Source organism: Alligator mississippiensis, chromosome 1, assembly GCF_030867095.1.
Source record: "Alligator mississippiensis isolate rAllMis1 chromosome 1, rAllMis1, whole genome shotgun sequence".
Taxonomy (NCBI): domain Eukaryota; kingdom Metazoa; phylum Chordata; order Crocodylia; family Alligatoridae; genus Alligator; species Alligator mississippiensis.
The window spans coordinates 60,170,711-61,324,143 of record NC_081824.1 but is presented as its reverse complement, the minus strand read 5'-3'; the positions used below and the strand labels follow the sequence as shown (position 1 = coordinate 61,324,143).

The 1,153,433-nt window shown below is 43.7% G+C and overlaps 6 protein-coding genes and 1 long non-coding RNA gene across 21 annotated transcripts in view; 2 read left to right on the top strand and 5 right to left on the bottom strand.

The window, feature by feature from the left end:
- The window catches only part of SMAP1 (small ArfGAP 1), a 277,699-nt gene extending 254,199 nt beyond the window's left edge, over nt 1-23,500 (bottom strand). Inside the window, exon 1 of one of the 4 annotated variants that reach the window (XM_059730922.1) lies at nt 23,227-23,500. In XM_059730922.1, coding sequence (XP_059586905.1) covers nt 23,227-23,344 — 118 coding nt within the window. In that variant the 5' untranslated portion in view covers nt 23,345-23,500. The remainder of the gene's footprint in view (nt 1-23,226) is intronic. The other 3 variants (XM_059730926.1, XM_014594456.3, XM_019496674.2) reach the window with 3 other exon arrangements.
- A 48,919-nt stretch (nt 23,501-72,419) lies between these two features.
- On the bottom strand, nt 72,420-77,574 carry SDHAF4 (succinate dehydrogenase complex assembly factor 4). Of its 2 annotated transcripts, none has more exons than XM_006263148.3 (3): nt 77,472-77,574; nt 75,475-75,627; nt 72,420-72,720 (listed from the first exon to the last, which is right to left on the bottom strand). In XM_006263148.3, the coding sequence occupies exons 1-3, from the start codon at nt 77,509-77,511 to the stop codon at nt 72,611-72,613; spliced, it is 303 nt and encodes a 100-aa protein (XP_006263210.1). In that variant the 5' UTR covers nt 77,512-77,574; the 3' UTR covers nt 72,420-72,610. The 2 variants fall into 2 exon arrangements, with proteins under 2 accessions (XP_006263210.1, XP_019352236.1); XM_019496691.2 differs by lacking the exon at nt 77,472-77,574 and adding an exon at nt 76,889-77,211.
- Nucleotides 77,575-81,790: 4,216 nt separating this feature from the next.
- FAM135A (family with sequence similarity 135 member A) lies at nt 81,791-225,204 on the bottom strand. 6 transcript variants are annotated; one of them, XM_059730888.1, is made up of 22 exons: nt 225,050-225,200; nt 205,257-205,342; nt 204,053-204,173; nt 165,984-166,063; nt 156,092-156,231; nt 155,909-155,979; nt 155,305-155,478; nt 151,221-151,347; nt 150,703-150,856; nt 147,031-147,108; nt 142,708-142,757; nt 137,193-137,348; nt 123,586-123,659; nt 123,135-123,289; nt 120,547-122,866; nt 118,409-118,569; nt 114,926-115,017; nt 113,483-113,580; nt 102,721-102,872; nt 100,494-100,604; nt 84,013-84,126; nt 81,791-83,268 (listed from the first exon to the last, which is right to left on the bottom strand). In XM_059730888.1, exons 3-22 carry the CDS (start codon nt 204,127-204,129, stop codon nt 83,063-83,065), a joined length of 4,590 nt encoding a protein of 1,529 aa, XP_059586871.1. In that variant the 5' UTR covers nt 204,130-204,173; nt 205,257-205,342; nt 225,050-225,200; the 3' UTR covers nt 81,791-83,062. The 6 variants fall into 6 exon arrangements, with proteins under 6 accessions (XP_059586871.1, XP_019352246.1, XP_059586884.1 ...); XM_019496701.2 differs by lacking the exon at nt 225,050-225,200 and adding an exon at nt 224,748-224,819; XM_059730901.1 differs by lacking the exon at nt 147,031-147,108.
- A 125,351-nt stretch (nt 225,205-350,555) lies between these two features.
- Nucleotides 350,556-447,954, top strand: COL9A1 (collagen type IX alpha 1 chain). 2 transcript variants are annotated; one of them, XM_006263154.4, is made up of 38 exons: nt 350,556-350,637; nt 350,955-351,028; nt 352,320-352,397; nt 352,522-352,654; nt 362,546-362,942; nt 375,916-375,999; nt 376,754-376,774; nt 377,927-378,001; nt 378,120-378,155; nt 378,250-378,312; nt 383,551-383,604; nt 384,962-384,997; nt 389,480-389,503; nt 389,749-389,802; nt 390,543-390,596; nt 393,773-393,805; nt 393,903-393,959; nt 394,584-394,637; nt 396,014-396,067; nt 397,011-397,064; nt 399,742-399,795; nt 406,906-406,959; nt 407,113-407,166; nt 407,294-407,347; nt 407,541-407,594; nt 408,557-408,601; nt 411,350-411,403; nt 411,508-411,561; nt 422,427-422,480; nt 423,277-423,348; nt 428,099-428,134; nt 428,259-428,303; nt 429,764-429,796; nt 438,220-438,366; nt 439,041-439,095; nt 441,511-441,699; nt 444,824-444,901; nt 446,689-447,954. In XM_006263154.4, the coding sequence occupies exons 1-38, from the start codon at nt 350,624-350,626 to the stop codon at nt 446,871-446,873; spliced, it is 2,766 nt and encodes a 921-aa protein (XP_006263216.2). In that variant the 5' UTR covers nt 350,556-350,623; the 3' UTR covers nt 446,874-447,954. The 2 variants fall into 2 exon arrangements, with proteins under 2 accessions (XP_006263216.2, XP_019352269.1); XM_019496724.2 differs by lacking the exons at nt 350,556-350,637; nt 350,955-351,028; nt 352,320-352,397; ... (2 more) ...; nt 375,916-375,999; nt 376,754-376,774 and adding an exon at nt 376,491-376,708.
- Nucleotides 447,955-450,335: 2,381 nt separating this feature from the next.
- On the bottom strand, nt 450,336-844,055 carry COL19A1 (collagen type XIX alpha 1 chain). Of its 5 annotated transcripts, XM_059730861.1 has the most exons (52): nt 843,967-844,038; nt 843,378-843,530; nt 841,892-842,021; nt 830,552-830,626; nt 829,918-830,017; nt 796,355-796,478; nt 795,683-795,958; nt 792,949-793,029; nt 786,742-786,867; nt 786,155-786,217; nt 770,408-770,461; nt 748,938-748,991; nt 744,757-744,801; nt 709,101-709,154; nt 690,499-690,552; nt 689,335-689,370; nt 679,623-679,706; nt 660,380-660,433; nt 606,875-606,928; nt 587,855-587,905; nt 584,728-584,790; nt 583,570-583,614; nt 581,137-581,172; nt 579,840-579,893; nt 575,833-575,886; nt 555,207-555,260; nt 550,189-550,278; nt 549,846-549,890; nt 549,672-549,767; nt 548,826-548,861; nt 548,683-548,727; nt 548,540-548,593; nt 546,604-546,645; nt 543,312-543,365; nt 542,034-542,087; nt 537,222-537,275; nt 526,092-526,145; nt 522,239-522,283; nt 509,108-509,158; nt 508,980-509,024; nt 505,927-505,953; nt 498,308-498,361; nt 496,913-496,957; nt 493,143-493,187; nt 492,795-492,857; nt 489,492-489,527; nt 489,292-489,336; nt 484,865-485,035; nt 483,598-483,664; nt 470,007-470,135; nt 459,024-459,101; nt 450,336-458,738 (listed from the first exon to the last, which is right to left on the bottom strand). In XM_059730861.1, exons 3-52 carry the CDS (start codon nt 841,983-841,985, stop codon nt 458,602-458,604), a joined length of 3,447 nt encoding a protein of 1,148 aa, XP_059586844.1. In that variant the 5' UTR covers nt 841,986-842,021; nt 843,378-843,530; nt 843,967-844,038; the 3' UTR covers nt 450,336-458,601. The 5 variants fall into 5 exon arrangements, with proteins under 5 accessions (XP_059586844.1, XP_059586833.1, XP_019352280.2 ...); XM_059730850.1 differs by lacking the exon at nt 843,378-843,530 and having other exon boundaries at nt 843,967-844,055; XM_019496735.2 differs by lacking the exon at nt 843,378-843,530 and having other exon boundaries at nt 549,672-549,749; nt 843,967-844,055.
- A 70,751-nt stretch (nt 844,056-914,806) lies between these two features.
- On the bottom strand, nt 914,807-918,779 carry LOC132251408 (uncharacterized). The gene is made up of 2 exons (XR_009463429.1): nt 918,361-918,779; nt 914,807-917,679 (listed from the first exon to the last, which is right to left on the bottom strand). It is a non-coding gene; the product is annotated as an uncharacterized LOC132251408 (long non-coding RNA).
- Nucleotides 918,780-918,803: 24 nt separating this feature from the next.
- LMBRD1 (LMBR1 domain containing 1) lies at nt 918,804-1,152,116 on the top strand. The gene is made up of 16 exons (XM_006263155.3): nt 918,804-918,905; nt 920,775-920,951; nt 939,438-939,498; nt 977,247-977,344; nt 980,357-980,424; nt 1,000,269-1,000,357; nt 1,024,094-1,024,167; nt 1,059,995-1,060,120; nt 1,064,528-1,064,680; nt 1,086,658-1,086,722; nt 1,088,484-1,088,586; nt 1,090,122-1,090,226; nt 1,093,184-1,093,333; nt 1,105,012-1,105,090; nt 1,150,664-1,150,755; nt 1,150,922-1,152,116. The coding sequence occupies exons 1-16, from the start codon at nt 918,846-918,848 to the stop codon at nt 1,151,039-1,151,041; spliced, it is 1,620 nt and encodes a 539-aa protein (XP_006263217.1). The 5' UTR covers nt 918,804-918,845; the 3' UTR covers nt 1,151,042-1,152,116.
- The last annotated feature ends 1,317 nt before the right edge of the window (nt 1,152,117-1,153,433 follow it).

The window sequence follows — 1,153,433 nt, the reverse complement described above, 5'->3', positions numbered from 1 at the left end:
TGCATCCACATCACAACCAAGTGGGTCACTATCCCTAGAACAAACTACAACAGCTGGATATGGTCAGTAAGAGAGACAGCAAAGAATGAACCACTTGCAGAATTTTTTTTCCCCCTTTCATGACTGTTTTCACCACGCACCAGGCTATCACATACCCTGTAAGCTTCTTTTGCAGCAGAACCATAGTCAACTTAAGACAGAACATGACAAACCCTGCCTGCCCCGCCACTTATGAACTAGTTTAATCTAGACTTACATTTTACAAAATTAAAGAACCCAGAGAATTCAATGGAGGCAAATGCAATAACATCTCTCACAGAAGATTAGGTGTTCAATACTTCGGAGGCATAGACAACTCTAAAGTTAAACTGAGCAAGCAGAGTGCCACAGGCTCAATTAAAATCATTGCTCAATTAACTTACTCACCAAGCCTAATTACAATGTTTTCAAACATAAGTTATCTTTACTTATTTTAACTTGGTCTTCATGATCCAATAAAAAGCTGGTAATAGAATGAACTCCAGTACCACATGATAAAATACAAATTTTTAATTTGCCTCAAAGATTGAGCATACTAAATTTCTTATTGAAACACGTGATTAGTTTTCCTGCCTTTGAACTTGTATTCTCACCATAATAATTAACAGATTTTTAATAGTTTAACTACAATTTTTATTGAAAATCAAGTTTCTGATCAGTACTCTTTCAAACATTTACACACACCATGTTGTGTGTGTCATGAAACATCAATTTTGGGGGGAAGGAGGGGTAGAGAGGAATGAAGCAGGAATGGAATTGATGGGTAAAAGACTTGAAATGAAATCAACAAAAAAAACAAAACAGAACAAAAAACTTACCTAACAATTGCTAATGGATACTGACTAAATACAGTGCACACAAACAACAAAGACTATGCATGCGTGGGCGCAGTCTTTCACAATCAAATCAGTTTTCTTATCAAATTCAAGCCTACAATGCAGCTGGGCATGAGAGAAAGATCATGTAAAGTGTTTGGTTAACACTCTCACCAGGCCTATCCCCTCTTGAGAAAATGAATACATAAAAGTGTGCCTTACAAACCAGTAAAATCAGAGAAGAAACAAATTTAGATGACCTGCCTTCTGTTCAGAGACACAGCTCTTCCCATACACCAAACATTCATCTTAAAAAAAACTCTGCCCCCCGCCTTCCAGAGAATTTAATTTTTTCATTACCTTCACCAAACCCCATTTCTCAATCCAGACAATGAGAACAAAGCAGTGAAAACAAGGACTGTTGTAATGGGATGCAGTTGTCCCTCCCTTCCCCTGCGCACCAAACTATGCTGGAGAGACTTTTCTAGGTGACTTCAAGCTCATGATGGAGCTGGCAGCCCTCTCTGCCACGTGGCACTGGAAGAAAAGCTGCAGGAGTAATCCCAATAAAAACAGAAGCAGCATATGCACAGCTTAAAAGGTGGGGGATAACCCCACAGCTTACCACATGTCAGACTGGTTTTTCTTTTGTCTTGTTTCTGTCTCTTGTCTATTTGTTCTCCTATTCAAGTCCCTCTCTTCAGACTCATGCCATATTTACCTCTCTTATATTCTCCTCCCCTGTACTGTCACTTTATCACAAATTCACTACTGTGCAAATAGAGCTGAAAACGACACAGCCTTTTAAAGTAAACTACCTCCAGCAAAATTTCCCCACAGTTCAGCACTGGGGTGTTGTGCGGCTTGCCTTGATGTTACTCTAGATTTACATAAAAGGAGGATGACTTCAATTTACAGTAGGGCACTTAAGCTAAAAACTCTGACCTGGATTAAATTTATACTTTTTACTTAAGTGTATGGTTATGAAGCTCATACGACAACTCGGGTATGTCCCTATATGCAGAGGCATATGCTTGCAGCAGGGAAAAAAGTAACAGCACAAATTTGTGCTGTGCACACCCCTGCGCACACAGTTTAGTGTGGAGCAAATTGCCCTGTGTCAGGGAAAATGCCATTTCCACTGCTCCTCCCAGCTCCCACTGGTTAGCACACACTGCTGGTTTTGTTTTGTTTTTTGGCATGGTTAGTTTTTGTTTTTTAAATACTGGGAGTTCCTGGTATCCAATTTGCAGCGCCGCACAGCACATGGTTGCACATGCAACATCTGATTTGCAGCACGTCAAACAGCTTTGAGTCACCACAAACTGCACACATATGCTCATCTGGACATGGCCCTTGACACCAATGCACACCCAGAGGATGCTGGATTGCCTCTTTTACCCAAGCAAAAAGGGGCAGACTGCCACTTGCACCCATTTTCCCTGCATACACACTCAGAAAAAGCAACGAGGGCCTGCCAGGACATGCAGTGGCACTTGCTACCATGAGAACAGCAAAAATCCATCTTTCCCTATTCTGTGGGATGTCCTGACCTAGCTCTTCCTAGGCATACCCCACCTATTCTCAACCTACTTGTTCCCAAAAACACAAAGATCCAGAAGGACATTAGTGAAGCTATTAAAGTAGGGCTGGACAATGATTTGAGCCAGAGGGCCACTCAGGGAATTGTGGTAAGCTGTTGCAAGCTGGGTCAAGCAGTGGGTGCAGGTGGACAGGCCAGCAGTACCTGGGCAGCAGGGAAGGGTCTGGCAGCAGTGGCAGCTGGAAGAAGCCACTGCTGCCAGGAAGCAGAATCCAGCTGCCATGCTGTCCCAGTCCCGCTGGGCACCCAGGAGCAGCATGACTGGCTCTGTGTGCCCTGGCCTGGGCTACTGCCTGCATCTGGGCTAGGCAAGGCCAAAGAACCCGTCGTGGGCTAGATAAAATACCTTGGCAGGCCAGATCTGGCTCACTGACCATATTTTTTCCACCCCTATGCTAAAGGGTCGTCTCTAGTGGCTGCTTTAAGGTGTGCCAGAAACCAAATGTCTCAGAAAGACCTGCACAAAGATACGTCAGACCATCTTCATTGGCATACTTACATGTTTGGAGCATTTCTGCAAGAGCAGGAGTGGAAGTGGCTGCATTGGGACCTCACCACTAGGGTATAGACAAATCCCAGGATATCAAGGAAAGCATTAAACATGCACCAAGACTGTAGGCTGTAATCCATCCTGCCGTGGTGGGACTATCAGTAATATACACATTAGCACTTCTTTCCACATTTCTGTGAGCGACCCAAGAAGTGAGAATACTTTATTATGGAGAGAGGGAGAGAGGGAGCGCATTTCCCTTTGACTTAGGGTAAAGTGCAAGTATTTGAGATGCTACAAAAATTGAAGTCCTTGTGTCAATTATTCTGTTGAAGTTCTACGCAAATTTCCATCTCATTATGGTTCTGACAAACACTGCCAAAGACAAAAGTAACACAGCACAGTCAACAAACACTTCCACTGACTTCAAATGAATTAGGATTACAGTTTAGGTACAGTAATTAAAAGACATGCAGCAAAGATGGCAGATGCCTACAACCCTGGGGGAGGGTAGTTGTGAAGACTGCTACAAAACACAAAAGGTTTAAGGTACTAGAATAATGATAAATTCACTAGAAGAGCCTTAGAAGAAATACATTTCTAATTCAATACAATGTTTGGATGGCTTCATCAAATGCAGTATAGGACTAAAGAAAATGAATGAAGAAGCTAAAAAAAAGAAAAGAAAAAAGATCAGTATAATTAATTCTGTACAAATTGTAATGAAAATAACATCATATTATAATTTAGTTCTACCCTCATGTTCATATAAAGTTTTATAGGTACACCTAGTACTGACATCTAAATTGCACCTATACACATGCCAGATGTCTGTTCTGACATGCACCAATTACAAATTTCAGTTTACAAGCATAGTATCAACAAACTTCATTTTAAAAGTTGAAGTAACCAATTGAAACAGTCGAAGTCCAGAAAAAAAGGAGGGAGTAGGGAAAGTATAAATCAAAGGAAGCATCTACTACTTACAGGATGCTTAAGTCTCAGACACTCTGAAATTTTTATTTATGCCCATGATTTGATTTCTTCCCCCCTGCCCCCAAGAAATGCTTCATCTTTTAAAAGCCACAATTGAGAGGCAAGTGTTGGAAGAATGTCTTCCTATCTAAACAGCAATGACTCGGTAAAAGTTGAGAATCGAGATGCCAAACAGCTTACTGTCAAACTACTCCATCCTTTAATGTTTCAACTGACTAGAATTCTTATTTTCGCTTTTATTTGCCCAAGCAATACAATTTCTTTTTAACTGAACACAAATAAGTTTTATTAAAAAGGAACCAAAATGCAATTGCTGCCAACACTTCTTGCTACTTCCCTAAACAAGAAATTAATTGCTTCCCTTTCCACTATGACAGGGACTGGAAACCTATAATCCACATGCCAACTCTGGCCCGTGAAAGGCTTGGGTCTAGCCTGCAAAGGTCTGATTCATTCATTTTGCGTGTGCCCCAATTTGAAGAGGACATTTTAATGCTGATACACTTAAAGCCTCTGCCCTGTGCCCTTGATACTGAATTTACCATGTCCTATTGGCATACGCCATTGCTTTTGGCAACAACCCAGGAAGCAGAGGAGAGAGGATAAGAGCAGCAGGGAATCGGCAGCCTCTAGCAGCAATTTACTTCCACTAATCCAGGAAAGATACTGCTATGAAAGCTGCTTGGACAGAGACTTTGGACAGATGCAACTGCTAGAAAGATCAGTCAAGCTCCATGTGGGCACAAAGGTGTACTGCACAGATTTGAGCCTGAATTAAATAGCTTCAATTTTCTCTACTTTGCAGGTGTTTCCTTGAACTATATCATCCAACTTTCCCATATTAATATGCTTATATAATTTGGGTTGAGATATCCCTTAAGATGGTTAAATGATAAATGTCCAAGACCTAAAAGTTATTACTACAGCTTAACTATTGGTCTGTACCCAACAACTGTTTTGGTATAACAGTGTTAATGGCTGTAGTTTGAAATTTCAGGGGAGCAGGGTGATTCAGTATACTCCCAAGTCACAAAAATGGACACAAGAATTGACTGCAAGCTGTTAAGGATGAATGGGTATAATTGCCAATCAACAAAACAAATACTTCTGCAAGACTTGTCTACACAAATGGGAAAAATCCAGTCTGAGAAAATATTGTTTAATACCAGTGCGTTATATCAAAGGTCATTCACCAAAAAAAGTAAAGACAGGCTCAGCCTGGGAGAATGGGGCCTTGTAAAAGGCAAAGATACTAGGGGACACTGTAAAAATCAAACAAAGATCTAGTTGTTCCAAATACTCCCCAAATACCTGAAGGATCAAAGTGGGGAAGAAAGGCTATCTAGTAATGCAAGAAAGAAGCTCATGTAAATCAGTTTGTGGAATCATAAAATTAGAAGTCTATATATGCACCAAGCTCTTTTGAAAGTTCTCTCTAAGACTCTTCCATTAACTATCATATTTGGTTTTAAGAAGGCTGTTGGTCACAGGTTTCTAAGAGAAGAGATGTGCAGTTAGATATGCACTGTTTGTTAGTGCATATTTCTGCATGCAGTTGGCACAGACAGAACGCTGTATCCATGTTCTAAAGAGTACTAAAATTAAATAAAATTTATCTCCAGTAGGAGGACAAGGTCCAACAGTGAATAAAGCAGTGGAGCTAGTGTCTTAGAGAGGGGGGGGGGGGGGAAAAAAGGACACCATTGTGGAATCCAAGCTGTGCCTGGTAGTATCCCAGGTGAATTCTGGACCGGTTCAGTAAAGAGAGTAAGAAATGGAGAAAGTATGGGAGAGTATATAAAATGATGCCAAGTCACTGGTTTCAAGCAGGAAGCACAGGAGTCAGCCCTCCACAAAGTAGTCACACCTCTAAGAGAAAGGTTCCCTTACACAAGAAAAGTATGATTTTCTTAATGTAATTACACCAGTACTTTATTACAAACCAAACCCTCTTTGGCAGATCTCCCTTTCCTCTTGTCTGGACTGATAAGACCTATTGAATTCCATTTGCTCTTTTCATTAGTGAGACATATTCCTCACCAAGGAGACTACCTTGATTTAGGCATGGGAGGAAACCTCAACTTGAGGTAGGGCTAATAACAGGCTTATCCCAAGATTTCTTGGGAAAGTTATGTTTATGTCCTTATGGAAAAAGAAAAAAAAAAAAAAAAGAGCTCTTCCTAATAAACCCCCTCATTTAAGGCATTCAGTCTAGAACTACTCCTTGAACTGATGGCTGATTTAGAGCAAGGGTTCCCAATCCCTGGGCCACAGCTTGGTACTGGAACACAGAGGGTTGGCTAGCAGACCAGAAGTGACCACGGACCAGCAAACTGTGAACTGTAAGTGACCGGCATAGTGCGGACCAGCAGCCAACCCTTTTTATATCAAGTATAAAAAAGGGTTGGCTGCCTGCCCTCAGTATGCCGATCACTGCTTGTCCACAGTTTGCCAGTCCACAGTCACTTCCGGTCCACGGTTTGCCGGTCTTCAGTATTAAAAAGGTGGGGAACCCCTGATCTAGAGAAGGGAGATTTTCCCAAAGTACCAAATCATCATATCAAACAGTTTGGATTATCCCGAGTGAACCAGGATGATTCTTCTGAGAACTGCTCAACCTTAGCACTTTCTAGGCATTCAGGATAAGAACATAAGAATCTGCCACCTCCTCTACACTTCCCCACCAACCTGTTTTGAATCTGTGTTGATATAATGAACGAACCCCTAAGCTTTTTCTTATCTATGCATTCTGCAAATAATGGTATTTGCACAGTTTCAGGTGACCCTGCTACATGTGCAAATTAAAGACTTAAAAGCAACCAGGTATAAAGGTAGTATACATTTTCGAGGCCTAACTTTATAGCTGGTTGGAGTTTTTTTTTTATCGTTTAACACCTACTTCGTACATACAGCTGGTCTTAATCATGCAACTAACCAGCTAATTATGCAATACCTGTACCATGTAGAAGGGGCTAGAGAGATGTAGCATTTCATAAATTTCAAGTCAATCCATTAAGTCAGTGTTTCTCTACTGGTGGGATGCGAAGGCTGCCTAGGTGGGACACAGAGAAGCGGCAGGCTTGGCGCCAGCGCTTCTGGATTCGCTCAATCAACCAGCTGCCGGGGGATCCCCAGCTCATCATTTGCCATGGTGGGACCACGGTTTTTGGGACCAATGGTTGGTGGGATGTTAAAAGGTAGAAAAGGTTGAAAACCACTGCATTAAGTTACAGATTAAAGGTTATTTTGGCTTAACTACTGTTATAATAAAAAGCAATTTTTCTGGTAATGAGTTGAAGGGGACCGAGGAGGTGGCACAGGAAATAAAAGTGCAAAAAAAAACAAACAAAAAACCCTCAATGCCAGATATGGAGAAAATAGTAAAAAATGAGATGGATATAAAGTTAAATAATTATGAATCTGTAACTGAAGAAATTAAGAAAAATGACCTTATTTCACTTTGAACTCTATATTATCAGTTTAGAGGCCACACCCAAGATAGGAGTTAAAGTTGTATTTACCAGAACCTAGTATATGGCAGTCTTTAGAACAGAGGCCACAGGGATGAAAGGGACTGAGTCACAAAATCCAGTACCCTATTGTTGTGGCAACCAGATCACAACCCTGATCAAGCTCTGTTCAAACAAGTCAGTTTCATTTCTCACTACCACTGTTCCTAATGAAAGGGTGTTCCTGAACTTTACTCAGTCCAATTTCGGGCCTAGGTTTATTCACAAGGAATTCATAACAATTTTGTTCTAGTATTAGCATTATCCTTTGTCTTAAATAGTGCTTCTCTACGTTTGGTGCTCCTATTCAGGATGCAGACAGAAAGGCAAGTCATATCCCTCTCAGTCATCACTTAGCTAAAAAACAAACTAAGTTGTGAGGTTTTTGAGTTTTGTTTCCTCCCAGAACTTAGGTTTTCCACTCCCCTATTATCTTAGTAGCCTTTCCCCAGTGCCTGTTCCTAATTGTGTTTCTCTTGATAGACCAGTGACCTAAACTTCTCATTGTGCAGAGATTCCAATGAATCTGCAAATTCTAATGACACGAAATAGGAAAGAAATTGACCTAAACCATACATAGCATTCCAGAAGATGTTTTACTATTGCTTTACAATATTAAGTATTTCTCTACCGAAGACTATTTTCTCTGATTTAGCCTAGACTTTTTCTTTTTTTTTACTGCCACATTACTGTGGTTTATGTCAGTCTTTTTGTCTCCAAAGTAGGATAACAGGAAAAGAAAATCAGGGTAGCTAGCAATAAGTACACCAGCTAGGGTACAATCATATTTTAATTAAATTTATTTTTTGCTCAAAACTACCCTCTGTCTCTCTAGGCACAGGAATAACAGATCAATGTTAAAATAAAATAATTCTGGGAAAGTGAAAAATTAAAGTTAATTCAGTTAAAGCAGCATAAAAAAGAAACCACAGGGTTGATGAGCATTTATCCAATGCAACAGACTACTTTTGCCAGTGGAGGGCACAAGAGAATTGGTATTTTGCTTGCTTAAGCCATTTTCCCAGGTTTAAGAGCACTCTATATTAAACCCATCATGGTTTTGGCTCTTTCCTATTATAGAGACTAGTTCGCCTCCTTTAACTATAGTCCAATACAAGTTGATATTTTGCCAGGAACTTCCAAAAACCAAGGTACAGCCCTGACCAGTAAATCTTGATTTTAAGCTAATGCATTCACATGCTTCTCTTTAGAGTAAATGCTGCTGATGCATACTAAGTCTGTCTCAGCAGCTGACAGACCCAAACATAAAAACCCACCATAAGGGCATGACTAATCCAACTGTCTAAAAAGGAGATATCATGAAGTGATGCCCACATCTGTGAGAGAGGGAAGGGAGGAGGGGGAGTGTACACCTACCAAAGGTCTGGATATAACCTCCACTTCATGAAATGAAAAAAAACCAAAAAACAAAAAACCCAACAACTGACCACTGTAGTTGTGGTCAGTTTGCTTCTCATTTCTGTTCCCTTTCAAAGCTTGTTTGCACCAACCTTTCCAGAAAAATGTAAAAAAAGAAGTTATTGCTGAACTGAAAGTTATTTGATATTAAATGAAGTCATGATCAGACACCTGAAGACAGGCTTTCAACAATACTAAAAGAGATGCAGACAGATCTAATTTGATTTTTTTTCTTTTTGGTTCAGTATATTATTGAAGTTATCTACACATCAACAAATATGCCAGTATGATTTAGGAAATCCCTAAACACAATATGTGCAATTGTTTTGAGTGCCTCTTGTAACAGAGAAAATATTTTACTTGAAACTTAAAATGAAGTTAGCAGTAGGGAAACCAGGATTTTATCCATGTGAAGTCTTTTAATTTCATTACAGGGACATCTAGATTTCTACACTGCAGTTTGACTCAGTTGCAACTTGATTGGGGATATCCATCACTAGACTTACCTCTTGTCTCTGTACAACTATAAGTTGGTTGGGGTGAGTGGGGGGGAAAAGAAATGGTACCCATTTTCCTTATCATGTATTCCAAAAGACTTTCTGCCTTGTTCACATTTGTTTGGTTTAAGATAAGACTTCAAACCACATCAATCTATTTGCTTTCAAAACCAAAGTTATATTTCAAGATCTTCAACACAACCACTGGAAAGGTATAACATCTGAAGCACTAACATACACACCTTATGAAGTGCCAAAAAAAAAGTGACTCTGGAGAAAAGAGTCACTTTCAAGTGCTTCCTGCTATATGTGCCTGCTCTACAAACTGCAGAAGAGGATTGTTCAGTCCTCTGGCATCTGGTTGAGTTTGCAGACAACTGGTAGACAAGAGAAAAAAAAAAAAATCAGCTCTGAAAAAAATGTAACTTGGATTGCTTGATTTTTTTTTTTTTTTTTTTTAAACAGTGGCCCTTATTTAAACTAAAGACAAGGCCACACACTCCTAAAAATAGAGACTACAGAAGTAACACTTACACGATAGGGACTGTCATGAAAAGCACCGAATAAAAACTGGTTATGCTAAATTACTAAATGAACATGAACTCCAATTGTAATGCTAAGACTAAGACTACCAATGCAATGCTCACTTACTGTATTTACTCAAATATAAATAGACAACCCTGAATACAAGATGACCACCCCAATAATTAGATTCTAATTACATGGAAAGTTAAGAAATTTGGTATAATTTTCCAGGTAGACGTTATTTCTCAACTCCTCTCCTCCCCCAACCACTGCTATAGCAAAGGAAGCAGTAACGGGAAAGGGGAAGGGAGGGGAAAAAGAGAGTCAGATGACCCCTTTGCTAGGGTTACCATACGTCCGGGTTTTCCCAGACGTCCTCTTTTTCGGCCCCCGGGCCTCATGTCCGGGCAGCTTTTTAAAATGCAAGCAAGTGTCCAGGTCTTTGCTCTGTCTCCACTTTTCCCAGGCACGAGCAGTGGGCAAGGTGAATGGCTACCGGGGGTCACAAGCTCTGTATGCGGCCATCCTGCCTCTGGCAAGTAGTGTGTGCCAGGGTGGCACCGGGATCTTCCTAGCAGAGGGTTGAGCTGGGGCTGCGCTCAGCGTGGGCAGTGCTGCGAGCGGGAGCTACAGCAAATTTTGGTGTGGTTGCAGGTCCACGCCCCCTCCTGCACCAGCTCCCCTCCCAGCACCATTGCGATCCGCCCCAGCAGCCCCAGCTCAACCCTTCTGCCAGGAAGAACCCAGTGCCACCAAAGCCCCAAGTGGCAGCCCATACTCACCCCATGCAGATCCAGGGCATATGTCCCCTCACACCCTCCCAGGGTACACGCAGCAGGAGCCATGCCGCCCCCCCTACGCCAGCCACACAAACCACTGGCAGCTCCATCCCACACCCCAGCCCCACTCCCTTCCTCACCATGGGGGCTTTGATCTGCCCCCCCACTTATATCACATAATTGGTAACATTAAAAACAAGAAAAAATATAAAAGTACCTGAGATGAAACTTTGAAACAGAAGGCATACACTTGTTATAAAAGGTTGAAAATCCCCAATGCATACGAATATAAGATGGGGCAGGGGGCACCTCATCTTGTGTTCAGGTAAATGCAGCGTATAAATAAGAACGAGGACTATGGGTGAGGACATCACTATATACAGCACTGGTGATACCATTAGTGCAGTACATTATCATTCTGTGTCTACAAGAATGTGCAACAGTTTAAAAGAAAAAGTTTGGAAGAAAGGGAATAGAAAGAACAAAGATCCAAAAGTTGGCTTGTCACAGTGAAAAAGCAACTCAACCTAATTTGAGAGAGGAAGTCAAAAGGCAACTTACTCTTCGATAAATCTAATAAGAAGGGGGGAAAAAAAATCTAAGTCACCCTTCCTGAAAGGGGGCTCAGGGCAGCTTAAACAAAACCCAGAAGCAAAATAAAACATTAAAATACTAAACAACATATTAAATTTCATCAGTGCCTGCCCTGTGTACCCACCTGAAGGCAGCTTCTAGTCCTTTTAATTAGATGATAGCCCCCTCTCTCAAATTTGGTCCTTAGACCAACACAGCAACAACTTACACCCCTGTCCCAAACCAGATATTCACAGAGAAAGGTATAAAACAGGATACAAACAGGTTGAGAAATTTGCAGTTTAAATCTGGCTAACACAGGCTAACAGTACATCTAGTTAGCCATCTAACCACCTCCATTGACACAAAAGGTGGTAAAATCCTTACCCCTTCAATGTCCATGAAAAGACTGAAAGCACTCTTAAAAGGATCCCATGACACCCCAGGGTGCCTCACCACCCTGGATGGACTCATTAACACATCAGTGATGATGTCACTTGGGCCCTTAGGGGCTCAACCCTTTGACATCAACATTAAACAGCGGCAGTCTTCCCCTCCTCTCCCACCCCTCCCCAACTCAGTTTTGATTTACACCAGTTATATAAACACTGATACTGGTGTCTAAATTCTACTTACCTTCTCAATGACTGGGCCTACTACTGGCTGCTACCACCACCAAGACCATTATCCTTAGCTCTGGCGACTCAGAAATCATCCTTGCAATGTTATACAAACAATATTTTCTAAACAATGTGTCAAATATACAACTCTGAGAAAATATGGTCTAGTTAAAAAAAACCATACTGAATATAGTTTTTTTAAATAAAAAAATGTTTGGAATATATTTTGTTTTAAATTAAAAAAGATAAATAAATAAATAAATAAATAAAAGCAGCAACATTGGAAATTCATAAGAATACATGTTTTTCCAGGATTCACTCCAACTTGGAAACAAATTTGATATCTTATTCCACAAGCACCTCTGGAAAGAATCACAACTGGACTGCCAGCAGCTAGTGTGCCAAGTATTTCAAAGCAAGTAATTCCTTCCCTTGAGAGTGTATATAGTAGCATCTGGATATTTTTTTTTATCCAAGTGGTTCACAGCAGGATGCTGAATTAAAAAGAAGCTATTCAGTTGTTTGCTGCAGCTTTTACTTCAAAGATTGCTGCTGCTCCTCTGATCAGCTGGAGCACAGCAGGGGGGCATCCTGTACAGCTGACAGAGAAGCAGTGCCCTTTGAAATAAAAGCTGAGGCAATTAGAGCACCTCAGCTATCCAACATAGCTGTTTGCCGCAACTATATGAAACCCCAGCTAATTCGCAACCTCCAGCCTCCTCTACACAAGGGCTAAGGAACGCAAGCCTGTGAAGAATTTGGATTGTAATCGTAATTTAGACATGCTGATATAAACACAAGAATTAAATAAAGTGACAGAATAAAATGAGAATAGAATAGCAACAGGAACAGTCTAGAAACATGCACAAGTTGATAGTGATGACAGATTAAGAGCATCCATCAGATAATTTTTTTCACGTTTATCTAAATTAAAAACTAAAGCCAAGAATACCAGCTAGTGCAGTACTGTCTTTGTGGGTATTTCTACCATTAGCATGGAGAAACTCTGATCACCCCATGGTAAAAGTGAGTACATGAAGTACATGTAGTTCTCATGACTGCTATTCAAAGTCTTATAAACCATGGTAAAGAAAAAAAAGAAAAGAAAAATCAAGTATTTATTAACTGGCTGTTTCTTAACAAGATGCAAATCAACACCAAAGCATCTCAGACCTGACAACAGCACAGTTCTCTTACAGCCTACAAAACACTGCCCTTACGGAGTGACACAAGATTTGTATTTAAAATGGATAGCTTAGCAAAGCTACTTCTTCACAGGCATAACTACTAAATGGAAATATGTCCCTGGATTTGTCAGAACAACAAATAAAGCACAAATAGATATCCTGAACAAACCTAAGGAAATTTGTCAGTTAAATGTATAGATTATAGGGGTGCACCGATAAAGATTTTCTTGGCCAATACCAATAGCCAATGATTAACCAACCATATTGGCCAATGACCATCTGATAACTGATATTTAGTAACAGCACAAGGCATCTTAAGCTACTGACATAAATAAACCTCTCTTTTATTTGTTTTACATTTATCACAAACACATGCCTCCTGCCTGCTCCAGCCTTCAATGAGAAAGGCAGTGACTTCCTTATACCCACGCACATTGCCCATTCACCCACTGCTCCTACCCACATCCCACTCCCCATGCAGGCTGTGGTGCCATCCTAGGTGGGCAGGACAGCGTGGACAGTGGCACTGGGCACATTTGGAAACTCAGAGCACGTTGCTGCCTCAGCACCAGCAGGCCCTGCGCAGCTGAGCTCCCATGGCCACTAGGGAGAAACTGCTTTAGCAAAGTTGTCTGGTGCCCAGCAGAGCAGGAGCACCTTACCCTGCTGCAAACAGGCCCGCATTTCTGCAGCAGCCCCGGCACTCGGGTCCCTGCTGTGTATGCAGCATTACCATGACAGTGTCAGCAGGAGCTGGTAACAGTCCTTTAGTTGCTGAGTACAGCACCCCGAGACCACTCCCTGGCACCTCATCTCCCTCCTCGCCAGGACCTGTACTCCGGCGTGGCTCAGGCCAGCAGCGGGGTTTGGGAACCGGACTACACACGCTAAGCTGCTCTGGGCATGTGGCTGTAATTAAATCTGCTACAGTGACCAAGAAATTGATAATATCATTTCTCCTTTTATCGGTGCTGATCCAGTATACAACTGATATATATCAGTGCAACCCTAACAGATGATGATATTAACTTACATATTTACTGTTAAACTTGACTGAATTTAAGGAAACATGATAGAGCAGTGAAGATCAACTACCTAAATTCCTCCTTCATTAATCCGTGCTCCTTCATCTCTCTTCATACATGTAATTTTCACATTAAGTTTACTCAGGAGATGCATTAAGGAACAGGATTCAAAAGTGATTCAAAATTTATTTAAGCAGTTATCACACAGTTGCTTTAAAAGTTCCTATTTAAAAATGCACAAACCCTTATTTTTTAGTATAACTGAAGTATAACTGCCTGAGGGTAGAAGCTTCCAAGTTAAACAATTGAACAAGTTGTCCATGGAGTTATTTGGACCCATTTTCCCAATCATCTACTACTTGCTGTTATTACAAAAAGAATGCTGCACTGGACAAACTGCTGGTTTGATTAAAGCCATTTTAAACCTCTCTACAGACCTAACAGCATGGCAGTCTTTTTTGTCAATCTTTTTCTGTCCCAATAAGATTTTAGAACTTTGTAACTTAGTGTTTAAATACTAGTTACAGCTCTATTTGTTTTAGGCACTTCCAATAATTGTCTGTTTCCATGATGCATAATGTTTATGTTTCTTTTTTAAAAACCAGCTGCCAAGCCAACAACATAATACAACAGCACAATCCAAACAAAAAAAGCTGTCTTCCTAGCACTGAACTCTGGTTTGAGTCAACTTTGATAGTGGTAAGAGATGGGAATTATTAAAAACATCAACTAACAGAAGACTTTCGTCTGGAAAAGGAGGAAGGGCAATGAAATCTTAACTGACAAAAGTTTAAAAAGTTAAAAATGGAGACTAAAGGACCTAAAATCCTACCTAATGTGTAACCTACATTATGTCATGCCCACACAGTTGACTTTTATTTTGGATTGGTTTCCAACATAAGTGTGGCTATTGAAAAGGAGTCAAGGGAGACCAAATTTTGAGTGTGGCAAGAGAACCATGCACAACTGTGGCATCAAGGAAGACTTCAAGATACCAAAGGAAAGTCTGTATACAAGACTACTCAAATGGTACATTAACTTTAAATTCAGAGACTTAAAAAGCCGTTTCAGAACACCATCTGCTCCCCACTGTCCCTGAGCCAGTTTTAGTAGTTTTGCAATGACTAATATTTCTCCCCTCCTTTGCTCCATGAAAGATCTATAAAACAAGAGGGAAAGCTGAATATACAACAAATCTATTAAGTCAATTATACACAGAGTAATGGAACGGGAAGCATGCATGTGCACGTATGTACAGACACATTGATCAAAGAGACTTTCCGTCATATTGATCTTGGGTATCACTTATAAAAAGTTAACACAGAGGCATGTTTATACTCTCAGTGTTTCACCATAAACATCCAAAACATCTGCTCAATTTTTGTCAAAAAAAGAACGCCAGTCTCCATTGAAAAGCCCAGCTATGTATCAAAAACAAATACAAGTGAAAGGAAGACCCCCACTCCAAAAAAGCAAAATAAGGATGACTGGCACAGGAAGCAAGCTACTAAAAAAGAGAAAGGCAAGTAATTCAGATGAATAACTCCACAGCGGACAAACTGGCCAATACATCTAGGATTCTCATAAAAACTACAAGTATGTTGTCTCCCATGTGTCAGAGCTAATATTACAATAGGGATAGATAAGCTACAGAAGACTGGAGAACTCTCACTACTATTCAGCCACAGAAACACTTTTGATATAAATCAACTATTACACCAGGGACATGAAAAGACAACTAGGACAGAAATAATACAGGGGATTATAGATTCTATGCTTCAGCACAATACCAGAGCAATGGAAGCCAAATTACGGATATGTCAAGGGCATACAGAGTTTTAGATTCATTACAAAGATTTTTCTGGTCGCTGCATGTTGTGCTGGTGGGTTTCATCATTTCAGCTGTTCAACATGATCAGAGCAGAAAACAAAAAGGGAGAAATACTATTCTGAACTACGTACTTGAATAACAAGCCACAACACTGAAAAGTGCGGTGGTAAAATTCTCTGGATAAGGATACAAAACATTTTAGAGACACATTTAATGTTTATCCATAGATGTAGGCACTTTAAAAAATAATTCATCATGCTAATATGATCTTTCATGAAAGAGAGGTGACAGTCTCAAGTTTAGTGGCAAACTAGACTAGAACATTTTCAGTTTCGAAATGGGGTGTGAATGCCAGTGAACAAAAGGATACATCTAGGGTGAGAGCAAATGTAACAAGCAAATGAGGGAGTGGCAACCTATGGCTTGTGGGCCCCATCCAGCCTGTGCCAAGACTGGATCCATGCCAAGACAGTTCAGTGGATCAGCTGCACGCTGTGGCTGGGACAGTAGAAGAGACTCCCCGAGTCTTACCACCTGCTGAAGTCAGTTTATTCCCACTGCAGCAACTGCTGACAACCCAAAACTCCCTGTTCTATTCCTATGGTGCTGTTTAATTTAACCTTTCCATCATCACTAGCCTCCTGAATCTGTGGCAAGGTTAAACACAGGTGACCTAGCATTTGGGGGGGGGGGGGGGGGGGGGCAAAGATTTGCAGCAGGGGTTTTGGTCACAAGCAGAAGCTCATAGCATGGAAAAGGTTGATGAGTCATGAAAAGTTTCAGAAGCAGACCTGGAAGAATCAAGTATTCTCTTATTCCATTGCATGCGTGCATAACGTTGTCAGCACAGTTACTTTAACCAAGATGAGGTATTGTCTCAACTCCCTCAGTCAAAGGGGGATAGGAGGTCTCATCTTAGATGCCAGTACCAATGGTTTGGCTATGCCCTAGCCCTGGTCTAGGACAGAGCCACAGCTGCCACCTGCAGCCATGGAGTCAGCAGCAACACTCTAAGTGCAGGTCAGGGACGAGGGATAGTATCCAGGTTAAGGTGGCAGTGTGGGTAACAGGTGGGCAGCAGTGCAAGTGAGGAGATGCAGCTGCAGGATATAACAAGTTTAATTTTTCACATACAGAATCTAATTATTGCAGTGTCATCTTCAAATCTGAAGTAGTCTTAGTTCAGGTAAATACATATGTGTTCTACAACACTGGTCTGGTTAATACTTCAGGCCTCCCACTTCCCTGCTTCACATACCACTACAAGCAGCTACTCTGTGACTTGTGACCTCTGAGCCCCAGGGCACTGGAATCTCTCATCTGGCATTGCCCTCCTACCGCTGACTAGGTGGTGCACCTTTTCATGTCACAATACCTGGCATCACCACTGCCAACACACTTCTGATAATGAAGGCACACATCTATTTCTTGCAACACTACCACCTGGCAAGCAGTTGAAGGCAGCACCAACAACAACATGCTGCTGGTTATGAAGGTACTCATCCATTCAATAGCATGCTACCTAGTGACATGTTTGAAGTTAGTACTGGCCCAGGTTCAAGAGATACCCGTTCAGACTTGCCATAATGCCTGTTAAATCAATGCATCCGTCAGGCGCGCAAACAACTAGAGCCAAGAAAAAATTCTTGACCTGCTTTCCATTTAAAGAAAGGAAGAAAGCCAGTGGACAGTCCAGTCAAGCCACTGCAACCAGACAGTGGTTGCAACACATTGCCACAGAGATAGCAACTTAAGGTGACCACTTGAACTGCCAGTAGTGCCACGCCAAGACCCTCAAGTTAAGAAACCAAAAGGGCATGAGATACTAGTTGAGTCTCTGGTACTTACTGATACCAATAAGTAGCATTAAATAACCGAGTAGCAGCCTCTATATCAGGGGAATTATGTCCACAGCTAGCACTATGAAGCCCCATGTGCAAAGAGTACAAATTTTAGCAACCGTATTAACTAGCCTTGGATCACGTTACCATCAGACCCAGGGAAACTCTTTAGTACAGTAACTCTAAATACAACCCACCACAACGATAACTGTTTTGAGAACAAGACTGATACAAAAATGGATGGGATAAGCAAGCAATTCTTCATACTACATAATAATGTTGCACAGAAAGCAATGAATGAGAGCTGCAACTCTGAATTAAGTTAATTGACAGAATGATCCTATAGCAAATACCAGAAAACTACTGCTTTCTTTACAAAAGTTAACGATTTTGAAAAGTCTGAATATCAAGATGCCAAATGATTTCTACTCAGGGAATAATAGGCTGGTTTGATCTTACCATCAGAGTTAGACAAGGGTGTGTTAGCAAACAAAACAGGGGAGATATCACCATCGACTTCTGGACTAGAAATAGAAATACTGGATACATTGAGGAATTTGAGATCTATAATCTGTTCAATATCCACCAATTTAAAAATACATCAGCTACTTACAAACATGAAGAAAAACAAAACAGTGATTTACTTTAAGCTTGGAGTGACCCTGCACTGAGCACAGCGCATGCCCAGAAGAGCCATCGTGTTAGTCTGATCTGTCTTGCCCAATGTCTGTAGATCAGGTGTTTCAGCAGTACTTTTTGGCACTTATGTAATAGCTAATTTATCTAAAGTTGATTCAAATCAGCTACTACATAAAAGCACCAAAAAGCCCCACTGAAGCCTGCAATCTGTCCAGATGTTAGGGAGCCAGGTCAAACTAACGCACTTCCTCCTCCAGTAAAGCACTTGTTTTTGGGTCTTTTTCCCATGTCTGTCAACAGCCATCATGAATTTAAGAGACAAATAGCTTAGTTATAATACTAATTACTTGGCAATACCCAGCTTAAAAAAAAAAAAAACAAACAAAAAAAAACCCCAACCCTAGAATTATAGAAGTCAATATAATGCTGGACCATTCCATTGTTCTAGGAGGAACAGCTTTGAGTACTATTGATGAGTTTATTTACCAAAGAAGCAATTTCCTTAACACTGAAAACTACATTTATGATGCAGTTAAAGCTGCATATAGTGAGTGGGCTTATTTGACATCCAGAAAACTGTTTGCTAATCCTACAAAGTTTGAGGCTAAGTGCTTTTCTTTTCTTGGCCATGTCTGCTACTACAGGCATTATACAATGTATGCTGCAGAAAGATCCTGGAGTAAGTGGTTTGGCTATTAACTGTATCTGCTATATCTAAGTACCAAAGTAACAAGCCACAATGAAGAAGCAACAACTGAGTTTCATTATCCCAGCACAAGTTAGACAGCCTGCCCAATTCACTTAAATGCTGTTTTTATGTAGAAATCAATAATATTTAGAAACTGACTTGCACAGAGACCATTTAAGTCTGGGATGTCAAAAGTCATTCAGACCTGTGGGTCAGACAAGGGGTTCAGGGCCAGTATGCAGGCCACATCAAGCCCCTAGACCAGCCCAATGCACCAGAGCCAGAGCACAGTGCCACTCTAGCACAAGCAAGTTCATGCAATGAACTCTGAGCCAGCCCTCTGTGTTGTGTGTATACTGGCCCCAGTCAAGAGCTTACATGCCAGATAGGCCCTGCATTTTGGATCCAGTGTGTGAGGAGTGTCTGTAGGCCCAACCTGGATTGCTCCTGAAGTCAACAGGCAGGACAGATCAGGTGAGATGCCATGTGCAGCACGTGTCCCAAACCAGCCCCCTAAGCCACATGCAGCATGCGTGCCTAGTCTAGCCCCAGATGCCACATGGAGCATATGCCAGCCCCCAGTCTGGGTTTTGCACTCTATGCAGGACTGACATGGGGTACATACTGCATGTGGCACCCATGTCAAACCGAACCTGCATGCTGGTTCTGGCATGCAGGGATGGTCAGTAGGCCCACCAGCCCTAAAGCCAAAACACAGGGCCAGTTTGCTGTTGGAACCACACATGGGACTGGAGCTAATGCATACTTCATGCAGAATATGGGGTCAGTCCAAGCCCCAAAAGGCTGGATCCTAAGGACTCCAAAGGCTGCATTTGGCCCATGAGTCATATTTTTTACACCCCTGATTTAAGAAATATCTCTTCAGATTATCCATAAGTATTTTAAGTGCCTTACCCAAACTGGTAAATCAAATCCTGCTTTTTGGAAACTTGCCACAATGTAGATATTAAAGCACAGGTAACAGCACTAAGTTGTAAACCCCGAGTCAGAAGTGCCCTATGAGCTGGAATCATGGAAGAACAAGTGTACTCAAATGAGATTCAGTAACCTCCAGTGTGGGTGCCTAAACCCAAATATTTGAAGTGAAGTAGTGAGGCAGAATCAAGATCCTGAAATCAGCAGAACGACCAACACCTGAGCAAAGATACAAATGAACAGTAGAAAAATTCTTGGAACAAGGTCAATCTAGAGGCCTCCCCAATAAATGGAGCTCAATGACCAACCCTGCCTTGAAGGACAACTGCTTGTTCCTCCTTAGTTGGAAGTTTGTAATTGTTTGCCACAAGTGGGGTAAAAGCAGGACCCCACTTTTCAGTGTGCATACGGAAACAAGTTATCCCTAAAATAGAGAACACACCTTTGAAATCACACACACACACTTTCTTCTTTTGGGTAAAAACAATAGCAAGTTTTAGAAGATGACAAAAGGAAACTTCAGTGATGTTTACAAGAATGAACTGCAACACTGGATTAAAGTGCATACTGAAAATTTACAAGCGAGTAACTGGCTTCTTCAGCTGCACAGGTAGATAAGAGAGAGAGAGATCAGGTATGAAGAGGGTTGAAAACATGCACCTTGTGTTTGCTGAGAGAGAAGAAAAACCAGCATAGAGAGAGGGATGGATGACAAGATTTGGTATGTAGACAGAATCTGTGAGATTTAGATAGAACTATGATGTGTGGACTAGAGCAAGGTTTGAGTTACAGACGGAATATCTGTCATCGAGAGACAGAAATGGTGAATACTTGAGGGGGAAGGAATCTAACGGTTGAGAGCATGAATGGTTTTAGTCATGGTGCACTTAGCTGATGCTGGGTGTTCAGAATGAGACAGCCAAACTTTAGTATCAACAAGAAATAGGTCTGCATCTTTTGAAATTAAAAAAAAAAAAAATAGATCTGAGAGTTGTCTACATAAAAGCTGATAAATAGATTTGTTTGGTATAGGACTGCCCCCAAAGATCCAGAGAAGAGAGCAGGAGGAGGAAGGAACTGGAGTCATCTAGGATCCCCACAGAAAGTTAGAGAGGGGAAAGGAGACAATTCCAGGGACACAATGAATGGGTGACTGGAGAAACCCAGATGAGGACAGTCATGGAAGCCAATGAAGGCAAGATTTCAAGGTGATTAGTCAAGTGTTAGACAGGTCAAGGAGATGAGATTGCAGCACTGATTCTGAGTTGTGGCTGAGAAGTCATTTGTGACTGAAAGCATGGGTTCAATGGATCCAAGGTGTAGAAAGAAGCCAGGCTGGCAAGGATCTAAGAACGGATATAGAGGAACTTCAGGTAGCTACAGTAAACAGTGCGTTCAATAAGCTAAGAGATGAAAGGGGAAAAAATAAACAGCTTGGTTGAGAAGCAAAATGTATTAAAGGTAACATGATAATCTGTGGAACCTGTGTGCCCCATCTGAAATCTGGATGATATAATGAAACGGTCCTTATGAAATTGCCGTGTCACACAATGCTTCTTTCTGTGCGCCTCAACCACAGCTCTGCCAGATTAGAGAGAAAGGAGAGCTAGAACTCAGCCACCACTTATTTTAGGTGAGACAATGAGGTTTCTGAGGCTCAGACAGTACTTTTTTCTGCTGACCAGAGAGAGAGAGAACGCAAAGAGTGCAGGAACTTGCTACCAAGGAGACAGAGTTTCATTATGTTTCCAAAAAGGGATCCATGAGAAGAATGTTTTGGTGAAGAGGAGAGAACTTAGTTGTATCTGGAAGACTGATGAGGGCAACAAAGAGTAGACAAGAGCTGCCTGCCTTTCTAAATCCAACTGGATATCCACAGACTTCCAAGGAAAGAATAGACAGCAACCTTACTTTGAAAAGGTTTGTTATAAAATAAAACTTCTTACTTCTGTGCTTTTAAGTAAAACAACGATTGATGTGATCTGAACCGTTTAAAATCTCTTTATCAGATGCCCCTTTGAAAAGTTAAGAGAAGGCTCATGTTGTTAGCGAAATTCTGGAAAAGGGCATGCTTCAGCTGCAGTGTTATAGTGGAATACACGGAGTCAGCAGCGGCCCAATGGGAAAAAGGAAGGATGAGGACAAGCAGCTGAACCTACTGTTCCAGTTACTTCCCTTGAAAGAAGCTAATAAGATCCTGTATCCACAGAGAAGTACAGACAGAGGGGTAGGACTGGAGAGCAAGTGAAGAACAGCAGAAGATGCCAGTGTAGACATGGGATTCGCTGCAGCTGGAGAACTTTGACATGTTTAGTTAGGAAAATGGCAGATGGAAAAAAATCCATAAGCAAATGAATGTGTAGACATCAACATGATCCCAGCATTTCTAATGGGTGCTTCACAGTGCAAGAATAGGAATGAAGAAAACCCATGATGATGATAAGCCAACACTGGGAACTGGTAGGATGAGACCTGGTGATGGCAGAGAGGGACAGGAGCTAAACTAAACTAAAAACAAAACAAACCCCATGAAATAGAGGAGTGACACAGAGAGAAGCAACATTAGAGGTGGGAGGAAAGGGGCAAAGGACAGAGGGAGCGGGACTGGGAGAAGGATGGATCCCACAGAAAGGCCAAGAGAGGGAAGGGGAGGAGTGGAGAGAGGCAATGGCTGATACTTCAAGACAGTGCTGATCAGAAAGGAAAAGTTTAGTAAAGGGGGGACAGAGAGAGAGAGAGAGAAACTAGTCAGCACCAAGCACTAGGGCCTCACATTCAGGTAATCAAACTCCAGCTCAATCCAGTCATCACGGGACCCCTTACAAGGTGGACTTCATATTCTTTACTTTCAGTACGAAGTGTCACAAACGAGGACACGGGCCCAGCGGCTGCGCACCCACGCCCCCGAGCAGGAACAACCCCCGCGCCAGCGCCTTCGGACGCCAGACCCGCAACACCCCCGCAAGGGAAAAGGCAGCCGATGAAAGCAGCCGCCGCGGCCCAGCCAGGGGCCGGCCCAGGCCTCAAGCAGGAGCATAAGAAGGAGGAAAAAAAACCCAAACGGGACAGGAGAGAAGAGGAGAGGCCGCACCCGGCCCCGTCCCAGCCGGCGCCCGAGGTCCCCCCGACCCGCGGGGTCTCTGCAGCCGCAGGGGCGGCGCCGCCTCCCCCCGCCGCCCGGGGCAGCCTGCGCCCGCCCCCGGCCCGGCCGTACCCTTGGCCTCGCAGTCGGCGCAGTACTTGTTGTCGTCCTCCCGCAGCAGCTGGGCCAGGATGGCCTGGTGCTGCTCGTTCTGCTTCTGCGCCTTCTCCCGGCCCGAGCGCGTGGACATGGCGACGGGGGGTAGTGGGGGGGGACGCGGCGCTGCTGCCCGGGCGCCACCAGCAGCCGGTGCGGGGCCGCACTTCCGCAACCGGCACTACTTCCTGCTCCAAGAACACGCGCGGTGAAGAGCGGTGGAAAGTAGTCCCTCCGCCGCCGGGGATCCCGCGGCTGCGCGCCGTGATTGAAGTGATGAACCGAACGGTCCTCGCGTCTCCCTCCGCCGTCAGGGGAGAGCCAGAGTGGGCGGGGCTTCCCCGGGCAGTGCCCCGCCCCCGCTCCGGCTGCCCCGCCCCCGCCCCGGGCTGAGTCTGGGCTGGGACCCGGGTAGAGAGGAAACGCGGAGCACGGGGGCGGCTTCTTTCGCGAGTCCGCCACTACGGGCGAGGTCGCTTCACTCACCGCTTGCATTTCCAAGAACTGGGAGGAGCAGGTGATTAGGGACAGGAAGCTTGGATTCACCAGGGCGAGTCATGCCTGACCAACCTGGTTGCCTTCTATGAGGAGGGGACTGGCTCTGTGCACGGGAGAGCGCGGTGGATGTGCCGTACCTTGATTTTAGCAAGGCTTTTGATACCATCTCCCGCTTGGCGGGGGCCACCCGAAGGTGGCGGGGGTGTGGGGGCGGCAAGCAGGGAGCTCCCACAGGCGGCCACAGCGGTGTCAGTGGCGCACAGCGACCGCCTGCAGTGGTAGCGGTGGCCAGTGTCCAGGGGTGCACGTGCATCCACATGCAGCACCCGTGTCCCACAACATTCTCCCAGGCAAGATACGGGCTGGATGAATGGGCTGTAAGGTGGATACAAAACTGGCTGGAGCATGGGGCTCAGAGGGTAGTAATCAATGACTCGATGTCTAGTTGGCAGCTGGTATCAAGCGGAGTGCCCGAGGCGTCAGTCGTGGGGCTAGTTTTGTTCAATGTCTTCTTGAACAACCTGGAAGATAGCATAGAATGCACCTTCAGCAAATTTACAGATGACCTCAAGCTGGAGGGAGTAGCAGATATGCTGGAGGGTAGGGCTGGGATTCAGAGTGACTTAGACATATTGGAGGATTGGGCCAAAAGAAATCTCATGATTTCTTGAGGAATTTTGTGGATTTCTTGAGGAATCTTGTGGACCCCATGCTGCTCAGGATCCACAACCCAGACCTGCTCCCAAAGACAGCTGCTTACAAACTTCCTTTAAAAAAAGGCAGCAGGGCTTACTTTTTTTATACAATAACAGTTAAGCACCACCCTCCCTTACATAATAGCCAAATGCAACCAGGTTGCCACTTTTCTTGACTTTTTTTCCCTCTCTCTCTGGGGGGGTTTCTGCTCTGGAGAAGAGAGGAACCCTAGGTTATTGTGGATACTTTGTTTTTCCTAGGTCATCACCAGAAGAAGGAACTTATTTTTGTACCATAATTACTTCCATTTAGCACAAAATGACTTTCATCTTTAAATGAATGGACCAACTTCCAGTCTCTGAAATGCTCCCTCATTTGCAGAAACTCAGCTAATGCTGTTAGTTGCAAAATGAGCAGATTGGATAAAGGTTAGCTCCATGATCCTCTCTGAGATCCTTTTTTGAGTGCTACAGCATGCGGCATATGAGCACTGTTAGGTGTGTGAATGCCTATACATCAGTAGTATAGCTAAGGGAGAGTGACTGGGGTAGCAATCCCAGGTGCTGACTTAGTTGGGGGGACACAAAAATAGCCACTGCCACAGCTGACCAGCCAGCCACTACCAAAGGCCACCACTGCCCTGTTATGTCGCTACTACACAATTCATCCAGAGATTTCAACTAGGAATCCATAATGTTATAAACACTCTGACCTGTTGTGGGTTTTCTGAGTTACATTCCATAGAAAAAATGCTCTACTATTTTTCCAAAGTGAAACAGCAAGTGAAAGCTAAAAGGTGGCATTTTCCAAAGGGTGTCTTGTCTAAAATGGTTGAGAACCACTGCCTAACAATGAGGCTCACCTCAGATACTGTAAACACAAGTTCAGTGGTGTCCTCTGCCTCAGGGGATTCAAACCCACCACTTTCACCTCTCAAGAGACCTCACCCACAAGACTACAGGGTGTTTAGGCAGTTAGGGCTGATGGGGAACTCTTCACTTCTCCTACTGAGGCTAAGCAGAAAATAATCCAAGTTCATTAGATACGAAAGAAAGCACGAATGGGAACTTGACTCTGAACCCCTAGTCGTTACAGCACTTGTCTGGGAATGGGGGCCCTAGAACTTGCTACCCCAAGGAGTGTTTATGCATTTTACATTAAAGAATCATTGAATAAAATAATGGAATAATCCTAGGAGCACAGTCCAGAACCCAGGACTCTCCCTTCCCAGATGAGTGCCTTCACCACTTGAATACAGTGTCCTACACCTTCCTATGCTATCTTTGGTAGCCAAATTTACCTTGAAATCTTTTGTGCATACTGCAGTACTTTTCAGTCAGGTTGCCATGGCACCCTGGGGTGGTGTGAGGTCCTTTTAAAGGGTGCTGTAGGGTTCCATGCAATGTTAGCACTGTTAGATGTGCAAACCTACATGAGTAGCATAGTTAACAGGAAACAACCAGAGGCAGCAGCCCCAGTTGTTAACTTAGTTGGAGAGCACAAAAAAATAACAGTTGTTGCCACAAGCATCCAGCCATGCTACCACCACAGAGTGTGCCTATGGTACACGTGATTCACAAGAGAAACCTGAGATTTAAAATAGGAATCCAGAGTATCAAAAAAACTTCTGACTAGTTGTGATCATTCTGAGTTCTTTGCCTTCTTTTTCTTCAGCAATCGCTTGCAGTTGAGGATCATTGTCTTCCATGATTGTCTTATCTGTGGGTCCAAGTGATCGGGGATCAACAGACTCTGCTGCAACTCAGGCACGTTTCCATGCAGGGTGGGTGGCTACAGATTTTTTTATTCGGTTTGCAACACACTGTTTCTGCTGCTCCCACTTTTCCATTTCCTGTTATCGTCATAAGTTTTCAAATGTCAAAGTACTGAGATCCTTGCAGCAGACTCTTTCTCCCTTTGGGGTGGTCCTGGATGATAGTCTCCCACAAACTGATGTTATGTTGCATTTGTTCAAGTTGGTCTTGCGGATGTCATTGAAGCATTTTCTCTGCCCTCCTCTTGAGCATACACCTTGACTGAGCTGGGAGAATAAAATTTGCTTCAAGTGTCTAGAGTCAGACATCCAGATGACGTGGCTGGCCTAGAAAAGTTGATGTCAGATGATCTTCACCTCGATGCGTGCGGTGTTTACTCATGAGGGGATGCTAATTTTGGTGCACCTATCTTCTCACTGGATTTGAAGGATCTTCCGTAGACAGCACTGATGGTACTTCTCTAACAACTTGAGATGTCTCCTGTATATTGTCCACATCTCAGCTCTGTATAGTAAGGTGGGGATCACAACTGCTTGATAAACCATAAATTTGGTTTCAGATCTGATGTCACAATCTTCAACATCCTGTTTCCTCAGGTGTCTGAAGGCTGCACTTGCACATTTGAGGCAACACTGGATTTCTTCCATCGATATTAGCCTTCTGTACACTGTCAACTATGAAAGCTTATGCCCCTCTGAATTAGTCCCTAAGATGCCATTCTGTCCTGCCTTCTGCCTGTAAAATAGGGTGCAAGTTGCACCTTTACCACCATTTTAAGAGAAGGTGGGGAGTGTTCATGTATTATGTGAGAAGCCTGATCCTGTACATATGTGCTCCACATGCTCTAAGAATGCCTCTTGGATGAAACTCTTCAGCATTCTGTGGCCAAGGAATGTCTAGGCTTGGGGATACTGAACAGGTTTAGAGGTGAGTTAGGAACTGAACTGTTCAGCCCTTTTAAGACCGAGGAGTTTATGGCACGTTCAGAAACAAATAATTTGGTGCCTCAGGCACTTGAGTGGAAACAAGTCAGCACTTTTTCGGTACCCGGCAACAGGTGAGAGGATTTTTGGATTTCAATTTTGAATGTAAGTATCTAAATACTAGCATAGTCTTTCTTCAGATGCCTAAGTCATATCCTGGATCTGGCCTTGAGTCACCGAGAGGCATGTGGCTGAAGGTGCATCCCTGTTCTCATCATTTCCTACTGGCTAGTTTTTCTGGTTCATCATGTTGACTGTTTTGGATCCTATTCCTAGGTGCCTTTGTCTCCTAATGCACTGCACAGCAGACCTAGGAACCTAACTCAAAACCATGGATTTGGCTAGGCACAAAAATTGAATATTGCATCTCTCAGCAATGCAGATGCTAAGTCCTTTTGTGGCCCCAAATATCATAAGGGTTGGTAAACCTGTACAAACACACTTCTTTTCTCTCTTCCCACTCTCAGATCTGCAGTGTGTTTCAGGCAACGTCCATGCCTCCCAACTGCCTGTTCAAAACGTGCTTAATGTACCTCTGCTACCAGCATGGGTACAAGATCCCAAGGTTGGAAGAAGTTGGAATTGAATTTTGCTCTACTTATGCAAAATAATATCAGGAAAATAATATGAGTACAAAATATTATGAGTTACCAAATGTCCATAGGTCTTCAAAAGTAAGTCAGTCAAATTTATGCTAATACTACCCTGATTTATTGAAGCACTCTAAATATGTATTCTAGGAAGATTTCTGAATAACGATTGTTATTCAGCCCATCCCGATTGTAGGGGCTTAGCATGACTAGGTCTACACATCTGGCTGCCCAGTACCTTCCCTGCTCTGCTTGAGTGTCTCATGATCACTTGCCTGTTATCCCCGGTGGTGTCCCAACTCTCACCTGCCACATCTTGGTGTTCCTTTGAAGTAAACAATCGGGAGGTGTTCACTTTCACCACAGTTGGTCAACAGCAACCCACTGGACTTTCTTCTGGGGCTCCAACCTCCCCTACACCCTGTCCTAACACCATCTACAGCTTTGAGAACTTTGTTTAGCTGGAAGACCCAGCTGTGAGAACACTGCGAAGAGGAGTGATGCAGGGGGCCAGAGAACCCTGCTGGAGACAGACCAGCCTGAGACAAATGGCCAAGCCCTTGAGATTAAGTTGATGCTTTGTTTTTTTTCCTTTCTATCTTTCCTTTCTCCTTCACACTGATTCACCTGTTTCAGTGTAAAAACAATGGCATCTTCAAGGTCAGGAAACCTGGCTTTCTTTTACCCTTTCTTGCCATGTGATCTTAAAATATATTTAAACACTTTGGTAGAGTATTGTGACTGTCTTTGAGATGGGCACTTGAGTTATATGTGCTTCTGTTTTCTTGTCCACAAAACAGGTGTAATAAAACTTACCTTGTTTGCAAAATTCTCTGAGCTTTACAGCCCATATATGTAAAAAGCATCACACAGCACAAAATATTTTTTTTATATTTATGGAGAGAGAAAAGGAGACAGGAAGTTAAGTACAGTGCCTGGAATTTGCTGTGGCTAGTGGATTAACCATTGATTTAATTATCAGAAATTCTAATTATGTAAATCCTGATTCTAATACCCACTTGTTTGATTCTATACCCTTCAGAGATGTCAGGTGTCCTATTCCAGCTGAAGTCAAGGAGAACTTTGTGCTAATTACCTCTAGAAATGCTGCCTTTACCTCACAGTGCCCATCTTCCCATTTATAAAGTAATAACAACAGTTATTTGTCTAGTTTGCAGTGAAGTTAAGAAGAATGTTTCTTTAATATTTTAATAGTGTTCTGAAAATAATATAAATGCTTTATTGAGTTCTCTTTGCAGCTTGAATGAGCACAAGGAAGGAAAAACCATCAATTCTTATATGCTGGCTTTGCTGACTTTTGTAAGGGTAGACTATTATCAAAATGAATAAATTGGGAGAAGAGGGATGTCAGCCAAAAGCTTTACTGCAAAAGAAAAGAGAGAAAAAAAAAAGGGAGATGATTCATTAGGTAGGAGTGTGTCTTTCATGCTATGCTTGTAGAATGATTTAGTGATTTAGACAACAGGTTTGAAATCACTTAGCCTGAGATTCGCATCCATGGAGTGCTAGCTGAAACCTTTCATCTTCAAGATAGAGAAATTGAACTCCATGTAACTAACTGTATGAAATTTGCAGCCAATGCTAGAAAAATGAAAACCCTGCCATACAGTCATTAAAGAGACCATAATGCATTTGGAAACAGTTTCATCACATGATTTACCCACGTGAGAAAAAAAATCTTATTTGCATCTGAGAGTTGCTGCCAGCCTTCATCCCAGAGGTTGCTGTCCATTTCAGTGGTGCTACATGGTACATCATGTGTGAAGTAGCGGTACTTTGTAATGGAAGTTATTTTGTAAATCTAAAAAAAAAAAATCACACACACTACCTAATTGAAACAGTGTGAATCAGGATGCCTGTTTTATTCAGAAATCTCTCTAGAATACATATTTAGATAGTGCTTTGGTAAATCAGGGCAGTATTAGTATAAATTTGACTGACTTACTGGGGAAGAAGTGTTTTTCAAATGTAAAGTTATTAAACAGTGTATACTCAGGTGTTAAATAGGTTTGCCATTCTAATCTCTGGTCTTCTAATATCAATGCTGTTAAACAAGCATCAAGAATAAATGGGATTCTAGTTAGACTTGGAGTGCCTGGCAATTTCTGGTTCATAGGAAATACTGATATTTCAAACTTTGATTCATACTGAACTGAAAGAAAACATTCTTTGAATTATTTTCTATAAGCTGGAAACTCCTAAAATAAGCTGGAAACTCCTAAACTCAGACGTAGAAACCATAGCAACAATGGAGTGATATTGAATTGCCAGTTTCACAGAGCACTCTCCTGCCTTCCAGGGTCCACCACTCAGGGAAACCTTGTTTCCAGTACAGTTTCTTTATACTTCAAAAAATCACTTCACTGCATACACTAACGTCCAAGAGTTGTGTTTGCTTTACACTTTGGAAAATTAGGTTAAGAATTGGAAAATGCTAGAATGGGACTTCTATTTATCTTTTTGAAAAATTAAATCATCTGCTGACATCTCAACATGTGATGACACATCAGAAACACACTAGCAAATAGGCTTGTTTTACACTGAGTGTTGCTCTCTGTATGGTAATTCTAAATACAAACAAACAGTACAGGACTAGAAACAAGCCTGGCGGTTTACTTACAAATGAAATAGGTTATGAGTAGCTCAACATATTCAAAGAGGTTTGCTGGTAGACAAGCTCAATGAGCTGTCAGTAAAAGACTTCTATATTGTGTATATCAGTGCCCAACCTTCCAGCCCTGCAGGCCAGACAAGTGGGGGAGGGGGTGGTCCCTAAATGCAATCCATCACACTGGCCTAGCCCTGCACACCGCCCTAGCACCATGCACCAGATTCAGTTACATGCCAGCCTGATCCAGCATGTCAGATCTGGCTGTGTGCTGGCTTGATCTTACATGCCCAGATCCAGCCATGCTGGCCTAAACACACACAAATGCAGTCTAATGCAGAGGGCCACTATCCAGTCCCCGGGGTTCCCACAGGTCCAGAAATTTAGTAGCAGGGGAGCAGAATTTAAAATCGTCACTGCTCCCCTACTACCTAAATTCTGGATCTGGGGAGCCCCATGGGCCAGATGACATGGTTCCAAGACCACAGGTTGGAGCACCTTTGATATATATAATTCATATCAAACTACTGTATATCATCAAGTCAAGTCAGTCCCATGGCTGCTGTGACCATTGGGGTACCTGAGATGCTGTAACAACCCTCCTCCACTGCCCTGTCTTTGGCTAGTTTTGTGCACTCTGTCAGTTGAAGCCCCACCCAGTCCTTGATATTGGTTCCCCAGCTCTTCTTGGGTCTACCTCTTTCTCTTTCCCTCCACTGTATATACTGGACCACTATAGTCATGGAAACAGAAGAGTTCTATCATTCTAACAGAGTAATGTAAGACCACTTTGGAAACAAAACACTTTTCATTCTGAAAGCACATAATCTGTTTTCAGCTATTTCGCACGTATGCTTCAACCTGTAGTACTTTTTTTCAATTTGTATTACCTTAACATGGGCTTTTTTGATCAGATGTTATAATACCTATATATCTTAGAGAGAATATTAGAGAAAACTGTGCGAGTTACACACTGTTCCCCCAGTTTCTGAAAACAGGAATAGGTAGCCTTACATATCAGCTGTCCTTGATAGCAGATCACAGAGAAGAGCAAAAAACAGTCATAAAATAAGTTGCTAAATCATAAAATTAAAGGACTAGGGAGAAATATGAAGAGGAAAAATGAAATGGGCTATACACCAGCACTATGAAATACAGGAAGGAACAGCTGAACTACATTTTGAAGGTGGCTGTGTTATGTGTTGTGGTATAAAAAGATGCTTTCTGGAGCCTTAAAATATTCTGGTTACTGAGATAAACTGAAGAGTTAAAAGATGGATGGCTGAAGCTAGAGAAGGCCTTGGTCTTGTCTTTGGATGGTATCATCTTATGTTCAGCTATGTAATGACAGGAACATGTGATCCATGAAGAGCCCCAGTGAAGTTATGTACTGGAGGAGGCCTTGTCTAAAGGACTAATTAGTTCATTAGGATCATCAGGTTACCATAGACAAAAGCATCTATAAGTAAGTTTTGAAGAGAGTTTTTTACTCTAATTCTTATGATGAATGCATTGGTTTATCTGAAATTTTCTGTATGATTATGCTTAAATGCTAGTGTAAATAAATAATTTATTTTTACATTTTCAAGGTTAAAAGCGGCCACTAAAATATTGTGGAAGGAATAATTGCACATAAAGTTTCTACCAGTCTGAAAATCTTTCCAAGTCCTGCCAACATTACTCATGCTTTATGAAGGAATCTTCAAACCAATAAAAATATTCAAAACCATTTGGAACATTTCAAATGTAACCTTTTAATTTGTTTGCCTTCAGGACCATCATAATATCAAAGAGAGGCACAGGAGAAATATATTCTCATCCTGATCCTGATCTTTCTTTGTGCCTCATACCAAATTTTTGAGAATCAAGAATAATCTATTGGCTTTATATTAGGGCAGAGTTTCTATTTTGATCGTACTGGATTTCCAAGAACCCTCTGATATATTGAGTCATTACTTTAGAGTCTACAAGAAGATTGCCGGTATGCCTAAGGTCATTTTGAAGCAATTCCTACATATCTAGAATAGAGGAAGTAGTAATGAATGACTAAGGAATCCTATGTGCAGCAGCCAGCCATCAAATTTCTGTGTTATCTCCCACACATTTGTGGCATTAAGAAGTAATAAGTCTTTTTTTAAAAATGTTTGCATCCTTTTTTTACCTCTTCTATGGATAGCCATGTTTTCAACATGGCATAAAAGTTGATTTTTCTGTTTTTGTGGGTAATGCCCTCATCTTACTCATAAAGAAAATATGCTTCTCTAGGCCTCATTTTTATTTAACCTATTATTGTCTCAATACTTTGATGCAACTACACCTTTCCTTCTGCTAAGTGTAGAAATAAATAATATACACCTTATCAGTTGTAAGGGACCCTGGGATCTCAAGCTACATTGTTCATGAACAGATATACCTTGCCTTTGGAAAATTGTAGAAATAAAAAATACATATACAGTATCAGTTGTAAGGGACCCTGCAGCCTCAAACTACACTATTCAAATCTAAATGATTCACTCCTAGGTTATGCTGAAGGATTTTCTTCTACTTCCAAAACTCTGAAGCAAGACCAGGTGCCCTAGAATTGTCAGGTTCTTGGGAGTCACTGGTCGTGTCAGACGCCGACTGTACAATCGTTACTGAGCAGTCACTTAGTACTTGTATAAACTAGTACTAAATGACTTTTGTAGTAACTGGAGTTACTGTGCAGTAGCATCACTGAATGGCTTTTAGGTTATGCTGACTGTGCAGTAGCACATTAGTACTGCTTAGTAGCATCATGTCATGCTTCCTGCCACGCAACATTATTGTGCACTAGTAGCTGCACAGTCAGCATCTCATGTAGACACGGCCACTGTTGTTTTTAACAGCAAGCACATCAGAAGAGCATGCCTAGAAATCTATAGAGTGAATTCACAGATAAGGAAAACCATCACTAGTAACTACATGGGGAAGCAACTAAAAGGGTGCAGCAGATAGAGGAAAGTCCACAAGGACTGGGTCTATATGAGACGCTGACAGCACAGTCATTACTGTATGGTCATTTAGTACTTGTATAAGCAAGTACTACGTGACTGTGCAGTAACCCAAATTCCTGTGCAGTAGTGCTGATGAACACCTTTTTTGTGACACTACTGCACAGCAGCCCAATACTACTACACAGTAGCGTCGTGTCACGGTTGTTGCCATGCAAAGCTACTGCGCAGTAGTACTGGGCTACTGTGTAGTCAGTGTCTTATGTAGATGTAGCCAGGCGGTCACCACCAAGAAGTCTGCAGGACTATTTTTGCAGTGTTTCCTCTGATCACTCCCTAAAGGAAAGGGTGATGTTAGTTATTTCCCAATAAGAAAATATGGGTTTCAGCTACCAGTATTTGTAGCTCCTCAAGGTCCCACTGATCTCAGAGAACGTGCAGGAGAACAGGCCATCTATGAAGAATACTAGTGTCTCTGTGCTGGCTCTGGAACCCCCTTTATCTCCTGGCTCCCTAGAATTTACCTCTTCTATTTCCCCATATTATTACCTATGGAATTCCTCAAAAGTGGGTGGATGGGTCTCTGCACAAAACCTAGGATCTCCATTGAGCTGATTAAGGAGAAGGCATGTTGTTGCACTTCTGCCCCCAACCTATCAGTCTTTCCTCTATCCCCATTTCAGATCCATAATCCTGCTCAATTTGTGTCTCAAAAACATATCATGTTTGCATGCAGACATGGTACCAGATAGCTTTTCTGTTTTACTACATTGCAGCACATAGAGTATCTGATATTAAAGTCTGGGTCCAAGAAAACTAATACAGTGATGACATTATTTTTACACCAATACTCTTTTGACCATAGAAAAAATATATGATCTAGACTAGCATCAGTGTGTCATTTTTTCTGTTTTAAGACTTAATCATCATTTGTTATGACAGACTTAATCAGCCTGATGAGTTTGTGTTCAATGTTCTGGCAAATATCATCAGCCCTACAGTGTATTCTTACTCCCTGAAGGCACACTGGTTTTATGTTTCTTTATTTAGTTCTGATATTTTTCCAGAAACCTGTATTTATTTTGTTTTGCTTCACAGTACTAACATGTATCAAAATAAAATTTGTTTACCCACAAACATTTACATTTTTGATTGAAAACTTCAGAGCCTTATATTTAATTCACTGGATATGAAATTAAATTGTTTTACTTATGAAAAACTAAGAGATGTAGAAGAAAAGTTAAGGTATCTGCAGGTATAAAAATAAAAGCTGTGAGAGGAAGGAAACACCCAGATAGGCCAGAAAAATGCATAGTATCCAGTAAAAAATGAGCATTTCCAGTAAAAAGGTATACCTTTAGTACCAAGAAATGAAATAGCTGACTATACCTAAAAAGACTGGCTGTAGTCTTAGACCCCAATCCTGCAAGTGTACATATAGAGCCCAATGCCCATGCAGAGTTAGCTGTAAAATTAAGAATTAATTTCTACAGTACATTTCTTTTGTTGCCTCTGTGCCTTCTGATGCATGTTAGTCAGGTAGAATAAAGCCTTCATCTGCAATGGGACCATTACTCGTGGTCAGTCTCACTGACTTCAACAGACTAGATCCTATTTTACTTTTTGGCACTGAGTTTGCGATCCTTTTTCATGTGCAATGTGGATGCTGCATTTTGGCCAGGGAGGTGCATGCCACCATAGGTGTATCCAGATATGGTCGTAAATCCTAAAATCATGTTTGAGCAAGTATTTATTTAATCATTTCCTGACACACAGAACTGGCAAGTGCTTTGTGGGTTGGCTTAGTTTGGACTGAGACCCATTTCATTTTCTTATTGTTAATATAGCACACTTAATAAGTCTTGTACTACGAGGGGATGACATTATTATTTACTTGCTGAAAAATGATTTGTAGCAGAGTAATATTAACATCACAAGTTGTCCTGTGACCCGATCACCCAAATCGTGAATCTAAATGACAAAATGAAGCTAAGCCATTCCTAGTATTGGGATGCATTCCTAGTATGGTATTCTCTGATATGAGTTGTTTTTAATGTCCAAATTGAAAATGTTTAAGATTACAAGAAAGTTACAGATTTTTATATTTTCTTCTTCATTATAAAAAAGAAAGGCTAATACAATTCTATGATTAGCAATACCCTCTATAATGGTACAATATTTTGTAATGTGGATCAACATCAGAAAACATTCAGATTAAACCACTGTATACTTCTCAGTGCTACATAAGTATTATTATTTATCTTAAATTATAATAAACAAATGTGCAACAGTTTGATTTCATGTTAGCATACTTGTGACAAGTCATTTTGAAATCAGGATGGAAACGTTAAAGTCTGGTCCTTCAGAGTTTTGGGTACCTTTGACTCAGATTATAGTTCATGTATGTAAAAATACTCATCTGATATGCTGTTTATTCTACTGAGTACAGGTAATAATCTATCACTAATTCTTACTTTGGTAGCAACGTGGTGGAGTTAATCATGGCAGGATAGCTCCTATAATATACCACAATGTTGCAATCTCCAAAGTCATGTGAGGATTACGGCACCTCAAAACCCTAGTCCCCACTGCTTTGTGGGTACTCCATGGTTGGAGAAAAGCTAAGGGACATCACCCTGACAGAAGCATGACCAATTCTTATCTGTTGCTCTCTGGCAGAAGCTGCAACTACTGAGGCATTGAACATCTGGACTTGGTCTGGCCTTCGGATTCTGTCTCAATGGTCTAAAGGGGTGATGGTAGGTCTTGGATCCTCCTCCATGGTCTTGCACTAGGTGTGCATGTTGAAGATCTTGGTGTGATGGTCACAGGACTCCATACAAACAGATCCATGACTAGACCTCTTATGCATACACCATGATCCAGAGGATCGACAGTTGCCTACTAGATTCTTATTTTGTAATAATAACTTCTTATGCTTATAAACATAAGAAGTGATAAAACTAAAATGCCTCTCAGGGGGCTATAATAATATAAATTGATTATAAGAGATAAGTGATACGATGCTAGTAAGCACTATATTTTTCACTAGCAGGGAGTTGCAATATGGAATTGAACTAAACTACACTCTAGTTGGTTGAGAAGTGGGGTAAGAGTGCTCTGAAACCTACGTGGCTCAGCAAAGGCATTCAAGAATGCCTGAGGGCCAAAAGGGAGGCGTATACCCAGTGGAAGAGAGGGGCCATCACCAAGAAGGAATATTCCTCCTTGGCCCGTGAGTGTAGGATGGCCATTAGGAAAGCTAAGGTGGGGGTGGAGCTCAGGCTAACAACCAGGATTATGGACAACAAAAAGTCCTTCTTCAAATACATTGGAAGTAAGAAGCAGGCACCGGGTAATGTAGGGCCCCTGTTAGACTCAAATGGTAATCTTGTGGCTACGCCAGATGAGAAAGCCGAAATATTTAACAAGTTCTTTGCTTGTGTTTTCTTGGACAGGGAACAGGACAGCTCTCCCACCACAGGTAGGGGCAATCTTGAGGATAGCACTGCCAGGCCTCGGGTCTGTGCAGAAGTAGTTAGGGATCTTCCGGAAGGGCTGGATGCTTTCAGATCTGTGGGCCCTGATGCCCTCCACCCACAGGTGTTGGGCGAGCTGACGGGGGTCATTGCTGTGCCCCTGGCCTGGCTGTATGAGCAATTGTGGTCCACGGGCCAGGTGCCCGGAGACTGGAAACTAGCTAATGTGGTCCCCATCTATAAGAAAGGGAGGAAGGAGGACCTGGGAAACTATAGGCCCATACACCTCACATGGGTCTTGGGGAAAATCCTTGAAAAATTATCAAGGAGCACATCTGTGAGGGGCCAGCAGGGGAGATCATGCCCAGGAAAAATCAACATGGAGTCATTAAAGGCAGGTCTTGCCAGACCAACCTGATGGTCTTTTATAGACTTCATAGACATTAGGGCTGGAAGGGACCTTGGAAGATCACTGAGTCCAGCCCCCGCCCAAAGGGCAGGAAGTCAGCTGGGGTCATAGGATCCCAGCAAGATAAGCCTCCAGTTTCATCCTGAAGGTGTTCAATGAAGGCGCTTGAACGACCTCCAGTGGCAGGCTGTTCCAGACCTTGGGGGCTCGGACAGTAAAGAAATTCTTCCTTATGTCCAGCCTGAAACGATCTTGTAGTAGTTTGTGACCATTCGACCTCGTCATCCCTTGGGGCGCTCTGGTGAACAAACGTTCCCCCAGATACTGGTGGTCACCCCTGATAAACTTGTAGGTGGCCATCAGATCACCCCTGAGCCTGCGCTTTTCCAGGCTAAAGAGCCCCAGGGCTCTCAGCCTGTCATCGTAGGGTCTGCTTCCCTGACCTCTGATCATGCACGTGGCTCTTCTCTGGACTCTCTCAAGCTTCTCCACATCCTTTTTGAATTGTGGAGCCCAAAACTGGATGCAGTACTCCAGCTGCGGCCTCACTAAGGCCGAGTACAGGGGGAGAATGACGTCCCGGGATTTGCTTGAGAAGCATCTATGGATGCAAGCCAGCGTTTTGGTTGCTTTACTAGCCACAGCATCGCATTGCAGGCTCTTGTTCATCTTGTGGTCAATGATGACCCCCAAGTCTCTTTCTTCCATAGTGCTAGCCAACTTAGCACTGCCGAGCTTATAAGGATGCTGCAGGTTTTTTTTCCCAAGGTGGAAAACCTTGCATTTGTCGGCGTTGAACACCATCAGATTCTCATCCGCCCACTTGCTGAGCCTGTCCAGGTCAGCCTGGATCATCTGCCTGTCTTCTGGTGTGGATGCTTTGCCCCAAAGTTTGGTGTCATCTGCGAACTTGGCCAGTCCGCTTCTGACTCCAGTGTCCACATCATTAATGAAGATGTTGAACAGTATGGGTCCAAGGACAGAGCCCTGGGGGGCCCCACTGGTCACCGGACACCACGATGAGTGACTTCCATCAATTACTACCCTCTGGGTCCAACCACGGAGCCAATTTTCCAGCCAGTGGATCGTGGAGGACCCAAGGCGACAATTGGCCAGTTTCTCCAAGAGATGATCATGGGACACCAGATCAAAGGCTTTTTTGAAGTCAAGATATATGACATCAATCTCATCTCCCTTGTCCAGGTGATAGGTCACCTGGTTGTAGAAGGAAATGAGATTGGTCAAGCAAGACCTACCCGCAACAAACCCGTGCTGGCTATCCCTTAAGATGTTGGCGTTGGCCAGTCCATTAAGGATGGCCTCTTTAATAAACTTTTCTAAGATCTTCCCTGGGATAGAAGTCAGGCTGATGGGCCTATACTTAGCCGGATCCACTTTCCTCCCTTTCTTGAAGATAGGCACCACATTGGCCTTCTTCCAGTCTTCGGGCACTACGCCAGAGCGCCAAGAGTTTTCAAAGATCCGTGCTAGAGGCTGGGCTATGATGCTCGCCAGCTCCTTGAGTACCCTGGGGTGAAGATTGTCAGGGCCGGCTGACTTGAAGGTATCCAGCTTCTCAAGATGTTCCTTCACAAAGTCAGCATTAATGGAGGGCAGGGGATCACCCTCACCCGGACTTCTCGGCCCTGTAGCGGGCATGGGCGTCCCATGGGGCTGATGAAAGACCGATGCAAAGTACCTATTTAATAGGTTGGCTTTTTCCTGGGCGTCAGTTGTCAGTTGCCCCATCTGGTTCAGCAGGGGTCCAACGTTGCCCCTGCTTTTCCTCCGGCTCCCCACGTATCTGAAAAAGGACTTTTTATTGTCCTTGATGCTCAAAGCTAGCTGGAGTTCAGTTGCAGCCTTGGCTTTCCTGGTCAGCTCCCTACAGGACCGGACCAGTGCAGAATAATCCTCCTTGGAGGTGACTCCCATCCTCCATCCTTTGTAGGCCTTTCTTTTTAGCCTCAGGAGGTCTGTTAGGTCCCTGGAGAGCCAGGGGGGCTGCTGTGCCCTCTTGCTGCCTTTCCTCCGAGATGGAATAGACTTAGTTTGTGCATTGAGGATCGCTCCCTTGAGGAGCAACCACTCTTCTTGAACTCCCCTCTCCCTGTGGTCATGGTTCCTTAGGGCCTCACTAACAAGCCTCCTGAGCTTGTCAAAGTCGGCCTTCCTTAAGTCAAGGACTTGCGTGTTGCTGACTGACTTGCCAGCTTTTCGGCGAATGGTGAAGGTGATCAGCTCGTGGTCGCTGTCACCCAGCTTCCCATTGATCACTAGGTCGCCGACTAGGTCATCCCCAGTAGCCAGTACCAGGTCGAGCAGCGCTTTGCCTCTCGTTGGCCCATAGACTTCTTGAGTCAGGTAGAGGTCATCCACGCACGAGAGGAAGCTCTGCGACCGCTCAGATTTTGCTGAGCGATCCTCCCACGAGATGTCCGGGTAATTGAAGTCACCCATGACAACCATGGTCCTGGAGCAAGCTGCCTCAGCCAGTTCCTGGGCAAACTCCTGGTCAAGCTCAGGACTTTGGGTGGGAGGTCTGTAATAGACTCCCACCATTGTGTCCCCTGTGCCGTGTTCCCCACGGATTTTAACCCAGAGGGTCTCCAGCCGTCCACCCTGGTCTCCAATATCGGCTTGCAGGGACGCATAGCTTTCCTTAACATAGAGAGCTACACCCCCGCCCCTTTTCTCTACACGATCCCTCCTGTACAGGGTATAGCCATCTATCCCCGTGGTCCAGTCATGGGTGGAGTCCCACCAGGTCTCTGTTATCCCTATGACATCATAATTGTTTGCACTGAGCAGGAGAATGAGTTCCTCCTGCTTATTCCCCAGGCTCCTGGCATTAGTGTACAGGCAGGCAAGTGCCCCCTGGGGGGCTCCTTCCTTGCCCACAGATTTTACCAGGGCTGGGGCTGGGGTGGGCTCTCTTGAGTGCCGTGATCCGCTGGCTTTGCAAGGATTGCTCAGCGGGCCAGCAGTGGCGGTAGTCCCCCCATCCCACAACGGGCTTAGTTTAAAGCCCGGTGGAGCAGGTCAGCCAGTCTGGCTGAGAAGAGCCTCCTCCCTAGGGGAGAGAGGTGGAGACCATCTCTTCCCAGCAGTTCGCTGCCTCTCTCACCAAAGAGCGGGCTGTGGTCATGAAAGCCAAAGCCTTCCTGACGACACCAGTGCCGCAGTCTTTGGTTGACCACATAGATCCTCCTCTCCCTCCTCAGCCCATAGCCTGAGACTGGGAGGATCGACGAGAACACCACCTGTGCCCCCAGACCCTTAAGCCCCGCTCCCAAATCCCTGTAGTGCCTCATGACCTGGCTGGGAGTGCTCCGAGCCGTGTCATTGGTGCCCACATGAATAAGGAGCATGGGATAGTGGTCTGTGGGTTTGAGGAGCTTGGGGATCCTCTCCACAATGTCCCGGATGCGGGCCCCTGGGAAGCAGCAGATTTGCCAGGCTAAGGGGTCGGGGTGGCAGATTGGCCCCTCCGTCCCCCTCAGGAGCGAGTCTCCCACAACAAACACCTTACATTTTGTCCAGGTAACTAAATCCCTGGATGATGGTGTCGCCGTGGACATAGTCTTCCTGGACTTTAAGAAGGCCTTTGACACTGTCTCTCAACCCATTCTCATTAATAAACTGAGTGACTGTGGCATTGATGCTTACACAGTTGGATGGGTCAAAAATTGGCTGATGGGGTGCACCCAGGGAGTGGTGGTGGATGGGTCGTACTCGACCTGGCGGGATGTGAACAGTGGGGTCCCCCAGGGCTCGGTCCTGGGGCCTACACTGTTCAACATCTTCATCAGTGACTTGGACAAGGGGGTGGAAAACACGTTGTCCAAGTTTCCCGATGACACCAAGATATGAGGAGAGGTGGGCACGCTCGAAGGAAGAGAGAGGCTGCAATTAGACTTAAACTACAGAGGTGGGCAGATGGTAATAGGATGGGGTTCAATGTAGATAAATGCAGTGTGCTGCACCTGGGGAGAAGAAATCCACAGCATACATACAAGCTGGGGAGCTCTCCCCTGTGACAGCTGAAAAGTGTGCCTGTGTGATAAAGGTGCTTGCTGAAGGCCCTATGAAGATTAAACTAAGTGTTTTTCTGTATTTGTTTAGATATTAAGCTATATGTTATTGCTAAGAGCCTAATTAAAGTTTAAGATGTAGTGAGGCCTTGTATAAAGTAAGGCCTAGTAAATTTAGCAAAGCCTTGAAGTAGCAAGGCCCTGTGGCGTAGTTAAAATTACCTTATCAAAGGAATGCAAGGCTTGTACTGCTAATTGGTTAGTGTAAGGACAGTTGAAGTAAAAGGAATCTGAGTGGTTGTACGTTATCAAAACCATTCAGAAGCTTTAAATTAGCTGGAATATCTGGAAACCATTAAGAAGGAAGATACAGCTCTGTGAAAAGGATTAGTTAGCTGTTGCTTGGATTAGTGGGCCCATGGACCTCGAGGAGCCCAAGGACTGCATTCCAGGGTTCTTCCCGGTACCCCTTTGGACAGTGCTGTTCAGGGACACCTGACTTCGCTGAACTTGGTGGAAAGAGAAGCTTGCTGTGTATCGGGCATCAGAGGGGACTGCCAGTAAGTTGCCGATGTGAATTGCTTTTGTCTGTCATTGTTTGTCTTGTTACTATGCGTAGTTGTGTTTTTGTTAAGTCAATAAATCTTTCTTACCTTTCTACCCCCGACCATACTCTCAATCCCGAACCCTCCGCAGGCAGCTGGGACACTGCCCTTGTGAACACAGAGGTGGAAAGGGATCTTGGAGTCATTACTGACTCCAAGATGAACATGAGCCACCAATGCCAGATCACACCCAGCAAAGCCAACCACACCTTGTCATGCATCCAAAGATGCATCTCAAGCCGGTCCAGAGAGGTAATACTCCCCTGCTACACAACATTGGTCCAGCCTCAACTGGAGTACTGTGTCCAGTTCTGGGCACCGCACTTTAAGAAGGATGTGGCCTACCTTGAGAGGGTCCAGAGGAGGGCCACCCGCTTGGCTGGAGGGCAAAAGGGCAGGCCCTATGAGGAGAGGCTGAGCGACCTGAACCTGTTTAGCCTCAGCAAGCGGAGGCTGAGGGGGGATTTAGTGGCTGCGTACGAACTCGTTAGGGGAGATCAGCAGCAAATAGGAAGAGCCCTATTCTCCCCAGAAGCACCTGGGGTGATGAGGAACAATGGCCAGAAGCTGCTGGAGAATAGGTTAAGGTTAGAGATTAGGAGGCACTGTTTCACTGTCAGGGTAGCTAGGAACTGGAACCAACTTCCTAGGGAAGTGGTCCTTTCTCCTATCTTGGGTAAATTCAAAAAGAGGTTGGATGAACACCTGTCTGGGGTCATGTGATCCCAGCGTGTGCTCCAACCAGTGGTGGGGTGGGTTAGACTAGATGATCTACTCAGGTCCCTTCTGACCCCTAACTACTATGAAACTATGAGTAACTTCTCATGGTACTATGATGGAAGGACCTAGTAGATGTTACTGAATGGATATCTTCTTCCACAGGAAAGCTTGAGGCATTCCCTAGTATAATATGCATAGGACACTTGAATCATTTCTGGCTCAGAATGGTCATCTAGATCTCCCATAGATTAGCAATGTTCATTTGGTCTTCCTAAAATCCTGATGCTGACTGTATACTCAACATCACATCTCTACACCTGAACAGGCAAAGTGTGCAATTCACACCCTTGGCTAGGGCAGAATAAACAACTCCATAAACCTTCAGGTTAAAGTTAGATTTCACCAGCTGCACTTACAAAATATCCCATCTGATAATTTGTCCTTTGGTTATCAATATATAACTGAAATTTTGGTGTACTTTTATATGAATTCCTTGCATTATGTGCCATTTTTTACTTTACAAATTCTATAGGATTTTTGTCCTTCAAACTGTAGCTTTAGGAGACATGACACGGTTTACTGATCCCTTTAAATAGCCCTTTGATAGGGATATTTTGCATGATATAGACGATATAACTTAAAACTGAAATACTGAGTTCTGTCATATTTTTGTAGGACACATTTCCATAAACGATTTATATTGATGAAAATAGATAGGAGAGAGGAAACATCAATTTTTCTGTTGACATTTTCTGTATCACAAGCTTGACTCATACTATCACGTGGCCCATGCAATTCTGTGCTGAACTCAATTTCAAAATAACCTTGATGTGCACAGAAAAATGAAAGAACATGGAAAATGCAGAGAGAAGCAGCATTCTGCCTACAATAGGACCTAAAAAAGGCTTGAGAAGCTATATATATTTTATTTTAAACATGTTCTTATGCTATTAATTGCATCATCCTGTTCTAAATGTAATTTTCCATGTTATCTACCATCAACAGAAGTGAGCAAAAGTAAAACAAACATTTGCAACTGCTTTTTCAGTGATGTGTGATTGAAAAATATCTCAAATGACAGTCAAAATCATGCAACTTCCTTTCTTACAGACACAGATTTGTAATCTAACTAAAGCCCAAGTTTATAGGCTCCCATCTTTCCACTTTACATGGACCTCCATCTCAGAGGATCCCTTGGAAGTTCCTGGTGATGAACACATTGGCAAGAACGCTGGAAAGTTTGGGATTCCACTAGAGGCACTTCAGAAAGGCCCTCATTAACTGTATAGCAGGCTGACTAGAAGTGCTGTCAGCACATTCTGGCTCAGTTTGATCACAAGTGTAGGGAAATTTCTTCAAACTTTCTTCTTGAGCAGCCCCCAAACCCTAAACTCATTAAATATATGGCATCTATTACCTATTGTTACATGTTATGCACCTAAGATGTAGCCATCCACATTCTCCTCTACTGGACAAGATACATATGTGGGGAAAGAGAGAGTTCATCTAGGACTTTCTAACAATAAGAAAAAGACTCTATCAATGGTTAAGTCTTGAGCTTGTTTTCCAATTACATTTTGAACTACTAAGGGTGGCAAAAATACTCTCAAACCATTACTACATCCAGTTACTATATTATCACAACAAGGAAAAGTGACCCTTGAACTGAGCCTATCACTTTTCCTTTTGAGGACTATTATACAGAAGAATTCTAGAACCCCATTTGAACTGAGTGAGATTAGAAAAGCAGTTCTCAGAAGTGGTGCGGGTGGAGCACAAATGGTCATTTACTTCCCCTGCAGCCTCATTCCCAGAGCCTTTTGAAAACTATCCAGCAGAAATCTGGAAAGGCTGAGGTTTTGAAGCCTGTCTCTTCAAGTCAACATCTTTCTTAGACTGCATTAGTAGTCTCTTTGGATCTGAGGAATCCAGAAATTCATGGCTATTTTTGGCTGGAATGGGCCCAGAAAGCATTAAAAATATGCCTGAATAGTATGACAGATTATAGTAATACATGGATAGCTTTGAAAGAATGCCTATTAATTAAAAGTTACTAAATTATAAAACAAAATATAAATCAAATATCTTTTCCAAAGACACAGGTTTTTTCTCACACTCAACATGTAAAGATCCTAAAAGGTTATATCTGAAGTGGAGTACAGGCCATACTACATTTCCATTGACTTCAATTGCCTAACTGAATCAGGGATGTGTATGCTTCCATGAGCAAGAGCTCATTTTACCAGGTACTAATCTATAAGGTGTATTTCTACCCAATCTTCTGCTTGACTTCAGACTAGCACAGAACTAGCTGTCTCCAATTCCCTAGTCAATGCTGTTACCAAAAGGATGCTTCAATGATTTTTTAATACTGAATGAATCTCTTAATACCTACCCTTGGAGGCCTACAGGTAACCAAGTCCTCTCAGAATCTGTATGAACTAAGGACAAGTAGCACCACCTGTCTTCTAGAGGTATGTTTTAATTATAGTCTTTTGTAAAGCAAGCATTTATTTTCTGTTCTTAGAATAAAACTACAAGGAGGAATTCTGGTTCTTAATCCTACAGGAACTGTTTTTGAAAGAAGGAGGCTGTACTCTTGCTCTACTTTAAGAGTTTTGAACCTGTCAGAATATCCCTTATTAAAATAAGGTGGGGTTTTTGAAATATGAATACATTTTAGAATAACTATCATGGTCATATAGTCTCACCCACTTCATTAATACTGGCCATAGAATTTAATTCTGTTATTTCTGCCTTGAGTTCAATTACTCTGAGTTAAGAAACTCATTTTAGAAGGATATCCAGCCTTGACAAATGATTCACAAAGATGGAGAATCTATCACATTCCTATTCCACCTATTAGGCACCTAAATGGATTTAAGTGCAATCCAATCCCTGAAAAATATTAACACTTCTGTCTACTTTTGTAACATGCCATCATCTTAGCTTTAAGACTAAGTCACAACAATTTAAGACTAAGTCACAACAGAGGAGAAGGATCCCTCCACTTTCTTCTTCTATTTTTCAGGGACTCAGGTAAGGGTGGGTATAGGATTTCACTTAGGCCCCCAAGTCTACTGATGCAGATAATAGATGCATTAGGTTCATTCATGTGTGCTTGAGAGGTACGTTGTTACTCTTATGTTTATTTAAAAAAAAAACTTGTTATGTTGTGACATTAGTCTTACTTCCCATCTACAGCAGTTCTCAACATTACACTTATTATTGACGTACTTTTTTGAACTTCTTACTGTCTAGCAGTGACAATTCTGCAGAGGGGGTATCTTGTAATTCTGCTTTTCTCTGAATATATGATATTACAGGATTTGTACTCACTCTCCATCATCCTAAGAAACCTCTTGCCTCTCTTTTCTGGACTTCAGAAAAGCAAACTTTAACAAACACAGGGGCTTGGTGGGCAGGATCCCTTAGGTAGCATGTTTGGGGAGAAAAGAGTCCAGGAGAGCTGGGTGTACTTTAAGGAGGCCCTTTTAAGGGCACAGAAGCAAGCTATCTTGATGAGGCAGAAGTGCAATGGGAGATCAGCCTGGCTAGACAATGTTCTTTTCCAGGAGCTGAAACTCAAACAAGAATCCTATAAAAAGTGGAAACTTGGTCATCGTACTAGGGAAGAATATAAAAGTATTGTATGAGCATGGAGAGAGAAAATTAGGAAGGCCAAGTCATAATTTGAGGACAGCAATCTAGTCACAGGTGATGCAGAAAAGGCTGAAATATTTAATGCCTTTTTACTTCAGTTTTCACAAATAAGATCAGCTACCATAAGATCAGCTACCAGATGACAAGCGAAGCGGGCAGCAGAGATAGGGAAGGGGACAAACAGTGCAGGATAATGAAAGAACAGGTTAGGGATTACTTAGAGAAGCTAGATGCTTTCAAGTTGTCAGGGCCTGATGGGATGCACCTGAGGGTACTGAAGGAACAGACTGAAAATTTTAGAGTCATTGGCTACCTCTCGCCTGCAGGCTGGATTAGGCCCATGGCAGACTCCATTTTCCAGCAGCTCCTACCCACATTGCTGTGGCCAGTTTCCATGGAGACCCAGCCGCAGTAAGGCTATGACAATGCTAGGGTTTCCATGGAAATTGGCCATAGCTGCACTGGCAGCTGGGCAGGGAGCTGCTCCGGGGGCAGGATCTTGTGGTGGTAACAATGTGGTCCAGAGTCAGAGCGTTGCTGCAATCCACTGCCCACAGGCCTTGGGCAGGGGTGTGCAAGCAGCGGATCGTGGCTTTGCTTCAGCTCTAGACCACGTTATCACCACCACAAGATCCCAGCCCCAGAGCAGCTCCCTGCCCAGCCACGTGCCCGGCCAGCATTGCTGGGACCGGTTTCCATAGAAACTCTGGCCCCACTGTTACAGTGCTGCTGCTATTGGGGCCTCCATGGAAACCAGCTTCAGCAATGCAGGCAGGGGCTGCTGGTAAATGGAGTCCAGCCACTGACCAGATCCACCATTTTGCCCACCCCTAAGCTATCTTCTTTGAAAACTCATGGAGGTTGGGTGAAGTCCAAGATGACTAAAAAAGGACAAATATAAAGCCCATCTTGAAGAAAGGGAAGAAGGAGAACCCAGGGAACTACAGGCCAGTCAACCTGACCTCCATACCCAGAAAGATCAAGAAGCCTTAACCTAAAGGAATCCATTAGGAAGCGTCTAGAGGAGAACAAGGTGATCAGGAACAGCCAGCATGGATTCACCAAGAGCAAGCCATGACAGACCAATCTGATTTCTTTCTATGATAAAGTGACAGGGTTGTAGGTGAGAGAAGAGGAGTAGATGTGATATATCTTGACTTTAGCAAGGCTTTTGAACACTGTCTTTCATGACTAGGGACCTACCAAATTCATGATGGAAGTAGGGTGAGCTGTGGCTCCTTTAATTTTGCAGGTCCTTTAATCTTGCAGCCACTCAGGGCTCGCTCCTGATCAGTGGGGAGGCCAAAACTACAGTTTTAAATATGGCTCTGTTTTTGCCTCCCACTACTGATTGGCTGAGGGGCCCCAGACAGGGGGAGGGAGCGGTGGGGTCCTCTGCTAATCATCAGCAATGGGGAGAAGGGGACAAGGGACAAAGTGCACGCAGAGGACAAGGTGCATGCAGAGGAACATTCAAAATTAAAGGATCCTTCATGCACTCTAATTCTGCCATGAATTCAGTTGATCCCTACTTATGACATCCTCATTAACAAAGTAAAGAAATACAGCTGGATGAAAGTACTCTAAGGTGGATACATAATTGGTTGGATTACCCTACTCAACAAGTAGTCTTCAATGGCTCAATGCCTGGTTGGGAAGAGTAGCAAGTTAGGTTCCTCAGGGGTCTCCCCTGGGCCTGGTATTATTCAGTATCTTCATTAATGATTTGGATGATAGGATTGAGTGCACACTTAGCAAATTTGTGGATGACACCAAGTTGGGTGGAATTTTAGACACTCCGGAGGGCAGGGCTAAGGATCCAGAATGACTGAGATTGATTGAAGACCATTTCTCCAGTCTATGAGATGAGATTCAAGAAGGAAAAGTAAAAAAATCCTGCACTTGGGACATAACAACCGCACGTACTATTACAAATTGAGGAATGACTACCTAGGCTGAAGTACTGCAGAAAAGGACTTAATATTCATAAGCTGAATATAAATCAACAGTGTGCTCTTGGAAAAAAAAAGCCAACAGCATGCTAGGTTGCAAAATCAAAGGAAGTGATTCTTCCTCTGTTCAGCACTCGTGAGTACTTGCCTGGAGTACTGTGTCCAGTTTTGAGCCCCAAGCATCAAGAAGGATATGGACAATTTAGAAAGACTCCAGCACCTGGCAACAAAAATGATTAGGAGCCTCAGAGACGAAACTTATTAGGAAAGTCAAAAAGAACTAGGATTACTTAGCCTGGAGAAGAGAAGACTGAGCAGGGATTTGATAACAGTCTTCAAATACCTGAAGGGCAATTTTAGAAAAGATAGAGATGGGTTTTGCTCTGTGGCTGTAGAAACTAACTGGCTATTGTCAGGAACAAGATTCTGGACTAGATAGCTCTGGGTCTGATGAGGGAAGGCAACATGGGAGGCCAGGGGTGACTGGTGCTTCCTGAGCCTGCAGAGGTACACTGCAGACCAGAAGCAGCTGGCCAGGCAAACTGTGGACCACCGGCCAGAACACAGGTACAGCTACCTCCACCCCCAGAATGGGGAGGTGGGCCCAAACCTCAACTGTGGCTGGAGCAGGCCCTGCAGGAGGAGCTGAGGCCTCTCTGCCCAGCTCTGCGGGGTTGCGGTTTGCCATCCTGAGCAATGCCAAGTCAGGGGCCAATCTTGGGGGGGGGGGCATGTGCCCCCCTGTGAGTCCCCTACCAGTTGCCTGTGTGGGAGGCAGTATGGCCAGGGGGTAGTGCATTAGCCTGGCATTTAGACAACTTGGCTGGATCCAGATGTGCACGCACGTGCAGTTTGTGGTGCCACAAACCTCTTTTCAGTGCCACAAGCCGCACATTGCATATTAAACCATGCACAGCACTGCTAATTTGTGGTGCTGGGGCAAAATTTGCTACCAGGATCTCCCAGGAGCAAAAAACTCCACTGACATAAAAGGTGGCACAAAGCATGCCAAAGTGCCAAGTGCTGGGAAAAACATGGAGACAGGAGAAAAGGCAGCTGAGGATTGCCTGCTCCCCCTTCTCTGTGCACTGAGGAGCCCCCATGCTGAGGCACCCTGAACCCCAGCCACCCACTCCCCAGCCAGGTAGGGTGCAGTGTGCCTTGAGATGGGAGCTTCACATGCCTCAACACAGAGGCTTCACAGTAAAGCCCTTGCTCTGAGGCATGCAGAGACAGGGGAGCAGCCAGCCAGGGCTGCCTGCTTCCCTGACTTGAGTGCCAGGGAGTGGTTGGCTAGGGTGCAGGGTGCCTCAGCATGGGGGCCTTTACAGTGTATGGAGACGGGGGAGCAGGCCTGACTGCACCTTGTGCTCTAGCCAGCCCCACCGCCAAGCACATGGAACAGCAGGACAATGTGTCCTACTGCAAACCGCATGAACAGGGGCATGCGCTACAGCACAAAGTAGTGGCACAAATTTATGTTGCTACTATTTGTGCTGCTGCAAATGCACACCCTGGCTTGTGTGAACACAGCCCTTGAGTTCCATTCCTAGCTCTGCCATTAGTTTCCTTTGGTGACCTTGGATGAGTCATTTTCTCCATCTGGCAATGATAATGCCAATATTGATCTCATTTTTAAAGCTCTTTGAGCTCTATAGGCAAGATGTGTTATTGAAGTTATCATTTATAAGTTCCTGGAGCGTGGGAGCTAGAATGACTAAAGTGAGGTGTTCTTGTTTTTTATAAGGTAGGTTTCATAGATTCATAGATGTTAGTGTCGGAAGGGACCTCAATAGATCATGGAGTCCGACCCCCTGCATAAGCAGGAAAGAGTGCTGGGTCTAGATGACCCCAGCTAGATGCTCATCTAACCTCCTCTTGAAGTCCCCCAGGGTAGGGGACAGCACCACCTCCCTTGGGAGCCCGTTCCAGACCCTGGCCACTCGAACTGTGAAGAAGTTCTTCCTAATGTCCAATCTAAATCTGCTCTCTGCTAGCTTGTGGCCATTATTTCTTCTAACCCCCGGGGGTGCCTTGGTGAATAAATACTCACCAATTCCCTTCTGTGCCCCCGTGATGAACTTATAGGCAGCCACAAGGTCGCCTCTCAACCTTCTCTTGCGGAGGCTGAAAAGATCCAGTTTCTCTAGTCTCTCCTCGTAGGGCTTGGTCTGCAGGCCCTTAACCATACGAGTGGCCCTTCTCTGGACCCTCTCCAGGTTATCCGCATCCCTCTTGAATTGCGGCGCCCAGAATTGCATGCAGTACTCCAACTGTGGTCTGACCAGCGCCCGATAGAGGGGAAGTATCACCTCCTTGGACCTATTCGTCATGCATCTGCTGATGCACGATAAAGTGCCATTGGCTTTTTTGATGGCTTCGTCACACTGCCGACTCATGTTCATCTTGGAGTCCACTAGGACTCCAAGATCCCTTTCCACTTCTGTGCCACTCAGCAGGTCATTCCCTAGGCTGTAGGTGTGCTGGACATTCTTCCTCCCTAGGTTATTGCTCTTGTTCTGGAATGGTCATCTTTTTTCTATTTATTTTTAAAACACTGGATGTAATTTAAGGAGACTCTTGCTTCCTGTTCTTGGAGGTGATTGCCTGGTTTGGTTTGATGCCTTAGAGCATGTGTAGATGAAACGGGGGCCCTAAATTGAAGCAGTGGGTTCTTTAAAACAACGCTTCAATTTGGGCAAAGTAAACGCCCGTGTCACGTACACCTGTGTCTTACCTGCCTCTCTGGCGGTGGGCAGAGCGGTTGCTGGCAGCAACAGTCCCCCCCCAGGGAGCACCCACCCACAGGCACCTGACTCAGGTGGTTCCAGGGGGCACCGCACCTGCAGAGGGAAGGACCGGTTCCCCACGCAGCTCATGAAGGCAGGCAGGCTCCATGAGGGAAAGAAAAAAAAAAAGAAGAAAAAAAAATCAGGCTCACTGGGTTTTTTTTTCCCCCCTCTTTGGTGGAGCCTGCCTTCCTGGGCTGCTGCCAGGCTGCCTGCATGGGCGTTGATCCCAGTGCTTTACTCCGTGGCTGTAGTTCAGGAAACTAAAACTCCTCAGAGGTGTTTTAGTTTGCTGCGCCCCAAAGTCCTTTAAGATGCATTATACCGCCAAATGTGCTACAGCGGCTGAAATTAATCCGTAATATGCCACCAACACGTGCAAATGCCAACACCATTAAAGCGGTGCAAAACCATTTAACCTGCTTTAAAATGTCATTCACATGTGCCCCTAGTTTCGTCTACAAGTGTCCTTGGAGCACCAGTTCTCTGACAGATTGCACATTGCCAATTTAAAATGATACATCCTTAAATACCACCATCAAATTTTTCAGTTCAACCTTAAGTACCATCAGCAAATTTTTGTCATATTAAGTAATTATAATAATCTGTTAATGCATACCACTGACAGGTTGTCTGTGGACCACTGGTGGTATGCATACCAAAGATTGGGAATCACTGCCTTGGAGCATCAACAGGTTTAAAAGCTAGGAAAGTTTCCTGTATGACTCATTCCTAGGATTTGCATTTCTAGTTTATGAATAAGATAACCAGTATTATAAGTATTTGTCTCAACCTGATCTCCAGTAGTGACTCCCTCTGTAATCTTGATCAAGTCAAGTGCCTTCTGTGCCTCAGTTTCCATATTTATACCATTAATTTACATCCTTCATAGACTTACTGTGAGAATTAGTTAATTTATGAGTCTGATGCTACATAGATGTTTAGCAGCTCTCGGACTCACACAATAAATGCAGTTTTGGCCCCATACTTGAAGAAAGATGTGGACAGAGTCCAGTAGGTAGTAAAAAAAAAAATATTAGTGGCCTGGGTGTCAAGCTGCAGTTTTGAATGTGGGGCCTTGGCCTGGTCAACATAGCTGCTTGTCTCAGCCTTCCACCCTGTGGCTAATTGCCCAGGCTGGTCAAGGCGAGCCTGAAGCCTCCCATGAGTCCTAACTTTCTGCATACTCCCTGTCAATGGAGTGGTTGGCCAGGGTCAGATGACTCTCTACTTCCTCCATACAAGCCCCTGAGCCAGAACAGGAAGTGTCTAGGCAATAAGGTTCAATCTGACTCAAGACTGCTTTGCTGTTTCTGCTAGCTTGCTTTGTGATTCTGCTCTCTGTGTGATCTCATGGCTTCTTGATCTAGCTTGTTCCTAGACTCCACCCTCTGCTTGACCTCCCAGCTTCTTAACTTGGCTTTCCCCTAGACCCTGCTCTCAGCTTGACCTCCTCGCTTCCTAACTCAGTTTGCCTTTGGATTCTGCTCACCCATCCTCATCCTGGTTGGTGCCTTGATCCCCAAGTGGCCCCAGACCCAGGCATCCACGTGCCAGCATGACACTGGGAAACACAATTTTTGAGGAAAGGCAGAAAGAACTAGGATTGCTTAGTCTAGAGAAGACTGGTGGGGCAGGGCGGGGGGGGGGGGGGTGTTGATAACAGTCTTCAAATACCTGAAGGGCAATTTGATGGAGACAGCCTTTTCCCTGTGGTTGTAGGGGACAGGACTAGAAGCAATGGCCTCAAGCTTCAACAAGGAAATTTATATTGGAAATTAGGAGGAACTTTCTGGTTATGAGGGTAGTCAAGCACTGTAACAAGCTACCTGGAGAAGTTGTAGAATCTCCATTCCTGGAATTTTCAAAAGCAGTTTGGGCAGACACTTGGCTAGGATGGTTAAGTTAGAGATGATCCTGCCCTGAGGAGGGGGGCTAGACTAGATGACCTTGTGAGGTCCCTTCCAACCCATACTTCCCTATGATCATGGCAGATAAATTCTATATCAATAAATGCAAGGCAATGAACATTAAGGAAAACTACCCTAAATTATACATACTCAATGCTGCACTCTGTGTTACAACTTAGGAAAAAGATTCTGGAGTCACTGTAGGTAGGCCTCTCAAATATCAACTTAACGTGCAGCGGTGACCAAAAAAGCCAACAAAATGTTGGGCGTCCTTAAAAACAGAATTGAAAACAAAATGGAAATCACATTATGCCACTACACAATGTCACAACCCAATTAAGCAGTGCCCATGCCACTAGCAAGAGATACCATTCAAAGCATTCTCACTCCGCACTGAAGTCAACCAAGGGTTAAAAAGAAAGCCCTTGCCGGTAACAGCCTTTTTTGCTGTGCATGCCAACGAAAGAGATTTATGGCTGCGTCACTAACAAGAAACGAAACTTTAGCCTTCTGTGCTTTACATAAATCATTATAATTGGTCAAAGTAAACAGGGAGTAGCCCTGCAATAAAACCCTAGCGGAGACCGCTATATAATTGGCGATTCTAATTAAATTTATGACGTGGCATGAAACAATTGGTTATTGCACAAACAAAACCCGCTTGCACTTCCGCAAAGTCGGAGAACTCTGAACACAACTAAAAGAGTAACTTGACAATCTGATCAATTGTCAACGTCTTCCCGTCACGACCTCCCAGACGTACCCTTCACCTGCATGCTCGATAAGCCGTAACCTGCCGACTGCCGGCCCGTATATACATCTGCAGACCGACCTAATGAACTCTAAGCTGTAACTAACTAAGTATCTCTGACCTCCGTCATTCACCACCTTGACGGCGTAAGTAAACAATCTTGCTTTGCAAACAATAAGCGTCCGTGCCTAATTCCACTCCAAGCGTCACAAGTACCCGCCTGCTGGGCCCCTAAGGCCCTGGACCCCTCGCTGCAGTGCACGGCAGCGACATGATGTCATGAACAGGATCTGGGGAAGACGCAATGGAGTCAGAACTAGTTAAGAACTGCCCATGGCACAGTGGGGAGTGCCTGACGTCCGATTTGGATGAACTATGGGCACACATTGCCTACCATCAGGCCGGGGGAATAGGACTGAACGTGGTCACCGGACACTTCTCCCTGAGGGGTGAAGCAGGAGAAGGGAAAGAGTGGAGTGCTAAGCTCAATGTAAGGGGCCTAGGCTGTGTTATGAGCGGAAAAGGGGTTGTGTATAGGCCCGGGGACGAAGCGGGAATCTTATCCCTATATTGGGTGACAGTGGTGGCAGCGGCAAAAGTGACGGCTGGGGTGGACCCGACCCCTGCCCAGGAGGTTGCCCGCTGCATTTGCCACGTACGAGAGGGCGGGGAAGGAACACCCCCTGACAAGTTCAACTGTCCGACTATGATACCCCAGTCGCCCAGTCACAAACTCTTCACCCAGCTCCGTGAAAATCTGGAGACGGAGGGCTGCACTGCGACCAAATGGGCAGGCCCCAAATGGGACAAAGGGAAAATGATTAACGTTCTGTTTTGTGCATTTGTTAACGCAACGCGCGATATTGAAAGCTTGAGTAGCCAACTTCTAACCCTGGGAAAAGTCGCAGCTGAAAACGCTGCCACACAGCAATTGCCGCGCCATCGCCCCAATATGGCGCTGGCGAAAAAATCAGCTTCTTCAAAGAGCCGGAGAAGAAGAAGGGGCTTCAGAAAAAAACGCGGAGGGCAGAGTTGGGGGAGGTCCACAACTACCTCATTCTCCACGGGAGTGCAACGGGGCGGGCCCAACAGCTCCACCCCTGGAGCATCAGCCACCGCCTCCCTATGACGAAAATGGAAAAATCCCCAAGTCAATATATCCGCCCCTACCAATGGAGAATCCGCCCCCACCGATAATGTCTTCGCCGGCTTCCATGGAAACGGCCTTCCCTATTACTATCACGAAATACACAACGGATCAACAAGGCATAACCCATGCTACTTCCACCCACCGCACCCCTAACTGTAGAAAGATGCAAGATCTTTTCCAGCTATCAAAGATTAAACCGGGAGAAACCCTGGCGATGTGGCTTGGCCGACTGGTAGTCGAATTCGGTTCAGAGTTGCTGGACTTGGAGGAGGCCAGCTTCCTCACCCGCCAAGCTGCATGGAGTGGAGGACACGCAACCGACCTTGGTCCAGTCATGAGGAATGAGCAATGGGCCATTCCTTTGCCTGCACTTCTAGCCCGCCAGATCGTAAACAAGTCCCACCTGTGGCATAACGGCCGCCTGGAAATAGCGTCGGTGGAACACCTACTATTAGCAATAATAGGAACCTCCTACTGCACATGGGGAGGAGGCCCGGAACCGGTGGGTATTCCGCACAACAGATTCGGCTTGACGGCGCAACAGGCCGCTGGGCCGTGGCCGCATCGATTCCTAACGCAACCCGGAATGGTCCCAATCACTCCCGAAGCCTTAGAAGCCTGCATAGACATCTATGGGGGATCTCATGCCATCACTCTTCGCCTCCTCCTTACCCCGCAATTAGACGGACAGGCCGGGAACATCCTTAGTCAATTGGGCTGTATCCAAACTCTCATGAAACCAACAGCAATGCCTCAAAGCGTCAATTGCACTACAGAACTGGACCCGTCTTCAGCATACCCCGTAAAACAACCTGAATTTAACAAGCCATCCTACAAAGGCTCACAACCACTACCAGAATGGATCCCCGAAGAAAAGGCCATGTTTTGGTTCCTGTTAAAAGAGTCCGGCCTTACCAAACAGCAATTACGCGCCCTGAGGGACGATGGGCAAAAGGCCCTAGCAGAAAAGTTGGGGTTCGATTACACACAGAAGTTAAAAAACGAGTAATGGCCGCCGGGCGAGCCGGTAGCCCTGCTAAAAAGCCTGACCCTTCAGACCCTCGCCTATATGCCAGCCTTGTTATCATCCACCCTGACAACCCCTCGATGCAACGGGAAATTTCTTTTCTCCTCAACACGGGAGCACAAATCAACGTCGTAACACCTGCAACACCTCATAAAAAGACCTTGAAAACCATCATGGCACAAGGGCTGAACGCTATAGCAACTGCTATAAGAGTCAAATTTTGGATACACAATCACAACAAACCCCTTGAAGCAGTTCTAGGGGGCATGAACATCTTGGGCGTTCCAGGCATCAAGACACTGCAGTTGAAAGACTTAATATTTCAGGCTCTTCCATTCTTCATTGCTGAGCCCGATCGACACCAACCTATGCTTCGTAACACATCTACATGGCGTTATAAACCAATCCCGACCAAACAACATCTTCGGGAACCCTTTGTCGCCCTTTTACAGAGGCCTGAACAACAGGGATGTATAACACCAGTAGCGGCCAGTACCCACCTATCACCAGGGTGGGGAATCGCGAAGCCCAGAAAACCCAACGAAGTCTGGCTTGTAGTCAATTTCCGCAAGGCTAATAAACGGTGTCTCCCACTTATGCAACCCAACGCTTTCACGCTACCCCAATGTCTATATGAGATGGCAAGGTTTCAAGGAGGCAAGTAGTACAGGACGACCCTTGACCTCAAGGACATGTTTTTCTCCATCCCGATTATTGACAACAGCGGAATCTTAAACATGTGTGTCGAGGGTATGATGTACCGATGGACAGTATGCCCTCAGGGATATCGCAACTCTCCTGCATTGGCCACAGGCGCAATGAACGACACACTTAAAGACTTTCACGCTTCCTATCCTTTGCCAGCGGAAGATAAGTTCAAAATCTGGAGTTATGTTGACGACCTCGCCATTATGGGTCGTGATCAGCAAGTTGTTACTGAGGTCACCCACCAGCTAACCGACCATCTCCATGCTAAGGGCTGGACAGTTAATTTGAAAAAATCAAACTTGCAACCCACGATGGATATTACATTCCTAGGCACCAGGTTTACTGGCACAACTAGATCCGGTGTCTCACACGACGAAACCCCGAAGCTCAGTACACTTGAAGAGCCATTACCAATGCACAGGAAGCAATTTCAATGACTCTTTGGGCATCTTAATTGGTATCGACATTATATCACCCCGCATTACCTTCCGATATTAGCGAGACTCCAGCGTCAGACCTGCGACAAGTTACGAAAAGCCACACCTTGGATGGACAAAGACAGAAAGGATCTTCGTAATCTTGTCCACGCCGTAAAAAACACACCACTTCAGGCACTTAACCTAACCGAGGCATTGGTAATAACTTTGGGGTATACTGACAGTCATGTATGGGCCACTGCCCATAACCCCCAAAACGAACTGGTGTATGCCTCACAAAGCTCTCCAGGCGGCACAACATCACTACGGAGCCTTTGGAAAGATTCTGTTGGCAGAAAGACTCGTCACATTACAATCCCAGTGGCATGGAACGCTTCAAGCACCCGCTGCCACTCTCTTACCTTTACTGGACGCCACAAAGGTTGACTCACAGTTCCAAGGGGAACCGGCTACTTGGAACGAAATGGTATTGCATTACCACTATCACTGGGGTTGCTGGAAGTGTGAAGACTTGCCACCCAGTCCCGACGCAGAAGATAACTCAACGTCCACTCTCTGTGGGACCATAGCCCCGGCCTGGATGGCCTCCGACGGTACTACTCAACATGGAGGGGGATATGGGTTCTATTGCAAGCCGTGCCATGACGTGGGATTACACTGTGCCCCGGAAGGAGCCACAGCCCAAAGAAATGAACTCTTAGGTTTTGAAGTTGTCATCCGCCACTGTCTTCAACATCACGACGGGACGCTTCCGACTCCCATCATAGCTATTGATTCCCAGTATGTCTACAAAATTGTCACTGGCACAGTGACTGCAGCGGAAAACCTAGAGGATTGGGAAAGAATCTGGGACCTATTATCCCAGTTCATTGTTCTACCGCTCATAAAACAGACCAAGTCGCATAAACTTCAAACTGATCCTGTACATGAAATCATCGACAAGCTTCTGGAAGACCCTCTCCGGAGTGATGTTGTCTTAGTTGCCAAAGCAGATGACCCCAAACCACAGTTCGATCTGTTCCTCACGTGGCTGCATGAACACTGGGGACACCCAGGACCAAGGGCTAGTCACCTACGTTGGCGATCCACCACAGAAACTCCTGCACCCTATGGCACAAGGTCCGATTGGGAACGGGTATCTCAGGCCTGTGAAGCACGCACCAAGGAAAAGTGTCATAAGACGAACCATCGTGTCGGAGCGCTGGACGCGCGGCAATTTACACCCGGAAAGGTCTGGCAAGTAGACCTGTTGGGACCTCTACCGGGCGCAAAGCCTCCAAACAAGGGACTCGTTATCGTTGATCTTGGTACCCGGCAACTGCAAGTCATCCCCCTGCGAAAAAGCAACGCCGTGGCTATTATATCGGCTCTTACTACAGCAATTGCCAGTTGGAAAGCCCCTAACACAATTCAATCAGACGGAGGTCCACCGTTTAATTCTTCAGCACTCGACAAATTCACTCACCTTCATAACATCACCTGGCATCTACACTTACCGTACCATCCCCAATCCAATGGAGTAGTAGAAAGGCACATTGGCCTCTACAAAGAGCGATTACGCTTAAAGGGCAGCGGAACCTTCAAAAACTGGACGAAATTAAACAACGATGTCCTTATATCACTGAATGCAGATAAGACATTGTGGGATGAATCCACTTCCTGGGCCCCGAAACCATGGGTCCCAAAATTTGCACCCAATGAACTAGTCTGGATTACCATTCCACATCCACGTCAGCCACATCCGCGTATACACAAAGGAACCGTCGTCCGTCCAGAACAGTATCCAAACACCTACACTGTTACCTTCATCCACGACGACCAACCAACTACACTTCTCGCCCATCACAATTGGTTGTCCCGATGCGCAAACCCACACGCAGCAACCCCTTAGGTTGTAAATCAGTTACTATCTAGTTTTTTTTATTTTCTTTCAGCTCCAGCTTTTGAGTCACCCAGCATCTGATGATGCCATGTTCCTTTTCTGTCTACTGGTCCTCCTGTGTCGAGCAAGCCCTCTACAGGAGCGAGGTGTCAACCCACCACCAGATGAGGATAGTCCACCGCCGTCCACCAACACCGTCCTACTGATGTTGTCAGCTTGGGCCAACGAAAGAGATTTATGGCTGCGTCACTAACAAGAAACGAAACTTTAGCCTTCTGTGCTTTACATAAATCATTATAATTGGTCAAAGTAAACAGGAAGTAGCCCTGCAATAAAACCCTAGCGGAGACCGCTATATAATTGGCGATTCTAATTAAATTTATGACGTGGCGTGAAACAATTGGTTATTACACAAACAAAACCCGCTTGCACTTCCGCAAAGTCGGAGAACTCTGAACACAACTAAAAGAGTAACTTGACAATCTGATCAATTGTCAACATCTTCCCGTCACGACCTCCCAGACGTACCCTTCACCTGCATGCTCGATAAGCCGTAACCTGCCGACTGCCGGCCCGTATATACATCTGCAGACCAACCTAATGAACTCTAAGCTGTAACTAACTAAGTATCTCTGACCTCCGTCATTCACCACCTTGGCGGCGTAAGTAAACAATCTTGCTTTGCAACCGATAAGCGTCCGTGCCTAATTCCACTCCAAGCGTCACAAGTACCCGCCTGCCGGGCCCCTAAGGCCCCGGACCCCTCGCTGCAGTGCACGGCAGCGACACACAACTCCACAGTGTGCCCACATCTTGAATACTGTGTGCAGTTCTGGTCTCAACGTCTTAAAAAAGATGAAGTAGAATTAGAAAACATGTGGAAACAGGCAACCAAGATGATCAGGGATATGGAGCAGCTGCCATACCAGGAGAGACTAAAAAAGGGTAGGACTCTTCAGTTTAGAAAGGAAAAGGCTAAGGCAGGATATGATAACCTCATATAAAGCTCCCCTATAAAATCATGAAGGGCATAGAGAAAGTGAATAGAGAACTGTTATTCATCAAGTGCTAGCATACTGAAATTAGCAGAAGACAAACTAATATGAGAAAGTACTTTTTATGCAGCATGTTAACTTGTGGAACTCATTACCACAGGAGGTTGTAGAGACAAACAGTGTAGCTAAACAAAGGGGCTAAACAAATTCATAGGTGATAAATCCATTAATCGGTATTGAAAAGAACAGTCAAGGATGTATCCTCTGGCACGTCTAAAAAATGGTGGATGCCAACCAAGCTATGACAGAGACGGATCACTCCAGATATACCCTGTTTATATGCTCTTCTAAAGTATCCATTTCTAAAACAATTGGAGACAGACTACTAGGCTAGATGGATCTTTGGTTTGATCCAATATGTCACTTCTTATGTTCTTATGATCCTATATACAAAATGCTTTGACCATGGGCAAGACTAAGAGAGAGCTAATTTTAGTATAAAATGGAAAGGGTTTGCTTTTCTATTACTGAAAAATTCAAAGAGAGAAAAAGAAAACATTGGAAAAATAAAATGATTAAAAAGAATAGGCCTGAAATGGGGAAGATTTTTAAGTATCAACTGAGGTATGTGTGATTTTTCAAATTTTAAATTAAAGAGAGCTTTATTGTTGAATGAATGTTTGCTATTGAATATCCTGCAGTTTTCTTTTCCTTTTTTGTATGTCAAAGATTAATAACACACATAAATGCAACTATTTTTATTCACCAGTTTCAATATAAGTGCTATTGAAAAATAATCAATGAGAGATGGTGTTGATAATCACTCAAGTTTATCCAGATAGAAAAGTGAAAGAACTTGAAGATAGATGTCTTTAAATTACTAGGAAATGGGACTTTAATGCTTAAGGTTAAGAGTGAAAACCGAGAGAAAACATTCAGTGGTAAAGACAGCTTTAAAATAGATGCAAGAATCCTAATAGCAAAAGTATCATTGACAGTATTTTCTGAAAGATAAAACAGATTTTATTCTAGTTACATGAAGAGATGTTTGTGCTGAAGAAATGTAAAAAGTGAGAGATGTTCATAACTTGAATAAGACACAAGTGATCTACTGTGTTAAAATCAGATCTTTGTTTGACATACAGGGTGACTATATGGGATGTGAAATGGGGGAAGCTGCCTGCCCCCCCTCCCCCCTCCATCTCCCTACTGCAGGCTGCAGGGAGTCAATGGCCTGTTAATGACCCAGTGTCATTTGTATCACAGGTGTTAACAATCACCTGTGAAGTAATAATTAGTGTTAATAGAGCTTCCTATTTCACAGCTCCTGCTGCTCTGCCTCCATGCCCCCGGCTGGCTTTGCCTCTGCACTGCCCCAGACCCAGAATGCTCATTTTAATTTACATTGGTAGGCAAGACTAGGGCCAGGACCAGCCTCCGAAATCTAGTACTGTCCTGGTCAATCCAGGACATATGGTTACCCTACCAAAAGGTCACCAGCTTAGTAACACCCTGGAGTGGCCCACATGTGGCATTTCCTGGAGACTGCCCTGCCACAGGCAGCCCCATCACACCATCTAACCCCACCAGGGTGCAGTTTCAGGTCTTACCCAGGACTAAAAGGAATCCTCCATCCCCATAGTTCCTACCCTGACCTCCAGGTGTAACAGGAACGGTAACACCTTAAGCTATGTGATGTTACTCCTCCAGCTCCCCAGATGTAGCTGCCAGCCCTGCTCCCAGGGTCCAGGTTTATACTCTCCCTGCCCAGCCCTCCTCTAATCAGAGAGCCCCCTGCAGTTACGTGACTACCTTATTGAGCTTGAACCCACCTGCCAGCTTCTCCACAGGCTGCCTGATGGTCTTAAAGTGGCAGACACAGCCAATGCACTGCCATACAGATCACAGAAAATAAAGCATTTTTTCTCTTTTACTACAGGAATTTAAACCAAATATTTCAGTGAGACTGTTGATATGTATGCTCAACTCAGGAGAAGAAGACAACCAGCTTAGCACCAAGGAACATGTTTGAATGCTTTACCTGGAGTTAAATTAATTCATTTAACATACAGTGTAATAGACAAACAACCAGCAACATGCTAGCAGTTGCATAGGGCAGGAAACAGGTAACTGATGTTTAATCCTAGCTCTGACATTTACTTAGTTTATGGCCTTAGGCAAACACTTACTCTGTGACTCAGTGGGTACATTTATGTGATGCTACATCGCCATAGCAATGCACTACAGTGACATAGTGTCCACGGGCAAAAATCATAATGCTGCTGTTAAATTGCCATAGCAATGCATTCCCTCAGGATAGCATGTTGATACAGCAACGTAGCAGCTAAAAATACCCATGTGCCACTGGCATGGCATAGTACAGGCTGCTACTGCACCGTCATTTAGTACTTCCAAAAGAAAGTACTAAATGATGGCATGGTAATAGCGGCACCGTAGGCGCACATGTAGACATGCCCAGTATCCCCATCTGTGAACATGTTCTTAAAAGAGTATTTAAAGAAGCATTTAGCCACGTTAGTCTGAAATCACACAAAATACAGGACAGGGTGACACTTTAGGGCAGCAGCTTCCTAACTGTGGGTCACAACCCCAAATGGTGTTGCAACATTACTGGATGGGGTTGCAGGGGTTGGGGGCTGTGGGCTGGGAGTGAGGGGCCATGCTGAGGATATAGGGCCATAAATTGGGTCATAATGCAGAAGTTTGGGAAGCACTGCTTTAGGGGTTAACTCATCCCAAAAAGCAAAAATGTCATAGGCAGTGAGGATTAATTAATTCATGTCTATGTAGTTGTTTGACTCTATATAAGTGCCAAGGATTATTATATTAGTATGTGTTTCAGGTTAATGATTGCTAATATATGAAATATCACCAGTTTAAATGATTTTTGTGTATATTAGATTATATTCCAAGGGAGGATTTATTTTATTAATATTGTCACATCCTCTTTTGCCTGGGCAATCCCATGGAAGGAAGGAGCCCTGGGTGCTGGCTTCTGCCCCCAGTGGTACTTCTAAATGTAATATCTAATAATCATTAGATAAAATAATCATTAGATAAAATAGGGGCATAACACAGGGCCCTCTCCCTTCTAGAGTAGTTCTCAGGCAAGGTTCCTTCTGGCTTGCTCTCCTTCAAGTCCTATGCATCTTCTCATCTTGGCTGCCAAATGGGCTAGCAGGAACAAAAAGAGAGGACAACTGCAACCCTGCCCGATGGTTAGAACATTGCTGGGAAGATAGAGATGCAGGTTTAAAACCCTTCTGGCTAAGGTGAGCCTAGAATCTGAGTCTCCCATTCCTTGGGCAAGTGCCCTAACCATCTGGCCTTTTGCACTGCCACCAAAGATTTTTTTTTTTTTTTTTTTACTGACATTCCACAAACTTTTTATGGACATAAGTTTTTACTGGGAAATGTTTAACATAATGTCAATATAACCCTTCTGCCAAGCCCTTCAAATTTAGGAATTTAATACCAACTTCTAAAAAGTCTTACTAGACTGCAGCAATGGTTGTACACTGTGCTTTCTCATGCCAGGGGTCCCCTACTCACCCATAAGCCCAATACCCCTGATTGCACCCTGCATCAAGCTGCCCCCACCCCAGGCCACCCCCAACCTTGGCTCTGCCAGTCCTGCTTCCCCTATCTGGGCACAAACCCACATCCGGTATTTCTTCCCTGTCCTGGCCCAACAGCTACTTTCTGGCCACACCACCTGTTCCCTGCCCCAGCTGATGCCTCAGACTACCCTGGGCCATGCAGCCCTAATGGCCTATGAGGCAAGCTGTCGTTACAGGCAGGCAATAGCTGATGGGATGCAGCGACAGCATGTGGTTTAGGGTGGGGGATAGAGTCCACAAAACCTGAAGGAGAGCTCCCTTCAGGGTGCTGTGCTCCCACTCTGACACAAAGTGGTGCTGCTCTGTTCCATCTATTGCATCCAGCCTCATTCCAGTGGCAGATCTTTAAGATTAGCTTACAATAATTATATGTATGTGTATATGCATGTGCATGTATATTTGTGTGTGTATATACATACAAGTGTCTGTACACGCACACACACATTGCTTGGAAACTCTCTTTCACATTACTTCACTGTAAAAGGAAAGGTTTGCAGGAAATGGGATCCCTTCAGGATCAAGGAACAGCAAACAGGCCAGATACAGAGGAGTTTGCTAGGGAAGGTCTGCTTGGAAAGAGAGCCAGGAACTGAGAGACAGAAGATTAGAGGACCAAGAGAGATGGCTGGAGGTTGTCACAATCCCAGAGCCTGGCCAAGGCATCAGGGGGCATGGTTCAGTCCAACCATGTGTCCTGCCGCTCCCAATCATGGAGCCTTTGACAGACTGGGATTGACTGTCAGAGGCTCTACAATCGACCAGTTGATTGAGATCAACTGTTTGGTGACCACTGACCTAGGTCCTGGCTTGGTGCTGTGCAGACTGCAGCTTGCAGGTTCCTCCCAGTGTCAGTCAAGCGAGGGAATGCCTGCAATGTGCGAGGTACCTTCTGGTGGTGTTGCTCAGGGAGAAAGCAAGAGGAAGTGTCACTGCCACCAAGAGGAAGTGATAGGGCGTGGTGGTTGGAGACTCCCTTCTGCAGAGGGATCCATCTGCTGGCCTGACCAGGGTTCCCAGGAGGTCTGTTGCTTGCCTGGAGCCCAGATCCAAGATGTCACAGGATTACTGAGACCACCTGACTATCTAGTTGCTACCCCATGTTGCTCATCCAAGTGGGCATCAATGATACTGCCAGGGGTGACCCTGAGCAGATCATGAGCAACTACAGGGATCAGGGTGCAAGGGTGAAGGGGACAGGGACACAGGTGATGTTCTCAATCCTTCTGGTCAAGGGGGAGGGCCTGGGCAAGAGTGGACACATCCTGTCGATCAGTGCAAGGCTGCACAGGTGGCGTCACCAGCCAGAATTTGGCTTCTTTGACCATGGGATGTTGTTCCAAGAGGAAGAATTGTTAGGAAGAAACAGGATCCACCTGATGAAGAGAGGGAAAAGCAGCTTCGCAGACAGGCTTGCTAACCTAGTGAGCAGGGCTTTAAATTAGGTTCTCTGGGAGATGGAGACCAAAGCCCTGAGGTATATGGGGAAGCAGGAGACCTGGAGGAAGCAGGGGTGGCCTCCTCATTCCTCCTGGCTAGGTACTTCAGATGTCTGTATGTGAACGCATGGAGCCTGGGAAACAACCAGGAAGACTTGTAAGTCCTTGCACTGTCAAGGAACTATGACATGTTTGGAATAACAAGAGACTTGGTGAGATAGCTCACATAACTGGAGCACTGTACAAATTGTTCAATGACAGGCAGGAGAGAAGAAGAAAAGTTGTGCTCTTTGTGAAAGAGCTGTATGATTGTTCAGAGCTCCAGCAAGAAACCAGAGACAGGCCTGAAACTGGAGACAGGTCTTCCTTGGCCACTATCTGAAACAAGATAGTGGACCCATATCCATCTGGATAATTCTTATGTTCCACAATTTTGGAATTTCCTATCACAATTCCTATTCTGTGACTGAACCCCACCCACCGGCATTTGGAAATAACTTTTCAGTTATGCAGACGAGGAAATATTATTCTCCCTCCTTTCCTTTGTACTCCAGGCATCATCTTGGCCTGCCTGTAATTTGTTTCAATTTATAAATGAAACATAAAAAAACATAAGTTAACCAAATGAACTCTGGAATAAGACCTGCTATTAACTGTTATTGCAGAGCTGAAAGATATTTCCTTATAAATTACATTTATCAAATCTTCACGCAATATGAAATTGTTTCATGAAATGCCAGCCTCCCACACAATGTTGAAATCTGTAAACATTTCTGTAATAAGCATATATATACATAAATGTATGCAAATGTATGTAGATTTTCCTAGTCTAGAACTGCTTACACTGTTCAGTATCTCTGTGTGGGAGGTTGCTATTAAAGTAATTTCCTAGCCTGGGTAGAATTTATACAGTTTGTTTCAGTAAAGAATGGTAAAGAGCGAGGTCACAGGGGATGACTCCCTATATATGTTTCATGGGTGATCCAGGATCTTGGTAAAGTGCCGGGGGGGTGGGGGGGGGGAAGGGGGGAGAAGTGGGGTACAGCCACACCGCTTTCAGGTGTGCAGCGCAGCGAAGAGAACTTATTGTGCAGGTGTCATTCAGCCAAAGGAGGTGTGGCCAAGACCCTTTGCTGTGATCCTGGATACCAGTTAGCTCTCTGAGTGTATGGTATGTCTGCATAGCTCCTGCTGGAACCTCCACAGGTGCCATGAACACTGTGAGATCATTGGTTGGTTGGTGCAAGGTCTGTCTGGAGCCCAGGGTGTGAGCACTACAGCTGTTTACTCTTCCCATTCCTCCTCCCCCTCACCCATATTCCACCGCAGGGGAAAGGGGACAAACAACATCAGCACTCACCCCTGAGCTCTAAGCCCCTGCTTTTAAGCAGCTCCAGTGTCATTGCTGGCTGCTTGTTCCCTCTTTTACCTTGCTGCTAAATTTGGGGTGTAGGGGAAGGGAAAGAGAACATCAGCAGTGCTCAAGCAGGGGCTCCAGGCAGATACCACACTTATCAGCATATGTGGAACTCCTAGCAGTTGTGCTGACATGCTGGTGAGCTCATAGAGCTCACTGCACAGAGCACACGGCCAAAGTGGGGTATGACAGTACTACTGCATCTCATTTACATCTTCCCTGTGTTTCCCTAGATTGATGCTCAGCCTAAACTCCAGAGAAGCTAACACAAACTTATTGCAAAGTGTCTGGAACTTGTGTGCACTGTATATTACGAGCCGTCCACTGTTAATATATAGCTCTTTTATCATCAGGTGTTTGGTTTTGCTTTCTGTTCTTAGATATATCATGTTAAAAAGTTGTCCATCTGACTTTGGGGTTGTACACTGTCACTGACAGACAAGAAAGCATTATGAAAAAGCAGTAGACCAGAACCAGGCAAAATACCTGCCAGGCACATTCATCCTGTCCTCAGCACCCAAAAACAAACTGCACCCCACCCAGCCCTTCCACCCATGAGGGTGGAGTGAGGCGTCCACACATACAACCCCCCACCCCACAATGTACCCTATTGCACCTTACTCCCACCCTTGTGGGCAGAAGGGCCTAGCCCTGCCAGCACGCAGATTCCAGTCAGAACTGCTACTACCCCTGCTGCAGCTGCCCCCATGGGAACCTGCTTGACTGTGCGAGGAGGGCATGGAGGAGTGCAGCCTGCCCGGCCCAGCTTTATTGCGGGAGCTCCATGCCACACACCTGCAGCCCCCACACACACTAGAGGAAGCCCCGCACTGGAGCTGGCTGCCTTCCCCACCCCCTGCTACACAGGTCCCTAGACACAGTGGGGAATGGAAGGAGCCCCACCCTCTGCTTCCCCACAGAATCACGTGGGGCTTCCCTCAATATGAGTGTGGGAGTTGCAGGCATGCGGCACAGAGCCCCTGCAACAGAAGTGAGCCAGGCAGGCTGCATTCTTCAACCCCATGTGCAGTATACCCCACGAACCTCACATACCCACACTCTGCCCCAACAACCCCGACTGACATATACACCCAAATACCCTATGCCCACCAAACACACAGCCACACCCCCATACACCCCACTTCACACCCCACCATACACACACCCTCAACCACACCCCACACCTCCCATATACAATATACAAGAGTAAGACTTTATTTTTGAGTTATTATGCAAACACAAATCATGACAAAAATATTTTCTGTAATAAAATTAAAATATGTTATAGTAGGTGTTTGACTTCTAGTGTACAATTTGGGGTTTTTTTCTGGTTCTAAGATGGCAACCCTCCCTCCCAAAGCAGTATTTGGTAGGTGGGAGAGAGTGGGGGGCAAGGGGAGGGACTTCTGGTGGCAAAGGTCAGGGGTAGTGGGGCAGGACTTCTGGTCCCAATATGGTGAGCAGAGGGCAGGGCAACTATCAAGGGGCAGGGCTACCCATGTGGTCCTCAATCGCTCACCAAAACTCACTAAGCAGCCCTCCAGCCAAAATAATTACCTGCCCCTGCAGTAGTCTATACCTAACAGTACTGGTGCCATAAAAACCGCAAACCCTATTTAACATTACAAATGTCACTGTCAGGCCAACCTTTTTCATACCATACACTAGCATTTATATCATCAGGGAGATTGAACTAGATAAGAGGGGAGCAGGGAAATTATTTTTTTCCAGCAATTAGAAAAAGCCATTTCTGTTTACCAAATTAAAAGCCTTTGTGAAATTTGTGAAAGCCATGTAGAGAAGGATCTCCTTTTTCCAGACAATTTTCTGGCAGATGCTTGAGAGTAAAGACTATGGTCAATAACTGACTTCCTAGTTAGCCTGATTGAGAGGAGACACACTTTAAAGGGTAAATGAGCTTTATTGGAGTACTATAATGAGCTGCATTACTATAATGAAGTTACCTTGAGTGGAGCAACTTGAATTAAAAATTCAGTGAAGATCTACCCTTGAAACATCTGTTTCTATTTTAGCTCCCCTCAAATCAAATACTTAGATGATTATGAGCAACTTCTTCCCCACCTGCAAAAAGGATCAATCCTCTCCTCTGTGTTGTTCAAACCTATAAGAAACAGTTGGAGGAAAAACGTGAGTCAGGAGAGGCTGAAGTATTAGTAGCACACAGATGACACCAAGCTCTACATAAAGAAAAGCCTTCAGTTACAATACACTACCATCACCTATATTTTATGCCTTCAGATTAAATTGGTCCTCAACATCACTATTTTGGCATCCCTTGTTATACTAAAAACCTAACTGGCCATGATAACAGAAAACACTTCCCTTTCTTTTCTGAGATTTGTCAAATGATTGGGTTACCTTCTAGTAGGTATACACGGGCTTTACAGTGCTTTCATAAGAGTTTTCATACAATATTATTACAACTCTTATCAAGGGATGAAGCCACATGCCTTGTAAAAGCTCAGACTGGTAGAAATCATAACAGCATAGAACTCTATGCTCCATTATCTGGTCTGGCTTCAAATTAAATCCAGAGTCCATTTTGAAGGCTCTCTTCCAATGTTCAAAGTACAGTAAAGGTACCAGGAGTACCTATATAAAAAAAATTCAAATAAAGCAATGTTACAAATGGTGCTAAAAACATGCAACTAATAACAAAACATGTTTCTCATAATTGATATACAGAAACATTACTATAGACTTTGAAGGCTTATTTATGACTCTTTCAAACAAGCTCAACAAATCATGGAATCAGAACTGACATGAAGGATCATCTGGCCCAACCCCCATAACATCCATTATAGAAAGGTCTCAAACCCAGGGCCCTAGACTTGGTAGGCCAACAACCCTGCCACTGAACTATCACCCATGAGATAATTTTTAGGATAAGGCTTTCAACCTTTTTTCATTTGCAGATTCCTAAAAAATTTCAAACAGAGGTGGAGACCCCTTTGGAAATTTCAAATGGAGTTATAGACCCCTCTGAATTGTAAGTATGGGTATTCACTTTTGATTGATCATAGTCATCTTTTAGTCACCCCTAAGGGATCCTCTTTTGAGGACCCCTTAGACATAGTCTGCAGACCCCCAGGGGTCCACAAACCACAGGTTGAAAACCACTGTTCTATCCTAACTCCCATCACCCTGTTCTCCACTATTGTGGAAGAATCTGTCTCAAAAGTTCTGCTCTTTTATGCCACATATGTGCAGTATGAGTTTCTCAATAAAAAGTACTTAAAAAAAGAGAATGCTAAAGGCATGATATTTCCTGTGTTAAGTAATGTCTGGTTAAGCATGTTATAGGAAAACGTTGAGAAGTTAGGAACACACTGTGCCTTACCTCAACTTCTCACAAGAAAGTCAGCCTGCCTTTTTTCAGATTCATAGATGTTAGGGTCGGAAGGGACCTCAATAGATCATCGAGTCCGACCCCCTGCATAAGCAGGAAAGAGTGCAGGGTCTAGATGACCCCAGCTAGATACTCATCTAACCTCCTCTTGAAGACCCCCAGGGTAGGGGAGAGCACCACCTCCCTTGGGAGCCCGTTCCAGACCCTGGCCACTCGAACTGTGAAGAAGTTCTTCCTAATGTCCAATCTAAATCTGCTCTCTGCTAGCTTGTGGCCATTATTTCTTCTAACCCCCGGGGGTGCCTTTGTGAATAAATATTCACCAATTCCCTTCTGTGCCCCCGTGATGAACTTATAGGCAGCCACAAGGTCGCCTCTCAACCTTCTCTTGTGGAGGCTGAAAAGGTCCAGTTTCTCTAGTCTCTCCTCGTAGGGCTTGGTCTGCAGGCCCTTGACCATATGAGTGGCCCTTCTCTGGACCCTCTCCAGGTTATCCGCATCCTTCTTGAAGTGTGGCGCCCAGAATTGCATGCAGTACTCCAACTGCGGTCTGACCAGCGCCCGATAGAGGGGAAGTATCACCTCCTTGGACCTATTCGTCATGCATCTGCTGACGCACGATAAAGTGCCATTGGCTTTTTTGATGGCTTCGTCACACTGCCGGCTCATGTTCATCTTGGAGTCCACTAGGACTCCAAGATCCCTTTCCACCTCTGTGCCACCCAGCAGGTCATTCCCTAGGCTGTAGGTGTGCAGGACATTTTTCCTCCCTAGGTGCAGCACTTTGCATTTCTCCTTGTTGAACTGCATCCTGTTGTTTTCTGCCCACTTGTCCAACCTATCCAGGTCTGCCTGCAGCTGTTCCCTGCCCTCCGGTGTGTCCACTTCTCCCCATAGCTTTGTGTCATCTGCAAACTTGGACAGAGTACATTTGACTCCCTTGTCCAAGTCACTGATGAAGACATTAAAGAGTATCGGTCCAAGGACCGAGCCCTGCGGATCCCCACTGCCCACACCCTTCCAGGTCGAGACCGACCCATGCACCACGACTCTCTGGGTGCGGCCCTCCAGCCAATTCGCCACCCACCGGACTGTGTAGTCATCCATGTCACAGCCTCTTAACTTGTTCACCAGTATGGGGTGGAATACCGTATCGAAGGCCTTCCTGAAGTCTAAGTATACGACATCCACCCCTCCTCCTGTGTCTAGGCGTTTCGTAACCTGGTCATAGAAAAAGACTAGATTGGTCAGGCACGATCTGCCCGCCACAAACCTGTGCTGGTTTCCCCTCAGCATAATTTGCCCTGCTGGGCTCTCACAAATGTGAGCCTTGATAATTTTTTCAAAGACTTTACCAAGGATGGAGGTGAGACTGACTGGCCTATAGTTGCCCGGGTCCTCCTTCCTCCCCTTTTTGAAAATGGGGACCACGTTAGCCCTTTTCCAGTCCTCCGGAAAAATTTTCCCCTGAGAAAATGCTGGAGTCCCATGATCCAGACCATGGTGCTGCCCCACATACCTAATGTGGCACATGCCAGCCCTGCCTCTATGACACATCCTGGACCAACTCCATGTGCTGTATCCAGCTTGCACTGGATCCATCCCTGCATGCCACATGCAGTGAATGGGGCCCATGTGGTGCATACGCCACAAGTGGTGGGCAGGGCTGGTTCAGAAAAGTAGTAAAAGTTTTCAGGTTAAAAACGCATAGGTTTTCTTTTGACTCAACAGATTAGGAATCCTAAATGTCACAAGGGTTTATAACAGGGTGCAGTACTTCAAATAATAATTTTAGTCACCAAATGGAAGCCTTAACTTGGAGCATTGATTTTTAATAAACTTTTCTATTTGTACTTCAGTTTAAAGAAAGCTGCATTTTCATTGGTTAAAACAACCATTACAAGCCCCACACACCAGATCCAGCACACACAGTCAGTCTGATCCAGCAAACAAACTGGCCCTGCTCTACACATTTGGCCTGCAGAGCCAAATAAACTCAACATCCCGGAACTAGATGACATAACAACATTGCAGGTGTTTGAGTGCTGTTTTTTCCCAGATCACATTTAGTCAGTTTTCAAGTAGTCACTTTCATTTATCCAACACATCTGGTACATGCCTGCAATTACAGAAGCCAGAAACAGTACGGGGATTTGAACTTCATGTTCAACATTCCCACTGCTTTAAACACAAATTCCAGAAGGGTCAATTCAGTCCTCTCTCTGAGTAGATAAACTAAATATTGTGCAGTTTGATGCAAGTCAGACTAAAATAAAATTAAAAAACAAATTGCTGTTTGTACTGAGAAAACAAATAAAAGCCCTGGGACATTGTAAAAAGAGATGGAAGAGTTGCTTTGGTGCCCTTGATTAAATTCTCTCTTAGTCACTCATGAACTACCACATTATATGTCAATTAAGTGCTGTCCTGGCAGCGGTTGTATTTTGATAATACAAGTATAGGTTTGTGAAATGCACAGAATTTTCAGTACGTAAGGGACAATTTAACTGTTAAATATAATGAGCGCATATAAGGATTTGCATTTTAAATATACCTTAAGATTCTACCAGCCCTCATTTTCAATCTCACATTAGAGAGTACAAGTACCATGAAAGATTAGAGGTACATAATGCAAATAACTGCTCCAAAAATTGACTTTACAACTGAACATTTATTTGTTGAAAATATCCTTCATGGTAGTCATCAAATATATGCCTGAAACAAACAGCGCCATTTAAGAACAAATTAGAAGAACATCAGGAACATCTAGGTGATTTTTTTCTACCTATTATACCTTGAAACAAATAAACATACTATATTAGCAATACAGATGCACTGCACATTAAAAATCTATACATCGTCCTTTTCTCTCCCAATCTCCATAACGAGTAGGTTCAGGGCCCTTGGGTCCACCCCTCTCTTTTGTAGTAGGATTGATACCATCAGGAAATTCTAAAAAGATAGGAAAAGGTACATTAAATGCCTATGAAGTTGGCAAATACATATGATAAAGACTAACAGTGTAAGATGTTTGCATCCCAATTCCATAACAAAATAAAGATCAACTGCTTTAAAAAAGTTGAATCTAGGCTTAACATTTTGTCAAACCAATAAAAAAAAAAAAAAATAGAATTCAGGGAGTTTTGGGTTAAATCTCAATCATAATCATCACATAGGTTCCTAGAGTCAAGAACCTACCACTTTATTTATGCAACTAAGCAAAGTAGCGACTAGATATTTGAAAATTTAAAACTGCTATGACTCCCACTTATTTTTAAGAAAGAAATTACTTTATTCAATAGCAGCTGCTTGTACATAACCACCCTAAAAAAAAAATCAACTCATTTTTATTTTTGTTTAGGATGCTAATTTTAAGCACCCAAGCATGAACATTTGACACAAGTAGGGGTGCACCAATAAATATTTTTTGGTCGATACCAATGGCCGATTATTAATGAGCCATATAGGCTGATATTGATCCAATTGCCAATATGCAGCCTGGCAGCTTGAAGAGCAGCATCAGGCTGGTAAGTCTGGAGGGAAGAGGCGTGGGGAAGGGAAGGTGATGGAGGGGCAAATCGAGGCCCCCCATGGTGAGGGAGGGAGTAGGGTCAGGGCCACAGCTCATCCTGGGGGCAGAAGGCAGCTTCTGCTGCTGCGTGCACCCCTGAGGTAGGCATGGGGGCCACATGTTCCTCAGATCTATACGTTGGGCCACAGTGGGCTGTCTGCTCATGGCCAGGGGCAGTGTTGGGCTTTTCCTGGTGGGAGAGCCAGGCCAGGGCTACGCTTGGGGCGGGCAATGGCAGCGCTGGGATAGGGGGGGCTACAGCCATCCCAAAATTAGCCGTAACCCTCCCCACAATAGCTTCCTCTTCCAGCGCCACCACTGCCCACCCCAAGCACAGCCCCAGCTGAACAGAACCTGGCGCTGCCCCCAGCTTCAAGCAGGCAGCCCACCCACACCCCACACACAGATCTAGGGAGCATGTCCCCCCCATGCCTCCCCTGGGGGTGCTCACAGCAGCAGAAGCCACACCCCCATCACACTCCCCGAATGAGCTGTGGCTCTGTCCAGGGCCCCACCCTGCCCTGGGGCTGTGCAGCGTCTGCTCCTGCCCCAGCCCTACTCCCTCCCTCACCATGGACACCTTGATCTGCCCCCCCCACCCTTTCTCTCCCACAGATTTACCAGCCAAATGCTTCTCTCCAAGCTACTGAGCTGCACTCCTGGCTGCATGCATGCCATGGCCGCACACATGCATGCAGCATTTATTGACATTATCAACCATATCGGCCAAAAAGGCCGATTGCTGATAATGTCCATTTTTCTTTTATCGGTGCCGATACGATATAAACCAACGTATCGGTTCACCCTATAAATTCTGTGAAAGGGAAATAGGGGGTTTTATAGACTAGTTTTTACTGGAATTGATCATTTCCACAGAAATTCTACTGGATGACAATTGGATGCATAGAGCTATCAGATTCTATGGCTCTGGGTGGAGGAATAAAATCTAAATATAGACAGATAAGGCAAAACATTAAATATTTACTCTGAACTCCAAGTGAATACATCGTGTCATCTTAAGACACAGTTCATCTACATGAATTTTCAAACATCAATATTTACCTAAATCAAAGGCTTCAAAGTTAAGATAATGCCCCCTCCCACTTCCAATAATTAGATTCTATATATGGAAAATTAGTAATTTAATCTAATTAGTGGAAGATCATCTTAATTCATTCCCATACTGCTGTGGCAGGGAAAGCCTGCCCCCACCCCTTACCTTCCCGTGCCTACACCTGTCCCCCCTGCCACTTGTCCCTCGCCATGTTGTCCCTCTGCTGCCTGCTCCCTACCACTTGTCCCCTCCCCTTAGCTGCACACCACAGGTCTCCTGCGTGGCCCCTCGTTACTCCCCACAGCACAGTTTCTGCCACACTCTTCTGGCCACATGTCCCCTTCCCTGCTGCACTAGCGACCTGACCCTGGGGCAGGTAGTGGCTCAGCTCTGCCTTTAGCTCTGAGCCTGAGGCCAAAGCTGGAACGAGCTGCTGCCTGTTCCAAGCTGGCACTCAAATCTAAAATGCAACTTTTTTCCATATGGAAAGAGGGGCACAATGCAGTCTTCAACAGCAGTTAGTTTGAGCCCTTTCACAGCCAGTGCCAAATTGGAAGTACCTTTTGGTTGAGTAGCCAAAAACTGCTGCCAATTCAGCAGTTTTGCTTCAGCAATAAAGGGAGGGCAAGCAAGTTGAAGAGTAGACCGTCCTTGCTCCTCCTAGAAATATCTTTTTTCCTTCTGCCTTCCCAAAACAAGATATATCTTATTTGGGAGCATGAGGTATGGCAAAAAATGAAGCATTTTCCCCTGACTTTTGGCAGTGGTATGCTTCAAGGCCTCAGCCCTGTAAGCATCTCCATGTTGAACTTCACTGAATTCAGTGGGGTACTGTGCAAATACAGCATGCCCTAAAGCTAGCTGTGTAGTAAAATCAGCTACAGCCCCTTATTTTTGCTTTACTAACCCTATTTACAACTGCACTAAAACAGACTAAGACCAGTTTCAATGCCGGCTACAAATATGTCACTGTCTGTTTCAGAGTGCTCCTATTCAGACCAAACTCTCTGGTCATTTAGGAATTGCAGGCACAACCTATAACACTTACATAATACTCATTTATTGTTAAAGAAAGACTTACTTTCCAGTGGTTCCCTTTCTACATTAGACTCTTCTGGCTCATCAAGACGACCTACTGGTAATTTTGCTTTCTTAAGCAATTGCTTGGTAGGCTCAGACTTTCCTTCAGTGTTAGAACTAGTCCTCCTCGAAGAACTGCATAGAAGAGTTGACCCTATTAAATGAAGCATTTAATTAAAGCATAGGCAGACAAGGTTCTTTGGGTAAATCCGATATCTTTTATCAGACCAAGTCAAATAGTTGGAAAAATGCTTAGCAAGCTTTCAGGCACAAACACCCTTCATCAGGCTGAGGACTTTTATATCAAATATCTGCATCACTCAATGTTTATAAAAGCTCTGAAAATCTGCACCTACTAAAAAATGAAATATTCATTTTAGGAAGAAACACTAGGAACTTCAAAGATATATTTAAGCTTCAAAGTGCACTGCACTATCCCCAAAGTCCACTCTGATCTTGTGCCCAGTCTGCTGCTGATTTCTGCTTCCTCCCTTGTGCTTCTTGCTCAATCTTCGGCCGTGCTGCCTGTCCTCTCTCCAATCTACCATGTGCACCACACAGGCTGCTCATGGTGCCATCTGTGGTATCCATACCACAGGTTGGTCACTTCTATTCTAACTATATTCCAAGTTCTCAAACTCAAAGTTATAAACCACATAAATATCCCATGTTTTAATTTTTCTACATTTCAATAGTTTTCAACCTTTTTAAGGTCCTGGGCATCCCTCATAACTGTTTGTTTGTTTGTAATTATTTGGCAGCACTGCAATGGAACTGCCCATCTGCCCATGCACCTCGTGTAGAGCCAGACCAGCAGGGACTGTTGCAAGAGCTCGTGCCCCTGCCTGCATTAGGGTTGGCTAACAAACGTGAAGCACGCAGGAGCACCCCGTCTACGGCAGCCCTTCCCAATCCAACATGCATGCTCTTCCCACACAGAGACAAGCACTCCTGCCTGCTTCAAGTTCATCAGATTATCTCATGCAGGAAGGACTGCACACTATTGCCCCCGTCCCTGCTCCCCAGTCTGGCTCTGGAAGAGGCACATGGGACAATGTCAACCAGTTACAACACTGGCACCCACACTGTATCACTGCTGAAAGGCTCTTACAACCCCAGTTGAGAACCACTTGCCTACATTATACATTTTGCTGATATGCATCCACACATTTTACTTCCTCCAGAAAGCCTTAAATTCCTCTGCACAGCCTGGCGATTTGTGGGTCTCACCTCCTATAGGAACCTATTGGCCGTTTAGGAAGACCTTGCAGACTGTGAGGGTGGTCAACCCTGGAAGCAACCTAGAGAAGCTGCCACATCTCCACCCCGGGACAATCTCAGCCTCTTGTCTGGGAGGATCCTGCCTTGGGCCCAGGGCCAAACTACACCATCTCATGAGGTCCCTCCCAGCCCACCTGAAGCCGGGAAAAAGAAAAAGCAGATACTGCAAGCGTCCCCGAGTGCGGACATGTGGGGTCCCCTTATAACAGGAACAACGTGGAAGCAAAAGCTTTTCTCTCCGAGCATTTAAATGGTGATTTGGAGAGAAGAGTCTGGCAGCGCGAGCTGCCGGGGGACAGGGACGCGGGATGCCTGCGGGGTCTGAAGACGTATCTTCCCGAAGTCACGGACCAGACCCCACCGGACCGGACCGGACCGGACCGGACAAGAAAGAACAGGACGGGACATAACAGAACGAAGCGGCTTCCTGGAGTCGGGCGCAGAGGCCGGCAAAACGCGAAGCACCAGGCACACACCACAGGGCGTGGTCGGAAGCGCGTGCGCGCGCACTCCACTGGAGCCGAGCCAGGCCGGGTGCCCCAGCACCACAGACTCGGCGCGTTACGTCACATCACCCGGGCCTAAGCGCGCTCGTGCTACACTCAGGGTGCGCATGCGCAAGCGACTTCCACGCTGCTCAGGGCTCCGCAGGAGCGGCCCAGGCCCCAGACGCGCTCTGGGGTCTCCCCCGCTCCCTCCCCCAAACCCGCCGCTTACGCGCAGCTCCCGCCGCGGGCCGAAACAGCCGCAGAGCCATGGCGGGGCCACTCGAGCCCGGTCGAGGGGCGGGGCGGGGGCAGTGCGCAGGCGCAGCTTCCGCACCCGCGCAGCTCCGCTCGGCTGTAGACGCGACTTTCCTGCGCGAATATTTGCGGGGGGGGGAGAAGCCAACGCTGGGGGGGGGAAATACAGAGCTCCGACTGTATCTCCCGCGCAGCTGGGCTTAGCCCCGAATACTGGATCGTCTGACAAAAATCTAATTTAAGAGATTTGTAAGGTCCGGACTACGGTGAAATAGCTGGTGCTAAACTGCGGGTTGAGCCGGCACGTTGAGTAGGAAGAGCAATGCTCCGCAGAGGTATTTCGTCGACGTCGGGCAAGGCCTACAGCTTGACGCTGCTTGCGTTGAACTGGCGGTCTGCTTTGTGCCGTGTGTGGCATTTTCCCTTCAGGTTTTTTTTTGGTGCAGCCACAGCTACTTTGATGTTTAAGGCTGAAACTAAAGGAAAGCCCTGGTCCCTATTGGAAATGTGATATACGGTGCTGGGTGAAGACAGTAGAGAGGAGAACATGGTGCGCACACAAGAAAAATGCCGGTGCCTGAGGAGAAAGTAGCTTGGGGAGAATTTAGGGAGAGAAACCAAAATATGCACATACAAGAACATGGCCATGAAGAAAAGTCCAGTTTTCCCTAATTCTGTGTTACCCCCTCCCTCAAACAGGAGACTAGTAGCTTGAACTGACCAACTGGGGCAAAATTAATTTTTAAAAAGTATGTTGGGGTTGCAGTAGTTCAGCACCATTTATTTCTAAAAAAAATCTGCGCAGTTATTGCAGGCAAAAGAAAAAAGCAAAAGAACCTAGAAGTGACTGCAGAACTTACTGACCATTCCTGCTAATGCACTCACTTTTCACACCCTAAGAATGAAATAAAGTAGGATAGTGAAACACTTTTTCCCTACCTAAAATTAGTTTATGCAAGAAAAGCAGGATTAGGTGTATTCTGTGGACACTGAATCAGCTCCTTGTCCTGAATTATATACTTTTAGCCTTTGTGGTTGTGGAGAGAACTCTTACAACATGAACCGAATGCATCCGATGCCCCTGTCTCTTGGGCTCAAAAGAGAAGCTACAAAAAATACTTCTGAGTGCTGTGAACTGTCCCATTCATCTCAATCAGGACTCAGTGGTCCCAACAAATACAAAGCTACAGAATGTGGCATGATTCCAAGAAGCCACATCATTCTGCAATTTCCCATTTTGTTGTGGCTACAGTCTGGCATTATTTTAATTTCCCTGCCCCTTATTCTATAGCAGGGCTGTCCAACTGGTGACCTGCAGGCCACCTGGTCCACAAGGAGTTAAGCTGCAGGCCCTTCCACCTCTCTTCCACATCTGCAACAGCAGCTTGAGTCTCTGGGTTCCCTCTCTCTCTGGCTTCCATGCCTGCCCCCACCCAACAGAGCAAGGGGACCTGAGGGTGAGCTTGCAGGCACCTAACACAGCTGCCTTGCTGGTGATGGGCATGCTGCAGCAGGGTTTGGAGTACATCTGCGTGGCACATGGCCTGGAGGGTTCTCGGCTTGCCCTGTTGCAGCCCCCAGCTGCTTGGAAGTTGGATAGCTCTGTTCTATTGCTTTCCCTTTGAGGGAGTGAGATTACGCTGTATGTAGTAGTTTCTCTGTTCCTTAACACCAGGTGGTTGGAGAGCCAAAACTTGAGTCCATTCTCCAGCCAGACAGCTTAGTGAGCCAGATGGGTGGGCTGGTCATACGAGCTGGTTGCCTGCAAACATCATTAGAGCCACTGTCAGAGAACATAAGCTTATGAATTCTAAAGCTGGCGCTAAGCTCCCCCTTCCCGCCTGGCACATTTCAGGATTTCTTAACCAGGCTGCTGGGTACAAGAGAATGCAACGTTCCCAGGCACGCCATCTGGGCAACAGAACAAGGAAAGAATTGCTGAAAATACATCAAATTCTATTTGGTATTTCTAACTACAAACCACAGGTGTGTTTCTTTTTGCATCGGAAGGGCAGTATATGGGCAGACTGAAGGGTATATCATGGCTACGGAATAAATAAATTTTGCCACGGAATTTCAATAATTTTTGCTGAAAATATTGGTGATTTCTGCTGCAGAATGCTATGAAGCTTTAGGACCTCAATACAAGCAGCAGCACATGGATATGATTTGATTGAAAACCCTGTTCTCCAATTACCAAAAAGGGAGGAGGGAGAAGAGCGTGTGAAGACAATGCTTCGGGATAAGAGTATGTTGAGAAATCTCCCTTCACAAGTAGAAACCAGGGACACTACAAAATGTGGAGACCCCCCTGCCCCCCAGTCCTTTTTGGTTTCAGCAACTGGGTGTGTATTCTCCAAATCTATTATACCAGATCAATTACCAAGTTTAATTCTAAAAAAAGGATTCAGATACAAAATCAGAAACTCACCCAAACATGTAGATACCAGTTCTCATTCTTTGTGCAGATTTCCTAATCATATCAATAGTAGTTTGTGCAATGACAGGAGAGAATATTGCCACAAGAGTAAAAAAAAGAACTGGAGATTTTATGGGACAAAGTTATAGATCTCAGTTTTATATTTCTTTGTAAGGCTGCAAATGAAGAAGAATTCTAGGACCTTGGTTCAGTGCCACCTCAAAAGGAACAGTTCCATTTATAATAAAATTACCAACAATTTATAGTTGCTGTTAGTATCTTGGGTTTGCTTTCATCCAATTACAAACCAGCATCAACTCTCCCTAAATTTAAGAGATCTAAAAGGAAGTGTGGCTTTTAGTTTCCCACAGAAGGTTCATACCTAAAGAGATTTTCCAACACATTTAAGCAGTTTCTTTCAATGTGTCAGACATTTTAAATCAATCAACATGAACCAGACAAAACTATTTTTTAGACCAGAGACCAGATTCAGTTTTGCAGGCACTTAAATGAGACTTGGGCAGAATTTGGGCAGCTTTATTTTAAAGAGCAATCTAATTGGCCCTACTCAGCAAGCTAAAAATCCAGTAGATGCCAAACTTAAGGCTGCACCTCCATTTTGAATTGCAAATTTCTATAAGAACCTAGACTTAGACTATTTTTAGAAGCTATCCACTTTCATCATGTAAGTACCTAGCTCCTAGCTAAGCATCTGTGCAATCCAGATTGTTGCCTTCCCCATACTAAAATCCAACCTAATCCATTATTTACCAATAGCACTACATTCAGCTCATAAAGGACAGTGGTGGTTTCTGCCCTTAGGCACAACAGCTTAGTGATAAGAGCACTCACCAAATAAGCGGGACTGTTATATGTCATCCACAGCTTCAGGAAATTAAAACACACATCTCTCATTCCAAGAGATTAAAACACATCTATCACTTCCTAACCAACCAGGCTAATAGAATGTAGCATGCACACTGTAGTTTGGTCAAATGCAGACTACTGAACCAACTGAACACGTGTTTAGGAGACTAGAAAACAGAAAAATGAAAGTGCCCCCAGTTACAGCTCACCTTCCCATGAGACCTCCGGAGCATGGGTACAAGTACTCATGTCCCCACCCCAAAGAAGCATGCTGGCCTGGGTGTTCACTCCCACCTCTGGTATCAGAGCCATAGCACTCCAATGCCTAAATTCTACCTGGAATGCTAGCGCACTATTCCTGTGCACACCTCTGAACATGGTAGTTGTGAACTGGTTCCCGGTCAATGACATTTGTTATGTGTGTCCTTACCCACAGACTCCTGACTGATTTTACACAGTTCATAGGCAAATCTGCCCAAACTAGATCATCCTTATTGGACAAGGTGTCTAAGCAGCCATACAGATGTTCCATCTGCTAAGTGAAGGTGCTAAGTAACCAAACTGGATATGGCCCAAAGTCCCCTAAACTCACTGATTTACTGATGGCCAAAGTATTTAGCTTCTTGTTGACAAACTCTCTGAACACAATTCAAATATTTACAAGATATTAACATGAGTGTAAAATGCATTTTTCAATTACTAATAAAAATTTTCAGTAGCAATGTTTTTAGGACCTCGGTCTCCTATCAGCATCATAAGGACTTGCACAACAAAACTTAATAAAACAGTACTATTTAAAAGTGAACATATGCTACATTGCCAACTGTAGTCTGAGATGTTCATTTGAAAACTAAACTACAGGGGAAATTAATTTATTAAAGATCACATGAATATTGCACATCTAAATGCAATAATTATAATTAATTATTTCTCTTTTAAATCCTACAAAATATATGAACCCTCCCAGTACTCTCAAACTTAGCAAAAGATTTCACTTTCTTAATTGCTTCTGTCAGAATCATTTGTTCATTTTATTAACACCAGATGCAATAACACAATGCTAAAAAGAAACATGCATTAGTTATACAACAAATTTATATTTTTCAAAAAAAAATGTTCATTACAATTAGTGAACGCACATATAACCTCCTTTCCACCTTTAGTGCATTATTGTTTGAAACAGGTAAAAGGGGAGGGAGGAGAAACTGAACTCAATGCTATTTCAGCACCAGTAAAAAGTCAACAGACCTTTAACATTCCTGTATATCAAAAACATTTTATCTTTAACACTAAACATGTAAAGTTTATAATTTTATCCCATTTCAAGATGCATTGATTTATATTTACAATACTTTGTAGTCAATAAAACATTTTAACAATATTTAAAAATTATCTAAATTCAGAAAAGTATTGCAGAAATTTATAACCTTTACTTATATTAGGTACATATACGGAAGTCTGTGTAAAAGGTTTATTTGAAGAACTGAATTGACAATGTAAGAGCAATTTTATTAAATTTTGCAAAACTCCAATTATTTGAAGGCAGCTGTCATTTAAACATTCAAAAATCTCAATTGCTGCTTACTTCTGAAAACTAAAGTTCCAGTAATAAAAGCGAATATGTAAACCAACATGTTTTTTAAAACATCAGTAGAAAATATATTTCCACAGGCATAACATGTTTAGTAACGATGATGATGATTTTGTAGAAAACTGTTAAAGATGTAGTGATATCTGATGACTTAGTTTGCTCATGAAATAATGGTCTTTCCCAGACCTTTGGATATAGTTGTTTTCAAATATCTGATATTTTAGCAGCTAATTGTTTTTTCCAGTTAAATTTTCTACAATGCTAAAACCTTACAACTGAATGTATAATACCTTATTACAATTTTTATATTCCAATTTATTTTGGCATTCAAAGTCTCATAAAATGCAGCCATCGCTTTGCACTGACTTTTGTAGTCTAGGAACCAATAATAAAACAACCAAATGTACATAGTGTGCTTCAATCTCCACTCAAATAATTAGGTACCCCAAAATTAAGAAAAAGTAATAGAAAAGTAAAAAGAATAAAATAAAAAAATATTGCACAGCCACATCACCTAGAAAGTAAAGTTGATGTTAAAAAAGCTCTAGACATGGATGATATAAATTATCTTCCATATAAAAAGTATAAATATCTCTTAAAATACAGCTGCAGCTATACTTTAATACCACACATTATTTGATTCATTTGTTAATGAGGTAATAGCCAAGTATCTTACAATGCTTTTCTTCTACTGGAAATATTTTAGGGCAGCAACCAGAAAGAACTTTTCTAAAAATATTTCTGAATCAAGAACAGCAATGTGTGCAGCTCTCCCTATTAGAGAATCCGCTGTATTGGGCAATGCATTAATTACATTGTATCGAACCAAATTACATTCCTTGTTCTGAAGAACTGGAAGAAGCAGGTTCTGGATCATTTCAGCATAAATTGGTCCTGAAAAACAAAAGAAAATATTATGTTTCCCATCCTCCTCCCTTTAATCATGCAGCGCTTATTAGGAGCTAAAATCTGCATAAGTGGCAGTAAGTGGCACAGATCTAAGTGGTGGAGTGGGATTTGTGATATCTAAGTACCACTTGGATATGTGGTAAGTGGAGAAGGATCTGGCCCAAAACATTCTGTTATTTCTCTAGGAAGCAGTGAACACATGAAGACTTATTTTTACAAATTTCTTTTAGAAGGTAAGATTCTAAACAGTTTTACTGTTTAGATTTCATAGTGAAAATGCATTTATAAATTCAGGATGACACCAGCATCTTTTTGCCTATTTTGCAAGGCAGATGTGCTGAAATACTAGTGTCTCAAAATATTTCAATAATAGATATAAAAATAAATGATCCATCTTAAACAGAAAATAGTAACTTTATTTTCATTGCTAGGATGGTACTGGGCCTCTGCTAAGCAAAGCCTGCTGAAGTTTTGCTGCAGACAGCATTCAGCTCCAAAAGTCAATGGCAAATTACTTCAATGGGATTGTGGTTAAGTTCTACATCAGAGTATATGTAAGCACTCAAAACAAGCCTCTTCTTTTAGAGAACCAAAATATTTCATACATACATATGCACACACATATGTTGGCTGTTCATCTTACCCTCTGTTATAAAAACACACGTATTTTTAAAACACAGCTAGCTAGCCCTACTCATAGTTTCTTTTCTGGGTTGCTTTTTTTTTTACCTGATTGTTTATCTTTTAAAGCTGTTTTACACATTTCAATGCGGGCAGAGTGATAAGGAACATAACGATCCTGCAGAGATCCTACTAACACTACATTTTTAAAGTAATGAAGACCTGTAGGAAGAGGGAAAAACGTAAATATAAGTAGATAGTAATGTTAAAATTGTTGCCAAACAAACATTAAAACCAAAACCGCAAACCCTGTGCCAATTTTATAACAAGTTCTTGTTAAAAAAAAAAAGACAGAAGACCAATTCTATTAATGAGCGCTGAAGGCTTCGTAAGTTGTCTAGATATTGCTTCCCCTACCTAAATCCATACGTTAAAATACGTTAAAGTATCTTAGGATGCCCTAACAGTAATGGTTCCCTTTATGTTAAAGTTAGTTAGGGTGTTGTTACATATTACCTTTTAAACCATTCCAAAAGCACTTAAACTGGGAGCATCCATATATTAAAGGGTGTTAAACTGTGCTAAGCAACCTCTGAACATTTAAAGTTATGCCACTTTGGCAAATATTATCTTTGAGCCATTCTATCTAGCTAGAAATCATAAAAAACATAGAAAATTAGGGTTGAAAGGGACCTCAGGAAGTTATCTAGTCTAACACCCTGCTCAAAGCAGGACAGGTCCCAACTTTATGACCCCAGGCCAAACTATCATTTAAAAACCTTCAAGGATTGAGACTCCACAACCTCTCTGGGTAGCCTGTTTCAGTGTTTTACTACCTTTCTGGTGAGAAAGTTTTTCCTAATATCTAACCTAAATTTCCCTTGCTGCAACTTGAGACCATGCTCCTTGTTCTGTCATCTGCCACCACTGAGAACAGTCTAGCTCCATCCTCTTTGGATACACCTTTCAGGGAATTGAAGGCTGCTATTAACCCCACCCCCCACCCCTCCAGTCTTCTCTTCTCCAGATTAAATAAGCCCAGTTCTCTCAGGCTCTCCTCATAAACCAGGTGCTCCATCCACCCCCTAACCATTTTTGCTGTTCTCCATTGGACTCTCTCCAATTTATCCACATCCTGTCTGAAGCAGGGGGGCCAAATCTGGACATAGTATTCCAGATGTGGCCTCATCACTGTCAAATAGAGCTAGGATATTATTTGTTATAAAGAGGGAAAAGTGACAAATTTATAGTCATCCAGCATCTCAGGATGCACCCTCTCAAGCTCTACTGCCCATGGGGTGGTACTGACCCCAAGCCAACACCCCACCTGCCTCCAGTGGGTATTATCCCTGCTGACATGGCATCACACAACTGGTTACAAGAACCCCAGGAGACTTGATCCAGGCCTCTGGGTAGGGGGATGGTCCAGGTACATGGCCTTCCCCTCAGAAGGCTAAGCCTTTGCCCCACATCTAGGCATCTCTCCCCTAGCCAGACTGTGCAGCCTAAACCTACTCCCAGGCCTGGGCTCTGAGGCTCCCGGTGCTTTAAGGGGAGCAGAGCTGCAAGTTGCTATACTCCTCCTTTAGCTCAATGGCTGAAGAGCATACAAAGCCACTGCAGTGATTTTAAAGCTCTCCAGCCAGGGATACCACAGAAGCTGTACGTGTCTGGTGCTGAAATGCTATCTTTTTTTGGGAGGCAGGGATTTCTTAGATATCTTCTACTGGACCAACTAGATAGTTGGGATAAAGTTAGACAAGCTTTCAAATGCAAGACATTTTTCCTCTGTTTTTTTTTTTTTTAAAGAAATGTTTCATGTTTCAAGTCAAATCAATCAAATGAAGTCCAAATCCATGAGTCAGTCCAGAACCATAAGTGGCCCTACAACCAGCAAACATCCTCCACCCCCACCAGGGATTTCAGACATTTCCAACATCTTTTGGCAGGCATCCTACGTGCAGACCCAAGGCCGGAGTCTTGGGGTCTGGATGCCCCCAAGTTTCACCTGCCCTCAGCCATATGGCCACAGAAGTAAGCTAGGGAGGAGCCTCCCATTTCCATAAAGTGGTCTTTAAGCCCCAACACCTTGGCGGGTACTAAACTATTCCAATCAGACACAGGGGGAACCACATGCATGTGGCCAGTAATACAGCCAGACAGTGTTGTGGAGAGCAGCTGCCCCAGCAGCCTGCAGCTAAGTCTGTGGGGGAACATAAGAGAGGTGTGGGGGGGCAAAAAGAGGCTGAGGCGGTGGCCCACACAGTGAGGGAGGGAGTGGGGCAGGATTGGTGGCTGGGTCTGGGGGCGCTGCCCAGCCAAGGCAGTACTCTAGGGAAGAAATGCATGGCTTCAGAGCCTGGCAAGGGAGCAGGATGGAGCCATGGGCAGCTCCTATGCGAGGGAAGGGAAAGGCTGACAGGAGGGCCAGCTCCCAGCTGCTGCATACACTCCTAGGAAGAGTCAGGCACCATAGGCAATGCCTCAGGGAGGGTATGGGGGAACATGTCCCCCCAGATTTCCATGCGCCCACAGTGGGGCATGGGGCTGCAGCCTGGCTGGACCTGGTACAGGAGGGTGAAGCAGGGTGGTGAGACTTGTTGCTGCTGCTGGGACCCTCATGCCAGCTGTGCCACCATGATGTAAGGTGCTGTCAGCAGCACAAGAAGTAACGGACAATGGGTGGTGAGTGAGGGCCACCCAGGCTACACCTCATTCCACCTCGGCTCTGGGGTAGAGCCGCAGTCTGGCATGTGAACAGTTTCATAGTTGGTAGGGTCAGAAGGGACCTGAGCAGATCATCAAGTCCGACCCCCTGCCATGGCAGGAAAGAGTACTGGGGTCAAACGACCCCAGCAAGGTTTTCATCCAGCCTCCTTTTAAAGACCCCCAGGGTAGGAGCCAGCACCACTTCTCTTGGAAGTTGGTTCCAGATCCTAGCCGCCCTGACAGTGAAGTAGCACCTCCTGATGTCCAGCCTGAATCTACCCTCTGCCAGCTTGTGGCCTTTATTTCTTGTTACTCCTGGTAGTGCTTGGGGCAACAGGGACTCCCCCAACGCCTGCTGGTCTCCCCCGACTAGTTCGTAAACGGCCACTAGATCCTGCCTCAGACTTCTCTTGTGGAAGCTGAACAGGTTCAGATCCCATAGCCTCTCCTCGTAGGGCCTGCCCTGCTGCCCCCTGATCATGCGGGTGGCTTTCCTCTGGACCCTCTCCATATTGTCCACATCCCTCCTGAAGTGCGGTGCCCAGAACTGGATGCAGTACTCCAGCTGTGGCCTGACCAGTGTCACATAGAGGAGGAGGATCACCTCCTTGGACCTGCTTGAGATACATCTGTGGATGCATGACAAGGTATGGTTGGCCTTCCTGACCACGTCCCCACACTGTCGGCCCATGTTCATTTTGGCATTAATAATGACACCAAGAGCCTTTTCTGCCTCCGCACTGACGAGAAGGGAGCTCCCCAGCCTGTAGGTAAGCTGCTGGTTCTTCCTCCCCAGGTGCAGTACCTTGCACTTGTCAGTGTTGAAACCCATCCTGTTCTCATCTGCCCACCCCTGTAACCTGTCCAGATCCACTTGCAGCCTATTCCTCCCTTCTAGCGTGCCCACTTCTCCCCACATCTTAGTGTCACGTGCTAATTTGAACAAGGTGCTTTTCACCCATTCGTCCAAGTCGCTGATGAAGATGTTGAACAGTGCAGGCCTGAGGACCGAGCCCTGGGGGACCCCACTGCCCACATCCCTCCAGGTCAAAAATGACCCATCCACCACCACTCTCTGGGTGCAGCCCTCCAGCCAGTTAGTGACCCATCTGACTATGTAGGTATCGACACCACAGTCTCCTAGTTTTTTAATGAGGATGGGGTGAGAGACAGTGTCGAAATCTTTCTGGACTTTAGGAAGGCCCATGTCCACTGCGACACCTGCGTCCAAGGATTTTGTGACCTAGTCATAGGCCACCAGGTTGGTCTGACAGGACCTGCCTCTAATGAACCCGTGTTGGTTGCCCCTGAGCATAATCTCCCCTGCTGGCCCCTCGCGGACGTGCGCCAGGATAATTCTCTCAAAAAGCTTACCCAGGACCGAGGTAAGACTAACAGGCCTATAGTTTCCTGGGTCCTCCTTCCTCCCTTTTTTGAAAATGGGGACTACATTGGCCCTTTTCCAGTTGGAGAAGGTGAGGGAAGCACACCTCCTAGTCCATTACTCCTTGTGCTACTGGCAGCATGTTACTCCCCTGGTGGCATGGCTGGCATGGGGGTCCTGGTGGCAGAAGCAGCAATGAGTCTTGCCACTGTGCTCCACTCTGCCCTCCCACGGGGCCATGGAGGTGGCTCCTGCCTGGTGCTGATCCAGCCACACTGTAGCCCCATGCTCTGCTATGGACGTACCAATCTGGGAAGACATGCCTCCCCAATGCATCGCCTATGGCCAGGCACGCCCCCTTCCCCATATACCCACCTCCTTCCCCAAACACTGGGAGGCTTCAGGTCAGGAGTGGGGAGCACCAGCAGGAATGGGACACCATGGGTCAGGAGTGATGGGCACCAGCAAGGCCAGGGGGCTGTGGGTTGGGAGTGAGAGGCACCGGCTTATCAGGCCTGCTCATCACCACAAAACAGCAGGAGACAGCTGCAGCTGGATCTGGACAGCAGTGGGGGACAGCTACAGCTGGATCTACATCCTGGTGACCAAAGTGGGCAGGAGGAGTTCTGATTTTCTATAATAAAAAAAAAATCAAATGCCAAAATATATGGATATTTAGAATTTATTTTCTTATAGTGATTGAGGCACTGGTAGGCTTCCCAATTGCTTTAAAATTGTAAATTTATCAATAAAATATTGTGGCCAGCTGATACCTATATGTATAATGGTGTTTCATTTTAATAGCAGAAAAACATGGATTTTGCTTTTAATCACAGAATTTGAGGGAGGGCAGAATAATCAGAGAAGTCTGGATTTTTAAACGGAGAAAACCAGGATCCATGCTGATCACTGTAGTAGCTTTCTCCAGAACCACTTCACTCTGAGTTAATCTTTCTTGAAAGCACGTAACCAAAACTATACATAGCATTCAAAATGACTTCTTGCCATTGTCTCACACAATATTATTAATACTCCCTTGTTTCTACTGAAGATACCTTATCGCCTACACCTTAAAACTGTATTTGCCTTTGAATTTTATCTGCCAGTTTAGCAGCTCAGTCATCCTGTGATCAACCTATATATGCAGATTTTTTTCTTAAATGCTCTCGACTGATCACTGCCCATCTTATAGCAGAAATTCGTGTTACTTGTCTGTAAGAGCATAACTTTATGCTCTGCTCTATAAAACGTCATCCCTCTCCTATTACATGAGCCCTGAAGATCATCTAATTATCCTTACATGCTATTCCAATCCTGTGTTGACGATTTCTGCTAAATACATGTAATTGGCCAAATTAATTAGCATACCCTTATTTTGTATGCCAATGTCAAAAAATGAAGAATGATCCTTGAGGTACTCTGCTAGGAACCACTCTCCAGCCATTTATGTGGTGAAAGGACCTTTTTAAATTTCTTTGCAAGGTCTAGCTCAGGATATTTCTTTGCAAGGTCTAGCTCAGCTGATGCATGTTGTAATACTACAAAAGTATAGTGCTATGTAGGTGTGCAGGAAAGCTTTCTAGCCAAGGGGTAACAGAGGACTACTCCTTAGATTCTCTCCTGTCAGTGAGCTCAGTAACTGATAGCCTGTCCTCTCTGACAGGCTGTCAGGGATCTGTGGTTCTTCCCAGTATTTCTGCAGTGGTGGTGGCAGCTCTTCCTGCTGCTGCTGCCACCGTAGGAACAGGGGATATTCCTGGTGTTCCCTCGGGCTGTGGAAGCAGAAAGAGCTGCAATCACCCCCTTGGGAAGAGTGGCTTTTCCCAGTTTTCCCAAGCATGGGTGGCAGCACCGAGGTCTTCTATCATAAGAAAAGCAGCTCTTCCTGATGCACTCCATAGCATGTCTTCAACAGGTCACTGCAACTGAGTTAACCACTATGGACCCAGGTGCTCTCCCTCCCCCCCCCCCCACCAGCACTACAACAGTATTGCAAAAAAGCTCCTTTTTAAAAGAGGTACTATTTTGTGGTGATTTCACCATCCTTGTAGTGCTACAAATAGTTTGAATGGCTAAACACTCACTTTCTGTAATGCTACAATGGCATTAATAGTGCTACAAATATAACACCTGACCATGCCTCAGCTTGACTTCTTACGCTTATTTTATCCTTATAACTTTCTGAGCCTCAAGAGGCAGCTTTCTTTGCAACAGTCTCTCTTTTTGTTCCATGTTTTCTCTTTGCTTATACCCACTAATCTTTTTAAGGGAGCTGGTTATCATCCAATTAAATTAAGGGGCCCTTCTCTGCAAAATTCTGCCCCTTCACCCTTCATTGGGATGCACATTCCAAAAAGTTTTTGCTACTTGGACTTAAGGAAATTCTAAGTCTCCTCCACACTCAGATCCCTGAGCTCTTCAGATCAGTTGATGCCATTGGTTGCCCTCATTTCTCAAAATTCAATCTTTGAAAAAGAACAGAAAACGTTAAATACAGACCTGTTTATCTTTCCACTTAAATCGTATTGTAACAGGAGGGGCGTCCTTGGGTCACCGTGCTCTCTCCTAGTTGCCCTCTGTACCGTGCCAAGCTGCCTACCAAGCACCCTCACATCTCGCCCGCCACGACTTTGACGTAGTATGTTTTATAGGGAGGCTACCTTTCTTCCTCATGGCCACGATTCTCCTGCTGTCACTAGTCCCATTTCTAGAATGGGTGTTCCGTGCAAACAGGTCCCCTGTACCACGCCCCAAGCCTCGCAGATGGAACAGATGATCTTCAGTCTCTGGTCTCGTGCTATCCCTTGGGCTCTCCGCAGCCCTGTCTCTCAACGGCGCCCCACTGGGCGTTCCGGCTCTCTGCAGCTGTCTGTCTCTCAATGGTGCCCCACTGGGCGTTTGGGTTCTACACAACCTTTTCTCGTTTTGCCTTACCAGGCACTCGGGGTCGGCACACTCCCACTGCTGCGCTCTTTTTGGCACTCGGGGTCAGTACACTCCCGCTGCTGCCCTTTCGGGCTTACGTTGGTCATTGCCCCCCGCTCTGGGGCCTCTCACAGTGCTGCCCCCACTCTGGGGCTGGGGTCCCCACACTACCGTGAGTCCCCTTATGAGGCCTCCTCCATTCCCTTATAGCCTCACCCAAACCTCCAATCACAAACAGCAAACACAAAGCATAAGCCCCTAGGCTATAACATAAATCTCAGCCCTCTGGCTCCAATGTTCTTCCTGCCACACCAGGGGTGCTCCACCTCTCACCATCTCAAGCCGTTCGTGTATTCAAGCTTCTCATTACTCTCTCTGGTAGAGCTCCTTCTCCCTTAGCTTTCAGCAGGGAACTGCCTCCTGGCCTCCAGCCTGTGATTTATATAGGAGCCAGGCCCTGCCCCTTCTGGTCAGCTGACTAGGCAGGTGTGGGTCACTAGTTTGCTCTGCTTACCCCAGCAACCAGCACCTGCGTGGTTATTCCAGCTCTCCAAGTAGCAGGCACCTTAGTGCCCTGCTACATGCATGAACTTGGGATCTCTCAATCTAGGTTCGTTTTCTATAACTAGTTCTTCTATGTCTTTTGTGTTTATGAAAAACAAGTCTAAAATAACATTACCTCATGCTGGTTCTGTAACTATAGGGTGAAGAAATCTGCCAGTGATTACAATCCATGCATAGCAGGACCCCACTTTCATTAGAAACATTTGTTTTCCATTCTACATCTTGGAAGGAAGTCTACCATAATAATTCTTAGCATTAGATTACAAGTCTCAAACTTTTTTTGATGTAAAGCTTTTCTTATCATTCATGCTAGTCTCAAGCCCAGATCTGTTAGTTTCTAAGTTACTCAGGTGAAATCCATCTGTCAAGAATGCCATGAATTCTCACTCCACAAATATCCCCAAACCTTCCACATAAAACAAATCCTTGAACCCTTTGTTAGTCTTCATTTTCTTGCAACATATTTGCTCACTTTTTCTGAGGATCAGAAAATTACATTGAAGATTACCTACTCATTACAGAGCTGGGGATCTTCTGCCACATATAAAAAAGAATTCCAGATAGCTTTACAGTACTGGAATGATGCTATAGCCATGATGGTCCAGGAGATATATGGGGCAAGGATTATTGTGGGTGATCTTTTATTGGACCAATAAATAATTAATAAGCAAAATAAATAATTTCAGCTGGTTCAATAAAAGACATTATCCACAAAAATCCTTGCCATTCAGCTTTATATAATATCTTTTTTTTTTATTGAAAATAATAAAGAATAACAATCCATTTCAGCTTCATTAGTCAATTACATCATTCTTCAACACAGTTGCCTAGCCAGTCATTCACCATTTTCTATTCTAGGTGTTGGCAATTCCTACCTAAGTATAGTATTTTGCATTTGTCTGTCTTGAAAATCAATAGGATACAATTTAAAAAGGACACGTGGAAAGTAATGATTGCACACATACATAATGGGGAAAAACTGTCTAGGCAGCAGGTCTGCAGAAAAGAATCTTGTGGATACTACTATGATCCAGTGGATCACAAACTGGACACAAGTTAACAATGTCATATTATTGTGAAAAAAGCAAGCAAACTAATAGGTGCAATCAGGAGTGTCATATGTAACAGCCCTGGCACACATTCACTTAATGGCATTATGGAATCTGATCCACAATCCCAATAATACTGCCTGCCATGCTATACATGCATGGCAAGACATGTGATTTTGGGATCACAAATCAGATTCCAATCGTGCTACTACTACTTACCAGTGTAGGAAGAGTGTGGGATCATGATCTTAGGCTTCCCCTGCACTGGGAAGTTACAAGACAGGTCCCCACAGCCTGACATGAGCTTGTACAGTATAGTGCAGCACTGAAACCTTAGAGGAGATCATTTGAGAACCCACTCCCGATTAGCTGTCAGTTCCAGCCTCTAGACCACACCAGGGCCAGTTCAGGGCCCCAGTTACTCACTTATTAACAGTGTTCATTGTAACTCCAGTACATTGACCATACAGCCATGATCATTCTGTGGAAATGAAGATTTATCTTTTCTCAGTGCATGACTGGACTAGGAGTGTGCACTCCTCCTAGCTGGTAAAAACATCTCTGGTAAAGGCTGCCATTGACTGAGCAAGAAAGACAGGGCTGATACATCACAGGCCAAGGAGTTGGCTTCTGGCACATCTCGGCTTGTTTTCAGTGGTCAAGCAGAAGAAAGCAGAGAGGGGTTTGGAACAGAAGGGCACCCGATGGCATGCAAGCACCCTAGAAGTGTATGTCAAGGCATGCCCAAGCTGCATTTGGGGTTGAGGCATGGCATGTGTCAACTCCAGTCATGGGACCCACAGCTCAGTTCACATGGATAGCAAATCTTGTGTGTAGCACAATTGCACATGCCAGGACCCCAGGATCAAGGAGAGGTTCCCTGAATTCTTGTTGTTTATAAAACTGTATCATAGTTTCATAGTAGCTAGGGTCAGGAGGGACCTGATCAGATCATCTAGCCTGACCCCCTGCCACAGGCAGGAATGAATGCTGGGTTCACAAGACCCCAGACAGGAGATCGTCCAACCTCCTCTTGAATTTGCCCAAGGTAGGGGCGAGGACCACTTCCCTGGGAAGTTGGTTCCCGATTTTGGCCACCCTAACTGTAAAATATTGCCTTCTGATCTCTAACCTAAACCTATTCTCCATCAGCTTATTACCATAAGGGAGGTCCTCCTTCCTCCCTTTCTTCAAAATTGGGACCACATTAGCCAGTCTCCAATCCCCCGGCACCTGGCCAGATGACCACAAATGCTCATACAGCCGGGCCAAGCGCTCAGCGATGACCCCTGCCAACACCCTTGGGTGGAGGGCATCTGGACCTGCAGATTTAAAAATGTCTAGCTCTTCCAGAAGATCCCTAACTACATCTGCGCTGACTGAAGGCCTGATAGAGCTGCTTTCTTGTCTGGCGTAGCCACAAGATTACCGTTTGCATTTTGCAGGGGCCTTACATTGCCTGGTGCCCGCTTCTTGCTCCCAATGTACTTGAAAAAGGACTTTTTGTTGTCCTTAAGGATGCTAACCTGAGTTCCATCTCTGTCTTGGCCTTTCTAATAGCCCTCCTACATTCACGGGCCAAGGAGTACTCCTCCTTGGTGATAGCTCCTCCCTTCCACTGATTGTACGCCCCCATTTTAGTCCTGAGGCATTCCTGAATGCCTTTGCTGATTGATTTCTGTTGTTTGAAGAACTACCTGAAGTTGATGTAATGAGTCTTCTAAACTGTCCTAGGATCTTGACTATCATGGAGTGTAGTATAACTCCTATGAATTCAACATATTGCATCAGCATTAAAAAGAATTTTCCTCATGTTGACTTGTAGGTCCAGACATCTGTACAGTTGGAGAACAGTCTGCATTAAATGCAGAAGTTCCTGAGGGATCTTTCCCTGACATGCAAATCTCCATATAGGTATGCTGATAATTATTTTCCTTATAAATGTAGCTGCTAGTGCTTGGCCCAGGGTAATTCCTAACCTGTGATTTGGTGGTTAGAACATTCTGCTTGGAAATCGGAGAGATTCTGCTCAACCCCTCTGCAAGAGAGGGACATATAACTCATGTCTGTCACTTCTGGGGCAACCTCAGCTGCTCAATTATTGGGGCCAAAACACAAGAATGGCTCCCCCTTCATTTTTCCCAAGACTTATTATGCCAGTTTAAATGCATGCATAGTCAAGTAGCCATGAACAAGTATATAGCCTACTGCACATGCTCAGTTTAAGTGCTTACATTTACACATCTACACTGCAGAATAGAATTGCAAATTGTGTATGAGTACCAAAAACATCATTAATGCAGCTGAGTAAGTGTAATTTAGGCGCACACAGTATAATGGAATTCTACCCTTGGAGTTTTGTCTTAACTTAATTTCACGTTTAGTATGATTTTATTTATTTATTTTACAATTCTACATGCACCCAAAAAACAAAGTAGAGGTTACAGGCTGGGGCTCTCAAACAGAAGATTTTTTTTGCTGTGGAATGGGGTTTTCTAAGGATTTTTGATATTTGTAGCTATGATGAGCATCACTTCACAATTTATGTTGCCCTGAATAAAGATGCTGTATCAACAGCATCCAAAACAAACTTACCAAAGACACCTTTACTGTCAACTGACCTTTCTTAGGTACTGTAAGTGTTCTTTTTTAATAGAGTAAATGCATTTTTTTTATACTTGAGAAAAATAATACTGTGCCAGAGCACCTCATGATTTGAGATACTAAACTGCAAACTTGCAGACAAATCATTTTTATGACCCAAGATATAATTGTATCCTGTCAAACAACATTTATGTATTACCCAAGAACTTATCAAGAGAGCGGGAACCCCAGAATCTGTCACTGAAATTACTATGGCCATGGACACGAATACATTTAAAACACTCCAAATTCCACTTGAGGCTACAGACAGCTCCCATTGGTGCTCTTCAAAATCACCACAACCACGTGGCAGCATGCTTTCCAGCCAGGGGGAGTGACAGGGAGTTGCTTAGTGCTGTGGCTCTGTTCCTGCTACTAAACAGGAGGAGAAAGGGGAACACCGGAACAGACAGCCAATGCACGCTCTCCTGTATGCTCAGCTTCCAGCCTCCCACTTCTGGAATCCAAGAGACATGTAAGGAATCATTATCTCCAGCCTCCCACTGGAACCAAGACACCAGAGACCTCATCCCCCTCTTATTAGAAGTGGGAGACCAGAGGCAGACAGACACTCAGGGATTTCTGGTTTCCAAAACAAGGGTTGGAGAGAAAGATTCTTTGCACGCTTCTCAGGTTCTAGAGACTGTCACAGACTACTAAGGAGAGCGCTCATCTGCTGTTCACTGCATTCTCTCTCTCTCTCCCTGTGTGTGTGTGGGGGGGAGGGGGGGGAGGGGGAAGGAGGAGGCAGAGCTCTGTGAGATGCCGAAGGGCTGAGCAACCTCCTGTCGCATAACACTTGAGCATGCACACAGAATGTGAAGTGTTTCAAAGAAGTTGCTGCTATTTTAGAGCACTTCTGCCATTTTTAGAGTGATTCATTGGGTATATATATCTGTCCGCTTGTCTTCTGAAGTGCTTCAAATGTCTGTCCAGGGCCTACATGACATTGCATTCATCATCTCACTCTCACTCTCTCTGTCTGCTTCCAGACAATATTTATCTTCAGCCCAAGATTCTTTCAAGCTTTAGCTTCCATAAAAAGTGCAATTTATTTTTAATTTTCTATTAAACATCAACTAGTCAATTAACTAATTTTTGTCCTCTTTAAATACATTTTTAAATAGACCATATTATTTTTAATTGATTTATTTTTTCCTCTTTCAATTTATTCTGAAAAATAAACAATATGTTTTTATTTTACATGGAAAAGGTAAGGCTACAATTTAAGATTCTGTTTATATTAAGCACAGAATTAATGTTTCTGTTTTTACACTTTTGTGTCTAAAACGTAGAACAGAATCTGCCTCAAGGTATGAGTGACATGTTTAGGCTGCCTCTAACAATAGTGGCTACTTGCTTATCAAGTGTCTATTAGGAACTGCAGAATTAATGTCAATGAACTGTGTTTTGACTGTTTTTAAATACCCACAACTGTGGCAGACGCTAACACAATAAAAAAGTATAATTGAACTCACACACAAATCATACACAGTGATTTAATGCATGGCAGAATTTGTTAATGACTTAATTTAAGAAATTATTCACTTTAAGAAAGGTGCTTGCTATTTTATCAACTGCTATTTATACATTGGTAACCTGTTACAATTTATTATCTGTCAGGCTGCCTCAGTAATTTCTTAATTTTCACAATATGGTTGAAATATCCAAAAAACTCTCAAGTTATGTAAGTGATAATTATAACACTAATCTTGCACATGATAAAATCCTACAATTAAGTCTCTCATGAATATTCTATGGTGTTATGATTTTATAGTAATGGAAAAAGTGTGTATTTATTATAAATCTGTAATTATCCAACTAAGTATATTTGTATTTACTATTAACTAGAAGTATCACACAAAGTATTTATTCATTTATTCTAACTTGGAAAGCAGGTATTGTCAACTGTAGTCACCCTTTCAGAGCAGTTTTATCTGAGGCTGTCCTCATTCGCCAGAAAAAACCTACCCAATTAAGGAAAATCATGCCAACTCCTCCTCCCCTCAAGTACCTATTCAATTTAGCACCATCAGTTTCCACAGATGAGCGTTAACATAGCATGAATATAACTAATGAGCTAATAGCAGATATAGCCATGAAACAATTACATCTACCAAACTTTACCTCCAAATTGGATAATAAATCCAGTGCTGCCCATACATGACAATACTGTCACTTCCCCCACAAAAAATATTTAATATTTGTTTTACTTTTCATTCAGGTTTAATTATAACATATATTTCTGTTCATTGTTGTGCTTATGTGAATGTGGAAATATACATCATTTTTACTTTTAGGATGGTTCTCTTACTAACCCTGGCAAATTTGATAGTCTAGTCAAAGCTGCACAAGTGCAGCAGGTTTGAAACTATCCTGATGTCTCAAATGACCAAGGTGTGAACTCTGCCAGATACTTCTTTGGCACAATATTGGAAGTAAACAACAAGGCAGAGGGGCAAATAATAAACCCTGCAATTAAGATTAAACAAGAAAGACCTGACTGGAAAGAGCTCATAAAAAAGCCTCAATTTAAGGTTTAATTACTAACAGATGATTGGTAAACCATGAATATTATAAAGAAGGAGGCACATATAGTCTTAGTCATATTAATTACTGAATTACAGAATCCTGTATAGTTTATGATTTCTATATTGTAAAAGTGTTCTTAGGTGAAGTTTTCTTAAGTTGAGAGACAAATACAAAGAGGGATAGCTTTGCTAATGCAACTACAAAGTAAGGAAAGAAAAACAGGTGACTGACAAGGAGACATTTCTGACCAACAGGGGAAGAAGATGAAAAAAAAATCTTCCCTTGTCAGAAACTGAACTTTTCAAAGGACTTAAGTTCCAAAGTTCATAAATTTTATCTAACTGTCACCTTCCAGAATCACTGAAGAAATGGTTTAAAGCTGTTTCTCAAGGGTCTCAAAAACACAAAGAAATTGAAGAGCCCATCAGGAATTTTGCCCCTTGGATCCCAGTCCAAAGAACTAGAAAGAACTGAAAGGACTAAAGTAGTAACATAGTTGAAAAATTGTCAACGATGGATAGCAAGTAGTTGAGCTATCATTCTTGCTCTCTCTATGCTGGTGAAAATAATTCAAGTTAAGTAAATTATAGAGGACCGAAAATAAATTAGCTCAAGAAGTAAAGAACTATATAAGATGACCTATAGTAAAAATATGAACTTGGAACATGTAGCATCCTTGCTTGCTAAGCAAGGACAAAGCACAGACCACTGAGAACCTACACCATGCACTGTTTTGTACTGTTTATCTACCAATTACCGAATCTACTTCAAGGTTGTTTGTTCTCACTAAACCTCTGTACTGACCAAGAATCACTTATCTTAGGAACTGCATTTCAGAATGATAATTTCATTCAATCAGGATACTTCAGCTGATGGCACACTTCACAAGGTCTGAGGATAAATCTTTCCCAACTAAGGGCTTGAGAACAAACATCCACTGGAAAGTAGTGAGAAACTGAGTCTTGCTGTCTTCATAAAATCATTTTATTAAGTAATTGGTGGGATCTTTTGAATTCATTCAAATTTTTACTTTTATCAAGGAGCTGCTAAGCTTTAGGAGTGCAATGCCATACTCCTTCTAGGGACATTCCATACATATAAAGAAGACCTAGATATTATGGTGATGGATGCTTTAAAAATAAGTCTAATAAAACACTCTAGGTTTTTTGGAAGCTATATAATAATTATTCATAACAAAGCAAAATCTTGGCAGGGAACTTAAAAATATGAAAAGAACAAGTTCTAAGTGACTACTTTTTCAGCAAAGATGAAAAGCTTGATTATACTAGACCAGTGATTCTCAACCAAGGTGATGGGACACCCTGGAGTGACACCAGATCCTTTGAGAAGTGCAACAAGGTGTGAGGAGATAAGCTAAGTAGATACATGCAGGCTCAGGCTTGTCCCTGCCTGAATGATCCCCACCACCCCAAACCCCTCTGCAAGGAGGTAAGCACTATAATTTATACATTAGTTTTTGAAACTGGATGCCACTCAATTCACAGAAGTTATGGAGGGGTGCCTTGAGTCCAGTGAGAGGTGCCTCAAGTCCAAAAACATTTGAGAACCACTCTACTAGACAAAGGAAGGTTCTCAAATCAATTAATCATGAGACTAGGGAGATCTGCCCAATGTTCTTCGAACTGAAAGCACCTATTGATCTCTGAACTATCACTTGACTCAGAGAATTAATACTATTTTTTCATTTCAACACTTTTTGCCTTTTCTGGCTCATTTCATAGGTTTCTCTGTGGCTGGACTTACACCTGGGAGAACAGCAGTTGGACAGATCAACACTCTCCCATCCATGCTTTCTCTTTGATCTTCTCCCTGCCATGTCTGAGACCAACTCTGCCAAAAAGTCAGATCTCTGACTGCTTTGATGGAGAAGTAGCCTTCTGCTACAATCACTTAAACACCTCTGCCTCAACACAGTGGCATACATTCAGCAATATCTATCTGATGATTCCTCATCAACTTTATAATGCCTAACTGTGAATAAGCCACAGCTGATAACATTTTAGGGTATGTCTACATGGTGCAAAATAGTTACCTAGTGAGACACACTAACTAGCTGTAAACATGCTTGTTCTTGAACTGATTTGCAAAGCAAAGCTTACTAGCCCACACACAGTACCACTTGTGGCTATACTACTTCCTACTTGGAATCTAGCCTGTGCACAGCAACTGCACTGTATCTTAGTATGATACTGGCCTAGATATCTTCAATCACCACCTAAACTTATTATCACCTATTGGCACATGTCAAAACACAAGAAAAAGAAATGGAGACAAGCGTGTGAATGATAACGTGGGGACAGCTGGAAGGCTACTGAAAGATTTTAATTAATTTAACTTTAAGTGCACTTTGCTAAAAGTTGGAGTTTTATTACATCAATCATCGCCACCTGGAACTGGTCTCATTGTAGAAATTTTACAACAGAAGTTTAATGTTTAAAAAGCACTCTATCTAAATAATCAAATATCTCTACATGTGAAAAAACACAAGTAGTTCTAAGTCTTGATCCAACCTCACTGAAGCTACTGACCAAGCGTGAGAGTGCAAGTCTACATATGGCTTGGCTAGCTGTACCAATCACAGCTTCAAGTTCTTTAACACTAAAGTTCTGCAATAGTCTTTCTACCTCAAAGTAACTAAATGTCTTACATGTTGCCTATATACTATTACTTCAAGAAACAAACTGTTTCTAGAAAAATTAGAACATAAAAAGGAAATGGAAGTATTAAATAACATGCTAGCAGCTAATATGAACAAAGCTTACCTGTTTTTTTACTAAGTTTGTACAAGAAGGTTTGCCGGGGGTCTGAATGATCTCGACACGTCAGTTGTAATAAAGAACCCGACTTTTTCCACTTCTGCATAAACCAGAGACCTGTATTGTTAGGTACAACATAAGTACAATTCCACAGTACAATCATCACTAAACATCAGTTAAGTGTGTAGTTACTGTCCATACATTCAGTCCCCCTGATTCAGTTAATTAGCAGTGTCAGTATTATCAAGTCCAAAACCATTTTATATTTATTTCAGCCACTATTTCATCCTAACTGATTTGTACCTAATAATAGAAGAATGTAGTCCTTTGTTTTCAATAAGTACATATCTTAATGATAGGAAATACATTCCTTTACCAGGAAGTCAGAATATAACCTTAAATATTAACCACAAAGTAATATGTAGACACAGGGTAGAGCCAAAGGCTCACTTGGGGCAGTCTCAAAAGCTGCTGTTCCAGCTGTGACAGAGTTACAGTGAGCAGGTCCCCCTCCCCTTTAAAACCACTTAAAGGGAACCTTTGTCTAAGCTAGGGGCACACAAGATCTGACCTGTGGACCAGGTAGAGCCCACAGCGGACTCCATTTCCCAGCAGCTCCTGCCCATGTCACTGCAGCCAGTTTCCATGAACACCCTAGCAGCTGCAGTGCCATGACACTGCAGGGCCAGGGTTTCCATGGAGACCAGCCCCAGCCCCACTGGCAGGGCATGCAGCTGGGCAGGGAGCTATTCCAGGACTGGGATCTTGCGATGGTGACAGCATGGTCTGGAGCTGGGGCAGAACTGCAATCCACTGCCCGCCTGCCCCAGGCAGGGGTGTGCAGGTAGCATATCACGGCTGTACCTCAACTCCAGACAATGCTGTCACCCCTGCAAGATCCCAGCCCTCATCTTGGAGCAGCTCCCCACCCAGCTGCACTGCCCTGCCAGAACCATGAACCCTGCCTCCATGCTGTCACAGCCCTGCCATTGCTGGGGTGCCATGGAAACCGGCTGTAATGATGTAGGCGGGGGCTGCTGGGAAATGGAGTCTGGCCACTAGCCAGACCCACCATTTTGCCCACCCCTGGTTTAAGCCCATATTCTTATATTTTAAAAAACGTTTCAAATGTTGTAACATTGAGATATATAATGTTTTAAAGAGTAAAGTATATTTTTCTTTGTAATTTATGTCAACATTTTCTCCATAACAGGGCACAATATACACTAAGGGCATAATATACGCATATCATACTCTGCAAGTCAAGTGTAGGAAGTCCAAGCAATTCTACTGGTTTGTTCACTCCAGCAAATTTGAAACCCTTACCAGGCAATTTGGGTGGTAAGGTGGGATAGGGTGCCCACAGTGTCTCAGGTATTTAGCTTCTTCCTTTTCACTAACTGTATACAAGCCATCATATAGCTTTCTTAATTATGCTTTTAGAAATTACTGCAGAATAATTTGTGTTGTTTACTGAACACATCCAACACAGAATATTTGAACCCTGGTGTTTAGATTTAATGGATGCAAGAGTCATAAAGGGTTTGATTATATTGTACAAGGCTGAAGTGTACTGAAACACACTGTACTCATCCACCAGTGTGCCCTGTGCACACTGGTTCATTGGATGAGAGAGCTGGAAGGGACCTCACGAGACATCTAGTTTAGCATCCTGCTAGATTCAGGATCATCCCTGACTAAGCTATCCCAGCCAAGTGTCTGCTCTTAAAAATTTTAAGGGATGGAGATTCCATAACCTAAGTAGTCTAGTTCAATGTTTCACCACCCTCATAATAAGAAAGTTCCTCCTAATCTTGAACCTAAATTTTCTCTGTTGCAGTTTGAGGCCATTTAATCTAGTCCTGTTCCTTATGGGCACAGAGAATAGTCTCTCCCCCATCCTCTTTATAATACTATCCCATACACATAATTCATGTGAAAGTATATGTGAATGAATCTCTATTTTCTTTGCAAATATCTTAACATAAAATCTGGCTCAAACACATTAGTATGCTCCCATATGTATGCTCAGGCACCACAATAAGGTTTTAAGATTGCCACTTTCCCTCTGCTCACAAGACCAGACCAACAATACATCTGGTTCTTATAATTCAAGGAACAGAAAGACCTGCATACCCCTTTTTAATTAACAATTCAATGGAAAAGATGTTGATCCATTCTCCCCATAAATGAATTTGTTCTAAAAATATACCATTGAAAATAACATTTTTACCTGTATTAACAAGAGCACTGCTGTTGTACAGGGTACCAAGATGTGGTCCAGACAGAGACAGGAAAGTGTGAAGCTTGTTGAGGTAATATTTAAACCGAGGTCTTGTGAGCACTGAACGGATTATTAAATTGCCCAGCGAATGTCCAATAAAGCTATTTAAAAAGAAAAACAGTAGTATAACATGGAACCTGAAGGGAACTTTTTTTAAAGTGAAAAGTGAGAACAGGTGACAGAGTTAGAAGTCTGAAGGAGCAATGAAAATGCATTTTTAAAATTATTAATAAAGTACTGATATTTTCTATGTTGCCCAATAGTTTAGACAGAAATCTTTTGGTCATTCCTTTAGAATTAGTTACCAATAAAAACAATATTTTAGCATAAGCATAAAAACAGGCCCTCCATCAAAATGTGTAAAGTGCATTGTTTCTGAACTAATTACCATTAGCACCAACTAATTAGTAAATATTAAGTGTGATGTACATGACTCAATAAATTGTATTTTTGCCACTTGATGGTTGTGAAGTTTAATCAGCTAGATGCATGCTAGTTACCAAGAAAACTTGCAGGGTGCAGGAAGTGCTCCAGTGAGGAAGAAAAGGTTATTTAAACTAATCTGGACAAACAATTTAAGCTGGAAGCAACATCATAAGTAGGCTTGCTCCGTGGACTGAGCACTAAAGTCAAGTTAGCTACAACAGGAGAACTGTGTGTCAGGAGTGTATCAAAACTGAAACCTCCCTTGTAGCATAATGTGGTCCTTATCTCACTTGAACCTGCTGGCAACAGTATAATAATAATGCTAGAGGTCTACCTTGAAAAAATCCCTATAACAGTTTATACATAAAGCATGTGTGTGTGTTGGGGGGGGGGGGGGTGGGGGGAAAACAGACGACTACACATGCACATTTACCACAGTTTAGGTCAGTAAAATCTCTGTTATTCACCAACTGGAATACCTTATTAACCAGAATTTTGGCGCTGCACCAAAAGCAGCGGGGCACACATGGCACCGCGCCGCTTTGCCTCCTGCTGCGCGGGGGGACAAAGCTTGCACGCGGTGGCAACCGCCACCCACCACCCTGCGCTGCTGCTGCTCTGTGCGCGGCTGCTGCCCCCCCCCACTCCATAGCTGGCCGGAAACTCTGTGCCTCAGGTAACCAGCACTTCTAGCTTACCAGCACCCCTCATCCCCCACTTGTGCCGGATAACAGGAATTTTACTGCACTAGGTCAGAATATATTTCTTTTATCAGATGCATGTTGCCTCCAGAAAGGTGAAGAGGAGCTCCATTAATGTGGTTTAAATATACCAGTATAGTTTCATGTTTGGCGTTGACTTGCCCCTTAGCTCCCTGCATTCACCTGAAACTCAATCAATGTCTTAACCACAAGTCATCCTTTATCCTTGCTTCTTGTACTACTATATTCCTAGACAAAAAGTGTTAAAATGAATTTAAATTGCGAATACCCATAAGTAATTTAGTGCAAACTTCATTTGGTATTGTAATCATTCTTTAAAAGAATAATAAGCCCTAGAAATTAGTAGTTTAAATTCAATTTTAAAAATCCACACATATTAAAAGTATTAAATTGCTGAATTTGGTCAACAAAGCCTTAAATCTGACCTAAGTACACATTTCTAAAAACAGCTTACATTTTAAAAGTGCCATTTTTATTAAAACAGGCTCTATCATTTCTTTCTAATATGAAATTGAATAATCTAATTACATAATTTTAGATCAGTGCCTTTAGTAAAATAATGCATCTCTACTGAGACACAGTACATCTTTTGACAACAGACAGCAACAAGGAACTGGGGTTATATTTGCCAATTTAAATTTTAAGTGAAAAAAAAAGTTATCATGTGCAGTCACACGAAAAAGATAGTAATGTACTTGCCTTTACTGACTTTCTGAAAAATAAAGATTTGAGATAGTGCATTTAACCTTACAGATAATTTGTACTGTACCTAGATGAGTTATTCTTTAAAAATAATAGTATCCAAAGTGTAATGCTAATATTGCTAACCAGAGATTCTATGGTTTTCTCTGGCTTCTACCATTCATTTCATTTAGTTAAACTGAAAGATTATCTACCATCCTAATGGGCCAAAAGTATCTGGGGATCCAACATTAACCTAAATTACTGGATCAGACAACTGTATTATCCTTAAGCAAATCTGACTATTCCCTGAGCTAGAATGTCTCAAATCTGAAAAAAACAAAACCCATTGTTAGGTAGAATCTTTACACACAAATCAAAGATATTGACAGCTAAAGCTAAAACTTTCACACAGGTATTCAACATGAGCGTAAGCTCACCACCTGTACTTCTACTGGAAAAACTGGACCTAAATTCATATTGTTAAAATATAAGGAGTTTCCTTACTTGAAACATTAGAACTTACAACATATTTTAGTTCAGCTTTAACATGATTGAAATTCCATTAGAAAAATTAATCTGCCTTAAAAAAAAAAATCACTAGAAAATAAACAAACCAAAGCATCTGGAATTAATTATTTAATTGTACACATCAAAGGGCTAACAGTTTTACTCCTAATTTTCAGAAAAAAATAATTATCAAATAATCAACCATGTGCATCTCAAAGATGTAAGTGAGCATACTATAAGCTTTTAATGTGACTAAATAAAAAGTGTTATGAACCTTTTCTCAAAGAGAATATGAACAAAAAGCTTTTTAATGATGTTAGGTACAAATATAAGCCCATCTCGCATAGAGAATCAAAACTGTAACTATGCGATGTGATTTTGAACAGCACATGAGAATATTATAGGCTTTCTGCTCTGCGCATAAAACTTCACAGATTCAGGAGACTGTATAATCTCTGGTACCATAAACCATAAAATAAAAGCTACAAATGAGGATTATAACCTAGACCAGTTTGGAACTAAAAAAACCACAACACAATGGAACCTCATTTCATGTACATTAATACACAAATAATTCAGTGGAGGTTTGTGTGATTTCATGGTAAATTACTATCATACCCCCATTAGCAGGATGAAAGTATTGCCACAATAACCCATGGGCTTGACCCAGCATACACCAGAGTCCCTAGATAGGGCCACAGCACTTTGAGAGGTTTTATGGGCAGTTATCAAGATTAAGTCTCTTTTAGCTCTAAAAGGTTGCATGCAGAGGTGCTAAATCATGTAGTAACATTCTGAATAGACTGAAGATTGGACACGAGTGATTTTTGGGAGACTATATAGGTCTGAGCAAAACAAAGGTAAAGAATGCAATTAATTAAAGGTAAATTCAACAGAATATATCGAAGAGCTGTTGATGCGTGCCAAATTTTGGAGTGGAGAAAAGATGAAGATTAGAAGCTAGCAAAGTTATGTTTAAAAGAAGGTTGCAGTTGAGAAAGCAGATGGATGATTTAGAAACACGGCTGGAATATATATTTGCCTCAAAAGAAGAAAATGCGTTTTCTTCATGTTCAGTTAAATCCAAGATAAGCCTATTTGTGCTAAAATTCAAATAATAAATTACCAACTCCAATAAAATGCATAACTAGTTTTTCTGTATAACACAAAGTTAGGCAGGACTACTATGGGCATTTTTCACCCCCCTTAGCAAAGAAAATAGCAGAAGTTAATGTGAGCATTTCTAGAGTTGTCTATTAGAAAAATAGGTCCTTTTAACAAAAATATTTACCTTTTCCTACTGTTCTTCTTTGAGAAGTGCTGCACATTCATATTACCCTGTAACTGTAGGCAAGCAGTAGTGTACTGAAGCTGGACTGTTTTCTGTAGTATTACCTTTTGGGGCAAAGCATATAGCTTTCTTCTTTTTAATTCCCAATGTGAGACTACAGAAGACAGAGCTACTCCAAGTTTCACTCAGTTCCTTCATGCCAGAATCCCCATATGTATACTCTGAAGCAGAAGACAGAGGGTACCATAAAAACAGTACAAGATATTGTGAACAAGTTATAGAAATGTGAGTAACAGCTTTTGTTTCTTCTAGTGTATGCATACCCCTAGATCTGTAGGTGGCTTTAATAGTGCCCAATGATGTCTCAAAGACCATTTGAAAAGAGTTCAGAACAGTTTTAAAAACTGCATTTGCCCTAAGCATGTCAGCAATGGTGTAATGCTTGAGAAGACATATCTGGATGACCAAGAAGTCACTCTGCAGATGCCCAATATAAAAAGGTTTTCTAAGAAAAGCACCAATGTAATACGTGCTTGTGACAGGTGCGTTGTCTCAAGGTCGGTCACAACAACCAGCTCACCAGTCTGGGCAGTCTGCCCACCTAACTCACCTGCCATGTCTTTAATGTAATGAGTAAGTTGGTTCTAGGTGGGAGGCTACACCTTTAATGCCCTAATGACTAGGGAACACTACATGACTCTGACCTTCCCTTATCATGTCCCATGCCTCACAGATCTTACACTGTTATCAACTCTATGTGCCTCCTTGACGTCGAGCCCTTTGGCTCCTGTCTCTCTGCACCACTTGGGTGTCAAGTTTTCTGGTGTTTAGTTTTCTGTGTTTCTCTCGCAGGCACCTGGCTCTCTGGTGCCCGGCTCTCCCCATCCATCACTGGGCTCTGCCCAGATCATGTGCCCCTTTCTCCAAGCACTAACGAGACCTCCAAACCTTCCCTTATAGCCTCATCCCAGTCCTCCGGAATAAACTGTAACACAAATACAAGCCCCTGGGCCACAACATAATGCTAATGGAGACTGGGTTCTGTCTCTTTAAGAGGGTAAAAGTTCTCCCTTAGGACCACGTCTCTTAGCCTTAAGTACCTTAGACTCCTGGAGCCTCACTGTTCTTGTAGGCAGCAAAGTAGGCAGCACCCAACCAGGTAGCTTGTTTGTGCAGGGGCTCCTTTCCTTGGCAGTTGCTAGAGAGAGAGAGCCCCTACCTACTAGCTCAAGCCCTAGGTTTATATATTCCCAGTGCCCTGCCCACTCCCGGTCATCTGACTGGCTGCAGGTGTTGGCCAATTATCCTCTTAGGCTGTTGTTCAGGCAACCTGCAGCTGTGGGACTCTGCCTAGCCCTCTGAGCAGCCTGGCCAAGCTGCTTCTGCCCTTTAAAGTAGCAAGCACATTTTGGTGCTCTGCTACAGTGCTCTTATAGAGGAAGCTAAAAGTCTGTTGCAGATGTGTTATTAGTTTCTTAATTATCAGGACACTATTAGAAAGTTAACCTGTGAGAAATCCAAGCTTGGCACAGGCTGTCTCTTCATTTTTACAAATGAAACAAATGGACAATGTGATGTCCAAAAACACTTTGTCCTCACTAAGCAGGACAGCTCAGTGACCATCAAGTGCATGGAGTCTTTTTTCATCTGTATGCTAAGATACAGATTTAAATATTCTTGACTTGAAAGTAAAAAATTTTGGAAAGGCTCTCACAGAAATCTTGTCTCTATGGAAAACCATTAATAGAGACCTTACCAGAAGAGCTTGTAGTACACCTAATCTTCTGGCTTATTGGTCACAGAAATGAAACTTCAGCTGACAGGTGTTTTACTGAACAGGTTACCACTGACTTCTATGGTGCATCATCAGAGCTGATAGAAAGAAGCTTAAGTCCCATGCTGGTGCTGGGTTTCTGGTTGGAGGAGTAAGAGTAGAGTATAATCAGACTTTTAAGAAACCTGTGGATTAAAATGTCCTTGAATCATGATGGATAATATCTGATATCACAGAGAAATGAACTGTCATGGAACTGATGGATAGCCCTGCTTCTTCAAGATGAGACTAGTAGTTCAGAATGTTTTGGATTTCAGTGCGATTCAGGCTCCCCCCCCCCGCATGTGGAAAACTGTCTTCTCTTTAGTGATGTATGTGCTTCTGGTGAGATTTTCCTGATATTAAGCAAGGCATTCAAGACAGCCAGGAAGAGCTTCTTTCTGGATAATCTAGCTACTCAACATCCAAATTGTGAAATGGAGACTGGCAGTGTTGGGATAGATACCTCTGATATTATATCACTTTGCTAGAGCCTTTTCCAATGGTAGTCATGGAACCAACAATGTGAGCAGATTGGAAAGCCATGCCTGCTTCAACTATGCCTGCACTATTAGAACTACTGTGATTTAGTCCTGTTTCAATCTGAATATCATCCACTGTTCTACGCTCTTGGAAGGTAAACAGAACAATTCAGTTTATGATACAGAAGTTGCAGAGCTTGAATAATTTTTGGCACAGTTGATTAGAGCTATTACTACTTGTTAAAACTACACTTTTTGAGATCAGGTAGGAAGGCGTACCATCTATGCATCACCCATTTTTTAAGCAGAATTGGGGGCAAGACATACATTAGACCTGGTCCCACAGTAACAGGAACCTTTCCATTAAAAAACTAGGACTGAGGTATATACCCTGATGACATTCCTTTTCCTAGGCAACAGGTCTGTGCAAGGACTCCCCTAAGCCTGAATTTTGGCCACCACTAAAGTCTTATTTAATAACCATCCATGATCATTCCACAACCTCCATGTGACTTGGTCTGCCAAGAAGTTCTGCACTCTTGAGAGGTAAACAGAAACTTTCTATTTATGATGCAGAAGCTCCAGAGTTTGATGAATTTCTGGCATACCTGATTAGAGCTATTACTGCTTGTTCAAATTATGCTTTTGAGATCAGATAGGAAAGCATACCATCTATGCATACCACCTGGAGCTCTTCACATTCGTTCATACGGAGGGATGAGTTTGTGTCTAAGTCAACCAGACAGGCAAACAACTTTAAGGTGGATGTGTCCATGTGCCCCAACGTCTAGAATAGTGTAGAAACTGTCCTGGAGTATGTAAGCAATTGGTGATATGCAACTGAATATTACTGTAATGAACCTGATTCTTTGAATCAGACAGAGGTTCCAGAAGTTCTCTTCACCTAGAAAGAAGCATTGCTCTAGTTTCCTTTCCTCTTCTCAAAGTAACATTAATTTTGTTGCTGAACCCACTAGATTTTGAGACAGGCAGTCTCTCAATGTGGAAATCCAACTTTCATTTATAGGCTCATTTATAGGAGAAGTTAGTATCTAACCATTCTTTGTTGCAAAAATATGTTCAGAATGTGACCAAAATGCAACTAATGAAATAATGCTTTGTGCTTTCTGCAAACCCAGCTGGATATTATTTCTGAGGTATGTACTGTGAGCATCTGACAAAGAACGTGAATCCCTTCTTCAAATACAAATCCCAACACAATTTTAATTATGGAGATCAACTAGTGCCCTTACCATGGTCAGTTTACATGGCATAGTCTGAACAGCAAAGAGGGTCCTCCATAGCATTCCAAGACAATCAGCCAGGAGGGCCCAGAAATCATAGCAAGCAACAGATAGTGAACCACTTGTTACTGAGAACATAAAAGATTTATACTGGGCCAGACCCAGGTCCATTCAGCCCAATATTCTGTATTTCACGGTGGCCCAGAGCAGATGTCAGAGGAAAGAGTATTTATACAGGGACTATAAAGACTGATCTGTCCCCCATCCCTTTTACCTAACAGCTTCCTATCATTTAAAGATCTAGGAAGTTCTCATTTGGAAGTCATCCCCTTTAATACCTACTGATGGACCTATCCTGAATGAATCTGTCCAATCTGTTTTTGAATATGGTTAAACTGTCAGCATCTACAACTCTTGTGGCAATGAGTTTCACAAGTTAATTATGTGCTGTGTGAAAAAGAACTTCCTTTTGAGAGTTTGAAACCTACCTTCTAATAATTTTCTTTTGTGTCTCCTAGCTCTGGTATTGTGAGAGATAAATAGCAAATCCCTATATACTTTCCCCACACCATGCAATATTTTATGCATCTCTATCATATTCTATCATATTCAATATTTTATGCATCTGTATCATATTCACCTCCCAGTCTTCTTTTCTCTAAACTGAATATCCTAACCTATTTAGTCTCTCCCTGTACAGAAGCCTCTCTATGCCTTTGGTCATCTTTACAGCCCACCTCTGTACCTTTTCTAGGTTTACTATATCCTGTTGGAAATGACAAGGGGCCAGAACTGCAAGCAATATTAATGGTATGGGTATACCATAAATATACAGAGTAAATCTGTGTTGCTTTTAATTCCCTTATTAACAACTCCTAATATTCTATTTGTCATTTTGACAGCTGTTGTGAACTGTGATGATGTTTTCAGAGAACAGCCCACAATAAATCCAAGGTCTCATTCCTGAGTAGTATCAACTAGTAAAAAGCTCATCATTGTGTATGTGTATCTTGGATACTTCCTCACCTTGCACTTAACACTGAACTTAATCTGTCATTTTGTTGCCCATTCACTCAGTCTTACAAGATCCTTCTTCAGTTCTTCACAGCTGACTGGTTTTTACCATCCTGAATAATTAGGTGTCATCCACAACCTTAGCTATCTCACTATTCACCTCCTTTACAAATCATTCAAGGGTATTTTAAAAAGCACAGGCCTAAGCACAGTCCCTTGGGGGACACCTACGCTTACCTTTCTCCCTCCTGAGAGCTGATCATTTAACTCTTTGGCTTCAATCCTTTAGTTAGTTATTGATTGACAAGTAGACCTTTTCCATGACAGCCTACTTTCATTAAGAGACTTTGGTGCAGGACTTGTCAAAAGCTTTTTGAAAGTTCAGAGACACTCTATCAACAGGATCATCTTAATCCATATGCTTACTGATTCCCTCAAAGAAACAAAGTATATTTGTGAGGCATGATTTTCCTTTATAAAACCAAGTTGACACTTTCCCAGCAAGTTTCATTAATCTACAAGATAGACAACGCTATTTTTATTACGGCTGCTACCAGTTTCTCAGGAACACAAGTTAGGTTCACTGGTCACAGATACCATTTGATGCCTTGTTTTAAAGATTGATGTCATCCTGGCTATCCCCTAGGCCTTCAGTACAGAGGCTGCTTTTAGTGATAGGTTGCATACTAAAGTCAGTAGTTATGCAATTTCAAGTTTGAGCTCCTTTAGGATTCTTGGGTAAATACCATCCAGGCCTGGTGACTTGCCACTATTTAGTTTATCAGTTTCTTCTATGATCTCCTTTAGATCAAAATTAATTAGTTCTAATGATTTGTACCCTAGAAGGGATGTCCTTGGCATAGGAATCTCTCCATGTCCTCCAAAGTGAAGACTAAAGGAAATAAATAATTTAAACTCTCTGCAATGGCCTTATCTTCCTTGAGCATTCTTTTTTACTCCCTGACTGTCCAATGGCCCCAGCTGAATACCTGGCTGCATTCTTGCTTCTAATGCTTTTTTCCCCCCCTTTCCTTATTTCGTTTTACATTTAGATTGCCAGAGTGTATGATCCTCTGTTTTCTTCACTTGGACATAACTTCTATTTGAACGATATCATTTTGCCTTTAATAGCCTCCCTTACTCTATCATTTAACCATGCTGACTCTTCCTGGTCCACTTTTTTTTTTTTGGTATGCATTTAATTTGTGCCTCCAGTATGGTATTTTCAAACAGCCCCTGACCTGCCTGGAAAATTTTGAATGCTTTGCTTCCCTTTTTAATTTATTTTCAAATAATATGCTCACTTTAGTGTAGGTCTCCTTTTTGAAGTGAAATGCTTCCTTAGTAGATGTCTTTGCTTTTTGCTTTCCTACGTGGCAAACCTGATTACAGCGTGGTTGGTGTTACAGAGTATTTAGGGTACAACTACACTCTGAATACAACTTAGGACTAAATCTTGTGACCCCTCTTTTTGTAGCTACCAGGACTAATTGCTCCAAACAAGTCATTTATCACGTCTAAAAATAGTCTCTGTCTCACCCTGAAATGAGATTTACCTAATATGTGGGGATAATTAAAGTCACCCAGCATTATTGTGTTCTCTGCTTTCACAGCCACTCTAATCTTCCTTAGCATTTCTTGCTCACTGCTACCACCTTAATGAGATGGCTGTTAATATGACTCTAAAAGTAAACCCATTTAGACAGTGAATTTCTAATCACAGGATTCAACACTACCTCTTATCAGGGAAAATTTCTATCCTATTTGATCCAATGCTGCCCTTAATGTAAAGTGATAGTCCTGCACCTATATGACCTACTTGCTCATTCCTATATAGTTTGTAACTAGGAAGCACAATATCCCACTGACTTTCTTCATTCCAATAAATTTCAGATATGCCTATTATGTTGATATCACAATTAAACAGCAGACATTCTAGTTCACTTATCATCACCTAGCTGCCTACTTTTACGTGCCTGTTTGGCTGGGCATGTGTTTGCTTTAGCTGTTCCTTTGTAGAATTTATATGAGTCCTATCACTCTTCCCTGTCCTCTTTGGGAGAATCTAGAGTTTTTATAACTTTACTCCTAGAGGATGCAGATGTGCTCATCTGCATCTATCAGCGCTGTTGTTCTATCTCCTACACCATAAGATAACATTAAAGCTAGACTGCTGGTTCTGGATTGTAAAGCTTAGCAACCACGCCCTGTAGCAGGGCTCTCAAAGTTACTATACTATATTCTGAGAATACCAGGTAATGATAAAGGGATTTGTTTCCAAGATGCTGGAGCCTTTTAGACTTTTAAACAATGGTAAAGAACCTGAAGCTGCTATACTATTTATGCCTTTAAATATGGAGTGTTAAAATATTTTTGGTTGATTTTTAAAACAATCTTCCCCAACTCTTTCTACGTTGCCTCTAAGCAATAATCAGCAGCATGACAACTCAAAATAATATTATCCGTATATTTTTTAGCAAATATTCCATATTTTACAGAAATAAAATAATATGCAATATAGGTATTACCTGATCTTTGAAATTGTTAGATTGTAAATCTGAATATATTGTATAATTTCATCTAAAAGTCGATCAGTCATGGAATCAAAATCGGCGAAGGTATCATTCTGTCGAAAAGCAAGCAAATACCTAAGTCCCAAATATTCATACTTCCTTTCAGTATGAACTCATATATGATAAAAACACACATTAATACATGTATACAAAACAACACTGACATTAAAATGAAACATTTAATCTGTTTATCCTCATTGTTTGGGGCTTCTCTGGGCTGAGGGAATAAATGTGTATTGTTTCATAAGGCTACTTTTTTATATTTGTTTTGGTGTTTTTTTAAATAAGTATATCACATTGTCAGCCTAGCCTCTATCATTTCTAAAATATGAAATATAAACCACTTGGTATAAACAAGACAAGCCAAAGATCCACCAGTAAGTCACTATGCCTCTGAACTGATAATATGAGGTAATTTACCATAACAGTACAAAAGAAATTATATGAAAATGAATGAGAGCACATAATTGACCAGGAGACTCTCTATATTCCTGAAGAGGGGTGTTTGTGTCCGAAAGCTTGCAAAGAACAATTTTTCCAACTATTTAGTTGGTCTAATAAAAGATATCACATCTACCCAAAGAGCCTTGTCTGCCTATGGCCTTAGAGCAACATGACTACAACCAGCAGTCTGCAAATCATCCCTTTAATTGAAAGGGCAAAAGGACTAAAGATCTGTTGCAATCTAAGCTTGCCAGTTAATTATTAACTGAAGTCTATCTACATAATGTAACATAGCCTGGATAAAAGTCAGATGAAAGAAGTGTTACTAGTACTTTTGGAACAGTTATGAAATTAAATTAACTTGAAAAAGTCACAGAAATGTAATGCAGAAATTATTTGCTAATTTATCATCATAATATTGCAATGTGATAACAAAAGGAGATAAACTCAACCCCTCCAATTATCTTGTGTTCAGATATTGTTCTACTACACATCACCTCATCTTTCTCCATACCCTTGATTCCACTACCAGCAGCCAGGATGTGGGAGGGGGGGGGGGGGGGTGAGTGAGGTGGTAAAGGCAGGGGAAGGAGTATGGAATAAGGAGAAGGAATCAAGGGTGTTTTTTGTATTATCTTAACTGGTGCTGCTTGGAAATGAATAGATTCTGTATTATTTCACTACACAGCTGAAAGCTCTGTAGCGCTGTATAACTTGTATAACAATAACAGCACCACTAGGTATTTACATTTTAATGTCCTATCAGTTACTATAAAAACAAAAGCACAGATACTAAAAAGGAAATCTCTTGCATAAAACATTTGAAAATAATCAAACATAACTAAATGCAGCAGGAACCTGGGCAAAAATTATCTTTGTGCATTACTGTAACAGTTATTTTAAAATGCCTAAAATGTATTGTTGTGCAAATATTCTTTTGTTATTGATAAATACCTGATTCCTCTCAGACATAAGAAAATCTATACGCCCTCCAGGTAGTCCAAGCTCAATGTAAGTCTTCACTAATCTTAAATCAGCGCTGTTTCCTAAAGAAAAAGAAAAGGTCAATTGTTTGGTAAGACAAAAGGTATTTTGTAATAAAAAAGGCAAATATGAGATTATTTGGAGCAACTGGTTGATGAGATTGGAAAGCCACTGGCCACCATCTTTGAAAATTCATAGCGATCAGGACAGGTCCCAGATGATTGGAAAAAAGCAAACATGGTGCTTCCTGGCAACAAGAGCATACTGTTGGCTCATATTCAGCTTACTGTCCACTGTAACCCCCAGGTCTTTTGCTGCAGAGCTGCTGCCCAGCCAGTCAGCCCCCAGCCTGTACTGGTGCATGGGATTGTTCCATCTTCAGTGCAGGACTTTGCACTTGTCCTTGTTGAACCTCACGAGATTCCTTTTGGCCCAATCCTCCAATTTGTCTAGATCACCCTGAATCCTATCCCTACTTTCCAACATATCTACTACTCCCCACAGGTTATCATCTGAAAACTTGCTGAGGGTGCACTCTATGCCATCTTCCAGATTGTTGATGAAGACATTGAACAAAACCAGCCACAGAACCATCTCCCGGGGCAATCCACTTGATACCGGCTGCCAACTAGACATCGAGCCATTGATTATTACCCTCTGAACCTGATGCTCTAGCCAGTTTTCTATCCACTTTACAGTCCATTCATCTAGCCCAGGCTTCCTTAGCTTGCCTGCAAAAATGTTGTGGGAGACCATATCAAAAGCCTTGCTAAAATCAAAGTACGCCACATCCACTGATCTCCCCGCATCCACAAAGCCAGTCATCTCACCGTAGAAGACAATCAGGTTCGTCAGGCAGGATTTGTCCCTGGTGAACCAATGCTGACTGTTCCTAATCATCTTTTTCTCCTCGAAGTGCTTAAAAATGGATTCCTTGAGGATCTGCTCCATGATTTTTCAAGGAACTGAGGTGAGGCTGACTGGTCTGTAGTTCCCTGGATCCTCCTTTTCCCCTTTCTTAAATACAGGCACTATGTTTGCCCTTTTCCAATCATCCGGGACCTCTCCTGATCACCATGAGTTTTCAAAGGTGACGGCCAGTGGCTCTGCAGCCTCATCAGCCAACTCCCTCAGCACCCTCGGGTGCATCTCATCCAGCCCCATGGACTTGTATGTGTCCAGCTTTTCTAAATAGTCCCTAGCCTGTTCTTTCACCACTGTTGGCTGCTCACCTCCTCCCCAAACTGTGCTGTCTGGTGCTGTAGTCTGGGAGCTGACCTTGCCTGTGAAGACCAAGGTAAGAAAGGCACCCTTTTTATTACCCTTCACATCCCTTGCTAGCTGCAACTCCAACTGAGCTTTGGCCTTCCTGGTTTCATCCCTGCATGCCCAAGCAATGCTCTTATCCTCCTCCCTAGTTATTTGTCCAAGTTTCCACTTATAACCTTCCTTTTTATGTTTTAGTTTACTGAAGAGTTCCCTGCTAAGCTAAGCTGGTCTTCTTCCATACTTGCTAACTCTTCCTGTGCATCAGGATGGTTTGTTCCTGCACTCTCTGTAAGGCTTCTTTAAAGTACAGCCAGATCTTCTGGACTCCTCTCCCCCTCAGACTGGCTTTCCAGGGTATCCTGCCTATGCTTTGCCCGAGCGACTCAAAGTCTGCTTTTCTGAAGTCCAGGGCCCTTAGTCTGCTGCTCTCAATCATCTCTTTCCTCAGGACCCTGAGCTCAATCATCTTATGGTCACTGCTGCCCAAGTTGCCATCCACTGCTACATTCCCCACCAATTCATCCCTGTTTGTGAGCAGCAAGTCAAGAACAGCATGGCTCCTAGTTGGCTGCTCCAGCACTTGCACCAGGAAGTTGTCCCCAACACTCTCCAAAAACTTCCTGGATTGTCTGTGCACTGCTATACTGCCCTCCCAGCACATGTCAAGGGGACTGAAGTCCCCCATGAGAACCAGAGCTTGTGACTGGGAAACTTCCACCAGCTGTTTGAAGAAAGCCTCATCTACTACTTCCTCCTGGTCTGGTGGTCTATAGCAGACACCCACCACAACATCACCCTTGCTGCTCTCCCCTCTAACCTTAACCCAGAGACTTCCAACAGGCCTATCTCCAGTTTCATACTGGAGCTCTGAGCAATCATATGCTCTCTTACATAAAGTGCAACTCCTCCTCTTCTCCCCTGCCTGTCCTCCCTGAACTGTTTGTATCCATCCATGACAGTGCTCCAGTCATGCCAGCTAATTTGTTCCTGAGCCTCAGTAAGGTTTCTTTGAAGTAAAGCCAACTCTCTTGGACTCCTCTCCCCATCAGACTGACATCCCAGGGGATCCTGCCCATGAGTTCCCTGAGTGAGTTGCAGCCTGTATAATGAATGCTCCCAGCTGAGAGATAGGAATAGAAGCTATTTGAATTTTTGTTTTTCAACTAGAACATTTAAATAGCTAACCAGAAAGGAAATTAATGGCGTATGCCAGTGGTGCCCAAACCATTTCCCCCTTAAGCCAGATAGATGGTGCTCAGACCCTACAGAGACCAGATGCAGGTGATGGGTCCAACCCAGCCACATGGGGAGGGGGAGAAGGAGGTATGGCCTGGCCTGATCCAGCCACATGCATACAGGAGGTGGGGAGGGGAACTTGGCCTGGCTTGGGAATTTGTGAGTGGGGAAGGGTGGCAGTACTGATTGCCAGCTTGCCCTCCACCAAATTTCCTGACCCCTAGGGAGCCCCGTGGGCTGGATATCATGGCTCTGGGGCTGCATTTGGCCCGTAGGCCAGAGTTTGAGCACCCCTGGTGTATAGGAATCATGATATCAGATCAAAATTAATGCTCTATATATTCTACTGTCCTGTTTAAGTGGACAGTACCAGATGCTTCACATAAATGCAGAAAAAGTTTCATACTGATCAACAATTGAATAACCTAATCACAGAAGAAATTTCCTTCTAAAAAATATCAGTTGTTTGCTTTGCTGAACCATGCAAATGAATTACCCCTATTTTTATTAATTCTCTCTAATAATAGATAGTCTCACTACCAGTATAATATTTTTATTTCCATTAAGCTTTGGTTCAATATCTTACAACATTTTATAAGACAAATGCAGAATTTACTTTTTTGACAACCTTTCTAATATTGATACAATACCATATCCCCTTTTATTTCTGGACAACTACTTTATCTAAGTTGGATACATCTCTCTGAAATGTATGTAATTATGACAAAGTGCTTTTGCTCATGGTACATGTTGTACAAAATTCAACCCATTCCTAGTTTGTAGGAAAGTTTCATTTAAAAGATTGTATGTAAATTTAAAAACTGAGTAGCAGCATAAAAGCTTCTGGTTTAATGTATCTATTTCCATTAGTATGTTTTAGCTCAGAGTTCAGACAAGAAAAACTTGATAAAAAATTGCAAAAGATCACCATTAGCTACCCCAGCATACCATCTAAGCCATGGACACAAACTATAAGATGTATTCCATCTTCTGAAACATCCTCCTCTTCCATGCTGAAATAAGGTATCGAAGAAGCCAATCTGAGAACATCACTATACATAAATCCAGGAAGTTTAAGTTGCTTCAGTTCTTCTTTAGCCTGAAGGAAACTAAATGAAAACAGTACTTATTGTACTCATTCTGTAAGATAATTATTACAATCTAATAAATTTAGGTTTCTCGGGACAAAATTTTTCAACGTCTTAATTTTAAAACATAGTCCAAGATGAATGAACAATGGCAAAACAATGGTCTGTTTCACCACACAAATGGTCAATCTCCAAAGATGAAAATTTCTACTTTAGCTCCCCCAAAACTGTTCCTCCAAATAATATCCGTATCATACCAATCCAAAATCTTTATTTTCCAAACACCTGCACACACTGATGGACTCTAAAGCATGACCTGAAAGGTCAACAGGTTGTTTCCTACAATAAATCAGGATTTCTCATTTAAATTAAATATTAATATGAATAATATTAGGTTTAAATTTTCTTGCAAGGCCTGATGTAAATCAGTCAATGTAAAGACTACCAGAAGTCAATGTAAAATGACACCCACTGACTTTAATAGGCTTTGGATTAGGACTTACTCCACAGGTCAGTAGAGAGTGACAGTCACGCACTGAATTGTTTAATGACAGTCCCCTCTGACAGACTGAAGAACTGGCATCAACTGGTTTAAAAATAAATGGTATTCAGTCACCCTTAATGACATTTTTTTCCATTATGTAAAGTGTCAAAGATAAAAGAATGAAAAAGATGGGAGAATCTTTAAATCATTTAACTGGACAACAAAAACAAATCGGTATTCTGCAGTTCCTTGAGTCTCTGTGTTTATATTACTCACTCTAAAGAGCTTCAGGATCAAAAAAGTTGGGAACAGTGGTCCGCATCTCCAAAAAAATTCAATGGTGTCCAAAAGAGCTCATTTTAATACCCCAACTCTTTACCACTATGTAGTCACACAATTCATACTTTCTGGAGCAAAACTCATTTTTATGCATCGCATGCTCCCTGCATTCCTCCATCTCACTAAGTGCCATGCTTCTATGATTCTCTTTAAAGAGTCCCTGAAACTCTTCCTTCTCTTCCCCATGCTAACAACTCTTGTGTTTTCCTCCAGGATCTCCAGTTTCTCCCATCTTGCCCCGAGTCTCTACGTGACCCCATATAGCAGAATTTTCCCCATTTCCTTTCCCATATGAATTTTCTTCTCTACCTCCACTCCCAAACTCTAGGTCCCTGCTTCTTCCACCTCATTAGGAAGCCACTTCCCCCTCCTCCCCGTTTCCAATCCAGGTTAATCCTTCCCAATGTTTCTACTTCTGCCCTCTCCCTCTTCCACACAATTCCTCCCTTTCCCTTGCTTCTCCCTCATTTACCTCACCCACTCCCCTTCCCTTCTCCCCCATTCCCATCAGTGCTTCTTGAACCAGGTTTTCTCCCTGCCTCCAGATCCTTGGTTTCCTCCTTCACCATTATCTCCTTTCTCAAGTCCTCCAGAATCCATTTGAGCCTTATTCTCTACCTCCCTTCCCACCCAAATTTTGCTTCCTCCTCTACAAACCACTTTGTAAGGCTTTCTTTTTTGCTAGAGGCCAGGCTACAAACATTCTTCCCATACAGCAAGTTAAGTTGCCTCTGCTATGTGTAGGCACAGGAAGATAGTGACTGTATGAGTCTTTTGACCGTAGCAACAGGCATTTTTTTCCTACTTCTACTTGATGGGGAATGGGAAGAATGTCTGTAGCCTGGCCTCTAAACATATTTATTCTCTCTGTAAAGTATATGATTACTATTTGATCAGTTCTCATCTGAAACACCTTTAGAAACAGATTTTAAAATCTCACTTAAAATTTTACTTTAAACTTGCCAAAAATGTGAAATGAATAGACAAGAAATAGGATGAAGTCTGTGCTACTGCAGGCTTTCTAACAGAACAAAAAAAACTGCAGAAAGTTGAGTGTTTAGGGGGAAATGATTCACATTTCAAGACACTGTGAGCCACAACCATTTCTTGCACCTAAAAGCCATCTTTGAAATTTCTCAATGTACAAAGAAATTTGTTTTAAAACAATCACTTACGCTAGCATTTGAGGCTTGGAGGAGCTTTCATACCAGGAAACAGATGAAGCCATACTGCAGGATATGCTTCCTGGCTGTTTTGTAATTGTATCAGATTTGCTTTTTGAAGAACATATAACATTGCATGGAGAGTCTCTCAAGGAAGAAGGAAAAGACAAACAACCAGAAGTACAGACGGGAGGCATACTCATCCCATCTCTTAAATGCTCATTGCTCATTCTCTCAGAGGTCAAATCGCTCTCTTTCATTAGTCCATTATTCTGCTCAAAGTCAGAATTTGTAGCTCCATCAAAAATATTACCATTGTCTGTTTCCTCATAATACCCATTTTCAACCATTTCTTGATCCTGCTCTTCATCTTCCTCCTCCTCCAGCCGGGAAGAACTGGTAGGTTGTTTTTCAGATGTTTCCTTCTGAGGGCTAACCGGATCGCTATTGTCAGTAGGGCAAATATCAGAAACATCTGTACTGCTGTGAGAACCAAAGTAGTTTTCTACAAGTCCTTGCTTTACAATATCAGTACTGCTGGTTGGTGAGAGGTTATCCACACCAGTTTCACTTTTAATTGTTGGCAACTCTTTAAGTGTCTGTTTTAGATCTAGAGATTCATCCAGTTTTTCTTTATTTGTGTTTTCTACCTGACTCTCAGCATTTATTGCCACGGACCCTGAAACAATGCAAGGTTCCCCCATATAAATAACTTCTGAGTGTAATTTAACTGTTTCTTCTGTAGTGTTCTGCTGCTTATCAATGCTTTTAGAGTCCTTACAAGTTGTGCCAAAGTTTGCCTGTGAGCTGTAACTTTTCACATCAGTAGATGTATCTTCATCTGAAACAACTTTTACACTTGAAAATGAGGAATGTAAAGAGATAGTTTCATTGTCTGAATGCCCTGAAAAAACAACACACTGGCTCTGTAAAATGATATTTGATTTTTTACTATCATCACATTTTGGCAAGTCAATTGCTCCTAGATCCAATATAGTTTTGCTGTCACTTAGTTGGCATTCAGGTAGAACAGATATCTTTGAATTTTCATCAGGTGACAGCTCATCATCATCTGAAGGCAGAGAGTTTATGGATGTCAGGGATGACTGTATTTCACTTACAGCACTGGTACTCTCAGTACAATGGCTTTCTATTGCATTTTTTATATTATAGTCCGGTTTCAGTAAAAGCTGAGAAAATATTCTTTCACTGTTGTAGGCACTTTGCCCTTGACCAGTTTCAAAAACCACATCAGGGTTGGGATGCATTGCAAAAGAGCTTGGTTCACTTTCAACTCCTGAATCTGAAAATCTAGATGAGGCATAAGCGACACTAACATCTGGTAACTTAATTATGTCTCCAATTACAGCAATATGGGTCTCTTTTGTAGAAAGAGCAGGCTGATTGCTTTTCATTTTTGTGAAAGTATCTCCACCATGCCGTAAGTTTCTTTCTGGGACTTCATCCTTTTCAAGCACTAATTCCTGTTCTCCTAAATTAGTTGTACTTCCAGATTCTGTAGTCTGAAAGTTGGGCACCAGTAAATTCTCTCCATGCACTCCATCTTCTGGAAATTCTGCCCATGACCCAATGTGAACAGTCACTTTCTCCCCTTCATAAGGATTCTTATCATTTGGTTTGACCTCAATTGTTCTGACTCCTGATGAAGTTGGCTGATTTCCAAGACAAGTTTCAAGTGTACCTCTTGGGGCCAGGACACTATCTACTTGTGTAATTTCAGTACTTGCCTGAGACATATCAACCCTACAAAAAATATCCAAATTTGTACAAGAGTTCACAGGGCTACACTGACTTTGTTGAACATTTTCAGTTCTGGCCGATATTTGATCAGTTTTAGGTGGCAAACATCTAAGTTCTTTTTGACTCATTTGTCTAGTGCAGGTCTTTGTATCACAAACAAATCCAGCTACTGTGGGATCCAACACTTCCTTCTGATTATATGAAGGCCTGCCTTCATAGCATTTAGAGATGTGTTCTGGTGCTGCACTTTTCAAACATTTGTAACCCACTAAGACTACAGAGTCTTTAGAATTCTGTTTTACTATTTTTTTTGTGTTTTCAGTTTTCATTGTTTTCATGAGTTTAGTAACCTTAGTTTTGGATTTATGTACATCTTCATTTTTCCCTTTCAAAGGCTTAACTAGTTGCTTTTCACTTTCTGAATGCCAAATGTTGGTGGCACCTGTAGATCTGACTTTCAACTCTGGGCTCATAAATCCAGCTACAAAACTTTCTTCAGCCTCAAATTTATCCAGTTTATTGAACTCTGATTTCTGAAGATTCTGAACTACCAACCAAGGTGCATCCAAATCTTTTAACAAAAAAAAAAAAAGGGAAATGATATTGTTTATAACAAGATAATGCAAATTGTTATTGTTTTTAAATTATTACTGCAAATCAAATTTTACAGGCCCTCAAAAACCTTTAAGATAAGCTCATAAATAAGATCTTCAAAAAGGCAACAAAAAAAAAATGTCCCTCTGCCAGTAAAAGTAAATATACAAGAAAAAAAATCCAAATTTCCCATTATTTTTACTTAATTCTCTGATAAAGAAACATCTCAGAGAGCTGATACTTACCTTCAGTAATGGAATCTAAATATCGGTCTTCAAAAATTACTGGTAATGAGTTCATGTCTCCATCTAGTTCGCTGCATTCAATAGGGAGAGGCGGAAGAGTACTGCAGAATGAGGTGTTTTTAAGGGCTCCACACATTTGTAGATGACTCTGAGCACTGAAAAATATTTCCTTTTATTAAGGGAACAAGAGTAAAAGGCACTCCCCTACATGCTATATTGTAATATCGATACAACCTTCCCCCAATATACTACATATAAACTTATATAACTAAGTTAGTTATATAAATATATACAGTAAAGCATTTTTGTAATCTAAAATATACAAGAGATAATGCTATAACATGGCATATACTATACAGTGTGCATTACAGTATCAGTTTCTGTGAATTTAGCAACACGATTTAGAAAAGTAAAAAGAATAGCTTTTGTATTTTCTTCTCAGGTTACTCACTGTAATTCTTGATATGCAAGGGCAGCTTGCCTGGGATGCTCAAGACAAAAGAATGCTTCAGCAAATCTGCGTACCTGAAAAATTCCAAAATTGTTTTACACCCAATTTTTTTTTAAAACTCAACAACATGGTTATATCACATCACCAACACGTACATTAAAAACAGAGATGATTTTAAAAACTCAGTAAATTTCCTGATCATCACTTGAGTGTGTCATTTTTCTGTTCCACCTCTGTGGGCAGGATTGAGATCAACCTTATTAGGGTCCAGATTAAATGAGGAAGTATGTACAAATGTGGCAAATATGTACAGAGACATAGGAGAATTATCTTCATAAATGAAAGGCCATTTCATATTATTGAGTTCCGAAGAATGCAGCAGGACAAAATTAGGAAAGCAGTGTACGATTCAAATTTTTTTGTCCCACATTTTAAAAGAAATAAAATAGTACTTGGACAGACAAAAACAACTAACAGATTCTTTTGCATTTAGATTGCCACCTTTTTACCACTTTTCCTGAAATACAATGCAAGTACCATGCCACTGATTTCTAAATATTCAGATTTTTGCTTTATTTTCATTTAATCTTTGACAAGAAACAAATAAAAAAAATATTTTAAGAGGGGTCCTAAGTTTTGTGAGAATACAAAAGTGAAATATGTGCTATAAAATAAAAAAAATGGAGCAATGGGTTTCTTCCACATTCACAGTGGAAGAAACTGTAATCAATTACATTTTAAAAACAGCATAATACATTATTAGTTTTGTACAGCTCAACATGCAGTACCATATCAAGATAAGATTTGTACAACATGCCATCTTTCACATTACATGTATCATATATTACAATAAACAAGTTAGCCTAACCAGTAATCACTAGTATTATATAACCATAATGCTTACATTAACATGGTTATGCAAACGTTTACTTTTCCACCTTCTCACTGCTATGTTTGAACATACAATTTTAATGTGGTATTACAATAGATTTTCCATTATTTGTCCAGGCAACCACTTAGGCTGTTGGCATTAGATATCTGTTTTACTTACTGGTTTACATAAAACTCTAAGAAAACTTTAAATCACTCAGCCACCTAATTTATAAGTAGATGACCTACCTTCTTTTTAACCGCTGTTCTCTTATCTAAACTTTGCTGCATCTTCCAATTATTCTATATAATCACAACTTCTCCTCCTAGATTGCAGCCCTTCAGAGAAAGGGATTTGGCTCTTCAATATTAATACAGCACTCAGTAAAAGGGCCCAAATCCTAAGTGGGCCCTCTAGATGCCACCCATTAGGGCAGGGGTGGGAAAAATACAGTCTGCAGGCCAGATCTGGCCCATCAAGGGGATTTATCTGACTTCTGGAGGGTCCCTCATCCCCGCCTGGCCCAGGGGGCAGGCTGGGTCATGGTGTGTGCAGCTGGTCCCACTGCCCCAGGCAAGTAGCAGGGCTGGGGAAGCTCAGTGGCCAGACTCCACTTCCTGGCAGCCCCAGCAGTGGTGCCCCTTCCGGCTCCGCTGCCAGTGTTACTGCTGCCACCAGCCCCAGCTCCAGTCCCACTACCTAGATAGCCCGGTCCATCCACCCCATACCAACTGCCAGGGGCACTGGACGGAGCAGGCAGGTGGGGTCTCCTGGAGACCAGCCCAGAACCCACGTGGACAGGGCACAGTCAGTCAGGTAGATGGGAAGGGGCCGTGGATGGGTGGGGACCAGCTACTGGGAGTGGGACAGGTGGGTGAGGCCAGGGCTGGGATCACATGGCAATAACAGCTTAGGCCCAGGGCAGAACCATGCTCTGCTGCTGGTTCTTCTCTTCAACAGGTGCCAGTTCTGTGGGTAGGATAGTGTGGGGAGCAGATTGTGGCTCTGACCTGAGCCAGACCCTGTGCTGTCATTGCCCTGCGATTCTGGCCCCAGCCCTGGCCACCTATCCTGCTCCCAGATACCATTTCCCATCTGCCCAGCTGAGCATGCCCTGGCCGTGTGGGTCCTGCACTGGTCTCCATGGAGGCCCTAGGGCTGGGACCGGGATCACTCTGGACAGTGACAGCATGGGGCTGAGGCAAATCCACTCCCATGTCTAGTAATCTACCACTTAAGAAGCTGTTGTGGACTGCGGGGACGGGCAGGGGATGTGCTGATCCAGTCCACAACAGCTCACCAAAACTCCTTAAGTGGCCATTCAGCCCACCCCTGTATTAAGGTAAGGCACACATCCCAAGAATCAGACCTAAATACAAGAGCACGAAAAACTAAATGAGCTCTGTCAAGTTTACAGCATAGGATTTCAGGACTGCACAATTCATGTGTACTCACAGGCAACAATTTAATCATTTTAACCCCATATTTCAAATTTGTGTACATATAAAATCTTATTTAAGTATTATTTTTTCCTTCCAATTTCCACAGTAAATATTTTTCAGACAGCAGCAATATATATTTGATATTCCAAGTTATATTGCTTCCTTAAAATGAGGAGTTAAAGGATCCTGAACAACCATGGAATAATATAAAACAAATACTGGAATTCTTCCCAATTATAAAGGAAGTTTTATAATGCAACATCCATAGAATAACCCAAACTGAGAAAAATTAAGAGCTGTAGCTCAGTTGCCAATCAACTTTCACACAACACAGGTGGGATTAGCAGGTTGAGGGAACCTTAAGATCCTATCACTTACTTATCTCAGGTTGTACCTTAGCAGCAAGAGAAGGGAGAGTTTTGTTTTGTGGTGTACACTACACACAGCAAGTTAATTGAAGCTTTTATGAAAGGAGTTAGGTTAAGGACTTCAGAGTTCTCAGGATATAATGCCATAGGAAAGCTTCACCAAACTGCTACATACTTGACCTAAAATAATTAACATTTAGGGATACAATGGAATCCAGTGTCTATGTCTGATCAGCGCTCAGACTATGTACAGACTACAGCCACAAAAGTATCAGGTTAGTGCCAACAGTTTATGCAGAAGTAGAAAAACTACCAGTTCATTTTGTAAATGATACCTACATGCTTGTTGGTAGCAATGAACCTACCAGTACTAATTTGAGATTATTTGACAGCAGAAATCTAACTATGAAGTGTTTTATAAACCACTACAAACCATCTATCCTGCTGTGTTAGTGCTTATGGTTCTCCAAAAATAAAGTTGTGGGGTGGGAAGAGCAGGGAAGAAGGTGCTTTTTTAAATAAACATATATCATTGTGGCAAATACACTGTTGCTACCAGTGAGGAGATAGTCTATTTGAGATCATTAAACTTTTTTTTTTTTTATATATATATATATATATATATATATATATATTTTAATGAAGAATCTATCAGTCTGGATTAAATAATTTCAGGGTAATATGTTCAGGCCTGCCAGAAGATGTCACCCTGGAACAAAGATTTCTCATCACAGAAAGTTCATATGCTATAATCAGTTAATTTATGACATAAAACACTAACTTAAAAACAGATACATTTCACACAACCTACTATTTAACTGAAGCATCATTAGCTATATAATGTAACTATATACACAAACTTTCTTGCTCAAAATTATATTCTCCGCTTTTAATGCAATAATCAAAATATTGTGCAACCTCTCAGGGAAGGAAAATATCTCAAAGCAAATATTTTAAAAATAAAATGTTATTATGTGCTGAATATATCAAACAACAACAATCCAGCTTCATAAATATTTATTACATTATGAAGACATAAAATGTTCATAATGAATAGACTCAGCTGTCTTTTATAATGCCACACAAAACACAGTATAAGAGAAATCATCCAGTATAATGGAAGAGGTGATTCCCTGCAGAAGGTATTGTCTATAAATATAAAAATGTTAATATTAGAAAAGATGCATCATTTGGTAGAGCCCGTTAACAGGTAGCATATCAAATTCACATAATATAAGGATGGCTCAGGAGATAAAAATATTAGACATTGCAAAAGACTTTTGATGCAATGAGTAGACATAGATTTTCCAAAGATGACAAATAGAAGAATTCCCATATCACAAGTAAATTCATTAACAGCCTGAAGTCAAAAAGTCTGCACCACTAAATACGTAGCAATCAAATCTCAAGTGAAACTACTTCTCACTGAAAGCCCTCTAACACAGTGGCACCCAAGCTTCCGGCACCACAGGCCGGATAAGAGATGTGGGATTGGTCTGTAGGCTGGATCCCATGTGGGGTCAGCATATAGGGTTGGTCTACAGGTATGATCCAGAACACTGGCTGGACCCTGTGGCTGCATCCAGATGAGCACAGCTGTGCGGTATGTGATGCTGCAGACATGTTTTATGTGCCACATAATTCATGTTCACAATTGTCCTCTGCACTGCATGAGAGCAGCACAGAGGGGTTTTTTGACCCCTGGATATCCAGGTATCAAAAACACCCACAGACAGAAAAAGCAGAGCAGCACACTCGCAGGCAGCATGTGCCGCTCAAAAGTGGAGCTGGGCCACCTGGAGCTGTGCTGCAGCTGCCAGCCAAACTCCGTGAGGCAGAATTGCAGCTGCTACAGCCTCAGGAAGCCCCCAGGACCCAGTGCTGGCCCCAGCCTTCCCTACTACCCCTGGATAACCTGCCACATGCCAGAGGGCACATGGCATGGATATTCTCCAGGGACAACTAATAGCACCACAAAGCGTACTGCTGCTAGTTGTCCCTAGGGAACCAAACATTCAGATCATGTGTGGATGCGCCCCGTGTGCTCAGATTCAGAAGCATACTACTGGACCCCAAGTGCCTGGAAATCTGGCATCTGGGGGCAACAAATGCTGCCATTGCTCCACTACCGCCCAGTTTCTGGACCTTTGGAAAACCCCGGGGCCAAATGATATCATTCCATGGGCCAGATCTGGTACACGGGTCAGGGATTGAGCACCCCTGTATTCGCGGAAAAAGCTCTCATGGGCCTCATAGTATAGAGGCTCAAAGGAATATTTAATATACAATATGAAATGCTATAGTGTGCCTTCCAGAATGAGGTCTTAAGTGGTCAACTAGTCTGTAAAAATCAATACTCATAAATTTACTATTTCTTTTTAATTTTGAGGCTCCTCAAATCATGAGTCACTGGCACCTGTTCTGAGATTATCTGAACAATGAAGGACACACGCCTTCATTGAGTGTAACATCAGAATTCCCAGCTGGATCCTGCAGCTAACCTACAGGGAGTCAGGTAAATAAAGGTTTGGGGTTTTTTTTTTTTTGGGGGGGGGGGGGGGGGGAAGGGGGTTCAATTAAAAGGCATTGGTTGGCACAGTGAGTACCTTTCAGTACAGAAAACAATAAATCATACTTGTAAACTAGCCACTTAACTAACTTCATGTAAATTGGCTTCAGGTGGATTTCCTTGTTAATGCTGTGTTATCCAATCTATACTGGATTCTTGCTGAACTAGCAATCTGACATTGTAAGCCTAAAATTAAGACAAAGATAAGTTTAAGATGACTTATGTCATTCATTTCCTTTGCAGCCGGTGGTATTTAGGTGGATCCCATGCTGCAATTATTTAAAAAATGTTTAAGTTAGTTTTAAAAATACCTGCAGGACATTTTTAAACAGGTAAATTAGTCCAGCTCTATTTATATAAACTGTAAAAAGGGACACCTTCAAGGACACAGCAGCTAATTTAGAAAAGAAGTATATAATGTGTCCCTCTACAGGAACCTACATGGTAGGTAAAACAACATTCTTCCATCTCACTTTGCTGCTGCAAGCCTGGGTTTAACATCTGCAGAGTATATATTCCTGCAGGTACATTTAAAAAATTGAAAAGTTTGGTTTTCTTCTAAAAATCAATACATTTGAAAAAATACTGACTTCAAAATGATATTTAGACATGAATTTAGCTATAAAGTTGCCATCTTTCTACTTCAAAACAATGCATCCAAAGTACTGTGGGTATTTCCAGCTACCATAACACTTAAAAATACTGTGCAGACACTTGCCTGTAGGCCTGTAGCATGCTATAAGCAGCTTTAAAAAGACTGGCAATTTCAAACACTAGTCAAGTTTTATAAAAGTCAAAAATAGAAACACCATCAGCTCTTAAGACCCCCAAATTTTCTGCAGTTTTTGCAAGCAAATTTTCACATTTAAATGTTTCTCTCAAACTTGTTAGAAACTACTTTCAGGAGGAAAAGGCCATTAAGGGAAGAAGCCCGATTCACTTGATGTGCCCCAAAGGCAGTTGGTCATTGTCACGGAGGGGTCCTCGCAGAGGGCCGTGATCTCCTTGAGGCCCTCTCACCACGCTACTTCAGCCCAAGGGCACCCTCCATTCTCGCCCGCCATGTCTTGATGGAATATGTAATAGGGAGGCTGCCTTGTGTTTCCTCGGGCACGTAAGCTCCTGGACCCCTCGTGGGTCTCCCTGTACAATGGGCGCTACCCAAGCACCCCAGCCTTATGGGCTATGCGTGGCTCCTACCTCCCCTGATACCACGCCCCAAGCCTCGCAGATGTAATGGACGTTGTCCGGTCTATACGCCCGCTTCTCGGGCCTCCTCTTTACTGTGGCCCACTCTGGGCTCCCTCTCTCGTGCCCAGCCTCCCGCTGGGCCTCCCCTGATGGTACGGTCCCGCTCAGGGACTCCCTAGCAGGCCTCCGGTCCTATGGGCCAACCGCACAGGCACCCTCTCTGACCCTGGCTCACCGCGCTGCTACTCCCTGCCTTCTCAGGGCAACCGCAGCGCCCTGCCTCAGTCTGAGGGGTGTTACCGCACTAGCCTGCGGCCGGGCTCACTATGCCTGTCTCGGGCTCCTTGATATGGCCCCTCTAGGGCTCCTCAGTAATGGCGCCCCACCCCCCCCCTTTGGGGCTCGCCGTGCCCACACTGGGCTACTCAATAACATACAATGGTGCTCCCCCTCTTTGGGGTTCACCGTGCCCACACTGGGCTACTCAATAATATTGCCCCTTTCCTGGGGCCGGGGTCTATGTTCCCCCTCACACGCAATCCGGGGTCTAGGTCCCCGTCCGCAACCTACGGGTTGCGCCCGCGACCCACTGGCCGCGCTCCTCACCGCCAGCTGCTCACGCAGTGGCGTGCGAGCTGCGCCTTCCCTGGCGCTATGCAGATAATGCGCCCTCTTGGCGCTAGGGCACCCCACACTCTCTGGGGTCCCTATAGTTGAGGCCTCCTCCAACCCCTACAGCCTCACCCAAGCCTCCGGATGTAATAACACAAACACAACGCAAAACCACAAGCCCCTAGGCTGTAACATAACCACAAGCCGCATGGCCATAACTCATTATCATAGCTCAAGCCTCCAGGGCTATCATGAGCTGTACTTGCGACTCAGGCTCCTTCCCATATCTCGGCTGAGGGAGCTCCTGCCTCTCTGGCTGCTGGCAGGGAACTGCCAGCCTGGCTTCGGCCCTGGGCTTTAAAAGGGCCAGGCCCTGCCCCCTACAGGCAGCTGGCTCCCCTTAGTTGCTCCGGCAACCCGCAGCTGCGCTCATTACCTGAGCAAGCCTCAGCTGGGCTCGTTATGTTGGGCCAGGGCGCGCTCACTCGCTCCCTGGCAGTTTCTCCTTTCCAGGAGCAGGGGCACCGAGGTGCCCTGCGACAGTCATGTAACTGCCACTTTTGGTATTTCTGCACAGTCTGTGCTCCTATTCTACATGCACTATGTAGAATAAGCATCCACACAGCAACTGAGCATAACACACCTGCCCCAGGTGTCACAAAACTGTACTTGGCAAAACCCCATGAATGGCAGCTGTTAGATGCTGCAGGAGTAAGAGAAGGAAGAAAAGGATCTTCCATTGCTTTAGCCCAAGACCCTAGTGCTTAGGGCAATCCTCCAAGAACCAGGAGACCTAGATTCTAGACCCCCTCACCTTCTGGCTTCCTACCATAGTGCCTGAATAATACCAAACCTGTGACATGCTAGTTAGAGCACTTTGTTGGGAAGCCAGAGCGATGCAGGTTCAACCCCCCTCTGATGAGGGAAAGAGTTTCCAGTTCCCTGAGCAAGTACCCTACCTACTAGATTATGTGGTGAAAGCACAGAAGGGCCCTCCTCATTTTTGCTAAATGTAATAGGGAGCCAGAGACTTCTGTTACTTTAAGAGTGTACAGCAGGCTAAGCTGGCTGTGTGGGGCTGCAGTAGAGGAAAACAAGCCAGCCCTTAAACAAAGGGAAACTCTGGTGTTTGGCTGGGGAGCCACATGACAGGAAGGGGTGGGGCTTCAAGGCATATAAACCCAAGGCCTGAGCCAGAATGGGCAGTCTGGCTTTGCATGCAGCAGGGAGAGGAGCTCCTGAGGAAGTTGGCTGCAGAAAACAGGCCCATGAACACCTAAGCTACCCACAAGAGTGATACCATGACAGCTAAGGGGAAAGTATAGCCTATGGTGGGGTACTGACCCACAGTGGGAATGAACTTTAGTGGGAAGCTGTTTGACTACGTTTTTGTTATACTTAAGTTTGAGATCACATGACTGGGCTGTGGCTATGAAGCTAGTATGGAGGCCACAGGGTCACCTAAACGACACCCAGCATTAGGGATATGAACAGCTAAATGACTAATTGTTTAACCAATCAGCTCTGTGATAATGGGTCCTTGCTTACCAGTTATCATTTAGCCTAGGGCCAGGCTGAGTTTGGGAAGGGAAGCCCTGAGGTGCCCCAGCAGGAACGGGAAGGTGGCAAAGAGAGAGGAAGTGAGGAGTAAAGAGGAAGGGAAGAGGGGAGGGGTGATTAGTACCTAATAGCTAGGCTACGGGAGGGAGGGAGGAGAGGAGTTGCTTGCTCTCTCCCTTGCAGCGTGCCAGAGCCTGCAGTGGGCTGGTAAAGTCCCTTGTTGGCTGTTGCCTGCCTGCTGGGGCATGGCAAGGCTGCCTGCCTCTCCACTCTCCCTTTGCTGCTACAGCTGGCCCGGGAAGCCATGCACTGGTGGCTGCAGCCTCTCACATTGGCTGCTGGCCCCTAGGGCTTCCTGGGCTGTGCTGCCTGCCTGGTGGGTCCCTGGCTTGCCACGCTGCTCCAGCAGGGTGGATGCAGTCCTTTCTCCATGGCCTGGGGCTCAGCACCCTGCTTCCTTAACTTTGCAAAGCCATGGGCTGGAGCCCAGCACCACTGGTCCAGTCTCCATCCTTGAGCCTGACTTTTATTTAATCAGTATTTACATCACTACCCAGCATAAAGCTCCCTTGCCAGGGTTGGGAACCCCATGGACAGAGTAGCATGCAAGCTGCCTAGCCAGGGTTGGGTACCCTAGGGACTACCACAAGAGACCAGGGCCAGAGGCCTGGAGCCCTAGAGGGCAAGACAGTAGACCAGGGCTGGGGGTCCAGCTACAGAAAAGAGACTAAAGCCATGAAGGTGTAATCCCCAACAAAGGCTCAAGGCTTAAGAAGCCAAGTGCAGAGTCAGGGCCAGGGCTCCCCTCCCAGCCTCCAAATACCGATTGACATCTGCAAAGCATGGGTATAACTATGAGGGCAGCTGGAAGTCACAAGTCTAGCCCCCAAGGTCCTCTTAATTAGGGAGTGCACCAGCAGAGTGAAAAACAAAGGTAAGAGGCACCAAGGAGTAGGTCACTCCAGCTTTTGTAGGAAGCTTCCGCTTTTATAGATTTAACAGCAAGTCATGACAGGAGATGGAGAACACTGGGGAACACAGACAGGCTTGTCTGACCATTAAAAGTCCCAGAATCTGGGGAGGGCAAATACCCGAGCCTGTCACTCCAAGCCACAGTTTTAGGGTTTGTGCTTAAGTACACATATATGCAGCTGTGTACCTGCATATATAAATAGCCACATATATCTGGTAGCCACATAAATATTCATGTGTCCATACTGTAAATGAAGTAGGATGGCAAACTCTGTGTGAGTGGCAAAAATAGGACTTCAGTGGCTAGGTAATTGATATTTGGACATGAAAAGTAAAGTAAGATTCTGCCTGCAGAAATTTTTGCTCAGTAAGAATTGCAGGACTGGACTCAATGACAGAAACAGGAACTGCCTGTTTCCAGTCCCCTTCTAAAATCTCATTTACATTAAGAATATTTACTTTCTTATTTTTTTTAATAGGCGAGAAATGTAAAAGCAACACTAAAAATAAGAACATGCTACTTTACAGTTAAACAGAATCCACAAAAATCAGAATATTGAAATGCAACTTTACCTGGGCTGTACAGAATCCACAAAATGGTATCCCTGAAAGCAGTTCTTGGTGCTGCCTCTTAAGTTGCAATAAAATAGCAGCTTGCATTTAACAAAATATAATTCTGCTTTCCATGCAGGCATAAGAAATACCAAGACCCTACTGCTTCTAAAATCTGAAATTCCCATTCTGCTGTCACATCACAGCAGTCAGAGGATTTATGCTAGAGCCTGAGATAAGTCTATGTAGGATCAAGTGACTTTTTAGGACACTGCATAGCTTGCTTAAAACAAAGGAAAGCATGCATCTAAATGGACAGAATAGGGGTGGAAAAAAATAAAAACAGCTGTAAAATTCTATGATATAATCAACAAAAAAGAGGGGAGCTTTTACACCAACTTTGTGGGGCTTCACAGTGGAGTGGGAAGCTGTAAGGGAAAGGGATAGTTTTGACGGGCATAACAGGGTTAATGAGTGCAGCTATATTTAGTTTACTAAAAGAACTCAGGCCTAGAGAGAAAATCAAGTTTACATTAATACTCATTTAAATTATTACACTATAGCATAGCCTGTTTTTATCTTGGGTAATAATTTTGTCTTTAACCTTGGAGCTTGGAAAGAGAACAGAATTTCTGTTTTTGTAGTTGTATTCTGTGCACACTTCTGTAAATATCAATGTAGGATTTGGGCACTCATACAAATACTAGTTTCTCTTTTACATCCGTTTGCAGAGGATCCTCCGTCTTAAAGGAGCCTTGCTATTGCAGTTTCTTTCACACAGCAGGTGCTCAGACACTACAACGATGGTAGGCAATATAAAAAAATTATGCAACACTACCCAATTACTCATGAAATAACTACCCTAAAGTAACCAGTTTTCCATTATTTCTGAAAGATGAAGGCTCACAGTTTGGGTCAATTTGTAGTGCTTATGATGCTGTGTACTCTGCTCCTTCATTTTTATAGAGCTTTTAAAGTACCTGAAGCACTACAAACATACTATCTATCCATAACTATAGTCCCTCCTTTAGGGGAAAAAAATTCCACAGCCATAAACCCTTCAGCAAGCCAGTAATGAACCCACTCAACTCTTGATGCCAGCTCTGTCAAAACATCCATAAAAATCACAGATTATTACCAGGGAACCTGGTTTCCTCTCTTTTAGAATCGCAAATTAAAAATCCGATTAAAAATCCACAAATGCTCTAATTAAAAACACCAAAATCCACAATTAAAATGAAATCCTACTATACATATAGGCATCAACTAAACACAATGTTTTATTGATATATTTACACTTTTAAAACAATTTGGAAGCCTACCAGTGCCTCAATCACTATAAAATAAAATTTAAGTACCTATAAATTTTGGCATTTGATTTTGGGTTTTTAATCATTTAAAATCAGAGCTTCCCTTTCACTCACCAGGACACAGGTGCAGGCCCTGCCTCCCCCCACATCTTCCCAGCCCTGCCAGAGGGGGCCCCCAGCTGCCACAGGTACAGGGCCAGGGACTTGGGTCCACAGTCCCCTGCCCCCCACCTGCAGCAACATTTGAGCCCTGGCTGCTGTGGCGAAGCAGAACATGGGGCAGTGCTCCCCCTCCCTGGTGGGTGATGTGGCTGGAGCAGAGCCTTGGGGACGGGGTGGGGGCAGGTGCAGACTCACCACTGAGGGCTCAGTGCTCCCTGCCCTGCTGGTCTCCTCCTAGGACCTCTGCAGACCAGCAGGTGGTACCTGGCACAGCAGGGCACAGCAAGACTGGGAAGGGAAGCTAGTTGCTGCTGCTGGGAGCTCCATGCTGCCATGGCGAGGAGCTCCTTGTCTGCCCAACAGCAGTGACAGGCACAACTCCTTGCCGCCACTCCTGCTGGGTTGGTAGGTGAAGACTTGCCAGGGCAGCACGGGGCTCCCAGTGGTGGCGGCATCAAGCTTCCCCACCTGGCCCTGCTCTACTCTGCCATGCCGGATCCCGCCCGCTGGGCTGCAGAGGTCCTAGGAGGAGACCAGCAGGGCAGGGAGCCCTGAGCCCTCAGTGGTGAGCCTGCACCTGCCCGCACCCCATCCCCAAGGCTCTGCTCCAGCCACATCACCCGCCAGGGAGGGGGAGCACTGCCCCATGTTCTACTTCGCCACAGCAGCCTGGGAGCCAGACCCACTCCGCCATCTCCTGGAGCAACTGCCCGTGGCTCTGTCCCGCTCCCCACCGGGCTCCTGTGGCTAAGCATTCTGGCCCAGGGGCCCAAGCTCCATGCACCACCCAGGCTGGGCAGCAGCCCCAGCCCCAGCCCACCCAACTCCCTCCCTATGGGGGCCTCAATCCCTCCCACCAGACTTACCTGCAGGAGCTGTTCTCTAGGCTGCCTGGCAGAGATAGGGTGTGTGCGTGTGTGTGTGCATGCGCGTGCGTGCATACATGCACACAGCCTGACCACCCTCCTCCTGCTCTCTCCAGCCCCTTGCAGTCTGGAACTCTGCCAGCCTGCAGAGAGCTCTTTACAAAAGTGGAACATACATGTGTTTCTCCATTAAAATGAAAAATCTCTGTTTTTTCTCAGTTTTTCCATGAGAAATGGAAAACCCGGATCTCTGATTATAACAGTCTGATCCAGGGCCTGAAGAGAAAGGTCCTTAAGACAGCTGGATCCCAGACCAACCAAGTAGTATTTCAAAAGTAACCCTGGTTTGGATAGGTAGCTAATATAATGTACAAAGCACTGGCATAATATGTTCTCACCAGCCAGAGCCACTGAATAGGCCAGGTGCAAAGTGTGTATAAGTGGCAGCTTCCAGGTTATTCCATGTATAGCATGTAGCCACAGACATGATAAAGGCATGAAAATACTTATTTGATGGTGCAGACTTTTCAGAAAGTCTGGAAAATACTTCACCCTGCCAAACAGCATACATTGGTTTTCCCAGAAGTAAGCTCAAGACAGCTTTTTTTAATTCAGGTCCAAGGTTGTTTCTTTTATATATATATATTTTTTTCCTGTTTCAAGATTCCCTCCACAACAACCTTTCTTTTCAAGATGTTAAGGATACTGTCATTCCATAAGACATACACACTTGAAATATACACATTGTATTCATGGCTACCAAGAACAGCTTTTATATACCAAGGAAAGTAAAGAGTGCTAAGTAGACCTTCAGAAGAAAAAGTGTTTTATCCCGCATAAGTACTCTCCACTCTACAGCTCTCTATATAATGTGTCTTCTCATCTGTGTTACTTATTCAGAAATGTAATGAATTCCAGCTCTGCAATGAATATAAGCACCAAGAAGAATCAATAATATAGCTAATATACAATTATAAATACAGGAGTTACTCTAAACATTTCACTTCTCTGATTTTCACAAATAGAGCAGAAAAATTAGAACGTTTTATCTTATGAAGACCTAACAATTTTCAGTAGAAAGTGTCATAAAGAATATGAATTTGTTCTGTATAATCACAGATTCAAGGCTCACCCTTAATGTATGATGTTCTTGTGCTAGCAATGCTGTGACTTCCTCTTGTAAGGTAATGACCTCTAGAAACTGCCCCCACAGAGCCATGAGAAGAGAGCAAAGCTGTGCAAGATTCATGTTTATAAGTTCTGCCAGTTCATCAGGATTTTCCATTTTCTGAAGTAAGGAAAAAATATTCTTACTTAACACACAGTCATGTATAGATGCCATAAATCTACATGAAACCGAGGAAGAATCTTAGTTGTTTTATCTTCATGACAATTTATTTTAAAAAGACACTTTTAAATTTGTGCGTGTCCAAACATCAAACACTATAGGTTCTAAGCTATATTACTAAAAGAAAACTTCCATGGTTCCAGATACCATATTTACACAGATACATGACCCCCCACCTTCCCCAATCAGATTCTATATATGGAAAAATGATACAGTTCTTATCATTTTCCCGCTATAGAAATTAATTATTGGAGGTTTGCCTTGAATTTGTTCTCCTCCCACTGCTACAGCAGAGAAAGTAAATCTGGCAGGACATCAAGAACTCCCCCTGCCCTCTGCTCCCCAACGTCTTCCCCCTGCAGCTCCTCCCCACCTTACTGTCAGACCATGGTCTCCCTGAGCACATGGAAGTGAGGAGCAAATTTGAAAAACTGACTTTGAAAGTGGTAATTTGCCTATAGACAAACTGCATATAGGCAAATTACTATGGGTACCCACAGACTTAGCTGATCCAGAACTGATGCATTTAACCTTTTTTGAAACTGCTGCAAGTTTTAGCACAAGTACTCTACAAACAATTTTAAAAAGCACTTTGGCACCTGCTTATATATAGTACAAACTATGCATGCTATCAGTCCAAAGCCAAAAGGCTCATGATTTACAATACAGTTCAATGGGCTGGGCCCCACCATAGTCGACACCATTTCAAGCCATGGTGATCCCACAACCCAGCACTGTTCAGTACGTGTGTGTACTCTAGATACCTCCACAAAGGATCCATGTGCTAATTAACCACCCCCTACTCTGCCCCCATTCATGACTAAAACCAGATGTTCTTGTCAAAAGTCCTGGAATCCTCTGAAAAAAATTATATGCAGGTGAGGCACAGGGCAACCTGGTCCTGCTTCACCTCATGGAGGGCAGGGCCATATTAATCATATGCAACAGGCTGAGACAGGGGACAACAAAGGGATTCTGGGTGAACTGTTTGGGGCCCCGTTTGCTGGTGATGTCTGCCATATATTTAAGGCCAGTGAAGAAACAGGAAACACTGGAAATAGGAAAGAAAAGCATAGCTCGGCTGTGAGAGTACTGAGGAATTTGAAATGTATTCAATGTAGTGGCTCACCATGACTTGAATAAGAGTCAGGGCTGAGGGAACTGAGTATAATGGGCACTACCATATATTTTATTCAGATGGGCTGCACTAACTTATCCTTGTGGTAGGCTCCCATTAGTAAGTTTAGTTAATATGGCCCATATGTTCTATAGTCATGTCCAGTATTGTCTGTATTTAATCAACTTTACAGTTAGTTTCCATTATTTAGCCTATACTACTTTTTTCTAAATACTCAATCAATGTATTTAATGAAGTTTCCTTGTATGTGAATGTGAGACGAAGAGCTTTTTCCCCTATGTTGAATGGGGGAAAAATCCCAGTCTTATATTTAAGTAAATATGGTACTTACCTTAAGTGTTTTAGAATACATTGTGTGATCCTAGATTACAATGGAAACTCAAACACATGTTGATAGTAATTTAAAAATGGAAACAAAGGTGGGAGCCCTGTATTTTGCAGAATTCAAAACTACAGTGTAACTATACAGAAACTGAAAGTCAGTAATTAAAAACATTATCTATCCCTGATAATAAACAATAATAATATAATTTCCAGTGATGGGTACACTTGAGATAAAAATGAGACACTGAAGTAATCTTATAACTAGTTTAAATAACAAATCTTCTTCATTCCCAAGTTGATTCAGGAGACTATGATTATGCATATTATTTATATTTTTAAAAAGGTAATTTGTTTCCTCTAGGACCAAAATTATGAGATACTTAGGACTTTCAAGGTCTGAGGCTCCACAAAAGAAGCAGCCATTATGAAATTAGGCTTTTCTTCCTCAAAGATGACTGCAATCTTGGGGTGTTTTTCTTTTATATCATAATTTCATTAAAGTCGCTTGTAAACAACATTTAGGGATGGTCTCTTTAGTTTCCATTCCCTGAAATAAATATCTACATATTCCATTACACCACTGGTGCTCAACCAATCCAGCCCTGTAGGCTGAACAAGTGGCATTGGGCCAGTCCATGTGCCGGATCCAGTGAAGGATCAATCCACAAGCACAATCTGGCCATAGTGTGACCTTTAGACCACAGGGCTCCCCACAAGTCTCAATATTTGGTGTTGGGGACACAGCGACAGTATTAATTATCACAGCTCTGGGAGCAATTAATGCTGCTACGGCTCCTTGCCACCAATTTTCCAGACCTGCAGGGAACCTATAGCCAGGATGATACAGTGTCGCAGGTCAGATCCAGTCCATAGGTTGGATACCACTGAATTACACCATACACTTTCATACTCGTTTAAAAAGTGTCCTTATTTCACAGCAATGGAGACTTCTAAGCCCTTTTCAAATCATAGATCCATCCACAGAGACCAGTCTTCAGAAGGAGCTCCAGCTTTTAGTTAAGCAGGAAAGGGAGGACGAGTCAGCTGTATTACAGAAAATACAGAAAAATTTCTGTATTTCAGCTGTATTACTGTATTTTCTGCGTACAGAAAATACAGTAATTGCCATCACATTTTACTATTGAGAATGAAAAAGACAATAATCTACTATATTTACTCAAATCCAAGTTGACCCTTAATTTAAGAAGACCCCCCATTAATTAGGTTCTATATGTGGAAAATGTATAAATTTGTTATAATTTTCCAGGTATAGAATCTAATTATTGGAGAGTTGTCACCTTCCCCCCAATGCTACAGAAGGAAAAGCAGTGGCTAGTGGGGGTGAAATGACCCCCTTGCCCTCTGGGCCCCACCCCACTTCTCCTTTCAGTCTTCTGCCCACCCCCCCCCACTGGCATGCCCCCACTCCCAGCTCCCCATAATCTCTGCCCCTCCCCTGCCCTTCCCCACAATCCCCACCCCTTCCCACCTGCTCCCCAATCCCTGCCCCTCCCCACAACCTTACTGTCAGATGCTGCTTGGGCTGTGTTCCCTCCCAGAGCACAGTTTATCAAGGGTGCTCATCAGGATCTGGGGGAGCGCCCCAAGGCATGACAAGATTAAACGGTCACAAACTCTGCCGCGACCGATTCAGGCTGGACATAAGCAAGAACTTCTTTACTGTCCGAGCCCCCAAGGTTTGGAATAGACTGCTGCTGGAGGTGGTTCAAGCACCCACTTTGAATGCCTTCAAGACACATTTGGATGCTTATCTTGCTGGGATCCTATGATCCCCACTGACTTCCTGCCTCTGGGGCAGGGGGCTGGACTCGATGATCCTCTGGGGTCCCTTCCAGCCCAAATGTCTAAGAAATCTATGAAGTGGAAGTGAAGCCCCTGCCAACCATGGAGCCATCTTGGCACTGCTGACTGGGCAGGCAGAGGCCATGCAGCCATGTCGGCACTGCTGCCTAGCTGGGCATGGTACAGTTTCCAGGTACTCTGTGTCTGGGAAAGAATCCAGCCCATGCCAGAACCAAGCTGTGCCTGACAGTAAGGGGGAGTGGGGGGGGAAGGGGGAGCAGAAGCTGAGGAGGGCAAGTAGAGGGCAGCTGAGGAGGGTCTGAGTATGGCCCCGATCCAGGCTCAGGGCCAGAGTCAAAGCTATAGTAGCCGCCTGCCTTTCCCCCCACCACTCCCCAAAGGCCACTTTGTATGTGAATGTAAGACAAAGGGCTTTTTTCCCCATGCTAACTGGCAGAAATAAAAATGTCATCTTAGATACAAATAAATAAGGTATATATTTTTGAAGAACAGGGAGTTGGTCTGCATTTTGAAATAATTCAGAAACTTTCTCTTTTAAGCTTTGTTAACGGAGAACTATTCACTTGTTTAGGCCAGTTTTGATGGAATAAAGAAAGCAGAAACCAAGCCAGAGGACATAAAGACAGAGTTACAAAATAAATCTAAGGAGACTGAATAAAGAGTTATGTCACAGAATGCTGAAGACAAAAGAGTAGGATGCGACAGGACAGCAAGTAGAGAGGCAGACAGGATAGAACTGGGTCTTTTTCAGGAAGAAAAATGGAATATATGGTGACTTGGGAAATCCATCTGTTTACAGCTTATACGTTTTAGCTGGAAGTGCTGCATCAGGAAATGCCTTGGTGTATACTGAGGTAAGCCATATGCTGCCTGAGCTGATCTGCCTGTATTTCAGGTTAGGGATAAGGGAGAGTGGTTAAACCGTGAACACTCCTGTTGAAATCGAAGTAACTTGGGACATCTGCATAGGTTAAAACAGTTTTCTGCAGCTTCTCTGCAAAGGCCTGAGGTCAGAAAAATAGAAAATCTCTAATCACAAAGGGAGAAAAAATGGAGTCTGGGTCTTAAAAACCACAGAGCCTGAGGGACTGGGAGATGTAGGGAGGAAAAAAGAGGGAGAGAACATTCAAAATGGTCAGAGAGACAAATGACATTTGCACGGAACAGAGAAGCATTATTTCAGAACACAGTCTTTTTAACTGCGGGACAAGTAGAGAAAGAAGGGAACAGGCTACATGGGAGGGAAACCATGATCAGGAACAGGGATCTAGACTAGTTACTTATATATGAATAATTTACAATTAGTTCACCTCTTCAGGAACATCTGAAACCACTGTCAAGTTTTTAGTTATAATAAGGAAAGTTAAGTAAATTGTAGGAGCAGTGGCAGTAGAAGGAAATCATCATCAAACATGAAGAGGAAATTAAAACAGAAAAGAACGTACTGAATGTCTATTTTGTTTTTAAGAAGTTAGAATTCTGGACAGAAAAGGATTTGTAGGAGGGGAATATAGTTTAGGAGAAAAGAGAGATCTAAGATTTGACAGTTTGGCACCAAACAGTCTAACTGGAAGAAAAGAAATATTAGAATGAATTACAATTCAACTACCTTCCACATTTCAAACATCACTGGGAACCATCACTCTCAACCTACCCTGGCACATGTAGGGTACAATGTATGACAGCAAGAGGCACTTGAGAAAAGCTTAATTATGAGATTCATCCCTTTAGTGTAAATATTGATCCCGCCTATAATTTCAGTTTTATAGCGTACACATCTTTTTCAAATACAAAGAAGTTTCAACAATAAACGGACCACCAAATTTGTGTGGAGAGTAAAATGAGTGTCATGTCTTGGAATAAGGAATATCTGAGAGAAATTGTAGCAACATCAAATACTGGGAATGGCCCCTACCAGTCTTTTCTCTCTAATACAGTATCTAAAATATTGGCAACAGACTCCTGTTTCTTACAATTATTTTACATTTATTTTAAATGAAGGACAGTAAATACCTTTACTTCTTCACATAGTTCTGTTAGGCGAGCTTCTACATCTATGTTCTCTGGAAAAATTAGAGTACATAAGCTTGAAATAACACATTTTACCATATTTAAAATTATATTTTTCAAGCAAATAATCTTCTCCCATTAAACAACACTGTCAAAGACAGTCTGATGCTGCTTAAAGAGCCACCATCAACTTGAAATATAATAAATTTAAAAACTCAAGTCAAAAGTTTTAACTGATTACATTAAACACTTATTTCCTGTGACATTTAAGTTGAATTTATAATGACATTTGCCTATTTTAAACCCTAGTTTAAAATCTATTTCAACTTTTCCATTCATGTTAAAAAAATAGAAAAACTATACCAAATGCATAATAGACTATACAGAGGTAAACTATGCGTGATGTATGGTCAAGTGTACACACAAACACTTTTAAACGAGAAAAAATACAACATAAGCTATTAATAAGTTTAGATGTTATTTTAAATAATGGCTTTAGACAAAAGCATGATTTTTAAATTGATGGTGTCGCTTTAAAGTAAAGCCACATAATAGAATTAAACTGACATTTATACTTTAACTAGCAAATTGCCCATCAAGAATGACAGGGGATGGGGGGCAGGCAGGGACAAAGCGCTGCCACCCACCACCACATACCGCTGTTGCTTCCCAGGAGTGGGAAGGAGCAGGTGGGGAAGCTTGCCCCACCGCCCCCTCCGCCAGCACCCCACGCTGCCGCCGCCTCCAGTGCTGCTGGGCTTGCTCTCCCTGTGGCTCTGCTCCTCAGAGGCGGTGGAAAGCTGACACAATGACATGGCCGGAGCAGGGAAGCAAGGCCAGCTGGCCTCACCCCTCCGTCATGGCAGTGCTCCACATTCTGACTGGTTGTTTCACTAACCAATCAGAGTGTTCCAAGAATATTATGGACAGACAGATGGCCTAAGCCCTTTATTATATAAGAATGATTGTTCAAATTTTAAATTAAGACAAAAGCCACAATAATACAAATGTGTGTGTTGCTGGATATTTGCAGAACTTCAGCAGACCTCCATCCTGATGGATAAAACTACAGCATCCAGGACCAAGGACTGATTATATTTCTTATTTCAGAAAACAAGCGGGCTTCAAATGAAAAAAGTATAAACACAAGAATGTTAAACAACGAAGTGGTCCTTCTGAAGTCAACAGGACTGTCTGTATGCCTAATGCTATTATGGTGCAGAGTAGTTAAATAAACTATAACATTTTTATTTCTCTCAATTATAGACCATTTCTAGATGCAGATGTTTTGATATCAGTAGCTTAATTTCATAACAAATTAGTCTGCATATTTTAAAAGTGTATATAAAAATTGTATTTGTATTTTGTGGTTTTTCTAAAGATTTTAAATATATATACAAGTATATCTCATATGCATTTACAAACTTTGAATATGTAAAAACAAAGATTTTGTATAAAATGTTCAAAAATGCCTAATTAATTAAGGAGGTTGCGTCACTGAAAATGAGCTTACACACTTTAAATATATATATATATATATATATATATATATATATATATATGTATCTTTTAAAACTATTTCTTTCAGTATCTGCCAAACTAAAATAATTGATAATATTATGTAATATCAGGTGACAGTTGTTATTTTTTTCTTTCTAAAGGAATTTAGAGGATGCTGGTAGAGTTAGATCATGCTAAGTACTGAAAATGATGAGAATGGTACAAAATGTACTTAAATAAAATAAGTTCACCACTAAATTCTAAGACCGTTTAACAAAATAACTGTGGATCTTCCCGTTATTTAAATTTTTAAAAAGTTTTTAAAGAGTACTCTAGTAAGAAATATAGTGTTAAATAAATTGCTATTAAAAGAAAAATGAACAAAATTTGTTGTTTTAGTTCTTCATACTTAAGAAATACATCTTTTTTTTCAAAAAGAGCAGTCCGTTATCATCAATGTGTCAGTTTTGTGACATAGCAGCTCAAAATCAGGCTGCAAAACATGTATGACATTTATGAAAATAAACTTCTGGTTTTTGTAAATTCTGATGTGCTGTATTCTTCCACACTTATTCTCACTGGGGCAGTAGGAGTCATCTTGTTAAAAGTCAATATGAATATCTTTGAAATAAGATTTGTGTACATCTTTGGATTGAAGCATTCTCAGTAGTCCTAATGATTTATATTGACATGGGATAATTTATTGCCCCAGTTACTCTCAATATTCATCATACTGCTATATTACAAAAAAATGGAATACTAGAAAAGAACAACTAATCTAGACATAAACATTTCTTTAGGACTATGTTCTGCCATCTTCACTCACCTCACCTCTTATAAGTAAGGGTGGCAGTCTAAACTCATGTTTGTATCCAGTTTGTATGGTTTAATTCAGGGGTGTTAAACATACAGCCTGCAAGCTAGATTTAGTCTATGGAGCCATAAGATCTGGGTCATGAGTCTCAGACCGGCGCCATGTACCACACGAGGTGTGCAGAACCAGTCTGGCATGCAGGTTGGACCTGTTGCCACAGGCACTGCATGCAGCACAGGGACTCAGTCGAGGGCAGGTACTGCTTGTGCTGCCTGTGCCAGACTGGCCCTGAGCTCTGGTTCTGGGGCCAGTCTGGACTAGGCCACACCAGAGCTAGTGCACAGGGCTGGTCTGGCAGAGTGCCACATGCAACTCACACCCTGAACCCTCTGTGTTGCATGTGACACTGGGCCCAGCCCACATGTCACACCAGCTCTGCATGCCTGATGTCTGGACCAGGTGCATGCACTGCAGGAGGAACGGGCTGGCAAGAGTTATATTCTATATGAGGCCAAACCAGCCCTAGGTGCTGGATCCGGTGTGTGGTCCCAGTCCAGCCATCAGACCAGCCCAACGACCTCATCCAGCCTGCTGGACCAGATGAGTTTGACACCCCTGATTTAATTCCATTTTCTGAATCACTGAATTATCATAAAAATCAAGGAAAAATGAGAAAATACATTCTCTCACGGAAACATGGAAGTCAATACAACAACCCTTAAAGAATCTTGTAGGAAGAATTATAGGATATACTTAAGAACAACATATTTTCAGGGTAACAATGTATTTACCCAATTTATCTTGAAGTACTAGGTAAATAGTTAGTTAAAAATAATCGCATCATTTTAATTAGAACTTGCAAATAACAACAAATTGTCTAGTCCATGTAACTAAAAGTTTGTTTACCTTTTGAGAAACCATGCTTTCAATTTGTAGAAATGCATAAAGTTGTCAGAAACTAGTAAAAACAGCATTTTAAAAAATCATATATTTCTATTGGCTAAATAAATGCTAAAGAGAATTATTCTGAAAAAAGTGGCAAAATTCACATAGACATTTTTAATTCTGTGTATGGACACACATATTCAATCTCTTGGTTAAGGTAAAAAAGCTATTTGTTTTATTTATCATACTCAATACTGGAAGTTTACCCTACATGTGAAACTGCCAACGGGAATCACTTTATACAATAGCCAATCCTCTGAGAAACAAGTGCATTAATGGAAAAGTTTACAAATTATAATAATACTGCTATAATTTAATTAATCAAAAGTAACTTCAATCATCTCAGTAAATAAAGCATTCTTTATCAATAAGTTTTATCTTGCTATTTTACTTGATGCAATTATGCTGGTTCTGTTTTTAAAAACAGTAAAAAATAAACATAAAAATAACCAGAAAAATGCTGTTATGTTTGATTTGGCTGATACCCTAAGAATTCTTTGCACTGTCATGTAATAGACCTGGGTATGATCTGTGCACCAGTTTGGCTCTCCCCATCAAAATCTGTTTTGCATTATAACAACATTCTCTGGCCAATTAAGAAGCACTACTGGCAGTTTCCAAAAGGAGAGACCATCCATTTAAATAGGAAGTGCTGCAATTTAGGTCTTGAGTGTGCTTTGTTTAGATGTAGGGAAAATGAGTTCTGAAGTTCCAGTGAAGATATAAAAGATTCATCAGAGAGAAACACATTAGTCTTGTCATTTAGAAATGTTAAGTTGTACCAATTGATTTCATTTTAGCCAGCTACATGATTCCAACTGTAACCATTTAAACCTTTCAGTCATTTTGGTTAGATAAAACAAAAAGTCACTAAACCAGTCATTACATCTAGATTCAACCCAGCTACAAGTATGCTCAACTCCACTGATTTCACTGAAATTTCATATACTTGCATCAGAGCCGAATATGATCCTTACATTTTCTGCTACTGTTTAAACATAAAGCAAAATTACTCTGTACTACTAATAAAATGCTAAGGGGTTATATCACCTGCTTTAAAAACATACCTAGATAGGCGTCTCTCTGGGTTCGTAGATATTTTCTTCTGAGAAGGCGTTCATATAGGACCTGCATGCTGGCCTTGGCTAGTTATAGGGATTGCATACACATGACTAGTTACTACACTCTTTTTCCATCTGTGCTTTGTTATTATTTGCCTTAAAGTTAGTAAGAAAGCTTATTGCTAGCCTAGTAATTAGTGCAATTAGATCAAAACACTGAAGCAAAGATTTTAGTAAAGCTTCTAGCTTAGTTATTCATGATGTACATTAACATCTGCTTGAGAAATTTTCTAATTTGTTTATTTTTTAAACCAACATTGCTCAAATACTACTAAACACACTTATTTAAGATGTTCAACAGTATTTTGTGCATTATGTTGTGAAGTCACTATATTTTTATAACTATATGGACATTTTTGCATGAATAAAAATGTACATCATAGAAGTAAGCAAAAGAAATGAAATAAAAAAGATAAAGACATTTAATTTAAATCAAAGGCTAACAATTCTTTTTCTGAGATTTTAAAAGAATTTGAGATTTTTTTTCCCCAAATGTCTGTTTCAATCTCAGATATTGAACAGATTATACTGTGTAAAAACTGAAGGCAAATAGTAATATTTAGTGACAAAAATAATGTGCAGTTTGGTGCAAATCCAGTATTCCTTATTTTTGGATATTTGTAGAAATACAAATATCTGACTTTCTATCTACTGCTGCATTTAAAAGAAAATCATTTTTAGTTCTTACCTATCAGTACTGGTTATTTTCCATGAGAAAAAAAGCAATATTAGCACTGTTAGTAACTATATCAAAAGTATTAGTCACTTGTCACATACACATTCCAGATAGAGTATATAACTGAAAAAATCCATAAATAAGAAAACAAAAGATATTAGCAAACTGTATTGAAAAGATTTAGAAAAAAAATAAAACAAAGTGTAAGCAATAAATATATACTATATATTGTACAAAAATTAATTTTCAAATAATGAAATATAATTATTTTTACCATTTCTGTTCTAAATTGCATTATCTCAATGTAGGTTAAGATGCTGATTAAAGAGCTATTGCTCTAAATCTGGTGTCAGCAACATACAGCACGTGGGCCAAAGCCAGCCAGCAAAGATGTCTGATCCAGCCTACAGAGGTGCGATCTGACATGGGGGATCAGTTTCATGGAGCTGTGCTGTGCCGCCCCTCTACTCCACAGCACTGCCCTCTTCTGAGGAGCCTGTTGCTTCCCTGTTTACCCCTGCTGCAGAGGGACTGGAAATCTAGCAGCTGACTGGCTGGTGCAGGGAGGAGGAAGATACCTAGCCCACAGCCTTGGTGGTATTATAAACCTTCCACCTGTGCCAGCAAAAGGCTGCCAACCACAGTCTAAGAGAAGCCCAATGAGATCTAAGGGAATTTTTCCATTGGCTTAGTGGGCTTTGGAGAATACAATATGGTTGTATTATATGTCTGTAAATAGTGTTCTCTCTGTTTTTATTGTGTATATTTTGTTTTATAATAATGTACTATAAGCATGATTAGTTGCCTCTGGTGAACAGAAAGCCTCAGATTCTGGTGCTACAAGTACTGTTGAAAGCAAAAAGTTTAACTAGAAAAAAAAAGAACACCATATAAAAATTATTAATTCTGGGATATTCCTTATACTTTTAAAATTTTGCCAATAGTTTTATATGACAAATTCATACTGATTATTTTCCTAAGTTGTTAAGAGGCAAAATTAGTACAACTGGCAAAATCTACTGACAAAGTACAATGCATTTCAAAAGATTTATTTACTTTAAAAGAAAAGAAATCTTTACATTTTCCTGGATGAAAAACAATGTCCTGGATAAAAAAAAACAGAATGGCTCTTGAGAACATCACACCTCAGAACAGACTTAAATAACAATCCTGCATTTTATTAAAACTACATTTTCTTACAATAATTTTCAAAGCAACACCCGTGAAAGGTTGCCGATTCAAGCTCCAGCAAGAAGTTCTACATAGTCAACAGAATTTATCTGCCATCCCTTTGTATATATTTCTAATCATAGAATATTCTATGATGGTTTCATCCTGCTAAGGAAACAGATCCTTTCAAAATTAATCTTACTTAAATTACTGTAAAGTTTTACACAATTTAACCATAGAATATTCAGACTGTTTTTCCAAAGTCTCAGGTAATTAAATAATATTACCATTTTTACTCAAATCCAAGATGGGTTTTTTCCCCATTTAGCGTAAGCGGGGAAACCCTTCCTTTTGGATTTAAGTACAAGGTGGTGAGGAGAGCAGCTGACTGCTACAGCTTTGACTCCAGTCACTACCCAGATTCAGATTAGAGCCGCAAGAGCTGCTTTTCCCCACCTCTGCTCTCCTCCCTCTCCCCAGTTGTTGCTTACTCTCTACTAGCAGCTCTGCTCCAGCCCAGGGCTAGAGCAACCATTTGTTCCATGCCCAAGTAAGAGCAGGGTTGGAGGTGGGAATGGAAGTGGAGGGAACTGGAATGGGAAGAAGATGCAGTGGGGAAGCAGATGGCAGTGGCAGAACACAGGCAATGACAGCAGAGGTGGTGGTGGGGAGGAGGTGGCAGGGTGGCAGAGGTAGAGCACATGGTAGGGGGAGGAGGCAGAGGTGGTGGGAGGAAGTAGTGGAGGAGAAGGCGACAATGGTGCAGATACCACAGGAGGGTCAGGCACAGGAGGGTAAGTGGTGACAGGGAACAAACAGCAGGAGGCAAAAGTCAGGCCATTTGACTTCCCTGATACCTATCCCCTCACCACTGCTTGTCTCAATGCAGCAGTGGGGGGAAGCATTTAAGATGACCCTCCAATAGTTAGATTCCACACATGGAAAATTATAACACTGATAAATCTTTCATGTCTAGTATCTTAATTATTGTAGGGTCACTTGGCTTTGAGTAAATACGGTAATTGGTCAGCTTTCTGAGACATGGTGCCTGAGCAGTTAAGGCAAATTGCAACAGCTGGAGGCCCTGCTTTGGACTCATGCTGCAGCTGTCCCCAGCTGACCCAGTTGTAAATGAATACCTAGTCATCTGAGCTAGAGTCGAGACAAGAAGGATATAATGCTAGCCATGTCACTCTGTGTGCTGCTGACTGTTGAAGCTGGCATGCCTTAACCATACTAACCTGATGCTGAACACAGGGTAGGAATTCAATTTGAATAGGTCAATTTAAGAATTGATACCAAACAATTGAATTAAAAGCTATTTCTTCTTCTTAGTCTTAAATTTCCAATTTTTTTACCACAGTGTTCTTTTCAAATTGTGTTAGAAAATTCAGGTTAAAAAAATTTAAAATTTACTATACACTATCATGTTTCCTTACAGCATACAGATGATTGTAGTATTTTGTTTAGATTAAGAAATTATTTCAAATGTTCTCAAAATCAGATATACCAATTTGAGAAAAATCTTAAAATTAAGAGCTATAAAAAATAATTTACAAAAGAGTACACGTCAGCTTGTTGATGAGTAAGAGTACTTTAAAAAAAAATCTTGGACTATTAATAAACAATTTATTTCAGTTCCAGCAGTAAACAGATGTATAATATGTAGATGGCATAAGATGAACTATATTTCAATCTCAGATGGGCTCTTCTAAGGAGCACAGCAATAGGGCAGAAAATAAAAGCGACTTATTTTATTATATTTGACATACCCAGTTCAATTCGGTGAGAGGAAGGGAGCTCCTTTGTTATCATGATGAAATACCTATGTAACCCTTTGAATGCAAGTAGCAAACTGGCACAAAGTGTACAGTGGAAATTGTAGGCATGATTCAGGAAGGACTCTGCAATCACAAAACTGCAGCCCTAAAAAAGGATGCATGCAAATATTATTTTCAGATAAAAATCTTGAATTAACAGAAACATTTTAAAAAGCTAGATCTCTAAATCCTTCCCTACCCTTTACTAATTCTTATCAGTCTTTCTGCAATTTTCTCAAGATATCGCACCCCAGCAAAGTTATGAACTAAATAATTTAAGCTTTCTATGTAAGAAATCTTGAAACATATAGCATAGCTTTTTGAAAGAGTTCTCCTTACCCATGTCACTATGCATAGTAAAAGGCCTTTACATAATGTTCACCCTTTTATTATCATTTTCTTAAAAGATATTTCCCAATAAAATATTTATTTTGTCCATTAAAAAAAATGCTGATAGATTATATTCTTACATCTGCTGATAACTGTTTTGTGTAGTTATTGCCAAAGACCACACTTTCAAGAGAAGGAATTACAGAGTCTCTGTTTTGTGCTGGTGCATTCCTATTCAACCATGTAGTCTTCACTGGGCGAGGAAAGCTACAAAAACAAATATGCACTTCATATAAATAGAGTGAAAGGATGCAACAATGAGTGCATAAATACTATGATAAATTATTCTGGCAAATGTATCAGAAATTCTTAAAGCACATATGTTCTTAATAAAAATCAGTGAGAATAAAAGCTACTCAGTATCCTTGACAGTGCAAATACATGGGACTGGCCATCTTTGTTCAATTAGCCCCACCCTTGACACTCAGTGGGTATTGGACATAAAAGGGAGAAGGCCTTTAAGAGGCTAGCTGAGAAGTGCAGAAAGACTGCTCCTATGAGAGGCAAGAGACCTTGATTGGTGGGAGATGAACATAAAACAGATGAGAAAAAGGGGAAGAGGGGAGTAGAATACACCATGCAGGAGCAGTGTCAAAATACCTGACCAGCTGTTTATAGCAAGGTCCCTGGGCTAAAACCCAGCGGAGCTGGTAGACTTGGTTTCACATACCAATCCCCTCTGAGGATATTACTAAAGATTGAGTGGCTGTTGAGTCCTGCCCTGAAAAGGATAGACCAGCTAGTGAGCACTTTCCTCAGAAGACAAGGATTGTTAAAAACTCAACTAGGAAGCTGAAATTGGATGGAAAAGGTGAGTAAGAATGTGGATATGACCTAGCTGAAAGATCAAGTCATGACCCAGACCACAGGGAAGCCTAAAGGAATAGTGTGAGATATGTTACAAGATTCAGGTTTCTCCCAAAGGAGATGCTGCAAGAAAGAGAACATGATACAAACAGTGTCAGCACACTTAACTGAAACATTTCAAAAGCCTTCGAAACATTTTAAAGGGCCAGCTGTCCAACATACAGGTCCTTTGAAATCTTCTAAAAGTGGCTGAAATACTTCAAAATATTGTAGTTACTTGCATATCACACACAGTGTCCCCCAACCCTGCCAAAAAAAATCTGTCCTCCATGACTGTGGTGTATGACAGACAGGGAAGCTGAATTTTTTTTTTGTTGGAATAGAAACAGGGAGCAATACAGAGTACAGTGTCTGCTTACTTTTGGATGCCAAAATGGATGGCTGCTTGTCTCTGACTGCAGCAAGCAGAAGGGGCGAAGTCCTGTGTTAACCCTCTCACAGCCATAGCTATCAGCTGAGCGCTGCAGCTTATGCCTGAAGGAACAACTGACCTGGCTCCAGGCAAGTGAGCTGCTGCATGCTATCTTGATGAGGCTTGTGGTGCAGAAACAATAGCTTTTTATATATGTTCCTGTAAATAATAAAGTATTTAAAGTAGCAAAGGTTTGGTACTGCCCTTGCAAGGGTCCCGGGCCTAGTCTTCTTGCTGCCTTGCCACACAAGGAAGTTCTTCCTGCCACACTTCCTGGCTGCTATGTTTCCAGGAAGATGTACTATAGAGTAAGGCATGACTCCAGAAAAATCTTCCCCCCCCCCCCACTTTCTGTCTTCCAAAAACAAGGTGCATGCCTTATTTGGGGGCATGTGATATGCAAACAATGTAGCAGAAACCTCTTGAAATGACATACTATTTTGGAACTTTTTACTTTTTGTTACATTTGGATCAAGGAGGGAGAAAGGCCTGGGCTGAAGGGAGGGTAGAAGGAACTGGAGCTGTGTCAGACTCCCAACAGCAATTATAAAAAGGTATTATATAAAAAGCACGCTGAACTAAATTGTATCTTCAAAATATTACTTTAAAATAATTTTGGATGGACTACACTAAGAATGGCTGAAGCCACAGGAAAGTTCCTATCAAGTTTGGTGTCTCTTTTCACATAAAGTTGAGATAAAGTTAAATAGCTTCATTCATTTTCCGCTTTAAGAACCAACAATGGGTAATTATGTGTACAGCAAACTGAGACAAAAAAGCCCAGGGCCTACTAGAGTTAAATTGCTCCTGGAAGAATTTCTCCTGAGAAAGGGAATGTCTCTACAACTTACCCTTCTTAGAGAAGCCACAACACAGTCCTCCAGTATCTCTGCTTCTGCTCCTGATTCCTCCCTCCCAGGGAGACTGTGTGTCGCTTTCTGGACTCTACTACTCCAGCCGAGCAGGGAGCAGAACACGCCCCCTTCACAATCCCCACATTGTGCTGCAGGGAGACACAAGCTGACTCTAAGCAGTCTAGGTCAGCCAACCAGATGGCCTGTGCACTGCTGCCATCTGTCACCAGGTACACTGAGGGAGCCTGCAGAGCATGCCAAGATGTGAGCACAGGGACACCCTGGCTATGCAGCATCAGCACTGCAAGCTCTCTTCTCTTCAGGGGCTCAGCATTAGAATGTCTGTTCAGATGTCTCCTAGTAAGTTTTTCTGTCAGGGGAATAAAACCCATGAGAATTCTTCAAAGTAATCTGAACATGTGCATACAGCCTAAGACTTAGAACCAGTTCAGAGAGAGAAAGGGAGGTGGCACTGAACATATGGGAAGACTTGGAAGGAACATAAAAAAATATGCTACTGGGAAAGCAATTAAGTTACAAAATCAATGCTTTTTTGAGATTTCTCCCCTCCTCACTTTATATTTGCAAGAAGATGAGCCAGGGAAGGAGTCTGAAAACTATTTAGTGATAAATTTAAGAAAGAGGTAGTGAATCTCAAGCTAGGCAGAAGGCATGGCAGGGTGGCACCTTATAGCCTAGAAACTTAAAGTTTAAGAAAAAACAAGAATGAGCAGTGGAGTATTTTTATTTTAAACCAGAAAATGAAACTCCTCAAATAATTTAATTTACTTTTCAAGAAAGGCAGAGAAAGAGGCATTTACAGATGCTACTGCCTTTATCACAGTGACAAGTACCATGAAAAAGAAGAGTAGTGCACCAAGAACAACAAGTACAGTAACTGCAAGTGTACTAACAGCATCTATTGCAGGCATCTTCCCTTATTCTTGGACCAATAACCATACCAGCAATTGGTTTTCAACACAGAAAGGAAAGATTCTTCTCCTTCCAGTAACTCACCACTACCCAACCATCTGTTCCCTTTCTCTTACTAGTCCATAACACAAAGTGGTGTATTGCAAAAGCAAGCACAAAGATGATACCAAAATTATATTTATCTTCTTACAGAACTATAAAATGAACATCAATGGTAATTTGAGCTAGTTTCTGATTAAGTACAATAGCTGAGCCACGTTATTAAAAGCACAGGAGATGTAGTTGCTTTGGAGACAGAATGTGGAGACAGAACATGGAGCCTTTTGGATCCATGCTGCAGAGCCATGCCTTTGGTGGCATAGAGCCTCTCTCTACCTGCACCACAAACACTAACCAGGAGAAAGGCAGGAGGGAATTCTTCTTGCACACACCACCTGCTGCTCCAGTGGAGTGCAGCTTTCACCACACTGCACAGCACTGCACTGCAGCTAAGAGGCAGGGCGAAGCAGCAGTAGCAGCCGGGTGCTAATGCTCAGTCATCTCCACCCCATACTGGGTCATTCCAGCTACTCCCAGCCAGAAGATGTTTTTAACCTCTGGATCAAAATATTGCACTGCAGTTCAGTAATGTAGGTTCAGAGTTCCAAGCTGTGCCAAAATTTTGTTAGAATTTGAATGAGTCACTATCTCTCCCTCCCATTCTGACCTTCGTACTGTGAGAGAAAATACCAATGGATAACAGATTATAAGATCTTTGTGTCAGAGATTGTCCAAAATATGAGTGCATAACAAGTACAAAAGAACCACTCTTATTTAGGATATATAGAAAATACAAACAGAAATAAAGCCTTCCATTATAATCTCTGTCAATTATGATCCTGCTGAAAGGCTATATATCCTTTGTTTACTGACCCCATCTCTCTTCTGCAAAACAAAACTGGAATGCAAGGATTCATCCAGCTTTTTGTGTAAACAAAAACAAACACTTGAAATCCAAACCTTTTAAAGTACAATATACATCATACAAGCTTAATTCTTTCTGAAATTCTCAACAACTAAACCCAGTATTTTCATTGCATTGTATTAAGGGGCTATTACCTTATCAATGGCTGGTGTAGGGCAACCAAAGAGGCATGGACTATAACAGATATGACAGAGAGGTGGAAGTAATCAAACATAACATTGACATAGTGATGAAGGCCCCAGTGTATATTAAAGTGCAACTTTAATGTTCGGCTACTAATTAGCTGCAGCATGCTCAAGTCGTCTGGCCTAAAAAAAAATTAAACCAATATGTGTAATTACTTCAAAAATTGTGACTGTACTTAAGTAATAAGATAAGGAATGCAACACACAACTAAAATTATTTAAAACAAGTTAATTTGAAGACCAGTATCACAAACTGTACAATAAAAAAGACTCTAAATACTGGTTTAACATTATGGAATGTATAGACATCATCTGCATCTCTACTAGGAAACGCTGGGATGAATTTGCAAACAATAATAAAATCTCCTAAAATCTATAACTGAAGTCTACAATTATATTGCCTAGATTTTTTAACCCCTAACACATTTCTAATGAATATCTCAAATATTCTACAACAATACTTTACGTATGATATAGTTTTAAAATCTCCATGTAAGAGTAGTTAACAAGAATTTTAGTGCTCTAAGAATATCTGTATTATACTTAAACTTACGAATAATCTGCATCTGTGAAGTGCAGATCTAAAGTTAAAAGGAAATTCATTTCATTAAGGGATTCTTCAATCTGAAAAGGAATTATAAAAACATGACGTGTGTCCGTTATTATTAGCAGTGCAAATTATCCCTAAAGACACTGAAATATCTGAATAATTTGCTTTATTTGAATGACAGATTACCTTCTTTTCATCTAACAGCATTTTAACTTTGAAGATCATAACATCATTCACAGAAACCTCCTCATTTTTGTAAAGAATCTGAAATGTTTTACTGCAAACTATGTTGTCATGGACTGATGCTGGAAAGGCAAGATCAGCACCTGAAAATACAAACATAAGTAACAGAAAAGCATTAACAGAATTGGCCTGTGAATCTGAAGAGCTTGGGGTTCCTGACTCTAAGCAGTCTACAGGGTGGGGCTGCCCTGAAGCTACAGACCTTAAAAACCAAACCATAGCAGCTGCTGAGTGAATCTTGCAAGTTTCACCACAGCTATTAGAATTAGGACACTGAATGTCAATTTCAGTCAATAACTTAGTGTCTACAGGGCATGTTTTGTTTCAGTATTTTTTCAAGATACATTGCTTGGCTTTATTCTGCACTGGAATTAAAATATTTCAGAACACTGAAATATCCTATGAACCAGAAATGATAAACTTCAGTCAGTCCTACCTTTCATCTTCAACCTGCAATATAAACATGAATCAGTCCTCTCACCATCCTGAGAGAATTAAGAAAAACTCACATTTTATAGATGGAAAAATCATGTTAGAGAGGCAAAATGAATTCTCAAAAGCCACTACAGAAATCAGGGGATAACCCAGAATTAAAATGAAGGTGCTGCATAGCTTCTGGTCCTTTACACATCATACTGCCCATGTTGCCTCCACCTGTAGACTATGAGTACAGTATACAACCTGATCCATAATCTTGAAAAAACAGCAAAAAAGGCAGCATTATCAGGGGGTAATTTTCTACTGTCAGTGACCACATAGTCCCATTTTCAGCATTGCACAACTGCACAATTCTTGTTTCTTTTATAGGCTCCAACCATCCAAAATGCTTTAAAAAAATGACACCTAGGGTGCTTTGAACTAATGTGAATGTGGGGGTGGGAGAGAACAGGTATTCTCGAGGATGACTAAGAGTGAAAAAAGAAAAGTTAACACATATGAACAAACATGCACATTCTTGGGAAAAGTTGTATCTACCTGAATTTGCCAAAAAATGGGAATTTGTTATTAAGTAGGGATGTGCTGAAGTGGCGATATGACATGAAATGCATCATGTCTTCCAGGGGTTTGGGTTGTAGCCGTGTTGGTCTAAGGACATAGGCAGACAAGGTTCCTTGGGTGAATTTGATATCTTTTATTAGACCAACCCAAATGGTTGGAGAATAGTTATTAAGCAAGCTTTCGGGTTCAAAAACCCTTCGTCAGGCTAAGGAAGCTTCAGCAGTTGGTGTGTGCTCTTCCTGGATGGAATGAAAAGTAAACAAGCCAGGGGCTTCCACGCACTCACACTGACTTGTGTGAAGTGGCTGCCTCTCCCCATTTAATTATTTTAAAAAACAAAACAACAAAAACAAAGCTCAAACCCAAAGAACTACAATTAGAAGGGATGTCCTTTACCTTTATCTGTCTTCCAGGGTGATAGGGAACTAGGACTACTACATCACTGCTCAGTACTACTGATGGTGAGAATCTTCACAAGACACCAGATTAGTACACTTATACGACCTACAGTCTCTCTCAACAAGTCTCTCCTCAGCTTTAGAGCCATACAAGAGGGTTAGTTCCTAACAGCTAATATTTAGCCTCATTGTGAAGGAACTGAAAAGACCAGCTAGGGAGTAACTAAACAAAATCAGTAAGGAATTCCTTTATTCTTGTACTGTAGAAATAGATATCCTAGCCCTTATCTGATTAAACTAATCCACAGAATAAGCATTTTTCTCACAAAAGAGCTACTGAGCTGAGCCACTGTGCATTTTTCAGATTAAGATAGTATATAACATTTAGAGAATTTCAAGGTACATATGACTGTATCCTTCTGACATCCACGTCACAAGAAGAGGGCAAACAGTGAAAGGTTAGATATGCAGTTGACTATGAGAGCTGGAGGTAGACAGCCTGAAACACCATGTCCAGCCACGAACAGGTGTCCCTATTCCTATATAATAAAGGGCTTACCAATCAGAATGCAGTGCGCCGCCATGACGGCGGGCACAGAGGGGACTGAGCGGGGAGCGGGGGCAAGGCCAACAGCACTGGAGACAGCAGCAGCACAGCGTGCTAAAGGAGGGGGACAGAGGGGATGGTGGGGCAAGCTCCCCACCACCGGCGAGGCAGCAGTGGTGCAGGGTGGTGGGTGGCAGCGCTCCGTCCTCATTCTTGATGGGCAATTGGCTAGTTCTAGATAACCAGTGAAGAACAAAGAGTGGTGAAGAAAGATATGGAAATGAGGTGCATGGGAAGAACTGAGGAGGGAGTGCTGGTAAGAGAAGTGGAAGCAGGAGACTGAAATTGAAAGAGCAGCCTGGGGAGACAGACTACAACTGGGAACTGGGAAAGGAAGATGCACACAGAAAGAGAAACCTGGAGAGGGAAAACACAAGATTTTCCAGGCATAGAGATGGAGACTGGAATGAGAAGTTTAAGGACCGGGGCTGTGCCTAAATAGTTAAGGAGGATGGGCTGTGACACGGAACTAGGCAAGGGGAAGAGGCAAGACCTGGGACATATTGCAGGGGAACACACGAGTCTGACTGAGACTACACTCCTCTCCAGAGCCTGAAATGGAACCCAAGATTCTGTCTCTCTGTTTTTCTGCTGGCAGCATCTGGTGAAACTAGTGGCAAGGAGTATGCATCAATCCTCCCCAGTTCTAGTTCACAGAGAAGACAATTTACTACTGTTATCAGTTATTCAATAGTGTAAGTGGCAGAAGTCTGTGTGGTAGACATAAATAGGGATCTACACAAATTGAGGAAGCAGGCAGCCAATTTTGGGGGCAGATCATGGGGCCAGCCATCATTTTCATGGACTTATCATGGCGCAAGCCTCTGACTGGCCAACGGGCCCCAGCAGTCCCACCCTTTCCTGCAGATTAGCAGATGGCCAGAACCATAGCTTAATTACCCTGATTAAGCCCATTGAAGCCATTAGTAGGCAATCTAAGCATTTAATTAAACTCTAAACTGCAATGTCTTATTAAATTAAAGCTATACACAACATGAACTGTAACTAATATCACAACTATACTTTATTAAAGGACACTGTAAAAAGGAGTTTACTTAATGCTAACCTTGAGACAGGCAATTCATGCTAGTGGTTAAATGCTAGCATGCAGCATCCAGCAGCAGTTGCTGCTGACATTCTCTCTCTGCAGAATGAACATTTGTCCATACACTGAGATGGCACGCTCAGCATTCACTGAGTTTTTTGGAATGGTGAGGCAGCGTTTTGTCAGGTTGTACAGATCTGGAAACTGGTCACAGACAAAGTCCCAAAATACAGGCAGAGGCACTCTTCATGTAAGCCACACATTTCTTGTTGTTGTTTCTGCCATCCAGCGATTGATTTCAGTAGCTGAGAGTCACAATTCAGAACAGGCACCTGGTTGGGGACTAAAATATGAACAGTACTAACGAAGGAGGCAGCTGTCTGTCTGAACTGCAGTGGCAGTGACGGATTGTACCTGTAGTAATATTTCAGCTTCACAGGTCCCTTTCTCTTCTGGTTTTCATGTTGACACCTTGACAGTTCTTGTGATGCCATGTCTTCAACACAATTTATCAAATGCATCAGCTTGTGATGTGCATAGTGGATCACAGCCTGCCAGCCTTCAAACCTCATTAGAAATTCCATGAACCAGGAGGCATTTTCTAGCAAAACTTGATCTTGAATGTCTCCCTGTTCCAGGAGATCACAAAGCTTAAGCATGCACTGTGTGCCAGGTGCGATTTCTAGCTTCTTGCTCATAAACTGCTGGTAGTACAGCATATGCTCAGCATGGTAACGGACAGCACTAAACCATGACTTCCATCTTGCGAGCACAGGCTCTAGTGACAGCAACAACACAGTCACATGCAAGTCTTCACTTTGAGTGGTGAGGGACTTCTTGTACCAGACCTTAGTTGACAAGCTGTAGTTGACATTTACCTTCACTATGGTCTGAGATATGGTAGAAAAATTGATAGACATGAGGTGGAGCGGCTCTGTTTGAAAAACAGGCTGGTCCAGGTCTGTTCAGCTCCCAGGTACAAATAAAATGTGCAGCACATAGTTATCTTGAGGGTCAGTGGCTTCATCAGTCACAATAGAGAAGGATTCATATTCTGCCACTGCAGTCTACATATGCAAGGCAATCACTGCAGGGAGACAGTCTTGGTGAAGCTTGTTCATACACAAGAAAACTGCCAGCATTTGGAACATTTTGGTTCAGGTAGCCCCTTCACTTCGGGTGATCAAGTTTTTCCAGTGAGATGTTCACCACCCACGAAAGCCTCTGTGAGGGAAAATGCCACCCTCACCTTGCCAAGCTGTTTTCTGTGGTGCTGTTAAAGAGCGATGACATGGTCGTTTGTTTCTTGCTCTGATGTTCAGTCTCTGCAGCAGGCTTTTGCTTCATATGCACCTTTGACTCTAAGGCCTCATCTAGATGTGCAGGGTCATGAGTCTGCAAAAGCACAAATCTGTGCCGTTACTTTATGCCATAGTGCACCCCCCTGGCACGTGCACTTTGGTGAGGGACAGACTGTCCCACTTCAGGCAAACTGTCCTTTCCGCATTCCTCCTGGTTCCTGGCATGCTGGAGCAGCTGGGGCACAAATGAAATAGTAGAGATGCTTTGGCCAGCAGCCAGACCATCTCTTCAGCAACCAGCGCATGTCTCGGGAGGACCAAACTTTCATTTGTTTTGGTGCATGCTATTGTAGCATGCACCATGCCACTTTTTTTCCCTCAGCAGTGTTTTTTGCTACAAGGAAATCTTGGATAGCAAATTTTGTCCCCACACTGCAAATCTGCAGCACAGGGCATGTTTTAACATTCCAGGCTTGCAGTTTGTAGCACCGCAAAGAGGTTTGTGGCACGAGAAACTGCACATGCATGCACATCTGGACACGGCCTACATGTCGATTTATACTGGTTTTCCTCAACACATCCAGAGTCACACTGCAAGTGGTACAGAACAGTCTGCCTCCAGCTGCACGCCAGGTCCCTGCAGGATACTGCCGTGCACAGTCCAGAGCTGAAACGTATCTGACTCTCTTGGAAGATTTCTTCTCCATGTTCATCCCTGCTCAATCCCCTCAGGCTGCAACATGCTGCAGCAGCAGCATGCCTCTGGCTGCTTAAAAGACGGCACCAAAACCCTCTTGCTTCCCTGACTGGCCCTGGACTGACTCCTGTACTGAGCCTATGTCACAGGCTCAGCCTCTCATCTGCTCCCTCTCTCTCCCTTCCCCTCATGGTTAAAGGCTGCAGGCCTTCCCAACCTTTTCTCTGCTTGCTAGTAAATTTTTTTTTTCCCCTGCAGTGAACCCACCAAAATCGCAGAGCCCGCCATTTTTCGCAGAAAACACCTGATTTCACATTTTCTGCAAAAAATGCAAAAATCACAATTTTGGTAGGTCCCTACATATAAAGCTTTGAGCTCTGATGATGAACTATGCAGATGACTGACAGAGGATGAAAGAAAGAAAACCTGTGTAAAAACAGTATATGGCCAAGTAATTGAAGATTACAGCACAATGCATATGTGGAAGGGAATTTATTTAACACTGCTTCAGCATTTTTAATACTGCATTTCCTAATGTAAGTGCTTTACTTTGCAAACATAATGTTAACTTAGTGCATACTAAAAGATGTACAGGCAGTCCTCGACTTACAATGTTTCGAGTTACAATGTTTCACACTTATAATGTTTATAGATTAACACCCTGTTTCAACTTTACAACACCAGTTTTGACTTACAACGCTTGATCTGATGCAATGCCATGCCAGCTAACAAGTTTGCTGTGTCACTCATCTCCCTGGAGAACATCTGTCCAAACTTCCTTGGACACTTTCTTTAAGAAAGCAGACAAGACTCCAGAAAAACCTGCAGCCAAGACTCCTGAGAAGACTCCAGCCAAGAACCCTTCAAAAAGTCCAGCAAAGTCACCTCAAAGAAGTTCTTCCAAATCAATATGATTGCTATTTACAATATAAATATATTAATGTAGCTGTATTACTTGTCTATAATTGATCGAGTACAAACTTCTGGGGTATTTTTCATAAATTCATAAATGTTAGGGTCGGAAGGGACCTCAATAGATGTTAGGGTCGGAAGGGACCTCAATAGATCATCGAGTCCGACCCCCTGCATAGGCAGGAAAGAGTGCTGGGTTCAGATGACCCCAGTCAGATGCCTATTTAACCTCCTCTTGAAGACCCCCAGGGTAGGGGAGAGCACTACCTCCCTTGGGAGCCCATTCCAGACCTTGGCCACTCTAACTGTGAAGAAGTTCTTCCTAATGTCTAGTCTAAATCTGCTCTCTGCTAGCTTATGGCCATTATTTCTTGTAACCCCCAGGGGCACCTTGGTGAGTAGATCCTCACCAATTCCCTTCTGCGCCCCCATTATGAATTTATAGGCAGCCACAAGGTCACCTCTCAACCTTCTCTTGCGGAGGCTGAGGAGGTCCAGGTGCCCTAGTCTCTCCTCGTAGGGCTTGGCCTGCAAGCCCTTAACCTAGGTTATCCACATCCCTCTTGAAGTGTGGCACCCACAACTGGATGCAGTATTCCAACTGCAGTCTGACCAGTGTCCGATTGAGGGAAAGTATCACCTCCTTGGTTACGTTTGTCATGCATCTGCTGATGCACCATAAAGCGCAGTTAGGTTTGCTGATGACTTTGTCACACTGACAACTCATGTTTATCTTGGATTCCATTAGGATTCCAAGATCCCTTTCCGCTTCTGTGCTGCCGAGCAGGTCATTTCCTAGGCAGTAGGTGTGCTGGACATTTTTCCTCCCTAGGTGCAGCACTTTGCATGTCTCCTTGTTAAATTGCATTCTATTGTTTTCTTCCCATTTGTCCAACCTGTCCAGGTCTGCTTGTAGTTGTTCCCTGCCCTCCGGTGTGTCCACTTCTCCCCGCAGTTTTGTATCATCCGCAAAGTTGGACAAAGTGCACTTCACTCCCTCGTCCAAGTCACTGATGAAGACATTGAAGAGTATCGGTCCAAGGACCAAGCCCTGTGGGACCCCACTGCCCACATCCTTCCAGGTTGATACCAACCTATCCACCACCACTCTCTGGGTATGGCCCTCTAGCCAATTTGCCACCCACCGGACTGTGTAATCATCCAAGTCACAGCCTCTTAATTTGGTCACCAGTATGGGGTGGGATACCATATAGAAGGCCTTCCTGAAGTCTAAGTAAATGATATCTACCCCTACTCCTGCGTCCAGGTGTTTTGTAACCTGGTCATAAAAAGAAACTAGATTAGTCGGGCATGATCTACCCACTACAAACCCATGCTGGTTTCCCCTCAGCATAATTTTTCCTGATGGGCTCTCACATATATGAGCCTTAATAATCTTTTCAAAGACTTTGCCAAGGATGGAGGTGAGACTGACTGGCCTATACTTGCCTGGATCCTCCTTCCTCCCCTTCTTGAAAATAGGGACCACAATGGCCCTTTTCCAGTCCTCCGGGACCTGGCCTGTGCGCCATGAGTGCTCAAATTTTCTTGCCAGTCGCTGTGCAATGACATCAGCCAGTGCCCTCAGTACCCTCGGACAGAGCTCATCCAGGCCTGCTGACTTAAACACATCCGGTCCTTCCAAGTGACTCTACAACATCTCAGGGTCAACGCTTGGTCTGGCACCCTGCTGTTGCTTCTCTACAGTCCCACTGTGAGACTTGTTTTGCCCCTCGTTTAGGAACACTGAGGCAAAAAACTCATTGAGGAGTTCAGCCTCGTCCCCCCTGTCCGTCACCAATTGCTTTTGCCCATTCAGTAGTCGTCCTATACCGCCCTGGGCCTTCCTTTTACTCCCTATACATGTGAAAAACAATTTTTTGTTATCCTTAACTTGGGATGCCATCCTCAGCTCCATGGTAGCTTTGGCCTTTCTAACTGCCTCCCTACAACTGCGAGCTGAGTAGGTATACTCCTCTTTAGTAATCTCTCCCTGTTTCCACTGCTTATATGAGCCCCTTTTTGCCCTTAGGCTGCTCTGGATTTCTCTGGTCAGCCAAGGAAGCCTCTTGGCCCCTTTCCCCCTTATCGGGATCATCTCCCTCTGTGCCCAAAGGATCGCTTCCTTAAGGCACAGCCACCCTTCCTGGGCTCCCATCTCTTCAAAACTCCTACTTTGCAGTGCGTCCTTGACTAATCGCCTGAGTTCATTGAAATCAGCTTTCCTAAAGTCTAGCTCTTCCACCCTACTAGTTACCTTTCCCACTCTACACCTTATGGTGAATTCTATTATTTCATGGTCACTGTCCCCCAGGTGACCACCAATCTGTAGGTCCCCTACCATGTCACCCCCCGTCGCCAATACCAGGTCCAGTAAGGCATTCTCGCTAGTGGGACCATGTACCTCCTGCATCAGGTGGAGGTCCTGTACACAGGATAGGAACCTGCGTGAACGGTGGGAATTTGCTGTCTGCGTCTCCCAGCAGATGTCTGGGTAGTTTAGGTCCCCCATGACTACCACTTCCCTAGTCTTTATGGTGTCCGAGAGCTGCCTCAGGAGTTCCAAATCTAGTTCTTCCCCTTGGTGTGGGGATCTGTAGCAGACCCCTACCACCATATAATCCCTTTTCCCTTGACCTCCATGTATCCTAACCCAGAATTCCTTCTACTTTTGGTGAAAATAGGGTATCGGGCCTTGGTTCAAGAACCAATCCCCCATTTATAACATTTTTTCTTATGAGAAAATTGGTTCTGAGTTGCAACATTTCAACTTAAGACGTGGTTTTCAGGAACCTATTGTGTCATAAGTCCAAGGACCTGCCTGTATAGCACAAGAGCTGGGATACATACATCTGAATTATAAAAGTATCACTGTTACTTTATGAAAAGTAACTGAAGTCTGCTCCAAATCATATCATACATTAAAAAGAAATATTTATCTATATGAAGACATTAAAAATTAGAAAATATGTAGTTATTTACACGACACCATTAAAAGAGTTATGAGTATGGGCAAGTTGGTTCCTGTGTCCCACACCTGTACTGTTAGATTCTTGATTTTCAAGATTTACCCCTAAGTTGATACATTTCCTTTCACCAAAACATTTTAATAGATGGCACTATAAAAAAAGATGACTATTCTTCAAACAAATGGACTGCAAATCATGTGTCATAATATATGCTTTTTAAATCATGGTTCTACTCACAATTACTTTTAAGGCAGTTATGGTAAATGAGTCTCTCAGTGACTCTACTTTAAATGGACTTAGTTTACAAGCAGAATTTTTTTTCGTCTAGCAGCTCTGGAAACTCTGATATCAGCAATCAAAATGGTTAATTTGCTTCATGAATTTCCCCCCACCCACCCCCCCAGTGTTCTAGGATGTGCAAACACCACAAAGTTAGAAAAGAATTAATGGGCTGCTGGGGACCTAATCAGTGCTGCTCACTGTTGTAAGGTATCAGATATTCAAGTTAGCTTCTAAGGGGTCACCATACCCTGCCTAACTTCAGACTAATATGACTAACTACTTCTCTCTAGACAGTTGAGGGAAGAGGCAAAAAGTACAGCCCTGTTCAGCTGGTGGCTGGCAGGGATGGGGGAGCATACTTTAGCAGCAGCAAGGGAATTCTACAGTCCTTTTTTGTGAATAATTGTTAAAGATAAACAAGCTCCATATGTAACCAAGGTATTTTGCAGCTCACCCAAAACCAATTTTATTCTTGGTTATTTTTTTTTAATTTAAGAAAAGCAGAAAGTGAAGCACTGTTAATGTACAGCAAGTCAAATTCTGCACCTAACCATTTTGGCAGGTTATCCTCTTAATAAACAGGACCAGATTAAACCTTATTCACTGGAAAAGTTCCTGTACTTACCAGTAGCACGTAACAAGCTAGCTTCTAATTTGTGTGGAATTCTTGGAGGAATTTTCATAGATGCACGAATCTGGTAAAAACTGAAGTAAAAGAAAAAAATGTGTAAAACGTAAGATAAACAGCATCTTTCTATATCAATATACAAAGGACACATTGTTATGAAACTATTTTCCCTCTGATGACCTTTTCCTCTAAATTCTACACTTTCAAAAAAAAAAAAAAAAAGGAGAGGATTTCCAAGCTTAAATTAAGCTATCTCCCCTTTCCACTCTAATTGCTAATTGGTAATAATTTTGTATTGGGTTCATACCATTCCAGGTAATGAATAGCCTGCTAATCCGGCATGTGTCTGCCTGGAAACTGAATCCATCTACAATCCAATCTGATGAGTTTCCTAGCAACTTTTCAGACCAAATTTCTTGTGTTCCATATAGCCTAGAGACCACCCATTTAGCAGAAGAGTCTGAGTTCAGGGTTGGCAAAGCTCAGTCTTACCCTGTTTACAAGCATCAGTTTCAATTGCATCAATTCATTGCACCAGTGCAGACAAAGTGTTTGGTGGAATACAGGCATCCAGTTGTGAGGTGGACTTGTAGCCATTATGGCTTGTAAAGGATGGTGCCACTGTTGTAGGGGTTGTCTACCCGTCTTTGGGAGGGCAGGGTACCAGAAATTCTTAAGTTTGCAATTATCCATTCCCTACTAAAAAAAAAACAAAACTCTCTTCATGCTGACTCCCCAGCCAGCTACCACCCCATTTCCAACCTCTCTTTTGGGGGAATGTCATTGAATGAGTGGTCACATGACAGCTCCCCCAGCACATGCGGACACTTTCATATTCCTTGACCCCTTCAGTCAGGCTTTCAACCTGGATGTAGCATAGAGATTGTACTTATAGTCTTAGTCAATGATCTTCATGTGAAGATCAAAAGGGGAAACTGTACTCTATTGTTCCTATTAGATTTTTCAGAGACCTTTGATATTGTTGACCATAAAATGTTGATAACAGGTTTACATGATTTGATAGGTATTTGTAGGAATGCTCTTAATTGATTCCACTCCTTCCTAGCAGGGAGGTCCCAGAAGGTGACAATGGGCAAAGGAACTATCCTGTGGGATCACTCAGGGTTCTATCCTGTCACCCCTCTGATTTAATGTGTACCTGGGTCCCCAGGACAAAACCATGCAGATATTTGGAACCTTAAGTTCAGCTGAGAGTAACCTCCTGCAAGGTCTATCTGCACACCAAGTTCATTTGGTGAAAATATGTGGGAAGATATTCTTGGTAGTTGCTTTTTGAGGATGGTCAGAGTCCAAGCCTGGACATCTTCTGAAAACATTACAAGACCTCATTGGGCAGGCTTTTAGCAGAGAGGGTTAAGTTTTGGCAAAGTATCACTTACATGAGATACTCTTCTACTTCTCCCTAGTAATATGGCTAAGTTGCCACTTTACTGTAGGATTCCCTTACTGAAGAGGCTTTTAAAAAATACAATAGTCATAAGTGTTATTGCTGGATCCATAACTGCATTTTTTTAGATCTTGGCACACAATCATCTTGACTAGAACTTTGACACTTTCTCCATACCTTGGGCCAGAACAACAAGAAACTTTTCAAGGTAGGCTGGTACGCTGAGCTTTTAACACCAGGTCTTTAAAAATACTGGACTTTAAAACAGATATGGCCTAGTCAAATCCAGCCCGTTGAGCCCTATCATGCAGTCCATGGTGCTGCCCGTGAGTCTAAGACAAGACCCTCATGTCACATGCAGCTTATGGGGGCCGGAGCTGGTGCACATGGCACACAGAGGTGGGTCCAGCCCATGGCATGTGGGATGGGCTAGCATGTTCCAAGTCCAATCTGATATACTGAGCCAATCAGGTCTGCAGACTGCCCCTGCTCCACTCATTGGGTATGTGGGGCCCGATGAGTTTGACATCCCTGATTTAGAAGTGGTTCAGCTCAGGGCACAATATGTGAACATTAAATAAAAAACTCAACCTCTTATCTGTGAAGCAATGTTTTAACTAGAATGAGGAATAAACTACACAAAGCAGATGACAGAATGGTGACACAATGGAATACACTGCCTAGGGAAGTTGTGTACTCTCCATCACTGGAGGTGTTCAAGAGGTTGGACAGCCACTGGTCAGGGATGATCTAGGTGTATCTATGCCTATGTTCTACTATGGGTATTTCCCATGCATGGGCTTTACTGGTTGCTCCACCTCCCCTTTCTGATGTTTTTAAGCCTTCCTCAAAGGCATTGAGTGTTGGCTGCAGCCAAGGCTGGGCATTTTGACTGGGGTGTGCCATGCTCTTTCTGCAATTTAAAGCCCAAAGTTCTTGGCTAGAGGGCATTGCCCCTCTGCTCTGGGTCAGATCAACTGCACATAGCCAGATTGGTACGAACAGTGTAGTTTTTTGTCTTCCACTGCACAAGGGGGCAAGGCCCTCTACCTCAGGTCTCTTGAGTATATATTAATAACCTTTTATAGAAGCAGGACATTGGCTGCCATAGTTTCCCTGTTTTGCCTGTAGCAGGTTAGGGTGTTATGTGCTGTGCCGTGCTGTGCTGTGCTAGGATTGATGGTAGTTTTACAAAGATTAGATTATGAATTTGTATAGGAAGGTTTGGATAGGGATGATCCTACCTCAGGCAGGGAGTTGGACTATATGACCTCTGGAGGTCCCTTCCAGCTCCACTTCTCTACGACTCTAAGATATTTACCAAAATGTTAGAAGTGTATACTGTAATTAATTTTCAAATACCATGACTAGTAAGGATCTCCCTTCAGACAAGAAGTCTCAACATGCAACAGACACTATTCCATTCAATGATGTATATCAAATATATCACTAGCACCAAGACTGAAAGAGACCTGGTGCGGGGTGGTCACGACTGACCACAAAATGAACATTAGCCACCAATGCGATGCCACAGCCGGCAAAACAAATAAAATCCTGGCTTGCATCTACTGATACATCACAAGCAAGACCCAAGATGCCATTCTCTCGCTTTACTTGGCCTTGGTGAAGCTGCAGCCGGAGTTTACATCCACTTCTGGGCTCCACACTTTAACAAACGTGGAAAAGCTTAAGAGAGTCCAGAGGAAAGGCATGTGCATGATCAGAGGTCAAGAGAGCAGGCCTAATGAGGAAAGGCTGATAGGCATAGGATTCAAGCCTGGAGAAGTGTAGGCTCATGGGGGATGTGGTGGCAGCCAATAAGTATATAAGGGGTGTGGCATCAGGATCTGGGAGAACATCTATTCAGTAGGGCACCCTGAAGGAAGACAAGGTCAAATGGTCACAAACTGCTGGAAGACCATTTTAGACTGGACATAAGAAAAAACCTCTTTATCATCCAAGTCTCCAGAGTCTGGAATAGATTCCCCCCAGAAGTGGTGCAAGCACCTACTCTGGACACATTCAAGAAGCATTTGGATGATTATCTTGCTGGGGTCATATGACCCCAGCTGACTTCCTGCCCTTTGGGCAGCGGACTGGACCTAATGATTTCGTGAGGTCCCTTCCAGCCCTAATGTCTATGAAATCTATGAAATTTATAAACACTAAAGCAGGGGTTGTCAGACTTGCCCAGCCCCCCCAGCTGGGTCTATACCATGGGGCTCCTCACAGGCCAGATACAGACACAGCTTTGGAGGGGAAGCAAGTAGCAGCAGCATAAGCTGCTGTGGGTACCTGAGCTATGATGGTGTTAGCCACAGGGACTAACAAAGCCATTGCTCAGCCTCCTGCCACCAAAATGCACCCCCAGAATTTGATGATAGGCCCCCATCCCCAATCCTGAATTCTCAGGCCCTTCAGAAGACCCACAGGATGGATCTGGCCCAGGGACCATAGCTTTTAAACCCCATATTCAAAAGGAACATTTGTTAAATGTTAACTTCTTCTCATTTACACTGCAAATCACTTCCACTGTATTTCATTTACACTCTACTCTTTCTCTCCTTTCATCTCCTCTTACAGCCACTCTTTGTTTTAGTCAAGCTTCATCCTAGCTATACCCTTCATTTGCCTAAAGCATATTTTTTCTGACTTTGTACCTTCCTTCTTTGTGATTGGCTCACCACCCCAGTTAACTTTCCCTTTCTGTTTTCAATTGTTTTTAAAACAACCTGTCAACCTTGTTCCATCAGAAATTTCAGCTATGATGTAGTTAACTCTTTTTAATCTCTCTCTCTCTCTATATATATATATATAGATATCTATATATCTCAATTCTGCCCACTTTTGCAACCAAACAGCAATTCTGTGAGCAAAGACCTGTTACTTTCATCACACAGGTCAATTGTGCTAAGTGTAATAAACACTTCAATTTGTGTTAGCTTACCTCTCACCCATTTTAAGATGGGTGTACGCATTTTGACTAAAGCAGCAAAACACCAAATAAGCTCTTCATGTTACTAGAAAGGCTGGGAAAAATCATAGATACTTAAAGAGTAACTATTAATGGATTTGAAGTTTCCTGAAGAGTAATAATTCCAGGAACCTGTTAGAACTTGTCTTTTGCATATTAATGATGTTTACGCTCACTGAATTAAATGCTGCTAAATGGAGTTAAAAATCACAGATTACCAGCAAGTCAGGCATAAATTCAATATATAATTCAAGGCAAGAATAGCTATCATTCTGGCTTTGAAAAAGGAAAGGTAAGTGGATATCTATAAAGTATTATTACTGAACTAAAATGTACATCATTTGATTTTCTTGAATATTTATGCCTGTCAGAGGCTTGACTGCACCCTTTGTTAACCTGTCACTGTGGAATGTTGCACAGGGAATCTGCCAAAAGAGCACTAGGATAGTCACTAGGCAGTCAGTCTTCAGAGTAAGGTAGTGCAAGGAACATTCAGAGAGTTAAACAGTCATCCTGAGCACTGCAAAGCCTATGCAGAGGTCTAGGCAGAAGTACAGACTAGTGTGTAACAGCCCTTTAAGAAGTTTCAGGATTGCTAAATTAGAACCTAACAGATGGGTGGCAGGCTGAAAATGCTACAAGGGAACACCAAACAAAAGGATGACCTACTTCCAGTCAAATAAATAAGAGAGCATCTTTGGCATGAAGTCCTGGACTCTGCTTAAGCTGAGAACTTTTTCCATACACATTTTATCTCCTGCTGGAATCTACCCTTGACCAGCTAATACTCCAAATAAAGATAGACGTCAAAGCCCTTACTTCTGAGATGCACCATTATGATCATTTTGTGAACACTCAGATGTAGAGAGTATGTAAGGCATTATTTAAGTACTGTACATGGTTGGGGGCCTGCTATAACGTTAAATTCTTTCTATGGAGTGAATGGCTTGAGTTTCAAACGAGCACTGAGCCTCAAGAGATGAGCTGAACACAATTGTTACTACCTTGAAGTTGAGGTTGCATATGTACTTGTTTAGTCTTCTTCAATGTAAGTTTCTACACTGTTAGGAGTAGAAATCTCTTCTCATGTACTCCCACAATGGCTTTTTATGGCTTCTAGACAAAACAACAAAGCTAGTTCTGATGGCAAGAACCTTCTTTGAGAATAGCTTCTGAAGAAAATGGTATAAGGTAGGGAATGCTGTTGTGTAGGGACCATGGGCAATGTTTAATGCCCATCCATCTGCTGTGATAGCTGTCTAGGTTTGGCACCCAAGCAAGGCATTTATTAAACAAGGAGGAATACTTCAGATTAGCTCTAGTGACTCAACTCTTCCATCAAACTTGCTGTCTCAGAGTGCCAGGCTGATTCAAAAGGAAGACAACAGATAGTACACCAGAACGTTTTTCTGCTCATAGTTTGGACGTTGGTTGCTGGAACAGGATGGTGTCCTCAGCCTCTCGAAAATGATACTTGTAGGACAGGGGTGTCCAACCTTTTTGAATGTGGGGCCAGATCACGACCTTTTTATCACCCAGTGGCCCGGCGAGCCATAGTCAAAGACCTCACAGGAAGTGACATCACATCAGGAAGTGATGTCACGTGACCCTTGACACCAATGAAGTTGCAGGAAGTGACAATGAAATAGGTCTGCTCCACACAGGAACTTACCCCGTGCCTCCGTACACCCCGGCCCAGCCCCAAGGCACCCCCAGCTCCACATGGGAACTTGACCCGTGCCTCCATACGCCCCAGCTGGCCCTGAGGCGCCCCCAGCTCCGTGCGGGAACTTACCTCGTGCCTCCATCCACTATGCATGTGGGCAGGGTGCAGGCCATGCTGCAGCTCCCCCAGCCACGTGCCAGGGGCAAGAGGCAGAGCTCGTCCCCAGCTCCTCCAATCAGGCGTGGCTGGGGCAGCCCCGCTCCGTGCACCCTTGGGCAGCTGCAGCAGGACCCGGCTCACTGATGAGCCACGCGGAGGTAAGCAGCTCCCCTCCCCTCGCTGCCAGCTGGGGCCTGCAGGCTGGCCCTCCTCAACTCGCCACTGCCCTGCCCCAACTCGCTGGCCTGCCCCAACCCTCCCCTGCCGCCGCGGCTCTGCGCTCCACCGTGGCCCTGCCGCCGCGGCTCTGCGCTCTGCCGCCACGCTCTGCCGCTGCAGCTCTGCGCTCCGCCACTCTGCTCTCTGCATTCCGCTGCTGCGGCTCCACCATCACGGCTCAGCTCTGCTCTCTGCCGCTGCTCTGCGCCCCGCTGCCCCACCACCACCACCCCACGCTCCGCTGCCACGGGCCGAATAAAATGGCTTGGCAGGCCACATGGTGGCCCGTGGGCCATATTTTGGACAAGCCTGTTGTGGAGCACTTAGTCTGACAGGATGTTGAAGAGCTCTATTTCCTCAAAGGGCAAGTCTCCTGTTGTGCCCTGTACTTTGTGCAATAGGCCTGGAGCCAGCTGTCGCAATGACCATCAACCCTCCCTATCATTAGTACCCCTGGCTGGTGATAACAATGTCCCAAGACCACTTGACCTTTGACCACCTTCATTTCTTTCCTAAAACTAGATTTTGGAAAGGGAATGACTCTCTTTCCCATACAAAGTGATTGTATTTTATAAGCAATGCCTGTTTGAAGCTGAAGAAATGCCTCGCATTCAATTAGACGTTAATAATTTCTTTGGATCCTTGCCCTTAGGAATGCCCTTAATAAATTTGGATTTTTCTGGCAGTGAACACCCAATCATTGTATCTAGTTCTATCACCAAAGAAGTGTTCAAAGCTCTTTAGAAGCATAAGGTATGTTCACCTCTCTTGTGAAAGTAGAAGGAAAAGTCATGATTCCAGAATCTTTCCATTAATCAAGCTGAAGGTTTGCACCCAAAATATCAAAGCTTAGACTTTTTTTAATTATCTCAATGCCTCGGGTCTCTACAATTCCAGAATCATACCACTGGCATTAAATACCTCATCTGGGGAATTGGTAAAATTTACAGAGTAGAGAGGACAGGGAGAATTTGCAGAAACACTCCCAAAAATCTGCTATATCTACACTAGTCTTCTTCAGATGCAGGTATATCTATCACAAATCACGCCTCTTCACACTCCTGGCAACCCAGCTGTGTTGGCTGAAGTCCCTACCATGAACTCAGTTACTACTGTTAAAAGTGAACTTTTGCAAATGTGGTTGTTTTGTACACTGTAGTGAAATTGCTTCCAATTGAAACCAATATGAGATCTAAATCTGGCCCAATTCGTTGTTTTTTAAATTTTTTTGGGGGGGTAAACAAGATTTTAATTTGGGCCTTTAACAATCAGAGAAAAATTAAGCCAAATAAGAGGTGATCTTAAATATGTTATCTACCGCTCCTGTGAAAGCCTGAAGTATTTCTCAGTAGATAGCAAAATTTATATGAATAGTGGTAAATAAAGGAGAAAGCTTAAATGAAATAGGATACATTTTCAACTTATTATAAAAACAAATGTGTCTAGGTTGCAAGACAAAAAAACCTAAGAAAAGTATAGCAGCATGAGACATTATGCAAGACCCATTTGTGACAACTAAAAAATATACACATAAAATATTTTAGATTAAAGGTTTGGTGGGAGTAGTTTGGAACATTAGTATAACAACATCAGGCACAGTTGCTGGAAATAACTGAAAGACAGAAGTGAAATGGAAGTTAAGCAAAACTTATGATTTCTCCATGGGATGCCAAAGCCTTTTTTTGTTCCTGCTTACTGTTAGGAAACACCCAGGATTCCTGTGGCCCAGAGAATATGCAAGTAAGGTTAATTTGGGACTATCTTTTGGGGGCTTTAAGTTTCAAAAGCAAGAAGTAAAAATGCAAAGCATCTTTCTGATTTTTAAACATCCAAGTAGATGTATATGCTACTATATACAAGACTGAAAAAACGTATTAAATTAATCTACATCTTCGAATTGCAGCAGTTCCCTGAAGGACAATCTTAAGTGTTAAGAGTTCCTATATTCCAAAGTTCTTTATAGCTGTATTTGTTTGACTTAATTTTCATTTATTTTTATTTGAAACACTGACTGTGCAGCTTGTCATCACGTTTCAATTCAATATTGGTAACTATCACCAGTGTTCAGCTTTTGGCTGCCTTGGGTGGACTGATTTGTGTTCTATGTTGAGAGGAGATGGGATGAGGGGGATGACAGGACATTTTCAGTGTCTTTGAAAACTAGTTTAGAGTTCTATCTTTGCAAACAAACACTCATAGTTGGTCACACACCTTCGTTTTATACAATGTTTTCCAAACGCAACAGATGGAAGAACAGAAGATAAGTCTTTCAACTCACTGTGTCTTTTACTGCCAATAATCTTTCAGATTTTGAAAGCTTTACAGCTGTGTAGTACTGTTTTATTTCCTCTCATCTGTACATAAGTGGGTGTACAGGCATTGGAATTCACTCGTAATAGTGAGATTTTAAATGAGTGTCAATATCCATTTTGGTAGCAAATATATTTGGCACTTAACTGGAAGTTAATATTAAACAGACTGAAGATAAAATAATAAACAGACTGAAGATAACTGCAGCTCTGCTCCTTCCTAACATAATTATCATAAATTTTATGTAAAGATGGATTAGCTAAAGATTAATATCAGGGTTTCTCATTCTCTACTCACATTCATTTCTCTTGTCACCATCCTTCTTTCTCTCAGTCATTTTCCACAGCACTCAAAGAACAATAAATTGCTCCTCTTTAACTAACTGGGACAACAAATACCACTATCAAGTTGCACAATAATTTAACCTTGAGACGTTGTTCTAAGTATGATACAATTATGAAATAAACACATGGATTCAGATGCATGATTCTAAAAAAGTACTTATTATACTTCCTTACTTTTCCAACACGCACCAGCTACAAACACAGAATTTTAAACCAGTTAGTTTCTACAAGTTTGAAAAAAAGTATTAAAAGCAGAGCTATCCAATGGTTTATTTCATTAGGATTCAAGAACAAATCTGAAGGACTGATTAGAAGCAGCTATATTTTAGAAGCGAGTTACTAGTTTCCTGACAGCATTTCTTTTAGTTAAATTCATAATCTATATCCATGTGTTCTAAAATCCACACTCTTAGTTGGAGTGCCCTAAAACCAACTGAACACCAATGGGCCACAAGGCAGAGAGGACTAGGAGATCAAATCACATTTGTGCCCAAATTGGCCTCAGTTGTTCAACATTTCTCCCATCAAGTACATGGTATATGCCATCCTTTTGGAGGAGCAAAACTAAAGAAATTGTATTCACAACAGTTAAACTCTAGAGGTGCCAGGCTACCGACAGGGCAGACGACATCTTTTTAACCTACTACTTTCCCCTCCCCTCCGCTCCCCACCCCAGCTGCAGAGTTCAAATAGACACGCAACAGCCACTGAAGCCCATGTACAACCTGCCAATGTCAGTTTGAATCTGTCTTGGCAGGTATCTAGAGAAAAAGAAAGCAATCTGCCGCAACCTTCTGGGGGGGGGGGAGAGGGGACTTATTTTGGGAAAACAGTAATCTGAGTACAGCAGGCACTCATGTATTTGCAAAAGGAAAATAAATTACACTTGAGATTGCCTGTGAGAAGGGCTGAGATGGTGGGGGGGATGGATTTTAAATTGAGGGAGAGGGGTTTGGATGATAAAGTGAATGGAAAAGACCATCAGCTCTCATTCTTCTATGGAGACTTTCCCTATTGAGGATAGTCAAGACCCTCTCCCTACTTGGGTATTGTATCTGGGGACCCCTTGTCCCTCTGTAGCTGTCAGCAGCTACATTTCTCCTGCTCCCCATGTACTAGGGTCTGTCAAAGCTACCCTTCCAAGAGTGTCTTGAACTTTTCTGATGGCATCGTATAAGACCTGGGCACGTCTGTCTGGCCCTGCTCCCTGTTTCCTCGCCTATAAATAAGCCGCTAACTCAAGATCCCTGTTCCTATAGATTTTTTTCCAAGGTCCCTTTCCTTGCTCTATGTTGCAGCCAGAATTGGGATGGGGATATTTCCCCCTCTGTGAAAGGAGCTATGAACAGTCATGATGCAAGTATACATCACATGCACACTGTCTTGAGACACAGGCAAGGAGATGAGAATGAATATATTTTATGCATAATCACAAGTTCTTTGTATGAAAGTAAGAACACCCACAGAGATAAACAGAGCATCTTTAAGAACTACTGCTTTCCAATGCACCATCGGGTGTTTAATTCAGCTGAGAACATCACATTGCTGAAACCCCCATGCTGCAGGGGGAGGTATCAGCCAGGCAACAGCCAGGGAGTCAACATAGATTTGCATCCCCTATCTGCCTCTTACTGCTGCAGAGCAAGGTGTCAGTCCAGCTCCTGTTGCAGCTGCCGACACTCACCCCTGTCTCTAAGTGCCACCAATTCCTGGTGCCACTCACCCCCACAGTGTACTCACTGAAGTACTTAAAGATTGATTCAGATTGACAAAGCAGAACAGTAAATTTGGCAACACCTCCCTACACAGCAGTGTGAGAGTGATTAGGGAAGACAAGCCCCTGTAAGTAGTAAATTCCTGCCCAGATGTCTTCATTCCAGCCCCAAGAGAAGACAGTAGGCCATCTGACGCACCTCTGCAGGTTGCATCCAGACTGTGGGACACATGTTTGACACTTCTGGCTTAACAGGAGTGGGAGGGGAGGATAAAATGGTGGCAGTGTGTTTATCTTGCAAAGGATGATAGGAAAGACATGCCAGTCTTCTATCATTTACTTACTTGGAGTAAACCTATAATAAAACAGTCAAGATTTCGGAACACAGAACATCCAATTGCCCACTACCCCTGGCAGCAACTACCTTTTCAGACAGTTCAAAGCATAACCATAATCTCTCACAATAACAAAGAGCAAAGGAGGAGACACAAGCACACAGAAATCAAGCATTTCCTTAATCCCTACCTAGCAACACTAGCATGAGATCCTAACATCTGCAACTAACATTTCTTTGTAAACTACAAATCCCAAAGACAAAAACCTGATGCACGTTTAAGATTGACAGTGGTCTCATGCGCCCTTTCTGAACAACTAGTTCAGCACAACTCAGTTCCTGATTTTCAGAAGTGTAAGAGGAAAGGTATACAACATGCAACCTTAACTGTATTCTTACAGCAATATACCTATACACACAGTCTCTGGACTGTAATGAAAAGGAATGATCTACACCCACCCTACAGTCCAACACTTAGCCTACTGAAGGACATCTCAGCTACATTTTGCAACCTCTTCCCTCTAATACGCATGAAACCGCCTTGTACTATACTTTCACTTATTTTGTTACATCATACATTTCAACTACACATCCTTCTACCTACCAGCTGACAAGTTTCATGGTAAGAAGACCACTGTACTCCATTAACAAAACCTATCAAATGAAGTGCTGAAAAGAAGCATACTAGATCTCAAGATACCTGTACACTTCTTTCCTTTTACTGTACGCCCATGTGGACAAGGGAGAGGCAAATACATGAGGGTATAAGGCAGTTCAGGCCAGCTATATCACAGATGAAGATAATCCCTCTACCAGGCAATACCTCTAAGCATAATGCTGTGAATGCAACTGAAGTGCTTACAGATTGATTCTTTCCCTTGGCAGTAGCAACTAGAAATAAAGTTACGTGGATGCATACCTTAACTCTTTTCCCATTTTCCAGGGATTTGAGTTTTGCTGAATTCAGTGTTTCAGAAGGATGTGAGATAAATCTTGATTCTGCACCAAAAAAGCTTTTCTGTAACAGTATTTACAAACATTAAAAACTGCTATGGGTAATATTTACCAAAGCACCAAATGGACTAGACTCTGGAAAGACATTCATCTGTAACACTACAAAAAGTGCCGCAGCACTTTGTAGTGCTACAAACATATCATGCTACAGGAGCATAGAATAGAAATGTTCCAGCCCCCTGGCTATGGCACTACAAAATTGCTTCAAAGGCACACACTTCATCCAGGGAGCAATAGGGGGCTGCCACATGGGCATAAGCTGTAGACAACTGCAGCAGAGACTGTCCCCAGTGGATGCCACTGCTAGCATCAGCTGGTGGCAGCCATGGCACAACGGCAGTCAGAATTGCCTGCATGTTCTCCTCATCCCCACCATGCTCAGGGTCTTCATATTCCATATTTGTTAAGTGAGGTAACTGGATGATACTAGAGATAAATGACAGAGAGTCCAGCTACCCTAACTCTCCCCCTACTGCCACACTACCTAGCCTTCTCCAGTTACTGGTATCTGAAGACCCTTTATTATTTAGATATTAAAATTCCTAGGCGCTTTAGTATTTTGGTGTAAAATAAACAGATTACTAGTAATATTATTTCACTGCTATGAATCTTAGAAGAGATAGCTGGAAAACAAGGCACTCATCTTTGGGTTTCAGAATCAACAAATCCAGCGAGATAAATGGGATACACCATATCACTCGGTCATAATTTTTCTGCTGATTCAAGTGGAATAATGCTAAATTTAACACTTTTTATGTTTTGCATATTAAATGCACAGTACAGAAGACAGTTTCATTTTGCTTTTTAATAAATCTGGAGATTCTGATGCACATTCTTGTGTTAAAACATAGATTCCATGGAGCCCCCATCTTTACCTTAGGGATTTTTAGTTTGGAAGGTGTCAGATTTTAAAAATGTGTAACAAACTAAACCAGGATTGGCCAACTTGCCAGCACTGGCACAGGCAGGCTCTGTATGTGGTACGCAGCAGCAGCAGCCATGTGGGGAGGGGACAGGCAGCACAGTGGCAGATAAGGCAGGAAGCAGAAAGCAGAGCAGCAGATTGGGCAGGGGAAGAGAATCACAATGGCACTCGGGAACAGCTTGGAACTAATTCGTAGCACATCTGCCAGAAGGTTGGCTCTCACTGAACTGAAACCATGCCAGCATTTAATATTGCAACAACTCCCCCCCCCCAGAATATAGTATTGCAAATGCTGCACCTTGGACCAGGACAGATTTTCAACTCTTAAGATGAAGACTACACTTACAAATTTAGACCAAAAAGCCCAAAAGCTTTAGTCAAAATGTAAAAGATTACTTTCTGTGAAGATTAGCTTATGCTAAGAAAAGAGTGCTGTGGAATATTGCAGGAAGAATTTCTGCTCTGCATCAGAACTGAAACTTCTGCACAGAACTGTACACTACTGAAAATTCAATACATTTGCTAGTTCAGTCAGCCCCATTTTACTTCCATGTTCAGGTTACTCTGTACTGCTGGGCTGCAGCAGTGGAAGCCAGGTGGTCTGCAAAATTATGAAGCATCTCTGCGAAGTTTGCTTTTGAAAGTTGTAGCATATTTGTACCATTACCTAGGTGTTTAATCATAAAAAAGAGTCACTAATTATCCTCAATGCATTAGGAATCAAATTCAGGAATAATTTGTTTTTATTTTCCTTGTAAAACAGTAAATCTTGACCCTTCTTCCATAGGAGCATCAGGTCTTCTGGCAACAAGACTAGTGCTTTCTGTTCTGCAGGAAGAAGCAGAATTTGTAGTGATCTTGCAACAGATGGACGTTCCCTGCACGCCATGCTGCTCAGATGTAATAGGACTCTTTTAGCACTGCTACCCTGATCCTCCAGTTTCCCTCTACCAAACTACCTCATGTAGCAAAGTTCACAGAGGCTGTTAGTGCTGCATGCTGGTGCAGTCTGTACAACTATTCTCTGCTATTCTTCAGCCAAGTCAGAATCATACACAAGATTCCTCCTACTCCAGGGATTCTTTCCAGTGCTAAACTAAGCTGGCTGTCTTGGGAGGTTGTACAGCATAGAAAAAATAAAGCTATAGAGCAATTAGTATTGCCATGTCTACTAAAGGAAAGCTGCCAATTTTTATAAAAAGACCACTTAATCACAGTGAAATTCATAAATATTCACTGTTCTTCAAAATACTTGATCTGAAAATCTATTTTTAAATAGCTACAAAAACATGTTCATTGCTGTACAAATAAAAATAAAAGCTATTTATCATAGAAGTATACTAAATCTATGACCCAAAACCATAAAAGTTAAGGGCTACTGGGCTCAATTTTAAAACCACATCTAAGTCATCTAAGAGCTCAAGTCCCTCAAGTTTTCAGTCGGTCTTAGCCTTCAAAATGATTCAGTAATACTGAAAAGCTTACCCATAAAACTGATCACACATATGTTATACATTAAAAAGCATGCTATATTAGATTCTGGCCAGAAGTCTTGTTGCAGGAAGTGTTCAGGTACATTATACATATTCTGCATTTACTAAGCAATTTTGATAAAGCACTTAAAAAAAGAAAAGTAAAACACAAACGAGCAATTTCTTGATGCACCTTTGCAAGAATCTCTCCACATAAAGGCACTTATCTACAGACACTGATCACAAATACAATCATCATGAACAACACTAAATTATTGTCCGGACTTTATTGCAGAGGGTTTTTTCCCCTTTTGCTATTTGATATGTTGCAATTAACACATATCTACACTTAGTTATTAGAGCCATTTCAAGTTTGTATTTTTAAAACTTAATTGTTCAACAAAACTCAAATATAGAATCACACAAAGAAAATTATGATGTTCTATGAAGGAACACAAGGCTAAAGGTCTACATTATTACCTAAAATCTGCTAAAATCTGAACAATTCATCATTTATCAGCATCACCAATTAAAGAAAGAATGACAAACAAAAAACCGTATCAAAACAGCAAAAAAAAATCTAGACTGAGATGCCTTAGTTAGGAGCCTTTCTTCTAATATCTATGATATGCTAAATTAACTGTCAACCAAGTTCCTGCAGTCCATTAGTTTTGCTAATCCACCTCTGCAAATGTATCCACACACAACCCTGCTCTTCTACTTCCTGCCTGATCCATGCCGTGAAAAACTCAGAGGAGCGGGATAGAATAAAAAAAGTCTACACCTCAAGTCTGGGGTTACTGAAAGAGAAACAGGCTCTTAACATTTATCTACAGAATGGGTGTCATATTCATTAGACCCTCCAGGCTGGATCCAGGCTGAATGACCCACAAACTGTGGGGGCATTATTAATCCCTAAAGCTGCTAGGGACACTATATCAATGCTGCTCCAGAACCAGGAGGTTAATCTGGTTGCCATGGTCCCCACTAACTCTGCTGCCAATCTTAGTCTAAAAACTCTGAATCAAGCAGTGGGTAAGGGGGTGGAGGGTGAGGTGGGACAAGCCATGGCATCATTAATCCTTGGGTTCCAGAACTCTGGCAGCTGCACTGACATGCCCTACAGGACAAATCCAGCCAGTGGAGTTGAGTCAGCCAGTACATGAGAAGCCCCACGAGCCAGATGATCCATCTCCACAGGCTGAATACAGCTTGCATCACAGGTTACAGTGCCAAGTATCCATTCATCAGCTGAAAATATTTAATTGAGAAACAGTACACCCCATCAAGACAAATATAAGTTAACAAAACAGATCTGAGGGACACGAGCTGCTCCATTAGTTTCATGAGACGTTTTACACGTATTTCAGGCTTGTGCCACACTTTGACCGTGCCAGTTCTCAGCTTCTCATTCTGGTCTCAGGACTGCATGCTTAGTGCATGCTCCCAGCTATGATCTCAGTACTGCATACTGTGCTACAAATCAAACCCAATCTCCATTGCATAGCTCTAACTCCTTTCTTCCTCACTTCTGCATTTCTCTGGCTTCCCATTTCCCTCTAGAACCAGCAGCACTGGGGGGAAGGGTGAACCTGAAGTGAAAATAAGGAAGCTGAGGTTTGGTACTGACACAGGACATGGGCAGCTCACTTCCCTTACTCTGTCAGTGTATGGCATATACCGGAAGCAGAGAGACAAGCCCCCAATGCCAGAGTCAGGGACCTCTATATTACAACTCACACATGTAGGGATCCCAGTTATCCAAAGGGGTTAGAGTTCGCTGATGTTACACTTCCGCCTGTATGAGAGGTATCTCCCCTCCAACCATCACCCAACGACAGTGGTGCTCTAACATTTTGCCTGGTAGACTGGATTGCCAGCTCCCAGTCCCTCTGCAGACCTGGTCTAGCTGGTGTTCCCAATCCAGTGCCCAGCCAGGCACAGTAGGCACCATCTGGCCACATGAAAGGAGGCAAGCCAGCCCCAACACAGCCCCACAGGAAAAAGGAGCTTGACCTGGCCCATGGAAAAGAAAGAAAATGAGGCCTAGCCCGGAGAAGGGGGAGGGAAGGAAGCATTGCCAGGGAGCAGGGACAGAGGGCACCATGGGAGAAGGGATCTAAGCCTGGCTCGGCCCAACCGACCATGTGGGGCTTGGGGAATTTGGCAGGGGGGGAAATGTGGCATATTAATGGCCACCACTCCTCCACTGTCAAATTATTCGACCCATGGGAATACCGGCAAGCCAGATCTGATGGCTCTGCGGGCCACATATGACCCCACAGGCCAAAGGTTGAGCACCCCTGCTCTAAGACATGGAAAGTAAATGCTAGCTATTTCCCCTACCTCCCACTGCCCAGTACAAATAAGGGTAGCACCAGATAGAAAGAGTCTGTGTCTTCAAACAGGACTATGTACTTACAGATTTTGTTTTTGCACACAGCTTTCTATTCAACTCTATAGACACAAGCACACACCTACACACTGACAATGCTCAGTCAGAACGCAGCTGTACTAGGCACCTCCGCAGCAAAACAGGATGACCCAGACATGTGCATAAAGCTGGGTGAGTCCGAAGCTTTAGTTAGACAAAAATCCAGTTCTCGTGAGTATTTCCCAGAGTAGAAGGGCCCTTCCATGGTTTAGCCAACAGCCTAGTGGTTAAGGCAATAGCCCAGGGGAGACAGGTTCTAGGTCAGGGGCAGACAATTATTTCGGGCAGAGGGCCTTTTACCCAGTTTTGGCAAGGTGTCAAGGCCCGCACAGGTAGCTCCGTCCCTTGACAGGTGCCCCACCCCCTGGTCACCATCTTGGGACCAATGTCTCAGGGCCAGCACCAGTGGGGCCCAGAGCAGAGCGCAGGGGTCTATGGAGCCCCGTGGTACAGGCAGGGGACAGCATGCAGCCCCAACCCCCTGCTCCCTGGCAGGGAACGAGCTGGTGCTGAGGTTGGGGGAATAGCGGCCCCTTCCCCGCCCCATGGCTGGTGCTCCCTGCTGCAGCTGGTCACAGGGTAGGTGAGGGGCTGCTTTTCCTGCGCTCAGCACCAACTGGTAACCCACCCCCGCTGCCAGCCTGGGCCCCAAGCTGGCTCCGGGCTCGCCCGTCGGGGCTGTGGCCCCCCCACTTACTACTCTGGGCAGTGTTTGTCACCACCACCTCTGTGCTGTCCAGCACGCAACCTCCAGGTGGGCAGCAGCAGTGAACATTGCCTGGGGTAACAAGCGGGGGGGCTGCAGCTGCCGCCGCCATGGCACAGCCCCAATGGGCGAGCCCAGAGCCGGCGCCGGGCCAGGCTGGTTGTGGGGGCGGCTTACAAACTGGTGCTGAGCATGGGGACAAGTGGCCCCTTGCCAGCCCCGTGGCTGGTGCCCCGTGCCGCAGCCACTCACAGCCTGTGTCGTGGGGCTGCCTGTGCCTGTTTAGGACTGCCCCACACAGGCTGCGAGCACCTGCAGCATAGATTCATAGATGCTAGGGTCGGAAGGGACCTCAATAGATCATCGAGTCTGACCCCCTGCATAGGCAGGAAAGAGTGCTGGGTCTAGATGACCCCAGCTAGATGCTCATCTAACCTCCTCTTGAAGACCCCCAGGGTAGGGGACAGCACCACCTCCCTTGGGAGCCCATTCCAGACCTTGACCACTCGAACTGTGAAGAAGTTCTTCCTAATGTCCAATCTAAATCTGCTCTCTGCTAGCTTGTGGCCATTATTTCTTCTAACCCCCGGGGGTGCCTTGGTGAATAAATACTCACCAATTCCCTTCTGTGCCCCTGTGATGAACTTATAGGCAGCCACAAGGTTGCCTCTCAACCTTCTCTTGCAGAGGCTGAAGAGGTCCAGGTGCCCTAGTCTCTCCTCATAGGGCTTGGCCTGCAAGCCGTTAACCATATGAGTGGCCCTTCTCTGGACCCTCTCCAGGTTATCCACATCCCTCTTGAAGTGTGGCGCCCAAAATTGAACGCAGTATTCCAACTGCCGTCTGACCAGTGCCCGATAGAGGGGAAGTATCACCTCCTTGGATCTGTTCGTCATGCATCTGCTGATGCACGATAAAGTGCCATTAGCTTTTCTGATGGCTTCGTCACACTGACGATTCATGTTCATCTTGGAGTCCACTAGGACTCCAAGATCCCTTTCTGCTTCCATTCCACCAAGCAGGTCATTTCCTAGGCAGTAGGTATGCTGGACATTTTTCCTCCCTAGGTGCAGCACTTTGCATTTCTCCTTGTTGAATTGCATTCTGTTGTTTTCTGCCCATCTGTCCATGTCTGCTTGTAGTTGTTCCCTGCCCTCCGGCATGTCTACTTCTCCCCACATTTTTGTGTCATCCGCAAACTTGGACAGTGTCTACTTCACTCCCTCATCCAAGTCGCTGATGAAGATGTTGAAGAGTATCGGTCCTAGGACTGAGCCCTGCGGGACTCCACTGCCCATACCCTTCCAGGTCGATACTGACCCATCCACTACGACTCTCTGGGTGCGACCCTCTAGCCAATTTGCCACCCACCAGACTGTGTAGTCATCCAAGTCACAGCCTCTTAGCTTGTTCACCAGTATGGTGTGTGATACCATATCGAAGGCTTTCCTGAAGTCTAAGTATATGATGTCAACCCCTACTCCTGCGTCCAGGCATTTTGTAACCTGGTCATAAAAAGAGACTAGATTAGTCAGGCATGATCTACCTGCTACGAACCCGTGCTGGTTTCCCCTCAGCATAATTTTTCCTGCCGGGCTCTCGCAAATGTGTGCCTTGATAATTTTTTCAAAGACTTTGCCAAGGATGGAGGTGAGACTGACTCACCTATAGTTGCATGGGTCCTCCTTCCTCCCCTTCTTGAAAATGGGGACCACATTGGCCCTTTTCCAGTCCTCCAGGACCTGGCCCGTGCGCCACGAGTGTTCAGATATTCCCGCCAGTGGCTGTGCAATGACGTCAGCCAATGCCTTTAGTACCCTCGGATGGAGCTCATCCAGGCCTGACGACTTAAACGCATCCAGTTCCTCCAAGTGACTCTGCACCATCTCAGGGTCTATGCATGGTAGCCTGGCACCCTGCTGTTGCCTCTCTACAATCCCAGTGAGACTTGTCTTGCCCCTCACTTAGGAACACTGAGGCAAAGAACTCATTGAGGAGTTCAGCCTCGTCCCCCCTGTCCGTCACCAATTGCTTCTGCCCATTTAGTAGGGGTCCTATTCCACCCTGGGCCTTCCTTTTACTCCCTATATATGTGAAAAACAATTTCTTGTTATCCTTAACTTGGGATGCCATCCTCAGCTCCATGGTAGCTTTGGCCCATCTAACTGCCTCCCTACAAGCGCGAGCAGAGGAGCTATACTCCTCTTTGGTAATCTCTCCCTGTTTCCACTTTTTATATGCTCCCCTTTTAGCCCGTAGGCTGCTCTGGATTTCTCTGGTCAGCCAGGAAAGCTTTCTAGCCCCTTTCCCTCTTTTTCCTTGCATCGGGATTGTCTCTCTCTGTGCCCGAAGGATCATTTCCTTAAGGCACAGCCACCCTTCCTGGGCTCCCATCTCTTCAAAACTCCTACTCTGCAGTGCATCCTTGACTAATCGCCTGAGTTCATTGAAATCAGCTTTCCTACAGTCTAGCACTTTCACCCTACTAGTTACCTTACCCACTCAATGTCTTATGATGAATTCTATTATTTGGTGATCACTGTCCCCCAGGTGACCACCGATCTGTAGGTCCCCTACCATGTCATCCCCCGTTGCCAATACCAGGTCCAGTAAGGCATTCCCCCTAGTGGGACCATGTACCTCCTGCATCAGGTGGAAGTCCTGTACACAGGATAGGAACCTGCGTGAACGGTGGGACTTTGCAGTCTGCATCTCCCAGCAGATGTCTGGGTAGTTTAGGTCCCCCATGACTACCTTAGTTTTTATGGTCTCTGAGAGCTGCCTCAGGAGCCCCAAATCTAGCTCTTCCCCTTGGTGTGGGGGTCTGTAGCAGACCCCTACCACCAAATCCCTTTCTCCTTGACCCCCATGTAACCTAACCCACAATCCTTCTACTTTCTCCTCCTCCGATTCCGTCTTGATAAGGGTCAATGTATATTGCTCATTGACATAGAGCGCAACCCCTCCCCCTTTCTTCCCCACCCTGTCCTTTCTGTACAGTTTATAACCCTCAATATGTACCGCCCAGTCGTGGGAAGAATCTCACCAGGTTTCTGTTAGACCTACTAAGTCGTAGGTGTTTTCTGCAAGCAGGAGTGCTAGTTCATCTTGCTTGCTCCCCATGCTCCTAGCATTAGTATATAGGCACTTGAGCCCTGTGACTGGCGCCTTTGCTGCCCCCCAGCTCTGATTCTCAAAGGGCCCCTTATTGCTTACCTGCTTATTGCTTACCTGTGCTGTACTGCTGGCCGCCCCATGGATTGCAGGGAGGGGCTCCTCTTCCTCCGGCTCAGCTTTTCCCCAGGCTGCTTTTCCCTGGGCTCCTTCCCTGCCCCGGGTCCTCCCCTGACCTTCCCTCCCCTCCCCCCCCACACCCTTTACGTGAGTTTCCAGTGCAGTACAGCCACATGGTCCCAGCCCAGAAGCCCCCACTGGGGCTTTCAGCTGGGGGGGTGGGGCTGGGCGGATGCCCACTGGGCTTCCCCTGGGTCATTTTTGACAGGAACCAGAGACAGATAAATATTAATTTTCTAAAATTTTTAGGGGCTTCGTGGGCCACTGGCCCATGGGTCATATTTTGTCCACCCCTGTTCTAGGTCCTCCTCACGCAGGAGAGGTATGAATCTGTATTTCCTGCTTTCTGGCAAAGTGCTCCAACCAGTAAGCAACAGGCTACCTCAGGCGTGGGCAATTATTTGGACTGGAGGGCACCCAACAAGTTTTAGTGAGCTGTTGAGGGCCGCACACACAAAATCTTTCAGAAGATATCATTTTAACAAATTATAGATAAAAACAAATCATATACTAAAAATCTACATCTACTATAAAATGTAAAAAAAACCCCAAACCAGAGTACTGAGCATTTCAGTGAGCTGTTATGAACTACATAACTTACAGATGGCCAGCGTGGAGTGTGTGGGTGGTTGGGTGCGAGTGTCCATTCTGTGTATCCTGTGCATGTCTGTCCTGTTTATTCTGCATGTGTCTGTCATTCTGTGCGTCCTGCATCTGTCCCATGCTTTTCTTGTATGTGTATGTATCTATTGGGGCTGGGCCCAATGATCTCACAAGGTCCCTTCCAGCCCTAATGTATATGAAATCTATGAATCCTGCATGTGTCTATCCTGTGTATTCCTGTGTCCATCCTGTGTGTACATCCATCCTGTGTATATCTGTCCTATGTGTCCACTCCACGTCCCAGTGTCCATCCTGTTTATTCTGCATGTCCATCCTGTGTCCCCCATGTTTTTCCTGTGTGTCCTATGTGCATTCTTTTTATCCTGTGTCCATCTTGTTTCCTGTATGCATCTATCTTGTGCCATGTGTGCATTCCCTCATACACTCCCTACAGTTGCATTCCCAGGCTGCGAATGCTGCAACACCAGCAGACAATCAGCATTCCAGGGGGAACTAAGGAGCCTGGCAACCTGTGCCTGCAGCCCGCCACACTCGGGTGCCCAGGCCACAGTCCTCACCACCCCACAATCACCCCTGGGAGCAGCAGCACCTCTCATCTCTGTGCAGCAGCAACCTGGGGTGGAAGGCCAAACTGCCCTAAGCCCAGGAGATGTGGAAGCCATCAATCCCTACTGAGCCTCATTTGTTGCTGCCACATGCCACCCTGGAGAAATTCTTTCAGCCTTCCTCCTCCTCCAGGGCTGTCCTCTAGAATCACCATGGGGCATTTTGGCACCTTTGGGGGATGGGGGCAGGCACTGTGCCTTCATTCAGACTTCCCTTCCCCTCCCAGCCTGACACAGCCCAGCCCGGCCCACCTGCAGCTCCCCTTCCCCTTGCACCCCCTCCCCTGCCAGAGAATCCTCAGCATGAGGAGAGGGCAGAAGCCTGGCCAGGAGCTTCCAGCTTCTTGTCCCTGGCACCACCTTTTGGGAAGGGGGTTAGCCACTGGAGCCACAGCTGCTGCTGCAGCCAGAGCCTACCGCGCAAGGGAGGAAAGAGAGTGGGGAGGAGCCAGCTTTCAGAGAGGCAGCCATGAGCCAAATAGAATCACTTGGTGGGCCAGATCCAGACTGTGGGCCAGATGTTACCAGGGTGGATAAAAATCAACTATTTAAAAAAAAAAACCCAAAAAACCCCCAGATTTTTTAAAATTTAAATCAGATTTTTTGAGGGGAAAATTGTTAACCTGAGTCTTGACGGGTGGAGCAATGTCCACAATGATCCAGTAATACATGCTTGTGTGACAACAGAAGAATAGATTTGTCTACCTTACAGAAATAATTGATACATCAGGAAATGAAGACACAGCTGAATACTTACAAGTAGCAGTAAAAACTACAGTAAACTGTGAAAAATAATTCAAAAGTCTAGTACGCAGCTTTGATACATTTGCAGCATTGTCTGTGACAAAGATGAGAAGAAACCAATAAGAAAGTGAAGAAAGCCCCAAGCTAATAACATACGGCTGACACACTTATTTGAAGCACCTCTTAGCCAAAGATTTCAGTGCTCCAGAAATAAAGGCTAATGTTGAAATTGGAAAATACTTCCGTAACAACCACTCTGCAGCAGCTGCTCTGAAGAAAGCGGAAGGAACCAAACTAATGTACGATGAAACTCAGTAGTGGACTGTTCTGAGCAATATATTGAGAACTGGCCTAATCTGACTGACAATTTGTGAACAAAATCATGACAAGATAGATGGAACTGTCATAGCCAAAGTTCTCAACATTGGGCTAAAGAGAAATGTAGAACATATGCTGACTATTCTGAAGCCTATTTGCATAGCCTTCAACAAAGTGCAGGGAAATCACTGTTTTATTGCTGATGTTGTTGAAATTTAGAAGGAACTGAGTGATGAGTGAGACCTTGAAAAGAGAAATACACAATGACAGAGTTAAGGGTGAACCATTCGATAAATATGTGTTTACTGATCAAATTTTAAAGAATGTCACACCAGTGAACTGGTGGAAGTCACTTAAGCACCTGGATCCACCAGAGACTACTGAAACAATAATCTAGTTTTTAACAGCAATAGCTTCTTCTGCAGGTATAGCAAGAATATTTTTTTCTTTGGACTAATTCATTCTAAAAATTGAAAAACTGCTTGGGAACTGACAAAGCAGGAAAGCTTGCCTTTCTTTTCCGTCTATAAATAAACAGGAAGAGGAAGGTGAAGACTGAGTTTGCTACATAACCCAGTACACTTTAAGTTTCTCATGCTGATCTGGCTGAAATAAGCTATTTAATTTTTGTTAAAAACACATTTCACATTTGTAACTAAAATAGTTAAAAATTAAAAAATACAAACGTTTCTTCTGTTAAAATAATTACACGCTTGTCGTTGAAGAAAATATCCAAAATACATAAGCTTGTTGTTTTAGTTTAATAAAACAATTTAAACATCTGTTGTTTTTGGTGAGGGTTGTTGTTGTCCTCCTAATACACTGTGGCAAAAACATCCCCCAAATATCCATCATTAATCTAGTGACTTTGAAGATAGTTTACCTCCCAATGACTTCAAAAGTATCTGCTTCAATTAGCTTTGCTAAATGAATAGCCAAATCATAATTCAGTTTTCTACTGTAGCTGTAAAATTAATCTGAAAAAATATCAAAATAAATCACTGCTTTAAAATTGATAGTGTTTACCTTCCAAAAGTAAAAACAACATCTATCTCTGAGTTGTGAATAATATGTATTATGGTTACATAAAACAAGAATGCACTTTTTGTAGAACACAATGATTAAAATCGAGGCTTCCTGACCAGTGATTTAAATAATGATTTCAATCAATCTGATTTAAAACTAATCCACCCTGGCCTTTGCCTTTCCCCTCCAAGGGCCCCTATTCATCTCTCTTCTTGTAGTTACCCTTCTGCACGTTATATTTAATATTCACCAGATAAAATGGATGGACAGCAATAAGTTTTTGCCCCACTGCGGGGGAAGGCCCAAGTTAAAACCCAAGGCTCCCTCCCATCCCAAGCAGCATCTATCTCACTGAACCACATCCCCTCAGGCTTGTTCTCTTCCTCTTGGCCTCAAATGTAAGTTGATAATTCTTTAATGGCTGAGATCAGCATGGCCAAGATCAGCCTGAATGGCCAAAATCAGTGCCAATTTAAATCCAAAGTACGTATAAAACAAAGTTAAAAGAAACAATTTTGTGAAATGTTTTAAAGAGTTTGTATCTCAGAAATGTGTTGCTTAACTGATCCAGGGACAGTGCTAAAGGCAGTTTGGGGGGGCTATAGTCTCCCAAAAATTCACCTTAGCCCTCCTTCATAGCCACCCCTCCCAGTGCTGCTCCTGTCCAAGCCCCTGGCCTCCCCCCGGGCCATTGCCACCCACACCGCGCAGCTGAGCCCACCCCACTCCCGCCCTCAGCTCGCAGAGGCGCAATGCTCCCCAGCCTGGCCCTGGTCCATGTTTTGCCTTTGTCTGCGCAGCCCCACAATTTTCTGTCTAGCCGACCTCAGCCCCACCCTCCCCTCTCCTCCCCGAGGCTGGAGCTGCCCCTGAACTGATCCCCAAAATCAGAACACCTACACTACCCACAAGCAAATTTCAAGACAGTGAACTGGCTTATGACTTTAGAGCACTCAGAACAGTAGATACATAAATAAATGAGGTGTTACCTTAAGTAAAGTACATTGTATTTACAGCATCTTCAAAGAAATGAGTGATTTTCTTTCTTTTAGCCTTCACCACAAAAACCTCACTCAATACTGAATACATGTAACATCTTGGAGTAAAACTGAGTAATTTGCACTGAGCCAGGAAGTATCCAATATGCTACTCTGATAAATAGTGATAGTTACTTTTTCCATTTTGTTTTTATTGTGGGTTGTTTCTTTGTTTTTTTAATATAAGGAAAAAATAATAGCAAGGTAAAAACACAACACTGGAGGAAAAATTCTGAAGCAAAGAAGCACATCCCCAGATATAAGAACTCAGAGAGGGGAGTCATAAAAAAGCTATAGAGCTGGTAGACTTTGTGTTTCCCTGCTTTGAAAATGGGGTTGGAATAAGTAGTATCGTGCTTCTATACACTTACACCTGGCCCACAAAACAGGGCCCCAGTTCAAACTGAAGCTTCGGGGGCTAGTAAACCAACACTTAAAAACAGAGCCTTTTGCCTCCTAGTTTCAGCTAGGAGCTTTTTCTCACTGGTTCCAGCTGAAAAGCTTGCTAATTTTGTTAGAACAGAATTAACATCCCATTATTTTAGCAAAATGCTTTTAGTGAAGGAAAGTTTGGCTTCAAGTTTAAAGCTCTAGAGAAGTAAGTCTTCATAAAAACACAGTTACACTAGGCAGATACTAGTCTACCTCCACATAGTCTATGAGAGATTAAAATAAATCACCAGATACCAATGGAATTAGTTCATAAGTAATTTGCAGTGAGATAGATGAAAATGCAGTCCAGTTACTCTGCATGGGGAAGATAAATGACCACTTTTACACTACATTGCTACTTTTTTCCTTTCAGTTTACAATTTTAGTTTTTTCTTGCATATATCTACCCCCTTGTATAAACAAGACCCTTTTCTAAGGCAAGAAATCAGGGAACAAGTTTACATAGTGGAATCGAGTTCTGGTTCTGTTCAATCCTCTGACACCAAATTTTCAAACTTATAAAGTTGGTTAAATTGAAAAGAAAATGTTATTCTTTTTAGCTGCTGTAAACGTTATTGGGGTCCTACTTTGTTAGGACCCTTCCTACTTGAGAATCTGGTAAAAAGGTGCAAAGAAACCTTCTTCCTAAATGTACGAGGAAAGTATCTATTGCCATTCTGCTCTTGGCACTGCTGAAAGAAAATCCACACTTCTAATAGGTAGCGAGAGAAGGAAGATGCACCTAATCCCCAGAACCTGTCCCATACTTGTTTCCATCTTAATAAAACCTTACATTGAACATGTAAAATTGAACATGTCTAGCTAGGCCAAAATAGGCAACCTTGACAAGATGATATCTTCAAAAGGATAACTTTTCACTGAAATTAAAATTTGGGAACATTTCTATTAATCTTCAATCTTTGTAAAAGCTATTATCCTGAAACTAGCTGTAGATAGACAAAATAATTACACTGCTTTAAAGGGAGAGGGACTTCAGCTTGTAAGCATACAGCAGCACATCCACTCTAACATCTGTCTGCTCCTATTCCAAAGTACGTGAAGCCAAAATAAAATTATTTAAACTTGAATACAAGACAGCAAATCTGTAAAACTATAAAAAAACACTTTGGTATCTACTTTCTGCTGGATATAGCAGATTAAGAAAGTTACAGCAAATTCAAATTGAACTGTGGCTGCAATCTTTACAGTGAAATAGTACTAAAAGATATGCAGCTGTTCAAGAAAGACTGAAAGAGAAAGTAAGAATAGTAGAACAGTGTTTTCTTTCAATTATACCATTGTAGATTGTGACAAAATAAAAAGGGATTACAATGGGTCAAAAATCTCTTTAAGGGAATACTGGAAGAAAGATGACTCGAGGCAGTGCTGCAAGTATAGTACGGACCTGTGGTTCTCAAATTTTTTAGACTCAATGCACTTCTCTGAAAATGCTGGCTTTCACCCACTTTTTGACTATGGAAAAATAATAGAGCAAATCTTCTGTTGTGAAGAACTCAGAAAGACCTCAACAGGTCAGGATGTTTTTGGCACTACAGATTCCTATTTGAAATCTCTGGGTTTATATCTAGTGAATCACATTTCAGTGTTTGCACCAAACAGTGCTAATAGTTTTGAGGCACCCCCACAACACACTCAATAGGACCTTCCAGCACCCTGTCTGAGAATCACTGATACAGACCTTCAGGGTCCTGTCTGGATTAGGGCTGCACCAATAAAGATTTTCTTGGCTGAAACCAAGGGTCGATTATTAACCAGCCATATCAGCGGATACTAATCCAATAGCCAATTTACAGCAGTGCAGCCCAGCAGCGTGAACAGCAGCCTCCTGCTAGTAATTTTATGGGGGGGTGGGGGAAAGGGGAAGGAAGCAGATCAAGGACACCATGGTGAGGGAGGAAGTGGGTCAGGGATAGGCACTGCCCAGCCAGGGCGGTGAATGTGACCCCATGGGAAGGTCATCCAAGGCTGTGGGAGGGGCGGGAGGGGGTGGGGCGGGCAGCAGTACTGGGATGGGTGGCTACAGAGTGGGCTATAGCCACCCCAAAATTACCCATAACCACCCCTCTCAGCACTGCCTGCCAGCCCCACCTGCCACGAGCGCAGCCCCGGATGAGCCGCCCATGGGGTCGCATTCACCGCCTTGGCTGGGCACAGGTGGCTACGGGTAATTTTGGGGTGGTTACTGCCCACCCCATAGCCACACCTCCCAGTTTTGCCACTGCCCACTTGAGCCCAGCCCTGGCCCAGCCTCCCCACAAGGAAGAGGCTGGAGCAGCCCTTGGCCCTGAGCCAGGGTGCATGAAACTAATAAACTCTGCACTAAATACAAGTGCTACTCTGTTGCAGAGGGGTTTTTTGTGCACAGCAGCAAACATGTAGATACCGACCAGCTGGCTGGGGCACAAGGGTGCTTCAGTGCAGGGGCTGCCTGCCAGCTATCCCTGCGCTGAAGTACCCACATGCCCAGGCAAGTCACTCTGCAGCACAACGAGCCTAGTCAGAGCAGCCCCTGGCTGGCAGGCTGGTACCCCGGCCCCCTGCCAGCCGGGGCTGCTGCAACCTAGCTCAATGTGCTCCAGTCCAGGCACACCTGCAGATGACTGCCTGTGAGCTTCCCAGGAGCAATAGACTACAGAGCAATAACCTCTGAAGTTTATTGCTGCCCCCCTAATCGCATATATAGATGTACCCACAGAAAGTATATAAAGAATGGATATAATAAATGGACATTAAAAACAAACAAACAAACAAAAAAAGAAACCAAAAGAAGCACTATGTTAGAAGTAAAAAAAATGTCAAAATAAAAATAGCCTCAAAATCAAGACTCACCAAAGGATATTAAAATAAAAACAAAAATATTTAATATTTTAAACTAATAATATTTAAATAGTATTTTGAAAAATAAAATAGATAAATAAGAGGAGGGTGGGGCCACTATGCATTGAGACAGTGGTAGACATTAAAGATGATCTAGGTGTGGTCCAAAATCTAAATTAATACCTTCTTTAGCCTTCAATAAAGATAATGACATCAACCATAAAGAAAAGATAGGAAGGATGATAGAAATTACCACAACAGACCTAGAAGCAAAACTCAAGGAACTTAATACATTCAAGTGAGAAGGGAAAAGATAATCTCTCCCCCAGAGTTCTGAAAGAGCTGGTACATATTAAAGGTCCTGTAACAACCACCTGAAGGGAGGTTCCAAAGAGGATGAAGCTAGACTGTTTTCAGTAGTGGCAGATGACAGAACAAGGAGCAATGGTCTCAAGTTGCAGTAAGGGTCGTTTACATTAGATATTAGGAAAAACTCACTCATTAGCAAAGTAGTAATATACCTTACCCAAAGATAGCTTACCCAAAGAGGTTATGGACTCTCCAACCTTGGAGGTTTTTAAGACCCAGATAGACAAAGCATTGGTTGGGATGATCTAGTTGGGGCTGGTCCTGCTTTGAACAGGGGGTTGGACTAGATGACCTCCTGAGGTCCCTTCCAACCCGAATTTTCTATGATTCTATGAGTAAGTACTTTAGAGTGAGCTATCAAACTGGAAAATAGAAGATCGGAGAATAAAAATGTAGTAGCTCCATTTATGGAGGGACGGTAAGTGATCTAGATATGCCTATTAATCAGGCCTCAGAAATATGCAAGGCTTCATAGTAAATTTGGAGAAAATTTGGAATAATTCAAGATAGAAGGCAAATATAAAAATATTATAAAATGTAACGTGGTTTTATCAATGATAGATCATGCCAGACCAACCTGATACCTTTACAGAGAGACCCAACAGATGTTCTGCAGAAAGTAAATGCAGTAGATCTAATCTGGACTTTGGTAAAGCAGAGACAGAAAGCCACATGGGAAATCATTACTGAAGCTGGAAAAGGTAGGGGACTAGCAGAAGAAGAACAAGGTTCAAAGGATAAGGTGGGTAAAAAAAACAGGCCAAAAAGAAGATAGCAGTCTGAAGGGAGATTACTAGTGGCATTCCTCAAGTATCTGTCTTAGGTTCAATCTTGTTCAATAATTTAATTTTTAAATTTGATAAAAGAAACAAGAATATGATGACATTTGCTAATGAGACAAAGGTCAGAGGCACTGTCAACACAAATGAGGATATCACATGGAAAGAAATGGATGACCATGAGAATCGGAGTAATAGAAATAGGATGAAATCCAATTGTACAAAACCAAAATTTTGCATGTAGAAACTAATAAAAATTATTTGTGCTACAGGTTGGCGAACATCAGTTGTAAGTAACTAAAGAGAAGGACCTGTATGTACAGGTTTCCCTCGCCAACCACTGGGATTAGGTTCCTGAAAGTTCCTGTGGTTGGCAAAACCGTGGTTGGCAAAACAAAAGGCTTATGGGAAAAATTCCAAGTGGTGGGGGGAACCTGTACCAGTTAAGTGTATGATGATTGAGAATACGGCCAACATGATCCCAGGATTTAACAGGCAAAGTATTTTCAGTAGGGAGTGAAAACCATTAATGCCATTGTATAAGACACTGGTAACTTCATCTGGAATACCATCTAAAATTCTAGTCACCTTTGGTCAAGAACAATGAGCTCAAAGTGAAACGGATGCAGGGAAGGATGCTAGCGTGATCAGACTAAGAGCTGGCTTTTTAATCTAGCAAAATGAAGGCTAAGGGGAAAAATGCTGCCTATAAGTACCTCATAAAGGAGAAAAAATATTCCAAACAAAGAATAACAGTAGTTCAAAAACAAATGGGTGAAATTATAAATTACAGAAATTAAGAAATTAGAAAAACAGAAACTACAAAGTTTTTAACAATCCATGAGGTTCTGGGACTTCCAATGCAGTAGTGGAGGAAAAACAAATTCTAACTAGGTTTAAGATGAAGACTGATTTTTTATGTAAGGGACTTGATGGGCTGGTTTTCAATACCAAGGGGCAAGACCTTGACTCAGGGAGTCCCTTCCAATCCTACAATCCTAAAAATGTGAAACTGAGACACACTAAATGTAAGTAGGTTCTCTTTAGTGATCTGGAAACAACCTGAAGCTTACACAAACTCAAATCAGGAGAGCTATTCCTGCTAAGCATGAATAAAAAAAATCATATAAAACATGAGCAGTTTTTCACAGAATGTAGTTGTACCTTGTGGTAGCTGTACCTAACACATGGTTAGGTAGCAGGCACAGAAAAAACAAGTGACAATCTTCATAAAGTTCAACCTTAATTATTAAGTGACCTAACAGCAATGGAGTGTATACCATTAGCCTACTGTGTGGTAGCAGTACTGTGCTAGACAGCCAGCCATGCCAGCATGGCTTTGGCAAAAAATACTGATGCAGACAAAAAATAGTTAACAAAGCTCAAAACTGCCCTTTGCTGCTGATTCCATCCTCTTATCTGCGAGAATGTAGAGATGGTTGTGTCCTTGATTCTGTATGGTAGACACTGTAGGATGTATAATTATGCTGCTGTCTTTTGACATAGGGTAAAATTTAAGAGGCATGTGAAGATCTAACATGGAATCAGAGGAGTAATGTCAGCAAGTGGTTTCACTTCTACATTAGACTAGTTTTCCTCTGTCTCATTTCTGTGTACTTCCTCTGAAGACTAATTCAGAATAGTTATTGCTTCTTTAAACATAATGCTAAAATAAACAGAAGGGAAAAAAAAGAATGGTTTACCCCCAAAAAACACTTCTTAATTTGGGTTAGAATCTGAAAGCTGACTCTCCTCCAACAAGGAGTTTTGGGATTTATACCATTTGTGAGAAACGAATGACACTTTGCACATCTTAAAACACCTCCAAAGACCATGAGTGTGCAACCTCCTTAAAGCTGTGGGCTGGAGCAAGCTGGGTGGCTTTGGCAGTGCATCAGCAGTAGCGGGATTTTCCCTGTGCCTCTACCAGAGCCATGCAGCTGAGAGCTGTGCTTGTGCCACTGCTGCTTTTCCCAGCCCACTGCTCCCAAGCTGCAATATGAATGCAGCTTCCAGCCAGAGGGGAGCAATACAAGTGCAATTTTCAGCTCCTTTACCCTAGCACAGTCCCAGCAAAGGCACAGGCAAATCCCTGTGGCTCCATAGGCCATACAGTGCCAAGTCATACATTACCAACCCGTTTCAGTTGATGCTCCCACTTGGACACGAGACAATGAAGGCAATGAGGAGACTCACTTAGCAGGCTTATTTCTTCTGGGTACAGAGGGGACTTAGAGGGACTCCTACCTTATTCAAAAGGCATTTCTGGACATGAAACAGACTCTACCCCCAGGGGACACCAGCTTCTAATGCTGGGGATTCAAAGGAAGTCCTTGTCACTTGCTACGCTGGGAGACAGAGCTAAGATGACATGTCAGCCAAAGTTAGTAGGCTGTAGGCCAAAGTTAGTAGGCCAAAGCTAGTGAAGAGCTGGAACATTTGCTGCTGCCATTTCCCAGAAATTCTCTGGACACAGGGAGAAAGATCTGCCCTAGCCTGAGAACTTTACACTTCATGTTTACACTTTACAATTCAGATACTCAATCCGCAAAGGCCACAGGGAAATAATTTCTAGCTTTTCCTTTCTTTTTAAACTTCTCAGTCACAATGAACTCTAGAAACTATGGAAAGAAAAGAAACACTCCCTGCTTAAAAAGAAACGGAGAGTCTGAAGGCACAAAGTCTTGAAATTGTTTTATTCTGTTTGTTTTTTAATTCATGATGCAGCAGGGAAGAGACTAGATGAAGCTGTCAATGCAGAACTGGGGCTCACTTAAGCCCCCTTACACATTTACATTTGTTGTAGGGCATACGAGAGTATGAAACATGCCACACAACAAAGCAATTTGTTCCAGGATAAAAATGGCAGGTCTGCCACAAAAATGGCAGCTCCAAAACAAAGGGGAGGGAAGGAGAGCAGCTGGCAAACTGTCAAGGAGACCTGCAGGCTGCCATATCCCAGTTGCCGCCGGGCAAACCAATTCTAGCTTACTTATACACTCCTTGGGAGGAAAGGAAGTAGGGGGGCGCTATGAATCTCTGGTTCTCACTACTAAGACACAGTACTACAGTGATTCTCAACCAGGGTATCAGGGCACCCTGGAGTGCCACAAGCTCTTTTAAAGAGTGCCACGAAGTGTGAGGAGATAAATAGCGGTGAGGAGGCAAGTTCAGGCTCAAGCTAGTACGTGCCTGGCTGCTGCCCCGCTCCCACTACCTAGCCCTTCTGCAAGGAGGTAAGAACTCTAAATCAATAGGTTTTGAAACTGGGTGGTGCGCAATTCATGAAAGTTACAGAGGGGTGTCTGGAGTCAAACAAGAGGTGCCTTGAATCTAAAGAGGTTGAGAACCACTGCTTTATAGCATTGGATACCCACTGTCAAGAGCACAACTCTGAAGAATCTGGCTTGGCGACCTTTCCAGTTAACAGCTGTACAACAGACATGGCAATTCTAGTTATGGTGTGAAGAGAAATACAAGCCCAACCAGCTTCTAGGCTACAGCTGTCCAACTGGCAGCCCAATCTGCATGCAGCCCATGAGGAGTTAAGCTGCAGACCCCAGGCGTCTGTCTAGCTTCCGCTGCCCCACTGCTCTGGTTGCAGCAGTTCTGGGCTCCCCCCCACAGCAAAAAGACCAGTAAGATTGGGTCAGACCAAGGCAGCCCAAGAATGAGCAGAACAGAGCAAAGTACTCAAAGCTCACCCCAGTGTTCTGAAGGCAGCCTCCCAAATATATGTTGTGTGAGGGTGAGGACGTACCTTGATCAACCAAAGTGGGAAGATGGGATGAGAGTCACTTGGGGGTACCACACATCCTGTTACAGAGTGCCCATATGGGGCATGCAGTGCAGCTGGGGGTTGCAAAGAACATCCACATAGCGCCCAGCGTCACCTGGTGTAGCCTGTGGGGTATGTGGCTGCCCAGGGATTAGAAGTTAGACAGCCCTATTCTAGGCCAGACTGGAATAACGTGGCATATTGAAAGTGGTGTCACAACGTTATTTCCCCACTTTTCTTGATAACATCTCTCTGTCTCATATTTTCTTTTGCCATCATGCTTTCTAAGATTACATTGCCTTCACTGATATTCTTACACCGTTTTAGGCTAATTATTTTTTTTTTAATTTAATGAAAATATCTTTTAATAAAATATGCTTAGGGAAAGGTATGTCAATAATATTTTTAAAAACCAGCTACTCTTAAACAAGCACTTTAAAGACAAAACTGTAGACCAAATTCTCCCAGGATTTAACTGAATTTGTTTAAAACAAACGTGAAAAATACTGCTGCCTATTTTTAGCCTAGTCAGCTAGCAATTGTACAAAGGGCCTTTGTACTACAGTACTAGATAATCAACAGTTTGGACATTTTGTTAAAAAAAAATAAGCTACATGTATTATACTGAATAAAACTTCCTTCTTCAGGAAAGGAATCTGGGTATTTCATAACGGCTCCTACAAGAACAACATGCTGTATTAAATACAATACTAAGCTAACGTGATATGTCAAACAGAAGCATACAGAAAGTTAGGACCCAGTTGCGGCGCTCAAAGCAAATGTAACTCGGTCTTTTCTTAAAAGAAAATATTTTGCATTATTAGATGTCTGTCAAGACTTAGAAATCTGCAGCAGGACTGCCTATGTTTCAGTACAAACCGCAAACCACAACCATTGAAATCAAGAGAACCAGACAGACAGCTCCAACCAGCTACAATATCAACCCTGTGACAAGGACAACAGAATTCCTCTGGCTGTCACCTATAGCTCTGTCACAAACCCTGTTATGTTTTGGGGGTTTAAAGAATGTCATGAATGTTTTCCTGTGTTTTACTGTACTGAGACGGCATGGGTGGTCCCACTAGAAAGCCCAGGTTATGTTGCATCTGTTTATGTTACTTTTCTTACAGTATAGATTAAATTATGGTGTCTGTATATATCTTTATGGTTTTAGATATGGGTTAGTCAAGGAAAGGGTGTGGGTGGATCTGCTACAACCTTTACCATTGTGTTCTAGGACAAGGACATTTGTCACTCCCAATTGCAGACAGGAGGAGTTGGGTCCCAAGGCACTATCTGTAATGAGGAAATCGCTAGGCCTGTGCAACATGGCAAGCATTCGAATTCGGACAATTCAGAAGGACAGTGATTCAATTCGGAGATCTGAATCACTGTTCCGATTTGATTCAGCTCCGCTTCGGAGATTCGACCATAAATTAAACAGGCAGCAGTCCTCACCACGGTGGACACAGCTGCCCCCAGCTTGTACGTCTGTTGTGGTGGGCAGAGGGGTTTGGGGGGGGGAGGGGCAGAGCAATGCCCCCACAGCGAGTGAGGGATTGGGGCTGGGAAAAGCTGCCCAGCTGAGCTGGGGGGCGCGGGACTTGGGAAGGGGGGGCGGGGGGTGCAGGATGCGTGTGCGGCAGTGCTGGGAATGGGGGTTCTGCCCTGCTGCCACTTGTCTAGCTGGGGAGGAAGGGGAGGGGGGCGCAATGCAGGCGCAGCTCACTCCAGGCAGAAGGGGGCAAGCCAAGCGGCAGCAGGGCATAGTCCCTACTCCCAGCACTGCCATGCCCGCATCCCTTTCCCCCCTGCCCCAGCTGGGCAAGTAGTAGCAGGGCATAGCCCGCTGTTTGCCCAGCTGGGGTAGGGGGCTGCTGATAGACAAGTTGGGGCGGAGGTGGGAGGGGGGGGCGCGCATGGTGTGGGCACAGCCGCTGCTTGCTCAGCTGGATATAGGCGCTGACGCCACTTGCCCAACCCAGGGAGGGGGCAGCATGCGGGATACAGGCGCTGCCACTGCTTACCCAACCAGGGTGGGGTGGCACAGGATGTGGGCACTGCCACTGCTTGCCCAACCAGGGTGGGGTGGCATGGGATGCAGGTGCTGCCACCGCTTGCCCAGCTGTTCCATCTCCAAAACTCTGGTCTGGTTTGCTTGCATAACTCTTTTCTTCTATGTAATAATCTCTGCTATTGTTTGTCTCCTTACAGATTGCCTGTGAAAAGAGTGATTTCTGGGCAAGTGATATTCCAGGCTACCTTCTACAGAAAGAGGGATCTACAATTTCTTCTCGGCCCAGAAGCAGGGGCCACATGGAGCTGACAGATCTCCTTAATGCAGCTGCTGGGTACATTATAAAATGCAGTGAAGCTGAAGCTTGCTGGGGTAGGGAGCTATCCTAAGGTGCCTTGGTCTACCAAGCATGGAGCAGAACAGTAGGGGGTAACTCAGGGCTCTGAGAATCCCCCGTGGACAGATTTTTCCCAAGCTCCTAGCCTGAACACCTTAGATACGTCATTAATTTCTTCCCCCCCTTCCCAGCTCCCCTCTCCCCACAAAGTGACAACCATCACAAAGTAGCCTTGGGAGACATCTCTGTCTTGGATTACAGATAGCCCTCTAGCCTCAAATGACATCACTCCAGAAACAGACTTTGTAACTCCAATTCTTACCAATCCATTGGTTTTCCCACAGACCCTGATGCCAGCTAAGTTCGGTCATAGACCATGTTATCACTGGAGCAAACAACACTAATAACAACATCCAAGGTTCCTTCACCTGCACCTCTACCAGTGTCATATATACACCTGCTTACAGTGCCTCTCTTGTCTGCTTTGGATAACTGAACCCCCTGTAACAGAATAAATGGACCCCAGTCTAACATCACACACACAAGCCTGTGGCAGAAAAGGCTTGGACATTCCCTGGGATAACCTGCTTGGACATCCTATCATGGACCTCAGAGCTTCTGTTCTGAAACACCAAAACTTCACAAACTGACTTGAACTCAAAACTGCAGAATAAAAAACCATCCACAGCATGGATTGTGTTAAGGGACTCAGGATTCTTATCATATTACCTGGTCTGGCTTGTATAACCCCCATGCTGCTCACTGAGTTAACTGCCTTTTTCAAACTTACTAACCTATTCAACCCACCTATACCTATCTCCACAGTGTTCCCCTCCCCGCATCCTTTGTATTTCAGTTCCCTTCTATTAAGAAACACTGCTTTCTACAAGTCTAGTTACAGTATCTAATGAACTAGTCTGCAAGGTGCTATACTTCCCTGCCTTCTGTCAAAAAGGAATGAGAGGGCTTCCACACAAAGGAACAGATAGAAGGCCTGGGGATCCTAATAAAAAAATAAACAAGCTGGACCGCCCTCCATGCTAAGGCATAATTAGACTTGGCAGAATTCAGTTTTTATTTTTTAATAATTTTGACAGCTAAAATCAATGATTATTTGAAAGCACTTCTTTTGATTTTTATTGATTTTTATCAATTTAAATTTTCAGGATTGCATGAAATTAGGTGTGGGGAACAAAATTTAGTAATGACTGTTACAGTATACTGTTAAAAGCTTTACAAAAATCACATGTTAAAATATAAAAAGTAAATACCCATAAATCAATAAAGCATGCCTGATCACGCAGGGGCTGGGCCAGGCTCACCAGGAGTTTGGTCCCTGTCTCGATCATGCAGGGGCCAGGGTAGGCTTGCCAGGAGTTTAGCACCTGATCCTCAGCTGGGTCCTGGGCAGAGCGAGCAGCTGGCAGCACTGGGCTTCCAGCTGTCAACAACCCTGCCCCTCCAAACACAGCGCTACCAGCACAGCCCCCAGCTCTAAGCAGTGAGCAGGCACAGGTCCCCCCATCCTGCCTGCAGCAGCTGATGTGTATGTGTGCACACAATGCTCCCTGCCCCAGATTTCCTTACCTCATCCTGATTTTTTTCTCATCCTCCTTCTATATATTTCAATGATTACTAACAGAAATATTTTTCCCTCGATCTCTGTCAGGTGAAATCAATGATCATCAATGTTTATCAATAAAAATCAAATCTTTCCAAGCCTAGGCATAATGCACAGGGATAAATAAAAGAAAAAGTGTACGAGCTCATAAAGGAAGTGAGAGTCAAAATGATAAACTAGAAAGATGACTACAGCAGCACCATGGTTTTAAATGGACTTGAAGAGAAAAGGTTGTATTAATCAAAGCAAGAGAGATTACAGCAGCTGAAATGTTAGAGGGTGGGAGCTGGGATAAGAACAAACTCTATTCAGAATCAGCAACATTTTCTCCCTCTCCAGGCAGCTCAAGCTTTATGCCCAAAGTACTTGAGACTGTGTTAATTTCTAGGAAGTAGCTGCTCTTCCCAGCTACCTTTGGTAAGGAGCAGTATACAATTCTTGAGTCAATCTATAAGAATTATTAAAACATGGAGCAATGCTATAATAAACGTTAAGCATTAAGGTTTTCCAATAACATCCATCCGCTGCAATACAGTTTCCCTTTATTTTGAGAGAAGGCAGTACCTACCCTCTTTGAAACAAATCCACATTGTAGAATTTGTGGAGCTCCACGGAGAATTCTACCATGGCCTGTACTTCACTCATTTTTATGAGGATTCAGAAGCCCAAACTTGTCACCACCTTAGTTACTGGAAACAGAAAAAATAAACTTTTTGAAACAAGAAACAAGACGTCTCTTCTGGAACAGAGTGATCTGGAGGACACATAACCTTTTGAACAGACTCCCAAGTTTAGATGCAAAGAGATAAGCCAGTGCTGGTTGTCCACACTGCTTCTTATCAGCATCCCCGTCCTACATTCGCTTGGCTTGTATAGCAGTAATAATTTTGTAGTGGCTTAACTAGAGCAAGATGAGGAAAAAAATATTTTTTCTTGAGACAGAAGTGCAAGAAAAGCTTTCTTTGGACAACACAGGTGTGTCTACACAGTGCATTAATGCACTTTAGTTAAGGTTCATTAAATCTAGTACTTAATTTGTGAAGTACCAGGAAAATGCACATTACCCAGTCTTAATGAGCATTAACTAAAGAGCATGGGGCGCTTTACACGTGCTCTGGGATCATGTGTGGGCAGGATGCTGTAATCAGAGAGGCTCCAGGAGCCTTTTTGAGTCTTTTTTATGAAGATTTATCTTAACGAATAAAAAATCCCCACAGAAAAGGGGCGACGGGCAGTACAGAGCCCACTGCACATGCATGTGACAGCCGAGACCAGAGCTCTTAGCAACAAAGAGGGGTGCAACTATGCCACAATGTACCCTTTTTAATCAGCTCCTGGCATTATAAATAGGTTTTTGACTGGACATTCATCTCCAACCAATCTGTCAATTGAACAGTAATGTCTCATGACCAATTGAAGTCAACACTTAAGTAAATATATCAGCAAACCTGATAATGAAGGTGCAATTAACCTTAATGTAAAGGTCAAAACAAAGAGAGGGCGTTAGCCAAGTGCTATGTCTAGTTCTTTCCATATATACAAAATCTAAAGGGAATTTTAATATCTAATAGTATTTAACCACTGAAATTGAAAAATTGTACAAGGAATCCCAAGCGGTAACTAGAATGTCAATTAAAGTCTATGATACACTAAACGTCAAAATTCTGCTTTCATTTACAACTTTCTCTTTGGCCATTTCAGGACTTGTATGAAGAGTAGATTTTTTTTAAAAATCACCTGTAAATTACTACCAAAAGGATCTTTGCTCTCACCTCCACTTGTAAATAATCCATCTTAATACATGAAATAGCCAGTCTTCTATTTCTTCATTACTGCTATCAAAAGCATATTGTTTGCACTAAAAATAAATCAGATAGAAAGATTTTAGTAATGGAATCTCTTTGAGTAAGCATATAACAGATCTCTCCCCCTGCCCTCCATCCCATCTCATTTCTTCCTGACACACCCTCATGTTTTTATTAATCCATTACCTACAAAATATTAGTAAAGAATAATTCTACCTCTATTTCATGCTTAAATTATGAAGTATTTTAAATGCAAGAAAAAATGCTGTCAAAGCCTTTTATTTGCCTGATATGCTTTGAATTTCTGGGAGGCAATGTACCTGTTTCAACACATGTAAGATTACTTTCCTTTTATAGAAATACTTTTAACAGCTCAAACAGCGAAAACATCTTTTACAAATGAAAACCAAAATTACTTCAGTAGGTTGTAGAGATGAGCAATTAAACTTCTGCTGCCCCTCCATGTCTGTCTGAACCAGAAAGTATCTAAGGCAGGCCTGGGCAAAATATGGCCCGTAGGCCGAATTCAGCCAGCCAGGCCATTCTATCCGGCCCATGGGGCCCCTCCAAAAAATAACTGCTACCAGTCCACGGCTGCCCCTCTGAAAGCCAGCAGGAGGCAGGCTTTCAGGAGGCTGCCAGCAGCAGTAGCAGGCAGGAGGCCCTCAAGGCACTCTTGGCTCGCAGCAGACAGAGATCCTAAGCGGCGCACACACCTTCACACCAGGCCAGGCTGGCTCCATACAGCCACGCGGGGCTCGCAGCACTGCAAGCAGGAGCCGCGCACAATTGGGCTGGGCTGGTTCCATGCCTCCACATGGGACTTCCATCACTCCCATCACTCCAGCGGGAAGCTGCATGTGGAGGCATGGAACCTGCCCAGCCTAATGGTGTGCATGTGTGGGTGGGGCTGAGTTTTGGGGGCTGCATGTGGTGGCATAGAGCAGACCCAGCCCGCTGGTGCACGCCTGCAAACCAGACCAGGTTGGCTCTGTACCACCACATGGGGCTTGTAGCACTGCAGGTGGGAGCTGTGCACTTTTGAGCTGGGCTGGGCTGACTCCATGCCTCCACTGGGGCTTTTCAGCACTCCAGGGGGAAGCCACATGTGGAGGCATGGAGCATGCGCAGCGCAATGGCACATGGACTGAGAGCCATGGGTAATTGTGTGCCATCAGGCTAGGTGCACTCCGTGCCACCACTATCAGCTTCCTGCTGGAGTGCTGAAAGCCCCACATGAAAGTGTAGAGCCTGCCCAGCCCAATGGAACATGGCTGTCATCCACAGCACTGCAAGCCCCATGTGCTGGTATACAGCCAGTCTGGTCTGGTTCGAAGGCGTGTGCTACTGGCCAACTCCACACCATGTTCAGCCTCTGGGACTCAGCCAGAGCTGTGCACCACTGGGTGGGCATTGAGTGGTCTGAAGACCTGCTGCCTGTTGCTGCCAGCAATAGAGGCTGTGAACCATGGGGAGGGGTAGAGAGGGGGAAGGAGGCACGTGGTGGGGGCTGCCCCCACTCCCCTACACCCCACATACACCTCAGAGACCCACCCACAATCCCACCCCCATCATAGGCCCAACACATCCACCTACCCCACACATATCCATGGCCCCCTTCATTCCTTCACAACCTGCCCCACAAACCCCACACCCAGGCCCCCACAAACTCCACACAAATATACCCCACACCCACACAGGGGTAACGCATAGGCGATGCTTTTACTGCGAGTGAAATCAGTCCCCCTCAGCCAGCAGGATTGGCCACTGGGGGACCCTCCCCACCCTCCCGGTCACTGACTGGTGTCGGGTGGGGCACATGTCCCCCCTGACTCAAGAGGCACCAGACACCCATGCACCCACACACAATATACAAAACTTTATTTTGAGCTGTTATGCAATCACCTCTATATATGATATGCAAATACATGTAAATTAGGACAAAATATTTTTTAAAATAAAATCAAAAGATGTTATAGTAGATGTTTGATTTTTAGTATATGATTTGTTTTTTTTTCCAGTTCCAAGATGGCAAACCCTCCTCCCAAAAGGAGTACTTTTAGGGGTAAGGAGAGGGACATCTGGTGGCAAAGGGCAGGGGTTAGGGGGTGGGACTTCCAGTCCCAAGATGGCAATTGGGGCAGGGCACCTAAAGGAGAGGGGCTACACTTGTGACCCTTGACAGCTGGAGGGCTGCAAAAGTTGTTAAGTGGATCTCCAGCCAAAGTAATTGTCCACCCCTGGTATAAGGGGACATATACACGTGACACTTAGAATAGTTTAAATGCAGTTTAAACCTGAAACAATCAAATAAACAAGCTTGTTAAACCAGTTTAAAGCCACCTCCATGGGGGATGGAGCTACTTGGAGCAATTCAAAAGCATACCTGGAAAATTAAGTAAAATTTGAACAGGGTGCACTGTGAACTACTGCAGTCTTGAGTGCAGACACCAAACATTCCATGATCAAGTAGGTCCTCTAGGGATCCCATACTGCACTGCTCTCTACCCCCTCCCCACACTCCTGCAGACTGGCTGCTCTGACAGCCAGAACGCCACTGCCTCCATTTTGTTCTTTCTGTTGGCACTTTTTTTTTTTTTTAAATCAACAAGCTCCCTTGGACTGCTGGTTCAATAAAAGCAATCTTTCTAAAAACCATCGTTGCTTTCACTCCTCACTCAACTATAACTAGAGACCTCTCTAATTTGTGGCGACTGCTCGCCAATTTTGTGGGGAGCATGCAGGGCCCGGCAGCCATATCGCAGGCAAGGCGCTGCAGCCCACCCCACACCTGGGTGGCCAAGGGGCCCCATGGCCCCACCTCTCACTACTAATTGTCTGTGAGGGCTGGCAGCCCCACCTCTCATAACCAATTGGTGGAGAAGGGTGGGCCTGCATGACAGGCAGCCCTCACAGACAATCAGCAGTGAGGGGCAGGGGCGGCAGCCATCTTGCCAGCAGCCCTTCCAGTTAGCAGCCCCCCCTTTCCCGTTTTCTGCCCCAGCAGGCTACCACAACACCCTGAGAACTTCTGGCATCCTCTGAGGAGACAGCTTTTGGGGGCGGAAAGGTTACCCCCCCGCCCCGTTGATTTCACAGGCAATGCCAAATTTCGCAGAATCCAAAAATTGAGTGCCTTCACTGAATAAACAGTGAAGTGGCCAATGCAGTTTGGCAGTTGATTATGTTCACTTTAAATACATTCAACACCAATTACAAAAGTCAAGACAAGGGCCTAGAAACAGTGAATTAAAAAAAAAAATCGATCAGAAATAGATTTCAAAATTCCAGAGCCTAGAAAATAACGCAATCTGGCTTTCTAAAAGGCAAAGCCTCTCATTTCAAGCTTCCTATTCCATTACTAGTATGAGAACACTACATTGAGACTTGCATGACAAGTTTGAGAGAGATAAGAGAACCTGTAACAGGGGTAGGCAATTATTTCAGGCGGAGGGCCGTTTACTGACTTTTGGCAAGCCATCAAGGGCCACATGACAGGTAGCCAGGGACAGATAAATATTAATTTTCTAAATTTTTTAGGGGCCCTGTGGGCCAGGTAGAATGGCCTGGCAGGTTGCATCCGGCCAGCGGGCCAAGTTTTGCCCACCCCTGACCTATAACAAAGAGTTTGCATATTATGATCACAAAGGGTTTAAATAGCCACTTTAGTTTTTAAAGAGAATATCTAGATAGAGAATCTATTTCATACTGTAAAAATTAACATCTTCCAAACTAAGAAACTGGTTGCGTAACCCCAGCTCTATTTTATTCGTTAAAATTAGTAACTCATATTCTTGATAGTCCTGGAGAGCCATAAAAGCTTTGAGGAGAAAAAAGTTTCAATTGTAGTCCTATTTATCAGAGCTGCTAGCCAAGTTCTAGTGACAGCATTTTATTTGTGAACTAGTATACTCTTTATAACTCTCCTACAGTATCACTTTCAAGAGCAAGAGCAAGTTTACAGTGAAAACTATTGAAGGGTAAAAAAACCCCCAAACACATAGTCCCTCAACCGCATTTAAAATAAGACAAGATCATAAGGAAGTAGGTCTGGAAGGGACCTAACCTACCTCATGAAGTCATCAAGTCCAGCCCCCAATAATAGATTCATATCTTCTTAAACAGAATTTGATTGTACCTCCTTCAGGCCAAATACAAAACAATAAATGCAAAATTTTAAGATTAAGACTAGCTAATGGAACACCAAGCTTTTTATACTATAAATGGTTAAGAATTAATATGCATAGTTTAATGGGGAAGCTGCTGACAGGCAATTACAAGAAGAATTTCATTCTGTCCGAAGTCTAAAATTGAGATCAGAAAAGGTCCTTGGCTGAGATCCTACATCTCAACTCATCTTATGGATAGCCTCAGAATTTAACCTGCACTTCATACTTGCACGTGGGAAGCAGTCACAGAGTACAAAATAACACTTGTTTAAATTTCATGCATGGACTTGTGTGTTGACCTCATTATGTGAAAAGCAGTTCTCATTAACATAAATTAATTTAGTGTTATAAAGCTCTGCAACTGCTCTGCATGTCATTACCCTGTACTTACTTCATGAACCAGAATACTGAAAAGAGTAAGTCAAGAGCTGTTGGCTACTTTCCCCAACAAAAGCAAACCTACTGGTAAAAATATCAAGTTTTATTAAGAAAATGCAGAGCATTTGTTACTAGATTTATGTCAAATTATAGTTATTCCTCAAAGATAAAAAATATATATGTCATACAAAATGAAACCATCTGTACATTAAACATAGGATTCTACCAACATTTAACAGCCTATATAGTAAACCACCACCTTTTGGTATCTGTCTTGAGATACCAATAATTTTTCATTGTTTAGATACCAGCAGACTTTTATGCAAGAGGCAAAGATTGCTGTGGGTGATATCTTTTATTGGACCAACTGCATAATTAGGAGAAACTTAGACAAGCTTTTGAATGCAATGCTTTCTTCATCAGGTTTAAGCATCTGAAAGACTAAGTCTATCGCAACCATGCAGTTTCCAATGACAGAGAGATCACATACAGCAATCTTGTCCCTCACATAATTCCTGGACCATCACAGCTACATTACTCCAACACTACCAGAGCAACAGGCCAGATTTTCACTCAGTCAGCCTAAACATTCAATCCGACTGATAGAAGCAGATGTCTGCACCTGCGTGAAGTCCCCAGATTTCAGTGGGAGATTTACAAAGATGCAAAAAAAGCTATGCGCATACATGTGGCAGCAAAGGACCTGGGCCTTACTACTTACTTCTCACATTCAGTGTACTAAATCATGCTCAACAGATTTTGAGTTGCCTGTAAAGAAGTGAAAATCTTCAATAAATTGTTTATTTAACTGTCTTCTGCAATTTTACTTTCACAATTTTCCACCATTTTTATAAAACAAAAAAGGACATATCCCTTGCTACATATTTCAGCCTTTTATAGATTCAATTTACAACACTTATTTGGTTATCAGTTACAGTAGTTCCATAGTTTCAACTTTTGTATCCCACTGTTTTTAGTACTAATTTGGTATAGTCAAACTTCCTAACATTATTTGTCCCCGTCTGTCCAAATCTTCAATCAGTTTTTAATTTACAACCGGGAGAGGCCAATCTCCAGCCCACATGCCACAAAGTAGCATGGGCAGCTGCTGTATGTGGCAGGTGAGCTCCAACCACTCAGTAAAGGGAAGCAGGGAGAAGACCTTGGAGGAGGTATCAGATGTCACTGCCAGGATCCAAGTTGACCCTTCCCTGATCCTGCAGCTGCTGCTGATTTCAGGGATTTAGATCCTAATTCACCATATAAAACTGCAGTGGCTGCAAGGCCAGGGAAGGGTTAACTTGGCAGTGACACCTCCTCTTACAACAGTGTCTTGCTCCTGCTCCCCTCCACAGAGGAAGAAAATTTCAAGTAAATATATTTTACTTGAAAGGGTAAGGAAAGCTCTGTATCATGTTGTTAGTACAGCTCTTGGTAAAGGATAACAAAATAGCTGTTCTGTTTGTTTTCCAATACCTCCTCTACCCTGACACTTTGAAGAAGCTTGAAAAAAAAGGAAAAACAGATTATGAGTGGGAACTATCTACAGATGATGAGACTGATTGATGTGGTTTTGTTCCCCCCATCTCCAAGTTTTTATTCCCTATATTTCAATCTTTGTTTTCTTTACAAACTGCAGTCAAACACATTTTGTTCTACTTCCTATGTCTATCTGCATTCTTCCTAGGAAACGTGCTTTCCTAGTTTTATGTGTTTGCTTAAAATAAATACAGTGTGCTCCCCTGACTTCTCTGTGACCTCAAGGCGTGGATAAACTTATTTCCTCCCTTTCTGTTTTTTTGTTGCATGCTCTGTCATCTTGCTACCATATGTTCCATGTATTGTATTGGATGGAACAGAATTAACAGGGCGAAAATTATTCTATAAGTATTAAGTAAACTAAATTTACTTTACAAAGTATATACTTCTGTTTTTGTTAGAAACGAGAGCATATATGTTTGATTTCTATTTCAAAACAAAAAACCCTTATGGGCCACATTCAGACGAGCAAGCACATGCCCGTTGCAGCGTCTCAAAGTAGTTTGAGACGTTGCAAGAGGCACGCTAGGAATGAAAAAATGTTCCCCATGCTGCATATTTGCAGTGTGGACTGTAAGTTGATACTGGGAGATCCCGGTATCAAAAAAAAAACCCACAGGAAAAAAGCGGTGCATGGTGTGCTCCTAGAGCATACCCTGAAGTAACCAGAGACAGGGCCTCCAAAGAGACGCTCTAGCCCCTGGCCAAAGTGTCTCTATGTCTGTTGTGTGCCCCTGCTGCTCCAACACTGCAGCACACTGGAGCAAACAGAAGCAGGGCAAGGCTGGCAGCAGCAGCTCAGACCCAGGCAGTGTCTCCAATAAGCAGGTATATGTGGGTCCCCCACCTGCCTGCACAGCAAACAAGTCCCCCTGCAGCAGCAGAGAACCATCACGGATCTTGTAGCCTGCTGCAGGCAGAGATGCCCGGCGGCTCCGTGAAGCAATGGCACCTGCCCGGCCCACTGACGCGCACCCTCAGGCAAGACTGAGCCAGTTCTTGCTGTCACCCAGGGCTCCCAGCACTGCAGGCAAGAGCCGTGCACCATCAAGCCAGGGCAGCTCCTGCCTCTCATGGTTCATGGGGCACATGCCCGGCCCAATGGCACACAGCTCCTGCCTGTGATACTGGGAGCCCCAGATGACAGCAAGATCTGGTCTGGTCTTGTTTGAAGGCGTGCCAGTGGCGTAGGCCAGGCCAGCATCATGCGCCACATGGAGCCCCTGGGTGGCAGGTGGCTCCATACACTGCTAGGGGCCTCTGCCTACAGTGGGTCATGAGTGCCCCCATGGCCCGCTGCTGACTGCTGCAGTGGGGACTGTGCATCATACCAAGGGGGGAGGGGGGGGACACGACACATGGATGGACGGACAGGCAGGGGACTCGCCCCTCCCATACAGCTCCCCCCACCCCCACGCAGTCCCCCTGCACCCAGAAACACCCCCCACAATCCTCTCACCCCCCAAATCCCCACACAAGCCCCCCCCACAAAACCCACACCCCTTCCCCCCAAACCCCCCCAACATCTCACACCCTGCATGCCCAGCCGCCAAACAGGATGGGACCTGCTGGCAGGAGCCATGGCAGCAGGGACAGCTGCCACACTGCAGCTCTGCCCTGTGCCCACACCAGTGCTGGGACAAGCAGCCCGAGCCTGGGGCAGCAACTGGTCCTAGGAACCACTTGGGGGGCGTGATAGGCTGGGAGGAGGGGTGGAGGTGGCAGCAGGGGTGTGTGTGAGACAGAGGGAGAGATGGGGGTTGGGAATAGGGGAGCGCTCCGGGTAGGAGACGCCACCAGAGCTGGGCTTAGAGCCTGGAAGGGAAGGGGCTTGCCCAGCCCAGTCCCTGAGTCTCAGTTGAGGGCTTCCCAGGAATGGCATGGGGATCGCTGTGGCCTGGGCACAGGGAGAAGAACAGTAAGGGCTGGCTCTGCTCATAGCCACAAAGCAGCGGGTGAGACAGCTGTAGTTGGACTCACGTCTTGGTGCTGGGATGGAGCTGCTGCTGGGGGGGAGTTAGTGGGCGGCAGGCAGGAGCTGTGGGTCAGGACTGAGGGGCAGGGGCAGGGCACCGGCATCCCAGTGCAGCTCAGCACCCCACATCCTGGTGAGCAAAAGGGATGGGGCAACTCTGATTTTTCTATGATAAAAAAAGCCAAAAGCAAACGCCAAAGTGTATATTTAGAATTCATTTTATGATGATGATAGAGGCACTGGTAGGCTTCCAAATTGCTTTAAAATTATAAATACTGTATATCAATGAAACAATGCCCAACTGATCTCTCTCTATATAGTGGCATTTCATTTTAATCACGAAAGAATGTGGTTTGGGTATTTTAATGAGATAATTTGGGGTTTATCAGAGAATTTGCAATTTTTAAACGGGGAACACCTGGATCCCTGCTGGTGAGGCAAGTGGTGGGACCCAGGCAGAAGAGCCTGCCCAGGGCCAGCACCGGGAACCCAGCTGGAAGGAGGATGATGTGGCTGACCTCCTGGTCATTTGGGGCTAGGAGGACACGCTTTGACAGTTCAAAGTGGGCCAACACAATGAGCACATCTTCCAGGCAATAGCTTCCCAGACAGCAGAGCGGGGGCACCAGAAGACATGACAGCAATGTCACACAAAAGCCAACTGTGCAGCGTGGGCCACTGGCAGCTGGCCCATAGGTGCAGAAGACTCTGCTACAGTGTCCATACCACAGCCCAGGCAGCTGTGTGGTCCCTGTCTGGGTCTGGCAGGCATGCAGCAATGGGGCTGCAAGTCCAAGGGAATGGATGCTGTTGCAGGAGGCAGCAGCCCCCACTGCCACACTGCTGCAGTGGGTAGAGGATGCAGAGGCCATTCTAGGTTAGGGCTGCTTCAGCAGTCCAGCTGGCACAAGGGGCTAGTACCTCCAGATACCAACTGGCTGGGCCTCATAAGATCTTGAGGGCAAGCAGCCCTCAGCTGCTTGCCAGGGAAGCTTTTTATATAGCTCCCCCTGGCTGAAGATCCGGGAGGAGCTGAGCCGGGTCAGCTTGCCCCAAGTGGCACAATTTGCCCCACACCAAAGTGCATGTTCAGGCATATGTGCTGAAGCACAAATCTCCAACACAAATTTGTGCTGCTGCTATTTGAGCTTCTCCAAGCACACATGCATGTGTGCACGTGCCCACAGTTCTCAATATGGCATGTTTTGAGATATCTTTATAATCACATTTTTCCCCAAGAACAGCTTTACTAGAAAGTTATTAATAAAATGGCAATACCAGCAAAAGAGTGTCTGCATAAGCTCCGATTCAGCAAAATACATAAGCAAGCATTTATTTAAGAGATGCAGTTAAGCACATGCTTAACTCACACGTACTTCACACTTAACCGTTTTCCTGAATTAGGGACACAGGACATGTCTCTGGGAACATTTGCACCAGGTAGTCGTTACTCACAGAAATAACCTGATTGTAAGAAATAGGACTACTCACACAAAGGATGATGCATTTGAGCATAAAACTAAATAAGGTCTCCCTGGCCATCAAATCCAGCCCATCTATTCACAGGCACCATTTAACCATAATCTTAATTTATCTACTCCAACACTTCATGTGCACCAGTAACAAAACGCACCATGGAAACAAAATCAAAAACATCTTACTGATACTCCAAAGGCCAAAAGCAGGGGAGACAAGAGTACCAATAACGCCCTGCTACTGCAGGGAAGTTATTCACATAATATAGTACCACCTTATTACAACAAACCCCCATGAGATTGGCAGAAAAGTTTACCAGAAGACGGTATTCATTATAATAGCATTAGTCAATTTGTTGCATCATGGCAATGAAAAAAAAAACTGTTCCCACTGCTGAGAGAGGGGTTGAAATAATGAAGTCAGACTACATAGGTTCAGATGATCCTAGAAAAAGGACCATGCCCCATGTTATACAAGAAAGCAAGAGCCTCAGAAGTCCTTATCAATCTGACCTGTGGGAATAAGAACATTCCTGGCCCCCAACCTAATGATAAATTTGATCCTAAGCAAAAGAACAAGACCCTCCATCCAGCTCACAGAAAGTTTTCCAAGTATCAACAGAAGTACCAGCATGTCAGTCAAAACTCTGAGCCCAATCCAATGCTTCAGAGGAAGGCCAAAAAAACAAAAAAACCCAAAATACGCATCATGGAGACCAAAAAGACATTCACAGGGGGAAAAATACATTCTCGATTCCTACAAGCATCAGCAGAAGGCCTAATGCAGCGGAGACCAACCTTTTTGACAAGCATGCCACAAGTTGGTCCTGTGTCCTCCCCAAGTAGCACTCTGATTCCTTTCCTGGTTTACCCAATTTACAGCTTAGCTTTCTGTTCCTGCCCTGTGCCCCCAGACCAAGCTGTTGCTCAGCTTTCTGCTCCCTGCCTTATCTGCCACTGTGCTGCCTGTCCCCTCCCTGGTCTGCCACATGCCATACACAAGGCTGTCCACGCCACTTGTAGCATTCATGTAGCAGGTTGGCCACCTTTAATCCAATATGGGATTAGCAGACACTTCTCACTCAGAGTTACTTTTCAATTCCACCACAAGGAAAGCAAATACCCGCACCAACATATCATATTAGTGACTAAAGAACACTCTTGTTTTATCAAGCTATCTTTTTCCATAAACTTGCTGAGTTCCACTTTTAAGTAATTCTTCAAGGTGCTCTGCCCATATACTTTGTTCAGAAGTCCATCCTAAAACTTCACTCCTCTAATAGTCAGAAACTTCCTTCCAATTTCCAGTCAAAGTTTGTTCACAACCAGCTTTCAGCTTGTGTTGCTATTGTTCTTTAAATTAAATAGATCTTCTCTCCCCAATATCCACTCTATGAATATATTTATATAAAATTACCAAATCCTCTCTTTTAACTTTTGTATTACTAAATCAAACAAGACAGACTTTTTTTAACCTACAATGCTAAGATTAGTTTTCCATTCCCTCAACTGTTGTGGTATTCTCTCTCTCCATCTGATCACTTTAAATCCATCCTTTTTTTTTTTTTTTTTAAATATAGATAACTACAACTTTAAACAATATGTGTACTTGCAAGATAACACCCACAGTTCACTGCCATTGACCTTTAAAAGCAATTCCCAGATTAAAAGTCACACCCATCACAGATATTTTGGAGAGGAAAGGGGGGTGGGGAAGATTGAGACAGATCTTTCAAACATAAATATTTGTGTAATATTTAGATTTGCTGAACATAATCAAACAACATACAAATCAAGACATTTTAAATAAAACCTACATCATTTTGCAGAAAAACCAATGTGTAATCAAATGGCTGTTTGGCCACCAATAATATAATACAACAAATTAACAAAAACTATTTGTTACATTACAGCTAGGCTTACAAAACAGTAAAGAATGCTTACTAACCTGTACTCAAGGGCTACACATCTGCCCTTATCAAGATAAGGGAAGCACCAGTCATATTTTACCTACCCACACACAAAAAGTAAATAATATAGTATAATAATTTTAATAGGCCACACTAAATTGGAGCTACAAAAGGAGCAAGAGATTCTGAAATAATACAAAGATGGTGATTCATTTAGTAGACAAGAAGCACTACAGTGATTCTCAACCTTTTTAGACTCAAGGCACCCCTCCATAAGTTTTCAAAATGTAGTGGCGTAATATTTAAAAAACTAAGACAAATATAGTATGACTATTATAATGTAAACATTATTTACTGATGTGTTATTAATTGGATTGCTGTATTATAATATAAAATGTAGATTATTACACAGTCCGGCGGGTGGAAAATTGGCTTATGGGATGCACCCAGAAAGTGGTGGTGGATGGGTTGGTTTCTACCTGGAGAAATGTGGGCAGCAGACTCCCCCAAGGCTCTGTCCTGTTCAATATCTTCATTAGTGACTTGAATGAGGGAGTAGAAAGCACTCTGTCCAAGTTTGCAGACAACACTAAACTATATGGGGAGGTAAACAAACTAGAGAGTAGGGAGCAAATCCAGGTAGATTAGGACAGGATGGGGAAGTGGGCAGAACAGAATAGGATGCAGTTTAACAAAGATAAGTGCCATGTGCTGCACCTAAGGAGGAAGAATCATCAGCACTCCTATAGCCTGGGAGGTACCATTCTATGTAGGACAACTGCAGAAAGGGATCTCGGAGTTGTAGTCAAGTCCAAAATGAACACAAGTCGCCAGTGTGATGAAGTAACAAGTAAAGCTAACCACACTCTTTCTTGTATAAGTAGGTACATCACAAACAGGTCTAGGGAGGTGATACTTTCCCTCTATGCAGCATTGGTCAGGCCACAGCTGAAGTACTGTGTCCAGTTTTGAGTGCCACACTTCAGGAGGAATGTAGATAATCTAGAAAGGGTTCAGAGGAGGGCCACCCGTCTGGTTAAAGGCCTACAGGTAAAACCCTATGAGGACCAGTTGAGGGACTTGAATCTCTTTAGCCTCCACAAGAGAAGGCTGAGAAGTGATCTTGTGGCCATCTACAAACTCATCAGGGGACAGCAGGAAACTAGAAACAATGGCCACAAACTGAAGGAGAGCAAATTTAGATTGGACATCAGGAAAAAATTCTTTACAGTGAGGTTTGCCAAAATATGGAATACGTTTCCAACGGAGGTGGTGCTGTCCCTTCCTTGGAGGTACTTAAGATGAGATTGGACAAACAACTGGCTAGGGTCATATGACCCCAGCACTCATTCCTGCCCAGGGCAGGGGGTTGGACTCGATCTAATACAGGGATAGGCGAAGTCCAGCCCGTGGGCCAGATCTGGTCCGCAGTGGACTCCATTTCCCAGCCTCCCCTGTGCATGGCTGGGGCTGGTCTCCATGGAGACCCCAGCCACAGCTACATGGGAAAGTTCAAGGCTGGGGTTGCCTTGGAGATTAGCCCCAACCATGCTGGCAGCCTGCCTGGCAGAGCAGGGCAGGGAGCTGCTCCAGAACCCCTGGGAACTTGGGATGGGGGCAGCTTGCTCCGGAGCCAGGGCAGAGCTGCAATCTGTAGCCTGCATGCTCCAGGCAGGAGCGCGCAGGCAGGGGAATGCGGCTTTGCCCCTGCTCTAGACCAGGCTGTCACCACTGCAAGGAGACAGGGCAAAGCCACTGATCCCCTGTTTGTGCACCCCTGCCTGGAGCACATAGACTACAGACCGTGGCTCTGGAGCAAGCTGCCCCCATCCCAAGTTCCCAGCAGCTCCAGAGCAGCCCCTTCCCTGCTCTGCTATGTGCCCTGCCAGCATGGCTGAGGCTAGTCTCCCTGGCAACCCCAGCCTTGAGCTTTCTCTCACAGCTGCAGCTGGGGTCCTCATGGAGAACAGCCCCAGTCTTGCGAGCAGCAGCTGCTGGCTGCTAACCAGATCAGCCATTTTGCCCACCCCTGATCTAATAGGTCCCTTCTGACCCCAAAATTTATGAATCTATAAAATATAACTTAATATTCACTCCTTCAGAACACTGGTGATAAGCACTCCCCCAGCAGTGCCTGGCCCCCATGTGGCACCAGGACTCATTATACAGGTCACACTGGGAAATGGAAACTGGCAGTGAAATTTCTACTCCTAGTTATCCCAGTGCTGCTTACCCCGAACTCCAGCCCCATGCTGAACAAAGCTTGGGGACACCAGGCAAGGTGCCAGACTATACACATGGCACACAGGTCAGAGGAAAGGGGAGGGGAGCACAAAACACACAAAGCCTGGGAGGAAGAAGGGGGACTCCCTTCCCACTCCCCCAGGAATCTGCATGCTGGGGACTGGAGCCACCTGGCCCCACAGCCCTGGCCCTGGAAGCACGCAAGGAGCAGAGGAACAAGCTAGGCTGAAAAGCATGGTTCTGAAGCCCCATAACCACCTGTTCACAGCTGACTGCACTACTCAGAGCAGCCAGCACAGGGGCTGCTGGGGGCCAGGGGCAGCTGCACGTGTCATTTGGTCTGCAGGATACTGGAAGAAAGTGTGCAGTACCAGACAAAGGAAGAGCAAGCAACATGCTTACCTCCTTACATAGGTGCTGGGCACTACAGCATCCTTACAAGGATCTTGAAGCACCCTGGTGTGTCACGGCACCTGGTTGAGAATCACACCAGTAGACCATACCGACATAACCTTCAAACACTGAAAACATTCTCTCTCTCTAACCTCTGCTGTCGCAATTTATTATAATCCTACCCTCTGGCAGGAAAATAAGGAAAAAGAAATGGAAAAATAAGTAAGGAGAAGGTGGAGTAAGGAAGAGGAGGAGGAATGAGGATAAGGAAAGAGGAAAGAGAAGGAACAAGGAAAGCTATATAGCTTATACCTAAATTGCAAAGGGAACTAAGGGATCATAACACTTGGGACTGTAAAACCAATCTCTTCAGCATCTTTGCCCTCTAAAGAAATTCACAAACTTGAGTTAAGGCATATTTATAATGCATGGGCAGTTAACCACCTCAAATGGAAAACACTAAAGCCGCTACAAACAGTGGGAGCTAACTGAATAGTCAATAGGAAACATCAAGGACATGGGTATGTTTTAAATTCCACCTCCCTTGGAGGCTGGACACCCCATTCTACTCACTACCTTACACAGGATAAAATATATAAATAGTCCTCAGAAAAAGGATTACATCCCAGGACTAGGAAGCAAAGGAATAGTTAGTTTGTGAATAATGAGACCTAGGTCTGAGCTGCTCAGGCCCATCAAGACTGAGATGCTTGTAGGCAAAGTGGAACTTTAGGTACCCAGAGAACAGAACTTGAGAGTAAAAAACTAAGGAGCTTACAGAGTTTAGGTATTGCTACTGTTAGTATCCGAGTAGGAGTTCTAGGCCTTGGTCCTCAATTGTTACTATTCTTGCCAAACTCCACCAGCATAGATTGTGTAAAGACTATGTTGGGTATCTTTCTATTCACCTCAAGTTACACATTAGTTCACTTAAAAAAACCCACCTTATTCTCCCTATAAGCAAAATCGCTAATTTTATTTCCTATTATCTTTCAGTTCCTGTAGCTAATCTAAGAACTACTCCATTTATATAAAACTAATTTAAACTACTCAGAGAATACTTTCTAACTCATGTTCTGTTATTTTAACCAGTCACAAGCCAATAGCACTGGAAGTTTAAATAGAAGATTAGCTATGCTGTTTAAACCTCTAGAAAGCTTGGCAGGGGTGGGGAGGTGAAGAATACAGAGAAGTTAGAAGACAAAGAGAAACACAAATTATGAACTCTGATATTTCTGATGTGGATACTAAAACATGGATTGGGATAGTCACAGGGATGGAGGGAAATGGAACATAAAAGTTCTGTTCTTCACTCAAACATTTTTCAAAGATACATTACTGAGACCTGGTTCCCTGGTTACTCCTCTGAGATGCACCCTTTCCAGGCTGAACAGGTTCAAGGATTTTTAAATGGGGCTATTAAGCTGGCATGGAGTCTTCAATTCCCTCTTTCATAAACCAAGAATTATTCCAGCACAAAACAGACATACACAGTATTCCAGCAGAATAAAACCTTACTGAATCAGATTCAGACTGTCAGCATCATCCAGCCTACAACAGGAGCCAGACTCCCTTTGGAGTTGCTCTTCACAATCAAAATGCTAACTAAGAGTTTTCTATATTACCAACGCAATGCATTCCCTTCCAGAGTAATAAGGATCACATGAACAACACTTATCACTCTTGTCAACATGAACAAAACGAGATGTATTTATACTGAGAATCCCTACACCCCAACAGTAATTCGATGCAATGTAACCCACTTTTTGTTTAAAAAAACCAAAAATACACAAGAACTTCTTAGTCCACTAAAAAAAGGCCAGACCCCAAACAGAAATAAACACTACCTTCCTTCCAACCATGCAAATTTGCAGAAATGAACACAATGAACACAAAAGGTCATAGGGCTTCAACATAAATGTAACAGCGCTATACAGGTTTGCTTCGATTTATGAGGGTTCTTTATATGCAAGTTCACTCTTGTGTGATGAGCATATTTATACCCACAATTCATTATATGTGAGGTAAATTTGCTCTTATGCAATCAGCATAAACACTGCCCCCCCCAAGTAGGTAAGTTTGTGCAGGGAGGGGAAGGGCCACGGCTCCACTCACCCCAGCCCTGGTTGCAGCGGCCCTGGGAGCAGCCAGCGCCAGCTGCCTGCAGCCGTTGGGCTGCACCATGCTCAGTCTGTCCCCCCACGCCTGGCCTCACCCCAGCTCCTGGGCTGTGCCATGGTGCAGGCAGTTGGTGTCAGCTGCTCCTGGGGCTGCTCCAGCATGGGCTGGGGTGAGTGTGGACAAGTAGAGCCCTGGGCAGCAGAGGGCACAGTGCTCACCCTAACCCCAGCTGCAGTGGCCCCAAGAGCAACTGACACCAGCTGCCTACACCAGGGCACAGCGCACCCCAAGCACAGAGGTGAGTGGGGACAGGCAGCTGGCGCCGCCACTCCTGGGGCCGCTGCAGCTGGGGCTGGGATGAGTGCTGTTCTGTTCCCTCTGCTTTGCTGCCTTGGACAGCCCTGGGAGTGGCACCCCCCCCCCCCTTCCCTAGTCCCAGCCTCACTCCCTCCCACCCTGACATGGGAACCTATCCCTATTTGTTACATTGTAAAGTGGGTTCGCTTTACGCGCATTTGATTTATGCACCGTTTTCTGGGAACGCGTGTACTACATAAATCGAGGGAAACCTGTAAAACTGTTTTGAAGGCAACTTTAAAAAACTGACTTCCTCGTGAGAGACCAACAGGACTGCAAATTATTGTTTTTGTCTCCCCTCCAAATTAATTTGTTACTTTGTGTAAAGTCACTCCCACATGGGAAAGGCTAGTCACTAGTTTAGGATGAGTTATGCAGCAGTACTATACTGAGGACAATGATATTAAAAAGTTTTCAACAGAAATGTTTTAATGAAACCTGCTGAAGTCCAGGCAACTAAAATACTAGGCAACACTTAGTTTTCAAATCCTAATAACATAAGAATTGCCACTTACTGGATCAGACCATCTTGCCCAACAGTCTGTGTCACATGGGTCAGACACTGCCCTTGCCCACATCAACAAGGTCCTGCACAAGGACCTGTCACCACCCCCCAGTATCACCCAACCCTCTCCTCCTCCCCGAGCTCATCATAGGGCCCCTGCCTTAGCAGGCCCCATGATGCTCCCCCCCTATCTTAGTAGGCTGAGAGATGATACCAAGCCAGTCCACTGCCAAACCACCCATCGCTGCCAGATGTACATGCTCGTGGTCCGCACCCTCCATCCTCATGTCCCATCCAAACGGCAAGTAGTGGAACATGCTTGATGAGAACAAGGGTCCCTGGTGGACAAGTCTGTATCCACCCTGATCCCACAAGCCACCAGGGACCTCAGCTGGTAGCTTCTACGGAGCCATCACCATGCTCAGTAACTGGCGTGGTTCATGGACAACCCTGACACCTGCCCCTTCTGTGAGAAGGCACTTAGAGTGCACCAGGGTGCAGCCCCTGCAGTGCTTCCCTCGGAACTTCTTGCTGAGGTGCTGGCTGCACTATTCCCCTCATCTGGATATTTACAAGCTCCCAATCCATGGCCCTACCAAGTCCCAGGACCTCCTGGTCAACTTCTTCCTGGCCCTGACTAAGCTGGCTGCATATCTTACCAGAAAGGCAGCTCTGGCTGAGAGGACCCCTGTTTGATCCTGTCTCCAAGCCGAGTAACACTGGGCAGTGTCTGCTGGCTCCTTGGACCCATCTGAGGGCCAGCGGGTACTGTCCAGTGTGCTCTGCTCAGTGTCCCCCATCTGAACACTACTTACTAACCTTTGACCATCACTCCCGCCGCTGTTTTTTAATCATCTGTCCCAAGCAATCAGTTGCCCCTTTTTCAGTAGCCTCCCTCTAGTTTCCTGTGGTGGGGCTTTAGTCCATGAATCCCCAAAGTGGCAAATAGGCTTGCCTGGACACCAAGTGGTGGAACACACTTGGTAAGGATGAGAGTCCCCAGTGTGCAAACATATATTCAGCTTGATCCATGGAGCCATTGCCAGAAGTGTGTATCTGGTACACTTTCTGGACACCTCTGACACCTGTCCCTTTTGTGAGCAGAGGAAGATCACAGCACACACCCACCTGGAGTGTACCAGGCTGCAACCCCTTCACCACCTCCTCGACAACCTCCTGCTGAGGTTCTGGCTGCACTACTCCCCACACCTTTTCATTTACCACTTCTCACCACAGCCCCACCAAGTCCCAGGACCACCTAGACAACCTCCTCCTAGCCCTGGCTAAGCTTGTGATCTATCTGACTGGGAAGGAGGCTTTGGATGGGAGGACCCCCGGGGATTGTGGTGCCACTTTCCTGTCCCTTATCCATTCACATCTCTGAGCAGTGTCCACTGGCTCCTTGGACTCCTTCAAGTGCCAGAGTACACGGTCTGGTGTGGCCTGCTCTGTGTCTCGCCTCTGTGCACTTGTTATGAACCTATGACCTTCACTCCCGTTCCTGTTTTGTTCTTATCTGTTCCAAGTTATCGGTGATATGCCCTTAGTGGCTCTATGTGCTAGGCTTTGGCTCACCGTCCCAATGTCGTATCAAAAGGCAGTCACAATGGCAGAGAGGAGATGCTGAAAGGGAGAGGAAACTGGCCTGGTTTTTTTGCTCCACTGTTCCTCCCTCACTTTCAGCCTCCAGCACTTAAGGTCGAGGAAGCCAATTCAGAGGCTGTGCCCCTCACTCCCACTGATGCCCCTTTCCTTCGCAATCTGCCCAGACCCTTTTTTCGGATCTGGCAAAACTGCTGGCACCCGCAGCACCCACTGGCAATGAGTTCCCTGCACTAAGGCCCCACCGGGTGAAAAAGCCCCTCCTTTTGTTAGCACCCTTGCCTTTCCCACCTCTCATTACCTACAAACTCTCCCACCCACAGGGCTTTTCTGACCAGGCTGTTTGTCTCTTCTGGTTGGAGACCCCCAGCGCTCCTGCCGAGTCACCCACATGGGGAGCTGGGGGTGGGCAGAGGGCTGGCCGCAGAAGAGCCTAGAGGCCCTCACCACAGCCCAGGTTTCATTTCAGGCTGGACTAGAGCCGCTTCCACTTTCCTCGCAGCTCTCCTCCCCCCCGCGGCCGCGGTTCCCGGCGCTGTTTGGAGCCAACTTCGTGCAGCGCCTTTGCTGCTCCCGCCGGGCGCCGGCCCCGCGACTGCCAGCAAATGGCTGCGGCCCGGGCCGAGAGCGGCGGGAGCAGAGGGGAAGGGCCCCGCTGCCAGGTCTGCCCGGCCGCCAGGACACCGCGACCCCGGACAATGCCCCTGTCCCGCCAGGGCCGAGTAGCGGCGGCAGCGAGCTCCCCTCCCGGCCGCGGGTCAGGGGCAGGGCTCGGCGCCGCCCGACCCACCTGAGACACAAAGGAGCGGCCGTCCGGGCGCTGCGCGGGGTCCAGGCCTCGGCAGCACCGGGCTGGCGTAGCGCGGGCATCCGCCGCCGCCTCCGGGCGGCCCGTGCTCCGGCGCCCGCTGCGCGCGAAGCGGCGAGAGCAGGGAAAGGCCGAGGCCGAGCCGCTGCCACCGCCGCCTGCCCGGCCCCGCGCCCCGGGCTCGCTGCGTGGCCGCGTCAGGCTCCGCCAGCCCCGCTCCCGCTGCCCCCGCCGCGGGCACGGACCAACCCAGCGCGGCCGGGGGCCGGGCACGCGCTACTCACCCTCCTCATTCCGCCCCCGGACCCGCCGGGATCGCGGCCGCGGCCGGTCCCCGCTGCCGCCGCTCGGCCCAGGCCCCTCCGGGGCGCGGCGCGGGCAGGCGGAGCGCGAGGGCGGCCCCTGCCGGCGGGGACACGGGCCGGCGCACGTGGGGCCCCCGCGCTCCTCGGCCGGGACAGCTCCGCCGGGGGCGGACTCGCCGAGGACTTCTCCCGGGCAGCCGCCTACCTCCCCGCCGGCCACGCGCTCGACGGCGCTGAAGCTGAGTGCGAATAAGGCACCAGCAGCCGCAGCCCGGGGGGCCGGCTGCAAGAGCACACCGACCTGTCACCAGCGGCTGTAGCTTTAGCAGGGAGGCGGGGAGAGAGAGGAGAAAGGGCCCCTCGAGCTTGCTAACGGGTGAGCTACCCAACCTGAAAATTAGCCTGAAAACCTGACCTTGTGTCCAAGCAAAAAACTGGTTTACTAACACCAACACACATTCCAAATATGAAACAAGTTATTATAAAGAGAATGGCAACTGATTCTTTGCATCCACATCATATAGGACAAGAAGTAATGAGCTTAAATTATAACAAGGGAGATGTAGGTTAGATATTCCTGGGAAGAACTCTCTAAATATGAGGGTAGCAGGCACTGGGAACAGATTACCAAGAGATGTTATGGAAGCTCTCTCCCTGTACATTTTTCAGTGCAGTATAGACAAATATTTGGGATGGTTGAGTCAGGGGCCTACTGAAATTGTGATTTTGCAATTTTTGCAAAAACTGTGATTTTGGGCAGGCTCTGCAAAAAACATGGGCTTGCGCTTTTGGTAGTCTCCCTGAAAAAAAAACTCACTGAAAATACGTTTCATAGTTTCATAGTCAATAGGGTTGGAAGGGACCTAATCAGATCATCAAGTCTGATCCCCTGCCATGGTCAGGAAACAATGTGGAGGTCAAGCGACCCTGGCTAGGTGAATGTCTAGCCTCCTTTTAAAGACCCCCAGGGTAGGAGCACCACTTCCAAGAAGTGCTTCTTAATGCTTCTGTTGGAAGTAGTGCTCCTACCCTGGGGGTCTTTAAAAGGAGGAAGTTGGTTCCAGCTCCTGGCTTTCCTGACTGTGAAGTAGTGCCTCCTGATGTCTAGCCTGAATCTACTATCAGTCAGTTTATGGCCATTATTCCTTGTTACTCCTGGTAGTGCTCGGGGGAACAGGGACTCTCCCATTGCCTGCTGGTCCCCCTTGGACAGTTTGTAGACGGCCACCAGATCCCCTCTCAGTCTTCTCTTGTGGAGGCTGAACAGGTTCAGGTCCCTTAGCCTCTCCTTGTAGGACCTGCCCTGCTGACCCCTGATCATGCGGTAGGCGCTCCTCTGGACCCTCTCGTTGCTGTCCACATCCCTCCTGAAGTGCGGCACCCAGAATTGGATGCAGTACTCCAACTGCAGCCTGACCAATGTCGCATAGAGGGGAAGGATCACTTCCTTGGATCTGCTCGTGATGCATCTATGGATGCATGACAAGGTGTGGTTAGCCTTCCTGACCGCGTCCCCACATTGGCGGCCCATGTTCATCTTGGAATCAATAGTGACTCTGAGATCCTTTTCTGCCTCTGTGCTGTCAAGAAGGGAGTTCCCCCGCCTGTAGGTATGCTGCTGGTTCTTCCTCCCCAGGTGCAGTACTTTCCACTTGTCCGTGTTGAAACCCATCCTATTCTCATCCGCCCACCTCTGTAACCTGTCTAGATCTAGTTGTAGCCTGTCCCTCTCTTCTAGAATGCCCACTTCTCCACACATCTTAGTGTCATTCGCGAATTTGAACAAGGATCTTTTCACCCCCTCGTCCAAGTCACTGATGAAGGTGTTAAACAGTGCAGGCCTGAGGACCGAACCCTGGGGGACCCCACTGCCCACATCCCTCCAGGCTGAAAATGACCCATCTACCACCACTCTCTGGGTGCAGCCCTTCAGCCGGTTTGTGAACCATCTGATTGTGTAGGCATCAACACCACAGTCGCCTAATTTTTTAATGAGGATGGGGTGAGAGACAGTGTTGAAGGCCTTTCTAAAGTCCAGAAAGACTACGTCCACCACAACACCTGCATCCAAGGATTGTGTGACCTGGTCATAGAAGGCCACCAGGTTGGTCTGACAGGACCTGCCTCTAATGAACCCATGTTGGTTACCCCTCAGCATAATCTCCCCTGATGGTTGCTTGCAGATGTGCTCCTGGATAATTTTCTCAGAGCTTCCCCAGGACCGAGGTAAAACTTACGGGCCTATGTTGGTTACCTCTGGGGAGCCAGCAGTCCTTTTGCTTGCTGCGGCCCCCATGCAGCCTGTTGGGAGGGGAAGTGGGGAGAGAGGCTGCCAGCACAGCAAGATAGCTGCCACCCCACCCCCCACCCCTTGCCACTGATTGGCTGTAAGGACTGTCTGTCATATGGCCTTGCCCCTCACCATGACGCGAAAGGCAGGGGCCACACGATGGACAGCTCTCGCAGCCAATCAGCAATGAGGGTTGGGGCTGTATGATGGACAGCCCTCTGCCAATCAGTGATAAAGGGTGGGGCCACTGGAGCCCCTTGGCCAATCAGAGGCATGGGGGTGTCCACTTCACCCATGAAAATGGCTGCCCAGCCTGTGGTCTGCCTGTAAAATCAACCAGCAGGCACCTCAACCTCAGTAGACCTCTATTAATGGCTGCTACTACCCCTTCTGCCAGCTTTGGTAGCTGTAATTGTTTCCATTACTTTCCGTTCTTTTTTCAGGCCATTCTTTACTATTGCAAGGGTTAGAATTTGTTTTCTTCAAACAAAGCTGAAATTGATGTTATTTGTACCAAATGCTGGGCCAGGTATAAATTTCTTATAATTAGGTTAAATTACTGGCATGTCTCAGGGAAAGAGGAGCAATCAGAATTTCAGTCAGGGTTTGGTTGACTCTTCATCTAAATACATCCCAGTGCTACCATACTGCCGTAGTCTGGAGTACAGTTCCACAAAGTGCAGTCAGTGGTTCTTTTATCGTCTTATACAAAGAAGCTCTTCTAGGAATGATCAGCTTTAAGAAGGATAGAAGGATATTGTTTCTCAGTTGCTATCTAGATTGTTATGAAGAGATGTTGAGATCTCTTAAACTATAATGTCCAGAGTAGGATGCAAGAGCTCATTAACTTCTACAGAAGTGGCCTGATCACTCTCCAGATCACTCTCAAACTAGGGAAAACTATTTACTACCCCATGTTGTTTTAAGCATGTATGGAAAGCATGACCTGAGCCTAAGCGTGCCCCTCTGCAAGAAGCCAGAACTGTTTAGGCCAAACATACAGCCTGAGGACTGGATACAGCCCATGATGGTGGAACATCCAGCCCAGTTTTCTCCCAGGGCCAGAATGGAGGAGTGGGGACAGATGCTCACCTGTTTTACATCCCCTTGTCACCCTTACATAGCTGAAATGGGAGGCGTTAGTGCAGCTGCTATGTAAAACCTTACATAGGTTTTACATCCCCTTGTCACCCTTACATTGCTGAAATAGAAGGTGTTAGTGCAGCTGCTATCAAATTTATTGGGCTTTATTGCGCATGGCCACAGGAACTGGCAGCACTCAATGACAGGAGGAGAGGTGGTGGAAGGCCTGGGCTACGGCAGACGGGGGCTTAGCCCCCCCAAACACAGGGCAGCAAGTAGGGTTGCAATGTAGCCCGGCTGCAGGTGCCACGCGGCTGCAGCGGGGTTGGGAAGGGGCATACATGCAGCAGTGAGGGAGGGAGTGGGGCTGGGGCTGGGCTGGAGCAGGCGCTGCACAGCTGGGGCGGGGCATGGGATGGAGCTGCAAACAGTTTGTCTGGAGTGGGTGTGGGGGGCTGGCTCCTACGTATACCTCCAGAGGGCATGGGGGGCACATGCTCCCAGATCTGTGCATGGGGTGGGCTGCTGCTGCGATCTGGGGCTGGGGCAGTGCCGGTCTCTTCCCAATGGGGCTGGGACAGGCTGCACTCAAGGCGGGCAGCGGCGGCATTGACAGGGGGCTTGCAGCCACCCCAAAATTTGCCGTAGCCCCTCCAACCCCCTCTTCCAGCACCGCCACCACCCACCCCAAGCAGAGCACGGCCCAACCCCCTCTACAGGAAGAGCCCAGCGCAGCCCCCCCAGCCCCAACCCACAGTGGAAGCCTAACCTTACCCCATATGCAGATCCAGGGGCACACAACCCCTATGCCCTCCCAGGGTGCATGCAGTGGCAGAAGCCGCCACCCCCTCCCCGTGCTGGGCACTCCCCAGACAAGCTGCTTGCGGCTTTGTCCCGCATCCTGCCCCGGCTGTACAGGGCTTGCCCCAGCCCCAGCCCCACTCCCTCCCTCTCTGACGTGGGCGGAGAGGCAGATGGAGGCCCTAGTGGTGAGGAATGGAGAAGGGCACAGGCAGGAGCAAGGGCTAGGGTGAGTGGGGCCTTGGCAGGGCTGGATGGTGGGACAAGTGGAGGCCCAAAGGGCACATGACCCCCTGATCTGTGTGCAGGATGGAGGCAGCTGCTGCTGTGCACTGCACTTTGAGCCCTGCTACCCTGAGAGCAACACCATGTGCATCCCACCACCAGGTGGGCAGGGCATGCAGGACAGCTGCAGCCGGGAGCAAAGTGCAGCATGGAGCAGCAACTGCCTCTGCCCCACACACATATTGGGGGGGTTGGCACGTGCCCCCTAGGCCTCCACTTGTTCCACCACCCAGCCTGGCTGGGGCCCCACTCACCCCAGCCCCTGCTCCTGCCTGTGCCCCATTCCCTCCCTCAATCTGCCCCACCCCTACCACAGCCCTTCCCCTTCTCCTGCCCCTTCCCCCACAGACTTACCTGCTGGGTAGGGAGGTGGTGTACACATGTGCACATGCACTTAGCCCCCTTCAAATAATTGTTTCTCCCTCCGCTTAAGGACAGGAGTAAACCGTGGCATCAATGGCAACAGTCGACATTCAGCTTGCCCTGCAGCAGCATGAGACTGATGAAGGGATGCAAATCTATGTTGGCCCTTCCCTGCTGGCCACACACACACACACTCGCACACACACTTCACCCAGCAGCAGTGGCTTTGGCCACAGTGACAGGGCCTTCACTGTGGCTGCCAGAGACTTGGCAAGATCTAAACTTCTGGCAGCCTCAGCAGCACCATGGGTAGAATACACTGCAGCCAGAGTAGATGTGGCCCACAGACATCTGGAAAGCAGGGAATGTGACCTGTGAACCAGTGCGAGTTGGACACCAATGTGAGTCTGGGCAAATGGGAGAACTGAAGCATAACAAGTGTGCCAACAGGCAAGAAACGCAAGAGAATAGAACATAACGTCTACCATGTAGTAGTGTTACAAAAGGAAATGCTTGCAAGCTAACAAGTATAATGTAATCTGAGACCACAAACACTAAACACTTTAAATCGGATTCACATAGTTTTTGCATGATGTCATAACAGGGCAGAGTTAAGTTTGAAGGCCTTAAATATGCATTTCTTACATTAGTATGTTTGGATTCCTTTTAAGTGTAACCATAAGCCAAGAAATTCAGCTAACAACAACATTCCTGTAAAATATTTATGATTGAATTACTGATACATATTCTTAAACTTCACTCCATCCTAACACCGATTTTGGCTTGTAATAATAATTTGCTGTAAAGAATTTACAACCGAAGACAAGCTATTTGTGAAGGGTATGAAGAGAAAGATGATTTCATATATACCTTTAAACACATGGGTAGACATTTACTACACACAGGGCCCATCCACACGAGACGCTAAATGTGTGCTGCTGTGCATTAGTCCATCACGGCAAAAGCCATGCTAATGTACTAATGCGCAGTAGAATTACTCTACTGCACATTGGTGTCACTAAAAAGGTGTGTACTGGCACTACTGTGCAGTGTGTAGTAGCACTAGTTACTGCACATTGAATTAGTGCCTATTATTACAGGTATTAAACTTAATGCGCCATAACTACAGCACATTAATAATACATGTATAGACATGCCCACAGAAATAAGGCTTCTGAATCTATTCCCTGGGGGTGGACCTCAGCACCTGTATAGAGCCCCTTTAAATTTCAGGACTATCACATTTTTGGAGAGTGGAAGTATGATAAAAGAGCAGCAAGTAAAGAAGGGGTAGCATTGTAAAGATCTTGAAGATTAAGACAAGAAGTATGAATTTAGTTTGTAGAAGGAAGGAGAGTCAGTAGATTATTAAAAACAGAAGATGATGTCAGAGCAACTGGCAAGGAAAGTAAATTTGCTAGCTGCACAGGAGAAATGATATAGGTGCCATGAGGCCATAGAGGAAAAGGGTGGAGTAATTGAGGTGGGATAAAAAACATTTTATCTAGGTGGACAGACAGAAAATGTTGAATCTGAGAAATATTATGGACAGAAAGACCAAGATTCAGATACTGCATAGGATGAGAAGGAGAAGATATATGACTGCTGGATTTTGAGACAGTATAACAGGATCTCTGTTCATGAACTCCTACCTTGCTTCTAAGGCTAATATCAATCAGTCCAGTAAGCAGTATGACTGGGAGATTACTTCTATCAGTGAAGTAGCTGATTGTGCTTTTCTGTGAGCAGAAGTTGACTGAACTTTCAGTTGTTTGCTCAATACAAATAAAATTTCAGAAACTGTCAGTTTTAGTTGTGTGCCTTAAATGAATATTCAGGTATAGGATGTGAGGCTGTTAGTTTTTTACATGTGTGTATGAAATATCCTCAGCAATGGCTGTAATAAAACAAAAACATAGAAACATTACATTTCAGAATGATTTGATAATGTGTATTGCAAACAGTGAACCAAGAATAGAGAATTTTATGTACTGCCCAAAACCACAAATTTCTCATTAGCTATATATAATTAAATTGATATTCTACTTAAATAGATCATAGAAGAAAACTGTAATTTAGTAACATTGCTATGCCTTTTTTGCATTGAAGAAGCTGATTATTTAAAATTGAATAAATTAGCTTTAATATTATAAAACTAAAAATTATCTTTTAAAATTATCTAAAGTAATAACATTATTAATCAAAATACTAATAATGATCAATTATCTATAATTAATCATTATCACAATTATACTTATTAATAATTAATTATAATTAGTGTTAATTAAAGCATTATTAAAATTGAATAAATTAGCTTTAATATTATAAAACTAAAAATTATCTTTTGAAATTATCTTTTAAAATTAAGTTAATTTAATATTTATTTCTCAGATGCATAACTGAGTGTTTAAAAGCTACTTGTTACCAAATTAACATTATTTCTTAATGTGGCATATCATTAGAATTTTTTGCCATTTGGGGGGTTCCAAGCCAAAAAAAGATCAAGGATTACATGTGCAGAGCAATCACTATTGATATATAAATTGCTATTGCTTGGAAAAGTAAAAGGTTCACCATGCACACATCAGTACAGGGGTTCTGAGTGCTGCTCCAAAAACAGAACTGTCTGCTGCATATCAGGAGCAGGTTTTGGCTTGCATGCTGTTAGATGGATGTAAAATTCAAAACAAAAGAACTTGCTTGTTAAACACAAATACCTTAAACATTAATGTGCAAAACCCTACAAATAGCTGCTGTTGTCAGCAGCTGTAGCAGAAATAACAGGAATTCATTTTTCGCCATGCTAACATCAAATAGTATCCAGAAAGAGATATCAAACAGAGTGTCTGAAGGGCAAGATGGGTTGAGGGAAACAGGTCAGAAGTTCAAGAGGTAGATATGTGACCTGTTTTCGTAAAGATGGTAGATGTGCAGGCACATGAGATTGCCTATAGGGTAAAAGTTGCAAAAGTGGCTTAAAAGTGGAGTCTTGTGGGATTATACTGGAAAGTGAAAGAAGGAAAGAGGAGTACAGTTAAATCTTTGTTATCTGGCATTTAAGTAACTGGAAATTCTATTAACTGGAACGTCCAGCCGACTAGGCAGACCAAGGGGGCAGGGGGGAGGGAGGGTGCAGGGGAAAGCTTGTACGTGGCAGCTGCCACTGCCATCCACCATGCTGTGCTGCCGCTGCTCTGCATGCAGCCCCTGCTCCCCCACTCTGCCCACCCCCCACTCTGCATTATCTGAAAACCCCTGCCAGGCTATTTCAGATAACTGGAATTTTTACATAACTGGCAATCCCCTTACCCTGGGGATGCCAGATAACAAAGATTTTACTGTACTTCTGAAAAGAGCTGCTTACAAAGAAAAAGTGGAGCATCAGGAGAACTGTTGAAAGATGTCAATCTGAAAATTAAGGGAAACAAGATTCTAATAAGGAACACATAATCAACTTTCCAAAGAAGCAGACATCAATGACAAACAAGAAATAAAGAGCAAGCCCTGAAATTTAGTTATAAAGTTTGCCATTGATGAGAGTTAAGTATTTTTATTTTCACTTTTAATAAAAAATATAGTATTTCAAAAGCCAAGAATCAAACAAATTACATACAGACAAAAATATTAGTTACTAGATACAAATTCACAGAATGCACACCTGAAAGAGAGAGATGTGCAGAAATACTGTAATACTGGGCCAATATTAGGTAGCATGTATCAGAAAGAATGCAATTTACACATTAGCTAAATAAAAACAAATGTGAAACCTACAGCATTTATAAAAACTAAACCATCTCAAACAATCATTCCTGTTCAGGAAGTAAAGATGTGTTGAGTTGCAATTCCTGAGCCAAGTAATAATTAATAATCTCATTTATATCTTAAAACTTTCATCTTTAACCCCTTATAAGAAAAAAATAGCAACAGGAACTACCTAGACCTTCCAGGTGGCAGGCAGAGGGACAGTCAAGAGGAAGTTTTCTTGGATACCAGCTAGACCAGAATTACAGGTCACAGGATGATGGATCTACTCACTCTTCCATGGGGCTTCTAGAAATAGTTTTCCCCATGCTTCTCTCTCGCCTCCATATCCCCAACTGACTCCCCATTTCTTGCTCTAACTCCAACTGCCGTGGAATGTTTTCCTCAAGACTCTGTGACATCACTGACCAGCAGCTGCCACTCTTCCCCAGGTTCCATCCAGCAAGATCGTTTCACGTGTTATTTTCCCCAATGCTCTATCGCCACTGATTCTGTTTACAGGAATCGTGTATCCGCCATCCTGGCTATAGGCACGAAGACTGCAGAGGATGTTGTGTTTCTTTTTCGGGGGTTGAGGGGGGAAATGGAGAGGGTGGCTAGGGTGGGAACTGTATAAGGATGAGGGGTTGGGGGGATGGGGATTGCCAAAACACAGAGACATTTGTTTATGTTCATTTTCTGAAGATGGTGGTCAGGGAGGTTGAAGTGGGACTGGGGATAGTGGGGTATTTTTGTAGGTTTTGGGCAGGGAGGTTATCAAGGAGATTGGGTTTATATGGGGGAGGGTGGAAAGGGCTGTGGGCATGGAGGATGTCACTGCAGTGTGCACGACTTGGGGCTTTTTCTAAAGCACAGGGATTGGGGCTTGATGGGTTGGAGGATTCAAAAGGGGTGTTTACATTTCTGAGGGAAAGGGAGGTAGTTACAGATGTGGTAGAACTGGAATGGGACCAGGTTAAACAAGTGTGGAAAGGTGTGGTAGGGAAGGACTGGAAGGGGGAGAACGAGGTGTTAGCGTGGGGGCGGTGTGGAAAATATTACCAGTAAGAGAAACATTGCATCGGTGAGGATTAGTTAGGTCACCAAATGTCTGAGGGAAATTTGTGATAAAGATGAGTCAGTGTTTCATGTTTTATGGGATTGATTTTATGCACAGAAAGTGTGTGAGGGGGTAGCTAGTTTTTTGAAAAGTGCGGGAAAGGGAGATGGGGTGTCTTTTGAAAATGCGTTGTATGGGCAAGGGCAGGCACGGATGGGTCATGGAAGGTTAGGGTTTTGTTGACTTGTGTTAAAGTGGCTATTTGGAAGGTTAGAAGTTTGTTAGTTAGGAAGGGGCTTTGTTTCTTGACGGTGGAGTGCCTGCAGTTAGAGTTACATGAGCTGAAATTTTATATAGTGAAGACAGAAAAAGCGGGTAAGGGCAGGGACAAAGGGAATGGGGAGCTGTGAAAAGGGACTGATTGGCGTCAACTGTTCTTGCCAAGGTTAGGCATCGAGTAAGCTTTGGGAATGTCAAGTAAAGAAAACTTGTAGGAGGTGGGACTTGTCCTTGGGGTTTGGGAGAATAAGTAAGCAGGTTATGTGAAAAAATTTTGTTGCGTTGTAGTATGTATGATAGCTGATGTTGCAGATGGCTTTTCTTTGGATATATTGTCTTTGTTTTGATATTTGCTGATTTGTATGAAATGAAACATTTGTATACATGATAGCTATGTAAATTAAGTGTTACAAACGTGTTTCTCTACTGCTGAATATATAGTGTATTTGGTACTGTGTTATCCTTTTCTTTCTGTGAAGTGAATATTAAGAGTCCTTTGAGTTTGCTTGTATGATAATTCTAGTGCTGGTTTATGTTAGTATGAGATTTTGTTATCTTTTATGTATTTTTGATATATGTCTAATAAAAAATATCTTCCCCAATGCTTTGTCTAGTCTTATTTTATGTCAGTCAAAACGTAGGAGGCTGCTACGGAGTGTTGGAAGAATATTCCAGTTCAAAAGACAACGTCTCCTAATATACAACTTACATTTTTCTGGGCATGTTCCCATTACTCTGTGAGCATGTCTACATGAGATATTTATTGCGGACTAATTAGCTCCACAGTAAATGTCTCAGCATCTATATGTGCACCCCTATTATAGCGCAGGAAACTAATACACTCCACAGCAGGGTGGGTCTTCTATTTGCCTTGCTGTGGAGTTTTTTTGCATGCAGGAGCACATATTTAGACACTGACCCAGCTGGCTGGGGCACAAGGGTGCTTCAGTGCAAGGGTTGCCTGCCAGCTAACCCTGCAATGAAGCATCCTCATGCCCCAGTCAGCCCCTTTGCAGCACATTGAATGTGGTTGAAGCAGCCCTAGGCTGGCAGGCTGACCCCCAGGACCTTCTGCCAGCTGAGGCTCCTCTGACCAGGCTCCACATGCTGCTCATGAATAAACTCCAGAGCTGATTGCTCTGGAGTTAATTGCTCCCAGGCATACAATTTGAATGTGTGCTCAGGAACAAAAAACTCCAGAGCAACACGCTCCAGAGTTTATTCATGTGCATTAATAGTATATGTAGACACACCCTGTTTAAGGTTACAGTCACTTCTGCCACAATTTAGTGTCTTTTAATGATGTTTGCATGTTTGTAATACCCACCCCAAATCTCTGCTTAGTATTTTGTTGAGCTGTACATATTTAGGACTGTCAGATTTTCCTCAGAAGGAAACATTTCCAGCCTATCAATAATTTTTGTTCTTTCTGAATGCCTTTCAATTTTCTAAAATTGTTGTGTTGTTGGTGTAGAACAGAACACACTATTACTTGTGCAATCCCACCAATGCCAGATGCAGAAAAAATATTGCCACTTTATTGTGCACCCTGATGCCTCCAAGTATGCAGGTTATAAAAACATTGATTAATATATCTACATTCAAGATTTACATACAATCTGCTAGCTATCGTCAGCCATATAGTAGGGTCCTCCATAACTTTTCCTTTCAACTGACTATTTTGCATTTTTTTAAACTTTTTTCTATATGTATTAGTTTGCATTCATCCAGACTGAACTATATTTTGTTACTTCCTGTTAATATATACTCCTTTTGTATTCATTCTTTGACTTTACTGGTGTTCCCAATTTAGTATCACTTAAACATTTAATTAACTTACTATTTACTTTCACCTCTTGAATATTAATTAAAATGTTAATTAAGACCAGAACAAAAATCAACACCTATAATCTCTGCTTCCCCACACCTCAGGGAACTAGCTTTCTTCTGAGGCATAGTCCATTTAAGAACAGATGTTTAGGACTGGTAGCTTGCATATTGGAGTACCAGACACAGCTCGGAACAGTGCAGGAGGTTTGACTCTTGCAATTGCTTGTTTGCATGTATAAAGAAAAGCTTCCAATTCAGTCATAGAACCAAACAGGAGAACCAGTTGGGGTCAAACCTGCATGATGGAGGGCTGAGAGAAACAAGGAAGAAAAACTATTTGGAACTGTAGCCTACTTTGAAAATAAAGAACTTCAAAATAAGTCCTACTTAGAAGCTACTAATATTAGCATGATTGATTTGTGACATACCCTGTGAAATCACGTTACATTATATAAATACAATTCAAATGGGTTTTAGCATCAGTTCATGTACAACAGTTTTCAGAGGCATCAATGTTAATGTTTAAAAAATGCCTATTTTCAAAAGATTCCACATTACTAAAACTAATGGAGAGGGAAAATATGGCATTAGACAACATTTATTTAGTCAATATATAACATTCTTGCTGTCAAAGCTGTTATATCAAACATTGTATGAATCCTTTAGACAGAGTGAAAATGTGTGAGAAACATCCCCATAAAAAAACTTTTTAAAGGAAAGATGTAATAATGCCTGTACTGAATCAAACCAAAGGTCCCCCGAGACCAGAACTGTTTCTGTCTAATAGAAAGTGCTTGTTAGAAAGCTATGATTCCTGAAAGAAGGCACCTAAACTCTTGTTGAAAGGTGTGATTACTTTCTTCAGCATTTCCTATTAGCTGACTGAAGCAGCATACTGGCTTTTGTGAATCCTCTTTTAAGGCACCTAACTTGGAGCATGGATTCCAAGGCACTGAAAGTTATTTTATGCAATGCTAGTCTTGCAAAGCCTATTTCTGTTTGTGGATTTAGTTCTTAATTTTCTTTTTGAATGACATAAATAAAATTAAATATCATGTGAATATTAAGGTGTTTCACAGGGCACTTAGTGTGCCTGCCACTTCAAGAGGTCAGGCAGTGAACCACAGGCAGGTGGGGTCCAACTTAATTAAAGAATCAGCTGACCCAGGGGCCACAGGTAAGTCTAGGCCTGATCAAAGGAGTCACCTGACTGACTGATTGGAGGAGGTGATTGGACACTTGATTGTAGGAGGGCTGGGTATAAGCCCAGAGCCTGGGTACAAGGCTGGCAGTAACATCTTAGAAGCTGGTGAAGGAACACCACCTGGCAGGAAAGCTGTAGTTCCTGAATGCTAACAAGGAGAATAGAGTGTTGGTTGTAGCTGTGTTGGTCTAAGGACATAAGTAAGCAAGGTTATTTGGGTTAATCTGGTATCTTTTATTAGACCAAATCAAATAGTTGGAAAAATTCTTCTTTGCAAACTTCTGGGTAAGCTTCTTTGCAATCCTTTGTCAGGCACAGGAAACATCTGCAGATGGTCTGTGTTCTTCCTGGATGGAGTAGTAAAGCAGCCAGAAGCCAATACACATGCCAGCAAAGAAAATAACAACATCTGAATGATAACTGGAGGTTTGAGTAGGAACTAAGAGGATAGAGGAGGTTCCTGGGGACCCAGTGTGGGGTCCTGAGAATTGGGCTGAGTGCCTAGGCCTGTTGAGAGGCCAGATGAGCCCTGAGAAGGCTGTGTGCATAGGGGGGCAAGTGAAAGGCCAGGCCAGCATGGAGACTGAGTGCATAAGGGCCTAGTGGAGAGCCAGGCAAGCCCTGGAAGAGGGGCTGAAAGTTAGTGGGCCTGCTGAGGGGCTAGGTGAGCCCTGAGAGAAGGGCCAGATGTGTGAGAGACCTAGGGAAGGACCTGGGTGAACCTACTGAGTGGGGCAGAGAATAGGGGGCCTATTGAGGGGCCTGCATGAGTCCAGAGAAGGAAAGGGAGCTACAGTAACAAAGACCTATTGGGAGCAATGGGTGAGCCCAGAGAGAAAGGAATGATCTATAGAGGGGCCTGAGAGGGCAGACGCACAGAGAGTAGAGGGCTGGTTACTTGGGGATTGACCCTGGGAACCTCAACTGGTCCAAGCTGGGGCCAGGGCCCAAGAAGGGCCAAAGAGTCACATAGTTCACTGTAAAACTGCCAGAAACAGGATCCTGGAGTCCCACCTGGCCTGGAGGTGGGGCCAGGGCCTAGAAGAGGCCAAAGTTCCCTGTTGGGGGCCACAGCTGAGAGGGAAGGGTCAAGCAGTGGGCAGCCCAGGATGATGATGGCTGGTGCTAGGCTGTCTAAGGAGGAGGGATCAAGGAAAGAGGTCTGAGAGTGAGCTGGGGGCCAGAGATAAAGGATCTGGAGTGGAGATGGAGCCAGGGCCAGGGGGTCTGGTGGTTAGCAGCCCAGAAGGGGTATAGGACATCTAGGCAGAGCTCAGAGGGACACGTATGATCAGGTAGACCTGAGTCCTAGGTAAGACCTAAAACTTTACCCTACAAGAGTTGGTTGGTGTGATGGGACTGCCTGTGGCAGGGTGGCCTCCATGAAATGCCACACTTGGGCCACTCCAGGGAAAGGCGGGGATATGGCACTGGAAAGCCCCAGCCCACACTTCCTTGTAGGTTACCCATGGAGGGGGAAGGCTAGGAGAATATACCCCAACAGAAAAAAGCACTTGGCAAGGAAAGCCATATGGACCACTGTGGGGTCCAGAGTCCCAGTGTTGGGCCAGAAAGGGCTAAGACCAAATGGGCCCAGAGACCTAGTGATGGGCCAGGGAAGACCAAGCCCATGTGGTTCTGGAGGTCCAGTGAGGGGAGCTTGAGCCACAAAGTGAGGCCCAGTGAGAAGGAGCCTGAGGATCTGAAAAGCATTTGGAAAAATGTGTCCAGGACAAAGGACTAGAAGGGGCTGGCAGCTGGGAGAGGGGTGAGAGAGACTAAGGGGCCTGGTAATCCAGGGAGTGTTTGCACGAGGCTGAAGTGTCTGAGGGGCCAGAGGAGACACCAAGGGCTCCAATAGCCTGAGTGGGGGCCAAGAGAGAGGCCAAAGGTCTGAAGGCCTCAAGTGGGGCTGAGAGGCCAAGTGTTTGGGAGGCCCAGTTAGGGGCTGTTTCAGCAATAGGTTGAACTTTGATAAGGATGCCATCTGCAAAGCATGGGACATGATGTAGGGGAGGTACAGGGCCATGGGATTGGCCCATAAGGCCATGACCACAAGTCAGGTGGTCCATATAGTAAGATGGGCAGCCTCTTGCAATATACATATCTATCAACATCAAGCCATGGCAGGAGAGAGCAGGGCAGACTACCCTTTCAAAATTTTTGGGAGATGGATACCCCCGTGACAAGGTGCTACAAACACTGAGGTATGGATCCTGTTTCTTTATACATTTATGTAGAGTATCTAGCACAATGGTGCTCAACCTTTTCATCCAGTGGGTCAGACAGGCATTGCCCAGTCCTTCTTTGGGCTGGATCTAGCAGATGGACCCAATTGTGGCACTGGGCAGGTGCAGCAGGAACCCATCTGGTTGTACAAGAGGGATGTGGCGGCAGCCTGGCCCCAATCCAGCCATGTTGGGGAAGGGGGCTTGGTGCAGCCCCACATGGCAGGGAAGGGCATCACTTGGCTCAAATCTTGCTCTGCAGGAAAGGAAGCATAGCCCAGTCCCATATGAGGAGGAATGGGGTGTGGCCTGGCCATGAACCAGCTATGCAAGGGAGGGGGCATGACCTGGCCCTGCAGGGCGAAGTTGGTATGTCCTGGCCCCAACCTGGCTAGGTGAAGGGAGGGAAGAGGTGTGATCTCAATCCATGTGGGGAGCATGGCCCAGCTCCAACCTGGCTACACGGGGGGGGGGGGGGGGGGGGGGGGGGGGTGGCCTGGCTGTGACATACCATGTGGAAACTGGGACTTTGTCAGTGGGGAAAGGTTGTGGTAGCTGCTTCCCTGCTACCAAATTTCCCGATCCCTTGCAAGCCACACAGGCCAGATTCCAAGGCTTTGTGGGCTGCATTTGGTAGAGGCTGAATACTCCTGAACTAATAGAATGGGGTCCCGATCTGATTAAGATAATGCAAATACTGCTGCTAGTGGAAGTACAGAGATTTTAATTTAAAGCAAGTATTAATTCTTTGTTCTGAATGAATGACATTTTACTGTGGTTCCCAACTAATCACAGTGAAGTACATATTAAATTAGAAATGTGTCATGTACAACCCTCCATCACATTTATCACTGCAAGAACCACCTACATTCTCATTCTTAATTGGCAAACCTCTCAACAGCAGCTACAGCAATTGCTGCATGGAAGAGAAATAATAGTTATTTACAATTTTTCTTAATACAGCTGAGTAACTGGAATTAAGGAGAAGCTTAAGCCATGCAATCCTCCAGCTCTCACTACATCGGGAACAAATGTATTTTGTAGATTGCAGTGGGATTCAGACCACAGATAGAAAATGTGAACTTGTGTATCCTGTCCAAACCTGCAACACTTATTCTTGGACACTTCATGTGTCCAAATGGCACCTAGCCAGCCATGTAACTATCATTTTAGGATTGCAATGCCATGTAAGCACCTATTTCACATGCAGCATAGATGTGCCAATAAGATGTGCTCTGGCCAGAGAGGTATGTAACTCTGTATGTGTGTATCCGGATGAAGTCCTGAAATTGTAGCTGGGCAAAAACCCAAGACTAGTGGGTATTGTATGCTGGGGAGGGTGGATAAACATTCTATTTTTTTAGCCCAATGCCTAGTGGTTAGGGCATTTATCCAGAAAACAGGGGACCCTGGTTCTACACTCCCTTCACTCAAAGGGGACTTAAACCTACATCTCTGTTACTTCCCAGGATAATACTTTAACTACCAGGCCTCAGGTTAGGCATTGCAAAGACCTGACTCCAGCCTTCTTTTTTAAGCTGGCCCATAGTGACATTCATATGTGACTACAGTGCTTCACATTTCAGGGCTGGCCTGTGCATAGACATGGCTTGAGTTTCTCTGGTGGATTAATTAGACCTCCAACCCTATGGAGTAACTTAAATTGTTGGTATCAGAAACAACAGGAGAGAGAGAAGTAGATGTTCCTTTTGTGGTTGGGCAGTACAACTCACTCATAATTAATTTCTTTTTCTAAACCAGGGGTTGTCAACCTATGACCTGCATGCATAGAGTCGACCCTCTGAATCATAGCTTTGGCTTTTCAGGAAAGATTGTTATCTTTGCTTCATCTAAACTTGTGTATGTGCTACACAATTGCTAAATGTACAGTTTACACAATGTGGTAAATTCTTGCTAACATTTTTACTGTGACTCTCACAGTAGTTTGTTTGTTAACACCCAAGCTCTTAAATTCAATAATATGAGAACCTCAGCTTTTATTTAAAACTAAAATTTCTAGTTCTCATCATTATGGATACAAGACCAACAAAATGTAAACCCTAAAACCTGAAACCATATTTAAGGTCTTCTAATTTTTAAGATAGTCTCTTGCTTTTTTTGTGGGGGGAGGTGCTTGGGGCTGACAAACACAAATATGCTTGTGTGAAACATATGTTTTGGACATAAATAAGCTAATTATGGATTCTTATAACTTACCTTCCTATCTGATTAGGCAATAAATAGGGCCTTCAGGAGTTTATACTGGCTACCTACATTTTGAGTATCTGCTTCTGTTTAATCTCTCCCCAGAACAAATGGAGCTTTAGTTTGTTGCCTCCTACTGCTGACTCAGATTCATAGATGTTAAGGGCTAGAAGGGACCTCTTTAGATCATCAGGTCCAGCCACCCTGCACTTGGGCAGGGAAGAATGCTGGGGTCAGATGACTCCAGCCTGGTGAACACCCAGACTTTTTTGAAGATCACCAGAGTAGGTGATTGTACCACTATTTGTGGGAGACTATTCCAGACAATGGACACTTGAGTTGTAAAGAAGTTTTTCCTTATGTCTAATCTAAAGTGGTCTTCTAGCAATTTATGACTGTTAGTCCTAGTCTTCCATGGGGTGCCCTGGTGAACAGACTTTCTCCCAGTCCCTGATGTGGGCCCTTTATATACTTATAGGTTGCCACCAAGTCCCCTCTGAGACTTCTCTTCTCCAGGCTGAACACACCCAAGTCTCTCAGCTTCTCATCATATGGCCGACTCTTCATACCTCTAACCATACACAGCCTTCCTTTGGACTCTCTCAAGCCTCTCCACATCCTTTCTGAAGCGTGGTGACCACTGACCAGATTAACTGAGCCAGTAGCAGGGTATCATGATTTGCTGCTGCTACACAGTGCAAACTACTACCAGTCCCCTGGACAATGCAGGAAAAGAGAAGTGACTCGGGTTCTTAAAGCATAATGCCCCCAGGGGTAGTGCACACTATCCACACAACATTTTGCTCATTGGTGTATCTGAGAGTTGGTCTCTACCCTAGATTTATTTTGCATTCAATTCTGAGTCTTCTCTGTATTGCATTTTGCATTCTCATAGTCGCATGCCTCCACCTGTAAAAGGTAGTCACCACACGCTAAGATAGTACACAGACTCCAATTACTTTACCCCTGAATTGCTAACTTGAAGTAACTGCATTGAAAATATCAGTCGCAGCCAATCACAGTTATTAATACAGTCTGGTCTTCCAATCCATCCATTCAGCCGCAGGGCCTTCCATCATGTATACTTTCTTATCGTGTGCTGCTTCTGAAATTGCAGTTATCTCTGGCTTAAGATAGCTGAACAGTGTCCAGGAATAAGTTCATGTTCATATGGCTGAAGGGTCACCATAGAAGCACAGTGCAACTTTGAGTCAAACCAAGCAAAGCACAATTTTTATTTCCTGGAAGTAGTGCATGAGATGATACAATAGCATAGGTAAGTGGTTAGTAGCTGATCAGGGGAACATGCTAACTGAAACACACATAGAAAATAAAAGGCATGTCTATATTGCCAGGCAATGCTGTACTGAGATGCATAGTGTCTGCTCTGTGAATGGTACCTCCTGATTTGGAGGTTGTATGGTAGATGTGTGCCAATAATCTCTGCTGGAAAAGCAGAGGCTGTTGGCACATGCAGAAAGTGCCATAATGGCGCTATCCCACTTATTTGGGTGATAACATGCATGGAGCGGGCGCAGTGTATTCTGGTATGGCAGTGCCTGGCACTATACTATGGAAGTAAAGATATATTCAAAGGGTGTCCAGGTAAGATACCAGGATGAGAACTGGAAATCCAGTGCTGCCCTGACAACCTGTCTGTTTCACAGTTAATGGTATCATGTTCCAAGCATTGCCCCCAACAGGTACCCCTATTTCATTGTGTTCTCATGTTGAAGATGCAATGAATGTGTGTTTAGATGCTTAATATCCATGAAGATATGCCCATTCCTCCCCAAACTGATAGCCCAAAGGGGAGGATCTCACTCCCAGATTGCAAGAGCTCTTCCATAGTCTGGACAAGGAAAGGCATAGTGGGTGGAAAGAAGATATAGTCAGCACCTCCGCCATCTTTATTAATATTAAAAAGATATTATGAAATATTTGGATAGGTTTCAGCCTGTAATCTTCCACTCTAGTTGTGGTCTAGTGCTGTGCCATTATCCTTGCCAACCCACTCTATCCTTCACTTCCCAGCCTTCACTGCTGCTCTGTTTAAAATGATGGACAAGCACAGAAAAATGCACACTGGTCACTTAATATGGGTTAGTGCTGATGAAAAAGCGTTAATGCACAAGAAAAAGCTTCCAAGGCACAACCTGGCCAAAACATTACTTACTGTAACACCATTCTTAGAGACGCCATCATTCAAATATCCTTGCATGATAAAATACCTTCCCATTATTGCTGCCCTGAATTATTGTGGACTGTTTTGCTCCATTTCCAGAGAGCAATAAAGGAGAATATTTTGCTCAGTAATAATCCTGGGGGGGAAGAGGATGGGGAGCTCTAAGATTCTTTAATAAAGCCAGCTTTCCTCTTCCACTGTTGGAAGTTGTATTCCCTGTTTGGTCATTTACTGTTGTATCTGCATAGATCACAAAATTCAGAAAGCTTCTCCTGCATAAGTGGTTTCCTCCTTGAAACCTGGAAACAACATTTCTTCCATTCTGGTATCTGATACAGGTATGACATAATGTAAGGTTGCACAACCCTGACAAGGATTTAACATGTTCACCACTGGTGCTCTTATTACTTGGATTGGACTTACTATGCCCACTCTTTTCTCTCTCTCTCTCTCTCTTTTTTTTTTTTTTTTAACTCTTTGGGGGGGGAAAATGGAAAGTGAACTCAGCTTTCCATTTGCTTTCCTAGGAAAAATGCTTTATAAAATTTACAGGAAAAGGTTCCCTGACCAAGAGGATCAGGGAAAAAAACTGGCATTATTTCTTAGATGAAGTGTTATTTTTATTTTTTAGTTGCAGGTGTGTACAGTCAACATGAAATTATAGGGAGTTATAAGTACTCACAAACTCCCTTTTCCTCTGCCAGTTTGGACAAAATTCAATCATATCAGACTGAAGAAAAGGAAGAGGCAGCACCTAGAGAAACCATTCAAGCATGTATTCTCTTTTAGGTTGGCTGATCTCCTCTGGCAGGCTTTAAACTAGGCTTGTTAGGGTGAGGGGAAGACGAGGGTGGAGGAAGCCTTGGACAACTAAACCAAGTGTTGCCCACAAGAACAGCCCAGCCTAGACAGATGACGATGAGCAAAACAAATATCCAGGTAAGCAACAGGGGCCCAGGTAGTACTGAGATTAGGGGGGCAGTACATGCATCTTCAGGAGGCCTCAAATGCCTCTACATTAATGCTGTAGTATGGGGAACAAGCAGGAGGAACCCTCCTGCTAGCTAACACCAACCCAGACATAGTGGGGCTCACTGAAATGTGGTGGGACCCAATGCACAACTGGGTAGTGAATATCGAGGGCTATAGGGTGTACAGGAGGGATAGGCAGGGAGGAAAGGTGGGGGTGTGGCACTATGTCAAGGAGAAATACACATCCTCAACGAGTAGCACTGGGTCAGAGGAGGGGCACACTGAAGTGCTCTGGGTTGGATTACAAGGAAGCCGAGGGGAAAGGAACTTAACGATGGGGGTCTACTACAGACCACCCAATCAAGGGGAAGAGCTGGACCAGGAATTCTTTAAGTCAGCTCACGGAGACAGTTAGGTCAAAGGACGTGGTCATCATGGGTGACCTAAACCTTCCAGACATCTGCTGGGAAGAGCAGTCAGCCAGGTCTGACCGCTCACATAGGTTCCTAGCTGAGATACAGGACCTCCATCTAACCCAGGAGGTGTGCAGCCCCACCAGGGGAGATGCCTTGTTGGATCTGGTCCTGGCCACAGGCGACGACCTGGTGAGGGGTCTGCGGGTGCTCAACCACCTGGGTGAGGGCAATCATCGCCTGCTGGAATTCACTATCCAGCGCAAGGTGGCAAAGGCCTGCAGCAAGGCAGCAGCCCTGGACTTCATGGATCAAAGGGGCAAGAGGGCGCAAAAGCCCCCAAGGCTCACCAAAAGCATCCAGGAACATCTCCTAGCTAAAAAAGAGGCATACACCCAATGGAAGGGAGGGGCCATCACCAGGGAGGACTATACCTCTGTTGCTTGGGGCTGTAGGGCGGCGGTCAGGAAGGAGAAAGTGGAGAGGGAACCGGGAGTAGCTACCCAGATCAAGGACAAGAAGTCCTTTTTTAAATACATAGGGGATAAAAAAGAAGGTACCGGGTAACGTGGGGCCTCTGCAGGACACACTAGGAAATCTGGTCATCGCACCAGACAGCAAAGCTAACTTATTTAACAATTTGTTTGCCTCCACTCTTCTGAGCAGGAACCGGGTCACCCCCTCCCACCACCAGGACCTCTGTAGGCCCCAGGGGAGGTGCACCCAGGCCTAGGGTCAGTGAGGACCTAGTCAGGGAATTTCTGGTGGGACTAGATGTATTTAAATCAGCTGGTCCTGACTTTCCACCCCAGAGTGCTGAGGGAATTAGCAGAGGTCATTGAGGGACCCCTGGCACAGCTTTATGAGCACTCATGGTGCTCTGGCATTGTGCCAGAGGACTGGAAAAGGGCCAATGTGGTTCCCATTTTCAAAAAAGGGAGGAAGAAGGACCCAGGAAACTATAGGCCTGTTAGTCTTACCTTGGTCCTGGGTAAGCTTTTTGAGAGAATTATCCTGGTGCATGTCCATGAGGGGCCAGCAGGGCAGATTATGCATAGGGACAACCAACATGGGTTCATTAGAGGCAGGTCCTATCAGACCAACCTGGTGGCCTTCTATGACCAGGTCACAAAATCCTTAGATGCAGGTGTTGCAATGAATGTAGTCTTTCTGGACTTTAGGAAGGCCTTTGACACTGTCTCTCACCCCATTCTCATTAAAAAAACTAGGAGACTGGCATCAATACCTACATAGTCAGATGGGTCACTAACTGGCTGGAAGGCTGCACCCAGAAAGTGGTGGTGGACGGGTCTTATTTGACCTAGAGGGATGTGGGCAGTGGGGTTCTGCAGGGCTTGGTCCTCGGGCCTGCACTGTTTAACACCTTCATCAGTGGCTTGGACAGGGGGGTAAAAAGCACCCTGTTCAAATTTGCAGGTGACACTAAGATGTGGGGAGAAGTGGGCATGCTAGAAGGGAGGAATAGGCTGCAATTGGACGTGGACAGGTTACAGGGGTGGGCAGATGAGAACAGGATGGGTTTCAACACTGACAAGTGCAAGGTACTGCACCTGGGGAGGAAGAACCAGCAGCATACCTACAGGCTGGGGAATTCCCTTCTCGTCAGTGCGAAGGCAGAAAAGGATCTTGGAATCATTATTGATGCCAAAATGAACGTGGGCTGACAGTGTGGGGGACGCAGTCAGGAAGTCCAACCGTACCTTTTCATGCATCCACAGATGCAGGTCCAAGGAGGTGATCCTCCCCCTCTACGCAACACTAGTCAAGCTGCAGTTGGAGTACTGCATCCAGTTCTGGGCGCCGCACTTCAGGAGGGATGTGGACAACATGGAGAGGGTCCAGAGAAGGGCCACCCACATGATCAGAACAGCAGGCCCTATGAAGAGAGGCTACAGGACCTGAAACTGTTCAGCTCCACAAGAGAAGACTGAGGGGGGGATCTAGTGGCCATTTACAAACTAGTCGGGGGGACCAGCAGGCATTAGGAGAGTCCCTGTTCCCCCGAGCACTACCAGGAGTGACAAGAAATAATGGTCACAAGCTGGCAGAGGGTAGATTCAGGCTAGATATCAGGAGGTGCTACTTCACTGTCAGGGTGGCTAGGATCTGGAACCAACTTCTAAGAGAAGTGGAATCCTACTCTGAGGATTCCAAGAGAAGCTGGCTCCTACCCTGGGGGTCTTTAAAAGGAGGCTGGATGAACACCTTGCTGGGGTTGTTTGACCCCAGTACTCTTTCCTGCCATGGCAGGGGGTTGGATTTGATGATCTGCTCAGGTTCCTTCCTATCCTACCAACTATGAAGCTCTTAGAAGATACAGAGGAGACCTAGCCTATTCATAGACATGCATAATGATTGCTTATGGTGACTGGAAGTACACTGAGCTGGAAGAGCAACACGAGAAGGAGGACTGTAGTCTACGTCTACTACAATAGTGGGAATGAGAACAACTACCCTGTACAGCTTCTTTCTTTGTGAAAAGTTTTATGTTGCATTTTGTGCACACATACTATGTCTGTGCACTTAATTTCCTATTAACTGACCTTATTAGTGTCAATCAACTTCAGTAAAGGTAAAGAAATAAATACTTATTTTTTTCAATGATATAAACACTATATCTGAGCATAAGTCAGGAGGGCACATATTCCACAGTGTCTGTGCACTCACCCGACAGCTTGGGAATACAAATACAGAGCATACCTTATGGCCCTTCGTTCACCAGGCTTCGTATCAGTAAGAGGTGTCAACAAACCCTTAGTGGCACATACACTGTGAAATACACTACTGATACCATGTACAGTCCATATGGATTAGCAGAAAGTAGGGCTGTGTGAAGCTTTGGGTGCTGATTTGATTCGGAGGAGATTCGGCCTGTTTTGGTGGCCAAATCTTCTAATCCAAATTGAATCAGGAGACTAATAAAAAGGTCTAAATTGATTCAAAGCTCTTCGAATTGATTCAGAAAAGATTCTCAGAGCTTCGGAGATTTGGGCAGTCCCTGCTCGCTACCACAGGGACCCGGACTCCGTGCCACATGGGTGACTGGTGCTACCTTAGTTGGGGGGTGGGGGGATCCCCCACGGCCGATCTCACCGACCAGGGAAGGGGGTCTCCCACAGCAGATCTTACCCCAGGAAGTGGCCGCAGCACTTCATCTGGTGCTCCTACTCCCCGGACAGTGCTCTCAGGCAGGGCACTGGTGCTCCCACCTGGCCCCCCTCCCCATTACCTAAGTGGGGAATGCAGCCTGCTAGGGGGTGCACCAGCACTCTCAGGAGGTGCAAATGCACCCCTGTGTACCCCCTACAGTAAGTGACAGTAAGTAGGGGGGGAGGGGACCATGGGGGACCCCTGCCAGGCCCCATCCCCTGCCTGCTCCTCCCCCCCGAGCATCCCCTGACTCCTGCTTGCTTTCCCAGCACCACCCCCCATGGCTGCCCCACCTGGCCCCAGCTCCTGGTTCTTTAAAAAAAAAAATTTAAAAGCCCTGCACTCATCAGCTGCTGCAGCAGCAGTTGGGACCTCTTGGGTCTCATAGCAGAGCCCCCCACGCAGTGTGGGGCAGCGGGGTGCAGTGGGGATTACCCCCCATGCTTGGCAGCAGCTGGTGACTCTGGCCTTTTTTTGTTTTTAAAGGCTGGGAGGCTGGGGGTGGGCAGGGCAGCCATTGATGGGGCTGGGAGAGTGGGCGGGGGTGGGGCCTGTTTGATTCAGAGATTCAGCCAATAGCCGAATCTCGAAATCAGATTCAGTTGAATCAATTTGGGACAGTGATTTAAATCACTGAATTGAATCCCTGTCCCCTCAATCGGCTGAATCTGAAGCGAATACTAGCTGCTACGCCAGGGGCGGGCAATTCTTTTGGGCGGAGGGCCGCTTAGTGAGTTTTGGCAAGTTGTCGAGGGCTGCATAGATAGCCCCAGGGGGAAGGCCTAGCCCCCCAACCCTGCAGGGGCCCGGCGGCCTGGTGGCAGCTTGCCCCCCAGCCCTGGGATGGGTGGAGAGGCTGCACCAGGAGCTGGAGTGGAGCTGTGGCCACTTTTCTTCTTCAGAAGCTGCTGCAGCTTCCAGGAAGCCAGGGGGCCCGTGGAAGCTCCTGGCTGGCCCTGGGGGCAGTGCGAGGGGCTGCCTGAGGCTGCTGGGGGCAGCACAACCCAACAGCGATGTGGCCCAGGACAGGGGAAGCCCAGGGAGGAGGTGCGGAAGTTACATTCCATGCCTGAGGCTTGGGGTGGCAATGGCCTGGCTGCACCCCCTGCGGGCAGCCCTGGTGCATGTTGCTGCTCCAGAGGGAAGTCTCGCCTGCTCTGCAGGGGCCCAGTGGCAGCTTGCCCCCTGGCCCCAGGATGGGCAGGGAGGCTGTGCCAGGAGCCGGAGTGGAGCTGCAGCTGCTTTTTTATTCCAGAAGTTCCTGCAGCCTCCCTGGGCTTCCTGCACCCTGGGACAGTACCCTGCCAGGTTGTGCCACCCTCAGCGGCCTCAGAAGGCAACCTGTGTTCCCCCCGGGACTGGCCAGGAGCTTCCCTTGGACCCCCAGCCTTCTCGCAGGTGCAGGTGCTTCTGGAGCAGAAAAGCAGCTGCGGCTCCACTCCCGCTCCTGGCGCAGCTTCCCCGCCCATCTTAGGGCCAGGAAGCAAGCTGCTGCTGGGCCTCTGTGGGACAGGGGGGTCTGGGCCTACCCCCTGGGGCAGCAGCACCCACCAGAGCCTCCTGTGGGAAGGGCAGCTGGGCCATTGTCACCCCTAGCCTCAGGCATGCAATTCAAGTTCTGCGCCACCTCCCCACGCTTCCCATGCCCTGGGCTACATCCCTGCTGGCCAGCGGCCCCAGGGCACCAGCAGTAGCTCCTGCATGCCCCCTTGCTCCCAACCCCTCTTCCCCAGCTCTGTGGTCAGGCAGGGACCAGCGCACGCAGCCCTGACCCTGCTCTTACCAGCACAGGCAGGAACAGCTCCATGTTCCCAGGCCAGAAGCTCTGCTGGGAAGGGGCTGGCAGGGGTGGGGCCAGGCAGGCCCTGCTCTTCCAGGGGCCTGCCGTGGCTTCCGCTGGGTCCTACTGCCCCTGGTTCCTGTCATTTTTGACAGGAGTCGGAGGCAAATAAATATTAATTTAAAAAAAATTTTTAGGGGCTTCATGGGCCAGATAGAATGGCCTAGTGGGTCGCATGTGGCCCGCAGGCTGTATTTTGCCCACCCCTGCGCTACACACAGGCCTAGTAGAAAGCTCTGTCTTGCTATCAGTCAACCTGCAACATATTCTACCATCATTCTGCACTTGGACGGTGTGAAAACTAACACTTGTCTTGTTGGTGCACAACAGATACTCTAAAATCACAGTTGTCATGGGCATCCCATTGACAGCATTGTGATAAGGAAAAAGCATGAGCTTGCCCATGTTGAAACAGATCTCTGAAACTCTGACACTGTGCACTCTGCTAGTGTATCCAGAGTCTAAGAATATGATATTGTGATCCACAAGGATGATATTGTGATCCCTGAAAAATGATGGTGTCCTTTCCTATTAATGTACTTACTTGCTTCAAATAGAATGATTATAAGCACCCCACAAGCCATACACAGCTCAGTTCAGGAACTATCTCCATTCAAATTCTGAAGTTATTTCAAGAATTGTCTTAATTTGCAGTCATGGGGCGTGTCTACACACACAAGCACGTGCGCTTGCAGCAGCTCAAATAGAAGCAGTGCAAATTTGAGCCAGGGCTTTTTGCTTCAGCACACGTGCTTGGACATGCACTTTGTTGTGGAGCAAATTGTGTCACTTGGGGCAAAATAACCTTGCCTGGCTCCTCCCTGATCTTCAGCCAGGGGGAGTTAGAGCCTGGGGCCAGCACCTATGCTGTACCCAGCAGTATAAAAAGCTGCCCTGTCCTGACCCCAGTAGTATAAAAAGCCGCCCTGGCAAGTAGCTCAGGGCTACTAGCTCTCAGGAGCTTCTGGGGCCCAGCCAATTGGTACTTGTGGACACTACCCCTTGTGCCAGCTGGACAGCTGAAGCAGCCCTGAGAATTCCCTGCACCCTCTACCCACTGCAGCAGTCTGGCAGTAGGGGTTACTGCCTAGCTGTGACCTGCTGTGCACCTGCCAGACTCAGATGGGGACTGCAGAGCCAGTAGAGGCATCTGCCGCTCTGGGCCAGCTGCCATTGGACTGCGGTTGCAGGGTTGGCCTTAGTGTGGCACTACTGCCATCTGTGCTCCCTGCCCAGCCATCTGGGCAGCTATCACCCAGAAGATGTTCTGGGTGTGGTGGCTTGCTTTGAACTGTCAAAGCATGTCCTCCTGGCCCCATTTGTCCAGGAGGTCAGCCACAGCCAGATGGGTCCAAGGTGCCAGCTCTGAGCAGGCAGGGTCCTGCTAGCAGGAATTCTGGTGTTCCTTATTGGAAACTGAAAAATTCCTGATAAAAAACATCTCAAAGTCACTCTATAAAATACCCCCAAATCCATGTTCCTCCACAAGTAAAACAAAAGACCACTATAAAGACAGAGAGCAAGACAGAGACAGCGATCAGCTGGACAATGTTTTATTGCTATATCTACAGTGTTAAAGCAAGTCTTCTATCATAATAATAAAGTGAATTGTAAATACATGTTTCATGAATACATGTTTTGCTGCACTCCCACAGGCGCTGGCCCCCACACAAGGGGTTTGGCGCCCCACAACAGGGGAATCAGCCCCCCAACAGGGGGTTCAACCCACACACAAGGGGTGCGGGCCCCCAACAGAGGGTTCAGCTCCCCAACAGGGGATTCAACCCCCACAAAAGGGGTTTTCCCCCCAACAGGGGGTTCAGCCCCCAAACAAGGGGTATGCCCCCCAACAGGGGGTTCAACCCTCAAACAAGGGGTACAGGCCCCCTAACAGGGGGTTCAGCCCCCAAACAAGGGGTATGCCCCCCAACAGGGGGTTCAACCCTCAAACAAAGGGTACAGGCCCCCAACAGGGGATTCAGCCCCCACACAAGGGGTATGCCCCCCCAACACGGGATTCAGCCCCACAACAGGAGTTTCAGCCCCCACATAAGGGGTACGGTCCCCCAAAGGGGACCAAATAGCCCCCACAGGGGCTACCACCCCCTTGCAAGGCCCACGTGCCCCACCCCAGGCCCCCAATTGCTGCCCCACCTGGCCCCATCCCCTATCAGTTGCTGCAGCCCCCCCAATGGCTGCCCCACCCAACCCCACCCCCCACTCCCCCAGACCCCCCCAATAGCTGCTTCACACAGCCTCACCCCCCCAACTTGCACCCCAGGCCCCCATGGCTGTCACCCTCCCCTGCACTGTGTGGGTGGGGCCCCAGGCAGCCAGACCGCAGCTGAACTGCTGGTAAGTGCCAGGGGTTGTTTGCTTGTTTGTTTTTTAAAGTATGGGGTGAGGGAAGGGATCGGGGGGGCTTGGGGGATGGGGCTGGCCAGAGCAGGGGTCAGGGGCCTCGGGGACGGCGGGGGCTGGCCCCGGCAGGGGTTGGGGGCCTCAGGGGGATGGCAGGGGGAGGGGACGCTGGGGGAGCAGGTGGGGCCCTTGGGGGTTCCCCCCCACAGTCCCCTCCCCACTCCTCCAGCCCCCCCGACCCCTTACTCACCAGCACCAGAGCTAGGGCCAACCATAGAGATGCTTTGGCAGGCAGAGCATCTCCATAGATGCCTCTGGTTGCCTTAGGGCATGGTCAGGGACCGTGCCCTGCCCTGCGTTTTTAAACTTCACTTTTTTTAGATTCCTGGATGGGGTCTAATTATCTTCCCATGCTGCAAGTTTGGAGAACGGGGAATATTTTTTGTTCCCGCACATGCCTGTTGCCCTGCCTCAAAGGGGTTTGAGGTGGGCAAGAGGCACATGCACACTCGTGTGGATGCGCCCATGAAGGGCAGCACAACATTAATTGCCTTGCATACTGGAATCACAATCATGCCAGTCCTGGGTTTAAGAACCTCAAACTGATGGTCAGCAGATTTGTAACTGACTGGGTTTGCCACCTTCCAGTGGACAGTGGTAACATGTTTCTGAACAGCTACTGCCTGAAGGGCCTAAGTTAGCTCCTACATTTTCAAGGAATAAGGTAAGTTCTAGATTCAGACATCCTATATTTCCACCTATAGTTCTACCAATATGTGTTTTTGGTCTGATCTAGCAGCAAAGGTCTATTTAGAGTATATCTACCATGAAAAACAACTTGGTGTATACCTTCATATCCACACACTCCCACTTTGTGGTGCTTATTTGGCTTCTGTTTGGGACTTCAGGTCACTGCATCCATCTCCTCCAGCCAAAAGCAGCCTTTGCAACACCCGTCACTTTCACTTGGCAGCAGCTTCTGCTGAGACATGCCAGAGAAACGTTCCTTCCGTAAAAAACAGCAGCTGTTAGTCCTGGTTGTTAGGGTGAGCAGGATCCATAACTTTGACACATGACCACACCAGTTTGAAACTTGCCAAAAAAATAATTTCTTAGGCCTGTATCATTTATTCCTATAATAATTAGAAAAGCAGACAGGTTGCCCCACAGTATCCTACAAATACTAACATAAAGCAAAACAGTGACTTGTGATGCTGTAAATTGTTATATTTATTTTGCTTGTGATCTTTATATTGCTTTATGCTTTATATTTATACTCAGATATTCTTACTGTTTGCCACGGCCAGATGCGGGCATCAACATGTTCTGTAGTGGATCAAACTATCCCACATTGATTAACCTGCAGTTTCTTAACCCATGATTAGCATACAGTATGATTCTTAAGATATCTTCAATCTAGTCCTGTGAAAGGGACCTAGTTTCAAAACCCCAATCACAAACTAAGAGACAGATTGTTGGGAAAGAATTAAAGAAAATGTGTGGGTGGGCAGCCTGTTCAGGGAAAAGAGGTTGCTTTTACTTTCACAGGGTCAACATTGACTAGAATTCTCTTCAAAAAGGTCCTCAACACTTTGAAGTGCTAGCTCAAAAATACATGGTTCACATCAGCAAACAAATCACAAACAGAAATATATATATGGATAGAAAACCTTCTAATACAGGGAGCAGAGATGTTTCCTCCATAAAACAAACAGCTGCTTTCTGCTCAGTTTGCTTCTTGTATCTGCCTCTAGTAAATAGTATCCAGCTGCTACAGTTTATTGCCCCTTCTGCAAGGAAGTTAACTTTTCCTATAGGTCCAAGCTTTTCACTATACAATTGTCTATTTTTGTCTGTGACATTAGATCATAGAGGAACCATGATGTGCAGGCCACCTACTTGGCTCCTGAAAGATGTGTACCTTTGAACTGCCAACCCCAAACATTTTAAAATAATGATTTTTTAACAAAATAGCCCATTTGGAGGGGTTTTTTTCAGTTGCTTTCTGTTTTAAAGCAATTAGAAAGCACTGTTTCCAGCGTAAATCTGCAACCAGCAGAGATAGAAACATTATTTTTTTAATTAAAGCAGAGATGCTCATGTAATTATCAGTCTTCATGAGCTGAGGATTTTAGAAAAAACACGAAATATTGCATGACTCATGGTAACCTGTGGAATTTGCAATTTTAACTGGCTGTCATAAGCCCTCAGGCTTCAATTAAGCAAAAGCATGTAAGCATTTGCTTCAGACATCACCAGGGATCCTGGTTTTCTCTGATTAAAAAAACCAACCAATTTTTGGTTAAAAAAGTAACCCTAAATCCACATTTCCTGTGATTTAAATGAAACACTACTAATATATATTTTTCCATTATTTAAATATATATTAGTAGTGTTGCATTTAAATCACAGAAAAATCTGGATTTGGGGGTACTTTTTAAACCAAAATTGGGGATTTTTTTAAAACTGAGAAAACCAGGATCCCTGGACATCACTATTAGGCACTGCACTTAAGTATATGGCTAACTCCACAGCTGGCAGCATCTGAATATTTGAGTTTCATATGCACGTGTAAAAATATGTACATCCAGTCAAGAGTATGTGTACAAGTATTCCACTGGATGGAATTCAAGGTGTTCAATTCTGCATCATAGGAATGTTACTGCTATTATCTTAAGGAATTTCCTCTTCAATTCAAAATGCTAGGAGCTAGGATTTTGGAGTAGGAGAATCTGAGTTCTCTGGTATGTCCATTGCCTCTGTGAGGTTATAAAGGGCCAAGATTTTCATTACAATAATAGGTGAAAAGTTCTGAATAACCATAGTCTGTTAGCATATTACAGAATAATTTGTGGTCGCTAAAGAATACATGTACTAGTTCATTGTAGCTAGTTTATTAATTTTCACAAACTGACAAATGAAAACTAGTGAACAAATTCTTCTTTGTCTAAAATCTTGTTCTAGCTCATATATAAACTAATATCACCAATAGACTGAAGAAGTGTAAAAGGTAAATTAGAGAGTAAAAAACAAATTAATTTTATTTTACCGCATAAGGCAGGGCTGTCCAACTTGTGGCTTCCAGGCTGTATTCAGGTGGCTCCCATCTGATTGCCACTACCCCCATCACCCCATTTGTAACAGTAACCGGAGTCTCCAGACTCTCCCTCCCTCTTCTGGCTGCAGCTTCCTGTCTTGGTCCCAAGGGGTGGGACAGCATGGTGCACAGGAAGATGAAGGTAAGTCTGGGGCCTTATATTTGAGGGGAGGGGGGAAATTATGGGTGCACTTTACAGCAGGGGGGAGTGGAAATCATACTCATGGGCCTCCACAGTTCAGCAGGTGAGGGAAGAGGGAGAGGTGTCCATGCAATGTGGTGGTAAATGGGGGGAGCATCTGTGTAATACTTGGTTCCCATTGGCTTGGCCCCTGGGAAGTTGGCTAGGAAGGTGGAGAGCCCTATCATAAGCAATTGAGGTTTAAAACCCCCCCCAACTATATAGTGAAATTGATAGAAATTAGTTTCTGTGGGTAATAAACATGAGACAATTCTTTAATGATTCTGGTCCCATCTATATATAAATGCAACAACTAGATCCCATGGGAGTTTTCTGATATAGATTTGCCAGCGCCAAACTGACGGTCAACAGATATGTAAATATTTGGGTTTGCCAGCTTTTAGAGGGCATTGGTAACATGTTTCTGCACCATTATTGGCTCAAAGGCCAAAGCTAACTCCTCACATTTTGCAGAGCTGTTATTTACATAAGTTCCTGTAAATAAATAGTTGTTTGAACACCACAAGCCTCATCAAGATACTACCGACTGCAGGTAGCAGTTCATTCACCCTCAGCCAGCTCATCTCTTCACCCAGTAGCTACTGCCTCATCAGTGGTTGTGAGAGGGTTAACGCTGAACTCAGTTCTTGCTCTTTGCTCAGTTCTTGCTCATCTTGGCAGCCATGAGTCACAGTGTCTGCTTGCTCCTTCTTCTATTCCAGTGAAGAAAAATCAATTTTCCTATCAAAGATATGCACCCCAATTTTGGAGGGCTGATTGGGGGGCAGGGGTGGGTGTGAGGTCCATGTAGTATGTTAGTAAATGCAGTATTTTGACCAAACAAATTTGGCACACAGGGGGCATGTCTACCAGTGCAATTAATGTGACTGAATAAACACCAGTGCAATTTGAGCTGGAGTAAACTAATCCTAATACCACAATCTACATGTGCTTTTAAGTATAATAATTTACTCTGCCATCAGATAGTACCTGTATCTGACAGGACTATCTGACAACACTGTAAATTAGCTGACACTGGTCTAATTGCCATACACTTGTAGACAGTGATGCTTTTCTGCTCAGTAAATTAGTCTACTGTGCAGTAAAGCACATATGTAGATGCACCCAGACAACACCTGCAGAAGGTTGATCTCAGCTGGCTTTGGGGCCACAATGGAAAATAAGTGAGGAGACAGTCCTTTATGTATGTAGGGCTCTGGCTAAGCTCAGGTCCCTACATACTAATGCTAAACTCTGGGGCATGTCTGAAATTCACCTGCCCAGCTGCTCTCTGGAGCTTCAGCAGTTGAAAAAAATGGCAAAGGGGACATTGCCTTCTACTCAAGATCTAGAGCTTGGAATCCAGTCTTGAATAGAGGAGGAAGAAGAGCTGGTGGTAATGCTGCCAAATTCTTAAGAGCCCCCTGGTGAAGGCACTTACCCAAGAAGTGAGAGACCTTGAGTCTACACTATCCTCAGCCTGAAAGTACATCTCCAGTGACCCGTGGCAGAATTTAGCCAGAATACATTTAAATGCCTTCTTAAACTGAGACAGCAACATATTCCAGTGTAAATGAAGTTTTATGTGCTAAATGAATTCAGTGCTAACTATTTAGGCTGAGTAGCATGACTCTTTGCCAGAGGAAAAATATTCTTTGTAAGTTTGGCTACTTACAAACTTTCTTTGGAATAAGGGCAATAAGACAGAATCATAAGGGTATTTGGGAAAAAGGTGAAAAAGTCTTCCTCAACCATTTTCCTACTTATGTGGAGTTATGTGTCTTCCCAGAAGGGAGCAGGATCTAAAATCTGCTTAGGTGACCCAAAACAGCATTCCCATGATTAACGTAGTTGCCTAAATGCTACTTACCTTCCTAAAAATGGATTTGGAGTTGGGTCCATGTGACTAGTGCAGGCTTTTTTCTCAGATGTGGCTCCAACTCCCTTGGCGATTCGGTTTTTTTGGCAGGCTATTAGAGCCAGAGACTTATGACTTTCAGGGCACAATGCAGGAGACACTCATTTTGTTGAGCATTTAATTGACTTTTTGTTCTTAATTTTTGTTTTTGGTATAGCATATTTGATTTGTTTTAATCCTTGTAATTCAACGATTGGCTGCCTCAGCAATTCATATTATAAACTAGTAAACAAAACATACACATCTTAAGTCTTCTGTTTGCAATTTAGCATCACTTGTTATGACTTATGACTAATTCATTTTAATATCAATAATGGACAAATATTATACCTAGTTTAATTATCTCTATATTTTCACTATCTGGTCCTATGCAGAGACCATTGTTTTAAAGGAATTCTCTAAATTGAGAAAGGGTAATCATCTGACCCATGGATTCATTTAAATGCATAACCATGTACAGTTGTACAATGAGACATGAGTTGGGTACTTTGATATTTGTTACATAGGCAGATGAAGTTTCTGTTATTTACTTATTGGCCAATACATCTTTTAACTACAGGTTTCTTCACCGACCACTGTTTTGAGTATCCAGGCTTACTATGCTATATACCATTTTGGCTACCACGGTATACAGTTTTGAGTAACTTGGTTTTCCATGGCCCTCTACCTGCCATTTTCCCCATAAGCCTTTTGTCTTGCCAACCATGGTTTTGCCAACCATAGGATCTTTCAGGAACCTAACCCCAGCAGTTGGCAAGGGAAACCTGTATTTCATAACTATGGTTTCCCCTTCTAAATTAGTGAGGTTTTTAATTTAAATATGAAATTTATGTTTCTGAAGCCTGACACTGACACTGTTCTAAACAGGGCATCTTAGACAATATGTTACCATATTCTGGTAAAATAGATCTATGCTCCTTCCTTTCTTATTTAGATTCCTATGGCCCTCTCTACATGTTATATCTTAGTAGGCATCTGTCTCTCTCGCAAAACAATAGAATTGCGCTGAGTGAGGCATCAGCTCACTGAATATCTGCGAGTGTTGCTGTAGAGCCCTATTCTTGAGTGATAGTGGGTATGTCTACATATGCATTTGATCCAGCCTAAATTTACTCTCGTGTAAGCTAATCTGGTGTTAATGCTTTCCAGCAAATGTCTACACATCCAGCAATTAGGAAGAAGAATGGCTGCTCTTTGCAGCAAGTTTGCTGGCAGCCCTGCAGTGGGCCCCTGCCTCAACTGAGGGAACTCCAGGCTGCAGCTGCAGCTGCCAGCACATGGCAGACATCTTTAAAAGCTAGCCTCACTTGCTGTTCTCTGGCCAGCCACTTCCCTGCCCAGAAGCAGCATGCCCAGAGTAGGGGCAGCAAGTGGTAGCTCTCTTCTTGCCCATTCGGCATCCCTGCACCATGTCTGCTCTAGCCTTCATCCCTGGCAGTGATGACCAGAGATCCTGGTTTTCCTTGATAAAAAAATTGCAAATTCTCTGATTAAAAATCTCAAATTCTCTGATAAAACCCCAAAAATCTTTAATTAAAATTAAAGGCCCCCCACAGCTCCCCCGGCCCTGCTCATGCCCCTCACTCCCCACACAACAGCCCCCAGCCTTACTGGTGCCCCTCACTCCCGCCCAAACCCCCAGCCCTACTGGGGCCCCTCACTCCCCATACAGCCCCCCTGGCCCTGCTTGTGCCTTTTGCCCTTCACCCACAGCCCCTGCCCCCACCAGCCCTACCAGAGAGGGCCCCCAGCTGCTAGGTCTATGGGGCCAGGGACCCAGGTCCACAGCCCCCTGACCCTGACAGAAGGCAGTGGCTGCTGCAGCAGAAGGAGCATGGAGTTGGCTCCTCCCCTGCTGCCTGCCTGCTGCGGGCTCCCCACTGCAGTGCACACTTCTGGGGAGCAGGGGGGACCTGTGACCCCCAGATCTGTGCACAGGGCAGGGTGGATGCGCACTGTGGGCTTGTGCCTCTGGCCCTGCTGCCTTGCCCCAGGGCCTCTGCAGTGCAGCATGTGACCTGGCGCTGCAGGGGACAGCAGGGCTGCACAGGAAACTTGCTTGCCCCTTTGAGTTCTACGCTGCCCTGGCGACACTTCCCATGCACACGGGGGCAGCAGTGAGGGCAACCCTGCACTGCCGCCTGCACTGCCCACAGACACAGGAGAAGTGTCTCCAGGGCACTGCAAAACTCACAGAGGTAAGCAGTTTTCTTGCACAGCCCTACTGTGCCCTTCCACATCTGATCACACATGCTGTGCTGTGGAGGCCCCAGGGGAGGGCAGCAGGATGGGAAGCATGAGCCTGCAACATATCCCCACGTCCCACACAGATCTGGGATGCACGGGTTACCCATGCTACCCGGGACTGCACACTGCAGTTGGGAGCCAGCCCCATCCTTCGCCCCTGAACAAGCCACTTGCAGCCTCATCCTGCTCCCCACTGGGACTGTGAGGCTGCATGTTGTGGCCCTGGTCCCCAAACCCCACACACTGCCCAGCAGGGCAGCAGCCCCAGCCCCAGCCCCACTCAACTCCGTCTCTATGGGGGCCTCAATCTCCCCTTCACTTATCTGCAGCACCTGCTGTCCAGGCTGCCTGGGGCCATGTGCATGTACATGGCGCCCCCTGCCCAACTGGCCTCTTCCTGCTCCCTCCCAGCCCCTTGCAGACTGGAACTGTGCTAGCCTGCAGGGGGCACAGAAAGCTTGCTGCAAAACTACAAAATTTGTGGGTTTCTCTGCTAAAATGAGAAATCTACGTTTTACTCTAGTGAAGGGGGAAATCCGTAGTTGACTCCATTTTTCCATGGGAAACAAAAAACCCAGATCCCTGGTGATGACCAGCACCTTGTGCTTCTGCTGGCCATGGTTCTGGCCTTGCTGGACCCAGCAGACCCCCCACCCAGGCCCCAGGAAAGCCACACACCTGCAAATGGGTGTCAGGGCACCAGGTGCAGGGAACCCTGGCTGACCACCTCCTGCAGCACTCCCTGCTCTAGCTCACAAGCACCGGTCCACCTAGGGACCCCCTCTCCCCCCCACCTGCCCAACCTCTGTACCACGCTCACTGCAGACGTGTGTCAGAAGAAAAAGTTTTATTTCCCTGACATTAACTAGAAAGCCCCCTTTTCCCAAAAAAACAGAGCCCCCTCCCCCCTCAGCACACAGAGCCCCCTGCCCCCCTACATCACCCAACCCACTCATCCAAAATATAAAACCTTCTTCCCTGTGAAAACTTTTTACAATACTATCCTTTGTGGGCCATCCCAGAGTGGGAGGACCTTGGGAGGACCATCCCAGAGGTGGTTGTGCCTTGGGGGCAGAGCCCGGGGGCAGGCAGCCAGCAGCCTGGCCTCGGGCTGCTTGCCTGAGGGTCTGGATGCCATGGCGAGTGTGGTGGGTGGGGGACTCACCCAGGAGTGATGGCAGCCAGTGCTCCCCTAGTATGGGTGGCTCCCTTTCCAGAAGGTGGAGTCCAGGTCCAGCAGGCTAGCATGTGGTCCTGGCGCTGCTGTAGGCATCTCCGGGTCTGTCTGCATGGAGCTGCATGCTGCATGGAGCATGGGTTAGTGGCGGGGCCAGGCCCAGGTGGGAAGACCTGGTGGTGGGGAACCTGGCATGGGGGCCAGACCAGGGGCTCCTGGTAGCTAAAGGCACTTCCTTTAGCTAGTGGCACTCCTCCCAGGCCCAGGCAGGAGCCTGCTGCAGGGTGGTGGGCAGCTGCCAGGGGGTGTTATGGGGCTAGGGTCGGGGGCTGGGCAGTGGGTGGCATGAATTTGACTGCCAGGGCCAGAATGATGTCCAGCACCAGACAGTCATTGTCCATGGCCTGCACTGCCCAGCCCAGGATAGCATTTTGTTTCATAGATTTCATAGAGATTAGGGCTGGAAGGGACCTTAGAAGATCATCGACTCCAGCCCCCTGCCCCTGGGGCAGGAAGTCAGCTGGGGTCACAGGATCCCAGCAAGGTAAGCATCCAATTGTCTCTTAAAGGAGTCCAGAGTAGGTGCTTGCACCACCTCTGGCAGCAGTCTGTTTCTTGGGGGTTCGGACAGTAAAGAAGTTCTTCCTTATATCCAGCCTGAAACAGTCTTGGAGGAGTTTGTGACTGTTTGACCTTGTCATCCCATGGGGCGCTCTAGTGAACAGGCGTTCCCTCAGATCCTGATGCACACCCCTTATATACTTATAGGCAGTCACCAGCTCCCCCCTGAGCCTGCGCTTTCCAGGCTGAAGAGTCCCATGGCTCTCAGCCTCTCATCATAAGGCCTGTTTTCCTGCCCTCTGATCATGCACATGGCTCTCCTCTAGACTCTCTCGAGCTTCTCCACATCCTTTTTAAATTGTGGACGCCAGAATTGGATGCAGTACTCCTGCTGCAGTCTCACATAGCTGAGTACAGAGGGAGGATGACATCCTGGGATTTGCTAGAGAAGCATCTATGGATGCAAGCCAGAGTTTTGCTTGCTTTGCCAGCAGCAACATCAGATTAGTGGATCGTATTCATCTTGTGGTCAATCATGACCCCCAAGTCCCTTTCGGCTGTGGTGCTAGCAAGTGTAGCACTGCCAAGCCTATAAGCATGCTGCAGGTTTTTCTTCCCAAGGTGGACTACCTTGCATTTTTCGATGTTGAATGCCATCAGGTTTTCATCCGCCCATTTTCTGAGCCTGTCAAGGTTGGCCTGGATCACCATCCTGTCCTCAGGTGTGGACGCTTTACCCCAAAGTTTGGTGTCATCAGCGAACTTGGCCAGACCACTTCTAAAACCAATGTCCACATCATTAATGAAGATGTTGAAAAGAATAGGCCCAAAGACGGAACCTTGGGGGACCCCACTGGTCATGGCGCACCCCAATGATTGACTTCCATCAACTACCACTCTCTGGGTCCGATTTTGGAGCCAATTCCCCAGCCAATGGACTGTGACATAGCCGAGGCCTCAGTTGGCCAGTTTTCCTATGAGATGATTATGAGATACCATAGTTTCATAGTTGGTAGGGTCGGAAGGGACCTGAGTAGATTATCAAGTGCGACCCCCTGCCAGGGGCAGGAAAGAATGCCAGGGTCAAATGACCCCCGCTAGGTGATTATCTAGCCTCCTTTTGAAGACCCCCAGGGTAGGAGCAAGCACCATTTCCCTTGGAAGTTGGTTCCAGATCCTAGCTGCCCTGACTGTGAAGTAGTGCCTCCTGATGTCCAGCCTGAACCTACTCTCAGTCAACTTATGACCTTTATTTCTAGTTACTCCTGGTAGTGCTCGAGGGAACAGGGTCTTTCCCATTCCCCACTGGTCTCCCTTGGTAAGTTTATAGACCAGATTGAAAGCTTTTTTAAAATCAAGATATATGACGTCAATCTCTTCTCCCTTGTCCAGGTTATATGTCACCTGGTCATAGAAGGAGATGAGATTGGTCAGGCAAGAAACCCATGCTGGCTATACCTCAGGATGTTGCCATCATCCAGTTTGTCAAAAATGGTCTCTTTGATAATTTTTTCCAAGATCTTCCCTGGGATAGAGGTCAGGCTGATGGGCCTGTAGTTCCCCGGATCTACTTTCCTCCCTTTTTTGAAGATAGGCACCACATTGGCCTTCTTCCAATCTTTGGGCACCAGGAGCTGCTCGCACTCCAGAGTCAGGAGCTTGGTCCTGAACTCCTGGTCCAGCTGGTCCTGCACCTCCTTGTGCTGGTCCTGTGTGTCCTCCCGGGTGACATCCTCTGCCTGCCAGGCTCATGAGTCCTTCATTTGGTTCCACGATGTAGCCACCAGCTACTCCAGGAGTAGGGTCCTTCCTTGGTCCTCCTCTGGTGGAGCTGACACCCTGAGGGAGGTGGCGGCAGCGTGGGGCTGGGAGTGAAGCTCCGGCAAAATCTGGGGTGGCTACAGCCTCCTCCCAGTGCCACCAAAGCCTGCTCCGAGCCCAGCCCCTGGTGAGAAAAGCCCCATGCAGCCCCAGTTCCAGCTCCACCTCCACCCTGCAGCTGCAGCCCACCCCACCCTGCACAGATCTGGCAGCATCCCCCACCTGCCTCTACCCTCCTGGGGTGCAAGCAATGGTGGGAGCTGCTCCCACCCCACAAGGTGTGCCATCCTGTGTCCACCCCCTGGCTGGGCAGCACCTGCCCCTGCCCCGTCCCTCACTGTGGGGGCCACTGATCTGGACCCCCATGCCCCTTCTGACTCACCAGCTGGAGGCAGCTCTCTATGCTGCCAGCTCTGCTCCTTGCTGCACTGCTCTGAGAAGACCGTATCTATGGTGGACCTACTAGCTCGGAAGCCACTGTGACTCAGGGTAAACATGGTAAATAAGGATCTGAAGTTTTCTGAGCACCACCCAAGCAATGATTCACTGGTTAATTGTGCAATTAATTTAGACCAGCTACACATGCAAAGTAACTATCACGCCAAAAGAAGGTCCATCCAGCTATAAAGATAGACCTGGAAATTGGGCACATCTACACATGCATTAATACACTGTTGCTACTGTGCATTAAGTTTAGTACTTCTAAAATGAGGTACTTACTAAATGCGCAGTAGTTGGCACTACTGTGCAGTAGCAAAGATGCAAGGTCTTTTCATGATGCTTAATGTGCAGTAGACTAATTCTACTGTGCATTAGCATGGCTTTTACCATGATGTGCTAGTGCAAAGCCAAGCAGGTGGGAGGTGGGCTTAGGTCAAATGTGGGGCCCTTTCTTCCTTTCTTCCTCACAGGTTCCCCCCAGCTACCCTGGCAGAGGTACTGGGGTAAGTTGGGCCAGACCCATGGGGGGATCTCCCTTCCTCCACCCCCTGCCCAAGCCTGTAGACAGTGGCAGGTTTGCTGGTTTGCAGCTGCCAGCTTTGCTTTGCCATGGCCAGAGCTGGGGTGGTGGAAGGGGTGGAACAGAGCCCCCTTGCCTCTTGGGCCCAGCCAGGGTAGTTGGCAGGGGGGCTCCATTCCACCCTGCCCTCTTGCCCCAGCTCTGACTGTGGCAAAAGACAACTTGGCAGCTGCAAGCTGGCAGCTTCATGCTGCTGCTGGCAAGAGGCTTGGTTGGGGGGCAGGGGATGGGGCAAAGGAACCCTTCCTGCCTCAGAGGCCCCTCTCCAGGAACTCTGGCTGCAGTACTGGAGGGGGGAGGGAGGGCAGGCTGTGCCAGGCCTGTGATGGGAGGAGCTCTGTTCCTCCATCCTCCCACCTGAGATTTTTGACAGTGGCAGCATACAGCTGCTGGCTTATAGCTACCAGCTCAGCTTTGCCACAGGGGGCAGAGTGGGCAGAAGAGGGAAAATGGTAAAATATTCTCAGCAGGACCTCTACCTTGCCTGGCTTGTCTCCCTAGCCTAGCTGGGTTACGCAGAGTCCATTGGATTCCCTGCAGTCTCAGTCCAGTCCCCACCAACAGAGTATAGCACACAGGCACACCAAAGCACTGTCTGGAGACCCCTTATCCCACGAAGGCAGGCACAACTCCAGGAGGGGTACTATTTGGAGGTCCTCTACTACTACACTCCCACGATGAACCTTTGTATCTGTATACAGTCACATGAGCTCCTGAGCTCTAGCTTGAAAAATTCACAGGACACCCAGCCTTCCAGTCTCAGCCTGACTCCCCCTGAACCAGCAATAAGCCATGATTGGATCTGATGCTGGACCCCACAGTCATGCCTCTTGACACATGTGTTGCAGCAGGGGAAAGCCTGTTAGTATTCAACATCCTAACACCTTTTAAGGTGGAGTTTGGTAAATTTAAAAATGGGATTATATGACATGGTACCTACAATAGACCATGATTTAGGAGGTCCCTTCCAATTTTATATCCCTAAGCTGGTTACAGTTGCTTTCTTTTTATTTGCTTTTCTTTAAGTAAACAAAATAATTCATCTGCATTGTCATCATAAACCCAGCTTTAACAATGCAATGCAATATCCATTACATTGAATGTAGCTAGCCAACATTAAAGCTTTCTAATGAAAGCTGCTCATTAAGTGGGAAAATCATTACAAAAATACTCTGTTTTTCAACATAATTGCAAATATCAGACTTAGATGCATTAACAAAAATATATACATAGCCTATTCACAGACTTGAAAAAGTAATTCTTCAAATGTATAGTTCACTTATATTAATGGAAAATATAGGGGCCCTTAGACTTCTGCTAATCATGTTGTATATAAATATTGTCTGAAATAAATCCATATTATTTGGATAAATAAAATTCCATCTTGAGGCTTATCCATCTGGCCCCTCATGAAATTAAACTTGTATATACAACTGGATTAAACCTGTATATAATTAAACTTGTATATACAGCTTGTATAATTTCTTTGTTAGTCCTTTGTTGAATGTTTCTCTTTTTCTTTCATGTTTATGTCATTAATTAGAACAGGATTTGATTTAAGTATATGATTTAGTAATATTCACTGAGTTCTTCCACTCTGATAACCACTGAGATATGTTACTGTCACAACCCAATTAAGCAGTGCCCATGCCACTAGCAAGAGATACTATTCAAAGCATTCTCATTCCGCACTAGGTTAACTAAGGGTTAACAAGATGCTGGTAACAGCCTTTTTGCTGTGCATGCCAACAAGAGATTTATAGCTGCGTCACTAACAAGAAATGAAACTTTAGCCTTCTGTGCTTTACATAAATTTATCATTATAATTGGTCAGAGCAAAAAGGGGAGTAGCCCTGCAACAAAACCCTAGCGGAGACGCTATATAACTGGCAATTCTAATTAAATTTATGACGTGGCATAAAACAATTGGCTATTACACAAATAAAACCCGCTTGTACTTCCGCAAAATTGGAGACCTCTGAACACACGTCAAAGAGTAAATTGATGAGCTGATCATTCATCAATCTCCCCGCCGTGACCTCCCAGGCGTATCCTTAACCTGCATGCTCGATAAGCCATAACCTGCCAACCGCCGGCCTGTATATATCTGCAGACCGACCTCATGAACTCTAACTAAGCTGTAGCTAACTAAGTATCTCTGACCTCCGTCATTCACCACCTCGACGGCGTAAGTAAACAATCTTGCTTTGCAACCGATAAGCATCCGTGCCTAATTCCACTCCAAGTGTCACAAGTACCCGCCTGCCGGGTCCCTAAGGCCCCGGACCCCTCACTGTAGTGCACGGCAGCGACAGTTACAACTCAGCTTTGGACAGTTTACATCATGCACATGCTACTGTACAATTTTGTTCTGTGGAAACACTAATATCTTTTCTAAGAAAATTATTCTTTACATTAGTAAAATAATTTTTGCTAATAAGTTATGACACATTTGATAATTTTAAAAGATTTTTGCAGTGAACCATAAACCTCTGAATTACCCATTTTTAAGTTGTTCTAAATATAGTCTCACTCTGTTATAGAGTGTACTGATATTTCCAGGGTTTATTCTGGAGACCTATATATATATATATGTGTGTGTGTGTGTACGTGTGTGTGTGTGTTTGTGTGTGTGGGGGGGGTGGGGTTAGAAAGAATTGAAGTAGTAATGAATTTTTCAGTTTCATCATCAAATCAGACTCAGAAAAAAAATTCAGTTCACTCTGAACCAAGGCAGAAATTTTTCAGGTTTTCAACTAAATCAACACAAAATTATTGAGGATCAACCTGAAATATTTTTTTTTCATCCTGAACTAACCAAACAAAGCTGTGTTTTGTTTTGGATTGTTTAAACTTTTCTTTAAAACTTTTTCTAAAATTAGGTCACTTTTAAAATAAAACAAAATTAAAGTAAAAAGGTAAGTCAAAGATATCAAAAGAAAGTACAGTATTTTGGCATTTTTAAAATGAAATCTTCCATTTAAAAATGTAAAAATCTATGTTTCACCATTTTCAAAAAATAAATCCTCAGTTTTTTGGATCAAAAATTAGATTTTTGGCATATTTAGTATTCATTGAAAATATTTCACCCAGCTCTAATCTTAAGTGATTTGAAAGCCAATCAAGTCTCCAAGTGTCAAAGATATTCAGAAAATTAATTTCTGTGAATGTAGAAGGCATTCATAGTGTTCAGTATTTATGAAAAATGTGCCCCCATACTTTTTTCCTGTACCTTAAACAAAGCATAATAAAATTAATATACAGTGAACTGTGGTTGATTCATCAATGCAAAAATTAGCATTCGTTAATTAATTCATTATTGTTCTGATTCTTTGCCAGTGTTATCTGTCTCCTCTGCTTCCTACTATCAACTCCTGATAATTCACCATTATTACAATTCCTCTTATATTGGTGAGTTAACCAGAGTTTACTGTATTATATTTATTTCCACATAAAATATTAAAATGCATTACTTTTGAATTCAGTAAACAATTCTGGAGCAATTGAAAAATGTTTTTGGCACAAATTCAGACATATTTTGTTAAGATCTACAAGTTATTTTTCATAATGTCTGCATATTTCCTCTGATGGTGATATAATATAGGTTCCCTTTGGTCTTCCAATTCAAATCCATTCTATTATTAGATTCTGTGACTGAGAATTAATATTCTGCGGGTTATGTGGACTAATTTCAATGTGAACTATTTTAATATAAATGTGCTGCTCCTGTTCTTATAATTTTATTCTTATTGTATTTATAATGAAATCCTGTAATAATAATAAGAAAAGTAGCTGTTTTCTCCATAGATAAACTATTATTTGGTTTGTAACTATACAAAGCACCAAGTAGGCATGACTTGGAATCTTACAGGCCACAGTCATTTTTCTGTTTTCTTTGCAGATTAGTACAGGTTTTAAACTTCCTTTCACCGACTTTGATCAATCTATGCATTAGATAGTGGCACACCACATATCATCTCCACAGTTATGTCACAACCAACCTGTCCTATCTTAAACTCTTCTATAACTGTACTTGTGGTTTTTTTCCCTTGTAACATTAGAGTTACCAATAGCTTGAAACACTCAGTGCAAAGGTCACACGGCAATATGAAAACAACTACTCCTTTTTGAATGTAAATTAAACTGCATTAGGTGGGATTTGAGGGGAAGAAAAGAAGATCCACTGAATCTTCAGGTAAATGGAAAATTAGTTACCTTGGATTGTACCTTATTCTGGGAGACTCAAAAATAAAGTACTTTGTTTTTCATTGTTTTCTTTACCTTTAAGAAATCACATCTTACTTCTATAAGCAAACACACTGAAGCTAAATGTCAATGAAGTTTATTTCCAGATGGGCAATACAATTATTAACAAGCAAGTAATCAAGCTCTCAAATAATATAAAATGCAAAACACTGCCTTTGACATTTTGACTGAGAGGATGTGTGTAATTAAATCACTGCAAATCCCTAATAGATTCCTTACCTCAGTATTCTGAGCAACTAATGTGAACTAATGAAAAAGGATTTTTTTTAAACTCAGCATGAGCATTGATACCTCTTTCTGCCTATGTTTCTGCTGGTATTTCTAAACTAGATTCTAGCATTCTTTCTTATCTTGGGATGCACCTTATTCCAGGAATTAGTCATTGATTGCTGTGGAATGTACAGATGTTCAGGGAGGATAGGGGGAGTTTAGATTGAGTTAAAAATGGCCACCCAATCTAAGGAAAGTCAGGATGGTGGGCTAGTAGGGTGGGTTGGTGAGAATTGGGGGCAAGTAGACTCCAGGGGAGATCAAGGGATGGGGGAATGGGCCTAATGGGGTCCACAGAGGGGATTGGAGGAATCAGGGGGCAGGTAGTATCCACAGAGGAGATTGGGGAGGTAGGTGGGGTCCACAGGGGAATTGGATGGGGGCAGGCAGGGTCCACAGAGCAGACTGGGGGGATTGGAGGGCAGGTGTGGTCCATGAGAGGGAACAGGAGAATTGGAGGTAGACAGGGTCTGCAGGGGGAGGGATAGCAGGGCTCTCTCTCTCTGGGACCTGCGGCTTTTTTTATCCTCCAAACCCCAATCCCCACATAAACAATGCCCCCAGCCAATCTCTCCCCTGCTGTACCTCCCTCCCTCCCACCCAACCTACTTCCTGGCACCAGTAAACACCATAAAACTAGCTCTGGGAGCTTGTGGGATGGGGCTTGGTGAGCTTGTGGGGGTGGGGGGTTGGTTGGTCCATGGGGATGGTGCTGTCCATCTGGGGAAGGAGCAAAAATAGCTAAGTGCCAGAGGGAGGGGATAGGAAAAGTACAGCCCCAGGGCTGAGGCCAACAGCTGGGCTTTCCCATCCCAGGGGCTGTGCTGGGAAATGTATAGAAGTTCAGTTAGATCAGACTGAATCTAAGTTGGACTACCACAGAAGTAGATTTAACTTAGATTGGGTCAGCCATTTTTAGACCAATGTAACCTTCCTGAACCTGTACAGTTCACACTTAGATCTGCCTAACTAGGGATCAGTGGGCAGAGACAGAAGTGACAATTTTTGCCTGATCTGGCCACAGAAAGTAGTTTATAGCCATGACCAAACACAAGTGCATGGCTGCAGACAGCTTAAAAAATGGCTGATTGGGTGAATAGCTGACCCCTTATTGCATGAGGGGTCAGATGAAGATGTATCAAAACAGAGCCTTCTGTAACTACTGTCTGGGAGGGGGAAAGGGAGAGGAGGGAGTTCGGTCTGGGGGCTGTTCAGCCCTCACTGGAGGGTGGGGCTCCAATTCATCCACCCAACCCTCCAGCACTGGCTGGGGATTCCTCCACTGGCTTTCCCCCTCCCATTCTGAAAACTTTGCAGCCTAGCAGGGAGGAGAGACCATTTACAAGGAAACTGGCTCCAGGATGGCAGCCAGCAGCTAGATTCCACTCCCTCCTGGAACCTACAGTGAACTTCCGTTTATTCCAGGAGATCATTGTAACTTAGAACACTTCCTAATTAGGCTGCCATAATGCACAGTAGTGAAAACACATGTTTTAGTGACGCTTAATGTGCAGTAGCCTATTTTACTGCTCATTAATGTATTTGCACCGATTCTTACTTGACGCTTTAATGGCAAGTAAAATAAGCTACTGTGCATTAAAGCACACATGTAGATGGGCCCAGAAAAGTGGCAACACATCCAATTTAAAGTGTATCTACATAGCACAGTACAGTGTAGCATGTATGCACTACCGAGATACTTGAACTAGATTGGAACAGGATAGCTTCAGTACTGGAAGCTGCATGGCTACATTAGTGTGGCACTCTACCCAAGCTAATTAGGCAAATTAGCACTTGCCTAATTAGCGCAACAGGGCATTTTGAAGGAGGGTTTGACTATTGAAGTTTTTCCACTTTGCATAAAATATTTAAAAATAGGCAAGGGAGAGAGTGTGACTTCATAACCTGGTGATCAGTGCACTTGCCTGAGAGATTCAGGGGTTAGTCTCTGCACCAATAAATATTTAACAATTTTATGCAAAGAGGAACAGCTTCAGCAAGAGACATTGACAATCTTACCACAGACTATTCTATAGCTTCCTGGTGAGACTATAGGCTTGGAAAGAAGGAGATCTGGGGTCAAAACCTTGGTCAAAATTAGGTAGAGGAATAATTTGAATTTTGGTCTCTCACATCCCAGGTGGGTATATTGGATAAAGGAAGGTTAGTACTGCTGTGATGTTATGTTTTATTTGTGGCTCCATCTTGAATGGCTGATAGGTTTTGAGCATGTATTCTGAAGTGAGTCCTGCAGATGACATAGGCAATGAAATGTCTATTTTGTTAATCTTGTCAGGGTTTAAGTGCCAAGAAGCTGAGCACTGTCAGAATCATAGAATCATAGAAATGAAGGGCTGGATGTGACCTCAAAAGATCAAGTCCAGCCCCCTGCTCTGGGTGTACATGTATGGTACAGCTTGTATAGGTGCCCTATGGCAAAGAATTATCTGCTTAGGAGACCTTGCTAGTGAAAATTAGGCACCTGAGCACATGTGCTTATTGGCATTCTAATTAGAACACAACAGAGCAGACTTGATTAATTGAGTCTCCTCCATGTTTTAATTAGAATGCTGCAGCATTGCTGTCTTGTCACGTGTATTAAACCCCTGCATATTTTAAATGGACATGGGGCACTTTAACTAAACCTTATCAAATTAGGTTTAAATAAAGCATCTTGTGGTCATTTTTAAACATGCAGGGCCTTGATATATTTGATGGTAAGGTGTCTTAATGTAAAGTGTCTGCCTGGGAACCACTCTAATTAACTTGCCCCTCCCCCCACATACAGACCTATATGCATGTAGGCAGTTCTGGGCAATTTAGCCACTTCTAGGGTTAAGTGGCAGCTGAGTTGCGCTTCTGAGGACCTTTGTGCTGCAAAAATGTTGGCTTAAGGCATATAAACTTCGTTTGCAATCTAGCCTTGGGATCATGGTTTTTTACTGGCTTACATTTCATATAGCAATTTATAGTAGGAGTTCTAAAATTTACCTAAACAAAACAGTCAAAACTGTTAAGCTGAAAATTTGGCCTACTTGCTTGTATGCTTTGTATCCTTGACAAATAAATAATGTATGATGCATTTTCCTTGTTGTATCTGCGTCCCTTGTTGTATCTGTATGCTCTATTATATGGTGGACTTCCTTTAAAATAGCAACTACTGTTTTCTGCAGTGTTCTTGTAACTTCTTCTGTTTTTTGTTTCCAGGATTGAATATTTGTGTTTGCATAGGAGCTTTTACTCTCCCACTTTTCCTACAGTTAAATTATAAGTATGGCCTACTGAACTCGAGGAGGCAGCTAGGCAATTTCACAGGAAGATCTAAGGGCTGGCTGCCATTTACATGGGCTGTGTGTGGCAGGGCCTCCCCATGCCTCTGATTGACCAAGGGGCCCTGGTGGCCTCGCCTCTTGCTAGTGATTGGTTGTAAGGACTGTTCATCATACAGTGCTATCCTTCACCACTGATTGGTTGCAAGGGGTATCCATCCTGTGGCCCCACCACTTGCCACTGATTGATGGAGAGGAGTGGGGCTGCACGACTGGCAGCTCTCGCAGCCAATCAATGGTGAGGGGCATCAGCCACTGCTGGCAGCCCCCCTCCCCTCCTTCCCCCCCCCCCCCCCAATGGGCTGCATTGTCAGAAGGAGCGGCCAGGAGGATTGCTGGCTCCTGCTGGGGAGCCAGCATTTTATTTATATTAAGTTTTTTCTTTTTCAGTGACCTGTCATTTTTTGCAGAGCCTCTCTCCCATTTTTCACAGAGCCTGCCTGATTTTGTATTTTCTGTGCAATCATGAATTTGGTAGGTCCCTAATCATAAGCGCAAGCAAGTCAGTGGGGAACAAGTTGTCCTCTTGACATTTATGAACTCTGGCACTTGTCTTCAAAATCTTGTTGCTTTATACTTTATTGGTGGCCCAAAAATGTTGGCATAAAGTCTCTCCAAAAATCTATTTTTCTACCTTCACCACAAAATAATAGGAAGAGGGGGAGAAGCTTAGGTTGTCCTGTAGCTATTTTCTTGAAACTTATCTTTCTTGAGAGAAATCACATAAAAGGGGGGGAGGGAGGAGGAAAGAGGGGGATGTAATCCTTCTCTCCAGCAGGTCTTTTCATGTAGTTTGAAAGAGTGAAGGAACAAAGGCTAGCTAAGAAGCTTGTAATCCAGTAGAACTGTAGGACAGTGGAGTTCAAGTAGAACCTAAATTAAGTATAGTAAGAATTCTGAGGTCTTTTTTTTTCTTCATCATGTCTCCAATCCAACCTTTCTATATGGCCTGTTCCCAATATTCTGCACAGACTACTGCTTCTGGTGTTGGTGTTGCCAGATCTTGTTGGGTGCATTGTGGTGCTACAGGGCATTTCAGGAGATGATCCATGGTTTGCTTCTCCTGACAAACACATTGCTTGGTTGCCTACAGACCCCATGATTTCATGAGAAAGTTGCATCTTCTGAGACCCACTCTTAATCTGTTCAGGCTCTGCTATGTATGCCATTTGTAGATGGAGCTGGATGCTAGCTCCTCACTGGCAGTTATTCTTCACCAGCTCCATTCAACAGCTTTGTTGCATAGTTTCTTTCATTCTTTTTGCCAGAGGGTAGTTCTGGCTGATTCTGGTGATGTGGTCAATGGTGTGGTAGAGGACAAAAAGCTATTTCTCCATGAGAGACAATAGAGCACTAGTTGATGTCTATATAGCAGGTGGCGGCTGTCTGACTCTTGAACCAACTAGTCAATGTCACCTGCTACTTTTCTCTCAACGTAAGGGGGCACCGTGCCAGATACTGCATTGAGGCAGGGAAGAGGGGTGGCTTTTAGGCAGCCTGTTGATACGTGTATCATTTAGGGCAGTATCAATATGTTTACTGTGACTTGAGAATCCCCAGATGATGGAGGCATAGTCAGCCACAAAGAAACAAAGTGCTAAGGCAGTAGTGTGTGAGGTGATGGATATGCTCCCCACTTGGAATTGCAAGCTTATGCAGAATGTTGTTTTGTATATTGCCCCTGGTTTTGGTATTTAATATGTGCTTTTTGTAACAAATGTATGGTCCAGTGTTACTCCTAAGTAGATTGGGTGTTTCTGATGTTTGAGACTCTGGTCACCCCAGGTGACATTCAGGTGTCATTCCGCATCCCAGTTTCTCAGATAGAAAGTGCAGATTTGGGTTTTGCTAGGGTTGGGTTTGAGATAGTTGTTTAGGTAATAATCTGACATCTCATTCAGTGCCCTCTCCAGGATCTTCCCTATGTCCTCAAAATTCTTCTGCTGTGTGGTAATGCAGAGATTGTCAGCATAGATGAAATGCTGACATTCGGGAAGAAGTGGCTGATCATTAATGTAGATATTGAATAAAAGTGGGGAGAGCACACTGCCTTGTGGTAGTGGCATCTAATTTTCTGGTCATTTAGTTTCATGTAGAAGCACTTATTCTACAAGAGGCTATGGATGGTCTGGCTTAGATCTAGGTCATCAGTCATAAGGTACAATTTGTGGATCATGATGTAGTATTGAACAGTATCGTATGCAGCAGATAGGTCAACAAACACTGTTGAAAACCATCTTTGATATGCTGTGTGAGGCTTGGCCTGCACAGGATCAACCTGGTCTAAAAATTTTGAGTTATCAGGGAAGAAACAGCTATTTTATCATCTGAGAATTAAAGAAAAGAAAATGGGTTCATTACCCGAATCCATTAATTGTTGAAACTGTTAAAGTTCTGGGGAACACTGGAGAACTTGCTTTTACCACTGAATTCAGACTCCCACTTACTCTCTGTTATTTCCCAGGTGGAGTTGCTCTTACTGCACTGAGTCAGCACAGCAGCTTTATACAGGTTTCTAATATCTGCTAACAGTTTATAATACCTGTCAAAAAGATCCCAGATAACCTGTTTGCTAGTCATAAAGGGAGTGTATTCCTCCCCCTTTTATGTACTGGTTTATTTGTACATAAACCAAATATTTATGGTTTATAATATTGGTTGGGGGTTGGATGTCTTTCTTATAAAAAAAATATTTTGGGATTGATTATTTCAGTGGGGGTCAATGCTTTTGGTTGATATGCCAGAAATTAAGCCTTGTATCATCCCTGACTGCCACACCAATCCTCTTCCCCTGTCCAATTTGCTGCTCTGCTTGCTTCTCTCTGCCCTGGGATCCCTCCTTCATCTCTAGCTGTGCTCCCTGCTCCCTCCCTCATCTGTTACATGCCACACACAGAGGCTGCCAATGCCACTTGTGGCATGCATACTGCAGGTTGGACACCCTTGGGTTATTTCAGGCTAAATCCAAACCTGAAATGCTGCATGAGGTACCATCAAGGAACAAAACAACCAGCCTGTTGAGCAGGGAACTGTGTAAAGTCAGTAAATACAGGATGCAGCTTCCTAGAACTAGCCAATAAAAAGTGATAAGGATAACAGTGTGTATCTTAAATTCAGCCCCTTATTCTGGGTGGCAAGTTGGTGCTTCTGTCTATTTGGTTTCACAGCCTGGAGCCCTCTTCTGAAGATGCTTCTAGCTTTTAAAAATGAATAGAAATTACTCTTTAGTTTTAAATGCACTGCAGGAGGATGTGCAGCAGCTCACTGTAATACAGTCCATTGATAACAAAAACACTCTTTCAGGATGGGAGAAATCCTGGTTCAGTTTTTTCCTATACCTAAATAGTCGGATACTCAAACCAGTATCTTCTACTTTCTGTAATAGGGCTCCCTTGGTTCCCAATATGAAGAAAGAAGGGAAAAAGGAGAAGAGTCCTTCAAGAGGGACAATGCAGACTTGGAGGCTCCATCTTTACAGGGATGTAAGGGAAAGGTCCCAGCAGCTGAGGAACATGGAGCTTCTATGTGAGATAGCTGGACCCAGGAAGCAGATGCTGTAAGTAGTTTGGGGAGAGGCCTGAGTGGAGAGAAACTGGACTGGAATAGTCCAGAAAGTCCATAAATAGTCTGAAAAGAAGTCTGGGACTAGTGAAAGTTTATTAGAAGGACCAGAAATGACTTAAGAAAAGGCTAATGCCGGAAAAGACAGCAGAGACAGAGTTGGTGTAATGGACAAGTCCCAGGAGGACTGATAGTAAACTCAATAGACATTGTAAGGTGCAGGCTGGCTGTTAAGGAGCCATAGAAGACTCCATAAGGATGCAAGGAGACCCAAAAGACCTATTTGCTGAATTAATATAAAAGTATGGCAGGGAGCTGAAAGTGCAAGAAATCTGGTTTCTGCAGGGACCATATGGACTGCCCCTCACCCCCTGAAAAGGGGACATCAGTGCATGGTCACACCACCCGAAACACTGTAAGAATTCAGTCAAAACAGTTACATTTAAGCAATCTCAGGATAAATACGGAAGTAGTCCTGAAACAAGAGGCCAGAACCCAAGTCTCCCCAGTCCCAGTTGTGTATCTTAATAGTACGCTCCACAATCAAGTTCCCTCTTGTGCTTGCTCTTTGGTTCAATGACTCTTTTCTACAGTCAAACAGCTTCACCAGTAAGGGTAGAGAGTGCCTCCACTTCAGAACAGAGAAACATATATTATAAGCATATTGTGAACATATTTATTATATTAATATGTTAATATTACATGTATACAAATAAAATAAAAAATATTTTTAATGTATACTGTATTGATTTTTCCATATTTAATACTATGCACAATCATTATTGTTATGTATGTATTATTGCTTTTCTTGCTGCCATCTATTGGGAATAAATATATTCTAGTCTGTATCCTGAAAATAAATTACATTTTTACAGCTGTTTTATGAATTTGTTCCCATTGCTCATTAAATTAGATTTTCTTTTTTCAAGAAAACATTTTTAGATTCCCACTAAATTTTGAATTTTAGGGAATGGCGGTAACCAGCTCTTTCCTCCCCTTAAAGGTGTGCTACTTCAATGGACAATTATCAAAGTTTAAAGATTTTCCTATTATTAGCTTTGTGTTAAGTGAAAAAAAATATCCTGTAACCTTTTATGGATTTTATCTCCTAACAGAAGCAAAAGAGAGCAGAAAATACTACCAAATCCCATATTCAATATGGAGCTTCTGATCTGAAACAGACTTTATGTTCCCAAATAACAGTTTTCCAGTGTGCAAATGCCATTTTTTTGCACTTACACACAGTCTCCTGTCAGTGGTGTTCCACATTGTATTAATAATTAAATATTTATTTGACCAGAGACTTCAACCTCAGACTCTGGTGAGTGCCTTAATTAAAGCAACCTTCTTCTTTCCCTGTAGGAATAATTAGGTTAAAGTGAGATTGAGGTTCATGTTCCTACTATGGAGTAAGGATCTGAACATGGTTTTCTGCCCTCACAAGTGAGGGTTTAACAACCTACACACATAAGAGATTTTGGCCCTGCTGGTGAGACAGATAGAGGAACATCTATTTCAAAATCCGCCTTTGTAGCTAGAGTTTGAACAAGAACTCAAAGCAATTGTCAGCTGTGCAGGTAAAAGCAGTGTTTAGAGGCTGTGTGCATGCTTACTGAGAAGAAGTAGGGCACTGAGAGGATCTGCAGTAAGTGAACAGAGGTTTATATGAGGTAAGTGGTTCTTAAATGGTAGCTTTTGATGATATGGAACTATGTGCCTAAATACCTTTAATGGTCTGGCCTTCTGTGTCTCCATTTCTTATTTGTAAACAGAGGATGATGGTACTTCCCAACCTTGCAGAAGTGTTATTAAGGTAAATAAATTAAAATGTCAAGCACTTAGATACAATGGTAATACCAACCAAAGTAGTATCTTATGAGTAGTATCTTATCTCTCTGCCATCCCTCCCTTTCTTTTCTCTTGTCCTAAGGCTTAGTTTATCTAACATAAGATCTTAGATCTTGTCCTCAGATCTAAGATCTGCTTTATTACATCCACAAGCCCAGTCACTTGTAACACCATATCAAATTGTTTCACGACAGGTACCACCTTTAGTGTGACGAAGCCATCAGAAAGTGTGATGAAGCCATCAGAAAGTGTGACGAAGCCATCAGAAAGTGTGATGAAGCCATCAGAAAAGCCAATGGCACTTTATCGTGCATCAGCAGATGCATGACAAATAGGTCCAGGGAGGTGATACTTCCCCTCTATAGGGCGTTGGTCAGACCGCAGTTGGAGTACTGCGTGCAATTCTGGGCGCCACACTTCAAGAAGGATGCGGATAACCTGGAGAGGGTACAGCGAAGGGCAACTCGTATGGTCAAGGGCCTGCAGACCAAGCCCTACGAGGAGAGACTAGTGAAACTGGACCTTTTCAGCCTCCGCAAGAGAAGGTTGAGAGGCGACCTTGTGGCTGCCTATAAGTTCATCACGGGGGCACAGAAGGGAATTGGTGAGGATTTATTCACCAAGGCGCCCCCGGGGGTTACAAGAAACAATGGCTACAAGCTAGCAGAGAGCAGATTTAGACTGGACATTAGGAAGAACTTCTTCACAGTTCGAGTGGCCAAGGTCTGGAACGGGCTCCCAAGGGAGGTGGTGCTCTCCCCTACCCTGGGGGTCTTCAAGAGGAGGTTAGACGAGTATCTAGCTGGGGTCATTTAGACCCGGCACTCTTTCCTGCTTATGCAGGGGGTCGGACTTGATGATCTATTGAGGTCCCTTCCGACCCTAACATCTATGAATCTATGAATCTATGAAAAAAACCTTATGAATTCCCAAGCCCACTTTGATGACTACCCTTACTTGGATTTTCCCTGGATAGTTTACCTAAATAAATAATCCAGCCAAATCCCACTTAATTTGGGAGACCAGAGTAAATGAGGGTGTAAATTACAGAGGATTACAAATTTCTTGGTTCATATGGTAAATAAAATTTGACATTAATGCTAACAAATCAAGTAACTATAAAACTGAGCTGTGCTGGGGAAGTCTGTCTTATAAAATATAAGCTCTATATTTCAAAGACTTTTCTAAAATTTGTAAAGAAACTGTTCATTAATTTCATATCTGTACCAAAGCTTGCCAAATCTTTGAAGTCTTTCCCTTTTATATGACAATTAAATGAATAAATGAAAGATCATTTATACATGAGTTACAGTGGTTGTAATGAGTCATAAAAATGTGCATAATTTCCATCAAGCAGCAAGATGTTTTTTTAATGAACAAAACACTGGTGTCATTCACTGGTATGTTAAGATGAACTGAAATGGAATAAAAGTAATTACCAGAAAACCAAGTTATTTAATTATTTTATTATATGAAAAAATAGCTAAGGAGACTAAACTATAGTGATTATTTTTATTGTATGTTTCAATGTGTTCTCAGGTGGTTTCAGGGGGAAAAAAAGAAGGAAAAAACCCAGAAGGGGATCATTTGTATGGAAAGGTCCTAGAATATTACTGAGTCCAATCCACTTCAAATGTAGAAGGATGCAGCTCCTTAACAGAAGATGTAGCATATAGAGCTACCTGAACAGCAGGGCTTTTGGTTTACAGGAAAATCATGATTTTTTAAAATTTGGGTTTGGTCTGAATTGAACAAAATCCAACAAGGTTTTTTTTTGTTTGTTTGCTTTGTTTTTAGGCAAACTGGAATCCCCTCAGGCCTTGCAGTGAATATTCAATACCAGCAGTGAAACGGACAATGTTAAATTCATGTGGAGCAGCAGTAGGAAGTTCTCAAGTTTCCAGCTCTTAGGAAAATTCTCACAGGACACTTCCCCCAGGTCTGGGGATCCTGTAGCTTCCAGAGTCACTGGTTCAGACTGGGATGCAACTGGTATATCTGCCCTTTGACTGGAACAAGGGGGTTATACAGATCACTGGAGAGTGCAGGGGGAGAAGGGGAGTCCTACCTGTCCTCCCTCTCTTCACTCAAGCAGCAGCTGCTCTTGCTGTACCAGCATGGGTTTGGGCGGCAGCCACTGGTGGACATGCTCACAGCATACCAGCTACAACAGTCAGGGTCTGAATTCCAGTCTGACTCTTGGGGAGGTCTGTGACGGTGGCAGCTGGAAGGAGCTGATGCCTGAGGCATGGGGTGGGACGGGGGGGCTCTCATTTCTTATGGGGGAGGCTCAGCCCCTCCAAGCTCCTCTGTAATTCAGACCTTGACATGCCCTGTGGCTGCCATGGCAAAGACTCCCAGGGGGAGCAGGGAGGGTGCCATTCTGCTCACCATCTCCTCCCCCCACATACACTGCTCAGTAAGGGCCTATGGCCAGGCAACACAGGCTTATTCCAGTTGTGGCAAAGACTCCTTGGAATTCTTTGCAGGATTTTGTGAAGGTTTTTTGCAAGAGTTTTCAAATGAACCCCTTATGGGCCCTGCTCAAAAGAGGTTGAAGCACCCCACTTGTGGCTGGCCAACTCTGCTTCCCCTGGGTGTTTTCTCTCTTTCATTCACCTGCCATGTCTTGATGACGTCTGGATCTCTTGGGAGGTTGCTTGTAAGCCCCTAGTTTCTAGCACGGTTCCTGGGCTAGCTCATTTAACCAGCTCTCTCTCTCTCCCCCCTTTTCTCTTACTAGTGCACCTCATGAGGGTTCAGTATTTCTTTGGTCTATATAGTGGCCTATGGGCCTTATTAATGACCTCTAGCCTCCTCCATAGCTTTGAAGGTGCCTATGCCTTTACAGGTGTCGCTCAGCCACAACTTTGTGGTGCTTCCCAGCCCTGACAGTAAATTCTGTCCCTTGAGTTCTAATCTCTTTATGGCCTTCCCCCCCCCCTTTCTCCAGCTCCCCAGCCCCTTCATGCCCCAGTGCAGGGCTTAAGACAGAGTGGTCCCAGGCACCCCACTGTGTGGCCTCCAAACTGTCCCTGTAGCTGAAATCCAAATGTCTGCTAATGGATAGAAACACCAGCAAACTACTACCAACTAAAATGTTGATACCTGTTCAACTTCTCCACCAATAGTCATTACACACACTCACAAGTTCAAAAACCATAAAAGGCATGATTTCAGACAGAAGTGACCAAGCTATAGCATGCATAGCACAAGTGACACGTGCAGTCTTCATGTACCATGCAAAGACTGAGGCAAGGGCTGGGAGCAAAAAGGGGAGGGGACACAAGAGTAGGGCATTGCTCTTCCCTTCATCCTACCTCAGTCCACCTGGGCCCTTACACCACAGTTCAAACTGTGAAGTGCCTCCCTGACACACCCTGTGGCTTTTCAGGGTTACTAGCCCTAATTCTTTTAACGTTTCCTCATAAGTCTTGCCAGGGCTGTCCCTAGAGGGTGCAAATCGGGGCGACCATGGGGTGGTGGGGATGACTGCATGCTGACTGGCCACCATGCTGCCGCTCGGCAGCTGGCCACACAGCTCCGTGTGTGGCTCTGCGGCGGCAGCAGCAGGTTTTGTAGGCAGCAGCTGTCACCGCCCTCCAGGTAAGCGGCAGTAGCCGCCACGTGCAAGCCCCTGCCACCCCTGTGCACCCCCATCCCTTTCCATGGCTGCAGAGCTGGCCACAGAGCTATGCTCCAGCCACATGCCAGCCTCCCTCTCCTCCTCCCCTGGGCAGGCAGCTGGGCAGGATGTGTGTGGCCCGCACATGGCAGGCACCACCACACTGTGACCCTCATCACTTGCCTGCAAAGCCCCCCACAGAGGGGCACCCCTGCTCTCACCCCCTGGTCCTGTTCCTAGCTGTGATGTGCCACTTGGGGCCGGCAGCACCCCCTGCTCCCTCAGCTCCAAACCATCTTCCCCAGCCCTGCCCCACAGCCCCACTTACCTCTGTGCTCCAGGGGTGAAGGGTGAGTCTAAGCCTGAGCCCAGCCTTGGCTGCCTCAGAGGCTCTGGACCTGCCCTCCCCCCCTCTCCCTCTCCCTCCCCCTCCGGGCTGGGCTGGGGGTTTCCTGCCCTTTCTGCAATTGGCTCTTGAAGGCTGGAGCTGTGACAGCCTGCAAGAGCTCTTTGCAAAAGTGGAGAATCCATGGATTTCTCTGCTAAAAAGGGAAATCTTCATTTTCTCAGGGAATCCGTGGGTTTCTCCGTTTTTCTGTGGGAAATAGAAAACCCAGATTCCTGGTGATCAGTTCCTATTATCCAGCACATGAACCATTGTTTACCCATAAACAAACCTAGTGTTCTCCCTTGAGCCACTGTTAGTTCTCTGCAAAAACCCCTACCCACGCTCAAGTTTCTGTCCTGGTGCTTGGATCCAAAACCTGTAGCAGTTCCACTCCTTTTCTGCCCGGAATCCCTCCACTCTTTGTGCTGAGGGCTCTGCCTGTCTGCAAGCTCCAACAAACACCTGGGAACCTCAGCTTGTTCAAGCTTCGCTGAGTGGTGAGACCCCATCTCTTTCTCTCTCTCTCTCTCTGACTTGAAGAACCTGACTTTTGCTTTCTGACTCCAGGCACAGCTTTCTAAACTGGACTTTTGCTTATCAAACTTGAGCTAGACTTCCCCAAATACCTAATTGAAAATATGTAATATTGTAACTGTTTTATTTGTCCCTCTTGTATGGCTATTACTACTGGTATTATCATAAATTCATTATATTTGGGAATAAATAACTTTTATGGTTAAGCTGGTTGCTATACTTTTTCTCTGAACCTTACTTAGTCTTCCTTCCCCTTGACCTCCCCAGTTGCTCTGCAGCAACACTTCTTTTACCTAAGCCAAAGATCCCTGTAATACCCCAAACTATGGTGGGGTCTGCTCATCATGGGAGTTACTACTAGGACCATTGTGACAAGAGATTGGGATGTGCTGAGTTCTGAGGTGCATGAGGTTATCAGCTGAAAGTGTTGATCGGACCCAGGCTGCTCAGACATACTCTGTTAGTGTGTGTGTATCTGTGTCTAACTGCATTTATTTTTGTCCTGCTGAAATAAGGGATGAACTGAGTACAAGGCACATGAGGGTGTCAGCCTGTCAATGCTGAATAACCTGGCCTGACTCAGATGTGCTCTGTTAACCCGTGTACTTGTCTCTGACTGCATTTTATTGTTGCCCTGATGAACTGAGTTCAAGGCATATGAGGGTGTTAGCCTGTCAATGCTGAATAACCCCATCCGGCTCAGGCACGCCCTGTTAATCTGTGTGTGTATGTGCATATATATGTTTGACTGATTCGGTGGCTGGAGGAACCCAGCCTCATTGAAACAGTCCTGCAAGATAGCTCCATTGTGGGTGAGGACTTGCAGAAGGGAGAGATACAGCTCCATAGAAACACAACTAACACAAACAGCACATTGATAGAATTACTTTTTCCAAACTGTCCACATCCATCCTTTTGGGGACACCAAAACTGGACTTAGTACTCCAGGAGAGGCCTCATCAGTGCTGAATAGAGTGAAAGAATCACTTCCCTTGATTTGCAAGTGACACTTCTGTTAACTGAGTATAAATTGCAGCAAGTCTGATGTGAAGTACTTTATTGTTTGAACTTGTACAGCTTAACTGTGACTCACATTACCCCTGTACCTTATGCATAAATTGTCTTCTAATTTATTCATTTTGCTATCATATGAAAAAGAGGGAGAAAAAGTAAAAGGTTAGATTTTGCACAAACAGAATTACACACAGGATTTAGAAAGCCCAACCACGGCCAAACAAAAGCCATCAGGCATTTTATATATATTAGACACATTTGCCTTCTATAGGTATAACTCTACACTCTGTCCATACTCCTCCTTGATTTGAAACCAATTTATAAGAGCTAAACGGACATGGCTGTTTCACACCTCATCCAGCTATTATTTCAGGCTGTCAGCACAGGAGGTAAGAGCTATAGTTGGCTCATATTTTCAAGCTTTTTATTTGCATCCATGAGAGTTTGAAATATATTTAAAAAATGAGAGCTGAAATACTGTTTTCCTTATTCAGCCCTGGACTCAGCATAGGATTTTAAAGCTGTACTTCTGATGTACTGTCCTCAATAATTGACCCTCCATCATTTTCTGGCATCTCCTCCATCAACTTTTCTTCTTATGATTCTCCCCTTTTATTTCTACCTTTTCAGTAAGGGTTGTGTCCCTATTCTGTCTTCAGTAGATCACACTGAACCTGAGCTAGTTTCCAAATTCTATCCCCTCCTGAGGTTTGGCTTTATGTGCATCTCAAACACTAATACAACAAAAATCTTTGCCTTAAGCTTTCTCTCCAGGCTTGGCTGCTAAGATTTTTCTTCAGAATTATCTTTCTTCCTAATTTCCTGGGATAAAAGAGACACTCCTGGCCCTTTATATCCTGGCTGGATCAAGCTGGTAGAGCCAGGGAGCATCTATACATGAGTTTAATGTGCATTAGCCTATTTTAATGCATATTAAAGCATCACAAAAATTTGCTCTTTAGCTAATGCGCATTAAAATAGGTACTAAATTTAATGTGCATTATCTAAAGAGCATTAAAGCATGTGTAGACATACCCCCAGTGTACAACATGACCCAACAGTAATTACTCTGAATAATGCTCAGTAATTACTCTGAAAAAAGGTTTTAGCATCTCACTGTATGCTAACTCAATAGGGGAGCCCTGAATTCTTATACAGGGCCTTAATCTTCCCCCTCATGGCCCTACTCCACCTCTAGACCTCCTGTCCTTGTCTAGGTTTCAGTCCATCCCAGGCTTTACCCTCACTGTCTTGGCCTTCAACCCTTTCATCCTGTGGCCTCTTTGCACCCCCTACCTCTTGCAGAGATCAAAACCTAGAGTGCTCCAAGCACCCTGCTACATGGCCTCCTGTCCATCCCTACAGCTACAACCCAAATTTCTAGTAAGAAACAAACATAAATGCAAGCAAACCTTGTCAAACTAAAGTACTCAAAGCCCCCTGTGAGTCATGTGACAGAGCACCTTTGATGCAAGGGAGATCATGCTCAGGGACAATCAGCATGGGTTCATCAAAGGCAGGTTCTGCCTGACCAACCTGGTTGCCTTTTATGACCAGGTGGCTAAATCCTTGGATGATGGTGTCAACGTGGACATAGTCTTTCTAGACTTTAAGAAGGCCTTTGACACTGTCTCTCACCCCATCCTCATCAATCAATTAAGCAACTGTGGCATTGATGCCTACACAGTTGGATGGGTAAAAACTTGGCTGGTGGGGTGCACCCAGAGAGTAGTGGTGGACAGGTTGTACTCAACCTGATGAGATGTGAGCAGTGGGGTACCCTAGGGCTCGGTCCTCAGGCCTGCACTGTTTAACATTTTCATCAGTGACTTGGATCAGGGGGTGGAAAGCATGCTGTCCAAGTTTGCTGATGACACTAAGATGTGGGGTGAGGTGGACACACTTGAAGGGAGAGAGAGGCTGCAAATGGATTTAGACAGACTACAAAAGTGGGCAGATGAGAATAGGATGGGGTTCAACAGAGACAAATGCAGGGTGCTGCACCTTGGGAGAAGGAATCCACAGCATACATACAGGTTGGGGAGTTACCCTCTTGAAAGCACAGAGGCAGAACGGGATCTTGACTCTAAGATGAACATGAGCCACCAATGCCAGACCGCAGCCAGCAAGGCCAGCCATACCTTGTCATGCATCCAAAGGTGCATCTCAAGCCAGTCCAGAGAGGTGATACTCCCCCTCTATGCACCTTTGGTCAGGCCGCAGTTGGAGTACTGCGTCCAGTATTGGGCACCACACTTCAAAAGGGGTGTGGCCAGCCTGGAGAGGGTTCAGAGGAGGGCCACCCGCTTGGTGGAGGGCAGCAGGACAGGCCCTACAAGGAGAGACTGAGGGACCTGAACCTGTTCAGCCTCAGCAAGAGGAGGCTGAGGGGGGACCTGGTGGCTGCCTACAAACTCATCAGGGGAGATCAACAGCAAACAGGTGGAGCCCTTTTCTCTCCAGCACCACCTGGGGTGTCGAGGAACAATGGTAATAAGCTGATGGAGAATAGGTTTAGGTTAGAGATCAGAAGGCAGTTTTTTACAGTTAGGGTGGCCAAAATCTGGAACCAACTTCCCAGGGAAGTGGTCCTCGCCCCTACCTTGGGCAAATTCAAGAGGAGGTTGGATGATCACCTGTCTGGGGTCTTATGAACCCAGCATTCATTCCTGCCTGTGGCAGGGGGTCAGGCTAGATGATCTGTTCAGGTCCCTCCTGACCCTAGCTACTATGAAACTATGGAACTTTAAGGGCTGGAGCATGGAGCTGCCAGGTGGTTGACTGCAGTGGCCATTTTCAAACTTGAGCCAGAAAGGCAGCAGTCCAGGTTGAACAGTCAAGGAGGAAACATTGGGTTGAGCTGCTCCTGAAACACCTTGGAGGTGAGCTATGGGGGATGTTTTGGAGGTTCTGGCCCTGGGTATGACTTGAAACTGCACCGTGCTGGGGAAGGGTGGCCTGGTGGGGCTCCTAGTAGTGTGGAAGCCCCAGAAAATGCCAGGCCAGTTACCTCCCTAGTGAAAAGCAGGTAGGGGTGCCTTAAAACCTCAGCCCGCCACTATATGGTGGAGAATATACAAGATATGGGGCCAGGCATGCTGAGAGAGAGGCACCTGAGCCCCTGGGGGTGTAAGACCCCAAGCCAATGAAGGGGCATAGAGTTAGCCCTGGAGAAGGAGCAATATGGAGCCCTAGAGAGGGGGCAGAATGGAGCCCAGGGGGGGCATAAAGTTGACCCCAAGGAGGGGCGGAGAGTGGCCCCAAGAGGGGCACAAAGAGCCAAGTGCCCAGGAAGGGGCCAGTGGCTAGATTCGGCCTAGGTTTAGGCATGAACCATCACTTGTGAGCTGGGTCGCAAGAGGCACCCAGAGGGCTGTGAGGTTGATTGTCCAGAGTGAGTGGGAGAAAACCTAATGGTCTGATGGCTGCTTATGGGGAGCAAGGCAGAGTGGAAGAGGCCTTGTGAGAGGGGGTGGAGTGTGTGAGGCCTGGTGAAAAGGCGCAGTGTGACTGAGTGAGTGGAAGAGGCCCAACATGGGGCAGAGTTTGGCCCAGCTTCTGGCTGGAACACTTGTAATTATGGATGCTATCTGTAAGGCATGGGCTGCAGTGTAGGGAAAGTTCAGAGCTGAGAATATCACCCCTAGACAGCAGGGGTTCAAAATGGGCAGCCTCCCATCTAAGTACCATCTTTATTATTTATCAGCAAGATGTGGCAGGAGAGCTAGGTGGGCAGTGTGCCCATAGACAGGAGGCGAGCCAGTGCTAGCACCAGGTCTGGAGGCTTACCCTGTCACAAGTCACCATACTACTATAAGAGCCTCATCCCCACTCAGTGGCTCTCTCACAGTCAGGTACCAGCCCTGGCTTGTGGCATCCACTGTCTAGAAGCCCAGGCTGGCAGGAGCTGCCCTCACTGCAGAGTTCAGAGTAACACTGGTCCCCCTTGACCTAGAACCCAACTTTATATCTCCTGAGTCCCATCTCTTCTGTTAGGTGTTCCCTGACCACAGGCAGGTGTATTAGCTCTGCTTAATGAGCATTCGGCTGCTGTTTTCCTAATAGAGCTGTAATGGTCTCCCTCCTACCTACCTGGAGCTCTGCCTTATTGTTCTGTACCTAGCTCCCAGGTGGTTACTTGCAGCTCTAGCTCTCTGGCTGCCTACTCTAGCACACCTAGCACTTAACCCACTGCCTACATTTGCCTGCAGGCCTTCCTGCTACACCTTCCCTCTTATAGTAACAGGAGCCTCTACCCCCTTGTTACATCCACCTTGTTTGGTCTCTGGTCTCTGACAAAGACACAAATGTCCCAATAGCTTACAGATATTGACTATACATTAGTTAATTTTATACTTTTATTCTGTCTCCTCTTATTCATCTTGCACCTGTATTAAACAGTTGCAACCTTTTCAATCCTGCTTTACATGAAAGTTTTTGATGCTTCTTATTATTTGTCATTCACCTCTGAAGTCGTTTCTGTTTCTGCTTGATTTAAATGTAGTCTACATTTTACTCACAGAGATATCGCCATGTTACTGACAGCATAGTTTCTCCATTAGGTTCTTTAGACAGAAACCACCCTCCAGAGGTAGGTCAATAATTATTTTAAAAAAAGACAGGTTTCTCTATGTAATAGATCAGCATTTCCCAACTGTTTCCAGCCCAAGGCACATTTACAGTAATAACATTTTTCTGCAGCACACCTGTTGCAGGGGCAGGCAAAATGTGGTCCATGGGCCAGAGGCAGCTGCTGGACCATTCTATCGGGCCTGCAGGGGCCTTAAAACATTAAAAAAATCACTATTTATCTGCCCCTGGCTGCCTGTCATGCAGCCCTCGATGCCTTGCCGAAACTCAGTAAGCAGCCCTATGCCTGAAATAATTGCCCGCCCCTGTTCCCCATCCTCATACCTATTGTAGCTTATTTGCCAAGGCCAAATTCCATGGCGCAACTGTTCATTTCTGATGGCACACTTTTGTGCTATGGCACACTGGTTGGGGAACACTGTACTAGATTTATTTTAATGCACTTCCAAGCAAACTGCTAATTTGTCATTAGAAAAGACATGCAGAACATATTAGCACTGAGTTTTATAATAACTGGGGCAGTAATTTCAATAATTCTAGCGTCTTGAGTCTCAGTCACAGTATTTGTATTAAAATGTACCAATCTCTGGGTATTATGGATAAATTTAACAATTATAAGCTTAAAAAGCACATTTGAAAAGGTCCATATTTTTGGAACAGACATGTAGGCTGAGAGTTTTATCTCAATTAATAGAAAATAATCTGCACCTCTTGACTGAAGTTAAAAATAATGCTAAATCTATTAGAACCCTAACCACGCCACCAGCTCCATGGTAATTTATTTTATAACATGATGTTGATGCATATTGCTATGCCTCTTGGTACAAGCAATTAGCAAGGTTTTTTTCATTGAAAACATTAATTGATTATATAAATAGGTGCAGTCCTGGTTATTTTTAGTAAAGAATGGGTATAGGATTATGTTTCTCAGCCAGCACTTTGTCCAAGAAGTTTCCACTCTTTTTTCTTTCAGGACCAGTTCTTCTCTGTTGTTCTGCTGCCTTCTACTATGGATGCTTCTAAATACATATTGCTCCCCTCTACTAGCAATTAATACCTGGTAAAACTCCTGTCCCCCAATAGCTTTTTCTGTCTGCCCTTACGTATTGTCTCTGTCCTGGGTGATGTTTCCTATCTTTTCAGCTAGCTTACTTAAAAAAATAGCTTAACACTTATTTTCTTCTTGGGCCAGGTACAGACATTACATTTTTACCAGTCTAAGTGACTGGAAACCAGTCTCTAACAGAACAGAAGTTTGGCGTACATAGACTAGTTTAAAAATGGTGGAACCCAGTATAAGATAGACCTAGATCAATGTGCACACAAACTTAATTAATTTAGATTAGACCACGGAATTGAATTTCTGTACTAGATTCCATATCAATTTATGTTAGGTTGCTGTCCATTGGCAACTTGTGATTACTAAAAGCCCTATTACGCCTAATGTTTGCATGCATACCTAATCTTGTTCTTTCCACCATGCTTCAAACCTGGTTAGGAGACTTGCAAGCCTAAATCCCATTAATTGTCAAAATCAATGTAAAGCTGGCTCCTAGGTTATCTGAGCTGTTTTGGAAATGTTAACATACACCTTCATTTTTTATCTATAAAGGCCTGTTTTATATAATCTGCAATTTACAGGTCATATTTTTCACTGAGCATCACTAAGGATTTATGTCAACTTTCCTTGTGATTTATTACATTTGAATGTATATTGCATTTAGAAAGAGAAATCTCCATTCTGCAAGGACAAGAAAGTTTTACCAGAAGTTTTAATGCCATGGTTAGGTCAACCAGATAACATTCAGCAGTCCCACTATATGTAACATTCTTGATCTAAAAACAGAATTTGTCAAATAAAATTAAAATGCTCTGCTGAAAAATGTATGCCATGGGAAAAGGGGAAAAATGTTAATAATTAGGCAATAGCATTTGAACAACTCTGCCTGCAGCCAGGTGGCACTAGCTAAGGAAATGCCTTCTTTAGCAAACATCAAAGAAATCACAGGTGTTTTGATTTCTTACAATTAAAAGTCCAACTGAGGGGGGTCAAACGGGGAAGCAGCCCTGGGCATTACCTTGGCAAGAGGGAGGATCCCAGTGCTGCTCCATACATTGTCACAGGAGCTGCACTGTTATGCCTCTGCTGTATAAGAACTACTGCAAATGATGACTAGTAGGCCCAATTCCACTACTTTGCTTTCTTGTCAACAGACCACTGAGTGCTCAGTAGGATCTATCTATCATGGCATATCATGTAGTAGTTGTGACATGCCCAGATACGGCCTGGGTGCAACTCTGACACACACTCCCAGGCTGCTCTCACATTTTCAGGGTTGCCCTTCTATCCCAAACTCCTCCTGCCACCTGGTGCTTGGCCACTGAGAACCAACTGAGATGTGCCAGGGACTAATTTCTTGGTCTATGTTGCTTTGGTCATTCCTGTGTGATTCAGGTCTTGTCAGCTCTTAGCAGAGGGGATTTTTCCAGGTAGAAAAATCACACCCTAATCCAGTTATGAGTTCAGAAAAGATAGATACCCCCTTCCTTAGAAGAGGTTTGCTTATATGGTCAAGGGCTCTGAGAACCCAGTTAACACTGAACAATAAACTTGATAGTAAACAGATAACAACAGGATGTATTAATTAAACAAGAACAAGCAGAAGACATCAGTAAACATATGCTGAGATACAGAGAGGTATAAGGATAAACAAACAAAAGGAAACACCTGTTCTTACCCTACACTTAAAAGCCAAGTATGCAGTTCCTATTCAGCTCAACAGGTTAGCAAACGGCCCCTGCCAGTTTTATTCAGCCTCTGGCTGAGGGCCAACAACCTTCCTTATCTAGAGAGCCTCCCTGCTCCCAATGAAAGGCTTAAATGTAGTTTCTTATCTGGCTATTCACACGCATCACCTATAGGATTCTTGGGCAGCCTACACTATGCATATAATGTCTTGCCTCATGCATGTGTTTACCAGATTAAATGTGTTTCCTGATCTAATTGGCTGCTGACAGACATGCAGTTCCCTGCTGTAACTAATGGCACTTTGCAGGAAATGCCTTGAGTTACAGAGTTCCCCTAACCCAACAGATTTTGGTTGCTCCCTCCCCTCCCTTCTCCCCATCCCATTCTGAAGATGGCACTGGGAGCAGGGCTGGGCTGCTTTAACCCAGCTCTGCTACCAGCATACACTGAAAGAAGTTAATGAAGGCACTCCACTTTGAAGCGCCTTCAATTGAACCCTCATGTAAGTGCACAGCTGTAGATGATAAACCATCACTTTTGCCAGCACCCATTAAGACCAGGAGAATATGTACATCCTTTCAGGCATGAGGAAATACTAATCCAGTATACCACCTCTCTTCCCCCAGTAGTAGAAATAGCCAAGCCTTATGGCTTCTTTTAAAATGTAAATTCAACCTTACCTCGAAAGGGCAGGTTCCTGTGCCTCAGAGTATATCTGCAAGGGAGATAAGTAACTGACTCCTGTCAAATGTTAATTCTAAGTGACTGCCTCTTTCACATGTGAATAGGTGAGAAAGAAGTTAACCACCGCTCCATTAAAATAGTTTTGGCTATAAAATAAAAATATATCAACATTACATTTATATAAAATACCACAATTTATATAGGCATATAAATGATAAGGCTGAACAGAGCTTGATGCTACCTATCTGTAGACACTACACATACCATATTAGTGAAACAACCTCAATAAACCATGAAAGACACCCCACAAACCCCTCAGGTGTGTAACAGTAATATTCAAGATCTAGTAAACAGACCATTTAAAAAAAACCTCTCTTAGTAAGCTATAAACACAACCACCTTAGTTGGGAAGCCAAGTTCACTCCAGACATAGGCTAGATCATTGTTTCCCAAACTTCTGAAATTGTGGCACACTTTTTTTTTTCTTGGATTATAACTGGTGGCACACTTCACTCTTACGCCTGAAAAGTTGTGTGGGTGTGCATGTTGTGTACATTCATCACCCCTATATCATACTATCACTTGAATACTCTAAAACCAGCATTTCCTTTTTGGACACCATGATCAATACCCTAAATGGTAAAATATTCATATACAAGAAACCCATGGGCCAACATACATATCTACACAGAACTAGCAATTACCCTAAACATACCAAGAAAGCTATAATTTACAGCCAAGCTCTATGATACCATCGAATTTGCACCAAGGAGAATACCCATGAGCACCACCTCACAAATCTCAAAAGGGCCTTCACTCAACAAGGACACTCCTTCAGAGAGAAAGAGATCATACTTTTGAAAGAGCCCCCTGGATACCTTGCAAAGATTTGCTGCAGTACAAAAAGAAAATCCCCACAAATCACACACCATACCACCCTTCCCTGGAACCTACACAGAAAATCCTCACACAATTGCAACCTATACTAGAAGATGACCCAATTATTAAAGATAACTTTCCAAAGCCACCCATCCTAGCCTTTAAACAAGCACCAAAGCTTGCTAACCTCATCACTAGAAGCAAACTGCCTATGACCCAAACCACACCTAATGGATCCAGACCATGTCAGGACAAGAAATGCAAAATCTTCCAACACATCTCTACCACTCTCACTATAACCATATCCCACAACAGAACCATCACCATTCCTGGATCTTAAACCTGCACCTCCAGAAATGTAATATCTCTCATCCAGTTCACCAAATGCCCTGATGGAAAAATATGTAGGAGAAACCAAACAACTGTGCACCAGAATGAACGCACACCGAAAATCTACCAAAGACAAGAATACCTGTGGGGGCACACTTCTCACAAAACAGTCACTCCCTCTCTGATCTCTCAGTTCTAATCCTCAGAAGGAAGTTACAAGACAGCTTTTGTAGATGAGCCTATGAACTTCATTTCATATATCTACTGGATATAAAAAATAATAAACTCAATATAGACATTGGATTTATGACGCATTATAACCTGCCTGACATCTGATTCACTGGGTACCTGTCAGACCTGACCTTTTACACTTTTCTTCCCCACACCCTGCTTCCTCTCCTCCCCTCCCCCACTCCCCTCTTTTTACAGCTATTTACTTTTTCACAGACAGTCTCTTTTCTACCTTGGAGAATTCAGTATAGTAGAGTCTCCCTTACTCACCTTTGGCATTTTTCCCCCTCATTTCCCCTGCCTCCTTTCCCTTGTCTACCTTTTGTTTTCCTAATTTTCACCGATTTACATTCTCACTGACATCCTGTCACACTCTTAGCTTCTTTCATTCCTTGGACATCTCAGAACAGCAGAGTCCCTATGCCTGAAGGAGGGTGATTGCGCCTGAAAGCTTGCAAATAACTTTTTTCCAACTACTCAGTTGGCATAAGTGACGGAAGGGGAGGCTAACAGGGCTTTCTCCCCCATCTCCCCCCAAACACAGGGCAGCAGCTATGGCTGCAGGGCAGCTTGGCCTTAGGTGGCTGCAGCAGAGGGGAGGGGCAGGCACATGCACACACAGGTATGTATGCAGCCAGAATCGCAGCCTCAGTGTGTGGCTGCCCAACATGCCAGGTAAGTTTCAGTTTACTTTAATTGTGAAGGGGAAGTTGCCGGGGGGGGGGCAGACTGAGAACCCCACAGTGCAGGAGGGAGTGGAGCAGGGGCAGGGGTGAATGGGGCCCCAGCTGGGCCAGGTCATGATGGGACAATCAGTGGCGCATCCAGAGGCACTCAGCCCCCCTAAATAATTTTTTTCTCCCTCTGCCTATGTCAGTTGGTCTACTAAAAGATATCACATCTACCCAAAGAACCTGGCCTGCCTTCAGAAAAGAAGGCTCTTAGTACTACCTGCTAGCTGAGACATAAGCATTCCCATTCTAAAATATCTGTAACTGAATGGGTGACTTAAGTTATTGGCATTAACAGGGATGATGACAGTTGTGTGAAATGTATTCAGTGAATCAATGCTAGCTATGTACACAGCGACTATTATTACTTTGATGTCATTTTTCAATAGCACATTTAGGGAATAAATATCAAAGCACAGAGAATGAAGTATTGGCCATGCTGATGTCAATGGGAGGTTTATTATGGACTGAGGTCAAAATTTCATCCAAAGTACTTTCTACATCACTTTAACTGGAAACAGAATCAGGATCTAAACTTTCCTGCCATGCTCTTGGCCCTGATTAACACAGCCTAGTTGTTCTAACTTGTATTCCAAGACCATCCTCCAAGACCATCTACCTCATTGCCCTGGAAATGGTTCTTCCACTAGAGTTTGTCGGGAGGGTGGCTTAGGAGCTAGTCCTGCTTGCTTTGTGTCCATTCGAGCCTTCCTCCTGCTGGGGGTACCCTCAGCAAGAGTGAAGGTTGGATTCCATTCCAGAAGTATTGCTCGTGTGAGTACAAGGAGTAGTGTGGGCCACAGAATGCAGGCATGAAACAGATTAGACTGGACTGATTGTTTAATAAAACTACCAAGTCCAGTATGAACAACATATACCGTCTGATTTCTTGACCTCATTTAAGCATCCTGTCTCATTTTTTTCTGACAGTTTGAGCTTATGATGTTATTAAAGTAAGAACATACATATGTATGGTGCAAAGTAACATTAACTTAATTTCTCAGCTAAATCTAAAAAGAAACTGGCCTCTCTTTGAATAGTCACATGAGAGGATTGCTTAAAGCCTGTCTTTGTAATACTTTGGATTTCCATACCAATACTTCTTTCTAACCACTAAAGCCATAATGTGAGAAAATAGAGAGCTACAGAGATGCAGTACTTAACAATTTAGCAAATACAGCCTCAAGAGAGATATCTTATCCCATAAATGCATAATTATTTTTCTCTAGTATTAAACAAAAAAATATCAGAATAGATATGTGAGCATATTCCATAGAAGCCAGTAGTGAATTTGAACCCTAGGGTTTGAGGTAAAAGTATATTGTATTGTAATATAACTACCAACCAAATGCAATTAAGATAGTGATGCAGGCTTTACCACTTATATCACGCAGAATCTGGGTTTGTGGTTTTTGTCATTATGTCAAGTGCACACTAGTACAGTTATTTTCTTTTGAATGTCAATCCTTCAATTGTAATGTATACACCAGTTTGTATGACCACTGCAATTTTTACTAATTTCCAGAAAAAATTGTGTGCCATAATTCTCCAGGAGCAGAGAAAGTAAAAATGGTGGAAGTGGTGCTGTTCTACTGTGTAAGAGTTGGCAGAAAGGGAAGTTTAGGGGAGACCATACAAAGGTGTTAGAGTTGTGCTGTGTTGTGGTTCTATTAATCTTCATGATCTTTCCTTATCCTTTGAATTTATGCTCCTCAAACAAGTAATCTGTCACATTCTCTTGACTTCTTCTCCTCTATCTGAATCTCTTTATTCCATTGAACCATTTTCTTTCAAGTAATTAACATACATCTCTTGCCATTCTTCTATGCCTTGTCTTATCCTATTTCTGATAATGATGGACAGTCCTTTCTCCTCCTGGAATTTACAGGACTCTGTAGTCCAGGGGAATACACTAAAATGGTTCAAGAGGAAAGCACCCAAAGAGAATATCCCTGATTTTGAGGAATTTCCTCAAAGATCAATTCTCCGTCTGGTTATTTACAATATTTACATACAGCCACTAAGTGAACCAGTCAGATGTTATAGACTCAATTGTCAGTAATATGCATATGATTCACAACTTTACCTGTGCTTCATTGTATGTACCACTACAATGAAGATGGCCTAGCACTTGAAAAACCAGGTCATGGATTAAGAACATAGAGCTGAAGGAAATCTCAGCAAGGGAAAACTAATGCTGATCAACAGTGAAAAGCATTTCAAAGTGTTTGCAGCAAAAGTATAGTCTCTCTTGTTTGAAAACATATACTTTTGTCCTTCATGGGTGAAGATGACTGCATCCAGTGTGAGGAGGGGAGGGAAGAAGAGAGAAAAGAAGTGGGAAAGAAAAAGGAAAGGAGAAAAGAGAAAAGGAGAAAGAAGGAAAAGGAGAAAAAAGGGAAGAGAACAAAGAGGGGTGGAGGCTAGGTCACATGAATACGTAGGTGACTTATAAGTCTGATCTTTGCTTTGAACAGTCTGCTGCAGCAGGGGGAGAAGAGTGATGAGGACTGGTTACAGGAGATTTTCGTTTTCCTGGCCGTGTGTTTCTTCATTGCTTCTGTTGTGCGTTGCTGTTCAAAGGCCAATGCTCTGTTTTGGATTTGGGACCTCCAGGATGAATGGTTGTGAGCAATTGGCTCTCACAACTCTGAGTCAATTCCAAAACCCTTTAAGGACACCTTTAGGGTGTCCTTGTACCGTTTCTTTGGTGTGCTATGAAAGTGTACTCCATTTGACAGTTCACCATAGAAGACTTTCTTTGGCAGGCAACATTCTTTGGTCATTTGACATTCTTGAGAGGTGGCCGGCCCATCTTAGCTGTGCAAGTTTCAGCAGGTGTGTGAATACTGGGGAGAGTTGATCTTCCAAGCACCTCAATGTTTGGAATCTTGTCCTGCCACTTGATCTTTGGTATCTTTCACAGGAAGCACAAGTGGAAGTGGTTTAGTTTCTTGGCATGATGCTGGTAAATGGTCCAGGTTTCACAGGCATAAAGGAGGGTTGGAAGGATGATGGCTTTGTAAACCTTCAGTTTTGTCGACATTCTGATGCCTCTGTGGTCCCAGACTGACTTACGGAGTTTGCTGAAGGCCATGCTAGCTTTAGCTCTCTCATCGACTTTGTCATCAATGTGGACAGCACGGGAGAGTGTGCTGCCTAGATGGGCAAACTTGTCAAGCATTGACAGTTGTTGGTCTTTAAGTGAGATGTGTGGTTCCTGGGGTGTTGTGCCAGGTGCAGGTTGAAACATCACTTCAGTCTTCTTCATGTTAATAGTGAGTCCAAAGTTGCCACAGGCTGATGAGAGTAGGTCCATGGATTGGGGCATGTCAGCCTGTGAGCCTACGCATAACGCACAGTCATCACTGAAGAGGAAGTTGCAAAGCGTGGCTCTCTGGACTTTGGAGCTCGCTCAAAGCCTGTGCAGGTTGATGATGTCTCCATCAAAATAGTACCTGCTCCCCATACCAAGGTCATCATCTTGAAAGGCGTCCAACACCATAGCAGAGAATGCCATGCTGAAGTAGGTAGGTGCGAGTACACAGCCCTGCTGGATGCCATTTGTGATTGGAAAAGGGTCAGAACATTCACCATTCACAGAAACACGTGCCATTATTTTATTTTGGAACTGTCAAATCATATTGATTAATTTTTCGGGGCATCCATATTTCTTCATGATTTCCCAGAGGCCTTCGTGGTTCACTGTGTCTAAGGCTTTGGTTAGATCAATGAATGTGAGGAGAAGGTTGACATTCTGTTCCTGGTTGATGTTCTGGCACTTTTCTTCAAGCTGCCAGACTGGAAACACCATGTCAGTGGTTCCACATCCTTTTCTGAAGCCACATTGACTCTCAGGCAGTAGGTCATTTAGGTGGTTGGTCAGCTGGTTGAGGAGGACTTCTGTGAGTATGTTTCCAGCAACTGAGTGGAGGCAGATGCCCCTGTGGTTGTCACACAGTTGGCGATTTCCTTTCCTCTTGTACAGATGGACAATGGAGGCATCCTTGAATTCTTGGGGGACTACCTCCTGTGACCACATACTGCAGAAGATCTCGGTTAGTTTCTCTGTAAGGCCATGACCACCTGATTTGTAGATCTCCGCTGGAATCTCATTGGCTCCAGGAGCTTTGCCACTAGACATTTGTTGTATGGCCTTTTGGACTTCCATGATTGTAGGTGGAGCTTCAAGTGAGGTGTTGACGGTGATTTGAGGCAGCCTGCATATGGCATCCATGTTGACAGAGGAGGTCCAATTCTAGCACGGTGCTGAAGTGTTCAACCCATCTCTGGAGGATCTGGTCCTTGTCAGTTAACAACATGGTCCCATCAGCAGACAGCAGAGGGAAGGATCTGAGGATCTGTGGACTGTAGACAGACTTTATGGCATCAGAGAACTTCTTTGCATCATTTCAGTCAGCATAGTGCTGGATCTTGTCTGCTTTGTTCCTCAACCATGTGTGTTGTATCCCTCGCAGCTTGTGTTAAATGGTCTTCCGTTTTGAGCTGTAGGTGTGTTGTGCTGATGCAGACTTATCATAGAGGTAGGCTCTGTGTAGATGTTGTTTCTCTTCCAGCAGCCATTGTATCTCCTTGTCATTTTCATCAAACCAGTTATGTCTGTGGATGCTTGGTCCCAGGGTCTCAAGGGCTGCGGAGTGTATAGCTTCATGGACCCGCTTCCAGTTGGGTTTGATGGAATCAGAATGGAGTGGTATAGTGTGAAACTGATCTTTCAGATGGTTTGCAAAAGACAGCCTAGTGCTGTCATTTATCAGCCCTGCAGTGTTGAGGCGCTTCGGTCCACTTTGTCCTTTTGGATGCAGTCTGGTGTGAATCATGATCTTTAATGAGGAGATGATGAGTCGATGACCAGTCCAGCATTCAGCACCACACATTGCTTTGGTTACTAGGGCATCATGTCTGTCCCTCCTTTGGATGATGACAGTCGATAAGATGCCAGTGCTTGGAGCGAGGGTGCATCCATGATGTTTTCTTCCGGTTGGGGAGATGGAAAAAAAGTGTTGGTAACCAGGAGCTTGTGTTCAGCACATAGTCTGAGCAGGAGAAGATCATTGCTATTGCAGCTTCTGATCCCATGCTTGGTAGTCAGAGCCAATCCTGGCATTAAAGTCACCAAGGAGAATGAAGTGGTCAGACTTTGGTACAGCAGTGATCATGGAGTGGAGGTCATCGTAGAACTGGTTATTGACTTTATCAGAGTTGGTCCTGGTAGGGGTGTATGCACTGATGATAGTGGCGCACTTTTTGCCAAGCACCATCAGTCAGTCATTCACTCCCTTTGGTAGGCAGGTCAGCTTTTTGGCGAGGCAGTTTTGTATAGCAAAGCTGACACCTGCTTCCCATTTGGCTTCGCTGCCATGACCACTCCAAAAGAATGTATAACCAGCTTTTCCTTCAATGAGCTGCCCTTCATTGGGTAGGCAAGTCTCATGGAGAGCAGTGATCTGGACATTATTCTGACCAGTTCTCTCCTGATGAGGGCAGTTCTCCTTTCAGGTCTGTTGCTGTTTCTGTCAGTCAAAGTACGTACCTTCTACGCACCCAGCTTGAGGGGGATTGATTTATTTCCTTTTCCTTTTTGATCACTGCCAGCCATGGTATGTTGGCCAGGGTGAGGTGAAGCAGGCAATGTTTCGGGCACTTTATCTAGCCCCTTCCTCACTCTAGGAGGTGAGCAGTGCAGTCCTGAATAGAGCTTCTCAGTCACCCAGGGGGCTGCTGAGTTCTCAGTAGAAAGTGACCCAAAGTAGAAAGTGGAAAGTAGAAAGTGACCCAAAGCCCTAAGCCACCTGTGTGCAGATTTGCGGCTACAGTTTCCACTGTCTCCACACCTTCTGCTTCATCACTGCCTCGTTGCCACAGGACTTATTGCTGGATGTGAATTGCATGAGATTTGGACTTAAGTGAGGAAGAGTTGCACAGTGTCAGCCTCACTCTCTCGTCTGAGCCAATTGGTAACTAGTGGCAGGACAGTGTCAAGACAGCTGGAGATTGGCCCAGATGCGGTGGATGACTAGGACGTCTTTTGTGCCTTGTCCTGCTCTACGTGATCCACAGCACATTGCTGTACTGCCTTCATGGCTATTGGACCATACGAGGGTCTCATCTGCCCAGTCAGTCGCAGTCAGACTTTGTGGAGATAGAGGCATGCCTGCTCTTGCTTGCAGAGGTCAAAAGACCGACTGGATACCCTCACTTGGTATAGTCCGCCCATCGAGGCAGCTTAACGGGGTGTGGCTGCTGTCACATGCAGGCAGCTACTTGGAGCCACATGTGAGAGTTGAGTGCTGGTGAGGACCAACAGAGGAAGAGTTACTCAGGCGAGCATAATGTACTCTTTCTCTGGAGATGCTGCCTCTCACAGATACCCCAGACACCTAATTTGAAAACATATATATCAATAATCAGTCAATTCAGTATATGTTTAGGAGTAATCATGGATTCCTTTCTGGTACTAAATTCTTAAATAACAGCATCAGTTTGGGATAGCTTCAGGACTCCATCCCACTCTGGCATAAGAGATGTGTTCAGTTATTCATGCCTTCAGCACCTTTTAGATGGGTGATAACAATAGATGCACCTGGGCATGAACTATCTAGTACCGAATGGTGTAGCACATCTTCTCATCAATTCAGACGAATGTGAACACATTAAATCTGTCACCTGTTTTCTATAGAATTTTCTAACAAGGTCTAAGTCTTGGCTCTTATCTTTACTACCTCCATGCACTTTCCTGAGGACAGACGCATTTAAACTATTGCTTGCAAGCCTTGTACAGCTCCCAGGTTGTTTAAACGTGGCTCCTGATGAAAGAGTAGCAGTGAAATAATAAATGAGACAAAGAATTTTTTATAAATTTTTGAGCTTTCATTTTCTTCAGCTCTTGCTTATCTTATATTCTAAAAAGTCATTTGGTAACAATTATTAGAGCTGGGATTCTGTGTGCAGATGACTGATTCTGGGGCATGTGCATTTCTATTTATTTACTTCTGTGGCTCTTGCGGCTCTTGGCTGTGTCAAGATTTTGGTGTATGGTTAGAAAGGTTAGGAAGATTGGCTAGTTCTGCTCTAGGATATCTAAAAGGCACCTATGCTCTCAGGCAAAGACTGTGTTTGCAATGTTGCTCCTCTGAGAACATGGTTTTCTACAACAGGTATATCAGACATCGTCTACAGGTTGGATCCAGATGGCAGAGCCTCTTTATTCACCCCACTAGGCTACTGGCATGCTACTGGAAGTGGGGGCTTTGGCTTGTCATCCAAATCCCCAGCTGAGTTTGACACTTCTGTCTTACAAAGATTACATTTGTGGGTATGGGAGACAGCTTTCTCAGGGGAAAGTACAAAACAGTGCAGTGATCATTCCCTGCAAAGTTTAGTCACAATGCTTAATCCACTTTTGGTAGATAGAATAGGTTTACTGCTTCTTTCCTAACACAACATCCTTATTTTCAGCACTTCCTTTAACAGCTTTGTCTTCACTTACCATCCTACCTCCCTTAGTCAAAAAGGGTTCCCTTCTGTTCTCTTTCTGTATTCTTACCTTTGATTTCCTCATTTAGTATCATTATTTTAACAATATTTAGTACTTATACCAGTTAGTACTTCAGGCAACCACAATGAGGCTGTGAGAATAAAGAAGGGCAAGGGGAGTAAAGCTGAAATAGAGGCAAAGAGAGAGTAGGTGGAAAGAGGGGGGAAAAAAGAAAAATATCTGGCTCAAAACTGATAGCTTCTCCTTAAGCCTTTGCTATAGTAAGAAATTATCTGGCACACCACAGCTGCTGAGGACACCTTCGTGGCTTACAACCAAATATAATATGGATGCAATGTAAAGAGATGTCTGTAATTAAAGTTAAATTAGAATTGCATAACTTGTAAGGGTGTGATTCACTGATCTTTTTCTGAGACATTTACTGTCTATGTATAAGAAACAAATGCACACTCAGAATGTTGTATACAATAATAGTAAACTAATCTTAGCAATCTGTAGTTTCTACTATACATATAACAAATGCACAGACTGAAGATTAAATGAATTGCTAAAAAAAACCTGTCACTAGTCTCCTAGCAAACAGAGTACACCTGTTAATAATCATAATGTTTCCCTCATTAGTTTAATCCACTGTCTCCTTAGCTTCCCATTTTTCATTACATTGAGTTTATTCACTCAGTGGAAAATCTCAATTAAGCCTCATCAGACTGACTTTACTTGACAAGGGTGCTTTTTCCCTGAAAGGCAGGCTTTTGCCAAGCTGATTTTGTATGTACTATATTTTATTTAAGACTACTAAACTTTGTGATTAGGAAATCAGAATGCAAGAACACTTCAACTAACTGGCTGAAATGTAGAAATGCATGTTCTATTTTTGTCTAGAAATATGCTTATGGCTTTCATTCAGCCTTTTTATTAGTTATAAATTCTGTTTCTTGGCACTTTTTGGCAAGTATTTATGCACCTTCTAAACTCTTAGCCTTGGTTTGTTAGTATTACTGTTCTAAAATAGTCATTATTTTATTACATTAAGCTACCTCTGTATTACTGTATTACTATTATTACAAATTTGATTAATGTAATACCAAAGATTATAGTCAGGTTTGGGATCTCACTACATTCAGTGCTGTACAAACATGTAAGACAGTTATTGTCTTAGAAAGCTTGCAACTTAAACCAGTAAGAGGGAAGAAGGGTGGTGGGAAACGATACAAAATACAAGCCAGGGAAAATCGCACAGCAGGTGTCCATCATGCTAGTTCTCCTTGATTTTGTTTTAGAGTCTCATATTTATTATGGGAGCTAGTGTTCGATGGGGAAGATTAACTAATATGGATCTTGGAATGAACTTAAAGTTATTCATAATGTCAAAAAAAGAAAATGAATCAAAGCAGGATGGAGAGAGAGAGAGACTAATGAAAAGTAGGGGAGTGGGCCGAGGGGAAGAGGATAGTAGCAGGTTGGTGTGGTCAATCAATCAATTAGTAGAGAAGAAAAATGAGAACAATATTATAATTCTTGTATAATTCTAATATAATCATTCTTGACAGGCAATTGGCTAGTGTAGGTATAATGGAACTACACTTTCAGGAGACATGGTCTCAAGCCACAAAATTCAAATCCAGATTTCAACCACCTCTAAGTCAGGGATACTCAGACCTGGAGTTCTAAGCCATCCTTATGCAGTGATGAATTGGAAGGCTGAAATGCACTATGATGCAAAAGTTGCAGTTTTGATGATTAGAAAATGCTCTGTTCTGTGAAATGTTTCTATATCATAAAATGGCTTCACTAAAACTGGTTTAACTGTAGCATGCAAAATATTTGCATGTGAGTCATTATATATGTATAGCAAAGACATTAAATTCAAAACCATGTGATAAAATTCAGATCAATATTGGCAGCAATACAGCTCCTTTGTGAAATGTTAAAGAGCATTTCCTCCAAATGGTTTCAACTTGGCATCAATTCAGCAAAAAAGTATCTACTAGAGTAGTTATCATTAGTATGGCACAAAATGGATGTTTCATTGAGATCTTCTTTCCCCTAACTCTTCCAAAATGAATTCACAAAAAAGGAATTGATGCCAGGAAGAGAAGCACTAGCAAAGCATTTAAAAGCAAAGTTAACTCTGCTCTTAAACTGCCTTGATTAGAAGAAGATTGCATATATCTCCTCCTGTCACACAGCTGGACTGGTCAAAACAATTATTGCCAAAAGAAGGCACTTCTTCCAGATCCTGACTGCTGTACAGATCTGTAATAAGAGGACATGATAATAGTTTTGCATCTTTCAACCATAAAAATCTCTCCTCTCTCTATATTTGATCCACATCAAGACAAGATTTTTCAACCTGTCAAAGTGATTTTTTTTCACTTTCCTTACAATTTCATTACATTTTTATGAATATGCAAATTACTAATTTTTGTAATACAAAACTTCTGGCTTCTGAGTTGGATTTACTGCATATGTGAGCGTGTGTGTGCGTGATCTTAAATGCAATTATTCCTCTCTCAATTTACCTATCTGTAAAATGAAGATAATATTTATCTCTCTCTCAGAGTATTTTATTCTCTGGGTTTGCTGCTACTCACTAGATGCTTGTACAGCCTTGGACAAAAATGTTTAAAAATACAGAAATGCTGTTGTTATACTAGGCAGACAAGGTTCCTTGGGTGAATTTGATATCTTTTATTAGACCAACCCAAATAGTTGGATAATAGTTATTAAGCAAGCTTTTGGGTTCAAAAACCCTTCGTCAGGCTAAGGAAGTTTCAGCAGTTGGTGTGTGCTCTTCGTGGATGGAATGAAAAGTGAAGAAGCCTATGTCCTTAGACCAACACAGCTACAACCTACACCCCTGCAACATGGTTGTTATACTAGGCTCTTAAGAAGTTGCTAAACATTTTATTTGGTCACTTTGTTCTACTGGTTAATTATTATCAAAGAATTTTAACATAACAGGAATGGAATCTTGGAATAAAAAAAATGAAGTGTCTTTTTAAAGGCCTTTTATACCTGATGTTATTTTTTCAACTAAGTAATTGGACTTGCAACATAATTGGAAACATTGCATCTGATTAGAACAGCACACATAGTGCCATCTTCAACATCATAACCCTCTATTCCACTGTGGCAGGGCACTGTAGGTGCCTGCCACTTTAAGGGCCTGACACTAGCAGCCGTCAGGTGCCTGGTGAAGGCAACCATTTCGGACCTAGGGCTGCCCATATAAACGGGGCAGTTTTGCTGCTGGAGGCTAGGCAACAACATTGCCTGGCCGTAGGGCTGCTGGTATCATCTGGAGATAAGGGAGGAGCTGTAGGGGATGGATAGGAGGCTCCTGGTCCCGGGCATGACCTAAAACTGCACCCTGCCAGGAGTGGGTGGCCTGGTGGGTCTCTCAGTGGTGCAGGAGCCCCCAAGAAATGCCAGGCCAGTTGCCACCCCGGTGAAAGGCGGGTAGGGGCACCTCAACCCTAGTCCTCACCTTTGGGTGGGTCTGCGTTCCATTGGAGGTAGATGCGGGGGTGCAAGCCCCGAGGAGAAGTGGGGGGCCAGGTACGGCCGAGGCCGCCTGAGCCCTGCGGGGGTTCGAGACCCTGAGAAGGAAGGTTGGGGTCAGGTACGGCCAAGGCTGTCTGAGCCCTGCGGGGGTTCGAGACCCTGAGAGGGAAGGTTGGGGCCAGGTACAGCCGAGGCCACCTGAGCCCTGCAAGGGTGCGAGACCCTGAGGGAGAGTTGGGGCCAGGCATGGCTACGGCCACCTGGGCCCATCAGGCAGTAAACCTACCCCCGTGGAGCCCCAGTGAAGGGGGTCAAGATCAGTAGCCCCAAGTGAGGGGCGGTGTGCTAGCCCCAAGCGAGGGGCAGAGTTGGGAAGCCCCATGAGGGGGGTAGCCCCAGCAAAGGGGGCCAAGATCTGGAGCCCCAAGTGAGGGGCAGTGTGCTAGCCCCAAGAAAGGGGCAGAGATTTGGAGCCCCAAGTGAGGGGGTGATGTGGAGCCCCCAAGCAAGGGAAGTAGGCCCAGGTAAGTCTTCGGATGCCTGAGGCTGAGGTTTGGGCTGGAGGCCAAGTGAAGGGGTTCAGCCCCAGAGTGAGGCAGAGATCTGAAGCCCCAGTGAGGGGGGTGATGTGGAGCCCCAAGCAAGGGGAGCAGCAGGCCCAGGTAAGTCTCCGGACGCCTGAGGCCAAGGTTTGGGCCAGGGGCCAAGTGAACAGGGGGGTTCAGCCCCAGAGCGAGAGAGGCAAGTCCCGACCCCGATAAGCCTTCCACTGCTGGGAGGCAGAGAGTGGGTTGAAAGTAACATCCGGAGTAGCACCATGACCTGCTGCCCCAGTGGGGGAGTGAGAGTCCCCTGTGAGACCCTGGGGCACCAGTCATGGTGTGAGTTACCCCATCTCCCCACATCCAGGAAAGAGGACCCGAGAGAGTGTGGGGCTAGTGAGGCCAGAGGTAGGGTGCCCCCTTGACTGGTCCATGCTGGGGCCAGGACCAAGAAGGTCAAAAGGACCAGATGCCCACTGTGAGGGGTACCCAGAGTTGTGGGCCTGGGACCCCACTTGACCTTGGAAGTGAGGCAAGGGCCTATGTGTGGCCAAAGGTCTTGAGTGGGGACCATGCCAGAGAGGGGAGCCAGCTATGTGGAGCTTGGCAGCCCAGATGAAGGCGGTGTAGGCCACCAGAGTGGGGGGAACCAAAAGAGGGTTATGGGGAGGATTCTGGAGCCTAGTTTGGGGCTGGTGTGCTTGTAACATGGATGCTATCTGTGAGGCTTGGGCTGTGGTGTAAGGGAGGATTGGAGCCGCAGATAGCGCCCCCTGGCATTGGGGCAAGAAATGGGCAGCCTCCTGCTTAATCAACATCACTTATTAATTTTCCAGTAAGTCGTGGCGGGTGAGACAGGTGGGCAGCGTGTCCGTAGGCAGGTGGGAGGCTGGTGATGGCTGGCCTGAGAGAAGTCCACTTTGCTACATCCACATTTCAGCCTGAAGTATGAATGGAATTAAAACAGTTAATTACAAGGAAGGAGTTCATTAAGCTGAACATGTTCTGGTTTTATTTGTTCCCTATTATCAGCATCCAGGTTTTAGCCAACAGACTGGAAAACAACCATGTAAATACAATGTTGTTTAGAGGATACCAGATGCTTTCAGAATAATTAGTCTATTTTCTAGTCATACAGTAAGCGTGTATGTAATAAAGTGATAAATGCTAAAAATTTCACCAAATAGATTAGTTTTCTGTATCTTAATTATTGCTGCCCTTCATCTTAAAGAGAATCAAAACACATTTTCAGAATTCTATAAAATGTTTTCTGTACCAGATGAGGTTCTGTGCAACCTATAATTAAAAGTTAGAGGAGAAGAAAATGATAAGGTAATGCTCTCAGACAAAGACTGCTAAAAATCTTACATTCTGTCTATGGAAACATCCAATAGAATTTAAGTCATTAAATCAATGAAGATCTTAGGAAACTTTTAATAGGAAATCTTAACCTGTACAATTTGATACTTAATTGCATCCCTTTTGTACAATTACTTGATGCATCCTATACTGGATGCAGCTCTATAGTAGGGATATGTTACTCTATTACATTTTATAGCAGTGGGTTACAACCTTTTAAAGACTTGACTCGCCCCTTGTTTGACTCAATGCACCCCATTTCAAAAACAGATTTATTTATTACAGTTGCTACTTCTTTGCAGAAGCACTAGGCAGTGGCCAGACATGGATAAGCCTGACTTACATTTATCTCCTCACATCTACTTATTTTCTCACACCTCATGGCACCCTCCAAAAGATTTCATGGCACCCCAAGGTGCCACACTACCCTAACTGAGAATCACTGGTTTATAGGATGGTCAAGCATTCATCAACATTCATTAGGTGAATTTATTAGTATTCTCTACTGAAAATTCGAGAATATTTTTAAGGTGTTCAAAGTGGAAACAGAAGCATGCTAGCCACAAGTTATGGGCAGGTCCTTTGTTACACTTCATTTTTATGTTCTTAGTTTCAGTCCAGGATTTCCCATTTATATAAAGAATAATGGAACTTAACACTACATACTGCTCCATGTCTTCAAAATGCTATATAACTCCAAAATTCCCCATGGAAGTAGATGAATATGTATTGTGGGCCTCTGTTTTGCAGATGACAAAACTGAACACTGAAAAATTAAATGAATTACCACAAACCAGAAACCATCAGTACATAAAAGGTAAAAAGCAAAGCAAAGGACTTAGAGAAAATACTGGCTATAGTCAACTGAAGTGAGGCATATGGTATCCTATGTTACTTTCATTTCTGTTAGGTTTACTCTTTTAGTTTTAAAAATATATTTTGTATAATGAATTGCTAAAAAATAAACACAAAGGGGACCAAACAGGATGTAGCCAAAGGAATAAAGACATCAAGGATAAGTACATGCAACATTTCAATACTAATACTTACAAGACAACATAATTATCTGTATCTGATAGGGTGTTGAGTGTTATTTCTTTCCTCCTTTCAGTCTGTTTATCACTTTTGGCTTGTCATTAATCTCCCTTTTCTACAGCTTCAATATGTAAGCAAAGGAACACAGATTTATGGCCAACAATTAGTTAATAAATGTGCATTTCTCATGCCAGATGATGAAACAGGTTTTCAGAATCATATGGTAAAGATTATTGAAGCATTTATACTGTAACAGCATTTCAAAATTTCAAATGTCTTTTTGCCTGGGGTTCATCCTTTTTTTTTTTTTTTTTGTAAGGATAACAAAAATATTATCATCCTCACCAAGGCATGGGTGGGCCAGATGACTTTTATATATGGTTTGGTTAATTATCATGAAACTTTAGCAAGGTTTTTATTTTGTCATCCAAGTTGCCATTCATAACTCACTTTTCTTCCAGTTATGGAGGTCAAATAATCAATATCATTTCAAATACATGGTGAATTGTAGATACGTTCATTTAAAGATATGTGTAAATATTAATGTCCTGATGATATGTAGCGCTCTGAACCAGATAGTAATGTTTGCTTTGAAAATGGGCAATATTTCATGGATGTTTTTACTTACAAATTTTGATATGCGCATCTCGAGGTGCAGTTGTTGTCATGGCTACTATAGGTTTTGCAGAGTTTACAAAAAACCCACAAATTAAAATTAGCTCAAGTTCATGCACAGACTATAAGGACCCTGAGGCAATGCAAGTTTGTGCAAGTATTTTTATGAGGATGAAGGATGAGTACTTTTTGTTGAGGATGACACAGTCCAAAACCCTTATAGTATATCAAAGGCTTAAACAGTTAGAAATTTTGAGTGAATGCTGAAAGTGAAAGATTTAGAGGATGTGTCTCAGATCGATAATTATCTATTGCAGTGTATTTCCTGACAACAAAATTGATGGATATGCTCAAGTGTGTGAAGTGGGTTACTCTGCTGGGTTACAATGAATGTAAACAAAATACAATGTCTGAGAGGACTGGTTTTTGCTACCAACTAAGAGTTTGTTGAGATTCATACCAATTTATATTTGAATTATTTTTCTATTGCCTGGGCACTATACCTACATCTGCTATAGGCTGACTCACTTCATAGTCACAGAGCTGCAGTTTAAAAGGGCCGTCAAACATGACATTGGTTTGTTTCCTCCAGTTCTCTATTTCCAGCCTATACACTGCAGCAACCTTAGATATATTCATGCCTAAATTTATCCTTATCCTTAGTATTCTAAACATGGAAGTGTAGAAATTCAAGTGGGAAACATGGAATTCAGCTACTACCCTTGTTTTCTTGTCCAGTCTGTGTCTGAACTTGTTTTGCCAATGTGTAATGATGAGTGTGAAAGGCACATCAAGTTTGAAGTAATATTTATAGCATAGCCTCACCTTTAGTTATATGCCTTTGTCTTGTCTTACAAGATGTTTGTTTGGTGCATCGTAAATAGACAACGTGTTACAGCCAGTGCCTCATTTTCATGTCTTATTTCTTAGAAAATGTATTTTGAGGTATGTACTTGGAGATGGTGTTTGGTATATTCATTTGTATCTTAATATACTGAATAATTTTCTAGAACTTCATATTATTTGGCTACACCAAGTTCATTCTCTGAAAGGATTAAGGAAATAATTAAAATGGCTGGATCATGATTATATTGTAATCAGTGGTAAATTCTTGTTTTGCATCAGTAGGAATGGATGATGGCTATGACACCCTAGAGTATTGCAGAATTCAGTCTTGGCTTTAGTGGAAGACTTACGTAAGGAGAGACTACAAGATCACTGATGTTATGAGCAATCTCCTGATTTTTAATTGAACTGCTGGACTTTATGTGAAAGGCAAGTCTGGATAGTTTTTTTGCTAGAGAAAATTCTTTTAGAGAAGAAACTGGCTGAAGATAGTCTTAGATAATTCAGATGAGAAGAAACGTAAGATATTGGAAGGGGTTTCTGGGTCACCCTGGCAGTATTATTTTGATAGTTTGTTAAAATGTATATATCTTAAAACAATGTTGAGCTTATTCAAGAGGTTTGTACTCAGCTAGTACAATGATTTCTATATTGCATCAAAATATATTCAAAGTACACCGTGATTACATGATTAAACGTTCAATTACAGGAAATGCTAAACTTAAGATTGCATGCTAAGTTTGGACACTCCCTGATGTGCAAGTATTATGATATAGTCTGAATCACATGATCCCATACTTCTAAAAAAATCAAGCAAGGGAAGGGATCTGAGCACCATTCTGAACAGCTAAATGAAGGCATTTTCTGTATGTGCAGCAGCAAAAAACATGTTGGGATCCATGAGGAATAGAAAGGAAATAATACAGAAAAAAATAAAGCCATCATATAAATCAATTGCGCATCTTCATCTGGTGTAGTCTGAAATACTGTTCACCCCATCACAACACATATAGTAAAATTACAGGGGATTCTGAAAAAAATCAGAAAAATAAATGAGGGGATAGAAAATCTCAAATAGAGAGACTGAAAACATTGGGATTGTGTAATCCCAGGCTGTCCATCTTTAATGTCACACCAAATACAAATGTATACTACAGTATTTTCTTTCATTGTATAATATTGCTTGTATAAGCCATATGGAGTCTGTGGAAATAAGCTTGATATGAAATGCGCTTTTTAAAAGTTGCAGCAAAAAGTTGTGTGCAGCACAAAAAAGTTGCAGCAAAAAGCAGTCTATCTGAGATATAGTATGAGATCACATTAGCCATGCCATCATGTGCAGTGTCTTAGGAGCATTATGGTCTTATCTTAAAACATATTACTGCCCAAGCAGAAAGTGTGATTTTCAACAAGCTGTAACTTGGCCAGATCAAAATTGATTTTCATCAGCACATTCAGACGCTTTTGTCCTCAGTAAGAGCTGTTCTGCCAAATACCAACTTCGTATTCCTGCCATTACATCACTAGAGCTGTTAAAAAGAATCAAACATATTTTTTATATTCTTCTCTCATCTTAGTCCTAGGATACGCTCAGCCTGGGCAGAAAGGTCTGGCAGGGAACACCTAGGCAGACCAAGCAAGGAGACCACCCACCACTGATGCTATCTGTGGCTCAGCTAGAACACCACAGAGCCTGGCTGAAGCCAGGAGAGTCCCCACATCCCAACCAGTGGAGGGGTCATGCCTCTAAGCATGGAGAGAAGGGAGGGAAGGCTTCTTACTTGCTTGGAGGACCTCAAGAAAGTCCCTAGACACTGTTCCTGCAGTCCCTGCCCTCCTCCCTCAGGAAGGGAGGGGGGCAGGGGGTGTTGGCTGCACCACGACACCCCCCTCTCTGGATCTGCCCCTGCTTCTCTTATGCTACAATGCTCTTAGCAGTTACACACATGTGGTGAATATAGATCACCAAACCCAGACAGTTTCTATCATTGCTATATTAAACCTAATTGATTGCAGTCCCTGGATAGAATTCTAATATCTCTCCTGCACTTAGTGACAGTTTTCCAGTCATTTAGGTGGCCTTTTTGGTATTTATATACCGTTTGCAATTCTATTACCCCTGCCCTGTGGACACATAGCATGAGCAATGTACTGAGTATGCGCAGTAGGCTACATACTGGCCAGGGAGGTACAAGGCTAGGTACGCACATACAGTTTCACTAGGAGTCCTGGAGATGGGACTCGGTAAGAATTAACCTATAAAATGGCGGTTAGAGCACCATACTAGAAAAATAAACAGATGTAGGTTCAAGCCTTTTGGGGATGAGAGGAGCCAAGAACTTCATTTTCCCACTCCCCCCTGCAGTGCTCTAACCACTCAGCTAACGGTTTTCAACATAGGAATGTAGGTCCTCCTCCTCTGCCATCAAACCCCTGTTAGTTGCAGAGTTTTGTCTATGTTTGGCTATGCTTCTGTGACTTGTGTCCACAATGGCCTACTGTGCTCAGCACGCTTATAGATGCTCGTGCATTCGCAATGCAGGAATAATCGAATCACAAAATATGTAATTACCAAAAATACTACTTATGCAGCAGAAAAACAGCCAATTAGGTACATGAAAGGTAGCAGAATCCTCAGCCAGGATACACGTAGACAAAATAGACATACCAAGAGATTCTTATATTTACTTCAGACAGTGACCAGCAACTTTTACAAGCTGCAGGCCGAATCAACCCAGCTCTAATCCAACACAGGTTGGGGCAGGGGCTTAGATGGCATGCCAGCAGCAGGCAACTTTGACTACATTCATGCCTAGGTCAGGCAGCTGGGAGCTGCACCTATACCACCACCACTTCTGTCTGCACCCTGTTCCCCAGTTGGCAAAGCTTCTGGCCAGTAAGAAAAAAGGTTGGAGCTGGAAGATGCATCCATGATGTCACTGCTTTCTTTTGTCTCTCTCCTGCTCTTTCTCCTCTCCCCCTGAGCCCCACTGGGGCATGGACACACTTGGAAGATGTGGGGAGAAGTGGGAATGCTAGAAGGGAGGAATGCTAGAAGGGCTGCAATAAGACCTAGACAGGTTACAGGGGTGGGCAGATGAGAACAGGAAAGGTTTCAACACTGACAAGTGCAGGGTACTGCACCTGGGGAGGAAGAAACAGCAGCATACCTACAGGCTGGGGAACTTCCTTCTTGACAGTACAGAGGCAGAAAAGGATCTTGGAGTCATTATTGATGCCAAAATGAACATGGGCCGACAGTGTGGGCATCCACAGATGCATCTCAAGCAGGTCCAAGGAGGTGATCCTCCCCCTCTATGCAACACTGGTCAGGCTGCAGTTGGAGTACTGCATCCAGTTCTGGGTGCCGCACTTCAGAAGGGATGTGGACAACATGGAGAGGGTCCAGAGGAGGGCCACCCACATGATCAGGGGTCAGAAGGGCAGGCCGTACAAGGAAAGGCTACAGGACCTGAACCTGTTCAGTCTCCACAAGGGAAGGCTGAGTGGGGATCTAGTGGCCATTTACAAACTAGTCAGGGGGGACCAGCAGGCATTGGGGGAGTCCCTGTTCCCTTGAGCACTCCCAGGAGTGACAAGAAATAATGGTCACAAGCTGGCAGAGGGTAGATTCAGGCTAGATATCAGGAGGCGTTACTTCACTGTCAGGGCAGCTAGGATCTGGAACCAACTTCCAAGAGAAGTGGTGCTGGCTCCTGCCCTGGGGGTCTTTAAAAGGAGGCTAGATGAACACCTGGCCAGGGTCATTTGACCCCAGTACTCTTTCCTGCCATGGCAGAGGGTTGGACTTGATGATCTGCTCAGGTCCTTTCTAACCCTACCAACTATGAAACTATGGAAGGTACCTGGCCCCACTGTAATTCTCCAGAGGCCATGCCGCAGCCAGGGGAATAGCACAGAGAAGCAGTGATGGTATAGGCACAGCTTCTAGCTGCTTTGTCCTGACACAGGCAAAGCCCTCTGGCTCTGTGGGCTGCATATTGACAACACCTGACTTAAGAGGTCATCAATGTACTCTTTTGAAAAATGCATTTTTTGGTAAAATTCCAGTCTTGACAAAATGCTGGACCTGGAAGGCTTCTATTTGCTTCAGAGGAGATACTTGGGTTTACCTTCAGTGTCACAGAATAGAATTTAGACTTCCTCATCTGTACTTGGCCCATCCTATACCCTGAACTACGAAGGGATCAGAAGCTAGTTGTTTATTTATGTTCTTCAATAATTAACATCAGTTGTGAAAATTTCAAGATTACTGTAACTAGCAACTGAAATTCTCATTTACTCACAAAATGAGTGTAATGGAAGCAGTACAAGATTTTCTGAGGTGCATATCTTCCTGATGAAGTGTCAAGGCCTATATTCCATCTCTATCCCCTTATACTTGATGACTTTGGTACTCTAGGGCTGTGTCTACATGCAACGCTACATCACTGTAGCAATGCAGCATGGTGGCATAGTGTCCATGGCATCTACACATGACCAGCAGCTACCTTGCCGTAGTGATGTACTCCCCCAGTATAGCATGAAATAGCTGCTAAAAATAACCGTGCACCAGGCATACAGTGCAAAAGGAAGTACTAAATCATGGCACAGTAATAACATTGCCGTAGCAACACGTGTAGATGCACCCAAGAATGCTCTCTGCTCCTTTGGCTCCTATGGCTTTATCAGGAGTCTGCTGTTCTTTTAGAAGATGTCTGTAGCACGTGGTCAGATCCACTTGCTGTACTCTCCAGCTTCCATAGCACCTCCCATTTCCCACCTGCTATGCTTTTGGACTTAAATGTTACAATGAATTTGGGAGGTTGGCTTTAGAAGCCCCTGCACTCCTGCAAAAAAACCCCAAAACAATAACCAGCACAGTCCTCCAGGACATGCGTCCCCCTCAGCCCAGTTCACATAGCGTGCCTCCCAACACAGTCCTCTGGGCTTGTTCACCTTTGGCACAACCCAGGGCATGCCTCCCTCCTTCAGTACAGTTCCTCTGCAGCCTGCTTCCCCCCAGCAACATTCACCAGACCCCTGACCCTGCTTCACTTTCACTGGGCCCCTGGCCATATCTCTAAGTTAATCCCCAGACTCACACACACACCATTAACTACCCCTCTATTTTATATAATGCAGCACCTTCCAGCACAGTCTTTAGGGTATCCCCATTGACCCCCACTTCTTCCTAGCTACCCCATGCCTCACAGTTTGTCATCTCAATGTTTAACTTGGGGTTTGCCCATTTCTAGGATCTTCCCCACTTCTAAATATCCTAGAATTATCCTTTCCCAAGGCTCTTCCCCACTTCTTTCAATAGCCTATTTATAGCTTGGGGGTTTGTTTGCACTACAATAGCCTAATTAGAGCTGGTTTCCTCTGCACTTCTTCTCTCACTTCCACCAAGTTTTCTCCGTTCTGTGCTTCTTGCCCACCGCCTGGCATCAACCCCACAGCCTCAGCCCCTCTGAGCACACCTACATGGCTGCCCCTCTCTCCCTCCCAAGAGTGATTTTTCCCAAGACTGCCACAGCAAGTTTCAGGGAGCTTTCCTCTTCCCTGTATCTTGAACCCGAATACCTGCTCTAGCTCAGGAGCCAGGCCTATAGGACCCTGGGATCCACCTCATCTTAACTGGGTCCAGAGGTTTCTCATTATCCTAGTAGCTCTGCAACAGCCACCTCTTAAATAGACACCTGCAGTTCAGCACCTTATCCTATTCCTACTTGTTTCAGGGAAGTAGCTGGCAGCTTATTACTGCCTTGGGACTATGACTCCTAACTTGCTTCTGTTGCTTTTTTCTTTGCAGCTGGCACCAATTCAGCTGCCAGCAATCTTGCAGCCACATAATGTCATCTTCACTTCCTCTTAAAGTAACAGGGCTAGGGGCTTCCTGTTTCAATGTCTATCTAGTATAAGGCAGTACAATGCAGTGATACCCAAGCTAGCTTTGCATGTGCTACCTCCAGAGCCAGAAGCAGTGTAGACGTGTTAGTGTAGTGCTGCATCTGGTCTAATAGCTCTGTGAGAAGCGATAAATATCCCTCTTTTTAAAATCAGGACCATTTAAGGTATCTTAAGTTAGGAGCTCAAAATTACCAGTCACTTGAAGATCTTGGCCTAAAACGTTTGGAAAACAGAGCAGTCTTTCATGTGGTCTTGAAGTCTCTAAGGGCATGCCTATGCCATTAACTTATTGGTTCATGCAAAGCTGTGCTGAAATACAATGTATTGCTCTGCACACATTACATCCTGGCCCAGAAGTACTGTAGACTCTTTCAAGTACTGCTGTGATCAGGCTAATTAGTCCTGCTGAGAGGCCGAACAAATTAGGCAAATATATTATATGCAGATAGTGATATACAAACCTGCCTCTGGGGTAGGAGAGTGAGAGCAGTTGGTCTTGCTCTTCTTTTTTCTGTGACTGGGGAATTAACATGGGCCTCCTACATCTTAGGTGACTACCACATCCAAAACCTATTCTCTGAAAACCTTGGCAGATTTTTTCAAAGGGACTCTTGTTTTTTATTCAAATCTAGTCACTTACCCATAGATATTTTCATTTCTACAGTACAACGCAATCCACACGGATTCCCTAACAAAAATCTTAGGATTACTTTTTCATAATGCTGGGAGTACCCTTCAACTACCAACACATTACTCCAGTGATGAAATAGTGATGAATCCAACATCCAAATAACCCTGATATTCATATTCATGGGATTATTTCTGCAAACCAGGGGTCTATGTAAATAACAGTAAAAGTCACCTGAATGGCATCTAATTCTATGGCTTTTTGCCACTTCTAAACAGACCAGAGAACAGAACTTTGAATCATTTTATAGCATAATATGCTGTCACTTGTTTTCCTCCCTTCAATGTATACAATATTTTGTAGGCCCCTTTGTCATGAGAGAGAAATTCCTAGCCATTAATATATTTCGTGCTGAACCGAGAGAGATTCCTTATTTGTTGCTCCTCTGGTACTTGTAATAATTTGCACTCATTTCTACATTTGGCTTCTGTCCAGTTAGATTATATGCAGTTTAAGAGGATATCTGCAAAGAAAAAAAAACCCAAACCCTGAAAAAGCTGCAATTTGTTGAAGTCTGTTGCAAAAGGGAACAGTCTAGCCAGGAATGCTCAGTGAAGTTGACAATGCGAGTCAATTTATTCTTTTCTTTTGCATTTTTACTATTTTGTTACAGCTGATCGAATAAGTTTATGACTAAGCCATCAGACCATGGAGTAAATCAGCTCAGTTTGTCTGAACAAATTAAACTGCATTCTTGTTCCACTTTACCTTCAGTGCATTTCCTTTTTCAGAACAAATATTAGTTTTAAGTCCTTGTACTATATCACATGTAGGACAAGTATCCCAGGTTGTTTCCAGTGTAAATGTTATGTTACCTAATGACTGAAAGGCCTAGTTGATTTTTCAAAAGGTATGTATCATTTGTATTAACTGTTGTAGTTAATGACTGTATCTTGCACTTCTGATGTTTATGCATGTTGTCAGTTTGGTACTGACTTCTTTCCTTCTTATGTTACACTCACTGTTTATTCTCATGTTGCCCATTACTGTAGTCAGCAGCTGCTGTTTGGTTTCCATTTCAGGTAATCTTTAGGGGCTAAATTCTTCTTGTCTTACTTACATAAATAATCCTATTAAAATTTTAGGAGTGGCCTCTTTTCCTGAAATGAAAAAAAATGAACTTTTAGCCATTTTTGCACTGTAAAACTGAATAAACTAAAGTTGCAAAATTAAAGGCCCTGTCTATTGGACGCCATTTGAAGGAATGCTGGCATTCAGACCTGAATTTTTGTATACCGTACCCTTCATCTCTGCACATCTGCTTAGCACATTTTCAGCTTGGCTGTGATATACACAATAGCAAAAATAGGATATACAATGTATGATGCTTATAGAAGAAATGAGCACATTTTTCCTAATTATGACTTTATCTCCCTAGACTTTTTTAAGATGGGTATTTTTATGGTTATTCTTAATCTTAATATTAATCTAGTAATTTGTGGCTAAATTACTCTATTTTTCACATACTTAAAATATTGACCAACTCTTTAAACTCACAACAGGAAAAAGTCTGACTTGATTTTACTGACATTTTTACAAAAAGAAGCCTTATACTTGGCTGGGGTCATTAAAAGAAAATTCAGTGTGAATGAAAGTAGCTTAAAGAATTATGTTACTTAAATAATACCATTTTTTTCCAGAATTAAATATCTTTTTCATCTGTCATGAAAGTATTGATGAACATATTTTGGTTAATTTGGCTCACCTCGTAGAACTTCTAATTGTGTCTTCTTTATTGGACTAATTCTCTAGACTGAATATTTTTCTTCTGATCAGATATTAATATGGCTGAACTAATCTTTAAATTTGGTTTTGCTTTTTGTTGGTATTTTATATAAAAAAGGTTTTGAAAAACTGGTCATGTAAAACCTCCATGGCAGGAACTAAATGCAATTGGAACGCTGTGTATTTGTCTTTGTACATTTGAAACAATGATTTCTTTGCATCTATTGAGGATGCTGGGAAGACTTACACTCCAGAAATGCTCTTTTCAGGTAAGAAGACTACCAAATTTTACAGGGTTCTGGACAAGAAGAAGCAAAGCAGTTATACAGCAAAAGGCAAAGTATTGAAATGAATCAAAACCTGCCTACAAGACAGAAAATAAAGAATTGGAATAAATGGTTAACTTCTATCATGGCAAATGATGAACAGCAGAATGCCTCAAGTTTCTGTGCTATGTCCAATTTTAAGATATCTATTAATGATCTCAAAATGAGGGGTGAATAATGAAAGAGCAAAATTTGGAGATGACTTAGAGTCTTTTAGATTATGAAGGACAAGAAAGTACTGTGAAACTTTTAAGAGATTTAAATAAGCAACAGGAATGGAAAAATTCTCCATTACCAAGGCATCTATTTTTTAGGTGATGTCAGAGTGATTACTGTGTTTAGAAAATCCTAAAGGTATAACATATTGTGTTTTGATCTTTTCAGCACCAGTTTTCCTCTGGTATGGATAATAAGTATTCTGCTTCCTTTCATATCTAAGTTTGGGTTATTGCTGTGACTCAGTAGTTTCTACGGTGTCTATAATGATGGAAAGGGCTACTAATTCATGTAACACATACATTTTACATTATTAATGTTAAATAATGTTAAAGGCCAATTTAATCCTCAATGAAGTAATCCTCAATGGAGTAGCCTGAAAACTGAGCATCAGTGATTATAAAACTCCACCTATTGGAGAGAAGAGAGAATTCACTAAAAAATCTCTCACTCCTCACTTTACTCATGCCTCATTTACACCCGAAAAAACCTGAAGGTGTTGTTATACCATTATATCTCCTAAAAGGGACATACATTTGCCAATATAGTTTATACCATTCCCTCAGATGAAATAAGCTATTTTTGGACATGACAAATGTGTACATTACAGATGTGTCATTCTGTAACAAATTGTCACACTAGCAAAAGATTCTGTAGTGTAGACCTGGCTTCAGTCCTAAAAGAAGTATCACATCAGAGGACCTGGCAGGCTTCTGAAGGGCACTTAAAGATGCACTTAATGAAAAATGGGGATGTTGCTGAGAAAACTCTATAAATTCTCATAGAGCCTGAGAACGCCCTGTGCTAAATATGCGCTATATCATTTCTAGAAGTGTGTGCTGTGCCCTAGTGTATTGTTCTCAATTATATAAAAAAAAAATGAAATACACCAAGAAATGCCTTAGAGAGAAAGCAGCCATTCTGGATGTTTGAGAAAAGGTAACCACTTGCTTTTATGTGCTGACATGGTCAGACAGATATGTTTGTTTATTATTGCTCCAGACTGTTCCCTAATTCATTCTGGGTACTATGCTTAATATATTTAAATCTATTTATATATTTATAAATATATTTACAAAACATTTAATTAAAAGGTGCCTTAATCATTTTCTAATAGATTCAGTATGTTAATGTATGTAAGTATGTTTGGCCAACTGCCCAGAAATATCCATGCCTTATGTAGGTGCTCTTGACATATGCCCCCAAGCCTGCAATTTCATACATGCAGTCCAACTTGTATACATACACCTGCTGCGATATGTGTGCTTTTCAGTAAGGAGCAGGAACTTCAGAAAATTTGGCTCAAAAAGACTTAAAAATCGATAGATTCAATACAATTACCATAAAAACAAATAACATTTTTATGTATGGCATATATAAGGGGACATTCTAAAACAGCTATCCATCTTCAGAGTATTTTGAATAGCTGCATAAATTTATGTTCAGGTTTTCAAATTTTTGTTAGACTTCCTTGAAGGTGCTGAGTTGACAATTCTGGAGAAAAAGGACCTCTTTTTATCCTCAAAGCTGTGACTGCTTGGGAAGGAGCACTGCTAGACTGTGTATCCTTGTCATCTGGCCTTGTCCCTAAACTGGAGTAACCTCTGCTAGGGGTGATAATGTAGTATATTTCCATGCTCAATGTCTCTGAAGGTTCAAGCCCCCCTGCACAGACCAGGACTCTCCCCTGACTAGGAGGGATACAGCTGTGCTGCCTCCCACCTTCTTGCATAGCTCCAGGTCTGCTGAGGCTGGAGGCAGTTTGTCCCTCTTGAGGGCAGAGGGGAGCAAAGGAGCAACTCTGTATCATCTCCTAGCTGGAGAGCTTGCCTTTGAGGCAATGGTTGCTCTCCAGTCAGATGGCTGGTATGTTTGTACACTCCCTCTTTCACTACATTTTCCGGTGCTGCAAATTTCTTTGAACTTGTGGTGCTGGAATTGAAAGCCTGGCCTGACCCTTATTATCTGTACAATTTAGGATAGATGATAAATCTTTACAGTAATTGGTCTCATCAGCAACAATGAGAGTTGTGTATGTAGAAGAATATTATAATGTTGCTTTGGGGTGTAGGTTGTAATTGTGTAGGTCTAAGGACATAGGCAAACAAGGCTTCTTTACTTTTCATTTCATCCAGGAAGAGCACACACCAACTGCACAAACTTCCTCAGCCTGACGCAGGGTTTTTAAACCCGAAAGTTTGCTTTTTAAAAAATGTTTTTCCAACTATGTAAGTTGGTCTAATAAAAGATATCAGGTTCACCCAAAGAACCTTGTCTGCCTATAATGTTGCTTTTACATTTGCTTTACACTGGGGTCTATTAACCCTTGAATTATCAACATGCTATAGCCTTAATTATTTTCCTGATATTTTTGTGGTAGATTACTTATTTTACATCTAATGTCAATAATCTTCCCTCCAGAGGTTATGCTTCAGTTGCAGGTTACCAGCTTTGTGGATTTTTAAGAAGGACAATTTATAGAATTTATAGAATTATTGTCAATGCATATATTTAGAAAGCTAGGCATCAAAATTCTGTGAAGATTTTAGTTTTAGGGTGTTATCATTATTAACAGGAATTTTGTTTCACCAATGTGTGGAGATATAAATCTTTGATAGGAACCTTTGGGATATATTACAATAAGCCTGATAGTAAGAAAACCTGCCCTCTTTCAACAACATAGAAGATATTCTAAAAACAAATTTGTGTCATAAAGTTTTAGCGGTGTTGGTTATACCTGTGTTGGTTTAAGGACATAGGCAGACAAAGTTTTTTGGGTAAATATGATATCTTTTAATCTCTTGAGTGGAACAGAAGCTTAAGGCAACATGCAAAATGCAGGTTTGTGAAAATGCAAATTCAGGGGAGGGAAGATCAGAGAGGGTGGGAGTTTATGGGTGTGAGACAGGTAGGTGGTGGGGTGTGGGGGAGAAGACACGAAAGAGTAGAATGTTGATTAGTGATAAAATGTAGCTGGTAAAATGTAGAGAGCTATTGGACAGTGGGCAGGTTATAATGTGTCATAACTCCAATGTCTATATTTAGTTCATGATTTCTGTATACAGTAGATTTATGAAGTGAAGTTTATAGGCTCATCTACAAAAGGTGTTTTGTAAACTCCCTTTGAGGATTAGAACTGAGAGACTGGAAACAGAGTGGTTGTCTTGTGAGAAATATGCACCCACATGTAACTGGGTATTTTTGTCGGATATATTTTTGTTGTGCATTCATTCTGGTACACAGTTGCTATTTGGTTTCTCCTATGTAGTTTCCTTCAGGGCATACAGTGCACTGGATGAGATATATTACATTTCTGGGGGCGCCGCTGTCAGCTCCAGGAATGGTGATTGTTCTGTTCTGGGGCGTAGTTATTGTGAGAGTGGTGGAGGTGTGTTGGTAGGTTTTACATTTCTTGTTCTGGCATGGACTGGATCCATTCATTGTGCCATGAGCCATAGGAAGTTTGCTTCTGGTGATGAGGTTGGTAACATTCAGTGCTCATTTAAAAGCTAGGATGGGTGGTTCTGGAAAGATCTTTTTGAGAATTGGGTCTTCTTCTAGCATGGGTTGCAACTGTTTGAGGATTTTCCATATAGGAACCAGGGAAGGATGGTATGTCATAACCAATCGTGTGCAATTCATGAGGATTTTCTTTTTGTATTGTAGCAATTATTCACGTGGTATCCAGGTGGTTCTTTCGAAAGTAAAATCTATTTCTCTGGAGAAGTGTCCTTGTCGAGTGAAAGCCTTTTTGAGATTTGTGAGATGACGACTGCGGGTGTTCTCCTCAGTGCAAATTTGGTGGTATTGGAGGGTAATAATATTTGGAATTCTTGGGTGAGAATATTTCTTAGGTTTAGAAAAAATTTCACCAGGTGTAAACAAGGAAAAAATATGTTAATGCTAATAACAATCAGTGTTGGGCCATAGTGGGCACATTTACACATGCCCCTATGGTGCTGTTGTAACTGCACTGTCATTTAGTACTTCCTTTTGGAAGTACTAAACAATGACACAGTAACTGCATCATGCCAGTGGCGCAGTCATTTTTAGACATTATGTCACTGTAGCGACATGTTATACTGAGGAAGTGCATCGCTTCAGTGACATAGCTGCACAGTTTGTGACCACCAATGCTACATCGCCATAGTGTGTTATTACGGCGATGTAGCGTCTTGTGTAGATGTGCCTACACGGTACAAAAAAATAATGAATGATAATGTAGCAAGACAAGTTCTGTGACTCATTCAGGAATAGGTGACAAAACATCATATGGCAACAGGAAATAATTACAAAGATATGATATAACTCAGTGCATTGCATCAGAAGCCTGAGACAAACAGAGAATGCTGAACCTCAGGATATACAACTGAACCATTTTAATTTATAGCTAATTCTTAATTTATAGCTAATCCTTCTTAAATGAGCAATGGCAAATAATTTACAAGTCTTATGTAAAACCATAAAAATTTAAAATACATCAAGATGAACATTTTTCTGGATCAGCCTTATTCTCCCTTTTATTTTCTTTTAACATGAGCTCTTCAGATTGAGCTCTTCCCTTAAATGTATAGGAGACATCTCAAAGCACTGGTACAGTTCAGGATATTTTTTGTTCTAAATTCACAGAGTCTTGCCCTACTTTGACAGTTCTTGCCTTAGACTGAACAATTGATAACTCAATTTTTCAATATTTTGGACATCGATAGCCATTTCCACATGTGCATGGTTATAAAAAGAATGTAGAATTATCCCTATTCCCTTACATTAGGAAAACATTATCAATTCTAGCTTTTTATTTGTTTGTCCCTCTGACTACATCCTCTACTTTTCCACCCATTCTGAGGACTCCTCTTCCTTCACTACAGCACACACAAGGTGTGTCGGTATGATATGTTTACTGTGGAGTTGCCTAATTAGCTCCACAGTAAATGTCTTGTCATCTACATATGTGACTGTATTAGGCCACAGGAAGCTAATTAACTCTGGAGCAGGTTAGTACTTGTAAATACTAAGTACTAACCTGCTGTGGAGCTTTCTCGTGCACAGCAACACATGTGTAGATGTTGGTTGGGTGGCAGGGGCATGAGAGTGGTTCAGTGCAGGGGCTATCTGCCAGCTAGCCTCACACTAGAGCACCCTCGTGCTCCAGCCAGCCCCTCCACAGCATGTTGAGCCAGGTTGGGGCAGCCCCAGGCTGGCAGGCTGACCCCCTGGGTTTCTTGCCAGCCACAGCTGCTCCAACCTGGTTTAACATGCTGCAGCTCTGGGCACACATGTAAAGGTAGTGCCCCGGAGCAATACAATCCAGCACGATATGCACTGGAGTTTATTGCGTTGCATTAATATGCATGTGTAGGTGCATCAACATACTGCTTGTTTACTTTTCACAAAGCATTGATACTGACTCCCCCACCTTATTTCTCTTCTCTGTCATACACTATTCAGAGGTTAAGTCTCACCTGCATTCTGCTCACTTGGCCAGCATCACTTGAGCAGAAATGGAATTTGCTGCTTGATCACTGTATTCAGCTTCCATAACTATGAGACCATTTTTTATTGTTCTGCAGGCCCCTGCCTCTCTCACTACACACCTACCAAAATCTGCAGCAAATAATGCAGGGGTTGTACAAATGGTAGCCTCCTTCCCCTACCTCCCTGATTCAACTGTTGAAACATGTTCACCCTGTGTACTGAAAGAGGCAGGAATCTGGAATGGGCTAAAGTAGGATTGTAGAGGCAATCTTGAATCGGGCATTTTTTCACTTTTGAATTCTTGACTTGGCAAACCGACATTATTTCATTGTAATATTTAGTGACATTTTCTAAATTTTTGAAAGAGCAAACTAAAAATACAGAAATTCCACCATGTTTAACCACATTAACATCCACAAAGATGATGAAGAGAGATAGAAAGTTTAGATCCACAGCACAGACCTTTTCCACTTGAATCCATGTAGTCACTGGTACTATTAGGCTATTATCTTTCATGTGTGCAAAACAGTAGAGGCAGGTGAGATACGTGCTGTGCCAGTGGGTTTTTCAGCTATTTGTTGACAACAGTGGATTGTTAGAATCTAGGATTCCTGATTCTGAGTGAAATTTCAGGTCCTAAAATGTAGTGATGTCTTCGTACCACATTCCCTAGCTTCCTCCAGTCTGCTTTCTGTCCCTTAGCATGTCTTCTTACAGCTCTACCTCTTTTGACCCCAACTTAACTTTATACCTCTCTCTCCCAGCCCAGCCTGCCCTGTCCATCCTACTTTGCCTTATGGTTCTTTCTCTTATTTCCTCATCCCTCTCCATTTAAATGGGTCTGTGACAGGATCATGCTATAGGGGTGACCATGACACCCCCTGGTGACTGTGCAGCTACTGCCCAGCTCTGACTCTAATGAAGTCCTCCCTTAGAATCATAGAATCATAGAAGTAGGATCGGAAGGGACCTTGTAGATCTTCAAGTCCGACCCCCTGCCTGGGCAGGAGGAAAACTGGGCTCAATTGACCCCAGTCAGGTAGGCATCAAGCTGCTTCTTAAAGACCCCCAGGGTAGGAGCCAGCACCACTTCCCTTGGAAGTTGGTTCCAGATCCTAGCCACCCTAACTGTGAAGTAGTTCTTATGGATGTCTAATCTAAACCTACTCTCCAACAACTTGTTATCCTGGGGGGCGCTAGGGGAAACAAGGTCTCCCCCAAACCCTTCTGGTCCCCCCTAGTGAGTTTATAGATGGTCACCAGGTCCCCCCTCAGCCTTCTATTGTGAAGGCTGAACAGGTTAAGGTCCCGTCCCCTCTCCTCGTAGGGTCTGCCCTGCTGTCTATGGATCATGCAGGTGGCCCTCCTCTGGACCCTCTCAATGTTGTCCACATCCCTCTTGAAGTGGGATGCCCAGAACTGGACACAGTACTCCAGCTGTGGCCTGACCAGTGTTGCCAGAGGGGGAGGATCACCTCCTTGGACCTACTTGAGATGCACCTGTGGATGCAGGATAAGGTCTGGTTTGCCCTGCCGACCATGACCTTGCATTGTCGGCCCATGTTCATCTTGGAGTCAATAATGACTCCAAGATCCCTTTCTGCCTCCATGCTCTCAAAAAGGGAGTTTCCCATCTTATAAGTGTGCTGCTGGTTACTACTGCCCAAGTGCATCACCCTGCACTTGTCAGTATTGAAACGCATCCTGTTTTTGTTAGCCCACCCCTGCAACCTATCCAGGTCTTGCTGCAGTCTTTCCCTCCCTGCTAATGTGCCCAAGTCACCCCAAATTTTGGTATCATCAGCAAATTTGAACAGGTTGCTTTTCACCCCGTCATCCAAATTGTTGATAAAGAAATTGAATAGTGTGGGCCCAAGAACCGAGCCCTGGGGGACTCCGCTGCCCACTTCCCCCCAGGTCGAATATGACCCGTCCACCACCACCCTCTGAGTATGACCCTTCAGCCAATTTGCAATCCATCTGACTGTGTAGCCATTGATGCCACAGTCACCTAGTATTTTAATGAGGATGGGGTGGTCGTCAGTGTCAAAGGCCTTGCTGAAGTCCAGAAAGACTACATCCACGGCGACACCTGCATCCAATGCTTTTGTGACCTGATCGTAAAAGGCAATCAGGTTGGTCTGACATGACCTACCCGTAATGAAACCATGCTGGTTGCCCTTGAGCATCATCCCCGATGCCAGCCCATCACAGATGTGCTCCTTGATGATCTTCCCAAAGAGTTTCCCCAGGATTGAGGTAAGACTGATGGGCCTATAGTTGCCCGGGTCCTCCCTCCTCCCTTTCTTAAAGATGTGGACCACATTGGCCATCTTCCAATCATCTGGCACCTGGCCCGAACACCACGAGCGCTAGTAAAGCCATGCCAAGGGCCCTGCAATAACCTCTGCTAGCTCCCTCAGCACCCTGGGGTGGAGAGCATCTGGACCTGCTGATTTGAACACATCCAGCCCCTCCAGAAGCACTCTAACCTGGTTCTCCTCAACCTTAGGTCTTGAGGCATTCCCCTTGAGTCCGTCTTGAATCATGGTGGGGGAGTCCCGGTTCTTGCACAAGAAAACGGAGGTGAAGAATTTGTTAAATAGGTCTGCCTTCTCCTCTGGCACAACCACCAGATTGCCCAGCATATCTTGCAGGGGCCCCACATTTGCTCCTCCCTTGATTGCTCATCCACCATGCCTTGTTCTTATTAAGATTGAATAAGGGAAGCTCCCTTAGGGAATAAGGGAAGCAGACTCAAATGGACTTAGAGTGAGCCTTAATCCATTTGAATCACCACCAAGTCTCTAACTTAGTCCCCAACTGTCTTGATTCAGCCCTTAAGATCAAAGGGTCCTCTTGGCCTGTCTGTGCCCCTGAAGTCATCTGTAGCTTTAAGGGCTACAGGACACCCATAGCCTTAAAGGCTCATTGTGTGGCTCTGTCCTCCTCTATATCATGCTCCATGCCTCGTGGGTGTTATTTTACAGTCATTTGCCTTGTAGGGGTCTTGGCCTTATTGGCCTCCTCCCCTTATGCTCTCACTGGGCCCTTTAGCCCAGGCCCACAGTATCAGACCTGGCTTCTATGCTCCAGCCTCCCTAACTGTGGATCCCTGACTCTATCAGCCTTTGGCAGTGGTCCCTCTTGGACCTTTGGCCCCTCCTGGGCCCTGGTCCCACCCCTAGGTCAGTAGAGATCACCAGGATCCTTGGCTCTGGCTGTCTCTGGCTGTGGTCCTTCTTGGACCTTTAGCTCATCCTAGGTTCTGGCCCTCAGCGTTCCCTCTAAGCTGTATGGTATGTGCTGCTGTGCAGGTGCGCCTGGCAGCGTGGCATGAGCACACCTGCACGGCTGCGCACGCCACGCAGCTCAGAGGGAACACTGCTGGTCCCACCCTCAGGCCAGTTTAGACCTCCTGGCTCTCTGGTCCAATTTGCCCCCTTGGACTTGGTCTCTGGTTGTGGCCCCTCCTGGACCTTTGAGCCCTCCTGGGACCTGGCATCACCCATGGGGCATTTGCGATTAACAGGCTTGCTGGCCTTGGCAGTCTCTGGCTATAGCCCCTCTTCTGGGCTCTTGGACCCCCAGTTCCATACATAGCTCCTTTCTGGGCCACCGGTTCTCTGAGTAGGCCTTGAGCTGCTCCAGCAGATCTCAAGGCTAAACCACAGGTGCAACTTAATAAAAACACTTATGCCAGTGGTTCCCAAACTGTGGCTTGTGACCTCAAATGGGTTCACAACATCAGTGGATGGGGTTGTGGCATAATACTCTCTCCCATGCCAGGTCCTGCCTGCTGGGCTGTAGAGGCCTGGGGGAAGGGCAGCAGAGTAGGGAGCCCCAAATCCACAGTGGACAGCCCGCATCCTTCCCCCCACCATTGGCTGCACTCTGGCTGTGCTGCCTGCAGAGGAGGGGACAGAGGTGGCGGGGTGGGGAGCCAGGCTCTGTGCTCTGGCATCATCATCTGCTGCTTCCTACAGGCAGTAGCTGGGGCTCAGGTGCTGCTAGGCTGGGAGGGGGTTGTGGGCCCTGGCCCTTGGTCACCTAGGGAAAGTGGGGGGCTGTGGATTGTGAGTGAAGGACATCAGCAGGGCCAGGGGGCTGTGGCTTGGAAGTGAGGGGTACCAGGGCAGGGGGGCTGCAAGTTGAGAGGCTGAGGAAATGGGGTCATAGGCTGAGGAAATGGGGTCATAAATGTGGTCATGCTGGGGAAAAAAGTTTGGGAAGAACTGACTTATGCCTTCTGGCAGATACCCAAACCCTCTCCAGGTTTACCATGAAATAAAGGCCACCTGCCTTCATAAACAAGCCTTTCTATGTGCCTCAGGTAACTATCCCTTGTTTCCAGGTTTGCAGAGATGTTTACCAGTTGCAGTCAGTTCTGAAGCCCTTCTGCTGTGCTGCCAGGAGCTCCTTCTTCATGGCTGCCAGTGCCAGACTACCTGACCAGCTCAGGCTCAGGGCTTGTATCAGGGACAGGCAAAATATGGCCCACAGGCTGGATCTGACCTGCCAGGCAATTTCATCTGGCCCATGGGTACCCACAAACTAATTGTACCCTGCCCAGCCCACCCATCTGACACCCACCCTTGTGGGTGGAAGAGACTGGCCCAATCAGCATGCAACTTCTGGGTGGGACCACTGCTGCCACTGCTGCAGCTGCCAGGGGACCTGCTCAGCGTCCCTGGTAACTAGCTTGCTCCAGACACTAGGTAGAGAAGCAGCAGGGGCAGGGGCAGAGGTGGGAGGGGGAGCTTCAGCTGGGCAGAAGTGTGAAGCATGGGGCTGGGGCTGGTGGCAGCATGGAGCCCACACCCAGTGGGGCAGTAGGAGCACAGAGCTTGGGTGGGCAGGGTGTGGGTGTAGGTGTGAGCAAGGGTGAGAGGGGTGTGGGGACATCCACTCTGCCTCATGGCGCACAGCCTACACTGCTGGGAGCAGCAGCAGAAGCAGGCGGCAGGTGCTCAGGGCACTCGTGGCACACATGGCCTACGCAGGCTCTACCACCCAGTGCATATGGTTCTGGCCAGCACTGCATGTGGTGGTGAGGAGTGCAGCCAGGCCAGCCCACCTCTATTGTGTGGGGCTTCCCACAGTGCATGTGAAGCTGCTAGGACTTGCACGCCACTGGGAGAAGCCCCGTGCAATGGACCCAGGTGCCATTGCCGTTCCCTGCCTTGCAGGTCCCGGGATACCACTGGGAAGCAGGTGGTGGGCCTCCCCTCCACTTCTGGTGGAGTTCTGGGACCTGCATGGCAGGGAGAGGCAAAGGAAGCTGGCTCCATCATGCAGGGCTTCCCCGTCCTCCCTCACACCCCACAAACTCCACATACCCACAGCCTGCCCTCACAATCCCCCCCACATATACACCCCCAAAATGCCCTATTGCCTCTCCACACACAGCCACACACCCTCACAAACTCCCCACACACACTCTCCCCACACCCCACCATGCATACACACCCTCCTGCAACCGCAACCCACACCCCCCCACACACAATATACAAGAGTAAGGCTTCATTTTTGAGTTATTATGCAATCACCTCTATGTATAGTATGCAAACACAAATCCTGACAAAAATATTTTTTGTAATAAAATTAAAATATGTTATAGTTGGTATTTACTTTTACTATATGATTTGGTCTTTTTCTGGTTTTAAGATGAGAACCCCTCCTCCCAGAAGGAGTACTTCCAGGGGGCAAGGGGATGGACTTTTGGTGGCAAAGGTCAGGGGTTAGGGGCAGGACTTCCGGTCCCAAGATTGCACTTGAGGGTGAACTGTCAAGGGGTGAGAATACCCTTGTGGCCCTTAACAGCTCACCAAAACTTATTAAGCATCCCTCTAGCTGAAATAATTGCCAGACCCTGGCTTATATAGGTCCAGCCTGGCTCCCTGCTGATTCGCATCTGCAAGCTCTCTCTTAGGCTGCTTGCCCTCTTAAAGGGGCAGGTGCACCAGCCACCCTGTCACAGGGTCTTATTGCTTTCCCTTCTCTCTGCTGCCTGGGCAGCAAGAAGGGAATCACTGAAAATGAAGGAAAGAATTTCTCTGCTTAGCTCATGCCCTGCCTAACAGTAGCTCCCAACAGCTGTGAGGAAAGAAAATGTCCTGCTCCACCCCAGCAGCCTGGGATGGAGCATACTTAGTCTAGTCAGGCTGTAGGAGATATGAGCGGGTCATAGGAAAGCAGAGCTGGAAAGGTCCTCATAAGGTCATCTAGTCCATTCCTCTGCCTAAGGCAGGATCATCTCTGACTAAACCATCCGAGTAAAGTGTCTGTTTAACCTGTTCTTGAAAATTTATTTCCAGGGATGGAGATTCCACAACTTCTCTAGCTAGCCTGTCCCAATGCTTGACTATCCTCCTAGTCAGAAAGTTCCTCCTAATCTCCAGCCTACATTTCTTTTGGTGAAGTTTGAGTCTCTTTCTCCTAATCATGCCTGCTACAGCAACAAAAAAAAGTCTATTTCCACCTTCTCTATAATCACCCTTCAGGTATTTGAAGACTATTATTAAATCCACCCTCTGTTTTCTCTTTTCCAGACTAAATAATCCTAGTTTTTTCAGCCTTTTCCCATAGATAGTGTGGCCATAATTTGAGGGAAATCTGGGATGGGGTCACCAGGGGGTGCCAGCATGAAAATGCACCAGGGGGTGCCTGCAGCTCCTAGGAGGGGGGCCTGCCACGACAGCGCAGGGTGCATGCATGCTCACACAGACATACATACAGCCCCAACACCATGGCTCCCAGGAGCAGCTGGGCAGGACAGTGTGTGCACACACACAGTTGCACACATGACCCTGTGGCTCCTGCCTCCCCCCACCCCAAACCCTGACTCTACTATGCAAGTGACTCCATTCACAGTCCAGCTGAGTCCAGATCAGGGACCAGCCCACTGGCTAGGCTTCCTGGAGAAAAATGAAGCAAAAGTCCTAGATTGGTGTGAACCTACTTGCAATAGACTTGGGCTTTTTTCTCTCGGAAGTCAGGCCTATGAGAATGGGTTTGTACCAATCTGGGACTTTTGCTTCAATTTTTTCCAGTGGCTAGGACTGAGACAGCCTCTGAAATCCGGGACTGTCCTGGCCAATCCGGGACATATGGTCACCCTTCTCGTAAGTCACACTTCTCTGTCCCCTAATCACTGTCTCCAGACTGTCCACATCCTTCTTGAAGTGTGGGGTCCAGAACTGAACACAACTGCGACCTCACAGGTGCTGAATAAAGTGGAAGAATCACTTCCCTTGATTTGCAAGTGACATTTCTATTAATATAATGAAGTAGGCTGTTGGCTTTTTTCGCAACAAGAGCACACTGTTGGCTCATATTCAGTTTATGTTTTAGTGTAATCTCCAGTTCCTTCTCTGCAGTACTACAGCCAAGCAAGTCATTTCCTAGTTTGTACGTTGCTCTTGTGTTTGTTGAATCCCATCTGATTATTTACAGACAATTTTTTTAGTCTATCTAGGTTATTCTAGATCCTAGTGCTACCCTCCAGAGTGTTTGCAACTCAGCCCGACTTGATATCATCTGCAAATTTGCTAAGCATGCTAATTTGCATCTATTGACAATTTAGTGAATATAGAATGAAGATTATATATACTGTACAAATATGTATGAAATCTAGCATACTCTAACATGCTCAGGATTATAAATTTTCTTAGGTAAATCTAGATGGACTTGTTTCCCAGCCTACGTCTTTCTATAACTCTAATTCAGGTCAATCACTGTTATCTTTTATTAGAGTATAAGAGGGAGAAGAGAAAACATCATTAAAGTGCAGACAAAAAAATTCTTCAGCAAGTTTTTAACAAGTTTCAAGGAAACATTGATAGACAAGTGAGAATAACTGAGAACAATATTCTAATGCTAATTATCACTTATATTGACTCTCAGCTAAGGACTTGGAAGACTGCAGTCACATGAAAAGAAAGGGCCTCCACTAGAAAAGAGACAAGTCTAAACAGCTAATTATGCTTTCCAGTACTTTACCTATGTGTTATTTGTATGCAGTATTTAGAAAATATGTCAGCTAGAAAAAATATGTACTTTAAGGTTCACATGAGGGAGAAAATAATTTTTAGAGCCTTTAATTTTAATAGAATACTTACTGTGTGTTAACAAATAATATTATATATTTTTTAAATGTAATGTGATCATGGAATATCTTGCTGCAGAAATTTTCATTTGGAACTCAGCTCCCAGTTTAAAATAATTGTGTGCCTATCTTTTCCTCCCAGCCCCCTACTGCCTTACCCCTCCCCCTCCACGAAGATCAAATTGGAAACATGAATAGGTGTAAACCAGTATAATGATGTCTACTTTGGTCTATTGGAAGCAGGAAACAATAGGTATAAGAAGAGAGATCCTCCCTATTCTTGAAGCTTCTTTGAGGATTCTATAGTTATGGAATATGTCTAGTTACTAGGATATCACTAAACCAGACATTTGCTTTTAATTGCTGCAGCCAAATAATTCATACTTGTTTTCTGTCTCCCTGCCACTCCTGGGCCTGTCTACCTTTACCTTTTGCTCTTTAGTCTTTCTCACAAGGGCTGCGTACAGGCATTGGGGAAGATTAGATCGAGTTAAAAATGGCTACCCAATCTAAGGTAAGTTGGGATGGGGGGTACTAGTGGGAGGATTGGGGGGACTGCAGAGAAGATCAGGGGGATTGTGGGGGGCAAAGGGCATCTGTGGGAGGTACTGGGGGGATTGGGGGAGGCAGTCAGTGTCTATGAGGGTGAATCGGGGGAATCCTGGAGTCTAATGTGGTCTGGGGGGCAATGGGGGAATTGTGGGGGGACAGGCAGCATCCATGGAGGGATTAGGGAGAATTGGAGGGGTCAAACAATATCTTCAGGAGGGGCTGGGGGCAGGGGGCAGGTAGGGTCTACAGGGGGATTGGGGGGGTCAGGGGGGCAGCCAGAGTCTGGGGGGGGGTTGCTGGTGTCCAGGAGGGTTTGGCTGCATGAGGGAGGCTTGCAGGGTCTGTGGGGGAGGGCTTAGGGTAATGTGGGGACTTTCCCCACTCTCCTGGGACCATGGGCTATTTTTAGCCCCTAACCTCCCTGTACTCCCAGATAAACAACCTCCCCTGCGAACCTACCCCGCATCCCTCCTGCCCTTCCCCCAACCAGGATTTACTTCCTTCACTCCTGGCATCAGTGAATGCTGATAAAACTGGCACCGGGACTAGCTTGAGGGATGGGGAGTGGGGGTTAGCTGGGCTGTGTGGTGGGGAAGGTTGAGGTGCTAAACAGAGCCTGGTGCCAGTGAGGCAGGTAGGAAAAGCCAGCGGCTGGCCTTTCCCAGGCCTGGGGCTGTGCTGGGAACTGTATAGAAGTTTGGGCGAGTTAGATATATCTAAAAATGGCCAACCTGATCTAAATTAGATTACCTCAGAGGTAGTGTTAACTTAGTTGGGGTTGGCCATTTTTAGACCAGTCTAACTTTCCTGGAACTTCTGTACGGTTTGTACTTAGACTGACCTAGCTAGGTATCTAAGTGTAAGGTCCACACCTGGATGAACTAAGTTAGATTGGGTGGCCATTTTAAATGTGATCTAGCTTCCCCCTAACTCCCCTGAATGTCTGTATGCACCCAAGGTGCTATTAACTGGGTGAAGTGCTGCTTTCCTCCACTGACCCATGGAAGTGGGCAGTAGAGAATCAGGGAGCCAGATCACAGCCAGAGACTGTGGGATGCTGGCTAAGCTCCCTGGAGAATACAGACACATCAGAGGCCCAGGGATTGTGAATATAATACAATTTTTCCTGGTGCCTTAGTGGGAGCAGTGTGGGAAGGAAGCATGCCACGAGGAAAAAACCTGTGACAGACAAGGCTGAGGGTGGGGCAGGCCTTGTGGGGAGAGTTGTAGGAGATCCATCTTCAAACATAATCGCTGTCAGAAATAACCATGCACTAATTTTACTTCAGTGATTATTTTTAACTACGAGCCATTATAGTATGTTTGCATAAGGAGAAGGGATAGCAATTATGGGTGAAATCCTGACTCCATTTAAGTCAATAAGAATATTTCTACTTGCTTGAATGAGAACAGTCTTTGACTGAAGGAGGATTTAATGACAGTAAAATAAATTAGTGTTGCTGCAGCCTTTAACGGCTGCTATCATGGAACTGAGTTCCACTGTTTGAAGGAGTACAAAGGGCCCTGGTTATAAAAACTGCAATGTGAGATCAGATAATGAGTGTGTTTTCAAATGACCCTGAATGAGTTTAGAACATATTTTATTTTCCTACTTCTGTTAGAACTTTGAAGAATATGTTTTTTAGTTGTCAGGACTGACGCTTTGTCATGCCTGGGGAATACTCACATACAACATAGTTTGAGAGGCTGGGGGCAGCAAAATAAGCAAGGGAAAGATCGAGGCAGACAGAAATCCATGGAGACATTTTTAAATGTCATAGAACACATGTGCAAGTATTTTAAAAATTCATGTGCAGAAGTTAGGTTTGGGATATTGTGAATTTTGGGACCAACACTTAATTGATGGAATCTGATCATTTTTGAGTATTTTTACGGAGCAATTGCTGCACTTTATACGCATCACATACACTATCATATAATCATGTTTTACATGTGCTCCTGACCTCACTTACATTGGTGTCAATCAGCAAATTCACTGACATCAATAGATTTATGCTCATATAGAAGAAGTATGCACGAGATCAGACTTCAACCCTTTGCTGAAACCTAGCTGTATTTGTTTTAATCTTAGCGTGAGTTTGATTATTTTCTTCTTAGCATTTTCCTTTGATTTTTCTCTGTAATTTCTCTAGAAAATAAAATTTGCTCAGTTTAAGATAATTGGAATTGCTGATTGTAAGGCTAGGGCATAATCACTGCCTGGTACCTACCCCTGGAGCTAAAGTACACATCTTCTGACCTGGAATTAAATGAAAGTGGGAAAGATATCACAATCAAGACTTTAATTTAAAGGCATAGCAACTGCAAGCCCCATCCTCAAAGGGACCTGTTCAGACCAGAAGGATAGGCAGGAATGTTATCTGTTAAATTGACTATAATTTATATATTTCTTTACTTTGCTCTTTCAGATAACTTTGGTTTTTTCACAACTACTTTTTGGAGGAAATAGAATTCACAGGCTGATTTTGGTGACCCTTCAATGAAGTTACATCAGATAGACACCTGTGTTAAAGAGATCAGAATGTGATCCTATAGGTTTCTGTGTTGGTTTTTTCTGAGTGAAGGGTTCTAGAGAGATGATATCTAATCTTTACATAAATTGGAACCTGACATCTAGGAGAGAAAAGTAACTTTTCTCCCTCTGCCAAAATCCCACCCCCAGCCCTGGTAAAATTTGTGGGCAAGGAAGGAGCCCCCCAGGGGGCACTTACCTGCCTGTACACAAATGCCAGGAGCTTGGGGAATAAGCAGGAGGAGCTCATCCTCCTGCTCAATGCAAATAATTATGATGTCATAGGGATAACGGAGACCTGGTGGGACCCCACCCATGACTGGACCATGGGTATAGATGGCTATACCCTGTACAGGAGGGATCGTGTAGAGAAAAGGGGCGGGGGTGTAGCTCTCTATGTTAAGGAAAGCTACACGTCCCTGCAAGCCGATATTGGCAACCAGGGTGGATGACTGGAGACCCTCTGGGTTAAAATCTGTGGGGAACACGGCACAGGGGACACAATGGTGGGAGTCTACTACAGACCTCCCACCCAAAGTCCTGAGCTTGACCAGGAGTTTTCCCGGGAACTGGCTGAGGCAGCATGCTCCAGGACCATGGTTGTCATGGGTGACTTCAGCTACCTGGACATCTCGTGGGAGGATCACTCAGAAAAATCTGAGTGGTCGCAAAGCTTCCTCTCATGCGTGGATGACCTCTACCTGACTCAAGAAGTCTATGGGCCAATGAGAGGCAAAGCGCTGCTCAACCTGGTACTGGCTACTGGGGATGACCTAGTCGGTGACCTAGTGATTGATGGGAAGCTGGGTGACAGCGACCATGAGCTGATCACCTTCACCATCCGCCGAAAAGCTGGCAAATCAGTCAGCAACACGGAAGTCCTTGACTTCAGGAAAGCCGACTTTGACAAGCTCAGGAGGCTTGTCAGTGAGGCCCTAAGGGACCATGACCACAGGGAGAGGGGAGTTCAAGAACAGTGGTTGCTCCTCAAGGGAGCGATCCTCAATGCACAAGCTAAGTCTATTCCATCTCGGAGGAAAGGCAGCAAGAGGGCACAGCAGCCCCCCTGGCTCTCCAGGGACCTAGCAGACCTCCTGAGGCTAAAAAGAAAGGCCTACAAAGGATGGAGGATGGGAGTTACCTCCAAGGAGGATTATTCTGCGCTGGTCTGGTCCTGTAAAGAGCATACCAGGAAAGTCAAGGCTGCAACTGAACTCCAACTAGCTTTGAGCAGCAAGGACAATAAAAAATCCTTTTTCAGATATGTGGGGAGCTGGAGGAAAAGCAGGGGCAACATTGGACCCCTGCTGAACCAGATGGGGCAACTGACAACTGACGCCCAGGAAAAAGCCAACCTATTAAATAGGTACTTTGCGTCAGTCTTTCATCAGTCCCATGGGACGCCCATGCCCGCTACGGGACACGGAAGTCCGGGTGAGGGTGATCCCCTGCCCTCCATTAATGCTGACTTCGTGAAGGAACATCTTGAGAAGCTGGATACGTTCAAGTCAGCCGGCCCTGACAATCTTCACCCCAGGGTATTCAAGGAGCTGGCGAGCATCATAGCCCAGGCTCTAGCACGGATCTTTGAAAACTCTTGGCACTCTGGTATAGTGCCCGAAGACTGGAAGAAGGCCAATGTGGTGCCTATCTTCAAGAAAGGGAGGAAAGTGGATCTGGCTAACTATAGGCCCATTAGCCTGACTTCTATCCCGGGGAAGATCTTAGAAAAGTTTATTAAAGAGGCCATCCTTAATGGACTGGCCAACGCCAACATCTTAAGGGATAGCCAGCACGGGTTTGTTGTGGGTAGGTCTTGCTTGACCAATCTCATTTCCTTCTATGACCAGGTGACCTATCACCTGGACAAGGGAGAAGAGATTGATGTCATATATCTTGACTTCAAAAAAGCCTTCGATCTGGTTTCCCATGATCACCTCTTGGAGAAACTGACCAATTGTTGCCTTGGGTCCTCCACGATCCACTGGCTGGAAAATTGGCTCTGGGGTCGGACCCAGAGGGTAGTAATTGATGGAACTCAGTCATCATGGTGTCCTGTGACCAGTGGGGTCCCCCAAGGCTCTGTCCTTGGACCCATATTGTTCAACATCTTCATTAATGATGTGGACACTGGAGTCAGAAGTGGACTGGCCAAGTTTGCCGATGACACCAAACTTTGGGGCAAAGCATCCACACCAGAAGACAGGCAGGTGATCCAGGCTGACCTGGACAGGCTCAGCAAGTGGGCAGACGAGAATCTGATAGTTTTCAACGCCAATAAATGCAAGGTTTTCCACCTTGGGAAGAAAAACCCGCAGCATCCTTATAGGCTCGGCAGTGCTATGTTGGGTAGCACTAAGGAAGAAAGAGACTTGGGGGTCATCATTGACCACAAGATGAACATGAGCCTGCAGTACGATGCTGCGGCTAGTAAAGCGACCAAAACGCTGGCTTGCATCCATAGATGCTTCTCAAGCAAATCCCGGGACATCATTCTCCCCTTGTACTCGGCCTTAGTGAGGCTGCAGCTGGAGTACTGCGTCCAGTTTGGGGCTCCACAATTCAAAAAGGATGTGGAGAAGCTTGAGAGAGTCCAGAGAAGAGCCACGCGCATGATCAGAGGTCAGGGAAGCAGACCCTACGATGACAGGCTGAGAGCCCTGGGGCTCTTTAGCCTGGAAAAGCGCAAGCTCAGGGGTGATCTGATGGCCACCTACAAGTTCATCGGGGTGACCACCAGTATCTGGGGGAACGTTTGTTCACCAGAGTGCCCCAAGGGATGATGACTAGGTCGAATGGTCATAAACTACTACAAGACCATTTCAGGCTGGACATAAGGAAGAATTTCTTTACTGTTCGAGTCCCCAAGGTCTGGAACAGCCTGCCACCAGAGGTGGTTCAAGCGCCTACATTGAACACCTTCAAGAGCAAACTGGATCCTATGACCCCAGCTGACTTCCTGCCCTTTGGGCAGGGGGCTGGACTCGATGATCTTCCGAGGTCCCTTCCAGCCCTAATGTCTATGAAATCTATGAAATCTATGAAAATTCATATAACTGGACACAAAAGTGTTTTTTTTTGTGAAGATGAAAGTAGTAACTTATTGGATAATAAGAGTATTTGTTAAATTTTAATGATGTGTCAGAGCCTGACAAGGATTATAGTGTCATTGTCAGTTCAATTCTCCCACGTTTCTAGATGTTTGTTTAATTATTTGTTATTGGTGAAATAAGAAGTGATTGACGTTGGTGCAAGTTTTGCCACTGATGCAAATGAAATCAGTTGTAAGTCCAGTGTATCTTAACTCTTATAATGAGTATCAATGAAAAGAACTTTCGGAAATGCAGTTCCTCAACTCATATATAGCCATTATCTAACAATCAGAACATGGAGAGCCAAATATAATCTGGGGTAAGAAGGAATACATTTACTAAATTCAAATAAAGTTATGACTGATTCCAGTAGGGGTCCGATACTGCTCCAGTTAAAGTCAAAAGAGAGACAGGGAAAATGATATATGTAACATTAAAGACTTTTTTTCTTTTGTAGCTAGGTCATAGTGTATGGGGAAGAGATGGTGAGAGTAATTTGGAGGGGAGAATGTGGGGCTTGAGCCCCTCTCGCTGCCCAGTCTGTCAGGGTGTTGCCCCTCCCCTCAACTCTCCTGCCACGACTTGGATGTTAAATGCACTTTAAGAGGGGTCTACAGTGGAGATCTTATCTCGGATAGATGGTGGTACTCACGGTTGTCCGACGCGGTGTTCCACGGGGCTCCACCTTCCCTACACCCCGTCCACATGCCAGCCACTGGGTGATGCGTTACAGATGTCTCCTGGCCTCATATGACGGACTCAGACCGGTTCTCCAGGTTCTGGTCGCTCTCCCTCCCTTCTTGGAGAGATTTCTTTTTTTTTTTCTTTTTATAGAAAATATTCCTCCGAGTCAGGAGAAGCTGCAGGGTTATCCCCCTTATTCCAGGTCCCTCTTGGATCCTCAGCTGTTTCCTCTCCCCTACCACAAGCAAGGAGCTCCCTTGCATCCTGAGTGTAAGCCACTTCAGGTGGCTGAGAGAGTGCCTCTGCTTGCACTCCTTGTCTGCCTCCTGCTCTGCCTCCTGCAGAAGGCTTAAAGCTCTTCCCTGGGCTGCCTGCTGGAGTACCGCAGGCTGGGTCCTCTCCTTCCTGTGCCAGAGCTCACCTCACAAGCTGCCAGCCCATGCTCTCTCTCTCCAGCTCTCCTTCTCTCCCTGCTCCACCGGCGTTTTTAAATTTTCCCGCAGTGGCCGATATGGCCACTGGGATTGGCTCAGCTGTTCCCCTTGCTGGGAACAGCTGATGCCACAGCCGGCGTAATGCCAGTTCACGTGGCTGCGGCCGCGAACGCGGTTCCTGCTCCCGCTGCTCTCCAGGAGGTACGTACGCCCCTCTGGGGGCTTGCTCTCGGGGTCTGGGGTCCGTGGGCTCTCTTCTCTCTCCCTCGAGAGCCTGTGGGGGCACCTTGCCGCCACAGACCTCCCCCCTTAAGTTGCCTCGTGGCATCTGGTTTTCTTGTGTGACGGCATGTACCACCTGCTGCTCCTCCCCAGGGATGTGACCTGAACCTTCCTCTGGGTTGTCCGCACCTCCCCATCTGGACAAAAAGTCAGCCCCAAAGTTATCTTTGCCTGGACGGTGTACCACCGTGAACTTGAATGGCTGCAATGCCAAAGCCCAGCTGGTGATCCTGGCGTTCATGCTCTGTTTCTGTGTCAACAACTGTAGTGGGCGTGGTCTGTCACTACCACAAATTCCCTCCCCATTAGGTAGTACTTAAAGTATTCTATTGCCCAGTGTATTGCCAGACACTCCCTCTCAATGGTGGCATACCTGGTTTACGCGCGGCTGAGTTTTCTGCTGGCAAATGCGATTGGGCGCTCTTCTTGCCCGTGTTTTTGGTGTAACACTGCTCCCAGAGCCTGTCCTGATGCATCCGTCTGTAAAACAAAAGGGGCATTAAAGTTAGGTGTGTGCACAATAACGTCATGGTGCATTGCCTCTTTCAAGTCTTGGAAGCTCTTCCGCATCTGTGGTGTCCATTTCAGCGGTGCTACAGATCTCCCATCGAATGCGTCTGTAAGTGGTGTGGAGAGAATTGCGAAGCAGGGTATAAATCGCCGATAATAGTTAATGAATCCCAAGAAGGAATGCAGTTGTTTGTGGGTTTGCGGTTCTTGGAATTGCCTTATAGCCTCGATCTTATCTGTGAGGGGCTGAATTGTCCCTTGGCCTACTCGAAATCCCAGGTATGCTGTTTCTTTTCCCGCTAGCTTACATTTCTTTGGGTTGGCGGTCAGCCCTGCTGCTCGGAGTTCTCCCAGGACAGCTCTGAGGGCCTTAAGGTGTTGTTGCCAGCTAGCGGAAAATATAATGATGTCATCAATGTACGCCGCCGCGTATGCTGCATGTGGTGCTAATAAGTTGTCCATCAACCTTTGGAACGTCACAGCCGCGCCGTTGAGGCCAAAGGGCATCTGTGTGAACTCGAATAAGCCCCACGGGGTCCCGAAGGCTGTTTTGGCACAATCCGTGGAGCGCATTGGGATTTGCCAATACCCCTTTGCCAAATCAAGCGTAGTTATATACTGTGCTTCGCCGATTTTCTCAATGAGGTGAGTGACATGGGGCATCGGAAAGGCATCAAATGTGGTCAGGGCATTAAGCTTTCTATAGTCTATACATATGCGCAGTGACTCATCTTGCTTGACCACGGGAACTATGGGACTCCGCCAAGGACTGCAGGATGGTCGTATAATCCCCTGTTCTTACATCTTCATGACCTCCTGTCTTATTTCCTGTTGCCCCCTTTGAGGTATTGACCTCCATCTCTCCCTAACCAGGGCCCCCTGAGGTGTCCTGAACTCATGTTCTACTCCCGTTACCCATCCCAGGACCTCTTGGAACACCACCCTAAACTCTTCTATTAAGGCTAATAACTCTTGCTGTTGTTGGTTGTCCAGCTCCTTGCCCATTTGTACTGACCCCTCCTCCGGGGATCCCCCTAACCCGGGGCAAGGTGGTCCCAGGTCTTCCCTTGTATCATCTTCTAGTACCATCCAGCCCTGAGGAGTCTTCCACTCCTTGAGCAGATTCACATGGTAAATCTGGCGTTCACTGCGGTGACCCGGTTTAAGTAATTCATAATCCACTGGCCCTACTTGTCTCACCACGGTAAACGGGTCCTGCCACATTGCCAGCTGTTTGCTTGAGGAGGTTGGCAGCAATACCAGAACTCTGTCTCCCGGCTGGAACGTCCATGTTCTTGTCTTCTCATTGTAGCGCCTCTCCTGTATCCCTTGGGCGCTCCTCAGGTTTCGACTGGCGGCCCGTTGGGCCCTGGTGATTCGGTCTTGCAACTCTTTTCGGTACCTTTCCACTGATACCCCCAATCCCATCGGCCTCTCCCATTCTTCCCTTACGATTTGTAGCAGTCCCCAGGGACCATGGCCATACACCAGCTGAAATGGAGAGTACTGGGTTGACTCTTGAGGTGTGTCCACCAGGGCAAACAACAAGGGGGTCAAGATGGTATCCCACCTCTGGGGGTCTTCCTAGGAGCACCGTCTGAGCAGCCGCTTGATGGTCCCATTTAATCTTTCCACAAGACCATTAGTTTGGGGATGATAGACCGAGGTCTTTAGCTGGGTGATGCCAAGGGTTTCATCACCCCAGACATAAAGTTCGTCCCCTGGTCTGTGAGTATTCCCCGCGGTATGCCCACCCGTGCTATCCATTTGAGTTGCTCTTCCACCACCCGAGTGGCTGTTATAGATCTCAGGGGCACAGCTTCCAGGAACCGGGTGGCATAATCTACCATCACCAGGATATATTGATATCCATTACGGGACCTTGGGAGGGGTCCTACTATGTCTAGGATGACCCGCGAGAATGGTGTCTCTATTATTGGCATGGGATTCAGGGGTGCCCTTGGGGGTTTCCATTCTTGTGCCCTCTGACACTCTGGGCACGTGGCCCCCCACCTTTCCACGTCCTCTTGGAGACGAGGCCAAAAGAATTCTTGGGCCAGCCTAGCCCGGGTCTTGTTGCGTCCCAAATGGCCACCCATGGGCGAGTCATGGGCCAATCCCCACACTGCTCGGCAAAGTGAGGACGGGACCACTAACTGCCTCCCTTGCATGGTACCCTCCTCACGCCGTTGTACCCGATATAATAACCCCCCTATTATCTCAAAGCCGGGATGACTCCATGAGGATCCTTCCCCAGGGTCTGTGTCCCACAGCCGCTGGAGTTCCGGGTCTTCATTTTGAGCTCTACGGAATTGGGCCGCGCTCATGAGCTGTTCTAGGTCTATGCTGCCTGATGTTATTTCATCCCGACGGGCCGGGCCCTCACTGGCCCATCCCTCTCCCCTCCTGATCCTGTTCCTTTCTTCTTCCGTTGCCCTCACTTGCTCAAGGACTGTGTAGAATGGCCCCCATTCTCGGCCTAGGATCATCTCACAAGCCAGGGTTGGGGCAATTCCGACTCATAGCCCTCCGCTAAACTCCATCACCCGGAACGGCACATAACAAGTCTGGAACCGCATCTCTCCCCCTAATATACAGGCCATCGTCAGGGATCCCACACTCTTCTGTCCTGTCTGCGGAGTGAGGTCTGCCCGAAGTAGGGACTGGGAACACCCCGTGTCCAATGTGGCCTTGACTGCCCTGTCTCCGATCCATGTGGTTACTACGGGTCGGTTCCATCCTCCGTCTTGGGTTGCGGACCCAAAACTGCAATCCATAGGCTCCCCTCTCTCCACCTCTTTGCCTCTATCGCAGGAGGGAGGATATCCTGTCGGTGTGCAACTCAATTCGCTCAGGCCCATCCCACATTTGCGGGAGATGTGTCCTGTCTGCCCACAGCGATAGCACACCACCCCTTTTGGTGGTCCTCATCTCGGGCCCGTCCGCCTCTCCCCTTCACTTGGCTGTCCCTTTTTTGGGCCTTGGGAGCCTTGCCCGTATCCTCTCTCCCTTTCCGAATTTGCAAAGGCCTCAGCCAAGAGGAGCATCTCTTCACTAGTTTGTGGCTGGTGTCTCCGTAGCCATCTCTGGGTGTCTTCCTCCAAATCCCATATGAACTGTTCTAGTAGGATCTGGTCCATAACGCCCTCCCAGTCGAACTTGCCGGCTGGCAACCATTTATTAAGTGGCTTAGCCTCCTTGGTCTTTCAGGCTCTGAACGCCTGCCTGTGACTTTCTGGTGAAATCTCAAGCCTGTAGAGGATTGCTGCCTTGACTGTCACGTAATCTCAGGCTTCCTCCCTTGATAGAGCTCGGTAGGTGGCTTGAGCCTGATCTATCACCAGCGCCCCTAGGTGGTGGCCCCACTGACCACAGTCCAACACCATCTGGATAGCTGTCCTCTCAAATGCTTCAATATAAGCTTTGGGATCATCCTCCTTAGTCATCCGGGGCATTTTAAATAGAGCAGCATTTCGCTGCATCCACTCTTGCTGGTGTGCGCCCTGTAGTTGCTGCACTTCCAGCACTTGCCCTATGGCCTGGATCGCCTGCATAAGCAGCTCTGCGTGCACTAGTACTGGCTGCTGCATCCCTGTTTAATCCCGGGTTGGGAACACTGTCCCGTTAATGCCGTATAAGAATAGTTCCCGGCCAATGTACCACCTTGGGTCTTGCGCCCCTCTCGCCGCCCAGTCTATTGGGGTGTTGCCCCTCCCCTCAGCTCGCCTGCCATGACTTGGATGTTAAACGCACTTTAAGAGGGGTCTGCAGTGGAGATCTTATCTCGGATGGGCCTCCTGATAGATGGTGGTACTCACAGTCGTCTGACGCGGTGTTCCACGGGGCTCCGCCTCCCCCACACCCCATGCACACGCCAGCCGTTGGGTGATGCGTTACAGATATCTCCTGGCCTCATATGACGGACTCAGACCGGTTCTCCAGGTTCCAGTCACTCTCCCTTCTTGGAGAGATTTCTTTTTTTTTCCTTTTAAAGAAAATATTCCTCCAAGTCAGGAGGAGCTACAGGGTTATCCCCCTTATTCCAGCTCCCTCTCAGACCCTCAGCTGTTTCCTCTCCCCTACCACAAGCAAGGAGCTCCCTTGCATCCTGAGTGTAAGCTGCTTCAGGTGGCTGAGAGAGTGCCTCTACTTGCACTCCTTGTCTGCCTCCTGCTCTGCCTCCTGCAGAAGGCTTAAAACTCTTCCCTGGGCTGCCTGCTGGAGTCCCGCAGGCTGGGTCCTCTCCTTCCCATGCCAGAGCTCACCTCACGAGCTGCCAGCCCATGCTCTCTCTCTCCAGCTCTCCCTCTTTCTCCGCTCCACCGGCATTTTTAAATCTTCCCGCAGCGGCTGATATGGCCACTGGGATTGGCTCAGCTGTTCCCCTCACCGGGAACAGCTGATGCCACAGCCGGCGTAATGCCAGTTTGTGCGGCTGCAGCCGCAAATGTGGCTCCTGCTCCCGCTGCTCTCCAGGAGGTATGTACACCCCTCTGGGGACTTGCTCTTGGGGTCTGGGGTCCGTGGGCTCTCTTCTTTCTCCCTCAAGAGCCTGTGGAGGCACTTCACTGCCACAGAGAATAAAAAAGAAATTCAGGTCCCTCCACAAAATTTGAATTCCCATGTCGGTAACTTTGTGTATGGACATACTCCAGGTTTACTCTGGAGTAATTTACTCTAGACTTTACTGTATAATAAATTTATTCTTTAGTTAGGAGAAGATAAATGACCCAAGCTGTTTTCTAATGCTCCCACCCAGTCAACAAATTAAGCGTGTGAATAGTCTCATAGGATTAACCACAGATTTAGAAATTCTGATCTTGGAAAACAGTTAAGAGACATGCTTAAATTTAAACTAACACAAGTGTAAACTCCCATCCAGATTAAAGATGCTGAATTTCTGGTTTTACTTGATTGGCACTCTAACAGGGGACCATCCCCAGGGGTGGCCATAAGCCCCCAGAGGCCCACAAAATTCTCTTTTTGACCTGCTCACTCTGCGAACAATCTCCCTTTCACTTGCCTGCCACATTTTGATGTATTTAATGGTTATAAAAGGGAGGCTGCTTCCAGAGCTTCCCAGAGCTGGTCTTGCTCTAAGGAACACTTGGTGGTTGTGGTCCCTTGCCTTAAGGGCTAATTGCATGTCTCCATACCTTCCCTACACTATGCCCCATGCCTCACAGACTTTGAGTGACCAATTGGGTAGGACACTTGTCTCTTCATTTCCAGGCCACTCTAGGCCTTCCTTCCTTTGTTGGGGTTTTAGCTTTCAAGGTTTCCACTCCTGTACTCTGTCTGGTCCCGCAGCCCAGGCTCCCTGCTCTAGGCCTAGCTTCTGGGCCCCAGTTTCCACTCTGCCTTGAATCTGCCTCCAGCAGGGCTCAAAAAAATCATGTGCCCCAAGGTCATTAATGGGAACTCCAAGCTACCCCTCTAGTCTCAAACCCAAGCCACCGGTATTAACATAAAAAATGAAGGCTACTTGCCTGCTTAACAAGTCTCTCTCTCTCTCTCTCTCTCTCTCTCTCTCCCTCTCCCTTTTTCCTTCCCCTCCCCACCCTACCAGGTAGCTCTTTGTTGCTCCCAGTCCTGAAGAGCTGCTTTCTTCCAGCCTCCTTTTAGATTTAGGCGCCCCGCCATTCTGCTGACAGGAGCTCCGCACTCCATGACTCTCAGGGCTCGCCTCCTTGACTGGCTTGATCTTAGGACTTATACAGCTGTTTCCTGAGTCCTCATATGGTCATGTGAGGTCCCAGTCAGCTGACCTCACTGTCCTTTAACCCCTGCTCTGCTGGTTGTCTGTGTTATAAAGACTCTGCCCTTATACGGGCTGCACCAGTGCCCAGTAACAGGGCCAGAATTCCCTGTTATAGGCACCTATAGGGTTTTTGAAATAGATAAATAGATGCTATTTCAGCACCCAGCCATTAGATGGCAGGAAAGGTAGTTTATATGGTGTAAATGGCCAATCTGGAGTGAAATTGGCAGTGGTAGCAGGCTCATGACAGGTACACTGGAGTTTCTTTACTTAGAGCCACTTTATAACAGAGAACAACATTTTCAAAGTAAATGTGTGTGTTTTGTGCCCACTCCACTTTTTCTTTGGGATAAATGGAAAATACCATATCTACTCAAATAGAAGATGACCCTGATTATAAGATGATCTCCCAATAATTAGATTCTATGCATGGAAAATTTATAAATTATAATTTTTCAGGTATAGAATCTAAGTATCATCCAGGTTACAATAGCTACAATCATGCACCTGCATGCCCACATGCCTGTCACCATCTCTTTTACCCATCACAGACATGAAGAAAACTGCTTCAGTGCACTCTGTACATGAGCAGGTTAGATGACTTGCTCTGAGTCAGGGAAGACCAGCATGATGTGCAGAAGCACGGATAACAACACCACCCTGATGAGCACCATGCACCCCCTCATTGACATGTGGACCATATTCCAAAGTCTCAGTCTCTACTTAATTTTGGCTTGGGTCTTTTCCCATGTCTTCTGCCTGTTCAGCTCTGGGTCAAACTCTACCCTGAAGCTCTATATCCCCTCCCGGGGGATGGAGACCCCCAGGGCTGGCAGGTCCCCAAATTTGCCCAGTACCAGGCAGGTACTCTTGCTCACGTTAGGCTTGGCCCCTGCTGCCACTCCATATACCAGGGTGTGTTGTTACACTCTTTCCACTGACCACTTGTCACTGCACAGGACATTGAGATTATCCATGTACCTTGTTTCTGCCTCACTTCCCACAGGCATCTTCACTTTGCTGATCCCAGGATCTCATCAAGGCACCTATAACAGACTTAAAGCACTTGGACAAGACTTTAGCCATCAGTTTATAGTTGAAGTTATGAGTTTCCAGTTCTTCAAATCCACCCTCATCCTTTCTTATAAAGAAGGGTTATGAGGCCCTGATGCATCCCAACCCCCCACGTGGCCCTCCTGTAGCTGCTCTCTATATACCTCCAGCAGGTCCAGGCCTACCTGGTCCCAGAAGGTGACATTGAACTCCATCTTCTCCAGGAGTCTTACTGTTCTTGAAGCTGTGGAAAGTCTTGGTGACTTCCTCTAGTGGCCACTTCTCCATCAACTTCTGGTTCTCCTCCCTCCACAAGGACCTGGGTGACCTCCTGCAGGCCCCCGGGTCCCCTGGGCATGTGTATACAGATTCTGGTAGAAGGCTGCCGCCATGCCTAGCATCCCTTCATTCAACTGGTGCTCCATTCCCACTATGTCTACCAGGCTGGTCATGGCTTCCCTCTTGGCTTTCTTTAACCTGCTGAAGTAAGCAGATCACTGTTTCCCCTCTTTCATTCAGAGGCTCTGGGCCTGTTCCCTGTACCAGGCTCCAGTCTGAGCTTTTATCTCCCACTTGGTGTCCTTCACATCCCAGCCCCAGGCTATCTGCTTGTGCAGGCTCCGCAACTTGCAATTTAGGCATTCATAGTACCTCCTCTAAAATAAAGTTCACCTCCTGCTGGCCTGTTGGAAGAAGGCTCCCGCTCTGTCTTTAACACTGGCCCACCACCCTGTGTGGTTCCAGTACCCAGCTCTGAGGATCCTCCATCCTGCATAGCACATTATGAACTCCCCCTGAATCTTTTCATCATCCAGGAGGCTCACATTCAACTTCCACGCACGTCTGCTCTTCTCAGGCTACCTCCCATCTCTACTTTCACTGTCAGGAGGCAGTGATCTGTTTGACAGGTGTGGATTTGGCATTCACTACTGTCCACCCTGCAGGAAGGAAGACGAAGTCTATGTGTGACCTTGTTTGTCCTGTGGCGTCCACCTGGGTGAAGTTTTCCCTGGGTCCTTGGTCTCCCTTGCTCACATCCATCAGGCTATGGTCACAGGCAAGCTTCCTCAACAGCCTGGAGAATCTGCCCAAGCCTGTCTTTTGTCCTCTGCTTATTCTGTCTCCCTCTTTGATGATGTCATTGAAATATTTTATGATCACCACTGGCTGGGTACTGGCCTTTGCCACAGTCATGTTCTCTAGAAAGGCACACCTGGCTTTTTATTTGCTTGCTGGGGCAAATTTCCCTCCCCTTGTTTCAAAGGTGGCCTGTAATGGCCGCCTGCAGTAATCTCCCTGTGCTGTAGATGTCTCACTTTTTCTCCTTGCAGCAGGATAGCCATGCCTGTTGATCTATTGTCATTTGTTACTGACCCCAAGGAGAAGCCATGTGGCCATCATTTTTCAAACAAAGTATAATTTTTAGAGCCGGACAAGCCACATTCCACAACACACATGATATCTGCTTGCAACTAGTCCAGGCACTGGTATATAGTGTCCCATTTTATTTTCTTTATCAGGCTCCATACATTTACTGAAGCTATTAGGATTGCCATGATAAAAGCTGTGATTTGGGAGGCGGGCAGTAGGTGGCACTTGATTTTTTTAAAATATATTTTGCTTGGAACTACATACTTTTTAATTAAATGAAAACTGATAATTTGATGAACATGGGACCATATTGATGAAAGTACGAAAAAGTCATATCGCCATATACTGGTCAAATGAGACCTTTCTTTCCCCAATCAACCAATTTTTTTCTGATTAGCGGTAAACACCAGTCTTCTGGCTGCTCACTTTCTTTTCCTCAGATGTTTCGTGCGTATATACTTTAATCTTTTTCACTTTCTACATGTATAAAAGCAAATTTGAATGGGTTTATATGTGTCTATTGGCAATGCGTAGGGGGTGCACATGGGTGTATATGCCCCCCCTGAGATTGGCGGTGGCCTCTGCAGGTGGTTGCTGACTGCTCATCACTGCCCACCACCCCCCCTACCCCTGTTGCTGACGCTGCTGTGGCTGCCTGCAGGAGCTCCCCACTCGCCACTGCCATGCCCACCGTTTCCGTCACCTGCGGGCAGTCACCATGCCCCCCACAGCCTCCAGGGGCATATGTCATTTATGTATGTGTCTGAGAACATATCAAATGAATTATCTCTAGGAACAGCATGCTCATAAGCCAGGACCTGCAGGCTTGTTAGCTACACAGGACATTTTTACACATGTAAGTGCTGCAGCGCTGGGTGCTTTGAAATGCGCCCAGTGCTGTGACACTTTCAGTTGTATAAGTGGTGAAATGTGTGTCAGCAGTGAGAAAATGGCAGTGGCACGCTTTTGAACTAAAACACATTATAGGTGCTTTAATTCAAAAGTGCACCACCACCATTTTCTGTGTGCTGGTGCACATTTCACCATTTATACTACTGCATGTGGCACAGCATAGTCCGCCTCAGTTTGTGCGCAGAGCAGACTCAATTAATAGAGTCTGCTTGGAAGCAGCAGCTTTCCAGCATGGCGCAGGACACGAGTCTACACGAGCATGGCCGTGTCTACATGAGACAGTGTCATGTGGCAGAAAGCCTGATGCAATGCTATTGTGCAGTAGTCTTGAGGTACTGCACAGTCAGCACCATGAAAAAGCTGTTTGGCGACACAACTGCGCAGTAACTCCAGCTACTGTGCAGTCACTTAGTACTTGTACAAACAAGCACTAAGTGACTGCACAGTAATGACTGTGCAGTCAGAATCTCATACAGACATGGCCAGGGTGTATTCCTACCTGAGTTTAAGCAATTAAATAGATTTTAAAATGATTATTTCTATTTAGAAGCCTGACTTTGCTACATCTCTGGGGTCAAGCTAGGATAGTCTAACAGGGAACCAGTAAGAAGTAAAAGGCTCTTCTTTCTAAACTTAGGTGTACTGTGACCTTTCCTAAATCCAAATAGTGAAAATATACACACTATTGTATGGTCACCTGCTTCCTCAAGACTCTTAAATGCATTTTTCTCTTTCACCTGTTTCCCCCCACCCAGCAGACCCTATTACTGGATGGGTGGTTTTGTTTAAATCATGTTCCTGACTTTATATATCCCTACCCTGAGACTGGCATAAACTGCAGCCTTTTCTCTGCTCTCTTTGGCTTTTTTTATATCCCAGCTAGTTCATGAGATCCGCCCTCAACCCCATCAAGGCACAGATGTCTGTCTAGCCCCCACCTCCTTTTCTCCTCAGAATTAAAACAGTCCCAGCAGCCTGAGCCTCATTCTCTCCTAGAGCCCTGCATGGGGAGAAAGAATACAGCCTTCATCTTTTCCTGCTTTCTTTGAGGGGGCTAATGATAGGAGATCACAGGGCATAAGTATACCCCCCAAATACTCACATGAGAGAGCTGAAGAAAACCAGCAGAGAAAATGAAAAGCAACTGGTAAGAGAACAAGGGACACTTGTAAGAGATCAGTAGTTAACAAATTAGAGCATTTAAAATTGTTTTTACCAGCTGTCTTCTCTATTTATTTTCATGACAGTTTTATATGTAAGATGTGGAAACTGAGACAACATCATAGACACATTTTGTTGTACTGAGAAAGATAAAAAGCTTTGCTCTAAAAAGGTTTTCTTGCCAACTGTGCTAGTAAATCTCTAATTCATGTTTTTATGTATTTAATGTATATGACCATGAGATGAAAGTTGATCACAGAATCTATCAGGAACTGTAAATTCATGTTTAATTTTTTTTTACAGGCATCTTCCACCTTTCTTGTACATGTGTAGTTTTCTGGGGTCTTTGGTGTCAGCTACCATTCAGCATCAAACAAGTAAGGGTATAGCCTATATCTGTATTGTATTTCACTGGGACCTTGACCATCACAATTTACTCTGTACTTAGTTACTAACTTCTTTTAATTATGGAACTAAATAAATGTGTATGTGAGAAAGAGACTGTTATTTTGGGTTATCAGTTAGGTTTTACACTTTATTTCTTTCCATGGTTTCCCAGTCATTCTGGTTTATCTTCCTGCTTTCTAAGCAGAGTAGGGTATAAGCACATTTCTAATGTTAGGATCATAGTCTGGAAATAGATGGTAGGTATGGGATGCATTCTTCTGCACCTCTAGTTAGATGTTCTTCTAGTAGATGTGGCAGAACACTGGGTCTACTCTATTAGCAGGGCATGAAGGATAAATGACTGGATGTCAGCCACATATCTGTTTAAATAATATAGACTAAGGCCATTTCTAAGGTGTAAAATGTCAACTCACCATTTCCTTTACGTCTATGCTATGAGAAGGAAACTCACTTTTATGGTTGAGTCCTTGCAGAATACAAGAGGCTCTCTGTAGGCTGGGAAGGCATGTCCTTTCAACTTGTACACCCCTTTCTTCCCTATCCAGAATCTACTAAAATTTTCCAGATTGCCTTGGTGCTGGGCTTGGGCAAAACTCTTAAATGATTTTGAGTAAATGTTTACTTTTCTGCTTTCCATCTTTAAGATTGGGGGCTGGGGTTTCTTTCAGTGATGCCTTTATACAGATAGCATTTTAAAAACTGAGCTCTGTGTTTAGCTTCCCAAGATAATTTCTTTTACGCTCTTGTTCATGTTCATAAAAAGAGCCTGTAAGTCCCTCTGGCCCCCACCCAATGTTTCCCCAGGGCTTGTTATGTGATCAAACATGGCAAAGATGAGGTTGGGAATACCTGGAATATCAAGGAGGGAGGAAGGGATGCCAATAGCATTACTTCTCAACAGCTACCTTAGCTGGCATAAAATTTGTCTGAGTTTGCTCTTAATGAGGGATGATGTGGATTCAGCTATCTAGCATTTATTTAAGTTTGCCTAAACCACCAGAGTTTATGAATCAGTGCCTCCATATATCACAAACTTCTTTTTGCTGGGACAGCTGCTTCTTAAAAGTAGAGTCGGAGCAGGAAGAATTACGACATCTTTATACATTAAAGATTTAAGAAAAAATGTAAAAATAAACAAAGTCAAGTGATATTAATAAATTGAAAACCTTTATTAGCAAATGCTATCATTTTAGGCCACAGATCTCAACTTGAATTTCAGGCAGTGATGAAAAAGGATTACAAGTTTTCTCTTTTTTGCAGGATTTCCAGTCACCTTTGCTTCTAACCAAAAGACTGATCTCTGCCCAACAATCAGGATTGGCCAAGATGACTTGCCAGGCAAGTAGAATCTTCATTTTACAAGTTAAAAGACTGCTTTTTAGAAGTGATCAGGCTATATTCAGCTTTGTGATGCTTCAGTGGTCAAATGGAAATTCTGGATATGTGTGTTTGGTTTTTGTAGGTTATGACCTGATTTCTCAGTTCCAGATAGATAAAGCTGCCTCCCAAGGAGTTATCCAGAGAGTGGTAGGCTCCACAGCTTTACAGGTGGCTTATAAATTTGGCAGCAATGTCGACTTCAGGATCCCAACCAGGTAATGCCTTTGGTTGTTTTACTTTAAAAGAATATTTTAGCATATTATCTACTGCATATTATCCTACAAGTAAGCTTGATACCAGTTCTTTAGCTGGATTTAGCAAAGCTTCTGGAATGAGTACAGTTTATCCTATTCATCTTTTTGGTTTCAGGTGATGATACTAGATTATATTGACCTGCTAGAAACAGGGACCTCTCCCATCTCTCTTTTCCTACCAGGTGTACTGCTCAGCAAGACTGGAATTTTGCTGCTTGAAATGCTCAGTAGCTAGAGAGGAGCTGGGGAAGGGAGCGAGGCAGAAGGAAGATTCCTTGGGTGAGAAAGGTTCATAACATGTATGCAGAGATCATGGTCATCAAGTGAGGGCATCTTTGTTCTGATGGATGGTCACGGGACAAAGTAAGAAGGGTGACTGACTACACAGCAGTTTAGTCTCTTTTGGGTAGGGTACACATCTTCTTACCTGTCAGTGTCAATAATATGAGCTAGAGAAATTGAAAACCACTATTCTGTGTATCCCAGATTGCAATGGGAAATTGGATTTTGAGATCCACTCACATTTGCATGTTATGGATTGGAACCTTAGTTAGAAATGACCTCTGCCTAGCATAGGATCAGAAATGATATAGGGGTAAAGAGGGTTGGGAAAAACCAGGGCTATTTTAGCTGGTTTTCCTAGCTAGTACAACCCCTCAAGGTGCTTTTATGTAGCTAGGGATCACTAAAGATCAAGGTGCTACTGTCACATCAGAACTGGCTCAGATATTTCCTATCCTGCTCCAATATAACTTGGCTGCTATGTTCTTAGCTGCTAGATTGAAAGCTTTTTTACAGTTTAGCTGGCTAAACTGGATTTATGGAAACTTTACAGCATTATACCAGTACAAAATAGTTGATGTGCATAGGTAAATCTGGTCCTTAATAGCTATGACAAACATGGAGCCTTGGGCCATTAAAAAGGGGTGATTCATAGCTTGTCAATGAGGTACAGAACTCCTTTTTTCTCTGAAGATAGCCAGAGTTTTTAGGCTTCAGAGTGGTTGAAATGTTATATAAAAAGTTATTTTAGGTCATTCAGATATATTGGTGTAGAGGTGATTTAGGGGGGAACCTATGGGTAACTAAGGGCTTGTTCCACTGCAGTGTTAACTTATGGTAACTCAAATGTCATCTGTGACCTGACTCTTTGTCAAAATGCAAAAATCTTTAGCTCATATTATGTAGTGCTCTTAACTCAAACTAGCTGGTCTATTGTGGGAGCTTGGCTGAAACTTGAGTGCTCTTGGCATGCAGTATAGTAATACTGCTACTCATTCCTGATACTCCAATCCTTCTGTGCAGGTCTGGTGCTATTTTGCAGTTCTTTACTCTGACTTGTGCTAAGCTAATTCAAAATGAGTTAATCTGAGCAAAGAGAACTCAAGCTAACACTACACTAAAGGCATGCCCAAGGACAACACAAAGTTCCAGTGAAGGTCTAAAAAAACTCCTCTAAAAGTTGTCTATAATGTGCTGTGGTATATGGCTTTTATTGGCATGAATTTTGGGTGGCTGAATTATGCAAGAGCATTAAGGCAGTGAGCAAGCTATGCATACCACCCCAAATCCACCCCCGATGAAACTGAAACGTCTTTGATGTGACCTGCATAATTCTGCCTTTGTCAGTCCTGTGTAATTCAGCCATCCCAAATTCCTCCTTAGACCTCACCACACTATTACTTATTCATATGTAAAATGTTTAATAATACTTTAAATATTTGCTTGGGTAAACCAGCCAATGATTACTTCCCAGATGCTGGAGGAGTATTTTCTCATGCACACTCCTTTTTCCTGTGATCTGTCTGGTTTTGCATTGAAAGCTGCACTGTCTTCTTTGCTTAGGAAAAGACTACAGGCAATCATTGAATGCAGGGCCACCTGGTGGCTCTACTGAGTTATAGCAGTGCTGTTTATTTGCAAAGGTGCTGAAATGCAGCCATAAGTGGCCTTGGTAGGCTTGATCCTGCACTCATTACTCTGTGTGTAAAGATAACTTAACATCCACCTAATGAATTGCATCCATTCTACACTGTCCTGGCATGAAGCATAATTGGGCTTTTAATTCTCTGAGTCAAAGCCCAAACTACATAGCCCAGCTATGGCTGACTGGTGAAAAACAAAGGATCTTGAGGCAGCCCTAATCAAAAGAGCAAAGCTGCCAGGTGAGCCACCTCAGCCAGTAACTACATCAAACAGTTTCCTGTTCAATATCTGCTCTTTTCCTGGAATCCATTTACATGCTTCAATTACTGTGTTGCTTTCTTGGTACACAATTATGAAACTGAATTGTACCACAGAAACTGTGATCAGCTTGCTTCATGTAGTATGGAGGATCACCCTCACAGAAAATGTTTCTTGGAGTGTAGCACATGAAAGTCACTGAGGATCTGTACAGGGCAGAGATGTGGGGAGAGAGGAAAGTGCCACTAAGCCCGTTATCAGTGGGTAGGATGTGACCCTTAATATCCAACTAATGCTTACCAGCAAAAGGCGATTTTTTTCAGGTTAAAGAGTGAACACTATGGTCTCCTCCATGTACTGGAGCATTTTATAATAGCTGCAGCATGGGGGTAAAGGCTCTGTCAGAGCAGTGTTATTTTGCACATTTATTCAGCCTTTCCTTGAGGAATTTAATATGCCTTTTCACAGAGATTCTTTAAAAAACTTATGAATTTTTATCCCACATCCTTTGGTAGTTGCCAAGTTCTCCACTGTTAATTACACAAGACAATTAATGATGAAGGGTATGATTGGGGAAGCAAGAGCTAACTTCAACTTCATCCATCATTTAAATAAGCCTCTGTTGGTCCTTGTTCATTTCTAGTACAAAATCTACTGGAGAATCAAGGTTATATCATTTAGATATCATAGGAATTACTCATGAAACTGCAGCTAAAATGCTTTATTTATATACATTCAAGAAAAACTTCAGCCCTTTGTCCCTTATATAGTAAAGTTTCCATTTCTGAATTCATCCAGATATCTGTTACCAATAATTAAATAATAACGAATATTAAAATGTACTAATAACAGATTCTTTTTATATGCATGGACTTTAAAAATATTGTACTATCACAAAGAAAAGTGTTTGTGACAGATTAAGCGGGGAAGAAGGCTAGCCACTCTAATGCCTTGGATTAAAGGACTAGAAAAGCAATTTAGCTGACATTAGGAATAATAAACTCAGGTCTATATATTTTTCATACATTAAAGAGCAACCTCAGCTAAAAACCAGAGGATTCAGCTTTTCTCTGAAAATGCTTTGTAGCTTTTTAACTAAAAGCTACAAAGTACATAGTAAATTGTGATGGTCAAGGTCGCAGTGAAAAATAGGAGTGGTTGCATCTTGAGTTAAAAAGCCCCTTGCTCATCACACACAACAGACTAGTGTCCTACACCTCAGACAATCCCAGTGAAGTCAATAGGAGTATTCAAGCAATGACATAATTACTCCAAATGGCTCCACTACCTATTGAGAGGACTTATCCTGGATACATTAACACCTCATTGATAAGTGGCAGACTCTCAAGTATTAATGAAATCAATGTAAATTAGTGTTTTAGGTTTATTACATCTCTTACATGCTTTTGAAACATTTTAAAAGAAAACAGTAGTGTTTTAATAATTTCCATGAAGGTGAACAGCAAATGTTTGCAGAAGGAAAACTATAGCCCTGGGTACACAAGGAAAGTGGGATTAAAGCCTATCTATATCTATACCTGGACGTAAAAATTACATACATAAAGGCTAAAATTCTGCTCTGAATATCTCCTTGCTATATCTCTTGCAGCTCTAAAGTAGAGAAGGAGTAAAGTCAGATTGGGACTTGTCATATATATTTACTCTGTGTTTGCATATTAGCTTTTCCTTCACTAATCCAGCAGATTCTAAACCAAAATTTGTTGATTACTAGCTTTAAGAGCTTGCATCATTGTCAACTGTTATAGGGGAAAATACCGAGCATTTACTGCTCACAAAGCAGCAGGGTTAGTAGATTATTATTTTTCTTTAACTGTGAATATTTGTATTTCAGGAAAAAAAACATTTATCTTCACATTTGCTATTACATATACATTTCTCAGAGAGATATAGGTAGCCATGTTAGTCTAAATTCAAGCATAAGGCAAGGTAAATTTGAACCTTATAGACTAACTAGCTAAACATAAACAAACAAACAAATAAATAAATGAACTGTCATGAGCTGGTGCTCAGCTTATCCACTGCTATGAAGGGAGATGCTCCTCAGAATAACATATAGAATGGAGAGAGTGATTTGAATACAAAAGGCAGGAAGAAAGGAAGAGAAGAGGGAGGCTGAGGGGGCAGTGCTGGGAGTGGAAAACAAGCAAAGAATCCATAGGAACAAAGAGGTCACAAAAGCAAATATAGGTAATGGGATAAGAATCCATAGTCCCTGTTTAAACCATACTTAACACAATCCAGTCTGTGGATGATTTCTTGTTCCACAATTTCCCAGACAAATTGTGCCTGGGCAGAAGCTGCAACTTGGCACCAGGGAAAAGCGGCCCCTCCCGCTCACCACTGCCAGGCCATTTTTGCTGCAGCGGCCCACAGCCTGTGCCTAAGCTACCCTGTGGCTCCTCTCTGCTGCTGTTACTGTTGCCTCTGGGCTGCCCAGCAGGGCAGTGGTGACTGTGCAGAGGAGCCACAGAGCAGCTTGTGTGTGGGCTTTGGGCAGCTGCAGCAAGAAGGGCCTGGCAGCAGCGAGGAGCTGCTTTTCCTCCATGCTGAGCAGAAGCTTCTGCCTGTTTGCTGCCACTGCTCAGTGTGAGCAGGTTTGTCAGGAGCAGGCATGGGGTGGACTGAGGTTGGGGCTGTGCATGCAGGTTCTGGCTGGTCCACTCCTGCTGGGGCAAGTCCAGAGCAGGCATGGGGCATGCTGGGCTGTGTGCTCTCGGTGGTGGTGGTGGAGAGCAGCCACAGGGCACATGGGCTCAGGGCTGTTGGGTGGTGGAGTGCTGACTATTGTTTAATTGTGCAAATAAAATTGTGATTAATTGCAACTATTTTTTTAATCTCACAATTAATTATGATTAGTTTTTTTAATAGTTTGTCAGCCCTAGTTTTTAAAGATTTGCTGCCCAAGAACACCCACTCAGATTTTAGTGATTGAATGTCCAGGAAGATTAAAGTATTTTGCCACAGGCTTTTGCACTGTTCTGGAGATGACATTAGATTGATGAGCATTCATTCTTACCCATACAGGTTGCCCCAAATGTCTAATGTAGGCAGCTAAGGGGTAGTGTAGGCATGCAATGGCATATATGACATTGATAGAGTTGCAGGTGAATGAACTGCGAATGTTAGAATCCATGTTATTCGCTCCAGTGATGATGTAGGCTGTACTGATGTGGGAACACAGACAGGCCTTGCAGTGAGCCCAGATGAGTGCTGTGCCCCCACATTGTACTAAGCATAATTTAAATAGGGGCTACAGATTATTATCTCATTATACTAGCTTTTGTGCCCCTTTTATTTTTGTGGGTTCTTTGCTTGTTTGCCTCTTCTAGCACTGCCCCATCTCTCCCCTTCCTCCTCTTTTCCTGCCTTTTGTATTCAAATCACTCCATTCTGTAGACTTCTGTAGAAATTCTTATGTATGTTCTTTTACAGAATCTGAGGAAGTGAGTTCCAGCTTACAAAATCTTGTGCTATGTACATCTCTAATTTAGTTTTCCTAAAAGGTGCAAATTGACCTTGCCATATACATCCTCTTCATTGTTTTTGTTTTCTCTTGCCTATGTCCATAGATCTTATTATACAGGATTTTGTACAATCTTTTTTCCTTTCCATTTGAAAAAGTTACAATATTTGTTTGTTTTAAGTTCTTAAGTGGAAAGAGGGGCTGTCTGACAGTTTGTGTACACCTATAAGACAAATATCCTTGCATTTGAGTTTATACAGGCAAAACATTCCTTTTGCTAGTATAGCACAAACAATTAGCAAAATAAGCTATATTGATAAAATAACACTTTTGCTGGTATAATAATGTTTTTGTCTGCATAGCTGGGTCAGCCAGGGGGTGATTCTCTCACACTCCTAATTTGCAGAGCCATGTCAGTAAAACTTTTAGCTATAGATCATTCTTGAGAGCTTGTCATTGTTTTGTTTTACCTCTGCTTTCCTCAGAGACCCTTGGATAAAGTAACATTTCCATAAGCTGGTGTGAGTGTCATATTGGTCCTACAGGGTTACTGAATGATGGGGAAAAATAACAATTAACAGAGAGAAGTGATGTGGTCACAGCAGCAGGAAAGAAATATAATCTAAAGGCAACATGTTAGACTATTGGCAGGGATAAATCAGATGTCAGAAGGGGAAACAGATGAGGTATGCAGTAAATGAAGAAAAAAATGACCAAGCCATGAGCCAAGAATGGAGAGGGAAGTATACATTTAAGATATATAGAGAAACCCACTGAGGCAGGACTGGGCAATTATTTAGGGAGTTTTGGTAAGCTGTTACAGGGCTGAGTGGGAGGGGAGTGGGGCAGGAAGTAGGGTGGTACTGACCTGACCCAGTATGCCAGGGGGGTGGTACTGACCCAGCACAGTGTGGGGAAGTGCTGACTGGGTTCAGCTGGGAGGGGTTGCTGACTCTTCCTGGCACAGTGGGGCATGGGAGAGGCAATTGATCCTATCTAGCTGGGGATCATTTGTCATGCACCCACTCCTGGGGGTGCCAGACAGAGCAGGCGGGTGGGCAGGGTCTCCATGGAGACTGGTCTGGGAACCCATTGTACAGGGTGGATGGCATGGGTTCACAGGTGGGCAGGGAGCAGTGTCTAGGAGTGGGATGGGTAAGTGGGCTAGTTGGGCTCTCCCTCTACCCACCCATCCCTCTCCTGGATACCACTCTCCACTCACCTATGGCCCCATCCCATCTGCCCAACTGAATGTGTCCTGTCTGCAGGGGTCCCATGCCAGTCTCCATGGAGAACCTGCCCACCTGCCCATTCTGTCCAGCACTCTCAGCAGTTGATGTGGGGTGGACGGGCCAGGGTGCCTGGGCTGCAGGACTGGGTCCAGCAGTGGTGGTAACACTGGCAACAGCAGCCAGAAGAAGCCGCTGCCACTGGGGTTGCTGGGAAGCTGAGTCTGGCCACTTCACCACTCCAGCCCACTGCTTGCCTGGGGGCAGCAGGACTGTTCACATGCACCACAGCCCAGGCTGCCTCCCTCCCCCCCACACCGAGTGAGGCTGAGGGACCTGCTGCAGGCTGGATAGAATCCCTTGGTAGGCTGGATCCAACCCACAGGCTATATTTTGCCCACCCCTGCACTAAGGTCAATGAAAGATTGAGTTGGACCAGGCCATTAGTGGCAATTTGAATGTGTATACACAGTACCCGTGCGTATACATGTAAATACAGCTTCATAAAGTTTTATCTCCCCTTCTACTTTATTCAGATATACCCCCCAATTGTATAGATACATCCCAAGTATGTATCCATGTGCACACATACATTCTATCTGGTATATGGATGTACTGTATACATGTATGTTTCCTAGCTTACAGAGACATCTCCAGTTTTATCCATCTAACAAGTATTTACAGGTACCACTCCCTTGGGGCATAACCCAGCTGTTCTGTACCCTGGATGCAGGCAGCTCAAAGGGCAGTAGCTGCAGTTAGGCTGCTGGCAGTGGTGTGGCAGCCAGAAAAGTAATTGCAGCAGCTACTATTTTTGTGCCTTCCCTCAGTCAGTGCCCAGAACTGATGCCCTGGTTGCCCTTTCCTTAGTTATATTACTGCTTTCCCCCACGTCATCTGCCCCCCTCTCAAAATAACTTGAGTAAGATCATTTTGTGGCATATCATCATCCCATACGTTCCTCCTCCTAACACCCTGACTTTTCCTGATACTCAGGGGCATGTCTACATGAGATATTTACTGCACTGTAGATTAATCAGCTGTGCAAAATATTACACATCTATAAGTGCACCCTTATTAGGCCGGGGTAAATTAACTAACTCCACAGCAAGATGAATACAAGTACTGTCCTGCTGTAGAGTTTTTTACTCCACAGTACCACACATGTAGATGTTGCTCCAGCTGGCTGGGATATGAGGGTGCTTCAGTGCTAGCTAGCCTTGCATTGGAGCACCCTTGTGCCCCAGGCAGCCCCTCTACAGCACATTGAGCTATGTCAGAGCAGCCCTGGGCTGGCAGGCTTCCTGCCAGCTGGGGCTGCTCCAACTTGCCTCAAAGTGTTGCAGTCCCATGTGCATGTGTAAATGCAGCACCTGGGAGCAATAAGCCCCAGTGTGATAAGTACTAGAGTTTATTGTATTACATGAATATGCATGTGTATATGTGCCCAGGCAGTTCTAAGCAGTTTATTCATAGAAATAAAAAAAGCAATGGCAGTTTCCATTAAAGTTTTAGGACGAAACTATTTCTGTCCCTTCTCAGTGGCTGTCAATCTATTTAGTTCCCTCACCGAAGTCCCGCTGCTGCTTGGGAGATCTTCTGGAATGTGAATGCACTTTAACAGCTGCAGTGGAGACAATGAAGCCTTTATGTGAAAGAGTTACTGTAGCTTGCTAGAGTAACAGCAACAGCAAGTGGTGCTCCAGGATAAGCAATGAGGGGGGGCCACAAACTTTCACTAAGATTATTTTCTCATAGTTCTGAACAGAGCGGTGTCTGAGCTACTCCAATGGCTGAATTAACATTCATAAAGAGGAAGTAGACAGCAGTGCAGCAGAGCTCTCCTGGGGCTGTTCTGTTCCCCACACCTCCACCACCAGCAGCTCCCCATCCTGCTGCTGCCCCTGCTGTACTGCTCTGGGTGGGCAGGAAGGTAGCTTCAGCTGGGCAGCTCCTGCCCCAGTGTCTGGGTCTCTGCTTCCAGCTCTCTGTTGCCTTCTACCCACTCTACCCACCTGCAGGTGACTGATCATCATGCTAGGTGGGCAGAGTGGGTGGAAGGCAGCCAAAAGCCGAAGCCAGAGCTGCCTGGCTGAAGCTCCCCCATGCACAGAGTGGTGCGGCAAGGGCAGGAGTAGGAGAAGGAGCTGTAGCTGGAGGCAAGGGGAGTAGAACACCCACGCTGGCCCAGGCCCCGACCAGCACAAGTAGCTTCTGGTGGGGCTGCAGCCAGCTAAGTGCTGCTTTGATCCCCTCACCTCCAGTGGTGCCTCCTCCTCCCATTCCTGCCCGTGCTGCACCACTCTGGGCAGGTAGGCAGGCAGGCAGGGGGGGGAGCTTCAGCCAGGCAGTTCCTGCTGGAGGCAAAGGGAGGGAATCAACACCAGGAACAGCCCTGCCAGAAGCTGAATATGCTGGGCGGGTCCCAGGCTGGCAGGCACAGGTTGCCCCAGTAGGAGTGGGTGGGGCTCAGCTCCATGCAGAGTGCTGCAGGGGGGGGGAGGCATGGGCTGGATCCAGTCAGTTGGCAAGCCATATTTTGTCCATCCCTTGACTTGGGAGTCCAAGGTAGCTGGATGTTGGGTCTAGCCAAATTGCTTCCTTGTAAGTGATATACCTTAACTATGATAGCCTTATGGACTGCTAGGTTTGTGTAGATTTCTGATTGCCTTAGCTCCTCATGTGAATATCATAGGATACAATTCATTTCTGAATGTGAGGTCTTACCTTTTGTATAATTTTCAGTTAAATAATCTGATTCTGTTAAAGTGATGGCTAAAGCAATGGGCAGAGCAACAAAGTGCATTTGAAAAAAACACCCTTGGATATAATAATTCATTGTTCAAGTCTATTGCCTGAATCATCATGGGTCAAGAGCTTACTTTGACCTTTAGGCCAAATGAGGACTACACACATGTGTGCATGAATAAATTACTGTACTTTGATCCTATACAGGGCTTTGTATCCCAACGGATTGCCTGATGAATATTCCTTTCTAACTACTTTTCGGATGACTGGAAGCACACTTCAGAAATACTGGAGTATTTGGCAGGTTCAGGATTCTTCAGGAAAAGAACAAGTTGGAGTGAAGCTTAATGGTCCAGCTAAGAGCATTGAGTTTTCTTATACAGGACTGGATGGAAGTCTCCAGACTGCAAACTTTTTGCATTTGCCTTTTCTGTTTGATTCCCAATGGCACAAGCTTATGATCAGTGTGGAGAAGACCAGTGTCACTCTTTTTATTGACTGCCTTAAGGTAGAATCCTTAAACATAAAACCAAAGGGCAAAATCAACACTGATGGCTTTGCTGTGCTGGGAAAACTTAACAACAATCCTAAAATTTCAGTTCCGGTAAGTTTTAAAATCTTATATTACAAAGCAGTTGTTATGACATCTTTTTTCTTGTAACTTACTTCTGGTGAATTAATCTTCAAATATTTTCTGACAGAGGAGGGGTAGGAAATAGGTCTATGGGCTTGAAATTGTAGGTAACCATTGCTTACTGTCTTTCAGACTTCCCACATATATAACTTGTATAAACTGGTTCTAAGTAGGAGGAAGATTATTTAGTGGAGCAGAAACTGAAACAGTACAGTTGAAATAACTATGAGAAAAATGGAAATTAGATCCATACAGCTAATAAAATATGCTCTCAAATAGGCACTGCTCTAGACCAGTTATTAAAACATGTTGCATACTGCCTGCTTATGAATTTTGTGTCATGAAGAAGATTTGGTAGCTGCACTTGAAATTACTATGCAATGGGAAAGTAACTGCTACCTAATAAACTAACATTAAGCAATCTGATAAACTACCATACTCAGTATTACTGTAGTTAATACAGTTACTAAGTTTAAACTTTTTATTTTTTATTCTCATAAATTCAGCTCTCAGATATACCTGAAAAAATCATTAGCTTCTCTAGGGTTGCAGTGATATAGCTGGAAAAAGAATGTTATTCCTTGTTTTCATAAATAGAAACAAAGACATATTTAGTTTTTTATACAAGTGGGGCAAAATTAAGGCACTTCCATAATGTGGATTTCTCTTTGGGAGGATGTGCTGTGCCAAGGGGTCACCCTGTCACAGGAAGGACATGGGAATGTAATTGATGGCCTTTTAACAAATGGTGCTGGTTGCCCCTTCTACCTGCCCCATTGCTACATTCCTCAATAGAAACATTATCAAAATAAGTTAATTTTGTTTCTTCACATAGAATATGTATGGTAGGGCAGTAATTTGTTTCATAAATTATTCCAACTTCTCAGTGACACATGTTCCTAACTGCTAGTGTAGGCACCTGATTCCAAAATTTAGACCCTCCAAATCCTGCTCAGCTCCTGCATAAACCTGAAGATTACTACATTCATTTCCACCAACTGAATCTCCTAAATTTCTGCCACTGTTCCCCCAAATGCAATTCAGTTTTGCCTGTAGGTCCAGGAGGCACATCTCTGTATGTACCTACTACATTGGACCTCACACAAAAACCAACAAGAGAGAGTATTTACTGATGCAGAGTTTAAACCTAAGTGTCCCATGTGAGTATATGGGCCATCAGCCTACAGTGCTCTTTCTATGGCTCAACCATAGATTTAATCAATTTCATAGATTTCTAGGGTTGGAAGGGACCTAGTAGATCATTGAGTCTGACCCCCTGCCTCTGGCAGGAATGAGCACTGGGGTTAAGTAACCCCAGTCAGGTGCTTGTCCAATCTCTTTTTGAACACCTCCAAGGTAGAGGAGAGCACCACCTCCCTTGTATTTAAGTATTTACCAGTATTTAAGTGTTTTATACAAACAGAACTGTTTCAAAAAGTGTCTTGATGTCCACCTTGCTGGAATCATCTGACCCCAGCAGTCTTTCCTGTACAAGTGAGGGGTGGGCGGCGGGGTAGACCCGATGATCTGTAAGGTCCCTTCCAGCCCTTAACATCTATGAAACTAAAGGGATTAAGAAAGGCCCAGTCAAACTTCTCCATAGCCTAGGGCAAAACAGGGGTTAGATTTGAACAAGGATTTCCCTCATCTCAGGTGAATGTTCCAACTACAGTGCTATGCAGAGTGACAGGGGAACGAAATACAAACACCTCTTCATTTTGCAAGAATGGGCCAAACCTTGCTTAATCAACTAACTCCCTCCACACTGAATATGGTGCTGTGGATTCTATTTCCAGCAGACAAGTGCTTAAAAGTTAAGCAACGCAGTGCCTAACTTTGAAGGTATCTAAGCCCTTTATTGGATCTGGGTTTATGTGACTACCTCCCCTACAGAGATGAAGCATAAGCTTCACCTGTGTTCTTACCATTTCCTACTGGCTATCTCATGTGACTTAACACTCAAAATACTGACTTCTGTCAATTCCTTAGGTGCCTAAATTTCCTTATGCTTTTTATAGAGATGATGAAAGTATCACTTGGCATGAATAGTAAATGTCTTTTGTGCTCTTTGCTGGGGAAATTGGATTTCAAGAATGTCAGTATGTCAGTAAAGTTATTTTTCAATTGCTTATTTATTTTCAAAGATGGATTATGATTACTGTGAAATACCTAAGGGGAAAGTGTGAAGTATCTACTATTTGTAATAGAAAATAATTTGTAGCTGCCACATCTTCATTCTATCCTGTATGCACTTGAAAATGTGTTTTCTTAGCTAATGAGTTATTGAGCCACATGTTGAATAATGTCTGTTCTTTGCCTTATGGCAACACTAAAAGGCATTTCAAACTCTGTGCGGGGTATTTTAACACTCTCTTAATAAGGTAAAATAGTTAAAAACAAGGAGAGAAAATTATACAAAGTATTGAAAAATTCAGCATGCTGTCTTGCTTGTCTCATGAATAGCACTTGATTCTCTTTTAATTATCTTAGGAATGTAGAATGTGGCTGGTAATATATAGTACTAGAAAAAGAATATGTTATGGATATTTACTTCAAAATTGGTTGAACTATGAAGGAGAAATCGGTAAATAATAAACTATAACCAAATTCCATTTCATTTTAGCAGAACTTTGCACTATGCAGTAATTGACAGAAGAATAAGCAATTAGCTGTGATCTTACATTATCCTATATGATGATACTTCATCTGGTTTCCCATCTGAAAATGCTGCCATAAGCTAATTAACATTGTGTTAAACACTAAGGGGAAACTAAGGTATTTTGCAGCAAAAAAAATCCTCTCAATGAGCACCAACCAAATGCACTTTTTATCTTTCAAACTACCCAGGTATTTATATAAGGACTTTATATATGTATGTAACTGCATTTCATTGATTTAATTTACCTGTGAAATGGCTATTTAGCTAGGAAGCTGTCGCTGGTGCCTGAAGATGCCATGCCTTTCAATATGTTGATATGTCTACAACTAGGAAAACATCATAAGCTAAAAATTTAAGTTCTTCTGAAAAAAATGCCATATCTAAAAGTGTGATTCAAAATATAAGGGTGGAGCTGGGAAATCGATGTGATAAGCTGCGTGTTCTCAACTATTAAATTGCTCCCTGGTCTGAGGGATGTTGGATGGATGATTTGTGCAAATTGTGCATGTTTTTAAGGCAACAGCATATCTTCCCCAATTTGTGTTGTACCTGAGAAGGGTTTTAGGGCTATGTCCAGAAAAGGCTTTAGGCATTATGATGGCAACATCCTAGAATGCCTAAATTTTAGCTTCTTGGTTTCTGGAGTGGAATCCATAGGTTACACTCTGTAACCTCCCTGTACCAGTGTTTTTCAGCTAGTAGCCCATTCTCCCAATTGACTGCAGAGATTCTGGGGTGCGGAAGGGTAAAATAAGGATAGATACTGTGTATATTTGGAAGGGGATCAGCTAAGGGTCCTGAAAGCATTCACAGCATCAAGCAGAGGTGTCTTTAAACATTGCACTGTATGCCTGGCTTCCCAAACAGGAAACAGTACAGTGGCCTCTGTGCAGCACTTCAGGTTAGCTAATTAAATTATCCCCCGTGTGAACCTAATTAGGTTGGGTGTTTACCACTTGAATACAGCCATTTCTCTTACCTAGAGCACTACCCTAAGGTAGCTATACCATACTAGTTCCACTGGCTCTATGGCCTCCCATAGCAGGGGATTGAACAGGTTGAGAATCACTACAGAATGCATAGGTAGTTAAGCCAGTCAGCATGGGATGCAGCCACCATGCTGATCATGCAGCAGCCTAAATTAACTGAGAGGTAATCCTGAACAGAGGCATGTATTTTGGATCCTAATCCCTCTCATAGATTTAGGAACCTAACTGAGAGTTTCAGACAGGCATCAATGTCTTTTTAAGATTCACAGCCCTGGGCCCTCAAAAACAGAGCATTGATTGCTTTTATTTTGAAATGGTGATTGCAGTAGTTTACAGCAAGGTGATTGGGGCACTTTCCTGGGAAGTGAGTGATCTGGGTTTGGATTCCTTCAAACTGCATAAAACAAAGATGACAATTGTTTTATACCTTAGAAAAATTATCCAAATACTGAGAAGTTTTATACAGGGAGGGCAGTACCATCCCCTTATGTTTTTTATTAGAAATGGCTTTTGATGTTTTTTAATGTTTTCAAATGGCTGCTGCATATTATACAGGGCTCATTCTTTTCAGTTATATCATAGGTATGCTTTGGTCACTACTACCAGATTGGTTCCAGGTTGCTCTATCCTGACAAAAAGAAGGCAGTTCTGGACATGCCTAGAAGTATGATTTCAGGTGCCTAAGGATTTTTTTCTAGTGAAAATACTTGAAGTTATGTGGGACTTTAGGGGTTGCCCTCTTGGGGTCAGTCAACAACACTAACTTACTGTAGCAGGCAACGCCATGCTGAAACACATAATATTGGGCCGAGTATAATACCTCCCTAGGAGGATGTAGCATAGCTATGTTTGTGCAGTGATGTGCCCATCCTAATTAGCTCAGTCTTTTTGGCAGAATCAATTACCCCATCCACAATATTATATTAAGGCTATTATATTACTTCCAGACTCAGGAAGCAATGTAGTATGTTTCAGCATGGTAGATAGAGCTTGGCACAATAAGCTATTGGTATAGATCTAAGCATCTAAATTCTACTCATGTTTAGTGTTAGGTACTTATGTAATTTTGTGGATCAGGATGCTATAGTGTCCTTCTTCAGGCAATGCTGCAAGGTCTTCTAATTATGCCCTGTATCTTTATGGAACTGCATGTAATTGTAAGGTGTAGTTGGGAGGAAGATAATTATAATAATTAATGCTCTCAAATAGGGTAAGTGGCACATGTATTAGCCATTAGCTGATGTCCACATTTACTTGAACAAGAAATTAAATGAATGCAATGAAACATAATTCCAGGAGCAGCTAATGATACAGCGTATATATCTATTCCCCCTATAGCCATTTCTTCTATACCCAAAACTCTCACTAGAGTTAGCACATTCAGAAACAGTGGGAGTTTGTGATAGTCAAAGAACATGTGATCAAACTTTAGAGAAGGAATGAGTTGGGTCAACTAACAGATACATAACTAGCTTTTTCCCTTTGGATTATACAGAGGCTTACACCATAATTTATTGAGCTCCTTTCCTACTGAAAATACATTTGATACAAGTCATTTAAGAAAAATCTTATATGGAGAAGAGATCCTTTGCTTATTCACAATGTTGCGAACTCCCACAAGTTTGAAGAAAGAGTCTGGTGATGTGATGTTTTACTTAGAACCTCAAATCCTGGAAACAAGTGATTTCAGAAAAATGTTAGTTTTAAAAGTTCTTAATCTTCATGTTTGTAGAAAAAATGTTAAAAATATGACACATTCAGTACATGAAAAAAACTGAAATTTAAATAAAAATGCAATTTAAATGTAAAACCAGATCATGATTTTTGAGCCTACTACATTCTTTTGAGAGAGAGTCTTAACAGAGGAACAGAGAATCAGATCCTGAGTTTGTACAAAATTGTCAGAGTTCCTCCAGTTTCCTTAGTTACTGCTAATTACAAGACATGCGAAGAACAAAACAAAACAATAATAAAAAAAACCTGTCAGTTTTAATGCCACCCACCTAAAAAAACACATAGCCAACAATTATGTCTGGAAAATGAAGACAAACATAAAAGGATAAAAAAAAGCACAAAATAAGTCTGTGTCAGTCTCAAATTTAGGTTATTTTTTCCAACAACATTGAATTATGTCACGTTATAATGCAAGAAATTAGCTTAAGATATATTTTTTACTTATTGCTCTTGTGAGAAGAATCCATTACAACTGGTTTGAAAACAACCAGAAAACTAGGGTAGTTAACCACTGGAACAAACTGACATTAATAGATTGATTCAGTAGGTTGAGATTTGCTGTCTTTCTAGAACTGCTTTAGCATCAAAAATTACAGGCCTGATGCTAGAATTACTAGGTGAAATAATATGTCTTGTGTTATGGAAGGTCAACCTAGATAATCATAATGGTCCTTTCTGGTCTTAAAATCTCTGAATCTATGAAAACATGTTTTAAAATGTGACAAAAGGAATATCCAATTTAATGGCCTACTACCTTCATTTATCTTGCAAGATCACAAGAACATGTTTCCTCTCTTATTTTTTTCTTTTCCTTAAACTGAATAAAACAATAAATAGCTGTGGAGGTTTCTAGGCTTTTCACTCCACCTTACCATGCTGCACACTGTTTAGGTACCCAATCACTCTTTGTTATTTAATAATCAAAAGGCAAAGTTTATACTTTATATCCAGATGTTGTTAAAACATATTACTTATGATGGTATAACTTTTTAAAATACCAGAATCGTGTTTCCTAGTTGCTCTATTTATTCTGTAGGTTGGCTCCCTCTAGGTGTACTATCAAACATGTTATATTAAAAGAGATTTGTTATTGTTTGTTGTTACGATGATTGCCCAGAAGAGTCACTGGCGATATTCTGTTAGAAAATGAGGGTGGCCTTTGAGCCTTTGCAAGGATTTATGCTCAGGATTTCTGGTACGTTTTACAGAGGCCAAAAGATCTGATGACATTATAATTGTACACTATTGTTTTTTTCCCCATCTAAAGAAATTTCAAATAAGAACTTCAACAACATGACATATATTGTAGTTTGAAAATTGAACAGGGACCCTCTTAAAAATATGTCCAACCTTCTGTTTGTGATAAAAAAGAAAACCGATTAAATCAGTGGTGCTCAACCTTTTTTACAGGCAGGCCAAATGGTTAGTGCCCTATTCATCTATGAGTCAGATCTGGCTGATGGTCTCGATCTGGTGCTCAGAGCAAGTTTAGCAGGCACCATATGGCTGCATGGAAAGGGCTGAGGGAGCAGCACAGCCCCAACACAGCGAGGGAAGGGAGCGTGACATGGCTTTGAAGGAGGAAGGGGATGTAGCCTGCTCCCAGCGCAGGGGGGCAGAGGGGAAGAAGGCTTGAACTGGCCCCATGGTGTGGCTTGGCCCCAGCCTGGTCCTTTGGAGGGGAAGAGGTGATGGTCTGGGCTCCATCCTTTCCTGTGGGTGGGGGAGGGGGCATGGCCGCTGCATGGGGTTCTGGAATTTGGTAAGGAGAAGAAGGGTGCTGGTATTAATAGCCACTGCTCCCCACTGCCAAATTTCTTAACCTGCATTTGGTCTGCAGGCCAGAGATTAAACACCCCTGAATTAGATCTTTATTGCTTAAAAGCCAAATACTGTGAGCCAGATCATCAGCTCATATAAATTGCTGAACTTTCATTGACATCATTGGCACAACTGTGATTTTCACATGTTGATGGTCTAGGCCCTTATTTATAATTGTGTCAGGTATATAAATCATCATGTTAATGACCTTTTCATTCCTGCTGTTAGGAACCAAGAGGAATATATTTCCGATTAAATAGTGATTATGTGCCTGGCCCTGCAAAGGGTTGTACTTCCTTAGCTCATGTTGACCATGAGGAAAGGAGTACCTCATAATAGACACTCAGCACCTGCTGGATGTGTAGTCTCCATCACCACAGTTAGAATGTTTAACTGATATTTAAACTCGTTATCAAGACCAAGGCAGTTACATGGCGTTTAACATCTAAGAGGTAGCTCTTATCACTAGGCAGCGCAGGGAGATGGATTTGTACCAGAGCACAGATTAGGAAAATTGCTTTAGTAGTGCATGCTGTTGCCAACGGTCTTGGCATTCTAAAGGGTGCTGGATCCATTCTCTCCACTGTGTAATGGGTGCATTCTCAAGCTCAAAAGGTTGAACACCTGCTACATAAGGTCATCTGATGCAAGCAATAGCTTAATTGTCCCAAGGCCTTAACAAAGATACTGAAATCATAATGGAAATCAAAACTTTAAAAATTATTATTGACGTGTAGAAAATTGTATTATACAGGTTACAAAATGCATGTAAAATAGCCTTTGGTCATTTTAGTATAAATGTAGCAAACAGATCACAAACTACCCATAAAAAATCAACGTGAATATAGCATAGTGAAATTTTTATAGGACTCTTCAGCTTTTTCCATGTTATATACTGTAATTGCAAAACAGACCCCAGCATCTGGATTTCCAGAGAATACGAACGAAGGATTTCTTCCTTGGCTATTATTCCAGCAAAGTCCTTCTTCTGTTTCCCTGAGAAAGGGGTGAGAGAGTAAGCCCAGCTATTTGATGGGATATGGCGTGCTTTATTTTCCTCTATTCATTCTTGGGCCTTAAAATTCTGAATGTCCAAATGCAGGAACATGGGAACTGGGGCCTATATCAGTATTTTTAAGACATATTTATCATTACAGGATAACCTCATAAGATAGCCTTTTAGGAAAGAACTGAAACTTAATGGAGAGTAGTATTTCTCTTGTATGTATTCAATTAACCTGACATAAAGGAAATTGGAGCATAAAAAATCTCTACGTGAAATATTACCTTGATGGAAGACAATAAGAGTTTGGCCACTGAACTTCAGTGGCATCAGGATTTCATCCCTAATATAGAAAGAAAACCTGTGTACGCTCAATACATCAAACACTATGATAAGGGAGTAGACATTGTAATATCTATACTAACATATAATTCCCCTTCTCAAAATAAGACCACTGCTTTCATTAATTCTGTGCTATACAAATTATCAGTGCTTCCTTGTATATGTGCCTGCTGTCACTGAACTGGGAGTAATAGGCTGTAATTAGCAGGGAAACTGACCTTGACTTCATTTAGTGATTGCTGTAACAGAGCTATCTCCAGTTCCTGAACAGTTTCTATTTATTTTGTTCATTTTGTTGGTAATTTTCCTTTTTCTTAATTTTTGCACAATGTTTTTTCCTCTCCTGACATTCCTTTCCACAAATGTTGAAGGTTCTTTGCATGGTGAAGAATACTGACCTCTGGAATTCACAGAAGACTGTACAATAGGAATGAAATATATAACTTTCATGGAAATTGACCTGTATAACTTCTATAAATACAATTGTTACTAGAATGCATACCACACACTTCATAGAAAGGACCCTTGAGGCTTGATTCACTTCTCATTTGCACTGGTATAAAATCAGCCTTTGATTTCAGTGAAAGAGAGGAGCAGGCTATTAATACAGATCTGCTCAATTGTAGTTTTACCACAGGTGTAACTTATTTTGATTTGTCCACTAAATGGCAATACACCAGTGACTGCACACACACCAATTTTTCTGGAAAAGTTGCTCAACAGATTAGAGATATTTCTATTCATTTTTCTCTATAAAATAGAGGAACATTTTTTTTTTCTTAAAGCATAGCATGCAGCTGAATGTTTCACTGTGACTTGACATTATTACTGTTGCGTAGCAGACACTACCCTGGAAACTTAGGTCTCATTTACATCCCACTTATGCTTCACTTATCTCAGTTTTTGCACAGCACAGATAAGATGATACTGCTAGTGTGGCATACTTGTAAAGGTTTTGCTAATAGCTGGCATTATAACAGTATTTCTATTGATCTTAGAAAGATGGATCAGATACAAACAGAACTAACCCCAAGTTATAGCTACTGGCTGAAGATGAATGCCACAGCAACCTTGGATTTTTAATTAGAGATCTTTTACTAATCTCAGTTCTTAAAAGCCACAGAATTATTGCATTTAAATAGATTTGGCTTATATTAGTTCTGAACAGCAACTTGGATGAGGGGGTAAAAAGCACCCTGTTCAAATTCACAGACAACACTAAGATGTGGGGAGAAGTGGGCATGCTAGAAGGGAGGAATAGGCTGCAATCAAACCAAGACAGGTTACAGGGGTGGGCGGATGAGAACAGGATGGGTTTCAACACTGACAACCGCAAGGTACTGCACCTGGGGAGGAAGAACCAGCAGCATACCTACAGGCTGGGGAACTCCCTTCTCGTCAGTGCAGAGGCAGAAAAGGATCTTGGAGTCATTATTGATGCCAAAATGAACATGGGCCGACAGTGAGGGGACGCCGTCAGGAAAGTCAATCGTACCTTGTCATACATCCACAGATGCATCTCAAGCAGGTCCAAGGAGGTGATCCTCCCCCTCTATGCGGCACTGGTCAGGCTGCTATTAGAGTACAGTGAAATCCTTTATGTCACCATTACCCAGACAACACAGTCACTGTCAAATGCCACCTATCCATGTGGGAAGAGACGCAGAAAGCTGGCCAGGGCTGAAATAGCTTGTTTGACATTTTTTTTCTTTTTAATTTAATGGTCCCCAGACTAACTGCAGCTTTAAATAGCAACATAGTTGCGCTTTTCTTTTTTTTTCATTTTAAAATAATGACTCTATTATATATTAGATTAAACCCCTCCTCCCCAAACCCATGGTAAAAGAACATTAAGGCTGAAAAGTTGACTAGTCATAATTTAGAAATACTAGATTAAAGTCTGTAGGGTTTTTGGTTGTAGCCATGTTGGTCTAAGGACATAGGCAGGTTAGGTTTTTTGGGTAGATGTAATATCTTTTATTAGACAAACTGAGTAGATGGAACAAAGTTCTTTGAAAGCTTCCGGGCACAAGTACTCTTCTTCAGGCATAGGGAGACTCTGCCGTTGTCCTTGGCAGATCCAGACTTCAACCAGTTGAACTAGAGGCAGTAGTTGGCTGTTTCACTCAACCACAACCACACAAGGTATGAAGGGACTCAGTACTCCAGGGTTCAATGGCCAATGGTTATATAGCTTTTGCTCTGTTCATCCAGCCCACCCGTATCTTCTTTTATTCACTACCCTCTTGGATCCTTGTATTTTCCCTTTCTTTTTCTGAGCTCTTATGTGCTTATATCAAACTTCCATCTCCGTTTTTAACTCCTTTGGTCTTTTGTATGTATCCACACATCCCTCCCATCTTCACCATGCTCTCCCATCCAGATTTCCACACAAATTATTAGAGTTTAAAAATTCTAAGGGTCTGGAAATAGATTCTTATATTTAAAAATGCCAGGCAGAATTGCCAGCTTCAAAGAAAAAAGACTTTTTGGTATACCAGGATCAGTTAATCTTTTTATGCCTGGAGTCAAGTTTTCATTTAAAAAGTTTTGGGATTCATTGAAACCAGAGCCATGGAGTTTAAACTTAATTTTTTTTTATTATTAGCTTGAATTACAACCTTGTTAATGTTTAAATGTATTACTGGTATAATGTCATGTAATTATGTTATATATTATATATAACATTTGCTTTAGTTATTGAAATCAAGAAAGTTTAAAAACTAGAGATGAAGAAAGGAAATAAATCATTGACTCACAGGTAGGGAAAGAATGCTGAACAGATAATATAGAAGAGGTAAAAAGCACCCCCCTCCAAATATGGTGTGTGATAAGGTTGAATCAGAGATGAAGTCAGTAGTGGAAAAGCAAAAGAAGCTACACAGGAAGAAAATGAATATAGACAGTATGGAAAGATGGAGCCTATGAAGAGTTTTGAAAACTAGAAGAATAGATTTTTAAAATAGATTCATACATATGATGAGTGTGAATGCACTAGATATTGGAAACTACTTGGCTGCATCTTTGAAAAAGGAAAAAAGAAGTTCAGTGACAGCATTTTGGAAACCCTGAAGTGTAGGGACCAAAAATGGAGAACAAATAATATCAATAGCAGCAAGGTCAAGGTAATGTCTAGCAGTGTTCTGGAGATACGAGGTAAGTGCTAAAAACATAGATGTTATCGTCAAGATTGAAGATGAGATGTCCCAGAAGAAGCAGAGAAGACTAAGAAGCCTTAAATTGAAGCAAAGAAGTGAACATACATTACCTCAGCCAGAATAAGAAAAAGGAAGACAAACATGAATCAAACTAGCAAACAAAAGTTGCAGAGACTCAGTCTGTATTGAGGCTCTCAGGCTACACCTCCATTTTTCCATATGTGACTCTATTTTGTAACAGAAAAAAACTTGGCTCTCCATTGCCTGTACCTGGCCAGTGCGTGGCATGCTTGAGATATCCAGGCTGAGAAATCATGAGTTAGACCACTTGTTAACCTCACGAACCATCATGGGATCATGTAGAACACGAAAGAATCTAAGACTTCAAAAAGAGATGTTATAATTCTAAATGGTGCATGGATGCACCCAAAATGTGATATACGATGCAGTACCAAAGATATAAGAGGACATACCTTTGAAGCCATTCATTTCAGCTATTCACATTACTGTTTTCAGTAAAAGGTATGTAGAGGGTACTTATAAACCTCCCTTAATCTCCCTCAATAAATAAGTAAAAGGTACTTATTTTTCAGACATGTAAATAGAGGTCCAGTTAGTTTCTCGAAAAGAAAGAGGTGGATTTATTTCTGGGCCAGATTGCAGAGCTAATGTAACACTTTTGGAGAACATGTGAAATCTCACAGAGGCATATCAGCCAGCCTGACTTTTGTTTGTTTAAATATGATACAGATCTTTTAGAATTCTTCTTGCTTAGATCTTCTACTCCTGCATTCATCTTCAGACCTGTCATTCTTCCTTCATAAAACTGTCCAATTCCAATGAAATCCTTTGAGAATGTGTGTTCATTAATAAAGGCATATCTGCAGTATATGAATTAAGAAGCAAAATCTATGCTTGGACACGACTGACTTAGAGGTTTGCTTCATCTTAAATTCCCATAACAGGTTTTATGCTTCTCTCTAATGCAGACAGTAGAGAGAGGGGAGAGTTGAAGGTAACTGGCTGCTCTGTTCTAAATAAGCAAGCTCCAAGAACTGACTCAAGCCATTTGTTTGTCAGTTAAACAATAAACAATATTGGATTATCCTATCCAGTGCCTTTCACAGTGCACCTTTTAAAAGTCACTGGTGGCTGACCAGAGTATTTTTGTTATGAAACTTCCAGCCTGGAAACTACACATCTGAAATACATTAATCTGATTGTATCTCTGTGCTAGTTTGAACTCCAATGGATGCTGATTCACTGTGACCCTCTGCGACCACAAAGAGAAACATGCAGTGAACTTTCATCCCGGACCTGGGTAAGGAGCTTTCTTATCCTTAATCAGACTACTGTGGAGTCTACATCTTCAGCCTCTTCCTCTGGGTTAACAGTACCTTAATTTTCTTTTGGTCACTGGATGCCTATTTTTAATATTGCTGCCTGGAATTTGGTACATTTCAAAGTCCAAGCCCATCAGCTACCATCTCAGGGTTTTAACCCTTTTCTTGCTTTCTTACTTTTTCCTTATCAAACTGCCTAACGCAGAAGTATTTACTCCTTGTGCCTCCATAGGAAGTGGCAGGGGTTTGGGGGGGAAGAAGTTTTCTGCAGGCACCATGCTTTGCTTTTCTCTCTTGATAATTCATGCAGAAGATGAAGGGAGTCTAATTCACACAGAAGGTGAAGGACCAGGGTCAGAGCAGCAGCAGCAGGACAAAGGGTTAAAGGAGCTGGAGTCCTTCAGTCCCCTCCTTTCTTGCCTTCAGATTTCCTCCAATCCCCACTACGCTCTGCTAAGTCCATTAATAAACAGAAGGCACTGACACCTATAGCAGGGGTTACCTTTCTGCTGCTGCTGGAGGACTCACTTGGGGGGGCTTTTGTATGTTTTAAGGGTCCTAAAATCTATCAAGAGCAACAGAAGGGAAAGCTCAGCCAGAGAAGTGACCATGGCTAGCACTGCCTGGGTCAGGGGAACCTTACTGCTAGGGGTTTTCCTACAAATGATTTGCCCTTGCCTGGCTCAAGTAAGTTTATGCTGACTTTTATTATCCATTTCTTATTCTTTGCAGATAAGCCAGACGGCCGTGGTGGTAAGTTTTAAGGGAAGGAAGTGTGCTCGGCTAAATTGGAAAGGTCTGTACCAGGTTTTCCAAGGAAACTGAGGGCAGTCTCCTGTCCTGTTCGGAAACCAAATCTGGGCTGGTTCTTCTAACTCTTGTCCCACCAGCAAGGGCTGGACCTGGTGTATTTTGACACTGAAACAGCAAGTTAAGAGAAGAGATGTATTAGCCTTGCTTTTATGCTTTGAACAGAACCCTTCTAGCCCAGTAGCAGGGCAGCGTTTCAGCTCCCAGTAACAGTATCTTTCCTTTAATTAGCGTCTGAGACATTGTTCTAAAAAAAGAGACTCCTGACCTGCTGGCACCAGTGGGGAGGGGAAAAAAAGCAGGCAGGACAGGAGCTAGGGCTCGAGTTGGAGATGCCAGCCTGAATGGGGCTGGAGGCTTGAAGACCTGGCAAGGCTGCAGCCTCAGTGCATCAATTTCTCCAGCAGGCGCACGGAGGGGCTCCAGGTTTCATTGACAAAGCCCCTATTGTGAGCTCGGCCCAGCCAGGCAGCTGGAATCCAGTAATAAGGAAAACAGAGCAGTGCTTTATAGAAACGGGGGGTTAGAAGCAGGTAGCTAGGTTCAAAAAAGGGACTGGACAAATTCCTGGAGGAAAGGGGCATCCGTAGCTGTGGAGCCTGGGAGTGAGGGGCACAGCCTCTGAACTGGCTGCCTGGACCTTCAGTGCTGGAGGCTGCAAGTGGGAGCGGCACAGTTCCCACTCCCTTTGGCATCCCCTCCCTGCCCCTGTGTGACCCAGGAGCCTGGGCAGGATGCTCTGGGCAGTCAAGGGCAAGTCTCCTGTTCCTGCCAGCAAAGCCTCTGGCGTTTCGAGGCCTTCTGTAGCTGCCCCCCGCTGCGGCGCCGGGGCTGCGGCTGGGAAGCCCTGGCGCGGGACAGGCCAGAGTGGGGGGCAGCGGGCCCAGAGGAGCCGGGGGTGGAGGGCTGAGGGCACGGGCTGCGGGAGGTCGCGCCCTGGGGCCGGTCGTGCACGCAAGGCGCGGCGGCCCCTGGTCTCGCGGCCGGGAGGGGCGGCTGCCGGCTGCCCGACGAGGAGCCCTGGCGGCCGCTCCCCCGTCCCCCCGGTCCCCTCAGGCGCCTCCGGGCTCTGACCGCGATTTCCTCCTCCTGCAGAGAGGCCCCCCGGGCCCGCCCGGCCCCCGCGGCCCGCCCGGCCCGCCCGGCGTCCCCGGCATCGACGGCATCGACGTAAGTGCCCGCGCCCTCGGGGCAGGCTCCGCCCGGGGCCCCTCGGGGCATCCCCTCGGCCGTGCCGGGCTGCGCCTGCCCCTGCCCCGGACTAACCTCCCCCTTCTCTGCCCGCCAGGGAGACCGAGGTCCCGACGGCCCCCCCGGCCCGCCGGTAAGTCCCCGCGGCCCCCCGCCCCGCCCTGCCCTGTCCCCGGGCTGCGGCCGGCCGCTCTGAAGCGCTCGCCTTGTCCCTCTTTCCCCTGCAGGGGCCGGACGGGGCGGCGGGGAAGGCGGGCGGCCCGGGCCTGCCGGGAGAGCCGGGAGCCGACGTGAGTAGGCTGCGCGCGGGGGCGGGGGCCCGGGCTGCGCGGGCGGGGGCTCCCGGTCGCCGACTTCTTGGTGACGTCAGAGGGGGCCGTGGGGCCGTGCTCTCCCCGCAGGCGTGCGCGAGATGGGGACCCAGGGCTGACTGGGCTGGCGAAGGGCCGGTGGCTTTCCAGAGCGACATGTATGAATGGATGGAGACGGGTGGGGACATGTGGAGCAGCACCGACCGCTGGAAGCTGCTTTGATCCAGAGGATACAAGTGAGGGGAGAAGGAAGAAAGCAGCGTGCTGTATACTTGGGCTCCGACTCAGACAAGCGGTGGCGATGCATAGGGGGTGCATGTGCACCCCCTGAGAGCACTGGTGCACCCCCTGACAGCCAGTGTCCCCCACTTAGGTGGGGCAGGTGGGAGCACTGGTGCCCCCCCTGAAGGCATTGGCTGGGGAGTGGGAGCACCAGAAGAAATGCAGCTGGCCCTTCCCAGCATGGCCCTGGCCCTTGCAGGTGCGTTGCTGGGACTTCCTGGTCGACACAATTGGCCGCAGGGGGACCTCCCCCCCCCTCGGTTGCTGAGTGGCCGCTGGGGGGGGTAAGTGCCCCCTGACTCAGGAAGCACCAGTAGCCCATGCAGACAAGGCATGGATCTGTGAAACTTGTAAAAAAAAAATCTGTGGCCCTGTGGGATTTGGCCTTGTCAGCTGCAAGTGATTCATCAGACCTCGTCTGCATACACCATGATCGCAGGGGTTTCAACCTTTTTGGGTCAGTGTATCGCCACGCGTACCCCTGGTTGAAAACCCCTGATCTAGAGCAGTGGTTCTCAACCTTTTCTGTACTGGGAATCATTTGTAAACATTGATGGCCAGACCCAACCCAGTGCCCCCAGGCCCTGGTGTGTGGGGCAGCGGATGGGTGTTTTATGACTCTTTCATATATTCTTGTGACTCACTTTTGGGTCACGACCCATGGTTTGAGAAATGCTGATCTAGAGGATGGATGGTTGCTTACCTATATACACACACACACATACATATGTATACGATATGTAATATATAGATACACACATGCACATATAGCTTTTTAAAACCATTGGTCTCTTCCTCAAGTGAATCAGGGAAAAAGGAACAGCACATTTCCAGGAAGCACATACATCTTTTACACATGTGGTAGATGATGAAGGGCTGTGTATTTGCCCTAACATAGTGTCACTTAGTGATGTCATGCGCAGGGCTAAGACGTGTGTGAATATATGTGTGTGCATACATATGTGCATGTGTGTATTTATTTACACACACACACACAAATGTATCTAGGTATGTATATATATTTGTGTGTGTATTTATAGCTATATACCTATAAATAGGTATATAGCTATAGAAGGATAGCTTTTAAAAAACATTGATCCCTTCCTCAATTTAAACAGTAAAAAAGGGTAATGCTACTTGTTTCTGTGAAGCACTTAAAAGCATAGCTCTCACAAACATGTGACACAGCAAATACACACTCACTTGCATATAACTTTTAGACATCCAGATCATTAAAGACTCTTCTAAGTGCAACAGCAGCTCATCCCGTTCTTCTTTTTATATCCTTTTTGATACTACTTCTCCAAAGTGGACACTTTTTCCCCACTTGTTTTAGTTGGCTTTATTTCTTCATATTGCCTTTTTTTTGTATTTTCCATGCTGCTTTTCAGTTCAAATTTTCTGCTTTTCTGGTCTGCTTTGTTAGTTCTTGTCTGTATATTCTTGCTATGAGGTCAATATCATCTGCAAGATTTGGAGAGCTAAAGATATTTCAGTAAAATAAAAGTCAGTGTATATAAAGCACCTGATATGCCAGTTGTATTGGATGGGTTGTAATGCTGAAGAATGAGGAAATCCAATGAAAAATTTCAAATGTCAAAAAGAGTTAGTTGAGGGGAATATTGAGAATTTAAAAACTGGAAAGAATAAAATCAAGAGAATAAATAGGTTAGGAAAGAACGCTGTTGCAGAAGGTTCAGGAAAGATGGCGGTGATCATTTGGATGCGTCAAAAATGGACCTAGAAAGGACATGCAAGCTGAGTACAAGGAATGAAAAACTGGAAAACTGAGGATTTATTGAATAGATATGGTGAAGACTGTCATAAAACAAAAAGGTTTAAAGTTGGATGAAGCCATGAACTTGGTGCAAGACACAAAGCAGTAGAAAGGCTTAATTTGACCTCATTGTCGCTGCATGAGTACTTTTATTATTTGCTTATAAATAAACATATGCACACACAGTATAACCATTTTGGGGCAATCAAAATATTATTTGAAAACATAAATCTATTTAAAGACCTAGGCAGATGATTGTTTCTTTATCTGTATTACTTCATACATTAGAATAGATTTATATAATATGTACATTTTTCCCCAATTGGATTTTTTTAATTCCTTGATAGCAATGATGACCTTGTAAAGGGAGGGGAGTCATATTTACATTTAAACTGAGGCTGTGAACTAAGTGAGCTGGGATCAAGTGAATGATTATGCCTTATTGAACTGGAACATAAGGGTGAACTTTAACAGTGCATCCAAGATAAATGAGATCTTAAGAGAAACAGTAACTTCAACGTTCATTATTTTGAAACAAGGACATCAATCCATCCCCAGTGGTTGTTACTTCCTTTATGACCTAGTTTTTCCATGGGAAAAGAACCTCCTAGGACCAAAAGAACAACAATTCAAGGGAATAGGAAAGGTAATATTAATCCCTTGAAAAAAAATATACTGGCAGTGGAAATATATTATTTGTACATTTGGGGAAACTTTTCATTGTTGTTCTTCGGAGGTCAGTGTTTATAAACTGCTTCTTTGCATACTGGTACTTGCATCTTGTGCCAGGGTCTAAGTGTACTAAGATTTAGTTTGTATAATTGGCAGAAGGATAATTTATCATATAAAAACAAGTAAAAAACTAAGACCTAACATAGCCATTTAAGTAGAGATACTCTACATGAATAATGAAGGTACTAAAATTTATATGAAATTGTAAGATGGTGCTATAAGTTGGTTTTTTGTTTTGCAAAGATCTTATACAGAGGTGAATTAAATACTTCTGTTGAAAATGTTAAGATTCCAAAATTATAGGGACCTGATCCTGCAAAGATCTTGTTAATTTCAGTTTTCCAGATTGACTCAATTCCAAAATAATGAATGCAGTACCAGCAAATCAGCATAGCAAATCACGAGAGGCAAAGATCAACCATTTGAAAATCTTTTTCCCCTTTTCTGCCAAACTCAGTTTTTGTTTCCTTTGGAAGAATACATGACAACATAGTCACCTAATGCACAACATTTTCTTGAACACCGCTGTTTTGCTATAGGATTGTGTTGCACGTACCCTGGTCTTAAGGCATGAATGAAAATAGAACCAATAATAAGACACCATGAAATTCAAATATAGTGAAGACTAATTATGCTTCCATTGTGCATCCATCTGGCATGGGATTCAAACGATCATGTATCTGGACTTGCAGTTCAGAGTGTCTTCTCCCATTCTTAAATTGCTGGGTCAGTTCTGCCTTTTTAATCTTGTTCCTTGCAAATTGTTCCACTGTCGGTTTTAATAAACGGAACCAGAATACTGCACAGTGATTATAAGCTGCAGGAAATCAAACTAACAAGAAAAATTTCTGGGTCACACTCTGAATTACTGGAAATTCACAAAAAAGGGGAAATATTGGACAAATATAAAAGCAAGGGTTTTGTAGTAGATCTCTTGAATGTTTTAAGCCACATGTTGATTAAGACATTGAAAACTAAAAGGAAGACAAATGAACCCTCGTTTAATTCCCGGTTGTAATGCCATAGTTATTGCTCTCAGACAGGTAGTATAGTTTAAGGGCCAAATTCTGGTCAAACTTGTGTCAGCTAGATGGAGCTATCATTCAGGGATTTCTCAGCACAGAAGCTGTGTGACTATCATATTTATGTTGAGGCAGCCACATAGATTCAACACCTAACCCAAAGAGTCTCTTTTTCCTCAGATACTGAATTTATGGCCCAGTCATTTCTGACACCACTGTGGTCACTGGAAGCTGGAAATAACACAGAGAAGGCCAGTTTTATGACTGCGTGAAAAGAACCTTGAATGGACTAGTGTGGGATAACCTGAGGAAAATTGTATTGTCCAAAATATTCCTGTCCTTTCTTATTGCATTCTGGAGTAGTGAGGGAAGAGAATCTTCTTCCAGGTGCTTCCACTTACTATTAAGAACCCATTTTTTATCCTTTGTCCTTCAACTGTAAACTCTTCAGTTTATTTAAGGAGAAAAGAGAGGGTAAAGATTCACAGAAAGCTTCTGGGAGAAGCTGTTTGAGGAAATAATTTACATCCTCTGTCACCTTTCACAGAGAAGATGTATTTTCTCCAGGTTAAACTGTCTTTGTGGTGGGTCAGCCTAATGCCTTGCTGACATGTAGCTGTGCCACTTAGCTGTGTTAGTGTAGGCCGTGGCCCCAGGTGACTAACTCATAAGGGAAATTTTTTAAGCTATAAACAATACTCTTTTTTGGATACATGTTGGTAGCTCCTAGTTGGCATTTGTGACTTCTGTACATGCATTACATCCAGCATATGGTGTTATGCTTAGGAGTGTGTTTATATACATATCACAGAAGAACAGAATCTATTTGCATACATTTAATGAGATAAACATGTTTTTTTTAAGGGGTGACTGCTTAACTGAATACTAATTTCTATGTTCCTAATGAGCTGATTACAGCAGAGAGAGGTCAGGAAAAGGTCATCAATCTTATCTGATTATGAAACATTCAGGTAGGCTTCTGGGATAGTCTGGAAATTTGCTCCAGTATCCTAGGTACAAGTGTTTAGGGTGGAAAGTATTGCAACTTGTTATTTTTTAACATAAACCACAGAAAATCGTAAGTCTAACAGTTGGAAAAGGCTGTGATTTAGAGGAATTTGTCTAATTTAATATCACCATTTTATTAATATGGAATTTAAGTAAGAAGTTGTTGAATGCAGCATACCACAATTGCTAGTATTGATAACCACAAACGAACACTTTTGAATTCTGACAACATTTGAATACGGAATAGAATTGTGAAAAACTATCCCTGTATCAAATTAGATATTTGCTCTAAGTTTCCTGCAGCGTTTGCTAACTATTTCATGTGATAGTTTCATTGTTTTATTTTAACAAAAAAATATTAGCATTGTATAAACATGTTACACCTAACTTCTTAAGGGACTGACAGGACCTGATGGATCATCTGGCCCATCTGGTCGAAAAGGACAAAAGGTAAGATTAAGGCTACTTGTTCAATTTTGGAATATTTTTTTTTCCCCCCCACAGGCAAATGTGATCATTTTAACAAAGCTAATGAAATTCTCTCTTTCCTTAAATTTAGCAATGTTAAATAGAATGGATCCTGATTCTGCTAGTCCGGCAGTGGGCAAAATACAGCCCACAAGCAGGATCTGGCCTGCCAAGGGATTTTATCCAGCTACCTAACCTGGTCATGATCCATTGGGGTCGTCCTGTGCTGCTGGGCTGGGCTGTGCTGAGCTGCTCCACAATTGCGCTATACAGTGTGCCTGGGTGTTTGGGGTTGGCAGCTGGGGTTGGGTCACGGGTTTGCACTCTGCCCCTCTCCCAGGTTGGACCAGTCACGATCTCTCATGTGGGGAGTGGATCACAGCTCTACCTTGGCCCTGCGCTGTCACCTGCCTGCGATCCTGACCCCAGCCCTGCCATCAATCCTGTTTCTGGATGCCACTCCCTGCTTGCCTGCGGCCGCATCCTATCCCATCCCCTGGCTGACCTTGCCCAGCCTGCAGGAGTCCCAGGCTGGTCCAGTAATCTACCCCATAGGAAGTTTTGGTGACCTGTTGAGAGCCAGGGATGGGGGTGGGGTGTTGACCCGGCAGCAGGGAGAGGGGTGCTTACCCAGGCCACAACTCACCAAACCCTGCTAAGTGGCCCTCCAGTCCAAATAATTGCCCACTCCTATGCTCCTTATGAAGTACTGAAGCCTTTCAGTTCCCACTGACTTTACAAGGAGTTGAATATGTTGAGCATTTCTAATAGGGTATTCTTTATCTTGCATGATTAGACTATATAATACTGGGACAATTACAGCTGGAAAATCTGAGTTAATCTGTAATTCAAATGTAGAACATGTATCATAGGAAGGCAGAATAACCAAAACGTTCAATTTTCCCCCCTGAAAATAAGGCCAATATTTATTTACAGCCTTTTCTTATGCTAAACGTTGCTTTCCTTTATCTTAATCAATAGTAGCTAAATAGTGAAACAGTCTGCCTAGAGAGATTGTGGAATCTCCATTACCAGACATTTTTAGAGGCAGGTTAGACAAATACTTGCTAGGTGTTAAACAAGCATGTCTTTCCCCTGAGGAGAGGATTGGACTAGCTAAACTTCCAAGGTCCCTTCCAGAGGCCTGTTTTCTTATGACTGTATAATTTTAAAAGGACGGCTCAAGTAAGTGTTAAATCAAAGTGAAGAAGGATTGCAGACTACGCCTTTTTGCTGGTAGCTGCCCAGAATGAAGGATTGTATCTTCTTGTATGTTGTGTGCAACAGTAAGCATGATAATTGAGCTTGACACACTAATAATACCAGTGTTACTTTTCAGGGTGAACCTGGATTGCCTGGAGCTCATGGGCTTCCAGTAAGTGACGTATTTATTATTGTCTGAAAAGTTAGACCACTGTATTCATATTAAATATATGCCATTCATCCCACTTTCACACTTAGTTTACAGATGGGAATTTATCTGGTCCTTTTAGATGAAGGACCCATTCTGGGAAAACAGCTTCAGACAATGCATCGCTGTTTCTCCAGTGGCCTCCAGCAGAAGCACAGTTTCACTGGCCTGCCTGACAGCTACAACACAATACTCAGGGGCACTTTGAAAATCATTCTTAAGTAATGGGCACAAGTTGTTCTTCTTCACCTGAAATTTTTCCCCACAGGTACAACTGGCTAAATACCATATAGTGGGTACCTTTCAAACATTTTCTTTTATCACTAGGCATTGTATTAGAGGTATGACTAGTATTATAACACTAGGAAATACTATTAGTTCCTAGCAATAAAATGATTAAAAGGAAAATTTTAAAGGGAATTCACAGAGTCTTCAGCAGTTACTTTTCTTCTGAAGAGAGGCTGCATTATGATAACAGATCCCTCCTGCAGATAAGTGCTGTCAGCATGTGACTATAGAAATGTCTATATGAAGAAGTGGGATTTTTTATTGAATGATTAATATTCCAGGGAGGAATAGGACTCCTGCTAAATGGGCAGAAACAATTGGTGACAGATAGGAGGGACAAGGCTGAACTCCTCAACGAGTTCTTTGCCTCAGTGTTCCTAAGTGAGGGGCATGACAAGTCTCTCACTGGGGTTGTAGAGAGACAGCAGCAAGGCGCCAGACTTCCATACGTAGATCCTGAGGTGGTGCAGAGTCACTTGGAAGAACTGGATGCCTTTAAGTCGGCAGGCCCGGAAGAGCTCCATCCGAGGGTGCTGAAGGCACTGGCCGACATCATTGCAGAGCCACTGGCGGGAATATTCGAACGCTCATGGTGCACGGGCCGAGTCCCGGAGGACTGGAAAAGGGCTAACGTGGTCCCCATTTTCAAAAAGGGGAGGAAGGAGAACCCGGGCAACTATAGGTCAGTCAGTCTCACCTCCATCCTTGGTAAAGTCTTTGAAAAAATTATCAAGGCTCACATTTGTGAGAGCCCGGCAGGGCAAATTATGCTGAGGGGAAACCAGCACGGGTTTGTGGCGGGCAGATCGTGCCTGACCAATCTAGTCTCTTTCTATGACCAGGTTACGAAACGCCTGGACACAGGAGGAGGGGTGGATGTCGTATACTTACACTTCAGGAAGGCCTTCGATACGGTATCCCACCCCATACTGGTGAACAAAGTTAAGAGGCTGTGATGTGGATGACTACACAGTCCGGTGGGTGGCGAATTGGCTAGAGGGCCGCACCCAGAGAGTCGTGGTGGATGGGTCGGTCTCGACCTGGAAGGGTGTGGGCAGTGGGGTCCCGCAGGGCTCGGTCCTTGGACCGATACTCTTTAATGTCTTCATCAGTGACTTGGACGAGGGAGTCAAATGTACTCTGTCCAAGTTTGCAGATGACACAAAGCTATGGGGAGAAGTGGACACACCGGAGGGCAGGGAACAGCTGCAGGCAGACCTGGATAGGTTGGACAAGTGGGCAGAAAACAACAGGATGCAGTTCAACAAGGAGAAATGCAAAGTGCTGCACCTAGGGAGGAAAAATGTCCAGCTCACCTACAGCCTAGGGAATGACCTGCTGGGTGGCACAGAGGTGGAAAGGGATCTTGGAGTCCTAGTGGACTCCAAGATGAACATGAGCTGGCAGTGTGACGAAGCCATCAGAAAAGCCAATGGCACTTTATCGTGCATCAGCAGATGCATGATGAATAGGTCCAAGGAGGTGATACTTCCCCTCTATCGGGCGCTGGTCAGACCGCAGTTGGAGTACTGCGTGTAATTCTGGGCGCCACACTTCAAGAAGGATGCGGATAACCTGGAGAGGGTCCAGAGAAGGGCAGTTCGTATGGTCAAAGGCCTGCAGACCAAGCCCTACGAGGAGAGACTAGAGAAACTGGATCTTTTCAGCCTCCGCAAGAGAAGGTTGAGAGGCGACCTTGTGGCTGCCTATAAGTTCTTCACGGGGGCACAGAAGGGAGTTGGTGAGTATTTATTCACCAAGGCGCCCCCGGGGGTTACAAGAAACAATGGCCACAAGCTAGCAGAGAGCAGATTTAGATTGGACATTAGGAAGAACTTCTTCACAGTTTGAGTGGCCAAGGTCTGGAACAGGCTCCCAAGGGAGGTGGTGCTCTCCCCTACCCTGGGGGTCTTCAAGAGGAGGTTAGATGAGCATCTAGCTGGGGTCATCTAGACCCAGCACTCTTTCCTGCTTATGCAGGGGGCCAGACTTGATGATCTATTGAGGTCCCTTCCAACCCTAACATCTATGAAGGTTTCCCTTGTATCTAGTATTATGGTATGGCTGTATCATAGGTCTGAATTGCAACATGCAAGAGTTATTTAATAGCTGAGGGAAAGATACATTAAATGTTGTAGACAAGAAAGTTTACTTATTGCTTTGTATTAGAAGGGTAAAATGAAACTGAATTACGTTATTGATACAATTGAAATTCTTCCTTTATTCTTCAAATTCTTCTAATACTACCCTTGAAGAGAAATCTCTGCACTGGTTTGCAAGCCCTGTCCCACCCAGGTGATTTAACAATGTCCTTTTTTCCCAGCGTTTGGTGGCAGTTATGGCTCCCAACTGCTGGAATGCTGCTGTGGGAGGAGCAGGAGGTAGAAAATTTTGGGCTTTCCCCCGTTTACCCTTCCACCTCAATATCCTCTCTCTCTCTCTCTCTCTCTCTCTGTGAGACAGGATACTGGGCTAGATGCACCTATGGTATGACCCAGTCTCTGACAGTCTTATATTCTTGTCTTGCAATGACGTAAGCATGGATGAAGCTTTACAGGTTGGCAGTTTCATTGACTTGAATGGCACATGCTTAAGTATTTGCAGGATTCAGATTCAAACTTATTAGGGGAAATATCTTATGCCAAGATGGAAGAATAATATTTGTTTCTTGGGCATCTCTCCTTAAAATTATGAGGCACAAATCTAATGAAAGTGTAAACAGGAACAGCTTATCCTGCTCATCTGGAAGCATGGGCTAACAGGGGGCCTGCTTGGGGCTGACTTCCCAGTGGCCCACCCACCTGTTTCTGGGCTACCTGCCTGCCTTCTTTCCCACCATGCCTTGTTGTTAATTATTTAATAGATGTTAATCAAGCAGGAGGCTGCCCATTTCCTGCCCCGATGCCAGGGAGCACTATCTGCAGCTCCATTCCTCCCCTATACCACAGCCCAAGCCTCACTGATGGCATCCAAGTGTTACCATAACCACCGGCCCCCATTCTGGGCCCCAGAATCCTCCTGATTGAACCCCACCTGGATTCCTCTCCTCAGGCAGTCTCATCCGCCTTCATCCTGGGTAGCATAGCTCCCTGAACTGCTTCCCCTTCTGGGTGTGGTCCCCCTGGGAACTTTGGCTACTAGCCCTGGCCCACCTCCAGGCCAGTCAGGACCCCAGGCACACAGCTCTTGCGTGTTCCTTGTGTTGGGCCCCTGGCCCTTCGACCCTTCCGGTCCTGGCCCCAGCGTGGACCAGTCAGGGGAAGTCCAGACAGGCCTGAGTCTATAGCCCTTTTTCTCTCTCCAAAGGTCCACCCTCCAGGCCCTCCAAACAAGGGGTAACCCACCCAGTTGTGGGGGCTAGGGGTTAAGGCACCCCAACCCACCTATCACCGGGGTGGTAACTGGCCTGGCATTTCCTGGGGGCTCCCGCGCCACTGAGAGCCCCACCAGGCCACCCACTCCCGGCAGGGTGCAGTTTTAGGTCATGCCCAGGACCAGGAGCTTCCTTACCGTCCCCTACAGCTCCTCCCTTACCTCCAGATGACACCAGCAGCCCCTCCAGCCAGGTAGTGTTGCCGCCTGGTCTCTAGGCAGCCGAACTGCCCTGTTTATATGGGCAGCCCCTGATTCCAAAATGGCTGCCCTCATCAGGCACCTGCCAGCTCTGGGCCCTACACGTGGATTACTGGTTTTAGAGACTTGGGAAGGCTTTTTTCTCCTTTGTTTCTCTCCTTTGTTTTCAATGACTGCTCATTTACATGTTCTTGGTGTAGTGTCAGGGTATAGCTTTTGTTATGGGTTTCAGTGCTTGATAAATAGTTAAGCCTAAAAGAATTAATATTTTAATCCTTTGCAACATACTTTATTGTTTGTGTCTATAAATTCATGTTGCTGCAGGTTAGCTTAGTCAATCAACAGAATTGTTTCCATTGCTTTCTGAAATCAGGTATTGCACAACAAACTCTATATCTGATATTCAGTATCAGTGAAAGTTACCAAAATATTGATCATATCAGTGTCAAGCTACTAATGCTTTGCTATGCAGGTGTTGAAGGAATTACTGTGATTTTGTGTTTGATCAAGCAAAATGTTCCTACCTTTGCCATCCAATCAGATTAACTGTCAGAAACCTTCTCAGCAAATTTTCTTTTTTTACAGGGTAAGGGAATTATTGGATCAGCTGTAAGTATCATGTTTCACAACCCATATGCTGATTGTTTTAGTTTTGATATTCTTTATTAATATGCACCATTTTTAATTAACATTTTAGACCTGTTGGTGTATCCAGGGCAACTATACATGTGTGTTCCTATTGAAATTTTTTTTTTTGCTGTTCTGTTTGCAAAAATATTTCTTATGTGATTGGATATTTTTCATACACATTATTTAAATAATTTATATATATGTCTTTTACTTGGTTGTTATAGGGTCCCCCTGGTGCAGCAGGACTTCCTGGTGAAGTTGGCCGTGTTGGTCCACCAGTAAGTACCAAACTGTTTGCCAGAAATGTTCATTTATTTCTACTTTATTTCCCAGAACTACTTCTAGCCAGCAAACGGGGGTTAACAGCACTGTGCCAGCAGCTAAAAACATGTGTTGTTTTCCCTGCATACAAAAAACAAACAGCCAACCTCCCCCACAAAAACCAACCAAACACTGCAGGAAAAGATTCCTAGATTTGTAAAAAGGGCTGCTAAAATTTAGGAAATGACAACATTAAGGCTATCTGTAGAACTGTAACTTTGCACTGTTGTGTGCATTATATCTTTTGAAGTATTTTACTACAAGAGTCATAAATTATTTTTTCCAAGGACTTCTGTCTCATATCACTGAATAGAACTGTTGCTAAATATTTCTTAGGATTAGCATTTGGGTTATTCAAAGAGATTCTTAATGTATGATATCTTTATCCATTGGGTATAGGATTTTTTGTAGTGTTTATCCTCGTAGCCAAATACTTAAGTCATATGCTTGAAAAGTACTTCCTGCTCCTAGGAGAAATTTGAAGAGACAAGACACAAATGAGCACAACCTCTCTCCTTCTTAGAATTAAGGTTATTTCCCACTATGAAAGTTGAATTCCTGAATTTGAGCATTCCTGTTTTCAGACCAGCTACTTCGCCTTTCCTTTTAGTTGCCTCACTCTTAGTGACTGCATGCCTGAATATGCAGCTGCTAAGTCGTTACTGTGGACTAATGAAACTCATCCTAAATTATTTAGGGTGAACCTGGGAAGAGAGGACTACCAGGCCTACCAGGACCACCAGGCCAAAGGGTGAGTGATTATTTTTAATGTATGTTATTGTTTGGAGAAGTGTTGCTGTTCTTGTGTGGGCAAAACCCCATACAGTCAAGGAAATGACAAGGAATATCATCAGGGCAGGATTAAAACATAGATACTGTCAGCTCATGTATAGAGCCCCAGATCCTAGACTTACACAATAATGTCTAATTTTACTTTTAATACAAAAGTAAATTTCTAGCTCTTGTGATTGCAAACAAATTTAAAAAATGTGAACCTAAGTGTAACAGCCACAGTCCTATCTTCCTGAGTCTGTAGACAGCCTAAAACAATAGGTTTAAGAGGTATGAGCTGCCTTATCCTATCATCTCAATGAAATCTCCTCATTTGTCCCTATAGTTCCATAAAAGATACCTCTATTGAGTGAGTCAAACATTTCAGAGCAGTGCCTCTGGTTCTCCTCTGTGGGCCTTTTTTGAACAGGGATATTTGTTTTTCAGGTTGTTTGCATTCTTGGTATTCACAAGTTGTGAAAATTCGAACTGAAAGTCACTGGAAGACACTGCATGTCAGGCAGAAAGCAGGGTAGATTTGTACAGACCAACTAAATTATAGATGCATAAGCTTACAGATCAACTAAATTATAGATGTATAAGCTTCCATTGGCAGCGGCTTACTTCATCAGGTGCTATGAAGGGGCTGCAGGAAGCTGAGCTTCTGATTAGAAAGTAGTGATTAAAATACAAAGGGAAGTGGGAGGAAAAAAGGAAAGGGAACTGCTGGGAGAGGCAAGGTTCATAGGAGAGAGAAAAACGAAGCAGTTAGCCTGTTGAGGGACATAGGGGTTATAAAAGCTAATTTAGATAATGGGATAAGAACCTGTAGTCTTGTGTTACACCATACTCAACACAATCCAGTCTATGGATAATTTCCTGTTCTGCCATTTTCCTGTTCAGGTTTGCTTTAAAGTTTTGTTTTCTCTGAACAGCTGCTCTGAGGACAGTGATGGGATGTGTCCAGGCAGGCTAAAATGTTCTGCCAGAGCCTTGTCTGCCTGTCTGGAATTGATGTTGAATCAGTGTTCATTCATTCTTACATGTAGGGATCGCCCTGTCTGTCCAATGCAGACAGCAGAGGGGTATTGGAAACAAGTGGTGGTATATATGATATTGGTTGAGTTGCAAGTGAATGGACCTCTGATGTATAATTCATGTTAGTTGGTCCAGTGATGATGTGATGTGGTCTGTGTTGATGAGGGAGCTCAGCTGGCATCTGGGTCTGGAGAAAAGTCTGGTGCTTGGGAGGTATAGGAGGTATGTAACCTGTTGCTTGAAAATGTGAATGATACAATGGAGAAAAATAACTAGGAGATAAATACAGAGCAGGAATCTATACCAGGTTTTGAGGTTTCTTCTTTATTTTCAGTGGTAGTTCAATGCCTTTTTGAATCCTGAAGTTCACTGACCTCATTCCAATTGGGCCATCATATGCCCTTGTATTCCAGCAGCCTTCTCCAAATTTCAGCCTTCAGGATTTAAACCAGGGGTGGGCAAAATGGCAGATCTGCCCAGTGTCCAGGCTTCATTTCCCAGCAGCCCCTGCCCATGTAATTGAACCAGTTTCCATGGAGATCCTGGGTGGGGTGGGGCTGTGACAGCGCAGGGCCAGGGTTTCCAAGGAGACTGACCCAAGCACCGCTGGCAGGGTGTACTGCTGGGCCAGGAGCTGCTCTGGGGCTGGGACCAGGATTTTGTGATGGTGTCAGCGCGATCCACTGCCTGCACACCCTGGGCAGGAGCATGCAGGCAGCAGATCATGGCTGTGCCACAGCTCCAGACCATGCTGTCACCACTGCAAAATCCTGGCTGTAGCCCAGGACTGGCTTACCACCCTGCTGTGCACCCTGCCAGTGGTGCTTGGGTGGGTCTCCTCGAAAACCCTGGCCCTGCGCTGTCCCAGCCGCGCCCCTCCGGGGCTCTCCATGGAAACCAGCAGCAGTGACGTGGGTAGGGGCTGCTAGGAAATGGAGCCTGCCATGGACTGAAATCGGCCTGCGGGACAGACTGCCCACCCATGATTTAAATTATTCCCTGAAGAGGCCCTCCTATGGTTTCCTTATGCTTCCTTAGTCCAACAGAAGGCATTTCTCCATATAAGAAACTGCCAGCCCTTCCCATGAACTGGTTCCATCCACACAGTGGGGTTTCCTAATGTGCTCCAGTCCTCCCTTCCAGGTTCGATGAACTTCATTTCATTTCCTAAAAACTTTCCTTTCACTGCTGAGTCCATTCCTGTTTGTACACAGATCTCTAATTTCTTCATTACAGTTGGTTGACAGACTCCTGAATTGTCTATCCATTCTTCTGGTGTGAAAAGGATTTTTGTCTCTAGGCCATGGCTGTTCAGCTTCAAGGTGGCTGGGGTACCCAGACCTGGAGCCATAGAGGAGACCGGGTGGGAGCCCAGGAGCTGCATGCAGCCTACAGGGCACCAGTTGGACAGACCTGCTCCAGAGCACTGAGCTGCCATAAATTGGGAAAAAATGTTTTCTATACAAAGGAGATTTTATTTTGCTCAATTTCAAATTAACAAGGTTTCAACATGAGACAGCACTTTAATTTTCATTACATTTATCCAAACAATTTCTTTAAGAATCCCAAATCTAAAAGCAGTTTTTGGTAAATTTCAATTTAGATGCACTTCTCCTGAGAACATCATATAACAACTTGTTAATGTTGCACTGCACAGCCAAATGGGATATGTATACGTTTGATGGCCCACATAAGAAAATGAGAGGCAGCTATGGTTATTTTAAAGAAAACAAGATGGCCTGTTTTTAGGATGTACTGATTTCATATGTAACTTTTACTCTGAATTTATATGAAAACTTTTATTTTATTTTACATCTAATTATAGAAATATAACTGTAGATATCTAAAATATATAAAAGAAATCTGCAAGAGCTTCTAAAAGAAAAAAGAAGGTTATTTTGCATTGTAGAAAAGCAAAATTAAGATGGAGTATAGTTTTTTTCAGGTGCATCCAAAATCCTGCTGTTTGTGGCACTGAGCATATTAAAGTTCCTTTGGGTTGATTGCATTTCCAAAGATAAAATCCAGAAATTCTGCTTTCCTCCACCATACTATCCAATATGTCAGGAATGTTTTTAACTCCTTTTTATTAACTTTCAAACATTTCATCTAATTTAGGGAACAATTGGGCTACATGATGGAGATCCACTGGTAAGACATTTACTTATCTTTTTGGAAAAGATTGTCTTAATAATAAATCTTTAAAATTTCTCATGAACATTAACTCAGTGTGTGGATACTTTTTCAGTGTCCCAATGCTTGTTCACCTGGTCGTCCAGGACATGCTGGCCTGTCAGGGATGAAGGTAAGCAAATGAGTTGGCTTTAGTTAGATGTGTTACCTTTATAAATACAGGCTAGTTCCTTGAATTACTACTGTGGGAACTAGCTGGCCTGATATTAAGGTGGTTTGATATTAGTTTCAATGAAGATTGTATTTGGTACTGTTGTATTGAGCATTGTGCCATTTCATCTTCAACTGCCAAAAAGAGCCATCACCATTTAAATATCTCATTGCTGCATTTATAACTTAAAAATTTCAGACATGCAAATTATTCCCAGTTTTTAGTCTTCTGTTTTTTTTTCCTACGAAGACTAATGTGCCAAATTGAAATAATACCATCTTGTCTCTTGCTAATTCTGATTTCTTTTATGTTACGTTTTTTTCATAAGAAGTCCAGGGATAATGTCTCTATGAGGGAATTATTAGCTGAATGTTGGAAATGCTTTTTTGCTAGATATGGGAATGTGTTTTTCTGAAGGTGGTAAAATGGCTATCATAGCATGTATCAATGAGCAGGCAGATGAAGAGGGTTGTTATAAAGAGGTGTTGTAGAGGGAACTCCCAAATAGCGCTAGGCAGTCTGTGTTGGAAGACCCTGTATCTCAAGTTGCAAATAGTGTTAATTTATTTTTTTAATGTATCTTAGGGTCATAAAGGTGCAAAAGGAGAGCCTGGTGAACCAGGAAGACAGGGTCATAAGGTAAGGAAGTGTTTTAGTGGGAGAACTGATATGGAAAGGAAGTGATTGGTAGCAAAATAACAATGGCTTAGCCACTTCTTCAAAAAGCGTTATCAAAATTAATGTTTGTTCTGCCACAGTGCTGCAGAGAAAGTGACTTGCTGCACTGTACTTGAGCCAACATCATCATCTGCTAATTTGTTCATTTCTTTTCTGCATTTATGATTGGCTTGGCGATTCCCTTCTCACTTTTCATATTGTCCTTTTACTTGTTATTGAACTAATTCAAGAATACAAAAAGGGTTCATTAGTTTAAAAATATTAAGATATAAGTCTAAAGAAATTCTGTAGGCAATCAGGGAATACCTATGATAGCAGAAGTGAATGAGGAGAGGAGAGAGATAACTAGGTGTAGGTAGAATAAGAAAGGGAAAACGCAACAGATATAAAGGAAATGGGCAAGGACCAAATCTGTTTTGCAGTTCAACTACATTATCATCCAAAAGTGTGGGTTATTTAGAATGACATCTTTTCAGACTCTGGTTTCTGTAGGGAAATTTAGGGAATCCCCACTGCCTTTCTTGATGCTGTAACTCATCCACAGAGGATTTGTCTTTCCAGGAGAGATGAACTAGAGCCTTTCAAAAGATAAATGAACTTAAAAAGTAGGGACAAAAAGTTGTGCACTAAAACCCTTTCCTTACATGGAATGAGGAAAATATTAATTTATTGGAATTGGTTCCTCCTTTTTTTGAACGAATGAGATATAAGAATCACTGAACTCTTGTTATACCCCCAGAATGGTTCTTTTACAAATCAGCCTGGCACTGGAAGTTATAGTTCCACTCTCTAACAGCACGAGGAAGGTAATTGCCTGGTCAAATATGGGTTTACTAAAATGTACTGTCTGTTAAATAGTAACTCTGAAGGATCATGCTGGATTGCAGTGAAGAGCTACCAACTGCAGAACTGATTTTCAGACTCTGACCTAAACCATATCACATCTTTTTATCTGAATGAACAAATAAATCGAGGAATATTAACTGTGGGGGGAAAAAGGCTTATATAAAACAGTTTGACATATTTTTACTCTGCCTATGTCAAATGACCACTTTCCATCAGCATTCAGATTCTTTAAACATGCTTCGTTCCTAAAGCCTATGATGCACCCAAGAAAAAAGCCTATTTTTATGCAGACAGATTTGAATTGCTCTTTCATCTAATGAACAAGTGTATTTGCTAATTTGGTGTAGGGAATTTGCCTTAAGTTAGTTTCCTTTTGTGCAGAACACATTGATGGGAATCAACAAGTAATAGGGAGTAATCTTTGCCATGACAGACTGTTGTTCCACTCAGGATGTGGATTTGCTTCAGCTTTCTTACCTTTGCTTTTTCAGGGTGAGGAAGGAGACCAAGGAATCCTAGGTGATGTGGGAAGTCAAGGCCCTCCAGTAAAGTATTTTCTCTTAAATATCACTATAAGTTTGCCTCATTTAGTCATAGTTGTTTCTAAAATAAAATATTTTCATTTGTTTATAAAAAGGAGGCAGGTAAAACAATATATTTTAAAATAATATTCTCATATTGACTATAAACATAATTCCATGCATAAAACAACACAATGCAACAGCTGCTTTTCTGTTGTAAGGGCATAATTTATAACACTTTCATGCTCAAAATATTATTTTCTTTCTTTGTTGCTCTGAAAAGTAAGATTGGGCAATTATGTGATCTATATACACTTTTTCAGGCCTTCTCATCTGTGGTGTTGTTGCCTTTGACCCCAACTTTGCAAAGACTGAGAATGCCAGTTAGATCGAGCCTCTCATAACACAGGTAGAAGAATGCCTGTTTTGTGCATTCTGACAAGTTTGGAGTATGATGGGTATCGTCAAGACTTGAGGTGCTTTCTGGGTTGATGCAGGAATTGATTAGGGCTTTTCAGGGCCAAACTATTGGACTTTGGTACCTAAGTTCTCCTTAAGTCCTACTTTAGGCACCTGAATCTTTTTGTGGACACTTTCAGCTCCTCTTGATCACATTTTACAGTGACATTGACATAACTTCAACACTGTGATGTTTAACAGATCAAGACAATATTTTTCTGACATTGCAGTTTACTTGTGTTTGGCACCTTTGTGCAAATTATGACCGATCTCTTAGTTTCTCTAAATCTGAGCTACCTGTGTTCTGTTTGCTATTTTATTAATTGTAAAATTTTAAGGTTACCATAGTAAGTCAACATTTTTGCTGCAGAGATAGGAAAAAGTAAAATAAATATGAAGAAAGCATATAGTTCTGTAAGAAATCTACATGAAAATCAGTGTATTTCTGATAAGAAAATACTAGTATGGTCTAAGTAGTCTCAACATACTTTTGACTTTTCATTTCCAGGGCCCTCCAGGTTCAAGAGGTATGATTGGTATAATGGGACCGAAAGGTGACAAGGTAAGTATGAGCAGTTATTTCTTTAGAATGGAGTGAGTAGGAGGAGATGGATCACTCTATGAGTAACATTTTAGTCAGTGAGTTATTACTTAAGGGCACTTTCTGGGCTTTTCCGTATTTAGATTGATTTTGATGCCTTTTTCAGCTTTCTCTGACAAGTTTACTTCAGCAGTTGTTGTCATCATACTTCTGGTTAGGAAGAAAGACAGCTGTGTCCTTTCTGGTCATCTGTGTTTATGTATCAGTACATATAACTGATGTGCACCTGCTCATCTCATTCGCTTACTATTCTTTCCTTGTCCCCAGGATTTACACTTGCTTGGCATATCCTGCCTCTTGCTCTTGGATGCTTTTGGGAAGACATAAAATTAATTGTTATGTATATGTATGCCAACATTGTCCTTTTTCACTATAACTAGAATTCACTGAATATTCTGTTCGCTGAGTGCATCCTCCTCAGCTTTTCCACTTTTACTGTCTCCTGTTTTCTCTTGCTTGCCTTAGTACTTAGATCATTTCCATGAACTCAGCTCCTATTCCCAGTAACTGACAGGCTAATGCAGTGGTGTTCAACATATGGTCCACTGGCTTGATCCAGCCCCAAAGTGACTGGATCTGGCTTGTGGCATGGGGGATCAGAGGCAAGCAGCTCAATCCAGTGCATCTCCTTCCCTGCCCTGTGCTGTGTCACTGATCCCACCTCCAGCTTTCCCTCCCCTATGGCAGGCTCTCTCCCTCTCCCCTCCCCTATGGCAGGCTCTGCTTACTCTCTCCTTCCTTATCTCCCTCTCGCCATCCTGGTTCCTTCTGACATTGGCGGCCACCTCCATCCCCGGTCTCTCACTTCTCCATCCCCTGTGCAGTTTAGTTGGATTTCAAGTACCCAGCCCATTTCTCTAAAAGGTTAAGCTCTTTTGAGTAGTGCAAATCTAACCTGAGTGTCCAATGGAGGATATGGAAAACACAGCACATACCCTCTAAACTTTATTTCTTGGTGCAAGGGTCCAGTTCTCTTAGTGTTGCCAACATAAAATGCTTGTTCAGAAATTCCAATATCTCCCTTCCTGCTGCCTTTCACACTTTTTGTCTTTTCTAGTTTCCATATTACCAGGAAATTGCCCAGATTGATTAATCTTAACTGAATCCTTTGCTTTCCTTTAATCACTTTCTAAACTGATTTATTTATTTTTTTTATCTTCTGTAATCTTCCTAAATTTATGGCCAGGATGCAGTGATTGAGCCACTTGCACATTCCCAGGAAATGGAACCTATCACATCTTTTCTAAGTAATTTTTGTCAGCCTTCTCTTCTTAGAAACCAAATCAAAACCACCTTTCTGCTTTTTTAAGACTCCATGATTTGCCCTTCTAGACCTCTTGGACACATTTGCTGGCCTACTTCTGCTTCTTTTTGGTATTGTACTATTCTAGCCATATATTTCTTCTGAACTCTCTGGGTTTATTTGTCCACTTATTTGTGATGTCTTGTCTATTGAAATATTTATTGTCTTTAAGAAATTTCTTGTTCTTTCCATCTTTCCTCCAAACATTTCATTTTGGGTTGTAATTGATTCTCTATAAAGCATTGTAATACCATTTTATGAGAAACAGCATTAAGATAAATTGCTTTACATTACGCAGTTGCCATTCACATGTTGGTGCCATTTTTTTTATGATCTGTATTTATAGTGTGTTTTGAAATGATTCAGGGAAAGGAAATTAGTTAAAGCCCATGATAAATTGTTCTGTTTGGTGCTTTTTGATAGAGGACTGTGTAAAGCAGGGGTGCTCAATCTCTGACCCATGGGCCAAATCTAGCCCGCTGAGCCGTGACATCTGACCTGTGGTGCTTCTGGCATCTGGGGAGCAGTGGAACCTCTGTGTAACATTATCTAGCTTGGCTCGGGCCATTCCTGCACCACAGGATCAGGGCCAGGCCTGCGCTCTGTGCACCTGGATCAGCCCAGACTGCTCCCTGCCTCCGACATGTCTAGACAGGGGCTGCTCCACTGCCTGCCAGCGCATCTGGATTAGGGCTGCGCTCCTCCCTGTCCCCCCAACACATCCTGATTGGGGCCACCCTGTCCCATGCCCCGGTGCATCTGAATCAGGGCTGGGCTGCTTCTTCCTCCCTGGCACGTACTGGGGCCACTTCAGATCTTCCTACCCCCTCATACATCTGGATCAGGGCTGGGCTGCTCCCCTCCCCGATGCATCCGGATTGGGGCTGCTCCACTCCCCACCCACGTCTAGTGTGTGTCCAGATCAGGGCTGCTCTGCCACGTGCCCCACAGTGGTCAGACTAGGGTCAGGCTACATATCCCCCCCAATAGCTGGATCCAGCCTGTGGCTGGGCCTGGCACTGTCGATTTGGCCCACATGGTGAAAGGGTTGGGCACCACTGATGTAAAATGCAGTTATTAATTCCATACATATAATTGCCAGAATTCTGTATGCAAAATTTGCTCACATTTAATGTGACTTCCAAAAGGGCAGCATAAAGTTTGAAAAAGGTTAAAAAACAGTTTGCCAAAATGTTTGTATTTATGATAAAAATCCCTAAGTCACATGCAGAGAAGGGTATAGCACTTGCATCTCCCTCTAAAACAAGTGAAAGTTGAAGGTGCTCCATGCCTTTCAGGATTTGCTTAGCCTCTTGTGGTGTCTCTATTTTGCAGGGTGCTCGTGGGCTGGATGGTGACCCGGGTCCCCGAGGTCTCCCTGGTGCTCCTGTAAGTAGCATTTTCTAGCAGCCAGACCCTCTAGTGTGGCAGTAAATTTTAGAAAGTTTATAGTTGTAAAGCAGAAGAGTCTCTGCACAGACAGCTGGCCATTAAGGACTGATGGTATAAACTCTTACCACACATTCTCCAGCAACCACTAAACAGGCATTATATCTGTATGTGGCTGTTTTACTGTCAAATACAGAACAGCCTGTTATGATGAGGGGAATTAGTAACACAGGACTGGAAGGAAGTCCTTAGACCACAAAAGTTCATTTGCCACATTCCCAGGCTATATTTTGTTCAAAAGAGTCCCCAACTACAACCATTTTGGTCTCTCTCATATACCTCAGCTATAAAGCGCCCAGTAAAAAGAACCTCCAGTGTGCCGCAGGAGAGACAAGTCTGCTACTGCTGAGGAATTTGTGAGGATTATCTGAGTGTATTTTATGTAGGAAATGGAATGGGTCGCATGCTGCAGATTCAGGCAAAAGAAAAAAAACTAAGGGTCCTTGTCAGTCTGACCTGAGATAAAATTCCTTCCTGACCTCAAATTTGACAGCCTGTTTGGCTTTGAGTATGAGAACAAGACTCATCTGCCACCATTCCAACATCAAGAAATAGTTTTTTAGATATATAGGGAGTAAAAGGAAGGCCCAGGGAGGAATAGGACCCCTGCTAAATGGGCAGAAACAATTGGTGACAGACAGGGGGGACAAGGCTGAACTCCTCAATGAGTTCTTTGCCTCAGCGTTCCTAAGTGAGGGGTACGACAAGTCTCTCACTGGGGTTGTAGAGAGGCAGCAGCAAGGCGCCAGACTTCCGTGCATAGACCCTGAAATGGTGCAGAGTCATTTGGAAGAACTGGATGCCTTTAAGTCGGCAGGCCCGGATGAGCTTCATCCAAGGGTGCTGAAGGCACTGGCCGACATCATTGCAGAGCCACTGGTGGGAATATTTGAAAGCTCATGGCGCACGGGCCAAGTCCTGGAGGACTGGAAAAGGGCCAACGTGGTCCCCATTTTCAAAAAGGGGAGGAAGGAGGACCCGGGCAACTATAGACCTGTCAGTCTCACCTCCATCCTTGGCAAAGTCTTTGAAAAAATTATCAAGGCTCACATTTGTGAGAGCCCGGCAGGACAAATTATGCTGAGGGGAAATCAGCACGGGTTCGTGGCAGGCAGATCGTGCCTGACCAATCTAGTTTCTTTTTATGACCAGGTTACGAAACGCCTGGGCACAGGAGGAGGGGTGGATGTCGTGTACTGAGACTTCAGGAAGGCCTTCGATACGGTATCCCACCCCAAACTGGTGAACAAGTTAAGAGGCTGTGACTTGGATGACTACACAGTCCGGTGGGTGGCGAATTGGCTGGAGGGTCGCACCCAGAGAGTCGTGGTGGATGGGTCGGTTTCGACCTGGAAGGGTGTGGGCAGTGGGGTCCCGCAGGGCTCGGTCCTTGGACCAATACTCTTTAATGTCTTCATCAGTGACTTGGACGAGGGAGTGAAATGTACTCTGTCCAAGTTTGCAGATGACACAAAGCTATGGGGAGATGTGGACACGCCGGAGGGCAGGGAACAGCTGCAAGCAGATCTGGACAGGTTGGACAAGTGGGCAGAAAACAACAGAATGCAGTTCAAGAAGGAGAAATGCAAAGTGCTGCACCTAGGGAGGAAGAATGTCCAGCACACCTACAGCCTAGGGAATGACCTGCTGGGTGGCACGGAAGTGGAAAGGGATCTTGGAGTCCTAGTGGACTCCAAGATGAACGTGAGTCGGCAGTGTGACGAAGCCATCAAAAAAGCCAATGGCACTTTATCGTGCATCAGCAGATGCATGACGAATAGGTCCAAGGAGGTGATACTTCCCCTCTATAGGGTGCTGGTCAGACCGCAGTTGGAGTACTGCGTACAATTGTGGGCACCGCAATTCAAGAGGGACGCGGATAACCTGGAGAGGGTCCAGAGAAGGGCCACTCGTATGGTTAAGGGCCTGCAGACCAAGCCCTACGAGGAGAGACTAGAGAAACTGGATCTTTTCAGCCTCCGCAAGAGAAGGTTGAGAGGCGACCTTGTGGCTGCCTATAAGTTCATCACGGGGGCACAGAAGGGAATTGGTGAGTATTTATTCACCAAGGCGCCCCCGGGGGTTACAAGAAATAATGGCCACAAGCTAGCAGAGAGCAGATTTAGATTGGACATTAGGAAGAACTTCTTCACAGTTTGAGTGGCCAAGGTCTGGAACGGGCTCCCAAGGGAGGTGGTGCTCTCCCCTACCCTGGGGGTCTTCAAGAGGAGGTTAGATGAGCATCTAGCTGGGGTCATCTAGACCCAGCACTCTTTCCTGCTTATGCAGGGGGTCGGACTCGATGATCTATTGAGGTCCCTTCTGACCCTAACATCTATGAATCTATGAATCTATGAATCATTAGGAATACCTTTGCCACCAAACCAGTCTGCAATATCTAGCTGTGCCCAGTGTTCACAGCTTTAAGTGTGCAGCTTTAGGCTGCAGTGGTTGGGTGGCACACTGGTTGTGGAAAACACTGACATGCAACGAACAGATCCACCTGCACACAATTGTCCCCAGATGCATCTACATAGAGCATAGTGGGGCTCAGGTTTCCCCACCTTCAAGCACAAGTTGGCTATTGCACATTTAGCTGCTACTGAGGCTCTCCACTTTGGGTTGGAGCTCTTTTAGTCCCATCTGGAGTCATTGCAGCATGATGCTTCTCCTAACTCCTTTCTGGGTGACATTTATTTTCAGTAGCCCAGGCTGCCATATTAGTTGTACTTCCTTTTACAGAGTTAGCCTAGATATTAAGTCTGATTTTTTTTCTGAAAGTGTTTTTCAAAATCCCAGCTTCCAGATAGCTTTTCTTTTATGTGTCCTACTGACTGATTACAGTCACACTGCTCTGCATATTCATCCAAAGTCCTCCAACATATCTCCAGGCAGTGGCAATGCCAGCAGCACCCTGATTGAGAACTACTAGCCCACCAACAGGTGAATTCACCGATATGCTGACAGAGCACATGGTGTTTGACTGCTTATCTAAAAAAGATCAGTATTTATTATGTCAACTGTATTCCCACTCAGACACAGTATTTGTTTTCAAATAGTTCAGAACATCTTTCTTTAAATCTGAGAGGGGAAAAATGTGTTACGTAAGCTAGGAAAAATCAGGTCAATTTGAATTCATTTAACTGAATATTTTACCTTTATTCCACTGTCAACAATTCTACTCATATCAATGGGAGTCTTTCACAAAGGAAAAAAGTAGAATAGCATTTTATTCTGTTTTGCTGTCTAGGCTTCATTCCTATCTCAGCTAACATGGTATAGTTCAGGAGCAATTCTATTGCAACTAATTGAGAATTTCTTATGTAAGCAACAGAAAAAATCAAACCTGCTTGGGGGCAGGGATTGTTTTCTGTTTTATGTAACAAGAGTATGGACTGCACTGCTACTTTCTTGTGCTGTTGTGGGAAAAGGAAAACATTAATAGTTTCATAGTTTGTAGGGTCGGAAGGGACCTTGACAGATCATCAAGTCTGACCCCCTGCCATGGCAGGAAAGAGCACTGGGGTCAAATGACCCCAGCAAGGTTTTCATGCAGCGTCCTCTTAAAGACCCCCAGGGTAGGAGCCAGCACCACTTCTCTTGGAAGTTGGTTCCAGATCCTAGCCACCCCGACAGTGAAGTAGCGCCTCCTGATATCTAGCCTGAATCCACCCTCTGCCAGCTTGTGACCTTTATTTCTACTCACTCCTGGTACTGCTTGGGGGAACAGGGACTCCCCCAATGCCTGCTCATATCCCCTGACTAGTTTGTAACAGGCCACTAGATCCCCCCTCAGCCTTCTCTTGTGGAGGCTGAACAGGTTCAGGTCCCTTAGCCTTTCCTCGTAGGGCCTGCCGTGCTGCCCTGTGATCATGTGGGTGGCCCTCCTCTGAACCCTCTCAATGCTGTCCACATCCCTCCTGAAGTGCGGTGCCCAGAACTGGACTCAGTACTCCAACTGCAGCCTGACCAGTGCTGCATAGAGGGGGAGGATCACCTCCTTGGACCTGCTTGAGATGCATCTGTAGATGCACGACAAGGTGCGGTTGGACTTCCTGACTGCATCCCCACACTGTTGGCCCATGTTCATTTTGGCATCAATAATGATTCCAAGATCTTTTTCTGCCTCTGCACTGACGAGAAGGGAGTTCCCCAGCCTGTAAGTATTCTGCTGGTTCTTCCTCCCCAGGTGCAGCACGTTGCACTTGTCAGTGTTGAAACCCATCCTGTTCTCATCTGCCCACCCCTGTAACATGTCTAGGTCCAATTGCAGCCTATTCCTCCCTTCTAGCGTGCCCACATCCCCCCACATCTTAGTGTCATCAGCAAATTTGAATAGGGTGCTTTTTACCCCCTTGTCCAAGTCACTGATGAAGATGTTGAATGGTGCTGGTCCGAGGACCGAGCCCTGGGGGACCCCACTGCCCACATCCCTCCAGGTCGAAAATGACCCGTCCACAACCACTCTCTGGGTGTGGCTTTCCAGCCAGTTAGCAACCCATTTGACTGTGTAGGTGTCAACGCCACAATCCCCTAGTTTTTTAATGAGAATGGGGTGAGAGAGAGTGTCAAAGGCCTTCCTGAAGTCCAGAAAGACTATGTCCACTGCTACCCCTGCGTCTAAGGATTTTGTGACCTGGTCATAGCAGGCCACCAGGTTGGTCTGACAGGACCTGCCTCTAATGAACTCATGTTGATTGTCCCTGCTGGCCCCTCATGAACATGCGCCAGGATAATTCTCTCAAAAAGCTTACCCAGGATCGAGGTAAGACTAACTGGCCTATAGTTTCCTGGGTCCTCCTTCCTCCCTTTTCTGAAAATGGGAACCACACTGGCCCTTTTCCAGTCCTCTGGCACCACACCAGAACACCACGAATGCTTGTAAAGCCGTGCAAGGGATCCAGCAATGACCTCTGCTAATTCCCTCAGCGCTCTGGGGTGGAGGTTGTCAGGACCAGCTGATTTAAATACATCCAGTCCCTCTGGAAGTTCCCTGACTAGATCCTTACTGACCCTAGGCCTGGGTGCACCTCCCCTGGGGCCTGGGGGGGGTCCTGGCAGATGGGTTGAACTGGTCCCTGTTGAGGAAAATGGAGGCAAAGAAATCGTTAAATAGGTTAGCCTTGTCGTCTGGTGTGACAACCAGATTTCCTGGCGTTAAGAGTCCAATCAACTTCTTATTGAATAAGGAGTTACCTGGCAAGCTGAAACAGTATAACAGTGGTTCTCAGCTGGGTTGCTGCCAAATTAAAACATTATGGAGGGGTTCCCTGAATCTAAAAAAGCTGAGAACCACTGGTCTGGTGTTAGTGGTCACGTCAGTTTTGTGTGGTCTATAAGTACTCTTCCAAGACACCATCTGTGAGGCTGTTACCCTGGTATATAATACTGGGAGCATCTACATGAAATACTAACATCACAGTAGCTTAATAATAACATTGTGCTGTAGCATGCTGGGCAAAACCATGCTAATACACTACTGTGTAGTAGTATTAGGCAACTGTGCAGTAAGCATCACTAGCTGTGCCTCAGCGGTATTATGCAGTAACACGTGTTACTGAACATTGATTTAATTCTTTATTAACCAAGTACTGAACTTAATGCACAGTATCTATGGTTCATTAATGAACATGTAGACACACCCACTGTGACTGGAATCAGTCAGCAGGATGCATGAATGTTTTTCTTAACCCCTAATAAACCTGTAATTATAAGAAAGAGACTCTAGACTTTAATTCTTAATAATAAAAGCTCATTCAGGTTTATTATTCATAAACTAGCTTATTGACCCTAACACCTGTGCCCAACTGGTACATGGTACTAGATGGGTTATTTCCTGGTATAGGTGTGAACATATAACCTTAAAGCCAGATACAAAGTACAAAGAGTTTCCCTTTTTATATGGTAATTAAACAATTTAATGTTTACAGCATGCACATTCTAGTTCTCACCAAATAATGTGACATGTTTTGGTGATATTATCTATATCCCAGTTTTCTCCAGATAAATGAAACAGTTGTACATACAGGGAAATCTGTTCATCAGGTCATTCTGATCCCTGTTTTGGTGTTTTGTAGCACTCTTATCAACGTTTACCTATCCATTGGCCTTCTAAGGCACCAAACTTACTTTTTCAATGCTTCCATTTGTGCCATGTAGAGTATACTTAGTTCTGTTCTCAAGCCTACTTTGGTCTATGCTGGCAATAGTTCTGTGTGATTTATATATTGAACTGATCAGTGGTTTTATTTAATCTATACTGTATCAAGGTCTGCTAGATCCTGTGCTGAAAACTGTGTCCTATGATTGATTTTCATGAGCAGTTTTCAGCATCAATGTAGTTTTGTTTAATTTATTTTCATGCATTTGGTGCTTCCTGCAGGAAATCTATAGACTCAACACCCTCCTTAGAATAGATACCAAAAGAACTAAATCTATTTTTTATTTAATAGAGGGAAATACCCTTCCTTATCTCAAAAAAGTAGAGTGAACTTCATGTGTACCTACAGTTGTCTAAATGGTCTGTTCAATATGGACAGGAGCACGGTGCAACCCAGATAGCCAGTTTCTCTGATCAGATGAATCTGTTTACATTTGTTGTAATCAATGGTCCCATGTCCATTTGCCTCAGCTGGTTCTTTGTTTATAAATATCTTGAATTATATTTCCATTATTGATGAATTCTTCCCTTTCCATATGAAATAATAGTTCTTCATAGATTAATCTGAGTGTGGGTAAGTGTGAAAGCAAAATGAAGTTTGAAAGTCAGGAGGTAGACCGTGCATCCGGAAACACCTAAACTCTAATGGGCAACTCTGGGAGTTTTGGGTTCCTAAGAAGTTCAGGACTGCTCAGGGGCCCACCAAGGTCTGTCTGCAGTACTTATGGAACTACCCAAGGCCTCAAGTTAAAACTCAAGATGCATGTAGAATGATGAATAGGTTCTCTGAACCACAGGGAATTTAATCTTTGATATTTTATCAGATTTTGTTCTGTCAAGGTTACCAGTTATTTTCATATTTTGTTGCTAAATCCAAATATTTCTTACAGGGTGACCAAGGACAGAGAGGTTCTCTTGGAGAGTTAGGTCCAAAGGGAGACAGAGTGAGTTCAAACCAATTTCCAATCTTATTTAAAAGTAAACTGTTATAATAATTAATATTGTGTGTTATAAGTTCTGGAGGTAACTTACTATGGATTAATTAATGAGTATTCTTGCAGCTGTCATTTCAACATCTTTTTTTTTTTTAATTGAAGGGCCCTCCTGGTCCAAGAGGAATAACTGGTCTCCCTGGGCCAAAAGGACAACCTGTATGTATATTTTGTTATTTAAAATGTATTGCCTCCTATAATGATAACTTATATTTCACATGCTGGGGAACAGCTTTAAGGAAAGTAAAGAGTACTGTTTATAACAATGTACTATCTGTCTTTTAAGGGCTTGCCAGGAGTTGATGGCCGGGAAGGGATCCCTGGAATGCCTGGAGCAAAGGTAGGGAATATTTTTATACCTGCTGTTGTCAGTGCACATGTGGCTTGATACAGGGGGTTGAAATTTTGCCTGAGCTCCATTCATCAATATGTTTAATATGTTTTTGGTTTGTGTTGCTGTATCTGGTTGTGTGGACATTGTTATAGTAATCAAAGATTTATTATTCTTAATGTAAATCAAACATTTTTTTCAGGGTGAACCAGGAAAACCTGGCTCTCCAGGGGATGCAGGACTTCAGGGACTGCCAGTAGGTATCTGGACATTCTATGGGAAAGTTAAATTCAGCTCATACATAATGAATAGACTACTCTGTGATGTACTACTGGTGTTTTTTGGATGGAAAAGCTGAGTGAACATTTAGGGAGGGTAGCACCCATGCAAGGGGGATCCTGCAGTGTGTAACTAAACTAGGTGTTTGCATAAACAAAACCTCCTGGCCTTTGACATGTTGGGGAAGTAGGTTTCCTTCATGAGGAATGTTCAGCCTGCAGTTTCACCAAGAGTTTTAGATTAAATGTTTGTTGATTTGTGGCTAGTATAGGTTGACACAAACAGCAGCTCTTAGGTCACTCAGGCACAGCCAGTAAAAGAAGGCAGGCACAGCAAGAAGAGGCTGCGAATTTTAAATCATCTTTGCACATTTTTGTTTAGTGCATTTTGGGACCATCCATTTGGGGTGCCTGTACATGTGCGGGGTATCTGCTCCAACATGTTCTAATTAGAACATGTCGTAGCACGCTCATTTAATTGAGTCTTGTTGAGTGTTCTAATTAGAACACTCTTAGTAGCCTCACTGTCACACGTATTCAGCGTCCCTGCATTTCAAAATGGTGGCAGTGCCGTTTTGAAGTGTGAGATGTTGAATACATGAGATGTTATGGGCGTTTTAATTAGAGCAGCTCCCAAGAACCACTCTAATTAAAATTTACATTGCAAAACTTTAAAAAATGACAAGCTCTCATTTCTGTGACCTACTTTTTGCCTGTTTACAAATTGGGGATAATCCAGTTTATCTGTTATGTTATAAGTATTATTAATAGATGGACTTCAGGCTTTATCCATTACTGCTTGCAAATGCCTCAGTATCTTCATGTGGAATAAACTAGGAAATTATAGCATCAGGTTAATTTTTAAGAATGATTGCAGTAATCACTGTACATATGTTGACAAACTCCAAAATAACAAATAAATGATGTGGTTTTTTTTTAGGGTTTACCTGGATTTCCAGGTGCAAAAGGTGTTTCTGGACCAAAGGTAAATTGTTTAAATATTCTACTTTGAACACTTCTGTTCCTTTAAAACTGTTTTTTATACTTATATACTTTTAAAGCATACAGGGAAATTTATTCATTTGCCATTTGATTAAAATGATAGTGAATAGAATTTGAAATGCCGTATTTACTTGAATGTAAGATGACCCCTGCAATAATTAGATTCTATACATGGAAAATTTATAAATTTGTTATAATGTTTTTAGGTATAGAATCTAATTGTTGGAGGTTTGCCTTGAAATTGTCCCCTCTTCCCACTGCTACAGCTGGGAAATAAACCTGGGTAGGGGGTCAGCTGGTTCCTTTACCCTTTGCCTCCTACCCCCAACTTTTTCCCTCCTCCCTATTTTAAGATCCTGTTCTTCCTGAGCACATGGAAATGAAGGGCAAAATTTGTGCATAGGCAAATTACTATAGGTATCCTTTGACTTAGTTCAGCTAGAACAGAAAGAGTTTACCTTTTTTTAAACTGCTGTAAGTTTTAGCACAGATGCTCCATAAGCACACCTTTAATCAGCACTTTGGTACTTACTTCTACTTAGTACAACCTATGCATGATAGTCAAAAGTGAAAAGGCTCATAACTTACTATTTAGTTCAATGGGCTGGGCCCAGCAGAGTAAACGGCTTTTCAAGCCATGATGACTCCACAGCTCAGCACTGTTCACTAAGTGCATGTACTCCAGATACGCCCCCCCCCCCCCCCCCCAACAAAGGATCCATGCACTAATTAGCCCACCACTCATGACTGGAACCAGGTGTTCTTGTCATGAGTCCTGGGATCCTCCAAAAATTTATATGCAGCTGAGACAAAGGGCAACTTGGTTTGGCTGCAATTCATGGATAGCGAGGCCACTAATGATGTGTGACAGGCTGAGTGAGGGATCAACGGAAGGATTCTTGGTGAACTGACATTTAAGGCTGGCGAAGAAATAGGAATAATTGGAAATGGGAAAGAAAATGTGCAGCTTAGCCATGGGAGTGAAGAGGAAGTTGAAATGCATTCAGTGTAGCTGCTCACCATGTCTTGAAAAAGAGTCGGTGCTGAGGGGGACTGCATAAAATGGGCACTAGTATATATTTTGTTCAGATGGACTACACTAAAATCTGTACGTTTACTGTATGCGAGTCATGTGTTTTATTGTCATGTTCAGTATTGCCTGCATTTAATCAACATCACAGTTGGTTTCTGTTACTGAGCACGTGGCACTTTTGGCACAGCTTTATGATAGATAGTGCATATATTGTACATTTCTTGTATGTGATTGTAAGTTAAGTGACTTTTGTCCCCATGCTGATTGGGGGAAAAAACATATTTTGTATTTGAGTAAATACAGTAAAGAAAATGAATGCCAGCTTGTATAGTGCTTGGTCTTTGCAGTTCTTTTTCTGTGCATGTAGCAAGAATTTTGGGCAAAAGATGAAAGAAGATGGTGATTCCAAACACTTAAAAGGAAGTAGTGTCTTTGTGTGCAGCATGTGATTGATCTGTGGAACTTAGTGCTACAGGGTATAAAATACTGTTAGGTACCCTAATGAAAATGGTACATACTCATGTATTGAATAGAATTACAAGGGCTATCAATTCTAATAATTCAGATAACTAAAATTGGCAGCAGCAATTCTGCTGGAGCCTTTCAGAAATATTCACTTAGGGGTTAAGCCAAAACATTCAGTATTTTAAACCAGAAGTATCAAACTCATCCAGCCCCGTGAGCCAGATTAGTTAAATGAGACTGGTCCAAGGACCATATGAATAGTGCAGGGCTGGTTCTGCAGGCCAGATCAGACCTATGGACCCTCCCTCCCCACCGACATACTGGATCAAGCCAGTCTGGCCAGTCTGGGACTGTGCTACACATGGCACCTGCTCCAACTGGTCCAGGACCCATGCTTCACACAGCACCCACCCTGGACTGCCTGGAGTAGGTGCCATGGAGTAGGACCCACACTGTACATGGTACCAACATGGGGACCCTTCCTCTCCACATGCTGCACCAGGCTCCTGAGGCACCCGTTCCAGGCAGTCTTGGCTACAAGCCCCACATGGCACAATGGTGACTACTCTGGTTGGTCCAGCATGTGGGGAGGGGGGCAGGTCCCAAAGAGGGTGCTGCATGGAGCCAGGACAGGTGCTACATGAACCTCGCATCCTGGGCCCTGTGTGCGCCCCATGTGGCATCTGGGCCAACTCAAGACCTAGCACTGGGGGCAGCATTAGGGGTTGGATGATGGGGGGTCCTGTGGCCAGTATATATTTGACATTCCTGTCTGGGCCAAAGGAAATTCAAAAACATGAAAGGCAGTTGATGAGGATTTGACTGAATGTTGCAATTCAGTTTAAGTAAGCTTGGGGTGCTACCAGGCATTCTTATACCACATTTACCGAAATCCAAGACAACTTTGAATTTAAGAGGTGGCCGGAGTCAAAATTGCAGCAGTTGCCTGCCCCCACCTTGCCTTGTAAATGAATCCAAGACAAGGAGCTTTTCCCCTCATGCTGAATTATTGTGTTTGGTTGCTCTACAAACATAAGGGAAGAAATAAGAACTGATTTTAAAGGAGTTGGGTGGAAGAGATTAGCTGGAGACAAAAAAAACGGTAAGACAAAAAATGAGTATAAGATGTTATTGGCATTTTAGGGCTGGTTAATGTCCTCATTAATGTGCTCAAACTGGTCTAAATAATTGCTGTTCTGGCACAGCTAACTTCATCTACCTTTTCTCTAACAGGGTAATAGAGGACCCCCTGGAGTACCAGGTTTGATGGGAAATTCTGGTAAACCTGTAAGATCATTTTCCCTTGTTTTTGTTACTTTTCTTCTTATAAAAAATTTATTTTGTGCAAAGAATCAGCTTTCACATTTTCTCTGTCCTTGTCATTGAAACAGGGAGAACAAGGGGTAGCAGGGGCAGTGGGACCAATAGGACCAAGGGGACCACCAGTAAGTACTATTATAAGTACAATATATTTTTTGCTATGTATGCTGATGATCATAATGCTGAAGGTCATAGTTGAAACCATTAATGTTCTGTAAATACTATTGACCACAAGTGCCAATTATGTAAATAAAATATTAAAGTCTTCAGTCAGGTGGATGCACAACACAGAAACCAAGCAACCTTGATTGGACTCAGAGTACATACTGACTTCAGATGGACCCAAAACAGAACCACAGATATTAATATCCCATAATTTTATTTCTGCTAGTGACATTGAAATTAAAATCTGCATCCTAATCTTGCAGCAACCCCCTTCTTTCTCAATTGGCTGAGCAGAATATCCAGATCCAAATAGAAGGAACCATGGCTGCACATGACAGATCCCATGGTCAGCACCAGAAACCATACCCAAGACCTTCCACACCAGCAGCACAAGTCTTACCACTTGAGCTAGAAAAGTAACTGAGTTAGTTGTCAATAAATGCCTTGCTTTTTTCCTTAATGGGGCTACCTACTAGAAAGAGAAATGATCATATGCACTGATACAGTATGTTACCTCTCTGTACTCAACAGTGTGTTCAGAATGTGAAATTAGTCTTAGCCCCATTTCTAACTCTCCATTTTCAATGCACTGGAAGGCACAATATGAGCACATCTACACAAGGTGTTTACTTTGCAGTTGACTAATTAAATACAAGTACTATCCTGCTATAGAGTTAAAACTGCAGCAGCACACATGTAGAGGATCGAGGGGCTGGCTGGGGCACAAGGGTGCTTCAGAGTGGAGGCTGCCTTCTGGCTAGCTCTGCACTGAAGCACCAATACCCTCATGCCCCAGCAAGCTCCTCTGCAACATGCTGAGCTGGGGTGGAGCAGCCCCTGGCTGGCATGCTGCCAGCCAGGGACTCCTCCACCCCAGCTCAATATGCTGAGAGTGAATAAACAGTTTATTCATGTGCTGTAATTGCATGTGTAGATGCACCCTGGGGTGACATAGCTCTTTAGAAGATTCCATACTTTACAGCTTTTTGCAAGTTGCTGTCTTGCCACTTGTTTCACTTTCTCACACTTACCTGGAATCTTCTGGGTTTGTGCTTGTACATGATGACACCAGTGTTTGACTCTTCTGAACCAACTCTTTAATTTTTAAGATGCAACAATTCACAGTCAAAGAACTGATTCACTTTTTCTATTATATGTGTTTACTAAATGTACCTCATAATAGCATGCTCTTTATTTTGGATCATATCTTTGCATTACTTTTCACCATCAGATGCCTAGGAATGACACAGAACAGGTAAAGTGAAACTTGAGGAAGAATGTCTTGCATTCAAAACCTTGTCTCTCTTTATGCCAGCTGCATAGTTGGTCCAATGGAAGAGATCATCCTAAGAAATCCTTTCCTTTTGCATAATTTCTGCTCCATCATGGCTACAACATCACTCTTACGCTACCATAAAAATAGGTAGAGACAGGTAGTTAGCTTTGTTATTCTGAAATCAGCTTGGGCACAGTCAGCATGTTGCAACATAGTAGCTCAGTATTACATTTGCAATTTTCTAGACTCACAAAAGCTTGGGTTCACTGGTGATATCTAAAATTGCTGGTTTGGATGGATTGGAATTCTTTTTAAAATTGTTTTATTTGCACTGACTATTTGAATATTGTTAACAAAGATGTGAGTTATAACTGGATCAGCAGAAAGTAGTTCCCCACATAGATAATACAAGATAAGCTGCTAAACTATGCTTTTAACCTTGTAAATGAAAGTATGGGTTTATAAAATCAGCAGTCCATAGAAACAAGAGTTGACATGCTGGATTAATTATTAGCAGCCCTGTTGTAAAACAGAAACACTTGATGTAGATTAAGTGCAATGACTTTTCTTATTTGCTGTTCCAAATATCAGCCAGACATCTGGATGTGTTCCTCTTATTTTAGTTTATCATGAAATAATGTACCTATGTCTGTAAAATGTCGTGGAAAATATATCTAGAAAAGAATGACTGGAACATTCATGAACATAGAGAGTGAGCTTGTAAATATTCTGATTAATAAAATCATAGAAATTTACTCACCCAGCATCCATTGGATTAGGTAGAAGTAATCTGCTTTTCATTCCTAGCGTTTCCCTTACTAGTTTATAAATTACCCTTTGATGTAAGTCATGACAACGTTTAACATCATTTGAGTGAGGTACATGGCTGTGATTGGCTTGCATAGGCTTCCTGTTGGCTCTCAGGGAAACGGTGCAGAAAATCAATCTCTTGCAGAAAAGCTCTAGTTAATAGCTGGAGTTGTTTAGCTTTGTTGAGCCTCACTTTACTATGGGTGGATTCTGTTGGTCCTTGCCTCATGTGGAGGGAACGGGGAGCTTTCCCCTGCTGCTTTTGCAGTCCCAGTATGCAAAAGGCAGAATTTTATTTCCTGGTTTCAGGAGCACAGGGATTGCTCTGCTTCTCCTACTCAAGGTAGCTTTTTTCCTTTGCCCTCATCTTTGCACTGGTCTGTATGGTGGGAACAGACTTTACCCCTAAATGGGTGAAGTAGCCATACTAAGAGCACAAGGGTGAGAAGCTCATCTTCTACTTTGCATATAAGGTACAACATGACCCTAGAATACTAGTCCATACTATCTTAGTGGTGAAAATGGTGACCGGATTTTAATGGGAGGTATCAGCTCCAGCTTACAATTTGGGACATTTGCTGCTGTGTGATGACCTCTGCATATGTTGGAAACAGTAATAGAGATACATATTTTCCAATTCAACTGATCCTTATGAAAGAAGGGGAATACAGGGAGAAAGAATTGCTTTTGCAGCCCCCAAACCATTTTTGTTGCTTTCTGCTGGACTGTCTCCAACTTCTCCATATCCTTCCTATAGTGGAGGGCCCAACACTGGGCACAGTACTCCAGATGTGGTCTCACCAGTGCAGAATAGAGTGGAGTACAGTGCAACCTCATGAATCCAGCATTCTTGGGACCGAGCACCTGTTGGATATGTGAAAATTCCAGATTTTTGAAACCAGAGAAGTGGCCAGTCCCGGAGCAGCGACTACATGCAGAGCGGCAGCACAGGGTGGTGGATGGCAGCGATACCTACCACGTGCAAGCTTTCCCTTCTGCTGCTCCGGGACCGGCTGCCACTGCTCCCCAATGCAGTGTAGTTTTAAAAAGTTAATTCTGGATTTTTGATAGATGGATTTATGAGGTTATACTGTAATTACATCCCTCAATCTGCTGGCAATGCTTCTACTATTGCAGCCCAGTATGCTGTTCACCTTCTTGGCAAGAAGGACACATGTTGACTCATATCCATCCTATTGTCCACTGTAACCCCCAGGTCCTTTTCTGCAGAGCCTCTGCTTAGCCAGTCAGTCCCCAGGCTGTAGCAGTGCATGGGTTTCTTTCATCCTAAGTGCAGGATTTTGCACTTGTCCTTGTTGAACCCTATGAGATTTCTTTTAGCCTAATCCTCCAATTTGTCTAGGTCACTCTGAATCCTAGCCCTACTGTCCAGCGTATCTACTACAGCTCCAGCTTTGTGTCATTTGAAAAGTTGCTGAGGGTGCAATCCATCCCATCTTCTAGATTGTTCATGAAGATATTGAACAAAACCAGCCCCAGGACTGACCCCTGGGGCACTCCACTTGATACTGGCTGCCAGCTAGACACTGAGCCATTGATTACTACCCATTAAGCCTGATAATCCTTTCTGTCTACCTTACAGTCCATTTATCCAACCCATATTTCCTCAGCTTGCCTTCAAGAATGCTGTGGGAGATGGTATCAAAAGCCTTGCTAAAGTCAAGGTATATTATGTCCACTGCTGTTTCCTCATCCACACAGCCAGTTATCTCATCAAAGAAGGCAATCAGGTTGGTGAATCCATGCTGACTGTTTCTAATCACCTTCTCCCCCAAGTGGAGGAGAAATGGATTGTTTGAGGACCTGCTCCATGATTTTTCCAGGGACTGGGGTGCGGCTGGCTGGTCTGTAGTTCCCTGGGTCCTCCTTCTCACCGTTCTTAAAGACGGACACTGTATTTGCCTTTTTCCATTTGTCCGGGACATCCCCTGGTTGCCATGAGTTTTCAAAGATGATGGCCAGTGGCTCTTCAATCACATCAGCCAACTCCCTCAGTACCCTTGGATGCATGGACTTGTACACATCTAACTTTTCTAAATAGTCCCTAACCTGTTCTTTCACCACTGACGGCTGCTCACTTCCTCCCCAAACTGTGCTGCTCGGTGCAGTAGTCTGGGAGCTGACCTTGCCTTTGAAGACTGAAGTAAAAAAGGCATTGAATATTTCAGCCTTTTCATCATCATCTGTCATTAGGCTTCCTCCCCTATTCAGTAAGGGACCCACACTGTCCCTTTCTGTTGTTGCTTATATATTTGTAGAAACCCTTCTTGTTACCCGTCACGTCACTTGCTAGCTGCAACTCCAATTACACTTTGGTCTTCCTGACTTCGTCCCTGCATCCCTGAGCAATATTCTTATACTCCTCCCAAATTGTTTGTCTAAGCTTCCACTCTTGTGAGCTTCCTTTTTGAGTTTAAGCTCACCGAAGAGTTCTTTCTCCCTGTCGTTCCTTTCTATCTGTTTTAACAATTTTTGTGTGCGTGTTCCAAGGGGATTTGTTTTTGGTATATGATCAGGAGCTTGTAAAAAATTCCTGATTTGTGCCAACAGTGCCTGAGTGTAGGCACCCAGGTGTGCACTGAAGAGCACCCAGAGAAGTGGACCAGGTGGCACAAATAAAACTGTCACCTTATCACAGAATTGCTTTGCCTTCCAATATAACACTTAGAAATAATAATCATCATCATCAGCTCGTCGGGTAGTGAACAAAATATCAAAACAGGGCTTAATGTGTATCTACAGACATTGTTCTTCCTTTGTTAGTACTGAAATTTCATTCAAGCCATGATGGTAGGGTACAGCCTCCTGCTGGACAAGTTGGAGTTTGGGTGTGATGTAAAGCCAAAGAGATGACAACTGCTAGCTTTGATTTGTTTTCTTTCTTTTTCAAAATAATGCTAATTTGCTTTAAAAAAAGGTCAAAACTTCAGAATTAGTAACTTGAAATATTTTGATTAGTTTCTATGCCTGGTCAAAACCAGAGGACTTTGTTTCTTTTTAAGAATTCTATGACTTCTTTCAAATTTTGGAATTTCATCACAATTTCAAAATTTGAAATATTTGACCAGCTCTGTTCATGTCCAACCACTTGGTCATTAAGACAAACCCACAGCTCTCCTTCAACACATTTTTCCTGCCTTCTCTTTCCTTTTGCATTTCCAGATCACTGCTTTGATTCTCTGTTTCTTTATCATCTGACTCAGTCTCTGCCTTCTGCCTCTAACCTGGCAGTCATTTTGATCACTAATCTCCTGTTTCTTCCTAATTCTTCTGTTTACTTCCTGAACCTGGAGCTGGGACCAGCCATCCTTGGTCACAATAAGTGCTGTTACACCCCTTGACATTTAAGTTGTTGAGTGCATGGCTACTCTGGGATGAATTCCTGGGTTTACATTGAATATGGCCACATGACTACTACACCGCTGCAATTTACACCAGGCTTTAGTTGCTCCTCACTTTCTAAGCGATAACTTTATCTGGGATTGAGTGAGTTACATTAGTTCAAGGCTGTATGTTATGTATCCACTCTACTGTTATTCTGGAGTACTGTCAAAATACCCTGGAATAAATGTGTCTTGTGCCCACGCTATGACCTTCAGTGCTGTAGAGAGACTAGCAACAATTGAAGGGTCAAGCACTAGGGGAGCACTTGTCTGCCTGGAATGACAGGGCCAACAAAGCTAGCATTCCTTCGCTGCTTTGCTCTAGCATGACTTGATTTGGAAAGAGACTGATAATCTAAGTGTGTCATTATTTTCTAGTTTATGAAAAATGTTCTCTGCCTGGCTGTTTCACCTAAGCAGCAAAAGGCGCTTGCCAAGGGAAAATGTCCATTCCTGCTCAGGAGTAGGTTTTCATGCACTGTTGTATAGTGTTTGTGAGCTGTTAAATAACTGCTGCAATTCACTCACTGATGAAGCTGCATTTCAGCAATGGAAAATTAATGTCTTTAGATGAAAGGTGCTGCATCAATAGATTATTTTTTTTATCAAGCCACTTTTGTAATGTATTTATGAAAATGTTGCCACATAGGTCTAAAAAATTGCAGTCCTATACATTGCAATATTTGAAACAGTTATCTTAGTTTTCTAGAGGAGGTTGATAATTATTGAAAACAAAGATAATTCAACTAAATGTATTTATTTGTTGAAGTCCCCTCTGTTTCACTACTGATGATTTTCTGTGGAAGAAAATAAGCACTTGAGGATAAATAACTACATTTCCTTAGAAAATTGAAATGGACAACTGAGAAAAACATTTTAATTGATGCATTCTTTATATTCATCCTTCAGTTAGTAAAAATATTCCTTTGAGTACAAGATGTCCTTGAATTTAAGACTCACCCAAAATTTATGACTCTCAGGAAAAAAATAAAACATCAGTTAAGAAAAAGTTACAAGAATATACTGGCTATGGTCCCAATAAGACCTTTTAATCTTTTTTTCCAGTATAATTTAAGACATAGGACATTTTATAGCAGAAATATTTTGTTTCAAGAAATGTCTCATATCAAAAGAAATAAGGGAATTGTTTTGTCAGTTAACATTACATTTGCTTCACATTATGTTAGCCATTATAAATAATTACAGACCTCATTTGTGGTTTAAATCCTATCTTAAACTATTTGTCCTAGCAGGTGGCTCAAAAGAAAGAATTCTTGAACTTTGAAGTGTCAAGCCTAATCAGTGATGTTTGATTGTGCACCCTCCACTAATTCTCTGTGCTGGGCTTTTCATTTATTAAAGCTTCACACGATGTAATTTCTTCTGTTTGTATTTGTATCAGATGCTTGATTATACTGTTTATTTCCATTTTTTTTTATGTGGTAACTACTTTGTGCAATTCTGAACCTGATAAATAATTTTCAGGGTTCTTAAAAAAAAACACAGAATTTTTAGATTCCTTAGTCTACTAAGTTCAATAAATGCTCTTGATGTATATGTATATCAGTTTGTACATAATTGTTCCTTTTAAAAAATGTTAAGTAGCTATGGTAGTTTTCAGCTAAATTATTTCTTTGATTTTACAGTGAAGCCTGGTTTCTTAGCTATAACCATAGTCTTTTTCTTTTTGAATCAGAAACATCACTTGGATTGTTGTGATATTTAAACTAACCGCCTGATTTAAATCGGTATTTTGAGACCAAGACCTCTTTACCATACTCATCTTTAAGCCAACAGGCCAGTTTTCCTCAGTGGGGAATCAGTATCATAACAGGATGATCAGTCACATTCATGTATTTATGAATGTATGTTGTACATTCATGTATTTTTGGGTGTGCTAATCATGCAGTATATCTGAGTGCTTCATGAACAATGAATTTAAACACCCCCATGTAAAGGTACGAAGGGAGACTGACATCCTCCGGGAAGACTATGGCTAGGTTGTATAACAGTTTATGGCTCCTACCCTGTTAGTCCTACTCTTTTACCAGTAGACCTAGATTCTCCCTTCTGAGTACGTGCCTTGATTTGAAGGTATTTTGTCTTAGACCATACAATATGTGTAACAGATGCATGTTTAACCTTATCAGAGTCAATAGCTGTGCTGTTAACCTGCATGCACATTTGATTTTGCTTAGATAACATACCCAGAGATATAGCTCAGATAACTTTAAATCAAGCTAGATGGTTAATGGGATGGAAAAATGAAGGCTCCAAAAGTACACATGCTCTTTTATTTTTTATTGTAGCTTTTCTTACTCATTACAGCTTCATCATTAATTCTGCTTTCCACTATACCAAAGAGTACAGCATGGTATATTTTGTAGAAAGAACTTTCTTAGCAATGTGAGATCTTATTGCAGCATAGGCTATAACATCTCAGTCAACAGGTGTGGAGAGGGTGCCAGTTTGTGGGTAGATGAGCTTTGCAATTTAGTGATGTGCAGATTAGCCATGTGCTATTGTAGTTCTCAGAATGGTCTGGTAGCAATAGTAAGACTGTAACAACTTAAAAAAAAAAGGCCAGAAAACAGGTAAACTGAAAACTTAAACTAGCCTGTAAATGCATTCTGTCCTGTAATGCAACAGTTCTCAATCTCTTTTGTACAAGGACCCATTTGTAAACATCAATGGCCAGTCCCAACCTAGTGCCTCTCACTCCAGATCTGCTGCCCCCTGTCCCCAAGGGGAGCCCCCAAGCAGCCCATTTGCAGGCTGGAACTCTGCTAGCCTGCAAGGGAAAAGCCACTGTTTCCCACGTTTTTCTCTTTTAAAGGAGAATCCATTTTTAAAGTTTGATACATTTTTTTAAAGTTTGATCAAGGCCCATTCATATATTCTTGCTCCCCACAGGTTGAGAATTGATGCTGTAAAGGTTTATTTTATAGGTAAAACCTTAAAACCTCTAACAGAACTAGCCTGTCTCATTAAGTAAAGTTTGAGTGTTGCTGTAGCCATGATACAGGAAATGTCTAAGAGGCAAGGATTTTTTATAATATCTTTTATTGGAAAAAGTAAAAAATTCTTGCCTCTCAGACATTTCCTAGGCCATCACGGCTCCAATAACACTGTATCATTAGTCCAATAAAAGTTAGTACAAAAAATCCTTGCTTCTCTTAAAGTTTTATGGGGAGTAAAATTCACTCCAGTACAGAGAGCTAGTGTCCCTTAGTATCCCCCTAATTCCTCTAGTGCCTGTGTGTCTCTATCAGATGTGACATCAAAAAGGCTGATGTGGAAGAACCCATCAAGGCAAACTGAGAGAGAAGCCATTGGATCTTCACTAGTACAGATACAGTGGTTCAAAACACCTCCACAAGGCACAAAGGATGGTGGCCTTTGTTTTACACTGTGCAACAGTGGGCGCGTGTATGTATGCATGGCTGTACAGCGCCATTGTTACTGCACTGTCCTTTAGTACTTCCAAAAAGAAGTACTAAAGGACAGTGCAGTAACAGCCTGTACTGCACCATGCCAGCTGCGCATGGTTATTTTTATGAGGGAGCGTGCTGCTATGGTGACGTGGCTGAAGTGTCACGGTTTTTGCCCATTGAAGCTACGTCGCCATAGTACGTTGCTATGGCAATGTAGCATCACTTGTAGATGCACCCAGTATATATGAAATCCCATTTCCTGGGACGATATGTAACAAGCCTGGTTTGAGGAGTATTACAGAAATAAGATGGTTAAATATAAGATTTACAAAAGATTACTTGGTTTCCTGGGTGATAGAATGAGGGTCAAAGTTCTACTATGAAAAATAATGTTACTGGGACTAGTGGTTCTAAAATCGTAGGCACTTTCTGAGGAAATGATCTAATCTCTTTAGGTTACCCAGTTATTCTTAAAAACTTCAATCGTACTAAGCTTGCCTGAGGAGTACCTCCAGGCATTTATAACCTGGTGTAAAACACCATTTTTAGGTCTTTCTGCATAAATTGTTCAACATTATCATAATATTCTTTTGATTCTAACATACTAGCTACAGTTGAAATTATCTACTATATGCCACACTGGAGTATGCAGATATACTGACATCCAAGTCTTATAGAGCCACATACAACAAACTAACTAATCTTTAAACTGATAGCTCACAATTGTATATTCTTATGAACTTGTTAAATGTATTTAACACTTTTGTACGTGCTCTGCATAATTTTATACCAGGTTTTCACCTGGCAGTGGCAATGGCAACAGGGATGCTGGGGTAGCCCTTCAAAGGTCTAGGTAAATGGGGAGCTGGGCAGCCAGTACTTATATTTATCTTTCAGGATCAGGGAAGAGCTCTCCAGAGCCAGGCTCCCCACATACTGACAAGTTTAAAGGCACTTGGGTTCTTAAGTCATATAGATGCTTTTGCATATCTTCCGAATGTTGAAGTGTACCTATAGCTTATATGTGAAGAGATAGTTTTGGTGTTAAACATCAACATGGATATGATGATGCATGAAGTTAAAAATGAACGTTAAATCATGAGGGTATATGATGGTGATGATGTCTATAATCACAAGTTTTCAGGATATTTCCCTCATAAAATTCATAGCTTTTTGTTATCTCAATACGACTCGAAATTTTCAAATGTGGCTCTATATAGTGTGCACAGTAGGGGAGTATGAGCTTCAAGTACTTTGAGACCAATAGTTTTAAAGGTCATTTATGAAGAAAGCAAACTCAAACTGGGCCTTCCTATTAATGGCAGTGCTTAAAGATAATCTTAAATTTAGCTCATAGTTTTAAGTCCTGTGGATATGACTGAACACATGCCTAAAATTAAACTCATGTTTAAATACTGTTCCTGAATAAGGATGGATTTAACGATATGCCTACAAGCTTTCCTGATTTGGGACTAGTGATGGATGATTTCTCACAGGATCAGTCCCACTGAAGGGATCATTATGCCTGTGAGCACTTGCTCACCAGAGGGGGTTAGGGGATCACCACAGTCTGTCCCTAAATGTTATTCAATGTGGCTATAAAAGTATAATGGTTTGTTTTGGGGGAACTGAAAAATCCAGTCATTTAACATTAACTAAAATCCTATGCAACAAGGCACAACTGCATGGTAGTTTTTAAACAATTTCTAAAACTTTTTAGTGTCTTTAAATTAACTTTTGTCTTTTGCATGTTTGTAGTAAAAAACAAGGACCTACATTAATGCCATATAATAAGTAGTATTTCAATACATTTTAAGGGGAAAAAAAGATCCCACTTCGTTTCCAGTTTACAGGAAAATAAATATTTCAGGCAGTAACAATGTCTTTCTATTTCCTTCCAGGGTGGTAGAGGTGATCCAGGTCCTGCTGGTCCTCCAGGACCACCAGGGAAACGGGTAAGCAGCAGATTTCTATTTCCAGTATTTATATTAATCTTGCAGGAACATGAAGAATCCTTACTTGCCTCTTCATTTCTATAGGGAATTGGAGAATGATGATGTGGCTCATGGATAAGCTTCCTTTTCAGTACTTTGTGACTGTACTAATGTAACAATGTGCATTTTTTAAAGCATATGAAAATGTGCGGTATGGGTAGGAGGTGGCAAGGACAAAAAAGTGTAAAGGCTCTTTGTGATTCTTGAAACTGATGTTGCAAACTGTTGTATGTGCTATGCATTTTCAAGAAGCAGGAGGAGTGAAAGGCCACCTTTCTGCTAGCAGCTGCCTGGAGCTAATGAAAAGGATGGATCATGAATGCCCTCTTTTACTACTGCTCAAACAATATTTACACAGTAATAGTTAGAAGCATAGTTAGGGAGGTCTTGGTGAAAGAGCCTGCTGTTAAGGAGGAATGCATGAACCGTGGGGGTGAGACATCACAGGATGGTTTTATAAGACAACTGAACTATTTAGCCCAAGGACTGGAGGGGAGAGTCTAATTACTCTTGCTATTTGTGTTTGGCAATTATACAATCCTCATGAGGTGCTATTTACATGGGTAATATTTTGGGCAATGTTCTGTTACTGTTGCTCACACTGCATAATCCCTTCTTTACTCCATCAGCTGTGACTACTCTGGGAATCAAGTCCTACTTTGGGAATCAGAATCTGCCCTCTTTTCAGCTGCTGGGTTTTTTTTTTTCACTTCAGATGCAATATTGATAAGTTTCCATCCTTGATTTATTTTCACAGGGCTCTGAAGGGGATATAGGACTTCCAGGACTCCCTGGTCCTCCAGGCCTCCTTGGTGTTAAAGGTGACAGGGTAAGAAATGCACTTGGAGGTGTACCAACTGCAATATGTGGTCAGAAGGAAAACAATGATTTTGGCATAAGTATGTAATGATTCTTTATTTCCCATAATTTCTTCCATACCAAGATGTATTGATCTGTTTAGAAACAATGGTGCTTTGTGTATCTAGCAACTACTTATGGCTCATAAGCATGTACCAAAAATACTTGATCTTACTTAAAAAATGGTACATAAAGACAGCTTTTCAAAAGCCCTAAGTCACTTAGGGGTCTTAATCCCTTTGAAAAAAAAATGAGTTAGGCACTCTGGGACATGGGAATTAGACTTTTTAGTCAGTAATACTTTTGAAAACTTGACCCTTTTTCAGTATCTGCAGTGTTTTTGTGTATTTCTCTACATATATTACAGAAATACACTGCTGCAACTATTCAGGTATCTACACACACACACCGAAGCTCATAAGGTACGGGGAGGATAACTCCAACAGTATACTGTAGTGCCCCTGGAGCTTTAGACTTCCACTATACCTACAAGGCTGTTACCTCCCTGGAGTATGCATGTCACAGAAGATCCCAAAATTCCTGTACAAAAGGTGCTCCATTACTACACTTGCTCACAGAGAACACAGAAACGCAGGTCTGGGATGTGAAGAGACTGTGTAAGGGGTTGCTGCTTCTCTCTTCTTCCCTTGGCTGCGAGGGATCAGTGCCAAGTTGTGAAGTTATTGTCTATAGATTGGCAGGTTTTCAAGGGTCATGAAACATCTTTTCTCCCTATATCCTAGGGGTGCACCAATAGAGAGTTTTTGGGCTGATGCTAATAGCCGATTTTTAAGGAGGCATATTGGCCGATACCAATCAATTTTCCAATATGCAGCCCAGCAGTTTGAAGAGCAGTGTCCAGCTGATAAGTCTGTTGTGGTGGAAGAGGAGGGGGAAGCGAAGAGGCGTGCGGGGGAGGGCAGATGGAGGCGCCTGCGGTGAGGGAGAGAGTGGGGTTGGGACAGGGGCTTGGGCAGGCGCTGCCCAGCTGGGGCGGGGTGTGGGATGGAGCAGTGGCTTGTCCAGGGGCATGGGAGGTGGGGGGTGGCTCCTGACATTGCGTGCACCCCAGGAGGGCATGGGGGGCATCTGCCTCTGGATCTGTGTGGGGCACGGGGGGCTGCCACTTCGGGCTGTGGCTGGGGATGCACTGGGCTCTTCCTGGCGGGGGCTGGGTCAGGCTGCACTTGGGGTGGGCAGCAGTGGTGCTGGGAGGGAGGCTATGGAGGGGGTGCTGCAGCCACCCCATAATTTGCTGTATCCCTCCCCACACCGTAGTTCCCTTCCCAGCACCACTGCCCGCCCTGCCCCAAGTGCAGCCCGGCGCAGCCCCAGACCCAGCCTGCAGCAGCAGCTCGTGCCACCCCATGCAGATCCAGGGGCACATGTCCCCTCCATGCCATCCTGGGGTGTGCGCAGTGGTGGGAGCTGCCCCACCCTCCCACACCCCCTGGACAAGCCACAGCTCTGTCCCATGCTCCACCCCACCCTGCCCCAGCTGGGCAGCCCCTGCCCCAGTCCCAGCCCCACCCCCACTCCCTCCCTCACTGCTGCTATATCAACATAAATTGAGCTATACTACTCTAATACCAAGCCTGTTTCAGACCAGTATAGGAGTGGAAAAATGTAACAGTATAGTTGAAACTGTTGATGTGTGCTCCCAAGTAGCAGGTATCCCTCCTTCACTTTTAAACTTTTTAAAAGTGATATCCATCCATAGCCTTGGGTTTAGCCAGCGATGTTATTTCCAATGGATTCAAGGTCATCCATGTAGCCCTCTTCCCTTTCTGATCTCCCTGAGACTATATATTCCCAGTTCTGTTTGAACTAGGAATAGTCCTAGTTCTGCTTGATTCAAAAACCCAATTTTGAATCCTTCATGTGTGTTAAGAGGTGAGGTAAAGAGCGATCAGAAGCTAAATCAGAAGGACAACTTCACATTTCAATGATACTGCTAAACCCAGAGACTTCGTTACACAGTCTAAGTGCCATTTGGTAGCACTTCATACATGAATTATTTGTATAAATATAAATAGGGAATAGTCCTATAGCTGTGTGGTACTTTATGTAGGTATGCATGTCTTGAGTAGTGGGGGGGAGGGGCAGGTAGTCCCAGTCTTCATGTCTTATACTGTTTCTGATTTATTGTTTTTTGGACCGGTCATCTGTACCTTGTCTTTGGATAGGGCATAGCTCTTCTGTAGTTATATTTCCAAATTTAAGATCTAGCCTAAATGATAGATTTTTGCAAATTTAGAAGCAGAAATTGGAGATTGGTTGAAGCAGGAACTGAACTACTTTCACTGCTCCTTTCCCTTTTCCCTAGTCTCTTTGGATGTTGGAGGAGATGTGTATGATTTTGCTGCACCACAGTCCTCAAGTAGCATCTAAGACTTGGGTGGTGATTCTCTTCTCTGATAGAAAACAAACACTGATTCTTCTTTACACAATAAACTACTCAATTAATATTCAGTAACGCCAAATATACTGAAAAATAACTAGGTCATTACTAACTTGTTTGCCCTGTACATGCAACCTTTCACATTTTGGCAAGATTAGGGCAGTAAGTATTCTTACAAGCTTCTAAAACATGGATGAATGTTTTGTAGCATTTGAAGAATGGGCTTACCAGCTTTCAGGTGGCATACAGAGCTTTGGTTTTAATGCTAATGTTTTAGAGTCAGTTGGTGCATCTACATGAGACTCTTTACTGCACAGTAGATTCATCTACTGCTCAGTAAAGTGTCACTATGTAACTGTGTGCAGCAGTTACTGCACAGTAAAACAGGCTACTGTAGTAGATTCACCGTGCAGTACCTACTGCACATTAGCACACTTGTGGACAGCTGACAAGGAGCAAATTTCAGAGCAGGGGCCTGGGACAATGTCCCCACCTCGGCATTGATCTCAGAGTTGGGTCCTGGCAGCAGGCAGCTGCCTGGGGCAGGGGTGCAGGGCTGGGAGGCAGCTACCCTGGAGGCAGGACAGCTCCCTCTGTGCCTCCCCTCCCCCGAGCCCAGGCCTGACCCCAGTGCCCCCTGACAACCTGGGGTTGGCACCTGAGGGAGCCTGGAGCTTTTCCTGGCTACTGTAAAGGAGCAGAGCAGGGCAGCAGTAGCCCTGCACTGAACTGCTCCCATCCAGAGTGCCCAGTGTGCCACTACACCCCGTGGCCACTAAAATAAGGCTTGAACTGGTAAGCAAGGCAAGATGACAATCAAAATTATTGGAATTAAGGCTTATATTTTCCATTACCGTGGTGTTTAGTATTGAACATAATTTCACATATTTCTCATAACTAGATAGAGCTCTTGGCTTTTTATGCAACCTCCTCCTCCTCAACACATGCAGGGTGGGGCTAAATGTGGAAAAGAGCATATACTAATAGTCAGACTCAAGACAAAAAGGTTAGGCTTGGCAAAGAATCCAGTCTTGCTTGTATAGAAGGACAATTCTATGCAGGGTTGTGGTTTGAAAGCCCCAGGCTAGCCTGTAGTAGGTGACTATGTTATGTTATGTGTGCTGTATTGCCTTAATTACAGTGCATGTTTTAGAAGCATTTTCATTGTGAATATATATAAATGATTATCAGTGCTATTCAGTCTATTCAGTTTCCTTTCCTGTGATCTTTTATGCAACTGTAACCCTGTTGGTAAGAATTGTGAGGTAGAAAAAATAAGGTTAAGTGATTTCAAAAATATACAAAAGTATATTCACCATTTCCTCTAATGGTTAGGCAAAGAACCCCTGTTTTGCATTTATATATATGATGTGTGTGTGTTCATTAAACAAATCAGAAAGGTTTTGTTAATTGAAAATCCTCTCTTTATGTATTCAACCTACACAACATGAGTAATAGCACTGGTGCAAATTGCTCCTATCTACCCTATCCATATGCCTCAGCCTTTAGGTGAATACATGTCTAATTATGAGAGAACATTTAACTCTCCATGTCCATTCATTCCTTGGCATCTCTACTGAGACTGCCACTAACAATAGCAACCAGAATTTGTTAGGATAGGGGTGTTTGATTGTGAACATTTTTCTACTACTAACTGTATAGTGATTGCCAAAGCCTGTTGAAGTATTTTGCATGAGTTTAAGGATCACTGGTATTGGGCACTTATTTTACCCTAGTGAACCTTAATGAACAGCCATCGTGTTATAGTGGATTTTGGTAACGAACCTTCTGCTTTGGACTTGAACTGAAGCTGAAATCCTCGCATTTCTATTTCCAAATGCTTGTGTTTAGTGGGGAGCCAGAAAAAATTAATCTGTACAGGTGTCTACACATGGACTAATGGTTTGGAAAATTTCAGATGCAGTCCAACATGATATACCCCTGTATGTGAACTACGCCCAAATTATTAAAGAATTTGAGTGAGATATGAAGAATTGCTTTTCTTTCCTTTTTACCTGCCCTTCTTTATAGGAGTTGCCATAAGAACAGTGAATTCTGATTTGATCTTTGCATAAGTGCAATTACTAGTACATCGACAAATCTCCTGGATTGTTCTAGAGTTTGGTTCTCTCTAGGAATACATTTGATAAAAGCAATTAAGAAATGGAGGAAGGAAGACAAAAGAATACTTCAAGTGTTACTCCAAGAATCCTGGTTCAAGATTACATGCTTTTGGCTGTGAAGACAGTAAAGTGAACTCTACTGTAAAGTCTCAGTAATTTCAAAATTTATAATACTTTGTTTTTTATTTTACATTTAGGGCACAGTTGGTGAGCCAGGTCCTAAAGGTGAACAAGTAAGTCTAATAATACAAATCACAGATGGTTTACTTATGAGTCATGATATCCATTACTCAGTGATTCTGTATCTTAAATTATTTAAGGCATTTCAGACTTACCATGTATCTTTCTTTGCTGTAGGGTACTGCTGGATCCGAAGGAGAACCAGGAGGAAGGGGTGACCTGGTAAGACCTTATTGTCACTTCATCTGTATACATGTATTCATTTGGTGCATTTTTACCTTTTGGTCTACTACTGTAGTACCTTTTACAATGTGTCTGTTTTTTGTCATTGAAAACCCTCCTATGTCATCATGGCGCACACTCTTTTGACTTGCTGCAGAATTTTGCAGTTTTGTGGGCCTGGCTGCATTGCTGTCGCTGTTTTGAAATCCTTCTGGCTCCCTTAAAATATCAAGAGCTTAGGTTTTGTATTTACATGCATATATAAACAAAGACACATCAGCATGCTGGTCCAGTGAGTCTAATTTGCTCCCTCTCAATATGTTTCTATAGCAAGATACTTTCAATCCATGATACTGTCAATCCATGATCAGTACCATTAATACATCAGTCCCATGTTCAACATTGCAAGATGAAACTTGTTCCTAAACTTTTTGTTTTTTCAAGTTTCGAAATTTACAATAGTGGCTCAGGAAGTTTGCTCCTTACTAAGAAATCCTTCCCCCCATACCCACATACTTGCAGTGGGGGTGTGAGCCTGGTGTTAGGGACTCTTTTTCTAAAGTGATGACAATTAAATATGTTCAGTGTAGATCATCTACGAGAAGCATGGCTTCATTTTATATAGTTGCTGCCTATTGATACTATCCATTCCTAATCCATGGAATCTCATTAGTCCCAATTGCAGGAAAATATCTCAAGGTGCTATGGTTAAATGCTTCTATATCTCATGAATAGAGCTGGGTGGAGAATGATAATTCTGTTTTATGGAAGATTCTGAGATTTTTTTTTTAAATCTATTTGCATTCTAGTTCATAGTAAAAAATTAAAAATCTCTGAGCCCCCATGAATCAGAATTGCTTTTCTCACCACAGGTTTATCAGGAAATCTGGCTTTTGGGAAGCCTAGGTAGCAGGCTGCATAGGGGTTAGGGATCTTGAAAAGCTGGATGACTGAGGAGCGTGGGAGCTAGGATATCTGGGTCTCCAGGTGAAACTTGACCAGTTTCCCAGGAAATATAATCTAACTAGAAACAGTCTTGTGTAACAGTTTGGTTCAGCTGTTGCGCAAGACTGGATATTCATCTAAATATTTCCAACCAGTTCCTATTATCTCAGATGGGGATGGCATCTGGCGCTACATCCTCATATTTTAAAAATCTGAATTAAAGTGCATAATAATGCCTTAAAATACCTTTTTGTTTATATATAGCAAAAATATCTCTGAGGTGTGAATACTAATGGTATAAGTGAAATCTATACTTTCTTCACAAGAAAGTATTTATGCCTGGTTTCCATTCTTTTGATTGCTTTATTGGTCTCAGTTTTTGTACTTCAGCAAATGCCTTCAGTTTGAATAGTATGCTCATTTGTTAAGTATTGAGGAAATCCTGTCCAGCATATTGTATTTGTAATTGCATGTGAATTCCCTGGTCTGACATAAATAATTTTATTTTTGTCTAGGGTGATATGGGACTGCTGGGCCCAAAGGGATCTGTAAGTATGATGAACTACACTGCTACAGAAATTCAAAGGCATAATCAATCAAGTAGATGGTTTTCTGGTTTAAGAAACAGAGTACAAATATTTCATTTTTCAAGAACTGCAGTTTAAGCAAATGAGCTTCCTTGTCCATTTAATTTTTTAAAAATTCTAGATGACTAATATGAAAACTAGCTCCTTTTGAAAATGAATTCTGCTCTTGGAAATTAGACCCCAGGCAAGAGAAATAGCATTCTAGCTTGCCTTTAAAAAGGACTTTGGAACTATGTCAGTTTTCAGAAAAAGAATGGCTTCTCTGCCTAAGCTTGGGCAGAACAGAACTGCATATTCTGTACCGGTGATGTTTAAGAACAGATAATGCAGTGGCCTGTAGGCAGTATACAGTCTTCTTTCCATCACAAAACTGGTGGACAAAGCAGAACTATAGTCAAAACTCCATGTACTTTATTGTTCTGAAATAAAGACACAAAGGGGCTGATGTGGAAAAGTAGCAGAAGTCTATTTATAATAGAGGGAAAGAGTTTTTGAGGCCAGAACATGATCCTTTCTGATTTTGAAAGGCTGGCAATATTGTGTAGCTGAAAGCTAGTCTGTAGCAGTAACTGGTCTTACCATAGGAGTTGAGAATGAATGATATGAGGAACTCTGCTATTGTGTTTAATGAAAAGTGCAGTTGTGAGTCTGAGGCAGATAAGGTTCTTTAGGTAAATCTGATATCTTTTATTAGACCAACTCAAATAGTCGGAAAAATTCTTCTTTGCAAGCTTTTGGGTACAAATACCCTTTCATCAGGCTGAGGAAGTGTCTGTAGTTGGTCTGTGCTCTTCCTGGATGGAACAGTAAAGAAGCCACAGACCAGTATGCGTTCCATAGACTGTCAGTGAAAAATGTAAATTAAGGTAGTCAATGGATGAGAGACAGGTATAGTGGGGGAAGGGATGGAAAGGGGATTGAATATAGCTGATAAATTGTAGAGAGGTTACCAGGGGAGTCAAATGTTAGGCAAGTTATAATGTGTCATAAATCCAATGTATATATTTAGTCCAGTAGATTTATGAAGTGAAGTTCGTAGGCTCGTTTGTGAAAGATGTTTTGTAAATTCCTTTTGAGGATTAGAACTGAGAGATTGGTGAGAGAGTGGTTTCTTGTGAGAAATGTGCCCCCACCATTTAATTGGGTATTCTTGTCTTTGATAGATTTCCGGTGTCCATTTATTCTGGTGCACAGTTGTTGTTTGCTTTCTCCTACATATTTTCTATCTGGGCATTTGTTGCACTGGATGAGATATATTACATTTCTGGAAGTGCAGGTGTCAGATCCAGGAATGTTGATGGCTCTGTTGTGGGGTGTAGCAATTGTGGGGTGGTGGAGATATGTTGGCAGGTTTTACATTTCTTGGCATGGCATAGTGGGGTCAGAGGAAGGGCATGCAAAATGGGGTCCAAGGATGGGCAAGCTGAAGTGCTCTGGGTCAAGATACAAGGGGGTCGTGGGGAGAGGGATTTAATGGTGGGGGTCTACTACAGACCCCCCAACCAAGGGGAGGAGCTGGACGAGGAATTTTCGGGCCAGCTTGCAGAGGCACTTAAGGCAAGGGATGTAGTTGTCATGGGTGATCTAAATTACCTGGACATCTGCTGGGAGGAGCAGTCACCTAGGTTGGACCGTTCCAGGAGGTTCCTGGCCGAGATACAGGACCTCCACTTAACCCAGGAGGTGCACAGTCCCACCAGAGGAAATGTTCTGTTGGACCTGGTCCTGGCCACAGGGTATGATATCATAAGGGGGCTCCAGGTCCTTGACCACCTGGGTGATAGCGATAATCACTTTCTGGAATTCACCATCCAGTGCAGGGTGTCAAGGGCTTGCAGCAAGGCGGTAGTCCTAGACTTCAAGAGGGCCAACTTCAACGAGTTGAGGAGATTGGTGGGTGAGGCGCTGGGGTTCTTGAGGGCAGGGGAACTCAGTGCCCAAGATGAGTGGTCGTTCCTTAAGGAGACGATACTCAGGGCACAAGGGGTGACGATCCCAACAAGAAGCAAGGGGGGCAAGAGTGCCCAAAAGCCCCCCTGGCTCACCAAGGACATCCAGGAATGCCTGGTTGGCAAAAAGGCGGCGTACACCCGGTGGAAGGTGGGGGCTATCGGGCCTGTGGGGGGCTGTTAGGAAAGCTAAGGCAGACATAGAGCTAGGACTAGTGTCCCAGATCAAAGATAATAAAAAGTCCTTTTTCAAATATATAGGGAGGATGAAGAAGGCACTGGGAAACGTGGGGCCCCTGCAAGATATGCTGGGCAATCTGGTGGTTGCGCCGGAGGAGAAAGCAGACCTCTTTAACAAATTCTTCACCTCCATTTTCTTGTGCAGCGACCGGGACTCCCCTACCGTGATTCAAGACGGACTCGAGGGGAACGCCTCCAGACCAAAGGTTGAGGAGGACTGGGTTAGAGTGCTTCTGGAGGGGCTGGACATGTTCAAATCAGCAGGTCCAGATGCTCTCCACCCCAGGGTGCTGAGGGAGCTAGCAGGGGTTATTGCAGGGCCCTTGGCATGGCTTTACGAGTGCTCATGGTGCTCGGGCCAGGTGCCAGAAAATTGGAAGATAGCCAATGTGGTCCCCATCTTTAAAAAAGGGAGGAGGGAGGACCTGGGCAACTATAGGTCCGTCAGTTTTACCTCAATCCTGGGGAAACTCTTTGAGAAGATCATCAAGGAGCACATCTGTGATGGGCCGGCATCGGGGATGATGCTCAGGGGCAACCAGCACGGTTTCATTAGGGGCAGGTCATGTCAGACCAACCTGATTGCCTTTTACGATCAGGTCACAAAAGCATTGGATGCAGGTGTCCCTGTGGATGTAGTCTTTCTGGACTTCAGCAAGGTCTGTGACACTGTCGACCACCCCATCCTCATTAAAAAACTAGGCGACTGTGGCATTGGTGCCTACACAGTCAGATGGATTGCAAATTGGCTGAAGGGTCGTACTCAGAGGGTGGTGGTGGACGGGTCATATTTGACCTGGGGGGAAGTGGGCAGCGGAGTCACCCAGGGCTCGGTCCTTGGGCCCGCACTGTTTAATTTCTTTATCAGCGATTTGGACGACAGGGTGAAAAGCAACCTGTTCAAATTTGCTGATACCAAAATTTGGGGTGACGTGGGCACGTTAGCAGGGAGGGAAAGACTGCAGCAAGACCTAGATACATTGCAGGGGTGAGCTAACAAAAACAGGATGCACTTCAATACTGACAAGTGCAGGGTGCTGCACTTGGGCAGTAGTAACCAGCAGCACACTTATAAGATGGGAAACTCCCTTCTTGAGAGCACGGAGGAAGAAAGGGATCTTGGAGTCATCATTGACTCCAAGATGAACATGGGCCGACAATGCGAGGTCACGGTCGGCAGGGCCAACCGGACCCTATCGTGCATCTACAGGTGCATCTCAAGTAGGGCTAAGGAGGTGATCCTCCCCCTCTACGCAACACTGGTCAGGCCACAGCTGGAGTACTGTGTCCAGTTCTGGGCACCCCACTTCAAGAGGGATGTGGACAACATTGAGAGGGTCCAGAGGTGGGCCACCCGCATGATCCAGGGACAGCAGGGCAGACCCTACAGTGAGAGGCTATGGGACCTGAACCTGTTCAGCCTTCACAAGAGAAGGCTGAGGGGGGACCTGGTGACCATCTGTAAACTCACTAGGGGGGACCAGAAGGATTTGGGGGAGACCTTGTTTCCCCTAGCCCCCCCCGGGATAACAAGGAATAACAGCCACAAGTTGTTGGAGAGTAGGTTTAGATTAGTCATTCATAAGAACTACTTCACAGTTAGGGCGGCTAGGATCTGGTACCAACTTCCTAGGGAAGTGGTGCTGGCTCCTACCCTGAGGGTCTTTAAGAAGCGGCATGATGCCTACCTGGCTGGGGTCATTTGAGCCCAGTTTTCCTCCTGCCCAGGCAGGGGGTCGGACCTGAAGATCTACAAGGTCCCTTCTGACCCTACTTCTATGATTCTATGGTTTGGATCCATTTGGTGAGTTTGGGGCCATAGGAAGTTTGCTTCTGATGATGAGGTTAGCAAGGTTCAGTGCTTGTTTAAAGTCTAGGGTGGGTGATTCTGGGAAGATAGCTTTAAGAATCGCATCATCTTCTAGTATGGGTTGCAAATGTTTTAAGATTTTTCCATATGGGTTCCAGGGAGGGGTGATATGTCATAACCAGCGGTGTGCGATTCATGGGGGTTTTCCTTCTGTACTGCAGCAGTTCTTCAAGTGGTATCCAGGTGGCTCTTTCAAAAATGTGATCTATCTCTCTGGAGGAGTGTCCTTGTTGAGTGAAGCCCTTTTGAGATTTGTGAGATGATGATCATGGGTGGTCTCCTTAGTGCAAATGTGGTGGTATCGGAGGGCTTGGCTGTGTGTTAGGGTGATTTCTGGTTCTGTGCAGATGTGTATGTTGGTGCATGGGTTTCTTGTATTTGGTGATCTGTATTTTACCATTCTGGATAGAGATTATTGTGTCTAAAAAGGAAGTGAGTCTGAAAAACTCTGGCCAGAAGGCTTAAGTTTGTACATTGTACAGTTTGCACAGGGGACTTTATGGGAGGACATGGAGAATGGATGGATACATGAGAAATCTGTGGGCTCTTATGAGTGTGCGTGCTTAAAATACTGTTCTTTGCTTAGATCCTAGAATGATCCTTCTGGTAAATGGTCCCACAGGGGTTGTGGGGGAAGAGGGTTAGACCAGCAGGGAGTCTGACAGCTGGCCAAATATATGGAGAAGGAAGGAGTAGGAGGAGGCAGGGATTTCTTGTTAGATAGGGTGCTGTTCAGCTTAAAGAAGGGAATCACTGTCTTTGTGATCTGTATGCTGAATCATACCCATTGGATTTCCCTTCTGCAGCCCAGAAATCAGGTGCCTGCCACACAATTCTAATAGAACTGAAATGGCTCCATCTTGTGGATTTGATAAAAAATACTGCTGGTTAATTCCCCTTGAATTAGGAATTGATTTATTTCTGGTAGATTGTTGGAGCCTAAAGTGTTTGGTATTATTATTATTATTACTGTTGTTGTTGTTGTTGAATTAGACCCACATGCCCCAAGCAGAACAAGGCCTCACTGTGCTGACTGCTGTATAGAAACTAAGAAGCAAATCCTGCCCTGAAGAATTAAGTCTAAGGCCTTGCCTACACTTACATTAGGTATACTGGTATGGCTATACTAGTGAACTCCCTTAGTGACGATGCAGCTTTTTGCAGAAAAAGGGTCCCTCAAATAACATAATGCAGGGGTTCATGAATGCACAACATGTTGCCAGCCCATGGCTTAAGGGTATGGACAAAGGAGCAAATTACAGTGAGTTAAAACAGGTATGAGCATCTGCTGCACTGAAGGAACTATTTGTGTGCCTGCTCTGACCCTGCAGTCAGTGAAAGTAGAGCCACAGTAGCTTATTTCATTGTGTGAACTAAACTTCCCTGATTTAGTCTTTAGGTACCACAGGGTCAGAATGGCCTTACGGAGAGTTACTTTGAAGCAGATGACACACAGAAAGGCCTAAGTGTTACAAACCCATGCCTATTTTTAACCATGTGAGTAATGGCATCTATTCTTCTGTGTTCAGTGTAGCACATGTCAACATGTTTGCAAGATCATAGTCTATACATTAATATTTATTTCACAACAGAAGATCTGTTCAAAGAGTTTTTCCCCATTTCATGCTTTTACAGAATTCATGTTTGTGTAGAATTTAGTGCTAATTGGCATCTGTACTTTATTTTACATGTGGTCAGGTGAATAGAGCAGCTCCAAGGGCCACTCTGATTAAAGCGCTGCAGTGTCTCATGTATTGGTGGCCCCGTGCTTTGAAGTGGCAGTAGGGCCCTTGAACTGAAGCTCATTTGACAAGGTAAAGGAGCATATGATGCTGGGAAGAGGGAGGTAAGTCAGAAGGAGCTGCTACAGAGTCAGGTAGGGAAATGGTGAGTTTGTAGCCGGGGATAGGTGAGATTGCACCTGGTATGAAATAGGGCAGAACTAGTTCTTTGTCTAAAATGTGTTCTATATGCATACCCCAGATTGATACTCATTCATCTGTTTTGATGGAATAATTTTTTAGAATATAAACTTTTGCAGTTAGCCTACAGTATCATGGTTGTGTGACCACTGACTCCAGCACCCTATTGAGTCAGCAACATACTCTGCCTTCCCTCCCCTCATTATCTTTTGATTCAGCTTCACTTGCAGTTTTCATCATTTGAGGGCCTTGCAAATGCTAATATGTCCCTGTGGAGCAGGAAAATATTATTGACTGCATCTGAAAGAGAATGGAAAACATTAAATGACTTGCCCCATGTCGCAGAAAAAAATCTGTGCTAGAACTGGACTTGGAACCTAAATCTCTAGAGATCCAGGCAAGCACCCTCACTGTGAGACCATCCTGCCTTTCTCTAGCCCTGAATATACAAAGTATGCTGAGCAGAAAAAAGACAGGGCCTGAGATATTTGGATTCAAACTGACCCAGGCTAAAAATATTTTCTTTCATTATCTTAATTTTAGTTTCAGAGGTCCAGAATTTTAAAAACATATTCAGAATTCCTAGTCTAAGTATCCTGGCTTTGCATTGATGGAGTTCTGGTTTGCATGCAGGCATTGAAAATGTGAAACCCAGTTCGTGCATATGTGTGCTTTGGTGAATGCATGTGTAAACCATTTCAATGGTAATAAGTGAAGCAGACTTTAGTGTCAAAAGCATTGCTTCCGAGCTTTGTGCAGTTCCATGTACAGCCTTTCATGCCAGTTGTAAATCTTATTTAATATATTTGCAAATTATATTGACAGTAACATGGTAGGACATAAAACTATACAAAAAAATGCCTGCTGATGTTAGGTTAGATGAGCTGGTGCTAGAGGATGGATAGGACTGCTTGTAGACTATCTGAGGCAGCTGTGGTAAAGTGATACTGGGGTGGGTGCTTAGATGGTGTTTTCTGGAGCAGTGCAATGAGGGATCTGTTGTGCCCATCTGTAGGTGGCTATGGGAGCCAGAAGCCAAAATATGGTCACTAACTTTGCTTTGATTTTTACCTCTTCTTGACCATTCCTTTCTGGCTGAGGACAGAAGGGGGAGCAGTGAGAGATGGGTCTTGCTGCCTGCACAGCAGCCATATGTGACCAGGATGCACAATTACAGGACAGTGCTTTTCACAGCTGGCTGAGACATGGTGCTGTGAAACACTGGACTGCCTTGCAAAAAACAGACTTCACTGTCAGTAAAAAACTGTTTGTTTTTTCCTTAATGACAAAGAAGTGGGTGTCAAAACCCTTTCAATGTTTTAGTCAGTGAGTGAAAAGGGCTGTGGCCATTGCCACTGACTGTTTCAGTTCTGTCTCTCAGAAAAGCAAGGTATTTGTGGTCATGAAACTACATTTTTAAATTCACTTGGATTACCTGTTTTCAATGTGTCCTATATTTATTTTGTAGATTCTGTGTTTCTGGATGACAAAATGGGACATCTTGGTTTATGGCTTTTCTGAGTCTTATGCTACCTTAAATATTTAAGATATTCATAGGATTTGTATAAGGCTATTATAAGCAAGTTCTATTTTGCTTCAGGGACTTGCATTGCTTATGTAGTCTTATGGAGGAGACTTGGAATGTAAGGAATAGGTGTAAAGAATATGTTCTTGCTATACAGAGAACCTCCTTTCTCATCAGCTCATCATGAAAAATGATTATTTCCCCAGAAGAAGATATCGGGGTCCTCAAAACAGTATGTAGACCTATGTTAAACCAGCCCTACTTTAGACACAAAGAACAAATTCCTGGTGTCTGGATACTATCACTTTCTAAAAATTAAGTTACTCCTATTTTTTATTTGCAGTGTGACAACTGTGGGGACCTTTCATCCTTGAACCTAGGATTTATGGAACATAAGAAAGGGGGCTGTGTACCTACAGATGTTAGCCTGTCTGCCTTAGAAATGGCAGTGTCAGTCCCATGGCACACTCTTTCTGCCTCTGACACTGGAAAGGTTATCTCTTGGAGATCATTGGGACAGAAAGGAATGAGGGCTCTTTGTGTTTCTCATGGATATATGTGGTGCCACATATTGCTCTGGTCCGACAAGTATAATAGAAGACGCACAAATCAGAAAAAGGCTCCTTATTTGCTCTGGGTTTTACCATGTTTCTTATCTTGCTTTATTCCTTTTTCAGCTGAAAGCATATTATTTGTTTACAGAAATAAAGACTCAGAAAGTAGGTGGACAATGGAATTTGAAAGAGGTTCCATCTTTCAAAGGAAGCAATGAGAAAGCATGAGTGAACAGGATATAACATGTCCAGTACTGAAGAAGCTAAATGGATGGCTTACATTGCAAGCATGCAGTCCTACAAGCTCCTTGTCTTTCATTTTAGGCTGGTAACCCTGGAGAACCTGGTTCTCGGGGGCCTGAAGGAAGTCGTGGATTGCCTGGCATGGAAGGGCCACGTGGATCACCTGGACCTCGTGGTATGCAGGGTGAGCAAGGTGCTCCGGGACTGCCTGGCAGCCAGGGTCCAACCGTAAGTGCTAGTTTCATCCTACATATATTTTTCTCTCTCTCATCTGTACTGTGGAATGAGATTTGCAGTGACAGTAGAATGAACCTGGCCTGGTAGGTCAGGAGACATAAGCATGAAGCCCAGGTGATTTCAAACATGTTTGCATGTTCTGAAATAGAGTAAATGCTTAAATATGACAACTACACAATGTACTAATTTCTGACCTGCAAGACTGGAACCTTTGGTTTTCAGTCTGCAGCTGGTCCTGGAATTATATTGCAAGTGCTAACTCGTATGTGGAGGTGAGTGTGTCAAGCTCCTATATGTAGCCCCTGCACTGGTACTCCCATTAATAGTAGTGGGAATAGCAATATGTGTAAACTGAAGGACTGGAAGTTCTGTCATCCTTCAGCAAGTCTCCATTGTATCATTTTGTATGATTTTTCTATGGTTTTCATCACTTTCTCACAATGATGGTAGTAAACACTGGAATAGGTTACTCAGAGAGGTTGTGGAATCTCCATCCTTGGAGGTTTTTAAGACTCAGCTAGACAAAGTCTTGGCTGGGATTATCTAGCTGGAGATGGTCCTGCTTTGAGGAGGGGGTTGGACTAAATGACCTCCTGAGTTCCCTTCTAACAATCATTTTCTATGATTTTCTTTTACTGTACATCTTTTTAATTTTTTTATCACAGGGTAGAGAGCCAACAGATCAGCACATCAAGCAGGTTTGCATGAGAGTCATGCAAGGTAAATAAATCTCTCCTATGTTAACTTTTCATTGCATTTAAACAAGGGGTACAACACATCTGGTCAGGTCTAGCTTACTTGATATATATTGATGTCAGTGTGGCCCTTTTGACATATTAGGATTCTGCAAAATGTAAGTTTTCACATTTTAAAAGGCAGAGTTTCTAGGCCTCATGGTTGCAAAGATAACCTTCCAGTATGAAGCAAGTGAAGCCTATAGTGTTTTCTTTCTGAGACAACAGAGGTCTTGGCAGTGATTCCACTCTCATTCATCTGCTCCCAGCCCCTGATGGAGGAGCAGTCTTGTTGTTGGCTGTCTTGCATCTTTTCCATCAACCAGGACATACAAAGCTCAGCAATACTTTAGACACTTTGTCTGCTTGCAGATGTGAAAAAAACAAACAAACTTTGTTTTACTGGAAGCAGCAACACGTTACTTTGACCCAGCTCTGCAGCATCTCTATAGATTGGGTACTTCAGCAAAATTTTTTGGCAGTTTTATCTAAAGCTGAGTCAATCAGCTATTAGATAAAAGAACCAAAAAAGCCACACTAAAGCACCGGATCTATACAGACCTCAGGTGAGCTGCGTCCAACTAGCACACTGCCTCTTTTGGGCATGTGCTGGGCTGTGGCGTGGGAGTACGTGGAGTTTAAAGTAAAGCGTCCTTTTTTTTTTTTTTTTAAACGTCTGCAAGCAGCCTTTCCCTTTGACCCAGTCATGATCCCCTGCTAGGGGCTGAGCGTGGTGGCTTACAACTGCTGTGCTAACTCTTCATCACCTTTGTTACTGGTTCAGTGGGAATTCTCAGGTAGTTAGTTGAATAATCAGGTCTTAGAGGAGGATTCAACCCTCTAGCTACAAAGGCATAATGATTAATAAAATTTTCAAAACAGCTGTAGAAACTTTTCCAGGAAGAATCAATACCAGAACCCCTGAGAGTTCCCCCTCTGTTCTTCCACTACAGCCAGTTGGGCTTTCCCCAAACCCACAGACTTCTATATAATCTGTGTAGAGGTTTGGCCATTGCTGCCATGAAGATGTATTATCTTTTTCATAGAATCTCATTCTTGAGAGGGGACAAGTCACCTCTTACAAACCCTTGCCCAGATCCCTGACTCCCACCTTCCACATTGTGAAACCAGGCCCATGGAGTGTCTTGTGTGGGACAGAAGTGACAGTACCAGAGAGGTGTTCAACCCTTCCCACTTTTCTTCAGAACAGAAAGATCGATGAGGATATGACAAAACAATTCTACCCAAAATTAGTTTATATATTACACAAGAAATGAAAATCTCTTCCCTACTTAAAAGTCCTTTGCAGCTCACTGAAATGCTAAGTACTTTGTACAGAGAGAGAGAGCTTCTATAATACTATACAATAACAATGTTTTTGTAAAATAAGTATATTTTGTCTAATATGGTTTGCTACTGTGTTTAAAAATATTATGGTTATTATGGCTTTATTTAAAACGACCAAGTGCAAATTATAGCAATCAATTGCAAAATATATACACATGTAGAACTGCTTTTTATATAGGATTGCATGCTGCATCAAAGTAAAAACCATTGGCAGGTGTTCAAAAATCCTACTTGTATTTGTTCAGGATTCTTTAATAAACATAAGTATGAAGCTTTTCTAATATTGTGGTATTGCATAGGATATATTGAGTTTAAAAATGTATGCTTTCCTGCACACACAAAAAAGATTTTTCAGTGCCTGCTGTAGAAGATGCCCTTTGGGACATGATGCTGTTGTAATGCTAGAATTTACCAAGATAAAATTCGTCTTTGTGATTTAATTTGAAAATTCTCAACAACAATCATTGTTTTCAAAATTGCCCAACAGAGTATTACTTTCTTTTTTTTTTTCACTTCAGATTGCCTGCTCTAGGGACACAAAACTTTTGCTCTATCTGTTACCAGTGTAAAAGGATCCTTTTAAACAAAGTGATTTCTTGAAAGATAGAAAATGCAGGGCTGTTGAAGAGGCTTACAGCACCTGAATATACTTGTAGACATCACACTTAGTGATGGACAAAATGATTTGGAAAAATCTGAACTATTCTCATTATAATCATTTAGACATTTCCAGATAACAAGACCTTATCAAATGTTTACATGAAACATCCAAACCAGCTGGCTTACAGGGAAGTGCCTGAAGCTTGACCCTTTTTCTATGTCCACCACCTAAAGATTATATCCTAATTTCTGTTTTCTCTCCTGAGGCTCACCAGATACCTTACCAATTCTTCTCTCCCAGCATTCCTAGTACAGTATTTACTCTGTATCAGCTATGCTTTTCCTTTAATGACAATAGAGTGCAAAATCTTTGGAATTTTTATAAAATCCCCTCTTTTCTTAACTAAATCAGAATCTGTCTCTTAATTTGTATGTTCCTGTTTGTTTCTTGCAGAACAACTGGCTCAGCTGGCAGCCAGTCTTAGGAGGCCTGAATTTGGTGCTACAGGTCTTCCAGGTACACCTGGACCACCTGGTGCTCCTGGACCTGCTGGAGAAAATGGCTTCCCAGGACAGCTTGGACCTCGTGGTCTACCAGGTCTCAAAGGACCTCCTGGTGAGATTGGTCGCAAAGGTCCAAAAGGTAAGAGATCTTGTCACTGGACTTCACTGTGTTTGACTGTAAATGCTACCTGCTTTTTTGCTTGTATATTATGTGGAAGCAAATTTAAGTGAGGCTCAGCACTGCAAGACACTAATTGTATTGAAAAACAAGTTTGGCCTTCTGAGTATCCCTAGTATTAAAGCTTTCAGAACAATTTGTTCTGAAAGCTACGGGACCCTACAATGAGAGGCTATGGGACCTGAACCTGTTCAGCCTTCACAAGAGAAGGCTGAGGGGGGACCTGGTGACCATCTATAAACTCACTAGGGGGGACCAGAAGGGTTTGGTGAAGACCTTGTTTCCCCTAGCGCCCCCCAGGATAACAAAGAATAACGGCCACAAGTTGTTGGAGAGTAGGTTTAGATTAGACTTCCGTAAGAACTACTTCACAGTTAGGGCGGCTAGGATCTGGAACCGACTTCCAAGGGAAGTGGTGATGGCTCCTTCCCTGGGGGTCTTTAAGAAGCGGCTTGATGCCTACCTGACTGGGGTCAATTGAGCCCAGTTTTCCTCCTGCCCAGGCAGGGGGTCGGACTTGAAGATCTACAAGGGCCCTTCCGACCTTACTTCTATGATTCTATGAATTTTAGGATTAGCATCTGCATTCAAGCCTCTGATTTTCTTGTCATTATACATGCTAAAATAAATAACAAGGCTATGCAGTTCTCCTCACCATGCTACTAAGCCTTCAGTTCTGGTTTCTGGTGCTAGTTTCTCTGAGCATTAGAGAGAGGAAGGTCTAGATCCAATAATGGAATGAGGTGCCTACAAATTAGGCACTGTGATGCTTCACATTTAGATGCCTGGCCCCCACAAAGCAGAATTTAAGATCTTGTGTTAGGCACCTGGGTTCCCTGCACAGTGCATGGGGAGAGTTGGGTGCCTCCAAAGGGCAATCCAGAACAGCTAGCATGGGCAAATGAAACCACCTAAAGCCGGCCAAAAGGAAATGCCAAACACAGAGGAACACCTGAAACCCCTCTACTTTCTGGAGTGCTGGAGACTGTATTAAGGCTCCCGGGAACCCCCCTATCCACTTGCAGTGGAACCTTACCAGAGAGGATGCACCTATATCAATTCTTTCAAAGAAATGAACAGGGTCCCTTTTTTTTTTTTAAAGTCACAGGAACAGCACTCATTATTTATGTCATAGCATAGTGGTTAAAGTACTGGTCTAGGAAGTAGCCCCTCCTGTGTTAGACAGCCACTGAATAGGGCTTTTTGAATTGCATTTTTGGATAGTACCTTTTAAAAAGGAATAGTACCTTTTAAAATTTTTCTTCCCTTGCAAAGCCCTCTGAATACTGGAGTATATGAAGATAGCATGTCTTGAGGTTTTCGATAAAAACCGTGATGACATAGGAACAGTATGGAATGGAAACAAACACCACTTGCAGGTGCTAAAGATTTGCTCCTTTGTACCATTCTGCCTGGACCAAGCTGTTCAGAAAGGTTCCTCTGCATGGAACTGGATGCCAGACTGGTCAGGTGATTCTGCATCAGTCTTATACATGGATTTTGAATAGTCTTAGATATAGTTTGTAACACTCTGAAAATTAAGTCTGAACTGATGAGAGGATGAGGGTTTCACCCTTGATCTTCCTCAACCCAAACCATGAGTATAACATCCAGTCAACATGCTACCCAGGCACTAGACAAAAGCATAGGTTTAGATCTAAAAAGCTTTCAGTTTAAGTTTCTCTGAAGCATAGAAATATTAGCTTTAGATCTAATGAAGAATTTAGGCACCTGCAAATTAGATGCTGCAGCACCTAACTTTAGGACCCCTGGCTGTCCTGACTGGAATCTAAAACCCAGAAAGAAATGCCTAGGCTCCCTGTGCAGCATTGGGTGGGAGCTAGGGACCAGGGATGGCAATTGAAAACAGCTGCCAGCTGAAGCAGCTTGACTCAGGACTTCTTGTAGGAACCTCAAGTTATGGGGACTCCTCAGGAGCAGCATTTACTGCTGTTTGCTGGCTAACCTATAGCCATTCTCTGGTGGACCCTCCTGCATAGGAGAGGAAGCCCTGAATTCTGGGCTTCCTCTTCTATGTGACTGGCTATGCATTTTTGCAATAAAGAGACATTGAATAATAGGCATAAACAGCATTGGAACTTGGGATCAGGGCTGCCTCCGTCCCAGGCTAGAGGTCGCCTCACTGAACCTAGAGAATCAGGCTCTTTCTTGGTTACTGTCCTCTAGTCCAATCACTCTGGCACTTGTGGCTGTGAAATGGCTAAGCTTCAACAGGGAGGGGTGGTGAAGGGTGCCCTCAGTGTAGTCCAGCCCAAAGCCTTTGAGTCCCCTAACAGCAGAAACACCTAACTTGGGTCTGCAGGGAATAGTATAAGTATTGCTTCACTTGAGGCAGGATTCCAGGCACAGTCCTTTCCTCTACACACACTATTGGCTGCCATATGCATTCCCCCTGCTTAGGAGGGAATGCTGTTAATTTTGACCAGAAGGTGCTTAACCTCTCCAGTCAAAGTAGGGGACGTATGGGATGCCTGACTTGGTTTGTTGAATTTTACTTATGGGCATGCAAGCCTAAATTTTAGATGAGACAATGCACAACGTTGCTGCAACCAGGTGCCTTTTGAAATCTTAGCTCATGGGCTTAGATTACTTGGTACCTCTCAGGATCTGACTATCACGTGTTAATATTGAGGTGTTGAAAGCAAGGGTAGGAAAGTAGCTGCATATATGCAGGAAAAGCTGTGAGGCTTCCATGCAACCTTAATGACTGAAATTGCAGAAGCACGTTGATATCTATTTGGTTGATAGAGCAAATGAGAATGTTTAGTCTGTGTCTAACTGCATTGAGATAGCAAGGTAAGGAGCATCTTAGAAATGTTAACAATAGTACATGCTTCTGATTTTGGCTAGTATTTCTGGGTTTCAAATGTGAAAACAGCATTTAACTGCAGTCATGGAGAAAATCAATTCTGGGGGAAGGATATTTTTGCAAAAATGCAAGTCAGGCCAGGCAGTCAGAGGTGCCTCTGAAGGCCAGTTTGGTTGGCTAAGTTGTGTTAAACTCTTGAGGCAGAAATCTCTTCTTTGCATAAACTGTAAATAACATGTCACTGGTTTATCACAGGTGATGCTGGTGAAAAGGGGGACAGAGGATTTCCTGGCAGAGGACCCAAAGGCTTACCTGGAACAACAGGCCTTCCAGGTAAATGCACTGGGTAGGAGGAAGATTAGAGGGAAAACAAATATGTAGCAAAATTAATTAAGAACTAATGTTTTGGTCTCTTTGAAAAACTGGAAATGCAAGTGTTTATTAAGAGAAGAGGCAGGTTTCCTCATGTTTTCATTGTAGATGAATAGCTACATAATCATATTGTAGATTGTCAGTTTCATTGTAGAGCTGCAATTTCATTGTAGATCAATAGCTACATATGCCAGAATGATGAGTATTTTATGAAAAAAGAAATAAGCCTGCTACCATTGATGTCAATTAAGACCTCTTTACATGTGCAGGCAGGCAAAGACACAATGTGCTCTAATGCACAATCCATACAATTGCACCTCCTGACAAGCCACAAGGTTGTGGGATCCAGCATAAGATCATGACCTACTGCTGGTACCGGGGGAGCCTGGGATTGCCATCCTAGGCTTCCTTTGCCCTGGCAATTAGCAAGCTCCTGCAGCTGCAAGTCTTGCAGCTGGGGCTCCTCGCAGCTGAGAGATCACAGCAGCTGCAGTTTTTATACCCGTGGGGGCACAGGCTACACATTCAAATTAAAGCTGGATAGAAATAACATTTTCCAGCAATAACTTTATAGCTGGCTGGCCCTTTTTAAGACACCATGATTAATTTGCATGTGTAGCCAATCCGAATTAATTGTGCAGTTAACCAGTAAGCAGGTAATTGTGCAATAGTTGTAACGTGTAGAGGGGGGCTAGCAAATGTCTGCAAATAAAAAATATTGAAATAATCAATTTCCAGAATGAAAACTACAAAAACACAACTCTTGCCCCAGTCAACAGAAGCAGCATTCAAAGCCTCCATTCATAACTTAGGATTTCAAAGTATAGGTTGTCTTTACTTTCTGGTAGTGAATTGCCATGTTATGCTACAGAGTATCAGAAACCAGGTTTTTCCTCATAAATGCAACATAACTGGCCAAAAGTGGCCAAAAGAAGACAAATCGGGCCATGCCAGAGCCAGTGCTCAGGACCAGTCTGGTGGGATGCTGCATGCAGTGGGCCCCCTGTGCCATGTGGCAGTACCTGTGGCATCAGGTCCAGCCCATGCACCACATGCAGCATGCACTGGCCCTGCACCAGCCCTGTTCATGGCTGTGCATGGCATGCACACATGGCCCAGAGCCTAATCTAGACTAGCCCTGGAACCAGTGTGCAGGGCCTGTTCTGCGGGGCACTGCATACAGCGCTTTCTCAGGGTCATATGTAGCACCTGAGGTGCTTGGCTCGGCCCATGTGCCACCTGTGGTGCAAGCCCTGGTGCAGAGGAGTCCGAGGCTGGCATTGGGAGCGCACTGCATTCAGCACCCGCCAAACTGGCCCTGCGTACTGGCTGTAGTGCAGCCTGATCCAGCGCACAAACTGACTCCAAGATCCTCATCCAGTCCATAGAGCCAGGTGAGTTTGAGATCCCTGGGTTAGCACACCAGCAGTTTCTGCAGCCAGCCTCACACAAGGAAGAGATGTGGTCAGAGTCAGGTCTGGCGCTGTTGAGTCCCTGCCCTAAGTGACTAGATACCCATTTATAGCTGGGTCAGCTAGGGACACCCTTTAGCACAAGTGAGGCTTGACCTCACATCTCCAGAGCTATTGCAAGATACCGTCACCGCTCTGCCACTACACCCGTTCTATGGAACTCATTGAGAGACAGTAAACACGGAGCCTCACAAAACCACTTCACAGTCACTTTGAAGAAGGGAGTTTTCTATGCTGTATGCTGCTGCATGTTAATGTGTATGTTCACTCTTGCAGGTGAACCAGGCAAACCCAGCTACGGTAGGGAAGGACGTGATGGGCTACGAGGCCCACCAGGTATAGCTGGTCAGCCTGGAGTTCCTGGTCCTCCAGGTCCTCCTGGTCCTCCAGGATATTGTGAGCCATCATCTTGCACAATGCAAGCTGGACAGAGAGCTGGTAAGAATGTGAAAGGGCCATGAAAGTGCAACGCAAGTACCAGGAAATGTTAGCATCAATTTACTACTTGCACATACAGCTGACACAGAGGAGAAACATACCAAACAAGGAAAACTTCATCAACCAAGGCTTTAATAGGAAAAAACTTTAACACTTTGTTGTACCATCTTTCAAATGTTTGTTGGCAATACAATTTGGAACAGTGGTGCTTTCAAAACTGCATGGGCAAGGCCTTTGGGCTTTGTCTTTGCCCTAGGGATACAAGGCAATTTTCAAATAAATTATTTTAAAAATAAAGGCATTTTTCAGTCATACCCCTGCCATGATGCTGTTCAGTGATATACTGGGCTTTAGGGCCAAGACTAAATAAAAAAGAAGGAATGTTTTTCTTAATTCATTTCTAGCTACTACTCCTTTGGGTTATATTTGTAAAATAAATTCCATAGATGCCAACTTAACTGATCACATCACCTTGTCTACATTCATTCTACCATGTGTTTGTTTCTTTTTCTCTACAAATTACTGTGATTTCAATAGTCATGGCTGCCAAGCCACACTGAATACCTTTTATGCTGTAAATCTTTGTAAATGTGTGATCATTATGAAGAAGTCATGTAGAATAATCTGTGCATAATGCCAGCTTTTAGTTTCTGCTCCAGTTTGTGTTGAATCCCTAATTTTGTTTGAAGCCTGTTCCATCTTGGGTCCTTCTGTGTAAAATCTAAGAAGGCAAGAAGCCACTGGTAAGGGAATTTTAATTCCCAGAAATAAATACGTTTTATAGCTCAGATTATTTATTTTAAAGATCTAAAATGACATCGCTGGTTGTACAAAAGGAAAAAAATAAATGATGTTTCTTAACCCCTTGCATGTTTTTGAATGAATGATCATATATGGTACAGTTAAAATAGATCAGTTAGAAAAGCCCCATTAGAAATGTCCAGATTCTGCCTTATCTACTGCGACTTCATTTTTAAAGAAATATGTGCAATGCAGATATTTTTGTTTCTTGCTATGTAAATTAAAGTATTGGTGTTTTGGAATATCTAACTTCCTTAAAGTGTTCTCTCTCTGAAAGAACAAAATAAAACTATCCTGATTTTATGATTTTTTCCCTATGTTACCCTTAGTTCCCAAAACAGTTCTAAAATATTTATGGCAACTGTCCAAGATGCTTATTATTTTCTTAGAGTCCTTTAATTTTTTTTGATTATGTTCAAATCCCTTAATATTTTTGTGACAGCAAATTAAAAAATGTAAAAGAATAATTTTGCCCTGAAAATATATAGCAATTCTAAAATAAAATATACTTAGCAGCTGCACAGTGAATCTCAACATTTCTGAATAATGTCTCTGGTGGGCAATAATGAAATGAGTTCCTATCAGGTCTTTTTATAACCAGGAATCTCTCCCCCAGGGGACAGTTTCCAACATAAACAAAAGATGGCAGTATCAGATCCAGCAAAACACTGAAACATGCTTAACTGTAAATATACTGACACAACCGGAGATCATCACTGTAGTGGTTACAATAGAGGAATGAAAGGTGAAGATGGTCTCTAGTTTTTGCAGCAGTTGCAATAAATCTCAACATCACATGGTGGTATGGCAATTATAAAACGCACCTTTTAGAAATGAATGAGGTCAAATACACCAAGTGGGTTCATAGTCCCAAGCAGGTCTGCAGCCTGTGGTGAAGATGTGTATAGGGGAATATCCAGTTCATAAAAGTACTTATGGGCAGGGACAGCTGTAGCCCTGTAAAGTGAAACGTTTAAACTGGGCCAGGATAAGTAATCTGTGCAGGTATAAAAATAAAATACAGAAGGCTGGAATGACCTTCCCCAGCAAATTCTGAAATACAGAGTAGGATAGCTTATATTTAAAAGACACTAATATATTAAAGAAGAAAGACTGAATTGTGAAATTGCAAGCTTCAAAGCAGCCAGTGTGCACCTCTGTTTCTTCTTGACACTGGGCTTCCTTATACTTGTATACACTTTTGCCTTCCATTTTCCTTCCTTTTCGAAAATCCCCTCTCATGGTCATCCTGTGGCAACAGTTTCCTTGAGAACAGCAGGCGATGGCAGATGCTTTTAAATGAGCAAATTCTTTGTGTTTCTTTCGTAACTGTTATTCTTCAGGCTCTGCTGAAACAAAACTTTCAATTACGAAGCATTTTGAGAATAAATTAATCTTAATTAGAAAAAAAAAAAAGCCACCATCACCTGCTGCATTAGGTGTATTCAAAGTTTACTTCTCTACTACTTTTTTGTGCAGTCAGAAAATGTCTGAACAGATCACTTGGGAAAATAAGTTTTGCTATTAAATGGATCTTTTAAAAAGTTGACAGATATTTTCTCGTGTACAATTTCAAAAGGATGCTTCAGTATTCTGAATGAGTATTGCAACTCTGGAGAGCATACGCTGCATTTGTGATACATTAGAAGGAAGCTGAATCCTTGTTTTATGAGCAATCCTCAACTATGGTGCCTTTGTAAAGAGAAACTTTAAGGAAGACATAATACGGGTTTACAAAATACCAAATGGTGAGGAAAAGGTAAATAGGAATTTATTTTTTACTCTGTCACAATACAAGAACTGGGGGGGCGGAGGGGGTCACAACGTGAAACTAGTAGGTAGTAAATTTAAAACGAATAAAAGGAAGTTCTTTTTAACACAGTGTGTAATTCAAGTGTGGAACTCATTGCCACCAGATGTTGTGGAAGCTGACAGTTTAGCCATATTCAAAAAGGGAGTGGAAAAATTCTTGAAGGAAAGGGGCATCAGTAACTATTGAGCCCAGGAGTTATGTCACTGTGTGACATAGGAGACTGGGCAAGAGGGACCCGAATGGTCCAACCCAGGTAAATGGCAATTCTTGTTCTTATGTTCTTGTAATATTTATTGTATGTATGATATTGTACTGAGTGGATCCAGCATCAGGTTTGAGGCACTCCATGTACACTCACCATTTAGAGACAGTTCGTTCCCAAAACAGTTTGTTCCCACCTTACCAGAACTTCTAGTCTTAATGGGTAAGCTAGACAAGGAATGGAAGGAGGGGATGGCATATAGAGGGTGAAATTATATCCTATTGGCCTACAGCAGAGCCAAGGATAGAACAGTTTTCTATACCATGCCCTTATACCAGACTATTGCTCATTTAGAGGCAGCCCCCAGGCAGCTTCCAGAATCTCCCTGGTCTGCCTGTTCCTCCCACTCCTTTCTCTGGAGCAGGAAGCTGAGGTTGAATGCACAGCCATGCAGGGGGAGAGGGGATGCAGGCCCATGGGTGGAGGAGATTGCACCTGTTGGGGTGCAGCGGGGGTGGGGGGCGGGGATCGTGCTCAAAATTATGTTGTAGAGGGAAACATAATTTAAGAATAGAGCACCATCCTGTGATATGTACCTTCATTTTCCTGTAGTTGCTCAGCACCTTAAAGAACATGGACCTTACAGACTCAAACAGCACTGAGGCTAAATTGTAGCTTCACCAACAAACTTTTATTTGGACTCTATTGGCAGAATAAAATGTGAAAGTTTACAGGAAAAAAAAAGCAAACAGAATGATTCCCCCCTCAAAATATATAACCATAAGAAATCAGTGGAAGAAAAAAAAGAATCAAATGCTATTCAGTTGCTTTTAAAAACTTCAGTCTTAAAATGCTGAAAACTTTCACAATTGAAGTGAACAATATAGGTTATAAAACATAAATCACATGTTAAAAACGTTATTATTACAACAAAGAGATTTGATATTAGCATTTAGGTTCAAGTCAGTGCAACATTCAAGTGAACAGCCTATGATGATGCCACCACATTTCTATTTTGGACCTAAGTTATAAACAAACTTCTAGCTCAAACACAGTAAAACAAAGACCAAACTCTGCCTAATGCATATGGGACTTGCACTGAGGACTTAGCAGTCAATATATACTTTGTTCACAGTTGTATGTAAGCTATGCATATATGTATGCAAAATGTACTTCTCCTTATTCAGGAATAGACAAATATTCTGACTTAAAATTGTAAGGAGGCTGGTGTGCACTTGGTTTTAGCAATAATGCATTATTCTGTCAAAGATTTGTCAGGTTAAAGGGATTTATTATTAATTTAAAAGAAACGCAGTTCACATATTAAAAAAAACCCAACCCAAATGTGATCACAAACAGACAATAAAATGAAAACATTATGAAACCAAAGAAGAAAGAGGAAAAACAAAGAACAGAACCGAACAAAAGGGAGTTCACAGAATCTTAACAAGAACTAATTTCAAAAAGCAGCAACCTTACCCATCTCTGACTTGCATTCTAAATCTGATAGACTCATGTGAGGTAAGACGTGTAGAAATCCCTCACTAACCTGAAGCATGACTGCTTCATTAATTGCACCCTATTAATTTGTTTGATTTAACTACATAAGAAATAGGTCTGAAATGGTGGTAAATTCTTTCTTCATTTGACAGACAAACTTAATGCTTTCTTATGACTAATCAAATTCAGGATAAAATCTGATTAAATTAACATTTCTAGCCTGACGTGATGCTCATTAGGCTATTAGCCCAGGGACTACAGCAGGGTAATGACACTTTCTAAAAGATACTCATTTTGAACAGGCACCCCATTACTGCCATTTAGTAGTATCTTACTTTGGTAGTGGTTTATGCATGGGTCCATCAGTTGGTTGTTTCCAGTGCAGCTTTTATATTTTACAAGTAGCTCATGCACCTAAAATGGCAGAGGGCAACAGGACAGAATTTGGCTGTCTTTCACCAGCCTGCCCCTCCCTCCTAAAAAGAGAGGCAAGAAACAATAGATGAAGCGAAGTTACTTTCCTAGGGAAAAAAAGACAGCAAGGAAGAGACTCTGCTTCAGAGACAACATGATAGATCTCCTTTAATAGCAACTAGCAGTTACACTCCATGATACTAGTACATATTGTGCTTGTAAAAATATGCTTTCAATTGCTGGAGTAATTGGGTGAAACATGTTTGCTTGACCTAATGACTAGATAGATCGTGGAGGTGATGGATGCATTGATGTTGATGCTGTTAATTATCCATGTGTTACTTACCTTCTTAGTTATTGCTTAAAATGAGCAGGACTTTGGGCAGAACTCTGTTTCACCTAGTGGATAACCACCATGCAGCTTGAGACTAACTCCAAATTACCTAACTATTGTATAGAATTTATTCTAGCACCCCTTTGCACATGTAAGGAATAGGGAGATGGTTGTATGTCTCAGGAGTGTGATGCTATTCCTATGTGGAGGATGGGGTTTGTCATGCTCCTACATAATAGTTGGGTAACCTCAACTTATTTGAGGTTGAAGCTGTATTTGGTAGTGCACTAGGTGAAACAGGATTCTACCTTTTATCTCTGTTAAAATCAGCAGTGAGGAGAAAGATGTTGGGTGCTTACAGACATGCGGGGGGGGGGGGGGGGGGGGGGGGGGGCTTTACTTTCAACTTGATGCACCCCTGCACCAAGCACAGTGCATGCCCAGAAGAGAAATTGCATCAGTTTGACCTGGCTTGCCCACATCTGTACAGCTTGTGCTTCAGTGGGGCTTTTTGGTGCTTTTATCTAATAGCTGATTGAATCTATTGACTGTGTTAGTTTAGCTCAACTCTTACCAACAGGAAGGCCCTTTTTCTTTTCATTGAGTTGGTCAGTATTTTTCAAATCTTCAATTTTCTTTCTCCTTATAGGATGAAGGCATCCTTTTCACTACATGTGCTCTTTTGTGAGTGCCTTAGATAATATATAGCATGAGCTCGCTGGAGTCAGTTGTTAACATTATTTTGAGAAAAAAATGAAAAAGAAATCAATAAGGGTCAGATTTACTATCCCGTGCCCTTTCAAACACTGCCAAGCTGTACAGTCTGTTTTTCTAATTTGGAAAAATTATACAACAGATTCAAATGTAAATACCTAAAGTTAGGCACTGACATGAATCCGTTTTTAGGCTACCAAAACAATACCTTGATTCTCAGATGGACCAAATACTTTTCTGCAGCTTCAACTAAAGTGAATAGAACCTCGGAAAATCAGTATGCAATACTGAGACACTGAAATACTGGCTGCTGACATCCTGGCTCCAGTGATGTAAACTAGCTACCTTTCTGCTCACCTTTGACCTCAGCATTGAAAATGCTGGCCGCTAGGAATAGCAAAATGCTTTCCATTTATCTGTGGCTGCTAACCTGATGTATTCACTTTCATGTGGACAAAGGGGGTGCAAAACATTCCCCTTCCCGTTTGATTGCATTAAAATGATGTAAATAGCATTGAAAGGTAGTGGCAAATCAGATTTTCTAATCCACATAACATGTGCACTGAAATGAACGAAAATATTACAAATGAAAAAATTAACAAGAAAAGAGGTATAGCATTTATCAGTGTGACTGTGCTGTGATGAATTCAATGACAGCTAAATGCTATTTGAAAATAAGATTTAACAATAAAATAGTGTGGGCCATCAAAAACCCTTCAAATATGTGAATTGAAGATGAAATATATTCACACTGACAAATTCAGTAAATACTTCAATGCATTCACTTTCATAAAACAACAGACTTTCAGACTCAAAATATCAAGAAAAACATTTATAGATTACATTCGGTATACTCATAAGCTTATTTTGGTCTAGTAATATGAAGATATTTTTAGCAAACCAAATTTATACACGCTTTCTTAAATTATTTTGAAACTTGAATTTTCCATGTAAAAACTTTTTTGACAAGTGGTAGGTCTTCATGAGTCATGCCAAATACTGCAGATGGAGGCAGATTTAAAAATAACAGCTCGTATGTCACACTGCAAAGGTTAATTTACACTACTTGGCACACTCAGTATATAACAATATCTGGTAAAAACGTAATTGTCAACTTTTGTCTTGCTTCCTGAGACACTTGTAAAGTTTGAATAACAACAGTATTATATCATAGCAATCATTTTTATTAAATTGGACAATGCAAGAAACTTTGCTGGCTTGCATATGTTTGGAAAAAAATAGGTGTATGCATATATAAAGCACTCACTTCATATTTTTTCATACAACTTTTATATGGCAGACAACATTTACAATGATAATAAAAAGGGAAAAAAATCAGATGATCAACACAGGCTGATCTGAAAAGTAATCTCTCACCATTGTGACGGTCAGAAGTGCTAAGGGATTTTAAGAAATGCTTATCAATGAGATAAAAAGCTACTTATCATGTAGTCTTACCTATCAGGTAAATATATTTATCTTGCATTTGTCAGTCATACATATGATCATCAAATATACCGAGAACATTTATAAAAAGAGAAATCACCCCTAACAGTATGCTATGAAAACATAATGCTTATTTTACTGCTGAAACCAAGTACAGGTTATTTATACAAAATTATCAAAGCATTAAAATGTTAATGTAAAATAACATAAGTAAAATGAACTGCTACCTGATTTTACAAAGCATACTACTCTAATGTTTAGTCGTTACTTCAACAGAATTACTGCTCCATTAAAGATACAAACTGGATAAAACTGATGTCTGAAAGTGACATGTTTTACTATAGATTCCCCTGCATTTGTTGCATATACAAAATACACACACACACACACACACACACACACACACACAAATATAAATTAAGTCGTTAAGTCATATAACCTGAAAATATACATGAAAAACAGTATTTTCTCAAACAGTGCTCTCTAAAAATAAACTGTAAATTGTTTAGACTCAAAGCCAAAAGTGGAAAATGTGGCACGAGACTGAATAGGTCAATACTGCACTGTTCCTGCCCTGAATGGTTAAAATTCTGTCTCTATATTATCATTCACACTAACGTGTTCTGAACACCATCGTGTGGACAAAAGGAGGTATATCACAGGCTCTGAACAGCTCTGAAAGGCTTCGGCATAAAATCAGCCACAGCAGCTTTATTACTTTCCCCAAAACTAAGTTCTATATGCAGCTTAAGAAAATTCCAAAGGTATCTTAGTAATGGTGTCAGTGTAGAATTTAAAATACATGTTAATAAACGGTGACAAGAAATAGAAGAAACTCATGCTGGTACAGGCTAAATATTCTGAAACTTAGCTAGAACAGTTTAAAGGGCCTTTTTTCTTACATTATATTTCATTAATATATTTAACCTCTACATTTTGTCCCAACTCAGAAAAAAAATACCTTGTGGCAGTGCAAAGATAATCTCTTGTATTTAATTTTTATAACAGTTTACTATAGTACATCTTATGAGCCAAACATATACATGAATTGGTGTAGAAAATAAAATATTCAAAACTGCAAACAGATTCTAAAAATAAAACCTGAAAAATCAGAAGCAAGTTGCAGGCCATATTCTGCTCTAAGTTTTAACAATGCAAATCTGGAGTAACTCAATATAAAATAAGAATGAATCCAGAATGACTCCATTCAATCCGAATGCAGAATATGGCTCAGCATCTTCAAAATGCTATGAAGATACCTAATATAACTAAAATACTCGCTTTCTCGCATGAGAAAATTAAGTTGGGTTTATAACAAAATGAAAAATCATTCATTAAAGACATGACATAAATTAATCATTACCAACAAAGTCATGTGTAGATAGCTTCTAAATGTTCAAATAAAAAAATTTAGACCTCTAGGCAAAAAGAGGAAAAAGGCATTTGTAGGAAATGTGTATGAAAAAATAATTTTCTTAAAATATATAAACCACTCTGATTTCCAACAAATTCAAGTAAATTAAGTTAGAAACTCATGCTACATTAAGTTATAAGATTTCAGAGGTGCAGTTCAGTTAGCTAAAAGCCCAAAATATACACATAACACCAAGTAAGACATATATCTAGGGCATTTCTAGAAAGGAAACAATCACATGAATATTCTAATCCTGTCATTTTCTTAAAAGACCATGCCCTTTTTGGTATCATTACAGGAAATGAAGTTCAAGACTAATTTTATCAAAAATATTTAAAATATTTTAAATAAGATTTGGAATCACAAGAGAAGTAAAAATAAGTCAGCTTTAAAAAAATACTCATGCCTGGCCAGCAGTTTGTTAACTAAACAGAAAGCAAACAGGATAATTTCCTCTGGGGGTTCTTCACTGGCTTCAGTGGACTCATGACAGTAGAGAATCTGGCCCATAAGGTCTTGGTGCATTTTAACAAATAAATACCCCATTTCAGAATCTGCCTCAAATCAAGATATTCTTACTAGGAATTCTATTCCAAACTAATCCAGGTTTATTGTAGATTCCCTGAAGGCTTCCACCATTCAGCGTCCTTAATGCCCATATTTTATTCAAAAGTAAAAATAAATATTTTTCTTGATGGCTCTTCCAGAGTTGGAAACTCCCAAGTTCTGACAAGAGTCCCCTGATAGTTGTAGATCAAGACATTTAATCTAACAGCTCAATTTGTATTTTACATCAGTAGTTTTCAACCTCTGGTCTGTGTACCCCTGCAGGTCCACAGACTGTGTCTAAGGGATCCACGAAAGATGACTATGATCAATCAAAAGTATGTGAATACCAATTCAAAGGAGTCCACACCTCCTCAAAATTTCGAAAGGGGCCCGCACCCCCATATGAAATTTTTTACGGGTCTGCAAATGAAAAAAAGGCTGAAAACCACTGCTTTACATGACTAAGATCATAGATAATCATGCTGATGGGAAAGATCACTCTGATGGTATTTTCCATCATTTTAGGGCTCTACATCAGAGCTATCTGTGCCTTGCTAACAGCAATTTCTGTTGCCAAAACATGATAGCTTCAACTTCTTATAACCTTGTAATGACCTTGTCCTTGGAATGACTGAGGCTGGGGTTCAGATGATCATCTGTTTCACATAAACAAAAGTGTACCTTAGGCCAAAAAACCCAATCAACAAGAAACAAACAACTCACATAATAAATTTCTTTTCTTCATTAATCCTACATGTCTAAATTTCTATTCACTGATGAACCTTTGCTAAATTGTCTGCTTCCTAAAACTGCTGGAGTTGCAGCACCTTATTCCAGGTTGTCATTTAGTGAAAATGTCTACCATGGTGAGATTCACATAGGATTTGCATTCTGGATAATTATGTCCCATGTCCTTTGCCTTTCCAAACTGAGGTTTCTAAGCCTCTCTTTCCATCCAGTTAATCCTTCTGGTAGTCACCAGTGCCTGTGAATTTTGCATTCTAATATTCCCCTGTTCATATAACCTTTTCTGGCATATACTGTTAAAATGTGAAAATGTCATAAAGGAAATAAGATCTATGAATGTGTCTGAACCTGATTATAAAGCTTGCCTCACTGACTCCATTGTTGTCTAAAATGGAACTAGATTCTAGAGTGAAAGGCCTTTCCTTCACCAGTAGGCACAATGCCTGTCTTTTGGATTAGTGTTAGTGTTGAGAACCAGAAGACCACCAGTACATGATTATAGCTGTGGTTGAATACAGTTTCCAGCTAGGAATAACAACACAAGAGTCAGAAGACTGGCCATCTCAGCTTTATACACCTAGGGCGTGTCCCCACATACAGGGCCATGTGCTTGCAGTGACAAAAATAGCAGGGGCACAAATCTGTACCGCTACTTTTTGCCACTGCGCCCCTCCCCTCCCCCCGCATGTGCGCTTTGGTGCGGGGCAAAATGCCCCACTTCAGGCAAACTGCCCTTTCCCCAGCTCTCCTGGTTCCCAGCATGCTGGAGAAGTCAAGGCAGAACTAAAGGAGGGGAGATGCTCTGGCCAGCAGCCACAGCGTCTTCCTGGAGGACCAAACCTTTGTGTCGGCTGGTGCATGCTCCTGTGGTGTGGTGCTGCGCTGCTTTTCTTCGTGGCATTTTTTTTCCTACCGGGATTTCCCAGTAGCAAATTCTGCCCCTGTACTACAAATCTGCAGCATGGGCACATTTTAACATGCCCAGTGTCTGGCTTGTGGTGCCACAAAGAGGTTTGCAGTGCCACAAACCTCATGTGCCTGCATGTCTGGATCTGGCCTTAGGGGTAACTGAATGTGCCAGTCCTGAGCTGGATTAACATTCATTTAATCATACAAAAGACTTTTAGTAGCCACACATGGTGAATATCCAGACAGTCTAAAACCAGCAAAATGCTGCATGACAGAGAGGAGATCATAAGAAAATCATTATCTCCACACTTTGCTGTCAAGGATATGCTTCAAGTGACCTTGAGTATCCTTGTTTTAAGTATAAGCATAGTTCAGCAGGATATGGGAACCTGTACTGTTACTTTCCAAAAGAACGGGTAACATTTCATGTGAACAGAGTTCTCCAGAAGTCCATCTAAGAGCCTAAACTTCAGGATTAATGTGAATTAAAAAACTTTAGGAAAACTGTAGTTTTACTCCACTTCATCATCATAAATAACAAGGTGAATAAAATCAGTTAACAAGATCGTAAAATTCCTGCTGTTTTAAGATCAGCAAACTCTAAGAAAATAACTTTCTGTGGAAGAGAAAAGCTCAAAAGAATTATCTAGACCTACTGTCTTCCCTAAACCAAAAAAAAATTAAAAACAGAACACATGGAATGAACTCAGGAAAATAAATCTCATCATTTCTTATCATAACTCTGATATTGAAATTAATATAGTAAAAGGCTTGATGTAAGTGCTCTATAAAATGTCTATAAACTATACAGAATAAATTGACAGAAATACAAGGATCATGAAGGTTAAAATGATTCATAAAGAGAAATAAGGTAGAAACATGAACCTAAACGTCTCTGAATGAGGTGTTTATTTCCTACTTGCACGTGGTCGAGCCTGAGATACGTGGTAGTAACAATCTGCTGGGTTGCACCTTCCGATTGGCCCCGGAGGCCCCTGTGGACCTGGAACTCCAGGAAGTCCGGGTGGGCCTGACAGATTGATGGCTGATAAAATAAAGATAGTAATTAGCACTGACAATACCCCTGTGCAGATGGTGAACAGCAACACGTCACCAAAAGCCTGCTCCTTCACACCAACTAAACAGCAAGAGGCAGGAGTGCTCAGTCTGACCTCATATTGAGGGCTGACCTCTAACCTATGCAAACTGGGAATCACTCAGTGGAAGACCATAGAGTCACCCTGGTGTAAAACTGGAGAGAGAAAATCAGGTGCACGGTGTTCATTTGTTAATTAATAACAATAGCCAGAGTAAAGCTAGAGATGTTTACCTGAAGGACCAGGGGGACCAGGATTACCCGGGAGTCCAATTCCAGGCTCACCTCTTTCTCCCTTTTGTCCCCGGTAGCCTAGACAGGATAAAGAATAAAAGCACCCTGTTATTACAAACACTGATTGTCTGTCCATCTTATTGACGTTAAATTACCGAATCAAGCCACTGAAGAGATGTCCATCTTTTTTTCTGAGGCTAGTAATACAGCCACTATGTTATTTACCTTCCTTCTTCTAGAACATGGGAAGATTGATACTTATAACTTATAGATCCTTGGACAGCGGGACTGTTATTGTATAAATTGGCATCATCCTCTCCAAAATTTTCTGTTACTTTTGTAAATGCTCTAAAAGAAAAAAAAAAATGACTTTGTGTCCTACTGCAGGACTGGTCCTAGGGTGAGTGTTATACGGCACCAACCAATAAGTTAGATTTGACAGAAAAAGCAAAAAAACCCTTACTACAATATAGCTAAAGAAAGAAATATGAGGTACAGTAGTCTATTTAACTGACCTCATTCACTACAGTGAGCTCCTTGCTTTTCAACAGAAAAGAGTATCAAAATATAGCCTACAAACCAGACTGCCTGACTACTAGCTCATCATCTCTCTCATGCCTTCTGGTCTGTACCCAAACTTGTCAGTTGTATTATATATTTCAGATTGGAAGCTTCCCAGCAGGAATTTCATCATCTTGTGTAATTTTAAAATTGCATACAGATCTCTAGATATAAAAAACCCTGTAGTTACTCACTGGTTGCACAGTTCTTCTCAACATTCAGCATGGTGTTGTTGGAACTTGTGCATGTTATAAGCTGCAGCAAACAATGCATTATTGTGACTTATGTGACTGCACTTTGTTTACCAAGCAGGCCCAGTAGCTGTGCTTTGCATGTTCATGTGTTTGCAAAGCATAGTTACTGAGCATACTACTACTAATTATGTAACATTACTGTATACTGGACGCATCTACATAAGACCCTATATTGCCGTGGTGAAAAGCTACAGAGATGTGGCTTGTTGCTATGGAGATGTAGCATAAATGGGCACTATCCGTGATGCCCCTGCCACTGCACTGTAGCAATGAGCTACTGTGCAGTACCAGCGGGTACTGTGCAGTCATTTAGTACCAACTGTGCAGCAGGGCACCCACTGAGGACGAGTGGTTGTCATTAGCTGAACTGTATGAAAATTAGATTGTACCCTGATGTTTCTTTGTAAATTATCAATTTGTTCGCATCCGCTAGACAGATTCTGGTTACTCTTAAAACAGAGGGTCCAGGGCAACAATAAAAATTCTTGCTTACAATTTCCCTTATAGTTAAGTAAGTATCCTTCGACTTTTAGAGTAGAACGGGAGATAGCTATATGGGAGATGGATACACTTTTATAAATAACAAAAATCTGACACCTACCATAACACACGCCTTTCAGAGGGCTTATTGGGAAGTCCTTCATTGTTTTTAATACAAGAATAAAACTGTTTATCTGTCTGTTTATGGGTGTGATACATATTGAGGATTGTTTGCCAACTCCAGGTTCAATTTAGAATTGTAACAGATAAGTTTAATTTTGCTGTGTTTAAGGTGCCAATATATTTTCATTAATTTGTGCAATTCACTGTAGTTGCTACACTTTATGAAGATCAACCACATAATCAGGCATGTCAGTGTGGCAGATAAGAAATTTTCTCTTTGGAATAGCTGTCCACTGAAGAGAGGAAAATTAAAATACAAGGGTTGTGGGTGACTGATCAGCACGGAGTCAGTTGATATCACCTGAGCAATAAGGGACACTAAGTTATATGGCTAAAGTAGTCTTGTCTAGTATAATCTTGCAGCAGTACTATGTGGCAACATAACTTCATGTGACAACTGAAGAAGAAAATGGGATGAGGTATAACTACTGTGGGTTCCAGCTGAGAAATACAGCTGAAACTATACCAAAGGAAGGGAACACGAATACATACAAACTTCCTATTAAACCAAGCTCATCATACATTTCAGCAGAAAACCTATTATCTATTGCAACCATATTGGGTTTTAGAAAAGAATTGCAGATTGCATCTTATTATCCTCAACATCTCAAAATTCCCTCTCGAATAACAATAAAATTATAGTGAAGTCCAAGAAAAACATAAAACATGCATGCAGAGTGACATGCAGACATCACATGACAGTGATACAGAAACAGGCAGGTATATAAAAAGGAAGCAAGCCATTTAAAAATGCACAGAAAAACCCAAACTTTACATTAGTCATGCATTCTAGTAACTGGGCCTATGAAAGAACTGCATAAGAGTCCATATATAACCCATAAAAACCTGCAAAAGGAAAAGTGAAGAAGTTCATATTGAACAGTGGATCTTAAGGTTGCTCTTTAATTACCAGGATTAATAATATTTATAGTTATGTCAGCTGGTAGTTGGCTGTGGAAATTTTGTGTAATTCATGTAGTTATTACAGTTTATGAAGGTCAACCACATAATCTGGAAACCTATTACATTTCCTATTTATTATATCTCTCTGATTCTTTATCTTACAATAAGTGGTTAGAATACAATTTATAAAAAACCAAGTTAATTATATTTGAATAAAACAGTACTATCGCTAATCATTTCTGTATTGAATTTCTGCAGTCATGAGGTACAGAAAGAAATTGTATTTAAATCACACTTACACCATTAATTAATTAAAAATTATTGAAATCCAAATCAATCATGGAAAAACAATAATACATATAGCTGTCCATCTGTGCACATTGTATGAATGAGAAAGGTATATACAATGGCTAGCTGTATTTGAATACATATACAAATGAGTATTTTGTACATACTGGCAATGATTTCAAAGTTTAAGTGATACCAACATTTAATAAAACATCCTCAGGTAACTTTTCTAAAAATAATGCTTTATTTTCCAGGGCACAAACTATAAGAAAAAACATGCGAGTATAACATTGAGGTATCACTTCAAAACAATCCAGTATTTAACTCTCACAATAAAATAGTTGATTTTTATATGAGGTATATGTTACTCAGAAGTAGGTCCCATGATTACACTTCTGGAAGATAATATTACAGTCTACTTGAGCAAGATTTTAGGTTTATGGTTGCAAACTCATACACAAGACACAGAAGAATATTACCATTTATATAAATAGCATTAGGTTTATTATAATAATTCAGGCACAGCTATGAGGTATAGCTATGATGTTATGTGTATTTGTTTTCATGGTTATAACTCCACTAACAGATGTTTAATTAAAAAAGCTTACAAAGGCAACAATTTTACCAAAGCCTTTTGCTTGTGTTCAGGATATACAATTTGGTTGAAAAATTTACAACAATGAAAAAACTCAGAAGCTTTATGTAAACAACTACCCTATGTGGGCAGTTTCAGTAAACACATTGTAGTATGCAGGAACCAGATATTAAAACAGAAACGTGCTCTTTTCTGGCTTGTAAACTTACTGTTCATAGTTAGAATCCAAATTACACTTTTATTACAGCAGTAGCTGACACTATCACTATCATTATTAGACTGTCAGTAGTATCACTATTAATTCCACAGTGGGCGCATCTTCACGTGCACATTTACTGTGCAACAATTTAGGGTACTGCACAGTAACAAAAAATTACTGCACATCATGGGCACAAGTGTTCATGTGCATGCCTATACGGCGCATTAACTATGGTGACTTATGCCGACTTGGGCATAAATTTGATACCTGCATCATGTAGGTATCATATTTATGCCTGATTAATTACTGTGCTGTAATGCACATGTAGACCTCAGTAATACTATGTTTGTGGACTGACTTGGGACCATAGTTAGACTTGGGACCCAAGTTAGTCTATGCACAGCATTACCATACTTTAATGACTGCACATGTAGACGCTGGCCTAAAAACCACTTACTGCGCAGGAACTAACTGTGCAGTAAATGCATGTGTAGACACACCCAGTGTATACTTAAAGATGTCACAATTGCGTGTCTGGATGTTTTGGAGGGAAAAAATGACTGAGTTTTTCATTTAGAAAAGTTTCAAAATGAGCCTCTTGTCCCTACTACATACATGGATAACACAAACACGCTGATGACATTTTTATGTCTAAAGTAGTATGATGCTCCTTGCTATACTTTTGAGGCAGTTATAGTATGTTGAAATAGCTGATGTAGTTTACTGCATAAATAATTTACATGCATTTAAGTACTCTTTGATATAGAGCAACAAGGTGACGGACAATTCTAAGAGCAGAATTCTCTTGTCTGATTTCCAATGAATATTTTAGGTTTGTTCTGTGTGCAGGGTCTGTTCAACAAATGCAACTAAATCTGTCTCCAGAGGAGGGGAAGGGTTTAACAATGGCAATATTAGTTCACTGATTATGTTGCTGTGTAATATGATGTGGAAAGGAATCTGTTTCAGAAAAACTCTGTCCTGATAACAATAGCAGCCCCTCAAGATCACTGGTATTCAGCTACTGCTATTCACGGCTATTCAAGTAGCCCTGCAAGAACACTACTATGGAACATTTCAGGTTCAACCTTTCTCTTGTCAAACAGGAAATTTCCAGCTATTCTTACTCCATATACTGTCCACAAACAGCCAAACTCGTTTTAGACATGTTTTTATATTCTATTGTATTCATCAAAAATTCTATTTTATATTCTATTGGACCCAACAAAAATCCTAGTCCACTATTCTCTCTGTGGGCATCTACACATGCACTTTACTGCAGAGTAGGTTAATTAGCTCCACAGTAAAGTATCACCATCTACATGTGTGCTGGTATTAGGGCACTGTAAATTAATTAACTCCACCATTAGATACATTAAATAGTACTGCTGAGGACAGTACTATCTTATGGCAGAGTAAGGAACTGTGCTGAAATGCACATGTAGATAGTGACAGGGGCTGGTGGGGCATGAGGGTGCCAAAGTGCACAGGCTATCTGTTGCCTAGCTAGACGGCTCCGCACTGTTGGCATGCTCATGATCCAGCCAGCCCCTCTGATGCTTGATGTTGCCACCTGGAGCCTGGGGCTGACCCCTGTGATCCCTGCCAGCCTGGGGTTGCTCTGCCGCAGCACAAAGTGCTGTTGTCCCAGGTGCATGTGCAGATGCTGTACTTGGGAGCAGTTTTCTCTGGTGCAAGCTGCAGCGGAATTTATCACGCTGCATTAATTGCACTTGTTGATGCACCCCATGTCTCCATAAACAATTTTACTCCAATCAGTTACTTGAATTTATATTGATCTAAAATGTAAAGGGACTCATTTATCATCAATGAAATCAATAGTCAATTGTGTCATTTTCTGATAGTACTGAAACACTTTGTGCCTGGGGATGGATACTTTTCTCAACTGCCAAGACAAAGGAGTTTGAAGTAAGGGAAGAAACTTGGAGGAACAAATTAAATGTTTTGTCTAAGACCCTAGATAGACAAGTGTAACAGAATTTAGGAAATAAAATAGCCAGCCTGGATCTCCAAACCTTGAATGGAGGCATTTAAGTATCTTTTGGCTGAGATTCACAACATGCAAGATGGGCCAACATGAAAAGCTTTACTGTGAATTAGGCTAATGTAATGCATAGTAAAGTGTCACTGTACATGTGTGTAGCAATTACTGCACAGTATATTAGTCTAATGCACCATTTTCCCACTATCTGTAGATACAGCAACTAGAAAAATGGCACAATAACTAATGTACTGTATTGCATGTGTAGATGTTGACCAGGACCAAAATTGTTCCTGGTCAGCCTAGGCAGCAATGGGCCACAGGTGGTTGGGAGAGCTGTCCTGGGTCCAGTGGATGCTGTCTGACAGCCATGTGGAGACTGGGATCTGTTCCAAGCTCCACGTGGCTGGCAGAGCTGCCTGCCAGCCATGTGGAAAATTGTCCCAGCTGCTGGGCAGCTGCCTGCCAGCCACATGGAGTTTGGAACCTGTCCCGATCTCCACATGATTTGCAGGCAGCTGCCCAACAGCCAGGACACCTCTCCCAGCCACATGGACCACAGATGGGACAGCTGCCCTCCCCCCCCCCCCCCCAAAACCCTCTACCAGTCTGGGGCTGGCACCCAAGGGAGCCTGGAGCTTTCCCTGGCTGCTGCAGCGGGTAGAGCAGGGCAGGAGCAGCCCTGGATTGAGCTGCTTTTGTTGGGCTTAATTTGCTCCCGATGGGGGTGCACGTGTAGATGTATGCTGGGGAGCACTTGAATTAGCATGAATTTTCTGCGCAGAAAATTCAGGTGCATTAACTGCACATATAGACATGCCTACAGCACAGTAAAGATTGAGGATGCATAGGCCAGCCATTAAGGAAGGAGGATGGAGAATAGGGGTGAGTGAAGAATCCTGTCCCTTTCATGAAGTCAGGCAGCATTCATGTGATTCCCTATATCCCTGAGTTAAGTAGCTCTGTTGTTATATGAACCCATACTGAGGCTTAGTCCTCTAAGGGCACAACCTTATTGAACTGCAAGTAGGTGAGGAGGAAGACCCTGCTTTTGCTTAAGAACTTAGTGGTTAGGGCCCTAACCAGCAGACTATAGACTAGGCAGAACTGAGGGCGTGCTCCACTCCTGCTTTTGAAGCTAGGCTAATGGGCAACCAAAAGCAGCCAGAGTAAGAGCAAGAAAAAGAGTACCTTACTCTATGTAGCACAGTGGGGAAGGGCACTATCCTGGAAGAAAGATCCCCTGACTATTCCTCCCTGCTTCCAACTGTATTTCTATATTTTATGTAATAACTATTTAGTTGAAAATACATGACCAATCCTAAAGCTTAGGATCAGCCTGAAGAACGTTCAGGTCTCTCACTTCCTGGGCAAATCACCTAACCACGATATCACTGGAACACAGGTAGGTCATCCATCCTCCATCATTAAGTGAATTCAGATTCCCTTCATGGTACTTAGATGTAGTGATGACTAGTACGTGAACCCCAAAAGGCCCTAGGCAGGATTCACAGGCTAACATGTACATCTCATTCAAACTAGTGGGAATACAGAACAAACCCAATAGCTATACTATACATAGATTTTCTTAGTGATAAAAGGCATGAATAAAATGAGTCAAATACATTTCTGATCCATGCAGTTATACAAAAGTGAATTTGGATAACAAACCAAAATTTGCTCTAAATTGTACACACACAGTCCCAATTAAATCAAGGAAGTTTTTAGCTCCTGAATTTTATGATAGAATTTGGCTTATTGTATGCAAAATGAATGTTACTGCTGTGATTAACTTGAAAATAAAATTACAAATTAACTGAATATAGATTGTAAGACATTGTTCCTTTAACAGACTGTAGGTAGTAACACAATCAATGAAATAACAAACACCCTCTCTAAGTAAACATTTAAAATCTCATTAGCAATACTGCCTTATAGTATTATAACAGTCCTATATTTTAATTTTTAAAAATTAAAAAGGCATGTAAAAAAAATACTCACACACTATTATACATTGCCTAACTTCTTCACTGCTAAATGGATATTTCAGTTGAGACTTTTTGTTATTCTGGTTACATTACACAGTTCCATTGGAATTACAATGTAATATTATAATTGTTTGTACCTGATACATAGATTCATAGATGTCAGGGTCAGAAGGGACCTCAATAGATCATTGAGTCCGACCCCCTGCATAGGCAGGAAAGAGTGCTGGGTCTAGATGACCCCAGCTAGATGCCTATCTAACCTCCTCTTGAAGACCCCCAGGGTAGGGGACAGCACCACCTCCCTTGGGAGCCCATTCCAGACTTTGGCCACTCGAACTGTGAAGAAGTTCTTCCTAATGTCTAGTCTAAATCTGCTCTCTGCTAGCTTGTGGCCATTATTTCTTGTAAAGAAATACATTTGACAGCATTTGACGTATATAATGGTTAATTTCAATCAAGGATAGCAAGGAATGACTCTTAATAGTTTATGAATCTGTTCCCTCTGGTCTCCTGATTCCTTAAATATGCATGTTTAAAAGAACCTAAAATAAATGCAAAAAACTTGAGCATTATAATATCTAATCACCCGGAGTATCCGTTCTATTCCCAAAACAATGGGAATCCTTTGACCTAGCTGACTTCCTGCCCCTGAGGCAGGGACTGGACTCAATGATCTTCTGAGGTTCCTTCCAGCCCTAATGTCTATGAAATCTATGAAATTTATGAACAATGGTGGCACTGTAGACTTTTTAAAATCATACAATAATAATTCAGTGTAGATTACCTGATATATTAGCTCTGCACATAAATGTGAAATGTTTCCCTGTTGAGCCTGGACATGTGCACATATATGGCTGAGATGGTTTAGTCAGGGAAGATCCTGCTTGGAGCAGGGGGCTGGAATAGATGACCTTGTGCGGTCCTTTCTAGACCTAGTAGCCTATAAGCCTATGATCCTCTAACATGATACTCTGGTGATCTTAGACATACACGCATGAAACAGATTTCCCTGAAGAGCCTACTACATTAATTTTTTAATGACTGACAGCAAACTGAAATTTGCAAGCATACTTTTCAGTCTGCTTAGTATTTTAAGCTTTGCTTTTTTACTGCCAGCTCAAAAGAATGAAATGATCAGACATAGCAGGGAAGGGCATCAAGTGCATGGGTCATGCTAATACGCCTTTGGTTTTGCACTCCTGGTGTAAAAGGAAGGTAGGCCAAACTATTGGCTTTCTTTACTTCCTTTTTTATGCATCAGAGATGGATAAGCCTCCTACTTACGTCTTGCTATTTTATATATTGAAAGAGGGTGTTGTTCTGAGCGTAAAATATGTGGGAATATTGTGTAAATAGGATACAACTATTATTTGAAAATAAAGCAAGAAAAAGAAGCTTCATTTTCCCTATAAGCATAGCTATAATCTTTCCTTCTTGAAACCAGCTAATTGAAAGCAATTCCTGTTACAATTTGCTAATTGACACTCTCCTCCAAATACACCCTAACTGAACAATCTGACACTGTTATTGAAGTTGATTATTTACAGCAATCTGCATATTTAGATAATTAACAAGTAAGTGTTGTAAAGCTCTAATCCCTTTCATTGTTTTCCTTGATTCTTTATTCTTGTTTGTTCTTCTTATTTTGAGCTCATCACATTTTTCAAGCTTCAGTCAAGGGTTTGTTGTTATCAGTGTTAATAGCCTTTATTCTTCTTATAGCTTTAGGTTCCACGCATCTTCAGCTTTCGTTTCATGTTCTTCATTCCAGTCTGACTTGCCCTGACTCCAGAGCAGACCAAACTAACAAAAGATAATAATTAAGAACTACCTATACATATAGGCTAGGGGCAGATATTCAAAAAGCCTGAGCCTGAATTGATTTAATCTTTGCAGGTTAGTCTAACCTGGCTAGGCTGAACCAGTTTGTAATCGTACAGACATCCCCTCTTGGCTGAAGAAATGAAGGCACATGCTTGCAGTGGCGCAGGCTAGAAACTGGGGGGTGCTAGACCAGCCCTCCCTTGCCTTCCATAGTGCTGAGCTGAGGGGGGGCATGGCCAGGCCCTGGCACAACACTCTGATTAGGGATGGGTTCCCCCCCTTCATTGCTCCTCACCAGCCCAGCAGGGAGTTGATAACAGAGCATTTAGCACCCCATCAAAACAAAACACAAGCCTCTCTCATTAGTTCAGGCTTTTCTTAAATAACTTTTCCCAAGGCAGGAACAGAGGGACCAGCTGACTTGTTGATTAGCTCCAAAAAGCCCTAAGCAAACATTGTCCTGTCTGCCTTACACAGACACCTCTCAATACTAGCTAGCATACCACATGCTGCCTATTATCCGTGCTGTGGGAGAGGGGAGTGGGGAATCCCTGCTTGAGCAGGGAATGGTGGGGGAGGAGGGAGAAGGCACAGGGAAGCCAGGCAGATAGTGCTATGCCTGCCATCTCTGCTGGAGCTCCAGCCAGGGAGGAGGGGCCAGCACATCTCTCTGGAGCAGAGAGCCCTGCCCAGGGCTGTAATGCATCTGGGATGCTGAGGGAACTCTGGTTTAAGTTAAACCAGGAAGGGATCTGGGACAGACTTTGCATAAACTGGTTTGACCCAAATCAGCTAAAGCTGATACTACATTCAACCAGATTTATCTCAAACCGATTTCAGCCATTTTCAAACTGTTTTAGGCGCGCTGAACTTCTGTTCTGTTACAGGTTTAAACCAGTTTCTGATCACTTTAACCACTTTATGTGTAATGTCTGTCTCTAGCCATACTGTAAATTATGTAACTACTTCCCAAATAACTCTATTTTATATTTTTTCTTATTATTGTTCTATCCCTTTTCTAGTAATCTCTCACACTAATAATACCTACACTGAGGATTTCTAGACCTGAATGAGCTCAAATGTCATGAAGTTACATTTATAGCAGAGGTCAGTGCAGCAGAGGCCCAAATTATTTTGGAAAACCACATTATGCAAATAACAATTTTAGATACAGCGAAAATCCAATTATGTGAAATTGTTTTGTGAAAAAAAATTATTTCACTATAATAATATAACCAGTTCATCTTCACTGCTTTTATGTTATTTTATTTGCATTCATCCCTTCTCATCAGGGTTGCCTCTGGATCAGAACTCAAATAATTGCTCCTTAGAAGAAAACTGCATGGCTGTAGACTCGGATCAAACATATAAGTAGCTTTTACAGGGTATCAGCCTGGTTTCTATACTTTATGGAATTGTTTTGGGAAAAAATAACTACTAGAGCAAGTTTAGGTAAGCTCTCTGTCAGTAGACAAAGTGTGTCATTTATTAGAATAAAATGCATTGATTAGGAGTTTTTAATAAATAAGAACACACATTTATTATGGGTTAATATGTAGATCTAGTCTGGAAAAACACAATTATGGTTTTAAAAGTTAATTATTAGGAAGCTATATGAATGGTTCTGTCTAACTTAACCATCATTAGCAAGTGTATGAAAAATCGAAGTTACAGTTCATGTATGAACAATTTATTGTTAACCTTACCTTGAGGCCCAGGCTCTCCTGGTGGTCCTGGTAGCCCATCCTTTCCTGGTGGACCTGGCTTTCCATGACCTTGGGAAGCTAGCATTGCAGCTGGCAGTTTGAGCTGAGATAGCAGCTGAGCCATCCTCTCTTCATTAAGAAAGGACACAGAAAAGAGAAAGTGTAAAAGATTTAGTAGAACCACATATATAAATGACCCAAAGCCCCAGCCTCAGCTTCTGGACTCATTCAAAACATCTTACCAGAAAAAATGTAATTTGATCCTTTAAAAAACGAACACCATAATTTTTCAAAGTGCTCCTGTAAGTATAGAGCAACTTCAATTCCAGCTGACTTCAATGGCAGGAGTGCTTATACCTTGTTCAACTGAACGCCTAATGAATAAGTGCTAAACCTACAATTTCTTGGCAGATTGTTTTTTATATTAACATCCTCCCACCATTCAAGTGACCTGTGTCTCCTAGTCACAGAAATATGAATATAGAAGAGATAGTGTTTAATATACCTTTGTAACTTCATTTAATTGCAAAAATAGGGTTTTACATGGGAGGGACTTAAAATTTCCATCCACTGTCCCTCTGCTTAGGGGTGAATTATTCCCTCTAGCTCATGTTCTAGGGTCTGAAAGCTCCTTAAGGGTCTACAATGTTGGTTCTGGGCATGCACAGAACAACCCTAGTCTGAGCAAATTGTTGCCCAGTGCTTGTCTAAACTCAGCAGGGATTCAGACACTTCCCAAAGGCCTCCAGTCTGGTAGGTGTCTTCAGGGTAAGGCTAACATATTGGTAAGGTGTTTTGTCTCATTAAATGTATTTGTATTTGTGTTCTTTTTAATACACAGCTGTCACAGAGGAGGAGGAGGATGTGGTGTTGTTCATGCTGTTGCCAGTGAGCCAACCTTGTATATAACAGACTAGTAGTTACAATTCTCACTCAGAAAGCAGACTTCCTTGGTTAAATGTCCTCCTCAGCCTGAGGGGACTGAACCCCACACTCTCATTTCTTAGGAGAATGCCCTAACCCAGGCTACAGGCTAGGTTGGATAGGGTCCTCCAACTGCTGAAGCATGTCTCTTGCCCAGCAAGCAGCACCAGACAAGATAGTGGAGGGAAACAGGGAGAGAAAGAGAGGAAACATGACTCTAGCATAAGGGTTAGAACATTGCCTTAGGAGAGAGGGGGTGCATCTACACGTGCTAATAATGCAACACAATAAATCCCAAGGCATTTCAGGATGGAGCCAACTGCTCCCAGACATGGCCATGGCATCTACAGGTGAGCCCAGGACTGCAGCAATTTGAAGCTGGAGCAGAGCAGCCCTGGGCTGGCAGGGGGCTTGGGAGGTCAGCCCTGGGATCCAGCATCGGGTGGCAGAGGGGCTGACAGGAGCTGGGTTGTGGTCCACAAGCTGGTTGGGCTGACTGGGAACAATTTGCTCCCAATTGTCACTGTCTACATGTGCGTTTTATCGCACTTAATGATTCCACCATAAAACAGTACTGTCCCTGACAGCAGTATCTTAAGGTGGAGTTAATTAGCTTACTGCACCCTAATACTGGCACGTGTAGATGGTGATGTTCTACTGTGGAGTTAATTAGCTGCAGTAAAGGACACATGTAAATGGACACAGGAAGTCCTAGGTTCTTGCCCCTACTCACAGAATCATTCTCTCTCTCTCTTTCTTTCTTAATGGCCACTGACAGGGGTGTTTGCTCAGTGCTCTGAAACCTTCTCCCTGTTTTGTGAGCCTTTCTCCTTCTCTTGTTTTGGTTTTCCTCCCCTAGACAGTTTGACCCATTTCCCACTGTAGTCCCCCACTTTTCATTACTTTTCCCTGCCTTTTTTCCCCTTTGCTAAGTCCTTTCTCCTTCAGTCACCCTCTTCCCCTCTCCTCCCCCTCCCTCAGATTGTTTTTTGTTTCCTCTCCCTCTCCCTACAGCTACTCTTCTGTTTATAGTTTTCCCTTCCCTTGAACATTGCTTACCTTTCTCCTGTCCCCTGGGGTTAGTACATTTGTTTCCAGCTTCTTTGTTCCCTGCCTACAGAGGGCTGCCCACCCCCCACCCTTTGGTTCTTTGCAGCATATAGGACATGTTTGCAACCTATGAGTACCCCCACAACAGCAGCACACTCCTCCACTCCCATGGAGGGAGGGCATGAAGCCGGAGACCAAAGCTCCAGTCCAGAGGGGCTGAAACCCCAGCAGTTAACTGCTGAGTGCTGCCTTCAGCCATTCTAGCAAAAAAAAGAAGCTGGCCACAGTGGAGCCTCTTGCGGCTGTGCCTGAGTGTGGCTTATCCATCTCTGGTGTGGCACCCCCATTGGGTGGTGGGGAAGGCCCTTCCTCCCAGTCACTCCCCATTTCATTTGAGTCAGCTAGCTCTGTGGCGGTGGACCCAGCCCCCTCTTCTCCTCCCCCTCTCAGGGGAGGATTTGGTCCCTCCTGCTGGGAAGGATAAGTCCAAGAAAAAAGGGGTCTTCTAAAAAGGCCTTGTTATCCCCTCAAGACCTCCCCACCACTTCAAGGGGAGCTGAGGTTAGTGAGCAGGGCCCCCACCTCCTCTGCCTGCCTCCTCGGCATCTCCCCCAGACCCTGTAGTACTCAGGAGTGACCTGGGGGTAGGGGAAGTGGTGGTGGAGTCCAGTGGCCCTCCCCCCATCTCTTAGCTCTTTCAGGATGACAAGATTGATATGGAGGTTGGACCCTCTGGGAGCCAAAAGTGGCTCCAGGAGCAAGAGTGCCTGGCCCATGAGAGCACCCCACCCAAGAGACCAGGGACTGATGTCCCCCACCAGGCCCTCTTGGAGGACGCTGCTTCCACAGGGCCTGATGCTGAGGATCCTGGTGAGGGGACAAGTACCTGATGTGTACAGCTTTTCCTCCTTGGGGTCAGATTTTGATTCTGCCTCTGAGGACAAGTTAAGAGAAGTCTTGCCTGAGGAGGTGGTATCCTCCAATTCAGCTAAGGTACCCCTCTCAATAAGGAGGGTCTCCACCCCAAAGGCGGAACCTGTTCCTGCTTCCAAAGAACCTCCCTGCATTGGTTACTCAATTGAAAGTCTTACTGAGCTTCTTGAACAGACAAAGCACCACCAGAGGATTGCACAGCATATACATAAATGGCTCCCAGAACCTAAGCCATTTGTGGTGTTTGCTAAGGCTGTTGAAGCAGCACTGCACTCCACTGCAGCGATATAGTTTTTGCCTGAGCAAGCTTGCGGGCAATGTTGGGCACTTGTTGTGAGCAGTTATGGCTGACAAGCTGTAGGCCTGTTATTTTCCCTGTCCTGCATGCTTGCTCTTCTCTGTTCTTCCTCTCTGTTCCATTGGCTTTGCCTGTCCCCCTTTTCTACACCTTTTACACATGGCTGCCAGAACCTTTGGTTCACTCAATGCCAATGGCTGCAGAGACCCTGTGAAGCAGATGGCACTCTTTGATTTCCTGCACCAGAAAAAGCTGGATGTCACCTTTCTGCAAGAAACTCATATTGATGCAGCTAGTCAAGCCAACTAGCATGCTTCCTGGAGGGGCCATATGTTGCTGAGCCATGGCACCTCTCAGTGCAGGAGTCGCAATACTCTTATTACTGCAGCTGACTCCTGACTTGGCAGTAACCCAAGAGGTCATCCCTGGCCACCTGCTAACTGCATGTATCATGTTATCACAACATCACCTCCTAATTAACATCTTTGCGCCCACTGCCAGGTGAGAATGGGCAGACTTCTTTGAGACCCTGGCTGACTTTTTGAGGACTGCAGCTGATGGTGATGATCTTCTCCTGGGTGGGGACTTTAATTGCACGGTTGATGAACGGCTTGCCCAGAATGGGCCAGAACCCCATCCGTTCTCAGCCCGGCGGTTGCAGACAGCTTTGGAGGCAGGGGACCTTGTGGATGTCTGGCACCATTTCCACACTGATGCAAGGCAGTACACTTGGATAAAGGCAACCGCTGGTGGGATTGCTATAGCATGCCTTCACTGCTTGTACATCGCCAAGCATTGCCTGCCAGTCCTACATGGCAGCTGCATTATTCCATCCGGACTCTCAGATCACAGTCTTATTTGCCATAAGCTGGGTCTCCTTGGCAGAGCACATTCCTGGGCATCCTACTGGTGTTTAACACAAGCTTGCTGCAAGATGCTCACTTCTGTGAATACTTTGCCTATTTCTGGTGGATATGGGAGACTGCAAGAACCACCTTCTCCTCCTGGAAGCAACGGTGGCATGTGGGGAAGGCACACATCAGAGCTTTCTGCCAGCAATACACACAGCTGGCAACAAGCGAGCTCTGCCACCATGTCCAGGGGTTGGAGGAGAATGTAGCAAAGCTTGAAGAGGCCCTACATGATGCTGGTGGAGACAAAGGACTACTTGAGAGCCTTAAGATTCAGAAGAAGCACCTGCGGGAGCTGGTAGAGGACACAGCCCAAGGTGCGAGGATTCATGCCTGCTGCCAAGAGCCCTGACCCAGTTCTTTTTCAACTTGGAAAAGTGACAGGCCCTGCAGAGCATCCTTGACCATCTGAAGACTCTAGCCAGCTGGATACTCATGGATTTTGTTAAAATCTGCCATCATGCTGTACCCTTCTATCAAGACCTGCTTGCAGAGACTACCAAAGACAGAGGACCTTGGCTGCATTAAGAACTGGTGGCCAGTATCCCTTCTGTGTGGCGACTACAAGATTCTGGCCAAAGCTTTAGCCAATCGACTGTGTACTGTCATAGCCTTAGTCATCGGTCCTGAACACAGCTACTGTGTGCTGGGCAGGACCTCCCAGGACAATCTGTTCCTGCTTCATGACCTGGTTACAGCTGCGTACCTCCTTGGACTGAACATCAGGCATGTCTACTTGGACCAGGAGAAAGCCTTTGATAGAGTTAACCACAACTACCCTTTTCAGACCCAAGAGGCCTTTGGCTTCAGACCGGTCCTCACCTCTGCTCTCTGGGTACTGTACTGAGACATCTCCAATTATTTGAAAGTGAACAGCATGCTCTGTGCTCCATTCCTGAGTCACAAGGGCATCTGTGAGGGCTGCCCCCTCTTGGAAATTCTGTACACTCTGGCCACTAAGCTCATGCTTCATGTGCTGCAACAGTGCCTGACTGGCCTTGTTCTTCCATTGACCTCTGGTTTGGTTGGCAGCCTGCTGGCTAGGCTGACGGTGTATGCAGACAATGTGACCATTCTCCTCAGCACCCAGGATGATGTCCAGTCACTGGTGGACTGTCAGTGTGCTTATGAATGTGCTTCCTCAGCTCACATTAACTGGACTAAGAGCAACACCCTATTCCTTAGTGCATAGACCAATCATCCCCCTCAGACCTGCCCAGGGGTCTTGCCTGGAAGCACCAGGGCCTTAAAGATCTGGGAGTATTCCTCAGCCCATCAGTCTTCCCATCCTGGAATTGGGAAGCCCTCAGCGAGGAGGTGGAAGTGCACCTGCAGCAGTGGTACTGGTGCTTGCCCAATCTATCCTACCATGGGCAGGTCCTCATTGTGAACAATTTGGCAGCCAAAACATTATGGTACCAGTGTGCCATGTTGGACCCCCCCCCCCCGCTGGATTTACTCGAACAGCTTTAAAGACTGCTGGTGGACTTTTTCTGGGATGGACTACATTGGCTCCCCCAAGCTGGTCTCTATCTGTCTACGGCTGAGGGAAGCCAGGGCTTGGTTGACCTGGCAAGTAGAGTGGCTGCTTTCTGCCTGCAGGCTCTCCAGAGACTCCAGTGCAGGCTCTCCAGATACTCCTTTATTTTGAAGACTGCCCTCCCTGGCAGCAGCTGGCCAGTGTGTTTCTGCACCACGTAGAGAACCTCGGGTTTGACCAATAACTCTTTCTCCAGGATCCTGCCCTCCTGGACTGGGGCACCTTCCTTCCCTTCTACCACAGCCTGGCATGGTCCTGGCAGGTTGCGTTCTACCTCCAACCTTGGACCAGACATCTGCAATTTCCACAGTTGCTGTAGAAGCCACTTGTCTACGACCCAGCCCTGCAGCACAGGCTGTTGAGCCTCGGGTCTGATAGCCTTGCTGACTCTCTTATCCAGTCACGTACAGTCTGGCTAGGCCACCTTCTTGATATGGCCCAGTTGGACTGGCTGTCAGCTGAGGCTCTGGCTGCCCGGTTAAGCATGCATTCAGTCCACTGCACCACCTGTCTCTTAGGGAATGTGCAGGCCACCCTCCCAGTGGAGGCAGCGGCTGCCATCAAGGGTTATCTCCGAGCGCCGCGGGACATCCCTGCCAGAGATGTCTCCGGAGAGCCCTTTCCACCACTGCCCATTGTCCTGGTTGTGGATAATGATCTGGGCTGTGAGCCTGGCACCTTATTGACTCTTTCTGTGCCTCCTGACAGCGATGCTGGGATTTGTTTTGATGTGTTCCCCCAGAAAGCCCTGTACACATGGGTGTTTTGTGTCTGCCATGCTTGTGTCCTTGCTACTTGATCTGACATGACGTGGAGGCAGCACTTAGTGGCACTGGCATTTGCACCAGTTTGCCCTGCATGGCACATGCTTTATAAGCTACCCATTGTCAAATGGACTGGCTACCTCCAGTGGTAGTTTCTGCATGGGATACTGGCCACCAGCACTCTCGTCTGCCGTATGAACCCAACTGCATCAGCGGCCTGTCCTTTTTGCCAAGGGATGGTAGAAGAGGTTTTATTCCATGCCTTCCTTGGATGCCCCTGGCTGCTGCTGCTCTTTGCTGCTCTTGGCATTTTGTTTAAGATACTAGACTTGGACATCTCGGAGACAACCTGTTTGTTTTATTTCCCATTCAGGGCAGCAGCGGGGGGTGTCATCTGCTTGGCCAAATTTTTGCTTGGTCAGGCTAAGATGGCCATCCTCAAGAGCTGCAGGAACTGGCTCGCTGGGGCCGGCTCTGATGATGCCCTGAGACTCTTTCAGTTCTTGGTTTGGGTATGCCTGACACTGGAATTTGAACCTGCAGTCCTCCAGTGGGCAGTACCCACCATCCAGGCACATTGGACCATCCAGGGGTTGATCTGCAGCGTTGAGGACATCTGTTTAGTTCTCATACTGCGATACTGTTTGCCTCTTCCCAGGGTAATGGCAGGGGTCTGAGCAGACTGTTGTTGGACTAGCTGTTTTTGTTTTTTTAGACTCTGAGGGCAGAGCCTGCAGGCCACAGCCCTAGGCTCTGTCTGTTATACCTGGGCCCATGAGTGGGCAGTGTTTTATTACTTTATTGGGTTGTTACTCCCTTTTCCTCTTAATAAACCTTTATAAAAAGTCTTTCTTTCTTTCGTTCTTTTGTTCTTTCTTTCATCCAGTCATTGGATAATTAACATTAAAAAAAAAACAATCATGAAAGCAGGGACCACAAACCAGGACTCCCCTATCTGAATGCTCTAACAGGAGGCTAAAGAATCATGCTCCTTTTTTCTTATTCTCCTTCTGGTCTTGTGAATTTGGAATTCCTTTCTGCATGGTGCCACAGCTTCAAAAAGAAGGGAAAAGACTACATCCTTCCAGAATAGCTTACTGACTGGTTGTTATGGCATACACAAGGAGGTAGCTCTGAATGTCCTTGGGCTGAGGTGGGAATGGAACCCATCTTTTCCAATTCCTGGGTGGTGCTTTAACTACCAGCCTTAAATACACATGGTGGACTGCACTACTCCTTCCTCCAGATATATTTTTTATTAAGGAAAGAGCCCTGCTCAGTTCTTTGAAAGATTAGAGTAGTAGGGAGGTAAAGGGAGAGTAGTACACATGCTGGAGGGTAGGGCTAGGATTCAGAGTGGCCTAGACAAATTGGAGGACTGGGCCAAAAGGAATCTCATGAGGTTCAACAAGGACTAGTGCAAAGTCCAGCACTTAGGACAAAAGAATCCCATGTACCGCTATAGCCTGAGGTCTGACTGGCTAATCAGCAGCTCTGCAGAAAAGGACCTGGGGGATACAGTGGACAGTAAGCTGAATATGAGCCAGCAGTGTGCTCTTGTGGCTAAGAAAGCTAACAGCATCCTGGGCTGCATTGGTAGGAGTGTTGCCAGTAGGTCAAGGGAAGTGATGTACCCCTCTAGAGATTCAGCACTGATGAGGCCATATCTGGGGTACTGTGTTCAGTTTTGGGGCCCCCATGACAGTAAGGATGTGAACCAATTGGAGAGACTCCAGCGGAGGGTGACAAAAATGGTGAGGGGACTGGGGGACATGACTTATGAGAAAAGACTGAGGGAACTGGACTTATTTAGTTTAGAGAAGAGGAGACTGAGAGGGCATTTAATAGCAGCCTTCAACTACCTGAAAGGGGGCTCAAAAGAGGATGGAGCTAGACTGTTCTCAGTGGTGGTAGATGACAAACAAGGAGCAATGGTCTCAAGTTGCAGCAAGGGAAGTTTAGGTTACAAATTAGGAAGAATTTCCTCAGTCGGAGGGTAGTTAAACACTGGAAGAGTTTACCCAGAGAGGTGGTGGATGCTCCATCCTTGGAGGTTTTCAAGACCTGGCTAGACAAAGCTTTGGCTGATATAATCTATTTGGGGACGGTCCTGCTCTGAGCAGGGGATTGGACCAGATGACCTCCTGAGGTCCCTTCCAACCCTAACTTTCTATGACTTCATGATTAAAGCTCTTCAGGAGAGGATTCGAGACTTCAGGATCTTAAATACATGAGGGAAGGATCTCCCTGTAGCCTTGACTGAGTTGCCTAATTCTGAGGAGAGTGACAAACCTCTCTGCTCAGCAATTCCTACTGGCTGGCTCTGTGAGACTCCCTGCTCCCTGAAAGACTACAACTCAGAGTACTAACTCAAAGATATTACTGAACTTATACACTTCATCTTCACACACAACAACTTCACTTTCAATAAATAACACTTCCTCTAGACCACGGGCACAGCTATGGGCATCAAAATGGCCCCACACTATGCCAACATTTTTATGAGGTAGAAAAATTCCTCAAGGACTGTACCACCAAACCCTTGCTATACTTAAGATAGATCGATCTCATAATTTAGACTGAAAACCTGCAATCTCCAATTGATTTCCATCAGAAATTCAACAAGCATCACCCCTCCATCAGATTATCTCTTGAATACTCCAGCACCAACATTTCCTTTTTAGACATGATGGTCCCTATCCAGAATGGTAAAGTACAGACCACCATATACAAGAAAACCCCAGACCAACATACACGTCTGCACAGAACCAGCAACCTTCCTAAACGATACCACTGAATTTGCACTGAGGAGAACACCTGTGCAATCGTCACCTCAGCAATCTCAAAAGGGCTTCACTCAACAAGGACACTCCTCCAGAGAGATAGATCACATTTTTGAAAGAGCCACCCGGATACCACATGAAGAATTGCTGCAGTGCAGAAGAAAACCCCCCATTAATCAGATACCACTGGTAATGACATATCATCCCTCCCTGGAACCAATATGGAAAATCCTCAACAATTGCAACCCATACTAGAAGAAGACCCAAGTCTTAGAGATCTTCCCAGAACCACCCATCTTATCTTTTAAACAAACACTGCACCCCACCAACCTCATCAACAGAAGCAAACTTCCTACAAGCCAAAACACACCGAATGCATCCAGACCATGCTATGCCAAGTAATGTAAAACCTGCCAACACATCTCCACCACCCCCACAATAACCACACCCCCCAACAGAACCATTAATATTCCTGGATCATACACTGGCACCTCCAGAAATGTAATATATCTCATCCAGTGCACCAAATGCCCTCATGGAAAATATGTAGGAGAAACCACACAACAACTGTGTACCAGAATGAACACACACCAAAAATCTATCAAAGACAAGAATAACCAATGACCTGTGGGGGCACACTTCTCACAAGAAAACCACTCTCTCTCCAATCTCTCAGTTCTAATCCTCAAAGGGAATTTACAAATCACCTCTCACACACAAGCCTACAATCTTCACTTCACCAATCTACTGGATACAAAAAAATCATGGACTAAATATAGACATTGGATGTATGACACATTACAACTTGCCTATTATCTGACTCCCCAGGTAACCTTAATTTACTTTTTACCAGTTACATTCATTCCCCTTCCCTGTCCCCTCCCCCCCCCACCTGTCTCTCACCCATTGATTACCTCAATTTACATTTTTATTGACTGGCTTCCTTGCATATGTACTGGCTTCTGGCTGCTTTACTATTCCATCCAGAAAGAGCACAGACCAACTGTAGACACTTCCTCAGCCTGAAAAAGGGTATCTATACCTGAAAGCTTGCAAAGAAGAATTTTTCCAACTCTTTGAGTTGGTTTAATAAACGATATTGGATTGACTCAAAAAACCTTGTCTCTCAAACCATCATCCACTCTTGTCATCAAACCTATTGAAAAAGGCAGTGGGGGAAGGGGGGAGTGGTAGGGCATCTAAGACAATTTAATATGGACTTGCAGACCATCAGTGATCTATGAACCATATTAAGGGAAAGACTGGCATAAGTTTTACCTGCAAAGTGATTCTTTTGCTGGTTTGAGTTGCATCTACACATAGGCTAGGCATAGCTTTGCTGGTATCTCCCTTCACAATGGTCAGATCATTGTACAATTGCTGGTGTAGCTGTCAGTTGGAGGGGCTGATTTTTTTCTTATTCCAAACCAGTAGAGTCACATGGGTAAATGTTTGTATTGTAGGCCTGCATAAGTGAAATAACTGAATATTCCACATAACTGAAAGCTGCCTTTTCTTGTATTTATTTGTTATGTCCAAAACAGTTGGGTATCCTCATGGTGGTTGTTTTAATAAGTTTCATGGTATTCATAGTTTGTAATTTTCCTACTTATGTGTGGGAAGCACAGGCTGAATTCTGACAGCAGCCAATTTTTAGGTAATTTAACTGTAAAACAAGGTATTTAGAATACAGTAAATGTCTCAAACGCTAAATAACTTTCATTAAAAATCTTGTGGAAAAAAATAATTTAGTGCCCCTACTCAAGCAGCATACTTTGAACAACTCTGAAGAACTGAGCACATATGAAAGTGATTTTTATTAGTGTTTTCTGTCATTTCTGCTGCATAAGTGCCTGGCTTTTGACAGAGAGAAAAAAAGAACAAGGCTGAGGAGTACAATTTAAATTAAGTACAGAATACAACATAGGAATCATAAGAGGCAATGACTGGCAGAGGTGCATGCTGAGGAAAATATTAATATATAAAAAGGAGAACAGAAGGGGGAATAATTTCTGCAGAGAGTAGACAGGCCATATGGTAGAACAGCATATCCCTTCTGGCCCCATATTCCCTCCTTCGTTTGCCCAGAGGCTGACAGGGCTCCCAGATGCAGGGGAGACCTTGCTACACTTTCAAATTAAAGCTCAATAGCAACCAGCTATACAACTAGTACACATTTTCAAGGTCAAACTTTATAGCTGGTTGGAGCTTTGTATCATGTGGTAGACACTTTGCACATGTACCTGGTCTTAAGATAACTGTGCAATTAACCAGTTAATTGCGCTGTAACATGTAAAGGGGGTCTATTTCTCCTGTACTCTACTAGATAACTTGTTTTATTCTTAAGATTATTTTAAAAATAAATACTTTATAGCAGTGTTTCTCCCTTTGACTTTGTTATGTTCTAAAGCACTTCACTGTGGATATGTTTAGCCTTCTCAATTACTATGTCAGGCAGCACCAGACTTGGACAAGCCAGGAATCTGCAAGCACAGCCTCCCAAACCAGAAGTATCCTTAATGGTGCTGTTTATATACCAACTGGCTCTATCTTTCAGCAGTGACAAGAGGGTTCTCCCTACTCCCTGAGTGGTACTCAGCTATGACAGTGAATAGCAACATGGAAAATGCTGAATGTACGTTTGGCCACGCCTTTTTCTCAGAGTCATCCTAAAACTATTCCATACCAACACATCCGATATCGTTCTTCAGCACCTACGTTCCTTCCAACCTTTGTCAGTAAGCTTGAAATACAAAGGTCACTCATGCTATTGTGATGCTTCTAATTGTGGTTAGAAACCAGCAATGAGGAAGGTGGAAAATTAAAAATACTGTGAACATCAAACAAGTTCCAGTTTCGCAACTGATTGCATTTTGGGTTAATTATTGGGGTACAGAATATTTTTATTTTTATCCAAATTGGTTAACCTATCCTTCATAAAGCAACAATTACTAGCTACCTAAAAAAAGGTCTACAATAAATGTGGAATCAATGGGCCACATCCAGATGAGCAGGGAGATGCACTTGCAGAAGCACAAATAGTAGCAGCACAAATTTGTGCTGCAGTCCATGCCCATGCTTTCTTGCAGGACACATTGTCCTGCTGTGGGCAAACTGCCCTTGTCCAGCTCCTCCTGGCTCCTGACATGCTGGAGCAGCCAGGGCACAAACGGAGCACAGAGATGCTTTGGCCAGCAGCCAAAGCATCTCACTGGAAGACCAAGCCTCCGTTTGTTCCAGCGCACACTATTGTAGTGTTGCCATGCTTCTTTTTTCCTGGTGTTTTTATTTACTACTGGGAAATCTGGGTAGCAAATTTTGCCCCAGTGTCAGGCATATTTTAACATTCTATGCATGCGGTTTGTAGTGCCACAAAATGCACAGCCCTGCTGGTCTGGATGCAGCCATGGAGTTTTTCCTTAACAGTTTTTATAAAACAGTAAAAGACATATATCATATTTTTGCGCACATACCCCGCAGGGTATACGTGATTTTACAAAAAAAATGGATGGGTGCGAGCTATACGGGGGTGTGGGCTATCGGCAGACTTTTTTTCCCCGCAGGGGCTGGGGCTAGGGCAGGCTGCACCGCCTCCCTGCTGGGCCTGGGCAGGCCGGGCTGCGCCGCCTCAGGGGCCGCCACCACCGCTGCCACGGAGGCCAGGGCGGGCTGTGCTGGGCTGGGCTGCCTCCCCGCTGGGCCCGGGCAGGCCAGGCTGTGCCACTGCTGCTGTGGGGGCTGGGGCCGGTGTGGGCTGCGCCACCTCCCTGTGGGCCTGGGCAGGCTGGGCTGCACTGCCGCGGGGGCTGGGATGGGCCGGTCCACCTCCCTGCTGGGCCCGGGCAGGCCGGGCTGTGCCGCCGCTGCTGTGGGGGCCAGATCTGGGGCAGGCTGCGCTGCCTCCCCGCTGGGCCCGGGCAGGCTGGGCTGTGCCACCACTGCTGGGGCGGGCCAGGCTGCACCGCCTCCCCATGTATACACCGCCGCGGGGAATACATGGGTGTGGTGTATACACGGACTTATTTACAAAAATACAATTTTCCGCAGGTTATATGTGGGTGCGGCTTATACCTGTGGGCAGGGTATATTTTAATTGTTACTCTTAGAGTTATCATTTGGAACAAACCTTTGTTTTTAATAGTTTATAATACATGAGAAAATATTCTGATTAACAGATTTCTGAACTGATAATAACAATTATGTTATCATTGGATTATATTAGATAGAATTTGACTTATATTAACTTTAGCTATATAACAAGTTAGTCAATTAAGCACAATGGGATTTTTTGCCTGAGTGGCTAGAAAGGATATGCAAAGGTTATAGAGAAGTTAACATTTAGAACAACACATAATATTTACATTTAGATGTGCATTTCATTACCTTACCTTCAAAAACTCTAAGAACCTCTTGTTTGATATATTTTTTTATTTCTTCAAATGAAACTGCATTAGCCTGGTGGAGAAACAAAGAAACATCATTTATCTAAAATAAAGGGGGGAAAGCAGTCCAAGAGTACATCTACGATGCTAGCAAACAGATACTGTTACTGACACTGAATATATAAAACAATTATACAAAGCTTTCACTGAAATACTGAAAAGAAGTTGAGGTACTCAATTAATGGTAAAGGCTATTTTATTGCAAATACAGATCATATTGCTAATATAATGAGACATAAGAAGAAATATTTTAGCTATAAAGTAAAATCAGAGTACTTTATGTATACTTTACTTATGTATTTATTTGATTTATATGCTGCCCTTTCCAACAAAGGCTGAGAGTGGCTGACAATAAGAAAACAGGATTGTGACAAGAGAACAAAACAAGAGAAAACAATAAAACAATTCTGAAGGGAGCTAGAATATCCATATAAAACAGAGCTCTGCCAAACAATATCTCTAAGTTTATCCATGTTTAGAACAAGTTTGTCCCTATCAGTTTTGTGACAGCTTATTCAACATCTCAACATTTTGATGTTGAGATGTTGAATAAGGCTTCCATCTCTCTCTCATGCTTTGTGTCATTTGTGAAAGCTATTTCTTGTTATGTTTTATAGCATAGCTTCTAGCACCATAAACCCCTCTCATTGTGTTAGAGACTAATGACTTTCATACATATAATAAGTAACAGCAATAAGAATAATATTGACAGTGATGGGATCATTATCTGATTGAAGGTGTCTGACAATTTACTAAGATTTATGGCATAAGTATGCATGGAAAGAAATGAAGGTAGTGAATGGAAAAATGTAGTATCAGGAAGCGTTTTAGTGTCCTTTTTAGTTTTTCTGTTTATGAAACTTCATTTATAAAAATAAGCAGATTGAGGAATCGGCTCTTCAATTTATAGCAAGTGATTATTTAATTGAAATTAATCTAAATTTAGTCTAACAGATATTACTGAAGTCGACATATAATATGGAAAGAAGGAGTCAAACGAGTCAAACATATAATATGGAAAGAAGGAGTCAAACGAAACACTTTTCTGTTTTTTTTTTCTCTTTGACAACCAAGTATTTAAACAACTCAAAACACCTTAAGTATCTGTGAACCTTTGTCTGGGTATATACAGTTTAATGTCCACTATTCAGTACATGCTGTATTTGTATCAAGTGGCTTCACCAGCAACCAGTCAGAGCTTTTATTTTCTTACCGGAAGGCCTGGAAGACCTGGTGAACCAGGAGGGCCTTGATGACCTGGTGATCCTGGGTAGCCTCTGTCTCCTGGTGGTCCGGTAGGTCCTGCAATCCCCTTTTCTCCTGTAGGTCCAGGTTTTCCTCTTTCACCTTGTGGACCTCGGTCCCCTGGAATACCTTGATCTCCCTTTTCAAAATAAGAGGCATGGAAAAGACAGCTTTATATTTATGGATATATATTACTAATTATACTTTTTAATCAACCTTTAGAAGCTGGTGAAGCTCAGTCAAAAATTCTGAGGAGAAACTTCTTTCCCAAACAGCACTGAAAGTCTATTAGTAAAGGGAAAATGCAGAAAAAATAATTTTAGGAGCTTATTTTTTCTTCTTAAACAAAAGGAGACAGTATTCCTTCTTTCGTATTTTTAATGTTTATAATCAATGACAAAGAACATATTCGTAGACTTCAGAAAGATGAAACTGAGGTGGTATTAGGTTTCAGCTCTAAGATAAGGAAATAAAATTTCCTGGAGTATTACATTTTCTTTGTACCTACTGAATTTCTATAGCCCCCACTGACACAGTATTTGAGCATCTCACAATATCAATTAAACCTGGCAACACCACCATTAGGTAAGATGTGGAACTGAAGCATAAAATGACTACAGTTTAGGTCCACATAAGGACTTAGGCACTTAAAACTGTAAAGTCCCTAAGTTCCTATCTCACGGGGACTTCTCTTCTTAAGTCCCCTGAGAGGCCAGATGTTGAGGCATGATCACTATGTGCTTGACACATACACTATTGAGCTCCATATGAACAGAGACAGCTATGGCCACATTCATTAAAAAACACAGGGTGATGATGGTCCACTGCAATAAGGTAATAGGTAGAGACGTATTCCAGGAAGTTCAATTCATTCCTTAGTCTAAGGGGGTTCAAAACTCCTAGAACACAGTCCTAATCCCCTGGACACAGATTGTTTTAGGGGAGAAAGGAAGAGCTCTCCACTTGTTGAAGCTGTGCCACTTTGAAAAAAAATCAGGATTCATTAACCATGAGAAAGGAGAAAGAAGAAACATGACTGAAACCCAGTGATGTAGCTCACTCATCTAGGTTCTGATCCCTTCTCCAGAAACTATTTATGCATTATACATTATATAGAGAGGCAAGGATTTCTTAGGGTGGTATTTTTTACTGAACCAAATTTTCAGTTGGCTCTGTATAGTTGGTCCAATACAAGATAGCACCCTAAGAAATCCTTGCCTCATATAATTTCTGGATTATCAAGGCTACATCATCTCTCTTATACTACTTATACATTATATAGTCATTGGATAAAGTGCAACTTCTAAAAAATATAAATCTTGGAAACTCAATGAAACAGTAAGACAGCTATTATACATGAAAGAGCATGTCATACAGCAAAAAAGCACAAGCAGTATCCAAATGGGAGTTGCACTGGTGATTTTACTGGTACTGGGAACCTCTATATTAAACTGAATACAACAATATGATGTATTATATAACTCTACAAAATTCAGTGTGGGCTACACTGGGCTCATAGATAATTTGTTTACGCCACCAAAAGGACCAGAAATAAATATATGTAGCTTATACTGACTCAGAGTGAAGGTCATAATGAAATTAAGGAGGGCTTTATGTATTTATGTACCATTTTCAAGTTACAGTAAGAATGATTACAAACAATTGATATATTAAGCTGAGTTAAAGGCCTCTGAACAGGTTTTTTATATTTGACCTTGGCAATAAAAATGTGAAAGATTAAGTGCATGTGGTACAATTTGTTCTGTTTCACAATTTCAGTTAATAAAAAATATAGCTGATACAATGAAGCCATTTTTAATTAATTAATTCCTTGCAAACAAAATAAATCAAAGACTAATGAGATTGCCAACAATAGCTTTCATCAAGGCTCATGTGCTCAAAGCTGAGATGCCACTTGATTTGTTTTGTTTGTAAGGAATTAAATCCTTAAAAATGACCTAATATATTTTCTACTTGTTTGCTAAACTAAGGTCATGGAACAGAGGAGCAAGTCATGCATTTGGACTGCTAATAAACAGTTGATGATTCTTAAGGTTCACTGACTGCCCTTGCTGCACCACTTAACCTAATGTTAAGTTACACCATTGGAAGGAAATAGTACAAGGAATTAATTAATGCTTTACCATATGAAATCCTGAATGGGGAAGCTAAGTGAACCACTATATTAGCTGTATCATTTTAATAAAGAATTGTTAAAATTATGGAATGGTATATTTTAGGATTAAAAAAAAAAAAATCACACTAGAAATGTAATGCTGCACACAGTAATTTACACCCCTCCTTTCATCAGTCATTTGACCTCCAAATCTATTTGGTTTCCAGTGAGTTAGAGTTTATTAGCCACTATAATTAAGTTTCAGTATAAAGACCCCTGTGACTTGTGATGTTTTACTAGATTAATTGAAATCAAAATGAATTCCGGACTGAAGTTTAACTTGACACTGGTAAATGTGCAGAAAGAGAGAAGTATGAAAAGGCCATAAATGCAAAAAACTTCCTAAGCCCTGCAACCTCCCACCTGTTATGTGAAGTTAACCTGTCACAAACTGCTAACGTGACATAAAATCATTCTGTATATTAACAGTTATAGATATTTAAAGAGCTACTCAGCCAATATTGCAAAAGCATTAACATATGGATTTGGATTTGTGTCAAAAATCTACTGGATGAAACTGTAATACATACAGCAGAGAAAGGATCTGCTACATGCTGATAACTAATTCAGACCTATGAAATATCTGGAAGATGTGCATGGAAGGTTGAATATGACACAGACTCATCACAAAAGCCATATGAATCTAGTTCTATTCTGAAGCCTCATAGCCTCATCTGTGTTGTGTTGCTGATGGACCCACTCTCTGCTCTGTGCCACTATCCAAGAGAAAATACCCCCTGAAGAGCAGACCATCTGTACAACATCCACATCAGGTCCAAGATGGGGTGATATTTACCTGAGGCAGCATTAATGTGCCCCTGGGTCTGGATAGATTAACTGTCTTTTGCCTAAATCATGACTCCCCATTAGCAGGCCACTTTGAAACTAAGAACACCTATCGCTTCATCTCCTGTTGCTTTTGGTGGCTGCAACTGCACAAGATAATACAGATGGTCTTAGTCAATTCTTATAATGTCTGTGCCCAAATCAAGAAACCCCCTCAGAACCTTTGCTGACTCCTCCAACTCTTCCCCACCCCACTTTGGCCATGGTCTGCTCCCTGGACTTCACTGTAAAGTGGCCATTCTCAAATGTTATTTCTACAATCCTGACCATAATTGACCAACTCACAAAAATTGCCCTCTTTATCCCAGGCATGGGCCTTTCCTCAGCAAAATCTACCACCTGAATGTAGCTGGACCACATGATACATTTCCATGGCCTCCCAGGGAGAGTGGACAGGGTTTGGGGGGGAGGCTTGTGGCAGAGCCCCCCACATGACATGGGGCAGTGGTGGGCAGCAGGGATCACGCCCCCCACCTGGCAGCAGCTGGTGAATGGGGGCTTTAAAAAAAAAAAAAAGTATTTTTAAAGAGCCGGGAGCTGGGGCAGGAGAGCGGCAGGGGGTTAGGGGCTCATGACACAGCCCCCCACGCAGCATGGGGCAGTGGGGGCAGCAAGGATTGCCCCCCCCACCTGGCAGCAGCCGGTGAGTGGGGGCTTTTTTTTCCAAAGAGCCGGGACCTGGGGCTGGTTGGGGCAGCCATTGATGGGGTTGGGAGAGCATGTGGGGGATGGGGCCTGTCCGATTCAGAGATTCAGCTGATTCGGTGGTGGCTGAATCTTCAAATCATCGCTTCGGGACTGATTCGAATTACCAGATTGAATCACTGTCCCCCGAATCGGCCAAATCCGAAGTGAATACTAGCCACTTCACACAGGCCTATCAGTTATCTCTGGATTCACTGATAACTTCCTTATCTACTGGAAGACTGTTATCTTTGTATTGAGGGACTGCAGCTACCATGGCCACTGATATTATAAAGAGGTGAAGCCAGCTCTAGCTAATATATATGTATTTTCATTAGCCAGTAAGCCTGAGCCTTTAGCCAGATTCTTTGAATATTAATGAATATTACTAATATTTATATATATAAATATATATATAACTGTTATATTGTAAATGTAGAAGCTAGGTTATAAGAAATATAAGAAATTGTATGTTTTTCCTTTGTAAATATGTAACAACTTCAACCTCATGCAATTCCTGTGTACTACTCCAGTGCTGGAGCTTTATTTCTATATTTGCCTGAATAAAAAAAAGTTAAAAAGTCAATTTTTTTATTTATATGTTTGATTTTTAAAATATGTTAGATAATGCAACAAACCAAATAAAAAATCCAAATAGTTCTTGATAGGTATATTAGACCAGGACTTACTCTTTCTCCTTTGGCACCTCTGTCCCCAGGTCTTCCAAGTGGACCCTGTTAAAATAGTTTTTGAAAAAGTAAAATACTTTGCTTAAATATTTGCTGATACATTTTCCTATTAACTCTATGGAAGGCAATTGTTTGGGACTAACAGTTATATCATCATTAAAGAATGAAATATATTAACATTCCAAATAGTAATTTCCTACCGGAGAACCTGGAAATCCATCCTTTCCATTGATTCCCTATAAAAACAATAATATTTTGTTATAACTGAGGGTACACAAATATGTTAAAAATAAAGTCACGAGAACATGAGAAGTTCATGAACTATTACAGAATTGACAAATAAACAAATATTGTAAAAGAAATAACAGAGTTAATAGCTTGTGTATCCAAAGTTTTGACCTAGCTAAAAATAGGTATACAGGCCTGGAAGTGAAAAATAAGAGAGTATGGGATAAAACTGAGATGCCAGGACATGCTAAATCTGACTATAGATGATACAAATAGTGAAAATAATGCTTTAGTTGGCTAGTCCATGACCATACAAAGACAGACAACTGAGTTGGGAATTCAACAGACTGGATTCTATGGATATGGATACACATTTCCACTGCATTTCCACACATATTCATTAAAATATGGCATATATATTTTAATGGCCCTAAATGATAGAGCTTTCAAGGAAAATATAGGAAGGGAACTTAAGGATAAACAGATAAACGAAATGAAGTACTGTATCATTCCATATAAATTGGAAATATTTTCTGTGGATTGGGACAAATTCAGACTCTTCTACACACAGCCATGGAGAGCCCAAGCTATACCAGAGTCACTAAGTCTGCATACTGTGAAATGCCATTCCACAAGAACTGGACTTATTTAATAAATTGCCTAGTGGAGAGACGTTAGTCAGGTTGAGACAGATGAGGAATATATCTGTTTCTCTTTAGATTCACTTTGCTCCCAATGGAACAGGGGATTAGCAGAACTGGCACTAAGGCTAGGGACAGAAGTTATACATAAACGATCAGAAACTGGTTTAAACCTGTAACAGAACGTAAATTCAGTGCACATAAACCAGTTTCAAAATGGCTGAAACTGGTTTAAGATAAATCTGACTGAATGTAGTATCAGACTTAACTAATTTGGCTCAAACCATTTTATGCAATGTCTGTCCCAGACCCTTTTCTGGTTTAAGTTAAACCACAGTCCCCCCAGCATCCCAGTTGCTTTGTAGCCCTGGGCTGGGCTGGGCTGACTGCTAGAGCACAGCAGGGTTGGCCCCACCCCTCTTCTGAGCCAGAGCACTATCACTGCTCCAGCTGGCTGAGGGACTGCAGAGTCTGCCAGGCTTCCCCATGCCTCCCCCTCCCTCCCCACCCCTTTCTGCTGGCTGCTCAAGCAGAGATCCCCCCTCCTGCCCCTTTTCCACGGCAGAGACCCCAGCCCAGGGAACTGGCATCTGACCATGCCCCCACCAATGCTAGCTAATGCTGAGAGATGTCTATGTGGGTCTCCAATTTCACTGGCATAAAGGCAGATAGCTAGTAGCATGCAAATGCAAAAGCAACCTGCAGATAAGAAGACCTTGAAACTAATGAGAGAGATGTTTTCTTCTGTAGGGCTTGATGGGCTGATAAACTTTGTTCTGACAAGCTACCTGCTGGTTGCAATCTGTCAGTCATCAAGAGGGGACAAAGAAAGTTTTCAGAAGTGACCTGGTTTGCAGACAGTATAAAGAAGAAAGGAGAGGGAGATTGAAAAGCTCAGTATCATCAACAGATGCAGGGTCTGGCAACATTCTTCCCCCTTGAGCAGTGAACAGGTAAAAGCCTGGGATGGTGCAGGTAGCATCAAAGCATCCTGCTGGGGCCTGGCCACACCCCCCTCAGCTCAGCACCGTAGAAGGGAAGGGAGGGCTTCTCTAGTCCGCCCTGGCTTCTAGCCTGAGCCACTGCAGGCATGTGCCTGCATTTCTGGAATGAAAAGGGAATGTATATCCACCTCCAAATCAGTTCAAGCTTTGCAGGTTTGACTAACCTGCAAAGATTGAATCAATTCAGGCTCAGACTTTTTGAATGTTTGTCCCTAGCCTAATGGTCTGGATTTTTATGTGATTTTGTGGGAAAATTTGGTGTAGAAAGTAGAGAAAGTTAGAAAGAGCTGTATAGTCTCTATAGGGTTTCTATATTTATTCTCTTTCACTTGTTCCACTTGAGCGGTTGTTCAATTTACATATTTTCACTTGTGGAGCCTCTGCCAGCATATCAGACTCTATCTATGATCTGAAAACCCAGCTGTGATCTTTCTGTTAAACCAGTGGTCTCCAACCTTTTTAAGTAGGAGATCACCTTTGGCATTTAAAAGCAAGCCAAGATCTACTGTGTACCACTACCACCCACCCAGCAGGTAAGTCTGTGGGGAGGGGAGGGGGTGAGAGGAGGCAGAAGGAGAAAAAATTATTTGGGGGCGTGCCTCCCGAGGAGGTAAGTTCTACATGGCCGGGGCCCCGCTCAACTTACCCCTGCTCCTGCCTCTGTGACCCTGTGCCTCACCACAGGGGCCTCAATCTAGCCCCCATCCCTTTCCTCCCCAACAGACTGACCTGCTGGGCTGAGGGGCATGTGTGCATGCACACAGGCACTCAGCCCATCACCCCATCCTGGGACTGACTCCAAGAGGCTCTGAGATCTACCACAAGAGGCTTCAAGATCTATTGGTAGATCAAGATCTGCTGGTTGGTGACCACTGTGTTAAATAAACATTAATAAAGAACTGAAAGAGAACCTGGCCTTAGATTTTATCCAGTCCCTTCTCTACAGGCAAATAGTCTGGTAGAATTTCCTTGTAAATCATGTTTCCTCCTGGCCAAAAAGATTAACATCTATTTTTAAGTTAAAATAAGAAACTACCTAGGGGAGTTTAACACCACTGTGGGAGTTTAACACCAGTTTTTTGGAAGGGCACAACTGATTTAAGTACCCAATGATCCTTTCCACAGATGCTAAGCCCTTACCAGTCCCCAGTGAGAACAGACAAACACCATTCACAGACAGCTTTTGAAGCCTGTCCTTTCCATTGAAATGTCTACTTGGGATGTTCTAGTTACTTTTGAAAATATGCCCTTTAAGAACATAGAGAAGAGCCACTTATCTATGCAGTAAAAAGCAGTACATTACAGCAACAATATTGCACTTGTAACCTACAGATGATAAACCATGAATCGAACACTCTCTAACTGATCTGACATTGGCAAGACGGTAGGAATTCCATCTTCTATAGATTGTATTGAACATTTGGAACGACATGCCTACTCTCAATTCTGGGAAGTCCTTTGGATTTATTACCTAAACCTCAGCATTCAAGGCCCTCATTCAGCAGATTATACCTGGGCCTATAGCACTATATGCTCTATGAAGTTTTCCTACTGAAATATTGAGCAAAATTAAGTCTCAAATTTTTCAATACATTTTTTTCGCACTCTTATTCAGTGGTTAATTACTTACTGGTTTTCCAGGAGGCCCTTCTGGCCCAGGAAATCCGATGTCTCCCACAGGGCCTCTTTCACCCTAATAAAGAGCACACACATAAGCATAAACAGGGCTTTCCATTTTGTATTTAAAGCACATGAGTGTCAACATAATAGACCAAAAAGGTTTTTTGGGTAGATGTGATATCTTTTATTAGATAAATAATAAAAGATGATTATTAGATAAATAATAAAAGATATCACATCTACCCAAAGAACATTGTCTGCCTATGTCCTATGGCCTATGCCTATGGCCTCTTAGACCAGCATGGCTACAATAAAGAACCCTAAAACACAATATGCCAGAATTCAAACTTGCACTTACTGGTTCCCCTGGTATCCCTGGAGGCCCTGGGGATCCAGGCTTTCCCTGTCAAAGGAGATCAAAGAGAAATATTTAAAATACAAATTGCCCCACCAGCAAAATAGCAATTTTCTTCAGATCAAGCATGACGTATAATCTGTATTTGGTTTAAAAATACATGTAATTCACTTTTGAGTTAATGTGTTAAGAGAATTTTCAAGGATATGTTGTATGAAACTCTTAAAAAAGCAGTTGCTTATATTAATTAGACTTTATCCAGTCCCTTGTCCACAGGCAAATAGTCTTTTAGACTTCCCTTGTAAATCATGTTTCCTCCTAGAATCTTTCTGATTTGTCTACCTCTTTTTTTGAAGAAAGGGGCCAAACTTGGACAAAGTACTCAGAAAAGGCTTCACCAGTACTGCAGAGACCAGGAGATTTATTTCTCTTGCTATGCAGAAGATGGTCCTATTAATATGCTAGTGGACACGCTTTTTTTTGCAGCAAGACCACACTGTTGGCTCATATGCAGCTTATGATGTACCACAACCCCCAACTCCTTTTCTGCCATACTGAAGTCTAGCCTGGCATTTCCAGGTCTGTATTTGTACTTGTTATTGTTGTGTCCTAAGTGCAAGACTTTGCACTTATCCTTACTAAATTTAATTTGATTTTGGACCATTTCTCAAGTTTCTCAAGGTCATTCTGAATCATTGTGGAGAAATCCTCCAGAGTGTCTACAAATCCACCCAACTTGATGTCATCTGCATATCTGGTAAGTGTACAATCAATCCCAACCTCCAAATCATGACTGAAGCTTTTAAACAATGTTGGACCCATGACAGACCCCCTGAGGAACCTCACTCAACACATCCTCCCTGTTAGGTAAACAGTACAAATCTCCTCTTAGATTAGAACTCCCCAAAGAACTCTCCAAACTATTCCTGAACTACAAAACTCTAGTGCAGTGATTCTCAACCATGATGCTGTGGCACCCTGGGGTATCTTCATATCCTTCAAGGGGTGCTACAGGACGTCATACACTGTTAGGTGTGAAAACATGATTCACAAGATAAACCCAATGATTTCAAATAAGAATCCATGCCATTAAAAAAAAAAATCAGACTTATGGTCTTCTGGGTTAGGGACAGATATTCAAAAAGCCCAAGGCTGAATTGGTTTACTCTTTGCAGGTTAGTCTAAGATGTGCAGCTTAAACCAATTAATAGCTGGACAGACATGCTCTGTTAAATCAGGAAATGCAGGCACACACCTGCAGTGGCTCAAGCCAGAAGCTGGGGGGTGCTAGAGCGTGCCTACCAGCCACTGCCAAAGTGGAGGGAAGAGAGAGACCCTCCAAGGCTCTCACCTCTCCCTGCTGGAGCAGAAGGGGCGTAGCCAGGCACCAGCCAGGAACACAGCAATTTGCAAAACATACAACAGGGAACTATCAAAAATCTTTGCCTAAGCTAAGATACAGCCCAGCAAAACACAGCATACACAACTTAGTCTAACTTAAAATGTAAACCAGAAAGACAAGAATTAGTTTTACTAATCCCGAGGGCAGAGTGTCTCCTTACAGCTACACATTTAGAAAAGCTTTGTTTACAAGTTCTGCTTCATGTTTACATGTTCTGCTAAATGTAGCTCACTGCATTCTTTGGTGCAACTTCTCTTAACTAAATCTCCAGCATGTGTGATCACTAATGAATGATTGTTAGGTCTCTGCCAACCCTTTCTACCTCAGTCTGATCCTGCAAGCCTTAGCTCTGGGCTCAGAGCTGCAGCACAGCTTGGATCTGCACACACATCTGCTCCAGGACCGCTGTGCAAGCCACACAGACTGCAGCCAAAGCCCTGGCATTCCAGGGGAGAGAGGGGACAGAGGGAGTTATGGAGATATGGCTGGGGCTGGCAAACAGCAGCTGCAGTCCCCAGGGTTTGCCAGCAAAGGGAGGGGGGAGGGGGGAGGGAAGAGGGGATTGATGGAGAAATTTACCATAGGGGTCATGGCAGGCCAGTGTCTGGCCATACCCTACCCCTGCTCTGGCTAGAGAGCAGAGGGGAAAGGCCAGCTCTGCTGTGGAGCAGAGCGCCCCACCCAGACCAAGAGCATGCCAGGATGCTGGGGGAGTCTGATTTATCTTATACCAGCAAAGGGTCTGGGACAGACACTGCATAAGCCGGTTTGAGCCAAATCAGTTACATCTGATACTATATTCAACCATGTTTATCTCAAACTGTTTGCAGCCATTCTCAAACTGGTTTATGTACACTGAACATCTGTTCTGTTACAGGTTTAAACCAGTTTCTGATCACTTAAACAGGTTTATGTCTGTCCCTAGCCCTGGAATTCCTTGCAATAGGAAAACTGCTGTATTATTTTTCCATAGTCAAAAAAGAGTGAAAACTACGAGCTGACATTTTCCAAGGGGTGCCTTGAGCCTAAAAAGATCCATAATTACTGCTCTAATGAATCTGACATAGGCCTGTGAATTTATTTATAAACTTTGTTTATCATAAAATGTTAAAGGAGATAATTTATTGTATAGAACCGTGGACTAAAAACTTAGTAGTGGAATGATTTACAATACGGCTAAAATGAACTCATTAAATATTTTATATTCACCCACCCAGAATTCAGAACATCTTAAACAGAAACAAAATTTTGGATATAACCCAGGAGAAATCCACAGGAAGTGAACAACTATGACAAGCCTAACTGGTTACAGTATTATGGATTTATAATGTTCAATATAACATCAATTGTGATTTTAAGTACCATGCTTTGAAGCTCTTACACTAACTTGTAGACACAGAAAAATTTATTCTTATTCTTTTAACATGCACTTTTAACTTTATTTTAGGGATGTTTAACAAATTGAACTATTTAACTTTCTCCTTCTCTTGAAACCTATAGGAAATGTGTTGAAATAGTGGTTAACAGAACCTGGCTAGATAGATATCAACCTCTCTTTGATTCATAAAGCACACATTCATAATTAAAATAAACCAAACAAGAACAACAACAAACCAGATCCTGATCTGATTGGAAATTATCCACATTTAAGAATAATACATTTGCATATAAATTACTCTGTCATACTGTCTGTTGAATAGCTAAACCACTCTATTTTAGTCAACTGCAATTGTAATCTAAAGAAAAATAGCATTTTATTTCTTGTAAGAACATGTATGAGCAGTTAAACTTCAGTTTATTGTCACAGTTACTTTTAATTTTACCTACAACAGAGATTCTGGATGGCTTCTGTGAACTCAAATGTCTTTCAGACACTTTGTCCATGTCAACAGATTAATAGCCAGGAAAAACACTCACTTTAATTTGGCACTAAAAATGTCTGATTGCCTTTTTATGTAAATCCTAATGGAAATAACTGCCAAGATTTTTCAAAGAGCACAAGACTTATACATGTCCAAGAATATATTAAATGACACCTTACTTTTCTTTAATATATGGAAGAGGTTCTGAAGAGTCTCATATGATGTTTTGACTTAGTAGAAACATTCTTGAATTTCAACCTGTGTCACATATTTAGTACACTCTCTTTTATCATTTCAATCATAAAACTATGGCTTGATATTAATAAGGCTGTAATCTCTTAGGGAAAGGACCTTATCTTCACAACTGTTCATAAAGTGCCTACCCTACTATTGGCATTCCATACATGGGAATTAATAATGCATATGAGCATTTGTCTTGATTTCAGATTATTTCAACTTTTCCCAAAATACATTTCTTTAAGTAATGCATTTCTTTAAGTAATACTCACTTGAATCCCTGATACTCCTGGTGCACCAGCTGGTCCCCGGTCACCCTAAGGAAAAGAAACCACTGCACTGTCAAACATCTGGCAACTGGCAGTGCAGGGTCTCAAAACAGTATTTGTTAATGAAGAAGCAATTACACTCCAAGAGGCAGGAACTTATCACAGTTAACTGGAAACAGAAATTCTTACTTTCTAATATTTACCTCTCCCATTGACTTATTTTTCAAAACTGAATAATTTACTCCATCCCAGGTATATGTTTTCATTCTGTAAGGTCATAATTTGCATATTGTCCCTTACGGTCACTCTAGGAGATAGTCAGGTATACGTTAAAGAACTATTGAGAAATGGATCAAGGTTAAGTAACCGACTGATCTATGGATCTCCAAGTAGCTCTCATTTATAGTCATGCCAAAGACCAGAATGAACAGATAATTCAGTATTATATTTTCCCTTCATGTTACTCTAAAATATTTGACACTAACAATAAAGTTATACCTATAGCCAAAGTCACTCTAACCAACACACAAGGAGGTAGTTTAAGGGGATGGACAGACGTTATATTTATAGAGATACAAAAGCCCTTGTAATGCTATGAAATGTGAGAATACAAATGTGCAATACATCTGTAGTGCCACAAAATTGTCCAAGCATAACAGAAAAGTGCCTATTTGAAACAGGAACTTCTTTGTAGCACTATGTTTTATAGTACCATATGTAACATCTGTTTAGTTAGAAGTTACACTACAGAGGTCTCTAAGTCTACAAAAAGATGTCTCATTTGCAGCAGCTCTGCCTATCTTGGGTTTTGACTTGCATCACAACAGAAGTAACACAACTATTTACTGTGGGCTGGGAACAGTGAATCCTGGGATGCTGGAGGATTGCAAATTGCTTGTTTTATCTCTGTTGATCATAGTGAAGTTACCTTAACATGAGCTACGTAGCACATCCCAACATTAACCTTTGCTTGAAATGGTGTAACTCAGGTATGGCTGATGAACTCAGACTGGTGGGCGGTGAAATGTCCCACGGGAGTTGGGGGGGGGGCAGGGAGGTTTGCAGCTAGCTGGGCACTTCAGCCAGTAGTGGGGAGACTGCAAACCCCCCCGGTCAGCTGCAACCCCCCTGCCACGGGACGTTCCACCACCTCACCTGTCTGAGTTCACCAACTGTGCCTGGTGTAACTCTGAGATGCTCAGAGGGCACAAAAAATGGAATTGAATTAGATATGGAATTTTATATTTATTGAACTGTACTATTTAGATCAACACATAGAGAACATGAAAATTCAGGTAGGTACACAGTATCACTGCATACACAGTGGAATTCAAATGAAACTCTAGAGAAGTGCCAGACAACATCTAGAGAGAATGTTTTCCTTTCTTAAAGTCCTACCTTTTCCCCTGGGAGTCCTTCTAGACCTGGTAGCCCCATTGGACCGGGATCTCCCTGTTGAAAAAAAAAAGTTGCTTAGATTAATAATTCCACCTTCTTAATGAGACATAAATGGCTGGAGAGCAAATAAACATAGAGGATTTAACTTGAAAATATTTAAGAAACAGCTAAACATTCTATTAACTTTGAGTGAACAGATTTTGCCAGGTGAGGTAATGATCTGAGAATAAAAACTATTTCCAGAGGCAGATTATTTTCTAATTGTTTCAATTTTGATTAAGCATGTAATCAGGGAGAACCCCTCTGGTGTAGTTGCCTGATCAAGGTCAGCTCTAAACCACTTTCAGTCAATAAAGTGATAGGTTTGAGCATATGTTGTCAATTAGAGAATTAACATAGGTTATAAGGTAATTCTGGAACTTTTCTTTAACTTTCTAGGTAAATCTAGTGCTTCTGAGCAGAACTCTGTTCCACAAACAAAGTCTAGTCATGAAAGAGCTTTGTGGGACAGCTGTGTCCTTGCATTAATCTTTGAGTTCTGATGGACATGCCAGGAAAAGAGTAAGATCATATAGCAAATGCTGGACAGTGTAATTCTTTTTAACAGTCAAGTTACAGTGAGTTTCATTTACTAGAAAAGAGCTACTAGAAAAGAGCTTCATGTACTAGAGCTTCTTCAATGCCATCATGTCTGGGGGCAAGCATATTTATGGTGATGTGGCATACAGGCACATTTCTTTTCCTGACAGCTCCATCTTCAGGGCTGATATTGTTTATTGTTGAAGAATGCTGGCAGCTCCTCACAGTGGCTGATGTGAGTATATGGATTCTGGATAATCTGGACTGATCAGCCAGTTGACAGCGTGAAATAGGTCTGCTAGCTCTGATCGTGTTGTACTGACTGCAGAGCAGAAACCAGCTTGTTATGCCTCTACTTCAGTGCTGTATCTCTGCTTATATCTCCTTGTCCTTTGTATCATGCTGTTTTCTTATATATAGGAATGGAAAAAGCCATGAATACTATGACAATATTGTGAAAGTTACAGGTCCAATTTTTCAAGGGTACCTACTGCATTATTTTTAGCAGATTTAATAGTAAATAGAAAAAAAATATTCCACGGTATCAAAGCATAAGTAATAGCTATCAAAACCTGCCCCAGGGAAAGCTTAAACACTAAGGCTGTGCGAAACTTGGCAGCCATTTCATTCCGGAGGTGTTTTAGCCCACTTCAGTGCCTGAAACACCAAATCCAAATCAGAATGGAGGCTCTGAAACACCTCCGAAATGCAACAAAACCATCTGAAATGTTTCGGATGTTTTGGAAGCGGGCTTGTGGGGAAACAGAAACTCAGAAGAGGGAGGGGGAAGAGGGGGAAGGACTTCTCTAAAATTGACATCTGTAGCTGGTCAGTGTCTGCAATCTGTCCCTGAGGTCCCTTCCAATCCCAATGCTCTGGGGAGGGACAGAAAAAGAACATATAAGGCTGCTTGTGAACTGCTTTCTTCCTTTTGTGACATCTGTCTCTTGCAGCATGAACAGCAGAGCACAGCATCCAAAGGGTCTAGGTTGGTAGCAGTAGGTGTTCTGCTGCTACCAAGTTGTAGCCAGTCATTAGCCAATCCTTTCCCACTTACCTTTGCCCACTATCCCTGTTGTTAATCCCTTTCAAATATTTATTCCCCAAAAATCCTGTTATTTATTCTTGTGGGGTTTTTTTCCACCCCAAACAAAAAGAAAGCTGTGTAGAAAAGCACTACATATATACATACATGGACACACACTTTCCAGCACACCAAACATGAAGCATGCTGGAAAGGCAGGTGCCTGGTCTTCTGGAAGGGACTAGAGGGAGAGCTGCACATTCTCCCCCACCCCCAACACAGACATACCCTCTTCCCTAGCAGCTATGAGGCTTCTGCTGCTAGTGGGAGCAAGAACATGGGAGCAGTGTCTGCACCTGCCCCATCTCCACTAACACCAGCAATAATAATAACCTCCAGCACCACCAGCATGACAAGCACCAGCATGACAGTCTCTTTCACCCCAATTTCAGTTCCCAGTCTGAGCCTTCCAGTGGAAGGAAGAGGAGGATCTGGATCTGGAAGCAGCGGAGCTGAGTGCCATAGTCAGAGAAGTTCTGGGAATGAAGGGGGAATCAGAGTTTCTGCTCCACACCCCTCAAAGTTCCCTTAGAGCCAGGTCTCCTTTTCCAGAAGGCATTGCAGAGGAGGTTGTGGGGGCACGTGGCTCAGCTTCCCCTGTCATTTTGCCTTTGCCTGCTGAGGAGGGGGATAAGGAAGAATCTGCACCCACACCCCAGAAGCAAGGGGGTAGTGTAGTGTGGGATCATTTTAAGGTGGTAGATGATCCCACATATGCTATCTGCCTCCACTGCCAATGTAAGACCAGGCGGAGCAAGGATGAGAAACACTTCAGCAGCATGGAGATGCTGATGCATCTTAGGAGGCACCACCCCCTTGCCCTTGCTCCTCCTCAGCCTGGCACCAGTGGGAGTGTACCCAAAGGGAAGTCCCTGTCTCGCTCCAAAGCCCCCGTCCCCCCAAAGCAGAGGCAGGCCACCCTGAACCAGTGGGGGAAAGGCAGAGGGAAAGGGGGGCGCATTCCAAAGCTGAGCGAAGTCAACCAGAGCATTGGGGAGATGCTTGCTCTGGATGGCCAGCCCTTCTCCTTAGTTGAGTGGCCAGGGTTCAGGTGGCTCATGGCGTGTGTGGCCCCATGATACTGCATGCCCACACACACCACCTTCAGCAGGACAGTGGCACCCTCCCTGTATGAGGCATGCAGGGAGTACTTGAGGGAGGAACTGCACAAGGCAGGTCTGCAGGTAGCCTTACACTTCACCTCGGACATCTGGAGCAGCTGGGGTGGAGATAATGCCTACCTCTCGCTCACAGGGCACTGGTGCAATCAGTCAGGCCATCGGTGGGCTCTCCTTCAACTGGAGGTGATGGATGAGTCCCACATGGCAACAGAGATCATGGTGGCCATGAACAGCATGGTGCAGGGGTGGCTCACTGAGCAGGGCGAGCTCACCCGCGGATTCAAAGTTACTGACAATGGGGCCAATATGGTCAAGGTGGTGCATGATGCCAACTTTATTGACATCTGCTGTGTGGCACACATGTTCCACCTCATAGTCAAGGATGCCTTGGAGGGGGACAGGGCTCCCAGTGAGGGCACCATCACAACAAGCCAGCTTATTTCAAAACGCAGGAAGGTGGCGGGCTACTTTCATCAGAGCATTAAGCGGGGGGCAAGATGCTACCGGACAAACAGGCAGAGCTGAGCATCCCACAGTACAAAATCATGCAGGATGTGGAGACTCTGTGGAATTCCACATACCTGATGTTCAAAAGTCTGGTCAAGCAACAGAAAGCCAACCATGAGATGGCCTTGCTCTAGGAGATTGGGATCAGCAGCCCCCTTAACAAAATAGAGTGGGATACCATCTCCCAGATCTTGGTGGTCCTCAAGCCATTCCTCGAGGCCACCAAGAGCCTCAGCACTGGTAATGCCCTCCTTAGCCAGGTGATTCCTGTACTGAGGGAGCTTTATTACCGAATGGAGAAGTTCCAGGGGATCGTTGTTCTTGGCAAGCCATTATCACCAGAGGTATAGGCACTGGTGAAGTGGCTAAAGGAGGGCATCAAAAAATGGCTGGATCCGTTGCGGTCCAATAAGATGTGTGTGCTGGTGGCCATGTGTGACCCTAGGGTGAAGGGGAGCGTGTGCACTAGCAAAACCCTGGATCACTGGACGGAGGTGCTGGTGAACAGAGTTAAGGAGGCAGAAGGGCAGAGGTGGGGGGAGGTGGAAGAGGGGGAACCACTGTCTCGTGCTACCAGCCATTCTCTTTCACCAGCCAGTCTCCTCTATCACAGGTGCTGCCAATGTGGGCCAAGGGCATCGCTTCCATGTGGGGGCCAGACACACCAGAACCCAGCCTTGGGCAGGTAGTGCTGAGGCCTCAGTGGCTACCTATCTCACCTAGGACGTGGAGCCACTGCTCTGAGACTCCTTGGCCTACTGAGAAAGTCATAGCCATATGTGGCAGGATCTGGCCATGGATGCCCAGGAACACCTGTCCTGTCTACCGACCAGTGTTCCAAGTGAAAGAGTGTTCAGCATTGCTGGGGATGTTGTGACACCTCACTGCACCTGCTTGGATCCTAGTTTGGTGGAGCAGCCGGTGTTTCTCAAGGTGAAACTCCCGCTGCTGGGCTTCCCTAAGCTTCATGTGCAGACGGAGTGAGTGCCACCCTCCCCAGTCTGTCCGCAACTATTTCCTTAAAAAATTTTTTTTAAAATCCATTAATGCCCCACTCTCAGAACTGGAAGTGGCACTCACTGTATCACCAGCCAGCAGGGAAAGAATATCTCCCTGCTGAGCTCCTGTGCCAGGATGAACTTGGAGGTATGGCCTGGGGCTATATGAAAGGAGGAGGCCCCAAGTCCAGGGCATGACCTAAAACTGCACTAGGACAATGTTGGGAGGCCTGGTGGGATGGCCGGTGGAGCAGCAGCCCCCAAGAAATGCCAGGACTGCAAACCTCCCTGGTGAAAGGCAGGTAGGAGGTGCCTTATAACCTCCAGCCACCACACACGTACACAGTCCTGGCTAGGGAAAGCCCAGACCTGCAAGATCTTTGAGAGGCCTGAGGCTTGCTGGTTGCAGTGGAGTTGTGAGGCTCCAGGTAAGCTTAGCTGCCTGAGATGCCATCTGCAAGGCATGGGCTGCAGAGTAGGGTAGGTATGAAGGTATGGAATAGGTGTCACCCCTAGACATCAGGGGCCTAAATGGGCAGCCTCACACCTGGGTATCATCTAAATCGGTTTTCCATCAAGGCATGGCAGACGAAAGAGGGATGGGCAGTTGGCCCAGAAATGGGGGGGTGGGGGGCGGGGGCTGAGATCTCACCTGCATTGGGAAGGCCCCCTGTTACAGGGCCATCCCTGCTGCATTCATCCTGCTCTGCCTTAACACACACAAGGCAGACAAGGGTTTTTGGGTCAATGTGATATCTTTTATTAGACCAACTGAATAGTTGGAAAAATATATCTTAGCAAGATTTCAGGTTTAAAACCCTTTGTCAGGCTACGGAAGCACCTGCAGTTGGTGTGTGCTCTTCCTGAATGGAAGGAATAGTAAAGAAGCTAGAGGCTGGCATGCAATGCAGGCAAGAAAGCCAGTCAGTGAAAATGTAAATTAAGGTGTCAGGGGGTGAGGGACAGGCTGGATGCAGGGTGGTGTAGCAGGTAAAGTGGAGAGGTACCTGGGGATTCAGATGTTGGGAAGTTTATAGGGTGTCATAAATCCAATGTCTATATTGAGTCCATGAGTTTCTGTATCTAGGAGGTTGATAAAGTGAAGTTCATAGGCTCATCTGTAAAAAGTGATTTGTTAATTCCCTTTGTGGATCAGGACTGAGAGACTAGAGAGAGAGTGGCTTTCTTGTGAGAAATGTGCCCCCACAGGTAGTTGAGTATTCTTGTCTGTAATAGATTTCCGGTGTGCATTCACTCTGGTGCACAGTTGTTGTTTGTTCTCTCCTACATATTTTCCATCAGGGCATTTGGTGCACCGGCTGAGCTATATAATGTTTCTGGAGGCGCAGCTGTAAGATCCAGGAATGGTGATGGTTGTTTTGTGGGGTGTAGTAATTGTGGGGGTACTGGAGATATGTTGGTAGGTTTTGCATTTCTTGTCATGGCATGGTCTGGATCCATTCGGTGTGTTGTGGGCTGTAGGAAGTTTGATTCTGGTGATGAGGTTAGAGATGTTTGGTGCTTGTTTGAATTTACAAACCACTTTTCACAGACAAGCCTATGAACTTCACTTCATGACCCTCCTAGATACAAAAACTCATGGACTCAATATAGACATTGGATTTATGACATGCTATATAACCTGCCTGACATCTGACTCCCCAGGTACCTCTCCACTTTTACCTGCTACATCACCCATCCCCTGCCCCACCCCAGACTGTCCCTTACCTCCTGACACCTCAATTTACATTTTCACTAACTGGCTTTCTTGCATGCATACCAGCCTCTGGCTTCTTCCCTATTCATTCCATCCAGGAAGAGCACACACACCAACTGTAGTTGCTTCCTCAGCCTGACAAAGGGGTTTTAAACCTGAAAGTTTGCCAAGATATATTTCTCCAACTATTTAGTTGGTCTAGTAAAAGATATCAGAGGTACCCTCAACTGGTTCATGCTGGGGCCAGGACCCAAAGCAGGGTCGAAGGGCCAGGGGCCTACTGCGAGGCATGTCCAGAGAAAGAGGCTTGGGATTCTGACTGGCCTGAAGGTGGGACCAGGACCTAAGAGAGGGGACCACAGCTGGAGGGGCTGAAGGATGCAATCTGTGAGGTGTAGGCTGCAGTGTAGGGCAGGTACAGAGGTGAGGAATGGATGTCACCCCAAGACACATAAATGGGCAGCCTCCGGCCTGGGAAACATGTGAATCAGTTTTCCATCAAGGTGTGGCAGACAAAAGAGGGGTGGGAAGTTGGCCCAGAAACAGGTGGGCAGGAGGAAATCTAACTGGCACCAGGAAGGCCCCCTTTTACAGGTTACCTGCTGGTTTCATCCTGCTCTACCTACACACATACAAGTGACATGAGTTTTGCTTTCAGAAGCTTGAGATGCAGTTTTACAGAAACCCCTGCACCTATCTCCTTGAAACCAGACGGGTTTCATGGCCTCAGAAGGGGCTACCATCCCTGCTGTTTTCATCCCGCTGTGCCTTAATACACACAGAAAGTGACACATCACGAGTTTTAGTTTGAACAGTTTGAGGTGCAGTTTCGCAGAAACCCCAGCACCTATTCTCCTTGAAACCTGTCAGGCTTTATGGCCTCAGAAGGGGCTACCCTCTCTGAAGTTTTCACCCCACTGTGACTTAACACACACATAGTCACGAGTTTTGCTTGTCAGCAGCCTGAGGTGCAGTTTCACAGAAACCCCTGCACCTATCTTCTTGGCACCTGGCAGGCTTCATGCCCTGAGAAACGGGTACCATCCCTGCTGTTTTCATCCTGCTCTGCCTTAACACACACACATGACAAGAGTTTTGCTTTGAAGAGTGTGAGGTGCAGTTTCACAAAAAACCCTGCACCTATCTCTCTGAAACTTGGCATGCTTCCTACTCTCAGAATGGGCTACGATCTCTGCAATTTTTATCTGAATCAGGCAATAATTTACAAAGTTATAGGTATTTTAGTGATTATAGCCTATGGCTGAATCACTGAAACATTGTTGAAAATCCGATACAGATTTGGCCAAATCGAAACGGAACAGTGATCCGAAACACCGAAATGAATCACTGTCCCTCTGAAGTGACTGAATCTGAATCGAAACATAGCCATTTCGCACATCCCTATTAAACACACACAGTGAAAGGATTACGTGATTATCTGGACTCTCCCATCTCCACAGTTACTCTGAACTTTGGGTCAATTTTTATTGTAATCTTTGAAGGGCTCAGTCCCTGCTAGTTTCCCCACCATTATTCCTGTCACTATCTCCATGTTTCAACTTATGAAAACACTCTTAAAACTGAAACGACACATTCCAACAAAACATACATACCATCGTGCCAGGATCACCTTTTGGACCCTTCAAAGAAAGAAAGATTCATAGAGATTTTTAAGACAAGAATATGGCATCTCACAATGATAGTAGAATATAAATACATAATGACAGTGATAACACAATGGTAGCGCAGCATAGTCAGAGTCAGTACTAATGGCTATTTCTTTTTGTCAGCTTTGGGTCAAATCTTAGTTGCTCTTTGTGTTGTTGCCCCAAAGTGCAATGCAGGAGAGATCTCTGGCTAAGGCTGTGATGCTACAATGCAAATGATATGAGGAACAGTAGCCTCTAACTGTGATGACAGAACATTTACAGAACTGCCAAAGTGACTATGTAGCCTGGACGGGATGAAACCAGCTGTCACGGCGGGGTCCTCACGGAGGGCCGTGATCTCCCTGAGGCCCTCTCACCGCGCTACTCCGGCCCGAGGGCACCCTCCATTCTCGCCCGCCACGTCTTGATCGAATATGTAATAGGGAGGCTGCCTTGTGTTTCCTCGGGCCTGTCAGCTCCTGGACCCCTCGTGGGTCTCCCCATACAATGGGCGCTACCCAAGCGCCCTAGCCTTATGGGCTATGCGTGGCTCCTACCTCCCCTGATACCACGACCTAAGCCTCGCAGATGTAAAGGACGTTGTTCGGTCTATACGCCCGCTTCCTGGGCCTCCTCTCTAATGTGGCCCACTCTGGGCTCCCTGTCTCGTGCCCAGCCTCTTGCTGGGACTCCCATCTAGCCCACTCTGGGCCTCCCCTGCTGGTGTGGTTCCGCTCCGGGACTCTCTAGCGGGCCTCCGGTCCTATGGGCCAACCGCACGGATACCCTCCCTGACTCTGGCTCCCTGCGCTACTACTCCCTGTCTTCTCAGGGGCAACCGCAGAGCACTGCCTTGGTCTGAGGGGGGGGATTGCCGCACTGGCCTGCGGCCGGGCTCGCTATGCCCGTGCGCCCACACTAGGCTACTCAACAAAGCACGATGGCGTTCCCTCTTTCTGGGGCTCGCCGCGCCCACACTGGGCTACTCAATAACATACAAGGGCGTTCCCCCTCTCTGGGGGCTCGCCGCGCCCACACTGGGCTACTCAATAAAACACAATGGCGTTCCCCCTCTTTGGGGGCTCACCGCGCCCACACTGGGCTACTCAATAACGTACAAGGGCGTTCCCCCTCTCTGGAGGCTCGCCGCGCCCACACTGGGCTACTCAGTATGGCCCCGCTCTCTAGGGCTGCTCAGTATGGCGCTCCCCCCTTCTCTGGGGCTCGCCGTGCCCACACTGGGCTACTCAGTAATACCGTCCCTTTCCTGGGGCCGGGGGGCTATGTTCCCCCCACACGCAATCTGGGGTCTCGGTCCCCGTCCGCAACCTACGGGTTGCGCCCGCGACCCACTGGCCGCGCTCCTCGCCGCCAGCTGCTCGCGCAGTGGCGTGCGAGTTGCGCCTTCGGGCTCTATGTTCCCCCACACGCAATCTGGGGTCTAGGTCCCCGTCTGCAACCTACGGGAGCACCCGCGACCCACTGGCCGCGCTCCTCGCCGCCAGCTGCTCCCGCACTGCCGTGCGAGTAATTGAGGATAATGCGCCCTCTTGGCGCTAGGGCACCCCACACTCTCTGGGGTCCCTATAGTTGAGGCCTCCTCCAACCCCTACAGCCTCACCCAAGCCTCCGGGTGTAATAGCACAAACACAAAGCAAAACCACAAGCCCCTAGGCTGTAACACAAATGCAAGCCGCCTGGCCATAACTCCTCATCATAGCTCAAGCCTCCAGGGCTATCATGAGCTGTACTTGCGACTTAGGCTCCTTCCCATATCTCGGCCGAGGGAGCTCCTGCCTCTCCGGCTGCTGGCAGAGAACTGCCAGCCTGGCTTCGGCCCTGGGCTTTATAAGGGCCAGGCCCTGCCCCCTACCGGCAGCTGGCTCCCCTTAGTTGCTCCGGCAACCCACAGCTGTGCTCACTTGGTTCTGCCAGGGCTCTCTCCCTGGCAGTTTCTCCTCTCTTAGGAGCAGGCACTAAGGTGCCCTGCGACACCAGCCTATACCAATAACTACAGAGATACTTAAATATGTGCACAGCCTCTCTGTCTCAAAATACATGTGTAAGTTAGAAAGATGAAGAAAAAAGGCTCAGATCCTACTGTACTTATTACATATGCCTAAATACAATCTTATTTTACCCTGTTTGAGTTCCTGAAAATCTATTACACTATACTGACACTAAAGATATACATTTTAAGTATTACTTTTAGAACAGGTATGGCATATAATCCAGTATCAGATTATGCACTGATTCTGCAGAGATTGCCAAGATTGATTCTGCAAACTTTACATGCAGTTCTTAGTATTGAAATCAAAATGTGCCATTCTCCTAGCATATACCAAAATATTTGATAGACACACGTCTAAAAATAAATGCCTTAATCTTCGAATGTAGCAAATTTAGCATGTTTGGGCACATCCAAATGAGTATGCATGGGTGTTTCCCTGGGGATAAGTAGCAGTGGAACATATTTGTGTCACTGCTAGTTGTCCCTGGGGAATGCCCCTGCATGCATGCTATGGTGCATGGAAAATTACCCCAGGTGGGGTAGGGGAGGCTGGGATGGTTCCAGCAGCCTTACCTGGGGTTCTGGGATCTCCTGAGGCTCCAGCAGTGGTGATCTAGGTGTATGGAGCCTAGCCAGCAGCAGGAGCATGGCTCTGGTCAGCCAGGCTCTGATTTCAGGCTGTGCATGCAGCTGCCACATACACCACCCTGCTTTTTATCCACATGCTTTTTTTGATATTGGGATCACCCAGTATCTAAATCTGGCTCTGCACTGCATATGCAGCATGGAGAACCAAATCATGTGCATGGAGTGTGTATTGTAGTGCCTCAGAAGTCTTTAAGGTGTTGCAAAATGTATGTGTGCACTTGTGTGGATGCAGCTTTTGAGTGTTTCACGTTTAAGATGTAATGTCTGCTTTTATCCATCACATAAACAAGTTGTATGTAAGTAACAAAGCCTTCTATCAAAGTTTAAATTAAAAAAAATGATATATATTAATACTTACAGGAGGGCCAGGTGGGCCAGGATAACTAGCAGCACTCATGCCTCCCTGGAAAAAAAATGTTTAAATTTTGATTTGTGTCAAATTTATTTATCAAGAAAAAAATAAAATCATATAATAAAGATGAATACCTGTAGCTTATATAAACCGCCCATTCCATTTCTTTCATTGTGAGGAATGCCCTTAAAATATGAAAAAATTAAACATTTCACAACTTTGAACAATAAAGGTGATATCCTAGCCCATGGGTTGTCAACCGGGGCTATGTGTACCTCTGGGGGTAGTTGAGAAGGCCCTAGGGAGTATGTGTGGGTGGGCAGGGGTGGAGCGCTGCCACGCACCAGCCCATGCTGCCATGCAGGTGCCACCCACCTGCCCACCCGGACGCAGGAGGTGGGGGAAGCTCACATGTGGCTGCTGCCACCGCTCTGCATTCAGCTGTGCCCCCACCCCCACCAATGCATGTCCGGCCATATGCCACCCCTCCCTCCCCCACCCCATGTCCAGATCCAGGGGTACACTGCTCCACGTCTGGCCGCTGGAGGTACACTGATCCAAAAAGGTTGAAAACCCCTGTCCTAGCCCGAGAGACATCCCATTTTACCTTTTTCTGTAGTAATTATACAATAGAGGCACAGAACATTTCTGTTCTTGCAAAATTTCCAGTGAAGTCAATTAGAGTTCACAGTATATAATGAATTCAAAATTGCAACTTTCATTTGTACATAAAACTTAATGCTCCTAACTTCAAAGGTAATTGCATAGGGTGACAATATTATATGACAACTCCAAGCAGTTAAGATAGCTGACCAAATGATATAGTAAAGGAATTCAAGGTACTATTATTAAACACAGTATATAACTATATCGTTATATCATCTAAAAAATTACATTTAAAATAAAAACTGGAAAGCCTCTGAAGTCATCCTTCAAGTACTTTGAGAATATAGGGGCTTGTACTGTAACTCTGAATTAATATTCAAGTTTGACAGATTAAACACTAATGAAAGCAGAAGAAAAATTTGGACATAAAATTAGGAACTGGATTGCCAATTTCTGCTAATGTTTACAGGATGGTGACTTTCAAAGTACAAAAAGCATGAACTAACTTCAGTGCATTCAATTTATGAATGGTTTAAACGCTTCTGAAAAGAGGATCATATTTTTTTTAATTCCATTCACTAAGTATTTAAATGGAAATAAGGAGATATATATATTATTTATTTTTCTTATATGTAGATTTATGAAAAGTATGTTTTAGGTAGAATATCAAAAAGAACATGAAAGCTGACCTGCACTTTCCTCGGCTGCAAATCGATTTATGCTTGGACCACTATGTTTTTGGCAGCAAAATGAATTTTACTGAGCTCAGAATAATTTAAAATGTGAATTTTTATCACACAAAAAGAATAAATGAAAATAAATATGACAAGTTTTATTTTAACTTTCATGTACTTTACAGGTAAATCCTACATGCTACAGAAGACCTTTGATGCAGAAGTCATATTCCTGAGAGGGGGAGGATGAAGAGGGGAATGGCAGATGGAGAAGTCATGCAGTGTGACACTACTAAAACTTAGTGGTTTTGACAACTGTGGTCATGCACAAGCTGAGCAGGTAGCCTGCACCCTGACTATAGGTTTGGTGTGGGAGAGTCTGTCCCCAGAGGCTATAACAGCCGTTGCATTTGTCCTGAGACTGGTTGGGCTGCAGCTTTTCTCGCAATGAAGAAGTCACAGGATTGGCTCTCTACATGTCACCCTCGGATGGCTACTATGATTACTTCCATTTGGAAAAAGAGTCAAGAAGCAATACTTTGGGGGGGGGGGGGCAGGTAGAAGCTCAGGCATGTGCCCTTGCTAAACAGCATGCCATCTGTGACTATCTCCAGCTCCTAATCTATGGCAGCAGCTGCCATCCTGAAGATGTTTTGGCCACAGGCCACCATGTTGTGGCTGGGCAGAAGTGGGAGTGGCTCTAAACTATGGAGTAGTGTTTCTGGGCCAGGGAAATGAGCAGCAACTGATAGAAGTGGATTGTCATAGCCACCTGGGATGATGGGCAGTGGCGCACAAACTTCTGCATGGCCAGGGTTAGAGTCATAGAGAGGTAGGACTGGCAGGGACCTCCAGAAGTCATCTAGTCCAACTCCTTGCCTGAGGCAGGAACATTCCTATCCAAACCACCCATACAACCATAATCAAAACACTACATAAGACAATCATCGACCATGGCATAACACAGACCTAACACCCTAACCTGCCACAGGTAAAGCAGGGAAACCACTGCAACCAATGTTGTCTATAAAATATTGTTAATATATGCTCAAGAGGTACCAGGTAGAAGAGCCATGTCCCTCACTACAGAGGAAGGCAACCCCACCCCCCAGTCCATACCAATCTGACCATGGGGTAAAATTCCTTCCTGACCCCAAATATGGTCACCTTGAATGGAGGGGCAACTCCCTCTAGCCAGGAACAAAAGTCCCTCTGGCTTCTGTCCCAGCAGAAACGTTGGCACACCCTATTCAAAGTTCCCAATTTTGGCTATGCCAACAACCAATACCTCTGAGGAAGGGTTAAAAATATCCTGACACTTCTAGCAGAAAGGCAGGGGGAGGGGGAACCAGCATAGCTCCAAACAGTGGGAAATACCCATAATATATCATAGGAATAACTATGCCTAGGTCATTCCTGACCAGTAGCTGTTCAACCTCTTCTTGAACACCTCCAGTGATGGAGAGTCCACAATTTTGCTAAGCAGTCTATTGCATTGCCTCACTATTCTCACAGTGAAGAAGTCTTTCCAGATATCCAATCTAAACTTACTTTGCTGCAATTACAAGCCATTGGTTCATGACCTCCTCTCTGAACCAAGAGAAAAAGGCTCTCTCCCACTTCTTTATGGCAGTCTTTCAAGTATTTGAAGACCGCTATCATGTCCCCTCTTAAGCACCTTTTCATCAAGCTGAACATGCTTAACATCTCAGCTTCTCCTTATATAACTTGCCTTCCAAGCTCTTGATCTTCTTTGTTGCCTACGTCTGGACCCTCTCTAACTTCTCCATGTCCTTTTTAAACTGTGAAGCCCAGAACTGCACAGAATACTCCAGATGAGACTTAATCAGTGCCGAGCAGAGAGGGACTATCAACTCCTGCATCTTGCACCTAATGCTTTTATTGATGCATCCCAAAACCTTATTTGCCTTTTGTGCAGTTGTATCACATTGCAGGCTCATATTGAGTTTGTGATCTACAAAGACTCCCAAATTTTCTACAGTGCTGCCATCCAGCCAGCTGTCCCCCATTTTGTATTTGTGTTTTTGATTATTCCTACTGAAGTACAGCACCTTACATTTGTCTGCATTGAACTTCATCCTGTTAGCTTCAGGCCAACCTCCCAATCTGTTGAAATCCTTCTGAACTGTGCTTGCATGATCCAATGTGTTTTAATCCTTCCCAGTTTTGTGTCATCTACAGACTTGCTCAAGAAGCTTTCTATGCCAGTATCCAAATTATTAATAAACATGTGAAAGACCCCTGTGGGACTCCACTTGAAACCTCCTGACATTCTGACATGGACCCACTAATAACTACCCTTTACTTGTGACTATTGAGCCAATTATCTATTTACCTTATAGTAGTCTAGTTTTATCTAGTCCACATTTCTCTAATTTGTTTATGAGAAGGTCATGTGGGGCCCTCTGAAAAGCCTTGCTGACATCCAGATACATAGATTCATAGATTCATAGATGTTGGGGTCGGAAGGGACCTCAATAGATCATCGAGTCCGACCCCCTGCATAGGCAAGAAAGAATGCTGGGTTTAGATGACCCCAGCTAGATGCCTATCTAACCTCCTCTTGAAGACCCCCAGGGTAGGGGAGAGCACCACCTCCCTTGGGAGCCCATTCCAGACCTTGGCTACTCTAACTGTGAAGAAGTTCTTCCTAATGTCCAGTCTAAATCTGCTCTCTGCTAGCTTATGGCCATTATTTCTTGTAACCCCCGGGGGCACCTTGGTGAGTAAAGCCTCACCAATTCCCTTCTGTGCCCCCATGATGAACTTATAGGCAGCCACAAGGTCGCCTCTCAACCGTCTCTTGTGCAGGCTGAAGAAGTCCAGGTGCCCTAGTCTCTCCTCATAGGGCTTCCTGAAGTCTAAGTAAACGACGTCAACCCCTACTCCTGCGTCCAGGTGTTTTGTAACCTGGTCATAAAAAGAGACTAGATTAGTCAGGCATGATCTACCTGCTACGAACCTGTGCTGGTTTCCCCTCAGCATAATTTGTCCTGCTGGGCTCTCGCAAATGTGAGCCTTGATAATTTTTTCAAAGACTTTGCCAAGGATGGAGGTGAGACTGACTGGCCTATAGTTGCCCGGGTCCTCCTTCCTCCCCTTCTTGAAAATGGGAACCACATGGGCCCTTTTCCAGTCCTCTAGGACCTGGGCCATGCGCCACGAGTGTTCAAATAGTCCCGCCAGTGGCTGCGCAATGACGTCAGCCAGTACACTATATCCACAGCATTCCCTTCATCTACCCAATTAGTTACTTTGTCAAAGGAGATCACATTTAGTTTACATGATTAATTTTTCATAAATCCATGCTGGCTGCTTGTGATCAGCCTTTCCTCCTCCCAATGCTTGCAAATGGCCTTCCTTAGGATATGCTATAACAACTCCTCAGGTATACAGGTGAGGCTTACTGGTCTGTTGTTCCTTGGGTCCTCCTTTTATCCTTTTTTAGAGGTGCACTATGCTGGCCCTTTTCCAGTCCTCTGGTACCTGGCCTGTCTACCATGACTTCATAAAGATAATTGTCAAGGACTCCAAGATCTCCTCTGCCAGTTCCTTCAGGACCCTGTGATGAAGTTCATTTGGCCCTGTTGACTTGAGTTCATTTGGACCCAACAAAAGATCTCTGACCCTCTCATTTGTTATCTTTTCCCTCATCTTGCCCCTTTCCTTACCCAGATAGTCCTTATTAGGTGTCTGTCTGCAGCTTCATTTTTTGTGAAGACTGAGGCATGGTAGCTGTTAGGTAATTCCACCTTCTTTGCATCTTTGGTTAGGAGTTCCTCCTGGCTTGTTAACAGAGGACCAACAGTTTCCTTGGTTCTTCTTTTCTGGCTAACACAGAATCCCTTCTTGTTGTCCTTAACCTCCTTTGCCAGGTGAAGCTTGTTCTTTATCTTTGCCTTTCTGATTTTGTCCCTGAAGGTTCTTGCTCTTTCCCTGTATGCTTTCTTGGTGACCTGCTCATTCCTTGATTGCCTGTATGCTCTCCTTTTGCATTTGAGGCATTTTAGAAGCTCCTTGTGCAGCCACATTGGTCTCTTGCCATTCTTATTGTGCTTCCCTCATGTCAGGACAGTTTCTTGTTGGGCTTCCAATACTGTACCCCTTAGAAGAAGGGGTGTTTGAAGCTTCAGTCACCGATTCAATTCAGAGAAGATTTGGCCCGATTCAGAGGCCGAATCACTGAATCCAAATCAAAACAGGAGACAAAAAACCCCCCTCCAAATCAATTCAGAAAAGATTCAGAAAAAGATTCAGAGATTCGGAAGGCAGTCTTTCAGGGGAACAGAAACTCAGAAGAGGGAAGGGGAGCAGGGGGGTAAAGACTGACATCTCTAGCTGGCCAGTGACTGTGATCTTTCCCTGATTTCCCTTCAAATCACAGTGCTCTGGGGGAAGGACGTAGAAACAGCATATAAGCCTCAGTCTGCAGCCTTTCTGTCCCTTTTGTGAGCTGTTTCTGCCTGAACAGCTGTGTCTGAAAGGTACTACTGGACTGACTTGGTCTCCTGCTTGTTTCTGTTCTTGGAAAGGACTGGATACAGCTAATTACCCTTGCCTAGAATCCCTCTACTTATCCCTATCCAATGCCTTTCTTTCAACTTATTCTTTCCCCAAGAACGTCTTATTTGTTCTTATTTTTTTCCCCCTCACACTTTAAAAGAAAGCTGTGTTGTCCCTGGTAGTGTGATCCATCACTGTGCAGGAAAGCACATACATTACACACACACACACACACACACACATACAGTAAACAGAGAAGAAGAGTAGTAGTCACACACACACACTAATCAGAGAAGAAGAAGAAGAGATATTAGTTAGTTACACACACAGAGAAAAGAAGAGATATTACAGCTGCGTGCACACACACACACATTTTCCAGAACAGCAAAGATTAATGTGAAGCATGCTGGAAAGGCAGGTGCCAGGTAGTCTGGCAGGGGAGGGAGAGGGGCTAGATGGGGTAGGAGGAGAGCTGCAAGTCCCCCACCCTCCCACCCCAAACATAGATGCATCCCCTTTCCTGGCAACAGTGAGTCTTCTGCTGCTAGTGGGGGCAAGGAGGTAGAAGCAGTACCTGTCCCTGCACATGCACCACCTCCCTTAACACCAGAAATAGCCACCAGCACCAGAATGAAAGTCTCCTCCACCCCAATTTCATCTCCCAGCATGAGCCTCCCAGTGCCAGAGGAGAAGCTGGATCTGGAAGCAGGGGACCTGAGTAACCTAGCAAAAGAAATTCTGGGGAATGAGGGGAAATCTAAGTTTATTCCACACCTCTCAAAGTTTCCTTAGAGCCAGGTCTCCTTCTCTGGAAAGAACCTTGGAGGAGGCTGAGGCAGAAGCTGTGGAGGCAAGTGACTCAGCTGAGTCACCTCCTCCTGTTATTGTGCCTCTGCCTGTCGAGGAGGGGGATAAGGCAGGATTCTCATCCTCAACCTAGAAGCTGGGGGGGGGGGGTGTAGTGTAGTGTGGGATCATTTTGAGGTGGCAGATGATCCTAAGTATGCTATCTGCCAGCACTGCCAAAGGCAGATCAGCCAAGGCAAGAAGGTGAAACACTTCACCACGGTGGTGTTGCCGCATCTCAGGAGGCAGCACCCCCTTGCCCTTGCTCCTCCTAAGCACCAGTGGGAGTGTGCCCAAAGGGAAGTTCCCCTCTCTCTCCAAAGCCCCCACCCCAATGAAGCAGAGGCAAGCTACCCTGGAGCATTGGGGGAAAGCCACAGACAAAGCGGGGAGCATTGCAAGGGCGAGCAAGGTCATCCGGAGCTTTGGGAAGATGCTTGCTCTGGATGGCTAGCCCTTCTCCTTAGTTGAGTGGCCAGGGTTCAGGCGGCTCACGGCACTCATGGCCCCATCCTACCAAGTGCCTGCACACACCACCTTTAGCAGGACAGTGATGCCCTCCCTGTATGAGTCATGCAGGGAGTACTTGAGGAAGGAGTTGTGCAAAGCAAGTCTGCAGGTAGCTCTGCAAATCACCTCAGACATCTGGAGCAGCCAGGGTGGAGATCATGCCTACCTCTCCCTCACAGGGCACTGGTGCAATCAGTCAGGCCATCAGTGGGCTCTCCTTCAAGCCAAGGTGATGGATGAGTCCCACACGGCAAAGGAAATCATGGTGGCCATGAACCAGGTGGTGCAGGGGTGGCTCATTGGGCAGGGTGGACTCACCCGCAGGTTCATGGTCACCAACAATGGGGCCAATGTGGTCAAGGTAGTCCGTGATATCAACTTTGTTAGCATCCACTGTGTGGCACACAAGTTCCACCTCATAGTCAGGGATGCCTTGGAGGGGGACAGGGCTGCTGGTGATGGTGCTGTCACTACCACCCAGCTGATTTCAAAATGGAGGAAGGTGGTGGGCTACCTCCCCCAGAGAATCAAGGGGGGCAAGGTGCTGTGGGACAAACAGGCAGAGCTGAGCAACCTGCAGCACAAAATCATGCAGGATGTGGAAACTTGGTGGAACTCCACATACCTGATTCTTGAAAGGTTGGTGGAGCAACAGAAGGTCATCAATGGGCTGGCCTTGCTTGGGGAGATTGGGGTCAGCGGCCCCCTTAACAAAATAAAGTGGGATACTATCTCCCAGATCTTGGTGGACCTCAAGCCATTCCTCAAGGCCACTGAGACCTTCAGTGCTGGCGATGCTCTCTTTGCCAGGTGATCCCCATAGTGAGGGAACTTGAGAACCAAATAAAGAAGTTCCAGGGGATCAATGTTCCTGGCTGGGGCAACCTGTTTTCACCAGAGGTGCAGGTACTGGTGAAGCGGCTGAAGGAGGACATCAGAAAATGGCTGGATCCCTAGCAGTCCAGTACAGTCCACATGCTGGTGGGCACGTGTGACCCAAGGGTGAAGGGAAGCATGTGCACTGGCAGCACCAAAACCCTGGATCAGTGGATGGAGGTGCTGGTGAACAGAGTAAGGGAAGCAGAGGGGCAGAGGCAAGGGGGCGTGAAAAGGGGGATCCACTTTCTCGTGCCAGCACTCCCAGCACCAGCCAGTCTTCTCCATGCCAGCCACTGCCAATGTGGGCCAACGGCATTGCATCAATGTTGGAGTTCAGACACACCAGACCCCAGCCTTGGGCAGGTAGTGCTGAGGCTTTGGTGGCTACCTATCTTGCTGAGGATGTGGAGCCACTGGACTGCAACCCCTTGGCTTATTGGGCAACCCACAGCCAGATGTGGAGGATCTGGCCATGGTTGCCTGGGAACACCTGTCCTTTCCACCAACAAATATTCCAAGCAAGAGGGTGTTCAGCATTGTTGGGGATGTTGCGACACCCCACTGCAACTCCTTGGATCCTGGTTTGGTGGAGCAGCTGGTGTTCAAGATGAACCTCTCACTGCTGGGGTTCCCCAAGCCCCACATGCAGACGGAGTGAGTGCCACCCTTCTCTCTCCATCTGCACCTATTTCTTTCTCTTTTTTAAAGCCATTTAATGCCCCACTCTCAGAGCTGGAGGCGGAACTCACAGCATCATCAGGCAGCAAGGCAAGAACATCTCCCTGCTGAGCTCCCGTGCCAGGATGAACTTGGAGGTATGGGCTGGGGCTATGGGGAAGGAGGAGGCCCTAAGTCCTGGGCATGCCCTAAAACTGCATCCTGCCAGGGTTGGGAGGCCTGGAGGGGGAGGGGGGGGGAATGCTGGTTGTGCAGCAGCTCCAGGAAATGCCAGGACTGAGAACCTCCCTGGTGAAAGGTGGGTAGGAGCAGGAGGCACCTGATAACCTCCAGCTGGCTGGGGAAAGCCCAGACCTTTAAGATCTTTGAGAGACCTTAGGCTTACTGGCTGCAGTGGAGTTGTGAGGGTGAGAACATGGGCTACTATCCCTGCAATTTTCATCCTGCTGCACCTTAACATGCACCTTAACATAGATTCATAGATGCTAGGGTCAGAAGGGACCTCAATAGATCATCGAGTCTGACCCCCTGCATAAGCAGGAAAGAGTGCTGGGTCTAGATGACCCCAGAACATACACCTTAACAAAGTTACACGTCACAAGTTTTGCTTTGAAAAGTTTGAGGCGCAGTTTTCCAGAAATCCCTACACCTATCTCCTTGAAACCTGGATGGATTCATGGCCTCAGAAGGGGATACCATCCCACTGCTCTTTAACACACACACAAAATCACACGTCATAAGTTTTGCTTGGTAGCACCTTGAGGTGCAGTTTCCCAGAAACCTCTGCACCTATCTTCTTGAAACCTGGCAGGCTTCATGGCCTCAGAAGGGGCTACCATCCCTGCTATTTTCATCCAAATCGATTGAAAAATAATGAAGTTATCAGTATTTCAGTGATTCCCCATTATAGTCTATGGCTGAATCACCGAGTCTCCAAATCAGTGCTGAATCTTCCGAAACTGATTCAGTCGAATCAATTTGGGACAGTGATCCAAATCAAGTCACTGTCCTCAGAATCTGAAATTTCCCTATTTGCACAGGTCTACTTGGAAGCTCCAAGCCCTTGTGTGCACTTTTATCCTACAATCTATCCTCCTATGACACCATGTCTATTAAGTGTTTGAGTCAGATAAAATCCACCTTTCTGAAATCTAGCAACCTAATTGTGCTGACCTCGTGCTTTCCCTGTCTCTGATCTAGAATTTTATCATATCATCATCACTTCCTCTCAAGTTTCCCGTCACCTTCACATGCCCCATCAATTCTTCCCTCTTAGTTAGGACAAGCTCCAAGATAGATGATTCACTAATTGTGTCTTCTACTTCCTGGGACAGAAAGTTGTCCTCCACACAAATTAGAAACTGGCTTGACATTTTATGTTTGGCTGCATTGTTCTTCCAGCAAATGTCCAGAAAACTGATGTCTTACATCACTACTATCCCATAGTTCTTGGATAGATTTGTCACCTGCTTGAAGAGTGGCTCATCTACCTCCTCTTCCTAATTTGATGGCCTATAATAAATCCCTACCATTATACTGGTGCTTCATCTTTCATGTTTAATCTTCACCCAAATTAATTCTGCTTTGCTGTCTTCTTGCTCCTGAATCAGGGGACAAGTGTGTGTGTTTTTGACATACAAGGCAGCACCACCACCTTTTTTCCCAACCCTGTTTTTGCAAAACAGAATGTAACCCTCAATGTTGACATTCCAGTCATAAGAGCTGTCCCACCAGGTCACTGTGATGCCAATCAAATCTGTTGTTTTCACAGGCTGCAGCTTCCAGCTTATTTTGTTTATTCCCCATACTTCTTGCATTTGTATACACACATCAGAAGCATTTTGCGTTTTGCCTTCCTCACTTTTCTTTCATGCCACTTGTTGCAGTCCTGTAGCTCTCTGGCCCTTTCCCAGGGCTGAGTTGCTTTTTTTGAGTCCTTTACCCTCTGGAATGTGTGCTCTGTCTCGAGAGAGTTTTGATCGCCATCCCTGATGGAACATAGTTTAAAGCCCTCCTTGCTAGGTTGGCCAGACGATGCACAAAAGATGCTTTTCCCCATTCTCATCAGATGGATCCCATCTCTTGATAGGAGTCTTCTTCTCAAGAACATCTGTCAATTGTCAAAGAAGCCAAAGCTTTTGAATCAACACTATCTCAGATACCTCTCCACTTCTAGGCTATGATGGTCTCTCTCTGGACCTTCCCGATGGGAAGAATCGATGAGAACACCACTTGGGCTCCAAGCTCCTTAATCCTCCTGTCAAGAGCCTCACAGCCACCTCTGATCTTCTCAGTGTCATTCCTGGCAATATGATTGGTGCCTACATGGACAAGCAGGAAGGGGTAGTGGTCTGAAGGATGGATGATATTTGGCGGACTCTGTGATGTCCTGAATTCAGGTTCCAGATGGGCATCACACCTACCAGGCACCCATATCTGGATGACAAAATGGTACCTCTGTCCCCTACACAAGTATGGCACATCCCACTCAGGTCACAACAGCTGACCCAACCTCCATTTGTGCCTCCTCCTTTGCTCTCTGGAGAACACCTATGCTGTAAAGAGATAAAAAAAGAGAGAGGGGGAAGGGGGAAAAAAAGACACACCACAAGAACCTGCATCCCAAACACCCACACCTGGGCCCTTGCACATGTACACATGTGTGCACATGCGTACGCTCGCTCGCACACACACACACACACACACACACACACACACACACACACACACACACACACAGAGTCTCCTTCTCCTTGGTTCCCTCCTTCAGTGATCTCCCTAAGCCAACTCCCTCTCTGTTTGCTGCCCTCTGTTCACTTCCCCCTGATTTGTTCAGGGCTGCCTAGCTTAGTTCCACCCCTGAATTACCTAAACCAGCTCCACCCAGAGCAAGCCTTGTCATTCAGTCACTCCAGAAGGGGGAAGAAATGAAAAGAACAGAAAAGAGAGAGAGAGAGAGAGAGAGCAAAGGGAGGGGGAAAAAAGCAAACACACACCACAGGGGAAAAGGAAAAAAAAACTCCAACCACAAACCAGGCTCTAGGCAAACACTGTAGCACCAATCAGCCACCCTAGCACAGATAAAAGCTTCTTTAAGGCAGTCCAGCACCTGAGCTCTCTGCTTACTGCTCAGCTTACTGCCAGCTTGCAGGGAACAGTACACAGCACCAGGATATTTAGGAGCTCCCTCCTCCTTGAACTGATGGTGTGGAGAGAATTTTCCCCTGGTATGCCTAACATCCAGGTTGAGGGTGTTAAACAGGGGCCATATCCACCCACTGCACCCCTGGCTGAAGTCTTTCACTGGGTGCCTGGACACCTGGAAGGAATTGTTTAACTATCCGCTCAACTAGTGTAGAATGGCTTTGAAGCCTGCTTTCAAGTGTCTGAAAGCTCACTGGAGGTGCTGAGGACATACATGCTTGGATGCCAGTGAGTGCAACATGCCCCTGGCATCTCTGCATAACAACTGCAAGGCCAAGAGGAAGCCTCTGTCTGAGTCTCTGCAAGGTTGAAAAGGAGGGGCCTCTTAGATCATGCCCATGAATTCTCAAGCAGAGGTTGGTCCCCTGGCACTGCAAGTGTAAGATGAGCTGGCAGATCACATTGCCAGACTCTGGGCTGAGGGTCGAAATGGTGAATCAAAGAAGGATTTCAAGTGTGCAATTAAACACTCTCAACTGGACTTGTGGGCTCATGTGTCATCTCCAGCTCAGGCAGGAGGCTTTGGAGGGGTGGGGGAAGTATACAAGATAGGCATGTTGGGGGTGAGGTAGGAAATGTTTACCTGGGTGCTGTGCCATGCATGGGGGGGCGAAGGAGGGGGAGTGAAGGGAGGTGGTTAAAGCTTGAGCTGTGTGAGGCTGTGGGCTCCTCCAGACAAGGATGGAAAGAGGGGAGCAGGAGATAGGGCTGGTCTGGATCAGGTTATGGCAGAGCCAATGTACAGGACCAGTCCAGCAGGGTGCTTCATGCAGCACACACACTGTACTGGCTCCCTGCGCTAGGTGCAGTGTGAGCAGCCAGTCCAGCCCTGCTGGCACGTACCATCCCGGGGCTCACTCTGCATGAGGCAGAAGGGCTTGCTCTGTGCTGGATGCAGCACAGGGGGTCCAGAGTGGGGGCTGCATGTGGCTTCCCATGAGACATGCCCTGCATGCTGGCTGCAGTATGGCCCGACCTGGACCAGTCCTGAAGCCAACACACATGGCCAGTCCAGTAGTGCACCACATGCAGTCTATACCCCAGGACTGAACCCTTGGGCTGCATGTGCGTGGAGTGGGGCCGGCACCTGCTGCGCACGATGCACAGACTGGACCTGGTGCTGTGGGCACTGCATATGGCAGAAGGAATCATTCCCAATCTGGTCCACAGACAGGCCCAGTGACCGTCATCTGGCCCACAGAGCCGGATGAGTTTGACATCCCAATTTGAGGGGGAGAATAAATTTGATTTAAAGAGTTCAAATATCGATAGAATATCCACCATGCACATCCCCAGAAAAACTGTTCAAAATACAGTACTTAAAATAAAAAACAAATGTCTTACCGGAGGCCCTGGTGGTCCAGGCTTTCCAGGAGACCCTTCATTGCCCTAGGAATGTATGAGAAACATATATTTCACTTAGTGAAGCTAACTAAGGATTTATACTATGGTAGTATGATCTCCTCCCTTCTCTTGTTCAGAACATGAGCCTACATTAGTAAAGATGCATTGGAGATGAATTTGACTCCTTTTCTCCAGGACTAGTTCTACCAGTAAGCTAGAGTGATCTCAATCAGTGAATATAAAATATACCTCAGATATACTCAGAGTGAACTGGTGGAAGTAGATATTACTATAAATAGGGTTACCATAAGCCTGGGTTTTCCCAGCCATGTCCTCTTTTTGAGTCCTCTGATCTCTGTTCGGGTGGTTTTTTGAAATCTGAACAAATGTCCAGGATTTTGCTTTGCTCTGCTGGTAGGAGCAGGGGGAGGGCAACTGGAGTCAGGGGCACCATGTGGGTCTGCATGCGCCTTGGCAGCTGAATGTAGATGAGTCTGTGGGGGATGGGGGTTGGAGGTCTGGGGCTGTGGCAGGGCAGGGCAGGGCAGGGCAGGGGAAGTGGGGGAAGTGCCTGCACCTCCAGTGGGGGAAGGGGTCAGGAGGGGCCTTTTGAGGGCAGTGGGGAACTCCATGGCAAGGCTGGCAGCACAGGGGCCAGTGCCCCTGCTTGCGGGGGTGGGTGGCCTTGAGATGCTGCCCAGGGGTTATGGGAAGAGGGGGCCATGGCCAGGACACCTGGTGCAGCACGGGAGGCCAAGCCCAGGGCACAGGCCTCCCCTCCTCTTCCCTACTGGGCCGGACTTGCTCTGCTGCCACCTACATGAATTGGAGTTTCTGTGCTCCAGCTGGGTCAGAATTGGGGCAGCTGGGGCCCCCTCCAGCGGGGCTGGGGAGAGCAGGGGGCTGTGGGTTGGGAGTGAGGGGCACCAGCAGGGCTGTGGGGGCTGTGGCTTGGGAGTGAAGGCATGGGAGGGGTGGAGGGCTTGTGGGTGGGGATTGTATGTCACTGGCTGTGACAAGGGGCTGTGGGGTCAGGAGTGAGGGGCACTGGCAGGGCTAGGGGGCTGTAGGTTGGGAGTCAAGATCAGCAGCATAGCCCAGGGGATGCAGGGCTGTGGCTTGGGAGTGAGGTGTCACCCTGACTGGTATCCTCTTTTTTGGAACTGGAAATATGGTAACCTTAAATATAAACTTCACAGCAAAAAGTATAATTTAGAAAATAAAAGTGTATAGACATTTTTTAATGAATAGCAAACAACTTTGTGGATTCATTGGTAAGTAAATAAAATGAACTGTTTCAGAAGCTGACTCAATCCAAACAAAAGTATTGTTGAAATGTGATGGGAAGAAAATATTCATGACTTTTGAGAGTAGGTTGTGGTGTTGATTTTTTCTCCCTGGGCTCTGCCCAGTCCTTAGTAGTAGTAATTAGTAATAGTAATGATGTTACTATTATAATTACATTAAAACATTGGACAACTCAGAGTAATCCTATAAGAGGGTATACATGGTCACTTAGATAAAAAGAAAGAGTTTTCTTGGTCTGGAAGTGATATGGATTTCTTTTTTATTAGATCTTATATGTAATGTACTTGTGAGACATTTCAGTAGTAGTAAAAATCATGAAGTCAGAAAATGCAGAAGGTTCCAAATGCAAATATTAACTCAGCTAAGCAACATACATTTATATTTTATAGTAGTGGTTCTCAACTTTTTTGTCCCATAGGGATCACATGACTGGGGCCTGATCCAGCTGTGCAGGTTTGGAAATTTGGTGGCAGTTTTAGTTGCCACCACTCCCCTATCACCAAATTTACAAATCCTTGAGGATCCCTGCAGGACAGATGACATGGCTCTGCAGGCCAGAGTTTGAGCTCCCTTGTTTTATGGTGTACTTTTTATAACAGGGTCAAAGTAAATTACCAATTTCAGGAATAAACTTTGGCTTCCATGAGCATAGCTTGTGTGAAGATATATAGGAAACCCTCGCCATTCGTGGACTCGCCATTCACGGTTTTGAATATTCATGGTGCGAATATTTGAACCCACGCTCTCTCCCCACATACTCTCCCTGACTCTCACGCACTCTCCTTATAGCTTTCATTAAGTAACTAACTTGCCACCCTGGTAATTGAGGGAGCGTGGCAGTGATTAACGCTTGTTGTGGATTATGTGCTCCTCCAAGCTCGCAGATCAATTAATCTGCTGCCCCGTTCCCGGGGAAATTTTTCTCTCAAGATCAGTCTTCAGTGGATCCATCCAGCCTGCTCCTCTTCACTCTTCCCTCCCCTGCCACCGGCAGTACCTGCGGCATCTGTGGGAGCTCTGTGCTTGCTGCCGCCAGGGTCCTGATGTACTCGCAGATTTTGCCATTTGCAGGGATCTCTGGAACAGATCCCCTACAAATGGCGAGGGTCTCCTGTATACACAAAAGTGTAACAACCAAAAGGTGTAGGTAAAAACATTCTGCAAAGACAATCAGAGTAGTTCCTGGACTGCTAGGTGGGGTGCTCAAAAAAACTGAGTCCACATTTAAAATAGTGTAGTCTCTGGCCTCCAGACAAAAAAAGGCACAAGGGTGGAAGAAGAAGGGATCTTGGTTATAGCTTCAATTCACTCAGTCACTCTGCGTTGTACAGTGCCAATGGCTGAGCTCCCCCATTTTGATCAGGGTGCTCTGCATATGGAGAGTTGGTCCTCCTTCCCTTTCTTTTCCCTGTTGTATCATGCAGTAATAGCCACAGTTTAGGCTTCTACCAAATAGAAGTCAGGGTAGAGATGCATACACTTTCCTGAGCCCAAGGTCACTCTACCAAATGTGTTCTTTTAGCTGATTTGATGCTGTTACTGGAACTTTGAAATCCCAGACTTTTTACTTTGAACTGCAATTTAAAACAATGGCATCTTTATTTTTTGTTTTGCATTTGATTTTTTTTTAAATGAATGTGATGCACTAGGTAGGGTTCCCACCTTTGTTGCTGATATTTTATGGTTGGAGGTAGTTTTCAATTAATTTATATTGTGATAACTCCATAGACCATCAAAGGAAAAAGAATAAAATGTTATTTTCTTTGTTTTTAAAAACTGCTGCTTTTCAGCATTTGTAGGTTATTGTGCAGTCCTGTCATAATTACAGTGACTAAGCGCTGAAAATTCTAGGTTTTAGAAGAAAACTTCAAAAAGGTATAAATACACAATAAAAGGGAGACATATGATGGAGTCTTTTTCAATCGTAGGCTACGTTTATACCTACTTGTAACTCCACTGAACTGAGTTGAGTTGCACAAGAAATGAATTTGGCGCCTCGGGCATAAGAAGTGCTCTAAAGCACCTGACAACTATAGTACAATATTGTTAAAAGAAGCCTTAATGCAAATTAAGCAAAAGGCATTTATTTAGAATTTTTGTAGAAGTTAAATAATATTCTTTACTTTTAAGATAGAGGATTGGTTTTGATAAATATGTTTCAGAAAGAGAGAGAGAGAGAGAAAGAGAGAGAAATGATCCTGTAAATAATCACAGCTTATATAATATACAACAAAGACATGTAAATGTTTTAATTTTATATAGTATGCTATTCTGAGAAAATTCTCTTCATACGTATATCAGAAATAGGATACTACTACTTTCTTTTTTAGGGATGCACTCTCTGAGAAAAACACTTGTATTAAAACTGGACATAATTTTTCTAGAAAGTTAATAATGTTGACCTAGCAAAAGACATTGTCTATTATATTCCTCTTCTTGCACCTTTGTCTCTTCCATGTTGAGTAGTTCACAGCTAAGGGTTAGAAATAAACAGTCTTTATAGACTTTCACTGAAATTGAAATAAAGAATAATAAGACTGCATACCTTTTCACCTTTTGGTCCTGCAGGGCCAGGATGTCCAGGTCTTCCTACTGTTCCCTGTACAACACAGGTCTACATTAGTAACAAACAATAAAACAGGGTATTTGGGTTGCAATTTCGTTTTCAAAACTTGTGCTTTCTGAAGGTCATTTTTACTTAATTAAGTCTCTCCTCCAAGCTTATATTTCTCCTGACTGATACAACAGCTGCATCCTACTGATAAGCTCTCTGAAAGGTAAAACTTGTGTTTGCATTTTCACCTTAGCAAACTAACCACAGTGACCTTAATTGGTACCTTTTGATATTGCTAAGAATTTAGTGTTGTTGCTGAAATGGCAATTCACAAATTACCTATTAAGTTTTGCTAATATGTTATCATTTTTTTAAAAAGCCAACCTAAAGTATTACAAGCATCATAGCAATTAATAATAAACATAGCAAATAACATAATCTGAATCACACAAACAGGAAATAAAATGTAATATTTTTTCCTAAGGGTTTGGCTAGACTCTAATGTATTTCATGATTGCTTTACTTTTACTGGCTTTTAATATTAATAATCAGCATAATGTAACACTTCCCAACGATCGCAAACCTTGATGGGCTGGAGAGGCTTGCGTGCTACCAATGACCTTGAGAGCAATGGTGTCAGGAGTTTTATCCCCATGGCAGCAAGATTGAAAGTGAGATTTCCAGACTAATAGTAATCCAAAGACCAAGATAAAAGTCCTCAACAGTGGAGCAGGCAGATGACGAAGGAATACTTCCCAATGGCTGCAAGGCTGAAGTGGAAAAGAAACTTTCAGTAATCTACGTGTTCCTTGGCATTGGATTAAGGTCTCCTTTCTGTGAAATATTGTGTGATTGCTGATGGGCAATGGCATCCCCACATTAAAAGAAAACATGCACAGACATCATTCTTCAACAAGAAGTCCTGTAGTGATGTGTGAGTGTCAGAGGCGGGAAGTCACAGTGGTTATTGGAAGCCCCTAGTCATAGATCTACATGGCAATGGTTGTATGATGGTCATTTTGTACTTAGAACTGAAACAGGCATGTAATTTGGCACCTGCACTCATGACTGAACAGGCCAATTTAGGATCCACTTAGCTCACCCGGTATGGGAAGTAGGGAGAGGGCTAGAAAGGTGCACTAAACATAGTCTGTCTCATTTCACCTGGCTGGAAAACTACATCCAGTGGAATCATTCTATCTGCGGTTCAAATCACGTAGTGCAGTTTTCAGCCTGGAACATCTGCACCTGGATGGACAACCTGAATAGTGACTGACTGCAGTCAAGGACAGAACTCATGACCAGAGAACTTTCATGACTTGATATTAACATTGTTGCACTTAGTAATACCAGGTATGCAACCTCTATATTGCCAGAGCTATGACCAGTGCAGAAGACTGAAGGATGGATCATCATTTGATATGTTCCATCGTGTTCAATCATATTACCTCAAAATGGTGTAAACAAAAGAAGCAACCAAGGAAGAGGTTCAACACTGATAGTGTTTGAAATACCCTGCTACAAGTGATCCTCTCCAGTAGTGCCTCAGTGAGAAACTCTGATCTCTCTTATGATCTTGACACCAAGAAAGGCACCCATGAGGCTTGTGAAGCATCTCTGCCCTCCAAAAAGAAACCTCAGGACTGGTTCAGTGAAAATGATAGGAAAATTCAAGCTATCATTAAGAGAAAAAGGAGAGTTTTCAAAGCTACCCAGAATAGTATCAATTTCAAATGGAAACAAACATTTATTTGCCACACTGCAGCTGAGACAAAATTCAAGAGCAAAATAACTAGTGGACAACAAAGCAAAACACAGCCAAATGTTTGCTGACAGCCACAAAAACATGTGTAGTTTCTTCAGCCCAACCAAAGCTATCTATGGGCCAAACATACAAGGAGCTTTCTCTCAGGTCCAAGGATGGAACAGCACTCCTTAAGGACAGCTCTACCATCAATGCACAGTGGAAGGGGCACTTTTTAAAGAGCTTCTGAACTGAGATTTGAATGTTAAAGGAAATACCACTGAATCCATTCCACAACATCCCATTAAGGACTACCTTACAGATCTACCAACTTATCAAGAGGCCTTGAAAGTCATTAAACAGATGAAGAACAAAAAGCATGTGGTCTTGATGGAACACCAGCTGAAATGTATAAACAAGATGGAGAACAGCTCTCTCACCAACTACATACTGCTATTCTGAAAACCTAGAGACAGGAACAGATTCCCAGTTACTTGAGAGATGCCAGAATTGTGACCATATGCAAGAAAGGATCAGCAGCCATTACCATATGCTTGGATGCACCCTAGGGTTGCTGCAGAACACCCTTGATGACTGTCTTAGTTCTGTCCAGCCTTCACTCCTGGCTCTTAGGTTCTTCCCCTGATGTCTCATCTGCCACACCTTGATGATGTTAACAAAGGGGAAGGCTGCCCTTTAGAGGCTGGTGAGCCTTAGGTGCTCTTCCTAGTCCTTTCTTTGCTACCCAATGAGCTTGACTTGGCCCACTTGACTTGGGGCTCCAACCCTGATACTCAAAGTATCGCTCTCTCACTCGTTCTCTCTCCCTCTCTGTCTTTTTCTGCTCTGGACTAACACTTCGGCCCCAGCCATGGTTCAGGCTTCAACCTATTCAGCCTCAGCCCCTTTTCCTCCAGCTAAGGCCCCTGAAACCTATTCAGTCTCAGCCTCATGACAGAGGGTGCCTGCTAGGTACCCTGCACAAGGTCTCTTCCATGCCTATAGCCATTTCCAGTCTTCCAGGTCTGAAACAAACCTAACAAACATAAACACTATCACAACAGAAATAAAAACAAACTGCTCTCACAAAGTTCTTCCCTGCTGTCAGTCAATACCCTACCACAAGCTATAATTCCCAGTGCTAGGCTCACTTTCACCCTTGTGGATACCTTGGGTATCCCTGTGCACTGCTTCCTGCAGTCAGCTTCCCTGGGGAGCTCCTCTCCTTGCAGCATGCAGGGTCTGACTGCCTGCTCTGGCTCAGGTCCTGGGCTTATATTCCTCAAAGATCCAGCCCCTTTAGAATCATAGAAAATTAGGGTTGGAAGGGACCTCGGCGGGTAATCTAGTCCAAACCCCTGCTCAAAGCAGGACCATCTCCAACTGCATCATTTCAGCCAGGGCATTGTCAAGCTGGGCCTTAAAAACCTCCAGGGATGGAGATTCCACAACTTCTCTAGGTAACCTGTTCCAGTGCTTCACCAACCTCTGTGAGAAAGTTTTTCCTAATATCCAATTTAAACCTCCCTTGTTGCAACTTGAGACCATTGCTCTTTGTTTTGTCATCTGTCACCACTGAGAAAAGTCTTGCTCCATCCTCTTTGGAACCATCCTTCAGACAGTTAAAGGCTGCTATCAAATCCCCAAACAATCTTCTCCTCTGCAGACTAAATAAACCCAGTTCCCTCAGGCTCTCCTTGTAAAGTCATGTGCTCCAGACCCTTAACCATTTTTGTTGCTCTCCGCTGAACTCTTTCCAACTTGTCCAGATTATTTCTGTAGTAGGGAGGCCCCAAATTGGACACATTACTCCAGATGTGGTCTCACCAGTACAGAACAGAGCAGAATAATTACTTCCCTCAATCTTTTGGCAATGCTCCTACTAATGCAGCCCAGTATGCTGTTAGCCTTCTTGGCAACAAGGGCACACTGCTGGCTCATATCCAGTTTTTTGTCCACTGTAACCCCCAGGTCCTTTTCTGCAGAGCTGCTGCTTAGCCAGTAAGACCTCAGGCTGTAGCGGTACATGGGATTCTTTTGTCCTAAGTGCAGACCTTTGCATTTGTTCTTGTTGAACTTCATAAGATTTATTTTGGTCCAATCCTCCAATTTGTCTAGGTCACTGAATCCTAGCCCTACTCTCCAGTATATCTACTATACCCCCCAGCTTGGTGTCATCTGCAAACTTGCTGAGGGTGCAATCCACCCCATCTTCCAGACTGTTAATGCAGATATTGAACAAAACTAGCCCCTGGGGTGGACTGACCCCTGGGGCACTCCACTTGACACTGGCTGCCAACTACACATTGAGCCATTGATTGATACCCATTGAACCTGATGCTCAGCCCAGCTTTCTATCCACCTTACAGTCCATTCATCCAACCCATACTTCCTCAGCTTGTTTGAAAGAATGCTTTGGAAGATGGTATCAAAAGCCTTGCTTAAGTCAAGAATGTCACACCCACTGCTTTCCCCAATCCACAGAGCCAGTTATCTCATCATAGAATGCAATCAGGTTGGTCAGGCATGACTTGTTCCTGGTGAAATCATGCTGACTCTTCCTAATCTCCTTCTTCTCCTCCACGTGCTTAGAAATGTAGTCTTTGAGGATCTGCCTTATGATTTTTCCAGGGACTGAGGTGAGGCTGATTGGTCTGTAGTTGCCTGGATCCTCCTTCTTCCCTTTATTAAAGATGAGCACTATATTTGCCCTTTTCCAGTCTTCTGGGATCTCCCCTGATTGCCACAAGTTTTCAAAGATAATGACCAGTGGTTCTGCAATTACATCAGCCAATTCCCTCAGCACCCTTGGATGCATTGCATCCAGCCCCATGGACTTGTACACATCCAGCTTTTCTAGTCCCTAACCTGTTTTTTCACCATAGTTGGCTGCTCACTTTCTCCCCCAAACTGTGCTGCACATGGGCAGCACAGCACTTTCTGTCAGATGACTTTCCCCAGCCCTGCACAGGGGTTTTACCCTCTCAATTAAGGGCCAGCCTGTACTCCTGCTGCTGTGGCCCCACATAGCTAGCTTAGCTTGTTGCCTTCTTTTAAAGTGACAGGAATCCCCTGGCTCCCTGTTACAGACCCCTCTCCCCTCCATTTTGCCCAAGTAACAGGGTTTGCGGTCCCTGTTATACCAGGGTATTGCAATCTGTCCTTGCCTGCATTCTTCTCAACAGACTCCCTTTCCTCACTGAGGAGATTCCACCTGAGTCCCAGTCTAGTTTCAGACCACTCAGAAGTACCACAGACACAAAACTTGTTGCTAGACAGCTGAAAGAGAAGTGCTGTGAGCAGCATCCAGATCTTCACATGGCCTTCACTGACCTAACTATGGCCTCTGATTCAGTCAACAGAGAGGCTTTATGGAAGATCCTGATGAGATTTGATGCCCACCAACATTTATTACCATCATCACTTTGTCAGAATGACATGACAGCAACTGTCCTAAGCAATAGCTTGGAAATGGACCCCTTCACTATTAGAACTGGAGTCAAGCAAGGACATGTGATTGCACCAACACTCTTTTCCACACATATCACAGCTCTTCAGCATCTCATTGCTGATAGACTTCCACCTGGAGTCAGCATCCAGTATCACACGGATAGGGGAATCTCTTTAACCTCAACCAGTTACGTTACAAATCCAAGATATCCAACACTTCCATTACTAACCTTCAATATGTTAATGACTGTCATGTCCCCACTTCACTGAAGAGGTCCAGGTCACTCTTGATTGCTTCTGTGAAGTGTACAAAATGCTTGGACTCATTGTCAACTTAAAAAAAAAATCCGAGATTGTACCAACCTACTCTAAACCAACTAGCTGCTCCTCCATATATTAAAATGTGGCAGTCTGTGGAAAATGCCGAGCATTTCCCCTTCTTGGGCTGCCACCTTTCTCAAAAAGTAAACATAGTCAAGGATATTCAACACAGGATAAAATCTACCAGTGCTCCAAAGTCATGTCTTCGACGATCATGACATCAGGAACCAAACAAAACTTGTTGTATACCAGGGTGTTTTCATCCCTATCCTCTTGTTTGGGTGTGAAACTTGAGGACATATCAGAAACTCGTGAAAGCCTTGGAATATCACCATCAGTTATGTCTTCAGAAAATACCCCATATCAGTTGGAAGGAGAGAAGAAGAAAGGCTAGCATAATGGCCAAACAAACATCACCAGCATCAAAGGGCGTTTGTAGATGACATGAGATTTCCCATTTATGGTAATGCAACTGCGTTCATGTTTGTATGATCAGAATTTCCTGCTGCTCTAAAAGTCTTTTTGGTGTGTTAACACTACTCGGATATGTTTTATTTTGCGGTACTCCCCGTTTACATTGCCATGTCTATAGATTTGTGTTGTTCAAACAGTAATTGACTCAAAGACTTGTAATTACTTTCCTTTGCCATCAGGTGGGGCTGTGTTATTTCTGTAGTTCTGGCCTTTAGCCAGTAAGTGACACTGTGAGTTTATTTTCTGTGTGTTTTTTTTTACCCTTGCTCCCTCCTTCCTCCTACTCCACAGCTGACCGTAGGCATCCAGGACCTGGCGCAGCATGTGATCTCCAGATATAATAAGAGAAATGGAGGACCCAACTATTCCAATTTGTATGCATGTGATATGCTACCCCTTTAATTTTTCCCCTTCCTCTGCTGCCACTGCCACCTGTTGTGTATATGATACCCACCACCACCCGCGCCCCCTGCCTGATGCGCCCACCACTGTGTTCAGAACTGAAGGTCACTGGCATCACCAAAATGCTAAGTTTATACCAGAATGATAAGTTATAAAAATCTGGAATGTGCTACCCTACCTACCCCGTAAGGACTTCCTTCAAATTTCTTATTATATACTTTACATTCACATTCCAGAACTATGGTGAATAGTCCAGGCGGATGTTACCTGCTAGACCTGCCATCCCAGATACAGGGTATGCATCATCCCGGCTGATATATAGGTAATGTCCTACCGACCTTGTGCATGGTGGGTTTAGGGGGCAATAATTTTGAGGGCAAGAGGCTGATTTTTGGACTGTCATCCAAAATCCTGACCTTTTCTTCTTTCTTCCCCCTCCCTGCAGAAAAGTTTCACAGAAGACCACTAAAAAGAAAGCAGAAGACCACTAAAAAGGAGCATTTTGGTTGTCTGTTACGTAGAAAGTGTAATAGTTAAGTTAGTTAGTTAAGTAGTGAGTCTTCAGTTATGTATAGGTGTGGGGGGGGGGAGGGGAGAATCCTGACTTTTTTTAATACTATTTTTAAATACTATTTTAAATTGTCTTTATTTTATTTATTATTTAGATCATTTTTTACTTATGCACCACCTTTTTTTTAATCACTTTTTCAATTTTTGTAATAAAGTTTTGTAATTTGTTGTCTATATATGTGTGGCATGTTTTCTTTCTTCATAGGGAGATTGGCATACACTGTGCAGTTCTGGAGTGGGTGGGGTGGGTTTGGAGAGGTGAGGACCGTGCACACAAAAAAGTGGCATGGATATAGAGCCTGGCTACTTAACATTTGAAAGAAGGCAATTTAGTAAGTATTTGGTGTATTATGAGGCAAAATTTTGCTCATAGTTTCATGAGGAGTCAGTCACAGGAATCATTGCCTTTAAGCAAATCCATTATTTATTTACCCTTTTCGTTTTCTTTTAAATAGCAAAACCATGAGTGAGTTACATTTGTATTCACTGAGAAAACACACAAACCTACCCACCCAAGCCCAAGCCCAAGCAAGAAAACCTACGCACCCAAGCATTCCCCTGGGTAGGTAGTTAAGAATAATTTTCCCTGAGCCCAGGGTGCAACGGGGAGGGAAAATTTCCACAGTCAAAAGCAGTGTGATAAGGCCACAGCCAGGGGGAAAGAAAGACTAGGTAGGGGATAAAGTACAAATCAAAGCAATTTTTCAACTACAACTGAAAGTACACATCAAAGTGTTACTTTCTGTGGCCATGAATGCCACATGCACCCGGAGGCTGAGGGGGCATGGTGACTGCCCGCAGGCAGTGTTGGCAGTGGGGGCATAGCAGTGGTGAGCAGGAAGCTCCCACAGGCAGCCATGGCAGTGTTGACAGCGGGGGGTGGGGGTGGTGAGTGCCAACCAGCAGTTGGCGACCACATGCAGATGTCACTGGTAGTGTTGGTGGTGGCCAGCAGCGATTGGGGACTGCCCGCAGATGCCACCGGTGGTATCAGTGGCGAGGCAGGGGGTGGCGAGTGGCAGCCACCTGCAGGTGCTGTTGACAGCTGCAGCAGCGGCCAATCACAAGGGGTGCATGCGCACCTGCGTGCACCCCATATGCATCGCCAATGTTTGTGGCTGTAACAAGGAAAGAGGGACCATTTCTCTTTTTATACCTCAAAAAGCTATTATATTTTTGCGTTTGTGTGCGTGTGTGTGTGTATTCCTATGGGGCAAGAGGCAGCTAGGGAGGGGTGGTTCCCCAAGCACAAAGCAGTGGGGCACCTATGGGGGGATATTTGTACCCAGCCAGAAGCAGGGTGACAAAGCAGGGTGACAGGAGGGCCGCACCATGTGGCAACAGAGAGATAGCTTGTTCATTAGCTAACATGACTACTAAACAGGAAGGAATTTGGAAGGCTGGCATGTGGCCAGTAACCAGGGTAAAACACCACCCTGTGTGCTAAGAAGAGCACACAGACAGGCATGGGGCAACTGGGAGGGAATGATGTGTGCGCGTGTGTGTGTGGTTCTGTGTGTGAGGGCTTGAAGGCCCACCATGCAGTGTAGGACTCAAGTGGTGAATCATGGCTGTAACAAGGAAGGAGTGGCCTTTTCTCAGTGCACTCTAGACTCAAGAAAGCACCTTGCAAGGCAGAGCTTGCTTGAGGTACTTTTTTGTTTTACCTCAAGAAGCCATTATATTTTTGCAAGTGTGTGTATGCGTGTGTGTGTGTGTGGTTCTGTGTGTGAGGTTGCAAAGGAAGGCTGAGGGGTTGGGGGCACGGATAATGACCCAGTGTATCAGGGGTGGGGGGCAAACTCCACCCCAAGCCCAATAGCAACCCTCCATTTCAAAAACATTTCACAACACCCCTCCAAAAGCCATATATTACACTACACAAACAGATTCACGGTGGAACGTGGGCAGGAAGGGGGGTGGAGGGAGCAGCAGCATTCGTCCCCATGAAAACTATTGACGTGTCCCCATGGAAACTGTTCCAAGCCCTGTCAGCTTGGGAATGCTGGGAAACATAGTCCTAAAAAGCCAGAGAAGGCAGATGACACAAAACTATGGGGAGAAGTGGACACGCCAGAGGGCAGGGAACAGCTGCAGGCAGAACTGGATAGGTTGGACAAGTGGGCAGAAAACAACAGGATGCAGTTCAACAAGGAGAAATGCAAAGTGCTGCACCTAGGGAGGAAAAATGTCCAGCACACCTACAGCCTAGGGAATGACCTGCTGGGTGGCACAGAGGTGGAAAGGGATCTTGGAGTCCTAGTGGACTCCAAGATGAACATGAGTCGGCAGTGTGATGAAGCCATCAGAAAAGCCAATGGCACTTTATCGTGCATCAGCAGATGCATGACGAATAGGTCCAAGGAGGTGATACTTCCCCTCTATAGGGCGCTGGTCAGACCGCAGTTGGAGTACTGCGTGCAATTCTGGGCGCCACACTTCAAAAAGGATGCGGATAACCTGGAGAGGGTCCAGAGAAGGGCAACTTGTAAGGTCAAGGGCCTGCAGACCAAGCCCTACGAGGAGAGACTAGAGAAACTGGACCTTTTCAGCCTCCACAAGAGAAGGTTGAGGCAACCTTGTGGCTGCCTATAAGTTCATCACGGGGGCACAGAAGGGAATTGGTGAGGATTTATTCACCAAGGCGCCCCCGGGGGTTACAAGAAACAATGGCCACAACCTAGCAGAGAGCAGATTTAGATTGGACATTAGGAAGAACTTCTTCACAGTTCAAGTGGCCAAGGTCTGGAATGGGCTCCCAAGGGAGGTGGTGCTCTCCCCTACCCTGGGGGTCTTCAAGAGGAGGTTAGATGAGTATCTAGCTGGGGTCATCTAGACCCAGCACTCTTTCCTGCTTATGCAGGGGGTCGGACTCGATGATCTATTGAGGTCCCTTCCGACCCTAACATCTATGAATCTATGAATCTATGAACTCGCCATCACCACCACCATCAGCCGCAATCACCAAGCAACACCCACCTGCTAATCTCAACCCTGTACATTTCTGCCGCTACTCTTAACCCTGTACATCTCTGATAGCATATTAGTTATTTATATATATATACAAACCTATATATTTGTAATATGGGGGGAAGGGAAAGGGGCAGGAGGGGAGGATTCACACAGCTTGTCATCGGGATCACCATGGGGTCACATACTAGGAGACCAGCCCAAACCTAGGCAGGTGCAAGTGGCAGGGTTTTGGGGTGAATGTGGCCAGGTGCGGGGTGGGGGAGGCTTAGCTGGAGACTCCCGGTAGGGGCAGGGGGTAGGGACTGTGGAGGCTGGTTTACATGTGCCTCCTGCTATAATTCATTAGGAAAAACATTACGGGGGGAGGGGGTAGATTGGTATTTGGCTTCTCCTGCTGGAATCTGCACAGAATGACACATGGGACTTAGGTCCCTTGAAAGAGTGTGTTGTGCAAACACAAATGTGTTGCACCAAATTAACCTGGGTTAAAATTTTAAAGGCCTGGTTAATTAATGAGGACTAAGCATTGTGTCATGTACAAATGCCCAATACCATGTTTATACAGCATCAATTATGTTGGACAGGACATGTTACAAAGATGGACCTCTCAAAACAGGCCCTACATTCCCATCTCTCCAATGATCACCACTGGAGAGCTTGGCAAAAGAATAAATTCAAGGACACCTTGTAGACCAAGCTAAAGAACTGCAATATTAACATTAATACCTGGGAGACTCGAGCACTGAAGCATCCCAAGTAACACCATGATGTACAAGACATTGATAATTTTGCATGAACCTGTCTAACCATAGAGGCAGACAGATAGAAGAGACAAAGGGAAAGAGCTGTGTCCCAATATCTTCTGGATTCATTCCTTCCTCTAGGAACTATTTGCCATACCTCCAGTTGAATGTACGGATCTCGACTGGCCTCCTCAGTCATCTCAGGACTCACCAATGGCTTCTCTATTTACTGAGACTGCCACCCATATGTACAGGGACTGCTCCCACCACCACTTTTAGTGGCTTATGATATTAATACTCAACCTAAAGTAATACTTTATCATTGATAAGTTTCAGCCAAAAAAATTACTCTTTATTTTAACTAAGAAGAACAGAAGAAACTGGCAATAAGATAATTACGGTGATTTCCACAGGATTAGACCACAGGTTATATCAAAGACTTACTGAAGGTCCAGTGGGTCCTGGGACACCAGGGGTTCCTGGAACACCTTGAAGGCCCTGAAAATTAAAATAATGAATGCATGTTTTTCTTCATCATATGAGTTGTGTTTTGAAATCCATTGTATTTTACATGCCCCTCATGGTTTATATGCACCTGTGTTTTATCTAATAACCTGTCATTCTGTATTAGCAATATATAATGTTCATATAATATATTAACAATATATAACACTGTAGAGTCATTTATTTTGAAGCAGAACACAGGAGCAGCAGTTATTTGATTTGGTTTACATATCCATCCTGCTTATATTACAGGCTACAAATCTAAATAAATAAACATTAAGGACCTTTTCCAAAATCCACTTGTATCTGTGAGTATTTCCACTGGCTCCAATGAACTTTAGATGAGGCACTAAACCATCATCTATGTTTTGTTGCTAAGCAAAACAAATCATAAAGGCCATTGGAGTTTCAGACTCATTAATGGAAGATAATCTCCATTACATACTCTCCTGGAAATAACATTAATTCACCCACTTAAAATGTAGTAACCTAAAGCTATTGCTGATATGCAGGAGCTACCAAAGAGTGTTGGAGTGCCTAACCAGCTATTAGACAGCAAGGGAGCATTAGAAAAGCTTAGCTATTGACTGAATTAGCTTGGCACCCTACTGAATCAATAAAAATTTACTTAGGCTGAATTTACTCTAGAGTCCTTTTAAAAGACTAATTGCCAATTATAACCTGGCCTTTTTGTTATTACTTTCTCAATTGCCTTTAAAATCTCTTTTGATTCTCAACAGTTAGATGCTGTCAGAATTGTTTAAAATTGCTTCTTTGTGTCATGCTGTTGCTGCATGCATGGCAAAGAGATATTCTAGAGTACACACAAAGGAAGGATGTGATATTTTCTTACCATGATCTCATTTTTAATAGAATGTTATTTGTATCGTATTTGTGACTAACTTTATTTTAAAGTATGCATTCCAAAGTTAGAGATTGAGTATTTAAGAAGTTGAAAAATAGTAAGTTCTCTAAATAGTGTTTTCTCAAAGGACATAAAAAGCATGATCATTTCCAATACCAGATTAATACTTGGGGAATCTGCTGAGTTCTTGAGAAAAGCAGCTGCAATATGGGAATATATTTAATGCTTCTTTTGTTTTGATTCTTTACATCAGAATTAAGACAGCACAAGTTAGACGTCCTTACTTATTTATCAGAAGATGTATATTGGATGCTTAGTTCTGACATTAGTTCATGATTATAATTAGCAATTTTTCTGGATGTATTTGACTTGTACAGAATAAGGAGTATATCATATAAAGGTAAAAAAAAATCACTACCATAACCTTGGTAAACATCTTACACAGAGGCACATCCAGAGAGGACACAGTGGCATAGTTGTACCCCACTTTCAGACGACTATGCAGAAGCAACAGCTGGAGACTTAAAGTCCCTGAAGCAGGTAAAAGCCCTCCACCCAGTCTGGCACCCCATCCCTTCCCCAGGACTCAGCGGCACCTCCCCATCCTCCTATTCTTGCCATCTTACACTTGCTGTTGCTGCTTTCTCCAGATGACCCAAGGGAGAGATGGGGGAGGGATGGGGTTCCCAAAGGTGAGGGGGAACAGAAAGACTTTTACCTGGTTTAGGGACTTAAAAAAGGGGTATGCCCACACCAGTGGGAGAGGGGGAAGGATGGAAGTGGGGAAGTGCAGGCACCCTTGCAGTGCTGTGCACTACTCTCACCCTCTGCCCCATTTTTAAAAGCCTGGATCTGCCTATGATCTTACAGGTAGCTTAACTCGGGGATGGGCAGTAATTTCAGCTGGAGGGCCACTTAACGAGTTTTGTTGACCTGTTGTGGGCCACACATGAAAAATCTTTTAGAAGATATGATTTTAACAAATTATAGATAAAAAACAAATCATATGCTAAAAAATCAAACAACTACTATAACATATTTTAATTTTATTTAAAAAATATTTTTCATCCTGATTTTTGTTTGAGTAGCATATAAAGAGGCAATTGCATAATAGCTCAAAATAAAGTCTTACTTTTGAGTATTGTGTGTGGGTGGGTGGTGTATGTATGGGGGGTGGGAGAAGCTGCTTAGGTGCTAGGTCCCAGGGCCATGTGCAGCAGAGCTCACCTGAGCAGTATGGTGCAGGTTTGGTCTGTGGCTGCCCCTGCAGCACTCAACATGGGGGTAAGCCCCTCCCACTCCTGCCTAGGGCAGCCAGCACCATGCTCCCACCTGTGCCCGCCAGCCTCTGCCATGGCCAGTGCAGACAGCTTCCCAGCGGGGATACTCCTGGTGCAGTTGCAGCTGTCTGAGTACTGCTCCACTTCTCCCAGCTCCAGCAACTCTCCCTCCTCCTTCTGCCCCTGATGCACCACTCCTGGAGGGGGGGAGCTTCAGCCAGGCAGCTCCTGCTCCAACTCGCAGGGATCCAGCTCCCAGCTGCCTTCCATTCACTCAGTCACCTGCAGGTAGCTGCTTATGGAACTGGGCGGTCGAGTGAGTGGAAGTTGGCCAGGAGCTGGAGCCCTGCATGTGGGACAGGAGCTGCTCAGCGGCAGCTCCCTCCCTGCTCAGAGTGACACAGCAGGGGCAGAAGTAGGAGGTGCTGGTGGTGGCAGGGACAGCCAAACATCACCTGGGCGTGCAACCAGGAACAGCTCTGCCAGAAACCTGCTCACTCTGGATAGGGCCATGACTGGTGGGAATGGGTGAGAACACGGCACAGGCTGCCCTAGGTGGAGCTTGGCCCCAGGCAGAGCCCAGTGGGGGCAGCTATGGGATAGATCCAATTAGTATGCAGGCTGGATTCGGCCAATGAACCATTGTAACAGAGCACCCTGGCCTCTGTTACCTACCAGGGCATAGGCAGCAGTCTGCTGCCAAGAGCCGGAGGGTCAGCACTGGCTGCTCAGTACCAATCAGAGGTAAGGGCTGGGGCTATGGGGAAGGAGACCCCATGGTCCTGGGCATGACCTGAAACTGCACCTTGCTGGGGAAGGGTGGCCTGGTGGAGCTACCTGTGGTGGGGTAGCTCCCCAGAATTACCAGACCAGTTACCTCCCCAGTGAAAGGCGAGCAAGGGCACCTGAAAACCCCAGCCCCCACATCCCTGGTGGGTTTTGATCTGAGACACGGGGAGCCCAGGCTCACTGTGAGCACCAAGGTGGGGCCCAGGCCAGGTGGAGGGACCTGTGGCAGCCCCAGTCTCACAGGAGAGACTGGGGCATATTGGGGAGCTGGGTGTTAGGCTTTGTAGAGGGATGGGACTTGGAGCCCTAGTCCATATTGTGAGGGGCTTGGAGCCCATAGTGAGAGGGCCTGGGGCCCAGAGATAGAGTGGTTAGATGCCCGGGGTGGGGCTTGGAGCCCAAGGACAGAGCCTGGAGCCTAAGGATGGGGCTTGTAGGCCCAGAGATAGGGCTGGGAGCCCAGTATGTGTAGAAGAATATTATAAGGCCGGGTGTGAGGCCAGGATAAGGAACCCAGTGTGAAGGTGCTGGGACCTCGAGCTCCGGTGGGGAGTGAGAGTCCCATGTGAGACTCTGGAGCTCAGGTCCCAGTGCTAGCTAGCTGGAGGAAACATTTGCAAGGCATGGGACAAGTCAAGGGAAAGCTGGGGCATGTACAAAGACCCTTGTCATCAGGGAAGGTAAAGGGCAGTCTTCTGACTGATTAACATCAGACAATCGTGAACATCAAGGCATGGAAGGTGAGATGGGAGGGTGGCTAGGTCAGAAACAAGTGGACGGATCTACTATGAGATCGGCCCTGGGACACCCACTTGTTACAGTTATATTTTGCATACCCCTAACTGAACACCCTTTAAAACTATGGATTATGTTTAATGAAGATTTTAGTTTCAAAATCACCTTCAAATCTTCATTTTTATGTTCTATTTCTCCTCCTATCCATTATTACTTTAGTCTTGTATCTTAAAATCTATAAAAACAATAAAAGATTAATCGTTTTATAAATGAAAAAAAATAGCTGTGAGATTTTTTCCAATGTTTTGTCTTGTATCAAAGCAATATAGTTTAAAATTTAGTAATAGTATTGAACAGATTCTAATTTGCATGCTTTGGTATTTGAGCACTCAATGAATGCTATATGCTGAAAACTGTATTTTATTTTACCTATTTCAGCTGACAAAGTGTTCCTGAGGAGTTTATTGTTTCCTTATATACTGCTCAAATCATTTTAGTAAATTCTTTTGACAAAAGATTACTCTTGAGCTCATTAGTGCAGATCTATCATATTAAGAATAGGAAAACTGGTTTTGACTGGTACCAGTATTTTTTCCAGTCCCTGACTGGATGACAGTAATTTTTAGGAATCAAAGATATGGTGCAAATACTCCTTTTTACAAATTTGAAATTCAGTCTCTAAATATTTTCCAGTATTAGCTTAATATTTTCTATGGCCATGGATGCTCCTCTCATGCAGTCAAAGCAAATTTATTGTGACAGGTGTATCTGGCATATGTGTATTTTTTGCTGCATGCAGGACACTTCGCTAAACATCAGTATTTAAATATACATTAACCTCTGAAAATAAATGATGAAATGAAAAATGAAACTGTCTTTATTTAATTGAGTAATAGTACTTCAGGCCCTTCCAAAAATTTAGAACCAAAACTATTAATATTAGTCTTCCTAACTCTTACATAAAAAGTCTTAAACTTCTTTTGAAGATTAAATATCTTCACTTAATTCTCAATTTAGAGCTTTATTCAAGATCACATAAGAATAGCTAGAATGTAATCATTATAGAAATGAAAATCATGTTACCTCTTCACCTTTCTCTCCAGAAATTCCAGGAAATCCACGCTCACCTTTGTTTCCCTATGAAGACATAAGATTTCAACTATTACTGTATTTTATTACGGCCACCAAAGTTCATGGGCTGCAGTGGGCTTCAAGATTTGTATTATTTCAAATAGCTTAACATGGAGTTTACATAGGAACAATAAGAAACCATAAAATGGACAAAGGGCCAAATTCTAAGCTGGAAGATATAAAACATGCTTCCCACTGAGGTCAATAAAAATTATGCTTGCTTACTCAGCTGCTGAATCTAGCCCACAGAACTGAGCCTTGCTTCAGAGTTTAATGTGATAAACTGCAATTAATTTAGATATTCCTCCTAAGAGAGAATATATGTTTTCTGAGTATTATTCTGTTCTCCTTTAAGAGATTTAGATATTAGATTATATAGTTTTCTGTCAGAATTCAGTGAAGCATGATTCCTACTGATACCAGAGCTTGTTCAATTCCCATTGATTTTAATGGGAGTTTAGGTGCTTTGTGGATTGGGTGCTAAATCCCACTGAAATCAAGGGGAGCACTCACATGAATAATGAGTTGCAAGAATTCAGGATGTGAAATGGTCTACTGATTGTGGTACTAGCCTGGGACATGAAAAATTCCCTCCTCTATCAAAAATGTCTTGCATGGCCAACTCAGTCCTTCTCTGTGCCTTAGTTCCCCATGTATAAAATTGGACTGAATAAAAATAGCACTTCCCTACTCCCCAGCAGCATTGACATAATAAACATATTAAAGATTTCAACATGTTCAGATACTACAGAGAGGATTATAAGACAGGTGCACAAGAACCTATTCAGCCTCCACAAGAGAAGGCTGAGAGGGGATCTGGTGGCCATTTACAAACTCACCAGGGGGGACCAGCGGGAATTGGAGGAGGCTCTATTCCCCTGGGACCACCCGGGGTTACTAGGAGTAATGACCACAAATTGTTAGAAAGAAGGTTCAGGCTGGACATCAGGAGACATTACTTTACAGTTAGGGCTGCCAGGCTCTGGAATGGGCTCCCAAGTGAGGTGGTACTCTCTCTCCTACCTTGGGAGTCTTCAAGAGGAGGCTGGAGAGATATTTGTCTGGGGTGATATGATCCCAACACCCGCTCCTGCCTGGGGCAGGAGGTTAGACCTGATGATATGTTTAGGTCCTTTCCGACCCTAAGTACTATGATACAATGATACTACGAAGATTTGGCATAATATTTTTATGGAACAAAAACCCAAAGTACTCATTTCATAAACTTACCTTTGGCCCTTCTCTGCCAGGCATACCTGGAGGACCTCGTGGTCCAGGATCACCCTGGAGAGCCAAAAAAAAGAGGGGTGGGGGCAGCGTAACTATTTTAACAAAGTATAAAGGCTCCCACTCATAAGGAGCTTCCTACCATTGTGACTTTGCCTGTGACTATGCCTGTCAAGCAAACCTGCAACTCCTTTGCCTTTTGTTATCTATTAAACTAGGAGCACTAGCTTGGCATTTGCTGCAAACATTCTGTTAGATACATATAACACTGGCATGAGTGACTTTTCCATAGAGATACTAAATACATTTAAAACATCCTGAGACACTGGCATTTTACTTATTTAAAATCTTTCTGTAGTATAATTTTAGTGATAATCTAGGAGTTGTGAGTAAAAAAAGAATAGTGCGTGTTATGAAGGCAAATTGAGGAAAACAGACTGTAGGACTTGAGTGTAGATGACCTGGATTATTATAATTCTGTAGAGTTGCATCCAAACAGATTTTAGTTTAAATTTTATTCAGGGCTTTGTGAGTTCTGTGATCCCAGGTTTTATAGAGTTGTACTTAATTTTCAAAATTTAAGATTTTTTTTCCCCTTAAAACCTAGGGACTTACAAATTGTTCCAGTTAGGAAGGAAAACTGTTGAAAGGATCAGGTATTTCTTAGATGTAATCTTAAATTAATTCACAATGAATGTGCAGAGTTCTGTATCTATGAGTACAGGAGGGTCAAACATTAATAGTATCCCAAGTCTTTTTCAACCAAAGGACCCCTCTCTCTAAGTTTCTCTCAGGGTCACCACTGATGGTTGTTCAGGTTGTATTTGGAACTTCTATGCCTGTGTGCTTATGTGCATATAAGCTTGCTCTCTCTTTTTCTCTTCCTTCTCTCTCAAGCATACACACAAACAATGCTCACCTGCAAACTGTACCCAAAGAAAGACCTCTGACCACTTATATCTAATTCCTGAACATGCCTGACTGCCTTGTTTTGGGTGATGCCATCTACTTATGTTTTTGTTTAAGCCCTACCCCATTGGAGCATTCCTTAAAATTAACAGAAATGAAGGGAGGAGGGATCATTACCCTCCCCAGTTCCAATGGGTGTAACCAAAATCTCTAACTTTATCTTCTTGAGGATAGAAATTAATCATGAATGTCAGCACAACCAAGGAGAGACATGGAATGAAATATGGAAGAATCCATGAGACCTAGACAGGGCAAAGCATGTGGCATATATTACAGAGGGAAGACAGCAGTTTTGAAAGACAGACTGAAAACCAGTAAAAAGGGACTCACAGATGAAGAATAAATAAGCAACAACCTGAAAAGAGTTAGTATATTTAAAACATAAAGAAAAGATTATATCTGTCCTCAGAGATGGCTTATTTATTGCACACAAAATTGCTTCTGTAGAACAACCTTTTTTCTATAGATTATGGTAAATTCCACCAAACATCATTTACTAAAAAATGATTTTTTTTCTTACCAGAGAACCTCCAAGACTCCCGCCCCCCCCCCCCCTTTCTAAATGCTGTTTATTTCAAACACCGAAATGGAAAAGGAGGAAGACATAATGTTTGTAGTGACAATTTATTTCAAATGAAGGCAGTGATGGGATGTGGGCAAGCAGCAATAATATATCAAACATTTTGTCTAATATCCCAACAGCTGGGCAAGAAAAATCATATTCATACATACCTGTTTGAGAATCATTAAAAAAATAACTAAAAGAATATCTGTTTAAGCTGGAATGTAGCATGTTATAATTTCCTCAACTCTGCACATACCCTAGAATGCTCAGATTCTCATTGATTAGAAAGCTTCCAAGGATGCACAGCACAATTTTAACCATGATGCTGGTTTCAGTTTAGTGCATAGCAAACATTTTTATCAGGTATATATTTTCTTAAAAGCATAGAGGACAGGCATAGAAACTTAATTTGTTTCTAGTCAAGGAAAGAATTAAGAGGTTTAATGAAGGACAAGAAGGACATCCAGAATCTAAACTTTCCAAATGACAGGCATGCCAAGCCTTTGTCTCTCTCTCAAATGTTTTAAACCCTAACCTATATTGATCCATTATCTATGGTAAAGCCCTGCAAGTTAAAAATCAACCTATGAAATTACACCGATACATGTTTTACTTTGAGAAGATCATTCATATTAAAAAAAAGAGAGGAGGAAGGATTTCTGAGGATGGTATCTTTTGTTGGAACAGTTGCATAGTTGGGATAGTTAGGACACATATAGACATGACAGTGGCACTGACAGAAGTGACAGTTTGTTGTGCAATCAGCCACTGAAAAAGTTCTACAGCTGTGCACTGACAAAAGTGCACACCCTCCGAACACTTTAAAAATGCCCTATCAGGTGACAATGTGAATCCTTATTATATGAGGGTTCAGACGAGGATGCTCCAGAGTGGAGTGCCTACATTAATGTCTGTCAGTGCTGCCAGGAGCAGGGCTTGGCTAATGCAGTCGGGCTGTGCTCCATACACTGTCTTCAGAATGGGAGGGAGGGGAAGGGAGGAAAGTGAGTTTGGTTTAGATGTTCCCCAGCCAGAGCTGGAGGGTGCGGCAGGTGGATTGGAGCACACCCCATGAGGTGGTGGGGCTCCAATCCACCTCCCCCCAACTCCAGCATGGCTGGGGAGACCCCAGATTGAACCTCCCTCCCCTGCCTCTACCCCACATTCTCAAGACACTGCACAGAGCTGGGCTCCACTGACACAGCTCAGCTCTGCTCTGCACACTGTACTCAGACAGGGAAGGTGGGAAGAAAGGGGAGTGAGTTTGGTCTGTGGGTTGCCTAGCCAGCACTGGAGGGTGGGCTGGGTGGATTGAGGACCCCTAGGTGGGGGGCTCCAATCTACACCCCTCCTCCACTTCAGCTTGGCTGTGGAAACCCGAGATTGAACTTCCTCCCCTGTCTTCCTACCTTCCCATCCTGAGAAAGCACAGGAGATTGGAGAGCAGGGTGGGGCTAGGGGACAGACGCTGAAGACTTACAGCTTCTTTTCCCCACATCAGCTCCAAAGGAGAGCTGCATCACATACCCTCCCGGTCCAACAGTGAACATCTGTTGGATTGGGAGGTTTGGTCTAATTCATGATGCTTTCTGTGAGCTGCACATATGTCAGCACCCTTTGATAAGCTTTCAACTGCAAGGCATTCTTCACGAGGTCTGACCAGTACAAGCCAAGCACAGCATAGTAAAAACCAACTCTCCATAACAAAACCATCAGAATCCATGTTTCTACTCATGCTTTTCATGCCCATAGAAAGATTACCTTCAATAAAGCACCCATGTCTCCCACAAGTGGAAGTGCAATCTGAAAAAGAAACAGGCACATACGCTTATAACATTTTTAATATGCTTTACGTATCAAGTATCTTTAATATTTGGTCAATGGTGTTCAAAGTATTGACACAGATTATACTGTTACTAAACTGAGTCACAATTAATGTGGTCTACCGTTACATCTCTCAGGAAAAATAAAGAAACAATCATAACAACAAAAGCAAGAGTCAAAGGCTCATGCTACATGCCACAAAAGAAAAGTTATGTGGTCAATGCTAGAGAGGTTCTTGGCATATCTAGCAGCACTCTCATGAGACTGAAAACCAGAGAATAGAACTATGCATGTGTCAAAAAGTAGTTGCATCATATTTTTTGGTATGGGGTCCACAGAGAGCATCCCCTATCTTCTCTTCCTAAAAATAAACTATACATTTAGGATCTCCAGTTCTTCCTGTTTATTCCCAATATTTATATTTGTATGTAGACATCTCAAAGGCTAAAGAAACTGCCAATACCAAGAGAAGTGCTCAACAGTTAAGAGGCTGACTTCAAACCATAGTAAGACAGGGCCAGGGATTTGGAAGAAAGATATCACAAGTTCCCAAGTACTAGAACAGTGGTTCTCAACCTTCTTGGATGAAAGGCACTCCTCAGTGGACTCAAGGTAACCCTCACTGGACTCAAGATACCTCTCCAGGAGTGTATCTAGGGGTGCTGCTATTGCACTCCCCTTTTATTCCCGCTCTGCCCAAATTTAAAACCAACCACCTGGGAGGGGCATCTCTATACTTATAGCACCATCACTGTGATCACTTATAGCATCATCCTTACATTGCATTTCCAAAAGCCAACAAGGTTTTTGGATGCCAAGTGTTCTCTGCCCTTATAGCATCATCACTGTCTCATTGATTATCCAAAACTAATCATTTTTCAAACTACAGCTAAACTGTAAAGCATGAAGCCACATGACATTAAAACAATAAGGCCACAAGTGAATTTAACCATTTTTAAAGTAAATTTTTAATAGTGTGGATAGGTCTTCTGTTAGTAACTAAATATTTTTACTTTGCTGAAGAGCAAGCCTCAACAGCTGTTCTGGGAATTTTGAGTGTTTCATCTGCCTTTTTAAAGTCTTTCTTTGCCAGTATTTGTTTTAAACTAAGATCAACATAGCTGTGGGGACTTCAATGATGTCAAGTCAAGAGAGGAATAATAATAAGGAATACATTTTGCCCTCAGGTAGGCACTTGAGACTCATAGTTTCCATGTAAACCCTCATGTTTACATGTTCATTGGGGCTAGAATTTGTTCTGAAGTATATGTAGCACTTTATGGGTCCTTCAGTGCCAAACTTTATAGGACTGTGACGCTCCCACACATGTAAAGTAATGTTAGTATAATGCATAAAATAAAATAAACCCTAAAATGAACAGTCTCTACATCTTAAAATACTCATCCTCGCAATGTAATTCTTTTGTTAGTACCGAAGGATGTTAGTTTAAATTATATGCTAATTCTTTTTAGGATATTATTAAAAATAATATCTATCCGTTGAGTCAGGGCAAAACCAATTCCAGAATCCAACAACTTTAGATCTTGTGACTCAAGACAAAAATAGTGTTCTTGAAACACAATTAAGTATGAAATATATATCATACTTCAAACCATAAGTTACAATCTGCGGTCAAGCATTACAGGCAAATCATAACCTCCTGAAAATAGGCATTTATTACAAGAGACTGATATAACCTTAATTTTCAACATATATAATGATGAAAATAAAAATAAGTCTTTTCAGGCACTCATTGAAGATTCTAGTTGATCTGTTGTGTAAAACTTAGCAGGTCCATGAAACATCTGGTGTCTCTCTGTTTTAAAATAGAGGCAGATTAATAATAGGAGTCAAACTTGAATTGTTTACATACTGGATCACCTGGAGGGCCTGGCAGTCCTGGCTTCCCATCCTGTCCTGGAGTACCCTAAAAACAAAGTCACTGAATCTTAATTTTCATTTATTAAAAAGGAGAGCATATATTAATACTGTATTATGTCCAGGACTGTTACTTACATCAGTACCTGGAGTTCCTGGTAGTCCAGGTGGTCCTCTAGCGCCCTAAGATACAGAACAGTTACTTAAGATTCAAGAAACTGATCAATAATAAATAATGTTAAATTTAATTCATTTTCCTTATTTTATAATAAGTGTTCTACCTGGAAACCTGCTGCTCCCGCTGGACCCTTAGGACCCTATAAGAAAATCCCAAACATTTAGTGAGACTACAGCAGTAAGACTTTAAAAACAGGAGTGTCCATGAGCCAAAAATACTGACTGGGATTTAGGTTAAGTCCATGGTAGAGAAAAAGTCTTGTGGTAAGGTTGGTTCATAGAAGGCAGGGTAGATTTCCACACTATAGACTAACTAAATTAGAGATATATGTAGAGCTTACTTCATCAGATGCTGTGACAAGACGTGAACAGAGCAGTGTATAGAATGGAGAGAGTAATTTTAATAGTGCTCTGTTCATGTCTTTTTACAGCATCTGTTGAAGTGAGCTCTATGTATATCTCCTTAGTTAGTCTATAATGTTCAAATCTGCCCTGCCTTCTATGTGATTCAAAACTCAACATCTCTTTCCCCTACCACTGACATGAAAAAGGTTACTGTCCCTCTGCTGTGTAGGCCTCAGTGTGCATTAATAAATGCAGGGGTTAGGGAGTTGCAAGAGCCTATGCTCCTTTCCTACACACACTAGCTGCAAAGAAAGGAAAGAAAGGGGAAGAAGGGAGAGGAGGGGAGTGGCGGGAGACAGTGCTGGGAGAGGCAAACAAGCAAGTAATAAATACATCAGAACAAAGAGGTCACAAAAGCTAATCCAGGTAATGAGATAAGAATCCATAAGAAACCTGTTTAAACCATACTTAACATAGCCTAGTCTGTGGTTGAAACATATAGCAAGGAACTCATATCAGAAATTGAGTTACAAGGTCCTGTTTCTTTATATCAGTTTCACAGTAATTATCAGTATGACATTTGCACAACTGGCTACTATACTTACTGGGGGTCCTTCAGTTCCTACTCCAGGTGGTCCCACCTCTCCAGGGGTTCCTTGCACACCAGGTAGTCCTCTTTCACCCTGATAAGACCATAAAGCCTTTTTAAATAACAACTGCAAAAGCAATTACAATTATGTTTAATTGTAAAAAACAAGAATGTAATCATATTTGTATACCTTAGGCCCCCGTGGACCTGGGTTTCCAGGAGTGCCAGCAGGACCCTAAAAAATAATGGTTTTATCTTAAATATTAAAAAGTCTGACTGAATTTTATTGCATTTTTTCTATCCATGCCTTGATAATTAATGACAGGATGCAGAAGCATAAAAATGTACCTTGCATTAACAAACAAAAAGTCCAAACTACATTCTCTATGTACTTGCTCTGCTCCTGTAAAATCTTTTCATTAAGTATATTTGAAAAATATTTGTTCTGTTCTATACATTATTTCAGTAATTACATCAGCCCCACAAAAAATAAGTCAGGACAGTCCATTGGGAATGTAGGGTGAATTACTTACTGGATTCCCATGCAGGCTCAGCCCAGGGGGTCCTGTGTCGCCTTTTGGACCTGGATGTCCAGGGGGTCCTATAATGCCACCAGAATCTCCCTATAGAATAGATTTAAAGCACTAATTTAAATGCTCCTCTCATGAAAAAAGAAATCCATGTACTTTAAATTATCAGAACAATTTTTAATGGTAGATCTGTGTTGCCTGTTACCTGTGGCATACAGGAAAAAGAACTTTATATGGCTCTATGTTTCAGAATATATCACTGTAATTATTTGAGTTTACTTGGGTACCAAATACCTGGCTACATTTGTATAACAGAGAATCAATGTTTTACATTTTTGAAGGTATTTGAAGATGGCTATTAAATCCATCCATAGTCTTGTCTTCTCCAGCTTAAATAGCCCTGGGTCCTTCAGCTTTTTCTTATAATTCTTGCTTCCTAGGCACCTAATAATTTTTGCTGCTCTGTGCTGGACTCTTTATAATCTGTCTACATCCTTCTTCTAGTGTAAGGCCCCAAACTAGACACAGTACTCCAGGTGAGCACTCACCAGCGCTCAGTCAAGTGGAAGGATGACTTCCATTAATTTCCAAGTAACACTCCTGTTAATACAACTCGGTATGCGGTTGACTTTATTTTTTAACAAAAGCATGCTGTTGGCTCATATTGGCTGCCTATACATGTGCTCGGGGGATGGGGGAGGGCGTTTTAATTAGTTCAGTTCCCAGACAGCTACTCTAATTAAAAATGCTCAGTCACATATATTAAGCTCCCGCACATTTTGAAATGACCATGGGACACTTTATCTAAAGCTCATTCGATGAAGTTTAGATAAGGTGCCCCTGAGGCCATTTCGAAATGTGTAGGCCTTAATACACATGATGGTGAGGCTATGCTGAAGCATTCTAATTAGAATGTGAACAAGCATGTCTATAGGCATCCAACTCATCTTATGGTCTACTGTAACCCCCTAGGTTCCTCTCTGCAGTACTGCAGTCTAACCAATCATTGGCCAGTCCGTATTTGTGCATGCAGTTATTTAATCTCAAGTGCAGGACTCAGCAAGTGTTCTTCTTGAATTTAATCCAATTCTGGACTGTTTCTTGAGTTTATCAAGGTTATTCTGAATTTTAGGCTAGATAACAGACAGTTAAAAAGCTTGAGGTAGAATCAAAATTACGTGGTTTTCTGTAAGCGGTGTAGTTTAGATTAGTAGTGAACAGATTTCACATTTGTCCTTTGGGGGGAAGGTGGGGAATCTTAGACTGGGCTCTGTCATTTTTAAACCAGTCTGCATGCGCCAATTTTCTGTTCTATTATGGATAGAGACCAGGTTTGTGTCCAAAGCTTATGTTCTATTATGGCTATAGACTAGTTTCTGATCAAGTGTAATGTCTGTACCTGACCTTAGTGTCTGCAATGCTACCTAAGTTGGTGTCGTTTATAAATCTGGGATCTCCACATGATGCCTCCTCCCAATTAGACAATGAGCCATTGATGTCTTCTTTTTGAACAGGATGATCCAACCAGTTATTTATTCATCTAGCAGTACTTTCATCTAGTCTGTATTTCCTTGCTTACTAATGAAAATAGTGTCAAAAGCCTTGCTAAAGTCAAGGTATATCACTTCCACTGCTCTCACTCACAAAGCCTGTCATTTCATCGGACTGGTCAGGCATAGCTTGTTCTTGGTGAATCCATGGTGGCTGTTCCTGATTAATTACAGTAGTTACAGCCTAAATAAAGAACAGCTGAAATTAATGTATTCTAATTAGGTGGAAGAGGACCTGTTATTTATTAATGTATTCTAATTATGTGGAAGGAGTCTGTTATTTCCACAGATAAGGAAGTAAGGGTTAAAGCTAAAGGACCATAGAACATAAGAAAGCATTTAAGTTGATTAAAAACACTGTTTTTCTTCCAATTACCCACCCCAACCTTACAATATTTACATTCTATGTTCTTTCTTTTTCATCCTCTAATACTCAGGCTACTGCTAAATCTTGCCAGTTATCTTCTACAACAATGATGAGCTTTTTGGTCCGTGAGTCAGATGAACAGGTCCAAGTTGGTTTGTGGGCTGGATCCTGTCCATCAGCCCAATCCAATGGAATCCAATGCAGCTGCAGAGGCCTACGGGTCTGATTCAGCTTCACATGGGGCTTGAAAATGTGGCAGTGAGGGGAGTGGTAGCAGTGTTACTTGCCACTGCTCCAGTGTTACCAAATTTCTGGACCCATGGAAAGCCTTATGGGCCAGATGAAATGGCTCTGCATGTCAGGGTTTAAGCACCCCTGCTCTACACCAACTTCAGAATCTTCTCTATCTCATTGGTAAAAGTTTGATGTGTTTTAGATGCCATTCATCTATGTTAATGAAAATTCTTCTTTTCTGCATTTAAGGGTCTGATGCTGTATTTTTATCTACTAGGAGTGTGTGAAGCGGGCAGTATTCGATTTGGATTTGGCCCAGTTCAGGGGCCAGTGATTTGATTAGCTGATTCAGATCATTGTCCTGATTTCATTTCAGCCGAATCTGAATCTGAAGATTCAATTCTGATTTGGAGAATCAGTGATTTGGCCAGACACAGCTTTATATGTTTTTTCTATGTACCTCAAGGTACCAGGCGCGGCTCATGAACTCTGAGATGGTGGTGTGGATGGAGCATCTAACAGGAGCGTGAAGGGTGGGGGGTTCCCTGTGCACTCCGCAGCAGACCCCCCATGCTCCTGTGGGTTGCTTCATCCACCCTACCATCTCAGCATTCATGAGCCGCGCCTGGTACCTCGAGGTACGTAGAAAAAACATATAAAGCTATGTCTATGACTGAATCATTGAATCTCTCCGAATCAAATCTGAGGCTTCCAATTTGATTCAGAGAGGTTAATGGGTCTCTTGATTCAATTCAGATTCGGCCACCAAATCGGGCTGAATCGCCTCTGAATCTAATCAGCGACCGAAGCTTCTCACAGCCCTATTATCTACAGCCTTTCTTATTTTAACCTTATGCTCTGCCAGCACCACACACCTCTTGCTCCTTCACTTTTTCTTCCATAAATGACTGTACTTTTTTCATTTTGCCCTTTCGTCATGGAGTACCTAGAGCCTTCTGCATTGTTGTCATCATCATTATTGTGTAGATCTCTATGTCCCCCTCAGAGTGGCTTGCTGAAATTACCTTTAGAGTGGCTTGCTAAGAAAAACCTAATAAAATTATGAAGGCAGATAAAATATTAATATAAAATAATATGTATAGAACAAACTCCCAGGACAATGCCCCCAAACTTGGCCTTGCTTGGAGCAGGCCTGTTCAAATAAGAATGTCTTTCAGAACTTCCAGATGATATCCAGAGCTAGATTCTGAAGGGCCACAAGTGGGAAGGTGTTCTAGAACTGAGCAGCAACTACTGAGAATGATTACCTGCACATTTCTGTGAAATGAACTTGGCACACAGATGGTCTTTGCAGGAGGATGATTTCAGCTGACCTTATGCTACTTAACTCTGCTCCGTGCAGCTGTAGAAGACTGGCTTCTGTCATTCAGTCTTCTACAGCCACACTCAACTCTTGCCTTCGCAACCATTAGTCTATTTTATTAGCTTTCTTTATATTCTGGAGATATATTTATTCCTTTTCCCCCAAAATTGGGGTGCATGTTTTAAGTGGGGAAGCTACCCCGAACAGAAACACTCTGCTTTGATTTCTGCTCCACAATGCAGCAGCTACTGCATTGTGTTACTATTCAGCAGCTACTGCAATAGCTGTTACTATTCAGACAGCTGGGGGAGTCAATTGACTTAATGGCTTATTGTTCCTCACTGAAAAGATGTTAACTATCACCCTTTCTTTTTAATAAACTCGATGTTCCACTAATCAAGCTAACCATACTTAGGACAATTTTGCTGTCTGCTATCTGTCCTGGTTTCTCTCCTCTTGTTTCATAGTTCTGGAGATTCTTTGCCTTTTTTCAAAATCCACCCATGAAGACCAGTCTTCAGGAGCATCTAGAGTTTCAGCTTTAGTTAAGCAGGAATGGGAGCATGAGTGAGCTGAAGACTAGATTGTCCCTGCTCTATAAATTCTGGAAAAAAGTATTTCTGCCTTTTCTTCAGAATTGTTTTTTTTTCTTTTGAATAAATCTTTTCTTCATTCTGACTTGCCAAAAACATGTCTTATTTGGGGGCATACTGTATGTAGGAAAATTACAGAATCATAGAGAAGCAGATTGGAAAGGAACCTCCATGTGCCATTCAGTCCAAAGCCCTGCCTGAGGCAAGATCATTCCTATCCAAACCATCTTATACAAATCAATGTCTAATCTCTTAGCAAAATGCTCAAGAGAACACAGGAACAGGTGCGCATCTCTTGCTAAACAGGAAGACAAAACCCACCACTATCCATACCAATCTGACCATGAGGTAAAACTCCTTTCTGACCCAAAATATGGTGAATTAGCCTGACCCTGAGCAGAGGGGCAAGACCCTCTAACCAGAAACATCCAGGTTTAAGTCTCAGCAGGAGCACTGGCACACCCTAGTCAAAATCCCCAGCCTTAGCTGAAGCTGACACCCAATGCTTCTGAGGAAGACTTAAAAAAACCTCTATAACATATGTAACTGCTGGGGGTTGGGGGGGAGACTAAGGGGGAGGTTCATTCCCTCCCAGCACCATGGGGTATATAAAAATACAGTATATAAATACCAAGCTTTATCTCACAATGTATTGCCTCCTTACATATGCTCTGCAACATACACACTGTTTGTCAAATCTTGCCTGTCTATAGTACCTATATACACAGTTCAACCAGAAATCAATGAGATATTTTTCAATCATTAACTTGAGTAGGAATTGGGTCAACACTGTGCACTGTGAACTCATCATGGTGAAGACAAGTGCTTTTCATCAATCTGTAGTGCATCTAGATAGCTTAGCACAGGATGGAAGATAATTTTCAAGAGCAAGGTTTCTGATTAATATCCCCATGAGCACAAATTTAATTAACGAAAGTAGAAAAAAACCCTACCTTTTCTCCTTTAATTCCTGGTTTTCCTGGTAACCCATGCTCTCCTGGTAAACCCTAGTTAATAAAAACATAGCAGGTAACACAAGTTGATAGTAGATAACTAGTTTCCAAGGATTAATGACATTTGCCTTTTTGAAAGTGCAGGTTTTTTTATACTAGCTGAGTGGATTTCTTCAGCCTGAAAGCCTTAAGATACTAAGTCTTAATATTGCAACTTTTAAAATATTTCAATGTCTTCTTTCTGAAATATGTTTTAAATATTCACAGACATACTGGAAAAAGCTTAGCAAAATAATGGCATTCCAGCCATACTCTGAAAGAGATGTTTTTTGAGTCAGATGTCTGCTTCCACATGTTAACTTTGATTTTCTGTATCTGTCCTCTTATTTTTAATATACAATAGCTGTTATAAAGACAAAGAGATGAAAGAATAATAAAACTGTTTTAGTAAGAAAAATACCTTTAACTTAAGCTTATTGTGTAACTCCCCAAAACTTTCATGTACTGTGCTGGAATAAACACGGTCTTCTAAAAGAAGGACGGAATTCTCATCTTCCATTGTTCATCACATTAATTTTACTAAATAAAGAATTGTACACCTGGCTGTTATGCAGCTCTGGTAAATTCAGTAACAAATGAAACAGCTAGTCAAAAACTGGCTTTTCTAGCATTTTGTCCAACTATTATATATGAGTCCAAATGAAAAAATGAAGCTCCTTTGTCCAAAAAATATGGGTAGGCACATCATTTGCATTTTCCCCTGTAGCATAAAACATTTAAACAAGTAGACACTTGCATATGTCAGCAAGGAGCACTTAATCGGGTATGTAATTGGGTTCAGAGGTGTAATGTGACACCTGCACACCCTGAATGGCACAGGTGGGAGAGCATCAATTGCTGCACTGCCAGTGGCACAGCAGAGCTGGTCCAGTGATACAGCCAACTTCTGCTTTTTCTCCTCTGCCTCTCCATCCAAGGTCAGTGCTTGGGGCTGGTGCCCCAGTCATCCCCTTCCTTCAATATGTTACTATTTTGGTTGTACCCTCCCTTACATGCAGACAAGTATCTGTTTGTTTCATGCTGTCATCAAGTTAAACAGTATAGGAAAACATGAAATGCATAGCTAAGTGAAAAGCTTTCACCATTTTGAAAAATGGAAAATGATTACAAGAGTGTGAGAATTTAGATACATCAACTGTGCATCACATTATCTGTCCTGGTTTATCCCTTGCATGAAGCCATACAAGAGATGCAATCTGGCCCTATCTTTATTGCTCAGGATTCCTTGCTGGCATAGGAACAAGGGGAATGTTGAGGCAGAAAGGAAGTATGGCTGCAGGATAATATGCAAATAGTGATGGAAGGGACCTCATGATGTCATCTAAAGTAGCCCACTACTGAAGGCAGGATTGTCCCTGAATAAACCATCCCTGCCACCTGGCATGACCCTCATGCTTATCCCTGACCAGATTTCTGGGTTGACCAGGCATCTGGATGGGCTCCAATCCCAGGGCCCTTTGGGAGTGCATGGTCGGGTCACCGAGGTAAAGCTGGATTCATGGCCAGGTTCCTGGAACTGGAGCTGGGCATGGCCCTTGGGCTTGGCCCCAGCCAGACTTCTGGGGCCAGAGGCCCATGTTCACTGCCTGGGTGTCTGCCCTTCCCCTCTCCTCAGTCAGGGAAAGCATGCAGATTCAGCCCCTGGGAGACTTTCTGGCACCTGGCTTGCTGCGACTACCCTCTCCCTATATATCTTCAGGTACCTTTTAAAATGCGGGACCCAGTCCCAAAAACCAGGCTGATCACCAGGACAACCCGCTGAATGTGTCTGTCCTCCTGGATCGAAGGGTTGGGAAACAGGTTTTAGGTGACCCTTTGCAGACTTTCACAGCCTCTCTGAAAACCAATTGACCCATTCATTCGTATGGCAGGTTGACATGGTGTCCGAATCCCATTGGGCTGCCTGTTCATTCCAGTGGCCAACTGGCAGGGCTGGCAGGCACCCTTAGGAGAGTCGGAGCCACTCCCTGCATGTGCTAGTCCCCCTGGCTCACTGGGGTGAACCTGGATTTGTGGCTGGGCTCCGGGAACTGCAACCTGGCATGACCGTTGTGCTTGTCCCTGGCCAGACTTCTGGGTTCGCCTGGCTGGGCTCCCAGGCACACCCGTGTCCTGGGTGGAGGGAGCTGGTGGGCATGTCCACTTGGAGGCATCACTGGTCCCCGACCCAGGGGCCCCACATACCTGCTGGGGCCCTACGGAAGTGCATAGGTGACCCAGCTCACGGTCGAGTCACTGGGGTAAACCTGGATTTGTGGCCAGGCTCCTGGAACTGCAACACAATATGGCCCTCGTGCTCATCCTGGTTCAGACTTCTGGGTTGACTGGGCCTCTGCCCTGGCGCCCAGGCTTCCCTGCACCCTGGGCAGGGATCCAGTGGCTGTGTCCACTTTGAGGGGTCACTGGGCACCGACCCTGGGGCCCCACATATCTACTGGGTCCCTATGGAAGTGCATGAGCCTCCCTGGCCCACAGTCAGGTCACTGGGGTAAACCTGGATTCATGGTCAGGCTCCCGGAACTGCAACCTGGGATGGCCATGGGGCACATCCCAGGCCAGACTTCTAGGTTTACCAGGCCTCTGCCTGGGTGCATGGGCTCCCCCATGACCCGGGTGGGGGAAGCCAGCGGCTGTGTCCACTTTGAGGAGTCACTGGGCACCAACCGTGGGGCCCCGTATACCTGCTAGGGCCCTACAGAAGTGTACAAGCCTTCCCACCCCATGGTCGGTTCACTGGGGTAAACCTGGAATCGTCACTGGGGTCCTGGAACTGCAACCCTGCATGAACGCTTGGCCTCATCCCCTGGCAGAGCTCCAGGACTGGGGAAAGCATGCAGATTCATCCCCTGGGAGACTTTCAGTAGTCCGCCACCCGCAAATACCCTCTCCCTATATATCTGCATGTACCTTTTGGAAATGGCATCTGGCCCAACTACCGAGATGACCCACCAAATGTATCCACCCTCATGGTTCGAATGGTCAGCGAATGGTTTTTGAGCACTCCCTTACAGATTTCCGAGGGTGTCTTGGCAACAGGTCAAACCCATTTATTCCAATGGGAGATCTTTTGGGCAACAGGTCAACCCATGCATTCCTGTAGGAGGTTTCTCTGATAACAGGTCAACCTGTTCATTCCAATGGGAGTTTTTTCTGACACCTCGTCAACCCATGCATTCTTATGGGAGGTTTCTCTGACCACAGGTCAACCCATTCATTCCTATGGGGGATTTTTTGGACACCTTGTCAACCCGTTCATTCCAATAGGAGTTTATTCGGAGATCTCATCAATCCATGCATTCCTATGGGGGATTTTTCCAACAACAGGTCAACTCATTCATTCCAATGCAAGTATTTTTTGGACACCTCATCAACCCATGCATTCCAATTGGAGGTTTTTTGGATATCTCATCCACGGTAAACCCTCAGGTCCTTCTCTGCAGTACTGCAGCCTAGCCAGTCATTCCCCAGTCTGTATTTGTGCATATAGCAATTCCATCCCAAATGCAGAACTTTGCATGTGTCCTTGCTGAATTTAATCTGTTTGATTTCAGACCATTTCTCAAGTTTCTCAAGGTTATTCTGGATCCTAGCCTTACCTTCCAGACTGACTGAAATTCCATCCAACTTGGCATCATCCACAAATTTGCTAAATGTGCACTCTTCATGATCTTCCAAATCATAAAGAAGAGGTTAAACAATATCAGGTCCAGATAGACCCCTGGGGAAGTCCACTTGATACCGCCTCCCAAATATACTTTGAGCAATTGATGACTTTGCATTGAGCATGATGATCCAACCAGTTATGTGTCCACCTTACAGTACTTTTATCTAGTCTGTAGTTCTTCATCTTATTAATGAGAATATTGTATGAGACAGTGCCAAAAGCCTTGCAAAAGTCAAGGTATATCACATCCTCTGCTCTTCCCACACCCACAGAGCCTGTCACTTTATCAGAGAAGGAAATCAGATTGGTCAGGCATAACTCGTTCATGGTAAATCCATGCTGATGGTTCCTCATCACCTTGTTCTCCCCTAAGTGCCTTGAAAGAGTTTCCCCTAAGTACTTTGAAAGAGTGCTTTGAGGACCTGGTCCATGATCCGTTCAGGTATCGGTCTGCAATTCCCCAGATTCTCCTTGCTCTTTTTCTTAAAGATAGGCACTGTTTTGGCCATTTCCAGTCACCCAGGACCCTATCTGACCTCAAAGATATATTACCTCAGCCAATCCCTTCAGTACCCTACAGCAGAGGTGGCCAACTAGCAGCATACATGCCACAAATTGCATTGACAGCCTCTGTGTGTGGCACATGACAGATCAGGGAGGGGACTGGGAGCACATTGGCAAATAGGGCAGGAAACAGAAAGTAGATCAGCAGGTTGGGCAGGGAGCACAGGTTAGGTACAGAAAGCAAAGCAGCAGACTGGGCAGGGGAAGGGGACCAGAGTGGCAATCAGGGAGGGTGTGGGGCTAATTTGTGACAAGCCTGCCTAAAAGGTTAGCCCCCACTGCCTAAGGGTGTACCCTATCTGTTCTTGCCTTATTGAGAACATCTAACTACTCTAAGTAATCCCTAACCTGTACTTTCACAACTCTATATAGTTTGGTTCCTTCCCTATTTTTGCTGCCAAATGCATTTATCATTGGGTGCTGACTTCGTGAAGACTGAAGTGAAAATATATCAAATACCTCAACCTTTTCTGCATCATTTATAACTAAATTGCCTTCTGAATTCAGTAAAGGGAACTACATTTTCTTTGGTCTTTCTCTTACTTCTAACAGACTTGTTGAATCCCTTTTTATTGTCTTCTACATCCCTTGCTAGGTTGATCTCAAATTATGCCTTGGTCTTCCCGATTTTCTTTTGGCATGTCCATGGAACACTCTTGTATTCTTCCCTATTAAGATGCCCAACTTTCTACTCTTTGTAAGATTCCTTTTTCAGACTCAACTTATTTGAAGGGATTCTTGAGGTCAGTTTCTCATTGCACTTCCCACTCTTTGCATTGGGATAGCTTGCTCTTGGGCCCTTAATATGGCCTCTTTAAAGTATGGCCAACCCTCCTGAACACCTTTTCTCCTCAAACTTGCCTCCAAGCAGTTTCTCTCCACCAGATACCTGAGTTTGTTAAAGTTAACTTTTTTGAAGTCTACTTTTGTTCTGCTGCTCACCTTCCTTCCTTCTCTTAGGATCTTGAACTCTGCAGTGCTATATGACTGCAGGGCTGCAGGCAGCACTACTAGAGATATGGAAGCTGAGATGGAAGTCTGCAGATTGCTGATGAAGAACTACTGTGTTCTATTAAGGGATAGTGCAGCAGAGTTACTGAAGGAGGCAGAGCCAGGCATGACATATAAAAAAGGCAATTAGAAAACCTCTGTGATGTAGTGTGGGGATACTAGTGCATGCTACTTGCTTCCCTCCTTCAATTGTGTGTGGCGGGCTTGCCAGTGGCAGCCTGGCATGCTGGCTTCAGAGAGATTTAAAGTGATTGGTGGGGCCCTCCCCACCAATCAGGAAAGGCAAGGAGAGAGGCTTGCCCCTCCCCAACCCAGGGGTGAGGCAAAGAGCTGGACCGGAGAAGGGACTAACCGCCTCTCTCTCTGATTGGTCCATTTGCAATCTGGGGGCAGAGCCTCCAAAGAGAATAAAAAGGCAGTGTGCCTGGCACATGGGCGGCTGCATCAAGGGACAAAGAGGGTGAAAGAAGAGCTGGCAGAGCTGGCCAGTGGGGTGGAGGGGTTGCCCTAGAAGAGCCTGGAAGGTGACTCATTGAATGGGGAGTGGCAAGTCCACCAGCACCACTGTGAGGGAGCATGTTGTCAGTGCACAGCCAGTGCACAGAGGGTCAGGGAGCAGACCAAGGTCCTGGAGCTGCAGACAGTAGCTCGGGTCTCCAACCCCCTGCATGAAGCAGGGCACCCAGTGCATGGATCAGTGCACGAAGGGTCTGGGTGTGGACCGCGACTCTAGAGCATGGAGGGCCTGGGAGTTGACCGAGGCCCTGGAGCTGCAGGCTGCAGCTCCAGTCTCCAACCCCTGCAAGAGTCAGGGTACATGGTGCATGGATCACTAAACAGAGGGTCCAGGAGCTGATTGAGGGCCCAGAGCTGCAGGTGTCAGCTCGAGTCTCCATGCAGTGCATGGAGGGTCCTGGAATGGACAGATACTCTGGCATCACACAAAGCGGCTCGGGTCTCCCACTCCTTGCTTGAGGCCCTTTTCTCTTCCTTTGGGCTCTGTGCTTCATGCTTTGTAAACCTTGCACCCTCCACCCAAAATAATTGCCCACCCCTGATATAGAGTATTTGCCTTGATTTGTACATATACTGCCTCTAGCTCCTATATCCTTTGTATATATGTCTTATTTTAATTTTCTTATCTCTCATTAAATTGTACATTGTTAAGTTCCAATATGTGCCCTAGCTCTGCTCTATAGGGGAGGAGGAAAGCTGCACCCAGCTGAGCAGCCACACCTCCCCAGTGATTCTGCCTTGCTAACATTCCCTTCATTTGTAGAAGGAGTATATAAATTGAGTACCACCCGGGTTACATGTGTGTACCCTACTAAATTCATTGTGGACCGACTGTTTTACAGTGCCTATCACTGGTGTGGGACTTATGAACTTCCTGTTCTTGTACTCTGTAAACCTAGGACTGGGATTATAGTTGAGTCATGTACAGGCATGCAAAGGTCAAGGAAGGATTCCTTGGACCATTTCTTCCTCTCATGAATTGGTACAGTGTCAAACATATTCTTTACATCTAATTATGTAGTACTTACACTATTTGAATTGTAAACAACATGACAAACTGACTACTGATGAAATATTAATTTGAAGATGAATACAAGATAGAATAATAAATGGCTCAGTCATGTGTATTATATTTGGTAATTTACTGCAGCAAATCTTTTCTTAGAAATTTGTTAATATAATAACAAATATGAAGCATGCAGACAGAAAGAAAAGTTACTAGGCCTGTGCAAAGCGGCAAGTATTCAATTTGGATTCAGATTTGGCCAATTCAGAAGAACAGTGATTTGATTTGGTGATTCGAGTCACCGTCCTGATTCAATTTGGCCGAATTGGCTTCAGAGATTCAGAGCAGCTATGAAGGTTCAGCCATAGACTATAATGGGGAATCATTAAAATACTTAAAGCTTTGCCATTTTTTTGCCGATTTGCATGAAAACAGCAGGAATGGTAGCCCCTTCAGAGGGCATGAAGCCTGCCAAGTTTCAAGGAGATACATGCAGGGTTTCTGTGAAAGTACCCCTCAAAATGTTGAAAGCAAAACTTGCATAATTTATGAGAGTTAAGGTAGAGTGAGATGGATCCAGCAGGGATGGTAGCCCCTTCCGAGGGCATGAAGCCTAACAACTTTTATAGTGGTCATAAATCCAATGTCTATATTGGGTCCATGAGATTTTGTATCTAGGAGGCTCATGAAGTGAAGTTCATAAGCTCATCTGTGAAAAGTGTTTTGTAAATTCAGACAAGCACCAAACCTTGCTAACCTGATCACCAGATACAAACTTCCTACAGCCCAAAATACACCAAATGGATCCTGATCATGCCATGACAAGAAATGCAAAACCTGCAAACACATCTCCACCACAATTACTACACCCCACAACAGAGCCATCACCACTCCTGGATCTTACAGCTGCGCCTCCAGAAACGTTATATATCTCAGCCAGTGCACCAAATGCCTTGATGGAAAATATGTAGGAGAGAACAAACAACAACAGTGCACCAGAATGAATGCACACCGGAAATCTATTAAAGACAAGAACACCCAATTATCAGCGGGGGCACATTTCTCACAAGAAAGCCACTCTATCTCCAATCTCTCAGTCCTGATCTTTAAAGGGAATTTACAAAACACGTTTCACAGACAAACCTATGAACCTCACTTCATCAACCTCCCAGAGACAAAAACTCATGGACTAAATATAGACATTGGATTTAAGACACATTATAACCTGCCTGACATCTGACTCCCCAGGTACCTCTCTACTTTTACCTGCTACATCCCCCTGCCGCCAGCCTGTCTCTCACTCCCTGATGCCTCAGTTTACATTTTCACTGACTGGCTTTCTTAGCTGCATTGCATGCCAGCCTCTGGCTTCTTTACTATTCATTCCATCCAGAAAGAGCACACACACCAACTACAGATGCTCCCTTAGCCTGATGAAGGATTTTTAAACCTGTAAGCTTGCTAAGATATATTTCTCCAACTATTTAGTTGGTCTAATAAAAGATATCAGATTGACCCAAAGAACCTTGTCTGCCTTGTGTATGTTAAGGCAGATCAGGATGAATGCAGCAGGGATGGCAGCCTGTAACAGGGGGCCTTCCTGGTGCCAGTTAGATCTCATCCCACCCACTTGGGTCTGCGCTAACTGCCCATCTCTCTTGCACCTGCCACGCATTGATGCAAAACTGATTCAGATGTTACCCAGGCAGGAGGCTGCCCATTTAGGCCCCTGATGTCTAGGGCTGACATCCATTCTGCAGCTCCATACCTTCTCTACACTGCAGCCCATGCCACACAGATTGCATCCTTCACCCCCTCCACCTGTGGTCCCCTCTCTGAGACCTTTGGCTCCTCCTTAGTCACTGGTCCAGCCTTCAGGCGAGTTGGAATGCTGAGCTACTTGCTCTGGGCATTCCTCATGGTGGGTCCCTGGCCCTCTGACCCTGCTTTGTGTCCTGGCCACAGCACATACCATTTAAGGGTACCTCAGGCCAGATCGGAGCTGTCTGCCTATTCTCACCCTCACAACTCCACTGCAACAAGTAAGCCTCAGGCCTCTCAAAGATCTTACAGGTCTGGGCTTTCCCCAGCCAGGACTGTGTGTGCATGTGGTGGCTGGAGGTTATCAGGTGCCCCCTACTCACCTTTCATCAGGGAGGTAAGCGGTCCTGGCATTTCCTGGGGCTGCCACACCACCAGCAGTTCCACCAGGCCTCCCTACCCTGGCAGGGTGAAGTTTTAGGTCATGCCCAGGACCTGGGGCCTCCTACTTCCTCATAGCCCAATTCTATACCTCCACGTTCATTCCGGCATGGGAGCTCAGCAGGGAGATGTTCTTCCCCTGCTGGCTCATGGTAAACTAAACTGCTCTGAGAGTGGGGCATTAAATGGTTCTGAAAGCAATTAAAAAAAGCAAATTGGTGTGGAATAAGGAGGGTGGCACTCACTCCATCTGCATGTAGAGCTTGGGGAACCCCAGCAGCGGGAGGTTCACCTTGAGGAACACCAGCTACTCCACCAAACCACGGCTCAAGGAGGTGTGGTGGGGTGTCACAACATCACCAGGAATGATGAACACCAGCTGAATGCAAGTCGCTGCAGCACGGGGTGCCAGGCACGGGGTGGGTGAGGGGCCACTTTTCTCCCTCCCATGCTCAGCACCACCTTGTGACCTGGCCCCACTGCCAGCCTGGGCCCCGTGCTGGCTCTGGGCTCACCAGAAGGGGCTGCGTGTGCCATGCCAGGCAGTGTTTGCCACTGTGTGCGAGCTCTAGACGGGCAGCAGAGCCAACACTGCCCAGCACAGCAAGGGGGGGGGGGGGGGCACAGCTGCTGCCGGCTCCCGGAGAGCCCAGAGCTGGCTTGAAGCCCAGGTTGGCAGGGCCAGGTTACAAGCTGGTGCTGAGCACGGGGAAAAGCAACCCTCACTCACCCCATAGCCAGCGCCCTGCACTGTAGCCGCTCGTAGCTCATATAGGGCTGCCTGTGCCTGCTCCAGACAGGCCTGCGTGGGCTGCGAGCGCCTGCAGCAGGGAGTGCCGGCCATGGGGCGGGTGAGGGGCTGCTTTTCCCTGTGCTTAGTACCAGCTTCTTCCCTGCCAGTGAGCAGGGGGTTGGGGCTGTGTGCTGCCCCCCACCTGTACCAGTGTGGCCTGCCTCTGCTTCTTGGGGATGGGGGCTTAGGAGAGAGAGGGGGACTTCTTTTTGGGTATGCTCCCACTGGTGCCAGGCTGAGGAGGAACAAAGGCAAGGGGGTGCTGCCTCCTGAGATGAAGCAGCATTGCTGTGGTGGTGAAGTGTTTCTCATCCTTGCCCTGGCTCATCTGCTTTTGGCAGTGCTGGCAGGTAGCATACCTGGAATCATTTGCCATGTCAAAATGATCCCACACTGCACTACCCCTGCCAATTCTGGGGTGAGGGTGGGGATTCTGCCTTATCCCCCTCCTTACCAGGCAGAGGCACAACAGGAGGAGGAGCTCAGGCACCTGCCCCCACAACCTCCTTCAAAGTGCCTTCCAGAAGAGACCTACCTCTAAGGGAACTTTGAGGGGTGTGGAACACAAACTCAGATCACTGCAAACTTCTATAATTGTACAGTCCTTAGTGTAGACAGAAATGGAGCTTCAGGTGGGTGCCAAGAAGTTATCAATTAAGAGGACACAGGGTTGAATTCTGCTTGTCGACATGGCAGCTTTCTAACAATGTAAGTGGCATTTGTAGAACTTGTACACCAGTAGTGATACTATGACCCATGCCATGTAGATAGGTGAGTGTGCACAGGCAGACTGAGTATGAGCACTAGGCTTTGAACTGGCTAGGCACATATATGGCTATGTACATGTGCCCATTATGGATATGCACCTGTATTTAAGTCACAAAAATGTAGCCAGCCAGAAACCCACGACTGTGGGGAAGGAAGAAGGCAGGGTAGATATACACCCTGTAAACCAGTAATACCCAAAGGATGTGCTGAGACACACTACTATGTTGCGAGAGCAATGGAAGTGTGTCGCAAGCTCTCCCTGTGTGAAGAGGTAAATGCTTTCCAACCCCATCTGGCACCCTGCGCTTGCCCCAGCTGCTTCAGTGGCACCTGCAGCTTCTCCTCTGGAGACTACTTCTGCCATTTTCCCCCATGTCCCCTGCCCCTGTGGAGCCCGTGTGATGGAAACCCCCTCTTCCCCTGCCCAACAACTCTCTCAGAAGCATGCTCTGAAAGGGCAGGCAGATGCACAGACTGAGCTACATTTTGCAGCCCAGCCCATTCCTTCCACTTCTCCCACCATCCCAGGGTTGGTTAGAGGGGTTGTGTGCATGATCATTGTTGTGTCAGAACCTGCAGGAGTAGCAGGGGCTGCCGTTACCCCATAAGGTACAGTCCAGGAGTTGGGAAATTCCAAAAAGTTCTGAAGGGGGTCCTTGAGACTAAAAAGGTTAAAAATCCCTGGTATAGAGACTAATCCTTTGCTTGAAGAAAGATGTATCTGGTGTAATTTTTAACTATACATCTCAGCACTTGTGTTCAGCATTCCTCTGGCAGGGGAACAAAATGGGTTGTATAGTTTGAAAAAAAATTACACACACACACACATCTCCCTTTATGGGTTTAGGAGTGAAGTGTGGTGCAGATTTTAATACAGAAAAAAAAGTGTGCCTCGGGTATCAAAAGTATGACAAACTGTTATAAACAAACTATTAAGATATCTATACAGCACAATATTTTGTGAACTAAATAAGATCTCTATAGAGCACAAGATTTTGTGAACTTGAGTTCATTGCATCAGATACTGTGAAAGGACAGCATACAGCAGTGGACTGAGTAATTAAGACAAAAGGTAGGAACAGAGGAAGGAAGACAGCCTAGAAAGAAGCACCAGAAAAGGGCCTGGGAGCTGGGAGGTCAGAGTTGCAGAATCAAGTCCCTGCTGGATGTAGACAGCTTAGAACCTAGGTCATTTGCTTCCTGGGCAAGTGCCCTAGCCACTTATCTAACTGGCACTAAAACATGGGAGGGTCCTCATGGGAGACAGGCCAGGTACCAGAAGCCTGGAAAACTGCCCCTTTTTAAAAAAGGCAAGAAAGAGGACCCAAGAAACTACAGACTGGTTAGTCACACTTCAATACCTGGTAAGTTATTGGAGCATATTCTAAGGAAGGCCACTTGCAAACATCTAGAGAAGGAGAGGCTGATCACAAGCAGCCAGCATAGATTTATGAAAAACAAATCATGTCAAACAAACTTGATCTCTTTCTTTGTCAAAGTAACTACTTGGGTGGATGAGGAGAATGCAGTGGATATAGTGTATCTGGATATCAGCAAGGCTAATAACTTTTTCAAACAATTTGGAGAAATGTGGGCTAGATAAAACTACTATAGGGTGGATAGATAACTGGAACAATAGTTGTAAGCAAAGAAGAATTATTAATGGGTCCATGTCAGAATGTCCAGAGATTTCTAGTGGAGCTAACAGGATGAAGCTCAATGCAGACAAATACAAGGTGCTATACTTCAGGAGGAATAATCAAACATACAAATACAAAATGGTCTACACCTGGTTGGATGGCAGCTCTATGGAAAAGGACTTGGGGGTGTTAGTAGGTCACAGGCACAATATAAGTCTGCAGTGTGATGCAGCCACACAAAAAGTGAATGCAGTTTTGAGATGCATCAATAGAAGCATTAGGTGATAGTGCATCTCTACTCAGTACTGGTTAGGCCTCATCTGGAGTACCATGTGCAGTTCTGGGCTTCACATTTTTAAAAGGATGTGGAGAAGTTAGACAGGGTCCAGAGGCAGGCAGCAAAGATGATCAAAGGGAGGAAGGCAAGTCATATGAGAAGAGGCTGAGAGCACATTTAGCACGCAGAAAAGGCACTTAAGAGGGGATGTGAGAGCAGTCTTCAAATACCTGAAAGGCTGCCATAAGGAAGGGCTGCTGCAGAAAGGAGGACATATGTCATTGGCTTGAAGATACAGCAAAGTAAATGTAGATTGGATAGCTGGAAAAACTTTTTCACAGTGGTCTGGGACAGGAGTTCCACAAACTGGTTTGACCTCAATAAGTTAAGTCTGATACTACATTCAACCAGGTTTATCTTAAATCAGTTTCAGCCATTTTGAAACTGGTTTATGTGCACTGAGCTTTTGTTCTGTTGTAGGTTTAAACAAGTTTCTGATCACTTAAACCAGTTGATGTGTAACTTCTGTCCCTAGCTTGTTAGAACAGAGAGACAGTGCAATAGACTGCCTCGGGAAACTGTAGACTCTCCATCACTGGAAAGGTTCAAGCAGTTGGACAACCACTGGTCAGGGATGATCTAGCCATAACTATGCCTATATTCTACAATGAACATTTCCCAATTTTCCATACTTCTGGGCATTGCTGGTTTCCCCACCAACTTTGTGCTACATGTGTCAGGGTATTTTTAAGCCTTTCTTAGAGGTGTTGGGTGTTGGCTACAGCCAAGACTAGGGACTTTTCCTAGGGTGTGCCAATGCTTGTGCTGGGAATAAAATCAGAAGTTCCTGGCTAGACGGTCTTGCCCCTCTACTCAGGGTCAGACCAATTGCCATATCTGGGGTCAGAAAGTAATTTTACCCCATGGGCAGATTGGTATGGATTGTGGGGTGTTTTGCCCTCCTCTGTAGTGGGGGGCATGGCCCTCTACCTGGGATCTCTTGAACATATATTGACAACATTTCATAGAAACAGGATGTTGACTGCCATGGTTCCCCTGCTTTACCTGTGGCAAGTTAGTGTGTTAGATCTGTGTTGTGTCAGGGTAGTCTTATGTAGGATTTAGATACTGGTTTGTATAGTGATGATCCTGCTTCAGGCAGGACATTGGATTAAATGACCTTTCAAGGTCCCTTCCAGCCCTACTGCTCTAGAACTCCTCCCCTGTTATTTTTCCATGTCTTACGCATGCACACATATAGTTGTATTTCTATATATATACACACGCACACACATACATACACACACACACACGCTGAGCTACTGCTTCACAGGCTCAGTCTATGTGTGCACACATAAGCATTTCCTGCATAAAGCTGCAGTTAAAAGCAGACTGGTAGATAGCTAGAAAACTGCCATCTAGGGAAACTGAACAAGGGGAAAAAGAGTTCTCCTCATTGTGAAAAAAGGCAGTGGAAGTTGCCTGGGCTTTACTAAAATGAGCTTACTACTGCTGATATTGCTGTGCTGTTGGATTTCTCCAGTAAAGAGACTATAGTCACAGAGATTTTCAGAACATCTTAGTCTTAAACAGAGAGAAGGGCAAAGGGAATGTCCATAACAATGCCTCACCTCTGGAGAAATTATGTTTCAAAAGAATCATATCACTGGCAGCCATTGGTCTCGGGAGACCATGGAGATTGCACCTTTGGTGGGTTACCGGGTACCACCACAACTTCTTGAGTGACTGAGGAGTCCGATGCATGAACGGCAGACCCTCAGGCAAGTTGCACATACAAACTCAGTTGAGCCTGCAGTGGCATACCAAGTACTGTTTTGTTTTGTTTTGTCTTGCTTGCCTCTGATGCCTCTTCTCTAGCTCTTCATTGACCCTCTCCATCTCAGAGCAATGTAGGCCCTACTTCAAGTTGATGTTTGCCAGTGGCCAGCTGACCATATTGTATGTCTTTGGGGATTTGGCCATCGCTCATATAATTCACATATCCTAACCAACAGAGGTATCTGTCTCAGGAGCATGAACATACTGGGTATCTTGGCCTGTTCCAGAACAGTGAAGTTGGAGATTTTGTCATGTCATATTATGCCCAGGATACGGCAGAGACATCCAAGATGGAAACCGTTCAGTTTTCTTGATTCCTTAGCATAAGGAGTCCATGTTTCACTGCCATACAATAGAGAGCTAAGTACACAAGTGGTGTAGATAGACATCTTTGTTGGCAGAGTAAACACTCTGTTTTTCCAAACTCTCTTGAAGTTTAGCCATGGCGTTGCTTGCCTTTCCAAAGCAAGCATTAATTTCAGCTTCCAAGCTAAGATTTTGTGAAATGATGGAGCCCAAGTAAGTGAATTTTTCAACTACTTCCAGGCTTTTATCATTTATTCTAACTTTGGGAGGGAAGTCAACTTGCTGACCCATGACTACTGTCTTCTTAAGGCTATTGGTCAGACCAAAAAAAACCATCACAAGCACAAGAAAGGTGATCCATGAGATTTTGAAGTCCTGCTTTTGAATGACTAACAATTGCTGAGTCATTGGCAAAGAGCATTTCATGGATAAGAACTTCTCAGATTTTTGTTTTTGCTTTGAGGTGAGCAAACTTAAAGAGTTTCCCATCAGATCTGGTCCAAAGGTATACTCTTTCTGAACAGACACTGAATGCATAGTCGAATAGGACAGCAAAGAAAATCCCCAAAAGTGTTGGAGCTAGGACACAGCCCTATTTGACACCACTCTTGATTTCAAATTCTTCTGAATGTGACCCATCAAACTGCACCATTCCACGCATACCAACCTAGAAGGACTTGATGATGCTCAGGAGCTTAGGAGGGCAACCATCTCTGCTGACAAGATCAAAAACTTTGGTGAGACTGACAAATGCAATATGGACTGACAAATGCAAAATACAAAGATTTCCTTTGTTCATGACACTTTTGTCGTAGCTGTTTCAAGGAGAATATCATATCCAATGTGGATATCATAGATCTGAAACCACGTTGAGACTCAGGGATATTGAGATTCTGTCTGCAAGGGTCTGTGGGCTTAGCAGGACAACTTTGGATTGTCCAAATAAGGATATACTACAGGGGCAGGCAATTATTTTGGGCAATTATTTTGCTTACCGAGTTTTGGCAAGCTGTTGAAGGCCTCATGGGTAGCCCTGCCCCTTGACAGGTGCCCCAACCCCTGGTCACCACCTTGTGACCAGAATTCCCGCCTCCCAACCCCTAACCTTTGCCACCTGAAGTCCCTCCCGTTGCCCCTGGAAGTACTCCTTTCAGTAAGGGGTCCAAGATTCAGTACGGGGTTCTGCCATCTTGGAACCAGAAAAATACCAAATTATATTTTAAATAGCAAACATCTACAACATTCATTAATTTGATTTAAAAAAATAGTTTTTGTCCTGATTTACATGTGTTTGTGTAGTGTACACAGAGGTGATTGCACAATAGTTTAAAATGAAGTCTTGTCAGGGGGGGTTATAGGTTTGTGGGGGGCTGTGGTTGTTTGGGTATGTGGGGTATGGGTGGGTATGAGGTTTGTGGGGGACTGTGTGGGGGGAAGGGTGACTGCAGTGTATGAGGGGGTGTGGGGGTGAAGGTTTGTGTGTATGGCAGTGCAAGGGGGGTGTGGGTACATGTGTATGGTGGGGTGCGCGTGTGGGGACTCACCCTATGAACATACACACACACACACACACACACACACACACACACACTGCTCCTGCCTGCACACACACACACACACACACACACACACACACACACACACACACTGCCCATGCCTGCACACATATGCACACTGCTCCTGCTTGCACACTCTGCCCCTGCCTGCATACACACACACTGCCCCTGCCTACACACACTCTGCCCCTGCCTACACACATACACACTGCCTCTGCCTGTGTGCACATACACATACTGGTGGGGCCCCATGCTTCCCCATCTGGCAGGGGCAAGAATAGAGTGAAATGGCTGGGGGTGGGGCAGGGCTGAGCTGCTCAGTTCTGCTGAGGGCTCCCCCTGGGTCCTACTGCCTCTGGCTCTTGTCAGCTTTGACAAGCAGCCAGGAGCAAATAAATATTAATTTACTATTTTTTTTAGGGCCCTTGCAGGCCAGATAGAATGGCCTGGTGGGCCAGATCTAGCCTTAGGGCTGCATTTTGCACCCCCCCCCCCAATATACCATGATAGTTATTGCAGTCACTCAAATCACCTTTGTTTTTGTATAGAGTGACTATGCTTACATCCTTCGTGAGGAAATTCATCTTCTCTTCAACACATATATAGTTAGTTCGTACAGATGGAAGAGGAGGATGGATTTAATAACTTCAGCCAGTATGCAATCTGCACCTGGGGCTTTAATACCAGCAAGCTGATCAATGGCTTTTTCTACTTTGCCTAAAATAGGTTCATGGTCAAGCACTGTCAGGGTTGAGAGGTTTTCAAGTGCTTTGAGAGAGGTCATGGACCATATTTTCATGAGACTTCTGAGTAATGTTCAACTTATCAATCCATCTGTGTATTGTGGTCATTGATGACTTCACCTGTGGAGGATTTTATGGAGGCCCAGGAGCTTTCCTAATGCCTCCATACATTGCTTGTATGTCACCCTGGTCAGCAACTTTCTGGATACTTTCATGCAGTTGTAGCCAATAATCGTTTGCACAATGTCTCACTGTGTGTTTGACCTTTTGCTGGATCTCTCAAAGCACTTGCAAGTTGGAGTGGCTAGGGCCCCACTTATATTTAAGGAGAGCTGACTGTTTCTTTTCTATGAGTGGGATCATTTCAGATGAGCTCTCATCAAGCAAGTCATTTGAGTGGCGGTGCAAGGTATCCGCAAGAGTCCAAGGCAGTTTGGTAGAAGGCTCCTTTGAGCTGAACTCATATCTCCTCATCAGTAGTATACAGCTAAAGATATGATAGAGCCCCAGAGAGAGTTTTAATGAACTGAGATGATACCTGAGGGATTATTCACTGCGTTGATCTGGATAGATGATAGAAGAAGAAAAATCCACCATGCAGATTAAATTTTGCTAGCCTCTCCTTGGTGAGATATTTCCTAACAAGGGGAAAGCTATATTAATGGACAAGTGCAGCAAAGAGCACATTACCATGGGTTCAAAGGGGAACCTCATTAGAAACATGAGAATCACATTGAGGTTCAAAGGTGGAACAGGGTATTTCACCTGAGAAAAGATCTTGGACAAAACTTTGAAGAATTTCAGGAGTACATGGGGAGAAAATGCATGTTTTGACCTAGGTAATGGACAAGTCCGCATGGTCAGGATCTATCAAGTATTTCAGTAAATTTGGAATAGAGGAATCACGTGAAAAAAATAGATGAAAAGGCTTCTTTCCTGGCATCATCTTGAGAATATGAACTATTTAGCCATATCAGCGCATCTTTCTTCTATGAATAAAGATAATTCTGATTGGGACAGAGCATTCCCTCTATTTCTGAGAACCAGCCATTATCCAGTCTGCAGAGGACTGAGGATCCGAAGGACAATATTTTCTTGGAGTCCTTTATGATCATTTGAAGAAAGTCTTGGTACCAAAAAGTGCCCACAGTAGTGTTTTTAAGTGGGGAAAGAGGGATGAGTGTGTGTAGCATCCTAATAAACTAGTTTTTAATTTGGAATCAGGAAGAAGGTGTATAGAAGAATTCCTGACAACAGAATAAGGAATATGGAATCCAATCAAAGGCCTCCTCTAAAGAAGAAGGATTTTCACTTCCTTCAGATGTCCATTGCAAATATGTCTATCTTCAGATGGCCCCATCTGCAAGTTCTGAATACAGAACTAAGTCTTTGACCTCCCACTAACAGTGCAGGGCCATTAATTCATTGGGACTGTCTGCTTTGGTGTTCTGGAGACCAAGGAGATGGTAAATGCACCACTCTTAGAAGTGATCTGCCTCCCTGAATAAGGAGCAAGATCTCACAGCGCTTTGCTAACATAGAACATTGCTTTGTTGTTGCCTGTACATGACATGACAGTATGTAGTGTAGCAAGACTGACTTTGCTCTCTGTAGCACTCTGAGACTGAGGAGGTTGATAGGAAGTTTCATATCCTATGGTATCCAGACTTCCTCCACTTGGAGGTCCCAAGTTTTTAAAAGAAAAATAAGACAATAACAATAAACATAAAAAAGGGATGGAAGCCAAAAGAGACCTCTAGCAAAGCTGTAGGCCTGAAAATCATGAACCAATAAAGCATTCTGTCTCAAATCAATAGCGGTTGAAATGAATTGAGAAGCATGAAGTATGCACCACCCTTAATCCTCTTAAAATGGGTCACTAAGAGGGGAAGGACTATGGTGTGCTCTCTAGGTACTGATTAGACAAAAGGTCTCTGAACTCGTGAATACAATAAATTTGAGTACTGTTTGCCAAGAATAATCAAAAGCTGTTATTTCTCTTTTCTATATAGGCCTTTTAGCAACTGAACCCATTAGGACATTTTTTTTAAAGGATTCTATTAGTTTGTTTCCTTAAAAATAAAAATGGACTACAGGTTTCCCTTGATTTATATGGGCTCTGTATATACAAATTCACTCTTACGCAATGACTCTTTTTATACCCCAAATTCGTAATATGTGAGGTAAATTTGCTCTTTTGCAATCAGCTCCTGGGCTGCGCTGTGCTGTGCTGCAGGCAGGTGGTGTTGGCTGCTCCTGAGGCCGCTGCAGCAGGGGCTGGAGTAAGTGGAGAAAGGCAGAGGCTTATGTTGCAGTGAGGTAAGTCTGTAGGGGAAAGGGCAGGGGGAGGGGTGCAGCGCAGCCTGTTGCCCACTCCCAGGGCTGCAGCAGGGAGCAAAGCAGAGGAAACTGTGAGTGGGTATGGGGTGTGTGATGGGGGTGCGGAGCATGGCTCTTGCTGCTATGAGCAACCCAGGAAGGCTGCAAGCTGAGGGACTGTGCTGGACTCTTCCCAGGGGGCACATGCCTCTGGATCTGTGCATGGGAAGACAGTAGGCTGCTACTGCAGGCTGAAGCTGGTGGTGGCACCAGGCTCTTCCTGGCGCTCAGGACAGGCTGCAGCAGTGGGAGCGCGGCTGCTGCCACCCCAAACTTTTACAAAGCCCCCCACCCAGCCTGCCCTCCCAGTGACACTGCCAAGTACCATCTTATATAATACTTCAAGTGTCTCCGACAGTACTATCTTATGACAGAGTAATTAGGTGTGATCACATGCACATGTAGATTGTGTAAACTGTGACAGGGGCTGTCTGAGGCATAAGGGTGCTAAAGTGCAGGGGCTCTCTGCCAGCTAGCCCTGCCCTGTAGTCCTGCCCTGCCCTGTAGCACCAGGCAGCCCCTCTACCACTCATCACCACTACCCAGAGCCTGGGGCTGACCCCCCAGAGCCCCTGCCAACCTGGGGCTGCTCCACCCTATCTCAAATTGCTGTGGTCCCGAGTGCATATGTAAATGCTGTGCAGTTTTCCTCATTCAGTTCCTGTGGTTGTGTGAGCAGTTTTCTTCAGTGCAACCTGAGCCAGAGTTTATCACTCTGCCTTAATTACATGTGTAGATGCACCCACTGAGAGCTAATTTGGCCTTCTCTCAATGCAATTACAGAAGGGATAAATTTCTTTCTACTACATTTTTTATTTATACCACTGACTTAGGGTGCTAAGATAATAAACAAGTTTATATGATTATGGACACATTTAAGGAAATTTTGTTAATAATGACAAATCACAGATTTAAAATGCAGATTGTAAGAGTTAGGTTCTGTGTTTTAAAAACCTGGAATAACCATAATCTTTCTACTTTTCCAATCTTGTCTGATATTACATTATCCTTTCCAAGCTACTTTAACAATCGTAGGCAAGCTCTGAAATGTGATTCTCCTTTGTTAGTGGTATGATCCATGCTTTGTGGGTGGTAATATATAGGAAAAAAAGGATATTCAAGTTACAGATCTCCATGGTCTAAGTTGAGGCAGAGTTTGGTGTGTTCCAAGTCCCTTGGGACAACTACTAAATCGTCCCTCATAAAAAGCCCACACAGTGATGTTTCCCATGGCATTATTTTATCATGTCATACTTTGCTCTCATAAATTCTCCTGTCTTTTGAAAATTACACAATACTTACAATGTCTCCTGGAAGTCCTCGGGGTCCAATAGGTCCTGGAGGTCCCTGGGGTCCCTATGATATAACGTAAGATGATATTCTTCTTTGAGTTTAAAAATCAATATACATGGTTTAATTTTACACTAGATACAATGTAAAACTTTTCATCCTGAATAAGAACATAAAGCCAAAATGCCTTCTACTAAAATTATTTCTACTTGGATAAAGCAGCACAGTTTTAAATTAGTTTATTCTGCATTAGCCCAATGAAATTTGTGTTGCTATGCTTAAAACATTCCATATTAAGGAATTAATTTTTCAAAGCATGCCCACAGCAGGGGTTTTCACTACGTGCCAGATCCTCATCAACTGTCATAGCTCTGTTCTAGTCAATAAAGGTTGAATATTTTGCAGCAATGGTATATCTGGCCAGCACGTCCACATAAGGATAACAACTAGTACTGAAGAGACTGAAAAGATAACCTGGATCACAGAAGTCATAACAAGACTAAGAGACTCTCAAGTCATTGGACTACAAAACGTGAATCAGGATTCTGAATCTATCTTTGTGTTCAACTGAGGGGAATGACTTATTTGTCTGCCATGCATACCACTATTCTAAGATGTATCTCCAAATGCAGCTTAGAGGGTGTTAAAGAAATTCTTACTATATTAACTTATTTTAAAAGTTACTGAAGATTATCAGAGGGATGATGGTCCAGTCATTACATTAGCCCAGGATGCAGCTGACATAGGTTGAAGTTCCTACTCTGCCACAGCCTTGTTGTGTGACCTTTGGCAAGTCAGTTTGTTTCCTGTGTCTCACTTCCCATCTGTACAATGTATACATTTTATCTAGTGACTTGTTAATACAAAATGAATAAACAAATTGGAAGCAGGGATCCCTTCCCAGAGGAATGCCTTCATGTGGTTACAAAGATGTGCTCTCTGTTGCTTGCTTTCACAGCCTCAAAAACTGTTCATTCCTTTCTATATTCTAGCTTAACAGAAGAAGAAAATCCCAGTCCAGTCTAGAGTTTACTCCTGTGCTTCAGAAACTCCTGAGAAGTACAGAGGTCTGAAATTGGGGAAAGAATATAGCCCAAATCTCAGGCAACCTTTCTAACTCCTAGGTAATTATGGAAAAGGTGGGTGGTGGGGTGCCCATTTTTCTCCACATGTTTTTTGAACAAAAGTGACCACAAGTGCTGAGCTCAGTTGGTAGGTGTATGCAAATGTGCTTTACATATGCCTATTGGATAAGGCCTTCATGGAAAGAACATCTACTTTTTGAATCCCAAATGACTCAGTTAGAAGACAGGTGCCTACATTTTTACCTCACCCAACTTGGTGCTATCTCTGGGCACATATGGTAACACATTTTTGGTACCTGGGTGCCTTGAGTTCAGCAGGGTTTCTGCTGGGGCTGTGCGAAGCTTCAGTTTCTGATTTGATTTTGCAGAGATTTGGCCCAATTCAGTGGCCAAATCTCTGAATCCAAATTGAATGAGAGGACCCTTTAATCTCTCCAAATTGAATTAGAACCCTCTGAATCGATTTGGAGAGATTTGGAAATTTGGACATAGACACAGCTTTAAATGTTTTTTCTACATACCTCTAGGTAGCAGGGGCTCATGAATGCTGCAGTGTTGGGGCTCATGGAGTGTCCCACAGGAGCATGGGGGGCTTCCCAGCATGCTCAGGAGCAGATCCGGAAGTGGACCAGTAGCACTTCCAGTCCACTTCCAGGTCCACCGGGGAATGCGCTGCCCCCCCCACCAACACCCCCTGGCTTGGCAACTGGTGCCTCCTGGGTCTGAGGGGGGCGCCCAGGGTCCCTCTGTAGCCAAACACCGAGCTGGAGAGGCATGGGGGGCCCCCAGCGCGCCCCCTGGCAGACCCGGAAGCGGACCAGAAGTACTTCCAGTCCACTTCTGGGTTCGTCGCCAGGCACATGGAGGGCCCCCCTGCACTCCTATGGGACACTCCATCTACCCCAGCATCGCAGCAATCACAAGCTGCGCCTGCTACCTCAAGGTATATAGAAAAAACTTTTAAAGCTGTGTTTGTGTCCGAATCGCTGATTCTCCAAATCTTCAGATTCAGATTCAGCTGAATCAAATCAGGGACAGTGATCTGACTCAATTAATCGAATCACTGTCCCTGATTTGGGCTGAATCTGAATCCGAATTTAATAGGGCCCTGTGAAGTAGTGAGACAGAACTTACAGCATGGAGGGCCGGCAGGAAGGAAAATACTCATCCAATTTCCAGAGCAGCATCTCACTCAGGATTGGCAGAGGGAGGCCACTCAAAGGTATTTCCGGCCCCGGAGAGGGGCAGAGGGGGGTCAGTTCTCTGCAGGCTGCAGGGAGAGAGGAACGGCTGAGCGTCTCGGCAGGGAGAAACTGAAGAGCATGCCTGAGGAACGCTGCGGGAGTGACCCTGAGGCAGGCAGTGGCCTGCAAACAAGCAGCTAGTGGTAATTTCCGGAGCAGAGCTGCAGCTGAGGATCCAGAGCGAGGGAGACCACAAGGCCTGAGACAATCTCTAGAATGGAGTTTTTCCAACAGAGGATCCAGAGGAGGGCCTGAAGGGAAAAATCTAGTCACAGGCAGAGCCTTCCTACACAGGGGGGAAACCCCAAACAGACTGTGAATGTTCATAGGGGTGCAGGGCAGGATAGCACACAGCAAAGAATGGACTAAGGGATTGTTTGCCTGAATTATGGTGATTGGGAGATTGAGCACCTGATCACAAGAAAAGGGGACATTGCCAGAGCCTGACAAGAAGACTGAGAAGCAGCTGGGGTTTTCTGTGATTTATTTTTGCTCTCTATTTTTGACCTGCCCCTGGAAGGTGTATACCCAAAAGAGGCACTAGGACACCCTGGGGTAGGGGCAGATAAGATTACAACAGGCAGCACTGCAACCTGGCTGCGGAAGAATATTGTAAAACACCATCTGGAGAGGCTAGGCTGTGGTAAAGGGGAGGTTGGGAGCCCCACAGAAGACACAGGGATCAAAACCAGGCAGGATCACCGTGGGCATTGCCTCCCAGGAATATATAGGTCATCAAAGTCGTGGCAGACAAGAAAATATGAGATCCACTTCCTGGCAGACCTGGTGATCCAGAGCCAAGGTCTACCCTGTCACCACCTATAGGCAGACGAGTGCAGGGCAGTACTAGCAAGCCCTATAATACCTACAGATGTCACAGGCCCTAGTTTCTGCTGATCTCCCAAGTTTTTCTATGAATCTCAGCCTTCAGTATTAAGTTATGTAGGTCATATAAGTTTCTAAGATAAATCAACTGGCTGAATATCCCTGGCATCACTAGGGTAGTTACAGCGTCTTCCTATATTACTTGAACACAGACCAACAAAGAATTATGAAGAACTTTCTGAAGACTGCTGAGACAGAGACTCTAATTTTTATTAAGGCCCTTGGGACTGATAACTGACCAGAAAAAGCCCTTTTCTGAGTTAGAAGGGTAAAAAAGAAATGCAGTTAGTGCTTGGAGCTGGGGAATTTTAGGACATATCACCCAAGAACCATAAGCAGTCTTATTTCAAGAGTGAAGGAACATAGATTTTTATTTGAAGTCCCAAATGACAAACAGGATTAATCAGAAATGCTGGCAGCTGTTTTTTTTCTCAGGCCAGGAACAGCTTGGATTTAGATTCTTTCTTGTCAAGAGAATGTTGAGGTTTGTTCTTCATCGAACATTCCCCACCAAGATGTTAGGCCTACACTTTCAGGAGTAGAAAGAACATGGGTTGTATTTCTCTAGCTAGGAAGCAGGGGTTAAGAGAAAATATTTCTCCTCCAAAATCTCCATCAAGGTAGAGTCTACTTGCATACAGATGGGGAACATTAAAGGAAGGGAAAGTAGACAAAATTTGGATAAGATACTGTTACTCCAGACCAGATTCAGAAGTGCCAAAAAGGTTGACTGCAGGATAGAATCTTGCTCTAGGTCATATAGATAAACCATTATAAGTTATATTAATAAGTATTTTTTACATACCTCTGGGCCAGGACTTCCAGTGAGGCCAGGTGGACCAGGATCTCCTATTTCACCCTAAGTAAGTTATTTAAAAAATTATGCCTATAGTATATCCATGAATAACCACTGCACATATAATAGCATTTAATGTGTATACAAATCAGAAAAAAACACCTTAATGCCTTTTGATCCTTTCACACCAATTTCTCCCTGAAAATTACAGGTCCAATCATAGTAAATTGAAATGTAAACTAAGATTAAATATATTAACTGTATAGTCTACCATTTACCATCATATAATTTAGCTAACAAAATTTATGTAAATTTTTTTCAGGAAGAGCTACTGATGTCTCTGAAAATTTTGAAAAAGTTTCTTTTAAAACAGCTCTACTTGCAGTGGAGTGTGTAGTGGGGTTTTTTTTTGCATATGGACATGTGCAAGGAAGCAAGGTATAACTTAGGAGTTCCTCTGGTTTGGTGCTTATCCTTCACCTGAAGTCATTATCTTGTGTGTGATTTCATATTACTCTCTGGAATAGCTACTTTTAAAAGTTCTCTTCAATATTATATAGTTTTTAATAATGTGCTTACAACTATACTACCTGAGTGACTTTCAAAGGAACATTAAGCAACATGACTAATATCTGTTGAATATTACAAAGAAAGGACTATGACAAAAATAAGCAACAGGAGTAAATGGAATCTTAAAGAATGGGGGGTTTGTTTTTATGAAAACACTGTTAAGGAATAAAAAAAATGAAGTGTAGACAATAAGGTCATAAGAATTGCCTATAAGTAGAAAGGTTTTTTAGAGCTTCGCAAATTAATTAATGTGCCTTTTTAAAGGTAGCTGTTTTTTAGTTGGTACATTTATTTGTTAAATTCTTACTTTGTATTCTACATATACACATATGCATAGAAAAACAACAAATACTAATGAAATGTAAATAGTTTATCCCATCCAAAACTCCACCGAAGAAATTAAAGGGAGAACACAGATAAGCTAAGCACAATAGAGAATCATAGGAATGGGTAAAGTTACCTGCATCCAAGTCTGTCTCTAACTCGGTGGAGTCAGCACTCTAAAATCTCAACTTTTGATAGGTAAAAGCGAGTGAATTCGATATAAATAACTGAGACACAACAAATGTAGAACCCTGTGATGCCATTTTTATAGCTGAGTTTCACAGTAACATAATCATGCTGTTCCTGACACTTAAACTATTAAAATGCATGAAGGTAAAAGCTCTGAATTCAAATATGGTGAGGTAATCTAATCTAAGTATAAAGTGTATTTAAACATTTTACTTATACTCACTGGATCTCCCTTTTCTCCTTTTTCCAAGAGCTCCTCCTATGGTAGTATACAGAAAATGTGAAGTTACTTGGCTATTTTAAATGGTTAATATATTCCTCTGTTTTTGGAAAACAGCCCTTCAAAGCATAAAGGAAATAACTGATATGTATTCAATGGAAACAAATAATTTTAACTAACATTTAAAATTATGAAGGTCCATCTGAAGTACTGCTGAAACAGAATATAAAAATATAAAAAAATGGAACTCTACTACTGTTTGATTTTTTTTTAAGTCTGGTTCACATACACATTACACAAAACAAAGCATAAAGCAGAATCAGAAACGTCTACAAGAAAAAAGCATTGATGACTATATTAGCGTTATAAAAATATAAGTAAAATTCTTAAAAGCAAGAATGATCATTGCTTTTGGATATGTGGATGACTAGTGGAGATGACCGGCTTCCTGCAGCAATGATGGGCATTTTTACACATGCATGCATCACAGCACTGGCCATTTTGAAAAGCACCCAGTGCTGCGATGTGTGCAGTTGTATAAGCAGCAAAATACGCATCAGTGCTGAGAGAATGTTGGCTACGTGCTTTTGAACTAAAACACCTCAGAGGTGCTTTAGTTTAAAAGCTCACCACCACCATTTTCTGCGTGCTGACGTGCATTTTGCCACTTATACAACTGCATGCAGCGCACTGCAATTTGCCTCAGCTCACATGCAGAGCAGACTTAATTAATCAAGTCTGCTCCAAAGTGGCAGATCTCTGGCGCTTCTCTGGAAAAACAGTATGCATATAAATGCCTGATGAGTTTAATTACAATATTCAAACTATGAAGCTACCAATTGTCCAGGCCTTTACTGATGCTCCACCCAACCCCCAGTTTGGCAAATCTATAATATGCAAAAACATTAATGTTTCAAATGAACAGGCTAAACCTGACTTCTATTTGTATAAAGCATATTGGAAGCATAAGGTTTTAAGTATAAGGACTAGTGGATGGTATAGCATATGTGGGCCTGACTTCCCACTAGTTCAAATCAATACCAACATTTCTGTTGGTTTGATGGGAACAGAACTGAACCCTTACATTTTTGAAAGAAAAATAGTTAGTTTCTTTTCCCTAGTAATGAACATAATCATTTAATAGAATCTGTTACTGGAAAGTACCAGCAAAAAGTACAAGACGATAAAATGAAAAAATCTATTTCTAAATTTTGATAATTGTTAGGATGCCATTTTTTCATCTATATATTGAGTGTGGGAATTTAAGAAAATAAAAAGTGCTGTTATTTTGAGCAGCAATCAATGTCTTATAGTCTAAGAGCTTTTCATTTTTTTTAAAGGTAATTTGTACTTCTCAGTTCAGAAAACATGTTTTGTATTTTTTTTAAAGCAGGAAGAGAAGCATGCAAAAAGAACCAAGAACCAAACCATAAATACTTCAATTGTAAAATTCCCCTACACCACAAATACAATGTGAAGGTGAGTATACCCATATTCAGTCCGAGATTTGGCAAGCAGATTCATCTTCTTATTTTATTCTAAGTTTCTACCTTTGATTCCTTTCTCTTAACCCCTTAGTATCAGAAGAGAAACCTCAAACATAGCAGAATGCTGCAGAGGCACAATGTTTGCAAGTAGTGCAGCAGGAAAAGCAATCACATTCTCCATACCACAGCCAAGCAGTGCCTAGGGCTACATACAACGAGGATGCGATAAGTTCAATACTGTCTGTGACCCAATTCAACAGCCCATCCTTATTCAACAACTTCCTTAAGCATACCTTTGAAAGCAAATGATATAAGCATATGTTTAAAGTTAAATATGTCCTAAAGAAGTTGCTGAATTTGAAGGTCTGGCCAGGGGGAGGGGTCTAGCTGGTTTGCAGGGGGGGCAGGGACGAGTGGGGGGGGGGGGGTCTAAAATAGCATGGTGCCAGAAGGCAGGTAAAAAAACAACAGCCCTGGGACTAGGGCCAGTGGCTGGGTTTTCCCAGCCTTGGGGATGGACAGGTTGCATTCACCAGCCTAACTCAGATCAATTAAGTAGGAGTATGCATTGATCCAGGTCTATTTTAGACTGAATAATTCCATTTTTAGACTGGTCTACACACAGGCAACTTTTGTATGGTTATGGGTTTAGATTAATTTCCTATCACTGAGACTAGGTCTAAGTGTAAAGTCCACACCTAGGCAAACAAAGTTAGATCAGGTAACCATTTTTAATGTGATCTAACCTCTCTTTAACCTCCTTGAATATATGCACTTAGTCCATGTCTGAGGGCTCTGCTCTCAGAAGCAAACTCTCTTGCTAGAGCATATTTTCCTGTGCCTATTGTTCTTCTACTTGATGTACAATTTAGTTTCAAGGATTTTTCAGTTTCAAGGATTCTAGTAATACTTAACTATCACAAGTGAGATTATGAGTTATTTTTTTTACCTTTTCTCCTTTTGCACCAGTTAAGCCTATTTCTCCTTTCTGGCCCTATTAAGAAAACAAATAATATTCAAAATCTCATTTTCATTCTGACATCCAGAGAAAAGCATGCTGGGCCAAGCTGCTTCTTGCCCTAAATGAAGTATAAAATCTTGTCTCATCATAATTAAGATTTGTGACTTTGCCAGCTTTGAGTCACTTTAAATTATTCGCTTCTAAAGGGGGGGGGGTGGGGCTTCTGAATCCTAAGTACTTGAACACTATTTCATATATCCTTGGAGAATTTTCTTTTTCCTCCATAGAATTAAAGTATATCCAACCAGCAAATATACATTTCACAGTTTAAAGTAGACAGATGTTTTTTAACAAAATACTGTAAAAAAACTGGATATAAATTTTAACTCCTAAGCATATATATAGGCTGCTATGTGATCTCCATTTTTTAATACTTTTAGTGCAACAAACTCCATCATTTTGTTAAAGAATCATTTTTAAAATACATAATATTTGCTGGTGTTAGCAAAAATATTGATGATTTCCCAGCGCTGGTTCAACAGACAATATGACATATAAACATATCCTAAGCAATCTGCATATTTCCTTTTGCCCTGTTAAAAAAACTAAAGCAAAACAGAAAAAAAAATCTCCTTTGTTCTATTATGTCCTAGCAAATAGAGAAAATCTTTATAGAATTCTCAAAAAGTAAGTATTACAGCAATTTCTTCATGTCACTGCAAACAACGTGGTTTTAGCTGTTGTTGGAGCCAGTCTCAGGAAGATATAAGAGGCTCCTGCTCTCATATAAATTCCATCCCTTCTTTGAGAAAATTCTTCTAGCTGGATGTCCTTTCAACTTCTCAGGAAAGATCCACCACTGATTTCTGCTGCAGAAACCAGGTAGAACTTTCTCTTTGGGAACTGAGATGGGCCAGCCAACACCATTATTACAGACAACACAATGCTCACTTACTGGTGAGTACCATGGGTTAAATACTGGTTGCAAACTGATCTAGATGGCCCAATGGCCCAAGCAAATATAATATCTTTTCTTCTATTAAAGGATATTAGGCTAAACCAGATAAATGGGACTGGATAAATTAAGCAGTAACAAACTAGTTGGGTATCTTGCAATTTGTCATGCCCTGAGTCCGAAAGGCTTACAATTTCTCCCTTTTGTCCTTTAAGTCCAACAGACCCAGGTAATGCTAGTTGTTGTGAGTCACCCTGTGAAAAAATGCAAACGAAATGTAATTAATATAATACAGTATGACATAACACTAATATATAGTTACAATAAAAATACTGACTCATTCATTAATATGTATAAAGTCTAAAATTCTACTTAACCATCAAACACAGAAGACAATAAGATACTCAGCAATATATCAAACTAAAGGACTGTAACAATGTATTTTTTACCATGCAGCAGATACTTATATTCAATGTATGATTACCACTAGTGGAGGTGCTATGTGTATGTAGGGATCAAAGCACCCATGTTGAAGAGTGTTGGATGGCTATAATTAAAGAGTTTTTGTCTTAAATCATCAGAATGAATACTATTTTTATGGTCACTGTAACATTTTTGTGTGTGCCAGAAAATATCAGAGAATTACTTCGCTAACATGAAAAAGTACCACAAGAACTGTTTGTTTAGTTTAGAGCAGCATGAAAGCAGGGAATGGTATTAAAATAGTTAAAGCATAAAAGTGATACAGAAATAGATGGAATTAATATTAGTGACAGTATATTTGTAATGTTTCTCAGAATAATAGAAGATATTGAGGTAATTTGGCTGGAAGACTGTATTGTATCTATTTACCCTTTTGTACAAAGTAAATATATATTAAATGTACAATGAATGACTTTTGGCTTTAATTCTGTGGAGGAAAGATATGGTGCAAAAGGGGAAAAAAGGCACATTAAGAGCAAGATGGTCTACTAAAAAGAGTGCTGGATTAGGAATCAGAAGACCTGAGTTTTAGTCACAGTTCTGCTAATGTTCTATTGGGCAAGTTAGCTCACATTCATCAAACGTGAATGTGAGCTAACGTTCTATTGGGCAAGTAATACACACATTCATCAAATGTGCACAGGAAGGTGACAAACAAAGCACAGGAATACCGCATTTGTTTAGGTCCCAATGAAGTTAATAGAATTGCCCTGAATTGTGACCTATGTCCAAAAGACATAGCATGTATTGACCATCTGCTTCGATTATTGAAACAAATGACCTAAGCACTGAAAAAATGAGCTGCATTGTACATTTTCCTATACACTGGTTCCCAAAGGGTGGCTTGTAAAGAATTTATACATAGCCCACAAAGAGACTTTAATGGTGTCCATCATTGCTACATCTACTGAACATAAAGGCTGGATCCAGATGTGCAAGCATGTGTGGTTTGTGGCACCACAAACCTCTTTGCAGTGCTACAAACCATATTCCCGGCATGCTAAAATGTGCTCAGTGCTGCAAATTTGCAGTGTGGGGGCAAAGTTCACTACCAAGAAGTCCCAGTAGCAAAAAACCCAATGCTATGATAAAGATGGCACAGAGCATTAGACAGGAGCATGCGTCAACAGACACAGAGGCTCGGTATTCCTGGGAGACACTGGCTGCTGGCCAGAGCGTCTCCCCTCTTCTAGTTCTGCCCTGGCTCCTCCAGCACACCAGGAGCTGGGAGCAATGGGGAAACAGCAGTTTCTCTGAAGCAGGGCGTTTACCTTGCACTAAAACCCATATGCAGAGGCGTGCACAGCAGCAAAAAGTAGAAGCACAAATTTGTGTCACTACTTTTTTTGCTACTGCAAGCACATGCCCCTGCATGCGGGGATGAGCCCAAAGATATTATACTTCTGATTAATTTTGTTATGTTGTGCCATTTTGTTTTGTTATGCAGTTCCCAGCATGACATCTTGATCATACAGTCTGACTTGCATAGCATGTCAGAAACATGATAATAAGCTTGCATTTTATCCTTGAAAATACTTGAAGAAATACTATATATACCAAGACTGAGATAATTCAATAGTCATTAGGTTTTAAAAGAAGATGCTTCCTTTAAAGCCTATAGTAGTTATAAACTTGAGTTTGTAACTTTTCACTTCATTCTTACGATCATGACAGGTCAGATTAAGACAAAAAGAACTTTAAACCAAGGATGAAAGGGAAACAAATAAGATATCAATAGGGAAGGTAAACCTTTAAATTTTGTATATCTTTCATTTCTGTAATTTCTTAAAGTATTTTATTCTTTTGCCAAAAATGAGGACTCAGGTAGCAAAAAACATCAGATTGTTTAATTCCAATTTGCAAAAAATGGGTTAAAGTTTCTTAGTTGAAAGAAGTGATTAAAAATATCAAAGCTGTTTCCCCTCACACACTGAAAAATACATGAATAGAGAAGAAAAGCTAGCAATCATGCATTCTTTCTGTCTGCTCTCTCTGCTTCAACTCTTTTCTGGGAAATATCTTTATGTAAAAAATCAAGAGATTCCCCATTTTTGGTTAAGAGGCTTTATTGATTTTTTTTTTCTTTTAGAGTTATTAATGAACATTCAGTGAGATGTTGATTAGAGCAGAGGTTCCCAAACTTTTTCTTATTGCATACCCTTTTCCAGATTTACCAGCAGCCCACATACTCGACCAGCATACATTTTATATTTTAACCCCTCAAATGCCAAATATGAAAGAAAAACAACCAAACCTAATCTGGGTTTCTTTTACATAAGATAAAGCTCAAATTGTCAAAAAAATTAAATTATGATTTGTCCAAATACTAAATACATTCCAATATACAAACCCTCATTTCCATGCATAAATTACCTACACAAACAACTAAGTGAATGAATACTATGTGTGTGGTGTATCCAACTATTCAACTTAAAGAGTATATATAAGTGTGTGTATATTTTTTCTAAACATTTGGTTCTGAAAATTTGGTTCTGAATTATGAAATTGAATTGCTACAATTAATTGAATGCAAAAGAATACATTTTTACTAATTGAGAATCCTCTTAGAAAGAATAATTTTAACTTTATGGCAGGAGTTAACTTTACAGCATCATCCAGATTTATATCCCAATGAAAATTCCTAAAAACACTCAAACTCCACTTGCAGGGTTTATTACATAAATAAAATCAAAAGGGACAGAGCCTAGACCCTTCTTCTGGTACCCTTCTGTGTGTCTGGTGTTGCTGGCTCAGCTGGCAGCATTCATTCTCTCTCTCTCTCTCTCACACACACACACACACACACACACACAGATTCCAATTAAAGTTTCATACCTCATAATAGCTGTTCAAGGAATCTGGAATTCCAGGTAACCCCGGAGGACCCTATATTGAAACAAAACATCAAGGAATAATTTTTATTTACAGAATATTTAGGCTAGTTATATCAGAATATTTAGGCTAGTGTTAAAATTGTGCCACACTTTTAAAAGTTTCACAGTTGTAATTTGATTATTTAATTAATACAATGACATTATATCTATCTATATCTATATATTGTATAGATATATCTAGGGATAGATAGCTAGATAAGCAGTCTGGCAGAGCTGGGCAGAGATAATAGATCTATCTGTTTTAATCTGAGTCAGTTCTATTACATGAGGAATCTCTGTTAAGTTGTTATTACAATGTCTCAGGTCTTCTATCCATAGAATTAAAAGTGAAAACATATATGTTCTGAAGCAGAAGCAATTATTGAGTGGGGTGGGACAATAGTTTGATCAATGCATCTGATCTCAGAGTTGTCTGTTTCTGTGTGAAGTGTTTTGTTTCCATTTGAAGAACATTAGAAGGACTAATGTTCAAATCTGATCAATAATAAATACAATTAGAACTTATATAGGCATCCGAAGATTTGTAATAATGTGTAATAATAAAAGGAGATAATGTGCAGAACCTATGGGACAAGGGAAGCTATAAATAAAACCATGTTAAGATCTGTTACACCAAGAACAGAATATGTTTGGCTAAATCCAGTCCATGCAACTCAACTGGAGTAGCTATCTATTAGCTATATCAGGGCAGAACATAGGTTGCTGCAAATAAGAAATGGAGAAATGTTAAAAATAATATTGTTTGCATCTTACACAGGAAATTTCATATCCTATAGCAGAACTTATAGTCTGTCTTGATGGTTGTGAGAAATAGTTACCTAAATTAATAAAAGAAATGTACTTGGATCTGGGAGAGCTATTTCTGTTACTTTGGCAACTTACTTCTTTCTGACCCTGGGGTTGCCTGAGGCCAGTTTAGTCTCTGGCACATATTATAACAGCCTAGTAGCTTTGTTGGGTTAGGGAGGCTGGGAGAAGCTGCCATAGAGCCAGCTTTTCTGGCTTAACAGCACCTGAAGATTGTATGTGCAATATGAATCCCTTTCAGTTTTGGAATAGAAAAATACAGGTGTTATGGATTGGGATCACATGGCTTAAGTACCACAGAACCACTGTATCACTTCACTGATTCTTACTTATGAGGTATATTCTGTGCAAAGCAGAATTGGGGCACAGCTATAGCTAGATGGGAACTCCCAGTGAGTTCAAGCATTGTAGGAATTGGTGTAACTATTTTAGTGAGTACCATTCTTTCTTTGGATCAGTACTGAACTGATACTCCAGCATGAATGGATGCAATATTTTGAAAAGGGGGCATGGGTGCAGAATGTGTGGCACATCTTTACATATAACATGACACATTTTTCTCTGGTTAAAGAGAAAATAGAAATTATATGAGGGGGATAAGACTATATTATTCAATCTAAGTTCAGAGTAAAAATAAATATAAGTATAGGAATGTGCACTAATTTGCTCAATTAAGAAGTTTAAAGTTTAAAAAAATAAACCACAATAAACTATATAAAAAAAATTGTCAAAAGATTTTGTGTCATTAGTCATATAGTCATTATAGTTAAATGTACATCTCTTATTCAGATTCACAAAACGAAATCTAGCCTTCTTGAGTGTTTTCACAGTGCCTTCAATACTTGACTCAGTCATTTCTACACCAGAGTTAATATTACCACACTTTAGTTAAGGTTTATAACTAAAGCTAAAAAGTCTGCTGGGCTGTAAAATAGAAGAGAGACAGTACCAGGAATGGCTGACAGACAGCAAAAATTGCAGCATAAAAGAAAGTTTGAAAACTGGCACCTAAAGATCATTAAAAAGGATAGATGGGTCATTAACAGCTCTGGAATGCAGAGAAATTAGTGGGAATCAGGGAGATGACAATGAGCCATGAAGTCAATTGTTTCTTTTAGCACTTCTAGAGTAGAAATGCTGCTGCTGGGCAGTTGATTTTAAAGGTTGGTAGGACCAGTAAACAAAAGCAGGGTGCAATTACATCACTGCACCTGCCTGGATCCACCTTTCAACTCTAGTAGTGTGTGGGGTAATATCATCCTTTCACAGGTGTAGTCTTTTGCATGAACTATCATGACCATTAAATGTCTCTCAATAAGTTTTGAGCAGAGAGAGGTAATTAGCTCGCAGGGTAGGGATGCACCTTATAAACTAACTGAATCAGAGATACATAAACTTTTGTGAGCAACGGCCCACTTCATCAGATGCTATGAAAGGACATGCAGAGCAGGCTATCAAACAGAGAAAATGTAATCTAATCTGTTCAGTAATCTGAACAGAAAAGATAGGGAAGGAACGGAGGTGAGGGGAGTAGTGCTAAGAGAGGCAAACAAGTAATAAATCTATATGGACATCAGGGTCAAAAAGGCTTAGCCAGGTAATGGGAATAGAATACATAAACCCCTGCTTTTCTGGCCAAATCTTAGACTATCTAAATAGTTCCACTACAATTTTGACTGGATAAACTATTTCATTTTCTGTCCTAAAAGGCGGCCTAGCACTGGTGTGACAAGGGTGTAGTGGCATACTGGTTAAGAAGAAGGTAACAGGGATAACTACCTCTCTGATAGTGATTTCAGGAATCTTGATCCATACTTGTGCCAAAGGCCAACACAAGCCGACCCTGCTGTACATAAGTACTTATGTTGTTTGAGCTGGGGAGTCAGAGGTGATTGGATCTGAATAATTAACCTCATTGCTTTTTACCATGCTTTTGGTTATGGTACTTTCCTAGCACAAAGCTAGTACAATGGGCCTTGTAGGACAAGGAGATCAGGACTTGAGTATTGCTGTGCTCGCTTAAGCAGCTGCTGCATGTCACCTGGGAAGTCAGTACTGTATTTACCTGACTATAAAGCAAACCTGAATATAAGATGACTCTGCATATATTAGATTCTATATATGAAAAAATTATAAATTTGTTACAATATTCCAGGTATAGAATTTAATTATTGGAGGTTTGCCATGAATTTGTCCCCCTCCCACTGCTACATCAAGGAAAATAAATCTGAGGACTTAGCTAGCCCCCTTGCCTTTCCAATTTCTTCCCCTGCAGCCCCTATACCCCTTCACCCTTACTTTCAGACCCTGCTCTCCCTGAGCACATGGAAGTGAAGGGCAAATCCGAAAACACTGAGCGTGAAATAAATATGCCTATAGTAATTTAGCTCATCCAGAATAGGTGTATTTTATCTTTTTGGAAACTGCTGCAAGTTTCAGTACAGGTATTACCTCAATATGCATTTAAGCAGCACTTTTGTACCTACTTATATATAGTACAAACTATGCATGATATTAGTTCAAAGCCAAAAGACTCATGATTTACCATATAGTTCATTAGACTGGGCCCCACAGAGTCAACAGCATTTCAAGCCATGGCCCACATATCAGCACTGCTCAATATGTGTGTGTACTCCAGATACCCCACACAAAGCAGCCATGTGTTAATTAGCCCCGCATTCCTGACTAGAATTGGATGTTCTTGTCATGAGCCCTGGGATCCTCCAAGAATGTATATGCAGATGAGGTGTAGGTCAACCTGATCTGGCTCTACCTCATGGAGGGAGGGGCCACACTGATCATACATGGCAGGCTGAGGCAAGGGACAACAGAGGGATTCTGAGTGAACTGTTTAGGGTCCTGTTTGATGATGCTTGCCAGATATTTAAGGCTGGTGAAGAAACAAGCATCTTTGGAAATGGAAAAGGCACAGCTCACCTGTGGGAGTGAACAGGAGGTAAAAATGTATTCAATGTAGCAGCTCACCATGACTTGACAAAGAATCTGCACTAAGTGGGACTGAGCACAATGGACCCTACTATATATCTTATTCAGATGCACTGCACTAACCTATCCTGTGGTAGGTGCCCAATCTTGGCTATGTGTTTCATAGTCAGGCTCAGTGTTGGCTGCATTTAATCAACTTTAAAGTTGGTTTCCATTACTGAGCATATGCTGCTTTTGGCAGTTGTTTAATGAGAGAGAATGTATTTCATGAGCTTTCCTTGTATGTGAATGTAAGATGAGGAGCTTTTTTCCTCATACTGATTGGGGGACAATAAAATTGTCAAGTAAATATGGTATTTTTCAGTGGTAGAAAAAATGTTCTCTCTCAAAAATAATTTCTGTATAAACACTTTGTTAAAGTCTACAGGAACTGTCATGATTTTATAGAATGAAAATATCAATATAGTGTGAAAGAGTGAAAAAATCTTTTAAAGACTTCAAAGCATGAACATATGGAAAATATAAACTCTGATCATTGTTACAAGAATTCTTAACCTTACATCTGCAAAAAATTAGTAGCCAGAATCACTTGTAGTCCCTGCTGGAGAATAGGGAATCAGACAGTCTTAAAATTCTACAGCTTTTAACTAGGTTAATAGTTAAGAGTTAAGGTTTTCAGATCAAGAGCCAGTGACAAATTCAAAAGCAATGAAACGTTAAAAGACTCTAAGAAAATTTCAGTAAACTCAGAAAACATATCAGCTCTTGATCCCACTAGTAAGACCAGACTAAGGAAGCTTCTAACTTTTAGAATGCTGGAAGATATCCAGAATTTGTTTTGTGGAAGCCTTCCAGGTCCAGACAGCTTGAAAGACAGAACTGAGATGATAAATATGTATGTCTTTATATGTATAGAGTCAAATATCCAATAGATTTATTTTTCTGAGATAAAAAATGCTGAATGAGCCCAACTGTACAATTGGGGAGTAGCTACTAGAAAAAAGTAAATTCTTCAGGAAAAAAGAAACCTCTAAAGGGTGATTTGGCTACAACTATACACCATGGCCATGCCACAGATGATATTCTTGATACCTCTGACAATTCCACATATATTAATATGTATAAAAGATGCTACCAGTAAACTTGATGTGATATGAGATCTTTGTTATGTAATACTTTTGTATTGTGGTACCAATTGTAGAGGACATAAAGCGGTAGTGATGGATTTGTGGCAGCACTTTGCTGTAACTTCTGAGAAAATAATGGCTCTCAGGAGTAATGGAGCTCCAATTAAGATTGGAAAGACAAATGATACTGTTATCCTGCTGAAATAAAAAACTAGAATTGATATTGAAAAATAATTCTTCTCATGGTGATATCTACCTTTTCATATTGCTTTTCTATCAACTAGTTTTATGTGCAGAATATGAAATTATGATAATGATATAATGAGCATATTCTCTGGGATAGGAAGTTACTAGTAAGGAGTAACATTATCTAAGCATGAGACTTCCTTTTACCCCATTAATGGAATATAAGGAGATGAAACTTCAAAGTTCATGAGTTCATGAGTATTTGGAGAGAAGTTATAAGACTTTCACTCATCCAATTATTTTGAGTAATTTCTTCTAGTACAATTCATTTTTTCCTTCATTAAGAGAAAATAGGATCATAGTATTCAACCCATGTCTGAGGGAGTAGGTGGTTTTATAACAAGAGAACTGCAACTTCTTTTTTCTCAGCCTGGGAAATAAAAGGATTACTTCCATGACACGTGTTCTACTTATAAGAGTTAAGAGCCCCAAGGCGAGTTTGGCACTGCGTTTTTTAATATAATTTACTTATACTATACACTGAGTCAGCAGGCTAGTTTGATTAATTGTTATTAATGTCTAAGAATTACCACAATGTAAAGCAATTGTATAAAGAATGCGACACTAGTTTCATGATTTTGTTTTGCGTGTTGAAGTCAGATGGCTATCCTGAGGATGCACATCCAGAGGGTGGCATCATTTGGCTCCTATATAATCATGTTTTGAAGTGTTTTGACATAACATTTAAATGAAGTAAATCTGAACCGGCAAGGGAGCATGATTTACATTCTGACACCAGTGTTTTCCTGCAAGCTCCATCTGTTCTATAAGAGTGCATGGAATGGCAAACACAAAGTTTTCCCACATATGTAGAATATCATTCTACAAAATCCTGATGGGGTCCCTAATCACCAATTCTTCCTTGAGGTACCATGCTTTAAAAATGAGAAACAGACCTATGTTTTCAAGTAATCAAATAAAATGTTACTTCCTAGGGGGAAAACTTTTCCCTCTGTTGAAAGCAAATGAACAGCAGAGAGGCATTCAAGGGTATAAGTCCTTTCTGAACTCCCCATGGAGTTTGTGGAGATAAAATACTAAGAAGATGGTAAAGACAAATGAAAGTCAAATAGGCAGAAGTTATTTAAAAAATGATGCACTAGATAATAAAATCTGGCAGAACATCATTATATCATCACAGAACAACCCAGGTGTGTTCCGAGACATAAAGCTGAAGGCCAAATGCCCCCAGACACTAAATTAACATAATTAAGAAATGCATACTCCATGTGGCTTACTAAGATTGTATTGTTAGAAAGACAATGGTACTTAAGCATTAACATCAAAGAGTTAGAGAGTGCTTAGTCATTCACTGAGGGAGTGAAGGCTTAGGACTGGGGAAAGATAATGGAGCAACAAAACTTTTCTTATGTATGTGACCATAAACAGGGACTTGGCATAATCTAAGCCCTTGTATTTTACACATAAAATGACTGGGCACACTAGCACACACAAGGACCCTAGAAACTCTGTACAAGATGAGGAAAGGCAACTAAAAAGCTATTACCTAATCTACAAAGCTGCAACACTGAACTCCAGAAAAGGCATAACGGATGTTATTATCTTGTATACTCCAGGAAACCTCAGGCCTATCTCATCCTCCCTTCTTTGTCTCCAGCATGGTGGAAAAAAGCCACCATTTAGTCTATTGCTTGTATTTTGGAAATAAATTTTTTACAAGGAAAAGATAAAATAATTATAGTACTGGCCTTTTTTTTCATTAAAAAAAAGATACCTGACACATGGAAGATATCACATTTTAGCCAATTTAAACAAAAATAAAATCTATTTTCCCAAGCAGGAAGCAACTGTGATCACCTGAAACCTGAAATCCTGCTCCTGCCTTTGTTTCAAGGTAACTGCATCATCACAGATCTTCACAGGAGGTGAGAGGCTTCATACCAGCTATGAACTGACTGCCCAGAGGAGTTTTCCATCCACTGACTCCTCTGTGAAATCCTATGAAATATGAACTTTCTTTTCTACCCAGGAGAACTTTTACCATCTTTTCTCCAGTGCCTGATGAAGGGTGTTTGTGCCTGAAAGCTTGCAATTAAAGATTTTTTTTTTTTTGCAAAAATCTTGTTGGTTTAATAAAAGATATCATCTCTACTACAAGTCCTGATTGCCATTTATTTTCCAAGGCTTTCACAAATAAAACTACTGCACTTGAACTTTAGTACATCAAATCCAGAAAGGATTTAATTGTTGTATCTGCCACCAACTCTGACCTCTCAGTTATTGCCTTATATGTACATTTTTCATATTATGACAAAATGGAATGCCTTTATTTCATAAAACTACTTAGCCCTTTAAAGCAGAATATTTTTGTGAATAAAACTCTGGAGTGGAATGCAGGAAATTTGGAATGCATTCCTGACTTTGCCACAGAGTTGCTTTGTTACCTTACGAAAGCTGTTTGATATCTCTGTGTAAATTTCTCTAACTGTAAAAGAAAAAGAATAACTCTTCCCTATTTTAGTAGTTTTTATCATTGCACCATTCCTGTAAAATATTTGAGGTGCTTAGTTACTATAAAGGTGTAACATACATAGAAAATTATAGAAAAACCCTATAAAGAAAAGTTGCATTTGACAGCAGAAACATCCCTTCTCTAGACTGTCTCACCTCAAGAACAGTCTTTATTGTCCTTTCATACTACCTCTATATGCTGACATACAGTTTTTTTCTTTCCAAAGTATTATAAAGCTATCTCACAAGTAAACTTTATTCTCCCTCCTGCTCCCCCCTACTCCATCCCCCCCCCCAAATAAAGAAAAAAGGATGGTATTACTAGTTCACAGGTTCAGAATCATTGGAATTAACAATGGTTGAAGGATTACTGCAAAGCCAGTTTCTGTCTTCTAAATGAGTATTGTGCACATCTGCCACTTTGGACATTTTTCAAACTTGCTCCTCTGCGAATACCAATGAAGTGCTCACTTGAACACTTGTGTTTGCCTGTTTTTGGATTGTATATTGAGTTGTGTAATTGAGGGAACTGAAGCATAGACAGATTATAGTTGTATGAATGAGAAAAGTACTGAAAATGTGTCTTGATTGTTTCCCAAATGTATATATAGGTTTCAGGTGTTGTTTTGTAGTAGAGGGAGAATGTAGGAGGAAAGAACAAAATGGTTTTAAACCATAAACATATACAGACACATTTGCAAATATATTTTAATATATATTTTAATGTAGATAGATAGATAGATAGATAGATAGATAGATAGATAGATAGATATCTGCAAGTGTGTGTGTGTGTGTGTGTGTGTGTGTGTGTGTGTGTGTGTGTGTGTTTATGGTTTAAAACCATTTTCTTTCCTCCTACATTTTCCCTCTAATACAAAAGAACACCTGAAACCTATATATGCATATATATTAAAATAGAATATGTTAATTATATTGTGTCTCATTCAGTTTTACACTTCATTTACTTTTTCTTTTTAAAGCAAATATGAGACTGGTTCTTTTACTCTCATAGCCTATGCAGTGAAATCAATATATTTCAAATGTTACAGTGATGACAGGGCACTAACAGAAAATTTATGAATGATCTTCATAGGATTAAAAGTGATAAAAAAAAAGAAGTTTCAATGAAGCCAAATTGTCTAACTATATTCCACCCCCCCAAAAAAAGAATAACATTCTTTTTCTACTTTTCTTGTAATATAAAGAAAAACAAGGGTCTTCAGCATATTTTGTGACATGATATCAATCTAAAGGAAAACCTGCTGAGATCCATGAAGGCATGGCATCTACCATAATAGGATGAATTTAAAAAAATCACATGTTGCCATAGCTTTTAAAAACAATAAAAACCAAAAAACAAACAACAGGACCAACCATTGCCAGATGCTCCTGCCCTACCCCTGAGTTTTCCAATATATTTCCCAAAAGCAGTAAAAGTCTGCATTACAGGAGCCCTACTGACAGTCTCCACGTATCATTGCTTTGATTTTCTTTTTACTGTAATTAACTGATAACATTCACTCACTTTCAAAATATTGGTAGAATGACAATATTTCCTGAGGCAGAGGAAATGAAATTTCCAAGGCAAACTGCTGGCTACTTAAGATAACTAGACTGGTGGCAATGACATACATACTGAATTACCAGCTACTAGAAGTGTACAGAATTAAATGGGCAGAATGCTAGTAGTTTGTGAATCTCCTAACCACTAGAGAATATAAACAAAAGTATTCTTTTAAAGGCTCTCAGATGGTATGACAGAACAATGACAGCTCATATTAATTTAAAATATTGAACAAGCACCATAAAGCCAACATTTCAAGAAACAGCCATTGCTAAAGATATATAACTCAAGTTGCAGCACATTTCCTGGAGAAACCATTAATTCAACAATGATGAAAGAGACCTTGATATGAAACATCATGTGACTCTAGAGCAGCTGTTAAAAAAAAGTTTTTCAAGGCCAAGGTATGTGTGAATAGTTTTTCTGATTATGCAAATAATAATCTTTAATGTGTTGGCAGAGAAATACCGAAGAATAGTTTTAAAAGGATGAATAGTTAGGAGTCAGGACGGGATTCTGGAAACTAGATTTATCTCCCTGCTTTGCCACGGATTTTTTTCTGTGAACCTTGCCAAGTCACTTGGATCCAGACTCACAAAAACATTAGGCACCAGTGCTGTAGCAATGAATTTTAGTGCCCAGGGCAAAGCCCACAGTGGTACCTTGCCCTCGCTGTGCTCACAGATCCAGGGGGCACATGCCCCTCCAGACTTGTCCAGGAGTGCACAGAGTGGCAGGAGTCACCCTTCCCCCAATCCCACACACCACCAAATGTGCCGCTCGTGGCTCTGTCCCATGCCCCGCCCTGGCTGGGCAGTGCCTGTTGGCACCCCTTTGCTTTGGTGCCTCGGGCGGTGGCCCCACTGGCCCCACCTTTGCTATGGCACTGGTAGGCACCAAATTCCTATTTATCTCCTCTGGGTTTACCAGGCTGGTATAAAGTATACTTTTGCTAGTGTAGCAGGAGCCACTCTCAGAGAACTTTGCTAGTACTGTATGATGAATTTGTATTTGTATACTGGTAAGGAATTCCAAGTAAAAACGCAGCCTTAATATCTAAAGAATTATAGGTTGATTAATATTATCATTTGTATCAAGCCTACAAGGCTGTCTTTTTCTAGGCACAAGTGCTTATTATGTTCCAATCATGTATGTCCTTCAATCCATGTCAACTATTTATTAATATGTTACTTAAATTGTCCTGATTACCGCAGGATCTGGGTAGCTCAGGTAAGAAAATACCATCAGAGAGAACTAAACCTCAGAGAGACTAAGGGTCAGAAACATAAAAGCATCTAGGTGCCTAACTACTATTTTGGTACATAATACTGAAGTTAAAATTAGATAAATTGAACACCTAAATAGAAGTCAGTAGTTGATAGGGATGATGGGAATACAGTGATAAGGGCAATGGAAGTACATGTCCTACATACTTAAGGAATTGCCTCATTTCTAATACTCCACTGTGATGCCTATAGTCAGCTGAGAGCAACCTCCTGCAATTACCATGTGTGCATCAAGTTATCCTGTAGAAAACACATGGGAAGTCATTCTAAATAGTCACTCCTCAACTTTTGGAACTCCCTCCCCCTTGAGACCTACCTGAGTATCTTTCAGAAGCAGTTTAACACCTTTTTTATTTGGGCAGGCCTTTAGCAGGTAGGGTGAAGTGTTGGAGTATGTTTTATTATTTTATCTATTTTTATGACTTTTTAAGCTGTCCAAAGCCTTTCTTAGGGGAGGGTGAGATAGAAATCAAATAAACATACGGAGCAATAGGCACTCCTATGTGTTTGATACTAAGGGTATATTAACATATTTATTATTCTTTAGACAGTGAAGTCATGCCTAGACTCGCAACAGTTTATGCTTTTAGGAATACCAGTAGATCACACTAGCATAGTGTTTCAACTGTTAACATAGTTATGGTGTCAACTGTAAATTTTGTATCAGTCGGTAGACACAAACTCCTATTCTTTCTGAATACAAGATCAACTAATAAAACCCCAGTTTTGCTGATACAACTGTCTTTACACCAGGGCTTCTGCCATACAGCTGTGTTTATCTGGGAGCACACCTCTTCTCACCACTTTTCAACACATTATGCACATGAGATACATTCCAAAGTAATTAGCTGTGTTAATCTGAAGTCAGGCAAAAGGCAGAACAGTGTAGTACTTGAGAGACTATCTTGTTCAGAGAGGCACAAGCTTTTGTGGGCAACAGACTACTTTGCCAGATACTATGGATAGTCCATTTATAAGTAGGATATTGCCTACATGGCTAAGTACAGGCAGTCAAAAAGCCAAGGCTCAATTGATTTAGTCTTTGCAGGTTAGTCTAAGCTGCACATATTAAATTGAAACAGAAGTGAACAGACATTTACCTTTGATTCAGGCAATGCAGCCATGTGCCTTCAGTGGCTCAGGCCAGAAGCCAGGGGGCACTACAGCACAGCTCTCTGGCTGTGCGTTCACTTCCTCTTCCTGCCCCACAGTCTCTGGGATTTGCCATCTAGAATTAGAGCAGTAGGACTATGCAGGATGGTTCATCACTTCTTCCTGATTCCAGGTGCCTCTGGGATTTGTAGTCCATAGTTGCAGCCAGCAGTAAGTTTCAGCAGGGGAAGGGGTATTTAACCCTGCTCCCTGGCTCCAAACTCCAGCCAGGTTTTGCCTGGGGGGCAGTCCCCTCCTGTAGACTGAGCTGCATCCCCATCTGGGCTTGCCCCTCTCCCCTTGTCAGCCATCCCTCACTGCTCCAGCTAGGGAGCACAGGGGCAGGGCTAGCCCTGTTCTCTAGCGCAGACAGCACAGCCCAGACTAGGGCTAGAAAGCATGCTGGGATGCTGGTGGGACTGTGATTTAACTTGAAACAGGAAGGGGTTTGGGACAGAAATTTCATAAACCAGTTTAACCCAAATCAGTTAAATCTGACACTACATTCAAACAGGTTTATCTTAAACCAGTTTCAGCCATTGTGGAACTGGTCTATGTGCATTGAGCTTCTGTTCTGTTATAGGTTTAAACCAGTTTCTGATCACTTAAACTGGTTTATATGTAACTTCTGTCCCTAGCCCAAAAGTTCATGCCTCTCTGAACAGGTTAGTCTCTTAAGGTATCATCCTTCCCTGCCTTCTGCCATTACAGAGTAATATGACTTTACTCAGTGGTAAAAGGAAAAAAAACCCACACAACATAAAGCCTTACATTGGTGTAAGTCACTCCACTGCAGGATAAAGTTGCTCCTTTGAAAGGAGAAGTAACTGCATGACTCCTTCCAAAGTCAATTACATTCAAGAGTAGGCATTCTGATCAATGCAAACTGTTTCTCCCACCACAGCAGTGGCCAGGCACTAAAATAGCACTCACTGCCAGCAGTTTTCAGGTTCTGTATCTGTTCCTTCTTACAGAATAAATATACTACAGAGAAAATCTGTGGTAAATTATTCCATAGTAGCATGCTGTGTGCATTCATACCCATAAAAAAATTTACAGAAATTTGGAGATATAGACCAACATTTTTTTTAGCTTTGAAGCAATCTGGGTTTTGTACCATGACAGTTGGATATGTTGAACAGACATCAGTTTCAGAGTAGTTCCAGTGAAGTCAACAGAACTGGGACTTCCAGAGGAGATGAAGCCAACTCATTATGAAAAGGCAGGTAAAACCTTTTCGTCTCTTTAACCCAAGAGTCCAAATGATTGAGAAATATCCTACAATCTTCACTTGCAACAGCTTCATATAAGAGAAAACAGGTATGTCCAGACTGTATGAACAGCAAACACATGTGATTTTAGATGGATTTCTGTACCTGTCTATGTTTGATATGAATCTAGTGCGGTATCACTATCAGCGGTAATGTGATACTGCCAGGTCAAAATGGGACTAGCAGTCTGGAGTTATTAGTAAGTGATTACCTGGAACTGCTAACCTTTCACAGGATTTAACAGATTTTTAAACATAAATTGTCATCCCATTATTTTGACTGAATAAAATGATAATTGCCATAAGTCAAATATGATTGGTTGGTTTCCCCAGCAAAATTGTTATGATAGCACATTTCTCTCACAAATACAATTGTATTGTATGTTATTTAGCACTTTTCCTTTTCAGGGTTTTTTTTTGGCAGACATTAGCTAGCTAATCCTCACAATGGCCCCACATCCAAAAAATCAGACAAGAAAATACAGGGTTTTTTTCACTTATGAAGCTTGCAAAAATGTTAGAAGCAATCAATATATCCATGCAGACTATAATTCTGCAGATCTAAGGCAGACAAAGAATTTCTTGAAATTAAAGAGTTTTGCCTGACTAAGAATTGCAGGGTTGGACCACTATAGGATTAAGCTGATAGCATATATAAATCGAAAAATCATTCCCCACTTTCCATAAACACCACTTTAAATGTCCAAAGAAAATTCTTGCTGGCACAAGCCTGAAAACAGAATATTTTTACACAAAGAATTTACACTTTTCTAGCATCTCTTTCTGTGTTGCCAATTTCTGCATTTATTTATATTAGCAGACACTGCAGGATAAAGCTCTTATCAGTTTAATTGTGTAATAAAATCATAATCCTGTGCTTAGGACCTAGTAATGTTTTGCTATGGTAATGATTACTTTCATATCACAAATTCAGCATTTTGACTTTAACAAAGAATCAAGGAGAAGAAGAAAACATTTGAGAGAGAGAGACGGTATCTCTTTTCAACGGAAATATGTCAGGTGCAAAACAAGCAGGAAAAATATTAATACATATGAAGAATAAATTGTTTTAGTTTAAGAATCAGACCATTTGTAAAGTTTTCCCCGATAATAAAGCTATGCTGTAATTAACTGGAGCCTACAGTTGTCTGTGCCTAAAAGAGGGGAAATGAAGAAAGAAGACAGTAGAGGGAGCTGCTGTTCTATTTAAGTAGTTCCCTGAATTCATGCTTTTCAGCATAAATTGTTACGCATTGAAGTATGACAAGTAGAAGCACACAGCTTGGCTCTCTAGTATTGATATAATGGAAGAATACTAGAAAAACAATATAAGACAGCAAGGACCAAATTTCAGGATTCTGCACCAGAACGAGATAACAGTACATTTACAACTCTGTGCTGTTTACTAAACCTTTAAAAAATCTGCAAGGGAAAGGGGACTATGATATGAGTGAGGTAGGATGACAGAAACCTTTTTTTTTTTTATAACCCATTAATAAAAATTCTAATTGACTCACTGGCCCAGGATTTGGCCCAAGGAGAATAGTGAAGCATAATGAAAGACATGAAAAAGGCTGCATAGAAAATGGCTCATTACTGAATATTCCTTCTACAAAACGTCATGGTTTACCTCTCTGACAGACAAATTTTAACTGAAGTTTTATTATAAGGAGGACACTACAGAATTTAAGCTCTGAATAAATTAGCTTTAATTAGCTTTTAATTAGCTTTAATTAGCTTTTAATAAATTAAACTAGCAACAGATGATAGGATGAGAAATGTCATGTAAGTTATTATGTCCAGTTCAAATGGGCGTGCAGAGGGAGACTAAAGTGGTCTAATTTACACTTTTTCTGGATACCAGTAACACTTTCTGGGACTTAGCCTACTTACCAGTATAGTCCCCACACATCACCAAATTTTTGGTCTTACTAGCCTGTTCCCTTGCAGTAATTTATGACAGTCTTTACACTAAACTCCCTGATGATCAGGGACCCTGGTTTTCCCTGATAAAAAAATCACAAATTCTTTGATAAAAAAAATTGCAAATGCTCTGATCATACCTGCCCCCCCTGCAAAAAAATCCATGATTAAAATGGAAAGCTCCCCACAGCCCACCTGGTGCCCCTCACTCCCCCCTGGCCCTGCTTGTTGCCCTCACTCCCCTCCCCCCCCCGGCCCCCTGGCTCTGTTTGTGCCCCTTGCTTCCCCCCTCCAAAGCCCCCCCAGCCCTGCTTGTGCCCCTCACTCCTTCCCTAAAGCTCCCACAGCCCTGCTTGTGCCCCTCACTTCCCCCCCCAAGCCCCCCAGCCCTGCTTGTACCCCTTACTCCCCCCACAGCCCCCCCAGCCTTGCTTGTGCTCCTCACTTTCTCTCCCAAGCTCCCCCAGCCCTGCTTGTACCCCTTACTCCCCCCCACAACCTCCCTGGCCCTGCTTGTGCCCCTCACCTTCCCCTCACAGCCCCCCATCCTTGCTCATGCCCCTCACTCCCCCTCCAAACCCCACCAACCCCTGCTGGTCCCTCAGCCCTGCCATGGGGCTATGGGGCCAGATCTGGGTGTGGGGCTTGGGGTCCCACCTTACCCTGCTGGAAGCGCGTGCTGTGGAAGGGAGCTGGCCCCCTCACCCTGCATACAAGCCACCTGCAGCCCCGTCCCACTCTCCGCCGGGGCCTTGTGGCTGTGTATTGCAGCCCCGGGTCTCAAGCCCCACACACTGCCCGGCTGGACAGCTGCCCCAGCCCAAGCCCTCCCCAACTGCCTCCCTCCTTATGGGGGCTTCTATCCCCTCTGTCACTTACCTGTGAGAGCTGTTCTCCAGGCTGCCTGGCAGCCATGTGCATAGATACATGTACACAGTGCCCCCTGCATGACTGCCCTTCTCCTGCTCCCTCCCAGCCCCTTGCAGGCTGGAACTCTGCCAGCCTTCAGAGGGCTCATTGCCAAATTGCAAAATATGTGGGTTTCTCTGCTAAAATAAGAAATCTATGTTTTACTCTGGTAAGGGGGGAAATCTGTGTTTTACTCTGTTTTTCCATAGTAAATGGAATACCTGGATCTCTGTTGATGATTTAGCCACATTTTTTAATCTACCCGCACAGAAATCTGTAATGTAATGTAGCTTTACACAAGCACAAAAACTGAAGGATGTATTGAGCCTAAAACCTACACATTTTATTTTACTTGTTTTTTGTTTGTTTGTTTAAATGACAATGTTTGGCATTTGTGCCCAGAAAGGTGCTATTTTCAACTCTAATCTTTTTATTCTTGTTTGGGTCCCTTCAGTAGGTAATGTGTCTTTATTGCAGGGAATCCCTAGTTCAACAAGCTTTAAAGTGCCCCCACTGCCATTTTGAAACACGGGGATGCTGAATACACATGACTCCGAGGCTGCTGGATTCTGCTCAATTAATCGAGTCTGCTTTGATGCATGCTAATTAGCACGCATTGGAACAGAGGTCTGTCACATGTATAGGTGCTCAATATTTGTAATAGTTGTTTTGTCCTTAGATGAGTGCAGGGGCCACCCACTTCAGTTTATTCATCCTGCTGTGCAAACTGTCTATCACTGTATCTAGAAAGAAGAATAAAACAGGCTTCTCTATAGTTAAGGCTGAAGCTTAGGCTGTTTGAATGTTTTGAAATATAAATTACTGACTTATTCCACTGCAAACTAAAAATTAATCATACTGCACTAGCCTGAAATTTGCATCTTTAATCAACATAAGTTTATTTTATCTAGAAATAACATTTACATCTTAATAACTTTTATGTATTTCTGTGGGATGGTATTTTTACAATATGACATGCAGGGTACAATATTACATGTCTGATCAAATCTTATTCTATCAAAAAGTATAATAATTCCTGATCTGAAGAGCCCTATATACCAGACTCACGATGGAGTTCAAATCCCAAATCATGTATCTCTAATAAGACAAAAAACAAAAACTCTTAGATCTGAGTTAAAACCTTTAGGGCTGCACATTATAAATCCTTTCATATTGTTATGTATTTCTTAATCTTTTTAATTCTTCAGTAAACTCATTTGATGTACAGTTCAGTGCTCATTCTAGAATTGGGTATAATCCTCTCCACCATTCAGACTGTTGGCAAGCTCATCACAGAATCCTTCATCTTTCAAATTACCCCTCTGAGAAAGAAATTATCCCATCTTAAACACAGCATCATACATTTTGTAAACAGAATGAATGCACAATATTCAAAGTTAGCATAGATTCATAGATTCATAGATGTTAGGGTCGGAAGGGACCTCAATAGATCATCGAGTCCGACCCCCTGCATAAGCAGGAAAGAGTGCTGGGTCTAGATGACCCCAGCTAGATACTCATCTAACCTCCTCTTGAAGACCCCCAGGGTAGGGGAGAGCACCACCTCCCTCGGGAGCCCGTTCCAGACCCTGGCCACTCGAACTGTGAAGAAGTTCTTCCTAATGTCCAATCTAAATCTGCTCTCTGCTAGCTTGTGGCCATTGTTTCTTGTAACCCCCGTGGGGGCCTTGGTGAATAAATCCTCACCAATTCCCTTCTGTGCCCCCGTGATGAACTTATAGGCAGCCACAAGGTCGCCTCTCAACCTTCTCTTGCGGAGGCTGAAAAGGTCCAGTTTCTCTAGTCTCTCCTCGTAGGGCTTGGTCTGCAGGCCCTTGACCATACGAGTTGCCCTTCTCTGGACCCTCTCCAGGTTATCCGCATCCTTCCTGAAGTGTGGCACCCAGAATTGCATGCAGTACTCCAACTGCGGTCTGACCAGCGCCCGATAGAGGGGAAGTATCACCTCCTTGGACCTATTCGTCATGCATCTGCTGATGCACGATAAAGTGCCATTGGCTTTTTTGATGGCTTTGTCACACTGCCGGCTCATGTTCATCTTTGAGTCCACTAGGACTCCAAGATCCCATTCCACCTCTGTGCCACTCAGCAGGTCATTCCCTAGGCTGTAGGTGTGCTGGACATTTTTCCTCCCTAGGTGCAGCACTTTGCATTTCTCCTTGTTGAACTGCATCCTGTTGTTTTCTGCCCACTTGTCCAACCTATGAAGCTGTTTCCTGCCAGTGTGTCCACTTCGGTGGACACTTCTCCCCGGTGTCCACTTCTCCCCATAGCTTTGTGTCATCTGCAAACTTGGACAGAATACATTTGACTCCCTTGTCCAAGTCACTGATGAAGACATTAAAGAGTATCGGTCCAAGGACCGAGCCCTGCGGGACCCCACTGCCCACACCCTTCCAGGTCGAGACCGACCCATCCACCACGACTCTCTGGGTGTGGCCCTGTAGCCAGTTCACCACCCACCGGACTGTGTAGTCATCCACGTCATAGCCTCTTAACTTGTTCACCAGTATGGGGTGGGATACCGTATCGAAGGCCTTCCTGAAGTCTAAGTATACAACATCCACCCCTCCTCCTGTGTCCAGGCGTTTCATAAACTGGTCATAGAAAGAGACTAGATTGGTCAGGCATGATCTGCCCGCCACAAACCCATGCTGGTTTCCCCTCAGCATAATTTGCCCTGCCGGGCTCTCACAAATGTGAGCCTTGATAATTTTTTCAAAGACTTTACCAAGGATGGAGGTGAGACTGACGGCCTATAGTTGCCCGGGTCCTCCTTCCTCCCCTTTTTGAAAATGGGGACCACGTTAGCCCTTTTCCAGTCCTCCGGGACTTGGCCCGTGCGCCACAAGCGTTCGAATATTCCCACCAGTGGCTCTGCAATGATGTTGGCCAGTGCCTTCAGCATCCTCGGATGGAGCTCATCCGGGCCTGCCGACTTAAAGGCATCCAGTTCTTCCAAATGACTCTGCACCATCTCAGGATCTACATGTGGAAGTCTGGCGCATAAATGGCCTGTCCTTCTTTAAGTAACTAGACAATTTCTGTTTCCTTCCCTGCAGTTTGGATCTTGGTTTTTTTTCTTTCCTCTACTGTATTTCTTCATATAGCATCTTTTATTTATGATTCCAATTCTTTACCTTTGTTTTATCAAACTCTCCATTGGTAACCTATTACAAAAAATTTAACAACTACAGCACTTCTAAACAGGTTCCCACTTTCCCTGCTGGCTACTCACAGGGGGTCCTGGTGGACCTGGTTTACCAGCAAGTCCTGGTTTGCCTCGCCTTCCCTGGAAATAAAACAAGAACACAAACATTCATAAACATTACAGCTGAGGATTGATTTGGAATAAAGCAATTTGTTTAAAAGAAAGATTGATTGCAGTGTTTATTAACAAAAAGATCAAAACCTATTCAAATTGGAAATACTTTGTACCTTTTAATGCAGCATCAATTAATTTTAACAGCTTTAAGACAGTTCTAAATAATTATGGCAAACAAAATATTTGCATCACCAATTATTTATTTGTACATTTTTTATCTGTTTCAAGATTGAGAATATATTGATAGGGCAGTAATATGCTACAAACCCAGCAACTTTGATGTCCAAATAAATTACATTTTATCTGACGATGGTTCTAAGCTCTGGGAGGTAAAACTGTAATACAGTTGTCACTTTACGCTACATAATAATTATATAGGCTGAATGTAGCTCATTTAACATATGTCCAGCACTCTATTTCCCCAGGCTCATTTTCAGCTGTGTCACTAGTGAGCTGAAATATGTGTTTCTTACCTATTGATCTCGATTACCCAAGTCATCTGTCACCTACTCAGATTCACAACCAGCTAAACCTTGATACCAAGAACTAAGCAATTATATGAGAATGCAAGACCAGGACAGTGGACTAAAATCTTCCAGTGGTTAAATGTCACTACTAATATCACTTCAAATGTATGTATTTAAGATACGCCCTCAAATTGTTAAGTTAACATTTCAATGTTTAACTTTGTAAAGGGAAATAGAAACCTGATATACATGAACATCTTTGTCGCATTAAAACAGACTGATCAAAAGTATTAGAAATATCCATGAAGTCTGATTTCTTGTTTTTCTCCCCACAGTTCTAATACAAGAAAGGAATGTTGTGCTAGAAAATGAAATAATGACAGTGACCCATTATGCTGTATCTTACTTTAGTGTGTCACTTGCTATGCTTTCAATGTGAATATTAAACTTGATCAGCCTAACTGAGATTTATGCTACAAATATGGAATGATAGTATTGAAGATTTTGTTTTATTGCACCTTTATTCAAAGGGTTTAGTTGTGTTTCATGTGTTTAACTATGTGCTGCTTCAAAAGTAGTAAGGATGCATAGGAGAAACGTAGAGAATAACTTGACCTGTGACAACTGTTTTTTTAAGTAGGATTGCTTTGTTGAATTTCCTGATGTTTTATGCACTTAGTTAGGGTAAGGAGGAAAGCCATAACAAGTTATATTCATAGAAATACACACACTGTTGCTTGAGTTATTATCATTCTATGTATGAAACAGGTGTTTTACCATGTACATGGAGAGTATCCAGTCATACAAATATGCAACTGGGGCATGTTCCAATGTCCACTGAAGTCAAAAGGAGTGTTTCTATTGACTTCAAAGACCCAGGATAGGCCCCGAGTGAACAACTGCATTAATCTGATTCATTGGAAGTAATTTGCAAGTTTAAATCTTGATTGTGAAAAGTAAATTTGGAACAAATTATTGGAAACAACAAGCAATAATAATTAATGTCAAGTTGCAGTGGCAAAAAATACACAATTGTTTTTATAAAATCATACTTGCCCATGAATACACACTGATCGCATAAGCAAATGGTACAAATTTCTAATTTATTCATGGGTCCAATTTATTTGCAAGTACTCACTTGAACCAAATGAACTGACTTATGTGTGTCTTTGGCTGTGGTTATACATAAGCTTGTTTCACTTGAGGAGCAATTTAGGAATATGTCTTGAAACCTTCAAAAAAGTTTACAATGAACATACCTATGACCAAACTGGGGTGTTGGTGTTACCATCCGGTTGCCCTTTGCCCCCCCAAATTCTCTCTACTATTCTGCTGTTTCACCAATGAAAAAAAGCTGAGATTAGAACCAGGGTCAATGTATTGGTTCAGTAAACCTCAGCTCCACCTGTCTCAATCCAGGCCTTCTCAGCTCCAGCAGAGGAGATCTGCCAGCTCAAGAGTCATACACTATCCAGTTATTATAGGTCCTCAGCCCTTGCTCAGTGTGTATTTGTCAACTGCTCTGAAATCACACTTAGGACAGACAATCAGTAAGGAATAAGAAAGAAGTATTACACAATCAAGGAAAATCTCTCAGAAACAGTTACCATATGTTGTAACAGGCAAAGATACGAGAAAGTTTTTCTCAGCCAGAATGGCGGACCTCCTGGACAGAACTTTAAACTGAGATTGTCAAGGGATGGGCCATTAACCACCAACACAAGCACAAGAAATGGCAACCTCAAAACCCAGGGTACAATAGGAAGCCGTCTCCAACACCAGCCAACAGACATGTTATTCCACCGCTTACCAGAAAGCCTAGGGTCTCCACTGGCAAGCTTAGTTGCCTGTACGCTAATGCCAGAAGCATGGGAAACAGACAGGAGGAACTGGCCCTCATACTAACCAACAAGCAGTACCATCTTATAGGGATCATAGACACCTGGTGGGACCCCACCTATGACTGGACCACAGGCATAGGGGGATACACCCTGTACCGGAGGGATTGTATTGGGAAGAAGGGCAGAGGAGTTGCTCTCTGTGTAAAGGAACATTACAGCTCCCTTCAGGCGAAAATTGGATGCAACAAAGAGCAACTTGAGACCCTCTGGGTCATTATACAGGCAGAGCGCGGGGAAGGGGACTTGATCGTAGGAGTTTATTACAGACTTCCAAGCCAAAAGGAACAGCTCAACCGGTAATTCTCTAGAGAAGTGGCAGAGGCTGCATGCTCGCAGAGCATGGTCATCATAGGTGACTTCAACTACCCAGACGTCTTGTAGGATGAGCACTCAGTTAGATCCAATTGCTCACAAAGCTTCCTCACTTGCATTGAAGAGCTCTATCTAACTCAGAAAGTCTACAAGTTGACTGGGGCAAGGCAATTCTAGACTTGGTTCTGGCCAAAAGGGACCATCTAGTGAGCAACCTGCAGATTGAAAGGAAACTGGGCGATAATGACCATGAGATGATCACTTTCTCCATCCACCATAGGCCAGGGAAATCAGCCCGTAGGGTTGAAATCCCCGATTTTAGGAAAGCTGATTTCCACAAACTCAAGAGATTGGTTGGTGAGGCCCTGCTGGACCATGGTCCAATGAGGAAGGAAATATAAGAAGAGTGGTCTTTCCTCAAGGAAGCAATCCTAAAAGCTCAAAGAACATCTATTCCCTCTCACAAGAAAGGCAGCAAAAGAGCTAGGAGACCCCCTTGTTTCAACAGGGGAGCCAGAGACCTCCTGAAATTAAAGTGAGAATCCTACAAGTGATAAAAATCAGGAGCAACTACCAAAGAGGAATATTCAGCAGCTGCCTGCACCTGAAGGGAGCAGATCAGGACAGCAAAAGCACTAACCAAGCATAAATTGGCAACTAGAATCAAGGGCAGCAAAAAGTCCTTCTTTAGATACATAGGAAGTCACAAAAGGAACCAGGGAAACATAGGAGCCCTGATAAATGAAATGGGATGGCTGTTAACCGACAACCAGGACAAAACCAAACTCCTAAATCAATAGTTCACTTCGGTATTCCACCAGTCCAAGGGTATTAGACAGGATACAGGATGACCATGGTAGGGGTGACCACCCTCCCATAGTTGACAGATTTTGTGGGTGAGCACCTACAAAGGCTAACTATGTATAAGTCACCTCAACTGGACAAACTACACCCTAGAGTGCAAAAGAAATGGTCAATGTCATCGCACAACTGATGGCAAAGTTATTTAAAGATTCGTGGTGCTTGGTAGAGGTCTCAGAAGACTCAAAAAAAGCCAATGTGATACTGATCTTTAAGAAAGGGAGATGGGAGGACCCAGGAAACTACAGGCCAATCACTTGGACCTCAATCCCAGGTAAAATCCTGGAGAAAATCATCAAAGAAATCATCACACACAGGCTAACTGAAGACAGTATTCTGAAAGATAGCCAACATGGCTTTGTCGCAGGCAGGTTGTGCCAGACCAACCTCATTTCCTTCTATGATCAGGTTACTCACCACCTGGATAAAGAAAATGAGGTTGATGTCATATACTTGGATTTCAAAAAGGCCTTTGACCTGGTCTCCCACAATGTCCTCATGGTCAAATTGGGAAAATATGGCCTCAACTACTTAATAGTCTTGTTGCTAGGTAACTTAATTTATGGTAGGACCCAAAGGGTACTGATAGATGGAACTGAGTCATCATGGTGGAGGATGTCCAGTGGTATCCCTTAGGGGTCAGTACTTGAATCGGTACTCTTTAGCATGCTCATTAATTAATTGGATTCAGGTATTACAAACTATCTGTCAAAGTTCACTGACATAACCAAGCTATGGGAAAGTGCTGTCACACTCAAAGACAGGCTGGCAATACAGGCTGACTTGGACAGGCTTGTGAAGTGGGCAGACCTCAGCCTGATGTCATTTAATGCAATGAAATGTTAAGTGCTCCATCTGGGGAGAAATAACCCACAACGCACTTAGAGGCTCGGCAGTGCTCTGCTTGCCAGTATGACAACTGTATGAGACCTGGATATCATGATTGACAACAAAATGAACATGAGCTTCCAATGTGATGCCATAGCTGGAAGAGCTAACCAAAGACTGGCATGCATCCACCGAGGCATCTCGAGTGGGCAAAGGATGTCATCCTCCTACTTTACTCAGCCTTGGTGAGACCGCAACTGGAGTACTGCGTCCAGTTTTGGGCCCTGCACTTCAAGAAGGATGTGAAATGGTGGCCACATATAAGTTTATCAGGGTTGCTCATCAGGATCTGGGGGAACGTCTGTTCACCAGAGCGCCCCAAGGGATGACAAGATCGAATGGTCACAAACTCCACCGCGACCGATTCAGGCTGGACATAAGGAAGAACTTCTTTACTGTCCGAGCCCCCAAGGTTTGGAATAGACTGCTGCCGGAGGCAGTTCAAGCACCCACTTTGAACACCTTCAAGACACATTTGGGTGCTTATCTTGCTGGGATCCTATGATCCCTGCTGACTTCCTGCCCCTGGGGCAGGGGGCTGGACTTGATGATCCTCTGGGGTCCCTTCCAACCCAAATGTCTATGAAATCTACAAAAAAGCTCAAGAGACTCCAGAGGAGGGCCACATGCAAGATTAGAGGCCTGAAGACCAAGACATATGAAGAGAGGCTGAGGGACCTGGGATTGTTCAGCCCGGAGAAGAGAAGATTCAGGAGGACTTGGCTGAAGCCTATAAGTATATCAGGGATGTACATCAGGGTCTGGAAGAGCATCAGTTCACCAAGGCCCCTCAGGGGAGGACAAGAAATAATGGGCACAAGCTGATTGAGGATTGCTTCAGACTAGACATAAGGAAACACTTCTTTACAAGCCGAGTGCTGAGGGTTTGGAACAGGCTGCTCCAGAAGTGGTACAGTCATGCACCCTGGCAATCTTCAAAAAATGTCTTGATGCCCATCTTGACACCCAGTCTTTTCTGTCCATATGCAGGGGGGTTGGACCCGATGATTTGTAAGGTCCCTTCCAGCCCCTAACAACTATGAAACTGAAATATCCATAAAGTAATAGATTATGATCTTACATTGCACTTTCACTAAAATGCAGCTTTAATCTCTGACCAGAAACTTGTCTTCAGCAGCTTCCCTTGTTAGGCTGCATCCACACAAGCAGGTGTGTGCATTTGCAGCAGCACAATTTTGCACTGCAACTTTGTGCTGCAGTGCACACCCCTGCCTGTGCACTTTGCAGCAGGACACATTGTCGCACTGCTCCATGTGCTGCAGGGTTGAGGCGAGGAGCAGGCTGGGGCACAGGGTGCCTTAGTGTGGGGTTAGTCGGCAGTCAGCCTGGACGCGGCATGTGGAGACGTGGAAGCAGGCAATCCAGGGTGCTTTCCTGACTCTATGCACTGTAGAGCTCCCACACTGAGACACACTGCACCCTAGCCAGCTGCTCCCCACCTGGCTGAGGCACAGGATGCTTCGAGATGGGGTAGCAGGCAGCTCCGAGCTGGCTGCTACCCTGTGTCTGTGTGCCTGAGAGCGGGGGTTCTGCGCCAGAGTCCCCATGCTGAGGCACCCTACACCCCAGGCAGCTGTAGTGGGGTCTACAGCATGATCTCAGGATCAGGCCTGAGACTGAAGGCAGAGTATTTTTTTGGTGAGGAATGTGCCCCCGCAGGTAGTTGGGTTTTGTTGTCTTTGATAGATCTGACTCCTCAGGTACCTCTGCACTTTTACCTGTGCTGCTACATCCCTCTTCCCCCCCTCCCCCCAGCCTGTCCTTCACCCCATGATGCCTCCATTTCCATTTTCACTGACTTGCTTTCTTGCCTGCATTGCATGCCAGGCCAGCCTCTGGCTTCTTTACTATTCCTTCCATCTAGGACCAGAAGACACACCAACTGCATGTACTTCCTCAGCCTGACAAAGTGTTTTTCAAACCAAAAGCTTCCTAGGATATATTTTTCTATTTCATTATTTTCATAATAAACATATAAATATAAAAACACAAGATAAGCCATCACAGCTTGACAGCTGGCAGGCTTTGTGGCTGCAGCAACCCCTAGCAGGCCTGCAGTTTTCATCCCCCTGTGCCTTAACACACACACAGTATCACCTATGTCATGAGTTTTGCTTGACTGGGATGTTATAGTTGGAGGTGGTCCTGCTTTGAGTAGGGGGTTGGACTAGTTGACCTCCTGAAGTCCCTTCCAACCCAAATTGTCTATGATTCTGTGACACCCTCTTGGCTGACAATGGCCATCTCAAATGCAAGTTCCTAGAGATTACCTCCCTTCTAAACAGGCCTTTTTTCCTCTGAGGTATAAAACACCTTTGTCTGTCCTGATACCTAATCAGCAATTACTTCACTGGCTAATGTCAGTCATGTTATAAAATACAAAAGTACATTCACATCACGTATCAGGGCTCATACAAATATAAAAATGATCAGACTGAACACAGCTTGACATGAGCTACAAATAGAGACTAAACATTAGGTTAGTTAGTAAATCTAATTCAGGAACTTTTCTATGCATGAATCCCCAGCACCAATCTTGCTTCTCTGTGGGTTCACGACAATACCTTTAGACACTAGACACTTAATCAAACAAACACTTCTCTAGCATCACATAATTGGGTGCTGTTCCCTGCTCCCAGGACTGTGTCTGTATTTTATCCAAGGACTATTTAATGAAAAATATAGAAATGGCCATGGGAATGAAGACTGGGACCCAAGTGAATGCTTTAAGCACTTATCTATAGTCATCATATAATTTTTAATCCCCCCCTTTGAATCTTTCCTGCAGTTATAAAATGTCAATAGGTGGGACAGAGAGTACTCTATCCTATACATTTCTGCCAACACTTGGTAGTTAGGGCACTACCTTGAGAGATAAAAGATGTGGGTTGGTACCCTTAAGACTAAAGAGGGAACTGGGAATTGAACTAGGACTTTCTTGGGACAGTACTTCAACCATTAGGCTAATATATAAAATATGGTCATGCCACATCATTTTGTGAGGGACCTGATCCTACCAGTGAAGCATGCTCTGAGAGTGTTCACCACACTGAACTTTTCTGGGGACTGATAAAGAAGGATGCTTAGTTTTGGATCCCAACTGGCTGGAATATACTAGATCATGGGTGGGCAAAATAGTGGATCTGTCTGTCAGCTGGACTCCATTTCCCACTTCTGCCCACATGACTTTGGCTGGTTTCCATGGAGACCCCAGCAGCAGTCATGCTGTGATAGCATGGGGCTGAGGTTTCCAAGGAGACTGGTGCCAGCAACACTGGCAGGGCATGTGGCAGGGAAGGGAGCTGCTCTGGGGCTGGGCTGGCATCTTGCAACGATGACAGCATGGTCTGGAGCCAAGGCAGAGCTGTAATATGCAGCCTGCATGTTCCATGTAGGGGTGTTCAGGCAGCAGATTGCAGCTCTGCCCCAACTCCAGACCAAACTGTCACCACTGCAAGGAGCTGAGGCAGAGCCGCAATCCACTGCCTGCGTGTCCCTGTCCAGATCACGCAAGCTGAAGATTGTGGCTCTGCCCTGGCTCTGGACCACAATGTCACTGCTGCAAGATCCCAGCCCAGCCTCAAAGCAGCTCCCTGCCCTGCCACATGCCCTGCCAGCACTCCTGGGGCCAGTCTCCACAGAAACCTCAGCCCCATGCTATCATAGCACAGATGCTGGGGTCTTCATGGAAACCGGCCCCAGCCACGCTGGCTGGGGCTCCTGGGAAATGGAGTACACTGCCAGCTGGATCTGGCCCGTGGGCTGGACTTTGCCTACCCCTCTGCTATATGTTGAGCTGTTCCATATGGTCAATACTGGGACAGAGGTGCCACTCCAGTACCTTTACATTTGTCTACAGCTGAGTGGGCATTTTTAGGATCATACTTTTGATCTCAGATTCTATATTAAGCCTAAATGTCACTTTAGCAGACAAACTTCTTTTTGGATTTGGCCTTCGGTGCCAAAACTGATGTCTGGATTCATATTTTTCAAAAGTTCAAAGGCAGTAAGCTATATGAGATTTTGAGGCATATCTCTGCTGAGAAAGAGTAAATATAAGCTAACATTTGCTATATTTATTTGAGAAATAGTAAAATTATGCTAGAAGATATCATTCCAAAAATATCTTTACAAGGAAATGACTGATGTAGACTGAAATATGATGGTCTAAATACAAAACTACTATAAAATGATTCATCTTTTTAAATAGCCTCTTGGGGTTCTTAGGATCAGCATACCATTGACTCCTTTAAAACACTTTCCTTTTCCTGTTTGGTTGTATTTAGGCTGTATTGAGGATGACACTTCAAATCAGAATAGTCTAAACAGGGAGTATCAAGGAAGTGTCAAAGGAAGGAAGGCAGGGTTTTGATTGGCATACACAACTGTGAATTAGGTGTTAATTACACAGGAAAACATTATAGAATATTTTAGAAACTAATTTTTTCTTTTTTTACAACATGAGCTAAAATATAATTTATGATAGATGTTGGAAAGTTAAATTGAGAGTGGGTGGCAAATCAATTACATGAAAAAGGAGGAAGGAAATCATTTTTTGTGTCATTCATTAGTCAGTGGATCACTTGTTCACTGAAACACAAAATATATTTTCTTCTATCATTTATTCAAGAATTATTTTAACAGACATCAGTATCTGTTTGATGCACAAGTACTTTTGGGTATGCATATATCTGTAGCATACTTAAAAAGAAACACATTGTTAAAGTATTAAAAGGCAATGAAAACAGCAGCATAAAGGAATATGTTCGAAGAACACAAATTTCTGTCTCTAGCATGCTTAATTTTTTCAAATCTTTTTCATTTTTCTCCCTTTTTTATAATTGATATAAAAGATTTAAATTATTTTTACAGAATTAATAAAAGCAAGCAGATGCCTGCATAATATATTTTTCTTTAATCAAATTGTGTTGTGTTTTGTAATAAGCAAACAATTAAAAAGAATGGTGTGTACCACTTTTCTCAGCATTAAATAACTACAAATGTAGACACCAAATTCATAAAAGAAATGGTAGTACTAAGTCTCTTGTACTGTACATTCACCACAGGTATTTTACTAAAATACTTGCCAAAATTTATTTCTGAAAGTAGCAGCCACACCTGGAGGAAAGAAAATCAGTCTTTTTCCACCAATAGATGCAATCCTGTTCTTAAGCTCTTGTGCTACACTATTTAAATCCCTCTAAGAACACTGGAAAGCACAACTTCAGCTGTTCTGCCTTTGGGATTCAGGATTACAAGGCATTAGGGTGAGGTAATATAGGGATGCAGTGTTCCCCAGCTACTCTTTGACCTTTTCTCTCATTCCTTCACAGCACTGATGGGCAGAGAAGTAATTATTAAATGGAAGAAAGGCTCATTACTGGGGGAAATAGATAACTATAAAAAGATGGCCTCTTTCTTGATTTAGCATAAATAAAAGAATAATACAGGCTTTACCACAAGCAGAGCAGACCAGGAATCAGATTGTGACACAGATGTCTGCATGGTGCAATGCAGTGCTGTGGAGAAATACTTGAGTTAGCTTCGAATGAGTTGGCTATTGGAAGTAGCATAGCTACGCTGGCACAGTGCTCTGACTGGGTCAATAAACCCTCCTTTTCAAAGCTAATTAACCCATACGAAGAGCTGCACTAATGCATTGTGCTGCACAGACAGTCTGAGAGTTTCAATCTGTCTACAAGTCCCCCTTCACATCAGGAGGGAAGGCACAGAAACACCCTTAGAATCTTATTCATTGTGTAGATATAGCCCAATGGGAGACCCATGGTGCCGTGTACTCCCCACCCAGGCAGGGGAGCATCCAGAGGAGCTGCAATGGTGCAATCACACTACCCTTCAGACAGCACTGCAGGAGCAACAACCAGGGACTTTTTTCAAATCCCCCCCAAAAGTAGTGTTCCCTCCGTCCTTGGCACCCCGCCTTCCCTCCATGCACAGTGATTTTTCCCTTTCCCTCCCCTCCCCTTCTCTGCCCACTGCTGCTGCGCTCCCTAGCAAGGGGCAGAGGAAGCTCTAGAGCCACTCTGCCCCACTCCAGCTTTGCTCTGTAGGGAGCCAGGCTCAGCCCCAGGCAGCAGCAGCAGGCAGCTTCTTCCTTCCTGCCTGGTCTCTGGAGGTTTTCCTTGCCAGCTAAGGAGGAGGTGCAGGGAGAGGGAACCCACTTGCTACTGTGCCTGGCTGAGTCTAGTGCTTCATAAAGCCCAGGTAGAGTGGGGTAGGAGTGGCTGGCTCAATGGCAGCAGTAGGCAGGTTCCCCCTTCCTGCACCCTGAGGTGAAGGGGGGAATGGAATAGGAAGGAAGGTGCCAGTGAGTATGGAAAGGAAGGGAGGGGATTTTGATGGAGAAAGGAGATTGTTAGCTGATTTGGTAATCAGTTAACCATCTTTTTACATCCCCTCTCCAGTAAAAGGTCCCTGGGTGCTGCTCCCACACAGGGTCTGGCCACCCTCATGGTATAAGGCTGGAGGGCAGGGAAAGCAGCCACTTCTGCAGTACCAGTCACTGTTCCCACACTCCCTTTCAAAATCCGGAATCTGCCCATGCACACAGGTGTGTGCAGGGGGGATTAGGCAACCCTTAGAAGTTGGTCTTCCCCACACTACTGCCCATGATACAGATACCTGGTATAGGGGAATAACAGGGTGCTTTTCTGCCTCCTGATTTCCCTCCCAGGTAGTATAAACAGGTTACAGCTGAATCCACAGTGAAAAGTAAAACTGCTAACTCATTGTAAAGCACAATGTTTTATAATTATATTATCCATAAATACTGTATTTAGAGAAAAAATCCATGATTTTCATTGAGAAGTTAAGCTCATGTTGGTGTGAATATTGAGGTTATAAAAGAGCTCAAATTAGAAAATGGAAAAAAAAAACTTTAGTAACCATAAATTTATTATAACTAAGATGAAAAATCAATACTACATAAACTAAAATAAAAGAAAGGGAGGCATGATACTAATTAACTATTTGAAAGTACCCGGATCAATTTCTATTAAATGAAATAACCAAATAATTCAAAAATTAACTTCAGTAAATTACTGCTGGAATCCCAGTGGTGCTGCCTTGCATTTTTGTTAGCAATAAATATTATGGAAATTTTCTAGGCAGTGTCTACCTGAGGTTTATATCCCTATCCCCATTTATTCCTGGAATGTTTTCCCTGAATTAACTTTTATACCACTTTCCTGTTTTCCTTTAGACCCATTCTTTTGTGATGCTTCCTGGCAATCAGTCAACTAAAACTGTTAGGTCAAAGCCAAACTTAAAAAAAAGGTAAAAACAAAATAAGAATACCCTTCAGAATTCCTAAACTAAGCACAAGGCTAGAGCATGTGGTCTCATGAATTTATTGTTACTTTCCAACTCATTATTTTTGTTTGTCAACATTTTCTTTTTCTTCTTCTCATGTCCTGTCATCATGTTCAAATTTGAGTCTAGAAACAGAAGCAAACTATTGCTTGATCTGGAGCCTTAGCAAGGTTCTGCTTGGTCAAAGTTTGTCAAAGTAATGTTTTTTCTTAAATTAGATTGGAAGCACTTCAAAATAAGGATTGTTTGAACATGGCTAAATATAGCAGCAAGGTGCCCCACCTGGTTGAGCCATAAGCATACCACTACTCACCTACCCCTGGTTATCCAGGACCAGAAATACTTGGTGGAGAGGCTCTGGGATCATCCCGAGTCATCACTGTTGAGCACAGTTGAGACCAAGGTCTCAACAGCAGCTATAGAAAGATACCCCAGAGCATCTTCACTGGAATATTTCTGAGTTTGGAGTATACGCCTCAAAACAGGGGGACTGGGTACACTCAGGAATCACAGCTAGGGGAAGCTGCCAAAATAGGATAGGAACATCCGTTGTCTTTCCACATGCTCATGCAATGCCCTCTGCACTGGGGCTCTGATCCTGATAGGGGATTTGGGCACAGCTCTAGTACTAATGAATAAAATTATTAAATCTGTATTATAACTCTTGATATTATTACAATACCTCTTTGTATTCCATTTTTAGGGATAGAAATCATCAGAAGAAATATGTTGATTAATATCTAGAAAAAAGCTGCAAGATTATTAATTTTTGAAGATGTAGACAAGCAGTATTATGCATAAAATCCTATGTGGCTTATAAGAGGGAATTAATAATTTACAAAACACATATCCAACTATAACAGGAAAAAGTTCTTGAACATGTCAAGATGAATTTTCAAGGGTATTGGCTAATTAGCGGTGTCTGAATAATATGTCATCACATTTTGAAAACAGGAACTGGTCCCTATGGAGAAAGTAGGAAGTTGGGTTTTAAAGTCTTAACTGCTCTTGCTAATATATATATATAATTAAGGAGCAATATGTCTACTGCTGGCATACCTAATGTAACATGCCTGGAGAAGAAAAAAACATAGGTTCAGAGCCACAAAAGGACCTAAGTAGAATTTAGGTATGGAAATCCAAGAATGCAGTCTCAAAATCCCAATCCAACTTCTTAGATATCTGAAAAAGTCTGCAGAGGTCTATCTAGCAAAGATAGGGAAAAATATAGTAAAGATAGGAGTTTACCTAGTAAAGATCCCTAGGTGCTTGAAGTTCTGCTTCTGTGAATGCCCAGGAAATTTCCTTGTGTACTTGCAAGTGCAGAGGGGATAACTCCTCCCCCCCCCCCCCAAGTGTTTGCTGGTGCATGTAGGAAAACCCTTTGCAGGAGATTTTCCTGCATGTCTGCAAGTGCAGGGTTCCCCTGCAGGGGTTCTTCCTCTGTGTTTGCAGGCACATGGTGAAATCCCTCTGCAGGGGATTTTCCCGTATGCTTCTGTAAGCACAGAAGTGGAGGAACTGACATGGGAGGGGAGGTCTGGTCTCCTCCCATGTTTTAGCCTGTGCTCCACAATGCTGCCAGGAATATGTGCAAGGTGCATGCTTGTAAACAGGGAACTTCTGTTTGCAGACACACATTCAAAGTCCCTGTCTTTCATAGATTCATAGATGTTAGGGTGGGAAGGGACCTCAATAGATCATCGAGTCCGACCCCCTGCATAGGCAGGAAAGAGTGCTGGGTTTAGATGACCCCAGCTAGATGCCTATCTAACCTCCTCTTGAAGACTCCCAGGGTAGGGGAGAGCACCACCTCCCTTGGGAGCCCATTCCAGACCTTGGCTACTCTAACTGTGAAGAAGTTCTTCCTAATGTCCAGTCTAAATCTGCTCTCTGCTAGCTTATGGCCATTATTTCTTGTAACCCCAAGGGGTGCCTTGGTGAGTAAAGCCTCACCAATTCCCTTCTGTGCCCCCATTATGAATTTATAGGCAGCCACAAGGTCGCCTCTCAACCTTCTCTTGCGGAGGCTGAAGAGGTCCAGGTGCCCTAGTCTCTCCTCACAGGGCTTGGCCTGCAAGACCTTAACCATATGAGTGGCCTTTCTCTGGACCCTCTCCAGGTTATCTACATCCCTCTTGAAGTGCGGTGCCCAAAATTGCATGCAGTATTCCTACTGCGGTCTACCCAGAGCCCGATAGAGGGGAATTATCACCTCCTTGGTTCTGTTCGTCATGCATCTGCTGATGCACAATAAAGTGTCATTAGCTTTTCTAATGACTTCGTCACACTGACGACTCATGTTCATCTTGGAGTCCACTAGGATTCCAAGATCCCTTTCCGCTTCCGTTCCACCAAGCAGGTCATTTCCTAGGCAGTAGGTATGCTGGACATTTTTCCTCCCTAGGTGCAGCACTTTGCATTTCTCCTTGTTGAATTGCATTCTGTTGTTTTCCGCCCATATGTCCAACCTGTCCACGTCTGCTTGTAGTTGTTCCCTGCCCTCCGGTGTGTCCACTTCTCCCCACAGTTTTGTGTCATCCGCAAACTTGGACAGAGTACACTTCACTCCCTCGTCCAAGTCGCTGATGAAGACATTGAAGAGTATCGGTCCAAGGACCGAGCCGTGCGGGACCCCACTGCCCACACCCTTCCAGGTCGATACCGACCCATCCACTACAACTCTCTGGGTACGACCCTCCAGCCAATTCGCCACACACCGACTGTGTAGTCATCCAAGTCACAGCCTCTTAACTTGTTCACCAGTATGGGGTGGGATACCGTATCGAAGGCCTTCCTGAAGTCTAAGTAAACGACGTCTACCCCTACTCCTGCGTCCAGGTGTTTTGTAACCTGGTCATAAAAAGAGACTAGATTAGTCAGGCATGATCTACCTGCTACGAACCCGTGCTGGTTTCCCCTCAGCATAATTTTTCCTGCCAGGCTCTCGCAAATGTGAGCCTTGATAATTTTTTCAAAGACTTTGCCAAGGATGGAGGTGAGTCTGACTGGCCTATAGTTGCCTGGGTCCTCCTTCCTCCCCTTCTTGAAAATGGGGACCACATTGGCCCTTTTCCAGTCCTCTGGGACTCGGCCCATGCGTGATGAGTGTTCAAATATTCCTGCCAGTGGCTGTGCAATGACGTCAGCCAGTGCCTTCAGTACCCTCAGATGGATCTCATCCGGGCCTGCCGACTTAAACGCATCCAGTTCCTCCAAGTGCCTCTGTACCATCTCAGGGTCTACGCTTAGTAGTCTGGCACCCTGCTGCCGCCTCTCTACAATCCCAGTGAGAGACTTGTCTTGCCCCTCACTTGGGAACACTGAGGCAAAGAACTCATTGAGGAGTTCAGCCTTGTCCCCCCTGTCCGTCACCAGTTGCTTATGCCCATTTAGTTGAGGTCCTATTCCACCCTGGGCCTTCCTTTTACTCCCTATATATCTAAAAAACAATCCTAACCTAATCCTTGGGTAAGCAGGGAAAGCAATGGAGGTGCTCCCAAGGCTTGAGGGGGGCAATCATGCCTGGAAATTCTTGGGGTGTATAGGACCGAGCCCCCTCAAGCCCATGGAGCTTGTGCTCCAAGAAGGCTGGAGAGCCTGGGAAGCTTCATGCAGCCCAAGCTCTTCCATCATAAGGAAACAGATGTGTGCTGCAATAATTTGGCCCAATTTAATATTACCTTCTTGTTGCAACCACAAATTTGTTTGCTTTCATTTTGTGCTGCCATAAAAATGGTGATATCTGTTTCCACCCTGAAGATGTAGGAGATGGGATTATAATGCTCCCAGAACACAAAAGTGTTCCAAGGCCACATTTCTCACCTCTTGGGAGAGTACAGAAAGAACCTATTCTGGGGTATAGAGTAGCTTTCTATGTTTCCTTTCCTATTTGAGATACATCACTTTATACAAAAGAATTCAAGAGTCACTGGTCAGAAAGAGAGAGTGTAACTCGGAATCAAAGTGATTAGGATGATCACACTGGAGAGGGAAAACCTAAGTTCCAAGATTGTCTTATGCATTTTATCCAATGAATGCTAATGTAAACAGTCCCAAAGCCATATTTTCCTCCACTCATTCAAATTGCTGGATGATGAAAACAGTAAGATAACAGATTAGATTTCAAACCTAACAGCTGTAACTATGGGTGTTCTGTAATACAAGCTAGGACTAGAACTGTTACTTGAAGAAATGGTAAAGGTTCTAGCCCTACATACCTAATCTTTTACAAAATCCTTCTAACATGGTAATATTAACTATAGATTCCATATTCTGAAAAGTAGGGGTGCACCAATAGATTTTGGGGGCTGATACTGATAGCTGATATTTAAGGAGGCATATCAGCTGATACCAATCTGATATCTGATACAGCTACCTCCAGCTGGTAAGTCCAGTGTGGTGGAAGGAGAGAGGGGAGGAAAAAGGGCATGGGGATGCAGATCAATGCCCCCTGCGGTGAGGGTGGGCAGGAGGGGTGGAGCTGTGGCTCATGAAGTGGGGGAGGTGGATCCCACTGCTGCTTGCACCCCAGGAGGGCATGGGGGTGTGTGTTCCCCCTGGATCTATGTGGGGGCTGTGCAGGGTTCTTCTTGTTGGGGGCTGGGCTCAGAGCAGGCACCGGTAGCGCTGGGAGGATGCTGCATACACCCCAAATTTCACCACCACTCCGCTCCCAGTGCTACTACCGGCAGCTGCCCAGTGCAGCCCCAGCTCAACACCCCACCTCCACCCAGGTGCTGGGAAGAGCCGGGGCTGTGGCTGGTGTCAGCAGCGCTGGGAGCAGAGCGGTGGCAAAATCTGGGGTGGATGCAGCATCCTCCCAGCACTGCCAGCATCCACTCTGAGCCCAGACCTGCCAAGAAGAGCCCCATGCAGCTCCAGCTGCAGCCTGCCCCGCCCCACCCCACGCAGATCCGGGGGCGCATGGCAGCCCCCCCCCGTGCCCTCCCACGGTGCAAGCAACAGTGGAAGCCACCTCCCCACCCCCATGAGCTGCGGCTCCACCCCCCCGCCCCACCTGGGCAACGCCTGCCCCTGCCCCCTCCCTCACCGAAGGTCCAGGCGGGGTGTGGGGGGTGGAACTCCAGCTCATGGGCAGGGGAGGTGGCTGATAAGAGTAAAAGAAATTCTAAAATTTTACATGATAACTCACAGTTTCAGCACTGGAGCTGAAAAAAATTACTAGTTATACAATGGCAGGCATTGCTGTAAGTAATATTTCTGTGTAAAACTGGTTTTACAATTGGTTAAATCTCACACTTGATGACTAGAAAGCATATTATGTCAATGATCTATTTTAAGTGCCACAATCCACAATTATTGATTAAATAACAAATCAAGAAAATCTTAATGTAGATTTGTTTAGTTAACAAGTTGAACAATGTTTGTGTGCCTTATCAATTTTATTCGTGCTTGTTAAAAAGACAATTATCTAAGAAGATAATTTAATTATTAACATATGGTAACTTGTAATTACACAAACTGCTTTTAACATACAAGCGTAGTAAGATAAATGCCAAAACACTGGATAAAGAGCCCCAAGAGACTGTCAATTACGAGGCATCAAACAATTTTGTAGTACTACGTGATGGCAAAACCTATTCTTAAATGAAGTATCTAATATTGCAAATGTTCATTTGCAATAAAAATAAACTTCCAAAAAGATTGATTCTATGATCCCTGCAGCTTCCCAGGGAATGCAAAGCCACAAATATGACCACAGGATTGTAGAAAGCTTTTTAAGTGTTTCGAACTGAATTCTTTATTGGAACTGGGAAAACCAGATAGATGCAGAGCAAGTGCTTTAAAAAAAGTGCTTTGAAAAAACAAAGCAGGTGTTGTTTGATGTGGACCAATCGATTTAAATAGCATCACTGGTAACCTAAGAGAGTGACATAGGCTCAAGTCCCTGCCCCCATGCCATGAGGTCAGGGCTAACACAATAGAGAGGTAGAGGTGGAGTTCCCACCCTCTACCTAAAGTTCCTCATGTCTGTAGTAACCCAGGGCAACAGACTGGTGAGAAAACAGTGGCTAGGAAAAGACTTAATAGTCATGACTGGGAAGAAACTGGGATAGAATTCTTCCACACCTCCATATTTAGATTGTATGGATGGCCATTGTCAAATTGGTATGGCCGGTGGTGGTTTTCGCCTTCATCTATAGCAGGAGGCATGGCCCTCTATCCCTGGACTCCTTGAGCATATATTGACAATATTTTATAGAAGCAGGCCATTGGCTGCAGTGGTTCCCCTGCTTTACCTGTGATGGTTTCAGGTGTTAGGTCCATATTGTGTCAGGGTTGACGGTAGTCTTATGTAGAGTTTAGATTATGGTTGTATGGGATGATTGGGAAGAAATGATCCTGCTAGATTACCACACCTCACTGAGGTCCCTTCCAGGCACACACCTCTATGACTCTAAATTGATTCAAAACAGTTTAGTATATGAAACATTTCCATAAGTGTTTTTAAAATGCAATGTAATTTACTGACAGTTACACCGCAAAAAACAGATCTAGTTGAAAGTTTTCAGCAAAGATGCTACTTTTATGGAAATCAAAATACATTGAAAAAATATATAAAGTTAAATAAAGATTCCTGTGACAATCTGACCACAAAAGAGCAGAAAAATGTTTCAGGATTTTTTGAAAGCTTTGGAATTACATTTTGGAATGTCAAGATTTTATTTTATTTTTCATTCATTTTTAGTTTCACATTAAACTAGTCATAATACATTAATGTACACTAATAAGCAGTAGATTACAAATTTTATTTTTAAATTTATTTTAGTTTATTTTAAATTATCAAGGCAGCTGTTAGTAATATGTTTGAAGTATTTAATCTTCTTTTCTTGATCAAATTATCTTCTGTTTGTGTTATAATGAAATGCTTTGACACTGCAGAATTTACAATACAAAGAAGGGGCATGTAGACTTAGCAATTAAGTAGTAACTGCCTTTTTGTAACAATATAAACACAAAACAATTGTGTGGCAGAGCACAGGGTGTCTCTGCCACTTTAAGGGCCTGGAGCTGGCAGCCATTTTGAGGCTTAGGCTGCTTATATAAACAAGGCAGTTCGGCTGCAGGAGGCCAGGCAGCAACATCACTTGGCTATAGGGCTGCTGTGAATGACCCGGAGGTAAGGGGGAGCTGCAAGGGGTTGGCAGGAGGCTCCTGGTCCTGGGCATGACCTGAAACTGCACCCTGCCGGGAGTGGGTGGTCTGGTGGGGCTCTCAGTGGCGTGGGAGCCCCAGGAAATGCCAGGCCAGTTATCACACTGGTGAAAGGCGGGTCGGGGTGCCTTAACCCCTAGCTCCCACCACCACCGGGTGGGTTACCCATGTGTTTGTTGGAGGGCCTAGAGGGCCAGTGTTGTGAGGGGCCCAGAGAGGGCAGACCCCGAGAGTGGGAGTGATGTGGGCATGGTGCTGCGGTTGCCCCCGAGAGGATGGGGAGTAGTGGCATGGTGAGGCCCAGTGACAGAGTGAGCGGCTAGAGAAACCCAGCCTGAAGGGGAGAGTACCCTCGACTGGCCCATGCTGGGGCCAGGACCAGGGAGGGTCAAAAGGGCCAGGGACCCACCGTGAAGGACGCCCAAGAGCTGGGGGCCTGGGGTCCTGACTGGCCTGGAGGTGGGCCAGGGCCAGGTAGCCGAAGGTCCCAGGGGGACCACACCCGAGAGGGGAAGATAGCTTCGGGGGGGCTAAGTAGCCCGGATGACGGCGGAGTGGCTGCCTGATCGGAAGGATCATAGAAGGGTCCTGTTAGGACGATTCTGGGGCCCAGTATGGGGCCGGTGATTATAGTAACACCATGATGCCATCTGCGAGGCTTGGGCTGCGGTATTAGGGGAGGTCGGAGCTGCAGAGCGCCCCCGGGCATCGGGGCATTACAATGGGCAGCCTCCCGCTTAATTGACATCGATATCTGAATCAATTATCATCAAAGGTGTGGCGGGTGAGATAAGTGGGCGGTTGCCCAGAGACAGGTGGGCGGGCCACGAAGAGCTCGGCCCTAAGTAGGTCTGCTGTCATGGTGACTGGCGGGCGGGCCACAGAGTTCGGCCCCAGGAGGCCCCCCTGTCACAAATTGAAATAAAGTTTCAAAATTTTGGAACAAACTTAAACTTGTGGAATCTCCATTGAGGGGAAATCTTGAAAATATTTATTTTTGTTATAAAACATGTTTTGACACATCAACTTTTCCCACAAGACAGAGATTTCAAGTTTGGAACAGCTTTTGTGAGAACTTCCCCAATTTTGTTTCAATTTCATTCCTATAATTTTAAAGTTTTGGCCATATATTGGCCCATGTCCCTTCCTATCCTAGCAAGGCTCTCTGATCTGGAGAAGTAGAAGGAAATATCAGACGTTTTGTCACTGGCCCATAATCAGAGGAATTAACTGAAGTGTAGGGACAGGGAAAGACAGGAGAGGGCTTGAGACCCTTGTAGTAGAGTGGTTCTCAATCTTTTTGTATGAAAAAGTCCCCCTGGTTAAACTCAAGGCACCCCTCAGAAAATGCCAACTCTTAGCTTTTGTGTGTTTTTTGACTACAGAAAAATAATAGATCAATTCTTCTGTTGCCAAGAAATCAGAAAGACTACATCATGTCAGAATATTTTTGACACTATGGACTCCTGTTTGAAATATCTGGATTTATCTTGTAAATCATTTGTAGGTGCTTCCACACCTAACAGTGCTTATATTGCATGGCACCCTGTAGAACTCTTAAAAGGGTTTGAGAATGACTGTTAACATTGTGGGAAAATGAGTGAAATATTTGGGATAGAACTGTAGTCCTAATAGAGTTGGTTTAGATCACTAGCCTGATGATATAAAGTTTTAATAAATCTTAAAATATCAGGAAAATGCCAAAAGAATGGAAGAATGTTAATGCATTTTCTGTAATTGAAAGGGAAAGCAGGATGCCCCAGATACCTCTAAGCTGCTTGGCTTAGCTTCATTTCTGAGCAAAATAATGGAACAATTTATAAAGGATTCAGTTAATCATGTAGTAAAGGATTATAATTTTGGTCAACATGGTTTTACAGAAAAGAGATCACATCCAACAAACTTGACCTTGCTCTTCGATTATATTAAAAGTTTAGTTGCTAAAGATAAGTGTATAGATAAAATATTTAGTTTTTAAAGATACCTGACTTCATATTGTACAACATTTTGATGGAAAAATAGCAGTTACGTACAATATGAAAGCATATTAAAAGAGTAGAAATGGACAGATCTCAAAAAGTTGTCACCAGTGGGGAATCACTAAATGGCTATTGGAATTAAACAGTATTTGGCATGAAGTCTGATGCCATTTAAAATGTGAAATAATTACTCAGGAAATAAATATAAAAGTAATTGTGATAAAAATTCTTAATGACACAAAGGATGATAAAATGATAAATAATGCTGAGGAGAAGGGGGTCATACAGAGCGATGTGGGTTATTTGGTAAACTTGGGGCATCTGTCTTCATAGAGCCAAAGGTAAAGTTATCTTAGAAAAAAGTAATGTAGCTATACATATATAATGAGGGACCGTACCATGTGCAGTGCTATGGTAAAAAGGGACAATGTAATCCCTGGATATAATTAATCCAGCATCTGTTCAAGGGGTTAGATTGGATGGCTCTTGAGGTCCATTTCAAGTCTAATATATGAATCTATACGTGGGGTGACCATATTATGGTTAAGGGAATCCAGGATAGGGTAAGGGAATGTGGGGTGCCATCGCTGCCACAGTGTACATGTGCACACATACATGTACACCCCAACCCTACAGCACCCAAGATACCTGATGGTGGGGTAGGGTGGACAGGCTGGGAGTAGCCCCTACCTCTCACCACTGGCAGCTGCCCGGGGCCATCATACAGCCATGGCCTTGGCAGCAGCAGAGCATGAGGCTGCCAGAAGTGGGCAGCCATTCTAGCTTGACCCACACAGGTGCCCAAGCTCCAACCCCCTCCTCTGGCCCACCCTGTCCCAGCTGGTCCCCACTCCAGGCAGAATGGTGCTCAGACCAGCCCGCCCTTCCACCTCCGCCTGCTGCTCAGCAAGAGCCAGGCTAGGCACTGTGGGTGGCAGCAGCCTCTGCCTGTGCCTGCAGCAGCTGAATCCAGGACTTTTGCTACAATTTACATTAACTAGCTTGGACATATGTTCACCCTATATATACTAGTGGTGACCCATGGATCAGATCTGGCCTGCAAGACATGTCATTTGGTCCATGGGACTCCCCACAGATCTAGAGATTTGACTGTGAGGGAGGGGTGGCAGCATTATTTGCTGCTCTCCTGCTGCCATATTTCCAGACCTGTGGGGAGCACTGAGGGCAGATAATGTGACTCTGCATTAGACTGTGCCAGCTTGTGGCTTGATGTGGATGCGTGGGATCAGGCCAGCACAGGGTTGGAATCATAAGCATGGGGTTATGCCAGCATGGTTAGGACCCATGAGCATGGGTCAGGCTGGCGTATAGCCAGATCCGGGCATGGAACTGAATCCTGATGCACAGGGTCAGGGTGGTGCAGGGTTGGATCTGGCACACTGGATCACATCTGCAGAATGACCACATGCAGGATCCAGCCGATGGGCCAAACCCACACCACTTATTGGGCCTGTGGGACTGGAAGGTTGGGCACTGCTGGTCTATATGATAAACAGGTGAGTCATGAAAAGGAACAGGACATCAATGAAGCTAATTCTGAAATATTACATACAGTTCTGCTATGCATATTTATGAAAAGGTTGGCATACAGCCAGAAGCACTGAAGTGACAAAATTGTTTAAGGGTTGGAAAAAATGCCTTTTAGTGAAAGACTTAAAGAGATCAATCTGTTTAGTTTACTAAAAGCTTGACTGGAGAGTGACTTGATTAAACAGAGAGACAACACCGATATTAATACGCTCTAAGTTAGAGGGTAAAGGCAAAACAAAAACTAATAAGTGTAAGTTGCTGCCATATAAATTTAGATTAGAAATGAGGCAAAATTGTTAATAGTGAGAGTGATTAAACACTAGAACAAACTATTAAAAGTAGTGGTGGATTGTCATCTCTTGATGTCTTTGAATCAAGTTTGAAGGACTTTTGGAAGATGTGCTCTAGCCAAATGCAAGTTATTGGACTTGCAAGGTGTAAATGGGAGAAATGTAATTGCCTGCAATCTTCCTACTTCATATGTAAACCACAGCACTGAACCAAAGACTTGTAACATCTAATTGTTTTCCAAAGTTCCTATCATGTTTGTTAAACTAGTAGTAATTGTAAAATGTACTAAATATATGGGCTCAGAAGTATCATCCAGAAGAACTAGATGCAACTCTCTTTCAGGACCAAGAATAGAACTTAGGATTTCTGATTTAAAGATTTTTCCCTCCATTCTAGCAAATACCCATTAGCTCATGTGGTAGAAGTGTGTTATTGGTATATAAGTCTTTTGACCCTGGGGCTGAATAATGTGAGATTAATGGGCGTTCATGAGAGAGAAATTTTGTTCTTTCAAATTTACCTTTAAAAAAAGTACGGAATGTTACATTTAAAATGATTAAATTATAAGAACATTAAGGTTGGGAAGTCAAGCAGCAATTTTGTCATGACAGTCCTGGAGGTGATGAAAACCAGAAGTTTGGAGAAACTCTGTGATTTTCAGGATATACACTGGTATCTTAGTTAGGAAGGAGAATATGTAGGATCACAGCAAATGTAATCCAGTCATGGTTTGCCAATAGAGGAAAGAAGAGGGACTTTATCCTTCTAAGTTAAATCTCATGATGCAGTGCTCCCTACTACGGAAAGTCATTTGGTAACATATTATCTAGCCCAATATGTATGCATTACTGCTATAAAATTTACTAAAGACTACAACGACAATAAGTTAGGAAATTAGGACAAAAACCCCTTGTATGAATTTAATTCAACCTTCTTCTGCATCTGTATAATTGATATTGTCCATAGTACACAATTATATATTACTAGCCAATTGCCCATCAAGAATGACAGAGGCGGTGAGACGGAGCCCCAAGCCCCCCCTGTCCGGGCCTGCTACCCCCTTCCCTCCTGCTGCTTGGGGTCCAGGCCCTCTCCTGCCCTCCCCTCTACAGCAGCAGGGGGAAGGGAGGAGTGGGCCCAGGCCTGATGTTGGGGAGGACCAGGGCCGAGTGTAGAGAGAACCTGGGCCACTGTGGTGGGGGACGGGGTGGAGCAGTGGGCCCAGGCTGACTTAGTGGTGGTGGGGGGATGGGAGGAGCAGGCTTGGGGCCAGCACGGGGAAGTGGGGGTGGGGAAGGAGTGAGCCCAGGCCAGATGGGGGGAGGAGGCTCGCTGCAGCCAGCTGCCATGTTGGGCTAGGCCAGGCCAGGCTGAGCCAGACCTGTTGCCCCCCACACTGCCACAATGGGCCAGTTTTTCCCTCAGCTCAGGCTCATTCCCTGGCCCCCCACATCAGGCCCAGGACCAGTCCTCCCCTGGCCCCACCGTCACTGCTGATGCCATGGTGTGCCCACTCCCCCCACAACTGTGTCAGGCCCACTTGGGGATGGGCCCAACTGGGGGAGGAGGCCCACTCCTTCCCTCCCCCAGCTGCTGCCGTGGCTGCAGCCACATCGGGCCGAGGCCACAGTTCCCCCAGCTTGGCAGGCCAGATTTTCCCCTGCTCCGGCCTGCTCCTGCCCCTCCCTCTGTGTTTTGTCCACTCTGTTGCCACTGCCTCCAGGAAGCAGGATGGGTGGCAGGGGTGAGGCCACGTGTGCTGGCTTTGCCCCGCTCTGCTTCGTCCCCTATATCCCCACCATCATGGCAGTGTACTGCCTTCCGTCAGAATGCTTCACATCAGACCACGAATAAAACATTATGGACAGACAAACAGAAAGAGAGACTTCTGCTTTTATAATATTAGAATTTTATACTCTAGAATCATTTCTGCAAGCAGGGTACTGGCTAGACAATTAATAAGACAGGTGGTGTTAACAGGTAAAGGGGTGTCTTTTCTGTTTAAGATTCCAGAATGGTGATCTAGGTTTTGCCTCTGGCTCTATCATAGGCTTCCTATATGAAGAGGGATAAGACTAATGCAATGGACATAGGTGGGCTGAAACAAAATCAATCTCAACTGAAGTGCTTGGCCCAGGATACTTACCATTCTTGTAACAGATTGTTTATAGTTTCATAGTTGATAGGGTCGGAAGGGACCTGAGGAGATCATCTAGTCCGACCCCCTGCCATGGCAGGAAAGAGTACTGGGGTCAAACGACCCTGGCCAGATGTTCATCCAGCCTTTTTTTAAAGACCCCCATGGTAGGAGCCAGCACCACTTCATTTGGAAGTTGGTTCCAGGTCCTAGCTGCCCTGACAGTGAAATACCACCTCCTAATGTCTAGCCTGAAACTACCCTCTGCTAGCTTGTGTCCATTGTTTCTTGTAACTCCTGGGAGTGCTCGAGGGAACAGGGACTCTCCCAATGCCTGCTGGCCTCCCTTGACTAGTTTGTAGACTGCCACTAGATCCTCTCTCAGCCTTCTCTTTTGGAGGCTGAACAGGTTCAGGTCCCTCAGTCTCTCCTCATAGGGCCTGCCCTGCTGCCCCCTGATCATGTGGGTGGCCCTCCTTTGGATCCTTTCCGTATTGGCAACATCCCTCCTGAAGTGCAGTGCCCAGAACTGGATGCAGTACTCCAGCTGCAGCCTGACCAGTGTCGCATAGAGGGGGAGGATCACCTCCTTGGACCTGCTTCAGATGCATCTGTGGAGGCACGACAAGGTATGGTTGGCCTTCCTGACTGCGTCCCCACTTTGTCGGCCCATGTTCATTGTGGCATCAATGATGACTCCAAGATCCTTTTCTGTCTCGACACTGGCGAGGAGGGAGTTCCCCAGCCTGTAGGTGTGCCGCTGTTCTTCCTCCCCAGGTGCATTACCATATAATGTAGATTGTAAGGTCTTCAGAATAGGGATTTCTGTTATGTTTATAGGCAGAAGCTAGCATGAGAGCAGAAGGATCTTAAGTGGAGTACTGATGCAAGTCTGAGTATTTATCTAACTTATGAAAGGTCACTTCTTTATAGCTGAAGTCTTTCAAAACAGCTGTTCTTGAAATCTTTACTTTTTGCATCATTGAGAGGAGACCTGTTACTGCACTATCTAGTCTTCAGAAGAGGTTGAAAATTTCAATCCTTCTTAGCAAAATGAGGAGGAAAGATGACAAGCTTGTTGTTATAGTCTTCATAGTGCTTCCCTTTATTGTCTCTTATGTCTTCATGACGCTTCCATTCTTTCTCTCCTTTTCTTTTTCCACCACAGATGTTCTAAATCATTCCCTCTTTCTTTCCTAAACGATTCTTTCTTTATTCTTTTGAGGTTTCTTCTCACATTCTTCTTGTATTTCCTGCATTTGCTTCCTCTCTCCTGCTTCTTCATCTCTCTCTGAAGTCCCTCTTATAGTTTCATAGTTGGTAGGGTTGGAAGGGACCTGAGCAGATCATCAAGTCCGACCCCCTGCCATGGCAGGAAAAAGTATTGGGGTCAAATGACTCCAGCAAGGTGTTCGTCTAACCTCCTCTTAAAGACCCCCAAGGTAGGAGCCAGCACCACTTCGCTTGGAAGTTGGTTCCAGATCCTAGCCGCCCTGAGTGTAAAGTAGTGCCTCCTGATATCTTGTAACAGGCCACTAGATCCCCCCTCAGCCTTCTCTTGTGGAGGCTGAACAGGTTCAGGTCCCTTAGCCTCTCCTCATAGGGCCTGCCCTGCTGCCCCCTGGTCATGCGGGTGGCCCTCCTCTGAACCCTCTTAATGCTGTCCACATCCCTCCTGAAGTGCGGCGCCCAGAACTGGACACAGTACTCCAACTGCAGCCAGACCAGTGCCGCATAGAATCATAGAAGTAGGGTCGGAAGGGACCTTGTAGATCTTCAAGTCCGACCCCCTGCCTGGGCAGGAGGAAAACCGGGCTCAAATGACCCCACCCAGGTAGGCATCAAGCTGCTTCTTAAAGACTCCCCGGAGTGGGAGCCAGCACTACTTCCCTTGGAAGTTGGTTCCAGATCCTAGCCGCCCTAACTGTGAAGTAGTACTTATGAATGTCCAATCTAAACCTACTCTCCAACAACTTGTGGCCGTTATTCCTTGTTATCCTGGAGGGCGCTAGGGGGCGTAAGGTCTCCCCCAAACCCTTCTGGTCCCCCTAGTGAGTTTATAGATGGTCACAAGGTCCCCCCTCAGCCTTCTCTTGTGAAGGCTGAACAGGTTCAGGTCCCATAGCCTCTCATTGTAGGGTCTGCCCTGCTGTCCCCGGATCATGCGGGTGGCCCACCTCTGGACCCTCTCAGTGTTGTCCACATCCCTCTTGAAGTGGGGTGCCCAGAACTGGACACAGTACTCCAGCTGTCGCCTGACCAGTGTCGCGTAGAGGGCGAGGATCACCTCCTTGGCCCTACTTAAGATGCACCTGTGGATGCACGATAAGGTCTGGTTAGCCCTGCCGACCGTGACCTCGCATTGTCGGCCCATGTTCATCCTGGAGTCATCAATGATGACTCCAAGATCCCTTTCTGCCTCCGTGCTCTCAAGAAGGGAGTTTCTCAACGTATAAGTGTGCTGCTGGTTACTACTGCCCAAGTGCAGCACCCTGCACTTTGTCAGTATTGAAACGCATCCTGTTTTTGTTAGCCCACCCTTGCAACCTATCCAGGTCTTTCTTCAGTCTTTCCCTCCCTACTAGCATGCCCACCTCATCCCAAATTTTGGCATCATCAGCAAATTTGAACAGGTTGCTTTTCACCCCGTCGTCCAAATCGCTGATAAAGAAATTGAACAGTGCAGGTCCAAGGACCGAGCCCTGGGGGACTTGCATAGAGGGGGAGGATCACCTCTTTGGACCTGCTTGAGATGCATCTGTGGATGCACGACAAGGTGCGGTTGGCCTTCCTGACCGCGTCCCCACACTGTCGGCCCATGTTCATTTTGGCATCAATAATGATTCCAAGATCCTTTTCTGCCTCTGCACTGATGAGAAGGGAGTTCTCCAGCCTGTAGGTATTCTGCTGGTTCTTCCTCCCCAGGTGCAGCACCTTGTACTTGTCAGTGTTGAAACCCATCCTGTTCTCATCCGCCCACCCCTGTAACCTGTCTAGGTCTGATTGCAGCCTATTCCTCCCTTCTAGCGTGCCCACATGCCCCCACATCTTAGTGTCATCAGCAAATTTGAACGGGGTGCTTTTTACCCCCTCGTCCAGGTCACTAATAAAGATGTTGAACAGTGCGGGTCTGAGGACCGAACCCTGGGGGACCCCACTGCCCACATCCCTCCAGGTTGAAAATGACCCATCCACCACCACTCTCTGGGTGCGGCCCTCCAGCCTGTTAGCAGGCAGTGCCTGCCTGGCTTTTCAACTGCCTGCTTGTCTGAAGGAAAAAAAGGGGAGCAGGAGCACACATTTCTGGGGGCTGGTGAGAAGACATCCCAACATGCCTTGAGGTGGCCCTAGTCTCTACAGAAGGGGTGGGCAATTATTTGGGCCCAAGGGCCACATGGGGAATTTTGATGAGCTTTTGTGGGCTGGATCAGCAGCCTGCGTGTCCCCCCTTGCCTCCTTCCCATTGCAGCAACTCGCCAAAACTCCCTATGGGGTTGCAGGTGGGTGAGGAGCATTGTTCAAGAGCAAATGGGGCAGGTGAGGCTGGGTTCACAGGGCCAGATCACAAGACGGTGACAGCTCCGGGAGTCTGGGGTGGGGAAGTGTGTGTGTGTGTGTGTGTGTGTGTGTGTGTGTGTGTGGGAGGGGGCTACCTGGGCAATAGGTCCTGGGAGCCTGCCATGGGTGAGGGGAGGTGGGGTGGGGCAGAGGACCCATGTAACAGAGCTCACCCAGGAGGTGGTCTGCACTGCCTTTGTGGTACTCTGCATGGGGCTGAGCCCCACCTGCTCACACTGGGGCAGGCCACATTGCTCTCCTGCCAGTGCCAGCAGCCTGGCCTGGCTGGGTGTTCTTCTGCTTCTTGTCTCCAGCAACAGCTCCTGTTCCTGCCCCTGCTGCACTGAACAGCTTCCTTGGGGCTCTTTCCAGTGTGACTGCAGCCAGCTGGGTGCTGCTTTGCTCCTCCTGCCTCCAATGGCAGCTCCTGCTGCTAATCTTGCCTCTGCTGCACTGCACCACTTTGTGATGGCAGCCAGGAGGGCACCCAGCTGCAGGCACACTGGGTACATTCCCTCTGGTAGCTGCTCCTGCTGTGCCACTTTGGGTAGGCAGGCAGCTTCAGCTGGGCAGTTCCTGCCCCAGCATGCAGGGCTCTGGCTACAGCTCCTGGGAAGGTGGTTGGGTGCTGCTCTGCTCCCCCTGCTTCCAGGGGCGGCTCCTGCAACTGCCCCTGCCATGCTGTGCTCCTCCCAGCAGATCAGGAGCAGGAACCGCTGCTTGAGGCAGAGCAGCACCTGGCTGCAGCCAAAGTGGGAACAGCACCACTAGAAGCTGTGTGTACTGGCTGCAGCCAGGCCGCAGGTACTGGTGGGAGCCCAGCATGGGTTGCCTCAGCACAGATAGATGGGGCTTGGCCTCATGCAGTGTGCTGCAGGGGCAACTGTGGGCTTGATCCAGTCATCTGGTGGACTGAATCCAGGCTGAGGGCCATATTTTGCCCACCCCTGCTCTAGAGCTTCCTGATAGGGCGGTGCGAGTCGGCAGCGATCCAATCTGCCTTCGGATCCAGCTGCTTCGGATGGCTGTGATCCAATCTGGAGCTCTGGACCGAGTTTCTGCCTCGATCTGGCTGAAGCTTCGGAGCTGCCTCGGAGATCTGGCCATTGGGTATAATGGGGAATCAATGGAAGATCTATAACTTTGTTGTTTTTTGACTGCTTTGGATGGAACTTGCAGGAGTGGTAGCCTCTGCTAAGAGCATGAAGCCTGCCAAGTTTCAAGAAGATTGGTGCAGGGGTTTGGGGGGAACTGTATCCCAAATTCCTGAAAGCCAAACTCATGTCACGGCCATGTGTTACTCCACAGGGGGCTGAAAACTGCAGGGGTGGTAGCTCTTACTGAGGCCACAAAGCCTGCCAAGTTTCAAGATGATCGGTGCAGGGGTTGGGGGGGAACTGCACCCCAAGCTGCTGACAGGCAAAACTTGTGACACAAAGGATCCTGTCTGCGTTAAGGCGCAATGGGCTGAAAACTGCAGGGGTGGTAGCTCTTGCGAAGGCCACAAAGCCTGCCAGCTGTTTGTGTCCTAGAGCAGGCCTGAGTGAGTGCTGGGCCCTGCCAGGCTGCGAAGCCTGCCTGCCAGCTGTGTGCATCTCGCTGGGGGCATCTGTTGTCTGGGGCCCTGCACCTCAAGCTGCTGACAGGCAAAACTCATGATGTGGGTGGGTAACACTGTATGTGTGTTAAGGTGCGCCCTTCCTGGTGCTGGGGCCTCTGCATAACATGGCAGTGTGCCCCACTGAGGCCTCCTCCTCCCCTACAGCCTCACACCCGGTCCTCTGCTTTATGTGACAATAACTTAGCTGGCTCAACACCAGTAGCATCAGCAGCAGCATCAAAGGTACCCACACGGAACTGTCACAGAGCCTGTTGTTTTATAAAGGAATTGACAGCTTGAAGTAAAGATGTTGTGTTGTGTTGGACATATGATGTTATTCATGGTGTGTGATGGCTTATCTTGTGTTTTTATGTCTATATGTGTATTACGAAAAAAAGGAGTACTTAAAAAAAAAATGTATCTTTGAAAGCTTAGGATTGAAAAGCCCTTTGTTAGGCTGAGAAAGTACCTGCAGTTGGTCCTGGATGGAAGGAATAGTAAAGAAGCCAGAGGCTGGCCTGGCTTGCAATGCAGGCAAGAAAGCCAGTCAGTGAAAATGGAAATGGAGGTGTTAGGGGGTGAGGGATAGGCTAGGGGGGAAAGGGGGATGTAGTAGTGCAGGTAAAAGTGCAGAGGTGCCGGGGGTGTCAGATGTCTGGCCAGTCACAGTGTGCCAGACTTCCACTGCCTATATTGAGTCCATGAGTTTCTGTACCTACTACCTAGGAGGCTGATGAAGGGCAGTTCATAGGCCTGGCTCTGAAAAGTGGTTTGTACATTCAAAGAAGCACCTAACCTCATCACCAGAACTGAAGCCAACTTCCTACAGCTCAAAACACAAAACCTGCCAACTATCTCCAGTACCCCCACAAACTGCACACCAGAATCTATCAAAGACAACAAAACCCAACTACCTGTGGGGGCACATTCCTCACCAAAAAAACACTCTGCCTCCAGTCTCTCAGGCCTGATCCTGAGAGGGAACAAATTACAATGCAAACCACTTTTCAGAGCTGGGCCTATGAACTGCACTTCAGCAGCCTCCTAGTTAGTAGGCACAGAAACTCATGGACTCCATATACACAGTGGAAGTCTGGCACACTGCGACCTGCCAGACATCTGACACCCCAGGCACTTCTGCACTTTTACCTGCTCTGCTACATCCCCTTGTCCTCCCCACCCCCCACCACAGCCTGTCCTTCCCCCTTTGAGGCTTCCATTTCCATTTTCACTGGCTGGCTTTCTTGCCTGCATTGCGGGCCAGGCCAGCCTCTGGCTTCTTTATTATTCCTTCCATCCAGGACCAACTGCAGGTACTTCCTCAGCCTGCCAAAGGGGTTTTCAACCTTAAACTTGGCATCCCGGGCAGCTAAGCTGAGCTCACCGGGAGCCTCACAACTGCACTGCAACTAGCAAGAGTCAGGCCTGTCAAAGATGTGACAGGTCTGGGTGTTCCCGAGCCAGGACTTTGTGCGTGCGTGTGTTAGCTGGAGGTTATGGTGCCTCCTCCCCGCCTTTCACCAGGGGATCATTTGTCCTGGCATTTACAGAGCTGTCACGCCGCCAGCAGTCCCACCAGGCCTCCCTACCCTGGCAGGGTGCAGTTTTAGTGGACATGCCCAGGACCTGGGGCCTCCTCCTTCCCCATAGCCCCAATCCCATACCTCCAAGTTTGTCCTGGCAGGGGAATGAGCTCAGTAGGGACATGTTCTTCCCCTGCTGGCTGGTGATGCAGTTAGTGCACCCTCCAGCTGAGAGCAGGGCATTACCTGGCTTTTCAAAACTTCAAAAAAGGAAATTGGTGCAGGCAGAGTGAGGAGGTTGGCACTCAGTCCATCTTCAGATGGAGCTTGGGGAACCCCAGCAGCAGGAGGTTCACCGTTAGGAACACCAGAGCTGCTCCACCAACATAGGATCCAAGCAGGTGCGGTGGGGTGTCACAACATCCCCAGCAATGCTGAACACCCTCTCGCTTGGAACACTGGTTGGTAGACAAGACAGGTGTTGCCGGGCAACTGTAGCCAGATCTTGCCACATCTGGATGCGACTTGTCCAGTAGGCCAAGGGGTCGCGTTCCAGTGGCTCCACATCCTCAGCGAGACAAGTAGCCACCAAAGCCTCAGCACTACCTGCCCAAGGCTGGGGTCTAGTGCGTTTGGACCCCACTATTGAAGCCATGCCCATGGCCCATATTGGCAGTGGCTGGTGTGGAGGAGACTGGCTGGTGCTTGTGCTGGCGCCAGCTCTGGGAGCGCTGGCATGGGAAAGTGGATCCCGCTCTTCCACATCCCCTCGCCTCTGCACTTCGGCCTCCCTGACTTTGTTCACCAGCACCTACACTCAGTGATCAAGGGTTTTGGGGCTGCCAGTGCACATGCTCCCCTTCACACTCAGGTCACACATGACCACCATCATGTGGACCGTACTAGACTGCAAGGGATCCAGCCCTCTCCTGATGCCCTCCTTCAGCCTCCTCACCAGTGCCTGCATGTCTGGTGATAGCAGCCTGCCCCAGCCAGGAACACTGATCCCCTGGAACTTCTCGATTTGGTTCTCCAGTTCCCTTGCTAGAGGGATCACCTGGCTGAGGAGGGTATCACGAGCACTAAGGGTCTCAGTGGCCTTGAGGAAGGGCTTGAGGACCACCAACATCTGGGAGATGGTACCCCACTCAGCTCTGTTCAGGGGGCCACTGATCCCAATCTCCCCAAGCAAGGCCATCTCATGGATGGCCTTCTGTTGCTCCACCAGCCTCTCGAGCATCAGGTATATGGAGCTCCACTGAGTATCCACATCCTGTATGATTCTGTGCTGTGGGAGGCTGAGCTCTGCCTGTTACTCCCGCAGCATCTTGCCCCCCTTGATGCTGTGGTGGAAGTAGCCCGCCACCTTCCTGTATTTCAAAATTAGGTGGCTTCTGGCAGTACTGGTGGCAGCACCATCACTAGCAGCCCTGTTCCCCTCCAAGGCATCCCTCACTATTAGGTGCAGCCTGTGTGCCACACAGCGGATGCCAACAAAGTTGGCATCATGGACAGCCTTCACCATTTGGCCCCATTGTCGGTGAACATGAACCTGCAGGTGAGCTCGGCCTGCCCAATGAGCCACCCCTGTACCATGAGGTTCACGGCCCCATGATCTCCCTTGCTGTGAGGGAATCAGCCAGTACCTTGGCTTGCAGTAGAGCCCACCAGTGGCTTGACTGATCGCACCAGTGCCCCATGGGGGAGAGATAGGCATGATTGCCACCCCGGCTCCTCCAGATGTCAGAGGTGAATTACAAGGCTACCTGTGGCCCTGCCTTGCGCAGCTCCTCTCTCAAGTACTCCTTGCATGCCTGATACAGGGAAGGCACCACTGCCCTGCTAAAGGTGGTGCATGTGGGCACTTTGTAAACGGGGCAAGAAGTGCTACGAACCGCCTGAAACCTGGTCGCTCAATTAGGGAGAAGGACTGGCTATCCAGAGCAAGTATCTCCCCAATGCTCTGGGTGATCTTGCGTGCCTTGGGAATGTGCCCCCCTTTCTGTCCACCTTTCTCCCACTGGTCCAGGGTGGCCTGCCTCTGCTTTGGGGTAAGGAGGCTTTGGAGCGAGCGGGGGACTTCCCTTTTGGCATACTTGCACTGGTGCTAGGCTGAGCAGCAGGAAGAAGGGCAGCGGGGTGATGCCTCCTCAGATGCAGCAGCATTGCCATGGTGGAGAAGTGTCTCACATCCTTGCCATGGTTCATGTGCCTTCGGCAGTGCTGGCAGATGGCAAACCTGGGATCATCTGCCTCCTCAAAATGCTCCCCCCCTACACAACTCCTCCTGCTTCTGGGTTGAGGGTGAGGATCCTACCTTTTCCCCCTTCTCAGCAGGCTGAGGCTGAACAGCAGGAGGAGCTGCCTCAGTTGAGCCACTTGCTTCCACAACCTCAGCCTCCTCCGAGGTGCTGCTTTCCGGAGGAGACCTGGGTCTAGGGGAAACGTGAGGGGTATGGAGCACTAACTCTGATTCCCTCTCAGCCCCCAGAATTGCCTGAGCCAGCGTGCTCAGCATCCCTGGTTCCAGCTCCAGCTCCTCCTCTGGCAGTGGGAGGCTCATGCTGAGAGCTGAAATTGGGGTGGAAAAGGCAGTGATTCCACTGCGGTGCCCACTTCTGGACTAAGCAGAGGTGGTGCAGGTGCAGACACTACTCCCACCTCCTGTCTTCCACTGGCAGCACTGATGTCATGGCTGCTTGGGAATAGAATGTGTCTGTGTTTGGGACGGGGGAGGGCTTGCAGCTCTAGCTTTCTCCTTACTCCCTCTCCCTCCCCTGCCAGAAGACCAGGCACCTGCCTTTCTAGCACGCTTCATATTGATCTTTCCTGTGCTGCAAAAGGTATCTGTGTGTGTGTGTGTGCATCCTTTTGTATAGCTGCCTGTCTTGTTCTCCTGTGAATGTGTGTCTATCTTGTGCTGTGAATGAAATTATTTGTGTGTCTTCTTTCTGGCTCTCACTATATTGTCTATTTTGTCTTGTGCTGTGAATGAAATTATTTGCATGTGTTCCTGTGTCTCAATATATTATCTGTGTCTTGCTCTTCTGTAAATATCTGTCTGTCTTCTTCCACTGTGATTTTTTTCCCTATATTCTGGGTCTCTGTGTATGTGCGTGTGTGTGTGCGTGCATGCAAGCAATCTGTGGCTCCCTACACAGTGATAGATAACACTGGCTGGGAAAACACAACTGTCTTTTTGCAAAGTTTCCAAAACAAGCTCCCAAAAAAATAATTCAAAGAAATAAATTGAATTGTAATACTACTACTAATTGAATTGAACATCTAAGCTAAGTTAAGCTATATCCTAACCTCTCCTTTATAACACAAAAAAGCAGCAGGCAGGTCTCAGTCGCAGCGTTCCTGTCTCTCACAGCTGCTGCAAAAGGCACAAAAGGGCTGGAAACAGGGGCTTTTATACTTTTTTTAGTCCCACCCCCAAGACGCCGCCATTGGAAAGGTAGCCAGGGAGAAATCCTTCTCACTGGCTACCTACAGACGTCAGTCTTCCCCACTTTCCCCTCCCTCCCCCGCTCCCACTGTCCATCCCTCCCCTGCTCCCTCCCTCTTCTAATTCCCTCAAAATGGCCAAAGCAGGTCCGAACAGCGGGTCCAAAGCACTTCGGATGCCCCCGACCTGCTCCGGACACCATTAATGGTACCCCGCTTCGACCTGGAAGTGCCGCATCGGATGCCAAAGCATCCGAAGTGGTTCCAGATCCAAAGCGGGATCTGAAGACTTGCACAGCCCTACTTTCCGAGCATAGCTGAGCTCAGAGGAAAGTGATGATTGGATACCTTGTGAATGGCTCCCCACCCCCAACACTTGCATGTAGAACTGCAGCACACTAGATCAGTTTCCACTATAATGGTATACTCTGAACCTGCAATGGATCCTTACCACCCATGCACTCCATGGTGCCTCATCCAGCAGTGCAGGGAGCACTCTGGCCTGCTCTTTTAGTGCAGGAGAGTCAAGGCCTACCACTGCATCCTCAGCCTGCTTTTTCAGCTTCTGCATGGGTTGGCATGCAGCAGGCATGACAAGACAATCCAGGCCCTGAAAAGATTTATCCTTGACCTCTTCTCCCTGTTTGTCTCTACCAGTGCCTATATAACCAATAAAGATGATGCCATATGGGAACCCATGGAAGCTGGGCTGCTCTAGGACCTTTATAGAGCATGACCTGGCACTTCTGGACATGGGCATGAGCACTGACTGGTAGAAATACATTGTCCTGGGGACCTGGGATGATGAAACATGGGAGCACAACTTCCATATTTGTCAGACCACCTTCATGAAGATGTGTTCTGAGCTGGTCACCACCCTTGAGCGACAAGACATCAGGATAGGGCCATCCTTCTTATACCTTTTGCAGAATGCGGAAGAATGATTTACCTGGGGTGTCATTACTTACAGTGAGAACCACTGCCAATTCCTTAGTGGGTCCCTCAGTATTCCTCAGCAATTAAGAGGCACTTAGTTTATGGGGCTCTTCACTTCATTGCCGTGGGATGCTAATGGGTTAATTTGGAGTGTGGGGTCCACTCCTGAAAGCAGAGTTTTCTTTTACAGACTTGCTAAACATCCACCTTCCTCTCTTCCACTGCAAGGCTTCTGCTTCGGCAGTTTAGGAAGACATGCAGTTCTTGGCCACCGCTTAAGTATTGGGGAACCATAGAATCATAGAAAATTAGGATTGGAAGGGACCTCAGGAGGTCATCTAGTCCAACCCCTTGCTCAAAGCAGGACCATCCTTAACTAGGTATTCCAGCCAGGGCTTTGTCAAGCTGGGCCTTAAAAACCTCCAAGGATGGAGATTTCACCACCTCTCTAGGCAACTTGTTCCAATACTTTACCACCCTCCTAGTAAGAAAGTTTTCCTAATATCCAACTTAAACGTCCCTTGCTGGAACTTGAGACCATTGCTCCTTGTTTTGTCATTTATCAACACTGAGAACAGTCTAGCTTAGTTTTCAACCTTTTTGGATCAGTGTACCTCCAGTGGCTAGACATGAAGCAGTGTACCCTCAGTGGCCGGACGCAGGGGTGGGGGGTGAGGGCACGTGGCCCAACATGGAGCAGCAGCAGCTGCTGCATGCAAGCTTCCCCTGCTCCCCACATCCAGCTGGGCAGGTGGTGCCTGTGTGGCAGCACAGGATGGTGCATGGCAGTGCTCCGTCCCCGCCCGCCCATGCATACCCCCTAGGGCCTTCTCAAGTACCCCCAGAGGTACACATACACCTAGTTGACAAACCCTGGTCTAGCTTCATCCTTTGGAACCACCCTTCAGATAGCTAAAGGCTGCTATCAAATCCCCTCTCAGTCTTCTCTTCTCCAAACTAAATATACCCAGTTCCCTCAGCCTCTCCTTATAAGTCATGTTCTCCAGCTCCTGAACCATTTTCCTTGCTCTCCACTGGACTCTCTCCAACTTGTCCACGTCCTTTCTATAGTGAGGGACCCAAAACTGGACACAGTACTCCAGATGTGGCCTCACCAGTGTAGAACAGAGCAGAATAATCACTTCCCTCAATCAGCTGGCTCTACTCCTAGTAATGCATCCCAGCATGCTGTTAACCTTCTTGGCAATAAGGGCACACTAGTGACTCATATCCAGCTTATTGTCCACTGTAATCTCCAGGTCCTTTTCTGCAGAGCTGCTGCTTAGTCAGTCAGTCCCCAGGCTGTAGCAGTGCATGGGATTCTTCCATCCTAAGTGCAGGACTTTGCACTTGTTCAGGAGTTGGACTTGTCCTTGTTGAACCTCATGAGATTTCTTTTGGTCCAATCTTCCAATTTGTCTAGGTCACTCTAACCCTAGCCCTACCCTCCAGTGTATCTACTATAACCCCCAGTTTGGTGCCATCTGCAAACTTGCTGAGGGTGTGCTCCATCCCATCTTCCAGATCATTAATGAAGATATTGAACAAAACCAACACCAGGACCAACCCCTACAGCACTCCACTTGATACCAGATGCCAGTTAAACATTGAGCCATTGATTACTACCTGTTGAGCCTGACAGTCTTTCTATCCATCTTACAATCCATCCATCCAACCCATACTTCCTCAACTTGCTTGCACGAATGTTGTGGGAGATGGTATCAAAAGCCTTGCTAAAGTCAAGGTATATTATGCCCTCTGCTTTCCCCGCATCCACAGAGTCAGTCACCTCATCATAGAATGCAATCAGGTTGGTCAAGTATGACTTGCCCTTGGTGAATCTATGCTGTTTCTAATCACCTTCAAAGTGATGGAGCCAGGGGGCCACCGTTGCTGCCACCCCAAACACTGGCCCATCTGCCATAGCCCTTTCCTCCCCTCCCCAAGCTTCCACAAGCTTATTTCAGCACTTCAAGTCAAAACAGACAGCTGTGTTCCCAGGGAAGATCCAAACCATGCCCAACACCCTTTTCTGTGAACCCATACATAGCTGTGGAGAGGCCTTGGTTTTGTGCATACTGTTACTGTAGTAAGGTGCTGTAACTTATGAGTGGCTGCTATGCTGGGCATCCCCCCTTATTCTCCGTGCCACTGGCTCTGGGATGCTGGGAGGTGAAGCACCAGTTTGCAGTTGAGAACTGTCAGAAACTGCTGACTATTGGGAGCTCTGAGCAGGAGCTAGCTGGGAGTGGCAGTGAAGGGCTGCTTGGTAATGGTGGGAGAAAGACACTCAGAAGTGTGGAAGGGGGGCTCTTTAGGTCATGGTTTTGCCAAAGGCCTGCAAGTCAGAAGATATGGGGCAGTTTGAGACAATGCTATGACAATAAAGGCATGATAACCTCAGATAGATCTGGTGGTTCATGAATATGTTGTGGGACTTGTCCTCTGGGAAAGGTGTTGCATCTCCAGTTCCTAGCTCTTGAATATATGTCATGGAATGCCATGAACTCCTCCTCCTACTCTTGTACCTGCTCTGGGATGGCTGCAGGGAGCAAATGGTAGTCCTCTACCACCTCTGGCTCCTTGGAGGCACTAGAGTCCTTGTTTTTTTTTACTTGAGACAGCGGTGCTAAAGGTGCAGGGGGTGGTGCAGAGGTAAGCATGCAAAGTGGTTTCCCATGAGAATATGTGGCAACTTCTCATATTAGGCAGTGGTGGCCCCAGGGCATTAGCAGCCTGTTTGGCATCTTGGGCCTGATTATAGTGGGTGTTCAGGACCTTTGTCTTAGAGTGACAATCCTGTCAGTTGCAGCTGCGGACCCAAGCTTTTATTTCAGTTGCAGTGCTCTCAAAGATGGTCTGATTTGAGTGAATAAGCATTGGATTTTCTCCTTGCCCCAAAAGTGAATAAGGTCCAGCATCTCTGCTTGCCTCCAGTGGGTGAACCTCCTGAAGGTTGAGGAAGACAGAGTTGTGGATGTTGTGGATCCTGGTAGTGGATCATGTGATCCAAATTGCAAGCTGTCTCAGTGCAGCCCTGAACCAGTGAGCAGGGCAGGTGAGAGGCCCTGGCATTCCTTTTCACTGAGTAGCAATTTGGCATGGTGACAAGATCTTAACTCCTGTACCCTGGGGCAATATGGTTCAGCATGAGACATGGACTGACCTCCTTGCAGCTGTGGGGGAAGGAAGGGAGATATGAGCAATGCCTTCTAGAATGCCTTTTGGGACCAAAGAACATCCTGTAGCACTGTTTAACTGTCCATGCTTTGTATGTGGCACTGCAAAACATAGCACTACAGAAAAGTTCCTCTTTGAAAGAAGAATATTTGTGTGGTCCTAAAAACAGTGTAAATGTAGTCACACTCACTTTTTGTAATGCTGAAACAGTGTATATAGTACTACAAATGTAATGTGTGCCCTTACCTGAGTGGGATAGAGACATATTAATGGTCAGAATTTAATCCTTGTAGCACATACCTTTCTCAGTCCAATTTCTGAGAGGTGCTCACAACCAAGAACACTCCTGACCTCAGTGGGAGGCAGATGTTCAGCCTCTCTGGGTATTTGGCCTTCCATATTTGGTATAAACACTTCTTGATCTTTCAGTAATGTCACCCTTTAAAAATAAAATTCTTACCTCTCATTATGCATAGAACACACTTCCAAACCTGCTACTCACACTGTCCCAGTGACTTCATTTAAATGCCTCCAAAAACACTAATTTCTGCTGTGTCACTGATTAGAAAAGAGTTTAAAAACCAACGGAAAAATCAGGCTAAGATAATGGATGTGTATACATAACATCCTGGGAAACCCCATGATATTATTTACTTTCATCTTCATTCTCTCTCCTCTCCTACCTTTCTGAGTATTTATGATCTTTTTTGCTGCCATGTTTGCATTTGGTTGGCAAGCTCTTTCTGGGACAGATTATATTGATAAATTTCTGTGTAAAGCTTTGCATACTTTTGAAGAATATGATGATATTAAATAATAATTATAGTTCTGCTGTAGTGAGTTATTGAGCTTCCAGATAATCTTTTCTTCACAAACATGCGAAGTATGCATATATTTAAGAAAGTATTTAAGGGTAAAAAAAATTGCTTTGTGGCACAAATGAAGCACTCGATTGTACTCTGAATGCCTGCTTCCCATTGACTTCAATCAGACACATACATATCAGACCAGCATTTGATGATGTAATTGTTGACCACACAACTAGGAAGCTAAAAATGAACAAATGTTGCTGGAAATCTAACCTTTCAGTGTGGGGGGGAGGAGTCCTACTGATAATTTGAAAATAATTATTCAATATTCTTATAGTATATTTGCACTAATTACTAGCATTCTTCATTGCTAGCAACATGGCCCTTTTAAATCATCAGTAAAGGAAGGAGCAAATGAATAACTTTGATAAAAGTTCATAAATCACACTGGTGTTAATTTACAAGTAGCATCTCAGCTGTCTACTGAAATTTAAAAATGTGCCCTAAGGCCAGATTATTATGTAGTGACTGTTTTCTCTGCCCTAATGACTGCTGACAATTCTAAAATGTAGAGGTGTCACACAATCATTGAAGACCAAGTGCCCAGAGGTGAATAACTGGACATTGTCAGTATTTATTTGGACTAGATTGTAGAGCTGACATCATTCTTAAATAAGCCATTACAGTTAGTTGTGCAGACCAAGGACTGAACAGTTAGGCTCTAAATCATAATACTGTCTCTGAATCCCATTTCAGTGGGGAACTAAGCTACATAAGCCTGATACAGCACAAAAGAATAGACAACTGAACAAATTTTGTTTCCTCCACATAGATCCTCCACATGCAAGGAACCCTAGAGAATTAGATCCCTGAAGAGAAAAAGAAGAGAGTCATTCTATGGATAAAGATGGAACAAGGAAGTTAACAACATAACTATTGTTATTATTATTGCATTATTTAAACTCATGCCTCTCTGAATCTGTTAGTCTGTAAGGTGTCACTTTGACCTGTCTTCTGCCTGACTTCAGACTAACATTGCTAACTACCTCTCCATTTCACTGTTGATCAACAAAATTATAACATCTTAAAAACTGTGTATGTATGTGCAACAGGAAAGGGTAGTCTGGTGCAGGACTAGTCATAAAAAGGTAATCTGCACTAGCTCTCCTAATTTTTTAGATTTTATAACTGCCCTATTACTTTTAACATCTTTGGACTTATTAAGCCCTTTTTTAGCTTATAAACATGTAGATATTTTGGTTTTAAAAAATGAAAAGATGCTAGAAAATATAGAAAGCTTGTTATATAAAAGGGGGCACTGAGAAGAGGGTCAGCAGCATGGTACAGAGCAAAGAAGGGGGACAGTCCAGGCTGAGCTATGTGCCACTGATCTCCTGTGCCACTGCAGGCCAGAGCCAATCACATTGCAGACGAGATCCAGCCTATAGGTGGTAGGTTGCTGACCCATGACTTAGGGGTCAACCTACACAACAAGTTGTATAACTTGAGGATTAGGGCATTTGGTTGGGAAGTGGGAGGTGGTGCCTCAAATCCCTTCATACGGAGAAAGAATTTGTTCTCTCACTTCCTGGACAAGTGCTATAACCATTGTGTAAAAGCGGGGCATGATCCCTTCTTCTTCAGAAATGTTCAGTTGTTGTCCTCAGAAGGAAAATGAAGTATTGTGAAGTACAGTTAAATAGATAATGGACAATAGTGAGCCTGGTGCCTGTGCCCCTGAGAGTTCAGACATAAGCCTGTGCTTAGCATCTCCTACTGGCTTCCCCACAGTGCCTCTGGCTTTTGGGAATTACCCTCTGTTGACACATACCATGCACCATTCTCTATATATAGAGCAAAAGTACTTCCAAAGAGTCTTGTTTGATTGTACAGTGATCCTAAGCACAGAACCCAGTCAAATTAGTTTTCCTCTAGAGCAAGGAGCCTAGTACCTATGCTTAAAGAACCAATTTGAACCCTGGCCTAATTTACCAAACATATATCATTCTTATGTGGGCAGTCTAGAAACACAACTTCTGCTAACACCTTGGCCAAATACTGTTTTGAGGAATATCTAGCAAAGGGAACCATGACCTTAAGGCATTTCATATACTCCCACCAAGTTTCCTTTTCACTAGCTTGCTTGTTTCTCCAGCTGGTAAGGCAATAAAAGATCTAAAATTGCTTATTAGCTTTGGTATTCCCAGCCTAGATTCCAGTCCTAACTTGATCATATAGCAAAGTAATAAACTGCTGTCAAAATAACAAGCCAGTGAAAGATTCATATTTAAACTTGTATATTCATGTGTTGGTTCAGGTGATACTACTATCCCCAAGAGGACACTTGCTTGCCTATACACTAATGCCAGGAGCTTGGGGAACAAACAGGAGGAACTTGTCCTCCTGCTAAACGCAAATAACTATGATGTCATAGGGATAACGGAGACCTGGTGGGACTCCACCCATGACTGGGCCAGAGGTATAGATGGCTATACCCTGTACAGGAGGGATTGAGTGGACAAAAGGGGCAGGGGCGTATCTCTCTGTGTCAAGGAAAGCTATGCAACCCTGCAAGCTGACATTGGCACCCATGGTGGACTTGAGACCCTTTGGGTTAAAATCTGTGGAGAACACGGCACTGGGGATACTATGGTGGGAGTCTACTATAGACCCCCTACCCAGGGCCAAGATCTTGACCAGGACTTTGCCAGGGAATTGGCTGAGGCCGTACGCTCCCAGTTTATGGTTGTCATGGGAGACTTTAACTACCCAGACATCTCATGGGAGGAGTGCTCAGCCAAATCCAAATGGGCGCAAAGCTTTCTCTCATGTGTGGATGACCTCTATCTGACGCAGGGAGTCTATGGGCCAACGAGAGGTAAAGTGCTGCTCGACCTGGTACTGGCAACTAGGGACGACCTAATCAGCAACCTAATGATCGAAGGGAAGCTGGGTGACAGTGACCACAAGCTGATCACCTTCACCACTCGCCATAAAGCTGGCAAGTCAGGCAGCAATACAGAAGTCCTTGACTTCAGGAAAGCTGACTTTGACAAGCTCAGGAGGCTCATCAGTGAGGACCTAATGGGCCACAACCCAAAGAGGAGGGGAGGGAAGCTCAGGACGAGTGGTTGCTCCTCAAGGGAGCAATCCTGGATGCACAAGCAAAGTCTATCCTGTCTCAGAGGAAAGGCAGCAAAAGGGCACAGCAGCCCCCTTGGCTCTCCAGGGAACTAGCAGACCTCCTGCATCTTAAAAGGAAGACCTACAAAAAATGGAGGACTGGAACCACCACTTAGGAGGAATACTCTGCTCTGGCCAGGACCTGCAGACAGCAAACCAGAAAAGCCAAGGCTGCGATGGAACTTTAGCTAGCTACAAATATCAAGGACATTAAAAAGTCCTTTTATAGATATGTGGGGAGCCAGAGGAAAAGCAAGGGCAACATTGGACCCCTGCTAAACCAGATGGAACAACTGACAACAGTGATTGGAAGAGGGCCAATGTGGTGCCTATCTTCAAAAAAGGGAGGAAAGTAGATCCGGCAAACTACACACCTATCAGCCTGACCTCTATCCTGGAGAAGGTCTTGGAAAAGATTATCAAAGAGGCCATCTTATACAGGCTAGCTGATGGCAATATCCTGAGGGATACCCAGCACGGGTTTATTGCGGGTAGGTCTTGCTTGACCAATCTCATTTCCTTTTATGACCAGATGACCTATCACCAGGACAAGGGGGAAGGGATTGGTGTCATATATCTTGACTTTAAAAAAGCCTTTGATCTGGTATCCCATGATCACCTCTTGGCAAAACTGGCTAACTGCGGCCTCGACCTCACCACGAGCTGATGGCTAGGGAATTGGCTCCGTGGTAGGACCCAGAAGGTGCTGGTTGATGGAAGTCAATCGTCGTGGTGTCAGAAGGGGACTGGCCTTTACTTTTTAACATCTTCATCAATGATGTAGACATTGGTGTCAGAAGGGGACTAGCCAAGTTCGCCAACGACACCAAACTCTGGAGTAAGGAGGGTGATCCAGGCAGATCTTGACAGGCTCATGAAATGGGTGGCTGAGAACCTGATGGTGTTCAACACCGAAAAATGCAAGGTTCTCCACCTTGGGAGGAAAAACCTGCAGCACACTTATAGGATCAGCAGTGCTATGCTGGTTAGCACTACAGATGAAAGGGACTTGGGGGTCATGATTGACCACAAGATGAACACGAGCCATCGATGTGATGCTGCGGCTAGTAAAGTGAGCAAAACGCTGGCTTGCATTCGTAGATGCTTCTCAAGCAAATCCCGGGACATCATTCTCCCATCGTACTTGGCCTTGGTGAGGCTGCAGCTGGAGTACTGCATCCAGTTTTGGGTTCCACAATTCAAAAAGGATGTGGAAAAGCTTGAGAGAGTGCAGAGGAGAGCCACATGCATGATCAGAGGTCAGGAAAACAGACCTTATGATGAGAGGCTGAGAGCCATGGGACTCTTCAGACTGGAAAAGCACAGGCTGAGGGGCGATCTGGTGGCCACCTATAAGTTTATTAGGGGTGTTCACCAGGATTTGGGGGAACATCCATTCACCAGAGCACCCCAAGAGATGGCAAGATCGAATGGTCACAAACTCCTCTGCAACCGCTTCAGACTGGACATAAGGAAGAACTTCTTTACTGTCTGAGCCCCCAAGGAATAGACTGCCACTGGAGGTGGTTCAAGCACCCACTTTGAATGCCTTCAAGACACTTTTGGATGTTTGTCTTGCTGGAATCTTATGATGTCTGCTGAATTCCTGCCCCTGGGCAGGGGGTTGAACTCGATGATCCTCCAGGGTCCCTTCCAGCCCAAATGTCTATGGAATCTATGAAATCTATAGATTATCCTTTGAACACGTTAACACATTTTTAAATAATGTATTTTCCTTTGTTATTGATATAATAACCTGTAGTCATGATTTGTTCCAGTGATATCACAATCTTGTTTTAGTAAGCAAAAATCACAGATATCTGAAGAATACTTTAAGCCTTAGGTAAGATTGGGCTAATGCTAAAACAACACATCCCTAATAATGATATCTAAGGGCTTTGTTTCCACTTGTTGACCATTCTCAATGTAATGATGGTATAATTCTTAATGTAGACATTTTATATGAGTTAAAAGAATGAAAGTTTAACACATTAAATTTAACAAAAATGCACTGAGGTCTATGGCAGGAGACTTCTCATATAACCAATAGCACAGCACAATCTTTCACATTTATGAAAGTATTTCCTCAGGTAACAAACACTTCAGCATCATTGGCATATTGGCTGAAATAAAAATACAAACCTACTGAGCTAAACTCTGAATTAGTCTACACATTTGTAAATTCAGAGTAGCTCTGATTAAGGGAAAACAGTTATTCCAGATATATTCTCCTCTTGTTTGAGAACATACTTCAGTTGATACTCATGTATGTGCTTCTGTGTGATAGGAGATAAGAGAAGGGGGAGGGAGCATGCTGCAAAATTTAGTCCAGCTGGAGGAGGAGAGGCTGATCACAGGCAGCCAGTGTGGATTTACTAAGAATAAATTGTGCCAGATGAACCTGATTTCCTTCTCCAACAAGATAATTAGAAAGGTGAATGAAGAGAATGTAGCAGATATAATGCACCTTGACTTCAGTAAGGCTTTTGACAAAGTCCTACTTGACCTTTTATAAACAAATAGGAGACGTGGGCAGGACAAAACTACTATTAGAAAGATAGACAACTATCTCAATAGCTGCAAACAAAGGGCAATTATAAATGCATTGACATCAGAATGGCAGTAGGGCTCAAGAGGAGTCCCACAGAGGTCTGTCCTGGGCCCAGTGCTGTTTATTGTGTTTATTAATTATTTAGATGCTGGAATTGAGCACATCTTGAGAAAATGTTTCATAGATTTCATAGACATTAGGGGCTGCAAGGAACCTTGTGAGATCATCAAGTCCAGACCCCCTGCCAGAGGCAGGAATTCTGCAGGGATCAGATGATCCCAGCAAGATAAACATCCACATGCCTTCTGAATGAGTCCAGAGTAGGTGTTTGCATCACCTCTGGGGGAGTCTGTTCCAGACCATGTACACTCGGACTGTAAAGAAGTTCTTCCTTATATTGATTCTGAATCAGCCTTCTAGAAGTTTGTGGCCATTGAACCTACTTAGCCCTTGGGGAGCCCTGGTGAACAACTGTTCTCCCAGATCCTGATGCACCCCCCCTTTTATACTTATAGGCAGCCACCAAGTCCCCCCTGAGCCTTCTCTTTGCCAGGCTGAAGAGTCCCAAGTCCCTCAGCCTCTCTTCGTAAGGCTTGCTTTCTTAGCCTTTGATCATATAGGTGGCTCTCATCTGGACTCTCTCAAGCTTATCCAAATCCCTCCCAAAGTGGGGGTCCAAAACTGGATGCAGTACTCCAGCTGTGGCTTCACTAAGGCAGAGTAAAGTGGGAAGATGACATCCCTGGTTTTGCTCGAGATGCATCAGTAGATGTATGCCAGATTTTGGTTTGCTCTGCCAGACATGGCATCGCACTGGGGGCACATGTTCATCTTGTGTGGTCAATCAAGACCCCTAAGTCCCTTTTGGTCGCAGTGCTAACGAGCGTAGCACTGTCCAGGCTATAAGTATGATGCTGGCTTTTTCTCCCAAAGTGGAGTACCGTGCATTTCTCCATGTTGACTGCCATCAGATTTTGGTCTGCCTACTTCGCAAGTGTGTCCAGGTCAGCCTGTATCCCCAGTCTGCTTCCAGTGTGACCACCTTCCCCCATAGCTTAGTGCTGTCTGCAAACTTTGCCAGTCCACATCTGATGCCTGAATCCAGGTCATTAATGAAGATACTGAAGAGTACTGGCCCGAGCACTGAGCCCTGGGGACTCCACTGGTAACCTTGTGCCACGTTGATTTGTTCTCATCAGTTAGTACCTTTTGGGTCTGACCCCGGAGTCAGTTCCCCGACCATCAACCATGAGATGGTCAAGGCCACAGTTCCCCAGCTTGGTTGTGAGGACATCATGGGAGACCAAATCAAAGGCCTACTTCAAGTCCAGATAAATGACATCAACCTCATCTCCCTTGTCCAGGCAATGCATCACCTGGTCATACAAGGAGATGAGGCTGGTCAGGCAAGACCTTCCAGTAATAAAACCATGTTGGCTGGCTCAGTAGGTTGCCTTCTATTAGCCTGTTGCAGATGAATCCCTTGATAATTTTCTCTAAGATCTTTTCAGAGATGGAGATCAGACTGATAGGTCTGTAATTCCCTGGATCTTCTTTCTTCCCTTTCTTGAAGATTAGGACCACATTGGCTCTTTTCCAGTCTTCCAGTACATCACCGAAGCACCACAAGCTTTCAAATATCTTGGCCATAGTGAATGCTATGATGTCCACCAGCTCTTTTAAGACTCTCGGGTGTAATCCGTCTACATCAATTGTGGACCCATATCTTGAACCCTGGTTCCTTTGCATCCTGTCTGACAGTGTGACCCCCTTGGGTGGGTGGAAAACTGACACAAAGTAATCATTTAGGAGATTGACCTTTTCTTGGGTGTCAGACATCAGCTACCTCATTTGATCTCGCAGGGGGCTAATGTTGCTTTTGTTTTTCCTCCGACTTCCCACATATCTGAAGAATGACTTTTTGTTATTCTTAATTCCTGTGGCTAGCCTGAGTCTGGTTGCTGCTTTGGCTTTTCTGGACCGTTCCCTACAGGTATGGGCTAGCGCTGAGTAGTCCTCCATGGTGATGATTCCAGTTTTCTGTCTGATGTAGGATTCTCTTTTTTGTTTCAGGAGATCCAGAAGTTCCCTGTTGAGCCAAGAGGGCTTCCCTGCCCTCTGACTGTTGTGTCATCTGCAAACGACATAAAACTGGGATGGACAGCAAATACATTGTAAGACAGGAGTGCAATTCAGAAAGATCTTGACAGATAGGAAAGCTGGGCTGGAGCTAACAGGGTGAAGTTCAGTGTTGGTATCTCAAGGGGCTACACCTTGGGAACAATAATAGAAATATAAATACAAATTGGGGGACATTCAGCTTGCAGAAAAGGCACTTAAGAGGGGATATGATAGGAGTCTTCAAATACCTGAAGGGCTGCCATAAAGAAAAGGGAAAATAGATTTTTTGTAGGGGTGCACTGATAGAGCTTTATTGAGCCAATAATGATGGCCGATTTTTAACAAAACATATCAGCTGATACTGATCCGATTCTGATATGCAGCCCTGCAGCATGGAGAGCAGCGACTGTCTGGTAAGTGTATTGTGGGGGAAGGGGTGGGAGGGAAGAAAAGGGTGTGGGGGGCAGATCAAGGCCCCTGTGTTGAGGAAGGGAGTGGGGGTAGTGCTGGGGCAGGCACTACATAGCCAGGGTGGGGCAGGGCGCAGGATGGAGCTGCAGTTCGTCCGAGGGGTACAGATCCCACCACTGCATGCACCCTCGGAAGGCACGGGGGGGGGAGCATGCCCCCAGACTTTTGCACAGGGGAGGGCAGGATGCCACTGCGGGCTAGGCCAGGTGCAGTGCCAAGCTCTTCCTGGCAGGGGACTGAGCTGGGCTGAGCTGAGCTTGGGGCGGGCAGCAGCAGCGCTGGGAGCGGGGGTTACAGTGAATTTTGGAGTGGCTCTAGGCCCCACAAGCCTCCCGCCCAGTACCACCTCCGCCTGCCTTGAGTACAGCCTGGCCCAACCCCCTGCTAGAGCCTGGTGCTGCCCCTAGCCCCAGCCTGCAGTGGCAGCTCGCCCTGCTCTGCCCTGTGCACAGATCCAGGTGTACACTCTTCCCATGCCCTCCTGGGATGCGCATAGTGATGGAAACCGTTGCCCCCACCCCATGTCCCCAGGATGAGCCGCAGCTCCGTCCCATGCCCCCCCCCCTGCCCTGGCTGGGCAGCACCTACCCCTGACCCAGTGCCAGCCCCACTCCCTCCCTCACTGTGGGAGCTTTGATCTGCCCCCTCCACATCCCTTCCCTCCACCCTTTCCCCCACAACAGACTTACCAGATGGACCCAGCTGCTCTCCAAGCTGCGGGGCTGCACTCCTGGCCGCCTGCATGCTGTGCTGTGGCTGTGCACATGAATGGGGCATTTATCAGCTACATTATCAGCCACATGAGCTAAAAAATGCCAACTGCCAATACACTCAATTTTCCTTATATTGGTGCTGATCTGATATGGGACTGATGTATTGGTGTATCTCTAATTTTTTGTTTTGCTGCAGAGACCAAGATATGGACTAGTGGGCTGAATTTGCAGAAAAGTAGGTTTAGATTGGATATCAGGAAAAAGTTCTGTACTGTTAGAATGGTGATACAGTGGAACAGACTGCCTAGGGATTATGGAATCTCTATCACTGAAGGTGTTCAAGAAGAGACTGGATAAGCATTGGTTAGTGAGGAACTAGGAGTAGCTATGTCTATGCTCTAGGATGGGTATTTCCCATATTTCCAGTTCATTGGGCTTTGTTGATTGCCACATAGGGCCAGAAAGGATTTTTTTTCTACTCCTGCTGTTACATGTGAGGGGGAGAGTGTGGGGAGAAGTGGGAAGGGTGGGTGTTTGGTTTTGCTCTGCTCAGAAGTACGGGAGGTAAGCCTGCAGCCAAAGCTGGGGATTTTGACTGGGGTATACTAATGGTCATGCTAGGACTAGAATCCACAGATTCCTGGCTAGAACGCCTTGCCCCTCTGTTCATGGTTAGACCAACTGCCATATCTGGGGTCAGGAAGGATACCACCCCATGGTTAAATTGGTAAGGAGTGTGGTGCTTTTTGCCTTCCTCTGTTGCAGGGGGCATGGCCCTCTTCCTTGGATCTCTCCAACATATTTTAACTACCTTCACAGCAGCAGACCATTGGCCACCAGTGTCCTCCTCTTTTCCCTGTGGCAGGTTAGTGTGTTATGTTTTGTGGTTGTGTCAGGGTTGACTATGTAATTAATAGGTTAGATGATGGATTTGTATAGGATGGTTTGGATAGGGATGATACTGCCTCAGGCTGGCCGATTGGATTAGATGACCTCTGAAGGTCTCTTGCAGCCCTATTTCTCTATGATTCTATAATATAAATACAAAAGAAGTACAGTAAAAGTTCTGTTAACCAGCATCTTACAAGCCAGCATGCTCAATTAACCGGCATGCCGACTTGTAAGATAAAGTGAAACCGAAGGTGTCCACCGTTTCTCCAAGGCCCCATGGCCTGGGGTCATAACAGGCTGTGTGGGGCCTGCCTCCCTGTCCTGCTGGGCCCGCAAGGCCCACAGAAGGGGTGGCGATGCCGCAGAAGCAACAGCGATGCCATGGGAGGAGCGATGGGATGCCCCAGATGCAGCGGGAGAAGCGGTGGCCTGGGCCGCTCAATTAACCAACATATTTTGGTTACTTGAGCTTTTACTGTACCTTTATACAGTACAGTAACAGAGCTTTTACTCTACCTTTATACTGACTATGACAAGTTTACTAAGAAAAAATCCTTAGAGGACAAAGGTGACGTTTCCACAGTCTTATTCATAGCATATTCACAGAAATGAGCAAAGCACTGTTTACAACACATAACAAAATGGAGCAGCTTCAGAAGATTATCTTCATCTTTCCTGAAGATTTGAGCTCCTTACTAAACATGAAGAAAAAAGACAACCCCAATCAAGAAAAAAAAATCATTAACCCAAATATGTAGAACACAATTTTATTTCCTGCCCATCAGAGAATAATTTAGAAGAACTGGCTCAGTGCTTTTGCATTAGATAAAGTTCATCACAGAGCAATACAGTTAGCTACAGAAGAATTCAGTACATAAATAAATCACGTGTGTACTCCAGACACTCAATGTTTATTGGTAGTTCAAGTTTATTGAGCTTTGTGATATTAGGTGATATCAAATAAAATTCAACATGAAAGCAATATCAAATGTGTGGCTCAGTGTACAGAGTGAAATCCAGAGAGACAGACGGAGGAAAAGGAAACACAAGAGCTCTCTCACCCTCCATTCTCTTTTCTTTTATTGGTAACTTCTGCTGTAAAGATAATCCTTCCATTTGCTTTTTCTAATTCTAACGTATCATATCCTCCTTTTATTCCACCTTCCAACTATCATTTCTGTTGTGGGGGCCAAGACTATTATCCATTTAACACTTCTCCTCCTACTTATTAATCAGCCATAAAATCTAATCTGGTCCTGATCTGTGAAAGTGCTGTGCACTCACAACTGTAACTGAAGTCAATGGGAGTTAAACCTTGAACATAACAATTACTGTAAAAATAGTAAGCGTTAAAAATTGTAGTCTTTTTATCTCTCAAATTTGGGGCCTAAATTTAATAGATACACCTGAAAGTTTTATCCTTTAACTATCTGTGTCAGAGTTCCAAACTGTAAAATGTACATAATAATATAATTTACTCTTGCAGTCTGTCATGAAGATAAGGTACTCAGTACTATTCCTACATTCGCTATAGCTCATGAAGAAATGAATAATTTTATACAAGTAGAAGGTTTGGATGGCCTGCAGCAAATAAAGCAGTGAGCCACACAATGAATGATGTGATAAAACAATAAATAAAAGGAAATATTCATTAGCTTTTTCATGACCACCATCCTTTCTTGCAGGGGTTTAGGTTGTAGCCGTGTTGGTCTAAGGATATAGACAGACAAGGTTCCTTGGGTGAATATGATATCTTTTATTAGACCAACCCATGCTTTCTTAGCACTGAATGAGGTGGAATTTGTATTTAATATAATATGTTATCACATAATTAAGGAAAATGTGATTGAATTAAGGTTGCAGGAACAATGTCATTAGTGGACCAAGGAGAATTAAAGAAGAGAAAAAAATAGCAGCTAAAATTTACATATGACAGGTAAATAGCTGACATTTATATGTTTGCTAAATTTCAGCAATTAATTTTTGACATAAAATGCTATAATCATCACATTAAAGCAGCACCTCAACATCATTAAATCTAAGATATTCAGAGGAACATCAATATTTGCCTTTAAACACAAACTTTCTTCTTAGTGTTTATGAAGGGGAAACAAGAATTGATTTTCTTGCTTATTTGAAGACTCGAGACTCCATTGAAAAACATTCTATATCCAATATATATCAACAAGTAGACCTCAGAGCTTTTGCCATATGTCTAGCATTTAACAGCATAACACTATGGATACTAACAATAACTAACTGTCTATTAACAACATCATATTCTCATTTTATCCAGAGTAGTCTGTTGCTCATAGACACTTATGATCTTCCTTTTAGATGTGCTTTCTATCCTCAGCTTGCACCTTAAGTAGTTTCAGCATTCAAGTTTAAGAAATTTTCAGTACCATTTAAATAGTTTCAAATAATATAATGGTCTATAATATTTACAAGCTACGAAGTTTTGAGCCAATCCTTTTAACCCTGGAAGTGTTCCTTTACTCATAATTTTGTAAAAGTACAAAGATCACCCTTTGGCCACCAGCATTATGCCATTATATAAAGGGTGCTAAGAAAAAGTCCAATACTGTAAGATACTAAAGCACTTGATTCCAGGATCAAGATTCTGAAGAACCTTTCCAGGTGCCTTTCCCCAATTAATAATGAATTAGTAATGGATAAATGTCAAAAGACATATTAGTTTAGCTTGCTTCAGAAAAATATCTAAAATTCAGTTGTTTATCCAAAACTTGTTCTGGTATCAGTTTGGCAATCTCATAAGAACAAGTATTCTCTTGATATATCAAATACTTTGTGGTTTAGGACAAAATATAAATACCATGACATTTTTCCTTCCCTCTCTCCCCCAGTTTAGTAGCTATAAAGATAGACAAGGAAGTAACTCCTTCCCCCCCCGCAAAAAAAATTAAAAAACCAAAAACAGAGCACAAGAAACTGAGTGAAACACCCAGTCAGTGCAACATTTTTAACCTCAAAAAATGAGCCTAGATTCATTTCAAGTTTGAAATATTTGTCTCAGTGGCTTATTTCTTTCTTAAGTTGTTACTCATTTCCTGTACAGATATGTTAAAAGTATGACATCAACAGCAATCATAAACAGCAATCTTGGTTACTATTCTTGGCTTTAAGCACTGACTTAAATAATGAGAATAAAATTCATAAGCTCGTGCCTGATACATACAATAGAGTATTTCCCATTTCTAAACAGAATTTAAAGTCAATATCAATGTTATTTTTTCAGTTTAAATTACAGCAAATGCACTTTACCTAACCTACAGTTCTGCATCTGTGCTGCCAGTCATTAAAACTTTCAAGTTAATTTAAATTGCTAAATCTCATTCAAATATAGACAAAACTCAAATGTCAATGCCCATTTTTTTGCCCCTGTGCTTCATACTCAGCTGCTCTCTCAGTTTTATTTTTACTAGTGCTCAAAAAGAAGTAATACATTGAGGTCAATTAGCACACTCCCAGTTGTTCACAAAGTTTACTTACCCTCTGACCCTCTTTCCCAGGTGGACCTTGGGGACCTTCAGGCCCTGGCAAACCCTGCAAATATAAACATTAGTAAATATAACATTTCAAGTTAATCTTAGCTTCATTTATCTCATCCTGTAATGACTCTGTGTAACCGAAAATAACTCACAAGTTTTAGAGCCAGCTGCCAAGGCAAAATGTTCGTTACTGATATAGATTTACTTCAATTCTGGATGATATTATGTTGAAGTGTAAAAAACTGTAATAAAGATAATTATTACCACTATTGTACCACATTAGTTAATGGAACCGACTATTTTGTGTCTGAAAATCAGTCAGCTTGTCTATACTTTTTCCTCTCTTTGTCAAGCAGTGTTGTACTGACACATGTTCTGGACATGGTAGCTCCCAAGCAGAAAACAGTGCAGCAACATTTGTACAGTACTTCACTGAGGCTAATTAGTCCTGTGGCAAGGTACAGCTAATTAGCATGCCCAAATTGCCACACTGCCAAATTTCTGTTTTAGGAGGTAGGCATGCACAGCCACGTGGCAAGTTCCAGCATGGTGCTGCCTCGCATGATATTTTTGATGTATAGACATAACCATTATTAAATGAGTTTATAAATTATTTAACTGTGATTTTTATATTGTTACATATCTTGTGAAGTCAGCATGTCACATGATAATTGCCTATAAGTATTAAAGAGAGCCATTCAGACTAAATATAGCACTTAGCTCTGTGACTGATTCCATGCAGGCGAACCGCTGAGCTCATGCAGAGCTACACTGCTGAGTTCAACAGTAGGATCTGGTCTGTGAATGACAAGTTTCAGGATTAGGGCTTTATGTTTGGGAGGATCTTTAACCTAAAGGTATTTGGTGCATGAGGACAGTATAGACATAAAATCATTACAGAAAGACTCAAGACTAGGAGCACTTAGTTTTCACAACTACAGAGCTGTTTTCTTATATTTCCACAACAGCTTATGACTCATCAATCATTCTGGAACTCATGCATTTTTTAAAATGACTTTGAACAGCAATTCAGTTTCTCATACATCAAAACAAAAGGTACAAAATGAGCTTCAAAGCAATCAACACAAAAGAGAAGAGTTGTACTTTATTCAGTTAAAATAAAACATGCACTTGACTCAGAGTTTTTATAACTTTATATGGAAACACAAAATTAAGAAAATGTGTCTATTCTATTTAATCTTTTAGTACAATACTACAGTGCAATGTTAGATGCTTAAATGTTTACATTGCTCCGAGTTGGCCATTATTTGAGTTTCAGCATCATAATCTTTTGCCCAATCCTGCACACCTTATTCAGGATAAACACCCTTTTATCTAGATAAAAAGTGCAGGACAGGAGCCATGTTAATCCCAGTTTTCTAAAGTTCAGTGGCACAGAGCCAGTTTGCAGGATGGATCCTTTGTGGGGACAGTGAGTGTTGGTGGGTCTCAAGCACCCAAATCAGGTCCCGTGCCACCTCTGTCTAACCCCACAAAACAAGATTTGGCCCTGCACACCTAGTTCAGACCCCACACCACCTTGGCCTAGGCCTATGTGTCCTGATCAGGCTCCATGCTGCCTTGGCCCTGCTGCACCTGCCAGGATCCTGCCCTGCATTTTCCCAGCCCACATACCCAAGCTAGCATGCAGGACAACACTTTCTGGTCTGCTCAGCTCCTCACAAGTCCAGAAATTTGGCAGCAGAGGAGTGGCAACTAACACTGCCAAAACTCTCCTACCACCAATTACCTGGACCCATAGGGAACATGCAAGGCCATATGACATGATAGCATTGGATGCATCTGGCCCATGACTAGAGTTTGAGCACCCATGTTGTAGGAAATGAATTTTAAAATAATGAACTATACTATGGGGGATAAGACTAAGAAAATGATGAGGGTGTTTAAATTGAAAGCTCAGATACCTTCAAATAATGGTATCCCTTGATTAAAATGATGTTTGAATACATATTTTTAAATGAAAAACACCAAGCTCACCCATTTTCCTATTTCCATCATTTTTTATTTTCCAAGTCTCAAGAGTCAGGGAATTCCTCATAATTTTATTAATTCACTACAGGGTATTTCTTCCTATTACTCAAATTTAAACTATTAGCAAGTTTTTATCTGAAACCTTTTTATACCAGCTACAAACTGAGTTTCCATTTTCTACACTCTGTATTATTGGTTGATGATACTTAGCTGATCACAAGGGAATTAGTATAAAGCTGATAGAACATAGATGATACTAAAAATTTTCTTGCATGTTCGAGAGATCATTCTGTGTTAACAGTAGATTAACAACTTAGTTTACACATTTGCAAACACAGGTGTATGTGTGTGCATGCATGCGTGCGTGCGTGCGTATGTAGCAGGGCTGTACAAAACACCATCATTTCATTTCAACGTCTGTTTTGCCATTTAAAAGAGACTGTTTCATTTCATTTTATTTTGAAGCACTGTCCCATTTCATTTTGTTGAAACTGCTTCGCTGTTTCGATGGTTCACCCAGAGTCTATAATGGGGAATCATGAAAATGCCTAAAACGTTGTCATTTGTTGCCTGATTTGGATGAAATTGCAGGGATGGTAGCCCCTTCTGAGGGCATGAATTCTGCCAAGTTTCAAGGAGATAGTTGCAGAGGTTTCTCGGAAACTGCACCTCACAAAGTCCTGAAAGCAAAACTCATGACACTTGCTGGCAGCAGCAGCCTCCTGTCATCCAGGCGCAGATCTGGGGGCCTGCACCCCCGGGAGGGCTATGGGGCTATGCTGGACTCCTCCCAGGGGTGTGGGCCCCTGAATCTACGCCTGGATGACAGGAGGCTGCCGCTGCAGCCTGGGACCAGTGCTGGGCGTAGCCCATCCCCAGGCTCCATGGCGCTCAGCCCAGCAGCGGGAGGTGGGCAGGGCCAGGGTTGTGCTCCACCTCCCGCCGCCAGCCTGAGCTCCATGGGGCTGTGGAGCCGCTCAGAGCACAGCCTGGCAATGGGAGGCGGGCAGAGCTATGGCTGTGCTCTGAAAATTCTCTATTAGAACCCCCAAACAAACGAGCTTTGTATCTTGTCCAGTAAGGGTAGGGACAGAAATTACACATAAACTGGTATAAATGATCAGAAACTGGTTCAAATATGTAACACAACAGACATTCAATGCACATAAACTGCTTCCAAAATCACCAAAACTAATTTAAGATAAACCTGAATGGATGTAGCATTAGACTTAACTGATTTAGATTAAATCAGTTTATTGAACTTCTGTCCCAGATTCCCTCCAGATTCAAGTTATTTTACAATCCCCTAGAATCCCAAGATGTTTTGTACCTCCCCCACAACCTGCCCTTGCAGGGTGGGCAGGATAGCCTTGGCCCAAGCTGTCTACTCCAGCAGAGCAGAGAGGCATGGTCTAGTAACCCCTGGCTTCTGGCCTGAGCCACTGCAGGCATGTGGCTGCATCTCCAGAATCAAAAATGTCTGTTCACTTGCTTATCAATTCAACCTACACTTAGACTAACCTGTGAAGACTGAATTGATTCAGCTTTAGGTTTTTTGACTGTCTGTACTTAGCCTACAGGGTGCACCACAGGCTGATGCCCTTAGTTATATTACTGATGGTCAGTGACTTCACTGGAACAAGTTGATCTCCCAAGGGCTCTTTAAGGAAAAGGTACTGAGTACATAAAGTCACACCTCTTTTAAACAGTGTGATGTGCCATGGAGGAAAAAAGTCAGAAAAGAGTGTGTCCAGAAGTAATTTTAAAGGAAAAGTAGAGAAAAAATAAGGAGTGTGAAAAGGAAGTGAGATTTCAGAGATGAGGCAGTATTTTTTACTGGACTAACTTACATAGTTGAGAGAAGTGTCAGAAAAGTTTTGAGAGACTAAGTACCCTTTGTCTGGTCTGGGAAAGAAAGAATTATATTCTAAGACAAAACAATTGCTTTAGTTTAACCTGATTTTGTCAATGAATTTGGCCACTTGTAGGTGAACTGGACAGTTATTACTTGTGGAACAAAGAGAAGTTAACAGAAACAGCTACAGAAAATGCTGTAGAGGAAGAAGTAATTTTTTAAAACTGTCAAGTTAATACATATCTTCACATACTGTAAATCTCAGCCTCAGCAGGAAATCTATCATTTTATTACTTTTAACTGGTTTGCCTCCATGACACCACAGTTCCCAAACATAAGTTTCAGGAGCTATTATTAAATATCTACATATGGATTTGTTAAATGTCTTGAATAAATCATTAAAATGTGTGTGGGTTTCTCATACTTTAGTTACTGACAACACAAAAGTAATTGTTAACATTTTTAGTTGATATGCCACAGGTTAATATTTTTGGCAAGCAACTGGAGACAAGATTTAAGGGGATTTACTAAACCTAGGATGAGAGAAGAGAAATGTGTTTGGCAATCATGGAAATATGCAACTTACAGTTCATTCCAGTTAAACAGTTTTAAGTTTCAGAGTTATCAGTTGAAGTGTGTTAGATTGCATATAACCCTTCCATTAGAAGCAGCTTACTACAGGATAAAGGCGAAAATCCTGTCATGTGACCATTCAGCTACAAAAACATTTACACTGATTTAACAGGTATTTGAAAATGTTTTAAAAACCACAGCAGATGCCTGCCTAGTAGATTTAATAGTTCAAATTAATTGCATTAGAACATGTTTTATACAAAGGCAATACACTAAACATAACTTTTAAGTCAATTAAGAAGAGCAGCTGAAATGGAAGAGTGAAGTTTCTTAAAGACATTATTCATATTACTTCCCCTGGAAACTTGCAATTGATGCCAAACTATAGTTCAACAAAAATATACAAGCAAGTGTATTGTAAGCATTCTAGAAGTTATTCAAGAATGTGTCTGATCTTTTTAAAATAAAATATTGGACAGAATCCCTCTGTACTCTTAGTATTGTTGAAATGGATTCTATGCATGTAACAGAGGTCTTTCTTGGGGCCAGTCTGCCACGGGTCCGCTCACCTGTTTCTGGGCTAATCGCCCATCTCCTCACCTACCATGCCTTGATGATAAATAATTATGTTGTTAATTAGGCGGGAGGCTGCCAATTCTTGCCTCAATGCCAGGGGGTACTATCTGCGGCTCCATTCCTCCCCTACACTGCAGCCCAAGCCTTGCAGGTACTATCCACAGTTCTTAATGTCACTGGCCCCACACTGGGCCCCACACTGGGCCCCAGAATCCTCCAGTCCAAACCCCAGCTGGATCCCTCCAATCAGGCAGCCTACTCTGCCCTCATTTTGGGCTATCTAGTTCCCCGAACTCTTCTCCTTCTTGGATGTGGCCTCCCTGGGACCTTTGGCCACACAGGCCCTGGCCTCACCTCCAAGGATAGTCAGAAGCCCAGGCCCTTAGCTCTGGGCGTCCATCGTGGTGGGCCCCTGGCCCATTTGACCCTTCTCGTCGTGGCCCCAGCATTGACCAGTCGAGGGTGTTTCAAGTCAGACTTCTGATCCTCTAGCCCACTCTCCAACCTGGGTCCACTGTCTTGGCCCTACTATTGGGTAACCCACTGGTTGTGGGAGCTGGGGTTATTAGGGCAACCCTGACACGCCTTTCTCCAGGGTGGTAACTGGCCTGGTATTTCCTGGGTACTCCCGCGCCACTGGGAGCCCCACCAGGCCACCCACTCCTGGCAGGGTGCAGTTTTAGGTCATGCCCAGGACCAGGAGCCTCCAAACCATCCCCTTAAGCTCCTGCCCTTACCTCCAGAGTTGTTCCTGCTGCAACTCAGCTAGGCAATGTTTCTGCCTGACTGGCAGCAACAGACTGCAGCCTTTATGGACTAGGTTCTCAAAATGGCTGATGCCATCAGGCACCTGCTGACCCAGCCCTTAAAGTGGCAGGCACCAACAGTGCCCTGCCACAGTGCACAACATAGTTTGTTCATTAGTGCATATAATAAATGTATTTGAAATATGGAAATGCTTCACATCATGAGAATTTTGTCAGATAATTCACTTTTAAAATTAAACGCACATCTCTTTTTACACATTTTATTCCTTGTTCTGACACTGTCAGATTCATAAGAACCACCTTCATAAGAGCCCATGCTAATTAGCACTGCTGAAGATGGGTTCAATTAGCCCACTCCCATGCTAATTTACCTGATTGAAGCACTGTGTACAGGTGACTACATTACTCTGGTTGATGAAATAGCTACTATGAAGTATTATATTATACTCAAGAGCAACACTGCCAGGCACAGTATTTTTAATAGTTTAAAGCTGAAACTTGATGCCTAAAATCCAACTAAGTAATAGACACGTAATATATAGAAGATAGTTTGGTCTAAAAAGTCTCACTTGATAATGTAAGAAATTATTATTTTTCTATATTTGACATATGATTTTATACTAATAAAAGGCAGCACCACTCAACTGTCATGACAATTCCCTGACTTTGCAGTTCAGCTATGGTGTATTTCTGAACACAAGGGTTATTGATTTTTTTAAATTTAATAGATTTCATAGGTTTCATAGACATTAGGGCTGGAAGGGACCTTGGAAGATCATCGAGTTCAACCCCCTGCCCCAGGGGAAGGAAGTCAGCTGGGGTCACAGGATCCCAGCAATATAAAGGTCAAATTGACTCTTGAAGGAATCCAGAGTAGGTTCTCGCACCACCTCTGGCGGCAGTCTGTTCCAGGTCTTGGGGGCTCGGACTGTAAAGAAGTTCTTCTTTATGTCTAGCGTGAAATGGTCTTGGAGAAGTTTGTGACCGTTTGACCTTGTTAATTTGAACACCACTAAACAAAATAAATTCTTATTCACATGCCATGGAAAAACGGAGCAAAATTTGCTCCTCTCTATTTTCCTTTACAGATGAATCAGTAATGCTTGTCATCATGTACTGGGCTTGATAAAGTGGCATGAACAAAGTTCCTAACCTGCATAAATATACTCACTAAACAGTGCTTTTCTTTGCAAAGACTGCAGGTAGAATACTATTAATTTGTACAAATGATTCCAAAACTGTACAATTACAAAGAGAGCAATTATAAAGAGAACGTTTGTTGGCCTTTCACAACATGCATTAGGGCTTCCCAAAATTGCCTCAATCACACTCAAGACTACCACAGGCCACACAGATAAACAGATAAGATATAGTGAGTGTGGTTTAATTAGGCCTCAGCTTTACTCTATGAAGAGCAGATCATCAACACTCTTTCCTTGACCCTTCCAACCTATTTTGAAAAGTTTTCCTTCAGCCATGTCTTAACCCTGAGCTCATCCCAAATCACTGCTGGGACTTCCCCTCATAAAGGTTAAGGGATATGACTCTCAAGGTGCAAGAAAGGAGCTCTTCCAGTGCAACGGGTATAAATACTTTCCACCTCACTTACATGGGTAGGTGAGCTGCTCCCCTAGGCAGAACACAATTAGCTTTTGTCTTAGAACATGGCTTCTTTGTTATCTTGACAATCTTAAAAAAGGATAGGGTGGGGAGAGGTTAAAGCTAATCCTTTTCTTTTCCTGTCTACAGGAGAAAGCCAAGTGCTCCACATAGAGTCTATGGGGACCCCACTCTCACTGTACAATTTGGCTGAAATAGGGACAGATTGTAAACCTAGCCCTGGTGCCACCTCACTTCTTCACATTCAAATCTGCTGGCTCTCAGAGAAGCATGCTGTATACTTTAAAGGATGCTGAAACGTGTTCTCAATCCAGCAAGCTGGATGCTGTACTGCTCCAGCAGAGCAGGCTGCCCCTTCACATCCCCTCTTTGTACTACAGGGAGACACAGCCTGTGTAGTCTGGGCCAACCAATCAGGGCTGCACTGTGTGTATGGTCATCTGTTGCCAGGCAGGCTGGGGAGCCTGTAAATGCTGAGACATGTGCAAAGGGAGCCCCTTGCTATTCAGCAGCTCAACATTCAAGTGGCTGTTCAGGGGTCTTTGGGTAAGTTTTTCTACCAGGAAAAAAACCTGGGAGAATTCTCCCATGTCATTTGAACATGTGTAATAAAATACATCAGATTTACCCAAAGAACCTTGTCTGCCTATGTCCTTAGATTAACATGGCTACAACCATACCTCTGATTGTAAGTATCTTCTGCATTTAGGCTAGGGACAGACATTCAATAAGCCTTAGCCTGAATTGATTCAATCTTTGCAGGTTAGTCTAACCTGGCTAAGCTATACTGGTTTGTAACCTCACAGACATCCCCCACTCTGGACTGAAAAATTCAGGCACATGCCTGCAATGGTTTATGCTAGAAGCTGGGAGCACTAGAGAAGCCCTCCCTTCCCTTCCACAGAGCTTAGCTGAGGGGGTGTGTGGCCAGGCCCCAGTAGGATGCTCTGATGTTCCCGTCCCTGTCCCCCACTCCTGAGCAGCACAGCAGTGAATGGTGAGTTAGGGGTGATAAACATTTATCAACCCATTAAGAAAACAAAGCCTTTCTCCATTAGTTCAAGCTCTTCTTAAACAGCTTTTCCAAGGAAGGATACCACCAGCTACCTGTTGATGAGCACCAAAAAGCCTGTCTGCCTTTGTCGTCTCCCACAGCATGGACTGTAGCCAGCATATGCTCTGCTAGGTATGCTGAGATGTGTATGGCAGAGGGGCAGGGGGAATAATCACTGTTTAGCAGGAAGAAGCCAGGCAGACACTTGCAGTCTCTGCCAGAGCTCCAGTGAGGGATCAGAGGGGAGAGACCAGCCCTGCTGTGGACCAGAGAACCCCGCTCAGCCCAGCAAGCATGCCGGGATGCTGGAGAAGTCTGGTTTATGTTAAACCAGCAAAGGGTCTGGGACAGACATTGCATAAACCAGTTTGACCCAAATCAGTTACAGCTGATACTACATTCAACCAGGTTTATCTCAAACAGGTTTCAGCCATTTTCAAAGTGGTTTATGTGCAATGAACATCTGTTCTGTTACAGGTTTAAACCAGTTTCTGATCACTTAAACCAGTTTATTTGTAATGTCTGTCCCTAGCCATCAGGCTCCACAAGGACAAGTGCAAAGTCCTGCACTTCTGACTCAAGAAGTCTATGGGCCAACGAGAGGCAAAGCGCTGCTCGACCTGGTACTGGCTACTGGGGATGACCTAGTCAGCGACCTAGTGATCGATGGGAAGCTGGGTGACAGTGACCACGAGCTGATCACCTTCACCATCCGCCGAAAAGCTGGCAAATCAGTCAGCAACACGGAAGTCCTTGACTTCAGGAAAGCCGACTTTGACAAGCTCAGGAGGCTTGTCAGTGAGGCCCTAAGGGACCATGACCACAGGGAGAGGGGAGTTCAAGAACAGTGGTTGCTCCTCAAGGGAGCGATCCTCAATGCACAAGCTAAGTCTATTCCATCTCGGAGGAAAGGCAGCAAGACGGCACAGCAGCCCCCCTGGCTCTCCAGGGACCTAGTAGACCTCCTGAGGCTAAAAAGAAAGGCCTACAAAGGATGGAGGATGGGAATCACCTCCAAGGAGGATTATTCCGCACTGGTCCGGTCCTGCAGGGAGCATATAGGAAAGCCAAGGCTGCAACTGAACTCCAACTAGCTTCGAGAATCAAGGACAATAAAAAGTCCTTTTTCAGATATGTGGGGAGCTGGAGGAAAAGCAGGGGCAACGTTGGACCCCTGCTGAACCAGTTGGGGCAACTGACAACTGATGCCCAGGAAAAAGCCAACCTATTAAATGGGTACTTTGCGTCGGTCTTTCATCAGTCCTATGGGACGCCCATGCCCGCTACGGGACAGGGAAGTCCGGGTGAGGGTGATCCCCTGCCCTCTATTAATGCTGACGTCGTGAAGGAACATCTTGAGAAGCTGGATACCTTCAAGTCAGCCGGCCCTGACAATCTATACCCCAGGGTACTCAAAGAGCTGGCAAGCATCATAGCCCAGCCTCTAGCACGGATCTTTGAAAACTCTTGGTGCTCTGGTGTAGTGCCCAAAGACTGGAAGAAGGCCAATGTGGTGCCTATCTTCAAGAAAGGGAGGAAAGTGGATCCGCCTAACTATAGGCCCATCTGCCTGACTTCTATCCCGGGGAAGAAACTTAGAAAAGTTTATTAAAGAGGCCATTCTTAATGGACTGGCCGACGCCAACATCCTGTGGGATAGCCAGCATGGGTTTGTCACGGGTAGGTCTTGCTTGATCAATCTCATTTCCTTCTACGACCAGGTGACCTATCACCTGGACAAGGGAGAATAGATTGATGTCATATATCTTGACTTCAAAAAAAGCCTTCGATCTGGTATCCCATGATCACCTCTTGGTGAAACTGGCCAATTGTCACCTTGGGTCCACCACAATCCACTGGCTGGAAAATTGGCTCCGTGGTCGGACCCAGAGGGTAGTAATTGATGGAACTCACTCATCATGGTGTCCTGTGACCAGTGGGGTCCCCCAAGGCTCTGTCCTTGGACCCATACTGTTCAACATCTTCATTAATGATGTGGACACTGGAGTCAGAAGCGGACTGGCCAAGTTTGCCGATGACACCAAACTTTGGGGCAAAGCATCCACACCAGAAGACAGGCGGGTGATCCAGGCTGACTTGGACAGGCTCAGCAAGTGGGCGGATGAGAGTCTGATGGTGTTTAACACCGATAAATGCAAGGTTCTCCACCTTGGGAAGAAAAACCCGCAGCATCGTTATAGGCTCGGCAGTGCCATGTTGGCTAGCACTATGGAAGAAAGAGACTTGGGGGTCATCATTGACCACAAGATGAACATGAGCCTGCAATGCGATGCTGCGCCTAGTGAAGCGACCAAAACGCTGGCTTGCATCCATAGATGCTTCTCAAGCAAGTCCCGGGACATCATTCTCCCCTTGTACTCAGCCTTGGTGAGGCCGCAGCTGGAGTACTGCATCCAGTTTTGGGCTCCACAATTCAAAAAGGATGTGGAGAAGCTTGAGAGAGTCCAGAGAAGAGCCACGCGCATGATCAGAGGTCAGGGAAGCAGACCCTACGATGACATGCTGAGAGCCCTGAGGCTCTTTAGCCTGGAAAAGCGCAGGCTCAGGGGTGATCTGATGGCCACCTACAAGTTTATCAGGGGTGACCACCAGTATCTGGGGGAACACTTGTTCACCAGAGCGCCCCAAGGGATGACGACTAGGTCGAACGGTCATAAACTACTACAAGACCATTTCAGGCTGGACATAAGGAAGAATTTCTTTACTGTCCGAGCCCCCAAGGTCTGGAACAGCCTGCCACCGGAGGTGGTTCAAGCGCCTACATTGAACACCTTCAAGAGCAAACTGGATGCTTATCTTGCTGGAATCCTATGACCTCAGCTGACTTCCTGCCCTTTGGGCAGGGGGCTGGACTCGATGATCTTCCGAGGTCCCTTCCAGCCCTAATGTCTATGAAATCTATGTAATGTCTATGAAATTTAGGACAGAGCAATCCCATGTACTGGTACAAGCTGGGGAGCAGCTGGCTAAGCAGCAGCTCTGTAGAAAAGACCTGGGGGTTGCAGTGGACAATTAGCTGGATATGATTCAACAGTGTGCCCTTGTTGCAAAGAAAGCTAACGGCATACTGCATTAATAGGAGCATTGCCAGCACAACGAGGGAAATGCTTCTTCCCCCCTCTTTGGGGCTAGTGAGGCCACATCTGGAGTTCTGAGTCCAGTTTTGGGCTCCCACTACAGAAATGATGTAGACAAATTGGAGTCTGGTTTATCTCAAACCAGCAAAGGGTGTGGGACAGATGTTGCATAAACCAGTTTGACAATCTGATACTACATTCAACCAGGTTTATCTCAAACTGGTTTCAGCCATTTTCAAACTGGTTTATGTGCACTGAACATTTGTTCTGTTACAGGTTTAAACCCCTTTCTGATCATTTAAACTGGTTTATATGTAATGTTTGTCCCTAGCCTTAAAGACCCCACTGAAGTAAATTGGAAATTCCATGTGCAGGATCTGCTCCTACATCTGGCATGATAATGCACCTTATGAAGTTAATCGTGTTTTGCCATTGATTTCAGATAAAGAAAGTTCCATATACATTCTTGGTTACTCTGCTACCAACCTGTTAACTTGAACAGAAATCAAATCATCAGTTAGTCTTAAATAGTGCACATTTCAGACTATATCAAAATATGGCCTCCTGCATTTTTATGACAATATTTTATGGAAGAATATAATGTATTTTGTGGAAATCTATTTTCTAATGGGTGTGGTAATATCTACACTTTATTCTGGTAATACAGCTTGAAATCTATCTTAATTTTCTTTCAGCAGAGGCAGCCATTTCAGTGAGAAATTAAGAGAGCCATTACATAAAAGTTCAAATTTTATGAACTCAGCACTTTAATAGACAAGGGTTTATTTTCTAAGTGAGAAAATGCATAATTTAAACTCCTGAGAAAGAATAATTTGAAATGCTCCTTTACTTTGAAGTGTGCTAGTAATAGAAAAGAACAGGGTACTATTCTCATATCATTCTTCTAATGAAAGATATATAAATCATTTTCATGTCAATTGATCAGACTGCAGGTTTTTACAAAACATAAATCTTCTTTGAGGCCAAAACATAAATCTTCATTCAGTCCCCAAACATCAGCTTTCCTGCATTATTGCATAGAAGCGATAAAAGTAGCTTCAAACTTCAGACAGACACATCTTTTACCTTGGCAGGATCTTCCCGCACATTTACATAAGATTTTAAAAAAGGGGAGTATTTCCACCATCCATTGTTAAGGCTATGGATTATGTAACAGTGACATAAAATATGGTCTAATGAAAATATAAAATAATTTCCCAGCTACAGATTGTTTTATTATTCAGTATGAGCTGACATGCATTTCTTCTGTTGGATATATTTTTAATTTTTAAAAGGTAGGATGATGGCAACTAAGTTATTTATTAATTAGATTTTCCTTTGTAAGGTCCAAACCTACAATCCCTTATTTACATAAGGGAAGTCCTGTTTCTCACTGCGATGCATAAGAGGGCAACTTGCAGGAGATATGCAATATCTGCAGAATAAGCCCCTTAATTGTGAAAATGGGAGTATTATATAGAAAAGCTACCTACAACAATATTAAAAACTTAGGGGTAGAGTTTTCTTTCAGTAAAATAGCAAAGTAACTGAAAATCTTATGTTAAATGAATCTCTGATTATAAATACCCTTTGTGGCAGAAAATAAATTACAGTTTTTCTTTTAATTATGTAATCTGTTTTATTAAAGCTCCATAGTCTACAGCTGTTGTGTCACTTGTTTACTGACTGACTACCTGAAAGTGACCACAGAACTTGTCTAGGCCTGAATTTGCAACTTCCTCCTAATGACTAGCTGTGTGCATGAACTTCCTCTGAGCTTGATTTTACCAGGCCCCACAGTCTAAAGAGCCAGCATTCCAAATATCTGTTTAGTAAGCAAGTCTTAAGTACTTCTGCTTGTGACCGACTTAACCCTTGGCTTCTGTGTAAACACTTGGTGCCATCTGGGTGAGTATTTTATAACTCCCAAAAGGGATAGGTCCACAGGAACGTAGAGATGGACACTCATTTTCCTGGGGAACTAAAAGCAGCAGATCAAGTGTCAAGAGAAATAGTTTTCATATACTTTACAACAGAGACTGCAGTACTACCTTCCTTCACCTGTCACTCTTCTGACACAACATGCACAGACTTAAGCTGTGGATGCCAGAGAGGAAGAGAGGAGCTTAGCCAAGTGTCTTATTTCAGAGAACAGTTCCTATCTTCTTAAGAAATCTTCTGCATTTTGACAAAACTGTACAATAGAACACTATAATCCCTGCTGTTTATTCACTGGAGAGTCCTTAATAAGTCCTATTTATTACAGGACTTAAAAAATTAAGCCTTGACAACAAAAATATATATTCATGTATACACTGGCTTCCATAAATATCATAGGGGAGAATATAATTAAAGTGAGAAAGATCAAACTACATTTCTTACAATATTATATATAAAAAGTGCAAAATATTATTACTTATGTAGTATTTATAGAAATGTAAAACTACAGACATGAACAGTGACATAAGCAATGTATGAATGTCAAACAAGTCTTTGGATTCCTCATGTTAGAGCATTACTGTAATTAAGTACTTAATATAAAGGACATTTCATGAGCATATATATGTGAAACTGGCTGCATGGAAATATATATCATCTTAAAAGATCTTCTTTATTAAAAGTGTTTAAATATCCACCTACATGACAAATATAGTGATAAAAGCCATTTGAGCTTACTGTGTAAATAATGCATGATTCAAATTAATATACTGGTACATAAACACTATAAGAAACTTTCCATAAACCTAGAAACTTTCCATAAACAAATCCCCGGTGACTACTAATTTCAACAGTTTGACACACAGAGGCTTTTGAATATTTATGTTTTTCCTTTTCACTTGAGCTTACTTTATAGTCCTAATTCTGTTTCCCCCCTAAACATATAACTACAGTGACATTCTATTTAAAAACTAACAAAATATTTATGCTCACATACCTTTACATATCTCAAAGAAACACATGAGCTACATGGCCAAATCCAAACCCAGTTAACGTAAGTGGGCTATGATCAGGACAATATTTAAAAGAGTGGCACATACATTTACTTCTGAATTTATTGCTACTGGTGTGGTTGAATGGTAAAAGTTTTGTGGATATTTTGTGAAAGGTTATCAAACTTTTTCTGGAGAGAGAGAGTTAGCTGTGTTCGTCTGAAGTCAGGCAGGGGAGCGTGGCATCTTAGGCAAAGTACAGAAAGTCAAAAAGCCCAAGGCTGAGTCAATTCAATCTTCACAGGTCAATCTAAGATGTGTAGAATGAAGCAATAACCAAATGAGTAGACATTCACTTTTGATTCCAGAAATGCAGCCACATGCTTGAAGTGGCCCAGACCAGAAGCCAGCGGGTATTTGAGCATGCCTCCCTGCTTGGCTGGGACAGACAGCTTGGGCCAAGGCTAGCATGCCCACCCTGAGAGGAGGGTTTGTAGGGGATGGGCAAAGCATCCTGGGATGCCGGGGGACTGAGAGTTAACTCAAATCTGGCGGGGATTTGGGACAGAAGTTCAATAAACCAATTTAACCTAAATCAGTTAAGTCTGATACTACATCCATCCAAGTTTTTCTTAAACCAGTTTCAGCCATTTTGAAAGTGGTTTAAGTGCACTAAACTTCTGTTGTGCTACAGATTTGAACTGACTTCTGATCACTTATACCAGTTTACGTCCAATTTCTGTCCCCAGCCTTAAAGACTAACTGGTTCACAGAAGCACAACCTTTTGTAGGCAACAGCCAACTCTGAGACTGTGCATCTACCCAAGTAGATTACTACACAGGAAAGTGCATGCATCTCTGAACCAGTTTGGCTAGGTAAAGACATTCAAAAACCTGAGGCAGAATCAATCTAAGTTACGTGGCTTTCTGTAAGTGGTGTAGTTTAGATCGGTCATGAACAGAACACGCATTCTCCCTTTGGTGGTGGAGAAAGGGGAGGGGTAAAGCTTAGACTGGGTTCTGCCATTTTAAAATCAGTCTGTGTGCTGAACTTCTGTTCTGTTATGGGTACAGACTGATTTTCAATCACTTATACTGGTAAAAATGTAATGTCTGTACCTGGCCTTAGTTTCTAAGGCGCCATACTCCCTGCCTTCTTCCAGTTTTGTTCTAAAAACTGGACAGACTCTTCAGGTCATTATGAATTCTCAGAGAAATGCATATATTGATTTATGTAAATACATTTTTAAACGCATCAAAATATTTTGTATAATTTTAAAAGTAGTAGTATTTCTCTTGTTATGTAGTTTGAAGTGGGTTTCAATTACCTAGGTAGTTACAGACTACTGTTGTTCATGTATTTTGGCACATATGCTAACTTCCATCATGCGTTATTTCCTAGACACACTATAGTAGTTATACAGTTAAGCATTTCTGAGGAAAAAGAAAGCTTTTTTATCTTCAAAAACAAAGGATTCAATTCTTGTTGTATTCTGATACTCTTGGGGTGTGCCTACACTGCTTCTGAGCTATGGCTGCAAGTACCACTGTGAAGAATCCCCCAGTCAATTGCTCGTGCTCTGAATAAACTAGATCCTGGAATCAGGAAATGCAGCTCTTTGGAACAGCCCTCAGCACTTGCCCATAGCAGGCACACCAAAACAGTGTAAGAGTGGTCCTAGGTACATGCTCATAGCTGCTTTATAGACACCACCTTATCTCATTTCTGAGCTTTAGTGCATATGGAGCTGAAGTGAATAAATAGAGCATGCTCCTTAGTGGCCTCTGCTACAGTTAGCACAGATGCAATGTAGACAAGTCCCTAGAGTTCATGATGGCAGCTTATTCCAATTAACTGCACTTGTGAATGGTCGCCAAGATCATCTAGACTAGTGAAAGATCAGAATAAGGCAACGGGACTCTGGCACGCCACTGTGACCTGCCCCAATCAGCATGCCCTTTACACTGAGGTGGAGGCTGGTTTACACAAGCCCTGACCAGAACAAGCCCTATTTTCAAGTACAGCCAAAACATAGCCCTTTTGTACCACCTGAATAGTACAAATACCAAATCTACACCAGAATGTCTGTTTTGTAGGACTTAGCTCGCAAAACATCAGGGTTTTTTCACTTATATTACCCAAAGTACTCCAGATAATTATTTATTTTGTTTTCATAGCATAAACATAACAAAATAAATAATTTTCTTACTAAGAAAAAATAAAAACGACCCCATATATAGGACAAATTCTTGTCTACTATCAATCCAAAATATTATCTTGGGCAAGGTTTTAAAATTCAATTTATTATAAGGTATATAATTGAAACACTGACAATACAGCCTTTGTCATAGACTGTAATCTGTATTGCTATGGTAAGGCCTATTTAAGTGGCATGGGAACCTCTAGTGTTATCTGCCTTTTTTTCCTTATCTATGGCAGAATGACCCAGCATTCTTATGAGCTTATGTAATATAGAAGTCATGGCTACATAAAAATAGCACAAAATGCAGCCAACTTCAGATACTGCATTGGATTTTCCCCTAATCACTGTCCCTAACCTCATTAATCTTTTTTTTTAGTACTTGCCACAAGAAACCTATGACTATTTTCTGCTGGCCATCTATTCCAGCAGTGTTGTAATCAGTCTTCAAAGTGCTATAGTAATTTGACTTCACCCTTACCTTTTCCCTCAGTTAATAACTCGATGAAAATTTTTCAGTATGTCTCTGTCACACTTCTCTAAAGCCTTCATCAGTTTCTGCAGAATTTAAGTTTTAACTTAAAAAGTGGGGAAATATAACATGCATATATTAATGCAATATTGTCTTGCTATACCTGAATCCACTGCAACTTTTTACTGCACCTTCCATCAAAAAAACTGCAGATTTTTAGAGATTGTTTTTTATAAATATAAATGATTTATGTCACCAAGATGTTAAATGAAAGTTGTACAAAAATAGCTGGTGATATTGGCTGCCAGCCTTGAGGCATCCTGACTTTTGAACACCAACAATTCCAGCTTACGTCAATGGAGGCTGTAGGTGCTCAACACCTCTAAAATCAGGATTAAGACACCTTTTTTTACTAGCTTAGTAAAAAATGGGACTAGGTTTATGGTCTCATTTTAGGAAAAAAGAATTTTTCTAAAGGACCTTATTGTTGCTATGAAACACACAGTATATACACCTTGATTTTCATCCCTGTGCCTTTTCCTTATACATATTCTCTCTGTTTCCAATCCAGCTTTAAAATATGTGAATTTATTTCAATCATGAACTGACTGAAAGAACATTAAGTCTGAAGTTGAAGAATGAGTTCGGAGATGAAAGGGTGTGTTAAGACATTTACTGGATTAAAAGACCTGTAACACTTTCAGGAATAAAAAGACACTGGTAAAAAAATTATTTTCTAAGCTTATGTTCCTTGCTTTGCATGGTCTCTGGATTGGTTTATGTAGAGACTAGAGTATTTACAACTAGGTGGAACATTAGGGAATCATGCAAGCAACCATAGGTCTGAGGAGATCTTGGACAGTTATTCCAAGGTGACTGGATCCTAGGATTTCAGCAAGCCTCCATCCCCGATTCCAAAGAATTAAGTCAGACAAAAAGCCTGAACATTAAAATAGGCCCATCAGACAAAAACAAGCGATCAGACTCAGTCCAAATTTAACTGGATTAGGTATATGTAGGACATAGAGATTCAGTCCATTTGCACCTGATCAGTGACAACACAGGGGGTATAGGGTGAGGCAGTAACAGAAGAAAAAAATGCCTGTTCTGTATCAGAATATTCACAAAGGAAGAGAATTTTCAAAGAATTCAGAAGTTCATTTTAGATAAATTTATAAAAATTCCATAAAAAACTTGCAATATCTGGCGCGTGTGCCAGAAGTCATCACACAACGTTACTGAGGTAATTTCTGTGCCTCCTTCATTGGCAGGCTTACTGAATATACAGTATCAAATGCATTTCAAGCACCTGAATTTTAAATCACTGGGTCAGACTTTGGGCAAAACTATGACATTGAGACACTGAAGATCAAAAATATGAAAAATTCTGTATGAGTTTAGAAAAAGTTTATCTATCATGCAAGATAGCAGTGAACATGAGCTGTTGCTCATCTAAACAGTCTTGAAACACTGGGAGAAATTACACGAGGTTGCATTTGTTGTCACATCTGGATTCAGTGTTGGAAAATAGTGACCTGTTTCTCCAGTATATATTGTTTAATGGAAGATTCAGTAATAAGAACAACATTATCCATTCATGATTTATTAATGAATGGAGACCCTGATAATTACATGTATACTAAGACCTGCAGGGCCCTAATCAGCTTCGAGATCTTCAGCCACGTATTTAGTTTGGCACAAAGGGAGACCTTCTGAATGGTGCTGGATGCATCCACATCTTCAAGAGAGCTGTAGGTCTCCTATTTCAAAATCAGATCTGACAGACTATACACATCTAGTATGAGAATATAAAGAATGGAATGGAGGTAGAATTGGTTTTGGTGTAACCTTTGCAACAATGTTACAACATAGATGCCTACTTGATCTGACTGAAATTCTCATTACTGAGGTGTTATAGATGATGAGAATTAAATGACCCTGAACAATCACTGTCAGCATGTATGACAGTCCTTTTGGATTAATTTAAGATGACATGGATGCCATGAATACTGTAGCATTATCTCAGATGGCAGCTGACTCAATGAAAATAGCTGTCAATACTATCGGTCTTTAACTAAGATTAAGTGTGTGAGATATAGAGTATACCTTTATCTTATTTTCCATCATGCTATTTGCATTAGCCTGAGCACAGGAACTGGCAGTGGTGAACAGGTTTACTTCATCAGCCTCCTAGGTACAGAAAATCATGGACTCAATATAGGCATTGGATTTATGACACACTACAACCTGCTGGACATCTGACTCCCCAGGTACCTCTTCACTTTGACCTGTGCTGCTACATTCCCCTTCCCCTCTACGGCAGCCTGTCTCTCTCACCCGATGCCTCGATTTCCACTTTCACTGACTGGCTTTCTTGCCTGCATTGCACACCAGCCTCTGGATACTTTACTATTCCTTCCATCCAGGAACAGCACACACCAACTGCAGGTGTTTCTTCAGCCTGACAAAGGTTTTTTCAACTCGAAAGCTGGCATCCCAGGCAGCTAAACTGAGCTCACCTGGAACCTCACAACTCCGCTGCAACCAGCAAGTCTCAGGCTTGTCAAAGACGTGATGGGTCTGGGCTTTCCCCAGCCAAGACTGTGTGCGTGCGTGTGGTGGCTGGGTGGAGGTTATGGCATCTTCTACCCACCTTTCACCAGGAGATCCTTGATCCTGGCATTTCCTGTGGCTGCCGTGCTGCCAGCAGTCCCACCAGGCCTCCAGACCCTGGCACAGGGTAGTTTTAGTGGTCATGCTCAGGACCTGGGGCCTCCTCCTTCCCCATAGCCCCAGCCCGTATTTCCAAATTTGTCCTGGCATGGAAGCTCAACGGGGACAAGTTTTTCCCCTGCTGGCTGGTGATACAGTGAGTGCCACCTCCTGCTCAGACAGCAGGGCATTAACTAGTTTAAAAATATAAAATGGAAATAGGTGTGGATGGATTGAGGTGGACCTTGGAGGACCCCAGCAGCAGGAGGTTCACCTTGAGGAACACCAGCTGCTCCACCAAACCAGGATCCAAGGAGGTGCTTTGGGGTGTCACAACATCCCCAGCAATCCTGAACACCCTCTCGCTCAGAACACTGGTCGGTGGACAGGGCAGGTGTTCCCAGGCAACCGTGGCCAGATCGTGCCACATCTGGCTGCAGGTTGCCCAATACACCAAGTGGTCACAGTCCAGTGGCTCCATGTCCTCAGCGAGATAGGTAGCCACTGAAGCCTTGGTGCTACCTGCCCAAGGCTGAAGTCTGGTGCATCTGGACCCCACCATTGAAGCCATGCCCTTGGCCCACACTGGCAGCAGCTGGCATGGAGGAATCTGGTTGGTGCTGGGAGTGCTGTCACAGGAAAGTGGATCCCTCTCTTCCACGTCCCCTCACCTTTGCCCTTCTGCCTCCCTGACTCTGTAAACCAGCACCTCGGTCTAGTGATGGAGGGTTTTGGTGCTGCCAGTGCACACGCTCCCCTTCACCCTCAGGTCACACATGCCCCGCAGCACGTGGAACATACTGGACCGCAATGGATCCAACTGTTTCCTGATGCCCTCCTTCACCTGCCTCACCAGTACCTGCATGGCTGGTGACAGTGGCTTGCCCCAGCCAGGAACACTGATCCCCTGGAACTTCTCCATTTGGTTCTCAAGTTCCCTCACTACAGTGATCACCTGGTTAAGGAGAGCATTGCCAGTGCTAAGAGTCTCGGTGGCCTCAAGGAAGGGCTTGAGGACCACCAAGATCTGGGAGGTGGTATCCCACTCCGCTTTGTTAAGTGGGCCGCTGATCCCAATCTCTCTGAGGTGGTGCAAGTGCAGGGACAGGTACTGCTCCCACCTCCTTGCTCCCACTGGCAGCACAAAACTCATGGCTACTAGGAAAGAGGATGCATCTATGTTGGGGAGGGAGGGGGGGACTTGCAACTCTAGCTCTTCCCCTCACCCTCTAGCCCCTCTCACTTCCTTGCCAGAAGACCTGGCACCTGCCTTTCCAGAAAGTTTCATATAAATCTTTCTTGTGCTAGAAAATGTGTCTCGGTGGGTGTGTAACTAACTAATAATATTTCTTCTTCTTTTTCTCTGATGTATGACTGTCTGACTTCTTCTGTGTTGTGTGTTTAATAATCTCCATCTGCCTTCTTCTTCTGTGTTGTGTTTAATAATATCTACCTTACTACTTCTTCTATGAAGAATGCGTGTGAGTATGTGTAGTATATGTGCTTTCCGGCACAGTGATGGATCACACTGCCAGGGAAAACAAAGCTTTCTTTTTTAAAAGTGTGTGGGGGGTTAGGGGGGGAAACAAGAACAAATATATACTGAAAGAAATGGATTGGATAGGGATAAGTAGAGGGATACTAGTTAGTACGCTGTATCCAATCCTTTCCAAGAACACAAACTAGCAGGAGACTGACTAGGTAGGAAGCCAAGCCAGTCCTTTCAGATGCTGTTGCTCAGGCAGAAACAGCTCACAAAAGGGACAGAAAGGCTGCAGACAGAGGCTTGTATGCTGTTTCTATGTCCCCCTGCAGAGCACTGTGGATTGGAGTGGGACTCAAGGAAAGATTACAGCCACTGGCCAGCTAGAGATGTCAGTCTCCCCCGCCACCCTTCTCAGTTTCTGTTCCCCTTAAAGCATGCCTTCCGAATTGATTTGGAGGGCTTTTTTTCCCTTCTTGATTTGATTCAGATTTGGTGATTTGGCTTCTGAATCAGGCTGAATCTTCTTCGAATCAAATCATGGACCGAAGCTTTGCATGCCCCTAGTCCCTACCCAAAAAAGTGTCTTCATTATGCATATTTTGTATTTTATTTTTTAAACAACATCTTGGATTCAGATGGAATGTTCAACCTCTATGAAGCAAAAGCTATTTCAGAAGAATTTTGACCAGTATCACTCAATGAAGTTTTGTAGGTGATTAGGGAAATTCAAGCTATCCTGCTATCACATGCAAGCTGAATTCTTTTTTTCATCTGGTTGACAAAATTAAGCAGGAACATACCTGAATTATTAATGGAGGATTGTAGGGCATTGAGTACCCCTCCTCTGACAGAAGCAGTGTAATTCATGAAATCTGTTCTTGATTCTGGGAAGTGTACTAATTATCAACTGGAATCAATTCCTCTTTTTTAGAAGCAATTTACAGGGAATGTGGTAAGAGAGCAACTTTAGCAACTAAAACAATGCCAGCATATGCAGTGGAGTTTTCCCTTGACACATGAGAGACATTCTCATTTGGAGATCTATAGCTTCTGTTTTGAACCTCATTCTGATATGAGAGTTAGAAATCATGGTCACCATATAGTGTATAGATTTAAGGAGTCTCCATTACATGCCCCTGGTTGAGTAACCCACCTGTTAGACAGACCCTTCTACACCAGACCTGAATGTGTTGACTGGGCAGAGACTAACCCAGAATTAAAACTATTTTGCACTGCTCCAAAAAGTCCTTGTGTAACTTAATTACATTGGGTATGACAATTCAGGTACACAGTCATCACCTTCTGAAAGTAAAAGCCCCCTTGCATTACTGTAGAATTATTATTAATAATAGCATAGTATTACTGCAGCATTATGATAATCACAGATGTGGTAGGTGCTTCACAAAAGATACTTAGGTGGTGTTTCTTGTGTTAGGTCATCTACACCACTTTCCTATTCATTCCAGGTGCAAATTAAGCTGCTGATTTTAATCTATGAACTCCTGAATAGTTAAGTGACCCTGATTACTTCAAGGAACTTTCCCCTGTGATGCTTCAGTAACTGAAATCAACTGAGGCACTTGAGTCACAGTCTCCTGGTTAAAATGGGGAATAAGTACTTGTGAAGGAGTAAGAAAGAGTAAACAAAAGCCCTGAGGTACCTTATGTGCTGGGCAGGGGAAGTCAGGAGAAGAAAAGCAGCCAGCAGCGATAGACAGGGAAAGTGAAGGAAAGCAGCATTTACAGTGTGGATGGCCAGCGGGACTGCAGCTGGAGACTGGAAGGGAAGAGAAGCAATCACCACACTTCCAGAGCAGCATCTCGCTCTGGATTGGAGGAGGGAAGCTGCTCAGAGGTATTTCTGGCCCCAGAGAGGGGCAGCAGGGGATCGATTCCCTGCAAGCCACAGAGAGAGGAGCGGCTGAGCATCCCAGCAGGCAAGTGTTGCAAACCCTGCTGGAGAAATGCTGTGGGTGTGACCCAGAGAAGGAGGCAGGTGGAGGTCTGCCCACACAAGGCTTTTGATAATCCCTGGAGTGGAGTGAGAGCTGAGAATCTGGGAGAGAGGCCAGAAGAATTGCTGTTTTCAGGTTAGAGCCTCGCTGCACGTGGGAGAGATCCCATTGGGACTGTGAATGCTTACGAGTAAGCTGGGGCAGGCCTGTGCAGAGCAGAGACTGGATTAACTATTTTTTTTTCTGTTGTGATTCGGATATGAGAGCCTGACCCCAGGTGAAGGGGACATGGACTGAGTCTGACAAAGAGACTGAGAGCAGTCAGGTTTTGCTTTCTTTTGGATATTTGCGTGCAGGCCAAGGCCAGCCCCTAGAAGTGTGTGTGCCTAACTAAAGCCAATGGTTACCCTGGTGCTTGAGGGCAGAACAGTAGACCAACAGGCAGCATTAAGATCTGGCTTCAGAGAACTATGAGTGCCATCTGTAGAGACTAGGGTAGGGTAAAGGGGAGGTTTGGAGCCCCACGGAAGAAAACAGGGATTGAGACCTGGTAGAATCACCTTGGGCATTGCCTCCTAGCAATATAATATCATCAAAGTCGTGGCAGGTGAGAAACATAAAACCAGCTTCCTGGCAGACCAGGTGATCCAAAGCTGAGCTCCACCCTATCACTGCCTGTAGGGAAATGAGCTCAGGGCAGTGGCAGCAAGCCCTACAACACCTATATTCATGATAATACTAGAGAGAGAATTTTCAATGAAGCATATAATTAACTTTCCTTCTTTTGCCTGTTAGATAGCACAGTGATGGGACAGGATAGGATAATGATACAAGAGAAAATGAAGTTCTTTACTAGTCACATAAATTTTCATAGATTTATTATCCACATACACAGTCTCAACAGTGGTGGTCTCTCCCACCCTCTGCTTCACCTGGAGACCTTTTTTTGCCCCTCCTTGTGCTTCAGAGTAGGGGATAAAGGACAATAAGCACTTCCTTACACTTTAAAAATGTTTCAGGGCAGTTGATTGAGGCATATCAAGCACTCCTTTCAGCCTCAGAGTCCAATATTGGTCTTTACTCCAAGAACAGGAAGAGGATGGAATTTAAAAGTGTATATGGACAATACCTCTTGAAGAACTCCAGATACTGTAATTAACATCATTTTCTACTTTGACTAACTATCCACATACACATTTGGACCAGTAGGTGATTCCAAAGCCGTTTAAAAATGAATGTGGATCTCACCATCTTCTGAAGGGAGCAGCAATTGTAGGATTACCCTGCCAACTGCATCAAGTCTTCAGGTTTTCACAATGGAGTAATGTTCTGAAAAGGTATGGATGGAGCACCAGGCGGCTACCCTAAAGATATCATGCATGAGAATATTACATAGGGCTACTACAGAAGTAGCCTGAACTCTGGTGGAATGTACCTTTATCACAGAGGTTGGATCCCCCTTAGTTGTCTCATAATATATAGTCTCATACAGCATGAGCTGCTGTTGGACAAGTATTGGGCTGATACTGTTTGTACCCTAGATTCTCAGCTAGTGAGACAGAGAGATGGGGACTTTTGAGATGGAGATGGTTAGTCCTAACTGTAGCAGGGCACTAAGGTGTGTCTGCTACTTGTACAGCCGGAATAAATACTCAGGTGCCAGTTGCTAGGGTAACCAGAGGGAGCTAGTGACCCATGTCCCATACACGGCTGGTTGGCTGACCGGAAGGGGCAGGGCCTGGCTCCTATATAAACCCCAGGGCTGGGACCAGGCTGGCAGTTCCCTGCTGGCCATCAAGGGGGGAAGGAGCGCTGCCAGAGCGAGTATAGAGAAGAGGCCTGAATACCCGAGCGGCTTGAGATGGTGAGAGATGGAGCACCCCTGGGTTGGTGAGAAGAATGTTGGAGCCAGAGGGCTGAGATTTATGTTATAGCCTAGGGGCTTAGGCTTATGCTTTGTGTTTGCGGTTTGTAACCGGAGGTTTGGGTGAGGCTATTAGGGGTTGGAGGAGGCCTCATAAAAGGGACTCATGGTAGTGTGGGGACTCCAGCCCCAGAGAGTGGGCAGCGATGTGAGAGGCCCCAGAGAAGGGGGCAATGACCGATGTAAGTCTGAAAGGGCAGTATTGGGAGTGTGCCAACCCCTGAATGTCAAAAAGAGCGCAGCAGCAGGAGTGTGCCGACCCCGAGTGCCCAGTAAGGCAAAACGAGATAAGGTTATGTGGAACCCAAACGCCCAGGGAGGCGTGGTTACGAGGCAGGGCTGCGGAGAGCCTGAATGCCCGGTGAGGCACGGTTGCGAGGCAGGGCTGCAGAAAGCCCGAGCACCTGGGCAGGCGCAGAGTGAGACAGGGTTGTGGAGAAGCCGAGCGTCAGAGGGGCACTGAGTGAGACAGGGTTGTGGAGAAGCCGAGCGTCAGAGGGGCACTGAGTGAGACAGGGTTGTGGAAAAGCCAAGCGTCAGTGAGACGCTGAGCGGGACAGGGCTGCGGAGAGCCCAAGAGACAGTACGAGACCAGAGACCGAAGATTGTCCGTTCCATCTGTGAGGCTTGGGGCGTGGTACAGGGGTGGTTGGAGCCACGCATAGCCCATAAGGCCGGGGTGCACGGAACACCCATTATAGAAACTGGACTAGTGACAGCAGGAGAACCGTGGCCAAGAGGACGAAAGGTAGCCTCCCTATAAAATATACTACATCAAAGTCATGGTGGGCAAGATTTGAGGGTGCTTGTAGGCAGCTTGGCACGGTACAGAGGGCAACTAGGGGAGAGCACAGCAACCCTAGGACTTCCCTCCTGTTACACTAATTAAAAGATAAGACCTTGCTACATTTGCACGGCATTAAAAATAAACTTATCTCATTAGGAGTGGGGCTTTGCGAACAAAAGTAGTAAATTGAATGCCTAACCTAAATGAAAATCAGGACAGCTTTGGGCAAGAATACTGGGTGAGTATTCACGGGCACCATATAAGATAAAAAGGTATCATAAGGACAATCCGCTATGAGGGGTTGGATCACACCTCCCCTCCCTGCTGAAGTAATTGCTAGAAGAAAGATTATTTTCAAATAAAGATGTAGGAAGGATCATGTTATCCAAGGGGGGGAATCATCAGCAATGTGAGGACCAGGTTCTTGTCCTACTGTGCAACAGGGTCCTTCACATGGGGAAAATCTCAGAACAAATCGTTAAGAACTCGAGGACTGTTGGGTGAAAAATGGCTTTCTAACTACTGACCAGACTCAAGGATACAAGACTGAAATAAATGGACTTTAATGGAGCTGAGGAAAAAGTTCTTGTTCTTTACATGGAGCCCAAAGTCTATTATCTCTAATATAGTTATGGTGAGTTGTATGGTGTTGGCATATTGATAGCCAGCCATCTTTGTCTCATAATCACCCTACCTTCCTTAGATCCATATTGAAGGAGATGGGAGAAAAAAAACTGAGCTCTCTAGGGTCCTTAAGTGAGTGCCCTAAGAGAAGCAGAGCTGTTGTCCTTGTCATGTGTAGCACTGGCAATGTTGGAACATGAAGAAAATGATAACCTTGTAAAAAAAAATACTGGTCTCAAGCTACATCCAGGAAAGATAGATGATATGAATAGAAAGAGAAACACATTTTGATAAACTAGTTAAAACTTTTAACTCCCCCTGTGTCAAGGCCTTCCGTGCATTTGATTAACTACTAATGGACAATCTAGTGTTCTCTTTTACCTACAATCAAAAATATCACCAGTTGTTCAAAATCCTTCATCTTCAATAGCCAAGAAGGCTTCAACTCTACTTCTTGGAACAGAATTTTAGGTACATGAATTCAAGCTTCTGCCATGTCCAGGCTAGAATAATAGAAAGTACTATATCTAGGACTGAAGACACAGGCCAAACATAAACTTTCTTAATAGTTATATATTAATGATGGTTTGTCTTAAAAAATGACTAGACATTTATATGGATATGACATGCATGATACTTATATGACATTAACAAGTAGACTGAATTTAAACGAAGTTTCACTGATAAGTGATGTGTTGCAACACTAGGTAATCCTAACTAACAAAGTTTAAGAGGAAACTTTCTCTTCGGGTGATGATTATTCTACGATTTCCCCCTATATGGTTTCTTAAACTTGCCTCTAAAGTTCCTGGCAGATGTTACGTTTATCACACTGTATATGCGAGTATCATGTAACATACTGTAACGTGCTAGATGTTAAACCAATTTATCCCTGGATAAAAATGGTGGATAAGCCACAAAGAAATTGTTCACTGAGCAGCAACTTTGTAGGGCAGAAATATAATGTGAAAATTTTAGTGTGGGGCATGTTACAATGTGTAGTGTAATACCTGCATATAATACACAACAAATATAATACTTCCCAGGGGCCTCAAATATCTGCTACTGCTATTGTGGCAGAAAAGATAATGAACTGGATGAAGAAGTCTGTCCAGAAAATGTTTGTGTTCCCATGTTCCACATTGCATTCCGGCTTCTTGTAAAATACTGGATTCATTTCAAGGTCCTGGTTCTGACATTTAAAGTGCTGACTAGCCAAGGCACAAGCATTTATAGAGCTTGTCTCCTTCTGTGCTTTCCCACATCAACTATGAAGGACTGCCCATAAAATACAACTACCTCAATCCATTCTCTCCTTAACAACCTTAGACGAAGGAAAGAAAAATATAGGCTGTCCAGCATGCCTGGAAAATTAACAAGATTAGGCTTTGGCAGATGGAGTGAGAAAACAAGCTCCGTAACAAGGAAATCCTCAGATAGAATAACCTGCCCACAGCTACCTCTCTTTTTATATGGAATGAGCTGCAAATTGAGCGTTTGTGATGATCTCATCTATATGAAGTAGGTGAGGCTTACTGATCATAATTTTCAGAAAGACAAAACTCAAGATTTTCATGCGTTCTATGCACATGTAATTACATATCTAATTTGTGTTGCAATTATATGACTACATATGCAAATTCTCACTTTGCATGAGGAAATGTAAAAAGTAATAATAGCTGTAATTGTGGGCGTAAAAGCCAGCCTTCAGGTTTGTGAAAATCAGGTCCTGTATGTCAAGTTTCAATATCCTGAAAATGGATAGATAGCACATCACAAAAAATTTTATCAGACACATGACTCATAAATGCACTAAGTAATAAAATATTCACAATCTCTAAAGGAAAAAAAAATCACTTGTAATATAACTTTTTACTGAAAAGCAGCAGTTTAAGTCTCTCACTAGTACCATACTGTGATACAAATAAAATAAAGAAAAATGTTCTTATCAGAGTCTTCAGGAAAGTCTTGCAAGACATTTTAAATACTGCTTTTTTGTTGTGGATGTTTATACCTTTCCATCTACTGATATTGCCACTAGACAGAAGAGAACACCCCATCTTATATTAATTGTTTACTGATGAACATAACATTTAGAGAATGCACAGGCATTCTGGAGAGAAAGACTTGGCTTTTTTTCTTTAACAGTAAGGTTATCTGGATAGCAAATAAAAGAAACCACTGCTTGAGTGCTTTCCTTTTTTTTTATATATATATATATATATATATATATATATATATATATAGTGTGTGTGTGTGTGTGTGTGTGCGCGCACGCACGCACGCACACCCCCCCCCCTTTTTTTTTTTTTGTTTTCTAGAACACTTACATTTACGGCAGCCTGTCCTGGTAGCCCTGAATCTCCCTAGTAAAATCAAAGGGGGAAAAAAAATCAGAAGTCTGCTTATAGTTACACAAATTGTAGCACAGTTAGTGGACATCAGACAGCATATAAATAAAGGTGAAATAGCTGTCAGCTACATGCTCTCAGTTCACAGACACAACCATGAAATGTTGTTATTTATTTGTTATGCATGCCACAGCTATACATAGAGTTTTAGAAAAACACAAAATGACAGGCCCCCAGTGCAAAGAATTACAATTTAAGGAACTAATCCTGAAAATACTTTTGTATAAACTTAACTTTGAATACACAAGCTTTTCTATTTAACTGAATGGGACTGCTCACATACATAAAATCACCCACATGTGTAAGTGTTTTGCCATTTTAGATCCCCAGGGCCTGAGCCTCTACATAAGGCTTTGAGCTTTAGGTCATAAATTTGACAAGGGATGACACACAAAAATGGGAAGGGGGACTTTGAGAAGATCTAATATTAATAACCATGACACCCAATTTTAATTTTCTTTTTAATCTACACATCCTGTTGATATTTTTATTAAAATAATTTGTATTTATACTTAGCATGTTAAAACATGCAGAGAGATCATATTTAAAGTAGGAAAACATGGTAAGAGCATAGGTGCTTTTCAATGGAATTTAGCTATGGAAGAAAAATAAATGATGGTTACACTCCTGAAAAGAAAACCACCTTGTATACTAAATTATCTTCAGAACAAAATACATTAATTTAAATATTTGTTTACTGAGAACTAGATTGGAATAGTGTACATAAGGATTGTAGACCTGGGATCACATATAATACAATGGGGGTATACAAAACAAACAAAAGCAAAATGGGGATAAAACAAAATACCAACTCATAGTTACAACACATTCATCTTGCACGTCAAGGTAGGGGGCTATGGGAAAATTTGCATGCAATGTATGAAATTAAAGACTACATCACAACATAATAGGATTGCATAAATAACCTTATACTGCATTTCTCAACTTTTTAGTGCTTAACATGAAAAATTTGAACATTCTTTTAACGGAACTTTGCATATGAAGTAGGCATCTATATAAACTAAATCATTTAATATATTAATTAGTTTATACAGACATGCATCTTCATGTACAAACAAGTACCTTTTCTCCTTTAGGGCCAGCCATACCAGGATTACCAGGATCACCTTTTAAACCCTGTGCAAAGAAAAATATGCATGTGATGTATACAAGAATTATTCCATGAAAGGTCTTGGGCAAAATGTTCTGCTGCTATGAATCAGCACATATAAACAAAATCAATATCAATTTATTACCATTTATTAGTTTGAAATACCTTAAATTCTTCACTGTCCTGTACATTTCATGTAGTGCAAGAAGTGTGGAAACCTCCCCCTACATTCTTGTCTTGGGTGCTTAGCAGAAATAAAGCAAAGTAACTCCATTTCTAAGCTCTCTCTCCCCCCTACCCCGCATCTTCTGGTATAGAAAATATGTAGGAACGGGGAGGGTTGGGCAGTGGGAGTAGCCTGAATGTACAGAGATTGGAAATACCCATTTGGTGTACTTTCTGTAAAACACCATTGTCTGTAAAACACCATATTTAGCAGCCACAGCTCAGAGTGGCTCTTGCTCCCCACCCTTCCTCCAACCAAAGAAAGCTCAAGAAGAAGAGAATGTGGTTCACCATTATTAGCCCCATGACAGAAATTAAAATGATGGTGCATTTGGAATCAAAGAAATGTTATGCTCAATCCCAAACCTCATGCCCAGACACTCATAGCAGGAGGCACAATGTTTGGGATTGGGCATAAAATTCCTCCAGTCCCAATCATGCCACTGCCAATCAAGTAGGAGGTGGCTCTGTCTCAGAACCAGGGCTGCCCCAAGCCCACAGAGGTTTCAGAGCCAGGGCTCTTAGGGCTGCATCTGAAAAATCAGCTGCTTGTCAGACTGGCCCTGACAGTCCTGCACCCAGTGCAAGACCCAAACCCAACAGCCCTGGCTGCATTCAAGACCGTGGGTGTCTGGGCCATGTCTGACAATCAGCTGTTTGTCAGCCCCAGCATCAACAGCCCTGGATCTCAAACTGGACACAGGACTGTCAGGACCAGGTCTGACAATGAGCTGGATTTTTGGACTGGCCCCAAGAGCCCTAGGTGGGTTCAAGACCCCAGGCTGTTGGGGTGAGAGTCTGACAATCAGCTGATTGTCAGCCCTACCCAAGACAGTCCAGCTGCACACATGGCTTTTAGAAGCCCTGAAGCACTGGGACCTTGAGATCAGGGAGCTTCTCCCTCATCCTGGAGTCCCCATTATCTGGGATGTCTAAAAATCATAGGCTCAGCCCAGATCCCAGTAACTTGCCATTTTTAAGTGTCTTGTCCTGTGGCGGCCTGTAGCAGGGGCTGGGCCCAAGTCCCTGCTACACTTTTGCAGAGCTGGCAGCTCTCACAGGAAACTTAGTGCGATGGGTCTGGGCAAGTGGCACATCCCCAGTGCGCCAGGGAAGAGGGTCCAGGGAAAATCTGGGAAACAGGCAGGCCCTGGGGGTATGAGAACATGTGCCCCACATTGCCTGCACTGACTGGCCTGGGGAGAGAACTGGGCATCTTAGTTTTAGATCATTCCCCAGGACCAATGCAGGCCTACCTGCCCTGGTCTTTCTTTGTCCCTATAGGCTCTTGGACGTTCTCTCTGGGCTACTCACTCCGGCACTCTATTGCAGCCTCCATCTCATAACTTCACTCCTCCTCTGGCCCATCTCTCTCTGACCCTTTAATGGATGCCTCCCATCTACAGGCTGAATTTCAGCCTCCTTTAACCCAGCTTGCTGTCCAGCTGAGCCTGTCATCCCTTTGGTAGTGATGCACCCCTCCACTGAAAGGACATTCAGCCTCTTTAGGCTCTGGCCCCATCTCTAGGTCATTCAGGGATCCAGATGGCTCTTCACAGCCCTGGCCTACCCCTCATGGTAGGCTTAATTGCCTTTCAGCCCTGGCCTCCTTGCTTTGACCAGTTGGGGTTTTCTGGCATCAGTGAAGCAGCAGCTGACCTCCTTAGACAGCCAGGGTCCACTCTGGGCCCCACCATAAAGCCATCCTTAGCTGGTCTGTCCTGTTGCCTCAGAGGTCTTATATGAGGAAGCCCTTCACTCAACTGGGCTCACCTAAGCCCCCAGCTTCAGCCCCTGCCAGTTCTAATCAGGGGCTTGCCAAGCCTCTGCGTAGGCCCACAACCTATAAGCCCCTTCCTAGCTCTTCCTTAGGCCCATAGACTTTTCCTTGGGGCTTGGGACCCTACTGGGTCCCTAGGAACCTCCTCCATACCCATAGTTCCTACCCAGACCTCCAGGTGTTCCTGGGAGCAGAGGAGCTCTAGCTGGGCAATGTTAACTTGGAAGCATCCCTGCAGCAACTCCCTGGCTTTGCCTCTCAGGGCCTGCTCTTATGCTGAGGCTCCACAGCCCAGCTCCAATCAGGTGGCCAGCTGGCTGTCATGTGACTGCCTGATTGGCTCTGCAGTCACCTGCGGCTGCCTCACTACCTTCCACTTTAAGGGCCTGAGCAGGTGACAAAGGTCCCCTGCCACACCACGGACAAAAAACTCACCTTTACTTTACCTGTATAAATGAAAAACAGCTGGGAAGAAGGATTCCCTGAGGGTTTGATTTATGGTTAGGCAGGGCTCTATATACTTCACTTGGGGATAATCAAAGAGATTAAGTCAGTAAGGCCCAAGGCAAGGCTGGGAAGAGACAGGAAAGAGTTAATTAAGTAGATCCAAGGATAACCCAACTATCTGAGCCAAGGAGAAATTTGGCCAGAGAAAGAAGAGACCGAGAAGCTGCGAATTAAAGAACTTGGGGAAACCTGAGAAGTGACATTACTAGGCATTCCCCAAAATAATTAGGGAATAGCTACCATCAGCCTGAGAGGAAAGCGACAGGGTGTAGGAAGGTGGAGCCCTGCAGAAGACCAGTGACCCTGGCAGACTGACCCTCACTCCAGGAGTCGTCCATCCTCCTGAATATAAGTTTACCATCAAGATGTGGTGGGCGAGTGGGAGGCTGAGACGGAGGTCAGTGGAATTCCAGCACGGCAGCGGGATGGAAGTGCATACCTGCTTACAGGGCCACAAGGGCAAGGCAGGATTGGTTTCCAGGTTCAGGAGCTGCCACATTCCCAGCACCCAGAGCCTCTCAGCTCCTTGTCATCAGGGAACCTTGCAACTCATTTTCCTGGCAGCTCTTTTTCACCATGGGGACTAGGGTTTTCCCAGTCCCAATTCCAACCCCCCATTCCCCATGTCAATGCTGATAATCAGCTTTCATCAGCATCAGTTTGGGGTTGCTACACCTTACATAGACACAGGAGTAGAGGTAGATCTAATTTTCCTGGATTTTAGGAAGGCCTTCAATATGGTATCTCATCCCATTCTCATAAATAAATTAAGAGGCTGTGACTTAGATATTTACATGGTCCAGCGGGTGGCCATTTGGCTTTGGGGTCGCACCCAAAGAGTGGTAGTAGAAGGATGTGGATAGCAGGGTCCTGCAGGTCTTGGTCCTTAGACCTGTACTCTTCAATGTCTTCATTAGTGACTTGGATGTGGGTGTGAAGTGTAGTCTGTCCAAGTTTGTGGATGATACTAAATCATGAGGTGAAGTGCACACTCCGGAGTGTAGGGAACAACTGCAGGCAGACCTGGGCAGGCTGGAAAAGTGGGCAGAACACAACAGGATGCAGTACAACAAAGACAAATGCAGAGCGTTGCACCTAGGATATAAAAATATCCAGCACACCTACTGGCCAGGAAATGACCCCCTTAGCAGCACAAAAGCGGAAAGGGATCTTGGAGTCATAGTGGACTCCAAGATGAACATGAGTCATCAGTGTGATGAAATCATCAGCAAAGCTAACTGCACTTTATCATGCATCAGCAGATGCATGACAAATAGAACCAAGGAGGTGATACTTCCCCTCTGTGCAGCATTAGTCAGACCGCAGTTGGAGTACTGCATCCAGTTTTGGGCACCATACTGTAAGCAGGATGTAGATAGCTTTGAGAGGGTCCAGAGGAGGGCCACTCATATGGTTAAGGGTTTACAGGCCATGCCCTATGAGGAGAAACTAAGGGACCTGCACCTCTTCAGCCTCCACAAGAGAAGGTTAAGAGGTGATCTTGTGGACACCTACAAATTCATTAGGAGGGCACAGCAAGGTATTGGAGATACTCTGCTCACCAGGATGCCTCTTGGAGTAACAAGGAACAATGGTCACAAAACTGACAAAGAGCAGATTTAAGCTAGACATCAGGAAAAAATTCTTCACTGTGAGGGTGCCCAAAGTCAGCCGGCCCTGACCATTTACACCCAAGGGTACTCAAAGAGCTGGCAGGCATCATAGCTCAGCCCCTGGCATGGATCATTGAGAACTCCTGGTGCTCTGGTGAAGTGCCCTATGATTGGAAGAGGGCCAATGTGGTGCCTATCTTCAAAAAAGGGAGGAAAGTGGATCCAGCAAACTATAGACCCATCAGCCTGACCTCTACCTGGGGAAGGTCTTGGAAAAGATTATCAAAGAGGCCATCCTATACAGGCTACCTGACGGCAATATCCTGAGGGATACCCAGCACGGGTTTGTTGTGGGTAGGTCTTACTTGACCAATCTCATTTGCTTTTATGACCAGGTGACCTAACACCTGGACAAGGGGGAAGAGATTGATGTCATGTATCTTAACTTTAAAAAAGCCTTCGATCTGATCATGATCACCTCTTGGCAAAATTGCCTAACTGCAGCCTAGACCTCACCACGATCTGCTGGCTGGGGAATTGGCTCCATAGCAGGACCCAGAGGGTGGTGGTTGATGGAAGTCAATCATCATGGTGCCCTGTGACCAGTGGGGTCCCTCAAGGCTTTGTCCTAGGGCCTTTACTTTTTAACATCTTCATTGATGATGTAGACATTGGTGTCAGAAGTGGACTGGCCAAGTTCACTGACAACACCAAACTCTGAAGTAAAGAATCCACACCTGAGGACAGGAGGGTGATACAAGCAAATCTTGACAGGCTCATGAAATGGGCGGCTGAGAACCTGATGGTGTTCAACACCGAAAAATGCAAGGTTCTCCACCTTGGGAGGAAAAACCTACAGCATGTCTATAGGTTCGGCAGTGCTATGCTGGTTAGCACTACAGATGACAGGGACTTGGGGGTCATGATTGACCACAAGATGAACATGAGCCTTCAATATGATGCTGCAGCTAGTAAAGCAAGCAAAACACTGGCTTGCATCCATAGATGCTTCTCAAGCAAATCCCGAGACGTCATTCTCCCATTGTACTCAGCCTTGGTGAGGCTGCAGCTGGAGTACTGCATCCAGTTTTGGGTACCACAATTCAAAAAGGATGTGGAGAAGCTTGAGAGAGTGCAGAGGAGAGCCACATGCATGATCAGAGGTCAGGAAAACAGACCTTACGATGAGAGGCTGAGAGCCATGGGACTCTTCAGACTGGAAAAGCACAGGCTCAGGGGTGATCCGATGGCCACCTATAAGTTTATTAGGGGTGTACACCAGGATCTGGGGGAACATCTCTTCACCAGAGCGCCTCAAGGGATGACAAGATCGAATGGTCACAAACTCCTCTGCGACCGTTTCAGGCTGGACGTAAGGAAGAACTTCTTTACTGGTCGAGCCCCCAAGGTTTGGAATAGACTGCTACCGGAGGTGGTTCAAGCACCCACTTTGAACGCCTTCAAGACACTTTTGGATGTTTATCTTGTTGGGATCCTATGATCCCTGCCGACTTCCTGCCCCTGGGCAGGGGGCTTGACTCAATGATCCTCCGGGGTCCCTTCCAACCCGAATGTCTATGAAATGTATGAAAATTTGGAATGAGCTTCCAAGGGAGGTACTGCTCTCCCCTACCTTGGGGGTCTTTAAGAGAAGGCTGGATAGTCATCTAGTTGGTGTAATCTGACCCCAGCATTCTTGCCTACCCAAGCAGCGGGTCGGACTTGATGATCTGTTGAGGTCCCTGTGGACCCTAACATCTATGTATTTATGGTGCCACACAAACAACCCACAAAGATATTCCACATTTTTGGAATAACTTTGTGGCTGATTTGCTACTTCATGGCATCATAAATCAGCTGAATGTGTAGCACTGTTAATATTTATGATGAGTTTAACATATTAATTACATGATAACTACAACATGTGCCTGGAGCCTTACATTACAAATCCAGCAATGTCACTTCCCACATCACCAGAAATGACAAGGTGAGAGTTTAAATAATGGTAATATGTCATTACCATTAGACATTTGCTGTTTTCCCCATTTCCCTAAAGCACAAGGAATGGATAAACTTCCACTGTATCCGTGAAGCGAACAGATTCCAGTCATTTGCAGCAAGTGGGGACTAAATTTTGAAACTAAAAGCACTACCTCCTATCACAATTACAAAAGTATGCCAGGGGTCAAAAAACACATTTCCCAAGTTGTGTGTGACATTATAGGCCAAAACCAACCCTTAAACCACCTAGAAACTGACTGGCAGACCATGCAAGGAATAGATATAAATGCAATATTATCACAGTGAAATGTTCCATTTAACAATCAAGCTACCATCTTCAGTGTTACATATGTTGAATGAGATAGAGATATAAAAACTAGAGGTCATCCAGATCTGAATTAGAATTTATTGTCCTGAATTCTTTTCCCAACCCCTTCTCTAACCCTTGATAAACTCTATTACTCACTTTGCAATAATTGGAAAGATAAAGACAACTGGCACTAAAATGATAAGTAACATCTGTGCCTTGGTGGATACAGAAACAAATCACTGCATGTTTTAAATACTGCATATTTGTGCAACTTCACTTCCTGCTAAAATTACATTAATTCACCATCTGGAAGGAACATCATTTAGAACTATATGAGCATTTAAGTACCCACTTTGGATCAAATTTGTGGTTGTTGTAAATACCCCTGATTTAGCTTTGATTTGTCCTTTATTAAGCTTGCCAAAATGTAGGAGTTAAATCAGAAGTAGTTTTGCTGGATGATCTTAAAAAATGCAAAAGGCAGATGGATTTAAAAAAAGGAAGCCAAATATCTTTCCTCTTTAATTATCATAGTTATAATCCAGTTAATGCAACTCTCTCCATTTACTGCACCATCACATAGTTTTGAGTGAGTAATATAAAGAAAATATGAAATTAAAAATAAAAGCCATTTGACAGATATTTCAAGTTTCTGGAAAATTTTTGTATTATTTACTATTTTGTGGATCTGAATCAAAACTGGCTGCATTAGAGAATCAGTGATGAAACAATAGTTTTCACTAAACAAGTCAGTCCTGTGGCTGCATGTTATAGACCAAACAGAACAGACACACATTCAAACAAATTCTGCAATAAAGGCCTCCTCTACATGTTACAGGTTTTTAACAAGTTAATTGCACATTTACCTTAAGACCAGCTGCATGTACAAAGTAGCTATCACATGATAAAAAGTTTCAACTAGCTATTAAAGTTAAACCTCGAAAATATGTATTAACTTGATAGCCGTTTGCTATAGCGCATTAATTTGCATGGGTATTAGGGCTGTCAGGGTTCCCAGCCTCAGGGGCATACTATATCCAGAATGAAACCCCTAAGCCCTTCGGTTTGCAGTTTCTATGATCCCCAAGACTCGGGGGTGTATGAAATCCCAAGCCCACATGGGGCTCTCAGTTCTGGTTGCACCGCACATGCAGCCAGGACTGAGAGTCTCACAACTGACATGGCTCTCATTCCTGGCTGCACCTCATGTGCAGCTGGGACCAAGAAAGAGTACCTGCACTCACTGGGGGGTCCTAGTCCCAGCTGCCTGTGAAGTGCAGCTGGGACTGGAAGCCCCTGTCAGGTGCAGAAACTCTTGGTCCTGGCTGTGCATGGCCCCCATGGCTGGCAACCCCCTAGGTAAATGGGGCTCCCAGTCATGGAAGCCTGCTTCTTGCCAGGACAAGGGAAGCCCAGGATGTGTGGCACATGTGGTATGTGCATATTATGCATTAGATCCAATTGCACCTTTACCTACACATGTAGAGGGGGCTGAGTAGAATGAAAAACATGCAGAATGTATTAGTACTGAATGGGAAAGGTGAGAGTTGATGAATAATGGACAATGAAATCAAGCAAAGTTTGACAAGATATATGGTATGTTTACAGTTCTTAATGCTGTTCCTGGAAAAACCTAGGTGAGGTAGACAGCCTAGTGGCTATTGGAGGAAGACAATGAAGAAAAAGGTCAATCTTGAATGGAGAAGAAATGAGAAACTTGGAGATTGCTTATATTTTTATTTAAAATGAATATTTAAGAGGAGCATATTTGACATCAAAATTTTCAGTGCTGAATGGTGTAAAGACAGGATTTTAGTAATGTATAAAGCCTTTGAAATCATGTATTACAATATTCTTAAATAGGTTAGAAGCAAGTAGCCATATAGCTTTTCGTTATGGTTTACATCCCAATGAAAAGGCAATAAAAAATTGAGGACAAAAGATGTTTTCCTACTATATGTATTTTTATTTTGTTTTCCTATATATTGTTAAAATTATGTCATTTGAATTATGTTAATAAGTTCCCGACATGGAGACATGGTTGTTGCCAGGAAACATGCAGCTGGTCTCATAGAAACCTTGTTTCTTCCTCCATCCCCATCATCTAGAATTGATAGTTACTGTTGAGTGCTTGTGAAACAACCTAATAAAATAAGAATTTCCATCCTGGACCAGACTTGTGGTTCATCTATATCCTTCCCAACTAAACACTTGATCCAATATCACCCACAGAAATCTTCACCTCTTCCAGGAGAGAAAAGTAACTTGAACAAAAGCTAAGTTAAGTGGCTTCAGCAGTATCTTTCTGAAAACCTGATAGTCGCAAACCAAAATTGAGTCTCCCCTGCCCCTCCACTTGAGCCTGCTCGTCAACATCAAGGGGATATAGGGTGAAGAATATCCCACACTCATCATTTGTCTCTTAAAATTAGCATTTCAGAAGCAAATTCCAAGAAAGAGCAAAAGGAGATCAGGGTTCAGATGTGTGGGTGGACAACATATCTCAAAGATTCCCAGGTATTGACAAGTACCCTTCTTTTGAAGTACAAAACCAGAAGCCACCAGACACATCAAGAAAACTGTAATCTATAGTCAGTTGCTTAGAAACCACCCAATTTGCTCTGAGAATACTCATGCTACCCACATCCCCAACACGATAAATGCCTTTACCACAACCTCTCTGAGGAGCCTGTTCCAGTTCTTTACTACCATCCTAGTGAGAAAGTTTTTCCTAATATCCCACGTAAGCTTTCCTTGCAGCAACTTGAGACCATTGCTCCTTGTTCTGTCATCTGCCACCACTAAGAACAGTCCAGCTCCATCCTCTTTGGAACCTCCCTTCAGGTAGTTGAAGGCTGCTATTAAATGCCCACTGTCTTGTCTTCTCCAGAATAAATAAGCTCAGTTCCCTCAGCCTCTCCTCACAATTCCTGTTCCCTAGCCCTCTAACCATTTTCTTTGCCCTTTGCTGGACTCTCTCCAATTTGTCCATGGCCTTTCTGTAGTGGAGCCCCAAAACTGGACACAGTACTCCAGATGTGGCCTCACCAGTACAGAACAGAGCAGAAAAATCACTTCCTTTGATCTGCTGGCAATGTTCCTACTAATGCAGCCCAGTATGCTGTTAACCTTCTTTGTAACAAAGGCACACTGCTGGCTCATATTCAGCTTATTGTCCACTGTAACTCCCAGGTCCTTTTTTGCAGAGCTGCTGCTTAGCCAGTCAGTCCCCAGCCTGTACCAGTACATGGGATTGTTCCATCTAATTTCCATTGCTAGAGGACAGGAAAGAAGGTGCAGAAAAAAGGTTTAACAGCTTGCTGTATATATCCATATTCATATATAATATCTTAGCCATTGTACCAGGCAGGTTACGTGGCATTCCAATCTAGGGAAGTATTATCTGGCACACCAGAGGAAGGCAAAAACACCTTCAGTTAGGTGTGATTTTTGTGTACCATGCAATGTGTTTACCTTGCAATGGTCATATTAAAAAAATAAGCCTTGGCTCTGGGGCACTGTGCAGAATACCTTAGGTACTGCAAGTTCAGAAATTTGTTTCTGCAGACTGGTGTTTTATAGCAAGCTGTCCTGTTGCTCAGATCCTACAGTGTTTATTTCCATACTGGTAGAGATGTGTGACAAAGCCCGCATCTACACGAGATGCTGGTTGCACAGTAGCCCAATACTACAGTAGCATCAAGTTGCAACAACCATGATGTGACTTTACTGCACAGTAGTATTAGGCTACTGCACAGCAGTGTCACAAAAAAGACATTCATTGGACGAGTTACCGATACTGTGCGCTAACTCAGGTTACTGCACAGTTTCAGTACATGTATAAACATTTGTATAAAGACTATGCAGTAGCTTAATACTAAAGAATACACAGCAATGACAGCGTAGTCAGTGTCTCATGTAGATGTGGCCAGGGTATTTAAAAACTCTTCCGGAATAGCCACCAAAGGGTTAATGTACAGATCATATACTTCCATATATAGCAAAGTAACTAACAACATCTGGGATAAAAGGCTGAAGCCTGGATGGGGTAAGGGGGCTGCCAAAGAAGCTGGCAACTGCCTCAAAAACACTCCTCAGCACCATGGCTGTAAGTTACTTAGGAAACAGATCCAGAAACCCCAACAAGAACTGGAATAAGCCATTTGGAGAGTCAACTAAGTAGGAATCCCTACCTCACATGGTGGGAAGAAGACCGGACTTTCTGGTCCAAATCATCAAGCCTGAGGAAGTTTAGGATATGGAAATTAACAACATGACAAATAACTAGAGGGTCTGAGGTATTAGAGGTGCAAAATATACTTTATAGTCCCTTCAGAAGAGGTCAAGGAAGGAATCTCTTCAAGAAATAATACTGAAATAAGGATATTAACTGTGGCATGGACCTGACTATTGGTGCTAGATGCCCTGGCTGCAGCTACTTAGCTGTTACTCAATTATTTATCCACAGCTGGGAAGCATCTGGTTTGTCCATCAACCCCTCACCCCATTTCAAGATGTTTACTACCACATGAATCATTAAGTTGGCTATAGACTATAGTTCAACATAAATTATTAGTAAGAACAAGTTGGGTCATTTTCTGAAGCCTAAGCAATGTTAGGAAAATGCCTCGGTCTATGGGAAAACATTTCCTTCCACACCCATTCCACCATCTAGGGTCCAGTGGCAGCAGGAATCCAGGGTCCAGCAGGGCTGGCAGCAATGCAGAGTCTGGCAGCAGTAAGCCAAACTTGCTGCCAATGACCATGCTCAATGGCCCAACCTCCAGTGCCCTCCAGTAGCCCAGTGGGCAAGACAGAAAGCCTCTACACGCTATATGTCTGACACCTCTGATCTATAAGGTACACATCTTTCTGTCTTCTACCTAATTTCACACTAACAACTAACTATGTCTATCAGGTGCTGTTGCCATTGAACAAATGATATCACAAATATAGGCAGCATAATACCAACCAATATACCTAGCCTCTTCTTACAAAAGTCAAGTGTCAACGGCTAGAACCTCTGCCTGAAGAAGGGTGTTTGTATTTGAAAGCTCGCAAGGAAGAATTTTTATAACTATTTTAGCTGGTCTACTAAAATATATTAGATTTACCCAAAAAACCTTGTCCAACTACTAGAACCAGAGATACAGTATACTAACAGTGTATTGACAAAAATGTCTCACTGAAAAAAAATATAGCAAAACTGACATCTTTTGAGGATGCTAAAAGAACACTGGAAAAAAAAAAGAACATTGCTATTATTAAAACCATGTTTGTTGATGCATGTAGAAAATGTTCTCATACCTCTTTCATACATACTCCTTTACATGAATTTCACGCCTGGAATTTGAGTTCATTAGCTCAATCCAACCTTTAATTAAAATTGCCTGTGCTAGTGCAGTTCCCCTGAAAACAAAGGAAACAACCCATTGTACTGCTACCTACCTACAGTGTGAAAGCAAATGACGAAGGGTCCAATCAGTAATCCCCTAGTGAGTTATACAATGTACAAATCCAGAGCTATCAGGCTCACAATTTACTGTACAGCACACTCAGGAAATCTAAATAAAAAATATTAACTGTAGAGCCAGTAGGTTGATATCATCAGGGTGTGATCACTTGGGGTAATTTTTAAAATGGTATCGTGCTTAGCCACAAACAAAGGACTACCTCATGTAGTTCTAATCTTGTTGCTGATCTTGCCCTTGTTCTCTCATTAAACATAATGTTAAAAAAACAGCACATAGTATATTTCCAATGATGATATTTGTTACCATTCCTCCTGCGTCCTTATCTCAGCTGTGATGCATCAAAATTGCTAGACCTGATGATAATTCAGCCATAATGATTTTTTCCTGGCATTCCAATTTGATTTAAAAAAAAAAAAAATACCCATAGTATCTAAATTACTCTTTTCATCACCACCAGTATCATTGATCAAGGCAATGACCTCCCTATATGAGGAGTCTAGTTTCATTGATTAGAATTTTCTGTTCAATCCCAATTCAGCTGGCAGTAATATTAACAGCACTTAAATCTTATTGTCACTCCACAAGTATTTGGATATGTATTTACATTGCAAATCTGTTCTGATTTCATGTGCGATATGAGTGTGATTGAAAAGTAATTATATACATCAGGGTTTATTTCAGCATCAGTTGCTGCCTCTTTCCACTGCTGTCAGACAGCAAGCCCATACAGATTCACTTCCTGTAGTGATTAAAAGCTGATGATATTATTAAGGTTAGAACTGGGCTACACCTGACTCCAAGTGAATTTTGTTATAATTGCATCCAGAATAAATGTGTAAGCACATACCAAAGGAGGAATACAATGGCAGCATATGAACTACTTCTGGCCAGTCTTCAAGAATCCCAAACCAGTGGTTGCAGCCTTACTACTTGTATTCAGAGTTAACCCCTATGTTGTTGAATGAATGTTAAGTAATAGCCCAAATTGGGCCTCACCAAGCAATAAACAGGGAGATGCACAGTGCAATTCAAAGTTCCCATGTCTAACCTTGTTTTGAATGATACTAACAAAAAGAAGATAGCAAGGGCAATCATTCTGGGGCCAAGAAAGTAACTATTTTAGGTCAGACACTTCAGCATTGCATACTAGTGATTAACAATAAGCCCTGGAATCCCTCTGTCATTTTAGCTTACTCACGCAAGGGCTCTTCAGCTGGCAAGAAAGAGGAAAGAAAAATATTACAGTCAAAACAAAGCCTTCCCCTGTGGTGCCTTTTTCTTCAGATATGTTTTTTAGTTAAAACATTACATATTTAAGATACTTATCTTATCTTTAAGTCACTTATTCAAACTATACAGTCAATGCTTTTCACTTCTTTTTAGTGGTATGAACTGAACCCCAACTTAAAATGGTAGACCTCACTCTTCTGAGCAGTGGGACAGCAGCTGCCAACAGCTGATACCACTGACTTTACATTTTTTCACTCTTTCTTTATTCAGCACTACAAATTACCCTAGTGTAAGCAGATTAACTTGTTTATTTCAGAAATATCAGATGTTACATTTCTGTATGTGGAATGAGTTTGAGAGACACTGATAGCAACAGTCAAGGTTACATGATCCTTTAAGTTTAAACCTAATGACTGGTATTTCTAACCACTGTGCTAATTGAATCCAAACATTTTATTTAAATGTTGTTAAAAAATAATTATGTGTGGTCTTCACGTAATGGAATATATTTCAGTATTTTGTGTAATTTAGCTTCAAAAATATGCTTTTCTGGAGTCCCCATACTCTTGATAATTTACTGCATTTTAATACATTGTAAGCTGCTGACCTAATTAAATCATTCAAAATGTGAAGCTTTAATATTTTACACGTTCATACCATGCTGGTGTCAAACCTGCTTTATAGTTCACCGGATACTCAGTATACCTTACTCCTCCTCACAGTTTTATGGAACAAGATCTTGTGTAGTAACAGAGATCGTGTAAGAACCAACATAGAAATGTCTCCTGAGCTATGGAAAGAACACAGATGTGTTTTTCCATGCTGTCAGCATATATGTATGCATGACAGAAGTATACAGTTCACCTTTGTAGACAAGCAGGCTATAAGAGAATACATCTTTGAATCCTTAAATGTAGTTTCAGCTGAATGCACAGTAGACACTTTCATACAGATTAGATCTACTATTATCCAAAAATAGGACCAAAATCTATTATAAAAATATAGCACTTTAAGGTAAGAAAATATCTTTCATGCAAATGATGCACTATATAAAAAGCCATATGAAATAAAGAGTACCATATTTAAGGCGCTTGCTTAAAAAACTAAAAACTGTATATTTAGCTTTAATTAATGATGCTTGCAATTTTTAGCAAATTTTTATTTTGGTGGGAGCAGCACAGTCTCCCTGTTGGTTGGTGAGGTGATAAAGCATGCATTGTGAATTCTTCTGAATTTCAGATCTGATTCTCTATTGCTCGGCCATAATTCTAGTTATAATGTCAAAATATTCACAAAAGAATCTCTGTGTTTATGTTCATAGCTTCATCTGAGGTGCTTGAATTCTCACTACAGTCTCTTTGTAATCTGAGATGAAGGCCTTTGATATGCTGCAGAATCAGGACCTGACCCTAGTTCGACCTTCAGATAGAGGACCAAAGAGGGGACCTGGGTAGAAGAGATAATTATGTTTTATTACCGTCTTGCTGCTAAAACTGAACTAATACCCCTTTTTCTGAAAAATGAGATCTTGGAAAACCACAAATTTCTGCCTTCTTCCCTTCACTTCTTTCTTTCTGTCAAGCAGAAATAAGGCACACTAATGGGAAAAGACCTATGGTACTAATCCGTTCATCTGTGCAACTTGCTGAGAGGTCTCACATACCCTGGAAAAAAGAGAGGTAGACAAGGCGTGAGGAAAGTGCAGTACACGGGCCCTAGGTTTCGGTGTGCCGCTAAATGCTAGAGGAGTTTTCTATTCTTTACTTGACTTGATAACGGTTTTATGGTTGGATGGAGACTGAAAAAAGAAAGTTACTTAACAGTAACTGGAGTACTTTAAGATGTGTTGACCACTTATCCATTCTCATATGTAGAAGCAATTTTTTTTACATCAGCATTACCTATACAGGCTGCCCCAGCCCCTCCACTTGAGCCTGCTCCCCAACATCAAGGGGATATAGGGTGAAGAATATCCCACACTCATCATTTGTCTCTTAAAATTAGCATTTCAGAAGCAAATTCCAAGAAAGAGCAAAAGGAGATCAGGGTTCAAATGTGTGGGTGGACAACATATTCAAAGATTCCCAGGTATTGACAAGTACCTTTCTTTTCAAGTTCAAAACCAGAAGCCACCAGACACACCAAGAAAACTGTAATCTATAGTCAGTCTCTTAGAAACCACCCAATTTGCTCTGAGAATACTCATGCTACCCACATCCCCAACACGATAAATGCCTTTACCACAACCTCTCTGAGGAGCCTGTTCCAGTTCTTTACTACCATCCTAGTGAGAACGTTTTTTCCTAATATCCCACGTAAGCTTTCCTTGCAGCAACTTGAGACCATTGCTCCTTGTTCTGTCATCTGCCACCACTAAGAACAGCCCAGCTCCATCCTCTTTGGAACCTCCCTTCAGGTAGTTGAAGGCTGCTATTAAATGCCCACTGTCTTGTCTTCTCCAGAATAAATAAGCTCAGTTCCCTCAGCCTCTCCTCACAATTCCTGTTCCCTAGCCCTCTAACCATTTTCACTGCTCTTCGCTGGACTCTCTCCAATTTGTCCATGGCCTTTCTGTAGTGGAGCCCCAAAACTGGACACAGTACTCCAGATGTGGCCTCACCAATGCAGAATAATTACTTCCTTAGAACTACTGGCAATGCTCCTACTAATGCAGCCTGCTGTGCTGTTAACCTTCTTTGTAACAAGGGCACACTGCTGGCTCATATTCAGCTTATTGTTCACTGTAACTCCCAGGTCCTTTTTTGCAGAGCTGCTGCTTAACCAGTCAGCCCTCAACATGGGATTGTTCCATCCTAACTGCAAGATTTTGCACTTGTCCTTATTGAACCTCGTGAAATTTCTTTTGGTCCAATCCTCCAATTTGTCTAGATCTCTCTGAAACTTAGCCCTATCCTCCAGCATATCTACTACTCCCCCCAACTTTGTGTCATCCACAAACTTGCTGAGGGTGCACTCCATCCCATCTTCCAGGTCACTGATGAAAATATTGAACAACATCTCTTGTTATCTGCATCTCCAATTGCAGTTTGGCCTTCCTGATTTTATCTCTGCATGCCCAAGAAATACTCTTATACTCCTCCCTAGTAGTTTTTCCAAGTTTCTGCTTTTTGTAAGCTTCCTTACAATAGATCATATCTTTGAACAAGCCACACAAATACCCCACAACACCACCACAAAAAAAAAAATCCTACTCAACACATTCCCCTGTGTGGATATTATGAGAATAATCATCCATGCCATCCGACACTAGAACTTATAAGAAGGATCAAAGTTTATACTTTGAGAGGAAAAAGTCCTAACTCCCTTACTTCTTGCCTTCAAGCAATACCAAAACTTGGCCCAACTCATCACCAGAAGCAGACTCCAAACAACAGTCTCCAAATGGGATACTTGCCTGCCTTAATCACAGAGACACCAGAGAAGGTAGCTGCAAAGGTAACTGGAGCCCTTTTGGAGTGTGCTAAAATCATGAAAGTAGGGTCCCACCATAGCTACTTTCTGCATGAAGGTTAGGAAAGAGCTCTCTTTGGGCCTAACTTTAGAACAGCCCATAGACACTAACCTGGAATGTTGAATCAATGCCAGCTGATGCAAATGGACACCAGGAGGAGGTGGTCCTTGGGGAACTGTGCCAGCCCAATGACTTTGTGCTGGGGTATGAGAAGACTCAAGGGACTTGCCCAGCAGGAACATGCACAGTTTTATCTCATGCTCCTTCCACAGCCTGGCCTTCAGTGACTGCCAAATGTTGCACTTGTTGGGCACATGAAATTCCTAAGGCAATACAAACACCTCGTGTGCAAATCAGATGTGCAAATCAGCCCCTCACAAGAGGAAGAGATGTGAAAACTGGTAATTTGGGAGAAGGCATCATAATATGACTAAGCAGAAAGGTGCCCTCTACCAGATCATGGCTAAAGTGGTAATAAAAATGAAGAAATAAAATGCTTAGCATAATCCAACTCAAACACCAGCAGACTGGAAAATGGTGGTGCTATGTGGATAATGGGGGGGGGCGGGAAGGAAGATAGTGAGATGACTCCAGACAGTCCTTTGAAATACATAGGTTTCAGTCTCCCAAAGCTTAGGTTTCTGGAGAAAAGAAAATAAGGGAAGATAATGAAAGGAAGAGAAACCAAAGGGCAACAACAAAAAGTGAAAGTAGTAGTCACTGCAAGTCTGATCATATCTACCTGATGAGAAGTTGCTTTGACATCCAGGCAACTGCAAGAAAATGAAGACTAAGAATGTATGTTCTGCTGTTTATTCCCTTGGCATGGGGTGAGAAGCCTGACGGGATCAGCTGGAACAGGTACTGCTAAGCTAAAAAAGTATATAGTTAAAAGGCTCACAAATGGGAATGTGTACATGGAGAACTGCAAGAAGGATAACAAAGGTTTTAAAATCCCAATACTGGCCTGTTTCTAAGGTTTTGCTACATCGTATGCTGGCAAAATACAAGTGGCAAAAGGTTGCCTCCTCTGGTAGGCAAGATGATGGGGTTAGGTGCCAAAATCATTTTGCCCAACTGGTGGTATATTTGTGATACTTTACATAGTCAAGTGGAAGACAGCGTGGCTGTTGGCTGCAAAAACAGATGCTCTGGCACGTCCCTACTGTACTGATAAATATTGAGACAAGCTCTGGTACAGCAGGAATCTGGACCCACTGCTTTACATTATTTTAAATACACAACTCCACTATACTATGTTTACCTGTGACTCAGTCCAGCAAATCCCTTGGTCTTTCCTTAGACATCTCAGACATCAATCAAAGGGTCCAACTTCAGCTTTGCTCATCTCCCAAAAATCTCTCTTCCTTCCAGAAAACTCAAACAGCGAACCCATAATTACCCCCAGTGCTCAGTTCCCATTACCAAACTTGTTAACTTGTTCCAACTTATTTTATGGATCCTGAGCAGTAATCCCTAGGTATTTCCTGTCTCCTTAGGCACAACATCATGTTTGGCTAGATCCCAAATAGTATGCTAATGTTTCCTAATGTGCCTCTTAAATCTTGATCCCCAGATCCCTTCTTTTCTATCTCTTTTATTTAGGTTCCTTGTAGCTTACTACCTTACTTGAGACTCATTGTTACTGTTACATTGCATTTTATTCAATTTATGTTTCACTTCACATTTAATCACATCCAACTCAACCTGATGAAACTGGATGGGTTGATGACACGGTAGGACATCCTGGACAATAATCATTCATGTTTTTACAAATACAGGTACAGAATTAAACACACTGTTATGGGTTACAGAGCAAATGTATTTTTAATACAATATGCACATTCCCTAAACTATAAATGAAAGCCCTTGCACTATAGTGGGTAATTTAATTTACATAAAACTGTCCTCCCCACCAAAACACATTTAAATTATAGACTGTTTAAATATTAATCAACTTACATCTCTTCCATGAATGCCTTCTTGTCCTGGTTCTCCTTTATCCCCCTTTTCACCCTAGGAGAATGAATATATATTTTAGTTTTCTATACAAAAATTACATTCAATTGGAAAACCATGTTTTGGATAAAAACATATTTCGTAAATATTTCTCTATATCATACCATCTAGACCGTATTAAGAGCACAGGCAAAGCTATTTCCTATACTCCAGAAGTATCATAAAAAAAATTAAAAGCCTGGCCCTGCATAAGTATCTTAGAAGCTGGTGCTCCTTACCTTTTCAAGGAATATTAAACAGCCAGAGGAAAAACCATGTACTTATATTTGTCACACTGCACCCACAAAAATAGGGATGGTGAAAAAAGTTAAAAGAAACAGAATGATTAGGATACAGTCTTTTCTCTGGAACTGGGAATTGACACCAACTTATTATCGTAGCTAAAATGGTTTGTGTACTGATACTGGGTTTGACTAAAAATATGTGTGTGACTTCTACAGAACCGAAGTAAATTGCTTCCCTCTGCCCCACTGTAAAATCCATGGTTTATTATTGTAATCTAATATTTTTAACTACACAGAAAAAACTTATAAAAGCAAGAGGTTGCACTCAGGTAGAGAAAAAGTATTTATGATTCTCCTACACACCCTGTCAAATCGCCATCATGACAATTAGTAGAAGCTCTACATGTAAATATGCAAAGTGTACATTCCAGATAAATAATTTTAAGTGTGGTTTAGAACTTTTACAGGCACACGGTTTACAGGATTTTTATAGGAACAATACAAAAGATTGGGACTACATTTTTATGCCATACCAAATTGCTCCATAGAATTTGAATTTCAGTTTGAATTTCTTATCATTTAGAAATAAAGTATACAGTATAAAGATACTATGTCTACTAAGTAATACAAAATTCAAGCTGTCTATTAGCCATCCAAAGATCTCTGACAAATATTGATGATGTAAAAAAGACAAGCTCTAAGAAAGGGTCTATCAGGGCCACAACTCCATAAATATTTGTACAATGCTGGCAAAATAATTACCCTGATATAGACATTTATTTGTTACTATAATATAATTATTAAATATGAATAATAAGAACAGCAAACTTCCACTTTCCTATTATGGTACTCGTTGAGAATAGTGTCCACAATGACCTTAATGCAACTATTTATTGATGCCTATTGTTGCATTAAAAAAAATAAAATTCTCCTATAATAGGTCATCTTTTGTTTTAGTCAATAAAAGGAGATGCTGTCTTGAAAAATTAGAACAATGTATATTTCAAAATATTAAAGTACAAACTTTGGAGACGTGAATATTTTGTGAATAGAAAGGAAAAGATAGTACACAGGATTCTCCAGAACAGAAGGATGTAGACTGGTTCATATATTTCCATAGGAAGAATTACAAAATACAAATCTCTTTTAATATTACAAGAAAGGATTCAATTCTTTACAATTTTATATCATCTCATTTTACTTAAAGCAGTTTCCATTAAGAGTGCCAGAGATTTCTGCCTAAGTAGGCTATGCTGAAGACCAAACCCTTTGTCAAGCAAAGAGAGAACACTGTACTGTCATCTCAGTTATCTCAAGGGGACTACATTGATACGAGCAGTAACTATTCATTATGTCAGAATATTCTTTATAATTCTGTTATCTAAATGATATAGAACTGAGATCATTCAGTTAATTCCATTTGTGACATGACCCTGATTCAAAGCTACTCCTCCAGTGGCAATAACAGAGAGCATTTAATCTAATAATAGAAGATCATGTTTGCAAAGAAAGTTTCTCTTAGCTTTCTTAAACAGCTAAAGCTTACAAATAAATTAGCATCCACAAGACCATGAGTGTAACGGTCCCATACACAAATGGCCTTAGGTAGTTCCTTGTTGTAACTCTAGTACATCTAATTCACAACAAACATAATGTTATATATTAGCCCATATTATTCATTCAAGTCTTTTCCTCAAGTATTCTCTCATCCTTTTATGTCTGGCAAAAATACATTTTAAACTGGAGACTATCACATACTCATTGAAAAAAAGTCCTAAGAACAACAAAACTTTCTACAAAGGTTCAAAATCCTCCATAAAATGTTTATTTTGGTATACTTGGACTATTGGTTAAGTTCCTTTTTCTCTCTCTACCATAGATACTGCTGTCTTGAACAGTTCCATTGACAAGCAACTTAAAATGTAGCAGTTAAAAGCCCAAACTGCCTCCTGTTTTTTAAATATCTCAAGTAAGACTATAGAAGAAAATGAAATAAGAAATCTTTTCAGTTTGTATCCATCTGACAGACTGAGGATTTCACCATCTTTCAACTCACATAAGCCAAGTCATCATTATAGTCTGACAATATTTCCAAAACTACAATAATGTATTTGCAATAATATCTTGTTCCTATAGCTGAATTATTTTAACATCTCAATTTCTATTATTTTTAGGAGATTTAAAAATTGGACTAATTTAAAGATTTTTTCATGGTTTTTCTTTATCTGTTTACAAATTCTATTTACGTGGAAAATAGGAGGAATATAAACAGTACTGTTGGAAAAGTGATGCCATTTTGTAAAATCATGAATGTCTCTATGAGTCTGAGAATAATGAATCATTCCTTAATACTGTCAAACACCTACACTGGCAAAAACAACATACATGTAGAGGTCACCTAAAACAAGAGCTCTCTGTGTCATTTGGTTATAAAGGCTGGGTTAGGGTTTATGTTACACCATGATGCAGGCCATGAAGTACATGCCTCCTCACCTGCACTCATTGCAGGCAAGTGGTGAGAGGTACAAAAAATATGCTAGTCCTTCCGATTCAAAAGACATCAGAAATTCAATAAGCTTATTGAAAGGAAAGACAAAACCAAAGATCTTTTAGCAGTGAGACTAGGATACTTCCATATTGAAAGAGCCTTGGGCCAGCCTGCAGCAGTGTAGTACTTTCATATGAACATATATTGATTTTTCACTATATTAAAGTACTTCCAGTCAACAAAGCTATGACAAACATTGCACGGATTGTGTCTTTTCGAAACAAGAATTCCAGTACAGCAAAGTTCCAATTCTCATCATTTCCTCTTATGTAAACTGAGCCAAACCATGCTCTTTCCTGCCATTAGGGCAGCACATTATATAGTGCATGACTGACAGTTTTAAATATAACCAGTCTTCAGAATTTACCACTCAAAAATGTATGGCAGGGGTTATAAATAGTCAATATTATGGGTTACCTATTAGGTTTCCAAAAGAGTGTTGAAAGCTTTCCTAAGCCTAATATTCCAGTCTGTTCAGACCATCTTCATAAACTAAATCTCACAAATTAAAGATAATTTGTGAGATTTGCCGAAACAGGACTGGAAACACTGTACCTTATTTGTTACTTAATTAAAGCTAATCCAGTGCAATATTGAATTACTTCCAGAGATTTCATTTCCTGGGTTGGATTCTGCTTTCAGTTGCACCCATGTGGATAGGGCATGTGCTGTTCATGTGAAATCTTGGACCTAATAAAGTCAATGGGAATACTCTTATCTTTAAGAGAGCCCGGAGTTGATTCATGGTCTTTTCAAAAAGCTGTAGACATGTGCGCCAATTTTTAAACCTTTCCAATTTTGCCTGAGTTAAAATTGAATCAGTTATGACAATGCTGAAAGCAACACTTTTTTACTTTACTCCTCCAGTTCTTATTTAAAATTATACACAAGGCCATCATTAATGTAAATGGAAAAAATAACACTAAAAACGTCCAAAAAATTAAGATATCATGTGCAGCGTTACCTTATCAATGTTACTTATTCTGTATTTCTAATTTCCTTGTTAAAAAACAAACCTCAATATATCCCTGTTTGTATTGTCTGTCAAATTTCCTAAATACTCAGATTATCAATTATGGTAATGGATGAAATACTGGTGAGGAACTTTTGAAATATTCTCATTATATGATGAATTATTTTAGATCTTTAACAAAGATAGTTAAAGCTAGTTTTGCTACTACTTTATTAGAGCAGTATTTGTGATACAAAACTTCATCTCACAATTAAATGTCTTTATTACTTTCTTTTCATAATTTATAAATTGAATCAAATTAAAAGCAATGCTTATTCTCTCTGCCAATTGTATGAATATAGCCAACTAGAAAATTTGGCTAAAAACATCCCTTAGAGCTCCGTGAGAGACAGTTGGGCCTCCATCCCAATGACCTTCTCACCAACTGAACCAGAATCTCTCTAGGAGCACTGGGACACTATCTGCCAGAGAAGATGAAACTTGAAAGCTTCACATGGTTCATATGTTGTATGCACCACTCTGCTCAGCATTGGTGAGGCCACAGCTGGAATACTGTGTCCAGTTCTGCATGCCACACTTCAAGAAGGATGTGGAGAAGCTTGAGAGAGTCAAGAGAAGAGCCACTCATACAATTAGAGGCCTGAAGAGCAAGCCACATGAGGAAAGGCTAACAGATATGGGACTGTTCAGCCTAGAAAAGAGAAGATTTCAGGGGGATTTTGTGGCAGCTTACACATATATCAGGGGAGAGCATCAGGGGCTAGGTGAATGACTTTTTTACCAAAGTGCCCCAGGGGAAAACCAGGGACAGCGGTCATAAACTCCTAGAAGGTTTCAGATTGGATAGAAGGAAAATCTTCATGGTTCATGTGACCAGAGTCTGCAATAGACTCCCAGCGGGGGTGGTGCAGGCACCTATCGTAGAGATCTTCAAAAGGAGACTGGATGCACACCTTGCTGGGGTTATATGACCCCAGAAGTCTTCCCTGCCCAGAGCAGGGGGGCTGGACTCAATGACCTCATGAAGTCCCTTCCAGCCCTAAACTTCGGTGATCCTGTGAATCTGTGATTCTTATCTGTTATCACTGTGTATCAATAAAATTTGCCTAGTATCAAATGGAAGAAGCTGTAGTCAGTCTGAGGGTTTTGGTCCACCCAGAATAAGGGTCATAAATCCAGTGCCAACACCTCTGGCACCCTGCAACAGCTCACCAAACCCAGAGCCCATAGGCTCTTCAGCACCTCCCTGTCATTGCCACCACTACCAGTGCAATAACATACAGCCCCAGCCCCAGCTCACCCCACACCCACTTTGGACTAGCTAGGGAGAATAGCTTCCTTAGTTTTGCTTGAGATGCATGGTTGATGCCAGCGTATTGTTTACTCTGCTGACTGTAGCATCACACGGGTGGCTCATATTCATTTTATGGTCAATTATGACTCCCAGGTCCCTTTTGGACATGGTGCTAGCTAGCGTAGCACCTCTGAGCCTGTAAGTTTGTTGTGGATTTTTTCTCCCTGATGGAGCACTTTATACTTCTCAGTGTTGACCTGCATCTGGTTCTGGTCCACGCATCTAACTAATCTGACAAAGAATAATGCAGCAAGGCAAATAAAACACACCCCATTCCCCAGGCTATATCTACTAGTCCTAAGGCTGTCACAGAGGGAAGGTATGTCTGGCCAGTATCCAAGTTTCACCCTGTGGGTTTTTCTTGAATGTCAGATGTCAGCAGCTTAGAGGTTGAGAACTGAGGACCCCCCCAGTAGGGTGGGCAAGATGGGCTGGTGGTGTGCCTTCTGTCCATGGTGGCCTCAGGTTCCCACCTGGGGACCCTTTGCTGCTCTTAAATCCCTCCTTTGTATTCTTTCTCCTCTGATGACTCTTTATCTCTGGGTACCATTGACTGGTTTCCCTGTGGTTGTCATACTGTCCATCTTCTGTCCTGTCAGCATATTCCTTTGTTCCAACAAACCCATCACATGCACACATCTTAAATTGGTTATTTATTAGTGTCTTAATTTGGGCATGCCCTGGCCTCCTAATTTGGTCCATCCACCAAAACCAGACTTTGCAGCTGGTCACAGTAACCTAGCTCCAATGCAACAAACCTATATTGTGTTATGGGGACACTGTTCATGTTTTTATTTTCCCAGGATGTTTATGAACACTTATCCATTGGCTTCAGACACAGTGGCTGCCTTGAAGGCTGTGATCCATTTGTCACCAGTGGAAACCATTAGAAACCAATTAACCCTTATTGTTGCCCTGGACTATTGTTCTAATGCATATCTACTCTACTTATAAGCCAATTCCTAAAAGCAGATCTCTAAATATCATTTTCTAGCCATCAAGAGGGGTGGGGACTGATGACCAGTCTGCAACAGCACCCCAAAACTGCCTATGTGGCTCATGAGCCCGGATAATTGCCCATCCTTGCTCTAAACTCTCAAAATCTTTCATTTGATATTTATTTTAACATTGTATGCACACAAAAGGAAATAAAGATACACTAAAAGAAACTGAAGTAGGAAGAATGGATAATATTTTGTTCTTATTTCACTCGTTTGGTAAAATCCTTATACTCTGTAGAATGACACCAAAAGTGAAACATCTATTTTGCTGTATGCTACAATTGCACGATATACATGACTTAATGTAGCCAACATGAGTACTTCAAAACTTAGAACAAAAACTATTTCAGACTCCAAAGGATATCAGAAGTCATGTGTCATATGACTTGCAGTACTCAGCCCCTCAGAATTAAGCAACACATGTAATTTTTAAAGGAAGGATTCCACTGAATGTGTTCTCAGTCCCCTTTTCTACCTTCTCTATGTGTGGGCTGGAGGCAAGCCGGGCCCGTCTTTGCACATGCGGGCTGTGGCCAGCAGCCCGGGCATGCGGGGCCGGAGAAGACCGGGGACGAGCTAGAATTAGTCACGGATGCGTAGTGGTTGATTTAAAGATTATTTACTTACACCAAAGATGGTCGTGGTGTAGGCTGGACAGTTTCCAGGTTCAGCTCCGCTTAAAACCTCGTTAGAGGACTACGACAAATTCGTTCTAGCCCCAGAGTGGTTGAAGCTCCGCGGGTCCGGTAGTTTCTCTCCCCCGGAGTTGCTGAAGCTCCGTGGGTTCAGTTCGGTTCTCTCCGACGGAGTTGTTAAAGCTCCGTGGGTTCGTATCTTTAAGATGCAGGAAGGGATACGTCTAGGAATTTATCGGCGACAGGGAGAGGCTAGAGGCTGTTCGTTCTTTTCCCCGGAGTTGTTGAAGCTCCGCGGGTTCAGTTATCAGACCTCTATTGCCTTTTAAGAAAAGCATTGGGTCCGAAAGGATCCGCAGTGCTTAGAGATCTTCACGCTCTCCCCCTCGAACTCCAATTGCTCTCTCTCCGACTTGGGCGGAAACCACCCAAGCCCTTTATACGGCTAGCAAGCCAATTGCTAGCCGCCACGTGTGCATGTATTAGAATCGGCCAATAATGTGGCAAGAATCTTCATACAAATGGCGGGAACTCCTTGCACCGTGCATTTCTTGGATGCAAAAGAAATGCACCATGCAAAGAAAGCTTCAAATTGACAGGAAATTCTCCATTGCACCGGGGTTCTCTTCTGCAGCAGAAAACTTCACCGTGCAAGGAAGCTGCAATTTAGCGGGAAAAATAATTTAGCAGTGCCGAAGAGCACACAAACAAAAAATCACAACTTTGGGTTGTGACACTCTACACCTTGTTTTTGAGTATTTTGTCTGCACACACAAAATCAACTACTATTCCTATGCAGATGAATCACAGAACTGTTTACAGCAAACTTGACTCTCTGGCCTTGACAAATATATGCTTCAGCAAGCTGATAAAAAGTCACTCCTCTGAGCCTGTCATTTTGATTCAGCCACTCCTCTTTCTGAACCTCTCCTGTGTCCTTCTTTCTCTGTTGCATTAAACAGGAGTAGTTTGGTTTAGCTGTCAAGGTGCTTCATGGCCTTTTATTCTCCACCTTCATTGTCAAAGTATTGATTTCCATCTGCAATTTTCCCTGGGCGAGGCGGCCTCCATCAAACACTGGTTAACTTTTCAACCTAGCATCTTCATGCTTTCTCCCTGCTTCTCTGACTACTTGTAAGAAGATTCCCATAAACTTCTGCAAAGCTACCTTTTCATCCTCATTTAAAACCCTCATTAATCTCCTCCCTGTTGTGATGCTAACAAACAAACTTGACAATCGTTGGTTGTAATACGATAACTGCATATCAGTCTCATTGTCTTCCATTCCCATGGCTGTATCCTAAGTGTTATATGCTCTTTGGAGCAGATCATCTTTTTGGTCCCTCTTTCAAGTGTGCTTAGGACAATCAAGTTTTGATCCATGTTTAGGCCTTTTAGGTGCTACAATAATACAAATAATAAGATAAGTATCTTTAAACTGTAATCCTATGCATATCACAAATCTAATTCTACCCTCAGGTAAGTATGCTAACCTTCCATTGTCTTCAAATGAAACTGCAAGTGCTGACTCAATGGCTAAATTGAGCCCTCAGGCCTTTTCTGTTTGAGTAAATCACAAGTTAAATAGAAGCTGCCTGTTTTGATGGGCATTATTTTTGCTAATATATTTTACTTTAAACCAAATATTATAAATTGATTAATTTAATTCTCAACTACAATTGTTTAATTTTTACATTGGTCATGCATTTTAGATGGAGGGGTTGCATTTATACTGCTTTAGTATTAGTGAATGAGATTTTTTTGAGAGACAAAGACTGGTTTCTTTTCAAGGCTGGTCTCCTAAGGTAGGCTACAAACCAATCTATTTCTGTCAACAGGTGACAAACAGCATTGCTTTCACAAAATGTGGGAGTTTTTTAGGCACCAACATCTTCACAGTGTTGGCAGGCTATCGCTATTGTTATTTAGACACCTAAAGATATTCTGCCAACGGTTAGAGCAATGTCAAATGTTTTCAATACCTGACAGACTGCTGTGCCTTTTCTGCAAAGGCTGAAACTTGCAGATCTTTCTTTGTAGTACATCCACGGAAACACTGCCACTTTCTATAGTAGGTCTAGATAGGTATCAATACTTGTAGCCCCTATATTCTTAAGCTAAAATCATTAGTTCATCAATTTTAAAGAAATATATATCCTAGTTAAGAAAGTTTTTGGCTGCATCAAAGATCTAAAAGATCCCAATGTGTTCTAGGACCATGGACAAGAGATAAATTTGTGTCAGGATAAATGCTTTTTTCCCAGCAGGGGTTTGGGTTGTAGCCGTGTTGGTCTAAGGACATAGGCAGACAAGGTTCCTTGGGTGAATTTGATATCTTTTATTAGACCAACCCAAATGGTTGGAGAATAGTTATTAAGCAAGCTTTCAGGTTCAAAAACCCTTAGTCAGGCAAAGGAAGTTTCAGCAGTTGGTGTGTGCTCTTCCTGGATAGAATGAAAAGTAAACAAGCCAGGGGCTGGGCTGGGTCCTCCTGTGAGAAATGTGCACACATATTAAGTGCACAGGCATTCAAGCAGTTTGTAGCAGAAACACCTTAGTGATTCCACCGTGAAATGTTGGCTCTTGAAACAGAAACACTGCTGTTTTCTAGTACCATGTGTAAAGTCTGTTTAATTACACCAATGGGTGTCCCTACAACTCCCAGTATCCCACAGTCCTTCACTTTCCCCTCACCCCCGAAAGAAGAGTGCTGGAGAGAGAGTGGCTGGCTCCCTGATAGCCTACCCAGTGGTGAGCTGTCAGGGAGCCCTACAGGGACCCTGCTGTCATGATCATTTAAACAGCCCTGGAGAATACTGGATCTGTCCAAATGGCAGCACTGATTCAAGTCACTGCTTGAAAACCCCAAAAGAATCCTGGGTTGCTCCAGTACCAATGCTTATTATCCTGCTTCTCTTTAATATTTCCAGGACTCTAAGGACAGTTCTCTTGCGAACCCAGAGCTATTCAAGTAGTGGCACCAATGCCCACTGCCCCTTGAACCGTCCCAGAGAGACATGATACTGTTAAAAGGGTGGTGGGAATTTCCATAGTTCGTGTGAGGAGAGCAGTTCTCCTCTCTTCTGCACCCCCCTCGAGAGCAAACCAGTTTTTTTCTTTGATTTTTACTGTATTACGACTGTCAAATAATATAGCTACAATAATAAAAAAAAACGTTATTTTGAGAACTGAAATATGTGTTTTCTAAAATGTTTTAATTTAATTGTTCACTAGACAGATATCAAGATGACAAAAGAAAAAAAAGCACCACTATTTATTTCTATGATTTGGCCCTGTCAGATAGGCTGCAACAATGATAGCGACCAAAACTCACAGACTAAGGAAAAATCAGTTTTCCCTAGTTCAGTGGTTCCCAATCTTGGGTTTGCAATAAAAAATGGGGTTGTGCACTCTCAGGGAGGGAGGCATGAGGGGGACACATGCCCCCCAGATTTGTGTGCAGGGTGGATGTGGGCTGCACGCTGTGGGGTCAGGGCTCCCCGCCCTGCTACCCTCCCCCTGGGGCCTCCGCAGCAGAGTGGGGTGGGGAGTCTTGGTGATGGTGCTGGGAGACCCATACTGGCAACACTGTCATGGACAGATGCCCCCTGCCTGCCTGACACTAGTGGGGGGGCACAACTCCATGCTGCCACACCACTGCTGCTGGCAGGGCAGAGAGCCTCACCATGGCAGCACAGCTGACATTGGGCTCCCAGAAGCAGCTCCAAGCCTCTCTGGAGTCCCATGCCAGGTCCCACCCACTGGACCGCACAGGCCCTGGGGGGAGGGCAGCAGGGTAGGGAGTAAGAAGGAAGCCTGCATCCATCCCCCCACCCCACGAGCTCTGCTTTGGCCATGCCACCTGTGGAGGAAAGCAGATGGAGCTGGGCTCTGAGCAGCTGGGGCTCAAGCACTGGTGAGGGGCAAGGGGCTGCAGGCCCTGGCCCTATAGCCCTGGCACCTGGGTCCCCCCTCTGGCAGGAGGCTGCAGATCATGAGTGACAAGCACCTGGAAGGGGTGGGGGGCTGTGGGTTGGGAGTGATGGACCATGCTTAGGAAATGGGATCATGTTAAGGAAATGGGGTCATAAATGAGATCATACTGATGAAAAGTTTGGGAAGCACTGACCTAGTTCGTTTTACTATCCTTATTCTATCAGAAAGGACAAAGAGATCTGTATTTTAGAAAGTTGCCTGTGTCAAGTGAACCAGAGTTTTCCAGTTTTATATGATACTTATATGTGGCTGGAAGAATTTGAAAAGACATGCAGGAGATGGAAGCTACTGCTGCAGGGGGTAATGAGTCAGGAAAAGTCTTGTTATTTTCAGGCACTATGAGGTTTGTCTCTTGTGTGGGTATTTAGTGTACGTATTGGAGTTTAAGGGGAATAAGGACAACTCCATCACTAATCCAGTAATAAAACATCACCTGCCAACACATCTCCACTGCCCCCACAATTACTACACCCCACAACAGAGCCATCAGGATCCCCGGATCTTACAGCTACACCTCCAGAAATGTAATGCATCTCATCCAATGCACCAAATGCCCTGATGGAAAATATGTAGGAGAGACCAAACAACAACTGCGCACCAGAATGAATGGACACTGGAAATCTATCAAGACAGGAATACCCAATTACCTGTGGGGGCACACTTCTCACAAGAAAACCACTCTTTCTCCAGTCTCTCAGTCCTGATCCTCAAGGGAAACTTGCATAACACTTCCCAGAGACGAGCCTATGAACTCCACTTCATCAACCTCCTGGATACTAAAAATCATGGACTAAATATAGACATTGGATTTATGACACATTATAACCTGCCTGACATCTGACTCCCCAGGTGCTCTACGTTATTCATCCCCCTTCTCTCTCTCCCCCCCCCAAGCCTGTCTCTCACCCATTGACTCCTCAATCCACATTTTCACTTACTACCTGTCTTGTATGCATACCAGCCCAGCTCCTGGCTTCTTTACTTTTCATTCCATCCAGGAAGAGCACACACCAACTACTGAAACTTCCTTAGCCTGACAAAGGGTTTTTGAACCCGAAAGCTTGCTTAATAATTGTTTTCCAACTATTTAAGTTGGTCTAATAAAAGATATCAGATTCACCCAAAGAACCTTGTCTGCCTATGTCCTTAGACCAACACAACTACAACCTACACCCCTGTAATGGTTAACAGTGATATTTTTTCATTTTTTAAAAATTATTTGCTGATCTAGAAAAGGCAGACTTTGTCAAATTCAATTAATTTCATTTATATTATCTGAAAAACATTTTCCCAATTTTATATTTTCTCTGACCAAAGCCTCTTCAAACATTTAAAATCTTCAAATTCAATTTTAGCTGCTCCTTTTTCATGGAAGTGGATGATGTATTCCTGAAGATTACTCTTTGGAGAAGAGAAGTTTTCTATCTAACTGCCCCAACTCTGAATGAAATGTTTCAGGAACTTTCACAGAGGGTTTGTATTTTACAGTATGTTTTGTTTTAATTTTCCTTGTGAGCTAACTCATTACATTTTGAAATTTAAGAATTCAACTTAAAAAAAAAATCGCTGCTTGCATTAACTCTAGCAAATTAAATGTAGGCATTTCAGAAGAAAATATTGTCCTTGATATTCCTATATATTTTAGTAATAGTTTTACATGTTATAAACAAAAATAATTTTCATAATTCTTATAAACTTTAAGATAATATTGATAGCAATATTAATTTGGTTATTTTTTTTTAAGATTCTGATCACTTAAAGTATATAATTTATACCAAATTGTTTTCTATTATAATCATCAATGACATAATTTATAAGTACTACTTATTTTAATGTATTTTTATTATAGATCCTACTGCCTTGTCTTCTTTCGATACCCTGTGTAACAAGAGGGTGGTCAGGGTCGCCGTGTTTTCCCCTGCCGCCTCCTTTTCCGTGTCAAGTTGCCGATTAGCACCCTCCAAGTCTCGCCCGCCAGAACTTTGATCTTATATATTTTATAGGGAGGCTGCCCTTCGTCTGCTTGTCCACAGTTCTCCTGCTATCTCTAGTTCCTCTCCGGTATTGAGTATTCTGTACACTCCCGCCTTATGAGCTATGCGTGGCTCCAACCACCCCTGTACCACGCCCCAAGCCTTGTAGATGTGCCTGATGTTGTTAGGTCTCTCTCTCACTGTGCCCTCTCTAGCGCTCGGGCTCTTTGCAGTCCCGTCTCTCTCTCTCTCTCTCTCTGTGCCCGCTCTCCAGGGCCCTCTCAGTACTGCCGCCCTCTCTCCGGGGCCCTCTCAGTACTGCCGCCTTCACTCAAGGCCTTCTCAGTAATGTTGCCCTCTCTCAGGGCTCACCACACCCACACTGGGGCTTCTCAGCAACAACCCCTTCTCCGGGGCTTCTCAGCTGCCCCTCTCTGGGGCTGGGGTCTATGCACCCCGAATGCTGCACCCTTGCTGGTGCTGGGGTTCCCACACTGCTGTGGGCCCCTATGAGGCCTCCTCCAACCCCTGATAGCCTCACCCAAACCACTGGTAACAAACAACAACACAAACACAAGCCCCTGGGCTATAACACAAACAGAAGCCACCCGACTATAATCACGCTCAAGCCTACCGGGGTTTCTTCATCCCGCAGCAATGTCAGATGTTGCTTCTGCCTCCGGCTTCTCCTCTCTTTCATGACCAAGAGCTCCTTCCTCCTTGGCTGCTGGTAGGGAACTGCCTCCTGACTGATTCATATAGGAGCCAGGCCCTGCCCTTTCCTTCAGCTGGCTAGGCAGGTAGGGATCATTAGTTCCCTCCAGTTACCTCAGCAACCGGCACCTGAGGAGTTATCCCAGCTCTCTCAGTAGCAGGCACCTTAGTGCCCTGCTACACCCTGTCAACACTTTCCCTCCTAATACTGAATAATCTTCACAACAGTGAAGCAATACCCACTGACAGTAGCAGCTGCAGTACACTGCTGGCTTCCCTGTGGTGGAACCCTGCCAATCCAATCTAACAGCATAGCGTGGATCAGCACTTACAACCAAGAGAGAACTCCTTCCATCCTGAAAGAGAAAGGAGACTCTCACTTTATTTGGTTTGTTAACTTAAAGCAATAAATTGCACCTGCCAACTAGGATTCAGTTATGCTTGATTCATGTTATTGCAAAACATTCTCCACTGCAAAACCTCCGTCTCAACTTAAAATGGCTGGTAAACAAAAAAAATTGTTTTAATAAATGTAATACATAAAATGGAAAGCACTGATTGTAATTAGACCTGACATATAATTTATTATATATATATTATTTATTATTATATTTCATTAGTTAGATAACCTCACAGATCAGCTAAAGAGTTGGAAATTAGTGTGTTTTGATTCATAGCATAGACCTCCACTGAAGGAGCTAAATGTGTAGCTGGTCCCCTTTATTTGGACTAGAGGTATGGAGAAGCAAGCAACAAATATTTTGCTCATGGCTTAAACAAACTATTTAGATCAGGGGTTGGCAACTTTTTACTACTGCAGGCTGCTGCTTGCTATCCAGCCCCTGCCATGGACCATAGATCTCTGAACCACCTATCTATTTGCAAATTCTGTGGAAAGACTACAAAATGAAGCAAGTGGTAGGATCTTTGGGGACACCTCCTCTGTTGCCTTGGTGGGAGCAGAGAGAATAAACTGAACACAGCAGGAAGCATAAGTGTTGACTTTTACTTTTGCTGAGGGTGGGGAGGCATTAAGATGATTCACATGTGGAAAGTTTTATGCATTTTAGGTGACAGCCCTCTTCCCGAGGGGGGCCAGAGCCCTTGGGCCCCCACATATTTGGCACCTTTGGCAGGAAGGAGAAACCAGGTGACACCCCCTCTGCTGCTCAAGATGGAGCATGCAGCTGATTTCCTGAGCTACTGCAGGCTAGATCCAATCACTTCACAGGCCAGATCCAGCCCATGGGCCATAGGTTACCAACCTTTTATTTAAACAGTTGAGGAACACTGGGAAACAGGAATCTTGGGTTCCAGTCCTCATTCTGGAGAGGAGTGATATCACCAACAGTCCATCCAACCACATGGATTTGGCACTTCCATTATTAAAAGTAGTGTAGTCGAACTAGAAACTTTGGTTCTATTCCCAGCTTAGTGCAGACTCCAAATTACAATAACTGTCAAATAGGTGAATATTTGCATTTTGCCTTTCTTTTTGGTTTTAAGTGTGAGAACTTACCAAAAGGTGTGAAAGTAAATATCAGACAGTAAAGATCTAAGCTAAAACTCAGGATTTCTCAAAGCCAAAGTCAGAAGAAATGTGGTGGCAGCTACTATTGCATCTCTGGCTACATCTGCACAATGCAATGCATGCTGCGCAGATACAAATAGGACAGCTCTAAAAAAGCTAGTTCAGGTAAGGGTACAGCAATGTTAGTATGATATCTTGACTAATATATTCTGTAGGGCTTAACAAGCACTCTTAGACCTCTCCCTCCCAGCCCTGGGAAGGCTGCCACCAAAATAAACCATACCCACACACTTCCTGTAGGGAAGTGTGTTGCACCAGAGAGTGACAACTAAGCAGCATAAACATCTTGATTTTGAAGGCAGAATGCAAGGTTCTTTGGGTAGATGTAATATCTTTTATTAGATCAATCAAGCAGTTGGAAAAAAGTTCTCTGCAAGCTTTCAGGCACAATCACCCTTCTTCAGGCATAGGAAGTCTCTGCTGTTCTGAGACTCCAAACAGTGAAAGAAACTAAAAGTGTGACAGGATGTTCTCTCTTCTCTCTTGGAGTCTCAGGGCATGTGTGGATGAAATGGGGGCCCTAAATTGAAGCAGTGGGTTTTTAAAGCAACACTTAAATTTAGGGCCAAGTAAACCCCCATGTTGTGCACACACCATGCCTCTCCCGTGGTGGGGAGGAGAGGGCCAGCTGCTGGTGGGAGGAGCAGTCCCTGGGCTGTGGGGGGTGCTGGTGCTTCCTTCCGTGGCAGCAGCGACACCCACCCAGGTGGCATGGGCCCTCAGGCACCCAGCTCGGGTGGTCCTGGGTGGGCACTGTAGCTACGGAGGAAACCACCAGCCTCCCTCCACAGCTTAGGCATGCAGGCAGGATCTAAGGGGAAAAAAAATCCCAAAAAGATCAGGCTCACCACTTTTTTTTTTCCCTTGGGCAGAGCCTGCCTTCCCAGGCTACTGCCAGGCTGCCTGCAGGGCTTTCTGCAGAGCCCGTGAGTTGCACGGAGCCCAGTGCTTGCCCAGGCAGCAAACTAAAACTCCTCAGAGTTTTAGTTTGCTGTGCCCCAAGTCATTTAAGGCTCATTACGCCGCTGAATTTGCTACAGCAGCTGGACTTACTGTGCAATATGTTGCCAACGACACGACACCAACACCATTAAAGCGGTGCAAAAGCATTTAACCCATTTTAAAGTGTTGTGCACACATACCCCTCATTTTGTCTACACATGGCCTCAGAACAGCACAGACTTCCTATGCCTGAAGAAGGCTGATTGCACTCAAAAGTTTGCAAATAACTTTTTTCCAACTACTCATTTGGTCTAATAAAAGATAGCACATCTACAGTAAGACGGATTGCAAATTGGCTGAAGGGTCGTACTCAGAGGGTAGTGGTGGATGGGTCTTTTTCAACCTGGAGGGAAGTGGGCAGTGGAGTCTACCAGGGCTCGGTCCTTGAGCTCGCACTGTTCAATTTCTTTATTAGTGACTTGAACGACAGGGTAAAAAGCAGCCTGTTTAAATTTGCTGATGATACCAAGATTTGGGGTGAGGTGGGCATGCTAGTAGGGAAGGAGAGATTACAGCAGGACCTGAACAGGTTACAGGGGTGGGCTAATGAAAATAGGATGGGTTTCAATACTGACAAGTGCAGGGTGCTGCACTTGGGCAGTGAGAACTAGCAGCACACTTATAAGCTGGGAAACTCCCTTCTCGAGAGCACAGTGGCAGAAAGAGATCTTGGAGTCATTATTGACTCCAAGATGAACATGGGCCGACAATGGGAGGTCACGGTCAGTAGGGCTAACTGTACCTTGTTGTGCATCCACAGATGCATCTCAAGCAGGGCCAAGGAGGTGATCCTCCCCCTCTATGCGACACTAGTCAGGCCACAGCTGGAGTACTGTGTTCAGTTCTGGATGCCACACTTCAGGAGGGATGTGGACAGCATTGAGAGGGTCCAGAGGAGTGCCACACACATGATCTGGGGACAGCAGGGCAGACCCTACAAAGAGAGGCTATGGGACCTTAACCTGTTCAGCCTTCACAAGAGAAGGCTGAGGGGGGACCTGGTGGCCGCCTATAAACTCACCAGGGGGGACCAGCAGGGTTCGGGAGAGACCCTGTTCCCCCTAGCGTCCCCCGGGGTAACAAGGAATAATGGCCACAAATTGTTAGAGAGTAGGTTTAGACTAGACATCCGAAGGCACTACTTCACAGTCAGGGCAGCTAGGCTCTGGGACCAACTTCCTAGGGAAGTGGTGATGGCTCCTACCCTGGGGGTCTTTAAGAGGAGGCTTGATGTCTACCTGGCTGGAGTCATTTGAGCCCTTTTTCTCTCCTGCCCAGGGCAGGGGGGTCAGACTTGATGATCTGTGAGGTCCCTTCCGACCCTACTTCTATGAATCTATGAATCTACCCAAAGAATCTTGCCTGTCTTAAACCGTAGGTAGCAGTTTTATAGATGCAACTGTTGGAATACCTCTTAAACAGCTGAGATTTCATGTACCCTAGCAGAACGGACTATGGTGCATCTTATTTAGCTAATTCACAGCAGAGCTTAATACACCCTGAAAACCTTTGGGTAGAAATGGGAGGGGGCCTTTTATCCTCTTGGCAAAAAGATAAGAAGAGCTAGGGATGAAAACTATGGTTATGCTGTATGTTAAAGGTTAAGACCTCAAGAGTATTCTGCTTTCCCTCAGTGCAGCTGTAATGAGGTCTAGAAAAACTGTAGATGATTTAAATCAAGTTACGCATCTAAATTCTGACACTATTATTGTAGAAACAGTGGCCTAGTAGATACATTGTCAAATCAGAGAACAAGAGAGACTGACCATAAGTGTCCTGCTCTTCCCAAAACTTCTTGCTGATGTGACTGACTGCTGCAAGAGCAGATTTTCACAGATAGCTGTCATGGAGTCAAATAGGGGACTCGGGAGACCTACGTTAAGGTCCTCTTTGGAGGTCGGTTACCCTAGAGATGGAAAGAGGGAACTGGCAGCAGCTTGAGGTGCAGTTCCCCCCAAATCCCTGCACTGATCTTCTTGAAACTTGGCATGCTTCATGGCCTCACCAGGGGCTACCAACCCTGCCGGTGAAGCTTGGGGAACCCCAGCAGCGGGAGGGTCACCTCTAGGAACACCAGCTGCTCTACCGAAGTAGGATCAAAGCAGGTGTGGTGGGGTGTCACAACATCCCCAGTAATGCTGAACACCCTCTCACTTGGAACACTGGTCGGTGGACAGGACAGGTGTTGCCGGGCAACCATGACCAGATCCTGCCACATCTGGCTGTGATTTGCCAAGTAGGCCAAGTGGTCACAGTCCAGTGGCTCCCTGTGGTGTAACACATAGATGTGAGAGGAGTTTTGCTTTCAAGAATTTGGGGTGTGGTTCCCCCCAAACCCTTCTACCTATCTTCTTGAAACTTGGCAGGCTTCATGCTCTCAGCAGAGGCTATCAACCCTGCAAGTTGCACCCAAATCAGAGATAAAACAACAAAGTTATAGATATTTCATTGATTATATTTCAAGTTATAGATATAGCCTATAGCTGGATCTCTGAAGCAGCTCCAAAGCTTCGGAGCTGCTTGGGCTGGACTGAAGTGGCAAACCAACCTGGAGCTCCTGATCAGATTGCTGCCATCCAAAGTGGACGGATCTGAAGCCAGATCGAATACCTGCCTACTGACACAGGCCTAATAGATGGCTATAACTTGTACAGGAAGGATCATGTTACAAGAAAGGGTGGGGGTGTAGCTCTCCACGTGAAGGACAAGTATACTTCCCTACAAGTGGAGACTGGCACCTAAGGAAAGCCCCTTGAGACCCTCTGGGTTAGAATACAATGGGAACGTGGTGAAGGGGATATAACTGTAAGAGTTTATTACACACCTCCTAACCAGGAGGAAGAGCTTGACCATGAATTTGCTAGGGAACTGGCAGAGGCTACATGCTCTTGGTGCATGGTTGTCATGAGAGACTGCAACCACCCTGATATCTCATGGGAAGAGCACTGAGCCAAATCTGATCGGTCATGAAGATTCCTCATTTGCATTAACGAGCTCTATTTGACTCAAGAAGTCTATAAGCCAACAAGAGGTAAGGCACTGCTAGACCTGATACTGGCCAAAGGGGATGATCTAGTCAGTGACCTGAGAATTGAACAGAAGCTTGGAGACATTGATCACAAGTTGATCACTTTCTCTATCCATTGCAAAGCTGGCAAATCAGTCAGCAATGCAGAAATCCTCAACTTTAGGAAAGCTGACTTTCACAAGCTCAGGAGGCTGGTTGCCGAGGCCCTGAGAGGCCATGATCTGACAGGGAGGGGAGTCCACAATGAGTGGTCGGTCCTTAAGGATGTGATCCTAAAAGCACAAGAGAAGATCATCCTGGCCTGTAGGAAAGGTAGCAAAAGGGCTGGGTGACCCCCTTGGCTAAATAGGAAACTCATGGACCTCCTGCATCTGAAAAGAGAAGCTTATAAAGGATGGAAGTCAGGAAATACCACTAAGGAGTAGTATTCAGCATTGACCCACACCTGTAGGAAGCAAACTAGGAAAGCCAAGGCTGAAACCGAACTCAGACTGGATATGGGAATCAAGGACAATAAAAAGTCCTTCTCCAGATATGTGGGAAGTCAAAAAAAAAAAAAAAAACAACCAAGGGTAACACTGGACCCTTGCTAAACCAAATGGAGCAGCTGACAACCAACACTCAGGAAAAAGCTAGTTTCCTTAATGATTACTTTGTGTCGGTTTTCCACCAGCCCAAGGGGGTCACCCTGCCTGACAAATGCAGGATTACCAGGGTAAGGGCAAACATACACCCATAATTGGCGAAGATCTTGTGAGGGAATTCCTTGAGAGGCTGGACATCCACAAATCAGCTGGCCCGGATGCAATGCACCCAAGAGTGCTAAAAGAGCTGGCTGATATCACAGCATGGCCAATGGCAAGGATATTTGAGAACTTGTGGTACTGTGGAGAGGTTCCTAAAGATTGGAAGAGAGCCAATGTGGTGCTTATCTTCAAGAAAGGGAGGAAGGAAGATCCAGGGAACTACACAGCAATCAGTTTGACCTCAATCCCTGGAAAGATCTTGGAAAAATCATCAGAGAAGCCATTAACAACAGTCTAACATTCTGAGAGTTAGTCAAAATAGCTTTGTTGCGGGTAGGTCTTGCCTGACCACCTTATTTCCTTCTATCACCAGGTGACACATCGCCCAGACAAAGGAGAAGACTTTGATATCATATATTTGGACTTCAAAAAAGCCTTTGACTTGGTCTGTCATTATGTCCTCATGGTAAAATTGGGGACCTACAGTCTCCATAACCCTATGGTCTGATGGCTGGAGAACGGGCTCCAGAAAGTGATAGGCAATGGAACTGAATCAAGATGGTGCATGGTGACCAGTGGCATCCCCCAGGATTCCATAGTTGAACTAGTACTCTTTAATCTATATATAAAAAGGGCTTAGTCCATCTGCCTGTGTGTCTGTCTGGCTGTCCATAATGCTCTTGGGGGGTGTGGCTGCAGCCAGCGCTGCATCAACAATAGTATGGATGTGGAGCGGCAGCAGTGGGGTGGTAGATGGCAGTGGCCACCCAGTGCGCCCATGCTGGGGGGGAGGGGGTGTGCAGGACAGAGGGGGAGGGGGCTGGATGCAGAGCAGGGGGTGGGTTCCAGAGCTGGATGCAGAGCTGGGGGCAGGAGTGCACAGCCGGACAAAGGGCGGCAGCAGTGCAGGGTGGTGGATGGCGGCAGCTGTCATGTGCAAGCTCCCCCCACCCCCGGGAAGTGATGGTGGCGTGAGGTGGTGGGTGGCAATGCTCTGTCCCCCGCAACCCCTCCCACCATCATTCTTGATGTGCAATTTGCTAGTATATTTATAAATGATTTGGATTTGGGTGTCAGAAGTGGACTGGCTAAATTCGCTGATGACACCAAATTATAGGGGGCATGAGGTCACACTAGAGGATAGGCTGATGATTCAGGCCAACTTGGACAGGCTTGCAAGGTGGGTGAATCAAAACCTGATGGCATTCAACATGGAGAAATGCAAGGTGCTCCACCTTGGGAGAAAAAAACCCACACCATACTTACAGGCTCAGCAGTGCTATGCTCACTAGCACCATGACTGAAAGAGACTTGGGGGTCATGACTGACCACAGATGAACATAAGCCACCAATCCAATGTCACAGCCAGCAAAGCAAACAAAACTCTGGCTTACATCTACCGATGCATCTCAAGCAAGACCCAAGAAGTTATCCTCCTGCTTTACTTGGCCTTAGTCAAGCTCCAGCTGGAACTCTACATCCAATTCTGGGCTCTGCACTTTAGAAAGGATGTGGAGAAGCTTGAGGGAGTCCAGAGGAGAGCCATGTGCATGATTAGAGGACAAGAGAGTAGGTCTTATGAGGAAAGGCTGAGAGCCAGGGGACTTTTGAGTTTGGAGAAGCGAAGGCTCAGGGGTGACTTTGTGGCAAGCTATAAGTATACAAGGAGTGTGCATCAGGAACTGGGAGAACGTTGGTTTACCAGGGCACCCCAGGGAAGGACAAGGAACAATGGGAACAAACTGATGGAAGATTGCTTCAGCTTAGACATAAGGAAAAACTTCTTTACAAGTCGAGCGCCTAGGATTTGGAACAGGCTCCCCCAGACATGGTACAGTCACCTGCCCTGGCAATCTTCAAATAATGTCTTGACGCCCACCTTGCTGGGGTCATTTGACCCCGGCTGTCTTTCCTGCCCAAGTACATTGGGGCTGGACCCAATGATCTGGAAGGTCTCTTCCAGCCCCTAACATCTATGAAACTATGAAAATACAGCCTAGACATAACCCAGCATGTTGCATTCTGAGGCTACATACAGACATGTACATCCATTAAAAAGCTCAAGACAGATTCAAACTAACTTGCATAGGTTTCTCTAAGAAATGTTATTTTGGGAGTAAATGTTAGTTTGGGAGCACAAAGAACACGAGTCTGCCATTTTGGCAGGGGGAAGAAACAAAAACCACCAGCACACTATCCTGGGGCTCAAACAGAACCAGGATGGGAGAGGGACACACTGTGCCCCACTGACCCTGCCCAGGAATGCAGGGTGCACCGCTGGCACCACCTCCCCCCCAGCATCTCAGAAGCTCCGCTCTCCTCCTCCTACTGGTCCCAGCTCTGTCTTGCCTGGGGCTAACAGCTAGAAAGCTCAGGGGCAGGGCCTGCTGGGCACTCAAGCCCTAACTGAGTTCTAGTGTGCCTTCCTGTGAGGTGGGCTAATGTGGGGGATACAAAGGAGCCTGCAATGCCAGAACATGGCAACCTACGTTGAATCAGGAGGGGATCAAGAGCAGAAGTTCAACAGACTGGCCTAACCTAAACCAATTAAATTTGATACTACATCTTCCAGGTCCTTCTTAGACCAGGTTCCACCATTTTTAAACCAGTCTACATACATTGAACTTCTGTTCTGTTACAGATTTAGGCTGGTTTCTGATCACTTATACCAATTTATGTGTAATGTCTGTACCTGGCCTAAGAGTGCAAGATGTCACATGACTCAGCAGGAACAGCCAAGTCCTTGCAGTTGTTCAACAATTTTCCTGAGGGAGATGAGCATAAAGACAGTTCTGAACTTGTCTTGACGTAAATAAACTCTGGACACCTTGAGCTTTTGAATAGGCCCTATGGTAACAAAATCAGCAAAATGTTGATATTTAGTCAGAGAGGCTTAAAAAGCCGAAGAATGCTTTAGGTAGAATCGTGCACCTTTTTTTTTTTTTTTTTTTTACAATTCACCTCTGATAAACCAGTAATCCAGCTATGGAAGGATTGTTATTCCATGCCTGCTTAAATTTGTGGTCACCACTACTAAGATTTTTGTAAATATCTTTGGCCTTCTTATAGCATCAAAGCTATATGCATTAGTAGTTTCGACTAACCATGAATCTAAGCAATTTCTTGTGCACCAGGTGTCAGCCAACATGAAAACAGACATCCTGCAAGAGCCACAAACCAAACCTCTTGATCTAGGGATAGTATTAGGAAGGCTAAGGGGACTCTTAAGAACTTTATTTGCTGTAAGGCACAGATCACTCTGCAATCTACAGCTGGCCTTTACCCTCTATTCTTCTTAGGTATGAGAACGTAAATCAAACAGACACCTTTCCCTCTGTATTATATATATTTTTATAGTAAAAGAAAAACCAATAGAATTCAAAATGTTCATCTGCCAATGTTGTGAAATTATATTTTTTGATGTCAGTAAACTGAAAGGCTCTAAACTTAGTTACATATTTTAACATATGCCAATAGGTTGGAAATTTTGTATCTAAGATATTTTATACTAGTTGAGACATAAAAAATAAGAAGTTACAAGTCCTTAAAATATGGCCGTGGGGGATCTTCTATTAATATTTTGATGACAAGCAAAATAGACCACTTCCATACTCATTTCTTAGACAATACAGTGAACATACACATGATATAAATACAGTACTTACAAACTGACAGTAATTTTTTGCATATAAATGCTTAGATTTTTTTTTGTTTGAATTTATATATTCTCTGAGCTATCTTTAATCTGAAAATGGTAGCACTGTCTTAGTGTCTGATGGAATTATCTAAAAACAGCATCTTTCTGCTACCTTTTGATTGGTTGTTCATTATCCTGATCCTTCCAACCCCATTTGTGGGCATTCTTGTGTGCTATATGTCAGGAAGACAGTAAAATACATGGGGCAGATATTACCTTCTCTGTTTATACAGTGCCTTAACAAGGGATCTTTCTTCTATGGTATATACTACTATAAACAAAGGTGAAACTGAATAGTCTATTTCCATTTACTAACTTGTGAATGTATAGGTAAAGAAATATGTTTTTAGGTGTTTTTTTATATATGATTTTTTAAACACAAACATTCTTAAGGAAGTAGAAAGTGATTTACAAGGAAAGATTGTGGTCATGACTGAAGATAAATGTACAGGTTATAGGTGTAAACTCAAGGGAAGGGAAAATTATTTGGGAAACTACAGGAGGCTTTTAATTAGAAGTAATGGAATGAAAGAGAGAAACAAATGTAAGTATCTGGAAAACCTTCTGAACAGCAAAACCTATTAATATCTCTTTTCACCAAGAGGAAGTACCGGAAGCCCTATCTCCTGTAATATTTCAAACCTTATGTCACAAAAATCAGTAAATATATGAAAGGAACATCCTATCGTTGCCAAAAAAAAGAACTAAATGACATCTTTTTTTCCACCGACACAAATACATTAGATATTAATGTGGAAATGCACGTTAGTTAGGATGAGGATATTATGAGTAAACTACGGAAGTGAATGAAACATCATTATCATCATCATTATCATGAATTTATAAATTAAGGTTTGCTCTTGAATTCATAGAAGTTTTTTTAAATCACTTCATTGGCAATATTCAAGTAAAGTGTTGGTAAAAGTTTAAAAGTATAAAACATGTACCTTTCCAAATTCAAATGTTATGCATTTGAAAGTGAACATCACAGAAATTATGTTGCCATATAAATAAGTTCCAAAACCACCAATCTCAAAAAAAGCCCCAAACATTTGGAGTGTTGGATGGAAAGAACAGATAGTTTTTAAGGAAAAGCAGTCAGATAAATTGAGCTCTGCAATTCAGGAGTCCCTAAAGCATAGGAAGAAGAAGCAATGTCCAGCTCCCCCATGCAGCCTTCCCCTTCCAGCCATTTGCAATTTCTCTCCAAAGCACCTGCCCCATCAGACAAGCATTATAATATGATTATATGTATCCCAGAGTGTGATGTGCTTCCCTGTCTTGAATTGGAGATGCTTATTATATACTACAGCAGGATTTAGAGCTGAGCATTTGGAGTCCAAAATTTGGGGTTCCTCTCTCTGTCAAGTCGTTGCTATCTTTATTCGACAATTTGTACCTCAGTTTCTCACCTATAAAAGGAAGCTTATGCCCATCTCAAGGGTGACTGTAGGATTTCACTGACTTCCCTTATAGTGTTTTGTCTTTTGTCAGACTACTAAACACTTTTAGTCTGTCACTGAGCACTATTTCAGGGGGAGGGAAGTGGGCTAAAGTTTAGTTCACTTCCACCAGGTCAAATCACACATTAAGTGTAATGTATAGATGGGGCCTTACATACCAGTCTAAAAAAAAATTCTTGAGGAAATATAAATCATATATAGAAAGAGGGGGTGGATGATGAGATAATGATATTAAAGATACTACAAATGGCCTCAGTATTTGTTACCTCAGCACCAGCTGACTTCAAGCCCAGTAGCCATTGAGAGGCTGCTATGATTTCAAAATCTCTGTCTCAGCTATATTCCATTTGTTTTAGTTTCACGGTAGTTGTCAATTGCAAAACCTCACATACAACCACTTCATGAAGCTGTAGCACATTTACTTAATTTACCCTGGGTAAGAAGTAACTACAGACTACAGTACAGAAGCTAACTGTGGGGAAAAATTCCTGAAGTAAAATGCTGTCAATTATGGATATAAATGTTTATAATTTTACTTTCAATTTTGAAAGAAAAAATGAGCAGCTTGCATAACTTTCCCCCTCCCTAACAACTATATTAGTACAACTCAGTCCTGGTTAGCATTTAATTTGACCTAGTCTTGGGTCATTCCGCTTCCTTGTTTTTCTCTCTTTTAATGTAACCTGACAACAATCAGGACCTATACCAAACTGCACGGTAGGCCTGAAATATTGTATTTACTCAATCCAAGAAAAGGTTTTTTCCGCATTAAACACGAAGGGAAAAAACTCTCATCTTAAACTTGAGTACCAGCGTGGCACAGGCAGCTGCTGTGGCTTTAGCAGTGGCTGTGGAGCCAGATCTCCCGCATTCCCTCAGCTGGGACAGGGGGGGGCTCTTGTGGCAGGAGGAGTACAGGGAAGGCCCTATGGTGGGGGGAGAGTGGGGGAGACTGCAGAGTGTGCTGTCCAGGAAGAGTGTAGAGGAAAGGGTATGCAGTGGAGTAAGCACAGGGTACAGGGAAGACTACATGGTGCAAGGGGGACTGCTGGGGAGACCATGCAGTGACAAGGAAGCTGCTATGGCTCCAGCAGAAGGTTCACATCTGACCCAGGCCCAAAGCTGGAGCCACAGTTGGCCCCAGGCTGGTGCCAGAGCTGTAACTACTGGTGGTGCCTGGCCAGGCCAGGGGGAGCCATTGTGTGCTCTGGGCCCCTGGCCAGAGCTGGAACCAGAACCACTGCACAGGGTAAGCAGTGGTGGGGGTAGAGTGCAGGTAGATGGCAGGGGGGTAGGTGGCACAGAGGACAGGCAGCAGGGGGCCAGGTACAGGGGCAGGAAAGTAACTACAGGGGGAGACAAGAGGCAAGGGTCTGCTTAATCACTGAAGCAAGGTAGGGGGAGGGGGGAATAAATTTAAGATGACTCCAGTAATTGAATTCTATACATAGAAAATTCTATTAATAGAAAATTATACATTTGTTAGAATCTAGTTATTATGGGCTGGTTACCTTAAATTCAAAGTCATCTTGGAGTCAGTTAAATGCAGTATATGGTTTAGAATAGCAGTATCCCTAGTTATTCTGTTTTATAAATGTGGAGTGGGATTTTGTCTGTGTGGCTCAAGTTGAACCTTTGTGTCTGAGGACAAGAAAACAGAAAGAGCTGAAGACTGAACAAACCAGAATTCCTTCTGAAAGAAGGCAGCAAAAGTACATCACATCCACCCCACACCCACAGGCTCAGGATAAGTGTAAAGAAAGAATCAAAGAGAAAGCCTGACACTCATATGAGAGAGTGGAAAACATTAGTCATTAGGATGGGCCAAGGGCTTATTTCTCCACTGTGCCTGAGCTCTACTCAATGAAAATAATGGAAGCTGAATAGGCTGCAGCGGAGCTCTTTAAAAAATCCCATGCTGCTGCCCCAGTGGTGGGGCAGAAGCGACAACTCACATCACCTTCCTTCCAGGACAGTCCCCCTCACACTGAGCCACTCCTCCTCTGGCTTGTTCTGATATCTATTCTCCTTTTAGCAGCTCAGGAAGCCAGCTTCAACAGACACTGTGCAATAGACACAGTAGACAGTGGACAATGGAGACAGGCAATGCCTAATCTATGTCCTAGGGGCTAGGACTCTTTGGGAATAGTAGGTTCAAACCCCCTCTGGATAATCAGATATTTGGGTCTCCCGTTCTCTTGGCAAGTACCCTAACCATTAGGATATTGTGATAACAAGTGGGAGGGTTTTCCTCCTCTTCCGGATCAAACAGTTACTAGCTGTAGTGAATAACATTTCAGGGGGATCCATGAAGTTACATGCCTCCCTTTGTGGAAAAGGATCACAAGAAAGTATAAGGACCAGGATGGTACCCTTCTAAGCAAGCTCAGGGAAAGGGTAGGATGTAAATTCTGCATTAGGAACAAGAAGGTCACTTATGCAGACAAGTACTTCTTACCCACTTAAAAAGGAATTGGATTTGGGTCAAGATTTTGACCAGCACAACCAGTCAAAAGTTCAGCTGACAGAGAAGGCAAGGCGCCAGTCACTTAATCCTGAATAACCTTGTATTCAATGCCTAAACTGAGAGAGAAGATTTCACCTTCTGTTTCCTCCCTTTCATATTTCTTCCTGTGTTCTCAAATTTATGCAAGCCTTTATGCATAGGAACTCCTAGCTAAAGACAGACACTGGATTTCCTTCAACAAGGAACTATAAAGTTAGGACACTGGAAGAAAAGGGCCATGGCAAGAGCACATGGCAAATTTAAAAAATGAAATTAAAAGAAACAAGTTCCTTTTAAAATGGAACGGTGGAAACTAGCTAGGTAGTAGGGAAGTCAATGGAACTATGACAGTTTGCACAAGCTCAGGATCTGACCCAGACATTTTTTTTCATTCTTTTTCTTCCATGTTTTATACTTAATACATTGTAACAGGTACAGTTTAGGCACAGTCACATTTCATTATTCTGGTTCACTTTATTTTCTTTCTTGTTTTGTGTTAGTTACAGTATAATTGGGTGCCTGTACATGAGCGCAGAGGCTGCTCTGATACACTGTAATTACATGATTCATTATTTCTTGTAATTACAGAATGAATTGATTTTGCTGGAGTGTTGTAATTACGTCCAACGTCTCATGTGTCAGTCTCTCCACGCTTCAAAATGGCACCAGGGCACTTATCTGAAGCTCATTGAACAAGTTTTAGTTCAAGCACTTTCACTACCATTTTGAAGCACGGGGACGCTGACACATGAAACACTGCAGTGCTTTAATTAGAACAGCTCTTGGAGCACCCTAATTAAAGTGCTGCCCCACCCCTGGCAGCATGTGTAAAAGTGCCCATTAAGTTCAAATTACCCTATATCTTTTCCTTAGAATATTCCAACTATCAATGAAATGGGAGGAGCACTAAACAGGGCTTGTATATTAGGGCTTGAAGAAGAGGGTTTACCAATCATCTAGCAATGGAACCAATGGAGGAGTTTAGCTTAGACAGTGGCCAACTAAAACCATGTATAAATGTGCATTCTTCTTAAATGTACACAGAATCTCTTAACCTCATTTCAGGTGGATCCTGTCTCTTCCTAGCAATCCTTCTTCTTGGAACAACATTCCATGGTCAAAGAAATCGAAGTCATGGTGGCAACACCATCTGTGCAGTCATGTATTGATCTGCAAGATGCATCTGCTCCTGCCTAGGCCCTTCCCCTTGACTGGAAGATTGAGAATAGCACTTGAGCCCCTGTTCCCTTCACTCCTGCACCCAGAGTCACTTTTGATCTGCTCAGGGTCTCCCCTGGCATTATCACTGGTGCCCACATGAAGTTGCTGTATGAGGTAGTAGTTAGAGGGTCGGATGAGTCTTGGTAATCTTTCCATGCCATCTCGCTTGTCTCACTTTTCAAGTTAATCATATAAGAAATAAGTTTTAAAAGGGCAACATACCTTTTACACACTATTTGTCTCAATGGTATGATAACATAATGAGGAGACAAGCTGATTTACTGTTTCATTCTGGCACTGACAAATTCATTGTATCTGAAAAACTACTACTGGTGCTGCTCGTAATACCACCTATCTCTAGTACTAATGACATTGCTAATAGCAATGGTAACAGGACAATACAGTCAACAGATTAGACTTTCAGTTCTCATGCGGTTGGTCTTCCTTTAGATTATATCAAAAGTGGGCAGACTAGAATAGGATGGGGTTCAGCGTAGACAAATGCAGGGTGCTGCACCTTGGGAGAAGGAATCCACAGCATACATACAGGCTGGGGAGCTCCCTTCTTAGATTTCATAGATTTCATAGACATTAGGGCTGGAAGGGACCTCGGAAGATAATCGAGTCCAGCCCCCTGCCCAAAGGGCAGGAAGTCAGCTGGGGTCATAGGATCCCAGCAAGATAAGCATCCAGTTTGCTCTTGAAGGTGTTCAATGTAGGCGCTTGAACCACCTCCGGTGGCAGGCTGTTCCAGACCTTGGAGGCTCAAACAGTAAGGAAATTCTTCCTTATGTCCAGCCTGAAACGGTCTTGCAGTAGTTTATGACCATTCGACCTAGTCGTCATCCCTTGGGGCGCTCTGGTGAACAAACGTTCCCCCAGATACTGGTGGTCACCCCTGATAAACTTCTAGGTGGCCATCAGATCGCCCCTGAGCCTGCACGTTTCCAGGCTAAAGAGCCCCAGGGCTCTCAGCCTGTCATCGTAGGGTCGGCTTCCCTGATCTCTGATCATGCGCGTGGCTCTTCTCTGGACTCTCTCAAGCTTCTCCACATCCTTTTTGAATTGTGAAGCCCAAAACTGGATGCAGTACTCCAGCTGCGGCCTCACTAAGGCCGAGTACAAGGGGAGAATGACGTCCTGGGATTTGCTTGAGAAGCATCTGTGGATGCAAGCCAGTGTTTTGGTTGCTTTACTAGCCGCAGCACAGAGACAGAAAGGGAAAGCACAGAAACAAAAAGGGATCTTGGAGTCATTATTGACTCCAAAATGAACATGAGTTGCCAATGCCAGACCGCAACCAGCAAGGCCAGCCATAGCTTGTCATGCATCCAAAGGTGCATCTCAAGCCAGTCCAGAGAGGTGATACTCCCCCTCTATGCGACTTTGGGCAGTTACAGTACTGTGTCCAGTTCTGGGCGTTGCACTTCAAAAGGGATGTGGCCAGCCTGGAGAGGGTTCAGAGAAGGGCTACCCGCTTGGTGAGAGGGCAGCAGGACAGGCCCTACGAGGAGAGACTGAAGGACCTGAACCTGTTCAGCCTCAGCAAGAGGAGGCTGAGGGGGAACCTGGTGGCTGCCTACAAACTCATCAGGGGAGATCAACAGCAAATAGGTAGAGCCCTTTTCTCCCCAGCACCACCTGGGGTGACAAGGAACAATGGTAATAAGCTGGTGGAGAATAGGTTTAGGTTAGAGATCAGAAGGCAATATTTTACAGTTAGGGTGGCCAAAATCTGGAACCAACTTCCCAGGGAAGTGGTCCTCGCCTCTACCTTGGGCAAATTCAAGAGGAGGTTGGATGACCACCTGTCTGGGGTCTTGTGAACCCAGCATTCATTCCTGCCTGTGGCAGGGGGTCAGGCTAGATGATCTGTTCAGGTCCCTCCTGACCCTAGCTACTGTGATACTATGATACCTCTTAATGCAAAGAAATAAACTGTGCAGAATAGTAAAAGAACAGCTTACTTTCAAAGCAAGCATCTATCTGCTATAGCAAGTATCACACAAGCTGTGAAATCAGACCCTTCTTCCTGAGCTTGCAAGATATAAGAGAAACTTGGAAGCAACTGGTTTAATTTTCTGGTCTGCCACATTCACTTGTCACCCTTTATATAGCACAGTGAATTTAAACCAGACAGAGATTTACACTGCAGAACACTTCCTGTGTAGAAAGAATTTTGAGAACTAATGGTAGTCACTCTACAGCTTCCTTTTACAAGCCCTGGCTCTTAGTCCCACTGTCTGGCATAACAGAATAAGACTGTCCTATACTTGACTTTCCACAAACAGAGAGTACTCCAACTCCCTGACAAGTCTTCCACTAACCAATTTAAAAATGCCTCCGTATTGCATTGCTCTTTAGTCAGTGCTCCATATAACCTTTGATCGTCTGCTACGAGAGGGCAATTCAAAAGGACCCAGATAGTAGGATGACCATATATCCTGGGCAAACTGGGACAGCACCAATTTACACAGCCCAGTCCTGACCAGTTGTTCAAAAGTTCTAAGCCAGAGTCTGGTGGGAAGGTAGAGCAGCATGGTGCACCAGGCAAGTGGCTGGGCAGGCACTACTGGCTCCTGTGTAGGAGCAAGGCAGGAAGACTGCACCAGGCACCACCATGTTTGCATGTAGCATGTCCTTGCTCTTGCACAGGAGCAGCAGTGCTGGCCTGGTGCACCGAGTGTGGCTGCCTCAAGACAAATGCTATCCCCAAACATAAGTGTCTAGTATAGGGGTTAGCAATTTATGGCCCACAGGCCTAATCTAGCCCATGAAGAGATTGGATCCAGCCCAGGACAGCTGGAGTGAAAAGGGGACCAGCAGTATGCTGTGGCCAGGCAGAAGAGGGGGCATCCCCAGGGTCTCACCTCCTGTCCTGTTCTATCTATTCCCTCCACAGCACCTGCTGACCTCTCAGCCTTACTATGATGCCACTGAATTTAACCCTTTTCATTGCCATTGGTCATTTGAATCAGTGGTGAGCATAAGCGTGGGTTACTTGGATGCTCTATAAGGCAGAGATCTGCAGACTGCTGCACGGTTCTGGGCTGCAACCAGTGTCCTACAGTGGCAAAAGGCTGCAGACCGCTGGTCTAATAGATTTAAATGCTTAATGAGTTTTTATACTCTTGGCACAAAGCTAATTAGAATTGCTCTACTGAACTTTGGTACCTAACTTAACTCCTGCCTAAGTTGAACGTGTCTATTTAAGCTTTAAGTTATATGTGATAACGCAGCTGTGATTCAGATGTCTACAGCTGACTTCCTAACAGATCATATTCTTAACAGCCCTGAATAGAGATTTTGTACTGTAAAGAGTACAGTAAACCCAACAAAGTTCAGTCCTGCTGAATTTAAAGATGGTAAAATTTGCTCAGTTTCAACCGGTCATCTCGACAGAATGGTACAGTCATCAGAACTGAAATCCAGGATTGTTAGTCTGATATTTTTTTGGCGCAAAGAATACTTACATACTTGCATCTAATTTGTCGAAAATTAGGTGCCATTTTAAACAGTGTAAAACTGTGTGTGAACTGACATTATTCTCTTTATATAAAATAAGTCCTGGATAAGGTAATAATTTCTGCAGTAATAACATCTATCTTTCATTTAGAGATGCTAAAAATTCAGACCTTTTAATTCCCTTTGATATTGCTATAGACTTAAAAGATACTGCAACCTAATGTTTTCTAGCAAGGGATTCATTTTGATCACAATGCAGCATTTATACATCAGGACTATATGGGAAGTGTCACATGTGTTGATGAATTTTTAATGATCAAGACCAGCAGCAGTGGAGTAATGGGAAATTAATTTAGCTTTACTGTTCTTCAATATTCATCTGAATTGAAAAGGATCTGAATGATTGATAAAACTTAAATATAGCGCAGTCTGGGCTGCAACTAGAAAGCTACTATGTCTTCTTGCCCCATAGATCAGTAGATGTACCTCTGAAGAGACTGAATTAATTCATTATAGAAGATATGGGCAAGCATTAAAGAAAAAAAAAATCATCTCTTTTTATTTCATGAAAATAACAAAATCTCACAAAATTGTGGCACGATAGCACAGCAAACCAAAATGCTAGGCAATTGCAATAACAAAAGGATTTTATATTTGCTGGCCACCATTCATTCTATTCATTTAAATTTATCTAGAAATCCAAGTACTTTCTTAAGACCCAGAAATGCCAAGCTACATCAGCATAAAGTTATTGACACTGTTCTTTATTTATGAGCAACAGAGTTCTAAGTTATCATCACATTCTCCTCTTCTAACACGGCTATTTTTTAAAGATGACAAGCTACTTTAAGTAGGGACTGTTTTGTGATGTAAAAGGCATTATTAAAATAACACTTTTTAAAATCTTTGGCTCAAAAGAGTTTCATAAACTGCTATATATTATTTTGGGCACCTAGACCTCACTTAACAATCTCATCTAATGCAGTTACAGCTGTGCTATGAGATGTATTAAATAAAAAAGCAAAACCAACCCAAACTGCACCTTTGCTTACATATTCAGGAGCCACCTCTCTGTGTGAAGCTAATGGATCTTTTATGGATTGCAAAGGTTATGTACTTGGGTTTAGGTTACTAGGAGAAGTGTCAGTCTTGTCAATTAGCTAAAGGAAGAACACTAAGTCAGACATCCTAAGAATAAATAGAATTAAAAAATGGAAAAGGTAATGCAATCTGCCCTATTGATACAGTTTGTTTCCTGCAGTATGTATCTCAATGCTTTGCCTAATCTGTATTAAAATTGCTCAGGATAGCAACTCCTCCCTTTTCATTAAGAAACTTACCTACAATAAAACAGTCTCCAACTATCATCTATTTGTATTGCAACTATCATCTATTTGATTTCTTCAAGCATAAAATATGCTTTTTCATTGATACAGAGCTGAACACCCTGTCAACACTTACATTTAAGAAAGGCATTTAACAATTATTGGTTCTTTTAATTAATTCCTAAAGTAACAAAAACTAGATGTGTTGGCTCTGTTTCTACAGAGGGCTGTTACTATAAGTGGTCAGATGTTTTTAAATGATCACCTTAAAGTAAACTGAACAAAGTAAGACTGGCAGTAGCAGCTGGATTCATGTTCATGTGTCCAAACAACATTAAAAACAAATGGAAGTTGCAGCACAGCTGGAAAGGAAGTACTTCTAACAAGCAGTCCTTCTGAACTGAAGAACAGTTACAGAAATAAAGACATATAAATGTTCTGTAAAGATAGAAAAAACTTTAAGAGCAACAAACTCTTTTTCTGAAGCCAAAAGCTGTCCTCACATCTCATAATCTTTAGTGACTCCAGATGTTGACTCTGATAGCTTTGTTATTATTACCAAGTTTGATTAATAGAATATATCTGTTCCTAAATAAACAGAACTTCAAATTTGCTTAAACTTTACTAATCTATAACGCATTTTTTGAAATGCTAATATTGGAAAACTGGCTGAAGTATTTGAAAACACACGGACACTGAAACACTCCTACCTCTAAAAGAGCAAAACTCAGAAGTAACTGTACTTTCCTTTGATCAGAAGTTATTTCTCATATTCCTTTCCTACAACTTGAATTTGATTAGACAAGCTCTCTCACATGGCCCGCATAAAACATAGTACTTAAGTACCTCATGATCTTTAACGCAGTAATCCTCACAACAGACTCATAAGGTTGGGAAGAACAATTATCTACCAATACTTGTGTTCTACTAGAGGTTTCTGGAATAGAAACTTAAACTTTATAACATGCTTTGGTTAAGAGTAATGAGTTAAGAGTTATTTATTACTACAATTTAGGATCAAACAGCCACCACCACATGGCAGCTAGCTGTGGTGTTGCTTCTACCACCACAATGGAGATCCCCATGGCAGCAGTCATTTCTGCCACCTGATCACAGACAGCCTGCCCACTGGTCCCCCTTTCCCAGGGGAGAGAGCAGGCTGTCAGACATCAGGCTCATCAACACACACAGAGGGAAGGGAGCATAAGAGTAACCTCTTATCACCCCCTGGTTGGAGAACGCAATTTTGCAGTGATTTTGTAGAGCTACAGCCGGGGATTGCCACGTGTGGACATAGTACTCTATTTTTGTCATGTTACATATGCAAATCTGAGCCTGGCCAAAGCCTACTGTAAAGATTTAAGGAGGTATACATTTAAACTAGACAGATAAGTAAACCCAAGCTGGGATTCTGCAGAGGAAAGCACAAGGCAGCAGATGCAATAAACCAAATTTTTATCTTGGTTACACTGGTAAGATTCTAGCAAGTCAATTCTGCTGTTGGCTGTCCTCCAGTATTTTCAATAAAAGTTGAGTAAGTGTAGGAGGGCAAAATTTGTTACCTGCTAATCATCAAGTAATGTCATACAGTGATTTTCATTAAAAAATGTCAACTTTTGTCTGTACACTTAACAGATGAGTAATAAGTGTTGATTCTTGCAATTCCTGTATTTATCACATTTTTTAATGATTTGCAAATTACTGGGTAATTACAATTAATATATTCCAAAGCAATCATTTATAAATTGCATTGTAATTCAAAAGATGTAATCATGTACTTTAATTATATTATGCATCTCTTAATGATGTAGTTTACAGTGTGTAAATAAATAGCTACCAATTACCATGGGATAAAGAATACTTGCCTGATTCTAGTGTCTTGTTCTGCTAGATATAGTAGGATTAATATTAAATCTTTTCTACATATACAATTCCTAACAGAGCTACAAAAAAAAAACCTTACACCACTGAGAACACTTTATAATGTGCAATTAATGTGACAGTTTTTCTTGGGTATTTTCTCTATCATTTCCACAGGAGAATACATACATTTTGTCTTTGAAAGAACCAAACAGTTTAGAAATGGCCTCATTGTCAAAAATTAACAAAAGCAGAGTGCACAGATTAAATTGTTTACCTTTTCACCTGGCTCTCCTTTATTACCATCAAGACCACGTTCCCCCTGATATAAAAAAAAAAGAATCATGGACACATTAGTTTAAGAAATTGTTTTATTATACATAATTGCCAATGTATGCAATTTCTATTGCATTTCATTTGTGTTCTGAGTAAGAAAATAAGACCTAGGAAAATTATGCGAACTGGACCATGGATTTATTTTAAAATTTTTTAAATATTTGAAATTTATATAGAAAACTGGAATGCCTTGCTATGGTTCTGGTAACTATTTTTATTAATCATTTTCTTAGTCAGAGGTTCAAATCTTTCTCATTTCAAACCTTTGATCTTAAATCTAGTCCTCCCAGTTTTCTCATTCTGAAGAATCAGCATTTTATTCTTTTTTTATTTAAAAGTATTTATATAAATGTGGCCAGCTAGGTGTAACGTTGTTATAGAAATTCCTTAATTCAATCAAGAGCAGACTACAAAAAGACTTTTGTTTAGCAGTCCTCAAACAAAAATCTCAGTTACTCAAATGCAAAAGCTCTATTCAAATCAATGAATTACTTAGAAAAGGCTGATTACAGCATATGCTGATTCTAAGTTCAGCTGAATCCAGAAAGGTGAGGATTCCAGATCCGAGCATTCTTCCCAAAGCAGATCTATTACTTTCCATTCAAATTAGGGAAGTTTTAGCTGAAGAGATGGAACACAGCTGTAATCAAAAACAGTTTTGCACTCTAGCTACATTCAAGAGTGTTGTGGAGCAAAACCAACATCTTTAATTTATTCAGGTATTTACAAATGTAGACACCTATCTATAATGAGAAATGGAAAAAAAAATATATTAGTTTAGGTGCAGATGTGGGTAGTTGGTGTTTGCACATGATCCACCTCCCTGAAAGAATGAAGCAGAAGGTGGCTTGTATGCCATCTTTCTTCTTTAGAAACCAGATCTTTTGTCTCTATATCAATACATGAACTCTATAGATCTAATGATTAAGAAACTGGAAATCTTCAACTGCAGCATATGGCATTTCACCAAAGTTACATCTGACATTCCCCATTCTGTTTTTTCAGTGTCTCACTTTTTACCTTTTCCCCTTTCGCTGAGTTTCCTTCCCTAATTTAGAAGAGTAAAGTTTAAATGAGGTTAGCTAAAAAAGCAGGCAACCAACAGATGAGCTTCCTAACAGTATTTTGCCAAATTGTTCAATTGATACAGTATCATGTGCTACATCTGGGAATCAATTTCAAAGCTTTGAAATGCACAGATTCATATACCAGAAAATAGTTCTGGACTTTCCAGCAGCTGTCTGCGATGACTATGTTCTGCTTAATATTTTGACTGCTGTGGTTGGTACGGCCAACATCTTAGATATCATTTTTATTAGTGTGCCCAAGAAAAATTCTGTAGAATGAACACCAGGTAAGATACTAGTTCAGTTTTCAGTCAGTTTCCAGTCAGTTTCCTGAGCAGAGTGCAGTAAGCAAGACACAGGCCAACATACTGGACAACAAGAAGGAAAAAATAGTGAATAAGCTGCTCATTAAATGAAGCTGGTCTAGTCCAGGCACTGAACAACACAGATTCCAACACTGTGGGAAACAGTATGCAACCATTGAAGTAGAGGCTGTAACATAATACAGACACAAGAGTGCCTGACTAAGCTTGTACTGACGACCATAATATTTGATGTTCCTAAGGTCATAACTTCACAACTTTAACCATTAGTTTCACATAGGAATGTGGCAATACTTTTCAAACCATAATTTCATACTTAAAAAAAAAACAACAACCCAAATTCCCTCCTTTGGTTCCATGTTGACATTCACATCATTATTACTGGAACCTTTGGATCTACCACACAGAGCTCTGCCCCTTCAGCTGAAGGAGCAACTGATAGCAGAAGCAGGTTGTCACTCTCTGTAGACAAAATACAACTAGGAAGTTTGCATGTTGTATTTTTAATTTGTAGATAAACTCATTTAAGACACTAGATGGGATGCGTACACACTTTGCTGATGAGTTTCACAGATATTTGCTGATGGCAAGTAATGATGAGACTCAGGTATTTTTGGGGAACCCATATTGCCACCACATTCTCTGTAGAGACTTTAAAACTTTAGCAGTTAAAACTGAAAAAGATACCATCTCCTCCGAGCATGCTTAAGCATCTTGCAACTTATGGCACTGATTCAAATGTACGTGTATCCTTTTACTCAGAGGAGTGCACGTGTAGCCCTACTTTGCCACACTAGGTTCATTGTCCAAGCCCCAGCTACCCCACACCATAATCTCAGCCAGTCTACTCCAAGCACCCCACAACCAGCTCCGGGGCTCCATTCAGCCCCCGCACGGGGGCCTCAATGGTCCCCCTCCCCACAGTTTTCTTCCCTACAACAAACATAGCAGCTGGACTATGATAGCTATATCTAAATATATTTATTTATTAATAATGCATTTAATGTTAATTAGTGTAGTCTAGTTTATATCACATAATTGGTAACATTAAAAACAAGAAAAAATATAAGGGGGTACATGAGCTGAAACTTTGAGACAGAAGGGGTACACTTGTTTAAAAAGTTTGAAAACCCCTGCATTAGTACAATAAATATATTATTTTTTATCATATTTGCAAGACAGCTTATCGTAGAAAATTCTTGACCACATAACTGGAAAGATCATCTTCTTTATATACATGATAAAGTTCCATTCATTTCAGTTCATTTTATTAGTGAATTACTGTAGTGCAGTAGATTTCTGGGCATCTCTTGTAACTATGCATATGAATGCCTACTCAGATTTGTTACTGAGGTCTTTTTCCTGTGAAATAATTCTTTATTTAGAACTCACAAATGAATTAGGTTAACAATAAAAACCTTTATGTAAGTTATATAATAAAATCTAAATAAATGAAATTTAAGTGCTGAACACAGCATAAGTCAGAAATGAAAAAGAAAAAACATTTCACATATTTTATTTACCTCTCAAAATTATAAAGAATTAAAAAAAAATCTTTTGTATCATTAAGAGGCTTTCTATGATTCTCTTGATACTGAGTATTTATTGCAGCTAACAAGCTAGTATTCAAATTAACACTAAGAAAACCAAACAGTTTAATGAAAGTGCAAAAAGCAACATGATTTATGGTCCTAACTTCATCCACGCACTGAGGGCAGAAGGGGCTAAAAAGATGGTCAAGGGAGCCTGAAACAGCAATTAAAGGAAAAATGCCTTGTATTTGTTTCTAGTGACCCTCTCTAGTCTTCCGAGGATGTGTCACAATCAACTCCAAAGGGAAATTTGTTTAACATATTCTAGAATCTAGTTGATCAAGTGTGTCCATCCTTCTGGTAAAGAGAACACCAGAGCTAGCTCTGAGGGAGGGATTAAATAAGAGAAATCTACAAAAAGGAAAAATTCAACCTGGAAGATAGCAAGTGGCAATGCTGTTCTTGCCCTCCTCACTTAAATTTTATCAGGAGAAACTAGCTTTACATTTCTGAATCAGCACATTGTAGCAAGGCAGTCTGGCCCTTTAAATGGGGCAGCTGGCCTTACTAGGAGCCCAGCTGTGAGTGATTAGTTGTCAATTAAAAGCCCAAGGAGCAGTTTATGAGCAGGAAGTAGATAGAAGTCAGAGGAGCTCAGTTCTAGGAAGGGCCAGAGCTAAAGAACCCTCTCCTGACTCCTGGAAAAAGAATAAAGGTTTGCTTTACTCATTCACTTGTTTATTTGGACCAAGGATTACTGTTTTGTGTTATAAGGACTGGATGAAGTGCTCCCAAGAGAGCAAAGACAGATAGTGAGGTTTCAGGCACGCAAGCTTGCTTACAGACTGTTTGACCTGTCTGAAGTGTTGAAGGACTCCTAAGGGAGTAAAGCCCACTTACATGGTAGCAGACACCCCAAACCACTTACAGACATTTCCTGGCTGGAAAGCCCCTACCAGTTTTGAGACATACCCAATTGACTCCAAATGCAGAATTATGTTTGCTGAAGGATTACATCACTATGTTCACCTTTTCCATACAGTTTCTGGTATCAAGTGCCCAGCACTACATTTGCATTGACACATGATTCAATTCTGAGCCGATTTGTAATTTAAAATACAATATATTTTGTAGATATTGGGCAGCTGGAAGGAAGAAAACTTTGAACTATAATATGAAAAATGAAACAAGCTCTTTTACCTTGGAACCAGTAAAACCAGGTAGGCCAGGAGCACCTATCAGGCCAGCTTCCCCCTGAAACAAAATGCAATCAACATTATTTTTCAGCATTCCTCATGATTTATCCACAGTTAAAATTAGAGATCACTCCCAATTAAAAGGCTCTTCATAGACTAATAATAAACCCCAATAAGAAACTTTCCAGCTAGGTTCACTGGCAGATGGAGACAGAAACCCAAAAGTAAGTAAAGAGCCTGGAGACCTGGTTAAAAACTTAGCAAGAGAAAGCAATAATAGAAACCATAGCAATGTTCCCCAGAAGAGGATAGGACAGTCAGATACCTAAAACGTTTATATACTAATGTGAGAAGTAGGGGAAATAACTAAGAAGAATTGGAGGTCCTAATACAAACACAGGATTATGATGTAATTTGGGATTACAGAGAAGTGGTGAGATAATTCACATAACTAGAATATGATCATGGATGGGTATAGCTTGTTCAGGAAGGACAGATAGGGAAAAAAAGAGGTCTTGCCCTACAAAAATACAATGTACATGTGTATATGTATACAATGTACACCATGTTCAGTAGTGCAATATGAAGTGGAAGATAAGCCTGGTAAAAGCCTCTGGGTAAAAGTTAGAAGGGAGAACAGTCTGGAATGTCATGGTGGGCATCTGCTACAAACCTCCAAACCAGGAGAAGTAGGTGGACAAGACCTTCTTTAAATAAGTGATGGAAGCTTCCAAATCGCAGGATCTGGTTCTCATGGGGGCCTTGAATTACTGAGACATCTGCTGGGAGGGAAACAGAGAAGTACACAAGCTATCCTAAAAATTCATGGAGTACATTGGGGATACCTTTTAATGTAGGTGGTAGACAGGCCAACTGGGGGAAAGCTCCTCTTAACCTGCTGCTCACAAATAGGGAAGAGTCAGTTGCAGGTGAGAAGGCTGAAGGTAACTTGGGTGATAGTGACCATAAAATTAGAGTTCAAGATCCTAAGGGAACAAAGGAAGGACACTGGACTTCAGAAAAGCAGATGTTAGCAAACTTAGGGAACTACTGGAAATTGCCTGGGAGGCAAGCCTGAGGGGAAAAGGAGTCCAGGAAAGCTAGTTGTACTCTAAAGAGGCCCTCTTAAGGCTCAGGAGTACTCAATGTTGATGCAATGGAAGAATGGGAAGTACAAAAGGAGTGTACCAAGAGATCAGCCTGGCTAGAGAGCAATTTCTTCACTGAATTTAAACTCAAAAAAGAATCTCATAAAAAGTGGAAATTTGGTCATAGTACTAGGGAACTGTATAAGAGTATTGCACGAGCATACAGAGAGAAAATTAGGAAGACCAAGGCACAACTTGAGATGCAGCTGACAAGGGACATAAAAGGCAAAAAATGGGATTCTGCAAGTATGTCAGAAGTAAGAGGCAAGGATTTCTTAGGGTGATATCTTTTTGGTCCATTTTTATAGTTGGGATAAAGTTAGATAAACTTTCAAATGCATGTCATTTTTCATCAGGTCTGAGTAGTGAGAGCCAAAACAGCATAGTAAAAACAACAAAAACAAAACCAGTTCTAAGAGGAGGGAGAGAAATTCCCAGGGATAGCAGACAAAAAATGACCAGAGAAAAAGAAGTTGACTATTAGGAGATCAAGGCCCATCAAAAGAGAGGATGGTTTTTCTTGCCTTTAATATGTGGGGAGAATTCAGAGATCAGGTAAGTTATGAGTAATCTTTGGGACTTAACACCAATATTGGTTTTATGGTTCATTATAACCTACCTAAAAAAGAACAGGCATGTAAATGACTTATTGTCTACTACTCTTCTTATCCTGTAGTCTATAAATGCCTTCTTTCCTTCAGTGCTGCACTATAAAATAAATTACCGCACTATTTTCTAAGTAAGTCCCTGAAATACTAATCAAAGAAAAACACAGCTCACTACTATTTGCAGAGGAAGATCCTTCCAAATTTTCTCATAATAGCACCTCCCCAGAGAGTAGGATGACCCAGATTCTAGGTCTCGTTGGCCAGGGAAGAGCCTGAACCTACTTCTGCTTCCCAAGACAGCAACCTCACCACCAGGCCATGGGGTAGGAGGAAAGCAAAAGAGTGTCCTTTAACCCTCCTGCCTGCAACTAGCTCTTGGATAGCTAACAAGGGAAGATACATGGCATTCAGAGAAAAGCAAGCAAGCAAGAGACAGCTAGTATTTTGTGACTCAGCAAACCTGAGCATATCCTTGAAGGGAAGTTGCCCTAGGTTCTGGCCTCTGTTCCTACCACCACAGTGTTGTCTATCCATTTTATCAAGCATTTTGAAATGAGGACTATTTTTAGTGATGTAGAAATTGAGTGAAATGATCAACACTGTAATACCACAGGGCTGTACTAATGCCCTTTTATAACATGTACATGCAAAGCCAAAAGCCACTAATGGAATTATAACTTTTTTATATATAAATAAAAAAAAAGAAACACACATAAATTATTCTCCATTCCGAGCTTCCTAATCCCACTGGAATCTTTCCTGGTTTCTTCATGGAAACTTCTTTGCTAGTAGTTAGAACCACCTCATAAAATATTAATGAAATAAAAATATACTTAGCTGATACTTACTAAGACTTGCTCTGTGAATCCTGTAGATTAGTTATATCAAGAAGCCTACTCTAAGCATTATGACATTATCTTATTGCATTTAGGTATTCTTTGTTCTCCTTTCAATCACTGATCTTAGAACAAAAACGCATTTTAAAATGGGCTGAGATCAAGCGAAATCACCAATACTCAGCATCTCTGAAAATCAGGTCTTGTTGGCCCAATGCAGTATTGCTTTACTGCGGCCTGCCAAACAGCACAAAGGAGCAATGAGAGAGGCGTTAATGCTCGCTTACAATGCCCCAGTGGACAAGGGTTCCTGCTAGACACAGAATCTGTTTTATACCCAGGGGTATACCATACACCAGAAATTGCAGTAGGCTTTCCTGACTTATCCAACACCATGATGCAAATCAGTGGCAGAGTCATATTATAACTGGACCCTGGCTCATTCCCTACTGTCTCTTTTCTTCAGATTGCATCCAGTTATTACTTTTTTAAATTTTTCATTCATGTTGTACATGTAGCAATAAAACTTGAATGGCATATTTCATTCATTCAGATAAATAAAGGATTATGAAGTGTTATGCAGAGAACTGAGTGAGCTTGCCTGGGAACATCTGAAGGAAGAAGCTGGGGGAAGTAAGGCTGCATTATGTGGGGAATGCATGGCTTTGCTGCTAGTCAGTGAAGTGAATCTCTGATATGTGTTTGTTTGCAGCGACTGCTTGATTGCGAGTACATTTGATACTGTGTGTGGAGTGTTCCCAGGTGGGCTGTGTGTGGTTACTGGAGTGTAAAACAGGGCTAGGTTTGAACAAAGTAAGCATTATTCTGAGATGATACCTTAGACCACGCAGTCTTATAAAAGGCAGCCCTTGCTAATACAGTAAGCAATGAACAGAAGAGAAGCTAATAGAGTAAGTTTGTCTTGAAGAGATCCAGATGATCCTAGGAGCACTGAAGGAAGTGATATTTGGTCATATGATCAGCTCCCTGAAAGTGCTCTACAGCCATGCCCTGACAGAAATGCACAGCTGCACAGCACTTTAATAGTCCCCGTTCACATGACAAATTAACTCTCATTTAATGAGGGTTCAGATAAAGGTGCTCCAAAGCAGAGTGCATTCATTAACTTGTGTGTGTCCCTGCCCCTAGTGCTGTCTGCAGGATGAGGAGGAGGGAAAAGCTCTTGAGGGGAGTGCGTGTGGATTGGAGCTAGCCACCTCAGGCGGGCTCCAGTCCATGAACTCCCCCCAAATGCAGGCTGGAAATCCCAGGTCAGAGTTTCCTCCCCTGTTTTCTCCCTCCTCCCATCCTGCAGACAGCACTGCAGCTGAAGGGTGGCAGAGCAGGGCTATGGGAGACCAGCTGCAGACACACAGACTGTCTCCACTGGATCGGCTCCACAGTGGAGCTCGATCCCTAAGCCCAACCAAACAGCGAACATCTTTTGGGTCAGGGTGGGGGAGGAGGTTTGCTGTAACTCATGGTGCTTTCTGTGAAGTGCCATGAGGTGCAGCAGGGTGCTGCACATCTGTCAGCGCCCTGTGAGTTTTTCCTTTCTTCTCCCTAAAATGTTTCTCTGGCTCCTTTGAAACTAAAATAAAGAGTGATAGATCAGCTGTTATCAACTGCATGTGATTTGCGATGCTTATATTCTTCCCTGAAGGCACTAGATGGAAATAGCTTCATTTGCACCAAGAAGTCAGTAACCATATTAGAAGAAAAGTTCAAGGAATAGAGTGTAACAGGGAGCCATCTCAGGACTGGTCCAAACACTGGCATGCCCACCTGTCTAGGGCAATCCACCCACCTGCCTTTTCTGCCATACCTTTGTTACAACTAAAATTGTTCCTAGGCAGGAGGCTGCCCATTTAATTGTCCTGATGCCAAGGGTGAAATACATGGCTCTGAACCTTCCTTTATACCATGTCCCATGCCTCACAGTTAGCATCGAAGCCCACTATTACTCCTCTGGCCCTTTGGCTGAGCGACACTCGGCCTCTGGCCCACACTTGGCCTCAAGTGACCTACCTGGGCCACATACCCACTTCACTGGGGCTTCTACCCAGCCCCCTTCACTGGGGCTTTTGGGCCTCAGGCCTCACAGTGAGCCTGGGTCCTGTCTCAGGTCCCCTTCTATCAGCCTGAACCCCACATCACACCCTGCTCACTGGGCTTTGGTTCTGTGCTTTTCTGTCCGGGTGTGGTCCACTAACCTTTCCTCTACACAGGGTCACCAACAAGGCAGTGGGGTCTGAGGCTTTCCAGCATCCTATACTTGCCTTTCACTGGAGAGGCACAGGTGTGGCATTTCCTGGAAACTGCTCTGCCACAGGCAGCCCCACCACACCATCCTCCCCAGTACGGTATAGTTTTAGGTTATTCCCTGGGACCAGGAACCTCTTCCATCCCCATAGTTCCTACCCTTGACCAGGTGTTCTGGACTTTGCCAGCTGGGTGATGTTACTCCAGCAGCTTCCCTACAGCATCTGCCAGCTCTGCTTTCAGGGCCCAGCCTTATACCCAGGCTCCCCAGCCTTGTCACCAATCAGGCAGCCTACTGAGTACCATTGGACTGCCTGATTGGATCTGCTCCCACCTGCAGGCTGCTTGTCACCTGCTCAAACCCCTTAAAGTGGCAGGCACAGCCTGTGCTCTGCCACAGAGGTACAACTATCCACCTTGTGCATTATCACAGACAAGACTTCATGGAAAGCAGTTTCAGGTTCCCTGCATTGGAGCTGCTAGTGAGAATGCTTCAGAGGAAACAACTGATGAGAGGGATCAAAGATACACACCACAGATAAGGAGGAAGGAGTCCAGGGGTGAATCCAGAGGGGTGCAGTGGTATGGGTAAATCCCTCTTTCTGTAGCAGAAGCAGTAGTACTTTTTTTTAAAGTCCAGAACAAGGTAAAAGTTCCCCCTCCCTGGGCACGTCTACACAAGATATTTACTGCGCAGTTGACTAATTAACTGTGTAGTAAATGTCTTGGTGTCCACATGTGTGTCCCTATTAAGGCCCATGAAACTAATAAACTCTGCAGCAGGGTAGTAATTGTAAAATACAAGTACTACCCTGCTGCAGATGCTTTTCATGCACAGCAACACATGTGTAGATGTTGCCCTAGCTGGCTGGAGCACAGGGCACTTCAGCTCAGGGCTAGCCAGCAAGCAGCCCCCATGCTGAAGCACCCTCATGCCTCAGCCAGCCATTCCACAGCATGTGGAGCCTGGTCAGAGCAGCCCTGGGCTGGCTTGTAGGCTGACTCCCCAGATCTTCAGCCAGCTCAGGCTGCTCTGATTGAGCTCCATGTGCTGCACACAAATTAACTCTGGAGTAATATGCTCCCAAGTTTTTTTGCTCCCAGGAGCACATTTAAGCAGTGCACCTGGGAGTAAAAAAAAAACTCTGGAGTGATAAGCTCTGGAGTTTATTCATGCACATTAACTACACATGTAGACATGCCCCCTGGATGTTCCCTGCAAGCCTAGAAGTAGGTGCAGGGAAGGGGAACCTGCCCACCCATGACCACCAGTGCTGCTCCTGTCCTGATCTGAACACCTGTGCAACCTTGGCTGGAGCAGGATAGGATCTCCCCGAGTCCCAGGGACAGCACAGACAGCAGAAACATTGACAATAGCTGGTAGGTGCTGGGGAGGGCAAAGGAGGGAACATGACAAGCCTGTAAACATGGAGGGGAAGGAAGTGAGTATTCTTACCTTATTTGAGGCTTAAAAGAGCTCCTGGCTTCTGGTCCCACAGTGTGCTCTGCCCACCCTGGTGGGGGAGGGAGGGAACAAAGGAGGCTGGGAGTGGAGGCTATATATAACATGTATAAATGCATCAAGTATGTGCTAGTACAAAAAAATCCTATTTGACTGCCCTACAATAGCCTACTGAAAAGATAAAAATAGTCCAAATAAAAATCATGAAACACTTCCTTCAGAATACAGTATCAATAAAAAGCAAGTAGGCCTTTCTGTTCAGAAAAGGTTCTAAAAGATTCATAAGCTCTTACGGATGAACAATTTAGAAAATTAAGCCTAGCCAGTTGGATATTTATATCAGCTGTATCAACACAGTAGAAGAGATTTTCCTGTAATATTAAACTGGACAAACTGATAGGGTTTTTTTTAATAACTGTTCTTGTTCCCTTAAAAAGGATGTGTCGAAAAGAAAGTTGCCTTAGACTTATGCAACACTGTTTGATTTATTGTTAGCCCAGCTATAACAAAGCTGTAAAACAAATATAAGTCCTATTAAAGTTTTCAAAGAACTGGAAATTCATTTAAACTCAACTGACCTTATTGAAATAATATTTGAAAAGAAAATTGTGCTACATAAAAATTGGTCTATAACACTGGCAGATTCCTTGGGTTGTAAGGAAATATGTTAAGGCTGTTTAATAAATTAAAATATAGATTTTTCTGATTAATAGATTAATAGTAACAGTTAACACCTCTAGTGTAGGACAGTAGACTAATAGAAAAGTAGGGCTGGAAGGAACCTCCAGAAGCCATGTAGGCCAAACCCAACATGAAACAAGATAGGCCCTATCTAAGCCATCCTGTACAATCCATTAGTAAAACTACACAGTCAACCTTGACATTACTGCAAGGCATAAAACCTTAACCTGCCACAGGTAAAGCAAGTGGACCAGGGCAGCCTTCTGCATCAAGACTTAAAATATGCTTGAAAGATCCCAGGAAGAGGACCATGTCCCCTTTTACAGAGGAAGACAAAAACTACCACAGTCTGTGCCAATCTGACCATGGGGTAAAATTCCTTCCTGACCCCATATATGGCAATCAGTCTGACCCTGAGAAGAGAGAAGACCCTTTAGCCAAGATTCTCTGAGTTTTAAGACCCAGCAGAAGCATTGGTACACTTAGTGACAACCTCCAGCCTTGGCTGCAGCCATCCCATAGTGCTTCTAAGGAAAGCAAACAAAAACAAACCCAAAACAAAACCCCATGACACATGTAGTAGCTGGACGAGAAAGGAAAATCCTTCCTGGTTCTGTGTAGCAACCAACAAAACACAGAAGCATGGGAAATACCTGTACTAGAACACAGGCAGATCTTTGGATAGATGATCCCTGGACAATGCTTCTGCAACATCTTCTTGAGCACTTGTGGTGACAAGAGATACCACAACTTCCCTAGCAACCTATTCTACTGCCCTACTGTTCTAACTGTGAAGATGTTTTTCCTGATATCCAATCTAAACATACTTTTTTGCACCTTCAAGCCATTAGTCTGTAACCATGTCCTATTCTCTGGAGCAGGAGTTTTCCTCTTCTTAATGGCAACTCTTCAAATATTTGAAGCCTGTTATCATGTCCTCTCTTGAGTGCCTTTTCTGCAAGTTGAACATGACTGTTTCCTTCAACCTCTCCTCATATGACTTGCCTTCTAAGCCCCCTATTATTTTTGTTTCTGCCTCAGGACACTCTCTAACTTATCTATGCTCTTAAAAATGTGAAGCCCAAAACTACACATAGTACTCCAAATGAGGCCTACCTAACCAGTGCTGAGTAAAGAGACACTATCACCTCCTGTATCTTGCACTTAATGCCTCTATTAATGCATCCCAAAACTACATTCATCTTTTGTGCAGCTATATCACACTTCAGGCTCACATTAAATCTGTGATTGACCAAGCTTCTTCTTGGTAGTGCTGCCATCTAGCCAAGTGTTACCTATTTTGTATTTGTACTTTTGACTATCCATCTCAAGGTGTAGCACCTTGAATATGTCAGCATTCAACTTTACCCTGGTAGCTGCAACCCAGCTTTCTAATCTGTCAAGATCCTTCTGGATTGTGCTCCTGTCCCCCAGCACATTCACATTCCTTCCTAGTTTCATGTCATCTGCAAACTTGCTAAAGAGGCTCTCAATTCCAGCATCCAAATCATAATAAATATGTTGAAGAGCACTGGACCCAGGACAGACCCCTGTATGACTCTACTCTAAACCTCCTGCTCTTCTGACCTAGGTCCATTTATAATTATCCTTTGCTCATTGCTATGAAGCCAGTTGTCTATTCACCTTAAAGCTCTTTTATGCAGCCCACATTTCTCCAACTTGTTTATGAGAAGGTCATGTAGGACAAAAGCCTTGCTCAGATGCAATATGTCTCCAACATTCCCTACATCCACCCAAGTATAAAGAAGAAGATCAACTTTGTTTGGAATGATTTATTCTTAGTAAATCCATGCCGGATGCTTGGGGATCTGCCTTTTCTTCTCCAAATGCTTGCAAATGGATTTCCTTACTAGAATAAGTTCTAGTAACTTCCTGAGGATGAAGTTAAAGCTAACTGGTCGGTAGTTCCCTGGGTACACCCTGTTGCTTTTTTAAAGAAGCTCTTTTCCAGTCCTCTAGGACCTTGCCCATGATTTCATAACTATGTGCGATTCATATTGATTGCCATAATTTCATAAATATTATAGCCAAGGGCTCTGAGATTGCTGATCTTTGAGAGCTCAGAAAGGAAACAGAGCTGTTCAATCCCTGTGCCTCCTGGACTAAATTTGCTCTATGATTTTTTTTTCAAGCAGATTTCACCTATTTATTCCTTCCATCTGTTCAAGAATCAATAGGCCAGATACTCAGCTGATGTAAGTTGTACCTCTACTTGCACAAGCTAAAGATCTAGCCCAAGATGCAGATCTAACAATACTGAGTACAAGAGAAGCCAAGACTTTTAAGGAGGACCAATAATATAGTAAATCAACAGGAATAGAGGTGATGATAAGAATGTCCAAACAGGAATATAACTCAGACCAATGTTTGTTCTGATAACATGTGATGATATACTTGTCTAGTTATAAAACTTGTGCCAACTACTGGCAAGTCTAGTAGTTCAGCGAGATAATTTTCATGTCTCTTGACACTTGGAAGTGTAATTTTTTTCTCTCAGAATTATATCTCCTTTTTGCAGAAGCAATGGCTTTTGACATTTGATATATTTGAGGGATGAGCTAATAATCCATTTGGATTAGAAGGATATATGCACCGGGTGCTTAGAATTTGATGAGATACTTTTCAGATCTCTGAATCCAAACACACCCTGTCTAAAATCAGCATGTGATCAACATGGAACTTCCTCCTAGCCAAAACAATTACAAGGCTATCTCACCATTTCTAGCTTTGGTAGCCTTACAAAAGGGTGTAGCAGCTTAGTAAACTATCTCCATGTCCCTTTACTGAGTGTCTTAGAGTTGGTTCGCACATCTCCAGTTTAATTTTGGGGGTAAACATCAGAGAAGGCTTCAGGGGCAATAAGCTACTTTCAGGCTAACTTGCCCCGTTCTCCCGCAGCAATATAGAAACAAATCAAGCTACCATAAACTTTGCTACCATGAGCCCTAGTACACATAACAGAGGGCCCTTGTACATGTGATAAAACTGCCCCTTTCTGTGGTTTAATTGCTCTTTTTAATTATTTAATTGTGTAACGGTGTACATGTTTGGCGGCATATTACGATTAAATTTCGCAGCAGCGTACATGTGCGGCGGTCTATTTTGCTTTAACTGACTTTTTTACATAGCAAACTAAAACATGTCCCATGTATTTTAATTTGCTACATAACAAATTACAGCAATATCAGTCATGGGTACAAGGGCCCTACCTGGAAAAGGCAGTGGGGATGGTGCGTGAGGCACTGAAAGCCCAGGTGTGCTTCGGGAAGCTTGGACTAGGTGGGCTTCCAGCACCCCATGCACCGTCCCTGCTGCCTTCTCCAGCTGCCAGCATACCCAGCCCCCACTCCTGCCACCTTCCTGCACTGCCTCAGGGGCAAGCCAAACCATTCCTGGAGGGGAAGGGGGAGGTCCCAGATGGCGGGAAGGCAGCAGAGACATTGCATGGGGTGCTGGAAGCCCGCCAAGTCTGAGCTTCCCCAAGCAGCACCCCATGCACCACTAGATCCGGTAGATGGTGCCTCCATGCTGGGGCAGCACCCCCACAGCTAACACCCTGCCCAGGGGGCCCCAGGGGATGCCACCGCCACAGAGGGAAGTAGCCCGCCCCCCCCCTGCCCACAGCTCAGGGGCTGCATGACCTGGTGGCAGCTCATATGGGTAGGCTCTGCTGAGGAAAAAAAAAGCAGCAAGGAACCTGCTTTTTTTTTCCCCCCCAGCAGAGCCTGCCCATATCTCCTGCAACCAGTGGGTGAGCTGCCAGTGGGCCAAGTGGCCCCTGAGCTGCAGGGGGCTCGGGTGCTTCCCTCTGTGGTGGCAGTGGCCCCCCAGGCAGCACCCATGCAGATAGCACCCTGCCTGGGCAGTTCTGGGGTCCACAACACTGTGGAGGGAAGCACCAGGGCCCCCTGCAGCGCAGAGGACACTTGGCCCACTGGCAGCTCACTCCCTGGAGACAGAAGACGGGACACACTCCAGGAGAAGACAAAATAAAGATCAGACCTCTTGCAGCTTTTTTCCTTTTTTCTCAACAGAGCTGAGTCCTGAACACCATTAAAACCTAGTGCTGTCTGTGCCTAGTCAGGTTTCAGCTTCATGGGGTGCTCATACATGTGCCAGGGGTTTAGTTCTCCCTAAACTGAAACAGTGGGTCTTTAATTGGTGGGGGTTTAATTGTGTTGATTAAAAACCCACTGTTTCAATTCAGGGATTTCTATCACTGTGACAGAACAGTGATGGCCCTGTCAGCTCATGTCCCCCACCACGGTGCTGCAGGCAGACTCTGACAAAAAAAATAAAACCAACTAGTGAGAGGCCCGATACTTATTTTTTTCCCTGGAACTTGCCTGTCTCTCCTGAGGCCGGGGGGAGAAGGGGGTGGGGTGAGCTGCTGGCAGGCTCTGAGCTGCAGGGGGGCCTAGTGCTTCCCTCTGCGGGGGTGGTGCCCCCTGGAATTACCTGCATGGGCTGCAAGTGTGTGGGTGCTGCCTGGGGGGCGCTGCCACCACAGAAGGAAGGATCGGGGTCCCCCACAGCTCAGGGCTCACCGGCAGCTGGCCCCACCCCAGCCGCAGGAGAGGCGGGCAGGCTCCAGGGGAAAAAAATAGGATTGGGCCCCTTGCCGCTTTTTATTTTTGCAGAGACTGCCCGCAACACAGGGGTGGGGGCGTGAGCTGACAGGGCCATCACTGTTCTGTCACAGTGATGGAGGGCCCTAAATTGAAACAGTGAGTTTTTCATTGACACAATTAAAATCCCACCAATTAAAGACCCACTGTTTCAATTTTGAGAGAACTAAACCTCCAACATGCGTACAAGCACCCCATGAGGCAGAACCCTGACTTGCCACAGACAGCACTGAGTTTTAATGGTGTTCAAGATTCAGTGACAACTAGTTGGGAGATGAGCTCTTTCAGCTCAAATGCTGGTCCACAGTAACTAGGAAAAATACACCATCCAGTGTCATTTAAGGTAAGTGAATTATCTTAAGTACAACCTTTTCAGCACCTGCAAGAAGCAGCTGAGATTAGCAAACTGACCCCTGAAACTAGGTCTGCCACTGGACAATGCTGAAAATTACCACAAAACACTACTGGGGGGGTGGGGGGCACATGGCAGGTGTGGGTGTTGGCAGAGTGAGGGGTGGATTTTAATCACTGTTTTTTGTTTGGATTTTTTTTAAAAGCGTAGATTATTTGGGAAAGTACATACAGGAAACAAGCACAACATTTCATTTCCACAGGTCTTGGCTTGTTTCTTTCCTGTGGGGTTCAGCAAAATGCCACTAGCAAACATCTTAGCAGAATTTGTACCGTCTGGTTAGGAATCCCCCCTGACCATTTTGCAGCACTGGCTACAAAACTATCACTGCAATTAGCTACACATTTTTGTTAAAGTTCTTGTGGTATCATCTTTTTCCAGATCTCTGGCTTTCATTACTAGACTGGAAAAATGTCCAATGTAAATGAAATGAAAAATGGAAAATCACAAAGGAAAAAACTGACTGAAGCCAGTATTATGCTACATGTCCTACTGCCTATGGCTGCATTGGGTTCACATTAATCAAAAGTGAGTTATAGGGCTGCACTCCTACAACTGCTGCTGGTTCTATTTTGTCACAGTTGTGTCCCCCAAAGCAAATACTAATGAACACCCCAGAAGAGCCATGTTTCTTTCACTAATCCTTATTAAAAGGCCAACTCCCAATGTAGGCTGGGTAATTTAAATAATTTCCTGTAAAGACATTCAGAAATCCTTCTCTTTTAAAAAAAGGTAATATGGAACACTCTTTGGGAGCTCACAATAAAACTAAGAAGGAGTTGAACTTGAAAAAGATCTTTGCTAGTGTGTTAATTAACTTTCTATCTCTCCTTTTCTTTCAGGAGTGTCTATTCTCTATATAGATAGACATTATTAATAGCTCTTAGGAGCAGCTATTTTCTTTTCTTCCTCACTCATGCAGGACCCAGCAGAATGGAACATTATAACTTCTCTGTGTTAGCATAATGCAAATACAGAAATAACAGGTGTGTGTCACTATGAGTTTTGATTACTTTTTTTATACATGCTTACTTCTCCATGACTCTTGGAAGAAGCTTTCAAAGACATAGACAGCTACATGCCCATGTCTGCATCATTTGAGACTGCAGATAATAAGAGCACTTAAGCAATTACAACATCTTCAAAACTTGCAAAAACGCAGCAAGAAAATATTATATATATAGAAGCAATGGATAAAATTGATCCTGCCCTATATAGTAAACTTACAACATGAATGTTTATCCCATGCAGTATACTCTTCTACATCAAATTAAAACAATCTAGCCCATGTTTGTGGAGGGAAATAACAAAAACAAAAAACAAAACAAAACAAAAAGAAAGAAATTATGGTAAGTTACAGTATTAAGGGGTAAAAAGTGATATCAGCACTAAGTCTGTGAAGGCAAATAAATCAGCTGACTAGGCTCTCTATAGCAAATGTAAAAATCCGCTTCTGTGAGCTACTTGATAAATACAAGTCAAACACCTGTGTACCAGCTGGACTGCATGTGTGTCACTGCTGAACCATCTGCAGAACACACCCTGTGCCAACTGCTTTACTTAATGTAGTTTGGGAATGGGAGTACATTAGAGAGAAAGTCAACAGTGGAATTAGCAGCACTTCTAACTTGTTGCCTTCTTGTATTTCTATTTTTGGAAGCCTTATGCCAGTGCGGCAGTACTGACTGCTGATTAAGCAAGACCTGGCCTAGCCTCAGCCAGTCTCATTCAGCTAATCATTTCAAGTTTCAAACATGTAACCTGAATTGCACATGTTCATGAGTATGGATTCTCAATGAAAATTTCAATTTGGTCCTCTCTTGAAAATAAATCACAGTTTTGCACCTGTTACTAATTTTCTCTCATATAAAGTACATAAACATATACTGTTTTTATGCCTTAAATATTAACATAGGTGGCATAACAGAAGGAAATTCACATTTGAGGGGGACAACCTTAAAGCAAATAAATTATAATTTTACCCCTCAAAAATTACTGTGGAAAATAGAGTACAAAGGCTCTTAGCCTAGGCACTAAAGACTATTTTAAAAATCTTTCCCTGTGTTCTGCCTTGTGAATTTGGAGACCCAACGAAAGTCATTACAATTCAGAGTAACCAGCAGTATCCCTTGTAGCATCAACAGAATTCATATTCCATATAATTTTATTAGGCTGAGAGAAAGCTTTTAAATTTTCTTTAGAGGCAAAAACTTAAAATAGAGGGCATTAGCTAGAGGGAAAATGTTGTTACATGTAAGAAGAAATAAGAAAATTAAAATAAATCAAATGATTATTTTTAAATCATTTTTAAGAATCAATGAATTATTCATAAAATCTGAGATCCTGCCTTTGACAAAGTTCAATTGCTAACTGCTAACAATACTCAAAAGGAAATGAAAGAACAAAACAGAACATGCCTGACAAGTTGTACAATAGCAGGATGGTGGAAAAACTTATTAATTTTAGCAACTTGTTTACTTTCTGGAAGACAAAATTGATAATCTATATGATTTTATTACAAACCTTTCAATGGGTTCTTCTTAAAGTCCTAGCTTCTGCAGTCAGGTGATTATTTGAGAGTATCAGTTTTAACTTAAACTTTCCAGCCCTCATGACTGGAGATAAAAATCATGAAAATGTGACACACTGTACCCTAAAGGCACATAGAAATAAGCCAATGTGTTTAACATTTCAGAAAAGTCTTCAATTTTTAAGTCTCTCTCTTAGTTTTCAGGGCCCTGACTCATGCTTTTTGAATACTTCATTTTATCAACACTGAAAGCACGCAGACATTGCTCACTGCTTTTTAATCTAGGATTCATACTATAACACATCTATGTCTTTTATTACAGTACAAAGGGGCTTGCTTGTATTTAACAACTTAATAATTTTTTATGTAAATGTTATGCAAGGCAGCAACTATAGCCTGCTGCAAGCTGCAGCCTACTAATCTATTCGGTTTTCAGAAGCTCATAACCCTCACACATTTTTGGGTCACGTACACCTTTTTAAATTTGTTATAAAGCTGTGTACAGGCAGTCCTCGACCTACAACGCTTCTAATTACAACGTTTTGCACTTACAATGTTTATAAATTGACACCCTGTTTCAACTTTACGACATCAGTTTCAACTTTACAACACTTGATCCAATGCAATGCCACACCAGCAAACAAGTTTGCTGTGTCGCTCAACTCCCTGGAGAACATCTGTCCAAACTTCCTTGGACACTTTCTTTAAGAAAGCAGACAAGACTCCAGAAAAACCTTCAGCCAAGACTCCTGAGAAGACTCCAGCCAAGAACCCTTCCAAAAGTCCAACCAAGAGCCTTTCAAAAAGTCCAGCAAAGTCATCTCAAAGAAGTCCTTCCAAATCAATATGATTGCTATTTACAATACAAATACATTAATGTAGCTATATTAGCAATCGATCGAGTACAAAATTCTGGGGTATTTTTGGTGAAAAAAAGGTATTGGGCCTTGGTTCAGGAACCAATCCCCCATTTATAACGTTGTTCCATATGAGAAAATCGGTTCCGAGTTACAACATTTAGACTTAAGACGCAGTTTTCAGGAACCAATTGTGTCGTAAGTCCAAGGATTGCCTATACTCCTATGATTTTGTTATGGCTAATAAAAAAGGAACACTCATGTTAGCTACAACCAAACTGTAACCTCCCTGACAACCTAAAAGATATTGTAGAGTTGTTTTTCCTTTTTTATTGTTCCTTTTCCGCTATTTACATTCCCTCTTTCCTTTTTTCTACTTTTTTCATTTCTTCCTCTCACATAGCATCACGCCCCCAGAGCTATGCATACTCCAGTTTGAGTACTGCCCTAAAATGGGATGATGACCTTGCTTTTGCACTATGCCACACATCCTTACATAACAGCAGTCATTGCACATAGTGGTCATGTACCATTACCTACATTTTTTCTAGTAACTAATACCTTGTTTCAACTCCCAGAAGTCCTCCCACTGCATCTCTATAGCATCAATGCTAGGGGAGCCAGTGGTGCCAAATTCAAGCTGTGGCTGGAACTTTAGGAACCCCAATAAAGGAACAGGTAGTTCTTAATTTAGAGAGAGATGCAAGGACAAGGAGCGGATATAGAGGTCCCTTCTACCCAAGGAAGTCAAAGGAGAAAAGTACTAATGCTGCATGAGTAATGTGCGGGCATGAACCTCTCCTGTTGAACTGCCTTGACCAGGGGTGCTCAGCCTTTGGCCCCCTTGGAATACAGCTCACAGGGTTCCCCACAGGTTTGGAAATTTGGCAGCAGAGGAGCAGTGTCAATGCTGCCACCCCTCCCTGCTGCCAAAATCTTAAGTCCCCTGGGGCAGATCTGAGCTGGGCCATAGCCCCCCCCCCCCCCCCCCCCACCCGACTGCCAGATTGGAGCTGGGCCATGTCCCCTTCCCTTCAGGCTGCCAGACTGAGGCTGGTCCATACCCCCTTCCTCCCATTGGGCCAGACCATGCCCTTCCCACTGTATGCCTGGTTTGGGGTCAGGCCATGCCCCCCCTTTCCTCCCCAACCCTGTTCATGGAACAAGGCCATGCCCCCTTCCTTTCACCAGGCCAAGTTGGGTCAAGGTCAGACCCCCTTCCTCCTGCAAAGCTGGGCCATGCCCCTTTCCACCCAGAGGGCTGGACTGGGGCCAGACCATGCCCCCAGCAGGGCTGGATCAGTCATATCACCGTCTCTCCCCTCCCTGGGGGTAGGTTGGGGCCAGCCCAAGCCCCCTTCCACTGTGCGCCTGGACTGGAGCCAAGCTGCCCACCAAATGGGTCTCTGCTGGATATAGCCCTCAGAAGTACTGAGCACTGCACATCTGGCCTGCCAGCCAAAAAGATTGAACACCACTGGCTTGGACCACTGCCCTAGAGAGGACCTTAGGCAAAAGGCCAGCTCGCCTGTCCAAGCTTGTCCTGGATAATACTTCCAACCAATGAGTATATGATTTTTTTTTAGTTTGCTCATCCTCACAGAGGGTAAATCACCACTGTCTAGAAAGGATTCTGTTATGAAGGAGCCTGTCACAGAGACACTGCGCAGTACCAATAAGTATCAGTATTTAACTCAACTGCAAATTTGCTGCAACTTTGATTTTAAGCAGACCATAGGAGCCAAAGCTCCTCTAGTCTATAGCCTATAGAAGCCAAAGCCATGCAGTTTGTGAAGCAAGTGAATCATTTTATATATATATTGGACAAGTCAGACAGTTTAAAAAATAAAAGGGAAAGGAGATTTTGCATCAATATTAGACAACAGAGAAGCCATCATCAATAGCATTCTCTTCAGTGACACCCAAGGCTGCCTGTGGAAGTAATTTGATTCCATATGGTTCCTTCTGAAGAAGAAAAATGCACTGCTGTGGGTGTGTGAGGTTTAAGAGTTTGGGAACCAAAAATAATGGAAAAACTTGGTTGTACATAGAGCTTGTGAACTGAAAAATTACCTAATATGGCAAAGTCAGTCAGCACAGCTCTATGAAAGCAAACTTGTGATCAAAGGCTATTCAAACTACAGCTTGCAAATTAAAAAAAATAAAAAGAGGTAATGCTTGCTGAAGCAGTATAATACATCTTTGAAAATGTAGTAGTCAAATGTGAGCCTGTCCAACAGGATTTTTCACACAACTCACTGAAGTATCTAAGCATGCACATTTGTGTCTTGAATGGATTCAATATGAGATAAACTCTTTAGTAAAAGTATGTGCTGGCTTCACTAAAAACAAGTTAATAAAAAATAGAGAGGTCTTAGATATACAGGCAAGTCAGACCAATTTTGCTGTAATAGTAGATGAGTGCCTGACCACCAGGGACCTAGTTTTCCGTTCGCCACAGAAAATTGCAGAAAAACATGAAATCTGCATTTTTCCACAACCTACCCAAAGCACAGCAGCATCCTGTGGTGAGCAGCACAATTTCTGCTCTATTTTATTTTTGCTGTGGTTTTTGCTCCTCAGCCAATCAGCAGTACACCCCTTCCCAATGCTGATTGACCTAGAGGCAAAAACCATGGTAAAAATAAAAGAGAACAGAATTAGTGCTGCTTGCCATGGGGTGCTGCCCACTTTTCATATATTATGGAAAAACAGATTTTTGTATTTTTAGATGAATATTTTCTGCTTTTTTCCTGTGAAAAACTCAGATCTCTGAAGATCACGTGCCTTAAAATAGCCTTTAAAAGCAAAACTGTCTCCACAAGTGCAAATTTATAGCAATCCTTTTGGACTAAACTCCATGACTTCTTGTAGAGTAACTATTTTTTTTTTGTATCTGACTGAGCATCTACTATGCTTAGGAGGGAAAGCAAACATTGAGAGTTGTCCAACTGCTAATGCAGTAACCAAAATTCTTTGGCACTGATGTATTCACAGTCTAGAATCAGGGTAGGCAAATCTGACCTGTGGGATTGGGCCCGTAGCAGACTCCATTTCCCAGCAACCCCTGCCCATATCGCTGCATCTGGTTTCCATGGAGATGACAGCAGTGTCTGATTGTGATGTGCATTTAAACAGAAATTATTTAGCCGTGGATTTCAGTAAATCCTTAGATGTGAAAACATGAGCTAGTAATATAAATATCCTCTTTAAGGACAAGAAGTTCCTGCAAGGAATTAAGGCCCTACTTTATATAAAGAATTAATTTACATATGTTTTATTAAAGGTTATAGAAGAGCAGTCCAACATAACATAAAGACCTCAACAGTGGAGCAGGCAGATGAAGAAGGCATAGTTTTCAACAGCTGTGAAGGCAGATGAAGGCAGCAGTGGAAGAGTAACTTCAGTCATCTTGGATCTCCTTGCTACTGGACAAAGGCTTCTCCTCCACCAAGATCCGTGTGGTTGCCAATGTGCAATGGCACCCCACAAAGACAAGTCCATCAAATACCATTGGAAGAAACACTACCAAAAGCTCCTGAACCAAGAATCAATTGTGACTGATGAAACCATAGAATCCATCCAATAGCATTTAGTATGGGAAGCACTTGCCAGTCCACCAACCTCTAAAGAAGTCCACTGGGTAATAAGACAGATGAAGAACAACAAAGCAACTGGACCTGATGGCATACCAGCTGAGGTCTTCAAAGTTGGAGGGGAAGCTATGACCAACAAGCTCCACACACACTTTCTCAAAATCTGGAACACTGAGGAAATTTCTGCTGACATAAGGAATGCCAATATTGTCACTATTTTTAAAAAGGGAGATAAGTCCAACTGTGGAAACAATCAAGGTATCACCCTCCTCTCCATCACTAGTAAGATGAACTGACTGCTCCCTCTTGCTGATGAAATCCTTCCTCAGTCCCAGCGCAGCTTCAGACCATCAAGAGGCACCATGGGCATGATCTTTGAGATGCGGAAGATCCAGGAAAAATGGCAAAAGCAACACCAGGAATGGTATATGGCCTTTGCTGTTTTGACCAAGCGTTCAACTCTGTTAACCATGAGGCTCTTTTTGAAGTTTAGCTGCCCAGGGAAATTTATCACCATCCTAAGACTTCTTTATGACCAGATGACTGCCTCCATCCTATTCAGCGGCTCAACTATGGAGCCCTTTGCCATTCAAACTGCCATCAAGCACGGCTGTGTGATTACATCTATTTTGTTTTCCATCTTTCTTGTAGTCATCAAGATGCTTATCTGTGACCATCTGCCACATGCCATCAGCATTAAGTACAAGTTGGATGGGAAAATTTTCAATCTCTCCCACCTCCATGCCAAAACCAGTTACTTCAGCCTCAATTATGGAACTTCAGTACATTGATGCTTGTGCTGTCATTGCACATATGGAAGAGAAACTACAAATGGCCCATAACTGCTGCTCTTAAGTATACCAGTGCCTGGGACTGATCCTTAATATCAGAAAAACAAAGGTGTTTCATCAGCCTGCTCTGGGCCAATCAACTACCCTGGCAAAGAAACTCATTGACAGACAGGAGCTAGAGAATGTTGAACACTCTGCATGCCTTGGCAGCCATCTCTCCAAAAAGGCCAGCATAGATGAGGATCTCCAGTATAGGATCGAATGTGCCAGCTCTGCCTTCAGAAGACTGAATCACCTGCATCCCACTTATAGGCTTGGCAATGCTACACTTGCTAGGACCACGACCAAAAGAGACTTGGGGGTCATGATTGACCACAAGATGAATATGAGCCACCAATTCAATACCGCAGCCAGCAAAGCGAACAAAACTCTGGCTTGCATCTACCGATGCATCTCGAGCAAGACCCAGGTTGTCATCCTCCCACTGTACTCGGCCTTGGTGAGGCGGTAGCTGGAGTGCTGCATCCAATTCTGGGCTCCACAATTTAAGAAGGATATGGAGAAGCTTGAAAGAGTCCAGAGGACAGCCATGTGCATGCTCAGAGGGCATGAGAACAGGCCTTATGAAGAGAGGCTGCGAGCTATGGGACTCTTCAGCCTGGAGAAGTACAGGCTCGGGGGTGACTTGTGGCAAACTATAAGCACATAAGAGGTGTGCATCAGGATCTGGGGGAACACCTGTTCACAGAACACCCCAGGAGATGACAAGGTCTAATGGTCACAAACTCCTGCAAGACCATTTTAGGCTGGACATAAGGAAAAACTTCTTTACTGTCTGAGCCCCCCAAGGCCTGGAACAAACTCCCTCCAGAGGTGGTGCTAGCACCTACTCTGGACACTTCCAAGAAACATTTGGACATTTATCTTGCTGGTATCCTTTGACCCTAGGTGAAGTCCTGCCCTTTGGGCAGGGGGCTGGACCCTATGATCTTACGAGGTCCCTTGCAGCCCCAATGTCTATGAAATCTATGAAATATTATGTGAATATACTGCTAGCATTTTAAAAGTAAATTGTAAATTTAAAAGTAAATTGTATGCAAGAAAATCTAAAATGGCACTACAACTGAGTTTTCAGATTTGCATTCAAGTTACTCACTAGTCTCTGTCTGCCTTATATTAGAATAAAAGGCATATTCTGCTTCAAAATCACTTTACTATAGATAAAATTATTTTTTTATCCGTGTTGTTGAACTGTATATGTACATTCTTAATTCCACCATCCTATTCAAAATTAATAGATAATATCTCCAATTTGTAAAACTCATTAAACCATCTAAACCAGAATCATTCATGATTCTATATCATTTCAGAACTAAAGTAGACCAATTTATCCAACTATTTTAAATAAGCATACTATATATTAAAAATAATAGCCTTACTCTGAAGCACAACTGGATTTAAAATATAATATTATTCACTGTTTAATCATTTTAAAGATGAAGAATAAAAGTATAACAATAGTTTGAAGGGACAATACCTTTCTTTCACCAAATTTCTGTTGATATTAACTATTTAAGCATAAACAGTAAAGTACTGTAAGAATTTTACAGGTATATTGCGCAAACCATGTGTACAAACATACCTTTTCCCCAGGAGGTCCAGAAGCTCCATTTTCTCCTCTGACACCCAAGTCACCCTGCAAGGTAAATTGCAAGCTTAGACGTTTCAAAGAATTTGGAGTTTGCCTAGCTACCTATCAAAGGAATATGTTATTTAAACAAACAGTTTATTTTTCATGTATATAATTTTGCTTTTATCAAGCTTTACACAATAATACTGCAGACATAAGTTAAGCCAGGGGTGTGATTGAAGTCTGAGGAATGTTATGTCCCATTATTAGAACTGCACAACCTGCCATGCCAGATGTACATGGCAGGTTGTACAGTTCCAGGAATGGGGCATAAAAGTTCCTCAGACCTCAGTTGTGTAACTGCCAGGTACCAGCATGGGGGAGCACCTGCAACTGAGGAACAGGAAGATTCCTGCTCCTCAGTAGGGCTGTGTGAAATGTCCGTGTTTCATTTCAGTTCTGGATTTGGTGTTTCAATGGGACAGTGATTCATTTGAGCATTTCGAATCGCTGTTGTTTCATTTCAGCCAAAACTGTTTCAAGTTTCAACACTGTTTTGACACTGTTTCAACTATAGGCTATAATGGGGAATGACTAAAATGCCTATACCTTTGTCATTTCTTGCCTGATTCTGATGAAAACTGCAGGAATGGTATCCCCTGCTGGTGCCACGAAGCCTGCCACATTTCAAGGAGATAGGTGCAGGATTTTCTGGGAAACTGCACCTCAAGTTGCTAAGAGCAAAACTCGTGTCACGTGTGCGTGTTAAGGCAGAGTGGGGTGAAAACAGCAGGCGTGGTAGCCCCTGCTGGTGCCATGAAGCCTGCCGGGTTTCAAGGAGATAGGTGCAGGGCTTTCTGGGAAACTGCACTTTGTCATGGAGTAGGGTCCCTAGAGATGACTGTGATACCCTTAGGGCCCTGTGACCATATTGCATGGCAGCCTCTGGCTTCTTTACTACTCCTTCCATCCAGGAAGAGCACACACACCAATTGCAGATGCTTCCTCATACTGATGAAGGGTTTTTCAACCCAAAAGCTTGCTACGATATATTTCTCCAACTATTCAGTTGGTCTACTAAAAGATATTGGATTGACCCAAAGAACCTTGTCTGCCTGGTGAACAATTCAGCAGCTCTGTAACTTCCCTACACCACAGCCCATGCCTCACAGATGGCATCCCAGGCAGCTAAGCTGAACTCACTTGGAGCCTCACATTTCCACTGCAAACAGCAAGCCTCAGGCCTCTCAAAGATGTTAGGGGTCTGGGCTTTCCCCAGCTAGGACTGTGTGGGCATGTGGTGGCTGGAGGTTATAAGGCACCTCCTACCCATCTTTCACCAGGGAGGTCCTTGGTCCTGGCATTTTCTGGGAGCTGCTGTGCTGCCAGCAGTCCCACCAGGCCTCCCAACCCTGGCAGGGTGCAGTCTTAGGTCATGCCCAGGACCTGAGGCCTCCACCTTCCCCACAGCCCCATTCCATACCTTCAAGTTTCTCCTGGCATGGGAGCTCAGCAGGGATATGTTCTTCCCCTGCTGGCTGGTGATGCAGTGAGTGCTGCCTCCAGCTCTGAGAGTGGGACATTAAGTGGTTCAGAAACCAGAAACCAAAAGGAAATAGGTGCAGATGGAGTGAGGAGGGTGGCATTCACTCTGTCTACACCTGGAGCTTGAGGAACCCCAGCAGTGGGAGGTTCACCTTGAGGAACACCAGTTGCTCCGCCAAACCAGGATCCAAGGAGGTATGGTGGGGTGTCACAACATCCACAGCCATGCTTAACACCCTCTCACTTGGAACACTCATCGGAGGACAGGACAGGTGTTCCCAAGCAACCATGGCCAGATCCTGCCACACCTGGCTGTGGCTTACCCAGTAGGCCAAGGAAGATTGCACAGCAGTGGCTCCAAATCCTCAGCAAGACAGGCAGCCACCTGCCTGATGGTGGGGTCTGATGCCTCTGGACCCCACCATGGAAGCCATGCCCTTGGCCAACATTGACAACACCTGTAGTGGAGGACGAGACTGCCTGGTGGATGGTGTGCTGGCACTGGACAGTGGATGCCCCTTTTCCACATTCCCCCACCTCCGCCCTTCTGCCTCCCTGACTCTCTTCACCAGCACCTCTGTCCACTGATCCAGGGTTTTGCTGCCGCATACATTCCCCTTCACCCTTGGGTTACACATGGAGGCCAGAACATGGACTGTACTGGACCGCAAGGGATCAAGCAGTTTCCTGATGCCCTCCTTCAGCCACCTCACCAGTACCTGCACATCTGGTGACAGCAGCTTGCCCCAGCCAGGAACATTGATCCCCTGGAACTTCTCCATTTGGTTCTGAAGTTCCCTGGGCTTCTGTTGCTTCACCAGCCTCTCGAGCACCAGTTATGTGGAGATTCACTGAGTCTCCACATCCTGCATGATTTTATGCTGCCAGATGTTCAGCTCTGCCTTTTTCTCCCTCAGCACCTTGGCCCCTTGATGCTCCATTGGAAGTAGTCTGCCACTTTTCAGCACTTGGAAATGAGCTTACGTGCCACACAGCAGATGCCAACAAAGTTGGCATCACAGACTGCCTTGACCATATTGGCCCCTTTGTCGGTGACCATTAACCCATGGATGAGCTCACCCTGCCCAATTAGCCACCCCTGCACCAAGCGGTTCATGGCCCCCACAATCTTGGTTGCCATGTGAGATTCATCAATCACCTTGGCTTGAAGGAGAGACCACCGATGGCCTGACTGGTTGCACCAGTGCCCTGTGAGGGAGAGGTAGGCATGAGCTCCACCCTGGCTGTTCCAGGTGTCTGAGGTGAAGTGTAAGGCCACCTGTGGACCTGCCTTGCATGGATTCTTCTTCAAGTAGTCCCTGCATACCTCATACAAGGAGGGCACCACTGTCCTGCTGAAGGAGGTACATGTGGGCACTTTGTATGATAAGGCTATGAGTGCCATCATCCGCCTGAACCCTGGCCACTCAACAAAGAAGAAGAGCTGGCCATCCACAGCAAGCATCTCCCCAGTGCTCTGGGTGACCTCGCTTGCCTTGGGAATGTGCCCTGCTGTGTGCCCACCTTTCCCCCACTGTTCCAGGGTGACCTGCCTCTGCTTCAGGGAGATGGGGGCTTTTGAGCAAGAGGGGTACTTTTTGGGCACACTCCCACTGGTGCCAAGCTGAGAAGCAGCAAAGGCAAGGGTGTGGTGCCTGCACAGATGCATCAGCATCCCTGTGGTGCTCATGCATTTCACTCCCTTGGCCTGGCTGGTTTTGTCTCAGCAGTGCAGGCAGGTAGCATATGTGGAATCATCTGCCACCTCAGAATGATCCCAGACCACACTACCCCCTCGCTTCTGGGGTGTGAGCGAGGCACCTGCCTTATCCCCCTCCTCAGCAGGCAGAGGCACAACAACAGGAGGAGCTGAGTCAGCTGCCCCCACAGCCTCCTCCTCAGTCCCTTCCAGGGAAGGGGACCTGACTAGAGGGGAACTTTCAGGGGTGCTGAGCACAAACTCTGCTTTCCCCTCCTGCCCCAAAATTTCTTGTGCTATCAAGCTGAGGTCCCCTATTTCAAGACTGAGCTCCTCTTAAGACTAGGAGTGGGAGGCTCATGCTGGGACCCACAATTCGAATGGAGGAGATTGTGCTGCTGGTGCTGCTTATCATCATGCTGGTGGTGCTGGGGTTTATTATTAGAGCTAATGTCAGAGGGGGTGCAGCTGGAGGCACTGCTGCAACTTCCTTGCTGCCAGTACCAGCAGAAGTGGTACCATGGCTGGCTGAAAAGAGGCTGCATCTCAGCTTAGACAGCAGGTAACTGACACCTCTCCCTCTGCCCCCTCTCACTCCCCTCCCAGACTTGGCAGCACCAGCCTTTCCAGTATGCTTCATGTTTTCCTGTGCTGGAAAAGGTGTCTGGCTGTGTGTAGTGTGTGTATATGTAGGTGTCTGTGCTTGCAATCTATGCTGTACTTTCCTGAACAGTGCCTAGCAATCACAATATCAGGCAAAACACAGATTTCTTTTTCTTAAGGTAAAAAAAAAAAAAGAAAGAATAATTTCAAAGGAATGGATATAGGAAAAAAAAGAAATCATATAGGAATAACACTACTAGTATAGCTCAGCTGTCAGTGTAAGCTGTATGCTATCCAATCCTTCGCAAGTAGAAGGAACACTCCCTAGCTAGACAGTAGCAGCTAGGAAGCAGTCAGAGTCAGTGCCTTTCAGATGCTTCTCTCTGGTGAGAGAGAGGCTGACAAAGGCTGACAGCTTAGGCACTCACAGGCTTATATGCTGTTTTAAAACTTTTTCGGTCCCTCCTCCAGAGTACTGGGATTGAAAAACTCCTCAGGGACAGCTGGGAGACACTGGCCAGCTACAGATGACAGCCTGTTCCCTGCTCTTCCCCCTCCCTCTCCTTATTTTCTCTTTCCCTGCAAGCCCAGCTTTGAAACACCTTCAAAATGCTGAAACAACTTTGAAATGTTTCAACTTGTTTTGTTTCATTTTGAACTTTTCGACATGTCTCCCGTTTTGTTTCAGATTCGGCATTTTGAGCATCAAAATGCTTGAAACACTGCTGAAATGAAACAGCGGTTGAAATTTTGCATAGCCCTACTCCTCAACTACATTCCCAGTGCACTTGGAAGCAGCAGCAACTTCTACAGGCACCCAGGAAAGCAAAAAAAGCAGGCATGTCACTGAGGCTCCCAACTGCATACTTACTTTTTAAAGGTCTGGGGCACCACAACCCCAGCATCAGCGAGCCTTTCCCTGATGTCAGGATCTCAGTGCCTTGGATCTATAAAAGGGCAGTGCATCCAGTTGGGAGCCCCACTTTTTTGAGTTCCCTGGGCACTATAAACCCAACACTGGGAAGAGGCTCCCTCATGTCAGGCACACAGTGCCCACCATGCTGCAGCTGGGGATGGGGAGCTTCCTTAAATGAATAAGTGTGGCTGTGCCTTTAAAAAGGGAATTGGCATAAGCATCTAAAGATTAGGGAGTTTTCCCATTGCCCCCTGCTCATACCTGGTGCCTCTTTAAACTGGTGCACATAGCTGGGGATGAGGGAAGTTCCCCTATCCCCAGTTGTGCATCTGTTTTTAAAGAGGTACCTGGCATCATCTGGGGATAGAACAGGGACAGCTGGGTTTGGGACCTGTCCCGCAGCCTGATTCCATGAATTGGGCAGGGGCAGCTTTGTCCTGGACCTCAGGGTTGTGATGCCAAATCCCAATACAGCAAAGTGGTTAGGTCATTTACTTAGGAGAGTCACCTGTATTCTGATCCCTAGCTCAAAGAAGTGGTTTTAAATGCTTCATTAAAAATTATTAGATAAAACAAGAGGGGATTAAAAAGACCAAAATTAAATGGTAATTTTGGCCAGATGATTGTGTCATAGTAGCAGCACAGGCTGAGAGAAACTCCATTTTCATAATGTCATGACTACATCCTTTTCAGCCTAAATATAAGCCGATACCTTATTTCTAAAACATAAACAAAAATTACAGAACCACAATGTGGTTTTATGCCACTACCGAAGTGGGGACAAGGAGGCAACGATGAGACAAACATTAGGTCTCCTGGAATATATAACATTAATATCTACTACACTTTCCTGAAGTCACGATGACGTTAATTGCGGATGTATAACTCTCTTCAGAATCTGAAGTTGGATTAGGCAACTAGAATTGTAGAACCTTTCCAATGCACCTAACTCTCCCCATCACCCTGTAGGGTGCCTAATCGCCTCTTCCCACTGAGTTCTGTATTCTACTTTGGAGCCAGGCACCTAAAGTTGTGTCCCTCTTCTTGAATTTAGCGCCAAATGAAAAAGAATATATCCAAGTACAAAAGGTTATACTTTCTATTTTTTAGGTTTTAAAAGCAGAAGAATTTATTCAGGTAACTATTTCTTTAACTTAGAAATGATACTAACAGCTCCATTCATTAGCTTTTATCTGTTGGTTGCAAGTAGTCCTTATGTCTCACTCTGCACCACCCTCTGAGCTTTTAAACATCCATTCGCAGAAACCCATCTATGCAGATGATTGCACCTGCACAACCCAGCTGGTAACTCTTTTTAATGGCATATGAGCTGGACAAGCAAATCAAACAAAACGAGTTACACATGGATGTGCAGCTGCACTCCATCCAAAAATTCAGATCTTTTCAGTTTTTGATACTGCTTTTGAATAGAAACAGGTTGAGTTAGCTAAGTTCCAACAGCAGAATAAAATTTTCAATGTATGAATGGCAGAGAACCTCCAGTGCTAAGAGGGTGAACAGTGGTAATTATCCTTGTTAGTTTATCTAATCACCCACAGAATTAAAGTTATATCATACTTTGTTTCCTAAGCCACACTCAGCTATTTTGAGAGAGGCCAGGATGATTTTTATTTTCATCAGTGTATTTTTAAATACTACATGTAAAGCTGCCCTAAGTATATGTTATTTAATAACTGATCAACCATGCTAAATTTACATTGCTGCTTCATAACAGTAGATAGATTTTCTTCCTAAAGGCTTTAAGACAATTATATCCCATAGTAACCTAGATTATGAAGTTATGCCTTCATCACATAATTGTGATTGTAAGAAGCAGAGTATAAAGGATGCTAAGTTTTTTCTGCTTTAGTTTTATGCATTGATAAATCAGATGTCATATATTATATATACTGTTAACATTACTGCACTTTTATACAGACCATTTGATAGAACAAAGAAAAGGAAAACAATGTAATTTACATTTTAAAACTCTTTAATTCGTCTACCTTATTTTTATAACAACAATCATGCTTCGGGCTGTGTGTAGATGAAATGAGGCATGTGCGCACAACACTTTAAAGCAGGCTAAATGCTTTTACACTGCTTTAATGGTGTTGGTGTTCGCATGCCTCAGTGGCATATTGTGCATTAACTACAGCTGCTGTAGGAAATTTGGCGACATAATGTGCCTTAAATGACTTGTGGTGCGACAAACTAAAACTCCTTCAAGGAGTTTTCGTTTGCTGCCCCTATAGCTGAAGAGCAAAGCACCAGGCTCCGTGCAGCTCCATGTTTCTGCAGGAAGCCCTGCAAGCAGCCTGGCAGCAGCCCGGGAAAGCAGGCTCTGCCCAAAAAAAGCAGCAATCTTCCCCCCCTCCCCTCCCTGCCCGGAGCCTGCCTGTCTGCTGGAGCTGCACAGGGGCCTGGTGCTTCCCTCCACAGTTGCAGTACCCCCTGGGACAACCTGAGCTGGGTGCCTGTGGGCGGGTGCGGGGTGGGGGACACCACTGCCTCGGAAGGAAACACCAGCCCCACCGCAGACCAGGGACTGGCAGCTTGCCCTCCCCTCCTTGCCGGACAGGCAGGTAAGTCAGCAGGGTGTGTGCATGACACGGGGGTTTAGTCAGCCCTAAATTGAAGCGGTGTTTTTTAAAACCCACCACTTCAATTTAGGACCCCCATTTCATCTACACACATCCTTAGTTTTCATTCATATACCACAACATGCTTAACAAGGAGAGGCAAGAACCATTATTTCTTACCTACAAGCAAGGGTGACTAAAGTACAGATATAAACAGCAAAAATGACAAGAGAAGTCAAGTCTCCTGACTCCCATCCCCATATGCCATTTCCTAGATCAGTCTTTTTAGTTCCTGAACATAGTAGGAACATACTTATTTCTTAGTTAATTAGGTGTGTGCTATATAAATATAGATTAATAAACAGTGAAAGTAAGAATATAGGACAACTATCCTTATGTTTGCCTGGAATCAAAATAAATACGTTTTGGAAAAGCAATCAGCAACTGTCTTTAATTATGCAAAGGGATCACTCCTGAGCTCAGTGTTCTTAGACAAAGCCCCACTGGTTCCTCAGGCTCCTATTACCTGCTGTCTTGTGTTTAAAAAAATGAAGGACTTACTGACAGGGGTAAAAAATATATAATATGGAAACTAAATGGGTATTCATAAGTAACTTAGAGAAAATTTTTTAGACACAAATGTCTTTGTGACTTTAGTCATTAAATTTCTATTAGAATTAGTAGTGATTTCTGCTATCAAAAACTAGAACCATATGGTAATTAGGGTAACTGTCTTGTTATGTTTGTACATTATGAAATACACCTGACAAGTGTACTAGACTGGTAGTGTAGTTATAGGAGAAAATCTGAGTTAAAACATCAAGCTGTGTAAACCCCACAGAGATCCACAGATTGTGGTAAACAGAACTTGGAAGATTTATTCACAAAAGGAAGCAAACCATTCAAGTAATGTTTGCTCAGAAGTTATACTGCAGTTGAATAAACTCTGGCAACCATGAGATTCCCATTACTACAGTCATTTCTACTCTAGGCCTTGTTTCTATTAAAACAATTACTGTGAAATCCTTTAGTATTGAAGGATAGGCAATACCTCTTTATAGCAAAGATCCTAGTGGTCACATCTCCTTTCCTATAGCCTAGGAGATAGATGGCCCTATATTAAAGGGGCTACAAGAATGGCCAATCTCAATAAACATCAATGGTCCTGGAGAGGCTAAGGCACAATATGAACCTCATCTCCCCAAGTCAGGCAATGGAAAAGAAATTCTAGGGCACCAATATATGTTAAACTCATTGGCAGGGAATACTGTATATTGCCTGACTCAAAATAAGCACTATGGTTTCTAGTGCCCAACTTGTTTATTTTATTTAGTATTTTTGCTACTTATAAATAGCAAAAATTATTTAGATTTCACAGATCAAAATATAGGTATTTTGATGCATTTCTTTGTTATCTGTGTAGACCTTATATGAGGAAATATCAATGTAAGCCCCATGAGGTAGCAAGAAGCCACCATCTTCCTAATAGTGGCAACAATAGGAAATGCTTATTGATGTTGATGATGGTTAAAGTGAAGGAAAGGTAAATATGTTCAAGCAAGCTTCACAGTGAATCTAAGCGAACTGTACAAAAACTCCTTATACTGTAGGCAATTTGACACAATTTAAATTAAAGCCAGTAGCTCATCCAGAAATCATCTCCTTCGCTAAATCCCAATAATGATACTCCCCAAGCCCTTCTCATGCTCCATCAAAGACCAATTAAATACAGCAATCCTAAGAATGTACTGAAAGTTAACATAGTTCACTTTGTACCAAGGGAGGAAGCAGAGAATGGATTTCCTAAATAACAAAATCTTTAAGATTTAATGTTATCTGGCCCTAGGGATTAGTGTAACAGCCACTGCAAACAAAGATGTTACAGTAAGAGGGTTTCCCTCTCCTGTTGCACATACAGGTGATCAGATCTTCACTAAGAAGAAGAGCTTCAAGATAGAGTGAGACTCCAAGACTGATTCACAGTCCCTGAAAGAAACAGAATAAGGGAAATGGCCATCCCTTACCAACCAGAAGCTCGTAAGACCCATAGGGCACATCCAGACGAGCATGAACATGCCTCTTGCCCCATCTCAAACCACTTTGAAACAGGGCAAAAAGCATGTGCGGGAACAAAAAAAATGTTCCCCACACTGCAAACTTGCAGCACAGGGAGAAAATTAGACCCCTGAATATCCAGGGGTCTAAAAATACTGGAGTTAAAAAAAGCCATCAGGAGGCTGCAGCAGCTGGTGGGGGATGGGGCCAGGTGGGGCAGCAATTGAGGGGCTGAGGTGGGGCACGTGGGCCTTGCAGGGGAGGTGGTAGCCCCTGCGGGGGCCATTTGGCCCCTGTTGGGGGGCCGTAGTCCCTGTTGAGGGGGCAACAAAATATATATTCATGATTCATGAATGCATGTATTTAGAGTTCACTTTGTTATTATGATAGAGACACTGGTAGGCTTCCACACTGCTTTAACACTGTAGATATATCAATAAAACATTGTCCAACTGATTGCTGTCTCTGTCTCACTCTCTCTCTCTTTACAGTGGTGTTTTGTTTTACTTGTGGAGGAACATGGATTTGGGGGGATTTTAGAGAGTGACTTTGGAATTTTTTTTTTTAATCAGTGATTTTTCAGTTTTCCAATAGGGAACACCAGAATTCCTGCTAAGGAGGCCAGTGGCAGGACCCTGCCTGTTCAGAGCTGGCACCTTGGATCCTTCTGGCTGTGGCTGACCTCCTGGCGAAATGGGGCTAGGAGGACATGCTTTGACAGTTCAAAGCAGGCCACCACATCCGGAACATCTTCCGGGCGATAGCTGCCCAGATGGCTGGGCAGGGGGCACACATAGCAGTAGTGCTGCACAAAGGCCAGTTCTGCAGCCATAGCCCACTAGCAGCTGGGCCAGAGGGGCAGATGCCTCTACTGGCTGTGCAATCCCCATCCGGGTCTGGTAGGTGCACAGAAGATCACAGCCAGGCAGTAGCCCCTGTAGCAGAAAGCCCCCTTTTCCTCTTGCCTGCAGTTGCTCTCCCCTCCTTGGATATGTTGTTCCTCTTCTACCTTTTCTTCCTTCCTCTTTTTTCACGTTAAGATAAGGAATCGTGTTTTAAAGTTTGTACATGCGCATCTTGTATCTCCCCTTGTATTTTGGTATTTTTATCTATTTGTGTGCCATGGCATTACTCTTGTAGCTTATATTTTATACTCCTCACCTTTTAACTAAATGTGTTTAGTTTCAGAAGTAAGTTATCCCTGTATCAGTTGGGCCCCTGAAAGAGCAAGTAAATCAGTGACTGAATGAGTAACACAGTAGCAGGTGGTAATTAACACCTAGGGAAACCACAGATCAACCAACAGAAGAAATCAATAGGAGACAATGTAGCAACCAGGAATTCTTTCAACTTCACTGTTCAAGGGCTAGAAGCCCTGGTCTGAGTTAATCAATGCTGGGTACCATCTTTTGGGCTGAATATCTCCAGACCGACTCCTCCCAGAGCCCTATTCAAAATTCATCAATGGACTCACAAACCTGCACGTACATGCGGACGACCCCTGAGGCTGACAGATGACATCCACTGAGGGGGAAGTCCCATGAGGGTCAATGACCCCTGGATTGGGCAAACCTGAAAACTGGGGAGTCACCAAAGTCTGCCAAGGACAGATAAAAAACAGTTTAAAGTGACCCTCAGCGACACCCTCTTGATCTCCAACTTGACCAGCACCCGACCTGTCCAGCCAGAAGGACCAGCTGGTGACCCCCTTCTGTAAGATAACACCATGCTAAAAGAAGCCTCAACTGGCCATCAATGGCAGACTCCAGCACCTGTGGGATAGGTATACCTGACTCTTGTAGCTTGCTACTGTGTGTATGCATGTGTGTGGGTGGGGACCAGCCCAAAGTTTTATGATTTGACTTCATTACAGTGTTTCAATCCGCCTAATAAACCAGAATTTTAAGGATCCCGAGTTGGACATTTGTAGCCAACACCCCCACTGCCAGACTGCTGCAGTGGGTAGAGGGTGCAGGGAACTCTCAGGGCTGCTTCAGCAGTCCAGCTGGCACAAGGGGTAGTGTCCCCAGGTACCAACTGGCTGGGCCCCAGAAGCGCCTAAGAGCAAGTAGCCCTGAACTACTTGCCAGGGCAGCTTTTTATACTGCTGGGGGCCTGGGCTCTAGCTCCCCCTGGCTGCAGATCCAGGAGGAGCCAGGCAGGGTTATTTTGCCCCAAGTGGCACTGCACAATTTGCTCCACAACAAACTACATGTCCAAGCATGTACAGTGAGGCAAAAAGCCCCAGCTCAAATTTGCACTGCTTCTATTTGAGCTGCTGCAGCTGCACATGTTTGCATGTGTGGACACATCCATAATGTAGTAAGAAGCCACTATTTACTCCACAAAGAGACTTGTTTATTTTTACTAAGAGGTAACACCAACTTAGAAAGGTGAAGATACCTAAGCAGGCTTCACAGACTTGCCTTTGTATAAGGATCTTCCTGCAAGTTTATAGTCTATATTTAACCTTAAAACAAGAATCAGCTTAAGACAGTGAAATATAAAACAGAAATACTGAAAGAAGCGTAGGGATGAAAGGGTTCATTTAGTTCAACCCCCTGCACAAATGGCAAAAGTCACTATTCTGATCCTATTCCAGACATACTTATTCTGCCTGTTCTTGAAAACATACACTGAAGTTGATTCCACAACTTCTCATGAAAGTACTTCCCACAACTTTTTCCACTGTCCTAGTGCTCTGACAGCTAGGAATTTTTTCCCCAAGATTTAATAAAGATCTACTTTGCTGAAATTTAAACTGATTGCCACATACCCTGCTTTCTGTGGCAAGGGAAAGAACTTTTTTTATGGTATCCTTTCAAGCATTTGAAAACTTGCTATCAAATCCTCTCTTAATTTCCTTTTCTCCAAACCACCTTTCCTCTAGTGGCTTCCTTTCCAACCCTTTTACCATCTTTATCATTTATCCCTGGGCCCTGGTCACTTTCTTTATAGCCTGCTTATAATACTGTGCTCAGACCTGGACAGTGTCACAGTCTTGACTCATCTGAGTTTGTGATCCACCATAATTTCCAGATCCTGAAGATAGAAATGTTATAGCAACATCATTAGCCTTAGAAGACCAGAGAAATTTGCGCTAGTAATTAAAAAAAAAAAACATCTGGGCAGTTCTGGAATCTTTTCAGAGAGAATAGGCTCAACTTTCCTCAGCCAAAAAGATAGAAGCTGTCATTCCAGTGATTTCAAGAGGAGCTTATGAAAAAAAAATGGGAATAATGTGAAGAGATGTTCAGGGCTCCAGGAGAACACTAAAGAATAATCTCTCTCAGCCTCCTAAAATATAATAATAGCTTGATTTCCTCCTACAAGGTTAGCTATGCAGACCTTGGAAGAACATTAAAGAAACTACAGGGAAATAAATTGTGACCTGGTGTGTCCAACAAGTGATCAATGATACCTGACTGTACTAGACAAGAACAGTTTCATAAAGTGATGAACACAGAAAAGATGTTGTCAACTTTATAGGTCAGGAGGTACATTCAATTTAATAAAGATTTGAAATAGCACAATGACCTTGCACTTAAAAATGAGCTTAAACCTATTGTTAATACTCACTACAAATGGTAAAATAATGACAATTCTTTTCAATAGGTGTAATATGTAATCAATAATAGACTCTTCAGAACCTGATACACTTCCCAAACAACCAGAAAATTATTACGTTGTTTGACAAAGCTCATGTCTGTCAAGCCATAAGCAGACAGGGTAGAAGTTTAGTAGGTCAACATGAAAAGAAAATATTCCTCCAAGATTCCTCATAAAGCAAGCCAAGTTTTAAATGATTTTGCAAACATCAAATGCACTCCCCTCCTATACTCCGAACCATCCCTCAGTCTGAAATAGAAACAGTTTTGCACATCTGACACAATCTGCAGTTTTATACTTGTGATTATTTCATTACATTAACTATTCAGAGTGCCTCAAAGGCAATTGACCTTTTAATCTTCATGCTATGCAACCATTATTCTGTGCACCTGTTGTAAAAACTAGAACATACATGCTTGTACTGAACACAAAATATGGCAAATTGTTTATTTTATCATGTGTTACAACTACAGAGCCCACATAGCAAAACTGCCTTAAAGCAAAATGTGGTATTAGAAAAGATTATGAGAGCAACTCTTTTTTAAGATGAAAAATTGGTCTCACCTTGCATCAAAAAGCCCTAAGAAAAAATAATGCTATTAGCAATGTATTTTGGTCAAAGGTGCACATTTTAAGTTAAGGAACAAAGTAATTTAAAATTCATTTGCATGGTGATGGGACACTAGATTAACATGGACTGTTGATGTTTTAGTTAGAAAATAAGACTACAAAAAGTTTTAAAAAATAAACTTGATAAAAAAGAATAGCATCAGTTCTCTAAAGTATACTTTTGTTATTATTAACATACATTCACATATATTTGATAGCTATACCTGAGCATATCATTTGACCCAGAACACATCTTTTAAGTATCACATTACAATTTTGCTTTTGACCTTGATAAAGAGTGAACGGACACAGCCACATAAAATGAAAATTTACCCTTTCAGGAACCTTTGCTAGCAGCAAATAAAGTTACCTAAGCCCAGATTTTTCTGATCTTTGATTAAGTCAATTTAACTTTTTCTTTCCAGTCTGCATGTTTAAAGTTGTATACTTCTATGCCCCAACTGACAACAAGTACAGACAAGGCAGTTACCTTAAAAAAGCATTCTTACTGTGTTTATGCTCTAAGCAGATACAGAAAATATTGGGAAGCCTAAAATAAATTTATTTCCATGAGATACTCATCCAATTCTGAACACCCAAAAAATTTGATACCTGAATAAGCTTCCAGACTTCTGGGTTTGTGTGTACCTGCTGAATGGGGACTTCAGACATGGTAAGATTTTCCCATCACTAGTAAATGAAATGAACATCAAGTATGGAGGGAACCTTGATGGATACCTCAAAAGTATAAGAACATTTTATACAGTTGAAGGATTTAGCTGGATTCAGAGAATTTCAGGCTGCAGGAGGAGCCAAAAGGTGGTTGGTTCCTTTTCATGACACAACCAGTTCTTAATGTTGCAGTTGAGACTACCAAGGGGAAGAAGTGACAGGAAAACTATATAGGATAAAGATTTTTTTCTGCTTTCTGCCCTATTCCACCACATTACCAGCAACATCATTTTTCTTTTTTTAAGATATTTTTACATAGAGAAGAGGTCAGCGACCTATGGCTCACAGGCTAGATCTGGCCCACCAAGCAATTTCATCCAGGCCACGAAGCTGGGACACTGGTGGCAATTTGGTGGTGGAGGGAAGCAGTGCCATTTGGCAGTGGCCAAGTGGCAAGCATGTCAAGGGCAATTCAGTTGAAAGGAAAATGGTGGCTTCCTGGTCACAAGTAGTGGCCCAAAGGTGTTATTTTAACCCACTGCTCCTAAAAGAATGTCAACACCTGACATAGATGATAAATTAGGCTCTTCATAGTACCAGATAGCAAACTGTTTCTTCATACTACCAGACAGCAAATTGGCACGTGTCTAAGTAAGACACTAAATAGTTTTACATCAGGCAAAGGAGCTGCCTCCAGAGCAGGAAACAAGACATTTCTTAGCAGAAAGTAAAAAAAAAAAAAAATCTATATCAAAGAAATTATATCAAAATGTATTAACTACCAGAAAAATGCCCTGTCAATTTTTGATCTTTGTAAACAAAAGAGTATAATGAAAATAATATAAGCATAGCCAGATGCTATGGTGGTAAGGCACTATAATAATAGCTAATGAGAGGAGATACCTTGGAATAAGTGGTCAGCATTCTTATGCATGGTCCAGAACCAGGACCAGGTCATACCACGACCAAATTAAAAGGGCCAGGGGCTAACAGAAAACCCTTACCAAGAGGAACAGATCAGAAAGGAAGAATGACCTGCCATAGGCAAGTTACTGTTGGATAATTATGGTTTGGATAGGGATGATCCTGCCTCAGGCAGGGGGCTGGACTAGATGACCTCTGGAGGTCCCTTCCAGCCCTACAAAAAGAAAAAAAAAGAAAAGAAATTCCTGTATGTATTAGTGGAGTTGTGTCCTAATTAAATCATATTCTTCACAGTCTGTATTTCTTCCAACAGTCTCTGGGAAAATGTTGATGAGGAAAAAGCAGAAGGAAAACTGAGGGGACACAGGGTACTTGCAGGTACATTTTGTTATATTTATTTTTATTGCAATATTTATCTCTCTGTTATTACATTTAACCAATGTATAAACAGATTTCTCTAAACAATGTTAACAGCTATTCTTTAAGAAAGAAGGAAGCAACAAAGATAAAATCCTGAAACTAATAAAATAGAATTATTATCTTACCTTTTCTCCTTTTTCTCCTTTCTGACCTGGCAAACCAGCTACACCTGGCAATCCTGCTTCTCCCTATTTAAAAATGAATGTTCAAGTTACGAAAATTTTTGATTTTCCTCTTTCTACTCTAGACACTTAATGATACAAATCTGCCAAGATAAATATATACCACCAGAGGGAACATGATATAACACTTATTTTCTACTAAAAATAATATATAGGAAGTAACTGACTCTCTCATAAGCAAATACAAGTTAAATATAATGGTGTAGAAATAGATTTCATTTTTTTTCATTGATTCTGAAAATGATGCAACCACAGTACATTTGTTCTTTCCCTCCCACATTTAATCATGTAGGTCCACTAGAACACTAACTTTTAAATTTATTAGGTTTAAATTTATCTCAGCTTGGAATTATAAGCATGGGGGCCCCCACATTCACAGTTTAAAGCAATCAACTATTTTCATATCTCAAAGAAAATAAATTTTCCTACATCTATATCAGTTAAGCACTGTGAAGAGTTGAGTAACAGTAGAAAAATTTGGAAAGCATACAAGATAAAGAGTACATGGACACAGAAGATGATCTTCTTACTTTGTTTGGAAAGCAGAAGCATCTGTCTCTAGGTTCTTGTTGTGTTATTGGAAGCATGTGTATTTTGCTGGCATGAACAGTCAGTGGTGATGAAGCGGTAGTAATTAGCCTGTCCTCCATCGGGCACTAAAATAAAAATAGGATTTATATGGATTTGAGTCCTCTTCTAGTACCTGACAAGAAAAAAATTATACATTCTACTACTCTAATCTTTTATAACTCCTCCTTTCTGCTATTTTTCATAGCACATTACTGAGAAACCACTCTGAGATTCACAGAATCATAGGGTTGGGAAGGATCTAAAGGGTCATCTAAGGCCATCCCTCTGCAAAAATGCAGGATATGTTACTTGTAAACCATCCCAGACAGATGACTATCCAGTCTCTTCTTGAAAACTTACAATGAAAGAGACTCTAGATCTTCTCTTGGCAGCTTGTTTCATTGACTTGTGGGTCACAGAATGAGGAAGCTTTTCTTGAGATTTTCTGCAATGTTTAAACCCACTGCCTCATGTCTTGCCCCCCATAGAAAGGGAGGCCAATTGTTTATTCTCCTTCTTCTCTATGAAGGGCACCCTCTCAAATATAAACCATGTCTTTTCTTAATCTCCTTCTCTCTAGACTAAACATACCCAGTTCATACCTTTCCTCATATGACTTGTACATCAACAACCTCTTTAGCATCAGTGGCTCTCCTATATAATTACTCCAGTTTCTCTACATCCTCTTAAAATGTGGTACCCAGGACTTGCCAGAACACCCCAGCTGAGGCCTAAGTAGTGCCAAGGAGAGTCACACTATCACCTCCTGTGTCTTACACCTAGTATATCTGTTGATGAAGCCCAAAATTATATTTGCTTTTTTCCCCCCAACAGCAGTATCCCACTGCTTACTCAAACTGAGCTTGTGATAAGCTTATGGTAATAAGACTCAGTTTCTTCCTGGCAGTGCTACTGGCTATCTGTTATCCCCTATTATATATGCATATAGGATTTACTTCCCTACAGGGAAGAAAAACATTTGCTTTTTTCCCCTCAATTTTTGTTTTGTTTTCTGTAGCCGTCCTCTAATTTATCAAAATACTTTTGAATTATAATCCTATCATGCCAGATTATTTTCAAGTTTATCAATACATATAGCCAAAATATACACAGTACAAAGATGAAAAAAAAAACATGGAAAATTTCACATTCAGCTATTATTTTATTTATTTATTTCTATTTTCATTATGTTGGTAAAATGAAAACACATAAGTAAAAGTTCACTGGCATCCTCACTTGTTCCCCTTTTCCTTCATCTCAGAAAGGTTCACTCTGTAACGACCCCTTTCAAAAGCGCTACTGTCTCTGTATCAGTTACACATATAAGCTAGGGATAGAAGTTACACATAAACTGGCTTAAGTGATCAGAAACTGATGTAAACCTGTAACTGAGCCTGGCAGCCACCCGCCACAGCCATCACCACACCCCCGGCCCTGTGCAGCACCCAGTGGCTGCATCTGCATCAAAAGCTGCAGGCTGGCCGAGGCCAGGCGGGCTGCTCTGTTTACCTCGCCTCCAGCTACCACTGCCACTGACCCTGCCACGCCACTCTGGGTGGGTGGGCAGGAAGCTTCAGCTTGGCAGCTTCAGCTACACGCATGAAGCTCCAGCTGCTTTCCACCCACTGCGCCTGCCTGCAGAGATGGCTCATTGAGCTTCATTTGTGGAGCAGATAGAAGGCAGCCAAGAGCTGTTGCTAGAGCTCTGTGCACTGGGCAGAAGCCACTAGGCTGAAGCTACCTGCACCACCCAAAGTGGCACAGCAGGGGCAGGAGTGGAAGGGAAAGTAGCCACTGGAGGCAAGGAGAAGTTGGCTGGGCCCAGCAGGGCTGTTCTGCTCCCCTAACCTCCAGCTGTGGCTCCTGCTTCTGCCACCCCATGAAGCACCACTCAGGAGGGCGAGGAGCTTCAGCCTGGTAGCTTCTTCACAGCACATGGAGCTCTGGCTATAGCCCTCAGCTGCCTTCCAGCAGCTCTGGCTGTGGGTGGGTGCAGTGGGTGGAAAGCAGCTGGAGCCAAAGCTCCATGTGCTAGGCTGAAGCTGCTGGGCTGAAGCTTCCCACCTGCCCACCCAGAAAGGAGTGATGCAGCAGAGGCAGGGGTGGCAGAAGCAGTGTCTGCAGCAGCTGGAGGCGAGGCGGGGCAGAACAGCCCACCCAGCCCCAGCTAGCCCACAGTTTTTGCTTCGTCTACAGTTGCCGGGTGCTGCACAGGGCAGGGGGCACAGCAGCAGCTGCAGCAGGTTGCTGCCAGGCTCAGGGCCTGCTGGTGCCTCTGGGCAGTCCGCTACCTGGCCATCCCCTGCCCATGCTGCTGGGCTGGGCTGGGCTGTCACAGAGCCACAGCCTGGGCCCTACCTAGCTGACTGGCTCCATGACAGCCCCACCTGGCCTGGGCACAGGAAGCTGGGAGCAATCTGGCTGCACAGCCTCTGTGGTCCCACCCCATGCTGCAGCCCACTGGGAAAGGCCCAGCCCCACAACCCAGCCCAGGCTGGCCCTACTGCCTCCACCCTCAGCAGCACCTGCAGGCCGACTCAGCTCAGACCCCCAGCCCCACTGCCCCGCATCCCTAGCTGCAACTGTAGCCCCAGTTCTGGGTGGATAGCAGGGCCATGCCGCCTGGCTCTGGCTAGGCCCCGCCACCTGAGCAGGAGCAGAGGGGAAAGCTGGGCAGACCCTGGCTTGAGTCCTGTGCCCACTTGGAGACAGGGCGTCCCATCCCTGCCTGGAGACAGGACTTTAATCCCTGCCTTTCCTCTTTTACCTGAGGTGTTGCCCCAGTCGGTGTCTGGCCTTGGGGACAAGTCTGGCAATGGCTGCTTCCACCTTCCCCCTCCTGGCTGGGGTCTCTACAGGCCAGGGTGGGGACTTAAACCCCTCCCCAATCATACTTAGCCCCTGCTGGGGGCCTGGCCATGCCCCACTTCAGCTTCCCTCCAGCTTAACAGCTGCTGTCAAAGGGAAGAGAGAACTGCTCCAGTGCCCCCCAGTTTCTAGCTTGAGCTACTGCAGCCATGTGCCTGAATTTGTGGAATCAAAAGTGAATGTCTATTCACTTACAAATCGGTTTAGTGTTTGCAAGTTAGACAGCTCATGCTTGTAGGGAGGCAGTTAGATGGACCAAAGCTGCCATGGAGCTGAGGATGGCAACCCAAGTAAAAGACAACAAGAAATTGTTTTTAGATATATTGGGAGTAAAAGGAAGGCCCAGGGAGGAATAGGACCCCTGCTAAATGGGCAGAAACAATTGGTAACAGACAGGGGGGGACAAGGCTGAACTCCTCAACGAGTTCTTTGCCTCAGTGTTCCTAAGTGAGGGACACGACAAGTCTCTCACTGGGGTTGTAGAGAGGCAGCAGCAAGGCACCAGACTTCCATACGTAGACCCTGAGGTGGTGCAGAGTCACTTGGAAGAACTGGATGCCTTTAAGTCGGCAGGCCCGGATGAGCTCCATCCGAGGGCGCTGAAGGCACTGGCCGACATCATTGCAGAGCCACTGGTGGGAATATTCGAACGCTCGTGGTGCACAGGCCAAGTCCCGGAGGACTGGAAAAGGGCCAACGTGGTCCTCATTTTCAAAAAGGGGAGGAAGGAGGACCCGGGCAACTATAGGCCGGTCAGTCTCACCTCCATCCTTGGCAAAGTCTTTGAAAAAATTATCAAGGCTCACATTTGTGAGAGCCCAGCAGGGCAAATTATGCTGAGGGGAAACCAGCACGGGTTTGTGGCGGGCAGATCGTGCCTGACCAATCTAGTCTCTTTCTATGACCAGGTTACGAAACGCCTGGACACAGGAGGAAGGGTGGATGTCGTATACTTAGACTTCAGGAAGGCCTTCGATACGGTATCCCACCCCATACTGGTGAACAAGTTAAGAGGCTGTGACGTGGATGACTACACAGTCCGGTGGGTGGCGAATTGGCTGGAGGGCCGCACCCAGAGAGTCATGGTGGATGGGTCGGTCTCGACCTGGAAGGGTGTGGGCAGTGGGGTCCCACAGGGCTCAGTCCTTGGACCGATACTCTTTAATGTCTTCATCAGTGACTTGGACAAGGGAGTCAAATGTACTCTGTCCAAGTTTGCAGATGACACAAAGTTATGGGGAGAAGTGGACACGCCGGAGGGCAGGGAACAGCTGCAGGCAGACCTGGATAGGCTGGACAAGTGGGCAGAAAACAACAGGATGCAGTTCAACAAGGAGAAATGCAAAGTGCTGCACCTAGGGAGGAAGAATGTCCAGCACACCTACAGCCTAGGGAATGACCTGCTGGGTGGCACAGAGGTGGAAAGGGATCTTGGAGTCCTAGTGGACTCCAAGATGAACATGAGCCGGCAGTGTGACGAAGCCATCAAAAAAGCCAATGGCACTTTATCGTGCATCAGCAGATGCATGACGAATAGGTCCAAGGAGGTGATACTTCCCCTCTATAGGGCGCTGGTCAGACCGCAATTGGAGTACTGCGTGCAATTCTGGGCGCCACACTTCAAAAAGGATGCGGATAACCTGGAGAGGGTCCAGAGAAGGGCAACTCGTATGGTCAAGGGCCTGCAGACCAAGCCCTACGAGGAGAGACTAGAGAACCTGGACCTTTTCAGCCTCCGCAAGAGAAGGTTGAGAGGCGACCTTGTGGCTGCCTATAAGTTCATCACGGGGGCACAGAAGGGAATTGGTGAGTATTTATTCACCAAGGCGCCCCCAGGGGTTACAAGAAACAATGGCCACAAGCTAGCGGAGAGCAGATTTAGACTGGACATTAGGAAGAACTTCTTCACAGTTCGAGTGGCCAAGGTCTGGAACGGGCTCCCAAGGGAGGTGCTGCTCTCCCCTACCCTGGGGGTCTTCAAGAGGTTAGATGAGTATCTAGCTGGGGTCATCTAGACCCAGCACTCTTTCCTGCTTATGCAGGGGGTCGGACTCGATGATCTATTGAGGTCCCTTCCGACCCTAACATCTATGAATCTATAATTCAGGCTCCGGCTTTTTGAATGTCTGTCCCTAGTCATATTGTCTTTGGAACCATTCCTCTAACTCAGGGGATCCACCGTGTGGTGGATCCTTCAGCCCCACCCAGCCCAGGTTTGAGGGGCAGCATGAGCCACGGTGCATGTGACCAGTTCTGCCGCTCCTGGATGCACAGTGGGGCTGAGGTGGCACAGCGGCTAGACTCCACTTCCTGGCAGCTCTGGCAACAGCAGCTTCTTCTGGCTGCTGCAGCTAGTATCACCAATGGTGCCAGACTCAGCACAACTGCCTGGGCACCCTGGCTTGCTCACTCCACACCCACTGCTGGGGGTTCCAGGCAGAGTGGACAGGAAGGCAGGGTCTCCATGGAAACTGGCCTGGGATCCCCATGAGCAGGACATACTTGGCTGGGTGCAAGGGACGGGCCTGCGGGTGGGCAGGGTGCAGGACACATGGGCAGGCATGGAATCATGGGGCAGTGACAGCCCAGGGCCAGGGCAGAGCTGCAATCCTCCTACCACATGGTCCCCAGCTGTCACTGCCTTGTAATCCTGGCCCCAGCAGCAACACCCTACCCACCTGTCCCTCTCCCAAATGCTGCTCCCTGCCTGCCTGCAGCCCCATCCCATACACCCAGCCAAGCATGCCCTGCCACAGGGGTCTCAGCCAGGTCTCCATGGAGATCTCATCTGCTTGCCCACTCTGTCCAGTGCTGCTGGACCACTTAGGGAGTTTTGGTGAGCTGCTGCAGTCCAGAGCAGCTGACCCAACTTGCATCAGCTGACCAAACCTCCTTAAGTGGCTCTCCAGGCTAAATAATTGCTCACCCCTGCTCTAGCTCAGTGGGAAAAAAATTATCTTTTTTATAGCCTATTTGTGACTCCTTTAACTTCTAATAATTAATTAATCGATGTGGATAATCATATTTATAGAGCATCAGCAGCCTCCACTGATATTTATTTAGACAATGTCCCTTAGACTTACCTTTCATTGAAGTTCAAGTCTGCTAAAACTATCCATATCAGAAGCATGTAACCATCCACATGGGATGAGCTTCCCTGGCAAATACATCCCATGATATATCTAAGGTTTACTTTCTATTAATTTATACCTTTTATGTAATAAGATAAGGTGAAAAGTTTGTCAAAAGATGAGCAATGCATTTTCATATTTACATTTGTATTTTTACTAACAACATACCAAGCTTTCAGATATGTCACAACAGGTATCTTGAGCTGCAAATTTTGGATTACAATAAATTGATAAGTGGCGAAGTTCAATCTGTTGAGAAACAGAAATAGAGAATTATATCAGCAGTAAAAAAGGAATATTATTTAGACACAAGAGGAAACTGCTACAATTTTCCAAACTTGGCAAAATAATCTGTCATTCTGAAATATTGTTTTGTGGAAGAAATGGACAAAAATCAGAACTTAATAGTTCTAGTCATTTCAGAAGCATAACAGGGTAGTTCTGCACCTTGGGAAGCAGTGATTCATTGGACAGCGCTGGCTGCTGGTAGCAGCAGCACAGTTGCCAGCTGCAGCTTTTTCTGCTCCCCTCCTGAATGTGACATCTGGGGCTGCTGTCCTGGTCACTTACCACTCCCAGTTAGTTTACTGAGTCACATGATTATGGATCAAACTCTACTCTCAGCTACTATGGTGCAAAACTCCTAGCAGGACCCAGTTAACCTCCTGGCAGTTGTAAACTACACTGCTATCTGTCCTAAGAGTTAAGTATTTCAGGAAGTGCCTTTTCAGAGGAAGATCCATACCTCTGAAATGTGCTCCCTTCAGCATTCCACCAGATCCAGAGTTTTATGAGCTGAACTCCACATTGTGTCAGTGCTTCTTTAAGGAATCAGTGCTTCTGTAAAGCTTTTGTTGTGGAGCATTTAGGGTGGATTATCCAGGTGGGGGCAAGCTTGCTTATCACTTCCTAATCCGGAGCTGACCAGGCCACCAGAAGTTTGAGAACATAAGGAACTACACTAATTTAGATCACTTGCATAAAGTCTAGAAGAGACCTTATTTCAGAGAAGAACCAAAATAGCATTCCTGTATTTCTCCATACCCTCACTCCACACCTTTTCTGCTCCCCACCCTTGACTCTTACTACTGGCACACTCCCTGCACTGGAAAGAGGACACTGGCTGGCAGTACAGGGGCCCACTCTTCTATATCTACTAGTCCTAGGCTAGAGTTCTTATATGCATTGGGATATTTCCCTCAGAAGTATCCAGAAGGCATATATCTAGTATATAACATCTGCAAAAAGTATGGAGCAAAGCTGCGGTTAGGATTTGAGACAAATACTGAGGTGATGGAAGATATTCTAACATATTCAATTAAATATGTACTCAATCCTGCAAGATGCTAAAATTAAGTATACAAGTGGACTCAAAGGCAATGTCTAGACATTCAGGGGCATGTGCTTGCAGTGGCACAAATAGCCAGTGTACACCCCTGCAGTTGCTCTGCATTGCAGGTCAAATTGTCCCTCAATGAATAAACTGCCCTTACCCTTATCCTCCCAGCTTTTCAGCCAGGGAGAGCTGAAGGTGGGCCAGCACTAGTGTTGGCCCAACAGTCTTACTTGGTGGCCTGGAGAAGTAGGGGCACAGGTCAGGTAGCACGGAGGCCTGGCCAACAGCCAGAGTGTTGCTCTGGATGACCTGGCCTCCATGTATGCTGGCCCACACTTGTTGCGCATGTGTTGCACTGCTTTTTGTGCCAGATTTTTTTTGCTATCAGGAAATCTTGGTAGTAAATTTTGGCACCACGCTGTAAATTTGCAGCATGGGGCACATTGTAACATTTGTGGGGCACCACAAAGAGGTCTGTAGCACCATAAACCACGCATGCCTGGATGCACCCAAGGAAGTTAATTCTAAATTTAAGGGCTTTGTTGGATTAGGGCCAGAGTCCACTGTTCCCTGCAGGGCTAACCCCTATGATAATGTTAAATTATGATAATATTATAGTGTTGCTGTTTAGTTTTCTAGTTTATTTTCTTTAGGTTTGCAAGTGTATTGAATGTAGAATGCTATCAAAAATCTTTCATGGAATCACTCTAATCCCTATGTAGAAGGCTTGGAACATGATACATGAATGTGTGCTATATTTAAAACAAACTACAATTCCCGTTACAACAATTTACTCGCTTTGCTTCTTTATATTAACACACGCACGTACATACACACAAACACAACAGAGGAAAAAGAATCCCTGGAGTGGCATTCCTGAATATGCCATAAAAAAGTAAAAGGAGTTTTACTTAGTGTGCCTTTGGATAGCAGAAAAATAAAGATCCCCTTAGCATTTGATAGAAAAATTCAGTTGCCTCTGAGCTGATGTAATTTTCTTACTGCACCCTCTTATTAAAAAAATACCCTAAATAATCTCATGAAGTTGCCCTTACTCTAACTGCATGTACTGTATTCTCTATTTTCAGATTTATTCATCTGCAACTTTGGGATGGGAAAGAGTTAATAAAAACACTTTAACTGGCTAAACATATAAGACATTCTGTTCCCTTTGTATAAAAAATTCAATTACAGGGAAACTGAATACAAAACAGTTATTGTAAAGTAAGTTTTTAATGGTACTGTAATAATAGGTCTGAACGGCTTTCACTACTAAATGAATACAGAAATGCAAAGACTACTGAAACCATGAACTCAATTCTTTAGTTCTTACTTAGGCAAAAATATGCAATGAAAATAACAGTGAGTTTTGCATGAGCAGAATGTGCATGAACATTTAAACTGAACATCTAGTTTAAAAAAAAATATGAAAAATCTAGCAGTGAAGAAGGGGGCTGGGAGGGGACACATCCAATATGAATTCAGCATTTTTGCATTTTTGTAATTTATTACTTTGCTATTACACGATTTCTACTTTGTCCAATTTAGCTCACTGGTGCCACTCACATCTACAGGCTTTTCATCTGCAGCGCGAGCAGCGATAAGAGTCTTTCCTTGTAAGTCAACAGTTTTCTTCTCATCAGTCTGTCTTCTCGCAATTAAGTTACAATCCAGATAGAGGGAAATAAACCTTGACTGTACGCTGATGCTAAGCTTATGCCACTGTCGATCAAACAGAGGATGGATTTCACGACTCTTAAAAATGTAATGAAGTATATTTCCCTGAGCAGATTTGGTCATATACTCCACAACTTTCTTTGTACCATCAACTAGGACAGAAACCTGCAAAATAAATAAGAATAAAAGTCATTCAAAATCTGAAATAAAAACAAGTACAAATAGAAGAAAAAAAATAATTTAGCCTGAATAGAAAATATGAAGAAAAAAAAATTTAGCAATCTGATAGCATAGTTTGAATAGAAACTATGGAATGCTCCCTCATAAAACTCAGTCAATACATGAGACCTATCTTATCCCACTGTTTGAGCTGATTTGTGAATTTTTGATGGACTTATATATTTGTTTTTGTGATTTCACCACACTATTTCAAAGCAGCAAATCTATCTTTTAATTAGTTGTATCTGAAGCCAGAGTTAAAAAAAAAACCAAATACTAAACTGTATCTGTCATCCTCCAACCAAAAAGAAACTAAATAAACAACTGAAAATCTATGCTCACCTCTGGGGTGTTGTGCTGATTTAAAATTTGCCATATATACCACTGCTCTTTTTTTGTGTTTCGTCTTACACGGAATGTGGCTCTTAAGGAGTATTCTTCAGGAAGCCCATATGGAAACATTTGCCTACAAGGGAAAACCCCCCCCCCAAAAATGTTCTTTTTATTCTGATACTCACATGCAACAGAAATGGGGAGGGGGGGGGGGAAGGGAACAGGAGACCTATGCTAAATACAGAGTTAGACTCTCATTCACACTCATGTAAACCTTTTTTACTTTCAAAGTCCAAATGTGATAAGATATAAACTTTTTTGTACTCAAATTATAGTGCAATCCATTTATAAGAATAAGTGATTAAAGAAAAATATACTTAGAAAGATCAATTTATGTTTTCTGAATCATTTAATACCTTTTATAACTGTTAAAGTGACTGATGATAAATAACAGCATTGAATTAGAATGGAATAATTTGAATGATAAATTATAATTTTTATCCATATTATTGCTTGAATTCCCCACAGAAATACTCCCACTCCCAAACTCACCATTTTTATCATGAAGATGAAATTTCTGTAAAGAGCAGAATAGGCTCTAGACAAATCCTGACTGACAGGGAAAATGGTGGGTAGGCAGGAGGGGACAGCAGAGGAACCAGGCCCCAGGAATTCCATCTCCAGATTGCAGATGTGAGGGTGGTGCCAGCCAGGCAGCTGGCTCAGAACACCCTGAACTTTTGAATGAGTCACTTCTGTAATTATTTTTTTTATATGGGAGATGAATATTTTCTCCTAACACTGTAGGAAAAACCTTTTGGTTGAATAGCGATGAGTCCTAACTAAACATACCAAAATATCTATTAACACTTTATTAACTCTTTAAAGATGAAATAAAACATGTAAGGCAGCAAAAGAAAATAACAAAACAGTAAACATGTTAATGTCACTCTACAGTGCAGTCTGAGGTCTATACAAATGGTGACTTCACTCAGCAGCAAGTAAAAAGTGTTAAATGGAGCACTTAGAAGCCAGTCCTAAAAAGACAATACATGAACATCTAGAAACAATGGCTCATAGCTTTTCTGATTTGTGTATTCCCAGAACAATGACCACAACACTCCACACAACTATGATTCCAAATGGTTTCCCACGTTTCTTTCTTCTCACATCATGCTAGTTCTAGTGCAAAAGAAATTATGATCATTCCTACATTCTTCCCTGTTTTATAACATGGAAGAAGATGGAGGAGGGCAAATTTATATATAATTATAACCACAGTCACAATTACTTTGGAAAGCACAATTCTGTAAATGGAAGAAAGAATAAGCGGCAGTTCCATCCAATAAGCCTCCTTACAATTAAGAATCTTTCCCTTTTCCTATCCAAAGTTCTCCTTCTTACTAACTACTTCTGAAGAATAAGAACTTGATGGTGACTGAGAATAAGTGCTGTCCTGCAGTCTTTAGTATCGCTCACTTCTTGATGGATAGCACTTAGTATTGATTTACAGTAAAGTTGATACACATTTGTGTGTGAGATTTAATAATTAAAACATACAACCAAAGTAGCTGTAGTTGTAAGATGTACACCATACAATAAGGAACTGCTTACATCATTTTGTGCACATGTAAGTAACTGCACAAGCTTCAAGAGAATATAAAAACAGGATTGACTATCACAGAAAATATAATCCATGCATGTGTGTATTCCAAATAATATTAAAATAACTGGGCTTTGGCAGGCCAAGGGAAAAATGTAAAGTACATTTCAAAGTAAAACTTCTGCCATGTCTCACTTTTATTTTTTTTTGTGATATGATAAAAGGATATTTATTTGACTGCCTCCAACAGTTCATTTTTACTGAAAGTTTGACATTACTTATATTTTAAAACAAATTAAGATTTCTATTAAAACTATTTGTAACTTTTATATTGCAAAAGAAAAAAAGTAGATCAATAAGTTACAAACTCAGACTATCCTTGTAGTTTATCAGCTGATTCATTTAATGTTAAACAGTGAATACAATATGTACTAAACATGCTAGGATGCTGAAATAATTAAACCTCTCATTTTTAAAACGGAAAAACACTCTCCTCCAAACACAATCATTTTCAAAGACTGAATACATCAGTTTCAAGCACCTGGAACAGATGTAAACAGCCACAACACACATAACAAAAATGAACTGATATCTTACAACATGCAATCGTGTAGTTCATTATTCAGGGAACAATTTTTGTCTCATAAAAAATAACAGGGTTGTCCACTTGGAAGTACAGATTATGCACCAAAAGTCATTCCCCTCATCAGAATGCACAGAACCCTATTTCCATAAAACAGAGAAATTGTTCTCTCACCTTCTATAGGACCATTCAATATAAATGGTTTAATTTTAGATCACCGCAGATGTTAGTAAAATTACATGCTGATTTACAGTTTTTGTAAGCCCAAAGAAGTCAACATGACCCCCTAATGTAATAGAAACAAGGAACAACTTTCAACATTAATGAATATTCATTATAGCTTATTTATCTGAAAAGTGGCATAAAAACCTTTACCTTTTACTGCTGGAGGAAAAGAATATAAGAAGTGTTGCTTTCAGCATAATATTATGTCCCCTAGGACAAGAACAGGAATCCTCCAAATAATTTAAATTTGTCTCTAGCAATTCACATGTCAAAAGATCAATGTAATCCTTCTGGGTCTGTCTTAAAGTTGGAAACTTAAGTAAACAATGCATGTTCTGGAAGAAGTCTTGAGGATACCGAGAGGAGAATGATTGTGTGACAAAGGGGATATTAGTTTTAAGAACAGCAATGGAAGCAGGAGCAAAGTACAATGTGAAAAAATATAGTGCAATCCACTTACATGAATACTAATGCTAGCTGGTGAATACTGTTCTTTCCCTTTCTTCTGGCCTTTACTATGTTCCCACATGTTTTCAGTTACAATATATTTTTAATGGTGGTTGTTCTATTTAAAATCAAACATCTTAAATATTTTAACATGGATTCCATAATTTGGGGATTTTTTTTTGGAGGGGCTTGGTTAAGTTCTATTATTAACGTTCATTTGCTGGTTCTGAGATTCAAAGGTCTAGTTCATGTTATTGTTGACTGTTTTGTTGTTGGCAGAGCATGAGGGGAATGACTGTTTTGCTGCTGCTGTTATAGTTTTCTTGGACTGTTTTTAATAATCTGGCTAGATGCCTAGAGCACTTGGATCTATTTGTCTATTTATTTATAAAAAAAAAAAAAACATAGAAAGGTAGTTATGCTGGAATACTCTTTGGTTAAGAATGGCACATGCCCAAAAGAAAGGTACAGTCTTCAAAAGGTTGGAAATCCCAACTGGATATGATAATTATTTGGACACTTCCATCAAAAACAAATAACTGGGTGCTTCTTTATTAATACCATTTTTTTCATATACTTGCAAAACGGAAAAATTCACAAGCAGCACCCTAGATGAACAGTAGATTACTTGGAAGAGGCTCTCCTCTCCCTGTTTCCAGGGCCATGGGCAGGGTAACACCTGCAGCATTTCAGGAAGACATCTCTAACCCAAAGAGCATCTCTCTGGATTTGAATATTGATGGTCTTTCCAACCTTATGTGAACATCTCTTTAGGAAGATATGAGTAGGCTTTAATTACTGGAAGAAGGTCAGACCAGCTTGTATTTTTGTGGTAAGAAAAATCTTTTGCCAGTTGGAAAGGGATGAAGGGAAGTTAGAGAAACTGTGAAGAACATAGGGGGAGGGGGCGTTTCTGAAAAACAGAGGGTGGAAAAATTCCTGGGAAAATGTATGTTAATATTAAGAAACTTAAATTAGCCTCGTTACTTCCATTATTTTAGAAATTGTGGATACTTGTGTGGTACTGTCTAATAATATTTTATTGTCTTTTGAAATTATGAACATTCATCTCAGAAAACTTTTGACAATCTGAGTATACAGAATATAATAAAGTGCCCTTCTTTCCTGTTTACCAAACAGTTTTAAAAACAGCATAAGAGCTAAATTATAAGCTGTTTATTCTAACTTCTTTTGCCACTGAACTGACATAAAACTGATAATGGCGGAAAACATCTTAGAAATGAAGAACACATACAAAATCAAATTAATCCTTAATTAATCCTTAACAGAATCCAGAACAGAATCCAAATTAATCCTTAACAGAACTCCATTGATTACAATAGAATTTGATAAGGAATTAACTGAGCCAATAATTTATATTGGGTGGGCAAAATACAGCCTGGGGCCTTCTTGCTGCCCGTGCCTGGCCTGCCCAGAGGCTCCTCTGTACTGCCACTGTTGTTCCACTGGGTGACCCAGAGGCAGCAGCAATAGTGTCAGAGAGGAGTAGCGGGGCAGCCCAGACATGGGCTATGGGCAGCTGCAGCAAGAAGGACCCAGCAGTGGAGAGGGTGGGGGAGGGTGCTTTCCCCTGGGACCAACAACAGCTTCTGCCCAGCTGCTGCCACTGCTCAGTTTGGGCAGACAAGTCCAGACCAGGCACAGGGTGGGCCAGGTCAGGGCTGTGCATGCAGGTTCCCCTTCATCCCTTTCCAACTTTCTTTCATCCCCATCTGGCTGGTCCAGAGCTGGTCCTCTCTGCTGGCCTGAGTCCAGAGCAGGCGCAGGATGGGGTCTTGTGCATGGGTTGCCACCAGTATCATGAGGCTGAGGCCAGCAGTGACGACAGCCAGAAAAATCCACCACTGTAGCCTGTGCTGCACAGAACAGCAGGGCAAGCTAGGGACTGGGGCTATGCGCTCTTGGAGGGGGTGTAGGGGCTCTAGGCTGCTGCTGGTGTTGCAGGAACTGAACTAATGTGGCTGATGTTAACATAGAGTGTAATAGTAGTGAAATGTAACCATGTTAGTCTTGTCCTGTAAGCAACTTGAAAACTCCATTTTGTACGCTTCTGCTGCTTGACATAGGCCAATGAACTCTGCATGGCCTTTATGGATGAGCGTGTGTAAAAGGGTGAATCATGAGAGAATGGCATATAGACAGGAGAAGAAGATTTAACTGTTTATGTAAGCAACCTGGTGCCAAATGTAAGTTACCAGTCAGTAAACTAATTAACGAATGGCTGAAGAATCCCTTTTAGGCCTAGGGCACAAAGAAGATAACGAGGAGAAGGAATGCACCCATCCTGCCAGATGGGCAGCAAGAACACTCCAAGGCTGAGATAAGTTGAAGACAAAAGAAGAACAACAACCGCAAAAAGAGAAGCTGGGTATGGAAAAACCCCAAAGCACTGAAACAAAGGATGCCAATCCCTATAAAAGAACACTTTGAAAATGCCAAGTTGGGTGAGTCTCTTTCTCTATTGCTATTTCATCAGAGCACAGATGCATCTGTTCACCCTGCTCCAGCTGTTATCTTCAAATTTGCTATCCTCAAATCACCATCATCTACTCAATAAGCCCGGGTTGGCCACCCTGGGCTAATATTAAGCAACTACTGCTGGTAACTATATCTGGTGTATGTGTGGATGGAATGGTTGTTTTGTGTATGTGTATGCCTGTGTGTAATGATGTGTATGATGATTTATGTGTGTTTGTATGAATGGTGTGTCTGAACCGCTGTGTCTAACTCATGTAATCAATAAACGCAGCACCGTGCCTTATCCCCCTTTATAAAGTCTCGCTCGTGATTTGAGCAATTGGCAATTTGAGTAACACTGGCAGGGGTGGGAGTGCTGACTAGCCACAGCAGCTCCCTAGAAATACCCACGTGGCCCATGGGCCCAACTAATTGCCCACCCCTGATTTAAAAAGCACCCTATTTACCTGAATCCAAGATGACTTCAAATTTAAGATGACTGGCCAATAATTGGATTCTATATATAGAAAATTATAAATGTGCCTGCTCCCCTACCATCCGCCTACCTAGTTCCTGTCCCACTGCCACATGCCCTCCTGTCACCTGCCCCTCCCATGCCTGAGCCTGCCCCCTGGGCCTTGACCACATGCCTATGCCTCCCCCTACCCCTACTCCCTCTGTAGCCTGCCCCTCTGCTCCTTGCCCCCATGCCTGTTCCTGCTCCTCCAACTCCCTGCCACTCTATCCACAGTTTGCTCCGGTAGCCTCTCTCATGTCCCTTACTACACCATGCCTCTGCCTGCTCCCACACCTTACCCACCCATGTCTGACCTCTGCCCCACTCCCATGTCTGCACCCTTCTCTACCACTTACCTCTGCTGAAGCTCTGCTCAAACACTGGGGCAGTCAGCAGCAGCAGCACAGCCCTAGCCAGCCCCAGCTCAGCCCAGTCAAGGAGAAGTGGCAGCATCTCTCAGTTGTGCCAGGTTGGGCTTAGAGAGCCAGAGCAGAAGGGAGAAGGCTGGTTGGCTGTACAGTTTCCCCCATACTCCTCAGCTACAAGTGCCCTCCTCCACCAAATGAGTTATCCTGGCTCCAGGCAGGTGGTGGCTCAGCTCTGGCTTCAGCCCCAAGCCCACTGCCAAAGCCAGATCTAAGCTGCCGCCTGCTCTGGGCCAGTACTCAAATCTAGAACAAAGTTTTTATTTCCCCACTATGATGATGGGGGAGAGTGGGGAACCTTGCACTGGATTCAAGTAAATATGGTATGTTCCACATGGTATTCTAAAAACATCAGAAACATTGTGAAGAATTTCAAACTTCTAAATGAAATTCATATTAAAGGTATAAGTTACACAAAATGGGGTGTCAAGTCAATAGGATGTGTCAGGGGACAAAGGATTGTGAGTAGTGGGTCTTGACACTACAGGCAGGGGGAGGTTGAAAGGAATCTGTCCTGTTGAATAGTCTCACAGGCACTGAAAGGGCTGCTGCTTATACACAGGCAGCTGCACCCCTGAAGGTACACAGGCCAGCTGGAAGCAATTAGGCCACTGGGAGCTAAGCCCATGCAAAAACAAACAAAAATATACTACTCTCTGTACTGTTCAATAATTCTTTAGAAGACAGACCAATGTAAAAGTATACTTTACACTTATCCCAATAGAATTATGCCAGCACATGGTATACCTATTGCATGCCAAAGACCTAACTTAAGAAAAGACATGTGTTTAGACTATGAAGGGAGACAGATTGCCAGATGTAACTAAATACATATTCCTTGGTGAGTGGTTAATTGAAAGTCATTAATGGATACCTCGAAGAATGGTTTCACATTCAACCCTCCAAGCCAGACAATGAATAAGACAATGGTAGCATACCAGGAAATGGATACTCAGAAAACCAGCATACTCCAGAATTAGGTTTTGCCCATACTCTATTGCAGTGGTGCCCAACCTTTTCCCTTCTTGGGCAGGATGGACAATGCTCAGTCTGTCTGCAAACCAGTGAGGCAGGATACAACAATCTAGCCTGGGGTGGGGGGCACTGAGGCAGCGAGTAGCCTAGCCCTGATTGGGTACTGTGGGGAAAGGGGCATCGCCCAGCCCCGATTCCACCACGTGTGGGGGAATGGGGGTGACCCAGTCTCATTGGGTTTGGGAATTTGGGGTGGGGGAGGAGTGGCAATATTATTTGTCACTGCTCTCTGCCAAATTTTCTGACCCACTGAAGAACCCAGCATGGAGGATGCCATGGTTCCGTGGGTCAAAGTTGAGCACACCTGTTGAGTTCTACTGCCCAAATGGCTCTATCACATAAGTTGAACTCTACAGCCTACATGGTTCTGAGTTTGTATAATGCAACAAAAAACAGGATGCCATTTAAAATTGCCCAGATAGAGATGATTAGCACAATATCAATTTTTTTTTAAATGGGAATGATACAAAATATCGCTCCCTCTAAAAATCAGTTTCTGATACTAACTAGAATGTTTAAAAAAAGAACTGCTTCTAATTAATGAATGTACAATAATGGCCAAATCCAAGCCAAAAACATTTTATCAATAAACACTGACGACAAAAAAAAAAAAAAAAAATCAACAACAAACATACCATAATGCTAATATTTGAGAAATCAAAATACATCATGTAGAATTGTATAGAACTTTAGGTTTATAATTTAAAGCCTCTAAGAATTTTTAATATAATGTTCCATTTAGTATTCCATATACTTGTGAATGCAGGAGTCCAAAACAATCCTATTAAAAACAATGGCATCCATATGCAATGCAATATTGCTAAAGATGGTATGCAGTACTAGCCACATAAATGAGAAAAGGCAAGTTACACCGCATACACGCACTGCCAAGATAGTAGCATGACATAGTATCACCCAATCCATGCAGCACAGAGAAAAGACATTGTCCTAAGAAAGAAGGAAGTCTGAATCCTGCTATACAACAAAAGCAAAAAGGTATGAAGCATGAACACAGGCCATGGACAGATATTACATTTGTAGTAATATATATATAGCAGTATAAAATTTAAAGAATCATTATAGAAATGTTCTTAGATAAAACAAGAACTTCTCTGTAGATTATGTTTTGTAGTACCATATATAACATTGGTCCAGTACACTACAGGGGTTCTCTCAGTCCCACTGCATCCCACAGTGCTGCATTCTTTCTCCTCCCCCTCTCTCCAAGGGGGAAGAGAAGCAGAACAGAGTCACTGAGTATGGCCCTGGGGAGCACAGCCAGCCTGTTCCTCACCGTGAACAGGATGTCAGTGAGCCCAGGACTAGATTCACCTGTAGTAAAGCAGGCTGCAGCCCTCAATATTATGTGTTCTCAAAGCCAGTCACATCCTTAGTAAGGGCTGCTTAAAACAACTGGAAGAATCCAAGTACACAGCTTGAATAAACACAACTTGGCATGTGCCATACCAACTTGTGCTTATGATGTATGTCATAATTTATAGAAACCATAGCTAGCATATGCTTCTGTGTCCAAAAACATAAAGCAAAATCCCTAATATAAGCTGTTAGATCAACAACAGTAAGCAGCAGATGCGTTACATATCCATAATTCAGATGTCTAGTTATTTGTCACCCTAAACTAGGTTGTGGTTTCAGCCATCTACCCCAGGCCTACCTGCAAACACCAGGTGTGTTCCCTACAGAATTAGTGCTGAAGTGTGCAAAGAACACATGTTCACACATCCACAGACAAAGATAATGGATGCAAAAGCATACCACATTGAGACAACCTTTATTTGCCCAATTAGTTTCTAACTTCTACATGTTTGCAGGAAGTTTCTGTGGTATCCCATTGCCACAATTTAATAAATGTTGCTCTGCTTTCTCTGGGGATAGGTACTATGAATGATTCCACAAGGGGCATATCCATTTTATGCATTTACCCCAACTAGAAGTCATAGAAAGTAAGGGCTGGAAGCATGAACAAGGCATACCAGTGGCTAGAAGGGATCATTAAAAAACATCCAGTCAAACCCCCCTGCTCTGGGCTGGAAAAATGCTGAGATGAAATGGAGAATGAGTACAAATATTTGTACATTAATTTTGTATTTATGCACTTTCACTGGGCCATGGGATGTTCAAGTACAGTTTTTGTCTGTTTTTTAAGAAGTTCTGAAAGTTTCTGATACTCAAATATCTCTTGGTTTTCCCATTTCTACTGGACTTGATGAGCTAACTATGAATCATGAAATAAGCCAGTGATATCTAACTTTTTTGCCTGCAGGGCCGGGTTGGCAGTGCCCAGTCCATCTGCAGGCTGGATCCAGCTAGTGTTCCTGATCCAGCACCCAGGTGAGCATGGGAGGCATGATTTGGCTATATGGAGGAAGGTCAGGCAGGCCAGCTCCAATCTGGCCCCATAGGGAGGGAAGCGGGTGTGCCCCACCCCAGTTCGGCTCTGTGTAGCTGCAGGGGGCATGGCCCAGTCCTGATCCAGAAGCATAGGAGGGTGGGGGCACATGGCCTGGCACCATGGAGGAAGGGAGCATAGCTTGGCTTCCACTAGCCACACTGTTGTTGGGATTTGACACAGGGAATGGTGGCTGTATTAATGGCGACTGCTCCCCCGTCTGTAGACAGACATAAATATAGCTTTACTTCTTGAGCTATATATATATATATATATATATATATATATATATATATATATATATATATATATATATTGCTTTTTGTATTTGCTTTTGGGTTAAGAGGATAATAGCAAAATACTTTGAAAATAGGCTTATTTAGCTTTGTAATATTATTAAGAGCTGTTTGAATGGTCGCGAGAGTGGAAATGTGAATCCCAAGGGTACTATAGGACAATGGAGCAGGGCTGTGAAAAAATAAACTGGTTTGAGCTGGTCAAAACAGGCTGCAAGTACATAAGATTCTGCAAACTTCTGCCATGTGATAACAGGATGGTAACATCTGCATTCCCCACTGCTTTAAGGACCTTTTGAAAGGCTTATGTATCTGATATAAGACGTGTGGTTATTGAAGAACGACAGAACCTGCCCAGCAATTGAAGGAGAGTTGCCCTTTTGGTAATTTTGCCATTATTGTGGAAAAGTTGATAAAAACCTGCAGTAAGGACTTCATGGTGGTGCCCTTTTACATCAAGACAAGAACCAGAACCAGACTGCACCTTGGAGAGACATGCCAATGTCCCCTCTTCTAACATCAAGCAACTAAACCCCATTCGATTGGCCATTGATTGAGGACAGCTTGATCTAGTGATGTATGAATGAATGAATGTGTGTGTGTATATTAGATGGGGGTAGGGTTTTTATTAGAAAGAAATATATAGACTCAATAAACTTACCTCCGTTCAAACAAAATTCAAGACTCTGCCTTTTGTCGTGCACCATCTTTTATTTACCTTTTCCTTTTTTCTTTAAAAGGTACTAACAATAAAGTAACTTCTATTTTTAATTGAATTTTTTATTTCAATTTAAACTCTTAATTGTTCCATAATGAATGAGTGAGTTAGAGTAGATTATGAACTTCCGTATTTACAAGTATCAATGGAGCCTCTGACTTGCTGAATATCTTCCAGGAAGAGAAAACTGATCCAGCTTATATTTCCTGAGAGTGAAGTGAGAGATGTTTGGAGTTTATGGCAAGACGCTTCTTTTCCAGCTGACATATACCATCACCTGTCATGTTACAAATAATTTGGTGACCAGAAGTCAGAGAGACAGCTTGAACTGTTTTCCTCTGGTGGGTGATGATGTATTTAGTATCATGCTGACTGAGATACTAAAATCTTACCCTTTTTTGTTTGCTAAGGGGATTCAAATTGTTAATAAGAAAATAAAGCTCATATGACCAAACCTAATAATCTCACTTAGTATTACTGTTAAAATTTGCCCAATAGCCATAACATTTACTAAGTGGTAAGACAAAAAATAAAGATATTCTGAAGCATAACTGATTGGTATAACATGAAGGAGGACAGAGGGAGTTCTCCCAGCCTGAGCTTCAAGGAGGTATTTTGAAACCTTTTTCAAATAAAAATTAAGATCAGCTGTCTGTTACCCAAAATAATAAGAAATTATTTTCCCTCATCCATCTTCCTCATATCACATTATGATACAGTGTGTGGTTTCACATTGCATTCATCCTCAAGTTGCATCATATAATGTGTCATATGAAAACAACTTAAGGGAAAGTATTTATGACTCGGATGGCACAAACCAGTTCAGGAAAAATAAGAACCAAGTAAATCCTTTGCCCCAAATTCTGTCTGAACTCAATACTGAATATCCTAAAAAGGTTAGAAACATTGCAGCGTACTAACCTTTAGATTTTTTTTGTACACTTTTGTACCTCAGCATTTTTTCATTTCTGAGAAGTCTTACAAATTTTTAAGTAATTTCTCATAATAAATTCCTATTTAATTTAAAAAAAAAAAATGTATGGCCTCATTCCTATTAATTTCTATAGAACTTTTCCACAAGGGTTGATTTGGATTAGAGGTAGAAATGCAAAAACGGTATTAGGAAAGTATCTTTCACAGAAATTTTATTCAATGTATTTTTTAGACTATAAATTATTTGGGGCAGGGACGCTGGGCGAAATCCTTGACCTACTGAAGTCAATGAATATTTTGCCATCGGTTCCAAAGAGGTCAGGATTTCCCACCATACTTTTCTTTATGTTTGGAAAGCATCTCACATTTTGGCTGCTCCTTAAAATAAATTAACAATAAGAATTATAGCTTTGAAAAAAAAAAAAAAGAAAAACAGAAAATCACATATATGAAATACTCTTCTTGAGGATTATTTTTAGCCCAATTTTGTAAGGCCGTGACATTTAGATAAAGTTCATAAACTTCTAGAACCCCAGCCTATAAGTCTAAAAAGGAATTATCTAGCTTACAAAGTGCTCCTGCCTTGGCTCCAGAACACCACCAGATAAAGTCTAATGCATGCTATGATGGCAATGTAACAGACAGACAGGCATGGGAGTAAGATAAGAAAGACACAAAATTCCACTGTTCTCTGTGCGAAGAGTATATTTGTCATCATATCAATCTGTCAGTGATTCGTCAACCAAGAATTGAGAATAATTTATCAGATCACCTGAGCAGGAAAAGACTCCACCTTCTAAGAATGAGCGCTAAAAAACTCAATTTAAATTCAACTCAATTTAAATCTGTTGTTTTGGGCACTGAGGGGTTCCCTTAGTGATACTATTTGCCACCCATAGCAAAAACAACCATCCGATGTTTTAGTCACCTCACAGAAAAGAATGAGTCTAAGATCTCGATTCAATGGAATCAGAATTTATGTCTTCTTCTCATTAACCCTCAGACTTAACTGACTGTTAGAGAGACACCTTCCAAGAAAATACATTAAGACAAGGCTTGGTTTAGATCAAAACCTCCTACTGAGCCCACCAAATCTGGTGGTATACTTCTGTAATATGAAAGATGGCTGATGATACCAGATATTAAGACAGTAAAACTAAAAAGAGCAGTGGGAAGGGAGCTAAGGAGAAACTATGACTGTATTAAAAGTATCATGACTAATTTATGAATATATAGACTATATTCCCACATAGACTGTATTTACAAATGTATGTGCATTATTTACAATACAAGACAAATTAAATAAGTGGTATTCTACAGCTTATAAAATTGGTACAAACAGTCCTGTGCACGCATTCTCAGTAAAATAAGTGTATAAAATATTTTTCTGTCAATTAACTTGAATTGTATGTGGAGACAATATTAGATACATTTTCAAAATGTAAAATCCCTTAACTTCTTCATCAGTCTCAAAACTAAAATGTGAATTGGACAATTAAATGCAAATTTCATAAGGAAAAAAATAAATAATCTCGACCAAGATGACATAAGCAGAGAACTTGCATATAGAAATGAACTTTTTTCCAGAAAGTTAGAGAATGGACAGAGTTTAAAAAAAATCAGGCTTAAAATAGAAACTTCTTATATCTTTACCCATTAAGTTGTAACTGTGTAGGAGGATGGCTTGCCCTTTAAGAGCTAGGAAGATATAAGGTAGCCTGCCATGTACAATCATTTGATCTACTGGAAGTGGTCAGGTGTTCCTCTTAAAAGGCAAGGAGAGACACCCAAAGAAATGTTGTAAAAGGAAGTCAGACTCTTGTTTAGGAGGCTGGGAGACTGAAGAGAACGGGTCCTTAGGAGTGGTAGCCTAGGGTTGTTTGGGGAACATTTGATTTGATATTTTATTTAAATTTATGTTGAGAGATCAAATTGTTCCTCAGAAAAGAATTAAGTGGGCTGGTGAGTTCTAAGGCAGGGAAACAAGCCAATTACGTTAAACCCAATAAGTCTGCTCATTATATTATGAGTCTACAACCTATTTACACAATGATGCATTTTGGTAAAACTGTGCTTATTAATGCAGTTCTCTATTGTGCTAAATCACATAAGCAACTTCTGTGTGACAATGACATAAGCATATATTATTTTTTAGTATTAATTTAGAGCTGAGGACAATTTTTTCTTGGTAATTTAACTTTTAGCATGAAGAATATCATATCGTCTATTGCAAAACACTAAATAATGAAAAACGTGTGATAAACTTATGACATTATACTGTCTTTACTGTATTACAAATGACATTTGGTATAATTATCCCATACATGGAGCTACAGAATATGCATGCATAGAAGACGACTTAAAGTTAAATAAACGAGTAGTTTGGTTAATTCATGCCCAAGGTACGCAGCCTGACATGATTAACTTTCATCAAGTAATTTCATGCGTCACTGATGGTACTTAGTACTTTTTAAAGATATATTTGTTTTTAAAAATAAAATCAGTTTAATATAGTAGAAACAAAATGTATCTGAAACAAACCAGAACTTTTACTTGTGGATAGTAACTAAATCAAACAAACTTTTTTAACAAGGCAATATTCAATCAAACTGATGTCAAGATTTAGCATGAAGCAAATAAAATCATTTTAGTTATACACAATTCACAAAATGCCAACAGATCCTTAAACAGAGCAGTGAGGCTGGGCACTACTGTAACACTTAAATCTTTCAAAAATTCCAAACAGCTAATGAGTCATGACCTTCCTTTCCTGAAATCTTATCAGCTATCTTAAATCACAACATGTTTTTGAATGCTCTTAACCCTTTCACAACAACCCAATTTAAATTTATATAATTTCCTGTCTCCACATACACTTAAAAATACAATTATTGACAATTTCCCAAGTTTCAAGAACCTTCTAAACCAAAAAACGTGATAAAAATAGTTGCTTGCAGTTCCCTGATATTTCTCCCTCCTTCTCTCAGAAATATGGACGTCTAATATTCCTTGTGATTGATAGAATCCTTTAAGATTTATGGCAAGTTTCTATTTCACCTAGTTGACAATCAAAGTTGTATAGGAGCGATTCTATTACAGTTGAAAGTGCCTCCATTATTGGAATAGGGAGATGCATGTACTTTTCCAGAGGGCAAGCCTAGTCCATTGTACATGCCTAGGAGGAGTAATAGAATTGTTCCCACACTTCAGCAGAGAGAGATAGTCTAGCCATGTTAGTCTGAAACCAGGCAGAAGAAAGGGTAGATTTGTACCTTATACTAAATCAGATCTGTATACCATAAGCTTTCATAAGGAAAAGGGGCTTACTTCAGCAGATGCTGTGAACGAACTGCCTTCTGCCTGGCCTCCTACACTTCAGTCTCTTAGCTCAAGGTGCCTACAGACATTCAGGTCCTGCTCTAACTCATGGAACTTAACATAAAGTGTTAAGAGTTTGAGCATCCTCCAACCCTCCTCCAATGTTCAACGCTGATAAATGCAAGGTTCTCCACCTTGGGAAGAAAAACCCGCAGTATCCTTTAGGCTCGGCAGTGCTATGTTGGCTAGCACTATGCAAGAAAGAGACTTGGGGGTCATCATTGACCACAAGATGGACACGAGCCTGCAGTGCGATGCTGCAGCTAGTAAAGCGACCAAAACGCTGGCTTGCATCCATATATGCTTCTCAAGCAAATCCCGGGACGTCATTCTCCCCTTGTACTCGGCCTTAGTGAGGCCGCAGCTGGAGTACTGCGTCTAGTTTTGGGCTCCACAATTCAAAAAGGATGTGGAGAAGCTTGAGAGAGTCCAGAGAAGAGCCACGCGCATAATCAGAGGTCAGGGAAGCTGACCCTACGATGACAGGCTGAGAGCCCTGGGGCTGTTTAGCCTGGTAAAGCTCAGGCTCAGGGGTGATCTGATGGCCACCTATAAGTTTATCAGGGGTGACCACCAGTATCTGGGGGAACGTTTGTTCACCAGAGCGCCCCAAGGGATGACGAGGTCGAATGGTCATAAACTACTGCAAGACCGTTTCAGGCTGGACATAAGGAAGAATTTCTTTACTGTCCGAGCCCCCAAGGTCTGGAACAGCCTGCCACCGGAGGTTGTTCAAGCACCTACATTGAACACCTTCAAGAGCAAACTGGATGCTTATCTTGCTGGGATCCTATGACCCCAGCTGACTTCCTGCCCTTTGGGCAGGGGGCTGGACTCGATGATCTTCCGATGTCCCTTCCAGCCCTAATGTCTAGGAAATCTATGAAACCCAACAGACGTTTGCCTGTCGGGTCAGAGGGGATCGAGTGTACCTGCACCACCCTCCTGGCCAGCAGGCAGATGTGCTCTAGCATCTTCTAAGGAAGCTGCTGAACTGCCTCTCTCCCTAGTCCTGCCTCTCCCTCTCTCCATCCAAAGATGCATCTCAAGCTGGTCCAGACAAGTGATACTCCCCCTCTATGCGACTTTGGTCAGGCCACAGTTGGAGTACTGTGTCCAGTACTGGGCGCCGCACTTCAAAAGGGATGCGGCCAGCCTGGAGAGGGTTCAGAGGAGAGTCACCCGCTTGGTGAGAGGGCAGCAAGACAGGCCCTACGAGGAGAGACTGAAGGACTTGAACCTGTTCAGCCTCAGCAAGAGGAGGCTGAGGGGGAACCTGGTGGCTGCCTACAAGCTCATCAGAGAAGATCAACAGCAAATAGGCAGAGCCCTTTTCTCCCCAGCACCACCTGGGGTGACAAGGAACAATGATAATAAGCTGATGGAGAATAGGTTTAAGTTAGAGATCAGAAGGCAATATTTTACAGTTAGGGTGGCCAAAATCTGGAACCAACTTCCTACGGAAGTGGTCCTCACCTCTACCTTGGGCAAATTCAAGAGGAGGTTGGATGATCACCTGTATGGGGTCTTGTGAACCCAGCATTCATTCCTGCCTGTGGCAGGGGGCCAGGTTAGATGATCTGTTCAGGTCCCTCCTGACCCTAGCTACTATGAAACTGTGATTAGACAAGCCTTAATTTTTCACACAATCAGCCATTTTTAAATCACTCTGCAGCCATGCACATGTGTTAGGTCAGAGACTAGGCATTATATACTTGCTAAAGCATAAATCCAGATTTTTCATTTTTTTTCCCCAGCCTGCTGGCAAATACCTATTATGAGCTACAGGACATTTATGCATCATCTGGAATATTATACACTTTTCACCCTACATCCAAGATGCACAGATTATCTCAACCCATTCAGCAGAACTGATAAGTCCAACACATGGGGCCAAGGTCTAACACTAGTCATACCATACAACTTTACTGATCCATGTGGTTGCACATGCATTTAACTTGGTCCATCCCCACAATATGCGTGAAGAATATATCTCCTGAAGAAGACATGGTTCCAAACCATCATGGCTTCTATTCCATCAGGTATGCCTGCACCCTCTAATTCTCTTCAATGGAGATTCCAACTAGCAAAATTAGGAGATTCGTAGCTGCAAGAAAGAATCAGTACCCAAGCCTTATATGAAGGATATCGTGAGAGCAGTCCGAAAAAAATGTTTATGATAGACTTGGAACCTTGACAATGGCACAACAGCCTTGTTCAGCAGCAGAAATAACTCGAAGTCAAAGATTTAAAATGCTGTTATCCCATTCAGTGATGGAACTAAAAGGCAGTGTTGAAAATAATACTGGTGAAAATGAGTTCTCATGACATCTGAGATATTCTAAACCAACAAAATATATATGGCAAAACTGAACTGTTTAATACAGTACAGTCAAAGCTATTCATATACAGTTGGTAATTTGTTAAAATTCAATACTACCAATGTTATTTTCTCTGAAATAATCTTGACTGAAAAAAGTTTTTTCTTCTCCTTCCTTTTTTCTAAAACAAAAGCAGCAGAAATTTGGATCATTTTTACTCCCATTGTCTGTAATGCTCGGATGCATAAAATAAGAACAACAAAATTATCTTTCCTACTCTTTCACGCAGTGCTTCTGTCCTTAGGTCTTGTCCTACAATGTGAGGTACATCAGGAGACCTCTATACCAGTAAGCTCCACATAAGACAGGTGATGTCCTGAATGCTTTCTGTTGTAGGAGAGTGGCCTTAGACTGAAAATTCCTTAAAGAAGGAATTGTGTCTTGCTTCATGTTCTGTGAAATACTGCATGTTAAGCACACTGATGCCAAAATAAAAATTAATAATAATAATACAGTCACCAATAATGTGTTCCATATATTAATTCACCTGTCATATCGATTCATCTGGCTGCAGGTTTAAGTTCCCAGATTCATACATGGGGAAAGATAAGATGCAATATACAATTTAAATGTCTCCAACAACAGAGGTATTGGAGTATAGATCATTTAACTAAGTGACATTTTAATATCTTTCTTCCACATCTCCACTGCTTTATAATAATATCGTACCTGTGTTTTCGATTCAGGTACTATAATATATATGAGCTAATGGCACTCAAGAATGACAGGGGGGGAGCAGGCAGGGATGGAGCCCCGTGCCCCCGCATATGGGCCTGCTCCCTCCTTCCCTCCTGCTGCTTGGGGTCTGAGCTCATGCCCCACCTCCCTGCCACAGCGAAGTGGGGGGGGTGAAGGGGAGGAGTGAGCCTGGGCAGGGGAGGACCAGGCCTGAGGGTAGGAAGAAGCTGGGCCACCACGGCAATGCGGGGAGCAGCAGGCCTGGCCTGTGGTGGCAGGGGGACGGGAGAAGTGGGCTTGGGGCCAACACGGGGGAGAGGGATGTGGGGGAGCAGCAGGCTCAGGCCTAAGCTGGGGAGGAGGCTCACTCCTCTTCTCCCCCAGCCGCTGCTGCGTTGGGCTGTGTCATCCTGTGTTTACTGGTTCCACCCCCACCGCTGCAGTGGGACAACTTATTCCCACGCTCGGGCTCGCTCCTCCTCCCCCACTCCACATCAGGCCCAGGCCCACTCCTCCCCTCCCCCCACCACCACCACTGCCGTGGCATGCCAACTCCTCCCTCTACCTGTGTTAGGCCTCTCCTCCCCTCACCGCTGCGTGTCAGGCCTGCAGGTGGTGACAACAGAAGGGTGAAGGGGTGGGCTGAGACCAGCAACAGTGGCCTCAGCCCCTCATGGTGTCCCGACCCTGCTCCCCACCGCGCCACCACCGCCATCACCTGCAAGGAGGTGGGGAGCAAGGCCAGGTCTGGTAGACTTACCCCTATACCTCTGCTCCATCATCACCACCTGCAGGGAGCGGGGCAGGAGGGGCCAAGCCAAGCACTGCTGGCCTCTCCCCCCTGTTCCATCTGCTTTCTTGCTGCCGCCTCCAGGGAGTAGGGTGGGGGAACAAGGCCAGCCCCCCAGTACCGTGTCTCGCCATCATGGCAACATGCTGCCACTTGTCAGAACACTTCTTCGCACTCTGATTGGCTGTTTCTAGAATACTGACATGCAGACAGACTCAGGCTTTTATAATATTAGAATCATATATACATATGTGCTCCCCATTGCAGGCCACGGTCCAAGGAGGTAAGAATGCATTGATGAGGTGTACTGGCGTCTCCGACAGTGGTGCCACTGGGAAGGCTTCAGCTTCTATGACCACAGTGCCCACTTCAGGGACAGAGGACTCCTGGGGAGAGATGGCATCCACTTCACGCAGGAAGGCAAGTCCCTTTCTCGGCCAGGATGGCTGGTCTCTTAGATAGGGCTTAAACTAAGATCACAGGGGGATGGAGAAAACACTAACTGGAGCTTACCCGGGGATCAATATACAGGAAAGCTCCGTTGACAATGACAATGAAACCAAGCAAGCCACTCTTATGGGAGCTGAGAAAACAGGTCCCCTTCAATGTGACAGGCAGCCAGTGACCTCAGTAGAAGGATTTAGGTGCCTGTACACCAATGCCAGAAGCATGGGGAACAAACAGGACAAACTAGTCCTCCTGCTTTCCACTGGGCACTATGATCAAGTAGGGATCACGGAAACTGGGTAAAGACTCCTCTCACAACTGGAGCATAGCCATAAAGGGCTATGTTCTTCACAGAAGGGATTGGGTAGGGAAGAGAGATGGGGGTGTTGCCTTCTATGTGAAGGAGCAGTACACATCCCTACAGACCAAAATTGGCCCCAAAGAAGAACAGCTTGAAACCCTCTGGGTCTAGCTCTGGGGGAGGCATAGCAAGAGAGACCTGACTGTAAGTGTATACTACAGGCTGCCTAACCAAGGGGAGGAACTTGATCTAGCGTTTGCCCATAAACTAATGGAGGCCACGTGTGCACGGGACATGGTTGTCATGGGTGACTTCCACTACCCAGACATCTCCTGGGAGGAGTGCTCGGCCAGCTCAGCTCTATCACGATCCTTCCTGACCAGTACCAAAGAGCTTTTTTTGACTCAGGAGGTGCACAGGCCAACTAGAAGCAATGCACTTCTTGACCTGGTCCTGGCCAAAGGGGATGACCTGGTGACCAACTTAAACACAGAAGGCAGCTTAGATGATAGTGACCATGAAATCACTACATTCGCGGTCCATCGCAAGGCTGATAAAACAGATACCAAACTCGAAGTCTTAGACTTCAAAAACGCAAATTTTAATAAGCTCAGGTCACTAGTAAAGAATGCCCTGAAAGATCAAGGACCACAGGTAAAGGGAGCACGAGAAGAATGGTTGTTCCTTAAGGACACAATCCTTAAGGCTCAGAGAAAATCCATTCTATTATGGAGAAAAAGTAGCAGGAGGATCAAAAAAACCCTCTTGGCTAAGCAGGGAAGTTGCAGCCCTCCTACAGGAAAAGAAAGAGGAGTACAAACAATGGAAGCTTGGGACAGCCTCTAAGAAAGACTACTTGACAATAGCCCGCACTTGTAGAAACTAGATTAGGCAAGCTAAGGCAGAAACCAAACTAAAACTAGCTACAAGAATCAAGGACAACAAGAAGTCCTTCTTTAGCTACATAGGAAGTAAAAAGAAAACTAATGTGAGTGTGGAGCTGCTGCTCAATTCCTCAGGATACCTGGTCACTACCACTCAGGAAAAAATGGAACTCCTAAATAACTACTTTGCCTTGGTCTTTCACAAGATCAAGGGGAACAACATGCCAGGTAAGACACAGAATGAGCAGGGCGGGATTGATACCATTCCCACCACTGCCATAGAACTGGCATGATCAACTAAAGAAATTAGACATATATAAATCAGCAGAACTGGATGAACTCCACCCAAGAGTGCTGCAAGAGTTGGCTGAAGTAATCGCAGAGCTCCTGGCAAAGGTCTTTCAAAAATCATGGGCTTCTGGAAAAATCCCAGAGAACTGGAAGAGGGCCAATGTTGTGCCCATCTTCAAGAAGGGGAGGCATGAGGACCAGGGAAACTACAGGTCAATTAGCTTAACTTCTATTCCAGGGAAAATCCTAGAAACATTCATCAAAGAGGCTATATGACAAACTTGCAGAAGGCTTGATACTGAATGACAGCCAGCCTGACTTGGTTGCGGGCAGGTCTTGTCTGACTAACCTCATTTCTTTCTATGATCAGGTGACTCATCACCTGGACGAGAAAAAAGCAGTTGACATCATATACCTCGACTTCCAGAAAGCCTTTGACCTGGTATCCCGTGAGGTACTGATCAGAAAACTGGAAGGTATCAGGCTCAACTGCGGAACTGCAGGTGAAGCAGACGAAACTGGAGCAGACAAAACTGCGGGGCCATCTGGAGACTGTGAAGTGGGTGCAAAACTGGTTGTGGGGTAGGCTGGGGAGAGTCCAAATGAATGGATTGATATCATCCTGGTGAGATGTGGGCAGCGACATACCCCAGGGGTTGGTACTTGGCCCAGTGTTGTTCAACATTTTCATCAACGACCTGGATGAGGGGGTGAAAAGCCCACTGGCCAAGTTCATGGATGATACCAAAACATGGGGTTGCGTGGACACACCCGCAGATAGGCTGCAGATACTAGCAGACCTAGACAGGTTGCCATGTTGGCCTGAAGAGAACCAGATGAGGTTCAACATAGAAAAATGCAAAGTGCTGCATCTAGGAAGGAAGAACCCTCAGCACACCTACACACTGCGCAATGCTAACCTGACCAGCACTACAAATGAAAGGGATCTGGGGGTAACAACAGACTGCAGCATGAATATGAGCCAGCAATGTGACACAGTAGCCGGTAGGGCCAATAAAACTCTGGCATGTATCAATTGATGCATGTCCAGTAAAACCAAAGACGTGAATCTCCTGCTTTACTTAACATTGGTGCAGCAGAGACTGGAGTATCGCATCCAGTTCTGGGTGCCGCACTTCAACAAGGACATGCTAAAGCTCAAGAGGGGCCAGAGAAGGGCCACCTGTATGATCAGAGACTGGCATGGCAAGCCATACGAGGAGAGGCTGGGGGATCTTGCACTCTTCAGCCTAGAGAAAAGAAGGCTGAGAGGAGATCTGATTGCAGCTTACTGCTATATCAGAGGCATATATCAGGGGCTCAGTGAATGACTTCACCAGGGCGCCCTGGGGGGAAACTAGAAACAATGGCCACAAACTCCTGGAAGATAGTTTCAGGCTGAATATTAGGAAAAAAATCTCTTCACAACTAGGGTGTCCAGACTATGGAACAAACTCCCCACCGAGGTGTTGAAATCATCTACCCTAGAGGTCTTCAAGAGAAGACTGGACGGTCACCTGGCTGGGGTCACCTGACCCCAGATGTCTTTCCTGCCCATGCAGGGGGCTGGACCTGATGATCCTTCAGGGTCCCTTCCAGCCCTATGATTCTATACCCCATGGCCAAATTTTCATATCTGTGGGGAGCCTCCTGGGCTAGGTGGGCAGGTGATAATGCAGGGGTGGGCAAAATACAGCCCGCAGGCTGGATCCGGCCCACAAGCCAGATCCAAGCCACGAGGCCATTCTATCCGGCCCGTGGAGCCCCTAAAAAATTTAGAATATTAATATTTCTCTGCCCTTGGTTCCTGTAAAAAATGACAGGAACCAAGGGCAATACGACCCAGGGGAAGCCCAGCAGGCACCAACAACAGTGGGGCCCACCCGGCCCCACCCCCCAGCCGGAAGCCCCTACTGGGGTTTCTGGGCTGGGAGCACGTGGCTGCCCTGCACGGGAAGCTCAGGTAAGCCGGGGGAGGACCCTGGACAGGGAAGGAGCACAGGGGTGAAGCAGCTCCTCCCCACCCACACCCAGTGCCCCACGCTGCAGCTGCTCACAGCCCGCGTGGGGCTGCCTGTGCCCACTCTGGACAGCCCCATGCGGGCTGCAAGTGTCTGCAGCGCGAGGCACCAGGCATGGGGCGGGGGAAGGGCCACTTCCCCCCCACGCTCAGCTTTTCCCTGGACTCCTTCCCTGCATTGAGAAAAGCGGCCCCTCACCAGTCCCATGGCCGGTGCCCCATGCTGCAGGCACTCAGCCCCAGGCCGACTGTGAGTGGCTGCAGCGCGGGGTGCTGGGCATGGGGCAGGGAGGGCCTGCTTTCTCCCCACACACTCAGCACCACCTTGTAACCCGCCCCATTGCCACGCTGGCAATGGGGCAGGTTACAAGCTGGTGCTGAGCACGGGGAAAAGTGCCCCCTCACTCACCCAATGACCAGTGCCCCACGCTGCAGGTGCTTGCAGCCTGCCTGGGGCTGCCTGTGCCTGCTCTGGATAGCCCTGCACAGGCTGTGAGCACCTGCAACGCGGGGTGCCGGCCATGGGGCAGGCGAAGGGCCACTTTTCCCCATGCTCAGCACCAGTTTCTTCCCTGCTGGCGAGCAGGGGTTCAGGACTGTGCATTGCCCCCTGCCTGTACCACAGAGCTGGAGGGCACTGGGTGTGAGCAGGCAGGAAGCCAGTGGGAGCACAGGGCCCGCACCAGTGTCCTGGGGCCAGTGCCAGTGGGGCCCAGAGCAGGGTGACAGGAGTGCAGGGTCCCAGCTGGCAGGGGCTGTATGGAGCCAGGCCAGCTCCCCACTCCCTACTGGTGCAGCCCAGCCCAGCTCCACAGACCGCTGCCAGCCTGCACCCTGCTTTGGGCCCCACCGGTGCTGGCCCTGGGACATTGGTCCCAAGACATTGGGACGTTGGTCCCAAGATTGTGACCAGGGGGCAGGACACCTGTCAAGGGGCAGAGCTACCCATGCAGCCCTCAACACCCTGCCAAAACTGGGTAAGTGGCCCTCCGCTCAAAATAAATTGCCTGACCCGGTGATAAGGGTTCAATCTGGCCCTTGGACTGGGGGTTGAGTACCCCAGGTTTAGATAATGTATTTGTATAGAATGGTTGAGATTGGGATGATCCTGTCTTGGAGGGTGGGGCAGGGTGGGATTGGATTAGATGACTTCAGGATGTCCCTTCCAGCCTGACTTCTCTATGATTCTATGTCTCAGTCACAGATTTGTGTATTCAAGACTGTTAAGGCCAGGTCTAAAACAATGCTTGGGCATGCAAAGTACAAGTTGGCCAAAATTTTGACATCTGTGTTCAAGAACACAACCCACAAAACCCTTACTTATCCTACCTCACAGTCTGAAAATGCCTACGTATTCACCAATATATTTCCCTAGGTGTTAAGTACTGCTACTGAGCGTGTCCAGAACAGGCATCATCTTGGCAGGATTTGCCATTTGGTATTCACAAAGCAGGTATCCTGCTGTTTAAGTCCCATTGTGGGCCAATGACATACGGCAAGTCTAGAGCAGGCTAACATACACTGTACTAGTGCATGTATCAGTACAGAGTTTAGCAAAAAGTACAAGCCTAGCAACGGTTATGTTAGTACCACCGCCCACCTTTGATATAACATTCTAGTAGCTAGAGTAGGTTTAGTTTCTTCAGCCTGGGAGGGGGAACTCCCCCTGCTCCTCAATGAAACTGTGCTACCCTGTATCAAAGAACACAAGACTCGTAAGACTAGAAAGAATGTAAACAAGAGGATGCATAACTGTGGCACAGTGATGGCAGCAATCCTTTAGGAAGGAAGAGACCTGAGTTATGCTCTCATCTCCCATCGATGTTATCCAGTGATTACTGAATGCAAAAAGAAGTTCCAGGAGCAGGGACAAGTTTACCTTCTTCCAAGAAGTACTCGTCTCACTTGGCCTCAAAATCACTCTCCTGCCTACACTTTCTGGACCTCTGAATCTTGCATTTTTTTCCTGTGCACAGCTTCTACAGGACAGTGCCATCATCACAGGCTTGCTTCTAACCTGGTGGATAAGGTGCTGTCCTAGAAGGTGGCCCTTTTGAGTTTCAACCCTCAGGCTATGAAGGGAACTGAATCCACTTCTCCATCTTCCTGTTCATATGCTCTGACTAGTGGGATCATATTTGAAAGCAGAAAGATAGCCAGCCATGTTAGTTTGAAGTCAAGCAGAAGGCAGGGCTGAGTGGCACTTTTGAGACTAACTTGTTCAGAGAGGTATAAAACTTTCATAGGTGACAACCTACTTTATCAACATTCATAAAATGTGAACTGTTATCAAGTTTCTAGGATTACAAACAAAAGGAACAGTTTTACTACATGCAACCAGACACAGAAAAGGAATTAAACAGCAACCCAGCTTCCTATCCAGCCCAGGCACAGTCCTAAGGAAAACAAGAGACTTCCACTAACTTCAGGCTTCTGAGTCACCTATGGATGTGAATTCCAGAGTCAAGGGCCTTCCCTTGAAAACACTTTGAAATTCAAAATACCAGACAGTTCAGTCTAAGAACAGCTAGCTCAAGCACCTCATCCCATTCAAATACATCTGTGGATGGATGTGGAGAGACTATTTTTCATATATAGTCTCACATACACATACATAATCATTTCATATATGAAATGATTATATAATTAGTATCAGGTAATAGTACATTACATTATGCATCATTATTATATAATAATACTATTATGTAATAATAGTGCAATAGTATTATATAATGTTTATAAGCTAAAGGTCAATACTCGATTACCTGTGAAAGGGAGATAACTTCTGTGTAAGATGTTGCGTGAAAGTAACATGGTCAACCCTACCATCCAGATCAGTATTCTAGAAACAGTCAGGATCCAAACTGGATCCCCCAAATATAGGGTCCTTGGACAAGGAGCAGAAAAATGTCCTCGGTAAGGGTGACAATAATGACCTGTGCTGTGGCTGTCACATCTTTTCAATAGATCACCAGAATCATCTCTTTGTTGTCCAGATTTCTATGTCACTTCAGTAAAGTTTGCAAACTAGGTTAGGCAATTATAAAGCAGACAGAAAGTATAGAACAGTGCTCCACTTCCACAGCTTACTGAAGAAACTCAGGCCACAGACAGATGTTCTATTTCATGGATGGCCAACCTGAGGCACACATGTCACAAGTGGCATGAGGAGCCTCTGTCTGTGGGACATGGCAGATTGGGGAGGGAGCATGGCACACAGCAGCAGGCAGAGTAGGGAGCAAAAAGCAGAGCAACAGATTGGGCAGAGAGGAAGAAAGCAGGGGAAGAGAATCAGATTGGCACTTAGGGAGTGTGTAGGACTGACTTTGTGGCACACCTGCCAAAAGGCTGGTTCCCACTTCTCTATTTTAAGCTTTCCAAGTGCCTTTCAAACACTACAAACAGTGTGGGCCCAGACATTCCCACCTGATGAAACTCTTAAAAAATGTCTGAAATGCTTCAAAAATCATAGAATCATAGAATTGAAGGACCAGAAGGGACCTGCCAGATCATCAAGTCTGGTCCCCTGCCACGGGCAGGAAGTTATTGGGCTCAGATGAGCTCAACAAGGTGCTTGTCCAGCCTCATCTTGAACACCTCCAAGGATGGTGACTGCACCACCTCTGCTGGGAGTGTGTTCCAGATTCTGATGACCCTTACAGAGGAAAAGTTCCTTCTTATGTCCAGCCTGAATTTACTCTCTATTAGCTTATGCCCACTGGTACTCATCCTCCCTTGAGGTGCCTTCCTGAAGAGTTGCTCCCCTAGATCTAAATGACCCTCAGAAAAACAAGAGCATCTTTGAAGCACTTTCTGGAATGTCTGCACCCTCCAGTAGAGTGTGCTTGATTCTCCCACAGTGCTCTGCTCCCCACTCTACCCACCCAGGAGGGATGAGGAAGGGGGAAGGCCGACAGCTATTGAATGCTCTCCTGTGCACTTGGCTCTTCTTGGGAATTGCCTAAGACTAGAGACTGAGACTCATGTTGGGATTCCTGCTCTCCAGTCCCCCAGCTGAAAAGCACTGGCACAACATGGCTTCACAGCCATTCTAAAGTACTCCAGGGTGAGGGATGGCAGAGGGCTAGACCTCTGCATGACACCAAAGTTCTCCAAACTTGAAGGGCTGCAAATAAGAGTGAGATTTAGAGTACTTCAAATGACTGTCTGGTTATATGCTCATACAACATCATCTCATTTTCTCCACTGCTTCTGAATACCCATTACAAGAGACTGGTGACAAAATCCCCAGCAACGATCCCAAAGAAGGAAGAGGAGTTGACATAAAATATGTTATTGAATATCTTCAGAAGGAATGTAACCAGTTCAATACATTATTATTCACCCAATGAGGGACAGCTGTAAAAATAAAAAAACTTAAAGCAAATGGTTCCCAAAACTGTTGACAGAATGAAAGAGGGTTAAATAGCCCTTGTTGAGCTATATACTACTGCAGCTAGACTACTAATGGGACCACAGCTAGCTGAATTACACCTCAAATGTCTCTACAGCGCACAGAGATTTCAGTGAATATAGTACAGACGTGCCCAGTCGTACACACAGAATCACGGCCATTTATATTCTTATTCTCAGCTTTCCAGTCCTGCTTCTAAAACTTCTTAATAACCAATGTCTTTATCTCAGAAAACAGAAGAACTTTAGAAAACTCTGGTGATTATTTTCTGTCTCTAGAGCAGGGGGCTGCTTTAACATTTTGGAATGGGTGGCTGCTTTAATGAAACCACAGCCAGAACTGCAGTGTTCACTTTCCCCTCACTCCCAAACACCACTGCTGCAAAGTATTTTCAAGGGAAGGCCCTTGACTCTGGAATGGGTCTGGAGCCATGACTGACAGTAAGCAGTGGAAGGGCAGATGCACTGAGTAGTAGGTAGGGGAGTAGGCACCAGGGGAGCAGTGACAGTGCGGGGGGAGGCAGCAGCTGAGGTTCCAACTCTGACCTTAAGTCTGGGTCAGGGCTGGAGTCAGAAATGCAGCAGCCCTGCCCCCTCACTCAACTGCCCTGTGCTCAAATTCAAGACAAGGTGTTTTTTCCTTCATTATAACGGGGGGGGGGGCAGCAGGGGACTTCATCTTGGATTCAGATAAATATGGTATTAACAAAGGAGTTGCATGAATATAATCAAATTGATATTTTCTTTTTTGAGAGTAAAACAAAAACTGTCCACATTAAACTTCCTGTTAGAGGACAAAGGCTTTAAAAAAAAAAAAAAATCTTAAACACAAATAAGAGATGAAAAGAGGAAATAGTTCAAATTCAATAAAAATAGATTCATTTTCCTCTGCTGATCCTGCACAGCAAATTATTTACAAACATAAATAGCAGCAATGTTACTCCAGACCCATTGAAAAATCAAAATGGCATCACAGAAGAGAAATGGCACAGCATAGCTTACTATTACCCATACTGTAACTAAATGAATGAAATGTAAGTGGAGATGTGTCAAGCTACTTGACACTTGCTAGTCAGCTTAATAAGATACCCCCTAGTTTCCTGTAGTATGGGTACCAGTGTTCTGCTACTCACAGCATGCCAGGTCTATTTACATAGCCTATGAGGCAGGATGAATATATAAGTCATATTACATCTGGTAACAGTTGGGTGTTTAGAACTACATAATCTGACACAATGTAAAAGAAGGAGATTTAAATTAAAAGAATGCATTAAAGATGCTGTACCTGGGCAGCTGAGATAAAGTGAATTAGTTATGGTGACATGTTTTGAGGTCCTGACCATCTTTCATTATAATCCCACCATGTCAAATTACAGTGACTTTACCCTCCTTACTGCCAGCCTCTTATTAATTTATTATCTTTTCTAAAAAGCAAATCAAATATTTAGAAAAATATGTGAAAATAGGGAGATAAGACTTCAAACAGATTTTTTTTCCCAGAATAAATAAGAAAAGCTATACATTTAACAAACTGCAGAAAATGATATGTACTGTACTTAAATGTGGTTCATATGTATCTGCAATATGGAAGTAATCAGCAATAGAAAAATTGTTCCCTCTAAGAAATACTAATTAACATTAAGTCATGTTTCAAACTCCCAGAAAACAACCTGGATCAACCCATCTAATATATTTAACTGCTCCTAATGTTAGTTTAAATTCCTATAAAGTTCAATTTTTTTGAAAAAAAGGTTTTTCTCCAATATGAAGACCGTTTTTTATTTATGTACCAACCTACTGCTTTCTTCCCGACCTGCAGACAGATGAGCTGAAACAATCTAGGAGAAGCCTGATCTGTTGCTATTATTATTATTATTATGTTACCTCTTCAACCTAATAAAATTTACACATAAACATTGCTAAATATGCCATATTTAATTGTATCCATAGACATTTCAAGCTAACACATCCATTGTAAATGGAAGCAATGTGCTGGGAGATGGGACACATCGTTTCTTACCTCTGTGGCAAGTTAGAAGGTATTCTTGATGTTTCCAATATTGTTCTTTGTAGTTGAGCTTGAGGGTTTGAAGTACAATTTTGAGAATTCTTTCAGTTAACTATTGCCCAAGTTTGATGGCATGGGAAGCCTCTACCAGTCTGATATTCCTGTCTAATTTGTTAAAAAATGTGTAACCTACAGCCTTGCAGAGCCATTCTCAATGCCTGTAGCCATCCAAGCCCAAACAAAGAATGAAAGTGGAAAAGAAAAGTGAGCAACTTCAGGGTTTCCCTCTTTTTGTCTGTAAGGAAGAAAGGAAAAGCCCCCTGGCCAGCAGGCTGAAAAGAAGCAGGGAAGAAAAATAACTCACTTGGATTTGCAACTTCCCCAAAAGGAAAAAGAGAAGAAAAAATGTTATTTCTTCCCACAATTTACCTTCCAGTTTTATGAGCTGCTGTTTACAACTATCATCCTCATTCTGTTATTTTGCACTGCTCCTTCTACTGCTTATTTCCTTACCTAGGTCAGGTATAGACATTACATGTTTCCCGGTTTAGGTGGTTGGAAACCATCTATACTTGTAACAGGACAGACGTTCAGAACACACCAACTGCTTTAAAAATGGCGGATCCTGGTCTAAGATATACCTGGATCAATGTGGTATCAGACTTAATTGATCTAAGTTAGACAAGTGAATCAAACTTTAGTACCAGGTCCGCTCCCAAATCAAGGTTGGTCAAATTCCTACAGCATCCCACTTGTCTTTGTGGGCTCCTGGTAGCCTTCCTTCACAGGGAACTATGCAGGCTGGAGCTGCCTGTCATAACAACTGCTGACGAGGGAGGTGGGGGAAAGGGGACTGGCTCCCTATGTGTTATAGTCCAATTGACTGAGCTGGGTTAAAATTAGTTGTTGTTTTTTTAATTTTCTACTCCCCTGATGGCCATTGGGAGAGGGATCACAGAGAGGGGGTGTGTGTGTGTGTGTGTGTGTGTGTGCGCGCGCGCGCACGCGCACACACACATGAGGGGGCGGGAGACAGGGAGCACAGGAACAAGGAGTGCAGGGGATAGATAGGGAGAGTGTGCAAGGGAGAAAGTAAAATAATCTTTTCAAATTATCTCCTCTGTCTTGTTTTTCTTTTGCTCCCCTCCCGTTCCCTCCCCCTAGTTCTTTGCTTCTCTCAAAAAAATCTCTGGGCTGTGAAAGACGTTGGCTGCCATGGGAAGATGAAGAGGCTCCCATCATCCTCTTGCCAGGTAGCAAGGTTGCACTGGGCTTGTCCTTTTTTAAATTTCTTTTAAATTTTTTTTAATTTTTCCCCTCCTACCTCCACCATTGTGATGATTGTGAGTCACTGCTTGGGTTATTTTTCCTCCTTCTCCCTCCAGGCCTCCAGCACAAACCCAACTGTTCCCCATCTCCCTCCTTGTTTCCCTGATGGACAAGGCAGCATCTCCATTTTGAAGCAGGAATAAAGCAAGTGCCCCTCTTCTCCACCTCTGCGAGGGCAGTGGCTATGGGGCTGGGTATGTCCGCCATGCTCTCATGGCTGATCCCCACTTCCCCTCTCCATCAGCAGGCAGTGACAGGCAGCTCCAGCCCACACAACTCCCTGTCACTGCACCTGTTCTTGGGAGGCATGGAAGTCTCTTGGTGGGCTCCCACACAGCCACCAAGAGACCCCCATATCTCCCAAGAGTAAACCCAATGACAAGGAGGAGACCAGGCTGGAGATGCCTGTCACTGACTCAACAACACTCAGCAATCCCTGGCAGCTCACGGAGGCTGCAGATCATACTGGGAAACATGCTCATGCATCCCTACCCATGCTCAAGTACCCCAGTGCACGCAGCCCCACTCCCCATACATATACTGAACAGTGAACTTCTATTCTGCTCACTCCCAGACTAAACTAGGGCGCTTACAGAAACCCATACAGGTTTGATCAACTTTGCCTCAGGCTGTTTGAATGTCTGTACTTAGTTCTAGTGAAGTGGAAGAGAACAAGGAGGGAGGTACAAAGAGCAGCTGGTGATAGAAGCAGCACGTACACAGTGGTCGCATACATTGGTAGAGGGAAAAGAAGAACTAAGTATTGCCAACCTCAAGAGATCATAAGTCATATAGCAGACTAAAAAAAAAAAAAAAAAAAAAATTATTTGTTCCCAAAACAGCAAAGTAAAAAAAAAAACCCCAAAAAACCCAAACTCACCAAGCTATTCATGGTTTTTAGTCTGTCTTTTGACCTTTTCTCTCTTCTTTACTCTTCTGCCAGTCTATGCATGTTAAATTCAGATTGAAAAAACAACCTTTGATGCACATAAAATATAAGCCTCCCCTGGCTCTTCAAATGCAAACTCCACTTTCCCACCCTCCACCCTGCCATACATTCTACTGCTGTCTTAACTCTCTCCCCTTCTACTTTTCCACAAGAACCCCACATCCCTCATGTATCAACACTATAAAATGCAGCAAGAAAAAGAATGAACATCCATAAAAATCAAAGTACTCTTACTATGTATCAAGTTTTCCACAACAGTCTCGACAACACCTTGCTAACGGCTGAAAAACCCTAACCCAAGTAGATCTTTCCATTACTCGACACAATAATTATACAAGAATCCTCACACATTTTAAAACATTATTACCTCTTTGTATAATCTTCATCAATTATCTTATATATTATATATATACACACATATATATACACACACACATATATATATATATAGGGCTTAGTCTGTTTGTCCATCTGTCTGTCTGTAATGCTCTTGGGGGGGGCATGGCTCCCAGCAGGGCGTCGTTCCAGCCAGTGCTGTGTGCGGGGCGAATTGGACATCAAGAATGACGGCAAGGACAGAGCGCCACCATGACGGTGGGGCAGAACAGCATGGAGTGGGTGGGGGGTGTGGTGCAGGGCTGGACATGGAGCAGAGGGGGGAAAATGACAGTGGAGATGGAGCACCGCCATGATGGTGGGGACAGATAGGAAGGAGCCCCACCACCGTGCTCCTTGGAGGTGGCGGTGCTGGGTGGTGGTGGAGGGGGACAGATGGATTGGCAGGGATGAAGTGGGATGGAGGGGATGGAGCAGGGGGCAAAGCCAGCACGGTTGACCTCGGCCCCCCTCCCCCCCCAGCCCTGCTCCTTGGAGGTGGCAACGGTGCGGGGTGGTGGCAGCACCTTGCCCCCTCCCCCACCAATCCTTGCCATCATTCTTGATGTGCAATTCACTAGTGTGTGTATGTATATACACACACACACACACACACACACACAAAGATATTATAAATATATATATAAATTATCCAGTAATAACAAGAAATGTAGCTTTAAGATATGTCATTTTAATTATCATTAATTGTCCAATTAACTAAAGATGACCATCTTGCTTGTTTCAAGCCCACTGGCAGAATTTATTATATGAAGGGAAAATATGTAAAATAGTAGCCTTTCATCATGTTACCACAATACACATAAAAAGAAAAAGAAAAAAAACCAGCTCAGACTTACTTGGGTAACAGTAAAATCATGAATTCTAAGAACACAGAGAACTTCTGAAACCCGCCATTAACATCATCCTTACAGAAAGTTCTACAGAACTGAACAAAAATATGCTATGTTTTGTCTAGGTCCTTAGAGAAACTGCTGTATAAACTTTTTACATATCTATGGAACCCAATTTTAATTCTGTTTTCTAAGGACAGATCTGAGAAGAGGATCTGCCAAGTAAATAATACAAAAATTTAGAAGAATCAGGAAATGAACCTATGGGAGGAGACATTGGGAGCAGCTGGCAGGAAAACTCTTGCCAGCTGCTCCCAATGTCTCCTCATTCAAATGCAAATACAAATTTTAAGCTCAGTTCCTGGAAGGAGACACAGAAAAGTTAAAGACAGAGAAGCATGAAGAAAGAAGAATCAGTTTAAGATGACTAAATAAAAATCATGTACTGCAGAAAGAATAAAGGAGGATATAGACAAAGAAACATGGTATTTTTTCAATGGAATTTATAACCAGGTAGGGACTGCAAAACCCGTCTTATATTTGCAGTTCAACCTAATTTTAATTAATGCTGGACCAAACCCAATATCTCCTGAAATTATTGAAACGATGCCTGCTAACTTCAGTGAGAACTCAATCAGTTTGTCTGTATTCCTGGACTCCAAAAATGACAACAGAGAGCACACCTAAAGATAAACATATGTATTTTTCTATAAATGCAGTGATTAATAATTCAGCCACTTATTATTTACCTGCTTTTTGTTTGAAATAATATGAAGACATTTATGGATAAAGTAATATTTTACTTACTTAGTGTCTCTGATAAGAGGTGTACTTCCCAGTTTAAAACAGGTGTTTTCACCTCCACATGATGCCTGTTTTAGAGAAAAGCTTTCTGCTAGATCAAAACCTGTAAAATATGATATACTGTATTATTTCATTCTTTATAATACAGTTTATAAAACTGGGGTAAGATACTGATTTTTAGCATGTGTGGTGTTTTTCTAATATATTGACTCACAGGCTATTTCAGTTCCTAGTGCCTTAGATCACAGAAATAAGAACTGAATATTTTCTCAATGGAGGGGTACGAGTGTGAAATTCCTTTAGCACTTGACCTTGCAACCTCTTAGGAATGCACTGGCTGTTTTCCTACCATGTGAACTAATAAGAATAACTATCCTGCAGATCTACGGTATATTTGGGAAACAAATATAAATGCAGACTAATTTAGCAAGTGAGTAGGGAAGACACTTCATGTATAGAATTTAAACAATAAGCTATAGAAATAATGTGTTCTGACCTTAATCAAAGATATTTTTCTGAAATGTATATTCATTTCATACAATTTTAAAACAAGTTGCAATAGGGCCAGGATTTTATTCACAGTTTGTAAATAACTTTAGATTCTCTACTTACCTGAAACACCAAGTAAACTACTTACCGAAAACATCAAGAGCTTCTCTGTGGATTTGTGTAAACTGATGTCTATTTGCACTCATCATAGGACACGTTGCAACTACAAAAGAATAGAATAGAGTCTATCTCATCAAATGTTTGCAAATAAAAATGAAGCATATACAAAGCTATTCATTATGGCAGTGATATAGAACTACGAGACAACATAGACCAAAATTCATTTTTGATTGCTATTAATACTCCTTTCTCTTTCTCTATATTTAGGGGCAAAGAATAAACCAAGCTACACTATACAAATGGTGATTACATCTTAGTGTTTAACACATATTCTTAAAATTATAGTTAAAAACATATATTATCATGTTTAATTTAACTGTGATTAAATTTAACACATATTTGAGATACATATTTTAAGGGAAATAACATAAAATTATTAGAGTTAATCTAAAATGTCAAAAAACATGACATCTATAAGCTTTGTACACAAACACAAAAAACACACAACTTTGGAAGACAGCAAATTTTACAGTAAATGTTACTATGAAAAGAAAAGCATACTATAAAAGTATGTGACTGGAAATGGACATGTTACTTGAACTGAAGAAAACGTTTGTTTCAAAACGTTTGTTAAAAAGGTTAATGTCATATTACATAAGCAATATAAACAATGAGATTTTCATGGTTTAGATTTTTAAAAGACTTACAAATTATGCAATTTTTCATTAGGGGTTGCTCTGAGTGTATGCTAATGTGGTTTTTTGTTGTAAATAAGCAGAATGTTCTAATATTTTAATTTAGTACACATTCAGGGGCTAACAAGCTGGTTACATTTAACAACTTGTATCATAACAGAATACAGGAAACTAACAATTTGATGAATTATATTAAAACCTAATTTTACATGTACACATACAATTGAACCCCCCCCCCCATATATAGTAAAATAAAGTCTGTACATTTGAAAAAGCTGTATCTTTTTTATCAAATACATGCAAATAGTGCCACTGAAAACTATTGAGACTATTGCATGTAATAAAAATAAGCAGGATTGGGATTATTAGTTGGCGGGCATAGAAGTGTGTTTTAAATAAAAATGTAAAGCACCTAAACATACAGCCATAATAAATTGAGGGTTGGTCAATAAGGAAGACAAGGATTTTTACAACATGTCAGTCCAGCAAATAGGGAAAAGAAATGGTTTAGCACTAACCTGGAAATCATCTATATTTAAAGATTTCAAGAACTTGGGTGGCTGAAAGTTGACCTGAAAAAATGGCTACATTTGTAATTTTGAAGTGACTGAAATACTCCATTCACTCTGTAAAAATACAAAGACTGTATACTTTTTCAAAAATCTTAAATTTAACTGAATGTATTACTGTATCCATCATAAGAATTAGCGTAAGCGGCTAGTGGCTGGTAAATTTATAGCTGGAAGATAACATATACATTGAAAAGTAATTACCTAACAACAAAGTTAACTAAACCAACGTCGACCTTATTTGAGGAATGTTTAAACACAGATTGGACAGAAGTCATGCTATGCAAAAAACCACTGAATTCTGCTAGACACCCTACTTCCACTGTCTAACTTACAGCTCACAAGTCAAAAACAAGCTCATAAGCAGAGATGTTCCATGGGTATTTATTAAGAGGTATGTATATGAATATTATATTTAATTATTTCTAGAAAAGAACAGAAAAGATAAAATACACTAGATACATTTTTTGTTGGGGAAAAGATGCAAAAGTATTAGTCTATGCTGGCATCTCAATTGCTGAAAGGAAATCTTTCACCAGACTCCTAGTTTATCAGGGTATGATTAATTTTTATTTATTGGGCAGTGAGTTTTGTGCTATCATATATTTATGGTATGTCCAATACATTACTGGAAATATGTGTCCTGAAACATGGAGGCAAATTCACATTAGATTATTTTTACTCCTGTACTGACAGTCAGAAAATGAATGGGGCCAATTTCTATTCTTATTTAGACAGATATAAATTTACAGTAACTTGCAGTGAGTGGAGTTATGTTGAATTCATATATAGCCACATATGTACAATTGTCAGCACTTATGTAGAGTCTGGATTCTACCCTGTGCTGAGCATGCTTACAATGCCATGCTTTGGCCTCACAGAATCTGCAGTGGAACAGAACCACCTCAGTATGTGCATAATGCCAGGTAAGTCCTGAAACTTCATTCATAGAAAAAACACAACTGGCAAGTATTTGAAGCCAAAGGAGACCATGGGTTTTCCCACCTTTTAGTCTGATAGCTTAGTTTAGCTTCAAGAGGAGACTGGATGGTGACCTTGCTGGGATCACCTGACCCCAGTTGTCTTTCCTGCTTGGTGCAGGGGCTGGACACAATGATCTTATTAGGTCCCTTCCAGTCTTCCAATCTATGAATCTATTAACAGTTAAGGCATTTGCCTTGGGATCAGGAGTCCCAAGGGCTAGCCTGAGCAAGTTTAAATTTACATTTTTCATTTTCAAGCAAAGTGCTCTCATTTCCAGGCCATGAGCTAGGCTCTACCCAAAACACCCAAAGCGCCCAAAGCATCCCTACTCTTGAAGCTGTCCCACTAGTCAGCCAGAAGGAAAACAAGCTAGAGGTAAGGGAGCTCAATGAGGTAGGTTCTACCCTAAAAGAGAGGGAGCCCTGCATTCTGGCCCCTAACTCTGGGTTGCTTTTCCACACCTTGTATTTATTATGCATCGGAATGGTTTCATTTGGAATAGTTTCTGTCCTAATGGAGGTAGGAAACAAAGGCTACAATATAGGGCCCTCTACCACATGGTGTGAAACCCATTTAACTGAGCAAGCTTCCCTCCCTCTCTTTTGCTCTCCTCCTCCTCCCCCCTGCTCTGTGGACCAGCTTCAAAAAGAGAGCTAGAGAGTGCTCTGGACAATGCCTACCCCAAAGTCTCATGATTAGATCATGTTGCAAGGAAATGGAAGATAAAGGACCAAACTCTCTCTAGTTGAGAATGGCCTACAACTTGGGTTCCTGTTCTCTGAGCAAGCACCCTAGGCTTAGACGGAGGGACTGGCCTTTATTACTGGTGATTTACTTTTGGCAGGCAGCATGTATCTATGTGCTACAGACAGAATCGGAATCTAAAAGCCATGTAAGTGTCAAAATTTCACTTATATGCACGTTCTATTTAAGCACATAAAGGTGAAATAGCATTTAGTTGTCAGTTTGATATAGAGGCATACATTATATATGGCTGTGACACATGCCATTATAGAACATATATTCTATATTTCCATTTATTTTCACCCCCATCCCTCCTTAGGATTGAAGACAGATATATTAAAAAGGACAGATATATTAAAATCAGATATATTAAAATCACTCTGTAATGTGTATAATCATAGTAGCCAGAGACAGCTAATAAAATATTCTCCTTGAGCAAGGGAACTCTCCACTTCCAGCATCAGCCACCTGCCAGACCCTTGCAAGGGAAGAGAAGAAAGCTTCTCAGGGACTTTCCAGGTGGGAACTGTATTAAGCAGGGAAAGCCGTGGCCTTTTGAAGCAAATCTCTGCTATGCTTGATTCTTCACTGTGGTATGGTCATTGGGAACTTATGCCAATGCTGTAAATCAAAGCTGCTTGAAATTACACCGATGCTCCACAGTTGAGGATTAGGGAGTTGCAGCTGGCTTCCTCTGGCCATTTTCTACTATGTCCAAATAAAGAATCAAGTGCTAGTATCTGTGCTATCCAGTTGATTGCAGTGATCCTTTACCTGCTCAAGACATGCGCTTATTTTTATCAATGGCAAAACAGTCACAGCAAGAACAGTGTGCCAATGCCACATAAACACTGCTTCCCTGGTTGTATTCCACATAGCCACAAAAATGGAAAGGGTTACTGCACTTCTATCTTACTTTAGGCTATGAACATTTTCCTGGGACATTTTGTTGTATGTCTGTACAGCTACTCTGGTTCATTCTGGGGACAGATCCATCAGGCTGTGTGCTCTCACTAGCCACGTAATAGCAAAGATGCATCGTAAAAGGGCAACGTGTAAAAGACTGAACCACTCCTGTACTGATCAGTCCTTGGTCAAGCAAAGCATCTGTTTTCAGCCTTAATGATGACCCCATTGGCTCAATGGAGTATTTTGTTGGAGAGCTGAGGCAAAAGATAACACTACTAAAACCAATATCTTTCCATGCATACTCTTTTTATAAAAAGGCTGACAAACTTCAGTTTTATAGATTGATGCAAATTCTGCTTTACAGTTATGTTCTATGGGAGGGAAGTGTCTAGCAGGATTTTAACTACTGCTGGAAGAACCTTGTATATGCCACTTTTATCATGGACTGCTTAGCAAATTTCATTAGAAGAGGGGTCTACTTAAAGAGAGCCTGGATAAAAAATTATTAACATTGAACCAGCACACAGGAACTGTGGGCCTGTGTCATCACTCATTTGTACAGCAGGACAGAGAATAAGATTCTGATTATTAACTTACTTTTTCTAGATACATTGGATTTTGCATAGTTTTAACTAGATGATTCCTTTTAGCATAAGTAGTCATTGAAAAGCTAAAACCATGAAAAAAAATTGAGAATGCATCATACGTACAACTGAGGCAACCCATCCATGGAATGAATCTATAACTTACATTTTAGAAAGTGATGAATTCTGTTAAATGAGCTCAATCTTGAAAGTCAGTAAAATTATTTCACATTTACATAAAGTGAATCTATGAACTATATGCATGTAGAGCGGGGTGGGCAATTCTTTCGGGTGGAAGGCTACTTACCCAATTTTGGCAGGCTGTCGAGGGCCACATGGGTAGCCCCGCCCCTTGACAGGTGCCCCATCAGATGTCCCAATGTCTTGGGACTAATGTCCCAGGGCCAGCACCTGTGGGCCCCAAAGCAGGGCGCAGGCTGGCAGGGTTCTATGGAGCCAGGCTGAGCTACACTAGCAGGGAGAGGGGGGAGCTGACCCAGCTCCATAGAGCCCCTGGCATCTGGGACCCCACGCTCCTGCCACCCTGCTCTGGGCCCTGCCAGCACTGGCCCTGGGACACCAGTGCGGGCCCTGTGCTCCCACTGGCTCCCTGCCCACTCACTCCCAGTGACTCCCAGCCCTGCAGTACAGGCGGGGGGCAGCACACAGCCCTGACCCCCTGCTCACCAGCAGGGAAGAAGCTGGTGCCGAGCACAGGGAAAAGTGGCCCCTCGCCCGCCCCATGGCCAGTGCTCCCTACTGCAGGCGCTCACAGCCCATGCAGGGCTGTCTGGAGCAGACACAGGCAGCCCCATATGGGCTGTAAGCAGCTACAGCACAGGGTGCTGGCCATGGGGCAAGCAAGGGGCCGCTTTTCCCCGTGCTCAGCACCAACTTGTAACCCAGCTCCGCTGCCAGCCTGGGCTCCAAGTCGACTCCAGCCTCGCCTGTCAGCAGCAGCAGCTGCGCCCCCCCTGCTTGCCATGTCGGGCAATGTTTGCTGCTGCTGCCTGGCTGGAGCTCGCACGCTAGGCAGCCCAGTGACGGTGGTGGCAAACACTGCCCGGCGCAGCAAGCAGGGGGGCCACAGCTGCTGTTGCCATGTGCAGCCCCAACTGGTGAGCCTGGAGTCAATGTGGGGCCCAAGCTGGCAATGGGGCTTGGTCACAAGGTGGTGCTGAGCGTGGGGGGGGGGGGACGGGGGAGCAGCCCCTCGCCTGCCCCGTGCCCGACACCCCACACTGCAGCTGCTTGCAGCCCGTCTGGGGCTGCCTGTGCCTGATCCAAACAGCCTCGCAGGGGCTGCGAGTGGCTGCAGCATGAGGCACCAGCCATGGGGCAGGCGAGGGGTCACTTTCCCCCTGCCCGCGCTCAGCTTTTCCCCAGGCCACTTTTACTCAGGCTCCTTCCCTGCCCGGGGTCCTCCCCTGCCCTCCCCTCCACCTTCCCCCTTACCTGCAGTTCTGGCATGGGGCAGCCACGTGGTCCCAGGCCAGAAGGCCCGGCTGGGGGAGGGCGGGGGGGGGGGGCGCGCGGGCCTGGGCAGGCCCTGCTGTTGTGGGAGCCATCCGGACTTCCCCTGGGTCCTATTGCCCTGGGATCCTGTCATTTTTTGACAGGAACCAGGGGCAGATGAATATTAATTTTCTAAGTTTTTTAGGGGCCCCACGGGCCAGATAGAATAGCCTCGCAGGCCAAATCCGGCCCACGGGCCATATTTTGCCCACCCCTGATGTAGAGCCTTAATATTACATGACACTAAACCACAAATAATGTGAGGCTTTTATACAACACAAAGTTAAGGTTGACTTCACAAAGGGTTTCAGATGTCTAACTGCTTCTTCAGAAACTGAAGTACCATGTGTAGGCATCCTGAGATACCCAGATCTCCTGCTCAGTTGCCATCTAATGTCAGACATCTAAATTCACTTAACATGTAATTTTCTGATAGTGGGCATGCACAAAACCACCCAAGTCATAATGTCACCAAGCTCTACGGAGACCTGGCTTTTGCTCAAGCCCTAGTGGGATAATCAAACTAGGCATTTCCCGTTCTACTTATTGCACTCTTAATGGACGGGTCCTCCCAAAAAAGGAAAGGGGAGACATAACTTTTTGAAGTGGAAGCACAGCTGGGGATGTCAGCCACTATACCCACTAGGTCTGTAGTTAATGTAGTCACCTAAAGGTAAGAGGTCTGTTTTCAATCTCCATTCTACCCAATTCAGAGTGGAAATTGAAACCCAGTTCTCATATGTACTTGAAGTATGCTCTATTCAGCAGGCTACTAGATATTCTGGAGTGAATCTCTCAGTCTCTCCAGTTGAACCCACCCCATGCTGAATTTAAAATATATGTATATATGTTATATGTTACTTGAACCAAAGAGAAAAAGAGAGAAAGGAAAAAATGGTGGTTAGGGCATTCATTTGAGATATGGGAGAATCAGGTTTAACCTCGTGTCCCAACAATAATCTAATTATTTATGTAAAGTAGAACAGCATCAGCAAGAGAGAATGAAAAAGCACAAGCCCCTATACCACACATCAGGATACACAACAACCTGTATTATAGATGCTCAAGTAGAAAGTCATTGACCCAAGTTCAAGTCTAGCAGAGTGGGGATATGGAAACAGACCTCCCAATTCCCACAGAAGTGACTTGGGTGTAACAATACTAATCCTTTCTCCCTCCAGTTTTTCACAAGAAAAGACAACCTGGTCCATGTAACTAACTCTGGGAGAATATTCATGACTAAGGAAATTCAGGTGGAGGGAGCTGCCTAATTACTTTAAGGAACAGTGTTTAGGCCCCAGCCCTCTCTTGAACATTCAAGTCTGAAAATGTATATACTCATAGCTCTTAAAGTATAAATCAATTATTGATATGGATTCCATAACAGAAATAACATATCTTTCTCCAAGGTCAATATATTGCAACTCAAAATAAGATGTTTTCCAAGTCAGGCTTTTAAAAAAATTCACTAGACAGTGCAGCGGCATAACGGGGCACTTCCATGCCTTGTGCAGCAGTGGTGCCCAGGGCAATGGCAGCAGCAGCAGGTATTATTTTTGCGTGCCCCCCTCCCAAGTCAGAGCCTGGCACTGCTGCCCCAGTCACCCTCCTCTTCCCTAGTTACACTACTGGGACAGTGTATCCAAAGCTGCCAGTTTTATTTGGGTCAAAATGTCCATCTAAATTTGTGACTTAAAAATTGAATGTTTTATGAAAAATGTTATTTCAAAGGCAAATGAAATCAAGAAATGTCTTGCCACTGATATAGGCAACTTCAGAATTGATATAAAAGGTGAAGTTACACATTACACTTAGACCAACTAAATCTATAGAATGTTAAACAGTGTTAAAGCTATAACATGCTGTGAGCTGTCACATGTTAAGGGTTAATACCATTTCTTGCCTGCACAGCTCAGACCTGCCACAAGAGGGATAAGGAGCAAGGGTGTGACTGAGTCAGGGTACCTGAGCTCTATCTATCCCTGCTTGGAGAAGAGGGGGAACTGGGACCAGTGCATTCTGGGATGCTAAAGGACTACAAATTGCTTTTTTTTATCTCCATGGAGCAGACTGAAGTTACCTTAACACAAACTAGGGTAGCATGGTACAGAGTTAACTCTTGCCTGAAACGGCATAATTTGGGGATTCACAGACAGCTTGTTAGAATGAGTCAACGAATTCTAACGTATGGATGCTCATGTTTTAAGTGTCCTTAGTATGTTCTAAGTGTAACTTCATCCTTAGGCACGTTTCTCACAGATCAGCCAACAAAGTTTAGCAGTCCCTTGTTAAGAGAAAGGTATTAACTTGAACAAGGCTAAAAAATATATTAACATTTGAACACAATTTAAAAATGATTATATTTCTGGACCATTATAAAGAAGAGCCACATCCATACTGTGAGAACAAAAACTCCTACCAATCGAAGTCTGGTTAATTTTACAATATAAGAAAATAAAACAGTTAAGAGAAACAAGTTATCCTTAATATAGTTAGGTTTAACATACAGCTGTGGAGAACTCCATGAGCTCCAGAGCTGAAACCCTATACTCTCCCTTAGATTTGCTATATTTTATTTTTAGAAGTAATCATTTCCCTCCAGTAAATGGTTAGTACACCAGCAGTCCTGCCCAAGCAAAAATTGGAAGGAGCCCCTACTTTGAATCAAATAGATAGTAACACACACAACAGTGCTTAAGGAAGACTGCTGCAAGCAGGTTCATGTAGTCTGTCATATTCTTCAACATCTGTTTTTCCAGTACTGACATTTCTTTACTCAATGTAATATTAATTACATGAAGTAACTCCCAAGGCACATTCAGAATGCCAACTCAAAAACAAGCCTCCTCTTCCCCATAAAAATCCACACATATAATTTTACATTTTTGCATAAGAGAACTCTTTCATTTCAAGAAAAAGCCTCTTAATAATTCCACACTTTATTTTGAATTCTCCTTAATTTTAGATTTCCCAAACAAATGTAGTAGGGGGACTGTCACAGTACTATAGCAACACAGTCTGGGAATCGACTGATGTAAACACTGTTGGGATAGAGCTGATTGAGTAGTAACTAAGGTGATTGGAAGCAAACGGTAAGTGCATGGTGGCAAAGCACTTTAAAAGGGCCTGATCCCACAAAAACAATCCTGCATGAGGGTTCAGAGGAAAACATTTCAAAACATCGTGTCTTCAGTAACTTCTGTCTGTGCTGCCTCCCAGTCTGTTGCTGCTGTCAGAATGTAGTTCAGTCTGGGTTGTTTTCAGCATGCTCTGGAGGGTGGGGCGGGTAGATTGGAGTTTCCCCAAAGTCGGCAAACTCCAATCCACCCATCCCACCCTCCAGCAGTGGCTGGGGAACCCCTAGAACAAACTCCCCCTGCTACAGAAATTTTACTCCTCTGAAAACAGCATGGGCTGGCAGGGAGGAGGGGACCATTATGGGGAAACCAGCTGCAGGCTTCAAGCCAGCAGCTAGATTCCCTTCACCCCTGGAACCAACAGCAAACTTCTGTTTGGTCCAGGGGATTGTTGCATCTCAGAATACTTCCTGCAAAGCCTTCTGAGTTACAGTGGGGAGCTGCATTTCTGTCTGTGCCGAAAGTGAGACAGGACAATCAGAAGAAACTGCCAGTAGAGTTGCCATGAAGTGAGTAGAAGAGCAGAAGTAGGAGCAGGAAGACCATACAAGAGGACATGACCTTGAGGGAGAAATAAGGGAGACAAAGATATTGAAAGAAGAGAAAGCTTAAAGAACTTAGATCTTTCTTCTTTTAAATGCCTCCATTCTTCCTCGCAACCTAAATACTCTAGTCTTCTATGACTAGCTTACACTTTACCTGGAATACTTTATTACAGGGGCAGGCAATTATTTTGGGCAGAGGGCCGCTTACTGAGTTTTGGCAAGCCATGGAGGGCTGCATGATATTTATCTGCCTCTGGCTGCCTATTAATTTTCTAAATTTTTTAGGGGCCCCGCGGGCCGAAGAGAATGGCCTAGCAGGCCACATCTGGCCCCTGGGCCGCATTTTGCACACCCCTGTTTTATTACCTAGGAGAGAACTGCACTCTTCCTTCTTTCATTTTAAAATATATTTAAGTTACACATATTGTTGATTATTTGGGAGTCTTCTACAATCACACATTTCCATGATTTTAAAGTTTCCTTTCTTCAGCTCTGCACTGAAGAAAGTAGATGTGGCAAGCAATTACACAGCTCCAAACAGTAGGAGAAAATTATTGCCGGGTTATTAAATGAGGTTCACCCTCTTCCAGAGGTGCAGAATAGGATATTTTCAAAGCCTTTAGCTTTGAAAGAGTTTGAGATTCAACCTCAGATTCTCCACCATGGTGTACTCTTACCCCATGTCAAAATTATAATTATGATTTGTATTCCACTAGCAGTTGGAAACACTAAATACAGTGGATTGAATTTTCAGAAGTACTGAGCACCCAGAGCTCCAGTTTTTTTTCAAACAGACTTTTTATATTTCTCTGAAAAAATATAATAGTTTCTATTTATTTTTTAGTAAGTAGAGAACCTTATAGCTGCTGTCAATGTTAGGCACGTTGCAGAAGGTTAAAACGTATGTTGAAACTCTAACCAGTCTCAGGAACCTAAGAAGTCAGTATTTGGTCCAATATCACACCACATGGTCCCTTTTACAAGCGCACAATTGATTTATTTTTGGGAGAGTAAATTCCAGGAAGAAGAGTCAAAATACAGGATACCAAAGATGAAATGGAGCAAGCAGCAGAAAAAAAGGACACTGCTTTAAAGGAAAGAGCTATATAAGTGACAGCACAGAAGGGAGCCCAGAAAGGAGAGGTAGAGGGAATTCATAAAAGACATACCAAACTTTAACTCAACCAATTTGCTAGAATATTATAACCCTTTTCTCCCTCTGCCTTCATTCAGGGGCAATTATCTGTCTTTGTCTACATCCATGAAGTACATGCCATGCTTTTGAGCTCTTAATAATGCTAGTAAAAATAATTGTTTTTCCAGGCTTAAGGCCTAGAATCGGTGTGATACAACTGTATTCATACTATGCTAAATCATTTAAGCTCAGGGTTGGCCTCTGCTTTTAAATGTAAGAAATTAAGAAAGTAGCAAGGGGGCACACAGCAAACCTGCAAAAGCCTAAAACTTCTCCCAGACATATTTTCCTGTATGCAGAATAGAAATACTACCTTTAAATACCTCAGACATGGACTTCTTCAAACAGAGACATAGATCATAGAGCTTAAGTGACCCTTACTTGATTTATTTTCTATGCAAAATTATTATCTATTATTATTATTTGCTGACCTCTGTCAATATTGAGATTTATGGTAAGGCTTTTTTGTCCATTTGACAAAAGCTAAGTACCTGTTTTGTCAGTGACTGCCACAGAAGCGGAAAAAGGAAGGAGGAAGAAGATTGCCATCCAAAGCCAAATTCTGCCGAATCCAATGTGCTTCATCTCCCCGTGGACACATGTGAACAAACAGCCACAAATCTGAAACAGAAAGCGAGTGCTTTGGAAACAATTTCTTCTTATTCTCCCTTCTCTGGTCCCCCACCAAGAAACCACAAGAATATCTTAATTGTAAAAAAAGGAGAAAGTCGCTGGCTGTATACAATGCGTATTTTTTTGTGTTAAAGAGGCCCTGAAAAAAGGTCACTGGCTCATTTAAACTTAGGATTGGGCGATAAATATATTCCTATGGTATTCATTTTGCTTTGTGAGTAATATATTTTCAGACATGCTAACTCATGAACATTAGTTCCAAAGCCACTGAATTAGCATTTTATTAGCAATGACTACTCTCCCCCCCCACACTTCTGCTCTTAAATACTTTTGTTGAACTGGTTGGTGCTGCAATACTGCAGACTGAATGGCTGCTGAGGAATGAGGGAAACTACTCGTTCCTTTGATTAAACTCAAAATGAAGTGAAATATGACACGTTGCGTCTTTGTAATAGATGCAAGTGTCTGGAGCACCTTGGTCTGCATTATCTCCTGAAAGGATAATTATACTTGCCCAGCACAATAGCTTTGCCCTCTAACCACCACACTAGGTTTCCTCTGAGCCAGCGACAACCAAGAGGAAGGTATGGATTTACTGAAGGGCAGCAATAAAACATTAGGAACATTTCCCCTCCATGATGCAGTCCTGCAAGGTGGGGAGGGAAGGAAGAAACAAGCCTGCACCTGGTAGCTCCGCTTGAGACCTGACCTCTGCGTCCTTCTTTCCCTGATGCATTACAGGGGGGGGGGAGGGAATGTATCTGGCTCTACAAAATTGAAACAAAGTTTGCTTTGAAGAAGTGGAAAGTATCGCACGGGAGAGGTAGGTGCAGCGATGTCTGTGACTGAGGGCCAGGAGGGCGCGAGTCCCTGCACCTGCCTTTCGAGGAGGCTGGAGAGCCCGGGGTAAGGCGGAGGGCGTTTGCCGGGGCGGCTCGGCCATCCCGTGCCGGCTGCCCTCGGCTGCGCTGCGCGCCCGGGAGAGCGGGAGGAGGGCAGCCCCGAGCCGCTGGACCCGCGGCTCCCAGCGCCTCGGTCCCGGGGCGGGCAGCGCGGCCGAGGGAAGGAGCCCGGCGTCAGGCGGCCGAAGCGGCAGCTGCGTACGCCCGGGGCCCCCGGCTCTGCCACCCGCCGGCTTCACCTCCCAGCCCCGCCGCTGAGCACCCAGCCCGGGCGGCTCCCGGACTGCCCCATCCCCGCGCCGCCGCGTCTGGGCGGCCGCGCCCCGCACCCCCCAGGCAGGAGCCCCAACCCCGGGGCAGGCGGCGCCACGTGCGGGCACCGGCTCCCCCCTGCCCCGAGCCAGCTCCCTTCTCTCGGCATCGCCGCCTCGCCTCGCCTCACCAGCGCAGCCCGCTCCCCGGGCTGGGGCCACTGCACAGGAACTCCTTGCCTCTCGTCTCGTCTACCCGCGCACACACGCGCCTCGGGGGCGCCGTGCCCAGCCGTCACACGGAGAAGTCCTCTGGGTCACTGCTGGGCATGCACTAGGGGCGGCTGGCATCACACACACCAACGAAATCATTATAAAAATCACAGCGCGTGGAGAGTGCAGGGAGAGAGGGCAGAGACATCACACTGACACAACCTGAAATAAACTTGGCTGGCAAACCAAAGGAACAAACACACAGACTGTGATGGGGGAGGAGGGGGGTGTATGTGGCTACACATCTGAGCAGCCTGCTTTTAATTTTAGGAAGTCCCCCTGAAGCACAGTCAATGTCTGTACAAAGCTGGTGTGTGTGTGTGCACGCTGTGTGTATGTATGTGTAGCTATACCTGATTACAAATCTGAGCACCCTTAACTGTTTAGGGTGTCTCCCAGAAGCACAGTCAATGTCGGTATACAGCTGCTGTGCTGGTGCGTGTGTGTGCATGCCCGTGTATGTGTGTGATGTGCAGACTTACATGACTACAAACATGAGCCGCTTACCTTTGATTTTTTATTTTAGGAAGTCCCCCAGAAGCACAGTCAATGTCTGCACAAAGCTGCTGTAGTGCTGAGGAGTTGCTGGAGTGAATCTCCAAAGAGTGGGAGAAGGGGATGCAGCTCTGTCCTTATTAGTCTCACACAGTGTGACCCTCCCACTCAGCGAGCACAGAATACACTCTGCAAGACAGGACAAACACCAATGCAGATGAGCCTTTTTGCATAATTGCGCTAATATCTTCTGAGCCTGGTAATAATATAAAATAGAAATGTTTTTTATAAACTGTTCCACTAATAAAATTGCCTGGGTTTGTTTGTATGAATGAAAGGGTGTCTGGTTTCTAGTTGTGGAGCATTCACTATGAAGTATTGCATGACATTAACACACCAGCAGGGAACTGGCTTTTAACACATAAATGTAAGCACACATCATTAATTTTATATATTTTTATCATAAATTTAAAACCAACCAAGGAATGTACCTATTTATGGCACTGATGTTGCAAAGTACAGCATATGATTGGTATTTGGTTTGCCTTTTTAAGCCTATCATTTAAAAGCCAGGGTGTTCTTGAACTGTAATATCATCTGTCTGTGATAAAATGGTGACATTGAGCCTTGCCACAAATTCTCACTTCAATATGCTAAACTGCACTTTTTTCGGGCCCTCTGAACATGTTCATGACAGCTTTCCAGTGTAGCCTTTTGGCACATAAACCAGAGAATAAAAGGATCTAGAAAAAGCAAATGACTGCAGATAGAAGCACTGAAGGTAGAGAGAGCAGGATCTTGTTTTAATGCATCTAATTTAAATATATTTAAGTTGTTAACTTTCTTTTTTCTGCTGGAACATTTTTGAGGGCAAGACACTTATACAAGGCGGTTATAGTGACTTGTCATGAATGAATCTCAAAGGGTTTAGCAGTTTTATGTTGACGTTTATGAATGTTGGTCTTAAAAATCAGAGAATGGATTAGGTTTTTCTGACAAGATTTTGATCAGTGCTTCATGGTTTCAACCAAAATGAAATATCTGGGCAGCATAACGAATGAGTCAGAGTTGATGTCATGGTTCGTACCCTTTTATTCTATGTTTGTGTCATGACTTTTAAAATAGTATCTGCGCTTCTCAGCTCAGAATCATAGCAGGAATGGAAAGATGTTCATATAGCTAAGTGTGTGTGGGAGTCAAAATCCTGTTTTCATTTGTAGTCCTGCCACAGACTTGCTGTGTGACCTTGAGCAAATCAGTTTCTCAGTCTGTAAAATGCACATAAGGTGTGAATAAGTGTTTGTGGGATCCAGCTCAGGCTTAGGCAGCTTAGTTTAAATTGCCTAAGCCTGGGTCAGGATCACCACATGCAAGTATTTATGGCTTGCCAGGAGGAGGCAAGTAAGTTGAGTAAAGGAGGCTAATGTGTTTGGGAGATACGGGTCCACAGTGGGAGCTGGCAGGTGTTATAATTATAACCTTGCTGGGGAGTGTTAGCAGTTTTGTGCCGAGGTGGGGGCTGCCCTGTCCAGGAGCACTAGTCAGGGGGGTCAGAATAGCCTAGTTAGGGTTTGTGAGGCCCTGGGGCAGGGAGCAGAACAGCGCAGCCCCAGAGCAGGGCTAGAAACATGTGGAAGAGTTAATTAGGCCAGGTTAACTCTTGCTAGGTCAGGTTAACCCCATGATGAAATAACATTTTTTCTTGTTTTGTAATACCTAATTTTAGATCTGGTGCACCATTCTTAGGGCAACCTAGGCCCTGTGAACTGCCTTACAATTGGTTAGGGCAATCTAACCTAACACTTGTAAATATCTATAATAATATCTTCCTACTGCACGGGGTGAGCCATAGGGGCCTGATGCTACAGCCAGTACTCACTCTTCTCAGTAGTCCCTTTGCTGTGGGGCTAGATCTATTGCAAAGTCTCTTATTATGAGTATTGATTTAAAAACAGGAATTTTATGTTCTCATTATTTTTTCATGCTACAAAAATCCTGCAGTGCTTCTGTTTTGCTCCACTTCACATGTCCTAAAAACCTTGGAGTCAGATCTGCTAGAACATCCAGGCACCATCTGACTGGCTTCACTGGGTTCCAGTGTCCAAACAATAAAATTGGTTTGGCAATGTTTTACAATGAGCTAAAGATACTTTTTAAATCCCACAAAAGTTTGTACATGTGATATAAATATTCCAGACTTTTAATTAGTTATGTTTCCAAAGACAAAAAAATGGAGGTAATATCTAGGCTCAACATTAGGAAAAATTTCTTCACGGTCAGGGTGTCCCGGCTGTAGAATAAGCTCCCTCCAGAGGTGGTGCAGTCACCTACCCTGGAAATCTTCAAGAGGAGACTAAACAGTCACCTTGCTGGGGTCACCTGGCCTCCAGTTAACTTTCCTGCTTGGTACAGGGGGCTAAACCCGATGATCTTCCAAGGTACCTTCTGGTCTTACAATCTATGAATCCAGACAGACACAGAGTTGTCAGTGCCCTAGACTTGGTCCTTGGTTTTGTCATGACCCAGTGATTGTGTGCGCGTTTCGGCACTGCAGAATTATTTCCCGCCACATGGAGCTTTCTTTGCACGGTGTAGTTCTCAGCTGCAAAGAGAAAACCCTGGTGCAAAGGAGTTCCCGCCACCCGTATGTAAATTTGTTTCCCACTATTGGCTGTTTCTAAATTATTCCCACGTGGCAGCTAGCGATTGGCTTGCTAGTCGTATAAGAGGTTTGAGCAGTTTCCGCCCAAGTTGTAGAGGACTCCACAACCATCTCATGGGGACTCTGAGCACGCGGCAGAGTAATAGAAACTTTGTGTGTGTCTCAGAGGAGTTCGGCGGCCTGATCAACCACCAACCTCTTCCCGTCTCGTTCGTTAAATTCTTAAGACGTATCTACGGTTTTGCGCGCTCGTCAAGGGTATCCAGAGCTCTGTCGTGTTTGTTTTTGCGGAGCCTAGCAAACTCTGTGCGTGTGTCTTCGGTGGAGCCTAGCAAACTCTACTTGTGTTTGTTTGTAACTGCAACTCAATAAAGTTTTTCCTGCCTGCACCGCGACCACCTACGGTGTAAGTAAAACAATCTTTAATTAACCACTACGAGTCTGTGCCTAATTCTAGTCCGTCATGCAAAAGTACCCGCCCTACCATTGCGGGCTCCCGGCCACAGCCCGCCGCGCGCCCCCGAAAGCCTCAGACCGCTTCCAGCCCGCACAGGTTTGATACGGACACAAAATAAAAGGGAGGGAGTAAGCCCAATGAAAACCTAACTCCCTTAACTGATCAAGTCAGTTTGTCCATGATGCAGAAATACAAATTCTGCTCATGAAAGGCAAGATAAACTAATGCCATGGCCCTTTCCTGAAAACTCTTGGGATGAAGTTGCACATTACACACAGACTATACTAAATCTGTTGAATGTTAAGCAGCATTAAATTTAGAATGTGCCATGAGCAGTTGCACATTAAGGCTAGGGGCAGAAATTACACATAAACCAGTATAAGTGATTGGAAACCAGTTCAAATCTGTAACGCAACAGAACTTCAGTACACATAAACCATTTTCAAAATGGCTGATACCTGTTAAAGATAGACCTGGATGGATGTAATGTCAGACTTAACTGATTTAGGTTAAATTAGTTTATTGAACTTCTCTTCCCAGATCCTTTCCAGATACAAGTTAACTCACAATCTCCCAGCATCCCAGGATGTTCTGCACCTCCCGCACAAGTCCCACCCTCAAAGTGTGGGTGTGCTAGCCTTGGCCCAAGCTGTCTGCCCCAGCCAAGCAGGGAGGCTTGGCTCCCCCTGGCTTCTGGCTCTAGCACCCCCCGGCTTCTGGCCTGGGCCACTGCAGGCACGTGGCTGCATTTCTGGAATCAAAAGTGAATGTCTGTTCACTTGCTTATCAATTCAATCTATGCAACTTAGACTAAGTGAATCGATTGGGCTTTTTGACTATCTGTACTTAACCTAAGGGTTAAAACTGTTTCTTGCCTGCACTGCTCTGACTTTCCATTAGAGGACTGGTGAGCAGAGGTGTGGCTAGGAGTCAGGAGACCTGGGCTCTATCCCTGCGTGGGGAGGTGTGGGGACAGCTAGGAGTTCTGCATCCTGGGATGCTGGAGGACTGCAGATTGCTCATTTTATTTCTGTGGAGCAGACTGAAGTTACTCTAACAAGAGTGAGGTAACATAACCCAGAGTTAATCCTTGGCTGAAGTAGTGTAACTTTGAGATACTCAGAGGGCACTTAGCATGAGTTAACAAGCTTTAACATGAAAATGCTTATGTTTTAAGTTCCTTTAGTGTGGTCTAAGCATAACACAGAACATCATCCTTGGACCTTGCCAAGCTCCAAAACAAACTTACAAAAGACACTACTACCTAAATGAAGGGAGAATTAGTAAAGTACAACAGCCATTCCCCAAACCCTGTAAAACACTTTGGCCCAGCTACTGTTGAAGTCAGTAGAGCTGCATTGTTTTACATCATCTGAGGACCTAGTGCTCAAACAGCAAAGCACCGTTGCCCATAGTGATCAATATAGTTTTGGGAGACTATGGAAGAGAAAATTGGGAAGAAGGAAACCTGGCTGTTTACAAACTGCTGCCAGGAAGAAGACAAAAGAGCCTATATCTCTTTTGCCATATAGACATCAAAATCACAACTGAAAATATGTCTCTGAATCATAGACCATTTTAAAAATTCATATTATCTTCACTTGTCAATGACAGCAGGCAATTATTAGCTTATTTTAAAGAAAAGATCATCTTCCTCAGCATTCTTTCCCCTGAGGAAGCTGGTCAGCTATAAGCAGGAATTCTAGGAATATGTAGCTAGTACCCAACACAACCCCTCTTTCATAGCAAGTGTAAGTTGCAGAATTTCTTAATTTTCTCTGTACATAGCCCATAATACTAAACAATACCATCATTAAAATGAATATTTTCTAATCCTACACTTAATTTCTTATGTACACATATATACTGATAGATCTCTATCATATTCCCATATTAGGAATTGCTTGCCATGCACACTAAAAATAAAATATGTAATGAATCATACACAATGAACAATTCCAATTCTGAATATATACCACTGCCTTTATTACCATATGTCATCAACCTTTACATTGCTCAAATATCTTCCTTTTCCTACTGTTCCTAAAGCTTTTCATACTGTTTTATTTTGGCAAGATAAATTTTGGTGGAGTGGCTGGTAAAAGAAGAGAGACTGGAAAGTTGTTCTCTAAACCAGACAAACATAAACCCAAGTCCCATGGCTTTTGTTAGACAGCAGTGCCCATATGTTTTTAAAAGTCATTGCACATAACAAGAGAATGAAAGGGTGGTTGTAGGCAGCAGTATTGGGACCTTCAGGTGTTTGTTGAATATTCAGTGTATATAGTCTTAAAAATTCAGATCACAGTGAGAAAACAACTCTAAGTCTGTGAGATATGCTAATTTAAAATTGCTCTATTTCAAATTTTTACATAAGGAATAGTAGAGCCCCCAAAAATACTTAGACAAAATACAGTTGAAAATAATTTTGTCAGAGGCAGAAAATTACATTGCAACTTTGGAGGAATGACCGCTATCTTCTGAGGCAGACTGGATGCAATTTATGCTAGAGTAAATTAAAGAGTACAAAACACAATGGAAGCTTTCTGTGGTAGAGTTATAAGAAAACACTAATAGCAGTCGGCTGGATTGTGACTTGGATTACATGCCCACACAGAGCCATAAAGGAGAATAGCAATGTTGATTACTACTCTGTGGGGAGACTACCTTGGATAGGGAAAGACCCCATAAATGGACTATGCATACCTATTCTTTCTTTCAGAATAGGGGAGCAGGAAGTGAATCAAGACTGATTTCTCTCACTCCTCCCAATGTAGACAGAATAGGAGGTACAATGGGGTGATATACGCTAGTAGATTTTTACTACATCCTTGTGTTCCTTGAATTGAGATTCACAGAATCCAGCATGTGCACAGGGGGACCACTAAGGCAGTCAACAAGAAATGCTGGAGAGGGGCATATATTAGGAATGCAGCCTCTCTTAGACTGATGCTCCACTTAAGCATCTCTTTGTGACCTGGAACTAGGCACTGAAGTGAGTCAGGGATTCATAGCCCTAAATACACACCTAGACTTAGGCACATAAGCCATCGGTTGATGTACAGGTGACTGGCTCACTTTTTTCTTTTAAGATACTGCCAGAGATAGAGGACATGATAGTGACTTTCCATAATGAGATAGTGACTCAGGAATCAAGAGACCTATGTTCAATTACCTCCTCAGCTCAAAGGAATTCAAACCCAAGTCTCCCAGAAGAAAAACCTAAACCCTATTCTAGAGACAAGGCTGGAGTAGGGACATGCCTTCTGTTGAACCTGGACTATTGCGCAGAAAGGAGTACCTGAGCCATGAGGCCAGGAGAACAAATAAGAGGAAGCATGACTCCATAGGCCAGAGTGAAGGCACCAGGCATGGCTGGTGAACTCAGACTGATGGGGTGGGTGGAGCAGCACACGGGAGCGGGGGTGGGGGGCGGTTTGCAGCCAGCCAGGAACATCAGGGCTTGCAGTCTCTCCACTCCAGGCCAGAGTGCTCCGGCTGGCTGCAAACCCCTCCCACCCCTTCCCCCAAGCCCCCCCTCCCCCCCCCCCCCCCCCCGGTCCTGGCCAGCTGCAAACCCCACCCTGCTTCCGGCTGACTGCAAACCTCCCCCCAGCACACGCACACACACTCCTGTGTGCTGCTTCACCCGCCCCACCAGTCTGAGTTCACCAGCTGCGCCTGGAAGGCACTTCTCTGAGAAACAGGAGCCTTGGCTCCTAACATTGTTTATGCATTTTTATGTAATTACTCTGTAAATCAGAATGCATAAATCATTCCTGATGGTTAAGGCATTCTGAGAAAATAGATACATGTACATGTCCATGGGGCCAGATGGCATGGACCCGAGGGTACTAAGGGAGATGGCTGATGTGATTACAGGGCCATTGCCCATCATCTTTGAAAATTCATGGCGATCAGGAGAGGTCCCAGATGAGTGGAAAAGGGCAAACTTAGTGCCCATATTTAAGAAAGTGGAAAAGGAGGATCCAAGGAACTACAGACCAGTCAGCCTCACCTCATTCCCTGGAAAAATCATGGAGCACATCCTCAAGGAATCAATTTCGAAGCGCTTGGAGGAGAAAAAGGTGATTGGGAACAGTCAGCTTGGATTCACCAAGGGCAAGTCATACCTGACCAACCTGATTGCCTGTGGATACGGAAGCTCTGTGGATATGGGGAGACCGGTGGATGTGGTGTGCTTTGATTTTATGAGGTTTTTGATACAGTCTCCCACAACATTCTCCCAGGCAAGCTAGGGAAGTACAGGCTGAAAGAATGGCCTGTAAGGTGGATAGAAAACTGGCTGGAGCACCAGGCTCAGAGGGTGGTAATCAATGACTTGATGTCTAGCTGGCAGTCACTATCAAGTAGAGTGCTCCAGGGGTTGGTCCTGGGGCCAGTTTTGTTCAATGTCTTCATCAACAACCTGGCATAGACTGCACCCTCAGCAAATCTGTCGATGACACCAAGCTGGGAGGAGTAGTAGATATGCTGGAGGGTAGGGCTGGAATTCAGGGTGACCTAGACAAATTGGAGGACTGGGCCAGAAGGAATCTCGTGAGGTTCAACAAGGACAAGTGCAAAGTCCTGTACTTAAAACAGAACAATCCCATGCACCAGTACAGGCTGGGGGCTGACTGGCTGGGCAGCAGCTCTGCAGAAAAGGACCTGGGGGTTACAGTGGACAATACACTGAATATGAGCCAGCAGTGTGCCTTTGTTGCCAAGAAGGCTAGTGGTATACTGGGCTGCATTGGTAGGCATGTTGCCAGTTGGTTAAGGGACGTGATTATTCCCCTCTATTTAGCACTAGTGAGGCCACATCTGGAGTACTGTGTTTAGTTTTGGGCCCCCCACTATAGAAAGGACAAATTGGAGAAAGTCCAGTGGAGGGTGAAAAAAAAGTTTAGAGGGCTGGGGACATGACTTATGAAAAAAGACTGAAGGAACTGGGCTTATTTAATCTAGAGAAGAGGAGACTGAGAGGGGACTTAATAGTCTTCAACTGTTTGAAGCAGGGTTCAAAAGAGGATGGAGATCAACTTCTCAGTGGTGGCAGATGACAGAACAAGGACCAATGGTCTCAAGTTGCAGCAAGGGAAGTTTAGGTTAGATATAAGGAAGAATTTTCTCATTAGAAGGGTAGTAAAACAGTGGAACAGGTTACCCAAAGAGATTGTGGAAGCTCCATCCTTGGAGGTTTTCAAAACCTGGCTAGTCAAAGCTTTGGCTGGGATGATCTAGTTGGAGATGGTTTATATGACCTCCTGAGGTCCCTTCCAACCCTCAGTTTCTATGATTTTATATAGCTTTGAATCCCTTCAGGATGAGTGTGCCTAGATCTTTTAATTCACAGTCCTCTAACCATAAAGCAACTATGGAAAAGGGGTAGGGCTGTTTTAGGTATACTCTGATTGAGATGTGTTAGGTATACTCTGATATCTTTCCCACATGGTAAATGCTCTTAAGATGGGAGTGTCTATGTGTTAAGGCAAAAAATGATGACCTAAATGCCTTCAGAGCATCTCAAAGTTATGTCTCTTGGGACAAGGATTATGCCCACCTAGGATTAGGTAGCTTGTGTTGTAGTACCATCAGTCCGCTCCACAGGGCCAATACCAGCAATTTGTGGTCCTCTAGTACCCCAGGATGTACCATTCCCAGGCCTTCCCATGTCTATTATCTAGAACTGTACTGCCACAGACAGACAGAAAACCAGGAATAGGTGAGTAGATACAGGTGAGTGGGGAGCGGGGGGTGGGGAGGGGGGGAGGGTAAGTTGAGAACTGCTGGAGAGCAGTAGATGAGCTTGGAGGGGTTTGGGTAAATAGGGACCTGTCTGGGAGCCATAGGAAGGGAGGAAGGTGAGTGGGGAGCCACTGGAGAGCCAGGCAACCACAGGGCAGACTTGGCAGCTCATAGCCATGCTGCATGCTATGAGCATGCCGCTGCATGCTATGAGCATGCCCCTGCATGCCAGCCTTCTAGCAGCAAGTCAGACCTGTGCATGTTAGAAAGGGTATTAACTTTTAATGTGCAACTGCTTACAGCACGTGCTAACTTTAATACTGCCTAACATTCCTTAGAGTAATCATGTGTGAATTTTAACACATAACAATGCTCTTAGGCAGAGATTAAGCATCACCTTGTTTTGTTTTTGGATGACACCATGGTTAGGCTCCCAGTTGTCCAGACTGAGATTTGTCTGCACACAGATGGAGCTGAAGTTTATGTACCTAAAGAATGTTCTGATCCAAAACAGATGTGCCGAACAATGTAAGGCACATTCAGGAACAGCAGGCTGCTGAGAAGGTATTTTCTTTCTTTTTTTCTTTTTGGATGTGGCTCTAAGTGCCTCAGAAGAAAATAAGCACTCAGCTTTCACTGAAGTCCTTCAGTGAGATCAATGTGAAGTATTCAGAGTATATTCATATCAATGTGAAGTATTTGGAGTGTATTCAGTCACATTAATTGCACGTGTAGACACACTCACGTTATACCTGTTTAAAAAAGCCTTGCTACCTTAAGCAGGACTCCATGAATGTAAGTGTCCATGAGTGATGGTTACAGTATAAAGGCCTTATTCTATTATGCAATAAGATGCATTAATTAGAATATATTGTATTTAATACTATTTATAATGTCTTCTACTTTTCCTAGCAATGGTATAATGCAAAATCCTAAAATGCATACACACCCTGCCCGTACTTACAGCCACCCACCCACACACACATTTTTTTCTTTTCTTGTGAGAAAGAGATTCATACTGTGACTGTAAAAGTGTTGATGATATTTGTTTGATAACTTGACAACACTGTAATTAATATGAAATTAAATAAATTTGAGGCGAACTAAAAAAGTGTACTTTTAAAAACTTCCTTACACACTTGAGCTATACAACTTTTTCTAGGCCCTTGTGTAAAAAAGATAATTAATTTAAAAATACCTTGTATTTTAAGTTGAACTGAAAGGAAGAATTGATTTGATTTTCACCTGTGGTTAAAGACTTCAGGAAGTCAAGCCAGAATTAAACCTAGCAATTTAAGATTTTTGTTTCATTTTCACCAAGAGGTGAAGGATACCTTGTAAGTGGTAAAAGCTATCTATACTAAATGCCAAATTTCACTGTCAGGCCTTGTCTCCCGCTGTTTTTGATGGTAGTATTTATCTCACCCATGAGGCTTCCTCCCTCCCTCAATTTACCTGTTCAAATATGTGTTTAGATACACCACACTACTGTGAGAGGTACAGTTTTCCGGTCCTGTGAAGAACAGTATTTTTAGCTTTCTCACAAAGTGTTTTATATACACTTGTCAGTACAGTAATTGGTATATGTGATTGTTATTATTATCATGGAGCATACATAATAGGTATAATAATGAAAGTTTATACACCTGCAGTTTTGAATACTTAACTGGGGCAACTTCATCACCATGTTACTCACGGCCCCATAATAGTGTTTAAATCTAAGATCCCAACATCTAGGCACAAAAGAAGCTGTATGAATCATTTAGATTAGTGGTGCTCAACGTCCGGCCTACAGGCTAGATCCAGCCCACAGAGCCATGTCATCCAGCCCATGGCGATTCCCAAGGGTCTGGGAATTTGGGGGCAATGGTGAGATAGCAACATGAATTACTCCCAGAACTGTGGCAACTCATGCAGCCACTGCTCTTTCCCTGACAAATTTCCAGACTTGCAGTCTGGATAACACAGCCCCCGTGACAGATTGTGTCGGTGTGCAGTCCCACCATAGCTGGATCTAGTTCACAGGGTCACACTGGTATGCCAGATTGAACCCACAGACCAACCCCACATGCCAGCCTCATGCTGTATCTGGCTGATGGGATGACCCCACACATAGGATCCAGCCCTCTCAATGTCTGAGTGCCACTCTTCTGGCCCACAGAGCCATTGAGATTGAGCACTACTGATCCAGACTCATACGACTTTTGTACGCTGCCCTACATTTAATAGAGAGTGAATCTAAATTACCTTTTAAAATTGATAGACTTATATTGATTTAAACCATTTGAGTATCTGGGCCTGAATATGTAGTCATAATTTGATAAAAAAAGAGCCCATTATTTCACTAGTATTCGTGGTCTGCTGTTAAAAAAAATGTATAACAGCATGCAAACAAAGCTGGCTGATGTAGAACATTTGCCCTCTGCACTTACCCACTGGCCTAGACATGCTGTGAGTCAGTATCATAGACAATCCTTTGTGTATGGATATATTTGGGAACCAGAGAACTTGTATGCTAATGTGGAATGACAGTTGAAACTATAAAAGCAAACATAAAATCCTTCCTGGAGTATATTGACAGGCCTCTGGGCCCACTTACAGTGCAATTAAAATAAATAAAATTTAACTTTATTAGGAGTACAATGTAAAAGACAAGATTGTAGTAAGGATAAAGAAAATAGACCTAGCTGTGAAGTATATTGAGAATGTTGGCACAAATTCAGAGATTATTTATATTTTATTTATATGTAATTGTTTACATTTTGGCATATCCAGGGCTTACATTATTTTTCTTTATGGGACTGGCTGAACTAAGACAGATCTGGACAAACAGTACCAGTATTTTTTAGTATTAGTTTAATAAAGCACAGACGAGCTGGGTGTTGGGAGAAGCCCTGATTATTTCACTCTCCCAGGTAAACCAGTAGACCTCTGATGTATCAAGGTAATAACTGTAATGGAGAACCAAACGTATGTCTTATTAACTGTCACCTCAGTCTCATATCAGAAAATGGAGAAAGAATAACAGGCAAGCCTATAACAGACACAGAGGAGCATAACATTCCCAGCTAGTCTCTGTATTAGGGATATCCAACTTTACTGCATCTAGGAGCTGCAAACAACACCAACATTCGGCTGCTGGGTTGCCCCCTCAGGATAACCTGCACATGGCCCACCCCGCCACGGTGTTGACGGCACCAATGACACACAGCTCCAAGAACTCCCCCCACCCTGACCATGTGGCAGCAGAAGAGGCAGCCATTGGAGCCTGCAAGCCAGATGATAAGTGCTCACAGGCTCTGAGCAGCCCATGGGCCATGTGCAGCCTGCAGACTGCCAGTTAGACAGGCCTGTTCTACAGAGTGTGGGTCTTCACTGAATAACAGTAGCATAACTAGAGTGGGGCGACTATGGCAGCCTCCCTGGGCACTGACTTGTAGAAAGGAGAGGAAAAAAACTGCTGCCACTGTAGCTTCACAAGCATGTTGATAGCACAGTGGCATGGCAGCAACTGGAATTCTCCATTGCCCTGTGTGTCACAGCTGCCCCAGGTGCCTGGCTCCATTCTTATGCCTTTGCTGTAGAAGGAACTCTGGTGATCAGCACTTTTTTTTCAATGGTTGGGTTAGTTTAGCTAGGTTGTGAGCAACCACACTGTCATGCCCCACATCATATCTGTTGCTAAATTCCCCTGTCTCAGTCAGCAGGACTTCAGTTGTGCGGCGCTGCTCGATGATTCTTGTGCAGTAAGTTGTGGGAGAAGTCATCTGTTCTTCTGGGCACACTGGGAATTATAAGGCACAGAGGACTGTTACCACTCAAATGCTTTAGCCTGCATTCATATTGCAAAGTGTACAGCTAACCAGCCAAGTGAAAACCAAAACTTGGGCTCTATAGCCTTTCAGCTAGCCCAAACTGAAAATGCCACTTAACTTGGACTAAAGGATTTAATGTGTGGAATGAAGCAGGATTTGGGCAAAACCAGGGTGCCTGACTCTGATGACCAGGGATCTGGGTTTTCCATTTCCCGTGGAAAAAGGAAAAAAATGCAGATTTCCCTTCTTACCAAAGTAAAACACAGATTTCTCATTTTAGCAGAGAAACCCACAGATTTTGTAGTTTGGCAATGAGTCCTCTGCAGGCTGGCAGAGTTTCAGTCTGCAGGGGGCTGGGAGGAAGCAGGAGGAGGGTGGTCTGGCAGGGAGTGCCAGTAGCCTGGAGAGCAGCTCCTGCAGGTCACTGGTGGGGGAGATTGAGGCCCCCATAGGGAGGGAGTTGGGCAGGGCTGGGGCTGCTACCCAGCCAGGCAGTGTGAGGGGCTTGGGGCCTGGGATCGCAATGTGAGGCTGCAGGGCCCCAGTGGGGAGCAGGATTGGGCTGTGAGTGGCTAGTTTAGGGGTGGGGCTGGCTCCCTGCCGCTGCCTGCCCTCCCAGGGGGGCAGAGGGAAACTATGCCCCTCAGATCTGTGCGCAGGATGGTGGTGGGGGTGGGCTGCCCACTGCAGGCTCAGGCTCCCACCCTGTTGCCCCCCACAAAGCCTCCACAGCCCAACGGGTGCAACCCGGCACTGCAGGGCAGATCGGGGCCACGCAGGAAAGCTGCTTGCCACTGGGAGCTCCACACTGTCTTGGCAATGCGTCCCTTGGGCACGCAGCAGCAGTGGGGGTGGCAGTGTGGGGTTGCGTGAAGGGGATATGTCACTAGGGTAGCATGGAGTTCACAGCAACAAGCAGCTTTCCTGTGCAGCTCCACTCTGCCCTGCAGTGCCGGGTCATAACCTCAGAGCTCCCAGGGGAGGGCAGCAGGGCAAGAGCCCATGCACAGATCTGGGGGGCACAAGTCCCTCCTGCTTCCCAGGAGTGTGTGCAGTGGCAGGGGAGTGCCCCCCCCCCCACCTCCCCCACAGCACAAGCCCGCAGCAGGCAGACAGTAGGTGAAGGGAGCTGGGGGCAGGGAGCTGCAGACCTGGGTCCCTGGCCCCATAGCCTCCAGCCCCCGGCCCCCAGCCTCTGGCTCCCAGCCTCTTGGCTCCAGCCCCCGGCCTTCGGGCCCCAGCCTCCGGCCCCCAGCCCTCAGCCCGTTTCGGTAAGTGTCCCATGTCAGACCAAGGCGGCACGCTCATGGACTGAGGTGGCATGCTCACGGACCACTACTCTTTAGAGGGAATGTTGATCCCTGCTGATGACACACTTACACAATTTGTACCTGACTGACTTAAATCAATTTAGTTGAGCCAGTTCATTTTTGTGTTTAGGTTTTGTTTTTGTTTTAGTTTAGCTTATGCCAATAAATTTACTGAAACAAGCCAAGCAGATATAACCTTATCTAAGATTGTCCACACAAAAATCTGCAGTGGTTTAACTAAATCTATTCATAATCATATCTTCAGTTAAAAGAATACAACTTGATTTGTAGGTCAGACCTGTATGAGTATTCTAGGAGCACTGACAGGGAGAGTAATTTTGTCAACTAAGAATCCCTAAATAATGATTGTCTAAAAACTCAGTAAAAACAGAGAAGCAAATTCTGTAAATTGGTAAATTACCAAGGTATTCTCAGTAGACAGCTACACCACACAAATGCACCTTTTTATACCAAGTGTGTTTAAGTATGTGTTTCCTGTTACAATGCATGCTGTAGCATCTGATCCCTATGTCTAATCTTTCTAAATATTTAACGTTAGCACATTTGGGTGTCTGGAGCTCTAACATGAACCTAGATCATGAACTGGAGCACAAATAAATGAATTAAACAAAAATGTCAAAGCTAGCATTGGTAGTTAGTGCAGGAATCAGGTCCCTCAGGGCACATCTACACGTTCAATTAATTCAAAGCTTATTCCACCAGAGATTATTGATTCCAAGAATGCTGTTTGGCAGGGAGCTTGTGGGGGGTCAGCCTCCCAGCTTGGGTCTGCTCTGACCCAGCTCAATGTGCTGCAGAAGGGCTGGCTCTGGCATGAGGGTAATTCAATACGGGGCTAGCTAGCCAGAAGGCAGCTGCCACACAGAAGCACCCTCATGCCCCAGCAAGCCCTGTCAGTGTCTACACGTGTGCTGCTGTGTGCATGGAAAAACTCCGTAGCAGGGTAGGATTTGTATTTATAAGTCCTATCCTGCTGTAGAGTTAATTAGTTTGCTGTGGCCTAATAGGGCCACACATGTAGATGCAAGACACTTACTGTGAAGTTAATTAATTTACTTCACAGTAAACATCTCGTGTAGGCATGTCCAGATTGCTCCTTTGTTGTATTACAATTTCAATTCCTGTGATGCTGACTTATAAAAGTCACATTTACAAATTTATACGAAGACATTCTTCACCTGTGTGGCAGAAGAGGTCAAGTGTAGTGGAGGGGGGCAATTACACAGAGAGCAGATGGCAGCTCCCTGGACCTTCAACTACTTTACCTTTTCCAATAGCATAAATTAGCTGTAACAGGGCATGTTTACATGCACACTTTACTGCTCAGTAGACTAATTTACTGTTCAGTAAAGCATCACCATCTACACATGCAGAGCAATTGGGTCAGTGTAGTCTAAATTACAGTGCCAGATAGTTCTATCAGACATAGGTACTATCCAATGGCAGAATAAATTAATGTTTAAGCATATGTCTAGATGGTAATGTCAGGATTAGTGTACTCCTGCTCAAATTGCACCAGTTTATTCAGCTGCATTAATTGCACATGTAGAAGTGCCCATAGAGTATTTCTAAATTATGACACTGGGGAAAAGCCCTTCAGAGACTACATACCATCTGAATGTGTGCTGGAATGGAGCTCTATCACCAACTTCTCTCCATTCCCCATTCTACCTATGCACCATCACTGGGATACTCCATACACTTTTCTATCCCTTATATCCACCACTGACACTGGGGATGGCAGTGTTTCCAAGTATACAGGAAATTCTCCATTGGCCCTTTCTAAGCATTTTAACATAATTGTGTACTGTGTAAATAGTGAAAATACTCTTAACAGACCATAGAATCCAGGTTCTTAATGCAAATCACACTTTATTCTCTTGACCATATACTAACAACCATTTGTAGAAGCAGGATAGTGGCTGTTGTGGTCCCCCTACTTGAGCCAGGTTAGGGTGTTATGCCTTATGTTTTGCCAGGGTTGACAATAATTTTGCTAAGAGTCTACAGTGTGGATTTGTATGGATAGTTGGATAGGGATGATCCTGCCTCAGGCAGAAGGTTGGACTAGATAACCTATGGAAGTCCCTTCTAGCCCTACTTCTCTCTGTTTTCTATTAATGTAATTCATTTTACACACTTGGATTTGGCAAAGAAACATATACATGCAAAAAGACCTCATATATAGCAAATTAGTAAACTTATCAAGCAAAAATTCAGTTATGAAGCCTGTAGAAGTCTCTCACTCTTAACTTATTTTTATTTTAGCCTTCATTTTTATGTTATTTCAATCTCGTTTTATTTTATTATTAATATCTTATAATTTAAAAGTAATGTGAATAACTATGCCATGTACAGACTTACTTATTAAGGTTTTACTAGATGGCTATCAATGCTGTTATGATTTGGGTTAAGCCGATTGGAATTATAGTAGGGGGAATTACCAAAGCCCAGTGGCAGTTGCACCTCGACATTGGCTGTGCACCACGTGTACATTGAACTGAGCTTACTGGCATGTCAGCATTCCTCCTGCCCAGTACTCCCCAGGGGAGAAGTGGTGCAAATTTGAGCTGGGGCTTTTTGCCTCAGAGCACATGCTCGGACATGCACTTTGTTGTGGAGCAAATTGTACCACTTGGGGCAAAATAACCCTGCCTGGCTCCTCCTGGATCTGCAGCCAGGGGGAGCTAGAGCCTGGGGCCAGCACCTGTGCTGTCCCCAGCAGTATAAAAAGCTGCCCTGGCAAGTAGCTCAGGGCTATTCACTCTCAGGAGCTTCTGGGGACACTCCTATCCCGTTTTTTTCATTAGTTGTCCCAAGTATTTTGTTGTAACATTCACCCATTAGCCCCCATACAATAGGGGCTACTCGTTAGCTGGGTGGGCCTTAGGGCCCATGCTATTTTGAATATTACAAATAGACAGGCGCTTCTGGGGCCTGGCCAACTGGTAACTGGGGACACTACCCCTTGTACCAGCTGGACTGCTGAAGCAGCCCTGAGAGTTCCCTGCATCCTCTACCCACTGCACCAGTCTGGCAGTGGGGGCTGCTGCCTGGCTGTGACCTACTGTGCACCTGCCAGATCCAGATGGGGACTGCAGAGCCAGTAGAGGCATCTGACCAGCTGCCAGTGGGCTGTGGCTTCAGAGTTGTCCTTTGTGCAGCACTACTGTCATGTGTGCCCCATGCCCAGCCATCTGGGCAGCTATCGCCCGGAAGATGTTTCCAGTGTGGTGGCCTGCTTTGAACTGTCAGAGCATGTCCTCCTGGCCCCATTTGGCCAGGAGGTCAACCACCTTCATCTGGGTCCAAGGTGCCAGCTCTAAGCAGGCAAGGTCCTGCCACTGGCCTCCCTAGCAGGAATTCTGGTGTTCCCTATTGGAAAACTGAAAACTCCCTGTTAAAAAAATCCCAAAGTCACTCTGTAAAATACCCCCAAATCCATGTTCCTCCACGATTAAAACAAAAGACCACTATATATATATATAGAGAGAGAGAGAGAGAGAGAGCGTGAGAGACATAGAGACAGCAATCAGTTGGGCATGTTTTATTGATATATCTACAGTTTTAAAGCAATTTGGATGACTAGCAATGTCTCTATCATCATAATAAAATGAATTGTAAATACCTATATATTTTGCTGCCTCCTGCAGGGGCTACAGCTACAGGGGCTACAGCTACAGGGGCTAGAGCTGCCAGTAAGTGCAGGGGGGGGTGTTGTTTGTTTGTTTTTTAATTGTGGGGATGCTGGGGTGGGGAGGCAGGGGTCAGTCAGGGGCCTCTGGGGACTGGGGCCAGGGGAGCGGGTGAGGCCTCGTGCGGCTGAGTCTGAACGCGCCTCATATGTCATGAGCTCTGAGCATGAATTGAAAGTAATATTATTCTTATGGCAGAAAGAAAGGCTTTGTGTGAAATGTTGAAAAGTTGTTAAATGGTGGTACAGAAGCATATGTATTTAATGGTTTATTGGTTAAATATTGCCACCCTCATCACAAAATTCATTGTACTAATTAGTAATAGGATTTGACCAATTGTAGAAGGGGACTAATACAGCATAAGATGTTTAGTTCAACACATTATTTAACAATAAACAGCAATATTTTTTGGATAGTGTATTTGGTGACTGTTATTTGATTATACCAACTCAGCAGAATGAAGGAATGGAAGGAAGGAGATTAAATATCACTAGCCTAAAATATAGAGTGGGCTGAATATATGGACAATAGGTAAGAGTACTGGTAGAGTCAGTCCGTGGATTTTGAAAGCCTAAAGAACAATTTGTTAACTTGATTTTGAGACAGATAAGGTCTTGATGAAAATGAGTAATATAATTTTTTCTTAGGGCAAGCAAAGCTACATCATTTTGACATCAAGGGACCAGTGCTTCTTGTGCTAGTGTACCAATAGTGCTGTATAATGACTTTGAATCATGTAGTAGGTGATAGGTATGATGAAACCAGAAGACATGAGACCATGTAGATAAAGAGGAAGTATCAAGTTAGACCTTGGATGCCGGATTGCTTATTTAGCACCTAGAAAAAAAGCACTGGACAGCCACATGAGCTATTTTAGGTTTCCCTTCTGTCCTCCTAATTCTTACGCTCCTAAGCCATGTAGAGAAACCTCAGAGCAAATTAAACCTGATTCATACAATAGTTCGTAATCAGATACATTTTAGGAGGCAAAGAAATACTTCTTCTGTTTTATACTTTTTAAATTTCTTCCTTGTAACTCACAAATATATTAGATTTAAAGAACAATATAGGGTCAGTATATGGCTAATTGAGCACTTCTAAATGCCTTTGGAAATTAAGTAAAGCCAATGAAACTGGGGGAGGGGAAGATAAGGGCGGGGGAAACCATGGACCACCAAATCATGTGGCACCCACAAGGACAGCCCAGCCTGAAGAAGGAGAACATTGGGAATCTGCAATCCATGGGGCGGCCAGCAATACAGCATAGGTAAGCAATAAGCAGGTAAGCAATAAGGGGCCCTTTGGGAATTGGAGCTGGGGGGCAGCAAAGGCACCAGTCACAGGGCTCAAGTGCCTATATACTAATGCTAGGAGCATGGGGAACAAGCAGGATGAAGTAGCACTCCTGCTTGCAGAAAACACCTACGACTTAGTAGGGATAACAGAAACCTGATGGGATTCTTCCCACGACTGGGCGGTACATATTGAGGGTTATAGGCTGTACAGAAAGGACGGGTGGGGAAGAAAGGGGGAGGGGTTGCACTCTATGTCAATGAGCAATATACATCGACCCTCATCAAGACGGAATCGAAGAAGGAGAAAGTAGAAGGATTGTGGGTTAGGTTACATGGCAGGCAAGGAGAAAGGGATTTAGTGGTAGGGGTCTGCTACAGACCCCCACACCAAGGGGAAGAACTAGAATCGGGGCTCCTGAGGCAGCTCTCAGAGACCATAAAAACAAAGGAGGCGGTATTCATGGGGGACCTAAACTACCCAGACTTCTGCTGGGAGACGCAGACAGCAAAGTCCCACCGTTCACACAGGTTCCTATCCTGTGTACAGGACCTCCACCTGACGCAGGAGGTACACGGTCCCATTAGGGGGAATGCCTTACTGGACCTGGTATTGGCAACAGGGGATGATATGGTAGGGGACCTACAGATCGGTAGTCACCTGGGGGACAGTGATCACCAAATAATAGAATTCACCATAAGACATAGAGTGGGTAAGGTAACTAGTAGGGTGAAAGTGCTAGACTTTAGGAAAGCTGATTTCAATGAACTCAGGTGATTAGTCAAGGACGCACTGCAGAGTAGGAGTTTTGAAGAGATGGGAGCCCAGGAAGGGTGGCTGTGCCTTAAGGAAATGATCCTTCAGACACAGAGGGAGACGATCCCGATGCGAGGAAAAAGAGGGAAAGGGGCCAGGAGGCTTCCTTGGCTGACCAGAGAAATCCAGGGCAGCCTACAGGCTAAAAGGGGAGCATATAAAAAGTGGAAACAGGGAGAGATTACCAAAGAGGAGTATACCTCCTCTGCTTGCGCTTGTAGGGAGGCAGCTAGATGGGCCAAAGCTAACATGGAGCTGAGGATGGCATCCCAAGTAAAGGATAGCAAAAAAATGTTTTTTAGATATATAGGGAGTAAAAGGAAGGCCCAGGGTGGAATAGGACCCCTACTAAATGGGCAGAAGCAATTGGTGATGGACAGGGGGGACAAGGCTGAACTCCTCAATGAGTTCTTTGCCTCAGTGTTCCTAAGTGAGGGGCAGGACAAGTCTCTCACTGGGGTTGTAGAGAGGCAGCAGCAAGGCGCCAGACTGCCATGTGTAGACCCTGAGATGGTGCAGAGGCACTTGGAGGAACTGGATGCCTTTAAGTCAGCAGGCCCAGATGAGCTCCATCCGAGAGTACTGAAGGCATTGGCTGACGTCATTGCACAGCTACTGGCGGGAATATTTGAACACTCATGGTGCACAGGCCAAGTCCCGGAGGACTGGAAAAGGGCCAATGTGGTCCCCATTTTCAAGAAGGGGAGGAAGGAGGACCCAGGCAAGTATAGGCCAGTCAGTCTCACCTCCATCCTTGACAAAGTCTTTGAAAAAATTATCAAGGCTCACATTTGCAAGAGCCCGGCAGGACAAGTTATGCTGAGGGGAAACCAGCACGGGTTTGTAGCAGGTAGATCATGCCTGACTAATCTAGTCTCTTTTTATGACCAGGTTACAAAACGCCTGGATGCGGGAGTAGGGGTTGATGTCGTATACTTAGACTTCAGGAAGGCCTTCGATACGGTATCCCACCCCATACTGGTGAACAAGTTAAGAGGCTGTGACTTGGATGACTACACAGTCCGGTGGGTGGCGAATTGGCTAGAGAGTTGTACCCAGAGAGTCATAGTGTATGGGTCGGTCTCGACCTGGAAGGGTGTGGGCAGTGGGGTCCCGCAGGGCTCGGTCCTAGGACCGATACTCTTCAGTGTCTTCATCAGCAACTTGGACAAGGGAGTGAAGTGTACTCTGTCCAAGTTTGCAGATGACACAAAACTGTGGGGAGAAGTGGACACACCGGAGGGCAGGGAACAACTACAAGCAGACCTGGACAGGTTGGACAAATGGGCAGAAAACAACAGAATGCAATTCAACAAGGAGAAATGCAAAGTGCTGCACCTAGGGAGGAAAAATGTCCAGCATACCTACTGCCTAGGAAATGACCTGCTTGGTGGCACAGAATCGGAAAGGGATCTTGGAGTCCTAGTAGACTCCAAGATGAACATGAGTCAGCAGTGTGATGAAGTCATCAGAAAAGCTAATGGCACTTTATCGTGCATCAGCAGATGCATGATGAATAGATCCAAAGAGGTGATACTTCCCCTCTATCGGGCACTGGTCAGACCACAGTTGGAATACTGCGTGCAATTTTGGGTGCCACACTTCAAGAGGGATGTGGATAACCTGGAGAGGGTCCAGAGAAGGGCCACTCATATGGTTAAGGGCTTGCAGGACAAGCCCTGCGAGGAGAGACTAGAGAACCTGGACCTTTTCAGCCTCTGCAAGAGAAGGTTGAGAGACGACCTTGTGGCTGCCTATAAGTTCATCACGGGGGCACAGAAGGGAATTGGTGAGGTTTTATTCACCAAGGTGCCCCCAGGGGTTACAAGAAATAATGGTCACAAACTAGCAGAGAGCAGATTTAGACTAGACATTAGGAAGAACTTCTTCACAGTTAGAGTGGCCAAGGTCTGAAATGGGCTCCCAAGGGAGGTGGTGCTCTCCCCTACCCTGGGGGTCTTCAAGAGGAGGTTAGATAGGCATCTAGCTGGGGTCATCTAAACCCAGCACTCTTTCCTGCCTATGCAGGGAGTCAGACTCGATGATCTATTGAGATCTCTCCCGACCCTAGCATCTATGAACATATGAATCTATGAAAACTTTATTTCAAATAGAAGTTTTAGTGAACAAGAAAATAAAGTCAAACCTGGAATGTATTACCCACAGTCTAATTGTATTTAACTCAGTTTCTTTGAGTTGGTATATGTATTAAAAATTCTTCATAACTTTTTCTCCTCTGTGTCAAAATCAAAAACTGCTTCTTGCTAATATTGACTTAATTGAAAAACTGTTAATGCTAAAAGACCAAAACACAGCAAAGAAATTAAGCATAGAGAAAGGTGCCTTATCATTGTTATCATTGTAACAAAAAAGATTAGTAACAGTAGTTAAATGTAATTATTTAGTCATAAACTTGAAAAAAGCTATTACAACTAATTTGAAAAGGGGATTTTGTATAATAGATTCTATAAACCTCTTTATATTTTTACTGTTCTTTCCCACAAGAAAATTTCTCAATTAGGGTTGATACTAATTTATTTAACTTTGCTGGTTCTGTGGTCAAATCGTATTACATACTGGTACTGTTTAAGATGGCGGTGTTCTCAGAACTTGAATAAAGTGGAATAGAATTACACTTAGATAGCTAAGTACACCTAGGATGCTTGTATACGTGACAATTTTCCCATGTACACATGACTAAAATCGCCATTTATGTAGTTTAATGGCATCACCATACACACATGTGCAAGGTTTGGGTGTCTCAAATTGTCCCACATCATGACAAACTACTGCATCCTGTTGTAGTTTAGTTTGACACGTGGCAAATTGTCCCATTGTGGCCAAAAATCTGTCACATATACATGGCAACTTAGATATGTCCTTGTTAAGGAACTCACGTTCAACTAGATAGCCACCATGACCTAACTCTAGTCTGCTTTTCAGAATATGCCCCTTTTCTGTAACTGTCACCTACAAGTTTCCAAAATGTCCCATTTGGCTGCATTAAAATACATGTTAAACCAAGGGCTGGCAACCTACAGATCTGGCCTGTGGCAGCTGGGGAATTAGCAGCATAGGCACCAGAGCATTCCTGTGCTGTTCCACGTTTCTCCTCTCCCTGTTGCTCTCTTCCTCTGCTTACTTATGCTGCCAAATTTGGAGACCTGACATTTCCTTCTCCTTAGTTACTGTTGTATTCACCCCAAATGCAGGGAGAAACAAGAGGAATCTTGACTGGTAGTTCTCAACCTGCTTAGACTCAAGGCACCCCTCAAAAACTGACTGCTCTTAGTTATCATTCATTTTTTGGCTACTGAAAAATGATAGAGCAATTCTTCTATTGCAAAGAACTCCAAAAGATGACAACAGGTCAGAATGTTTTCCTATGGATTCCTATTTGAAATCTCTAGGTTTCATTGGTAATTTTTAACTCTTTGTACCGCAGACACATGGAGATATGCAGCAATACCAATAAAAATGGATTCCTATTTGAAATCTCTACGTTTATCTTATGAATCATGTTTGTACATCTAACAGTACTAACACTGCATGGTACCCAAAGGCACCTGTGAGAGGATCTCAGAGTCCTGGTTGAGAATCACTGCTCTAGACCCTGGTGTGGGGTAAGAGTAATACCATGCCAGCCAGCACAGAATATATTGTAGATATAAAGTGAAATTATAAATTAGCTGCCAACAGTAGATTAAAAAATGAAAAGTTCAACCTTAGATTTTCATAAGCACATTCAAATATCTCAGTTTCCATTCATTCATTTTTTGTGCCATTTGCAAACTCTGCCAGCAATGATATTTGACCAAGGGGTCTGTACTCAAGCTGATGGTGTTTGTCTACATGTAAAGTGATAATTTTTTAGTACAGCATCTGATAAGTTCCAAGATTTCAAGGAATTTTCAAGGCATGAATGAACAGAACGAGGGGTGTACCAATAGAGATTTTTGGAGCCGATACCAATAGCTGATATCTAAGGAGGCATATTGGCTGATACCAATCCATTATCTAATACAGGGGAGGGGGAGGGAAGGGTCATGGAGGGGCACAATACCCACTGTGGTGAGGGAGGGGGCAGAGGAAGAGGCTGCCCACCCGGGGTGGAGGAAGGGTGTGGGACAGAGTGGTGGCTTGTGGGGTGGGGTCAGCTCCTGCCACTGCTTGCACCCCAGGAAGGCGCAGGCAGGGCATGTGCCCCTGGATCTGCACAGTGAGGGGCATGCTGCCACTGCAGGGTGGAGCTGCAGGCGATGCTGTGCAGGGCTCTTCTTGGCGGGGCCTGGGCTTAGAGTGGGCTCCAGCAGCGCTGGAAGGAGGCTGCAGCCACCCCAAATTTCACTGCAGCTCTGCTACCAGCCCCGCATCACCGGCTCCTGCAGCCACAGCTTTTCCCGGTGCTTGGGTGAGGCAAGGCATTCAGCCAGGGCTGTGCCGGGTGGCAAGTGGCAGCACGGGACTGGGAGCAGAGCTGCAGCAAAATTTGGGGTGTCTGCAGCCTTCTCCTAATGCTTCTGGTGCCTGCCCTGAGCCCAGCCCCACTGAGAAGAGCCCCACATAGCGCCAGCTCCGGCTCCACCCCACAGCTGCAGCCTGCCATGAACTATGCAGATCGGGGGGCACACATGCCCCCCACTTGCTCTCCCAAGGTGCAAGCAGCAGTGGAAACTGCCCCCCCACCATGAGCCGCACTTTTGTCCCACACCATCCCTCTGCCCCGGCTGGGCAGCCCCTGCCTCTGGCCACTCCCTCATTGTGGGGGGTGTTGATCTGCCTCCCTATGCCCTTTCCCTCTCCCTCCCCTTCTGACTTACCAGCTGGAGGCAGCTCTCTACACTGCTGGCTCTGCTTCATGCTGTACTGTGGCTACGCACAGCATGGGCATTTATCAGCCAAATTATCAGCTGCATTGGGTTGATATCCAATTTAGACAATTTTCTTTATATCATTACTGATCCGATACTGGACCGATGTATCAGTGCACCTCTAAACAGAACCCTATAATTTTCTGGAAAACTAGAAAATCAGAAGTGGGAAAAGAGACACATAGAAAGACACTTCATATTTGCATACTATACCTATTGTCTTCAACCATCTTTGTAATTGTATATTGTGAGAAGAAGTAACAGGTCTGGGGAATCCCTGCAAAACCAACCCCAGACCCAAATCCTTCCTCTTCATACTTACCTCCAAGGAAGAAAGGAACAGCCGGCAGCCTTACATCTGGGAAGCATGCTGGCTTGAGATGGGGGGACACAGTGTGGAAAGAGGAACTGTGGGCTTAGGTCCAAGGTTTGAATCCCAGAGAGGAGCAGTGGAGGCAGGAATCCCTGGTTCAAACCTGAGAGAGGAGAGTTGGAGGCAGAGGGGCAGGGCACACCAAAAGGTCCCTGGTTTGAAACCAGGGGAGGAGAGACATGGAGGGGTAGGGCATGCCTGGAAGAATCCTGCTGGAGCCAGAGAGAGAGAGAGCTGGACTCTGAGGAGTGGAACAGGCTCAGAGAGCCCCAGCCCAGAGTCTGAAAGAATGAGAGATGTGGAGGGCTGAGACGGACCCAGAATTCTGGAGCTGGGAGCTGGAGGGGGAGAGCTAGAAGTAGAGAGGTGAGACATGTCTGGAGGAGCCCAACTGGAAAAAAGAGAAAGGAAAACCAGACAGGGAGAGGGGTGGTAAGCCCATGGATACCCTACTGGGAGCCAGAAGGAGAAAGCTGCACACGGAAGGGTGTGGCAGACCTGCACAGTCTTCCCTGAACCCAGGAGAGAGAGAGAAGAGGTGCAACTGAAGGCTAGGAAGTTAACAGTCTTGCAGTGGGGAAGAAAGAAACACAGCAAGACAGAGCAACATTAAGAAAAGAGAACAAAGAATTAAGAAGCTTTGTTGAAGCCACAGAAAAAGGCCAGGAACTGTTTATTCTTATTTTGTTTAACTTTCCTTGAACTCTAAGTTTTACCCTGAAGAGATTTTAAGTGTTAAAGTGGCATAAGAAAGGGGTGCAGGGTATGGTGGAGCTCCATGTTTCCAAGTAGCCATGTGTTGCGATGCTGTGCCACTGACAGCACATGTCTTGTGTGTGTTTTCTTCTGAAACATCCTCCTGGAAATAAGAAAAATCATTATTAAACAGCAAAATCATGGCATATAAGATATTTTCATCTGGGAGAGGCTAAAACAAGGTGACATAGGACCCCTCTTCCCCTATAAAGCAGAAGAGGAAGATGTCATCACGTAAGGACCATAAGCCCTATAGCACCTCCAGTTGACCTATATAGATCAAAGAACTAGTTGATCATAGCCATTAACACCTTCCTACATAACAACATCCCCTTCTCAGCTGTCTGAACGGAGTTTAAAATTTTGAAACTTCCAGAAGAAAAAAAATCACAGGGAGGACATACTGGTAAACAAGTAAATAAGGCTTCTTCTCTCTCAGTGTGCTGCCTCCCCAAAGCCTACCCTATGTTGTATGAAAGAAAAAGAATGAGAGCACCAGCTATTTGCCTGTGCCTTGCAAAAGGGGAAGGAAGACACTTTTGAGGAAAGAGAAAAAAGGAGACACATACAGAACAATGAGAAAGGGAGAAATGAAGGGACACACAAAGGCTGAAATAGGGAAAGAATAAGGGACACCTACATGGGCAGATGAGAGAAGGGAGGACACTGAGAGCCATGTCATGATGTAAGGAAAGTGTAAAAAGAGCAGAAAATACTCTTATTTTAAACACACTGTTTTAATACTCCTTCTTATGGATGTTGGATGAGCTTAAAGTACTTACCTGTACTTCAGTGTACTATGTGAAGTTTTTTAATTTTACAGTTCATTACCTAGATTATAAAAAAACAAAAGACAAAGCAAAGCCAAGCAAATTAGGATCTACAAAGGCAATGAGGGAGTAAAAGGTGGCAGTGAGTTAACAACAAACAATGCAATTGCCTATGCTACGGAAATTACCTTAAAAAACAGACAATTTCTGCAAGATGACCAAAGGCAACAGATAATTAGCTATGCAATGCAAATTTTGCATGACTATAAAAATTAAGTAGTCCCAAAAGCCGTATAAAATAAAAGCTCACACTATAAAAACTAAGTTGCAAAATCTACAGCACCTGCAAAATGACTGACAATGTCATACAACTGCCCATGCAATAGAACTGGGGCAAAATATGAAAATAGGTCAGCTGTTACAAAATATAACCCCCCCCATGAAATCTGTTAAGCAAGAGAAGAGAAGAAGAATGTTAAGTAAAGTCAGCAACTAGATTCACTGTATGAGCGTACAAATATTCATGTAATTTGCCAGCAAAGCAATCCTTGTGTAGAAGCAGTAATACCAATAAAAATGCATGTTGAACTGATAAAGTAAAGCTGTTCCCCCTGAGTAAAACAATGTATGCTAGTCAAAATGCAGTTTTGCCAGCACATGTGGAGCAGGGGCTCCTGCTCATGCAGCAATGTTGACCAGTCATTTATAGGACGACCAATGACCATATATCCCAGTTTGACAGGGACACTCCCAGATTCCCTAGGATGGTCCCAGCCAGTTGGTCAAAAGTCCTGGGCTGGAATCTGGCAGGGAGGCAGAGCAGCATGGTGCACCAGGCAGGTTGCTACTGTGAGGGAGCAAGGACATGCCACATGTAGGCAGGATGGAGCCTGCTCCAGTCTGCCTGACTTACTTCCACACAGAAACAGTTTGTTCACCTACCTGGTGCACGATGCTGCTCCACCTTCCCGCCGGACTCTGGCCCAGGACTGTTGACTAAACAGCCACAACCAGCCTACAGAATCTGGGAATGTCCTGGCTAAACTGGGATGTATGGTCACCCATATCATTTATAACTCCTCGGACCCCCAGACATATGGAAATATGCAGAGAGAAGTCTTTAGGAGAGATGTGGCCTTAGATGAATTAACTATCATATTTAGGGTTAGTGACAATACCAAAGGGAATTCTTAGAGATGGAGTTAATCTAAGGAATCCACTAATTCTCACTTTATATGTTTTTCCCCCACAAAAAATCCTTGGAAAATGTTGCAGGGGTTTAGGTTGTAGCCGTGTTGGTCTAAGGACATAGACAGGCAAGGTTCGGATGTATGGTCACCCATATCATTTATAACTCCTTGGACCCCCAGACATATGGAAATATGCAGAGAGAACATCCAGGGAGAGCACACACTAACTGCTGAAGCTTCCTTAGCCTGACGAAGGGTTTTTGAACCCGAAAGCTTGCTTAATAACTATTCTCCAACCATTTGGGTTGGTCTAATAAAAGAGATCAAATTCACCCAAGGAACCTTGTCTGCCTTGGAAAATGTTGGCACTTAACAAGTTTAATAATACACACAAGTTAGCTTCCATGAAAAAGGAAGTGGGGATGGCATATAGAGGGATGCAGGGTTGGAAGAAAGCTATTGTATGTGTAATAAACTCAGTCTCAAAAGTAATGAAGTGTGTGACTATAGTATAATTTGCTTCCAGATTACTGATAAACAATTGAATGACTTTGGAGCTCAAAAGAGATCCCTATGAGGCCCATAGGGAAATATCATTATAGCAAAAGAATTAAAGAATCATAGAAAATTAGGGTTAGAAGGGACCTCAGGAGGTCATCCAGTCCAACCCCCTGCTCAAAGCAGGATCATCCACAACTATATCATCCCAACCAAGACTTTATCAAGACAGGTCTCAAAAATCTCAAAGGATGGACATTCCACAGCCTCTCTGGTAAGCTTGTTCCAGTGCTTTACTACCCTCCTCATGAGAAAGTTTTTCCTAATATCTAACCTAAATTTCCCCTGCTACAACTTGAGACAATTGCTCCTTATTCTGTCATCTGCCACCACTGAGAACAGTCTAGGTAACACCATCCTCTTTAGAACCGCCCTTCAGGTAGCTGAAGGGTGGTATTAAACCCCTCCCTAGTCTTTTCTTCTCCAGACCAAATAAGTGCAGCTTCCTCAGCCTCTCCTTAAGGGGTCTGCCTGTCTTAGAGATCACAGGCTCCTGGAGCAGACAGGGACCTCTCAAACAGGCCACTTAACCCTCTCCTCTGCGTGAGGCAGCCCCAGCCCCATCCAACCTACCCCCATACCAAGCCATTGTCTGACTGCCTACCAAGCCTGAGCCTGCTCTAAGCCAATGAGGCCTATCCCAGGGCTGGTCTGAGCCCAGGCCATAGCTCCCTAGTTCCAGAGGGAAGGGCTCTGACAGCACTCACTTGGGCTTACCCACCCTCATTTGACATCTATCATTTCTTATCTCATTAAATATATAATAAATTATTTTTGTAAGGTGATTTTTTTTAGCTAAGATATTACACACTACTAAGTTTAATGCCTTAAGAAATCCATTATGTCAAAAGTTACCTTTATAAATTGAACTGATCTCAGAAAAATGATTCTGAGTTTGTTTGACTTGAAGTTTATCCACAAAAATACATTGTTTGGCAACAATTATTGTACCATTCTTTAATTCTTGCAAGTCTGATTGTATCTCTGCATAAACCTTTCCATGATTTTGTAGGCAATCAATGCCAGGTTAACTGGAATATTTTATCCAGATCATCCCATTCACCTTTTTGTAACACTGACACGCTATAGATTGTATTCCAGTTGTCTGCCTCCAGTATTCTAAGATTTACTGTTGTCACAACCAAATTAAGTAGTGCCCATGTCACAAACAAGTAACAACCATTTAAAACAGTTTTTTCTGCACTAGGTTAACTAAGGGTTAACAATAATGATAGTAACCGCTTTTTTCTGCGCATGTCAAAAAGAAATTTATTGCTGCGCCACTAACAGAGATAAAAACTTTTGCCTTCTTTGCTTTATATAAATCATTATAATTGGTCAAAGAAAACAAGGAGTAACCCTGTGAAAATAACACCCTAGCAAAGACCGCTAGATAACTGGCAATTCTAATTAGATTTATGACGTGGCGAAAAACAACTGGCTATCATACAAACAAAACCCGCTTACATTTTTCGCAAAGTCAAAGACAACTCTGCCCACACCTTGGAGTAAATCTGACAATTTGATCAGTTGTCAGCGTCTTCCCGCCGCGACCTCCCTGGCATACCCTTGCCCCACATGCCCGATAAGCCGACCGCCGGCCCATATATATATATATCTACAAAATGACTAAACGACGATCTCTAAGCTATAACTAACTAAATATCTCTAACCTCCGTCTTACACCACCTTAACGTAAATAAACAATCTTGCTTTACAACCAATAAGCGTCCGCCTAATTAATTCCACTCCATGCGTCACAAATACCTGCCTAACAAATGCTTAACTGCCCGGGTGGGAGTCAGGGAGAGCTGCTGGCCAGCTGCCCTGAGTCCCGACAACTGTAACCTGGGCAGTACTCCAAGGGGTACCCCCTCTCCAATTGAAAGGATCAGAGCAGGTGCACAAGCTCTGTGGGAGGTGTAGGGACTCTCCTCCCCCTATAGAGCAGAGCCAGATCAGTAATGGGGACTTAGCCAATTATCCTGGTGCATGTCCATGAGGGGCCAGCAGGGGAGGTTATGCTTAGGGGCAACCAACATGGGTTCATTAGAGGCAGGTCCTATCAGACCAACCTGGTGGCCCTCTATGACCAGGTCACAAAATCCTTAGACGCAGGTGTAGCAGTGGATGTAGTCTTTCTGGACTTCAGGAAGACCTTCAACACTGTTTCTCACCCCATTCTCATTAAAAAACTAAGGGACTGTGGCGTCGACACCTACACAGTCAAATAGGTCGCTAACTGGCTGGAGGGCTGCACCCAGAGAGTGGTGGTGGACGGGTCATTTCTGACCTGGAGGGATGTGGGCAGTGGGGTCTCCCAGGGCTCGGTCCTCAGACCCACACTGTTCAACATCTTTATCAGTGACTTAGACAAGGGGGTAAAAAGCACCCTATTTAAATTTGCCAATGACACTAAGATGTGGGGGAACGTGGGCATGTTAGAAGGGAGGAATAGGCTGCAATTGGACCTAGACAGGTTACAGGGGTGGGCAGATGAGAACAGGATGGGTTTCAACACTGACAAGTGCAAGGTACTACACCTGGGGAGGAAGAACCAGCAGCATACCTACAGGCTGAGGAATTCCCTTCTCGTCAGTGCAGAGGCAGAAAAGGATCTTGGAGTCATTATTGATGCCAAAATGAACATGGGCCAACTGTGTGAGGACGCGGTCAGGAAGGCCAACCACACCTTGTCATGCATCCACAGATGCATCTCGAGCAGGTCCAAGGAGGTGATCCTCCCCCTCTATGTGGCACTGGTCAGGCCTCAGTTGGAGTACTGCATCCAGTTCTGGGCAACGCACTTCAGGAGGGATGTGAACAACATTGAGAGGGTTCAGAGGAGGGCCACCCGCATGATCAGGGGAAAGCAGGGCAGGACCTAGGAGGAGAGGCTAAGGGACCTGAACCTGTTCAACCTCCACAAGAGAAGACTGAGGGGGGATCTAGTGGCCTGTTACAAACTAGTCAGAGGGAACCAGCAGGTATTGGGGGAGTCCCTCTTCCCCAGAGCACTATCAGGAGTGACTAGAAATAATGGTCACAAGCTGGCAGAGGGTAGATTCAGACTAGACATCAGGAGGCGCTACTTCACTGTCGGGGTGGGTAGGATTTGGAACCAACTTCCAAGAGAAGTGGTGCTGGCTCCTACCCTGGGGGTCTTTAAGAGGAGGCTAGATGAACACCTTGCTGGAGTCATTTGACCCCAGTGCTCTTTCCTACCATGGCAGGGGGTCGGACTTGATGATCTGTCAGGGTCCCTTCCGACCCTACAAGCTACGAAACTATGAAACCATATACCTTTTAAAGACAGAACAGTATGGGGAACATAACCAGTATAAACCAGGGGGTATAGGAGACACTACAATGCCCCGAGGGGGCAGGATTCAATAAAGGCTAGACACTTACAGTCATAGACATATTCATCCAGTTGACAAAAGACAGGGTTAACAAAATATAAAACACAAACAGAATACAAACAATACTATTTTTTTACTACTAGCAAAATATAAAAGGTACAAAATACAAAACATCAAATAACAGGGAATATAGGGCCTAGGTACCTGGATGGGGGAGAAAGGAGGAAAACACAATGGCCCCTTTCCACTGCAACAAGAATTTCTCCCTGTCACTTCACTCACTCTAATTCATCCCAGCTGGGACTTAAACTCAGATGTCCCACAGGGTAGGCAGAAACTGTACCACACAGCCACCAGCACTGGTGCTGCTCCAAGTTGCTAGGGGTCTTGACCTTCTTGGAGCCCTGACCTCATGTCGAGTTTCCTGGCCTCTTATTGGAGGAGCTGGAAGAAGAGCTGGGAACCTCTCAGGTCGCTGCTCAGATCCTTGCTGGAGCTGGGGAGTCTCTCCTGCTGGCCGCACGCCGCGCTGCTGAGGTTCCAGCTGCTGCCTGCAGGTCCCATTCCTTCAGGTTCTTCTGCGGCAACTGTTCCCACCCTGCTGGTCCAGCTCTTTGCCAGCTCTTTGCAACTCCTTCCTTGATATCCCTCGCTGTTCTCTTCTGAGTCAGCTGCGCTGCCCCTTTTATCCCCCTCCAGGTGACCCAAAGGGCCAATCAGGGGACACGGAGTGTGAGTCTCTGAGGCTTGATTGGTGAGGAAGGGGAATCCCAAGCCCGCCAATCATCTTTTACCCTTTCAAAACCCCTGGGCTAAATCACTACCAGACAGCATTATTGGCTCAGAGATCATTTTGCTCATGTTTCTAAAAGTTTGCAAATTATCTGTATTTGTACATTTAAAGATTTCTAAAGGCCTTGTTACATAGTAATTTTGGGCTGCTTCTGGAGCTCTTAACATCTGCATTGTCCACACATTAACACCGGAAACTAGGTTTAAGCACTCGTTATGCCACTCAAAGTTATACCACTCCAGGGCAGGATTATTTCTGATCTGTGTTACACAGCTCATGTTACACTAAGATGCAGCTACTCTAGGCTACAACTTAGTGTAAACACCCACCTGCCCCAGCTCCCCCATTGGCCTGGATCAGGCCCACTGCCCCTCCCGCCCTCCCCAGTACTACAGAGCCCTGCTCATTGCTCCCTTTTGCCACTTAATTGTGGTTGCCTGTGCTGTCTCTCTTGGGGGAGCAGGCAGAGAAGGGTCAACCTGCCTGCCCAGACACCTCCTTCCCCCTATCCTCCCCACTCCTCTCCCTGCCACCACCACTGCTGCTGTTCTCTGCATCTGGCTCAGCTCAGAGAAGAGCAGAAGTCTGGAAGTCTCTGCAGTGGCTGGGTAGGCAGGTTAACCCTTCCCTTGCGCAGGCAGCCAAAACTAAGTGGGGAGGGTGGGGAGAGAGTTTGGAGGATAGGAGGGGAGCCCTGTGGGGCAGAGAGGAAACCCAGAATGGCGGGGGGTGGGAAGGGGGAGGGATTCCTTTCAGTCCTCTTGGCTCCTGCTGGCCTGAAGGTGTGACTGCTCCAAACTCAAGCTAGTGCTAACACCGATTAACATTTGTGCAGTTCATAGTAACAAGGTCCTAAATGAGGGGCAAGCAATTATTTTGGCTGGAGGGTCGCTTAATGAGTTTTTGTGAGCTCTCGAGGGCCTCATGGGTAGCCCCACCCCTTGACAGTTGCCCTGAACCCTGGTCGTCATATTGGGACTGGAAGTCCTGTCCCCTAACCCCTGCCCTTTGCCCAGTAGTCCCTCCCTTTGCCTCCCCCCGAGAAATACTCCTTTTGGGAGGGGGGGTTACCATCTTAGAACCAGAAAAAAAACAAATCATACACTGGAAGTCAAACACTTACTCATAGATTCATAGATTGTAAGGCTGGAAGGGACCTCGGAAGATCATCAGATCCAGCCCCCTGCACCAAGCAGGAAAGATAACTGGGGGTCAGGTGACCCCAGCAAGGTGACTGTCTAGTCTCCTCTTGAAGATTTCCAGGGTAGGTGATTGCACCACCTCTGGAGAGAGCTTATTCTACAGCCTGGACACCCTGACTGTGAAGAAATTTTTCCTAATGTTGAGCCTGAATCGGTCTTCCAGGAGTTTGTGGCCATTACTCCCTCAGGTGCCCTGGTGAACAGTTGCTCACCGAAACCTTGAAGTACTCCTCTAGTGTAGCAGTAAGTTGCTACCAGGTCCCCACTCAGCCTTCTTTTTCTCAGGCTGAAGAGTCCCAGATCCCTCAGTTTTCCTTGTATGGCTTGCCTTTTAAGACTCTGATCATACAGACGGCTCTTCTTTGGACTCTCTCAAGCTTGTCTGTGTCCTTGTTAAAGTGTGGTGCCCAGAACTGGATGCAATAGTCCAGCTGTAGTCTCGCCAGTGCTGTATATTATTATACTATATATTATATATTAATATACTATAACATATTTTAATTTTATTACAAAAAATATTTCTCATGATTTGTGTTTGTGTACTGTATATAGAAGGGATTGCATAATAACTCAGAAATAAAGGCTCACTCTTTCATATTGTATGTGGGAGGTGTCGGGTGTGGTTGGAGGTGTGGGGGGTATATGGTGAGGTATGTGAGTATGCCTGGATCTATGGTGGTGTGTGTGTCTATGGTGAGATGTGGGGGGGGGTTGTGAGGGGCTGTGGCTATGTGTGGGGGGCATAGGGTCTGTTGGGGTGTGTATATATGTGGGGGGTTATGGGGTAAGGACGTGTGAGTGTGAGGTTTGTGGGGTGTGAGGAAAGGTAGGGGGTGTGGGGATCCCCCCCACACTCTCCCACATGGCACGCAGCCCCTGTTGCCGGCAGCAGCAGTAGTCAGGGAGCTCATGCCTGGTGCAAGCACTGGCACCCAGTGAGGTACAGCTCCGGCCAGTGCTGTACGCAGAGGGTCGAGGAGTGCAGCCTGCCTGGCTGCCTCTATCATGAATGCTCTGCACCACATGCCGACAGCTCCTGCACTGGCACTGGGGGAAGCCCTTTGCTGGGCTTTGCAGGAAAACAGGGGGTGGGGAAGGCAGCTGACTCCCTCCACTCCTGGCAGAATCTGCAGGCCTGTGCAGCAGGGGTCGGGGAAGGCAGCTGGGTCCAGCATGAAGCTTCCCCCAGTGTGAGTGCTGGAGCTACAACCACCCTCCCTCACACCCACACCTTACCCAGCCAAGCTTCGTTCTCCTGCTGCCCCCCTGGGCATGGGATCCGTGCTTCCACCCTGCAAGTCCACTGCCCCCAACCCTGCTGCTTCCCTACCTACTGCCTGGAATGAACTGGATGTCACTGAAGCCAAGCAGGTTCCTGTGGGGTAGCTGCAAAAGGAGCCCTGACCTGAAGTTGCTGCTAGCTGGGCTGGGCCCTTCTGCCCAAGAGGGTGGGAGTGAGGTGCTGTGGTGGAAACCAATGGGGTACTCGCCACTTTAGGGCTATCACAGGCTCTGAGAGAGCCTGTTTTGCTGAGCAGCAGGAAAAAGCCTTCCCTGCTAAACATTGTAAGGGGGAAAGTGGGTGTCAGAGCACCTTAAGTGCTCTGCCACTTTAAGATCTGGATCAGGCAGCAGGCAGGTGCAGCCCAGGCCTGATGAGTGGCCATCTTAAGCCCTAGGCCACCAGGGGCTGGAGGCAGCAGTTTGCTGCTAGACACTATGGAAGCAATATCTCCCAGAGGAGCTGCTGCTCCGAGAACAAATAGGAGGTAAGGGCAGGACCTTATGGGGATGGCTTGGAGGCCCCTGGTCCTGGGCATGACCTCAAACTGCACCCTGATGGGATAGGGAGGACTAGTGCTCCTGCCTGTGGTGGGGCAGGGCCAGTAAATTCCAGGTTCAAGGACCATCCCAGTGAAAGGCAGGTTGGGGTGGCTAAATCCCTGCCCCCACCACCTGGTGGGTTCCCTGATAAAATCGGACAGAGAGTAGTGGGGCCATGGATGTCCATAGGCGACACTTGAGCCCACTGGGGTGTAAGACCCCGAAAGGGAGCAGTGAAGGCCAAGTAAGCTTTGAGAAGTGCCCAGGCCTGAAAGAGTAAAAGACCCTGGAGATGAGGCCAGGTTAGCTTTGGGAAGCACCTGAGCCTGAAGGGGTGGAAGACACCATGAGAGGGGTTGTTAGGGACCTGAGAGAGGGCACCAGCAGTTGAGGCTCTGATGATAGGGGGTGAGTTGCGGGCTAGGCACGCTGATGAGTGGCACCTGAGTCTGCAGGGGTGTTCAACCCCAGAGTATGGGGTGGAGTAGAGAGTGGCAGTGATTAAGCCCAGTATGAGTTGGGGCCTTGAGGGCAGGGGCTTGAGTGGAGGCCCTGCTAGCATGGGGGCCTGAGTTAGGTCCAGGTAAGTCTTCAGGTGCCTGAGGCCAGAGGTGGGCCAGAAACCTATGGGAGGGTGACGGAGGAGGAGCCATGCGGAGAGCAGGGGGCAAGTCATCAGTCCCTTGATGAAGAGCAGCGGGGGGAGTTACCCAGCTATGAGATGAGGAGCAGGGTCAGCACAGCATTTTGTGAGCTTCCCAGTGCTTACTCAGATGAAGGTAGCAGGACATACCCAAAAGGCTGCATGTTTGCTGGCCAGGGAGTGAAGAGTAGCAAGCCTGAGGACCCTCTGGGTGAGGGCAGGGTGAATGTGGTCCCCAGGAGAGAAAGGGTGGTACATGTGAGGCCCAGACAGAGAGGAATGAAAGGGACTGGGCGAGAGCCGGTGGAGAGTGAGAGGCCTTTGCGAGAGGGAGGCGGTATGAGTATGGCCCTAGCAGGGCAGAGTGAAAGAGATTCAGTGCTGTGACAAGTTGGGCCTGGCCTCAGTCCAGAGCTTAGCACAGCTGTGAGCCTTAGACATCAGGGCCCTCAAAGGGCAGACTCCTGCTTAATTGCCAACTAATTACTTAACAGCAAGGCGTGGCAGATGAGAGAGGTAGGCAGTGTGCCCAGAGGCCATGTGAGACCAGCACTGTGGCTGGTCATGGACCTCCCATGTCACCACAGGCACAATAGGGTAGGTTTGAGGATGTGAATATGTGTGGGTGCCTTGCTCCCACTCATAGATTCATAGATGTTAGGGTCGGAAGGGACCTCAATAGATCATCAAGTCCGACCCCCTGCATAAGCAGGAAAGAGTGCTGGGTCTAGATGACCCCAGCTAGATACTCGTCTAACCTCCTCTTGAAGTCCCCCAGGGTAGGGGAGAGCACCACCTCCCTTGGGAGCCCGTTCCAGACCTTGGCCACTCGAACTGTGAAGAAGTTCTTCCTAATGTTCAATCTAAATCTGCTCTCTGCTAGCTTGTGGCCATTATTTCTTCTAACCCCCGGGGGCGCCTTGGTGAATAAATATTCACCAATTCCCTTCTGTGCCCCCGTGATGAACTTATAGGCAGCCACAAGGTCGCCTCTCAACCTTCTCTTGCGGAGGCTGAAAAGGTCCAGTTTCTCTAGTCTCTCCTTGTAGGGCTTGGTCTGCAGGCCCTTGACCATACGAGTTGCCCTTCTCTGGACCCTCTCCAGGTTATCCGCATCCTTCCTGAAGTGTGGCACCCAGAATTGCATGCAGTACTCCAACTGCGGTCTGACCAGCGCCCGATAGAGGGGAAGTATCACCTCCTTGGACCTATTCGTCATGCATCTGCTGATGCACGATAAAGTGCCATTGGCTTTTTTGATGGCTTCGTCACACTGCCGGCTCATGTTCATCTTGGAGTCCACTAGGACTCCAAGATCCCTTTCCACCTCTGTGCCACCCAGCAGGTCATTCCCTAGGCTGTAGGTGTGCTGGACATTTTTCCTCCCTAGGTGCAGCACTTTGCATTTCTCCTTGTTGAACTGCATCCTGTTGTTTTCTGCCCACTTGTCCAGCCTATCCAGGTCTGCCTGCAGCTGTTCCCTGCCCTCCGGCGTGTCCACTTCTCCCCATAGCTTTGTGTCATCTGCAAACTTGGACAGAGTACATTTCACTCCCACGTCCAAGTCACTGATGAAGACATTAAAGAGTATCGGTCCAAGGACCGAACCCTGCGGGACCCCACTGCCCACACCCTTCCAGGTCGAGACCGACCCATCTGCCACGACTCTTTGGGTGCAACCCTCTAGCCAATTCGCCACCCACCGGACTGTGCAGTCATCCACATCACAGCCTCTTAACTTGTTCACCAGTATGGGGTGGGATACCGTATCGAAGGCCTTCCTGAAGTCTAAGTATACGACATCCACCCCTCCTCCTGTGTCCAGGCGTTTCGTAACCTGGTCATAGAAAGAGACTAGGTTGGTCAGGCACGATCTGCCCGCCACAAACCCATGCTGGTTTCCCCTCAGCATAATTTGTCCTGCCGGGCTCTCACAAATGTGAGCCTTGATAATTTTTTCAAATACTTTACCAAGGATGGAGGTGAGACTGACCGGCCTATAGTTGCCCGGGTCCTCCTTCCTCCCCTTTTTGAATATGGGGACCACGTTAGCCCTTTTCCAGTCCTCCGGGACTCGGCCCGTGCGCCACGAGCATTCGAATATTCCCGCCAGTGGCTCTGCAATGACGTCGGCCAGTGCCTTCAGCACCCTCGGATGGAGCCCATTCGGGCCTGCCGACTTAAAGGCATCCAGTTCTTCCAAATGACTCTGCACCACCTCAGGATCTACGCATGGAAGTCTGGCACCTTGCTGCTGCCTCTCTACAACCCCAGTGAGAGACTTGTCATGCCCCTCGCTTAGGAACACTGAGGCAAAGAACTCGTTGAGGAGTTCAGCCTTGTCCCCCCTGTCTGTCACCAATTGTTTCTGCCCATTTAGCAGCGGTCCTATTCCTCCCTGGGCCTTCCTTTTACTCCCAATATATCTAATAAACAATTTCTTGTTGTCCTTTACTTGGGTTGCCATCCTCAGCTCCATGGTAGCTTTGGCCCGCCTAACTGCCTCCCTACAAGCACGAGCAGAGGAGGTATATTCATCTTTAGTGATCTCACCCCGTTTCCACTTTTTATGTGCTCCCCTTTTGTCCCTTAGGCTGCCCTGGATTTCTCTGGTCAGCCATGGAAGCCTCCTGGCCCCTTTCCCTCTTTTGCCTCGCTCGGGGATCGTCTTGCTTTGTGCCCAAAGGATCGTTTCCTTTAGGCACAGCCACCCTTCTTGGGCACCCATCCCATCAAAACTCCTACTCTGCAGTGCTTCCTTGACTAATCGCCTGAGTGCATTGAGATCAGCTTTCCTAAAGTCTAGCACTTTCACCCTACTAGTTACCTTACCCACTCGCCGTCTTATGTTGAATTCTATTATAAGGTGATCACTGTCTCCCAGATAGCTACCGATCTGGAGGTCCCCTATCATGTCATCTCCCGTTGCCAATACCAGATCCAGTATGGCATTCCCCCTAGTGGGACCATGCACCTCCTGTGTCAGGTGGAGGCCCTGTACACAAGTTAGAAACCTGCGTGAGCGATGGGACCTTGCTGTCTGCGTCTCCCAGCAGATGTCCGGGTAGTTTAGGTCCCCCATGACTACCGCCTCTTTAGCTTTTATGGTCTCCGAGAGTTGCCTCAGGAGCCCCGCATCTATTTCTTCCCCTTGGTGTGGGGGTCTGTAACAGACCCCTACCACCAAATCCCTTTCTCCTTGCCCCCCATGTAGCCTAACCCACAGTCCTTCTACTTCCTCAACCTCGGATTCTGTCTTGATGAGGGTTGATGTATATTGCTCACTGACATAAAGTGCAACCCCCCCACTTTCTTCCCCGACCTGTCCTTTCTATACAATCTATAGCCCTCAATATGTACCGCCCAGTCATGGGATGAATCCCACCAGGTCTCTGTTAGCCCCACTAAGTCATAGGTGTTTAGTGCAAGCAGGAGCGCTAGTTCATCCTGCTTGTTCCCCATGCTCCTAGCATTAGTATATAAGCACTTGAGCCCTGTGACTGGTGCCTTTGCTGCCCCCCCGCTCCCCGCTCCTAGTCTTCTGTGGGCAGAAGGGCTGGGCAGGGCACAATTCATTGCTGGGGTGCTGAGGAATGGATGAAGGTGCCTGGTGGGCTGGATATGGCCCGCAGACCTTATTTTACCTGCCCCTGCCCTAAATTGAACAGTTAATGTTAAATACTTTGCCTATGTAGGACTGAAATTGTCACAGTAACATGTGAACTAGTTCAATTTCTTTCCAGATCTAGACTATAAATAAACGTACTAAACATTTGTGTATTTTCTAGATCATTATGGGCAAATTTACCAATCCTAGCAATTATTGGACCTAAATCATTTCCAAGGCTTTTTTTTTTTTTGACACATTTTCTAAATGCCTGTAATTGTCCTTGACTGTACTGGCTAATATTTTAATTGATAACTTTTACTTCCATTATCAATCATAAACATTTTATAAATGCTAACATATAATGATTGCAATCAATTGTCCTATTTATTTATTTGTACATCTACATCCATTTAATTCCCTGCACTGAGATCAATATTATTTAGGTTATTATCATGTACATTTGAGAAATTCAGAAGACATTTTACTAATAGCAGTCCGAGACATTTAGCATATTTTACCCAAACTGAAATTCCACATTATAAAAAAAGTTTCTTCTTATACATTTTGGATAGATGTTTAAGCAGGTAATCTTACTGTTGTCTAGCTTGATTTGGTGGCCAATAAATAGACCCATTAATACTCCATATTGCATTTTTTATGTTGTAACATTGATTTGTAAATATTTTAGGTCTTGGACTTTTTATTTGTCAATAATTCTAAGTAATGGTCTCTTTGATTTTAAATTCAACTCTTACCCCCTATTGTCCACTTTTTTCTGTACTAAATAGGGGGTATTGACTGATCTTACTATTCCAGGATATGAATCTTCCCACCATGCTCCTGCAATATTTATTATGTTCATCTGTGAAAAGTAATGTAACATTTTCATGCTTCTTATTTAGCATCAAAGCTTCTATCATGGATACACCAATAATTTGAAGAATTTCTGGCTGATAACCCTCCATGCTATGATTCTTCATATTCTGGAGTGTAAATTACACTTCTGTATATTTATATCATGTTTCTTCCATTAACACTTCTCCTTTTTTCAAGCTTTAGGCAGCAGGTGAGAGAATGCATGGAAGCACTCAAAACATGACAATAACATGATCAGCATGATGAACATCAGTAGAATGTTCAGTCCGGGATGATCCTGTCTTGAACAGGGGTATGGACTAGATGACCTAAGGAGGTCCCTTCCATCCCTACTTTCCTATGATTCTGTGAGCCTAGGGCATTTTTCAGCATCATTTTAAATAGAACAAGGTGACCAAAAGTGGACATGAAAAATCAGAGTAGAAATTGTTGCAGCAGCTGCTGCTGATAAAGTCCTTAATGAGTTATAGTGGTGTGATAACAGAGAAAAAGACTGGAACTTGAAAATGTAGTAGAAAAAGTGGTAAGATTTGGATATATTTTATGCATGTGGGTTTAGGGAAAAGGGAAGAGTTGAATGTGACAATCAGACTTGGGGCTGGAATGAGTGGGAAGGTAATGCTTCTGTCAATGGTGAGTGAGTAAGAGACCTTGGGGGAGGTAGGAAGAAACTTAGTTATGGTCAAGTTAAATTAAATGTATTGATAAGCAATATACCATAGTCATTGAATTCTGCCTGCAGGTAAAGCTTAGCATGAAACTTCCAAGCCTTGCCTTTTTAACAGTAATTGTGTGGTCACTCTGTGCATAGTTATTGTATTATGAATGAAATCATAAATATTCTGGTAAGATCCCTATCTAAATTCTGAAGTTGGAGGGTGATCGTTTCAGTTATGTAAGGGGTTTTAGTTTTGTCCCTAGGACCCAGTTCTGTTTCCACTAAAATCACTAGCAAAACTTTAATAAGAAGTAGGAGCAATCTCAGCAAAATATAATATGGGAGCCCTCTGGTGGGTAAAATAAAAAATACCCCTAAATTCCCATTACTAATAAATTAAGATTGTACAGAAGTCTGAATTGAGTCTTCAGTTCACATCTTAAAGTTAGAGTTTTCTGCTCCAGATAAACAATACACTCTCCTCCAGGATCTTCTTTCCACCCTTCGGTTCTCTTTCTCTGACTCTAATTCTCAGCTTTTCCCCAGTTTTTATACATATCTTTCTCCTTCTGTACAGCTGGTAGTTCATTTGTGAAATAAATCAAGCTAAGCCAATTTCTTGTAAGCATCACAGGGAAATATAATCCCCATTCTTTTTATAGGAAGGAGGAGATACAGCTAAAATAAAACAATTTACTCCTTTGTGAGGCTGCAGCTTTGGGAAATGCAAAGTATGCTTAGGTGGTGAAGACACTGACGTCTTAATTCCCATGCAACTTTGCTTTCTTCTCCCTCCTCCGTTTCCACTTGCAATGGATCAGGATTCCTCAGAAGAGCATCCTACTTTGATTTACCAACAATTTTATTTTTCCTTTAGGTAAGAAAACTCTACGAGTGAAAAGTGTTAAATGAAGTGTAGAGCAACTGGGGAGGCTAACTCTACCAATGGTCACACCAGACAGAGGCAAGAGGTGGTGTAGCATTTCTTCTACCCTTGTCACTATTCTGGTGTAACAGCCAAGTTTCTTCCATGCCAGTTGTGTAACGTACAACATCTTATGGATTTGCATAAACACAAATTACAGCTCCTTCCTGACTAACCTCCCTATGGCCTTCTATATAGACCCAGTGAGAAGACCCTCCAGTGGTGTAAGAAGAGATGTCAAGCCCGCACTGGTTGTTTAACTAAAGTCTCCCATGTGCAATTCACATGGAAGACTTAGGTATAGTAAAGTAACTTTGTCCTAGACTAACAAACTGAACTTCAGCATCTGGCATGAAGACCAGCCTTTAACTATGATATACTGGGCAAAATCTTGGCCCAATAGAAGTCAATGTGAATTTTGCCATTAACTTGAATGTGGCCAGAATTTCATCCTCTATTTAAAACTCTTAGCCTATTTTCTCCTATCCATTTAGTAGAGAGTTATGCAAATGTGTTCTTTCCAGCTTCCTGCTCCACACGCCTTGCATAAGGATTGTCTCCCCAGAGAAAAAAATAATATTTTGCAATAGTGATATGAGAGCTAATTTTTATGGGGATACAAATATGCAGAAAATGGGAACTTATGTGGTTAGGTATAATCACATTTGATGGGATGGGTGCCCAAGAAGGGTGGCTGTGCCTAAAGGAAACGATCCTTTGGGCACAAAGCAAGACGATCCCCGAGCGAGGCAAAAGAGGGAAAGGGGCCAGGAGGCTTCCATGGCTGACCAGAGAAATCCAGGGCAGCCTAAGGGACAAAAGGGGAGCACATAAAAAGTGGAAACAGGGTGAGATCACTAAAGATGAATATACCTCCTCTGCTCGTGCTTGTAGGGAGGCAGTTAGGCGGGCCAAAGCTACCATGGAGCTGAGGATGGCAACCCAAGTAAAGGACAACAAGAAATTGTTTATTAGATATATTGGGAGTAAAAGGAAGGCCCAGGGAGGAATAGGACCGCTGCTAAATGGGCAGAAACAATTGGTGACAGACAGGGGGGACAAGGCTGAACTCCTCAACGAGTTCTTTGCCTCAGTGTTCCTAAGCGAGGGGCATGACAAGTCTCTCACTGGGGTTGTAGAGAGGCAGCAGCAAGGCGCCAGACTTCCATGCGTAGATCCTGAGGTGGTGCAGAGTCATTTGGAAGAACTGGATGCCTTTAAGTCGGCAGGCCCGAATGGGCTCCATCCGAGGGTGCTGAAGGCACTGGCCGACGTCATTGCAGAGCCACTGGCGGGAATATTCAAATGCTCGTGGCGCACAGGCCAAGTCCCGGAGGACTGGAAAAGGGCTAACGTGGTCCCCATTTTCAAAAAGGGGAGGAAGGAGGACCCGGGCAACTATAGGCCGGTCAGTCTCACCTCCATCCTTGGTAAAGTATTTGAAAAAATTATCAAGGCTCACATTTGTGAGAGCCCGGCAGGGCAAATTATGCTGAGGGGAAACCAGCATGGGTTTGTGGCGGGCAGATCGTGCCTGACCAACCTAGTCTCTTTCTATGACCAGGTTACGAAACGCCTGGACACAGGAGGAGGGGTGGATGTCGTATACCTGAACTTCAGGAAGGCCTTCGATACGGTATCCCACCCCATACTGGTGAACAAATTAAGAGGCTGTGATGTGGATGACTGCACAGTTCGGTGGGTGGCAAATTGGCTAGAGGGTCGCACCCAAAGAGTCTTGGTAGATGGGTCGGTCTCGACCTGGAAGGGTGTGGGCAGTGGGGTCCCGCAGGGTTCGGTCCTTGGACCGATACTCTTTAATGTCTTCATCAGCGACTTGGACGTGGGAGTGAAATGTACTCTGTCCAAGTTTGCAGATGACACAAAGCTATGGGGAGAAGTGGACACGCCGGAGGGCAGGGAACAGCTGCAGGCAGACCTGGATAGGCTGGACAAGTGGGCAGAAAACAACAGGATGCAGTTCAACAAGGAGAAATGCAAAGTGCTGCACCTAGGGAGGAAAAATGTCCAGCACACCTACAGCCTAGGGAATGACCTGCTGGGTGGCACGGAGGTGGAGGGATCTTGGAGTCCTAGTGGACTCCAAGTTGAACATGAGCCGGCAGTGTGACGAAGCCATCAGAAAAGCCAATGGCACTTTATCGTGCATCAGCAGATGCATGACAAATAGGTCCAGGGAGGTGATACTTCCCCTCTATAGGGCGTTGGTCAGACCGCAGTTGGAGTACTGCGTGCAATTCTGGGCGCCACACTTCAAGAAGGATGCGGATAACCTGGAGAGGGTACAGCGAAGGGCAACTCGTATGGTCAAGGGCCTGCAGACCAAGCCCTACGAGGAGAGACTAGAGAAACTGGACCTTTTCAGCCTCCGCAAGAGAAGGTTGAGAGGCGACCTTGTGGCTGCCTATAAGTTCATCACTGGGGCACAGAAGGGAATTGGTGAGGATTTATTCACCAAGGCGCCCCCGGGGGTTACAAGAAACAATGGCCACAAGCTAGCAGAGAGCAGATTTAGACTGGACATTAGGAAGAACTTCTTCACAGTTCGAGTGGCCAAGGTCTGGAACGGGCTCCCAAGGGAGGTGGTGCTCTCCCCTACCCTGGGGGTCTTCAAGAGGAGGTTAGACGAGTATCTAGCTGGGGTCATTTAGACCCAGCACTCTTTCCTGCTTATGCAGGGAGTCGGACTTGATGATCTATTGAGGTCCCTTCCGACCCTAACATCTATGAATCTATGAATCAGCCACTATGCCCTAGTGCAGAGTGTAACTGTCATAATTTGAAAAGTACTGCTGATGTGGAAAAGGTCTCCTTTTTTATTCTAATTGAAAATATAGATTTCATAGACATTAGGGCTGGAAGGACCTCGGGAGATCATCGAGTCGAGCCCCCTGCCCCAAGGGCAGGAAGTCAGCTAGGGTCAAAGGAGCCCAGCAAGATAAGCATCCAAACACTCCTTAAAGGAGTCCAGAGTAGGTGCTTGCACCACCTCTGGAGGGAGCTTATTCCAGGCCTTGGAGGCTCGGACACTAAAGAAGTGTTTTTTCTTATGTCCAGCCTAAAATGGTCTTGGAGGAGTTTGTGACCACTGGTCATTGTCATGCTTTGGGGCACTCTGGTTCCCCCAGATCCTGATGCACACCCCTGATGTACTTATAGGCTACAACCAGGTCCAACCCCTGAGCCTGCGCTTTTCCAGGGTGAAGAGTCCCATGGCTCTCAGCCTCTCTTCATAAGGCCTATTCTCCTGCCCTTTGATCATGCACATGGCTCTCCTCTGGACTCTTTCAAGCTTTTCCACGTCCTTCCTGAATTGTGGAGCCTGGAATTGGATGCAGTACTCCAGGTGCAGCCTCACCAAGGCCAAGTACAGCAGGAGTATGACATCCTGAGATTTACTTGAGAAGCATCTATGGATGCAAGACAGAGTTTTGTTTGCTTTACCAGCTGCGACATCGCATTGGTGGTTCATGTTCATCTTGTGGTCAATCATGACCCCCCAAGTCTCTTGGCCTTGGTGCTAGTGAGCGTAGTACTGCTGAGCCTATAAGTATGCTGCGGGGTTCTTTTTTCCCAAGGTGGAGTACCTTACATTTGTCCGTATTGAAAGTCATCAGGTTTTTATCTTCCCACTTTTTCAGCCTATCCAAATCAGCTTGGATCACCAGCCTATCCTTCAATGTGGATGCTCTATCCCAAAGTTTGGTATCATCGGCAAACTTGGCCAGTCCACTTCTGACACCAGTATCCAAATTGTTGATAAAGACATTAAAGAGAACAGGTCCAAGGATGGAGCCTTGAGGGACACCGCTGGTCACGGAGTGCCATGATGATTTGCTTCTGTCAACCACTACTCTCTGAGTCTGGCCTTGGAGTCAATTCTCCAGACATCGGACTGTGATGTAGCTGAGACCACAGTTGGCCAATTTTTCCAAGAGAAGATCATGGGACACCAGGTCAAAGGCTTTTTTAAAGTCCAGATTTATGATGTCAATCTCTTCTCCCTTGTCCAGGTGATATGTCACCTGGTCATAGAAAAATATGAGATTGGTCGGGCAAGACTCACAACAAACCTATGCTAGCTATCCCTCAGGATGTTGCCATCAGCCAGCTTGTCAAAAATGGACTCTTGATTATTTTTTTTTTCCAGAATCTTACCAGGGATTGAGGTCAAACTGATTGGCCTGTAGTTCCCTGGATCTACTTTCCTCCCTTTCTTGAAGATGGACACCACGTTGGCCTTCTTCCAATCTTCAGGTACTTCACCTAAGCACCAGGAGTTTTTGAAAATCTTTGCCAGTGGCTGGGCTATGATTCGGGTAGAATATTTCAAAGTTTTCAGCAGTTTATAATAATGGGGATTTTTGTTTCACTGTCTTCATTTCTACTACCAAAGCTCACATTGTCTATTACTATCATGCTATGACCTAATTATTTGCATACCAAAAAAGACCATCAAAACTTATAAAAATGCACTTAAAACATTTTATTAATAAATTGAACTTTGTGTCTCCTAATAATTTCAAGAAACCCCATTTTTTCACTGACCTCTGCCCCATTGAGACAAAAAATATTTCTTATGCCCTGAAACATTTACTTTTTTTTTTAACTAAAAAGTAGCCAAAACCTGAGCAGAAAATATGTAGAATTAGATATAGCATTAGAATAGGAACATTATAGTATACTCTAAAATGCTCTGTAGACATATTTTAAATTTGTAAATCAAATAATTACTCAAAAACATTAAGCATTTCCTAAACTTTCAAAAGATGTCTTAGACTCCCCTGCTTAGTAAACTGAAAATATTCATCATCACCCACTTCAATAATTCCATAGGTTGTTAAAAGCCTCACTTGCTTTCATTTGTATACTTTCCATCTGACTCCCACCTCTTAGCATATCTTTGCACTTTGACAAACAGTGCATTAAATAGCAAATATATAGTCTGTGCAAGAAATCTAACTTAACATTTCTTTTTTTTCCCTCAAAAGGCAAAAATCTATATGTTTAAGTACTGATCCTGTGACCGTTTATGCATGCAGAAGTGATAGTTCCACTGGGCTCAATTAGATTGCTTAAGTCTTTGCAGGATGCAGGTCATTGGTTCTGAGTGTGGTCTCAAATCTACCTAATTACATAATATATTAAAATAATCTTGCAGAATCACCAAAATGATGTACTGTTTTTCTTGATAAGTCTTTTCATAATTGAGAACACATTGTACATCTAAATAAACATTATTTCATATTATGCTTTATTCCAATAATTTTTATATTGCTGCTAAATCTATAATTCTATGATTTTTTTCTAAATATAACTGCTTAATTACACAGAGAAGGAAAAATCAAATATCCTGCATTAGCTTAATATCTTCAGAATGGTATGTATGTTGTTGGGAATCTGCGGAACCTCAGCTTTCCTGTCCAGATAAGATTTTCAACCACTCCATTGTCATATATTCTGGAGTCTGTCCCCCAAACTCCAGAAGTCATTTGTTTTCATATACTAATAATACATCTTGGCGACAGTAATAAATCAACCATATTGGAACAGTTAGTACTAAATGGGCCATTGATTTATCACCTCTTTAAATAGGCTTACTTTCTTTTTTATTTTGCTACTGTTCAGCACCATTTTTTTTTTTTTAATCTTTGGAAACTCTGCCTATAGTAAGAAAAAAATGAACTGAGGGCCCTGGCAGATGTTAAATTTGTGGCCTAATTAAAGTGTTAAGCACTCCTTAATCACACCATAAATTGCAGCATGCCCTATATTCAGCAAATTTATGGTGCCATAAAATGACAAACTAGCCACAAAAATATTCTAGTACCCAAAATGTCATTTATTCTTGTGTGGGAATATAGGGTGTAAGACAAGGCTGTAAATATGCTAGGCATGTGGGGAGCCTTGCCATTGGACTCTTGCTCTGAGATATGTTTTCCCTTTGCCTGATCACTAGAATGGAGCAGGGGAACCTGGAACCAGAACCTGGATCTAGCACTGGGAACCAGGTATGGGGTAGTCCCAGATCTAAAAAGCTGGATATGCAGCATAGACCTGGGGTGCCAGGAACCCAAGATCAGGGAGAGACTTTCTCTGATTTTGGGTTCCTCTGCCCTAGCCTTTTAAGGCTCATGGGGCTTCCTGGGTGATTGAGCCAGTTCTCCCACATTTGCAAGTAACCATTTACCTAAGGATTCCCCCAAATCTTCATTTTAAACACTCATGATCAGTTACAAAGCACCAAGAACATCCCAGAAAATGCAGTTGTAAAAGCAGGGAAGATTAGGACACAGCCAAATTTCAGCCACTGAAATAACAGATATAATTTGTTCCTATATATTCAGAGAATTCTAGGAAGAGGACCATGTCCCATGATACACAGGAAGGCAAAAATATTTACTGTTCTTGCCATTTTGACTTAGGGAAAAAATATTCCCTGGCCCAAAATTTGACAATCAGTATGATCCTGAGGAGACAAGGAAGATCTGTCAGGCCCTAATCTTAGTAGGTGCAGACACAAATTCCAAATGAACTATTCCCAAATATCACTGATTGGAAACTGGTTCACAGTTGTGTAAAGTGCTATGCCTCTGACACTAGAGGTATGGAAGCAAACATCTAGCCCAGCATGCCTTGTTGCAGGTATGGGGGGGTCTGCACCCATGTTTTGTGGGCTGCAGGTGACCTGTGGTTGGGAATGTTTTAACTTTTTGGCTTTCTCTTGTTTCTGAAACATGAGTTCAATAAACTTCAATATCCTGCAATTGATCTAAGTCTACAGTCTGCTTGCTTGATTTGGGGTGGCTGTCAAGGGTAAGGGTGCTTGGTAGGGATGCATCAATGAAGATTTTTTGGGCTGATACTAATAGCCAATAAATAGCCAGCTATATAAGCTGATACTGATCTGATTGCTGATATTGGCTTTTTTGTCCAGATCCAAGCCCAGCAGCTTGGAGAGTAGCATCTGGCTAGTAAGTCTGCTGGAGGGAAGAGGTGGGGGGGAAGGGAAGGGGTGTGGGTGTGTGGGGGTGGCAGATTGAGGCCCTGTGGTGAGGGAGGGAGTGGGGCTGGGGACAGGAGCAGGCACTACACAGCTGGGGAAGGGGGTGTGGTGTGGGATGGAGCCAGTGCTCATCCAAGGGGTGCAGGAGGGCAGGGAGCGGGGTCTCCCACTGCTGTGCACAACTCGGGGGAGGCATGGGGGACATGTGCCTCCTGGATCTGTGTACAGGGTGAGGGCAGGCTTCCTACTCCATGCTAGGGGCCCCGGCCTCTTCCTGGTGGGGGGGACTCTCAGGGTGGGCAGGGGCGGGGGGGTGGATGGTATTGGCACCAGGAGGGGGGCCTATGTGGGGGCTGAAGCCACCCCAAAATTTGCCATGGCCTCCCTGTAGCCCCGCTGCAAGCGCCGCCACTTCCTACCCCACCTTTACCCACCCTGAGAGCAGCCCGGGCTCAGCCCCCACCACTGGAAAGAGACTGGGGCCCCGAGTGTGCAGTGGGTAGCCCATCCTCACCCTATGCACAGATCCAGAGGGCACATGCCCCCCCACCTCACCACACCCCTCAGACAAGCCACTTTCTCCGTCCCATGCCCCACTTCCTCCTTACTGTGGAGCCTCGATCTGCCCTGCCATGCCCGTTCCCTTCCCCCTGCCCCTTCACCCCACAGACTTACCGGCCAGATGCTGCTCTGCAAGCTGCCGGGCTTCACTCCTGGCAGTGTGCATGCTATGTCTGTGTGCATGCACGTGGAATTTATTGGAGGCATTATTGGCCACATCAGCCAAAAAAAGCCAATTGCTGATCATGTCAATATTCCTTTTGTTGATGCTGATATGATATGGACTGATGTATTGGTGCACCTCTAGTGGCTTGATTCATGGATTTTAGTTCAAAGGAGCTGGGAAGGTATGATGAACTTTCACAGTCAAGTAGAGAGTGAAGATAGTTCTGCATACCAAAGTGGCCAGTTACTGCAGTAAGGTGGGGAGGGTGCAATGTGGGATGTTTGGAGGTCAGGTCTGACGAGCCTCATGTCATCAAATGTTTGGTATCTACAACTATAGATACAAATTACACAAACTGGTATAAGTGGTTGGAAACTGGTTCAAATCTGTAACACAACAGAAGTTCATTGCACATAAACCACTTTCAAAATAGCTGAAACTGGTTAAAGATAGACCTGGAGAGATACAGTATCAGACTTGTGCAGTATCAGACTTATTCAGGTTAAATCAGTTTATTGAACTGTTTCAGGTGCCCTCCAGATTTAAGTTAACTCACAGTCCCCCACCATCCCAGGATGTTTTGCAGTTCTCCCACAAACCCCCCTTGCAGGGTGTATGGGCTAACCTTAGTCCAGTCTGTCTGCTGCAGCCAAGCAGGAAGGCAGGCTCCAGTGCAGCGTTTCTCAACCTGTGGGCCATGACCCAATAGTGGGTCTCAAGATATGAAATGGTCATGAGCAAACTTTAAAAATGGATTCTCCTTTAAAGGAGAAAAACATGGGAAACTGTGACTTTTCTCTTGCAAGCTGGCAGAATTCCAGCCTGCAAGGGGATGCTTGCCCCCCCACCCCACCCCCTGCCCCATACACTTGAGGTCTGGGCCCTGGGAGAGGAGATAGGAGCGAGGGGAACTGGGTTGAGGCTGGCCATCATGTTGACAAATGGGTCCTGGTACAAAAAAGATTGAGAACCACTGCTCTAGTGCGCCCTGGCTTCTGACCTAGGCCACTGCAGGCATGTGACTGTATTTCCAGAATCAAAAGTGAATGTCTGTTTACTTGCTTATTAGTTCAATCTACATACCTCAGACTAACCTGAGAAGACTGAATCAATTTAGCCTCAGGCTTTTTAACAGTCTCTACTTAGCCCACATATGACACTGAACCACTACCACAGTGAACTGGTTCAAAACAGTGCTTGATTTTCCAGGGACCTGTTCGCACTATTCAGTGTCCATTTCAGGTTTAAATCACTTTTAAACCTTTTTAAATATTATGTGTATCCAGGCTCCTGAGTTTTCTAAGTCATAGCTGTCCATTTCTAAGTGGCTGAAGGCAAAAGGCCCTAGAGGCTGCACCAGTGGAGGCCACATGCTCATGGGCTGTGCAAAGGGGACACTGGGCTGCAAGCTGTGTGAATGCACATCCTTCTTACAGCACTATATGGGCCTGTAAGCCTCCTCCACTTCTGTAGTGAACACCCACCTCCCTCACCCCCACTGCTGCAACACACACCTGTGTGACCCTAGCTTCTCTTCAGCTCCTTCAGCCATATTGCACTGCACTGCCCTGGAGGGAGAGCCTAGAAACTCTGGAGCAATGAAGGAAGAAACATCAATTGGATAGGAGCCTAGGGGACTGCAACTTAATTCTTCCCAGGCCATATGCAGCCCAGGACCACCATTTTTACAGTTCTGTTCTAAATACTTGCAGAAGTATCAGCATGCCACAGTTAAAAATATCAAGTCTGAGCAGTGGTCAATATTCCAGTGCTTCAGAGAAATGGGAATGTCACAGGGAGAGAAAAACCAGGGAGATTCCTGGGGCCACTAGGGGAACCCCAGGGCCAGGAGCCGGGGGTGGAACGGGAAAAAAGGGAAACTTACTCACCGCAGGAGCGGAGGAGGAGCAAGGACGGCGGGGAAAGCCCGCGTGGGGTGCTGATCAAGCCTTATGGCACTTGTGGCCGGCGGATGACGCCACTTGCAACCGCCAGCCAGTGGATGTAAAAGGGCTGGTGGTGAGACAGAAAGGGGGCACGTGTGTGCCGGGAGAAAGCCTCGCCGGTGGTGTCAGCCGGGGGCACGAGACTCCGGGAGCGACTGCGTGTGTAGATTGCGAGGGAACAGCGGAGCCTGGCAGTAAGCCAGCACCTGAAACAAGGGCTATACCTGCAGACAAGCCAGGAGGTGAGGCAGAAGGAGATCCCAGGGCGTGGGGAGGTCAACGGACCTGGGAAGACCCAGAGGGAGGACTGCTGCTTTGGCAAGACCCCGAGAGAGGGTTGCAATTCAGAGAAAACCCAGAGAGAGGGTTGCAGCTCAGGGAGGATCCAGAGAGAGGGCTGTGGGTCGGAGAAAACCCAGAGGGAGGGCAGCAGCAAGGCAGAGACCCAGGGAAAGGGCAGCCACAAGGCAGGGACCCAGAGAGAGGGCAACTCCGTAGTGAAGACCCAGAGAGAGGGCGACAGTTCTGCGGAGACCCAGAGAGGGGGCCGCTGCTCTCAAGAGATCCAGAGAGAGGGTCACGCCGGTGGGATACTGAAGAAGGAGTAGCGTTCAACCAGGATAGGTGAAGTGGGGGCACAGAGCTGGACCCCGTGGAGGTGGCTCAGTCAACAAGTAGGGGTGTAGAGGGGTTAGCTGTATTCCATGAGGAAGCCCAACAGGGGCAAGGTTATGCCTCCCTTGGTATTTATTAAGTTTCTAATCTGAGTTGTGAAAGGTGTTTTGTTTCTTTCCCCTGTATTAGAAGGGGCTGAGGTGGTGTGTAGATAGACTGAGGGAGTGAGAGGTAGGCTCATTGTTAAGAATTTAAGGACGCAAATGGTCCATCAAGGAAGCAACCAGAACCCGCCAGGCTGGGTAAAGGGCGAGGTGTAGGGGAGGAGGAGCCTCGCAGAATTCATCAACGAAGCAGGTGACCAACAAGGGTGACCGCGTTGTACGGAGCCCCACCGACTGGAAGATTCAAAGTCATGGCAGGCGAGAAGTGGCAACCTGCAACGCGTGTGAAGATCTCCCATAAGGCCACCTGCAACGGCAAGGCGAGTACCGGCAAGCACTCAGAGCAAGGAAGCCCGAGGTAAGATGTACGAGGCCCGGCGGGTACAGGGAAAAATACCCCACAAGGCAGCAAAGTGTATAAGGGGAAAACATTGATTTCCTGGCCCCAACAGAAGGCCAGAAAAAGCCCTGAAGCTTTGCAGTACCAGACACCTACTACACTGGAAGAGTTAACTTGTATGCATAGTATGCATAGTTAAATCCCTAATTCTCCTGATCTTTTTATATTAAATTGATTCTTCTCTTTTTAAAGCTTTTAAGGTTTTAAGAAAGTGTTGTGCTACTTCATTCATGCTGCCTAACTGGCCTATCTTGGATTGTGGTGGCAGTTAGTGAAGTTATAGCTTTGTGCAACGTGGCCTTTTCATTTTTCCGTAATATTAATGCTGACAACCTAATCTATATCAGATTTATGAGGGTCAGAGTGAAATTGTTCTGTTAAGAGTCATTCATTTTTTTATTAATTTATATAAACTTTATTCACACACATACACTAGTATTTCAAAATTTCTGAAAGGTCTACAAATCACAGGTAAAAAAGGTTGTTATGAGAATTCATAAAATGTTCATAGATTCATAGATATTAGGGCCAGAACAGACCTCAGCAGATCATCAAGTCTGCCCTGGGCAGGAAAGAGTGCTGGGGTCAGATGACCCCAGTCAGGTGCTAAGAAAGATTATTGACCTGCAGTTAGATGTATTAATTAAAATTAACGTAGACAACTTAACTTAGTTTGTGCTTAACCATAGGTATAGCCCTGCCTAACTTTTGCCTGCCCCAGCAAGAAGATTCAAAATAACCCTGTTAAATAACTAGAATCACTATAAAGTTAAGGGAGAGGGATGTTTAAGAGCAATCATGTTTAGATACCTAGGTGCTTTGTACAGGGAGTAAGGAGTAGTGTGTGCCCCCCCAAGGATGATTTAGAAGGCCTGGAGATGCTGCAAGGCAAAGGAGAAACCATAAAGAAACCATGAGCTGTGTAGATTGAACTGATAAGTAAGCTTCTGAACTTCTCACCTCAAGCTATTTATTGGATGTCTCTGTTCACTTGCAATCCCCATATACTGACATTTCTCAAATAGTCACCTACTGGTTTTCTAAAGCCAGGTGATGCAAAATGCAGCATTGAGGTTGTACCCATCTTTGGCCCCATAAGTTGGTAGTGTGAGCACTCACACAAGCAGTGGGAGGCCTGGGCCTTAGATCCTCCTCAACCTGAAATACCTTGAACTCCATTTTCTACTTCCTAGGACAGTGCCCTACCATCAGGGTTTAAAATGGACTTAGGTGAAGGCATTCTTCACCCCTCCCACTGAGCTAGGACACCAGGCAGCTAAGAGTGCAAGGTTCATGGGACTAGATGGGAAATGAGCAAAAAGGAAGCTGACCTTGAGCAAGCTGAGTCCTGGGTTCTACTTCTTAGCATTGCTTATGTATTTTACACTAGTCATTGGAAAAAAAAAAGACATAAGCCCAGCCACAGGAACTGGGACCCAGGACTACCCACCTTGTCAGGGAAGTACTTTTAAAACTAGGTTCTAGGGTTGGGTTCCTTTTGGCTTGTTCTTCTTCTGACCTCAAGAGCCTTGTACTCCTATATTCCCCAGCTCAATGGGAGGGATAGAGAGTGCTTTTGTCTACACCCATACTCTAGCCTGATAATTAGGACAGTCTCCTGCGATGTAAGAATCTATGGTTTGAATTAATTCAGGGTGAGGAGGATCTAGAAATCAGAATTCCCATGTCCTGGGTAAATCCTCCAACTGCTAGGGAATTGGGTCAAAGGAAGGAAACCTCCTTCATTTTTCACCAAAATCAGTGATGTTGATGCCCTCCTAACAGCTGGGACCTCTAGAAGGCTGTATGCAGAGTTTGTACATATCCAGTGAGTGATCTGTATCACAAAGGAGATCAGGGAGCAGACAGGCTGCTCCAGGGATGATCTGACCATATAATTGAGCATCAGTGGAAATGCTGAATACCAAAATGGAGGCAATGTGAATTGTTCCCCAGGCCTTAGGTGTCCAATTCCTATTATAGGCATGTCCAGATGAGCCTGCATGTGCCTCTTCCTGTGTCTCAAAGCAGTTTGAGATGTGGCAAGTGGCATGCTGAGAACAAAAAAACATTCTTCGTGTTGCATATGTGCAGTGTGGGATCAAAAATGGATACCTGGATATCTAGGTATCAAAATAAAACATGGGGGGCAAAAAACTGAGGCAACTGGAGGCTTAGGTCCTCCAAAGAGACGCTCTGGTAGTCAGCCAGAGCATCTTTATGCCTGCCCCTTGCTCTGGTGCTGAAGCATGCTGCCTGCCCATGCAGGGCAAACAGTGGTGCAGGCGGCAGGGACCTGGACCTGGGCTCTGTTCCAGGTAAGCAGGGGTGGGGGGCTGGGGGAGGATGTGAGAGTATGGGGGACTGGGGGGGGGGCAGCTCAGGAGGGGTGGGTCCCCTGCCCACCCCCCACATGACTTCAGCCCCTGCATGGCCCACAGCTCACTAACGGGTGCTCAGGGTCTTATGGCACAGCCCCCCTGCACGGCATAAGGTAGCATGTTTCTGTCCCGGCTGCCTGGCACCTGGTGCCGCCTCTGCAACATCATGTGGGGGCAGCCCAGCTTGGCGTGGCACTGCATGGGTCCATGTGCCTTCGGGCAGCTTTGGGCCACTTGCCATTCGCAGGGACTGCCTGTCCTGCCAGGTTGGGTCCTGAATACAGAGCCCCATGCGCTGTTGGGCCAGGCCAGTTCCACGCATGCAGGACCTGGCCTGGCATGACAGGTAATCCCTGTGAGCAGTGCATGGCCCCAGGTGACAACCCAAGCGGCCCAGAGCTGTCCAAAGGTGCATGACCCTGTGCAGCATGGCGCCGAGCTGGCCACACCTGTGCGATATAGCAGAGGCAACACTGGCTGCCAGGCAGCTGAGGCCGAGCTGTGCTGCCCTGCGCTGTCCTGTGCCATGCAGAAGGCAGTGGGGAAGGCAGTGTCACAAGCCCCCAAGTGTCCCAATGGCCACTGCTGCTGCCAGTGAGCTGTAGCCCCTGTGAGGTGGCTTTAGCCACTGCAGAGAGACTCTGGGCCCTGTACCAGGGCTGTAGCCTCTGTGGGGGGAATTTTGGCCCCTGTGAGGGGCTCTGGGCCCTGTAGCTCCTGCAGGGGGGCTATGGGACTTGTCAGGTGGCTGTGGCTCCTGTGGGGGTAGCTGTGACCCCTGTGGGGGGCTCTGGCCCTGTGGTAGGGAGCTGTGGCCCCTGTGGGGGGCAGTCTGTGAGCTGTGTGGGGGAGGATGCACCCTGAAGGTGGCAGGGGGCCCATCCCTCCTGAGTGACTCCCCCATACAGCCCCCCACACCTACTGTCCCCCCACAAACCCCACATCCCCAAGTCACCCCCACAAACCCATCACCCACATAACTGGCCTTGTGGGTCATGAGTGAGGGGACTGGGGTGGGGGGAAGGTTGTGGGTTGAGAGTGAGGGGCAAGGGCAGGGGCAGGGCTCTGCGCTGCACATCCTGGTGAGCAAAGCAGGTAGGGGCAGCTCTGATTTTTCTATGACAAAAAAGCCGAAAGTAAATGCCAAAGTGTATAGATACTTAGAATTTATTTTATTATGATGATAGAGGCACCGGTAGGCTTCCAGATTGCTTTAAACTTGTAAAGATATCAATAAATCATTGCCTAACTGATCTCTTTCTACATAGTGGCATTTCATTTTAGTAGTGAAGGAACACTAGTTTGGGAATTTTAATGAGAAAATTTGGGTTTCTTATGAGAGAATTTGCAATTTTTAAACAGGGAACACCAGGAACTCTGCTGGTGAGCCAAGTGGCAAGACCCAGCCAGTCTAGGGCCAGCACTGGGGATCCAGATGAAGGGCAGATGAGGTGGCTGGCCTGTTGGCCATTTGGGACCAAAAGGACACACATGGACAGTTCAGAGTAGGCTACCAGACAAAACACATCTTCTGGGTGATAGCTGTCCAGATGGCAGAGCAGGGGGACGCCATCCGGGTCTGGCAGGCGTGCAGCCATGGGTCTGCAGGTCCAAGGGGGTGGATTCTGTTACAGGTGGCAGCAGGTCACAGCCAGGCAGCAGCCCTCACTGCCAGATTGCTGCAGTGGATAGAGGGGGCAGGGGCCACTCCAGGTCAGGGTTGCTTCAGCAGGCCAGCTAGCACAAGGGGTAGTGACCCCAGATACCAACTAGCTGGGCCTCAGAAGCTCCTAAGGGCAAGTAGCCCTGAGCTACTCACCAGGGCAGGATCTTATGCTGCTGGGGCCAGCACAGGGCAGATTTTTATACGACTGGGGCCAGCACAGGTGCTGGTCCCAAGCTCTAGTTCCCCCTGTTGCAGATCCAGGAGGAGCTGGGCAGGGTTATTTTGTCTCAAGTGGCACAACCTGCCCCACACCAAAGTGCATGTCCAGGCACATGCACTGAGGCAAAAAACCCCGGCTCAAATTTGTGCTGCTTCTACTTGGGCTGCTGCAAGCATGTGTGCTAGCAGCAGCTCAAATAGAAGCGGTGCAAATTTGAGCCAGGGCTTTTTGCTTCAGCACATATGCCTGGCTCCTCCCGGATCTTCAGCCAGGGGGAGCTAGAGCCCGGGGCCAGCACCTGTGCTATCCCCAGCAGTATAAAAAGCCACCCTGGCAAGTAGCTCAGGGCTACTAGCTCTCAAGAGCTTCTGGGGCCCAACAAATTGGTAGCTGGGGACACTACCCCTTGTGCCAGCTGGACTGCTGAAGGAGCTCTGAGAACTCCCTCCACCCTTTACACAGTGCAGCAGTCTGGCAGTGGGAGCTGCTGCCTGGCTGTGACCTGCTGTGCACCTGTCAGACCTGGATGGGGACTGCATAACCAGTACAGGCATCTGCCCCTCTGGGCCAGCTGCCAGTGGACTGTGGTTGCAGGGTTGGCCTCTCCGCGGCACTACTGCCATGTGTGCCCCCTGCCCAGCCATCTGGGCAGCTATCGCCCAGAAGATGTTCCGGGTGTGGTGGGCTGCTTCGAACTGTCAAAGCATGTCCTTTTGGCCCCATTTGGCCAGGAGATCAGCCACAGCCAGCTGGGTCCAAGGTGCTAGCTCTGAGCAGGCAGGGTCCTGCCACTGGCCTCCAGGAATGGCCACTGGTGTTCTCTATTGGAAAACTGAAAAATCCCTGATAAAAAAAAAAAAAAATCCCAAAGTCACTTTGTTTAATACCCCCAAATCCATGTTCCTGCACAAGTAAAACAAAAGACCACTATAGAGAGACAGAGGCAGCGATCAGTTGGACAATGTTTTATTGATATATCTTACTGTGTTAAAGCAAGTCACTTATCATAATAAAGTGAACTCTAAATGTTTCATGAATTCATGAATACATATTTTGCTGCGATGGACACCCCACAAGGGGGTTCAGCCCCCCACCTGCAGGGGCTACCACCCATCCCCTGCAAGGCCCACATGTCCCACTCCCCCGATTGCTGCCCCTCCTGGCCCCATCCCCCACCAGTTGCTGCAGCCCCCCCCCCCCCGATGGCTGCCCCACCAAGCCCCACCCCCAGCTCACCAGACCCCGCAATGGCTGCCCCACCCAGCCTCACCCTCCAGCTTGCACCCCCAGGCTCCCATGGCTACTCCCACAACTCCAGGCACCATCACTTAAAAAAAAAAAAATCCAAAAACAAAAAAAGAAAAAACAAAACAAAAACAAAAAAAAACCAGAAAAGCAAAGCCTGTGCTTACCTTAGAAGCAGGGTTTGGGAGAGGTTCTCGGGCCTCCTGGCAGAGCCCCCTGGGCAGCACAGGGCAGCGGGGGTGCAGCAGGGCTCAGGCTGGGGCCTCTGGGGCTGTCACCTTGCCCCACACTGCAGACGGGGCCCCAGTCAGCCAGATGGCAGCCAGACTGCCAGGGGGCTTTCTATTGGTTTTTTAAACTATGGGGTGGAGGGGCAGGGATCCATGTAGCCACATGTTCAGTAGCAGGGCTCCGGTGCCGGTGAGTAAGGGGTCGGGGAGGCTGGAGGAGGGGGAAGGGGACCATGGGGGGGGACCCCTGATGGCCCCATGCACTCCCCCAGCCCTTCCCCTGCTGGCCCCATCCCCAGCCCCCCAAGCCTGGCTGGCTGCACGTTTCAGCACCAGGGCAAGGGGCCAACCATAGAGATGATCTGGCAGCCAAAGCGTCTCCGTCCAGCTTGCAGTTGCCATGGTCTGGGACCGTGCCCTGCTCTACTTTTTTAAACTTCGATTTTTTTAGACCCCTGGATATTCAGGGGTCTAATTTTTTCCCTGCGCTGCAAGTTTGCAGCATGGGGAACATTTTTTCATTCCTGCATGTCTGTTGCCCAGCCTCAAAGGGGTTTGAGTTAGGGCAAGAGGCATGTGCGCACTCGTCTGGACATGCCTCATGTGTCTATAGAAGCAATTTGAACCTGGTCCAATATTTATTAGGCCCCACCCTGAAAACAATTAACTACATTAATTAGCTAATTAACTACACACATTGTTTTTAATGAAACTACAGACCAAAATTCTTAGGTATATAACACAGAGGGTGAAATTCATCTCTGCATGAAAAGCCAGCACAAGGCCCAAGACCATTTAAATGTTATTTATAAGAGTAAATTATCCAGAGGTCTTTTGCTAGCTCAATACATGAGGGAGAAATTTTGCTCCATTTGAATGGTGAATAAAAAAAAAAATATATTGTGTTAAAAGAGTCCTTCTGCATTCAAACAGAATTACTTTTTGCAAATGACTCATCAGTGTAACAATCTAAAATTAGAGTTGATCCTATAGAGTATATCTGTAAGTCATATTATGGAGAAGAATGTGTTGCTTTTATCTTATCCTTGGAATAATGGATAAATTAGATTTAGTTTGTAAAATACCAGTAACAGGCAGTAAAAGAAACCAATTTAAGGTAACAAAACTATTTTGACATTTTTATTGATTAGTTCTAACAGACATAATATCATGTTTAATGCAGTGCTGCATGGGTAAACTGGAGAACATGAATTAAAAATTGAATAGCTATAGGAGAGTCCATTTGTTGGCATAACTTTTTTACTGAGAAATTCAAAATACAAAGATAACATGGCATTAAATTTTCATCGTTTCATAGTAGCTAGGGTCAGGAGGGACCTGATCAGATCATCTAGCCTGACCCCCTGCCACAGGCAGGAATGAATGCTGGGTTCACAAGACCCCAGACAGGTGATCATCCAACCCCTTTTTGAATTTGCCCATGGTAGGGGCGAGGACCACTTCCCTAGGAAGTTGGTTTGATTCTGGCCACCCTAACTGTAAAATATTGTCTTCTGATCTCTAACCTAAACCTATTCTCCCTCAGCTTATGACCATTGTTCCTCATCACCCCAGGTGGTGCTGGGGAGAAAAGGGCTCTGCCTATTTAGTGATGATCTTCCCTGATGAGTTTGTAGACAGCCACCAGGTCCCCCCTCAGCTCCTCTTGCCAAAGCTAAATAGGTTCAGGTCCCTCAGTCTTTCCTCATAGGACCTGTCCTGCTGCCCTCTCACCAAATGGGTGGCCCTCCTCTGAACTCTCTCCAGGCTGGCCACATCCTTTTTAAAGTGCGGCGCCCAGAACTGGACGCAGTACTCCAATTGCAGCCTGACCAATGTCGCATAGAGGGGGAGTATCACCTCTCTGGACTGGCTTGAGATGCATCTTTGGATGCATGACAAGATATGGCTGGCCCTGCTGGCTGCGGTCTGGCATTGGCAGCTCATAGATTTCATAAATATTAAGGCTGGAAGGGACCTTGGAAGATCATTGAGTCCAGCCCCCTGCTTGAAGGGCAGGAAGTCAGCTGGGGTCATTGGATCCCAGCAAGATAAGCATCCAATTTTCTCTTGAAGGTGTTCAATGTGGGTGCTTGAACCACCTCCGATGGCAGGCTGTTCCAGACCTTGGGGGCTCGGATAGTAAAGAAATTCTTCCTTATGTCAGGCCTGAAATGGTCTTCCAGTAGTTTATAACCGTTCGACCTCATCACCCCTCGGGGTGCTCTGGTGAAAAAACGTTCCCCCAGATCCGGAGTGGTCACCCCTGATAAACTTATAGGTGGCCATCAGATCACCCCTGAGCCTGCGCTTTTCCAGGCTAAAGAGCCCCATAGCTCTCAGCCTGTCATCATAAGGTCTGTTTTCTGACCTGTGATTATGCGCGTGGCTCTTCTCTAGATTCTCTCAAGCTTCTCCACATCCTTTTTGAATTGTGGGGCCCAAAACTGGACGCAGTACTGCAGCTGCAGCCTCACCAAGGCTGAATACAAGAGGAGAATGATGTCCCGGGATTTGCTTGAGAAGCATCTATCCCAAGGTCTAGCACCCTGCATTTGTCTACATTGAACCCTATCCTATTCTCATCTGCCTACTTTTGTAGTCTGTCTAAATCTAGTTGCAGCCTCTCTCTCCCTTCAAGTATGTCCACCTTGCCCCACATCCTAGTGTCATCAGCAAACTTGGACAATGTACTTTCAACCCCTTCATCCAAGTCGCTAATGAAGATGTTAAACAGTGCAGGCCTGAGGACTGAGCCCTGGGGGACCCCACTGCTCACTTCTTGTCAGGTTGAGTATGACCCATCCACCACTACACTCCAGCTGTGCCCCATCAGCCAATTTTTTACCCATCCAACTGTGTAGGCATCAGTGCCACCGTCGCCCAATTTATTGATGAGAATGGGGTGAGAAAGAGTGTCAAAGGCCTTCTTAAAGTCCAGAAAGACTACGTCCACAGTGACACCATCACCCAATGATTTAGTTACTTGGTCATAAAAGGCAATTAGGTTGTTCAGGCAGGACCTGCCTTTGATGAACCCATGCTGATTGCCCCTGAGCATGATCTCCCCTTCTGGCCCCCCACAGATGTGCTCCTTGATGATTCTCTTCAAGATCTTCCCGAGCAACAAGGTGAGGCTTATGGGCCTATAGTTACTTAGGTCCTCCTTCCTCCCGTTCTTAAAAATTGGGACCACATTAGCTAGTTTCCAATCCTTTGGCACCTGGCCAGGTGACCACGAATGCTCATACAGCTGGACCAAGGGCTCTGCGATGACCCCTGCCAGCTCCCTCAACACCCTTGGGTGGAGGGCATCTGGACCTGCAGATTTAAACATGTCCAGCCCTTCCAGAAGATCCCTAACTACATTTGCACTGACCGAGGGCCTGACAGAGCTATCCCTGAGATTGTCCCTACCTCTGGTAGGAGGGATGTCCCGGTCCCTGTTCAAGAAAACAGAGGCAAACAAACTGTTAAAAATATCAGCTCTCTCATCTGGCGTAGCCAGAAGATTACTATTTAAATCTTGCAGGGGCCCTACGTTGCCTGGTGCCCTCTTCTTGCTCCCAATGTACTTGAAAAAGGACTTTTTGTTGTCCTTAATCTTGGACACTAGCCTGAGTTCCATCTCTGCCTTGGCCTTCCTAATAGTTCTCCTACACTCATGGGCTGAGGAGGAGTACTCCTCCTTGGTGATAGCTCCTCCCTTCCACTGATGTTTGCCGCCCTTTTAGTCCTCAGGCATTCCTGAATGCTCTTGCTGAGCCAAAGGGGTTTCTGAGCACTCTTACCCACCTTGCTTCTCTTAGGGACTGTTACCCTTTGGGCCTGGAGGATCATGCCCTTAAAGTACTACCATCCCTCATTGACTCCCATCTCCTCTATCTTTTGGGCCCTCAGTGCCTCCCCCACTAATCTCTAAAGCTCATTGAAGATGGTCCTTCTGAAATCAAGGGCTTTAGTTTTGCTGTAAGCCCTTGACACCCTGCACTGGATAGTGAATTCCAGCAGGTGATGATCACTATTGCCCAGGTGGTCAAGGACCTGCAGTCCCCTCACCAGGTCATCCCCCGTGGCCAAGGCCAGGTCCAGCAAGGCATTACACCAAGGGGTGTCTGGGGAGCAGGCACAGCAGTTGTATGAACTGCCCTGGCCTTGACGGGAACCTGCTGCTACCAATTAGTTGGACTTCTTGCACATGGGGTCTCTCTGGTGGATTCCTGTCCCTGCAGAGAATGGAAATACAGATCAATTTCATCCTCCGCTGCCCGGATCCCCCGCAACATGCTCACCTCCGCCTGGAGCTCTGCCACCTGCCCCTCCAGAGCCTGAAAACGCTCACAAGAGGGGCAGGTGGGAGAGTCACCAGACCTCAGTCCCACTCCCAGGGACCCCACCCAGCTGCCCCCACAGCTCAGGGGGCAGGTGTTGACCAGGCCCCACAAGGGCTCTGTCTGGGTGGCAGTCTCAGAGGAGCCTTGGAAGGGCAGCACCGCGAGTCCTCACCACGGCTCGCAGATAGTTCTTACCTCTTTCCTTGTTGGTGGAGCCTCCTCCCTCCTGAGGAAGACTCTTTCACTGCCCCACCTGCTTCCGCTGGCGCGCGCTTACAAAATGTGCCTGTTTGCGCATGGCTTTGGGGCACGGCTCCCTGCCCAGCTCAGGAAAGAGGGATCTGCGGGCTTCCTCTCTGGATCCTCTGCAGCTGCGCCGGCTCCTGCCCCACCTACCTTCGGGAGATCAGCTGCTGCTCAACCCGCTGTTGATCCTCAGCCTCTGCCGCTGCTGTTAAGTTAAGGGGGCACACGTATGCTGAGAGCCCCCACGTGTGCCCAGTCAGCCTCCTCTCAGCTCCTTCCGCTCCCAACTGCCGGGCGCTGAGTCAAACCGGGACTTTTTAAAGCCCACGGTTTCAATTTTCCCCCACTGGCCGAGCAGCCAATCAGGTGCTCTGGATTACCCAGAAGTGCCTGCTGGCTGTTCCTCCCCACATGCTCCCCTCTCGCTGCGGGGGTCTTGGATCCCTGAGGGATCCCCTTGTCACCCAGGGGACGGGTCCCCCCTAGCCGGCTCCCTGTTTGCTTGCTCTGTTCATTCTCTGCTGAACTACATGTAGACACTAATGCTATTTTGAAGGTTTTTCCTTTAAATGATAAATTATAGTAATGAGTTCACATACAGGGACACAGTGTGATTGCTATTGGAACCTTTAAAATGTTGCTTTTTATCTAATTACCATAATTAAGGCAGCTATAGTTTTCACAAACTGTAAATATAAGTAACTTATAAATGTTGATTTTTTGCAATCAGTAAAAGATTTTAATAGTAACCATTCTTATTAGAACTGTGACTTTGTATGTGTGAAAAATCTTTAAATAGCTTGGAGTAGGATTTTATTTCACTATTCCTTAAAAGATTTCATACTAATTCTTAGCTATTACCTCAGATTGGGAACAATAAAATCAGCACAAGATTAAATTACTCTCATGGTTTATTTACTAAAACAAGTCCAATATACAGATAATCATTATAGTAAAAATAGCAGATCCATGGCTATCACAGATCTTTAGCATTTCTTTTTATAGTCTTAATAATTCTTATTTAGTTATGGCTCTGTGGTGTTCATTATTTTAATATTTTATTTTTAAGGTGTTCAATACTATAGAGTTCATAAAATGTTTATATATTCAAAATGCAGATTTTTTTTCCCATTTGGGAAAAGAACACTTTTAGCACTGTTCATAAAGTATTGAATTCTTCATAGCCATAGCATGTGTGACAATTTTGTTTTCAAAGCATACATAATTAATGAATACTAATGACATTAAGGGAGACTTTTTGTGGTGGATTTGATACATATAAATAAATAATATGAAATACAAAAATGCCAAAGAGAACATGCATAAAACAATTGCTAAGATTTTTTTTACCTTCTTTATCTCTCTGAGCTCAAGATACCATTATACCTATTTCTATGGTTGAAAATTAACCAGAATTTCCTTCTTGTCTTTTTTATTTCACTTTTATTACTTTTAATAAAAAGTATTTTTTTCCTTGAAGAAAGTGTTTGTTGAACATTTATGACTTTTTCTGTTATTTTTTTCATAAACTGTTCCCGGTTTCTACAAATGTGTTTCTTATTCTAATGTATTTACTAAATAGTGTAGGACAAGGGTTTTCAGTTTTTTTTTCAGTTGTGTCCCCATTTAAGTTTGTTATACTTCTGTATGCACCCATGATACTGTGTCCTGGGGTAGCTAACCTGTGACATGCATGCCAAAGTGGCAGAGGCAGCCTGTGTGTGTCACACAGCAGATTAGGGAGTCAGCGGGACCGGAAAGAATACAAGGTTGAAGCCAGAGGGGGTGCAGTGCTATGACATGTCGGGAACCTTTGGGGACTTTTTTTAAGTTCCCAAAGAAGGTAAGAATGCCTCCTCTTTCCCACTGGGCTCAGGCTCATGTCCCCTCTCCTTCCCCCCACCTGCTGCTGCTTTCCCTACTGTCCCAGAGGCAGGGAAAGCTTCAGACCCACTTCTGCCCACTCCATCAGGGCTGCCTGGGGACCGGGCTCAGTTGGGAAAGCAAAAGAGGCAGCAGCGATGAGAGGTGGATGGGTCCCCCTCCCTGCATCTGCTCCAAGTGGGGGACCAGGCACAATTGGAGAACCCATGCCCTGCCTGTTTCTGCTGCTGCTGCTGCTGCTGCTGTCACTGTCTTAACTGAGTCCAGCCCCCACTGCAGACTAGCTGTAACAGGCAGGAGCAGCTACTGAAGCTTCCTCTCACCATGGGAACAGTGGTGAAAACAGCAGTAGTGACCAGGGGAACAGGGAAAAGGCAGGGGAGAGGACATGACTCTGAGCATGGAGGAGACAGTGGGGATTTGTACCTGCTCTGAGGACTTTAAAAAGTCCTCGGAGGACCCACAGCTTGGTCTACCCTGCACCAGTAGGTGGGAGAGCAGAGGATGCTGGGAGAACAGTTCAGCCACCCCCGCAACAGAGATTGTTGCTCCTGTACTCCTCTTTGACAAATCCTGGATCCATCCCTGAAAGAAGAGCAGCAGATTGGGCAGGGGAAGGGGACTGGAGTGACATAAGGGCGGTTCGGGCCTTAATTTGTGGAATGCCTGCAAAAAGGGTTAGGTGTCCTGCATAATTGTAACAACTGATGTTACTACAAGTGTAACCAACAACCTAAGAAATATTGCAGAATTGTTCTTTGGTTTTCCTTTTCACCCGTTTATCTTTTGCCGCCGCCTTCCATTTTCCTACCCCTTCCTCTCCTCTATGGTCTAGAAGTTCACAGCATTCCCTGAGTAGATATTCTCTAGTTTTAGAAATGCTTGTGTAGAATAATAAAGGTTAGCTCTGGGATATGGTGAATTGTTCACCTCAACTGTATTGCTGCTTGTGGTATGTGAGTAGTCAGCTAAGTCATATGGGAGTGTTCTTACTTCATGACTAGGAAAATGAAACTTTTTGAATAGGTGGACAACAAATTGGAGTCAGGCAGAGATGTGAGATCAACTTTCATAGAAACTAAGTACCAGCAAAAATGTTACCAATTTCTGCATCAAGAACAAGATACAATTTTTCGATACAATTCTTTAGCTTTGCCTTCTTTAATATAAACACATAGGTTTATGCATTTTAAAAAACACCAACAAAAACAATGCAGCAAACAAAAACACTTCAGAGGATATGAAATTCTTTGTGTGGGGAGATGAGGGGTAAAAAATATTATACATGACAGACAAGAGTCATATCACTAAATGTGCTACTTCTGTGTAAAAATATAGTGTCACGGGACAGGGTCCTCAGGGATGGCTGTGATACCCCGAGGTCCCCTTGACCATGCCAATCCTGCCTAATGGGCACCCTCTTTCTCTCCTGCCATGTCTTGTTGGTGATTATTATGAATAGGGAGGCTGCCCTTGAGTTTGTATTAGGCCTGGTCCTGATGGACCCCGCTGAATCCTATGGGTTCTCAGACCCCTTTTGGGTTCTGCTCCAAAATGGATGTCTCTTGGGACACCCTCAGCCTTATGGGCTAGATGCATGGCTCCAAACCGCCCCTTTACCACACCCCAAGCCTCACAGATGGCATTCACTCATTGTACCTGCAAGGCCTTAATTTAGCTTGGCCTTCGGTCATCCCTGGGCTCTCCGCACTGTCTCTCTCTCTCTCTCTCAGTGCCCACCCTGGTGCTTGGGTCCCCACACCCCAAATCCTGCACCCACCCTGGTGCAAGGGTCCCCACACTGTAGCAGGTCCCCAGTGAGGCCTCCTTCCCCAATAGCCTCAGCCCAATCTATCGGTGTTATAAGACAGCAACCAAAATATAAGCCCCTGGGCTATAACGTAAGACAAAAAGTTCAGGGTGTGTTCTGCCCCTTTAAAAGAGTCAAACTTCTACCTCAGCACTAAGTGCCTTGTAGGCAAGGGTACCTGGTGAGCTCCTGGAGCCCCATTAGCCCTAAGTGCAGCATATCAGGCAGCTGCAGCATCCCTGAGCAATTCCTCCCTGAAAACTCCTTTCCCTTTGACTGCTGGTAGGAAACTGACTTTCTAGGCCCAACCCTGGGGTTTATATGGGCCCCGGGCCCTGCCTCTTCCAGGCAGCTGACCAGCTGCAGATGCAGGCTTGTTGGCTACAAATGTCCAACTCGGGATCCTTAAAATTCTGGTTTATTAGGTGGATTGAAACACTTTAATGAAGTTAAATCATAAACCTTGGGGCTGGTCCTGCCCCCCCCCCCACACGCACACATGCACACACACAGTAGCAAGCTACAAGAGTCAGGTATACCTATCCTACAAGCGCTGAAGTCTGCTGTCGATGGCCAGTCGAGGCTTCTTTCAGCATGGTGTTATCCTCCAGAAGGGGGTTGCCGGCTGGTCCTTCTGGCTGGACAGGTCTGGTCGAGTTGGAGATCAAGAGGGAGCCACTGAGGGTCACTTTTCACTGCTTTTTATCTGTCCTTGGCAGACTTTGGTGACTCCCCAGTTTTCAGGACCAATCCAGGGGTCATTGACCCTCATGGGACTTCCCCCCTCGGTGGCTACTGGATGGCATCTGTCAGCCCCAGGGGTCGTCCGCATGTACGTGCAGGTTTGTGAGTCCATTGATGAATTTTGAATAGGGCTCTGGGAGCGGTCGATCTGGAGATATTCAGCCCGAAAGTTGGTCCCCGGCATTGATTAACTCAGGCCAGGGCTTCTAGCCCTTGATCAGTGATGTTTAGAGATGTCCCGGATGCTACGTTGTCTTCTATTGATTTCTTCCATTGGTTGATCTGCGGTTTCCTTAGATGTTAATTGCTGCCTGCTAATGTGTTACACATTCAATCACTGATTCACTAGCTCTTTCAGGGGCCCACCTGATACAGGGAAGTGGCAGTTTGACTCCTGCCCTTGTTAACATTGTTACTAAACACATTTATAGTTGAAAGTTGAAAGGTGAGGAGTATAAAATATAAGCTACAAATGTAATGCTATGGCACACAAATAGATAAAAATACCAAAATACAAGGGGAGATACAAAATGTACACACACAAATTTTAAAACACAATTCCTTACCTTAAAGTGAAAGAAAGAGGAAGGAAGATAAGGTAGAAGAAGAAAAACATATTCAAAGAGGGGAGAGCAAATGCAGGCAAAAGGAAAAGGGGGCTTTCTTCTACAGGGTAATTCCCTCATTAGCCTGCTGCCACAGTAACCTGCACCTGAGGGGTTCCTGCCTGACTGCTAGGCCCTCTCTCTAGGCAGTTTCTGCCATTAAAGGAGCAGGCACCTTAGTGCCCTGTGACATATAGGAACAAAGGGCGTTACAGATGTGCTTGAGGGAGAGGGGTGGCTTTAATTAGAGCAGTTCTGAGAGCTTCTCTAATTAAAGCACCACGAGCATCATATGTATCAGCATCCCTGTGCTGAAAAATATCAGTGGGGGCACTTTAACTAAAGCTCATTGAATGAGCTTTAGTTAAAGTGCCCCTGCTGCCATTTCTTAGGGTGGGGACGCTGATACACGTGATACTAGAGCCTGCTGGAGCATGGTAATTACCACGCTGCAGCAGACTTGATTAATCGAGTCTGTTCCAAAGCACTGTAATTACAGTGCAGCGGAGCAGCCTCACTGCATGTGTATAGGCAGCCAAAGGTTTGAAAGAGGCCTTCAGGATCATGAGTCCAGTTCTCTGTGCTTGCAGGCAACCACTAACCAAAGAATTCCTCAAAATCACCACTTCAAATTTTCACCCACAATCACAAGTAACAACACCTGAAACTCAAATTGCACTCCATAACTTGCCACAGGGTACAGCGAGAGGGATAAGAGCCCTGCCACTGCAATGACAGGGCAGAAGATCCTAGGAAAAGGACCATGTCCCTTGCTCAGAAGGCATACTCCTCCACAGTCTGTGCCAAAACTGGCATACAGAAAACATTCCTTCCTGATGCCAAATTTGGCTGAAGACCTGAAGAGCAAGACCTGCTAGCCAGGGACCTGGCAGAAGCATCAGTGCACCACAGTGATATAACCCTCCTAGTCTTAGTTGTGACCTAGATCCCAAGGCCTCAGAAGGCAAAACCCCCCTGAAATAAACAAAAAACCTTCCCCAAAGACAGTAGTGTTCATGGGTGGAAAAATATCATACATAGATTTAAGGTTGGCAACTGACTGCCATGGTCAAATATTCCACAAAGTCAAGAATGTACTTTCGTAGGTGGCAACTTGCCTTCTTAACTGACCTGGTGTCATCTGTTAGCAAAGGAAGGAGTGAGGGCCCCTTACTCCCCAACTTGGTAGGAGTCAGGGCACCCCCCTGCCCCCAAAGAACAGCTTCTTTTACTGACCATCTGCTCTAACTGCAGGCATCTCCAAACAGGAAGAGGAAAATGCAAACAGCAACATTTTGTGAAGAATTGGCCTGCTGCCTACTTAGCATAACTGCATTTAAAAACTGACTTGCTGCAATGCATGTTTTATTTCTTTTTCATTTACTTGTTCAGTTTGTAATGTTTTGGGCTGACCCTGGAATTTCAAGGTAAAAGCTAAGGGGAAAACAAAGAAGCATTGTCTTGAATACTGTTCACGTTTATGCTTACTTGATTGATAATTATAATAATACAATACCATTTTTAGAATTTAATTTCATTGTTTCACAGTAACAGTCAACTATCTGAAAGACAAGGCTGTTCACTACATAGTTAACTCAGGTATGCTTCCATTCATAACATAACCAAACTTTGCTCTGCAGTAAAAGTTAAAAAAGAAAGTTGGTAAGAATTGCAAATTAAGTGTCAGATTCAAGACAAAATCCCATTGTCTAAAACAGTGACTAATGCACTAGATCAGAACACTTCCCAGCCAAGTGGCTAAATCTTACTGTGGTGTTTACTCAACCTGAAAAAAAATGTGGCTCACAATAACATTTTCCACTTTTATACTGCTTTTATTTTTTTGGGATGTAAAAGCAGTTCTTCTTTTGTATGACAGTTCCCGTATCTTTATCTTTGTGTGCTTTGGCATTTTTGTCAATTTGGGAGTTCTTGGCTGTTAGAAACGTTACCAGGGATCACCGTGTGGAAGTGGCTCTCGTCGATCCATGTCAAAGCAGTTGACTAAGATAGATAACAGCATTATTAACACAGTATTTTAGCTGGCCTAATTAAGTACGGGTATTTGAAGTCTTGTGTGTCAAACATGGTGGCCTTGCAGATAAATCACTGAGTATGAGAACAAGATCAGGATGGCATTCCTGGCTCCACCATTAACTGCCTATGTCATGTCCTGGAAAGTCACATACAGGCTTTATTTTTCAGTTACTCCAGTTGGAAAATGTCCCTACATGTATTATAATTCTAGATGCTAGTGAGGAATGCAAGAAGCAAAGTCCTTTAATCAGAAGTTTGATTTCAGTTGGAGTTTCATTTAAATTTTTAAATAGTCTCTAACTGGTCTAGAGGTCAATGATGAATATATTTTCTGTTCTCATAGATTTTGTTGTTGTTTTAATTTGCAAGCTTCATAACAAAAAGCATCTTGTACAGTTTAGAGATCATGGCAATTTCATAAACATTTTACAGTTGCTTCCCTTGCAAACTGAGTCAATGCCAAAATCTAGGTATATTTACATTTCATAATATAACATGATTTCACTGGGCAGACTGAAATGGATACTAAAATACTAGAAGTGTTGTGATCATTAAAAAATGAACCATTTTAACATCTTTTAACCTCAGTAAATATTTACACATATTAATTCAAATTGTTTACACAGGCAGCTGCAGTGAAACAGCCTAAGAACAGAAAGCATGAAGATTTTTCTATTTTTTCTTTCAGAGGTACAAAAAAGAGTAAAGTTATCCTTAACATGAAATCATGATATAAAGTTCAGTCTTGAACTACACAATTGCATAAAGTTCTGGTATGTAGGAGGGAGTCTAGGTAGCTATTGGTGGACTTTTTAATTTCCTTGTCATTTTCACATATATGGAAGTATTTAACACTTATTATTTGTTAAGCAAGAGGTTACAAGTTTTACTTATTTGAGTTATATGAGAAAATTCTCAAGTCAAAGGTGATATCTTTATCTAAACAGCACCGGAGGTAAGGTTGGTGCACAAGAAATAATAGTAATTAAAATGAATAGGGTTGGCCCACTTGAGGTGCTAGTGAACCATATCTTTTCCTCCTAATGGAGTGGGTTAAGGTGACCTTGTGGGACTGCCATCAAAACAGATTCACTCCAATCCTCCCAAACCAGAGGTATAAGTGGGTAGCTCAGACACATGAGGCAGTGCATGTCCTGTCATGCCAATCACAGTGATGTGATCAGCCACTGCTGTGGTGGTGGCTATTTTTGTGCTCTGTCCCAACAAAGGCATCCCCTGGGGCTGCTGCCCAGGTTGCCCCCACCTCAGTTATTCTACTGTCCCAATGTATAAAGAAATCATTTCCACATATGGCTTCTCTCTGACATTAGAGGTGACTGTAACACACGAGGCCTCAAGGTTTTATCTCAGTTAACCCTATTAGCCATTCATTAGAAGCTTCTGAAAACTCATCAGCTGTGCAAAGCTTTCTTCAGCATTACTGACTAAACACCCCTCAGTGCTCAACTTCACAACTATACTTACTGTTTGCATAATTATTTGCAGTGCTTAAAGTCCATTAAGTGAATTTTACAGGGATGAAGATCTAATCAAAGAGCTTTGTAAGGTGTTTACATAATGGTGGTTACTGGGATAGCTCCATCATCATAACCAGGGATCCTGGTTTTCTCTGATTTAAAAAAATCCCAATTTTTGGTTAAACCCTCCCCCCCCATCCACATTTTTCCATGATTAAAGTGAAGCATCACTTACATAAGAAGAATGTTCAGTTGCCATACCAAGAAATAGAGATGGAAATGAAGAAGATGGATAACGCTGATGAGAAGAAGGAAGAGTAATAGAAGAGAAGAGTAATAGAAGAGGAGAGAAACCGAAACAATGTGTAGGTGAAAAGGAAGATGCAGGACAAGATGAGAAAGATTAAGTGAAAGGCAACAGGCAAAAGGAAGAAAACAAACAAGACAGCAGGGAGTAATTATAAGGAAGAGGATGGAGAAAAGGAGATGCAAGAATTAGGGAAAATGTTGGGAGGAGCCTCAGAAAATCAATGGAAGAGAGAACTGAGAAAATAATAAAAATGCAGGAAAAGAGCAATAGATAAGAAGCACTGATTCAAGAAAATTCACTTTTAGAAGTAAATAACTGCAGGAGACCTGAGAAAGAAGAATAAAATAATACTTTGGCCTTTGATTATAAAAAAAGAGTGCTCAGGCCTCAAACCATAAGCAACTGTCTTTGGTCACAAGATGCTAGAGGAAAAGTATCTTCTTCCCATAACTTAAATTCTTTGCCTGAATAAAATAACACTAGTAAGAATGAAAACAGAGACCATGGGTTAAATTCCCAATAGGATAAAAAACATGCAACTTGATTACTTTAAGGACATGAATATAAAGCAAGTTGTTGATTTAACATCTCCAAAAATCAGCTCTGTGCACCTTTAAATGTATGTCAGATTCCCAAAGAAGTTCATAAATATGCTGGACATCAGAAATACAGTGTAACCTTGAGCTCTTTGGCAAATAATGTTTGATTCTGCAGCAGGGAACTGCATGTAATCATTTTGGAAACAAATGAATGTACTGAAATTGTCACCCACCTACTTCTGTGTTTTTGTTGCGTACCCTCTCTTTCTTCCAATCTTAGATAAGGATTTCTAAAGATTTGCCATTGCCTTGTGTTTGCCTACTAATCACCAGACTTCTTGGAAGCAAAGCAGACACACTATTCACTTGGAAGCTAGCAAGAAATAGGAGGGGGTGGATGGGCATGTAGGTATAGTGTTTCCTTGTAGGTTGAAGCTGCCAGAGTCTTGGAGGCTGTACATTCCTTCTCCCCCTCAAAAGAGGGGGAGTTCCCAGTATTAGCACATGTTCATGCCTTCCCCTCCCACAAGCATTGGGAAGGGGACTTTATGATACATTGTGACAGATTCTCTGGCCTGCAGACTTTGTGATTAGGGAGAGAAACGTACAGAATTCCTTGTCCATTCCTATGGCCACAGAATCAGAGAACCACCAGTAACAGGGATTATGGCTATTACATTACATTCTTGGAGGATTAAAATGAATACTGGTCAAAGCATCCACTATCATCACTTTTACCAGAGACTTCTGATTCAAAGTAGTCCCGGGCTAATTGGTAGTTTCCACAGGTCATCAGCTGTGATGGACTCCTGGTTTTATTGAGGCACGTCTGTCTATGCTGTGTTCACCTTGCGGTGGTATGGCATGACTTGCTTTCCATCCTTAGCTGGAGCACAAAGAAATGAAGGGTTAAGTGCCAGGCCTGCCAACCTGCAGGACTAGCTGGACCTTCAGCCTCACCAGTCTTTTTTTTTAATTACTCTATTTCATGTTCCAGGTCATACCAGCCAAATCAGCTCCAAATCATAGGCAACCTGTAGGAGGGGCATGTAGGGTTGCATCTGCCCCCCAAGATAGGCCCTCGTGGGCCAGGAGCGCCAAGGGAAGTGCTGGCCAGTGCCTCCCCAAGATCGGCGCCGGCCGGCGAGTTGGGGCACCGAGAGGAGTGCCATCAGCACTTCAGGTTTTGCTGCTGGAGCTTCTGGGGTTGGCGACCGTTGTTGGGGGACTCCCCCCAGTCAGCAATTGGTTGCTGGGAGACCCCCCGGCCAGCTGCTGGTGCTCCCCCAGAACCAGGAGATATCAGTTGCCCATGATCCAAATCATATCGACTGAGCAGAACTCTACTGTTCCAAAAATGGTATCGGCTGAGCAGGCAGAACTCAATTGTTGTAAATGCCACGTACGGTGCTGCAACTAGCCAGCATCCTCCATCCCAGGCGCGCTCACTCTGGGACTTCGGAGACTCGCAAACCCATTGGCAGGGTCTTACATGCAGGCCCAAACCTGGAGGCTTTGGGATTCGGATGCCCCCATTTGATCTTAGTCTACAGCCAAGAAGCCTCACCAGAGTTTTGCCCAGCTTTGTTGATGGGTCAATGAAGGTGAGGGGCAGGACACCCGCGGGGCGGGGCGGGTCCTGGGGAGATACAGGTGACAGGGCTGGACCAGGCTGGGACAAACTAGGGACCTGGGGACTGAGGCACGGGGAGGAGCTCTGGAGAGACCGGGACGGGAAGAGCTGAGTATCCCCGCGGCCCGGCCCGGGACCTTGCGCCCCCCCAGGATTGCCTCTACTGGACCCGCCGCCCCGCCGCGCTCCCAGGGCTGGGGCCGCGCACGGGCACCTAGGGAAAAGAGCAACCGAGCCGCCGCTGGCAATTCGCGCCCCTGCGCTCCGCCCTCTCCCCTCATTGGCCGCCGGGACGGTGACGCAAGGCGTTGTGCGACGCGCGGTTGTTTGGCGGTGCTCATGGCAACCGACGCCACTCCTCCCGCCTCCCTTAAAGGGCCCCGCCCCGGGGCGGTGTTGTTGCGCGGCCGGAAGCGAAGATGGCGACGGCCGCGGTCGACCTGCTCACGGGCTGGTGCCTCTTCGGCCTCGCGCTGCTGGTAGGAGACGGGGCCCGCCTCCGGGGGAGGCCGTGGTCGCTCGGCCGGTCTCTTGTGACGCTCTCGCCCCGCCCGCCCCGCCCGGGGGGCCTCGGAGCTGTGGGAGGCGGGCGGAGGTCTCCCGTGGAAACCCCCGTGCTGGAGCCGCTGGCTCTGGTCTGAGGGCTGTGCGGACGACCGGGCAGAGCTGTAGCGAGTTGGGGGCTGGAAGGGACCCTGTCTGCCCCGTCCTCCCCGCGCCCAAAGCTGGGCCCTCCCCAGCTCCGTCCTCCCAGCTAAGGCTGCGCCTACCCGGGTCTTTTTGAAAACCTCCAAGTAGGGTGGATTTGATTTAAGTCACTGGCCAAGGAACCTCGATTTAACCAGTTTCTACGGAAAGTGTGTTCTTGTTCTTTGATATCCCCAGGTCACTTAACTTCTTGAAACTTTGCGCTGTTAGAGACTGGTAGGGGCTTGGTTGTGTGTACACAAAGGTGCTGAGAGAGGAGGGGATGATGGGTGGGGACCTGGGTCTGTTCTCTCATTTCCATACAGTGCTGTTAACAAGCATGTTTCATCTGGAGATGACAAACTCACCCTATGCCTGAAGAAGGGTGTTTGTGCCCCAAAGCTTGCAAAGAGCAGCTCTTCCAACTATTTAGCTGGTCTAATAAAAGATATCATATTTGCCTGAAGAACTTTGTCTGTCTGCGGTCTCTGGAGACATGAATCCACAGCTTGAGAGCTGATTCTAAGCATCACAGAGATGCTTAATGGGATCTTTTAGACTGAGCACTGAGTCCCATTGGATAGAGTAGTTTTCTTTAGTCTTTACTAAGATGTAAAGGAGCCTCTAGGAACCCTGGAAGATTGGGCCCCTAATATATAGTTCGTGCTCTATTGTGACCTATTTATAAAACTTCCGGCAAGGTTGCATGAATATATTGTCTCATAATGTATAATTATAGGTTTATAATCCTTATTCCATAATTATATCTTTGAGCTTTAACGTATCTTATATTAAATTATCTTTATATAACTTTTTTTTTATTTGGATGACCTGCTTTACTTTGGATTTAAAGTTCCATATTTAATGTATGAAATATGAATAAAAATTAAAGTGATTAACTCAGGCCTAAACCTCATGTAACTAGTAATCTGTAGCATCTGAAGTATAAGGCTCACTTGTAAGGTTAATATTGACTAACCAGTTTACAGGATTCACCATAATGGATTGCCACAGCTATTCATTTATTGTATACATGTTTTGCAACTCAATGTGAATGAAATAACCAATGCTCTTGATGAAGCATACAGCACCTCACTCCTATCTTCCTCCTGTAATTACTATGTTTACTTACTGAACACTGTCAACTTGGTTTTCTAGCCTGTTTTCACAGGTGATAGAAACTTTTTAAACACATCAGGCATTTGCAGGTTGGCCACAAACTTTATGATGCTGTGGGCAGTGTTACACCACAGATGTTCATCTTTTGAGTTTCATTCACCTTAGAGCTGCACAAGTATAGGAACCATACAACAGGCTGCCTAGATTATTCTGGTCAAGGTGGCATGAGAGATTGGGATCAGGGGTGTAGTAAGTGGTGTTCCTCCTTATTACTTTTAAAAGCCCAAAAGCAAATTAAGCATCTTAACAAAAACAATACGATTAAATAAAAAAACATTTTAGATTCTTTTTTTTTTTAATAAAAAAAAAAAGTTGTCTTATCTACCTGCCTCCTAGGATGGAGATTCTACAGCTTGTCTGTGGTGCCAGTTCCAGTGCAAAGAATATGCTATATCATAATGAGCGCAGTTGTTTGAATGAGGCTTAGCGGCACCCAGCTGGCATTGCCAACTCATCCTGTTGTCTTGTTCTTTCTCTCTCAGGTTATCTTGGCCTTTTGCTGGATATATGTGCGCAAGTACCAAAGTCGACGAGAAAGTGAAGTGATTTCCACCATCACAGCAATCTTTGCACTGGCAGTTGCGCTCATCTCCTCAGCCCTTCTACCCGTGGATATTTTCCTGGTTTCATATATGAAAAATCCAAATGGTACATTTAAGGTACTGAATAGCTTATGGAATGCCCACATCTTCGTCAAAGCTTTGTCTTGTGGCTAGAGAGAGGACACTTGTTGCTATGTTCAGAAGATCAAATTGTGAGAATCAGTATTTTAGTGGCTGGTGTGTGTGTGTGTTGTTGCTGTCTTTGTTTTTTAATGGAAAGCTAGTATTGTTAACAGGTTGTTGTAGTTCCTAAGTAACTTCTGTTCTCCTGTGTATTTTCATAATGTATATATGATGTAAACTCAGATATAAGTGTGTTAACAGCATCGTATTTATTTTCAGCAGACACAGAAAGAGTGTCTTGTCCATATTTACATGTTATTTTAATACTGCATGAATAGAAGTGAGAAGACTGCAATGTAGCCTATGTAGGTGCACTTAGTAGAGCATTACAAACACTAAGAGCAGAGCAAGATGGGCTTATGCCAAACAGTTCAGAGTCAAACTTCTATAGAAAGAAAACCTCAGATGACTCTTCTGCAAAAGTATGTAGAGATCGTGTCATTAAGGAAGGACAGTATAAGATATATTAATGGAGGAGGAAATGTTTTTGTTTTTTGTTTCTGAGAGTTGAAGTTTTGGCAGATCATGTGCTGTTGCTCATTTTTGTGGGGTCACAAGAGGAATATTCTTGAACAGGAGGGGAGAGATCCAAGTCCAGGTAAAATGGTGGTGATCTTGCATGAGCTACAGCCATGCATCTATCCAAATTTCAAACAGGCCTTTTTATTCAAAGTCCTCTGCAAAAGAAGTCAAAGGGGCTACAGATTTTTTTTTTTCTCTTCTTTTTTTCATAGCCTGAAAGGGAGGGAGAACCAGCAAAACCCTGCCATTCTCCCTTCAGGCTCTTGAGACTTCTGTTTCAACAAGCTCCTACCTCCCTGCTTTCCTTCAGCTAGCCTTGCCTGTAGTTTACTCCCCTCCACCTGTACCTCATTAGCAAGCAGGGCTAGCTGCACTTCTGGGTTCTCAAAGCTTCTACACTTCTGGTTTTTTTCCATCTGGGTCAAGAAAAAAAATAGGCTCTCTTTTCAGAAAATGAGTCAGTTTTGAGTGTAGCAGAGTGGGGCTTTGAAAACTACGCAGTCTCCATTCTTTCTGTTCAGCGCAAAGGGAATATCTGTTTTTGATCATGTTGGATCAAGCTTTTCTACCAGAATAATAGTGAAGAAGTGGCTCTGATCAACTAAAACGTATCAGGTGAAAGTACCCATCCTAGGTGCTGCACCTAGGGAGGAAAAATGTCCAGCACACCTACAGCCTAGGGAATGACCTGCTGAGTAGCATGGAAGTGGAAAGGGATCTTGGAATCCTAGCCAACTCCAAGATGAACATGAGTCGGCAGTGTGACGAAGCCATCAAAAAAGCCAATGGCACTTTATCATGCATCAGTAGATGCATGACGAATAGGTCGAAGGAGGTGATACTTCCCTTCTATCGGGCGCTGATCAGACTGCAGTTGGAGTACTGCGTGCAATTCTGGGTGCCACACTTCAAGAAGGATGCGGATAACCTGGAGAGGGTCCAGAGAAGGGCAACTCATATGGTCAAGGGCCTGCAGACCAAGCCCTACGAGGAGAGACTAGAGAAACTGGACCTTTTCAGCCTCCACAAGAGAAGGTTGAGAGGCGACCTTGTGGCTGCCTATAAGTTCATCACGGGGGCACAGAAGGGAATTGGTGAGTATTTATTCACCAAGGCGCCCCCGGGGGTTACAAGAAACAATGGCCACAAGCTAGCAGAGAGCAGATTTGGATTGGACATTAGGAAGAACTTCTTCACAGTTCGAGTGGCCAGGGTCTGGAACGGGCTCCCAAGGGAGGTGGTGCTCTCTCCTACCCTGGGGGTCTTCAAGAGGAGGTTAGATGAGCATCTAGCTGGGGTCATCTAGACCCAGCACTCTTTCCTGCTTATGCAGGGGGTCGGACTCGATGATCTATTGAGGTCCCTTCCAACCCTAACATCTATGAATCCTTGATAAATAAGAAGTTGCGCAGGTTTATCTCCCAATTAAGGTCAAAGAAAGCTATACCTGAATCTCTTTGTAACTGGCAAGGGGGAAAATGATTGGTACTTACTGTAGCAAAACTATTAGTTGGTTCTGAATACTTGGTTATGGTGCTATAAGGGGAGGGGAGGTGGAATTCTCGCACTCTTCTGCACTTATTGTGGAAAGCCAGTTTGCCTTCCAGAACTATCTTTGTTTTACTTCCTGCTTTTCCCTTTCCTCGTGAAACGCTCATCAAACATTCAAATCTGCTTGGATGTGAACCTTGTCCCCCGTGTAGAAAATGAAGTGGTGAACTCCTTATTTTGTGTATTAAACCCTTCAACTTAAGGAGGGGGGAGATACTAGGCAGTTATCCAGTACTATATAATTTTATTAATGATGACCCTTTGATGGTTGATATTGTCATAGTAATGGAGTGGAGAGTAAGCTGTTAATCTGGATTGGTTCTGATTCTTTCATGCTTTAAGGAGGTGTTGGAAGAGGGACTTGTTGGTTGGTTTTCAAATCAAGGGGGTGAGGGGAAGGATTCCCCTCCTCCCCCCCCCCCCCAAAAAAAACCCCCCAAACAAACAAAAAACCAAAAAACAACAAACCTCCTGAAAAACTGAATGGCTAACTTTGACTGTTATGTACTCTTATCTAAACTTTTAAGACTTATGAAGGGGGCACCATATGTATTGATTCAGCTTTCTGCTTCCTAGAGAGCCGAGACAAGAATTGAAAGTAAATGTGAATTCTGTATTGGAGAAGCTACTGTCCGTAGAGACAAGGAAGTACTGTTCAGTTGTAAAAGGCATCAGTAAGACTAGTTTAGAATATCTGTGGCATGATTTAGGGTTGATTTTTAGATTGTTTCCATAAAGTACTTTGGGGCTGTAGGTGGGGGGTGTGTGTGGAGAACTACAGTAACTAGTTTCTAGGATGCTGGCTGAATGGCTGCCTCTGAGTGCAGGGGACTGGACTTCATAGTCTAGGGGAGTAATCTTCAACCTTTTTTTCATTTGCTGACTCCTTCGGAAATTTCAAGTGGAGGTGCAGACCCCTTTGAATTGTAAGTGTGGTTATTCACATGCTTTTGATCATACTCATTTTTTGCAGACTCCTTACATGGTCTGCTGATCCCCATGGGTCTGTGGACCATAAGTTGAAAACCACTGTTCTAGGAACACCTTTCCTGGCATGTGTTTTTCAAGGAAATGTGAATACTGTGGCTTGAAAGAACTAGCACTTATTTTTATGCATAAGAATTTCCCCCCATAACCAATACTCTATTCTGCTTAAAATCTAACTCTGTCATGGTCCTTAAATCAGGGTTACAAGTAACAGCATATGGGCTAAGAGTTCATTTTCTACTGAACTGCAGTTACTTGCGATTATGTACTTATCTGGTGGACTTAATCTGCCAAAACCTGTATCTTTCAATTTTTTTAGACATGTTCTAAATCTCATCTTGTTTTCTGACCATTGGTTATCATATGGGTTGTTTTACCCTATGCTAAGCAAGTCTGGTGGTAGGCTTAGTTCATGTAAAAATCCAAGTCCTGAGCTGGGCAGGCAGTCCATCCCTGGAGGCTGATGTGCTCCTGAGCAGGCTACAGAGGGCGAGAGTCTCCTGATCGGCATCCAGAAAGCTTGTGGGTAATATAGCCTTATGGCTGGGGTAACACTGTTAGTTTAGGGTGGGACTAAAGAGAGGTAGAGGTCAAGCAATTGGAGGTTTGGGAGTAGGGTGTGGAGAAGTGGAGCTATGGGGAAGGAGTAGGGCCAGAGGCCTGTAAGTAAAGGCCAGAGCCTGGGAGCAGGGCAAAGAAGGGGTTGTGGATCCCAGGGCCCAGAGGGGGGCTGAGATGAGGCTAGAGAGCCCAGGACCCATGGAGGTGCTGAGTGAGAGGGACTGGGGTCAAGGGCCCATTAGATTGATGATAATGTTAATTGGTAACATCTGAGGCATGGTTATAACTAAAAGGGGAGATGAGGAGACCACAAAATTGCCTTTAAGGCAGTGAGCAGTTAGACCATGGCTTGTGAGCAAATGAGATCTTGCTCAGGGATCCCTGGGCAGCCTTCTGTTTTCTAAATGCAAGTTAACATCAAGGAATGCAGGCCAGGAAAATAGGAGTAAAAGATGGGCTGAGTAGCTCCCAAGAAGCATCCCAGCCACCCTTGGGCTTGTTTTTGTTATACCTCCCTCCTAGCCAGAAAGTTTTACCTCATTGCAGAGGAAATTCTGGTTGGCAGCTTGAGGCCTTTGTTCCTAGTGTGGTTCCCTATGGTCACAGAGGAAAGCTTATCTCCATCTATGCTGCAATTGCCCTTTAGGTATTTGAAGACTTATCAAATCTCCTATCAGTTGTCTTTTCTCTAGATAAATAGCTTAAGTTTTCACCCTATCCTCAAAAGTATAAACTTTTATTTCAATTGCTTTCCAGGCCCTAATCTCTCTCACTCCTTACTGTGCTGACTCTTTCCAAACTGTGCACATCCTTCTTGAATTGCAGGGCCCAAAACTATTCCAGGTGCGGCCTTGCCAGCATTGAATGGAATGGAAGAGTCATTCTCTTTATTTGCAGGTGATGCTTCTGTTAATACAGCCTGGTGTGCTGTTGGCCTCTTGCAACAATTGTAGATGGTTGGTTCTCATATTCACTTTATGGTCTACTGCAGTAGTCTTCAACCTGTGGTCCGTGGGCCCCTAGGGTACGTGAAAGATGACTGTGATCGAACAAATGTGTGTGAATACCTAGACAGTTGAAAGGGGTCCACACCTCCATTTAATTTTTTTTTTAGGTGTCTGAAAATGAAAAAAGTTGAAAACCACTGGCTTACTGGGAACCACTGGTTCTTCTCTGCAGTACTGCATTTTATCCAGTTATGCCTCAGTCCATAGTTCTGAATACAATTATTCTGTCCCAAGTGCTGGACTCTAACATTCAGCAAGAATAAGTGCAATCTTATTAGTTGTGGACCACTTCTAGTCTATCCAAGTCATTTTGGATCTTAGACTTTCCTTCCAGAGTGTCTGCAACACCACTTGGCTTTTCTGTTGGTTTTCTCTAATAGGCAGGGAGTTGGAATATTTCCTCAGGACGGTGTGGGGCACCCAGCTTAGTGTTATTCCCCACTTGAGCAGGTTCAAACCCACTTCATGTTCTGCAGAACGTTCTAAACATCTGGCTCTTGGCAAGGCTGGTTAGTGTTAAACTCTACCTCTTTGGAGCTGGGTCACAGTACAGAAAACTTCTTTTAAATTTTCTGGGGTCAGCATACAAGAAGGAAAGCAGTGTTACCTTTCTTCCTGAGGGGTGTGGGAGGAGGTCGTTGGGGGCTCGGGGTCCTAGTGTTTTTGTTCTCATCCCAAGGACTCTCTTTAATCCAAGTGTTCAGTATAAAATGTATTTAAACAAGTTGTGCTTAGAGCAGAATCAAAGACTCCTTGCCTTAGGCCAGTACAGGCAGTCCTCAACTTACAATATTTTGAGTTGCAATGAATGGCACTTACAACTTTTATAAATTGATACCCTGTTTTGAGTTTCTGATGTCAGGCCAGTGAACAAGTTTGCTCCATTGTCCTGGACACCATCTGTCCAAATTCCTTGGACACTTTCTTTAAGAAAGCAGCCAAGACTCCAACCAAGATCCCCTTCAAAAAGTCTAGCAAAGTCCCCTCGAAGTCCTTCCAAATTGATATGATTGCTGTTTACAATATAAATATGTAGCTATATTACTCGCCTATAATTGAGTACAAAATTCTGGGTTATTTTGGGTGAAAATAGGGTATCAGGCCTTGGTTCAGGAACCAATCCCCCATTCATAACATGGTTCCTATGGGAAAATTGGTTCTGAGTTGCGTTTCAACCTAAGACGGTTTTCAGGAACCAGTGGTTGTGTTACAAGTCCAAGGACTGCCTGTATCCCAACAAATAGGACAGTGCCTGATCCTCTTCTTGGTCCCTTCGGGGCTTTAGGAATCTTGCTTTCCTTTCCACACAGAGCAGAAGAGCTGTTCTAGTTATAGTCTGCTTTAACACATTCTCTTGGTGGATGCCACAGCTGCCGTTTAAAGGGTGTGCTCTGTTCAGTTTCTTAAAAGTGCCAGATGCTAAGGTTTTTGAGTGCTAGATACCAGTTGCTAACAAGTGTAAACTGAAAAGGTGTAGGATTTTGGGTGCTCTTGCTCTCTGCTCACCGGGCTGACTGTTCTGGATCATCTGTGGGTTCCTTGCTTACCCTCTTTCCTCCTCCTCCTCCCCTCCCACCTGTGCTGTATGGGGGCCTAGGCTACTGAGTATTTATTTATTTATTTATTTATTTATTTATATTCTATTGTGAGGGGCAGCAACTTGGGCTTTGCAATGCTTAATGCTCTCAGTTTCTCTGGACTGCTCCCAATTAAGTATTTGATCACTATAGGTGTCTGTAGATGTGCTGGGAAGCTCTCTGATATGCTGTAATTGCAACATGTCCGAGCAGCCTCGATTAATTGATTCTGCAGGAATGTGCTGATTAGTACGTTCCAACCAGGCTCCTGCATCTCGTGCACCAGTGTCCCTGCTAAGTAAGCTTTAGTTAAAATGCCCCATTTTTGAAGTGTGGGGATGTTGATACATGAGATGCTGTGGGCATTTTAGAGGTGCTCTCAGAATTGCTGTGATTTTTTTTTTTTTTTTTTTTAAAGAGCGTGCCCTCCTTGCGCACAGAAAGAAGAAAAAAAGCAAACCAAAAAACCCAGAGCATGTGGGGAAAAATGCCCTATGTGCTAAACTATGAGTTAAGGACATTTTTTGTATTTTAATATATACTTTTATAGTGTGTATGTGTGTACTTGTATATAAACAAAATGCTTTCTGAAACTTGCTGTAAAATATTAAGCATGTAAAAAGTAGATTTATTTAACTAAAACTACTTCAAATGCAATTTATGTGCATTTTTGATTTTCATTTTGGTTTCATCTAGCTATAATTTAACAGTAATTGGGAGTAGAAAACAGACATCTTTTTACTAGATTAACTTTAGCATAAAACATGGTAAACGGGGGGGGGGGGGGGTGTGTGTGTGTGTGTGTGTGTGTGTGTGTGTGTGTGTGTGTGTGTGTGGCAGATCTTCCAGGCTAGAGGAAAAACCCCAACCAGAGGGAACCTACCACTTGGCAACGCTTTCCTGTATTTTTAACGTTCCTAGGAATTGGGGTTGTGCGTGTGTGTGGATCTATAGATAGTGTTTTGATATTCACTTGGTATATCTACTAAGGGAAGAGTTAATGACTTTATGAAGCCTATCTGAAATAGCTGAATGAGGAGTTGGTACATTTTATGATACAGTGGTTTGCTCATCTGTAAGTACTTTAACACTATAGAGGACTTTAACTTTGTTCAGTTGTTTGGAAAATCTCAAGTTTCATTGAAATTCACTGGTTCTGTCACTTATTACATTTGCTACTTGTCAATCTTGAAACAAGATTATCTCTTTAGATATTTGGCTATAAATTGTTTTTAGGGATTAATTATTTGGTAGAATATAACCTCAAATCTGGATATCAAAAACTTGAAATTATCGAAAATCTGGCACTTTTCTTTAAAACCTACACATCATCAGGGAGTAATGGTGGCCTGTCCTGGAGCAGCAGAAGGAGAAGCTTGCATGCAGCAGCTGCTGCTGCCATCCACTACCCTGTGCTGCAGCTCTACGTGCATTCATGAAGTTATACTGTACGTAACAAGTGTTGGCTTGATGTTGGGGAGTGCAATCATTGACTCAGATTTTCCTTCTCCGTTTATACTTGTCATCTAACTTTTGAGCCAAAGGTTGTTCCTTGTGCAGTATCAAATCTGTGAACATGCTATTATAGGAAGGTCTATTAAACTTGCATCAAGTTCTGCTTGCTTTTTTTTCTGAAAGCCGGGGGGGGAGTCAATAGTTCTGCAGGGACATTCCCCCTGTTAGCAACTGTGCCTGCCTCTGTTCCAGGAGGTGCTCCCGGGCAACTCTTGCGCGGGCAGCTGAGCGGGCCTGCCCTGCTCTCGCTGGGGAGTCCCTGGAACTCGCCGGCCGCGGTCGTGGCTGGGCCTGCCGCAGGGGTGTCCCCCTCGCTGCGGCCTCCAGCGCCGAAGCGCCCCTGGGCGGGCTCACACGGGGCTCCAACCTCCCCTACACCCCGGCCAATTCCACCTTGGGTCGTGGACCTTCCGTACCTCGTCCCTGAGCGAAGACTGAGCATCGAGGGCCCTCTCTGCCCTTTGCGGCTCTCTTCCCCGACACCCCACCGGGACCTCTGCCCTGTCTTTCCTGGTTCCCTCGCCGGGTTCCCTCCGGCTCTATCCCGGTTTCTTCACCGGAGTCTCCCGCCGGCTCCAATCCGGTTTCTTGACCGGAGTCTCCTGCCGGCTCCCCGGAGCCTCTGCCAGCTCGTCCCCCTGTTACCTCACCAGTGAATCCAGCTGGCCCTCTCTCTAGGCTCCTCCTCGGGGCTTCTGCCAGCTCCCTCATCAGTTTCGCTGCTCTTCTCCGGTGGCGCGGCTCTCCCCACCTCCGTTGCTCCTGGCGCGGCTGCAGCCTGTTTGGCCCGTGGTCAAAGCCCCTTGCGGGGGCCCGGTTCCACTCCCGGGCTTCCTCCCGGGCTCCGTGTCCTCCCACCGCACACCCCTTCTCTCCTCGGGGCCGTCTTTTATTTCCGCGGAGCGGCGCCTCTTGCTGATGATGCTCCGCCTCAGCTGTATGAAAGCGCGGCTAATGAGCCGCGCGGGTGGTTCCCCAGCCGGCATGCTGCCGCTGCTCCCCTTTCCTGCGGAGCATATGTAAGTGTTCCCCCCGGCCCTGGGCCGGGGACTCCCTCTAGTCCCGTTGTCCCTGGGACATAACCCTCCCCCTTAAGATGCCTTGGGGCGCTGCTTTGTTTCCCCTGTGGGTCGTACCTGTAGGGTCGGTCCACCCTTTCCCTGGATCCTCTCGGTCCCCGGCCTGGTCTTCATTTCCACACCTAGATAAGAAGTCCGCCACGGTGTTGGTTTTCCCGGGTCGGTATGTGATGCGGAACTTATACGGTTGGAGCGCTAACACCCACCGGGTGATCTGCGCATTATCGGACTTGACCATACTTAGCCACTTCAGTGGAGCATGGTCCGTCACTAGTGTGAATTCTCGGCCCATCAGGTAGTACCTGAAGTAATCCACCGCCCACCGAATTGCCAGGCGCTCGCGCTCAATAGTGGTGTACCTTTTTTCTGCCGGCAGTAGCTTGCGGCTCACATATGCCACAGGTCTTTTGCCCCCTCCCTCTTCTTGGGTGAGGACTGCGCCCACTGCCATCTCCAAGGCGTCTGTCTGCAACATAAAGGGTTTTTGAAAGTCAGGGGTATGGATTATGACGTCTTTGCATAATGCCCTCTTCAACTTTTCAAAACTTTTGTCTCATCTCCGACCACCTGACTACTCCCGTTTTCCGCCCTTTGAGGGCCCCTGACAGGGGTGCTGCTAACTCAGCGAAATGGGGTACGAACCGCCTATAATAATTGGTTAGTCCCAGGAAGGACCGTAACTGGCGACAATCTTGTGGGGCCGTGAAGTTTCGGCTAATTTCTCCTTTGTCGGCCAACGGTTTAATTGTGCCCCTGCCGACCAAGAACCCTAAGTATTTTGTTTCTTTCTGCGCAAAAGCGCACTTCCAAGGATTCGCGGTTAGGCTGACGCATCTCAACTCTGTGAGGACGGCCCGAAGGGCTCCCATGTGTTGTTCCCATGTCCGGGTGTATATGATGATGTCGTCTATATACGCGGCCGCATATTTGGTGTGGGGCGCCAGGATTTGATCCATCAACCGTTGGAACGTTGCGGCGGCGCCATGCAATCCAAAAGGCATCCTAACAAATTTGTACAGCCCCCACGGGGTGCCGAACGCCGTTTTCTGCCGGTCTCTCTTGGCTACCGGAATCTGCCAATATCCCTTGGCCGTGTCAAGGGTCGAGATACTGTGCGTCTCCTATCTTTTCCACCAGCTCTGCCACGTGGGGCATGGGGAATGCATCAAAGATCGCCATGGTGTTCAAGCGCCGGTAGTCCACGCACAGTCTTAATGATCCGTCCGGCTTACGCACAGGTATCAAGGGGCTTCTCCAGGGACTTCTGGAAGGCCCGATAACTCCTAGCTGCAACATGGACTCAACCTCCTTGCGGATCGTTTCCAGGAGATGGTGGGGAATGGGTCGCCATCTCTCCCTCACTATTGCTTCAGGGGGTGTTTTTATGGTGTGGCACGCATCCCGAACCCAGCCGGGCTCTTCACGAAAGACCTCTCTGAATTCGTCTATCAGGGTTCGGGCCTCTCGCTGTTGTGCCAGAGTTAATTCCTTCCCCAGCCTGACTGGGGTATCTTCTGGAGCAGGCTCCATCCCTCTCTCTGGCCCTTGGGGGGCCTAGTTCTTCGTCCTCAGCCTCGGAAAAGGCTGCCCATCCCTCGGGATCCCGCCATTCCCGCAGGAGGTTCACGTGGTAGATCTGTTTCTCCCGGAGATGTCCGGGTCGGTGGACCTCATAATCTACGGGCCCCACCCAGCGGAGGATCTCGAACGGCCCTTGCCACTGTGTTAGGAGCTTACTGGTGGATGTAGGGAGTAATACCAGGACCCTCTGCCCCGGTTCGAATTCTCGCTCCTTGGCCCAGCGATCATACTGACCCTTTTGGCGGGCTTGGGCTTCCCTAAGGTTCTTGTGGGCCAGGTCCTGGGCCAACCTAATCCTCTGGAACGTCTGCTGGTAGGTCCTCGGCTCCTGGGAGGGCCCTTCTCCTCGCTCCCATCCTTCTCTTAGGACCTGTAATAGGCCCCGCGGGCAATGCCCCAATACCAGCTCGAACGGTGAAAACTTTGTGGATTCTTGGGGGGTGTCCTTGAGAGTGAATAGTATTAGGGGGAGGAGGAGGTTCCATTTCCGGGGATCCCCCTGTATGCACCGGTGCAATGCCCGCTTTATGGTTCCATTAAGGCGTTCCACCAGCCCGTTGGTCTGGGGATGGTAGACCAAGGTGCAGAGCTGCTTTATCTGAAGGGTCCGGCACACCGATCTTAAAACCCCCGGCATGAAATTCTTCCACTGGTATGTCAGGATTTCTTGTGGAATCCCCACTCGGGTTATCCAACTTATTAGCTCCTCCGCGATACGCAGTGCCGTCACTGTTCGCAGGGGAATCGCCTCCGAGTATCAGGTGGCATAATCCACGATAACTAGAATATATCGGTGACCCGAGCTACTGCAGGGCACGGGGCCCACGACGTCTAACGCGATTCCCGTGAATGGGGTGGTAATAATAGGCATGGACTGGAGGGGGGCCCGAGGAGGGCGTTCGGTTCTTGTCTTTTGACAAATGGGGCAGGCCGCACACCGGCGGGCTATTTTCTCCCTCATCCCGGGCCAAAAGAACCATCTGCTCACCTTCGCGAGGGTTTTGTCCCGGCCCAGATGCCCCCCTACTGGGCTCGCATGCGCCAACTGCCAAATAGCCTGGCGGAATTGGGTGGGCACCACTAGCTGCGGGCCCTCGGCCTCCTCCCCCCTGCCCCCCTGTAGGTGGTACAGGAGTCGATCCCTTACCTCGAAGTGGGCCTGTCCTTCCCGTGCCGATGTAAGGGCCCTTTGGGTACCCTGGGTCTGCTCTCGGAGTGCCCCAATCTCCGGATCCTTTTCCTGGGCGTTGCAGAACAGGAGACTACTTGTGAGGTTGTCGAGGTCCAACATATTTGCCTCATCAGTTGGCCCCTCGTCTTCTTCCAGCTCACCCAACCAGCCCTCTCGGCTCTAGATCCTTTTCCGGGCTGCTTCTGCGTCCCTTACCCTGTCCAGGACGTCATATATCGGTGCCCAGTCGCGCCCCAGGAGCATTTCACAGGCTAACCGGGGCACTGTGCCCACCAGGAGTTCTCCCTGATGTTCCATTACCTGTAGGCGGACCCATTGGCGCTCGGTCTGCTTCACATCCCCATGGAGGCAGGCAATTCTCACGGGGGGCCGCTGTCCTCCGACTGTGTGGTGGCATCAAATCCTCCCTGATGAGGGATTGGGCGCATCCCGAATCCCAGGTAGCTTGCACAGGGCGGCCTTCCACCCACGCCGTGACAACTGGGCGCTTCCAAGCCGCGTTCCCTCCGCCGACCACATAACTGCAGTCCATAGGCTCGCTGAGGTTTTGGCCTCGCCACCGCTGTGCTGGGGCTCTTGTTCGGTTATCAGGGGCCCATAGTTCCGCGGCCTGCCGCGGGCACTCTGGGGGAAAAAATGGCCCTTCTGCCTGCACTGGAAGTACCATATGCCTGGGAGTCCCTCGGTGGGGTGGACGTCTGCATTCCGGTTCTCATGGGGCCGCCACCGAGGGTCCCTGGCTCCTTCTCTCCCTGGGGTAATGTGCCTCCGAGGCAGCGAAAGCTTCGGCCAACCTCAGAGCTTCCTCACAATTCCGTGGGGTGTGCTGCCGGACCCACCGTTGTGTCCGCTCCTCTAAGTCGTTCTGGAACTGCTTCAGGATGATCTGGTCGGCGAGGGCCTCCCGGTCCTGTCCCGCTGGGCTCACCCACTTATCCAGCAAGTCGCGGAACTGTTGTAATAACACTCTTGGCTGTCTTATTTCGTGGCCCTTCTTAGCTCGGAATCGTCGCCGGTAGTGCTCGGGGTTGATCTCTAAGCGATACAAGATGGCCTCCTTCACGGACTCGTAGTCCAGGGCATCCTCCCTTGACAGGGCCTGATACGCGGCTTGGGCCTTGCCCACTACTACGGCCCCCAGCTGGCTGGCCCAGTATCTTTTATCCAACCCTATCACGAGGGCATGCCGTTCAAAGGCCTCAGTATACGCCTCCGGGTCATCCTCTTTGGTCATCTTGGGCATCTTAAAGGATGCCAAGCTGTGCTGGCGCCATTCTTGTTGCTGGTCCAACATCTGTTGCTGTGCGCCCAGAATCTGGGTCAGCAGTTGCACGTTCTGCCCGAGCATATCAACGGGGCCTATAGCCGGGGCCTGCATGTCGGCGTAAGTCGCCAGGTCGGGGTTCTCCATCATCCCACCGCTACCACCACGTTGTGCCTGCCTCTGTTCCAGGAGGTGCTCCCGGGCACCTCTTGCACGGGCGGCTGACCGGGCCTGCCCTGCTCTCGCTGGGGAGTCCCTGGAACTCGCCGGCCGCGGTCGTGGCTGGGCCTGCCTCAGAGGGGTCCCCCTCGCTGCGGCCTCCAGCGCCGAAGCGCCCCTGGGCGGGCTCACACGGGGCTCCGACCTCCCCTACACCCCGGCCAACGCCACCTTGGGTCGTGGACCTTCTGTCCCTCGTCCCCTAGCGAAGACTGAGCGTCGAGGGCCCTCTCCGCCCTTTGCGGCTCTCTTCCCCGACACCCCGCCGGGACCTCTGCCCGGTCTTCCCTGGTTCCCTTGCCGGGTTCCCTCCGGCTCTATCCCGGTTCCTTCACCGGAGTCTCCTGCCGGCTCCCCGGAGCCTCTGCCAGCTCGTCCCCCATTACCTCACCAGTGAATCCAGCTGGCCCTCTCTCTAGGCTCCTCCTCAGGGCTTCTGCCGGCTCCTGCGTCAGTTTCGCCGTTCTTCTCCGGCGTTGCGGCTCTCCCCACCTCCGTTGCTCCCGGCGCGGCTGCAGCCTGTTCGGCCCGTGGTCAAAGCCCCTTGCGGGGGCCCGGTTCCACTCCCGGGCTTCCTCCTGGGCTCTGCGTCCTCCCACTGTGCACCCCTTCTCTCCTCGGGGCTGCCTTTTATTTCCGCGGAGCGGCACCTCTTGCTGATGTCGCTCCGCCTCAGCTGTATGAAAGCGCTGCTAACGAGCCGCGCGGGTGGTTCCCCGGCCTGCACGCCGCCGCTGCTCCCCTCTCCTGCGGAGCATACATAAGTGTTCCCCCCCGGCCCTGGGCCGGGGACTCCCTCTAGTCCTGTTGTCCCTGGGACAGCAACTCACTTTAGGGAAATGGAGTTGCCCATCTATTGGCTTCCTCTACTATCTCAGGAGGTATGCTGCTGCTGAGACTCCTTAGTCTAGTCATTCTCAGCCAGGGTACAATGGCACCCTGGGTTTCCTTGAGATGCTTTCAGGGGTGCTGTGGGGTACCATGCAGTGTGAGCACTTGAATATATAAACATGGTTTACAAGGTAAACTCAAAGCTTTTACATGGGAATTAATGGTGTCAAAAACCTTCTGACCTGTGTTATGGTCTTCCTGGGTTCTTTGCCACAAAATTGCTCTTTTTCTGTAGCCAGAAAGGTGAAAATGAAGAGTTGGTGTTTTCTGAGGGGTGCTTTGAGCCTAAAAGGTTGAGAACTATTGCCTTAGTCCATTGACTGCTATCTCAGGCTGTTGGCTCACATGAACCCTGATGCTGCCAGGTATGACCCTGGGCAAACCCAAAGTGCCTTCCTGGCTTTACAGGCTGGGGTGAAGGACATGGGCTCCGGTCAGTGAAGATCATAGAAGTAGGGTCGGAAGGGACCTTGTAGATCTTCAAGTCCGACCCCCTGCTTGGGCAGGAGGGAAACTGGGCTCAAGTGACCCCAGCCAGGTAGGCATTGAGCCACTTCTTAAAGACCCCTAGGGAAGGAGCCAGCACCACTTCCCTTGGAAGTTGGTTCCAGATCATAGCCGCTCGAACTGTGAAGTAGTTCCTACAGATGTCTAATCTAAACCTACTCTCCAACAACTTGTGACCGTTATTCCTTGTTATCCCGGGGGGCGCTAGGGGAAACAAGGTCTCCCGCAAACCCTTCTGGTCTCCCCCTAGTGAGTTTATAGATGGTCACCAGGTCCCCCCTCAGCCTTCTGTTGTGAAGGCTGAACAGGTTCAGGTCCCGTAGCCTCTCACTGTAGGGTCTGCCCTGCTGTCCCCAGATCATGCGGGTAGCCCTCCTCTGGACCCTCTCAATGTTGTCCACATCCCTCTTGAAGTGGGGTGCCCAGAACTGGACACAGTACTCCAGCTGTGGCCTGACCAGTGTCGCGTAGAGGGGGAGGATCACCTCCTTGGCTCTACTTGAGATGCACCTGTGGATGCATGATAGGGTCCGGTTAGTCCTGCCGACCGTGACCTTGCATTGTCGGCCCATGTTCATCTTGGAGTCGCTGATAACTCCCAGATCCCTTTCTGCCTCCGTGCTCTCAAGAAGGGAGTTTCCCATCGTATAAGTGTGCTGCTGGTTACTACTGCCCAAGTGCAGCACCCTGTACTTGTCAGTATTGAAACACATCCTGTTTTTGTTAGCCCACCCTTGCAACCTGTCCAGGTTTTTCTGCAGTCTTTCCCTCCCTACTAGCGTGCCCACCTCACCCCAAATTTTGGTATCATCAGCAAATTTGAACAAGTTGCTTTTTCACCCTGTTGTCCAAATTGCTGATAAAGAAATTGAACAGTGCGGGCCCAAAGACTGAGCCCTAGGGGACTCCACTGCCCACTCCTTCCTCCGGTTGAATATGACCCATCCACCACCACCACTCTAAGTACGACCCTTTAGCCAATTAGCAATCCATCTAACTGTGTAGGCATCGATGCCACAGTCACCTAGTTTTTTAATGAGGATGGGGTGGGAGACTGTCGAAGGCCTTGCTAAAGTCCAGAAAGACTACATCCAGGGTGACACCTGCATCCAATGCTTTTGTGACCTGACCGTGAAAGGCAATCGGGTTGGTCTGACATGACCTGCCCCTAATTAAACCATGTTGCTTGCCCTTGAGCATCATCCCCGATGCCAGCTCATCACAGATGTGCTCCTTGATGATCTTCTCAAAGAATTCAAAGGTCAGGAGATGAAAGTGGTCTAGAGACTAATGATGGCCATGCAGCTGTTGCCTGCAAAGCGTTAGTTTCTTTGGCCATAGGGATGTCATCCAACAAGGCAGTTCACCTTGTTTTGTGACTACAGGTTGGGGAAAAGAGAAATTGTGTGAGGTAGACCTGTTGAAAGTCTGAGTTGAGATACAGGGGGAATGGTAAGGGGATTTTTTTTGTGAATATTTAGTATAAATTACCAAGTCAGAAAGAAAGTACACAAGGCTTAAAAGAACAAAACAAAACCCTTGACAACCTAAAGCATCCAAATAACAAGATCTGATGTTTGTTTTATGTGAGACTTCAATTACTGTGATAAGTGCTAGGAGGGATGACCTAACAACATAGTCCAGCAAGTTCTGGATTATATTTAGGCAATGGCTTTTGGCACAGATAGTAGAGAAACCAGTGGGGATGGGACAGTTCCTAACTTGCTCACGAATGAGGAGGAAGTAGTTGAGAATCTGAAAGTAGAAGACAGCTTGGATTACACTCATGATGGAGTTCATAGTTTGAAGGAAGTAAGTAAGACCAGGATAAACACTGGACACGAGAAGAGCACACTTGCCATGGATCAAAAGTTCAAAGAGAAAAGGGAGCCCAAGACTTCTCATGGGTTCTGAAAGTATTAAGATGACAAGATCAGGGGTCAGAAGACCTTTGAAGTAAAATTTTGCTACAGTTTAGTTTCATTCACAACATCTTTGAACTTCATTAAAATATTGATAGTTGTGTGTGTCTACTTATGGTGGATATGAAACTTTTGTGGGTCTTAAGCCATGGATGGGTATTAATATCTTGTGAGAAACATGTTGCTTTGGCACTGCAAAAAGGCAGCATACAAGTAGTTTCTCATTGGGGAGATGGGTGGGGAGGGGGAGAATGCAAACCTCTTCACAACAGCAACTTCTCTGCAACTTGACAAATTCCAGTGACACGTGTAACTGCTGTAGTTGTAAAGTGCCATGGGGCATGCCTACAGACAGTACCCCAAACTCTGCTGCCCCAGGGAGGCTGAACCAGTCTCACAGATGAATGCGGCTGAGCAGTGTGGTAGTCTGGCTTTCTTTGCAGGCAAAATTTAAAGACCCCTGCCCAAGGAACAACCCCCTTCTGAACTGGAGCCGGTCAGAGCTCTTCTGTTGCTAATCTCCCATGGGTTCACAAAATGTATTTTATGTGGTAGGTAGTCAGGGACATGTGCACTGCCTCCCCCCACTGGGGACTTTCCTATGCTGAACTGGCTAGCAAACCAGAGACTGACTGCATGGCTAGGGCCCTGGTCATATCTGTATGGCCACATGTGGCCTTGTGCTCCAGTCTGCACAGGAGTTAAACAGGCTCTCAGAAGTGCTGGTAGGCTTCAACTCTGTGCCACTAAGTACAGCATACTCTGGACTTGCTGGACTAGACTTAAAGAAATTCAAGGTTGTTTTTCCTTTCATTTCCCTAAACTTCTCTTTCCACATGACTTCACTAACTAATTCCCTCAGTTTGTCAAAACTTGACTTTTAGAAATTACTTCTTTTTCTTTTCCAAAAAGTAATAGACCTTCTTTCACTCTTTGAAAGTGCATCAATTCATGACCAAGGCTACTATATTTCATACATATACACACCCTGAAATATAATGCACATCTTCAGTTTGAAAGGGAAACTACAAGGAAAGATCACTTTCCTTCAGTAACCGAGTAGCAGCAGCTAGACATCTGAGCCTTCTTGCTGTTCTGCTCCCTGTACTTTCCTGCAGACTTTACTGTAGGGTTCACCTGTAAATGGTGGAACCTGCTCTTACCATATTTCTTGCACATCATGCACACTCCAACTTCCAGCAGCTGGCTTTTTGGGTGGGAGGGGGTGGGAAGGGATGGGCTGTATACAAGAATATAGTATTTATCTATGATGGCCTCATACTTCTTCAAAACCAAGTCAATAAAATAATCTGTACTTGGAACAGTGCAGGTGGGTGCAGGGTCGCATTGTATCTTGGAAGTGGAATTTGAACCCTTTTGGTTGAGGGGGCTGGGGGAAGTAGGTGGGAGTCTAGTTCCCTGGGCAGCTAGTAGGCACTGTCCTCTAGAATCCCTGTACACTGTGGGGGGAGGGAGGGGAAGCAAAGCAGTTTAGGATATCTGTATACCAATCTCCTAACTGCAGTGCTGGCAGCATAGGTTCTCACCATGCTCTGCAATACTCTGGGGAGTGAGGCACTTGAACACCTGTAAACACAATAAAATAGTGTCTGTGATGCTGAAATTAAATGTCTATCCATGCCCTTATTTCAAGGGTGTAGGTTGTAGCCATGTTGGTCTAAGGACCTAGGCAGATAAGGTTCTTTGGATAAATCTGATATCTCTTCATTAGAACGACTCAAATAGCTGGAAAAATTCTTCTTGGCAAGCTTCTTCATAAGCTTGCTAAGAATAATTTTTTCCAACTATGAATTGGTATAATAAAGTATGAAAGTATAAATTCTTCAGTCTAATCCAGAATAAGTATGCATTCTTTCTACCATGTTCTTAATGGTTTCTTCAACCTATTGAGGTCTCATAGCACTAGAAAAGATGAGAGCAAATCTTATGCTTTTTAGGTAAACCATACTTAATTTTTGTATAAGTTTTTCATGTCGATTAGGTGTTTAGAAAGAAAATAACCTCTTCTCCTTCAATCTTACTAGGACTGGGCTGATGCTAATGTTTCAAGACAAATTGAGGACACGGTATTATATGGATATTACAGTGAGTATTTCTAAATGATTTCTGAAAAATAATCTTTTTTTATCTCTGGTTGTTAAACCAAGCATTCACCACTCTTCTTAACTAAAGTATTGCAAGCCAGTTTTTAGGAGGGTACAACTTAAGTTATTCTGTGATGAACTTGGGCTTAGTGTATATTTGGGATCTCTCATACACTTTGCTTTATAAATGGAGGATCACTTTCTTTTGTCACAGTTGTAACAACATCATGAATGTATTGGAAGGACTCTATTAACAGATTAGCAGGTTTAATGCATGCACAGTATAGACATTAGTGGCTTTCTTAAAGAAATTTTGGCCTGCTATTGATCCTGGCAGACAGTACATTTATCATGTGGTTAGGGCATTAATCAAGTCATAAACTGTAATATGTCACACATTCAACCAATTTGCCATGTCATACAATGGCAAACCATCCATAAATATTCCACATTTACGTGGTTTGTATCATGCTTTAATTTGAAAATGCAGCCTTATCTAGGAAGCTTGAAGCTAGGCTGTGCAGCCTGGCATTGGGAACAAGAATTTTATCCCAAATCCCCAAAATAGGATGTTTAGTCTCCCAGATCTAGCATACTAGGTAGCACACTTGAGGTTTTTTATTTTTAATCTTGGGTAAAATTCCTCCAATATCATTAGTTGTTTTAGATTAACATTTGCCAGGGACATAATATTTTTCTTACAGTTAGCATTCAGCGTGTTAGCATTTCCAGCAATGTGAAACTTTACTCCTGTTTCTTACTCGGCAAGTGATCTAATAGTGCCATGCACATAGCATACAAGACCATCTGCTTCTAAGAGACTGTCTTATTTGGGGCTGTAGTATACTAGAACTGATTTTTAGGGGTAAAGTGCCTGGACTTAAACAATTTTTTTTTTTCTTTATTCACAACCGAGTATAGCCTTTATATCAAAGTTGATATTCCTGGTAAGCATTTGCAGTAAATTTATACTTTAAGTATGAGCTTGATGCAATGAGTCCTATTTCCACCTTTGTTTTACGAAATGCTGAAGACTTTCTTAAGTTATTAAGTAGTTTCTTGCTTATGACTTTGTCAAGCAAAACTTGGATGGAAATGCTCTCAGTATCTTTTTATTTATTAAAAATATCTCTTAGGTGTACTAGATGCCTGCTTTAACATCCCTGGCTTTAAAACTAACACTTATAACATATAGGAAATACCTACTTAATGAGCTGAATGGATGATTTCTGCTCGCTATGTCCTGCAGGATTCTAGATCTCCTTCTCTCACTGATGGCAAGGAAGAGGAAAAATGCTTCTTTCTTCTCTTCCCCCTGCTGCTTTGTCAACTTCCATTTGCTCTTTGAATTCATCATTTTTACTGAAATAGCTGAATAAAACTGAAACAAATACAGAAAAGGGTACTTCTGTCAAACGGGATTAGCAATTCAACCCTGTGCCTTTTAGTTCTTCGGTCAGTCACTTGACTAACTTTTCTAAATTGGGATACTTGTCTTAATCAGCTTTTCTGCTTTCCTTCATTGGAATAAAAGCATGGAGGTACCATTACCATGCTGTAATGGCTGCCCAAATGGCTGCTATTCTTCTGGGGGGCCACCAAGTAGTAGGGGTGGAATCCAGTTTAAACTCTTACAGTTGCTGCCAAATTGGCAGCTTTTGCCTGAGCAGATAGAAAGCTGCTGTCAGTTGACAGTGGCTATGAAAGGGTTAACATTATCTTGTGACTATAGCAACCTTTGAGCTTGCTCAGGGCGAGTGAACTACTGCGTTCAGTTAGCACTCTTGGCTATGACTCTGGAAAAGTCTTTTTTTTTTTTTTTCTTAATGCTCTCCAAAAAGATGCATGTCATGTGCAAAAAAAATGAGATTTGAGTGTATTTTTGTTTTTTCAAACTAACTTAAATGTATACTAATGAGTGTGTTATGCACTAGGTTGTAACATACATGGCTGTCTTACCTCTTTTTTTTTTTTTTTTAAATAGGGTTACTCTAAAGCATTGTTTTAAATGCACCCCTTTTATAATGTCAGTTTCTTATCCCTGTCTATTTACTGTCAACTATACTGATTTGACAATATAGTTTAAATTACAAAATTTAAGGGACCTGGCAGATACTCACTTAATAGCATGATACAGATGTAGTCCATGTGTCCCCAACAACAGCACCTTCTGCCACACTTGACATGGCAGGAGGTGCAGTTCATAGGATTGAGGATCAAATTCCAATTGTGACATGATCAGTAAGGAACCCAGGGTTTGGATTAGCAAGTGCTGGATTAGGGGGAGTTAGTCAACTCTTCCTGTATGATACCTGCAAACCCTTGAGCTCTCACTGATCCTAGGGGTCCTAGCCTGCTGGGAACTTTTAAAAACTGAATGTGCAGCTTGGCTGCACATGCAGAGGATATATAAATACTACATACAGGGCCACTGGGATTGAGATGATGATGATGATGATCCCCGATTCTGGGATTCCACCATGCCAGATTCATTAAGAGTGGCATGTGCAGCTGGGCTGGACACAGCTTTTAGACATCCTGGAACAAGAAACCTTGGGGTCAAGAGCCCTTCCTTGACCCCAGGTGTTCAGGCACCCATTTGCACAGTGTTCTGGCATCTTGTTGCACAGGGGTTCCTGGGATCAGGGAGTCTCCTTGACATGTGAGGTCCCAGGGGCTGGGTCTTCTGAAATGGCCTTGTTCAGCAGCAGCTCCTTGGTAGCTGTATCCCCTGTGACTAACCCACTTTTGGATAGCTTGTCCTGTGAATGTGAAGCATGATGCATGAAGTAAGTTTCCATTGAGCAATATTACTTGTTGCCTGCTGGAATTAGTCAGTCAGGGGTCAAAGAAACATTTCTTTGATTGGGCCTACTACAAATAATTATGTTTAAGTAACAAAATTACTCGTAATTTTTTTTTTTTTTTTAATCAAGGCTTGTCTTTTTCCTTCCTCTATTGACTTTCTTATGAAGATTAAATAATTCCTACAAGTGAAATTTGGATGCACTCGAAGACAGATGAGTTCTCTAGTTTTTCTAGAGACTTGAGTCTGCCTTGAAATGACTACTTGACATTACTGGAACCAAATTTTGGTGGTGGTGGTACTGCTCTTTGGGAAGATGTGTGCAGCTTAATTTCATGAATAAAAGGGATATAACGTGGGTTTAAATTTCATGTTAAAATGTTTTTCTCTGGGGATTTATACTTCTTTCATTATTCTTATCTATTATACTTTTGAAGACTGGGTTTAAAGAGCTTTAGTTTTCTCATTGTAGTATGAATCTTCTGGGCAAGGTACTTCAGTCAGAGCCAGTGGCCTTGATGTGTTTTACATTGGTCTGCATTGCTTACAGGCCTCTAGATTCAGTTTTCTGGAAGATGACCAAGGAAGGAGGCTTTTCCAGTCTAATGGTAAGGCTTAAAATGTGCTTAGAAAATTTCAATTCTGATAGAGGAAAAGAGCTCTCCTTGCATTTTTATAAAATGCATTTTCTGGGCTTCTATTTATATTTACTTCTGAAGAAAAGAAAAAGTTGATAAACTTAGAAATAGCTACTTTAACTATGTATGCTAAACTGGCTTAGAGAAAAGTAGTCCTTCCTGGGCAACGGAAAACATTTTGCTTACTGCTTGCTTGGAACAAAGAAGGCATTAGGACTCAGTAGATGGAACTGCTCCTTTCCCTCCCTTTTTTGCTATTTTAAAACAACGCTTAACTTTTTGGTGATCCATGGACAGGGAGTGTCTAGATCAAAGATTGTGTAAATCCACTAATCTGCTTTTAGTTCCTATGTAAAAGACACTTTTGAAATGAACTAATTCAAAGTTTTATAACCTCAGGTCCTTTAGTACTCCTGCATTTCTAGGGAGTCTCACCAAAATAAATTTTCTGGAAATACATTTTGAAACATTAAATGCAGAAATGATACGTGCACAAATTAGATACAGATTATCAGATGTTCAAACTGGAAAAATAAATGAACTTTTATCTAACCTGGCAGCTGCTGTATATTTAACAAACATGTTTTTTAGTGTGATTTGAGGTTTTTTTTGATTTTTTTAAAAAGATAGTTACAGTGTGCTTCTCCCCCTGTCCCCCTACCAAATCGAGTTCTCAGGCTGTGCAAAAATGCTAAAACAGTCAGTTGATTAAAATAAAGCTGTAATTCTTTTTGGGGGTGTGTGTGTAGTTTTTTGTTTTATTGTTTTTTTTGTGTATGCTATATAATCTGTGTAGCAGGTTAAACCATCTAGAATATTAAAACATCTCAAACTACTACATTCTTAGCGGAGATCAAATATGAAAGAGGAGGTAACTTGAGAGAGATTTGGGGCCCCTGAAAGTGGCCATAATTATGCTTAGTCTAATGCTGCTGAAAGACAAAGCTGATTTATCTTCATTTTAGTATGTGGATCTTAATGTTGTAGCACTGTGTAACCTCCAGATGGTGGTAGAGATTTAAGTATGAGTTTTTAAGTATTGTTTTTGCAGTATTACACTTAAAACTTTGCACAGTCTTCATCTTAAGAACACACAGTAACTGGAAGGTTCCTCTGAAGCAGGGGTGGGCAATTGTTATGGGCAGAGGGCCTCTTACTGAGTTTTGGCAAGCCATCGAGGGCTGCATGACAGGCAGCCCAGGACAGATAGATAAATATTAACTTTCTAAAATTTTTAGGGGTCCTGTGGGTCAGATAGAGTGGCCTGGTGGGCTGCATTTTGCCCACCCCTGCTCTGAGGTCACAAAGTCCACTCCCTTCTGCCTTTAAATTATGCATAGCTTCCTGCCATAAACTGATGTGCTACATCCAAAGGCCAGTTGTAGGGTGGTGGCGGTGGCATGGTGGTGGTATGGCAGTTTTGTATTGGAACAGCCAAAAGTGTCTGCAAAGTGTGCTGTAACTTTTTTGTTTTTAGTCTGTAAACCCACCCTTAAACTATTCAAGGCTTAGTAATCCATTAGGTTTTGCTAAGGCCCTTTTACTACTTGTTCTTTTTTTCTCTTGCTGCCTTATAATGTAAGTATGAAGACCTAGGGTTAACAAATGATGTTAGCATGGAAAACGTTAGGTGGGGGAGAGAGCAGATGTATGGAACAATATAGGAAGTATTCAGAGCCCCAGCTTTTTTAAATGGCTAGCTAGGCGCATAATGGTGGTATTATTCCCAAATATTTTGGGGTTCTAACTCTTGTGCAACTGGTACTTTCCAAGTACTGCTGAACTAGTTTGGATAGGCTCACAGAATTGTAGAGAAGTAGTGTTGGAAGGGACCTCCATAGGTCATTTAGTCCAACCCCCTATCTCAGGCAGGATCATCTTTATCAAATCATCCTATACAAATCCATTGTCTAACCTCTTGAGAAAATTAGTTAACCCTGATGTAGTTTGGGCTGGTAGTCCTGCAAAGAAAAGTTTCCTGAATTTCCAGTCCTGCTGAAATAAGTTTCATAAAGTGAGTGCTATTTTCAGACATGGGGTTTGATGGACTTGGTGTTGGTGGAGATAAGAGCTGTCTGATGAATCATGCCTGTGTTTTGCAAACCCTGAAGGAGAATGGCGGGGGAAAAGCTACAGGTGGGGAGGTGAAAGAGTCACTATGCCATATTGTACAATTTTTTTATTTTTATTTATTTATTTTTTTACAATCGATTAACTGGCCAGATAGCAGCTGCTGTACATTGGTTTCTTTCAGTCTTAGTAGGCAGCCATTCCATTTTAATTTCCAGTCTGAACTTATAGCTAGTTTCTTTCACTTATTTTATTCTGCCAAGATTTATAATTTATCTTGAATACTTCCTGGAATAGTGTTTAGATCCTCTTGTATTTATAGACAGTCATCCTATTTTGGCCTCTTCTCCTAGGTTAAACAAGCTTAGCTCTTCAAACCTCTTTTTGTAAAATTTGTTTTCTCCTTCTTTTTTTTGCCTGTTCATTCTAGTAGTGCCCTAAATCCAGCTTGAGTTCAACTTTCCTGAATTGCGATTTATTGCTGCTTATGTACAATTGTAACTTTATAAGAGATCTTGACAGTGCCTTGCATGATGACATTAATGCTTAAATTTTGCTGGGAATATCTTGTTTACTACTTCATAGAATTGCAATTGCCTTTTTGTGTTTTGGGTACATGGTCAGTTTAGTCATTCCACAATCAACTGATACACCCAGGTCCTTCTTATAAACTTTGGAGCTCATTGATTAGAAATGGATAGATGATGAATAAGTACTAAAAATGCTCTGTTTTCTGCTCTTTATTCCATTTGTTACTCTAGTTCTCCATATTTGTCCATAGTTTTCCATGTCTCTGGACTCTCTCAAGCTTTTCCACATCCTAGAAGAGCCACCCATATGATCAGAGACTAGCAAGGCAAATCATGAGGAAAGGCTGAGGGACTTGGGTCTCTTCAGCCTAAAAAAGAAGGCTGATAGGGGACTTGGTAACAGCTTACTGCTATATCAAGGACTCAGTGAACAATTGTCTACCAGGCCACTCTTGCAGAAAGTAATGGCCACAAATTCCAGTCCTAGAAGACTGTTTCAGGCTTAACACAGTGAAAAACTCCTTCACAGTCAGGGTGCCCAAACTGTGGAATAAGCTCCCTCCAGAGGTGGGGCAATTGCCTACCCTGGAAAAATTCAGGAGGAGACTGGACGGTCACTGTGCTGGGGTCACTTTACCCCAGTTATCTTTCCTATCTAGTGCAGGGGGGCTGGAACTGCTGATCTTGTGAGGTTCCTTCCAGCCCCTTACAATCTATGAATCTATATAATTTGATCTGGTTCATTCTTTCTGATAGCTCAGTCCTCTCTTAATGCCCTGTAATGTTCTCACAATTTCAACACACTTCTGCCTGCCTGATTTTGTTACTTGTGCTAAGGTAACTCCATGAAAAGTTAATTTTTTTTTTTTTTTTTTAAACATTGCATTGAAGGCTGGCTACTTTTCTCACTACTTATGTATGTTTTGTCCTTGCTTTCCATCTTCCTATTCACAGGTATTCCATATTGTAACTGAGACAGTGCCATCATGCTGTGTTTAAGATATTGATGTTTAAGACTACTTTTTAATGGAATCTGAGGAAAAATCTAGAAGAAATTTTACAGCTATTAGTTCCCTAATACCATGTTTACTACTTCCTGATTTATTAAAGGGCACTGACTACAGGACTGTGGCAGAGACATTTGTCTTGAGCTTTCATAGTAGACTATTAAATTGACTTAAAATTGATCTTCTCTTCTTTCTCCCCCCCCCAATCCAAAACAAGACTTGTTCATCTTCATTGGTAGACTTCAACAAACCTTGTTTGCATACATGTTTTGCAGGCTCTCTGTCTGTATCTTTTGAGTTATGTACCAGATTGTAGGCGTTTGCAAATATTCCCATCCTCATCCTATTTGGGCACCATTATGCTAAATATTACATGTAGGTTAGCTTCTGTAAGCAAGAAGCTTTCATCACTCTTAAATTAAACACATCACTGAAGGAATGAGACTTCTATCTATTATTTAAGGTGGTGGCTCTCCACAATCACTGAATCTGCGAAACTGTTTGATAATGTTTGAATTGAGTGGTACCCAAAACTAATTTATATGTTTTATAGTAATTGCTACCTGATGTTTTGGGAAAGTAGTGAATGTGGAGGATCAGCCAGGCAAGGACAAGCTTGAGTCTGTGCTAATCTCATCATCCTTTGTGGCACCTTTCAAACTATCTGGTGGTATTGCAGGGTGCCACGGCAATTAAGCTACATAGCAAAGCCTAGGTAATGTGCAGTTAGTTCATACATGGTATCGGGGGGGGGGGGGGGGGGATTGTGCATGTGCAGCCTTGAGGTTGTGATCCACAACATGGTTGGCTTTCCCAGAAAAGTTTAGTGGATTAAGGGAGCTGTGGGTTAAAAGAACAGAAAATCTTAAGTAAAACTTGACCTGGAAAGATTGCAACAACCAAATGTTTAGTAGTGTTAAACTAGCTTTGGCTAGCACCAAAACTGTGATCTAGTAAGTTAATAGATACATTTTACAATTAAGGCGAGACTTGCCCAACTCTTGTAGAATATACTAAATAAATGCCATGAAGCATTTGAGAGCTAGCTCTCAACCTCTTTGTTCCCCTGCAAATTTTTCCAACAATATGTTAATCCGAGGCAACTGGGTACCTTTATCAGCTGTCCTGTACACATTTAGCAGTGGAGTCTGCTCAATATAAAGCATACAGTGGAAGGATATATTGATTTGGGTAATATTTTTCAAAAGTGCACATATTCAAAATCCATTTTGAAACAACTCTGTGCTAAAAAATGTTATCTTAGGTGGCATTAATCTTCCATTTACCACATAGGCTGTGCTGGTTTCAGATTTATCAAATGCTTGAAATAAACTTTGAACCTGAAAGTTTGCTTAATAACTATTCTCCAACCATTTGGGTTGGTCTAATAAAAGAGATCAAATTCACCCAAGGAACCTTGTCTGCCTATGTCCTTAGAACAACACAGCTCCAACCTAAACCCCTGAAATAAACTCGTGCACTTGGCTGTCTCCATTCAGATGCTATAGAATGGTTACTGAGCCTCAAATTACTCTTCTCTGTACATTCTAAAATAGTTCAAGTTGGATGTCAGGCATACAGCCTGTGGAGCCCTGCTGTATGTCCCCAGTACTGCCCCTGGGTCTGATTACACCAGCATGGGACATGTTGCACATCTGTAGTGTGTGTGACCAGTTTGAGGCCTAGATTATGTTCATGGGGCCTTCTCTGCCCTCCCACAGCATAGCTGATATAGTGCCTACTCTGGCTGGTCTAGGACTCGCATTGTGTGAATCCCAGAGTGGCTAGAACAGGTGCCACATGTGGCATAGCTTGTCCAGAGCAGAAGCCATGGTACACACAGTGGACATCCCAACCTGACTGGACCTTTCCCTTCCCCCACCATGGCACCAGCTCTGGAATGTGCACTGCATGCTGCGCCTGCTTCAGCCAGTCCAGGACCCAGCACAAGCAGTGCTGTGCTTGCAGGTGGGGTGTGCAATGTGGGCTCTGGATTGGAGGAGCAGACAGTGTGGCACAGTCCCAGAACTGCCAGTGTAGGTACTTGTGGGTCTTGGGGCAGGGTGGACATTGCTTGCAATGCAGCTGGTGTTCTTGCTGGCCTGCACTGTATCTTTGCATCCCTGGTGGCTGCTCCTGGTTCTCTGTAGTGTGGGTTGTGCACTGGCTGTAACAGCCACTGGCTCAGGTGTGCTGGGTGAGGGGATCCATGGGCCTGATGGAGCCTATGGACTAGCTCCCTGCCACTCACCTGGCTTGTGGGGCCAGAGGGGTTTGACAACTTTTGGTTTAAGTTGAACAGAGTGACAGTTTGGAAATGAGAGAAAGGGAAAAGATAATTTATCTGGCTATGAAACTGCTATAGCTGGAAGCTACTCAATTCTGTCCGAGTTGTAGAAAGAAGAGGCTGAGATGCTTTTGGCTGAAGCTTGGTGTTTGTAACTGGCTTCTTCATTCTTTACCTGTCTCAATTAAGAGGGAAAAACATCAGTTGGAACACTTCTCTTGTTGGTGGAGAGAGGTCGGAAATCAATACTACTCTGCTAGATGGACACTAACTTTTATAATTGGTTTTTACTGACTTGTATGTAGTTTAAGGCTCTGATCTGTTGGTATGCATTAAAAAGGTGGAAGTTTACAACTAGTTTTTCTTTTTTCCCTTTTGATCGGTCACCTATTCAATCTAAACTAGAGTTTTATTAAACCTTCCTTGACTGCTTACTAGAGTAGGGTCCAGGAGCAAATTCTTGGAGCTTACCTTGTGGAAGCAACTTAAGACTTAAGTTTTAGGCATGGGTACGTGGTTAGAAAATTACTCTGTCAGTTGACTGGTCAAATATATTGTCAAAAATTAATGATCTAGTATTTTACTACTATTAGTTTAGAGAGTCTTCAACAGGATTGGGTTATGTCTTTTACCAAAAAAGTAACTGTTACTTGAAGAAAATGAATTTTATTACTATTTGATAATGTTTTTAAAACTGCTAACAATAGTATACATCTGAACAATATTCAAGAAGAACACTTAATTCTTGGCTTTTATTCTGAATAGTTACAAAATGGAAAAAAATGGTGGAGGGAAAGTTTGTTTGTTTGTTTGTTTGTTTAAATAAAAGTAAAACATCTACAAAAGGCTAAAGTCAATTTAAATGCCTTGCAGTAAATAGGCAGAAAGGCAATTCTTCAAGCATTTTAATCTGTATTATCTTCATCTTCTTTAGCTGTTTTATTGGCATCACCTTTTGAGATCTCCTTTAATGTCATTTGAATATCAAATTGGCTTCTGTATTGAAGTGTTTAAAACTATTTCTGTCATAGTAGTTAGACTGCAGGGAGGACAAGCCTTTTCACTGCGATAGAGCCAAGTTCTTTTGGGTTTTGTTTTCTTTGTGTTTCCAGCTCTTGGGATTGCAGTCCATGCTTTTAGAGTGATCAGGTTTCTTTTTGCTGTATACTTTCTTACCCAAGTCAGAATTGTTTGCTTAAAAAAAAAAAAAAAAAAAAATCCTTTAAAAGTTGCAGCATCTACTATAAAGCTGTAAGCTAAATTGAATTAATCAGAAAGGTCACTGCCTTGGACATGTAGGATAATAAGAAAATTGATATGGAAGGGACCTTGGGAGGTCATCTAGTTCAGCCAAGGATCATCCCTTACTAAATGGTCCCAACCAAGATATGCATCTCAGCTGCTCTTAAACTTTCAAGGATGGAGATTCCACAGCTGCTCCAGGTAGATCAAGGTGGGCAGCACTTATGTGCAGGAGTGATCACTTGATTTTTTTTGTATCTCTTTGCTGGGTCTCCTGTGGACCCAATTAATTGATATTATTAACTAGTTTAAAAATAAATATTCTAAGCTGTGCATCAGAATGAGCAAAGAACTTTTTTTTTTGACGGTGTTTCCATGAGGTTGATGCACAGGCTCCACAAGTGAAATAAACATCAACTTTTTCACATCTTCCAATTCAGTGTTCAGAAGACTTCACAACAGCTGTTTCCTATTTGGAACTTTGTAAATTGGATATAGTTTTTGAAACAATCCCAGCGCATAAGGCTTTTCTGCTGTATGAAATGGTGTATTGCTGGCATGAATACATTTTAGCAAGCATATGATCAAATTCATTTTTTTTTTTTTTTTTTTTTTTTCCTGGTTGTCAGATAGTATTAAGAGGGGGTTTTGGGATCAACTGTCACAACCCAAAGTTGTGATTTTTTTGTTTGTGTGCGCGCTTCGGCACTACTAAATTATTTCCCGCCATTTTTGTCGCTTTCTTTGCACGGTAGAGCTCTCTGCTGCTAGAGAGAGCTCTGGTGCAACAGGGGATTTCCCGCCAAAGTACAGCTTCCTTGCAGTGTGCATCTCTTTTGCATCGTAGTGATGCACGCTGTAAAGAAGTTCCCGCCATTTGTATTAGGGTCCACGCCATGTTATTGGCCGACTCCTAATTTAGGCACACGTGGCGGCTAGCGATTGGCTTGCTAGCCGTATATAAGGCTTGGGTAGTTTCCGCCCAAGCCAGAGGAGGGAGGAAGAGAGATTCTGTGTGAAAATCTCCAAGCGCTGTGGACCCTCGCGGACCCGGCGCGCCTCCCCTAAGCAGGCAGAGAGAGGCAATAGAACCGAGCCTACGGAGCTTTCGCTTCTCGCCTCTCCCCGTCGCCAAGCACAATCCTAGACGTATCCCTTTCCTATAATTTCGGACCCAGCGGAGCCTAGCAAACTCTGGGGAAAACGTATCGGACCCGCGGAGCCTGAATAACTCCGGGGAAACTTTTCGAACCCAACTTAACCGGACCTGTGGAGCCTAGCAAACTCCGTGGGAGCAATCGTTTTGTCAGAGTCCTCCAACGAGGGTTCAAGCGGGAGCTGTGCCTGGAAACTTATCCAGCCTACACCGATACCATCTTTGGGTGTAAGTAACCAATCTTTTCAATCAACCGTTACGCCTCTGTGACTAATTCTAACTCGCGTGTACAAAATCATCCCGTGGTTTCTCCCACCCCGCGTGTCCGGGCTGACGGCCACAGCCCGCGTGCACCGGAGACGGGTCCGGTACAACCCTGGTTTGCCCCCGGCTTGCCCATGGCGGCCAGAATGGGATCGGAATCACCGCCGCGCATGGCGACGAGGGTGGGCTCGGGGCCCGGCCTGCACAAATACCAGTGTAAACACTTGATGATGTCTCAGGAGTAGGAGTCTTTGATTGAGAAGCACACAGAATATTCAAATTGTTATTGGACCATGTGGAAATAGTGAAAGTAAAGGTAGTTATTGCTTGTGTCTTCACTTTATAGATTTTTTTTTTTTATTTACTTTGTAGCTGCTGCTTCTGGAGATGGAGAATGTGGAGGGTGGGATAACAAATTTTAATGCAGACTAGTCTTCCTCCTGCTGTTTGACAGACTACAATAATCTACTTTTTGACAGTAGCTGGACATCTAGGACAAAAATGTTAACAAGCTTCTCCATTTATATCTGCATGTGATATAACTAGACTAAAAGGACTTGTAGTGAACTTTAATGCCCCCCATGTACCCCTTTTAAAGTCTGAATTAGGTTTTTTTTTTTCTTTTCTATTTGTTCTTTTTTTCCAACTTCCCATATCACAGTATCTCTCTTGTAGTCACTTCAACCAGTAGTCTTCCCTTTTTTGTTTCAAATGGCTCCATCTCCTAGAAGACTCAGTAGGTTCTGTTCTGTTCTTCCCAGGAGCTTTATAGAGCAGACTGTCAGATAATCTTAAAGTGGGAATAAATGGCTTTACCTTGCAGCAAGTGCAGTGGGCCCAGGGGCCTAGTTACAGTGACCTGTTTGCCTTTCTGATTCTGGTCCCCTGCAATGAGTGTCCCTGTTCCTGTGTGGAGATGTCTGTAGTAGATGACTAGTAGAAAAACCTTTTACTTCTAATTTAATTAATTTGTTTTTTGGGGGTTTTTTTTATGCTGCTGGTTTTGGTTTCTCCCTCAGCAGAGCAGCTCACTTGTAGCTGTACAGTATTCTAGGCAGAACCTTTCAGTTAATCTCCTCCTGATCTTAGCCAGGTTCTCCATTCTCCAGACCAAGAAGATGCTGGCTGCAGGGGACCTGGACAGCTGCCTTTCTTTCCCTTATCCATATCCATCTGAGTTAAGGATGTAAATATCAGTTAAAATATTTATTTTAACTTCTTCTAACTATATTGGTTAATTATTTAACCAGTAACACAGCAATTTGAACACAGCTGCTGCTGGGAGCTGCTTCTGGCTTGTGGGGCCCTTTGACTGGGGAGGGGAAGAGGTATGCCCAGCCAGACAACATAGCCCACATGAAAACCTGTGGTGGGAGGGAGCAACTGTGAGAGAGCACCCAATGCTTAGTTGATGAGTGATTAGGCTGCTCCCGGGCTTTTTTGTTAAGCTATAGGCTGAGGGTGGGCAAAATACAGTGGTGGGTTAGATCCAGCTTTCCAAATGCCTGGATCCAGCCTGTGGCTGCCCCTGTGGTGCTCCACATGGGGCTGAGCTCCACCTGAAAGTGGTTGGGTCGGAGGCAGGAGCTGGAGCAGCAGCTGGAAGCAAGGGGAGCAGAACAGTCTTGCTGGCCCAGGCTTCAACCAGTGTGCAGCTTCTGGTGGGGCTGTCCCTGATACAGCTGCAGCTGGCTGGGTGCTGCTGTGTTCCCTTCACCTCCCAGTGACAATGAGCCTGGTTGGCTGTAGCTACTCTGGGAACAGCTCCACTGAAAGCTGTCCAGGGCTGGGGCCAGGAGGTGTGGGCAGGAGCACAGCATGGGCTGCCTGGGGTGGGGCTTGGCCCCATGTGGAGCACTGTGCCAGGCAAGCTCTGCTGCACCTCTGTTTCTCCCCCTGCCCTGCCTCCATGGCAGAGCAGGAAAGGAGCAGCTCACTCTTGAACACTGCTCCCCACGTACCCAATGCCCCAAAGGGAGAGGGGGATGAGGGTGGTGACCTGACTTAGAACAGCTTGTCAAAACTCCCTATGTGGCCCTTGGGGCCCAAATAATTGCCCACCCCTGCTATAGGTACTAGTCCAGGGGTGGGGAATTATTTTGGCTAGAGGGCTGCTTAACAAGTTGTGGTGAGCTGTCAAGAGCCACAAGGGTGGCCCTGCCCCTTCACATGTGCCCTTCCCCCTAGTTGCCATCTTGGGACTAGAAGTCCCTCCCCTCACTCTGGAAGTACTCCTTTTGGAGGGAGAGCAGGGGTGTTGCTATCTTGAAACAGGAAAAAATCCAAACATCTACTCTAACTTATTTTAACTTTATTTAAAAGATATTTTTGTTTTTTTTGTGTGTGTGTTTTGTGTAGCTTTATTTAGAGGCAATTGCATAATAGCTCAACATAGTCTTACTCTTGTATGTTGGGGGTGGGGAGGGTAGTCCCTAGAGTGTGCAAGTCCCTGCATCTGCATGTGATGGCAGTGAGCAGGGCCAGCCACACCCGGTCCCATAGCCTGCAGCTCCCCAAGCTTCCACTCCAGTTGCTGGCTGCAGGTGGTAGCAGCAAGGTGGGGCCAGCCTGACCCAGCTCCAGAGTGCACAGCTCCAGCACTCGTGCAGCGTGTGGGGCCAGTCCAGCCTGGCTCCATAGCACGCAGCTCCCCACATTCCTGTCTCAGCATTCCTGGCCCCTTTCCCCCAGTGGGAGTCCATGGCCCCAGCCTGGTGGAGCCCTTACCTGAATTCCCAGTCTTACAGGCAGGGAGGCTGGGAACAGCTATAGAGTCACTAGCAAAAGCCTCTGCCCAGCTGAGGCATCTTCTCTTTAACATCTCATAGTTCAGGATGGGGTGGGTCAGGCCAGGCTGGGGGGAACTGGTTGCTTAGCAGCCAGAGCTGCACTTCCTGCATGTAGGTGCTGGCTTGTAGAGGGGCTGTAAGGGTCAGGACTTCATGGAGGGGCCCCATGGGCTGGATGGAATTGCCTGGTGGGTTGGGTTCAGTCCACAGGCTGTATTTTCCCTGCCCTTGTACTAGTCCCTCTCCTTCCCTGCCTTTTCCCCCACCTTGTCGCTTGCTCTCCTTTTCACTCGCTCCCTCCCTCCTGCCTGCCCTGCTGCCTTCCTCTTCCTGCTGGGGCACCTCATGGCTTCCCTTCCCCTCTTCCCTGCCAGACTGGTCTTGCCAGGGAAGAGCTAAAGGATAAATGGTAAACCTGTGTGAGTAGGGAGGTATTTGATTTGGACTTGGCTGATTTGGAGGACAATGATATGATTAGGATCACTGTCCTGAATCATTTTGGTGGTGATTTGGATAGGCTGAGGAGAGGCACGTATAGCTGGGCAGCTCCTTCAGCTGTGCCTGCCTCTCCCTGGGTGTGGGGAGCTGCTGAAAAAACCCCTATGGCTGCCCTGCCTGGCCCCATCCCCTGCCTAGCCCAGCCTTCTGGTACCCCTTTAAAAAGAAGGGGGCAGGGAGGGAAGAAAAGAGAGCCCTGCACTCACCAGCCCTGGCAGTGGCGTGTTTTTTTTGTTTTTTTGTTTTTTTTTTTTTCGGGGGGGGGGGAGGACGGACTTCTGAGGGCTCATGGCAGAGGGGCAGTGGGGATCACCCTTCCCCTGCCCTTGACACCCACGCAGCAGCTGCCCTATGGCACAGGTGCAATGTGGCTCAGCAGGGCGCTGCGTGCTGTCTGGGAGCTGGGGCCACTGCAGCTGAGTACTGCCAGGCTCCGACTGACAAGTAGAGCTGCCCCAGCTCCCAAACAATGCATGGCACCCTGTCAAGCTGTGCTTTACTTGCTCCATGGGGCAGCTGCTGCATGGGTGCCAGGTGGGAGGGCAAGGATGATCCCTACTGCTCCCCACCCCTTCCCTCTGCATGGGGGGGGGGGTGAGGGTTGTACCACGAGTCCTTAGAGGCTCCCAATCCTTGCTGCCGGAGCTGGTGAGTGCAGGGCTTTTTTCTTAAATGCTGGGAGGTTGGGCCAGGCGGGGGATAGAAGCAGGCAGGGCAGCCATGGGATCTTCTCCTGCATTTCCCCCAGCTGTGCCTGCCTCTGCTCCAGTGGGGGGAGCCATGAAGGCTATGCCCTGCTGCCACTTACCCAGTCAGCATGGTGGAGTGGGGGGGGTGATACTGGCATGGCTCGCTCTGTGGGGTGGCAGGGCATAGCCCTTGTTCCCAGTGCTGCTGCACCCACATCCGCTCTGGGAGTGGGCGCTCTGCCCTGCTGCTGCTTGCCAGCTGGTGCGGGAGGCAGGCTCAGTAGTGCTGGGAGTGGGGACTGTGCTCTGCTGCTACTTGCCCCCTTCCACCTGGAGTGAGCCATGCCTGCATCCTGTCTTGGCTGTGCAAGTGGCAGCAGGGCAGAGCTGAGCCCCTGCTCCCAGTGCTGCTGTGCCTACACCCTGCGCCCACTGGCCCCCCTACTTGAGTAACATGCCCCCTGACCCAGCTGCGCAGCTTGTCCCAGCCCAAGTCCCTCCCTCCCTGAACCCCAACAGGCTTTCCAGCTGGGGGCAGCTGTCAGTTGCCTGTTTTAGTCTATGGCTGAATCTCCAAATCAGCTGAATTCTTCAGAATCTTTTTCCAAATTGATTCGCAGCTTTTACTTGGTTTCCTGATTTGTATCGGAATCTCTTTTGAATTGAATTGGCTACCAAAGCTTCACACAGCCCTAATAAACAAACTTGCCTGTTACCACTGTACTTATCAGTTACACCATTAGTTGTTTAATCTTTCATATCCCAAATCTGAGTGGAGTTTCAGTGGCAGAATCCAATGGCTCCTAAAATGCCGCTGGATGCTGGCTGCAGCTTCTTGCTTGGGGTTCTGCCTGGGCACCCTGGTTATTAACTTTTAATCTTCACTTCTGTTTCTGTTACCTTGTTCCAAGGACTCTCTTGTGCATTTAGGAGTGTCCCTCTAGTCACTGTGAGGGATTGTCATTCTTGTTGAGCTTTATCCCACTGACACTGGACAGCCAGCAAACCATGGGAGGCACGGAGGAGAAGGGTTGGAGATAGGAAGCTGAAAGCTTGGGCGGGGGGGTGATGTGCTCTTGAAAGGAGCACTTGTGCATATCTTGACATCTACAGGACTGAGCATCAAGGCGTCTTTATTTCTGCCCTTAAGAGATGATGCACGCTATGATGGAATAAAAAAGGCAGCTATCTACACAACAGTGTTCTTGGCTTCGTGGAATACTTGACCATTTTTTACTGCAATCAATTGATGTTGTTTGATTGGGGAATTGACTAGCTGGGTAATGCTAACTTGTTTCAGAGGCATTGTGTTAAATGGTCTCTTTGATCTCTTTGGCTGGCTGGTATCTCATGGTCAGTGGCCTCAAATTTGTCTTTTTAGCTTTTATTGGACTGAGGAAAATTAAACTTACTGCTAGCACAGTTTGGTTAACACAAACATGACTGCACCAGAAATAAGTTTTTTTGAATTTTAATTGTAACAATAGTGTCACTCAGGCAAAGTAGATGCACAGAGAAAAACTAGCCTTCTCCCAAAAGGGAATATTCTTTTTAAGGTTTACAGGATTAGTAATATAGCAGTTGCTACTGCACAATTCTATTAAGTTTTACTCATGGTCACTTCCTTAAAATAATATAGTGTTTTTGTGATGTTTATGCAGTATTACTTGTCCTTTTGCCTCATCACTCATGGTAAGGCAGACTTTCTTTACTGCTGTGTATGTGTTTCAGTAGAGGTCATGTTTATCCTGCATAAAGTCCCTTGTAGTTCTCAAAATGCTCTGCAGTAGAGATCAATGTGACACTTTAATTGCTTTAACTGTGTTTAATGTTAAGTAGGAAACATGAAAGTACACTTAAACTCCTGTCATAGGAACAATTCCTCACCCTTTAACTTAGCTGAAACTGTATAATGAATCTTACTGTGGGTATTCCTGTACTCAGTTGTGTGTAACTTGTCTGGAAAGAAAAACACTTCTGTTGTAGTGACAAAGATATATTTCAGAACCATAGAATCAGAGTTGGGAGGGACCTCAGGAAGTGATCTAGTCCAACCCCACTGCTCAAAGCAGGACCATCCCCAACTATCATACTGGCCAAGGCACTGCCTAGCTGGGTCTTAGCCTTCAGGGATGGAGATTCAACAACCTCTCTAGGGAGCCTGTTCCAGTGCTTTACTACCTTCCTAGTGAGAGTTCTTCCTAATATCTAACCTGAACTTCCCTTGCTGCAACTTAAGACCATTGCTCCTTGTTCTGTCACCTGCCCTCAGTGAGGGGCTAGCTCCATCCTCTTTGGAACTGCCCTTCAGGTAGCTGAAGGTTGCTCTTTAATTCTGCCTCAGTCATCTTTTTTTCTCTAGACTAAATAAGCCCAGATCCTTCAGTTTCTCCTCAGAAGTCATGTGCCATAATAGCCCCCTCACTGTCATGTTTGCTGTCTGTGGGACTCTCCAATTTGCCCTCATCCTTTCTATAGTAGGAGGCTCAAAACTGGACACGGCACTGAGGCCACATGTGGAGCACTGAATAGAAGGGAATAATCGGTTCTCTTGACCTGTTGGCCACACCCACTAATGCAGCCTGGTATGCTGTTAGCCTTCTCTTAGCCAACAGTGTGCCTTAGTTGGGTTCAGCTTGTTGTTCACTATAACCCTCAGTTCCTTTTTCTACAGAGCTGCTCTTTAGCTAGTCGATCCCCAGGCTGTACTGATGCATTGGGCTGTTCCTTCCTAAATGCAGGACTTTGCACTTGTCTGGATATGACCATGAGATTCAATACGTACAAGCACAGCTGTGTGGTATGTAGTGCCACAGATACATCTGCTGTGCCACATACCGTATGTTCAGTTGATCTCCATGCTGCAAAGGAGCCATGCGGAAGGTGGTTGGTTGTTTCTGTGGATGTCACTATTCCTTGTGTGGTGAAGTAACCAGCTCTTCTGGGTTTTTCCCACTGCTTTACAGTCTCATATTTTAATACCTTAAATACCTGCAGAGTTCACTGTGAAATGATACTTAACCAGTTGCTGAAAAGTGACAAGATTTTTACCCATGCTTTTGCATAGGTGTATCAAGGTGCAAGGCAGCAGAGAACTGCTCATCTCAATGAGCGAGAGTATGTTCCTACAGCAGGCTTTTTTTTTTTTTAAAAGCCTTCATAAACAAGACATTTTAGTAGTATAATGACTCTGTGTTTGCAATTTCCTTAGAGGTAAGGACTATTTTGGTTGTATTTGTACAGCCCAGTTTTTCTTCGAATGCTACTGCTAAATCAATTCATACTCCTAACGAAGTAGTTTGGTTTTCAACACAAGTAAAATGATATATGAATAGTTTTATAGTAAAAGTTGACTAGAACCTATTTCAAGTTTGTCATTATTAATGACTAGAGAAATCTGAAGAATCCAGTCCATAGTGGACATAGCTAAAATAGAAGAGAATAATGCTGTTCATATTATTCCTATTTAGATGGTCACATTTGCTGATTCTGTGTCTCAATTATGCATTTTTTCTAATTGGATAGACTAGTTTTAGACTAGTCAGTTTTGCTGAAGACTAGTAAAACTAGATGTCCTTTTATATAAGCATTTTCATAACTAGTAACTGGTCCCTTGGAGGAATTTAGTTTCTGTGAATTGCTTGAAGGTGCTGAAATGTATATCAAACCTGAAGATGGCAACAAATAAGCAAACTAAACAGATTTAAACATAGAAGTTTCCTTACACCAATGGGGAGTTTGTTTGTGTTGTGTTTTTTTTTTTTTTATATCGCCAAAATACAAAGTAAGATCAGTAAAACTGAAAGAAGGTAATGCTGCAATATCTCTTTAAAATGGAGTTGGTTAGTATTTTTAAAATTACTTTTGTTTAAAATTCTTTTAGAGAAGTTTTGATCTGATGCAACTAAAACAACAAAAAGCACCCTTTACTTAATATTATTCTGCACTAAAAGCAAATTGGTAAGAACAGTGCTATTTTTCCTCATCTGATCTTCCCAGTCTAGTTACTATGGTAACAGAACCAATGTGTTTTTTTTGCTCTCCTATGAGCAAATTGCAGGCTGTTGCAATGATGGGGTGGTGAGCTGGATTTTATTTTAGTACATGTGAATTGTCAATTGCACTCCAAATGTAGTTCCAAATTCTTCCTTTTATTTACTGCATCCATGTAAAGCTGTTGGTTTTTCATGCATCTGAAGGTGCTTTGGCATTGAAAGTCCGTTACATGTGCAAGGTTTTGGAGGAGATGATTTAAAAAAAAAAAAAAAAGTCTTAACTTCTTAGCATGAGACTCCTTTTTTAATTCTAGGTCATATACGTTGCAGCATGAGCCAGGCTCTTTGGTTAGGTTACATATCACCCCTTGCACAATGTAAACAGAGCTACTGCTTTAGCTGACTACTTGATTTGCAGTTAAGGGGCTGTTTTGTCAGGGTCAGTCTTCCACTAATCTTGATCTTGCATTTGGATACATTTCAAAACAGTGCTTTGTGCAGCTTCAGTACATGTTTTCCTCTGCACCATTGTATTTATTTCAGCAATTCAAAATTCCTGTCAGGACAGGGATTGACTTGCCTCCTTTTTTGTTCTTTCTCCATCACCCTGGTCACTGATGCCAGGGTTATAATGTTAACATTTCTTAAGTTTTGTTTAAAAATATGTGCTTGGTATTCCCTGGTGTTTTTAAGTGGTGTAGGGTTTTTTTGTTTTTATTGGGAACATTGGTTGAAGCTACTTCTAGTGTTTTTTACCAGCAGGTACTCGGTTACATACTTGGAGGGAGGAAAGGCGCTTGATCAATGGTGCCAAATGATGGCAGTGGGACATGGCCTACATTCAATTTATGCACACACTTTAACTTTCAACTTCTTTTAAAGGGGAAGTATGGTTGGTCTTCCAGCTTGCACTTCCTTGGTTGCGCTGTAATTGGGTGAGTATTCCTGTAAGGATACCGATAAGGTGAATCGCCAACAGTATTTCATTCAGGGTTAAATTTTATATAAAATTCCAAAAGCTTTGTATCACTGCTAGAGCTTGCGGATGTAAATTGCCTCATTCATTCTATGTAATGCCAGCGTAACTCTGGCAAGAATGTCAGTACCACAAAGAGGGTCCCTACTGAGCAAAGGGTGGCAAAACTACAGAAAGCCAGCACTAGAAGAAAAAGGAGCCCTCAAGACTCTAAGGGAAATTGAGAGTAAGTGCCCTCTCATCTACTAAGTCCAAACAGCTGCTATGGTAACGTCACAGGATCATAGAAGATGGAGGTTAGACAGGACCTCAGGAGGTCACATCTAGTCCAACCCCCTGCTCAAAAGCAGGACCATCTCCAAATAACCAACAGGTATGTAGGCAATGCATCTTGAAGAACTTGTTACTGGAATTCCTTTTTCCTTACCTGGTAAATGTAGTAATGAGGTCTTGGGTTGCACATGCAGCAATAAAACATTCACCCTGGTGACCTTCAGAAAAGTCTAGATTCCCATCTTGCTGGGGTCATCTGATTCTCAGTCTTTCCTGCCCAAGTGCAGGGGGGCTATACCTAATCTGTAAAGTCTATTCCAGTCCCTAAGAACTATGAAATGAAGTAATAGCCTACATCAGTATCATTTAATATTATTCCAGTTGTTTCACCCTCCTGGAATAGGCCATGATGCTTAAGTTGGGTAATACTGCCTGAAAATGGTTAGGATCACTAAACAAATGAGATGCTCCTCTACCATTTTTCTTGAAGAACCTAAGTTCCAATGCACTGAGCCTTGCAGAAATCGTAAAGCCTCTACCTAAAGCACGAAGGAACCAGGACTGACAATTGAGAGACTCTCCTTATTGCTGGAACAGACCTGGCTCAATTCTTTTTGTTAAAGATGATGAGCAGTATTATCATACAAGTTAGCCAAATATTGACGTTTCTAGGTTTTCCCTCCTTTTTTGTTGTCAGACTTGGACAATGAGTACCATTCTGTATCGGTGAAAAGAAAATATATAATTTAATAATAAAGATTTATGAGCTCAATGCTCTATCAAGACTCAATTTTGAAAACTATTTTCTAAAATGTTTAATCTGGTCTACCTCTTGCATCATCCCATACTCAAATGGAGAATGAAGGCTTTAATCTCTGAAAGCAATCTTTATTTATATTTTTGTGTATTGGATAGAGTTCCTTTCCAAGCTTCTTTGTTACATTTTTTATGGATGGTTATATTGACCATTTATTTAATGGCCAGGTAAATGACTAGAAAACATTAGTGTTGAGCAGGCTTGCAACAAAATTAAGTGTAACTGTCAAATGTCTTGATACAACCCCATATCTAACTTCCCTTATGCAGATTTCTAAAGAATCTTAAAATTTTAAATATAGACCTTAAGATGCAGTGGCATGTTGTGTGCTTCTTGTATGTAAAAAGTTGTCCCTAGACCAGGGGTGGGCAAAATGCGGCCCACAGGCCAGATGCAGCTTGCTGAGCCATTCTATCTGGCCCATGGGGCCCCTAAAAAAAACTTAAATATTCATCTGCCCCTAGCTACCTGTCATGCAGCCCTTGATGGCTTGCCAAAACTCAGTAAGTGGTCCTCTGCCCAAAATAATTGCTCGCCCCTGTCCTAGACTGTGTTCTTAAAGTAGTCGTAGGGCTGGAGCAAACCTCAAGGGGATCTAGCCAAACTTCCTGCCCATTGTCAGCTGCTCTATTCCTAAGCCATTCCAGATGCATTCTATCTAGCTACTTCCTGGAAAACCTCCATTGAAGGGAATTCCAAAACCTTTTCTGGGCAACCTGTTTCATTGACTTATTATTCTTAGTTAAGACTTCTTTTTGTTTTCTGTAGAATTCAGGTGCAGCAAAAATATTAGATTAAAACTGTTGCATGTCCTGTTCTCTAGCAGGGTAGAACAGTTCTCCCTTCTTTAGCACTCTTCAAATACTTCAAAGGCTGCCATCATATTTCTCTCCCCATCTCTTCCCTTCTCCAACCAAAACAGTCGGGAAGAGAATAACATGTAGCTGCCAGTCGCACTCCCTCCACCCTTGGCTTGCTGCTGGATCCTCTCAAGCTTCTTCATGTCACTGTTGAAATGAGGAGCCTACAACTGCGCACCATACTTCATCCACTCTGTCCATATTTGTTATACCTCAATTGGTCACCCCCATTTTGCATACAGTACTCTCTTGCTACAGTATCACATTGACTCATTGAATCTTGGATCAATCAAAGCATTGAGATGCTTCTCAGAAAAGTTACTGCCTAGCAGCTAGCCAGTTAGTTCCCATTTTATCTATATGTGTGTTTAAACATTTCTTTTAACCACATCAGTCAACCATAGCAGTTCTTACTATTTTTTTTTTCCCCTCAGGTTGAAATAGTTTGAGCCTCTTATAGACTTGTTTATTTTGTTGAGGCAACTGCCAGTCCTCCTGGATTTTTATTTATTTATTTATTTTTTTTTTTATCTGTCCACCTTGCCTACTGTTTCAAGGGTTGGTTGAAATTTTGGCTCTTTCGAAATCTAGTCCCCTTGTTCTGTTCTGACACTCCCATTCTTCAACTTTGTGATTCCATCATATTGTGGCAATTTTATCCTATTGCCTTTCTATATACACATCCAATTCTTCCTTATTGCTCAGAACAGTATCAATGGTAGATGATCTTCTGTTTCCCAAAATGTAGGATATAGCTTGAAAGTTCTGTATAAAAGTTGAGACCTGGTCTCTTGTTTTGCTGCATTATTCTTGTAATAGTAGGATTTCTTTTTTTTTTTTAAAATCCTCCATGAATACTACTTCATTACTATTGGAAGTTTTTGTTACTTGCTCAAAAGCTCATTCACCCTCTTTCTGACTTAATTTTTTTTTCATGGTCTATAGTAAGTCTCCCAATATAGTATCACTTGTTCTTTACCCTGACTTTTTATAATTGATAGACCTGTTGCTTTCTTCTTCCTGGACTTACAGAATCAAGCAACCCCTTTTTTTAGTCCCTCTCTCCTAAGCTTGGATGACTCTTTCCTGGAGGTCATATGCTGACACTTGCCCTCCAGCTTTTCTTACATTGCCCTTCCCTGTCTTCTGAATCTTATCCCTTGTTCTCTAATGTAGTCACTAGTTTGCACTTCATGCAGATGAATTCAGTCTCTGTCTTTGTCTGTTTTCCTCCTCCCCCCTCCCCCCAGAGATGTAGTACATTCCCACAAATGGTCACAAGACATGATCTACCATCATGCTGCTTTGTTTAAAACCTGTTTAGGATTTTTTTTTTCTTTTGTCTCCCGTTATGCAGCTGAATTTTGTTTAATCAGGGTGGCTCTGGTGGTAGCCTTGGTTTTCTGTTCCACTCGACTCTTGAAGGCACAAGCACCTACTTTGTACTCGATATTGAACAGGAAATTGTGGTAGCAACTAAAAGGCCCAAAATAAGCTAACATCCACTGTATTTTTTTTCAATAATACATGTACACTGTACTAAAGTCATGTCTATCTTGCATCGTCCAGTGGTTTGAAAGTTCAGAAAATAAAACCAGATTACCAGGAATAAATTTAATTGAAACTCTGCTTCAGAAATCTTTTATTGTGCCACTGCAGTTCCCTCTGTCCTTCCTTAGATTCTACTCTGTTCTCCCTGGGATTGCCCTTTCCTTATTCCCCAGCTATGAGCCTCAATTTTTATTTAATTTATTTTTTTCCTTCCACCCCCAGTAGGCCACATTGTAACAAAACTGTTTAAAACTGTAGAATTGGCCTGAGGACAGCATTTGCTCAATAAAATGAAACTAAGTAATGGGGAACAAGTCAGAGCACTCTCTTCAGTCTCTTGTCAACCTAGACAACCATCTGCCCTGGAGCAAAAAGGGCACATGGTTTTATAAGCAAAATATCCAGGAACCATTTGCTGCATTTTGGATATTGTCAAGCAAACATTAAATATATATGATGACAAGGTTAATTGGACTGAGTTCTAGCCTGCAGCTCTTTTGGGGGACTCTTTCTTTTGCAGGGGATACCCCTATTTGATACCTTCCTGAAGCACCTTCATATTTTTAGACTGTCTTTACATTTTGATGTTCCACTTCTGACAGAGCAGATGAAATGCATCGAGCTGCCTGATTTGTACTGCTAATGGTATCCACAACTTGGAACCAGAGGATAACATAGCTAATAATGCACTATACCAGCGGTTCCCAAACTCTAACTGATTGTGCACCACCAACTTAAAATGATACAACCTTAAGTACCACAAGGAAACTTTTTCATATAAAGAAATTATAATAAATCTGACACATACCATTGATAGGTTGTTTGTGTACCACAGGTGGTATTTGTACCACAGATTGGGAACTGCGGCACTATACAACATTCAGCTTGGTGTGCAGGTGAAGGCTTATATCCATTCAAAACACTTTTACTTGTGCTTGCATTATCAGGCTGGCCATTACTAGATGGCTAGCTTGGCTGCATGCTGTCAATACAGAGTTCATAGGCAAGTTAGACTTTTTAAGGCAAGTTTTAAAGATTTAGAATGCCATCAATGGATATTGTAGTGGGGACAATCACCTCCAATGAAACCTGTTAAATTGTACAAGGTTAACTTTAAAGTATATTTTAGAAGTAGGTCTGGACTCTTACAGGTCTTGGATATATAGATTGTCTTAAGATTGCTCTGACATGTCTACATGTCTATGAAGTGTAATAACATGGTGTCTTTTAGGATCTTTTTATACCTCTATCTTCTACCTCAATCTGTAACAAGCTTAAAAACATAGTAAGGCAAGCATGTGTTTCTCTTGATATACACTTCAGTCAAGATTTTTAAACTTTCATAATAAAGTACCATAAGACTTGTAAAGATGCTACCTTACAGACTATTTCCCTACTATTCCCCCTACAGCCCTGTGTCCCATGTTGCACAGAGCCCTGCTAGAGACCAGTGCCCCGGTGGTGGCAGCAGCAGTGTTATCCCAGGCTTGCAGATTGTTTTCCAGGAAGCAAGACAGCTGGCTGTAGGCTCCCTGAGGGAGACTCCTGAAACAAGGTTTTGGGCCTGGGAGTGAGGCAGGTGGCTCTGCATAGTAGCACCCCTTACTGTGCATACCACCACAGATGACCTAATGTTTAAGGAAAACAGATGTTTACATCAGCTAAACAGACAACTTCCTAACTAAGGTACATATGCCTGTATGCCTTTTAAAGGTAGCAGCATGGTCCACTTATGTCTTCATATACTAAAGAGCTTTTTGCTTGCTGGATAGAGCAAACAAGTCCAAGTTGCTGATGGACTTAGATATTTTTGTAAAGGATTATATAATGCTTTTGCAGTACTACTGCTCCAACTTTAGTATCCTGCTTGTTGAATTAACTTGCGGGTTTCATCCTGTGAGGGGATGGTCTTCAAAGAGCAGTGTAGGGAAACTTTTTTTTTTTTTCCCATGGTTTTTCTGTTTTTGTTGTTCCTACCTAAAGAGGGGTGGGGGAACTTCCAGTGACTTAAAGCATCTAGTACATGGAGAGGTCCATTCAGGGCTTTGGAGGGTCCTGCAGAGCAGCCATGGCCTCCCCTGCAGGGTTTGCCTAGTGTTGGTAACTCTGCCGGTACCAGTGGCAATGCAGCTGCTGGCTTTGCATCCAGCTAGTTGCCACTCCCCCCACTGCCACCGGCTTCTTTGTGTCCAGGCCCCACACCCTGCTAGGGTCATCTCTGCATTCACTTCTAGTATTCTTTCCCTATTAGATTACATGACTTCATAATTCATATAACCTTATGTTCATTTTACTTTTTGTTTTTAATTTAACAACAAAATGAACTTGAGTCTCTTTCTGTAATGGCTATCAAGCATGTTTCTCTTAAATTGTGTTACCTAAAAGGTAATAAAACACCTTTTACATCCTGTATCTCATGAGGTTGCTTTTGATCATTGAATAATCTAGAACATTTTTAGTTGCATCACCTATGCCAATTACTGTTGCTTATTTTGATACATACTAAGTTAAGTTGTCTTCACTTTGATAATCTTTCTCTAACCTGTTACTGTCAGCATCCAGATCTTAAGAACTAGTATCTACTTTTGCAACCATTGGCTTATGAAAGATCTGGCCAAGCGGTATAGAATTAATAGCAGAATTGCAACTGGAAATGCAAATAATCTTTTAATTGCTGATTTAGTCTGGATAACTTGTAGAAGAAAAATGTTCATAAACGCATGCAGTCCCAGAATTGAAATGTTCATTCATCTTGGTTCTCTCTTCAAGCACTCAGACCTCCTCTGCTGTTTTGGTGGTACCAGTCAACAGTATTAAGACTGGAATGGGAGGAGGAAACCTTGTTTATTCCTCTTGTTTATTTTTATACTACCTTCTATACATTGAATTCCATAACTTGGCTATGTTTTTAAGGCCCTTGTAATATCTCAAGCTAAGATCAGAATAGTGAAAACTAGAGGTCTACCAATACATTGGTCCCATATTGGATCAGCACCATTTTTTTTTTTTTATAAGGAAAATTGATAGTCTTGGCAGTTGTTTTCTGGCTGTTGTGTGCCCGATTTTAAATGCCCTGTGCTTTCTTGTAGCTGCAGCACAGCATGCAGGTGGCCAGGAGCAGAGCCCAGCATGGAGAGTGGCGTTGGGCTAGTAAATAAGTTGTGGGGAGGCAGATTGACGCCCTGGTGGCAAGGGAGGGAGTGGGGCTGGGGGAAGGGGCAGGCACTGCCTTGCCAGGCTGGGGCACAGGATGGAGCCACGAGCGCGGGGGGGGGGGGGGGGGGGTTAGTGTGTGCAGGTAGGAGTGCCACACCTGGGGGAAGCATGGGGGGGCATGTGGCCCCAGACCTGTCAGTGGGGTGAGGGCTGGCTGCCACTGGGGCCGGGGCTGCACTGGGCTCATTTTGTCGTGGGGGGGCCAGGTTTCCTCTGGGCCAGGCTGTACTCTGAGCGGGTGGTAGCAGCCCTGGGAAGGGGAATACTGGTTGCAACCCCCCCCCCCCCCCTCCCCCCGTAGTTCCCCTCCCACTGACTCTGTCCCACATCATGGCCTAGCTGGGCAGCCTCATTTCCCTATTCCCTCCCTCACCACCTGAGTCTCTATTTGCCCTGCAGCCCTTCCCGCAAAACAGACTCACCAGACCACTGCTGCTCTCCAAGTTGTTGGGCTGTGTATTGGCAATCAGATCTGCACTGGCTGATACGGTTCACTTAAATTGGCCATCAGTATCGGCCAAAAAATCTATTGGGTCCCTAGTGAAAACCCTTTATCCCTACCAAGTGGCCCTGCCAAAAGGCTTTTTACTTAGCAGTTTCTATCTAAAGCAGGAGCTGGTAACCTCTATCAGACATGAGCTGCATCTTGCCACCTACCTGGTGCCATAGGCCACCACTTCCCCTCTGGCTACTCTGGTGACAGAAAGCAGAGGCTTCAGGGGAGTGGAAGGAAGCCCTCCCTATTGAGGCTAGTCTGGCTGGAGGCAATCTGTGCATCACTAGCAAAGTGCTGACCAGATCAAATAGCTAGGAATCAGTGCACTTAATAAAATGTGACCTAGACCTAATCCCTTTGCAGGTTGGGTGTGGCCCATGGGCCATGATGTGAATGAAGCATGTGTAGAAAGATGCTTATGGTCCCCTTCAGTATTTTTATCTTTCAATTTACATAATTCTCTTTGTAAAACATGAAAAACTTATTCTCTGAATTTCATCTGTTATAACCCTTTCTTCTTGTTGCAGTCCTCTTTTTGCTTTTTTGGCTTTGTAGTTTGTAAGCCCTTTTAGGAAGGGTATCCTTGTGATACAGTATTTTAAAGAGGCCTGATCTCTGAATCCTGGGTAAATGACTATAATGAAGAAACAAGCCCTTGCATGTTTCTTTAGAGGATTGTTTCTGGTGTAGCAGAACATAGTGGGAGGAGAAGGAAAGATTATCAGATTTAACTATTCAGTAAACCTTAGACAAATGGTATTTTGTTGCCAGATTACTTCTAAAAGTCTAGGCTCAGTGGTTTCCATGATAACTGTTCCACATAATTTCTTCCAAGTAATTTTTCCAGCCCATCATAAAGAAAGGACAACCTTAACCTTAGGTTGAGAGGTATGTTCAATCTGTTTTAGTGAAGTGAACTTAAATGCTCTTTAGAGTGTCACTGGGTTTAAGAATATCTTAAAAAAAAAAAAAAAAAAAAATAAGAGGGAGAGAAACACAGCATCACTTAGTAGATTTTTCTGTTCCACCATAGTGGTGGTATATTAAATGTATTGCCTACTTTGATATAATAGCATTACCCAAAGATATGGATTTAGCATGTGTTGGATAAGTGGTGGTAGTTTAAAACTTTTATCCTAGCTTAATGCTTATATATTAATGTATTTAGAAGTTATAACTTTAGATTCTTAATAAATCAGACAGCAATCTTATCTTGCCAAGTAGTTAATTAAATGTATAACTTTACCAGCTTTGCCAAGTTTGACAACTTTTAACATCTAAGCTGATTTGTTTTTTTGTTTGTTTTATTAATGAAATGTCTGGCTTCTTGCACAGATAGATGTAATATGCAGGATTCACAAGTAATGCTTTTTACAACTTGGTTTTAATCTTGAAACTTGCCTCTTTTTTCTTTTAGGCACCTCTTTTTAGGTGATGTTTAACTAGCGTAGTATCTGTTTGCAAAATGATCGACTGTTACTTTAAAACAAGGATGATAAACTGTGAAGATTTAACTGAATTTTACCTAGAATTTCATAGGTTCTAGGGTCTGAAGAGATCTCAGTAGGCCATCTAGTCCGGCGCCCCCTGCCCCTGGCAGGCAAGAAAAGGGTCACTAAACCTGAGGTCATGTGAACCTAGCCAGGTGCCTGTCCAGTTTTCCTCTTGAAGATGCCCAAGGATGGGGCGAGCACCACCTCCCTTGGAAGCCAGTTCCAGATCCTGGCATCCCTGACCATGAAGAACTTTTTTTCTAATCTCTAGTCTAAACCTTCTCTCCAATAGCTTATGGCTGTTGTTCCAGGGGGTGCCCTGGTAAATGGATAGTTGCTTACTTCATGTTGCGCTCTCCTTATGAATCTGTATGCTGCCACAGGGTCCCCTCTCAGCCTTCTCTTGGAGAGGCTGAAGAGGTTAAAGTCCCTTAGCCTTTCCTCTTAAGGCCTTCCCTGCAGGCCTCTAATCAGATGAGTGGCTCTTCTTTGGACCCTCTCCAAGTTGTCCGCATCCTGCTTGAACTGTGGCATCCAGAACTGGACACAGTACTTCAGCTGCAGCCTGACCAGTGCTGCATAGAGGGGGAGAATTGCTTCCCTGGACCTGTTTGTGAAGCACCTAGGAACACCCAGCAAGGTGCGATTGGCTCTGCCGACAAGTTCATCACATTGACGACTCATGCTCATCCTGGAGTCAACAGTGACTCCAAGGTCTTTCTGCCTTAGTGGTGCTGGGAAAGTCGCTCCCAGCCTACAGATATGATGGCAGCTCTTCCTCCCTAGATGTACAGTACCTTGCACTTGTCCTTATTGAATTGCATCCTGTTGCCCTCTGCCCACTTCACCCTGTCTAGATCAGCCTGGATCTGGTTCCTCCTTTCCAGGGTATTGACTTCACCCCATATTTTTGTGTTATCTGTGAATTTGGACAGGGTGCTTCTCACCCCCTCATTCAGATCACTGATGAAGATGTTGAACAGCACTGGCCCCAGAACTGAGCCCTGGGAGACTCTACTTTACACACCTCTCCAGGTTGATACCAACGCATCCACCACCACTCTGTGTGTAACCCTTGAGCCAGTTTGCTACCCAGTCTACCGTGTAATAGTCCAAGGCAAATCTCCTTGGTTTATTTATAAGGATGGTATGGGATACCATGTCAAAGGCCTTCTTGAAGTCCAGATAGATAACATCCACCTTGACTCCTGCACCTAAACACTTGGTGGCCTTGTTAAAAGAAACGAGGTTAGTCAGGCAGGACCTGCCTGCTATAAACGCATGTTGGTTACCCCTCCATGACATTTAGCCAGTGGGCTCCCACAGATGTGTTCCTTTAACTTTTTTCTAGGACTTTCCCTGGGATAGAGGTTAGGCTGACTGGTCTATAGCTCCCTGAATCCTTCTTCCTCCCCTTCTTAAAGATTGGGGTGACATTGTCCCTCTTCCAATCCTCCAGGACCTGACCTGAGCACCATGAGTGCTCATATACCTTTGCCAATGGTTCAGCTATGACACTCACTAATTCCTTCACTATCTGTGGGTGGAGTCCCTCTGTTCCTGGTAATTTGAAAATGTCCAATCCCTCCAAGTGTCTTTTTACCGTGTCGGCACTGACTGTTGGTTGGCTGTATTTCCCCTTGTTGGTGTCCCTGATGCGTATTGAGGGTTCGTCTAGATTTCTATTTAAGAAGACGGAGGCAAAAAACTCATTGAAGAACTCTGCCTTGTCCCTGCTATCTGTCACTAAGCCCCCCTGCTTGTCTTACAGGGGTCCTATGCTACCCTGCTCCCTCTGTACCTAAAGAAGGACTTTTTATTGTCCTTCATCCCTGCCACTAGCCTGAGTTCTAGAGCTGCCTTGGCCTTCCTGACTGACTCCCTGCAGGCGCAGGCCAAAGAAGTGTACTCCTCCTTGCTAGCTACCCCCTGCTTCTACTTCCTTTCTGCTTCTTTTTTTGCTCTTAAGGTATCCTGGATGACCCTGGCTAGCCAAAGGGGCTTCCTGGCCCCTTTGCCCCCTTTCCTCTACCAGGGGGTTGTCTCACTGTGAGCCCAAAGAATGGCTTCCTTGAGGAATGACCACCCATCCTGGACCCCCAAAACATGTAGGCTCTTGGTTCCTAGTATTCTGCTAACCAATTGCCTGATCCAATTAAAGTCAGACTTTTTAAAGTTTAGCAGCTGTGTCCTGCTGGGTATAATGCCTGCTCTTCTCTGGATAGTGAATTTTAATCATTTGGTGATCACTGTTCCCCAAATTGCCTTTGAATCTGCAGGTCCCCCACCAGGTCATCCCCTGTGGCCAACACCAAGTCGAGCAAGGCATTACCCCGGTCGGATTCCTTGCTTCCTGTGTTAGGTCCTGAATACAGGTTAAGAACCTGCATGAGTGGTTAGATCTAGGTGACTGTTCCTCCTAGCATATGTCTGGGTAGTTAAGGTCCCCCATGACTACCATATCTCTAGACTGCACAGTCTCTGAGAGCTGCCTGGAAAACTCCCGGTCCAGCTTGTCCTCCTGGTGCTAAGGCCTGTTGTAGAACACCCCCCCCCAGGTCCCTTTTCCCCCAACCCCCTTGGATCCTAACCAACAGAGTCTCTGCTTGTCCATCCTCTGATCCCAGTTTGATTAGGGAAGATGTGTACTGTTCTTTGAAAGAGAAAGCAACACCCCCTTCCCGTTTCCCCTCTTCTATCTCTCTTCCTACCACCCAGTCATGAGTAGAGTCCCACCCAGTTTCAGTTAGTCCCACTAGGTCAAAGTTGTCCCAATCCAAAGTCTGGGACACTCCTGACCCAGGAGCCTAGTTCTCATTTTGAATAGAATGTAGGACTTGATGGCAAAAAGTATTCCCAGCACAAGAAAAAGACAGAAAGGCTTGTACAAAGCACTATGCACTGGTCAGAGTATAATGAGGAATTGTAACAGAGGCTAAAAGATCAGATCTGCTGTACTTATTCCTTTCAGCCCTTGCTTATTTACTGGTGGCTGAGGATCATGTGACTTCCTGTATTTTGTGTTGGTAATGGTATCAATTACTAGATTATAGCAGCTATACCCATAGAATTGCAGAAAGTTCGTTCCAGCCATATTCTTTGAGGTGATCATCTAGTTCAACCCTCTGATCAAGGTAATCCATATCTAAACTGTTATAGACAAATGTTTTTAACATGCTCTTAATTTTGCAAAGATGCAGATTCTGCAACCTCTCCTGTTCTTTAATCTGTTCCAGTGCTTTAATTACTTGTTGTGTTTCTTACTATCCAAAATTTCCTTGTTGCAGTTTTAAGGCTGTTTATATCCTGCAGTCATAGAGAACTAAGGCATGAACAGTCAACCACGCTCTAAATAATCTGAAGAGAGTTTATAAAATCCTATCCCTTCCCTTCAATTTTCATCTAATCAGATTTAATAATCCTTGGGTTTTTTTCCCTTTTTTTTGAAAGTCCTTTTTCCTGGTCTTCTAATAGTGATTACTGCCCTCTGCTGGACCTTTTTTTTTGTGTCCATAACTTTTTTTTCAACTTCATTGCCCAAGACTGGATGCAGTGGACATTTATACATGTGCCTGAGGGGAGGTGCTTTCATCTGAGAGCTGTTCTAATTAAAAGCACTCAGAGCGTCCCGTGCATCAGAATCCCCATGCTCCAAAATAGCAGCAAGGGAGCTTTATCTAAAACTCATTCCAGCTTTAGATAGAGTGCCCCCACTGCCATTTTGAAGCGCGGGGATGCTGATGCATGAGATGAGGGAGGCTGCTGCAGTGCACAAATTGTGATGTACTTTGGAGCATGCTTGTATATAGGTACCCAGTACTTCCAAATGAGGCCTCATCAGTGCTGACTTGAATGGAAGAATCATTTCCTTTTGACTTGCAGACTATGTTCCTATTGATACAGTCCAATCTGTTTTGCTCTTTGACCCCTCCTATACAGCTTTTGGTTTGCTATAATCCTGAGGTCCTCTTTCTGTAGTATTGCAGAGTGGCAAGTTGTTCTCTAGTCATGTGTATGCAGATGTTCATGATCTCTACACTTTCAATGTGCCAATATGAGTACATCTGATTGTTCTGCCCTAGATGGAAGAGTTTGCATTTATTCAATTCCATTTTGACTTCTTTGGACCATTTCTCTAGTTTTTATCAAGGTAATTTGGAACCCTAATGCTGTCTTCCAGGGTGTCTGCAGCTCCATCCAACTTGGTTTATCCATAGATCTATAAAGTGTATGTTTTAGTCCCATCCTCAAGTTGATTAATGAAGTTTTATTAAATGGTTCTGCATCTAGGACAAACCCTGGGACCCCCCTGCCCCTGCTTCAGACATCTGGCCATCTGTTCCAGCCAGTTAAGTATCCACTTCTAGTCTGTATTTCCTTGTCTTCTTAAGACACTGATGTTATGGGAGATGCTGTCAGTCCTCGCTAAAATCAAGGGTTATTACACCCATTGCTTTTTTTTTCTCTTCCTTGTCCTTCTGCCCCTAATCTCTACAGCTGATCACTTTTTCTTATAAAAGAAAATCAGGTTGGTCAGGCATGATGAAGCTTCGAATTGATGTTGGCTGTTCTTGACAACCTTGTTCTCTTTGTGCTTAGAAATGGATCCCTTGTTGACATACTCTGTAATGTTTCCAAGTATCAAGGTTAAACTTATCGGACTATAACTCCCGTATATCCTCCTTCCCTTTCTTAAAGGTGGGCCACTGTGTTTACCCTTTTCCAGTCATCCAGAACTTCACTTGACCTCCATGAATTCTCAGAGAATAGCCTGACACTCTACAGTTACCACAGCAAATTCCTTCACTAATCTAAGATGCACCTCATTCAGTCCTGGGTACTTTAACTTCTAGTTCCTCTGAACAAACTGCTGAGCTGTTCTCCACCTATTTGTGCTGCCTACTGTGCTCCTAATCTCACTGCTGGCCTCTCATTTGTGAAAACTGAAGTGTAAAAACAAACCCAAACATTAAATACTTTAGCTTGTGTTACTAGATCATCCTCCCAACTTACTAAGTGGCCTCTGCTTCCCATGGTTTTCCTTTTTCTATGCTTATAGAATACTTTCGGGGGGATTCTTGGTCTCTTGTTCCTTGCTAAATGCAGCTCTACTTGTGACTTGTCTTCCCTATTCTCTAACTGCATATAAATACTCTTTGTAGTTGGACTTGGTAACATGATAGTTTTTTCCACTTTTTTTTTTTTTTTTTTTGTAAGATTCCTTTTTGAGCTGAAGCTTGTAGGAGGGGGTTGTTTTGCCAGGCCAGTCTCTTGCTGGACTTCCTATCTATTTTCATTTGGATAACCTGCTCCTGTGCCCTTATAGGGTTCCTAGGGTACTGTCACAACCCAAGGGTGTGATTTTTGTGTGCGCGCGCTTTGGCACTGCTAAATTATTTCCCGCCACGAGGAGCTTTCTTTGCAGGGTGCATTTCTCAGTTGCAAAGAGAGAACCCCAGTGCATGCAAATTTGTTCCCTGCTATTGGCTGTCTCTAAATTATTCCCATGTGGTGGCTAGCGATTGGCTTGCTAGCCGTATAAGAGGCTTGAGCGGTTTCCGCCCAAGTTGGAGGACTCCACAACCATCTAGTGGAGGAGGAGGACTTCACGTCTTGTGAAGAACTCTAAGCGCTGTGGAGCCTAATGGACCCAGCGTGTGCTTTAAGAAGGCTATAGAGGTCTGATCAACCTCTGGCCTCTCCCCGTCGCTGAGTGCGATCCCTCGACGAACCCCTTCCCTGCGCGCTTGTTCCACGGAGCCTAGCAAGCTTGTGTGTGTGTGTGTGTGTGTGTGTGTGTGTATCCAGAGCTCTGTCCGAGTTATTTCAAGAGGCTCGAGTTTTCTGCGGGTCTTGTTCGAGTTCATGTTGTGGAGCCTAGCAAACTCCACGTGTCTGTCTGTAACTGCAATGCAAGCAAGTTTTTTCTGCCTGCACCGTGACCATCTACAGCATAAGTAAAATAATCTTTAATCAACTGCGATGCGTCCATGCCTAATTCTAGTCCGCCGGCCTGCATTCCCCGACGTGCGTGCCAGGGCTGCTGGCCACAGCCTGCCATGCGCCCCCAAGGGCCTCAGACTGCTCCTGGCGCGCACAGGTACAAGCAGTTGTCTTGGACTACTGCCTGAGGGGAAAAGTGAAGGGATATTGCATTCCCCCCCCCCCCCCCCCCCCAGGAGAAGGCCTTTGTCCCTGCATCATACAGATGTTCACACCGATTTTTGTCCTGCTTCAAGTACCTATGAAGTATGCTGGATAAAATACGCTAACGGTTGTCAGGGTATATGAGTTGTGGTGATGGTTGTTTTGGTGGTTTTTAATTCCAGGACATAACTGTAAGTTAGTTGTAGCTCATTTAACTTTAATTGTGGTTCATTCTAGGGAAAAGGCTGTAAGGCTATGTGCATTCCTTGCCTACCTAATGACAGAAGCAGCAATGCAGCTTAGAAGGGTGTAAAAAGGGTTGTGCAGATCATATCAAGTTGGGATCAGTCAGGACCACCTCAAAGTGCATTTACTGCCTTGAAGGCTATCATTGACAGTGACTGAGAGTGCAGACAGAAGTGACGTTTGCATAGAGCATTTTTCAGGAGCTGACTACAGTCATACCATGACACCTTGTTCATGGCTGCAAAGCATTTTAAGTGGCTAATTAACCCTCATCAAATGAGGGATCAGATGAAGGTGCTCCACTTTGACCCTATGCAACAGAGCACCTACACATATGCTGGATACCTGTTCTGACATTATTCTGTGTGCTAATTAGCACATTTCAGAGTAGACTGATGCCAGCAGCCTCTGTCATGTATGTTCAGTATCCCTGCTTTTCAAAATGGTGCTAGGTGTGTTTTAACTAAACCTTGTCAAATGAGTCTTAGTTAAAGTTCCCTTGACACCATTTTGAAGTGTGGGACACTGAATACATGTGATGCTGTGGGTGTTTTAATTAGAGCAGGTCCCAAGAGCCACTCTAAAGTGTCTTCTCTCTCCCTTGCCCCAGAGCACTTGTAAAGATGCCTAGAAGTTCCTGAAGCTGCTCCAGTCTGTGATTGGGGCTAGGCTGATGCAGCCTGTGCTGTGTTCGGGAAGGGAGGGGGAATAAGTTTGCAGGCTTGGGTTTGCCTGGCCTGAGCTGGGGGGAGGGGGTGGGGTGAAGATGGATTAGAGCCTCCCTGCAATGTGGGCCATCTTCCCCACCCCCCTCCCCCCACCGGCCCGCTTGCCCAGCCTGCAGCTTGCTCCCCCTCCCTTCTTGCAGGTAGCATGTGGGGGTGGGGGCTGCAGGCTGGATCTTTGGGTTCAATCAACTCCAAAGTAGAGCTCTTTATTTTTTTTTCTTCTCCCCTCCCACTGACCTAACAAGTAAACATCTGTTGGGTTGGGGTCCTCTACCTTGTGGTGCTTTATATAAAGTGCCATGAGTTAGTGGGGGGGCTGCATGTCTGTCAGCATCCAAAGTAACTGGCAATCTCTTTTGATGTTTCTGGTTTGATCTTCCAAATGTTGATGGGGGAGGGAGGAGGTGCAGTTGATCCCAATTTGTGTTAACTCCTCCAGAACTTTAGCTTAAAGAAAAAGTTTTGAAACTCTTATGTCTTTAAATTGTGGGAACCCTCTTATTTCCAGATATTGGGAGGAAATTTTGGCTTTTTAAAATGGTAATTTAAATTATTAACTGCCTGAACACTTGAACCCATTCTGAGCACATACTGACAAATGTGAAGTGTTTAGTCATGGGACTCTGCCATCCTTTTTTAACACCTTCTAGTCTAGGGCTACTGGAGATTTTAAGCTGTTTCAGGACTAGGTTAGGTCCATACCTGCCCTGTGCACATATCTGGGGGGTATGGGTTCCCTTTGCCTGCCTGGGAGTGTGCACACCCATGGGGGCGGGGAGCCAGGCTCTCTGTTCTGCTGCAGCAGCCACCTCATGGATGGCAGCCAGGATTTGGGTGCTGCTGCAGGGGGCTGCTGACCTAAGCCACATCCCCCCGCCCCCGATCTGTACTGATTCGGGGGTGGACGGGAACAGACTTCACTTGGTATTTGAGTCAATACAATAACTAATTCTTTTTCTATGTTTTCTTTTCTAGCTTTATACTCAGTCATCCTATTCTGTGTTTTCTTGTGGATCCCTTTTGTCTACTTCTATTATGAGGAGAAGGCAGAAGATGATAGCAACACATGTTCAGTAAGTTTTGTTTACCCTCTTGTAATCTGCATACGACTACTCCATGAACACACATGCAAATAACACTGAAGTCTAGCCAATTAGATTTTTTGCTGGATCATTGAAAATCATTAATTTAAAGAAGTTTAACTTTTTTTCTCTTAATGATTTTTCCAACATGGAAGTAAGACTGCTTAAGTTAAAATGTGAGCTGAACTCCATGTTAGACTCAAAGAGTTCATAAGGGTGGATTGCATAAATGTGTGTATTGTTGAAGTTGTCAACCTGTTAGCTGAAATTTTAAGTTTAGCTTGAAGCCCTTCTCATTGGTAGTAACCACTCCCATTTTCAATATGTAGGAAGGCCTTTTTTGTTCATCTATGATGAGGTGACTAGCATTGTGGATGTGGGGAGACCAGTGCATGTGTTGTACCTTGATTTTTAGCAAGGCTTTTGATATAGTCTCCCACAGCTTGCCTGCAAGGATGTTAAGGAAGTAAGAGCTAGATGAATGGGACTATAAGGTGTATAGAAAACTGGCTGGAGCATTAGGCTTGGAGAGTACTAATCAATGGCTCAATACTTAGTTGGTAGCTGGTATCAAGTGGAGTGCCCCAAGGGACAGTCCTGGAGCTGGTTTTGTTCACTGTTTTCATCAAACATCTGGAAGATGGCATAGAGTACACCCTTAGCAAGCTTGCAGGTGACACCAAGCTGGAAGGAGTAATAGATACCCTGGAGGATAGGGCTGGGATTCAGAGTGACCTGGACAAATTGGAGGATTGGGCCAGAAAGAAGCTCATGAGGTTCAACAAGGATAAGTGCGAAGTCCTGACTTAAGACGGAACAATCCCATGCACAAGGACAGGCTGGGGCCCGACTAGCTGGGCAGCAGCTCTGCAGAAAAGGACCTGGGTGTTACAGTGGACAATATGCTGAATGAGCCAGCAGTGTGCCTTTTTGTTGCAAAGAAGGCTAACGGCATACTGGGCTGCATTGGTAGGAATGTTGCCAGCAGGTCAAAAGAAGTGATTATTCCCCTCTATTCAACACCGGTGAGGTCATGTCTGGAGTACTGTGTTCGGTTTGGGCCCCCCACTACAGAAAGGATGTGGACAAACGAGAGAGCCCAGCAGAAGGCAACAAAAATGGTTCAGGGGCTAAGGCATGTGACTTGTGAGGAGAGGCTGAGGGAACTGGGTTCTAATTTAGTGAAGAGAAGATCGAGAAGGGATTTAATAGCAGCCTTCAGCTACCTGAAAGGAGATTTGAAAGAGGATGGGGCTAGACTGTTCTTACTAGGTGTGCACTGATTTAAAGATTTTTTTTTTGGCTGATACCAATCCCATAGCTGATTTTATAGGAATGCAGCCTGTCAACTTGGAGAGCAGAATCTTGTCAGTAAGTCTGTAGAGGGGAATGGGTATAGGGGGATGGATTGAGGCTCCCCACAGTGAGGGAGGGAGTAGAGCAGGCGCTGCCCAGCCAGGCAGTGAATGTGACCACGGTGCGTGGGGCAGAGCTGTGGGTGGCTGGAGGAGTGGTGGGTGGGTGGCTCCCTGCCACTACATGTACCCCAGGGGGAGGCATGGCAGGATATGTGCCCCACGTGGATTTGTGTGTAGGGCAGAGGTGGACTACCTGCTGCAGGTTCAGGGCCAGGAGCTGCACCAGCCTTCTCCTGGTGGGGGTGCTGGGCTGGGACTGTGTGTTCAGAGCAGATTTAGCTGTGTGGGGTGGGTGGCAGTGCTAGGAGGGAGGGCTATGGGGGGCTACAGGGAGCCTCCCCTAGTGCCACTGTGGCCCACCCCGTGCAGCTTAGTCTGCCCCGAGCACAGCCCCAGCCCAGCCCCACACTCCTGGAAGAGGCTGGTGCAACCCTTTTGTCCCGAGCCTGCATTGGGCAGCCAGCCTCTTCCCTGCACACACATCTGGGGAAGGCACATGCCCCCGTTAGGGGTGCATGCAGCAGCAGAGCCATCCACCCCCTGCCCACCTCCTTGTACCACCCCCCCCCCCCCCCCCCCCCCAGATGAGCTGCCATGCCCCACAGTCACATAGACTGCCTTGGCTGGGCTGCCCCAGCCCCACTCCTTCCTTCACCAGGGGGCCTTGATCTGGTCCCCCATGCCCCTGCCCTCCCCCAACAAATTCACCAGTTGCATGCTGTTCTCCAAGCCACCAGACCTGCATTCCTGGCCACATGGATGCTGCGGCTGCATGCATGCATGCAATGCTTATTGGTGACATTATTGGCAATCAGCTTGCTTTTTTTTTTTTCCAACGTTAACTTTCCTGTTGGTGCCGATCTGATATGTGACCTGATACATCAGTGCACCTCTAGTTCTCAGTGGTGGCAGATGGCAGAACAAGGAGCAATGGTCTCAAGTTGCAGCAAGGCAAGTTTAAGTTAGCTATATTTAGGAGAACTTTCTCAATAGGAGGGTAGTAAAACAGTGGAACAGCAGATTACCCAGCGAGGTGGTGGAATCTCCATCCTTGGAAGTTTTTCAAGACCCAGCTAGACAAAGCTTTGGCTGGTATGATCTAGTTGGGTATGATCCTGCTTTTGAATAGGGGGTTGGACCAGATGACCTCCAGAAGGCCCTTCCAACCCTAATTTTGTATGATTCTGTGTTTTGTTTTTTGTTTTTTTTCAGTTGCTTCATGTCCACCTCTAAACAGAGGCTTCTTGTCATGTTTCCACTACAAGCAAAATAGGGAAAGTCACTGTTTACACCATTGAATAATATAACCAATATGGCCAGAGTACTTCTATTTCCATTGCCAACAGCTTGGGTAGAACTTAATGACTGATATCCCTTAATGACAAACTGCAAGATTTGCATCTGAAGTGAACCTTAATTCTTAATATGCTGCTTCACTGAATTCCATGTAAATCTTTTAAGTGTGTTTTTAAAAAAAAAAAAAAAGTCATGCAAAATGTGTAATGTAACTTTACTTGGATTTGTTTGGTCAAATGCTTTTTAGTTTCATTATGTCAAATAAACTAATGTTTGCTTTGGTCTACAGCAGGTCAAAACTGCACTCAAGTATTCTCTGGGGTTTCTTGTGGTGTGCACAGTTCTTCTTTTAATTGGGTAAGTACAGACCTTTCTATGTATTGGAGACAAAGATAGATCAGATTGATTATTTTTTATTACTAAGTATTTATTTCCAACAATAATAATGTATTTTTGGCCTATACAACAATAAGCTTGGGTAGATAGAGTAGATGTTAATTCTTCCAAAGGATCTTTTTAATTTTTTATACTATTCAGCTCTAAGAACATTAAGAATTCCTCAATCTGTTAAATGTGAAACTATTTAGCTTGCTGTATCTTAATGCCTAAACTCCAAGGAACAGAGGTAAAGGTATAAATGCAGGTTTAACTTTACCTTACTTCTGACTGTAACTAAAGACACTCTTATGAGAGACTATACTTTTAAGTTTACAGTTTAAAATAGATAACAACCCTAGTGTATATTAATTTCTAGTTTGTTTACTTTACTTTATAATTTTATGAATTAATCCCTTGATTCAGGAAATCATGCAAGTATTAAGGGTTAAAACTTAATATACTTAATGTTTTCCCAAGCAGGGATTCTTTTTCTTTGTACTGATATAATCATGTAGTCTTGGTTTATTTAATGTACATATACATGTGAATTATGGCACTGGACTAGAAAAGGGCCAATGTAGTGCTCTTGTTTTAAAAAAAAAAAATGAGAAGGGGGCCTCACAGATCTATAAACTGGTTAGGATCACCTCATTACCTGGGAAGTTACTGGAGTGTATTCCAGAGAATGCCATTTGCAAGCATTTAGAGGAGGAAAGGTGATCATAAGCTTGTCAAACATTTGATCTCCTCTTTTTTACTGAAGTAACTACTTGGGTGGATGAAGGGAATGCTGTTGCTATAGTGTTTATCAACTTCAGCAAGGCTTTTGACAGGGTCCTTCCTGCATGACCTTCTCATAAACAAATTGGAGAAATGTGGGCTCGAAGAAAACATCTACTAGGTGGATAGGTAACTGGTTCAGTAGCTGCAAGTCAAAGGTAATTGTGAATAAGTGCATGTCAGAATGCAAGGAGGCTTCAAGTAGAGGCCTGTCCTGGGCCTGGTGCTGTTTAACATGTTTCATTAATAATTTGGATGCTGGCATAGAAAGCTTCTTGAGCAAGTTTGCAGATGACCCAAAACTGACAAGGATTATACACATGTTGGATGATGTGAGTGCAATTCAGAAAGATCTCAACAGAATGGAAAGTTGGGCTAGAGATAACAGGATGAAGTTACATGAGAAAAAATTAAAAGGTGCTACATTTTGGGAGGAATAATCAAAAAACACAAATGCAAACTGGGGGACACCTGGCTGGATGACAGCACTGTGGAAATGGGACTTGGGAGTCCTGGTAGGCCACAGACTCGGTATGAATCGTAGTGTGATGTAGCCACACGAGGCAAATGCGATTTTTGGGATGCGTCAATAAAAGCATTAGACGCAAGATGTGGGAGGTGATAGTGCTTCTACTTGGCACTGGTTAAACCTCATGTAGAGCACTGGGTGCAGTTCTAGGCTCCACATTTTAAAAAGATGTGGAAATGTTAGGGGAGATCCAGAGGTGGGCAATGAAGATGATCAAGGATTTAGAAGGCAAGCTGTATGTGAGGGGGCTGAAGGAGCTAAGCATGTTCAACTTGTGGAAAAGGTGCAGAGGGGACATGAGAGCAGTCTTCAAACACTTGAAGGGCTGCCACAAAGAAGAGGGAAAGGACCTTTTTTTTCTCTTGCTGCAGAAGATGATGTGAACCAATGGCTTGAATTTGCAGCAAAATAAGTAGATTGGCTATCCAGAGAAGCCTTGTCTCACATCTAGAACAGTGAGGCAGTGGAATAAAACTGCTAGGGAAGCTGTAGACCCTCCATCATTGAGGTATTCAAGAAGAGGCTGTGGATGACTTGGGCATACCTATATCTATATTTTAATTTCTCCGTGCCTCTGAGCTTTGCTGGTCGGCCCTGCACCCTCCCCTTCCTCACCTCTCTCACTTTAATTTTTTTTTCTGCTCCATGCCTTGATGATATTTAAGCCTTCCTCAAGAGTCATCCACCATTTGGCTACAGCCAAGGCTGGGGATTTTGACTGGGGTGTGCCAGTGCTCCTACTGGGCCCAAAGCGAGAGTTACCTGCCTAGCGGGTCTTGCTTGTCCACTCGGGGTCAAACTGATTGCCATGTTTGGGGTCAGGAAGGAATTTTACTCCATCGTCAGATTGGTATGCTATGGATTGTGGGGTGTTTTGCTGCCTTCTGCAGTGGGGGTATGGCTTCTTTACCGGGGATCTCTTGAGCATATGTTGACATTTCATAATAGCAGCATGCTTGCTGCTGTGGTTCCCCCTGCTTTATCTGTGGTAAGTTAGTGTTAATGTCTGTGTTGTCAGGGTTGACAATCTTTTATATGGAGTTTTGACTATGGATTGTTTAAGTTAGTTTGGATACGGATTATCTCCCTTTAGGAAGGGGATGGACTAGACCTCTGGAGGTCCCTTCCAGACCTACTTTTCTGTGACTCCCATGGTTCATATTAGGGGTCCACCAATGAAGATTTTCTTGGCTGATACCAATAACTGATTATTAACCAACCATATTGGCTGATGCTGATCCAATAACCAATTTACTTTTACAATGTAAGGCATTTGGCATTTTAAATTACTGACATTTAAATAAACTTTTTGGGGGGGGCACTCTCTCCAGGAGCCTCCTGCTTCACGTGCATCAGCATCCCAACGCTTAAATGGTGAATGAGGGTGCTTGAACTAAAAATCATCGAATGAGCTTTAATTAAAGTGCTGCTGCCACCATTTTTAAGCATGGGGACACTAAGTGGAGTAGGATGAGTGTGGATGCAGGCTACCCACTGTGAGATTGGGTCTCTCTGCTCTGCTGCCTTTGCCCTGGGAGCCCCACACTGGCTGTAACTCTGCTTGCTCAGCAATGGGAGGCACAACTTGCTGCATCCTGAGAGGCAGCAGAGACCCATGCCCGCATCCACCCTGCGCACAAAATTGGGAGGGGTGGGGGCACATGCCTCCCCTGGGGGTGCACGCAGTGGTGGGGAGCTGCCTCCCATGTCCCCTGGACAAACTGCCTGTGGCTCCATCCCATTTTGGCTCTGGATCCCATGCACCACCCTGGCTGGGCGGTGCCCCCCAGCCCATGCCTCACTTTCTTCCTCATTGTGGGGGCTTCTGAAGCTTTCCCCCTCACATGCCCCTTCTATTCATAGACTTACCTGCAGGGAGCTGCTCTCCATGCTGCCTGACTATATTCCTGGCCATGTCCATTACAGCTGTGTGAAACAGCTGTGTTTTGATTTGGTTTTAAGATTCCTCCGTTTTGGAGGAAGGGGATTCATTTTGGTGTTTTGGATCACTGTCCATTTTGGTATTTTGTTTCAGCCAAATCTGTTATGAGGATTGGCTCTGCCAAATCTTCAAATTTGTTTTGAACAGGCTGCAAGGGAAGCTTTGCACAGCCCTACCCACCCCGATGGGGCTTGGGGCCAGGGGCTGCAGGGTCCCAGTGGGAAGCAGGATGGGGCCATGGGTGGCTTGTTCAGGCGAGGGGAAGGGCTGTTGCTTTCCATGCAGGCAAGGAGACCCCCGCATGGATCTCCGATCCCTGCCATGCTGGGTCACAGGGCAGGGAAATAATGCAGAGCAGTGAGCAAGTCTGCTGGTCCCTGCCATGCAACTGCTCCACAGGGAGCAGATATCTGTGCCAGGGTTTCTTCCCCACTGCTGCCAACCCTGGGTTGCACTGGAGACATGGGGCTGTGCAGGGCAGACGGTGGTGGGGAAGAAACCCTGGCACAGCTTTCTGCTCCCTGTGGAGGCAGGGTGCGCAGCAGGGATTCCCCAGCTCTTCCTGGGGGGCGCAGGGCCCCGGATCTCCGTGCTGGGTTTCAGCAGGCTGGAGTCCATGACAGCACCTGTCTTCCCGGTATTCTGCCACTGGCCCCAGCCTGTGGTGGCAGCCTGCTGAAACCCCATGCACAGATCAGGGGCCTGTGCCCTCTGGGAAGAGCTGGGGAAATGATCAGAGAGCTGGGAAATCGAACCAGGAGCTAGATATCAATATTGGAGCAATCCTTCCTCCCCTCTTTCCCCTGCTGCCTCCTTAGTTTTTGCTTCCCTGCAAGCCTGGCTCCGAAACTCCAAAATTCTCCGAAACGTTTTTGAAACGTTTCGGAGCCTTCTGTCTTGATTCGGATTGGGTGTTTTGGGCACAGAAGTGACCTGAAACGGCTGCCAAAATTTTGCACAGCCCTAATGTCCATGCATGTGGTCACACATGTGCACATGGTGCCCCCTGTGTCTTGCTCCTGGCAGCCCCAAGTGCAAGGCCCCTTGTAGGCTAGAATGCTGCCTGCCTGCAAGGTGAAACCTGTTGCTTCTTAAGGGAACTGAGGCACCCGGGGGCCATGGTCCCACAGGGAAGAAGGAACCCAGGTGTCCAAGGCCCTGGCCAGAAGGCAGAATTATTGGTAAACATTGGCTACAATGGCCTAAAAAAGCCAATAGCAAATTAATGCAATTTCCCTCTTTATTAGCACTGATCCAGTAGGCAACCAATATATTGCTGCGTCTCTTAGTTCATACTATGTTTGATTGGCATAAGTTCAGGCTGTATACATTATGCCAGTGAGGGAACAATTTTTTTTTTAAATTATCCATTGAAAAGCAGGAATCAAAATCCTGCTTATTTCACTTCTAGTAATTAGTTCAGACTTACTGAGGAGAATTGGCCATTAAAACATGAAAAACGAAATGTTTTTAAGGTGTGCTGAAAACCAGATTTTTAGTTCTGAGGTCTTGACAGATTCAGCAAATCCAGTAACTGTTGGAGACATGGCAAAACTCTCCCTATTTCTGCCCATGAATGTGATTTAATTTATTTAATTTTGTGTATGTATTTCTTTTTTAATAACCCGGTATTCAGTTTTACTGAATACTATTTTGGAGTACTGTTGGAGTTTTGGAATACTATTGGTTATTCTTGTGGTAAGAGGATGACAAAAATTGGAAAGGATTCTCAAACGTTTTTAGAAATGATTTGGAAATAGGAAAATTTCATCTTGAGACAAAGTTCAGCCCTTCAATTTTTAAGAGTAGTGGTTTTTGATGTGGAAATGCGTAGTGTAGTAGTCATGGAGTACTGATGTTTGTTTTATTAAAGTATAACATTGCAGCCTGAATTTTTTTTTAAAGCTATTCAGATTTCAGATTAAAAAAAATTGTTATTGAGTGTAGCTAATTTTAGTAAAAAAAAAAAACTAGAACTACTTGCCGGTAGGTAGCTAGAGGCACTATCTGTCTACTGTATTTACTGAAATCAAAGATCTGTTTTGTAGCTTGCTTTTCCCTGATCAGAAGTGGGGAGGTTCAAGTATTGGCCCTGGGGCAGGTGATGGTAATTCAATTCCATCTTCAGCTCCACCAGTGCAACTTGAAGTGTGGGGGAGACCATGCGGTCCACCTCCCTTCTCCCAAACTTAAATTTTGGGCTTGGCCTTGTCCCCCCATGCAACCCTCCTAGGTCCTGAGCTCCTACCACTGCTTTTGCCTGCCAAGGTTAGGTCAGGGTTGCAAAACAAAGTTTCTACCCCTTGCCTGCCCTTGCACCTTCCCCTTCCCCTTTCCCTTTCCCTACCTGTGCTCTGGCAGGCTCCATTCCAGCTGCAACCTGGATTACTGAGCACAGCCCCAGCCAGGCCCCGGAGCAGTGGTGCTCCAGGCAGCAGTGAAGGTAGAGCAAAGGTAAGGGGGAATGCAGTGCAGCAGGGGAGGTGGGGAACGCTGGTTGTGGTACGGGGCAGGCAGCAGTTGTGGTGCCAGCCCTGACCTGGATTTGGGGTCAGAGCCAGAGCTGCAGCAGTGCCGTCTGCCACCAGCACTTTGTACTGGATTTGAAGATGAGGGGCTTCCCTCCACACCCCATGCTAAATGGAGAGGAAAAGCCTCGTCCCCTTAATTGAGTAAATACTTTATGTAGATTTATTCTAGTCTAAAATGATTTTTCTGTTGTGAAGAGACATTTTTCTGAGGCTTCCTGCAGTTTTCAGACTTTTGCTTCAAGCTGTTTAACCTGTGACACCTCACTCTTTCCAGCTGCATGTGGAGATTCCTTAAAAACTAACCTGCAGTTTTGCTGCCATGTCTGTGGGGCTGGGCTATAGTTTGCCTCAGTAACATAAACAAGATATTAAAAGTGTCAAAACCCAGTAGTTGAATGCCTATGTCACAGTGGAAAATTTCATTGATTTGATGCCTATAACACAGTGGGAAATTCCGCTATTACATCACAGTGGAATTTCTCAGCACAGTGGAATTTTCCGCTACGGTAGAAAACCCCGGTGCAGTGAAAAGTTCCCGCCAACTTTATGCAAACACGCACGCCACCATTGGCCGGTTATAAATTATTCATACTTGGTGACTAGTAATTGGCTTGCTAGCCATATAGAAGTTGGAGCAGTTTCCGCCCAAGTTGGAGAACTCTGCGCACGTCTCGGAGTGAACTTGGCGGACTGATCACCCACCGACTACTCCCTGTCACCGACCGTCCCGATGTACCCCGTGCCCTGCATGCCCAATAAGCCGTTCACGTCATCTCGTCTTACTCGAGGAGCTCACGTTTGCGACTAATCTAAGTCAGTTCTTCTTCCTATGCTGTATACATCGATGGCGTAAGTAAATAATCTTTGTTCAACCAATACGCTTCAGTGCCTAATTCCGCTCCATCGGTCAAAAGTACCTGCCTGCCGTTTCGGGCTACTGGCCACAGCCTGGCCTGCCACTTGGCTGCCACAAGCTTTAAAGGAAAACCAGCCTATCTTTTATGTAATGTCAGTTGTTTAACCCCAGTGCTATCTGAGAATTGGAGTTTGAAGTGAACTGATATATATGGGGAATGCTTAGCTGCATCAATCAGTTCATGATTGTAGTTTACCAAAGGTAGAGAGAAGAGGTGTCTTTTCTTGCCACAAAGCCCCTTATTTTCTCCACTTGAGTCATACAGTATGCATTGATGTCCAAAGAGTTGCATGAAATTCAGTACAATTTTGTTATATGCACTTAGCATGTTTTTACTAGAAAACAAAGTACACTAGAATAAAAAATAAATAGTAAGTTTGGATGCCCAGTGGCTTATTTGTGTTATACTTCTGAGTCAAACTTTTTACATTTTTAAAATGTTTACTTACAAAGATTCCTAAGCTAAAAACTTGCATGTAGCTTATGCTGCTGCTTTTGTCAGATCATCTAAGGTTTTATTAGCAATTCAGGATCAGGAACATCTGTCTTTCTTTCCAGCCAGTCTTGACATGTAGTGGTAGCCTGGTCCCTTTTTTTGTGTATATCCCCTGAGTATAACTTTTTTTTCCTCTCTAGCAGTGTACCCAGAATTAAGAGTTCATTCTTCTTCTCTTCCCTTGGGGGGAACCTATGAAAGGGTCCCTGTACTATGAGGTTTGGGGTTAGGAGTTGTCAGTGAAAGTTTATGGGCCTACACTACTGTTTGATTGCCCTTAGTCACTCATGCATGTCAGACCTCCCTTTCTGACTGGGATTGCTTACTGGAATGCATCAGCTTCTGGGTTGGGCAAGGGTAGATGTGCTCATCATAGCAAAAAATGAAGGTCATAATTTGATCCAGGTATGTTGCAACAAGATTTTATTTTTAAACCTTTTAGAACTAATCTGTTTCTTTGCTAGTGTCCTTCACCCTACCTTTCTCTACATACTATGGACAATAGTAATAATTCCTGATCAGATCTATCTTCTTTCTTAACTTAAATATTGTGCTGTTGCTTTCTCCTCGGTCTCTCTGAGTTTCGGGCTCTTTCTCTTGGTCCAAATACTAAAATTCTTACCCAAATTCCTATTCTTTTATCTTGAGTAACAAAGTTTCCTGCTTTTTGGCATAACAAATGCCACCATTGAAAATACTGCTCTTAAAACTATGTAGACAACACTTCCACTCTCTACTGCCCAGGGGTTGGTTCTGGCACCAAAGCCAGCTTTCCCTCTGTCCCTCGGGGTGGGACCTTCCTACCCCCAGGGGTTCAATCCTGTGCAAGCAGCCTGCAGAGCACATGCCAGTTAACCAGGTTGCTGGGCATAGACAGGTCTGGTGGGCAGACCCCAAGGTAGGGGGCCAGGCTTGGTCCTTATGAGCTGTGGCTTCCTCCTACTCCTCCTACCTCCAGCCACCCTGGGAAGCACAACCACCACCCCTCAATCCAAACCCCACTCTATTAAAACATGAGACTTCCTTTAATTTACTTCCTCTTGATTTTTTTTTTTTTTCTTTTTAACTTTTTAAATTGATCCTTCAGTAGCTGACTGTTTTCCCCCTTCCCACCAACACTTTTTTCCTCCCAGCTTCATTAACTCTGTGCCCACAACCCACGTCTCGCATACCCCAACCTAGAGTAGGGATAGAAGTCTCCTAGCTCACCAGCTTTCCAGTAGCAATTCACAGCTATACCTCCTAGTCCAGCCCCTGCTGGCCAGCCCTCTGTGGCAACTAAGTCACAGCTGTGCAGGTCAGGGACAGTCGGAACAGGTTTTTAATTTTAGCCTTAAGGTGCAACTGCTCCAAACTCAAGCTAGCACTGAAACTAATCAACCTTGAGCCCAAAGTGCAATGTGTAACAAGGCCCGTAGTCTTCTTCAGAACTTTGATTTCCTGTCAAGCTTTTAAAATAGGTGTGCTATGAAAGCATCTTCTAGAGGTCCTTTCCTCTCTAATGTTTTTCGCAGTTTATGATTTCTGTTTTGCGTAAGTGGAATGGGTTTTCCAGCTATGCTTTCTTAGGCAGATACTTTTTTTTTTTTTTTTTTTTTTAATGCTATCTGCTAGGCTTCATTGAGTTAAGGAGTCCTGCTTAAATCTATTAAAATAAGCCACTGAAGGAGGCAGACAATGGGGAGCCTCAGAGCAAGGTTTCATTGTATTTGACATTTCCTAGAGCACTTCATATTTTCTTTCCATATTTCTCGCCTTCAAATGAAGCATCTAACACTCTCTTTTTGTCCTGCATTTCAGACTAATCACCAAACAGGAATTGGGTACTGGAGCAATTTTCTATTGGAACTATAGGACATAACTAAGACTTTTTTTAACTATCAAAACACTTCTGGTAGAACAGTTTGGAATAGTTGCCTCTTGCCTTTCAAAGCTTCCCCCACCCTTTTTTTTTGGGGGGGGGGTATGAGTATAGATCTGGGTTTTTTTGGTCAATACTTGAAGTTTATGCAGCTGGGCAACTTTCTTATAGATGGAAGACCTCTGCTTTTTATCAACTGATACAACTTAGTTTGTCAAGGGCTGCCTCCTGAGAGAGAATTGGCATAGGGGCTCTGTTACCTGTGCACTCAGCACTGCTGAGTGAACATGATAATTTGCATGCGTGCAATACCATCCAGAGACTATCACCTGAACTTTTCAGTTGAGAGAGCTGCCTTTGTGGAGCCAGGGTGTTGTGATGTGAATGTGCTGTAATTTGCAGTCTTGACATGCCTTGTACAGTTTGGGTATGTTTACTCAGCACAGTGCAGTGCTGAATATAAATACCTGATCTAATTCTGAGCAACTAGTTCTTGGGTTCATACTGTTTCTTGTATCTGAGCTTGTTAGTCAGTTTAAATTCAGCCTTCATATGTCTGTTCATCTTAAAGTGTTCTGGTGTAGATGCTTTTGTGACAACTCTTTAAGTTTCCAAAAGGTGTTATCAGTCAAGGAACCTTCTGATGTCTGTGTGTTGTCCTTGAGCGGCGTTTTGCTCATCATATTTGCCCATTAACCTTTTAATATTCATAAAATTCCCTTAGTTTCACCTTTTTGGTCTCTTTTTTTTTTTTTATTCCACTTTCTTCTTGTGTCCTGTCAAACTTGTTGTTGATTTGTGTACCATATAACTAATTAAGCAAGATCTTGCATATTTCACTGTTCCAATTCAAGGATAAGGGTTTTACAACATACTACAGTAAAATCTGTCATCCAGCATGAGTGGGAAATGTGGGGTGCTGGTTATCTAAACATTCCAGTTATCGGCACAGCAGGAGGCAAAGTGGTGCAGCGCTGTATGTGTCCTGCTGCGGCACTGAAATTTGGGTTAATAAGGTATTGGTGAAGTAACAGATTTTACTGTAAGGGGAAGAAGTAGCTATGATGCAATTTTTTCTTCAGTATTCTCACTGACACTTTATTTTCAGTGTTCTTGATCTCTGAATAACAGTGGGTACTTCTACACAAGATGTCTACTATGCAGTTGACTAACTGTTTTTAGTAAACATCTGTGTCTACAGGTACCCCCCTTCTAGGATGTACAAAACTAACAAACTCTGCAGCAGGATAGGACTTGTAAATAAACTCTACTGCAGAGTAGGGCTTGTATTTTGGTGTGCAGCAGCACGCCTATAGACACTGACCTGGCTGGATGGGGCATGGGGGTGCTTCAGTGTGGGGAATGACTGCTTGCCAGCTAGCCCCACACCTGAAGCACCTTCATGCCTTAGCTAGCTCCTCTGCAGCACATTGAGCCTAGTCAGAGCAGCCCCAGGCTGGCAGGCCAGACCAAGCTGACATGACCCAGCTTAATGTGCTGTACCCCAATAAGCTCTGCAGTTTATTGCTGCCCCCTAATGGCACATGTAGATGGGCCCACTATCTAGCAGTTGGTAGTTTTCTTCATGTTTCTATTGGACTGCTCCCTTAATGTTTTGGAGCATGTCGCTGCAGTAGGATGAAGGATATTTTTGTGGCTTTACTGTAGTGGCACTTGCTTTCAGCAAAACTTGCAGCCTCTGTTCTCTGCTGGGCTTCCTTCCTCAGTTTTCATTGCTTTACTCCTTCTGTAAAATAAGATACAGTACTATACTGGACCCTGATTTTTATCTCTGGAGTCCTTAGTGTTAGCTCCCTGCCCGCTTTTTTTTTTTTTTTTTTTTCAGGATTTATATATACCATATTCACTCAACTGGTAAGACTACCTTAATTGTAAGCTGACACCCCCCCCCCCCCCCAGCAATTAAATTCTATATAGGGAAATTCTTTATAAATTTGATATAATCTTATAGACATTATCTAACCTTTTGAAGGTTTGTCTTGAACATGTGCCCTTCCCACTGCTACTGCAGAGGGCCAAGCTCAACATGAACAAAAGCACTTGTTGGCTGTGGGGGTGTCTGTTCCCTGTGATGGGGTTAAGATCCTTGGGGTAGCATTTGACCCTGAATTGGATGGATGGATGGATGGAAGGTATGGGAAAAGATAGGGGCTGAAGTGAAACAGAGGTTGGGACTATGGCACATGTGCTGCCTCTCCATGGAGGGGTGGGGCACCTGGTGCTCATTGAGGCAGTGCTGCTACTGGTGCTCCTGTACACTGCACTAGTCTTTCCCCCTGCCAAAACAGGTCCATAGAAATCAAAGAGTCATGTGCTGCTGCTTCTGGAGATCCAGATGGGGGGGGGGGGAAGTAGCAAGGAAGGTGCTGTACAAAACTAAGCAGACTGGGGTTGGGAATGCCAGATATCCAGCTGTTCCTTTGGGCCAAGTACGTGAGCCAGATCTGCCTGCTAGCGACTGGGATAGGAGATGAAAATGGCCTGCTTTGTTGAAAACTAAGCAGGGTACCTGCTGAGATGTTGACAGGTATACATGTATCCCCATGGGAAACCATGGACTTTGGAAAAACCATGATGATTCTCCACGGTCTTGGACACTTTCTGGAGCAAGTACTATGTGCTTGAGGAAGCGCCTGCAACCATGATCAACCACTGCAAGATGTAGGAGGTGGTCAGAGCCAAAGACACTGTCGACTGTAGACCTATTCCCTGGAAATGGTTGCTAAGCCATGTGGAAGCAGACCTTCCATAAAGGCCTACAGAAAAGACTACAGGGACTTGAATGGACAGGCAGCCCAGTGGGCACTCCCCATGTGGGCTATGAGACGCAGAAGGGAAGAAGCCAACCCAGTTGCCCCAGGGTAACCTGCTAAGAGAGAGTGGAAACTATCAACCACCTCCTGTGGTTTTGTCCATAAGTCAAGGAGGTATGGAAGAAAGTGAATCGGCTTTGCTAGGTGGTGATGGGAATCAAAACCATGACCACAGAGGTGGTGCTCACTTGACCAAACAAAAGGGATCCTTATCAGCCTGCTTTGATTGGTTAGTCTCCTATGTTAGATGCACCCTATGCAAGACCAGGAACCTCCTGATGTACCAACACACAGCTCTCAGTCAAGGCCTGTGTTTAAAGTGGGACTGAGCAAGCTGCAGACTTATTACCAGAAGATGTTAGAGGATGGTGAAGAGGTGGCAAAGATAATCTGGTAGAGGAACCAGTGGCACAGATGGTTCAAAGACACCCCCCTGAAGAAGATGTCATTGATAACAAGGAAGAAGTCGAGGATGGTGGATTGAGTTGACATGACTGTGACGACAGCAACAAAAATACTGGAGATACCATGTCACTGACTGCTGTAGTTATAAAGGCTAGGGGCTAAATAAAGGAACAGAAGGCAGAGGCAGGCAAGCGTAATTGTAAAGCTGAAGGGTATGTGGATGGGAGCATGGGTACACAGGTGTGAGAATTGGAGCAGGTATGTGATACTGCAGTGGTGTATATGCTTGAAGACTAGAAAGGTGTAGTTCCTGTATCAAAATATACTGGGGGGCAGGGGGTGGGAAGGGCTGCACTAGCATATTCTAATAAGTTCCCATGGGGAGGGGGGAGCAATGCTACTGTTTGCACTTTTCTCCTATCTACTCTTCTTCTTTTTGGCTAGGAAGAAGTTAAGACTAGGTGGCATCTGAACTCCAAGGCTTTTAGTCCGATGGCTTGCAAATAGAATGCACTCCTCCCAAAAGTTTCCATCAGCATTTTGCCCAATATGGGCCATGGGTTTGTTTGGTTTTTTTTATAGTCATGTTTGGTGTTGGCTGCATTTAATCAACTTCATAGTTGGTTTTCATTGTTGAGCCTATGTGTCTTTTAGCATATAGACACTGTATTTAATGAGGCTTCCTTTTATGCAAATCTGAGGGGCTTTTTTCTCTGCTGATATTGGTGGTAGGAGGGGGAAGGGGGCTTGTCTCCTTGTATTCGTGTAAATACAGTATTTACATGATACAAAAATAGCTTATGGCTAATATAACTGACTAGTGTTGCTTGCAAAAAGAAGTTTGAGTAATACTTGTCCAGAGGAGGAAGCAGAAGGGCCTGTTCACCTATGAATGATTTGGTGATTTTGATCTGGAGTCTGCATGAGGAAGTTGTGATGGTCTCATTTATGACAAGGCCTTATTCAGGACCTCATAGCTTGTTGCCTGTCCCTATTTGCAATGGTGCCTAACTTGAGCCAGCCTCATTCCCAGGCTTTGAAACCTGAACAGCCGCTGAGAGATTGCAATGCTGGCAAATAAGGTAGCTGGTGCTGATTTTTGTAGGGAGGAGTTCAGGGTATGGCTTCTTTTAAGAGAACTGAGTATTGGGTCCATGAGTCTTTTTGTGCGAGTTGCTTTTTGATGTGCAGATAAGGTGGTTTCTCTTCCCAGGTGGTGTCAGATGGCAGGAAGGCGTAGAAATCTTGCTTTCTTGTTTGGCAATGAAGTTGATAATTGCATGAAGTATTCCATGTGCTTCATCCATGGAACAGAAAATCCAAAGGCTGGAAATTCAACTGAAGAAAATGGTATTTTAGGGATGTGATTGGAAAAAGGCATAGGTGACAGCGCACATAACAATGAGAGGGTTTGCTTGCTCTTCAGAAGAGATCAATCCATTGAGACATGTGACTAGAGAAGCAAGATGGAGAGAAACCTGGAACACATTAATAGAATCAAATTTAAAAATAAAGAAGGGGGGTGGAAAGGACTTCAGGTCATCTAATCCAACCCCCTGCTCAAAGCAGAACCATCTCCTACTAGATCATTCCAGCCAGGGCTCTGTCAAGCCAGGCCTTAACCTCCAAGGATGGAGATCCCACCACCTCTCTAGGTAACCTGTTCCAGTGTTTCACCACCCTCCAAGTGAGTTTTTCCTAATATCCAACTTAAACCGCCTTTGCTGCAACCTTAAGATGATTGCTCTTTGTTCTGTCATCTGTCGCCACTGAGAACAGTCTAGCTCCATTCTCTTTGGAACCACCCTTCAGGTAGTTTAAAGGCTGCTATCAAATCCCCACTCAGTCTTTTCTTCTGCAGACTAAATAAACCTGATTCCCAGGCTCTCCTCAGAAATCATGTGCCCCAGCCCCCAAACCATTTTCATTGCCCTCTTTTGGACTCTCTCCAACTTGTCCAAATACTTGCCATAGTGAAGGGCCCAAAACTGGGCACAGTACTTGGATGTGGCCTCACCAGTGCAGAATAATTACTTCCTTCAATCTGCTGGCAGCGCTCCTACTAATGCAGTCTAGTATGCTGTTAGCCTTCATGGCAGCAAGGGTATGCTGCTGACTCATCCATCTTGATGCCAGCTAGACATTGAGTCATTGATTACTACCTGTTGAGCCTGACAATCCAGCTAGCTTTCTATCCATCTTGCAGTCTATTCATCCATCTTTTACTCTTTCAACTTGTTTGCAAGAATGCTGTGGGAGCCTGTATCAAAAGCTTTGCTAAAGTCAAGGTACATCACTTCTACTGCTTTCCCTGTATCCACAGAGCCAGTCACCCTGTCATAGAAGGCAATTAGGTTGGTCAGGCATGACTTGCCCTTGTTGAATCCATGCTGACTGTTCCTGATCACCTTCTCCAAGTGCTTAGAAATGGATTCTAAGCACTTGCTCCAAAATCCTTCCAGGGACTGAGGTGAGGCTGACTAGTCTGTAGTTTCCTGGTTTCTCCTTCATTTGCCCTCTTTCCAGTTGTCTGGGACCTCCCCTGATTTATCATTTTTCAAAGATGATAATGGCCAGTGGCTCTGCAGTTGCATCCGCCAACTCCATCAGCACCCTCAGATGCATTGTGTCTAGTCCCATGGACTTGTACATGTCCAGGTTTTCTAAATAGTACCTAACCTGTTCTTTCAACACAGTTCCCTGCTGACCTTCTCCCCAAACTGTGCTGCAATTGCAGAAGTCTGGGAACTGACCTAGCTGGTGAAGACCAAGGCAAAGAAGGCATTGAGTACTTCAGCCTTTTCCACATCATCTGTCAGTAGGTTACTTCCCCCAATCAGTAAGGGACCCAGATTTTCCCTGACCTTCCTCTTGTTGCTGACCTACTTGTAGAAACCCTTCTTGTTGCCCTTCATGTTACTTGCTAGCTGCAACTCCAATTGCTCTTTGGCCTTCCTGACTTTAATCCCTATATGCCCAAGCAATATTCTTGTACTCCTTGTTGGACACCGACTCCATGTGGTGCCCAACGACTAGGGAGACGACGATCCAATTGCTCATGGATCCTGTTAATCATTAGTCAGAGCAAGTAGGGAGCAAAATGCTACTTGCACACATCGCTCACAACAGCTTTATTTAGAATGGAGACAGCTTTGGGTGAGCTTCCTCACAGACTCGCAGCCTGTGAACACGGGGAACAGCTGTGAACAATAGTTCTTTCCACATTTATACACTTTTGGCTCATGCTTATTTACATTCACTCCACCCTCACTCCTCTTTTTTGTTCCACCCATTTCTCCTGTCTCAAGCTCTGCCTCCTGTTTACTGTTTGTTTCACTAGCATGGAATTTCCTATGCATTTCCTTCATTTACATGCCTCTGCTAAGAAAACATGCGTAAGACTTTGACCTCCGCTTCCTTCGGTCACTTGCTGGGTTTTTTGTTGTTTTTTTTAATTGTTTCTTGCTGACTCCTTCATCTCCAAGGTCTTGCTTCTCCTTTATCTCCTGACAATAGCTGGTGGGCTGCATCTTGTTCTTCTTGCACCATGTAAGCTACACATTACCCCATTGTTAGAAAACTGCTTGCTTAAACATTTGCAAAGTTAGTTTTAATTTATCATCCTGCCTTGTGACTAGCAGCTTTTTCTGAGATGCAGATTAAGAGCCTTCTTTCAGCTGCAAATCCAGTGCTCCCCAAGATCCAAATGTGATCACCCTAACACTCCACCCAAGTTTTGACCAAACTTTCACCTCTTGTAGGCTTCCTTTCTGTGTGTTAAGCTTACTGAAGAGTTCTCTGCTAAGTCAAGCTAGTTGCTTGCCACATTTGCTCTTCCTGCGCATGAGGATGGTTCCTGCACGCTCAGTAAGGTTTCTTTAGAATACACTGGAATCTCCTGGACTCTTTTTTCCCCCCCCCCCCCCCCCCCCCCCCCCCCCTCCTCCACCTCAAACTGGCCTGCCAGTGGTTCTTGCCCATCATTTCCCTGCGTGAATTGAAGTCTGCTTTTCTGAAGTTTGGGGTCCATATTCTGGTGCTCTCCCTTTGTTCCTTTTGTCATGATCCTAAACTGGATTATCTTGTGGTCACTGCTGCCCAACTTGCCATCCACTTTTTATATCCACCACCAATTCTTCACTGTTTATGAGCAGGAGGTCAAAAAGAGAATGGCCCCTAGTGGGTCTCTCCAACACTTGCACCAGGAAGCTGTTTCCAATGCTCTCCAAAAATTTTCTGGGTTGCATTTGTACTCCCAGCAGATGTCAGAGAGATTGAAATCCTCCATGAGAACCAGGGCCTGTGATTCGGAAACTTCTGCCAGTTGTATAAAGAAAACCCTCATCCTCCTGGTCTGGTGGTGATCACTCACCAGAACATCACCTTTGTTGCTGTCCCCTCTAACCTTAACCCAGAGACGTTCAACAGGCCTGTCTCCAGTTTTTATACTGGGGCTCTGAGCAATCATGCAGCTCTTCTTAAGTACAGTGCAATTCTTCCTCTTCTCCCTGTCTGTTCTTGAACAGTGTACCCATCCATGATAGTGCTCCAGTCATGCCAGCTATCCCATCAAGTCTGTTATTCCAAACATGTCATAGTTCCCTGCCTGTGTGTGTACTTCCAATTCTTCCTGTTGGTTTCCCAGGCTCCATTCATGTGTGTACAGATACTTGAGGTGACCTAATTGATTGCCCTACATTCTCAGGAAGAACAGTGCCTCCCCTGTTGCCCCCCTCCTGCTTGTGCTTCCTGCAGGTCCCCTACTTCCCCACTTACCTCAGGGGTTTGTTCTCCTTTCCCTGGTGAATCTAGGGCTTTAAAACTAGGCTAGCAAGCCTGTCTGCAAAATGCTCTTCCATTCCTTTGTCGGGTGGATCCTGTCTTTTCCTAGAAATCTTTCTTGAAACAACATCCCATGGTCAAAGAAGCCAACCCCCTGCTGAAGAAACCTACCTGCACAGCCATGCATTGGTCTGCAGGATGCATCTGCTCCTGGCAGTGCCCTTTCCCTTGTCCGGAAGGATTGAGGAGAATATGACCTGTGATCCCATCCCCTTCACCCTTGCACTCAGAGCCCTATAGTCCTGCTTCATCTGCTCAGGGTCACCCCTGACAGAATCATTCATGCCCACATGGATGGGGTAGTAGTCAAAGGGTCGGACAAGTCTCGGTAATCCTTCCGTGACATCTCAGCTCTGGACTCCAGGCAAGCAGCAGACCACACAGGACAATAGGTGAGACTAGCAGATGGATCTCTGTCCTCTGCAGAAGGGAATCTCTAGCCGCCATCATCACCTGTTGCTGCTGCTTCATGGCAATGGTCTTAATCCTCCCCACCTTGGGTATTCCTGGCCTGGCCTCTTCAGCTAATGGAATGCTCTCCTCCTCCTCCTCCTCCTCTGTTGCTAGTACTCTGTATCTGTTCTCCAGGCAAACCACTGCTCATGGGGATGATGACAGCTTCTTGCTGCTGGAAGATGCAGGCTTCCAGCTCCCACCTTCCTGGGAGTCCATGGCCCCTCTTTTCCTAGCATCACCTCTGGCAGTCCTTCTTCCACCCTAGAGGTTTCCTCCAGCATAGAATCAATAAAGTCCTTATGGCGGAGGATGCTTTGGAGCCTTGTTATATTCTCTTGTAGCTCTCTTTCCTTCTCCCTGGGGGATGCTACCAGAAGGCACCACTCACGCTGAAGGCACTTCCCCCACCTGTCTGACACTGGAAAGAATCTGCAAGCTGCAGTCTGCAGAGCACCAAACCAGGACCTGGGTGGAAGCCTCAACAGAGTGCAGTCCTGCCCAGACAGACACCTTGCAGTTGGAAGCAGAGGAAGACCTGGAAGTGGTAGTGGCTCTGGGACTGATGTCTTCCAGCTGTCTCCCTGGGTCTTCTAATCTGTTGCCCTTCACTTCTTGCCTCTTTCCAAGCAGACCTTCCCTAGCAAACTCCTCTGTAGTGGGCCTGTTTGTTCTTTGATCTGAAAGGAACAGCAAGCAGGCCTTTCCTTCACCCGCTTCCTGTCAGCAAGCTTACAGTGAATGAATGCAAGGGTTTCCAAGCAAACTTGCTAGCAAACTCCCCTTTTGCTATGGACTTCAGTTAAAACAAGGGGCTTAAGTCTTGGTCTAGCTGCTGAGTTTCAGCTGCTAAAAATAAAACTGACTGGCAAACTCTCTGCTTCTCCATGTTCGTTGCTCCTGTGGTTGATTTGGTCTGTGTCCTTACATACTTCTGGGCCTGGACTGGCTAGGGCCCTTTGTCACACTCAGGTGACAAGGGCCATAGTCATGTCACCTAGGTTGAGGTAAAGAAGACCAAAAAACCAAAACAAAAACAGCCACCCCCCCCCCACCCCCGAAGAGAAACCATCAGGTGATGGGGGACTTAGGATGGCATGGAAGAGAATGTGTGACCCCAAAATAAGGAGGGAAAGGAAAATTAACTCATAGATTGTGGGGAGTTTTGTTCTTTCTTTGTAGGGAACATCCTAACATTCTTTTTTGTTGCACCTTGTTTATAGAGTGCTTTTATGGCTGTGGCTAGGGTGCATGCTTTCTTGTGGGCGGTTTTGGACTATTATGCTACCCTATGGTTCCTAACAACCATGTATTTAATGACCCAGGTGGCTATTCCAGTGCAACCTGTACAGAAAGTGTTCAGCTCTGAAAATGAAATGGCTTTTATAACAACATATTAGCAAATAGAACAGCCTTTTAAAAAAGGGGAGTTTTCAACTAATTACTTTTTTTAGGAGAAAAAGTGCTTAAACTTTGATATTCTTTGTTATTAGCGGCTGGCAAGGGTGGGTCAAGGGAATGGAAACTTGCATAATGCATTTTCTTAAATAGTTTTTTGTTTTCATGTCGGGAAGTGTCATGCTTTAAAATGGTTAAAATCAAACTGGCATAAACCTGTAAAACTGCAACAGTGTTCTAAAAAAAAATAAAAAAATCCAAATGTTTTGGCTATTTACAGATGATTATATGGGATCCTAAAAAATTAAAACTGGTTAAGTGGTATTCTGACAGTGTCAAGAGTATAGCTAAATAGGCCTTTTCACCACAGTACAAAAAAGGATAATGTTACCTTGCACCAGCAGTTGAATGAATAAATTGTCTTCCAGGTTTTAAGCAGTTACATATCCCTCTTCTCCCCTTTATATACATAAAGAATCGTGTAAATGAAAACTGAACTCGAATAGCTTTCATAACAGAACACAAAGCTGTTCCAATACTTGACTTACAGGTAAAATAATGGCAGGTATAGGAAAGTAATTATGTGAAAGCATGACTAATATGAAGGAAATAGGTTCTCCTGAAGATGAAAAGGGTTTTTCTCCCTTTCTTGTTTAACTTCATAGGTCAGCTTGCTTTAGGGCAATGTCTGTTTCCTAGGTGGAGGTGGCAAATAGATTGAATCTTTGGCCTCATCTCTCACTCCCTAAATTGGTGTTAGTAGCAAACCACTGCATTTTAACTGAAGAGTTATGACTTCAAACAAGATTAACTTTTTTTTTTTTTTTTAAATACAGTGCTTTTGTTCCTCTGGATATTCCATATAAGAAGAACTCCACGGAGTGGGAGAAAATGAAGCTCCTGGTTGAAGAATTTGGAAGCAGTCGTAAGTGCAGTGTTCTGTTTCTATGCCCCTCTTCCCCCAGAGTGTCAAGAGTTTTGTATTAAGTCAGTTTGTCACTTCATTTAGGTATGCCTACTTTAAAATTGTGATGCATGTATGAGAGATGGTATGTGCATTTCTTAACTGAATTTTAAACAATCTTTTCCTTGGTAACTGAAAGTTGAAATTTTTTATTTCTGTAGTCTGGGAATTGCCATACTTGGTCATAAGAGATGGTTGGAACTGTCCTATGAATTTGATTCCAAACTCTGATAGTTCTGCTGGCTTAACCTCATTCAGGATTCATCCCTTCAAAAACTGTTCTGGTGTTATGCCTTGGAATATCATTTTTAAGGCATTTTATATTCATAGTCATTTTGAAGTAAGCCTACAAAGAAGTCTAGTTCAATGCCCTGCCTGAGACAGAATCATCCTTATCCAAACCATCCCATACAGCCATAACCTAAACTCTGCATAAGACTACCATCACCCCTGACACAACCTGGACTTAACTGACCCAGGTAAAGCAAGGGAACCAAGGCAGCTAATGTCCTGCTTCTATGAGATGTTGTCAGTATATGCTCAAGAAGTCTTGGGTAGAAGGCCATGCCCCCTGCTGCAGAAAACAGCAAAAACCTTCATGGTCCTTGTCAATCTGACCATGGGGTAAAAAAAAATTCCTGACTCCAGATATGGAGATCAGTTTGACTCTGAGTGGAGGAGCAAGATCCTTTAGACGGGAACCTCTGGCTTTTGTTCTTAGCAGGGGAATTGACACACATCAGTTGAAGTCCCCAGCCTTGGCTGTAGCCAGCACCCAATGCCTTTGGGAAGCCTTAAAAACCCTTTGAAACATATACCAGGAAAAAGGAAGGGTGAGGTGGGGAGCAACTAGGCAAAGCCCAGAAGCATGGGAAATATCTATGGTAGAAAACCAGGCATAGCGATACCTAGATCATTCCTAGCCCATGGCTGTCTCTAACCTTCAACACCTCCAATGATGAAGAGTCCACAACTTCCCTAGGCAGTCTGTCCCACTACCTTGCTATTCTCACAGTGAAGAATTTTTTTCCTAATATCCAGTCTAAACTTACTAGTTTGTAACTTCAGGCCATTGGTCTGTATCCTCTTCTCTGCAGCAAGAGGAAAAAACGGTACTTGCCCTTTTTCTTTATGGTTGACCCTCAGGCATTTGAAGACTGCTCTCATGTCCCCTCTTCAGCATCTTTTCCGCAAGCTGAACATGTGAGTGGGACCGAAGGTACTACATGACTTCTCTTCAAGTGGCAGGCACATCAAGTGCCCTTCCACAGAAGACGTTGAGCAGCCTTTTGAGCCACTGGCATGTTGGGGTCAGGGCTAACTGCAGTCAGCTGACCCTGAGGGGTAGCAGATACAGCTGAGTCTTGTCAAAGGAGCTATGGGATTTGAAGTGAGTCGCCTGATTGGAGGATGACTGGGCCTAGGCAGGGGATTGGCCCAAATGGAGCAGAGCAGGCAATTGCATCTTGGGAGCTAGTGTAGCAACATCGCCAACAAGAAGGTGGCTACAGGGTCGGACCCAAAGAGTACTAGTTGATGTGAGTAGATCAGCGTGGCGCAGGGTGACCTGTGGAGTCCCTCAGGGCTCGGTACTTGGGCTGGTACTCTAACGTTTTCATTAACGATCTGGATGTGGGAGTCGGATGCGAACTGGCCAAGTTTGCAGACGATACCAAATTATGGGGGAGGGTGGTCACACTGCAGGACCAGCCTGTATCCCCAGCTTACTTGCCCACATTTTCAAGGTGGGCTGACAAACCTGATGTCCTTTTAATATAGAGAAGTGTAAGGTGTTGCATCCTGGTAGGGAGAACCTTCAACATATTTACAGGCTCGGCAGTGCTATGTTTATTAGCACCACAACTGAAAGGGGTTTGGGTGTGGAGGGGGTCTTGATTGGCCATATGATGAATAGGATCAATGCGATGCCGTGGCTGGCAAAACAAACCAAACCCTGGTGTGCATCCACCAATGCATCTCATGCAAAACCAGGGAAGTCATCCTCCTGCATTACTTGGCCCTGGTGAGACTGCAGCTGGAGTACTGTTTCCAATATGGGGGGGGGGGGCATTTCAGGAAGGATGTGGAGAAGCTTGAGGGAGTCCAGAGGAGAGCCACTCATATGATCCATGGAGGCTGAGGGACTTGGGACTCCTTCAGTCTGGAGAAGAGAAGGCTCAGGGGGGACTTGGTGACAGCCTACAATTACATAAGAGGGGTATATCAGGACCTGGGAGAACAGCTGTTCACCAGAGCTCTCCAAGGGATAACAAGGTCCAACAGCCATAAACTCCAGAAAGGCTGATTTTTAGACTAGACATAAGAAAGAAGTCCTTCTACAGTGTGTGTGTGTCCAGGGTCTGGAACAGACTCCCCCCTGGAAGGTGGTACAAGCACCTGCTCTAGACTTTCAAAAGACAGGTTGGTGTTTTGTGGTTTTTTTGCTGGGGTCACTTGATCCCAGCTGACTTCCTGCCTATGGCAGGGGGGCTGAACTTTGATCTCATGAGGTCCCTTCCAGCCCCTAATGTCTATGAAATGTATTAAATCTATGAAAGCTGCCACTCCTGAATGCTAGCAGGGAGAACGACATCCAAAGGTTTGGGAAGGAATGAAGGGGATGGAGGAGACTCCTGGGGACCCAGTGTGGGGTTCAGAGCCCTGAGAAAGGGGCTGAGTGCCTGGGACCTGTTGAGAGGAGGGTTCAGGACAGGACCAGAGAGGAGCTGTGTGCCCAGGGGCCTTGTGAGAGACCAGGAGGGGCCCAGATGAGCCCAGAGAAGGAAGGAGGTTGTGTTTAAGAAAGACCTATTGGGGGCTCTGGGTGAGCCCAGAGAGAGAGTGGTGGTATGATTTATGGAGGTGCCCAAGAGGATGGACCCACAGAGGAGAGGGCTGGTGCTTGGAGGACTGACTCTGGGGAAACTTGACTGGCCTATGCTGGGGCCAGGGCCCAGGAAGGGCCAAAGGGTGAAATAGCCCACTGCTAGTGGTTGCCTGAACCAGCAGCCTGTAGCCTCAACTGGCCTGGAGATGGGACCAGGTCTTAGGAGAGGCACAAAGGTCCTTGTAGGGCCACAGCTGAAAGGGAGGGGTCAATGAACATGCAGCCCATAGTGACAATGGCTGGTAGGGGTCTGAGAGTGAGCTGGGGTCCTGAGATGGAGGACTTGATGTGAGAGGGGACCAGGGGGCCCAATGGTTAGCAGCCCAGGAAGGGCATATGGCATCTAGGCAACAGCCCAAAGAGCAATGTGTAAGATCAGGAAGGTTTGGAAACCAGTCCTGGGTATGACCTAAAAATGCACCCTAGTGGAGTTGGTTAGTGTGGTGGGGCTGCCTGTGGCGGGGCAGCCTCTGTGAAATGCCATGCCTGGGCCACTCGAGAAAGGTGAGCATGGGTTGCTGGAAAGCCTCAGCTTCCACTACCTTATGGGTGACCCTATGGAGGGGGAAGGCTAGGGGAACACTTGCCAGGGAAGAGCATGGGACCGGATGGGTCCAGCAGCCAGGAATAGAGCATAGGGCTGGGTGGGGCTGAGGGCCTGGAAAGCAGTTGGGGAAAGTACAGAGAAGATAACACCCTAGAGAGGAACCAGGAGAGATTGAGGGGCCTGGTAGCCCAGAGAGCAGTTAGGTGAGACAGAAGGGCAACCTTCTGGCAACCGCAGAAAGGCCAGGGGAGAGATCAAGAGGTTTGAGGGCTAGCTGAGAGGCCAAGAAGTCGGAAGGCCTAAAGAGGGGTGGCATCAGCGACTGGCAGAACATCTGCAAGGATGCCATCTGAGGCATGGGGTGTGGTGTAGGGGACTATTTGGAGCCATGCTTTCCCTTAAGGCTCAGAGTGCTATCTGGGGGCACAGTTATGAAATGAGGCCCAGCAAGAGGCCTGGGTGCAGGTACAGGCTGATAGGGGTTCAATGGACCTGGGCCATGTGAAGGCCTGTGGGCAATCTCCCTATTATCATATTTACCATCAGGGTATGGCGGGCAAAATGCAAAGGTGCCCTACGGATGGAATGGTGCACGGTTGCAGAGCGTCTAGGGGAATGTTATGGCCACCCCTGGGACCTGACCTTGTGCCACCCTTCCAAACTGTTGATCGTCTTTGCCTGTCTCTGGACCCTCCTTGGCTTCTCTGTGTCCTTAAAAGTGTAGAGCCCGGAACTACACGCAGTATGAGGCCTAGCCAGTGCCAGGCAGAGAGGAACTATCACCCCCTGTGTTTTGCCTCTAATGTTTCTGTTCATGCATCCCAAAACTGCTTTTGCCTTCTATGGAGTTGCATCACACTGCAGACTTGTATCGAGTCTGTGGTCTACCAAGACTTCCAAATCCTTTTCCACAGTGCTGTCATTCAGCTAGTTCTCCCCCACTTTGTATTCGTGGCTTTTTATTATTCCTTCCAAGATGCAGCACCTGGCACTTTGTCCATATGGAACTTTATTGTGCTAATTCTAGCCCAACTTTCCATTCTGTGAGATCCTTCTGAATTGCACTCTCATCTTCCGTGTTCACAATCCTTCCCAGTTCTGTCATCAGTAAACTTGCTTAAGAAGCTTTCCTTGCCTGCATTCAAATTATTAATAAACACGTTAAATAGCACCAGGCCCAGGACAGAGCCCTGTCAGACTGCCATTCTGACATGGATCTATTAATAATTACCCTTTGCTTATGGGTATTGAGCTGGTTATCTGTCCATCTAATAGTTTTGTTCAGTCCACACTTCTCCTATTTATGAGAAGGCCATGCTGGACCTTGTCAAAAGCTTTGCTGAATTCCAGGTACTGTATCCACAGCATTCCCATCATCCACCCAAGTAGTGGAAGAAGGAGATTAAGTGTTTGACACTACAGTATAATTTCATAAATCTGCCATCCTTGAGACTTAGCATCTGCCAGAAACTTAAATTCCAGATTTATGCACTTCCCTTATGTTTCAAAGTCTTAAGATGATTTTCTTTGCTATTACACTATACACATGACTGACCTGTTGTTCGAAACAAGAGCTGTAGGCTGACTAACAAAAACAATGGTGGTCAGAGAAGTGCTGGACTTCTGGAGAAATTTCTGGATTATTGGGAAGCTATTTTTAAAAGTGCCAGATTTTTCAGAATTTTGAAAGCCAGATTTGTGAGGTTATACTGTATTTGTTCTCTGTAAATTGATCCTGGTTGCTTATGAAAACCCTTCCCCCTCCAGAGGCTTGCAAATGATCTTCCTTATGATATACAGCAGTAACTTCCCAGGTATTGAGGTCAGGTTAACTAGTCTGTAGTTCCTTAGATCCTCCTCCTTGCCTCTTTTTAAGAAGAGAAGCTATGTTGGCCCTTTTTCAGTCCTCTGGTACCTGGCATGTCTCCCATGCCTCATGAAAATCATTTCCAGGAGCTCCCAGATATCCTTTGTCAGTTCTTTCAGGATCCTGGGATAAAACTCCTCCAGCCCTGCTGACTTGAATTCATTCAAACCCAACAAAAGCACTCTGATTCTCTTGTTATCTTGTTCCTCAGTTTGCCACCTTCCTTATCCAGATAATCCCTATTAAGGTGCCTGGCAGTTTAACTTCTTTGTGAAGTCTGAGGCAAAGCAGCTGTTGCATAGCTCCACCTTCTTTGTATCTTGTGGTAGGAGTTCTCCCTGGCTTATTAACAGAGGACCCACAGCTTCATGTGGTGTGCATGTGTACTTTCCCTGAACAAGATTAAAAAAACTGCTTGGATCAAAAATCTCAAAAGGAACATGTAGTCATTACTTATAACTATCCTAATAGAATAATAGAAGGAACTTTTTTTAGCTCTTGAGATTGGAGATAAGATATCAGTATCTCTTTCAGATGCTTTGTGCACAATTGGTAATTGCCTTCCTTTCAGTGTAATGTTGCCCATCTAGTTTTGGATGGGGACCAGTCTATTAATGACCTAAAATTTAGAGCAGAAAGTTGCTAAAATGCCTCCCCTCCACTGCTGTCTGTTCCTTGTTACCAATGTATCAGGAAAAGGGTTTTTGTAAGGATTAAGAGGGGTTTTTTGTTGGGTTTTTTTTTTTTAGTACTCCTTTCTGTCTTCCCTACCCCTCCCCTTCTTACCTCCATGTAGAAAAGCATTAACATAATATTTAAGTTGGTATAACTTATCCCCCCCAAAACAAAACACTAGTGAAGTTTAGTAAGAATTCTACCCAGAGGAATAATGGGTAAAAAGTTATGAACAGCTGTAGGTTGTACTTGAATGTTTTCAGTGATTTGATTGTAGAATGATTAAACTTTGGTCTCCAATGGGAGAGAATGTTCTTCTAACAAGTATTTATAGGGGTAAAAATCAGTAGCTTGTACATGGTAGAAATATTGGGTAAACTTAAACACACATTGTATGCGTCCAGCCTACAATTACAGAGAAAGCATCTTGCTTCTGTACTCCAACACTTTTGGACTATTTAAAGACTATAAAAACTAGTAGTTGTTTTTTTTACAACGTTCTTAATAGATGATTGCATTTGATTTGACTGAAGGTATAGAAAAGAATAAAGGCCTAATTGAGGATTTAATTATCTGAAACTATTATTTCTGCTTTCCTATAATAATCCACCATTATTTGAATGGCTTAAAGCAATGGCTCTCAACCTTTTTCATACCTGGACCTACTTGCTGAAGTCTATGGCTTGTCCCGACATGCAGTCTGCTGCCCCCATCCTGCTTGGGCCAGAGCGCAAGCAGCTAGTGCTGCCCGTGTCCCACCCCCTGTGCAGGACTCTGCATGTATGGGCACTGGCCCCATGCCACCAGCCCAGGCATGCAGCTCCCTGCCACAAAGGAATGCCTCTGCCCCTTTCCCCTGTTGTAAAGGTCCAGGTGACTTCCTCCCTCTCCACCTTCCCAACAATCCCCTGGACCTCCAACGTCTGCTCCCCATACACTTACTCTACCTGCATCCAGTGGCTGGGGCTGCTCTTGCGACCCGGTCTCACTTTATGGCCAAGCTAAGTACTTAAGATATTAGTGTCCTGCTCTGACTGGCTGGCTTGAATATTCTGGAACAGAGGGTGGTGGGAGCCTTAACTAGTACCACATTACTAGCAGATTGGAATGGTCGGTTAGGTTTTTGAACTCTGCTAAACAAAAGGAGCTGTTTTGGTTTTTGAAATAAACTTGCAATTACAATGAACTTTTATTTTAAATAAAAGTCGATGTGTTCAGTTTCCCATAAAGCACTAGAATCAAGAACTGCAGCTAATACTACTGTAATACTACAGTGTAATGTATTGTACTACATTGCAATATCTACTCAATACTTTCCCTTTAAATGAAATAATGTCTCTAAGCCATTTACTGCACTGATCATATCCGTGTATGCCCCCAAATTGAATGCTTTGGATTTGCTTTAAGGGCCTCAGACTCTGCCTCTTTGACTATCTACTATGATGCACCAATAATGCTTGCATAAAATATATAAGTATCTTTCTCCTATAAGTACTTTGTAAATGGGAGCATGGAAGGATGTTTATACATATTCTGAGTTAGTCTTGAAGTCATTATGAATTCTTTTATGCTTTTTCTTTGACTTGGGTGCCTAGATCCAAGAAAGCAATTTTATAGTTGGGTGCACTGAACTGAGTAAGACCTGAGGGTCTGTGTTTAAGTTGTTTGTGTCTGTGAAATTACTCATGTGCATAATATATTATTGACCCTGGCCAAATACTCTGCTGGTTTGATGAAACCTGAGTTGCTTCTTGGCTGCTGGGGGTTTAAACTAGGTAGGTGTTCCTGTGGTGAAGCCCCCTCTGAGGGACTTGATCTCTGAGTGTGTCAATGTACCCTGAACACATTGGTTGCTTTACCTTGATCCAGGAACAGTGGAAAATAATAGTTCAACTATATCATAATACATTTAATTTATCTGAGCTAAGTAGCTTTGAAAACTAATGTTACCTCTTTCTAAAATTGTGGTGTGTGCAGTCTCTCAAGGAGGCTGTTGGCAAAAAAGAGTTTATTACCTTAGTACTAAAAACAAAGAAGAAAAAGCCTGCATGAGCAGCGGTTCATTTTGCAGCTTCTCATTAAGTGTCAAGCTGATAACATGTAAGCATATGCAAATGTTTAAAAAGCTTGTACCAATGTAACTACAGTAGTAAAAATTTGTACTAATCAAACTTAATGGACTTAGTGGTGCATGCTTAGTAATAGGGAAGATGTTAATGAGATATAGTCTTCAAACAAAAATGGAAAATTTTCAAGTTTGTTCTCTTTTTATTCTAAAGACCTAAAAATGAGACTTCTTACATTCTGTAACATGTAACTTAATGAACTCTTTAAATTCTTTTTTGCCATTTTTTCTAAAATGATTTAATATGAATGGGGCTTATCTCAGGCAAGAGAACTATTTGCATGTTTTTAAATAAGTGAAATGAGGAAGGTTATATAAAGATGTACCCATTAGTTATCTGTTCTTCTGACGTATCAAAAAGTAACAGACCATGATTTGATCTAAAGTAAGGGTATTTTCACACTGGCATCAATAATTTGATCAACTAACACTTTTTTTCTTTTAATTTCTTTTTCACATCTTAAATTGAAGGAATGAGGGGAAAATGATTCCCTGTAGATGCAGAAGAATTAAAACTGATAGTATAGTATCTTTTAGTTGGCGTTATCAGAAGGATTTTATGACCTACTTAAGTTTTGAGGGAATGTGTCATGAACGTGACCCAAGAGCAGAATATTTTTTGGGGGATACAATCATGTGGCATGCGTGGGTATTCTCCCAAATAAGGTTAACTGTTAGGCTAGGGACAGAAATTACACTCAAACTGATAATAGGTGATCAGAAACCAGTTTAAACTTCTGTTGTGTTTATAGACTTTGTCTCCATAAACTGCTTTCAAAATGTCTAGGAACAGTTTTAAGATGAACCTGGATGGATTGTAGTATCAGACTTAATTGGTTTAGGCTAAATTGGTTTATTGAACTTGTCTCAAACCCCCTCCAGATTCAAGTTAACTCAGTCCCCTATCATTCTAGGATGCTTTGCACCTCCCCTGCAAGCTGCCCCCCCCCCTTCCCCCCCCCCCAAAACACGTGCACACACTGGGCAGGCTAGCCTTGGCCCAAGCTGTCTGTTCCAGCTGAGCAGGGAGGTATTCCCTTGTGCCTCCCAGCTTCTGGCCCGGTCTACTGCAGGCATGTGGCTGTATTTCCAGAATCAAAAGTGAATGTCTGTCTGCTTGCTTTTTGGTTCAATCTACGCAGCTTAGACTAACGTGTGAAAATTGAATCAGTTCAACCTCAGGATTTTTTTTGACTGTCTGTACTTAGCCTTGGGGTGTTGGTCTCTTAATCGTAGCTATTGCAAAGCTGTATTCGGTTAAAGTTCTCATGTTGGTATCTTACAGTATTTGACTATGAACATTATTTTGATGCATCTGATTTCAGCTAAGGTTGGGTTAGTAAGTCATTTATTGACATGAACCTCCCACAATTGATCACACTTGGTCAATGGCTGAGATTTAGCATTTGACTTTGCTTGTCTCTTAGCACCTCTACACAGAGGATCAATAAACATCTGGGAAGCCTGGGCCTGTCCAGGCAATAGTATATTTATGTTCTAATAGAAATCTGTAGCCTAGCTGGTCAAACTCTCATACAGGAGTGACAAAATATCAGATTAATGGATCTAAAAAGGATGCAAGACTGTAATCCAGTAAATATGCAAGTCTGGGCTAAGGACAGACATTCAAAAAGCCTGAGCCTAAATTGTTTCAATCTTTGCAGGTTAGTCTAACCTGGCTATGCTAAATCAGTTTTGTACTGGACAGATGCCCCAGAAATGCAGCACATGCCTGCAGTGGCTCAGGCTAGAAGCCAGGGGGCACTAGAGCAGCCCTCTGTTCCTTCCACAGCATGGAGCTGAGGGGGGATGTGGCCAGGCTCTGGCAGGATGCTGTGATTTATCCCAGTAGGGAACTGATACGTGTTTATCACTCGATTTAAGAAGACAGCAGAGGGACACTACCAGCTACTTGTTGATTCTACCTGTTGTTTCAGCAAGGACCATAGCCAGCATGTGGTCTGCTAGCTAATACACAGGGTCTTCATAAAGTCCTTGTGCACTTTTAAACTTTTTAATAACTTGGCTTGTGCACAAGGACTTCATGAAGACCTTGTACAGATGGAGGGGAGGGGGGAACAGGGAATTGCTTCTTAGCAGGGAGTGGTAGTGGTGGTTTGGGGGGGGGGGGAGCTGCAGCCTGGGAGTGGGGTGGGGGGAGGGAGAGGCAGCTCTGCTGTGGAGCAGAGAGCTTTGCTTAAGCCAGAGAGCATGCTGGGGATGTCTAGTTTCTCAAACCAGCAAGGGGTCTGGGACAGACGTTGCATAAATCAGTTTGAGCCAAATCGGTTAAGTCTGATGCTACATTCAACCAAGCTTATCTCAAACCAGTTTCAGCCATTCTCAAACTGGTTTATGTGCACTGAATATCTGTCCTGTTACAAGTTTAAACCAGTTTCTGATCACTTAAACTAGTTTATGTGTAATTTCTGTCCCTAGCCTTGGGGACCAGGAAATTATTGGTGTTGGACATGCAAACCAACATGCGGATTCAGGAAACGAGGGTTTGTTGCATAGTAATAGGCAACTGAGACTATTTAGCACTGCACCACACACTTGTATCATACACTCATCATGCACACAATTCATACTAAGTCACCTATCTGCGGTTCTTGGAGTCAAGCTGCGATGGCCAGTCACAGGCTTCTTCAAGGCAATGCCCGCTCTTGAATGGACATTGACTCTTCTTGTCTCACTTTCTCGTGCAGATAGGTTGGTGTTGGTTGTCAAGGTATTCATCAGGCTGGCTTTTCACTGCCTTTTTATTTTCTTTAGGGCAGACTTTGACCAAAGCCTAGCAACTTCTGGAGGCTTCTTTACCAATCACCATTCACCTTTTCGCATAATTTTTTTTCAGACTCTGTCACCAGTTACATGTTGTTGTCTTTCACATTCCAGTCTCTTTTTCAGTACCATCTCCACATTCCTGAGACCCCTGTATCTTACCTTGTTACTTACTATAGCTAGTTTGTACTAGCCTTTATTTAACCATTACTCCCATGTTATTCACAGCACACAGACTCACTTGCTGCTTTTCCAGAAAATGGTTGACACAGTTAAGATGGCTATTTAGCATAGGCAAATAACTTGCTTAGCATAAGCATTTACAAGCAACATCATAGTAGAAGTATAACGTAAACAAATTTCTAGCATAATATAACATTAATGGCATATTCCAAAACCTATTCCAACAGTGGCAGTGTGAGCCCCCTAGAACTGAAGTGCATGCGGGGGAGGGGGAAGGTATGTTAATAGCTACACTAGCAAAGATGCACAAGCCTGCCTAGAGAGCATGGCTTTGTCTTCAGCCTTTCCAATTTCAAGGAAGTGGCTGAGTCACCCAGCCAGGCTGGGTAAGGCTAGCTGATGAGGAGATGCAGGAGGCCCTGATGGGCAGGGAGGGAGCTTGAAACTGCGTTTAGGCCCTTGAAGCTAGCTAAGCACTGCATCTTTTTGATGTAGGGTATAAACAATTCAGTGTTCTATTACCTTTTTTACTCTTGTGTCTGTCTCAACACCTAGTTTCTGGTTTCACACTTTTATATACCAAAAAAAAAAAAACCCCCAAAAAAACCAGAACAGTTTGTTGTTTTTCTCCTTACTGGTTGCCTATGAAAGGGATGACTTCTGGGCAGATATTCAGGCTGACCCTGTCCATGGAGAGGAGGACCTATAATTTTGTAACTCAAGTGGGGACTGCTTGGGGCCAATAGAGATTCCTTACCCTACCTGGACTCTTCAGCTGCAAGGGCACAAACAGGTGCTGTGATGGGGAGCTATCTCAGAACAATCTCTGTCTGTTCCTTGGAGCAAGTGGCAGTGCAGTATGGGGGAAAACTCATGACTCTGGGAGTCCCCCACAGATGGGCTTGTGACAAAAGGTGTTGTTAAACAGTCAGTCAGGGTAGTACACCCAATGTACAGCATTTTGGAGAGGGTTCCAGATGTGCTTCTGGAATAATAAAGGGGTAGGCAGGAGCTTTAACTAACAGTGTTTCTGTTGAATAATCGTTTTGATGTTGGATCTCTGCAAAAAGCTCCTTGTAATATTAAGATATTGACTCTGAAAAATCAAATCTAAATGGGTAAAAACAACTCCCTAGTAGGCTTTTAGGTAATAAATTGTATTATATATATATGTATGGTATCCCTAAAGCAGCTTTCAGTATCTGAAAAAGAGAGCTTTTTAATTCCTGGCTTCACGGTAAATTGTGGATTAGTTTGTTCAGGCATCTAGACTTCATGATGAAGACAAGTTTCAATATGATTGGAAAAGAGGCAAAGTGATTCAGTGAGGTTTTTTTTTTTTCCCTTGGGGAAAGTAATGCCAGTATTACTGTTCTACATAAGAAGTCCTACTGATCTTTTAAAAGGGTATCCTCTTATTCATTGACTGGTTCTAAATTTGCAGAGTACAAGTCCTTGCAAGATCATATGGATAACAAGGTGGGTGGATGGGTGGGGGTGTGTGCAAGAATGCAGAGATGCTGCTGAAGGTAAAAAAAACATGAAGCTTTCTTCCTTTCTTCTCCACTGCTTCATCTTCCCTCCTGTCAAGGCTTTATGCTTTTATGGAAAGGGAGAGCCCTCAAAAATGTACTATTTTCATCTTGTCATTTTTAACGCAAGAGAATACTGCTATCAGTTTCTTGAAAAATATCAGTTGAAGTAGGAATAAAGTCCTTCCTCCTGCATTCTATGGCTTGTGCTGTTGACTGACTTTTTATAGTTACTGGTGAATTGAGGCATAGTCTTTACTGTGATCTAGGGATACATGAGTTTAAATGGTTTTCAGGGAAACCTGTTTTAGAGCTATGGATGTCAATATACTTAAATTCAGAGACTGTGAGTCTTATGTAACATCCCAGGTGGTTTCCTGGTTAAGGCATTAGATTGGATGCAGGAAACATGTATCCAGTGTGTGGCGCTGCCACAAGTGTCCCATGTGACTTTGCATAATGTCTTTTGGGGCATGGACACATGAGCAAATTACCCTCTGGTAAAAGAGGGGCAAGGCTTTCTTGTATGTCATCTGTTCCTTAATATAGGAAAGCTAACTGTAGTGGCTTAGTCCACAGTGAGAGGACTTGTTCATTTATTCTTAAGAGTCATATTGACCTGAATCTAAGACAACCCTGACTATAGGATGCCCCTGGGGCAGGGCACTGTTGGTGCCTGCCACTTGAAGGACTGAGCCAAGCAGCCAGCAGGTGCTTGACTGGCCACCTATATAAACATAGCAGTTTGCTGCTGGCAGGCCAGGCAGAAACATTGCCTAGCTGCAAGGCTGAATGCAACATCCTAGAGGTAAGGGCAGGAGCTTTAAGGGGATGGTTTGGAAGCTCCTGGTCCTGGACGTGACCTACAATGGTACCCTGCTGGGAGTGGGTGGCCTGGTGGGGCTCTGTGGCATGGGAGCTCCCAGGAAATACCAGGCCAGTTACCATCCTGGTGTAAGATGGGTTGGGGCACCTTAATAACCCCAGCTCCCACAACCAGGTGGGTTACCTCATAGTAGGACCAAGAAAGCAGACCCAGGTTAGAGTGGGCTATAGACTCAGAAGCCTGACTTAGAGTACCCTTGACTGGTCAGTGCTGGGGCCAGGACCAAAATGGTCAAAAGGGCCAGGGGCCCACCATGAGACACCCAGAGCTGAGGGCCTGGGGTTTCCAACTGGCCTTGGAGGGGAGGCCAGGGCCTGTGGGCCAAAGGTCCCAGGGGGCCACACCCAAGAGGGCAAAGTTCAGGGAGCTAGGCAGCCCAGAATGAGGGTGGAGTAGACTGCCCGATTGGAGGGATCCATTTGGGGGTCTGGATTGGAGGATTCTGGGGACTATAAGAACAGTGGATGCCATCTGCGGGGCTTCAGCTGTGGTGTAGGGGAGGAACGGAGCTGCAGATAGCGCTCCCTGGCAATGGGGCAAGAAATGGGCAGCCTCCTGCCTAATGACTATCCTAATTATATATCAAGGCATGGCAAGCGAAGGTGGGCTGTTGGCCCAGAAACAGGTGGGTTGGGCCAATGACAGATCAGCCCTGAGACAACCCCCTGTTTTGCCCCTCCCCCCCAATAATTAGGTTCTGTATTTGGAAAGATTATAAGGTGGTTATAGTTGTCCAGGTACACGACCTAATTATTGGAGGTTTTGCCTTGAATTTTTATCATCAGCAAGGACAACTAAATTTCAGGGGATCGGGTAGCTCCCTTGCCCTTTTGCCCCTCACCCTCCTCCTAGCTTCTCCCTGCAACCCCTTCTTCAACCTTACTGTCAGAACCTGCTCTCCCTGAGCACATGGAAGTGAGGGATAAACTAGAAAATACTGACTTTTAAATAATACAAATTAATTATGGACATGTTTATAGGCCAGTTATGATGGGTGCTCATAGACCAAGTTCATCCAAAACCAATGCTTTTTTTAAACTGCTGCAAGTTTTAGTACAGGTACTCCACAAACACATTTTTAAGCAGCACTCTTATACCTCTTTTTATATACATAATACAAACTATGCATGATACTTAGTCCAAAGCCAAAAGACTCATGATTTTACCATTCTAGTTGATTGGGCTTGGTCCCAGCAGAGTCAACAGGATTTCAAGGCATGATGACCAAATAGCTCAGTGTGTGCGTGCATGTGCTCCAGATGGTCGTACTCCTACTCCTGCAGGATTTGTGATAATTTAACCATCACTCATGACTAGAACAGTCTTGTTACAAGTCCCAGGAACCTCCAAAACCTAATATGCAGATAAGACATGGAGCAACCTGGTCTGGCTCAATCTCTTCTAATCATGGGTGACAGTCTGAGAGGGGGGGTGACAGAAGGGTTCTAGGTGAGCTGTTTGGGGCCCTGTTTTGGTGATCTTTGCCAGACTTTTAAGGGGAAGAATATTTTAAATGGTAAAGAAATGCACAGGTCAGCTGTGGGAGCGAAGAGGAAGTCTAATTGTATTCCATGTAGCAGCTCATCATGACATGGAAGAGTGCTGAGGGGGACTGAGTTCAATGGACATCACCATACATCTTGTTCAGATGGGCTACGCTAACCTATCCTTGTAGTAGGTTCCCGTAAGTATGTTTGTACAGTGTGGGCAATGTTGTATAGTCGTGTTCAGTGCTTGGCTGCGTTTTAGTCAGCTTCATAGTTGCTTTCTGTAACTGAGCACATGCTGTTTTTGGTATCAGTTTAATGACAGACAACATATTTAATGAGGCTTCCTTGTATGCAAATGAAGATGAGCTTTTTTTTTCCCCCCCATGCTGACTGGAGGAGGGGACTTGTTTTTATATTCAAGTAAACATGGTATATGCATGAGCAGTTGCCAGAGAGTAACTGATGTACTATTAATTTCTGTCCTCCTCTTCTATAGTAACTTGTTCATCTACCTGTACTCACTAACCTTAATCTTTGGGTTGGTCCTGTGGTTTGTAAAAACAAGTGGCTGAATGCTTCTTTCACCGTTCGTCTTGTGTTTTAGATGACAAGCTCTTAAGAAAAGTATCACTAAATAGAAAGAGCCGAACAAATGATACCCAGAAGTCCTAATCTTATCTGCACTTGTCTGTCTCCTGAAGGTCAGATATTGCTGTTCTAGGCTTACATTGGAGGTTTGTAACCAGGATGTGTAAATTCATTAATTGTTTGGGGAATCCTTATAGAAGATTATGTAAAGCAGAGCGGATGGTCTGCAAGCTACATGTGACCTGCAACTAGGCCCTTTCCTTCCTCAGACTTTAACTTCCTGTTCCTACCTCCAGAGAGCGGGGTAGTGAATCACAGTAGTCAGGGGAGCTGAGGGTGGGCTTGGCTGTGTGATGAACCAGGGTGGGGGCAGGTGCATGGTGCAGCAGTGTGGGGGGCATGGGTGCATGATGCAGTGGTTGGAGGTAGGAGAGGTCTGGCTGCATGGGGCTGGGAGAACTCATCAATATTGTGTGTATCGTGACTCACTCCAGTGTGGTGCATGGGGGGTGTTTGGCCCTCATCTACTTAAGTTGGACAGCCAGGATATAAACTACAGTATAAGGGCATAATGAGAAATTTTAAAAAGGGCATGTTATATTGCCTATTTATGTTCAAGACTCTAGGTTTTTAAAGCCAACTTTCATTTTTAATTTAATTTCAGCAGTATGGTGGTTGGATCTTTATTCAAAATAAAGCAAGGTTAAAATTGTACCTTACATGATTTATCTTGCCTGTTAGTGGGTAAAGTCTGTTCTTGATAGAGAAAGATTTGAAGTACTTTACAGCTTAAGTGCTAGTGCTCTAAAGCATGACTAAAACCTGACAAAAGCTCAATATATTTTTCTTTAACTTACAGATCATAGGTAAAATGTTTGAAAACTCAATTTCCACAGCTTCAAATACCAAGTTGTTTGGCTCTTATTCTTTTCCACATCTCCTTGATTTTAAATGTGCACACAGCTTTTTCTGAATAGTTACCATAGAGAATTGGTCTACAGTCTAGAAGTCAAACTTTTTATAGCTTATGCATCACCAATAACAATTCTGCAGTTTAAATTAAATTAAAAAAAACAAAAAAACAAGTTGTCTGTAAAAGGGCAAGTTTATATTTCTTTCTGTGTTTTTGCTTTTTGTTCTTTTGGGAATCTGTCTATCCATCAAGTAGCTTGTACAAGTCCAAAGAAAGAGCCAGATATCTGACACTATCAGTGAAGACAACAGACCATTCTGGGTACACAAAGGGAGTACTCGTATTCAGTAAAGAAGTGGTAATTTAACAATGAACAGGCTCCATCTCAGTCTCCAACACCTTCTTAAACTGTTAGCATCCCATCATGGAGGCTTCCAAAAGTAGCAATTTTTTTTTTCAGGGAAAGTTCAACTTTTTATAACAATTTTTGTTAAGTTGCATAGCTTTCCATCAAATTTTTGAAAACCTGGAATTCTAGTTTTGAAAAATTAAGCAACATAAAGCATTCTGAAAACTAATTTTAGGTAATGGAAGTATAAAGTTAACTTTTCCTTATGCTTTCCTACAGAAATGGAATACACCTTCAGAGTGCATGTGCCCTTTTGGGTTTTTGTGGTTTTTTTTTTTGTTTGTTTTTGATCTGCATGCTAGAAATGAAGGTTTATTTGTGTGTGTGGTTTTTGTTTTTTTTCTGCAGAAGGGAATTGATAGGAGGGGCATAGACATTTTTAAAATGCATATTTAAAGTTCTTTATATCTAATCAACATTAGGAAATTAGCAGGTCTGACATGTATTTAAACACTGTAACATAGTATCATAATTAAAGTACCTTCTTGAACTAAAATAGAGTACTTAAATCATGACTTTGATATCAGAAAAATGTTTACTTGTATCCAGCTTATGTTAGGCATGTAAGATTGCATGTTGCTACTGAATGATGAGTTTAAACATTCAGGAATTTTTTTTCTTTTTAAACCATATATAAAAAAAAATGAGCCTGAAGTCCTCAAGTCCAGTTATTGTGTGAGATTTGTACTGCTTGTAGTAGTAGAATCAGTTAAGTGCCATTTTTGTCAGGAGACTGTGACATGATGGACCATTTCTTTTCTATCAGCCCTATCATTCCACTTTGTATGTAGTTCAGTCTTCTATCATCACTTCCTTGGTTGACCCCCTCTTCCTGTTCCTGACATGCAGTGTTCTAGCTGGTCTTTTTCTGATCATAGAATGTCTTGTAGTTGAAATCAAATTTTTGTTGCACCTAAAGAACTTACAACAGTTACTACTGTGCTTTACATTGCCATCAGCCTATAATTTCTGTTAGCCAGAGTAAATAATAGTTAGCCAGAGTAAGCAAAAATTCAATTCTATTGGGTTTTTAACTTTCAATTATTCCCTTTTTATCAGAAGAACATTGTAAAAGCAGATGCATAATACAAGGCAACAGATATTCATGATACTGTAACTTACTTAGGTGCTTTGCAAACATTTGTAAACAATGCAAGTATCTATTAAACTGCAGGCAGAACTGCTCAAACAAAATTTAGCAGTAATGCTCGTCTGTGAAAATCATTTGGTGCTTTTCCAAAAAGCTGAAAGAAATGTGTACTATGCTCAATAAGCTAACAAGGCTCTGATGAAAGCAGAATTGCAAGACTAAAGAATGCTACCAAAAGAGTACCATCCTGGAAAGGTCCTGTTCTTTTGAAGTGGGAGGCTGTTGGTTTTAAGCAAGCAAAACAGTGAATGGCAATCAGGGCTGTTGGCAATCTGTTTTTCTGGTTTTTGTTTTTTTAAACAGACTGCCCATAAGTTTACAAAGTGGTGGGGGACAGCTGAAATGTCTGTTGTGGGTTTCTTGTTTGTTTCAAGCAAAACAGATTAAGCTGCTTTATACACAAACAGAGCAGAGCAGCTTTACCTGGTGCCTCAGTTAGGAGTTCAGCACACTTCAAGGAGTTATTTTTTAGAGCTTTGTAGCCCATGGGACTCTCTGGAGGTCTCCTATCCCCTCTTTTCCTGCCTCCCCCTACCAGCCATGAGCTGCTGCTGTTGTTTTTGCATCCTGTTGCCAGCCTGTATCCCTATTGGCCTTCAGGCAGGGTTCATAGCTCAAAGCAGGATGGGGAGAAGGTGCTACAACTGGGATGAAGCTGCAGGGCTGGGAGTGAAGAGAATTGTTGGAGGTCCATGTGGGAATGAGGACTAGGATCAAGACTGGGGGGACAGCACAGTACCATCACGGGCATCAAGTTTGGAGATAAGTAGGGGACCCCTGGAGTGGGACAAGCATGCTGTAAAACTACTGCTGCAGTTGAGAAGCATTGCAGTAAAGCTGCAGCTGAGAAGCATCCAAGAAAACTGTTTTTACTGACGGTCTGAAATCTTTACTGACAACCAAACTGTTTACTATGTTTAACGTCAAAATTCCAACTTTAAACCTGGACCTTTTTAACTATTGTCTGATGATACCAGAAGGCCTACGTTGTACATAATGTGTCAGTAAAACATGCTAGTAGAGAAGCTTGAATGTCAGTAAAAAGTTTTCAGATTGCCAGTAAATTCTTGGTTTGGCAACCCTCCAGGGAAACGGAGGTAGTTGGCCACATTGACATCACAGAGCACTGAACAAGACACTTGAACTGTTTTAAAATAGCCTATGCTCCTTCAGTGAGATACTCTTACCTAGCTTACTTTTATACTTCCCTATCCTTCTAACATAATTTGAGTTCAATGACTAGCTTAATTTTAACACTATTGGATTGTTGCAGCTAAGACTAAGCCAAGATGAGGAAGACACTTGAGTAGAATCTGTACATTAAAATCAGCATTGCCAGTATCTGACTTGTCAGTATCCCAAAGAGATTTTTCTTTCATAGGCAATGTCTGGCAGTGGTAGGTATTGGGAACTGATTTCTGAGATCCTTTCAAGAATTTCATGGGGTGCCATATAATGTTCCATGTTTTTAAATTGGCAAACATGGTTCACAAGTTAAACCCCCAAAATGCCATTAGAAATCCATAGTTTTGGTCATCTTGAGTTCTTCGTAACAGGAAAAAAAGGATCTATTTCCCTCCCCACTTCTAGCTGCAGAAAAATAAGAGCTTGCCTTTCCCAAGGGATGCTATGATTCTATCCAGGGTGCCTTGAGCATAAAAAGTTTGAGAATCCAGTGCAATAATAGTGTAGCTTCTAATGAGTTTAACCCCCAAATTTTTGTTTCATTAGGTTTAGCTCTAGGAACTATAATTTGAACATACGAGGACAAATAAATTTGAATGTAAACTTCATAGAAATACAAAGATATGTCATAACAGCAAACTCCAAGTTGAACGAGTAATGCTTCTTACACTAGCTACTGTCTGTGGAAACCTATGAAAGGTGGATGGTGGTCAGGTAGCATACTGTTGAATGATATATCTTGTCTGTTAGCCACTGGGCTACCTCAGTTGTCCTTTTATATGCTGTATGACGAGATGCATCTGAATAGCAAATGTATATTTTTCTAGGGTTAGAAGTACTACATGTTTAATACACACTTGTAAGGGCTTTCTGTTTTACACCTCCATATTAATAAGTAGTAAGGTTTGCTTGTTGCTATGGAAAATGTAGTTAAGGTGTGATAGGAACTTTTGTAGTGGGCAGTATTCTTCTCGACAAAATCAATCCTAAGGTAGACCTACTCCAAAAATATAGGCAGTTATGCCACTTTCTACCAGCAGAAGGCTAGACTCTGATTGCTTAATCTTGTTCACTAGGCTACAAGCAAAGCCTACTCATGACAAGCTGTTCACAGATGCCATATTTATCTAAATCCAAGGTAACTCTCAATGTTAAGACAACCCTTCAATTAGTTATTAGATTGTAGACATGGGAAAACTTCTATAAATGGGTTTAAACTTTGAATTTTCTACATCTAGAATCCTAGTTATGGGAAGGTTCTCTTTTTTTTTTTTTTTTAATTTAATCCCTCTTACTTCCCCCACTTTCCCCCCCCCCCCGCCCCCCCATTGCCACAGACAAAATAGCAATGGGGGAAAAATGGTTGGGGACTAGGCAGCCTTCTCCATGTCCCTTGTCTTCCCCACCCTTCTGCCACTGGGGGGGAAAAAAAATGTTAGTGACTTTGGCCCTGTCTTGGCTGGGGGCATGGGGCACCCAGGCAGTAATGGCAGTTCTGGCTCCAGCCTCAGGCTGGGGCTGTGGCCAGAGCTATGGCCACAGCAGCTCTCTCTATGTACCCCTCCCTGCTGAATATATCCCTTACCTGCCATGTGAGCCATCCAGTCCCCATCTTGAATTGCAGCAACTTCTTCCCTGGTTTGTACTTGAACCTAAGGTAAAGGTATTTTCTCCATGCTGGGGGCAGAGGGTGTACCTTATTTTAGATTTGAGTAAATGTAGTGTTGTGTAGTTCTATTTGTGTTGCAGCATGGCTGTAATGCAGTGGGGGCCAACCTTTTCTGGCAGGTATGCTGTATCATCCCCATACCTTCCTGGAGTGTTGAAGACTGGCCAAGGTGAGGGGATCAGCAGTTTCTTATAGTGACAAGCTACAGGAGCATGTGGCATTCTGGTTTAGTAATGAAGATTGGAAGAAGAGAAATATATAATCTTAAACTCCCAAGACTTTTTTTTTTTTGTCAGATCCAAGAGGAGGTATGAAGTCCCTTTATGCTTCTATGAGAAGCTTGTAAAAAGTACAAGGGAAGATATCTTTAATTTACGTGAAGATTTAGCCAAGAGAGATTCATCTAGAGAATGGATGACTGCCAGCAAGCAAATAGAATTCCATAAGGCTGTCGAGAGAGCAACTGACATGTAAAAGGCATTTTGTTCTTAGCCATTACCTAAGTTAAGCAGTAACTGTTACTTAAACTGTACTGGCACAAAGTACTGAAAACTGAATTGAACAGGGCTGTCTATACACTTTAAAGTCCTTATACTTTTAAAAGCTATACATTTTAAAATGATGCAGAACCCTCCAGGGGTCTTAGTTACCATTCTGGCTTGTATTCTTAGTTATCTGTAATGCAGCTCTTAAAGCCAAACTTAGCTTTTGGAGAATAGCCTTCAGATGGTTTAAGATTGTTTTTATATCTTTGTAAAGATGTGCTCAGTACCCCGTTGTACCAGGCACTTTGGGGAGGCAGTCTTTGCAAAGAGTTTTATAATCCAAACTTCTAAAGCAGTACGTTGGAAGGAAGGGATATAATGAGCAAAATGTTTGGAAATTTTTTTTCCCTCTTGTGCAGTATTGTGGAAGGGGACTAGCCAGGAAGAGATGAAAATAAAGGGAAAGTTGGTATTTGGCTTTTGTTTTTTGTGGTGTGGTGTATGATAAATTGATGAAACTCTTTTTAGAATCTGTTGGTTGCTGCTTCAGTTTCTCTTCTTCCCAGCTGCCTGAGTTTGGCTTCTCCTAGTAGTTCATCTTTGAGCTCACTGAAGAGGAGAGAATGGAGCTGCCATGGGTTCTGGTGCCTCAAAAGTAAGATGGTATCTTACATAGTTTTGCATTTAGGGAGGCATTGTCCCAATTGAGTTATTGCTTCCCTTTGAACAAATAAGACTGTTGGGTCTGCTGCAGTTGCTTTCTGACCTGGCCAGTAGAGTTTCTGGTTGTCATTCATTCAATATTTATTCTGTATTCAGGTAATTCCTAGCAATTAGATGAAAGTGAATTTACTGTGGATTGAATACAGGGCATGCCCATCCATAACTTTTATTTCACCAAGAATTCTATCCAGAGATGGACAATATTTTGGTGTAGGACATTACCGTCAATTCTGCTTTTAGGAGAAGCGTGTATTCTGTGAAAAGAATATGGGTTCTTCTTGCTAAGAATCCAGTTAGTAATGGGAGATGAATTTTGTATGAGGATACTGTTTGTAGAATGATATTCCTTTCCATGAAAAGGCGAGTTTCTGAAACATAACTTCATAATCTAAAGTGAAATGCTTAGGTAAACTAAAAACTCATAAGCAGTGATTGGTATCTAAGCCCGAGTGTGTAATCTTTCCTTTTAGGGCATGCTCAATCTAGAGCAAAGGCAGTTGAGGGAAGATGACAGATTGAGACTGTGTGGAAAAACAAAGAACATCTTCCAGTTAATTGGTCCAAATCGATTGCCTTTTCTGGCCAAAACTTTATACAGCAGAAAAATCTGGGTCTTGGGTTGAAAGTTTATCTAATTTTTTGAAAACTGTTCAATCTGACTTTATTAAGTGACAACCATTTTGTTTTTTCATGTTGGGCTTATCCAGATTGTGATTTCTTGGAAAAAATGTAATGAATGAAGGATGTAGACTTACTGAATGTGATTCTATCTGATGTTTGCTAAATATTTATTTATTGCTGGGCATTGTTACTTAACTCTTTTTGGTCCATCAGATGTTTTTAATGAGAGCTCTTTGAGGCAGACACTTGTTGTTTTGTGGGATTTTTATACCTTACACATACAGGGATGCCCTATGGTGTGATTTGGGTAGGGGATAGGGGGCTCTCGTTTTTTTTGGAGGGGGGCACTGCAGTATCAGTCTGGGGAAAAGCTTCTAAAAGTAGATTAAATGTTTTTTTTATACAGATTTTTTTTTATTTTAAGGAGCACAGATATGACTGCACTTTTTTGAAAGACATGGTTTATATAAGCTTCACTTGGATTGCCTTGCGTGCTAGTTCTCTAGTTCAGTATGTTGTGATGCAAAAATGAGTTGCAAGAATGTATGAAAGGGTTGTGAACAAACGTTTTAGAAGTGTGTTTTTTCCTTTTAAAGAAGAAAAATGTGGGAAACCATGGCTTTTCCCTTACAAGCTGGTGGAGTTCCAGCCTGCAAGGGGCTGCATGGGGGGCCCTCTCCTGGCTAACACACTGGAGGTCTGGGGGTAGGAGGCACTGGGTTGGGACTGGTGATCGTTTACAAATGGATCCCCGGTACAAAAAAGATTGAGAACCACTGCTCTAGTTAAGCAAATGCAGTTCTAACTTGTTTCTCTAAAGTCAAATTACTTGATTTGTTTAAGCTTTTATTTTTATTTTTAAACTTTCTTTTTTTATTTTAAAGCCTTGACTTTAAGAGACTAAATCCACTGTGGCTGCAGAAGTGTATTATCTTGCATATGAATTTTAAGTGGGTTTTTTCTGCTCTCATGTTACAGATGGCCTGGCTGCTCTTTCGTTTTCCATTAGTTCCTTGACCTTGATTGGTATGTTGGCAGCAATCACCTACACAGTAAGTCTCCACCTCCTTTACAGAGACTGTTCAGTACTTTTTGACTACCATTTTGTTGATTCTAACTTACCAATATTAAATTTAACTTGTACGGTTAACTTAATGTTGAAAGCAAATCTGCTGGCACAAAAGGGTAATAAATGGTTACCTGTTACAACTATTAATGGAATAAATGTCTTTTTATTTCCAAAAAATATAGTAGCAATTTGAGGTGACCTAGTTTAGAGGTATCCAGACTTCCTAACCCTTTGAGTTGCAAACCAAAATCTTGATGTAACCAAATGCTGCACGATTTACTGATGTCCAAGAGCCACTGATCTGTGCCTTAGCAAAAATAAGTTGGTTGTTAAATGATTTAAAAATAAACAAGAACTGAAGAAAATAAAAAATGGAAGATATCTACAGACTATGTTCTGTGGTATGACTTTTACACCCCATCAAACATTATATAAAACATTTTTTTTTTTTATATTGACTTTTTAAAGAACAAACAAAACTCTCACTTCCTTTACTTGCTACGTTTTCCATAAGCGGTGAAAAGTTTTGATTTAGATCAGTTTAAGTTAATGAGTGCATATCTCCATAGGTGACGCTGAGGTCAGGCTTACTATCCTTTTGAGTTGAATTCTAGTTGAACCATTCTAAGACTGGATCTGCAGACTTCAACTGTTAGCGATCCAACTGAGAGGTTCTTTTGAAAACCTTTTCACCCTGGGAAACTTTGACAGCAGTGGATTCAAAATGAAGTATTTCTTCACCCCAAAGTACCATACAGAGAAAAGGATAAAAAAGGAAAAAATGCTGGTTATACACTTTGCATATGCTTCTCCCATTTGTTCCATTGCAGCACTGGGGAATCTGAATCCATCAGCTTGTTGACAGAAGGGGCACTACCACTTCTTTGTCTAGGTTAGCCTATTTATGGTGTTAGTATAGTGGTATAGTATTTATGGTGTTAACTTGCTGTTCTGTTGCTTATGAAGTGGCATTTGGAAATCAAACTGTTGGTGAATAGCTATAGTGTTTATGGCTAAAAGATGAAGAGTAAATTGTTTGAACTAAACATGTCAGATCAGACTTAAAATAGATAATAGCTTGTTGCTTAATTGAGGACAAACTATTGTAAAATTTAATATTACAAAGACTTATGCAAACATAACCAATCTTAACTGATAGTGGTATCCCCTTTCTCCTTTTTGAAGACCCCTGAACAACTTATTCATTTCCTTGTTCCCAGTCCAGGTATCTTCCTGTCCTGGGCTAGGGACAGAAATTGTGCACAAACCAGTGTAAGTGATCAAAAACTGGTTCAAATATGTCAAGCGGTGGTCACCAACTGGTCTATCCCAATTGCCTGGTTGATGGGGGAGCCCCTGACGGTCTGAGTTGGTGGGGGCGGGGGGGGGCCTAGCTTCCCCAGACTCGGATCAACTGTTGTCAGGGGCTCTGCAATCAGGAGTGGTGGGACACAGTCCAGGAGCGACAGGACATAGGAGCAGGGGGATGCGCATGGCTCAGTGGAGCTGTGCCCCCTGCTGCCAGGCTGGGTCAGGGGAGAGTTGTAGCCCAGGCGGCTTGTCCAGGTGTGTGGGGGTCCTGCTGCTGCCCATACCCTGGCAGAGGCCTGGGGGCCACGTGCTGCCACCCCCCCATCTGTACACAGGGTGAGGTGTCTGCTGCTGCTGTGTGCTGTGCTTTGAGTCCCATGCCCTGGTGTAGCTCAGGGCGCAAAGCCCAGTGTACAGCGGCAGCCACCTCGCCCCATGTATAGATCGGGGGCCATGTACCCCCTGGGCCTCTACCAGAGTGTGTGCAGCGGTGGGAGCCCCCCATGCGCCTGGATGATATGCCCAGGCTCTGACCTCCCCTGGCGCTGCCTGTCTGGCCCTACTCACTCCTGACCCGCTCCCTCCCTTACTGTGGGAGGCCTTGATCGGCCCCCTCTTCCACCATCACCTCCCAGACTGACCTGCTGGGTGGAGGGGGCACTGTAGATCCTGCCTTGCCCTTTACTTCAAACCGTGATTTTTTTTACTTCAAAAAGTTTGGAGACCACTGCTGTAACGCAGCAACTTATTAGATAATCAATGCACATGAACTGCTTTCAAAGTGGCTGGAACTGGTTTAAGATAAATCTGGATGAATACAATATCAGACTTAATTGATTTTAGGCTAAATTGGTTTATTGAACTTCTGACCCAGATCCCCTCCAGATTCAAGTGAACTTAGTGCCCCAGCATCCCATGAATGCCTTGCATCTCCCATGCAAACCTCTTCTCTCATTCACCCTCTCCCTTTGTAGGGTGGGTGGGCTAGCCTTGGCCCAAGCTGTCTGCTTGAGCTGAGCAGGGAGACATGTTCTAGCACCTCTGGTTTCTGGCCTGGGCCACTGCAGGCATGTGGCTGCATTTTTTGGAATCGGAGAGCATTTATACACATACCTCTTCATCCTGCAATGTGCTGAAGATCCAGCGGGTTGGAGCAGATCAGTTAATAATCTACTCCGCATGCTAGCTGACACACACTGCACTGCTTTGCTTGTAGTTGTAGAAGTAGCAAAATGTGCATCAATGAGCAGAAAATAATAATGGTGGTGCGCTTTTTGAAGTAAAACCCCTCTGTTTTAGTTCAAAAGCAAGCCACCACCACCATTTTCTCAGTGCTGATGCACATTTTGCCACTTATACAACTGCTAGCACTTTAACACCAAGCACTCTTTTTTATAAGTGCCCGGCATGGCAGCGCAAACATGTATGAATGCCCAAAAATGAATGTCTGTTCACTTGCTTATTGGTTCAATATACACAGTTTAGATAAACCTGAGAACATTAAATAGGTTCAGCTTTGTGGTTTTTGACTGTCTGTGTAGCACTGCTGTTCAAGGTGCCCAGTATTAATTTAGCTTTGATTTGCTGGTGAATGGGTATGGGGCTAACCCTGTCAGCTAGGATCTATTTCAGGCATTTCAGTGGTAGCACATTGCCAAATAAAGACATGTAATATTTAACACAACCCCCCATCACTACTTTGGCTAAAAGGTGAGAGGGGAGGATCATTGTTTTCCTCTTGGCATTAGTTGCTAGTCATCTTGGCATTCTGCAACTGAGCTTTTTAGGGGGTGTGGGGGGGTGGGGGTTGAATAGGTTAATGTGCCTTCCTGGGCAAAAGGGAATAGGTTTGAATAGTTAATGTGCCTTCCTGGGCAAAATGCAGTTACAACAGAACAAAGTGTTGCAACAGATCCCTTCTGAGAATATTTGGAAGGGCAAGGGGAAATAGAATCTAAAAGTCACAAAAGTTTCACAAAATGATACTTTTGTGACAAGGTTTAATAGAGTTGGTGGTACATGCCTGCATAAGAGAGAATTGTATTTGGGTCTGAAATTTAGCTTCATGTTACAGTCCATGGAAAAAACTGAATATCATCAGTTGGGATAATATGCAAAGTGTAGATATCTTTGCAGTCTGGCATTCTGAATTGGGTTTTTTCCATCTCTTGTTTGTTTTCATTAAGGGTAATTTACGCATAATGTGTACTTTTTCAGTCTGCAGTCAATTAGTATTTTCTTGAAGGCAATGTTAACAATTAGTGTACAGTACCAATGCAAAATTATTGTGTAGTACACTTTTATACTTTTTTTAATTGGGGAATATTGACCATAATTATGTGAAAGGTGAAAGTAGGTGAGAGAACTTCAGTTTCATCTCAAATTGGGTTTTTATCACCAAAATCAGTTGAGTACTTTTTCACACTATTTTTAGTTTGGTTTACTGTATTTCTCCATTCAATAAGAGAACAGTGGAAGTGAAGTCAGCATGCTGAAAAATTCAAAGGGTAGCTTTCAATTAGATCAGTGATCTATCCTTTTTCTGCTGTGCTTGTTAAGTACTTCAGAAGACAAGATTCAGAAGTAGTCAGTTTATTGAACTTGCCCAAGGGCATCTAACTGCTATCAGTTGGCTTATGCCTGTAAAGGGGTTATACCTTACATTGTTAACCTGTAAGACGTAACTGTATTAATGCAAATGTATATATTTTATCTTATTACCACTTACAGCATTATAAACTAATTGTAGTATGCATTTTGATACTTCTGTTAAAAGATAAGTTCTATAAACTTGCTGCTTTCAGCATTGCTTTTCAGTCATTGAGGTTAATTGGGTAACATTACTAGTCTAGTATGGTGAATTTAGTTTTAGCTTTAAGCCTTCATAGCTTTTAAAACTTTGCTCAAAAGTTGTGAATGTCTGTAAAACTGCTGGGGGGAAGAAGGCACAAATCAAATCACTTCTCTTGTTTCTACTAAATTGTACTGAGATTTATTGTGCTCATGTTTTCCTTGTTCTCTGGGGATCTCTATATTAACACTTGGGGCTTAGTTCTGCAGCTTGTTGCTAGGTCTTTTAATGTTTTGAAAAGTTTATGTTCTGTGTGGGGTGCACAAGAAGTCTCATGAGGGTGAAGTTTTTCCCCTGTTCTATGGAAGGGAGAACTGCTGCTTCTGCTAGAGCAGCAGAGAGAGGATGCCTGCAGACACGAAAGTATGTTCTGACTAGACCCTCCCTAGCTCAATATTTCCTTGTAAACAGCTACCTTTTAGCGTAATATTGATTTGACTTGGTGGCTTCAGACACCTGCAGGAAAAAGAACCCAAAACACACTTTTTAGCTGTACAGCTATTTTGTATCCAAAACCAAAATAATGCTTTATCTACCTTTGCTGATAAGGAGAATATGAAGACAAGCTCACTCATGCAGTATATCCTAGGATTATGATGAGTGGTCCTTGAAAGCAAGAAATAGATGGATCATAATCTTGTAGATGAGATTTACTTAGTGAGACACTCGCATCATCTGAGCAGAACTCACTAATCAAGTTATTGCATAACAGGTCAGAGGTGCATAGTTCCTTTTTTGGATGCATTTCTATGGGCATCAAGTGAATAGGACAAATGCATGTAAACAATATTTTGTTCCAGCCAGTCATAAGGATGATCAAGTTGAACAGAGCCAATATTCTCTTACTGTGTCTACAGTTTAGAATACACTTGGGCACAGTGTTTTTTTCCTTTAAGAATTGTGTTCTTATCATCCCCACTTGTCCACTGCCTCATTTGCAACATCAAGTCTGTATCTGCTTCCTTGTGTAGAGTTAAGTGTTTCTATTAAATTCTCTTGTGCATTTCCCAATGGATGTGACTTTTTAAGGCACCCTTGTACTTCAGTATGGGACTAGCACTATCCCAGTAATTTTCAGAAATAGCATCTTTTGCATTGTTCAGGATTCTTCCTGACTTGACAAGCAAGTCATTACATGCTTAATGAACTAGTGACACTTAATTGAATGACGTGTTAGGGTTCATGCTTTTACACTTGAGTGTAACAGATTGAGCTGTTGGTACAGATATGGGCAGAGCATATTTTGAACCATTGTATTTACTTGAATAAAACCCTCAGGGAGCTAGTGTGACTTGTATGCTTGTATTTTGTGTTCCAAAGTAGCTTTTATTCACTGAATGCTTTTTCATGCTGGACAGGTTGCACCTTTTAAATTGGTTACATTAAATGTAGCACTGAGTGGTCTGTGGGACAAGTTAAATATGATAAAGGCAAGTATAAATATAGTAAGCATCAGACGTGCCTTTTGTAGGCTAGAAAAAAAGTTCTTTCCCATTTTTGGTTTAGTAGAAGTCCGTTGTTCAATAAGACCCAAATTCAGAATCTGTTATTTAGTCTGGTAAAACTTGAGAAACTTCCTGCTTGGTAACCGATGAATCGGGAGCATCAAGAGGGTGGCTGGATCATGATATTTTGTCTAATGTAAGTATGGCGTGTAATTTGAGGCACTTAAAGCTGCTTCTTTTTAGGGAACAGAGGGCCCCTTTAGAATACCCATACTACTACATGATGGCGCACACTACCTTGTGCATACAGTCTCAATGATTTCCATAGTAGACACTTTTCTTAATCAGAAATGAAAACTGCTGTCTGCACGAACTACAATGATACCTTTTTTAATACCTTTTTTATAGTAAATTGAAAATATTTCCAGAACGATTTTACAGTTGATGACACTTTGAAGACCAGTGGAGCAAATTTAAGTTTACTGATTTCCTTATTCATTACTCTATCTCCAGTGGTCTGATAAATGAAGAGTTGTTGGGAAAATAGTTAAGGAGCAGTAAAGAAAGGTGGCTTTTAATAACTAGATTCTCAAATAGTGAATTAAGTGGTACAACATTGAAAGAATCCAAAGCTGCAGTACTGTATAGTGTTTGAGAATTTAACTTTTTATGAAGCTAGAGGAGAGACTCTTCAGTTGAGGGGGGTGGGAAATTGCTGAGGGACTTAGTGTTGGCTGCATCAGGTGGGTGGTATAGTCTATGAAGATAGCATAATAAAGTTGTTGTTTTGTCATTATTTTATAGAGTCCCATTAATGTGGTAAGTAGGAGCTTCTTTAGGGGATTTACAACTTAATCCTGCTGGTATAGATGCTTTTAAGCTTTGTTCATTGCATATTGACTTTTTATAAAACCCCTTGCCATAAATTTAATATGGTTTCACTCTGAAGATGCTTATTTGCATTTGTAGCTACATTTCTACAAGACTACACTGGACATAACTTAAGGGCAAAAATGGCACTTAAAGCTTGATGTGTCCCTGCATGGAGTGCAGCACATGCCCAGAAGAGGCAGCACATTAGTTGGACCTGGCTCGCACAATTTCTGTCGGGTGCTTCAGCAGGTATTTCTAGCACTCTTATTTAATAGCTGATTCTGTCCATTTTGGATAAAAGCACCAAAAACCCCACTGAAGTGCCCAATCTATACAGGCTGTAGAGCTGGGTCAGACTTTTTTTTTTTTTGTGCTGCCTCTTCCATTAAAGCACTGTTTTGTTTTTGTTTTTTGTCGTCATGTCGTGTTTCCCCCCCCCCCCCGGGTCTGTCAGCAGCCAAAGTGTATAACATACTTGATGCTATAACTATGATTTTGAGGGGGAAAAACCTGAAATAGACCGTATTTTTTAGTGTCATCCAAGCTTACTAAAGTTTCTAATATTCTTACAAATTCTGAGATGCATAGCTCAACTAGATCCTATTTATAACTCTTGTATATTGCCTCTTGATTTGAGGCAATATTTGATTTGATTGGATTGAAAATTTGCTTTTTAAATGTGTGCCTAAATTCTAAACAGAGGTTTAGATGAACAAACAGTTTAAGTGTTTGTTAGAGATTAATTAGGAAGGTGAATCTAGGTACTTTGACTATTATTTGCCTTGTTTTTGTTTTCTAAACCATGAACTTTTTCCAGTCAGTACCTGTTACTGTATGTTTGTACCAAGGTGGAATATCATTTTACAAGCCACAGTGCAAAAAAAAGGTAACCCATCTTGCTTTCAAACATGTGGGTATTTGGAGTTGGGTTGCTTAATGGTAACAAGGAAGTAGCAGAGATGGTGACCACCATGGAGTAAAGGTGTGTTGCTCATCGCTTTCAGTTTGGCTAAAACCTAATATAATTTTTTTTTTTTTTTTTTTGCAGTTTAGCTGAAGAAAAAGGGGTAGAAATATTGCTAATGGTAAATGTGGTGTGTGTTTGTTTTTGGGGGGGGGGGGGGGGGGGGTTTGGCCAGTAGCCTTCAAGGTCCCAGCCAAATTCTGCAGAAGGTCCTAATAAGTGATGAAACTATGTTCTCTGAAAGATTTCTAGGCGTGCACTAATCTTGTAGCACTTTCTGTTGATTTTTACATAGGGTTACCATATTTCCAGTTTCAAAAAGACACCTGTTGGGGTGGTTATGATGGGGGGGGGGGGAGGGGGCAGTGATATGCCAGTTGCCTGCCCCTGTCCCTCACTCCCAAGCAACAGCCCCTCCCCCTTGGCCTATTGCTGCCCCTCATTCTCCCAACCTGCAGCTCCCTGGCACTGCCTGTGCCCCACCACTCTGCCTGGCTGCATGATGGCCGTGTGTGTGCAGATGCACATGATGCCCCCTGCCTCTAGTTGCCCTCCCCGTGCTCCCCCCCAGCCCCAAGTGGCTCATTGCTAGGGCAAGCCAGGAAGTGCCGGGAAAAACTTGGAGCAGACCAATTCTGGACATTTGTTGATTATTTTTAAAAATACGCAGAGATGGAGATGGGATGACCCAAAAAGAGGACGTGTCCAGGAAAACCTGGATGTATGGTAACCCTACTTTACCACACCTAAATCTTAGTGCTGATCTTAGATACTTTCCTCAAAAAATAAAAAGAATTAATCTTCTGAAGTGTGTTCATAAACAACTGTTTCCTGAATTAGTAGAGATGTGATGTGATGCTGACATGAACTGTGCATTTGTGCAATCTTTTGAAATTTTCAGAAGATGCTAAATCAAGGAAACATGCATCACATTTTCTACACGGTTTCACATTCTTTGTGCAGTACTTTATATTTGTGTGCTTGAGAGCAAGTAACTATAGCTTAAATCCTTTTAAGTTCAGAGTAGCAAAATCGAGACGGGGAAGAAAACAGGTGAAGGTGGTTAGGTACTTGGTGGAATACTACGTAAGTACAACTATTCTTGTAGATCAAGATCTGGTGTAACTGCTCCAAATACAAACTAGCACTAACACAGATCAACATTTGCATGGCTCACAGCATAAGGCAGGGGTGGGCAATTATTTGGGCCCAAAAGTCTCATGGGGAGTTTTGATGAGCTGTTGTGGGTTGGGTCAGCACCCTCTCTCTCTGCTTTTCCCATCCCCACCAGTGCAACAGCTCTCCAAAACTCCCTATGGGACTTCGTAGGTGGGGAGCAGTGTTCAGGGGTGGGATGGGCATGATCTGCTCACTGTGTGCTCCCATCTAGTGTTCATGAGGACCGCACAGGTTGCCCTGGTGGGAGTGGGTGGGCTTGACCCCACAGGGAGCGCTACAGGCCTGACCCCAGTCATTTGGCAGTCTGGATCTGTCTTGCAGGCCATATTTTTGTCCACCCACAGTGTAAGGCATAACAAGGTCCTGTGTCTTAATTCAGTTCTTAGTAGCTCTCTGGGCTGAACCATTTTTAATTTTTTTTGTTTCTACCCCAGGCCTCAGTTTGTTTATTATGCGATAAGAGATGCCACTTGTTTCTGTAGAACGGGATCCAAAAGGGTAGTTGGGAAAGAGGGAGAGGCTCATCTGAGAGAACTTGATATCTGAAAAAAGAAATTATTTTGAATTAACACTTCTCCTACAAGCTAAACAGCAAACAGTCCTGAACGTACTGAATGCTTACTGTTTTTAGAAACAAATGTAAAGGATTAATGGATCTTAAGATTTCTGAGACTAGAATGTGTGCAACCCGCTTATGGTCAAAACAAAGTCTTCTGGGTAAATTAGAAATTCCTCTTCTGTAAACTAGAGTTCCTTGTTTCCCCTGCCAAAACTGAATTCCGCACAAGATCTATTTACTATCTTGCATGTTGTGATAAGACCTGGTCAAGTGAAGGTGCTTTTCTGCTGTGCCTCCTTCCCCCCCCCCCCCGGATCACTTTTAACAGACAACTGATGTCAAGCTTTTGCCTTGTGAACAGCATGTTTGAATTTGTATTTTTTTTTCTCTTGTATTTCAAACATTCAGGTAGTTCTTCTATTGTTACAGGCCTAAAATGTCTTCTAGGTAGTGTTTTGACCTGCAGTTACTGGGAATAATAATTATAGAATGCTATTATTGGTATGAATTGAATGGGAAACTGCTGTTTTCTTAACTTAAAGTTATGGCAAGATTGTTTGTTTCCTTTTTTTTTAAAAAGGAAAGTTAAGTCTCAGAGTGTATACAGTGAAAAGATGTCATTTAAACTTCTCAGTCCTATTAGTGTTGGAACAAAGTAGTTGTGATGGTCCAGGAAGTGTGAATTCAAGACTTTTGTAGATGACTTTCTGGACCAACTGCATGGCTGTGCCAAGCTTTGGGTACAAGTTGCCCATCTCCACACGTGAAGAAAAAATGGGCACAGCTTGAGCCATGTAGCAGGTAGAGCAATGATTTGTTTAAAAATAAGCTTTCTGGGCTGTGAAATAGAAGGAAAGAGACACTGTAGTTTTGGGTTTTGATCAGAGGGTTCCAGATAAGTTCACTGTGCCTGATGGGGTTTCTTGCAGAAGCTTGAACAGAAGATGTCATCACAATTCTCAGACCTTGGAGAAGGTGCCTCATACAGAAAGTTATCTAAATTTCTTACAACCATACAGTTGGTCCATAAAATAACACCCATAAAAATTGTTGCTTTTCATAGATTTTTCTCTTGTACACTTTTTTTTAAAAATTCAGCATAAGAAAGAATCTAACAGGTGGTGTTATACATGAAGTGGGACTTTAAGACTTGAGGACAAATTGGGCTTTTCTCTCACTGGGTTGCAAATGAATAAAACACAAGCGCACAATCAAAGTAAAATTTAAGACATGTGAACAAAAGATCCTTAGGGCTTTACAAATCTATGGCCTTGATGATTTATGCTGACAACTCCTAACTGTCTGTAAACATGGAGCCTAACAGTAAAATGATAAATTAAGGCTAGAATGTTTTTGTTTTGAAGCATTTTCACAGATGATGTAGTTGGCATCTATACTTTCATTAATGTGTTTTGCATTGAAATAGTTTTGTATAGCCTCAGGTATTAATACAATAGTTATCAGCCTGAAGTTGCTATTTGAATTCAAGGCAGAATAATATATTACTTGCACTATGATAGGCAGACTGGTTTTTGAGTGACTTTTTGTCCACCTCATTCAATGTGGCCTTGATGGCTGAATATAATTGTTTTCATATTTTTTTGCAGAATTAACATTTAGTAAGAGTTAATTGATCTTCCTTGCATCTTTTTCTGTCTAAACTGTTGTATATCTCCTACATTGTTTTGAAGAAACAACATGGTGCATGTTTGGGTTGGATTTGAAAACTTCTAATGGCACTTTCATACATCGTATTATCCTGTTGTGACTTATTTTATGCATCCCAGCTTTGAGTACTACTTTAAACTTTCACATTTCAAGGTAAAGGTGTCCTTTAAGTCTGCTAAAATCTTTTGACATGTTTCATGCAGTCTGTGGAAAAACAACAAAGTATTACTGTTGTTAATACTATTATTAATAGACTTAGATTCCATTACCGCTGGATCTTTTAAATTGAGGAAAAATAATAGAAGTGTTGCTGTGGTTTATGATACCCTGAAAATGTCAAATAACTTGTCAAATCTGGAAAGTCTCTCCCTATTTTGGTAACCTCAGGTTATTAGTAAAATGGATTACCTGATTCAGTCAATGGAAGCTTTAGTATGGTGTTGACATGAGCTTACTAGGTTTGTGGTGTGGAAACAATGCATTATTTACAAGAGCTTATCTAAAAACTACTGTATAGCAGGAAGTCTTGCCATTGTCTTTGCAAGGGTCTAGGTTTGGCCTCATTGCTACATCATCACACCAGGAAGTATCTGTCTCTTGGATGTTATTGCACTCCCTGGAAACAGAACATCCAGGAAGACTGTCACTTGATCATGATTTAGGAAAATTCCTCTTTCTACATTCTGCACCTGGAATATAAGAATCTAGTAGTTTAGTACTGTACTCCAGTGAAACATCAGCCCTACTGACAGTTGCTGTTATGTGTTGTCATGTGTGTTTTTACCCTATGTAGGTGTGTGGCTTTTCTTTGTCACTGTGTGATGGTTGCTATTTCCTTTGTCAGATGCAAGGAAAGCTTAATTTTCAGTCCTCTCTTTTTGTCCTACATATCTCAGTAGCTGCTTGTGCCTCAGACCTTCTCTTTAGTACAATGTCTCACTCCTGAACCAAACCATAGAAGATGCTACCTGAGAAGGGAATGCATTTAGCAGTAGCAGCATTTGGTTCTTAATCATAAGAGGCAGTTACCTTATCTCTGCAAGGAAGCGCAAACCCCCTTCTGGTTCAGATAGTCTGAAGTTGACTGTTCCCATGAATCGCCAGTGTTATTCTTCAGTGGCTACAGGGCAAGTCACTGATTTGTACAACAGCAGTAAAAGGTCCTCCTTAACTGAGGTTTTTTTATGAGACTTTCATGAGGGAAACAATCCCTTCAGTTTTTTCTACAAAAACTCAACAGTTATGTATTTTTTCCAAGTACTGGGATAGATACCCCAATATACAGGGATTAATATGGGGAGATGTTAAATGCATGTTCTCCTGAACTGCTGATACTGTGGTGGTCGTCTTGTTTTTTGTATGCCCCCAAATATGCACCTGGTTTCAGGAAGGCAGAATGGGAATTTTTTTTTTTCTAGTTCGAGCTGAATGCTGACTGCAGAGGATCCTGATTGCAACAGCTGTGGCTGAGGGTTAAAACCTATAGCTTGGTTTTGCAAGATGGAGTCTGCTCTCCTCTTCCCTTACAGGGAAGAGGCCAGTCTCTGGAATATGCACCTAGAGTTGACATGCTTATTAAACAGTGGCTTGAAACTTTAACTTCAAAGGAAAATGCCTTGTCCTTATAATGGATAAAGTGCATTCAAAAAGGTAATCTCAGGCTGAGCGGTGGTCTGTCTCTCTCCCGAATAAAAATCAACTGAGGGGAAATATGTTGGGTTTCTAATAATTTTTGCTGTCTTTCCTATTCCTAATTAAAGACAGCTAGCTTGTCAAACAATTCCTGTCTGGAGGAACAGAATCTTCTGCATAATACACATACTCCCCAAAAATGAAATGGAGAAATAAAGATGGGGAGATATTATTAGGATACTTGAGAGCTGCCTTTTGGGAAGAAGGGTTGTCAAAGAAACTCCTGGGCCTAAGAAGCTGGTAACAGTCTAGAAGAGCAAGCAGGAAGATTGGCTTGTCAAAATGGTGATTGGACTCAATGAGAGAGCTGTTTCTAGTTAGAGAAAGGAGTGAGTTCTGTTTCATTTTTGTATCCTCCCTCCAAATGTATTGGTTACTTTTTATATTTTTTGGATTTTTTTTCCTTGTGATTTACCCATATGCAACTCATCTCTACTGCTTACCATCTGTGGGGAGAGTTGTTCCAGGACACTTGTCAATTCTAGGCATTATTTCTATAGAGATGGCAAATCTAATTTTATTCAATTTTGGGGGATTGGGGGGAACTACTGGAAAGGAAGACAGGCTGGTGGGGCTCTCCAGCCAAGCTGTATAGATTGGTAGGGGTACCAGCTTGGAATCGGGTTTTGTCCTCCCAGAGGAGTCTGGGAATCTAGATCCACTCGGTACCTGAGGGCAAGCTGTTGGACTTTCCAGGCCAACCTCCCTTCTATTAATCGCAGCAAAACAGGGCTGGAAGAGACCCGTGGAGGTAACAAACCTTAGCCCCCTGCCCAAAGCAGCAGCATCCCTAACTATCCCTTACATATCCTTGTCTAACCTGGTACTAAAACTACAGTCAGCCATCACAACCACAAGACGTTGCACCCTAACTAGCCACAGGTAAAGCAGGGGGATAATAGTGGCCAGTGTCCTGGTGCTGCAGAAGTCTTCAAAAAATGCTCAAGAGATCCTGGGAAGAGAGCCATGGCCTCTGCTATAGAAGAAGGGAACCCCCCAGTCCCTACCAGTCTGACCATGGGGTAAAATTTCTTCCTACCCCCAAATGTGGTGGTAATTGGCCTGACTGAACGCAGAGGCAAGTCCTTTCAATGAGAAATCTTTGGGTTTTAGTCCCAGCAGGAGCATTGGCAGACTCCAGCCAAAATCCCTAGCTTTTCCTGAAGCCACTACCCATTGTTTCCAATGAAGGTAGGGATAAACAATTCCTCGACACCTGTAGCAGCTGGGAGCCTGGGGGTGAGGGTGGCATGTGGTGGAATACTTTCCCAGCCCCATGTGGCAACCAGCAAAGCGTGGGAAATACTTGGAGTATGACAAACATGGCTACTTCCAGGTCATCCCTGACTAGTGCTTATCCAGCCTTTTTAAACACTTCCAGTGATGGAGCATCTGCAATTTCCCTAGGCAATTTATTCTACTACTTCATTGTTTTAACAGTGAAGTTTTTCCCGATATCCAGTCTAAACTGTTATGCTGTTACTAAAAGCCATTGGTCTGCGTCCTACTGTACAGCATGGGAGAAAAGGTGCTTTCCTTTTATGGTAGCCTTTCAGGTGTTTGTAAGACTGCTGTCAAGTCCCCTTTTTAATTGCTGTTTCCATGAACTGAGCATGCAGATTTTTTTTTTTCCTCTTTAATCTTTCTTCTCATATGGTTTACCTTCCAAGTCCTGTATCTTTTTTGTTACCTGGCTCTGGACCCTTTCTACCTGTTCTCTATGCTGTTTTTAAATGTGGAGTCCAGAACTGCGCACACTACTTTATAACTAATGTTGAGTAAAGAGGCACTATCACTCCCTCCTCACCATGTCATGCTCCTGTTGATGGAGCCCAAAACCAGTCCCCTTTTGTGCAGCTGTTGCACTGCAGACTTGTTCAGTCTGTAATCCACCAAGTCCCTTGTGTCCTCTTCTGTAGTGCTGCCATCCAGCGAAGCAGCACCCAGCCTGTTGGCAGATACATTTTAGCAAGTGTATTTTGGTTTTTATATAAAAACAGAATAATTTAAAATAACAGTAAGCTGTCAAGACAATATGAGATGCTAGAATTAAGGTTCTATTTTAACTATGAGGAGAAAAAATGAATGAACCATATTTTTCTCTCAGGATACACTTTCCCAAAATTGTTACTGGAAATTAGGGTACATATTATAAAATTAAGTAATATGGCAACAGCAGCTTCTGCTAGAGAAACCTGTTTCATCAGAAGTTTATTCTCTTTCAGAAATAAGGCATGGATTTTACTTTGGGGCATATAGTACACAGGAATATGGTCATACAAAAACTTTAATCCTATGATCTCTGTTTCTGCAAGATGTTTTTCGTATTTAGTTCAGATGGTAACAGAAGGGGTTGCAGAAAAGAAGGTTGTAAGATCAATGCATGGGACTGAAAAGGAATATTTTCTGGTGTAGACTTGCTTCATTAGGTCACTTTAAACTGAAATTTAGATGCGAGCTGGATGTGCTTTATTTTCTGGGTGCTGAACTTGATGCTTAACCTCATCTTTTTTTCCAAATGTTCTCAGTATTCACAATTCTAATTGAAGTAGTTGTTTAGTTTGATTTTTCCCCCCCCCCCCCCACCACTTCTGAAGAATGAGCCCTTCTATAGATTCATAGATGTTAGGGTGGAAGGGACCTCAGTAGATCATCGAGTCCGACCCCCTGCATAAGCAGGAAAGAGTGCTGGGTCTAGGTGACCCCAGCTAGATACTCATCTAACCTCCTCTTGAAGACCCCTAGGGTAGGGGAGAGCACCACCTCCCTTGGGAGCCCGTTCCAGACCTTGGCCACTTGAACTGTGAAGAAGTTCTTCCTAATATCCAATCTAAATCTGCTCTCTGCTAGCTTGTGGCCATTGTTTCTTGTAACCCCCGGGGGCGCCTTGGTGAATAAATACTCACCAATTCCCTTCTGTGCCCCCGTGATGAACTTATAGGCAGCCACAAGGTCGCCTCTCAACCTTCTCTTGCGGAGGCTGAAAAGGTCCAGTTTCTCTAGTCTCTCCTCGTAGGGCTTGGTCTGCAGGCCCTTGACCATACGAATTGCCCTTCTCTGGACCCTCTCCAGGTTATCCGCATCCTTCTTGAAGTGTGGCGCCCAGAATTGCACGCAGTACTCCAATTGCGGTCTGACCAGCGCCCGATAGAGGGGAAGTATCACCTCCTTGGACCTATTCGTCATGCATCTGCTGATGCACGATAAAGTGCCATTGGCTTTTCTGATGGCTTCGTCACACTGCCAGCTCATGTTCATCTTGGAGTCCACTAGGACTCCAAGATCCCTTTCCACCTCTGTGCCACCCAGCAGGTCATTCCCTAGGCTGTAGGTGTGCTGGACATTTTTCCTCCCTAGGTGCAGCACTTTGCATTTCTCCTTGTTGAACTGCATCCTGTTGTTTTCTGCCCACTTGTCCAACCTGTCCAGGTCTGCCTGCAGCTGTTCCCTGCCCTCTGGTGTGTCCACTTCTCCCCATAGCTTTGTGTCATCTGCAAACTTGGACAGCGTACATTTCACTCCCACGTCCAAGTCGCTGATGAAGACATTAAAGAGTATCGGTCCAAGGACCGAACCCTGCGGGACCCCACTGCCCACACCCTTCCAGGTCGAGACCGACCCATCCACCACAACTCTTTGGGTGCGACCCTCTAGCCAATTCGCCACCCACCGGACTGTGTAGTCATCCACGTCACAGCCTCTTAGCTTGTTCACCAGTATGGGGTGGGATACCGTATCGAAGGCCTTCCTGAAGTCTAAGTATACGACATCCACCCTTCCTCCTGTGTCCAGGTGTTTTGTAACCTGGTCATAGAAAGAGACTAGATTGGTCAGGCACCATCTGCCCGCCACAAACCTGTGCTGGTTTCCCCTCAGCATAATTTGCTCTGCTGGGCTGTCACAAATGTGAGCCTTGATAATTTTTTCAAAGACTTTACCAAGGATGGAGGTGAGACTGACTGGCCTATAGTTGCCCGGGTCCTCCTTCCTCCCCTTTTTGAAAATGGGGACCACATTAGCCCTTTTCCAGTCCTCCGGGACTTGGCCCGTGCGCCACGAGCGTTCGAATATTCCCACCAGTGGCTCTGCAATGATGTCGGCCAGTGCCTTCAGCACCCTCGGATGGAGCTCATCCGGGCCTGCCGACTTAAAGGCATCCAGTTCTTCCAAGTGACTCTGCACCACCTCAGGGTCTACGCATGGAAGTCTGGCGCCTTGCTGCTGCCTCTCTACAACCCCAGTGAGAGACTTGTCCTGCCCCTCACTTAGGAACACTGAGGCAAAGAACTCGTTGAGGAGTTCAGCCTTGTCCCCCCTATCTGTCACCAGTTGTTTCTGCCCATTTAGCAGGGGTCCTATTCCTCCCTGGGCCTTCCTTTTACTCCCAATATATCTAAAAAACAATTTCTTGTTGTCCTTTACTTGGGTTGCCATCCTCAGCTCCATGGTAGCTTTGGCCCGCCTAACTGCCTCCCTACAAGCACGAGCAGAGGAGGTATATTCATCTTTAGTGATCTCACCCTGTTTCCACTTTTTATGTGCTCCCCTTTTGGCCCTTAGGCTGCCCTGGATTTCTCTGGTCAGCCATGGAAGCCTCCTGGCCCCTTTCCCTTTTTTGCCTCGCTCGGGGATCGTCTTGCTTTGTGCCCGAAGGATCGTTTCCTTTAGGGACAGCCACCCTTCTTGGACTCCCATCCCTTCAAAACTCCTACTCTGCAGTGCTTCTTTGACTAATCGCCTGAGTGCATTGAGATCAGCTTTCCTAAAGTCTAGCACTTTCACCCTACTAGTTACCTTACCCACTTGCCGTCTTATGTTGAATTCTATTATTAGGTGATCACTGTCTCCCAAATGGCTACTGATCTGGAGGTCCCCTATCATGTCATCCCCTGTTGCCAATACCAGATCCAGTATGGCATTCCCCCTAGTGGGACCGTGTACCTCCTGTGTCAGGTGGAAGTCCTGTATACAGGTTAGAAACCTGCGTGAGCGATGGGACCTTGCTGTCTGCGTCTCCCAGCAGATGTCCGGGTAGTTTAGGTCCCCCATGACTACCGCCTCTTTAGCTTTTATGGTCTCCAAGAGTTGCCTCAGGAGCCCCGAATCTATTTCTTCCCCTTGGTGTGGGGGTCTGTAGCAGACCCCTACCACCAAATCCTTTTCTCCCTGCCCCCCATGTAGCCTAACCCACAATCCTTCTACTTCCTCAACCTCGGATTCTGTCTTGATGAGGGTTGATGTATATTGCTCACTGACATAAAGTGCAACCCCCCCCCCTTTCTTCCCCAACCTGTCCTTTCTATACAATCTGTAGCCCTCAATATGTACCACCCAGTCATGGGATGAATCCCACCAGGTCTCTGTTAGTCCCACTAAGTCATAGGTGTTTAGTGCAAGCAGGAGTGCTAATTCATCCTGCTTGTTCCCCATTCTCCTAGCATTGGTATATAGGCACTTGAGCCCTGCGACTGGTGCCTTTGCTGCCCCCCTGCTCTGAGTCCCAAGGGGCCCATTGTTTCTTACCTTCTTGTTTCTTACCTGTTCTGTAGTATTGGTCTCCCCATGGCTTTCAGGTTTCCAATGTTCTCTTTCTTCAGGCTGGGCTGTCCTTGTGGGTGCCACATGGTTTGGTGGCCCACAGCTTCCCCTGCCCTTGTACTCCCCTCCCCCCGACGAGCCTAGTTTAAAGCCCACCGGAGGAGATCCGCTGACCTAGTAGAAAACACACGCTTACCTTTGGGGGACAGGTGAAGCCCATCCCACAGGTGAAGCCCATCCCATGTTCAATACCAAAATAAACTTACATTTTTCAGCATAAACTTCTATAAAATGGGTACTGCTTTCTGTCAGTGCTGTGAAGAATCTCTTTGAGGCATCTGGATATTATGGTTATGAGTACACTAGATAAGCTTGGAAGGCAGGGGTGAGCCTGTATTTTGGGGTAGCATTTGTAGTCTGAAATAATTTAGGGACTCTTGTACTGAATAAGTTATGGAGTGAGTGGCTGCCACATTGTGAGGGCAGTTGGTTCTGGGTGTTGAGTGAAGCAAGAGCATATGGAGGTGGGGTGGGAGAAAAGGGAGCAGGGGAATTTAGTATGAAGAATTTGGGAAGAGAGTTTGTTCTAGTGACACCAAGGCAGCATTATTTTTTTCTGGTGCTTTTAACATACATAATGATTCACAGTTCCCTAATGGTTAGTTACTTATGGTATTGAATGCATCTTTTGAGAGTAACTTGCTGGGGAAGTCCCACTTTGTATTGTCAGCCACACAGTGCATTTGTCTTGAAAGTCAGTTTGGCTAAGTGAGTGAGACTCAGATGTGCCAAACTAGCAAAATGGTTTCTAGTACTTGCTTTACCACAACTGATGCATAACTTTGCAGGTGAATGACTTCATTTAAGAAACAGAAGGAATTATACATCTACTTCTTAAAATAGAGGTGTGAAGCTGTTGTATACCCTGATATCTAGTGAAAGAAGGCAAGATCAAAACTAAATCATTGGCTTTTTTTTTTAGTTCTTAGCCTGTGGTTATTTCTTACTGGAGGAATAGTTCTGTGACCCATCTGGATTTGTGGCTCTGCCTGTCATGATTTGATGCAGGAGTCTCAACAGGGCCTGAGAGCATGTACAAGAGAGTCAGAATAGTCACTCAAGATGAACAAGTGCATATTCCAATGTAATTCTTATCCTCCGAAAAGTTAGGATTTCCAGAGAAAGCAAAAAGGCTTTAGGGCTGCAGAATTCCAATTCTGAGCCACATGGGTACTACAGCTGTTGGGGGTGGGCTTTATTTTGTAAAACCTAAGCTGTCTTTAATTTTTAAATGTAATTTTTAGCAGTCTTTCTCTCTGTACATCAGCTATTTAAAGATGGTTCTTCTGTCTTTGCAAGATGGTACATAGCAGAAATCATGAGTACTAGAGTATGAAGTAACAGTATTTAATCTTTCCAGATAGACCTGTCTCTGTCTAAACAGACTTACTTCAGAGGACTCATTTAAAACTGTTTAAGAGTAATAAGGAGGTCCAATTACTGAAAGAAGTACCAAGTTTGGATAACTGGCAGGCTTTCTGTAGCTAAATCCTTGTTTAACTGTTTATTCCTAGCATTTGTTTTTCCCTTGGTACACATTCTAGAAATAATGCAATAAAAATTAATTTTAATGTGAATTAAAAGTAGTCTATGACAAACTGCATGTTGTACACTTATAATGGGAGCTGTATGCAGCTGCATGTTGTGCATATTGGACACCTGTTTTGGATCATGTAATGAAATTTAACACCAGAAAAATAACTTCTTAAAAATTAAAACTAAAACTTAAAAGAAAAACCCTTAAGAGATTAAAGGAATTCTTCTTTCCCTCATTCCTCACAAGGCCACTTTAAATACCACTACTTTAATTCTTTTCATTCTTGATTAGGTTATGCTTTAAATATAATTTTATACTCCCTTGCTATTTTGTTTGGCTGTGTTGTATGATTTCACTAGAGGGCAGTGTTAGGCAACAAATATATAAAGTAATCTTGTAAATTTCTGTACAAAAAAACCCCCATTTTGTACATGAATGACTATTTGTATGTTAAAAAAACAAAACAACAACCCCTAATTCTTATGTTGCAACCATAATGGGGGAGCTTCTTATTATTGTACAGAAAGTGTTTGAAAGTAAATTTTTCTTTTAAAAATGCATTTTAATTACCACATCTCAGTTAATTGGTTGGGAGGGGTGGGGGATAGCTTCAATTGCCATACCACTTTATGTTGAGGTAATGGTCAGAAGTCGCACTATATGAAATATTGTCATAGCCTACTTCTACGTTACTTAGGCAGGCAAAAGAGGATTTCGGCTTTTAAAGAGAACATACTTCTAAATTAAATTTTTAAAACATCTAATGATGGAACGTACCATTAAGCTTAGGAATGTTGAATTTAGTCTTAAAGGGTTGCTTGAAGTTTGCTACTTTTGCAAAAATGGTAAAAACAAAAGGGCTTTTTTTTTAAAAAGAGCCTCTAGACCTTGACATACCTTTCAGGAGCCTAGAGTTAGTTTGCAAAATGAGGGGTATACCCTATGAGTGTGGGGGCCTACAATGACTTGATTTGTGTACAGCTGAGAAGGAGAAGAATTACTTGTGGTGGGGGGGCAGTCTGTTTGGGCCATGTCAGAGGGTGGGGAGGACTATAGAAATCACATTCTAGTGATGTAATGTATTTTTTTTTTTTCCTTCAGGGGATAGCCTAGGTAGGAGGTGGGGCTTTAAGGGGAAGGGAGAGAATGGAGACAGTAGGGGAGTCTCCTTCCCATAGAAACTTTCTACCTCAGGATTCTTCCTTTTTTACTTGGGACAATTGAAAAATGGAAGTGACTATGTAATAGTGAATAGACAACTGTGTAACCTCACCTGGGAGAGAAGCCAATGAAACTCATCCAATTTTAAATCCTAGTGGTTGGCATAGACCAGGGGTGTCCAACCTTTTTGAATGTGAGCTGGATCATGAACTTTTTATCACTCAGTGGGCTGGCAAGCTACATTCAGAGACCTCACAGGAAGTGGTATCACATCAGGAAGTGGTCATGTGACACCAGTGAAGTTGCAGGAAGTGACAATGAACTGGGTCTAACTAGTTCAAAACTCTCCCTCTATAGCATCTACCTCCAGCCACTGTTCGGGACAGGATACTGAGCTAGATGGACCCTTGGGCTGGCCAAGCACTTTTTATCCTCTTATGTTCTTTGGCTGAGCTTCCAAACTATGGCTGAGATTTGCAAAAAGGGGTAGATAGGCATGTTACAAAGTTGTCATAAAAGATTTGGAGCCCTTTAAATCCCATTCATTTTAATGGAAGTTGGCCTTTTGACTCTGCTTTGAAAATCTCAGGCCAAGGTGCCAACCAAATAAGTAAAAATATATTTTGCATTTTTATTCAGTGCATCTATGTGGAGCTCTCCAAGCATTTTACAAACATTAAATGAACCTCAGGATATCCCTGCTTTTCAGAAGAAATGTGGTGAGGACATTCTGGGAACATCTCTCATTCTGTGTAATCTGCTTCTACTGTCCTTGGACCACCCTAGAAAGACCCTCATTTCCAGTTCAGAGCAGGTAAAGTGTAAGTGGGTAGGAAGGGCTTATTTTTTGGCAGCAGGTTTCAGTGGCTTGAAGCTGTCATGACCCAAAGGTCTGATTTTTTTTGTGTGTGCGTGCTTCGGCACTAAGAATTATCCCAGTGGGTTTACAGCTTCATTGCACGGAGGAGTTCTGCTGCACAGAGAACCCGCATGCAAGGGAGACTGTTCCCACCACTTTGCAGCTGTCTTTGCAGGATGCATTTTCTTTGCAACACAGAAATGCACAGTGCAAAGGAGTTCCTGCTCTTCTCATGCAAATTTGTGCCCCGCAATTGGCTAGTGCTAAATTATTCCCACGTGGCGGCTAGCGATTGGCCTGCTAGCCGTATAAGAGGCTTGATCAGTTTCCGCCCAAGCCAAAGAGTACTCCGCATCCATCTCGTGGGGACTCTGGGTGTGTGCGGCAGGGTAATAGAAATCCTGTGTGTTGCTCAGAGGAGTTTGGCGGCCTGATCCACTGCCCACCTCTTCCCGTCTTCGAGCGGTAACTTTCTATAAGACGTATCGATGAGTTTTCTATTCTGATGCACATTTGTCCTGGACACCCGGAGTTCTGTCTGCGTGGAGCCTAGCAAACTCCACGTGATTGTTCATGTTTTGTCTGCGTGGAGCCTAGCAAACTCCACGTGATTGTTTGTGTTTTCTGTTGTAACCGCAACTCAAGCAAGTTTTTCAGCCTGCACCGCGACCATCTCGGTGTAAGTAAACAATCTTAAAATCAACCGTTAAGTGTCTGTGCCTAATTCTAGCTTGGCGCCCGCCCTCTCCGACCCGGCCTGCCTGGGCTGCCGGCCACAGCCCATGTGCAGAGCGACGAAAAGGGCCCGGGGTCCGACCCGGCCCGCACAGAAGCTAGTGAAGATGTACCCATAATTAGTCATTGACCAGTGGGGAATACAGTTGTCCTCACTTATTAACATGGCTCCAAGGCCCTACACTCTCTCTGCCTACATGTTGCTCTCATGTCCCCTTGCTTTACTAAATCTCATGAGTAGAGGATTCCATCATGCCTCCTGGACTGCCATCACCGAATAGCTGTCCTGGTTCTAAGGTTGTGCTTCTGACACTCTTATGGCCTCTTTTAGGGTGCACACTTAAAACTCTGGCTTTTTCTTCCCACCCATTTTGCTGAATTGTGATGATTCCCATGGGGCATGATTTTACTTCAGTGGCTATGGTTCTGCTTTCTCATACAGAGGCAATGACTCTCACAGTATGGCATATTTTAGTAGGATAAAAACATTTTGAAGGCCACACAAAGCAATAAGCAATCTTTACTCACATGAGTTTACTAGGTATAAACCACCTGCTACTTGGGTTCCTGGCAGGTACAGACACAAGATTTTATTAGCATGCTCCAGAGTGAGTCTCTGTGCCATAGCCTACATCAGGTCTCAGATCTAGGGAGCCTGACCCCTCTCCAGCTATAAGCTTGTTACATTATACCAATCTGCTGGCCAGTGCAGACCTGGCTGGGCTCCTCCCATCCCCAGCAGCACATGGAAAGCCAGCTTCAGCTGCATGCCACTTTTCCTGGCCGGTGCTGACCCGGCAGGGTCTGTCCCATCTGGAGCAGCATGCAGCTGAAGCTGGCTTGACACGAGCTACTGGGGATGGGAGGAGCCTGGCTGGACCTGCACTGGCCAGCAGAAACGGTGGCAAAGCCATGTGCTGCTTGGGACGGGATGGGACGAGCCCGGCTGGAGCAGCAGGGGCTGAGCTGCATTTTCCCCCTGCCTACGTCGGTGAGTCCCGAGCGGCACATAGCTTCACCGGTGCTGACCTGGCTGGGTTCCCCCTGTCCCCAGCAGTACATGAGAATCTGGCTTCAGCTGCATGCTGCTCTGGATGGGACAGACCTGCCTGGGTTGGCACCAGCCAGCAGAAGCGGCAGCGGAGCCATGTGCCACTTGGGACTGACTGGCGCAGGTAGGGGGAAAGTGCAGCTGAGCCCCTGCTGCTCTGTCCGGGCTCATCCTGTCCCAAGAGGCACATGGCTACTCCTTGTCCCACATGCACCGTGTCGGCAATGTCAAGCTGTGGTGTGCATGGGAACCTTGTCCCTTCCCCAGCCCTTCAGCAGCCATTAGAAAGCTGCTGAGGGGCTGGGCAAGGGACAAGTGGTGGGAACGAAAGTAAACCGTGTTTACCTTTTTGTTTCCCTTTGCAGCACTGCAGGCCACAGAAAATGGCTTGGTGGGCTGCATGGTGGCTGGCAGGCTGTATGTTGGGCAAGCCTGGCATAGACTTTTAGGTCCTTTACCTTGGTGTGTGTTCAGGGGATTCAAATAATTGGGTGGGGTGGGGAGAGGGCTGGTGAGATGCGTGTCCTCACCAATAAAGAGAAACTGGGAAGCTCATAAGCTCTTAAACTCTGTAAATTGCATTTGACACTATATAAATATGAACCTACTAGGTATGTTGTATTCCTGAAGAAGCTACTGCTGTAAGTACTGAGGGGAAGCTAAACACATTTTTCCTTGGGATAAGGGGCAAGGTACTATGCAAATCCAACTTTTTGGGTTTGGATCAGTTGTGGTTTCTTCTTTCTCTCTTCTGTGCCATGGAATAGATGTCCATTGTCCTTGGCAATCCCTTGATTCCAGAATAATCTCTACTATGGCTCCTTGATGAGTCTTGAGGTGACTCAAGCATCCAACCATTGAGCCACACTTCCGTCTGCAGAAGTTGCAGGTCCTTCTGCAGGGGAAAGTAAACTGCAGGCTGGGATTTTTCATGCTTTCTTCTCTGCTTTGAGGGCAAAACACTACCTAGAAGCAGGATGCCACTTGATTGAGGATGCAGTGCTGTTGAGATGGGAGGAGCTGGCTACCAACCTAACTCTTGATACTAGAATCCATTTTCTTGAGGCATGCCTTCAACATAGTATTTCTTGTAGTGTTTCCTCAGGGCATTACTAAGTTGGCAGTGGAGCACTTGTTTTGGGATCCGAGTTGGGCTCGGTTCAGGGACATTGGTATGTCAGGATCACTAACTCAGTGCTGGTAACATTAGCTTCAGCAAGGGTGCTGGCGTTTTCTATGGCAATCTTCCCACTTGATATAGAGGATTTTCCAGAGCTAATGTTTATGATACTTCTCTGGGTTCTTGATGCATATGATAGATAACCCATGTTCACACCCATAGAGGAAGATGGAGATGATGACTGCATTGTAGAACTGGGTTTTGCTTTCATTCATCACGGTCTCCAGAATGACAAGGCAAAGCAGTTTCTCACAGGAGGCACTTGGACACTGGATCCTCTGCTAGATCTTTTCATTAATGTTCACTCGGAGGTGACTACTGAGATGGGGGGAGAGGGGTGCTCAACTGCTTAGGTCTTCTTCTCAATGGTAATTTGGGGAGTAGGGTCACATTCATGGCCCAAGGCAGGGTGATACTTTGGGCCCATGAAGAAGGCTAAAGTTCAGTAGATTTCTCTGAAAAGAGCAAGCACAGTCCGGAGGCTTTTGTCAATGTGTTCAAGGATGGCACAGTCGTCAGTATATTGATGGTTAAGAATGGTTGTTTTGAATAGGACTTCGAGCAAAAACATCCAAGACTGAATACCAAACAGATGGATGGCTCTTCACTGTCAATTACAGAAAGGCTGTCCTTAACAAGAACCAGGATGACTGTCAAAAAAAAAAAAAAAAAAGTAGAGAGTTGGGGTAATGACGCATCCTGGCTTGACCCCAGTTCAGATGACAAATAGATTGGTCTCCAGTCTGCTACATAGGACCTCTTGCTGAAGAAGTCGTGGCAGAATCTGTGTGGTTTCCGACCTATTATGTAGGGCGCTTGATATGACATGAACTTTGCCCACCAGGTCCAAGAAAAATGTCAAGAACAACATCAGGACTTGTATGTGACCTCACTAGGGCCTTTGATTCCATCAATTGTGAAGCCTTGTGGAAAGTACTAGCCAGATTTAGTGTCCTGAAAAGTACATCAAGGTCCTGCGGCTTCTCCAAAACCAGATGAGTGTAACTATTCTATGTAGGGCACCAGAGATTTTTGATTTCCCAGATCCTCCTTTGAACTTTGGCTTTGAGGAGCCCTTATGTCATCTCCTGTTGAGGCACACTGGTGTTATCTTGCCAAGCAGAATGGGCCCTTCCTTTCTGGTTGAGGAGGTCTTGGGTCTCAGCATCTCTCATTGAACCAGTTTTGGTGTCGATTTTTGGCATAGCCAATAAATTCAGCATGGGCTATATGGAAGGGATTTAAAACACCTTCCAGAGTCCTTCAGTGTTGCTTTAGTTTGTGGACACAGCAAAGAGCTTTTCCTGAAGATGCTGTTGGAGATCCTTTCAGATCTTTGAGTCCTAGGGTTTTGGTGTTGAGTCCTCATTTGCTTTTGGTAATTTTTGGTGTTTTGGGAGAAGCTGGATATTCATAATCTGTCCAGAAGTCATCAATTTCTGACATGGTTTGTCTAACATGGACTTGGGCGACTGGTGCCACTTTAGTCGGTAGGGCACATGCGTCCCCCTGTGACCAGTCCCACTGACTGGAGCTGATTCTGTGATGGCCACTTCTGGGAATGGCTGTGGCCACTTCTGGGAATGGCTGCGGTGATCAGGTGGTACTTGTAGCGGGGGCGTTGGTGCTTCCACCTGCCCATCGCCTAAGCAGTGAGCGTGGCTGGTTGGGAGTGCACCGGCGCTCAGGGGTGCACATGCACACCCTATGTACTGCCAGTGAACACGGACATCCATTTAATCACGGGCTCAAACATCAACATAGAGGAAGTGCCAGTTCTTAAAGGTGTTTTTCAGGTGGTCTTATATTTGTCACTCCATGAAGATGGTGGCTGTGGTGACAAGATCGTGCTTTGCGCACTTTCTCAGAAGGATGCCACTGGAGTTGGCTTTCCCTGCTCTTCCCTTCCCAATGTTGTCTCTCCCGAGTTCCAGGTCACGTCCAACATTGAAGTCAGAGGAGATTGATAGTGTCCTCCTTGGAGACATCTCTGGATATAATGCCGCAGGATAAAAGGAGGGAGCAGTTAACCCATAAAATTGGAAATTTGCTGTAGTCTTGCACCTGAATAAACAGGATTAACTGGAAAACATAATGACTCTAAAATGCTAAACAGTTAATACAATAGGAGCACATTAAGGCTTTGGCATTTCATATTCATGCTGTGGCACTTTGACTGCAAAAGGGTTAAGTATTTTATTCCAGATGCAGGTAAAAGACTGACTGGGGATGAATCTCACCAACCTGTATGCTTTGGATGTCTTCTGATGTGGCTCTTGTGGCTTTTTCTTATCTCTGGCTATCATTGTGGTGTAGTTCCAATTAGATATTAATTGGTATGAGTCCTTTCTGTAAAACATCAGGGAAAAATGGCTGCACTAATGATGGAAAATTTGGGACATATAACTTCTTTTTTTGTCATTTGACACTAGTAAAATTTGGTCAAGCTATAATTTACCCCAGTACAGGACAAGACTCCCCCTAATGCTGCTCTGTGAGGAGGGATTCAGATAGTTTTATCAACTTTCCTTGTACTTGCGCCAATTCCAGTAATTCCTGCGATTTATAATAGTCAAACTTCAGTATTTAGCACTTCTATACATAGAGCATCAACAGGAACATAGCTAGTTTGTGCAGTCAGATCAAGACATGGCATAGGTTGCTTTGCTCTTATGCCCAAAGCTTTTAATCTGAAAACTTCAATTCTTATTTGTTGCATGCATTGGAAACTGGGAATGTTGGTCAAGAGGATGGAATGTATCCAGCATATTGGAGCATGCTAGAAGGCTGTAGTATGATCCTTTAGCTCTGCACAACAACAGCAGCAGCAATAGGCATGTAATCTGGACATGCTTGTTATTCTCCCCCACTTTAACTGTCTTCTGTGCAGGGGACACTGGCTCATTCTTGCCTTCTGCACCTAACCTGGAGGTATCCTTGCCCATTTGATCAGTACACACATTTCCATGTGAAAAGAAAAACTTACACAAATGAGTGATGCCCAGAAGCAAGGAAACAGACTTCAGGAGAAATGTTTGCTTAATTATTGTTTTCATAATGTGCGGTGGTAGCCAAGTCATTTGCATTTTCAAATCTGAAGTGGAATAAGGATTTCTGGTTTTGTTTAATTACTGTTTGCATAAAGTAACACGATAGAAACACTTCATAAAGTTTTTTTAAAATTAATTTTAATTTAATTTTTAATTGTTCTGACAAATTTTAGGTCCTTGATGGAGGAACCTATCCATATGTGGTCCTCTACGGGTGGGCATTAAAAATATTTATAAGAAAGTCAATATGTGAGCTTCAGTGAAGATTAATGAAAGCAAAATTTATTACATATATGCAGATGGGAAGGAAGTAGCTATAGGATGATAGAAAAACAAAATGTTTAATTTGAAAACAAGATGTGAAGATCAGCCTAGGAAAGATGGCTGTGGCTTACAGAGGGTGATATATCTGCAATTTCCTGGATCATAAATGCACCAAATTATTCAATGTGACCTGAATGACAAAAAGATGATTTTCACAAAATGAGTAAACTTCAAACACGATTGTAACTTTTGCTTGGTATGTCTCCTTTGCTGTGACCTGCTAACACTACCAGCTAGGTAGACTTTAGGTTCTGGTCCTCTACCTAACTTAAATACTATGGGGCAGAAGCACTTTTTTGTGTATTTGTACAGTTGTGGGGAGGGGGTTTCCATCAGTGATAGATATTAAAAATAAACAGTTGCTGAAGTTTACTGTTTTCAAAGCTAATTCTTTCTCTGTCTTTCAGAGCAGTAAGGTGATTGGATAACTGTTTATAGCAGTACTCACTAAATCCACCTGCTTTGGGAAGTTTCCAAAACCAGTCAGGACTTGAAGATAACGTGGTGGTTTAGGCACTATATGTATAGTTTATGGATCTTATTTGAGATTTATGAATTCTTTTATATGCATATGGGACTGCAGTCTCAATTTTAACTAGGAAGCTGACATTTTCATCTTTCACTTGCATGTTGGGCTGAAAAGCCAAATGCTGACAGTACAGACTTCAAATAAAGCAGGTCCTCTGGTTGAATAGTATAGACAGTGCATCATGTGCTTTAAGTAAAAACAATGATATATTAAGTTCTGTGCAGGGCCATCTTCATGTATGTATGTATGTATGTATGTATGTATTTTCCCTTATCTGTCAGTTTCTGAAGAGCCAAACTGTGAAACAGAAGGCTTTTGCCTTTCTGCATTTGGGAAAGTTTACTTAAGCCACAGGGAGTCAGGAGTCCAGATGGGATTCTGTGGATGTAGCTGGACTGGCTCCGTTCACCATGTGCAGCCCCTAGGTCTCAGACAGCGCTGTGCCTGCAGCAGGCCCTGAGCATGCCAGTGGCTTAGCTGGCTTCTGTTGGCAGCACCAGGTGCTGTGCACTGCAGGGGGGCTGGCACCCTCCCCTTAGCCCCCTCCCCCTACAAACCCTGTATACCCACCCACACCCTGAATATCCAGCCTCCAGACAGAATGGGAGCTGTGGCTGCAGGCACAGCTGTCCCTACATCCTGGTTAACGAATGGGTCTGGAGGAGCTCTGTTTTTATGAGGAAAAAACCCAAAAGCAAATGCCAAAGCATGCATATGGTCCACTGGCAACTGGCCCTGAGGCTGCAGGTAGCTCTGCTGCATTGCCTATGAGGTTTTCATCTGGGTGTGGCAGGTGCACAGACATGGGGCCTCAGATCTAAGGTGGCAGCAGGTCACAGCCAGTCAGCAGCCACCACTGCCAGACTGTTTCAGTAGATAGAGAATAAGGGGCCACTTGAAGTCAGGGCTGCTGCAGCAATCCAGCTGGGACAGGGGGTGGTCAGGTCTCAGAAGTTCCTAAGGGCAAATAGCTCTGAGCTGCTCACTAGGGTAGCTTTTTGTGGTGCTGGCCCCAGCCTTCAGCTCCCTCGGCTGCAGATCTGGGGGGAGCTGGGCAGGGTCAGTTTGCCCCACGTGGCCCTATTTGCCCCACACCAAAGTGTATGTTCAGGCATATGTGCTGAGGCATAAATATCTGGCATAAATTTGTGCCTGCTGTTTGAGCTACTGTAAGCACATGTTCCTGCCTGTGTGGACATGGCCTGAATGTTCAGAGTCCAGAGGCTTAAAACTGGGGGTCCAGCCTCTTTATCCCCCAAGTATGTATCATGTAGCTGAGAGCAGGTACTTGCCCAGGTTTCTTTGCTAAGAAAAAGATTTGTCAATAAGGATGGGAGCTGTTAGGGTAAGATAAAGGAACAGATTTAACTTAAAGTCTGCTCGATGTTCACAGATATTTTTTTCTTAAATATATTTTATGTTTTGCCAAAACTTGCATTTGAAAAATGGAATTAGATTATGGCAACTTGAATTTGGACTTTGGAAAAGTTGGAAATAAAAGTAACAAACTGACCTGGTCAAAGAGATGTGATTTGTGTGGTTTACCACCACTCCTAAATACTTCAGTATCTTAAAGCTGTTCAGAGTGCCACTAATGATTTACATCATCATCATTTACCATAGAAATAATTATTTCTTGTACTGAAGATGCAGTGAAAGTTATTTGTTTGTGTGAGAGCTTCCTAAATCACAGTTAACACTTGTACTCTGTTGCTGCATGCATTTCTAAAATGGAGATTTGTATCTTTACTTATACCATCTAGTGTAGTTACAAGCTTTAATAAGAACTTTTTTACATGATAAAGAAATAATATAGAGCTCATCCCTTCCACCCCGAACTCCAGCCCACAACAGCTCATCAAAGCTCTGTAAGTGGCTCTGCCCTGTGCTCAGCTGGATGGATGGGGTGGGGCCACAGGTATGTAGCGAGCAGCATCCAGGAGTGGGGCAGGTGGGTGGGGCTGGGATTGAGGCAATTGGACAGAAGTTACATACACAAACCGGTTTAAGTGATCAGAAACTAATTTAAACCTGTAACAGAACAGAAGTTCAGTGCACATAAACTAGTTTCAGCCATTTTGAAACTGGTTTAGATGAACCTGATTGAATGTAGCATCATACTTTAACTGATTTGGGCCAAACTGGTTTATGGAACCTCTGTCCCAGACCCCTTCCTGGTTTAAGTTAAACCAGAGTACCACAGTGTGCTCTGCAGCCCTGAGCTCCACCCTTCTCCCTATCCAGAGCTGCAGCTGGCCGAGAAGGTGGAGACTGCAGTCAGGAGGCAAGAGCATCTGCCTGGCTTCCTACTGCTGCTCCCACCTTGGTGTTGCTGTGCACCCAGGGGCAGTGGGGCTGGCCACGGCTGGGGCTGACCCCACGCCTAGTTTGTGTGGGGCTGAGGGTTCTGCTGCTGGCCAGATCCAGTCTGCAGGCCATATTTTGCCCACCCTGGCCTAGAGGTAACTAGAGATTAGTAGTGTAACGAAGCTTGTTTTAGTTCCACAGAAAAGGGCGGGGGGGGGCATTGTAGTATCTGAGATGCTGGTGTGTTAACTCCTTCCCCCCCTTTTTTTTGTGGGGGGGACTTTTTTTTACATGAAATGTCTTCATAAACTAACTTAACAGACATACTTTTAACTTGGGGTATAGGTTACCTCTCCTTTTTTATATCTCTTATTACCTGAAGAAGTGGAGGTAAGCAGAAAATGGGGCAAATGTAGTATAGTTGCTTTCCAAAAACATTCAGACCAACCTAATCTTTCTTTAAGAACTAATTCCTCTAAAGGAAATGGGGTGAATCTCTTGTCTACATATTAAACAAGGCACTTGATATCGTGTCTCAAAAGAAACCATTATTAAAGGTGGGTGGGGACTTTTATAATTAAAAAAAAAAAAAAAAAGACTAGGAGCTGAAAGGGAAAGATTGTGACAGGTTATACTGAAAGAGGAGTGATCAAGATACAGGGTACCTGGGTCCTTTGGGACAGGTTTTGAGACCAATCCTTCTTGGTATTTATTATTAACATCCATCTATTTCTTGCCTCCAGGTTGTTAATGTAATTTGCATCTAAGACCATTAGGAGGCAACCAGTACTAAGGAGGACCAGATTATCATATAGAAGAATTAAATAATGTAGTACATTGGGGAAATAGAAATGGGATGAAACTTAATATCATTATGTGAAAAAACTTTGCAGTACCAAGAAGCTTTTGCTATTGGGTAGAGAGAAGTGACTGAGGAGGGGAGTTTTCTGGGTGTAATGACCAATCGTAAAATGACCGTGAATGGCCAATGTGATATGGTTTTGGGAAGGCGGGTGTAATTCAATGATGTATTGAGGATTTTTAATAGGGATGTGTTAGTACATTATACGTGGTATTGATCTGTCTTAAAGTAGACTGTTGTATATTGCCTCCTGGTAATCTACATTCAAAAAGGATTGAACTGGAACATGAGCAGAAAAGGGCTGCTAGGCTGGTGGGGAATGGAAAACCTATTTTATGAGAAGAAATTAAGAGCCTGATTTTTATATTCTCAACAAATGTTTCAAAAGTTAGGATTATTCTGCATAAATTGGCAGGGTGGAAACTAGCTAAGTAGCTCGTTTTACCTTTAGGCCAGTATTGGCACAGACTCTAGTGCTGGGTGGTCAGCGAGCAAGTGGCAGGGCAGCTGTTGTTGGCTTGTGCTTTTTACCTTTCTCTGAGGTATCAGTGATGGTGTGTGGTGCGCTGTTGCTTACTATTGTACCAAGGAAGCAATTTGGACCATTGGCTTGCTCACATGCTCCAGGTTAAACTAGACTTGGTTTTGGGGAGGAATTGATTTTTAGATAAACTTCTTGTCTCTCTTTCTTTTTCTGTGGGGCATAGTTTGGCCATGCAATTCCTTGTTGTTGCAGGTGGTCCAATGGTGAAACCCTGGTCTCTCCTCTACTGTGGCCTGTTCCTACTGTTTTTGAGATTTTTGGCCTCTTGTATTTAAGGCATTGAGTTTATTACAGGGTACTGAGGGCAGGGGTATTTTGTGGTATGCATGTTCTCCTGGTGTGCATGTTTGTTCTTTGTAAACACTACTTTGCTTAATGTAGGCAATTGTGTAATGGATCAGTGTTCAGCAACTTCTTTAGGCTGCAGGTCAAAATGATCCAGCTCAGGTCAGAGGCGGGTGGGTGAGCACTAGGGCCCAGACACGACTACCATTTTCTCCCCCACCCCTTCAGGTGGCATGGTGAAAGTGCTGCCCTGCAGCTGCCCAAGCTAGATCAAATGATCAAATGTAGGTTGCTACCCTCTGTAATAGACGTTTGCAGAGAGACTGGGATTGTAATTCAAGAGATCCCTATTTGTTTCTCTGTTTTCACCTTTTGCTTAAGGTGTCTGGCAGGTCACTTTTTACTACAGCAAAGAGTAACCTGAAGTACTTGAGTCCGAAATAGTCAAATGTAAAGAGAATTCTAGAAAAAATGTTTCACTGGGAATTGATGCACCTGTTTATCTTCAGCAGCACATCCAGAAACATAAATTTAAGCTCTCTTCTATATAGAATACTAGGTTGTCATAGCTTTTTGCAGGCCCTTGGTATAGATTAGATGCAATTTTTCATCCATTTTGTGCAAAATATGGGTGTTATACTCTGTGCAGATCTTTCAGAATAAAGAACTTTTTTGAAGGCCTCAGCAGAAAGCTAAAATTAGATGGGTGTGGTTGCTAGGGTAGCATTAACATTCATAATTAAATTTGTATGCAGCCTTGGACCCTTCTGACATTTAAATTATGTAAAAGCACTCAAATGTTTGTTTTTGTTCTTTTACCTGGGTTAAGTTGTTCCTAGCATCGCAAAACAAGTATTAAATATAAGAATAGCACATAGGCAAGAAGACCTAAACTAGCAGAGAACAAGACTTCATTTGCATCACCTACATCCCAAAGAGATGCAAAAAAAAATCAGTACTTCATGGTAGAACTGCAAATCTTGAGCAAAAGGATGATCACCTTTTTGTCCCAATGAATAGCCATATATTCAAATAAATTGTAATCTTAAATACTTTTGCTATAAAATTTAGTTCGTGTGGTTTTACTTCCTTTTCATTGAGTACTGCAAACAAAGTGCATCACAAAGCATTTTAGGGAAATGGATCCAAGCTAGATTTAGACACACAAATATTGGGTTATTCAGTTCTTAAGAGTTCAGCTTGAATGGCTTCTGTCTCGTGTATGGCAGGAAATTATCATTAGGTAGCTGGTAGCTCCTGAGTGGTCTAACAGCATCTTTTTATGCGCTAGCAAATAATTTGCAGCTGGGACACCGATGTAGGACTGTCTGAAGGAATAGAAATCTAAATTGGCTTGTTCACATGCATTGTATGTTAACCTTCCTTGAGCAAGGCTACAGTTTCCCTATGTAGTAAGTCAATCCCAGATAATTGTTATGAGGAATAATTTGTTTCTATTTTATTTTTCAAATTTCATCTCTGACTCCTGGGGATGCCAAGCTTGCTTTCTAGTCATGAGGGCAGGATGCATCACTGGACATGCATATAACTTAGAGAAGTAGTAGCTTAATTGCAGTAGTAGATATATATTTGCTCCCAAGAGGGAAGCACCAAAATCTGTTTAGTGGGAAGATGTGAGCCATCTACTTGGAAAAAATCTTAAATTTAAATTTTAGAAGAATGCTTTTTCTGAATTGAAGTGATACGCCTTGTAGGTGGAAGCTTATTCATGGCTCAGCTGATTCCCAGCTGAGTGACTGTCCTAGAATGACCTCAAAATTATACAATATTCCCTCGCTACCAGTTTTATTGGTGTCGGGCAAGAGAACTCTGCCCCCAAACATTAGGTTATGTTTGTACAGTCTTTTAAACGAGGAGACAAACTACCCGTTTGTCTTTCATAGCTAAAGAAAGTCGCGTGGGTGTTCTTCTGCAGTCAGTATGTTGTGGTGACTTTTGCTAGCATTTATAATATCATTGGGAGTAGCTAGTAAGTGCTTCTGCAGATGGTTTCATTTAAGCTGTCCTTGTGGAGGAGGGAGGAGGAAACATTTGTCAGCTGGAATGAAGTTCTCTTAAATGCTTCATACTAAGCCTGCTGTAATGCAAGCCATAGGTGTAACTGCTGCCTAAAAGGCGATAGCTATATAAACAAAGAAATATTTTGTGGTGCTAAAATTGTCAAATAAATCAAGAGGAAGAGAATTATGTTAATTAAAGTTTAGTGAAATGTTTTTCATGTGCAAGGACAATATTGGATCTACTTGCTTTTTGTCTTTAAAAAAAACACCAAAAACAAAGCACTGTTCTTGAATCCCATAGCAATCGGTTGTTTGGTACAGATGGCATTGCCTGGATCTTTGCAGCAATTTTGTTTGGAGACCTATATGGCACTGTTCCTGTTCCCTGGTCCCCCAAGGAAATGAGTTTTTTCCATAGTTTGTGTGGTGCAGGAAAGTTGTTTGGACAACCTTTTTTTGTTTTTCTTGTTTCTTTGGGGTGAGGGGATGGATTAGGTTCCTTTTAGAGTGCTTCTGAAGTGGCTTATATCCACGTTTTACCCAACTTTTCAGTGAAAAATGAGAGAACTTTTTTCCTTTGCTTTCATAAGAAATGGCACTCATAAATGTTCCTTTACTAATAAATGTTATTTCTAGTATTGCCAGTACATCAGACTTCTGTAAGACCAGTGTTTTATCACAGAATACATAGTGAGAAAATAAGTGGGAATAGATGGTGAGCAAGTTGATAGTTATCAATGTAACTACCCATTAGAAGTCATGTTTTTTCTTTTGTATGTGTTTTACTTTTTACATTTTTTTACTATAGAATTTCAGTGTTTTATATGCTGTACTTCATATCTCTTTTGGTTATCTACTTTTTTGATGGGTAAGATTTGGAAAAAGGTAACTTTTGACTGAAGGAGAATATCGCAGGACAAAATAAGGTTTCAAAGGCCAGGATTTCTACAATGATAATAGATGTGTACTGTAACTTAACAGTTCTTAAGCTTTTCCTCTAATAGAATCTAGGACAATATTGAACATTTGTCACCTAGGTTATTTCACAGACTTGCTTTTGTGCAAGGTATTATGGAAAAAAGCTGATGGTAGGTTCTTGAAACAAACTAATTGGAAGGGAGAAGAAGAAATGGAAATGCCATTATGGAGGTGACAGTAGATCTATGAGGTGATATTTGTGTGTTGCTTTGTTAATAATTTTAATGGCTCTTATTATCCTTTTTAGGCTTATGGCATGTCTGCTTTGCCTTTAAACTTGATAAAGGGAACTAGAAATGCTGCCTATGAACTCCTGGAAAACACTGAAGATATTGAAGAAGTAGAGCAACATATACAAAGGATTAAACTGAAGGTTTGTTCAGTTGTTTTTAAGTAATGTTACTTCAAAATTTTCTCTCTTTCACAATACTAGCTGTTATGGTAATGTTTGGTGTTTAGTCCAAGAAATTATAAAAGGCAGGACGAGATTAAAGGAGTGACTCAGCTAGGCTCAACTTCATTAACACCTGGGACTACAGGAAATAACTTCTGTGGTTCAGATAGAAATTATGGAAGGAATTCTTATGTAATAGAAGATTATATCTTCCCCTTCAGAGCTGGTTTAAGCCCTTTGAGATTCTTTAGTCTTCATCCTGACTTCAAAGGGGGTCTTTTCTTACTAGGAACCCCAACTTCACTTCCTAGCTTCTGTAGGGCATACCTTCTCCAAAGTCACTACCAGTTCCAATTTCCAAGCTAAATTGGATAATTCTCTTCTGATTCTGGAATAGTAATTTCGGTAGCGTTGTAGAGAGAAATGATTCTGCAAGAGGCTGGAGGGGCACAAATTTATTTTCTGCACTCTGTGAAGAGAAGGGCGATAGTGAACTTAAATGCTCGGATAAAACTTTCAGCCACATCTCCAAACTCTTGAGGCTGGGAGTGACTTCAAAGATGAGGTAGTGCTTCCTGACTTTAATGGAATGTTTCTTTATCATCAGATTCCAGATAAAGCACCTTGCTATGAGGCTTCAGGACTTGGTTGTCACAATCACATGTAAAGCAGTCTAATATTATCTATTCTTCCAGGTTTAAGTTCTTTAGATACCCAATTTCTTTCCTAGAAGGTAGCTCCCTTCCATGGGTTGGAAGCTGTGCTGGGTCATGAAACTCAAGGCAGTAGAGTGGTATGTTCAGTTTGTAAACTAGGTAAGGCCTCAGTTTTTATGTGAAGAGTAACACTTGCATCCGAATTACTTGGTAATCTAGTATTTTATAGCTGCTGAAGACTAAATTTTGTTGTTCAAAGCATGTTGTGGAACAAATAAAAAATAATACACTTTTATCTATTGCAAAGGGCTTTATTTGAAGTCCTCATGCTTACAAACTTGTAAAAAGCTTGGTTGTATTCACGAAGCTTAAGTCAACCAATGTGCATTTTGGAAGTGGTATATCTATGAGGTACAAATTGTGTGGCAAGTCTTTTTTTTTTTTTTCCCCAACTCTCTCTAATCTGCTTCCAAGTGTTGTCACACTTTTTAAAGTGGCTTTTTATTATAAAGCCATATTCCTTGGCATTTTGAATTATAGCCAGGTTTTTTCTAAATTGGGAAATTTGCCTTTTTCTAAGTAGTGTCCATATTTATATAAACAAAGTGATACTGGCATTGAGAATCCTGTAGAATGGTGCTGTGAAGTTTTTGCTGTAGTCCAACTTCTCTTGGAACAGGATCTGCATTGGCAACAGCCATGCTAATTGATTTAACAGGCAAGTAACTTAAGTCTTGAAAGTGAACTATCCATCCCCTATTGCTGCACTTCCCTCTTGAGAGGTAAGATGCTGCAATGGTTTGGGACATTTTTTGTAGGGAAAGAAGTCTCTAATTTATTAGCATTCATACGCATTAGAATTACTGTGTCCCAATTAATCAATTTTTTTATTAATAAATTTTAAAATGGTGTTGCAGCAGGCTTGAAGTACATTGTTAATTTATTTATAATGCTAGAGGTTTTAAGAGCAGAAAGGTGAATTTATAAATGCTGCTTTATAGTCTTTTAAGATACAATTTTGATTTAAATATGGCTATTTAAAATTAAGTGACTGAATAATAACCAACACTTACAAGCCTTTTAAATAACCTACAAACATTTCAACCTGTAGTAAGAATATGAAATGTTTGAACTACTTTTATCATAGATTCATAGATGTTAGGGTCGGAAGGGACCTCAATAGATCGAGTCTGACCCCCTGCATAGGCAGGAAAGAGTGCTGGGTTTAGATGACCCCAGCTAGATACCTATCTAGCCTCCTCTTGGAGACCCCCAGGGTAGGGGAGAGCACCACCTCCCTTGGGAGCCCATTCCAGACTTTGGCCACTCTAACTGAAGAAGTTCTTCCTAATGTCTGTGGGGGCCAGGAGCGATCCGGGCCCTTTTGTGCACGCGGGCCGTGGCCAGCAGCCCGGGCACACGGGGTCGGAGAAGACCGGGGTGAGCTAGAATTAGTCACAGATGCGTAATGGTTGATTTTTAAAGATTGTTTACTTACACCAAAGGTGGTCGTGGTGTAGGCTGGACAGTTTTCCAAGTACAGCTCCGCTTAAATCCTCGTTAGAGGACTACGGCAGGTTCGTTCTCTCCCACGGAGTTGTTGAAGCTCTGTGGGTTCGTCTGTTTCTCGTACAGGAAGGGATACGTCTAAGAATCTATCAGCGAAGGGGAGAGGCTAGAGACTGGTCAGGCCCCTGTTGCCTTTTAAGAAATACGTTGGGTCCGTAAGGATCCGCAGCGCTTAGAGATATTCACACAGCGTGAAGTCTCCTCCTCCTGATGTTCGTGGAGTCCTCCAACTTGGGCGGAAACCACTCAAGCTCTTTATACGGCTAGCAAGCCAATCGCTAGCCGCCACGTATGCATAATTTAACGTGAACCAATAATGTGGCTCGAATTTTCATACAAATGGTGGGAACTCTTTGCACCGAGCATTTCTTAGATGCAAAAGAAATGCACCATGCAAAGAAAGCTACAAATTGGCGGGAAATTCTCCATTGCACCGGGGTTCTCTTCTGCAGCAGAAAACTCCACTGTGCAAAGAAGCTGCAATTTAGTGGGAAAATAATTTAGCAGTCCCGAAGCACGCACAAAACAAAAATCACAACTTTGGGTTGTGACAAAGTCCAGTCTAAATCTGCTCTCTGCTAGCTTGTGGCCATTATTTCTTGTAACCCCCGGGGGTGCCTTGGTGAGTAAATCCTCACCAATTTCCTTCTGTGCCCCCATGATTAACTTATAGGCAGCCACAAGGTCGCCTCTCAACCTTCTCTTGCGGAGGCTGAAGAGGTCCAGGTGCCCTAGTCTCTCCTCATAGGGCTTAGCCTGCAAGCCCTTAACCTTACGTATAGACCTTCTCTGGACCCTCTCCAGGTTATCCACATCCCTCTTGAAGTGCGGCGCCCAAAATAGGCTTCATATGTTGTGCTAATTACTCTGCATTGACCTGAAAAGCATATTGTATATTTAACTCATCCATACAGTTTGAAATATTCATGCCCAGCATTTTGCAGATTAAGGGAGCTAAATTTACTATGTTTGTTGGGAATCAAATTGATTAGTTAATTATTACTGACTTCTTGCTTACAAAGCTAGCTGAGGCTACTGTATTTTTGTTTTCTGGAGATGTTGTTTATGGTTGACAATCACACAGGGCTGTTCTTATGGTTATATTTATGGCTGACTTAAACACATTGCTCAGAGGGTGTAGTCTGTTCAACTGGTATTGTTCTTGACTTTACCTGATAGGTCTGATGTGGACTCTGGCTCTTCCTCTAGAAGAAGTGGAGGGCTGGGGAGCTGGTAGAAATGGGGTAAAAATGGAAATAATGTTTCAAAAACAGGGTTCCTATTGGATAATTCTGACTCATAGATTCATAGATGTTAGGGTTGGAAGAGACCTCAATAGATCATCGAGTCTGACCCCCTGCATAAGCAGGAAAGAGTGCTGGGTCTAGATGACCCCAGCTAGATACTCATCTAACCTCCTCTTGAAAACCCCCAGGGTAGGGGAGAGCACCACCTCCCTTGGGAGCCTGTTCCAGACCTTGGCCACTCGAACTGTGAAGAAGTTCTTTCTAATATCCAGTCTAAATCTGCTCTCTGCTAGCTTGTGGCCATTGTTTCTTGTAACCCCCGGGGGTGCCTTGGTGAATAAATCCTCACCAATTCCCTTCTGTGCCCCCGTGATGAACTTAAAGGCAGCCACAAGGTCGCCTCTCAACCTTCTCTTGCGGAAGCTGAAAAGGTCCAGTTTCTCTAGTCTCTTCTTGTAGGTCTTGGTCTGCAGGCCCTTGACCATACGAGTTGCCCTTCTCTGGACCCTCTCCAGGTTATCCGCATCCTTCTTGAAGTGTGGCGCCCAGAATTGCACGCAGTACTCCAACTGCGGTCTGACCAGCGCCCAATAGAGGGGAAGTATCACCTCCCAGGACCTATTCGTCATGCATCTGCTGATGCACGATAAAGTGCCATTGGCTTTTCTGATGGCTTCGTCACACTGCCGGCTCATGTTCATCTTGGAGTCCACTAGGACTCCAAGATCCCTTTCCACCTCTGTGCCACCCAGCAGGTCATTCCCTAGGCTGTAGGTGTGCTGGACATTTTTCCTCCCTAGGTGCAGCACACTTACAATTCTTACAATTGCTACAGTGTTAGCTTATAAATAAAATTTAACACCTTATTTACGTCATTGTTCCATTGCTTTCATGCATTCATTTTTGATTGGCAGTGCAAAGATGGTCGGCCTCTATCAACAAGGGACAGGCGAACCCTACAGCAACTGGAGGAGAGGCTAAGGACACTTCGAAGAAGAGAGAGACACCTAGAGTTTATTGAGAAAAGCTGGTGGTCAAAATTCTGTGGAGCTATGCGACCCCTGAAGGTAAAAGTAAACCAAATCCTTATCTGGGTTTTTCATTTTATGCCAGCTTTACTATAGAATAACTACTCTGTTTATGTTGTCTTTACTACTATGGCCCAAGTCTGTTGGATGGGGGGTGGTTAATACCAAATAACTTATTTCCTCAATTCTCCAAAACAGTATTAAATAGCTGTTACTACTTCAGCTTGTATAGATGAAAAATGATGCCTCATTCTCTGGCCTTGAAAGAAGCATAGAGTGCTGCAACTGCATACATGAATGTGAGAGGCCTAGGTATTTATAGGTAAAAATAAGCTCCGTCTTTTTACCTGTGCTATCTTTTTTTTTTGTTTGTTTGTTTGGTCTTTTTTTTGAGTCTGAGGCTTCTGGTCTTTCTCTATAATGAGATATATGGCTACTCTTACATAGTAAGAACATGAAGTAGCTATTAGGTTGGTCTCTATGGGCACTTTTACACATACTTTGCAGGGGGCACTTTTAATTAGAACAGCTCTGAAGGCCTCTCTAAAGTGCTAGCATCTCTTTTGTATCAGTGTCCCCATGCTTAAATGGTGGTGGGGGCTCATCGACCAAGCTTTAGATCAAGGGTTCCCACCACCATTTTTAGGCATGGGGAAACTGATGCAGGAGGCTGCTGGAGCATGGAAATTACCATGCACCAATAGACTCAACTGAGTCTGCCCAACACACTGGAATTCCAGTGCATCAGAGCAGCCTCCTTGCATGCATGTAGGTGCCCTAGAAAACTAAGCTGTTACCTGCTGTTTCTATAACAATTGCTAGATGTTTAGAATTTGTCTTAATGCGTTATAAATTGAGGCCTGTTTCACATGCAGACGTGCAGACTAGTTTTTATCAGTGAAAAGCCAAAAATTGACATGTATGTTAATCTACACATTTCTCTGCTATAAGACCTTCTAAATAGAGGGGTACTTAGCTGTGTTAGTCTGAAATTGGGCAAAAGGCAGGGTAGAGGTGCACCTTTCTAGAGTAGCTGAATCAGTGATACCTAAGTGTTCTGATTTTAACATCTGGTGAAATGAACTCTGTCATGAAAGCTTAAGTATTTCTGATTCACTTAGTCTGTAAGGTGCATCATTACCCTGGCTTCTAAAAGTGTGTGATACTAAAACCAGAAAACTAATGTATATTTGTAGAAAAATGTTGATTTACTTGTTAGAAAAATCAGTACTCTAACACTTTTTATATTAAAGCATAAAAAACTGATAAAATGGAATTCTGCAGGTTGGTGTTGGAAATCTCCCAACCTTAGCTAACTTTGTCATACCAGCTCTTTACTTTTCTTTAGTGGAAATAGGTCTTGCGATGAAATATTCTGACTCCTGGAAACCAAACAGGGAAGAGAGCAGAGTGGATGAATTGCTTCGTAGTTCAATCTTCTGAATTTCTTCAGAAGTATAAATTCCATGCAGCATCTAATTTTTTTTCCATTGGCTTAAAGGGAAAACTAAAAGCTAAGTGGTCATTAACCCAAGCATATGTACTACTTCCATGCACTGGGTGAGTGCACTATGAAGTCTACCTCATCTTAAACTGACTATTCCAGCTGGCTTCCCTTTCTAGGAGATAAGTGCTTATATGCAGCTTTAGTACTAAGGGGCTTTGGTTTTTCTGTTGGCACTGTCCACTCAAACTGTCCTTTTCCCTGTCTTCAGTGTGTTCCAAACTAGGGTCCTGATTCACTCCATAGATCAGTTGATTGGTCTGGTAGCTTGTCTGAGAAGATGGCCTGTTCTTAGTTCTTTGCTGCTGGAATGATTGTAGTTGCTTTATTTCTATCAATACAGTTTGTTGGAAGGAAAGAAGACCTCCAGTAGAATATTCATTACACGTAATGCCCTACAATAAGAAAGATCATTAAGGTAGTCATGACCAGAGTTCTCTTGTTAGAAGACTTTTGGCTGTGCAGTTTGTGTTCAAAACAGTCCTTGGACTTCTGTTCTTCACAGTTACATCTCTTACTCCTGTCTGGTACTACCCTGTCTCCAGAATGTGAGGGCTAGTTTGCTAGTTGTCTTCTCAGCCCTTTATCTTGATATCATTGCTTTCTTGTGGCCTAGTCTTTTAGCCACCACCCTAAACAACTGGGATACTTTGAGAGATGTGGCCCTTGTTCCTTCATGGAACTCTAGAATCTTAAATAAACTTTGAATTCTTATCGGTACAGAATCTCTTAAGTTGTCTTGCTTTGAGTCCCAGCATTGTATGTTGAGAATGGGAACTTTCTTCTACCATTTCAGTGTTTGATTCCTGTAGGTCATGGGTGTCCAACCTTTTTGAATGTGGGTCCGGATCATGAACTTTTTATCACCCAGTGGGCTGGCAGGAGCGGGAACTCGCGTGCGCCCTGTCCAGTCTCACCACAGCCTGTGGGCGCAGGGGTCGAGGGGCACCGCCTGACCCCACCATGTCCTCCCTGCCACTTGGGTGGCCTCGAGGATGCTCCCACACCTGCATCCTTGGGCTCAGCAACCAGGGGGACATGTGGGGACCCTACAGGGGGGTGTGGGATGTGCAGGGACACCCCCCTGCTCCCTTTCCCCTGGAGCAGCCTGAGCCCAAATGGCAGGGCTCCCTCCCTCCTCAGGGCCCGTGACTCACCACCCCCAGTGCAACATCTGTGGGCATGGGGGGAGGCAGGAGCAGTGCCAGCTTCCCTCCCTGACAGCCACAGCCATGGCAGCAGCATCTCCCACGCACCTGGCCACAGCATCCCTCTGAGCTGGCATCCACGCCCACCTGCCTGCTGCACCACGACCTGCTCTAGCCTGCACGGCCAGTGGGGACGGTGCAGGGCGGGGCAGGCATGCAAATGAGGAAGGGAGGGGCAGGGCTAGGAAGGGACACCATGAAATGAGGGGGGAGGGGAGGAGCTGCACTGTGTTGGCAATGTCAAGCTGACACTGCGTATGGGGAAACTTGTCCCTTCCCCAGCCCTTCAGCAGTCATTAGGAAGCTGCTGAGGGCCTGGTGGAGGGACAGGGGGTGGGAACGAAGGTAAAGTGTTTACTTTCATTTCCCATCGCAGCACCTTAGGCCTCAAAATGGCTTGGCAGGCCACATGGTGGCCTGAGGGCTGTATGTTGGACAAGCCTGCTGTACGTAGTTATGGTAGCAAGTTCCTCTTCTACCCCCAAACCCTTTCGGATTGGGATATGCTTTTTATTGATTACATCATTGTTACCATAAAAATCATAGAAAAATTAGGGTTGGAAGAGACCTCAGTAGGTTATCTAGTCCAACCCCCTGCTCAAAATAGAACCATCCCCAGCCAAGGTTGTCTTACTTGGGTCTTCTATCTCTAAGGATAGAGATTCCACAACCTCTCTGGGTAGCCTGTTCCAGTGCTTTATTACTTTCCCCATGAGAGGTTTTTCCTAATATCTAACCAGAACTGCCCTTGCTGTAGGTTGAGACCATTGCTACTTGTGTTATCTACCAGCACCAAGAACACCTCGGCTCCATCCTCTTTGGAGCCTGCCTTCAGGTAGTTGAAGGTTGCTATCAAATCCCTCCTCAGTCTTCTCTTCTCTAGACTAAATAAGCCCAGTTCCCTCAGCCTTTTCTCAGCAGTGATGCCCTAGGCCTCCAACTATTTTCATTGCCTTCTGCTGTACTCTCTCTCCAATTTGTCTGCATCCTTTCTGTAGTGAACACAGTACTCCAGAACTGGACACAGTGCTCCGGATGTGGCCTCACCAGTGCCAAAGAGAGGGGAATAACCATTTCCTTCAATCTGTTGGCAGTACTCTTACTAATGTATGCTGCTAGCCTCTTTGGCAATAAGAGCACACTATTGGCTTATTCAGCTTATTGTCCACTGCAGTCCCCTGGCCCTTTTTCTGTTTTACTTAGCCTTTGCAGAGGAAGGAGGAAAGACCAGCTTATAATATGTAACAATTAGGGGTGTACTGATAACTATTGGTATTGTCCTCCCCCAAAATTAAATCTGACTTTTAAGGAGGCGCATTGGCATATACTGATCCAATTTCTGATATGAAGTCTGACCACTTGAAGAGCAGTGTCCAGCTGGTAAGTCTCTGAGGGGAAAGGGAAGAGGGGGGATATACAGATCGAGGCCCCCTGCAATGAGGGAGGAAGTGGGACTGGAGCAGGGACTGGGGCAGGTGCTTCCCAGCTGGGGTGGGCCAGAGCCACAGCTGGTCCAGGGGAGCAGTGGGGGGCATGCCACCAGATCTGTGCCTGGGGCGAGGCAGGCTACTGTTGCAGGCTGTGGCTGTGCTGGGCTCTTCCTGGTGGGGGGCTGGCCTGGGCTGTGCTCAGAGTGGGTGGCAGTGATGCTGGGAAGGGAACTACAGAGGGGGGGGCAGCAGCCATCCCAAAATTTGCCATACCCTCCCAGTCCCCCATCCCCAGCAGGGACTGGGATGGGCTGCGCTCAGCGTGGGACAGGTGGCAACGCTGGAAGATCCTGGTGCAGCCCCAGCCCACCCTTGCCCCATGCAGATCCAGGGTCACATGCCCCTATGCCCTTCCGGTGTGTGCGCAGCACTGGGAGTCACCCCCTTCCTCCCCTCCACTGACAAGCAACTGCTCCATCCTGCACCCTGCTATGCCTGGACAGCGCCTGCCCCTGCTGAAGGCCCAGCCCCATTTTCCTCACTGAGGGGGTTCTCAATCTGCCCCCCCTTCATTCCCCCACAACAGACTTACCAGCTGGATGCAGCTCTCCAAGCTGCCGAGATGTGCTCCTCCCAACCTACGTGCTGCGCTGTGGCTACGCACATGAATGGGACATTTATTGGCCCCATTATCAGCTGCATCGGGCAAAAAAAAAAAAAGCTGACTTCCAATACAGTCAAATTTTTCTTTACATTGGTGCTGATCTGATATTGGACTTCTGGTGACAATTGTATCAGAATTGTGACTCCAAAGCTAAGGATAATGAGTCTTAGGGCTGAACTACAATGTGCTTTAGGGTTTGTTTTTTTTTTTTTGTGGGGGGGCAGTTCTTCCGTTCCCTGGAGGTGCTTTGTTAAGGGCATATCAGCTACCAGCTCTAAATCTTCACAATAGAATTTTTTATATCATTTCAAGCTAGAACACCTAAGGTGCCTCATGATACCATACTGGAAACTGAGCAAATGTTAGTCACGCAACACTTCAGAATGCTCAACAGCCTGGGAACTGTGTTTTTAGAGAGGAGGCTTTGACCATGAAAAATGGTGGGACTGCTGAGATGGTGGGGCGGATGGAGTGCCCTGCGGGGAGTAGGGCCATCCTCAGTATGCTTGGTGGCAGGCCCAGAAGTGGACTGGAAGTACTTCCAGTCCTCTCCTGTGGGATGTTCCATCCGCCCCACCATCTCAGTGTTCATAAGACATGCCTGTTACTTCGAGGTATATAGAAAGAACATTTAAAGCTGTGCCTGTGGCTGAATTGCTGGTTCTCCTATTCGGCATTGAATCTTTGGATTTGATTTCAGCTGAATCGAATCGGAACAGTGATCCGAATCAACTAATCAAATCACTGTCCCTCAAATCGGGCCAAATACAAATCAAATACGGCCCACTTTGCACATCCCTAACTGACTTTTTCTTATAATGTAAAAAGCATGTTACTGTTGTGTTCTTATTACCTGAAGACTTTCTGCTCTGTGGAAAACTGGCTGTTGCAGACTTGTAGCAAATGCCTAGATCCTTAGGAGTATAATGGAAGGACTTTTCTTATCCCTGAGGGGCTTCTATTTATGAAAGAGTCTTTTCCTAACATTTTGCATCTTCTTGGGAGTTTGCACAAAGTTAATATTGAAGTTCTTGCTCATTTTACAGTTCTTTGTTACTAATATAGCAGTGGATAGTAAAGCCTATTTATATAAGAATATTAGTTTTTATAAACATCAGTTCAGATTTGGCTTATAAGTAGAAGCAAGCTATATAATTTGTGTAACACTTACTTTAATGTAACTGTGCATAAAATCCTTTGTAGGTTAACTGCTGGGAGGTGGGGCACAATCCCTGGATACCAACTTAGTGGGGGTGCCAATGTTGTCTGCACCAGAATCTAGCCCCCCCCCCCCCCCCAATGACCTGTCAGCAGTAGCTGGGTCCAGAGGACACACTACTGGTGCAACACTAGCAACAACTTTAGGCTGGCATGCTACACCACAGCAACAGCAGCTGGGGACCTCTCTCTTTTTGAGTACTCACAGCAGTTGATTCCAGTTTTTCCACCCCCCAACCTTCAGCTCAGTGGCACCTCCTACCCTCCTTCCTTCTTGCCTGCTGCTCTGCAGTAGATTAGACCCTGCTACTTATGGCTTTTGCTTTTAGAGATGTCCTAATTTCCTGGTCTCTGTTGTATTTGTACATTGCTGTTTTAGTTTCCGTGATCAGCGTATTTTACATAAATGGCTGTATTCTAAATGGGCATAATCTTAAGATGTCTTCAAAACCCCATTCTTCACAGGCTGAGGAAGTTACAAGGGTAGTTTTTCATTCACTAGACTAAAATATTTAATAAGAACAGTGAACTTTTCCTAAGAGTACAACAAAGGCGTAGCTGCAAAATGGTTCAGGCAAAGCCTCATTAGCATGTGCTAAATTTTTAAAATGTCTGACTCACAGGAAATATTCTTATCAGTGGGATTGGAGATTGTTTTGGCTTTCATAGCCTTTTTTTTGCTCAAAAATATATTAAAACGAGTTGCCATTATACCTGTTAGTACAGAATGTTAGACTCTATTGATTTAAGTAAGAACAATATTTTACTATTTTATTTGCTTTGAGAGTTGAAGTCCCTAAGATCACAACTAAATAATTGGCTGTGTTTTCTACCTTATTTGTAGAGAAGTAAGATGTGAGGCTCCTGCAAGAGTTCCTCAATTTGGTTTTAAAAATAAAAAAATACTTGGATTGTTCCTCTGAGCAATGTTAATTGTATGGCATCTTTTGCGTATTTGCCAAATAAAAAGGGAAATTGGGATGAGACAGTGAAACGTGTAGAAAATGAAAACTTAGGATGGGAAAGTAACAGTATAAATTTGTGGCTTAAATTATGGGCTCAAAAATATGAGTGCACCAGTGTCTTTGAAACACTGGAATTACCCTGGCAAATTTGGTTGTGTTGTCTTTAAGTCTTAAGTTCTGTAAAACCACTTCTCCATTAGCCCACTCTTTTCTAACCCCTCTTCCCTTCATTCTACCAGTGGTTATTCTGCAGCAATCCTGTTACTTCTGACCATTGGCCATTTATCATGGAATGGCCATTTGGAGCTGATTAGGGAAGCCTCTAGTGTCCCCACCCTCTTAGCCTAGCTCTCTTTCCCGCAGTTAAATTTCTTATGGTGTGGTGGCAATGAGTAAGATATAGATTTTGGGGGAAAGACTATCAATGTTTTGCCAATATATGGCCAGTAACAACAGTGAATGCCAAATCTATACTTTGGGTACCTTTCTGCTGTCTTTACTTGACTCTAGTTCCTTTCATTTTTTGCCCTCAGAGCTTCTGGGGGGTCACTAGGTATGGTAGTCTTTTATGGTACTGGATATCCAGGATAGAATGCAAGGGGCCACCTTTACTAAGGGTATTGTAGCTTAAAGGGCAAAAACTGGTTACCCAAAATAATGATGCTTTTACTTGAGCATATAGATTTGCTCACTTGTAACCTTGATTATTTTCTATGCCTAAGGAAGTGTTTTAGCATTTTAGGCATTCTGGTAAATTAAGTTGATTTAATTCATTTGGTAGGTAGATAAATGTCACTAGCTGTTAAATAATCACATTAATATCTCCCATTCAAAAGGGGGGAAAGAAAACCCTCTTTTGATTTGCAGATTTGGAAGGTTTAATCATAGCTTCTAAATTTGTAATATCTATGGCTTCTGAAGAAACTACAGGCTTGGAAGGGAGGTGGGGGGTGGGTGACTTTCCCATTTATCTTAAAGATCATAGAATCCTACTTTCACTATATGAAAACATGAAAATCTGTAAGTAACTTTAAGAGCACAACACTTATTAATTTGTCATGACTTATGATAACCAAAGTTTTTAAAACTGACTGGTTGGGAGTTGTTCTGTCTCTGAGAGAGCCCAGAAGAACACTTTATCTGTGCTTACTAGCCTTTGTATCTATTTTAATCAATTCTGAACAATAAACAAATAAGATAATCCTGTCTTACTAGGGGCAGAAATACACACAGCAGACTAAGGATAATCCTCCTTCTTTCTGTTTTATAAAGGATAGATATTTATTTGGAGTGAGTAGGATTCTGGATTTGGACCTCTTTACCCCACTTTTAATAATGGAATCATTTTACCAAAAATATTTTATTCAACATGAGGATCTGTTTTAAAGTGGAGAGTGTACATTGTTTTTATTTCATCTGCAAAAACGATCACCTACTTATTTTAGGAGTATTAAGTTAAATGTTAAACAGGTATAATGTAGATAATGCTATGTCAAAGATTAGCAAAGTAGTGAAATTATACTCTTTTTAATTGTGGAATTTACAAGAATGTTACTAAAAGTTAACGTATTTTATAATTTGAGGCACAGTGTGTTATACTGCATCCTTCACAGTGGGGTCCCGGGTAAAGTTGTAGCCATCTGGGTATTATAGTAATTGACTTCCTAAAACAGTTCTATGACAAGTGGAACTTTCAACAGTACAGTTAAAGGAATGAGAATCAGTTAATTACTGAAACCTTACATACCTCAGTAGTGTTGTAGACATGATGCTTTATTGCTTGTTGGGCTCTCCATTTTCGCTGTATTGCTCTATAGCAGTGATCTCCAACCGTTTTAAGTAGGAGATCACCTTTTGGCATTTAAAAGCAACTAAAGATCTATCGTGTGCCACCCCGCCCTGCCCAGCAGCTAAGTCTGTGGGGAGGGGAAGGGGGTGGGTGCAGATAGAGGCAGAGGGAGAAAAAAAATTACCTGCTGGAGTGGCATGCCCCCAAATAAGTCCCACCCAGCTGGGGGCCCCATTCAACTTGCTCCTGCTCCTTCCTCTGTAGCACTGTCCCTCACCACAGGGCCCTCAATCTAGCCCCCACTGCTTCTCTACCCCACAGACTGACCTACTGGGCTGGGGTGCACGCGTGCATGCACTCGGGCACTCGCCCACCTCATCTGAGCCTCGGATAGGCTCCTAGATCTACCACAAGAAGCTCCAAGATCCGCTGGTTGGTGACCGCTGCTCTATAAAAAGCTATTCTATAGCTGCTTGCAACTGCTTAAGCTTGTAATGTACCAGCCAATCGCCCCTCCTGCATGTATTTCTAATTATTTTCCAGCCAATTATGTTTACTACCACAAAACAGCAAGGGAGAAAAACATCTGTGTGATCTGCCATTAGCTTAGCTATGTAGTTTCTAGCTTTTTATCTAAGGACCTGAAAACATCCAGTATGAAATTTGGAAATGGATATGTTCTAACTATAGCCAATAAATAATTTTCAGCATTTTACCAAGAAACCACTGGCTGCTCCTTCCCCTTCCTGCTCCCATTTGGCATGGTCTTTATTTTTTTATGACATGGAAAGCAATTTAAACCAGTGTGTCACCAAAACAGTACTTACCTAGAACTGTTTTGATGTAAGGCAATGATATTACTGTATTTACTTGAATACAAGACCAGGTTTTTTCCCCAGTCAGCATGGGAGGAAGGGTGAGTCCCCCATCTTTCATATTTGCATACAAGGAAACATCATTAAATACATTATCTGTCACTTAAACTGCTGCCAAAAGCAACATGCGCTCAGTAATGGAAACAACCTACATTTCATTTTTTTCAGGATCCCAGAACTCATGAAACCCAGGGGAGCAGAAGGCAAGGGGGCTACCTGTCCCCCCCCATTTATTTTCTGTACTGTAGGAGTGGGAGGGGGACAAAAATAAGGCAAGCCTCCTATAACTATATTTTATACCTATACAAACTATAACCAGTTTATACATTTTCCATATACCCCCAATAATTAGATTCTATAGTCTTGTATCCAGTGCCATCTTAATATTGAATAAATATGATAATTCCCTGTGTGACAATTGTTTTCAAAAGAAAAGTAAACCATATTGACAAGCAGACTGTCAGTATTGGGATGATGGAGCATGCCTCAGATTCACTGTATGGTGTCCTACAAACCAGAGACAGTCATGTTCCACATTTAATGTGGAATATCTTTGTAGTTATTTTACTATTTTTATGGCTCTTTTAACCTGACTGAGAATAACATGTTATTTATGGTGAAATTAGCATAGTATTTTTTCCATCAATATAACTTTATAGCTGAAAAACCTCACATCTAGGGAAGGTACTGCTTGCCAGTCCCTATACATTAGGTTCTTTTTTTAATGAATTATTGTTGAAAGAATAGATAATAACCTATACTCTTGTTCTTAGTGTTGTAGTTGCTGTGGATCCTAGGACAAATAAAATCCTTTCTCACATTTTTAAATATTTAAAGCCTAATACTAGTTTTGGATTGTAAGGGAGTATGAAGAAGAAATTGGTGGGTTTCACTGATCCCCATTTCACGTGTCCTTGTGTTGGAGCCAACAAGTTGCGTGCATGTCCCTAATGGACCTTGTTAGTTTGGGGGGGGGGGGAGGGGGCAAAAAAAATCCCTCATACACATCTAGATCTTGATCCAAACTGACTACTTCCTCTGTATTAAAGTACTGGTTCACCAAGTTTTAGTCATTCTATCCATTGAGCTAAATTGCAGATGAAACATAATTTACTGTGTGGTAACTTGCACTGGATTTTACTCTGTAATAAGGAGCAAACGAAACTAGCTTGCCCAAACTATCTCCCTCCAGTAGATGCTATTACAGTGCTTGGTTACTAGGTGGTGGGGAGCCACTTTCTGCAAAGGAAGAGGGCTGTGTTGGGCTATGATTAGGAACAAACTAAACTTGCAATTTTGCAAAATTGGGCAATGTCCATGAAATCTGCATGGGGGGATGGGGGGAGTGGAGGGAAAGCTTACTAAAAATACAATGCTGGATCCCCAGGGGAAGCCAGCAGACCCCTTTTGGCAGGCTATGAGGCCAGGCCACAGTGACTATGGGAAGGGGGCTGCCAGCATGAAGGGGAACAGCCAAGATGGCTGGTGCCCTCATCAATGAATGCTGAGGGCTGCCAGTTATCTAGCACTGGTCCTCCAGTCGATAGCGGGGGGTGGAGGGGTGGTCACATGATAGACCGCCCTTATCCAATCGGCAGCAAGGGACAGGACCACTCAGCCAGTTTGGGGAGGGGCGGGGAGTGTGATAAGCCCACAAGTGGTGGCTGACCCCATAGTCTGCATGTAAAATCAACTGCCTGCCACCAGATTTTGGATAGGCCCCTAGGTGTAATTAACTGGGGAAGTGTTCCATGTGTGGGGGGTTGTTTGTTTGTTTTTTGTTTTTTTGTTTTGGTGGTAAGTTTTTACACGTTTTTCAGAATATGACTCTCCTGGATTTGGGTGATATATTACCATGTGGCATGCCTGTTCTACTTTAAAAGAAGGACAGTGAATTACACAATAAGCATGTCTGTACCCTGCCTTTGGAAACCAATAATTCATTTTAAAGAACCTTTTATTAAGGATTCTTGTGAGCTAGGTGGAAAGAAATAACAAGCTCAGATATTGAATGTAGAAGATCTCAGAGGCTTTTCTTCCTTCATTTTGAAATGTTTGTAATTTGGGGGTGGGGAAAGAAGGAAGAATTTGTAGGAATAACTTTAAAAGGTGGGAGCAAGAAGTTTGCAAAAAAGGGGTAAAAGATAAGGAAATGAAGTCTGTCTTGGAGGTTGGAAAGTGTAAGGTTAGTGTGTATTGTAAAAAGCAAAGATGATTTTACTTTGCAACGTCTAAAACCGGTAAAAGCCTTTTAAGCCATGTATAAAAGAATGAAAAGTCAAGCTGCTGTGCAGCAAGGATGCAATTGAAGTTAGAAGATACTGAGGTCAAGCTCTATTTATGCATATGAATAATGGAATAGCTGTTAAGACTCAGAATATAGGTTTAGAAACTACCACACAGTACTCCATTTCATTAATATTGGTATATGATTATGGTCATCCACTTGGTATTTTGAATTCAACTTGAGAACTTTAGAGTGGCCAGTAGGATGACTGAGGGAATAGAGAGTTTGTTTTATGTGGAAACTGAATTAGCTTTGTTTCTTTATATTTAGTAAAGAAAAGACAGAGGGGTCTATAATTGCAGTCTGTAAATATATTGGGAGCAAATCCAAGGCAGGAAGAGGGGCATTTAGGCTAAAGGACTATTTTGGCAAAAGAATAAATGGGTATAAAATAACCCTGAGTAAATTTTAATGTTGAAAATTAGAACGCTTTTTGATATGCAGAGTGAGATTCTACCAGTAGTAGTAGTGAGTATAAACAACCATTAATCAAGATTTGGTATTTGATTAGTTTTTTTTGTAATAGCAGGGAATTGCATCTATCCTAGCACATCTTAATTCTGTATTCCTGTATATTGATTAGTCCAACTGGCTTTTTGGCAGAAACTATTGGCATAATCTGTCTTCACTTGCTGTTGTGTAATTCCCAATTTTTCTCTTTATATTATTGAGTTTCTATTCTATTTCAGTGTAACAACTTTTCCGTGTCAAAATTTTTGGATAACCAAGTTTTTCTATTTGAAAATGAATATTTTAGTCTAAATTTGCATCTAATATGTTAATGTTTACACTATTCAGATCTTAACCTTTTTTTGTCATCTTGTCATTACTATGTTAGGCTTCTAAATTTGTACAGCATTTGACAATTCCACTTTCAGATCTGACCATGGGGAGAGCCACCCTAATCCAATTAGTGTTGAAAACAAGACTTCTCTAGCTTTTAGAGGTTCTGGGCATAATTGTCCAGTTTGCACCACTATACAAACAGTAAAACATGCATTTATTCACCGAGAACAGGCTAGTGGAGGACTTGCTTTGGGGAAAGAGGACCCTTGACTGGTAGAGAGCTGGCAGACCTGGTAGAGCAATGTGCTCTGTTGGTTGCTGTTTTACCTTTAACTCTGGCATGGATAGAGTGGAGAGAAGCTGTTAAGTACTTTGTACCAACCAATGTAAGTTGGTATAGCTGTGGTAGTAGTGCATCAGAGCATCCCAACTACTTCTTGGTAGCTCCTCATCCATTGTGTCAGATAGTGGAGAATATGGCTTATTGTGTGTTTCCTTTTGATTTGTCTTGGGGCATAAAGTAAACTGCAGTGTGATTCATTTTAAAAAGAGTTTACTGCTCTTCCTGTGGAACAAGTTGAAATCACTACCTTTCCTTCCATTTTTCTTGCTGCTAGCCTTCCTCCCCCCCACCCTTTTGAAATATTGTGAGTTCAGGGTTGAAAACCCCCATGGGAAATGCTCTGCACAGCTGAGATGGAAGCTCAGCTGCTTCAGTAAAGAGACGGCACTCTCCTACTCAGCAACTATTTTCTGGCTTATTGACTAAAATAGATGGGGTCTGAAATGAGGTCTAGTCTGTTGCCAGAGTAGGTTGTCTACACGAGTCCTGGGTTACAAGATGGGAAATTTAGGCCCTCAAGTAAGAATGCAAGACCTTTCTGAGTTTCTTTTTAGAGGAGGAGGGAATAGGAATGCTTGTCCCAAAATAGTCTAATACCAGTATATCCTGTGAGTACAGTTTCACAGGGACTACTGAGCAGCTATGGCTGGAAAGAGTTCAAAGAAGAGATGGTTGTAAAGAATTTGCTTTGAGGTAGCTTTTAAATCATAGGAGTGTTGTGCTTGACTGATGTCAAGCAAAAAATGGCACTTGAGGAAAGAGCTAGAAAAAACACTGAGAAAGTAGCATTAGCTATTAAAGAAATGACTGTGCCTGTCATGCCCTCTATAGTTATTTTGTTAGACCATGTAATTAGGTGAGGTGTTGGTGGTCTTCCAGGGAAAGGGGTAGATTTCTGCCCCAATGACTTTTTGCTTCAGTGTACATCTTGTGTTGAGGACTGTTCTATCTTAGACCACTTCCTTTACATATTGGACAAAAAAAAAAGTTCTCAGAACTAGCACTTCTGTCTTTATAAATTGAGTAGGTCGCAGAAGAATTGCATTCATTGTTACAAAAGAAGCATATGATGGATCCAGAACCTTAGCTGGATTCTCCTGAATATTTTTACCCTTGAACTTTTGCTGGTACTGCGTACACATCTGACCATATAGGTAGTAAAGATTAATTTCCAATTGGAGCAGTAAAATGACCTACTATTATGAGTTTCTTGAAGCTTTTATTGGTCTGAACATTTTTGCTGTGTTGTAGGAGTGGGGAGAATTGATTCTATCTCAGTTATTTTTAAGACTACCATTGCATGTGCAGCTACATGAAATTTGTTTTAGAGTTTTAAATATCTATGTGGAGAGTTTAACATGTGGAGAACATAATTGGGTGAGAAATATTTACTTTGTCCTTGTTTTTAAGGTATTTAGTCCTCTGTGACCTTCCCTTGTTAGTACATTACTTGTTCATTTTAACATTTCAGTATGAGAATGTAGCAGATAAGTAATTTTAACACATTTGACGTCAGCATATTTTTAGAACTTTTTTTAGGAAGATTAATGCTTGCTTGCTTACTTAATCTAGTATACCATGAATTTTTGAAATTTTTCTTCATATCCTCAAACTGAAGTTTCTTTTAGAACTTAATGAGCAGCCTAATAGCTCTGTTTTTCTAAATATGTCAACAGTTGGTGGCTTTAATAAAGATCTTAGCCCTTCCAAATATATTTCTTACTTTGCTAAAATTCAAAGTTGATGAAATGTAGATTAATGTAATATAACTGCTAAAGCCATGTGATGACTTCTATCCATGAAGTATGAACATGTAATAGCTTTTCTTTTAGATCATTGTGTAGCCAAAGTACAACATGAATGGGCATTCCATTTTGAGAAGTTTTTATCCAGTTTCTAGTATCATAGTACACCTGTGTTTGTCATGGACTGAGATCTTACTGTGTTAGGTCATGCCCCAAAGAAAATTTAATCCAAGTATAATGGGGCAAAAGATTGTACAGGTTTCCCTCTACGCAGTACATGTGTTCCTGGAGAATGGCGCATAAATCAAATTCACATAAAGCAAACATACTTTACAATGTAACAAATAGGGATAGGTTCCCATGGCAGTGAGAGAGGGAGGGAGTCTGGGACTAGGGGAGGGGTGCTGCTTCCGGGGCTGCACAAGGCAGCAAAGCAGAGAGAACAGAGCAGGACTTAATCCAGCCCTGGCTGCAGCAGCCCTGAGCATGGCCGGCACCAGCTGCCTGCAGCTGCTGGGCTGCACCGTGCTCCACCTGTCCCTCCCCATGCCTGGGCTCACCCTAGCTCCTGGGCTGCGCCGTGCTGTGCTGTGGTGCAGGCAGCTGGTGTCGGCTGTTCCTGGAGCTGCTCCAGCATGGGCTGAGGTGAGTGCTGTGCCCTGTGCTGCCCAGGGCTCTGCTTGTCTGCGCTCACCCCAGCCCATGCTGGAGCAGCCCCAGGAGCAGCTGACACGAGTTGCCTGTACCACTGCACGGTGCAGCCCAGGAGCTAGGGTGAGCCCAGACATGGGGGGGGGGGGGGGAGCAAGACGCAGCCCAGCAGCTGCAGGCAGCTGGTGTCAGCTGCTCCCAGGGCTGCTGCAGTTGGAGCTGGGTGAGTGGGACCACAGCCCTTTCCCTTCTCCCCTACAGACTTACCTGCTTGGGGTGGGGGGGTGGCATTTATGCTGATCACATAAGAGCAAATTTGCGTATAAAGAACCCACATAAGTTGAGGGAAAACTGTACAAAGAAGCTGAGATGGTATTGGTCAGCATGGTAGACTCTCTCTCAAAACATCAGTCCCTAGTTGTCAAGTTTTTTGTAGGCATCACGGCCAGTAGTAGGGTGTCTGTGTTTGGGGGGAGGGGAGAGGAGGGGGTGGAGGGAGAAATTTTTGTATGAGGAGGAATTAACAGATTGACAAATGTATACAGGCAATATAGGAGAAAGTCTAGGTGCCTGTTCAAAAATGAAACGAGTGGCTAGGGAAGTTTTGCATCATTGATCTGTGGTCAAAGTTCTACTTTTGATATAGTTTTCTGGTAGATAGTGAAAAGAGTATGGATTTTTGAAATTGAAAACAAATTCCCTTTAATCATAAAAACTAAAGTGGTGAAAAGGTGTTTTGGATGAATATTAGCAGGGTAACACTGCATTTAAAAAGGATGCAAAAAAGGATGATGCAGCCATCTGAAGTGATATAAGAACAACTGGAAGAGTTGGATGGCCATAGATGGATCAAAAAGGCTGCATCTCAATATAACATTGAGCCTGATATACAGTCTGTTCCTAATTATGCAAACTTGCATTTGGTCATATTCTTTAAAACGTAAAATGGGTTCTTATGAACACGTGCAGAAAGAGCCTGTCCTTAGCTACTTGGTAAGACTAAACAATGATAAATGTATATTTCCTCAAGATGACTTATAAAAGAAAACAAATAATGCTCCCTGCCTTCCTCCTCTCTCTCCTAATCCCCCAGTGTCAGGCCAAAAAAAAGTCCTTGTGGGAATCTCACTAGAAGCTAGTGCTTGGCTTTGGATTTTTATTTGCTAAATAAAAATAAATAACTAGAAGCATTTCTGTAGGACCGGATTTGGCAACTTATGGCCTGCGTGCTGAATTGGGCCTGTAGATCCAGGGGAGTTGGGTGTTTTGGTAGTAGGGGCTTCATCTGTAAGGTTGCCAGGGAGTGGAGAGCAGTGGCAGCAGTGGTTGTGTGGGAGGTGTGGGTAGGAACTGTGATTGCAGTGGTGAGAGCCACTTTGGAAATGGAACTTGACTCCCAGGTGCTAGCCATTACAGCAATCCTTGGCCCAAAATGTTGCCAGCTCCTTCTCCTAGCACCCAGAACTAAGCTCCATTGCAGCATTGTTTTGCTCCAAAATATTGCTGATTCCTAGAGTAGAATTCTTTATTTACAAATGCTGTTTGCAAGCTGTCAGTTCGTTAAATTTGGTGTTGGCTGCAGTGACTTAGTATATGTCTAATTAGTTTTTCAGTTCACTTTTATTGCTTACTTGATTTTTATATACCACGCTCCCAAAAAGTGTCATGTAGTTTACAGTAAAAACGAGATGCATTCTAAAAATATTAAAATATGCTGTGTAATAAAACAACTCCTTAAACAATATCCCCAAACTTAACAAAACCCACTTGCTAAAAGCTTGCCCAAATAAAGTTCTTACAGCACTTCTGAAAGAGAGCCAGGTTTAGTCTCTAGGGGACTTCAAGGGGAAGGGAGTTTCAAAGCTGAGAAACGACTACCGAGAAAAGCCTTCCATGTATTTTCACTAACCAAACCTGGGGCATGGGCAGAACTTCCTCCCTATTGTCAGGGCCTCAGCTGACATTAGATCATGATGGAATGAACCCGTGGAGGTGGTCTCTTATTTTAGTTCACATGGCATTGGACTAAGATATTAGATTTAAAAAATAACAATGTTAGCCAAACCTGTAATTGGGGTGTTAAATGTTTAAATGATAACATATTTATATCTGCTATGCATTACCAATTAACATTTAGTGCAGGGCACAGTCTGGCAGGGAAGGAAAGTGGTGCAGTGCTTCAGGAACAGACAGGCAGGAGGGAGGGGTAAGGAGGAGGGGAAGGGCAGGGGTGAGGAGGGACTAGTACCCATAGCCTGTGAGGTTAAAGGCTATTTAAATACTTCAAATCTATTAAAGCTATTAAAACTACTGGGCACAAGAGCTTTTCCCAGACTACTGAACCTTCCTAGTGCTTCCAATTTAACATCAGTGGTTCATCAACCTTTTTTAAACAATACTCCTTGCATAAAGGTTATCTGACCCTGCAAAACTTTATTTTAATTTTTATGTAATTGCTGTTCCTGTTACTTTTCAGTTAATCAGCTGGCTAGGAAGCACATAAAATTGAATTAATTCTAGTTGCTTTGAAATTGTTCTGGTTTCTGAAATTTAGGGCAAAAGGCAGGGAGAATAGGCTAAAAAAAACTCCTTCCTTCCTTTTTTTTAAAGCAGAACCTGATATTATCATAGAGTACTAAAGGAGCTAGTAAGAGCAGTTTCGGAGCCATTAGTGATTTATGTGACAGCTTAGATGAGACGGATGAAATCCAAAATTCTGGAGAAAAGACAAATAATAGTACAAATTTATTAAAAGGTAGAGAAAAATGGAATTGGGCCAGTCAGTCTAATCTCAAAAAGAGGACAGGTAAAAGATGTAAGTTTGTATAGTTTAGAAAGAGAGAACACTCAAGGTAACAAGTATTTCAGTATAGAAGGTTTTTTAAATGGATAGCAGTCTTCGTCATTTTGTTCTAAATTGAACCAAAAATAATTTACTTGATTTATAGCAAGTGAGATCTTGGTTAGGAGTTTTTTTTTTCTAAATATAACTATTGAAGTGTTATAATAGGCTACTTAAAACAATTGTGAAATCTGTCTTCAGTGGCTCTTAAGAGTGAATTATGCATATTCCTTCAGAATGGAGTTGGGTTTTGCAGTCTGAAATAATTATCTCTAATGGATGATGGAGGCCCCCTTAATATATTTACTTGAATACAAGATGAATCCCCCCGCTCCACCCCCACAGTCAGCATGGGTGGGGGGGAGGGGAAGTCCCTTGTCTTATATTTGCACACAAGGAAACCTCATTAAATATATTGGCAGCAGTTTAATGATTGATTGAAAGCAGCATGTGCTTAGTAATGGAAACCAACTATGAAGTTGATTTAAATTCACCTAATACAGAGTATGACTAAAACGCATGGCCCACATTGGGCGAATATGCTGATGGGAACCTACCACAAGGATGGGTTAGTGCAGCCCACCTGTATAAGATGCATGGTAGTTCCCCATGAGTCCATTCTTCCTCAGTGCTGACTATTTTTTCAAGTCTTGATGAACCACTAGATAGAATACTTTTCAACTTCTTCACTCCTGCTGAGCTGTGCCTTTCTTTTCCATTTCAAATGATTCCTGTTTCTTCACCAGCTTTAAATGTCTAGAAAACATCACCAGATGGAGCCTCAAACAGTTCACCCAGAATCTCACTCCCTCTCTCAGCATGCTAGACCAGGTTGCCCTGAGTCTCATCTGCATATACACTTTGGGAAGATGTCAGGACTTTTGACAAGAACATCTGGTTCTAGTGGGGAGCTAATTAAAACATGGCTTCTTTTTGTAGGAGGTATCAGGAGTACATGCATGTACTGAGCTATGGGATGACCATGGCTTGAAATGCTGTTGACTCTGGTGGGGCCCAGCCCAATGAACTGCTTGGCAAATCATGAGCCTTTTGACTTTGGACTGTTATCACATATTTGCTTCTTGGCCTCTTGAAGGCTCAGATCAAGTGTCATACTATATATATGCAGGTACAAAAGTGTTGCTTAATTGCATTTTTGGAGTACCTGTGCTAAAACCTGCAGCAGTTTCAAAATGGGTATAGTGCATCAATTCTGTATGAACTAATTCTATGGGTACTATATGTAAATTGCCACAGCTATGTTTATTTCAAGGTCATCATTTTTCAAATTCCTTCCTCACTTCCATGTGCTCAGGGAGAGCTGGGTCTGATCGGAGGGAGGGGTAGGGGCATCAGGTGGAAGATGGTGGGGGGGAATGGGATGGCAGAGGGCAAGGGGGCTAGCTGACCCCTCAGACTTATTTTCCCTACTGTAGCAGTGGGAGAGGGACAAATTCAAGACAAAGCTTCCAAAATTAGATTGTATACCTGGAAAACTTTATGATCCATTTTATAAGTCTTCCATAAATCAATCCAGTTACTGGGGGGCATTGTCTTTATGTTCAGGGTCATCTTATTCAACTATATAGGATATTTCCTTTCCATCCCTCCACGCCCCCTATGCCCACCCTCTTCTTTTTTTTTTTTCTTTTTCTTTAAATATTCTTGCTATAATACAACTCTGAACCACTCTTCTTCATACAAAGATACAGAAAGTGACCTGTCAATATTTTTATACAAGAAGGGGGATCAAATCGGTAAAAGCTAGTCATTAGAGGTAATTAACTACCACTTCTAGACTAGGATCAAATATAACATAGAATGTATTGAAGTCCTATTATGATACTTGTAAGGAGGCCTGTTCTGTTTCTTAAATAAGTGTTGCATTGCGGTTACAAAGATAGTGGAAAAAGTCAAAGGTGTATTTGTCTCCCACATGCATATTCTTAGCTCTTTTAAAAATTTTTAATAGGCTCGTGATGACACTGATGCAAATGGATGTGGGTCTATGATCTCATAGTTCAAGTAGGTTTTTTGAAAATTCTACAGAGAAAACAAGCGACTGAGCCTTTTAATAGGCTGTTACAATTCAGGAAAAAAGTTTAAAAAAAAAAAACAACCAAAAACAATTTTTTACAATGCAAAAAAAGTCTCTCTTGATGTCATGCATTTCATTTGTTGATATCTCCTCCCTCCCCCCCCCCCCCCCCCCCCCCCGGTCTGTTCTCAGGAGTACCTTGCTATAAAGATTTATTTTCCTTCCTCAGATGACTTAAATCTGAGTCAGACTATATAGTTTGGGAAAAAAATATTTACTTGGCTGTGAGGTTAAATATGGCCTTTGAAATACTGTATCTTGTTTGGAAGGGCAACTAGAAGCATTCTCATAGAAGTTTCTTTTAATGAAGGTATACAGCATGGATATTTGATCAATATTGCATTGTTTCAGTTCTTTATTGGACATAGTTCCTGAAACTGAGGCAATCCCCAGTGAGTCTTTTAGGCCCTTAAGTAGAGCTCTCACTCCCTTGATGGTCTTTATCGGACCTTCTCTCATATGGTCCCAAAGCTTTGAGGAAGGAAATCTTTGCTGTTCCAACAGACTACAGATCCAGATAAAAAAATAATGCATAACATATTTACAGGAGTACAGGTTGTAGGTGTATTGGTTTAAGGACATAGGCAGACAAGGTTCTTTGGGTAAATCTGGTATCTTTTATTAGACCAACTCAAATAGTTGGAAAAAAATCTGCTTCTTAGCAACCTTTAGGATATAAATACCCTTCATCAGGCTAAGACTAACTTTTCCAACTATTTGAGTTGGTCTAATAAAAGATACCAGATTTACCCAAAGAACCTTGTCTGCCTATGTAACACACTTAACTTTTTTCATGGCCTCTATAATATAAAGAGTATAAGGATATCACAGTAAACACTGCATTAGGTAGGTGTGCCATCTCAAGTTTGTTTCAGTAGCATATAGCTAGGATTCATTGTCTCTTATGTGTATGCTATTGAAACCTAACACCTGATCTTCAATTCTGTTCATAAATTTAATTCCTGTACCAATGAAAGCAATACATTTTTTCTTACTATCTTTTACCTTAATGTGGCAGAGGCCTATTTCTATATGGTTAAATTTAATATATTTTTTTTTCTTCTGCCCATGGGCATTTATACACATATTCTAGGATGGTTGTGGGGGGGAGTGCTTTAATTGGAGCAGTTCTGAGAGCTGGTCTAATTTAAAGGCCAACAATGTCACATGTATTCAGTGTCCTGCACTTCAAAATGGTGGCTGGGGTGGTTTTAACTGAGACTTGCTCGAGCTTTAGTTAAAGCACCTCGCTGCAACTTTGAAGTGCAGGGATGTTGAATAAACATGGTGTGCGTGCTAATTAGCATGCTCCAGCAGGCTCAGTTAATCGAGTCTGCTCTGACACGTGCTAATTAACACGTGTCTGAGTAGACATCCAGAACGCATGTAGGTGCCCTGAGATTTCCCATAGACTATTTCCTTTATTCATAAGGCTTCAAAGTATATTTCAAAAAGGGAATAGTCACCAAGCAATCTTATTTTGATGAAGCATTACAGCACGCAAATAAATCCTTGATTAATTGATTTAACACAAAATGTATTATGTAAAGTTTAATAGCAATGTCAAAAACCATTTTAAGTTGGATAATAATGTGTCTCTCTTTGTTTTAGATTGTGTGGGGAGTGTTTTTCGTTATTGTGGCACTGTTGTTCACAATTTCCCTCTTCTTGTCAAAGTAAGTACATTGTAGTACCTGTTGTGCAAATCAGTTATGAAATCATGTAGTTTATATGTGCTTTAAGATGAAATCCATCAGTGGAACTTGTTTGCTTTAAAGAGTTACCTGATTTACTTTAGAAGCATTCTGTGGTGGTGTATTTTCTTTTCTCTTGGAAAAGCAAACTTGCCTTATTCCTTTTTAATTAGCCACAATGCTTTACTTTTCATATACTACTTCTACATCTGGTTAAAGCTGAAGAGAGAACACAATAGATTTTGGATCTAAATAAAGGTTACTATCTGATTTGTATTCAGTTTAACAAAGGAGTTATGCATGTGCTTTAATATTAACGTGAAGCATGCATCTGTTCTTTACGTGGCCAGGAAATCAGTACTTTTAACCATGCAATAATGAGCTTAGTTTACTTTTTTTCACATTTAAGATGAATCACTACAAGTTGAATATACCACTTCCCACTTGATGAAAAAGGGAAGTCTTGATAGTTTTCAGATATGGTACTCATTCATGACAGCCTCTCAAGATTTTTTTTTTTTTGTATCTCTTTTAGTACTTACTTCTGGGTCAGGGGAGAAAAAAAGTAGGTAGAGGAAACTAAGGCCATGTACAGGTGTTGTCTTTCTACCAGGACAGTTGTTGCATACTCAGTAGAACCTAGAAGCATATAAGCTTTCATTCAGTTTCTCCTGGGGGAAACATGTTCCCTGTCGCAACCTAGATGATCTCCCCTGGCGAGAAATTCATACAAGAAAGAACTCTTGCACATTTCTCCATGGTGTACTCTGGGAGGCCACTAGTGTTAGTAGGGCAAGCCTGCCCCCTCCCCTGCTCACCCTGCCCTCTCAACCTACCATATCCCAACTGGGGAACCCTGGTCTGGGGAGTAGGCAATGAGTCCCTTCCTAGAGTGATCTGGCAATCCCTGGTATAGGAAACAGACTGGGGACCTCATCTTACTGCTCTCTGCCTCTTCCCAAAACCAGGCACTGTCTAGCTTGCAGAATGGGCTGGGCTGGGGTTGCCCTGCTGCTCCCTTCTGTCTGCTCTTGGAGGCTGAGAGCACAGCTAAAGAGACTGCTTCTCATCTGTTCCCCAGACCAGAGACACCCCAGTCTGTGGAAGGTGTGATCTTTCCCTATTTCTTTTGGACCCTAAGGGGTATAGAACAAGTAGAACTATCACTGCTCCTCATGCCTTCCCCAGGATGGGGTCACCCTGCTTTGGTAAATGCCTGGAGAACAGGGAAGATGGGGTAGCTGCAGGTTAAACTGTACATTCCCTCTCTAGTGTTGAACATGTTTCAGAAATGAACACCTGTTTGTGGCCTAAGTGATGCATCTTACACAGATGCATATCAATGCCATAGCTTGAACAGGAATAATCTGACTTGTATGCATTTTTGCAGCCCAAACTTTAACTGTTAATATAGGGGATGGTGTGAAAATGCAGTGTATGAATGGGAAAATAAATGCATTCTTTCAGTTATAATTTTTAATCATACCAAAAGTAAGTGATTCTTAATATGACAGTGCAGTTGAAGCTGTTTGTAGGTGGTGGTGTTGTCTAGGAAATTTACAGCAGACAAACATTTTTAGCATTTCTTATATTTTGGTTCAGTTGTATAGTTTGATTATACCAACTGTATATCCAAAAAAAAAAAATCCTTGTCTTAATCTGAGATCTCTTTAAATGAACTTGAAAGTGTGGTACCAGGAGGGAAGACATAAATATTTAACTAGTTTTTCCTATATACTACAGCTTGGACAAAGCTCTGCATTCAGCTGGCTTCGATTCTGGATTTATAATTTTAGGAACTAATCTGACCAATCCATTGAATATGCTTTTACCTGTTTTACAAACAGTAAGTTATAAATTTTGATTGATATATGGTATGTTCTGTTTTTACTGAAATAGTATATTTTGTTCAAGAAAGCTGCCAAAAGATAAATTACAGTGGCCCAAGCTTATTAAAAATCTTTTATCTGCAGTAACTTTTTTTTTTTGGAGGGAGGAGGAAGGGATGGAAGGGGAAGCCATTTTTTTTTTCTAATCAGCACTGTTGCATTCCAGTCGTCGTCTTCCCTGGTTTTGGCAATTATGCTGGCAATCATAAAGATCTTGCGTTAATGTGAAAAAAAATTGCTTGTCATAGTAGCATATGAGCAATCAGTAACCTTTTTTTATTGTTGACTTTTTTTTTTAAACCAGTGGATAGAGACATAGCAAATGTTGCCCAACTTGAAGTGATTGTTTAGAAGATGAGGAAAGCTATCAAGTCCTCCACTGCCATATACAGTTCAGCTAAACAGCAAACAATCGTATTTGCCTCTGTTAAAGCCTACAGCACAAACTAAAAAAAGTGTGCAATTATAAATGCTTGTCTAAGGAGTTGTTTTGCTTTTGGAAGAACTTCCTTTAATCAAATACATTGTCAAATTTTTACCTTTTTTAAGACTAGTTTGCACTAAACATCTTAAACTTATGAGTAGATGCAGGAGATTTTGAAAGCATAAGAATAGAAAAAAGGACCCTAGATATTGTAATTAGGGCAAAAGGATGGTGAACAAAGGTACTGATGTACATGGAGAGGGAGGGAGCCAGGACAAGGAGAAACTTTGAGAAACCTTAGTGATGAAATTTGTACTGTATCAAGAAGATGTGAAGAACTAAGTAATGTATCTAGAGTAGTGCGCTAGGAGCTAGGGAGGGTAACGGATCATTCCAAGCTGACATTAAGTGACTTGGCAATATAATGCTTTACAAATAACTTACATTTATTGACTCTTAATTAATCAATACAATTCAGGCTCCTAAGATTACTTGCTGCAACGTTATCTACAGTAGCTTGTAAAAGTGCCCATGGAAGTGATGGATGTTTGTTTTTCTTGCAAACCAAAAAAGTTGCCTCTTTTTTTATAAGATTTTTAAATGCATTAAACCTCTGAAATTTAACACTGGATGTTCCTGTAAATCTCTAAAGAGTGGAATTGAAGAGATCAAAGTTTGTAAAACTCTTTTATATACATGCAGATGTTTTTTTTTTTTAAATTTTTTAGTTTCAAACATAGATAATACTTACAATTTCAAATACAGGTGAACCATAGAAAAATGAACAAAGTTAGTCAGTTTCTTCAACTTGACTGACCACACTTGATGCAGGTGAAATTAATTGGTGGGCTTTTGGTTTTTACACTAATAATTTATTTCCCTTCCTCACTATGTTGCATGCAGTGTCAATGTACAGGATGGAGTTTGTACTTCTATTATGCAACGTGAGGAAATATTACATTTATTTAAAATAAGAGTTATTCTTGTTTTGGTGCTAAAGTTTTGTAACATTTTTAATGCCCTCTTTTTTTCATTTTTTTTATATGTTAATATTCATGTCGTCTTTAGGTTTTTCCACTTGATTATATCCTCATTACAACTATCGTTATGTATTTTATCTTCACTTCAATGGCAGGCATTCGAAACATGGGCATATGGTTCTTTTGGATAAGGGTAAATATTTCTTGTTTATTTGAATCTTATTTAATATTTAATCTAAATCTGTGTAACAAGAATTTAATAGAACGTGGTTTTTGAAATCCAAATCCCTTTTTTCTGTAAAATACACAAATGGAAATGGCATAAAGCGAGCATTCTGTGTAAACAGTTCTTGCAATGAGTTTTAGTAGCAAGAGTAGTAAGAAATTCAGCTATTAAAGAAATACAAACTACTAGGTTTTGGGCTGATGGCTCGGTTAAAATGCAGATTTAAATCTGAGATAATTCTAGGTTCTAAGCTAGCAAAGACTGGGAGCTTTGTGCAAGTAGCCTGTTAATTGTATGGTCCTGAGATGCAAATATGTTAACACTTACTATTTTAATTTGGCTTCTGGGTTTTATTTTGTGTTCTTTTTACATCTTTCATTGCTCCACTTAGTTTTCCTCTTGAATCAAAGCTCATCTTAAATGCATTGTTCCCTTGTGGGCTACCTATAGGAAGTCTGGTAATTTCCTAACCTCTACAGTAGAGTAAAAGATGGATTAATACCTATCACCCTGTTTGCTATTCTTTGTTCCTTCTTCATGCCATTCACTAGTTCACTCACTCTTCCTTAGTCATCTTTCCCTAGTTTCAGACTTTTTTTCCTGAAGTAAGGGACAGATTGTTCCACCTGTTAGGCACCTAAGTGTGATTCTGTTCTACCCTGCTTGGGTCCTTTAAAATTCATGAATACACCTACTGTTGTAACGTATCATATCTTACCTTGAAGACTGAGCTGCAAAAAAGCAGCAATGGAGAAAAGAATCCACTTTCCCCAAGTTTCTGAAAAACGGTTAATAAAATGTGGAATAGAATCATATGTAGGCACATAAGTGGACTTCTCACTTAAGTGAAACAGTATCTGACCCTCAGTATTTCCCTTGCTCCTTGACTTAAGCTTGCTAATAAGAAAGTCCAAGAAGCATCTATCTTAACTGCAAACAGTTTTACTTCCTCATGCAATGTAATGGAATTCATTTTACATGAGAACAGTTCGGTCCCACTGAAAGTGGTGGGAAGTGGTAGTCATTTGTAACAAGGAAGCTTTTTGTCAAGTTTTGAAGTTGAGGATCTAAGACCATGAGAGTCTAGAAAATATCAAGTCCTGTGAATAGATCCCTGAATTGGCAACCTGGGTGGGTACAATATGGAAGCACCTTTTTGCTTGAGGAAGTCCTCCTACTCAATGATCAGAGCCCTCAACTGAAATTTAAGTCCTCAGCTAAAGAGTTTAAGTACCTTGTAGGGAATTCTACTGTAGACAGACAGAAATATAGGAATCTTTCTTTGCCCTTTTTGTACTTTGTCATCTTTATAGGATTTGGAGCACTATGGTTGCAATCCCAAAGCCTCTCTAAGTTAATGACAGGCTATGTAACCACCAGGGTGGCCAACCCAAGAATTTTTTTTCTACTGATGCATGTTGCTGATTTGCATACTGTGAATATAAATTTTCTGCCAGGCCCTGCCCTGCCCTGCTGTTAAGCCACAAAGAAGGGTTAGGTTTAATATCAACCGTAGTTTTAAAAAAAAAAAAAAAAAAGTTTGGTTGGCAGTAAGACTGTTTGCTTGTAATAAATTTATTCTTAGGTTGGCAACCCTGCTTAATTGCATTTGATGGGGTTGTTTTTTTACGCTCTGCTGCCCCCACTTACCACAGGGCCCTGCACCATGCTGCACCTCGTCTCCCAGCCTTACCCCTATGGCCCCAGTCCTCTTTTCCTGGCAACGGAAGCCTACCTGTTACGCAGCAGTATTGCAGGCAGGCTGGAATGGTGCAGCAGCAGCATATGGCTGAGAGCATGGGTACAATGCTCCTGCTTGAACACCAAGTGGCATTGTTGCCTGGAAAAACTTTAAGGTGCATCTGCTCTGTGTTTTTTAATGGATGGCTCAAGGTTTTTTTTTTTTTTTTACAGACTTTACTGACAGCCACTTAAGCCTAGTTCCTTCTATTTTTTTTTTTTTTAATTCTTTAGTGATGGTTGGCAACCCTGTGGACCATTGTCTTGTAAAGTAGATTTACCACTACCTACTTTCCTGACTAGGATGATGTGATTCTTAGCTTTCATCAAAGTATCTTGAGGGGCTATTACATGAGCAAAGTGATGTTGTAAAAATAGTTAAATTGTATTAATCTTTTGTAAAAATTTGAGAATGGGACTGATTTAATATGTAAATAGTGTGTAGAATTTAGAATTTTGTGGGTGGGTTTCTTTTTGTTTGTATATTTTTAAAGTTCATATTATGCTGGAACATGTCTTGAGTAGGGCGTAAGCCCTCAATGCATGTGATTTGGCTTTATTGGTAGAAAATAAACATAAACATCATCCTAACTTCCTTTCCCGAGTGTGACTATCCTAAGGTTTTTCCCTTCAGAATCTTCTTGTATGTCTTGCCTGTTTATTTTTCCCCATCCATTACTGTCACCTTCCCTCTTGAAAAGTTTTAATAACCTGTACTTGCTGCAGTGAATCTGCAGGAAATTTCCTGCACTGTTCTAGTGTCCCTTGACAGGGTCAGATTAAGGGAAGGATCTTGTTCACTTAGTTGCAGTAAATCATAAAGCATCTTCACTTATACTCGCTTACTTTTATCTTTTATCTTAAGTAAAATAACTGCAGAAGAGTTGGAAATTTCAAATACAATCAGTTCAAAACAAATTGAGTGTTTAGTCGCTTTCAAAGTTAGTGTAAATTTATATTTAGAGTGTTTTTATGTTTAAATAAGATGTTGCATTTAAAGCTGTTTAGGGGAATGCATGTTTCAAAAACATTTTAAGATACGTACGTTACCAGCATAGGTATGTAGGATGGAACTCGGAGAAAAAGGAAAAAAAAAAAATTGCCTTGCACTGAACTAAAATTCAGTTTACATAAGCAATGATCTACTTATTTTTGCGCATGTTTCAGTGTATGTTTTCTTTTAGTTGTACAAGATTAGACGAGGCAAAACTCGACCCCAGGCACTCTTATTTCTCTGCATGATACTTCTACTGATTGTTCTACACACAAGCTACATGATCTACAGCCTTGCACCTCAATATGTAATGTATGGAAGCCAAAAGTACCTGACACAGGTGAGGTCCTTTTAATAAATATTAGTGTGGGCAGGGATGTGGCAAGGTCTTATTGCTTTGGAGTGTGATTGTAGGAAGACTTCTAATGTTATAAGATGTGTATTTTGTTTTGAGGACTGTATCCTTGTTACAAAATGCAGGGTTAAATTCCCAAATACTTGTCATTTTTATTTTAGGAAGGGAAAAACTAGTTGTTGACACTAGTTTCCAGGTTTTCTTTAGCATAAACAGTAGTTACCTGGAAACTAGTGCCAAAGAGCTGCAACCAATGCCAAAATTGCAATCAGGAATAGGATGATTAAAAATTAGTGGTATGTTGGGTGCCACTAAGTGGAGAGGTAGCTAGCTGTGTTAATCTGAATTCAGGAAGAAGTCTGGGCACACTTCGGCCTTTTTTTATAGACTAAATTAGAAGTGCATAGCATAAGCTTTCATAAGCAGCAGATATACTTCATCACTAAATGGTCATGATCTAATGATTATTCTGGTTTCGAAGTGTAATTGATGCTTTTTAAAAGGAAAATTCCACATAGCTGGAAATAAAAGAAGAACCAAACTAGCTGGGAGAAGAAAGTAAAAGAAAGATCAGAATAACAGGACACTCTACAAGATGCCCCAAAGCCACAGTACTGCAACCAAGGGAGAAAGCTGCTGCCAAACCACATCAAAGACGATAAAAATGCTTAAATATACAAGCAACAAAAAAATCCCAACTGTTATAGTCCATTGCTAGGGGGGAATGGTAGAATCTTCAATGCAGATAAGGCTGAAGTCTTAGTAAAAATTTCTCTTCTGTATTTGAGAAAAGGACAGAAGTAGATACTTTTACCATATAGAAATACATCCACTCCAACAGTAAGTAATAATATTTGACTGGTTAAAAAATACTTGATAAAATAATTTAAGTATTAAATATATTACAAAAGTGAAAAGAGACTTTAGTTTTCAGTGGGCTAGATATTTGTGGTAATTTCAAAAAACAAATGTAATTATGAAACAATGAAATTAATTTCTGTAACTATCTACATTGGGTAAATGTAAACGTGAATGATACTTAAGTATTTTATAGTTGCTGTTTTCTATTTAATTTTTTTTTTTAATTCTGTAACTGAGGCTGGGGTTTGGGGATAAAAGCCAAAAGAAAGAAGAACTGTTCAGTCTTAAGTCAGTTTTTAAAATACAGCATGCTAAGTAGACAGCAGACCAACTCTTGATTATTTTTGTTTCTATTTGGAAGCACCTGCAGTTATAGCAGGTGGCCAGGAGAAGCTTTTCTGTGTTGCCGCTTTTGCTGTTTCACTCAGCACAGAGTTATTCCCACAGCCCCATGTTGCTTAACTGGGGGGGGAGAGGGAGGCAGAGGAGGCTAGCACTTCCCAGAGTGAAGGCTAAAGGGGTGCCTGCTCCAGAACAGAGTGTGTTTGTCTTAAGTCCTGCAAAACTGAGGGGCATGGACCATCACTCTTGCATTTGCTAACAATGCAATAAAAAAGGTAGGCCACTAACTACCTTGGCTTCGTGGAATATTTGACATTTTTAGTGGAATTGGTTGACGTTTGACTGACTGACCAATCCTAGCTCAAAAGGATATTGAACTTCTTAAGAGACCTGACTGAGGAGCACACTTGGCCAGGTCTTCTCCAAGAAGTATTTGAAAATTGGGGAAGCTTCAGAAGACTAAAAACTCATGTTATGCCAGTACTTGTAAAATGTTAACAAGGTGACAGTGTCATATACCCCACAATTAGGAATTGTGGGGGTGTTCAAAGAACATTATTCATAAATGGTTCCCTTAACTGGATTTACTGATGTAATGTGTAGTTGAAGGGTAATACTGATAGTAAATTGCTTAGATTTACTATATAGTGATGTGTAGTCCTTATGGATAGATAATTCTAGAGACTATTTTAAACTTTATTTTCATATTTGTGTCAATTACAGTATTTGATAGAATGTGTTTTTATTTTCAGAGTACAGTTGAGATTTGGGTAATAGATGATAAGATTTGTACCTACATGGAGCAAAGCCTAGATGGCTTAGGAAGGGTAAATGCTAAGATTTTATATCTGTAATGGCTATGCAGATGAGCCTGCCAGGTGATCAGATGAATTTTGGACTCCAGATTATCCTCTTGAGCAATGATAGCTTCCCTTTCAATAGGAAGGTATGGGAAGTGTTAAGAGTAAATAGTCTTCTGTCAAAATAGTATCTGATTAGAAATAAAAGACTATACTAATCTTCAGATCAAAGAATCTTTGTGGATATAGGGATGTAAATTACTTTCTAGTTATAATTGGAAAGAAACCTGTCTTACCAAACAGAGATGCCGCTGGGGCAGGAAGCTAGCTGCATAGTATAAGCTCCCCAAGAATCCAGTAAAAATATAAATGGGTAGATAAGTTATTTGAGATGCCATGGTAGTAATTCTCAGTGCTGGTGCCAGGAGGTCCTTTTGAGGGTGCCACCCAATATTAGGAATGCAAACACTTATACACGATTCACAAAATAAACCTAGAGATTACAGATGGGAATCTGTAATTTCAAAAATGTTCTGACCTGTTCTCAACTTTCTAAGTTCTTTGCAACAAGGAATTGCTCTACTGTTCTATACTCAAGAACAAAAAAAGAGAGAGTAAAAGCTAAGAGCTGGCATTTTCTGACAGGTAACACCTTGTTTAGACTTGAGATGCCTTGAGTCTAACAAGGCTGAGAATCGCTGGTCTAAGGATCCCTGGGTGTAGGGAGGATGATCCTCTCTCAGCCAGTTTAGCTGAGAAGTACAGGCTGACAGGTCTTTTGGGGAACTCTGACAGGGGGTCAGAAGTAAAGTCTATACTTTCAGCAGAGATGCAGTGGTAAGATCAAATATTCCTGTAGCTGTTTTTTCCTGTTTCTCCATTCTCAACATGAGGTAATTCATAAGAGAACCTATTTTTTTGTAAAACATCCTTGATTTTTTTTTTGTATGATTTTGGAGCATTTGTCAAATTTGGGCTGGTCCTTCCCTATGGGATGGAGGGAACAACATAATTTCATCACACAAGCTAGGTAAAAGGTGCGATTTACTTAGCTGGCAAAATCACCACTGTTTAGAGCTGCTGAGCCCTTGGCAAGAGAAGCTGAGATGCCCTGAGCCAAGGAATTGAACCTTTTGAAGCACCTCAGCCTATTCTCAGTAAGCCAAATCGTAGACAGCGGAGGGGCTTAAGGCTGAAGGTGCAAGTGCACCCCAGTATGTCCCATGGGTAACCATGAGCTTATCAGCTAGGCAACACTCCCAAATGAAGTAGTGGAGCAGCTGATGCAGGACTTGATTAATCAGGAATTAAAGGATAGTAATACTGTTCATGCAGCTCCATGTGGGCTTATGGGAGATATCTTTCAATGCACGTATATATTTTAATCTGTTTTTAACTCTGGTTGCTTTGTGATACTAGAGCATGCTAGGTATGTAAACTCTGTGCACATACTTTGTTGCTTAAAGCAGTGCACAACCAATCAAGCATACTGTTGAATCGAAACCCCCCCCCCCCCCAGCTGATTTGGTGGTTTAGTCGAGGGTTGGCCAACCTGCAACATGGGTGTCATGTGCCATGGGCAGCCTTTGCGTGTGCTACACAGCAGATTGGGGAGGGAACACACAGTTCAGTGGCAGATAAGGTAAAAAGCAAAGCAGTAAATTGAGCAGGGAGTACAGGAAAGGAAACAGAGCAACAAATCAGACATGAAGCACTCTGCTGGAAGCAGAAAGCATGTGAAGGAGATATGACTGTGGCATTTAGGGAGGGTTAGGGCTAATTTGTGCCATATGTCCTGAAAAGGTTGGCCCCATAGATTTAGTCAGGATGGCAGGGATATTAACCTTCCCTTCCCTTCCTTCCTCCCCCCAATTTATCTGTTGGAACCCAGCCAGCAGGGAGAAATGAGCTGAATGATAACAGGCCTGTGCACAGAGTTTAGTGAAAGTGACAACAGGAAATGAAAAGAGGTGAGGGTACTAGCAGGATTTTGCAGTTGGGTTAAGATAAGTGATCATGAGTATTTTGGGGAAGACCAGTTTGGTAGGATTGAGGATAGTAAGAAGCAGCCAGGAGTACATATGGAGCCTGGTAGGGAAAGATGGGTTTTGTATATGCAGTGTGAATATGGAGCTTTGCAGAGAAGTCTGCTTAGAGAGAGCTGGATGAACCCATCACCTACCTACTCTGTAGCTCTAAGTTCCCCCTAACCAGCTTGGATTTGAGTGGGGGTTGTTGTTGGTTTTGTTTTTGTGTTTTGTTTTTTGTTTTTTTGAGTCTGGTCTTCAAAAAGGGGGCATGGGGTTAGTATGCTATTCATTGTTCTTAGCAAGGCCCTAGTGTCTGGAGAGAAGAGCACTGCTTGCCAAGCTCGCAGGAGCTGAAATCTGCAGACTACACTCTGCATGCACATTCTCTCTTTGGCAATCTGTTTCTCCAGGTTTCATTTTCAATTTCCAGCCTTAGGAGGTAGTGTGAAAAACTAAGCTGACTTTTATTTTATTATGCTACATCCTGTGAGTTTGAAGTTGTTCCACTTTGCATATATTAGAGGACTTGAGAGACCTCAGTTGCAGAATACCCAAAAGTCTACTGGCTAGTGTTCTCTTCTGGGTTGTAAGCCACCCTGGTCAAAGTTTCCTGCTCCAAAATGAGTAAGGTTTGGAATTTGAAACCCCCTTTCATAGTTCCCTAACAATAGCCATGAAGGGAAGCAGAGAAGAACAAGTGGTGCCTGAGCATTCCAGTGTGTATCGCTACTGGATGGCTCCTTTTTTATTAGTTTTGAATTTGCTAACTTTTCATCTCATTGAATGACATTGATTTTTGTGTTATGAAGCAGCAAAACAAACTCCTGCTATGCTTTCTCTTTTTTATCAGGGGTAGGCAACCCCCAGCACAGGTGCCAGAGTGTGGTACTCAAAAGCATTTTGCTTGGTGCACGTGCCTCGGGGTGGACAGCAGGGAAGAGGCGGGGGATGCACTACCACAACAGGCCCCTCGTGGCTCCCCCACCATCCACCCCTGGCACGCCAACATCTTATAAGTGAAGGTCGCGGGTGGTTTTTAGCACTCTGCCCAAAAGTGTTGCTGACCACTGCTCTATACAGTTTGTTTCTATATACTCATACTCTTTATTCTTTCTCTTCTTGGTCTCTTCTAATGTCTCTTCTCTTGTAGTCTCTCTCCATTATATGAGTTTCCTTGGCAACTTGCATATAACTGGCAAATTGTTTTGTCGCCTTTTCATTTTAACCTCACAATAAAAAGCAAGGACAAGAAAGGCAATGAGCTCTCCAAATGCCTCATAAGTAGATGGAGGAAATTTTAAAAAATATAAAAATTTGTATTAAAATATGTGAATAGCTTCTCTACCTTGGTGTGTATAATTCAAGTTATGGAAAAGTTGAATAACAGTACTGGTGGAAATTTGAGAAACCCTGAAAGGAAGTTGAGGAAAGGGTCTGTAGAACGTATAGGAAAAAGCTATGTACTGGCAAAAGGAATTTTACTATTTTATTTTTCCCCCATCTAGTTCAGATCTTCAGATGCTTTGGCATGTGAAAGCTTTCCAATTTTTTCATGTCTTTGAAAAAATTTGAGGTTCCATCGTACAAGCTTTACCCCTCATTTAAATTGAACCTAGAGGCAAAACTAAATTGTATTTCCCACCTTTAGGTACAGTTGGCCTTTTATTTTTTTTATTTCTAGTATTCCTTACAAATTTTGAAAATTGTAGTAATGCTTGTTCAGTTTTTAAATTGTTTTTAGAAACTGGTTTATATAAAATAGGGATGCAATCTTCATTTCTCATTTTATTTTATTTATTGTGTTCATGTTTCCCTGCTTTTAATATTTGATTATCTTTGGCAAATTCAAGTTGAGCTGTGAATAATCCTATTGAGAGAAATATTTTGGAAACAAATGTGTCAAGTGTTTAGCAAGTTTTTTGTGTCTATGGTTGGCGGTAGTGGTGGTTTTCAAGTTTTTGGGTTTTTTTATTTTACTTTTACAATTATATTTTCAGAAACTTAAAAACAAGAGCATTTTTCAAGTAGAGCTATTCACTCCATACAATGTTTTCCTTTCTAGTCGGATGAAAAGGAAGAAGGCGTTTCCTATTTTGTTGTGGTACAAGTCATTGGATTTGCCTAAAACTTGTGATAGAGGGAGGAATTGAACCCACATTTAATTGCCAAACTTTTTTGAAAATTCATGGAGAATCTGAGAGGCCCAAGAAGATGGGAGATAACTAAATGTCGAACAAAGCTTAAAGGGAAAGTGTATTTTTCTGATGATTTGCTATTCAATCTGTTATCAATACCTAGTTTAAGAAAGATGCACAGTGGGGAAGGTAAAAAATAACAGAACTGAGCAAAATCTTGATTAGCCTTTGTGGGCTACTTCTCTCAAAACTGAAAGGTGCCTTTTTGTTACAGCTTCATTTGTTGAAATAGGAGTCTACTACCTGCCTAATCTCTGCCATCTTCCTTGACTTCCCTTTGGTTGTTAGTCACCATGTTACTGTCACAACCCAAGGGTGTGACTTTTGTTTGTGCGCGCTTCGGCACTGCTAAATTATTTCCCGCCACTTGTAGCTTTCTTTGCAGGGTGCATTTCTTAGTTGCAAAAAGAGAAATGCACGCTGCAGGGAGTTCCCGCCATTCGTATTCAAATTTGTGTCCCGCTATTGGCCAGTTCTAAATTATTCCCACGTGGCGGCTAGCGATTGGCTTGCTAGCCGTATAAGAGGCTTGAGCAGTTTCCGCCCGAGTTGGAGGACTCCACAACCATCTGGAGGAGGAGAACTTCACATCTCGTGAAGATCTCTAAGCGCTGCGGAGCCTATCGGACCCAGTGTATACCTTGAGAAGGCTATAGGGGTCTGATCAGCCTCTCCCCGTCGCTGCCTGATCCCTCGACATACCCTTCCCTGCGCGCAAGTTCCACGGAGCCTAGCAAACTTCGTGAGTGAATCCAGAGCTCTGTCCGGGTTCGAGTCCTGCAGGTTTATCTTCCCGTTGCCAAAAACCCATTGCGACGTACTCTCGTGTTTTGCATCTTCCCGTTACCGAAAACCGCCTGCGACGTACTCTCGTACCCTGCAGGTTCGAGTTTTGTTTTTGGTTTTGTTTTTGTTTTGTAACTGCAACTCAAGCAAGTTTTCCTGCCTACACCGCGACCATCTTCGGTGCAAGTAAAATCTTAAATCAACCGCTAAGCGTCCGTGCCTAATTCTAGCGTGCTGCCTGTCTTCCCCTCCCCCCCCCCCCCCCGAGGGCCTCGGACTGCTCCTGGCCTGCACAGTTACATCAATAGATTTACTCTCCTCCCTTACCTAAAAATGAATTGCTTGCTTTCAGTTTCATTACTTTATATACTTAAAGCTGTTTTTAATTTGTTATATAAATTTTAATATAATATTAAAAACCTGTTTACAGTAAGTATATACAGTATTATATAAAACACCCCCCCACCCGCTTATGTGCTACATAAGCTTATGTTTAACTGCAACTTACACATTTCAGTTTCCTGAACCACTTGATTAGTCTTCATTTTGGCATTATAAGATCTTCAGAGCAACAACCTCCTATTCTATGATCCTAAGTCCAGTGATATGAACAAAAAATGTTTCTCTTCCAACTTTTTATTTCTTTATTGATCCTTTTGACAAGTGGTGAAGGAAAGGAAATGTACATATGATTTTACTGCTGAAAAGCTTTCAATGCTGTTTTTCTAAATGAAGACTAAATTCGTATTACTCAAGTAGAGATGTATAAATATCCTTGAGCAGACTGGAGAAGACAGACTAAAAGACTACACAATTTAAAAAAAAGTCTAAAGATGGACCTTGTGGAACACTAGTTTGTTTTCTTGAATCCTGTAATGAACTGAAAATCCAGTTCTAGACTGGGGTATGTTTTCAAAGGAGCAGTAAAAACACAGAGCATGTAACAGCCATGTTACTTGGGAGCACCCCCTGTGCAGCTGTGAAAATATGGTAGATCAGTAACTGCTGTAACCATTACTCCTACATGTTTCTGTGTTGCATCTTTAACTTTGTGGTGTTCAGGGTTAAATTTTATTTTTGCAAGCTTTTAAGTGATACAGGTAAGAGGAGAGCCTCTGTTGGTTAGAGTAACAGTTAGTGAGGATTCTGCAGCAGAAGCTAGCCCTGAACTTTTCTTGAATCAGTTGCAAGGAAATAATTTTACTGCAGAAGCAGCTTGCAGTTTATTAGGCTGCAGTTGTCTGGTGTTCTACTGCACACTGAACAACAAGCTAGAATCTTCCTAATACAGTCAAGATGATCTCTGTTTCCTAATGTGTTAATGGAGGAGAACTTTTTTTAGTGAGGAAACTTAAGATTGGGGTGACATTTCCATGTGAAAATGCTTTATTTTTTTTAAGCAGAATGCATAAGTTTGTGGAACACAGAAAAACAATTATGATTGAACAAAAGTAAAAAAAAAAAAAAATCAACACCTGGTGTTAGAACACTAAAACCTACACGTTCAGGAAAATTTGTATGGAAAAGGGGTAGTGTCCTTGCAGACTTAGCTCGGGAAGGGCATGTGTATATGGGAATCAATGAGGAAGAAAAATCAAATGAAAGGGATATTGAAGGTGGAATTATTAATGGGCCAGGTACAGTGATTGGGATATAATGTGTATAGGGTGATTGTTTTTTTGATGATGATGATGATGACAATAATTATTGTTAGCTGGTGAAGGATGTCGCACTTCTGGTGAGTACTAGCAAGAACTGCAGAAGTGGGTTTTAGTAACTGATGAAAGAGGATGGTGGCAAAGGCAGAACCAAGTTCTCCTCTCTTGTCTTTACCTTCTAGCGCTGTGTGCGTGCATGTGTGTGCAGCTCATGGTAAATGCATTTTTAAAAGGGATTTGAAAGGGAGAATTGAATGCCTTTGCAAATATTTGGGAGGAGCCCCTCAAATGTGAACATTTTTAATTAGTTGGCAGTGGAGGCTGGCATTATGGACTGCTGATATAGAAATTCAGCATCTCAATACTGAATAAAAGATGCTTGGAAACGAGGGGTAAGCCCTAAGTGATGGTTAAAGTGAAGACAAGTAGGTTGCTATAATGTAGCTGTGATGTCTAACCTATGGCTTGCCTTTGAGGCCTTCTTGTGTTTGTAGCAACAGAAAAATAATGTTTTTTTTAATCAGTTGACAGAGTGAGGTATGATTTTTTCCCTCAATTCTCTTATTGCAATAATGTATCATTTGTTGATTATTGTTTGTTGCCTTTTGGGTTAGCAAAAGTCTAGAATTCCTGGAATAATAAATAAGGCAGGCAGCGGAGGAATGCATAAAAAGTGGTGCAATTTTCTTAGCTTATTGGGAAAATTTGGGAGATTCAAGTCAAAAGATGTTCTAGTTACAGGCCTGATGGACAGGATGCTTATAGTGGCCAGTGATCAAGAAAGGAGGTGTTAAGGAGCATTTAGGGATGGCAGAGAGCATTATCTTTGTTAGGCATGTTCAGATTTTGTTGGCTGCTGTCACCAAGCAATTATTTCAGGGTTGGGGGGCAGGGGGAGGAGGGCGGAGTGGAGAATGTCTGTACTAAGCCTCAGCCAAATCATGTCTTGGTTAGATAACATGTATAGAAGAGCAGGGGGTGTCATAAGTCTGAGTCCCTGTGAGAACTGGAGGCAAGAGATGGAGTATGCACCCAAAGAACATGCTGACTAAAGTCTTAAAGCATATAACAGCTGGAGAGAATGCTCAGGCTGTAGTTGGTTTCATTGAATCATCTGATTTGGTGATGCCTTCGCACAGTCTGTAAAGGGCTTACTGCATCACTTACGAAGCCCAGAACAAAACAGCACCTCTTGGTGAAATTATGGCATTCCCAGTAACCAGAAGCCATGCTCACTTTAGCTATAAAAGCCAATCCAGATACTCAAATAGTGGTGAAAATGCTAGGGTAATTGGATATTTGTTCTGGAAATAGGTAAATTTAAGTTGATTCAAAAAATACAAAACATTTTGATCCGGGGGGTGGGGTGGGGAAGGGGAATAAATTGAAACATTTTAGTGGGTAAAAGACAAGTTGGTGTCAAGAACCAGTGTGACATCAGTAAGCAGCAATTTAGATGTGTCTGAGATGTAGTGTGGCACTGGAAAGAACTAATGCAATTTTATGCTATATACAGAGAGGCATCAGAAGATTTATTGATCTGGTGCCTCCAGAGCTGGAATATTGCAATTGGTTTTGGGTATCTTTATTATCGGTAAAATATTGACAAATAAGAGCAAATTAATAGAAAAGCAATAAGTCATCAGTGAAGCACAAATATTGGTTGTCAAGAAAAAAACTATTTGTTTAGCTTAACTAATGAATAGTTTTCTTGGGAGGGCCAGCAAATATTTGCAAAAAGTAAATGGCAAATGGAGAAGAAAAATTTCAAGGATTAAAAATAACTAATCCCAAATTAAGTAGAGGTTGTCTAATTAGAAAAAAAATGTGAGATGAGATTTTTCTTAATCTGTGGGATATTCACCAGGGGCATTAGTGAAGTTTTGTTGTTGTGAGTTATTTTTGTCTTTTCAGCAGATCCAAATGCTAAAAGTGTGAAAATAAATAAATTGTGCATTGTTCTCCTTCCTTTATTCCTGCTCCCCATCTCCATCCCCCCCCCTTTTTCTCCTTTCCCCCACACCAAACAAATGGGATGAAATGTTAAGTGTATAGTTTTTAACAAGAAAGGTTCTATAATAATCAGTAGACCATAAATAATAATGAAGTGTTAGATAGCTTTGAATTATATTGGCAAGGACCTCTGCTCTAATGTAGTGCAGCATTTTTTTTTTGTTGTTTTTTAATGAAGTTCAAAGATTATAAGTTTAAGCATCTCAAAGGACTGAGCCTGAAATGTAGTAATCTTTCATAGTAAATATTTTTATTTTTATGCATCAGTGCTTTTATTACTATAAATTTGTATTGGTTGCATAGTTTGCTTAAGTTCTGTATTGCACATACCATTGATTCACGGTTCTGTTAAGTAGCAGATGTGATTCCTGAAAGGTCTGTTCAGTGTGTAGAGCTGAATTTAAGCTCCCAAGTCTTTATGTAGGCCCCTTCCTTCAAAAAGAAAAAGGCCTGACTGAGGTGTATGTTATCAACAGTTCTGAGAGGGAGGGAAAAAAAATTGTGCTCAGATGATACAGATTGAGGAAACTACCTTCAGGTATCTGGTTTAGAAAAATTTGCAGTCCATCGCGTGATCAGTATTCTTTAGTTAATGCAACTGTACTTTTTTCCCCATTTCTGTTCATATACCATCTTAACTTTTTTTTAATCAACTAAAGTAACATGAAACAACATTTTGGAGCAGTTTTATATGAAGATATTAATTTGCAACACTTAATGTGTATCTTTGGTATCATTTTATAATAATTTACTATGACATGAACAGATTACATGGGTACTGTAAAAATAATGTTTTCTTATCTTGTTCCTAGAAAAGGAAAACCTTATAAAGTGAAATGTAATGCATATCAAATAATAACCGGATCAAGATAAAATAATTGGCTCTTGGAGAACTGTGCTTTAGGAATTATCACAGGGAATAGTCTGCATATTGGTATAAAATATTCTTCTCTAATATTGTCTTTATTCTTTATGCAGAGTAACATGACTGTTGATGGCCATCTGGGAAACATTACAACATACATGCCTAAAGTCTGTGATGCAGCTGCCCCTGAAGGTAAGACATTACCTTGCATGCTGTATCAATGCAAGACCTGTTATATTATACTTGGGTGAAGAAAGCAGTGAAATTATCATTTTTCTGAAAAACAGCATTCTGGGCATCTTCTCAAGCTGCTTTAGTATACTGGTTTGCAATAAGTTTACTTTCTGAAGGTAGAAATATAGCCAAGATAGCAGTTTGAGTTCCCATTTGTAGAACATTTCTTCTTCAGTCAGACTTGAAATCCTGTAGCGCAGCTTGCTATATAGCTAAAGTACCTAACTTGCAGATCTCGGCCTACTTTTAATATGTACATATTAACAATACCCTTTAATCTTGAAACCTGAAATTTACTTACTATTTCAGCAACTGAATGTTTGTGTAAGCAAATAGCAGCTAGTAATACAAAATTTATGCTATTAAATTCTGTACCATCCATTTTATTACACAATTCAGGATTGCCTGATTGCATGGTGTTCCAGTCAAAATTGTAATCTAACTTTGAAAAGCATAGCTATAGGTCTACACAATGAGTCAGAAAAACACTAGAATTATGCACAATAGAAAAATCTGTTCTCTTCAAACATTATCCTAGGTTATAGTAGCTGTAAACTGTTTTGAGGATTTTTTCCATGCCTTCTCCCTACCCCCACCTTCCACTACCTTTTGGGTTTTTAAATTTCTGCAAGTCTTTGCAATTAATTTCTCAACTTCATCAAAATTGGCAAAAACAGACTTATGGCCATTTAAAAATGTTACGTAGTCCTAAGCTCGCAGAAAGAAACACTGAAGCCTTACCCCAATTTTGGCAGACCTTTCTGTAGTTATGTCATAATCTGACTAGAAAAATTGACCAATTTTAGAATTTTCTGGAGATATCTTTTCCCACTAGCCACAGAAACATTTTCTTTCACAAAGAGTAGAGGTAGGTGTGGCAGACTACGGGTTTTATGGATATTCCCATTAACTGTTCAAGTAGTTAACTTAATTGTGCAATGTGTTAACTTCATTAGTCTGTGCACAGAGAATGAAGGATTAAATGCCAGGGCCGACTGTTTGTGGAGGTCGAGACCAGATGGACCTTTAGAGGACCATACAGTAGCAAACCAGCCACACACTGTATATAATATGGTATGTTTGGCTTGTTTGTATGGCACCATAGTTTGCATGTGTAGCATCTTCATGTCCATGCTGAAAATCGGCTGATTGTCAGCATTGGCATTGGGATGGGGACAGCCCTGGTTCTGATGTGGAACATGGGATGCTAAGAAGCAGATTGCAGGGTTCTGCAGTGTACACTTGTCTTAGACTTTCACTGTGCCCCAGGATCAAGCAGAGGTTCTGCTATCCCAGGGCCTAGATAGGGGCCTAGGGGTTTGTAGGTACTAGGCCAGGAGAGTCATAGGTTTCATAGACGTTGGGGCTGGAAGGGACCTTGAAGATCATTAAGTCCTGCCCCTGGGGCAGGGGGCTGGAAGTCAGCTAGGGTCAAAGGATCCCAGCAAGATAAGTATCCAAGTGTTTCTTGATTAAGGCCAGAGTAGGTGCCTGCACCACTTCTGGAGGAAGCCTATTGCAGGTCTTGGGTGCTCAGACAGTAAAGAAATTTATGTCCAGTCTAAAACCATCTTGGAGGAGTTTATGACCATCGGTCCTTGTTTTTCCTTTGTCTGTTCACCAGAGCGCCCCTTCTCCCAGGTCCTAATGTACACCCCTTATGTACTTATAAGCAGTCACCAGGTCCCCCCTGAGCCTATGCTTTTCCAGGCTGAAGAGTCCCGTGGCTCTCAGCCTGTCCTCATAAAGCGTATTCTCTTGCCCTTCAATCATGTGCGTGGCTCTCCTGGACTCTCTCAAGCGTCTCAACATCCTTCTTCAATTGTGGAGCCCAGAATTGAATGCAGTACTCCAGCTGCAGCCTCACCAAGGCCTAGTACAGTGGGTGGATGACATCCTGAGATTTACTTGAAGCATCTATGGATGCAAGCCAGGGTTTTGTTTGCTTTACCAGCTGCGCCATCACATTGGTGGCTCATGTTCATCTTGTGGTCAATCATGACCCCCAAGTCTCTCTTTCAGCAGTGGTGCTAGCAAGCATAGCACTGCTGAGCCTATAATTATGCTACGGGTCCCCCCCCCCCCCCCCCCCCCGAGGTGGAGTACCTTGCAAACCTGATGATGTTCAATACTCAAATATATCCTCCCACTTGCTAAGTTTATCCAAGTCAGCCTGGATCACTAGCCTGTCCTCAGGTGTGGACGCTGTGCCCCAAAGTTTAGTGTCATTGGCAAACTTAGCCAATGCTCTTTTGACACCAATGTCCACATCATTGATAAAGATGTTAAAGAGAACTGGTCCAAGGACAGAGCCTTGGGGGACACCACTGGTCACAGAGCACCTTAATGATTCGCTACCATTGACCACTACTCTCTGGGTCTGACCTCAGAGCCAGTTTCCCAGCCATTGGACTGTGGTATAGCTGAGGCCACAGTTGGCCAATTTTTTCATGAGGAGGGCATGGGATACCAGATCAAAGGCTTTTTTTAAAGTCCAGATATGACATCAAGCTCTTCTCCCTTGTCCAGGTGATTTTGTCAGGCAAGACCTAACTGCAACACACCCATGCTGGCTGTCCCTCAGGATGTGGCCCTCAGCCAGCTTATCCAGAAGGGTCTCCTTGATAACTTTCTCCAGAACCTTACTGGGTATTGAGGTCAAGCTGATTGGCCTGTAATTACCAGGATCTTCTTTCCACCCCTTATTGAAGATGGGTACCACATTGGCCTTCTTTCGGTCCTCAGGTACTTCACTTGAGTGCCACAAATTTTTGAGTATTTTAGCCAATGGTTTGGCTATGACACCTGCTAGCTCCTTGAGTACTCTAGAGTGCAATCTGTCAGGACCAGCTGACTTGAAGGTGTTCAGCCTCTCAAGGTGATCCTTTACTAGATCAGCACCGGTGCTGGGTATAAATATGCCCTCACCCTGGCCATCCTGCGTCTTGCTAGGCAGGGCAGTCCCATTAGACTGATGAAAGACCGATGCAAAGTACCCATTTAGCAGGTTGGCCTTTTCCTGGGTGTTGGTTACCAGCTGTCCCATTTGGTTCAGCAGGGGTCCAATATTACCTTTGCTTTTTTCCGACTCCCTACATATCTGAAAAAGGACTTTTTGTTATCCTTGATATGTGAAGTCAGATGGAGCTCAGTTGCAGCCTTAGCTTTCCTGATCTGCTCCCTGCAGGTCTGGACCAGTGCTGAGTACTCCTTCTTGGTGGTAATACCAGTCTTCCATCCTTTATAAGCCTCCCTTTTGAGGTATAGGAGGTCCTCAAGTTCCCTGCTGAGCCAAGGGGGCTGCTGTGCCCTTTTGCTACCCTTTCTCCAAGATGGGATGGCCATCCCTTGTGCCGTCAGGATTGCTCCCTTAGAGGAGCAACCACTCCTCTTGGATTCCTCTTCCTGTTGAGTCATGGTCCCTTTAGGGCCTCGACAATGAGCCTCCTGAGCTTGTCGAAGTCAGCTTTCCTGAAGTTGAGGACTTCTGTATTGCTGACTGTCTTGCCAGCTTTGCGATGGATAGTAAAGGTGATCAGCTTGTGGTCACCATCACCCAGCTTCCCATCGATTCTTAAATCGCTGATTAGGTCATCCCCTTTGGCCAGTACCAGGTCGAGCAACGCTTTACCTCTCGTCAGCCTGTAGACTTCTTGAGGTCAGGTAGAGCTCATCCATGCACATAAGGAAGCTTTGGGACCAATCTGATTTGGCTGAGTGCTCTTCGTACGAGATGTCCGGGTAGTTGAAGTCTCCCGTGACAACCATGCACCAAGAGCATGCAGCCTCAGTCAGTTCCCTGGCAAATTCCTGGTCCAGCTCTTGTTTCTAGTTCGGGGATCTGTAGTGACTCTTAGCATGATGTCCCCTGTGCCACATTCCCCACGTATTTTAACCCAGAGGGATGCCAGGTGTCCGTCCTGGCTGCCAATGTCAATTTGCAGGGGCATGTAGCTGTCCTTGACATAGAGCTACACCCCCACCCCTTTTGTCTACACAATCTCACCTGTACAGGGTATAGCCATCTATACCTGTTGCCCAGTCATAGGCGGAGTCCTGCTAGGTCTCCGTTATCCCTATGAGGTCATAGTCATTCTTGTTTAGCAAGAGGACCAGTTCCTCCTGTTTTATTCCCCAAGCTCCTGGCATTGGTGTACTGGCAGGCAAGTGTCCCATTGGGGGCCCCTGCCTTCCCCACAGATTGTTCCAGGGCTGGAGTAGGGGTGGGTTCCCTTAAGTGCCTTAGCCTGCTGGATTTACAAGGATTGCCCAGCAGGCTTGCAGTGATGGTAATCCCACCCCCCCCCCCCAAAACCCCTGGTGGGTTTAGTTTAAAGCCCAGTCGAGCAGGTCAGCCAGTCTGACTGAGAAGAGTCTCCTCCCCAGTGGGGTGAGTTGGAGGCAGTCTCTCTCTAGCAGACCACTGCCTCTATCACCAAAGAGCAAACTGAACGTGGAAGCCAAAGCCTTCACAATGACACCAGCATCGCAGTCTTTAGGCGACTGCCTTGACCCATCTCTCCCTCCTCAGCCCATGACCCACAACCAGGAGGAATGAGGAAAAGACCACCTGCACCCCCATCCCCCTAAGCCCTGCTCCCAGAGCCCTGTAGTCCCTCATGACCTGGTCGGGATTGCACAGAGCCATGTCATTCATGCCCACATGGATAAGGAGCATAGGGTAGTGTTTGGAGGGCCAGATAATCTTTTGAGATCCTCTCTGCTATGTCCTGGAGGCAGGCCCCCAGGAAGTAGCAGACCTCCCAGGCTAGGGGGTTGGGGCAGCAGATTGCCCTCTCAGGAGGGAGTTTCCCATGATGACCACTCTGCATTTCATCTTAGGGAGAGTAGGGGTGGGTGAATCCTCCCTTGCCTGCAGGAGCTGGCATCTCTGCTGGCTCAACTGGGGCTACAAGAGGTTGGTACCTGTTGCAAAGCCCCAGAGGGGAGGGGACCTTGATGTGGTAGGCCTTGAGGCTCTTGACCACCTTGGTCCAACCCCCTGGCTGGACAGTCTGGGAGATGCCCAAGTCCTCCCTTGTCCTGGAAGGTGACCTTGGTCTACACTCTGCCTCCAGGGGGTGAAGGGCCTGGCAGTAGGAGTTTTTTTTCCTGCTCGCCATCCCTGATGGCACACAGTCTTTGGACTTTGGCCTGGAGCTCCTCTATCTGGTGCCCCCGGAGACTCCAAAGTGGAGCAAACCTCACAAGGGGAGGAGGTGGCCACGCTCCTGGTCCCAGGAGCCTGGAAATGTGCCACACAGCCCCTGCAGCCGAGAGCCAGGGGTTCTGTCTGCATGGAGGCTGGAACCATGGGTTCCGTCTGGGTGGAGGCCTCTGACATGCTAAATGGGGAGGCCTCAAACCCCGAGGGGACCCTTGGGGTGAGGCGTGTGCCCATCTGCATCGTGCCACTGGTAGGCCGGCTATTGATGGGACTACCCTCCCTAGGGCTCACAGGCAGGGCCTCGGGCCCCCTCGCACACCCTCAGCGTGGGAGTTCGCGCAGAACTCGCGCACCGGGCCCAGGAGCGCTCTTGTTTGCATGTCCTGTTTGTGAAGCTCTGGTCGCGTGGCTCCCTGGGGGACTGAGCGAAGTAGGAGCCAAGGTGGGGCAAGACCCTCCTTGGTTCCACTCACCTGCCCTTCAGCTGGGCTATGTCCTTCCCACCACAGGCCCCGCTTACCTTTGGCTGTACTGGTGGTTGGTAGGGTGCTTCTTGGCAGCTGGGGGGTCACTGGGGGGCTTCAGGCTGCTGGGACACAATGGGCTTGCACCCGTGTGTGTCTCACTGCTCCTGGAGCTCGACTGAGGCTTTTTTCCTTTGGTGGGCCCTTTTTAAACTATGCGCATGTGCAGTGGGCCTGCTGCTGGCACCGCACTGCTCCCAGGCAAGGGGGGGGTCCTACCTGGGGGGTTTGGGAACCCTGATCTACTAGAGAAGGACCAGTAAGTACCCTTCCCCCCCACTCCCCTTCTCTCTCTTTGGGTGGCTGGGCCAAGTAGGAGCTGGGATGGGGCGAGACCCAGAGCAAGTTGATTTGGCTTTCCCCATCCAGCATGTGCAAACCTGTGTCCTGGGCTCCCTGCTGTCAATGGCATGACTGGGATCAGATGCCCAATCCCAGAAATTGTGCTTCTGCTGTGCACGTGCCTTCTGCTGCACCTCTTAACATCAACAGTCTTGGATGTCTGATGTATCAGTGAAGGCAAGATGTGGGGATACCCAGTAGATGTCTAGAGGAAATAAACATGAAATTGGTAGAGCAGGTAAAAAAGAGCAGCCTGGCAGCTCTTGACTAGAAGGATCTAGGGGCTGAGACAAGTAAAGGTATTTTGAGAAACTAGAGAGATGGAAAACACAACACCTGAGTATCTTTGGTAGTGCTCTGGGCTCTACAGGTAGGATTGGGGACAGGGACTGCTTAACCCCTTTGGAAGAAGCAGAGAACCTCTGGCTGTGTGGCCTATGTCCCATTAAATGCCTCTTAATGAAGAAACAGTCTGCTGTGTTGCTTGGAACCTCAGGCTCTGTTCAGTTCCTTCTCATCCCCCTCCTTCCTGCTGAAAAGAAGATGAAGCCCCTCTGTCAGAGCAGAATTGGGTGCTATCCCCTTGAGTCAAGGAAGGTGAGGCACCAGAAGTCTGAGTGAGCAGGAGCCTGAGGCTTCCCATTTTGCATTGAGAGTTAAGCCTGGGCTGTCTTCAGAGGACTTGGAGACTAGGTAAGGTTGCGTTGGTCCTGAACAAATATGTGCCTGGAGGGTACTCTGACAGTGAGGAAAATATTGTTAACTTTACATTACCTCAAAGTGATAGTGTGTGAACCTTTTAACCTCTGTTTCCAATACAAAACATCCAGATTTTATTGCTATGATGGCTGCTTTCAAAAACTGCTTCCTCAGCAAGGCGTGTGTGTGTGTGTTTTTTCCCCAAATTAAAAGTAGCTCTTAAATTTATTAAGTTTAGCATCAGTCTCTCTCTCTCTTACTGTGGTGTAGCAGGTCTCCTTGAAAGGGTCTTTAAATGAGGAATCAGACTTGTTTGGTCATCCCCTGAACCCCAGTCTCTTTGATTTCATTATCTATTTAAAAGTGCACATGTGTGTACCAAGCGTAGGATACACTTTGGTTTTGCCTGTCTTTTTCTGCCTTCCCTTCTGGGTAGAAATGTTTTTTATTCTGAAGCATCCATTCCTAGTATATGTGTGTGGCTATGGAAATGTTCCATACCAACAGCTTTATTTTGTGATCGGGGCTAAACTGAGGAAGAATGCCATGTGTAGGTAGTTCAGAAGCATCAGTTCTACATGTCTAAACAAGGTAACTTTCAGTAATTTTATCTATGCTCAATTTAATAAGTTTTCAAGTTTTGGGGCCAGGTTTATTGTTTTGTTTCATACCCACAAATTTACATACACACCTTTTTGTTTTCAGAAGGCAGAATGTAAAAAAGAAAACTATTCTAGTAATAGCTGACCTAAAGCAATTACTCCTGTAAATATAGGGTGCGTTTACATGTGCTCTGATGGGGGGAGGTGGTGCTTCAATTAGAGAGACTCTCGGAAGCTGTTTTAATGCAAGTATCCACAACATCTCATGGATTCAGCATCCCATGCTTCAAAATGGCAGCAGGGACACTTTAAAGCGTGTTCAATAAGCTTCAGTTAAAGTACCCCTGCTGCCATTTTGAAGCAAGGGGATGCTGAATACGCATGACACTGAGGTTGCTAGAGTGTGGTAATTAGCACACTCCAGCAGACTCGGTTAACATGTTGGACATATGTATAGGTATCCAGGAAGTGTGGCATCCTGGGAAATAATTTAGGTGAGGCAGTAGGAACTTCTTGGTGCGGCAGGACAATAAGTCTAGGCACCAGATCCTTGTTTCCCCTTTAAGTAATAATTTTGTTTTCACCCCACAAAACTTATCAATATATTACAGACTTCTGGCAGAAGCTTGCTCATCCTTACCTGCTCAGCTAGCTCTGGCTCTTCAGCAAAAACCTAGTGCTGCACCAGCAACTAACAGGCAAGTTTTCCAACTATCCATAAACTTGTGGATAGTCTGGCTTAAAAAACCAAAAAAAGCTTAAAGTTGCCTGTCTGTAAATTGCAGAAAACTTTTTATAAAAGTGAATATAAGTCCTGAGATCATTTCAAAATTCATTGCCTGAATGAAATTGCATTCAGTGTTAATGCTGGACAGCATATGGAGCATTGCCACCTGATGTATAATGAGCAGGGATCCAGGTTTTCCATTTCCTATGGAAAAACAGAAAACCACAGATTTCCCCTGTTTTTATCAGAGGGGAAAAAACAGATTTTCTCTTTTAGTAGGGAAACCTGCAGATTTCCTCCTTTTGCAGAACTCTGCAGGCTGGCTGAGTTCCAGCCTGTAAGAGCTGTTCGCAGAAGGGGCAGGAAACCCCCAGCCCTGCCCAGAGTGGGAAAGGCAGGATCTGAGGCTCTATCAGCCAAGGCTCTGCTTAGCTCAAGCTTACTCTTTGGTCCTGGAGCCTGTGAGGTAAGTGGTGCTTTCAGAAGGCTGGGGGACCCCCTCTGGCACCCCCACCTGAGCCCACAGCAGGTGGCAGCAGTGGGGGAGACATCTCACTGCTGCTGCTGTTGCTTCTGCTGCAACAGCTGCTGCCTTCTGTCGGGGCCAAGGGGCTGCAGACCCGGGTCTCTAGCCCCATAGCCCTGGTGGCTGTGGGTGGGAGGCAAGGGGCACGAGCAGGGTGGGAAAGCTTTGGGGGGGGGAGTGAAGGGCACTAGGAGGATGGGAATGTGGGGAACCTTTAATATTTATCACAGATTTTGGAGCTTTTATCAGATAATTTGTTTTGGGGTTTTTGGGGGGTTTTTATTAACTTTTTCCAGGGAAAGCCAGGATCCCTGATAAGGCTAGGGAAAGAAGTTGCACACAAACCAGCGTAAGTGATTGAAACTGGTTCAAATCTGTAACAACAGAAGTTCAATGCACATAAACCACTTTCAAAATGGCCAAAACTTATTTAAGAGAAATCTGGATGCATGTAGTATCAGACTTAACTGATTTAGGTTAAATGATTTATTGAACTTCTGTCCCAGATCCCCTCCAGATTCAAGTGAACTTGCAGCCCCCAGCATCCCAGGATGCTTTGCACCCTGTCTACAAACCACCCCCTTCCACCCCACAGCATGAGCAGCCTAGCCTAGGCCCAAGCTGTCTGCTCCTGCTGGGCAGGGAGGTGTGGTCTAGTGTCATGTCCCCCCCCCCCCCCCCCCCCTTTCTGGCCTGAGCCATGGCAAGCATGTGGCTGTGTTTCCAGAACCAAAAGTGAATGTCTGTTCACTTGCTTGCCACTTCAGTTTATGCAGCTTGGACTAACCTGTGAAGATCGAATTGATTCAACCGCAGGCTTTTAGACTGTCTGTACTTAGCCTAAGTGGGATTGCAGCTTGGTACAGTGAACTGTTTATTGGGGCTTTCTGGCTCACTAGAGCCTTTAGTTACTTAGGGCTGAGAGGGGAGAAGAAGTGGCAGGTGGGAAATTTGTGTAAGATGGGGGCTAGCAGGCATAAGGCTGGGGGGGGGGGCAGGATGACACAGGGTAGGGTTGTACATTTCGGAGTGTGGGGTGAGTATGGGCCCTCTGTTGCGGGGGCAGCTGGGTGTAAAACCATAGCTGCAGTTGCACAGGGCTGCCAACTCAAAGCCTTTTTATTTTATTTATTTTTTGTATCGTTAAAAAATAAAACAACTGATGGTAAAAGTGTGTCAAAAAATGTGTCGGTAAAAAAAAAAAAAAAAAAGTTGGCAGATTATCAGTAGAAAAACTGTGTTGGCAGCCCTGCTGTGAGACGGTTAAGGCTAAACTCTGCCCCTGCATGATCTTCTCCTAAACCCCATCCATATTTGCCCTTGGAGCTGATATTGAATGGATTTGGCGTCATATACTTCTTCCTCTTTACTTTGAGCAACGAAAAGCTAATATTAACATATTGTAAAATACTCTTGTCTGATCAGTTGAGACAGACTAGGCAGTTTACACCCCCTGGAACTCTTGTTGCAACCTCTTTTATAAAGTTGGTACATCATTATGTTGTATGCTAGGCAATTCCCTATCGAGAATGGTGGGGCAGGGCAGGGAAGGGGGCTGGGATAGAGTGCTGCCACCTAACGCCCCATGCTGCCGCTGTTCTGCCTCCTGCAGGGAGTGGGGTGGAGGAGCTGGGGCCAGAGCTGCTGTGCCCAGCTCCTCAAACCTCTGCCCGGTCCTCAGCACAGCTTTGGAATCATGGCAGCGCTCCCCCTCGCTTGGAGCACTCTGGCTGTGCTGATCAGAGTGCAAATAATGCAAGACAGACAGACTTTGATAATATTAGAATTCTTGGTGTTGTATTTTCATGTTTTTCTTTGCAACTATAGCAGCTGGCTACCTTTTCCCCCCCCCCCCCCCCCCCAAAAAAAAAAAAAAAAAAAAAGGTAAGGTGCTAGGGAAAATAAAGTACTTGGAGTAGAGCTGTTCTGCCATTGTGTAGTACTTGAATTTGAGTCTTGATGACTGTCAAGTGTAGATATGTTATGATGACTTAACAGAAGACTGGGCTGGTATTCACTGCACATATAGCCAAAACATAATAAACTGGGTTTTTTGTTAGTTTGTTTAAATACTACTGTGTAGTGTTCTTTTGGAGGCAGTTGGAAAGAACTGTTTCTTTTGTGTTGATTTTGAAGCAATTTATGTATATGTAGCTTTTTTTAAGGCTTTTGAGGCTTCCATCCATAATTAATAATAATTATGATCTATCCATGTGATGGAGGAGAATCTAGAAATGCCAGAAAAAACAAAATAGGGTTTTTGGCAGAAAGATCTAGCATGAGGAAGAGAAAGAAAAGACCCACAAAAGGTGACAGCAGGAACCTTATTTGACTGAGTCTCAATTAAATATTTATTATCACTTAAATACCTAATTGAATACTTATAATGGGACCAGGTTTTAGACATGTATATTGATTTTGAAACCATAAACATGGGCTAAGTAAGTGTTTGTTACTTCTTTATACAATCAGGAATCTGTAATTAACTTTTTTTAATTCCAGGAGACTTGTTTTAGCTTACTGATAGAAGAATTTTATTGCTGTAAAAACTGATTTAGACCATTCGCTAGAGTTTGCAGAAAAACTAATAAACTGGCAAACATTTTTGTAAACTGCTGAAATAAATGAATCCTCGGATACTTTAAATGTTTTTCTCTTTCAATGCTCTTCAAATAAATAACCTTTTAAAAATTGCATTCATTTGAACTGTTAACATTTAATGTTAATGCTCTTCTCTAGTATTTAGCCATTACCTGTCTTAAGATGCAAGTATGCATTTCTCAGTTTTAGATGCTCAATATTTAAAATTATTGTGTTAGTTTTTTTTTTTATACTGACTTTGCTGATATAGATAAGTATATAGTCACTTCCTTAGTTATTCAGCTACCTTGAAGATGAGAGCACTGCTGATTTTTATTGCACTTGAATTGTAATTTTTCTTTTCAGAAGAGTGAGCAACCTGACTGAGAGATGTTGTTATGGCAACTAATCTTCTAAAAATAATTTCTATATTGTTAGAACTTTTGTTGCTTTTTAATGTGGAGTACATTTTACATACATCTTTCTTCTAGCCAGTTTTTGGCTTGCTGAAGGGGACAGGTTGTTTATCTTCTGCACCTGATCTTTTTTCTCTAAAAATAATTCATCAGAGTGCAAAACTGAAATCTCTAAAGTATTTAAGGTTAGTAAATGTAAAGCTTAAGATTTTCTTTTTTTAAGAGTTAATTATATACATTCAACTTTTAGTTTTTTCAGTTCCTTGAAAAAAAATGTTTATAGTGTACACATATATAAATGTACATATAAACACTTTTCAAGGAATTGTTTTACTATAGTCTCTCTCTCTCTCTCTCTACTTCTAGTGTATTGAAGACTAATGTAGTTTATACTGAATGCCACAGGCCATGATGGTGCAACTGGCCTGAAAAAGGAAAGCAAAACAGGGGAGGTAGTGGAACTGATCTAAGATGCTTTTAATTCTGATAAAATGCAGAACTTTATCTGCTAATTAACTACAAAAATAATCCATCTTCCTGTTCAGTTTAAGTGCAGGCAGTTGTTGTTTTGGTTTTTTCCTTTTTTTAAGAAATCTATTAACACTCTTAATGATGCACAAAATACTTGGCTACTTTGTTTTGAAAAGCAAGGATTTCTTAGAGTGATATCTTAGGAAATAATTGGACCAACTGCGTAGTTGGGATAGAGTTAGAGAAGCTTTTGAATGCAAGCCATTCTTTTTCTTTGGGGGACGCTATGGACCAGCTTTTACAACTTTTACGGCTTTATAGCCGAGTAACATACATTCTTTAGTGACAGTAAATAAAACAATAAAATTTAGTTTCTCAGTCCCCTCTTATGCTGTGTTTTGTCTTGTTTTTAAGTAACTGTTTACTTTTACTCTAACACTTCTCCCCTCCTCCCTTCTTTTAACTTCACCTCCACCATAGTTTTCTTTAGCTTTGCTTAGAAATACAGCTTTTTAATTAACTTTCCTTTTTGATTATTTTGGGCTGAGGTGATAAAAGGAATGTATGTAGTATTCCTAGCACTGACATGTTGGATTGAAGTTGAAATGTTCAACATTTCAGCCAGTTTTACTGTATCTCTTAATTGCCCTCCAGTACGGGTCAGTATCAAATTTATGGGGATGAAGTTGAGCTGTAACTTGCTGTTCAGTGCTTCTGTCAATAGATTTTGCCAATGTCTTGCTTATCTGATTTTGGTTTTTGCTTGTTCAAGGACTAAAACAAGTGGGGGGGTTTTGGTGTTAAGGGTCCACAACTCAATCCAGTATCTTCTTAAAAACATTTCTTTCCTGAATAATTAATTCAAAAATAATTACTATCCTCTTCTTTAAACCAAACACATTATAGAATAAAAGAATTTGAAGAAATGTGCCAAAACTGGGTAGACAAGGTTCATACAAGTTGTGCATGAAATTATTCAAACTTAAATGTGTTTTTCCCTCCGCCCCCCTCCCACACACACACTTCTATACTGTAGTTTATTTCATGCTTTTGCTAAAGCACTATGGTAGAATTAACAATAACACACACACACACACACACACACACACACACACACACACACACACACACACACACAATGCATGGGTTTTTTTGGGTAAAAACATAATATACAATTATGTTCTACTAATTTAGCCAAAATTGAACATGTGGTGATACTTAAAGATAGAATAATAGCTTTAAAATTAAAAACAGACTTCTATTTGATTTTTAGCCCTTTGAGCAAGTAGTGAAAATACATGTATGGATTATGGGACAGGCTGTAAGTTTGTTAAAAGGAAGCAGATTGTTTTTTCATTTGTCCAGTACTTTAATTTTTCTGCTGAGAGATGCATTTCCCTCTTATTTTTTCAAAGAACAAACAGGACCACAAATTGATTTATTTTTTTTAAAGTAATCAATTTCATTTTTCTTGAAAGAACATATCCTGCCAAAAAATGGGGTCTGACCCTACCTCTACATGACAATTGCATATGTCAATAGAGTGAATCAGTCTTGTAATGGCCTCTCATTTTTTGTAGTTTGTTTTTGTTTTTTTTTTTTACTTCAGATTTCTAGGCCAAAAGAATGCTTTATCAATTTCAATAAAGGGGAACTTTGGGGAAAATCTCACTGTCTGCACATCTGTATGTGTGCTTGTGTCTTTAACTCATTTAAAATGAGATATAAGATATTTATGAGGGAAATATTGGGTTAGTAACTGCCAGCATGTTTCCCAGGCTCTAGAGGAGAGTATAAATGTTAATTAACTAGCCAAATAAGGCTTTATTTGGAAAAGAATTCCAAAATTTCTTTCTTGGGTTATCTGATGATGTTGGGGGTGGGGGTTGAAGCTCTAAATTTTATCTAATAATTTAGACTTCCTAATTAGGCTAAAATGCTCATATTAAGCAGCCCTCTTTCAGATATTAGAGTTTTTAGTAAAGATAAAAGCCACCTTAAGAAATGCATTTAAAAAATGTTGCTCTTTTGGAATGAACTAATGGCTTCAGCACCCCATAGTTCTATTCCATACAATAAAATGGATTCTACCTTGGATCTTTAGACCTCTAGTGCTGTAAGCACCCCTTTTACTGGTCTTATTGTAAAAGAATAAAACTCTGCAATAAGCCCTTTAATGTTTATTTATAGTGCATTTATTCCAGCTCAGATTTATTAAAACAAATTCTGAGGTATTTAAATGAGGGCACCACATCTACTTTATTTTTCTATAAGAACTATACTTGTTTTGTCCTTTGTTCCCCAAAACCAATACTTGGATTTAGCAGTGTTGATTTCCAATCTCTTGTAGCCAACAATGTTGAAAAGCATCCAGTAACCCTTTGAGTCCTATCTGGGAGTTTGACATTAATAGTGCATCATCTTAAAGCACGAGGGGGAGGGGACAGGGGGGCGGGGAGAGAGAGAGAGAGAGAGAATCGTTCAACAGTGTAGGTGAACGGAGTGGACTCCTAGTTAGCACATGTTTTAGACCTTTTAGGAATAGATTTTGAAAAGTAAAATAAGCAGACATCCTTATTGTACCCCAGTTTTACTTGGGAAAGTAGTGGACAGGACACCAAGATCCCATAAGGCGCCCTTGACACTAAGCAATGATTAATTGTAGGAGAACTCTGTTGGTTTTTTTTGTTTTTTTTTTTATAGGAGAAACTGGCAGTAACATCAGTTTTAAATGGTCTTTGGCAGGGGTTGGCAACCTATGTCCTGTGAGCTGGATTCAACCTATGGAGCTATTTGATCTGTCTGCAAACAGCGGGGCTTCAGCAGCTGGATTGATCCAACCTTTTCAGGCTGCATTGACCGAATTCAGGTCAGAGATGGGTGGGAACCATTAGGACCCAGCTGCTGCTGCTGCTTTTCTCAGCTGCTGTGCAGGGGAAGTGCCTGCTAATAATGCTTTTCCCTGTGCTGTCACAGGGACAGTGTCCACTGTTGTCATTTGTCTCCCCAGCAGAGGTGGGGCTTCCACTGCTGTTGTAGGAATGAGTACTGGCTGTGGACATTCCCTGTGCAGCAGTGGTATTAGCACTTCCCCTGTGCTACCACTGGGAAAAGCAGCAGCAGTTGGGTCCTAATACCTGGCCCTGCCTGCCTGCCTCTAGTCTGAACTGGGTCAGTCTGGCCTGCAGCCTGAAAAGGCTGCCAACCCCTTGTCTGTGGAGTCAAAAGTTCCCTTTAAATTTGTGAAGGTTACATACAAATTACTTTTTCTTCATGTATTTTGATAATACAACACTAAGATGTGGCCCACACGAGGATAACCTTCTCTGAAATAGACCTGGTCTTCTCCCAAAGCATTATTTACAAAGATTCATGTTTGGAGTTGAAACTGTCTCCGCTAAATATTTTGGCTGCAATACTCTAAACAAAACTAACGGGATGCTATAGTGCAGGATCTCTTATCACCATCTTTAAAGATTGGGATTCTTATTATTTTCATTCCAATACTAAGGATATATGCCTTCTAAAATAATTATTCAAAAATTTTGTAAAAATTGGAGACTATCAATCAGTACATTCCTTTGATTTCTGGGGAAAGAGAATGAAAGGCAGAGGTCGTTCCATTACTCAATAAAGATATGTATGATCTAACTGGAGTTTGAGGCAAGAGAATGATCTGCTTGTAAACTTAACAGATAAAGTTTCCTTCAGCAAACAGTCATCAATTCCCTCACCAGCTGGAAGTAAGTTGTTAAACTTAATTTTGAAAAAGCTATCCTATATTTTTCAGGAATATACAGCTTTTTTTTTTTTCTTTGTCCCTTTGGCTATAACCTTCCCAAAACGCTGGCTATCTTTACTTTTCCCAGTAACTGTCAGTTCTTCCCACAGCATTGTTTGATACCATTTCTTCTTCCTTGCTATTAGTTTTCTGTAACTTAATCTTTTTGATCTGTTGGGAACTGGTATAATCATTTTAGACTTGTATTCCTTCAAGGCTTTTACGAAGGAGTCTTTAGCTGTAGAGCAGTCCTCATCATGGTTTTATGCTACCAGTACTTACTCCCTACAAAGGCATTCTTCTGTGAGAACATTTTGCAGCTGTTGAAGAACAACTTCATGGTGAATAATTGCTTCTTCAGGTTCTTTTTCTTTGAAAATGCAAAATGAGTGGCTTGAGACAGTATCTTCAAAAACACATTTCTCTCAACTTATTGTCCTATTTGATTCTCTTCATATTGATTAATTCTAAACTGGGAGCAGTTATCTAATTTGTTGGGAAGACCCTTCATAAAATTCTTAGGGAGAGGGGTGAGTGGTCATTTTCCAGACATGGCAGGATGTTAAATGATTTATGCTTATACAATATATGTGGTTCTGTTTGTACACAGTCTGACAGTTGCCCCTTTAGTTTGTAACAAAGGCGAATGCTGCTTGTTCATCATTAAGCATTCTGGAATTTATCATCTGCAATAAATGTAAGGAATCATCATCCTCTTTCATTTAGTATCTTATTGTGGAAGATTGCTGGGGACATTTCCCCATATGAAGATATAATAAAATGTTTATATTGGTGCCATCAATTCTAGTAGGTGGTTTCAATGCTACAATTTTTTCTGATTCTGGATATTTATTTTGGATTGTTTCCAGATAATTATGTAACAACCCATTTCATGACTGCATCATCCATTCTTGATGTGAATGCTGGAGCTCAGGACTAGATACGTTAATGGGTTGGAGCAGGGAGCCCTGGGAGCCTGGGCACCTGGGTTTCACACCCAGGCTTGCAAAGCAAATGGGGTGCGTGAGTTAGCAGGGTGGGGCTGGGAACCAGGATATTTGGGTTATTTCTGCTGTGGAAGTAAAGCAAGTGGGATCCCCTCCCACTCCAAAATTTTTAACTTGATCTCTGATGTCTATTTTCACAAACATGGAATCTGTTTTTTTAAATAGTTTAAAAACTTACTTGCAGCTGGTGAGGGAAGGGACTGGATACATTCGTGGATGATGGATCTGTTAATGACCGTTGAACAGAGTGGTTGGAGATTTTTCTCTGGCATCTCTAAACCAATAATGGTGGATACCAGGGAGAATAGTGAATAAGAATAGATTATTCCAGGGGCATCCAGTTTAAAGCTCTCCTTCTATAGCATCCATTTCTGTCACTGTCAGGCAAAATACTGGGCTAGATGGAACACTAGTCTGACATAACATAGGTAGTGCCATATTGTGAATGAAAATAAACATGAATAAGAAAAAAATAATATGAGTAAGTACTGAAAAAGGGTAGTTACTATCTCTTAGTAACCCAGTCTCCCTGCAACTGCCTTTTGGTTGTATCTTTGTAAAAGCAGGAACGGACACCATTTTACCACACTGTCTCTTGTACTATCACAGTCATTAATAAAACTTCTCCACAATGAGTGAGGATTTGTTGACAGCTCAGCTGTATTCCAAACCAAAAGATCAATTCCCACCTAAAGATGAAGCAATATGCTTCACATTAAGGTCTAGTCAGTTAGTTGAGTCTACAAATACACAAGTAGGACAGTCACTGGTAAGAACAGAGGCCCCAGGGTATCTATCATGTTCCATAAACTGAAAGATATGATGATTTAGTTCTGACTTTACCCTCACTTTTTTTTTGCTTGGGTTTGGGAGGAGTGAGGGGGAAATCGTGCCTTGAAAGTACATCCTGCAGAGCTTTTCAGTCCATCTTGACTTCAAATTTCTTTTAGCTTAGTATAGATTTAAGGATTGGGGGGGGGGGGGAGTTGTCTGTTTGTTTTTTTCTAGATACTCTAAGGGACATCATAAGAAATTTCCCTTTGTACCTTTATCAGTTCTTGACATCCACTGCATAATGCTTTTTTACAAGATAATAAGCATGAATACCTACTACAAATTATACAATATACTATGAATTGCATGTAAATCATATAAACAACACAACACCATTAGTTTAAACTTTAAATGGGTCTTCTGAACAGCATGATGCTCTAATTCTGCATATTTATACACTTGTCTTCATACTCTTCATTTGATACCAGTACTTTTTATCAATATATTTCTGGGATATAGGTTAAAAATGTAACTTTGGTGTATTAGAAGACTGGAGATTCAACTTCAACTTTTACCTTTTTAAAATAAACAATTCCCAGTTACTTACTTGAGATTCTGGAGAAAAGTTTGTAATAAGGAAAAATGATAACTGTGGCCTCTTTCATGCTGTTTGTTAAAAACAGTGATATTTGGCACTCATTCTAATAGCTGATTTAAAAAAATAAAATAAAAACTGAACTAAATATAAAGCAAGCTATGATACCTGTCTACATCTGCAAGCACATAGGATAGCTCTAAGAGATATGAATGGCCTCATTCATCTTGATCAAGTCTGTATGTGTTCTATAATGCAGTGGCCATTGAATCTGACACTTTTTTTCTTTCATGTTCGGGTTCTTAACACATTTTCATTTTTTTCTATCCTCTGTGCCATACTGCTAGTCATCTGTCCTTAGCCACTTCTTGCTCTTCTTCTATTTTACCTCAAAGAGGAAGTTAAGTGCACATTCCCCGCCCTATTCCATGGAGTCCAGCAGCAAGATAATTGCAGTTGTCCTCCCTTTCTTCCCTTTTCTGTGGATCAGTATCTCAACTATTGTCTGATAGATATGAACCGCACCATACATCAGAATGTTCTCTTCTCAGGTACCACAGTACTTCAAGGGTGTTGAAGTAGCAAAGGACTCTCAGACATGTATAGTTCTTTTGAAAGAAGAGAGAAATAGAGAACGAGTATTTTTATTTTTGGAAGAAACCAATAGTTTGTTATGAAATCCAACTGTTCTTTTTAATGTCAGGTCTAACAGTGTAAAAGTTCTAAATTATACTTGTCTTCTCTGCATTTAGTAAAAGCTATCAAGCCTCATAATTGGGAAAGCAAAGTGCCCTTTCTCAGTGTCATCAGTGCAGTGTTGGAGGTCAAAATGGGCTCCTATAGATGTGTGTGGAGACTGTTCCAATGCATTGGAAATCCAGTGCATTGGAACAGACTTGATTTAATCGCGTCCGCTGGAGCACAGAAATTAATGCTCTCCAGCAGCCTTCTATGTCATGTGTATTAGCGTCTCTGTGCTGAAAAAATGGCTGTGGGGCACTTTGAAATTAAAACACATTCAAGAAGCTTTAGTTCAGTGCCATGCCACCACTTTTTTCAGTGTGGAGATATGCAGGAACATTGCACATGAGGTGTAGGTGCTTTTAATTGGCACGGCTTGCTAATTAGAATGCCTGGCATTGTCCCGGAGCCCGATGTTTCTCTCTTCTGTGAAGCAGTCAGCTTATGAAATTGTTCCAGGGCTACTGATGTTTAAGAGCATCTGTTTAGAAGAGCTGCTACGTTTCCTCCAACCAAATGAAGCTACACATGTTTTGTCCAGCCTGTTTAAAACTTCTTCAGTCTGAATGAGAAGGATCCATGCATAAAACCTAAGCTGTTTCCTTTTTTTGGGGAAAAAAATCCCAACTGAAAGTCTGGTGCGCGTTTAGGTTGGGTTGGTGTTGCTGTATTTATATTTTAGTGATCCTGAACGAACAGGGAAACAAACAGTATGGCTTTGTGACTTGCAATCAAGTTTGTACCCTGAGACACTTGAACACACTGTTCAATTCAATGGCAAGCTTTCATAGATTCATAGATGTTAGGGTCGGAAGGGACCTCAATAGATCATTGAGTCTGACCCCCTGCATAAGCAGGAAAGAGTGCTGGGTCTAGATGACCCCAGCGAGATACTCATCTAACCTCCTCTTGAAAACCCCCAGGGTAGGGGAGAGCACCACCTCCCTTGGGAGCCCGTTCCAGACCTTGGCCACTCGAACTGTGAAGAAGTTCTTCCTAATGTCCAATCTAAATCTGCTCTCTGCTAGCTTGTGGCCATTGTTTCTTGTAACCCCCGGGGGTGCCTTGGTGAATAAATACTCACCAATTCCCTTCTGTGCCCCCATGATGAACTTAAAGGCAGCCACAAGGTCGCATCTCAACCTTCTCTTGCAGAGGCTGAAAAGGTCCAGTTTCTCTAGTCTCTCCTCGTAGGGATTGGTCTGCAGGCCCTTGACCATACAAGTTGCCCTTCTCTGGACCCTCTCCAGGTTATCCGCATCCTTCCTGAAGTGTGGCACCCAGAATTGCACGCAGTACTCCAACTGCGGTCTGACCAGCGCCCGATAGAGGGGAAGTATCACCTCCTTGGACCTATTCATCATGCATCTGCTGATGTACGATAAAATGCCATTGGCTTTTTTGATGGCTTCGTCACACTGCCGGCTCATGTTCATCTTGGAGTCCACTAGGACTCCAAGATCCCTTTCCACCTCTGTGCCACCCAGCAGGTCATTCCCTAGGCTGTAGGTGTGCTGGACATTTTTCCTTCCTAGGCGCAGCACTTTGCATTTCTCCTTGTTGAACTGCATCCTGTTGTTTTCTGCCCACTTGTCCAACCTATCCAGGTCTGCCTGCAGCTGTTCCCTGCCCTCTGGTGTGTCCACTTCTCCCCATAGCTTTGTGTCATCTGCAAACTTGGACAGAGTACATTTGACTCCCTCGTCCAAGTCACTGATGAAGACATTAAAGAGTATCGGTCCAAGGACCGAGCCCTGCGGGACCCCACTGCCCACACCCTTCCAGGTCGAGACCAACCCATCCACCATGACTCTCTGGGTGTGGCCCTCTAGCCAATTCGTCACCCACCGGACTATGTAGTCATCCACGTCACAGCCTCTTAACTTGTTCACCAGTATGGGGTGGGATACCGTATCGAAGGCCTTCCTGAAGTCTAAGTATACGACATCCACCCTTCCTCCTGTGTCCAGGCGTTTCGTAACTTGGTCATAGAAAGAGACTAGATTGGTCAGGCACGATCTGCCCGCCACAAACCCGTGCTGGTTTCCCCTCAGCATAATTTGCCCTGCCGGGCTCTCACAAATGTGAGCCTTGATAATTTTTTCGAAGACTTTACCAAGGATGGAGGTGAGACTGACTGGCCTATAGTTGCCCAGGTCCTCCTTCCTCCCCTTTTTGAAAATGGGGACCACGTTAGCCCTTTTCCAGTCCTCCGGGACTTGGCCCGCGCGCCACGAGCGTTCGAATATTCCCGCCAGTGGCTCTGCAATGATGTCGGCCAGTGCCTTCAGCACCCTCGGATGGAGCTCATCCGGGCCTGCCGACTTAAAGGCATCCAGTTCTTCCAAGTGACTCTGCACCACCTCAGGGTCTACGCATGGAAGTCTGGCGCCTTGCTGCTGCCTCTACAACCCCAGTGAGAGACTTGTCGTGTCCCTCACTTAGGAACACTGAGGCAAAGAACTCATTGAGGAGTTCAGCCTTGTCCCCCCTATCTGTCACCAATTGTTTCTGCCCATTTAGCAGGGGTCCTATTCCTCCCTGGGCCTTCCTTTTACTCCCAATATATCTAAAAAAACAATTTCTTGTTGTCCTTTACTTGGGTTGCCATCCTCAGCTCCATGGCAGCTTTGGCCCGTCTAACTGCCTCCCTACAAGCATGAGCAGAGGAGGTATATTCATCTTTAGTGATCTCACCTTGTTTCCACTTTTTATGTGCTCCCCTTTTGGCCCTGAGGCTGCCCTGGATTTCTCTGGTCAGCCATGGAAGCCTCCTGGCACCTTTCCCTTTTTTGCCTCGCTCGGGGATCGTCTTGCTTTGTGCCCGAAGGATCGTTTCCTTTAGACACAGCCACCCTTCTTGGGCTCCCATCCCTTCAAAACTCCTACTCTGCAGTGTCCTTGACTAGTCACCTGAGTTCGTTGAGATCAGCTTTCCTAAAGTCTAGCACTTTCACCCTACTAGTTACCTTACCCACTCGACATCATCTTATGTTGAATTCTATTATTAGGTGATCACTGTCTCCCAAATGGCTACTGATCTGGAGGTCCCCTACCATGTCATCCCCTGTTGCCAATACCAGATCCAGTATGGCATTCCCCCTAGTGGGACCATATACCTCCTGTGTCAGGTGGAAGTCCTGTACACAGGTTAGAAACCTGCGTGAGCGGTGGGACTTTGCTGTTTGCGTCTCCCAGCAGATGTCCGGGTAGTTTAGGTCCCCCATGACTACCGCCTCTTTAGCTTTTATGGTCTCCGAGAGTTGCCTCAGGAGCCCCGCATCTATTTCTTCCCCTTGGTGTGGGGGTCTGTAGCAGACCCCTACCACCAAATCCCTTTCTCCTTGCCCCCCATGTAGCCTAACCCACAATCCTTCTACTTCCTCAACCTTGGATTCTGTCTTGATGAGGGTTGATGTATATTGCTCACTGACATAAAGTGCAACCCCCCCCCCCCACTTTCTTCCCCGTCCTGTTCTTTCTGTACAATCTAGAGCCCTCAATATGTACCGCCCAGTTGTGGGATGAATCCCACCAGGTTTCTGTTAGCCCCACTAAGTCATAAGTGTTTAGTGCAAGCAGGAGCTCTAGTTCATCCTGCTTGTTCCCCATGCTCCTAGCATTAGTATATAGGCACTTGAGCCCTGCGACTGGTGCCTTTGCTGCCCCCCTGCTCTGAGTCCCAAGGGGCCCATTGTTTCTTACTTTCTTGATTCTTACCTGTTCTGTAGTGCTGGTCTACCCATGGCTTTCAGGTTTCCAATGCTCTCTTTCTTCAGGCTGGGCTGTCCTTGTGGGTGCCACATGATTTGGTGGTCCACAGCTTCCCCTGCCGTTGTACTCCCCTCCCCCCCATGAGCCTAGTTTAAAGCCCGCCAGAGGAGATCCGCCAACCTAGAAGAAAACACACGCTTATCTTTGGGGGACAGGTGAAGCCCATCCCAGCTGAGCATGTCCCTCGTCGTGATGTGCTTTGGCAGCAAGGAAGGAATGAAAAGATACTTAATGATGTTATGAAAATCAAGTACTATTTAATTAAAAGCACAACTATCAATGCACACCTTTTACTACACCGTTTAAAGAAAAGGTGTTCAACATCATGATCTGATCCTTTTCTGTTTGAGCTGAAGCACCCCCATAATAAACCCAAAGAGACAGCTAGTGTTTTCACTGCTGAATGTAACTCTTCCCTTGCCAAATGCTTCATTGTTCATTAGTGTATGTTGAATGTCTCTCTGCAGGGGCAGAATATAACGGACACAATGTGGAGTTGCAATAACTTGTTAGGAGAATTAAGGCTTCCGTCCTTGCTACATGGGAAAGAACCTTGAGGGAGAAGGATGGACACTTGTACGTGTGTGCTGACATGTCCTGATGGGAATGCATCGAAGCAGACTTGGTCGAGTCTGGAGCATTGTAATTGGAACATTGCACCATGCTGCAGCATCTTGTGTATTCAGTATCCCTGTGTTTCAAAATGGCACAGGGGGGTGCTTTAACTAAAGCTTGTTTGAGGCCATTTAAGTCTAACAGGCATTAATTAAAGTGCCCCTGCTGCCATTTTGAAACCCAGTATGCTGAATATATGAGACACTGTGTGAGTTTTAACTAGAATGGCTCCTAAGAGCTTCTCTAATTTAAAATGCACCCCCCACACACACCTTCAACCCAGAGCATATGTAGGTGCCAGATCATTTCTGAAAAGGAAATGTTTGAACTAGTACGTCACACAAATACAGTCAAGACAAGGTTTCTCCTTTTCCACTCGTATATCAAGTAAGAATTCTCATGGAAGACAAATATAACTAAAAAGACCAGATGTAAGGATGGTTAGTGATGAGGGAGATTTGCTTTGAAATGTTAGCAATAAAAAAGGAGTTTCAAGGTAACTTTTTTTTTTTTTTTTAAGGAAGAAATTTTATAGCTTGTTCCAAGTTGATTAAGCTGTGTAAGGGGATCAGGCCAAGGTAATACAGCATTTCTTACTCTGGTATCAGGACTGACTTGAGGAGTTGATAGTATTATTGCAACTTATGCTGGTTACTTGTTTGCAGAGTATCTATGTCCATCTTGGGTTGTTGGTTGTAGCCGTGTTAGTGTGAGGACATAGGCAGGCAAGGTTCTTTGGGTCGATGTGATATCTTTTATTAGACCAACTAGATAGTTGGAAAAATTGTTCTTTGCAAGGTTTTGGGCACAAACACCCTTCTTTAGACAGAGTCTTGGTATGTTGTGCGCTCCCCTGGGTAGACTAGAAGCCAATATGCAAAATTCAGGTCTGTGAAAATGCAAATGCATAGCAATGGGGATCAAAGGGAATGGGAGATGATAGGTGTGAGACAGATGGCGGGGGAGGAAGGGGATTGTTGAACTGGTCATAGAATGTAACTGGTAAAATGCAGACAGGTTACCTGGGGTTATCAGATGGCAGGCAGGTTATAATGTGCCATAAATCCAATGTCTATATTTAGTCCGTGATCTTTTGTATCTGATAGATAAAGTGAAGTTCATAGGCTTGTCTACAAAGGGTGTCCTCTAAATTCCCTCTGAGGATTAGAACTGAGAGATTGGAAAAAGTAGGTGTCTTGTGAGAAATGTGCCCGCACAGGTAATTGGGGGATTTGTCTTTTTGTTTAGGGGGGGGTTGTTTTTTGTTGTTTTTTGTTTGGTTTGGTTTTTTGGATGTGTGGGGTCATTCTGGTATGAAGTTGTTTGGTCTCTTCTACATATTTTTTTTATCATGACATTTAGTGCACTGGATGAGAGATTACATTTCTAGAGATGCAGGTATAAGATCCAGGAATGGTGACGGTTCTGTTGTGGAATATAGTTATTGTGGGAGTGGTGGAGTTGTGATGGCAGGTTTTACATTTTTTCGTCCCAGCATGATCTGGATCCATTCGGTGTGCTTTAGGCCTTAGGTAAGTTTTTGCTTCTGATGATGAGGTTGGTGAGGTTCAGTGCTTGTTTAAACGCTAGGTTGGGTGGTTCTGGAAAGATCTCTGAGAATTGGGTCATCTTCTAGTACAGGTTGCAATTGTTTAAGGATATTCCGTACAGGTTCAGGGAAGGCTGGTATGTCATAACCAACAGTGTGCAATTCATGGGGATTTTCCTCTTGTACTGCAGCCTTTCTTCATGTGGTATCCAGGTGCCTCTTTCCAAAAGTGTGATCTATCTCTCTGGAGGAGTGTCCTTGTTGGTTGAAAGCCCTTTTGAGACTTGCAGAGTGATCATGGGTATTCTCAGTGCAAAATCACTGGTATAGAAGGGCTTGGCTATATATTGCATCGTTCTTGGTGTGTTTAGCGTGTGTGCTTGATTTGCGTACACATGTATGTTGATCTGTGGGTTTCTTGTATTTTACCATTCTGGATATTGATTTATAGGATAAAAGTAATAAAAAGGAAATGTTGGTGCTGGAGTATTCAAGAGAGTCTGATGTTGACATGATAGTTATTGATTTCCATCAAAACTGCAGGTTTTCTGTCCACCTTGTGTATACCTTGCAGTTCTTGATGAATTCTTCTTTCAGGTGGGCCAAAAAAAAGGGTGGCATATTGTGGTGCCATTTTGGTGCCCATCCATGTGCCCACGGTCTGAAGAAAGTTGGTTATTGAAATTGAAGTTGTGTGAAGATGAAGTGTATACATTCAGTAATTTCTGTAGGTCTGTACTCTGAGTTGTGATCTTGCTTTTCTAGATATGTAAGGCAGGCTTAGATTTCATCGTGGTTGGGGATATTGGTATATAAGCTGGTAACATCCATGGTGCCTCGGAGGGTATTGCTGGGAAGGTAGTCTAAGTTTTCGTAGAAAGTCTGTTGCGTCTTGGACAAAACTCGGTCTTTGGGTGACGAGAGGTTTTAGGATGGATTCTATGTAATCTGATTTCCTCAGAGCACACAACACCAACAGACTCTCTCTATGCCTGAAGAAGGGTGTTCATGCCCGAAAGCTTGGAAAGAACAGTTTTTCCAACTATTTAGCTTTTATCTAATAAAAGATATTGCGTCTACCTATGTCTACCTTGAGTGTGGTGTTTTTGAAGCTAACCAGTACTGAGGCCCTCAAAAAGAATAATTTCTTACTTCTGAGACTTTTTCTTTAAAAGTAACTTGGAAAAGCTCTAGCATTTATTTTGTTGGCCTCTAATTGGACTTTTTTATTTGAACCTATGGCTAGATCAGAAGCTTAAGCTCAAAAGGCATTATTCAATCCAGTCTGACCTCCTGCATATTGTATGTCACGCTTAATGGTCTACGTCTTCTTGTATGGAGCTCTATAGTTTTTTTTGTTTTTTTTTTTTGTCCCTACAGGCATACTCCAGAAGGCATTTAGACTCTTAGTTGACAACTCCAAGCAATGGAGAATCAGCTACTTCCCTTAGTTTTGTTTGGTTTTTTTTTCAGTCATTTATTGCCACTGTTAACGTTTATTTTTGATTTTATGTGACTTCAGCCATTGGTTCTTGTGCCTATTTCTTTACACTAAGTTGAAGAGTGTTAGTCTCTGATATTTTTCTCTTCTTTAGGATACTTAAATGCTATAATTGGGTCACCCTAGTCTGCTTTTTGATGGACTGAAAGGATTTAGCTTTCTAAACCAGTCAGAGGAAAGCAAGCGTTCCCCTATCCCTAAGGTAACTTTTCTTTGTGGCTCTTTTCTGCACTTTCTCCAATTATTTTAATGGGGACACCTTAACTGGACCCAGTTCTCTGGTATTAGTATCACCACTGCTGTATACAGAACTAAAATAGCACTATTACTGATACTTCCTTTCTCATATATCCAAGTGCTTATGAGTACGTGGTTTCTGTGGTGACCTTTTTATTTTATTTTATTTCCAGTTCATTAGAAAGTATAAATAGTAACGTAGTGAGCACAAACTTTAGAACCACTTCGCTCCTTCAGTGCAAGATTTCTCAATACATCTTGTAGAAGACTATATAACACCCTTCTTAAGAAACTGTTTATTACTGTCTACATGAGATCTGCATATTTCCTAAAAGGAAACTCTCCACAATAGGCCGATTCTCTGTGCATCAGATGTTTAAGGATAAACTTAATTTTGTTTTTTGGTCCATTTGGTTTGTACCGGACACCCACTCTCTTGAAGTTCTTTAGGTCAGTTACTTGGTCTCTGCTGTCAATAGCAGATGGTATGTCATCCATCCATGTGTCACACATCCATCTTGACTAGCTCTGTGCTTCCTAAACTGGCTTATACTCAGTAATATTAACATTCCAGTTATGTGAACTATCCCATCAAGTTGCAATGGATACCAATTGTATCACATTTCTCCTCATCAATTTCCAGTTTATTTTTGTTATTCACAGTGGTCTTATTGGCAAATAAGCAGATAAAAACCAGGAAAAGGGACTTTCAATTTGTTCATGACAAACTGAGTTTGAAATTATCACACTTTTCTCCTTAGCATCTTCCCTTTCTGTTAGTAGTTTAATTCCTTCCTGGCTACTCCAGCTAACTTCTTGCTGAAAAGTTTGGCAGTAATTTCAATAGAGAGCTAGAATTGGCTTAAATTGTAGTTTGGTCATTCTGATTAATAGCTAGCAATATTGTTACTCTGAAGTGCCCTGAAACTTTCCCATAGAATACAGTTTTCCTTTTGAAAAAGCAGATTCATTGCAACTAAAGTCCTGTGGGAATGACTCTTCTGCTTGATTCAGTTGTAATTTTCACTGATTTCCCACAGAAACCTGTTTGCTTTTCTATCTAACTTGTCTTTCTCTCTGGCTCCCTAGCAGACTTCTAGGTCTCCCAGTTCACAGGCAGCCTGCCAGTCTCCCAGTTCACAGGCAGCCTGCCAGTCTCCCAGTTTCTCAACAGCTGCTGACTTCCTTCTTTCTGGCTCCTCATAAGTATACCTGATATTCTCTCTGGCATGTTTCCAAAGTTTCTTGAAGAAAATGGACAAACTTCTGTTGACTCGATCTGGTACAGGTTCGGGCACCTGTAGGTGGTTTTTTTTCTTGTTGTTTTTTTTTTTTTTTTAATTACGGTTTCAGTTGATCTCTCTCCTTTTTGTAGAGATAGCCCAAAACACCAACTTCATCTATGTGCCAGCTTCCTGAATTTAATTTGAAATTCAGCTGTTATGGTAATAATCTATTATGCTGGAACTCAAGGTATTGAGGTTGGGAAAGAACATGTAAATGAAAACACTATTTTAATGCTTCAGCTATGTACTGTGTACACTTGGGTCCTACCAGTTTAAAAATTGTACTGTTTCAGAGCTACTTAGAATATTAAAATTAAGGCTGTAAGTGCCCTCTTGAGGTCATCTAGTCCAACCCCCTACTCAAAGCAAGACTATCCCCAACTAGATCATCACGGCCAAGGCTTTGCATAGCCAGGTCTTAAAAACCTCCAAGGATGGAGATTCCACAAAACTTTCTGGGTAACCTGTTCCTGTGTTTTGCTTACCCTCCTAGTGAGAGAGTTTATTTTGATATTTAAACTAATATCTATCTACTTCTTTCATAATTCCTTACTTTAAAGGCAGAACACTTAAGAATTTTTCTTCAAACTGGTGGTATATCTTTGAGGCTCCCACTTGATCAAAACACGTGCCAGGTCTGGCATTGTATGCAGCTCTTCTGTAAAGCTTTTCAACAACTTTCTCGTGAAGCATTATGTAATATGGTACGCTTCATCACAAAAGCTAATGTTTTCAGGTTAATATTTTAAGTTCCAGAATACTTAAATCATTGCTAAAGACCAGAAACAAAAATAGTGATAAATTAGAGCTAACTTAGTTGACAGTTGATGGGAAAGGCAACTACAGTTTTGAAGTTGCAAGCTATAAGAACTGTAAAATAGTTGATTAGTAAATAAATTTGGCCAACGTAGCTAGAAAAGAAACAGCAGGGCAGGTCTGGTTTTCATAGCTGATTGAATCTGAACTATGGAATTGCACATACATGCAGAGGTCCCTTCCAGCTCTGAATTTCTATGAAATTCTATTCTATATAAAACAAAGGAACATTACAGACATTTGTTGAGGAGGGGCATTAGATAAACCTTGCAGGAACCTAAATTTAGTGTGGAGACTGCTGGATAACAAGATGCAGCTAGAAACAAATAATGGGGAAAAATGACTTTGTCATATGTAAAAAGAAAACACTGAAACTCTTAATCCCATTGACTGGTCTTGATGGCACATTTTCAGCAGCTGTGAAGCAGCTGTCATTGCCACTCTGCAAAATTATATTCTGGAGTATGCTGCGAAGATGCCTTCTGTATCATTTGTCTAAATATCAAATTATTTATGCAGAAGCACAAGAGCCAAGGTCATTCCAGGACTTCCTCCAGAGGACTGTATAGGTAACAGCAGGGTAGCTATATATTTTTATGATGGTATGATTTATGTAGGCACTAATGTCCTTTCTAATATTTAATATCAGAAGGCATTTATTTTCTTTAAGTCATTTCTAAGCCATTACTTGAGAAGGTTGAGCCCGAACTTCCTCTTTGTGTTCAAAGGAAATACAGCTATATATGATATGGTATTAAATTTATCTTGCTATCTCTTAGAATTCCTGGCTAAAGGTTTCAGTTTGTCCTGATAAAAACCCATTAATATGTCTAGAAGACTCTGACTGTAAATGGGGTGAAAAAAATTGCCTAAAAATGTAACTTACAGATCTGTCTGCTTCCCTCTAGTGATTTTTGCAGAACAATTACTGTTTTGATATTAGGAAGTACCACTTGGGAGGGGGGAGAGAGTACATGAAGCATCTGACATCCTGTAGATTCTTTGTATGTATGTGAAGTAAACACATGGTGCTCATTTTTGGGTCTTTCTAGACTGTACTAAATATAGAAAGTTCAGAGCTATATTAAATGGTCAAGATTTTACCTGCATCTTTAGTATGGATGGATAGAATTTTTTTCAAACTAGTAGTATCTCTTTGGAGCTCCCACTTTATCAAAACATCTTCCAGGTCTGGTATCGTGTGTGTGTTTACATTTTGATGGGTTAGTCAGGGTTGGCAAATGTCTAACTTCCTTAAAAAAAAAAAAAAAAAAAAAAAAAGTGAGCAGTTAATCTTATCTCATTTAATGTCACCAGAAATTAGCAGTGTTTTATCACTTGCACAATAAGGAACTACCATCTTGAGGCTTCCTGAACACTGTACTTTAAGACTTATACCCAGGAAGGTATGGATTTTTCCTTACATTTCTTTGGGGTGATATTTTTATACTTGTAATTTTTTTTTTTAAGGCACAGAACTTGATTCTGCATTGTGATATTTTGCACCTGGCTACCAAATTCCATTCACATTGGAAGTCCAAGATGAAGCCTGTATGATGATACATACTTGTAGGATGTCACTAGAAAGATTTCTCCTCTGCCCCAAAAAATATCCATATTGAAAGAGGTTTTTAAAGTCAGTAAATCGGTTGTTTCTATAAGCTTTTTCTGCTCCTCTGGGGACAACTTTGTCCTCTCATCTCCAATCAAGATTTTTCCTGGAAGTTTAGATATGGTCTTAACATATCTTTTTTTTTAATCTCAAAAAGCTGTTCAATCTTCTACCATAATGTGAATGTACTTAATTTAAAAAAAGAATTCAAACTGAGAACCATTTTTACAGTTTCTGTCTAAAGCTAAGATTCTACACTGTCTACCCATAGTAATCCTACTACTTCTCCATCTTCATTCCCCTTCCCCCATGCTGCACAGTGCTTGGTTCTAGATGGTTCAAATGAAGGTTGAAGTCCATAAAGCCACTAATCCGATGCTTGGCACCCAGTAGCAGTCTGCATGGGTAGGTGTTCCACAAGTTCCAGCATCTAGAACTGGGCACTTTTCTGTCCTAACCACAGCGCAACAATCCTTTTTGGTCATTAATTTGTTGCCTGCTTGTAAAAGCACAACCTAGACTTGCTGCAATAAGTTGTTGAATAAAATTGGGCTGTGAGGAGAAACTGTTGGTATCTTCTGTATCTAAAAGGTTGATAAGCGTCCAGTGCAGGGTATAATCCAAAACCAACTAATTTGCCTTGGTATAATTTGTGGTTTGGCCTGCCAAAATTTATATTTTTATGTATAAGGAGAGAGATTCTGCTTGATTCCTGGAAAACAAGTGAAGTGTGCAGGATTAGTAGTTGTAAACAAAGTACTTTTTAAAACATACTTTTCCTGCATAGCACTCCCGTGAGAAACTGAATTCCATACTAGCTTTTCTAGTTGGTTTGTCCTTTTCAGTGGTAGCAGCAGTTCTAATGCTGGTGTATCTGGGATGCAAAGACGCACATTTAACCATCATGCCTCCTAGAAAACACCAGCAGGTAGTGTATGTTGCTTCCTAGCATGGGCTCAGCAACTTTTTGCAGTGAACAGAGCTTAATTCTGAGTGCAGGCTGTTTCTAGCCTGATCTGTGCTGCTGAGCCAGAGCTGAAACAGTTTCTGCTCTTGGTCCTAGCCCACTCTCCCTTCTCCTACATTTCAGTGCCATCGCCTCTCCTGCTGCCATGCAGGCAAAGCCCCACACTGCTAAAGCATTGCTGAAATTCCCCTGGGGGCCAGAAAAATAATTCTGTGGGCTGGATCACTGCTCTACATTGCAAACCCCTGCTATAGTGGCTTTCTCAGTTGAGATGGGAGACACTGCGATCAAGCAAGTAGATAAAAAATTCACCTAATTTGATTATACACTGTTGGTTAAAATAGGTAAAGATGTATTTGATTTGATTACTTAGCAAATTGTTCAATAAAGGTGGGAAAGGAGCAGGTACAGAACTGTATAAACTCCTTCCTTCTCTGTCCACCAAGAGTTCATGTATTTTTATGCAGAGCAGCTGACTGCATGCTCAGCTGTTAACATTGTATCAGGGGGAAAAGAGTGCCCCTTTTTATGGCTCAGTTCAGTAAAGGCACGAATACAACTATATATATATATATATATATATATATATATATATATATATATATATAATATATATATTTTTTTTTTTTTTTTTTTTTTTTTTTTACATGCTATAAAAATACCAACAGGAGTGGGGCAGGGGTGCTTGTGCATGTGGTTTTGAATGCATAAATACCCTTGGACTCTGTTTCAGGAATGTTTGAAAACTATAAAAGTTGGATGCAAGGTGGTAAACCAGGACTGGGCAAAATACAGTCCCTGGGCTGGATCTGGCGCCCAAAGGGTCTTTGTCTAGCCTGTGGGTGGGTCTCTTGGTCCCGCCTGACCCAGGCACCATCTAGCCGTGGTACATCTTGCTGCCTCCTGAGCACACAGCAGGGTTGGGGCGGCTCTGCAGCTGGACTGCCTTTCTAGGCAACCCAGGCAGTGGCACCTCCTTCTAGCTGCCGCCACTGCTGGCCTCAGCCCTGCGGTACTAGTAGGGACCCACATACATAAGTGACCCAGTCCACCCTGCCCCTTCTCCAGACTCTTCTGCACTGGGCAACGATGGTGGGCAGGCAGTAACTGTTCCTTGATGTAGGGGAAAAGCAGTCCATCCCCCTCACTGCTGCCAGGCACTTCCTGCTGCAGCCGCCCGGAACCCACACCAGGCTGTCCTGCGTGTCTGCTGCCATCACTGCTGCCTCTCGGCTGCCCAGTGGGGCAGAGGTGGCAGCACAGAACACCCACCCATACCTTCTCACACCTTTCCACACCCCCACAATGTACAAGAATAAGACTTCATTTTGAGCTATTATGCAATCACTCTTATATACACTGTGCAAACATACACAAATCGGGACAAAAAAAATTTTTAAAGATAAAATTTAAAATATGTTACTGTCAGTGTTTGATTTGTAGTATATACATTGTTTTTTTCTGGTTCGAAGATGGCAACCCCTCTTTCCAAAAGGAGTACTTCTTGGGGTAAAGATCAGGCGTTTTGGGGGGGTTGGAGGGACAGACTTCCAGTCCCAAGATGGCAACCAGAGGTTAGGGCACCTATCAAGGGGCAGGGCTACCCTTGCAACCCTTAACAGCTCACCAAAACTCATTAAGCTGTCCTCCAGCTGAAATAATTGCCCCTGTGTTAAATGGTCCTAAAGTCCTGGGTGGTACAAGAAAGTGTACTGAGCTTCTATAAGTTGTGCAGTGCAGGGAGTGCACACGTGATGCTCCTGTTTACAGTTACCACTTTAGCTAATTTCATACTAAGAAGGAATTAACCTGTTGTGCATCCTCTTTTTTTTTTTTTAACTAATGTGTTTTTATAATTTTTGAAGTGGCGATAGGTGCAGTTTGGAAATTTAATATTTCATCCTTGTTCCTTGCTTTCCACTTTCTACCTTTCTCTCTTACAAGAAATCATAGTGTTGCTATTTTCTAATAAAACTCTAGTGCTGTAAATTAGTTGATTTCTAGGTTTTGGGTGCTAACCACTAATCCCACCCGTCTTTAGTAAAGATTTTGCAACCTGGAACATTCCAAGGATAGTAAACTTTGGCAAGCAGGTGCTTACAGATTTGATGCAAAGCCTTATGATAGGGTAGCAGAGACTCATCATTCATTCAGGAATGCATTTGGGAGGGATTAAATTTTTGTTGGAACAAATATATACACCCACTTACAAGTTGTCAAAACAAAATTATATTAATTTTTAAGACAATTCTGTCCAGGAAGGCAGGCATTCATCAGCATCTGACAGAAGAAAAGTGAAGTTATTCAATAATTTTAAGGACTGAAACTTAAGTAAAGGCAATCAGTATGGTATTGCTACTTCACCATGAGAACTTGTGCTGTGAACACACCCTGACTCTAGAGTCAGCTAGGTGTTTTAGTGACATTTCTAGGGTGTCCTTGTACTTTCAGGGGTGTCTTTCAGCTCCAAACCCCTCTCTGCTATCTGATCACTGAAAACAGGCTGAGATCTGCCAGAATCTAGCTCCTGGACTTGTGGCACCTCACTCATACCCTTCTCACTCGGACCTTACCAGCTTATAACAGTGGAGAATTTTTCCAGCCAGAGAAATTGCACCCCTTGTAATTGTTTGCTCAAGCTATAATCTGTCTGTTCTTCCCCCCTGCCCCCCTTTTTTTCTTAGGGAAGAGGCCTGTGTGTATGCTCAAATCATACATCAATGACTAAGTTATAAAAGATAACACAAATATATTTTAAAAAAAACCAAACAACACAAAAGCAAGCATAAGAAATCAGTACCTACATGTTCAGATACAGACCAAGATGTAAAAATAAACAAAAATATTGAAACCATCATTTTACCTTATCTCTGTATCTTAGTCCTCAACTCTAAGGGTAGAAACAGATTTCCAGTTTTGCAGGAGTAACTTCTGTCCTGGGGACAGAGCAGTTCCTGTTCAGACGTCCCTTGCAGGTGTCCTAGGACAAGGCCCAAAATCTACTGCCACAAAAAAAGAAAATGGTAAGTCTTATCCTGGGACAAATATGAGCATTTTAAATGCCTGTCCCCAGCAGTGTAACAGGATAGGGGATGCAGGCATCCCACAAGACAGGCTGCTGCCTCTCGATCTAGGTCCGTCTTCATGGAGATGTCCCACTCTTTTTTTGCAGACGTATACCCCAGGAATCCATCTGCAGGTGATTCTGGGGGGGGGGTTTCTGCTGCAGAGTAAGGGAACCTCATGGTGTTTCCCCTCTTTGCACCTGCAGTTGCATGCCCTAGTTCTAGTATCTGAGACTTGGTGAATAACTGTTCCCTGTTCACTTTGTCCACACCCTTCATGATTTTATAGACCTCTATCATATTCCTCATCAGCCTTCTCCTTTTCAAACTGAAGAGCCCTAGCCTTTTTAGTCTATCCTGGTATGGCATGGCTCCATTCCTTATATTGTTTTGTCTGGCCTTCTCTACATTTTCAAATTCTACTAGACCCGTTTTGAGATGCAGAGACCAAAACTGTATTTGGTATTCAAGATGCAAGTGCACCATGGATTTGTATAATGGCCTGATTGATCTTTGTTTTGTTTCCTATTTGAATGATGACCAACATTTTTATTGGCTTTTTGGTTGCTGCACACTTGGAGAACTGTCTACAATGCCCCCAAGGTCTCTTTCCTGAGTAGCACTAACTTCTGATTCAATCTTTTTAGCTCACTTTGTCATTTAAGTTATTTCTTCTGTATGACTATTTTAAAATTGCTTGAAGTAACACATACAGTAGGCCTGTATGTTTCCTAGATAGGATCACTGTTTTCCCAAATTGTCAATTTTTCTACCAAGGTCCATTCTTCTTGGAGATCTAATTATGCATATACTTCCCCCCCCCCCCCCCCATTTGACCAGTCATGCATCTTTTATGACCCATTTATGACTGGGGGAATATTTTCATCCTTTCAAACAAAGATGATTATTCCAGTCTTACTGTTCTAATCCAATACTATTTGGATAGACTATTTCCTGCAAAAAAAAAAAAAAGCAATTCCCTTGCCTGGGTCAAGCCATTGCACATCAAGTCTGCACTCAAAATTTAAATACTCAATTTTTACTGCTGCCTATATTATCTAGCCTTGGATTCCTCTAGGTGTGAATAGCCTTTGTCCGTCCTGAGGTCTCATAGGCCCTCTTTAACCGGCTGTCACATAAGCGGATAGAAATACATCCATATCAAACACCATAATTTACGTACATGTATAAATAAGATAAACTATGCTTAAAATTTATCTTTTAGCTATTTAAAAATACTGAACACCCTATATCAGTAAACCTAATTCAGAGAAATATGCATAACATTGCACAAACACCTCCAGAATATTGTGGGTTTGTGACATGTGCCACCTTTTGAAATTTGAAAATAACCATCATGTAAATGTGGAAAACTGTTAGCCATACTAATCCAGGAAATGTGAGAAGCAAGAGATTTTTGGTAATATCTTTTATTGGACCAAATGTGTAGATGGGAGGGAAGTTAGATAAGTTTCTTTGAGGACCTAAGCAAGGACACTGTGCCCAAAAGTTCTTATGTGAAGTCAGCTTATTCTGAGCAAATTTCTATAAGCAAGGTATAAAAGTAAGTAGACCAGTTTTTGTTTTTTTAATTGCCTTGCTTATCCAGCTTGTTCTAACCAAGGAAGCAATTGCCTCTGGTCATCTTTTTAAGTTTTATGCATTTTTAAAAAGACAAAAGGAAGTATCCATAACTAACATCCATGGAGAAGATCATGTTTTGCAGGTGTAAGTGCCTTAAAGTTTAATACAAATCAGATACAATTTTAAGAATTTTGGCAGCTAAATTCTAAACTAGTTTTAGTAGATTATTATTCCTTGCATGCCTGTCTCTTCCATTCCTCCTTGTGCTCTTTCTTTCCTTCATTGCTTTATTACGGGCAATTTCAGGTTGATAGGTATGATAAGTGAGAAGTTATGTATTTCTAGCTTTTCTGTTGTAATTAAAATTGGTAAAAGGAAAGTAGAGGTGTATTTTTCCATGAAAATATCAAATGTATGATGAAACTTCATTCTTTCTTTCTCTCTTCTATTATTTTGTAGGATGCATTTTGAGTAACTTTTTATTTCTATTTAAAAAAGCTTACTTGCAAACATTATGGTTAGTCTAGCACTTTACACTTATGAGTGTAATGAACCAAAGTGGTACATAGGAATAACATTTTTCTGGTCATTCATGCATCTTAAATGACAAAGATGATACTAGATGTTCTTTTAAGATTAAGAATGTAATCAATTGTTTGGTCAATTTGCTAGGCAACTGGATTTTTAATATTTGATTAAAAATGGCATATGATAAATTAGCATATTCTTTGTCTATCTGCTGTGCTGATGTTGAATAAAATGATTTTTGACAAACCTAAAGAGAGAAATGTCCGTTTACTATCTATATTTCTAATAAAACACTTGTTTTTTATGGTTGATTGAGTACACCAGAGTTACTATGCAACCAAAATATCTTGTGATAACCTTTTTGACTGGTATATTGATCAGCAATGTTGCTACTTACGGTAATGTTGAATATAGAATATCTATGGATTCCCTTCTCAAAGTTTTGTAGACTTCTGCCATACAGAAGTGAATTCATGAGATGTGAATGTTGCTGTAGTCTTGGGCAGTTGTCTTACCACTTCAGTTCAGTCAACAGCAGTAAAAATAGTGAACATTTTACTTAGTTACTCTTTTCTAAAGTTTATGCTCTCAGATGAGGAGAGGAGTTTTAAGAAATCATATCCTTACCTGGTTAACTTTTTTTTCTTCAAGTTTCCCTGGCATCTCCCACATCATGCTAAGGAAATTTTATTTTTGTAAAAGACAAAAGAACCTGGTATTTCTGTAAAAGCTATAATTAGAGCCAAGCATGGGGAAATGGCTTTCTCTTCAGCCTTAGAGAATTGCCTCTTGTCACTTCAGTTTCTTGTTAAAGTAAAATAGTTACTTGTCCATCTTAGTAATTTATCTTCTTTAAGTAACAGGCTAATTCACTTCTCTGAAATAGCCCTTGGTTAAGAAGATCAGTAAATTGAACCTAAAGGCTGCTACCTTGCCAGAATGAAAAATTTCCATCAGTGGACTGAAAATAAAATACACTTGGCTTTTCTGGTTATTGTTGCTATTAGATGCTGTCACTATCTTTTCTTGGGTCTCGATCATCCAGTTTCTGTAAAACATGTTTCTTCGTTTGTATCTTTGTTGGTTTAACTAGATAACAGTGATCAAACATGTTCTTCTATTTTTCTTAAGAAAAAAGTGGTAGCATTTTTCATCCACTCTTTTCCCATATCTGGGGTGTGTCTAATACTTAAATGTTTTTTATTTATTTTACAGCTTCCATTCTGATTAAGTGATTGCTTTAATTCTTATTAATGTAATCATTACTCTCCCCTGTACGCTCATTCAGAAGGTTATTTACAAAGTCTTTCTCACACCACTGAGTACATTGAGTTTCAATAGTAAATGTGAATATCTACCAAATTAAAAAATTAACTCTTTAAAACTTAGTATCTTTGCTTATGATTCTTTCAAACCTTACTAATTAGAACAGTTAAAGTGTGATTAATATTCACCAAATCAGCAGTCTGTAATATAGAAAAAATAACCAAAGCTTGAACTTGTCACATTTCATTAACATATCTTTTGAAGGTCAGACTGTTCCAAAATATTTACTGTAATTTGTTTGGTCAGATTACTGTTGAGAACCATCTGTAGGTTTTCCTAGCTGTTGCTTAATTCAGGTAAGCAGCTGGAGGGCTGCAGATGGCAGTGGGACTATGGTATTTCCACGTATGTACTGGATTTCTACTTTTTCAAATAAAAAGGAGAGGGCTATTAACACATCATTTCCCCATTTCTTCCGTCCTGGTGGGTAGTATATAACAAACAAAGTTGTTTTAAACTGTCATAATACTTGCACTTTCTCTCTTAATACTTTACCCATTCCAAATAAAGTAGTAAATAGGTTCAGGTGTTGTAAAAGCTGGTGAGGAAAAATCTGTTCCTTAGTCCAACAATCCCAGTTGTGAATTAATTTCCACCACTCTTCCCGTCTGCATCCAACTTTCTGCTTTTGGTAGTATGACCTAACTATCTTCTTCCCTTGGGCTTGCTATTGTACCCTTTTAAAATTGTTTTATGGAGTTTACTGGTGGGTGTGTGTATGGTTAGTTGGTTAATCGGTTTGTTTGTTATGCTTGATAGTTTATCATCAGGGATTCATGTTTTCCGCTTCACACGGAAAAACGGAGTAAACCATAGATTTAACCTTTTACCAGAGGCAAACATGAATTTTTCACTTTACTGGAGAAGCAGTGGATTTTGCAGTTTGCGATGAGCTCTCTGCAGGCTGGCCGAGTTCCAGTCTGCATGGGGCTGGAAGGGAGTAGGACGAAGGTGATCAGGCAGCGGGTGCCTGGAGAGCAGCTCCTGCAGGTAAGTGGAAGGAGGGGTGGGGGCTGAGGAATTGAGCCCATGGTGGGAGGGAGTGGGGGGAAGTTGGGCAGGGCTGGGGCTGGGACTGGGCAGCTTGTCCAGGGAGTGGAGGTGGGGCCAGCTCCCTGATGCTGCACACACTCCCAAGGGGCAGGGGGGATCTGCCACACCCCTCAGATCTGTGCATGTGGTGGGGGTGGGGGCAGGTGTGGGCTCAAGCTCCTGCACTGCTGTCCTACCTCAGAGTCTCTGCAGCCCAGCAGGCGTGACCCGGTGCAGCACAGAACAGCAGAGCCACACAGAGAAGCTGCTTGTTGCTGCGAGCTCTGCACTGCTTCCTTCACTGCAGCCATGCATGCAGGGGGCGCATCACCAGGGCAGCGTGGAGCTTGCAGCAACAAGCAGCTTCTGCCCATGGCCCCACTGTTCCCTCCTGTACTGGGTCATGCCAGCTGGGCTGTAGAGGGCCCAGGGTAGGGCAGGAGCCCAAGCCCGCAGCTTGTGCACACCCCCACTCCTGCTCTGCACACAGATCTGGGGAGTGTGGGTTCTCCTTGGCTCCCAGGGATTGCACCCAGCAGTGGAGAGCTGGACTCCCAAGCCTGCAGCAGGGGGGAGTTGGGCTCTGCTCTGCTGCAGCAGCTGTGGCCTCCTGCCAGGGGTTTGGGGCTGTGGACATGGAGCCAGGACCCCATAACCCAGGGGGCTGTGGTGGGGTAGAGGGGGTGGGGGGAGCGTGAGGAGCATCAGCAGGGCCAGGGGGCTGGCAGGGGCGCATGAGGGGCATCAGCAGGGCTGGTGGGGCCTTTCATTTTAATCTCGGATGGGGGGCTATCAGAATTTGCATCTTTTTTTTTTTCTTATCAGAGAATTTGATTTTATCAGAGAGAACCAGGATTCCCTGCTTATATATCCCAGACCCTCAAGAGCCAAGTAGGTGCTTTTATAGCTCCTAAAAGAAGCCAAATTTGAGGTTAGGCCATCTATTACTAGGTGGATGGGCTATAAACCCTTTTGCACTCATTGTTCAAGAACCTCTAGTATGCATGGAAGGGGCTGTAGAACTTTTACCAGTAACTGAAAGAAAAAAAATTGCCTGTGCGCTCCTCTCCAGACTTTTTGGTATTAGTTGGGAGTACAAGAGAACTGGAAAACTTGCCCCACAGAACTATGCCCACTCCAGAGTGCAAATAGTTGCACTTCACAGTGCTTTATATGCTATTTCTAGCTTGAACTAACTCAGTCATTTTAGCTGCCAACTGTTTTATTAAATATGAACAGAAATGTGACAGAACAAGTTATTTTTGCCTAAGTAGCTATAAAAGATGGCTGACATGCAAGAAAAGGAGTCGGTACAGATCAGGTTACATTTTAGCAATATGACATCTACCTTTTATGAACATTTTTAAGCATATCTTTTTAACCATCTTGCATTGTTTATCTTTTTTGCTTATTTTTTTAGCTTTCTATGCATTGAATATTATTTTCCTGTGCTGTTCTTTGCTACTTCTCTGAAGAAATTGACTGTCAAATTCACTGTCACTGTACCTCCAGTTTTTATTTTGTTTTATTGTTTCGGTGATGAATTTGGAATCTAACAAATCTTTGCGTATGGAAGAATAACATCAATTGCTACTGTTTTTTAAAGCACATAATGATGGCAGAGGAGTACACTTGTATAGGAGTACACTTGTAGATTTGTATTGGCAAAGCTCCCGACTTTCCTATATGACAAATTTCCAAAAGCATCCTGTTCCTTTTAAAAAACGGGACCAGAAGACACAGCTTTCTAAATTTTGCTCCCTACCAGAAAGTTACTGTTTTATATCTCTAATTCTCTAGGCTTCAGTTATAAACAAATCTAATCTTGCATTAATGAATAGTCTCAAATCTGATAAAATACTAACCCATGCATTTAATCGAAACACTTGACTTCAGTCTTTCCTTGTAGATTCATAGATGTTAGGGTCGGAAGGGACCTCAATAGATCATCAAGTCCGACTCCCTGCATAAGCAGGAAAGAGTGTTGGGTCTAAATGACCCCAGCTAGATACTCGTCTAACCTCCTCTTGAAGACCCCCAGGGTAGGGGAGAGCACCACCTCCCTTGGGAGCCCGTTCCAGACCTTGGCCACTCGAACTGTGAAGAAGTTCTTCCTAATGTCCAGTCTAAATCTGCTCTCTGCTAGCTTGTGGCCATTGTTTCTTGTAACCCCCGGGGGCGCCTTGGTGAATAAATCCTCACCAATTCCCTTCTGTGCCCCCGTGATGAACTTATAGGCAGCCACTAGGTCGCCTCTCAACCTTCTCTTGCGGAGGCTGAAAAGGTCCAGTTTCACTAGTCTCTCCTCGTAGGGCTTGGTCTGCAGGCCCTTGACCATACGAGTTGCCCTTCGCTGTACCCTCTCCAGGTTATCCGCATCCTTCTTGAAGTGTGGCGCCCAGAATTGCACGCAGTACTCCAACTGCGGTCTGACCAGCGCCCGATAGAGGGGAAGTATCACCTCGCTGGACCTATTTGTCATGCATCTGCTGATGCACGATAAAGTGCCATTGGCTTTTCTGATGGCTTCGTCACACTGCCGGCTCATGTTCAACTTGGAGTCCACTAGGACTCCAAGATCCCTTTCCACCTCCGTGCCACCCAGCAGGTCATTCCCTAGGCTGTAGGTGTGCTGGACATTTTTCCTCCCTAGGCGCAGCACTTTGCATTTCTCCTTGTTGAACTGCATCCTGTTGTTTTCTGCCCACTTGTCCAACCTATCCAGGTCTGCCTGCAGCTGTTCCCTGCCCTCCGGCGTGTCCACTTCTCCCCATAGCTTTGTGTCATCTGCAAACTTGGACAGAGTACATTTCACTCCCACGTCCAAGTCGCTGATGAAGACATTAAAGAGTATCGGTCCAAGGACCGAACCCTGCGGGACCCCACTACCCACACCCTTCCAGGTCGAGACCGACCCATCTACCACGACTCTTTGGGTGCGACCCTCTAGCCAATTCGCCACCCACCGAACTGTGCAGTCATCCACATCACAGCCTCTTAATTTGTTCACCAGTATGGGGTGGGATACCGTATCGAAGGCCTTCCTGAAGTCCAGGTATACGACATCCACCCCTCCTCCTGTGTCCAGGCGTTTCGTAACCTGGTCATAAAAAGAGACTAGGTTGGTCAGGCACGATCTGCCCGCCACAAACCCATGCTGGTTTCCCCTCAGCATAATCTGCCCTGCCGGGCTCTCACAAATGTGAGCCTTGATAATTTTTTCAAATACTTTACCAAGGATGGAGGTGAGACTGACCGGCCTATAGTTGCCCGGGTCCTCCTTCCTCCCCTTTTTGAAAATGGGGACCACGTTAGCCCTTTTCCAGTCCTCCGGGACTTGGCCCGTGCGCCACGAGCATTCGAATATTCCCGCCAGTGGCTCTGCAATGACGTCGGCCAGTGCCTTCAGCACCCTCGGATGGAGCCCATCCGGGCCTGCCGACTTAAAGGCATCCAGTTCTTCCAAATGACTCTGCACCACCTCAGGGTCTACGCATGGAAGTCTGGCGCCTTGCTGCTGCCTCTCTAGAACCCCAGTGAGGGATTTGTCGCGCCCCTCGCTTAGGAACACTGAGGCAAAGAACTCGTTGAGGAGTTCAGCCTTGTCCCCTCTATCTGTCACCAATTGCTGCTGCCCATTTAGCAGGGATCCTATTCCTCCCTGGGCCTTCTTTTTACTCCCAATATATCTAAAAAACAATTTCTTGTTGTCCTTTACTTGGGTTGCCATCCTCAGCTCCATGGTAGCTTTGGCCCGCCTAACTGCCTCCCTACAAGCACGAGCAGAGGAGGTATATTCATCTTTAGTGATCTCACCCTTTTTCCACTTTTTATGTGCTCCCCTTTTGGCCCTTAGGCTGCCCTGGATTTCTCTGGTCAGCCATGGAAGCCTCCTGGCCCCTTTCCCTCTTTTGCCTCGCTCGGGGATCGTCTTAGTTATAGCTCATAGTACTGTTGTGTTTGGGTTTCTGAACATTTCTCTTCTTTTGAGTAGCAGAGTGAAAATTTGTAAAGAGGATATGTGCTTGCTGTCTGAAGAGGTTGGATTCCTCAAGAAGGCAGTGATTGTCTGTTATCTCTGTTCAAATGTCTGTTTTGGAAAAAAATGTGAGCTTTTTTCAAGGGGGTGGACAAACTATCAAATCAATTTTAAAAGGAGCTGGGGACATGTACCATGGAACATCTAATACTGAGTAGCTGCATTACTCCAATAAGTGGGAAGCTAAAGTGGAGCAACTAAACAAGGCTAACTTGCCTCAGTTTAACTCTCACTTACTGAAATATAGTTGCAATTGCTTGAATAGTTACTGCATGTCCCCTATTCCATAGCAAGTCCCTGCTCCCTGTTAAACTTGCTACTTAATTTGATTGTTTGTCCATGTTCTCCCAGGTTTGAGGCATACCTTTTATTCTTCTGTATTTTTTTTTAAGAAAAATATTAAACTAATGGTTAATACTTGTTTCACAGGAGAAAGTGATTCAGGTTTCCTGACTAATGCCACTTTTCTTGAACAGAACATGGGCATTGTCTTTTGGCGCTTATAGAAGTTACGTTTTTATCACATGATCAGCCACTGAAATCACTCTACAGCTGTGTGCTGATAAGTGCAGGGCTGAAGAGAGCTTTAAAAAGTGCCCAATCATGTGACAAATGAACCTCATTACATGCAGCGTTTTGCTGGATTAGCTCAATCCTCTTAGCCTCTCAATAACAGTGAACCTCAGTTGGGTTGGGGGGGGTCAATCTAACTCATGGTGTTTTGTGTGGAGCTCCATGAGTCAGACTGCAGAGCTGTATATCTTTCACTGCTCCTTAAATAGTCCTAATTTCAGGAGTCTGCCAATGAAGCAAACTGGACTAAACATAGGTGCTAATACTTTTTAAAAAATGGTCGATTTTTAGTTCTGGCATTTTAGTTCTCATAACTTTAGCAGCAGAGTTCAGCTCTCCAGCCTGTCAGTTTAGGATTTTTTTTAATAAAACTCCCCAAAATGCTCTTGGGGGGGGGGGGGGGGGAGTGGGAATGAAATTTAATGTTGAAGCGACTCAGTAAAGGTCTGACAGGACTGGTGGTCACTCTGACACTGTTTGTAGTTCTTGTCAGATCCTGCCACTTCTGCCCAGGTAGGCTCCAGTGCAGTCTCTGTAGCCTCTCTAGTTTGTTTCCTAAGCAATAACTCAGTCTTACGCCCCATTTCTGGAAGGAGGACCTTCTAGTTCAGCTGCCGTAGACTCTTAGAACCCCAATGGTAATCCTTTCAAAACATCCTGGTACCTTAAGGCAGGGGGCTTCAACAAACAGCTTGTGGGCCATGTCCGTCTCATAAAGGCAACTACATCAGAGTGGCTGACTTGCAAGCTCTGGTGCCAGGTGTGATGGACTATGGGTTTTATTGTAATAATTGTACATTAACTGTGGCCATAGTTTTTATAATGTTGCTTGCCTCCATTTTCCAGTGTAGCTAGCACAAGGTAAAGATGGGTTAGAGATGGGAAAGCAAGAGATCTGCTTATGTGGGACAGACAAGATGGGCCTCTTAGATCAACAAAACTATTCCAGACTGTTGATATGATCATTAAAGGTGAGATTGCTGAAGCACAGGATGCTGGAGGGAATTTAAATGACATGAGCAGAACATTGAAGAGAGGAATGTGAGCAAGCAGGATGTCAGCTCCTGGAAGGGAGAGCCTGGAGATGAAGACAGTCTCTGGGCTGTGTGGGTGATTTGAAAATAGAGGAGCTACTTGTTTAATCATTTGGAGATGGGGGAGAAAGAGAGAACATCTGGCTGGGTTACCTTTGCCCCAGTAAATGCTGCTGTAACAGAGCTGTCTGCCTGCTGCTTGGAACTTTGGGTTTCACTTGATCCTCCCAGCAAGCGTTGAGTATTTCTCAGGAGTGGAACTGGCTGCTAGCTCCCTAAGTCAGGATCATGAGAACCAGGGAAGGTGGAGGACAAAGTCCAAAATCTCAATGCAATAAGGAGCCTGTGCTCCTTCCCTTTCCCCACCTTCCTGCTGCTCTAGGAGGTATGCTTAGTGGAAGGGGACTTTGTGTGGTGGTTAGGGATTTTAAGACCAGACAAGGTAGTGGAGATCTCTTATCAAGCACCTCCTAGAGGAGGCACCAGGTATACTGTAAAATTTTTTTTAGAGTTCAGGTTACAATTGTACCACACCCTAGGTTTCTCTGGAAAGTGGTGTCAGCTTTTCCCTTAAGCCAGGGGTGTCAAAGATACAGCCTGCAGTTGTGGGTGGGTCTCATACTACCTACATGTAGTGTTCCCTTGCTAAATCTTTGGACCGACTCATAAACATCCTCACTGCATATTTTTTTTCTAGAAACATTGCACATTTTCAAAAGTGTTTGCCATATAACTTCATAGCTTTTACATATAACTAAATTGTACCAATTTAGAGCTTGTAAAAAAGTAATACCTTGTATAACTACATTTTCAGCTGCTCTTTCCACAAAATGCATTTTTCTCTATCCATACCTGTTAATGAAAAGAAGTATTCTATTTGGAGTGCAATAGTAGATTCTCTTGGCATAGAACTGTATTAGTCTTTACAATCTAGAATTACAGCTAAAAAGTGTTCTGTAGTCTTCCATAAAAAATATTTGCTTCCAGTTGATGTAATTTTCAGTCTGTTTGTTAGACTACCGTTGTTTATCTTTCTTTTAGATCAGTGCATTGTTACTCGAACATACCTTTTCCTTCACAAGTTTTGGTTCTTCAGTGCTGCTTACTACTTTGGGAACTGGGCATTCATTGGAGTAAGTAATCTGGTTTAAATCATTCTAAATTAAATGGGATGATTTAACATAATTTAAGTCATAGTATCATTTTCACAGCAGTACTGTCATTTGGTTTTAAACTTACTACTTTCATATTCATCTTAATTAAGCAACAGTAACACATTACCAATATTTCAATTCACAGGTCTTCTTAATTGGATTAGTTGTGTCATGTTGTAAAGGGAAGAAATCGGTCATTGAAGGTGAAGTAGATGAAGATGATTCAGATATGAGTGACGATGAACTATCTGTCTATTATCGTTGACAGCATTTTTGTCTTGAAGGTTAAAACCTAGAATTCCAAACTGTTTTGAAGTCATGCTTATGTGGGATTTTAATCCAAAGGTTAAGCAGGACTTGCTTCCAGTAAAATAGAGAAACAATAGAGATATTGATTTAAAATGGCAAATTTAATATTGTTTTCTGAATTAATATACTAGGATATTATATCAGAGCTAATATTAAAAATGGGTTAGTATAAAATTAGTTGTTCTATTTTCTGAGGAATGTTTTATGTAAAATGTTTTTTGATTTCCAGTTTGAAATTGTGATTGCGGTTGACAGTATTTCAGGGTTAATGTTGCCATTCTGTTGCTAACTTTTTCAGTTTCTTTAAATTACATTAGAGTCTAACTTACAACGTTTTATAGGAAGACTTGATTTTCTAGGTAAATTCAATTAAGCTATATTAAGAGAGAAACTGCTTAAAAAAGTTGGCTCTGTCACTTTCTAGACATGTGGCAATGAATGTATAATTTCAATATTATCACTGCCATTACTGTAATACGCATATAACTCAGTTCCTTGAGTGTTAGTGGTATTCCTGATGAAATCCCAATATGTGAAGAATAAATGTTTGCACTTTCTATCAGCTGCCATACTCCCCATTTACTAGACCTTTGAATTTTGTGGTGACTGTCATAGCCTTTGTTCTGTTCTTTTCTCTAATATGCAGAAGTTAAAAAAATTCCTGTGTGGTAATGCTAGTATTCAGCATCTTTACCATGTTTCTTTAAAACAGTTAAGAACTTAAAACTGCTAGGTGATTTACATTTTTGCTGAAGAGGTGGAGGTGTAATAACCACATCGGTTAAAGATGAGATTAATTCTTGAAACTATTCTTGTTTCTGGTATTTAATAAAGGTTCTCCTGTTGGAAACTTTTTGCAATTTGAAAGTCAGTAGAATCATTATCATTTTGTTATCAAATTTCCTAAGAATTAAATGTGTATATTTAAATATTAACAAAAAAAATTGTAAACAGCATGTAAAGTTAATTCTATAAAATTAAACTTTCTGCATATACTTTTTATAAAATAAACTCGCAATATCTTAACTTCATTTATGTTGTGCTTTTATTTCTAAACTAGAAAACAATCAAGTGTCCTTTTTAATACTGTTTTTTTTCTTGCAATATTACTATTTTTCAAGTGAAGATTTACTTATTTTTGAGGCTGTTGGAAATAAAATGCATGAACTGCAAGAAATTCTCTGTACTGACCCATACAAATAGTAGCTTACGAAGATTACTTCAATGGTAACTGTTACATAATTACCTTGAGATTTAAGTAAACAATTTATTGATCTGCCTCGTCTGTATAGTCTCACATTGTATTAGCAGCTGATAACTAGCTGAAATACTGCTGTAACAAATGCACAGAGTATCTCCTGATACCAGCCTGTACTTGAAACTTTGAAATAAAGTAGTCAGTTGTATCATTTATTTGAAAAAAAAAATCTTAATTGAAAGTGTTTTAGTTAAATCTTGGTTGAAACAGAGCATGCTTGGCAAATTTGCAGATGACACAAAGTTGGGTTGAGTTGCTGACACTGGATGGCAGGGCTAGGATCCAGAATGACCTGGGTAGACTGGGGAAATGGTTCACAATGAATAAGATGAGATTCCACAAAGACAAGTGAGAAGTCCTGTTCTTGGGATGGAATAACTGCATGTACAGAATGGGGAATGACTGGCTACGCTGCAATACTACAGGGAAGGACTGGGTGGGAGGGGGGAGCTTATGGTGGACCCCATAAGCTGAACATGACCTAGCAGTGTGGCTTTAGTTGCACCAAAAAAAGTCAACTCTATTAACAGGAATGTTACTTGCAGATCAAGAAAAGTGACACTTCCTCTCCAGCACTGGTGAGGCCTCACCTGGAGTACTATGTCCAGTTTGTGTCCCGCACTTTAGAAATGATGTGGATAGTTGAGAGAGAGGTCAGTGCAGAGCAACAAATTATCAGGGGCCTGGGAGGCAAAATTTGTGAGGAAAGGCTGAAAGCACTAGGGTTATTTAGCTGGGAGAACAAAAGACTGAGGTGGGATTTGATCAGTCTTCAAATACCTGACGGATGATTATGGAGAGGATGAAGATGGGCTTTTTTTCTATGGGTGTAGAGTACAGAACTAGGAGCCATAGCCTCAAGCTGCAGCAGCGGAAATTTAGATTGGAGATTATGGGAACTTTCTGACTATGACAGTGGTCATGCATTGGAACAGGCTACCTAGAGAAATTGTGGAACCCTTTGGCTGGAATGGTTTAGTCAGGAATTATCCTCCCTTGAGCAGGTGGCTGAACTAGTTGACCATGTGAAGTTCCTACGTGCCCTCCTTTCCTATGAGCCTATTTTATGAATGAATGACTGAACATGTTA

Excerpts from the sequence above, each read along its gene's own strand:
- SDHAF4 (XM_019496691.2), bottom strand. The coding sequence starts at position 77,000 with ATGCTCGGAGAGAAAAGCTTTTGCTTCCACGTTGTTCCTGTTATAAGG. Across the intron at positions 75,628-76,888 it reads TTTCTTTTTCCCGGCTTCAG|GGTCAACTCTTCTATGCAGT; the intron begins GTGGGCTGGGAG and ends TTCATTTAATAG. Across the intron at positions 72,721-75,474 it reads AGAAAGGGAACCACTGGAAA|AATTTCCTGATGGTATCAAT; the intron begins GTAAGTCTTTCT and ends CTATCTTTTTAG.
- FAM135A (XM_059730888.1), bottom strand. The coding sequence starts at position 204,129 with ATGAGTGAAGTACAGGCCATGGTAGAATTCTCCGTGGAGCTCCACAAA. Across the intron at positions 137,349-142,707 it reads AACTATGTGAAGAAGTAAAG|AAAATGGAAAATCCTGATGA; the intron begins GTATTTACTGTC and ends TCCTTACTTCAG. Across the intron at positions 118,570-120,546 it reads TCCAAGCCTCAAATGCTAGC|TTTCCTTCAGGCTAAAGAAG; the intron begins GTAAGTGATTGT and ends GTTTTCATTTAG.
- COL9A1 (XM_006263154.4), top strand. Across the intron at positions 394,638-396,013 it reads CAGGAAGACAGGGTCATAAG|GGTGAGGAAGGAGACCAAGG; the intron begins GTAAGGAAGTGT and ends TTGCTTTTTCAG. Across the intron at positions 397,065-399,741 it reads TGGGACCGAAAGGTGACAAG|GGTGCTCGTGGGCTGGATGG; the intron begins GTAAGTATGAGC and ends TCTATTTTGCAG.
- COL19A1 (XM_059730850.1), bottom strand. The coding sequence starts at position 841,985 with ATGAAGCACATTGGATTCGGCAGAATTTGGCTTTGGATGGCAATCTTC. Across the intron at positions 493,188-496,912 it reads CAGGAGTATCAGGGATTCAA|GGAAAGCCTGGATCCCCAGG; the intron begins GTGAGTATTACT and ends CTCCTTTGACAG. Across the intron at positions 458,739-459,023 it reads TGGTCCCCCTGGTCCTTCAG|CCATCAATCTGTCAGGCCCA; the intron begins GTAAACATCTCT and ends TTATTTTATCAG.
- LMBRD1 (XM_006263155.3), top strand. The coding sequence starts at position 918,846 with ATGGCGACGGCCGCGGTCGACCTGCTCACGGGCTGGTGCCTCTTCGGC. Across the intron at positions 977,345-980,356 it reads ATGATAGCAACACATGTTCA|CAGGTCAAAACTGCACTCAA; the intron begins GTAAGTTTTGTT and ends TTTGGTCTACAG. Across the intron at positions 1,000,358-1,024,093 it reads TGAAGAATTTGGAAGCAGTC|ATGGCCTGGCTGCTCTTTCG; the intron begins GTAAGTGCAGTG and ends CTCATGTTACAG.